This window comes from Ambystoma mexicanum, chromosome 12, assembly GCF_040938575.1.
Source record: "Ambystoma mexicanum isolate Mex_15411 chromosome 12, UKY_AmexF1_1, whole genome shotgun sequence".
NCBI lineage: Eukaryota > Metazoa > Chordata > Amphibia > Caudata > Ambystomatidae > Ambystoma > Ambystoma mexicanum.
The window spans coordinates 1101618293-1102771725 of record NC_090936.1 but is presented as its reverse complement, the minus strand read 5'-3'; the positions used below and the strand labels follow the sequence as shown (position 1 = coordinate 1102771725).

Sequence of the window (1153433 nt, the reverse complement as noted above, 5' to 3'; positions counted from 1 at the left end):
CTGAGGCTGAGGGAAAAGCCATGCTTAAGCCCTCTCCCACGCACTAGCACTTCTCTGGAGCCGGCAGCATGAGATGAGTCTCTGGCCTCTCCATGTAAACTCTGTGTTCCCATCCATGTTGCATTTGGATATGGGTTGTTTGACCTAAAAAATGTGACCTACTGCCCAGTTGACCAAATATTTTTGTTTTGACTTACTTTTTTTTAACCTACTGCAGGCGGGAGACCCCACACAAGCCCCCCTAATGAGGGGGAGATCCCCTGGACCCCCCACCTCAACCTATTCCCTTACCCCACCCAACAACTGTTTGTTGATGAAAGTGTACCATTTGACCTACTGAATTATTTCAAAAGATGCGGTCACATGGGAGTAGGTCAAATTGGCATTAGGTCAAATTGGAGAATACCGTTGCATTTACCATCAGGATCTCTGTGGTCCTGCTTGCATTCCCTGCGTCACTACCATTTTCACCAGGAGACTGGCAGGGTTGGGGTGTGGCATCTCTACACTCTTTGATTTCGCAGCACCGGGGAAGCAGTGGGAGCACAGTGAGTGTGCAGAGGCTGACAAGGTAGACAGGGGGTGAGCAAGGCTACTATGCTCCCGCCGGCTAATTTCAGTGAAAGACAGGCATAGCTTCCATTTTGAAAGTCATGCTGTGTGAAAGACATGCGTAGCAGCTTCCATTTTGAAAGTCACGCTGTTCGTACCCTTGCATGTTTGCATGCAGTGCACCATTTCGTCAAAGACCGCATGAAGGACACACAAAGCATGCAATGCTGTGGAAGGACTCTAATGCAGTGATGAGGCCAGTCAATCTCCTTACGCCCAGCGACATCAAACGAGCAAAATGCAGTTTTCTCTACAACCACAAAATGTACTCAAATTATGTTAGCAAAAGACAAAAACGAGAAAGAACACGTATACTAAACAACAAGCCTCCTCAAACCAACCAGGCCGAGTACGATAGTTAATTTCACATTCTTATTGTTCAGGGCCTGCAAGAATGTCAGTGTATTTTTCCCTTGTTTCCTCCCTTGCCTTGAAGCGCTTTGAAACACATTGTGTATAGGTGCTATATAAATAAACTATCATATCATAACTCCAAAATCCTTCTGTATCTGCAAAAGAAAGGATACCTGCACAAACCCTAGCCAGGGCAAAATAAGCGCTGTCAAATATAGCTGTAGGGTAATACTCTGTAAATCATTGCCAAGCAGACATATTGTACGAGCCAAAATATCAAGGTAATGCGGGACTTGTGCATCACTGCTGTTTAGACTCACTCTGTCCCTCTTGAGAAGCACTACAAGGGAGGAAGGGGGGGGGGCTTCTTTCTTCTCTCCATCCAGAGCCGGACGCAGGCAAGCAGGAACAGTTCAGCTCCCCCTGCTACTTTCTGGCTCCCAGGTTCCAGTGCTTGCTCCTGAAATCCATACTATGAGAGCCAGCAAGATCCTCTGATACAGAGCATCAGCGTCAAGAAGCACTCTTCAATTGGAAGATTCAGGTAAACCATTGTGGATCAAAGTGCTCAGTTCTGATATCAGTCCTCTGAACTGTCTCAAAGTGATAACCTGGTCTAGTAGTGGTGGAGAGGGTTGAGCAGCGATGACAGAGAACCAGTATACTTTGCGTAGGATCTTGGAAGGCAGCATCACTTTGAAAGTAAATGATATGCTGCCCGGCACCCGGTATAGCTCTACCCCTCCTCCGTGCCCGTCTGTATTTTACCCTGCCCCCGCTGTATATCTGTTCTGTTGTTATCTCTGAAAAGTGCTCGGTTATGCATCTGTACTGTTGTATACCTCTGTAAAGCACTCTGTTATGTATCTGTATTGGTGTATACCTCTGTAAACTGCTCCGTTGCTTCTCGAAGCTAGGTCCACGCTCAATAAATACAGTAATAATAACAATAATAATGATAATAATAATAAAGTGAGTTATAGGTAAGTCAGGGGGAGTGGGTCATGTTTTTGCAGCTGTGATTTCGTGGACCCCATAAACACACCAAAGGAGGGAGTTTAAAAAAAGGGGTTATGGGATGTATCCCCCATGAGGAAAAAAACAAGGAGCCAGAGGGGAGTCCCCTGTGAGAGGACACCCCAGAATCCCAGCAATTCCAGGATCTCTAAGTGGCAGCCCCATCCGTGCAGGCATAATGGACGAGTCCGAAAAGGCCTGAAGACTGGAACTGGAAACTTCAGAAAAGGGAAAAGAAAAGGAAAACAGGTCCCGGATATGGGCAGCATATGCCTTAGGGATGGAAACAGAGGTGATAGAGGTGCACCATTTAACAACTTGAATGCATAATAATTGGGAAAGAGAGAAGGTTCAAAGGCCAAAAGCCAACATTCTAAAAATGGTGTGAAAACCTTACCAATCACAAAGATCATCACAGACCAAACACGTTGTCCACACATGGATTGTATCCAAATCTGTATCAAGCCTGGCTCCAGCAGGGGACCAAGAGGGCCAGGCCCCCCTAGAGCCAGCCTCTGCCCCCCTAGAAAGGAGGCCATGTCAGTGGTGTTCTACACCACTAGTAACCGAGGGAGTGGGGGTGGATGTCACTCTAAACATTCAGCAGCAACCTCAGAAACATCATTCTGAGAGACTGAATTGCAGGAGGCCTGACCAGGATTTGTTTTCTTGCCATGGACAATGATTTATGCCCCACAGCTATGAAAGTACAAATGACCAGGGACATGGAGGGCCATTCACACCTCTAAGGTAGGTAGCACACTTATTCAAGGAGGCTGCCTACAACTTTTTTCTCAAACCTAAAAGTACAATTATGCTTTGTGTAGTTTACAGTATGTTTGTTTTTTGTGGGAATATACTGGTTTTTCACATCATGCTTAATAAAATGGCTAACTATATCAAACAATGATAGGTAAAGTTGCTTGAACACAGATTTCTGCAGAAGGTGCGTCAACTGACGGGGCCCCGTTACACATTACATTAAAAGTATATACTCTGCTGCATTAACTACTTGAGTATAAGTGAAGAGATAAGGTTGGTAGTAACAAAAATATAATTCTGGAGGGGAGAGTGTAGTAAAATAAATCAAAAAGTGATAGATGCAATGCTTTGCATTAAACATTACCACTACCATTGCTCTGTGCAACATTCCATGCCATAATTCTGTAGTATATCTGTGCGATTAGAGAAGGGGACAAGCCATTAGCAAATTACTTTTGGTGCTGCCACCAAAAGGTGCAGTTTAATCTCAGTTGCTAGGCTGTGTTCCATCTGCACTGGAACACAAGCAACTACATGAATATTTTGGCTCTGTGGCCTAGAGGTTTTGGAAGGGCTTCTGACATTAGTGACAGGGCCAAGATTGATATGCAAACATTGGTATGGAAGGCTGGCCAGAGCAATGATGTTGGTTCTAATTGATTCAGAGACTTTTTTACCTATTGGGTACAACCAAAACGCATGCTGTGGAACACAGATAGGATGGCGATATAATGTGAGGAGAAACACACATCCTAGGTTGTGTCTGGTCATTTATCCACCTAATGACTAGGCATGGCTATGTTATTGCCTCACCACTAACACCTAACCTTTCTAGAACTCTTTGGGCAAGCTCTATCAAAAATTAACACCAAATGTGTTGCTGTATGAGGCCTGCCTGTGTTATAGCTAAGCATTCTTTGAGTGTTTAATTACTTAATTGCCTCTGTAAGTGAGCTCCTGGTGTAGTAACATTCTCTTAATGTGTGTCGTCAGCCAGTTGATTTTATAAGCAATATATTTGTCAATGCCTCTGTGACTTACACTAAAGTCCTGTCTTAAGCAAGCAATCACAAAGCCAGAAGTTTTGGGATGCATATAGGTATTGGCAAACATGTGCCATGACATCATTTGCCCAGTTACTGACACACTTTTCCAGCTTTTTCCCATCTTATGGCCAGGTGGTACCCTTATGGCAGAGCCTGGAAAATGCCTACCCACGCCTAATCAAAAGCCCAAGCTGTTGGCGAGGCCAATGCATGTTGCCTTGAGTTTGTCTCCCTAAGTGAATGTTTATATGCCCAGATGTGGGTGTCTTGCTTGCTACACCTAGGGAATCAAGCTGCACCTCACTGAACTGTTCCAACAAGGCCCTACCTGAAAATGATAAGGCTAGGTTGGCAAGTATTGACCAGTTTCAGATCTTCTCATGCATACTTACCAGTGGGGCTCCAACCTAAATAGAATGTATCTTTGTTTGGAAGCCTAGTCTACTCTGACAGAACGTTTCATAATTCAAACTAATAAGTACTGATTTAATAACCTCATTCTGTTTGAGTAAATGTACAGAGTTTGCATGCAACTAGAAAATGTCTTGTGTGTTGTGGGATTGTTTTGGAAAGTATGATGTAAATCCTGGGTGCTGGGTGTTTAGGCACTGCTGGAAATTAAACATGAACACCCGTAAAATAACAAAAAAGAAGAGCGTTTTCTGTAATGTTACGGGAAAAAAAGAAAAGGTGTACATATTTCATAACTAAAAAGCAGTATTTAAATATTTTCTAAAGAGTGCAATCAGAAGTGGATTTAACATTTGTACAAGGGACAAATGCCAATGCCCCCCCCCTGCTCTACTCTCTCCCCTCAAATACAAACAGCCAGGGCTGATCAGGCCCTACCAGTGAGATCTTATCTAAAGTGTTTTAGAGGCAGATTATTTACAGCAGGAAGTGATAAGAGATAAGAAAGGTTAAAAAGGCAGTGATCATTGCTGTGGCACTTTAAAAACAAATATATAGAGAGGTTTAAGAAGCTATTTAAGTGTGATTGTGGGTGGTTAGTAAATAAGGGCATACAGAACAAGCTGTGTGAAACAATAACCTTGTCATGCATTTCATTTCACTTTGTGTCTGTATGAGGTTTTTTTCTAAGTTCTCATTGATTGCTATGCTGGAGCTTGTAGGCTTACATTCAGGATGGGGAAAATAAAGCTACAGTCATAGAGGATCATTTTCCAGGTCAAGCGAGTGGAAGAAGTGACAATAAATGCACGTAGCTCCATTTTTTATGAGCTTCAGGATTTTGTATGATCTGGCAGGCTAAGTTGGAGAGCAGATTCGACTTAACAATGTCCCCTGCCAAATCCGATTGGTATTCCACCAAAATGTATTTTTACGTTGGCGGAAAACCAATGGATTCCTATGGGATCTGCTGACTGTTACATCTGGAAAATCGGGCAGGGTCCAAAGGAATACATTGTGGATGGCTCCCACAATCATTAATTGTGGAAGTGATTTACACTTTTCCAGACACGTAGTGGTAAAGTGAAGAGCAAAGGCAATGTTTGCCTGTGTTTTACTCTTTACTTTTCCAGTACTTAGTGAAAACAATTAAAATTAATGAATGGCCCCTTTTGCAAAAAAGTGCAAACAGGAGAATTCAGCTCTTTGCAATTTAGGATTCAAAACAATATGCCCCCCCCCCCTAATCTTTTCATCACATGCTTCTACAATAATGAATACATTGTCAGTTTGGTTCATCATGTGACTTGTGCATTTTTGTATTATTTTAGGTATTCAAAGCCAAATGTTGACACCTATTTGTACTAACTTCAGTTCAGAAGACGCGTGGTCAAGTATCTACATTTCAGGCTAGGCTCAAATTATGGCTTTACCACTTGACCAAAGTGTGTGATCCTTGGCATATTTTTTTATTTCACTATGCCTTAACTGTTAAAATTAGGTGCCCCTAGAAGTGTTTCAGTTTGCATTATAAGCTATTACAAAAACCTCACTCATGGTTTAATAGATGGACAGCTCAGGCATTAGGACACACACATACATCTAACTTTGAAAATATCCGGGCCACATTTATTGAACGAAATGGTGTCATTCAATAGCAAATCAAAGTTAACACATCAAACAAAGAGTCATCATGGACAATTGCATAGTATAGCCAGTATGTAAACAGTATGTGCCAGACAATAATGTACAGGGGCACACCCCACCAGGAGCTATACCAGGAGGCCGCAAACCCCTCAACCAGCACCGCCTGCCTCCTGATGCAGCCCGAGCACTCTCTTGCACTCTCAACTCAATTAAAATGTGCTGCAAAAATACAACAAAAAAATTACATTTTGTGTTTAAAATGTAATTTTGGACATGAACCATTGATGGGAGACTTTCAGAATGGGACTACTGTAGGGGTTCAGTTGGAAAGGAGGGGGGAGGAGGTTGTGGAATGGGTGGGTGAAGGGAGGATTGCATACATGTATATGTTCTTGGGGGATATGTTGTTGTGCTTGAAATATTGTTAAGCTCAACAAGGCTGCCTGCATTGCTTGGACATGGTATGTTCTGTTCTTGAAATTAAAAGAAGTTTGAAAAAAATGTAATTTTGTAGGAAACAAAATGTCCCTTGCTTGAGTATTCTGGGAGGGTCTATCTTTCACAACAAGATGAAAGGAGCACAAGCATCTCCCCCGGGGCCTTCTGGGAGCAGCCACAGTGCTCAGGAAGGTATTGTGGGGCGGACACCATCTGAGATGGTACCAAGACTGGGGGCCTCACTGCTCAGCCCTCACTGAGAAGGAAGAGGAGGCATCACCCTCAATTCTCCCAAGCCAGGCCAGGAAAGGCATGCTGGGTGCTGGTGTGAATAGGTGGGAGGGGAGGTAAATGGGAACGGTGGTTAGGGCTGCTAAGGGAAGGTGACTGGATGGTGAAAGGTGAAGGAGGATCAGATATAACAGAAAGGGGAGAGCAAGTGGGAAGGGAAGATGGGTAGATTGATGTTGCAACACTATTTTCCTTGCTTCTCTTTTGCTCTGTACAGCTTTTTATAGAGGGGTGCAAATGTATTTTTGCAGATCTAGGAAGACTTTTTTTGCTGGAACACAGATCTGGGAAATCTGGATTAACGCCAGCACTTTGTTTAGGGTACTCCTAGACCCACACCCAATGGAATGTGGGCCCCCCTGATCACAACCCTGGCCCACCCAGATGAAAATTCCTGGAACCGGGCCTGATCTGTATCAGAATACACTTCATAATTTCTATCAACATCGTTTGTTTAAGACAATAGATGCATGGCATTGGGTAAGATTACCATTGCCTTTGCATCAGTGTGTTACAGTGATTTGCTATGATCCATTGCAATCGGGCACTTACCTATCATCTTTAGATAAGGCACATGAACTCTTAGACCTCCACTATTTGTTTTCTGATACAGATTTGGATAAAACCAATGTGTGGACAATGCGTTTGGTCTGTTTGAGAAGGAGCTGATAATACTTACACATTGCATTTCCACATGCGGATTATGAACAGGGTACGTTATTTAATATAGCCACTATATCTGATTTATGTCCACCAGGCGTTTACTGATTGCCCTTAAATCCTTGCTTGTAGGATTTCGTTGTCTAATACAGACTGAATTGGTGAGTTTATTTGTGATGATCTTTGTCATTGGGCAAGGTTTTCACACCATTTTTAGGGTGTTGGCTTTTGGCCTTTCAATCTTCTCTCTTTACACATTATTATTAAATGGTGCTTAAGGACTAGCTTACTTTTTTGACACATTCGGAAATATTAGGCTGGGTTTGGCAAATTGGGGGGGCACCCTATCATTATAGCACAATGCGGTTGTATTTTACAACACACTATCTCAATTTCTGTTAACATGGTTGAACCACGACTAATCTAGAGATGTATTGAAGACCATTTAAAACCAATACCAATATTTGTGTCTTGTTTTTGCCCTCTTCTGCAAACCCTTCTTGTGACAGTTGCCAATGGGTGTGTATTCTAATTGATTTTATTGTGTTGTTATGAATCATATGTCTCACTTTATTTTGTTATGATTTTGTGTTAATTATTATGTATTTTCTGATTATGTGCTATTACATTTGTGGCACAAACATGTGCCATGTGAATTTGCTGGCCCTTTGTTATAATCTATGCTCAATAACAGCCTTGAGGACGACCCAGTGTGGGTCGAAACACGCGTAGGCTGTGCAACTTTACTAAAGGGACAATTAAATACGTTCTTGCAAATTTGTAATTTTTGACATGTGCACTTAATTGATTTTTACAATAAGATCTTCAGAGAATCAAAAGGGTAGAGCGCTGATTTCCAAGACCCAGCACCTTCCGCTCTACAGCTTGCTGTAATTAAGGTAACTGGATGAGGTGTGCCTAATTTGTTGGCGCTTTCTTTCATCATCATGCAGATCACTGCTTTAGAAGCCAGGTCTGCCATCTTGAAATGGGACAGCGTGTCTTATCACACAGACACACATGTGTTCGGCTCCTGAAGCGGAGTCACGTCTGCTCCAGTATGCGTTATGAGTCTCCATTGGATGCTATCTGCCAAAACGGTTTTGACATGAAACTTTTCTCCCCCGGCCCAAGGGTATTGCTTCCCAGGACAGCGGTAGGCTGCAGCAGGGGACACTGACCCTTCCCAGACAATTGTGCATCGTTTAAAGGGCAAGTCGTGTCTTGGTTGTGCAAGTTGATAGCCCCAGCCAAATGTTGGGGTCTAAGTGTGGGTGACCAAGGGATCCTCCCATACCACTCCTGCGACCATCATCCACTAGCTTGTATAGGACCTCAGCCCACTTAGTAACCCCACTGGAAGTCCTCAAAATAAGGCAGAGGACAACGTCACAGTCCTTTTGTAAAATTGTAGTAACTTTCTCATGATTAAGTTACTACATTTTCCAGGACAGAGTAACACTTCTAGCAGAAGTTTTGCAAATTGGACCCGTTTTGTTCTGATTTTCCACTCTGCTCAGGGATGCCTTAACACTTGACATTCCATCCCCAATGAAATGTCGGACCAATTGGGTGACATAGAAAGAATGTTCCGTTATCTGACCTTGATGCTGGTCTCCGTTGCAGGCAGAAATACCACGATGGGATGCGAACGCATGGATTAGGCATGACATTGTGCAAAATAAGTTTATCCAATTTCCTTGGTGAAGAATATGGGTTATTGTATGCAACTAGAAATGTTAACATGTCTTTCTCACTTTCATTAGTGTGTTTAATTGCATTCATGTTTGTACATGCTTGTAATTCAACTTGTTAATGTTAATATTAATGTTAAAAGACATTTGTACCGCGCACTATCACCACCGGAGTGGTCCGTGGCGCTCTGGCGGCTCTGAAGAGGAAGGGAGAGCGAGTTTGTGGGAGGAAGCTGGAAAAGTGCAAGAAAGCAGTGATGTGCTGTTGGCAGCCTCAGCCCGGTGGGTCAGTTAACTGCGCCTGTGGTGTTTGCGGCCGGTAGTCGTCGTGTACAGTTGTGCAAGTCTATGTGTGTTTTTTGTTTTGTTGTTGCAATGTAGTGAAGTTTGTGCGGTTTATTGTGCTGTACGTTTGTGGTTGTGTTTGGTTTGGAGTTTGAGAGAGGTGAGCAGAGGGGGAAATTGTTAGTGGAATTGGTTAGTTGGCCTCCTTAACTTGCAGAAAAATAAGGGAGATTTCTTTGAAAATAAAACTATCCAGCTTTTAGGGGTGACAGATGCAAGGCTTTAAAAGGCCAGTAACTCGCAGGCAGAGCTGCACTCAGTGTGTCGGTTCCCAAGGGCCATCTGAAATGCAGTTATTTATTTAAGGTTCTTATGTCCCCATTCGACCCCTTGGTAATGTGATGGACCATGCAGATTGGCTGGAGCACATTGGGACCTCGTAGGCCCATGTCCATAAAGCTCACGCGATCACTGCTTTCAGACTAGCGTGAACTGTCCCTGACCTGGAGGGGGTAGACACGCCCTTAGGAGGTGTGGTGTCAGTGTGTTACTGTGGGTGTTTTGTTGGCTGTAGGTTCCTAATCAGAGAGAAGGGGGTGGCTGATACTATTGACTCCGTTTTATTGATTGAATGCTGGGTTTTGCAGTGTGGATTGCAGCTGTCACCACACATGTTTGTATTGGTTGCTCTCTCAGTGGTTAGGCCAGATTGTTCTAGAAGTGTGCTCCCATCATGCTTTTCCCATCTAACTCGCTGTTGGGAGATTGTGGCAGAGAGACTCAATCTGAGGTGCCTGGCATAGTGGAATTCTGGGAATAAGGTATTCCGGTGGCTTCTTTGTATGTGCGGGTGAGTGCTACCCTCTAAGAGATGAGATGAACAGTTTAATGTATGTTTAGACTGTCAATCTAAAAATGAGAGGTCAGGCCATGTCACCTCTCATTAATGTGCTATTAACATAGGTGCTGACTGACAGGAGAGGAGTCATCTCCTATTCTCTCAGTCAGTGTCCTCTGTGTGAGGCAGGCCATCCGGTCATGTCGGCATATTGGGGGGGTGCGAAGAGGAGGTAAGTGAAATGTAATTGTGTATACATAATGTGTTTGCATGTATGTGTGCATGCTAGTGGGGTTATCTGAATGCACATGTTTGATTCTGCGTGTGACTGTGTGCATGCTTTGTATGCATGCATGCAAGTGTTGTCACAGTGCTGTATGAATGAGTGGCTGAATGAAAGAGTGTATGTTGCGTGGATAGATGTATGTGTGCTTTATGAGTGAGTGTGCGTGCCTTTGCTGCATGTGCGAGGGGGGAGCCAGCCTCTCATTTTTCTGAGGGGAGCTACTGGCAGCATGGCATTTATTACTAGGCATCAACAGTAAAGTAAACATGATAAGTGTTATGTACATAGACAGGCCTTCTTTGGTGCAGCAAGTCTAGTTACATTTCCTTATTGTGGCATGGCATTTTTACTGGTATGAAGAGTGAGGTCAGCATGATGTGTGTTATAACATTGCTGGACTGGACTTCATTGGGGCTGCCAGTCTAGTTACATTTCCTTATTGTGGCATGGCATTTTTACTGGTATGAAGAGTGAGGTCAGCATGATGTGTGTTATAACATTGCTGGACTGGCCTTCATTGGGGCTGCCAGTCTGGAATTAATTTCCTACTGTGGCATGGCATTTTCTACCTGGCATCAAGCATAAAACAAACAGGTTGGATGTTATTACTTGGCTAGACTGGCCTACATCAGTGCTGGCAGTCTAGTTATGTTTTTGTATTTTGGTATGACATTTTGTACTAGTATGAAGGGTATAGCCTGCATGATGAGTGCCATGACATTGCAATACCTTCTTACCGTGGCATGACATTCTACTTGGCATCAAGGGTGAAGCAAACATGAGTGTTATTATGTGGCTAGACTGCCCTTCACTGGTGTAACCAGTCTGGATATAAATTCCTACTGTGGCATGTTGTTTTTACTGGGCATCAATGGTAAAACAAACAAGCGGTATTATAATGGCTAAACTGGTTTCCATTGATGGCACCGGTCTGCCCATATATTCTTACTGTGGCATGGTATTTTTTTACTGGGTATCAAGGATAAATCAAACATGATAGGTTCTATTACATAGCTAGACTGGTTACATTACTGCAGCCAGTCCCACATGTTTTATTACTGCGGCATGGCAAGAGGCGTATGTTCTTATATAGTAATATTGGCATCTATTGGTGCAGTCTGCATGGACATGTATGGGCACAGCCAGCATGAAAATATGTGTATTTATTTATTTATTTCCATTTATAAAGCGCGCAACTGCCCTAGGGCATCGTGGCGCTGTTACATCATATTCACTTGGGTGCAGGCAAAAGCAGTGTACAGTTCCCGTTCAGGGTCATAACGTATTAGGCGATAAGAGGGTCATACATAATAGGCGATAGACAGTTCCTTGGTTACAGTGGAACAAACAGTTATTTGAATAATATGGTTTTCAGAGACATTCTAAAGGCTAGGAGTGATGTTTCCTTCCTGAGTTTGGGGGGTAGTAGGTTCCAGGATTTTGGTGCCAATACTTCAAAGCTAGTACCGCCGGCTTTGGCTCTGTTAAAGACAGGGTCCGCAAGTTGGTCAGAGTAGAGTTCTCGCTTGGGTCTGAGTGATTATGAAGGGTGTATCCGATCAGCTAGGTATTGGGGCGCTGATTGGGAAAGACATCTGTGTGTGATTGTGAGCGCCTTGAACAATATGCGTTCTTTGATAGGGAGCCAGTGGGCATCTTGTCTGGCCTGGGAGATATGCTCTCTCCTGGGGATACTGAGAGCAGCTCGGAGAGCATTATTTTGTGCAATTTGTAGCCTGTTAATGTTCTTGGCAGAAGTACTTAGCAGAAGGACATTGCAATAGTCCAGTTTGGCTCCTATGGTGGCTCTGGCAATGTTGAGACAGTTCTTGGCAGAGAGGTAGGGTTTTGCCGCGTTGATGATTTTAGTAGTGTGAGCTGCTGATGAGGAGATGTAGCTGACTTCTCTATTCATGGAGAGCGTGGAGTCAAGAAAGACTCTGAGTGTTTTCACTCCAGTTGAGACTGGGATGATTGTGTTTTAAATGCTGAAATTGCTGTATTTGGTATCCATTTATTTTAGGGTTTCCTTGGGGCCTACAATTAGGAGTTCCATTTTATCCCCGTTAAGGCATAGGCCGTTTGTTGCCATCCAGACCTGGATGATTGCATATCATTGCTGTAGTGTTCTGAGGTCTTTCTCGTAGTCACCAGATGGAGGGAGAAGGATTTGTGTGTCGTCGGCATAATTGGTGAATGTTATGCCGAGAGATTCCAGGTCATTAAATAATGGCAGGGTGAAGAGGTTATAGAGGGTTGGCGAGGTGCATGAGCCTTGAGGCACTCCACAACTGATGGGCGAGGGAGTGGCTGATGCCTGGTCTGAGAAGACCCTCATGGCACGGCCCTCTAAGAAGGAGATTGTCCATGTAGTGGCTTTGTGAGAGAAGTGGGCAGCGTTAATGAGGTGGTGTCCTAGTGTTTTGTGGTCGACCAAGTCGAACGCTGCTGATAGGTCAAGGAGCAGGAGAAGCGCGGCTTTACCTTTGTCCATGTTTTCTAGGAGCTGATTTTTTAAGTCTAGCAAGGCTGATTCTGTGCCGTGCCGTGGGCGAAACCCCGATTGTCTCTTGCCCAGGATGTTGTGCAATTCCAAGTAGGCTTGTATCTGTAGGTAAGCTGCTTTATCAAGAATTTTGAGGAGGAATGGCACGGTGGTGATCGGTCTTTGTTGGGGGAGTCTCGATCAAGTGTGGGCTTTTTTAGCAGTGGTCGAACCCAGGCTTCCTTAAGGGAAGAGGGTACAGTGCCTGAGGTGAGTGACGCAGTAATGAAGGCTGTAAAGAAAGGTGCTAGGGATACAGCACAGTCCTTGATGATGTTAGCAGGGCAAATATCGCCTTTGCATAGCGAAGGTTTGAGGTGCTTAACGATTTCTATGACTTCAGGGATGGTTACTTCTCTGAAAGTAAAGGGTGTGGGGGGATTTGGGTGTGCGGCGGGGGAGATTTGAGGCTTGGTGTCATTCTGAGTAGGTGGTGAGGCTTTGGGTAGGCTGTTGAGGTTGGTTTTAATTTTCTCTTGGAGTAGGTTGATTTTACCTAGCATAGCGTTTTGGATGTTGTTACACCATTTTTCATCCTTTACGGTCTGATGTGTAGACATAGGGGGAACAGTAAGTTCATTGAATATGGCAAATAACTCCTTGGATTGGGATTTAGCATTGTTAATTCTGGAATTGTAGGCAGTGGCTTTGGCTGTGGCTATGGCATTTTTGTACTGTTTGGCGATTGATAGGTATGACTCTCTAGTGAGGCTGGAGGGGCTGGATTGCCAGTTTTTCAGGGCTTGTCTTTTTTGAGCTTTTAAGTCAAGTAGGTCTTGATTGTACCAAGAGTTTGAGTGCTTGGTATTTTTGGCTCTTTTATTTTCTAGTGGGGCGATGCTGTCAACTACCTCTTTGATGACTGAGTTGTAGAGATTAACCAATTCTGTGGGATTATTGGGTAGAGGTTGTGCAAGGGCTGATGCTTCAAGAAGGGGGAGGATTCTTTCTTTGGTGAGCATTTTTTTGGATCTAGCTAGAGTGGCAGGCATAGGGTTTAGATGTATAGGTATTTTGGCTGGTATGAGGAAGTGTAGAAGGTGGTGGTCGGTCCAGGGGCGAGGAGTGTTGGAGCTGATGTCCGCACCAACGTTGTGATCGGCTAGCCAGTCTAGTATGCGACCTTTGATGTGGGTTGGGCTGTCAACTTTTTGGATGAAACCCAGGTCAAGAAGAGATTTGGCGAAGGCTTTGCCTTTTTTATCTTTGGGATCCTGGAAGCCAAGGTTGAAATCTCCTAGAAGGATGGCTCTGGAGCTGGTTTTTGAGGATGCTACCAATGAGGTGTAGGAGAGTGGCTTGGAAGTCCAGCAGAGGGCCGGGGGGACGGTAGACTAGGTGTAATGTGATGGTGTTGTTAGGGGAGAAGGAGATTTTTACAGAGAGTGCATCAAAGTGGTCTGAGGTGGCGGACTTGATTTGTCTAGCCTTGAGTGATTCTTTAATAATAAGGGCCACCCCTCCTCCTTTGTTGGTGGGTCTATCCTGACGGAGGATGGTGTAACCTAGTGGTAGGGATTGGCAGATGGTGGGTCCGGAGGCTTCATACAACCAGGTTTCAGTGATGGCTGATGGTTGATGAGAGCGAATTGAGTTTGTGGGGTTGGATTGTGGAGAGATTTCGGTTTGGTTGTGATAGTGACAGGTATGGTGGTAGGTGTAGGAGTGCTGGGTGTGGATGAGGTGGTGTGAGGGGACCCTGGCGGGATTGTGTGCAGGCGTTTTTCCATTGCGGTGGAGATCTTGTGGGACCGGGATCCAAGTCTTTGGTTCCTTAGGTGTACGGCAGGAGGGGTGGAGTGGGCCTGAGCTGTTTGTATGGAGAGTGGCACGGCTCTGCTAGGGGGCTGGGCCAAGGAGATCTTAGTGGGGGCATGGTAAGGCTGGCCAATAATGAGTGCGGGGAGGAATGCCGTTGGAGGAATGCTTTGTGAGCATGGTGGGATGAGTGTACCAGTGGACAGGTTTGAGGCCATGTTGGGGTGGTGCATTGGTGTGGGCGAGTTTAGGCGGGCAATCGGCCTAGTGTGGTGAGTATTGTGGGTGGGCCGGAGTACGGGTGTGCAGGTAATCAATAGTACACAGGGTGCAAGCAATCAATGGTACACAGGGCGCAGGCAATCAATAGTACATAGGGCGCAGGCCATCAATGGTGCACAGGGCGCAGGCCATCAATGGTGCACAGGGCGCAGGCAATCAATAGTACATAGGGCGCAGGCAATCGATAGTACACAGGGCGCAAGCAATCAATAGGACACAGGGCGCAGGCCATCAATAGTACACAGGGCGCAGGCCATCAATCATGCACAGGGGGCAGGCAATCAATAGTACATAGGGCGCAGGCAATCAATAGTACACAGGGCGCAAGCAATCAATAGTACACAGGGCGCAGCCCATCAATAGTACACAGGGCGCAGGCAATCAATAGTACATAGGGCGCAGGCCATCAATGGTGCACAGGGCGCAGGCAATCAATAGTACATAGGGCGCAGGCAATCAATAGTACACAGGGCGCAAGCAATCAAAAGTACACAGGACGCAGGCCATCAATGGTGCACAGGGCGCAGGCAATCAATAGTACATAGGGCGCAAGCAATCAATAGTACACAGGGCGCAGGCAATCAATAGTACATAGGGCGCAGGCAATCAATAGTACACAGGGTGCAAGCAATCAATAGTACACAGGGCGCAGGCAATCAATGGTGCACAGGGCGCAAGCAATCAATGGTGCACAGGGCGCAGGCAATCAATAGTACATGGGGCGCAGGCCATCAATACTACACAGGGCGCAGGCAATCAATAGTACACAGGGCGCAGGCAATCAATAGTACACAGGGCCAAAGCAATCAATAGCAAGTGAGTCATGGCCTAGCGTGTGAGCATGGGGTGGTACTATGGTATGGCGGCTGTAGGCCGATATAACAGGAATGGGTAGAGTATTCAATCGGGGAGCATCTGCGTAGATTGTTCGAAGGGATTTACTCAAATATGCAGTAGTTCATGGCAGCGTTGTGTGTTGTCTTACTTTCTTGTCCTGTGGGCTGCTCGGCTGGAACGTGGGTGGAGATGATCCTTGCAGGTTGGGGAGGCAAGAAGGTGGTGTGGTGCGAACGGCAACGGCCCCTAGGCCACGCACGGACAGGCACAGACAGGCCTGTGCCTTTGCCGGGTGCCTTCGCAGGAAGGGCCGGCTCACGCCTTCCGGTGTTCCTCTGTGCTGGTTGCTGGAGCGGCGGGCCAATCAGTGGCAAGGCCTGGCTGCTGCTAAGCAACCGGCATAAACAAAGAATGCGTCCGCCATTTTGGAGGCTCCTCGTGTTAGGACGGGGAAGTCGGCGGTGCGGAGGGGCACAGTGGAGCTCATCCAGGGGGGATGGCAATGAGGCAGAGGTGGATGGCCCACAGGGGAGGTGGGGTGGGTATGAGGGGTGCTGGCGGTGCACGGCTCAATTCCTTCGGCGAGATGCTGCTTTGTTCGTGCTGCGGGTCACGGCATTTGTTTCCTGCTCGTCTGCCGTTGCAGGCTGGGCTCCTGCCCACCTGAAGAGATGAGAGTTCTGGTTATTAGGTGACGCTGCCTATAAACCCAAACTATTCTCATAGGAAGTGAAGATAAGAGCAAGATGGTATGTGAGGAGGGACACACAGCCTGTGGGTGATGATTGGTTATTTGTCCACATGTTGTCTGCCCCGATCATGCTAATCCTTATGGTAATTTCAGCCTACTATTAGCACCTGCCCGTCCAAAACACATCCCACTTGGATCTCTTTGTGCTACCCCTGTCAAGTAGTTATATCAGACTTTAATCTGTGAAGGCCTGCCAGCAATATTTCTCCTGCATGTTAATGACTTAATTGCAGTTTATAATAACAGTTGATGTAATAAAAATGTCTTAACCAAGTGTGCCTTCAGCTACTTGATTTATAAGCAGTGTGTGTGCCTTTACACCTAAAGTTTTGTTAAAAATACGCATCTAAAGTCCTCTGTAGGTAACTATACAAATATAAAGTGATTTAAAATGTAAACACGCATAAGCTTAAACAGAACAGGCTTCTTAGCTATTGCTATTATTAAAATGTATTTTGGATTTGCACCAGAAACAACTGCCAGAAATACAATGAATGTAAAAACAATCCATTTCGTGACAAGAAATATAGCACTGTCGAACCATATATGATGCAATAACCGTCAGTATTACATAGGCTTCATTTCCTTAGACTAAGATTTAATTTATGACCTACGAGAGACATTCTAAATAGGCGTGGCCAAATTGAGAATTGTATAAATGTTTGTCGATTCTGTTTGCACACAGAGTCCAAAGAAATGTTGCATCACCTGGTCATAGATTGTAGGAATTTACATAAATTACGCACACTGCACTTTCGGAAAATGCAATGGGAGTATCAAACTGTCACTTATGAGCAACTATGGCAGATTCTTTTTATGGGTCTTCGGACCACACATCGAATTACTGTTCTTAACTTTTTATATGCATTAAAATTGACTGATTAGTGCTTTAAAAATGATGTTTTTACTAGAATATGATAAGAATTTTTATGCGCATACAATTGATTTTATTTATTTCATTTCTTTTTTTCTTCTATTACTGTCTATAACTTTTGTAAGTACAGATTTTAAACTGCACGTCATAAGAAATATGTATTGAGGAAATGGTATATTCAAAAATTCATAAATTGTAAAGTTGATTTATCAGCTAAACCAATTTAAAAAAATTAAAATTACATTTTTTTAAAAATTGATTAAAATGGAAAAAATAGACTTTCAATAAGCAGTGCTTTGCTCTTCGACCTTAGGCATACCTGTTGTGAATGGTAACCCAGGCAGCAAAATTACTTAGGCAATTACATTGCATTACATTACATTTAGTATCATTAAAACCTTTGGTTATTTTTTTTTGTCTTTGGCGCCAATGCATGCTTGTCTTGTACCACCTTTTCGATGTATACAAATGCCAAACGCAGAAGAATATTCACAGGGACTGAGAATTACAGGCCGATTCATGGAATAAATGTGCGCCGAAAATCTCCGCGCAAGCGTGCGAAAGCGTGCGAATCGCAGCGCAAGTGCGAAAATCGCAGTGCAAGCGTGCAAAATCTGCGCACATAGATTCATGGAAGTCCGTGTGTGTGTAAATTCAAGGATGTGCGCTAAAATTCTGCGTGGCGCACGCAGGCGCACACGTCATCAAAAGGCGTGCGCTATGCGCACAGCGAAAGTGTACATAGCGCGGCGCACACAACAAAAGTAGGCGAAACACGGGGCGTAACATGTGGAATGTTGAACAACGTGTGAAAATGTGGGCGTTACGGGGGAAGTACAGGAGGCAAATGCGCGGAACGCCCACACGCGCACCTACAACACGTATTCATGGAATCGAACAGGGCAAACGTGTGCGCCAAAAAAGAAACGCTAATTCCGGAACATCTACGCAAGCAGGAAGCAGGCGTACGCTGACCCGTGCAGCATAAAAGTGCGCACAAACAACAAACAAGCTCAGACGCTACGATAAATATACCGTTCCTCGCAGCAGTGGTCTTGTGACACCACAGGAGGAGGAGGATATCCAGGGCCAGAATTTTTACACCCAGGACCAGCCTTTTTGGGATGCCTGATGACCAGGTGTATGGGAGGTACAGGTTACCACCTCACATAATACTCAACCTGGTGAGTGAGTGGGAGGATGACCTCACATCACCCACCCTGTGCTCCCAAGCCCTGAGCCCCTTGGAAAAGGTGCTCAATGTACTGCACTTCTTGGCCACTGGTTCATTTCAGCGGACAAGTGCCATAGTGGGGAGGGGGGTGTCACAGGCCACGCAGTCACCTGCCTGCAGCAGGTGTTGGCCATCATGACTGCACGCCCATCAGTCCGCAGGCACATATACCTGCCCAGAACACCTGCAGAAAGGCAGGCTGCCGTACAGGATTTTTACGGGGTGGCACACTTCCCCAAAGTGCTAGGTGCCATTAATTGCACCCATGTGGCTCTCCGTCCTCCCAGGGCAACTGAGCACATCTATAGAAACCGCAAGCACTGGCATTCCATCAACGTGCAGGTAGTATGTGATGCCAAGGGAATCATCACCTCAGTATATGCCAACTATCCAGGGTCCACCCATGACAGTTTCATCTACAGAATGTCAACCCTAAACCGGGACCTAGAAGCTGGGCGGCATGGCGATACATGGCTGCTTGGTGAGTATAAATGCAGCTGCACATGCATGCATGTCAGATACTGAGTAATGTCACAACCCCACTAATGATACCCATCATCACCTCCCCAGGGGACAGTGCCTACCCTCTGAGCACCCTCATGATGACGCCAATTCGGAACCCCACCACACCACCCGAGGTAAGATACAACACAGCCCATATTGCAACACGGGGCATAGTGGACGCACATTCGGAGTCCTCAAGTCACGCTTTCTCTCCCTTAACCGCTCTGGTGGGCAGCTGCTATATGCGCCCCCAGTAGTGTGCAGGATCATAGTGGCAGCATGTGTCCTGCACAATGGTGCAACCCGCCGGGGCTTGCCGGTGGACATGGTGGTGCCCCCACATCCCCAACCACATGCACGGCCGCTGTGCATGGGAGGGGAAAGGGCACATGGTGAGGCAGCCCGTCCGCAGCTGGTGGCTAATTACTTCACCTAAAATCACACCCCTGTGGAGTGCACACAGCCCTGGCACATACCAGCTGACAATTAATGATGATGACATAAGGGACAGTCAACCGTCACAACCATACCAGCCTGCGATTGGTCACCTGGAAGTGTTACATTGTGTGCATCCCTACCTGCCGAAAGACAACCAATGCTCTGTCACAAAAAGATACACAATTATGCTGCATGAATGACTACCCCCTTGCAAAATACAACATGAAAATAGCGCCATGTCACCCAACCCCTCTCCATCTCCGCCACCCAACACACCATGGCATGTCATGCAATGTGAAAGTAAACAAAGGAATGCACAACACATGTCACAAGTGTCACAAAGTGCACTGTTCCAAATGGAAAGAGGCCACAATTATGCTGCATGAATGACTACCCCCTTGCAAAATACAACATGAAAATTGCGCCATGTCACCCAACCCCTCCCCATCTCCGCCACCCAACACACCATGGCATGTCATGCAATGTGAAAGCAAACAAAGGAATGCACAACACATGTCACAAGTGTCACAAAGTGCACTGTTCCAAATGGAAAGAGGCCACAGACAATATGCTCCCACTGTTCCAAATGGAAACAGGCCAAAATAAGAATTGAACGCTGTCAGAGGTAACAGGGAGTACGAACTTGAACCGTTGTGAAGTAATCGCGTGTGAACCAACTAGAAGTACAAAATTCACCCACTCGCTCTCCACGAAAAGCACGTACAAGAAAATGGCAACCTACACGTACCTTTTCAACCGGCCCACACGTACAACGTCACTTACGCGTGTACGCGCTAAGGCCCTTTCCTCCAATTACACGAGCTGACACTCGGACATGCAGTTTTTGCACGTGTACAATGAACATGCACCCGTGTTGAGGGAAACGCCCTTGCGTGTCACGTCACAGACGCGCTTACGCACTAAAGGGCCTTTGGTCCAATGAATTCGCGTACGTGCTGTGTCTTCACGTGCTGATTCACTATGCACCCGTCACGAGGGAAACACCCGTGCGCCTAACGTCACAGACGCACTTACGCGCTAAGGGCCTTTCCTCGAATTACACGCTGACGTGCAATTTTTTCACGTGCCAAATCACTCCTTATCAAGCTGGCCACGCAACAACACACGGAAGACCATGCTCCTGCCCAGAAGGCCGAATTACTGCCTCCAAGAGCTCCGAGCACGCTCCCACCTGCCATCTGCTGCTGCCTGCCTGCCTGCTGCCCACATGCCCTGCTATTTGCTGACTGCACGTCAGCCAGGGGTGCAGTTGCTGTGACCACCCCTGCTGGAACCGAAGACTCCCGACTGGGATACCATCGCTCCACAGCCCAGCCCCAGGACCCAGTTGCCCACCCACACCTGCCTCTGGGGTTGCAATGTCGGGCACAACACCATCTGGCACCACTGGCAACCCCCAGCCAGAGAGGCAGAGGGCCACCAGCTTCAGTGCCAGGGAAGTTGGTGTCCTGGTGGAGCAAGTCCTGGGGCAGTATGATGCCCTCTTTGGAAGTTTTTGCGCCGACAAAAAAGGACGGACCAGGATCTGGATGGACATCGTGACTGCCATCAACGAGGAGGGGGTGGCAGACCGCGACATCAAACATGTCCGGAAGCGCTGGGAGGTATTCAGGTCCAGGACCCTCGACAAGGCCCAGCGCCTCTTGAAGGCAGCGGATGCCAAGAGGCGCCAGGGCCAGCTGCCAGACCACCAAATGAGGGTCCTGGAACGCATACGCCCAGCGCTCCACGTCCAGGTCCTTGAGAGGCAGACCCGTCTGGAGTCGAGTGGTAAGTGCACATGCATACTGATTGGATGCTGTGCGTGTTGTGGTGTGCCAGTAGTGTGCAGGTTATACATGTGTTTTTGTAGGGCCATGTATGGATGTGTATGTACAGGGGCGTGAGGCTGACACATGTGACTCCTCTCATGTGTGAGACACATGGATGGTGTATGTGTTGGTAAGCATGCAGGCCAAATGCAGGTGTGGGAGCACACAAGTTTGCATTGCTGTGTATGTACGTTGGCATGGTTGTGGTGTCACACATGGATGGTGGTTCCAGCTGCCTGTATCTGCACTGTCTGCATGTGTGTGTATTTGACAAGTGTGCAACTGTGATGCAACATGGATGCATGTGGCACTGACATGTAGAAGGATGAATGCCAGATGTGACATGGATGGCGATCTCATCACTGTGACAGTTGGTGGACATGTACACATGCATGTAAGTGTGTTGGTGTGTGTGCATGTGTTGTGCACTCCCCGTGTTTCATGTGACGTCAGGCTCACCTTCGGATGCTGATGCTGTTGTATGTGTATGGATGGTGCTGCCTGGTGCAATATTGCTGTGGAATTGCTCATGTGTGTAAGTGCAAATGACATGTGTGTTAGGGAGTGTGATGCCATGTCTGAAGTTTGACACTGCCACTCATGTACAACTGTCATGTGTGTATCAGTCCATTGTACAGTGCCCTGATGCCTGTGTTCTATCTCTCCCTGTCTGCAGCGTCAACTGATGAAGAGGGCGGAGAGGGTGCTGTGGAGCACAGCGGCAGGGATCGCACCACCAGCCGGAGACGCAAGGCCCGGATCCCCTCCCAGATTGTCATCTCTTCGGGGTGTGAGGAGTCTGGTGCTTCGTCCCAGGCCGCAGCTACCAAGGATAGGTCCAAGAGGCGGAGGTTGAAGATGGCAGCAGAAGGGGCAGCTGAGATCCCACAGGGTCCGACGGAGGAAAGTGGCATGGAGTCATCCAGGTTGGTGGGGGGTTTGGAGGAGGAGGAGGCCATGGAAGGGACACACACGGGGTCTGGAGGTGGGGATTCCACTGGTGCTAGTGGTGCAGTGCAGGGGCAGGGACAGGAGGCAGCACAGGCCGCCGCGGAGGTGCCTGCGTGTAATCCTGTCCCTGATCCTGTGACTGCATCATCCGGCACCAGCAGGGATGCCTACGTCCAGACCCGTTTTCAGGGAGGGGATGGGCGCACAACAACTGGCCTTCCTCTCCCTGCGGACGTGGCTATCCGGGACCGGGTTGAACCTGTCCTGGCTGGGATAGCGTTGCATCAACGGGGCATGTGAGGTGACCTGCGGTGTTGTCGTGAAGACACTGCACATCATCTCGGATGCCTCTTTGACCACGTTGACCTACTGGGACGGGTCACCAGTGCTGGATTCCTCCGTGTACTGGACCTTCTTGCGACCCCCTACTCACCTGAACCCCCTACGCACCAGTCATCCTCCACGCCATCTTCCCACCCATGTATCACCTGGGTACCCTGTGGAGCTTCCTCTGACCCAGCGGGCAGGCTGGTGGAGGACACATCCATGCCACAGTCGGGAGTTGGACGTCCAGCAGGGGTGGCCACCACGACAACTGCACCCCAGCCAGAGGAGGACGTGCAGGCAGCAAGAGCCAGGTCGGAGGCACAGGCACTGCAGCAGCAGCAGCAACATGGTGGGAGAAATGATGGCTCGGGGCCTTCAACATCGGAGGGGCAGGCATCGGCCAGAGGGCAGGAGGACCCAGGATTACAAGTGTCTTCCGTGTGGCAGCGGTTGGGCCACGCCATAGATGCGGAGCGGCAGCGGGCGGAAGAGGCACAGCTCACAATGGTCCGGGCGGAGAACTCCATGCGGAGGGCACTGAGGCGGGCCTAGTGTCTCGAGGCAATTCGCAGGGAGTTGGAGGTCAACATGTCATCGTCCCTGCGAACCCTCGGGGCCATGGAAGAGGACCGCCTCCAGGACATTGAGCGAGAGTTCGATGATGCTCTGGCCGGGACATCAATAAGTGAGCCGTCGGACTAGCCCGCTGCCATTGTAAATAGTTAGTTAGTTAGTTAGTGTTAGGTTTCATTTTTGTTTTCCTTTTTTTTGGGGCGCTTGGACAATACCCCACATTTTTGTATATAGTTCTTCATTAGTTAGTGTATTTTTGTAGGTTTCATTTGGACAGTTGGGCTCATGGACCCAGGATTTCATCCTTGTAAATAGTGTGGATTTTTCGGCATTTTCTTTTTTGATTTTTCCATGGAGCAATGGATTTTACTTTTTCATTTCTGTTTGGATTTGCTTTGTTGGAGGGAGACTTTGGAGACATTTTTGATTTAATATATTTTGGATTCTGATTTCCTTTTTTTATCATTAGGTGACATTCTGCATTGTTTTCCTTATTCCATTGTTTGGTGTTTAAATTTGTTTCTCCACATGTTTTGTTCAATACATTTTTTCCCGTACTTCAATGTGTGGTATTCTCTCATTGGTTTCATGCATGTCACGATGTGGGTTTTCACATTCACTGGCACCCATTGTGTGTGTTTGACGGACATGTGTTAATGTACATGCATGCCATTTGTATTGTTTCATATAATGGCCATTTCAATGTGGGGTGTATGTTATGCTTGGTTGGTTATTTGGGCAGGGGTGGCGTGCGGTGGGATTTGGGTGGCCATGAAGGCCATGATTGTGGGTCATGTTGACGTGTTGGGGGGGACATGAGTGGGGGCCTGCTGGCAGGTGCCCTTCACTGCTGGGTGGGTGGGTGGGGGGACATGAGTAGGGGCCTGCTGGCAGGTGCCCTTCACTGCTGGGTGGGTGGGGGGACATGAGTAGGGACCTGCTGGCAGGTGCCCTTCACTGGTGGGTGGGTGGGTGGGTGGGTGGGGGGACATGAGTAGGGGCCTGCTGGCAGGTGCCCTTCACTGCTGGGTGGGTGGGTGGGGATACATGAGTGGGGGCCTGCTGGCAGGTGCCCTTCACTGCTGGGTGGGTGGGTGGGTGGGGGGACATGATTAGGGGCCTGCCGGCAGGTGCCCTTCACTGCTTTTGGGTGGGCAGACATGAGTGGGGGCCTGCTGGCATGTGCCCTTCACTGCTGGGTGGGTGGGTGGGGGGACATGAGTAGGGGCCTGCTGGCAGATGCCCTTCACTGCTGGGTGGGTGGGTGGGTGGGTGGGTGGGTGGGGGGACATGAGTGGGGGCCTGCTGGCAGGTGCCCTTCACTGCTGGGTGGGTGAGTGGGTGGGGGGACATGGGTCAGTGCTCACTTGTGCGTGGTGACATGTGGGCTGGCTGAGGAGCTTCGCCAGGGTGGATGGGCTGCCTGTGGGGCATGGCCAGGGGTGCAGTGTGTTCACCTGTGTTGTGGTCTGCCTGCAGGCCCTGGGGAGGGGTGTGAGGGCACACCTGGGAGGACACACACTGCCAATTCATTTGGGCACCCCAGAAATACACGTGCCCCGCTCGCACATGACGTACCGCATGTGAAACTCCCTGCGAAACCCAGAAATACACGTGCCCCGCTCGCACAGGGCCTACCGTGTGTGAAACTTCCCACAAACCCCAGTAATACACGTGCCCCGCTCGCCCAAGTCCTATCGCGTGTGAGACTTCCCGCGAACCGCAGTAATACACGTACCCCGCTCGCACAGGGCATACCACGTGTGAAACTCCCCGCGAACCCCAGAAATACACGTGCCCCGCTCGTACAGGGCGTACCGCGTGTGAAACTCCCTGCAAAACCCAGAAATACACGTGCCCTGCTCGCACAGGGCCTACCACGTGTGAAACTCCCCGCGAACCCCAGAAATACACGTGCCCCGCTCGTACAGGGCCTACCGCGTGTGAAACTCCCCGTGAACCCCAGTTATACACGTGCCTCGCTCGCCCAAGACCTATCGCGTGTGAAACTTCCCATGAATGAGCGGGGTACGTGTATTTCAAGGGGTGCGCGGGGAGTTTTACACGCGATTGGCCTATTGTGAGCGGGGTACGTGTATTCCGAGGGGTACACGGGGAGTTTTACATGCGATTGGCCTAGCGCGAGCGGGGTACGCGTTTTCGTGGTTGGGGGGGCTGTGTGCTGGTCCACTGGCCTGTGCGCCATGTACTGGATTTGTGCGCTGTTCATTGCGCACAGGGCGGGTTTGGGGGCATAACTGGCACTGCTGCAGGGTCACTGCACCACTCTGCGCCACAGCTGCTTAGGGATGTTAAAATCCATGTATAAGCTGTGCGCCGAAATGGGTTTTGGCACACGCAGCCAGCGCAGACTGTCGCACGCGCACACTGTGCACCAGCCTCGTGCGCCACTTGTGCGTTGAATTCTGTGAATTACCCCCTTAATGTTTAGGAACGAAACATGAATGCTGATAAATTTAGGCAACCATCTCAGAAAAAAACATGCAAATGACGACTGAGAATATCCTGCTGGCCCTAAAATCGACCGACCTCATCAGAACACACTGGACCCGAGTCAGATAAAGGCCTTTATTCTGCTCTTTATTGGAATCCGCATTCTCATGGAACTCACTCGCACTCTTTCTTCCCCGGCCTGTCATCGACATGGTATGTTCCTAAGCCAAAGCAATGGTGCTCAGTTTATCTTAATATTGAAAGCTTGCTCAGCCCTGCTGAGTGTGGAGACAGGGGCAACCAGCCAGTGATCCTCATCAAAGCCCTCATCAAAGGGCCCTTTCAGAATCATCACACTGCTGGCCACTGATGACAATGACATGGGTTTGGGTAAAGACAACTACAATCATTTCTTGTCACTAATTGGCCTCTTGGACTAACTGAGCTAAATTCTTTACTAAATGTGTCATTTCGGAAGGACAATGTTTGCAATCCTAATAGCTGAGACTGATTTTGATGAAACAACATACAATACAGTTCTTTAACACCTACATATTCAGTGACATTATCTTCCCCATTCGTCAAAATTGCAACGGTGTTTACGATATCAATGTAACTAACAAGGGATTCATTTGCAGCAAAGTGATTTATTTACTGGTTGAAAGGTGCCCCTTTTAACTGTGGACATTTAAAATAACAATATGGATGCTGAGTACTCAAATCTCCCATTCTTTATCAGTAATATGCATCAAGGTGTTTTTTAAGAAATGGGAAATAGTTTCACATTGTCTTTCCTGAAAATGCGTGTCATTATATCCGGTCCTATTAATTTAGTTATTCCAGTTAATCCAAACATATTCGGGCTGGTGTTCTGCTTTCAGAGTTTGCTGTGTGCAGCCCCTTTAGAGGATGCTGCATGGCTATCTTCTGTTGACATCAGAAACGTCCATTATTCAACACATTCGGCGTAGAATTAACAAATAGAGTTTTGGGAAATACATTCCCAGGCTGCCGAATGGGTTTTGAAGCACGTCGACATGTGTCTTTTTTAATAGTGGCTATTTTGTGGCTGATAGAGGGCGCTGACAGCGCTGCCTATAAGCCACAACTATTGTCATGAAAAGTGAAGATAGTAGACAGGTGACATGTGAGGTGGGGCACAGCCTGTGGGTGGTGTTTGGATATTTACCCAACCATTGACCGCCCCAGGCCATGCACATTTTATGGCCATTTCCACCAGTACTTGCCCCCTTCCCACCCAAAACACAACCTTCGTCCGCGGGGATCCCTTTGAGCTATCTCTTACAAGTAGTAACGTCAGCCTTTGCTCTGTTAAGGGCATGCCAGTGTTATTTGGATGATTGTTGCATTCTTGAGAGCTGCTAGTCTTGGGTTGACAAAGCTATGCATAAAATAGCACTGCCCTGCAAGACAATTGTGAGTGTTATTTCAAACAGTTAATGGCTTTATTGCATCTATAAATATGCTTCTAGTGTAATAAAAACATCCTAACCAAGAGTGCCTTCAGCTACTTGATTTGTAAGTGGTATGTGTATCCTTACATATGAAATCCTTTTGACAACAACCATTGGCAAAGCCAACATATTTGCCTTGTTTTTAGGCATTTGGCATGCACAGGTACCAAATGCTCAGGTACTCATACATTTTCCAGCCGATGTAGTCTTATGGTTAGTCTTATGGTTAGGTAGTACCATTACGGCAGTGCCTTTTACATGTTTACACAAAAGCCAAGACAGTTGGCTTTGCCAATGCATGTTTAAATTGGCATATAAAAACTGATTCCAAACTTTGTGGTTTGTACCCAATGTTCCACCTAAGGTGTGCTAGAAAACGCATCATTTCAACCCATTAGGTTTAGAATTTTGCCGGAGGAGAACCCCACCGTCACCGAACCCCCCTTTAGTTGGTTCAGACGAGCTCGCTACACTCAGTCGCTCCTGCATATTCAGAGCAGACATTTACACCCTTTCAATTAAAAAATTCACCAGCTGGCCCATGTAATAATGTGTGCTGTGTTTTGGGGACTTCCCACGGACGTCTTCCTCAATAGCAGATAGAGCTCTGCTTTCACTTGGGGGTCATTCAATCTTGCCACTTGGGTTTGCAAGAGAGCTTGGCTACCTTAGTGGAGTGTGCTTAAATGAGGCAGTACATCTCGCTACAACACCCACATTGTTTTCGTTTGATTTTTTGCTAGTTTATTTATAACGCGCTAAATACCCAGAGGTTTCTAAACGCGGACCCGGGGATCGAACCTGTGTTGCTTTGTGTCGGTTTTTTTCAAGGCGACCATGTTGCCCCTGAGCTATCCTCCCGAGAATAATTTACTATTATTAATCGGTGATGCATGGAGTAAAGTGGCAGTAGAGATGCACGGGTAATCAATACATCTATGCCATGTGCAGTTACTTGCCTAGACCTAGTGAGGAATAGCCAATACATCTCTGTATTTCAGGCACCATCATGAGTGCAAAAGCAATATTCTGATCCAGAAGTGGCATACATGAAAACGCATCCTTTCCAACCACAGACACGAGTGTTCTTCATCCCTTTATCCGTCCTGGGGTCCACGCCAAGCCAAGCCACAGCTGAGTGCCAAATTCACTCTCCTGTTACTGTATGTATTGGAACCGAGCAGTGTTTGCCCAATTTCTGCAAATGGCGTACGTGCAGACTTGCATATTTCTCCTTCAAACAGAGTTGGCCAATTCAGGAACAAGATGCTCTCTTCATGCGAACTTTTCTATAACTTCCAGGATTGCATTGCATGGTGGAAATTCTGCACTACACATTTCCAGAAAAATGCGACATGCAAATCAAAGCGCATGGAAAGGGACAAACTGGCTGGGCTCCTTTGAAAGATTGGGACCTTAGTTGTTCATTTTAATGCGTGGTTAAAAGGGGGAACTACAGAATGGTTCTCCGAGGAAAAACGTACAGCGCAAATTACGAAAGACAGACAGTTTTTCTGCAAGTTTAGGAAATGCACAAAGACGTTTGTGATTTTACTGTGAGGCGACTAATATGGCTATAATGAACAGGAACCCGGGCCATCCCAGGCAGGGGAGCCGACTTATGAATTTCCTGTGGGTGGGGGGAGCAGGGGGTGCCCAAATATAGGAAGTTACATCACCGGCAGTTATATGACCGCATTTGCACGTAGTCGCCAACCTGGTGCAAGGGGGGTGGCGCAGAACAGTGGAAACTTTGGCTAGCATGTACTGCATATACTAAAGTCAAGTAAGAAGGAGATGCAAGCCTTCCAGTTGCATTCCAGAGTGCCATCACTACCCCTACTCCACCCCTCTATAATCAACCAGGTTGTAGTAGCCCTCAAAAGGCAGAGCAACACGCCTAGGATGGGAGAACGACATGCTTGCTAAACAGAAGGTACAGCTGCAAAGCGGAGTACCACCACCAACACCAGAAAAAGTTCCCAATTCAAGGGAAAACAAGAAGTAAAGAAGTTTCCTGATTAAAAAGGACAACAGTGCTTTGTCATGATCTACATCATAGTCTTTATACCGCAGCATGACCATCACCCCAAAGGTGATCTAAATGCCCATCTGATGCCATGGCAGGTTTTCCACTAGACCGTATTGCTGTACCAGAAGGACCCTCTGGAAGTTGGGTCACTGCACTCTGGTGCAAGAGAAACTACTACCCCCAAGAACTGGGCAGGCTTACTATTGGACAGCAATATTGTTTTGGGTCCACCTTCTGTGTGATTATATACATTAAGCTTTTTACCCATTTGTTGTGTTTCTGATTAACATTAGATGTGATCAATATCTCCCCCACAGTTTCAGTATACCACTTGCATTATAGTGTCTTTTATACTGAAATAGAACCACATAAAAAATGCTCTCACTCTTGTTTAGTATTTATGTATATTTATTAACTTGGAAAGATAATGTATGAGCATTACAAATAGTATAGTCAAACAATACACAGTTCACTTCTTATTGCTAATATTAGGGAGTAGATACCCAGCATCCTACTCTTCGAGTTACGAAGAAAATATTTAAACTATCAAGCAACATGTAGGTGGTGCCATAGCCTAGTAAAACGTCAACAAATCAAACTCACAACAGTGCTGCTGTGGATTGGCCAGCCAGGAGAACAGATGAGCTGTTTTCATTCCTGCACCTTCCCCATGCAAAATCTATTTTTATGAACAACAGTTTGCTGGATAAATTCATCTGCAATGGCTTCAACATCCAGATGTGCAGCTTCATCTTTATGTCCCTGGAGCAAAGCAGCAGCATTTAATCGAGCTTGGCCCATTGTAGCTATTAGATATGTTTTGATGTGCCAAAGGCAAGAGAATGAACTCTCCGAAGAACGAGAGGACAGAGGGATAGTTAGTGCAATTTGAAGTAGTCGTGCCAGTTCTGGGAACAAATTGCGCATCGGACGACTCCTTTCAGCTTGGAACAAGTCAAAGACATCCTGAAACCACATAACCAGAATCTTATCCATCTCTATAAGTTCAAGGAACATATTTCTACATAGCTATAGATTGCATTCATGGAAGACAGTCTTGTAAAAATTCATGACATATTCACTGATGGTGTTCCCTGTAGCAAATGTTTCTATGTTAACCATGTGGTCACATGCAGTTGTGTTGAAGCGTTCTGACAAAGCTACCAATGTATGGTGCATGAGTTCATAATAACCTTGTCTATAGAGGTCTTAAGGAGACTGGACACATCGGGAACTGACCCTTCATCCAGGCCGTGGGATTTTCCTGGCCTTTCTTTGCACAAAATGTTCCTCTAGTTCCACATCTAAATCATCAGCCGCTGATGTGGTTTTTGAGACGAAGTCTTCAAATCCCTCACAGAATTGCACTATTATGGTCTTAAAGTTTTCAGTCATAACCAATGCTTCATGGCACCTTAAATTGACCTTCTGTAGAACAGTGTTTACTGTTTCAACATGGGAAAATATCATTTAAAGAAGATGAAGACCTAGAAAGATTTCGAGTTTTTGGGCCTGTAAGTGGAACACATGGGCTTTTGCTCCCACTTCATTGTGGTCACCGGCTGTAAGACCCAGACATTGTATTACAGAACTGTAGTTGGCGAGCAGAGTCTTCAAAGATTTTGCTCGGACCGTCCTTCGGGTAGGACAGAATGGAAGCAGTTTGAAACTCCCTTCTTCTTGACAATGCTAAAAACAAGTAAGGCATTTCAGGGAATTTTACAAAAACCAATAGATCCCTGAACTTGTCAATGCCCACAGCTACATCCTGAACTAATAAGTTCAGATTGTGTGCAAAGCAGTGCACATAAAAAGCTTGTGTTGCCACCTCTTGTACCATGTCAACGCCCAGCCATATTAGAAGCACCATCAGAACACTGCCCCCAACAGTTGTCCATTTTATAGTCAAACCTCAGGAGAACATCTTTTAATATGGCAACGTTTTGCTGCAGTGCTAGATGTTTGATAAAAGCCAAAAACATTCTCCTCCACCTGAAGACACACTTTTTCAATGCGAAAGACTACAGAGACCTGCTCTTTTGTTGACACATTGCCAGCATTTCATTTAATGTGTAATGAGACATCCATTCGTACTTCGTTCTTTGAAGCCAAGTTTGCAGTTCTGGGACATATGTGCCACGAAGCGACAGAATTGCCTTTAGATCAGATTCCTCATCAGTATGGCCCCGAATTGCAAGAACTTGCCGACCTAAAGCCAAAAATGTGGTCAAGATATTCACCAGCACACTTCTGTTATCTATCATCTGCTTCAGGTGGCCCAATGACAGAGCTGCTGCAACATTTGCATCTGGTACACTTTCCACGCGTTGTGCCTGGCAGTTTGATGCAACTATGGAGCTCGGAATTGCGACAAGTGCTTAGTCAGAGACATGGATTAGCAGGGGTCATTGTAATAAACCTCTCCATGATTTCTTTGGGGTTTGTTTATAATGCGTCTTTTCCAGGAGACTTGGGTGAAGTGGTCACTGCTAGGTATAATGTCTCAGAAAACGTCTAACTGGCATACAACTGCAAGAAAGAACATTGGATGCTGTAATTCATGCATAAAGCATCTCTTGATGCAAGACCTTTTCCTATATTTCTGTTCGAGTTTCCTGACTTTACGTTGTATTAGGCTTAGTTCATCACCAATCAATATATTGCCTTCAGGGAGAGATCTTTACTTTTTCTGTCTTTATCCGAGGGGCCACGAAGACCAAACGCCTGGTGATTTCACACAAGATATCCATAGGTTTCTCATGATTTTTTTAAAACAGCCACTTTCCTTGTTTTCAACATTAATTTTAAACACCCCATATTCCCGAAATGAAGCGGTCAGTAAAACAATTACACCCCACTTATGCTTAATAACGTCTTAACTTCCAAGAGACAAGCATACACCTCTTTATATTGACTTATTGTATTCACAACCTAGGAACCACTGTTCCACACAAGAATGTATAGAAAATATGACATGCATATTGACGTGGCATGCAATGCATTGTTAACACAGTTTACATGGTTGCATGTGTTTATAATGACACAATAAATAAAGAGAAATATTTTTAGTGACACTTCAATAAGGAAAATATTAGATTGTTCTTTTAATCTGGGGGTTCCCCCACCAAACCCCTTGTTTCCCCCACTTTACTGACCTCCCTCAAGCCCCCACCCTTTTTTATCCCTTACCCCACCCCCACATATACTTTTATTTAAAATGTTTACTTTTTTTTCGTTATTTGGTTTTCACTGAAAATGTTTGTCGCTATTTATTTTTCGTTATTAACACTGTATACCAGTTTACATATCAAAAAATTAGACACTCATAGACTGGTCATTGGTAAATTGAAAAATAAATACAGGTTTATGTAGTGGAGGTAGTCAGGGGCTTTGGAATGCCAATGGCCCCATCCTAGTGAGCTGGGACTTCAGAAAATAGGGACATTAGCACTCTCCATTAAGACTTGTGTCTGCCCCGCCCAGTAATAAAATAAACAGACCCTATGCAAGACCAGTGAGTGGCCTGTGAAGCCGTGCTATGACTTCAGCAAGACATTTTTCAAGCCGAGGCAGACCTCCATGGAATGAATACACTAAGGTACACTAAAAAAGCACCCTTTCCCTTGTTTTCAAGGCCGAGGAGGTATATCACACAGCAGAACAGTCTGAGACGCAGATTCTGTCACTACCGGAGGTTTGGGGTTTGGTCGGCATGGACGTCATTTAGGGGTCACCACGGGTCACAACTACCACTCCTGAGGTCTCCCTTGCTGCCCTTGTGGTCTCCTGTGCTACCCCTAAAAAATGAAAGTTTAAAAAAAGAGGCTCATGGCTCTTTGTTTCTGGAGTGGCTGGTTTTCTGATTGCTATAGCCGGTAAAATAGCCCAGTGGGTTGAGCGCTGGCTGCTGCAATGTGTGTGTGATCTGCAGGTTGCAGGTTAGACTCCTAAGAAGGTCATCTCAGCCTTTCATTCTGCTGAGGTTGATAAATGAATACCAAAACAGGTTGGGTGATATTGTATATATATTTGTTCTATGTGAAGCACTTGGCCTTGGTCATTTGCTTGCATTCACAGTGATTTGGCAATATGGGCCTATACACACTGATATTAACTATACACATGGTGATCCATTCTTGTATGAAATGTATATCACTTTACAGTGCTATTGTAACCATATTTTTTGTAGTGCACTTAGAAACAATGCTATGTGATGCCACTTCTTGTTTTGTTGAGGGTTGAACGGTCGTGTTCTATCGCTTCCCGTGATGTCACTTCGGGGTGGGGTCAAATGACACCACTTCCTGTGATGTCATCAGAAGTCAAGGGTTGTTTGATGTCACTTCCGCTACCCCTGGCATTTTGCTGAAATGACGTCCCTGTTGGTGGGGATCGGGACGAGGGGAATGGTGTAGGAGAGTGTGGGGTGCAGCAATTAAATGTGAAAAGGCTGGGCTATCAGGAAATACAGGGCGTGGGGTGATTTCTGATCTCACAGGGGTGGTCTTAGTACTTTAAAAATATGCAAGTAACAAGACAATTACAGAATTAATGAGGAAAAAAACATTGATTTGTATACAATCAGCTCAGGCCGGACATTCAAGCATTGCCAGTTTTCCCAAGTCACAGCGAGGCAGACACAAACAGTGTCCGTGGCTCTGCAGATCATTAAGGAGCACAGGGTTCAAACACATTTCTTTTTTTTTTACTTTAAATTTTTATCAGCATTTAGGCAAAACAAAGTAAGGACCATTGGTACAAATCTCTTTAACACATTGTCCGTCCTTAATGAACAAAACATTCTCCCCTCCCTCCACCCCCACCACTCCCCTTAACCAGCAAACATCAATGGTGGTTTCTTGTGCAAAGGAAATCGGTCAGCTCTGGTGAAAAGTTTGCTGTGGGTCCACATCTCCTCCGAGGAGACGTTATTCCGGGTACAAGGATACCCGTGTAGTGAGTCATCTTACTGTGTCTAGGTGACTCTTTTTGGCGAGCTTGCTGTTGTAGGCTCCTTGCCTTCTCGGGTCCTCCATCATTCTCCCCCTTCTTGTGAGGGCACCTTACCCTACTCGCCTCAGCCTTTCTTGGTGACTGCATCCTCCCCTTACATAGCATGCGAAAGGCCCCTTTCCCTCAAATGCACTTCCCATCCCCATTTCTGTCTTACACAGTCCCAGGCTGCCCGGAAGGTGCCTAACTCATCGTTCACCATGGCTGTCAGCTTATCCATTAAGAAGATGTTTTTCTCTAATGTCAGCCATTCTTTTTTGTTTGGGATCATTGGGCTTTTCCATTTCTGTGCCAGTGCTACCCTCCCCGCCCGGAATATTGTCTCCCACATTCTGGGGTATCTGTATGTGTCCGAGTCTCTCGTGGCAAACCCAGTAACATTGTCAGTGGGTCCTGTGGGAGAGGCTCTCCCATAATCTCGGCTATCCACCCCTACAGATTTTCCCAATAAGCTTGAATCTGTGGGCAGAGCCACCACATGTGGACTACCGAACCCACGAGACAGCACCCCTTCAGACATCGTGGAGGTGCCCCCGGGAACATATTTGATATTTTGAGAGGGTCTCTACACCATCCCTGCAGTACTTTAAAGTTATGTTTCATGTCAGATGTGAAAAGGTTGCTGTGGAAAGCTATCCTAAAGACCTTGCCCCATACCCCCTCTGTGAGTTCCTCCCCCACTAGCTCATTCCAGTATTGACAAAACCCTTGTCTCTCTTTTAGGTTATTGGTGTTTATGATTCTGTACAGGTTAGATACCATCCCTTTCCTCGAGCTGGCTGAATCTAACACTTTCTCAAAGGGGGTTAAGGGTCTCTTGAGTTTCTTTCACCATTTCAGGTCACATAACAGGCCCTTCAGCCTAAGGTATTGGAATACTGTGATCTTGCCGGTTCCCAGGGCCTCAACCACTTCCTCGTATGGTACTTATTCTCCTCCCTGGAATAATTGTCCCGCCTTTTCCATGCCTTTCTCTGACCAGATCTGTGCATTCCGGAATCCCCGGTCTCCCAGTCTGAGTACGGGCCCCATAGCGAGACCATTGGGGAGGGCCATGTTGATAAATACTCTGTTTGTGTCCCCTTTGTCCACAAGGACCACCATACCCCTAGGGTGGGATGATCTAGTAGTCTACCCGGAATGCCCTTTTGTGGGGCCCAGAGAAGATCCCTCACTTTGAGCGGGTGTGTGTCCATGTCTTCCAGGTAGGTCCAGTACGTACCCTTTTTGTCCTTCATGTGTTCCAGGAGGACCTGGAGTTGGGCTGCTTTATAGTAATGGCGGAAGTTGGGTAGGCTGAAGCTCCCCTCCTCCCTGGGGAGGCAGGGAGTGGATCTCTTGGTCCTCAGGGACTTGCCCTGCCAGATGAATGGGTGCAACGCTGTCTGGAGTTCTTTAAAGGTGTGTTTGGGTACTTTCGTGGGAAATGCTGTGAACAGGTATAATAGTCTCAGCAACACATTCATCTTCACCACCGTCATACGTCTGTTCCATGACAGAATCATGTTGCCCCATCATTTAAGATCTGTCTTGCTGCTGGCCAGTAATGGATCATAGTTAGCTGTAACTAGTGCCGAGAGATTCCTGGTAACATGTATCCCCAGGTATTGGAGTGCCGTTTTTTCATCCCTGACCCCAAGGAAGGTGTCTAGAGGATCTAAGATCGGCTCGTGTGCCCGAAGGGGTAACAGCATGGATTTTAATTTGTTAATTTTCAACCCTGAGAAGGTCCCGAAGGTGTTGATTAAGGAGGGAAGGGAGGGGGGAGCGACAAGTGTGGGTCTACTAAATAACCCAAGATGTCGTCTGCGAACAGGGAGAGTTTAAATTCCACCAGGCCCCTTTGAATCCCATGTATTCCTGGGTGTGTCCTCACTGCTATCGCTAGGAGTTCATCGCGAGGGTGTATATCAGGGGGGACATGGGACACCCCTGTCTCGTACCCCGGGTAAGATTAAAAGAGCTGTGAGTTCCCCATTTACTTGTACTTTCGCTGTGGGAGCCCTGTACCAAGCGGCTATCCATTTTCTTATGTGTTCCCCGAATCACATTTTCTGTAGGAGGGCCATCATGTAGGCCATCATGTACCCCCATTCCACTCTGTAGAAGGCTTTCTCCGAATCGAGAGAAAGCAGGCTGGCATTGAGATCTGACTCCCGTATATAGTGGATCAGGTCTATGGTGTTCCGGACACTATCCGACCCCTGGGATCCTCTAATGAAGCCCATTTGGTCCCCTTGGACCAAGTAGGGCATAATCCCCTCCATCCTTTTACCAAGTACCTTAGCTAGTATCTTGACGTCTGTGTTGAGTAAAGATATTGGACGGTAGAAGGATCACTCGGTCGGGTCCTTTCCCTCCTTCGGTAGCACCACTATAATAGCCCCCATCATTGTCTCTGGCAGGGTCTCCCCCTTGAGGACTGTGTTAAAAACTTTGGCTAGGTGTGGCGCGAGGGTCAAGCGGAACAATTTATAGAATTTTACTGAGAACCCATCTTCCCCAGGTGTCGTGCCTCCCTTCATTGCTTTAATCACCTGGATGATTTCCTTCTCTGCTATTGGGGCCTCTAGGTTATCTGCAACATCTCTTGCTATGACAGGTATAGGTATATTCTCAAGGAAATCTTCCATTAGGGCATTGTTACCATCAAATTCTGATTTTTAAAGCTTTTCATAATATTGCTCAAAGACCCCACCTATACTCGGAGTGTCGTAAGGCAACGTTCCCTCATCAGATCTCGTGGCTTTAACCATTTTACTTTTCTGGGCTTCCCTCAATTTCCATGCCAAAATTTTATCTGCCCTGTCCCCCTTTTCATAATATTTTTGTTTGAGGAACTAGAGGCTCCTTTCTGTTTTGGTCAGCAATAGATCCTTTATTTGGGTCCTATACTGGTCTAGAGCTGCCACTTGGTCTAGGGTGATGGATGTGCCCGGTAAATGACCTAGTTGTAGTTCTGCAATTTTGTCTTGAAGGGCCTTTTCCTGATTGTCCCTATCCCTTTTCTTTTGTGCCCCGGCTTTTATCAGGACCCTCTGTATAGTAGCCTTAAATGCGTCCCATAGGATTTGTGGGCTGACCTCCCCATTGTCGTTCAAATCAAAGTATTCCACTATATTTTCTAGTACCATTTTGGTGATTACTCTGTCCTTCAACAGGGCATCGTTGCACTTCCATCTCCCCCTTTGCTGTTGACCCCAACCTCCCATCAGGGTAATTCTCACCAGGTCGTAGTCAGACCAGGGGACTGGGTCCACCGTAAGGTCCATCATATGGGCGAGTAGGGTACTATCTACCAAAATATAGTCAATCCTTGAGAATGTTTCATGGATTCTAGAATAGTATGTATATGGGGGATCACCCTCGACCGAGCTCGTGAGCGTGTCCTCCAGACACAGCTCACGGTTGATTCTGCGGAAACTCTGAGATGCTGGGCCATCCGACGTTGGAAGGGTGTGGGGAGCCATTTTCTTCCTGTCTCTCGAGGGGTTAATCACCATGTTGAAGTCCCCTCCTACAATTAGGGTGCACCCACTGCTTCCCCCATGGGTCGTCTCTGGTCATCGGAGATGTGCACATATTCTCGGATTGCCTCTGTGATGTCGTCTTCGGTGACCAGGCGTGATCTTTGGCCCATGTATTCAAGGTAAAGAGAGAAGGGGTAGCCCCACCGGTAACAGCCACTTTTTCCCATAAACATTGAGTCAGGAGCTGGCACAGTCGTTGTCTGGCCAGCGTGAAAGCTGACAGGTCTTGAAAGATCGATATTCTTGCGTTGCTATATGTGTTGTTGTGGGCTTTCTTGGCCTCCTCCAGGATTTTCATTTTTTCCTAGTAGTAATGGAAGCGCACAAAGATGGAGCGGGGGCCCCCAGCTCTGCCCCCTGCTCTGTGCACCCTGTCTATCGTGGGTTCCGTTGTCACCTCGTTCCCAAATAGGAGGTGGATCACATCTCTGACCACACGACATACATCCCTCTCTGTCTCCCCGTCCACCTCCGGGATGCCAAAGAACCCGAGTTTATTCCTCCTTTCCCTGTTTTTGAAATCATCCATTTGCAGGGCTCTTTCCTCGTCTTTCTTTTCCAGGGCAGACAGTCTAATATCTATCTGCGCTTCCGAAATAGTGGATGATGACTGATTGGTCTCCAGCTGGAGTAAGAGGGCAAAAACCACTGTGTAAGTAACTTGTTATAGCTCATAAAAAATCCAAAAACCTGTCTGGAAAGGGACCAATGCAGTAGAACCCAGATGGAGGGTGCTAGTACTACAAGGATGTGGTGAAGGACAGAAAAGGGATAGAGTGAATATCTAACTCTCCCTGCCTGAGTGTAGTGCCTCTACTAGGTAATGGTGCTGGGCCGCTTACAAACAGGAGATAGAAAAAGAGGTAAACTAACCACTTCTATATAAGTAATGATTTCAGCCTTGTTGGTCCTGTTCCACTCTCTTCCACTGTGTAACAAATGTATTGGAAGAGAAAATACTCAGTGGTAGTTTTTTTTAAAAAAGAACACCAGTGGTGAACTGAAAAGGCATCCAGTGGGATATCAAACAATTTATTGCCCACTAGATTGTCTCGCTGGCCATGGTGGACTGAGGTCTAAAAACGACACACACACAATGACGGACAATGCTCAACAGAACATTCAACAAAGAAGACACCACGTCCCACTCTCCGTCTTTGAGTGATGTTAGTGTGACGGGTGGTAGGAAATGGTAAAAGGTATGCTCAGACTGCAAGATAGGGCCAATGTATGTCTCTCGTGTGTAGCAACCAACGTCGACCGGTTTCAGTGGCAAACATGTGGGTATGGCTACTTTCTTCAGGACAGTCTTCTACTCCCATCAATCAGAACAGTCAAAGGTAAAGTAAGAACTGACCATGTTGAGAGAGTAATGGTACGACAGTTGGAAGTGTATATACTTTACCCCCAAGTCGTTAGTGCCGTGCGGTTGGATCTATTTGAGAGGGAACCTAAAGGAAACAAACAAAATATATTTAACCTTATTCACCTCTGAGCTAGTAACTTCAATTCAATTGAATATGAATCACACATAATTAGATGTCATTCATAAAAGCAACATTGCTTAGTACTGATGATACAGACGGTAAAGAGAGTAAATACTCATTATTTGTCTGCACCCATATACAAAGGTGTATAAAAGCATGCCTTGGTTTTCCAGTTTGGTTAATTCTGATTCAAAAAGCACTAATTAGCCATTTTAACAAGTCATGGGGCCCTCTATAGAATGTAGAAGGTCACAATTGTATAGGGGAGGGTGGCCACATACAGCCCCAGAATACGTATTTACAAAGTGAAACTAGGGGTATGGTTGGCAAAAAAAAACGGCTATCATCTCACCAGGGGTATAGCCTGTCCGGTCCACGTACCTTATATTAGGCCCTCCCTGTCCATGGTATGATTGCGTGGAGTAGAGTGTGTCCACAGTCGTGTGGACCACATGGATCCAAGCCCCAGGTGTTCTGAGGAGGAAGAGACATGTATTCTCGTAAGGGGGATTGGCTAGCACGTAGTTAAATCAGGTGACTAATTACTCATGCACAATGAACACCCGAGCCAGCCGCCGTCGCGGCTGTCTATAACTCACAATGGAGTAGCTAAAGGCTCGTGTCCATATCAGCAGGCAGAGCTAACTACAAAATCTTGCCAGACAAGAATAATAAACACTTACTTAGAGAATGAAAAGGTAGGCGCATCGGAGTCCGCGTCCAGCCGCCGTAAGTATTGCATTCTAAACGGTGGCTGCTGCCTGTTTGCATTAGTAGGCAGCTCACGTGACAAGGTGACGGTCACGTGAGCGGAGTGAGGCGCCTGAACAGGAAGTCAGGCGAGCCTGCTAATCCCAATGGTGAAGTCCCCACGGGGTCAGGCAATAGTTGGGGGCTTGCCTGTGGTGCCTATAGAGTAAAGAACGGCCTGAAAAAGCGCAAGAACCCTCATGTAGGAGGGTCTAGCTGTGTGCGTTAACTCGGCTCGAGCCCTGATGATGAGTAATATATCAGATGCGCGGAGCAAGTGTGGCTGGCTCACGTGAAGGAAACGAAATACGTGGGCAGCTTGGGACGCCTGCCCAGGAAGTCAGGCAGAGCTAGCAGACAAGTGTGAGCAATCTCTATGGTAAGGCAAGCAAATTCAGACTGCCAAAACACACACAAGATGCCCTCATTCAAGAGTAGAGATGTGGCCAGGGATTGGTGCCTAGATACATTTAGCCCATTAGTCTGAGTCTGAGCAAGTTGGCTGGCTCGCATGGAAGAGTCGAGAATGGTGACAGCTTAAGGCGCCTGACCAGGAAGTTAGGCAGAGTTTTCAGACATGGGAAAGAAATCTCTCTGATGATGCAGACAAATTAAGGCTGCCAATGCACACTCAAGGAGCCCTCATGCCTGAGAGGGAATAGTGCCTAGGTCCTTGTTAGCAGATTAGTCTGGATCATGTATGTCCCAAAAGGGGGGGAGCGGGAGGCACCAGGAGAGAAGTGGACAGTTCAATGTCTACACTAGAGCCGACAGGGAATTCGTAAATGAATGTCTAGAGAGCAGCCCAGGGGAGGTGTATGGACCCACTGGGCTAATTCTGAAAGTGAAAATGTGGTAAGTGGACCATCATGTGATCAGAGCCAAAGAGTGCCACGGGATGCTCTCATTCAGGCCGGTTACATCTGTTTTAAGTCGAAAGACCCATTTTTGTTCTCTTTTTAGTAATAAGCTGGCCATGTCGCCCCCTCTTCTGGGGCATTTCACTTTCTCAATGATGGTCCAGCGAAGGTATTTGGCCTGGTGGTTGTGTGTGGAGAAATGATCCACCATGGGGGCATTGTCACGTTTAGTGCGTAAGCAGAACATATGTTCCTGGATGCATTTCTTGATTGGTCGAGTGGTCATGCCAATGTACTTTTTGCTACATGGGCATGTAATCAGGTAGATAACATTGGACGAATTACAGTTAGTCAATGAATTTTGTCTCCATGGAGTGCTGAGTCTGAGGTCGAGGGTTTACCTCTTTTTCTATCTCCTGTTTGTAAGCGGCCCAGCACAGTTACCTAGTGGAGGCACTACACTCAGGCAGGGAGAGTTAGATATTCACTCTATCCCTTTTCTGTCCTTCTACCACAGCCTTGTAGTACTAGCACCCTCCCTCTGGGTTCTATTGCATTGGTCCCTGTCCACACAGGTTTTTGGATTTTTTATGAGCTATAATAAGTTACTTACACAGTGGTTTTTGCCCTCCTTTTTGTGTTAAAAACAGTTCAGAGTTGGGGCCATACCCTGTCTAACTCTCCTTCCCGCCCTCACGTGTTTTCAAACCTCCAGCTGGAGTAACCTATCTTCTACTTTGTCCACTCTTTCATCCATTGTCTCTAGCTTTTGAGCTATGTCTGATCGCATATCCCTTATTTCTTGTAATATGGTGGCAAAGCCCTTTTCCATGGCCGGGGCGGCCTTAGCCGGATCCTCAACTCAGGCCAATTCATTTTCAGGGATAGGGTTGTCTTGGCCCCCTGTCGCATCTCGGAATTCCTGGAGGGTTTTCTTCCAAAAATGATGGTTACAACTCAGGCAGGCACACGCCCCAGTGTCGGCTCCTGGGGGCCCTAACCTTTGTTCGGGGTTGGTTGGCGTCGCTCCAGGCCCACGTTGGTAGGGGCGGATCTCAGTTTGGTTATTCTTACTCCCCTTGTTATTGTTAGGAATCTCGGTTTCAAGGGCCTTGGCCCTGTCCGTTGGACCTAGTAGTTCCTTTTCGCTCCCTTGTCCACTACCGCTGAGGGTAGGTTGTGAGTAGAGGAGGGCCCATCCACTCGGGACTCCTGACCCAAATGCTGGAGCGACAGGGCTGCCTCCCGTGACTTAGTGCCATCAATTCTCCCTTAAGGTGGGCACTCACCCCCGGGGGGAAGACCCTGGTGGCTCAACGCCAAACTGGTTCCTCCTGGTCCCTTCCGGGCCTTGATGAGCTTATGCTGGGGGGAGAGAGGTGTCACACCTCCCCTCCGTTGGGGTGTCTCGCCTTACGCTCAACCCATTCATGGGGCTTGTCCTGAACGATGGTGTTGTGCCGTTGGGCCTCCCCTGGGCAGGCACACGCCCCGGGCATGGGCCCAGGGGCCACCACCCAAAAGGATCAGGGTGTCTAGGGTCTCTGCCCTTGGCCAGTTCCACTGTTAGGGAGGGTTCCTAGGTCGTATCCCCAGCGGCGCCTCTACTGTTATTTTATTGTCTCCCCGGGAGGCCATTGAGACATTTCAGGGCATTTTCAGGAGGAGGGGCTTCAATATGTGGGATGGTGTTTGGCGGACTGATGTTTATGAGTTTTGGCGACTGCCGTCAGGGTCTGTCGATGAGGGCTCTCTTCCTTGCCCCAGCCGTTACTCCGGCTTGGGGGTTCTCTTCAGTGTTGAGAGGTGGGTCTCATGGGGCGCCTCGTCGGCGTCCCCCTTCTCCACACCTTTCTCTTTCTATTGTCTGTGCATTCCCAGTCCACTCAGGTAGGTTCTCCTGGAGTGTTCCCAACCCTCCGATTGCCTCCCTGGGGGGGTTCCACGTCCCCCCAGCACTTCTCACCTCTTCAATGCTTTGGTTGCCGCACTCCGGCAGATGGGCACTTTGGGAGCTCACCTGCTCTGGTCCCACCACATACTTATCAGGGACCTTGCTGTTCTGTGCTCTGTTCCGTTGGGGGGAGGGCCCCCCCAGGCCACGTGCTGCCTTACACTTCACACTATCCCAACAAGCTCCTCCTCTGTTCCTCTCACAGGGCCGCTCGCTTTGGGACCCTGCTGCACGGCTTCCACGTTGTCTTCCTGTCCTGTGTCCTCCACGGAGGGGAGCCGCAGAGGTGATCGGTGTGATGCTGGCAATGCATCGGAGGGATAGGGCCTTCGTATCCGTATCCTTGTCCTTTACTGCTCTTTATCGTGTATTCTGTCGCGTTTTCCGCGCAGGAGTTCATGTGGGACTGCTGGCGGTGCAGCTCTCTCTCTTTTGGTTTGGTGAACACACCCAGGGGATACCCTTAAGGCACCCATGGGTAGGGGTGCAACCCTGTGCCCCTAGTGTATCTTTTTGGGCACTTGTGGGTGACCCACAGAGCAGGGTATGTGCTGGTGGCAACTCCGTGCTGAATTGACGGGTGCTCTGAGCGTCCTCCATTTTGGGATGCCCAGGCCCTGTCATTGGGATTGGTAGATTCCTGATGGAGACAAAATGGCCCCATGGCCTCTTGTCTTCCATCGCCTGTTTTCTTCATCTTTCCCGAAGTCCCGGGAAGCCCTGGCTCTATCCCTTCCCCCGACTGGCTGTTGGGTGGAAGTTCCACATATGGTAGTGTGGAGAAGTGCCGACCAGACTGGCTGGAGCCTTCTCAACGACCGTATGTTGTGGGTACGCCTGTGGGTGGGACCTGGGTGAATGGAGCGTGTGATGAATATATATTCTATGTTGTGGCTGTCTAGTATCTGGTGGTTGACACAATGGTTGAGACAACCCTGCCCGAAACTGGTATGAATGCAGTTTAGAGTGTTGAATGGCTCGGTACTTGTCCCAATACGCATAACTTGTTGTGAGCAGGGGCGGTGCTAGGGGGGGGCTAAAGGGGCTATAGCCCCTGATCTTTTGGTTGTAGCCCCGGATAGAATCTCAGGAGCTACAGCCAAAAGGCTAGCTAGCCCCCAGTCCCAACAGTTCTGACATCAGCTTAGCCCCGGGTCTTTTCCAGACCTAGCAACTCCCCTGGTTGTGAGTGTCTGGAAAGAAGTGAATGGCCTGAATGCACCGTGTGCCTGATTGGCTGCCTGCCTGCATGAATGCCCTTAGTCGTGATTGGATGCTTGAGTATGACCCAGTGGAATGAATGGGAGATCAACAGTATATCTGAGGACCTCTCACTGCTAGGAATCATGTTCAGAAGCTGAAGTCAACTACAACGAGTAACTGGAGTAACTGAAGCTTGACCTTGAAGCCCTGCTGGAAGAGAAGAATTGCTGTTGCTCTCCTTCACAATCTGAAAGCTGCTGTGCCTCCAAGGACTGACCCAGAGAGGACGTCCTCGCCCAGAAAGGCGCCCTCGTCCTGAGCTATGAGGGACCATTGTGCACCAGCTGACCTTTGCCAAAGCTCCCTGGTAGGCAGACCTTCGACAGGCTGCCGACCCGAGACGGGGACTGCTGCGGAATCCCAAGGAAAAGCACCCGGACTGTTGTCCGCCACTGTCGCTGACTGCCGTCGCCGACCGGAGCTGCCGTGCTCCCGTTTTTGCCTAAGACCTTTCGAATCCAGGACACTCTTGTCCGCATCGTCACCGCTGTATCCTGCTGGAGAAGGCCTGACCGTTGATGCGCCGAGAAGCATCCACCAGTGGGTTTTCTGCCACCCAAAGACCACAGATACACGGACGACTCGATGCCCTTGCTGGGCCACAGTTCTTCAACTCTTTGCGGTCCAGAACTATCGACACCGAGATGCCCCGCATGCCTCTTCCTTGCAGGATGTTCGCGCTTCCCCGCCAACGAGCACCGCTAGGAACGACGCGGCCACTTCACTGTCGTAGCTCGACCTGTTCTCCGTCGGACGTTGCTTCCCCGACGAGGAACGCTACAACGCCAAGGTACTTTGGGGTTGCAGAACTATTGGAAAGTCTAGTGTGAACAACATATGGACTGGGCTTGTGATACATCTTTGCTTTACATGTTGCCCAGGTGGAGGGATCTCCACACAGAACTGTGTCTAGGTATCGGGGCCAGTATTCTGCCAATTGTTCAACCCTCTTGCTTTGCTTCCTCTCTCTACTGCTGGTTTCCTCTTTATTTTGATCTGTGTGTCATTCTGACCGTATGCACTTTAATGAGATCTGATAATGTTAGTGGTACACCTTTAGAACTGTATATATTTACCATTGTTGATTTTCAGAGTACAAAGTGAGTTATCGTGATAGTGTATGGGACCTTGAATATTAATTATATAAAGACTGTGTTTTAACCAATACAGAGTGCGGGCATTGCTTTGTGGGTGCTTGGGGACTACACTGTACTTAAGAACCAGCCCACATCACCTCCTGGGAAGATAGGCCTTGATTGCTCTACCAAGTTTACCAATAATAGAGAATCTTGGCTGGGGTCCTCTGTGCCTCTCCTCTACCATATAGAGAGCAGAAGTACAGACACCCCCTCCAGTCTTTACACTGGCGGCAGCTGTGGGATGTTTATGGTTTTAAGAATCAGTGTATAACCGTGCCACTTACGAAGGATATCTGCACTTTATTAAATTAAGGTTTAGTTGTGTACACACTAACTGCATTACAAGCAATGGAATCTATTGCGAATGGTAAATTGACTCGGATGAGCTTAGAGGCTCTCCAGAGTGCTTGTGAAGCCAGGGAGTTAGACTTTGTGGATAAGTCTAGGGCTGAGCTGATAGCTGCCCTGGTGGACTACCAGACTGATTGTGAAACTCTTAAAGGGGGGGATGCAACCAATGAGGACTCTACCCCGGGGGTTGTCGGCAAAACTGATTCTGGGAATGCCACGATTCCTGCTGCCTCTGTTCCAAACCCCAGCAGTTCCTTAGAGCTTGAGTTATTAAGGATGAAATTGGCCTTTGCATATCGCAAGTTGGAAATAGATACTGAGCTTAAGAAAGAGGAGTTGGCACAGCAAGTGGAACTCAAGAATAGGGATCTTGAACTCAAAGACAAGGACTGAATGTCAGCGAATCCAGTTAGAGAAAGCTCGAGTGGAGACTTCAGCGAAACCAGTTGAGAGTGTCAGGTCCCCAGCAACCAAGTTTTTGAAAGATTGGGTTGGTGTGTATGTGGAGGGTTCTGATATCCTCCAATGGATTGAAGCGTTTAAAATGGCTTGTGCAATTCATGATGTTGATAAAAGATATTGGGCTAAGGGTTTGTTAAGTAGAGTGCCTCAAACTGGATATGACTGTATTCTGAAACTGAGTGTGGAAAAAAGGGGTCAGTATGAGTGCATGAAATCTGCTTTAATTGCCAAGTTTGGCAAGATGCCTACCCAATATCTTAAACGGTTCAGAGATTTTAAGAAACGAGAAAATGTGTCTTGGACTGACTGGGTGAGTGCTGCGCACATGTACATAATGAGGTGGATTGATGGTTACAAAGTGAAAACGTTTGTTGAATTATCTCACCTCTTGTTTTTTGTGCATTTTTCAGAAGCCTGTTCACCAGAGCTGCATCAGTGTGTTGTTGCTGACCAGAACATTTTGGATCCCTTTAAGCTGGCTAGGTTGGCTGACAAGTGGGTCTCTTACCGGGTGTCCCCTAAGGACTCCAGTGGGAGGGACAAGGACAAAGAAAAGGGGGCCTTTCAGAAAGCTGAGGAGTCCCAAAAGCAGTCACAGTCGGGTAAACCGAAACCTTCCTCTCCGATGACCCAAAAAACCTAGTGGGGATAAGTCTGTTGTGGGTGGGAGTAAGAGTAGTGGTCCGCCTGCTGCAAAGCAGGGTCCCAGTGGTTCCAGTACCATACCCCGCACTCCTGGCACTTGTTGGGATTGTGGGGCTTTGGATCACCGGAGGGGTGACCCCAAGTGTAAGGGTAAGGCACTTGGAGTCCAGGCTGTCAGCCTGACCTACCACTACTCTGTACCTGAGGTGGAGGCCACTGTCCTCCCCTCCTCTACTGGGATCACCTTCAGTGCTCCTGTAGAGATTCCCTTAGTGTCCCTTGGACCCTGGGACCAGTATGCAGAAGTACTGGTGACTATCCCACAGAACACTCGTAGGTTTTTGAGAAGTGTCCTCTTGAATGGCCAGCCTTCTACTGGCTTGAGAAACACTGGGGCAAGCATGACAGTGGTGGACAGGACCCTGCTCACGCCAGAGGACTATGTAGGTGCTCCTCTGAGAACCACAAGGTTAGCTTGTGGGCCTCCCAAATTATCGCCTGTAGCCTTAGTCAACATTATGATTGGAGACAAGACCGCGAAGCTTCCGGTCCTGGTTCAGGACAACGTGCCTGCGAACATTTTGTTGGGAAACGATTTGGCCGTGTTGGGGATGATCACGGATGGTCTACCCATGGCTGCTGTGGCGGTCACCTGATCGCAGGTTACACAGGGTCTGGCTGCGAGCCCGGTACCCTCGCCGACGGGGAAACCCAAGGCGCGAGGAACCGGAAGAGTAAGAAGGTCACCTCTGTGGGGGGAGCCCCTGCTCTTCCTGCTGTTCCGACAGCACCCATTGGGATCCATGCTCCGGACAGGCTGGGTCCAGTGGTAAATCCCGTCTCAACTCCTGTGGGAGAAGAGCCAGAAGACTTTCCGGTAGGAGAGGCTCTCAACCCGGAGGATCATCCCGACCTTCAATGCTTGTTAGCTGAAGGGGGACCCTCCCAGGCAGACTTCTGTAAGGGACAGAGAGAGTGCCACTCTCTCGAGGGTCTGAGGAAACAGGCACTGTCCCAGGCACAAGGAGAAGTGCCTAGGACATTTCGGATTTATTGGGAGGGTGAGCTCCTTGTTAGTGAGCCCACTAAGCCTGAACCTGATGCCCTCAAGAGGTTGGTGGTACCCCAGGTTTACAGGCCCTTCCTGCTGCAGTTGGCGCATGAGGTGCACTTGGCTGGTCATCTTGGTACCAAGAAGACTAAGCAGGGGCTCTCTGCCCATTTCTACTGGCCTCGGATGGGAGTAGAAGTGGAGTCCCACTGCAGGACCTGTCCAACTTGTCAGTTGTCTGGCAAGACTGGAGGCAGTCATTGCCCCACTGCAATCATTGCCAGTGGTTGGCACACCGTTTGAGAGGGTGGGTATCGACATAGTCGGTCCCCTTGACCCTCCCACGTCGGGTGAACATCGGTTCATCCTGATCTTGGTCGATCATGCCACCAGGTACCCTGAGGCTATACCCCTTTGGACGGTTAGGGCCAAGGTGGTTGCCAGGGCTCTCCTGGGCATTTTCACCCGTGTTGGATTCCCTAAGGAGGTTGTCTCTGATAGAGGATCCAACTTCATGTCGAGTTACATGAAAACCATGTGGAAAGAGTGTGGGGTAACCTATAAGTTCTCCACCTCTTACCAACCCCAGACCAATGGTCTGGTTGAGAGATTTAATAAAACTCTCAAAGGCATGCTAGGTTCTTTGGAAGAGCCCCTAAGGAAGAAGCAGGATCTTCTCCTGTCATGCCTGCTGTTTGCCTACAGAGAGGTACCTCAAGAGGGTGTTGGTTTCAGCCCCTTTGAGTTACTCTTTGGACATCCCGTGAGGGGGCCCCTTGCTTTAATCAGAGAAGGTTGGGAGGCTACCCTCCAGGTCCCGCCAAGCAAGTGAGGGACTATGTGTTAGGCCTCAGACGGAGGATGACACAGATGATGGGTCAGGCAACGGCGAATCTTAAGGCCATCCAGGAATTGAATAAGTACTGGCATGACCTTAAAGCATCGCAAGTGGACTGGACTCCGGGACAGGATGTCTTCGTGATGGAGCCTTCCAAGCCTCAGGCTTTGGCAGATAAATGGACTGGACCCTTCAGGATAATCTCCAAGATGGGCGAGGTCATTTATCTGGTTGACATGGGAGCCTCTGGGGTGGCCCCTCAGGTATTCCATGTTAACAGGCTCAAGCCTTTCCACAGGCGAGCCCAAGTCTCATGCATCTTGCTAGCTTCAGAGCAAGAAGAGGATGAGAGTGAGCCCCTTCCTGATTTGCTGCATAGCAACCCTCAGGATGGCTCAGTGGAGGGAGTACATCTCTCTCCCAATCTGACGACAGAGCAGCAGAAGGCCTGCAGGACTTTGCTTTAACAGTACGCCTCTCTGTTCTCACTGACACCAGGCCTTACACCGTGGTGTAGGCACGAGATTGACACTGGTGACAGTGTGCCTGTCAAAAGCAGGTGCTACCATATGTCAGATACTGTAAAGAACTACATCCAGGCTGAGGTCGCCAAGATGTTGGATCTGGGTGTTATTGAACCCTCAACCAGTCCCTGGTCCAGTCCAGTGGTCCTTGTCCCCAAGGCAAGTTCCCAGGCCGGTACCAAGGATTGGAGGTTCTGTGTGGACTACCGACGAGTCAATGTCGTCACCAAAACTGACGCGCACCCATTGCCCGGGGCTGATGAGCTTGTGGACACCATAGGTGCTGGCAAATTTGTGAGCACCTTTGACCTTACCTCAGGCTATTGGCAAATAGCTCTGACGGACCATGCCAAGGAGAAGACGGTGTTCTCAACACCAGAGGGACTCTACCAGTTTAGGGTAATGCCTTTTGGGTTGAAGAATGACCCTGCCACTTTTCAGAGATTGGTCAACCATGCGCTCAGTGGGCTGCAAGCCTTTTGTGCGGCATACTTAGACGACATTGCCGTCTACAGTTCCACTTGGGAAACGCATTTGACGCATCTGGATAAAGTGTTGCAGGCCTTGAAAAGGGCTAACCTCACTATCAAGGCCACCAAGTGCCAGATGGCTCAGGGGAAAGTCACGTATCTTGGTCATGAGGTAGGAGGAGGTCGAATCCAACCTCTCCCCAGTAAGGTACAGGATGTATAGGACTGGGAGACTCCCACTACTCAACCCCAGGTGAGAGCCTTTTTGGGCCTCACTGGGTATTATCGGAATTTCATGGCAGACTAAGGAACCATAGCTGCACCCCTGACTGCATTGACTTCGCCCAAACAACCTAAGAAGGTTAATTGGACTGAAGACTGTCAGAGGGCCTTTGATGACTTGAAAGGAAGTCTGTGTAGGGCACCCGTGCTCTGTGCGCCTGATTACAGCAAGCCCTTTATCGTTCAAACTGACGCCTGTGACACCGGAATTTGAGCCGATTGTCCCAGTTAGATGACAAAGGAAGAGAACATCCGATCATATTCATCAGTAGACAACTAAAGGGTAGGGAACTTAGGTGGGCTACTGTTGTAAAGGAATGTTTTAGTATTGTTTTGAGCCTTAGGCGTTTTAGACCCTACCTTACCGGGTCTACCTTCAAGGTCCCAACCGATCATAAGTCCCTGAAGTGGCTTATGCAGATGAAGGGTGAAAACCCGAAACTGCTCAGGTGGTCCATTAGTCTGCAGGGGCTAGACTTTACCATTGAGCACAGACCAGGGAAGAGTCATGATAATGCAGATGGCCTTTCCAGAAGGTATGTTGACCGTCTGGATGAGGGTGTCTATTCCGGGGGAGATTAGGCACCCTAACCTCAGTCTGGGGGGGGCGACTGTGATGCTGGAAATGCATCGGAGGGACAGGGCCTCCGTATCCTTGTCCTTTACTGCTCTTTATCGTGTGTTCTGTCGCGTTTTCCACGCAGAAGTTCATGTGGGACTCCTGGCGGTGCAGCTCTCTCTCTTTTGGTTTGGTGAACAGACCCAGGGGATGCCCTTAAGGCACCCATGGGTAGGGGTGCAACCCTGTGCCCCTAGTGTAAATTTTTGGGCTCCTGTGGGTGACCCACAGAGCAGGGTACGGGCTGGTGGCAGCTCCGTGCTGAATTGACGGGTGCCCTGAGTGTCCTCCATTTTGGGATGCCCAGGCCCTGTCATTGGAATTGGTAGATTCCTGATGGAGACAAAATGGCCCCCCTGGCCTCTTGTCTTCCATCGCCTGTTTCCTTGATCTTTCCCAAAGTCCCGGGAAGCCCTGACTCTGTCCCTTCCCCCTGACTGCCTGGTGGGTGGAAGTACCATATGTGGTAGTGTGGGGAAGTGACGACCAGACTGGCTGGAGCCTTCTCAACAACCTTATGTTGTGGGTACGCCTGTGGGTGGGACCTGGGTGAATGGAGTGTGTAACGAATATACATTCTATGGTGTGGCTGTCTAGTATCTGGTGGTTGACATAATGGTTGAGACAGCCCTGCCCGAAACCGGTATGAATGCAGTTTGGATTGTTGAATGGCTCGGTACTTGTCCCAATACGCATAACTTGTTGTGAGTGTCTGGAGAGAAGTGAATGGCCTGAATGCACCGTGTGCCTGATTGGCTGCCTGCCTGCATGAATGCCCTTAGTCGTGATTGGATGCTTGAGTATGACCCAGCGGAATGAATGGGAGATCAACAGTATATCTGGGGACCTCTCACTGCTGGGAATTGTGTTCTGAAGCTGAAGTCCACTACGACGAGTAACTGGAGTAACTGAAGCTTGACCTTGAAGCCCTGCTCGATGAGAAGAATTGTTGTTGCTCTCCTTCACAATTTGAAAGCTGCTGTGTCTCCAAGTACTGACCCAGAGAGGACCTGGTAAGGCGCCCTCTTCCCGAGCTACTAGGGACCATCGTGCACCAGCTGATCTTTGCCAAAGCTCTGTGGTAGACAGACCTTCGACAGGCTGCCGACCCGAGACGGGGACCGCTGCGGAATCCCAAGGAGAAGCGCCCGGACTGTTGTCCGCTACTGTCGCTGACTGCTGTCGCCGACCGGAGCTGCCGTGCTCCCGTTTTTGCCTAAGAACATTCGAATCCAGGACTCTCTCGTCCGTATCGTCGCTGCTGTATCCTGCTGGAGAAGGCCTGACCGTCGATGTGCCGAGGAGCATCCACCGGTGGGTTTCCCGCCACCCAAAGACCACAGAGTCGCCGACGACTTGACGCCCTTGCTGGGCCACAGTTCTTCAACTCTTTGTGGTCCAGAACTATCGACACTGAGGTGCCCCGCACGCCTCTTCCTTGCAGGACATTCGCGCTTCCCTGCCAATGAGCACCGCTAGGAATGACGCGGCCACTTAACCGTCGTAGCTCGACCTGCTCTCCGTCGGACGTTCGACGACCCGTGACTCCTACCTTAGAGGGAGGGCACTCTAGAAGGGCCGTCGATTCCCCGACGAGGAACGCTACAATGCCAAGGTTCTTTGGGGTTGCAGAACTATTGGAAAGTCTAGTGTGAACAATATATGGACTGGGCTTGTGATACATCTTTGCTTTACAGGTTGCCCAGGTGGGGGGATCTCCACACAAAACTGTGTCTAGGTATCGGGGCCAGTATTCTGCCAATTGTTCCACCCTCTTGCTTTCCTTCCTCTCTCTACTGCTGGTTTCCTCTTTATGTTGATCTGTGTGTCATTCTGACCGTATGCACTTTAATGAGATCTGATAACGTTAGTGGTACCACTTTAGAACTGTATATATTTACCATTGTTGATTTTCGGAGTACAAAGTGAGTTATTGTGATAGTGTATGTGACCTCAAATATTAATTATATAAAGACTGTGTTTTAACCGATACAGGGTGCGGACATTCCTTTGTGGGTGCTTGGGGACTACACTGTACTTAAGAACCAGCCCGCATCACCTCCTGGGAAGCTAGGCCTTGAATGTTCGACCACGTTTACCAATAATAGAGAATCTTGGCTGGGGTCCTCTGTGCCTCTCCTCTACCATATAGAGAGCAGAAGTACAGACACCCCCCTCCAGTCTTTACAACGGGAACCGGATGAGCCGTCTCCTGGTTACACTGCCATGGTCCCGTTGCCCTATGGCCTCTCGCGCCCAGAAGGTCTGGATTCTCCACGTGGGATCCCCCTATTCAATACGCAGCCCAGTGGAAGTCCCGTTCTCCGGTTTGCAGGAGCTCCCGGACCACAAGTTTACATCTGGGGGTGCTGTGAGTGATCGCCTCCCAGTTCCCACTCTCTGTTCTCCTTGGGGGGGCTTTAAGAGGGCGGGCTCAGGTCCCTTAACGGCCTGGCATGGCAGGAGCACAGCACTCAGGCTACCATCGCCTTTGTGCCCTGGGTGGTCTCTCTCAAACCCATTTCTATTATCAGTGGCAGAACCTTTCATATGCATGATGGAACATTTCCAACTCAAAGAGCACACAAAGCACCAGCTGTGAGCAACAACGAGCTGGAAGTTTTTGACAAAGAATCTGCATATCTATCTTTGTTAAAGTGAGCAACAACATATAACAACAACGAGCTGGAAGTTTGTGACATAGAATCTGCATAGCTATCTGTGTTAATTGCACAACTTTTTATCAGATTGCAGGCAGCCGACGCGAGGTAAGGAGGCCCATCCGGGCATGCCGCCGATTTCCGGGCGCCAACTGGGCCCCCAGGCCCTCCGAGCGTCCCTCTCCCACCCCGCACCCTCTTCCTGCTTCCCGCTCCCCTCCCGCCTCCCAACCCGCCCACCGCCGCTCTGATTGGGCCGTGAGCCCAGCTGTAAGGGTCTAGCAACCCTCCTCGCACCGGCCCCTGCATTCATTGCAGGCAGCCGACGCGAGGTAAGGAGGCCCATCCGGGCATGCCGCCGATTTCCGGGCGCCAACTGGGCCCCCAGGCCCTCCGAGCGTCCCTCTCCCACCCCGCACCCTCTTCCTGCTTCCCGCTCCCCTCCCGCCTCCCAACCCGCCCACCGCCGCTCTGATTGGGCCGTGAGCCCAGCTGTAAGGGTCTAGCAACCCTCCTCGCACCGGCCCCTGCATTCATTGCAGGCAGCCGACGCGAGGTAAGGAGGCCCATCCGGGCATGCCGCCGATTTCCGGGCGCCAACTGGGCCCCCAGGCCCTCCGAGCGTCCCTCTCCCACCCCGCACCCTCTTCCTGCTTCCCGCTCCCCTCCCGCCTCCCAACCCGCCCACCGCCGCTCTGATTGGGCCGTGAGCCCAGCTGTAAGGGTCTAGCAACCCTCCTCGCACCGGCCCCTGCATTCATTGCAGGCAGCCGACGCGAGGTAAGGAGGCCCATCCGGGCATGCCGCCGATTTCCGGGCGCCAACTGGGCCCCCAGGCCCTCCGAGCGTCCCTCTCCCACCCCGCACCCTCTTCCTGCTTCCCGCTCCCCTCCCGCCTCCCAACCCGCCCACCGCCGCTCTGATTGGGCCGTGAGCCCAGCTGTAAGGGTCTAGCAACCCTCCTCGCACCGGCCCCTGCATTCATTGCAGGCAGCCGACGCGAGGTAAGGAGGCCCATCCGGGCATGCCGCCGATTTCCGGGCGCCAACTGGGCCCCCAGGCCCTCCGAGCGTCCCTCTCCCACCCCGCACCCTCTTCCTGCTTCCCGCTCCCCTCCCGCCTCCCAACCCGCCCACCGCCGCTCTGATTGGGCCGTGAGCCCTTCATCACTGGTCCTCCCAGGGCAGCCCTCTGCCCGGCAGCCCCAGCGGCTAAGGGCCCCAAGGCCAAGGGCGGCTCCAGGAAGTGTCAGCAGGTGAAGCCAAGGAAGCCACCAGACACCGACAAAACTGTAAGTGCTGGCTTGGGTGGGGGGTAGAGCAATTACTCTACTCCAGAAAGCTCCTGCCACTCTCACTTACCTTTCAATAGCCTGCAGTCTAATGTTAACCAGCACCATTGCCCTAGAGAACCCCACTGATTAGACTGCGCCACTTCTAGGCAGTAAGGTGATTGTAAGCATATGCCGCACTTAGATGACGTCTCTAATAGCCTCTCTGTGAAAAATAGAATTTAGATATACATTTCGAAAGTTGCATTTAGATGTGTACCCAATAGCTGTGAAATGTTGCATTTAGAAGTGTGCCCAATAGCCTCTCTGTGAAAAGTTGAATTTAGAAGTGTGCCCAATAGCCTCTCTGTGAAAAGTAGAATATAGAAGTGTGCCCAATAGCATCTCTGTGAAAAGTTGAATTTAGAAGTGTGCCCAATAGCCTCTCTGTGAAAAGTTGAATTTAGAAGTGTGCCCAATAGCATCTCTGTGAAAAGTTGAATTTAGAAGTACATTTAGAAAGCTGCATTTAGAAGTGTACCCAATAGCTTCTCTGTGGAAAGTTGAATTTAGAAGTGTGCCCAATAGCCTCTCTGTGAAAAGTTGAATTTAGAAGTGTGCACAATAGCCTCTCTGTGAAAAGTAGAATATAGAAGTGTGCCCAATAGCATCTCTGTGAAAAGTTGAATTTAGAAGTGTGCCCAATAGCCTCTCTGTGAAAAGTTGAATTTAGAAGTGTGCCCAATAGCCTCTCTGTGAAAAGTAGAATATAGAAGTGTACCCAATAGCTTCTCTGTGGAAAGTTGAATTTAGAAGGGTGCCCAATAGCATCTCTGTGAAAAGTTGAATTTAGAAGTGTGCCCAATAGCCTCTCTGTGAAAAGTTGAATTTAGAAGTGTGCCCAATAGCCTCTCTGTGAAAAGTAGAATATAGAAGTGTACCCAATAGCTTCTCTGTGGAAAGTTGAATTTAGAAGGGTGCCCAATAGCCTCTCTGTGAAAAGTTGAATTTAGAAGTACATTTAGAAAGTTGCATTTAGAAGTGTACCCAATAGCTTCTCTGTGGAAAGTTGAATTTAGAAGGGTGCCCAATAGCCTCTCTGTGAAAAGTTGAATTTAGAAGTGTGCCCAATAGCCTCTCTGTGAAAAGTAGAATATAGAAGTGTGCCCAACAGCATCTCTGTGAAAAGTCGAATTTAGAAGTGTGCCCAATAGCCTCTATGTGAAAAGTAGAATTTGAAGTGTGCCCAATAGCCTCTCTGTGAAAAGTTGAATTTAGAAGTGTGCCCAATAGCCTCTCTGTGAAAAGTAGAATATAGAAGTGTGCCCAATAGCCTCTCTGTGAAAAGTAGAATATAGAAGTGTGCCCAATAGCATCTCTGTGAAAAGTCGAATTTAGAAGTACATTTAGAAAGTTGCATTTAGAAGTGTACCCAATTAGCTTCTCTGTGGAAAGTTGAATTTAGAAGTGTGCCCAATAACCTCTCTGTGAAAAGTAGAATATAGAAGTGTGCCCAATAGCATCTCTGTGAAAAGTTGAATTTAGAAGTACATTTAGAAAGTTGCATTTAGAAGTGTACCCAATAGCCTCTCTGTGAAAAGTTGAATTTAGAAGTGTGCCCAATAGCCTCTCTGTGGAAAGTTGAATTTAGAAGTGTGCCCAAGAGCCTCTCTGTGAAAAGTAGAATTTAGAAGTACATTTAGAAAGTTGCATTTAGAAGTGTAGCCAATAGCTTCTCTGTGAAAAGTTGAATTTAGAAGTACATTTAGAAAGTTGCATTTAGAAGTGTACCCAATTAGCTTCTCTGTGGAAAGTTGAATTTAGAAGTGTGCCCAATAACCTCTCTGTGAAAAGTAGAATATAGAAGTGTGCCCAATAGCATCTCTGTGAAAAGTTGAATTTAGAAGTACATTTAGAAAGTTGCATTTAGAAGTGTACCCAATAGCCTCTCTGTGAAAAGTTGAATTTAGAAGTGTGCCCAATAGCCTCTCTGTGGAAAGTTGAATTTAGAAGTGTGCCCAAGAGCCTCTCTGTGAAAAGTAGAATTTAGAAGTACATTTAGAAAGTTGCATTTAGAAGTGTAGCCAATAGCTTCTCTGTGAAAAGTTGAATTTAGAAGTACATTTAGAAAGTTGAATTCAGAAGTGCACCCAATAGCTGTGAAATGTTGCATTTAGAATTGTGCTCAATAGCCTCTCTGTGAAAGTTAAATTTAGAAATGTGCCCAATAGCCTCTCCCTGAAAGTTGATTTTAGAAATGTGCCCAATAGCCTCTCTATGAAGTTGAATTTAGAAGTGTCCCCAATAACCTCCCTGTGAAGTAGAAGTCTCTGAAAGGGCATGAAACCCATCATATCTCACCAACACGCTTACTCTCTCCTTACATCACCACTCAACTAGAACACAGAGATACTATGACACCATTCGGTATAACTGTTCTCATATCAACATTCGCCGCTCTCTCCACATCATTCTAAATAATCACTGCTGGTTACACACCCCCCAGCGAGGCGTTCTCCTCAGGCCTAACGCAGCCACATCCGATCTGGATTAATCCTGCCAGAACGAACACATACTCCTGACCTCTCAACCACCACACCTACCGCTAGAAAGCAGCTATTACATTGATACTGCACGAGCTGTACACATACCCGGTGCTCACACGCACCTTTTTGACTCTCTCTACTCTCTCTACTGATATGAACTTCGGTTCCCAAGGGCGTTCAACCTACCAGCGCCTTCAGACCATACCAATGGTATATAAGGCGCTATATAAATGCAAAATAACAATAACAATAACAATAACAACGTCTTAAATCACTGAAAGCACAGTGGGGTACACTTGATTTTTTAGGTTGCCATTATCTTGCATTCTGGGATTAGTAGTTTACCATTCAGGATGTGAAAATGAAAGCCACAATGGTATTCCTTCGGTTTAACGTGTGTTACGTGTTGGCATGTGGCTTTATTATGCAATTTGTGGTTTTGGTAAGGAAACTATATAAGACATTATTACTATAGACTGTGAAATCCAACAGCTAGAGCTACAGTTTGTGTTCCTGGTCACCCCACAGCCCCACTCGACAAAAGAACCCCCCCTTCAGCCCCACAATAAAAGAATGGCGGTCCATAGGGAGAGAACAAACAGTACCAGGCAAAGGAAGAAGAGGGCGGAAATGACCAAAAAAATCAAAATTTCAAAAAGACGTACCGTCTTCGCGACTTCTCTAGACGTGCTGCTGTCTGCTTCGGCTGGCTTTGTGTCTCATGGGCCTGCTCCTCGTGCCTTAAACCGTGGGTAAACCAGAAGCAAAGTATTGGAAGCTTCCAGTGGGCAGTTCCTAAGCCCTCCTCTCCAGGCCCTTCCACCAAAATGAAGCCTACAGGGGAGGGTCTAGTTCGAAATTTTTGCTGCATCCAGTGTCACCCGGGCCAGAGAGAGACACAGTATGGAGCGCAAAACAAAGAGCCATCTATACTGTGTCTTTCGCTCCGGCCCGGGGGGACTCAGCCCCGCATTGATTCTGCCAGCGGGTGCCTTGGCCCCGGAGACCCTGCGTACTCGGCGCCCCTTATACCAGGTGGTAACATCCTGGGACTCTCGTTAAAGGCTCCCGCTTCGGCCGCAGGACATTACCACCTGGTACGGCCCGGGTACCTCATCATCATAGCATTTGCACCGGTGTAGTTCCCCAACGCGGGTGCTAATTGTTTTAATTTTAGAAAATAAAACAAACTTACTTTGTGGTACTTTGTAGTAATTGTGGGATTTTCCAAGTCCGTTTTCTATGTTGATGACTGTCATGTTTTTTAAATGTCACTTCGCCTATAACACCCGCGACTACTTGCGGGTGCTAATGTTGATATGGGGAAAGTGGTGGGGAGCAAAAGAGGTAACGGGCGAGGGGTTCGTAGCTGCAGGGGCGGGAGAAGCTCAGAATGTGGGTTTTCAACAAAGAATACAGCCCGCGTTCTGAGCTTCCTGATTGGCCAGTTCCCTGTCCCAGGGTGCTAATGTCCAGAGGTTCTTAAGGCCATTGTCATTTAAGGATTGTCTCACATTTCACGAATTGCTCTTGACAACTACAGAAAAATGATGCCCTCCTTAAAATCCATGGATCTCTTCCGGCATTTAATTTATCTAGTTCGCTTTGCAGAATGTACGACACTTTTGTGGCTCTCTAGTAATGTGAGGCGCTGTCATGATCATATCCCTGATCGGCAGAGAGATATGCTTTCCTGGCGCACCCTTCCCCCACCATAAGGTCTGTCATGTGACAGGCCAGGAACAGGGGAAGGCGTACATCTATTTCCCCCATCCTGCCTGCCGCACTATGTCCCGGTTGAGAGGTCCTTTAAGGTCCTTTAACCCCACATATTATTAACACATTTTTATATAGTGCTTCATGCCGGATTCCTCACATTTCTAAGTGCTGTTGTTACTCACGTTATCGACCATAGAAGGATGAAGGATAGAGTCGGCCCTGCAGGGGTTGGAACTGATTACACGCAGGCTGGCCCCATGTCTGCAGCACGCAAGTAGCGCATGAGCTATTCTTAGGGGTTTGCAACCTGCAGCTCCCCAGATGTTTTGGACTACAGCTCCTGTGAACTCCCACTATTGACTATGTTGGCTGGGGCTGATGGGAATGGTAGTCATCTGCATAGGTGACCTTTGCAGACCCCCGATCCCAGGCATGCATATCACCTATGTGATTGAAGGGCCAGGGAGAATCACCAACCGTGCTGCCATTCATATGGGTGATGGGGGTCAATGCAGGATTGCAGGCTGTAGTGATCAGCCTGTGATTCGCCTAGGAGGATGAAAGCCAAGGCCCAAAGAGCATGGTGGGAAACAGGTGGGGGGGGCTCAGAGGGTGCAACGTAGGGTGACCGGATGTCCCCGTTTTCCCGGGACCGTCCTGAGAAATCGCCCTCCGTCTGGGGTTTCTAAATCCCCAAATCAGGCCCGGCGCAACTCTTCCTGCTCGTGAATGGGGCGTGAATGCTTTTCAAGCCCCCATTTCCTCCCCCTTTCCCTCCCCAGCCGCTCTCCTGCAATGATAGGAGTGTGCCTGTGAGCTCCCCCCCACAACATGCCAGTGACATAGAAGTGGGACTACAGTTGTATTTGTGTTTACTTTAGTCCTACCTCTATGACTATGGCCTGTCCCGTTTTTCTTTTTTTTAATCTGATTACACTAGTAAAATGGTATGTCCAGGATGGAAGGGAGAGGAAAATGGCCCAGACGTCCTGGTGCAGCTTGCAACCAGGGCCATGGAGTTTGCTCACTCTAAGGGTTCAGGGTGTACATCCGTGGAGCAAGAAAAATGTGTTCCTACAGTGAGTGGGGAGGGGTGCTGGTCACTCTCCTCTACAATGTATCGTGAACAGGAGGGGGTTTTGCAGAAGAGTAGATCCAGAGCAAAAAGGGGGAAGGCTCGAAGCAACCAGTGGCAGAGAATTGGTTAGAGAACCATAGGATAAGGGATGAAACGGTGAAAGGGGGCAGCAGAAGAGGAGTGGAAGGACACCACCTAGTGAGAGATGAAAAAGGGACGGTGTCGACACAAAAGGAGGGAAGGCTCGTGGCACGTGAGCATAGGGCATGGCATCCACTAGGGGTTCATATAGTAGTGAGCGGTGTGGAGAGTAGATAGTGGAGGGAGTGTCATAGCCAAAGCACCTGTGCCTTCAACAAAAAAGTGGCCTGGTTGGCCGAAGAAGCAGCCTCGAGGTAAGGTGCTTCCAGATGGCAAAAAGACAGAAGAAGGATAGGGAGCCTTGCTGCCAAAGGGCCGCACAGTAACAGGAGTCCTGAGGCGACTGCAAGGAAGCAATGAGTGGGAAGTGCTGAGAGAGTCTGCAGATCAGGAAGGCAGGGCAGTCACTTCATCAAAATGCCAGGGGTAGCGGAAGTGACAACACACGACCCTTGACAGGAAGTGATGTCATTAAACCCCACCCCGAAGTGATATTGCGGGAAGCGATGGAACACGACCTTTCACACATTGACAAAACAGGAAGTGGCATCACATAGCATTGTACACTACGAGAAATATGGTTACGATATCACTATAATGTGATGTATTTCATACAAGAATGGATCGCCATATGTATCGTTAAGATCAGTGTGCATAGGCCCATATTACCAAATTACTGTGAATGCAAGCAGACGTCCATGACCAAATGATAATGATGTGTTATAATATAGCACTTACGCTTAAGCTCTTTATTTATTAAAAATATACACCCAATATCACCCAAACTGTGTTGGTACTCATTTATCGATCTCAGAAGGAAGAAAGGCTGAGTTGAGGTGTTTAAGAACAAACTAAATCAGTGACTCTCCCCCTGAAGTGTGCCTGAAATAAACCTTTAATGAGTCTAGCAATTATTGTATAGAATTCCAGAAAGACACATTATTTGGTATTCATATTCTTTCTTATTTAGGGTCAGTGCTGAAAGTGTCAGACTTGTGGCACAACAAAACACTAGGAGGTTGATGGAGAAATTGGAATCACAAGCAAACCCTCACGTTAAGGGTGGAACCCTTGGCAACAACAAAAAAGCTTGTGACTCAAAAACTACCACTTTCTTGGAGAGTCAGAGAAAGTTAGTACATGTCCTCAGTAAGCACCATGCTCATCAGTAATAGAAGACAAAGGAGGTCAAAAGATATACAAATTACATACTTTAATTATTTTTCAATACAAATACACTAGATATGTTGAATACAAAAATTGGTGTAGATAACCTTTCATAAACTACACTAGCATGTTATGAGTTAGCAATGAGAAATAGAACATAGCGCATTAAAGTGCACTACCATTGCAACGCAATTCCACATTTAAGTCCCAAAGATGGGGACCTGGATGGTTAAGTAGCTTATACACAGTGATAATCCATGATAAAATTCATTTACTTCCTAACCCCACTCATTCTCATTCGTACCATACACGCTCATACATGAATCATCATTCATTCATACACAATCAGTAAATTTCGACAATCATAAAAACAAGCCCAACATGTTTCTTTCCTTTAAGCGGGTAATTCCATAGAAATTCATCAGGGGCGAAAAAGGTGGAATCATTGCATCATAGCAGTGACCAGAGTCTTGTGTTACCACAGTTTAGGTTATTCACTTCAAAGTTTAAATGCTTTGTGTGTTGGATTTTCAATTCTTTGTTTTCTGGAAAATCCAGATAGAGGACTTCAAGCAAACTCTTCTCCAGAGAATCAGGTGGAAAGTTCACATTCCATTGCGGTCAATGGTACACCTTTTAAATGGTTTACTCTCCGACTCTCTGCTTGTGGCTCCATAAAAAAGGTCAGGTCAAAGTACTGGAGCGCCTTTCACTCGAATAGAGCATCTGCTCGGCCGCACATTTCAATTCCACAACCATGTAAGAAAGAAATCCCTTAAGTCGACCGCAATCTTCTGTCTCGTGTTTTGGCCGGCAAAATTTTGTGCACCAATATCGAGTGGAGCTCACGCTGTCACGAGCTTACTCGCGTCTCATCCGGGTGCCTTCATATGCAAAGCTTCAATTAAATCTGTAACAGAATCTGGATCCCGGACTGCTGTGCTGCAGGTAGCATTACATCAGACTTCGGTCTCCACTGAATGCAGAGACAGCCTCTTGTGGCACTCCTGTTATTTTTCTTCTTTTTCTTAAGGGACCTGAGCAAGAAAGCCAGCCACTCCAGAAGGTACTCCAGAAGCAAAGAGCCACATGGTGCTGGCAGCAGCCCAGGAGGTTTTTATTCTTCTTTTTTTTTTTTAGAGGTCGCAAGGGGGACCACAGAGGTCGCAAGGGAGACCTCAGAGGTCACAGTTACGACCTCTGGCGATCCCTAAATAACGTCCCTGCAGGAAGGAGAACAGTACTGTTTTGAAAATAGAGAAAGACTGCCTGGCGTGAGGCAAAAGGAAAGGGTTGATGGTTGGGGCAGAGAGCGGAGTAATGCTGGAGGAGGTTCTGAATGGTCCATTAAGTGGTGGCCTAAGGAGGGTGGAAGGAAGAGGGCACGTGGAACATCCTTGGAAGTGGCGCTGAAGTGGAGGAGAATACTAGAGGGAAAAATAGTGCGACAAGCGTATGAAGTCTTACTTGGAAGACGCATGGGGTGGAGCACCCAGAAGGAGGGTACCTAATATGGGAAGTAAACACTCTATGGCAGAGGGCACCAGGGAGAGTAGCAAGGTGGTGGTGGGAGGGTGAGGGAGGATGAATGGACATGGTATGAGAGAGGTGTGGGGGAAAGGACCAGGCAAAGGAGTAGGGGAGTAGGACAGACAGAAGGCATGGTGGAGCTCATAGAACACAAGAAGCAGGGAGGAAGAGGTTGGCATAGAATTATGGATACAACGGATGGTGCAGACACGGCAGTTGGCTGGCATGAATACAATACAGTACATCAAATGCCGCAGCCTTGTTCGCCATTTCCAGCTTGGCCCGCCCAGGGAGCTGTGGTGTGGGTGGTCATGGTTGGGCATTGGAGGGGGAGGGACTTTCTGGTCGTATAACAGAGGGGCTTGCACTGTGATAAGCAACAATGCTGGGAGGTACCCATGGCTGTACTGTTATGGATGAGGGGGATAATGGTGGGGGTGGCGCAGAAATGGCAGTGACGGGGTATGCTGGGAAAAGGTGTGTACACTGGCAAAGATGGATAGGCTGAAGGAGATGCTGGACCACTACTTTGACAGAGGTGCAGCCAATGGGGTTGGGGATTGATTCAACAATAGTTTTAGGATTCCATACAGAGAAGTGGGAAAAGGCATGTGGAACGAGAACTTGATGATTTTGCTGGAATACGGTAGTTGGTGAGCAAAACTTTGGAGGTTGTGGAAGGGCCAGTTGCTGAGATTCCTCTACCACATTTGATGATGTCACTGATGTGTGCTACATGTTACATTTCTGATTCTGCACTTTCCTTTGGTTTCTTGAGATACATCGGATGCAGGAAGACTGGCCTACTGATTGGCATACAGACTGGCCTACAGCTGAAAACCCAAGTCAAGCGATCGCAGAGCTGTGGAATGTGTAATGCCTCGGAGATGGGCATGAATAGCCACCCTGAGAAGTACACCGTGAGAACGCTGCTGGCTCAAGTTCCAAGGCTGCTAGAGAATGCCTCGCAGAAACAGCCTGCCTGCCAGTTACGAAATGTACTTTTTTCTCCTCTTCGGTGAAATGGCATTTTTGTTATCATACAAGCTATTTTATGGGTGGAGAATAGATCTAGCTTTTGCATTGTACATAAGGATGACCAAGGGCTGGGAGGGGCAAAGCCGAATGAAGCACTCCCAAGCACTGGTGTGTGTTAGCATTACAGTGCTTTTACCCCACTTCTGGTCTCTTGTGTATTATTTGTGGCCGAGGGATGTGGATGAGCACTGGTTTCATGGAGAGCAGGACAAGCCTGTAACAAATGGTGCTGATCCCCGGGAGCTCCCCTTCCTGACGTGCATGACTGGGGATTACAACAATACAACGGGTAAGTGAAAAAAAAATTTTTTTTTCGCTGTACCTGTTGCACGTTTGACTAGTGGAAGTTGGAGTCTAGGAATAATACAGAGATAGTGCCTCAGAGTGCTGTAGTGATACAGTACAGGGTCGCAAGGGCAAATACAGGACTGCAATGAGGTCAGAGCATTCTTAAGCACCTGTGATACAGTCAGAGCACCTATCGTGGAGAGACAGTGTAGGGTCGATGCTGTGAAGGGCACAGGGTGGAAGTGTGAGGTCAGAAGCTTGAGTTAAAAATGGAGTAAAACAGATTACAGTTTCAGTTACAATATGGCAGATGCCAGTCCACTGACAAGGCAAGCGGTGGGGGCAGATCTGTCCTATATAAGTCGGGTGCAAGGGCAGTGCTGGAGAGGTTGAGGAGCATGGTGGACAATTGGGATGTGGTCCCCCAGTCGGTACAAAGGAAGAAGGAGGTGGGGGTTGCCCAGGAATAGAAGTTACAAAGGTTACTGCAGGAAAGGGACAGGGGAGATAGTGCTGACCTACAAGTGAAACACAAAGATATCACAAAGGGGATGAAGGTAGAGAGGGACCAGAGAACCCTCACATTTTGCAGTAATGCTTCCACACATTTTCCATGATGGCCACAATATGGCGGCTGTTGCCAAATGAGATAATGAGGGTGGTAGAAGGGAATGTGGATGTAGAGGAAAAGTCAAGGTCCACCCAGGGGTGGGCATACATTCTGAATGCAGCTGATGGCACATGGCTGAGAGTGAGAAAATCAGTTCCGGTGAAAGATTGCAAAGAGTGGGAGGAGGGGGAACACACAGAGAGGCAGGAATGTGAGGTGTTAGCACAAGTGCCTGTGGGGGCTGGGGTGGATGACGCAGAATGCTGTGGGGGTGGCTCTATGCATTTCCGAGAAAGGGGAGGAAGAGGAAGAGGAAGAGGAGGGAGACACGGGCTGGCTGGGTACCAGGGAGGCTACTGTGTGCAACAGAGGGGAGGGAGGACATTTTGGAAAAAAGGAGATGCAATGACGGATTTGGCAAACACGGGTCTGAAGGGAGAGGGAGGCAGGTTACCGGTAGTCCCAATGGTTGTGGTGACGGCAGCTACTAAGTGTACCACCCACATTCTGACACACACAAACAAGGTTCTCACAGCATGTGGGGAGACATGCCCAGACAAAGGGGCAAGAAATAAACTGGATATCAGAAGGACGGGTAACTGCGCAGTGTGCATCTTAGACGAGGCAGTGAGCAAAATGCCAGTGGAAGATGTAGTGTCAGGCAAATGCATGTCAGAGATTGTCAAAACACAACAGAACGCTTTCAGGGCATGTGCACCAGAGAAGGACACACATATTAAGAAGGTGGTCAGTGTCAGCGTGACTTAATAGTGTTTGGGGGGTAAAGAGCAAATTATGGTGAATTACAATCGTTGGTGTTGGCTCTGGGAAGAAAGAGCGAGAGTGGCCCGTGACACCTGACAATAACTTACAGCCACAGCTAATGGCATCCAAAGAAGATAAGGAATGGCATGGGGCAGAGGGCCCACAGCGTGAAGTGGTGAAGATTATCCTACAGAAGAGCAAGAAGGAGGGTCAAAGGAAATGTGAGCAGCTCCTCGCCAATCCGAAAGGGGAGGAGGAAGATATGATGCAGCATATCAATGCAGAGAAAGAGCAAGACAATGCATGTCAGTGCCCGACAGAGAAGGCCTGGTGGCCCATGGCCAAAGAGGCTGGCAGGAGCACATGGACATGTGTGTGACTCATTGGAAGAAAAAACAGAACGAGGAGCTAAAGAAGGAGCAGTTCAAACAGATGGATGTGAAAGGCACACAGTGGGAAGATTGTCTGTCGTTTGTTCTCCATGGACTACTAAGAGAGCGGTCAGTCACCAGGTATTCACCATGCAAGATGCTACTTGGGAGAAATATGACAAGCACTGACAAGTTGTTTCTGACACTCACTGAGGGTGCACCTAGGGACTGGGAGGTACTAGAGGCTGCCTATATACTGGAAAGTAAGGGAAACTTTGACGTTGACTTGGACAGTGCAAACAAACATGACAGACGGGCGGTATTGAAGGTTAGAATGTCAGGGATGCTAAGAGCTAGAAAGGGAGCAACATGGATTTATGACTGCTTTTGTTGTTTTAGATGCACTCTAGATTATGGCTGATGCTAATAGGTAGGGGTGTTTTCGCAATACAGTACAGTGAATGAATGGCTTTAGATGAGTTAAGACATAAATAAGTTGTCTTAGTTTGACAACCTATTAGTTTGGAACTGAATGCACAAAGCCTTTGGTGCATGCAGTAATTGGCTTTGTGAATTGGCCCTAATGCATAATCCTTCAATTTCCTACTCGTTTGAACAGTTGTATAACTCCGGGCCCAGATGGGGCCCTTAAGGCAGGGTGTTATTAATAGACGTAAGTAGGTGAGGTAGAGAATGGAAGGAAAGAAAATAACCACCGACACCGCAGAGTGGATTATAACATTTTTATTAAACATTTATGTGTTTGATTACCTTTCTTACGTGACCGTATTATGTTTTCTCACCCAGGGGGCACATAGAACCTTAGGACAATTGGCAGGACTCCTCTGCCAACCAGACTGATTTTGCCTGACAAAGGATTTCATGACTGGTGGAAAGTACTGTTGAAAGAAAAATAAAGAAGAAGGTGATTGCAAAAGGGATACAAGAATAGGAGGAGAGAAAAAAGAGAAGAACCGTGGCCTTCGGCGGTCCCCAAGGCATCAGGGATTTGGCTGACTGGGCTGCAAATCCAACTGTACCATGGCCAGAAGGGACGGGTGGCAGAGGCCTTGCCAGGGGGTGGCTGGAGGGGCTATAGCCCCAGGTCTTTTGGCTGTTGCCGCGTACAGAACCTCATGGGCTACAACCAAAAGGCTAGCTAGTCACAAGTCCCAACAGTTCCCACATTAGCATAGCCCCGGAACTTTTCCAGACCTAGCAACACCCCTTGTGGGTAATAATTGTGATGCCCAATGGCAAAAGCGGCATGAGCAGGGCCACCAGCAATGTCAGGGGCCTGTGGAGTCCGCACCCTCCATGGGGCCAGATCGGCAGAGCAGCGCAGGACTTACCTGGAGCACCGACCACTGCTTCCAATGCGGCCAAGGCTCATCGGAGGAGTGCAGTGGTGCATCTCAGGTTCCGCCCATGTGGGCAGGACCTGGGCGGATCCCCACAAAGGATTTGGGGTCTAAAAGAAAAACAATGCTGCCACGACAGAAAAAAAGTGAAAAGCACGGCCATGGAAGAAATCTGGGCTGTTAGCCCCAACCATAATGAAAAGTGCTGCCACAAATAAATCTGTGATGTGTGCTCCGTGACCCCCAACCGCCCCATAGAGTCGGGGTTTGCCCAGAAGCACTTTAAGACAAGATAGCAGCACTCTTGAGATGGATGGAGGTACAGATTAATACTCCAACACCAAATCAATAATGACAACTCGACGGTTTGGCGAAGGGAGTCTGTTTAATGACAAGTACAAAAAACGGGGAGTCTCATGAACATCAGTGGATGCGTGATCTTCTCTCTCGCTTCACACTCCAATGAACTTCATAAAAACCATAACATTTATACTGAAAATTCGTCATCATTGAGGTTTAACGCTTCAAAGTTGGCATGCACTTCTATTGGTTCAGGAAAGGTAACTTTAATATAGGTACTATATCTGTATATGGTAACGGAGTAAGGGGATTGGGTAAACACTGTCAGCTGGGGCATCTAAGCCCTACCTTCAAAATGGCTACTCTACACGTCACTAAAAGTATGATGTCCCATTGGTTCTACTAACTATAGGACCCTAGATTACTTGATCCACTGTGATTGGGTTGGCACTAACCCCACTCATATTTTTCCACTTTACTTAGCAGCACACAGAATGGTCGGCCACGTGCAGGGTGCCCCTTAGCTCCCCCGGCCTTCCTCCAATTATTGTTACAATCAATCATCACTTTAGTGGCCATGTGTCAATTATTTCACTGTGGTTGGCCTCGAGACTGCATCTCCTGTCTGGAAAAGTTCTGATATCTTCACCTGGCCTGGTGCCATGCATAGGTGTGAAGGTCTCACTTCTCCTTGCTCAGCTGGTCACTTGGTTCAGACACAGTGAATTTGCCTCTTCTTCATGTATTTCGTGTATTTGATTTTCGTTTCACCCACCACCTGCCTTCAGTTTCTTATCTTGAGCTTTCTGAAGCAGGATATTCTGTTCTTAGCTTAAATTAATTGTAGCTACTCTTCATCTAATCTACTGATACGACCTTGGCTTTTCCTGGCTCGAGTTGCCTGTGCTGAGTTTCGTTTCTGCTGCTTATTCTCGATTTTGCTAAATATGAAGCTCTCCTCGTGTGGCCTTTAGTAACCTTTGGTTAATTCTGCTTCTTGTGCAAAGTGGAAGTATACTTATATAACGTGCTTCCTTTGACGTAGATATGTATAGGTGGCGCTTGCTGCACTAAGCATAGCAAGCCGCACGATTTTCTTAGCTTTCTTGCGGTTCCAAGCATATGTACATGCGTAAACTGGTCGAATATCTTCATCATGCTTACAGCTTAAGCTTCTTACATTTGGCATCGTCCTTTCACTTTTAGGTTTACAATGCCCCTCGTTCATGGCATTTCATCTCTTTACATCATTCTCTGGTCGTCATTTATTCTATATGTGAGTCAGTCCGGTTTCTCGTGACTTCACCATTCGTCTTCCATCAAGACCTTCTTGGTTTCTTCAGGGACTGCACTTAGATGATCTTCATTTCGTTTCATTGTTGATATGGCTTTCTCAATGGGTACCCTACTGTCCATGGTTTCCTTGGTAACAGTACTTCAATAGGCATTGTTCTTCTGATGGGTACTGTACAGAGCCCCACTGCGGCTCTCTGCTGGTTTATTTGCTCATCATACTTCACATATTTTGGCGTGAACGTTCCTGGTACTTCAAAATGGACGGTTGGAGTGCAGGCTGTATTTGGAACCTCCTCTACAGATGTCTAGCCCCAACCAAAATGAAAAGCACTTTCAAGGTGGACATCTGGGCTGTTTAGCCCCAATCACAATTAAACACTGCCACAGAGGCAAGAGCATGGGCAATTATATCAACAACCCTGTGCCCAAGAGTAGCATGAGCACTAAACCTGTGGCAGACACCCTCGCACAGCAGGGGGGCGGCAGCCATTGCAAACCGAGCAGGACATCATTGCGAACATTAAATATAGGTACTGTACAAAAACAAGGACAAATGGGACATACTAGGACTGCATAGTTGAATGAAGACTTTGACAGTTATTTAGGGAAGTATGCCGCTGCCAGTGTTCTAAGAAAATAAGGAAATGTATTGTAGGAAAAGTGGGGTAAATATGCATCCAAGATTGGGGAGAACAGGAGCGAGGAGGCGGTTAGGGACCTGCCTAAGATTCACATGAGGACGGGATTGTCTTACAAGGGTATTGTTTCTCCTCAGCATGTAAAGGACAAAGAGTGAGTGGGAAATTGAAAGGGGTTAACAGATTGCGATGTATGTTCGGTTTTATAATTGGCAAGGGCCAATAACTCCCATCCGGTGTACTGTGCCTTATTTTATATCAGGAACTCAAGTTTATGGCCCATCTTCTTGTCTTGTGCAACATCAGGTACAGGACGCTTTGCCGTGTGTTCTTTCTCAACCACTTCATATACAAATAAATGAGAACTGCTTAGCAAGACAGCAGTGCACACAGAGATCGCTGCCCCTATCAACCTGTAGAAACAGGAACTCACTACAGAACCAGAAAAGAAGATAGCTTTGGCTGGTGATTCACACCCAAATAACCCCCAAGAAGTGTTCACCATCGACGTGGTATCCAAAAGGGGAAATGGTGCAGAAGCCTGTCTTTGTGAAACCTGCCATTGTGACTCGTGGCACAAGAATGTAAATGTGTTTGGGTACTGAAGAAAGTGGAAAGAAGGGATTGATACCCCACTGAAGCCGGTGGGCCATCCTGTTATGGAATGTCTAAGCTAACTAGACATCCTGGTGAAATTATATATGTTTTCAAAATCCACATGTGAGTAGTGTGAGAAACCGAGGGTATTCTACAGAGTAAGCCTCGGGAATCCCTTATTCATGTGGCTAGAGGAAGGATGGCGCTCTCAGATCCCAGCCCCGAGGGTGGATGAGCGAGGGAGGATCACCTGGGTAGGGGCGCCCGGAGTTTATACTCAGGGAAGTGCCCCAGGTAAGACGCGGTACTATATTGTGGAAGAAGGAGAGGTGGACAAAGTCCCTGAGATTGTCTTTAGTTATTCCACATCTACCTCCCTTCCAATCAAACAAGCTCCCTTAATAAACTCCTATCACCCCTACAACTCTGATAAACAAAGTAGGAGCCCAAACCCTGTATCCCTCAAAAACCACAACACCCAGAAGCCTTGTTTACCTGTTTTACACCCAAATAATCCCCATCCTTTGTCTCCACGTCCCTCAAGTTATTCATTTCCGAACACCCAGTCTACTATGACAAAACACTACCGTTCCCACAATCCCCCTTGATTATTTCAAGAAAGTAATCCCGGTTATCCCGGTTTACTTCACAAACTTCACCGTTCTGAATTTACCAACCCCCCTAGGATGAAGAATATAATTTCTCATGAACCCCACCTCCCCCTTTCACACAAACCACTTTCTTAGCCCGTGGAAGACAGCAGACTAACTCTAGAGCTGTTTACCTGACATGTCCAGACACAAGGGTCAGGCAGAGTCAGGCAATTGACCAGCATCACACACACCTGACGGACCTTTTCTTTCCCCACAGGGATAAAAGGTGAAGCACAAGAACACAAGACGAGCAAGGCAGACCACACAGCGAGAGACCTATCCATGCACGGTAGTTCAAGAGGAGGAGAAAGGCAGCGAGAACCAAAGGGGCGACAAGGAGAGAACCGACCTTGCCCTTTCTGACCCAGACCCACAAAGCCTCCGCAGAAGGAAACATAAGACCACGCAAAATAGCTCAAGTGTGTTGCAGCAGATGTCAACGGTACACGGAGTGTGTCTACGCTGATAAGCAGGACAGAGGGAAACGCATGCTACCGTTATACCAGCCTTCATAACAGATAGAGTGAAAAGCCAAGCGGTTCATCACAGCCGATGATTCCAAAGGGAACCAATAAAGAGACCGACCTGTGATGAATGGAAGTTGCAAAGTAGCACATTGAAGAAAGTTCAAAGCACTGTAAATTGTTTAGGGAAGACCAACTGCAGATGGGTCCGGCACCATGTGGGTGCTGACTCAAGAGACTCTGGTTGATCCCGTGTTTGAAAGAAACTACTGATACTAGAAGGCCCTAAGGGAGCTGTGAAGATAGGTCAAAGTGGTCATACGGTGGTCTTGCAAAATCCCCACACAGTCGAAAGTCGTTGACCCACAATTGAGAACACAAGGGAAATGAATTCCGTATCAGAAGAAAGTAAAAGGAATTGTGAAATGGCAAGAGTGAACCCGGCGGTGGGATGCCAATAACCAGGGGTGAAGTTTAAAGTCCCAAGAAACAGTGTGTTGGCAAAAGTGTTCCCGGCAGAGGGATGTCCACAGTGAACTGTTTAAAAAGACATTAAGATTTGTGAGTGTCATAGGAAAAGTTGTTCTGACAGGCCATAGCGAACCCGACAAAGGGAGGCTGAGATTTAAGAAGGATATGAGCCCAGAGAGGGAGATAAAAGGGTGAAAAGTTGTCACCCAAAGAACTGTGAAAGCGAAAGAGGAAAGCCTATGAATGAGAGCCAGAGTGAACACGAAGGAGGGAGGCCAATATTCAAGAAGAGTCTGAGCCCGGCAGAAGGGGACCCAGGAAGCGGAAAACCAACATCCCATCGACACATGAAGAAAAGAATAAGAAAATAAGCCTGATTGAACCCGACGGGAGGGAGGCTGATATTTGAGAGGGGTCTACGCCTGAAAGAGGGGGACCCAGGGTGAAGAATCATCACCTCAAGTGCAATCAGAAAGAATTCTTTGTTTGTTATTTGAACCTATCAGATCCTCGGAAGCAGGAGAGATAACCTCCGAAGATCCTGATATTGATAAGAACTATTAGAGGGATCTTCACCTGGAAGACGGGGACTCGGGTGAAAGCATTACCCAACGTACATTTGGAGCGGAACTTCTTTTGTTTGTTATTTTTGGAAGCCATCAGGTCCTTGGGGCAAGAGACATTTTGTAGAAAAGAGACTTAACCACCGAAGGTCCTAATACGTGAATCAGAACTGTTCTCTTGTGCTGGGAAAGCTCAAGAGTGTACTGTGCTCAGGAGTCCAGCCTTGTCCTCTGCTCAAAACGTGGGAAAGGGAGACCCCGACTACTGCCTCCTGACTTAACATTTGTGAACACCTTTTTCTTTCTTGTAAACCTATCCCAGACTCTTTTTGTATTTAGCATAATAATTGGCAATAGGTTTTTCTTAGTATAGGCCCTTTTATTTGACACAACGCCACTAGGACTGTCTTATTATTATTTGATGGTCGTAGCTTGCTCCGATCTTAGATTTAGGTTTAAAATAGGCATTTTCCAACCCACCTATATAGTTTAATGAACACCCTTGAACTATGATCACTTGTGTCTGTCTATTCTTGATTCCATGTCTTCCTTACAGTAGTGTTGGGGTAGTCACGATGGGTCCTCATGATTATGAGGGTGTAACGCTCACCTGATTCCCACAGAGGCGCCGATCTGTTCTGGACTGCTATGACCTCTTCTAAGGTGATGCGCAGGACTCGGAAGACGGACTGGAGCGGACCCCCAAACCTCGCCTGTCTGGCCCGTAGAAGAATCCTTCTGTAGATGGAAAAGGGGATTAACTGTCTGCTGGATAATGTGTCGGATTCCCCTCCTTCCCACACTCCTCGAACCCGCTCGAAAGGACGAGCTCTCCATCCTGCTTCCGATGCAGGTGCGCGTTGATTTCCAGTTACTTCACTGGATCTCGGGTTTGGTGAGTATTCAACTCCGCTTGACTTTTCCGATATGAGGCCGTAAGTATTCAGTTGCAAAAGTTCAAGCCTTAATTGTCCGTTGTCCTTTTCTCTATTTCAGATGTAGGATGAAGAATCCGCATAGAGGAATGGATTCGCCGAAGGTAACTCTGGTGAGTCTTTTTGATGGATGGTTCCCTTAGTGATCTTGCTTTCACCCACTAATGCGTGTGTCTTTTTCCCCTTAGGGGCCGGGGTACGGAAGTGCCAAAGAAGCGGCGACGACCCGAAGTGAGGAAAGATTGTCCCAACAATAATCAGGTAAGTCTTAAGGTTGAAGAATCAGGCCTTCCTCGATCTGTTCCTTCGCTCACCTTTGTTTTGTCTCTTTTTCCCGTCAGGGGCCGGGGTACGGCAGTGCAAAAGAAGCGGCGCCGACCCGAGGTGTGGAAAGATTGTCCCAACAAAATCAGGTAAGTCTTAAGGTGGAAGAATCAGGCCTTCCTCAATCTGTTCCTTCGCTCACCTTTGTTTTGTCTCTTTTTCTCCTTAGGCACTGAAAGGCGACGGATGGTGCCAATGGTGGCTGAAGAGCCTGAGGGCGCCTCGTGAAGGTGAGTGGAACGCGGCGCTGCAGAGAGCGATGCAATGCGCTTCTAAAAATAATGTCTTTTCTCAGGATCGTCGGAGTGATGGTTCCGGGCTCCGGATGGAGGTAGGTAAAGTTCAATTATTCACCTTCCTCTCCTTTCCTTCCTTTTCAGGTGTTCCAGGTTGCAGGCGGGCGTGGCTGGAGCCAGGATGCAGGAGCAGACACGGTGAGCATCCAGCTTCTAGATGCAGAACAACGCGAAGCGTGAGCTGCTGTCTGGGCGTGGTATAAATAGCCCCCAAAGTAGTTCCAGGTAAGTATTCTTCCTCAGCCACGCCCGAGTGGTAAAATAGTCCCATAGGTAAAATAGTCCCTTTCAGACCTCAAGGAGGTCTGGATCCGGCAGCATGGTCTGCATCAGGTAAGTCCATCCAAGCACTCCCATAATGAGCCTGGCGCCTATGGTGCCAGGACTGATGCCTTCTATGAGCCTGGCGCCAAAGGCGCCAGGACAATGTCCAAAGAGCCCCTATAAGGGGTTGCTGGGTCCCTCCCTGGGGACATGATGTCTGCTTTCGGGGACGCTGGCTCTGAACTGGCTTCCCGGGAGTAGGCATCATGACAGCACTCTCCCCCAAGGCCCCTCCCAAGATTGTTCCCTCCGGGGGTTTTGGTGTGTTTGGGAAGATCCGGTGGAATTTCTTAATTAATCGAGGTGCATGTACATGGTCACTGGGTTCCCACGACCTCTCCTGAGGCCCGAATCCCTTCCGAACGATTAGATAGAAAAGTTTTGACCTTAACATCTTTGAATCTAAAATGTTCTTCACCTCGAATTCAGGTTCTCCATCTATTTGAATGGGGTCTGGAGGCTTTATTAGTCTGGCTCCAGGTTGCACTGGTTTCAAAAGTGACACATGAAAAACAGGGTGAATTCATATGTTAGCTGGTAAATCAAGTTTAACGGCCGCTGGATTGATTATGTCCGTATTTGGTCCCCAGCTGGTACTGAGGTGCTTCACTCCGATGACGGTCAGCATTCTTCTTGTTTTTTTCTCTTGGCTTGTTGTAAATGTGTAGTTGCTTCTTTGAAGGCTTGGGTAATTGTAGAATGCAGATGGTCCACTGCGGGCATTCCGAGGCCTTGAGGCGAGTCGAGGTCTGAGGTTCGAGGGTGATGCCCATATAAAGTATAAAAAGGATTTTGCCCAGTTCCAGAGTGTACCGAATTATTATATGCATATTCGGCTATCCAAAGAATGTCTTTCCAGTTACTTTCAGATTGCTGCAACATACACCGTAAATATTGCTCAAGGATCTGATTCGTCCTCTCTGTTTGACCATCGGTCTGAGGGTGGTGACTAGTCGATAATCTTTCATCGATTTGTGCCAATTGACAACATCTATGCCAAAAATGGGAAATGAATTGGCTTCCCCGGTCTGAGATTAGTACAGACGGGAATCCATGTAAACGAACAATATTTTCAAGGAATTCTTTGGCTAGAACTGAAGCTGAAGGTAAACCTTTCAATGGAATGAAGTGGGCCATTTTGGAAAATAAGTCCACAATAACAAGAATAGTGTTATATCCTGAACAAGGAGGTAAGTCCGTAATAAAATCCAATGACAGGGTGTGCCAAGGTGCTGGCGGAATGTCTAAAGGTTGAAGGAGACCGGCTGGTCTTTTCTTTTGGCCTTTATTTTGGGTGCAAACACCACAGGACATCACAAATGATTTAACATCTTTTCGCCAAGAAGGCCACCAGAATTGTCGTTTCACCTTTTCTTCCGTCTTGGCAATACCGGGGTGCCCCTCTATTAGTGTATCATGATAACAAGAAATAACGAGCTCTTGTAATTCCTTGTGTGGCAGAAATAAGCGCCCTTGGAAATAAGGTAAATCATTATTTATAGTAAAGTAAAATGTCTTTTCTCAGGATCGTCGGAGTGATGGTTCCGGACTCCGGATGGAGGTAGGTAAAGTTCAATTATTCACCTTTCTCTCCTTTCCTTCCTTTTCAGGTGTTCCAGGTTGAAGGTGGGCGTGGCTGGAGCCAGGATGCAGGAGCAGACACGGTGAGCGTCCAGCTGCTAGATGCAGAACAACGCGAAGCGTGAGCTGCTGTCTGGGCGTGGTTTAAATAGCCCCCAAAGTAGTTCCAGGTAAGTATTCTTCCTCAGCCACGCCCGAGTGGTAAAATAGTCCCATAGGTAAAATAGTCCCTTTCAGACCTCAAGAAGGTCTGGATCCGGCAGCATGGTCTGCATCAGGTAAGTCCATCCAAGCACTCCCATAATGAGCCTTGTGCCTATGGTGCCAGGACTGATGCCTTCTATGAGCCTGGCGCCAAAGGCGCCAGGACAATGTCCAAAGAGCCCCTATAAGGGGTTGCTGGGTCCCTCCCTGGGGACATGATGTCTGCTTTCGGGACGCTGGCCCTGAACTGGCTTCCTGTGAGTAGGCATCATGACGGAGGGGTTTATGCTCATTTGTATTTATTGTTTATTTTTACATTTAAAGCAGCGCACAAAGCCCTCAGGCATCTAGGCGCTAGTTACAGTGCAGAATGTCATTCTACAGAGTGCAAGACCATGCATAAGAGTTACAACATGCGGATTAATTTTTGAGTACATAATCAGACAGAGCCATGCCTCATGGTACGGCGGCTACATCAGGCATACAGTTCTTCAAGAGACAAAATTAAGGTAGGTGCAAAGTCTGGGAAAGCCACGACTCAGGGTGTAGGGGTTACATCAGGTATACAGATATGCAAGAGACAAAGTTAGGGTAGGTGCACAGTCTGGGAAAGCCATGCCTCATGGTGCGGCGGGCTACATCAGGTATACAGATACAAGGCTCCAAGTCAAGACAAAATTCAGGTAGGTGAACAGTCTGGGAAAGCCACTCCTCATGGTGCCGGGGGCTACATCAGGTATACAGATAGAAGGATTCAGTCAAGTCAGGTGTAATGCAGATTACATCGCCAGCAAAGGCTGCAGGATTGGTGGTTGATGATCAGACAAAAAACAGGATGCAATACATTGGATGTAACTGTGATTAATGTCTCTGGAATAGAGAAAGTAACAAGGCCTGTCTACAGGGTCCATCATGGCGGAGAGGGAGGGACACAGCAGGCAAAAGCAGGCAACAGTCATGTGGGGCACAAACTGGAAAAAGCTGCATCCAGTGGTCTGGGGCTACGTCGATAGTGTTGGCCAGTAGAGTTAATGGTCAAAGGTATGATGTTAAGATTGCTGTGAAAGTGTTATCAGGCCAATACTTTGCAAATATCGAGTGAAGTTTGCAGAGAAGGCTTCTTGGTGCAGCCCCTGGTAGGGATTAGTAAAGACCGGTGCAGCGGCATGGCCAGAGAGTAAAGAGGCAGATTGAAGGTGCTTACAGTCCCATTTGGAGCATGCATCGAACAGCAAGTGGAGGATCAGGTCGGTCAGCAGGTTCATGCACAAGGAGCTATGCAAAGTGAAGGTAGGCTCATGTGGGGTATGTCAAGTGCTGCAAGGTGGTCTAGCAGTTAACAGATTTAACTGGTGGAGCGGGAAATGCGTTGTCAGGACGCACCAGAGTTGAGGCCAGTACTGTGTGCTATAGCAGGCGGGGACGGGGAGTGGGGAGTGGATTGGCGGGACAGGGACTAAAGTAAAGACAAAATGCAGTATGTAGAATGGTATAAATCAAGCTGTAGCGAGTGCCAGAGGTAGCGTTGCAAGGCTTAACTATTGTAGAGGACAATGTGAGGCGGCAGCCTGATGCAGAAAGATTTTGGAAAGGTACAGCAGCTTTGCGGCAGCACCAGTGAAGTACGGTAGAGACCTCTAATGAAGGTCTTAGGCCCTGCCCTTCATCACTAGCCGGCATCGCCTCCAGCTTGGAGACGGGGGCAGAATGTACCTTCCCAGTGGCCAGTCACAGTGTAGGAGGCCTAGGGAAGTCTGGGGACAAAGCACGTGCGCCGTATTGATAACTGGGGGTGGTGGCGAACTGCGCACAATGTTGCAATTTCATATATATTGAAGTGTAGTTAATTATGGATGGGATATGTAACTTTAGGGTTACGTGTGTCTAGAATTGATACATATTAGCTTGCACATGTGCAGAAAGAGAAAAAGTTAAACCCACCAAATGTAAAAGCATACATTCACATTAATACAAATACATGGGGAATTCATGAATCTCAATATCGTGGGCTTTTTTTACAAATTAATCAAAGACATAGCAGTCAGAGCTGTTTTGCAAAGTGAACTCAGAAACTGGTTCTGTGAGGTTTTAGAAGCCAGGGGATGGGTTAATAAGTAACTTCACAATCTTAGGGGTCAGCTCAGCTGCAGAAACAGGACATGAGTTTTATGATCTGATAAACATCGCAGACAACAGAGGTAATCTCCTAATGAATGGGAGCGTGACAGAAGGGGTTTCACTATTTGTCTTGGCTAGCAGTAAAACACATGGTGAGCCAATGCCCAAGGCTAACTAATGAGAAAACAGGAGTTGCAATTGTGTTGTTAGATGTGCTATGTGCGATAATGCGGCAGGTATTTAGATTCAAATTTTCCAATGAAACCAATGAGTTGGGGAATGAGATAGCATCAATAACTCAAAGAGATATTATTTACCCTGCCTTCCTCATATTGCTGAGAATATTCATGTGAACCATGTGCAAATTAAGAGCTATGGTTTAAACTGTCAGCAATGCCCTCTGTGGAATCTTCTGACACAGTAAGATCCCCCTCCCCCTTCTCCTCACCTGAGTCTTCAGTAGATAAGTGCTTCTTGTCCTTCCTTTTTCGTATTACCTTTTTCTTTTGGAAGAGATACAGCCTTCCTCGGATGGAAGCCAATATGTCGCTGTTCTAACATAGGGGACAAAGGACCCCCGCCTGAGAACGCCTGGGTAAGAGGACAAAGCCAAAGGCTGAAAAAACCTCTTAGGATTCGATCCTGCAATGTGGTTATGGGTAAGCAGTCTTGATGGATTTGGCAATACCAAGTTCTGTTGTTCCAGTGGAAACTTTGAAAGGCACATTTAAATTCCAGTAGCCAATCGCCCTCCGAAAAGTGGCAACAGGTGAGAAGACGCCAACAGGATACGTGACAGGTAGGGAAGGCACTGAAAATAAACGACTGCTTAAGCAGACAAGCAGGAAGGAAGGACCGCGAAAGACTGCGGCGGGCAAGAAACCCAGTAAAGACAGCAGAAAATAAGAACAGAACAGAAGACCAGAAATGTAAGAAGGACAGCTGAAAGAAAACAGTGAATTACTAGTAAATCTGGACGGACGGAAAGAAACTGGTAGTAAAGCAGAAAGGCGGTGAAGAGAGATCTCACAGCCGGGACAGAGAGAGAACCACCACAGAGACTCGAGGCGGTTGCCGAGGTGAAAAGGCAGAAGCAGGAGAGACCGGACTACAATGAGCTGAGAAGGAAAAACATGAGCAGAACACAAGGGAGTAAAGAAAACAGGATAGAACGGCAGCGGTAGCTGCAAGAGGAAAACTTACAAGCGTCGTGAAGCCAGGAAAGAGAGGCAGGGCTAAAAAGGGAAGCAGGCACTCAGGCCTCAAAGACTTGAACGTAGCAGTGCAAAAGCCAGAAACATGATGGGAATTGTCAATGGTGGCGAAACCTCCAGGCATGCCACAAGCGCCAAGAGGGCAGGCGCGTGACATAAACAGCTTATGCCAGTTATTGCCAGTAATGAATCATACTTGCGTACAAATGTTTTGATAAATACCAGTATTATGACCCACCACAACGACTCCTAATAAGAGGTGTGTTCTATAAATGAGCTGAAAATGATAGTTAAGATAAAACTGGCCAATGAAAATGTAGGAATCAGAGAATGATGGGATTTCTTTGAAGAGGGTTCTGTCCAGTCACATGTGGGGGATGGATTGTAATAAAGTATATCGGTACAACTTTACCTGCTTTTGTGCCCTGTTCCAGCCATAACACTTGTCATGTTGAAACTGCACATCAATCAATTGCCGGTACGGTCGTTTATTAGACCTCGGTTGTGTCTTCCGGCTGAGAACAGATACTGCTGCATATGCTGCGTAATGGACAGGCCGGAAACCGCTAGACAAGTTCTCACGCACTGTGTTAAAGTGGGTCCTCTGTAAATGTGGGGGGGGGGCTGGTGCACAGTTATGAAAGGATCTTAGCAGATTCCTTTTGGGATTACTGCTTAAATGCAGACACTATCACAGCGCAAATTGCCTTACATCGTGTATGACGGCAGGTGCAAACCCTGTTGGTTGATTGAGGGGGTTTATCCCAGGTGTGACTATTTAAATGATCTCAGTTTAATTTAGCATTATCCAAGTGCCTGCAGTAGGGTTGGTAGGTGTGATTGCAGCATTGATTTGATGATTGCAAGTCTGGTATTAAAAGTTAAGTGGCGAGCCATGTGCTGAAGTTTGGATGGTGTGGAATAATTGTTGCCTTTGCTGGCGATTGTTTAGGACTGATAGTTCTCCTGTTGTTCTGATGGACTTAACAGATGTTTTTATGAGTGTGATTTTATATGAGATTTTAGGAGTACGATTTTATGGGCATGATGATTTCATGAGTGTGCTTTTATGCTGTTATATTGTAAATTGTAATGTATTTGATAATCTGGGTCATATTGTGGCTCACTTAGTCACATTTGGAGTGAACCTGGAACTCGATCTCGAACCCAAATCCGAATGTGAATCTAACTAGTAGTATGCATGTTTGGTTATATGTTTTATGAACTGTAACTGTGATTATTGATTGATTGTTTATTGATTATGTTATGTGTAAAGTTCTTGATCGAACTAAACCACAATAAAGAAATTATTATTATTAAAGTATCTAGGAGTGTTTTAAGTTTGCAAAAATGCATAAAAGCTGTTAAGTGATGTGGTTTGTTAAGACTTGTGTTGGTTTGGTCCTACAGTACCATCTAACTGCTCCCCAGATAATTGTACAATAAACTTGCTTTGCATAGAACCATGTACTCACTTCTTAAGTGGTGGGCCTGCCTGGGTTAAGGTGATTAAAAGCCCATCCGCACATTAGATAAGCAGGGAGGAATACATTGGTTTTGATCCCCCCTGGAACTTGCAGATTTTAGAATAATGTGGGATACATTAAATACATATTTTGCTGCACTTTTCTGAGACTCGGGTCTATCCTTAGTTTAGGGCCCGTCTCTCTCATCTGCCCCCTATCCCTAGATAGGCGGCAGACCAGCTCCTACCAGGGCTAGTCACCCCAAGAAGGACATCTCTTGGTAGTTGGAAGGCAAGTTCAGATAATTTGTATGGCTTAAAACAGAATTCTAAACTAAGTGGATTCCCTTGGACTCTTTTGTGTGTTCACCTTACGGGCCTTTGGTCCACGGCAAGTGGCCCACATTGTCCAAATTTGGATTTGCCATCTCCTGTGTCAACTTCCTTAATTGCATGTTGCCCAGCGCCTCACCTCACCAGCTGGTCTGGGATGGTGGGGTCAGTCCAGTGAGGTCCATTGGTGGACTGGGGTCAATTTAAAGTGTGTGCTCACCCCGGCCAGGACTAGAAAAACCCAGATGCCACAGTTGAGTCACATAAGTACGGAAAGACACAGGTTTCACAATGACTAGAATGTATCAGTATGTAGTGTGCCTTGGAAAGAACGAACATGAGGGAATGAATGAAGCAGCAATGAATGAAGCAAAATAAGGGGCTGATTCATGGAATTTGTGTGCCGAAAAACGGGGTTTTGTGCGCCATTCTGCCCGCAAATCCCTGTTTAACAAATGGGGATTTGCGAGCAGAATGGTGCACAAATCCCCGTTTTTCGGCGCACAAATTCCATGAATCAGCCCCTAAATGTTTTAAGATTTTCTGTGAGCTCTAGATGATTGTCAATAGTGTCAAAGGTCACTTGAACGTTAATTGCAAAGAACTGCCACCTGTACTGTATAGTAATCTCGAAGGACCTTAACGGGTTCTTTTGAGCATATAAGAAAGGTTGACAGAGTGAGTACTTCCTAAATCTTGTCTGATGGAAAAGCGAGTATAGGCCCTGCTTTGATTACTGTGTATAGTGCCATGAAGTCTCCTCTTTAGTCCCCCAGCAACCAATGCAGACTACTCAGAGAATGGACAGTAGGTTCTCTGCTGCCTAGAAGAAAAACATGTCTTTACCTTGTGAAGGATTCCAATTGGGCATCACACACCGGACCATGACCCTTGGTCTTAGCCTAGTATGTAGCGCTCAATGAGAATACTTTTTCTTTATTTTCTACAAATTTGAATTGAGCCGATACCCAACCCGTCTCACACCCTCTTTTACAAATACCCCGGGTCACAATGGATCATGAACCAGGCCGGTGGTTGGTAACACAATATTTATTTATTTCAATTCAATGAAAATCACACCATTTTTATTTTGGGCAGCAATCACCAATGGGGTGATAATTACAATGAAAACCACTGAAATGCACTTGGGTAACCTTCTACACGAACATATCCAAAGAACAAATGAATGAGAGCACTTTTTCAATTAGGATAGATAGCACCCGAGTTAAGATTTCCCACTGCTATGTTCCCTCAAACCCCAATTAATCGAATTGGACAGAAGGAAGCAGCAGGGAGTCAGGAATGTGAGGCAGCAAACAGAATTAAAATCTGACCTTCCCTCACAAAATAACGGATTTCAAAACCTTTTGAAATTGCTTAAAATTACACTCGGACTTGGACAAATAATTAATTATATGTGTGGTTAAATAATGAGGTACATATGTTTTATCACAGTATCAGGGATGTAATATAACTAGCAACTATAAAGCAATGGATCACAAAAGGCATACAGTTCAAAAGCAATTTGAAAGTGGGAATGCAGTGCAGTCAAATCACACGTGGAAAAGTTGGAATGTGCCCTTTATTTCAGCTTTAAATGTCAAAATGTTTTTTATACAAAACGGGTGAAATACACAGAATCGGAAAGCGGCTTTTAGGCTGGGGAATAGATGCACATCACAAGGATAATATAGAAGTGAAAGAGTGACTCTAGCTAAAGAATTGGATGATATTTTCAAGGTGAAAGAAATTCAGTTTTGGTGAAATAAAGCAGTTAAAATGGGAAAATCGGTTTGGAAAGAAAAGACAAGTTTGACTTAAACTAGATTATCAAGAAGATAGCGCTGGCCATGAAAACAGGTTAAGCGGCCGCATTAACCCCCTTCATGCCGCGTGTCTCTTTATGTGGAAATGAATTAAATTATTCAAAATATTTCTAAGGATTTATACAAGACAGAAATGAATGGAAGAATTGCGCTAACTCTACAAAATGAAGGACAGGATGCACGGACAATTCTAACAGTCTTAAACAAATACCAGGGTAAGAATATGATTACTTAGAACATAGGACAAAGACAAAGGGTCAAGATGGGCTAGACTATGTTTGGCTATGGGATGGGGAAATACTCACAATCCGCACTTGTGTTTAGGATTTGGGACAGCCAACCAGGTTCTGGACTGAAAGGGCTCTGGTCACTGCACGACAGATGCCCCTTACAGCAAACAGCTGGGCAAGTCTGGTCACTGGATGGCAAGTATACAGCGGGCATGCAGATAGTGGGAAAAAAGCCAGGCTGATCACAGGATGCTCCGCAAAAGGGTACCACATCTTCTCCCCTTTGTTATTGGGATTTTTGGTGGGGTTTCTGGATCAATGGCCTTGCTGGGATAGGGTCAGCTATGCTTTGGCCTGGTAGTAGAGTCTGGAATCTTGCAAAGGTGGATCTGGAATGTCTGGATATGCAGGCGCTGGAAATTCAGGAGAGAGTCTGTTGTCCCAGTGAGCTCCCACCATTTATATAAAGTGGGTGACATCACTGGGTTTATTGTTGAGCAGAACTAAGCTAGAACTACCCCCCTGCACCGGATAGGTCAGCCCATGGTGGTTGTCTCCTTCAGGAGGGGACTCAGTTTAGGGAGTTGTGTTTTATGAGGTAAAAAGCCATCCCACAGTCCTTTTTGCCAAAAATCCATCATAACATAAATCACACATTTATACAGTTGCAGCATTTTTGCAAATTACATAGGCAGATTACATATTTCACACAGAGTATGGCAGTTCAACCCTCCAGTTTGTAGGACTTTGTTTCGTCTACCTAATAGTTTTTCGTCATTTTCAATGAAATTATTTTACCCAAAATTATATAACTTTATATATGTGTAAATATTATCATAAGGCATGTGAGTATTGAATTTCAAAGTTGGATCATGTACACATTTCTCAGAATATCCAATTTGCTGGCATTTCTGTCCCCAATATGCCAGTGAAGGCTACCACGTCTTAAATTAAAGCCACCAAAATTGCATCTAGATTGTGAAACTTTTGCATTTCTGCGTTTTCCAATTGCTGAGATAAAATGTCTTGAAATCTATTAATAGCCTTTTGAGACAGATGGCCAGCATTGTCTACCAAATAAGGGCATTGCTTACAAGGCTGCTCTGGAGTTGACTTTGAAGCTCCCCAGTAGAAGTTGAGGGGAGGTGATTTTCAAAGTGTTGCACGTATGTGTCCCGGAATCTAAAACCTGTTTGGGCTGATTTCCCAGTACAGCCAAAACATGTATTTCTTTATTTTATTTTATTTTGTTCTGAATCAGAAGCAAGCCTGTTGAAATAAAACATCCCATATATGTTTCCCAGCAAAACCCCCTTTACATTGCTAGGCCAAGACAGGGCCTTATTCCAAATTACACTTTTAAAACAGGTATTTTTCCTTATTTGCAAAAGCACATTTTAACACGTGGTGAAGTCTGCTGGGGTGTCCCTTTCAAAGGGCTTCTCTCATACAGCAATCTGTTCAGGACAAAGGTCCACTGAAACTGACATATGCCCTTAAAGCGAGGGTCTTTTGAAACATGGCTTTTTGACATTTTGTAGCCCAAAAGTCAAGCGTTTTTCCGTGCGGCTGAAAGTAAAGCTTCTGTTGATTTTACAGATGTCTCCTGACAGCCTGTCATTCAGAGATAATGCTCTCTTCTGCTGGAGCACAATCTGAATATGGATGGGCATGGCAGGGCCTCACTAATAAAAGCAGTGTGATGTTGAACAGAGGAAAAGAGTATCAGAGCGGCATCATTTTAAATGTAAAATATTTCCCTTTTTCATTGGAGGAAGCGCAGCTCTTTTGCTGTCAACTGCGGAAGTGCAGCTTGGTTATGGATGGGAATTCTGCTGAGTGGGTCAATGTATCCCACACCTGAATGCGTTTGCATTTTTATGGATATGCATCTTTGCTTTTACATCAGTGTTGGCCATTTTACAGGGAAGAAGCAAAATATGTAAAAAAGAGTAATGGGGTATATAAAAAATAAAAAGGGAAGGGTTACTGACGTTTCTGCTGCATAAAGCTATAAATGCACAGATGTGAACAACTGGAACAAGCAGGAGAGTTAATTCTCCATTCTGTACTAACCGTATCCGGAAACCTAAATATTTAGGCAGGCTCCGGTGCACAGAATTACAATAGTCTAATTTCACAGCGACAAAGGAGACAAAACACCATGTTGCTGTATAGTGCACCTTACACATAATCAATCAATAAATAAATAATCATTGTCCCTGGTTAGTAAAGGTAAAGAAGTGGAGCAACCACTTTGGCAAATGGAAATGGAAAAAGCAGCTTTTCGGGACTGCTTTAATTTGGTTTGTAAAAATAGGGGTTCAGTCAATGTTCATGCAAGGTGTATGACCCGGGTGTACGGCCGTCTGTGGCTGGAGTCCAGCACAGCCCGAGTGCTTCTGGACAGAATTTCCAGGCCCACCTGTTGGAATGTCCAGGCTCCAGTGCAAATAAACTGTAGGAATCAATGTGTTTCGAGCACATGGCCCTTCATCAGTACCCCAGCCCACCATACTGGTAGCATGGCTCGTGTTACAGCTGACTAGTCCTGTGCCAAAGACGTGAGGAAGTCTCTTAGTGTTGTTCCTGCCACATTCCCATGATGGGAATAAGACTGTATTTCTGACTAGAGATCATTTCAGAGGGATGGAGGCGGGTTCTCCTGGGAGTATTATTTTATTTTTTTATAGAATGGATAGTAAATGCATAGATTTAAATCCCAGCAGATACAGCAGCGATAAATCCAGCACCCCCATTTAAAAAGAAGTTCGAGAGGCATTGCACATCGATTTAAAAAGTCAGGAAAAGACTGGAGACTGTGTAGACACTGCCTGCAAAGAATAGGCAATGAAACGGGCAGACTAAAAGTGTCTGGATTTCATTCAAAACATCTTCTACATTTCCGGGTTCCCAAAAACTTCCAACTATCACCAATGCATTTTCAGGGAACAAAAAACAGCTTGCCAGCAGCCTAGCCACACCAATTCGGGTTTTTTCCAGATGTCACGCTCGCCACGTTTTCGTTTTTCATAATCATATTTTGAAACAGGATTGCACAATGCGCTGGGGGTTGCACACCCTGCTTAGCTTCTCTTCTCATGCTGCAATCTCTGATTGGCTAACGCTGACCTTTTACCGAAAGTATTATGAAAGTTGGCAAAAACCACATGTGTGCAGCAGGTCACCTGAAGTCATAGTGCTGTACTGTACTGTACTTAAAACAATGGAAAGACAGATTGTTCTGCCGATAAACCCTCCTGGTCATGGTTGATTGTATTATGCCCCGACAACCATCTAAACTGAGAAGAAGCAATCATGAACAAAATGGAATGTTACTCACCATAGTGACTATAATACTCCTAGTCCTAAGTCCCCTTTTTATGTTCATGTGGTCAGGCTCTGTCTGGTCTATAATGCAATAGGGTAATGGCAGAAGACGGGTGAACTGACAGGCCTGTGGGACAGATTTTTGGGTCAATGTGGACTGGTTTGAAAATTTGGGGCTTGAGTACAGTCGCGGCTCTCTCTCTCTCTCTCTCTCTCTCTCTCTCTCTCTCTCTCTCTCTCTCTCTCTCTCTCTCTCTCTCTCTCTCTCTCTCTCTCTCTCTCTCTCTCTCTCTCTCTCTCACACACTTATTTACTTATTGATAGCACGAGCCTTGACAGACTGGTGTATGCACTTCAGCGTGTGACATGAGTGTAGGCTGAAAAGACGTCCCGTTTTTTCCGGGACTGTCCCGGTTCCCTTTCTCAAGATTATGTATCCATTGGAAACTGCAATGGTCCCAGTTTTTGGTAGTAGGTCTTCGTAGCTGACAGGCATGAATGCAAGATCTCACACAGAAGAAATGCTGCATTGTACAACTTAAGATAGTGTTAGTTTGTGATAAATGAATTATAATATGTGTTTATTTGAACAGTAACACTTATTTTTTTTGCATTTCGCATTTTTAAAGCGCTCACGCATCGAGGTCCTTTTAAGGGAATTGTTTGCTTTTTAGTTGCGTAATTGTTTATTTTTTTTGTCTTAGTTGCATATTTATAACACGCTTAAATACCCAGAGGTTCCTAAGTGCGGACCTGGGGATCGAACCTGTGTTGCTTCCTGTCGTCTTGCTTCCAAGGCGAGTACGTTGCCGCTGAGCTATCCTCCCGGGATAGGACGGGTCCTAAACGCCCTTCTCCTCCAACCGCCACTGAAGTGTTGTGCCTTGACAGCCACTTTCAAGAGTTAGCCCTACTTCTATGTTAGCTGCCCTGTCCCGGTTTTTACTTTTTAAATCTAGTCACCCTACATGAGTGCTACCCTGAAAAATGTGGTCCTATTACAAGGCTGGTCCTGGGGTCACCACAAAAGCACTTTGTATGGTGTTGTATAAATCCTTGCACCGGCCCTACCCGCAAAGGCTTGTATGAGTACACCGTCGTCTCACTCCTCACCCTGCACTGTATCTTGCAAGATATTTTCTCTATGCATCTCATCAGCACGACATCATCTGTTTGCTTTTCTGGGAGACTGTGTAGTCTATACGCCTTTGCATTTGTCTGTGCGCCTGCATATATTGCTATGTGGATGTCTGTGCTTGAAACCAACATTACCTCCACGTCCTCCTCTTCCTCAGTGCTTACAATTTGAAGGAGGTAGCCTTCACTCGTGTCCCCCTCGTAGCTTCACATTTTCTTTTCTTAACCCTCTCCCTGGAGTCTAACTAGGGCACCTAACCTTCTCACCTCCTGTTTTCTGTGCTGCACTGCAGGGTCTCATGGCATCCAGGGACCTCTAGGGTTGTCTCCTTGCGAGATCATAGGTCATGCTCCGGCCTTCGCTGCATGTTGGGAGGTGGTGGAGCGAGAAGGTACCGGTGTGCCCAAGTATGTGGGTGACGGGGGGAAACAGGGATAAGTCAGGGACCAGATTTGTGGGGCACGCTGGTACGGTCTGGACTAGGCCAGCAGGCCAGGCTGGTCTGGCAGCATGACAGGACATAGTAGTAATGTAATGTAGTGTAAGTATAGTTATTAAGTGTGAACCAAGGCCAAAAGGCAACTGGGCGCTGGCAGCAATAGTGAAAAAGTTTACAAAGAGAGAACTGCCTCAGAACAGAAATGTCTTGAGAACTTTTCGAAAGCACAGTTGATCCGAGATCTTTCGCAGATGAATCGGGAGAGAAGACATGCTTATGCTGCATAACCTCTACGCCACCTTCGACTTGGTAGATCCTGTACTACTGATCTCCAGGTTCAAGGAGGTGGCTGGGTTCTCAGGGTCAGCAGCTTGCTGGGTGGAATCATTTCTCAGCAATCGTCAATGTCGCGTTAGTAGTACAGTGGCACATGTACAACCAGTTGAGCTCATATAAGGAGTAGCACAGGGGGCATGTCTGTCTCCAGTTTTTTATAATATTTTCACTGTCCCTTTTCTTGATTTTTTAGAAAAAAATGAGAGACTTTTCAAATTACGCTGATGACACACAATGGGTCATCCCTCTCTCTGGCAACTTTTCTGAGGATGAGATTACCATCAGCAGGATATATGGACTGATCCAAAGGTGGATGTGTAATAATGGCCTCACCCTAAATACTAGTAAAACAGAGCTGATGTAGTTGGTACAGAGGCTAAAACCCGTAAAATGGGAACCGAATATGCTCAGTTTCAAATTGATGGCTCCATTATAAAAACGAAAAACAAAGTGAAGACCCAAGGGATTTACTTTGATCATAACCTCAACATGAAGGCACAGGTTAGTAGTATGGTCTCTTCAGCCTCATACTACATAAAACTGATGGCGCATGCACAGCCTTTTATTTCAAGAGCCAAGTGAGAGATACTAGCCAGAACTATGATGGGTTCTAGGCTTGACAATTGTAGCAGTTTACTAGTTGGCCTGCCCAAATCTGATATGGGCCGGCTTCAAGTTGTGCAGAATAATGCCATCAGAATCATTATGGACCTCAATAGAAGAGACCACGTCTCCGAGGCCAGAAGGAGTTTGCACTGGCTACCTATGGAAGCCAGAAACACTTTTTCGCCTCCTTCTGATTACTCATAAGTGTTTGAATAGCCCGGCGCCACTATATCTAAGGGAAGTGCTAGAACTAAAATCTAATACACATAACCTCAGATCGAACAATACTACCCAACTAAGAATTCCAGCTTGTAGAATGTCACAAGTAAAAAAAGGGGCAATCTTTGCAGCAGCCCCCACTGCCTGGAATACAATCCCTTTGGATCTCAGAGAAGAAAGTTCAACAGCTTCGTTCAGAAAGAAACTCAAGACGTTCTTGTTTAGATAGGTTTTTAAGATAACCCTGCAATAGGTCCTTTTTCTTTTATTATTGGTCTCTGTTTTCTCTGTAACTTTTTGTGTTTATTTCGTTATGTTTTTTTTTTTGTTGGTTTTGTTGGCGCCCTTAAGCCTCCTGGTCAGTGGTGTGCAGTACAAATATAATAAAGTAAGGTAAAAAGTAAATTCTACAACAATGGGACTACAGCTGAGAAAGAATGCCCTCCTGCTTGTGCTTTACAGAATCTCAGAACCTTCAACAGATTTAGGGAGGCTGAGTGCAAGGTTTGTGAAGGAACGTAATGGGTCGGTTTAGCTTGAAGAAAAACGGGCTCAGAGTAATAAAAGGTGCGATGCGCCATGTAGAGTATCTGAACTTTTATGCGACTCTTCACTGGAAGTCAGTGAAGCTTTGCCAACAGTGAAGAGACAGGGGCCAGCTTAGAAGCATTCAGGGTTAGATTGGCTGCTAAGTTTTGCAGAATCCTATGCAGGTCTACTCCTCCTTTGAATGCCTGGCCTGCAGGCTTTCACTCTCCCCTGGTCGCTTTCTTACTGTGGCTACTATCTACCGGCCGCCTGGTCAGGTAACCTCCTTCCTCTCTGAGTGGGCAGACCTCTCCTCCTCCCTCCTTGCGTCTACCACTAAACTCCTCCTCCTCTGAGACCTCAACATCCACAACATCCACAAGGTCCACAAATCCGGAGAATGTTCTCCTTTTGAAGAAACCTTTTGAAAAAATCACATGGTTAGTCCTTTAGATTGACTATTCTTTGATACTCATGTCTCTTAGCAGACTCTTCTTATTACTACTAACAAGGATTGTTTCATGATGTATGTCTTATTTAATCTTGACTACAATTACATCATTACTATATTAGAGTTTTGTTTGTATGGATAAAACACTACAACCCGTGGACATTTTGTCCTAAACGATGTTGAAAGGCTTTACATTACCTGATGAACGAAGAAATGTTTTTTTCAATACTTTCAATCTATGATGTTTGGATTTTTAAAAAACAAAATTACAAATATTTTATGTAAATACATATATCTTTTTCGAGAAATTTGATTTGCCCCTGATGAAGAGTGTTGAATCACTCGAAACGTTTTGGGCACTCCACAGCTTCAACATCACAAATAAAATGAAGATTGGTTCTTGTGACCCCATCTGATTGAATGTCTATTCCTTTAACACTGTTGCTTTTCTAATATAAACAATATAAATACCCTTTTGAAATACTATTTGAAATACTGTTCAATCAAAATATCAAATGTTGGGCTGGTATTCCAGATATAAGAAAGTGTGCAGGGGACGTGAGTTCCCAAATTGGGAACTTGTTTGTTTTCTCAGTGTTCCCCAGGGGTCTAATCTTTCTCCTTGGTTGTTCAACCAATAACTGGCAGCTCTCACCCACTGCATTGCTGCTCTCTGCTCCAACTGTCAGTGCTATACGGATGACACTCAGCTCGCTTTCAGGCTCGCCTCAGCTGCCTCTTCTCCCTCTCTCATCCAGGATTGTCTGTCTGCAATCCAGAAGTGGTGTGCCGCCAATGATCTCTGCTTTAATGCCAGTAAGACAAAGATCCTCCTCATCGGCTCACCAGCACCTTCCTTTCCTGTCACTCTCTGGCCTCCCACTCTGGGCCTTCTTGCTGCTTCTACCTGTGAGGAGAAGAACCTCAGGGTCATCTTCAACTCCACACTCTCCTTCTCTCCTCACATCTCTGAAGTCTTTAAGAAGTCAAACTACCAACTGCACCTCTTCAGAGGTATTTTTCCTTTCCTCACTTTCCCCCAGAAGCTCTCCGTCTCCAGAGCTCTGTTTCTCTCTAGGCTGGACTACTACAACCGCCTCTTTCTAAATCTACCTGCCTCTACTCTCCGTCCTCTACAACTCATCCAGAACAGGACTGTGAGACTTGTCCTTGGCCTCAAGCCCAGGGATCGTATCTCTCCAGTACTGAAATCTCTTCATTGGCTCCCGGTGGTGGCAAGGATCAAGTCCAAGACCCTCTGCATTGTCCAGAAGGCTTTCTGGGGCCTGGGACCGCAATAACTCCCACTTTCTCTACTGAAATATCTTCCTACTCGAGCTCTTCGCTCCTCCACCTCCAACTCCTTGAGGGTCAGTAGCTTCTCCAAGCAACGAGTTGGGGGCAGATCTCTTTCTTCGGCTGGTGCCTCTCTCTGGAACAGCCTCCCCACCTCTCTGAAACCTGAGCAGAACCGCCATCTCCATTTCCGGAAGCACCTCAAAACCTTCCTCTTTGCTTCTACCTCCTTTCTTCCTCTCCCCTGCTGATCTCCTGTCTGATACATGCACTGGTCACCTGGAAAACCTCTGAATGCGGGTCCAGATCCCTGCCTGTCCAGCTGCAAACCCACACTGCCTCTTGGCACCCCCCACGCTTATGGTCTGTATCTGTAACCCTATAGTCCCTTCTCCGGCACTTATTTGGCACTTGTTGTCTGCACTTCTAACACTGGCACTTGCCACCCCCGTTGGCTGCAGTATTTGTTGTTTCCTGGTTCCTTGTCCAGCACTTGTACATATTCCCACCCCACCCCATCAGCCCCCTGGCACTTCTCCCCTCCCTGCTACCCTGCTCTTGCGCGATCTGAATGTCACTAGGCCTAGTAAGATTGTTGTTTCTGTCCTCCCTCTGTTTCCCCTCCCATGCCTTGTCGCGCCTTGAAGCTCTTGAGCATAGGCGCGTTATAAATGCCATATCATATATCATATAAATCTGGAGCTGATTAACTAAAAAGTCTGACTGCCCAAGATGAATACCATTGCAGTAGTCCAAAGAGCCGATGATACAGAAGACCAAAACTGCAAAGAGATAAACGAGAGCACCTTCCTTAAGAGTTTCAGTTTGAAAAACCCTGTATTGCAGACTAATGAAATCTGCGCTTCTCTTGACCGCGAAGACAAAAGCTTAACCCCCAAACTCTTCACAGATGGACTTGGAGCTGGACAGGGACCCAAAGAATCAGGCCAGTAATCAGATGCAAGAAAGAATGGTCGTCCGGAGACCCCATCACCATGTTTTTTCACGTCTCAACCAATTATTTGACATCCAACTGTCTATCTCGAACAAACAAGTTTTGAATTTTGAAGGGGGTAAGATTTGAGGGAGTTCAGCCTAAATATTAGTTGTGTATCATCGGCATATGTATAAAAACGCAGTCTAGTCAAATGGTCGACAGACAAAGGGTCGACAGTCAAAAGGTCGACACAATTTGGTCGACAGGTCAAATGATCGAATTTTTTTTGTTATATATATTTTTTTAGGTTTTCGTTTAGGGAAAAAAGTTGTTTTTAACAAAAAAAAGGGGTTTGGGGGGACCCCCCCCCCCAAAAAAAATGTGAAAAAAAAAAAAATTCGATCATTTGACCTGTCGTCCTTTTGGTGTCGATCATTTGACCTGTCGACCACTTAGATTTGAACATTTGACCTACAACCATAAAAACATATGCCGAAGGAGGCAATGAGATCAGCCAGTGGTTGCAAATAAAGATTAAAGAGCAATCGTGGTAAGGCTGATCCCTGTGGAACACCGCACACAATTTGAGTTGGAGCTGCCTCAGAAGGACCCAAAGACACTGTCTGCATGCGATCTGTCAAAAAAGAAGAAAACCATGCCAGAACGGACCTGACATCCCCACTTCTTCCAGACGACACAGGAGGATCAAATGATCAATTGTATCGAACGCTGCAGAAAGGTCCAGGAGAATTAATACTCCGACATCCCCACGGTCCTGAAGCAGCGCTAAATCATCAAGAACCGATATCATTACAAATTCTGTCCACATAAAAGGCCTAAAACCAGATTGGTGAGGATGTAACAAACCTTTCTCTTCGAGAAAACTTGAAAGTTCGGGCAGTCACAATGACTTCCATAATCTTCATTATTACAGGTAAAAGAGAAATGGGTCGATAGTTTACAGGGGACAAAGGGTCCAGGTGACCTCTTCAAAAGAGGAGTGACCATTGCATGCTTCAATGGAGTAGGAATCACACCGTTCACAAAAGAGTAATGAAGGGCAGATGTAAAAAGCGCAATGGCATCCATAGATAGACACTGGATAAGATGCAGTGGAATCGGGTCGGATGGAGATGCTGATTTGAGTTTACAGATTGCAGCATACTCAATCTCAATAGTAACAGGCTCAAACATGCAGAAGGCAGCAGACTCATTGCCAATTGGTGCTTCCCAGGAAATAGAATCGATATAAGCGGGCCAATCAGCTCGATCTGATTCCTAATCTTGATGATTTTATCAGCAAGAAAAGTGCTGATTGCATTACAAGTATCTTGAGAGTGTGAGGAATCAGGCAAAAGAGGGGGCAATACTAAAAATTCCTTAGTAACTTTTAACAACTTTTGGGATGCGCCCAGGGCTGAAGGTATTCACTCTGCATAATATGGAATTTGGCTGATTTAATAGCCAGTTGGTACTGAAATGAGACCGTTTATACTTTTCTTTGGCCTCTAAGTCATAGTGGAGGCACCATTTACGCTCCGCCCGATGGCACATCTGATTAAGAGATCTAAGCTCAAGGGAAAACCAGGGAGCAGATGGCTTCTGGCGGCACAGACCCTGCTTTAAAGGAGCCAAACTGTCAGCCGTGAGACCCATAGCTCTCAGTTTTGCCTTAGAAACAGTGGCATGTTAGGTTTTAAGGACTCTGCTAGAAGGGCAGAAGGCACCTTAGCACATGACGCTGGCTAGTACCGACTCTTGACAAACTTAATTTCGAACTGGGAGAAAAACAATAAAAAGAAGCAGAAAATGGTCTGACTAGGTTAACTGGCAATGGGTTAAAAGTCGCCATAAGTACATTATGCGAAAAGATCAGTTCAAGTGCATTGATCCCAGGAAACGCAACGTGGAAGGGAACGCCTGAAGGTGGAGTCTTCTTAGTGGAGTAACTTTGCTGAAAATGTTCAGGGGGACATGACATCTAAATGAAAGGGGCCCCTTTCAAATCAGTGGGACAAAATGGTGTGCCACAAAAGTTACGGGGGGAGGGGGAAACGCCCTTGGCCCTTGCCCCCCTCCCTAAAATGACACCCATGAGTCTTCTCTTCGCGTCTCGGTAATAGAAGCAACCACAGGTGGAGAGTGGCTCATCTGGCTAAATGCAGCCAGGTAAGTGTGTTTAAAATCCAAGTATCTTTACGCACATCCACCTGGGCTTCCTATACTACGCAGTCTCTTTTGGAGGAAGGGCTGGGGAATGGTCAGCCCTCTTGGATACCGGTCACCACCAGGTCGAGTTCCTCTCTGATTTAGGCTATGACTGTGTCTGGGCAGCCTCCCTCGCCACGTACCCACAAGCAGCAGTCATGGAGCACATGCATGTTACGGACTGGTAGACAGATCATTCACAGAACAATGGGGCCCTAAGGCTTCCCTTCCAGGGCACTAGGCTGTTTGGAGATGAACTTGAGGAGAAGGACCACCAGATTTACAAGTAGGAAAAGCACTTGGGGACTGAGAGGAAGAAGAGGTGCCAGCCAGCAAAGCACTCCCCTTCTCCATCAAGGCAGTAATGGTTCTCAGAACCATCAGCTAGATCGCGCCGGTCTAACTTCAGGAACAGGTGCAGGGCTCAGAAGGTAGACTTCACGCTCCTGACCGGCCATGATCCCTCCCAGGATTCCTGGTGGGTGGAAGAATCTACCACTTCGGGGTATATGGCGGCTCTGCTCTGTCAAAGATCTCTGGGTGCTCTACATTCTGGGGGAAAGGAAACACATAGAGCTTTCCTCACCTCCTCCAAACACAGGAGATGCAGAGATCCCTTGGCCTCAGGCTGCTCTGAACAGATCATGTGTAGGAAAAGAGATTCTGAGTCTCATGCAGAAGAGAGCAATTTGCCCATTCCCTCTGGGGTCGTGAGATCAAAAATGTTACTCCAAGGTCTCTCTGGTGTCCAAGATATCTCGGGGATTCAGATTGGTTCTAAATCTGAAGGAAGTTAACTTGTTTTTACCCACCATATCCTTCTAGATGGAAAAGCATCCTATTATTCACAATATGGGACTGGCTGACATCAATACACCACAGTGATGCTGTCCTTCATGTTCCAATCCATCCAACCTGTCACAAGTTTCTAAGGTGTGCGATCGCAGGCCTTCACTTTCACTTTGTAATGCTACCACTTGGACTCAGGTCAGCTCCCTGGGTAGTCAGAAATACCATGGCACTGATTGTGGGAATTTAGCACAAAAGAGGCTTGTGAGTTTACCCCTACTTATCAGGAAGTGAAGGAAGCAGTCATTGGAATCTCTTCAGTCCTGGCGCAGTACCAATTTCTCATCAACCAGAAGACGTCCCAGCCAGCTCTGGTGCAAGGTTTTCTCTTTATGGGGGCCTGGTTGTAGAACAACCTAGGCTGAGTGTGCCTCCCAGAAGTGAGAGTTTCGAGACTCATGCTGGAAGCAAACAAATTGAAAAGGAGTTCCAGCAAGATGATGGTTGCGTGTTAAGGGTCTGATAGTGGCAACGGCTTTCGTCACCCGTCAACTTCATCTTTAGCCCCTTCTGTGGCACCAGCATCGCCTCTAGAGTCCAATGACTCAGGATTTTGAAAAGGGTAATCCTAATGTCAGCTGAAATGGTGTAGTCCCTTCAATGGTTGTTGAATCTGATCAATCTCCCCAGGAGGTTCCCATGAGCCCCCTTCTATCGGCAGTAATAACAACCGACAGCAGCACTGAAAGATGGGGGGAGGTGGTTCTTGGGACTGAGACTAAACAAAGGAAATGCTCTGCTAGAGAGTCTCGACAATCCTCCACTTGAAGAGAGATGGGAGCTGTCCGTCATGCCTTACTGGGGTTCTCCTATCAGATTGTGTCCTGCCCAGTGAAAATCCTGACAGACAATATGACATCAGTCTCTTACCTGAACCGTCAGGGGAGGATGGGCTTTCCATCACTGGCGACTGTCTTTCTCAAACTGAGCTCCTGGGCAGAGAGGAATTTGTTGTCGCTGTAGGTGGCTCGTGGCTCATATTAAGGGAGCCCTCAGTACTCCGGCCGACTCTATCAGCAGGAAGATCTCCTCATCTCAGGAGATGTTAGTCGGTGTCCACCGGTAAAGTGGCCTGGGAAGATGTTAGTCTGTCAGGAAGCATTCTAAATGATTGTTCACCATTATGGTCTCCCAGCAATGATCATGTTTGTCTCTCAACGCAACCGCAAGCTTCAGAGGGTTTGCTCTAGGATGGTGCAGGATGGCTGTGGGCAGTCGATGCACTTTCCATTCCTGGGCCTCCTGGTCTGATGTACATGTTTCTTCCCTGCTGTAAAGTGGGATAGATGACACCCCAATACGCCTTCCGGGTAAGTTGCTTTATTAAATACCTTCTTATGTTGCATATCAGGTATATACAGGAACAAGGACTCCGGGTACCCACCACCCAGGCCACATCTTCCAACTGCCTTGGGTGGACCACCTGGGACATAACAAGCCACATGTCCATTCCACATTCTATCCCCTTTCACTGGTGAAATCACACCACCATTGACACTGCCAATACAACACGCATTTTCTCCTTACTGAACCAACATTGACAACGCAGATACAACACTGAGCCCACATCTACAACGGATACACAACAGACCTCCTCTCCTTACTGAACACTCCCATTTTCAGCCTCCATACATCCATAAGGTTTGGTACACTGAATGCACCTCCTTCACACTTCAGCGGTGCATCCATAACATTGTGCACATAATAGGCAGCACCACGGCACAGTATCAATACATCCATAAGAGCTGCTGATGATTTTGTAGCACCATAGCATCAAGTGATCCAGTCCTTAGCATCTGGCACCCAACAGGTACCACCTTACCACATCAGTGATACATCTACACCACCTGGCAGCGAACTGATGGTGCCAGACAACAATATTCTATACAACTGTAGCACATGCCGCACCTACAAGTTACGCTATATAACAATATTCACCACAATCCATACAGTCCCATACACATGGCACCAAACAACATACGATTATAACGGCCCACATGACACAGGTATCCTATTTCCAAATGACCCAGTGCACATTTAAACACACATATTACACCCGCAAAACACCAGGATAGATTCACGTGACGCCACATAACCGAACCAACTAGCGTAATTGCCCACACTACATTGTCATCGCTCCCATTTTTGACTTCATAGACCATCAACATCCAGCTCTATTGGTCCTTGCAGCACTGTTGCATCACTATCACTGACAAGGTAGACTGATCTTTAAGGTCCAGCCCTTTTTCCACATGTCGGCTTTCCTATTACAGTAATCTGTGCCTCCTTATTAGATATGTCTTGCAAGCTGCTGGTACATGCCACCATCAGCCTTTATCCAGATATCACTGACCACTAACGATCACTAGGTATCCTTATTGAATACCCTGAACAAATACGATACCAGCATCGCATGTTCGGATGGAAACATCCACTCGATACTATGGTATGCTTGCCTACTCTTGATACTGAGTCCTGTTCAGAAAGCCACCAGTGTGTCTCCCTCCTCCCTCGCTCCCTCTTCGCACATTGCCTCGACGGTGCCGGCTCGCTCCCAGTAGCGTATTACTTTTACACACTCCACAAGCTCCCAGCGCCCCATTGTCACTGGGTGCTTTCATCGTCTGTGCTTCACGTGACTTTGGGATACTCAAAGGCAGAGCCACGGCGCATGTACCAAGGTGCCTTCCTCTATTACTCTCACAATATCCACCCAATGTCATCATTTCACTGCTGAGCTCCGAGTGATAAGGAGCTCCCAAACCTGTACCATGCCCGGCTGTGCTCTCCTCGTCTGGGGGCGCTCCATGATCCTCTGGGCTTCATGTAGTATCTCATGCCAGGGGTGTCCTGAATTTCCCCTCTACGCAGCCCCACACCTATAAGCTCTCTCCTTGATGCAGAATGTGCTATCATCATCCAACAACTGCTCACAACTCTTGGCCCTCAAAGAGGCTTGGTTCAATGAAGAACCATGGCCCTTCACACCGACATGAGGTTTGCCAATGAAGAGCTACTCTACAAAAATGGTACCTTCCTCATTAATGTAGGAAAACACCATGTATTGCTAGTCACTTGAATAACCACTCTTTTACTCGATATTCAGCCCACCAAACTCCATTATCTGAGTACCTGTGAAATACCCACACATGTATCCCTCGCCTTTGCAGCATAAAGTGGGGATGCAACCCATCTAAAGCCTATGCTCCTGGGTATTTGCTGATATAAGTTTGGATATGATTTTGCTCAACTAGTCAACATACCACCCAACATTGGAGAGAGTAGACCAGATAATTATTTTCCCTACACAACCTTCAAGTATAAGACCCTCTCATGGCCCGATCATGCCATCGATAAATTACAACTGTAGTGACAACTCAGCAAGAGTTGAAGAGCAAAGACCAACGCTTGGCACTGCCACCTCCCATGACATGTCCAAAACATTCTGTTTTACTCCTTTGCAGAAGCATTCATGCCCTGTGCCTCACTACCCTTTGAATGCCCATCTGTGATTCAGGAACATATCAAATAAGGAATTAACTTAGTAGGCTTGGCATGGTTTGCTCTCTTAGAACAGTCCCCTGAGTCATCTGTCAGCAGCAATGTCTGTTACCACTGGACTTTTTACTGAACTGGAAAACCCAATCACAAACAAATCTCCTTGCACATAGGTGGCATGGAGCACCCCAGGAACATTGCTAACATGCACACGCTGTCAGACCCCTCAGCTCATATGCTTTGGGCGGTTGTCACCCGTTGCGCAATCACATACATGCCACTATTTTGCAGCATATGGGAGGGAGGTTTTGTAACAGAAAGTGGAAGAATTGAATGTTCCCATTGGATTGCATTGGGTTAGAATTACTTTAGAAGCGAGAAAGTAAAAATAGCAAAAAAGTGTATAAAAAAATAGTGAGCTTCCCGCCTAAATTGGAATGGTTGGCATATATGGAATCAGTTCTCTCAGCTGCCAAACCCCTTCCCATCCATACACTTCAATGGGCTTAATGAAATCGTCAGTTTTCACTGGACCTAGGGACCCAAAAGGTTGAGATGTATTCCCTGTACTTCCAGTCAGTGCAAGGGGCACAGGCACAATAAGGCACCAGACAGTGGCAGCTAACTCAATACGGCCTATAACTGCCTATAAAATGGCATTCAGGCTATTACTGAGGCTCGGACTGGCTTACAAGGTAATAGGCCCATGGCCGAAACAAAAAGGCAAAATGCTTGTGTGGGCCAGTGTTTTGGTTCAAAGAGTGGGACTTTTTTGGCCAATGTGGGCCAGTTTGATAAGTTACTTCACTATGCTGCTGTGAGGTGGGACCCGGAGTGGAAGGGGTAGCGGGAGGGATAGCGGGACTCCGCGGGGTCGCAGCAGCGGGCCACGATGCGGAGAGCGCAGCCCCATCCCGCCTGTCCTTCCCGGGACTCCACAGGATCGAGGAAGCGGGCCGCGAGACGGAAAGCGCGACCCCCTCCCGCCCAGCCTTACCGGAACCCGCCAAGGGTGACGTCGAGGCTTACAGCCCGGGGTCCGGGCTGGTGGCAGCGAACCCACGGGAAACGCGGGTAGTCGCAAAGAGCCGACCCACACAGCCCGCCCAGCATCTCTCACCGACGGGTAGGGAACGGAGGAAGAGACGGCTTGCGCGGCGAGGCGGTCCGCTCTGGAGCAGCCAGATGCACGAACCCACGTGGCAGGAGGGAGAGTCTTCCAAAGGGGGGGGCTCACGGGACGGAGTTGCCTGGGGACAGGTCTCTCCTGACAGGCAGGGGAATCAGGCGCTTTCGAAAGGAAACGGCAGCCTTTAAAGGAGGCGGGACATGGCAATACCAGCCAATGGGAAGCCAGATTGACAGGGGAGGTTTCCATTGGGGGGGAAGTAAGTCACTCACATCACATAAAAGCCTGGGAACTAATCCACCGTTTGTTGTTGATTTTCCTAGTCATACGAAGAGGACGAGGAGAGAAGGAACAACTGGTGGGCCTATCCGGACACCAAGGAGGCTTAGGAGGGTTAAGTCACGTCCCATGGAAGGCTACCTAAGAGTGAAGTAACTCTCAAGGAGTTCATGGACTATATTTTCTTTGGTTAAAGTCACAAGAATAAATTATAATTTCAGCAACCCCAACCTGGTCCGGGTCTTGATTTCTACATTGGCGACGAAGGTGGGATATCCGACAACACGATGGAGACCCTAATTAAAACCCTGACGGATGGCCAACAGCAGTTGCAGCAATTAATACAGCTGCAAACGCAACAGGCAGTGGCTGACCACCAGGCATTCCAGCAAGCCATCCAATTACAGGGCACCCTACAGACCACGGCCCAGGACAAACAACATGAGAATATTACCAGGCTCACAGATGCAGTGGCCAGCACGAGGAACCAACCCATGGTGCTGTCCACCCTGCTCCAGAAGTATAAGGAGGGGGAGGATCCAGCCTTTTTCTTCACAAGTTTCGAGAGGATTGCGAGAAATGCGCAATGGCTGCCTGAGGGCTGGGGACAGTATGTTGCTCCCCTGTTATCTGGAGTAATGCAGGGTGCATATCAGGCTGTGAACCCCAATGGTAACACTCCATATGGGGAAATCAAAGCAGCTGTACTGGACCGTCTAGGCCTGGATGAGGAGGCCTATCGCATTCAGCTAAGGGACACCAAGTTAAGAAGCGGAGAGAGTCCCAGGCAGTTATATTACCGCATTAAAGATCTGACAGAGAAATGGATGCAGTCCCCCACACCAGCCAACCAACCCCTCCTGGATAAGATAATACTGGAACAGTTCATAGAAGCCTTGCCTGGCCCAATGCAAAGATGGGTTAGGCAACACCACAGGCCTACATTGGCGGAAGCCGTGGACATTGTGTCGGTTTACCAAAAGGCCGGGTATAGTCGCTTCCCCTCAACTAGTGTACCAGGAAGGATGACCTCGCCAAGCATTGAACATCAGGTACAAAAAGGCCCAAAAGTGGCACACACAAGATGGAGGCAACCGGAGGAGGTTTTCAGGAAACCAGAAGAAAGGAAGACTGGATACGAGGAGAAACAGTCACCCATAATCCCGGGATTTCGACAGCCCCAGTGCTTTGAGTGCAGTGAATGGGGCCACATTGCCCGATTCTGCCCCAGAAGGAAGACCACAGAGCCTATGGAAATTGGCTACATGAAGCCACATCCGGAAGTACGTAGCCCGGGTCCATACATCGTGGATATAAGGGTGGATGGACGACCGACTCAGGCGCTGCTGGAGAGCGGGAGTAGACAAACAGCCATTTCTCCCACCGTGAGTAATACCCCTAATTTACCTAACATTTCTATACCGATAAAGTGTATACATGGGGACGTAAAAACATACCCGATGAGGGAGATACAGATAGAGGTGAATCATGAAACCACTCGGTTAAAGGCTGCCGTCCTTCCTGCCCTACCCACCCCAGTGGTCCTGGGCACAGACCTGCCTCACTTTGATAAAGCACTAGATGAAGAAAGAGCGAGGAGTAACAGAACCATGAACGTAGGTGACTCTAGAAACCCTCCCGGACTTAAAAGACGGAATAGACTAGAGTGGTGCCAAGCCAGTTACATGACCCGACCCATCAACTGGAAACCCGAGGATCATGAGGACTCCCTGAGGGGGGAAACCCTAACTGATCCCACCCTTCGGGTAGCCCGTGAGAGAGCGGCCAATGAGAAAGATCCAGACGTAATGAAAGAACCTGGCTTTCTGTTCCGTCACGGACTATTGTACCGAAAATATAAGGCGGACGATGGGAATGTAAAGGAACAACTGGTATTACAAAACCCCATAGAATGGTCATAATGCAGCTGGCACACAACCACCCCTGTGGCGGACATATGGCCTCCCTGAAAACGCAGCAGAACATCCTGAGACGGTTCTACTGGCCAGGCATATACAGTGAAGTAGCTCAGTTCTGTAAAGCGTGCCCCACTTGCCAGCTAACAAGTGGCGTCTTACCAGCAAAAGCCCCTTTGCAGAAGATGCCCCTTATTAACGTTCCTTTTCAGCGGATAGGCATGGACATCGTTGGACCAATAGAACCCGCGTCCCGGGGATACAAGTATCTACTAGTCATTGTTGACTATGCTACGCGGTATCCGGAGGCATTTCCCCTGAAGGGAACATCAGCCCGACAACTATGCGATCAGCTCATTCCCTTCTTCGCAAGAGTGGGGTTACCCTCGGAAGTTATCACCGACCAAGGGACCAATTTTATGTCCACCTTACTTCGGCAGGTATGCGAAAGACTGCAGATTCATCAGTTACGCACCTCGGTATACCATCCCCAGACTGATGGCCTTGTCGAAAGGTACAACAAGACGATCAAGAAAATGATACAGAGAGTGACCGGGCCAGATGGGAAGAACTGGGATCGCATATTGCCCTTGGTCTTGATGGTATTACGCGACACCCCACAGTCGTCTACCGGCTTTTCTCCATTTGAGCTCCTTTTCGGAAGACAACCCTGAACCATCTTGGATCTTGTAAAAGAAGAATGGGAGACTTCGGATGAGATCTCTTTAACAGAGTACACCGAAGAGTTGAAGGAACATCTGACAGCACTCCGCTCGATGGCCGAGACAAATCTGGGACACGCACAGACAAACCAGGAGAAAAACTATAACAAAGAAAGTCAGATGAGAACCTTCCGAATAGGAGACCAAGTACTAATCCTACTACCCACCAGTACTAACAAACTATTGGCCAGATGGAGAGGTCCTTATGAAGTTAAAGAGGTACTCAGCCCTGTGACATATCGGATCCACCAACCCGATCGAGCCACACCAGACAAGGTATACCATGTGAACCTGCTAAAGGCATGGACCGCGCCTGTATTAGCAGCCACAATGGATACCGGTGAGGATACCTCAGAACAGAACGTGAATCGTGAACAGGGCAAGCTGGAAGACGTGCAATGGGGAACCATCTTGACTCCTTCCATGAAGTCAGAACTTTTGACCAGACTGTCACCCTTTGGAGACGCGTTCTCGGCCTTACCAGGGAGAACAGATTTAATCGAACATGAGATCAAAACCGATCCCGGACGGATTGTTAGGCTAAGGCCCTATCGTATTCCAGAAGCAAGAAGGCTGGTTATCCGAAACGAAGTGGAAGATATGCTCCGCATGGATATAATCGAACCATCAGTCAGCCCATGGTCCTCCCCGATAGTGTTGGTACCAAAGCCCGACGGTACAATTAGGTTTTGTATGGATTACTGACAATTAAATTCGATTTCCAGTTACGAAGCATATCCTATGCCACGAATGGACGAGCTGTTGGAAAGGCTCGGATCCGCCAACTTCCTAAGTACGCTAGACCTAACCAAAGGCTACTGGCAGATCCCCTTGAAATCCACGGACCGGGAAAAGACTGCCTTTACAACTCCCCAAGGTCTATATCAATTCAAGGTTTTGCCTTTCGGTCTACACGGTGCACCAGCTACCTTCCAGAGACTGATGGATGTCGTACTACGTCCCCATGAGAATTATGCTGCGGCTTACTTAGACAACATTGTCGTGTATAGCACGACCTGGATGGACCATTTACACCACTTGGAACAAGTGGTGTCTGAGTTATTTAAGGCAGGTCTACACATTAATCCGAAGAAAACGGTGATAGGGGCACAAAAGACGAAATATCTGGGACACCTGGTAGGCGGAGGCACGTTACGACCCCAATTCTCGAAGATCAGGGCCATTCACGAGATTCCTACTCCATCCACGAAGAAACAGATCCGTGCCTTTTTGGGTTTCATAGGCTACTACCATAGATTTATCCCAGATTTCTCCTCGGTGGCAGCTCCACTAACTGACGCTTTGAGGAACAAAGGGTCTCCCGATTTGACCAAGAACACCGCTGCTTTGGAAGCTATTGATGTCCTGAAGCAGAGGATCACTTCGAACCCAGTACTTCGGTGCCCCGACTTCCATAGCCAATTTTTTCTTCAGACGGACGCGTCGAATCAGGGACTGGGAGCAGTGCTTCCGCAGGAACAGGACGGCGAACTTCAACCTGTCTGTTTCGTGAGCAGGAAGCTCGTACCACACGAGGAGGCCTATTCCACTATTGAGAAGGAGTTTTTGGCCATCAAGTGGGCGGTGGAGACCCTCAGATATTATCTCTTGGGTCGCTGCTTTACGTTATATACCGACCATGCCCCCTTACATTGGCTCGCAAGACATAAGGATACCAACCAGCGGGTGCTTAGATGGTTCCTGTCTCTGCAACCGTTCGATTTCCTTACCTTACACAAACCTGCGGGTTTCCAGCTGGTGGCTGACTATCTGTCCAGGAATGCTCCCTTGCCCAATCGGCCAGGGTTTGTGATGGGGAGATGTGAGGTGGGACCCCGAGTGGAAGGGTGTTAGGAAAGATTTCGTAATTGTAGGTAATTTTCCTTCCATGTGGCAACCCCTAAACTTTTTGCTGTTGTTTTACACCTTGTTCTCGACTTTGCCAGAGAAGTGCAGCCTTCTGCCACACTCCTCTGGGCTTTCGCTCCTTTCTTACGGGGAAACTGACATGCCCTTAAGACAGTCAGTACCGGGAAAACGCTGTTTTCCGTAGTTTCTTTTATCATGTTGCGGCTTTCGTGCAACATGACACAAGAGGGCACTGTAAGCTAAGTTACAGCTCTCTTGGGTCTCTAGCCTTCTACAGGCCCTAGATACTCGTTTAGGATTGTAACTGATCGGTGCAAGTGATTCACGGACGGGAATGGTGGCAGCGATCGTTTCTTGTGTTTTGAGCTCCTTTTGGCGTTCTAAGCGCGTTTCTCGCGCTTAACCCAAAATGATGGCCTGGCTCCCAAAATGGCCAGACCACGAGGCTCCTTTGTCCTGTCCGCTGACCGTCTTGCTCCCTTCACCTTCCCCAGGTCGAGCCGACCCGGGGCCTTCCTTATTTGGGCATGTACTTTCCCGCGAAACACGGATGCTTTCGCGGGCTTCTACATGTCTTGTGTGTGCCTCCAGGATGTGGGCTGGGATGTCTGGTCCCAATACACATCCTGGGTGCCAGAGAGTCTAGGTTGGTGTGAATGCCTGGGACCACCGTGGTCCGTGATTGGTCCACGAATGGTGTGAGTGTTGATGAGCGGATCTCCAATTGGGTCCCCTCCGTTTTGGCACGAAGGGAACCGTGGATAAGAGGGGGCTGGAAACACCACTACCATGTCGATCTCCTGAGTTCTCACGAACGAAGGAATACAGGAGCCAAGTATCCTGCAACCAAGAGGCTGAACCGAGGAATCGCTGGTGATCCGCTGAAGGACTGCTCCTCTGCATTGCTGTCGCCTTGTGAAACCCTTTTCACCTTTGATCGAACCAGAAGGCCTGTACTGGTACTTCGACCCTTGGAATAGCGGGGACAGCTATTCTCGGCATCTTCACCATCTCCTGCTAGTAAGCCTTCGGAAGCATCTCTGGGCCATCCAGCAGACTGACCAGCTTACACCGGAGTCTTGCTCTGTAACCGCCGCCAGGTTGTGTAGTATTTCGAGTCCTTGTCACTCTCACACGCTTCGTACACTTGGCGTTCCCAGGTCTGAAGTGAGTAGTGTACATTTGGCTCAGATACACACGGCCGCTCCGTTGCCCTGCTGTGGTAACAAACTGTGCGGGTTTCTTCGTTTGGGACGTCTTTTACTCAACTCTGCTGCTGCAGACTCAACGCGACGACGAGACGCTCCCTGCTCTTCTGAACCTGCCAGCTACTGAAACTGACGCGGAGAAGCCTGGGTCTGCTTGCATCGGGGACCGGTGAGTAGCATAGCTAGGAACTGGTCGCCCTCCTGCAGGAGCCCATAGCTTTTCCCCGCTGTGTCAAAACAGCACCTTTTTCCGTACTCGCGCTCTGCTTCTGCCCACAGTGGAGGCTGCGCTTGAGTCGCGGAACTTGTTCTTCTTCATTTGTGCACTAAACTGAACTGCCTGATTTCCCTCGAAGAGACTCCCCTTTTGCCCGTTGGCACCAGCGTGTGCAGGTACTTTTGAGCACAAGGCTCCACTCTTCGCAGGGCTCGGACTTCCTTTTAGTTAGGTGACTCTGAAGGCGGACTGGGTCTAAGCATTATTTCGCACTGCCTGTTTTACTTCCCTTTTAAGTGGACTACACATTTCGTGCATCTAACGCTTGAGACTTGTTGTATTTGTATATATATTGTAGTGGTATGGTATGTGTTGGTTTACTAGAGTTGTATAGTGATTTCTCGCTACGGTCATTGTTTTAAAGGCCTTGGAATAAATGTGTATATATTTTTAATATAACACCGGTTTGGAGTAGTTTGTAAGTGTCCTTGCTTTGTGTGCTCATTGCGGGCTTTCAGTCACCCTCACCCCTCTTGAGACCTAGTCTTGACCGCCGCAATCGCTACCTTGATTGGTCTGGCTCGTCCAGAGTTTAACCTGTTCCAGGTAATTAGGTTGGCCTTCTGAACTTTTGCGCCACCAGGACAGAGTTCAGAAATCCGTCTTAACAAATTGGTGTACAGCGGTGGGATACGACTGAAGGTATCCAGTGTTGCGCACGAACTAAGGCATTTCAAGTTATTCCTAACAGGACACGTAGTGAATTGTTATGGTATAGCTTTAAAAAGGCCATAGTCCTATCTAACAGTATGGAAACAAATACCTTGTTAACTTTAAATGCTTCCAAATCAGAAACATTGAAAACGATGTGTGCGGATAGAGGTGTTTCCTCTCAAGACACGAAATTGGATATGATCCATAATCCTTCAATTTCCTACTCGTTTGAACAGTTGTTTAACTCCGGGCTCAGATGGGGCCCTTAAGGCAGGGTGTTATTAATAGACGTAAGTAGGTGAGGTAGAGAATGGAAGGAAAGAAAATACCCACCGACACCGCAGAGTGGATTATAACATTTTTATTAAACATTTATGTGTTTGATTAACTTACTTATGTGACCGTATTATGTTTTCTCACCAAGGGGGCACATAGAACCTTAGGACAATTGGCAGGACTCCTCTGCCAACCAGACTGATTTTGCCTGACAAAGGATTTCATGACTGGTGGAAAGTACTGTTGAAAGAAAAATAAGAAGAAGGTGATTGCAAAAGGGATACAAGAATAGGAGGAGAGAAAAAAGAGAAGAACCGTGGCCTTCGGCGGTCCCCAAGGAATCAGGGATTTGGCTGACTGGGCTGCAAATCCAACTGTACCATGGCCAGATGGGGCGGGTGGCAGAGGCCTTGCCAGGGGGTGGCTGGAGGGGCTATAGCCCCAGGTCTTTTGGCTGTTGCCGCGTACAGAACCTCATGGGCTACAACCAAAAGGCTAGCTAGCCACAAGTCCCAACAGTTCCCACATTAGCATAGCCCCAGAACATTTCCAGACCTAGCAACACCCCTTGTGGGTAATAATTGTGATGCCCAATGGCAAAAGCGGCATGAGCAGGGCCACCAGCAATGTCAGGGGCCTGTGGAGTCCGCACCCTCCATGGGGCCAGATCGGCAGAGCAGCGCAGGACTTACCTGGAGCTCCGACCACTGCTTCCAATGCGGCCAAGGCTCATCGGAGGAGTGCAGTGGTGCGTCTCAGGTTCCGCCCATGTGGGCAGGACCTGGGCGGATCCCCACATAGGATTTAGGGTCTAAAAGAAAAACAATGCTGCCACGGCAGAAAAAAGGTGAAAAGCACGGCCATGGAAGAAATCTGGGCTGTTAGCCCCAACCATAATGAAAAGTGCTGCCACACATGGAATCTGTGATGTGTGCTCCGTGACCCCCAACCGCTCCATAGAGTCGGGGTTTGCCCAGAAGCACTTTAAGACAAGATAGCAGCACTCTTGAGATGGATGGAGGTACAGATTAATACTCCAACACCAAATCAATAATGACAACTCGACGGTTTGGCGAAGGGAGTCTGTTTAATGACAAGTACAAAAAACGGGGAGTCTCATGAACATCAGTGGATGCGTGATCTTCTCTCTCGCTTCACACTCCAATGAACTTCATAAAACCCATAACATTTATACTGAAAATTCGTCATCATTGAGGTTTAACGCTTCAAAGTTGGCATGCACTTCTATTGGTTCAGGAAAGGTAACTTTAATATAGGTACTATATCTGTATATGGTAACGGAGTAAGGGGATTGGGTAAACACTGTCAGCTGGGGCATCTAAGCCCTATCTTCAAAATGGCTACTCTATACGTCACTAAAAGTATAATGTCCCATTGGTTCTACTAACTATAGGACCCTAGATTACTTGATACACTGTGATTGGGTTGGCACTAACCCCACTCATATTTTTCCACTTTACTTAGCAGCACACAGAATGGTCGGCCAGGTGCAGGGTGCCCCTTAGCTCCCCCGGCCTTCCTCCAATTATTGTTACAATCAATCATCACTTTAGTGGCCATGTGTCAATTATTTCACTGTGGTTGGCCTCGAGACTGCATCTCCTGTCTGGAAAAGTTCTGATATCTTCACCTGGCCTGGTGCCATGCATAGGTGTGAAGGTCTCACTTTTCCTTGCTCAGCTGGTCACTTGATTCAGACACAGTGAATTTGCCTCTTCTTCATGTATTTTGTGTATTTGGTTTTCGTTTCACCCACCACCTGCCTTCAGTTTCTTATCTTGAGCTTTCTGAAGCAGGATATTCTGTTCTTAGATTAAATTAATTGTAGCTACTCTTCATCTATTCTACTGATACGACCTTGGCTTTTCCTGGCTCGAGTTGCCTGTGCTGAGTTTCGTTTCTGCTGCTTATTCTCGATTTTGCTAAATATGAAGCTCTCCTTGTGTGGCCTTTAGTAACCTTTGGTTAATTCTGCTTCTTGTGCAAAGTGGAAGTATACTTATATAACGTGCTTCCTTTGAAGTAGATATGTATAGGTGGCGCTTGCTGCACTATCTTTCTACTAAGCATAGCAAGCCGCACGATTTTCTTAGCTTTCTTGCGGTTCCAAGCATATGTACATGCGTAAACTGGTCGAACATCTTCATCATGCTTACAGCTTAAGCTTCTTACATTTGGCATCGTCCTTTCACTTTTAGTTTTACAATGCCCCTCGTTCATGGCATTTCATCTCTTTACATCATTCTCTGGTCGTCATTTATTCTATATGTGAGTCAGTCCGGTTTCTCTTGACTTCATCATTCGTCTTCCATCAAGACCTTCTTGGTTTCTTCAGGGACTGCACTTAGATGATCTTCATTTCGTTTCATTGTTGATATGGCTTTCTCAATGGGTACCCTACTGTCCATGGTTTCCTTGGTAACAGTACTTCAATAGGCATTGTTCTTCTGATGGGTACTGGACAGAGCCCCACTGCGGCTCTCTGCTGGTTTATTTGCTCATCATACTTCACATATTTTGGCGTGAACGTTCCTGGTACTTCAAAATGGACGGTTGGAGTGCAGGCTGTATTTGGGACCTCCTCTACAGATGTCTAGCCCCAACCAAAATGAAAAGCACTTTCAAGGTGGACATCTGGGCTGTTTAGCCCCAATCACAATTAAACACTGCCACAGAGGCAAGAGCATGGGCAATTATATCAACAACCCTGTGCCCAAGAGTAACATGAGCACTAAACCTGTAGCAGACACCCTCACACAGCAGGGGGGGGCAGCCATTTCAAACCGAGCAGGACATCATTGCGAACATTAAATATAGGTACTGTACAAAAACAAGGACAAATGGGACATACTAGGACTGCATAGTTGAATGAAGACTTTGACAGTTATTTAGGGAAGTATGCCGCTGCCAGTGTTCTAAGAAAATAAGGAAATGTATTGTAGGAAAAGTGGGGTAAATATGCATCCAAGATTGGGGAGAACAGGAGCGACGAGGCGGTTAGGGACCGGCCTAAGATTCACATGAGGACGGGATTGTCTTACAAGGGTATCGTTTCTCCTCAGCATGTAAAGGACAAAGAGTGAGTGGGAAATTGAAAGGGGTTAACAGATTGCGATGTATGTTCGGTTTTATAATTGGCAAGGGCCAATAACTCCCATCCGGTGTACTGTGCCTTATTTTATATCAGGAACTCAAGTTTATGGCCCATCTTCTTGTCTTGTGCAACATCAGTGACAGGACACATTGCCGTGTGTGCTTTCTCAACCACTTCATATACAAATAAATGAGAACTGCTTAGCAAGACAGCAGTGCACACAGAGATCGCTGCCTCTATCAACCTGTAGAAACAGGAACTCACTACAGAACCAGAAAAGAAGATAGCTTTGGCTGGTGATTCACACCCAAATAACCCCCAAGAAGTGATCACCATCGACGTGGTATCCAAAAGGGGAAATGGTGCAGAAGCCTGTCTTTGTGAAACCTGCCATTGTGACTTGTGGCACAAGAATGTAAATGTGTTTGGGTACTGAAGAAAGTGGAAAGAAGGGATTGATACCCCACTGAAGCTGGTGGGCCATCCTGTTATGGAATGTCTAAGCTAACTAGACATCCTGGTGAAATTATATATGTTTTTAAAATCCACATGTGAGTAGTGTGAGAAACCGAGGGTATTCTACCGAGTAAGCCTCGGGAATCCCTTATTCTTGTGGCTAGAGGAAGGCTGGCACTCTCAGATCCCAACCCCGGGGGTGGATGAGCGAGGGAGGATCACCTGGGTAGGGGCGCCCGAAGTTTATACTCAGGGAAGTGCCCCAGGTAAGACGCGGTACTATATTGTGGAAAAAGGAGAGGTGGACAAAGTCCCTGAGATTGTCTTTAGTTATTCCACATCTACCTTCCTTCCAATCAAACAAGCTCCCTTAATAAACTCCTATCACCCCTACAACTCTGATAAACAAAGTAGGAGCGCAAACCCTGTATCCCTCAAAAACCACAACACCCAGAAGCCTTGTTTACCTGTTTTACACCCAAATACTCCCTATCCTTTGTCTTCACGTCCCTCAAGTTATTCATTTCCGAACACCCAGTCTACTATGACAAAACACTACCGTTCCCACAATCCCCCTTGATTATTTCAAGAAAGTAATACCGGTTATCCCGGTTTACTTCACAAACTTCACCGTTCTGAATTTACCAACCCCCCTAGGATGAAGAATATAATTTCTCATGAACCCCACCTCCCCCCTTTCACACAAACCACTTTCTTAGCCCGTGGAAGACAGCAGACTAACTCTAGAGCTGTTTACCTGACATGTCCCGACACAAGGGTCAGGCAGAGTCAGGCAATTGACCAGCATCACACACACCTGACGGACCTTTCCTTTCCCCACAGGGATAAAAGGTGAAGCACAAGAACACAAGACGAGCAAGGCAGACCACACAGCGAGAGACCTATCCATGCACGGTAGTTCAAGAGGAGGAGAAAGGCAGCGAGAACCGAAGGGGCGACAAGGAGAGAACCGACCTTGCCCTTTCTGACCCAGACCCGCAAAGCCTCCGCAGAAGGAAACATAAGACCACGCAAAATAGCTCAAGTGTGTTGCAGCAGATGTCAACGGTACACAGAGTGTGTCTACGCTGATAAGCAGGACAGAGGGAAACGCCAAGCCGTTCATCACAGCCGATGATTCCAAAGGGAACCAATAAAGAGACCGACCTGTGATGAATGGAAGTTGCAAAGTAGCACATTGAAGAAAGTTCAAAGCACTGTAAATTGTTTAGGGAAGACCAACTGCAGATGGGTCCGGCACCATGTGGGTGCTGACTCAAGAGACTCTGGTTGATCCCGTGTTTGAAAGAAACTACTGATACTAGAAGGCCATAAGGGAGCTGTGAAGATAGGTCAAAGCGGTCATACAGTGGTCTTGCAAAATCCCCACACAGTCGAAAGTCGTTGACCCACAATTGAGAACACAAGGGAAATTAATTCCATATCAGAAGAAAGTAAAAGGAATTGTGAAATGGCAAGAGTGAACCCGGCGGTGGGATGCCAATAACCAGGGATGAAGTTTAAAGTCCCAAGAAACAGTGTGTTGACAAAAGTGTTCCCGGCAGAGGGATGTCCACAGTGAACTGTTTAAAAAGACATTAAGATTTGTGAGTGTCATAGGAAAAGTTGTTCTGACAGGCCATAGCGAACCCGACAAAGGGAGGCTGAGATTTAAGAAGGATATGAGCCCAGAGAGGGAGATAAAAGGGTGAAAAGTTGTCACCCAGAGAACTGTGAAAGCGAAAGAGGAAAGCCTATGAATGAGAGCCAGAGTGAACACGAAGGAGGGAGGCCAATATTCAAGAAGGGTCTGAGCCCGGCAGAAGGGGACCCAGGAAGCGGAAAACCAACATCCCATCGACACATGAAGAAAAGAATAAGAAAATAAGCCTGATTGAACCCGACGGGAGGGAGGCTGATATTTGAGAGGGGTCTACGCCTGAAAGAGGGGGACCCAGGGGTGAAGAATCATCACCTCAAGTGCAATTAGAAAGAATTCTTCGTTTGTTATTTGAACCTATCAGATCCTCGGAAGCAGGAGAGATAACCTCCGAAGATCCTGATATTGATAAGAACTATTAGAGGGATCTTCACCTGGAAGACGGGGACTCGGGTGAAAGCATTACCCAACGTATATTTGGAGCAGAACTTCTTTTGTTTGTTATTTTTGGAAGCCATCAGGTCCTTGGGGCAAGAGACTTTTTGTAGAAAAGAGACTTAACCACCGAAGGTCCTGATACGTGAATCAGAACTGTTCTCTTGTGCTGGGAAAGCTCAAGAGTGTACTGTGCTCAGGAGTCCAGCCTTGTCCTCTGCTCAAAACGTGGGAAAGGGAGACCCCGACTACTGCCTCCTGACTTAACATTTGTGAACACCTTTTTCTTTCTTGTAAACCTATCCCAGACTCTTTTTGTATTTAGCATAATAATTGGCAATAGGTTTTTCTTAGTATAGGCCCTTTTATTTGACACAACGCCACTAGGACTGTCTTATTATTATTTGATGGTCGTAGCTTGCTCGTATCTTAGATTTAGGTTTAAAATAGGCATTTTCCAACCCACCTATATAGTTTAATGAACACCCTTGAACTGTGATCACTTGTGTCTGTCTATTCTTGATTCCATGTCTTCCTTACAGTAGTGTTGGGGTAGTCACGATGGGTCCTCATGATTATGAGGGTGTAACGCTCACCTGATTCCCACGGAGGCGCCGATCTGTTCTGGACTGCTATGACCTCTTCTAAGGTGATGCGCAGGACTCGGAAGACGGACTGGAGCGGACCCCCAAACCTCGCCTGTCTGGCCCGTAGAAGAATCCTTCTGTAGATGGAAAAGGGGATTAACTGTCTGCTGGATAATGTGTCGGATTCCCCTCCTTCCCACACTCCTCGAACCCGCTCCGCGATTCCCCGTAGAGTCTCACCTTAGAGTCTGAAAGGACGAGCTCTCCATCCTGCTTCCGATGCAGGTGCGCGTTGATTTCCAGTTACTTCACTGGATCTCGGGTTTGGTGAGTATTCAACTCCGCTTGACTTTTCCGATATGAGGCCGTAAGTATTCAGTTGCAAAAGTTCAAGCCTTTATTGTCCGTTGTCCTTTTCTCTATTTCAGATGTAGGATGAAGAATCCGCGTAGAGGAATGGATTCGCCGAAGGTAACTCTGGTGAGTCTTTTTGATGGATGGTTCCCTTAGTGATCTTGCTTTCACCCACTAATGCATGTGTCTTTTTCCCCTTAGGGGCCGGGGTATGGAAGTGCCAAAGAAGCGGCGCCGACCCGAGGTGAGGAAAGATTGTCCCAACAATAATCAGGTAAGTCTTAAGGTGGAAGAATCAGGCCTTCCTCGATCTGTTCCTTCGCTCACCTTTGTTTTGTCTCTTTTTCCCCTTAGGGGCCGGGGTACGGCAGTGCCAAAGAAGCGGCGCCGACCCGAGGTGTGGAAAGATTGTCCCAACAAAATCAGGTAAGTCTTAAGGTGGAAGAATCAGGTCTTCCTCAATCTGTTCCTTCGCTCACCTTTGTTTTGTCTCTTTTTCTCCTCAGGCGCTGAAAGGCGACGGATGGTGCCAATGGTGGCTGAAGAGCCCGAGGGCGCCTCGTGAAGGTGAGTGGAACGATGCGCTTCTAAAAATAATGTCTTTTCTCAGGATCGTCGGAGTGATGGTTCCGGACTCCGGATGGAGGTAGGTAAAGTTCAATTATTCACCTTTCTCTCCTTTCCTTCCTTTTCAGGTGTTCCAGGTTGTAGGCGGGCGTGGCTGGAGCCAGGATGCAGGAGCAGACACGGTGAGCGTCCAGCTGCTAGATGCAGAACAACGCGAAGCGTGAGCTGCTGTCTGGGCGTGGTATAAATAGCCCCCAAAGTAGTTCCAGGTAAGTATTCTTCCTCAGCCACGCCCGAGTGGTAAAATAGTCCCATAGGTAAAATAGTCCCTTTCAGACCTCAAGGAGGTCTGGATCCGGCAGCATGGTCTTCATCAGGTAAGTCCATCCAAGCACTCCCATAATGAGCCTGGCGCCTATGGTGCCAGGACTGATGCCTTCTATGAGCCTGGCGCCAAAGGCGCCAGGACAATGTCCAAAGAGCCCCTATGAGGGGTTGCTGGGTCCCTCCCTGGGGACATGATGTCTGCTTTCGGACGCTGGCCCTGAACTGGCTTCCCGGGAGTAGGCATCATGACGGAGGGGTTCATGCTCATTTTTATTTATTGTTTATTTTTACATTTAAAGCAGCGCACAAAGCCCTCAGGCATCTAGGCGCTAGTTACAGTGCAGAATGTCATTCTACAGAGTGCAAGACCATGCATAAGAGATACAACATGCGGGTTAATTTTTGAGTACATAATCAGACAGAGCCATGCCTCATGGTACGGGGGCTACATCAGGCATACAGTTCTTCAAGAGACAAAATTAAGGTAGGTGCACAGTCTGGGAAAGCCATGACTCAGGGTGTAGGGGCTACATCAGGTATACAGATATGCAAGAGACAAAGTTAGGGTAGGTGCACAGTCTGGGAAAGCCATGCCTCATGGTGCGGCGGGCTACATCAGGTATACAGATACAAGGCTCCAAGTCAAGACAAAATTCAGTGGGAAAGCCACTCCTCATGGTGCCGGGGGCTACATCAGGTATACAGATACAAGGCTCCAAGTCAAGACAAAATTCAGTGGGAAAGCCACTCCTCATGGTGCCGGTGGCTACATCAGGTATACAGATAGAAGGATTCAAGTCAAGTCAGGTGAAATGCAGATTACATCGCCAGCAAAGGCTGCAGGATTGGTGGTTGATGATCAGACAAAAAACAGGATGCAATACATTGGATGTAACTGTGATTAATGTCTCTGGAATAGAGAAAGTAACAAGGCCTGTCTACAGGGTCCATCATGGCGGAGAGGGAGGGACACAGCAGGCAAAAGCAGGCAACAGTCATGTGGGGCACAAACTGGAAAAAGCTGCATCCAGTGGTCTGGGGCTACGTCGATAGTGCTGGCCAGTAGAGTTAATGGTCAAAGGTATGATGTTAAGATTGCTGTGAAAGTGTTATCAGGCCAATGCTTTGCAAATATCGAGTGAAGTTTGCAGAGAAGGCTTCTTGGTGCAGCCCCTGGTAGGGATTAGTAAAGACCGGTGCAGCGGCAAGGCCAGAGAGTAAAGAGGCAGATTGAAGGTGCTTACAGTCCCATTTGGAGCATGCATCGAACAGCAAGTGGAGGATCAGGTCGGTCAGCAGGTTCATGCACAAGGAGCTATGCAAAGTGAAGGTAGGCTCTTGTGGGGTATGTCAAGTGCTGAAAGGTGGTCTAGCAGTTAACAGATTTAACTGGTGGAGCGGCAAACGCGTTGTCAGGACGCACCAGAGTTGAGGCCAGTACTGTGTGCTATAGCAGGCGGGGACGAGGAGTGGGGAGTGGATTGGCGGGACAGGGACTAAAGTAAAGACAAAATACAGTATGTAGAATGGTATAAATCAAGCTGTAGCGAGTGCCAGAGGTAGCGTTGCAAGGCTTAACTATTGTAGAGGACAATGTGAGGCAGCAGCCTGATGCAGAAAGATTTTGGAAAGGTACAGCAGCTTTGCGGCAGCACCAGCGAAGTACGGTAGAGACCTCTAATGAAGGTCTTAGGCCCTGCCCTTCATCACTAGCCGGCATCGCCTCCAGCTTGGAGACGGGGGCAGAATGTACCTTCCCAGTGGCCAGTCACAGTGTAGGAGGCCTAGGGAAGTCTGGGGACAAAGCACGTGCGCCGTATTGATAACTGGGGGTGGTGGCGAACTGCGCGCAATGTTGCAATTTCATATATATTGAAGTGTAGTTAATTATGGATGGGATATGTTACTTTAGGGTTACGTGTGTCTAGAATTGATACATATTAGCTTGCACATGTGCAGAAAGAGAAAAAGTTAAACCCACCAAATGTAAAAGCATACATTCACATTAATACAAATACATGGGGAATTCATGAATCTCAATATAGTGGGCTTTTTTTACAAATGAATCAAAGACATAGCAGTCAGAGCTGTTTTGCAAAGTGAACTCAGAAACTGGTTCTGTGAGGTTTTAGAAGCCAGGGGATGGGTTAATAAGTAACTTCACAATCTTAGGGGTCAGCTCAGCTGCAGAAACAGGACATGAGTTTTATGATCTGATAAACATTGCAGACGACAGAGGTAATCTCCTAATGAATGGGAGCGTGACAGAAGGGGTTTCACTATTTGTCTTGGCTAGCAGTAAAACACAGGGTGAGCCAATGCCCAAGGCTAACTAATGAGAAAACAGGAGTTGCAATTGTATTGTTAGATGTGCTATGTGCGATAATGCGGCAGGTATTTAGATTCAAATTTTCCAATGAAACCAATGAGTTGGGGAATGAGATAGCATCAATAACTCAAAGATATATTATTTACCCTGCCTTCCTCATATTGCTGGGAATATTCATGTGAACCATGTGCAAATTAAGAGCTATGGTTTAAACTGTCAGCAATGCCCTCTGTGGAATCTTCTGACACAGTAAGATCCCCCTCCCCCTTCTCCTCACCTGAGTCTTCAGTAGATGATAAGTGCTTCTTGTCCTTCCTTTTTCGTGTTACCTTTTTCTTTTGGAAGAGATACAGCCTTCCTCGGATGGAAGCCAATATGTCGCTGTTCTGACACAGGGGACAAAGGACCCCCGCCTGAGAACGCCTGGGTAAGAGGACAAAGCCAAAGGCTGAAAAAACCTCTTAGGATTCGATCCTGCAGTGTGGTTATGGGTAAGCAGTCTTGATGGATTTGGCAATACCAAGTTCTGTTGTTCCGGTGGAAACTTTGAAAGGCACATTTAAATTCCAGTAGCCAATCGCCCTCCGAAAAGGGGCAACAGGTGAGAAGACACCAACAGGATACGTGACAGGTAGGGAAGGCACTGAAAATAAACGACTGCTTAAGCAGACAAGCGGGAAGGAAGGACCGCGAAAGACTGCGGCGGGCAAGAAACCCAGTAAAGACAGCAGAAAATAAGAACAGAACAGAAGACCAGAAAGGTAAGAAGGACAGCTGAAAGAAAACAGTGAATTACTAGTAAATCCGGACGGACGGAAAGAAACTGGTAGTAAAGCAGAAAGGCGGTGAAGAGAGGTCTCACAGCCGGGAGAGAGAGAGAACCACCACAGAGACTCGAGGCAGTTGCCGAGGTGAAAAGGCAGAAGCAGGAGAGACCGGACTACAATGAGCTGAGAAGGAAAAACATGAGCAGAACACAAGGGAGTAAAGAAAACAGGATAGAACGGCAGCGGTAGCTGCAAGAGGAAAACTTACAAGCGTTGTGAAGCCAGGAAAGAGAGGCAGGGCTAAAAAGGGAAGCAGGCACTCAGGCCTCAAAGACTTGAACGTAGTAGTGCAAAAGCCAGAAACATGATGGGAATTGTCAATGGTGGCGAAACCTCCAGGCATGCCACAAGCGCCAAGATGGCAGGCGCGTGACATATGCCAGTTATTGCCAGTAATTAATCATACTTGCGTACAAATGTTTTGATAAATACCAGTGTTATGACCCACCACAACGACTCCTAATAAGAGGTGTGTTCTATAAATGAGCTGATTTTGATAGTTAAGATAAAACTGGCCAATGAAAATGTAGGAATCAGAGAATGATGGGATTTCTTTGAAGAGGGTTCTGTCCAGTCACATGTGGGGGATGGATTGTAATAAAGTATATCGGTACAACTTTACCTGCTTTTGTGCCCTGTTCCAGCCATAACACTTGTCATGTTGAAACTGCACATCAATCAATTGCCGGTACGGTCGTTTATTGGACCTCGGTTGTGTCTTCCGGCTGAGAACAGATACTGCTGCATATGCTGCGTAATGGACAAGCCGGAAACCGCTAGACAAGTTCTCACGAACTGTGTTAAAGTGGGTCCTCTGTAAATGTGGGGGGGGCTGGTGCACAGTTATGAAAGGATCTTAGCAGATTCCTTTTGGGATTACTGCTTAAATGCAGACACTATCACAGCGCAAATTGCCTTACATCGTGTATGGCGGCAGGTGCAAACCCTGTTGGTTGATTGAGGGGGTTTATCCCAGGTGTGACTATTTAAATGGTCTCAGTTTAATTTAGCATTATCCAGGTGCCTGCAGTAGGGTTGGTAGGTGTGATTGCAGCATTGATTTGATGATTGCAAGTCTGGTATTAAAAGTTAAGTGGCGAGCCATGTGCTGAAGTTTGGATGGTGTGGAATAATTGTTGCCTTTGCTGGCGATTGTTTAGGACTGATAGTTCTCCTGTTGTTCTGATGGACTTAACAGATGTTTTTATGAGTGTGATTTTATATGAGATTTTAGGAGTACGATTTTATGGGCATGATGATTTCATGAGTGTGCTTTTATGCTGTTATATTGTAAATTGTAATGTATTTGATAATCTGGGTCTTATTGTGGCTCACTTAGTCACATTTGGAGTGAACCTGGAACTCAATCTCGAACCCAAATCCGAATGTGAATGTAACTAGTAGTATGCATGTTTGGTTATATGTTTTATGAACTGTAACTGTGATTATTGATTGATTGTTTATTGATTATGTTATGTGTAAAGTTCTTGATCGAACTAAACCACAATAAAGACATTATTATTATTAAAGTATCTAGGAGTGTTCTAAGTTTGCAAAAATGCATAAAAGCTGTTAAGTGATGTGGTTTGTTAAGACTTGTGTTGGTTTGGTCCTACAGTACCATCTAACTGCTCCCCAGATAATTGTACAATAAACTTGCTTTGCATAGAACCATGTACTCACTTCTTAAGTGGTGGGCCTGCCTGGGTTAAGGTGATTAAAGGCCCATCCGCACATTAGATAAGCAGGGAGGAATACATTGGTTTTGATCCCCCCTGAGCTCCTTGTTCTGGAACTTGCAGATTTTAGAATAATGTGGGATACATTAAATACATATTTTGCTGCACTTTTCTGAGACTCGGGTCTCTCCTTAGTTTAGGGCCCATCTCTCTCATCTGCCCCCTAACCCTAGATAGGCGGCAGACCAGCTCCTACCAGGGCTAGTCACCCCAAGAAGGCAAGTTCAGATAATTTGTATGGCTTAAAACAGAGTTCTAAACTAAGTGGATTCCCTTGGACTCTTTTGTGTGTTCACCTTACGGGCCTTTGGTCCACGGCAAGTGGCCCACATTGTCCAAATTTGGATTTGCCATCTCCTGTGTCAACTTCTTTAATTGTATGTTGCCCAGCGCCTCACCTCACCAGCTGGTCTGGGATGGTGGGGTGAGTCCAGTGTGGTCCATTGGTGGACTGGGGTCAATTTAAAGTGTGTGCTCACCCCGGCCAGGACTAGAAAAACCCAGATGCCACAGTTGAGTCACACAAGTACGGAAAGACACAGGTTTGACAATGACTAGAATGTATCAGTATGTAGTGTGCCTTGGAAAGAACGAACGTGAGGGAATGAATGAAGCAGCAATGAATGAAGCAAAATAAGGGGCTGATTCATGGAATTTGTGTGCCGAAAAACGGGGTTTTGTGCGCCATTCTGCCTGCAAATCCCTGTTTAACAAATGGGGATTTGCGAGTAGAATGGTGCACAAATCCCCGTTTTTCGGCGCACAAATTCCATGACTCAGCCCCTAAATGTTTAAGATTTTCTGTGAGCTCTAGATGATTGTCAATAGTGTCAAAGGTCACGTGAACGTTAATTGCAAAGAACTGCCACCTGTACTATATAGTAATCTCGAAGGACCTTAACGGGTTCTTTTGAGCATATAAGAAAGGTTGACAGAGTGAGTACTTCCTAAATCTTGTCTGATGGAAAAGCGAGTATAGGCCCTGCTTTGATTACTGTGTATAGTGCCATGAAGTCTCCTCTTTAGTCCCCCAGCAACCAATGCAGACTACTCAGAGAATGGACAGTAGGTTCTCTGCTGCCTAGAAGAAAAACATGTCTTTACCTGTGTGAAGGATTCCAATTGGGCATCACACACCAGACCATGACCCTTGGTCTTAGCCTAGTATGTAGCGCTCAATGAGAATACTTTTTCTTTATTTTCTACAAATTTGAATTGAGCCGATACCCAACCTGTCTCACACCCTCTTTTACAAATACCCCGGGTCACAATGGATCATGAACCAGGCCGGTGGTTGGTAACAAAATATTTATTTATTTCAATTCAATGAAAATCACACCATTTTTATTTTGGGCAGCAATCACCAATGGGGTGATAATTACAATGAAAACCACTGAAATGCACTTGGGTAACCTTCTACACGAACATATCCAAAGCACAAATGAATGAGAGCACTTTTTCAATTAGGATAGATAGCACCCGAGTTAAGATTTCCCACTGCTATGTTCCCTCAAACCCCAATTAATCGAATTGGACAGAAGGAAGCAGCAGGGAGTCAGGAATGTGAGGCAGCAAACAGAATTAAAATCTGACCTTCCCTCACAAAATAACGGATTTCAAAACCCTTTGAAATTGCTTAAAATTACACTCGGACTTGGACAAATAATTAATTATATGTGTGGTTAAATAATGAGGTACATATGTTTTATCACAGTATCAGGGATGTAATATAACTAGCAACTATAAAGCAATGGATCACAAAAGGCATACAGTTCAAAAGCAATTTGAAAGTGGGAATGCAGTGCAGTCAAATCACACATGGAAAAGTTGGAATGTACCCTTTATTTCAGCTTTAAATGTCAAAATGTTTTTTATACAAAACGGGTGAAATACACAGAATCGGAAAGCGGTTTTTAGGCTGGGGAATAGATGCACATCACAAGGATAATATAGAAGTGAAAGAGTGACTCTAGCTAAAGAATTGGATGATATTTTCAAGGTGAAAGAAATTCAGTTTTGGTGAAATAAAGCAGTTAAAATGGGAAAATCGGTTTGGAAAGAAAAGACAAGTTTGACTTAAACTAGATTATCAAGAAGATAGCGCTGGCCATGAAAACAGGTTAAGCGGCCGCATTAACCCCCTTCATGCCGCGTGTCTCTTTATGTGGAAATGAATTAAATTATTCAAAATATTTCTAAGGATTTATACAAGACAGAAATGAATGGAAGAATTGCGCTAACTCTACAAAATCAAGGACAGGATGCACGGACAATTCTAACAGTCTTAAACAAATACCAGGGTAAGAATATGATTACTTAGAACATAGGACAAAGACAAAGGGTCAAGATGGGGTAGACTATGTTTGGCTATGGGATGGGGAAATACTCACAATCCGCACTTGTGTTTAGGATTTGGGACAGCCAACCAGATTCTGGACTGAAAGGGCTCTGGTCACTGCACGACAGATGCCCCTTACAGCAAACAGCTGGGCAAGTCTGGTCACTGGATGGCAAGTATACAGCGGGCATGCAGATAGTGGGAAAAAAGCCAGTCTGATCACAGGATGCTCCGCAAAAGGGTACCACAGCTTCTCCCCTTTGTTATTGGGATTTTTAGTGGGGTTTCTGGATCAATGGCCTTGCTGGGATAGGGTCAGCTATGCTTTGGCCTGGTAGTAGAGTCTGGAATCTTGCAAAGGTGGATCTGGAATGTCTGTATACGCAGGCGCTGGAAATTCAGGAGAGAGTCTGTTGTCCCAGTGAGCTCTCACCATTTACATAAAGTGGGTGACATCACTGGGTTTATTGTTGAGCAGAACTAAGCTAGAACTACCCCCCTGCACCGGATAGGTCAGCCCATGGTGGTTGTCTCCTTCAGGAGGGGACTCAGTTTAGGGAGTTGTGTTTTATGAGGTAAAAAGCCATCCCACAGTCCTTTTTGCCAAAAATCCATCATAACATAAATCACACATTTATACAGTTGCAGCATTTTTGCAAATTACATAGGCAGATTACATATTTCACACAGAGTATGGCAGTCCAACTCTCCAGTTTGTAGGACTTTGTTTCGTCCACCTAATAGTTTTTCGTCATTTTCAATGAAATTATTTTACCTAAAATTATATAACTTTATATATGTGTAAATATTATCATAAGGCATGTGAGTATTGAATTTCAAAGTTGGATCATGTACACATTTCTCAGAATATCCAATTTGCTGGCATTTCTGTCCCCAATATGCCAGTGAAGGCTACCACGTCTTAAATTAAAGCCACCAAAATTGCATCTAGATTGTGAAACTTTTGCATTTCTGCGTTTTCCAATTGCTGAGATAAAATGTCTTGAAATCTATTAATAGCCTTTTGAGACAGATGGCCAGCATTGTCTACCAAATAAGGGCATTGCTTACAAGGCTGCTCTGGAGTTGACTTTGAAGCTCCCCAGTAGAAGTTGAGGGGAGGTGATTTTCAAAGTGTTGCACGTATGTGTCCCGGAATCTAAAACCTGTTTGGGCTGATTTCCCAGTACAGCCAAAACATGTATTTCTTTATTTTATTTTATTTTGTTCTGAATCAGAAGCAAGCCTGTTGAAATAAAACATCCCATATATGTTTCCCAGCAAAACCCCCTTTACATTGCTAGGCCAAGACAGGGCCTTATTCCAAATTACACTTTTAAAACAGGTATTTTTCCTTATTTGCAAAAGCACATTTTAACACGTGGTGAAGTCTGCTGGGGTGTCCCTTTCAAAGGCTTTCTCTCATACAGCAATCTGTTCAGGACAAAGGTCCACTGAAATTGACATATGCCCTTAAAGCGAGGGTCTTTTGAAACATGGCTTTTTGACATTTTGTAGCCCAAAAGTCAAGCGTTTTTCCATGCGGCTGAAAGTAAAGCTTCTGTTGATTTTACGGATTTCTCCGGACAGCCTGTCATTCAGAGATAATGCTCTCTTCTGCTGGAGCACAATCTGAATATGGATCGGCATGGCCTCACTGATAAAAGCAGTGTGATGTTGAACTGAGGAAAAGAGTATCAGAGTGGCATCATTTTAAATGTAAAATATTTCCCTTTTTCATTGGAGCAAGCGCAGCTCTTTTGCTGTCAACTGCGGAAGTGCAGCTTGGTTATGGATGGGAATTCTGCTGAGTGGGTCAATGCATCCCACACCTGAATGCGTTTGCATTTTTATGGATTTGCATCTTTGCTTTTACATTAGTGTTGGCCATTTTACAGGGAAGAAGCAAAACATGTAAAAAAGAGTAATGGGGTATATAAAAAATAAAAAGGGAAGGGTTACTGACGTGTCTGCTGCATAAAGCTGTAAATGCACAGATGTGAACAACTGGAACAAGCAGGGGAGTTAATGCTCCATTCTGTACTAACCGTATCCGGAAACCTAAATATTTAGGCAGGCTCCGGTGCACAGAATTACAATAGTCTAATTTCACAGCGACAAAGGAGACAAAACACCATGTTGCTGTATAGTGCACCTTACAGATAATCAATCAATAAATAAATAATCATTGTCCCTGGTTAGTAAAGGTAAAGAAGTGGAGCAACCACTTTGGCAAATGGAAATGGAAAAAGCAGCTTTTCGGGACTGCTTTAATTTGGTTTGTAAAAATAGGGGTTCAGTCAATGTTCATGCAAGGTGTATGACCCGGGTGTACGGCCGTCTGTGGCTGGAGTCCAGCACAGCCCGAGTGCTTCTGGACAGAATGTCCAGGCCCACCTGTTGGAATGTCCAGGCTCCAGTGCAAATAAACTGTAGGAATCAATGTGTTTCGATCACATGGCCCTTCATCAGTACCCCAGCCCACCATACTGGTAGCATGGCTCGTGTTACAGCTAACTAGTCCTGTGCCAAAGACGTGAGGAAGTCTCTTAGTGTTGTTCCTGCCACATTCCCATGATGGGAATAAGACTATATTTCTGGCTAGAGATCATTTCAGAGGGATGGAGGCGGGTTCTCCTGGGAGTATTATTTTATTTTTTTATAGAATGGATAGTAAATGCATAGATTTAAATCCCAGCAGATACAGCAGCGATAAATCCAGCACCCACATTTAAAAAGAAGTTCGAGAGGCATTGTACATCGATTTAAAAAGTCAAGAAAAGACTGGAGACTGTGTAGACACTGCCTGCAAAGAATAGGCAATGAAACGGGCAGACTAAAAGTGTCTGGATTTCATTCAAAACATCTTCTACATTTCCGGGTTCCCGAAAACTTCCAACTATCACCAATGCATTTTCAGGGAACAAAAAACAGCTTGCCAGCAGCCTAGCCACACCAATTCGGGTTTTTTCCAGATGTCACGCTCGCCACGTTTTCGTTGTTCATAATCATATTTTGAAACAGGATTGCACAATGCGCTGGGGGTTGCACACCCTGCTTAGCTTCTCTTCTCATGCTGCAATCTCTGATTGGCTAACGCTGACCTTTTACCGAAAGTATTATGAAAGTTGGCAAAAACCACATGTGTGCAGCAGGTCACCTGAAGTCATAGTGCTGTACTGTACTGTACTTAAAACAATGGAAAGACAGATTGTTCTGCCGATAAACCCTCCTGGTCATGGTTGATTGTATTATGCCCCGACAACCATCTAAACTGAGAAGAAGCAATCATGAACAAAATGGAATGTTACTCACCATAGTGACTATAATACTCCTAAGTCCCCTTTTTATGTTCATGTGGTCAGGCTCTGTCTGGTCTATAATGCAATAGGGTAATGGCAGAAGACGGGTGAACTGACAGGCCTGTGGGACAGATTTTTGGGTCATTGTGGACTGGTTTGAAAATTTGGGGCTTGAGTACAGTCGCAGATCTCTCTCTCTCTCTCTCTCTCACACGGACACTTATTTACTTATTGATAGCACGAGCCTTGACAGACTGGTGTATGCACTTCAGCGTGTGACATGAGTGTAGGCTGAAAAGACGTCCCGTTTTTTCCGAGACTGTCCCGGTTTTTGCTGCTCTGTCCCCCTTTCTCAAGATTATGTATCCATTGGAAACTGCAATGGTCCCAGTTTTTGGTAGTAGGTCTTTGTAGCTGACAGGCATGAATGCAAGATCTCACACAGAAGAAATGCTGCATTGTACAACTTAAGATAGTGTTAGTTTGTGATAAATGAATTATAATATGTGTTTATTTGAACAGTAACACTTATTTTTTTTGCATTTCGCATTTTTAAAGCGCTCACGCATCGAGGTCCTTTTAAGGGAATTGTTTGCTTTTTAGTTGCGTAATTGTTTATTTTTTTTGTCTTAGTTGCATATTTATAACACGCTTAAATACCCAGAGGTTCCTAAGTGCGGACCTGGGGATCGAACCTGTGTTGCTTCCTGTGGTCTTGCTTCCAAGGCGAGTACGTTGCCGCTGAGCTATCCTCCCGGGATAGGACGAGTCCTAAACGCCCTTCTCCTCCAACCGCCACTGAAGTGTTGTGCCTTGACAGCCACTTTCAAGAGTTAGCCCTACTTCTACTTCAGCTGCCCTGTCCCGGTTTTTACTTTTTAAACCTAGTCACCCTACATGAGTGCTACCCTGAAAAATGTGGTCCTATTACAAGGCTGGTCCTGGGATCACCACAAAAGCACTTTGTATGGTGTTGTATAAATCCTTGCACCGGCCCTACCCGCAAAGGCTTGTATGAGTACACCGTCGTCTCACTCCTCACCCTGCACTGTATCTTGCAAGATATTTTCTCCACGCATCTCATCAGCAGACATCATCTGTTTGCTTTTCTGGGAGACTGTGTAGTCTATACGGCTTTGCATTTGTCTGTGCGCCTGCATATATTGCTATGTGGATGTCTGTGCTTGAAACCAACATTACCTCCACGTCCTCCTCTTCCTCAGTGCTTACAATTTGAAGGAGGTAGCCTTCACTCGTGTCCCCCTCGTAGCTTCACATTTTCTTTTCTTAACCCTCTCCCTGGTCTAAATAGGGCACCTAACCTTCTCACCTCCTGTTTTCTGTGCTGCGCTGCAGGGTCTCATGGCATCCAGGGACCTCTAGGGTTGTCTCCTTGCGAGATCATGGGTCATGCTCCGGCCTTCGCTGCATGGTTGGGAGGTGGTGGAGCGAGAAGGTACTGGTGTGCCCAAGTATGTGGGTGACGGGGGGGAAACATGGATAAGTCAGGGACCAGATTTGTGGGGCACACTGGTACGGTCTGGAATAGGCCAGAACGCCAGGCTGGTCTGGCAGCATGACAGGACATAGTAGTAATGTAATGTAGTGTAAGTATAGTTATTAAGTGTGAACCAAGGCCAAAAGGCAACTGGGCGCTGGCAGCAATAGTGAAAAAGTTCACAAAGAGAGAACTGCCTCAGAACAGAAATGTCTTGAGAACTTTTCGAAAGCACAGTTGATCCGAGATCTTTCGCAGATGAATCGGGAGAGAAGACATGCTTATGCTGCATAACCTCTCCGCCACCTTCGACTTGGTAGATCATGTACTACCGATCTCCAGGTTAAAGGAGGTGGCTGGGTTCTCAAGGTCAGCAGCTTGCTGGGTGGAATCATTTCTCAGCAATCGTCAATGTCGCGTTAGTAGTACAGTGGCACATGCACAACCAGTTGAGCTCATATAAGGAGTAGCACAGGGGGCATGTCTGTCTCCTGTTTTTTTATAATATTTTCACTGTCCCTTTTCTTGATTTTTTAGAAAAAAATGAGCGACTTTTCAAATTACGCTGATGACACACAATGGGTCATCCCTCTCTCTGGCAACTTTTCTGAGGATGAGATTACCATCAGCAGGATATATGGACTGATCCAAAGGTGGATGTGTAATAATGGCCTCACCCTAAATACTAGTAAAACAGAGCTGATGTAGTTGGTACAGAGGCTAAAACCCGTAAAATGGGAACCGAATATGCTCAGTTTCAAATTGATGGCTCCATTATAAAAACGAAAAACAAAGTGAAGACCCAAGGGATTTACTTTGATCATACCCTCAACATGAAGGCACAGGTTAGTAGTATGGTCTCTTCAGCCTCATACTACATAAAACTGATGGCGCATGCACAGCCTTTTATTTCAACAGCCAACTGAGAGATACTAGCCAGAACTATGATGGGTTCTAGGCTTGACAATTGTAGCAGTTTACTAGTTGGCCTGCCCAAATCTGATATGGGCCGGCTTCAAGTTGTGCAGAATAATGCCATCAGAATCATTATGGACCTCAATAGAAGAGACCACGTCTCCGAGGCCAGAAGGAGTTTGCACTGGCTACCTATGGAAGCCAGAAACACTTTTTCGCCTCCTTCTGATTACTCATAAGTGTTTGAATAGCCCGGCGCCACTATATCTAAGGGAAGTGCTAGAACTAAAATCTAATACACATAACCTCAGATCGAACAATACTACCCAACTAAGAATTCCAGCTTGTAGAATGTCACAAGTAAAAAAAGGGGCAATCTTTGCAGCAGCCCCCACTGCCTGGAATACAATCCCTTTGGATCTCAGAGAAGAAAGTTCAACAGCTTCGTTTAGAAAGAAACTCAAGACGTTCTTGTTTAGATAGGTTTTTAATATAACCCTGCAATAGGTCCTTTTTCTTTTATTATTGACTCGTTTGGTCTCTGTTTCCTCTGTAACTTTTTGTGTTTATTTCGTTATGTTTTTTTTTGTTGGTTTTGTTGGCGCCCTTAAGCCTCCTGGTCAGTGGTGTGCAGTACAAATATAATAAAGTAAAGTAAAAAGTAAATTCTACAACAATGGGACTACAGCTGAGAAGGAATGCCCTCCTGCTTGTGCTTTACAGAATCTCAGAACCTTCAACAGATTTAGGGAGGCTGAGTGCAAGGTTTGTGAAGGAACGTAATGGGTCGGTTTAGCTTGAAGAAAAACGGGCTCAGAGTAATAAAAGGTGCGATGCGCCATGTAGTGTATCTGAACTTTTATGCAACTCTTCACTGGAAGCCAGTGAAGCTTTGCCAACAGTGAAGAGACAGGGGCCAGCTTAGAAGCATTCAGGGTTAGATTGGCTGCTAAGTTTTGCAGAATCCTATGCAGGTCTACTCCTCCTTTGAATGCCTGGCCTGCAGGCTTTCACTCTCCCCTGGCCGCTTTCTTACTGTGGCTACTATCTACCGGCCGCCTGGTCAGGTAACCTCCTTCCTCTCTGAGTGGGCAGACCTCTCCTCCTCCCTCCTTGCGTCTACCACTAAACTCCTCCTCCTCTGAGACCTCAACATCCACAACATCCACAAGGTCCACAAATCCGGAGAATGTTCTCCTTTTGAAGAAACCTTTTGAAAAAATCACATGGTTAGTCCTTTAGATTGACTATTCTTTGATACTCATGTCTCTTAGCAGACTCTTCTTATTACTACTAACAAGGATTGTTTCATGATGTATGTCTTATTTAATCTTGACTACAATTACATCATTACTATATGAGAGTTTTGTTGGTATGGATAAAACACTACAACCCGTGGACATTTTGTCCTAAACGATGTTGAAAGGCTTTACATTACCTGATGAACGAAGAAATGGTTTTTTCAATACTTTCAATCTATGATGTTTGGATTTTTAAAAAATACAAAATTACAAATATTTTATGTAAATACATATATCTTTTTCGAGAAATTTGATTTGCCCCTGATGAAGAGTGTTGAATCACTTGAAACGCTTTGGGCACTACACAGCTTCAACATCACAAATAAAATGAAGATTGGTTCTTCTGACCCCATCTGATTGAATGTCTATTCCTTTAACACTGTTGCTTTTCTAATATAAACAATATAAATACCCTTTTGAAATATTATTTGAAATACTGTTCAATCAAAATATCAATTGTTGGGCTGGTATTCCAGATAGAAGAAAGTGTGCAGGGGACGTGAGTTCCCAAATTGGGAACTTGTTTGTTTTCTCAGTGTTCCCCAGGGGTCTAATCTTTCTCCTTGGTTGTTCAACCAATAACTGGCAGCTCTCACCCACTGCATTGCTGCTCTCTGCTCCAACTGTCAGTGCTATACGGATGACACTCAGCTCGCTTTCAGGCTCGCCTCAGCTGCCTCTTCTCCCTCTCTCATCCAGGATTGTCTGTCTGCAATCCAGAAGTGGTGTGCCGCCAATGATCTCTGCTTTAATGCCAGTAAGACAAAGATCCTCCTCATCGGCTCACCAGCACCTTCCTTTCCTGTCACTCTCTAGCCTCCCACTCTGGGCCTTCTTGCTGCTTCTACCTGTGAGGAGAAGAACCTCAGGGTCATCTTCAACTCCACACTCTCCTTCTCTCCTCACATCTCTGAAGTCTTTAAGAAGTCAAACTACCAACTGCACCTCTTCAGAGGTATTTTTCCTTTCCTCACTTTCCCCCAGAAGCTCTCCGTCTCCAGAGCTCTGTTTCTCTCTAGGCTGGACTACTACAACCGCCTCTTTCTAAATCTACCTGCCTCTACTCTCCGTCCTCTACAACTCATCCAGAACAGGACTGTGAGACTTGTCCTTGGCCTCAAGCCCAGGGATCGTATCTCTCCAGTACTGAAATCTCTTCATTGGCTCCCAGTGGTGGCAAGGATCAAGTCCAAGACCCTCTGCATTGTCCAGAAGGCTTTCTGGGGCCTGGGACCGCAATAACTCCCACTTTCTCTACTGAAATATCTTCCTACTCGAGCTCTTCGCTCCTCAACCTCCAACTCCTTGAGGGTCAGTAGCTTCTCCAAGCAACGAGTTGGGGGCAGATCTCTTTCTTCGGCTGGTGCCTCTCTCTGGAACAGCCTCCCCACCTCTCTGAAACCTGAGCAGAACCGCCATCTCCAGTTCCGGAAGCACCTCAAAACCTTCCTCTTTGCTTCTACCTCCTTTCTTCCTCTCCCCTGCTGATCTCCTGTCTGATACATGCACTGGTCACCTGGAAACCCTCTGAATGCGGGTCCAGATCCCTGCCTGTCCAGCTGCAAACCCACACTGCCTCTTGGCACCCCCCACGCTTATGGTCTGTATCTGTAACCCTATAGTCCCTTCTCCGGCACTTATTTGGCACTTGTTGTCTGCACTTCTAACACTGGCACTTGCCACCCCCGTTGGCTGCAGTATTTGTTGTTTCCTGGTTCCTTGCCCAGCACTTGTACATATTCCCACCCCACCCCATCAGCCCCCTGGCACTTCTCCCCTCCCTGCTACCCTGCTCTTGCGCGATCTGAATGTCACTAGGCCTAGTAAGATTGTTGTTTCTGTCCTCCCTCTGTTTCCCCTCCCTTGCCTTGTCGCGCCTTGAAACTCTTGTGCATAGGCACGTTATAAATGCCATATCATATATCATATAAATCTGGAGCCGATTAACTAAAATGTCTGACTGCCCAAGATGAATACCATTGCAGTAGTCCAAAGAGCCGATGATACAGAAGACCAAAACTGCAAAGAGATAAACGGGAGCACCTTCCTTAAGAGTTTCAGTTTGAAAAACCCTGAATTGCAGACTGATGAAAGCACCGCTTCTCTTGACCGCGAAGACAAAAGCTTAACCCCCAAACTCTTCACAGATGGACTTGGAGCTGGACAGGGACCCAGAGAATCAGGCCAGTAATCAGATGTAGGAAAGAATGGTCGTCCGGAGAACCCATCACCACGTTTTTTCACGTGTCAACCAATTATTTGACATCCAACTGCCTATCTCGAACAGACAAGTTTTGAATTTTGAAGGGGGTAAGATTTGAGGGAGTTCAGCCTAAATATTAGTTGTGTATCATCGGCATATGTATAAAAACTCTGTCTAGTCAAATGGTCGACAGACAAAGAGTCGACAGTCAAAAGGTCGACACAATTTGGTCGACAGGTCAAATGATCGAATTTTTTTTGTTATATATATTTTTTTAGGTTTTCGTTTAGGGAAAAAAAGTTGTTTTTAACAAAAAAAAGGGGTTTGGGGGGACCCCCCCAAAAAAAAAATGTGAAAAAAAAAATAAATTCGATCATTTGACCTGTCGTCCTTTTGGTGTCGATCATTTGACCTGTCGACCATTTAGATTCGAACATTTGACCTACAACCATAAAAACATATGCCGAAGGAGGCAATGAGATCAGCCAGTGGTTGCAAATAAAGATTAAAGAGCAATCGAGGTAAGGCTGATCCCTGTGGAACACCGCACACAATTTGAGTTGTAGCTGCCTCAGAAGGACCCAAAGACACTGTCTGCATGCGATCTGTCAAAAAAGAAGAAAACCATGCCAGAACGGAACCTGACATCCCCACTTCTTCCAGACGACACAGGAGGATCAAATGATCAATTGTATCGAACGCTGCAGAAAGGTCCAGGAGAATTAATACTCCGACATCCCCACGGTCCTGAAGCAGCGCTAAATCATCAAGAACCGATATCATTACAAATTCTGTCCACATAAAAGGCCTAAAACCAGATTGGTGAGGATGTAACAAACCTTTCTCTTCGAGAAAACTTGAAAGTTCGGGCAGTCACAATGACTTCCATAATCTTCATTATTACAGGTAAAAGAGAAATGGGTCGATAGTTTACAGGGGACAAAGGGTCCAGGTGACCTCTTCAAAAGAGGAGTGACCATTGCATGCTTCAATGGAGTAGGAATCACACCGTTCACAAAAGAGTAATGAAGGGCAGATGTAAAAAGCGCAATGGCATCCATAGATAGACACTGGATAAGATGCAGTGGAATCGGGTCGGCTGGAGATGCTGATTTGAGTTTACAGATTGCAGCATACTCAATCTCAATAGTAACAGGCTCAAACATGCAGAAGGCAGCAGACTCATTGCCAGTTGGTGCTTCCCAGGAAATAGAATCGATATAAGCGGGCCAATCAGCTCGATCTGATTCCTAATCTTGATGATTTTATCAGCAAGAAAAGTGCTGATTGCATTACAAGTATCTTGAGAGTGTGAGGAATCAGACAAAAGAGGGGGCAATACTAAAAATTCCTTAGTAACTTTTAACAACTTTTGGGATGCGCCCAGGGCTGAAGGCATTCACTCTGCATAATATGGAATTTGGCTGATTTAATAGCCAGTTGGTACTGAAATGAGACCGTTTATACTTTTCTTTGGCCTCTAAGTCATAGTGGAGGCACCATTTACGCTCCGCCCAATGGCACATCTGATTAAGAGATCTAAGCTCAAGGGAAAACCAGGGAGCAGATGGCTTCTGGCGGCACAGACCCTGCTTTAAAGGAGCCAAACTGTCAGCCGTGAGACCCATAGCTCTCAGTTTTGCCTTAGAAACAGTGGCATGTTAAGTTTTAAGGACTCTGCTAGAAGGGCAGAAGGCACCTTAGCACATGACGCTGGCTAGTACCGACTCTTGACAAACTTAATTTCGAACTGGGAGAAAAACAATAAAAAGAAGCAGAAAATGGTCTGACTAGGTTAACTGGCAATGGGTTAAAAGTCGCCATAAGTACATTATGCGAAAAGATCAGTTCAAGTGCATTGATCCCAGGAAACGCAACGTGGAAGGGAACGCCTGAAGGTGGAGTCTTCTTAGTGGAGTAACTTTCCTGAAAATGTTCAGGGGGACATGACATCTAAATGAAAGGGGCCCCTTTCAAATCAGTGGGACAAAATGGTGTGCCACAAAAGTTACGGGGGGAGGGGGAAACGCCCTTGGCCCTTGCCCCCTCCCTAAAATGACACCCATGAGTCTTCTCTTCGCGTCTCGGTAATAGAAGCAACCACAGGTGGAGAGTGGCTCATCTGGCTAAATGCAGCCAGGTAAGTGTGTTTAAAATCCAAGTATCTTTAGGCACATCCACCTGGGCTTCCTATACTACGCAGTCTCTTTTGGAGGAAGGGCTGGGGAATGGTCAGCCCTCTTGGATACCGGTCACCACCAGGTCGAGTTCCTCTCTGATTTAGGCTATGACTGTGTCTGGGCAGCCTCCCTCGCCACGTACCCACAAGCAGCAGTCATGGAGCACATGCATGTTACGGACTGGTAGACAGATCATTCACAGAACAATGGGGCCCTAAGGCTTCCCTTCCAGGGCACTAGGCTGTTTGGAGATGAACTTGAGGAGAAGGACCACCAGATTTACAAGTAGGAAAAGCACTTGGGGACTGAGAGGAAGAAGAGGTGCCAGCCAGCAAAGCACTCCCCTTCTCCATCAAGGCAGTAATGGTTCTCAGAACCATCAGCTAGATCGCGCCGGTCTAACTTCAGGAAAAGGTGCAGGGCTCAGAAGGTAGACTTCACGCTCCTGACCGGCCATGATCCCTCCCAGGATTCCTGGTAGGTGGAAGAATCTACCACTTCAGGGGTATATGGCTCTGCTCTGTCAAAGATCTCTGGGTGCTCTACATTCTGGGGGAAAGGAAACACATAGAGCTTTCCTCACCTCCTCCAAACACAGGAGTTGTAGAGATTCCTTGGCCTCAGGCTGCTCTGAACATATCATGTATAGGAAAAGAGATTCTGAGTCTCATGCAGAAGAGAGCAATTTGCCCATTCCCTCTGGGGTCGTGAGATCAAAAATGTTACTCCAAGGTCTCTCTGGTGTCCAAGATATCTGGGGGATTCAGATTGGTTCTAAATCTGAAGGAAGTTAACTTGTTTTTACCCACCATATCCTTCTAGATGGAAAAGCATCGTATTATTCACAATATGGGACTGGCTGACATCAATACACCACAGTGATGCTGTCCTTCATGTTCCAATCCATCCAACCTGTCACAAGTTTCTAAGGTGTGCGATCACAGGCCTTCACTTTCACTTTGTAATGCTACCACTTGGACTCAGGTCAGCTCCCTGGGTAGTCAGAAATACCATGGCACTGATTGTGGGAATTTTGCACAAAAGAGGCTTGTGAGTTTACCCCTACTTATCAGGAAGTGAAGGAAGCAGTCATTGGAATCTCTTCAGTCCTGGCGCAGTACCAATTTCTCATCAACCAGAAGACGTCCCAGCCAGCTCTGGTGCAAGGTTTTCTGTTTATGGGGGCCTGGTTGTAGAACAACCTAGGCTGAGTGTGCCTCCCAGAAGTGAGAGTTTCGAGACTCATGCTGGAAGCAAACGAATTGAAAAGAAGTTCCAGCAAGATGATGGTTGCGTGTTAAGGGTCTGATAGTGGCAATGGCTTTTGTCACCCCATAGGAAAGACTTCATCTTTGGCCCCTTCTGTGGCACCAGCATCGCCTCTAGAGTCCAATGACTCAGGATTTTGAAAAGGGTAATCCTAATGTCAGCTGAAATGGTGTAGTCCCTTCAATGGTTGTTGAATCTGATCAATCTCCCCAGGAGGTTCCCATGAGCCCCCTTCTATCGGCAGTAATAACAACCGACAGCAGCACTGAAAGATGGGGGGAGGTGGTTCTTGGGACTGAGACTAAACAAAGGAAATGCTCTGCAAGAGAGTCTCGACAATCCTTCAGTTGAAGAGAGATGGGAGCTGTCCGTCATGGCTTACTGGGGTTCTCCTATCAGATTGTGTCCTGCCCAGTGAAAATCCTGACAGACAATACGACATCAGTCTCTTACCTGAACCGTCAGGGGAGGATGGGCTTTCCATCACTGGCGACTGTCTTTCTCAAACTGAGCTCCTGGGCATAGAGGAATTTGTTGTCACTGTAGGTGGCTCATATTAAGGGAGCCCTCAGTACACCGGCCGACTCTATCAGCAGGAAGATCTCCTCATCTCAGGAGATGTTAGTCGGTGTCGAGCGGTAAAGTGGCCTGGGAAGATGTTAGTCTGTCAGGAAGCATTCTAAATGATTGTTCACCATTCTGGTCTCCCAGCAATGATCATGTTTGTCTCTCAACGCAACCGCAAGTTTCAGAGGGTTTGCTCTAGGATGGTGCAGGATGGCTGTGGGCAGTCGATGCACTTTCCATTCCTGGGCCTCCTGGTCTGATGTACATGTTTCTTCCCTGCTGTAAAGTGGGATAGATGACACCCCAATACGCCTTCCGGGTAAGTTGCTTTATTAAATACCTTCTTATGTTGCATATCAGGTATATACAGGAACAAGGACTCCGGGTACCCACCACCCAGGCCACATCTTCCAACTGCTTTGGGTGGACCACCTGGGACATAACAAGCCACATGTCCATTCCACATTCTATCCCCTTTCACTGGTGAAATCACACCACCATTGACACTGCCGATACAACACGCCTTTTCTCCTTACTGAACCAACATTGACAACGCAGATACAACACTGAGCCCACATCTACAACGTATACACAACAGACCTCCTCTCCTTACTGAACACTCCCATTTTCAGCCTCCATACATCCATAAGGTTTGGTACACTGAATGCACCTCCTTCACACTTCAGTGGTGCATCCATAACATCGTGCACATAATAGGCAGCACCACGGCACAGTATCAATACATCCATAAGAGCTGCTGATGATTTTGTAGCACCATAGCATCAAGTGATCCAGTCCTTAGCATCTGGCACCCAACAGGTACCACCTTACCACATCAGTGATACATCTACACCACCTGGCAGCGAACTGATGGTGCCAGACAACAATATTCTATACAACCGTAGCACATGCCGCACCTACAAGTTACGCCATATAACAATATTCACCACAATCCATACAGTCCCATACACATGGCACCAAACAACATACGATTATAACGGCCCACATGACACAGGTATCCTATTTCCAAATGACCCAGTGCACATTTAAACACACATATTACACCCGCAAAACACCAGGATAGATTCACGTGACGCCACATAACCGAACCAACTAGCGTAATTGCCCACACTACATTGTCATCGCTCCCATTTTTGACTTCATAGAACATCAACATCCAGCTCTATTGGTCCTTGCAGCACTGTTGCATCACTATCCCTGACAAGGTAGACTGATCTTTAAGGTCCAGCCCTTTTTCCACATGTCGGCTTTCCTATTACAGTAATCTGTGCCTCCTTATTAGATATGTCTTGCAAGCTGCTGGTACATGCCACCATCAGCCTTTATCCAGATATCACTGACCATTAACGACCAGCTAGGTATCCTTATTGAATACCCTGAACAAATACGATACCAGCATCGCATGTTCGGATGGAAACATCCACTCGATACTATGGTATGCTTGCCTACTCTTGATACTGAGTCCTGTCCAGAAAGCCACCAGTGTGTCTCCCTCCTCACTCGCTCCCTCTTCGCACATTGCCTCGACGGTGCCGGCTCGCTCCCAGTAGCGTATTACTTTTACACACTCCACAAGCTCTCAGCGCCCCCTTGTCACTGGGTGCTTTCATCGTCTGTGCTTCACGTGACTTTGGGATACTCAAAGGCAGAGCCACGGCGCATGTACCAAGGTGCCTTCCTCTATTACTCTCACAATATCCACCCAATGTCATCATTTCACTGCTGAGCTCCGAGTGATAAGGAGCTCCCAAACCCGTACCATGCCCGGCTGTGCTCTCCTCGTCTGGGGCGCTCCATGATCCTCTGGGCTTCATGTAGTATCTCATGCCAGGGGTGTCCTGAATTTCCCCTCTACGCAGCCCCAAACCTATAAGCTCTCTCCTTGATGCAGAATGTGCTATCATCATCCAACAACTGCTCACAACTCTTGGCCCTCAAAGAGGCTTGGTTCAATGAAGAACCATGGCCCTTCACACCGACATGAGGTTTACCAATGAAGAGCTACTCTACAAAAATGGTACCTTCGTCATTAATGTATGAAAACACCATGTATTGCTAGTCACTTGAATAACCGCTCTTTTACTCGATATTCAGCCCACCAAACTCCATTATCTGAGTACCTGTGAAATACCCACACATGTATCCCTCGCCTTTGCAGCATAAAGTGGGGATGCAACCCATCTAAAGCCGATGCTCCTGGGTATTTGCTGATATAAGTTTGGATATAATTTTGCTCAACTAGTCAACATACCACCCCACATTGGAGAGAGTAGACCAGATAATTATTTTCCCTACACAACCTTCAAGTATAAGACCCTCTCATGGCCCGATCATGCCATCGATAAATTACAACTGTAGTGACAACTCAGCAAGAGTTGAAGAGCAAAGACCAACGCTTGGCACTGCCGCCACCTCCCATGACATGTCCAAAACATTCTGTTTTACTCCTTTGCAGAAGCATTCATGCCCTGTGCCTCACTACCCTTTGAATGGCCATCTGTGTTTCTGGAACATATCAAATAAGGAATTACCTTAGTAGGCTTGGCATGGTTTGCTCTCTTAGAACAGTCCCCTGAGTCATCTGTCAGCAGCAATGTCTGTTACCACTGGACTTTTCACTGAACTGGAAAACCCAATCACAAACAAATCTCCTTGCACATAGGTGGCATGGAGCACCCCAGGAACATTGCTAACATGCACACGCTGTCAGACCCCTCATCTCATATGCTTTGGGCGGTTGTCACCCGTTGCGCAATCACATACATGCCACTATTTTGCAGCATATGGGAGGGAGGTTTTGTAACAGAAAGTGGAAGAATTGAATGTTCCCATTGGATTGCATTGGGTTAGAATTACTTTAGAAGCGAGAAAGTAAAAATAGCAAAAAAGTGTATAAAGTGTATAAAAAAATAGTGAGCTTCCCGCCTAAATTGGAATGGTTGGCATATATGGAATCAGTTCTCTCAGCTGCCAAACCCCTAACCCCTAACCCATCCATACACTTCAATGGGCTTAATAAAATCGTCAGTTTTCACTGGACCTAGGGATCCAAAAGGTTGAGATGTATTCCCTGTACTTCCAGTCAGTGCAAGGGGCACAGGCACAATAAGGCACCAGACAGTGGCAGCCAACTCAATACGGCCTATAACTGCCTATAAAATGGCATTCAGGCTATTACTGAGGCTCGGACTGGCTTACAAGGTAATAGGCCCATGGCCGAAACAAAAACGCAAAATGCTTGTGTGGGCCAGTGTTTTGGTTCAAAGAGTGGGACTTTTTTGGCCAATGTGGGCCAGTTTGATAAGTTACTTCACTATGCTGCTGTGAGGTGGGACCCGGAGTGGAAGGGGTAGCGAGAGGGATAGCGGGACTCCGCGGGGTCGCAGCAGCGGGCCACGATGCGGAGAGCGCAGCCCCATCCCGCCTGTCCTTCCCGGGACTCCACAGGATCGCGGAAGCGGGCCGCGAGACGGAAAGCGCGACCCCCTCCCGCCCAGCCTTACCTGAACCCGCCAAGGGTGACGTCGAGGCTTACAGCCCGGGGTCCGGGCTGGTGGCAGCGAACCCATGGGAAACGCGGGTAGTCGCAAAGAGCCGACCCACACAGCCCGCCCAGCATCTCTCACCGCCGGGAAGGGAACGGAGGAAGAGACGGCTTGCTCGGCAAGGCGGTCCGCTCTGGAGCAGCCGGATGCACGAACCCATGTGGCAGGAGGGAGAGTCTTCCAAAGGGGGGGGGCTCACGGGACGGAGTTGCCTGGGGACAGGTCTCTCCTGACAGGCAGGGGAATCAGGCGCTTTCGAAGGAAACGGCAGCCTTTAAAGGAGGCGGGACATGGCAATACCAGCCAATGGGAAGCCAGATTGACAGGGGAGGTTTCCATTGGGGGGGAAGTAAGTCACTCACATCACATAAAAGCCTGGGAACTAATCCACCGTTTGTTGTTGATTTTCCTAGTCATACGGAGAGGACGAGGAGAGAAGGAACAACTGGTGGGCCTATCCGGACACCAAGGAGGCTTAGGAGGGTTAAGTCACGTCCCATGGAAGGCTACCTAAGAGTGAAGTAACTCTCAAGGAGTTCATGGACTATATTTTCTTTGGTTAAAGTCACAAGAATAAATTATAATTTCAGCAACCCCAACCTGGTCCAGGTCTTGATTTCTACATTGGCGACGAAGGTGGGATATCCGACAACACGATGGAGACCCTAATTAAAACCCTGACGGATGGCCAACAGCAGTTTCAGCAATTAATACAGCTGCAAATGGAACAGGCAGTGGCTGACCGCCAGGCATTCCAGCAAGCCATCCAATTACAGGGCACCCTACAGACCACGGCCCAGGACAAACAACATGAGAATATTACCAGGCTCACAGATGCAGTGGCCAGCACGAGGAACCAACCCATGGTGCTGTCCACCCTGCTCCAGAAGTATAAGGAGGGGGAGGATCCAGCCTTTTTCTTCACAAGTTTCGAGAGGATTGCGAGAAATGCGCAATGGCTGCCTGAGGGCTGGGGACAGTATGTTGCTCCCCTTTTATCTGGAGTAATGCAGGGTGCATATCAGGCTGTGAACCCCAATGGTAACACTCCATATGGGGAAATCAAAGCAGCCGTACTGGACCGTCTAGGCCTGGATGAGGAGGCCTATCGCATTCAGCTAAGGGACACCAAGTTAAGAAGCGGAGAGAGTCCCAGGCAGTTATATTACTGCATTAAAGATCTGACAGAGAAATGGATGCAGTCCCCCACACCAGCCAACCAACCCCTCCTGGATAAGATAATACTGGAACAGTTCATAGAAGCCTTGCCTGGCCCAATGCAAAGATGGGTTAGGCAACACCACAGGCCTACATTGGCGGAAGCCGTGGACATTGTGTCGGTTTACCAAAAGGCCGGGTATAGTCGCTTCCCCTCAACTAGTGTACCAGGAAGGATGACCTCGCCAAGCATTGAACATCAGGTACAAAAAGGCCCAAAAGTGGCACACACAAGATGGAGGCAACCGGAGGAGGAAACCAGGAGAAAGGAAGACTGGATACGAGGAGAAACAGTCACCCATAATCCCGGGATTTCGACAGCCCCAGTGCTTTGAGTGCAGTGAATGGGGCCACATTGCCCGATTCTGCCCCAGAAGGAAGACCACAGAGCCTATGGAAATTGGCTACATGAAGCCACATCCGGAAGTACGTAGCCCGGGTCCATACATCGTGGATATAAGGGTGGATGGACGACCGACTCTGGCGCTGCTGGATAGCGGGAGTAGACAAACAGCCATTTCTCCCACCGTGAGTAATACCCCTAATTTACCTAACATTTCTATACCGATAAAGTGTATACATGGGGACGTAAAAACATACCCGATGAGGGAGATACAGATAGAGGTGAATCATGAAACCACTTGGTTAAAGGCTGCCGTCCTTCCTGCCCTACCCACCCCAGTGGTCCTGGGAACAGACCTGCCTCACTTTGATAAAGCACTAGATGAAGAAAGAGCGAGGAGTAACAGAACCATGAACGTAGGTGACTCTAGAAACCCTCCCGGACTTAAAAGACGGAATAGACTAGAGTGGTGCCAAGCCAGTTACATGACCCGACCCATTAACTGGAAACCCGAGGATCATGAGGACTCCCTGAGGGGGGAAACCCTAACTGATCCCACCCTTCGGGTAGCCCGTGAGAGAGCGGCCAATGAGAAAGATCCAGACGTAACGAAAGGACCTGGCTTTCTGTTCCGTCACGGACTATTGTACCGAAAATATAAGGCGGATGATGGGAATGTAAAGGAACAACTGGTATTACAAAACCCCATAGAATGGTCATAATGCAGCTGGCACACAACCACCCCTGTGGCGGACATATGGCCTCCCTGAAAACGCAGCAGAACATCCTGAGACGGTTCTACTGGCCAGGCATATACAGTGAAGTAGCTCAGTTCTGTAAAGCGTGCCCCACTTGCCAGCTAACAAGTGGCGTCTTACCAGCAAAAGCCCCTTTGCAGAAGATGCCCCTTATTAACGTTCCTTTTCAGCGGATAGGCATGGACATCGTTGGACCAATAGAACCCGCGTCCCGGGGATACAAGTATCTACTAGTCATTGTTGACTATGCTACGCGGTATCCGGAGGCATTTCCCCTGAAGGGAACATCAGCCCGACAACTATGCGATCAGCTCATTCCCTTCTTCGCAAGAGTGGGGTTACCCTCGGAAGTTATCACCGACCAAGGGACCAATTTTATGTCCACCTTACTTCGGCAGGTATGCGAAAGACTGCAGATTCATCAGTTACGCACCTCGGTATACCATCCCCAGACTGATGGCCTTGTCGAAAGGTACAACAAGACGATCAAGAAAATGATACGGAGAGTGACCGGGCCAGATGGGAAGAACTGGGATCGCATATTGCCCTTGGTCTTGATGGTATTACGCGACACCCCACAGTCGTCTACCGGCTTTTCTCCATTTGAGCTCCTTTTCGGAAGACAACCCTGAACCATCTTGGATCTTGTAAAAGAAGAATGGGAGACTTCGGATGAGATCTCTTTAACAGAGTACACCGAAGAGTTGAAGGAACATCTGACAGCACTCCGCTCGATGGCCGAGACGAATCTGGGACACGCACAGACAAACCAGGAGAAAAACTATAACAAAGAAAGTCGGATGAGAACCTTCCGAATAGGAGACCAAGTACTAATCCTACTACCCACCAGTACTAACAAACTATTGGCCAGATGGAGAGGTCCTTATGAAGTTAAAGAGGTACTCAGCCCTGTTACGTATCGGATCCACCAACCCGATCGAGCCACACCAGACAAGGTATACCATGTGAACCTGCTAAAGGCATGGACCGCGCCTGTATTAGCAGCCACAATGGATACCGGTGAGGATACCTCAGAACAGAACGTGAATCGTGAACAGGGCAAGCTGGAAGACGTGCAATGGGGAACCATCTTGACTCCTTCCATGAAGTCAGAACTTTTGACCAGGCTGTCACCCTTTGGAGACGCGTTCTCGGCCTTACCAGGGAGAACAGATTTAATCGAACATGAGATCAAAACCGATCCCGGACGGATTGTTAGGCTAAGGCCCTATCGTATTCCAGAAGCAAGAAGGCTGGTTATCCGAAACGAAGTGGAAGATATGCTCCGCATGGATATAATCGAACCATCAGTCAGCCCAGGGTCCTCCCCGATAGTGTTGGTACCAAAGCCCGACGGTACAATTAAGTTTTGTATGGATTACCGACAATTAAATTCGATTTCCAGTTACCAAGCATATCCTATGCCACGAATGGACGAGCTGTTGGAAAGGCTCGGATCCGCCAACTTCCTAAGTACGCTAGACCTAACCAAAGGCTACTGGCAGATCCCCTTGAAATCCACGGACCGGGAAAAGACTGCCTTTACAACTCCCCAAGGTCTATATCAATTCAAGGTTTTGCCTTTCGGTCTACACGGTGCACCAGCTACCTTCCAGAGACTGATGGATGTCGTACTACGTCCCCATGAGAATTATGCTGCGGCTTACTTAGACGTCATTGTCGTGTATAGCACGACCTGGATGGACCATTTACACCACTTGGAACAAGTGGTGTCTGAGTTATTTAAGGCAGGCCTACACATTAATCCGAAGAAAACGGTGATAGGGGCACACGAGACGAAATATCTGGGACACCTGGTAGGCGGAGGCACGTTACGACCCCAATTCTCGAAGATCAGGGCCATTCACGAGATTCCTACTCCATCCACGAAGAAACAGATCCGTGCCTTTTTGGGTTTCATAGGCTACTACCATAGATTTATCCCAGATTTCTCCTCGGTGGCAGCTCCACTAACTGACGCTTTGAGGAACAAAGGGTCTCCCGATTTGACCAAGAACACCGCTGCTTTGGAAGCTATTGATGTCCTGAAGCAGAGGATCACTTCGAACCCAGTACTTCGGTGCCCCGACTTCCATAGCCAATTTTTTCTTCAGACGGACGCGTCGAATCAGGGACTGGGAGCAGTGCTTCCGCAGGAACAGGACGGCGAACTTCAACCTGTCTGTTTCGTGAGCAGGAAGCTCGTACCACACGAGGAGGCCTATTCCACTATTGAAAAGGAGTTTTTGGCCATCAAGTGGGCGGTGGAGACCCTCAGATATTATCTCTTGGGTCGCTGCTTTACGTTATATACCGACCATGCCCCCTTACATTGGCTCGCAAGACATAAGGATACCAACCAGCGGGTGCTTAGATGGTTCCTGTCTCTGCAACCGTTCGATTTCTTTACCTTACACAAACCTGCGGGTTTCCAGCTGGTGGCTGACTATCTGTCCAGGAATGCTCCCTTGCACAATCGGCCAGGGTTTGTGATGGGGAGATGTGAGGTGGGACCCCGAGTGGAAGGGTGTTAGGAAAGATTTCGTAATTGTAGGTAATTTTCCTTCCATGTGGCAACCCCTAAACTTTTTGCTGTTGTTTTACACCTTGTTCTCGACTTTGCCAGAGAAGTGCAGCCTTCTGCCACACTCCTCTGGGCTTTCGCTCCTTTCTTACGGGGAAACTGACATGCCCTTAAGACAGTCAGTACCGGGAAAACGCTGTTTTCCGTAGTTTCTTTTATCATGTTGCGGCTTTCGTGCAACATGACACAAGAGGGCACTGTAAGCTAAGTTACAGCTCTCTTGGGTCTCTAGCCTTCTACAGGCCCTAGATACTCGTTTAGGATTGTAACTGATCGGTGCAAGTGATTCACGGACGGGAATGGTGGCAGCGATCGTTTCTTGTGTTTTGAGCTCCTTTTGGCGTTCTAAGCGCGTTTCTCGCGCTTAACCCAAAATGGTGGCCTGGCTCCCAAAATGGCCAGACCACAAGGCTCCTTTGTCCTGTCCGCTGACCGTCTTGCTCCCTTCACCTTCCCCAGGTCGAGCCGACCCGGGGCCTTCCTTATTTGGGCATGTACTTTCCCGCGAAACACGGATGCTTTTGCGGGCTTCTACATGTCTTGTGTGTGCCTCCAGGATGTGGGCTGGGATGTCTGGTCCCAATACACATCCTGGGTGCCAGAGAGTCTAGGTTGGTGTGAAAGCCTGGGACCACCGTGGTCCGTGATTTGTCCACGAATGGTGTGAGTGTTGATGAGCGGATCTCCGATTGGGTCCCCTCCGTTTTGGCGCGAAGGGAACCGTGGATAAGAGGGGGCTGGAAACACCACTACCATGTCGATCTCCTGAGTTCTCACGAACGAAGGAATACAGGAGCCAAGTATCCTGCAACCAAGAGGCTGAACCGAGGAATCGCTGGTGATCCGCTGAAGGACTGCTCCTCTGCATTGCTGTCGCCTTGTGAAACCCTTTTCACCTTTGATCGAACCAGAAGGCCTGTACTGGTACTTCGACCCTTGGAATAGCGGGGACAGCTATTCTCTGCATCTTCACCATCTCCTGCTAGTAAGCCTTCGGAAGCGTCTCTGGCCATCCAGCAGACTGACCAGCTTACACCGGAGTCTTGCTCTGTAACCGCCGCCAGGTTGTGTAGTATTTCGAGTCCTTGTCACTCTCACACGCTTCGTACACTTGGCGTTCCCAGGTCTGAAGTGAGTAGTGTACATTTGGCTCAGATACACACGGCCGCTCCGTTGCCCTGCTGTGGTAACAAACTGTGCGGGTTTCTTCGTTTGGGACGTCTTTTACTCAACTCTGCTGCTGCAGACTCAACGCGACGACGAGACGCTCCCTGCTCTTCTGAACCTGCCAGCTACTGAAACTGACGCGGAGAAGCCTGGGTCTGCTTGCATCGGGGACCGGTGAGTAGCATAGCTAGGAACTGGTCGCCCTCCTGCAGGAGCCCATAGCTTTTCCCCGCTGTGTCAAAACAGCACCTTTTTCCGTACTCGCGCTCTGCTTCTGCCCACAGTGGAGGCTGCGCTTGAGTCGCGGAACTTGTTCTTCTTCATTTGTGCACTAAACTGAACTGCCTGATTTCCCTCGAAGAGACTCCCCTTTTGCCCGTTGGCACCAGCGTGTGCAGGTACTTTTGAGCACAAGGCTCCACTCTTCGCAGGGCTCGGACTTCCTTTTAGTTAGGTGACTCTGAAGGCGGACTGGGTCTAAGCATTATTTCGCACTGCCTGTTTTCCTTCCCTTTTAGGTGGACTACACATTTCGTGCATCTAACGCTTGAGACTTGTTGTATTTGTATATATATTGTAGTGGTATGGTATGTGTTGGTTTACTAGAGTTGTATAGTGATTTCTCGCTACGGTCATTGTTTTAAAGGCCTTGGAATAAATGTGTATATATTTTTAATATAACACCGGTTTGGAGTAGTTTGTAAGTGTCCTTGCTTTGTGTGCTCATTGCGGGCTTTCAGTCACCCTCACCCCTCTTGAGACCTAGTCTTGACCGCCGCGATCGCTACCTTGATTGGTCTGGCTCGTCCAGAGGTTAACCTGTTCCAAGTAATTAGGTTGGCCTTCTGAACTTTTGCCCCACCAGGACAGAGTTCAGAAATCCGTCTAAATTGGTGTACAGCGGTGGGATACGACTGAAGGTATCCAGTGTTGCGCACGAACTAAGGCATTTCAAGTTATTCCTAACAGGACACGTAGTGAATTGTTATGGTATAGCTTTAAAAAGGCCATAGTCCTATCTAACAGTATGGAAACAAATACCTTGTTAACTTTAAATGCTTCCAAATCAGAAACATTGAAAAAGATGTGTGCGGATAGAGGTGTTTCCTCTCAAGACACGAAATTGGATATGATCCATAATCCTTCAATTTCCTACTCGTTTGAACAGTTGTATAACTCGGGGCCCAGATGGGGCCCTTAAGGCAGGGTGTTATTAATAGACGTAAGTAGGTGAGGTAGAGAATGGAAGGAAAGAAAATAACCACCGACACCGCAGAGTGGATTATAACATTTTTATTAAACATTTATGTGTTTGATTAACTTACTTACGTGACCGTATTATGTTTTCTCACCAAGGGGGCACATAGAACCTTAGGACAATTGGCAGGACTCCTCTGCCAACCAGACTGATTTTGCCTGACAAAGGATTTCATGACTGGTGGAAAGTACTGTTGAAAGAAAAATAAAGAAGAAGGTGATTGCAAAAGGGATACAAGAATAGGAGGAGAGAAAAAAGAGAAGAACCGTGGCCTTCGGCGGTCCCCAAGGAATCAGGGATTTGGCTGACTGGGCTGCAAATCCAACTGTACCATGGCAAGATGGGGCGGGTGGCAGAGGCCTTGCCAGGGGGTGGCTGGAGGGGCTATAGCCCCAGGTCTTTTGGCTGTTGCCGCGTACAGAACCTCATGGGCTACAACCAAAAGGCTAGCTAGCCACAAGTCCCAACAGTTCCCACATTAGCATAGCCCCAGAACATTTCCAGACCTAGCAACACCCCTTGTGGGTAATAATTGTGATGCCCAATGGCAAAAGCGGCATGAGCAGGGCCACCAGCAATGTCAGGGGCCTGTGGAGTCCGCACCCTCCATGGGGCCAGATCGGCAGAGCAGCGCAGGACTTACCTGGAGCACCGACCACTGCTTCCAATGCGGCCAAGGCTCATCGGAGGAGTGCAGTGGTGCGTCTCAGGTTCCGCCCATGTGGGCAGGACCTGGGCGGATCCCCACGAAGGATTTAGGGTCTAAAAGAAAAACAATGCTGCCACGGCAGAAAAAAGGTGAAAAGCACGGCCATGGAAGAAATCTGGGCTGTTAGCCCCAACCATAATGAAAAGTGCTGCCACAAATGGAATCTGTGATGTGTGCTCCGTGACCCCCAACCGCTCCATAGAGTCGGGGTTTGCCCAGAAGCACTTTAAGACAAGATAGCAGCACTCTTGAGATGGATGGAGGTACAGATTAATACTCCAACACCAAATCAATAATGACAACTCGACGGTTTGGCGAAGGGAGTCTGTTTAATGACAAGTACAAAAAACGGGGAGTCTCATGAACATCAGTGGATGCGTGATCTTCTCTCTCGCTTCACACTCCAATGAACTTCATAAAAACCATAACAACTATACTGAAAATTCGTCATCATTGAGGTTTAACGCTTCAAAGTTGGCATGCACTTCTATTGGTTCAGGAAAGGTAACTTTAATATAGGTACTATATCTGTATATGGTAACGGAGTAAGGGGATTGGGTAAACACTGTCAGCTGGGGCATCTAAGCCCTATCTTCAAAATGGCTACTCAACACGTCACTAAAAGTATAATGTCCCATTGGTTCTACTAACTATAGGACCCTAGATTACTTGATCCACTGTGATTGGGTTGGCACTAACCCCACTCATATTTTTCCACTTTACTTAGCAGCACACAGAATGGTCGGCCAGGTGCAGGGTGCCCCTTAGCTCCCCCGGCCTTCCTCCAATTATTGTTACAATCAATCATCACTTTAGTGGCCATGTGTCAATTATTTCACTGTGGTTGGCCTTGAGACTGCATCTCCTGTCTGGAAAAGTTCTGATATCTTCACCTGGCCTGGTGCCATGCATAGGTGTGAAGGTCTCACTTTTCCTTGCTCAGCTGGTCACTTGATTCAGACACAGTGAATTTGCCTCTTCTTCATGTATTTTGTGTATTTGGTTTTCGTTTCACCCACCACCTGCCTTCAGTTTCTTATCTTGAGCTTTCTGAAGCAGGATATTCTGTTCTTAGCTTAAATTAATTGTAGCTACTCTTCATCTATTCTACTGATACGACCTTGGCTTTTCCTGGCTCGAGTTGCCTGTGCTGAGTTTCGTTTCTGCTGCTTATTCTCGGTTTTGCTAAATATGAAGCTCTCCTCATCTGGCCTTTAGTAACCTTTGGTTAATTCTGCTTCTTGTGCAAAGTGGAAGTATACTTATATAACGTGCTTCCTTTGAAGTAGATATGTAGTGGTGGCGCTTGCTGCACTATCTTTCTACTAAGCATAGCAAGCCGCACGATTTTCTTAGCTTTCTTGCGGTTCCAAGCATATGTACATGCGTAAACTGGTCGAACATCTTCATCATGCTTACAGCTTAAGCTTCTTACATTTGGCATCGTCCTTTCACTTTTAGGTTTACAATGCCCCTCGTTCATGGCATTTCATCTCTTTACATCATTCTCTGGTCGTCATTTATTCTATATGTGAGTCAGTCCGGTTTCTCTTGACTTCATCATTCGTCTTCCATCAAGACCTTCTTGGTTTCTTCAGGGACTGCACTTAGATGATCTTCATTTCGTTTCATTGTTGATATGGCTTTCTCAATGGGTACCCTACTGTCCATGGTTTCCTTGGTAACAGTACTTAAATAGGCATTGTTCTTCTGATGGGTACTGGACAGAGCCCCACTGCGGCTCTGCTGGTTTATTTGCTCATCATACTTCACATATTTTGGCGTGAACGTTCCTGGTACTTCAAAATGGACGGTTGGAGTGCAGGCTGTATTTGGGACCTCCTCTACAGATGTCTAGCCCCAACCAAAATGAAAAGCACTTTCAAGGTTGACATCTGGGCTGTTTAGCCCCAATCACAATTAAACACTGCCACAGAGGCAAGAGCATGGGCAATTATATCAACAACCCTGTGCCCAAGAGTAACATGAGCACTAAACCTGTGGCAGACACCCTCGCACAGCAGGGGGTGGGCAGCCATTTCAAACCGAGCAGGACATCATTGCGAACATTAAATATAGGTACTGTACAAAAACAAGGACAAATGGGACATACTAGGACTGCATAGTTGAATGAAGGCTTTGACAGTTATTTAGGGAAGTATGCCGCTGCCAGTATTCTAAGAAAATAAGGAAATGTATTATAGGAAAAGTGGGGTAAATATGCATCCAAGATTGGGGAGAACAGGAGCGAGGAGGCGGTTAGGGACCGGACTAAGATTCACATGAGGACGGGATTGTCTTACAAGGGTATCGTTTCTCCTCAGCATGTAAAGGACAAAGAGTGAGTGGGAAATTGAAAGGGGTTAACAGATTGCGATGTATGTTCGGTTTTATAATTGGCAAGGGCCAATAACTCCCATCCGGTGTACTGTGCCTTATTTTATATCAGGAACTCAAGTTTATGGCCAATCTTCTTGTCTTGTGCAACATCAGTGACAGGACGCTTTGCCGTGTGTGCTTTCTCAACCACTTCATATACAAATAAATGAGAACTGCTTAGCAAGACAGCAGTGCACACAGAGATCGCTGCCCCTATCAACCTGTAGAACCAGGAACTCACTACAGAACCAGAAAAGAAGATAGCTTTGGCTGGTGATTCACACCCAAATAACCCCCAAGAAGTGATCACCATCGACGTGGTATCCAAAAGGGGAAATGGTGCAGAAGCCTGTCTTTGTGAAACCTGCCATTGTGACTCGTGGCACAAGAATGTAAATGTGTTTGGGTACTGAAGAAAGTGGAAAGAAGGGATTGATACCCCACTGAAGCCGGTGGGCCATCCTGTTATGGAATGTCTAAGCTAACTAGACATCCTGGTGAAATTATATATGTTTTTAAAATCCACATGTGAGTAGTGTGAGAAACCGAGAGTATTCTACCGAGTAAGCCTCGGGAATCCCTTATTCATGTGGCTAGAGGAAGGCTGGCGCTCTCAGATCCCAACCCCGGGGGTGGATGAGCGAAGGAGGATCACCTGGGTAGGGGCGCCCGGAGTTTATACTCAGGGAAGTGCCCCAGGTAAGACGCGGTACTATATTGTGGAAGAAGGAGAGGTGGACAAAGTCCCTGAGATTGTCTTTAGTTATTCCACATCTACCTCCCTTCCAATCAAACAAGCTCCCTTAATAAACTCCTATCACCCCTACAACTCTGATAAACAAAGTAGGAGCCCAAACACTGTATCCCTCAAAAACCACAACACCCAGAAGCCTTGTTTACCTGCTTTACACCCAAATACTCCCTATCCTTTGTCTCCACGTCCCTCAAGTTATTCATTTCCGAACACCCAGTCTACTATGACAAAACACTACCGTTCCCACAATCCCCTTGATTATTTCAAGAAAGTACTACCGGTTATCCCGGTTTACTTCACAAACTTCACCGTTCTGAATTTACCAACCCCCCTAGGATGAAGAATATAATTTCTCATGAACCCCACCTCCCCCCTTTCACACAAACCACTTTCTTAGCCCGTGGAAGACAGCAGACTAACTCTAGAGCTGTTTACCTGACATGTCCCGACACAAGGGTCAGGCAGAGTCAGGCAATTGACCAGCATCACACACACCTGACGGACCTTTCCTTTCCCCACAGGGATAAAAGGTGAAGCACAAGAACACAAGACGAGCAAGGCAGACCACACAGCGAGAGACCTATCCATGCACGGTAGTTCAAGAGGAGGAGAAAGGCAGCGAGAACCGAAGGGGCGACAAGGAGAGAACCGACCTTGCCCTTTCTGAACCAGACCCGCAAAGCCTCCGCAGAAGGAAACATAAGACCACGCAAAATAGCTCAAGTGTGTTGCAGCAGATGTCAACGGTACACGGAGTGTGTCTACGCTGATAAGCAGGACAGAGGGAAACGCATGCTACCGTTATACCAGCCTTCATAACAGATAGAGTGAAAAGCCAAGCGGTTCATCACAGCCGATGATTCCAAAGGGAACCAATAAAGAGACCGACCTGTGATGAATGGAAGTTGCAAAGTAGCACATTGAAGAAAGTTCAAAGCACTGTAAATTGTTTAGGGAAGACCAACTGCAGATGGGTCCGGCACCATGTGGGTGCTGACTCAAGAGACTCTGGTTGATCCCGTGTTTGAAAGAAACTACTGATACTAGAAGGCCCTAAGGGAGCTGTGAAGATAGGTCAAAGTGGTCATACAGTGGTCTTGCAAAATCCCGACACAGTCGAAAGTCGTTGACCCACAATTGAGAACACAAGGGAAATTAATTCCGTATCAGAAGAAAGTAAAAGGAATTGTGAAATGGCAAGAGTGAACCCGGCGGTGGGATGCCAATAACCAGGGATGAAGTTTAAAGTCCCAAGAAACAGTGTGTTGACAAAAGTGTTCCCGGCAGAGGGATGTCCACAGTGAACTGTTTAAAAAGACGTTAAGATTTGTGAGTGTCATAGGAAAAGTTGTTCTGACAGGCCATAGCGAACCCGACAAAGGGAGGCTGAGATTTAAGAAGGATATGAGCCCAGAGAGGGAGATAAAAGGGTGAAAAGTTGTCACCCAAAGAACTGTGAAAGCGAAAGAGGAAAGCCTATGAATGAGAGCCAGAGTGAACACGAAGGAGGGAGGCCAATATTCAAGAAGGGTCTGAGCCCGGCAGAAGGGGACCCAGGAAGCGGAAAACCAACATCCCATCGACACATGAAGAAAAGAATAAGAAAATAAGCCTGATTGAACCCGACGGGAGGGAGGCTGATATTTGAGAGGGGTCTACGCCTGAAAGAGGGGGACCCAGGGGTGAAGAATCATCACCTCAAGTGCAATCAGAAAGAATTCTTTGTTTGTTATTTGAACCTATCAGATCCTCGGAAGCAGGAGAGATAACCTCCGAAGATCCTGATATTGATAAGAACTATTAGAGGGATCTTCACCTGGAAGACGGGGACTCGGGTGAAAGCATTACCCAACGTACATTTGGAGCAGAACTTCTTTTGTTTGTTATTTTTGGAAGCCATCAGGTCCTTGGGGTAAGAGACTTTTTGTAGAAAAGAGACTTAACCACCGAAGGTCCTGATACGTGAATCAGAACTGTTCTCTTGTGCTGGGAAAGCTCAAGAGTGTACTGTGCTCAGGAGTCCAGCCTTGTCCTCTGCTCAAAACGTGGGAAAGGGAGACCCCGACTACTGCCTCCTGACTTAACATTTGTGAACACCTTTTTCTTTCTTGTAAACCTATCCCAGACTCTTTTTGTATTTAGCATAATAATTGGCAATAGGTTTTTCTTAGTATAGGCCCTTTTATTTGACACAACGCCACTAGGACTGTCTTATTATTATTTGATGGTCGTAGCTTGCTCGTATCTTAGATTTAGGTTTAAAATAGGCATTTTCCAACCCACCTATATAGTTTAATGAACACCCTTGAACTGTGATCACTTGTGTCTGTCTATTCTTGATTCCATGTCTTCCTTACAGTAGTGTTGGGGTAGTCACGATGGGTCCTCATGATTATGAGGGTGTAACGCTCACCTGATTCCCACTGAGGCGCCGTTCTGTTCTGGACTGCTATGACCTCTTCTAAGGTGATGCGCAGGACTCGGAAAATGGACTGGAGCGGACCCCCAAACCTCGCCTGTCTGGCCCGTAGAAGAATCCTTCTGTAGATGGAAAAGGGGATTAACTGTCTGCTGGATAATGTGTCGGATTCCCCTCCTTCCCACACTCCTCGAACCCGCTCCGCGATTCCCCGTAGAGTCTCACCTTAGAGTCTGAAAGGACGAGCTCTCCATCCTGCTTCCGATGCAGGGGCGCGTTGATTTCCAGTTACTTCACTGGATCTCGGGTTTGGTGAGTATTCAACTCCGCTTGACTTTTCCGATATGAGGACGTAAGTATTCAGTTGCAAAAGTTCAAGCCTTTATTGTCCGTTGTCCTTTTCTCTATTTCAGATGTAGGATGAAGAATCCGCGTAGAGGAATGGATTCGCCGAAGGTAACTCTGGTGAGTCTTTTTGATGGATGGTTCCCTTAGTGATCTTGCTTTCACCCACTAATGCGTGTGTCTTTTTCCCCTTAGGGGCCGGGGTACGGAAGTGCCAAAGAAGCGGCGCCGACCCGAGGTGAGGAAAGATTGTCCCAACAAAATCAGGTAAGTCTTAAGGTGGAAGAATCAGGCCTTCCTCAATCTGTTCCTTCGCTCACCTTTGTTTTGTCTCTTTTTCTCCTTAGGCGCTGAAAGGCGACGGATGGTGGCAATGGTGGCTGAAGAGCCCGAGGGCGCCTCGTGAAGGTGAGTGGAACGCAGCGCTACAGCGAGCGATGCGATGCGCTTCTAAAAATAATGTCTTTTCTCAGGATCGTCGGAGTGATGGTTCCGGACTCCGGATGGAGGTAGGTAAAGTTCAATTATTCACCTTTCTCTCCTTTCCTTCCTTTTCAGGTGTTCCAGGTTGCAGGCGGGCGTGGCTGGAGCCAGGATGCAGGAGCAGACACGGTGAGCGTCCAGCTGCTAGATGCAGAACAACGCGAAGCGTGAGCTGCTGTCTGGGCGTGGTATAAATAGCCCCCAAAGTAGTTCCAGGTAAGTATTCTTCCTCAGCCACGCCCGAGTGGTAAAATAGTCCCATAGGTAAAATAGTCCCTTTCAGACCTCAAGGAGGTCTGGATCCAGCAGCATGGTCTGCATCAGGTAAGTCCATCCAAGCACTCCCATAATGAGCCTGGCGCCTATGGTGCCAGGACTGATGCCTTCTATGAGCCTGGCGCCAAAGGCTCCAGGACAATGTCCAAAGAGCCCCTATAAGGGGTTGCTGGGTCCCTCCATGGGGACATGATGTCTGCTTTCGGGACGCTGGCCCTGAACTGGCTTCCCGGGAGTAGGCATCATGACAGAGGGGTTCATGCTCATTTGTATTTATTGTTTATTTTTACATTTAAAGCAGCGCACAAAGCCCTCAGGCATCTAGGCGCTAGTTACAGTGCAGAATGTCATTCTACAGAGTGCAAGACCATGCATAAGAGATACAACATGCGGGTTAATTTTTGAGTACATAATCAGACAGAGCCATGCCTCATGGTACGGGGGCTACATCAGGCATACAGTTCTTCAAGAGACAAAATTAAGGTAGGTGCACAGTCTGGGAAAGCCACGACTCAGGATGTAGGGGCTACATCAGGTATACAGATATGCAAGAGACAAAGTTAGGATAGGTGCACAGTCTGGGAAAGCCATGCCTCATGGTGCGGCGGGCTACATCAGGTATACAGATACAAGGCTCCAAGTCAAGACAAAATTCAGGTAGGTGAACAGTCTGGGAAAGCCACTCCTCATGGTGCCGGGGGCTACATCAGGTATACAGATAGAAGGATTCAAGTCAAGTCAGGTGAAATGCAGATTACATCGCCAGCAAAGGCTGCAGGATTGGTGGTTGATGATCGGACAAAAAACAGGATGCAATACATTGGATGTAACTGTGATTAATGTCTCTGGAATAGAGAAAGTAACAAGGCCTGTCTACAGGGTCCATCATGGCAGAGAGGGAGGGACACAGCAGGCAGAAGCAGGCAACAGTCATGTGGGGCACAAACTGGAAAAAGCTGCATCCAGTGGTCTGGGGCTACGTCGATAGTGCTGGCCAGTAGAGTTAATGGTCAAAGGTATGATGTTAAGATTGCTGTGAAAGTGTTATCAGGCCAATGCTTTGCAAATATCGAGTGAAGTTCGCAGAGAAGGCTTCTTGGTGCAGCCCCTGGTAGGGATTAGTAAAGACCGGTGCAGCGGCATGGCCAGAGAGTAAAGAGGCAGATTGAAGGTGCTTACAGTCCCATTTGGAGCATGCATCGAACAGCAAGTGGAGGATCAGGTCGGTCAGCAGGTTCATGCACAAGGAGCTATGCAAAGTGAAGGTAGGCTCATGTGGGGTATGTCAAGTGCTGAAAGGTGGTCTAGCAGTTAACAGATTTAACTGGTGGAGCAGCAAACGCGTTGTCAGGACGCACCAGAGTTGAGGCCAGTACTGTGTGCTATAGCAGGCGGGGACGAGGAGTGGGGAGTGGATTGGCGGGACAGGGACTAAAGTAAAGACAAAATACAGTATGTAGAATGGTATAAATCAAGCTGTAGCGAGTGCCAGAGGTAGCGTTGCAAGGCTTAACTATTGTAGAGGACAATGTGAGGCGGCAGCCTGATGCAGAAAGATTTTGGAAAGGTACAGCAGCTTTGCGGCAGCACCAGCGAAGTACGGTAGAGACCTCTAATGAAGGTCTTAGGCCCTGCCCTTCATCACTAGCCGGCATCGCCTCCAGCTTGGAGACGGGGCAGAATGTACCTTCCCAGTGGCCAGTCACAGTGTAGGAGGCCTAGGGAAGTCTGGGGACAAAGCAAGTGCGCCGTATTGATAACTGGGGGTGGTGGCGAACTGCGCGCAATGTTGCAATTTCATATATATTGAAGTGTAGTTAATTATGGATGGGATATGTTACTTTAGGGTTACGTGTGTCTAGAATTGATACATATTAGCTTGCACATGTGCAGAAAGAGAAAAAGTTAAACCCACCAAATGTAAAAGCATACATTCACATTAATACAAATACATGGGGAATTCATGAATCTCAATATAGTGGGCTTTTTTTACAAATTAATCAAAGACATAGCAGTCAGAGCTGTTTTGCAAAGTGAACTCAGAAACTGGTTCTGTGAGGTTTTAGAAGCCAGGGGATGGGATAATAAGTAACTTCACAATCTTAGGGGTCAGCTCAGCTGCAGAAACAGGACATGAGTTTTATGATCTGATAAACATTGCAGACGACAGAGGTAATCTCCTAATGAATGGGAGCGTGACAGAAGGGGTTTCACTATTTCTCTTGGCTAGCAGTAAAACACAGGGTGAGCCAATGCCCAAGGCTAACTAATGAGAAAACAGGAGTTGCAATTGTATTGTTAGATGTGCTATGTGTGATAATGCGGTAGGTATTTAGATTCAAATTTTCCAATGAAACCAATGAGTTGGGGAATGAGATAGCATCAATAACTCAAAGATATATTATTTACCCTGCCTTCCTCATATTGCTGGGAATATTCATGTGAACCATGTGCAAATTAAGAGCTATGGTTTAAACTGTCAGCAATGCCCTCTGTGGAATCTTCTGACACAGTAAGATCCCCCTCCCCCTTCTCCTCACCTGAGTCTTCAGTAGATGATAAGTGCTTCTTGTCCTTCCTTTTTCGTATTACCTTTTTCTTTTGGAAGAGATACAGCCTTCCTCGGATGGAAGCCAATATGTCGCTGTTCTGACACAGGGGACAAAGGACCCCCGCCTGAGAACGCCTGGGTAAGAGGACAAAGCCAAAGGCTGAAAAAACCTCTTAGGATTCGATCCTGCAGTGTGGTTATGGGTAAGCAGTCTTGATGGATTTGGCAATACCAAGTTCTGTTGTTCCAGTGGAAACTTTGAAAGGCACATTTAAATTCCAGTAGCCAATCGCCCTCCGAAAAGTGGCAACAGGTGAGAAGACGCCAACAGGATACGTGACAGGTAGGGAAGGCACTGAAAATAACCGACTGCTTAAGCAGACAAGCGGGAAGGAAGGAGCGCGAAAGACTGCGGCGGGCAAGAAACCCAGTAAAGACAGCAGAAAATAAGAACAGAACAGAAGACCAGAAAGGTAAGAAGGACAGCTGAAAGAAAACAGTGAATTACTAGTAAATCCGGACGGACGGAAAGAAACTGGTAGTAAAGCAGAAAGGCGGTGAAGAGAGGTCTCACAGCCGGGAGAGAGAGAGAACCACCGCAGAGACTCGAGGCGGTTGCCGAGGTGAAAAGGCAGAAGCAGGAGTGACCGGACTACAATGAGCTGAGAAGGAAAAACATGAGCAGAACACAAGGGAGTAAAGAAAACAGGATAGAACGGCAGCGGTAGCTGCAAGAGGAAAACTTACAAGCGTCGTGAAGCCAGGAAAGAGAGGCTGGGCTAAAAAGGGAAGCAGGCACTCAGGCCTCAAAGACTTGAACGTAGCAGTGCAAAAGCCAGAAACATGATGGGAATTGTCAATGGTGGCGAAACCTCCAGGCATGCCACAAGCGCCACGAGGGCAGGCGCGTGACATAAACAGCTTATGCCAGTTATTGCCAGTAATGAATCATACTTGCGTACAAATGTTTTGATAAATACCAGTGTTATGACCCACCACAACGACTCCTAATAAGAGGTGTGTTCTATAAATGAGCTGAAAATGATAGTTAAGATAAAACTGGCCAATGAAAATGTAGGAATCAGAGAATGATGGGATTTCTTTGAAGAGGGTTCTGTCCAGTCACATGTGGGGGATGGATTGTAATAAAGTATATCGGTACAACTTTACCTGCTTTTGTGCCCTGTTCCAGCCATAACACTTGTCATGTTGAAACTGCACATCAATCAATTGCCGGTACGGTCGTTTATTGGACCTCGGTTGTGTCTTCCGGCTGAGAACAGATACTGCTGCATATGCTGCGTAATGGACAAGCCGGAAACCGCTAGACAAGTTCTCACGCACTGTGTTAAAGTGGGTCCTCTGTAAATGTGGGGGGGGGCTGGTGCACAGTTATGAAAGGATCTTAGCAGATTCCCTTTGGGATTACTGCTTAAATGCAGACACTATCACAGCGCAAATTGCCTTACAACGTGTATGGCGGCAGGTGCAAACCCTGTTGATTGATTGAGGGGGTTTATCCCAGGTGTGACTATTTAAATGGTCTCAGTTTAATTTAGCATTATCCAAGTGCCTGCAGTAGGGTTGGTAGGTGTGATTGCAGCATTGATTTGATGATTGCAAGTCTGGTATTAAAAGTTAAGTGGCGAGCCATGTGCTGAAGTTTGGATGGTGTGGAATAATTGTTGCCTTTTCTGGCGATTGTTTAGGACTGATAGTTCTCCTGTTGTTCTGATGGACTTAACAGATGTTCTTATGAGTGTGATTTTATATGAGATTTTAGGAGTACGATTTTATGGGCATGATGATTTCATGAGTGTGCTTTTATGCTGTTATATTGTAAATTGTAATGTATTTGATAATCTGGGTCATATTGTGGCTCACTTAGTCACATTTGGAGTGAACCTGGAACTCAATCTCGAACCCAAATCCGAATGTGAATCTAACTAGTAGTATGCATGTTTAGTTATATGTTTTATGAACTGTAACTGTGATTATTGATTGATTATGTTATGTGTAAAGTTCTTGATCGAACTAAACCACAATAAAGACATTATTATTATTAAAGTATCTAGGAGTGTTTTAAGTTTGCAAAAATGCATAAAAGCTGTTAAGTGATGTGGTTTGTTAAGACTTGTGTTGGTTTGGTCCTACAGTACCATCTAACTGCTCCCCAGATAATTGTACAATAAACTTGCTTTGCATAGAACCATGTACTCACTTCTTAAGTGGTGGGCCTGCCTGGGTTAAGGTGATTAAAGGCCCATCCGCACATTAGATAAGCAGGGAGGAATACATTGGTTTTGATCCCCCCTGAGCTCCTTGTTCCAGAACTTGCAGATTTTAGAATAATGTGGGATACATTAAATACATATTTTGCTGCAGTTTTCTGAGACTCGGGTCTATCCTTAGTTTAGGGCCCATCTCTCTCATCTGCCCCCTAACCCTAGATAGGCGGCAGACCAGCTCCTACCAGGGCTAGTCACCCCAAGAAGGCAAGTTCAGATAATTTGTATGGCTTAAAACAGAATTCTAAACTAAGTGGATTCCCTTGGACTCTTTTGTGTGTTCACCTTACGGGCCTTTGGTCCACGGCAAGTGGCCCACATTGTCCAAATTTGGATTTGCCATCTCCTGTGTCAACTTCTTTAATTGTAAGTTGCCCAGCGCCTCACCTCACCAGCTGGTCTGGGATGGTGGGGTGAGTCCAGTGTGGTCCATTGGTGGACTGGGGTCAATTTAAAGTGAGTGCTCACCCCGGCCAGGACTAGAAAAACCCAGATGCCACAGTTGAGTCACACAAGTACGGAAAGACACAGGTTTCACAATGACTAGAATGTATCAGTATGTAGTGTGCCTTGGAAAGAACGAACGTGAGGGAATGAATGAAGCAGCAATGAATGAAGCAAAATAAGGGGCTGATTCATGGAATTTGTGTGCCGAAAAACGGGGTTTTGTGCGCCATTCTGCCTGCAAATACCTGTTTCACAAATGGGGATTTGCGAGCAGAATGGTGCACAAATCCCCGTTTTTCGGCGCACAAATTCCATGAATCAGCCCCTAAATGTTTAAGATTTTCTGTGAGCTCTAGAGGATTGTCAATAGTGTCAAAGGTCACTTGAACGTTAATTGCAAAGAACTGCCATCTGTACTGTATAGTAATCTCGAAGGACCTTAACGGGTTCTTTTGAGCATATAAGAAAGGTTGACAGAGTGAGTACTTCCTAAATCTTGTCTGATGGAAAAGCGAGTATAGGCCCTGCTTTGATTACTGTGTATAGTGCCATGAAGTCTCCTCTTTAGTCCCCCAGCAACCAATGCAGACTACTCAGAGAATGGACAGTAGGTTCTCTGCTGCCTAGAAGAAAAACATGTCTTTACCTGTGTGAAGGATTCCAATTGGGCATCACACACCGGGCCATGACCCTTGGTCTTAGCCTAGTATGTAGAGCTCAATGAGAATACTTTTTCTTTATTTTCTACAAATTTGAATTGAGCCGATACCCAACCCGTCTCACACCCTCTTTTACAAATACCCCGGGTCACAATGGATCATGAACCAGGCCGGTGGTTGGTAACACAATATTTATTTATTTCAATTCAATGAAAATCACACCATTTTTATTTTGGGCAGCAATCACCAATGGGGTGATAATTACAATGAAAACCACTGAAATGCACTTGGGTAACCTTCTACACGAACATATCCAAAGCACAAATGAATGAGAGCACTTTTTCAATTAGGATAGATAGCAATAAAGTTAAGATTTCCCACTGCTATGTTCCCTCAAACCCCAATTAATCGAATTGGACAGAAGGAAGCAGCAGGGAGTCAGGAATGTGAGGCAGCAAACAGAATTAAAATCTGATCTTCCCTCACAAAATAACGGATTTCAAAACCCTTTGAAATTGCTTAAAATTACACTCGGACTTGGACAAATAATTAATTATATGTGTGGTTAAATAATGAGGTACATATGTTTTATCACAGTATCAGGGATGTAATATAACTAGCAACTCTAAAGCAATGGATCACAAAAGGCATACAGTTCAAAAGCAATTTGAAAGTGGGAATGCAGTGCAGTCAAATCACACGTGGAAAAGTTGGAATGTGCCCTTTATTTCAGCTTTAAATGTCAAAATGTTTTTTATACAAAACGGGTGAAATACACAGAATCGGAAAGCGGTTTTTAGGCTGGGGAATAGATGCACATCACAAGGATAATATAGAAGTGAAAGAGTGACTCTAGCTAAAGAATTGGATGATATTTTCAAGGTGAAAGAAATTCAGTTTTGGTGAAATAAAGAAGTTAAAATGGGAAAATCGGTTTGGAAAGAAAAGACAAGTTTGACTTAAACTAGATTATCAAGAAGATAGCGCTGGCCATGAAAACAGGTTAAGCGGCCGCATTAACCCCCTTCATGCCGCGTGTCTCTTTATGTGGAAATTAATTAAATTATTCAAAATATTTCTAAGGATTTATACAAGACAGAAATGAATGGAAGAATTGCGCTAACTCTACAAAATCAAGGACAGGATGCACGGACAATTCTAACAGTCTTAAACAAATACCAGGGTAAGAATATGATTACTTAGAACATAGGACAAAGACAAAGGGTCAAGATGGGGTAGACTATGTTTGGCTATGGGATGGGGAAATACTCACAATCCGCACTTGTGTTTAGGATTTGGGACAGCCAACCAGGTTCTGGACTGAAAGGGCTCTGGTCACTGCACGACAGATGCCCCTTACAGCAAACAGCTGGGCAAGTCTGGTCACTGGATGGCAAGTATACAGCGGGCATGCAGATACTGGGAAAAAAGCCAGTCTGATCACAGGATGCTCCGCAAAAGGGTACCACAGCTTCTCCCCTTTGTTATTGGGATTTTTAGTGGGGTTTCTGGATCAATGGCCTTGCTGGGATAGGGTCAGCTATGCTTTGGCCTGGTAGTAGAGTCTGGAATCTTGCAAAGGTGGATCTGGAATGTCTGGATACGGAGGCGCTGGAAATTCAGGAGAGAGTCTGTTGTCCCAGTGAGCTCCCACCATTTATATAAAGTGGGTGACATCACTGGGTTTATTGTTGAGCAGAACTAAGCTAGAACTACCCCCCTGCACCGGATAGGTCAGCCCATGGTGGTTGTCTCCTTCAGGAGGGGACTCAGTTTAGGGAGTTGTGTTTTATGAGGTAAAAAGCCATCCCACAGTCCTTTTTGCCAAAAATCCATCATAACATAAATCACACATTTATACAGTTGCAGCATTTTTGCACATTACATAGGCAGATTACATATTTCACACAGAGTATGGCAGTCCAACTCTCCAGTTTGTAGGACTTTGTTTCGTCCACCTAATAGTTTTTCGTCATTTTCAATGAAATAATTTTACCTAAAATTATATAACTTTATATATGTGTAAATATTATCATAAGGCATGTGAGTATTGAATTTCAAAGTTGGATCATGCACACATTTCTCAGAATATCCAATTTGCTGGCATTTATGTCCCCAATATGCCAGTGAAGGCTACCACGTCTTAAATTAAAGCCACCAAAATTGCATCTAGATTGAGAAACTTTTGCATTTCTGCGTTTTCCAATTGCTGAGATAAAATGTCTTGAAATCTATTAATAGCCTTTTGAGACAGATGGCCAGCATTGTCTACCAAATAAGGGCATTGCTTACAAGGCTGCTCTGGAGTTGACTTTGAAGCTCCCCAGTAGAAGTTGAGGGGAGGTGATTTTCAAAGTGTTGCACGTATGTGTCCCGGAATCTAAAACCTGTTTGGGCTGATTTCCCAGTACAGCCAAAACATGTATTTCTTTATTTTATTTTATTTTGTTCTGAATCAGAAGCAAGCCTGTTGAAATAAAACATCCCATATATGTTTCCCAGCAAAACCCCCTTTACATTGCTAGGCCAAGACAGGGCCTTATTCCAAATTACACTTTTAAAACAGGTATTTTTCCTTATTTGCAAAAGCACATTTTAACACGTGGTGAAGTCTGCTGGGGTGTCCCTTTCAAAGGGTTTCTCTCATACAGCAATCTGTTCAGGACAAAGGTCCACTGAAATTGACATATGCCCTTAAAGCGAGGGTCTTTTGAAACATGGCTTTTTGACATTTTGTAGCCCAAAAGTCAAGCGTTTTTCCGTGCGGCTGAAAGTAAAGCTTCTGTTGATTTTACAGATTTCTCCGGACAGCCTGTCATTTAGAGATAATGCTCTCTTCTGCTGGAGCACAATCTGAATATGGATGGGCATGGCAGGGCCTCACTGATAAAAGCAGTGTGATGTTGAACAGAGGAAAAGAGTATCAGAGTGGCATCATTTTAAATGTAAAATATTTCCCTTTTTCATTGGAGCAAGCGCAGCTCTTTTGCTGTAAACTGCGGAAGTGCAGCTTGGTTATGGATGGGAATTCTGCTGAGTGGGTCAATGTATCCCACACCTGAATGCGTTTGCATTTTTATGGATTTGCATCTTTGCTTTTACATCAGTGTTGGCCATTTTACAGGGAAGAAGCAAAACATGTAAAAAAGAGTAATGGGGTATATAAAAAATAAAAAGGGAAGGGTTACTGACGTGTCTGCTGCATAAAGCTGTAAATGCACAGATGTGAACAACTGGAACAAGCAGGAGAGTTAATGTTCCATTCTGTACTAACCGTATCCGGAAACCTAAATATTTAGGCAGGCTCCGGTGCACAGAATTACAATAGTCTAATTTCACAGCGACAAAGGAGACAAAACACCATGTTGCTGTATAGTGCACCTTACACATAATCAATCAATAAATAAATAATCATTGTCCCTGGTGAGTAAAGGTAAAGAAGTGGAGCAACCACTTTGGCAAATGGAAATGGAAAAAGCAGCTTTTCGGGACTGCTTTAATTTGGTTTGTAAAAATAGGGGTTCAGTCAATGTTCATGCAAGGTGTATGACCCGGGTGTACGGCCGTCTGTGGCTGGAGTCCAGCACAGCCCGAGTGCTTCTGGACAGAATGTCCAGGCCCACCTGTTGGAATGTCCAGGCTCCAGTGCAAATAAACTGTAGGAATCAATGTGTTTCGAGCACATGGCCCTTCATCAGTACCCCAGCCCACCATACTGGTAGCATGGCTCGTGTTACAGCTGACTAGTCCTGTGCCAAAGACGTGAGGAAGTCTCTTAGTGTTGTTCCTGCCACATTCCCATGATGGGAATAAGACTGTATTTCTGGCTAGAGATCATTTCAGAGGGATGGAGGCGGGTTCTCCTGGGAGTATTATTTTATTTTTTTATAGAATGGATAGTAAATGCATAGATTTAAATCCCAGCAGATACAGCAGCGATAAATCCAGCACCCACATTTAAAAAGAAGTTCGAGAGGCATTGTACATCGATTTAAAAAGTCAAGAAAAGACTGGAGACTGTGTAGACACTGCCTGCAAAGAATAGGCAATGAAACGGGCAGACTAAAAGTGTCTGGATTTCATTCAAAACATCTTCTACATTTCCGGGTTCCCGAAAACTTCCAACTATCACCAATGCATTTTCAGGGAACAAAAAACAGCTTGCCAGCAGCCTAGCCACACCAATTCGGGTTTTTTCCAGATGTCACGGTCGCCAAGTTTTCGTTGTTCATAATCATATTTTGAAACAGGATTGCACAATGCGCTGGGGGTTGCACACCCTGCTTAGCTTCTCTTCTCATGCTGCAATCTCTGATTGGCTAACGCTGACCTTTTACCGAAAGTATTATGAAAGTTGGCAAAACCACATGTGTGCAGCAGGTCACCTGAAGTCATAGTGCTGTACTGTACTGTACTTAAAACAATGGAAAGACAGATTGTTCTGCCGATAAACCCTCCTGGTCATGGTTGATTGTATTATGCCCCGACAACCATCTAAACTGAGAAGAAGCAATCATGAACAAAATGGAATGTTACTCACCATAGTGACTATAATACTCCTAGTCCTAAATCCCCTTTTTATGTTCATGTGGTCAGGCTCTGTCTGGTCTATAATGCAATAGGGTAATGGCAGAAGACGGGTGAACTGACAGGCCTGTAGGACAGATTTTTGGGTCAATGTGGACTGGTTTGAAAATTTGGGGCTTGAGTACAGTCACGGCTCTCTCTCTCTCTCTCTCTCTCTCTCTCACACGGACACTTATTTACTTATTGATAGCACGAGACTTGACAGACTGGGGTATGCACTTCAGCGTGTGACATGAGTGTAGGCTGAAAAGACGTCCCGTTTTTTCCGGGACTGTCCCGGTTTTTGCTGCTCTGTCCCCCTTTCTCAAGATTATGTATCCATTGGAAACTGCAATGGTCCCAGTTTTTGGTAGTAGGTCTTTGTAGCTGACAGACATGAATGCAAGATCTCACACAGAAGAAATGCTGCATTGTACAACTTAAGATAGTGTTAGTTTGTGATAAATGAATTATAATATGTGTTTATTTGAACAGTAACACTTATTTTTTTTGCATTTCGCATTTTTAAAGCGCTCACGCATCAAGGTCCTTTTAAGGGAATTGTTTGCTTTTTAGTTGCGTAATTGTTTATTTTTTTTGTCTTAGTTGCATATTTATAACACGCTTAAATACCCAGAGGTTCCTAAGTGCGGACTTGGGGATCGAACCTGTGTTGCTTCCTGTCGTCTTGCTTCCAAGGCGAGTACGTTGCCGCTGAGCTATCCTCCCGGGATAGGACGGGTCCTAAACGCCCTTCTCCTCCAACCGCCACTGAAGTGTTGTGCCTTGACAGCCACTTTCAACAGTTAGCCCTACTTCTATGTTAGCTGCCCTGTCCCGGTTTTTACTTTTTAAATCTAGTCACCCTACATGAGTGCTACCCTGAAAAATGTGGTCCTATTACAAGGCTGGTCCTGGGGTCACCACAAAAGCACTTTGTATGGTGTTGTATAAATCCTTGCACCGGCCCTACCCGCAAAGGCTTGTATGAGTACACCGTCGTCTCACTCCTCACCCTGCACTGTATCTTGCAAGATATTTTCTCCACGCATCTCATCAGCAGACATCATCTGTTTGCTTTTCTGGGAGACTGTGTAGTCTATACGGCTTTGCATTTGTCTGTGCGCCTGCATATATTGCTATGTGGATGTCTGTGCTTGAAACCAACATTACCTCCACGTCCTCCTCTTCCTCAGTGCTTACAATTTGAAGGAGGTAGCCTTCACTCGTGTCCCCCTCGTAGCTTCACATTTTCTTTTCTTAACCCTCTCCCTGGAGTCTAAATAGGGCACCTAACCTTCTCACCTCCTGTTTTCTGTGCTGCGCTGCAGGGTCTCATGGCATCCAGGGACCTCTAGGGTTGTCTCCTTGCGAGATCATGGGTCATGCTCCGGCCTTCGCTGCATGGTTGGGAGGTGGTGGAGCGAGAAGGTACCGGTGTGCCCAAGTATGTGGGTGACGGGGGGAAACAGGGATAAGTCAGGGACCAGATTTGTGGGGCACACTGGTACGGTCTGGACTAGGCCAGAAGGCCAGGCTGGTCTGGCAGCATGACAGGACATAGTAGTAATGTAATGTAGTGTAAGTATAGTTATTAAGTGTGAACCAAGGCCAAAAGGCAACTGGGCGCTGGCAGCAATAGTGAAAAAGTTCACAAAGAGAGAACTGCCTCAGAACAGAAATGTCTTGAGAACTTTTCGAAAGCACAGTTGATCCGAGATCTTTCGCAGATGAATAGGGAGAGAAGACATGCTTATGCTGCATAACCTCTCCGCCACCTTCGACTTGGTAGATCCCGTACTACTGATCTCCAGGTTAAAGGAGGTGGCTGGGTTCTCAGGGTCAGCAGCTTGCTGGGTGGAATCATTTCTCAGCAATCGTCAATGTCGCGTTAGTAGTACAGTGGCACATGCACAACCAGTTGAGCTCATATAAGGAGTAGCACAGGGGGCATGTCTGTCTCCTGTTTTTTATAATATTTTCACTGTCCCTTTTCTTGATTTTTTAGAAAAAAATGAGAGACTTTTCAAATTACGCTGATGACACACAATAGGTCATCCCTCTCTCTGGCAACTTTTCTGAGGATGAGATTACCATCAACAGGATATATGGACTGATCCAAAGGTGGATGTGTAATAATGGCCTCACCCTAAATACTAGTAAAACAGAGCTGATGTAGTTGGTACAGAGGCTAAAACCCGTAAAATGGGAACCGAATATGCTCAGTTTCAAATTGATGTCTCCATTATAAAAACGAAAAACAAAGTGAAGACCCAAGGGATTTACTTTGATCATAGCCTCAACATGAAGGCACAGGTTAGTAGTATGGTCTCTTCAGCCTCATACTACATAAAACTGATGGCGCATGCACAGCCTTTTATTTCAACAGCCAACTGAGAGATACTAGCCAGAACTATGATGGGTTCTAGGCTTGACAATTGTAGCAGTTTACTAGTTGGCCTGCCCAAATCTGATATGGGCCGGCTTCAAGTTGTGCAGAATAATGCCATCAGAATCATTATGGACCTCAATAGAAGAGACCACGTCTCCGAGGCCAGAAGGAGTTTGCACTGGCTACCTATGGAAGCCAGAAACACTTTTTCGCCTCCTTCTGATTACTCATAAGTGTTTGAATAGCCCGGCGCCACTATATCTAAGGGAAGTGCTAGAACTAAAATCTAATACACATAACCTCAGATCGAACAATACTACCCAACTAAGAATTCCAGCTTGTAGAATGTCACAAGTAAAAAAAGGGGCAATCTTTGCAGCAGCCCCCACTGCCTGGAATACAAACCCTTTGGATCTCAGAGAAGAAAGTTCAACAGCTTCGTTCAGAAAGAAACTCAAGACGTTCTTGTTTAGATAGGTTTTTAATATAACCCTGCAATAGGTCCTTTTTCTTTTATTATTGGTCTCTGTTTTCTCTGTAACTTTTTGTGTTTATTTCGTTATGGTTTTTTTTGTTGGTTTTGTTGGCGCCCTTAAGCCTCCTAGTCAGTGGTGTGCAGTACAAATCTAATAAAGTAAAGTAAAAAGTAAATTCTACAACAATGGGACTACAGCTGAGAAAGAATGCCCTCCTGCTTGTGCTTTACAGAATCTCAGAACCTTCAACAGATTTAGGGAGGCTGAGTGCAAGGTTTGTGAAGGAACGTAATGGGTCGGTTTAGCTTGAAGAAAAACGGGCTCAGAGTAATAAAAGGTGCGATGCGCCATGTAGTGTATCTGAACTTTTATGCGACTCTTCACTGGAAGCCAGTGAAGCTTTGCCAACAGTGAAGAGACAGGGGCCAGCTTAGAAGCATTCAGGGTTAGATTGGCTGCTAAGTTTTGCAGAATCCTATGCAGGTCTACTCCTCCTTTGAATGCCTGGCCTGCAGGCTTTCACTCTCCCCTGGCCGCTTTCTTACTGTGGCTACTATCTACCGGCCGCCTGGTCAGGTAACCTCCTTCCTCTCTGAGTGGGCAGACCTCTCCTCCTCCCTCCTTGCGTCTACCACTAAACTCCTCCTCCTCTGAGACCTCAACATCCACAACATCCACAAGGTCCACAAATCCGGAGAATGTTCTCCTTTTGAAGAAACCTTTTGAAAAAATCACATGGTTAGTCCTTTAGATTGACTATTCTTTGACACTCATGTCTCTTAGCAGACTCTTCTTATTACTACTAACAAGGATTGTTTCATGATGTATGTCTTATTTAATCTTGACTACAATTACATCATTACTATATTAGAGTTTTGTTGGTATGGATAAAACACTACAACCCGTGGACATTTTGTCCTAAACGATGTTGAAAGGCTTTACATTACCTGATGAACGAAGAAATGGTTTTTTCAATACTTTCAATCTATGATGTTCGGATTTTTAAAAAAAACAAAATTACAAATATTTTATGTAAATACATATATCTTTTTCGAGAAATTTGATTTGCCCCTGATGAAGAGTGTTGAATCACTCGAAACGCTTTGGGCACTCCACAGCTTCAACATCACAAATAAAATGAAGATTGGTTCTTGTGACCCCATCTGATTGAATGTCTATTCCTTTAACACTGTTGCTTTTCTAATATAAACAATATAAATACCCTTTTGAAATACTATTTGAAATACTGTTCAATCAAAATATCAAATGTTGGGCTGGTATTCCAGATATAAGAAAGTGTGCAGGGGACGTGAGTTCCCAAATTGGGAACTTGTTTGTTTTCTCAGTGTTCCCCAGGGGTCTAATCTTTCTCCTTGGTTGTTCAACCAATAACTGGCAGCTCTAACCCACTGCATTGCTGCTCTCTGCTCCAACTGTCAGTGCTATACGGATGACACTCAGCTCGCTTTCAGGCTCGCCTCAGCTGCCTCTTCTCCCTCTCTCATCCAGGATTGTCTGTCTGCAATCCAGATGTGGTGTGCCGCCAATGTTCTCTGCTTTAATGCCAGTAAGACAAAGATCCTCCTCATCGGCTCACCAGCACCTTCCTTTCCTGTCACTCTCTAGCCTCCCACTCTGGGCCTTCTTGCTGCTTCTACCTGTGAGGAGAAGAACCTCAGGGTCATCTTCAACTCCACACTCTCCTTCTCTCCTCACATCTCTGAAGTCTTTAAGAAGTCAAACTACCAACTGCACCTCTTCAGAGGTATTTTTCCTTTCCTCACTTTCCCCCAGAAGCTCTCCGTCTCCGGAGCTCTGTTTCTCTCTAGGCTGGACTACTACAACCGCCTCTTTCTAAATCTACCTGCCTCTACTCTCCGTCCTCTACAACTCATCCAGAACAGGACTGTGAGACTTGTCCTTGGCCTCAAGCCCAGGGATCGTATCTCTCCAGTACTGAAATCTCTTCATTGGCTCCCAGTGGTGGCAAGGATCAAGTCCAAGACCCTCTGCATTGTCCAGAAGGCTTTCTGGGGCCTGGGACCGCAATAACTCCCACTTTCTCTACTGAAATATCTTCCTACTCGAGCTCTTCGCTCCTCCACCTCCAACTCCTTGAGGGTCAGTAGCTTCTCCAAGCAACGAGTTGGGGGCAGATCTCTTTCTTCGGCTGGTGTCTCTCTCTGGAACAGCCTCCCCACCTCTCTGAAACCTGAGCAGAACCGCCATCTCCAGTTCCGGAAGCACCTCAAAACCTTCCTCTTTGCTTCTACCTCCTTTCTTCCTCTCCCCTGCTGATCTCCTGTCTGATACATGCACTGGTCACCTGGAAACCCTCTGAATGCGGGTCCAGATCCCTGCCTGTCCAGCTGCAAACTCACACTGCCTCTTGGCACCCCCCACGCTTATGGTCTGTATCTGTAACCCTATAGTCCCTTCTCCGGCACTTATTTGGCACTTGTTGTCTGCACTTCTAACACTGGCACTTGCCACCCCCGTTGGCTGCAGTATTTGTTGTTTCCTGGTTCCTTGTCCAGCACTTGTACATATTCCCACCCCACCTCATCAGCCCCCTGGCACTTCTCCCCTCCCTGCTACCCTGCTCTTGCGCGATCTGAATGTCACTAGGCCTAGTAAGATTGTTGTTTCTGTCCTCCCTCTGTTTCCCCTCCCTTGCCTTTTCGCGCCTTGAAACTCTTGTGCATAGGCGCGTTATAAATGCCATATCATATATCATATAAATCTGGAGCCGATTAACTAAAAAGTCTGACTGCCCAAGATGAATACCATTGCAGTAGTCCAAAGAGCCGATGATACAGAAGAACAAAACTGCAAAGAGATAAACGGGAGCACCTTCCTTAAGAGTTTCAGTTTGAAAAACCCTGAATTGCAGACTAATGAAATATGTGCTTCTCTTGACCGCGAAGACAAAAGCTTAGCCCCCAAACTCTTCACAGATGGACTTGGAGCTGGACAGGGACCCAAAGAATCAGGCCAGTAATCAGATGCAAGAAAGAATGGTCGTCCGGAGACCCCATCACCATGTTTTTTCACATCTCAACCAATTATTTGACATCCAACTGTAACGCTCACCTGATTCCCGCAGAGGCGCCGGTCTTGACTGGGTGAATGCCGTATCTTCAAAGGTGATGTGTAACACACGGTTGGCGCTTTGGTCTGGACCTCTGTGCACTGTATGTCTGACTCGAAGAGTAAGATGTCTGCAGATAGAAAATATGTGATTAATGAACTGGGTTTATTGGGTGCCTCTCTCCTCTTCCCTTTCTCTTCTCCTGTAGAACCCCAAAGGTTAACGCCCTCACCTTAGGTAAGTGAACGCCGAGCTCTCCATCTGCCTCGGGGCAGGGTGCCGTAACCAGTTTCTTCACTGGATAAGGGTGCAGGCCTCTTGACCTCAGAGGACTGCTGTCCGTCGTTAACTGCACGAACGGTAAGTTCTGGGCACTTCAAATGTCTTAAAAGTCTTTTGTAATGATATCTCTTGTTTAGCAGGGTTCTGGCGATGGCGGATGGCGGGCTGATGAGAGTTGAGGATCGAACCCGCGTGAGGAATAGAAGCGCCTGGAAGCACGTAAGTAAGCGCTTGTAGCCTGCTTCACGATGCGCACTAACTGTCCCTTTTATCTTGCAGGTACAAGTTCGGAGCTTTAGAGAAGCTGAAGGGTGCTGGAATACCCACTGGATTCGGCGTGGGAAGGAGTAATGGCACGTGAGTAATAAAGTTGCCCAATGTCTTTAAACGCACCTTCTTTTGTCTTTCAGATGCGGGATGCAGCGCCGAAGGCCTCCGGAGCGTGCGAAGAGCTGGTAAGCTTTTGTCTTTCAGATGCCGGAATGCAGTGCGAAGACCTCCGGAGCATGCGAAGAGTAGGTAAGCCTTTGTCTTTCAGATGCCGGAATGCAGCGCGAGGCGTTGGTGACAGCCGATGGACCACGTAAGAGATGCGCTGCCACTGAAGACCGTAGTGCTAACCTGTTCTTTCTTTGTCTTTACAGGTGCTGCTGAAGACTGGATTCCAGGATGGTAAGCCTTTGTTCCCTTAGGCCCAGGATCAGAAGCAGAAGACACAATGAGCGTTCTGCTGCAGAGAATGCAGAATAACGCAAAGCAAGATTCATCCATCGGGTGTGGTTTAAATAGCCTCCTGTAGTGCTTAGGTGTCTCCTTCCACAGCCACGCCTAAGAAAAGAGTTCCTGCTTTCCAGAAGAGTTCCAGTGTTCTGAACCTAGGGAGTGGCTCCTGCCCCACCCAACAGTAAAAGTAGTCCCAAACAGAAGAGGATCAGGGGTTCAACTGGCAGGTAAGTAAGCAGCATGGTCTGCTGCAGGTAAGTCCACCCAAGCATTATGAGCCCGGCGCTTCCAGCGCTGGGACTGGGCATCTTTATGAGCCTGGTGCCACTGGTGCCAGGACAGGGTCCAAAAGGTCCCAATTGGGACGGGCTGGCACTCGGAACCGGGGTTATGGATCTGCTTCCAAGGGAGTCGGGCAAGTCCTGATCTTTTGGAAGCAGAGATCATGACAGCACCCCCCCTCAAGGCCCCTCCCAAACCGGGCTTCTCCGGGGGTTTGGGCTTGTTAGGAAATGTTCGATGAAATCTTTTGATTAGACGAGGCGTGTGGACATATTCTGCAGGTTCCCAGGATCTTTCTTGGGGACCGTAGCCTTTCCAGTCAATCAGGTAAAATAGTTTAGATTTGGAGATCTTGGAATCCAGGATGCTTTTGACTTCAAACTCGAGTTCTCCATCAACTAGAATAGGTTTTGGAGATGTAGTTAGTCGGGTTTGAGGTTGCACGGGTTTTAATAGAGAGACGTGGAAGACCGGATGTATCTTCATGTGAGGGGGCAAGTCCAACTTGACCGCTACTGGATTTACTATGGTAGTGATGGAATAGGGACCAAGGTATCTTGGGTTGAATGTGCGTGGTCCTTTTGGAGGTAGATATTTGGTGGATAACCAGACTTGATCTCCTACTTGATATTGGGGGGCTTCCTTCCGATGTTGGTCTGCTCCTTTCTTGTATTGTTCTTTAGCCCTTTGAAGGTGAGAAACGGCTTCCTTAAAGGCTTGGGTGATTGTAGAATGCAGGTGGTCTACTGCTGGTGTTCCAAGATCTTGGAGTGGATCCAACTCCGAGGTTCGAGGGTGACTACCGTATAAAAGAAAAAACGGGGTCTTCCCAGTTCCCGAGTGGACAGAGTTATTGTAGGCATATTCGGCTATCCAAAGGATATCTTTCCAAGTTTTTTCAGTTTGTTGTAGCATGCAGCGCAAATACTGTTCCAGAGTTTGATTGGTCCTCTCGGTTTGTCCATCGGTTTGAGGGTGGTAGCTGGTCGAAAGTCTCACATCAATTTGAGCCGACCGACAGCAACTTCGCCAAAAATGAGAAATAAATTGACTACCTCGATCCGAAATTAGAACTGAAGGAAAACCGTGCAGTCGGACGATGTTTTCGAGAAATTCTCGGGCCAGAGTTGCTGCTGTTGGTAAGCCTTTGAGTGGAATGAAATGCGCCATCTTGGAGAATAGGTCCACGATTACTAGGATCGTATTGTATCCGGAGCATGGAGGTAGATCGGTGATGAAGTCCATAGAAAGCGTATGCCAAGGGCGAGGCGGGATGTCAATAGGGCGTAAGAGGCCGGCTGGTTTTTCCTTTTGACTCTTGTTTTGGGCGCATACTCCACAGGACATTATAAAGTCTCTGATATCTTTTTTCCAAGACGGCCACCAGAAGTAGCGCTTGATCTTTTCCGAGGTCTTGGTCATACCGGGATGTCCTTCCATTAAAGAATCGTGATAACAAGAGATTACCTTTTTCTGTAAATCTGTGCTGGGCAGGTATAACCGTTCTTGGAAATATAATAGGTTGTCCTTCACCTAAAGTCCTTTCCCTGCAGATGCCAATTCTGTATGTCTGCTGGAGTTACCAGTAGCCTGGTGTCAGGAATCGAGGGTGGAAGTTGTGGGATCGATGGACGCTCTAGTCCTCACCCAATATGGCTGCCTCCACTATAAATTTAGGCCCCGCCTCCAGCTCGGCGCGTTGTATCTGTGTATTGTTTACACTATTCCCAGCGCTCGGAGTTACTCGTAACTTTCTTCCGTATTCCCTCCTCGCTCTCGTTTTCGGCTTGAGCCTGTATTTTTCTCTTGTGTTCCTCTCCCTTTTCTGTCCGCTCTGTGTTATAGTTCTTTGTGGTTTTCCGTAACCATCTATCTGTGTTCCGCCTTTCCCGCGTGCGAACCCCTTTCGCACTCAGCTCCTCGCTCTGCCTTTCTGAACCCTTTTTCTCCGCTCGCGACCTCTTTCGCGTTCCGCTTCTTGCTACCTGCATGTTTACTTTCCTCCGCTTGCGAAACCCTTCGCACTCAGCTCCTCGCTCTGCCTTTCTGAACCCTTTTTCTCCGCTCGCGATCTCTTTCGCGTTCCGCTTCTTGCCACCTGCTTGTTTACTTTCCTCCGCTTGCGAAACCCTTCGCACTCAGCTCCTCGCTCTGCCTTTCCGAACCCTTTTTCTCCGCTCGCAATCTCTTTCGCGTTCCGCTTCTTGCTTACCTGCTTTGTTTACTTTCCTCCGCTTGCGAATCCCCTTCGCAATCAGCTCCTCGCTCTGCCTTTCCTAACCCTTTTTCTCCGCTCGCGATCTCTTTCACGTTCCGCTTCTTGCTACCTGCTTGTTTACTTTCCTCCGCTTGCGAATCCCCTTCGCACTCTGCTCCGGTGTCGTGGCATCTGACACTCCCAGCATTCTGCAGTGTTCCGACATGCAGAAAGCCCTTGTATTTTAAATTCTTCATTCCTGAATCTTCTTCATATCAGTCTGGAACAATCTGCCTCATACCTGGCCTTCGGAACCACTCTTCACCTTGCCTGCAGATCTTTATTCAAGGGTTTTTTCTGCCGCTCAGGCTTTTTCCCTTGGGCATAGAGGCTGGCCCACTGGGAGCCCCCCGCGGCAGGTTTCCACTTCTGCCAAGGTGGCCTCCGGAGGGGCCAGACCTTATTTGCATGATAAGAAGGTTAGAACTTCTAAGGATCTTATCTCGACCAAGAAGAAGGAACGTCTCCGAATTCGGACTACGGTAAAGGACTCTGTATCAGAAGATTCAGGTGAGGAGAAGGGGGAGGTGGAGCCGACGTCTGACAGCATACAACGCCCAACTACCAACATGGCATCTTTGGAACAATACCAGGAACTCGTAGCAGCTATACAGAACCTAACAGCCGAAGTACAATCCCTAAGGGCTGAAAATATAGTCCTTCGCCAACAAGTAGTGTTGCGTCGAGATGACCACGGTGACCTACCCATGATGCCTCTTTCCTTCGGCAAGTATGATGGTCATCCAGGAGGTCTCAAGGATTTTCTGGATGCCTGTAAGGTATACTTCACATTCAGGCCTCATGCTTATGAGTCTAGCCAAGCCAAGGTCGGATTTATAATTGCCAATCTCTCTGGGAATGCCTTATCATGGGCAACTCCACTGGTCTCCAATGAGGATCCTTCCCTAAATGTCTACGATCAGTTTGTTACAGCCTTCAAGGATAGATTTGATAGACCTGAGGTTCTATACTCCTCATTAGAAGCTATCCTTGATGTCCGTCAAGGAAATACCGACGTGCAAACCTATATCTCTCGCTTCCTCAGACTGGCTGCAAAGGCTGACTGGCCGGACTCAGCTCAACAGACGATCTTCAGAAGAGGACTTCAGGACGAGATCAAGGATGAGCTTGCAAGGATAGCCAGACCACAGTCATTTCGTGACTTGATGACCTTGTCCCTCCAGATCGAGTTCAGGCTGCATGAACGCAGACAAGAACGGAGACGTCCACGGGAAACCTCACAGACGATAGGCCTGCCCTCCCAGACTCCAATCCCGAGGCCGATATCATCCACCGAAGAGTCTATGCAGATAGGAGCTGCTCGTGGACCACTGACTCCTGAAGAAAGGAGACGACGCCGAGAGGCAGGATTGTGCATGTATTGTGGATCCTCTAAACACCTGCTGAGGAACTGTCCAGAAGTTCCTCCTAGGAAGAAGGAAAACTTCCACCCCCGGGCTGTTGCAAGGGAAGTCTCGGGGGACCTGCCAGTTACCCTTGCAACCACTCAAGAACCCTAGAAGAGGGCGAAGACAGTAGCTTAATGGTTTTCAAGGTCCACGTGAAGTTATCTGAAGCAACATCTGTTGAGGTATTGGCAATGTTGGATTGTGGTGCCGCAGGAAACTTTATGGACATTAACTGGGCTAAGGAGAACTTAGTCTCTACCAGACCCAACTCCAAACCCATACCTGTTGAGGGTGTTGATGGGGTACCTCTTTCTTCGGGTCCTATCCGGTGGGAGTCTATCCCATTGCAGATTAGAGTAGGCAATCACCAAGAACTCCTAGTATTCGACCAGATACGTGCAGCTCATTTTCCTTTAGTTCTGGGAATGCCTTGGTTGAGGAGACATAATCCTCTTATCAATTGGTCTGCCAACAGGGTGTGCTTTGATTCTCAATTCTGCAAATCAAACTGTCTGATTACTACTGCAACTATGGTGGTGACTGGAGAAGGTTCAGAAGCTCCCGGCTCCTTAATTGTAGCAACAGTTCCGCCCCAATACTATGAATACACCAAAGTCTTTCTGGATACTCTCCCCAAGCAGCTACCCCCACACCGGGCAGAGGACTGCTCAATTGACCTGGTGCCTGATTCTATCGTTCCTTTCGGAAGGATGTATCCCCTGTCCCTTCCGGAACGAAGGGCCCTCAGAGAATATCTGGACGCTAATTTGCAGAATGGGCTGATTCAGGAATCCAAGTCATCCTGCGGGGCATCATTGTTTTTTATCCCCAAGAAGGATTCGGATGAGTTGCGCCCATGCATAGACTTCAGAGGACTTAATAAAATCACTATAAGGGATAGGTATCCCATGCCCCTTATACGAGACATCCTGGAGGCGGTTCAAGGGGCTAGGTATTTCACCAAGTTAGATTTAAGAGGGGCCTATCACCTCCTTAGAATCAAGGAGGGGGACGAATGGAAGACCGCCTTTCGCACTCCGTTCGGCTTGTACAAGTACAGAGTCATGCCGTTCGGTCTTGTAAATGCTCCGGCAGTGTTCCAGAGGTATATGGACAAGGTGTTTGCTGACATGTTATACCTATCCGTAGTGGTCTACCTAGACGACATCCTTGTCTACTCCAGATCTCGTGATGAACACAGAGTACAGGTCAAGAAGGTGTTGAGAAGACTCCTTATCCATCGGTTGTTGGTCAAGCCCGAAAAATGTCAGTTCGAAGCCACTTCTGTGTCCTACCTTGGATTCATCCTTTCTCACGAAGGGATCGAAATGGACCCAAGAAAGGTTAAGGCCATTCACGATTGGAAGGAACCCGGAAACATAAAGGAGCTACAGAGTTTTCTGGGTTTAGCCAATTTTTATGGGCGTTTCATCCCCAACTTCTCAAAAACAGTGCTCCCCCTAACCTCTCTACTTAAGAAGGGAGTACGGTTTTCTTTTGAAGGAGAACCGCAGAAGGCTTTCCAACTCCTTAAGGAAAGATTCTCCACGGCTCCCATCCTGATCCAACCTGATCAGACAAAACGATTCATCATGGAGACTGACGCCTCCATAGGAGCAGTAGGAGCCATTCTCCTCCAAGATTCTGAGGACGATCTTGAGCATCCTGTAGCTTATTTTTCCAAGACCTTAACTTGTAGCGAACGGAATTATTCCGTATTGGAAAGAGAGCTACTAGCCATCAAGCTAGCTTGTCAGGAATGGCGTCATCTCCTACAGGGAGCTGCTCATAGCTTCTTGATTTGCACCGATCACAGAAATCTCAGAGTACTCCAGCAAATGGAATGCACCAATGCCCGTCATGCCCGATGGGCCTATTTCTTTCTGCAGTATGACTTTGTGATAACTTACATTCCTGGAACAGAGAACAAGAAGGCTGATGCTTTATCCCGAAGTAAGGGGGAGGTATCAGGATTATATCAAGGACATGACTTTGTTCTCCCTAAGCTCAGAATTTTGGCTTCCACGACACTTTTTCTCAAGGAGCTTATACCCCTGTATCAGAGCGGCCCAGAGCTCGCGCATACTACCACCAAGGGGAAGGATGGATTGTATTACCATAATGAGGCGCTTTACGTTCCCACCAAGAAGCTTCAAAGAATGGTTCTTTCCTGGTGCCATGACTTGCCCTTGACAGGTCATCCTGGCATCAGAAAGACCTACGACTTATTAAGTAGGGGTTTTTGGTGGCCAACGCTAAGAAAGGACGTGAGTCAATACGTCTCTACTTGCTCTGTTTGTGCCGCAAACAAGTATCAAACGGGTAAGCCGATAGGGTTATTGCAACAGCCTCCTCTAGCAAATCGCCCCTGGGAACATATTTCCATGGATTATATTGTGGATCTTCCGGTGTCTTCTGGTATGACTGTAATTCTGGTCACTTGTGACTCCTACAGCAAGTTGGCACACTTTTCAGCCTTTCAACAACTGCCTTCGGCTTGTGAGACAGCGGCTGTATTCCTCCGTGACGTAGTCCACCTGCATGGTTTGCCTAGGACTATAGTCTCTGATCGTGGTTCCCAATTCACCTCAAGATTCTGGGCTACTCTCTGTCGGGTTCTGGGAATCCATAGGGCTCTCTCCTCGGGTTACCATCCCCAAAGCAACGGCCAAACGGAAAGACTCAATGCCAATTTGGAACAGTACCTTAGGTGCTTCTGTAGTCCACAGCAAGAAAGGTGGTTTGAATTTCTCTCCCAGGCAGAGTTTGCTTATAACAATGCAATTCACACCACCATACAGATGAGTCTGTTCTTCTGTACATACGGTTTCAACCCACACCATCTACCCTGTGTTACCTCACGATCGACCAAGGTTCCAGCCTTAGATGAGGCTCTCAGAGATCTGCACGAAGTACAGGAGACAGCCAAGAAGGCTCATCTATCCAGCCAGGATGCCCAGAAGAAGTGGGCAGACAGGAGCAGACGCTCAAACCCCGATTGGAAGGTGGGACAATTGGTATGGCTGTCAACCAGATTTCTTCCCAGATGGACTCATAAGGGGAAGTTTTCTTCTAGATTTCTAGGACCCTTTCCCATTGTTCAACAAATCAATCCGGTGGCTTTCAAACTTAAACTTCCGGAATCCCTCAAGAGGATTCACCCTGTCTTTCACACTTCTCTTCTCAAGGCCTACAAGGAAGACCCATTTCACCTGTTCATAGGGGACGCCCTAAGGTTGATCCTGCCCTGGACGAGTACGAGGTGGCTCGTTTGATCGATTCCAGGTATCGTAAGGGCAGGCTACAGTACCTGGTACATTGGAAGGGCTATCCTAAGGAGGAGAGAACCTGGGAGCCTGACTACCACATACATGCTCCTCATCTTGTGAAAAGGTTCCATCGCTTTCAGCCAGGCAAACAAGGGGGACCCCCAGGAAGAGGGGGTATACTGTCAGGAATCGAGGGTGGAAGTTGTGGGATCGATGGACGCTCTAGTCCTCACCCAATATGCCTGCCTCCACTATAAATTTAGGCCCCGCCTCCAGCTCGGCGCGTTGTATCTGTGTATTGTTTACACTATTCCCAGCGCTCGGAGTTACTCGTAACTTTCTTCCGTATTCCCTCCTCGCTCTCGTTTTCGGCTTGAGCCTGTATTTTTCTCTTGTGTTCCTCTCCCTTTTCTGTCCGCTCTGTGTTATAGTTCTTTGTGGTTTTCCGTAACCATCTATCTGTGTTCCGCCTTTCCCGCGTGCGAACCCCCTTCGCACTCAGCTCCTCGCTCTGCCTTTCTGAACCCTTTTTCTCCGCTCGCGACCTCTTTCGCGTTCCGCTTCTTGCTACCTGCTTGTTTACTTTCCTCCGCTTGCGAAACCCTTCGCACTCAGCTCCTCGCTCTGCCTTTCTGAACCCTTTTTCTCCGCTCGCGACCTCTTTCGCGTTCCGCTTCTTGCCACCTGCTTGTTTAATTTCCTCCGCTTGCGAAACCCTTCGCACTCAGCTCTTCGCTCTGCCTTTCCGAACCCTTTTTCTCCACTCGCAATCTCTTTCGCGTTCCGCTTCTTGCTTACCTGCTTGTTTACTTTCCTCCGCTTGCGAATCCCCTTCGCAATCAGCTCCTCGCTCTGCCTTTCCTAACCCTTTTTCTCCGCTCGCGATCTCTTTCACGTTCCGCTTCTTGCTACCTGCTTGTTTACTTTCCTCCGCTTGCGAATCCCCTTCGCACTCTGCTCCGGTGTCGTGGCATCTGACACTCCCAGCATTCTGCAGTGTTCCGACATGCAGAAAGCCCTTGTATTTTAAATTCTTCATTCCTGAATCTTCTTCATATCAGTCTGGAACAATCTGCCTCATACCTGGCCTTCGGAACCACTCTTCACCTTGCCTGCAGATCTTCATTCAAGGGTTTTTTCTGCCGCTCAGGCTTTTTCCCTTGGGCATAGAGGCTGGCCCACTGGGAGCCCCCCGCGGCAGGTTTCCACTTCTGCCAAGGTGGCCTCCGGAGGGGCCAGACCTTATTTGCACGATAAGAAGGTTAGAACTTCTAAGGATCTTATCACGACCAAGAAGAAGGAACGTCCCCGAATTCGGACTACGGTAAAGGACTCTGTATCAGAAGATTCAGGTGAGGGGGAGGTGGAGCCGAAGTCTGACACCTGGCTTTATCCTGAACTTCCTCTATGGATTGTGTGGCGATTACACCTAGAATTCTTTGTTCTGGAATGATAGGTACAGGTTTAGGATTGATCAAATGTTCTTCCACTCCCATTCGAGAAAGGGCATCAGCTTTACCGTTTTTTGTACCAGGTCGATAGGTAATTATGAAGTCAAACTCGGCAAAGAATAGTGCCCAACGGAGTTGCCTAGAGGATTGAGCTTTTGCGGTTTTCAAATATTGCAGTTTTCGGTGATCTGTAATCACAGTAACGGTGTGTCGGGCCCCCAGAAGATAATGCCGCCAAGCCTTAAAGGCGGACTTGATAGCTAGAAGTTCCTTATCAGTAATAGTTTAATTGATTTCAGGAGACGAGAATTTGCGGGACCAAAATGCCACGGGATGCAACTGATTGGTTACTGGGTCCTTTTGTGATAGAACTGCCCCCATGGCAAGGCTCGAAGCATCAGTTTCAACGATGTAGGGGAGTTCTGGGCGAGGATGTTTTAAGATCGGTGCAGAGATAAATCTAGTCTTCAAATTCTGGAAAGCTTGTTCCGCCTCCGTAGACCATTCAAAACGTTTGTTTTTCTTTAACAAGGCGGTGATGGGCTGGACTATTCGAGAGAATTCGGGGATAAACCTGCGGTAAAAGTTAGCGAAGCCTAACATGCTTTGAACACCTTTTACGGAGGATGGCGATGGCCATTTGAGAATTGCATCGACCTTCTTTGAATCCATACGCACTCCGCTAGGTGATAATATGAATCCCAAGAATTCAACTTCAGTCACGTTGAAAACGCATTTTTCCAACTTAGCGAAAAGTTTGTGTTGACGCAATCTCTCGAGGACCATTTTCACGTGTTTCCGATGTTCAGTTTCCGATGAAGAATAAACGAGGATGTCGTCAATGTAAACAACAACACACACATCTATGAGCTCTCTGAGGACATCGTTCATAAAATATTGAAAGGCGGCCGGGGCATTGCAAAATCCGAAGGGCATGACCTGATATTCAAATAGCCCATACTTGGTGCGGAAGGCCGTCTTCCATTCATCGCCCTCTTTTACTCGTACCAAGTGGTAGGCTCCTCTAAGATCCAGCTTTGTATATATGCATGCTTTTCTGACTTGGTCCAGGAGTTCAGGGATCAAAGGTAACAGATATCTATTCTTAACGGTGATCTGGTTCAGGGCGCGATAATCTATACAAGTTCTAAGGTCCCCTTCTTTTTTTGGAACGAAGAACAAAGCTGAGGAAGCAGGGGACTTGGAAGGATGAATAAACCCATTCGCTAGGTATTGATCCAGGTATTGTCGGAGGTGAAGATTCTCAGGCTCGGTGAGGGCATAAATTCTACTACAGGGAGGAGTAGATCCAGGTATCAGGTCTATCTGGCAGTCATAAGACCTATGAGGATGTAGAGAGTTAGCCTGATCCTTCCGGAAAACATCTTGGAATTCTAGGTATTCAGGAGGTAACTGGGGAGCCTCCGAGGAAATTGCTGCCAGTGCAACACCAGGTCGAGGGTGACAAATAGAGACACATTCTGGAAACTGAACCGTTCTTGCTCGCCAATCGATCTGAGGATTGTGCTTCTCTAACCAAGGAATTCCTAGAATAATCTGGAACTGAGGGGCCTTGATCACATCGAACACGATCTTCTCATGGTGTCCATCTTGACTTACTAGCGTCACTACTTGAGTGGTATGCGTTACTGGTCCGGAGGCTGTCTCCGTACCATCCACCGTAGTAATGACGTCCTTTACAGCCTTTGGACAAAGAGTCAGATTCATCCTCAAAACCATTTCATGATCCACATAATTGCCGATGGCACCGCTGTCGACGTAAGCTTCAATCGCATGTAATCGATCCGGATGTTCAGGGCTAATGAGGACCATAGGTATCACGAAATGCGAGGTCACGGAACTGGTTTTAACGCTCGGCAAGAGGACCTCTATTCTTGTCGGGCAAGGTCGTTTCCCTGCTCAGAGTTTGTGACCCTGGTAACTGCAGCTCCTACTGCCTTCTTGGCTGGTTTCACCGGACAGTCTCGAAGAAAGTGCCCGAGTTTCCGCAATAGAGGCATAATTGCAGCTGTTTTCTCTTTTCCCGCTCCTTTTGTGTTAGTGGTCCTTTCAGGCCCCCTATTTGCATGGGTTCCCCGGAGTCTACTCCTTTGGTAGGAGTTGGTGGTTTGGAAAATACTCGAGCATCAAACTTGGAACGATCGGCCTTCCTGTTCTGCAGTCTGTGGTCAATTTGAACGACTAAGTCAATATAGTCCAAACAGTCTTGCGGGGGATTCACTACTTGGGCTAACACATCTTTGAGCTCTCCACGTAGACCTCTATAAAACAGCATAATCCTTTTGTCCTCAGGCCATCGAGTTTCCACTATCAGTCTGTTGAAAGACGCACTATAAGCCAAAAGGTCTTGATTACCCTGTCGCAATGAAAGGAGCTCATTGTCCAAGGCCTGCCCCTGTGAATGTCTTGCAAACAGTTTTTCCATACTGAGCTGAAAAGCTTGAAAATCATGGAGAACCGGATCATCTTGATTAACTAGAGGGATCGACCAGTCTGCCGCATTGCCACTAAGGTACGAAAGCACAAAAGCTACCTTAGCTTGATCAGTTGGAAAGGCTGCTGGCCGGCATAAGAAGTGCAACCGGCACTGATTAATAAATACTGCAAACCTCTTTGGGTCACCAGAAAATCGTTCGGGCGGAGCCAGAGGTACATTCCTAGGTAGGTTGATCTGCACTGGGTTCGTAGAGGATGTTGAAGGAAGATTTGCCCCTGATGCGGGTAACGGAGTTTGTCCGGCTTGTGACTGTAGCAATTGTCTAGCGAGATCGTCTGTTCGCTCCTTGGAAATAATCAGTTCCCTTCTTAGAGCATTCGTTTCCTGACGGGCTGCATGCACTTCTGCTCTTAGTTCCCCAAGTAACTGGGCTAGCTGGTCGGTATCTGAGGTTTCCATAGCGCCTGGGTGGGAGTTTTGCGGTAGGCTTTGCGTTCTGTAACGCTCACCTGATTCCCGCAGAGGCGCCGGTCTTGACTGGGTGAATGCCGTATCTTCAAAGGTGATGTGTAACACACGGTTGGCTCTTTGGGCTGGACCTCTGTGCACTGTATGTCTGACTCGAAGAGTAAGATGTCTGCAGATAGAAAATATGGGATTAATGAACTGGGTTTATTGGGTGCCTCTCTCCTCTTCCCTTTCTCTTCTCCTGTAGAACCCCAAAGGTTAACGCCCTCACCTTAGGTAAGTGAACGCCGAGCTCTCCATCTGCCTCGGGGCAGGGTGCCGTAACCAGTTTCTTCACTGGATAAGGGTGCAGGCCTCTTGACCTCAGAGGACTGCTGTCCGTCGTTAACTGCACGAACGGTAAGTTCTGGGCACTTCAAATGTCTTAAAAGTCTTTTGTAATGATATCTCTTGTTTAGCAGGGTTCCGGCGATGGCGGATGGCGGGCTGATGAGAGTTGAGGATCGAACCCGCGTGAGGAATAGAAGCGCCTGGAAGCACGTAAGTAAGCGCTTGTAGCCTGCTTCACGATGCGCACTAACTGTCCTATTTATCTTGCACGTACAAGTTCGGAGCTTTAGAGAAGCTGAAGGGTGCTGGAATACCCACTGGATTCGGCGTGGGAAGAAGTAATGGCACGTGAGTAATAAAGTTGCCCAATGTCTTTAAACGCACCTTCTTTTGTCTTTCAGATGCGGGATGCGGCGCCGAAGGCCTCCGGAGCGTGCGAAGAGCTGGTAAGCTTTTGTCTTTCAGATGCCGGAATGCAATGCGAAGACCTCCGGAGCATGCGAAGAGTAGGTAAGCCTTTGTCTTTCAGATGCCGGAATGCAGCGCGAGGCGTTGGTGACAGCCGATGGACCAGGTAAGAGATGCGCTGCCACTGAAGACCGTAGTGCTAACCTGTTCTTTCTTTGTCTTTACAGGTGCTGCTGAAGACTGGATTCCAGGATGGTAAGCCTTTGTTCCCTTAGGCCCAGGATCAGAAGCAGAAGACACAATGAGCGTTCTGCTGCAGAGAATGCAGAATAACGCAAACCAAGATTCATCCATCGGGTGTGGTTTAAATAGCCTCCTGTAGTGCTTAGATGTCTCCTTCCACAGCCACGCCTAAGAAAAGAGTTCCTGCTTTCCAGAAGAGTTCCAGTGTTCTGAACCTAGGGAGTGGCTCCTGCCCCACCCAACTGGAAAAGTAGTCCCAAACAGAAGAGGATCAGGGGTTCAACTGGCAGGTAAGTAAGCAGCATGGTCTGCTGCAGGTAAGTCCACCCAAGCATTATGAGCCCAGCGCTTCCAGCGCTGGGACTGGGCATCTTTATGAGCCTGGTGCCACTGGCACCAGGACAGGGTCCAAAAGGTCCCGATTGGGACTGGCTGGCACTCGGAACCGGGGTTATGGGTCTGCTTCCAAGGGAGTCGGGCAAGTCCTGATCTTTTGGAAGCATAGATCATGACACAACTGCCTATCTCGAACAGACAAGTTTTGAATTTTGAAGGGGGTAAGATTTGAGGGAGTTCAGCCTAAATATTAGTTGTGTATCATCGGCATATGTATAAAAACGCTGTCTAGTCAAATGATCGACAGACAAAGGGTCGACAGTCAAAAGGTCGACACAATTTGGTCGACAGGTCAAATGATCGAATTTTTTTTGTTATATATATTTTTTTAGGTTTTCGTTTAGGGAAAAAAAAGTTGTTTTTAACAAAAAAAGGGGTTTGGGGGGACCCCCTCCACCCCCAAAAAAAAAAAAAAATTTGATCATTTGACCTGTCGTCCTTTTGGTGTCGATCATTTGACCTGTCGACCATTTAGATTCGAACATTTGACCTACAACCATAAAAATATATGCCGAAGGAGGCAATGAGATCAGCCAGTGGTTGCAAATAAAGATTAAAGAGCAATCGAGGTAAGGCTGATCCCTGTGGAACACCGCACACAATTTGAGTTGGAGCTGCCTCAGAAGGACCCAAAGACACTGTCTGCATGCGATCTGTCAAAAAAGAAGAAAACCATGCCAGAACGGAACCTGACATCCCCACTTCTTCCAGACAACACAGGAGGATCAAATGATCAATTGTATCGAACGCTGCAGAAAGGTCCAGGAGAATTAATACTCCGACATCCCCACGGTCCTGAAGCAGCGCTAAATCATCAAGAACCGATATCATTACAAATTCTGTCCACATAAAAGGCCTAAAACCAGATTGGTGAGGATGTAACAAACCTTTCTCTTCGAGAAAACTTGAAAGTTCGGGCAGTCACAATGACTTCCATAATCTTCATTATTACAGGTAAAAGAGAAATGGGTCGATAGTTTACAGGGGACAAAGGGTCCAGGTGACCTCTTCAAAAGAGGAGTGACCATTGCATGCTTCAATGGAGTAGGAATCACTCCACCGTTCACAAAAGAGTAATGAAGGGCAGATGTAAAAAGCGCAATGGCATCCATAGATAGACACTGGATAAGATGCAGTGGAATCGGGTCGGATGGAGATGCTGATTTGAGTTTACAGATTAGCAGCATACTCAATCTCAATAGTAACAGGCTCAAACATGCAGAAGGCAGCAGACTCATTGCCAATTGGTGCTTCCCAGGAAATAGAATCGATATAAGCGGGCCAATCAGCTCGATCTGATTCCTAATCTTGATGATTTTATCAGCAAGAAAAGTGCTGATTGCATTACAAGTATCTTGAGAGTGTGAGGAATCAGACAAAAGAGGGGGCAATACTAAAAATTCCTTAGTAACTTTTAACAACTTTTGGGATGCGCCCAGGGCTGAAGGTATTCACTCTGCATAATATGGAATTTGGCTGATTTAATAGCCAGTTTGTACTGAAATGAGACCGTTTATACTTTTCTTTGGCCTCTAAGTCATAGTGGAGGCACCATTTACGCTCCGCCCAATGGCACATCTGATTAAGAGATCTAAGCTCAAGGGAAAACCAGGGAGCAGATTGCTTCTGGCGGCACAGACCCTGCTTTAAAGGAGCCAAACTGTCAGCCGTGAGAGCCATAGCTCTCAGTTTTGCCTTAGAAACAGTGGCATGTTAAGTTTTAAGGACTCTGTTAGAAGGGCCGAAGGCACCTTAGCACGTGACGCTGGCTAGTACCGACTCTTGACAAACTTAATTTCGAACTGGGAGAAAAACAATAAAAAGAAGCAGAAAATGGTCTGACTAGGTTAGCTGGCAATGGGTTAAAAGTCGCCATAAGTACATTATCCGAAAAGATCAGTTCAAGTGCATTGATCCCAGGAAACGCAACGTGGAAGGGAACGCCTGAAGGTGGAGTCTTCTTAGTGGAGTAACTTTGCTGAAAATGTTCAGGGGGACATCACATCTAAATGAAAGGGGCCCCTTTCAAATCAGTAGGACAAAATGGTGTGCCCCTCCCTAAAATGACACCCATGAGTCTTCTCTTCACGTCTCGGTAATAGAAGCAACCACAGGTGGAGAGTGGCTCATCTGGCTAAATGCAGCCAGGTAAGTGTGTTTAAAATCCAAGTACCTTTACGCTCATCCACCTGGGCTTCCTATACTACGCAGTCTCTTTTGGAGGAAGGGCTGGGGAATGGTCAGCCCTCTTGGATACCGGTCACCACCAGGTCGAGTTCCTCTCTGATTTAGGCTATGACTGTGTCTGGGCAGCCTCCCTCGCCACGTGTCCACAAGCAGCAGTCATGGAGCACATGCATGTTACCGACTGGTAGACAGATCATTCACAGAACAATGGGGCCCTAAGGCTTCCCTTCCAGGGAACTAGGCTGTTTGGAGATGAACTTGAGGAGAAGGATCACCATATTTACAAGTAGGAAAAGCACTTGGGGACTGAGAGGAAGAAGAGGTGCCAGCCAGCAAAGCACTCCCCTTCTCCATCAAGGCAGTAATGGTTCTCAGAACCATCAGCTAGATCGCGCCGGTCTAACTTCAGGAACAGGTGCAGGGATCAGAAGGTAGACTTCACGCTCCTGACCGGCCATGATCCCTCCCAGGATTCCTGGTGGGTGGAAGAATCTACCACTTCAGGGGTATATGGCGGCTCTGCTCTGTCAAAGATCTACATTCTGGGGGAAAGGAAACACATAGAGCTTTCCTCACCTCCTCCAAACACAGGAGTTGTAGAGATCCCTTGGCCTCAGGCTGCTCTGAACAGATCATGTGTAGGAAAAGAGATTCTGAGTCTCATGCAGAAGAGAGCAATTTGCCCATTCCCTCTGGGGTCGTGAGATGAAAAATGTTACTCCAAGGTCTCTCTGGTGTCCAAGATATCTGGGGGATTCAGATTGGTTCTAAATCTGAAGGAAGTTAACTTGTTTTTACCCACCATATCCTTCTAGATGGAAAAGCATCCTATTATTCACAATATGGGACTGGCTGACATCCATACACCACAGTGATGTTGTCCTTCATGTTCCAATCCATCCATCCTGTCACAAGTTTCTAAGGTGTGCGATCGCAGGCCTTCACTTTCACTTTGTAATGCTACCACTTGGACTCAGGTCAGCTCCCTGGGTAGTCAGAAATACCATGGCAATGATTGTGGGAATTTTGCACAAAAGAGGCTTGTGAGTTGACCCCTACTTATCAGGAAGTGAAGGAAGCAGTCATTGGAATCTCTTCAGTCCTGGCTCAGTACCAATTTCTCATCAACCAGAAGACGTCCCAGCCAGCTCTGGTGCAAGGTTTTCTGTTTATGGGGGCCTGGTTGTAGAACAACCTAGGCTGAGTGTGCCTCCCAGAAGTGAGAGTTTCGAGACTCATGCTGGAAGCAAACGAATTGAAAAGAAGTTCCAGCAAGATGATGGTTGCGTGTTAAGGGTCTGATAGTGGCAATGGCTTTCGTCACCCCATAGGAAAGACTTCATCTTTAGCCCCTTCTGTGGCACCAGCATCGCCTCTAGAGTCCAATGACTCAGGATTTTGAAAAGGGTAATCCTAATGTCAGCTGAAATGGTGTAGTCCCTTCAATGGTTGTTGAATCTGATCAATCTCCCCAGGAGGTTCCCATGAGCCCCCTTCTATTGGCAGTAATAACAACCGACAGCAGCACTGAAAGATGGGGGGAGGTGGTTCTTGGGACTGAGACTAAACAAAGGAAATGCTTTGCAAGAGAGTCTCGACAATCCTCCAGTTGAAGAGAGATGGGAGCTGTCCGTCATGCATTACTGGGGTTCTCCTATCAGATTGTGTCCTGCCCAGTGAAAATCCTGACAGACAATACGACATCAGTCTCTTACCTGAACCGTCAGGGGAGGATGGGCTTTCCATCACTGGCGACTGTCTTTCTCAAACTGAGCTCCTGGGCAGAGAGGAATTTGTTGTCACTGTAGGTGGCTCATATTAAGGGAGCCCTCAGTACACCGGCCGACTCTATCAGCAGGAAGATCTCCTCATCTCAGGAGATGTTAGTCGGTGTCGAGCGGTAAAGTGGCCTGGGAAGATGTTAGTCTGTCAGGAAGCATTCTAAATGATTGTTCACCATTCTGGTCTCCCAGCAATGATCATGTTTGTCTCTCAACGCAACCGCAAGCTTCAGAGGGTTTGCTCTAGGATGGTGCAGGATGGCTGTGGGCAGTCGATGCACTTTCCATTCCTGGGCCTCCTGGTCTGATGTACATGTTTCTTCCCTGCTGTAAAGTGGGATAGATGACACCCCAATACGCCTTCCGGGTAAGTTGCTTTATTAAATACCTTCTTATGTTGCATATCAGATATATAGAGGAACAAGGACTCCGGGTACCCACCACCCAGGCCACATCTTCCAACTGCCTTGGGTGGACCACCTGGGACATAACAAGCCACATGTCCATTCCACATTCTATCCCCTTTCACTGGTGAAATCACACCACCATTGACACTGCCGATACAACACGCCTTTTCTCCTTACTGAACCAACATTGACAACGCAGATACAACACTGAGCCCACATCTACAACGTATACACAACAGACCTCCTCTCCTTACTGAACACTCCCATTTTCAGCCTCCATACATCCATAAGGTTTGGTACACTGAATGCACCTCCTTCACACTTCAGCGGTGCATCCATAACATCGTGCACATAATAGGCACCACCACGGCACAGTATCAATACATCCATAAGAGCTGCCGATGATTTGGTAGCACCATAGCATCAAGTGATCCAGTCCTTAGCATCTGGCACCCAACAGGTACCACCTTACCACATCAGTGATACATCTCCACCACCTGGCAGCGAACTGATGGTGCCAGACAACAATATTCTATACAACTGTAGCACATGCCGCACCTACAAGTTACGCTATATAACAATATTCACCACAATCCATACAGTCCCATACACATGGCACCAAACAACATACGATTATAACGGCCCACATGACACAGGTATCCTATTTCCAAATGACCCAGTGCACATTTAAACACACATATTACACCCGCAAAACACCAGGATAGATTCACGTGACGCCACATAACCGAACCAACTAGCCTAATTGCCCACACTACATTGTCATCGCTCCCATTTTTGACTTCATAGACCATCAACATCCAGCTCTATTGGTCCTTGCAGCACTGTTGCATCACTATCCCTGACAAGGTAGACTGATCTTTAAGGTCCAGCCCTTTTTCCACATATCGGCTTTCCTATTACAGTAATCTGTGCCTCCTTATTAGATATGTCTTGCAAGCTGCTGGTACATGCCACCATCAGCCTTTATCCAGATACCACTGACCACTAACGATCAGCTAGGTATCCTTATTGAATACCCTGAACAAATACGATACCAGCATCGCATGTTCGGATGGAAACATCCACTCGATACTATGGTATGCTTGCCTACTCTTGATACTGAGTCCTGTCCAGAAAGCCACCAGTGTGTCTCCCTCCTCACTCGCTCCCTCTTCGCACATTGCCTCGACGGTGCCGGCTCGCTTCCAGTAGCGTATTACTTTTACACACTCCACAAGCTCTCAGCGCCCCCTTGTCACTGGGTGCTTTCATCGTCTGTGCTTCACGTGACTTTGGGATACTCAAAGGCAGAGCCACGGCGCATGTACCAAGGTGCCTTCCTCTATTACTCTCACAATATCCACCCAATGTCATCATTTCACTGCTGAGCTCCGAGTGATAAGGAGCTCCCAAACCCGTACCATGCCCGGCTGTGCTCTCCTCGTCTGGGGCGCTCCATGATCCTCTGGGCTTCATGTAGTATCTCATGCCAGGGGTGTCCTGAATTTCCCCTCTACGCAGCCCCAAACCTATAAGCTCTCTCCTTGATGCAGAATGTGCTATCATCATCCAACAACTGCTCACAACTCTTGGCCCTCAAAGAGGCTTGGTTCAATGAAGAACCATGGCCCTTCACACCGACATGAGGTTTACCAATGAAGAGCTACTCTACAAAAATGGTACCTTCGTCATTAATGTAGGAAAACACCATGTATTGCTAGTCACTTGAATAACCGCTCTTTTACTCGATATTCAGCCCACCAAACTCCATTATCTGAGTACCTGTGAAATACCCACACATGTATCCCTCGCCTTTGCAGCATAAAGTGGGGATGCAACCCATCTAAAGCCTATGCTCCTGGGTATTTGCTGATATAAGTTTGGATATGATTTTGCTCAACTAGTCAACATACCACCCCACATTGGAGAGAGTAGACCAGATAATTATTTTCCCTACACAACCTTCAAGTATAAGACCCTCTCATGGCCCGATCATGCCATCGATAAATTACAACTGTAGTGACAACTCAGCAAGAGTTGAAGAGCAAAGACCAACGCTTGGCACTGCCACCTCCCATGACATGTCCAAAACATTCTGTTTTACTCCTTTGCAGAAGCATTCATGCCCTGTGCCTCATTACCCTTTGAATGCCCATCTGTGATTCAGGAACATATCAAATAAGGAATTACCTTAGTAGGCTTGGCATGGTTTGCTCTCTTAGAACAGTCCCCTGAGTCATCTGTCAGCAGCAATGTCTGTTACCACTGGACTTTTCACTGAACTGGAAAACCCAATCACAAACAAATCTCCTTGCACATAGGTGGCATGGAGCACCCCAGGAACATTGCTAACATGCACACGCTGTCAGACCCCTCAGCTCATATGCTTTGGGCGGTTGTCACCCGTTGCGCAATCACATACATGCCACTATTTTGCAGCATATGGGAGGGAGGTTTTGTAACAGAAAGTGGAAGAATTGAATGTTCCCATTGGATTGCATTGGGTTAGAATTACTTTAGAAGCGAGAAAGTAAAAATAGCAAAAAAGTGTATAAAGTGTATACAAAAATAGTGAGCTTCCCGCCTAAATTGGAATGGTTGGCATATATGGAATCAGTTCTCTCAGCTGCCAAACCCCTAACCCATCCATACACTTCAATGGGCTTAATAAAATCGTCAGTTTTCACTGGACCTAGGGACCCAAAAGGTTGAGATGTATTCCCTGTACTTCCAGTCAGTGCAAGGGGCACAGGCACAATAAGGCACCAGACAGTGGCAGCTAACTCAATACGGCCTATAACTGCCTATAAAATGGCATTCAGGCTATTACTGAGGCTCGGACTGGCTTACAAGGTAATAGGCCCATGGCCGAAACAAAAACGCAAAATGCTTGTGTGGGCCAGTGTTTTGGTTCAAAGAGTGGGACTTTTTTGGCCAATGTGGGCCAGTTTGATAAGTTACTTCACTATGCTGCAGTGAGGTGGGACCCGGAGTGGAAGGGGTAGCGGGAGGGATAGCGGGACTCCGCGGGGTCGCAGCAGCGGGCCACGATGCGGAGAGCGCAGCCCCATCCCGCCTGTCCTTCCTGGGACTCCACAGGATCGCGGAAGCGGGCCGCGAGACGGAAAGCGCGACCCCCTCCCGCCCAGCCTTACCTGAACCCGCCAAGGGTGACGTCGAGGCTTACAGCCCGGGGTCCGGGCTGGTGGCAGCGAACCCACGGGAAACGCGGGTAGTCGCAAAGAGCCGACCCACACAGCCCGCCCAGCATCTCTCACCGCCGGGAAGGGAACGGAGGAAGAGACGGCTTGCTCAGCGAGGCGGTCCGCTCTGGAGCAGCCGGATGCACGAACCCACCTGGCAGGAGGGAGAATCTTCCAAAGGGGGGGGGGCTCACGGGACGGAGTTGCCTGGGGACAGGTCTCTCCTGACAGGCAGGGGAATCAGGCGCTTTGGAAGGAAACGGCAGCCTTTAAAGGAGGCGGGACATGGCAATACCAGCCAATGGGAAGCCAGATTGACAGGGGAGGTTTCCATTGGGGGGGAAGTAAGTCACTCACATCACATAAAAGCCTGGGAACTAATCCACCGTTTGTTGTTGATTTTCCTAGTCATACGGAGAGGACGAGGAGAGAAGGAACAACTGGTGGGCCTATCCGGACACCAAGGAGGCTTAGGAGGGTTAAGTCACGTCCCATGGAAGGCTACCTAAGAGTGAAGTAACTCTCAAGGAGTTCATGGACTATATTCTCTTTGGTTGAAGTCACAAGAATAAAGTATGATTTCAGCAACCCCAACCTGGTCCGGGTCTTGATTTCTACATTGGCGACGAAGGTAGGATATCCGACAACACGATGGAGACCCTAATTAAAACCTGACGGATGGCCAACAGCAGTTGCAGCAATTAATACAGCTGCAAACGCAACAGGCAGTGGCTGACCACCAGGCATTCCAGCAAGCCATCCAATTACAGGGCACCCTACAGACCACGGCCCAGGACAAACAACATGAGAATATTACCAGGCTCATAGATGCAGTGGCCAGCACGAGGAATCAACCCATGGTGCTGTCCACCCTGCTCCAGAAGTATAAGGAGGGGGAGGATCCAGCCTTTTTCTTCACAAGTTTCGAGAGGATTGCGAGAAATGCGCAATGGCTGCCTGAGGGCTGGGGACAGTATGTTGCTCCCCTGTTATCTGGAGTAATGCAATGTGCATATCAGGCTGTGAACCCCAATGGTAACACTCCGTATGGGGAAATCAAAGCAGCCGTACTGGACCGTCTAGGCCTGGATGAGGAGGCCTATCGCATTCAGCTAAGGGACACCAAGTTAAGAAGCGGAGAGAGTCCCAGGCAGTTATATTACCGCATTAAAGATCTGACAGAGAAATGGATGCAGTCCCCCACACCAGCCAACCAACCCCTCCTGGATAAGATAATACTGGAACAGTTCATAGAAGCCTTGCCTGGCCCAATGCAAAGATGGGTTAGGCAACACCACAGGCCTACATTGGCGGAAGCCGTGGACATTGTGTCGGTTTACCAAAAGGCCGGGTATAGTCGCTTCCCCTCAACTAGTGTACCAGGAAGGATGACCTCGCCAAGCATTGAACATCAGGTACAAAAAGGCCCAAAAGTGGCACACACAAGATGGAGGCAACCGGAGGAGGTTTTCAGGAAACCAGAAGAAAGGAAGACTGTATACGAGGAGAAACAGTCACCCATAATCCCGGGATTTCGACAGCCCCAGTGCTTTGAGTGCAGTGAATGGGGCCACATTGCCCGATTCTGCCCCAGAAGGAAGACCACAGAGCCTATGGAAATTGGCTACATGAAGCCACATCCGGAAGTACGTAGCCCGGGTCCATACATCGTGGATATAAGGGTGGATGGACCACCGACTCGGGCGCTGCTGGATAGCGGGAGTAGACAAACAGCCATTTCTCCCACCCTGAGTAATACCCCTAATTTACCTAACATTTCTATACCGATAAAGTGTATACATGGGGACGTAAAAACATACCCGATGAGGGAGATACAGATAGAGGTGAATCATGAAACCACTTGGTTAAAGGCTGCCGTCCTTCCTGCCCTACCCACCCCAGTGGTCCTGGGAACAGACCTGCCTCACTTTGATAAAGCACTAGATGAAGAAAGAGCGAGGAGTAACAGAACCATGAACGTAGGTGACTCTAGAAACCCTCCCGGACATAAAAGACGGAATAGACTAGAGTGGTCCCAAGCCAGTTACATGACCCGACCCATTAACTGGAAACCCGAGGATCATGAGGACTCCCTGAGGGGGGAAACCCTAACTGATCCCACCCTTCGGGTAGCCCATGAGAGAGTGGCCAATGAGAAAGATCCAGACGTAACGAAAGGACCTGGCTTTCTGTTCCGTCACAGACTATTGTACCGAAAATATAAGGCGGACGATGGGAATGTAAAGGAACAACTGGTATTACAAAACCCCATAGAATGGTCATAATGCAGCTGGCACACAACCACCCCTGTGGCGGACATATGGCCTCCCTGAAAACGCAGCAGAACATCCTGAGACGGTTCTACTGGCCAGGCATATACGGTGAAGTAGCTCAGTTCTGTAAAGCGTGCCCCACTTGCCAGCTAACAAGTGGCGTTTTACCAGCAAAAGCCCCTTTGCAGAAGATGCCCCTTATTAACGTTCCTTTTCAGCGGATAGGCATTGACATCGTTGGACCAATAGAACCCGCGTCTTGGGGATACAAGAATCTACTAGTCATTGTTGACTATGCTACGCAGTATCCGGAGGCATTTCCCCTGAAGGGAACATCAGCCCGACAACTATGCGATCAGCTCATTCCCTTCTTCGCAAGAGTGGGGTTACCCTCGGAAGTTATCACCGACCAAGGGACCAATTTTATGTCCACCTTACTTCGGCAGGTATGCGAAAGACTGCAGATTCATCAGTTACGCACCTCGGTATACCATCCCCAGACTGATGGACTTGTCGAAAGGTACAACAAGACGATCAAGAAAATGATACGGAGAGTGACCGGGCCAGATGGGAAGAACTGGGATCGCATATTGCCCTTGGTCTTGATGGTATTACGCGACACCCAACAGTCGTCTACCGGCTTTTCTCCATTTGAGCTCCTTTTCGGAAGACAACCCCGAACCATCTTGGATCTTGTAAAAGAAGAATGGGAGACTTCGGATGAGATCTCTTTAACAGAGTACACCGAAGAGTTGAAGGAACATCTGACAGCACTCCGCTCGATGGCCGAGACGAATCTGGGACACGCACAGACAAACCAGGAGAAAAACTATAACAAAGAAAGTCGGATGAGAACCTTCCGAATAGGAGACCAAGTACTAATCCTACTACCCACCAGTACTAACAAACTATTGGCCAGATGGAGAGGTCCTTATGAAGTTAAGGAGGTACTCAGCCCTGTGACGTATCGGATCCACCAACCCGATCGAGCCACACCAGACAAGGTATACCATGTGAACCTGCTAAAGGCATGGACCGTGCCTGTATTAGCAGCCACAATGGATGCCGGTGAGGATACCTCAGAACAGAACGTGAATCGTGAACAGGGCAAGCTGGAAGACGTGCAATGGGGAACCATCTTGACTCCTTCCATGAAGTCAGAACTTTTGACCAGACTGTCACCCTTTGGAGACGCGTTCTCGGCCTTACCATGGAGAACAGATTTAATCGAACATGAGATCAAAACCGATTCCGGACGGATTGTTAGGCTAAGGCCCTATCGTATTCCAGAAGCAAGAAGGCTGGTTATCCGAAACGAAGTGGAAGATATGCTCCGCATGGATATAATCGAACCATCAGTCAGCCCATGGACCTCCCCGATAGTGTTGGTACCAAAGCCCAACGGTACAATTAGGTTTTGTATGGATTACCGACAATTAAATTCGATTTCCAGTTACGAAGCATATCCTATGCCACGAATGGACGAGCTGTTGGAAAGGCTCGGATCCGCCAACTTCCTAAGTACGCTAGACCTAACCAAAGGCTACTGGCAGATCCCCTTGAAATCCACGGACCGGGAAAAGACTGCCTTTACAACTCCCCAAGGTCTATATCAATTCAAGGTTTTGCCATTCGGTGTACACGGTGCACCAGCTACCTTCCAGAGACTGATGGATGTCGTACTACGTCCCCATGAGAATTATGCTGCGGCTTACTTAGACGACATCGTCGTGTATAGCACGACCTGGATGGACCATTTACACCTCTTTGAACAAGTGTTGTCTGAGTTATTTAAGGCAGGCCTACACATTAATCCGAAGAAAACGGTGATAGGGGCACACGAGACGAAATATCTGGGACACCTGGTAGGCGGAGGCACGTTACGACCCCAATTCTCGAAGATCAGGGCCATTCACGAGATTCCTACTCCATCCACGAAGAAACAGATCCGTGCCTTTTTGGGTTTCAAAGGCTACTACCGTAGATTTATCCCAGATTTCTCCTCGGTGGCAGCTCCACTAACTGACGCTTTGAGGAACAAAGGGTCTCCCGATTTGACCAAGAACACCGCTGCTTTGGAAGCTATCGATGTCCTGAAGCAGAGGATCACTTCGAACCCAGTACTTCGGTGCCCCGACTTCCATAGCCAATTTTTTCTTCAGACGGACGCGTCGAATCAGGGACTGGGAGCAGTGCTTCCGCAGGAACAGGACGGCGAACTTCAACCTGTCTGTTTCGTGAGCAGGAAGCTCGTACCACACGAGGAGGCCTATTCCACTATTGAGAAGGAGTGTTTGGCCATCAAGTGGGCGGTGGAGACCCTCAGATATTATGTCTTGGGTCGCTGCTTTACGTTATATACCGACCATGCCCCCTTACATTGGCTCGCAAGACATAAGGATACCAACCAGCGGGTGCTTAGATGGTTCCTGTCTCTGCAACCGTTCGATTTCCTTACCTTACACAAACCTGCGGGTTTCCAGCTGGTGGCTGACTATCTGTCCAGGAATGCTCCCTTGCCCAATCGGCCAGGGTTTGTGATGGGGAGATGTGAGGTGGGACCCGGAGTGGAAGGGTGTTAGGAAAGATTTCGTAATTGTAGGTAATTTTCCTTCCATGTGGCAACCCCTAAACTTTTTGCTGTTGTTTTACACCTTGTTCTCGACTTTGCCAGAGAAGTGCAGCCTTCTGCCACACTCCTCTGGGCTTTCGCTCCTTTCTTACGGGGAAACTGACATGCCCTTAATACAGTCAGTACCGGGAAAACGCTGTTTTCCGTAGTTTCTTTTATCATGTTGCGGCTTTCGTGCAACATGACACAAGAGGGCACTGTAAGCTAAGTTACAGCTCTCTTGGGTCTCTAGCCTTCTAAAGGCCCTAGATACTCGTTTAGGATTGTAACTGATCGGTGCAAGTGATTCACGGACGGGAATGGTGGCAGCGATCGTTTCTTGTGTTTTGAGCTCCTTTTGGCGTTCTAAGCGCGTTTCTCGCGCTTAACCCAAAATGGTGGCCTGGCTCCCAAAATGGCCAGACCACGAGGCTCCTTTGTCCTGTCCGCTGACCGTCTTGCTCCCTTCACCTTCCCCAGGTCGAGCCGACCCGGGGCCTTCCTTATTTGGGCATGTACTTTCCCGCGAAACACGGATGCTTTCGCGGGCTTCTACATGTCTTGTGTGTGCCTCCAGGATGTGGGCTGGGATGTCTGGTCCCAATCCACATCCTGGGTGCCAGAGAGTCTAGGGTGGTGTGAATGCCTGGGACCACCGTCGTCCGTGATTGGTCCATGAATGGTGTGAGTGTTGATGAGCGGATCTCCCATTGGGTCCCCTCTGTTTTGGCGCGAAGGGAACCGTGGATAAGAGGGGGCTGGAAACACCACTACCATGTCGATCTCCTGAGTTCTCACGAACGAAGGAATACAGGAGCCAAGTATCCTGCAACCAAGAGGCTGAACCGAGGAATCGCTGGTGATCCGCTGAAGGACTGCTCCTCTGCACTGCTGTCGCCTTGTGAAACCCTTTTCACCTTTGATCGAACCAGAAGGCCTTTACTGGTACTTCGACCCTTGGAATAGCGGGGACAGCTATTCTCGGCATCTTCACCATCTCCTGCTAGTAAGCCTTTGGAAGCGTCTCTGGGCCATCCAGCAGACTGACCAGCTTACACGGCAGTCTTGCTCTGTAACCGCCGCCAGGTTGTGTAGTATTTCGAGTCCTTGTCACTCTCACACGCTTCGTACACTTGCCGTTCCCAGGTCTGAAGTGAGTAGTGTACATTTGGCTCAGATACACACAGCCGCTCCATTGCCCTGCTGTGGTAACAAACTGTGCGGGTTTCTTCGTTTGGGACGTCTTTTACTCAACTCTGCTGCTGCAGACTCAACGTGATGACGAGACGCTCCCTCCTCTTCTGAACCTGCCAGCTACTGAAACTGATGCGGAGAAGCCTGGGTCTGCTTGCATCGGGGACCGGTGAGTAGCATAGCTAGGAACTGGTCGCCCTCCTGCAGGAGCCCATAGCTTTTCCCCGCTGTGTCAAAACAGCACCCTTTTCCGTACTCGCGCTCTGCTTCTGCCCACAGTGGAGGCTGCGCTTGAGTCGCGGAACTTGTTCTTCTTCATTTGTGCACTAAACTGAACTGCCTGATTTCCCTCGAAGAGACTCCCCTTTTGCCCGTTGGCACCAGCGTGTGCAGGTACTTTTGAGCACAAGGCTCCACTCTTCGCAGGGCTCGGACTTCCTTTTAGTTAGGTGCCTCTTAAGGCGGACTGGGTCTAAGCATTATTTCGCACTGCCTGTTTTCCTTCCCTTTTAGGTGGACTACACATTTCGTGCATCTAACGCTTGAGACTTGTTGTATTTGTATATATATTGTATTGGTATGGTATGTGTTGGTTTACTAGAGTTGTATTGTGATTTCTCGCTACGGTCATTGTTTTAAAGGCCTTGGAATAAATGTGTATATATTTTTAATATAACACCGGTTTGGAGTAGTTTGTAAGTGTCCTTGCTTTGTGTGCTCATTGCGGGCTTTCAGTCACCCTCACCCCTCTTGAGACCTAGTCTTGACCGCCGCGATCGCTACCTTGATTGGTCTGGCTCGTCCAGAGGTTAACCTGTTCCAAGTAATTAGGTTGGCCTTCTGAACTTTTGCGCCACCAGGACAGAGTTCAGAAATCCGTCTTAACAAATTGTTGTACAGCGGTGGGATACGACTGAAGGTATCCAGTGTTGCGCACAAACTAAGGCATTTCAAGTTATTCCTAACAGGACACGTAGTGAATTGTTATGGTATAGCTTTAAAAAGGTCATAGTCCTATCTAACAGTATGGAAACAAATACCTTGTTAACTTTAAATGCTTCCAAATCAGAAACATTGAAAAAGATGTGTGCGGAGAGAGGTGTTTCCTCTCAAGGCACGAAATTGGATATGATCCAAAGAATCGTGGCGTGGCAAGAAGCGTAGCTTGACGCTATAACTTCTGAGGACAGTGCGGAAGGAGGTGGGGCTGCTCTCACTGGTAGAACCGACGGTTCTGCGGTTTAGGCAGAAGGAGCTTGAATTCAGCATAGCCAAACTAAAAATCGAACAGGCAGAAAAACAGAAAGACAGGGATCACCAGTTGGAACTGGCCAAGCTTCAGATTGCAAATGGGTCCAAGGGTCCTGGACATGGGTCTGGGGCTTCCTCTCATCCACGGTTTCCGAAAGATCTGCTCAGTGTGTATGAGGAAAGGAATGACATTATGGACTGGCTGAATGTGTTTGAGTATGCATGCGAAGTTCAACAAGTTGACAATGCTGATAAGATTGCCTGGTTACTCAGCAGACTGCCCCATTCTGGCTGTAGTGCCATTATGGAAATGTCGAAGGCTGAGCGAGCTGATTTCGCAATGTTAAAGCAAACTCTCATTTTAAAGTTTGGGAAGACTCCGGCCCAATATTTGAAACGATTCAGAGAGTATAAGAAAAAGGAAGGTGGTACTTGGGTATCTTATGTCACCGAATCCTTGAAAAACTTAACTGGCTGGGTCGAAGGTTATAAGGTTTCTACCTTCGAAGGCATGATAAATCTTGTCATGCTGGAACACATTTTTGCATCTTCTTCCCCGGAGCTTAAGCAGCATTTGGTCGATTCGAAGGAGATAGATCCTAAGAAACTGGCCATTGCAGCAGACTTGTGGGTGTCACATCGAGTGTCCCATAAGGACAAAACTCATCCTGGTAAGCAGGGGAAGGGAAAAAGTCCAAAGATAAGGAGGGTGGGGAATCTGATAAATCTTCTTCCCAAAAGGGCCACAAAAAGAAAAATAAGGGTAAGACACAAGAGAACTCAAAGGGTAGTGGAGGTCAGCCTCCGAAACAGAACTCTGGTTACAATAAGCCTCCCTATGTAAACAGACCCAATGGATCTTGTTTTGCTTGTGGAGCAACTGACCACGTGAAGGGGGATCCCCGGTGTAAGGTTAGACCTTTGGGGGTCCACTCCGCTAATCTGGCCTTCTCCTCTTACGAGGAAGAAGAGATTACAGGAGCATCCTTCTCCTCAGACTCATTTCCCAGCGGGATAGAGGCTGAGGTAGTTTTAGTTTCCCTGGGTTCCTGGGAGCCTAAAGTCGCAGAGGCTTATGCTAGGATTCCAGATAATACCAAGCACTACTTTAAAGACAGTGTGCTGATCAATGGAGTAGATACTCCAGCTCTTAGGGATAGTGGGTGCAGTCGAACTGTAGTTGATTCTACCTTGGTACACTCAGAGGAAGTTGCCAGAGCTACTCTGATGCCCGTTAAGTTGGCTGACGGCCCACTCCGTATGTTCCCAGTAATACCTCTAAATCTTACTTTAAATGGTACAGCAGTCAGGATTCCAGTGAGCATTCAGAGAAACGTCCCAGGAAAGGTCTTGTTAGGTAATGATCTCAGAGCTTTAGGGCTCGTAGGAGACACTTCCGAAAGACCCTACACACGGTCTCAAGCACGGGCAGCATTGGCCAAGACCAATACGCCGCCCCAACCGAAGGGGAAACCCAAGGCGAAAGGAGTCGACAAGTCAAGACGAGGGAAAGAGAATATTCCCCTGAGCTCGCCTACCACTGCGGTGGAGGAAGTTGGTCAATCGCCCGGGCCTGACGAGGAGGTGGCGATGCCTGAAGTATTTGACCCCAACGACCATCCTGAACTAAAAGACTTGTTAGTTGAAGGAGGTCTTGATAGGGACGAATTCAGTAAAGGCCAACGTGAGTGCCCATCTCTGGAAGGCCTAAGGAGACAGGCCTGCTCCCAGCTTGAGGGTGAACCTCCTGGGACACATAGGATTTATTGGGAAGGTGGACTCCTGTATAGTGAGCCCACAGAGTCTACAGAAGGAGACCATAGGAGGTTGGTGGTTCCCCTTGCTGTTAGGCCCTTCCTCCTGCAGTTGGCGCATGAAGTTCCCCTTGCTGATCACCTTGGTATTAAGAGGACCAAGCAAAGGTTATCCATGCACTTCTACTGGCCCAAGATGGGGGTGCAAGTAGAAAGTCACTGCAGGAGTTGTGCCTCCTGCCAGTTATCTGGTAAGGTGGGCTCAACAATCCAGGCTCCTTTGGTACCGCTCCCAGTTGTGGGGGTACCATTTGAAAGGGTAGGGATCGACATCGTTGGTCCCCTTGACCCGCAAACATCCTCAGGCAATAGGTTTATCCTGGTGCTGGTCGACCATGCAACCAGATATCCTGAGGCCATCCCATTAAAAACTGTAACTGCCAAGTCAGTTGCAAAAGCTTTACTTGGCATATTTACTAGGGTTGGCTTCCCTAAAGAAGTTGTGTCGGATCGTGGCAGCAACTTTATGTCGAAGTATATGCAGGCTACGTGGAAAGAATGTGGGGTCACCTACAAGTTCTCTTCTGCATACCACCCCAAGACCAATGATCTGGTGGAACGTTTCAACAGAACGTTAAAAGGCATGATTGGGGCTCTGGAGGAACCTCAGAGAAGAAAATGGGATCTTCTTTTACCATGCTTACTGTTTGCCTACCGAGAGGTACCACAGGAGGGTGTTGGCTTCAGCCCCTTCGAACTTCTGTTCGGTCATCCTGTACGGGGACCCTTAGCCATAGTCAAAGAGGGATGGGAGATGCCCACTCCCCCAGTTACTACCAACGTAGTTGATTATGTGCTAGGGCTCAGAAAACGGATGGTACTTCTCATGGGCTTGGCTAGTGATAAATTGAAGGCAGGACAAGCGCTGGTGAAACATTGGTACAACCAGAAAGCTTCCCTCATCAACTTTACACCTGGTCAGCAAGTCCTGATCATGAATCCCATAAGGCCTCGAGCTTTACAGGACAAATGGTCAGGCCCTTACACAGTGGTGGAGCCCCTGGGTGAGGTCAACTATTTAGTGGACCTTGGAAGGCCTGGACAGGCTCCAAAAGTGTTTCACGTGAATAGGCTGAAGGCTTTCGTCCCAAGAGTCGAAATCGCAGCACTGCTACTGGCTTCAGATGTTGAGGAAGAGGAGTCGGAACCTCTCCCTAACCTGTTCCAAAGCGGTCCTTCAGATAGCTCCTTTGAGGGTGTCCGGGTGGCCCCTCACCTGACTTCTGATCAGCAGGATGAGGTGAAAAGTTTGCTTAGGAAGTTTTCCCCCCTGTTTTCACAGTCGCCTGGTTTGACACCTTGGTGCCAACATAACATAGACACAGGAGACAGTGTACCTACAAAAAGTGGCGGATATAGTATGTCAGACAAAGTACGGTCTTATATTAAGACCGAGGTCAACAAGATGTTAGACCTTGGGGTGATTGAACCCTCTAGTAGTCCTTGGTCCAGCCCTGTGGTTTTGGTTCCAAAGGCAGGCACTTCTGAATTGAGGTTCTGCGTGGATTACAGGGCTCTGAATGCTGTCACCAAGACAGATGCACACCCCTTGCCTCGAACAGATGAGCTGGTGGATACTTTGGGTGCCTCCAAGTACCTCAGCACGTTTGACCTCACTGCTGGCTATTGGCAAATAGCTTTAGCAGAACATGCCAAAGAGAAGACAGCATTTTCTACTCCAGACGGCCTTTACCAATTCCGGGTAATGCCGTTCGGGTTGAAGAATGCACCTGCCACTTTCCAGAGGCTTGTGAATCATGTTTTGAATGGGTTGGACGAATTCTGTCTTGCATATCTGGACGATATAGCAGTTTTCAGTGCCACCTGGGAAGACCATGTGAAACACCTCGGGATTGTGCTCCAGGCTCTTCAGAAAGCACACTTGACCATAAAGGCTAGTAAATGCCAGATTGGACAAGGCTCAGTGGTTTACCTTGGACATGAGGTAGGTGGAGGGAGGATACAGCCTCTTCCCAGTAAAGTACAAGCAGTACAAGACTGGCCTACCCCCACTACACAAACCCAAGTGAGAGCCTTCTTAGGACTCACGGGGTATTACCGCAATTTTGTGGCAGACTATCCCTCTGACTGCCCTCACAACTCCGAAGAAACCCAAGAAGGTAACTTGGACCGACGAGTGTGAGAAGGCCTTCAATGGCTTAAAAGACTCCTTGTGCCAGGCCCCTGTCCTCAGGGCCCCTGATTATCAAAGACCTTTTATCATGCAGACGGACGCCTCTGACACTGGGATAGGAGCTGTACTATCACAAGTAGATGAGAAGGGTAAGGAACACCCTATTGGTTTTATTAGCCGCCATCTTAAGGACAGAGAGCTCAGATGGTCCACGGTAGAGAAAGAATGTTTCTCTGTTGTGTGGGCCCTAAGGAAGCTGAGGCCCTACCTCTATGGGACCCACTTCACTGTGCAAACTGACCATAAGCCCTTAAAGTGGCTAATGAACATGAAGGGGGAGAATCCAAAGTTGCTTAGGTGGTCCATAAGCCTACAAGGCTTCGACTTCACTATTGAGCATAGGCCAGGTGTCCAACATAGCAATGCTGATGGGTTGTCCAGAATGTTCAACCGACCTGAACAAGAGACTCATCCAGGGGTGGATTAGTTCCCCCTGTCCATAGTCTGGGAGGGGCGAGTGTTAGGAAAGATTTCGTAATTGTAGGTAATTTTCCTTCCATGTGGCAACCCCTAAACTTTTTGCTGTTGTTTTACACCTTGTTCTCGACTTTGCCAGAGAAGTGCAGCCTTCTGCCACACTCCTCTGGGCTTTCGCTCCTTTCTTACGGGGAAACTGACATGCCCTTAAGACAGTCAGTACCGGGAAACGCTGTTTTCCGTAGTTTCTTTTATCATGTTGTGGCTTTCGTGCAACATGACACAAGAGGGCACTGTAAGCTAAGATACAGCTCTCTTGGGTCTCTAGCCTTCTACAGGCCCTAGATACTCGTTTAGGATTGTAACTGATCGGTGCAAGTGATTCACGGACGGGAATGGTGGCAGCGATCGTTTCTTGTGTTTTGAGCTCCTTTTGGCGTTCTAAGCGCGTTTCTCGCGCTTAACCCAAAATGGTGGCCTGGCTCCCAAAATGGCCAGACCACGAGGCTCCTTTGTCCTGTCCGCTGACCGTCTTGCTCCCTTCACCTTCCCCAGGTCGAGCCGACCCGGGGCCTTCCTTATTTGGGCATGTACTTTCCCGCGAAACACGGATGCTTTCGCGGGCTTCTACATGTCTTGTGTGTGCCTCCAGGATGTGGGCTGGGATGTCTGGTCCCAATCCACATCCTGGGTGCCAGAGAGTCTAGGGTGGTGTGAATGCCTGGGACCACTGTGGTCCGTGATTGGTCCACGAATGGTGTGAGTGTTGATGAGCGGATCTCCCATTGGGTCCCCTCCGTTTTGGCGCAAAGGGAACCGTGGATAAGAGGGGGCTGGAAACACCACTACCATGTCGATCTCCTGAGTTCTCACGAACGAAGGAATACAGGAGCCAAGTATCCTGCAACCAAGAGGCTGAACCGAGGAATCGCTGGTGACCCGCTGAAGGACTGCTCCTCTGCACTGCTGTCGCCTTGTGAAACCCTTTTCGCCTTTGATCGAACCAGAAGGCCTGTACTGGTACTTCGACCCTTGGAATAGCGGGGACAGCTATTCTCGGCATCTTCACCATCTCCTGCTAGTAAGCCTTCGGAAGCGTCTCTGGGCCACCCAGCAGACTGACCAGCTTACACCGGAGTCTTGCTCTGTAACCCCCGCCAGGTTGTGTAGTATTTCGAGTCCTTGTCACTCTCACACGCTTCGTACACTTGGCGTTCCCAGGTCTGAAGTGAGTAGTGTACATTTGGCTCAGATACACACGGCCGCTCCGTTGCCCTGCTGTGGTAACAAACTGTGCGGGTTTCTTCGTTTGGGACGTCTTTTACTCAACTCTGCTGCTGCAGACTCAACGCGACGACGAGACGCTCCCTGCTCTTCTGAACCTGCCAGCTACTGAAACTGACGCGGAGAAGCCTGGGTCTGCTTGCATCGGGGACCGGTGAGTAGCATAGCTAGGAACTGGTCGCCCTCCTGCAGGAGCCCATAGCTTTTCCCCGCTGTGTCAAAACAGCACCCTTTTCCGTACTCGCGCTCTGCTTCTGCCCACAGTGGAGGCTGCGCTTGAGTCGCGGAACTTGTTCTTCTTCATTTGTGCACTAAACTGAACTGCCTGATTTCCCTCGAAGAGACTCCCTTTTTGCCCGTTGGCACCAGCGTGTGCAGGTACTTTTGAGCACAAGGCTCCACTCTTCGCAGGGCTCAGACTTCCTTTTAGTTAGGTGCCTCTGAAGGCGTACTGGGTCTAAGCATTATTTCGCACTGCCTGTTTTCCTTCCCTTTTAGGTGGACTACACATTTCGTGCATCTAACGCTTGAGACTTGTTGTATTTGTATATATATTGTATTGGTATGGTATGTGTTGGTTTACTAGAGTTGTATTGTGATTTCTCGCTACAGTCATTGTTTTAAAGGCATTGGAATAAATGTGTATATATTTTTAATATAACACCGGTTTGGAGTAGTTTGTAAGTGTCCTTGCTTTGTGTGCTCATTGCGGGCTTTCAGTCACCCTCACCCCTATTGAGACCTAGTCTTGACCGCCGCGATCGCTACCTTGATTGGTCTGGCTCGTCCAGAGGTTAACCTGTTCCAAGTAATTAGGTTGGCCTTCTGAACTTCTGTGCCACCAGGACAGAGTTCAGAAATCCGTCTTAACAAAAGGGTTGCGGGAGGGATAGCGGGACTCCGCGGGGTCGCGGCAGCGGGCCACGATGCGGAGAGCGCAGCCCCATCCCGCCTGTCCTTCCCAGGACTCCATAGGATCGCGGCAGCGGGCCGCGAGACGGAAAGCGCGACCCCCTCCCGCCCAGCCTTACCTGAACCCGCCAAGGGTGACGTCGAGGCTTACAGCCCGGGGTCCGGGCTGGTGGCGGCGAACCCACGGGAAACGCGGGTAGTCGCAAAGAGCCGACCCACACAGCCCGCCGAGCATCTCTCACCACCGGGAAGGGAACGGAGGAAGAGACGGCTTGCTCGGCGAGGCGGTCCGCTCTGGAGCAGCCGGATGCACGAACCCACGTGGCAGGAGGGAGAGTCTTCCAAAAGGGGGGGGCTCACGGGACGGAGTTGCCTGGGGACAGGTCTCCCCTGACAGGCAGGGGAATCAGGCGCTTTGGAAGGAAACGGCAGCCTTTAAAGGAGGCGGGACATGGCAATACCAGCCAATGGGAAGCCAGATTGACAGGGGAGGTTTCCATTGGGGGGGAAGTAAGTCACTCACATCACATAAAAGCCCGGGAACTAATCCACTGTTTGTTGTTGATTTTCCTAGTCATACGGAGAGGACGAGGAGAGAAGGAACAACTGGTGGGCCTATCCGGACACCAAGGAGGCTTAGGAGGGGTAAGTCACGTCCCATGGAAGGCTACCTAAGAGTGAAGTAACTCTCAAGGAGTTCATGGACTATATTTTCTTTGGTTAAAGTCACAAGAATAAAGTATAATTTCAGCAACCCCAACCTGGTCCGGGTCCTGATTTCTACAGCTGCTAATAGTTTTTACCAGTGTTGCTGAATAAATATTCTTTAAAATGTACAATTTGCCTCACATTTTTATCAAAAACCTGCCCCTTGGGTACTATTGAAACAGCGTCCCAAAAGGAATGAATTCCCATTTGCAACGGTGGGCCACTTTTCTGTTAGTGCCCGAGACAATTTTATGCCCCAGTCCGACCATGCGTGACATTCGGCCTGTACACGGTTCAAGACACAAAACATATGCACATAGACCACCTCTTCATTCACTCCTGTGAAACCCTATTCCAGCTGGTAGATGTATTTCAATAATTCTATGTCAAGACCGGAGGCTCGGATTATGCTCAACTCTTCTCTTTACTTCACGAGCAGCACATAATAAACAAATATAATTCAAGAACAAACAGTAAGAAAAAACAACAAATCCCATGAGATCTTTTTTATTTTCGTAGTTTGAACTTGATAGGTTACTTTCTCCTTGTGATAACTCTGTCCAATCACGGTCCTTATACTCCTTAACCCTTCTCTGTATAATTGCCTTCCTCCTCTTTCTTTGCTACTCGGGCAGCAGATAAGTAGCTTTTCTTACTTCTTAATATGTGTATGAATCGGTGTGATATATAAACATTTATAATTGTATAATCCCTGTGACTGCCTCACAACACGTTGGAGGTGCAACGATGCGATCGCTGTTGGCACGCGAAGCAGAGTAATTCTGTGCTGATCAGGAACACTGACTGAGGTTCTGGCACCCATCTGGTTCAGTTCCTTTGAAATAAAGCAGGGGGCAGAACGATGCGGAAGTCGCCGGAGAAGCACGACGGGACTTCCAGAGTTACGGCGCTCGCATGGCGCACTTCCTTGGCATTCAGGAGCCACATTAAATGCGGTACAAAAAAAGCATAACAGACAGGCATGCGGATCACGGACAAGCCATGAATTCAAGGCAGGCTAAGTTGGGAGCCATGACCTCACTTCGGTATAAAATGCCACCTGCAGGGCAGTAAGACAACAGCAGTTAACATCGAAACATTGACAGAGAACGGGCGTAGTCCCAAGAAAGGTTAAATAGGCACAGTCCCAAATAATATGGTAAAGCCACACAGGCAGTATTCCCAGACCCGATATATATCATAATAATATATACATTACACAGCCATGGTAGTGGCTGTGTAGTTATGGTTAAGTTGCTAATCCCATAGGAAGAGCATTGTTTGGGCGGCTTATAACTTCGCTCTCCCTGGACGAATCCTCACCAAACTTTGCAAAAAAAGTATATGGCCCATTCTGAATGTTTTTGCAAAGTTTGGTGAGGTTTGGTCAAGGGGGGGGCAAAGTTATAGGGGGTCCCAAAACTTATTTTTTTCCCATAGACTGAATGGGGAAAAAACTTTGCTCACGCCTGCAATTTCAGGTTATTTTACACTCTTAATTAAAACGCTTGATGTTTATAAATTGATGTGCTGGTGCTACACCCAGAGTGCAGAAAATAAAGGGCTATTCATGTCTGTGTTAAAATGTAATTAAAATAATAATGGAGTCAGACTGGCGCCCCCTAGAGCCTGGCACCTCAGGCAGCCACCTGCAGTGCCTGATGTACATGGATCAGAATAACAGTTCTCATAGATGCAGTGAGGCAAGTTGTTGCAAAGTAAGAATGTATTTTGATTCTGAGTGAAGGTCACCAGCTTTGAATTTTTGGATGCCAATGCATCGGACGCACAGTATAAGGTTCAATTGTTTTTTGACCTTGAGAGAAAGGGACCATTCTGAAAGGAATGGAATGAAAGGAGGTTTGTAATAATGAAGATATGATAAGGTTATGCATTCCAAAACTAGGCTAAGGAACATGTAAATTCAGTTTATGAAGAATCGTTGGTGCGAACGCAGTGTGCGTTACGGTCTGAGTTGCGCCAAGAGAATGGAAATGGTTAATATAATGTAAGTTTGATGTTTGACGATTGTATAACCGAACGAGCATTAACTTATTATTATCTGAAAATTATTTCTGGGTTACATTCTATTCGTTTGTTCTGTGTGGCATATTGCAATGAAACGCAAGTACAACTTTTGTGTGTAGTGGTCTTTATAACTTGCTTATGGGGAGTCCAGCATTGAGGTGCATGTAGACCAACACTCGGTTCCCCCTGGTTCAACGCTAATATTTCATTAAAATGTCATGTATGACCATCTCAAATTGTGTACCACTTTCCACGTTGTTTTCTCTCTGTTGAGATTGTTTCATGTCTGTGCTAATCGTTAGTTTAAACTCTATGCCGAATTAATAAGTCAATAGATAAATTGTAATAAAGATCGGCTAGTGAGACACATTTCTGTTATGTTTTCGAAACAGGTGCATTCTGCCATTCTGCGATTGTCATAGATTCCAGATGCCAACTGACGTTTGTTTTAACCGGCAGCTGAACATAGTTGTGAACACCTGGATCACAGTGACTCTTTTTTGGGACGATCGCCAAGGGCCCATATGCCCTTACGATGTACTAGCGATTAGGAGCAACATAACATCCTTTACGGTGGTCTAGCCCCAAGTTGATGCAGAAGCACTGGAATTCACTGTGCGACCCAAACACTTCTTTTACCGAAAATGAACACCTTGTGTACGCAAAAAGAACAATGCGTGCCTCACGATAAACATTTTGGATCGCGAGCAAAGAAATAAATTTGCAATTTGATTGAATATGGCAACAGTCAGATGTTCTCGGAGCGTTTATTGTGAAATAAAAGTACTTTACAAATTATACAGTGTTGTTGTTTTCTTTTAAAGTAAGGTTTAATATTCGGAATTGTGACGTGCTGTGTTGTGAGTCGATGTGTTTTTATTTTTGGGTTTTGTGTCACGTCACGTAGGTGATTATGGGCGCATTTGGCTACGCTGACCAGGAACATCACCGAGAAAGTTGGAGAATATCACTAGGTTTGGTGATATGAGTCTCAGGGGCGGGGCATATGATTTAGTGATGTCAGGGAAGTTTACCTTAGGCCGATGCAGCAATGGATAAGATTAGCACAAGATGGCTGCACCCTGCTGCCAGATTTCGCGTGTTTATAAAAGAGGAAAAGTCAGGTAAGGTGCATTGGAAATGTTTGTGCGATAGATCAACGCATGTATAAAAATACATGCCCGAATCCTCGGGACAATAATATTTTCCGAGCATTGCACTTGTCAAACTTATCAAATAATCTCTGGGGAGGTGAGGGGTGATGAGGATGGGATGGGATATTTCTGACCTGATTTCGAATGAGTTTACAAAGTTTGGTGGGATTTTCTGCAGAGGGGGCAAAATTAGAGGGGGGTGCTAAAATAATGTAAAGGCTTATAAATTAGGTGTCATTTGATGGATCTACACTTCATTTGGCAAACTGATAATAGATCTACATATAAATGTTGTTGCGAAGTTTGGTGGGATTCTGTCAAGAGGGAGCAAAATTAGAGGGGGCGGGGGGAACCAAAACAATGTAAAGGCTAATAAATGTGGTGCCATTTAAGAAATGTACACAAAGGTTTGCAAAAAGATTATAGATCTAGATATAAATGTTTTCGTAAAGTCTGAATGGATTTTGTGAAGTGGGGTAGCTTTTTTGTTGCTGGAGGAGAGAGCTGCCTTTTCTGACAGAACGTTCATCTGCTGAAACATTTTCCTTGGCACTGCGAGCCATTGAGGGCTCTTGCCGAGGCACGCTCGCTTCCTGGAGGAGGCGGAGCCAACTGGCGATCACGTGGGCAATCACGTGACTTTGTGCAGCCTCATAGAGCAGCCCAAACTGCCCGAGCGGTGTATTTTGTTGCTGGAGGAGAGAGCTGCCTTTTCTGACAGAACGTTCATCGGCTGAAACATTTTCCTTGGCACTGCGAGCCATTGAGGGCTCTTGCCGAGGCACGCTCGCTTCCTGGAGGAGGCGGAGCCAACTGGCGATCACGTGGGCAATCACGTGACTTTGTGCAGCCTCATAGAGCAGCCCAAACCGCCCGAGCGGTGTATTTTGTTGCTGGAGGAGAGAGCTGCCTTTTCTGACAGAACGTTCATCTGCTGAAACATTTTCCTTGGCACTGCGAGCCACTGAGGGCTCTTGCCGAGGCACGCTCGCTTCCTGGAGGAGGCGGAGCCAACTGGCGATCACGTGGGCAATCACGTGACTTTGTGCAGCCTCATAGAGCAGCCCAAACCGCCGAGCGGTGTATTTTGTTGCTGGAGGAGAGAGCTGCCTTTTCTGACAGAACGTTCATCTGCTGAAACATTTTCCTTGGCACTGCGAGCCACTGAGGGCTCTTGCCGAGGCACGCTCGCTTCCTGGAGGAGGCGGAGCCAACTGGCGATCACGTGGGCAATCACGTGACTTTGTGCAACCTCATAGAGCAGCCCAAACCGCCCGAGCGGTGTATTTTGTTGCTGGAGGAGAGAGCTGCCTTTTCTGACAGAACGTTCATCTGCTGAAACATTTTCCTTGGCACTGCGAGCCACTGAGGGCTCTTGCCGAGGCACGCTCGCTTCCTGGAGGAGGCGGAGCCAACTGGCGATCACGTGGGCAATCACGTGACTTTGTGCAGCCTCATAGAGCAGCCCAAACCACCCTTGCGGCGTTAAGCCCGTCTGCGGAGTAAAGGGCGGTGCAGTCCATCATTAGCTGCACTGTTTTGCTGCTGTTTGGCTCTGGGTGGCGCAGGAAGTCCTGCTGGGTTTTGCTCACTAAGGAGAAACAACAGGGGTCAACTGTTGTTCTTAGCTGGACACTGGGGAGGAGAGACGGACTCTGGCTGCTCCTCAAGCCATCGGGCGTTCCCAAGGTGATGCAATTATACTAAATACAAATTTATCCTTTTAAAAAAAAAAATAATAAATAAGTATATGTGACAGCAATTTTAAAAATAATTGATAAGCACTATATACTATTTTAACCGCATATCTCTCGTTCCCAGCTATTATTTTCATTGATTTTGCTAATATCCATTTTGGAGATATTATCTTTTATTACTTAGAGGCTGCGAGTTGATCTCCCCTCTGTAAGTAACATAGTATTTGTGCCTTTACTTTTAATATGCCCGCACTTAGAAGTGGGTTTGAAACTGTTGAGAATCAAGCACCCATAATAATAGAGGTTCAACCAGGTTCCGGGATGCAGAGTGAGGCACCCGTGTACATAAATTCTACTAGAAATATGCCCAACCCTGTTTTAGCTGTGGGTAAGAATAAAGAAAATCCCATTTTTAGTGCTGAAGGTGGTCAGAGGGATTCCTCTTTACCGACCCCGTAGTGTCAGATGTTGTGGCTCCTAGCAATAAGGATAGGGAGTTAGCAGATTCTGAACCTAACGGGGTTCTTAGGGATATCCCAGACTTTAGACAGGACCTTACAGATGAAGAATGCCTCCAACAAAGTTTTATTGGTACTAAAAGGGTAGTTCGCTACCACGCTTCCACCCCTCTTCAGAGGAGGATTTTGAATGGTAAAATACAAGCTGGAGAAGGTTTAGAATTGTTAACTTGGAAGGGAACAAACCCATCCGGACTTATGCAATTTTCCCATATTTCGCCAGCTACATTCATTTTTGGAAAGGAGAATAAGGATAACGCGCAGTCTTTGCTAGACTCTCCTAGGTTAGAAACCCTTAAGCAAAATGATTGGGGGGATCATTCTAAAGGGACCTCTCGTCGCCCTAAGTATAACCCCAATCAACCTATTGGGGAAAACGACTTAGATGACTCTTTTTTTATTATGGCAGATGCTACGGGTGTTTTGCTTAAAGAAATTGTGGATTTAGAGATACCAGCATGTAGATCTGTGCGTAATGAAAAGGGGACAAGGAGTCTATCAGAGGGTGCGCCTTCTAACTTACACCCATGTGATGAAAACAACTACATAACTGGGAATCAACAAGTGGGTACGAAACAATCTCTGGTTAAACCGATTATGGAAACAGCCAACTCGTTTATACATAATAAAATAGCCTCTACCCAAACTGACAAATGGGAGGATTATACAGTCGAAATGGAGGACAAAGCAACGGATCCTCAGCAATTTTTACGAGAAAACCATGTAGTAGAGGAAGATAAACAAGAAATATCTGGTTCACGTAGGAAGAAGAGAGGTGATTATCTGTTACCACTCCTATCCAACTTACATATTAGTCTAAATTTGGCCCTGAAAACTCTGGGGGAGTCTCAAGAGACTATTGTTGGCTCCATGATAGGGCAACAAGCGGCTTTTAATCAGCTGGTGACTCGTCTGGCATTTTTGGAGGGAATAGTAGAGGGTAAGACCATGTTATTAAAGAACAGATTCGATGTGACAAATATAGAAAGGATCAAGATATAAGGTTAACTACCATGGATGCAAAAATTACCACTCTGTTGGAAGCTATGCTTACAGGAGACCGTCCTACTTCATCTAAGAGAGAGCTAGGGGAACTTGATGCCCAGGGCCAAAGAGATAATGAGGACAACAATAATAACTACAGAAAGAAAATGGTTTCTCCGATAGTCCTTCTATCCTCTTAGATGTCATAATGATGGCAACTGAAGGGTGCTCCGAAGAACAGGAGTTGGATAACCTCAGAGCACAAACGCATGTGAGTGTATCTCTTAATGACGAAGAACCCTTGAATATCAGTAGTGATGACACAAGATCTCCTTTACACAATACACCAATAAAAGGGCTAAAATGTAAACAAAAGATCAAACATAGAGAAAATAAATCAGTAAATCAAGATCTGGAATTAGAGGCAAAAAGTAATAATGATGGAATAGTCCCGTGAATATTTCCGACTATAATATAAATGAGGTGCCCCAATCCCCAGTTGGTAGATGCAAAAAATCAAAAAAGCAGGGTAGGATACTTAAAAAAAGCAAAAACATGCCCAACACAAAAATTAAAGGTAGAAATGCCAACCTGAAAGGAATTAGAAACATCCCGCTCCAGGAAGAGCGGGAAGTTAGGGGGGGCCCCAAGGATGCCCATAAGGAAGATAGTCCTGCCCTGGGCGAGTCGAACAAGAAAGGCCTTGTGGCTAGTGGGGAAACTACTATAGACTCTAACAAGGAAAAGAATAACTTGCTGAAATGTGGCCTTCAGCTCACTCAAACCAAACAAACAAAGATGACAGCTTTTGGCACTATAATTAGTACCAAACACGCCAGAACATCCGTAGGAACTCAACAAGTCAAATTCCCTACGGTTTCCCAAGAAACACTGCCAGCTACAAGTAATACTATATAATGGTTGTGTTGAGCTATCCCTTGATAGTGCGCCGAAAAATAATGGAATGGCAAGTAGTGATGATTAATCAATTCCTGTTTATTTTTGTGATGTTAGAGCCTTTGTGGATATCCACAAAGGCTCTAACATCACAAAAATAAACAGGAATTGATTAATCATCACTACTTGCCATTCCATTATTTTTCGGCGCACTATCAAGGGATAGCTCAACACAACCATTATATATTGTCACAAACGGAGTGGAGGGACTCTAAGTCTCCGTAGTAGCTAAACCTGGTGCGACGCAAGATCTTTAACATCACCTCAACTCTCATGGACAAACCCTTTTAATTTAACGGGGCGCGTAGGTACTGCAGCAGGTGTCATCACAAACAGTCCCTCACCAAGAATGCAATACAAGTAATACTACCCTTCCCGTTAAGGGGCCAACTGAATTGTCAGGGAGGCATAGTGATTCAACCATTAATATCATGGGAGGAAATCCCCAAAATATACAACCTTCCAAACTACAAGATCTGGAAGGTAATGTTATGATCACTTCTGGAGCAGTTCACACAAAGAAGCAATCTATTGTGATTGAGGCCCCTACTAAAATCTGTACAGGGAAAATTGTGGGTTGGATTAACAATAATATAACAGACTCACAGGTTAGCTTGAACAGAACTCATCTCCTAAGTCTGTTTAAAAAGATCCCCGTGTTACGAGCTATAACAACAGACGATATAGATGCCATATCTCTTCCTAACTGTAATAATCACAGAATGGTAAGTTGTTTTCATTCGGTGATGGTAGCAGATATGGTGCGTGCCCAAGAAAAAAACCTTAACTCTTTGGGCTACGATCTATTCTCATTAGTAGATGATAAAGAGGCCAACAACTTTCTTGAATATAAGGAACCGAATAATATTCAAAATAAACAAACTACTCAATTTAATAATAATAAATCAGAAAATTTGGGTCCAGGATTGGCACTTATTTCAAGCCTACTGAATAATAATCAGGATTGGTCATGGCTACAGCCGGCACTCAAAACCTTGGAAATATTTAGACAGGATAAGGGGTGTTCCTAACAATATAGAGATTGAGGTGATCTCTTGGAATTCTTGTGGGGGAATCCATCTCAACATGTTTTTGAATAAAAGGGAAAATTATGTACGCCCCCGTATTTATTTCTTTCAGGAAACTATGATGCTGTCGGATATGCACATAGAAGGCTTCTATACCTTTTCTTTGGTAGCTACTAGGGGTCAGTTGGGCAGACCTAGTGGTGGTCTGATTATTGCCATTGATCGTAACTTGGGGCTCCTAGGGGAGGTGATCTTTAGGAGTAACTGGCTTTTGGCTATTATGCTCTCAACGGAGAATAACGTAGAGCCGATACTCCTCCTAAATCTCTATTGGAATCCGCTAAAAGTAGACATTGAGGAAGTGGAGGACTCTCTTGATATGATCCTGGGAAGCTGGTTTGAGAAAGGGTTTGGAAATCGCATTATCTTGGGAGGGGATTTTAACTCAGCCTGTGCCGACGGTGCGGTGCTCAACGAAAGAGGGGTATTACCTAGACTTCTTAGTACGATTATTAAAAGAGGTATAAGGTGGGATAATTATTTGGACATTTGGGATTTGGGTCTTTTAGATCATGCCCTAGATTGGAATCTTCCGAAAAAAACTTGGAAAAGAGGAAGTAATAGCTCTAGAATTGACTTCTTCTATGTATCTAACGGCTGGAAGCAAGCTTGTGGAAAATTGTCACTTATGGAGGTTGAGTTCAGTGATCATGTTCCCTTATGTTTTTCTCTCTCCATCCCCGACACGGGTATTCATATCAATCCCATGTTGCAGGGTATGGAGGTGGGAAACAATGGGAGAAGAGTTACTTGGAATAAGAAAATAATTATGAAATTTAATACCTTGGTGTTGGAAAATTTGTCCAAGGTGCAGCTTCAAATTATTAGGGGAGATGACATTGAGTTGGGAGGTTCCTACTATAATATCATACTGTCATGTGTCTATAAAATTAGGATGGCCAGAGATCTGGGGGTGCCGAAACCAAGGGTGCGGGCGGCTGATCCCAGAATTCAAAATGCTAAGCGTACTAAATATAGGGAAATCAAAGCCTTGAATAAATTGTCCATTCCTTTCTCGGAACTTAGGCTGAGAAAGAAAAAAATAATTCAGAAACATAAAATCTTTATCAAGTCTCTGAGAATGGATCATTATCACGAAACACACCAACTGATGATGTATAATCTATGCAAGGGCAGAGATGTCAAATTTTGGTCTACCGTTAACTCTATACTCACGCCTTCTAAAAACAAATTAGACTGCCCCATTCAAGCGGATGTGTGGACTCTCTTCTATAAGGAAAAGTTTGCTCTATCCTCTAATCTCTCCAGGGAACAGGATGCGAACTTAGGCCTTCCGGTTGTAGGTGAGTGTCTGTGGGATATAGAGAATATTAAATGGGCCATCAACAAGCTCAAATCTTCTAGAGCACCGGGCCCTGATGGCATGCCCCCTTTCGTTATAAAGTCGGCCCCGGAAATGTGGGCTAAGTTACTCAAACCCATATACGATGATGTATTTAAATATCATACCATCCCCAAAACCTGGTCGCAGAGCATCATAGTCCCTATCTATAAAAAAGGGGACGCCCTTAATCCACAGAATTATAGGCCTATAGCACTGTTAGATGCAGCGAGCAAAGTCTTTGGTATTTTGCTTTTGAGGGACCTTAATAAGGTTATTAGAAGGAAGGCTTGCTATAGTAAATTTCAGGTTGGTTTCAGAGAGGGCTTGGGAACCGACCTGAATGGGATGATTTTGGCTCACTTAAGAGATACAGTACATCAAACTAAAATGGGAGATGTATATATGGCTTCCCTGGACCTCTCTAATGCCTTTGATGGGGTTATTAGAGCAAGATTGTGGACAAAAATGTTAGCTATGAATGTTCCACGCAAGATTGTCCAACTCTTGGCTCTTCTACATAGTAATACCCCCGTCAGGGTACGTTTATCACAAGAAGGTTCCCTATCCGATGCTGTAGATACGGAGGTTGGGGTCAAGCAGGGCTGTTCCCTTGCTCCCACGCTCTTTAACCTGTACGTCAGTGATGTGGAGGACATGTGGCAGGGCCCTTCCATTGCTCCGGTCAGGTTGGGGAGCTTGGCTATAGAGTGGATGGCCTTTGCAGATGACTTCATCCTTTTTGATCGTACCCCGAGAGGCCTTCGCAGAAGGATGGATATTTGTTATCAATATGCACTGGCGAATAATCTTTCCCCTAACGCTTCGAAATCTCGAACGATTGTAGTTTCTAGGAAGAGAGTTGTCAAACCATGTATCTGGAAAATGGGAGGTAATTTGGTTGGAAAGGTCAAGGCCATAACTTATCTAGGCTATAATTTTTCCAACAAATCTAGCCTAAAGATGTGGAAATTGAATCTCGGGGATAAAGCAGCTAAACTAAAGATTCAGATGAAATTTTTGAGGGCTAAAGTATGTAAATTCTCGCTCTTGCCTATCAGACGCTTCTATCTGGCGAAATGTGAACCGGTTCTCTTGTACGGTTTGGACATTTGTACAAAGGACTTGAGTTCCTATTTAAATGTGATCCAGGGGAAACTGTGGAAGGAAGTAATGGGCCTTTCTATGGCAGTCCCCAATTCCATTATTCAGCACGAGTTATGTCTCATATCACTTAAAGCCAGATACTTGTGGAGGCAACTCTCTTTATTTAGAAAAATACATGATCCTCCGATAAACACCTTATATGAGCTGGTAAATAAGGTAGTTAAATCGGGGGCTGTACTATCTATCAAGAGTTTTAGCGATAGAATGTTTTCTCTGTTGGAATATCTGGGACTTTGCTTAGATGATCTGATTCAACGACCAGGATTAGTTAAAAATGTTTTATTTAGGTCAGACTGGGTAGACACAGTAAATGATATAGAGTCCCATGTAACATACAAGGAGTATGCTAAATTTTTGCATGCAAGGGAATCGATTCCTCTATATATTCAAAGATTTCCTTGCCAGAGGGTGAGAACCACATTTATGCGTTTCAGACTTAACCAGATGCCCACTCTAGAAAGAATTTTCCATTGGACCCATAAAGAAAAAGGGTCAAATGAAAATTCTAAAAATCCCTCATGTCGATTTTGTGGAGCGACTGACATAACAGAAACCCTTAGGCACTTACTCCTTACATGCACCCATTTTGGGGCTAAACGATCTCTCTACTTTACAGATAGATTCGATGGGGATTGGGAAATGTCGAAGAATCCGTTCTGGAGTCGCTGTATGTGGGGTGTAAATATCTCCCTAATCCTCGCATTGAATTCACTCCTACTTAACATACAGGAGGAATTGGAAGTAAAAAATAAGGAATTTAATGAGCAGAGAGATTAGAGCGGATCTATGGTATAGGAAATGGTATGATCTATGGTATATGAAATATAAACTGTATATAATATGCAGGGAATTTGATTTTATGTCTGGGAACGATTTTAAAGGCTGATAAATGCGTTGAAATCTTTTTAAACATAGATATTTGTATATTTGTATATTTGTTTATAAAATGAAATGTATTTTTCTTATTTGTTTGTAATACACTATATGTTGTATAAGGTTTTATGTAAACTAATCATACAACAATAAAAAACATTTTCAAAAAAAGAAGTGGGGTAGCTTATATGACGATTGTATGTGCATTCATTTGACACTTTTGAAAAAATAAAACGTGGGTGGATTTCCAGCAAACTTGCGTAAGGTGCATTTGTAAGGATCTACAAGCATGGTTTTACAAATGTGGCAGTGTTTTATTATATGACAAGTGTCATAATGTAGTTAAAAAAAATAGCGGTATAGCTTTAGTGACTGAGGGGTAGCCTGTGGCCCTGGGCAGTGGCCAGAATGTCCGGGTCATGGAACAAGGTCATGATCTGGACAATCTGGCTACTGGCCATGACCAGAAGGGACAAAACATAGGATTAAAGTGGCCATGTCCACCTGGGACCGGCTTTGTGGTAAAGTTATTCGAAATTAGGATAGATTTGAAAGGGAAAAAAATGTGCTTGTGGTAATATGGTCATAGGGTTTCATTTTTGCCTTCTGCAGGCTGCCATGGAAAGCGAAGAGGGGCCCTGTATGGAACCCCCGCCTTCCCTTTCCATGGGGGCCATCTTGGAAAAGGATTTTCCTTCCTAAACTGGGACGCCACAGGCGTCCAGGTGTAGGAGGAAAAATCCTCTTTTTTAGTACCACGGGTTCCCGCTTTGGGAACTTAGGCTGTTAATGGCCTTCATCCCCCATTTCAGGGGCTGGAATGGGGGGAATAATGGTCCAGAGATCTTGTTATCCACCCTCGCTTCGTTTGGGCTGATAACATGGGCTGCTGGGCCGGTATCCACCGTTCCAGTCCCTGGAATAAAGGATGAACGCCCCAATATTCCCATTAGTATAATACAAAATGCAAATGGAAATGTTGGAAAATCTTATTGAGTCTATGTACTTTACTGAGAAATATAAAGTAGATGGAGTCTATGCGTTTTTTTTTGTTCTATTTTTTAACTGTGAAAGGTGGTTCGTAAAGGAACATTTCTTTACTTGTTTTTGGATGGATTTGTTTTGGCAGGAGAGCTTAGAACGAAAAGGTGGGGAGGGAAATGAGGGAAACACTAATATGGAGGGGCAGGGGGACATGGGAAAATGTTGCGCGTGTGTTATTTCTGAGGTAGGGGGCAGTGTTTCTCATGCTCCTTGATTAAAGCAGTGGTGGTGTCTCTTGGGGAGGAGGGATGGCCTTAGCTGATGCCATTTTAAGATAAATAGCAGTTTTGCTAAAAGTATGTACTGTGTACTAGATTGTTAATGGATGAGTAGAAATAGGTGTTGGAGCTGTGCAAGGGAAATTTTGAAGTTGAAAGTTCCTAGATCAGTAGAAAATGCAGTTCTGAACTGTCTGCGAAGCACAGATCTTATCGTGAAGTGCGTACGGGTTCTTGGACACGTCATCATGCCGCACGCCAGCATACGGTCATGTGGCACTCTCTGGAAGGTCTGCAATGAAGTCAGATGTTCGTAGACATTATGGCTAAATTGCACTAATAAAAACCTATGAAATTCAATGAAAAGACTTTGTTAAGGGGGCGTTATGGTTAAGTTGCACTAATAAAAACCTATGAAATTCAATGAAAAAACATGGTTAAGGGGACGTTATGGTTATGTTGCACTAATAGAAACCTATGAAATTCAGTGAAAAAACGTTGTTAAAGGGACGTTATGGTTCCAGGTAAAACCGAAAAAACCCTGAAATTCGCCAGTTATGGTAATCTTAGCAACCATAACTCGCGCTACCACCGTGCACTGCTAAGACTAACACCCAGGACATCAAAGATGACATCACAACAAAGGATGTTCCTTTCTTAGCAAGTAGTAGGCTGTCTTCCTCTACCTCATCTTCCTCAACCAATACTGCAACCACACAGCCTACTTCTGTGGGACACAAAATCCCACCAGCTACCTTGCAAACATTAAAAGAGGCTGTTGATCCATATCTTTCGAAGACAACAGTCCTCTGCATATACTGCTAGACACCACTCTGCAGGGGAAGCAATTTTGAAGTGCTTTTGAAGCTGTAATAAAGGAGCATGAGAAACACTGTGCCCTACCTAATAACACACATGCAACTTCTTCCCCTGTCAACCTGCCCCTCCATATTAGTGCTTGGTGCCTCTTCCCTCATTGTCCCCCACCTTATGTTCTAACCGCTCCTACAAAAATAAATACTTCAAAAAACAACAAAAGAACGGTTCCTTTTAGAACCACCATCAACAGTAAAAAATAGAACAAAAAAAATGTTTTATAGACTCCATCTACTTTACATTTCTCAGGAAAGTAGATAGACTCAATAAGACTTTCCAACAATTCCATTAGCATTTTGTGTTATTCTAATGGGAATATGGTGGCGTTCATCCCATGTTCCTGAGACTGGAACGGGGGATAACGGCCCGACAGCCCAAGTTATGGGGCCAAGCGAAGTGAGGGAGGATAACGAAGGCTCCGAACCGTTATCTCCCATTCCAGCCCCTGCAATGGGGATGAAAGCCATAAGCAGGCGGGAACCCGGGTGCTAAAAAACAAAAAGGATTTTTTCTTCCTACACTGGAAGGCCTGCGGCGTCCCGCTGTAGGAAGGAAAAAATCATTTTCCGAGATGTCCACCATGGAAAGGGAAGGTGGGGCTCCGTACAGAGCCCCTCTTCCCTTTCAATGGCAGCCTGCAGAAGGCAAAGAGAGAACCCTATGACCATATTACCACAAGCACATTTTATTTCCCACTTTCGAATAACTTTACCACATAGCCGGTCCCAGGTGGACATGGCCACTTTAACCCCATTTGTCGCCCCTCGTGGTCATGGCCAGTACCCAGATTGTCCATGTCATGACCCTATGCCATGACCAGACAATCTGGCCACTGCCCATGGCCACAGGCTATACCTCAGTCACCAAAGGTATATCACTATTTTTTGTACCTACATTATGACACTTATGATCCTTGCCAATGCTCCTTACACGAGTTTGCTGGAAATCTGTCCATTGTTTTATTTTTTCAAAAGTGTCAAAATGTATATACACACAATAGTCATATAACTTAGCCGCCACTTGACAAAATCCATTCAGACTTTACACAAACATTGGAAGTTGGGTTTATAATCTTTCTGAAAACCTTTGTCCACATTCGTCAAACGGCAACAAAGTTATAAACCATCAAGAAATGTTGAGACCCCCCTCTAATTTAGCCCCCTCTTGACAAAATCCCACCAGACTTTTTGTGGGGAAGGTCCTTTACGGTATTAGCATACGCCGATGACACAGTGCTTATGGCTAGAACCCCCAGGGCCATACAGGCCTTAGTCGATGCTTATGCTTCCTTCATGACTGGTCTGCGATTAAAGATCAACACTGTCAAATCAGCAGTGATGAGTTGTAATGGAGGAAGGAAGCACATCAAGATGCGCCCCATAGCTTGTAGTAGGGAAGTTATTCCCAGAGTAGCTGAATACGATTATTTGGGGGTAAGGTTTTCCGAGACTCTGTCGGGCAGTGCCCATGTAAAAAAACAGTCCCTGAAAATGAGTCAACATCTGGAGGGCTTATCTCGCTTTTTAGCATTATGTAAGGGCCAGCATATGCAATCAGCTCTCAAGGTCTATACCTCACAAATCAAGGCAGCTACCCAATATGGAGCAGCTTTGTGGGGCTATTGTAAGCCCGGCGTCTTGCAGGGTAAGGAAAACCGTTAAAAAAATCTTTTAGGACTCTCTGGTTCTTCTTCCTGCACCTCGGTCCAAAGGGGACTGGGGATGGCTTTTTGGCAGGATGATTGGGCAGCTGCCCCAAGTTATTTATGGCTGGGACTATGGGGAAATAAGAATGCAACATTATTCATTTTAAGAAATACGTTGAACAGGGATCGGTGGGCAAAAATACCTTGGTTGAGGGCTGTTAAGGATCTTTTGTGTCAGTGTAATGTCCCTGTTCAGTTTCCACCTGTTGCAGTGTTATTGTCGCTGGAAGTCAGAACCTACAAGGAGGCAGTGACCCGGGGGATTGCGGTAAAACGCGCCCTTGCAGTACAACATCTTGACAGTTCCCACAAGTTTATAAGTGGAATCTCCAAGTTACAGCCTTATCTTCTCTGGGCCAGGAAAAACCATCATAGTTGGCTCATTACTAGGGCAAGATTTGATTGCTTATTGCTGAGGGGGAATACTGAGAAATGGCCTGGATATCCAGTTGACCCCAGCTGCCCTGTGTCTGGATCTCCGAAAGAAAATCAGAGTCATTTTATATTGTTTTGTCCAGGCTAAGGGGAGATAAGAAAACAGACTATTTTGCAGATTTTAAAATGTGCGGATTTACGTCAGTATAGACTCGCCATGATGTTTCTTTTGACGGCAGGAACTGAACTGATGGCATGGGACCTCTTGTCCTATCTGAAGGCAGCTGTGCAAAGAAGAAAGCGGGTTTTACGAGGATAGGATGCTGCATTTTATTAATTTGATAATGTGTGGTTTTAATGTTTTCTTTTTTGAGAATTTATGAATTTGAGCAGGTGAGTGTTTTATCCACAATGCATATTGGTGTATTTTGTCTACAATTTATTTTATGCTACGTACTGTTTGTGTATGAAGGATGTTTCTTTTATCCGAATAAACTTAACCAACTATAACTGTTTGACAGAGACAGGCCCAAGTTACCTGCAGATACCCACATAACTGAGGTTGGTCACCAGCGCAGCCTACACAATGAGTAGGAGAGGAATCGGCTCCAGTGAGGAGTCGGATGAGCCTCATACAAGTCGGAGCAGTCTGGAACCCAGTATGGGACAAGTGGTGAAAAAAGCCACATGCTGGACTGGGGCCGCTCAGCAAACAGCTTAGTGTAGTGGAGAACTGTACAGCTTAGTGTAGTGGAGAACTGTACGGCCTTCTCAGAAGGCATACAGCAATTGAGGGGCAAAGAGCCGACAGAGCAGGCCGTTGGCTCCGGCAAGGGGGAAAGAAAGAATGCCTGCAAGGCCCACAGTGCCCATACCCCCGCCGGCTCGCCGCGGGGCAAATGCAGTGGCATGAGCAAGGTCGTGGGAGAGAAGTGGCCGAGCCTACACTTACATGACATCCAACTTCAGACAAGCATAAAGGGCAGAGCCGCTGAGAGGACTCGGACAATAAGCGCTGAGGAGAGGGAAGAGTCGGTCTCTTTCCCAACAACGGCACCGAAAGCACCGAAGGTAAGGGAAAGACCTAGAGAATAGAGGGTCCAGAGAGATGAGTTTGGTATCGCTCCATAATTGTGAAACTGAAATGCTGAATGCACATTTACTGTGCATTCGGCGGTAACGTAAATGCTGAATCCCATTATACCATACAAAGGGAGCAGGGGTGGCGGGGGTGTACCCCACTCCACTTGTATGGTATAATAGGTTCAGGCGTTGTGGGCGTGTCCCTCGCAGTGATAAGGGATTGTGGCAGAATCAAATAGATGTCGGATCTATGTGATTACTGCGTGGCTCAATTTTCACATTCTGAGTATCCATATGCAGTATTCTGGGCCGTGCAGTAATCACATAGATCCCTGAGTTCGACCCAGACACCCTGGTGCACCCCAGGTTGGCTGAATGGGAGCCACCAACCAGAATAGCAGCATGCCTAAAGAAACGTCTGCAAACCCCATTAGATAAACAAGCCAGAAATAAACTGAGGGGGGAGTGCCCCAGGCCGTATATCACAGACAGTGTGGCGGACAACCCAGAAATCGTCGAGTGTATGCTCACCTTTCTGGGGCAATATGGGAGAGATGTAAAGAAAGGGACTGGCAGATCCTGGGGATCTTGCCAGGACAAGATACTGGACGTAGTCGGTCCACTGACAAAAATACTGCAGCTATGGAAAGAGCCAATAGACCCAAATATTCTTGCTGGCTACGTGCAGCAAGCTGATTACCTTCAGGGCAATGTGAACAGTGCCAAAACTACGGAACGCAGAAAATCTATTTAGGTCAAATAGATCCCAAGGTAGGGGAGCTGGCCACCTTAAAGGCTGCGGCATGCCAAAGGTAAATTCTTTAGAGAGACAATTACTAAAAACATGTCCAAGTTCGCCCACAAGTTTGCAGCTTTGGACAAGGCACAGGCCTCGCTCAAGAGAGTATTTGGCAACACCTTTTTTGGAAGGGCTGGAAGAGGCAGGGGCCACTCGGCAACCATTCTTCGTTCAACAGGCCCTCCACCAGCAGAACAAACTGAAAACACCAGGAAGACCGAAAGCCCAATCCCTTCTTCCCGTCGCAAGGAAGAGGTAGAGGCAGAGGCTGGAGATCCGGTGGAAAGTAAGAGAACAGCCCCTCAGGTGAGAGCAATGCCAGCACCGCGCATCAAGCGAACAGACACAGACATTCCCGCTGTTGGGGAAAGATTAGCGCAGTGCTTGAAGAGGTGGAGAGAGTTTACCAGGGATGCTTGTGTATTAGAGACAGTGCAGGGTTTTCACTTGGAATTCTACCAAGAGTCCGCGCAAGCACAGCTGCCAAAGTCAATCGTTCTTTCCAGGGAGGACGAGCAACTCATGGGTATAGAGATCACAGAACTATGGTGAGATTGTGCCATCGCACCAGCGACGGTCAGTACCGGAAGCTTCATGAGCAGCTTGTTCCTGATGAAATGAAAATGCAAACTGAGACCAGTATTGCATTCTTGGCATACCGACATTTCAAAATTGAGGGAATCCACCTTCTGTAGGACATCCTGCAAAAGGGGAACTGGCTGGCCCGGGTTAACCTGAGGGACACATACCTGGTGGTGCCCATCGCGCAGAGCCATCATCATTTCATACAGCTTCTTTGACAAGGTCGGAGATGGGAATTTACGTGTCTCCCATTCAGACTGGCATGAGCGCCGTGGTGTTTCACCAAGCTGCTAAAACTAGTGGTCAGCTGCCTGAGGGAGCAGAGTATCCAGCTAATAGTCTACCCGCACAGCATCTGTGTCAAGAGAGGCAAGTGATGCTCATGACCCCACAAATACAAGAGCTGGGGTTCCTGGTAAACTGGGAGAAGTCGCAGTCGATGGAATTCTGGGCTTCGTCGTGGACTCCTCCCAGGGGACACTCAGTCTGCCACTAGAGAATGTGAATGAGATCAAGAAAGAAATCGAGGCAGTCTTGGAAAGAGATGAGGGAGCTGGCCAGACTGGTGGGTCTGCTCACCTCCTTAATTCAGACTATCTTTCCAGGATCCCTTCACTACCAAGCTCTGCAGCACCTAAAGATACAGCATCTGAAGAAAGGTCTCTCACACAAGCAGAGAGTACCCGTTATCCCTGGAGGCGAAGACAGACTTGTCTTGATGGTTTTACCATATGGAAACCTGGAACACGAGAGCGATATTTGGATCCTCCCCGAAACTAATGACCGGGAGCAGATGGTCGGAGAAGGAGCTCAGTCTACACATATCAATTGTCTGGTATCTTAGCGGGTTCGTCCGCAGTGTGATGCTGGACTCAGGAGGGAGCTTAATGCTGTGTCCAGCTCAAGATGAACAACGTCACTGCGATCAGGTATATCAATCGCCTAGGTGGGACTAGGTCCAGAATGCAAGCAGAGCTAGCAAAGGACATTTGGCACTTGTGCCTTCAGAAAAATATCAGCTTGACAGCAGAGTACCTTCCAGGGTAACAGAATCAGGTAGCAGTCTGGAACCCAAGATACCTATAGGATTCCAGCAACTGTCAACTGGACGCGATAATGTTTCACAAACTCAGGAGCCATTGGGGCCCCTGCTAGACAAAACTGTTCGCATTGAGGCTGACCAGACAGCTTCTGCAGTTCTACAGCTGGAGGATGGATCCAGAGGCCTCAGTGATACACGCTTCTCTATAGACATGGGAGCCCTCCACATAATATTCCTTTTCCCCATTCTCCATGATACCGAGGATGTGGTATGTTGGAGGTATTTGCTGTATCATGCTAATACTAGAAAACGCCGGACTGGAAAGGGCAGGCTTGGTTCCCACGTCTCTTAGAGATGTCCTTCAAAATTCCCATTCTGCTTCCCCAGGACAGAGCAATCCTCTGGGGATTTCTGTAGATCCTGGTGCATGCCAGGCCTTTCGGGAGTGGCTGAGCACTTCATTGCAGAGTCCTGGGCACCAGGGACCAAGAAAGCTTATAAAGCCACATGGGCAAAGTGACATAGCTGGTGGCTGGTTAGGGATGTACATCCCACTAGAATGGATGTAGTCCATGTGGTTAACATCCTAGATGCTTTCGCGGCTCAGGGAAGGCCTACAGAATGATTAATACCTTTTGTTCAATGATTTCAGCAGAGCACACATGTGTGGAGGGTCTCCCGATCGTGGAGCATCCTCTAGTGTACAGAGCTCTAAGGGGAGTAAAGCTCATGTGCCCACCATCGGCGAAGTGTTCTCGGTTGTGGGATGTTAATGAAGGACTGAGTCTGTTCCAAAATTGTCCCAATAACAAGACCCTGTTAAGGAAAGCCCTTTCAGCCAAAGTTACAACATTGCTCTGTCTCATTTCTTGTAAAAGAGTATCAGACATCAGAAGTTAATAGGAAATCTTTTTCTCTGTCAGGAGGCACCTTCTATATTACTAAGAGGACAAAGACAGGCATTAGATCAGTGTCATATCCAACATTCCCAGCCTAAACTTTGTCCGGTCAAATGCCTAGCAGCCCACGAGGCCATGACAGAACAGCCTAGACCATCCGGGGAATCACAGTTACTCATTGCATAGTGCAAGCCTTTCTCTGCAGTGTCTTCTGCTACGCTGGTCAGATGAGTTCCCTGGTGCATGCAGCAAGCAGGCATCGGCATCAGAGAGTACGGCGCACATTCGGCTAGACGCGCAATGGTGTCTAAAGCGTTTGGTGTTGGGGCATGACTAGTAGACATACTGAAGGCTGCAGACTGGTTGAACGAATCAGTTTTAAAGAATGTTTATTTTAGGCCGATCGACCAGGTATCCTTGTTGGTGGTGAATAAGCTTTAAACAAGCATAATCCGATCCTCCAATCTTGACAAAGAATATAGATTTTCCATACTAACATTACAGACAGTCAGGATTCTATTAGATGAATACAAATAACAAGGGGATTCGAGGGAGTCCCTCTGCCAGACATTAGTGCTGGTTACGAGAGCCTTACCTTTTTTTTTCAGAGTGTTCAGCTCACTATCTTTCACAGAGGAGAAGTATCCAAAACATATCAGTCTTTGTTTTTTTTTCAGAGTCTTTAGCTCACTATCTTTCACAGAGGAGAAATATCCAAAACATATCACATATCATATGTTTTGGATATTCTCCTCTGTGAAAGATAGTGAACTAAAGACTCTGAAAAAAGGCAACGCTCTCGTAACCAGGACTAATGTCTGGCAGAGAGACTCCCAGGACCCCCCCTTGTTATTTGCATTTTTAAGTAACTTTGGGTCCCACCCTAAGTTACTAGGGGAATCAAGATGTGGACCCCTTGCTCACTATTCTGCTCACTATTGTTAGAGAGGCACAGCTCCACCCCACTGATGAGGTCCCACCAGAACGAAACACGTGTCTGGGGTTGCTGTTGGTACTCTTGTTCAGAGGAGAATTGCCTAGCATTTCAGTGTTGTACTGCCCCAGGGCAGGACAAAGACTGATATGTTTTGAATATTTCTCCTCTGTGAAAGATAGTGAGCTAAAGACTCTGGGTAAGGCTCTCGGAACCAGGTCTCTCTGGCAGAGAGACTCTCAGGACCCCCCTTGTTATTTGGATTCTATTAGAGACACAGAGGCGAAGGATTATCCTACCCATACAATCACAAAGTTGTGAAAGAGGGCTTGGAGAGGATGCATGAAAAGAGACTAGGCATGGGCACATCAGCTAGTTAATATCACGATTGCCCGCCGTGTAACAGGTTTAAACTCAGCATCGTCTTTATTATGTCACAGTAGGCACAGAAGTCAAACCGACAGGATCTTGAAGATGCAGAATCGGCAACAGTCAGAGTTGCAGCCTCTACCAGTCGGGGCGCATAGTTAAGTTTTACACAAAGGCAGCAAAAGAAAGCAGAGGAAGGTGATTACACAGAGAAGGATAAAGGAGTATAATGGACGTGATTGGATGGAGATGTCACAGGGAAAAAGTAACCAATGAAGTTCAAACTACAAAGAAGACTTGATCTCATGGGATTTGTAGTTTTCTCTAACTGTTTGATCTTGAATTATGTTTGGTTTTCATGTACTGCTCGAGAAGTAAAGAGAAGTGTAATGGTCCAGATCAATGTGCCAGTACCAACTTCTGCCCCTCCTCTTCCTTGTTACTCTAATTGTGAAACAGAGCATAAACAGGCCATGTTGCCCCGTGAGCCTAGGGGTGAGAAATGATACAAGCTGAGGCAGGATCCACAAAACAGTCAAACCAGTAATGCAGAGAAATCTGCCATAAAGAAGTAGTTAGGCTGAACGACACAAGTAGGGGTTTAAATAAGGCTGTAGAATGTACCTGTAGTGTGCTCTAGGTAGCATAGGTTCCTGCATACCAAGAGAGGGACTCACTACATTGGAAGGGCATATGAAATTATAGGTAGATAAATGCGTAGCAGACACAGGCAGGGAAAGCAACGTATGATAGGTGTACAAGGTGAATATGAAATAAAACCAACACCAATATAGGACGGCAACATGGAGGCAAGAGTACAGAAGTACAGCCATTTTATGTATTTATTTATTTATTTATTTATTTAGTTATTTAGACATTTGAATGGCACCAATACAGCAGAAAGTGTTTCCAGGTGCCACCAGACAAAAAGGGGTGGGGGCAGCAGGGGAGGATAAAACAATATGAAACGGTCCTACTAGGCCTTGTGATACTCGGATTGTACAAATGCAGTAAATAAGTGCATGGGGGAAAGGAGGCCCCAGGGCTGAAGTATGGTGCTAGGGGAGCCCATGGAGGTCAAGTGTAGAGGGAGGCATGGGTAAGGGAAAAATTGCAAGAAACAGGGGTGGACCAGAGTCGATAGACTAATCAGGGAAAGGTGCCCCAGGGCATGTGGTGGTAATGGGGTACTACGGAGGACTGGTCTGTGGCGGGCCTGGCCCCTGTAGGACTCAGAAGGGACCAGGCAACCAGTCGTTGCAGTGGGGAGGCATTAGCAGGGGAGGAGGAGAGGGAAGGCGGAGGAGAAGAACAAAGTCTTGAGGGCTTTCAGAAACTTAAGGAGATGCAGTTCAAGTCTGAGAGGGGCAGGTAGGACATTCCAGAGGGAGGCCCCTGTCGAGGAAAGAAATCTACCGCCCACTCTCTGCTTGGAGAATTGTTTGACCTCCAGAGAGTTAGAGCTAGAGGACCCAAGGACTTTAGCAGGTAAGTATTTAGGGGTGGAAAGTTGGATATAGTTTGATCCCAGGCCCCAAAAGGCCTTGTGGATGATGCAGAGGGTCTTGCATTTGATACTTGAAACAACTGGGAGCCAGTGGAGAGATTTTAAGGCTGGAGAGATGCAGTCCCTGGGTTTGAGGCCAAAGATAAATCTTGCAGTCCTATTCTGGATAAGCTGAAGAGGGCGGAGGGAGGAAAGAGGCAGATTTAGGAAGAGGCTGTTGCAGTAGTCAAGCCTGAAGAGAACCAGAGCTCTGGAGACATTGGGCCTCATTACAAATCGCCCGGTATGGGAACAACGGTGGCGGTAAACCCGCCGCCACCGTTGTTTCCATGCCGGGCGATCACAACTCCTGCAGGCGGGAGGTGATGTTCCCGCCAGGTCTGACCTGGCGGGTTTAACACCGCCCGCCTGCAGGCGGACGAGGAAACACCGGCAGCATTACGAGAGGCTGCCGGTGTTTCCATGATCCCCATTTCCATCGAGTCCCATGGGACTCGATGGGAATGGGGATTAACACCATTCCGCCTCCGTGATTCCCGGAAAACCGGGGTTGTAATGCCCCGGTAATTCCAGGAATCACGGAGGCGGAATGGTAATACGACTCCAGAGGTAACCAGGCAGTTTTACCGCCATGGTTACCGCCGGACTCGTAATGAGGCCCATTGAATTTCTGGGGGGAGGTAAGGAAAGGTAGAATGCCTCTGAGGAGGGAGAGCTGAAAGTGGGCCTTCCTGGCAAGGTCTGTAATGTGGGGTGAGAAGGAGAGAGAGGAGTCGAAGATGACTCCCAGGTGTTTTGCCTCACAAGAGGGTGAGGGAAGGGGACGCAAGGAGGGCGGCCTGAGATTAGGGAGGAAGGAAGGGGCAGGTGGTCCAATGAGAAGGAGCTCCCTCCTACTGGCATTAAGACAGAGGTCAATAGCAGCGCATCATGCCTAAATAGCAGTCAGACAATCTGGAATGAGAGAAGAGGGAGTGGAGGTAGAGGAGGTCAGCTTAAAGGAAATCTGTGTGTCAGCATAACACAGGAAATGAGGAGAGAAGGTGGCAATCAAGTGGGCAAGAGGGGCAAGTTAAATGTTGAAAAGCCACAGCGAGAGGATAGAGCCCTGTGGAAAGCACTGGTAGAGAGTGAGGTAGAGGAGAGAACCTGAGAGGGCTGATTCGAAAGGAAAGAGGTCAACCAAGCTAGTGCCGGTCCATGATGCCCAGGGTATCGCAGAGACGATTAAGAGGGTGGTATGATTGACAGTGTCGATGGCAGAGGACAGGTCCAGGAGGATGAGAACAAAAGGAGAGAAAGTCGTCACAGGTGTTCAGGAGAGCAGTTTCTGTGCTTCTGGCTGATCTGAAGCCAGACTAGTAGTAAAGTGACCACAGTTCAAGTGTGTTTATTAAACTTTTGCAAGGGTTTGATAAACGCCTATCGAAACCTAAATCTAAGATAGGCGTCCATCAAATAATAATAATGCAGTCCTAGTGGAGTCTTGTCAAATCAAAAAGGGCCTATACTAAAAATAACGATTGCCAATCCTTACCACCAATTTACAAATAGTGTGGGGGTGAAGTTCATGAAAAAGAAGAAGTGTTCACAAAATGATAAGTCAGGATTATTGGGCCATTGGCCTCCCTCCCCCACATTTTCAGCACGTGGTAAGGCGGTTCACTCAAGCAAAGCACACACTCTGGCTTCGGTGGCACTAGGCTACAGTTCTATTTTCACAGTTCAGGACCTCTTATGTCCAAGCTTGTTTTCCCCTTGCAAGTCTCTTGACTCAGAGGGCCTGGTGTATACAAAACAGCACGCAAACATTCTTTTCCTTTTTACCAGTATTCAATGTGAGTATTTGCTCTCGATCCTCCTCAAGCGGGCTCAGATCCTTTTCAAAAACCAAAAGATTCAATGTCGAATCCCTCTCTTCCAGGCTCAGATCCCTATCAACAAGGTTCAGATAATTTCTCCTCGGGTGTTTCACGGTTCAGACGGACTCATATCCCTTTATCTTGGTCAATTAGTCTCCCTCAGCTGGGCTCGTACCAATTGCGCTGTACTTTAAACTATCCAAGACTTTCAAATTTGTGCACAGGATTTAGCAAGTCCCGTTCCATGACCACTTTGATCTTAGCATTCCTTTTCTCACACTCAGCACCAGTTGGATACCTACCAGAGACCTTTGAATAGGTGCCCACATGGCGCCGGACCACTCTGTGTATGGTATCTTGGGTTACCTCCCAAAGTACAATCACAAAGTTCAATTACTTCTTTGGCTCCAATTATACTTGTGTCGCTCCTTGAAAATGCCTCACACACTGTTCTCTTTGTACAATGTTGCCACTTGCATCCTTGGTTCAAAACACAAGCTGGTTTGCTATGAGTCACTCTGACTCGCCGGCTGTGCTGCCTTTTCTGATGTTGCTTTGTTGTAGGAGCCAAGGACAGTACCACAGCGGCAATCGCTCCTCCCCGCCTTGGTTATCAATGTGGGAGAGCACCAGATACCTCTAACACACTGCGCAGGTTTGAACAGGCTTAGTTCCTGGTCTTTAGCTTCTTTCAAAGGCTCATGAAAGTAACAGTCTTCCTTCCTTGTGACTCTCTCTGGTCTCGCTGTCTTTCTCGTTGTATTAAACTGCCATCTTGGAACTGCTGTTTCCTTGTGTGCTTTGCCTTGCTTTCGTGCTCCGCCTTTTATCCATGTGGGGAAATGTGATGGAAGTCAGGTGTGTGTAATAATTTATAATTGCCTGACCTTGCCTGTCCATGGTGTTGGGACATGTCAGGTATACGGCTCCCGTGTAAGTCCATTGTCGCTCACGGTGAACTGTCTGTGAGAAAGAGTTTGTGTCAGAAAGGGAGGGTTGAATTCCTGGGTATCCTACCTGGTAGGATGAGGAAAGGGTGTTACTGGGAAGGGGATACCACATCTCATCCTCTGGTGTCCCACTTCCACTCCCCAAGGACCCCTCATCCGGGTGATCCTCCCACACTGGTCCACCCCCAGGAACAGGATCCAAAAGCGATGGCCATGTCCTGGCCACCTGGATGACAGATCCACGGGAACTAGCGGGTCAGACACCTTCAGGTTTCTCCCAGTGGTTACAGAACTCAGCCAAAGAGGGAGCAAGGGTGACAATAGTATCCTTGATAGTTCTAGAGGAGCAGGGAAGCACCTGCTTGAAGGAGACTTTCACAGAGCTAACAGTCTTGGTGATCTCATCTGGTGCAATGGGTGAGAAGGAGAGTAAGAGGGTGGGAGACTGAGAGGGGCCAAGGGACACCAGGAAGCAAGTGAAGGAGGGAGTGAAGAGGAGAGGGAGGACAGGATATCCTTAGTTTTGGTTGTGAAGTAGGAGGCCTGCGAAGGAAGAGGAGACTGCAGTAAGATTGGCAAGTTCCTTACAGATTTTGCTGGATGGAGATTCTGTAATGCCTTTGGAACAGGCAGCAGGCCAGTTTGTCAGAGGGTGTGCGAGAAGCCAAGCATTTCCGTTCTGCAACTCTACACTTGCTTTTCAATGAGGCTAAGTTGGAATCATACCAAATGTTGCATTTGAAGGCTGGCTTCATGGGGATCCTCATGGCACGGGCAACAATGTCAAGGGTGTTGGAGATGGAAAGGTGAAGGTTTGCAAGGGCTGTATCAGAATGAGAGTCTAGATCAGGAATAGGGGAGGAGAGAAAGAGGTGGCAAAGGCATCGACTGAAACTCGCTTCATAGGTTGGATGCCGGAGAAGGAGGCTGGCATTGCAGGCTGAGGAAAGGCAAGGAGAGGAGAGAAATATTAGACCAAGAGACAGGTGTACTAAGAGGGTTAGAGAGAGAAATGTTAGCTGGGCTGAGCGCATCCAGAGTGTGCCCGGCTGAGTGGGTCAGACCAAAAGGGAGAATGGTGAGGGAGAAAGAGTCACAGAGGTTGCGGAAGGGGAGGGCTGCATCAGGGGAATCAAGATGTATATTAAAGTCTCCAAGGAGAAGCTTAGAGGTAGAAGTCAGGAGAGAAGAGGAAGAGCAAGACCACTCCCATAGGAAGAGCGAGACCAGCCCCAGGGTCCTGTAGATGGTAGCATGAGTGATCGATAGGGTAGGGGAGATGCAAAGCTTGCAGATAAGATATTCAAAGGAGGAGTAGGATTGTATTGGTATGATAGAAGCAGGGATACATTCAGGGAAGCCAAAGGCCACACCGCCACTAGGCTGGTTAGTCCTGGACTTGGTGAGGATCTTGTAGCCCTCAGGAAGAGGAGTGTCAAAAACAGTGACAGAGCTGGCATTGAACCAAGTCTCGGTAAGCGCAAGGATGTCAAGCTCAAAGTATTTAAGGAGGTGACAGATGTCAGAAGAGTGTGTGACAGCAGAGTGAGAACTGCGGGTAGCTAAGTGAAGCTGGTTAACACTTTTAAAGGTTTTCTGAGGAGGGGTTGAAGGGTTGGGTACTACCACCAGAGGGGAGGAAAGAGGAGAGAGGCAGATGACAGAGGAGCGGCAGAAGAAGGGAAGAAGTTGAAAAGAGACAGGAGATGCCTGTCAAGAAGGAGTACGGTGGGCTGAGAGCCCTGGGACATGATAGTGCCATTACGATAGACATTGATGATGCACCTGGATGATGAGAAGTGTGCCAAAAGCACTACCCACCTGGTACCACCGTTAATGGGTGATGAAGAGAAAGAGGAGAGGACGTAAACCATATGGGGAGTCCATAGGTCAGGAGAAGGAACGCCAAAGAGAATGTCAGTGATAGTCTGCCTGGAGGAAGCTTTGACGGAGGTGTTGGCTATGGGCCTACCAGGGTTAGAGACCAGGAGAGCTTTCTTAAACCTTTTCCTTCCATGCTTTGAGGGAGAGCGAGTATAGGTGATGGAAATACATTTAGAATAGATAGGAGAGATGGAGACCACCATAAGGAGGGGGGGATAAGATAAGGATTCCCAGGGGAGGGAGAGGGACAGAACTGCACAGTGCACAAAGAACTCACCATGCGACTTAGCAGCCGTGAAGGAGCAGATGAAGCAGGTACTATAAGCAAGATTGGAATGAGAGCAGCAGAATTAAAAGTACCAGATTTGAAAGTTCAAACATACATGTGGAATGCCAGTGCAGGGCAACACATTTTACATATACTGAATAAGGAATTTCAAGAAAGCAGGGAAAGAAGCAGCCAATGGTGCAGGCATCAAGTATTAGAGGTGCATGGGGGTTGCAGTAGGCCCAAGAATTAGTCAACCATTAGAATGCAAGAGTCACAAAACACATTTATTTCAGAAGCTTCTGAAACTGTCCAGATAGTAGTTCACAGTGAGTGCCAAGGTGCGAACACCAGGATGGGAGTAGCGGATAAGCAGAACTTAAAGGGAGGATAACATTTCCCAGGATGCAAAACAGTAGCCTTCCAAGTTACTTAAATTAACAAGAGCACATTCAGCCATTGATGTCCAGGTGCATGAAAACAGTATGCCAAAAGACTATATAGAGATTAGATGAAGGGTTTCCCAAGTGACCGCAAAGAGTACAACATATACGCTAGTATTAGCTAAAAGTTCAATAAATAGGAAGAAATTAATTCTCCAACACGGCCCTCTAACATGTGAACAAAGCATTGAGAACACTGGCTATTCATTATGAGATGAGCACAGATAAGACACCTGCCGAATTCCCTAGCACCCAGACAGACACAAGATGATATACAAGGCCATGTTCAAAGAGAAGGCAAGGCATCATCACCTGGGAATGACAAGGAGTTGTTTTAATTGGAATTATAGGAGCACATCAACTTCTCTCCCCCACCTTATGTTCCTTTCTCGTATCTTGACCTCTGTCAGGATATCCATGGTTGGTGAGGAAATTGCCAACCAATCGAAACCCTTTGCATCACCCCGCCTATAATGAACTGCGCCAACCAATTAATTATCAATATGATGATGTATTGAAAGTATTATCTGAAGTAGGTTGGGCCCAGGAGGAGCAGGGCACGAACTTGAGCAGAGCTGGGAGCTAATTTATCCCCTGCTTGTTTAGTAGAGCCTGGTTAGCTTGGCACCAGCTGCGACCAGCTGCTACCAAGAGCTACTTGTAGCTCCCCAGAGCAACTAATGGTGAATTCACAAAGTTATGTTAATTTAACTCTGTGTGTTTTGGACACTCTATAAATAAATATTGGTGCACCTCTAGACACCCTTAAAGCTATATGGGTAATAAATAATGGACAAAAGTATATATTTGAATTGGTATCCGGTCATATTTTCTAAAACATATTTTCGAATGACCATTATGTCGAAAACATTTTGCCTAAAACAACATTTTTTAATGTTTTCTTTTTATTTTATGTTTTTTTGGGGTTTCGTTAGTAAAAAAAAGTGTAAATAAAAAAACAGGGGTTTGGGGGTACCCCCACATTTTAAAAATAAAATGTAAAAAAACCATTATAAAAATAAAATCGGAAAATTTGGTGTCGCGAAAATGGCATTCAAAAATATGGGTTTTGAAAATATCACTATAAACCATTTGAATCCTATTTGGAAGTTTGTTTTGGGGAATGCTATGTACTGGCTCTTCGTTCCCCAGTGCTAGCTCCTAGTCACTGGTTAACGAGGGATACCCAGGAGCCACTTTTAACTCCTGCTTATCCAATCTGAATTTCGATCCCTGAGGAGCCTTCAGATATGTTTAACCCAATCAAAGAACTAACACCTATATACTCTATATGTAGTTTACGATTCTAACCAATGAAATGTATTCATACATTTTGAAACTGATATTGTATTATGGCGACACAACTGATGTGTATCTTGTTTAAAAACTGCTCACATCTATTGTAACATTGAGAGCTGATTGAATGCTGTCCCGACGCGACTGACTTGTTTCTTGTTTAAAAACTGCTCACATCTATTGTAGCATTGAGTGCTAATTGAATGCTGTCCTGGCCGAGTATCAATGTTTTGAATAAAGCTGGGGTTTTCCATGCACTTTGAGTACTCGGTTATTGAGTATTGCTTTATTAGTGCAGCAAATCAGGCCTATCTCTACATTTGGTAGCAGAATATGGTTTCCTAGGTGTTCTGCAGACTGTTTAGGATTCCTCACCACATCCCTCTTGGACGGCGAGGGTGGCCTGTGGAGAGTGGAATAACACTTATCTGACAAGAGAGGTTGGCAGGAGCCCCCATTTACGCAAAGACCAGCCTGGTTTTGCAGGCCGCCGCCCCGAGTGCAGAGGGCAGAGCAAGCAGATGTAGGAGGCCCAAAGACCCTCAGGGGATCCTTAAGTGCGATTATAAACTGTGCACAGCAAAACTGGGGTTTTGATATTTTGTGTATTATTGATTAATATGCCGTGCCCCCAAATTTCTAAGCGGCTCCCATTTTTCATTTTACCGGAGCATCCACTGCACAAGCAGACACCGAATATGTACCTGTGGATAGACCTGTGACAAATAAAGGTAGACAAAGGTTTGCAATGCAAACCTTTGCACCACTTGAGTGGTGATAATAACTTTGGAAAGAGGAGACATTTTCACTCCCTTTCTCCCCCCTACACAGCACTGAGAGACCTGTGAACAACTGTCAACACTGTACTCAGGACAGACCTTATTTTTTTAAATACATTTTATTAATTTTTACAACAAACAAAACATAACCATCACACCTGACATTTTCGGTTACAAGCTTCTTAGCATACATTTGCATATTATTTATTACTGTCTTCCCCCCCCCCCGCTTTTACTCGAGTTTCCACCTCAGTTCTTCAGACTTCGCTTCTATTAGGGTTAATCCCCTTCGCCATTCTCAGACGTGTCATATTCACTGGAATTGGCATGGGAGGATCCCGACAATGTGGCTACCATTTGTCTCCATGCTATCAGAGGTCCCACTTAATTATCCTCCCCTCTACTGGATGCCTCATACCATACTGCTGTCTCAGTGTCTGCCCATTTCAGGAGATCGTTCCACCATACTTCTAATCTGGGTCTATCACCTGCCTTCCAGCTCATGGCTATTCTCCTTTTGGCTAGAATGTAGGCCAGGTCCTTGAGTTTGCACACGTGTTTCAGGTTACGTGGTCTGGTGAATCCCCCATCATGCATGGCCAAATGGATTCCACATCTAGCTTGATTCCCTTTTCAGATAGTCATAGCTCAATTTCCTCCAAGAATTATCCCACCTCCGGACACGCCCAGAACATATGGATCATCCCAGCATCCACCTCCCCGCACTTGGGGCATTTTTGTACTTCTGTACTCCCAAATCTGGCGATCTTCCGGGGGGTCATATACGCCCTATGGGTGACATATAACTGAAGGCCCCTTTTTATGATATCTCTGAGCTCTTTGCCATTGCCCGTCTTGCATAGGTACTCCTGCTTCCTCCTCCCAGTCCCGTCTCAATTGGAGTAACTCCTTACCCACTGTAGACATCACCAGTTCGTAAATCCGGGATATTTCGTGCCTTCCCTCCGAGATATCATACATTGTTTCTATGGCAGTATCATGTTGTTCTGCTAGTGCTATTTCAGACCACGTTTCCTTCACCCGTTTAACTATTCTAGTATATGTGATATATTGCCCCGTATGTACCCCAGTTTCGTCCACTATCGTTTGGTCCAGTGCCTTCCCCTCTTGCCATATATCTCCCAAGGTCGCTAGGCCTACTGGCTCCCAGTGTTTGCGGATCCATTTCCTCAGTTGCTCATCCACCCCGCGTACAAGTGGCGCCTGCTGGGAGCATTGGGTCGGGTTTCCCATAGCTCGATACACTTTGCGCCATGTCTTCCAGCCCAGTTCCAGCAATCTCGATCGCCCATGCAACTCTGGGTTGGGTAGCCATATCAGTTCTTTTAGGAAATAAGGGTCACATTCACCCCTCAGCAATCTAGATTCTGCTGTCTCGTATTCCGACAGCCACCTAGTGACATATTGCAACTGCCCTGCCAAGTGGTATATCTCAAAGTTCGGCAGGTTTATCCCCCCTCTGTCATACGTATTCTGTAATTTCCATAGGGCCACTCTGTTTCTGGAGTTGTGCCACATGAAACCTCTGCATAAACTCTGGAGTTTAATAAAAAAGTGTTTGGGCAACATGTGTGGGATATTTATGAAAAAATGTAGTAGACTAGGCAGGACCACCATCTTAAGCAAGGCTGCCCTCCCTACCATGGCTAGGGGGAGCTTTGCCCAGAACCCCATGCTTTTCTTGATTCTACTGCCCTCTCTGTGCTCTTCTGCAATCATGTGATATATGTTAATCCCCACGTATCTGAATGTTCTGGTCTGCCAGGCTATCTGAAAGAAAGGTAGGTTCTCCTATGGGACTCCTCTGTACCTCCCCAAGAGGGACATGCATGATATTTTTTCACCGCTATACCCGAAAGGGTCGCGTAGCTCTCCATCACCTCCAAGATGTATTGCAAGTTTTCCTCTGGGTACCGCAGGTATAGCAGCATATCATCAGCATACAATGATATCAAGTGCGGTCCCCCCTTAGTGTAAGCCCCTATTTCTTCATACTGCTGTCTCAGATAGATCACTAGTGGTTCTAGTGCAAGGATGTACAGCATTGGGGACCATGGACAGCCCTGTCTCGTGCCTCTGCTAAGTTGCCATTTATCTGAAATTATCGCTCCCGTTTTGACCCTGGCTGTTGGGGAGCTATACACCATTTTCACTCACCGCAGGTACCCTGGTCCCATCCCATATTCTTTCAAGGCCGCCATCATCCAAGGCCACCTTACGGAGTCGAAGACTTTCACTGCATCTAGCGAGACTACTGCTATTTCACTTGGGTTGCCCTCTGCCTGTTCTATGATATGGTGCAGCCTCCTGTGGTTATCGGATATGCTTCTACCTGGGATATATCCGGTTTGAACGGGGTGTATGAGTTTATTTATTACCCGCTTAAGTCTATTCACCAGCAAACCCGTGAGAATTTTACTGTCCTGATTTAGCATGGATAGTGGTCTGTACGACCCACAGTCTGTGCTTGGCTTGTCAGGTTTGAGGAGTGGAATGATTACCGCCTCCCTCAGAGATTCCGGCAGTCTCCCTTTCTCAAAGGCCTCATTTAGCATTGCCAATAGCGGGGGGAACACTTCTTGTCTATACGCTTTATAGAATTTGCTAGGGAGCCTGTCCGTCCCAGGGGCTTTGCTCGTGGGCAGATGTATTACCACTGTCTCTAATTCCTCTATTGTGATTGGGGGATCTAGGTTCTCCCTGTCTTCCTCACTCAATTTAGGTAATCCTATGTCTTCTAGCATCTTCTGAGTCTCCTGCTCTCCCGTCTCTCCTGCATCTTCATAAATGTGTTTGTAGAATTTAAGGAATCCCTCGTTCACACTCTCCTGGGTGTTCCAGACTTGGCCCGCTTCTCCCGTTATCTCTCTAATTGCTGATCTTGGTGTCTCATTCTTGTATAGTCATTCGAGCGGCCTCCCCAGTTTGTCTCCCCCTGCGTGTTGTCTTTCAATGCATTTTTTGTAATTCAGGTTGCATAACCTCTCCCAGAGCCCACCACATGTCTGTTGTAATTGGCTCACATGTTCGGCGTCCTCCTCTTTTCATAATTACTGCTAATTTCTTATCTGTCTCCTGTAACTCTCGCACTATACCCTCTTGGAGCCCTCTGGATTTGGATATGGCCGCCCCGCTCACTACCACCTTAAAGGCCTCCCATAGGATACCCTCTGACTCCACGCTTCCGGTATTATTTTCGAAATACCAAATTATCTCCTCCCTTAGGTCCTCTCAGAATGCGGTATCCTTCAATGCCTCGGCTCTAAGCCTCCATGTTGGAATCCTGGCTCTGGGGGGCTGATGTCGCCACGCCAGGACCAGAGGGGAGTGATCCGATAGTATTCTCGCATTATATTCGGAGCCCGTCATTTCCCCCATAAATTCCGGAGTGGCGAACATGTAATCCAGTCTCGTGTACAGGTTTTGTGGACGGAATAGTGTGAGTAGTGCCTATCATTCGGCTGTTGCTGCCTCCATATGTCTTCCAGCCTAAAGTCTCTCAGCAGGGCTTGTAGCATTTTCACTGCGGGGTGGGCTTATCTAGTTTCGTGTCTTATCTGTCCATTTTGGGGTTCAGCGTGCAATTGAAGTCCCCTCCCCATATAACGCACCTCCTATGTGAGGACTGATTTTACTATATAGTGGGCCTCATCACGAGTTGGGCGGTAACGCTGGCGCTATTAGCGCCAGCGCTAATAGCCCTACTGCCAAACCCCCCGGCGCTATTAGCGCCGGATCATGAGTTTGGCGGAAGGGTTATTGCCCATTCCCAATTGGGCCCATTCGGGAATTCCTCATTCCGAATTGTGCCCAATGGGGATAATTCGAGCTATTACCGCGGCGGATTTCCCGCCACCGGTAATCAACCCGAAAATCAGCAAATTTGCCACGGATTTCCCCCCAGCTCAGAGCTGGGGGGAAATCCGTCAAAGCCATGATCTGCCAGACCCTTAAATACGGCGGTAATAGCGCTACCGCTGCATTTAAGGGTTACCGCCAGACTCGTGATGAGGCCCAGTGTCTTGAAATAGGCTACTGTATCTTGGTTAGGGGCGTATCTATTTATGATGCACAGTTCTCTATTATCTAGCAGCCCCCGAATCACTACCAACCTCCCATCCGGCTCCACCGTAGCCTGCAGCATCTCGAAGGGCACATGTGGTGCCACCCAAATGATTACTCCTATGGCATATGCTGAGTACGCTGCTCCTATGGTGGTCCCTCTCCACTTTTTCTTTACCACCTCTTGTTTCTCTTAGCTGAGGTGGGTTTCTTGCAATAAGGCTGTGTCCACTTTTTGCCTTCTCAGGTACATCATTACCTTATTTCTCTTCAGGTAGCTGTTGAGCCCTCTGACATTCCAGGTTACTATTCTAAGGTCTTCCATTATCATCCATATCCCGACCCTTCTCTCTCCCTCCTTGTCCTTCTCTCCAAGTCTGCTTGGCGTGGATGTGAGCTCACTCCCTGTCTAGTTTCACCACAAACCCCTCAACTAACCCCCCGCTCCCTGTCCTCCCAAATCTCCAACTGTTGCTCCTCTTCAACTTTAGTGCTTGCTTCCTGGTTAATAACTCACCCGTGCCCCCAACTCCCTTTCACTCCCCAATTCTCATCCCTCCCACCTCCCTTCCCTTACCCAACTTTTGCCCAGCTCCATCCCTGGATCTCAGGCGTTCCCGCATTTGGTCCTATCTTAGCGTACCAGTTGTAGGAACACAGTAGGGTGTTACCACACTATTGGTAACCTAACTAAACTATCTGGTGGGGTATGAGTTTGGGTTCTCTTCATCTCCTGCTTCATGCCTTAGTAGCCCTGCCCGTCATTTCTCTGTTTACCACATCTATAATCAAGTCCCAGAGTGACATTTTATACAACACCTCGGCTTCAGGTTGCATTTCCCCATCAGTCGGTCCCGCTCTCTTTCTCATCGTTCTTCTCAGTCGGACAGTTCTGTGAGTCCAACCACTCCGTTGCTTCTTCTGGCGTGTCAAAGAATATGGTATGATTTTTATGGAACAACTTCAGCTTGGCCGGGTAAAATTTCATGTATTTATAGCCAGCGTCCCGTAGTCTCCTCTTCACACCTCCAAAATTCAGACGCCTTCTTTGCACCTGGAGTGTGTAGTCTGGGTAGGCCGTTATGGACGCTGATGCCCTGCGTATTGTTCCTCCTTTCCGGAAGCGCTCCAGGATCCTTTCTCTGTCACGGTAATTTGGTATTTTGGCAATGATGGGTCTAGGGGTTCCGGGGGGCCTTCTTGTCAGGGCCCTATGCGTTCCCTCAACACCGCAAAGCCTTGGGTGAGTTTACCGCCCTCTATTTCTTGCAATAGCATGGTCTCCACGTATTCCGTTGGGTTAGATCCCTTCTGCCCCTCCGCGAGGCCCACAATGCATATATTATTTCTCTGCGCGCGTCCTTCAGCTTCCTCCGCCCTGGCTTCCAGGTTGTTTACTTGTTGTTGTAGCACATGGATCTCCGAGGCGTGTGATGTGCAGGCGGCTGTGTTAGATTTAATTTCCTCCTCCAACACACCCGTTCTATCTGCGATTGTTCTGACATCTTGTTTTAGGAGGGTGAGGTCCACTTGCACTGTGTCAATTCTGACGTCTAGCGCTTCCTTGAGTGTAGTTATAGCGGCCTCCAGTTTTGTTTCCCGTGTCAATTTCAGATCCGCAATGGCCTCGAGGATCTGTTGGTCCCCTCCTGCTGGAGGTGTTCCGGTCTGGGCACTTCTCTCTTTGTTTTTGGCTCCCTCCGCTGTAAATGGGGTCTTTGTAAAATCTTCCATCGAGGATTGCTTCCCCTTTGTCTTGAGCTGTTTGATTGACATCACTCTGAGTTCCAGCGCTGTGGTTCCAGGTCCCCGGGGCCAATCCAGTCAGTGTCTGCTTCCTCAGTGTCCTTCTTGGCATCCGGGCCCCCTTTTTTTTCCCCCTTCCCACCATTTTTGGGGGGAGGGGTATCCACTGTGTCCGCCAGAGTTCAGGGGCTCTGCCTAGGACTGGGGTATTTGGGTGCTTGGCGTGGCTCTCAGAGTCTGCTGTTGTGTCAGCATTTGCCCAGCACGCTCTTCAAAGGCTGCTCTTTCCAGGTCTTTGTTGCAGTCATGCTCTTCGTTGCCTCAGTGGGGAAGTCTCACTCTGTGTGTTGGTCTTGCATCCTCTGTTACTTAAGGTGTTTCTTGTGCTCCTGTTGCGCGCGTATGAGCTCCACTAGTCTTTCCAGGGTCTGCCTCTTTCGAATCGTGTGCTTCTTGTTTTTCTCAGTGCCGGCCGGATTTTCCGGGTCTGCCCACTTTCCTGGATCGCTGGAGAATGATCCCCTTGGTCTGGAGATCCCTGTTTGGCGTAGTTGTGCAGCATTTGTGTTAGGGGGCTTTCGCCACTCTTTGTGGTTTCACTTGCCTCTCCCTTCCAGTTGGAGCAATCGCTCTAATGACTGCCCTCACGGTTGTGCCTCCATGCGCTTCACACTGTGTGGGCCTCTTCCCCCCTCCTCGCATGTGCTATTGCTCATTCGTGACCGTTCCACGGTCCCAGTCGCTCAGTATGGGAGGCGGTCGCTGCGTTTTCAGGGCTCACCAGCTTCCGAGCCACACAGCGTTCTAGTTGCGCAATCGTGCTCATTCATGTCCGCTCTGCGGTCACAGTCACTCAGCATGGGAGGCGCTAGCTGCATTTACAGGGTTCACCGGGTTCCTAGCCACGCAGCGTTCTAGTTGTGCAATCAGCGTTATATGTGCGAGTTTATACCATCTCGCGCTGTGTATCAATTTATGCTCCTCTGATTCCTCAGCCGGCTCACCTTTCGATGTGTGCACGCCCGGTTCCTCAGTATGTGTGATCCAGGGCCATAGCACATACGCCCCCACCAAGCACAGTCTGCATGTGCTTTTAGGCTCCGGCAGGACACTTCTCGGTGTCAGAGCGCTCCACTGCTCGGCAGGGGCTCTTCCCTCCTCTCCGCGATGGGCGATTTTCAAAGCCCTCCGTTCCAAACTCACCAGCTTTCAAGCTCCGCTCTGTGTTGGTGGTGTGGTCGGGTCTATGGGGGCAATTTTGTCCCGTCTCACAGTACGTGTGTTCTACATGCACGTCTATCTTGTCGGTGGGCTTCGCCCACCCGTGTGGTCTTGCTCAATTCTGTGCTTGAGCGATCTTCCTCCATGCACTCTTGGACTCCGGCAGGGCTTTTCCCAATATTGGAGTTCTCTGCTGTTCGGCAGGGGCTCCTCACTTCCTCTACATAGTGGACGGTTTTCTGGACCCTTTGTTGTGCAGAGCGGCCATTTTGTCCAGTCTTTCTCTGGGGTTCTGCTTCCCGTTTTTTGCAGATATCTTCATTAATATGGGCCGATTTCAATATCTGCGCGGAGCATTGTCTGCAGCTGGTGTTCCCATTAGTTCACCTCTGTTTAGGTTGCTTGGGGTGTAGTTTGACGGCAGGATATCTACGGATAAATTGCGGATCTGCAGGAGTCTCGGAGCAGCCCAGCCTCTCACATGGCAGTTAGCCATGCCCCCCTACTCAAGACAGACTTAATCAAGAAACAGCCCAACACACAAGTAGCTACCGTCAGGTATGTGGCGGACCCTAGATATAGGGCCCCATTGTCTGGACCTAGTCAGGTATATGACATCTCAACATCATCATTTTTATTTTTATCCCCTTTTAGACAGAGTACCAGTGTGGTCCCTGATTTATATTCCACGCCGGACCCAGAACGTGTCCTTATTTTTACCAGTCAAGAGGAAAGCATGAGAGATATAAAACAAACTTCTGTAATCGCCTTGCAGACATCCCCCATGCTGGAAACACCAATTGTGTTGACTTACAGGAGTGTATTGAAATAATACAACACACTAAGTCTCTTTATACTAACCTCACACAACTGATGTTTTGATCAACCTAAAAGTGTTTTATATGAGTTGAATACATCGAAATTGTTGGTAGACTTGGCTCTACTTGTTTTAATTTGCATTATATGATGAATAAACTTTTGTTTTACCAGTTTCAGACAATGACCTACTATATGAAGCTAGACTAATTAACACGTCCATACTTCTGTTGTTAACCATATATACCCAACAGTGTCAAAAGGAGTGGTAGCCTGTATCTCACTTACCTTTTTGCTATAATAGATTTGGACCATACAAAATTCAGAAAACTTCTTAAAACCAGGCTCTTCAGATCCGGACACAATGAAACTGACTGAACAGTGCCCGCACACCTCGTAACCCATCTAGTACTGAAAAAGGAGAAGTAGCCTGTAATCAACAGTAATAAGGTATAGGACTGGGAAGAGAGACCTAAACAGAGACACCCCCTTCCGATCCCCTGAAAGAGGGACTACCCAGATACAGGAGAAACTGGTAGGCCTGGTACAATTAGGCCAGTGAACAAGGCTCAAGGGAAATCTGGGGGGCACAATCAGGAAAAGGAGACTCACAGCCTAGGCACACCCCCAGTAATGACCATCAAATGAACAGGAGTAATGCACCAGACCCTCCCCAATAAATAATAGACAATGACCAAAGGGTATCGAGGAAGACGACTAACCTTTCCCTGCAGATCTCCCTCAGGCCAGTGAACGCACCACCCAGCTAGAAATACGACTTGTACCAAGATATCAGACAGCCTAACGAGCACTGGAGAAGCTTAGGAATTACGACTGCCGAGATTACAAAGTAAAAACCGGAAAGTGCAAATAGGGTGAGACAAATATCACGACTACCGCAGGTGATGCAGGGAGATTTATTTCTTAGGTAGGAAATCTGATGCTCTTAGACGGATCTCAGGGGTGGGAATTGTTCATGAACTGGGATGGATATCAGGTTAGGGAATCTTGCGCAATTAGGTGGATTTCAAAGGTAGGAAATGTGATACACTGAGATGGATTTCCGAAACGGGGAAGTGAAATGCAAAACAACGTATTGCTGGGGTGGGAGGTGTGACACTCCTGGATGGACTTCAGGGGTGGGAATTGCTGCACACTTGGTCGTATTGTGAGGAGCACGAGAAGCGACACACTTGGATGGTGTTTCGGGTGGAGGGGGTGAAGTGTTGGGACTGATTGCCAGGGTGGGTGGAATGGTCCAGCTGGGTGGATTTTCGAAGGGCAGTGTAGCACAACTGGATAGATTCCTATGGTGGGAGATGTGGAGAACTTGGGTGTGAGGTGTGGAGCACTATGATGGATTTTCAGGAATTTCATCAACAATCGGTACTAACAAACTCACTCCTCTGCATACACCTCGCAAACTCTGAACTTAGCACAACCATACCTCTACAGCAATACAACCCACACGTACCTCACAACACAACAACAACAAAACAAACCGCACATAACCACGCACAACAGCACAAAATCTCCAACTTCCAAAAATCGCACCCATGCTCAGTGAGCAGTGTTTCTAAACAGCACATCACAGCTCCCTTGTTCTTTTCCCGCTCAATCTTACTAACCACCCACCTTCCCTCCTTGCATTACAGATCTGCATGAGCACTTGGAGACAACTCAAGTGGCATCAGTGCGCAATATAAAACCCTTTAACATTAAAACGTGGCCCAGAAGAATATGTAGCACAAGGAGGTAGCTTGAGGGGGGGTCACAAAAATATAGCTTCCCAAGGATGGCCATAATGTACAGGGTGGAAATAAGGGGGTGGTTAATGAATCGACCAGAGGCGAAGTATAATGGTGCAGAAAAATGTACCAGTACCAACTTCTCTTCTTTGTAAAACTAAAGGTGAGAGTATAAACAGGCCCTGCCACCCCGTGAGCCAGGGGGTGAGAAATGATACAAGCTGAGACAGGATACACAAAACAGTCAAACCAGTAATGCACAGACATCTGCCATAAAGAAGTAGTTAGGCTGAGTGACACAAGTAGGGATTTACATAAGGCTGTTGAATGTACAAGTAGTGTGCTATAGGTAGCATAGCTTCCCGCATACCAAGAGAGGATCTCACTACATTGTATGGGCATATGAAATTATAGGTATATAAGGGCGTACCATACACAGGCAGGTAAACCAACATATGTCAGATATACAAGGTGAATGTGAAACAAACCAACACCAATACAGCTCGCCAACATGGAAGCAAGCATACAGAAGTACAGACATTTTCCTAATATGGAGGTTGCAGCAGGCCCAAGAATTAGGAAAGCATTAGAATCCAAGATACAGAATTCACAAAAACACATTTATTTTAAAAACATCTGAAGCTGCCAGATAGTAGTTCACAGTGAGTGCCCAGGTCAGAATGCTAGGATGGGAGTAGTGGATAAGCAAACTTAGATAGCAGTTCCCAGGACGCTTAGCGGAAGCCTTCCAAGTTAATTATATTAATAAGAGCATAGGCAGCCAATGATGTCCAAGTGCATGAGAATAGTATGTCAAAAGACTATATAGAGAATAGATGAAGCGGCCAAAAAGAGTACAACATATACTTCAGAATTAGCTAAAAGTTCAATAAATAGGAAGAAATTAATTCTCCAACACGGTTCTCTAACACGTGCACAAAATACTGAGAACACTGTTTATTCATTACAAGACGAGCACAGATAATTATGATTATGAATGGTTATTTATAACGTGCTTAATACCCGGAGGTGTCTAATCACGGACTCGGGGATCCAACCTGTGTTGCTTGTGTCGTCTTTCCAAGGCAAGCGCGTTGCCCCTGAGCTATCCTCCCGAGACCCTGCCCAACTCCCTAGTACCCAGACAGACACAAGATGATACACAAGGCCATGTACAAAGAGAAGGCAAGTCCTCATCGCCTGGGAATGACAAGGAGTTGTTTTAACTGTAATTATAACAGCACAGCAACTTCTTTCCTCCTCTGTATGTCCCTTTCTCATATCCAATGGTCGAAGTGGGCAGGAGCGATTGGGAGCGGTGCTCCTCTACTTTTTTTATTATGTTTTATTGTTCCTATACTTTTAGTCCTAAAAGAAACTGATACAGAATGGTTTCATTTTAAAATAAAGATGTAGGACGTAGTTGAAACTTGCACTTCAGTGCACTGCACCGAACGTTCCCTTAAAACAGCAGGAGCATTTGTTTGGGGTTTGTATTGTGCGTGGGAGGGGGAGTTGTGATGGGGGTTGTGGAGAGCGGGGCAGGCCAGCAGGGAAGATAGTTCCACTACTTCTTTTCATACACATCAACCACTGCTTGTATCTTGGATCTTGTATTTTGATGTCTGTCAAGGTTGGTGAGGAAATTGCCAACCAATAGAAACTCCTTGTGTCACACCACCTATAATTAACAGTGCCAACCAATTAGTTATCAATGTGATGATGTATTGAAAGTATTATCTGAAGTAGGCTGGGCCCTGGAGGAGCCATCAGATATGTTTAACCCAATCATAGAATTAACACCTATATACATCTATATACTTTATATCTAGTGTACGATGCTAACCAATCAAATGTATTATGTATTCATACATTTTGTAACTGGTATTGTATTATGACGACACTACTGACGTGTCTCTTGGTTAAAAACCGCTCACATCTATTGTAACATCTATTGTAACATTGAGAGCTGATTGAATGCTGTCCCAAGTTTCAATGCTTTGAATAAAGCTGGGGTTTTACATGCACTTTGAGAACTCTGTTATTCAGTTGTGTTTCATTAGTGCCGCAAATCGGGGCCATCTCTACAGAATAGTTGAGCATAATCCTTTACCTCTGTGTATTTAATAGAATCATGACTTTCTGTAACGTTACTATATGCAGATGAATCTTTAAAACAATAAAAGACACTGCAAAAATCTGACTTACAAATAGGTAACATTGCCAGGTACTAGTGGTTTACAGCTAAAATAGAATTCCCTGCCTAACCTGCATGAATAATTATTATTGGGACCTGAGCCAGCTTTAGGGGTGAACCGCCCGAGTGACCGCCAGGGGCGATCTGCTATTAGCACCCGAACCCTCCGTGGTGGAAGAAGGCACGGCAGGTGGCCTATTAAAATTAAATGTGCTCCATTCTCAGGAGCGGAGTACATTTAATAACAATAGGGAGCTGATGCTTTTGCATCAGCACCTACTGAAAAATGTGCCCAAGCACCCCCCGCCTGCATGCCAGGGGTGCACTTGAAGGGAGGGGTGGCGCCATACCAGCCCCGTTTCTTGGCCCAGGCAGAGCGGGGATGGCCTGGGGCGCAGAGCTAAATAGCTCAGGAGGAGGGCGCAGTAAGGGAACCACCCAGAAAGCTGCTTCCAAGCTTGCCAGACAAAAGATTAAGCAGCCTCCTGAGATGTTCGGCTGGCTGCTCACTGCCGACTTGTGGATGACTGCGATGCGTTCGGAATATGAAGAGGAATGCATATTCCAAACGCAGCATGTGAGATGCTCTGGAGTTACACACCCTGTGCCCCTCATTCTTTGTGTTGATAACCTTTCAAGTGGGGTAATTTATAAGTGATGGCTCATTTAACAAGCCATTGTTTTTACACAGTATATGCTTAACATTTCAGTGTTAGGAACTGAAATGGGGAATTTTTATTCACCAGACCAGTACAAGTATCTGTTAGCTGACCAACCCTATGCATTCTCCAAAGAGAATTAAAATTTCAACAGAAAAAGTTTTAAACAACTTTATTTTGATGTCTCTTTATTTGACACACCAACAAGTTTTTTTGTGTATTACTTTTTAGTTACATATGGCGCATCCCTGGGAAGCTTAATAGTCATTTTCTTGCTTAAGCATTCTAGTGGCTGCTTTGGGACATTGACTAAGCATCCGCTCAGCATCAAAGGTCTTTTAATTGTAAACAAGCCAACCACTACCTAGTGCGCACACTAGATGTCAACTCAGGGGGTAATTCATAGAATTCAGCGCACAAGTGGCGCACGCGGCTGGCGCACAGTGTGCACTTGCGACTTTCTGCGCCAACCGCGTGCGCTAAAATCCATTTCCGCGCACAGCGTATTCATGGATTTTAACATCCAAAACCAGCCGTGGCGCAGCAACCCTGCAGCAGCACCAGTTACGCCCCCAACCCCTCCCTGTGCGCCATGTACAGCGCACAAATCCTGTACATGGCGCACAGGCTCACAACCACGAAAACGCCTGTAAAACTCCCCGCGCACCGCTCCGAATACACGTACCCCGCTGTGCGGGTAGTCTCACACGTGATTGGGCCTGTGCGAGCGGGGTACGTGCATTACTGGGGTTCGCAGGAAGTTTCACACGCGATTGGGCCTGTGCGAGCGGGGTACGTGCATTACTGGGGTTTGTGGGAAGTTTCACACGCGATTGGCCCTGTGAGAGCGGGGTACGTGCATTACTGGGGTTCGCAGGAAGTTTCACACGCGATTGGGCCTGTGCGAGCGGGGTACATGTATTACTGGGTTTCGCAGGAAGTTTCACACGCGATTTTGCTGTCAGAGCGGGGTACGTGTATTTCGGGGGTGCGCGTGAAGTTTCACACATGATTTTGCTGTCAGACCGGGGTACGTGTATCCAGTGTGGTGCGCGGGGAGTCCTATACGTGAATTGGCAGTGTGGGTCCTCCCAGGTGTCCCCTCTACCCCCTCCACGGCCCCTGCAGGCAGCCCACACCACAGGGGACTACCCTGCACCCCTGGTCATGTCCCGCAGGCAGCCCATCCACCATGGGCATGCCTCCCAGCCAAGCTACATGTCACGTTGCAATATGATCACCAACTCATGTCCCCCAGCACCCCCACCCCCCAGCAGGGAGGGGCACCTGCCAGCAGGCCCCCACTCATGTCCCCCAGTACCCCCACCCCCTAGCAGTGAGGGGCACCTGCCAGCAGGCCCCCACTCATGTCCCTCTGCACCCCCACCCCCAGCAGTGAGGGGCACCAGCCAGCAGGCCCCCACTCATGTCCCACTCATGTCCCCCAGCACCCCCACTCCCCAGCAGTGAGGGGCACCTGCCAGCAGGCCCCCACTCATGCCCCCCCCTACATGAAATAAAGATGCACAATCATGGCCCACTTCTACACCAAAATACCACAGCACGCCACCCCATTCTTGAGACGCAATGATTTCCTAATCCACCCCACACTGACATGCCTATCTCAAGACACAAACCAAAAGTCAACTATGTACATTAACACATGTCCGTCACACACACACACTGGTTGGCATTGATTGTGTAAACCCACATTTCCACATGCATTAACCCAATGAGCGAATCCCACACATGGAACTAAAATATGAAAATGTATTATGTACAGAAATAAAGCAATGAAATGAAAGCATAACAAAATAGCAAACATGAAATGAAAAGCATGTGCAAAAGATGAGTAAATGAAAAGTATAACCAATCCAAAGAAATCCGAAAGAAAAATATTCCAAACACTCCCTCCACCAACGCAAATCCAAAGGAAACGTAAAAAGAAAAATCCATGGTGAAATCAACAGAAAAAGTTCAAAATAATCCATTGTCCAACTATATACAATCCATTGTCCAAAAGAAAAATCCATTAATCCATGTTCAAAATCAAATAAAAAGTTCAAATAAATCCATTGTCCAACTATGTACAATCCATTGTCAAGGGTCCATGAGCCCAACGAAAGAAATGAAACCTACCTAAGAAACTACCTAATAAAAAAACTATATACAAATGTGTGTGGCATAGTCCATTCACCACAAATCAAAGGAAAAGGAAAAGGAAACCTAACTCTAAAAACTATTTACAATGGCAGCGGGCTAGTCCGACGGCTCACTTCCCGATTTCCTGGGCCAGGGCATCATCGAACTCCTGCTCGATGTCCCGGAGGTGGTCCTCTTCCATGGCCCCGAGGGTTCGCAGGGATGATGACATGTTGGCCTCCAACTCCCTGCGAATTGCCTCGAGGCACTCGGCCCGCCTCAGAGCCCTCCGCATGGAGTTCTCCGCCCTGACCATTGTGAGCCGTGCCTCTTCCGCCCGCTGCCGCTCCGCATCTATGGCCTGGCCCAACCGCTGCCACACGGAAGACACTTCCAATCCTGGGTCCTCCTGCCCTCTGGCCGATGCCTGCCCCTACGATGTTGAAGGCCCCGAGCCATCATGGCTCCCACCTTGTTGCTGCTGCTGCTGTGCCTGTGCCTATGCCCTGGCTCTTGCTGCCTGCACGTCCTACTCCGGCTGGGGTGCAGTTGTTGAGGTGGCCACCCCTGCTGGACGTCCGACTCCCGACTGTGGCAGGGATGTGTCCTCCACCAGCCTGGCCGCAGGGTCGGAGGCAGCTCCACAGGGTACCCAGGTGATACATGGGTGGGAAGATGGCATGGAGGACGACTGGTGCATAGGGGGTACAGGTGAGGAGGGGGTCGGATCAAGGTCCAGCAAATGGAGGAATCCGGCCCTGGTGACCCGTCCCAGTAGGTCAACGCGGTCAACAAGGCATACGAGATGACGTGCAGTGTCCTCACGAAAACACTGCAGGTCACCTCACATGCCCCGTTGACGCAACGCCATCCCACTCAGGACAGGCTCAACCCAGTCCCGGATAGCCACGTCCGCAGGGAGAGGAAGGCCAGTTGTTGTAAGCGGATCCCCTCCCTGAAAACGGGTCTGGACGTAGGCATCCCTGCTGGTGCAGGATGATGCAGTCACAGGATCAGGGACGGGATTACACACAGGCACCTCCGCAGCGGCCTGTGCTGCCTCCTGTCCCTGCCCCTGCACTGCACCACTAGCACCAGTGGAATCCCCACCTCCAGACCCCATGTCTGTCCCTTCACGGCCTCCTCCTCCACCAAACCCCCCACCAACCTGGATGACTCCATGCCATCTTCCTCCGTCGGACCCTGTGGGGTCGCAGCTGCCCCTTCTGCTGCCAAGGAGTCCAACTCCGACCTCTGCCTCTTGGACCTACCCTCAGCAGCTGCGGCCTGGGACACGGCACTGGGCTCCTCACTCCCTGATGAGATGACAACCTGGGAGGGGAGCCGGGCCTTGTGTCTCTGGCTGGCGGTGCGATCCCTGCCGCCTTGCTCCACAGCACCCTCTCTGCCCTCTTCATCAGTTGACGCTGCAGACAGGGAGAGATAGGACACAGGCATCAGGGCACTGTACAATGGACTGATACACACATGACAGTTGTACATGAGTGGGTGTGTCAAACTTCAGACATGGCATCACAATCTCCAACACACATGTCATTTCAACTCACACACATGAGCAATTCCACAGCAATATCGCACCAGGCAGCACCATCCATACACATACAACAGCATGAGCAGCCGAAGGTGAGCCTGACATCACATGAAACACAGGGAGTGCACAAGACATGCACAGACACCACCACACTTACATGCATTTGTACATCTCCACCAACTGTCGCAGTGATGAGATCGCCATCCATGTCACATCTGGCATTCAGCCTTCTACATATCAGTGTCACATGCATCCATGTTGCAACACAGTTGCACACTTGTCAAATACACACACATACACATGTACACAGTGCAGATACATGCAGCTGGAACCAACATCCATGTGTGACACCACAACCTTGCCAACATACATACACAGTAATTCAAACATGTGTGCTCCCACATCTGCATTTGGCCTGCATGCTCACCCACACATACATCATCCATGTGTCTCACACATGAGAGGATTCGCATGTGTCAGCCTCACGCCCCAACCATACACATCCATACATGGTCCTACAAAAACACATGTGCAACCTGCACACTACTGGCACACCACGACACGCACAGCGTCCAATCAGTATGCATGTACACTTACCGCTCGACTCCAGACAGGTCTGCTCTCAAGGACCTGGACGTGGAGCGCTGGGTATATGCGTTGCAGGACCCTCATTTGGTGGTCGGACAGGTGCCCCCGGCACCCCTTGGCATCCGCTCCCTTCAAGAGGCGCCGGGCCTTGTCGAGGGTCCTGGACCTGAAGTCCTCCCAGCGCTTCTTGACATGTTTGATGTCGTGGACTGCCACCCCCTCCTTGTTGATGGCAGTCACGATGTCCATCCAGATCCTGGTCCATCCTTCATAGTCGGCGCAAGAGCTTCCAAAGAGGGCATCATACTGCCCCAGGACTTGCTCTTTCCCTGGCACTGAAGCTGGTGGCCCTCTGCCTCTCTGGCTGGGGGTTGCCAGTGGTGCCAGATGCAGATGATGGTGTGCCCGACATGGCAACCCCAGAGGCAGGTGTGGGTGGGCAACTGGGTCCTGGGGCTGGGCTGTGGAGCGATGGTATCCCAGTCGGGAGTTTTCAGTTCCAGCAGGGGAGGTCACAACAACTGCACCCCTGGATGATGCAGCAGGCAGCACGTAGCAGGGCAGGTGAGCAGCAGGCAGCAGCAGATGGCAGGTGGGAGTGTGCTCAGGGCTCTGGGGGGCAGTAATTTGGCCTTCTGGGCAGGAGCGTGGTCTTCCGTGTGTTGTTGCGTGGCCAGCTTGATACGGAGTGATTTGGCACGTGAAAATCTTGCACGTCTGCGTGTAATTCGAGGAAAGGCCCTTAGCGCATAAGCGCGTCTGTGACGTTACGCGCACTGGCATTTCCCTCGTGTCGTGGGCATAGTGGTTCATGGCGCGTGAAAAAACTGCACGTCCGTGTGTGAATGCGTGTAATCCGAGGAAAGGGCCTACGCATCTGTCACGTGACATTCGCGGGCGTTTCCCTCAACACGGGTGCATGTTCATCGTATACGTCCAAAAACTGCACGTCCGAGTGTCAGCTCGTGTAATTGGAGGAAAGGGCCTTTGCGCGTACATGCGTAAGTGACGTTGTACGTGTGGGCCGGTTTAAAAGGTACGTGTAGGACCCCATTTCCTTGTACGTGCTTTTCGTGGAGAGCGAGTGGGTGAATTCTGTACTTCTTGTCGGTTCACACGCGATTACTTCACAACGTTTCAAGTTCGTACTCCCTGTTACCTCTGACAGCGTTCATTTTTTTTGTTGGGCCTGTTTCCTCAAACAGCGTTCACTTCTTCTTTTGTCCTGTCTCCTCAGACAGCGTACAATTCTTCTTTTGGCGGGGGTGTTGCCAACGCGCACACGCGCATCTTTTTCACGTTCTTTTTTGAGGCAGACGGTGAGTTGCACACGTATTAACCAACTGTGCTTGCCCTGTGTGTTGCGTACCCCTTCAGAGGTCATTGTAGGCTGCGTGTAACACGCGTACGCTTATTTTTGTGTTTCTGGGTGCCACAGCGTAGTGCGGGTTCATTTTTCCACGCACGTGGTCTACGAGGGGTTGCGTGCACGTTATTTTTTGTTTTCGGGGTGCCTGTGCGTTGCGTGAACCATCATCTTCCCCCAGGGGTCACAGACAGCCTTGCTAGAGCACTAGGGTATGAATTCCATCTAGTACCCTACCCCGTTCACCCCCAATTGCCCAGGACAATCGTTAACTGCTACTCCCATATGCACAACAACATCAGTGCCATGGTTGGGAGGCGACCAAGCGGTAAGGGAGGCAAAGGTGGCCGACCTCCAAAAGGTGGGCGCGGTAGGGGACGTGGCCATGATTTGCAGGGTGCCCCTAGACCACCATGTGTGGAGGAGCAATCAGAGACATCCATGCCCCCCCATGGTTGTGGGAAATGTAGCTGACATCATCCCAGCTCAGCCCTTGTTGGACCAGCCCATTGTGGCACCTGAACTGGCACAGGATGACTCCCAGGCTGACTTCCAGGTCAGCAGGTCTACGCCACGTGTGGCGGTGCAAGTTGGTGTCACCAGGCCACGTGGATCTGTGGCAGCTATGTCATCTGCTGCCCCAAGTAGGCATGGTGGGGAGGCTGCAGGAGCAGCTGCATCTCAATCCACCCCAGCTCTGAGTCTCCCAGCCGGGACAGTGTCAGTCCCGGTCCATCAAACCGACGTTGCCCCTGCCAACATCACCCTGCAGCCAATGCCTGCACCAAGACCTATGGTCATTGTGCATTCGCACGCTCCTAGCACCCAGTCCACCGGCGCTTCTGTCCCTACTGACCAGAGCGGCTCACCACCTTTGAAAAAGAGGAAGAAGGGTGCTCTGGCACTACAGGATGAGACCCCAGGCACGGCTACACACTCCGGCACATCAAGGAAGTCTAGCTTTAATGACGCCAAACTTGATGCACTAGTGGCCTATGTGTCAGCACATAGCCGCGAAATGGTGGTCACTGCAAGGTGCAAGACCACACCTGGTCAATCTAAGGCACACTGGCAGACCATTGCGGACATCATTAGTGCCCTTGGATTTGTGAGGCGCTCAGCTGATGATTGCTACAAGCGCTGGAATGACCTGAAACGCAGAGCAAAGAAAAAGCTGGCCTCAAATCATGCTTCTACTCTGGTGACTGGCGGTGGGTCTCCACAAGAGGACAACCAACTCACTGAACATGAGTCTGTTGCTGGAACCTTTGTCACAGAGAAACAGATCCAAGGCGTGGGAGACCTACCAGATTACGACGCATTGTCCGGTGAATGCCCATGCATGTGTGTGTAATCCATGTGTATGTTGTGTGGGTGATGGGTTCTGATTGAGTGCCAGGTGAGGGTGTGTGCACCTGAGTGGTATGGGTCACCCATGTGCTTCCTCCAAAACATTAACTGGCCTTGGATTTGGGTATGACAGTATCCCTTCTGCCCACAGTAGCCATTTAGCGCCACATTACTGTAGTTGCCCTTGAACTGTCATCTTGCAACAACATTGTTCAGAATTTTTCAGTGTTCATTCAAGCTGATTGTTTCAATTCTCCCACTTTTGCAACACATTTTTCAGCCCTATTGTCACATATGTGACATGCTTCTGTCATTGATTACACCCCACATTGGCCCACATTTGTTACCTTGTTATGTGAATGATTAGACCATTCAGGCTGATTCAGTATTGGCCTGCTCACATTGATTTTTGGTGCCTGTTTGTATGTGGTACTTGATAGTTGTTTCCTGTGATGTTTAAGTGACCAACCATTGATGTGTACATCTGCCTGCAATCACTGTATTCTTGTACACTAGATGTGTTGCAGTGAGTGGCACATGTGTATTTTGTCACACTATGTAGCATTGTTCATCTCATCATGTCCATCTCACATGGATGGCTGACAGTACTCATTCACTGACATATGGCTGTACTTGTCAAATGTACCATGGCTATGCTACATGCCATCTGTGTGCTGGCATGTGTCATGTATGTGTATTGGACATGCCATTCACAGGCTAATGTGTGATGGCAGTGCTACCCAGCATGCAGCAAATGTGTTGCTTTTCCATCTTGGTGTCATCAGTGTCTGCTTTTTGCCTCCCCTTCCAACTCAGTGACAGCGCATGCATGCCAGGGTTATAGTCATGTGGGACATGTGTAAATCATGTACTGGATCTCTGGCTTGTCAGGCCTATGTGTGTGGTATGGTGCTAATGCCTGTTTCCATTTTTTGTGTTTCATGTTTTTGCAGGTGATGACGCACTTGATGCTGTTGAGGCTGAGGAGATGGTGCAGACCCAGGAGGAATCTCAGGCATGACCGAGCACCAGTGGGGGACGTGGTGTGGTGGTGGGTGAAAACCCTTTCGTACTGCAGACCATACTGTCCAGGGGTGTCTCTGGATGCACCTCCCCAGACCTCTATTCAGGTGCTAAATCAGATGATGAGACTTATGTGCCGTCGCAGGTGAGTGTTTCTGGCAGGGATTCTGTTCTGTCCAACCCACCAGCACCAGGGGTAGAACCCTCTATGGGGATGTCAGTGTTGGTAAGTTCGCCTTTGGCGGTTACGGATGCAGGGTCACACTCCACAACATCTGATCCTGTTCCTGGGCCAGCAGATCAGAGGGGGAATGCAGTCCTGCAGCCTCAGGCAGTGCCAGCACAGCAAGGTGCAGATCGCCTTGCCCCGAACAGGTGTGGTGCCCGCCGACGCGGTGGCCATACGCCACCAGGCAATACTGTATGGGAAAACTCCATGTACGGTATGGCAAACCAACAGGCAGCATCAGTTGAAATGATGGCTCAGGCAATGGAGAGGGTGGCCACTTCCATTATCCCCCCTGAAAGGCAGATGGAGCAACAACAGCAGGCAACAGACTCCATTTGCCGATCACACAGGGAAGACATGTTGGCCTCCAACAGGGACCGACGGGCGGCACTGCAGACTCTGCGGGAAGCCATTTCTATAGAGTCACAGGGCCACAGGGAAGCCCTGAGGGTAGAACTCCATAACCACAGGGAGACTCTTGTTGAACTTGAGGCTTCCACAAATTTGAGGACAGAACAGCAGCGGGAGCGTCTCACACGTTTACTCTCAGCTGAGCTGCAGGCAACTCGGGAGGAGATCCGGGCATCGCGGGAGGCCATGCGTGCAGAAATGCAGGCAACCCGTCAGGTGCTGCATGGGGATCTCCGTACTATCATCCTCCAGAATGAGACCTTCCACACCCGCATGCTTGCTGCCATGGAGGACCATACCAGGGCTTTGCATGGGCTGCCTCCCATAGCACCACCACCTCCTGTTGCAGCAGCAGAGTGTGATGAGAGCGACAGCAGCACTTCTCCCACAGTAGCGTAGCCGTGCAGGCCATGAGCCCATGGATGTGTTTTTTTTTTCAACATCCACACAGGTGGGTGTTGGTGTGCACCCTGTCCTCGGACCTCCTGGGTGCCCCCCTCTGACCCTCACATGGCCATTTTGGATTTCTCTTCTTTTTTTTTTACCGTGTGTTGCCTTGTGTGGCTCCCGTGGGCATCCACTGTGTATTCCGGCTGGGCACATGCAGGCTTGTCTTGTGTTTGGTTAGATGCTTGGGTTCCTGACACACACACCCCTCCTGCTTCCCGTTTCCATGGGCTTGCAAAGGGTGTGACCAAGTGACAGTGACTTACACAGTGACATTGGGCTCCCAGGAGCTGTGTGGGCAGTCTGTAGTCATAACTGTGTAGACATCCCTATTGGGGTTTGTTTTTGTATTGAACACTGCATGGTGTATTGATATGCGCTTGTGCATCCATGTCTTCCTCCTTATCCGCAGGTACCTTATTCATGTCTTCACAAGGCCATCTCCTTTGCAGATGCAGTTCATGTTGTATGCAGTACACTGACACATGTGCCTGACAGCAACACTCTGGAGTTGGAAGGGGTCGATGTGCTGGCTTATTGAGGTTGTATGACTTACATTACTTTGAGTTTGTACTGTCATATTTTGGCGATGTTTCATGCTGTGTTGCTGTATTGTGTTGCTGGTAAGTATTTGGTCATGTGTGCTGTTTGTTATTGATTACTGGGAGCATATTATTTGTGGCCTGTTTCCAATTGGGACAGTGCACTTTGTGACACTTGTGTCATGTGTTATGCATTCCTTTGTTTGGTTTCACATTGCAGGACATGCCATGGTGTGTTGGGTGGCGGAGATGGGGAGGGGTTGGGTGACATGGCGCTATTTTCATGTTGTATTTTGCAAGGGGGTAGTGATTCATGCAGCATAAATGTGTGTCTTTTTGTGACACAGCATTGGTTGTCTTTCGGTAGGTAGGAATGCACACAATGTAACACTTCCAGGTGACCAATCTCAGGCTGGTATGGTTGTGACAGTTGACTGTCCCTTTTGTCATCATCATTGATTGTCAGCTGATATGTGCCAGGGCTGTGTGCACTCCACAGGGGGGTGATTTTAGGTGAAGTAATTAGCCACCAGCTGCGTATGGGCTGCCTCACCACGTGCCCTTTCCCCTCCCATGCGCAACAGCCGTGCTTGTGGTTGGGGATGTGGGGGCACCACCATGTCCACCGGCAGGCCCCGGCGTGTTGCAACGTTGTGCAGGACACATGCTGCCACTATGATCCTGCACACTACTGGAGGCGTGTATAGCAGCTGCCCTCCAGAGCGGTCAAGGGAGAGAAAGCATGACTTGAGCACTCCGAATGTGCGCTCCACTATGCCCCGGGTTGCAATATGGGCTGTATTGTATCTTACCTCGGGTGGTGTGGTGGTGTTCCGAAATGGCGTCATCATGTGGGTGCTCAGAGGGTAGGCATTGTCTCCTGGGGAGGTGATGATGGGTATCATTAGTGGGGTTGTGACATTACTCAGTATCTGACATGCATGCATGTGCAGGGGCATTTATACTCTACAAGCAGCCATGTATCGCCATGCCGCCCAGCTTCTAGGTCCCGGTTTAGGGTTGACATTCTGTAAATGAAACTGTCATGGGTGGACCCTGGATAGTTGGCATATACTGAGGTGATGATTCCCTTGGCATCACATACCACCTGCACGTTGATGGAATGCCAGTGCTTGCGGTTTCTGTAGATGTGCTCAGTTGCCCTGGGAGGACGTAGAGCCACATGGGTGAAGTCAATGGCACCTAGCACTTTGGGGAAGTGTGCCACCCCGTAAAAATCCTGGACGACAGCCTGCCTTTCTGCAGGTGTTCTGGGCAGGTATATGTGCCTGCGGACTGATGGGCGTGCAGTCATGATGGCCAACCCTGACTGCGTGGCCTGTGACACCCCCCCCCACTATGGCACTTGTCCGCTGAAATGAACCAGTGGCCAAGAAGTGCAGTACATTGAGCACCGTTTCCAAGGGGCTCAGTGCTTGGGAGCACAGGGTGGGTGATGTGAGGTCATCCTCCCACTCACTCACCAGATCGAGTATTATGTGAGGTGGAAACCTGTACCTCCCATACACCTGGTCATCAGGCATCCCAAAAAGGCTGGTTCTGGGTGTAAAAATTCTGGCCCTGACTATCCTCCTCCTGCAGTATCCCACGACCACTGGTGCGAGGAACGGTATATTCATCTTAGCGTCTGAGCTTGTTCGTTGTTTGCGCGCACTTTTATGCTGCGCGGGTCCACGTACGCCTGCTTCCTGCTGGCGTTTGTGTCTGGATTAGCGCGTCTTTTTTGACACACACATTAGCCCCGTTCGATTCCATGATTACGTGTTGTAAGCACCCGTGTGGGCGTTCCGTGCATTTGCCTCCTGTGCTTCCCCCGTGACGCCCACATTTTCACGTGTTGTTCCCCATTCCACGTGTTACGCCCTGTGTTACGCCTACTTTTGTTGTGTGCGCTGCACTATGTGCGCTTTCGCTGTGCGCGTAGCGCACGTTGTTTGAAGACGTGTGCGCCAGCGTGGGCCACGCAGGATTTTAGCGCACATCCATGGATTTACACGCGCACGGACTTCCATGAATCGCTGTGCGCAGGTTTCGCTGCGATTTTCGCACTTGCGCTGCGATTCGCATGCTTTCGCTGAAATTTTCAGCGCACATTCATTCCATGAATCAGCCTGTCAATGTCACTTGGCACCTTGATAAGGAAAGTAGAGTTCATTGTGTGCCGCCATGCAGACAGTAGTCCATGGCAAATCAATGCAGTGATATGTGTGCAGAAATGTTTTGTTCGCTGCACAAGCCACCACACTGTTGGTTAAAGGCATCTATGTGGCGCTCCCATATGTAACACTACATATGCCTGTATTTGCCTGATATGTTCAATGTCCATACAATAGCATACTGGAACGTTTTGTGTATGTAGATCTGACGAGCATGCCATACTGTGGCCACACTTACACACATAAAGCAATCAAAGATATTGCCTCAAATTGTACACCCACTAGGCCAAACGCCCTTTCTACACTGCCACACCATGATTTTCACTAGCTGCAGGCCAGCACTAATAAGAGATGCTAATGCCAGCACTGTTAGATAAAGCATGGGCCTGCTTGTTTTTGCAGAAATAACCATTGAGGCCTGTGTAATAGTCAGGAGGTAGTGAGTGAGGAACTGTGGACCCTTTACCATGCATTAGAACCTGGTTTTGCTTAAAACGCTTCATCAGCTTATTACTGGTAAGGCTAAAGTTTGTAAGAGGTACAATCATTTCTATGTAGCCTTTCAGTGCATTGTTTGTTGGGTATCTCTTCTATGGTATCCTGTCCTGTCTATAGATATAATTCCCAAAAGATGTTTCTGTATTGGGGTTGGGCATGCTCACACTTCGCAGCCCTTCCTCATCTAAAATTCTTCAGAAACGAGAAGTAAAAGAGCCTTTGTACCCCATTTGAGTGGCTGATGTTGCAGCCATTTTATACTCGCATCCCAAAACTTAAGCTGTCCAAATGAGTACGGATGGTTTATGGTTGTAAACATTTTAATGTTAAGGTGAATGTTGTGAACAGTGATGTGAGCACCAAGCCATGCATCAGTTATGAATTTAGAGATTCACACATACAATACTTTTAGCACAGAATTGCTTATTCAATATAGAGATCTCTGATCACTGTTATAGTCTGGAAATGCTCTGTGATTTAATGTAAAGCATACAGAGCCCCTTACTGGTTCTATTTTCCCCTTTCCCACTCTCATAGAGGCATTTTGAAAGAGTGCAATAAGTGTACCAGACTGTCTATCTTGGAATAATAACCTTCCATCAGAAAATAATTCATATGGTTAGTCTAGTATTGCAGAACAGAACACCTACAACACACGGCCAGTGGGCCCACAGACCGCTCTGGACTGCACCACCAGGACACCGGGACATCCCCCGTTAGGCCACTGGCCCATAGGACCTCTTTGGAGCAGAAGGATACACATCGCGTGAATCCACCTCCACCGGAACTGCACGTGTCCTGCACACACATTGCCAGCGCAGGTCAGCAGGGCAGGCTGCAGCAGCCGGCCCGGGCCGGGATCAATGTGGTCTGGAAGGTGAGCAAGCAGACACTTGAATGAACAAAGAGATATGAAGGAACTTTTGATTTGAGCTGTGTGAGTCACTCACTCACTGATCGTAGCTATAATAGGACTGGACTTTCACCACATGAACGCTGCTGTTCAAGCATTCGGCCTCTCTGGCTATTAACAGCGTGTGTGTGTATGTTACAAAGTGCTGTTAACACCTTAGTGCCCTTCTCGACCCTCTTTTAATCAAGTGACCCGCCCAACGTCTCTGAATAGCATGCTGTTCTATTCACACGGTGAGACCAGCCTCTAACACCCTTCTGTGTATTCACCCAATGAGGTGCCGCCACCATGAATGAAATTAATTCTGTAAAGTGGCTCTACAGTGACATTTATGAATGCCACCCAAAACGAGTACAAAATTAATTATTCAAAGAAGCCCCTTTTCCTTAGTCTTTGTGCCATTAGAGATACATGAGGACATTAGCTGCCTCCCTCGAGTTAGATGGGCCGTGTTTCTGATATTTCTAGTTTTTTTGCAATCATTTAACTGAATAGTGGTCTTTGGAGTCCAAGGATCACAGTCATCGATTATTACTTAAATCAACTGCAATGAAAGTCAGCGCTTTACAGGATTCTATGGGTATTTAAAGCGGAGCTACCACATGCCCCCATCCTCACATAATGGCAGTTTACTCATACATGATGCAATCCCCAATCCACAATGTGCCTTCTATGGCATTCCTAGGTATGCAGCTCGATTCCAGGTCCTGGAAAATCGAGTGAGGTAGGTACTGGTTTCTCTTCTGAGTTGCAACGTGACATCGTACATTTGTGGAGAATGGGCACCCCTTAACATGAATGATCGCCAGGCAATTTCTCATGGTCTTGCTCTGAAGAAAGTAACTTTCCTCAGAGCAAAGGCATGAACAATATATTTTTACCTGGGGCTTTTATTTGGCATTAATCCTTTCTGAAGCATTTGACTTAAGAGTTGTTACCTCAAGGGTTGAACGTACATTTAACTAGAGTCTTGCCAAAATAAACAATTATTGACAATGCCAACAGGTTGGGCTTTTGTGTATGCATGGGAAATGCATTTACATTGGCATCTAAAAGCAATGCCTGTCAAAAGCCTAATACTTATATACACAAGCTGAAACTGTTGGCTTTACCAATGCTTGTTTTTAACAGGACTTCAGTGGAGGACACACATAGTGCTTATCAATCGAGTGGCTAAAGGCAGACCTGGGTAAGACATTATTATTACACCAGTAGTGGATTTACAGATCTAATTAAGTCATTAACTCTCAGAAGACTGCTTTGAAAAAACACTGGCAGGGACTTCAAATGCATAGTTTGATGGTAAGGCTTGATTAAAGCAAGCTCGAAGAGTTCCCGTGAGGAGATGTTTTGGGCTGGGAGGGGCAGGAACTGGGTTGGAAAGGCCATAAAGATTAGCATGGCCATGGGCAGTCAATGGGTGGGCACATGACCAAACAACACCTATAGGCTGTGAGTTCCTCTTCAAATACCATGTCTCTCTATCTGTACTCTAATGCAATAGTTTCGGCTTATATGTGGTGCAAGTACACAGGGTGTTTCCTTTCTGGTCCAAAGGCTGAATGTGCTGACTTTGTGTGGGATACGTATGTTACCATGTGTGATCATGATCTGTGTCTGTATCGGAGAGCAAGGGCTGCTGTGTGTAGAACCTGATATGACCATTGTCACAGTGTGAATACAACAAAACATTTGTGGCACAGGTATTTATTATTTATATATGAAGCAGGGTAGGAAAAGCTCCTTCAGGGCTATGGGGAAACTCACTAAAACATTAAGGGGAGGAGGGCCTATAGTAACAGTATCAGGATGGAGAAATCTGGTGTAAGAGTCTAATCTAAGGGGACCTAATGTCATAGTCAAGTATCCAATGTCCTATTGTAAGCAATACGGGAGCCTCGTAAATGCGGGAGTAATCGACTGTGCACCTTTGTTTTTGCACGTCACAGTGCAAATAAGCACTGCCTGATGTTTATGCATAGCAGGCAGCATTTACAATGGATTCAAAAGTAATCTCTCTGCTTTTTGCTGGTTTAAAAACCATTCAGATTGTATGGGAATCTACATCATTTACACCAGCATGAATATGACATGTCGGCGTAAATGCTGTGGCATATGGATGGCGGACAGAATGGGGAGACGGAATCCGATATTAGGTTCCATGACCCCTTTCTGCCATATGCATAAAAGAAAATCAGGCATAAGATCAAATGGATGTGTACAATTTTACACGTACATTGTACGCATGCACTGTATGCTACAGACTGCACAACATGAGTCCAAATTTGCCTGGCCCTTAATGTTTTCTTCAGTGCACTCACTATCTCAGGGGTTTAAAGCACCCAGGAGTGGAGTGGCCTATAGTGAACTCTGGAGATTTCCTGGTAGACCTGTGCAGCCTCGGCCTCTTTTGTGTGGTATTTACACATTTTCCCATAAGGAAATGTTTGGGCTCGCTGAAAAGGTCCAATATGGGGCCTCTTTGAAAATTATTTCCAGGGCCTCTTTTCGTTCCCAGTCCACTCCTGCCCACAGAGCCCAGCAGGCTGGACCCCACAGTGTGCCAGTATGGACAGTTTGAAACTGCATTCAGGCAAGGCCTTTGCTTAGACCAGGTGACAGAAGAACCATTTAATTAGACTACAACTGCTGTGTTTTCACATTAGAATTCTTCTGTAAAGTACTTGCATCACAATGTAATGAAAACGTCTTCATTTATAAAGCAAATATTTGTTCATATCGAGGAGGGGTTTTGTCGCACCACACATAGGTGTAGTTTGGGAGTGAGTGTGCCAGCTGCGGGGGAGGGAGGAGGGCGCATTCTGGTGTTTAGCCTTTGGCACCAAGTTGACTAGAAACTGCCCTATTTACTACTGTGTGTGGGTCCAGGAATCTGGTGGTGTTTATTTTATAATCTCCTTTGGGAAATGCATTCATGGAATTCTTTCCCTCGCTCATCCCGTCACCTGACTTCTAGTAATTGAATTGGCGCTTGACTGTGCGCATGCTCACGGATGTCACTCATCGGAGTTCCCGTCCTCGAGGAGAACAATGCTTGTCGACAGTGTTGTCTTGGAAACTAAAGCTGCGTCTTTACTCCTATGCTCTTACTCGACGTGACATCATTGTCCCAGTCAAAGAAAGAGAAGTTTACTTTGTAATGTCAGGGGTTTACAATATTTCCTGCTGCTTGGTATTTGCGCACACTACAGCAGAAAAAAGGGGAGCGTGGGAATACATGTGTCACGAAAAATCCCTTTGTTAGAGTTTCGAAACGGTCCTCCAGTCAGAAAGTAAATATATCCATTGGCACGTATCAGTGTCTGGGAAGGAACTGAGTCCTACGGAATTGTTTTGCAATCTTGGGTACAGAGGCAATTTTCGTCCAAGCAGTACAGCAGAAGACGCGTCATGTGCCTATGACTCTTGTAAATGTATGTTGCGGTGTTTGTCATGAAAAGGTTGGGAGAGAGCCTAAAATGCCTCGAAACAATATGTGAGGGGACACACAAACGTGTGCGTGCCCCGAACTATCACCGTCACAACTCCTTGATGCATAAAGAAAGCCTTAACTGACAGAATGTTCTCTACCAATGAACACAGAGCTCCTAACTCTACCACATGCGCTCCTATGTATTTTAGGGAAGATCACATACCAAATACTTCCACGGTCATCCTTCATGAGGAAACTCACAACAGCAATTCGCAACAGCACGGGGACACTCCTCCGACAAACCATAAACAGCCATCAGTGCCAGTGGGCAGTGCAGGTGACGCACTAAAATATTACATAAACCATGATAGAGATCTACATTGTCCAATAAGTGCAAATCATCCATTTGAGGGTGCAGTGGCATTCTAGGATGCAAGGTAATTTGTGGCAAAAGACGTGCATTGTCTTCTAATTTACATATGTATTGACAATGACATCACCATAAGTGATATCATAGAAAAGACGTCACAGGCAGGGACTCAATCTTTGATACTTGAGGGTGATTGTGGGAAGTTACATTACAAGAAGTTGTCTTTCGTAAATCAAGAGACAAATAACAGTATATTTGAATAGTCACTGTTATTTGTTATATTTAGTTCTTGTTTGCTTTCAATGAGGTTCCAGAATCTATCCAGGTTCTGGAACCAAACAGTGGTTGGAGTGGAGCCGGGCTGTGTGTCTGTTGCTTGCTCCGTCTGAACTCAATAAATCTACTCTTTATACACTTACCGTGCGTGTGATTCTGGTCTCAATACTGGCGACAAGGCCTCTTAGTGCGCAGAGGAGAGGAGAGCCAGACCTGGCAGTGGCCACCTGCCTGGGACCCTTGGTGAGCGGGCTGTGAGGAACACAGACGGAAGGGTTGCGGAGCAAGGGAGCAACAGGCATTGCAGCCGTCGTGGAGCCAGGTCGGAAGGGGAGCGCTGTGGTGGAGGAGAGCGGAGGCTCACACTCCTTAATTCAAGCCCTGTGCGTGCGCGTGCCACAATCCCAACGCACGCGAGCGAGGGCAGCAGAGGAGTTGCTGGTCCCGTGCACGCTCTTCCATGCGCCTCTCCCAGCGTGATGCATTACCTGGCAACCCAGAGCGTTGTAAGGAGAGTGGCTCCTCCAACGCGCCTCTCCCAGCGTGATGCGTTGCCTGGCAACCCAGCACATCCCAAGGAGAGTCGCCCTGCAGTCAGAAAGGGAGCGCTGCAGCCCATTGAAAGACAGTGCATCAATCTAAACACAGGGACATTTTGTGGAGGCCTATAAGCTCTAGCAAAACACAGATTACAGGTGGAGCGTGACAACCTAGTGAAAAACAGTAAATCACACAGAATAGTGAGACACTTGGAAGTGAGCAGAGGCCACCCTACAAACTTGACAAGGCTAATGGCAACACTCCCAGCTCATCATTGATTGATTGAACAGAGAACTATCTCCACAATGGCTGCCGCTATGCCGCCACCTTCACCCTTCCTGGCAGAGCATGGCACTCCTCCCATCAGGTGGTTAAGGAGGAGGATGTTCGAGAATTATTTAGTAGCCATAGAAAGGGATAGATTCAGTCCAGCCAGGAGAAAAGCCCTTTTGCTTCATAATTATGGTCCAGAGGGCCGATATGTGTTTGATGGTCTGTTGACTAGAGTGGAAGAAGGGGCTGGAGACCTGGATGAGTATGCAGTGACAGTCAGAAGAATAGAGGAACATTTCGAACCTAGGAAAAATGTCACCTTTGAGAGGCACAAGTTCTTCCAGAGAAGTGAGGATAGTGCTGAGTCGGTGGAAACATATGTGGCTACCCTAAGAACATTTAGTCACACCTGTGACTTCGGAGAGTTCACTGACTCCTTGATCAGGGACCAGTTGACCAGATGCACCAACAATCCAAAAGTCCAAGTGAAATTGTTGACCAACAACATGTCGTTGGAGCAGGCTGTGGCACTCACACGAAGCATCGAGCAGACTACGCAATACTTGAAAGAGATGAAGATGAGGAAGCAGATGACGCAGGAAGTGTGTGCAATTGCTCAAAGGACAAGGTTACCCGTCCCAGGCCCAAGGAAAGAGTGTTGGGGACAGAAGTGCCTCAGGTGCGGAAACCCTAGACACACGGCAAGTAGCACATTCTGCCCTGCCAAGAGTGCAGAATGTTTTAAATGCAGAAGCAAGGGCCACTTTGCACACATATGTAAGGAGGCGTCTATAAATATGGTGGACCTAAGGGAGTACAATGGTGATCCACCAAGTTCCTCAGCACCATGTGCATTCAGTGCATCCAGTCAAGAGAGTAAGCCACGCCACATTTTTTAAATTTCTGCTGTGTCAAAAGAAACAAATGGACCTGTGGATCAATTCAGGATTGACGGGTGCGAGTTGGCAATGAAGGTAGATTCAGCATCGCCATGGACCATTGTATCAGAGGATACTCTCAAGCACATGTTACATAGGAATGCGTGGGAGTTATCTCCCGCTAGGGTACAGCCATGCAGCTATGGAGAGAGCGCAATAGACTTGCTAGGTAGTTTCCATGGACAGGTGTAGTACAAAGGAAGGGAGTGTCTGGCCGATATTCTGGTAGGGAGGAAGGGTGCTTCGCTACTGCGATGGGAAGAACAAAGGAAGCTGGGAGTGAGAATACAGGCCAACGCACCGACACCGTCACCATAGCAGAAGTAAATGATAGATGAGCTATGGAATTTCCGGAGGTGTTCTTAGAGGGTCTGGAAAAACTGAGAGGCTTTGAACACGCTATTAAATTGAAACCCAACGCTCATCCGATAGTTCACAAGGTGAGACCTGTTCCACTTAAGGTGAGGCAACAATTGCACAACGAATTGAACAGCCTATTTCGGAATGGTGTGTTAGAACGGATCCAAGGGACCGCATGGCTGTCACAGTAGTTTTGGTAGCAAAGAGCAACGGAAAGCTGAGACTGTGTGTAGACCTCAGGGAACTTAATAAGAATATCTTGGTGGAAAGGCACCCATTGCCAATTATTTCAGAGGCCTTGGCTGTGATGGGTGATTCCAGCAGGTTTTCTGTCATCGACCTCTCAGCAGCGTATCTTGGCGTCAGCTGCCGCTGTATTCCAACGCGTGATGGAGGAGGTGTTGGGGGGAATGGCAAATGTTGTGGTATTCCAGGACGATAAACTGGTGTTCGCTGTGAGTGAGGCGCAACATGATGAGGTGTTGAAGTCTGTGTTGGGGAGACTGAGAAAGGCTGGTCTAATGGTGCACAGAAGTAAGTGCAAGATTGGGGTACGGGAAGTGGAGTACTTAGGACACAAGATTTCAGGACAAGGTATTGCACCCAAACTTAGTCTGGTGAATGGTATTTGTAAGGCTCCTGCGCCACAAGATAAAGACCAACTGAGATCTTTTATGGGAATGGCTGAATTTTACCATAAGTTTGTAAGCAACTTTGCCACCATTTGCTGACCACTGAGAAAGTTGGTGAAGAAGGGTGTCAGTTTTAGGTGGTCGAAGGAATGTCAGATGGCTTTTGAGAGAATTAAGGAAGGCATTGGAGGCGTGCCATTCTTGGGGGATTTGTGAGCGGTAGGAAGACTGTGCTGTCTGTGGATGCAAGTTTGTTGGGACTAGGGACTAGGGGCCTCACTGTTGCGAGTGGATGTAGGAAAAGAAGAACTACTCTGTCATTGAGAGGGAAGCTCTGACCTTGTATTGGGCTGTGATACACTTAACATTTTTCTTGTGGGGTCAGGAGTTTCTGATTAGGATAGATCATAGGCCACTGGTACAGATGATGGTAAGTGAAGGTTGGCTAAGGGGTTCTCCTAGGATTTCAAGATGGATGTTGGGATTGCAGAGAAATAACTACTGTATGTCTTATGTTCCAGGAAGGGTGAAAGTGGTCGCGCATTGCCTCTCACGGTTGCCGCTGGAGGACATAGGGGAACCGGCAGGGTCTGCACAGGAGGAGGAAATAATAATTGCCAGCATTGATGGTGGCGCTGTGGAAAAGGAAGAGTGGGTGTTGGCGGACAAGGAGGATATGACATTGGTTAGGCTGAAGGAATGGACTGTAAGTGGGTGGCCAAGGAAAGAGGATATGGAGAGGAAGTTTGATTGCTATTTTGAAGTTAGGAATGAATTGTGCTTGTCTGAAGATGGTGGTAAACTTAGGCGGGGTTCAAAGGTCATCCCTTCTGAAGGAGTTAGGGGCAGGCTGATAAACATTGCCCATCAGGGTCATCCAGGGATGAGTGGAACAAAGAGGTTGCTGAGGCAATCGTTTTGGTGGCCGGGAATGGATGGTGTAGTGGGCAGGAAGGTCCATCAATGCAGAGAGTGTGCTTTGTGCGACAAGAGTAAAGTGGTGAGGGAGACCCTCCTTTTGCCTGTACAGTTGCCGGATGAACCTTGGAAAAAAGTGGTGGTGGATCTTATGTGCCCCATCCAAGGTTTGGGAGATGGTGTCAAGTTTGTGATGGTCATGGTTGATAATCATTCTAAGTGGTTGGAATGGAGAGCTCTGAGGGAAGCAACCACATGTCAATTATTAGCCTTTTTTGAGGATGTGTTTTACAGTGAGAGGTTTCCGTCCGAGATTGTTACGGACAACGGGGTCCAGTTTTTTCTGAGGAGATGAAGGCTTTTTTGTCAAGGTTTGGGATAAGTCACATGCGGACAGCTCTGCACCATCCTAGAGCAAATGGGCTGGTAAAACGGGCCAACAGATTCCTTAAGGGAGGTATACAGCTGGCGCTGAGGGCTGGTTTGTCCTGGATGGAAGTTTTAAAAGAGATGCTATGGAGTTATTGCACCACTCCCCACTCTGTCACCAAGGTCTCACCATTCGTGTCATTAAAGGGGCACCAACCAGCCACTAAGTTGTGCCCAGTTTGGTTGGGGTTGTCTGGATGTGTAGATGTAGACCGCAATGAGGTTATGAACCTGATAGAAAGGGCTCAGTGTCAATATAAGAGCAGTTTTGATGATGCAGCTAAAGTCAAAGTTCAGGAGTGGTCTGTTGGGGACCTAGTGTTGATAAAGAACCCCAGATTTGGGCCTAAATGTTTGGAGAGGAAGTTCTTGGGCCCCAAGAGAATTACAGCTGTTTGTGGTGGTGTGGTGATTGTGGAGAGTGGAGCGGTTTGGTCCAAGGGGAGGTTGGTCATGAATGGTGCAGGGATGAGTGGTGAAGTGGGATTGGAAAAGGAGGTTGTGGAGAATGATACTCTGGAAAAGGAGGTTGTGCATAACAGGGTGCCAACATTGAGTGATCAGATTATGGACCAACAAAAAGGAAGGATCAGGAAAACGCCCATCAAGTTCAAAGACTTATATTGTAATTAAGATGTGGTTATCTGTTTTGCTATAAGGAGGGTTATGTGTTGTATTTAGTTCTTGCTTGCTTTCCATGAGGTTCCAGAATCCAGGTTCTGGAGCCAAACAGTGGTTGGAGTGGAGCCGGGCTGTGTGCCTGTTGTTTGCTCCGTCTGAACTCAATAAATCTACTCTTTACACACTTACTGCGCGTGTGATTCTGGTCTCAATATTATTCTATATATATTTATATTTCATAGATGGAACAAGTTAATTACCTGTAACTCTGTATTTCTCCCATAAACCAATCACTGTCCTCTGGGTCATACTGCCCCCAGCCATTGACAGCCCTCTCCCTAAGCCCCTCCTCTGACAGCCATCTTCAGATTTGGTAAGCACATAAAGTGGCAGTATGACCGAGAAGAGCCGCAGAGGGGAAGGAGGGTTTGCATGCTAATCCATGCCAGACCCATCCTGGCGAACAATAGTTACAGGTAAGTAGTGGGGTCTGGCATGGATTCACATTCTCATGAATAACAAATGCACAGCAATATAATATTACACACCCATGGGAGGTGGCAAGGCTCAACAGAAGCAATTCACCCTTACCTTTGGAACAGACTCACCTCAAGCAAACAGGTTGCGTAGCACTGTTTGGCCAACTCTGGACACCTCTCTGGAATCCCTATAGACACAGTAGAATTTCTTGAAGGTGTACGTGGACCTCCACGTAGCAGCCCTGCAGATGTCCAGAAGGGGCACACCAGCCAGGAACGCCGTTGTCACAGCGATCGCTCTGGTAGAATGGGCTCTCAGACGGCCGGGCAGCAGTCAGTTCGCCAACCGATGACAAAGCATGATGGAGCAATAGAGCCACGTTGAGATGGAAGCCTTGGACAAGGCCTTCCCATGGTTCACAGGACCAAAGTTCACGAACAGCTGTGAAGTCTTTTGAAAACTCTTTGTGCGTGTCACGTAGAACTTCAGGGCACGAGCAACCTCCAGCGAGTGCAAGGCCCACTCAGCCAGAGACGATGGATTCGGGAATAAAACAGATAACATCAAAGGTTTGTTGAGACGGAATTCTGATGGAACCTTCGGCATGAAAGAAGGGTGCCTCCGCATGACCACCCTCGATTCGTGGAAAGTCAGGTATGGCTGCTTGTAGGATAGGGCCTGTATCTCACACACCCTCCTGGCGGAGGTGATGGCCACAATGAAAGCCGTCTTCCGCGAGAGGAACTTGAAAGGGGCCTTATGCATAGGCTCAAAGGAGCCCCCATGAACCTCGTCAGAGCCACGTGGAGTCTCCATGCTTGGGAAGGAGACTTCACTGGCGGGAAAGATCAAAAAAATCCTTTGAAGAACTCATTGACGAGTCAATAAGACCAAAGTGAAGACTTTCCTGGAGACCTGGTGTAGTGGGAGATAGCCGCTAGATGTACTTTGATCGAGGCGTGCACCAATCCAGCCTTGGCCAAGGATAGCAAGTTTGGAATAATCTGCAGGGCCGTGGCCCTCAAAGGGGTAATCTTCTGCGACCTGCACCACATAGCGAAACGCTTCCACTTGTGACCGTAGCACTTCAGAGTCGACGATGCCCTGGCCTTGGCGAGGACCTCCCTGCAGTCTGCCGGCAACTCATATCTTCCAAACTCTAGGGCTGCAGGAGCTAAGCCCTTAGGTTGAGCGATCCTGGGTTGTGATGCAGGATTGTGCCTCCTTCTGTGGTCAGAAGATCCGGGACCGCCGGCAGCTTGACCGGTAGCAATGCTGATAGGCTGAGAAGGTCTGGGTGCCAAATCTGCCTCGGCCACATCGGGGCGGTGAGTATCATCCTGCACTGACACTGTCTTAGCGTGTTGATGACTGGTAGCAGGAGAGGCAATGGCGGAAATGCATACGGAAACAACCCTTCCCACGGGAAGGAGAATGCTTCCCCGGGCTCCTTGGCTGGTGGAATCTGCTGGCGAACATCTGACATTTGGAGTTTGCCGCCATTGCAACAGATTGATCTGGGGCCTGCCCCACTTGGCGAAGTTGCGGACCGCCTAGTCCTGCTGAAGCTCCCACGCATGGCAGGAGTGCAACTCCCTGCTGAGGGAGTCTGCAATGGTGTTCTTGACTCCCGCTAGGTGAAGGGGAACGAGGAACATCCCTTGTCCGACAGCCCAGCACCACAAGTCCTGCGCTTCCCTGGAAAGCACCAGCAATCGAATGCCCCCCTGTTTCCTGATGTAGAACATCGTGGTGGTGGTGTCCCTAAAGATCCTCATACCTTTCCCTTCAGAGATGGAAGGAATGGCTTGAAGGCCCAGAATACTGCCCGTCGCTCCAGAGTGTTGATATGGAGATCCTTCTCCTCCGGCAGCCACAGGCCTCTGGCATGCAGATGGGTGTGGGCTCCCAGCCTTCCAGGGAAGCGTCCGTGGTGACCGTTTCCTGGAAGGGGGGGTTCTGAAACCCTGTGCCCCATGCAATGTTGGAGCAGACGCTCCACCGCCTTATCCCCCGATGGGACTTGTCGTCCAGAGTGATCTTGTCCGCAAAGTCTCCTGACACTTGTACCAAGAGAGTGTCCAGGAACTCCTGAAGCGGTCATATCTGCAACCTGCAGGACAACATCATGCTGTGATGGTGTGATCCGATGCTACCTCTCCCTTCTGGAAGAGGGCGATCGCCTCCATCCTCTTGTCATCAGGGAGGAACTCCAGAATTGAACCAAGCTTGTACCAAGCTCCCTTTCGTACCTGGATGGGATTGGCAGTGCGTTGGCCGCCTAGATAGTGGACGCCATAGTGTAAATCACTTTCCTCCCCATGGTGTCCAACTTCTTACCCTCGCTGTCCAGAGGGAGTGAAGACGACGAGGACGGGTTAGATGACCGCTTCTTCAAAGTCGCCGAAACCACTGAATCCGGCGATGGTTGCGACCTCAGGCACTTGGGTGCAGATTCCGGTACCCGGTACTTCTTCTCCAGTCTATCCCGCTTGGGTGGAGCCATGCAAGGGTTATTCAAGATGGCTAGACCCTCCTCCCACTTGTCATCCAGGAGGGGTATCACCATGATTGTCTTCCTCTTGGCCTCGCGCCTCTGGTACAGGAAACCCTCCTTCCTGGTTTCTTCGGGCACACATTGGAACAGCACGGACGCTCTAGGCTGCAGGGACCCACTGCCCGCTCCGGTGATGTATTCGTCGTCGTCCGTCGTCATGTCCGTATCCGTCCCCGTACCCGTGTCTGTGTCTGCTGGGGGAGATGGGGCCCGACGCGGATTCCCAGCCAGACGAAGTGGAAAATTCATGGGCATGTGAATCCATGCCAGTACCCATGCTGGAGAAAATATAAAATAGTATGTGTGTCCATTAAGAAGTGAGCATGTGCACAGCCATCTTTACCCTAAGACATAGCTCCCAACCTTTTGTGTCACGAAGGCGGGTGAAAACACCTGGTTTCATTTTGAGGCGGGTGAGAGCCCATTGAAGTGAATGGGCATATAGGAGGCTTAGCAGTTGAGTCAGCTAATTGGAAAGTGGGTGACGTCTGCCAAAAGTGTCTGATATGAGAGCTATGCTAAGACCCTGCTAAAAATTCTGCACTGGGAAAGCAGGACCGGCCTTAGATCTGGCAGTGCCACAGGCAAAACAAAATGTGTCCCTTGCCCACCCAGTAACAGGGAAGCTGGCAACAGCACTGGAGCTGGGAGCTTTTCACTTAAATAGGGTGGCACGAGCCCCTGTCTTTGGAAGGCTTAAGCCTCAAACTTTGAGGAGGTTGTAGGAAAAAGTCACCAGTCTGCCAGATTTCTTACCTGGGAGAGCAGAATGTTTACATTTAAAAATTCATTAACATGGCGCCAGCAACAAACATACAATGGCAGAGAACAAAAACCGGCCTAGGCTATATCAATATACGCTATGATGAGGAGCTTTCAAAACTATCGTCCAGTCACTCTTCACCAATCAAAAAATGTGAGGCTGGCTCCACCACTGCACCAGCTATGCGAAACTTTTCAAGGTTCCCCTGTGCTGCCTATGTAAAAGAAAAGCTCCCAGCAAGAGCATGGGAGGCTTTTCTGTGCTGAGGACTAGAGCCGAACCAGGAAACTATTAAATATGCTTTAGAAGACTTGGCATGACACTGAATGCAGAAACAGCTAGCCTCACATCCTGTTCAAAAGATGTCCAAATTGGTATATATAAACGCCGCAATATAAAGCGTCCATTTTTTATTTCCTGACAGAATCCGCTTACGAATTGAAGAATCAGGAACTTCTCTGACATTCAAGCTATTCGTTAGCCACAGTAAGCCACAGTAAGTTTCCTCTTGTTAGGGGTACAATGCCCCTGAATAACAGAACCAGGACATGCACTATTTTGTTCATTCCTTTGAATTTGAATACTTTGCTTTTGTTGTTTTTTTTTTTTTTAAATCAACTTAGGTAGAGTGTGGACCTTTGCTTGTTCCACGTTTACCATGAGCTGCACTTAATCATCACACCTGGGTGGACGAAGGATACAATACAAGACACCATTCGATTATCCACAGTGGCCCACTTGGTAAATCCAACTTCTTTAATTCAACACACGAAATTGAGACTTACAAACAATCCCCTAGTTAATGAAAGGTATCTGAGACAGTTACATTTTCCCCTAGGTTCTTAGAAGTACACTACTATATACCATTACCGGTTGGGCTTACTACTCAACATTTAGTCGGAGGTCACAAAATACAAGCATCACGCCAGAGCAGTGTTGTTTGCGATAATTTTGGGTAAGCCTAACAGATTATAGGCCATTGTTTTGAACATCATATGTCTAAGGTGCATTAATGATATATTGGTTTGATATTATAAGTTTTGCATTTAAAGCTTAGAATTGTGTGACTCAGGATAGCATTCTGACAGACTGCTGAACAGATCTCCAGATTCAAATGTACCACAAATGTATAGTGTGATACAAGTTTGAGAAATAGTTTTCAAGATGTCTTTTGTGACTGTATTTATTTATTTATTTTTATTTACTTTATTTATTTACTGTAGATATTGTTAACAGCATATATGGTGTTTAAACGAGTTATCATTCATTTATATTTTTTGAAATTTTTCCTAGATATTATTGGAATGTGCTATATCTGCCCCTGAAGAAGAGATCATTCTCGAAACACGTTGGGCCACAAATAACTAATGTATGTTTTACAACAAATATGATTGTGTTAGTTTATCTGATACGAATCTAAATATTGAAAATGCATTAATGAACCTATTTGGTGGTAAATTACATTGAAATATCTAGATATAACATCTTAAAAATCTGGGCTCATTTATTGAGCCTTTGATAGTGTGCAGGGGACTGGAGTTCCCTCATTGGGAACTTTTTGTTTTGTTTCAAATTGGTATATATATCTTGCAAGCTACAGCCAATTTTTTGTTACGGTGAGTATTGTGATCAATTGCAGAGTCTAACTTCTATTGCTCAATCAAAAGTATTTCTTTCTGAATCACGATCACAGACATGTTTCAAATTCAAATCTGAAACATTCATTTTGCACGAAACCAAAGGGCATTTTGAGAACATAATATTCCCAAAATGCTCTCTGATTTGTATGCAAAATGCCAGGTTTGGCCACGACCCTCGTCTCCGCCGACCCCCCTGCCCTAAGCCCAAGGAGGAGGGGTAGCCCAGAGAAAGTTTTTTTTTTTTTGGGCAGCAGACTGTATTTATGTGAAAAAGCTCAACAAGGTGCTTTTCTCTTTAATATGGTGCCGCCACCACGCCAATTCGGGGAAACCTTTCAAAGGCTGCCACATGCTGGCGTGGCAGTGGCACCCTATTAAAGTGAAAATCTTACCGCTCTAGCACAGGAGCGGGGAGCTTTTTACGTACATCGAGCACCACTGCCCCGCCTGCTCAGGAAGACTTTCAATGGTTGACACAAGCTGGCATGGCAGCGGCGCCCTATTCAAATGCAAAGCTCCACCCTCTGGTGCTTTTCACTTAAATATGGTTCTTCCACCATGCCAGCTCAGGGGAGCTCTGCAGCAGCGACATCCTTTGTAATAGAAAAGCTGCTCCCCATGTTAGCGTGGCAGCAGTGCCTTACGTAAGTGAAAATCTCCTCCCACGAGGGGAGCTTTTCACCTAAGCAGGGCGCCACTGCAGTGCCAGCATGGATGGGGAGCCTTTATTTTACATATGCCGCTGCGGCCTCACCGGCACAAAGGTGGTTCTTAATGGCTCCTCCATACTGGCATGGCAGAGGCTATGGCGCCTTACCTAAAAGATAATAGTCTGGTGCTCTAAGCGACCGCCCAGGTCGGCCATGCCTAAAACGGGCCCTGTCTGCTGGTTTTCAGCTGGCGGAAATTACTATTTTTGAGTTTTCAGTGCACTGGCTTCACACTGGGAATACACTGGTGGAACGCTGGTGGCAACCTACCCGACTGAAGGCTTTTTCCGCAAATCCTTGCTGTAAAACTGTTGCAGTGCAAAGTTAGAATAGAATCATTACCTCCACGTCCACTCTTCCTCGTCACAATACTTACCTCATGAGGCCCCTGCCTCCGACACAGGACTTCTTTTATTTCTTTTTATTCCTATAACTCCTCCCCAACACCCACGTCACTTTGTTTAATTTTTCCTGCCTTCGGCAGGTTGGGCTTGTTTTTTCTTCCCGGTGCGGGCGCGCTGGGGAGCTCTGGTTGCTGGGCCCCTGGTGGGGCTTTGTGGCGGGGCCTTCGGCTCCCTCAGGTGTGGCAAGACTCCTGGGTTTCCTGCGGGGCTCAGGACCCGGTCGAGGCAGGCTGCCTTGCCTGGTTTCTGCTGGGCTATGGCCAGCGCAGGCCCTCGTGGCCCGGGTCCTTGGAAAATCCTTCAATTCCTCCGGGATGGGTTTGACAAGGGCCTGGCGGTTTCCACGCTTCGCTCTCAGTGGGCCTCCATAAAATTCCTTTTGGAGGACTCTGATGGGCACTTGGATGGGGAGGTGTTGGTGGGAAAGTTGCTCAGGGGTTTTTCTTCTTCCCATCCTTGTAATAACTTATAAGGGGCTTCCACCTTGGGATCTCCCTCTTGTCTTAAAGTTCCTTCAAGGGCCTCCTTTTGAGCCAATTTCCGAGATAGATATGAAACATCTTACGCTGAAGACTGCCTTTCTGATTGCCATAACTTCTGCCCGTAGGCTTGGGGAGTTTGGGGCTTTGTTATGTCACCCCCCTTTCCTGAGGGTTCTGCTGGACTCGGTGGTGCTGAGGTGTGATCCGAAGTTTCTCCCTAAAGTTGTTTCTCAGTTTCACACCTCTCAGGATCTGGTTCTTCCTGTCTTTTTTCAGAATCCGCAAATGCCAGAGGAAGTGGCTTGGCATAACATTGATGTGCGGCGTGCAGTGTTGGAGTGTTTGGCTAGGACTGCCCCTTTCTGCCACTCTGACAGTCTTCTGATTACTTTCGGCCCAGCTGGGGCTGGGCGTAAGGCATCTGTGGTGTCCATTACCCGGTGGATCCGTGTTGTGGTCTCCATGGCCTATGTGGCTTCTGGCCTGCCTGTGCCTGCGCACGTTCAGGGGTGGTCCACCAGAGGTTTGGCGGCCTCATGGGCCGATGCAAGGGGGGTTTCTCTACAGGAGATTTGTAGGGCTGCCACTTGGGCTGATCAGAGCACCTCCATCAACCTATAGGTTGAATATCTCCCACTCGGGGGTTGGTTCCTTCGGGGTTGGAGTTTTGTCTGTGGGGATGTAATTTTGGAGTTTTTAAAGGTGTGCGTTTCATTGGGACCTTTTCCCCGTTGCTGCTTTGGTATACCTCATGAGGTAAGTACTGGGACGAGGAAGAGTGGATGTGGAGGTAATGCTCTGATTGCTTACAGGTAATCTTCATTACTCCTATTCCTACTCTTCCTCATCACATTACTGACGACACTCCTCACCCTCCCTGCGGGGAAGGTCCCATGCTACGGCTTGGTAATATGAAACTAAGTGACGTGGGTGTGGGGGAGGAGTTATAGGAATACAAATAAATAAAAGAAGGTCCTGTGTTGCAGGCAGGGGCCTTATGGGGTAAGTACTGTGACGAGGAAGAGTAGGGCCAGGAGTAATGAAGGTTACCAGTAAGTTATCAGAGCATTACTGTCAAGGCAAAACCGACAGATTTTAAATCTGCTCTGCTCTAAATCAGATCTTTGGTGGTGTGACAGGTTCCAGACCAATCGCATTGCAGGCAAGTGTGAGGGTTCTACCTTGTAACCATGCCAACCTGTCACTATGTCCCAGGGCAGCCAGCACGCATTCCACAATATGTGTGCATGTGAGTGCGCGAGCTCAGAGATCACAAGATTGGCATGATGTGACTTCACTAAATTCCATGAAGTTATCAGATTCAAATGGCATGCGATGTCGCTTCCGATACGCCAGTGACTTTTGTGAAATGACACTGCTGGCAAAGCCTTGCGTAAATCAGGACACAGCAGTGCGCGAGCTCGTAGACATGGCCTAATTCTGTGTCCTCATCGGGTGAATTGGAAAATCCATGAGCAGTTGACTTCGTTCCAGAATCAGATTGATCGGTAATTGGAGGCGTCCACAGAGCTATATGTGGTGTATGAGAGAGTCTCCTAATAAGGTTATTGATTACAGGAGGATGGAAGCTCAAAGCCCTCGAGCCAGATTCCAATGATGACGTGGCAGTGAAGGAGAGACACCACCCATGCCTGCAATCTTTTGCTGTGATGCCTGAACCATTTCTCCCTTTTGAGTAACTAAAAGAAATGTTTCAATACACATTATTGTCAGAGCACTCTCAAATAAAAGACTTGGCACCAGGAACGAACTAGCCAGCAATGGGCACCAAGTGAAAGAAAGAAAGAAAGAAAGAAAGAAAGAAAGAAAGAAAGAAAGAAAGAAAGAAAGAAAGAAAGAAAGAAAGAAAGAAAGAAAGAAAGAAAGAAACGGATAAAAACGATGCGAATTAAAACAACGTCCTTTCTCGTCCATTAATCTTTCCTTCGTTTTTCTTCCATTCTTTGCTCCCATTTTCTTTCTTACCTTCTCAGCTTTCCTAATTAGTCCTTTTTTTATAAATAATGTAATGTATATGTGACCTCACTGAGATAGAATTCCTCGCCCAGGGCCGATTCTTTCTGATACTTATGATTGGCTTTGCCATTGTGCATTGCGTATGAATGGTCTCCCTGGTTCACTGGCACCACTCTTCCCTGCATCTGTTCAAGGCTGGATTTAGAGGGTGGGGGATTTATACGGTCCTATTTTCCAGTGCGTAACGTAACTCAGGGTCAGAGGTCCAAATCGACTGAAGGCAGTGGGACTTTGGCACTGAGCTCCAACATTCAAACAATATTCGCTTCACATGTTAGGTTGCACAAGTACCTTTCTTACCAGTAAGGCCTCTTATGTACTTCTATTGACTTGAATACGGGAACCAGCCTAACAGTGGCTTCTCACCTCGAAGGTGTCCAGCTGTCAACCCTGGCTTAGTCAAATGGAGGAAGCTGATCCCCTCAATACTGTGTTATCCACAGCCATTCACCTTCCTACACAGTCTACTCTTGACTCGCCCACACTTGGCCCTCAGACTTGTCAGTACCATAATTAACATTCTGGAGTTTAGACTCCGGTATAAGTTAAAGGTATGCCTGAGCAAAGAAGGCACCAAATCTATTGTAATTGGTTATTTATAACATTGGTTTCTCGGTTTCTAAGCGCAGCCCCGGGGATCGAACTGGTGTTTGCACTGCGTCATCATGCATCCAAATATTGCAGAATGCACACATTTTCCTATTCTCCAAACTTGTCTTATGACACTTTCCAACTAAGCCTATACATATCAGGATATACCCATCTTTTTTAGCCCAGGAATTGTAAGATCCACTTAACAGGACTGACAAGCACCCAGGCTATTACAGAACCGTATTCCCCCATGCCCCCACTTCATCGCTCCCTCCTTTTGAATGTGGAATTAATTCCCTCTTTCCCATCCTCTTATCTTTCCCCGCATCAATGCCCCATGTGGAGGCACAATAGGCCAAACTCCAGACAAGTGTCTGAGCTCTGAGACCAGTGATTAGGAGCAGTATAAAAGCTTCATTACATACAGGTAATTATATTAAATTATGGAAACCAAGTCATACTTGCATTAAAAAATAAAATAAATATTTAAACATTCCACCTGAGGGGGAAGGAAGGTAGAAACATTAGCCAGGCTTTAAAGAGACCAAAGGAGGATGCTTACATGCAGAAGTGCTAACTGGGATGCACACAAAAGATAAAAATACAGAAAAATGTCAAAAATAGTGGGTAACAATTTGTGCAGTCAGAACAATGTACTAGTAGGAAACTGTAGAGTTCTCCCAACAGAAATCACACAAATGATGATGCCTGCAGCCTTTGCAATATGAATGAGTGCAAGCGAAAACTCCCAGAAAAAGGCACAGATGGCTATTCTGGAAGTCCATAGTAATTACACAGATGGGACATCAACGGCGTGCACTTCCTTGCATCCAGTCTCCTGCATGCACTTTTGCATGGAAATCCGAGAGAACTTGTGTTTCTGTGCATGTTTGCAGTTCGGAGTGCAAACTATCGTAAATGCCTCCTGTGCGTGCATGGCCCGGGGCATTTACACAGATTCCATAGCAATCCAGAGCATTTGTGCCAGTATTAGAATCCAAGGCTGATGAGATTCTCTCATATTTGACAGGCGGAGCAGATAGGGATGGCCAGAACTCTCAATCCTTGCCCCAGCTCGGCTTCTCAAATGCTGTTAAATCACCCGGTTTGGCAAATGAGGTTTAGGCATGGCTTTGGATAGAGTAGTGTGTTTCCAAAGTTTCCCACAAAATCTAAAAGAAAAAATTGTTCCCCTTACAACACTAGGGTTGGGCTTTCTTACGCAATTCCGACAAATCGGCAAGTCATTTTATGTAACAAGAGAACAAAGGTGTGGGGTGCATTTAAAGGTCCCAAACAGAAGTCCCTTTCACTTGAATAGCAGCCATTTAAACACTGCAACCAAAAATGGCCTGGCTTTTGCTTTCCCTGTCACATCAAGGGCATGAATTCAAACACTGCAACAAAAACGGCATGTGTTTTTCTTTTGTTGTTCATGTAAAGTTAAAGAACCATGGGGAAGGGGGCCTACCTGTCATTATCAATGGACAAGCAGCAGTGCAATTCACCCAAGAAAGAGGAATCAAAGAAAACAGGATTTTTAAACAGTAAAAGCAAAAACGGCCTGCACATGTGTTTGCAAATAAAAACGGCTTTAAAAAGCCATAATGGAAAAAAGATAGTACTGCTCACATAGAAATGTCAGGAAAGCCAAACATGATGTGTGTGGTGGCCAACACAAATATATATTATGTTTCACCCACAAAACTCCTGTAACCTGTAAAAAGACACTTCAGGAAAAACCTGTTTTGGCTGAGGTCAAAAACTTCACAATAAAATGCCCCACTTCCAGCCCTGGATGTCACACCTCCCAGCCTATGATGCCCTGCAATAGAATCTGCTACTGAAAGCGTCACAATTCCCTATTCTGCAGACTGGCTGGCAGGAAATCAGGGAATTCAAAAGAAAAGCCATCCCTGGCTAAAGCATGACAAAAAGGTGTGAGCCCTTGATGCACCCACTTCAAAAGAGCCGACATTGGGGGTCTTTCTGAGTTGGGCATTAAGGGATACCGGGCACCGGTAAGGAGACCGGTGCCGATAATCCCTTACCGCCCAATTCCGAGGTCCCTTAGCGGGAGCCGTAAAGGACGTGTGGCCTGACCACACGTCCTTCACGGGTCCCGCTAAGGGACCAGGGCGCTAATAACGGGCCTGCTATTCCTGGGCCCATTATTAGCACCTTCCCTATTCCCATTAAGCCCTATGGGTGCTCAAATGGGAATGGGGAATGGTTGGTTGAATGGGGACTTACCGAGTCCTCCAGGGTCGGAATGACCCGGTAAGTCCCCATCCAGCCACCCCGGACCTGGTATGGGAGGCAGCCATGGTGCTAATAGCACCATGGCTATCGCCCAACTCGGAATGACCCCCATTGATTTCAAAGAGACTCATAAAAAAACTCTGGTCACAGGCGAGCCCAGGGAAACAGATGTCTGTGGGGGATGAAGCAGCCTTCCCATATGTTGAACAGACACTCTCAATTAATATTAAAAGACTATTTTCATTTCAGACATGTAAGGTTATTTAGCGTGTTACAGCACAGAGTACAGCACATAGTACAGCACTACTGCACAGGATAAATGTGTAGCATGTTTTTTTTTATGCAGCACCACTGCATGGGTTTGGTGCATTGCTATGATGCAGTTGTTTCAAGCTATGTGTTGCCAGTGTAACATGGACATATAAGTAAGGGCAGGTTATTCAGTCAAAAACGATTTTTACATATAAAATGCAAATACATTTTTCACAGTTAAAAGCACACATATGTACCTTCAAAATGCACACCATTTCTCACCTGAAATGCCTATGTTGCAAGAGACACATTTGGTAATTAACAAACTAATCTCACTAACAAGACTAATAATTATAACTCATTAATAAAAGAATGTGTCTTCACTGTAAAATGAGGCCTACTCTGAAAATCAGTTTTAAACACACATTCAAGTTTTTTTTTCTTTTGCCTTTCTGTGCTCTGTCCACAGTAATTGCAGGAAGCAAAGACTTCGAATAAGCAGGAAATCAGTTTGGTTACAGTTGCAACTGTATAAGCCAAGCCATGTGTACAGAGGGTGGTTAGGGCATGATAGAATTTTATTGGTTAGGATCCTTTGGTAGGAGGGAACCAGAGTTTTTTTTTGTTTAATCTCGAGGAAGGAGCTAGGGGAGACATCTTGACACAGCTCGAAGAAGGACGGGGTTGACAGCTGGGGATGCCTGTTTCCTAAAGCAGATTCATCTTGGTTGCAGAGACTGGCTTTTCCAGTCCACAAGTCCCAGGTTGAGTGACAGCAGATGCGTGTCCTTGCTGGGTGAATCCCTCCAGAAGGCGACCAGTCAAAGAAGTTATATACTGAATAAGCCTGGTAATTATCTCGCTGAGGTGTGGGGGCTGAGTGTGTACGAAAATATTCAGTCAGTGTAGGAAAGGAGATTCCTGTGCTTTACCCACGTGTTTAATGTAACAAATTGAATTCTTGTCTCCGCCACTCTATTTTCAGTGCATCACAAATAATGCTGTTACTGTGCTATTTCATTTATTTCTGTAAAGAGTGAGATCGTGTTTAAATGCAACTTTTATAATACACAAAAATATCTGAAAGCAGACGGGTGGTGTGTTTTATATTTACCAATACAGTGCTGATGATGTGGGGAGATGTTTAGACAGTGCAATTGTCATTTTCAAGGTAGCTAAAAATAAGATTTGGCTGCAGCTGTATGCACAATGTCATTCAGTATGAGCAATTATAACTAACTGTGTGTGTTGTAGTCTGCCGGAGGTCTATGAGTCGGCAAAAAGGGAGGCCCGGGACATAGTTCACTACCGTATATGAGGTAGTGAAAATTACCACATATAGCTCACTGTTGTAAATAATTCAGTGGGAATCGCCCATGGTTGCACACTAAAACTGAAGATGTGGTATTTCTGAAATGCAGGCATGAGGTCTCTCTAGTGATCACACGAAAAATCTAAACAAAAATAAGGGGTTCTGGATATTGGGGTCACAAATAAAACAAAGGAATTATGCTCACCAAAATACCACCAATCACGCATACCAACCACGCATACCAACCACGCATGTCTGTGTGCTGAAATAATGCATGTCCACTGTATTATTGTTGTACATGGCCCAATCTGAATACAAGGAGTGATTATTGCTAAATTATTTTTCGGCGGTAAGAAAATACCACCAGGCCCCAAATCTACACAAAATACCCAACAGGCATTTTGCGCCGCCATCAGACTGAGGATTTATTTCATTTTTATGCCTTTTTTCATGTAATCTTTGGGCAGTTTTGGGGGTACAACATGCATCTACCTGTGACTTTGGGAACTGTAATGGCCAGTTAGACTAGGTTTCTGGCTGATCCGAACATGTGACAAATGTGACAGTTGGTGAAAAGGTGGAAAATTAAATTAGGGAGATGCTACATAACTTACATACTCATAACTGTTGTACATTTTATGAAAATGACAAAAATGGGACACATGGCCAAGCTACATTGTATGGATTTGGTGGTCAGCTTATCCAATTCCCCATGATCAGCTAAGACCGAATATATGTTTCATATGGCAGTTGCTAGTACAATTATGAAGTTATGATACATAACTCGTTTTTGTCAAAAAGTTGAAATGAGAACAAAGGATCGTAATAAAGGGGAAAAGACAGATGGTGCTCCACAATCCCTAAACCAATCATGACTGGGGGCGGAAAGAGAGAGAGAAACTGTCCAATACTGGCAGCAGGGATTATTGAAGGGTACTTCCCCAAGATTGTAAAATTAGTGATGTCATTTCTGCTATATAAGGGAGGCTGTTCTAGCACTCAAGACACACAACAGCCGGGGAAGGCAGAGAAATGAGGACGGCAAGAGAGCTGCTGAAACTTACCATCTTTGAGAGTGGAGTGACCAGACCCCTGCCCTATCTTTCCAGAGTGTCCTGGGATGCAGCTGGCTTTCCTGGAACTTCCTATGCAAGTAGCAATAACCCCAGCGCTAAATTGCATAAGCCCTTCATTTTTGTAGCATTGCATCCAATATTTCCCCCATTGAAATTCCCCATTGAAAACCCCAATTGCCCATGTATCTCAGTCCTCTCCCCATAGAAGAATCTCCTGTTGGCCTGAGTATGTTAGCAAAACCCCATTGGAAACCCCCTCAATTGTCTGTGTAAATCCTTAGTATTTTTGTAAGTAAATCAATTAATTCCCCTATTGAATTTCACGGGATCGGGATTGATGGCATTCTAAACAAGCAATCTTTGTCACTGTGTTTTTGTTAATTGTTATAGTCATTCAAGTGTTGCCCAAAAGAATCAATCCTCTTGTGAGCTGAAAAACAAATCTGTCCCTGTGTTTAAATTATGCCCCGCTAAGCAAATTTCATTTGCCAGTGTCGTTCCTTTTTGCATCTGTCATTCTGAACCAAAACTGATTTTATTTTTGTGAGCTAAAACCCTTCCCCAGAGTCTACCTGTCATTGTAAGCCTCAGTGTAAACGAATTTCCATTTGCCACTGTATTTTCCCCTTTGCATTTGCTATCTCCCAAAAAACGATTTCCTTACCATATTTCTATTTTCCCTGGTGTACTGATTAGTATTCTTTAAAACTCTGCCTGTCTCCTAAGTGTAAGACATACAAATGTTATTCTATTCTGTCCCCTAACAGTTGTGAGAAATAACAAAAAACCCATTCTTCCATTTTGCTCCATAAATGGATTTCCCTTTCTTTGCTGGCTTCCCATATTATGGTGGTGGGCTTCACCCCAAAACTGATTTCCCCCCTATATTCCTACTCCTTGCCAATGCCTTCCATTCATAGGAATCAAGTCCAATTGATTTTTGGGGTGAGTGTTGCAGGGGGAGTGCTTAACTGTAGGTGCTATCACTTTCTGTGGAATTGTTATTTTCCTGTTTTGACATTAAAACAAAAGCAAGTGTAACAGCCTATTTTCACTTGGTCGCTCTAGATAGGATATTGCATTTGTGTTGCCACAATTTTGGTGGCCTTTGTATTTTGATTATCCTCATTTACATTGAATAATAAATTAATAAAATCTCTTATTAATACACAACGGCCTGGTTCCTAGTCCATTGTGACACGGGGGGCTGGTGGAGGTTGGGTGCGAGACGGACGGGTTGGAGGCCTACTCGAAAACAATCCGTAGTATTCTAAAAATAAAAAGCATTTTATTGTGCACCACATTCAGTTCAGGGGAAGGAGTTCCCTGGCTGGTGTGTGCTGTGTAATAAACTGTGACAAAGGATAAACTCCTGAGTTCATCCACAATGAGTGGCTCAATTCTGATAGTTCAGCTTTCAACTGACAAACTTGATCTTGTAACTCTTCCAACTTTCCTTCCCCTGTTTTTGGTGCAACCTTCCAGGGTGATTAGATATTCGATAGGCTATACTTGTCGGGGGTCCCACGGGGACTGAGTGAGTCTGCTACAGTTCTCCCCACACAGTGTGCCTCATTACGAATGTTGCGGTAAGGTAGCAACGGCGCCAGTAGTGCTACCGACGCCGTTGTTGCCATGCCGCAACATTACGATTTTGCTCACGGGGGCCACTCTGCACGTCTGGTCAGCAGACCAGGATGGTAGCAACGGTACCGTTATAAACGGTACCGCTGCTACCATCCTTCCCATTCCCATTGAGCCCTACAGGGGCTCAATGGGAATGGGGACGTACCGGGTCCGGGTCCCGCAAAAGGGAATTACCGGGCCCTCCAAGGACGGAATGGCCCGTAAGTCCCCTTTTGCGGGACCAAGACCCGAGTTTGGGGGTAGCCAAGCCCTTATTAAGGGCATGGCTACCTCCAAACTCGTAATGAGGCCCAGTGTCTGACTTCTAGATGTAACACACAGTGGGCATCATTATAAGTTTGCCAGTCCGGTAACAACGGTACCGGTAAACTTGCTGGTACCGTTGTTACCGGACCGGCAAACTACAAGTCTGCGAGCGGGTGCCCTTCTGCCCGCCAGGTCTGACCTGGCAGGCCTAAAGGCACCCGCTTGCAGAACTGGACGAATGCACTGGCACCGTTATTAACGGTGCCGGTGCATCTGTCCTCCCCAATCCCATTGAGTCCAATGGGACTCAAATGGGAATAAGGAGCAATATCTTCTGGCACCCGGGAATGGGCAATTACCGGCTCTATAATTGCCCAATCCCGGGAGCCAGAAATGTCATGCCTTCAGCAGCAGCCATGCCAGTATGTACCAGCACGGCTATCACCAACCTTATAATGAGGCCCAGTGCCTGGCTTCTAAGTGTAAGCCATACTGGGCTCAGACCTCTTGGGTTAAAGTTTCCTTCCTGAGGAATCTATTTTTCAGCTCGTAGTGATTTCTATTTCCTTTAGACTTTCGGTCGTCCCTCCTAGTGTATATGTTTTGGGTTCAGCCCTTCTGAGCGGTTTGCTTACTCTTTGGTTTCTAGTAGCCCCCTCTTGGCCCTTATATTCATTACCCCCTGTTTGGGTTTTTCTCTCAGTTTCGGAATGCTTGTAGGCGCAGCAGGCCCCCTTTGTATTTGTTCTGCTTGTTTAGATTTGATGTTCTCTTTTGGCATCTCACAGAGCTTAGCCTCCCTCTCCTGTGGTCTGTGAACATGTGTTCTCATGGGGTCTGTCGTCTGGGGAGGCTTGCAGAACTGGACGAATGCACTGGCACCGTTATTAACGGTGCCGGTGCATCTGTCCTCCCCAATCCCATTGAGTCCAATGGGGCTCAGCTTCTCCTCCATGTAAGAGGAATATTCCTTATAAGTTCCACCTGGGAATGAGAGGCAGAGTTCCATTGGTCATGGATTTTCAGCTTCCTGGAGGGGTCAGCAACCAAACCCAGTTTTTTTAAAAGGACCCACTACTTTATCAATGGGATCAACTTGCATATATGCAGCAACCCTGTTGGACATGGGCTTTAACAGAGATGGCATAGATTGCTTCACATGGGAGTCCTTGTCTCTTTAAGGAGAGTTCACGCCCAGTGAGATCTCTCTTGACTAAGCCTCACCTTCCTTGTCTCAAAAGGGGTGGCTCCCCTTTGGGGAGAAGGGAGGAATCCCCTATATTCATCACAGCTTCTATAGTGATTGGAGCAATGTGCATTCCTTGGTATCTGACCCCGTGTGTATTCTGGGGAATCTGAACTAAGAGAAGCAATGTGTCTCTTGCGATATGTACTCCTGATGAGGCATCTGTATTGAGGGAAGCAAGATGGTTTATAGGACATATAGTTTTGTGTGTGCTTTTTATTAAGTGAGCCACAATTCATCCCGGGATAAGTGGTCTGATTTCCTTATCTGCACTATAGGAGGCAAAGTGCATTCTGGGACCTGTAGTTTTGTGTGTGCAACAGTACTGAGGCAGAATACATACAAGGACATAGGACCCTCCATGTGGCCTTCTGTACTCCACAAGATAATGCATTCTGGCATATCCATGTGGTGGAATTTTCATAAGATGAGGCCAATGTAATATGTGGCATGCAATGATGTGTGGGAACCTATTCTGAGTGAGGCAAAATGAATCTCTGGGATGACATATGTAATCTGTGAGGACATGTAGTCTACAAGTATTGTGTGGACTTGAATTTTATGGGCCTCATTACAAGGTCTCCGGTCCATTACAAATGCCGGTACAATTGCTAGCAATACCTGCACCAGCATTTTTACCAGACTAGGGAAACCAGAGTTTGCCGGTGGGGGCTCTGATCTACCGGCAGGTCTGACCTGTCAGTAGATCAGACCCCTACCAGAAAATAAATGCCAGAATCACTGGCACCAGTATTACCAGTGTCGGGCGATTCTGGCAATCCCACCCCACAGAGTTCTATCGCACTCCATGGAATGTGAATTTACCAGCATCTCTCTTGTCCGTAATTTCCTGGTAGTACCGGGATATCGGGCGGTGTAAATGGTAAGGTAGTTTCGCCATTATCCTGCCAGTAATTCAGCTGGGGAACCGGCAAAACTGTAATAGGGCCTATGTGTTGTGTGTACTTGAAACCTCGTTATACTGAGTACATGTGAGGCCTCCTTGTATTGTGTTCACATTGATCCTCTCTACAGTGTGTGCACTATGGGTCTCGTTACGAATTGGGTGGTATTCCAGTGGTAAATCTGCTGGAATACCACCCAGCGCAATTACTGTTACCGCCACTTGGTCCGGCTGCATTACTACCGGATTACAAGTGGTGGTGGCGGTGTAAGTCCCCATTTTCCTAGAGTTCATAGGACTTAGTGGGGAATTTTCAGCTGTATTACAGCGGTGGTAATTCTACTGCGGTAATTCCAACGGAAATGGGTGGAAAGTGGGCAGATTTAACTCTAGTTCGTAGCTAGAGATGAATCCTCCAACTTTTCACCAAACTCATAGTTGGGATGTGCTGTAAAGCGTTGGTAACAGTATTACCACTGCATTTTTACTGCACTGCCCAAACCAAAATGAGGCCCATATATAGGCTATATGTGCGATTAAAGGATCGTTGTACATATGTGAAGTCTTACTGTACCATAATGAAGGCTGAGGTGTCCTGATTTTACAGTTTCTGCGGTCTCAAATGTATTGTAGTTTAGTTGCCTTTCAAAGCATGCCTCCTCCATTGTGGCCGCCCACTTATCTTGTTATGGTTCTGTCATAAAGAGTGGGCCAGGGGGTTGGCGGGAGTAGAGGCAGAGGCAGAAATTAAATCTCAGTTTGTGATGGGTGCAATCTGGAAGTAGGACTGAGTCTTGTATGATACATGTCTTTATATCGAGGTAATATATAACAAATGCCCATATATCAAATCTTTTATCTTGAAAACCTTTATAGTGAATGCATTTTGGGGGGGCTCCCCCCAGCATACCCCTCTTTCCCACCCCTAAAAACCCATTTCAACCATTTCCCAAAAAAATGTAACTCTTTACCCCACCCTAAACACATTCAGAATAAAGGTTTTCAAGAAAAAAGATTCGATATATGGGGATTCAATATATAGCATTTGATATAAACACTGTATAACATCCTATATGGTTTCTGACAGTGACTTTCGGGTGTATTTTTTGTGGGACTGGGGAGAGGCCAAGATCCATTATCTGCCGGCACTGGGAAACAGAGCACTAAAGGGCTAAGGATGTTGGAGGCCGTGCAGTCAGCTCTACGTGGTGCGAGTCAGAGACATCTTTATGGGAGGGCAGAAAGGGGCACTTGACCAGGGCCCCCACCTTGGAGGGGGCCCCCACAAGGATGCCTGATCTAAAGTAAGATTCCATTGTTCACCAGACTTAAAAAATAGCACACGCCATGAGATTTTATAGCATGCTGCTGAGGCGCTAAAGCTATTGTCTGTCTGTTTTGACAAGTACGTTCTGCCTTGATCAATTAATCATGTAATGCTTTCTGAGTTCACTGTGGAATACATAGTTTGTGTGTTCCGTATTGCACAACTTCTGTAGCATTCTTTCCTTCTTGTGGGAATTATGTTGATCATGTGCAATAGCCAAAGTTGAAATCCATATTGATAAATTGAGTGCCACAATGATTCAGACGTTAGCTCAGTGTGTTAAGCACGCATTGCAGAGATGTGTGTTCATATGAAAGATTAGAAGAGCACATTCCAGCAAGGTTGGCTGAACCTTTCCCATGCCTGAAGTTTATAAACCTGCCTGCATATGTACTTGGTTTTGCAACATAAGGGGTGCTATTATCTGCAGTGCTCCTGCACCAGAAAGGGGTTGCTAGAAAAACTAGCATGGCATTCGTGTGGTGAAGATCTAGAAATTGGTTTATTCAGATGGGGTGTTCTAAAACCTAGGCAATCCCCTCCAAACGAAGAGCATGTATTAGTCCAAAAGGTGAATAAAAGACTGTGGAACCAAAATGTTCATGCTGTATCCTGGCTTTGCAAGCAGACGATACAGTGATCCTGGTCAAATCATAAATCTCTTGCATTACTGTGCTATCTTCAGTGAGGTTTGTCTTGCATGCTGGTGGCATCATTTAGCTCATTACTTGATCTTTCTTCTTATGTAGCCCATTTGAGTGGAAGGCGTGGTAGACAGGAGAGAGCGGACCAGATGGTGTAGGCATTGGGGAAGCATATTTTAAGGTCTGTTTGTTGACACAAACAACATTTTGCTTTTTGTATAAAAGTCGAAGGTTTTTCTGCACGTTTATGAATGACAATTTCACAAGCCATTGTTTTGGAAATATTTAAATCTTAAAAGTACAAAAGACATACCTAGATTAAATCTGTTAAATCACATCGATTGGTATGCTGGTACTTGTATACTTCCCTTGATGATGGAGAGAATGTTGCTAGAATCATTCCCATTTTGCGTAACACCCTTCTGTAATATTTTGGTTTTAAAAATGGTCAGGTTTGGAAATGTGATTTGTGTACTTTGCAAGTCTGTATTTTAGTACATGGTAAGAGCTGGAAAAGAAAGTGTTCATATGCAGAAATTGCAGAGTTGGCACAAATCCCAGCTTCTCCCCTTAAGCAATATGTGATCCTGGTCATCTCATTTAATCTTGTATTGCCTAACCTCTCAGTGTTGCCAGACCCTAAACCCTTCAAAATTGTCAGCCCTTCATAGGGATTTCCTTCTCAGGGTATGATCTTCATAGACGCCTCTCCCATGGGTTCACTGGCTATAGAGCTGCTTCCACTATAATAGTTAGCATTGATATACTGCACAATACAGGCACTTGTTCCCTTGATCTCTAATGGCAACACTATTTGAAAACCATGTCCCACTTCTAATCTCAGTCTGTCTGGATAGAGACACCTTCCTGGTAGATTGTAATCTGCATTTACTATCCATGCTATGCTATGTGCAGCTTTCTCCTTCCTTCCAATTGGTCTAATCTATCCATGCGTGAGCACTTTTGCATTCTCTGAGGCAGCTAATGTGAGTTCTGTGCCTATTCTGGGTTACATGTACCTTTTACATACAGTCCTGCATTAAAACTACAGGCTGCATACCTTCCCGGATGCTAGTGATAAAAAGTCTCCTGTATCTATGCTAGAACAGAAGTAACCTCTTCTTAGACTGATAATGTAGGCCTTCAAATGCTACTTGTTTATCAATCTGATTAGAGCAAGAATGAAGAGGGTAAGGGGACTTAAAGGGAGTAAACATGCTTATTTTGAATGCTGCGAGGCACCATGTCTACCTATGGGTTTTGCGCACGGTGGGGGGTACAGGGGGTGCCAACAGATATACTTGATCACTTAATTCCTTTGGTTTGATTGAGGGGGGGCCCCAAAGATGTCCATGCCCAGGGCCCCAAAAAAGCTTAAGGTGGCCCTGGTGCGAGTAGGTGTAAGGCTATAGTGTGCCTGGAGTTCCATGGATACAGAGATTGAAGGTAGATTCAAAGGTGAGCAGGTTACTTGGAGAGGGTGAGAAGTAGCTAGGAAGGCTCTTGAGGAGTGCTGTTGTTTGAGGTAGTCAGGGTAGATCAACCTGCTATGGATTCCATCTGTCAGGTGAAAAGTGGCGGCACAGTAATTTTAGAATTTATTGGGACGGAAGGGTTTTATTGTTCTCATTTGTATTTTAAGATGATTGCTGGGTGTTCCGGTCTCAGTGGTAAACAGGTTAGTCTGGCCCCGTTAGGTCATAGTTGATTGGGTGTGCAATGGTTTTGTTGCAGTGGAAAAGACTGCTTCTATGCCGATGCGAAAAAAACGCGCAGTTGAAAGAGAGCGGGTTGTGGCGTTATCTTCCGGTTGGTTCTTGTTGAATAATGGGGTGGTGTCCATGTCCGGTACATGGTGAAGAAGCACTAGCGAGACTGGCCCAATTGGGTCCCATCCTAAGTGCGTTCTTCATTTAAAGCTCATGCACTGGTGTATTGCAAACGTGGGCGAGACTGAGTCCAGTCTCAGGTGCATTCTTGCTTGTCAGCTTCGTGCTGCAGTTGGTCTTCAGGTCCGATTCTGCAATGACTAGTAAGCTGTAAGGATCTGATTGGTCTGGTCATTTGAAGGTCTGTGTCCATGCTAATGTGTCTGCGTTGGTCTTGTGGACAGCCAGGTTTGGAGAGATTTTCAGAAGGCCATGTGGTCTTCCTCAGTCTGGCCATGCTTGAGAAGATGTTCCATTGACAGTACATTTATTTGCTAGCAACATTTCATTACAGTGAAGGTTGGCGAGTGCCACTCTTGGACGGAATTATGCAGGTCAGCAAGCGCCACACTTAGACAGAACTGTGAATGTAAGCATGTTAAATGTCATATAACCCACTAACCAATATAAGCTCAAACTCTCTGCATACTCATCTCACCCAAAAAACTCACACAACCATCTCTCGCACAACAATCTGCACGCACTTCACCACACAGCAACAACACATAAGCCGCACCAACAGCACATGCGGACTGACACCGATCCAATACTCGCACCAAAGCTCAGCACCCGGTGTCTACCGAGTTGAAGCTGCCAACAGCTTACCACTCCTCTCATTATCCTAGGCCCTCTTCACCTTACTAACCCATCCCACCTTCTTGTTTACAGATCCGCCAGAGCGCCTGGTGACCAATCACGTTGGTGACGGTGTGTTATATAAATACCATTAACATAACATTAAGACTGACACTGCTTAGTGCTCTCTTTGATTGTCTGCAAACAGTTAAGTAATATGCTGTTTACATTTTGTCCATGGCACCGTCAGGGTTGGAGTGGGCTATAGGGAGTTCTGGAGATGTTCTGGTAGGCTTCTGCACCCTGGGCCTCTTTTGCGTGTTGACCTATATTATTTTCAAATGTTCTCACAGGAAAGGGGTTGGGTTTGCTGAAAATGTGTAACATGGGGCCACCTTCAAACTTATTTCCAGGGCCTCTTTTGGTTCCCTGGACAACGTGCTCCGTTTTCACTCTCCTGCAGGTCCTAGTTTAGTGCTTTGACTGGAGGAGAGCTTCCTAGAGTGGCCAGCACCAGTTCCCAGCAGCCTGGGCCGTGACCAGCCTCTAACTCGCCTGGGCCAGTTTGATGTGGCAGCCAGTTTATCAGTAAGCAAAGAGTTCATGTGGAGCCTAGAGCGGCTCTAAACTCGCTTCCTTGCACGGGGTGCTTTGCTCCAGTTCTGGAACGCAAGCCCAGAAGAGAAGCGGTACAGACACATATCAAGACCGCGCCTATGTAGTGATTATGGGGTGATCGAAGCTTAAATGCCTCGAGCAGATTTCAGATGGCACAGGGTTATACTGCAGTCGCTCTATTTTGACGTGTATTGCTGTAGTTTTGATAAATTAACGGTTGTTCATATTTTTGTAAATGTGTTTGCAAATAATTAATTTGGCCCCTGACCTCTTTGCCACATTTCAGTTTTAGTTGTTAGGTATTGTGTTGAGTCAAACTGAAACCCATTCAGGGGTTTAACCCATAGCCTGCATAGATCAATAATATCAGCTTCTTCTATAGCTCTCCGTGCCAGATTGTGCCTGCTTCCAAGCGCTGTGATATTAGATGTTATTATTTCCCATCTATTGGCCAGGAAGGATGATGGGATGAGCCGGCCCTGCTAAATTTGAACTTGTGTCATGCAGGCTTGCTTCATGTCAGAGGTCAGTGCTTAACATGTGACCCATTCATCCAGCTACCACCAGCTTCAGGGATCAGAGGGCACACGTGAGAGTGGCAGAACCTTGAGTTAGCAGTGTACGTACATGTTGCCGGAAGTACCATGTTTCCTCTATGGCTGTTTGCAGGCAGGGATGTCATTTAGGGGTCGCCAGAGGTCACACCTGAGACCCCTGAGGTCTCCCTTGTCACCTGTGTGGTCACCCTTTCTACCGCAAAAAAAAAAAAGTATTCTTATATTTATTTTTGCATGGAAGCTCCTGGGCAGTGGACAGCGCCATGAGGCTCTTTGTTTCTGGAGTGGTTGACTTTCTTGGTGGCTGGATGATATTGTATGTATATCTGCTCTATATAAAGCGCTTAAGCATAAGTGCTATATAATAACACATCATTCTCATTTGGCCTTGGACGTCTGCTTGCATTTACAGTCATTTGGTAATATGGGCCTATAGGCACTGATCTCAATGCTACATATGGTGATCCATTCCTGTATGCAATGTATATCACATTACAGTGATATATATATAACCATATTTTTCGTAGTGTACTTAGGAACAATGCTATGTGTTGCCAATTCCTGTTTTGTCAAGGAGTGAAAGGTCGTGTTCCGTCACTTCCCGTGATGTCACTACAGGGTGGGGTCAAATTACAACACTTCCTGTGATGTCATCAGAGGTCAAGGTCTGTGTGATGTCACTTCCGCTACCCTGGCATGTTGGTGAAATGAAGTCCCTGTTTGCAGGGATCCAAGACCCTCTTTCTCTTGAAAGCTGAATATTGATTTGGACGTGTGAGTCTGTGCTTGTAGATTAGCTGGGTGAATAGCTTCACGCATATGTGCAGGTCCTCTTATTCTTCTCCTGACTGCCCATCTCTGCAGGACTGTGGGCACAGGACAGGAAAAGCAACTTGGTGCAGATGGTACTCTGTGGAACTCTCTGCCAGCATCCCTTCGAGATACTGACGACTATCTGTTATTTCGAGGAGGCTTCACAACGGATCTTTTCTAACATCTGGGCTCTCTGTTCAGCTCCTTTACCTCTATCTTTGCCCCTCAGCGCCTAGATGCCTTCTGGCCTTAGAAAGCGCTTTACAAATCCTCTTACAATACAATGTTCTAGCTGAGGCGGATCCACACTTCACTCACGGCGGCATCAGAGTTTTTCCAATCTGACACTTTTTGGATTGGCTCTGATCGGAGGTACCTAGAAATCTCCATGGGATGAGTTCCGATGGACACGTCCCATGTCTTGTGGATGGGTGGGGATGGATTCAGCAGAGAGCCCAGTCCAGAGACCCTCAGGAAGAACTATCTGAGATGATTCACCACCCTTCTACCACCCTTCATGTGAGAGGGCAGTGCAGAAAAAGCTGTGGGTGTTACTCTCCGAACTCCATAAACCCATAGATGGGAGATCCCCAGATAGGGCAGGAAGCGCTAAACTGAGTTAAACCAAGTGGGATATGTTATGTTATATCTTGCATTTGTAAAGCGCCTACTGCCATAGTTCATGGCATCGAAGCGCTTTTGCCTGTCAGCGAGGCAAAGGAGGAGTATGATGGAACATTCAGTAGTGGTAGGGAGGAGCAATGTTGAGCAGAATGTTGGGATGAGGGCGAGAGATAGATAAGTTGCTCAGAAAGACATGAGAAGGAAAAGGTGTACGAGCAATGTGTACAACTGGACCAAATCTATCGTGGGACGCAACTGTATTCGATGGGGCGCAGCGCTGAAAGGAGAGACAGCTGGAGAAAGGTGTTTGTGTCTGGATATGTACTCACTGCATGGTAAGCTGTGGCATGTTGAAGGACTGCCCAAGAAACCACAGGCGGCAAAGTGTATCCTGAGGGAAATCCAGCCTTTACTTTCTTTCTTGCCTCTCGACCAGTGTGTGAGGACATCTTGGATGTGGGAATTTTAAAGATTTGGGGATCATTCTTGTCCCCTATGTGGTTCCTTTTCTAATGCTCGGTTCTGATACTGCCATTTGACTGGGCGAGAGGGGTCACCGTCTCTGAAACAGAGGTGCCAGCCCTGCCTTGGGATGACTATAGGGTTACATGTGAAGACTCTGCTTTGAATGCTGGAGTAGAGAGGAAGTCACTTTCTGTGCTGACTGCACAGCTAGCCCGGTCGGCACCTGCCCGGTCGTCAGAGCACGTGGACTTGAGACTGACCTCTTCACTTTGCTGCCTTCAGAACCAAAACTGGACAGATTCTTGTCCTAACCAAGGAAGGCTCTTCAGGGGACTTGGGAAGGAGACCCCTCTGTAAATCTTGAGTTACGGGGCCACCTGGCTCCTACCTGCAGAACGGAGGAGCTACATTGGTAAGAAAAGGCACAATACCTAGCTCTTCACCGCAACCTGTTATCCGTGCATCACTCTTGATTTGTGACCTAGCTGTCAGTCACAGCCTGTTATCCCTACATCATGACTGATTCTAGACAATTGCGGGATCTAGAAAAAGAAGGTATCAGTCGCAACCAGGTAAGATAGCTCCCCGGTGCAATGCATCCTCTGCAGAGATCTGGTATGAGCTGGATTTCACCGGTTTGATTCCGGTTGGGACCACTCAGCCTCTCATTCTTCTGGGGTTGGTAAACTGAGTACCATTGACTTCGGTAACAGTAACACCTGTTCACAGTGCCTGGAGACGAGTCGTATTGTTCAGTGCGCTGTATAAATGCAATCATTATTTTATTAATAATTAACCTGCAACGTGAAGGCTCCTGTGCCAGGAGAGAAGAGCGCAAGAAGAGCTCTTGGTTTTGGCTACAAAGAATACGTTTCTATGCAGAAAATGACTCCAAGAATTCAAGATTCAGGGGCTTCACCTGGTGACCTGGTCATGTTCCTCAGCACCCCATTTTCTGAGTGAGAACGGTTAGCCCAGCCCATGGCACCGGAGCCAGCAATGTTATGCCTGGCAATACCTGCACTGCTCGCCTCCGAGCCCCACACCGTATCTGAATGGACACCATCACTGCCCTTAACATCATGACTGAATGCCACCTTCTAATTCAATTCTTATTTTCTTTCTGTATCGAGCACTGAACGAGAATACCATATTTGGGTCTATTTTGCCTCTTTGTGCTGGATTTACTAGGCTACTTTGGTGGGAGATTGTGGCAAATGCTTTGCTGGGCATAGACTAACCCATCCACTTACATATCCACTTACTAAGGGCTAACCCATCCACTTAGTAGAGTAACCTATTTACTTACTAACAGCTACCTCATCCACTTATATAGTATAGTAATCCATCCTCTTGCTAAGGGCAAACCCATTCACTTACTTAGTAGAGTTGTACTGGGGGACGAGATATTCACCGACGGGCCCATAGGTCAGTGCTCACCTCTAGTACCTGTAAGACAAGATAGCTGCACCATGTGAGGAATGGGGGTGCAGGATTCTCTTACTCCAACACTACTCAATAATGAGGACTCAGTAATTTGGCAAAGGGAAGTCTGTTTAATGACATGTACATCAAACAGGGAAACAGTTGGGAATCAGCATTGTTGCGATCACCTGTCTCGCTCCAACTTCCTCGAACTTCAGTCAAACAGCAAAATTCGTCATGCAATATAATTGGTTAGGAAAGGTAACTTAGTATAGGTGCTATATCTGTATATGGTAACAGAGCATGCGGATTGGATAACTCTTATCGGGTGGGCGTCTACGCCCCTCCCTCTACATAACATGTGATAGACGTCACTACAAGTGAACGTCCCATTGGTTCTACTATCTATAGGACCCTAAATTTCATGGTCCATTGTGATTAGGCAGGTTACACCCCTAGACATAAATCCCCATTTTAATTAGCAGCATGCAGAGTGGACACCCAGGTGCCTGGTGTCCCAAGATTCACCCTGCCTCCCTTCCATCAATCAGTATCTTAGGGCTATGTGTCAATTAGTTGGCTGGGCATGGCCTCGAAACTGTAGCCTCTTATCAGGAAAAGTTATAGCATCCTTGGGTTCTGGATGACATCAGGCGGTGGTACCTCTTCACGCCTGGATGGTCACGTGTTCGTTCACCATGAATCTGCTTCAATTTCCAGTTTTTCGTATATTTAATTCTTCTTCGGCCTCGCCACTGGCATGGGCCTCCCTTATCTTGACCTTCACGGGGCAGGCTGGTATGCTCTGAAGTTTGATTCTTGTTAGCTGACGCTCTCCTCCCTTTCTCTGGTTGACCTCGATTTCCCCCGCATGAGCAGCTCTTTGTTGAGTTTCGATTTCGCTCTTCCTCTCAACTCTGGCTGGGCTATGAAACATGGCCTGTTAGGCCTCTGGCAGCCTAAGCACATTTCTGCTTTACAAAATGGAGGTGCACTTGTATAATGTGCTTCTTGAAGTAGATATAGTTGGCGCATGCCGCTTCTATTATTCTACTAAGCATAGCAAGCAGTATCATTTTCTTAGCTTCTTGCATTCCAAGCCTAGTTACACGCATTAACTGGTTGGGTACTTCCATCTTGTCTTGTAGCAACATTTCCTTACGTTTTAACATCGCCTCTTTTCTGTGTCCATTACATCTACTTTCATAGCTACTCGCACTGGCGTGCTATCTTCGATAGCCATTTTCGTTCATTCGTGAGTCTGTTCAAGCCCTTGTGTCATTTCCACTGGCCTTCCATTAAGGCTCTTTGGGTCTCTTCATGGAGCATCAGTAGGTACTCTTCATTTCGTCTCAGTGGCTGGTATGGCTGTCTGATAGGGTACCGTGCTGCTCAGGGCTGTCTGGTTATAGGCTCTTCAACCGGTATGGATCTTCTGATGTACACAGGGCAGAGTCCCAGTGCAGCTCTCTGTTGGTTAATTTGCTCCTCATACGTCACATACCTTGGCGAGTACGCTCCTGGTACCTCGAAATGGGGGGCAGGGGTGCAGGCCATGCTCGGGACCTCCTCTACAGAATAGCCCAGCTACTTACTAAGGGCAAACCAATCCACTTACTTAGTATAGTAACCCATCTACTTACTTTGTAGAGTAGCCCATCCACTAACGAAGAGCTAACCCACCCACTTACTTAGTAGAGTAACCCATCTTCTACTATGGGCAAACCCATTCACTTACTTTGTAGAGTAACCTATCCACCTACTGAGGGCTACCTCATCCACTTACTTACTAGAGTAATGCATCTACTTACTAAGGGACAACACATACACTTACTTTGTAGAGTAACCTATCCACTTACTAAGGGATAACCCATCCACTTATGTAGTAGAGTAACCCATCTACTTACTAAGGGCCAACCCATCCACTTACTTAGTAGAGTAACTCATCTACTTACTAAGAGCTAACCCATCCACATACTTAGTAGAATAACCCATCCACCTACTAAGGACTACTGCATCCACTTATGTAGTAGAGCAACCCATCGCCTTAGTAAGGGCTACCCCATCCACTTATGTAGTAGAGTAACCTATCCACTCACTAAGGGCTACCCCATCCACTTACTTAGTAGAGTAACCCATCCACTTACTAAGGGCTACCCCATCCACTTACTTAGTAGAGTGACTGATCCACTCACTAAGGGCTACCCCGTCCACTTATGTAGTAGAGTAACCCAACCACTTACTTAGTAGAGTAACCCATCCACTTACTAAGGGCTACCCCATGCACTTAATTAGTACAGTAACCTATCCACTCACTAAGGGCTACCCCATCCACTTATGTAGTAGAGTAACCCATCCACTTACTAAGGGCTAACCCATCAACTTACTTAGTAGAGTATACCCATCCACGTAGTAAGGGCAAACCCATCCACTTACTTAGTAGAGTAACCAATCCACTTACTAAGGGCAAACCCACCCACTTACTTAGTAGAGTAAACCATCCACTTACTAAGAGCTAACCCATCCACGTGTGTAGTAAAGTAACCCATCTACCTACTAATGGCTAACCCATCCATTTACTTAGTCGAGTAACTTATCCACTCACTAAGGGCTACCCCATCCACTTATATGTTAGAGGTACCCGTACACTTACTAAGGGCTAACCCATCCACTTACTTAGTAGAGTAACCTATCCACTCATTAAGGGCCACCCCATCCACTTACTTAGTAGAGTAACACATCTACTTACTAAGGGACAACCCATCCACTTACTTTGTAGTGTAACCTACCAACTTACTAAGGGCTAACCCGTCCACTTATGTAGTAGAGTAGCCTATCTAGTTACTAAGGGCCAACTCATCCACTTACTTTGTAGAGCAACCTATCCACTTACTAAGTGCTAACCCATCCACTTCTGTAGTAGAGTAACCCATCTACTTACTAAAGAACGTGGGCTCTGGGAATCTGTCTACCAGCACGAACACAGCCCAATTACCTGTTCTTGGGTGAATAACCCCTGGGGGAGACTGTACCAAGTCTTTAGCTCACTGTCCCTTTCACAGAGAAGAAATTTCCCTGCATATCAGTATTTGTCCTGCCCAGGGGCAGTCCAGCACCGAAATACTAGGCAATTCTCCTCTGAACAAGAGTACCAACAGCAACCCCATACACGTGTTTCAGCCTTGTTGGGCATAATCAGTGAGGTGAAGCTGTGCCTCTCTAAAAACAGTGAGCAAGGGGTCCACGTCTGGATCGCCCTGGTAATTTAGGGTAAAACCCAAAGTTAATTTATGCAAAACAAGGGGGAGGTCTGGGAAGCTCTCTACGAGCACAAACACAGCCCAATGACCTGTTCTTGGGTGAACAACCCCTGGGAGAGACTCTACCAAGTCTTTAGCTCACTGTCTACTTACTAAGGGCCAACCCATCCACTTACTTATTAGAGTAACTCATCTTCTTACTAAGGGCTAACCTATCCACATACTTAGTAGAATAACCCATCCACCTACTAAGGGCTACCGCATCCACTTATGTAGTAGAGCAACCCATCGCCTTAGTAAGGGCTACCCCATCCACTTATGTAGTAGAGTAACCCATCCACTAACTAAGAGCTAACCCATCCACTTACGTAGTAGAGTAACCTCTCCACTTGTAGTAGAGTAGCCCATCTAGTTACTAAGGGCCAACTCATCCACTTACTTTGTAGAGCAACCTCTCCACTTGTAGTAGAGTAGCCAAACTAGTTACTAAGGGCCGACTCATCCACTTACTTTGTAGAGGAACCTATCCACTTACTAAGTGCTAACCCATCCACTTCTGTAGTAGAGTAACCCATCTACTTATGAAAGAACGTGGGCTCTGGGAATCTGTCTACCAGCACAAACACCGCCCAATTACCTGTTCTTGGGTGAATAACCCCTGGGGGAGACTCTACCAAGTCTTTAGCTCACTGTCCCTTTCACAGAGAAGAAATGTCCATGCATATCAGTATTTGTCCTGCCCAGGGGCAGTCCAGCACCAAAATACTAGCCAATTTTCCTCTGAACAAGAGTACCAACAGCAACCCCATACACGTGTTTCAGCCTTGTTGGGCATAATCAGTGAGGTGAAGCTGTGCCTCTCTAAAAACAGTGAGCAAGGGGTCCACGTCTGGATTGCCCTTGTAACTTAGGTGAAAACCCAAAGTTAATTTATGCAAAACAGGGGGGGGGGTCTGGGAATCTCTCTACCAGCACAAACACAGCCCAATGACCTGTTCTTGGGTGAATAACCCCTGGGAGAGACTCTACCAAGTCTTTAGCTCACTGTCTACTTACTAAGGGCCAACCCATCCGCTTACTTAGTAGAGTAATCCATCCGCTAACTAAGAGCTAACCCATCCACATACTTAGTAGAATAACCCATCCACCTACTAAGGTCTACCACATCCACTTATGTAGTAGAGCAACCCATTGCCTTAGTAAGGGCTACCCCATCCACTTATGTAGTAGAGTAACCCATCCACTAACTAAGAGCTAACCCATCCACTTATGTAGTAGAGTAACCCATCTACTTACTAAGGGCTAACCCATCCATTTACTTAGCAGAGTAAACTATCCACTCACTAGGGCTACCCCATCCACTTATGTGATAGAGGTAGCCATCCACTTGCTAAGGGCTAACCAATCCACTTACTTAGTAGAGTAACCTATCCACTCACTAGGGGCTACCCCATCCACTTATGTAGTAGAGTAACCCATACACTTACTAAGGGCTAACCTATCCACTTACTTAGTAGAGTAACCCATCCACTTACTAAGGGATACCCCATCCACTTACTTAGTAGAGTGACCTATCCACTCACTAAGGGCTACCCCATCCACTTATGTAGTAGAGTAACCCATCCACTTACTAAGGGCTAACCCATCCACTTACTTAGTAGAGTAACCCATCGCTTACTAAGGGCTACCCCATGCACTTACTTTGTAGAGTAACCTATCCACTCACTAAGAGCTACCCCATCCACTTATGTAGTAGAGTAACCTCCACTTACTAAGGGCAAACCCATCCACCTACTTAGTAGAGTAACCCATCCACTTACCAAGGACAAATCCACCCACTTATGTAGTAGAGTAACCCATCTACTTTCTAAGGACTAACCCATCCACTTATGTAGTAGAGTAACCTATCCACTCACTAAGGGATACGCCATCCACTTATGTGGAAGAGGTACCAATACACTTACTAAGGGCTAACCCATCCACTTACTTAGTAGAGTAACCTATCCACTCACTAAGGGCTACCCCATCCACTTACGGAGTAGAGTAATGCATCTACTTACTAAGGGCTAACCCATCCACTTACTTAGTAGAGTAACACATCCACTTACTAAGAGCTAACCCATCCACTTAGTAGAGTAACCAATTCACTTACTAAGGGCTACCTCATTCATGTATGTAGTAGAGTAACCCATCTACTTATTAAGGACGAACCCATCCGCTTCTTAGTAGAGTAATCCATACGCTAACTAAGAGCTAACCCATCCACATACTTAGTAGAATAACCCATCCACCTACTAAGGGCTGCCGCATCCACTTATGTAGTAGAGCAACCCATCGCCTTGGTAAGGGCTACCCCATCCACTTATGTAGTATGCATCAACTAAGAGCTAACCCATCCACTTATGTAGTAGAATAACCCATCCACTTATGTAGTAGAATAACCCATCTACCTACTAAGGGCTAACCCATCCATTTACTTAGTAGAGCAACCTATCCACTCACTAAGGGCTACCCCATCCACTTATGTAATAGAGGTACCCATCCACCTACTAAGGGTTAACCAATCCACTTACTTATTATAGTAACCTATCCACTCACTAAGGGCTACCTCATCCACTTACTTAGTAGACTGACCTATCCACTAACTAAGGGCTACCCCATCCACTTACTTAGTAGAGTAACCATCCACTTACTAAGGGCAAACCCATCCACTTACTTAGTAGAGTAACCCAAGAGTAACCCATCCAATTACTAAGGGCAAACCCATCCACTTACGTAGTAGAGTAAACCATCCGCTTATTCACATGTACACCAGAAAACGAAAAAGTTTCATGTTAAAACCTAAATGCAGAAAATTCTCTCTGCATTTACTAACACTGGCAAAATAAAAAGCTACAGTGCACCCTTGAAGGGCTCAATTGCTCATCCTTTGGAATACGTATGACAGTTCGCTTAATGAAATAGCTTTTGCCATATTACGCATGCTGAATAACACAGCCTTTACTAACATATATATGTAAAGAGACTTAAAGTAAGTGGCAGGACGCCATCCCTCTTGTTTCAAGGCACATGGTTTCCTGGCAAATACCAGGCAGGGGGGTTAAACCGCACCACAGGAGGGGGATTTATTGGGCCTCATTACAAGTTGGGCGGTGCAGGTAAAATGCGGCGGTAATACTGTATACCGGTGCATTACCGCACCCCCAACTATGACTTTGGTGGTAAATTGGTGGATTCACCTCCAGTTATGAACTGGAGGTAAATACACCACCTTTCTGCCAAATTTCGGCAGAATAACCACTGGCAGAATTACTGTCGCAGTAATTCTGCCAGCGGAATTGCCATCATGGTAATTCCACTGAAATTCCACATCGAGCCCTATGGACTCCAATTAAATGGGGACTAACACCGCCACCATCACTTGTAATCCAACGATAATACCGCTAGACCAAGTGGCGGTAACAGTAACTCTGTTTGGTAGTAGCTCGATGGAGTTACCCCCGAGATATCACCAAACCTATAATGAGGCCAATTGTGTGCTCTTGCAGCCTCACGGGACATTGTACTGAACAGTACAGTAGACTGAAGACCACATTTACTAGCCATGACATTTTTTATACCTAACTTCCATTCTTTTGTGTGAAATTCATCTGTTTGAAAGCTTTATTGAAATGAGACAGAAACTGACATGCTTTGGGCTTTCTCTGATCCTGTCCATCTACCTTCGACAATGAAACTTGATTTCATTTTGCCCTTCACATAGTCCTTTCCGTTCCAGAAACAATTCTTGCTCTTGGGTAACTTCTTATATCCTGCGTGCACTGGTACTCGCTGCACTGGGTTACTATTAGGAGGTATGTCTTGCATATTATACATACCGTGCTTTATTTTGCAAGCTGCAAACTAGCCCAACCCGGTCGTACCAGTTTAAGAGAAGTAGATTGCAAAGGAGCAAGTACCGGTGATGCAGTTCTCTGATTTGTGATTTGGTGGCAGACATGCCAACATTCTTAACCTGCTGAGAAGTAGATTTCCCAACAGAAATCGAGAGAAGGTCATTTCCCTAAAGGATTACATTGGCAACATAGTTATTTTAGGCACTATTTTTACTTGAAAAATCGTGAGTCTCCCGCCTAAATCGGGAGAGTTGCCATGTATGTGGTGGTGTAGTTTCAACCGGACCGCTGAACGTGACTTCGAACGACCAGGAAGTGAGATTGCAGAAAGTGATGTCACTTCCTGCAATGCCATACTACTCTAGGACATTGAAGGAAGTGGCAACACATGATTTTACTGCACTATTGAAGACAGTCGTTATTGAAAAATTTGAGGCTGCGCATGCTGACAAGCAGAGATTGATAACAAGCCCTCAGCTGCTACAGCTAGCGAAGGCGGCTGGCATTCTTACTTCTGATAGGCCAGCATTGATATTCTACACACTGCAGAAAGAGTCCACTGAGGTATCAAGGAGCAGGCTGTTGGTAGCGACTCCTGTCCATAGTTGCACCCATATGATGCCCCTGCTTCCCCGTGCTTCCAGCCCACTCAAGTGGAACAGCAGCACGATACTGCCTTGTTTCTCATTTTAAAATCCCGCCAGGAGTGACTGGTGTTTGGGCGCAGCCTCAGAAATGTCTGTGGTTTACAAATAGCAAACCTCTCATTAATGCATTCATTAAAATAAGGTCGAAGCCAGAGGCCCGTGAGTGTAGTAATGAAAGAAAGCACAATGTACTTTCTGTTGCTTTGATAAGGCACAAGACATATTCACATCATTAAAACATTTCACACGAAAGGGCGCAAGGTAAAGACGGACAGACACCTGGCCCTTCTCTCCGGACCTACCTACCCTGTTTGCTGTATACCCACATTTGCCTTTCACACAGTCTAATGAAGGCAGCCTGCATTGGGAGCTCAAGGTGTATTTTCTTACTAGAGTTTGGCATGTATTACTTTGCTGTGATAGCCTACTCCCAAGTACGGCAGCACATTGTGTCACCATGAACTAAAATAAAGTATGGCATAACATGCCATGGAAAAAACTCTTAATAACACAGGTTACCATTATTCATTTGACCACTCCATGCATTCACCATGTGTTACCAAAACATTCACCTTTGTACACAGTCTATTCTTATCTAGCCCACTCTTGGCTCAGGCTTGGCAGTCACAGAATTCACATTCTGGAGTTTGACCTGGGGCACGTTGTACAGAGCTACCCAGGCTAATTAGCCACCAAACTTCCAGGATTGCTGGAGCACTCTTTTTAGCCCCTTATGCATCAAACATTACATTGTGTACTTGGAATTCTCCAAATCTGCGTGGAAATGAAAAAATCACTTCAGGGCTTATCCTCCTCCTCTCTTTTGCAAAACTATCATCCAACTAACAAGACTGATAGGCACCCATGCAATCACAAAACATTCTTACCCCACTGCATCCTTCCCTTGTTCCCTCCCTGTGTGTGTAGCATCTAGTTATAGCTGGTTAAGGTGAGGTGGTTGGAGCTTATAGGAACTGTGGATCTCCGCGCTATTGATTTGTTTTCTTTGGGTGCTAATAGATCAATGCCTGCCACCTGTATATGGGATTTCGGAAGGACAGAGCTCCTGCAGTCCAAGTGTAGCGAATGCGTTTTCAGTTGTGTCTGAAATCCCTTTGTTATACTTTGGCGCTGGCTAAGTGATATCTAATATTCAGAACATATGAGATTCCACACTTTGGTGTGTTTTAAAGTAGTTGTTGATTTTATTCTGGTCACATGCTCTCTTGCTGGCATAGTTTGTCACTTATGTGACATACATTTTAGTTTGTACAATCTTCATCTGGATTGTGAAAAAGCAGAGTGCCGACACGTGTTTCAACCTCTAGGTTTTTCTCAAGGCTGTTCGTTGGTGTGATGAGAGTGACATCTGTGCCAAGTGTGTGGTGATTCATGACGTGGTGACATTAAAATACCCATGTTTAAGATACAAGTACAGAGCTTTTATTTCATTTGCATAGGCTAAGCCGACGTGTGTTTCGAACTCTACTTCCAAAGTCCTCTACAGGGACAATAATGCATTCTGTCACCGTTCATGTGAAAATTCGTTTATCACCCAAAAAAGACTTTTCTCTCTGAATTGTAAGATGAAATTCTAATTTTGCTGTGTGCCAAATACTTCAATTAGCCCATTCACAGTCTAGAGGAAATTCCTGAATAACCTTTGTTGCGAACACTCTGTACCACAATGCTTTCTACTGCTTGACGTCTTCCTAGTCCATATGGACTAGGCGCCATACTAGAGACTGACCATATTAGTGTACAGAACGAGAGAATCTTCATTCATATAATGAGTCTTCTCGTTTTTTCATGGGGCGTCTATACTACCTGATTGACTGGGATGGCTATGCACCTGAGGACTGCACCTGGGAACCGGCCTCTCATGTACATGGTCCCAGTCTGGTACGTCTTTTCCATCTCCGTACCCCTGGAAGCCTGCTGTCCGATTGCCCCGTGCATGGGGGCAGAGTATTATACGCTGCCTTGTTCACTCACGCCACCTGCGCCTCTTACCTGCTGGGATGTGGAGATTATATCCCTGGTGGTGTGGATGGATGCATTTTTGCCTACGGCCTCTGGGGTGTCTGCATACACAGGAGGTACCAGTGGGGATTGTCCCATGGACGCTGCAGTCACCCAGGTCGCCTCCGGGATCAGGCTACGGCACGCCGACATCATTGCGCGCCCCTCTGTACTGGGGTCGACTGATCGGCAATAGGCGGTTAGGGAAACCGCTGATGCCGGAACACCTTGCTCAAGCTATTAAAGGCTGATGAGAAGCTTGCTCGGTGCATCTTATCGCTCCAACGGATTGGTCGTGCCTTGTGCTCTCCCTCTCCGTGGCTCCTGGTTTCTCTCCAGCCCTTATTGCACTCCTGCCTTGTGGACTTCTTCATTTCTACCTAGTCGTGCTCCTGCTATCTGCCTCCTTCAGCTCTTTCATCTTTCTGCCTTTTTCCTTTTCCTGCTTCCTTCTGCCTTGCCTTCCCAGATATTGGCTCTTCTGACATACCGACACCGTCAGCTGCCTCACACCATGTTAAACCGCTGGGAGTCGAATATAGCCCGTGGTGTGGGTGAACTGGTCCGAGACCTTGCCTAAGTCCACTAAACGCTTGAGACAGAAGGGGGCTGGGTCTCCTGCTTGTATTTACACCGGAACATCCTGGACGACTGGCGAACCAGTACCTGCCAGAAGAAAGGAGGAAGCCCAGCACAGCAAGGAACCGGTAAGCCACGACCCAGTGATCAAGGCCTTGACACCACCACCTTTATTTCATATTCCGACTCACGAGCACTTCACTTCCTTTAGTCAACACCACTCCTCAGAATGCTTCTGCCACACAGGCAAGCTACAGGATAGTCCAATTTGTGCATATAATCTTTAATGGATGTATTGTGGCCAGACCATGTTGCTGCCCTACGGAAGCAGGCTTAGCTCTTGTAGACCTCCCCTGGATCCTGCCTGCAAAGGGAATGTTTGAGATCTCATATACTACGGAGATAGCTGTCCAAATCCACCTACTGCCCCAAAAGTCACAAATGGGCCATCCATCTGACTCAGCCCTGTCATTCTCTTGTACCCGATGAAAACATGAAAGCAATTTGGGTAGGAAGCTCAGGTCACAGTTTAACACTAGAGCTTCAAGAAAAACTGACAAAAACAGGGGTTTGCAATTGATGCCTCAATCTACCCCAGCCCACGCACCAAGCTGATAGCCATCAAAAAGACTGCGTTGAGCATCAGGATCCTTAACAATAATGTAGTGAAAGGGTCAACCGGTTGGTTTTCTAGAGCCTTGATGACCAGTGAACGTCGCAGGGCGGGACCCCCAACTGCACCAAGCGGCCATCTAGTAAAATGCTCTTAAGAAGTCTCCCCGCCAGCATTTTCTCCTGGGCTATACCCTCCCCTGCAGAGTGAAACACTTTAATGGTTACCCAGCGTGGCCTGAGGGTAGAGACCACCAGTTCCCCAATAAACTCGTCTTGATGGAATGAAAAATGCATGGTGTTCCACAGGAAAGAGGCTGCCTATTCATTTGGACACCCCAAACTGCAAATGTCTTTCAGCGACGGCTATATGTATTTAGAGTAGATGGCCTTCTGAATTTCTGAACTACAAAAGCCAAATGGAATGAAAGCCCTAGAGCCTATAGTTGCTTTCATTCAACCTCCCCACACATATGCAGTGCCCGTATTGAGGTTCCCTCCTATGGGATTACACAGGAGGGGTAGAGACAGGCATAAACCACGCCCTGTCTTCCATTTCTATGAAGAACAAGAATCAGGGGCTTCTGGACCAAAATGGATGATATTAAGGTGATATCCACCGGTGAATACCTGATCTTGTGGGGGACTCTAGGTATTAAGGGAGTTGGGGGTAAGGCACACAGTAGTGATTTCGGGAGTGGAGTACTGAGGTCCACTCCCACGGCTACCTGGCATTGGAATCTTGTGCATAATCTCATCATAACTACATTCTCCTTCAATGCAAATATATTCAGGAAGGGGACCCCAAACCTTACACAAATCTACCTGAGCAACCATGGCTCTATTGTCACGTTTCTGGACATTTGTGATGATCTGTTGCCATATTGTCCACTCCCTTTAGGTGGGTATAATATAAGGTGTTTCTACACACAGAACCACAGCTGAAACCCCAGACTGGCCAATAGGGCCTGGTCCTCTTCCCACCACGCCTGGTGATATATGATGAGGCAGGTGAGTTATACATTCTGACCAGGACTGATTTCCCTTACGTCCTCTCCTGAAACCATTGAAGGACTCATTGAAGGACATTACAAGTCCCGGCGGTGCAGGAAGTCAGGCGCTGAATTTTGTAACTCCCCATACCCATAGAGTCCTATAGGATGGGAGTGAGGAGACGGAAGGACAGGCACTGTTGCTAACGGTGCTTCCATGACAAGTCTGCCTACCAGGGCCGATGAGCCCAGCAGGTCAGACCTGTCGGGTGCAGCAGCCCCAGCAGGCAGACTCGTAGTGTGCCAGTCCAGAAACAAGGGTATCCCCGTAAGCTTACCAGAACCCTTGTTTCCGGACCGCCACACTTGTAATGAGGCCCATTGTCTCTGTTGTTGACCCCTCTATGGGCATTGACAATGTGGCTACTGGGCTTGGTAGAATCTCATCTATTTCAATGAGGTCTGCTAACGATGTGTCCTTGCCCCTTAATGGGCAAGGTTGGGGCATTGAGGTTTTCTAAGTTTCCTTCCATTCTCTGAGAATGTTCCTTTATCATGCCTGAGATAACTGGCTTCCGTTTTCTCAGCACAATATTCAACTTCCCCTTGGAAGCCCATCTGTGTCCTTAAACCCCATGCTTCTTGACACTTTTTCCATCACCTCTGCCACTGCTACTCTGCCCAGAAATGTACACTCTGGCTCTTCCTCCTGAAAGGTCTCACTCCATGGTGTCAAGTAATCTGTGTAAACTGAAGATGTGGAAGACGAAGTGGGGGGTTCTTTTCTTCTTTCCTCGTTTTCTGAACCTTTTCCTCTCTCATTACCTTTTTTTTTTACAGTTCCAGAATCTTTTCAGTCGTTTGTGCACTTTTTCGGCTTCTTTGTCCTTCTCTTTTATTCACAGGGGAGAAGAGGCTTCCATATCAGCAGTGTCCAAAGCTGGCAAAACTATGTGCTTTCTGTTTTCCCTTACTTTCCAGGGCACCCACTGTGGCGTTCTACTTGCTCTCCTAGGAAATAATGAAAACATGGCATTGCTCATGATCCTTTCATACCATGAGTTGTGGGGAACAGTGCGCAGGCGCCGACCATTTTGGGTTCCTACGCAAATCAAGATGGCTGCCTGCTCTAGCACTTGTCCACCCCGGAGAGTATTCACGCATAATTATGCTTTCATTTACCCTCACCTGCCTAGTGAGGACTCGGACAGGTATGTGACCTCATTGATCAAGCACTTCTTTGCACGCTTATTTTTAATGCACCCCAGATCACCATAATGGTGGGGGTTCCCATTTAACTTCCTGGGTCCTTTTTACCTACTGCCTTACCCGGAGAAATTCTCTGGGCTTTGACCATCAGTATTGTGATGTCAACCTGCAAGCCTCTGCAGGGAGGCCAGCTGGGAGGTGCGGCCTGCGCGCGGGGCCTGTTGTGGTACGCGATGCGCGGGGGCGGCGCAGCAATAATCCACACGACCACTTCTGTAGGTGCATAAACCCGGACTGGCGTTTAGACGCCAGTTCCGGTGATACCTTTATTTTTGACTTCCGGCGGTGCCATGTCACGTGACCCTGCTTTCGGGACACGTGACATCACATTCCTCCCCAAGTTAGAGGCAAAACGCCCCCCCCCCTTTTAGTCTCAGCTATTTTACTTTGAGTCTTACTTCTGAATGGGTGGGAATCCCAGTCCTCGCTGTCGTCTTCTTTGGTGTATCCCATTCACGACATATCCTTGAAGGCGGGAGGACGGTCTGGGTCTGTCTCTCAGGCAGTAACGGGTGCTCCTTTCTGGTGGCGCGTCTCCTGTGGCAGCTTCTTCTGCATCGTTAGTTTCTTCCGGTGCTTCTGTGGTCTGCTGTGGCGTGTGCACTTGGGGTGAATGCGCCACTTCGCATCTCTGGGGCGATTGTTGTTCTTCCCATAGTTCTTGAGGTACTTTCCTGAAGTGGGAGATGTTTCTGGTCACCGTCTCTTTCCCTCGGGTTGCTGTGATCATGCTGTGGTTGGTAGTCGTGACGGTCCACGGGCGGGCTTCGAAATTTAAGGACATTTTCTTCGGTGTTGCCCGGTTCCTGACGAGGACCGTGTCTCCCGGGTTTATTTCTCTGTGTTGTGCTCGTCGAGCAATGCTTTCACGCTCATTGTGTCTTTCTCGTCTTGCTTCCATCTCAGTGATGTCCGGGTCAGGCGCTGTCCAGTCTGGGTGTATCGGGAGCTCCGCCTGGATTGGAACTCCAAACATGAGGGCCGCTGGGCTGACTCCCGTGGCTGAGTGAGGGGTTTGACGGTGTGTCCTCAGAAATCTGAATACAGCTTTCAGCCAGGGGTGTCCTTGATTCTTGGCGATCCTGATGATCTTGTTCAGTGATCCCATAAAGCGCTCTGCGTCACCGTTTGCCTGAGGCCATCTCGGGGTGATGCGTTGGTGTTTGACATTGACCTCTTTGAAGAATTCTTTTAGTTCTTGACTGGCAAACGACGGGCCGTTGTCACTTTTGATTTTCTTGGGAATGCCGTGAGTTGCGAATATTTTTTCTAGTGTGAGGATGGTGGTTTCGGTGTTTGTCGATGCTACATGCTCAACTTCTGGGTATCTGCTGAATTCGTCTATTACCACTAGCAGGTATCCTTCCCCGGCGATGGTGCAGTGGTCCATACTGACTGCTTCCCATCGTTTTGTGCTTCGGGGGGCGCAGCTGAGGGGTTCGGGGTTTGCTGGTCTCTGTGATGCTTGGCATGCTGTGCAGGATTCTACGATTTCTGCGATTCTCTGGTGCATGTTCGGCATCCACATCCGGGATTTTAAGTAGGCGGTTGACTTGATGATCCCCTGGTGTCCACTGTGGGCCAGTTTGAGTGCTCTGGCCTCGAGGGATTCTGGCAATATGATCCTGTGTCCTTTCAGTATTATGCCTTCGGGTGCTACGGATAGTTCATGCCTGATGCCGAACAAAGCTCTGAGTTTGGCTTGGGCTGCGGTTGTTCGGTGAGACATTGACGTGAGGTATGTTTTCCAGTTACCCGACTGAATAGCCGCTGTTGTATGCTTCAGGACTGTGTCTTCTGCAGTTTCTTGTACTACTTCTTGTAGTGTCATTGCTCGTGGTCGGGCGCACGCTATCACGTGGCAGACGTGTTCGTCTGTTTTTGTTGCGTGGTGCTGTTCCTTGTCAGTGGCTGGTCGCGGATGGCGGGACAGGTAGTCTGCCGGGTTGTCTGATCCCGGGCGGTATTCTACTGCGATGTTGTAGGGTTGCAGCTGCAACATCCACTTTTCAATGCGGGCGGGAGGGTGTGGTGCGGAACCTCGGAATATCGGGACCAGAGGCTTGTGGTCGGTGAAGACTTTAGCTTGCTTCCCTAGTAGGTAGACTTTAAAATGGCGACATCCCCATAGAATGGCCAACGCTTCCTTCTCGATGTGTGCGTAGTTTAATTCCGGTTTGGTGAGGGCTCTGCTGGCAAACGCGATTGGAAATACTGTGCCGTCTTTGTCTGTTTGGGTCAGCACGGCCCCCAGGCCAACTGGGCTGGCGTCGACAAGGAGTTCGGTCTGTCGGTCTACGTTGAAAAACGCCATGGTGGTGGAGGCGGATAGGGAGTCTTTTATCAGTTGAAAGGCTTGTTGGTGGACTTCCGTCCACTCCCACTGTCGATCTTTCTTGGTTAGGTCCCTGAGTGGATTGGCGATGCTTGCGAGATCAGGGATGAACCGTGCACAGTAGGTGGCCATCCCCATAAAACTTCTCACCTCCGAGGCTGACTTTGGTGGTTCGAATTCTTTTATGTCTTGTACTTTTGATGGGTCTGGGGATACTCCTGCTGCGCTGAAAATGTATCCGAAGAAACAGAGTTCCTTTTTGTTGAATTCGCACTTGTCTGCGTTGAGGGTCAGTCCGGCATCCTCGAGTCTCCTTAGGACTGCTGCGAGGCGTTGGTGATGGTCGTCCTTGTTCGATGCATATACGAGGATGTCGTCACTGATGTTAGTGGTTCCTTCGAGGCCTGTAATAACTTTCCTGATCTCATGCTGGAATACTTCTGCTGCTGACGATATTCCAAAATTGAGTCTCTTGTATCGCATCAGGCCAAGATGGGATGAAAATGTCGTGATGTATCTGGATTCTTTCGATAGTTTTAGTTGATGATAGCCGGACCGGAGGTCGAGCTTGCTAAAGATTGTCGCGCCCGTTAGGTCTACAATGAGTTCGTCGATGGTGGGAGTGACATGGCGCTCACGGCCGATGGCTATGTTGGGGAGCCGCATGTCTATACATATCCTTACGGCGCCCGGTTGTTTTGGCTTCTGGGCTACTACCATCGGTGAAACCCACGGGGTTGGTCCAGACGTCTTTTCGATGATCCCTGCTTCTTCGAGCTTGAGTAACTCCTTTTCCACGGCCTCTCTCAGGTGGAAAGGTATTCGCCTGTGCCGTACTGCTTTGGGTTCGATGGTCGGGTCTATGTGTAGCTTAACTGTTCTCCCTTTTAGGCGTCCGATGCCTTGGAATAGCTTTTTGTGTCGCCCCAACAGGTCGTGTAGTTCATCGTGTTGTGTACTGAATGCGAAGTGAATCAGTTCCAACTTTTCGGCTGTCTTGCAGCTAAGGAGAGTCTCACACCCGGCATCTACTACGTATATACGGGCTCTGCAGCTGGCGTTATTGTGGGCAAAGTCGGATTTGAATGATCCTCGCACAGGCAGGGGTTTCTTTGATCCATAGGCGTATAGCCTGACTTTCCTCTTGAGGAGTGTTGGCTTGGGGTTGAGACTGTTGAATTCTGTCACGGGCATGACATTTACTGTGGCCCCAGTGTCGATGATAACTTTCAGTGGGCTTCCGTCAGAGAGGATGGTGCATGTTGGTCTCCTCTTCTGTCGTGTTTTCCGTGGGTCTACTGCCGATATTAAGTGCACTCGGTGTGTGCGTCTTTTCCCTTTCTTCCTCCTTTCTTTGCCTTGCCTTTCGGGGGATGAGTCGCTGTCGCTTTCGTCGCTATCACTCGTGGTCTGGGATCTTTGTGATTCGTCGACTGCTCTGGCTTTTCCTCTCCGCGGCGTTTGGCGTGTTTCTTTGGGTGCGAATCTCCTACGTGGTTCTTGAGATGGCCGCGGGTCTGCATCATGGTCACTTTTGTTCGGTGGGTTTAGGCAGACCGCCGCGTAGTGATTCAGGCGGTTGCATTTCCTGCACGTTGATCCCCATGCTGGGCAGGAGTCTCCTTTATGCCATGGGCCTCCGCACCACTTGCACGATTGGTCACGCCTTTGTGGTGGTTGCCCTCTCGGGTTCTGCTTCGGGCGGGTGCCCTGGTGTCGGGAAATTGCTGCTATGTCTTCTGTTGGTCCTGTGTTGTCTATCGGAAGCCTCTGGATGGCGGCTTCCATGACTGCCACTTGTTCTTCTGTTTGCTCGCGGAGTCTTGCCATCTCGAGGATGCGTGAGAGTCTTACATTCTTCTCTGATAATATTGCTCTCCTCAGTTTTTCAGAGGAGATGCCGTTAATGATTTGGAGGCGTATGGCGAACTCCTCGTCCGGAAATTCGCATCCTACGGCCATTTCGCGGAGGCGAGCGTGAAACTTGTCCACAGTCTCTTTCTCCCGTTGTCTCGCCATGCAGAAATGGAACCGCTCGTAGTCGGGGTTGAGGTCTGGTTTGAACATGTTAGAAAGGGCGGCTTTTGCAGCTGTGTAGTTGGCGTCGCCGCCTCTGTTCGGTGTGGCGTTGAACAGGCGCAGGGCGGCAGATCCTATGTTGAGGAGGAGGAAGGTGCGCATTTTCTTGGGCGTAATGATGTCTCTCGCGTCGAGGTGCATCTCGAATTGTTGTATCCATATTTCCCACCTGATGGCCGCTCCGTTGGTGAACGGGTCGAAGGGTGGCATGAACGTGGTAAGCGAGGGGTCTGAACGGTCTTCGGTGAGGCTCCTCCTCGACGTAGACCTGGCGCCGGACTCGGACGGGCTGAACGTCGGGTCGGACATGTTGTGTTCCGCAGCGTTGCGGCGTTGAGTTTCAGCTTACTGTTTGGTGGTGGTTGGGCCTGCGAGGGCCTGCAGCGTGCGGTCGCACGTGTGGCGCTTTGGTTCGGCAGGCCTGCGTCCCTGCTTCTCTCCTGTCGTGAGGTCGTGATCTGACGCTGGGCGTAGCTGCCAGGAATAGGGAGGCTGTTCCCCCGGGTTGTAGATGAGTTGGGTGAGAGAGAGAAGAGAAAAAAAATTGTTTTTTTTTTTTTTTTTTTTTTTTTTTTTTCCGTAGGGGGGGCCCGGGGTGTTGGGGCCGCTTTCCGCTGCTGCCGGGGCCGCTTTCCTGATCGTGGGCGGGGCCGGCGTTGTTATCTTGCCGGCTCCGCGAGTATGTAAGCGCGGGTCCGTGGGCGCGAAAACCGCCGTTGTTTTCGGGGCTCGCGATCCACTTTCCGCCTCGTCGCCAGTGTGATGTCAACCTGCAAGCCTCTGCAGGGAGGCCAGCTGGGAGGTGCGGCCTGCGCGCGGGGCCTGTTGTGGTACGCGATGCGCGGGGGCGGCGCAGCAATAATCCACACGACCACTTCTGTAGGTGCATAAACCCGGACTGGCGTTTAGACGCCAGTTCCGGTGATACCTTTATTTTTGACTTCCGGCGGTGCCATGTCACGTGACCCTGCTTTCGGGACACGTGACATCACAAGTATCACCTTCCTGATCCGCCCCTATCCCGGACAGTGATCGGCTGTTAGCGCTGATGTGTGCCGCCTGACAGCCTCACCCCTCAGGCCCTCAGGGGGTTGTTCTACTCAAAACCTTCTGCTGCCCGCTATGCTGCAGTTTGTTCCTCATCACCCACAGTAAAGAGGGAGTAGGGAGGATTCTAGCCCCCCTTGTACACTACATGGCCTTGCAAGAGGACAGGACATGTTTTAATGGTTGGATTATGGGTAAGGCAGGTATTATATAACTGAGGAGATATCCAGACAAAAATAGGGAGAAATGGTCCTGGGTCCGAGGTAGAAACCTCATAAGTAAGTACTGGGAAGAGGAAGATGGACGTGGAGGCAATAGTGCTACTCAAATACTATCGACATAACATGGCATCTTCCCTTGAGCAAATAGTCATCAACCTTTATCTGCACCAATAAAAGGTGAAGGGGTTGCAGACTGGAGCGAACACTGAAATGACCCACAGAGAAGGTGAGAACAATTGCCCTGATAACACAAATGATGACATGCCAGGACGAAGTCCACTCGTGAAAGTCACTTCCGGAAAAAGGGCTTTATTACGATAAGTCAGTTTCCCGGTCTCCTATGATTACGCTTCAACAATCTCACGGTGATATGAGTCTGTGCCCTTTGCCCCGCATCAGTGACTCACACTAGAGTCAGGGCAGCTCCCTGTGGGTGTGGACAGGGGGAGATCACAGCCTGCGGCCAGCTTCCCCACCTACTGTCCTTGCAAAATTACAAGTAAAAACACCTGAATCGTAGTACTACTGTTCTTCATTCTATGTATATGATGCACATTACAAATATCTCAAGTTCGTAGAACTTGTCTTGATTCCTCGTTCGAGTACTATAAGCCTGCTAGACTTTGTGAGCTAGTATTTAGGCTATTGCAGGGAAGCTACTTATTGTTATCATATAGATTGCACCGCTAAGTTAAGTGCACTGATCTATTTTGCTATGTGTGTGCCACAGAAACCTTATCTCAACTGCTTCTAAAAATATGCTTTTATTTTCAGATTTTACAATAGTTATCAACAATTATACTTATTGACACATCCATTGAATAATGCAATAACATTCCTAAGTGTAAGCTCTTTATATAACTAGTGCCTGTGGGCGATAACAATAGCCTCTCTAGTTCTAGGCATGTGATATTATTACTATTATTATCGCATATAGCGCCTCGATGCCTGTGGGCTGTAGTGTGCTCTACAAATCCAAATAATAAATAGTATATTTGCTAATGTACTATGAAATACTATATACAATAATAGTTTATTTTGGGCTGTTGAATTTCTCATAACCCTCCTATCATCAACATGTTTCTGTTACTCTTTATTCATTTGATACATTCTTCAGGCGTACATTTGGTACTGAATAATTCTATGGTACAATCTCTTGAAATCAGGCTAACACTCTAATTTGGATCACCACAATCAGGGTCTAGTTCACTTCCCCTCCATAACACCTATTGAAGGTTGCTTTGTTAGTGGCTGATACATGTTTTTCCACACCAGGGCTCGTCTACTGGCTAATGCATGCTCAGTGCAGTTTTTCTCAAATACAGATATAAGAGAAAATGGGAGCATCACACATGAGAAATACTTGTCAAGTGTGCCTTATTGTCAAGGAGTTCCCCCCTTCTCACCTGGGTCCGTTCTTTGCTGGAGTCCTTGGTCACTGCCTTCTTGCGGACGGACCTGGTTTTGAACAAGGCTGCCCGAGTCTCTTCCAACTCCAGAGTGCGTTCAGTTTCTGGGACGTGGATCCAGAAATCCGGGGAACTAGGAAAGGTGCAACTAGCACACGAGTCCAGGAAATAGGAGGAAAGGAAGGGGCAAGGAACGGGTAGATAGACAGGTACAAGGAAACAATACCGCGAGCTACAGGACACACGTCGGATTGCTACTTTGCAATAACATTGAGACGCGCAGAGCCGCGGAAGGCGTGGTCTATTAATAGAATATGTTATGTCCAGCGCGTGGAGCGAGAAAGGGGTTTCACGCTGGACGACCATGTTGGGAGTATTATGGAGTGCACGCCCCGTTGTGACAAGGACCAGGAAGCCCAAAAGGGACGTGTTCTGTAGTGCATGACACTTATGCCTTCCCTGTGCAGTTATGTAAACAAGCAGAACATTCTGTATGTTCCTGATTTAACCGCTATTGGAAGCACACGTGGTGCATTTATCTGAGCTATGATTTCCACGCCCAGCATTGGGGCATTGCAGTGATTCAGTGACCCTCTACTAAAGGTCCAAGGATTTCTTCAAACCCCATGCATGGGCAAGGGAACGCAGCCTGCGTGCACATGGAAGCAAAACATCATGTATGTTCTCCTTCAGCTGGTGTACCCTAATGAGACTCAGCTCTTTGCACAGTTTCCTTGTATTCCACTTGCCTTCCTGTTGTTTTTTTCGGACTGTTATGCATACGTCTTGCATTACCCATATCCTGATGTTGCCTCCAATCTCTCAGTATCTTTGACCATTGTTCTTCCAGACCAGCTCAGCCTACTCCTTGTTTTGCACTTTTCCATTGGTATTCAGACCTCTTTCTACTTACAGACTGGGTAGGAACATCCATTTGGAATGGTAACTGGTCTCTAACCACCTACTTCCCGACGGACCCATCTTGCCTGTACCCTCTGCCATCGGCCCTTGGTGTTCTGCTTACCACTTTGCCAATGGAACCCTTATGGTTATACATGGACTATAATTCACATGTGTATAGCATTTTATTGATTTATAGAGCGTTTTCTGCAAAGTGTAGGTCAAACAAAACCAACAGACAGAACAAATTCAATTTCCATACAATAAAACAATGACTATCGAGAGGAATCAAAAATTGAAAGCCAGAGTCAGAGTTAAGAGGGAGAACCAAGCAACAACATTCTTAGACTAATGAGAAAAAGATGCAGGTAGGGGGAGTATCTGATATTGAAGGCAAGCGAATTCCACAGTTTGGGGGCCAACAAAGAAAAGGAGCGAAAGCGAGATTGTCTGTGGGGGGAGGGTTAGGAGAAGAGAGGAGAAACTGATTGGCAGAACGGAGGGCCCTTGGGAGAATGTAGAAAGGAAGTAAGGAGGGGAGATATGAAGGGGAAAGACCATGGGTAGCTTTATAAACAATGGTTAAGAAGTGGAACAGCAAACGATTGTCAAAGTTTAGCCAAGAGTGTGCGAATAGTCGAGTTAACAATGGAGGTTAGAGGAGCACGACCGTAGGATGGGAGACCAATATGTACGGCAGAGCAATAGTCGAGGCGGGGTAATACCAGAGTGGATATGAGGAATTTGGTAGCGTGAAAGGAGAGGGAAGGAGGAGCCTTACGGATGTTAAAGAGTTGATAGTGGGAGGATTTGGCAATAGCGGCCATGTGCGATGAAAAGGAAAGAGCGGGGTCCAAAATCACCCAAGCTTGTAAGCTGTGGGACTAAACAAGAGAGAAGAAGGAGGAAAGGAAATGGAAGAGGGAGGGAGAGGGTTAGGAACAGCAGAAGAAGGTAAGGAGAGAATATCAGTTTAGAGGGATTTAGTGCTAATGCCATCTTTTTGATTTGTTGGTTTGAACCTCTGAGCATCTTCGTGCCATGTGCCATGAGGGGGGGGTACTCATTCTCCTATGTGTGCCATCAGGAGGACTCTTTCTCAATCCTCGTGCCATTAGAGGGACAGAGACAGCATTCTGCTGTCTCTGTCCTCCTGCAGTCGGGGTAAGACATCTCTGTCATCGCCATCACCACAAATCCTTCCTGCACTCATCAAAAGGACAGTGAATTGGAAGACACCTATCCTTCCTCCTACACCACCCATATGTTCAATGCTAGTCACCAGGCCCAACCAGGTAAAGGAAGCACACTCCTAAATCCATTGAGAAGCTCATACTGGCGGTTTTCTCTCTTTCTTTCTTAGAGTGGAGCTCGACGTTGGGGGACAAACATTACCCTCACAACTTTCTTTCTATTCGTGGAGGCAATGATCACGCCTAGTCCTGCGTCAGGAAATATCTATAGACATTTGTTGGGTCCGACATTGGGGGATCCAGAGCAGGCCTGACGCCAATATTTGCCCCCATACTCGCTGATGGTACAGAACCCAGTCCTAGTTCTCCTTGCCTCCTACAAGGAATTGCGCCATTTGCTCATCTCTGACATGGACCAGTTCTTCCTACTGCACCAACCTCATCTTCACTCTCCACTCTCACCCCAGTAAGCTATCCGTGACCATTTAGTCCACATGCATCAAAATCCCTCCTTGGACAACTCATTATTCATTTTTCTCACTCTCTCTTTCTCTTTCCCTCTTTCTTTCTCTGTCTGTCTCGCTCTTTCTGTCTCTATCTCTCTTTCTATCCTGATGACTTTGCTTGCCACTCCCCTGCGAAAAGCTCTGAAATATGTGACATCATCACAGCCTTCCTTTTCTTCACCTCTATCCCTCTCCTAACCCCCACCCCCACTTACTCCATTTCCTCTAGGTTTTCCTCCACCACTCTGGTGAAACTGGCACCCATTGTCCAGCCCAACAACCCTTTGTGCGCTCCAGTAAATTGCTTTGAAACCAGACTGTTAAGGAACTGAGACCATTTACGTGCATCTACCTATGCCCTCTATTCAACATCTCCCTATACTCTTGGACCTTCCTAGCCTGCTATACGGTGGCAATTGCCTGGCATAGGTTAAGCCACCAGATTTACTTTGTAAAAGGAAACTCCTTTGGTCGCCGGCAGAAGAAATAGGGAAGATGCCTGTGGGCCTAAGGTGCAGTGCCACAACTAAGGGGTGTGGCGCCCTTTCATTCTCTTGTCCCCACCCACCTCCCTCCAGTTTCTACCTTTTATTGAGGATGGCCTGATGCATGCCAGATAACATATATATATGCCAGATAACATATATCTATAATAATATCTTTTTCTCCCTCCATTTGGTGCTACAGCTAGTGGTGGCATGTCCATCAGGAGCGACCTGCCATCTATTATGTAGGACTGAAGGCAACCCAGTGAAATACCTGAGAACTCCCTCAGCTGCAGTGAGCAGCTGATGCAGTGCTCCTGGCCTGGTCATGTTTTGAGAGAATCAAGGATACACTTGGCTTGGAGTACCCCAGTTTTCCATGCCCCCAGTGAGACATGAAAGTTCGGGGACTGTTTTCTTCCCAAGTCTTCCATGGGACATTAGCCAATTTTTCTGGGGAACTGCAGGCCGAAGCCTGTAATGGTCACTCCTGTGCATCTCTGAACATAAATACATGTTGCGGTTAAGGTGATGGTGCTCTGAGTACACCAGGAACCAGGACTAATGGGGTGGTGTGTGTTTGACACCTACCTCTCCTTCCTGTCTTTCAGGGTGAACCAGGCAAGCCACCAAGAGTGCTAGAGTGTAGCAGGAGTCTGGAGCTGAAGTGGCACCGGCAACAGAGCAGAAAAGGGAAGCAATAAATAAGATGGGGGAATAGGTGGACTGTGGGATTAGGTTGGTGATGGAGTTGGTGGGAACAGGAGGGAGAAGTGTAATTGAGGTGTCAGTAATGAAGAGCAATGCTGGCATATATTGGCACAACCAGCATGAACATATCTTCTTACAGTGGTAAAAAATGGCATTTTTGGGGACAGCCCGTATGAAAATGTCTTGTTTCACTGGCAGCATATTGGCATATATTGTTGGTAAAAGCCAGCAAGAAAATGCCTTCTCACTCTGTCATAATACTGGCATATATTGTGAGTTTAGATACAATAAAAATACATTGGGAAATTCTCCTGTGTTGTGTACTGTTTGCTACCTGGCATCTATTGGATACGTTTTTCATGCGTTGCCCTACGAACCTTTTCCAAATCTTTTGGCCTATCCCACATTTTTCATAAAGGGTGTGCTGCAAAATGCATCATTTTAACACATTTTTTAATGCAAATGTCTTGGGGGTGAAACACTTAATTCCCTCTTTGGTTGGTTTGCACTCTGCTTCTACGCGTGGGCACTCATGCCCATTTCTGGGAAATAGTTAGGCCCTCCAAGTAACAAATATCACCAGACACCACTGGCCACAGCCCAAATTGTGCCTAAATGAATGGTGGTTCTAAAAACATAACCTGAACCAAATAGAAGTGGTGGTGCTAAAGTGCCTTATCCCGCTGCCACAGTGGCACCCTCCTTACACACTCTATGCTAATAAAGTGCTTTGCTATGGGCCACATCCAAAAATAGAGTGCTAGAGATTTTCCTAGATCTTTGAAAAGCAGAATCTGAATGCTTTGCTTCATTAACAGAACCCAGCCTGGCTACAAGGTCAATCTACTGTTTCTTGGCATGTAATTGACTTCAATGATTGTACTCTAAGTTCATCTCTCTCCCTTACATCTCACGGTCAGTTTCTGGGAAGGTCTGCTAATGTTCCCCTGTTTCCTTTGAAAACCATTAAGCGTTGTATTCTTTCTGCTGAATAACACCGTTTTGGTTCAAGAATAATACCTATGTATAAGCCCCAAATGCTGGCTTTTTCAATGCTTGTTTTTAACTGGACTTCAGTGCAAGGAACCGATAACAATCAAGTGGCTGATGGCACACATGGTTAAGACATGTTTATTATACCGTTACCCATTTACTGCTGCAATTAAGCCATCAACTTTCAGCAGACTGCTTACAAATAACTCTGGGAGGCTAAAGTTTGATGTTTCGGATTGATAAAGTAAGCTCAAAGTGATCCCCGGAGGATGTGGTTTGTGCGGGGAGGGGAAAATTGTGGGTGGGAATGGCCATAGGGATTAGCATGGCCATGGGCAGTCAATGGGTGGGTAAATCACCAAACAACACCTCAAAGTTATGTGTCCCTCCTCGCATGCCATCTCCCACATAGCTGTACACGAATGCAACAGTTTATGCTTATAGGTGGCGCTGGAGCGCCGGCTAATAGTTCAAACTAAAAAAAGGTCAGGTGATAGCAGTGTAGCCAACAAAGCCAATAGGCACAAAGATCACATACGTGGCGGCAAGAAGAAGGAACACCTGAGGGAGGTAGAATGGAGCTAAATGAAAGTGCCCCGGGGCAAATTCTTGATAAAGACTTTCATCATATTTTATGCATTTTAGAAGATCACATGAGGGTGTCAACTGATTTAAAAAAGGCACCCATCCTTCCATCATCATTGATGTGAACTCTAAGCAGAAAGTTCGAATCAGTGCAAATATCCAGACTGAACCTGGCCCACGCCCATTGGGTGCTACCACCCATGCAGCTACAGCCCAAAAAGCAGCCCACACAGAAATAAACAAGGGGGGGAGAAGGAACAACATGGGACAAAGCCTGATCATGAAAAGTGATCCATCAAAAACAGCGAGCAAGAACATTTAAGCTGTCCAGAGCTCAAAAGACTGAGTGTCTTGGCAAGGAACAGCCTACATAGCAACAGCCTACATAGCAACATCCAGAACAGATCACTTTGACCAAGCAGGTTATTCAATGAGGCAGTAAGACTCCAAGAGACGGTTCTTCCAAAGATGGGTCCAAGCATTGGAGTAGAGGGGCTTTGATCTAGGAGCCCAAAGCGCAGTGAAATGATTGTCCCTGTGAACAAAGTCAATGGCCTACCACCTTTGGGTTAAAGAGCCAGCCGCAGCCTATGGCTGATCCTTTTGTCCGTATCTGCCACATAGCGACAGAAAGTGTGAATGTTCTCGTTATATTGTGCGCCTTAAGGCCTTCGGGTGACCTGGGGCGTTATCAAGAATTAAAATAAATAAATAAATCTTGTCATGCCAGTATTTGCCTCCCCTTTTTATTGGTTTCTTCTCATTTTCCATTTCAAAACATGTTTAGTGCCACTGCCTTCAATGATTTCTCAAAGAATGGTGGTGATGAATTGTGTTGGCGTAAAAGGCTGCATGGACAAAAGCGACTGTAATGAAATATAACCTCAGTTACAATTGCTTCTCCGTGCAACAGTGTGCTCTGCTTCCCCGCATAACACCAAAGCCTCCTGAGAATCTACATGTGCTATGCGGCCTCCCCTTGCTGCCCAACAGTCCATTAGAATCTGGCACGCCTCACCCCTGTACCTCCTCCATGGAGGGTAACGTACACCCCTGCAGCCTCTCTGCCACAGGGGGTAGCCACTAGCGAGCCATAGAGTGTCCCAAGGCCTTTCGAGGTCTTAGGTTGGTGTGAATCACAAGTCCGCCACCACGGTTTGCAGGTGATACTCGTCGTTTAGTCTTATGAGATCGATCCCCTCTAGAAAGCTGCTCCAGGATCGCCCTGCTGCTATCTTTTAACGGCCTAAGGTAACTGGTGCCCAGATTGAGATGGGTGAAAGGGCCGGTTAGGCAGATGACTCAGAGAAGGGCCCGCCACAGCCAAAGAGTGATTCAGCCACGTGTGGTGGCTGCCCCTTTAAGGGCATACAGATGCGGCAAAGTGACGTAACTCTGCCGCGTGTGCTTTAAATTAACAGGCATTCCACGGCCACGTCAGAGCGGCCATGGAGCCCGCACCAAGAACACGTCTGCTTGGTGTGTTCTGTAATGGAGGGTTCAAGGGGGTCCAAAGGGAAACCAGACCACTCGCAACACCACCCACACCCCGAGGGCAATTCCCCTAAAGCTCCTAGAAAGCCTCAAGAACTTCAAGGCAGCTCAGTCAAGTGCCCTGGTAGCAGAGGAGCCACGGTGTTAAGGCCAGCCTCATTTAAGAATTCCCATTTTACAACCAGGCATGCCTACTTATAGTCCCTTCCTGTTTATGGGCGTTGAGGTCCTAGAGAGAGTTAGAGGGTATTTGATTCCCTTTTTGTCTGTGCCTTGGTCCCACACACCCACAGGAACAGTGACACCCTGACCTCAAAGCTGGGCAGCCCATCTGAGCCAGACACATGCGCACGTCATACGCACATGCGCACGTGTTGTGGGTGTAGTACCAGTTGGGCAGAACAGTGTTTTCCTACTGAAGACTACATCCGAACAGAGAGCGGTAGGGTGGTTGGGGGTGGACTTAAACACAAGACCACGCCACTGCTTGATTGTTAAGTTTCTAAAATCTCTTGTTAAGATTGTACACTACAGGAAATGAGGAATGTTCATGCACAGCTTTTAGGTTTAAAAGGTGTGCACCTTTTAAGTTTAGCCTATTAGGTGGCACTTGCGCCACCTACAAGCCGAAAATATTGCTTGAGAGTACCGAAATGGCACATGCGGAGGGATAGACAGCTTTTTGGTGTTTGGTTATTTTCCCAAACACTAAAAAGCTGTGTATCTGTTATTTGCCCACCCATTGACTGCCCATGACAATGCTGATCCCTCATGGGAATTCTTTGAGCTCACTTTAATCAAGACTTACAATCAAACTTTGCACTCAAGTGCCTGCCAGAGCATTTTTAAGCTAGCCTCTGAAAGTTGACTTAATTGGAGCTGTTGATGGGTGGAAGAACAATCCCCTACCGACCGACGTCGTCCCCCACTCCTGACCCATACACCCCTCCCCGCCCCCAACGTACCCCACGACTCGTAGTTGGATCCCACGGTAAAAGAAATGTAATCAACTGATTTTACCTCATTTTAATGCATCCAGTGCACTAGCAGCTTCCGGTGCGTGTCACAAGGCAAGCGTACCACAAGGACACGTGCCATACGTCCTGGAAATGAACAACACTGCCCTCAGACCCTGTTATGCTGTCTATAGGTCTAATGGCCCAGTATTGGTTTCATGATGTAAGGTATTCAAACATTACGTGCTAATTAAAACAACATGAATACAACACAATCAAGACAAGGGACTCAAGTGTCTGGGTCACAGCGGCCAGCCATAACCTGTTTAGTTTCATTGGGCCTGTCGAATTAGGCCCAGGCTGGGCAGTGAGGAGGACTAGCTGCCAGATACTGGCTCCTGGCGGCCATTTTAAAACAGATGGATTCGGCAACTTCAAGCTGATCTGATTACAGCAGGGCTGCGGGGCAGATGAAATATGCGCAGCCCAGTTAAATCATTTGTATTAAGTAGTCCAATAAAAAGCAGCTTGTTGATCAATCACAGATGGGATTGGCAATTCATTACTGTGCATTTGGCCCGAAACAGGCCCCATTGGGAATTCTAGTCACATAAGCCACGCAATGCATAACCGCGTGAAGCAGGAAAAAGGCCAGAGACGCCCGTAGGCGGCCACGGGGGCAGCCATTTCTCTATTCCTGAAACTGACGGAAAGGGGCCCCTGCAGCAGCTCATTGAAGTAGAAGTGTCACATAATTCGTGCTCCCTGGCATTCATTTTGTCTCCAATAGAACTAGGCCACACAAGAACAAGAGAATTACCATGGGGTGGCGCGTCACTTAAGCAGAGCTCAAATAATGGTATATAAGGCATAAAAGGCTATATATTCTTATGGAGCTTTCCCAGAACAACAGTACCAGATGGAATAGTAGCGCGCTGCAAACATGAACGTGGAGGGCGTAGAGTCACAAATCCCTTTCCCATTCTGGGGTGTCCCGTTGCTTTTACCAGGTGCAGTACCCACCCCATGCATGCATGAACAGTGAACACCACTACACCACCCGCACACTTCATTGGGCGGCGCGGCCGGCCTTGGGTGATGGTATGCGCCTCACTATGCGACACAACTAAGGCTGTATGCAAATACTCGCTGGTTTCAGTACATCATTCATGTTTGGCGCATCAGTGCCGCCCTCGGTGTGTCCCAAGCAACTCTGCGAAGAGGTTCCATTACAAGGCCACGCATGAGATGCATATGAAGGCTGAAACGCAATGACTGTAGATAGTGGCGTGATGCACAAAGCAGCAGTTTCTGTGTCCTCCACATCAATGGGCCTCATTACGGGGCTGGCAATAACCCTGCGGGTGGTACCAGAGTTTTGCTACCGGACCCATGAAAAACTACCACCCCTGACTTCCTGGTGCCACTGGGCTATTTCAAGTCCAGTGGCCGGGAAGGCAGGCACCAGTAATTTAGTCAGTCTCCAATCCCATGGAGTCCCATGGTGCAAAATTATATGAGGCACAAGTGGGGTACCATAGGACTCCATGGGAATGAGGACACAGGAGCACGGTGCCGGTGCTCCCGTGAGAACTCTGGGAGCAGGTGCCGTCCCGCCCGGTAGGTCTGACCCTGTCAGGCAGGGCAGCACCTGCCCACAGAGTTGTAGTGTGCCGATCCAGAAACAATGGTGCCGGTAGGGTTACTTAAGGAACGTACATATCCATCACTGGACCAATCTATCCTTGCATCACGGGCACATGAGGCTCCCCATCAGACATAAATGGCTTTCCACCCAGGTGCCCAATGTGACCCCTGGCCTCCCGCTGGAGTCCTATTATCCGCCCCTGGCACCAAAAGCTGCCTCTGCTACTGCCGCCCGCCTCTCTTTCATTTCCCCCCAGAGCTCCGCAAGCCCATGCATATGGTAGCAGAGCACGATATAAATCCTAATACCATAACATAACACAGAGACCTGTGCAGGGAAATGCCAAATGCACCTCCCATTGCATGGCCTCAATGGTGCCTCACCTTTGTTAACTATATACATGCACTGAACAGAGCACATTTCACTCTGGGATGAAAGTCCTATTTTTCATCATTCTGGCAGTGGAAGGCCAGAGACTTCTCACAGTGGCATCAGAAGGGAAGGAGCACACATGTTCAGTATATGATTATCTGTTTGCAAAGGCCTAACTGGGGGTTGGATTCAGGTTTCACACCGAATTATATGTGGTGTTGGAATGCTAACAAATCTATACTTGTCTGCGAGCAGCAAGCAAATCCTTTGAGGATTTTGCGTTGATCCTCAGAGAATTGGCCAACACTTGTTTCTTCGAGGACTTGTCTTCTACTTTGAGGACAACTTTTCTATGATCAACAGATCGTTCACTGCAAAGACCCCAAAGTCCAAGACATATTCTTGCTCAGCAGAGACTCCACCATGAACAAAGCCACCACTGTTGCTAATAGCCCAAGACAGTAGCTCTCTGCATGACAGAGGAGAATGAGTTAGAGTAAAAAGATGATGTGTAGAATGGGCCGAAGATGTCGACAATACAGTGATTAAGCAAAGAGATAAGGTCAAAGAGATTGCTACGGATGTAGCAGCCAAACACAGCTGGATGCAGGTATTGTATGAAATGAAACCCAACAAATGGCACTCATGAGGATGATAAGGAACGGAAGACAGTTGAGGACTAGTCCTATATTGTTATCAGCCACATCAGAAGCAAGAAACCCAGCAATTCATGATGGGACATGTTTGGCAAGACTCATGGCGGAATCGGAGTCTGGTTATGTCGTGTTTTAGGCACAAACGTAAAATTCCCTGCCAACCCCATACCTCTGTGTCGACCAGACATATGTACATGATCCTACGGAGAACACAAGATTGACATCCTAGGCTATGGGCAATGCAGACTATCCTTTAAAGACTGAGGAGCAACAGGAAAAGGATATCAGGCAAAAGTGGGATCCCAGTGATAGGATGGCAAGACCAAGGCCCCGTTGGCCGAACACTTGATCCAGGATGAGAAGATCCATTCCTGTTAATTCAGACTCTGTCGTGTGTGGATCCGCTAGACAAACACGCAGGCCTGTTCAGTGGACCAGCATGTGTTTGGACTGTCTTCAGCCAAATCCTTTTTCGAACATTTGATCTACTCAAAGATGTAATGAGAATGATCTATTTCCAGGGTGAGTTCCTAATCTTTGGATCATTGTAAGAAGAACCTGAATTAGCACTACAAAAAGTATGGCAAAAGTAACAATCTTTCACTGCAGCAAAGCAAATGCTCATTATTACAGTGTCAAGTTCAAATTAGTCGTTTCCAGCAGGGAGGTCTTGCTCTATTATCATTTTCGAAAGAAGTGTTTGCAATAATAGACACAAAGTAATGTTGTTATTGAATTACATTAGACGTTCTTAGACTGCACAGTAGTTTTTATAAGAAATCTATAAATTGGAGGAGACAAGGACCTCGTCTTGAAGATGTGGTATCAAGATTAATTTTGTAGGAATAATTTTAGCGCATTTGTGTTTGTTCTATCCTCTTTTCGTTTCTCACGTTTCTGAGTTGAGGAAATGGAACGTTTTTTTCTCTTTCTTTCTTTCTTTTCTCTTTTTGGACTTAATAAATAGCTTATGGTTTAAAATTGTAAAACCAAATGCTAATAAAAAATATATATATATGTATATTGGTATACTCTGCCTGGAGGCGGGAAGACAGCGGTGGATTTTTTGTGTGTTTTGGGAGCAACGGGATATAACAGTGTGTGCATGGTATTCAGTTTGTTAGCACTACCTTGGTTAGTAATTGGTGACATCACCCATAGGTTTGCATATAGGACACAGAGAGCATGAGACGCTGAGGAGCTAGAATTGGAAACTTGGGATTGGCAGACGAGGTGAACCAGTGGCGGTGCGTGGAAGGCACATGCGCAAGATTGTGTGTGTGCCTGAGGAGGCAGTGATGGCAAGTTTCTAAAGCGGCGGTGCGCAGAGCATGCCTGATAGGTTGCAGAGCCAGAGAGGCTCGTAGTAACCTGTAAAGTATTGTCATTACATTGTACCTTTCTCCCACAACAGCAGATTGTCAAAAACCTCGACTTGAGATCAGGTAAAGGCATGAGAAAATGTATCAGGCGAAGTGTGGGGTGACACGCCCCTACAGCACCAGTGTAAGACACTCCCACCTTACAGGAAAAGGATCTGTAAATATAGCATAGAATGGTCCAAAAGCACATAGGGGAAGTTAACTAAACCATGGTCACCTTGCAGAAGTTTCTCCAAAGACGTGCAGCAATCACTACTGACACACATACAGGGTGCCTATAGAGAGAAAAAGTTAGCAAAGCGCACGGCCATATTCGAAGTGTGGCGCATGTTCCAAGAGGGCAAGGAGGATGCACCGAGACGTCATTGGATGCTGAGCCAGCAGGAGGTGAAGGAGCTAGGGGCTCACCGCTCCGCTCCCCCACACGTCCCTCCGATTGTAGCCTCCGATGACACAGATGATGAACAAGGCATGCACTCAATAGGGAATTAAGAGCAGCAGAGGGGTATTCAAATCCGACATATAAACCACCACCATGTACAAAGGAGGAGGGCCCGAGGGGTGTAGGGCAGCCTGCTACTGAACGTGAGGCGAGCAGTGAGGTGCAGAAGGGTGCAAAGAAGGGGCTCGGGAGCATAGCCACGAAGGAGTGGATAGGAAGGCAGATACTCCTGGAGCTGGAAGGGAAAACAGACTGGGAGTCAGAGTGGGCAACTAAGGCAATGGAAGGGGTGAAGAGTAGCAGCAACGCATCAGACTGGGTGGAGATAATGGAGGAGACAGATAGGAGGGAGAGGGAATGAGAGGAGAAACTAGAAAGAGAGGACAGGGAAAGGAGAAGGGAAGAGAAGTTGGAGAGAGAGGATAGGGAACGAAGGAAGGAGGAGGAGAAGGAACAGAATCGAATGGGATAGCACAGAGAGGAAAAGAGCGGAACTGAAGAAGCAGGGACAGAAAAACAAGGGAAGTGGATGAGATTGAGAGGCAAAGGGAGATAGCAGAGCAGGAAAAGCGCAGGTTGGTTGAGAGGGATCAGAGGAAGTTACAGTTGGACAGACTGGCAAGCGAACTTGCACGCGCAGGGAGGAGGACAAGCAAGCAATAAGGTAGGTAAAGACAGAAGGGACAACATAAAGGGGGAACGACAGACTAGAGGACGTGCAGAGCCAAATAGCACAAGCTCACGGGATAGGAGCACAATGGAAAGAGATGGAACAGCCATAGTGGCCTGGGTGGGGGAGCAGTTATGAGTTGAGGGATATTGACCTTAGCATGAAACCTAACACGGACTTCACATCTAGGAGACTGAGTTTTGCATATGATTTTTACAGTAACATGGGCTCAGGGCCCAACAATGAAGACAGGAACAGTGGGGATGAGTGGGAGGAGCAATATCGATCCCAGTCAACTGGGACAGGGACAGACAAGCGGGTGACATAGAGCACAGGACGCACACAGGAGGTGAAGGATGGAGCAGCTCAGATGAGCAGGCATGGCTTGCGAATGACTTGCACACCCTACACAATGCTACTACATATGTCGATAGGCTTAGAGACCTCCCAGGATGAAGGAAGGGGGAGACAGCCATAGCTTGCTTAAGGGGAAGGTTAATAAGGAGATACAATGACAATGTTCGGGTACTCATACTAGAACCAATAGATGTGTACACAGGCATTGAGAGAGGGGACATCCAGGTCAGACTGGCTAGGAGCATGCATGGGGAGAAGGGGTTCACACAGATGCGACCTCAGTATATAACATGGAAACACACTGACAAGGAGAAAGCGAAGTGTAGGCTGCCCTCATTGAGTGTGGGGGCTGGGAAATGGATTTACAAAATGGAAAGGATAACAGCAGGAAACAGGTTAGCAGTGGAAGACATAAAGGGACTACTAGTGGCGATCCTCGGGGATGCTGCTGATGACGTATGGAAAAGAGCGGGGTTCCCTGGAGTGACAACCCAAAACACGGAGCACAGTGGTTTGCCATTTGCAAATTGCAGAGCTGCTGTATGGCAAGCATTAAGGACACAATGCCCAGGAGCTTTGGCGCCTTGAAACTCGAGAACCATGGGACAAAACAGTAGCAGTATTCTATCACATACTAGTGCAGGGGCTACCAGAATCCGTCCAGAAACACCAAAGTAAGTTGGTGGGCATGGAAGCAAAAGGGTGGCCAGAAATACAGCTTGCGATAGTTTACCATTGCAGACTATGGCAGGAGAAGCTTAAGAAAAAGGTGGACAGGAAGGTAGGCAAAGCGAAACTAGTACAGAAAAGATTAATGAAGTACCCAAAGGAAGGGGCAGTACTAACCAGCCCCACTCCACAGGGACAGCAGCAGCAGCAACAACAACCACAACAGTCTGCACCGCCCATGGGGTAGGTTTCATGGAGCAGGGGAACACACAGCAAGGAATTCAAGGAAGAGTGGGGCACCCGAGAGGGTGTGGGTTTGGACCACAGATGCATCATAACCAAGTGGGCTTTCCAGGAGAGGTTTGGGGATATGGGCAGCAGGTGCAGCAGGGCCCAGGGGATTTTTCAGGGGGTTTCCAAGGGCAAGGGAGGGAGCCACCACAGTGTCATCTCTGTCGTCCATGTCAGTGTCTTGTGCCCCTTCTGTGCTTTTTTCAGGGCACCCAATAAGGGTCTTGTGTTATGTGCTGTAGTCAAAGACGCATGCTCTGCAGTGGTTACACAACCCTAAGAACGGTTGCATTTCTCGTACTGTCATAGTGCTCCCAAGATGGAGTGTGTGTGAGGTGCTGCGGTCTGATAATGGCCCTCACTTCGCGATGCTTCAACACATCACCACGTTGCTGGGCATTCAACATAAGTTTGCCTGTGTGTACCACCCACAAGCAAATGAGTGTGTGATTCATTGAATGGTCTCCAGAAGGAGCTCATAGCCAAAACAGAGCAGAGCACAAATAAAAATTGGCTGCACTGCTTAGCTATCGCCTTGTTTGCATTGCGCAATAAGCCTGGGTACGACGTCGCATGCATCCCCCACTGGCTCCTCCCACAAGAGCACTGAAAGACTGTGAGAATAGTGCAGATGTGTTAGGAAAAGAGATGTATGAATACATTACTTCCTTGTTTTCTCGTGCCTCTTTTATCTCTTGCCAGATACAGCGAAACAGGGAGGTGGGGCCCAGAAGACTGTGGAGCGAGCAACTGCAAGGATACACCACAAGACTCTGGACTTAAAAATCCTGTCAATGTAGGGCACATTGTGCTGCTAAGGAACTTAATTAGGTGCTAGAATGCACCACGATTTACAGGTCCTCACATTGTAGAAAAGGTGGCAGACCGTGCTATCAAGCTAGAGGGGAAGTCAGTCTGGAACCACCTTTCTGACATCAAGCCCTACAATGCAGCAGCCTCACCTGGCAACGAGTTCAACAGGGCCAACGTTAAGCAGCTAGAGGAGCTACAAGCCAATCCTGAAAGTACACTGCCAAGTGGAGGACACTGAATGGTCACTCGCTCAAGGGCAGCAGAGTTAGGAACTGCACTGTTCATCGACTTAGAGTGAGGATACGCTGTCTGTTTGTTAGTTTATCCTCTACACACCTTCAACGCGAAAGCTGATGTAATTGTTGATGATTATTCATGTTGCCCACTGCCCACCACCCAGATACTTTTTCAAACCAATTTGTCCGCACTGTAAGAAGACCCAGTAGATTCCGAGCACGAGCCCCTGGAGTATATTACCTTGCCTTTACAGAGTATTTGGCCCAAACATACCGACAGCTCGAGCACAGCTCTTTAATTAATAACACTAAATCATCGGCTGGACAGGAGATTATATTGCTAAAAATGTCTACCATAAGGACTCATGTAAGCCACTGATAAATATATCTTTCAACTGGAATAGAACACCAGGAATTCAAGAATAGGTGATTCTTCCCCTCAAGTAGAATTGAATTAATCCTACCGATTTGTCCAATTTTGTGGCAATATCCTGTTTTCCATTCTTTAGTTAATTACTTATACCCGCAGTTACCCGTCAGCTGCAGGACTATGTGGAAAGATCATCTATTCTGGTCCCATTCCAGACTGATATCTGACCAGGGTTGGGGACTGAAAATATGGTTATGGCTATTTTGTACGCTATAAGAAGGTTGGTACGTGGCAGCAATTTCGGGGGATCAGATTTCACTAGACACATCAGTAGCTTTCGGCACTATCGTCTACACTATCCTTCTAGGTAAACTGTCTCAGTCTGGCATCTGTGACATGTTCCTATCTTGGATCATATCACATCTGACCCTTGAACAGTGCATTAAGTGGCTTGTGAAATCGAGGAGTACTATTGCAGGGGCATGGCCTAAAGGGGTCGTGGCCTAGTGAAGGTAAGTGCCAGCCCCTGCCAGGCATCCCATTTCAGCGATCATCACCCTCTCAGCCGGTGTGCGAGGTTGATGATCCCTGCATCTCTTAGATTGATGCTAGGTGGGGGTCGGTGACACAATTAAGGAAGAAAAGGCAAGGCCGCTAGAAGCCAAGGATTTCTTTTTCTGATGCTCGCGCACATATTTGTGAACTTCAGGTGTTTAAAAAATGGCCTTAGCTTCTAGCGGCCTCACCTTTTCTTCCTTAATTGTGGCACTAACCCCTGACAGGCATCCTTTTTCAGAGTTCATGACCCTCTCACTTGGGTTGTGAGGGTGAGGATCCATCCATCTCTCAGATAAACGGTGTCGACAACCCATTTAATGGAGCAAAGTCAAATCTGCTAGAAACCAAGTACTTTTTTCATGCTTTATAGAAAAGGCCTTGCCTTCTAGCAGCTTGATCAGCTGTCGCTACTTGGAAACTTTAGTGAGCGCCGGCAGCGCCCTAGCTCAGAAAACCTTTTTTGAGACTGCCTCGGCTCTGCCCAGGCTAGCTCCAGTCCACTAAACGCACTGCCCTTGAGGTTAATTTTGGAATACCTGAGGCCCATGGGTGAGCAGTGCACTGTAAAAATTGAAATAAATAAATACCACTGGAGTTAGCATTGACGGAAGAACAATTTGCTTTCAGTCAAGGATAGGATACAGTTTAAAACTGTTTCCCTTACGCATAAATGCTTAACTAATGCAGCCCCTAAATATTTCATGGAGAAACTGGTTAAAAAACATCAACACGCCCTACGAGGACCTTGCACTCTTTCTGCTTGAAGTTCCCCAGATTTAAACTCAATAAAGCAGGAGGTAGTAGCTTTCCTGTTATGGCTGCCCAGCTTTGGAACTCCCTACCCAATACCTTAAGAGCTGACCAGTCCTTCTTTAGCTTTAGGAAAAGTACCAAAAGCTTGGCTCCTTTCCAAGGATTCATGACCGACACTAGAATGACTCATTTAAGACTTGTTAGAATACTATACTGCCTGTATCTATGTAAATTGGCTTGGGTATATACTGCATGTATAAAATTGTTAATCTCTTTGTGTTAAGAATGTAGCAATGCACCGTAATGAGTCTACTTTATATATGAATGTATTGTTCATCTCATTGTGTAAAAAATGTAACAATGCACCGCAACTATTCTGCTATGCACGTGAATAAGATACTGTAACTATTCTACCATGTATGTGATCTTATATGTAACTTGTAATCCGAAACTAATTTGTATCGCACCTAGATACCTCTGGGTTTGTAGCGCTATATAAATAAACAAACAAACACCCCTCTTGTTGAATTGATGCCTACACTCTTGAGCTAAATTATTCCACAATGTAACTTTACTGCTTCAGATGGCTAGGAACAATGACACATTCCCAACTCAGTTTTTAGAATGCATGACCAATGAGTGTCAGTGAAAGGAGATACACAAACGTAGAAGCAAATATCTCAAAAATGGAGGTTCTGTGTGGATCTCCTCAGAGTGATTGACACCTCTCTTGCTGGCCAATATGTCTCGGCTCTCCTCCTTTGCCAGCTACAAAATTATGCAACATCAGAGTCTAACTAGATAACACAAGTCAATAAATATATCAGGCCAGTTTTGGCCAGATTAAATCACTCAAAAGCTTCTCCTGTTCTTAATTTTCGCTTTCATAATTCTAGACTGACTTAGCTACTCTGTTTATGTGGGTGTCCCTCAAAGATCTGTCTGTGCCCACTCCTATTCACACTCAGCAAATGTATCTCTTCCTTCCACTCCTCCTGCCACCTGTATGCAGAGGACACCCAAATCTTTTTCTCTTTCTCTCCTTTCACCCCTGAACTAACCTCCCATGTATCTGTGTGTCTGCCACCCACCAATGGATGACTCTTATGCCCTCATTACAACTCAGGCGTTAAGGGTTTAACGGCGCCGTCGGCGCCGTTAACCCTTAACGCCTGATTACAAGTGTCCCTTTGTGGGTTGGTGTTTAACGCCTGCTTTTAGCAGGCGTTAAAAATCCAACCCGCAAAGGGACTTTGGAGCTAATTACGGTGCCGTAATTTACGGTGCCGTAATTAGCGCCTTCCCCATTCCCATTATGCCCTATGGGGGCAAAAATGGGAATGGGGAAGGGCAAATGGTGAATGGGGAATTACCGCCCCACTCACCTTGGAATGGGGCGGTAATTCCGCCATCCACCATGGTGGAATCGTAACCTTAGCGGCATGGACCATGGTGCTAGTAGCACCATGGTCCTCCGCCAAGGTTGTAATGAGGGCCTTAGAGTCCTAATGCTGACCTCTTCCAAGACTGAAGTCATCTACCTCCCAGATCCCACTCGACCCACCCTCCCCACCCCTCTACTCCGACCCCTTTGATGTCGCTCCAGTCCTCAAGCCTTGGCACTTGCTTGGGGTCCTCTTTGATGGCAAACTAAAGCTCCATTAGTGAATTGCCCTTTCTGCCTCGGTGGCATATATGTAATCTTAATCCTCACCTCACTTATCATTCTACGAGAAACCTGATTTCCACTCTTGTCTTTAGCCACCTTGGTTACTGCTCGAGCCTCCTCTAGGAACCACCTCTCTGCTCTATATCCCTCCTTAATAAATGTATCATTGCATCTTGCACTGTGACAGAATGCCATTCACAAAGGAGTTTTATTTCAGTTTTGTAACGCAAAGTGGAAGGTAAGCTCTGCTAAACAGACACACTTTCTACATACGCTCTGTGGTTAAAAAGTGGTATCGGTCGTAACATCTGAGCTGTGTTCAGGCTGAGTGACTGTAATAATCACTGCCAGACATACAGGGCAGGTGTCTGCACCCTTGGCTCTCCAGATGTTTTGGACTACAACCCCCATTAGTCCGAGCCAGCATAGTCAATGGCGAGGGACCATAGGACTTGTAGTCCAAAATATCTGGAGAGCCACAGGTTGCAGACCCCTGATATAGTGGACATATATATACCACTGCTGTCCACATTCTGAAGGCAAACCAGGGGCTGAGATGATAATTGGCCATATTTCAGGTACAAATGTTGCAAGCAGCTTCAAATGCACATGTAGGAATGGGAGCTCACTGGCAATAGGGAGAGATACTAATATTATTTAAATGATTATTTGCACCTCTGGCCCTATCAGTACTGACTGATAGAGCCAGGTAAAGTTTAATATTACCCAGGAACGTCTGCCAAGGTTCAAGCGCGCATGGCAAAGGGGATTCATTACAATTCATAGGGCCCCATGTTCAATCTCATTGACATTTCCAATGTCCATTCATGGCAATAAACTATCATTCAAAATGTGGGAGATTAGGTAAAGCTACACGATTCTGCAAGAGGAGGATGCTGTGGTATGATAAGAAATAAAGTTATAGACAAAGCCGTTTTAACACAGATACATTTACTAAACTTGCCTTATACTCATTCCTTTTCATTTGCTGGGAGCGCCTCCGCCCTTCAGAACTGATAACGTATGGTTTTCATCCCATCCTTTGTGACCCCAAGTGCCAATTTCACATCTCACCAACATTTGAGGGGTGGTTGTTAATTCCTAACAAACTACTGAATCCCACTTAACATTGGGTGACAAGGGCATACAGAGAACAATTCAGGCAGAAGATGTATTCTCATGGAGGCAGGGCAATGGTGGAGTTAAAGCAGCTGGCAACTCTGGCTAAGTTCCACCATTGTATATTTCTCCCTACATGCTTAGTGCTACAGCGCAGTGACTTTGCTGCAAGCAATGCAGGTGAATTGCTGTAAAGTAGGCTGGCCCTTCTTGATATCATATTATATGATTTGATGAGTTATTTGTAAGTGTTTCTATGCGCGACAAGGTAGAGGCACATAGGGGATGTAAAACAATAATCTTACTAGGCCTTGTGTCATTCAGATTGTGCAAGTGCAGGGGGGAGAGGAGAAGTGCCAAGGGGAGGGAAGGGTGGAAGTGCAGTCAGGGCAGCGGGGGGAGCCAGCTCTGGGTAGTGCAAGGGGGGACTGTAGGGTAACAGATACATCACCTAAGTGCGCAGATGCCCAAAATTAATCAGGTGCTTGAAGGTCGTGGAGGAGACAGTGGGTTCAAAAGGTCGCCAGGTGACCAGTCAGGGCATTAGACAGATGGATCAGCAAGGGAGAGAATGTAGAAGCGAAAAGGAAGGTTTTGAGCTGGTTCCGGAACCTAAGTTGGTCCTGCTCGAGTTTGAGAGGGGCAGGGAGCTTATTCCAGAGGGATGCCCCTGCAGAGGATCGAGATCTACCTTCCACTCTCTGCTTGGAGAAGTGTCGGGCCATCAGAGAGTTAGAGGTAGCTGAATGAAGGGCTCGAGAAGAAAGATGTTTAGGAAGAGTGAGTTGGATCTAAAGCAGGACCCAGGCCCAGACAGCCTTGTGGACAATGCAGTGGGTCTTGAACTTCTTGCATCCTTGCATCCACCGGGAAGTCTCACAGTCCTGTTCTGGATTAGTTGCAGAGGGCGGAGAGTAGAGGCAGGCAGGTTGAGAAAGAGGCTGTTGGTGCAGTCCAGCCTAGAAAGAACCAGGGCTCTGGAGACGTTGAGCTTCTGGGGAAAAGTGAGAAAAGGAAGAATATCTCTGAGGAGGTGTAGCTGGTAGTGGGACTTCTTTGAGAGGCCTGGGGTGTGAGGCGGGAAGGAGAGAGTGGAGTTGATGACAACAAGGTTTTTTGCCTCACAGCAAGGTGCAGGTAGAGGGCCCAAGGAAGGCGGCCAGAGGGAAAGTGGAAGCAGGGGTCTCAATGAGGAGGATCTCGATCTTGCTGTCATTGAGATAGAGATCATTGCAGGTGCACCGGTCCTGAATCGCGGATAAACATTCAGGAATCAGTGAGAGAGGAGAAGAGGCAGCGGGCAGCCTGTTGGAGAGCTCAGTGTCATCCACATAACACTGAAAGTTAAAAGAGAAGGTAGAGATGAGGTGGGCCAAAGGGTAAGAGCAACAACCCCTGCTGGGATTCATTTATAAAGGGAGCAGGAACTCACAATGTTGTTGCTTATTTTTGGAACTGTTGGCAGTTCCCTTCTATAGGATTGAAGACATCTGATCCAAGGAGGGAGGCAGCCCCTTCCCCTAACATCATTGGGGCACACAAGGCACATCTGATGGAAGAACCTTGAAGCTTGCCTACACGAGGACAAAGAGACCAGGACTACTAGGTACCCAGAGAGAGACAGTGGGCTTGGAGGCTTGTCAGCATACATGAACCTATGAAGGAAGTGCAAAAGAGAATCCTACCTCTGTGGTTCCCTTGATGAGACCTCCTGGATCATACAGTCCTGGGGCACTACCTCTGACACTTGCTTTTGCTTAGTGTAGTATCTTGTATGTTATGATGTGTCTGTGTGAGTAGTTAGGCCCTGTGGAATGCTTGGTGCACTGTGGAGTGTTTGTGGCCTGGGCATTCCAAAGTTGACGGTTGGGGACTGGTAGCTGGGCAAGGGGCCAGGACAGATGCTTGTAGCCTTCTCTCTCATCTTCTGAACTATACCTACGCAACTAAAGAGTTAAATAAAGCATCTTCCTTTTGTACATATCTGAGTCAGCCTGGTTCCTGCTCCCTGTCATCACTGGCTCATGTGTACCTTGCAGGAGGCAAGGTACTACATTTTGGCAACGAGGATTTGGAGTAGAAACTTGAGAGAGGAGGGGGATGAAAGAGAGGAAGTGGTGAAGTGGTGAAGCCTCATGTAAAATGAAAGTCCAGGAGAAAAGTGAGTCCTTTAAAATGAGGCAGAAGTCACAGACAACCTCAGTGCTGGAGAAAATGTGAATCCCTGAACAGGTATAAGACCTGCATAGAAGGAGAGTGCAGGCAGCCAGTGCACATTGTGGTAGTAAGTGCTCAAACGAAGTGCGGCAGCTGTCACCAGCGCAGGATGGCGCTGGAAAGATGAAGGACGTGTGGAAGCAATTTAAGTGGCCAACCCATGGTGGAGGAGAGTTCCCCACCACACAAGGTACTGTAGAGAAAAGAAAAATTGTGCAGGAGCTCTTGGGGGGGACGTGGCGAAGGTCGCTGGGGCTGCTGGTGGAGTCCGTGCCAAGCAGGCCTGTGCGTTTCAAACCAACGGATTTGTTGGAACGCAAGGCGAAGACCTGGAGCCATGTTCCTTGTCTCCGCGTTCAGAGAAAGGATGTTTAGAGGAAAAGCCCTCTGAACATGGATGATACGTCATGAAGCGTCTTGACGTATGCGGAATTGATCGTGAAGAGAGCATATGCAGCATGCAGCATACAAAATTCCATTTCATAACGTAGGGGTGAATAAATTACAGCATGCTGAGAAATTCATGAAAACGGATTGTGCAGCACCGCAGTTCATGGAAATAAAGGTGACAATTTAATTTCTGGCCACAGAAGACGCGTTGGATTTTGGGTGACAATTTTTTTTTTAAGTGAGCTGAAAAGAAGGTGCTGTGATTTGTTTTACATTGAATTGTGGCATTATTGGAGAAAGTTTGTCGTTTTGACTTTAAAGCTGCTAGCCTGAATCTGAGCAGCTGTGTTTATATGGCGGCACTATTGATGAGTGCATTCGTTTATTTTTGTTTCACCTCGGATTGAGGAGGAAGATTCACTGATTGTTATTGTTAACGGTTTGATCATTGTGATAATGTGTGTGTGTACAGCAGCGTTTGGAGAAATACTTTTGGTCTGCATGTTCTGTGTGGATTTTGGTTACCATGCATTGCGTTGAATTGCAGTTGGAGTGGTTTATTGTAATCATAATAGTGCAGGGAGTCTAATGGAAATGTCAATTATTTAAATGAGGACATTAAATGAAGATGCATAACGGGAGTCTTAGGGAAATGTTATTTACTTGAATGAAGACATTTAAATGAAGAAAATGTGCAACGGGTGTGCAAACAAGAGACTTACTCAGAAGTGTTTTTCTTTTTGTGGAAAACAACGTTTTAGAAGAGACTTCTTAAATGATGTTCGGAATACAAACTGAAGAGATTTTATTATTAAGAGATGTTCAAGAGATTTTGAGTTTTGGTTTAATGCAAAACAAATGTGGTTATATGATGTGGGATTTATTCAAAACAAAGCAATGTACGGAATATTTGGGGTGGTTTTATAAATTGGAAAATGTTTTTGCTGGATTTGCATTTTAGAATGGTGACTGATCACCACCATGTCTCTAATGTTAATCATCCCTTGAAGGAAATTGCATATTGAAGTTTGTACAGATGTTGAGTGTAGTGGATGAGTGCGTGAATACATGAGTTGAAGTGAGTGTTTTATTTGCGGAGTGTAAACAATATATATATATGAATCGAGAAAAGTATGTGGGGACATACAGGAGTTAAGACGTGCATGTGAGAGGTAGCATAGCACGCGTTTGGGATGCATTGGAGAATGCATAGTATAGTATGTAGTGACATACTGGTGTAGTGAGGGGGTGGCTTACACACGCTGGCCAGATGTGGTGCCTTTATCAATAAATCCTTCATGGGACCCTGTGTTAATTAGTAGTTCTACTTGTGGTGGGACAGTGTTATGTTCTGAGGTAAACCCTAGTGACAAGGGTAAGTGAAATAGGACACCATGGAGTTAGGCCTTAATTGGTCTAGGAGACTGATGAAGCGCGTTTGAGTGCGTATGAAATGTGAGGGTGTGAACTCGCAAGTTGGGATATGCATTGTAGGTAAGCGCATGCATCTCCAGATGTTGTTTAGAATGGTGTCGGGCTGGGGGTAAGTGGTTCGCACTCTAGTTGGAGTTCTGTGTGTCGGGTAGTGTTATTGTAGTGGTGAGAGGTTGCTTTTATTTAGCACACCTAGCTGATTTTATGAATTTTTTGAGTTGGGCACACAGGTGTAGGACAGTGTAAATTTGAGTGTATTTCCTTTGGGTTGTAGCACATGAGTTTGTGGACAAGTGTTAGATAACCTTATACACTGGCAGGGTTGCTAGATGAGAGATGTATGTTGTTTTAATATCAAATTTTTCTCTATTAATAGCCAGCACAACAGCTTTTATCTTTGTTACATTTATGTTGCACTACATTTTTCATCTTGTGGTGTTTTTGAACAATTTTGTTGGCATAGTTGGGACTATGCTTGACATACGCATCACACCTCTTCTTTTATGCATGCGTATTGTATTTTTGTGCTCTTTATCTTTGTGGGTACTTTTTTCTATATTTTTCATTCTTTTGTATGTTTTCTTGGGGGAGAAGGGAGGAGGTACTGGTTGTGTGTGACTACATGGTTGGTGTTTTGTTGTTAAGTGGCATGCTAAGACTTAGTTTGAGCCAATGTAGTAGTCCATGTTTATGGGGTTACGTTACTTGGCAAGTGAAGTCGCCCTGGGTGGTCAAAGGTTTGTACTTGGGTGTGGCAGGCCTGAAGGCAGGGGTGGCAGTCCTGGCGGAAGGAGGTAGGCAGATAGAGGGTTTTTGATTGTAGTTTGGTTTTATTGTCCATGTGGCAGGGTATGCGCTTGGTGGTGGCAGCACTGAGACCCTGGCGTGGCAAGCCAGGATAGAAGGAGGTTGGTTTAGATATGTGTGTTTAGTATTGGCATGGAAGTGAATATCATCTATTTTGTTGTTTGTTTTAGGGAGGTGGATGGTGTAGTATCTTGTATGTTATGATGTGTCTGTGTGAGTATCTAGGCCCTGTGGAATGCTTGATGCACTGTGTAGAGTTTGGGGTGTGGGCATTCCAAGGTTGACGGTTGGGGCCTGGGAGCTGGGCAAGGGACCAGGACAGATGCATGTAGCCTTCTCTCTCATCCTCTGAACTATACCTATGCAACTAAGGAGTTAAATAAAGCATCTTCCTTTCGTACATACCTGAGTCAGCCTGGTTCCTGCTCCCTGACATCACTGGCTCAGGTGTACCTTGCAGGAGGGAAGGTACTACACTTAGCAATCCCAATAAGGACATTCAGTCTGCTGTGCACTGTCAAGAGCTCCTTCAAACCACAAACAAGCTGTGAGACTGCTTCATGCACCTCAGAGCGTTTTTGAGCACCAAGCGACTACTACGTCTGCAAAGCTGCCCAAGAAAGCCAGACGAGCTACTTGGCTTGAAGATATCAACACTGCAATGAAGCACCTTACAACCATTCACCATCCTCTGGACTACTTCCTACACTTCACGCCGAGCCTGTTGGAAAAACCCACAAGATCTTCTTGTTGCTGTGGAGCCTTCTAAAAAGTTTAAAGTAGAGAAGTTGTGAGCGAGGTGGCCTTTGCCATACATCCTAGCTAACATAACCACCTGGACTTATATTGAGCCCTAAGGACTGGTTAGTTCCCATTCTCTAACTTATCCAAAGACACTTCAGTAACCATTTTTGAGCTTTTCTATGTTACATTATTTTCCATACATTTCTCTAATTCAGTACACACACCAGAGCATTCAGCCTGCATATTAGTATATAAACGTAACCTGTTTTGTCTGCATTAAGGTGTGCTGGAGCATTGTTTGTGTTTTGAGTAAAGACTGTCTTTTTATAACGCTTTGCTTGGAAATTAGTTTCATTTTGGTGCTTTCTGTAGTATTGTTGATTTGAAGCTTCCACGGCTGACACCCACCTCTGAAGAGCATTGCCTCTCCTTAACCCATGCTACCAAAAGAAAGTATACAATCTACTTTTACCTGTTTAACCTTTATGACTGGAACACCCCAAACCGAGCTGTGGTACAAGCTTGCAACTAACTCCTGGAAGAATGTTTTGTACTTCGTCTGCCCAAAATAGGTCTTTTTTTTATTCTACTGCCTGTCATGCACCTTTCGTCCCTCTGCAGATCACCCTCTTTTTCTGACTCTTTACCTATCATCTCATTACTCCTTTTTTTAATTTTACATCTGTTCATAAATTGACAACCCTGCATTTACCGAATACATTAACACCTTTGATGAGCGATTACAATTCACAACGACACACAGCTACAGTGAGGTCAACTTCCTAGATGTTACAATCAGGGACAGAGACTCTAAACTCACAACAAACCTGTATCGGAAGCCCAGTAATCAAAACAATCTGTTGCATAAACTAAGCTTTCATCCAACCAACACTCTAAGAACCCTACCCTACAGCCAATATCTTTGAGCTAAAAAAATAGTACAGGATGAAACTGAATGCACTAGACTACTAAAGGAAATGGCCAAAAGATTTGAACAAAGAGGATATTGTGAAGATGAGATCAAGCGCTTTTTACAGAAAAACGATACTATTAGTGGGAGAACCATATTAGAGAAAGAGAAAACCACGAAGGAACCTCCTCTAATATATGTAACAAAATATTCAGCACAGAGTAACAAGATCAAGAAAATTGTGGAAAAACACTGGCACTTCCTATCCGACGACAGAACTCTGGGAAACCTCTACACAATGCCACCTATGTTCGCGTACACACGCAGCAGAAATATGAAGGACATTCTAGTAAGAAGCGACGTAAGAACCCTAGCGAGAGACCAACAAGAAGGGGCACATACCCCTGTCTGAACTGTTCCAATTGTAATATGGTGCAAAAAGGAGAAGTAATATTTCACCCCAACACTGGCAAAACTAAATTTGGGAAGAAATATGTAACGTGTGACACTGCCAATGTGTAAAGCATCAAATGCCCATGTGGCAAGTACTACGCCGGGCAAACCAATAGAAAGCAAAAATACGCTGGAAAGAACATCGGTACAACATACGGAGTGGAAACATCAAATCTCCAGTATCACGACATTTCAGATAGGCAGAACACAATATTGCACAGATAAATTTCAAATACTAGACATAGAAAAGAGAGGAGATGCCAACATGGACATAAACTTCTCAACCAAAAAGAGACTCACTGGATAGAAAGACTGAATTCCCTACCCCTAAGGGGTATGAATGAGGAGTGCAACTATGCATGCTTTCTTTGAACATAATTGGGTCCAAAATGGAATGTGATTCATTAAACTTTGTAGCAGAGAGCTAAGTAATGACCTTACTCTGTTTACATCATGCAACTAACTCTGAGCATCATAGAAGAATACCATAGTTCTTACAACTCTGGTAGAAATATTATGAAGGATATTTCACTCAACACTTTTGATTCCTTTGTAGGTGTGTTTCCAACTGATTCCCAGTATCAATTTCTCTACCATATAATTTACTTTATATGAAGGAACATCATTACTGGGCCACCACTCTATTGTGAGTATATTTTCTATTTTGACACAACATGAGACAAATGCCATATGAATAACATCAGTATTATGAAAGTTGATTAATTCAAAATGGCCACTGGCACACGATAACCTCATCACGTTGATGAATTCATCACGTTGATGACGTCATCACGCTACGAATGCCGGTGCCATTTTTGCATATAAAAACAAGCAGGGGACACAGATACGTGCATCCCTGCGAGTCTGGTGTGCTGCTGCCTATCATTATGAAAGATAAGTTAAGCCTTTATTGCTGTTGAAGAGATACTTGATACTATGGACTTTTTGAACTCTTAATTAAGTATGGGGGTACCTATTGAAACAAATAAATATTTTAACACACAGGTCCTGCAAGGACCTTTGGAACATTTCCACCTTCATAGATAAAGATATGACACTCAGTGATATTTTTGTGCAATCTTACTGTGACTACATTATTAAAATCCAATAGTTTTAAAGAAATTGTAACATTAGTAAATGTACTGATGTATTGAAGAAAAATTGAGGGCCCCATAGTGAATGCAAGTCACACTTTGGCAATTACGAAGTGAAGATATAAGAAGCCTGGTAAATATCAAGGATAAAATTAACCCAGCATGAAATGAAGTAAGACTATCACAGTTTTATGAAATGTTTAGTCTAAATAAGGTTTCTGTATATGTTTTTCTCTATTTTTGAAACAGTCCCTGAAGATGGTCATGGATGACCGAAATGCATTGGACAGAATTTGCAACAGGCCTATTCCTGAACCGATTTATTTAGAAAAAAAGTCTACTTTTTTTGTGAAAATGTCTAAGCCAGTTGATGAATCATCATTTATTCATATCTACAAAGAAGGCCATCTATATCCCATTTACTCCCCTCCTTGAACCCTGTGACCCCTAAGTCCTACTGACTGAATCTGACAACTACACCTTCACACCACCTATGCTGCCACCTGTTCTGCTCCTTTAACCCGCTTGGTTCCTGCCCCCCACACCCCTATTACTGGAACTCCCTAAAATGGAAGTCCAAAAGCAAGTCTCTTTTCTAGCCTTTAAGACTGACCTCAAATAATTGCTTCTATCCAGGGAATGAGCACCACAGGCCTGCAGAGCAGTAACTCATTTCCTCTTGAGCCCACCTGTTCCCCTACCTTAAGTCTATTAGATCTAGATACGCTATATGCCTTATGCTGGTCGTAGAAAATGCATGTAAAGCACTCTTCTACCTAAAATGTGAGAGTAGAATTGGCCATTTTAGCTAACAAGCCACACATGCAGCATTTCACATTGCCACACCGCAGCCACACACAAAGGCCCTCATTACGACCCTGGCGGAAAGGGGTTTACGCCGGCGTAAACCATGGCGTACCTTTCCGCCCGACTACGAGTTCCCGTAGCGCCATGGTGATTTTTACGCCTGCTTTTTCCAGGCGGAAAAATCCATGGCGCTACGGGACTTGTCGTTAATTACGCCACCGTAATTTACGGTGGCGTAATTAACGCCTTCCCCACTCCCATTATACCCTATGGGGCAAAAATGGGAATGGGGAAGGGTAAATGGGGATTGGGGACTTACCGCCCCGCCAAGGTCGGAATGGGGCGGTAAGTCCGCCAACCCCCATGGCGGAGTTGGCAGCTTTGCGCCATGGACCATGGTGCAAATTGCACCATGGTTCTTCGCCAGGGTCGTAATGAGGCCCAAATAGTTTTATAGAATTATGTAAATAGGGCCTTATTACACATTTGGTGGTGAAAATGTTGATAATTCCATCAGACGGAATTATCATTACTGATGAACACATAAGGAGGCCTATGGTGCCTATTCCATATGACTCCAGCTGAGGGGTTAAAGTTTTGAACAGACTGGTTTATATGCAGACCATTCCCATACATACTACAGCCTGGGTAATAAGGTGCCCAGTCACTACAATGCCACAATCAACCCTGAAAAGTGGTTGAGTGCATTCCATTCAGCAGGAACCTACGTACATAAGCCCACCTTCACCTTCAAGTGGCTTTAGGAGCACCTAATTATGCGGCTACAGAGCGGATTCAGGGGTCTCGAGATAGCCTGGTAACATCCCAGTAGTCTCCAGAAATCGCTCGCGAGTGGAGGCTCACTTTGTTCTACACTAATAAGGCAAGCTGAGGCTGCCCAAATGAGAATATTACTGTGAGGGAAAGGGTGGTGACAAATGTGCGTGATCGGAGGGGTTTCATGGTTGAATCACTGTACACAAACATATTAGTTAAATATAAAATCTGTTATCAGGCTTATGGTTCCAAAAATGCACTTTATCAGATCGGCCAGGTACCAACATTGGTACTATTTATCTCCTACCATTCCTAATAGGGGATTTTTTTACAGAGTTAGGGGGATTTGCTCACTGATTGAATTGTTTATGTACCTATTGAGAGTGTTTTATTTAGAGACAGTGATTTATTTACAGACCGATCCAGGCAGATATATTTTCAATATGCAGACTGGATGCAAACAAGAGCGCCTGAGGTTTGTGGAAGGTACCCTCTCTCCGGCCCTTCACTGGCCAGAGGAGGTACACTTGAGGCCATGTACATCACTCATGCCATGCCTCCTTGTAGGAGTCTCCACTCAATTTGGTATGCCACTCAAAGCGTTGGCTATACAACAGGACATGTGATGCCCAAGGCTCAGCGCACAACCTCTGGTACGCTAACGCTCTCACTCTGTTTATTGCCATTAACTGAAAAGTGTTTCTATTTTGGCATTTTTGGTGCACCATCCAGACGCAGCTGGAAGCTTGGGATCTATGTGAATACTGTGCGGCCGAAAATGTCGAAACCCCCTGCAGCACCACCACTTCCACTCACTTAATAAATATTGTAACTCACTCCCCTATATATTTTCATATAGATTTGTTGTATTCTATGCAACATTTTCGGCCACGCAGTAATGGTATGCGCAGTAAACGGGTGATTCTGAAGCTTGTATGTTGGAACTATGAAAAACACACAAAGGAGCACATGTATACCTAAAGCACAATGTTTCTAGAACTGGGGTTTCCTGACCTATAACCCTAGTATTCTGCTACATGTGTATCTTAAATACAAGGTGCCACAGGGGTATGTAGCCATGTGGTCAACCTGTGTCACTGTCCATTTTTCCCCAAAGAGCAGGCCCTCAAAATCTAAACACCATGCTCAGACTGACCTGTAGGTCAATAGTTGAGTGGCCGAAGTGCCAGTGTGAGCTATTATTTTGGGTCAAAGTCGGCAAGTTTTTAGGCCAATGTGCACCAGTTTGATGCGTTCCCTCACTGTTCCCAAACCATTCCCCCCACACACGCCACTGTGAATGCCCCAGCTTAGAAGCATTGCCATACGAAAAAAAGCTTCTCCACCCATTGCTAAAATGACTCCGTCACCAGGTAATGCTTTAATGCATCTGTCAAACACTTTCTGAATCAGCCAATGTAGAAAGGATGCAAATCAACAACATACAAACAAATAAACCATGTACTATTCATATACATAAGCAACTGGACATAAATCAATGAGGGCACAGCCATTCAGAGAGGATTATCAATATAAAATGTATTCAATAAATGCAAAGAATGCATATCCCATACGAGAAAATCAGACAAACGGAAGATTTAGTGGGAACAATTATCATAAGATTGTGTCAAAATTATATGAAAACACACTTCCCTTTTAGAAAACCACCCACTAAAACCATAATGTCAAACATCCATCCACTTTCTAACTTCACTCATCCAACAGCCATTCCAAATACCTCAAACAGTAAAAATAAATAAATCCTGTAAAAAGTATGACAAGCAATTATTGCCCTCAGCGCCATTATAATGTATATGGTGCCAGTGGAAATACATGTGCTGTAATCCTACATACATGTTACAAAACAATAGACAAAAAAACAAAGTAAAAACCAATAGCCAATGGTTACTGCCACGTGAAACATTTGACTGTGACAGAGATTGATGCCAACTCGAGTTTTCCTAGTGGTACGACTGTTTCTGAAGAGCCTGGTCTTCTTCATGGCAAAAATGTGTGTCTTGATGCAGTGGGCAATTATTTTCACGATCATGTGCTATGTCGCAGGAGCAGCACTTGGCTACTGACTGGCCTTATCTCCCAGACTGTATTTTGAACACTTCATGGAATGCCCCATTCCTAGTTCGCATGGTAACGTTGAGGTAGGAAAAGATATTTCCATCCGATGGCCCGCCTAGGAATAAGGCTCAAGTGAAATTAACCACAACTTTCGCATTCCCTGTGTTCCACAGCGCCACAGGATTTGTAGTCCATCCTGTTCCACTTGGTATCCAACAACAGCATGATGTAGCTTGAACGAGTCTATCCAAACACAATTCCATGAAGAGCACCCGACTATGAAGCATGGGTCAGCATGGGCAAGCAACAGCCACAAACGAGTAAGCGGTCAAAGTGGGCAGGTTTTTAGGCAATGTGGGCCAGTTTGAGGCGTTACTTCACTGTTCACAGTTCCTAAACTGTTCCTAAGTTATTCCCCTCCACACATGCCACTATGAATGCCCCAGCTTAGACGCACTGCCATAAGAAAAGAACGTTTCTCCACCCATTGCTAAAATTGCTCTGTCAAACACTTTCTAATTATGCCAATGTAGAAAAGATGGCCATGGTAAAAATTGATGTTTTATATAGGATTCAAGGCATAAAATAAGCAGTGTCGCATAGCAATTTGCTAAGCAATTCTGTAGGTGTGCTAATTAAATGGACATTTGTGTAGCAGTTAGCTATTTATATTACCCTGTTAATGAAATCACAACTCCCCTGCATGCCTCTCTTGAACTCTGGGCTCTCTCTACCTTCTTTTCACTGTTCACTGCAATTTCAAAGGAGCTAATGGCAAGAGAATGCAGCAGTGATCACCTCCTTCACTCTTACAAGTGCCAAAGGACTATGTGGGTGTGCGAGGCAAGAACAGTTCTTTTTAAAATAATTGCAAACCAGAAGTAATCAGGGTGATACTTGTATAAAGCTAACAGTCTTCTGTTTGGCAAAGACTGGTTTGTATTAACTATTCTTTTAATAGACAGTCCTGCGATACCATTCCCACAAATGTAGAACGGTATTACTATTGTCTTCATGTGTTTCAGAAAAGTTTATGTTAGTATATCAAAAGCTCATATTATAACTATATTTCATTTTGTTGGGGAAGATGCATCAAATTGACAAGTGAACACTTTTGAAAATGTACATGATCTCATGATCAAATGCTTTTGATGGCAAACCTAGTTCTGGGACCTGTTGGTTGCATTCATCTGTGCAACTGGTGCTCAACCCATGAGCTGATCCCAAATTCCTTGACATTCTTTCTTATCACCCTGTTGCTTTATACAAGTACCCTGAAAGTGATATGGGGGCAAACTACAATATTCCACCTAGTTTGCTCAGTTCTCTGCCTGCTACGCGATCCACTCTGTGTAGTCTCTTACTTTCTTTCCTCTTACATAATGAGTACACATAACTAGATGATTAGGCAAAGTGGTGATCACTAGTTCCATCCAGTCTGTACACCATTGATATACTGCAATAACATACACTGTAGTTTGCCACCAGAGCTCGCTTTTCTCTCTGATTATAATGTGAATTATATACTATCACCTGCGGGAGAGGGCTGGCCAATTCAAATGCAGTAATGCAAGCAGAATCTGCAAGTAGCTGCCTGCATTTCATGCCGGCTGGCTGCGCCTTCACTCTGTCCTTTGAGGCGGTGCCCTAGGCAGAGGCTCCACTAGAGTGCAACACCTCGATACTCCCCCCACACTCTCCCGAAACCCTATCCACTCTTCACCTGAATGCTGCTCTTGGGCCATCCTGGCCCGAGCTTGAAGACCGTTAGCAGCCCTACCCTCTCACAAAAGTAGTATTTAATGCTATGTTGAAAGCAGATGATATCAATGAGAGGTAAGAGCCATTTTACATGAAGTTGACAATTACCCTGTCTTCCACAACACCATACTACATACTTAGTCTCAGACTATGGCTTTCCTTTAACATTGTGAACTTTTTGATTTATGAAACATCTGAACTTGTCCTTGCCAAGCAAATGATGGGTTAAGCCTAAAATATATGGGGCACTGACCTGTGCAACAGCAACTGCACCCAGCTGCACAGAGTCTTGCACTGAAAACGGTTTTCAGAGTCTTTTTTTATAATATGTATTTATTGAGACAAAAACAATCTTTCGAGAAACATATTGGCAAAATATTGAGGGCAGTTTTATTGTGTCGAGTCCTCAACCTTCCTCACTGTGTACCTGCACCTTGATTCGTTTTGAAATGGGACTAATCTCGTTACACTGTATGGATGCATGGAAGCTTTGTGCCTTGCTAAGAACATGTATCCTAGCGTCCAACTCAAACACCTTGCTGCACATACCAGCTTCATACATGATCAGGTCTAAACACAAATTTGTAAACTTTTGGATGAACACTACGTTAAATATTTTAGCGGGTGCCGACATAACTTGCTGAGTAATCCAACGCGTGCAAAATCAAAACTATATCAAACGGATTGGAGTAAAACACAGCAAACCTGCCGGAAGTATCGTGATTTAAAAAAGAATCCATTTGGCAGCAAAAAATATCGTGTAATGGCAAGCTACCTAGCAAAAAGTCCTTTGCCGGCGCACAAGAACGCCTAACTACGATTTAGATTTAACCTGTGGACAACAAACAATGGCCCTCATTACGACCCAGGTGTTGGACCATGGTGCTAATAGCATCATGGTCCATGCCGGTAACTTACCGACTCCACCATGGCGGAATGGGGAATTACCGCCCCATTCCAAGGTTGGCGGGGCGGTAATTCCCCATGCCGCCATGGCCCTTCCCCATTACCAATTTTGCCCCATAGGGCTCAATGGCACTGGGGAAGGCGCTAAATACGGCACCGTAAATTACGGTGCCGTAATTAGCTCCTAGGTCCCTTTGCGGGTTGGTTTTTGCTATAAGCAGGCGTTAAAGTGCCACCCGCAAAGGGACCTCGTAATCAGGCGTTAAGGGTTTAACGGCGCCACCACCTTTTACGGTGCCGTTAACCCTTAACGCCTGGGTTGTAATGAGGGCCAATGTCTTGGCTAGGAGGAGGATTGTTAACAAATCTGAAAACTTCTGTCGCTTTTTTAAAACTGTGGACCAACAAGAAACATTAAGACATCTATTTACTGAATGTACAATGCTCTCTGAGGAACGCAATTGTTATTTGAATTTTATTTTTAAAGATTTTAGACTAGTTTGCCCAGAAACACTGTGGGTGTAAATTGTTTGTACCTCTTATGTATCTGTTAGACTTGCTACGATAAGATTCTTGTAAGCTCTACATTTAAGCAACTAGATACAATGATACCAATCATACAGACTCCATAAGGTCCTGGTTATTGTTAAATCAATAGGAATATATCCTCTGTTGTTATACTGATACACATGTTAATTTCAAATAGTTACTTGGATGAGCCAACAAGCAAGATGTTGCTTTACTGTTACTGATACGGAATATTGTAATTGTCTGAATATGTAGTACACTTATGAGTTGTTTTTTTTTCTCATTTGTATGAATGTTTTACTGTGTTAACATTTTAATTGAAAGGTTGAATTCATCAGCCATATCAATAAAAAATGTAAAAATATGTATTTATTTTTGTCCATCCATGCAGCTAACCTTTACATTTTACGCACACTCCTCTCACTAATGTCTTACTTCAAAGATGCACAAACAGATGCTGTATTGTTACTCATTTTATGGCTTGGGTACAAATAATTTCTGATGGCATTAAAAATATGAGTACAAAATTGCTCATCAAATAAGTTTATTTGCTGGTCAAGAACATTTTAATCAGCAAAACAGGTCTTTGCTAACCTGCTCCACAGCTCAAGTGTTAATATTAGCATTTTAAAGGTATGCAATTTATCATTCTCATATTGATGAAAATAAGAAGCCCCTCTGGGACTTGAACATGTGACCTTCAGTGTGAAAATAGATCTCAGCCACATCCACCTACCACTGTGACCTGTATGCCCTGCAGGTGCACATGAGATGTTTGCTATTTTGTTATTTTAACTCACATATTTTTCAGTGCAGCATATTCAGCAGTTAAAACAATTGAAGAGTAAAAATGAAACAGATGGTTGGGTTGGGGAGGGGCCTATTGTTGGATAGAATTGGTGGGAGGGGTTGCAGGAATCTGGGGTCTGTTGCAGAGTGTCACTCCCCCGCATTTCATGCAAAGAAATGTAAAGAATCAGTTGTAAAAAAATTGTCTCTAAAAATACACTGAACCAGCTGTTTAGTTGTGGTTTATGAGTAAAAGGACATAGCTTTTACAATGAGGACTTTGCGAGTGAGAGGCTGCAGAAAAGTGTTACTTTAGTTCTTCTAATTACATGTGGTTGTATTGGTTCTTGGTTTGAGGAGGAAGGGAAGGGGGGTATTGATCCTAAGAAGTGATGCATTCCTAAACCAGCAAGACATCAGCTCCTGAGGCTTTGATTCTGCAGACGCCTGCTTCATGTAATGGTCAAAACCCCCCTGCACCTCATGTGCATCGACATGCAAGCACAGCCCTTATTGTGTCAAGATCACTGGGGCCTATACATAGCAACCACCCTGGGATGAGACCATGGTTGATATAGCCTAGGATGGGGCGTGGCCAGCGGCAATGGCGTGAGGACGGGAGGCTCTTCGACTCTTGTAACTGTCCCTGTATACGTAATATTAACGCCAACAACCAAACTAAAGTGGGTCGGATGCAGGCCTGAGCAGCACGCCTTAGTGAAACAGGGTGATCGTAGGTCTATTTTGGGGTACGCGAGCTGCAGTGCAAGATGAAAACAAGATGGCGGTGATGGTTCGCCGACAACAAGTAAGTGTGGCAAGGGCGGGGACAGAAGCAATTACTTCACGCCTTACAACCCTACCACCCAACCCTAGCAGCTAAATTACTGTAATAATTCGTCATACTGTGGTAGCATTGCATTTAGAAATCCCGCCTAACAGTATTGCTGTGATATTGTTGCTTTGAGAAAGTGTGCAGAATAGCATAACTGTGTTATAAGTTGTGCACTGAAAGGGAACTCACCATGGAATTTAGAATTGTGCCTAATACCTTCCCTGTGCAAAGTTGCATTTAAAAGTGTGCCTACTAGCATGCCCTGGTTGAATTTAGAAGTGTGCCTAATAACGTGCCCTAGCCGAATTTAGAAGTGTGCCCACTAGCGTGCCCTGGCTGAATTTAGAAGTGTGCCTAATATTATCTCTGTGAAAAGTTGAATTTACAAGTGTGCCTACTAGTGTGCCCTGGTTGAATTTAGAAGTGTGCCTAATAGCTTCTCTGTGCAAAACTTGAACTTTGAAGTCTGCCCAAACATCCCCTCTGTGCAAAGTTGAATTTAGAAGTGTGCCTACTAGCGTGTCCTGGTTGAATTTAGAAGTGTGCCTACTAGCGTGCCCTGGTTGAATTTAGAAGTGTAGCTACTAGCGTGCCCTGGTTGAATTTAGAAGTATGTCTACTAGCATGCCCTGGCTGAATTTAGAAGTGTGCCTAATATCCTCTCTGTGTAAAGTTGAATTTAGAAGTGCATCTACTAGCGTGCCCTGGTTGAATTTAGAAGTGTGCCTAATACTATCTCTGTGCAAAGTTGAATTTAGAAGTGCACCTACTAGCGTGCCCTGGTTGAATTTAGAAGTGTGCCTAATACCATCTCTGTGCAAAGTTGCATTTAGAAGTGTGCCTACTAGCGTGCCCTGGTTGAATTTAGAAGTGTACCTACTAGCGTTCCCTAGTTGAATTTAGAAGTGTGCCTACTAGCATGCCCTGGTTGATTTTAGAAGTGTGCCTAATAGCTTCTCTGTGCAAAACTTGAACTTTGAAGTCTGCCCAAACATCCACTCTGTGCAAAGTTGAATTTAGAGGTGTGCCTACTAGCGTGCCCTCATTGAATTTAGAAGTGTACCTACTAGCGTGCCCTGGTTGAATTTAGAAGTGTGCCTACTAGCGTGCCCTGGTTGAATTTAGAAGTGCACCTACTAGCGGGCCCTGGTTGAATTTAGAAGTGTGTCTACTAGCATGCCATGGATGAATTTAGAAGTGTGCCTAATATTCTCTCTGTGTAAAGTTGAATTTAGAAGTGTGCCTACTGGCGTGCCCTGGTTGAATTTAGAAGTGTGCATACTAGCATGCCCTGGTTGAATTTAGAAGTGTGCCTAATAGCTTCTCTGTGCAAAACTTGAACTTTGAAGTCTGCCCAAACATCCCCTCTGTGCAAAGTTGAATTTAGAGGTGTGCCTACTAGCGTGCCCTCGTTGAATTTGGAAGTGTACCTACTAGCGTGCCCTGGTTGAATTTAGAAGTGTGCCTACTAGCGTGCCCTGGTTGAATTTAGAAGTGTACCTACTAGTGTGCCCTGGTTGAATTTAGAAGTGTGTCTACTAGCATGCCCTGGCTGAATTTAGAAGTGTGCCTAATATTCTCTCTGTGTAAAGTTGAATTTAGAAGTGTGCCTACTGGCGTGCCCTGGTTGAATTTAGAAGTGTGCCTAATACCATCTCTGTGCAAAGTTGCATTTAAAAGTGTGCCTACTAGCGTGCCCTGGTTGAATTTAGAAGTGTACCTACTAGCGTGCCCTGGCTGAATTTAGAAGTGTGCCTAATATCCTCTCTGTGTAAAGTGGAATTTAGAAGTGTGCCTACTGGCGTGCCCTGGTTGAATTTAGAAGTGTGCCTAATACCATCTCTGTGCAAAGTTGCATTTAAAAGTGGGCCTACTAGCGTGCCCTGGTTGAATTTAGAAGTGTACTTACTAGCGTGCCCTGGTTGAATTTAGAAGTGTGCCTACTAGCGTTCCCTGGTTGAATTTAGAAGTGTACCTACTAGCGTGCCCTGGCTGAATTTAGAAGTGTGCCTAATATCCTCTCTGTGTAAAGTGGAATTTAGAAGTGTGCCTACTAGCATGCCCTGGTTGAATTTAGAAGTGTACCTACTAGCGTACCCTCGTTGAATTTAGAAGTGTGCCTACTAGCGTGCCCTGGCTGAATTTAGAAGTGTGCCTAATATCCTCTCTGTGTAAAGTTGAATTTAGAAGTGTGCCTACTAGCGTGCCCTGGTTTAATTTAGAAGTGTGTCTCATATCATCTCTGTGTAAAGTTGAATTTAGAAGTGTGCCTAGTAATGTGCCCTAGTTGTATTTAGAAGTGTGCCCACTACCGTGCCCTAGTAGAATTTAGAAGTGTGCCTACTAGCGGGCCCTGGCTGAATTTAGAAGTGTGCCTAATATCATCTCTGTGTAAAGTTGAATTGAGAAGTGTGCCTAATAACGTTCCCTAGTTGTATTTAGAAGTGTGCCCACTAGCGTGCCCTAGTTGAATTTAGAAGTGTGCCCACTACCGTGCCCTAGTAGAATTTAGAAGTGTGCCTACTAGCGGGCCCTGGCTGAATTTAGAAGTGTGCCTAATATCATCTCTGTGTAAAGTTGAATTGAGAAGTGTGCCTAATAACGTTCCCTAGTTGTATTTAGAAGTGTGCCCACTAGCGTGCCCTAGTTGAATTTAGAAGTGTGCATACTAGCATGCCCTGGCTGAATTTAGAAGTGTGCCTAATATCCTCCCTGTGTAAAGTTGAATTTAGAAATGTGCCTACTAGCGTGCCCTGGTTGAATTTAGAAGTGTGCCTAATATCACCTCTGTGTATGGCTGAATTTAGAAGTGTGCCTAATAGCTTGTCTGTGCAAAACTTGAACTTTGAAGTGTGCCCAAATATCTCCTCTGTGCAAAGTTGAATTTAGAAGTGTGCCTACTAGCGTGCCCTGGTTGAATTTAGAAGTGTGCCTAATATCATCTCTGTGTATAGTTGAATTTAGAATTGTGCCTAATACCATCTCTGTGCAAAGTTGAATTTAGAAGTGCACCTACTAGCGTGCCCTAGTTGAATTTAGAAGTGTGCCTAATACCATCTCTGTGCAAAGTTGCATTTAGAAGTGTGCCTACTAGCGTGCCCTGGTTGAATTTAGAAGTGTACCTACTAGCGTGCCCTGGTTGAATTTAGAAGTTTGCCTACTAGCATGCCCTGGTTGATTTTAGAAGTGTGCCTAATAGCTTCTCTGTGCAAAACTTGAACGTTGAAGTCTGCCCAAACATCCCCTCTGTGCAAAGTTGAATTTAGAGGTGTGCCTACTAGCATGCCCTCATTGAATTTAGAAGTGTACCTACTAGCGTGCCCTGGTTGAATTTAGAAGTGTGCCTACTAGCGTGCCCTGGTTGAATTTAGAAGTGTACCTACTAATCTGTGCAAAACTTGAACTTTGAAGTGTGCCCAAATATCCCCTCTGTGCAAAGTCGAATTTAGAAGTGTGCCTACTAGCGTGCCCTGGTTGAATTTAGAAGTGTGCCTAATATCATCTCTGTGTATAGTTGAATTTAGAAGTGTGCCTAATAGCTTCTCTGGGTATAGTTGAATTTAGAAGTGTGCCTAATATCCTCTCTGTGTAAAGTTGAAATTAGAAATGTGCCTACTAGCGTGCCCTGGTTGAAGTTAGAATTGTGCCTAAATATCCCCTCTGTGCAAAACTGAAGTTAGAAGTGTGCCTAATAGCCTCTCTGTACAAAACTTCGATTTAGAAGTGTGCCTAAGTATCCCCTTTGTGCAAAGTTGAATTAGATGTGTGCCCAATAGCGTGACCTGGTTGAATTTAGAATTGTGCCTAATAGCCTGCCCTAGCTGTGCTGACTAGTATCCCTAATAGCCTCTCCGTACAAAGTTTAATTCAGAAGAGTGCCTACTAGCGTGCCCTGGTTGAATTAGAAGTGTGCCTAAATATCCCCTCTGGGCAAAACTGAATTTAGAAGTGTGCCTAATATCATCCCTGTGTAAAGTTAAATTTAGAAGTGTGCCTAAATATCATCTCTGTGTAAAGTTGAATTTAGAAGTGTACCTAATAGCTTCTCAGTACAAAACTTGAATTTAGAAGTGTGCCAAATACCCCCTCTATGCAACGTTGAATTTAGAAGTGTCCATAATTCCTCTCTGTGCAAAGCTAAATTTAGTAGTGTCCCTATTACCCTCTCTGCGCAAAGCTAAATGTAGAATTGAACTTAATAGCGCACATTGCTCGAATTTAGACGTGTGCCTAATAGCCTCTCTTTGCAAAGCTGAATTTAGAAGTGTACCTAAATATTCCCTCTGTGCAAAGTTGCATTTACAAGTGTGCCCAATAGCGCGCCCTGGTTGAATTTAGAATTGTGCCTAATAGCATGCCCTAGTTGAACTGACAAGTGTCTCTAATAGCCTCTCTGTGCAAAGTGGAATTTAGAAGTGTGCCTAATATCATCTCTGTGTAAAGTTGAATTTAGAAGTGTGTGTTATATCATGTCTGTATACAGTTGAATTCAGAAGTGTGCCTAAATATCCCCTCTGTGCAAAGTTGCATTTGGAAGTGTGCCTAAGAGCGTGCCCGGGTTGAACTTATAAGTGTGCCCAATAGCGTGCCCTGGTTGAATTTAGAATTGTGCCTAATATCCTCTCTGTGTAATGTTGCATTTGGAAGTGTGCCTAATAGCCTCTCTGTGCAAAACTGAACTTTAGAAGTGTGCCCAAATATCCCCTCTGTGCAACGTTGACGTGCCCTGGTTGAATTCAGAAGTGTCCCTAATATCCTCTCTGTGCAAATTGAACTTAGAAGTGTGCCTAATATCCGCTCTGTGTGCATAATATCCCTCTCTGTGCAAAGTGTGCCTATTAGCGTTGAGTTATTAGTTGAAAATAGAAGCATCCCTAATATCCTCTCTGTACAAAACTCAAATTTAGAAGTGTGCCTAATAGCACCCCTTGAAAAGCAAATCTGTGGCGTTGTTACATTCACATTTCTCCCTAATAGTTTACCTGTATTCCAGCTTGCTAAAAGAAAGTCTACCCAACAGCGTAGCTGTGCAGTAGTCGCAACTAGAGAACAAAATAATTCCAAATTATGGAAAACTGCGTCCCCTGCACACTTTCTAGAAGACAGTAAGCCTAAATGAGTTAATCAAAGTTTTGATACGAAATTAATGTCTCTTCTTCAAAGAAGGAGGTTGAATTGGTTGGTATGAAGGAAATGCCCAAGTTTAATGTTTCAATTTGTGCAGTGGTGAGTTGCTTAGATCAAATGTTAATGACAAGGTGTTTATCTATTTCTTTTTCTGGCGTAGTTTTCTTCTGTCCTCGTCTTGTTTTGCGTTTCCTAAAAAAAGACGTGGTTGGGTGTCAGTTATGGGTCCAGTACTGGGATCTTCAAGATGTTCTGGGATTAGGTTATTAGTGGAGGTTGATGCTGCTGTGGACTGACTTCTATCGTCGACTTCTCCACTTAGTCCTTCACTGCTGTCTGTGTTACTATCCGGTGTGTTTTGGGGTCTCTGCGGTCTCCTGGGCGTTGGTCTGTTGTTTGCATAAAACTCCTGCCAGGAGTAAACAATGTCTCTGGTGTAATCCAAGGTATCACGGCGAATGTTTCTGATGTTACGCTGTTCTATGCCTTGTTTATACAAATCCAATTTGTTGTTTGTGTCTTCCGAAATTTGTTTAGTTCTGTTTCTGTTTTGAGTTTAGACAATTGTACTGTGACTTCTTCTATTTCTTGCTGTAGTGTTAAGACTGATTTTGACAATTCTTCTATGGTAAGCAGAATCAGGTCCAATGAACACTTGTTAAGGATGTGTTCTCATCTGTTGACAAATTCTTTGTTTTCTTTGCAGAGGGTTGGTTTGTGGTAGATTCTCAAGCCTCTTGGAATACATTTAGCTCTATAGTATTGTGCTAGTGTGGTTGCAGGGAGTTTTTGTGAAATCTCTCTCCTAATGAGTCGTTCTAATTTTTGAATTAGTCGTTCTGGGTTATTATCCAATGATGGTACTTTGCTTGTATCTTTGATCAAGCCTAAAATTCTTGTTGCTTCCATTTCTGTGAAGGCTAAGGATCTGTTAATGTACTAATACTAGAAAATGACATGTTCTGTTTTCTGGGTGCTAATGTTATGTATAGATACCAACCCACTAGAGTGGGAACCTATAAACAACAAAACACAGAAGTACACTTGCACACCAGTATTCAATAGGAATTCTATGACAAATAAATAATATGATTCATGAGGTGCAGTAGCAGGATTCAAGGTGCAGGGGAGAAGGACTCAGCCTTGGTATCTAGGCCGGAATACAATAGAGAACAAAAGCATTCCAAATTATGGAAAGTATGGAAGTAAGCATAAATGAGTTAATCAAAGTTTTGATACGAAATTAATGTCTCTTATGATTCAAAATTCAAATTGGCAGTGATTCATAAAGAAATTCAATAGATCATTTTCTTTATAGAATAAAATGGTCTTCTCCTTTTTATTGTTTTTTTTCTGTTGGCCCAACGCGTTTCGAGATTCATATTCTCTTCATCAGGGGCTTAGGTTTCAACATACATTTTCACAAGCATCTATAAAGAACATATATGAAAAGTAAATTAATCAGATGTCTTACTAATTTTCTGAAAAATAACACATTTTTATTCAAATAAAGTTTTTTTTTAAAACACAAATAATTACGAGCAATGGCTTTTTTTTATTGTCTATCTCAGATTAGTCTTTTTGACTATAAAGAAAAAAGCCATTGCTCGTAATCATTTGTGTTTTTTTAAACTTTATTGGCTTTTCATTTATGTTCTTTATAGATGCTTGTGAAAATGTATGCTGAAACCTAGGCCCCTGATGAAGAGAATATGAATCTCGAAACGCGTCAAACCTCTAATAAAAAAACCTTCCCTTGACCCTCTCGAGGCCAAAAACTACAGCCCCATCTCAAACACCAGGTTCCTTGCCAAACTCATTGACCGAACCGCCTACTCCCAAATAAATGCCTTTGTCGAAGACAACAACCTCATAGACCCCGCACAATCATGTTTCAGAGCCCGACACGGAACTGAAACAACCCTAACCTCAATCTGGGATGACCTTAAAATCACGGCAGAATCCGCGTGATGCACTGCATTAATCCTTCTTGACCTATCCGCCGCCTTCGACACAATCAATCATTCAATCCTCCTTGACCTCCTCCACTCCCTAGGAATTCGTGGAACCGCTCTCAAATGGATAGCTTCGTTCCTCAAAGATAGGTACCAAATAACGCTACTCTCCACCTATTCCTCCCAAGCCCGACCTGTCAACACTGGAGTTCCACAAGGAGCATGCTTATCAGCCCTCCTGTTCAATATCTACTTGATCAACCTCCCACCAATAATTCGTTCACACAACATCCTGTGTTACAACTACACTGATGACACTCAACTAATACTAAAACTCCTGAACTCAAAACCCAACTGCCGACCTGACCTTGCTTCCTGCCTCCTCGACAGAGAGCTCTGAATGACCTGAAACCACTTCTTGCTAAACCCCTCCAAAACCGAAATCATGGTATGTGGCAACTCCGAACTTCTTCCACACCCACTACCCTGGCCAACTGCCATGGGCAACTCACTGACTCCCTCTAATTCAGTAAAAAACCTTGGATGCACCCTTGACTCTGACCTTACACTCTCGCGCCAAGTCAACAATGTCTCAAAGTCCTGCCACTACCACCTTAAAACTCTTAGGCGCATCTTTCCATGCCTCTCCTTTCCCAACAGACTCTCCGCGGTCCAATCAATTGTTATATCAAGACTGGACTACGCTAACCCCCTCTACCTCGGAGTCCACGCTTACCAACTAAATAAACTACAAAGAGCACAAAAAGCCGCAGCCAAACTGCTACTTGCGCTCGGCCCGAGAGACCACATCTCCCCAGGCCTCAAAACTCTGCACTGGCTTCCAGTGGCCCGAAGGGTGACCTTCAAAACCTTATGCATTTCTCACCGAGCACTGCATAAAACCGGTCCTCAATATCTTCAAGACAAGCTAAAACCCTACCACCCTCCACGTACTCTAAGATCAAGCTCAGCTGGCCTCCTCGTCATACCTAAAACAAACTGAGTCAGGTTAGGCGGGTCATCATTCTCATCTTGGCCCCCACGCTGTGGAACACACTCCCAGCCCACATCCACCTAACTGAAGATCTAATGTCTTTCCGCAAATTGTTGAAAACTTGGCTCTTCCCCTAAAACCAACCCCGTACTCAAACTAACTCAAACTGAATAACAGCATCTCATTGTCACCAACTCAACAAACTAGTAGATCTTGAATAACAATAAGACAAAAAACAATACAACATCAAGATCCAAGCGAGAAATCGACAACCAATAACCGCTAATGTAAACTAAAAGGACAAACAGAAAAGAATGGGTAAAGTAGATCAATGCAGTGAAGTGGGTAAAAAGAATAAATCGTACGAAAACAGTATGCGGTCTAAATTAATGAAATGGATATAATGATTGCAATGGACAAAATGAACAAAATGGACGAAATGAATAAAGAGAAGAGGATGGAAAGATGAATACAGGAGACTGATGAGTACACAGACAGATGGCATGGAATGTATGAGCGCATGGCATAACTGGAAAGTACAGAATAGACGAAGCCAGTAAATGAGACGGATGTAGTGCATGAAACAGATAGAGAGCACGGAACGGATCCAGTACGTATGCCAAGTCACATGGCCTGAATCGATAATGCATGATGAATGAACGAAGTGAGTGGAGCGGATGAAATCTGTAGAATGGATGAAGCGTGTGGAACGGATGAGTGCGCTGAGCGGATGAATGCATTGAGCAGATGAGTGTGTAGATCGGATGAGTGTGTAGATCGGATGAGTATGTAGATCGGATGAGTGTGTAGAGCGGATGAGTAAGTAGAACGGATGAGTATGTAGAACGGATGAGTTTGTAGAGCGGTTAGGTGTGTAGAGCGGTTGAGTGTGTAGAGCGGACGATTGCATAGAGCGTAGAGCGGAAGGGTGCTTAGAGCGGATGAATGCATAGAGCGGACGAGTGTGTAGAACGGACGAGTGTGTAGAGCGGATGATTGTACAGAGTGGATGAGCATGTAGAACGGATGAGTGCGTAAAAGCGGAGGAGTTCGTAGAGCGCAGGAGTGCATAGGGCAGATGAATGTGTAGAGCGGATGAGTGTATAGAGCAGATGAGTGTATAGAGTGGATGAGTGTATAGAGCAGATGAGTGTATAGAGCGGATGAGTGTATAGAGCAATGAGAATAAAGGGGGAATGAGTGTATAGAGCGGATGAGTGTATAGAGTGGACGAGTGTACAGAGCGAATGAGTGTATAGAACAGATGAGTGTATAGAGTGAAGGACTGTGTAGAGAAGTTGTGTGCATAAAGCAGATGAGTGTGTGGAAAGGATGAGTGCGTGGAACGGATGAGTGCATGGAGCGGATGAGTGCGTGGAGCAGATGGGTGCGTGGAGCGGATGGGTGCGTGGAGCGGAGATGTGAGTAGAGCGGATGAGTGCGTTGAGCTGATGGTTGCGTTGAGCAGATGGGTGTGTAGAGCGGATGAGTGCGCAGAGCTGAAGGGTGCTTAGAGGGGACGAGCATGTAGAGCGGACGAGTGTATAGAGCGGACGAGTTTGTAGAACGGACGAAAGTGTAGAGCAGACATGTGTGTAGAACGGACGAGTGTGTAGAGCGGACAAGTGTGTAGAGCGGTCGAGTGTGTAAAGCGGACGAGTGTGTAGAGCAGAGGAGTGCATAAGAGCGGAGGAGTGCGTAAGAGCAGATGAATGCGCAGAGCGGATGGGTGCACAGAGTGGATGGGTGCACAGAGCGGATGGGTACGCAGAGCGGAAGAGTGCGCAGAGCGGAAGAGTGCGCAGAGCGGACGACTGTGCAGAGTGGATGAATGCGTAGAACAGATGAGTGTATGGAGCGGACGAGTGTATGGAGCAGACGAGTGTATGGAGCAAACGAGTGTATGGGGTGGACGAGTGTATGGAGCGGACGAGTGTATCGAGCGGACGAGTGTATGGGGCGGACGAGTGTATGGAGCGGATGAGTTTATGGAGCGGGTGAGTGTGTAGAGCAGGTGAGTGCGTAGTGCGGGTGAGTCCGTAGTGCGGGTGAGGGTGTAGAGTGGGCGAGGGTGTGGAATGGACGAGTGCCTCGAGCGGACGAGTACCTAGAGTGAACAAATGCCTCGAGCGGACGATTGACTCGAGCGGACGAGTGTGTAGAGTAGATAAGTGCATAAAGCGTAAAAGTGCACAGAGTGGATGAGTGTGTAAATTGGATGGAACAAGTGAAGTAGGTGGATGGAATGGGTGACATATGTGGATAGAACGAGGGATGGATGTGGATGGAACTGGGAAGTATGTGAATGGAATGGATGAAATATGTGGAAGCTACCGGTGTAATATGTGAAAGTTACAGGTGAAATATGTGGAAGGTACGGGCAAAATATGTGGATGGAGTGCATAAAACAACTTAGAATACACGGAAACTATTGGAGTACATGGAACAGATTCGAGTGCATGGAACGGATTCAAGTGCATGGAACAGATTTGAGTGCATGAAACGAATCGGAGTGCATGAAGCGGATCGAGCGCGTGGAAGGGATCGGAGTGCATGGAGTGAACTCGAGTGCTTGGAGCGGACTGAGTGTATGGAACTGTTTGGAGTGAATGGAACAGGCTGCAGCGCATAAAAGTGCGCGACATACATGTAATGGTTTGGAGTGCATAGATAGTTTGAAAGAGCATGTAAACCATCATATCACATCACCACGCTCACTTTCTTCTTTACACCACCATTCAACTAGAACACAGAGATACTATTACACCATTTGGTATAGCTGTTCTCATACCAACATCTGCCGCATACTCCACATCACTCTAACTAAACACTGCTGGTTACACACCCTCCATCCAGGCGTTCTTCTCAGGCCTAACGCAGCCAGAATCGGTCTGGATAAAACCTGCCAGAACGAACACATACTCTTGATCCCCCAAACACCACACCTACCGCTATGAAGCATCTATTACATGAATGCCACACCAGCTGCACACATATCCGGTGCTCACACGCACCTTTGACTCTCTCTACTCTCTCTACTGACTTGAACTTCGGTTCCCGAGGGCGTTCAACCTACCAGCACCTTGAGAACATACCAATGGTACATAAGGCGCTATATAAATGCAAAATAACATAACATAACAATGCAGGCAGTTCCCTACATGGCATGGTTGTAGTGATGTTATCATAACCAGCTGCACTGGGCTGCCTTTTCCGGAACTTGAGTGAGGCGTACAGAACCCAGCAAACTGGATGCCTGGCAGGCAGTGGGGGCTGTGGATACCTCCCTGTATACCCTGGTAGGTGGAGGGTGAAACGCCTTGCCTGCTGTCAAGTGGGATGACTTCTGATGGAACGGGTGATCAATGGAGGGTTATAGGTATATTACATTTGTGGTCTGTGGCTTTTTTTACGCTTGGCCCACAGCCTCTGTATGCTATGTGGGCAAGAATTGCCCTGCTTGCTTATACGGCCCAGGCCTGTGGTGATCCATTTAGTTTTGCCTACATACCTGGAGCTGTTGATCCTTGAGTCTGCCCACTGCAGTGCTGCCGCTTTGAGAAGTGCGTCCCTTTCACTACGCAAGAGGGACACTGATGACAAAACCAATGTTTATAGGTGATACACAACAGAAGGCGCAACCTGGCGATAGGCAAATATTAAAAGCGATTGCTGCACTCAGGACATCACTTGAAACTATGGTAGGGGAAGAGAACGTTGACATTAACTTGCTGCATCAGTACCTACAATCTCTTTCTGAAAGGGTTGGTCATTCAGAGATGCTTCTATTAGGGATTGTGGTGAAAGCGAATGGCCTGACGACGACGGTAGATGAACTCAAAAAGAGAGCGACTATATTGGAAGCCAGAGTTGAGGACGCAGAAGGCAGGGACAGGTGTAATAACATTAGAATAGTGCGCCTACCTTAAAGTATGGAGGGTCTACACCCCAATGATTTCATGGCGAACTTGCTCCATCAAGAAATTGGCCCAGAGAAACGCTTGCAGGCATTCACAGTTGAACAGCCCACAGATCACTAGAGAAAGCCTCCACCAGCAAATCAAACATTAATAGCAAAGACACTCAACTGCAAGGGTAGAGAGGTCATTCTGAGGTTTTCCAGGGAGGGGAAGGTCAACGCGCTGCTGCAAAACTGACTATCTACCCAGATCACACAGTACAAACGCAAAAGAATCAGGTGTTATTTGCCCCAGTAAAGTAGAGGTTTGAAGTACATGTAATTATATCCTGCAAAGCTGAAGGTGATTCATGTTGGTACTATCTTTACATCTGCGTGACCACCTTACTACACATCCAGCTTATAATTATAGAGAATGCTAACAGTCCTAGTTTGAATGCTGACATAGTCTTGCTGATTAATGGGACGTACAATTACTTAGTACAGTTGTGTCTATAAAGGCCCTTTTCACTTGCAGATGCACGATCTTCAGCGACGTTGCCCGTTTAACTTACATGATATTTATATGGATGACGACGGTACAGAGTTGTCTCAATATTGGTTGTGTGTCCTTATTGACGCGACTGTTGAGCAGTCTCTTCTGTTCCTGGCGGCCACTGTTACGGCCCCCCCTTAGACTGTTACACATTAACTCCTTATATGGATCACACACTATTTTGTATTCTGTGACAATACCTGTAGGCTACTTGGGAGGAAAATGCAGGATACATTGCACGAGCGGCTAAATACTGCTGAGCTTATTCAAATGTTATTATTGTTTATTGGTCTAATTGATGTTGGTTTTGAACTTTCACTATGTTGCTACTTGTTTAACTCTATTTTGCTATCTCGAGGTGGTAAGGGAGCGTGGAGGGAAGATTTGCAATACTGATGAGGGGTTTGCCTGTCTTGAACTCTAGCAAACATGGCAATGCGGGTTTGGGACTAATATGAATGGATATTGAATGTTATTGATTGTATGTGTCTAAATAATGTTCAGATTGTGTCGTGGAACGTGCGGGGCTTGAATAGCTATATTAAGAGTAAAAGAGTTTGGTCTTATTTGAGGAGAGAACGGGTGTCGATTGCTCTCTTGCAGGGAGGGACCTCATTTAACCCCGTAAAGGCAAGAATCCCTACTTAAACGGTTGAGAGGTTGGGATTTGGGTTCACATATTCGAGTTATTCTAGGGGTGTTCTTGTCTTGGTTGCCGATAATCTTCCATTTGAAATATTGGACACGTCCAGAGATACAGAGTTCAGACTATTGACTGTCATGGAACGTATAGAGGGCAGGGAGCTCTGTATAATCAACACATATGTACCAAATTGTGAAGCTTCCCATTTTTTATAAACTCTATGAACGTTGTCACACAATTATCTGCTGGGTCAAAGGCCCTCCTTACTGTTTCGGGATCCCGATCTCGCAGATATCTGGAGAGTGAATAATAGGACAGGTAGTGCCTATTCATAACTATTCTGCTGTACATGAGGTGTACACGTGCATTGATTATCTATTTACTAGTGCAAACAAAATAATTCATTTTCCAACCCTTATTAATTGGGAAGGACAATATTGGATCATTCGCCCCTGTGTGCCACCCAGATATTGATGAGCCCAGCCTCCCCGATACCAACATGGAGACAAAGGGCCAAATCCTTGACAGACCTGCCGTTTAGAGGTCATTAATGCTCTAAACAGCAGGTCTGTCAAGGATTTGGCCTTTTGTCTACAGGTTGGTCTCGGGAGGATAGCTCAGGGGCAAAGCGTGCGCCATGGAGCAACACAGGTTCGATCCCCGGGTCCGCGCTTAGAAACCTCTGGGTATTGAGCGCGTTATAAATAACCAATCATATCATATCATTAAGAGGGGATAACTGTTGAGTGTTTTGATAATAATGAGGGTAGTCTGGAGGACATGGGAATGATATTGGTGGTGCTTAAAGGTGAATCAATTGCCAAGGCGGGTGGAGTCAGGAAGTCACTACACAACAACCTCACCACTATAGAACAGGAAATTACAGATACTGAGAATGATACCCGAGGTGCTGCACTCCTGGAGTCGGACCTGGTTAAATTGAGACTACAGTGCATCGAAGCCTGTGATAGGCTGGGCAAATGTGAATATGATAGTTATTTGGAATATATGCAAAACCAGGGGGAAAAAGAAGGGAAACTGCTATCGTGGCTGTTGAAGAAGGCAAGCCCCCAACAGGTCATCCAGGTCATTACAGATTAATGTAGTGCTTTATTGACAGCATAGTTGGGAATAAATGTCAATTTTAAAAGATACTATGAGACACTATATGAAAACAAGACAGAATCCCCAGTAAGCGACATTGATTACACGCTACGACACATTGCTTTACCCACAATTTCCCTCGACCAAGCTGAGTGGCTGGACTCCCCCATAACAGAATAAGAACTACTTACAGTGATAACAACATACCCACTGGTAAAACAATTGTAGGTGATGGTATCCCGTTAGAATTTTATGACGTTCCGACGTATACTGGCACCTAAAATACCACAAACATACTGTTACGCAATTGTGAGGGGGCAACTGCCGCTGAGAATGCGTGAGGCCATGAAAGTGCATTAAAACCTAGAAAGACTAAACACCTCTGTGAATCATACCATCCACTGTCTATGCTCAAACAAGACGTTAAGATATTGAGCTCCCTTCTTGCACACAGACTTAAACAAGTAATATCTACTAGAATACACCGAAAACAGACTGGTTGTATCCCCAACAGAAATACTGTTGATTGTTCTATGTGACGGAAAGGACAAGCTGACCATGTGATCACCTCGTTAGATGCAATCAAGGCCTTTGATTCTGTCAGGTGAGACTGGATGTATGCCACATTTTGTAATTTCAGCATTGGGGAGAGATTCCTCAGATGGGTTAGATTGCTATAAACGGAACCTAGGGGTAGGGTTAAAATGGGAGTCTAGATCTCGGGCTCATGGACTCTGCAGAAAGGTACTAGACAGGGCCTACATTGTTTGTGTTGGCCCTGGAGACGCGAGCTGTGTTTTTACGAGCTGACATGATCAATGCTGATATACATGTAGATGGCGTTGCTCACCAAGCTTCTATGTATGCGGATGATATACTTCTGTACCTCAATGAACCATCTACAAACCTGAGGTTTATTATGGAAATATTGGACAATTATGCCACATTGTCAGATAGCTCCAAAAGCGGAGATAAATGTTGCTTCTTCCTGCTGGCGAGATTGGCAAACAGGGACGCGAGTCAGATGCCTATCATTTGGGCCCCACATTCGTTCCACTATTTGGGAGTAGAAATCTTCCATAGGATCTTTGGAGGGTTATGAAGGAAATACTGTCTGTGTCTTGTATGGTATCACGCATTCAATTAAATTCTGGTGTAAACTGCCCCTTTTGTTAATGGCTTGAGTGGCATTGACGAAAATTATTGGACTGCCGCGACTTTTCTGTGAACATACCGCATAATATCCCTAAATCCTTTTTCACTGAACTAAACACCAGGATTCGGGAACACTTATGGGGGCAAGGTAGACAGAAGATAGGAAAGGAGGACAGGTGGGGTTGTGATGGAGGCTTGTTGAGGTGGGGGCCACATGTGAAAGGGACCTTAGTGCAAGATGGGTCCAGTTCAGGACAGAGGAGCATCAGGAGAGACTTTGCAAGCCCAGCGCCTCAATTCAGGATAGAGATGCCGACTAACCAATTCTACTAACAATTTCCACCTCTGCACACACCTCTCAAACTCCAAACCAAACACAACCACAAAACTACAGCACAACAAACCTCACAAACTTCACTACATTGCAACAACAAAACAAAAACACACATAGACTTCCCCAGCAGTACACGACGACTACCGGCCGCAAACACCCCAGGCCCAGCCAACTGACCTACCGGGCTGTGGCCGTCAACAGCACATCACTGCTTTCTTGCACTTTTCCTGCTTCCTCCCACTAAGTCACCCTCTCTTCCTCTTTCAGAGCCGCCAGTGCGCCAGGGGACCACTCCGGTGGTGATAGTGCGTGGTACAAATGTCCTTTAACATTAACACTAAGACCATTTGACAGAGGCGGCATACGAGTACCTGACGATGAGCTATATTATCTAGCTGCGCACTTTCAGTTAATTTCCCTGTGGCTGTCAGATGAACGCAACTTGGATGATGAACTCATGTGCACGGCTATCCTGCCTTATACACTAAAAGAGGCCCTCTGATGTGACACTAGGGGGCTATGCTCACCCCCACAATATCTACTATTGGGAAGGGAAATATGGCAAAGATTTCTAACATCGACCCGTAGCAAAGGCTCATTATTCTCCCAATAGCCTATTGATGATTGATTCATCAATGAGGGAGACGCTGACTGTCTTTAAAAGGACCATTTGGGAAATAGTGGATTGGATACGTGGGGGCACCTGTTTGAGAGTGGTATTCTTCAGCCATTTGAAGCTCTTAAAACTAATTGTGACCTCCACAAAGGACAGTTTTTGGCATATATGTCCCTGACAGGCAGGGCCCAGATGAACTGGGAATCGTTATCCACTGAGCTTGAAGTGGACGGCACTTTGGCCCTGTTGTCTGAGATTGCAGAAGGACCGTAACTGATAATGCAAATATATTAGAAATTTGGTTAATAGGATCCATGATGGTGAGCTTAAGGTCAAATCGGCTTGGGAGCGAGACACTGGTGTTAGTATTGATGATGGCAAGTGGGACGGAGCTTTGCGCTATATACAAAGGATTTCTTGGAACTCCAGATGCAAGCTGTTGCCACTAAACCTGCTTCACAGAACCCATTTGACTTCTCACAGATTGCCTATGCTTTCAACCAAACACTCAGTGGCATGCTACGAAAAACGTAGACTAACTTCACAAATTCTGGATCTGTCCTGTGTTAACTCATTTTGGGGTACGATTCCTCAGAAGGTATTAGATTTGGGTATTACTGTATTGTATTTTGCATTTATTTCGTTTACATAGCGCTTTACTCCAAAGCGCTGCACATTTTAACAACAGGATACATAAAACAATTAACATTATAACAGTAACAGTAGAAGCAATTTACAATTGTGAATCACACCAACAAAACAGTAAGTAGAGCAATTAAACTGAAGAGGAGAGTAGTGCAGTAGAACTGAGAGGAAGGGGGGGGGTGGAAGAGGAGGAGGAGGCAAACGGATGGGGTAAAGGGTGAGAATGGGAGGGAGGGAAGGGAGATGATCAAGGTGATGAGGCAAGGGGGAGGGGAGCAAGAAGAGGTAGGGGTTTCATGGCAGGGAATGGAGAAAGAGAGATTTAAGGAGATTTAATTACTGGATGTGATGGACTCCTGATGCCTGCTTGTTAGGATTGTACCCTAGACCTAAGAAGCAGAGCTAAATTCTTGGAGTTGGTGTATATACTTGCCAAAGGCAGAATTGCATTAGCTTGGAAAAAACGAATGGACCGGAGTTTATCACATGGTGGGAGGATTTGTGGAAACGGGCCTTCATTGAAGCCAGAGTGGCTCTGATACAAACAAAATGATGATGATGATGAAGGGGGACACGCTCTCTGCATGAAATGCATTGATCCAATCTTTGTTGCAACCAGAGGAGTTGCTAGGGAGACTGGGGGGACCATAGCCCCGGGTCTTTTGGTTGTAGCCCAAGATAGAAGCTCAGGCGTTACAACCAAAAGGATAGCTAGCCCTGAGTTCCGGCAGTCTCGTCATTAGCGTAGCCCTGGATCTTTTCCAGACCTAGCAACACACCTGGTTCCAACCATCGGAAAAAAGGCCACCTTGAATCACTAATGCCCTATAGGAAATGCAAAATGCAAGGCACAGAACGTTTGCGCTTCTACCCATGACTGCGCCCTGAAACTGACCATGTTACAATATGTTGTTTATAATTGTGCCAGTCCTTCCTGACACCCCCTTGAAATCTTTAGAAATTCGCTGGTTGTACACTCCTGGATGGAACACACGTAATTATTGAATGAATAAGTTATAGTTTATTTGTATAGCGCCTATGCACACATGTGTTTCAAAGCGCTTCAAGGCAAGGGAGGGAGCAAGGGAAAATACAATGACATTCTAACAAGGCCTTGAGACATTAAGAATGTGAAATTAACTATTGTAGTAGGCCTGGCGACATTTCAGATAGTGCAAAAGCTTAGACAACGATAGGGAGGGGAAGAAGGGGAGGAAGGAGACGAGAACAGACAAGCGACTATCACACTAGGCCTGACGACATTTCTGGTAGTGCCGGAGATTGACAGGAGGTGCGGGAGGCGGGAGGAACAAAACAAGCGACTATCGTATTAGGCCTGACAACATTTCAGGTAGTGCTGGAGAGGGCGGGGAGGAACAAACAAGTGCGGGAGGGGGAGGTACAAACAAGCTACTATCGTACTACGTCAGACGACATATCTGATAGAGTAAGTGCATAGAATAAAGTAAGTCGAGGGGGAGGGAGAGAGGGAAAAAGATAGGGAGTGGAGGAGAAGATTGAGAAGCAGTGAGTGTGCTGAAAGAGAGGAAGAGGCAAAGCCGGCGAAATACAGTGTTATTGTTTTGTTTTCTTTGTGAGCATTGTAATACCCTAGTTGAAAATGAAGAAAATAAAATTAAAACAAATAAAAAAGATATAGCCTGGGATGAGCTGCCGGAGAATTGGTGAATGCCAACGCCCGTCCCTTATCATCTTGGGGAGAGAGTCCCCCCTTGGACTCTGATGTCTTTGTCCTCGCAGAAGACTCAAGCACCTAGAGAAATGAGGGTTCGGGTGCCAGAAAGTAGCCCCACCTCTCATTCTCCACAGCTTTGGCTTTTTCTCCAGAGAGTAGGAAGCAGGGATGATTTGGCAGCTGATGATGTAAGAGAGGGGGGACACACCAGGGTCCTCAGTACTATTTTAGTTTTCTCACTCACTTGTAACTCGATGTCACCCCCTGAATTCTCTTCCGCTCTTACCCTCTCCCCTATAGCGTTTCGAACCGGCTTCATGGTAGAATTAGGCGCCATGCAATCAACCGACAAAACATACATAACACGGAATGCCTTGGATCAGGGAGGCATTCGGGGGTATTTCAATGCAGTAGCATAAAGATTTGAGTGCCTTGACATGGCTTAAGTTATGTTAAATCGTATTGATTATAACAAAATCAAATATATTTAGTGCTTCATGCCAGATTCTTCCTTCTTCTAAGTGCTGTCATAATAACTGTTACTATTACCTACCGGAATGATACTCAATCTAGCAACCATGGGAGGAAGTAGGACTTAAGTCAGCAGAGATGTGGGCTTGTGAAGTGCAGGCTGACGCCATATCAGAGGGGAGCGCTTAACCATGATGAGCTATTCATCAGGTGCAACCGTAAACATCCGCATGGCTTCCTAGCACTGCCCACTCAGAGGTTGTTTAGCCAGAGGTAGATTGACCGGATGGAAGACTTCCCCGGGGACCAGTTGAGACTGGGAGTGTGATGTGAATATTGCCATCTACTTAAGAAGAGAGAGAAAGGGTGTGAGAGAAAGGGAGCGGGGGAGGGAGGAGCGGGTGTGTGCATTCTAAACCGACATTTGAGCTATCTGAACTCTTAAAGCAGGTCATGGTCCTTTATCAAGGAAGCAGGTGGGGACCCTCCCAATGATGCAATAGTACTGCAATCCTAAACGCAAAGGTGGTGCCTTATTTCCGCCCAGACTCCCTGTCACATTGTCCTCTCAGGTGTATGTGAGTCACTGTGTCCCTCTCAGTGACACACAAGCCAGCCTTGCCGCCGCCATGGAGGCATACGTGCAGTTTGCTCGGCCTAATTGGTTCCCCTCATTGCTCGCGTGTGAGCCGTTCTCTCCCTCTCCTGCGCCACTGTCACCTCTGGCTCAAAGTGTCATGGCGGCAATTTCCTCTCGCTGCAGCGTCAGCTGTCCGCCACCCTTCCGTTTATTATCACATAGGCCATTGAAATGAAACTCCAGCGGTGTCGGTGCCAGGAAGTGTCCCAGACTCGTTCTCTCTGCTACATTTCTCACAAATATCCCCCTCCCCCCTTATAAGAGGGTGGCTTTATTTACCCGAGTCCCCGGAGTGCAAAAAGTGGCTTAACACCACGCATCCCTGCTACACCTTCAAACCCGCCTTGGTATTACACCAGCCTGCCATTTTCTAGGCTGGCATAAACATGGTGGCATCAGCCTCTTTTTTGCATCAGCACAAAGGAGGCATTCATACATTTTCATTATGAAGTGCAAAAAAGGCTGAACGGGCAATTTGACCTGTTTTAACAACCTCTTTTTGCACTGCGCAGTGCACGTGACTAAATCAGCAGGGAGAAGGGTGCATTGACTAAAGGCGGGGCTTCCTCTCCATGCAATGTGTTCCTTTTATTCAGAATGCGCTCCATATTCTCTGTTTTTTGTTTCGTTTGCCTGGACTAGAGCGTACAGTAATTATGGGTACCCGAGGGGCACTGCCAGATTATACAAGTAGCTGATTTAGTGAAATACTGCAAGTGGTATTTTAGTAAACCGGGATGTGATTTTTCCCTGCTCACCTTGAGGGTGCACAAGGAGTATGATGCATACAGTAGGAGTTAACTCGCATCTATCACTTGTTTACTGTTGCAGCAGCTTCTCTTTGCGGATGTGTGTTGTCTCTGCAACTCAGAGCCCTCTGCCCTGCTGCCAACAACAGAACCCACTACCCTACTGCCAATAACAGAGCCCTCTGCCCTGCTGCCAATAATAGAGCTCTCGGCACCCTGCTGCCAATAACAGAGCCCTCTGCCCTGCTGCCAATAACAGAGACCTCAGCACCCTGCTGCCAATAACAGATCCCTCTGCCCTGCTGCCAACAACAGAGCCCTCTGCCCTGCTGCCAATAACAGAGCCCTCTGCCCTGCTGCCAACAACAGAGCCCTCTGCACTGCTGCCAACAACCAAGCCCTCTGTTCTGCTGCCAATAACAGAGCCCTCTGCTCTGCTGCCAATAACAGAGCCCTCTGCCCTGCTGCCAATAACAGAGCCCTCTGCCCTGCTGCCAATAACAGAGACCTCAGCACCCTGCTGCCAATAACAGATCCCTCTGCCCTGCTGCCAATAACAGAGCCCCCTGCCCTGCTGCCAACAACCGAGCCCTCTGCCCTTCTGCCAACAACCAAGTCCTCTGTTCTGCTGCCAATAACAGAGCCCTCTGCCCTGCTGCCAATAACAGAGCCCTCAGCACCCTGCTGCCAATAACAGAGCCCTCTGCCCTGCTGCCAAGAACAGAGCCCTCTGCCCTGCTGCCAATAACAGAGCCCCCTGATTTGCTGCCAACAACAGAGCCCTCGGCACCCTGCTGCCAATAACAGAGCCCTCAGCACCCTGCTGCCAATAACAGAGCCCTCTGCCCTGCTGCCAATAACAGAGCCCTCTGCCCTGCTGCCAATAACAGAGACCTCAGCACCCTGCTGCCAATAACAGATCCCTCTGCCCCGCTGCCAATAACAGAGCCCTCTGCCCTGCTGCCAACAACAGAGCCCTCTGCCCTGCTGCCAACAAACAAGCCCTCTGTTCTGCTGCCAATAACAGAGCCCGCTGCCCTGCTACCAATAACAGAGCCCTCAGCACCCTGCTGCCAAGAACAGAGCCCTCTGTCCTGCTGCCAATAACAGAGCCCCCAGACTTGCTGCCAACAACAGAGCCCTCTGCCTTGCTGCCAACAACCGAGCCCTCTGTTCTGCTGCCAATAACAGAGCCCTCTGCCCTGCTGCCAATAACAGAGCCCTCAGCACCCTGCTGCCAATAACAGAGCTATCTGCCCTACTGCCAATAACAGTCCCTCTGTCCTGCTACCAACAACAGAGACCTCGGCATCCTGCTGCCAATAACAGAGCCCTCTGCCCTGCTGCCAATAACAGAGCCCTCAGCACCCTGCTGCCAACAGCAGAGCCCTCTGCCTTGCTGCCAATAACAGAGCCCTCTGCTCTGCTGCCAACAATAGAGCCCTCGGAACCCTGCTGCCAATAACAGATCCCTCTGCCCTGCTGCCAATAACAGAGCCCTCTGCCCTGCTGCCAATAACAGAGACCTCAGCACCCTGCTGCCAATAACATATCCCTCTGCCCTGCTGCCAATAACAGAGCCCTCTGCCCTGCTGCCAACAACAGAGCCCTCTGCCCTGCTGCCAACAACCAAGCCCTCTGTTCTGCTGCCAATAACAGAGCCCTCTGCTCCGCTGCCAATAACAGAGCGCTCTGCCCTGCTGCCAATAACAGAGACCTCAGCACCCTGCTGCCAATAACAGATCCCTCTGCCCTGCTGCCAATGACAGAGCCCTCTGCCCTGCTGTCAACAACAGAGCCCTCTGCCCTGCTGCCAACAACCAAGCCCTCTGTTCTGCTGCCAATAACAGAGCCCTCTGCCCTACTGCCAATAACATAGCCCTCAGCACCCTGCTGCCAATAACAGAGCCCTCTGCCCTGCTGCCAAGAACAGAGCCCTCTGCCCTGCTGCCAATAACAGAGCCCCCTGACTTGCTGCCAACAAAAGAGCCCTTGGCACCCTGCTGACAATACCAGAACCCTCTGCTCTGCTGCCAATAACAGAGCCCTCTGCCCTGCTGCCAATAACAGAGACCTCAGCACCCTTCGGCAATAACAGATCCCTCTGCCCTGCTGCCAATAACAGAGCCCTCTGCCCTGCTGCCAACAACAGAGCCCTCTGCCCTGCTGCCAACAACCAAGCCCTCTGTTCTGCTGCCAATAACAGAGCCCTCTGCCCTGCTGCCAATAACAGAGCCCTCAGCACCCTGCTGCCAATAACAGAGCCCTCTGCCCTGCTGCCAAGAACAGAGCCCTCTGCCCTACTGCCAATAACAGAGCCCCCTTACTTGCTGCCAACAACAGAGCCCTCTGCATTGCTGCCAACAACCAAGCCCTCTGTTCTGCTGCCAATGACAGAGCCCTCTGCCCTGCTGCCAATAACAGAGCCCTAGCACCCTGCTGCCAATAACAGAGCCCTCTGCCCTGCTGCCAAGAACAGAGTCCTCTGCCTTGCTGCCAATAACAGAGCCCTCTGCCCTGCTGCCAACAACAGAGCCCTCGGCACCCTGCTGCCAATAACAGAGCCATCTGCCCTACTGCCAATAACAGTCCCTCTGTCCTGCTACCAACAACAGAGCCCTCTGCCCTGCTGCCAATATCAGAGCCCTCTGCCCTGCTACCAACAACAGACCCCTCGGCACCCTGCTGCCAATAACAGAGCCATCTGCCCTACTGCCAATAACAGTCCCCCTGTCTTGCTACCAACAACAGAGCCCTCTGCATTGCTGCCAACAATCAAGCCCTCTCTTCTGCTGCCAATGACAGAGCCCTCTGCCCTGCTGCCAATAACAGAGCCCTAGCACCCTGCTGCCAATAAGAGAGCTCTCTGCCCTGCTGCCAAGAACAGAGTCCTCTGCCTTGCTGCCAATAACAGAGCCCTCTGCCCTGCTGCCAACAACAGAACCCTCGGCACCCTGCTGCCAATAACAGAGCCATCTGCCCTACTGCCAATAACAGTCCCTCTGTCCTGCAACCAACAACGGAGCCCTCTGCCCTGCTGCCAATATCAGAGCCCTCTGCCCTGCTACCAACAACAGAGCCCTCGGCACCCTGCTGCCAATAACAGAGCCATCTGCCCTACTGCCAATAACAGTCCCCCTGTCTTGCTACCAACAACAGAGCCCTCTGCCCTGCTGCCAATATCAAAGCCCTCTGTCCTGCTACCAACAACAGAGTCATCTGCCCTAGTGCCAATAACAGATCCCTCTGCTTTGCTACAATAATAGAACTCTCGGCCCTGCTGCCAATAACAGAGCCCTCTGCCCTACTGCCAATAACAGAGACCTCAGCACCCTGCTGCCAATAACAGAGCCCTCTGCCCTGATGCCAATAACAGAGACCTCAGCACCCTGCTGCTAATAACAGAGCCCTCTGCCCTGCTGCCAATAACAGGGCCCTCGCCTTGCTGCCAATAACAGAGACCTCGGCACCCTGCTGCCAATAACAGAGCCCTTGGCACCCTGCTGCCAATAACAGAGCCCTCTGCCCTGCTGCCAATAACAGAGACCTCAGCACCCTGCTGCCAACAACAGAACACTCTGCAACACTCTGCCCTGCTGCCAATAAAAGCACCCTCTGCCCTGCTGCCAATGACAGAGCCCTCTGCCCTGCTGCCAACAATAGAGCCTTCTGCCCTGCCATTAACAGAGCCCTCTGCCCTGCTGCCAGTAACAGAGCCCTCGGCATCCTGCTGCCAACAACAGAGCCCTCTGCCTTGCTGCCAATAAGAGAATAGAGGGCGGATAAGCCAACCATTGCTGCCACCCCGAACTAAGCTGCAGCTCACAGGCTCGAATGCCAACAAAAATCCATGTGATAAGTGGAGTACCGTTACTTTGGGTAATAGTGGCACCTGTTATTTACAGCACAAGAAATAGAACATCTGTTATAGCCTTCTCTATATAAAAACACAATGGACCTCATTATGAGTTTGGCAGCAATTTTAGGGTAAATCCAAAAGCATTTCCTGTTACCACCCTCTGCAGGTTTACCACAGGATTGCGAGTGATGGCAGTTGCAATTTTTGAAGTCTATAGGACTACGTGGGATTTTTGTCAGACTTCCGTGAGCAGTAATTTTTCACTGTGGGATCGCAGCCTTTTTCCCTTGAAGTGGGGAATTCAGTGGAGGATTTACCTCCAGCATCCTTATAGTGGAGGATTTACCTCCAGCATCATGCTGGGGCTAAACCCTCCACTTAAGGTGAAGCCCGGGATTCAGCGGTGCAGTAAAAACAGCAGTAATTCCATAATGGGCAAAAAAGTGGCAGTAATATAATGAACACCACTTTTTTACTGCACCCCATTATGAGGCCCGGTGTTATTAGATTGCAGCCAAGTATAAATGTACCATTTTTTTCAAACCACCAGTGTGGTATACAGCATATGTGTTTTAAAATTCTGGCAAGGTGGTCTTAAAACACCAGATCCCTCCCTCCAGCCTTTTGCTAAGCACAGCAGAGTGCTTATTTCTCATCTACATACATAGACATTTTTATTTTTATTTTGCATTTTTGAAGTGCTCACACAGCCCGAGGGCATCGAGGCGCTGCAACAGGAATTTTATTTTGTCTTAGTTGCATATTTATAACGCACTTATTAAGCAGAGGTGTCTAAGCGCGGACCCGGAGATCGAACCTGTTTTGCTTCATGTCGTCTTGTTTCCAAGGCGAGCACGTTGCCGCTGAGCTATCCTCCCAGGACGCAATAATGCATATCTACCTACATACATATATGCATATTTATATAAATAGATTCATACATACATGCATACATCCATGTCTATATACATATATGGCTACACAGAGTCAAGCGAGGGAGCTGGGCACGATTTAAGATGATGATAATGATGAGTCGTTGTCATTGATCCAGCTGGCACCAAACCACCAGATACTCTATGACACTACTGTGCCAAGTGCCCTCATTCCTACCTACATGACATAGCATCTCTGGGAGATAGTTCTATCCCAGGAGCCCTGCACATCTCGGCACTAATGTGATCTAGAAGGTAATTCACTTGACATTTGCTGGCGCCCACCCTGCTGACACAGGTTGTTTATCACCAGGATTTGGGGCACACACTGTTATGTTATTGGGTGTTATACCACGCTCCAAAGCCACATGTATGGTTACTCGGACGTCTGGTGGGCCTGAAAGAAAGAGGAGAGGGCTGGGTTAGGTTAGTGGTGAGAGAGGGGCTAATGCAAGGTTGCGTTGTGTTGATGTGTTGATGCATGCAGTTTGGAAGCACCTGTGTCTTGTTGGAGATATTTATGCGGCAACAATCAGGACAGGGACTTCTTTGCCTCCCCAATCAAAAGCGTCCGACCAATATTCATTTTATGTTCAATCTAGCCCTGCCTGTGACTCATACAGGCACACATAGGTCCCTCACCCTTTAGCAAAAGGTCGTTGTATAGAAAGAATATATTTTTATTAATGAATAGGAAAAAGTAATATTTGCGCAAAATCACAAATCACGCCACCTCACTCTGCGGCCCAAATGCTTTTCTTTCTGAACACTTCTCTTTTCATACAAGTTGAAAACACTAGTAGGTTTAGGATAAAACAGATCACAGACTCTTTAACACCACAACATGTACAGTCAAAATACTTTGCAGGAGGTTCACTTTTAATAACATGTAGCACCTTGAAATATGATAAGAACACAAGCTTGGCACTCTACGCTGTATGAAGTTTACTTTTTTTAAAAATGATTTGCACGTTAGTTTAAACATAGACTTTGTAGCAAAAACGATCATAAGCCAAGAAGTGCAAAGGTAAAGGTTCACAGTGATAGCCAGGGAGCGCCATCCTGTCACTAATACTCACGTATGGCACACAGAAAGTTGTTAAAGAATTTCAGCACTGCTATTATCAGGCTGGTTTGGGATCCATTCAGTAGTTGTCGCCACCATACTTCCAGAGTAATAGCTCTGTATTTTACCAGATGGTTCCCAATGTACAGTGACCTTTCCCGGGTCAGAGCTGTGCAGGTTGTGAACAAATGGGCAAGAGTTTCCCATACCTCTTCTTTCCCACAAAATCTGCAAGTTTTCTCTGCTTTTTACATTTCGGACGGAGTTCTCAGCGAGGTCACTTCCTTAGTTTTACAGAGATTAAGGCAAATCCACATAAACTGTGTTCCGATTTCCGGGTCAGGAAATGTGTTGAGGTAGGGTAAAAGCTCACCATGTTTTCTTAGTTCTTCTGCCATGTTCCTATGTAGCTTGTATTTGCTAATGCCCTCCAAAGTGTTGATCCAATCCACTGCCCATCATTTTTTCTTTACCTTCTCTGGATTGTTTTGAAGTTCCTCTAACGTACTTTCCAGCTTTAGCAATAAACTTCGACAGTTTTTGCCCCAGTTGGTTAATATAGCATTCTCGCTCCATTCCACTTGCTTTTTGTTCTGAGTTAGCATTGCTCGAGCGTCTTTCCGCATACATTTGCCAAATTGGCACAACATTTTCCACTGGACTACTGCATTCATGGATATCAGACCCATTTCCTTCCTGAGGATAGATATTGGGGAAGATCTTGGCATGTTAAATACTTTCTTCCAGAAAAGTCCCACAAGGGTTGCCCAATACTTGCGAGGACTTACTAGTAGGACACTGGAGCCATACGTTAACGTTGGAACAACTTTGTCCTTATAAAACTCAATCAACGGAAGCAGTGAATACTTGCAGAATTTCCTTTTCAGGATCACAGCTTGGTTAGCTAGTGCTTTGGCTTTCTCCCGTAGGCTCTCCTTCGCATATGAATCCTCTGCACTATTTGATATCTGGATAGGTAGATATTTAAATGAATCCACTGATTCAATTTCTGTCTGATTTAGGCTCCATTTGAACTTCTTCTTTCTAGGTCTCGAGCCTCTTTTGATGGTTAGTATCTTGTTTTATTGATGGTAACAGTGAGATTGTTCTTTGCAGCATATTTTGCCAATCTACCCAATTGCCTTTGGAGGCCAATTGCAGCGAAGTCCAAAAGTACCAGGTCATCTGTTTACGGCAGGTGTGTGATTCTTGTTCTGCCAATTTTAGGTGGAAAACTTCTAATCTTTTCCATGTATTCACCAATATCCGAGATATATAAGTTGAATAAGGTTGAGGCTAGGGAGCAGCCTTTTTTTACCCCCCTGTCAGCCAGGACTTGTTTGCTCAAGAGTCCTCTTACATTGAGCCGTATTGTGATGGAAGTATTTGAATACAGCTTTTGTATTTCTTCAAGTAGGTCTGGAGGGCAATTCCAATACTGCAACTTTTTCCATAGACAGGCTCTGTTTATGCTGTCGAATGCTTTCGAAAAGTCGACAAAAGCCAGATGGATCTTTGTCTTTGTTTGCAGAGTGTTAAAGATAAGAGGAAGGCTGGGGGAGATGTGCCTAGACCTTTTGTGAAGCCAGCTTGGAAGTGATACTTGAGGCCAGACCTGAATGACCAGGCATTAAGTCTTTCGAGGAGAAGAGAGGTGTATATGTTCCCCATGATGTCCAATAATGCTTTCAGCAGATAGTCACCAGGGTCACTCCTATTGCCATGTTTACAAATTGGAATTACGTTCTCCGTTTTCCGCGATGTTGGTATTGATTTAGATGCTAGCACGGTCCAACAAGGTCGCCCACAGCTCTGGATTTTCCTTCAATGTCATATTCCACAGGCCATCCGGGCCCGGGGCTCGTGAGGGATTTAGTGATTTAATTGTAATCAGTAAGTCTTCATGGTCTTAAGCGAGTTTCCTGAAGGTGTTAGGATTTTTTGTGAAGAGCATGGACGATTAGGGGTCGTTAAACAAGTCTTCAAAGAAGGACACCCATTTTGCCTCAGTCACCTCATTTAATTGTGTAACTGCTTAGGGTTAGCTGGAAATCTGAACATGGCCCAAAATTCCGCTGTGGACTTACTGGCTGTTGCTTTTAACATAATTTCCGTGTCCTGTTGGACCAAGGAATGTTTGTGGTTATTAAGCCATTGTCTGTATTTCCCTTTTGCTTATTGGATCATGCTCTTCGAGACAATCTCAGGGAGCTTTTTTAAGGTTCACATGAGCTTCCTCATCTCCTTTTTTCTTAGTGCTAATGTGATGTAGTTGGATTGCCTTCGGTTCTACATAAGGAGATAATAGGGACATAGTCCACTGTTTTTACCTGTCCTCCCATTTCCGCCTTTTCCACTCGCGTCTCATAAATGACGATGGAACGTTTAATTGTTGTTTTGTTTAATCTTACTCTATTGCCATTATTTGTTGCCTCCAGATCGAGTTCTTGTTTCATGTTGGGTCATTCTGAAACATTAGCACAGATTCGTTTCAGCCAGTTGTGATTGCTGTCATTGGTGGTCATGACTTCGAATGACACAATGGGCCTCATTACGACCCTGGCGGAAATCGAAAAACGATGGCGGAAATGCAATACCGCCATCGAATAGCGCTCGGTGCGATTATGACCCGTCACCGCAAAGTACGATTCCATTAGCGACACCGTAGTGAACGCCAACGCTAACTGCACCAAGTACGCACGCGCGCGCCATGCCAAACCGTAAATACCACCATGGCGCAACGGTACGCGAATTCTGACCCTAGCGGACATGCACCTAACGCCATCAAGCACGGCGGAAAGTACCATTCCGCCATGGTGAGAAGTACGGCATTGCGAATCAACCGTAAACGGCCCCACTGAGTGCCTGTACACCGCTCCCTGGCCACATTGTACAACTCCCCGTAGGTGCAATGAAGTCACAATGCAACCAGTGAAATGCACAAGTCACCCATGCATGCCAACGAACAAAAGAATCTCAAGAGGGGCCAATGGGAGCTGCAGGGCACAGATGGCACGAATACTGAAGCTATTCCAATGGACATGACCTCATTCTCCCACCAAGAAACGCACGCAAACACAGGCACCTGTGACCAGCAACATTCAGAAAATCACATCATTCCACCAATCCACCTGGCTGACCGGCATCTGTTACACAAAACCTAATCCCCCGCCCCTGAGCATGACATCATTCAAACAGTCATATTGGCAGCCCTTATCCCTGACCTCACTGGGCTTCGTAGGCAAACGCGCCCAGCACAGTACCACGCAACTATACTCCGAAGCTGGAACCCAATGCAGATCTCCTCACAATACATCGCTCCCCAAATAGGAATATGCCACATCACTTGCAAAGAAGAACGCTACACGGCCCATATCAGAATAGAAATTTAATGCACAACAAATTCACCAAGCCCATACAGCCATTAGGCCATGAACTCCAAAACACATTTCACCATTGTGGGCTGCATCCGCAAGAAATGACCAGCCACTACTTGTGTGACGCCCTGTTCCTTCATGGTACACAGGGGCTACATTCTCGTACGAAAAGGCAACATGGAAGCGCCTAGAACCGCAGGGCCGTCCCAATAGGGAGGCACTCGTCCAGCTGAAAGGCCGAAATGTTGCTCCGAGCCACTAGTACTGCGTAAGGGCATGTGGCCCATTGGCGATCGTCCCATAAGATCGTAATGCTGCTCCACTGATTAACACGAAGCAGCAGGTGTCGGGAGTAAAACCCATCTGCAGGAGTGGCATACAGATGGCAGTGGCAAAAGGGGAGGAGATACCTGTCAACCAAAAGAAAAGAAAAAGAATAGAATGGCCATCAGAACTACATTTGAATTACTCACTTCAATGATCACACCAAATCCACAGCCATATGCATGCTAGCCCACTCCAAAGGATCATCACCACCCAAAAACCACTTGCGAATCATAACTATCTATATCGAGGTGAAAACATCATCACAAACGAGTGTACCTGTGCATGCGTCTGTTAAAACAGAATCCATCAGATGGGATTGGTAACGTGCATGGACACAAGTGTCTGAAGGCGCGTCGAGACAGGGAGGGCTCAACAAGGCCAGATAGACGATGGTCCCACTATGGCAGCCCTGCATCACATAGCGCAGGGGAGGCGGACAGATCCCAAGAAGCCCTGTACATGGCAAACTCTGTATCAAATCATCTGTCCATGCATCCATTCATCATTCCCTCATCCCGTAATGATAACGCCTGTTCCCATACTCACATAACATGTGAAAATTCCATTGAGTCTGTGCGTCATGCAGCCTGCATAATCCACTGTGCCCCAGCCCGTAATTCCAGTGTTGTGAAGTAACATGTATTTGGGAACGTCCGGCCTCATCGTCCACTTCGCTATTGCGCATCCCAAACTATTCATATCAATCATTGCATCCCCGCCATGGCCCCTGTCCCAAGGACATTGAACAATAGAACGTTATATTTGCAGTCAGACCTGTGGGCATCTCCTCGCCGCTAGCTGAAGACCAAAAGCGCCGCCCTTCGAATTCCTCATTTGCAACATCACGTCGAAAAGGCATCTGTGGCCGCTTGAAATCACAAATTAATCCATCTAGTGCGGCTGTGTGTGTAAATGGCAACTGCCTTCACTCACAAATGGGACGCCCCGCCCGTCGTTGAAACTCGGTACAGTGATGCATGAGGGTCCACCGTTACTCGAGTACTACGTTCCACTGACCCTTCACAAGTCTGTTCGCGACTGCTAAGATAGTATGTGAAACAATGGGACCATAGCCGAATGAACATATCAACCAATGTTACACTGCCATCGGGTACAAATACATGATTGTAATAGCAAGATGCCATTCCTCGAATTGCAGCGTTGTGTGCGGGACGTGCTCGCCCAAAGGGGAGAGCAGCTTGCACAGGTGGAATGAATCACCACAGGTGGAGGCCATACAGCCTGAAAACACATAAATAGCACACCCAGTCTCCTCCCACAACCACACCCACTCCGAAATGCTACCGGCAGGACTCGCGATGTTGGCCCTGGGGGACCTGATAGCACTGCAAGTACTCCAACTCCAAGAAGAAGACGAACACCAACCACAACCGGCCGCACGGAGGAGACACAGGAGGAGGAGGAGGGCAAGGCAGGGCCAGCAAGGGCCACCAGCACAGCCACTACCACCACGCAGGCAGCCCACAATCCCACGCCTCCGAGCACATCCGTTCAACCTCACTGATGAGCAGATCCACACCCTCTACCGTTTGGACCGGGACACCATAGCCGCCATTGTGGACATGATACAGGCTGACCTTGTCAGCATGATAGATAGCCCAACCGCCATCCCACCCCTACTGAAGGTGGTGTCTGTACTCCACTTCCTGGCCACAGGCACCTACCAGCACACAGTCGGACAGTTGCATGGCATCTCACAGCCACTGTTCTCACGGACACTATTGCAAGTGCTCGATGCCCTCCTGAAGCACGCAGACGACTACATCTCTCTACCACGCTCGGAGCAGGAAATTACCAACACAAAAGTGGGATTCCATGCACTTGCCGGCATACCGGGTTGCATTGGTGCCATCGACTGCACCCATGTGGAATTGGTCGTCCCACATGCCATGGAGGCCCAGTACCGCAACCGAAAACAATTTCATTCACTGAATGTACAAATGGTGTGTGACTCCAACAGGATCATTACACATTGTTGTGCCCGATTCCCTGGATCAACCCATGATTCTATGATCTTGAGGAACTCTACAATACCACGCTACATGGAGCGACACGCAGGGAACAGATCCTGGCTACTCGGTGAGTCACATTTCATGCATGCTGATGTGGGGTATGTGATGCGGCAATGACCTGGCAGGAAGGGGGGGGGGTGCGTACGTAGCAATGGCATTCCACATTATTCGTTTATCGTCCACATACAGGTGATGCCGGATATCCACTGAAGAGATGGCTCCTCACACCAGTCCGGAACCCACGGGACCAGCATGAGGAGGACTACAACCATGCCCACTCACGTACCCGTGTAGTCATTGAACAGGCATTCGGCCTACTGAAGACTTGTTTCCGGTGCCTCAGCAGGTCTGGCGGGGCACTCCTGTACCGCCATGTGAAGGTTGCAAAGATGGTGATGGCATGTGTCATGCTACACAACATGTGCGTACGTAGAAATGTGCCCATGCCCCCTGACGCAGAACTGCAAGCACCTGAAGATGGTCATGATGAGGGTGGGGATGTGGCAGCACCTCAAGGAGTCTGCGAGGCACAGGAGGGCCGTGACATTCGTCAGCATCTCATAGATGCATGCTTCTAGCACTCACGCCTGGTGGCTGATACATGGACACGGGACTCGTGGCACTGTGTGTGTCTGGTACATGCACAATATGGACTGTACGCCTATGATGGCCTCGTACACAAAGATCAATGTCCACACATCTCATTGGTTGATCGTGCATTGTTTATGGCATATGTGATATCATGTTGAACACCCTATCGACCCGCCACCCAAGTGAGCCCAACACTCCCCCTCCACCCTCCTACCTCCCCCCCGAACACCAGTGTCCAGAGATGCTCATTGCCAGTGGGCAGTCGCTATTGCAAGCCCCCTATGCGGGTATCAGGGGCACCCCTGCCTGTGGAGCGCAGGTTCCTCCCAGATCTACGTTGGGGGCTGCCCTGGACGGAACTTGCAACGGATGATGTCTCTGCCTGCTCACGTCCATGCATGTCCCTAAGGGTTTGTGAGAGCTCAGTGAGCACACGGCGCACTGCGGCAAGTTCGGCACATACGTCTTTGGACGTCGCATGCAGTTCCCCCCTCAGGCTCTCGGTGCTTCTCTCCATTTGGACTCTCAGGCTCTCGGTGCTACTCTCCATTTGGACTCTCAGGCTCTCGGTGCTACTCTCCATTTGTGCCCTTAGTGTCTCTGTAGTTCTCTCCATTTCTGCCCTAAGTGTCTCAGTTGATGTTTCTATGTCTGCCTTAGTGCCCCCACATTCATCGGCATGGTCCTTGAGGAGCGTTGCCAGTTGCTGCTGTTGCACGATTAACTGGTCGAGGGACTGTTGCCTCTGCTGGGCCATGGCCATTTGCGGTGGTGTCACAGAGTGGCTGTTCGCCTCATGTTGCCCTGCCACAGGGCTTGTGGGGGATGGCCAGTCGTCGTCTTGTGGGTGCCCCTGCGTGGTATCCTCATGGTGTACGGGATGGAACAGACAGGGGGATTGGGACAGGTCATGGATGGATCTGACTTCGACATCCCCGTTTTCTGTGTCGGAGCATGCTGCCATTAATGCAGTGTCACCTATGGTGCTGCTGCCACCAGAAGCAGTGCCTACTGTGGCATCCATTGGGGGGACCTGTGGTGGTGGTGGTGTGGGCATGCTGGCTGCTGGGGTGCCTGTTGGAGTTCCCTCCTCTGTGCTGCCACTTGATTTGTGCTGCTGCCGTGTCTTGATGCGTGCAGCTGAGGTGGAGGGTCTTTGGCCGTTGGTCTTGGCCCTCTTTGCAGGTGTGCTGGTAGGGGTGTCCTGAAGCTCGTCGTTTGGATCGGACCCTGTGGTGGAGTAAAGGAGGGCGAGCGTTATTAATGGGTCTGTGGGAATTGGAATGGCAATGTATCACATGCATTGGGGTGGTACCTGAGGGTGATTTGGGTCGGGGCCTTGGAGGTGCTTTCTTTTGTGTGTGGAGTGAGGGTGCAGTTGTTTGGCAGCCTGCAGTTAGGGTGTGCCTGCTGCACGTGTAGAGGGTGTTTTTGGGGTTTTTAATTATTTATGTATTTATTGTGTGTTTTAAAGTGCGCTGTCAGGCCAATGTGTGTGGACGTTCTCCTGGACATGTGTTACTGTTGCGCTATGTGGACACCTGGTGATTCACATGATTGGACATTGTGGATTTGGCATGGTTTTATTTGGGCCACCTACCGGATTCTTCGGATGTCTGCACTCCTTTCTCCATCCCTCCGACTCCCTCTATACTCTCCATTCCAATGGTGGAGGCACAGATTTCTTCCCAGGGGGTCAACTTGATGGGTGATTCCGATCCTCCCCCGGTGGCTGTGGCAATGTTGCGGTTGGCAGAAAGTATGCTATGGACGCGTATCCGCAGGTCGTCCCATCGCTTTCTGCATTGCTGTGGGTTGCGGGGTGCGGTCCCCACCGCACTTACCCGCTGTGCCACCAGGGCCCATATGGCCTTCTTGTTCGCAAGTGCCGTCCTGGTCATTTGCGTGGAGAAGACGGCGGCAGCATTCTCCTGGAGGGTCTCTGTGAGTACGGTGAGTTCCTCACGGGAGAAGTGGACCTGCCGCTTGCGGTCGCACGCTTTCTTTGCTACTTTTCCCATTTTTCTTGGTTACACTAGGGTGGATGACGGGTTGGGATGTGTCTCAGGGTAGTGTTTTTAGTGGTTGTGTGGATTTAGTGGTTTTATAGGTGTACGGCGTGATGTTTCCCGTTCCGGGACCATGTTTTTACTTCCGTTTCCGTATATTTACGGTCACCGTACTTTCCGGTTGGCGCTCACTGCGGTGTCCGCTAAGATGGGTGGCGGTATTGGACCTAGGGCGCCGTACGGCGGCGGTGTGGGCCGTTTTGGGGTCATTTCCGCCATCGCGGACTTTGCACTTCCGCCATGGCGTGGTGCTCGTGCCCGATGGGTCGGAATGGGCCGCACTTTGCTCCATCGTGCAATGGCGGAAACGCTATTTACGCTGTGGCGGTCTGGTCAGTCACTTTCCGCCAGGGTCGTAATGAGGGCCAATGTCACTGACTAGATTCCTTGAGACAAAGATATAGGGCCTCATTACGACTCCGGCGCTAAACCATGGTCCTATTAGCACCATGGTCCATGCCGGGGTCCGCCATGGTGAATGGCAGAATTACCGCCCCATTCCAAGGTTGGCGGGGCGGTAATTTCCCATTCACCATGGGCCCTTCCCATTTTTGCCCCATAGGGCTCAATGGGAATGGGGAAGGCGCTAAGTACAGTGCCGCAAATTGCGCCACTGTACTTAGCACCAAGGTCCCTTTGCGGCACCCTACTTTAACGGCTGGTAAAACCAGCCGTTAAGGTCGGGTCCGGCAAAGGGACCTTGTAATCAGGCGTTAAGGGTTTAACGGCACCGAGACCTTTTACGGCGCCGTTAAACCCTTAACATTTTATAACTAAAGGGATAGCCCCTACTGTGGGAGGAAAGAAGGGCTAGAACGCAATATGGAACAAAGAGAAAGCTCCACCCACAGATTTTTTTATCATCACACTCTCCTAATGTCGGAGTGTTTTAGGTAATATTATTTTTAAGCAACTTAGATTCGAAGCTTCAAAATGTAAGCTCAATTCCCTTTAAACATTATTTGTTAAATCAACAAAGCAAAGCAAAAAAAGAAAAACCAAAAAAAAAAAAAAAAAAAAAAAAAAAATAAAACAGAGAGAGAGGTTAACAAATAACTTCTGCTTGGTAATATTTAAGTACCATTCATTGATTTTATGATTTTACCAACAATAGAGACAATAATAATAGATATATATTCCAAATTAGTTTCATTCCTAAACAAAAAAGGTAAAATATAGATACAACACTGTTAATTGTTTGCACAGTAGATGGAATTAGTGTCATCTAGTGGAGAAATGGAAAGAAAAAAATAAACAACAAATGCATATGGAACAATAAACCACAATACAATTTTTGTCTTTTTGATGGTTGCAGAAAAATGATAATCACATTATTCTTTGACAAAAATTCCAATAAATGTCCATGTAAGTTAACAAAGTCATCAGAGGACCAAAACCGATGGTTTTGGTCCTCTGATGACTTTGTTAACTTACATGGACATTTATTGGAATTTTTGTCAAAGAATAATGTGATTATCATTTTTCTGCAACCATCAAAAAGACAAAAATTGTATTGTGGTTTATTGTTCCATATGCATTTGTTGTTTATTTTTTTCTTTCCATTTCTCCACTAGATGACATTAGGAGAGTGTGATGATAAAAAAATCTGTGGGTGGAGCTTTCTCTTTGTTCCATGTTAAACCCTTAACGCCAGGGTCGTAATGACCCCCATAGTCAATTACTGATGACTGAGACCCCGTGTACCATGTGAGTTTTCAAATGTTGTTTCTTTCAAAGTTGCTGTTGAGGACATGCAGATTGCGACTTTTTATCAAGGTTTCACAATCAAAACCTTTTTTAATGTGCTGATCATCTGTTGCCCAGTTCCGGGTCCCTAGATGCATTGCGCAGAGGATATACCAAATTAAAATCTCCACATAATATGATAGATGACTTTCCCATTGCATAGGCTTCATCAATTGTGTCCACCAATGGGTGCAATAGATCTTTGTTATTTCTAATTGATGGACTTCAGTAGATGTTAATCAAAGTCAGGTAATGGACTTCCAAAGTACTTTGATTTAAGCTTGTGCATCTACTACACAAAATGGTCTGTTGGACAAAGGAGCCTCTATTTTTGATATGGATAATTTCAAGGCCCGCTGCCTAGTTGATCATTGTCAGTAGACCGCCCGTTGGGCGTCCCGCTTTCACCCTGAATGCCGGGTTACAAAGAATAGTAAATCCATCTACAGAAGGTGAGGATTTTAGCCACTTTTCTGGGAGGCAAATCAGATCCAGGTTGCCCCACTTAAGAGTCCTGCCTCGTACCAGATGTGTAAATCCTCAAGTGTTCAAAGCTGCTAATCGGAGGTGGTGTCCTTCCTCAATCCCTTCTATTTCCACTGTTTGTTTGCCAGAACTGCTGGGAGCCAGGCCCAGGAATCTTCCTGTATTTGGGTGGCCCCCAGCTGTTCTCTGCATCAACTTCCCTACGTTTAATCCAACATTTCTGGTTATTATCCTTTTCTTGCCGGTTACAATCAGCTTATATCCTTTGCTGATTTCTCCTTCTTTTTTTGCGAATACAGATTGAATCTCCGGGGCGTTTCTCTGTCGGTTTTCTTGCCAAGTCAGTTAGATAAAAGTTTACTTTAAATGATATGCAACATTTTCTATTTGAAAAAACAATTTCACACATGCAGCGCTCTGTATTTCTATCTCCTTGCAAACTCGGCAATGCTAGCAGAGTTGGAGCATAACAGATTTATAAAAGCAAAACACTTCTTATAAATAGAGACCTTCTTCCTTCACCAGAATGCCATAAAGAATCTCACTTCTATCGGGAAATACTATCTGACACTCTGTGGAGAGTGTGTTTTTCAATCAGGGACTTCACTTTACTTTATTTTGGCAAGACACTTTTCTGCCCCAGCACAGAACTGAATTGCCTATTATAAAACATGGAAATTCAATCTTCATAAGCACACACAATGGTATGTTAACCTGATAAAATCCAAGGTTACCAACATGGATTCAAACACTGCACATGTGATAGTGCGACTGTTTCCAAATATATAGCTATACCGCTGGTGTCACCAGCAATCCCAGTGTGTTACTAGTGAAGTGATAAGAAACATGCACAATGGTTAATCCCCCTCACTAACGTGAGAGGGGGTTTAGATTCTATGAAAGACAGGAGGCGAGCATTATGCATGCATTTCAATCTTTACTACTGACGCATAGCAGCAAAGAAAAAACTTTTACAAAGACAAAAGTTTAAATAACCAACTTCACACAGTTTAACTCAACACAGTTTAAAGACAATGCATAGAGAATACCCCAGTCCAACATGGAGGGCAGGACATGCCCTGTAGCTAACCAATGAGCTGAGACCCACCCTCATAAAAGTCCTTTACTCTAACATCAACCCCTCTTTCTGGAGCTGTCTTGCATCAGACACTCACTGAAAAGATCTGACGGTGTAGCGCTGAGAAGAGGATCCAAACGAACTGGAGGATCACCACCTTTCCTCAGCTTGTGACTGCTACAAAAAACCTTCTGACCAGATCTCTTCACTGCGAAGCTGAAAGAAGGGTGGGTGGGTTGGATAATACTCGCCTCCTGTCTTTAATAGAATCTAAACCCCCTCTCATGTTAGTGAGGGGGATTAACCATTCTATGACATGACAGGAGGCTTAATATTATGCAAGTTCAAAGCCCTTACATTACATTAATTACCACCTGACCAATACGTTAATGATAAAATGTCTTCAACGTGAACTTCCTCGATCAGTAAGCTGCTTTCAAACCTTTTACTCAAACCCCCCCACCCCCACAAGGACGTTAAGGAACCCCAAGGCCTCCCCCTGACTGAGAAAGCACTGAAGGAGTAGGTATCAATTCCGGGAAGATAAAACCCTCCAAAACCGTAAAGCCAGGGAGGCGGGATATATATGCTAAAGGGTTACCCGTAGGAAAGCAGCTGAAAGGTACCCAGAGATCTTAATACCACCACATTTCAAGACATCTTAAAACATTGAGGAACACCCAAATTACAATAATTTTGGCAATGCTGGATACCAAATAATAAAAAAAAACATTAATTTGTTCTAGGCCAAAGAAAAAATCCCCCACATGAGGAGAAATCTTTATACCAAAGATCTAAAAATCTAACCCTCTTTAACTTGAAAAAGAGACGAAAAACATGGCTAACTTTAAGAAAGCTATAGTATGATATGACATGAAGTGTTGGTAATAATTTGCCTACCACACAGAGGCCCCTGAGAGGGGGTCTGGCGATCAAAACCGTGCTGCTCGAGTCGCCCCGTCTCCCAGGTGAAGGCGCCGCTGCTTGAGTTATTCCCTCGAGACAGAGAACATATTAACTATATGGGCCCAGAGAGAACAACCTAGGACCTAATGAGTTTCCTAAGAACTTAAAACTAGTGTGAAGGGGATATCTTTACTGCAAATGGACCTAAGGGCCTACCATACTAAGATGTTGCTGACTTCTTCCTCTCTTTTCTGACCAGCACGTGACCAGCCGAAATGGCTGCTTGAAACCATTAACAGCCCTGTAAGCCAGCCCCCCCCCCTGAACAATTCAACTAAGCAAAACAAATGTTGCCCAATAATGTTTAAAATCAACCCTGTACAGGAAGGGCAGAAAGAAAGGGGGCGGGGGGTCTAGGTGGCGAGCCAAACACCAACTCATGTAGCAGTTGCATACTGATAAATAAACCTATTACGCAGAGGCCGCCCAGGAATTCGTGCTGACAACAACAGATTCCTGCGAGAGTAGCTGAAAGCTCCAAGCTATACAAGAGAAAAAAACATGCACACCCCAAAAGGACCAAGACGAGAGAAAAACCTGCTGGATCCATTAAGAGTCCCGAGAGGATAGGGCGAGGGCGCGGGATACCCCCTACTCATTTCTAGAAAATGGCAAACTATGCATATGAGACGCAGGGCCAATAGGAAAGCCTTCTAGAGGATGTTTCCTACAAGCCAGAACGCCAAAGCTCTTTACCATAACCAAGTCATTCCATATTCTTGAGGCGCCATAAAAGCTATAACCTGGCCCAGGGGGCAACACCACCACTTGAGAGTATGACACCTACCAGTGAAAAACGTTTTTCCCTTCCAGGCGCTGTAACACTGTAATGAAAAGGGAAAGATGGTCCAAAAGGAAGCAGAAGCCTCACACTTCCCTTCTCCCAATACCTACGGTACACTCTTCTAACCTTCAAAAGAGGCGAAGTCCCCTCTTAGGTCGACCAGTCTACACATAGCGAAGGCTGGGCCTTTGCAAATTTATTAGAAAGTCTAGGGCTAACTACAGGGATACTATAAAAAGCCGGAGAGCTAGGAGAACCTGGAAATTATGTGCCAAAAGGAGTATGCTGTCCTGAAAAACATAAACAAATCCCTTTTCCCGAGACAGGTGATCACTGGTACGGAACTTAGGAGAAGCACCACAGGGCGACAAGAGACCAACAGGATAGAGGCAGAAAAGATGCCGAAGAGGAATCTCTTTCGGGGAACCGAAGAGAAAAAATCCCTGGTAACCAACACAGAATTGAGGATTTAGGACGAAAATCCCCCTTGGCTTAGAACCAGGACAATTGGTGCTGAGAATAGGGAGACTCTGAAGGTCACCAGGATCTTGTCAAACAAGAGGGGAGGAGGATGGGACAATTGACAGGGTGAAATAGATTTCAATCGAAACATCTGAAACATTTGTAACAAACTTTAAATATATATATATATAAACAAAAAGAGAGGAGAAAGTGAACCGCACTCTGCGCGGTCAGTTTGAGAGACCAAAATCCATGAAAAAAAACACAAATAGCAAAGCTCGCAAGAGAGGTAAAGGTCTTAAAATATTTTAATATCACCAGAAAAATTGACAAAAATACATAAATTATGGCTGGGGAGCAGCGGCAAAAACAGAGGCAGGACGCCGGTATGCGCGACCCACACACAACGCGTTTCACACTCGACTGAGTGCTTGTTCACGTGAAGAGAAGAAGGACTAAAGCACTTTTATAGTTTAACAAAAATAATCCTTTTACTATTTCCCTGGAACAACATGGGTACCTGCACAGACGGAAAAGGCGGCGGCCATATTGGAGTGGAATGGCAAAGAATGAACAAAATAAATGGCCAAGTGGCGCCACCATGAAAAGAGCGCAAATGGCATGATAGTATAAAGGATGGTGAATTGACCATGGTATTAAAACTAGAGCACACCTTCCATATAGGGCAGGACCATGGTTCCAGGGTACCACCAGATATACATAACAGTAGTAATACAAAATTGTGATCGATGATGCACTAACACAGTCAAAAAAGTATTAAATACACAACCCTAATGAATAAAACCATTATATGGAATAAAATGGAAGTAAACATACCGTCTAACAACAACACTAAAGTAAGAATGACATCAATCTGGAGCCTCATAAGACATAGATATACCTAACGAATGCCGATGAAATGAGGATGATATTAAAAGCAATTCTAGCAGCCAATTGATGTGCAAAATTGCAAAACAAAAGTGACAATGGCAATATGTGTAAACAAGGCAAATAGCAGCATTCGGGCAAATGGAATAAAGTGCAAATGCAAATAATAATAGCAGCATAGTTGTGGAGCGCAAGTGCGCTACAACGAGGTGACAATATATCTAAAACAATGCAAAAGACAGCATAATGGCCCTATTAAAAATAGTAGTAAGGAGCAAGTGCGAGCAGCATACTAATGTGCAAATATACGGGGCCATAATTGCAGAATAAAAAATTGCAACAATTGCAAAGTGTCAGCACCATTAAAAGAGACAATCGGAACCTCAAGAGATGTAATAAAGAAGAGCCGGAATCATAGCAAGGAACACATATAAAATCACATAGTATATGGCTGGCCAAGAAAGGAGAAAATGATATAAAGGATGTCCCGAGTCATAAACCCTAAAAGAGTGGTCGAAAGACGGAATAACTGATATTAACAAAAATATGCTAATACAAAAGTACAAATAAAGAGAGAGGGACGACTGTGAAGCTACATCAAGGAAAAGGTGGAACCAAAAGAATAGGAAAAGTAAAAGGACAACTAATAATGATAGTAAGAAAAAAACAAAAAAACAATAATAGGCTTAAGTCCCATCAAATCGTGCTGCAGCAGATAGGCAAATAGACATACATGAGTCTAATGCAGAAAAAATAAAAACAGAAACACCAAGAAAATAAGGTGTAAGATAACTCAAACAGGCCAAGGATACAGAATATGAAGGCAAATGGAGATTAAAAACACCAAAATCAGAGAAAAATTCAAGATGGATCAGCAAGAGGGAGAGCATAGCAACAGATGAAAAAGTCAACAGCCTTAAGTCCCAAGGAATGTATAAAGCTCCTCATCGAGGTTGTGTCCATTGGGGAACTTAGGCTCGAGGTCCAAAATAAATTGTGTCTCCAATTGTCTGAGCTTTAAAATGCAGTCTCCACCCCTAGGATGAATGGGAATGTGTGCCACTGCAAAAAAAGTAAGCAAATTAGAATCATTCGCATGTTCCTGCTTGAAGTGTTTAGCCATGGGGTATGCCGGATCACAGTTTTTAATAGCCCTGAGATGCTGAAGAATCCTGAGTTTGAGCTTGACAGTGGTACTCCCAACGTACCACTTCGTGCAGGGGCATGAAAGAACATAGACAACGTAAGTAGTGTCGCAATTAATTGAATAATTGATGATTTGCTTGCTTTTTAGTAACTGGATGCAAGTAAAATTTGCAGGGAGAAGTGTAGGCACACGCTTTATATTTAATACATTTGGTAAAGCCAATGGGGGAGACCGCCAGCCAATTGGAAGAAGGTGGACTTTTGTCAATGGGTGACAGAAAGCTGGAGACTAACTTATATATATATATATATGTACATATACATATACATATATGTATGGTACTACCTGGAGCGGACGTCGCTCTGCCCGCACCTCTGTCGGCGTGTGCTCCCTATTGAAAACCTGTCCAGGGTAAAAAGGCACTTGGGATCCTCTAGCAGAGGAAGGATGATGTGCCCCTCGAGTAGCTTACTGTTGTGGACAGGTAGAGACCTGGAAGGAACCGATGAAATTGGATTGGTCCTTACCAGGGACCGTGAAAGAAAGCCCAAATGTAGAGAGATCTTTAATGAACCTGTCTCCAAACAGGTTACCTAGGGTGTTAGGCCCAGCTTCATCCTCTGAAGGGATTTGTGCCTTTCCATGGAAATTCCAGCATTGGCGTTACCGAGCAGGCATATTGACCTCTGCACCCAACCTCTGAGTGCCTGTACATCCACTGGGAAATTGGTGAGAGCAGTATCTTCCGTCAATTCAAATATTAGAGCCAAAGGCCCTAACATGTCTAGTAACTTATCTTGACAATTGCGAAGAACCTTATCAACCCTTCTCGTAGGTCTTTATCCTTCTGAGAGAAACAAATTATCAATATCAGGGGTACAGGCTACCTTATCTTGAATAACAGGTCTTGGGCACTTGGAATGTAATCTGTTCCTATCCTCCTCCGGACGCGGAAGAATGATGAATAAATGCAGAAACCTCCTCGGAAGGACACCAATCTGCAAATCTCAGACGTTGACACGAGAAGGGTCAAAAAATAAACTCCCGCCACCATCCAACAACAGCCCTTTAGATTTCTGGGGTACACCCATGGGGGTACCCCTCCTCCTATGCCTTTTAGGGGGGTAACCATAATCCTCTGAAGTATCTGGAGGGGATACCGGAGTGGAAGTGGCTCGAGCCGTGGTAACCGGCTGAAAGAGATTCCCCCTCATATTACGTTTTCGGACCCTAACAGGGAAACCAGCAGGGGAGGGAGACCTATCCCCAGGGCTGAGTTGACTTCCTTGAACACTTTGTAGTGGCTAACGAGGGAGCCTGGTCAGGACTGGGATTGGAAACAGTCATTTTTACAATCATCCTATCAAAGGTTGAGGCCAGCGTTCAGTTGAATTTTAATAGGGCAGAGTCAAAACAATCTTGGACAGCCCTGGTTAACTCCGGGAGGACCGCTAGGGAAAACTGACCGGAACCCCTCATCCCACAATCTTCAGTAGATCTCCCAGTTTTGTTTGAAGGTCTAACACTGGAAGCAGCATTCTCTGAAGGGAATCCCCCTGCCCCTCTGTATGTAAACATAACGAATATTCTCCAAAAAAGGAAGTATCAAAACACCATCCAAAATGATGTGTAATGCGCAATGCCAGGGAGCACCTGGAAGCGATCAGGCTGGGGAATGGTCAAAAGTAAACAAATAAACGAAATGTAAGGAGTGTGCAGCTCAAAACATTCCACCACACATGGACTGAAGTGGGCTTAGTCAGTAAGCCAAGCAGGCAGTGAAACACTTCACATTAATAATTATTATTCACTATGTCAGGCTGTGCATGGAACCAAGCAGGGTAATAATAGACCATACGTGTCTTGAGAGAAAAAAGAGGGCCACTGCCTCTTCCCACACTCCTACGTGCCACACCTTAAAGAAAATATGTATATGTTAATATATGCAAATATGTATGGCAGTCAAGACACGCTGAAACTCGCCAAGCAGGCGAATATTCTTCATGAAAATTAGCCGGCTTATGAGCGCAGCTCCGTGGAGTCAGCGTGAGCTGAGAAACGCTGAGGAAATAATCCCCAAAGAAAAACCACGCCTAGCGCTGCTAGGGCGAGGCTAACGCCAAGCAGGCGCACAGCAAGGAGAGCGCTGACAGGCCTGTCAAACACCCAGCAGGCGTGCTGCGCTGAGCGTTTACAAGGGAGGAGGAGGGGGGAAGGTGAAAAAGGGCGGCTCAGGGTGGGCGGGAGGAAAGGCTTCAACTTGCCCGCTGGGCATAAAAAATGCGTAACGGCAGTGAGTAGCCTCCTTACAGCACTCTGGCAGTGTGGGGGAGGACAGGAAGGCCTCATTCACCAGAACGCTAGAAACAGCGTACCATAAATGCGCGACCGCTGAGGGGAAGGGAAGCAAATCCATCGGTCGCGTAACATTTCAATAAACATATGCTTAGGAAGCGAAAATAAATATAAATATAAATATATAACTGAAATACAGCCAAGTACAAGCGTGACAAGAAATGTACTTAGCTCTGTATGCGTCAGCAGCAAAGAAAGAGGAGTTGATGTTAGAGTAAAGGACTTTTATGAGGGTGAGTCTCAGCTCATTGGTTAGCTACAGGGCACGACCTGCCCTCCGTGTTGGACTGGGGTATTCCCTATGCATTGCCTTTAAACTGTGTTTGAAGTTGGTTATTTGAACTTTTGTCTATGTAAAAGTGTTTTCTTTGGCTCTATGTGTCAGTAGTAAAGATTGAAATGCATGCATAATATGAAGCCTCCTGTCTTGTCATAGAATAGTACTTACAAAAACACAATGGTCACCAACCGTTTGTGAAGACCATAGTCTACAAGATTTGGCCAGTACCTAGATTGAAGAAAACAGTATTCTATTTCACATGTAGCTAAAAAAAACACTGTGTCACTCGGAATCTTGAACTTAGGTTAAACTCACCATTAGGCATGTGTTAAATGACCAGCTACGTAACTTTATCCCGGCGATATTATTTACGGAGACCATATATATGGGGATATTATTACCTGATACCACTTACGATTGAAGTGTGCATTACCTTCTTCTTCTTCTTGGGATGGCTCCTCAAGGGCCGGAGCCAGCGATACCCATCTGGAGAGATGCTGTTTGCCGTTAGTCACCCTTGTCATCCGCGCACCTCTGCTAAAGCTCCTCCCACTTCCCAGTAACCCAAACATACTGAAGTAGGAACCTGCACTGCTCATCCTCTCACCTCGTTTTTAGGTGATGCAAGTCAGATAAACTCTTCACTGACTCCCCGATGCTACTCATCCGGGCTATTATCAATTCCCTCTAAACTCTAACCTTAGTGCATCCATTCATAGAGTGATCCACCGTTTTGGGCTTCTGCATGCCTCACAATCCGCAGAAGTGACTCTATCCATCTTAAACTTCCATCTTTCAAACCTGCATGGCCCACTCTTAGCCGATTCAAGATAGTTTCCTCTATGTGTGCCAACTCTGTATTCCCCCCACATCTCTTACACGGAACCTTCATTTGTACCGCGTACAAGTGCCTGCTCATATCCCATGTGCATTGTCATACTCCCTAAACTCTGCCTTTCACCGCCACCTGAACCTCAGACTACTTAAGTAGATTTCTATATCCACTACTTCCCTAGTCGTGGCCTCGGTTTATGGTCTTTCCATCGAAAAGGTTTCCAATGAAAATTATCCATCGAAATATTTTGCATCAAATGCATTGTTTTGGGCGGGCTCCCAACTCCCTGTTGTTTACCCTTAAAAACCCACCCCAACTAAAATTAACCCTTTACCCCAGCCATATATGCATTCAATGCATATTTTTTTGATGGATACTTTTCATTGGAAAAGGTTTCATTGGAAACCTTTTCGATGGAAAGACCAGATACTCGTGGCCTCATATGCAGCCCTGTCTTCCAACTCGTTTCCCGATATACCTCTCACTGTGCATTTCTCCAGCTGCTGTCTAATACGCAACACTATATACTTACGATCGCCATTCCTTTATAGCTTGTAATGCACTTTTCGAGTCCACAAATACCACTACTTTTGCCAGCCATTTCTCCATAGCTCTATGCACTGCCATATTCACTGCCATCAACTCAGCCATGCATATGGAAACATTATCTGAAAGCCTTGCCTTTTTAAACTCTTCTTCCTCCTTGAAATAGTAGGCAATACCAGCTTTGTGCCTGTCGGGTTCCCTGGATCCATCGATATACACATGTGCACCTACTTTACCCCCCCCCCACATACCCAAGCACCAATATCCCCCTTCTTTTTCACCACTGCCTTTGGCAATTCTAAACAGATCATCAGTTCGTGCAACATCCATATGGGAAACAGCACTCTGTCCACATTCTCCACAGTCTGTAGCGCGTCCACCCCAGACGCTTCACTAACCTATCAACACGAAACACAAAGATCCCCCCTCTTATTTCCCAGCTTTCACCTTTGTACACATGCATCCAGTTAACCTCCAGGCACTTTTATTTACTGGGTGCCACTCACTGAAGGCGTGGCATTTGAACCAATATTTAAGACACAATTCCACTCTCCTCAGGTCCATGGGCAACACCCTGCCAACACCTGCACAGCTTCAGTACTGTGCCTTTCACAATTCTCAATGCTCTTCCCTGGACTCTATCCAGCGAGCCAAGCTGAGTCTTGCTGTAACTAAGCTGCAGTTCAGCCCAGTACTCCAAAACACTCCTAACCATTCCAATATACAGCAGTCTCATGCTCTTTTGACATCCCCCACCATGCCGGCCCCGAAACCGTCCATAGCAGATTTAGGCGCCCTTTACATTTTACTACCGTCCTGTCGACTTGTGTATTCAGATGTGAACATTCATCCAGAGACACGACCAGGTACCTGCATCCCGTCACTTGTTCCAAAACAATCCCACACAGTCTAAGGTCCAGCTTTACTCATGTTCTACATCTAGGAAACAGCATACACACTGATTTGGAGTCAGAATCAGAAAGCCCTGTTTCATGCACCATCCTTCCATGACATCCAGTGTCATTTGCAACTTCTCCTGAATACTACCACCTTGCTTGTTTCTAACCCATAGCATCCCATCATCCGCACAGAACTCGACTTTACATCCACACTCCTGGACCTTCCTATGAGACCATCCACTACTATAGTAAAGAGGACAGGACTGATAACACTGTCCTGTGGTGTCGCTATTCCATCAGATATTCCTAGGATAACGTATCACTCACTTTCATATGAAACATTCTATTTTCCCAAAGATTCTTCACCCAGGAAAATAATTTCCTGTGAACCCCTTTCTCCCACAATGCGTAAAGCAGCCCTCCTCTCCATACCATATCATAAGCCTTCTCCATGTGTATGAAGTTTGCACCCACCATTTATCTGCAGATCAAGGCCTCTTCAATGTCCGATGTCAGAGCAACCACGGCATCCATGACTGACCTATATTTCTGAAATCTGGAACACACTCAGTTTATTCTTCAACTCCAGAAAGTATACCAGTCTTTCACATACAATTTTCTCTATGACTTTGCATAGGACAGACGTCAGAGATATGAGTTGATAAGACCCACAGGAATCGACTGGTTTCTCTGGTTTTAAAATCGGAAGGATGGTAGTCCTCTTCCACTCAAGCGGCATCATCCCAATGGCCTACAGCATATTATACGGTCTCAACACTTACCTCCAAGCTGTCATCTGGTAATTTCTGCAGGAAGACATATCGCACACCATCCACTCCCGGGCGAGAGTCCCTACTCTCCTTCAAGGCTTTCCATAACTCCCACTTAGAGAAGGGCACATCCATACAGGGCATCCACACCTCCACAGTCTCCAACACACTCACATTTACAATCATAAAATATGTCATATCTTGTCTAGCTGCCGGGGAGTAATTACACATACTTTGCGCACCTGCAAAATGTGCCCCTAAAGCATTTGCTTTACTACAATCATCAACCAATTCACGCCCGTTGACAGTGATGAGCAAGATCTGATAACTGCATCTTGCCTGACCCGACATACGTTTAAATCTCACCCGTACCTGCACCATTCTCATATCCCCAGAAAGAGTACTACAGTATTCTCTCCAATAATCTCTTTTATGTGACCTGATTACACGTTGGGCAAAAGCCCCAGCCTTTTTATATGTCACCACATCCTCTACACCACAGGACCTCTGGTTTCCTAAACTGCTTACTCCTAGCTGGAGCCAGTTTCTCCACTAACGACATTCTTAAACACATGTATTATCGCTTGATGCAACTCTTCTACTGTGGAGAGCAAGTGTGGAGAGCAAGTGTGAACTCTGCCCTCCATCTCCACCAACTCCACCACTGTCAACAATCAATCCAGTGCACCTCACACCAAACTTCACCCAGTTTGTTTTTTTATGTTACAACCATGGGGGGCAAAGCTGGTCGCTGTTACCATCCTTATGTTTACCTCCAGTGCAATACATCCATGATCGCTCCCCATCCGCCCATCTGTCCTCACCTTCCGCACAAATGAAGGCACCAAACTATCACGGGCAGCATCACCTCCACTCATCATTCTGTGAGCATTCTTGTCAGTGAGATTCCGAAGCTTCAGATACATCTTTGCAGCCCTCAGAACCGCCTGCAATCTGTCAGATTTTGACTGACACAGCTGTCATGTTAATGGTTGCAATAATAAAACATAAGTCATCCATTTTGACATTAAACACCTGTCCAGGCACCTTGTCACTTCTATGGATCTGCTGCACCCCCACCTGTCCCTCGGGGACCTTAGGACTTATCTTCATTCCTCGTGTCTCTCACTTTCTGAACCGCCGCAGCATAGCTAATTTTTTGGCTCACTTTTGTTTGCATTACTTTCCAGGCTTCTACTTGTTTAAGGCAACCTCTATGTGAAGCAACATATTCTCCACCACAATTCCAACACGTTGACGTTTCCTCAGTCACACGTTCCTTAACATCATGGGGCCCACCACATTTACTACACCCTTTATCCTTCCTACATGGTCATGCCACATGCCCATACTCTTGGCATTTATAACACTGAAGAGGCGTTGGGATATACTGCTTGACCCTAAAGCACAGATACCCCAAATAACCACATTCTGGGACTTCACTCACCTTAAACCGCAGTGCCACAGTCGTAGAGCTGGTGCCCTCATCAGAATTTTTCCTTCCCAAACACCACACTTCTAATACCCCCATATCCATCAGTGATCTCACTATATCCTTATCATTTGTGCATATATCACCCCTTTACATGTATCGCCATACTGTTCCATCACAGTTATACAGTGTTGTCCAAGACTTCCTATGTCCAAAGCATTTTTCTTGGTTTCCTCACTTACACCCTTTACCAACAATCTCCCTCCACGTATCACCTGCACAGATTGTACCTCACCAATTCCATTCTTTACCCATCCAAAATAACAAAAAGGCTAATTCCTCCAAGGTCCTAATCAGGCCTGGACAACTTAATGACCACTTTCCACCCCACATCGGCCTTCATGGGCTACTCCCCAGATCTGCACCTGCTATCAGCTCTTTCACCTTGCTGTCCAGTACCTGCCATCTGTTTCCTCAACTTTCCTGTCCACTGGGGACCTACTGCTGGACTGCTCCTTTGTACCAGCTCCATGCACTCCTTCTCTTCTCCCCCTGACAATGCTTCCCAATGGAACACCTTCTGAAGTGTTATATCTGCCCCCCTCTCCAACCAACAGTCTCGCTTTGCTACAATCCCCTTTATTTCCTTTTTGCCCACCCTTTCCACCACCTTCCTTTTGCGCCCCCGTATCTCTCGTCCCTCCACTGTGTTCCTCTATAGTGAGCTTCCCCTTTTTACTTAGAGGCTCACCCTTCCCGCAGGATGCATAGCACTATCTGCCATGCCTTCCTCTATGGCGCTGCCCACAGCAGCCCTGCTAAAGAACCAACCCAAACAAGGTGGTAAACAGTACACCCACCTCAGAAACTGCTCCTTACAGGGGGGAGCTGAGGACAGACCTACAGCAGCCAAGCCACAGCCAACCGGCCAACTCACCCCAGCTCCTCCCAGTCAGGTCTGTCCTGTCACTCGAGCATGCCGAGAAGAGAGACACTAGTCTCTTAAAAACTATGTTTCCTCCTGTAGTTGCCATCATTCACCACCTGCGTCACTGTTCACCCTACCAGCGACCTCTGTCTAGTTTCCAGCACAAGTACGCTAGTTTTCCCACATTCTCTTTTAATTCGACTCAATCAGTCCACTATCGCTCTCACTGACATTCGCTTGGTCAACCACTTTACCCGTCAAGCCACCCGTACCGGTAGCTGTAACCTGGCTCCGTCCTGCGTAGCTCTCGTGCTGAAAGCCCCATTCATCTCCATGTGCAATACCATCCATCGGACCATGTTGTATGACTTTGATTTCAGCATATATGCCAACCATCCCGATTTAGGCGGGAGACTCCTGATTTTTTGATTAAAAAATCAGGCTATTTTTACTTACTCCTGCCTAAATTAATTTTATCCCCAATGTAATCTTGAGGGGAAATTGCTGTCTCACACTTTCTGTCGCCAAATCTCCCTCCCAGGTGCCCGAGAATGTTGGCATGTATGTTTCAGTGATCAAGAAATGACTGTGCTACTTCTTTCATTATAGTTCAAAACTATTCCTGAGCATCATGGGGGGAGCTGTCATATAATGCACACATAAATGTGTCAATTTGAAAGAAATTAATGCAGTATGAAAATCACAGTGTGCCGATAATGTATGTAAACATACCCACAACATCATACTTTATGTTCGGACTGGCCTATAGGGCAATGCCTGAACTAAAAACGCAAAATGCTAGAGTGGGCCAGTTTCTTTGGTCAAAGTGGGCCACTTTTTTGGCCAATATGGGCCAGTTTGATGAGTAATTCACTATGCGGCTAGTAGTCTTGACTAATGTATCTGAATACATACTCTTTAAATTGCCCAATTTGTATCACATTGTAGAGAAGGTGCCAAGTACCCCCTGCCCCCCCCAAGCACCTCACCCATATTGCCTATATCTTTGGAACCAGAGTGTGTAACTCGTGCAGTACCAGTGAAAATAGTGATACCAAGGAGAATCTTAGAAGCAAGGTTCCCATTGAGAAAGCCATACCTGCATACAATACAGTATGATGGCCATTTAAATGAAATCCCAGAAGAAGCATGAAAATAGAGCAAAAGAGCAGATTGGTGACGTCACACGAAGTAATACTGACGCACCTAGAAGAGATGCAGAGATAAGAGAATGTAGATATTCTATAAGGCATCAAGAAAGTATCACAGATAAGCAACATCTTGGGCTCAAGATGAAGAGGCTTATGCTACAGAAACGATGAAGATATATCAAGTTTATTTTACACATGTACAGATTCAAAGAAATGCACGCAGACAAAGTATTCTTGAGGCTAGCTAAGTAGTGTATAGACTGCGGCAAGCACCAACGTGTATATATATATATATAGGAGTAAGTAAAGTATGGATGATTCCACTACGTATTATAGCAGAGCTGGACCAAGAAAGAAAAGCCTTTTCCAGTGTGTTGCAGTTAAGAAAAGCAATTGAATTACAGAAGTGAATCTCAGAAAGGCGAGGCTGGACCAGTCCCAAGAAGCCAAGGTTGTGTTGGGCTGGGAGGATCTGACAGTAGTTAGGGATGGAACTGGACAAACATGATGAAAAACACCTACGCAAGGAGACAGGGCGTGCATCCACTCTCTCATATTCTCCAGAGCAAGGAACATTTCCAAGGCCAAGTTCAAAGCCTTAATTGACGTGCAGACCACTGAGGTGATGATAGATGATATGCTAATTGGTGGGAAGCTATGGTTATGACCAACCCACCAGCACCTCTTAGTCCAGCTTGCGTGCTGCTAAAGTGGGTGGAAAAGTACTGACGGATGTAAGGGTGCCAACCAATTATAGGGGGCTGCGTAGTTAAGGGCCCTATAGTTTGTGTAACCAATGGGACATTGTATATTTAGTGACGTTCATAGTGACCTGTTTGAGAGGAGGGAGTAGTTGCCCCAACTGATGTTAGAGACCCTATCACTTTCTTAGACTAGTACGGAAAGTATACCTAGATGTTCCCTTTAAGCCTATCACATTTGCCACTAGGTTTTTGTAGTTTGCTACGTAGAATGACGTTGGCAACCACGTAGGTTGACGTCAGTAGTGACAGGTTTTTGCTATAAAGATGATGTTTTTTATGAATTTCGTTGAGATCATGCTGTGAGACATCGGTTGATGTCCGTTGTACTCCCTGTTTTAGATAATTGACATTAAAACAGTCAACTTTGCCAACTTCCTGAGTCGTTTTGATTATTGATGTTTGAGTATCTTCTGCAACCCCATTCATCTCAAAGTATTGCTTCCCCGTCTTAAAGGGCTGGGTCGGCTGTCCCGGTTCATCTTTTTATCAAAAATCTCCCACTTGGGTATTATTCAAACAGTCTGTCACAAAAGGAATGAATCACCATTTGCAACTGTGGGCCACTTTTTCACCGGTGCCCGGGACAATTTTATGCCCCAGTCCAACCCTGGCTCGAAAGTATCATGGATGAAAACAACAGTCAAGATCGCTGATCCGTTGACAAGAATGTGCAGAGCTTCAACATAATACTCTGGCTGTTCATGCAAACGTTAAACGTTTCATATTGAAGAAATGATCTGGTGTTTGTGCGATCGTGTGCATCAAGGTGGCATGAACCCACAGATAAATGGATATCTGCACTCGCTAAGCTTAGCAAAAACACCACGGGCTAGACTTCATGACAGGCACACATGTCAGTTATCTGTGTGACCTACCCAAAACTACATTCGGAAACTGTGGCTTATACCTGTTGCCCTATTCTCTACCCTCTGTTTGGTTCTACTGCAAACCTAATTAACTGTGTTGTTAAACTGATACCATAAAAAAAAGATGAAAATGAAAATAAAACTAAAAAAGAACACAGCCCATCATTGTTGCCGGAAAGTGCTGGTAATTGGTAATTGTGCACCATGTAATTCAAACAATAAACAAAACGCAAAACAACGATTAACTCCGACATGGTCACAAGGTCGGAAGCAGTACTGGACTATATATACATTTCGGCGAACATTGCGAAGATACTAATAAAATCAGAGATCACAGTGAATATCAATAGTGACCATCGCATGATTTCTATGATATGACGGAAGCAAGATTACTACCAAGAGAAAATTACACTTCCCTCTATGGAATTGAATGCAAAAGCCACAAGATTGAGACTAAAAACAGTCGAGGTAATAGGCTTAACTCAGATCTACCAAGCCACAGAAAAAAAAGATCTTGAAAAAATAAAATATGAGTGGCTATTTGAACCGCATTATCAACTCCAAAATGATCATAAAAAACAACACTTGCAACACACCCATAGTTACGATCTGCTAATTGCAAGGAAAAAAAGAGAGCTGCAAAAATGATGCAGAGACTTAAATAAGTTAAGAACTAAAGAATCCCAGTTTGCAATCTACACAGCCAAACAAAAATATCGGAATTGGATAAAATCACATAAAAGCAACTTAACAACTTGCGAGCACCAGGGCCAGATGGCCTTACAAATGCAAAAATAAAAGAGTCACCAGAGATATAAGCGGACATGATATTACAAATGATCACTCTGAGTAACCAACTGAACCAAATACCCTCAACGTGGAAACTAGCGATTCTTATCCCGATCTTTAAGCAAGGGGACAAAGAGATTCCAACAAACTACAGGCCCACCTCATTATTAGACCCATTGGGGAAAATATTTGCAACCATTTTATTGAGGGCACTAACGGAGTGGGCAACAGAAAATAAAGGTATTGCTCCTCGACAAACTGGTTTTGTCCACGCAGTTGGCACAAATATCAATCTCTTTCTCCTGAATCTAATAAAACATGAAGCAAAGACCTCCAACCAACAGGTCTGGACAGCTTTTGTGGATTTACATCTCACGTTTGACTGTGTCAATAGACAATTGCTATGGAACAAATTGGAAAAATGGAATTGCCCCACACACATATTACAACCAATAAGGTTACTCTACTCCTCAACAAAAATACGAGTAAGGTTAACTGAAGATGGGCAAATGACTGCCTATATTGAGACCTGGAATGGGCTAAAACAAGGTTGCCCGCTTACAGCAACCCTTTTCAATTTGTTCACATCAGATCTTCCATGTGAAATGATGTCTAATAGAATAAATCACCAAGAATAAATTCAACAAAGCTGCCAATAATTATGTATGCAGAAGACATCATATTGCTTGATAAAACACCTAAAGGTCTACAGCAGAGTCTTGGATTGCTGACAGACTACATGGCAAGAAATGACTTAAAAATAAATATAGCGAAAACCAAAATCATGGCTATTATGAAACCGAAACAAAATGAAAAGAAACCAATGGTACACATCAATAACTGTCCAATTAGCATACAAGTATCTGGGAATTGTGATCATTCAGACAATGGAAGAAACAGAATGGGAGATACAGCTACAAAACAAAGTAATGGCATTGGCGAGACAAGGGTATATACTCCATGAAAAATGTGGTCAATTTTCGTTCCTGCCAATTATTACATTCTATAGGAGCAAGGTCATTCTGATACTTACATACGGAAGTGAAACACTACTAAATCTGTCTGAGAAAATATGGCCCATACTGGAAGCTACTTTTTGGCAGAAAATAATGAGGATGCCTAAATCTTTTCCAAAAGCCCATATTTGGGCTGAAATAGCAGTTTCATCACTCGCCTCAGTGGTAAACTGGAAAAAAAATAACATGTGAACAAAAAGTGCCAGCACTAGAAATTTTTCAGACAAATTGTAATCCTATAAATGCAAGGGCATTATTAAAATGGAAACAACAAATAACATCAGCACTAAGGAAAGAAGATATAACAGAAGAAATGCTACAAATGAGACCTCAACATGCCAAGAAACAAATCATGTATAATGACTGGATAAATACGAATGAAAGTGTAACCCGTTATAAAGAAAACCAGAGAAGTAAAATTGGGACCAGAGCCATCAACAAATTGCCACCGTACTTGTTTATATTTCCCGATAAAGACATTGGAACGTTTTTCATGAAATTACAGTTAAACAGACTACCCACAAGAAAAAGACTTGTAAGAACTAAACAACAAGAAAAGAAGGAAATCTCTTGTCGGATATGTAAAAATCAGGCGGAAACAGAAAACTTGTACCATCTTATTATGTCCTGTCCTGCTCTCGAACTTGAGAGAAATGTATGCAGATCCTATTTTGAGACTGCACACAAGACATTGAGCCCCAAGGAAAGATGCGAGGTATTGAGAAACGGATGATTTATATAATTTTTCACTTTTGGAATAAGATTATGGACATTGAAAAAGAGAATTGATTGATATATGTATTAACTAAATGTACATGAAAGATGTTTGATAAGATAAAATGAAAAGTTTATTTTTAAACTGAAACATTTTAAATAAAAAAAAGTTTAAAAAAAATATGTATTTCACCGTTGCCTGTTGCACATGATCAACATAATTCCCACAGGATGGAAAGAATGCTACAGAGTTGTGCCGTAAGGAACACACAAAAATACCACAGTGAACACAGAAAGCAATACATGATGAATTGATCAAGGCAGAATGTACTTGTCAAAACAGAAAGGCAATGGGTTTAGAGCCTCAGCAGCACCCCATAAAATATCCTGACGTGTGCTATTTAAGACTGGTGAACAAAGGAATCTTACTTCATCAAATCAGACAGCCTTGTGGGGCCCCCCTCCAAGGTGGGGGCCCTGGGCAAGTGCCCCTTTTGCCCTCCCATAAAGACGTCTCTGATAGTAGTATGAATCTCTATGGTTCTCTCCTGCGAGAGTATGTGGTTTGTAAGGGCGATCTCTGAGCCAATCGATAGCAGAACGTTGTTACTTTCTTTGGGTTGGAAGTTCCTGTGATGGGTAGACAGGAGAGGGAAGAGGCAAAAGTGGGAGGCAGCGCAGAGAGGGTGGATCAAAGTTAGGTTGACCAGAGCCTGGGAGCCAAGAATGCAAGCGGTAAGTAGCGGGAAAAAGACCCAACCTAGAGGATGGATTGAAACACAAGAAGAAGGAATTTGAAAAAGGGGTTCAATTTGCATCTGTAGCCCAAAGTATGTCACTGAGCTAGTCAGTGAGGGGCATTCATTCCTAATATGACCTTGAGGTTGACTATGATACAGCGCTGCTCAATTTAACCCAGTGCTGCTTGTGCCCACTATGACATGATGCTGCAAAACATGACATTGCGCTGCTGAGTATATCACCAAGCTGCCCATTATGGCACAATGATGCCTCGTGCGACACTGTGGTGTTCAGTGATGCACTGTGGTTCCTAATATGACACACAGATGCTCAGTATGACACATTGCTGCTTAGTCTAATACAGCAGTGCGTTGTTTTTACACAATGCTGACCAAATAGAGATAATGTTGCCAGTATGACGTAGATTCAGCATTACAGGGTGGAGTTCAGTGTGGCACAGTTCTGCCCGGTACAAACAGTGCTCCAGAGAACGATACAGTGGCGCTCAGTGTGCAACAGTGGTGCCCGAAATGACCCAATTGGGCTGCTCATTAGGACCCTGTGGTGCTCAGTATAATATAGCACTGCTCAATCTGATGAGACAATGTTGCTCAGTATAACCCACTGTTGCTCAGTATTCTATGGTGCTGCTCAATTTGACACAGTTTGTCTCGATATTTCCCAGTTGGACTCAATATTCCATAGCACTGCTCAATATGATGAGACAATGTTGCTCAGTATAACCCACTGTTGCACAGCAACACTGGTGCTGCTCAATTTGACACAGTGCGTCTCGATATTTCCCAGCTGGACTCAATATTCCATAGTGCTGCTCAAATATGATAAAGTGCAGCTCACCTGTGACATAAATGGGCTTTGTGTTCTGCAGTGCTGTTCAATGTGACACATATGGGCTTAGTGTGATACAGTGGCGTCCCGTGTCAAAACATGGCATCCACGGAAGTGTATAAAGCAGTTTATGTGGTACACTCACTAAAGTACACATATTGTAAAATTAAATGCTGATGTTCGCCACAATTCTAAAATGTCCAGCTGTGTACTCTAGTCACAATTCTTCTGTACTCTTAGAACTGTATGGTTGTCATGACCAATGAGTTTGGTAAATGTAACAGCTGTTACTAACATTCCCATGAAACGACAAAACGAAGTAAACCTGAAACAAACAAGCAATTACAAAGCCAATCGGTGTCGTATGTCATATGTGAAGTGCATCCACAAATGCCCCAGTATACTTCATGCCATGACTACAGGATGACAGTAAAACCCCCACCACTACTAGAGATAACCACCCGTAATGTCCTTCTAACAAAATAGGCACAGACTTCAATCAAAAAGAGTACATCAAAACAAACACTGTTCCGTCAAGCCTTAGACATCTGTATCTCCACGAGGCTGGCAGTACAGGCAACCTATTTCATGTAAGGCATACACATAATGTTCACCTTTTAGCACACCCCCAATGACAGAAACATACAAAACGATGCAGGAATTACATCCACATCACTAAGGCGGAAATCTATTGATACACATCTCTGACATCTACTACTATCCATACCAAACGTTTTGGCTCCACTAGGTGTCACTAAAGATTCACACATGGGCCAAAACTAAAGAGGTACATTTTGTTTTATTCTATTGATTATACGATTTAATCCAGACGGTTAGCGGGCAGATTCATCAGATGTACTTCAGGCAGCACGAGGCGTGCGTGCAGTGCGTGGAGGAATGGAAGAAGGCGGGAGTGTGTCTGGAGCCTCCTTCCTGGAGGTGTGCTCAGTGCGCCAACCTGCTACAGATGGAGAATGGAATTTGCCGTCACTGAGGCGGCCCACACAAGAAGCCAAAGGCAGTATGTGCTCCTTGCCACGTCCCTTGCCCTGCCGTGAGGCGAGGTGATGGCAGGACAGTGTGGCAGTAAGAACCTGCCCCCCTATCACACACCCCCTTCCCTCCGCCCCCTAGGCCTTCTTCTTCACAGCCTACTGCTGTTACATCCTGCAAGTCCCGGGGGGAGGGGTGAGGGGGTCGCTGGGGCAGAGGGCTGCGGCCCAGCTGGACCCTGACAATGCACTCTGTGAGCAAATATTCGCACGCCAAGCCTTTGAATAGTAAATGGCTGACTTGCAATTTCACCAGTTCCCGCCTCTTTGGGTGTCTCGTACGCAGCTCGGTGGCGGGCGGGGACAGCTTTTGGTGCCTATGGTGGCGGCTAATAGGGCGCTAGCCGGAGGCTGGGGGGCGCACTGGGCACCTGGGGGGAGCCAGCCGCCCTCCCCCCTCTCCCTCACGCCGCCACAGCGGCAGCTATGTAAGCATTGAGTCAGAGGAGCTATTTTAAGCCGTTCAGCACACACGCAATGTGGCAGTGCACCTCCGTCACGACCTCACAGGAGAGACCAGAATAACTTGTGGGGGCTGTGATGAGCCCTATCGGAGTGCATTAGGCCCCAATGGTATCATTGTTTGTATAATTGTATCTGCATCGTATTCTCTTTAATCCAACGTTATTTATAGCCTCCCCTTCACAGTGTGGAAATCCACCCACGCCCCGCGCAGGTATAAAGACATTTTAATATCTTTTTGGCACATTTCCGGGACATTACAGGACAACCTCCACCTACCGTAGCAGTTTACTACAATACATGCCAACAGTATACGTTCCATTCGGGAGAAGGTAGTCAGTCCAGCCCTGGTTTTAAAATTGCATTCTGGAATTTGTATTCCTGGAGCTCCCCATTATAAATCCAGACTACTCGTCCCAGAACGCAAAGTTAAAACCAGGAGTGGATTTACGCCTCCCGCATGGAATGGACAATGTTGCCATGTATGTATACTCGAGCGAGATTGGGCCAATAGGAGACGTTTTAAGGGAAGGCGGAATCGGAAAGCAAAATAGGAAGAATCTTATCATATGGTGTTAACTAACGTTGCTGAAACAAGGAAGCGCGGGAAGTTATACGCAGAACATGACATCATAAAACAGAGGGTTCAAATGGTCAAACTTTCTGACAGCTGTCGCCTTGACGAAATCTTTAAGAAGAAAAAAAAAACATTTGTGACTGGCCTAGCATCTGGCTTACGCTTACCCTCTCTTTCTGCCATTTTGGAAGGGCCAATTTGTGGGCAAATCATCAGCACTATGTCCCATTGTTTGGAAAAAAAAGGCTCCGTTGCAATTGTTCGTAGCAGCTAGCCAGTGTGACACACTGATTCTCCAGGCAGCACAGAACTGACTGCATTAATCCCAGTCAACACTGAAAGGCCCGCTTTCATTATTCCAGTCAACACTGCAAGACCTGACTCCATTGTGACCAATCGACACTGTAATGCCTCATTTCATTATGCCCGTCATCACTACAAGGGATGACTCCATTATGACCGATCAAAGCTGCAATGCCGGAATCTGTTATGTCCAATCAGCAATGCAGTGTCTGATTCCATGAATCCACTTAGCACTACAAGGCATGATCCTATTAAGCCTTCCTTGGGAAGCCTGGCCTATCATCAAGCCCTGTGCTCTCCAATCCATGCTATTCAAGGCTGGACAACTATTTGCAGACCCGGAAAACTAGGCCCAGGGATTTGCTATGCAATATTGTGACAGTCAATGTCTATATTTAAAGGGTCGTTCCTATGACATAACTGCAAAGCATTCTGTCTGGTCAGAGTTTCTTTGGTTTTAATTTGATAACAGCAAGTTTCCATGGCGCAGTGCCTGCCTGGTTGTGATCCTTCCCAGAGGCCACGCTTTGCTGCATCCTTGTCATGTCTACAGCCCAGCTTGCTCTAGAGCCCAGCGTTTTCCAAACATTTGACAGGTCTGAAACCCAGCACAGAGCCCAGTTCAGCGTGCAACCCATCCCGGAGACCAGCCATGCTTGAGTCCATCGCGGACCACCTGCCCTACACGAAGCTGAACCTGGCCCAGACCGCAGCCTGGCATCAAGTCCGGATCCCAGCTTTGCCTGGGGCACACACTGGCCCAGTGAGCGGCACAATGCCTAACTCCGCTTGAAACTCAGTCAGCTCAGAGCCAACCTTGCCAGTTGCACCCGAATGCCATTTTGACTCAAAGCCCTCAACTGTGCAGAGTTGAGCCTTGATCATCCATTGTCAGAGTGTAATCCAGACTGGAGGCCATTCCTCTCCTGGCTCGGAACAAAGCCCTCAACTGTGCAGAGTTGAGCCTTGATCGTCCATAGCCAGAGTGTAATCCAGACCGGAGGCCATTCCTCTCCTGGCTCGGAACAAAGCCCTCAACTGTGCAGAGTTGAGCCTTGATCGTCCATAGCCAGAGTGTAATCCAGACCGGAGGCCATTCCTCTCCTGGCTCGGAACAAAGCCCTCAACTGTGCAGAGTTGAGCCTTGATCGTCCATAGCCAGAGTGTAATCCAGACCGGAGGCCATTCCTCTCCTGGCTCGGAACAAAGCCCTCAACTGTGCAGAGTTGAGCCTTGATCGTCCATAGCCAGAGTGTAATCCAGACCGTAGGCCATTCCTCTCCTGGCTCGGAACAAAGACCTCAACTGTGCAGAGTTGAGCCTTGATCATCCATAGCCAGAGTGTAATCCAGACCGGAGGCCATTCGCCTCCTGGCTCGGAACAAAGCCCTCCGCTGTGCACAGTTGAGCCTTGATCATCCATAGCCAGAGTGTAATCCAGACCAGAGGCCACTCCTCTCCTGGCTCAGAACAAAATTGGGAGACCAGTTTTTCCCCTAAAGTCCAACCAGAAGCCCTGGGCAGAGTTTAGTCGAGTCTTATCCATGATACGAGACCAAGAAGTTCTCATTGTTTTATTTATTTGTTTACAGCGTCTTGGTTTGTGCTTTAGGTCGTGTGACGTCACTTCAGGGTGCTAGGATGCCAGTATGTGTTAAATCATCCCAGAAAATAGGAACTCTACAGTCCAGCCTGATGCGGGGAACAACCCCCTAGCCGTCAACGTTCAATAAGTTGCCTTGATCATCTCGCGGTCAGCCAAAGGCTAGTTTGAAGAGTTTTGTTTTCAGACTTTTTTTTTATCACAGGTGAATCGATTCCGCTCTCAGATTAGGTTTGTAAATCTTCTGGAGTCTAGGGCCAAGTATGCCGCCCGCGTGTTCTGCCTCCATGCCTAACACATTTTTAGGGTGCGCTATTGGAGTGGGTAGGAGCCATGTTGGCCTCAGCAACCCTGCCTGAATGTAGATGAGTTATTTCCTGCTGGTTTCTCAGGTGCTAACACCGGCAGGCTTTTGCACACGAGGCAAAGGGTTTTGGACTTTACTCTGGATCTCACTGGGATCAAGTGGATCATTTTGAAGGCTGGTTTTATGTGATCTGGTTTCCAGGGGTTTCTAAAAATCCTGGTGGCTTGTTTCTGGATTCTCTTGAATCGGTGTCAATGTTTTTTTGGTAGGCCAGTGTAGATGATGTGACGGGTGATGACTGATTGGGAATATTTGCCTCCTGGCTCAAATAACACAACATGCTACCAATCAAAAAGAAGCAGAACGACCTCAAGCAGTGAGAAGCATTGCACAAACAGGACATTGGGGGCGGGGGGGGGCAGAGTATTTCAAATTCTCATTTTCATTTTATTGGAATCTATAAAGCGTTTTCTTCAAAACCCTGTATGGAACATTTAAAAAAATGGCAAGATAACAACAAAAAATCATGTACTGATTAAGCAGATGTAGGAGAGGGGAAAAAAAGAGCGTTCAAACAGAGACGAAAATTGTGAAGAGACGACTGAATGTCAGGTGGAAGAGAGTTCTAGAGCCAAAGGACAAGAAGGGAGCGAGGAGGACACAAAGGAAAGTGGGGGGGAGTTCAGAGAACAGAGATAGGGTGGAGCAAGGCCATGAAAGCACTTACACGTGATGCAATGGTTGTGGAAAAGGAGCATGCAACTAAAAGGAAGAAGGGAGATGCGAGAAGAAAGGGAGAGAGAGGGGTGTGGGGGGAAGCTGTAAAAGAAGATGTATAGCAGAATTAAACACCGAGCGGAGGGAGGTGATAAGAAGGAAGACCAACCAGGAGAGCAGAACAGTAGTCAAGTCGAGAAAAGATCGATGAAGTGATGAGGAGATTAGCAGCATGGAATGAGAGAAAAGGGCGGATCCGATGGATATTAAAAAGATAATAACAGCAAGTTTGGGCAGTGATAGAAATATGGTGGAAAGCTGAATCACATATGAAGCCGGCACTGAGAAGGGGAGGACAGAGGGAGGGAAAGAAAGAGAAGTATGGGGTGAAAAGGGGGACAGAGAAGATGGGGGAAGAGCAAGACCTCAGTCTTAGAGGGGTTAAGGTGTAGGAATCCGAAAGGCATTCAAGACTGGACAGAGGAAAGACAAGCATAAACAGTAGAGAGAAGAGAATCAGAGAAGGAGGAGAAGGAAAGAATATATGGGTGTTGCCTGCACGCTAGATGTGAAAATTTAGGAGCATGAGCAGATAAAATGTAGGTGGTCCAGGAGACAGGCTTCAGGCAATAGGCCTCATCACAGGTTTGGCCTGAGCCCATAAATGCAGCGGTAACAGTATCAGCGCCACAATTCAGGACTGGCCAAATCACGAGTTAGCCGTAAAATGGCATTTTTACCTCCAGCTTTCTGCTGGAGCACATTGACAATTTTCGGGCCGTTTTCAGTTGTTTTGGCGCTGTTACCACCAAAGCTATCATGGTAATAGCGCTCCCCAGTTCCATCGGGGTCCTCTGGACCCAATAGGGAATGGGGATTTACCACCCCCCGCAACTCATGATCTGGCACAAATTGCGCCGGACTGAGTTGCGGTAGCACTATTACCATTGGGTAGTATCCCAACAGTATTACCGCCGGCATACCACCCAATTCGTGATGAGGCGCAATGAAATACATCTCCGAGGATAGAGTTTTTTGTCAAGCGAGGGGGGGCTCATGTCATGCAGACATTTGAACTCTAAACATCCAATGCTAAACAGAATTCTCCTGTGGACTTTCAGCCAATGCAGCTGCAATGGAAGCAATGAAATGGAATCTGTCCATGGAGACCAGAAATAAGCCACACAGCTTTATTCCGGACCAACTGCAAGCACTGGATCTGGTACAGAGGGATCCCAGCATATATTGAGTTGACATAATCAATATTTGACTTTATGAGAAACCCCACCATCACTCGAGGAAGATTACTGCGAATGAAGGGGAAGTTGTGTAAACATTGGGTAGCTTAAACAACAAACCCCATAACCATATTATTGATCTGGAAGTTCATGCCCAGTCCCACCTCCCAGATAATACTCAAGTTCTTAATCCTTTCAGCTAATTTAGGAATATGGCGAAAAGCGTAGGAAGAGCCTGGAGATTTGGGGCCGAGGGTTCCAAAGCAGATGACGAGGGCCAAGTAGCAGTACCTAAGATTCTGTAGAATTGAGTTTGAGGCCACTCTCATACACCCAGTGACCTAGTCAAGGCTGAGAGAAAAGATGGACAAATCAAGAACAGAACCATCAACATCCAGCAAAAGCAAAACCGTGTATTGTCTTGGGAGGATAGCTCAGGGGCAGCAAGACAACGCGGAGCAACACAGGTTAGATCCCCGGGTCCGCACTTATGAAGCACGTTATAAATAACCAATTACAATTGTCCGCATGAATAAAAGTGAAGTCGTAAACGATACAGAAGTTTTAATAAGGTCACTAAGGATACATTAAAAAATAGCAGGGAAACGGGTGAGCCCAGTGGCGCCCCATAATCAACACTCAAGTAGACGCACTGCTCACAATCACTATAAAAAAAGCAATGAACAAAACCAGTCCTATGAAGTCGCCGGCACAAAGGCTACCATTGACAGCTGTTTCAAAAAGAGTTCATGGTTGATGGTGTTGAAAGTCGTGGACGGATCTAACATAATGAGCAGTGAAAGGTGGCCATTTTTGGCTTGGGTGAGAAAGATATCTCATATGGCAAGGTAAGCCGTCTCAGTCCCGCGGCCTAGATGGAAACCAGACTGCTAGATGTCAAGGATCTTCACAGATTCACAGAAGTCCTGAAGGTGGTTTGTCATAACCTATGCAATAGTCGGACAATCCAGCACCATAGGTCGGATCACTTAAACACAGTGTTAGGTCTGAGGCATTGGGAGAATTTTCAAGAGACTGCAAAGCTGGAAATTCAGGCTCTTATCCACTGCGTTGACCTGAGAAGCAAACAAAAGAGCTGCATTTACTATGACCCATATTCTTTCGTTGGAAGATGGTTTGTAGATCAGCTGCATGCATCTGCAAGAGAATATGGTACTGTTCGGGAATCTTTGCCAGACGATGCATGTACATGTTCAAAAGGAGGGGGAGAGCGAGACACCCAGATGCACCCCACAAGTTACCTTATATATTGATGATGCAGCCAGACACATACAAACCTGTTGGCTTTGACTGTTGAGGGAGCACTGGATCCACTTTAAGGTTGTACCCATTGACGCTGCTCCTTTTGTGAGCATTTTGAGAAGGATCCTATGATCAACAGTACCGTATGTGGGTGAGTGGTCCAGGAGTACCAGCATAGCTTGCTGGTCCTCATCTAGGCTGGTGGTGAGGAGCCATGTCTGATGTCTGCCAGGGCCGTCTCTGTGCTCTTAACGGGTCTAAAACATGATTGTTAGTGTTCCAGGAGCTTGAGTTCCATATACTCTTGTCATTTCCCTCTCAATGATGCTGCGCAAAGGGAGGTTGGAGATGTCCCAATTTTTCCTGTGGGGCATATTTATGGGGCAACAATTAATGCAGTGAGTTTGTCTCTCCCTCAATCAAAAGCACCACACTAATATACCTGTTTTTCTAATTTAACCTAGGCCTGTCTATGAACCATGTCATACCACGCAGATCCCTCACCACTCTGCAATAGATAAGGCAAGAATCAGGCCGGTGTGTAGGAAGAATATATATTCATTAATAAATAGGAAAAATAATATTTGCAAAAATTCACGCGACACGCCACCACACTCTGTAGCCCAAATGCTTTTCTTTCCTGACAATTCACTTTTCACACACATTTAAAACACTGGTTGGTTTAGGCTAACTCGGATCACAGACTCTTTAACCCAACAACATGTAAAGTTTTCCTTCTTGTATTCTTTTCCACCCTGGTTACACAGAAACACAGGTCTATAGAATACTTGTGATACCTGGGTCGCTCACAATATACTCTTTGTTTAGAATTGTGCAGCATCCAGGACATGATGGAACAATTAAACTTCACAATATGCTTTGCACGAGGTTTACTTTATAATATGTAGCACCTTGAAATCTTAAAGGGTCATACGCTTGGCAATACACTTTACATGAAGTTTAATTTAAATAACATGCAACACTTTTCTATTGACAAAAGCAATTTCACACATTTGGTTTTTTAAATCTCCCTGCACACTTGGCAATACTAGCAGTGTTGGAGCACAACAGACTTTTAAAAACAAAACACTTTATTATATATATACGGATCTATCGGGAGCAGGGACGTCATTTCACCAAAATGCCAGGGGTAGGGGAAGTGACATCACAGTACCCTTGACCGCTGATGACATCACAGGAGGTAATGTCATTTGACCCCACCCTCGAAGTGACATAACGGGAAGCAATGGAACACAACCTTTCACCCCTTGATAAAACACAAAGTGGCATCCCATAGCATTGTTCCTAAGTACACTACGAAAAATATGGTTACTATAATGTGATCTACATTTCACAAGAATGGATCACCATATGTATCACTGTGTATATGCCCATATTACCAAATTACTGTGAATGCCAGCAGAGGTCCAATGCCAAATGATAATGATCTGTTATTATACAGAACTTACGCTTAAGTGCTTTATATAGAACAAATATACATAAAATATCACCCAACCTGTGTTGGTACTCATTTAGCAACCTCAGAAGAATGAAAGACTGAGTTCAGATGTTTAAGAACAAACTAAATCAGTGACTCACCCCCTGAAGTGTGCCTGAAACAAACCTTTCATTAGTCTAGTAATTATTGTATCGAATTCCATAAAGACACATTTGGCCTCATTACAACTCTGGCGGTAGCCGTGCCAGTAAAACCGACACGGCTTCCGCCGGAGGTGCAATATTTCCGTCACCAGCGAATGGGCAATAACCAGGTCGTGCCGACCGTGGTGGACCCGGTAATTGCACTTTCACGGGTGCCGGTAATGTGGAACTCCCATTCCCATTTGAGCCCCGTAGGGCTCAAGGGGAATGGGGAGCTCGGATGCACCGGCACCGTTCATGACGGTGCCGGTGCATCCGAGTTGCTGTGCTCGCAGGAGCCGCTCTGCCCGCCAGATCAGGCCTGGCCTGCTGACAGGCTCCCGCGAGCTCAGCTCATAGTATTGCGGTACGGTAGCAACGGTGCTGGTAGCACTACCAGCGCCGTTGTTGTTCTACCGCCATACTTGTAATGAGGCCCATTATTTTTTATTCCTATTCTTTCTTAGTTAGGGTCACTGCTCAAAGTGTTTCACTTTTGGAACACCATGGGCCTCATTACGAGGTGGGCGGTAAAGGATTACCGGCACCGGTAAGGGCACCGGTGCCGTTAATCCCTTACCGCCCTACTACGAGTTCCCTTTGCGGGTCCTTCCTTAACGCCTGGTTTTTTCAGGCGTTAAGGACGGGACCCGCAAAGGGACTCTAGAGCTAATAATGGTACCGCAATTTGCGGTACTGTTATTAGCGCCTTCCCCATTCCCATTGAGCCCTATGGGGGCTCAAATGGGAATAGGGAATGGCCCTGGTGAATGGGGAATTACCGGTCCCGCCAACCTTGGAATGGACCGGTAATTGCTCCATTCACCAGGGCGGAGTCGAACGAGTTTGGAGGCAGCCATGGCGCTAATAGCGCCATGGCTGCCTCCAACCTCATAATGAGGCCCCATGTTTTTTAAGAGGCCTGAGCAAGAAAGCCAGCCACTCCAGAAACAAAGAGCCACATGGCACTGGCCACAGCCCAGGAGCTTACAAACTATTTTTTATTTTTTTGGGGTAGCAAGGGAGACCTCAAGGATAGCAAGAGAGACCTCAGGGGTCGCAGTTGCGACCCCTGGTGACCCCCAAATGACATTGCTGAACAGGAGTCACTTTCTCACTCTCTGTAGAGAGTATGCTTTTAATCAGGGACTTCACTCTATTTAATTTGGCAAGACACATTTCTGCCCCAGCACAAACCCAGCTGTTCAGTTTACATTCAACACCCCTTTGCTTTAAGGAGGCAGAGTCTGGGGAATGGGGATCAGTTGGGAATTTCGTTTTCTTTAATGCACCCATCCGTTTAAGGCGTTTTAGGGTTGGCAAAAAGAAATAGGAGTACCCAATTACTTTGACAGACTATATTTGTACCGACACTGGAAGAGATGTTGTAGATTTCTAATGTCAACAAAATCACCCTGTGTCAGTTGACTATCAGGGAATTAATTAAATTATTACTTGGTAAGAAAATGCTAAGGATCTGTTTGGCCTGCCCAGCCAATCAATAGGGAAGATATTAAATCAAACAGATCCCCACAAGCCTTGGTTTGGTTGGACAGATTACGTACATAGAATTTCTCTAGGTTTTGTGCTCATGAAAAGTCATCAGGAGCCTCATGGGCCGCATAGAGACTTGGTTAGATGGCCTCTCCAGGTTCAGTCATGGATGCCTCCAGAGACCAGCCCTTTATTTGCCTCTCCAGGTTCCCTCCAGATTTTGGTCCGATCCACCTCCCAGGCAATGTTGGTCCTCCAGCTAATTTTTCAGTAGTCCCACTCAGATCATATCAAACAGCTCTTCATTTTCCTATTGTGCATCTTCTTATAAATCTTTAACCACTCCCCAAATTCTCTAAATTAGAATATGTGAGCTGATTTGCTAACCATTCTGGCTGGACATCTATTGCCCACCCCTATTGCAATGAATGGTTCCTTTAGTTAATAGGCATCATCCCTGTGAGTTATAACTGCACCCCTTTGAAATTGCATTTTGTTAGCACTTCAGTTATGACCTTAAAAACTACAACATGGCAAAATGTTTTAATTTACAAATAAGAGTCACAAACAATTTGTTTCCAAAATGGTCCAATCATGCTAGATTTGAATGGTGTAGCATTAAAAATACGCCTGTTTCTAGGCGCAACAAGACAAGGAGGGGGAAACAAGGGAGGACAAAATAACGATCTTACTAGGCCTTGTGTCATTCAGATCATGCAAGTGCAGGGAAGAGGGAAGGGGAAAAGTGCCAGGGGAAGGGGGATGTACAGTTAACTCACAAGTGCAGCCAGCGGGTGGCTCATAAGTGCAGAGAGAAGGGACTGTAGGGTTGCAGATACAGACCCTTAAGTGCTGGGGAGCCCTGAAGCAGTGCAAGGGCTACTGGACATGCAGGAGCCTGGGTCCGAGTTCAGAGGGTGATCAGTGCACGGAGCAGTCCGGTGCATCAGCAGAGGAGAAAGAGGGAAAGTGGGAGCGAAAAGGAAGGTTTTGAGTTGCTTCCGGAACCCGAGGTGGTTCTGCTCAAGTTTCAGAGAGGCAGGGAGGCTGTTCCAGAGGGAGGCCCCAGCCGAGGAGATAGATCTGCCCCAAACTCTCTGCTTGGAGAAGCATCTGACCCTCAGAGAGTTGGAGGTGGATGAGCGGAGAGCTCGGGAAGGAAGATGTTTTGGAAGAGAAAGTTGGATGTAGAGCGATACCAGGCCCCAGAAAGCCTTGTGGATGATTCAGAGGGTCTTGAACTTAATCCTTGCAGCCACAGGGAGCCAGTGAAGAGATTTCAAGGCTGGAGAGATACGATCCCTGAGCTTGATGCCAAGGACAAGTCTCACAGTCCTGTTCTGGATAAGTTGTAAAGGTTGAAGAGTAGAGGCAGGAAGATTAAGAAAGAGGCTGTTGCAATAGTCCAGCCTAGAGAGGACCAGAGCTCTGGAGACAGTGTGCTTCTGGGGGAAAGTGAGAAAAGGAAGAATACCTCTGAGGAGGTGCAGCTGATAGTCTGACTTCTTAGAGACGTCAGAGATGTGAAGAGAGAAGGAGAGGGTGGAGTCGAAGATGACACCAAGTTTCCTAGCCTCACAGGAAGGAGCAAAAAGAGGGCCCAGAGTGGGCAGCCAGAGAGAGAGGTAAGGAGGGAGCGGGTGTCCCAATGAGGAGGATCTCAGTCTCACTGGCATTAAGGCAGAGATCACTGGTGGCATACCATTCCTGAATTATGGCCAAACAGGCTGGTATGGGAGAAGAAGCAGAGGTGTCTGAGGGGAGCCTGAAAGAGAGCGGAGTGTCATCTGCATAAGATTGAAAATTGGAGCAGAAAGTAGTGATGCAGTGGGCAAGAGGTGTCAGGTAGTGGTTGAAGAGCCAGGGAGAGAGGTTAGACCCCTTGGGAACACCACAAGTAGAAAGAGGGAAAGACCCCAGTTGGACCTGAGAGGGCTGGTCGGTGAGAAAGGAGGTCAACAAGGCCAGGGCCTGATCAGTAATACCAAGGTTGTCCTGGAGACGATTGAGCAGGATGACATGGTTGACCGTGTCAAAAGCAGAGGATAGATCAAGGAGAATGAGGATTAGATTCAAGATTGGAGAGGAAGTCTCCATGGGTGTTCAGGAGAGCAGTTCAGTGCTTCTGGCAGCTCTGAAGCCAGACTGGTGGTCATGGAGGCAACCAACAGATTCAGTATGTAGATTAAGCTGCAAGATGGTCAGCTTTTCCAAGAGTTTGCCCAAGGAAGGAGTGATGGAGATTGGCCGATAGTAAGCCGGAGAGGAAGGATCGGCTGAGGGCTTCTTTAGAAGGGGGTGCACAAGAGAGTGCTTAAGGGGGAAGAGACAAGTTCCAGGGGCAAAGAAGTGACTGCACAAATTTGCCAAGGTTGGAGCAAGGGTGTTGATGTGGTCCTTGATAGTTCTGGATGAGCTAGGGATAACCTGCTTTGATGAGGCTTTCATAGATCGGACTTGTCTGGAAACATCATCAGGGGTGAACAGGGGAAAGGAGGAGAAAGAAGGAGGAGAGACAGCCTCAGACGGGGCAGGAGTGGTAGAGGAGGAGGAAGAGGAGGCAGAGGAAGAGCGGGTGGACAGGATGTTCTGAGTTTTAGTGGTGAAATGAGAGGCCAAAGCCATTCAGAGGGCCTGGGAGGGAACAGGAGAGGTAGAGACTGTAGCAGGATTGGCCAGCTCCTTGCAAATTTTGAAAAGTTGGGGCGAGTTCCTAGATGCCACAGAGATGCAGGCTTGGATGTAGGCTCTCTTTGGAGCAGGCAGCAGGCCAGTTTTTCAGGGGGAGTGCCTGAGGCCCTCCATTTCCTCCCTGCCGCCCTGCACTTGCGTTTAAGGGCAGCAAGGTCGGAATTGTACCAAGGAATTTAATGAAATGTGTCTTTTTCGACATGAGGATGCAGATTCGAATGGCAGATTTTTGTGATTTATTCAACAAAGATGACAGTTATCAACGTGTGATTTTCTATACAGATATTTATTTCAACAAGCCATCATCTCCCTGAATCTCTGCTTTGTGAAATATTCTGGGATGCTATCATCAAATTTCAATTTATAGCTTCAGTTTCCAAGGTCGAATTTCTATCAAGTTTGTCTGAACAGATAGGCGTTCTCATAAGCTTTTTAATGATATTTGGTCCATTATTGTGGAATTATGGTTCCCGAGATAATTGCCAAAGTATGATCCTCCATACAATCCTATGTAAAAATAATGGCATGCATATTTTTCCCTTCAATTAATTGGCATGTTTTGTTCCCAAGATCTGTATGTAGGCCTGGCCTCTGGCCTTCATTGACCCAAGTCTGTCTGAAAATGTGAGAAACCTGAGGGAGTCCTCAGATCTACTCCCCCTGGATCCTCTGCACAGGTGGCCAGGGAAAGGCCATCGCTTTTAGATCCTAACCCAGGGGTTGGAGAAGAGAGGGAGGATCACCTGGGTGGAGGGTCATTGGGGATTGGGAGTGGGATATACTCAGGCGAGACATACTATTCCCCATTTCCCTTTAGGAAGAATTCTATATTCGTAGGGCAGTTATGGGATATTGCCACCCTTGCCTCATTGACCAGAAAAGGAAAGTAAATATCATCAGCCCTGACGTAACAGAAAGAGGGCAAAAAAGGTCAAAAATAGAACGGGCAAGACATGGTATCCCCTTTTTCTATTGATGACCAACCTAACCCTCCCACAACCTTGGTGAGCTATTATAAACCAGTTCCCCTCAATCCTCCACATATAACCCTTGACAGTACTGGGATGAAGAAGAGGCCACTAAGAGGCGTAAAGATTATACCTTTTGACCACTTTGGTACTGGGACGAAGTAGATGCCTTCCAGGAGTTGTGAGGGTCAGGCATGTCCCTTTAATTGCGGTTAGGCAGGGCTAAGTGGACAATCACACCGTCAGCCTGTCAAGGGACTGCAGGTGTATAAAAGGAAATCATCCAGACCGAGATGAGGCGAAGGAGAGAGGAAGGGGAAGCTGCAGGAGATCCTTATGCAGAGGCAGCCGTAGTGGGAACGGAGACTGAGCCAGGACGCCAGCATTCATCTAAAAGGACTTGTGGGACCCGAAGAAAGTTCGCCATACGCTTTCCCCAGGTCTGGGAGCCTCCCTCACCAGGTGCGAGCTGCAGTAGCTGCTGAAGAGGAGCCCGGTGTTGCACGGATGCTGCTCGCACTGAAGAAGCAACCTTAGAGCCAGTGTGCAGGGAGAGAAGCACACAGAAGGCAAGCAGGGCTCACGCTGGCCGGATCCCGATTTCAGGAAGGCAGATGAAGTCGCTGGCACCACAGGGAGGACTTGTGAAATGCCGGTAAGTGACGGGAGGGTGTTTAAGCACCGGGGCACTCCATAAAGACTGCAAGCGAATAGTCCACATGCTGAATACCGAACTCAGTGAAAACTTATCTTTGACACAAATAAACGCATGTTGAATACCAAAGTAAGTGAAAACGTACCTTTGATACAAAGAAACACATGTTGAATACTGAACTAAATGAAAACGTAAACTTGAAGCAAATAAGTGATCATTAATCACCAAACTGAATGAGATCTTACAAATGCACATTGAATCATCGAACTGCATGAGCTCTTACAAATTAAGCAATACCAATGCACATTGAATATTGAACTGGAAATAAAACAATACTAAATGTGTTACACAAGGATTTAACCTAAAACCCAAGGTTAAATACATCAGGGCTAAAGGGAGCTATACAGTGAACTTTGATGAGTAATTGCAGTGCAACAAGGCCACAGCTTGGCAGGAGGTGTGTGACCACAATGGTGGTAGGACTACAATGCTAATAAGAAGGAGCCAACTGAGGGCAAGACTACACATACAGCCAATAGGCCGACCTAAGGAACTAAGTGATGGTGACTTGGTGCCCAGAAACCGGTTCCAAGGAACCTGTTCATGTGCCGAGGAGTCCCAGGGCCCTGGTTGCGCAACCTGTAATAGGTGGACCGTGTGGTCTAACAACTGCGCCTAGATCAGAGAGCCCTGAATGGTGAAGTATATGGACACCGAGCAACAGCCTAATGAAACCACTGCATATAAACGGACGGAGCGAGCCAGAAGGAGGGTCAGTTTGACCTGGTGTTTTGTTGAGACCTTCTGGAAAGACTACAAGAAGTATAAGTGGCAGAGCTAAAGTCTTGGGGAAGGGAACTCTGAAACTTAAAGGGGCCACGCTTGTCGTCTTCAGAACAGAGTCTCAAGACCCCTTTTGTTTTGAAGTGTTACTTTGAACTGTGTTAATTTGAACTTTGTTGCTTGAAGCTTGGGGAAGGGAATCCCAAGAAGTGACTTTGAACTACAACACCTTGAACTGGAGAAAGGTAAACGTGAGCCTTTTTCATGGAACCTTCTTGTGCTTGTGGACGGGTTGGGAGGCTGAACGTAAGATGTGAGCTGGAAGAAGCTCTGAACTTTGAGTTGAACACTATTACCCTTGACTCTGACATCCCTAAGCATTTGTTAGTTGTAGTTGTGAGGGCAAGGATAGGTTTTGGACACAGAAAGACTTTCAAGTTGAACTCTTTGACTCAGACTTCCCTTAGATTTGTTCAGGTAGGGAAATTCCACCTTAGTATAGGGCAAGTTAGGCCTTCAACCATCCTGACATTTAAGTTAATAAATATCTTTTGTTTGTACTTTATGTCTGTTGTCTGTGTCCTACTTCCTGATGCCTTCACAAAAAGCACTTAACATTTTTTTCTCCCAGGGCTAATGCCCATCTGTCCTTATCTTCCTTAAGCAGAGGGTTTAAATCCTCCCCCCACTCATGTGGCAGTCACCTGTAATTTGTCACTGTCATTAGCTCAGGGAAAGACACCACAAACTGAGTTTTTCATTCCAACTATTTTCCAAAGTTCAACCCATTAAGGGCTGCCTCTCTGTTTACACAGTTGTTAGCAACTCACCCCAATACATTCCTTCCCAGGCACTGTAGAACCCAATTCTTAGGAACAGAAACTGGGGATTTTAAAATACGTTTATTTCCATTACATGGTGCCTGCTTCCATGTCTTGTGTCTCATCCAATACATTTCACTTCCATCTTCCTTCGTGGAGCTTATTTAAAACAGTTTTATTATATACACCAGTTACCTTACTGTGTGCCTTTGAATTCTCTTCTGTAGTTTCATATTTAAAATGTTCCTTGTTACAAGCTGCAGAATGCACCATTTTTCATGGTCTTTCTATTTTAGCAAATGAACCCGCGTTTTCATGGTTTTGCTGTTTAATGAACTGCTGGCCACAGTGTGCTTTCCAATTACAAGAAAGTATTTCTGTATTTTTAGGCCCCAGTCAGCCAGACTCAGTTTCCTTTTGTGTTTGAGGCTGCATCTAAACCCCACAAGTCCCCACCCTGTTCTTTTTTCCCACAACGTAACTAGTGTGTAAGGGCAGGGGAGAGTGGGTTTTCTCTCACATGTCAGATTCTTTGATGGAGCACGTCCTGCTCTCTCTTCTTCCTCTGGGTGTGTGTGATCTGGTCTCCACCTTCTGATTTTGGGTTCCATGAGTGCAGAATGGAACTCCTTCCTCTTTTCCCCTTGGTTCCTCTCCAGTGTCCCAGGGGTCCTCCCATGACTCTGCTTCTTCGTGTCCCCAGGCTGGAAGGAACAGGAGTTAATTTTCTAAAGAGAGGAGTAAAAAGAATTATTAAGCATTTTTGTTTGAACCTTATTTCCCCAAATAACATTTCTGGATAATAAGACACATTGTATTCCAAATTATCTATAAAACACTTTCATTTTCGATCAGACATTGTAGATGAATATTTAATTTAATGACTCACTTGTTATATATTTTAGTTTCCATCCTGGGTCCTGATCTTACCTTTTATTCCTCAGATAGTTCCTCGACTCTAACTTCAGTGGGCTCCTCAATCACTCTTAAAGATAATCTGGGATGACATCTTTTTAAATGATTTATATGGACCCATTTCTTTTCTATCTGTTCTCCTTTTGGGATACAGATCTTATAGGCAAAATGTGATATTTTGTCCACAATCTCAAAACTACCGCTCCAAGACAGAAAACATTTCTGCTCCTTGGTCTGGTTTCTCTGGAAGTTGAACAAATAAATCTTGTCACCTACCTCGTACTCCTTTTTTGTGGTCTTCAAGTCGTACTATGATTTCATCCCTTCAGCCGACTTCTCTAAATTGCGCTGTTCATAAGCAAAAGCGTGCTGGAGGTGCTTGCTTATGTTCTCAATGTACTCATGAGTAGTGGGCGTGTTAATCAGTGTCTGCTCCTGAGTTCTATAGAGCAGAGGCTGAGGTCACACCATTTTTCATCCGGCCATAAGTTCAAATGGAGACAATTTAGATGCAGAAGGTGGTGTAGACCTAATAGCCATCAGCACAAGCAGTAATTGAATGACTTAACTGGGTCCAGAGTAAACCACAACCTTCTTCAGTATGCTTATTATTACATCTCTCAACCCCTCTGCTTGATGCTGGCTGGTATGCGATATGGAGTTTTCTTTTTACCCCTAGAATTGCCCACATCTTTGTCATCACCTCACTGGTAAAATGACTTCCTCGGTCCGACTCAATCCTTTGCGGGAGGTGCAAAACGAGAAAAGATGTGGTTGATCATTAGTGCGGCAGCTGTCTCTTCCTTACAATTCGGTGGCAGGAAGACATTCTACCCACTTTGTAAACACGCATGTTACCGTCAACATGTACTTGTTCCATGTAGTGGAATGAATCACTGGTCTGATAAAATCGACTTGCAAATCTGACCAAGGCAGTCTCATTCCCCTTTTTTGTAGGGGAGCTCTGTGTGGAGGGGGGAATTCGGCTGAAATTGCACACACGAACCACCCCTTTAGATATATGTTGCAGTCATGGCCCATATGTGGCCAGTATGCAACTTCTCAAAAGATTTTCAATGTTGTGTGAAAACCGCTTTGACCGGCAGTGGCCGCGTCATGGGTCTGATTCAACATCGGGTTCCAGAATGAGGTAGGTAACACCCACTGGTGTTGTCCGGTCAAAGGATCGACACCAAAAGGATCGAATGGAATAGGGTCGAGTCAATAAGACCGAAAACAAAAAGGTCACATTTTTTTTAAATGTCTTTTTTGGGGGGGTTTCCCTATAGGAAAAAAAAGTGTTTTTTACACCAAAAACAGGGGATTGGGCAGGGACCCCCCCAAAAAAATAAATGTAAAAAAAATAATCAACCTTTTTGTTTTCGGTCCTTTTGATTTGACCCTATTGTATTTCGATCCTTTTGATTTGATGCTTTGACCTACAACCCCCACTGGTCACATCCACATAGGGATCTCTGTATCAACAAAACATCTTGCATTTTAACACATTTTGAAAATGTCATCACCACCCGAAGATCCCCTTTACCAGTATAATCTGATTCTGTCAGAGGAAAACTCACAGGTCTTCAATGTGTTGTTGAATTTTCCAATAATAGGATTCTATTTTTGTGCAGTGATCAAATCTGCATCTGGGGTGTCTTTACTCTACTGTGCAGTTAAAAGTTCACTGTTGACACAAGTTTCAGACCTGGTCACAGCTGTGACCTGGATTTCACCCAGCAAGGATTCCGTATCTATGAAATACCCATGCAGAGGTTTTAGCAAGATGGACAGCAAGGTCATTCCCAGTCTATTTTGGAATGACATCTTATCCTTTTCCAACATGTGGTCATACAATTAGAGGCCACCAGATCATCAATAGACTGTATCAGTTTTCCATGTTTTATTGGTTTGTTGTTAGCACACAGCATGCCTCTATTCTTCCAGTTGATCAGGTGTTCCACAAACCCATTCCTGACATAGCTACAATCAGTGACTATCACCAGTTCTTTGAGTTGGTAGTGTACTGCAACAAGGATGGCTTGATGTACCGCCATCAGCTCTGCCACGTGCATATTTTGGGTCCTATTTTGTAACCAGCAGAGGGTTCAGGGGTGTCATTGATCACCGCATTCCCAATGCCAGACAGTAGATCTTTTTATCCATTATTGGCAACATTGTAGGAGCACCCGTTCATATAAACTGTGGGTATCCCCTGATAAGTGTCTTCTTCATAGACCTTGTGTGGGGAAGTTACGTACGCCACCATATTGTCTTGGGTTATTAGACCTTCATCCTCGAGACAGTTTTCCTGAGCACAATCATGCAAGTCCACTAATCCTTGCTCTAGTTGACCCTTCTTGATTTGACCATATCTGACCTCCACAGGAAAGCCTTGCATGGACAGAATCCAGGAAGTAATTCTGGAATTACTTACATTGCCAACCCAGATTCTGACACTTTGTAAGTACTGCAAGGGTTGATGAGGAGTCTCTATGATGATGGGCTCCCCCTGGATAAACAGGCGGTGATTTTTCAATGCCCACACCGTTGCAAGGAGTGCATTTTAACAGTCATCGAATTTTTCCTCCACAGAGGACAACGTTTTGCTTGCGTAAGAGAACTTGGTTGACCTTGTCATGCTTTTGTACAATACTAGTGTCAGGCAGGTATCTGAAAACCTCATCTCCAAGAAGAAATCCTTATTCTTAATGGGGTAAGCCAAGCAAGGAACTTGAGAAAGGCTTCTTCTCAGTTGTTTAACTGCCTCAGTTTTCTCTGGACTGCACTCCCACTTGACTCCGGCCTTTAATAAATCGACCAAGGGTTGAGTGACCTCTGCGTAGTCTTCAATGACATTTTGACTATAATTAGTGAGTCCAAGAAGGCTTCTCAATTCTCATAAAATAATGGGTCTTTTAATTTTAATAAGGCTTCTACTTTGATCGGCTGGGGGTTGAGACCATCAGGGGTGATTTCATGGCCTAGAAAGGTCACTCTGGTCTTACACCGCTGTGCCTTCTGAAAAGACAGTTTTGCTCCAGCTTTCTGCAACGGGGCCAGAACATAGCGAATCTCTGCAATATTTTCTTCCACAGTTGAGCTCTTGATCAATACATCATCTACATAGATCCGGTTTCCCCTTTCGCCCAAGTCGGGCATGGCCTTATGAAGGAATGTATTGAACTCATTTCCGGAGTTTATATATCCAAAGGGTGTTCGCGTCCACGTACATTGCTGCACCCCAAAGGAAAAGGCATGCTTGTATTGGTTTTCCCTACTTACAGGTACCGTCCAGTAGCCGTTGGTCAAACCAATGGCTGTGTATTTCTTTGACCCTAGCATCTGTGCCAGCCCTTCATTGATGTAGGCAAGTGGCCATCTAGACATGTGGACCCATTTCTTTATCTCCCTCAGGTCTGCACATAGTTTCCATGGCCCATTTGGTTTTAGTATCCCCAGTACCAGGTTGTTAAAGGTACTGTGGATCAGACAAATGATCCCACAGGATTCCAAATTCTTAATAATCTTAGTGAGTGACTCCATGAATGTGAGAGGTATCCAGTATTGTTTAACGAATACCGGAGCTGAATGGCTCTGGGTCCGTGGGTATGGTGGTTGAATAGATAGATGTTCATCCACAGTCATATGAATCTATGAAAAGATATCCTGGAAGTCCAGGAACACCTGTTGCAGCTTCTGTCTTTGCTTCTCAGTCTCACAGGCATCAGCGAGATTGATCCGTTCCTCGACCATCTGCCTGAAATCTGGAAAGTGCTTGGGCTTGGAAATGTCAGCGGTACCCTCCAGTTGTGTGTAGAAATCTCTTTTGATGGTGTCTACCTGGACATGAGGTTCCTTAGATTTGGGTAGTTGTTGTTGACTCTAAATACCACCTCATCCTTCCTGATGTCACAGGTTACTTCATCTACGTCATGAGGGCACGAAGACTACATCAAGAAATTCCCCCCATGACGGTTACAAATCTTTTTGGAGGAATACCAGCACTGATGTCATAACAATGGTGAGGAATTGGTCCAATTATTTCATTACCTAAATCAACAGAATAGTATTGGGCATCAACTTCCATTCCAATAGATGTGATAACCTCTGAAGGAAATCATTCCCCAGTAAACAGGGAGTGCTCTCTGGAGTCATGACTATCACCAGGTGTTTTAAACAATGCCACCCAATTTTTATTGTTAGATCTGCAGTCCCTTCGATGGAAATATCATTCCCATCGACATTTTAGAGTTGTCTGAGAAGAGGTATGGGGGGAATCTGGTGACTCTCCCCCCTTCCTAAATTCAGTTGTTTGAAAGCCTTTTTGGAGAGAAGCTTGGAATCCAGTATCCACCAAAGCCGATAATTCACACTGACCCTGTACCTTGACCGGGGCATAAAATCTGCCCTCTATTCCCTCAAGTGTACAAAGACAGTGGGAGTTATTTGCCAGCTCGGCAGTCCTTTTCTTAATATTGAACTCTGCCACTGTGTGATCTTGGGTGATTTTCCATGTTGCAGATCGGAAACCTCTATGAAGGAATTTATATTTTGCAATGTGTGTAGTTGGGGGATCCTCTTTCTCCTACAATTCTTTGCTGTCCCCCTTTGTCTGAAGATAGTTCTTAGAACCTATTTTTAGGGAGGATACCTCTACAGTCTCTGGATGATCTTGCTCAAATGGGTGGGGTCTAGGAATCTCTTGAACTGGGTCGATCTCCATACCTACCCTGTCGGATACAGGGTCTCTTGGGATCCATTTTTCTTTGTGAGGGATCCCCCCATTCCTGAAGAGAAGATATCCTTATCTGAGTCCTCTGGGGATTTTTCTCTTTCAAGGGGAATGATCTTGTTTTCTTTCTCCACAAAGTGAGTTTTTCTTTGACCTCTTCTACTTATGCTCTGTTCTTCGGGTTTTAGCTTCCCGGAGGCCGAAGATTCACTATCAGGCAGAGAGGTTTCCATGGGTTCTTTTCTGGTAAGAAAGGAAACTTCCTCAAGGGCTTGGCACCTCTCTTCAACCCAGGCCCCATCCGCACGAACCTGCTGATTGTTGGGACTTTCCTTCAACCATTTACCCTTGGAGCATCAGACCTGGGTGTTGGGGTGTTCTGGGAAGCATGGTTAGGTTGAGGGTTTGACTGAGCCCTCAGCACGTGCCCTAGGTTGACCATCAATTGTTGGACCTGTCGCTCCAGTTGGATAACTTTCTCTTGGTTATAGGGAGGTCTCTGCTCATACCTCTGCGGCTCCCTAAAAGTGTAATTGTCCTTTCTAGCGAATTAGCTTGGGTATTGGTAATTACCGCCACAAATTTCAGTCCTGATTCTCTCTCATCCTTGGTTCAAGGATCGTTTGTCCTGGAACCGGGGAGAAGGAGGAGTATTGTTTTGGAAGTTATGATTTGGAGGCTCCCTGTTTGAAAAATGTAGGTTTGGGGGTGGTGTGGTACTTCCCTCCTGTGGGAAGTTGTAAGGGAAACTTCCCAGGCAAGTACCTACCTGTTTTGTCCCCCCTTGTGCCAAGGGGAGCGTACATATACCCTTTGATCAGTGTTGTACGTGGCAGGGTCAGAGGGGTCATTGTTCTGATACCCTGATTGGATACCATTTGATTGGGCCTGGGCGAAGGGCAGCCTCTGCCTCTCATTCTGCTTATCAACTGGAGGAGAGTTTTTAGCCCCCCATCTCCAGGTTCAAAGGAGGGGTCATTTTCACCTATTCCACCTTCGTAGCAGTAGGTGTGGTAGATGGCTTTGTGGTTTTAGTGTTGTTTCCATTGTCAGTGGGTTTCTGGACCTCATATATCCCGGTGGCTTGCTAAATTACCCAATCCAGTGTCCTGCGCTCGTGGAAATTGTGAACTAGTTGGGTAATTATATATTTGGGGAGAGCGTGGAAGTATGTGGTCACACATTCCCTGCTATTCATATTCAGCCACCTGGAAGTCTATGCAAATGCATGTTTTAATACTAGGTGCCTAATCTTCCCCACATCGTAAATTATATGCAGCCTTGCGTGCCTCTTGTGAGTTCCTGTGAGTGGAGAAATGTTTTTAAATGGCTGCCTTATAGGTAGACCATTTGTAATGATCCTGGTCTTCCAGTCCCGCAAAAAAAATCAGGGGAAAATTTGATTTCACATAATCCATGCAATTGGCATTATTTTTAATTCCAAATGATGACATCCTTTGTTCACAAAGCTCAAAATGTTCCCACACTGAATATATGGCATTATTGTGGTATGGGGTCATGAAGCTCTTTATAGCTTTAATCTGCCTAGTTGGTTCTTTAACAAAACCATTTCTCAGTTTCGTATTTCTTTTTTGCCTCTAAACCTGAGTCCATTCACCCTTGGAATCAGTGCTGCTATTGGCACTCCAGTCCCTGTCTCGTATGCACTACCTATCTCTATGAGATTGGGAATACCTTGCAGAATCATGGGTCCCAGACTCCTTCTTTCGCCTACGCCTCAGTGAGCTCTCAGGGTCACTTTCCCTGTCGTCACTGTCGTCACTTTTAGGCACAGGATAGAACACAGTCTCTTCTTCAGACTGTTGCCAATGTACACTATCCGTCCTTCCAGGTAGTTTTGGGGAATCCACCAATTCACCTGAATACGTGTACATTTTTAAAATGCTCTCCCTATGCTGAAGCTTTTTCCTTTCTCTTTCAGCAAAGGCTAAGTGGTCTCTTTGCAATATCATTTTCTGTAAATCTAACTCTCTGATTTTCTCATCATATGAGTTTTTATGATCAGAAGTACTTGGAGGACTCTTTTTGGTCTCCCATGAGAGATTGGGCCGGCCACCTTCCCTTCTGTTTGTTAGAGGTGAATATTCATCAAAGCCAGATAAGGACTGGTCTTCCTGATCAGGTTGGCTAGGAATAGGTGAGACCACCTGCCTCATGTTTTCCTGTTCTCTATAAGTGGTATGCATGCAGTCAGTTTCAGTCTGTAAATAGTAGTTTGTAGGTAACTGGAATTAAGTCTTTGATGGGAGAGGCATCTCTCCTTGGTCATAGGGCCCTATGCCATACCCTGATTGTTCAGGGTGTATCAATGGCAGTTTATATTTTGGGATTTCATTATTTAATTTCTCACAGGTGTTTCTCTCTGCCAGGATATCATGCTTATATTCAGAGAGTTGAGCTTTTAACTCTGAGACTGATGTTTGGCTGGTTTCAAGCACACTGGTCTGGGCCACTAATCAAACATTTATTTTGCTGTACTTCATCTTGAAGGATTTTATATTCCCTCTGAGAGTCTAGTGTTTTCTGCAAAGGTCCACATCGCTTTTCTTTTAAATTGTCAAGCTCTCCCTCCTGAGCGTCTCTATGTGCTGCCTCCATTATGTCCACTTCAGCTTGTCTCAAACGCTTGCTAAAATCTACATTTTCTTCCCTGACTCTGGTCAGCTCCTGAGAATCAGGTTGACCCTTTTCTACATCCATTTTCACCTGCTTCATTTTTTGTAACAGTACACTGTTATCCTGGTGTAAGGTGTATTTTCCTTAATCAGTTGCATTTTCTGTTGTTTCAGAATATTTAAATCCTGGTGCATCCGATCAAAATCGTTTTGGGAGTCAATCCCTTTTATAATTAACTAGCTGTTTTCATGTTTAAGCTCCTTCATGGACTGTTTGGAGGCCACCATTTCTTCTAACAATGCACTATTGTATGTAGTTTGATCATTCAACTTGTCTTGCAGTTTGCTCAATGTTTCTACACACTGTTTATGTGTGTCCTGGAGTGCAGTGAACTGCATTTCTCGCTCAACACTCTCTAATTGATGCGTTTTTACATAATTTTTGAATTGTCCAGTGAGGTTGATGTATTTCAGCTCGAAAAGTCTGGCTTTGTTGTTATTTATCTTCCAATTGCATGAGTGATTGCTGGGCCTTTTCCAGGTCTCCAGTCTGATTGAGCACACTGGCCTCTTTGTGTTGCAATCGCTCTTCAATTGTTTTGCAAATGGAAATATAAATGAACTGTGAGTTGGACCATTTTAGTCTGTTCCTCACGTGCATTTTGAGCCATGTAAAGCTTGCTCAGAGCTTGACGTAACATCCCACCATCCTGCCAAATGTCAGTGCCTACTAATGTAATTTCATTTACCATTCTAGCCTGCCAGCACCTAGCCTCCTGCTCACGCAAGTCTCCCCGAATGAACAGCTTGGCTAGGAGATGTTTTCTGGCCTCTTCCATTTCAATGGCACTCATTTTAAAAGTGGCTTTTTGCAACCTTATAAACTCCCTCTACAAAGGAACAAAAACCTTGCACTTTATTCCTGCTAGAATTCAACAATCAATACCAAATCAGATTGTTTTTGCATTCCTCTGCACAATCCTATTCCTCAGTGCACCTCCGTGATTCTCAGGGGCCAAGCCAGCAGTGTTATTTTAACAATACATCAACAACCTGCCATGTACCTTACTGACGTTGAGCTAGAATGAATCACCTGTTAAGCATGAATCAAACACAGAAAGGTAGATCCTGGATGAGCCCCCATTTATGGAGGGTATATTTATAGGGCAACAATGAATGCAGGGAGTTTCCCCCCCCCCCAATCAAAAGGGCCACACCAATATATCTGTTTATCTAATTCAATATAGCCCTGTCTATGAACCATGTCATACCACGTAGATCCCTCACCCCTGTGCAATAGATATGTCAAGAATAAGGCCAGTGTGTAAAAAGAATATTTTTATGCATAAATAGGAAAATGTATATTTGCACAAAATCACATGACATGCCACCTCCCTCTGTAGTCCAAATGCTTTTCTTTCCTGACAATTCACTTTTCACACAAATTAAAAAGACCTGTTGGTTTAGGATAACTCAGATAACATACTCTTTAAACCAACAGCATGTATAGTTTTCCTTCTTGGGTTCTTTTCCACCCTTTTTACATAGAAACACAGGTCTATAGAATACTTCAGACACCTGAGTCACTCACAAAATATTCTTAATGTACAGAATTGTGCAGCACCCTGGACATGATGGAACAATTTAGATTCGCAATATACTTTGCATGGGGTTTACTTTATAACATGTAGCACCTTGAAACCTGACCGGGTCATACGCTTGATAATACACTTTACAAGCAACACTTTTCTATTGACAAAAGCAATTTCACACATACAGTGCACTTTATTTTTTTTATCTCCCTGCGCACTTGGCAATACTAGCAGTGTTGTAGCACAACAGACTTTTTAAAACAAAACACTTTTTATATATATATATGGATTTATTAGGAGTCACGTTCTCATTCTCTGCAGAAAGCATGATTTAAATCAGGGACTTCACGCTATTTAATTTGGCAAGACACTTTTCTGGCCCAGCACAAAAGCCAAATATTCAGTTTACATTTAACACCCCTCTTCTTTAAGGCAGGGTCTGGGGAATGGGGAGCAGTTGGGAATTTTGTTTGCATGCACCCCTCCCATTAGGGAATTTTGGGGTTGGCAAAAAGAAATAGAAGTATCCAATTACTTTAATAGACTATGGGCCCCGTTACAAGTATGGCAGTGTGGGAAAAAATTGATGGTAACATAATTACTGCCACTTTTCCTGCACCGCCATACTACGAGTATGGCCCTGGAGTGGGGGATTTACCTCCAGCATGATGCTGGATGTAAATTCTCTCTCTTAATGCAGAAACTCAGCAGAACTGGCAGAATTGCCACAGCAGTAATTCCGCCAAAGATGCCCCGTAACTCCGCCTCCACCACTTGTAATCCAACAGTAATTCTGCCGGGTAAAGTGGTGGTAACGGGAATATCATTGGGTGGTAATCCGGTGGATTTACCACCAGAATACCGCTCAACTCGTACTGATGTCCTAGATTTTTAATCACACTTGAAGCGATGTTGTTGATTTCAAATTTCAACACAATCACCCTGTGTCAGTTGAACATAGGGGAATTAATTAAATTATTACTTGGCAAGAAAATTCTAAGGATCTACTTCGTCTTCCCACCCAATCAATAGGGAAGATACTAAATCAAACATCTCATGGGCCACATAGGGGCTTGGTTAGATGACCTCTCCAGGTTCAGTCATGGATACCTCCAGAATCCATCCCTTTATTTGCCCTTCCAAGTTCCCTAAGGACTTCAGTCTTCTTCCTGGTCTAATCCACCTCCCAGGCAAAACAATTTAAAAAGCTTTAAAAACAATCTGTCGGTGATGCCCACAAAACACTGCAAACTCTAATTTCATTATCCCCATCTAATACTGCAAGGCCAGATTCTATTATACCCAGGTACCACTGCAAAACAATCATCACTGCAGCCTGGAGGCTTGCTACCTCCAAGACCCCAGGAAGATGGGCAGAGGAAGGAGCCTCACAGGTGAGAGAACAGCGATGCTGCATTCTTCCTCCATGCACCAGTGCTACTGAGAGAGTGGCTGTGGGAGAGGATTGGGGCGCCGCCACCCGGCTGCCCATCCTGGGTTTGCCAGAAATGCTAATGATAGAAGTGGAGCGTGGGCATGGGGGACGCTGATTGAGTGACTCCATATGCACCTCATTCCCTACTCATCTCCTTGGCCTCGCTGCTTTCCACTTCCACGTCCCAAATGGCATGCAGGGCTTGCATTGCACTCGCATGCAGGAGGGCGCCACCCCCCTATCCTGCAGTACGTCAACACAGCTTGATTCCCTTCCTTTGCATCTTTGATAGAAAGATTGTGGATGTGAATGAATGTGGAACACAGCAGGGGTAGAGTACACAGGAAGGTGGAGTGGGGATACTGTGCTCCTCTCCCAATGCCCTCAACACAAGAGTGGCACAGCATCCTTGCCCTCCCTCTGTATTCTGTGCTGTCCATTACATGAAATAAGATGGGCAGATATAGCAAATTGCACGAGGTAACGCCAGGGTGAAGGTTACACACAGTACTCAGAATACAGATTGGTGCCTTGCTCTACTGGTAATCAGCTAAAATTAAAATATTCTTTTATGTTCACTGAGAGGCTTTAATAATAACTGCTGCCCATCCCCAACCTAAGATGTCTACAGTGTTATGTTATGTTATGTTATATGGCATTTGGATAGCGCATACTGCCATTCGTATGGCCTCAAGGGGCTGTGTGTGCATTTTTAGCTAGCAAGAAGGTGGGTAGGGAGTGGTTAGGTCCCTAGCAGAAATCCATAGTTATCAGGTGAGAGAATGGGTGCTGTGACAAATTGTCAGGGGAGTGGGAGGGGCCAGATTATTTGAACGGCGGGTCCACATTTTGCATGGGTCTCAGCTGTATTCTATTGGAGGAGGTGATGAGTATATTGGGTGTGTGTAATCGAGTAGTGTTTATTGAGGGGTATGCAGGTGAGTGGGGTGCGCCCGTGCGCGATACAGTTATATTTGGTTGTTGTGGCGTGTTTGACACTCCTTTTTTTCTTCCAGCACTTATCAGACCTACTCAGTCTGCCACCTTACACCCAGCACTTGCCACTTGCTGGCTGCACTACCATTGTTTGTTGCCTTATTATTTATCAATTGATTATTTATCTGTGTCTCTTTGCTCTGCACTCACCTCCCCCATTCCTTGCACTTTTTCCCCTACCCCTCTCCCATGCACTTGCGCATTCTCAATGCCACTGTGCCTAGTAAGATTGTTGTTTTGTTCTCCTCTGTTCCCACCTCCCTTGCCTTGTCGCGCTCTGAAACACCTGTGTATGATCGCGATATAAATAAAATATCATATCATATAATTTGAGGGAGACTGACACTTGGTTGGAAAAGAACTTGCAGAGCTTATCATAAAGGCTTGATTGTGAGGCGTTCAATAGGGGTGGTAATATGTCCCCTTGTCGATTCCTCACCCCTCCCCATAGGGCCGAATGGGAATGCGGAGGTCGGATGACCCGGCACCGTTTGTAACAGTCAGTGCATCCAACATGATGTGCTCACGGGTGCCTTTCTGCCCGCCAGTTCCGACCTGGCGGGCAGAAAGGCACCTGCGAGCATAACTCGTAGCTTGCTTACCGGTACCATAGTTCCCGGACCGGCAAACTTATAATGAGGGCCAATGGTGTTGTTTCTTTCTAGGGTTATGTTGTGGAAGTGGTCTGAGAGGGAGTGGAGGCGGTACGTGCTGGTGAATAGAATTCAGAGATGAGCTTGTGGAGTTCCCTTGAGAGGTTAGGTGCGTTGGTGATTATATTACAGTAATCCATTTTTTTGGCCTTGATTACAGCCTCTTTACAAGCCGAGCGGTGTGGTAAAAAGTGGCATTACCGCACCAACGTACTACAAGCTGCAAAAATCTGGAGGTAAATCTTCCACTTTACTGCCAAAAACTCAGTGGATTCACTGCACTGTATTACCGCTCATGGTCAACCTGCGAGAAAAAAAAACATGGATTTCGTATGGACTCCAGAAATGGGGATTTCCACAGCTTACCATTATTTGCAATTCCATGGTAATGCCGCAGGACTGAGTGGTGGTAATGGTAACTGAGTTTAGCAGTTTGGAGTAATTTTGCAGATTTAATTACTGCCAACGCGTGATGAGGTGCATACTTTCTACACCCTTTCCCACAACACAAACACACATGCACTCAGTTAATCAGATGTTGCACCAACTCCAGCAGTATCCATAACATAAGAGAAAACATCACCTACAATCCTACTTATACTAGGGGTGAGAATAGCTAAATGGTATCTTCCTATTTATGCTACTGTTGCTGTTACTTAACATTTGTTGAGTGCAAAGCTACTTTTAGTGTTGTCATAGAAGTTTATGGAACATCTGCGGTGCATTGCTCCACGGTTCTGGGATTCCGGTACACCACAGTTTGACATTTCCTAACAAGATAAAATTGCAGTATACATTATAACACTAGGACCTCATTACAAGTTGTGCAGTATTCCGGTGGTAAATCCGCTGGAATACTGCTAAACGGAATTAGTGTTACCGCCACTTGTTCCGTCAGAATTACAGCCATTACAAGTGGTGGTATGGCGGTGTTACTCCCCATTTATGACTCCATTAGTGTAGAAGCCTGTGCAAACGGTCCAAAGTGCAGGTTTACATGAACGCAGTAGGGCTACTATATATCCTAAGGCAACAGCTACCTCTAGCGATGACAACAGGTGAAGCTATGCGAAATGGCATTGTCTCTATATATCCTAAGGCAACAGCTCCCTCTAAAGGTGACAACAGGCGAAGCGTCTGCATCAGACGAGCATACAGGGACAAACATACAACTGGTCTTGTATTATATTGTTAGATGGGGATTTCGGCAGAACTACCACCAGCGGTAATCCACTAATTGTGCCCACTCTTTTGCTGGAGGCTTTTCCTCCGCCTCACCACCAAAGTTGTATTACTGCGGTGCGGTAATGCATCAGTAACACATTACCGTCATTTTTCCTGCACCGCTGTACTTATGCCTTGGGGTGTCAAACTGGATATTAAATTATGCCTCCTAGTGTAGACGACTGTATGTATATTGGCCTACACCAAGTCGCATAAAACTGTACGCGAATAACTCTCTACGGCAAGGTCTTGACCTTAGAAATTGATGTAAGTCGCCATCTTGAATCAAACCGCCATTTTAGGTTCTCTTGCTATTTAAGAGTCACCCTGAACCTCAAAATGGTGGACGATGCCATTTTGAACAGAATCTGGTCAGCATGACCTCCGTACACCTAATGTATAACTTGCCTGCAGGCCACTTGTTAGGGTCGTGAACTGAGACCTTGTCCTTCTGTTGACCTGCATGTAAATGGATTACCTGTATCAACGGAACTGATCTATGCACATACAAATGAATAAATTAGAGTTGACCTGGCAGAGACCCTAGACCTGTTACACATTCATGGGATGGTTAATCCGTGAAGGGGTTGGACAACAGGCTGGAGAAATATATAAAAGCCTGAATGTCCCAATGTACAGTCTCTCACTGAATACATCGAACCCCGTTGAAGTTCGTTGTGTTACACTGAGGGCCGATAGCTATCTGATCTGTCATTTGACTTTGTTATTGCTTGACCTTAAAATAAAGTACTTTGTATGTTCCTTTGTAACCGGTGTTTGATGTGTTTCCTTTGGGTTCCCCGGCCTCATATTATTTTCCTCTTTTCACAGGGGTACAATAGCTTCAACAGATAATATTCCATAAACAGATTGCATGCGTTGTGATGACTACCTTTTGTTGTTGCTTTTATGGAACAGGCACATGGAGATTATTGTGTGCGTGGTTGGGGTGTGAGGTGTGGGTTTAGCTGTGGCAGCTGCCATTACTGTGTGGGTCATGTTTTGGTTTATGAAGCTTACAAAGCGCACGTTCTCCGTAATTCATAATGAGCGCAGCAACAGGGATTGCAATGATTAGCAACCCGGTGTAATTAATACATGACCCTGGATTCCTAAGAGCAGCATGTGACAGATTGCACATTTGATATAGGTAGCTTGCTACAGTCGCCTGGGACAACGAGCTCTGACATCACATGCACATTATACATCTTCAGTATTATAGGCCCTGGGTCAGTGTTTAAGCCCGACTTTCCAAAAAATTGACTGGCTGGTTGATGGCCCTGACTATCCACCCAGACTCCCTCACTGTTTGCTTTGCCAAGTCTCACACTCCAGACCCCGCTCTAAGTCAAGCAGGCTAGGCTTATCTTACATCTCTTTGCACCCCACCCCCACCTCTCAGGAGCCACCTTGCGTTACTCGTGTCTGGTGCCGAGGAATGGGGAGCCCATGTAGCTAAAGGGCAGAGGCCCTTAAGCTAGGGGAGCTGACCCCAGGGACACAGGGGGGCGGAAGCAGGCAGCAGAATAGCACACCACCCTCCTACCCCTTTTTCCTCTGTAGTCTCCCCGGCATAGCTGGAAACAATGGGCTGGGGCTTGCCCTCTTCAAAGGGGAAGAGAATAAATAGAGAAAATACGATGGGGGGAGGCAGGAAGCCACACATCTAGGTGTGAAGTGGCTGTCGGCTTCGTCGACCAGTTGGTGCCCGGAGCCAGCAGACAAATGCATGGCCCCAGGGTCCCATGTAATAATATCCCTGCAAAAATATCGGCATACAAGAATGGCGCCATATTTTTGCGGCAATATTAACCCATCAAACCTGCGGGGGACACCCATGCAGCCCTTGCACCCATTTACTCCAAACATTATCCCTCTAATAATATCGCCTATGGCCGTTCCCGATGACCATATATATTTGGCAATATTATTGGTGGGGATAATATTACCTGATACCGGCCCCTGGCTATATTTTTACTATATATGCAGGGCCGCTGAAGCAGCGCTGCAGAAATAACACTTGGTTTGGAGTGCATCAAGTCTTCTGCGAATGCAGAACACTATTTCATTTGCTTACTCCTAGTCCTGTATGGGGCTTGGGCTGGGGCGGATTGCCCTATCGGACATTGTGCCCCTGGCAGAATGCAATTTGGACTTGGGATGGCCTGGGGCCAGTTTTACAAGCCACCCTGGGGCCGGTTTGGAATATAACATTATTTTTCTGGTTAAATAACTTTTACTTTAGGTAACATAACGTTACCTATTGCTCTGAGTTGCACACCGCCGCACAGCGGATGGGATGCAGCAGGCATTCATCAAAGAAAGTTAACACTTAATAAGTGTTAACTTTGCTTTGATGAATGCACACAATAGCTGAGGCTGTGCTGGGCAGTGTGCGTTTTCCCAGCCATCTGCCGGCGTGCGCAAGGAAGCAGCCATACTTTGATTAAACAACAAATTGTAACTAATTGTCCTGAGGGTTTGGAGGGAGTGAACTGAGAGCTGCCGTGGGCAGTTCCTGTCCTGTGTTGTGTGCATGTTTGTTTTGGGGGTGGGCCGCAGGCGGGGTGGCCTGCCTAGAGTAGAGTGCTCCTCGCTCAGAGCCTCGAGGCAGGGGCCAGGCAACTGCCAGGGGCCTGCTGTTGCTATGTGGCATGGGCTGGCTTGGCAGCCAAACACGTGAGCGGGCCGCATGCGCATGGTGTGTTGTGCTGCTGGGTCTGGGTGTTTTCGGTCACTCACCACAACACCCTCCCCCCGCACATTTGGGAAGCAAGGAAGGAACTGTTGACATGGAGCAGCAGCCTGCAGGCCTCTGGCTCTCTGGCTCTGGCAAAGCAAAACATGTGCAACTTGCAAGTGTAACGACGACGACACAGCCTCAATACGAAGCTGCAGCAGGCCGACAGCAGCCTGTGCCTGGCCCAACTCAGCCTTGCATCCCAGCCGAGGTGGACAGCAGAAGACATTATTTGTGCACGCACATGGGCCGACATGATCACACAAACTAAGTAAATATAAAAACATAATATGAAGGGGCCGGTGCCCGCCAGGTCATCTACCCTTTATAGCATTTTTATCTCTGGAGGACTGGACTGGGCTTGTAGACCGTCTTAAAGCCAAGTCCTTGAGGCACATCCACTCCATGCAGAGACCCCTGCTATAAAGCAACTTAAATTAACTAGTGATTGCCCTGAAGCTGCCGCCATCTGAAACCTCTTTAAAATGAATAGAAATGAACCGGCTACTCCTTGCAACAGAGAGATGTGCTGAAGGTCAAAGGGAGAAAGAAAGCAGAGCACCCAACCATGCACTAGACACGTTGTAGAATTTCTGCTTTTAGAAGTCAGAGTAGGGATGCCGCTAAGAGGACACCGTTTATTTTGCAGTTTTTCCATGTACTTTTGTTCTCTTGTTATTAGTATTCCTAGTGCTAACAGTAAATCTAAAAATATATTTATTTGTTCAAAATGTGCCTTTATTAAGTCAACTGAATGAACAAGAAAATAAATCCCAGCACCTGATAGCAGAGTGTGTATGACTGAAATGACATACCCAGCTGGCAAATTGCCCAATGTACATATACTTCAATGGAACATGACATTATGAAAACAGCCTTTTTAAAACAGTGGAATGTCCCAGTAGCAAGCTATATATCTGAAAAAATAATATGCGCCCCACATGATAACTAATATCTTGACATGTGCCCCAAAAATAGTTGCTTTATGTCACTAATCAAATGTTTTCACATCACCTTCGTGGACAACAACGAGTAGATGAGGCATTCCAGCAATTATTAATCTGCTGATGCATCAGGTCCGGTTCTCTGGGGAGAGTACTTTTTGGTTCGCCAGGGATAGTTAGGCAGATAGGAGAATGGTGATTCAATATGTTTGCTTCTGAGGAAAAGATAAGTTGAATTAGTGCATGGAAATGCAGGGCCAAAGATTAGATCTGTGCAGTTTAACTCTCTTGGAAGTGCTGGTTCAGTCAGCGCCAAGCACACTCCACACAGTTTTGGCCTAGCACAGCCAGTGTGATGCACCCTTCTTCCACCACTACTGCTGCAAGTGCCAGCTGTATGCTGGAATATCTGAGAGTTGATGGCAATGTGAACTTTGCAGGCATAGGGTCCCTGTCGATCGCCGCTCAGCTGTGTGCGCACTTTACACAGAAATGACCCAGAAACTGCAGGTACGTGCAGTTCACTGCAGATTTTGCTCAATCCTGTGAACAAGACTGTAAATATAGCACAAGAAAGTGCATTTATTTATTATCCTAATTATGTGCATTTTTTAAGTGGACTCCCTTAACAGGTTCAGAAGCATAATTGAGACACAATGTTTACATATTTAGGGGCTGATTCATGGAATTATTTGCGCCGAAAAAACGGGGATTTGTGCGCCATTCTGCCCGCAAATCCCCATTTGTTAAACAGGGATTTGCGGGCAGAACGGCGCACAAATCCCTGTTTTTCGGCGCAAATAATTCCATGAATCAGCCCCTTAATCTGCTGCTCTTATGATGCAGCTATGTGTGTGCCAGCAACAGAGCTTCACTGACAAAAATCACCTGTTTAAAAAAAACGCTCTTCAAGGTTCATGCATTCCAACCTGAATGCCATTATGCGCTACAGAGAGACCTGACCGATGGATGGATGGACGGCATAAGTTGGTGTATATATTAATGGATCCATGGATGGGCAGAAGGAAGTTGGGCGAGCTGGAGGTTTGTGACAAAGAATCTCCATATCAAAGATTATTACACAACTTATGTTAATGCATGTCATAAATCACTGAAAGTACAGTGCGTTTACATTGATTTTTCAGCGTGGCATTATCTTACATTCTGGGACTTATAGTTTACTATTCAGGATGTGAAAATTAAAGCCACAATGATATTCTTTTGGCTTAACATGTTGCTATAAGGATTTATTAACAATATACTGCTTTGTCTTGCGCAGTAAGACCAACCACAGTACTCTGTTCAGAAAATTAAGACACTCTCAACCATACAAAAAATCAATGACCTTACCATACCCATGTGTTTAGGCATAAACCAACGCAGTATTCCGAGTCAGTATCACTCTGCGTAAGAGCGACAAACACTCGATGACTGACCAAATACAATCTCTGTTCAACTTGGCGTAACGTCGGATCGCATGATGCAGGTACTGAAACGTTTACAGGGGTGGTCCCAGTGCTTTACACACTGAGATTAGGCACTAAGAGTACACAAAGGGTGAATAACACTCCTGACAGAGTATATCACAACGTAGGTGCTCCAGTGCTCCACAGCCCCACAGCCCGCAGACCAGCAAATCAGCACTTCTGTGCTCTTCCTCTGTGCACACACGAATGCTGGTTTTGTAGGCGGTGATGCGGGTAGGGGGCGGGGCCTCAATTCTAAATATCAAAAAAACAAATAAAAATAGGTATCTATGAAGAAGGTTAAAAGTACAATTAACTATTTCTTATAAGATTAAAGTTCTAGGTTAGAAGCTGGAAACCAACCATGTATAGGTACAAGTAAATAGGGAACAGTCTGCACGTTCTCCATTCAATTAACAGCCGCGGAAGAGAGAAAATGACAGCGTCTCCAGCACAAAACAGCACCTATGTGCACTTCCTCAGTGTACGCGATTTATAGGTTGTCATGTGGGTCGATTATGCCATTTCTGTTTTTTGGAAGTAAACTCTATAAAACATTATTACTGAAGGCCTTAAAATCCAAACTATTTGTACCCAGTCAAGCTTAGAAGGTATGTGATCAAATTTGAAGAGTGGCGCTTTGCTATTCAGCTAAAGTTTGTGATCCTCCTAGTCCATTCCCCCGCAACCCCCTCCACCAGCTGTTCGGCCATCTCACCCCCTCCTTTTTGGATACAGCCAGAGTACCATTAGTTTCTTTTTTCCACTTCCACCACTGCACACACCGCAGTCCCCAGAATTGCACAACGCATGCATTAACCCACTCCTTTTCATGCATAGCCTGTTCTTGCAAGGGTGAGTTGTCAGATTGCCTTGAGGTATCCGGTGGCACCAATTGAGAGGGGTAGATTCAGTCAGGGTGGGCCAACCAAGCTACTGACATCCAGAACATGGGGTGCATCTGTGATTCTACTGTAATGGCGGGTGATGCCTGTGTGGCACACAACCTAATGTGTCAGATTTATGCAGCAGGTGTGTTCACCCACTGGATTATCATACCGATGTATGCTATCAAGCATAACCTGTTCTTGCAGAGCCTATGCCGTGCAAGCTCAGAGAGTTGTAGGATCGCCAGCGGTACCAGGTGGCCCCAACGAAGTGGGGTAGATGTTGGCAGTGCGTGCCGGGTACTCAAGTCCAGCTTACAGGGTGTGAGATGCCTCTGTGCGGCAGGTCACACCTGATACCATAACATGCCTCCACAGATTTCTGCATCAGATGAAGTCCCCCATTTGGTTATCTTACCGGTGCATGCAAAATGGTGAATTGACATGATTCACGGATGATGGTTTGAGGGCCCCTCTTTTTGAGGCGAGGGACAGGCGACTTTTTTCTTAGGTGCCCGGGCCTATTTCTTTTCCCAATCTGACCCTGGGCTTGGGGCTAACGTTGTCTGCATTCTCCCACAGGAGACTTAGTGTAGTGTTCGCCCCGCTCAGCGCCCCGCTCAGAGCTCGACAGCAGACTGTTGTGGGACAGCGCTACAAAAGTTGCCCCTGGGGAAGACGTTTCTTTATTCCCAATCTGCATAGAGAGGGAATTCTGCGCAGCGGCTGTATGCCAGAGCATCCAGAGAATGCTGAAGCTGCTCCTGGGATAGGCCCGTGATCAGAGGACTACATAAAACATGTGGCTGAGCCACAGGACAGCAGAAGCGCATTGGCGAAGGTGGAACAGGCCTCACACCGGAGATCCCCTGGATGAGAAGTTTTGCTTGCCCGTACCTGAGCAGTTACAAGGAAGCAAGGCCGACTCTGCCAAGAAGTGCTCAGTGACATTACAGGAGCATGCTTCCCAGAACGAGCATAAAGACACAGCGTCTGTCGTTACCGGGGAGCTGAGTGCTCGCGAAGGGGGATCGAAAGCTCTGCGCTTCCTAGAAGGGAAAGGAAAAATGAAATAAATGCACTTTGATTTTTCTTGACTGATGACAAGTTCTGGGGTTTCTTTTCTTTTACTTTAGGGGGGATTTTCGGTTGTTGCCTAGCAGTCGGTTCGGAGCACGTTAGCAAAAGGGACGATCCTTCCTGAGGCTCTGACTCACGCTGATCGAAGTGAGGCTGCCGTGTGAGCTGGAAGCAGGTCTTGTGTGTCAGTAGCGACGTTTCCAGGCGAGGATGACATCCTATAGCGCAGTGGTTAGGTGTTTGACTACAGATCAGGTTGATCACAGTTATAATCTTGCGTTCTGCTTAAGAGAAATGCAGAACAAAATGAATGCAGTGACTGGTAAAATATTGTCCAAGGTGTGGTGAGCGTTGTAGAGTGCTTCATACTGGGAGCATGTCTATCCGCATCAGTTGATGAGCTTGCACGGCCAGTCGAACAGAAGAAAGTGAAAGGCAGTTGGGCATGGCTGCCCACATCGAAGGGAAAGAAACACACTGCTAATTTACATTGAAACATTTAAAGGAGCACGCTTACCACAGCATCTGCCGTCGCCAGGGAGCTGAACGCTCTGAAATAGGAGAAAAAAGTGCTGCGCTCCAGAACAAGAAAAGGGCGCTGGCACAAGGCCCTGCAATCCTGGGGTTTTGCAGTCATAGCCTTGTATTTTCAGTTCAATTGTGAAGGTTCTTCTTCAAGGCAGTGTGATGAAGTGGAGTGAACAACCAGAGATCGGCTTCGAGAGAAATCCCCCATACCCAAGAAACGGAGGAGCCCAGAAATGTGACAAATTACTGCTTTAATTACTACATTGTCAAAAGCTGGGATAGGCGGTTGGATTTCTGCAGCTTCCAATGCACTCTTCACTCATTACAGGCTGGGAACAGGGTTTTATTCCATGATGACATCACAACCAAAAGTTACATTCCTGGACCTTAGATGAATTGGGGTTGGGTGAACAGTATGGGCAGACATACGCATATCGGGTAACTCCACTTATGACCACCCACAAGAGGCGAGCGTGGGCTTTCGCAGCTTGGGAAAATTACCAGCACATGAGCACAATGATGGGGGTAGAGAATTACCTCAGGGTACCGCCTTTTTCCCACTAAGGTTACCACTTCTCTGACTCCTGTTGACCCTCCAACTTCATGCTGTGTTATATTTTTGCATCTTCAGTCTTTAGATTGATGGGAACAAGTTTCTGCCTGCCTCAGATGAATGGTAGGGACCATAGATTTGAATTTCTCTGCTTGCATTTATTAAGAATTGCAGCCCCCAGCCCTTGCAGGTGTTTTATCTTTTCTGTTGACTCGAAACACTCTCTCCCAACGTCCTTGGCAAGGTTGGGCACAATAACTGCACTGCCAGCTCTGTCTTCATTTCTCAGGGAAATCAGTGGGTCAGGCCATCCATTCATTTCAATGCAGCTGTGGCTTTCATCTTTATTTTCATGGCTGCTCATGTGTGTTACTTTTAGGCGTCAGCAAGCAGTTCATGTGTGTTCTTTTGCAGATGGCTAATGCCTCTACGTGTGTTCAGCCATGTCACCTCATCATGGTTACTTTGATAATGTCTTCCAGTTATGGTCTGTGGGGCTTCTTCAGTGGTTGGCATCTGCCATCTTGGTGGTATGCTGTGGGGTGGTTGACGCCCCCACAACAATTCTGGGGGGGTTTGAGGCCCCCACAACAGTCTGGTAGGCATCATGGAAGGAGACACAGACAACCGATTCAATATGTAACAATAGGTTTTTATTAAGGAAAATGTCAGGATGGTGTAAAGCCTAACTTGCCCTATGCTAAGGTGGGACTTCCCTACATAAAGAAACCAAGGATAGTCTGTGTCAGCAAGATCAACTAAAAGTCTGTGTCCAAAACCTATGCTTGCCCTCACAAATAAGACAAAACAACGTGTAGGGATGTCAGCATGAACTAAACAGTGTTACAAAAGTAAGGTTTTGAGCTATTACCAGCTCAGGCTTAATCTTCAGCTTCTTTTCCCCAAATGTAATCAAGTTCAGCACAAGTTTCAAGTTACCTTCTTTTGGATTTAAAGTAACAAAGTTCCACACCTTTGTAAATGTCAGGACGTCTTTCCCCAAGTTCAATATAGTTCCAGGGCAGCAAGTTTCAGTATTCCCTTCCCCATGTTTAATATCAAAAGATGTTACAAAAAGAAATACCTTGAAGCTTTATCTTTAAACTGAGTTTCAACAATTCTTCTCAGCCCAGGGTTCCCTTCCTCAAGTCTTATATGCACCAATGGTAATTTTCCTTTTGACACAATAGTAGGTTTCCTTGTTAGCATATATGGGCACTCTGTTCTTGGCGTAGTTGTTACTCTGCACGGTCCACCCATTACAGTTAACACAACCAGGAACCTTGATTTCACTTCACACAGTTCATTATTCAACATATAGGAGTACTCTGACCTTGGTGCAGTTGTTGGATCACACGATCTACCCATTACAGGTCATTCAAGTTCTCTTTGTGTAGTTGAATTTTCAACAAACAATTCAGTATTCAGGTTCAGCAGTCTTGCAGTTTCATTAAATTCAATATTCAATATTAGCAGTTTGCTGTTTCATTTAGTTCGGTATTCAATATTTGCAGATTGCTTATTTTCATTCAATTTGTTATTCAATGTTAGCAGTTTGCTTATTTTCATTCAGTTCGGTATTCAATATTAGCAGATTTCTTATTTTCATTCCATTTGTTATTCAATGTTAGCAGTTTGCTTATTTTCATTCAGTTCGGTATTCAATATTAGCAGATTGCTTATATTCATTCAGTTCAGTATTCAATGTTAGCAGTTTCCTTATTTTCATTGAGTTCGGTATTCAATGTTAGCAGCTTGCTTATTTTCATTCTTAACAATCTTTCTTGGGAGTTTGCTCATACTTCATTTCTCGCATGGCTCTGTTTTTGTTAAATGGTGTTTAGCTCACAATTTGCTTCCTTGCATAGCTCCCCTTTTTGTAAAAGGCTTTTTTCCTTCATACAGAGACTTTCAAGAACTTATCTATTGATACGCGACCACTCTGTTACTTATTCCTTAGCTTCCCATTTTATAATTATTCATTCTTTAGCACTGTTCGGGGATTGTGAACGTGTATTTCCTCAGGTGCAATTATTCTGCTACATTGTATTCACTCGCGTTTTTCACATACCGGGTTTCCCATATATCTCAAACTCACTGGTTGTGTTCTTGGTTTTCAGCAGGATTTTGTTGGAACATTTTTTTACTCCAAGGTCAGGGCCTCGCCAGCAGCCCCTCAAACACTCCTGGACTCCCTTCTCAGCCCAGGGGAACAAGCATTTCTTCTTAATTACTTCATAAGGAATCGGCACGCCTCCGGACTCCATTATCTGGACTTCTCTGGCTCCCTGGAGACACAGTTCCCTCACCCCGCTTCCACTCACTGCCTCACTTTACAGACTCTCAGAGTCTTGTAGTCTCGTTCTCCACGGGCTGGTCCTGAGCAACTCTGGCATCTCAGCTGGTCTCCCAACTCACTCGCCTTCCTTCCTGTTACTGCTCTTTTTCTACTCTCCTGAGAACTCTGTCCCCTTCCCGCCTCTTAAGCGGCAACATGGTGACCTCAGCCTCTCTTCTATAATTCAATCCCACAGCTCCCACCTCTCACCGGATATCTGGAGCCAGCTTCCTCCGTACATCAGGCAGTGTTCAGCGCTGACCACTCCGATGACTCCGACCACCTACTCTGAAGTCCAGAGCCTACTCCCTCCGACCATCAGCGTCCTCGCCTGATTCCTGTATCTTGGCGGATGGATCCTTGCTCTCCTCAACCCGGTTCTTCAGTCTGGCACTAGTGCTGGGTCCTCTGTCCATCGACCCATCTTGGCGTGACTGCTCCGCTTGGATACTACTGGCTTTTCCAGTTTCTACTGCTACAATTCTACCTGCGGTGTGCAGTCTCACGCCCTGCTCCAACCTGACCACCTTCACACAACTGCAGTGACTCTGCATGGGGAGCACTGTCCCGAGCCCTCCTCCAAACTGACCGCCTGCACATAACGGCCGCGACTCTGCATGGGGGCCGCTGTCTCGCTCCCTGCTTTGATCAGGCCGCCTTCACATAACGGCTCCTGACCGCCTCCACATAACGGCCACGACTCTGCCTGGGCCGCACTGTCTCGCGCCCTGATCCATCGTGACTGACCCCACATAATGGCTGTGACTCTGCCTGGGGTGTGCTGTCTCGCCCCCTGCTTCGACCAGGCTGCCTCAACATAACAGCTCCTCCTGCGACCACGAGCCCACCCACTCTGTGCTGTCTCTGCTGACCGGTTGCTTCCTCCTCTCTACCAGCCTGTCAACTCTCCGTGGTCCTGTTGCCACCATCTTGGCGCGGCTGCTCCACCTTCTACCACCAGCTTCTCCTGCAATTGTCGCTGCAACTTGACCTGGGTGAGTGCCGCCTTGAGCCATGCTCGGACCTGGCCACCTCTACGTAGCGGTTCCTCCAGGCAACCACAGACCCACCTGGCTGATGCAACCTTAGCTGCCTTGCAGCCTTCTCCTCTCTACCAGCTTTAACGGCTCCCCATGCCTGATAGCACCTGAGTCGTGTCACCACCATCTTGCGCGGCTACTCCGCCTGACCCGCTCCAGCTCCTCCTGCATTTGCTGCTGAGGCTCTGCTTCGCTTATGCGGCCTTGCGCCCTGCTCTGCCCACTTCCACACTGTGGCTACTCCTGGTGACCTCGGTCCCACCCTACAGTCACTGTCCCCTTGGCCTGGCTGCTTCCTCCTCCTTAGTGTGACTGCCCCAGCACCAGCCACCTGCACTTACTACCGCGGCTCCACCTGGGGTACTCTGCCATGCACCCGCTCTGCCCTGGCCGCCTCCACATAGTGCTCCTTCTCACAGCCACGGTTCCACCCAACTGACACTATTCCTGCTGCCTGGCTGCTCTCCCCTCCTAGCCAACCATCCCGGACTCAACTTGCCTACTGCATCCTGCCTCCTCCTTTCACCTCTCTGACAAAATGGACTTTCCTCACTGACAACGTTGACTTCTCTTGGTCCGCCGTTCCCATCATCTCAGAGGCCTTGCCAATCATCCCTGACTCGACAGCCTACAGCTTCCTGCCTCCTCCTTTTTTCCTCATCGGCAAAGTGACTTTCCTCACCAACAACGTGGTCTATGCCTGGAGTGCCGCATCCATCCTCCCAGTGGCCCTGCATTTCTGTACTTGCCAACCCTGGCAACTGGCCTACTGTTAACTCTCGACGCTGTCCACTGTTGCTGATCCTAACAGATACACAGTGTGGCTGTTCATCACCACTTCCCTTCCTAACGTCCACTAGTTCACAATTGCCTCCTCCACTGTGTCTTCTCCCTCTTGACCAAACTCATTCGCTGCCCCCTGCTTATCTCAACCACTGCCCCCTAACCTGGTGGTCCCTCATCTTCCCTTCTTGACCCATACGCACCCTCATTATTAGCTAGTGCTCCTTGATATGCTCCTCTCCTACCATCACTCCCACACCTTTCCCTTACCCACCCCTCTCTCGTCTGCCCTCCCCCCTCAAAACTCTCTGCCTTGTCATCATGACTATCTCCTCTTTCAGCCTTCCCTCACCCACCCACCCCTACCCTATGCCTCACCCTAACACCTCAATCAGACATTGCAACCTCATCTACCCACAAACATCTAATACTTCCAATTCCATTGATGTCGCCCTTTGGAATATAAGGTCCATTTGCAATAAAACCGCAGCTGTTCTTGATTTATTCTTACGCCTCAACCTTCACTTTCTCTGCATCACCGAAACCTGGATCCCTTCCCACAACACCTCTGTTCCTGCATCTCTCACCTCTTCCTCATCCTCTTTTGCCCATGCCCCTCGATCCTCCAGTCGAGGTGGCAGCTTAGGCCTTCTTTTTCGTTCCAACTTTATCTCCTCCCCTTGTTCCACTCCTCTACCAATCCTACCCTCTTTTTAATTTATGTATAAAATCTTTAATTCTCACCATGCTATTTCATTCCTCATTATTTACCAGCCTCCTGGCCCCCTTGGTTCCTTCTATGATGACATTGACTACCTCCTCAGCCTCATCACCCCCACCCTAACTCCACTAATTGTACTAGGCGACTTCAATCTCCATCTCTCCTCTAATCCTCCCATCTCTCCTCTCTTATCCATTCTTGACTCCTACCTTCTTACTCCCCTCACCTCCCTGCCTGCTTACCTATCTGGTTCCACTCTTGACCTCATCTTCACCTCTTCATTCACTGCTTCTTCAATATCTGCCCTTCCTAACTGTCTATCTGACCACTCCTTACTTTCCCTTTCCCTCACTCCCCCTGCCTCCTCTCCTCCCGCCCCTTTATCCTCCGCCCCTTTTACTGTCGCAACCTGCGCAAATTCGACCCTTCTCTTTTCCTTGCCTCTTGCTTCTCTTTCCTTCCCCCTCTCTCCCACTTCTCCTCTCTCTCGGCCAATGAGGCCTCTTCCACCTTAACTTCTTCCCTCACTTCTAATCTTTATCTCCTTTACCCTCTCTCCTCGTACCGCCCTTCTCGCAAGCCTTCTCAACCTTGGCTCTCTGCTCACCTTTCCTCCATGTGTTGCCTTCTCAGATGCCTTGAATGACGCTGGCTCAAACACCCCTCCACCTCCAACCAACCTACATACTTTTCCTACCATACCCTCTTTGACTCCTGCTCAACTCCGCTAAACAATCCTACTTCTCCGACCTTCTCAACTCTCAATCCTCTCACCCTCGCTGCATCTTTGAAACCTTAACTCGTCTTCTCTCTCTCCCTACCCCCGATCATTCCATTGCCTCTCCTCTCTCTGCCACTGATCTTGCTACTTTCTTCTCTAAAAAAGTCCTCAATCTTCACCAAAATATCCTCTCATCCCCTTCTTACTCTCCCCCTTCACCTCCCCCCTCCTCCACCCTCTACCTTGTCGTCCTTCACCCCTGTCACTCAATCTGAAGTTTCCCTCCTCTTATCTAAAACTCATCCTAACGCTTCCCCCTCAGACCCCATTCTTACCTCCCTTATTCCTAAAATCTACCCCCTCCTTTTACCCTATCTTACTTCCTTTTTCAACACTTGTCTTTCTACATCTACCTTTCCTCTTCCATTCAAACATGCAACAATCATCCCCATTCTCAAGAAACCCTCAGCTAATCCCCACCTTGCATCCAACTACCGCCCCATTACCCTTTCTCTCTAAACCTCTTGAACGTATTGTCTATTCTCAACTCTCTTCCTTCGTCTCTAACCTTCTCTGCTCCCCCCTACCCAATCTGGCTTCCGCCCTCATCACTCCACAGAAACTGCTCTTACCTCTGTTCTCAACTCTCTTCTTTCTGGCCGCTACTCTAAGCACTCCTCCATTCTCATCCCCATCGACCTTTCTGCCGCCTTTGATACTGTCGACCACCCTCTCCTCCTTAATTCCCTCTCATCCTTTGGCCTCAAAGACTCTGTCCTCAACTGGTTCTCTTACTATCTCTCTAACCACATCTTTGCAGTTTCATGGGGCGGCTCCACCTCCCCCACCTATCCTCTCAACCACGCCGTCCCCAAAGATACCGTCCTTGGCCCTTTTCTCTTCTCACTTTACACTTCCTTCTTAGCCCCTATCATCTCCTCATTTGGTATTTCACACCATTTCTACGCAGATGATACCCAGCTTTTCCTCTCCTTCTCCTCGTTCACCTCTGACATCCATCTTAAGCTTTCCCCTTGTCTCTCCGCTTTTAAATCAATGATGCTCTCTCACTTCCTGACTGAAATCCTATTCTTCCCTGCCAACACTCGTCCTCCTCCCTACCCTCCTCCTTTATTTCTCTTTTCCCCTACCCAACTTCCCTTATCTCCCCATGCCCGCAACCTTGGCCTTCACATTGACTCTAATCTCTCTCTCTCTCTCCACATTTCTCTTACTGCTAGATCCTGCAGCTTTCACCTTTTTAACATCTGTAAAATCCGACCGTTCCTAACATTCCATGCTACTTAGCTCTTAATCACCTCCCTTATCTTCTCCAGACTCTTCTACTGCTCTACTTTCTTCTTCAGACTCCCCTCCTCTCACCTTACCCCCCTAAAATCTGTCTATCACTCTGCCATCCGCTCTCTCTGCCTTCTCTCACCCCTTGACTCCATCTCCTCTTCCCTCTCCTCACTTGGTTGGCTCCCTTTTTACTCCCAGCTTAAATTCAATTTCCTCTGTCTCGTCTTTAAATCCCTCTACGGTCTTGCTCCACCTTACCTTTCCCCCTCCTCACTTTCTATACTCCTCGCCCACTCCGCTCTGCAGATCTTTTCCTACTCACTTCTCCCCCTCCACCCTGTGCCCCATCTCGTTCCGCTCCTTCCAATTACTTGCTCCTTTCCACTGGAACCCTCTCCCCATACCCTCTATTTCCTCCTATCCTACCTTCCGCACTTCTCTAAGATCCTATCTCCTCCGTTCACCTCCCTAATGTCTATACTTCCTTCTTCACCAATGGGCTAACTTTGCTGAAAATGGTGGGGGGGACAGGGGTGGGGTGGAGGGAGGGTGGTTGGTGGCTCTTTTCGGCCAAATTCTTAGATAAAATGTGGTTGAATGGTAGATTTGTTCAAATTCATTCACCACCATTAGTTCGAAACCAGAGATACCGAACATGAAGAGCAGGGGTTGCGCTGTTTGGTATTTGTGGCTTCGGCAGTTGTGGGTGTGTCCCCCGGTTCCTCAGCATTGGTGGCAGGGGACCCAACAAAAAAATAAGAAAAAAGGACCCTTCATCGTCAGATCCGACCCGCATTAGATTGATGGATCTGACGCTGCAGGGTACAGTAGAGGCGGCGGATGGAGAAAACGGAAGTAGGAGGGTTTTATGGGTGTACTGGTGGTTTGAGGAGACATGGGTTTGGTTTTTTGTACCGAGGTAAAAACGTATTCGCAGCGAAAATGACTACGGTCAATTTCGCTGTGATTTTGTACCTCAGTCAAACAACCTAAATTCCTGAAGGATAACACTAGACTACTACACCACAAAAGTCCATTGCTGATGCTCTGTTATAACTTTCATAATACTGGTGGCCTAGCTTTAAAATTCAATTGGACCACTACACATGTCCAACCGGCCTGCCATGCACCCAGTGACATAACATTACATTCACAAACTTAATTCCTATAGAACATACGAACAGTGCATTATTTATCATTCATTCAGACACAAAAGTCAACACACATATGCTTGCATACACTCTCACACACAAATGCACACAGCACCTCCATCGACATGCACTGTGTGCACACAACATTTATATTTACATATACAATAAAACATGGAAACAGTGGCGCAACGTCCATTGAGCAGACCAGACTATCACCCCTGGATCCCTGAAATTTTGGGCTAAATTGACTAGCTGAACTATAAAGCCATGGCCGAAAGGAACTGATTCACTGGAATGTCAGCAATTCCCTTGATTTTTCCTTTCATTCAAAGGCAGAAGCCATTGGTTAATTCAGTGCAGTGGGTGACCAAGTAAACTTGCTATCAATTTTTAAATGCCATATATCTCCAAACTTGGGTTCCGCACAGCACCTTGTATGTGCTGATAGATTTTTTTCTACAAGATTCTAACTGATTAAAATTAAGGTATGTTTTCCTGTGTTCAAATGTCTCCAAGCAGTGGAGTAACAAGTGGGAGAGGTGGGGGGGGCAAGTTGCCCCCCTGTCTCTCTTTTAAGAGCCAGACTGGGACATTTTTCATTGGGACAACTCTCCCATACGGCACATCAAAGAGGGCGCCCATCGGCAAAGGTGTCCCGCTGGCAGGACAATGTGTGCTGAGCAATTCCTGCTCAGCACTTTCCGAATGGTAGAGGTGCCCCGCTGCCAGGACAATGTCCTAGGGAGCTCCGGGCAGCAGAGGGTTGTCACGTTGCTCTGTATCAACAGAGCATTACAATGTGAGTGATTAGGCACTGATAGGAGGGAGGGGGGTACTATTAGCAGGGACTTTTGTCCCTTTAGAAATGTGAATGGGAGGGAGTGATCAGAAGTGAGAAGGGGGCATAATGTTGCATGCTTTATGAAATAATGACTATGGCTTTAAAACTCAAGGGGGATTTGTTAGGCTCACATTAATCTACATGATGCTATTGTGACTTTGCATGCAGAATGGGGAGAATAAAACTAAACCCATACTCCCATTGCTCAACATATTTCTATGACAATGTATATGGTGTATGGTTAGTTTACTATGAAAGACTAGTTTATTATGCAATGTGGTTTGCTTTCAAGGCTTTGCTATAAATAATTATTTAAGCACATGAAATGTAAAGAAAAACCTTAATAAATATCTATATCAACTAAACCTGGAAAGAGGTGCTCCGTTGCTTAAATTGTCCACATCCCAATTTCACCATTTAACCAAGTGTGTGATCCTGAGCAAATCATTTAATCACATTGTGCCTTATTTGCAGCTCTGCAAATGATTCTGATACACTTCAAAGCTTACGTTAATGTATCATTGTGTAATAATGGAAAAGCCTAATGACTATAGAGTTGCTCCACATATAACAAAAGTGAAATTTAGGTATTTTGCAACACAAAGTTATTTGTCACTTGGCTTATTTATGGCAACTTATTCTAAAGTCACTTCCATGGTGCCTCCAAGTATCAAGGACTGATGATGCGACTTGCGATGCCCTTGTCTGTGAAGTCACTTCTGTTGGGAGCAATGCATATCATAATTAGGAAGTTTGCATTTATGTTGCCTCAGAGGGCTTGGACAGAGCTATAATAGATTAGTTTCCTGCTTCTGGAATGATCCTGCAGTTTTATTTTTGTTGTTGTGTGTTAAAATGCCATCTTCCACTAATGTTACCGAAAAAGTAGATTGGGGCAGGGCTGGCGGTTTGGGGGTGCCAATGAGACCATGTGGAATTCCACACACTGCATTTCATTGCTCACCCCTCCCCCCACTCTTACAATACTGTATACTCCCCTGCTTAGTTTGGTAAGTGAAGCAGTTTTTGGTGGCCTGTAACCTGAACTATGACACCCATTTACTAATTTGCACCAAACCGTCTTGAAAAAGTGTGTGCAAAACTAGAAATACTTTTTGCCAGTTTGGTGAAGATTATTTTTGGCAGCAGGGTTAAAAGTTACACAGGGCTCCTAAAAGTGTGCTTTTAACACAAAATCCCATACGGTTCCTTCTGCACACCTAGAGCAAAAACTGCTTGACAAATGTTCACCATGCCTGGAAGGCGTATAGCACTCAAATTCATTTCACATAATTTGCAGAGTACGACAGTTTTGGGTCACAGGTTTTCTCAGCTTGACTCTTTCCACTCTACTTGGGGAGGGTGCACCTTCTGCCAACTTCATTTTGAAATTAGGATGGTGGTGCTTTAGTAGCATCTGAAAAGCGGCAAGACTAATTTTAGAGTCGTTGCAGAGCTGTGGCTTGCCACAGGGAAAGCACCATTTGTTATTGTTAGTGTGTCTTCATACCTGGGGCCTTTATGTGTACTGTGAGCTATGCTCATATTGTCCAAATGTGACACGCCTCCCTCACAAGGGTCAGCCCGCAGTCCAGCTCCCCAACAAACATACACGAGCACAATTACAATTTTTTTTTAAAGTACCTCTGCGCTGCTTTCAAATGCCACCCAGGCCACGTCTCATGTTACACCGACCTAACCTCTTCGCACTCACGCACCTCCAGGCAGAACCCAGCAGGCTGAATGAGCTTCTATTTCTATTTCTATGTGTATGTAAAGCACCGACAGCCCGCAGGCATCCTAGTTCCTGTCTGTGTGTCGCACGAACACAAAGCTGGAAAGCGATTCTCTGAACCGCTGCCCCTTGGAAGTGCTGCTGCTAGCGTGGCAGCACAGGCGCCAGGCCCTGCAACACCCAGTTCAGCACGCTGGCTGCTGACTTTCTTTGAGTCGGCCACATTGGAATATACCAAGAGAAATAACCCTCAAACAATAGGGCAAAAAAGAAAGAGGTGAAAATACAATCACAGCAGTCTTTAGCCACTCATCAGTCACCAACCGCTTAAAAAAAAGAAATTTGGAAAGCCTGGCACATACTGAATATGGAAGAGAACATATTACCTGAACCCCTCTTTATGATAAGAAAAAGGAAAAACCTGAGGGATAGCCTGGTGCATACCTACAAAGATGCCCCACACCATATAGACACAACAACACTCTGGAACACACCTAGGCCACTAGGCCGTACACCATGCGGGAATTGCACAGTATGCAAATTCACCCAACAAACAACATCCATAGACATCGGCTGGAAATACCCCTGGGAACAGAGAAACTTTACAAACTGTAATACCACCAATGTGGTATACTTGATCCAGTGCCCAAGCAATAAGAAATATATCGGAATGACCACAAGGGCCATCAAAATAGCATTGGAGAACATAGGTCCAACATCATGACCAAGAATCGAACAGCTCCTCTAGTGGAACATTACATCGAAATGGAACACACAGAAAACGACCTTACCTGGACAATAATGGAAAAGGTCAAAATACCCAAAAGAGGTGGTAATATAACGGCACTTCTAGTGAGGAGAGAGCAACAATGGATCTTTAGACTCCAGAGCCACAAGACTGGCCTGAATGAGGAAATTTGTTGGCAATCATTGGCGGTCCAGTGAGTGGATACTTCCACACTAGTTCCCCCATGATTAAGTAGGCATGTGTACAGTACTTACTGATCAATGGCCATAATGGGCCCACAAGACACCACAAGGAGGGTAGACTGGTTGCAATAATAAAACATAAGTCATCCATTTTGACATTAAACACCTGTCCAGGCACCTTGTCACTTCTATGGATCTGCTGCACCCCCACCTGTCCCTCGGGGACCTTAGGACTTATCTTCATTCCTCGTGTCTCTCACTTTCTGAACCGCCGCAGCATAGCTAATTTTTTGGCTCACTTTTGTTTGCATTACTTTCCAGGCTTCTACTTGTTTAAGGCAACCTCTATGTGAAGCAACATATTCTCCACCACAATTCCAACACGTTGACGTTTCCTCAGTCACACGTTCCTTAACATCATGGGGCCCACCACATTTACTACACCCTTTATCCTTCCTACATGGTCATGCCACATGCCCATACTCTTGGCATTTATAACACTGAAGAGGCGTTGGGATATACTGCTTGACCCTAAAGCACAGATACCCCAAATAACCACATTCTGGGACTTCACTCACCTTAAACCGCAGTGCCACAGTCGTAGAGCTGGTGCCCTCATCAGAATTTTTCCTTCCCAAACACCACACTTCTAATACCCCCATATCCATCAGTGATCTCACTATATCCTTATCATTTGTGCATATATCACCCCTTTACATGTATCGCCATACTGTTCCATCACAGTTATACAGTGTTGTCCAAGACTTCCTATGTCCAAAGCATTTTTCTTGGTTTCCTCACTTACACCCTTTACCAACAATCTCCCTCCACGTATCACCTGCACAGATTGTACCTCACCAATTCCATTCTTTACCCATCCAAAATAACAAAAAGGCTAATTCCTCCAAGGTCCTAATCAGGCCTGGACAACTTAATGACCACTTTCCACCCCACATCGGCCTTCATGGGCTACTCCCCAGATCTGCACCTGCTATCAGCTCTTTCACCTTGCTGTCCAGTACCTGCCATCTGTTTCCTCAACTTTCCTGTCCACTGGGGACCTACTGCTGGACTGCTCCTTTGTACCAGCTCCATGCACTCCTTCTCTTCTCCCCCTGACAATGCTTCCCAATGGAACACCTTCTGAAGTGTTATATCTGCCCCCCTCTCCAACCAACAGTCTCGCTTTGCTACAATCCCCTTTATTTCCTTTTTGCCCACCCTTTCCACCACCTTCCTTTTGCGCCCCCGTATCTCTCGTCCCTCCACTGTGTTCCTCTATAGTGAGCTTCCCCTTTTTACTTAGAGGCTCACCCTTCCCGCAGGATGCATAGCACTATCTGCCATGCCTTCCTCTATGGCGCTGCCCACAGCAGCCCTGCTAAAGAACCAACCCAAACAAGGTGGTAAACAGTACACCCACCTCAGAAACTGCTCCTTACAGGGGGGAGCTGAGGACAGACCTACAGCAGCCAAGCCACAGCCAACCGGCCAACTCACCCCAGCTCCTCCCAGTCAGGTCTGTCCTGTCACTCGAGCATGCCGAGAAGAGAGACACTAGTCTCTTAAAAACTATGTTTCCTCCTGTAGTTGCCATCATTCACCACCTGCGTCACTGTTCACCCTACCAGCGACCTCTGTCTAGTTTCCAGCACAAGTACGCTAGTTTTCCCACATTCTCTTTTAATTCGACTCAATCAGTCCACTATCGCTCTCACTGACATTCGCTTGGTCAACCACTTTACCCGTCAAGCCACCCGTACCGGTAGCTGTAACCTGGCTCCGTCCTGCGTAGCTCTCGTGCTGAAAGCCCCATTCATCTCCATGTGCAATACCATCCATCGGACCATGTTGTATGACTTTGATTTCAGCATATATGCCAACCATCCCGATTTAGGCGGGAGACTCCTGATTTTTTGATTAAAAAATCAGGCTATTTTTACTTACTCCTGCCTAAATTAATTTTATCCCCAATGTAATCTTGAGGGGAAATTGCTGTCTCACACTTTCTGTCGCCAAATCTCCCTCCCAGGTGCCCGAGAATGTTGGCATGTATGTTTCAGTGATCAAGAAATGACTGTGCTACTTCTTTCATTATAGTTCAAAACTATTCCTGAGCATCATGGGGGGAGCTGTCATATAATGCACACATAAATGTGTCAATTTGAAAGAAATTAATGCAGTATGAAAATCACAGTGTGCCGATAATGTATGTAAACATACCCACAACATCATACTTTATGTTCGGACTGGCCTATAGGGCAATGCCTGAACTAAAAACGCAAAATGCTAGAGTGGGCCAGTTTCTTTGGTCAAAGTGGGCCACTTTTTTGGCCAATATGGGCCAGTTTGATGAGTAATTCACTATGCGGCTAGTAGTCTTGACTAATGTATCTGAATACATACTCTTTAAATTGCCCAATTTGTATCACATTGTAGAGAAGGTGCCAAGTACCCCCTGCCCCCCCCAAGCACCTCACCCATATTGCCTATATCTTTGGAACCAGAGTGTGTAACTCGTGCAGTACCAGTGAAAATAGTGATACCAAGGAGAATCTTAGAAGCAAGGTTCCCATTGAGAAAGCCATACCTGCATACAATACAGTATGATGGCCATTTAAATGAAATCCCAGAAGAAGCATGAAAATAGAGCAAAAGAGCAGATTGGTGACGTCACACGAAGTAATACTGACGCACCTAGAAGAGATGCAGAGATAAGAGAATGTAGATATTCTATAAGGCATCAAGAAAGTATCACAGATAAGCAACATCTTGGGCTCAAGATGAAGAGGCTTATGCTACAGAAACGATGAAGATATATCAAGTTTATTTTACACATGTACAGATTCAAAGAAATGCACGCAGACAAAGTATTCTTGAGGCTAGCTAAGTAGTGTATAGACTGCGGCAAGCACCAACGTGTATATATATATATATAGGAGTAAGTAAAGTATGGATGATTCCACTACGTATTATAGCAGAGCTGGACCAAGAAAGAAAAGCCTTTTCCAGTGTGTTGCAGTTAAGAAAAGCAATTGAATTACAGAAGTGAATCTCAGAAAGGCGAGGCTGGACCAGTCCCAAGAAGCCAAGGTTGTGTTGGGCTGGGAGGATCTGACAGTAGTTAGGGATGGAACTGGACAAACATGATGAAAAACACCTACGCAAGGAGACAGGGCGTGCATCCACTCTCTCATATTCTCCAGAGCAAGGAACATTTCCAAGGCCAAGTTCAAAGCCTTAATTGACGTGCAGACCACTGAGGTGATGATAGATGATATGCTAATTGGTGGGAAGCTATGGTTATGACCAACCCACCAGCACCTCTTAGTCCAGCTTGCGTGCTGCTAAAGTGGGTGGAAAAGTACTGACGGATGTAAGGGTGCCAACCAATTATAGGGGGCTGCGTAGTTAAGGGCCCTATAGTTTGTGTAACCAATGGGACATTGTATATTTAGTGACGTTCATAGTGACCTGTTTGAGAGGAGGGAGTAGTTGCCCCAACTGATGTTAGAGACCCTATCACTTTCTTAGACTAGTACGGAAAGTATACCTAGATGTTCCCTTTAAGCCTATCACATTTGCCACTAGGTTTTTGTAGTTTGCTACGTAGAATGACGTTGGCAACCACGTAGGTTGACGTCAGTAGTGACAGGTTTTTGCTATAAAGATGATGTTTTTTATGAATTTCGTTGAGATCATGCTGTGAGACATCGGTTGATGTCCGTTGTACTCCCTGTTTTAGATAATTGACATTAAAACAGTCAACTTTGCCAACTTCCTGAGTCGTTTTGATTATTGATGTTTGAGTATCTTCTGCAACCCCATTCATCTCAAAGTATTGCTTCCCCGTCTTAAAGGGCTGGGTCGGCTGTCCCGGTTCATCTTTTTATCAAAAATCTCCCACTTGGGTATTATTCAAACAGTCTGTCACAAAAGGAATGAATCACCATTTGCAACTGTGGGCCACTTTTTCACCGGTGCCCGGGACAATTTTATGCCCCAGTCCAACCCTGGCTCGAAAGTATCATGGATGAAAACAACAGTCAAGATCGCTGATCCGTTGACAAGAATGTGCAGAGCTTCAACATAATACTCTGGCTGTTCATGCAAACGTTAAACGTTTCATATTGAAGAAATGATCTGGTGTTTGTGCGATCGTGTGCATCAAGGTGGCATGAACCCACAGATAAATGGATATCTGCACTCGCTAAGCTTAGCAAAAACACCACGGGCTAGACTTCATGACAGGCACACATGTCAGTTATCTGTGTGACCTACCCAAAACTACATTCGGAAACTGTGGCTTATACCTGTTGCCCTATTCTCTACCCTCTGTTTGGTTCTACTGCAAACCTAATTAACTGTGTTGTTAAACTGATACCATAAAAAAAAGATGAAAATGAAAATAAAACTAAAAAAGAACACAGCCCATCATTGTTGCCGGAAAGTGCTGGTAATTGGTAATTGTGCACCATGTAATTCAAACAATAAACAAAACGCAAAACAACGATTAACTCCGACATGGTCACAAGGTCGGAAGCAGTACTGGACTATATATACATTTCGGCGAACATTGCGAAGATACTAATAAAATCAGAGATCACAGTGAATATCAATAGTGACCATCGCATGATTTCTATGATATGACGGAAGCAAGATTACTACCAAGAGAAAATTACACTTCCCTCTATGGAATTGAATGCAAAAGCCACAAGATTGAGACTAAAAACAGTCGAGGTAATAGGCTTAACTCAGATCTACCAAGCCACAGAAAAAAAAGATCTTGAAAAAATAAAATATGAGTGGCTATTTGAACCGCATTATCAACTCCAAAATGATCATAAAAAACAACACTTGCAACACACCCATAGTTACGATCTGCTAATTGCAAGGAAAAAAAGAGAGCTGCAAAAATGATGCAGAGACTTAAATAAGTTAAGAACTAAAGAATCCCAGTTTGCAATCTACACAGCCAAACAAAAATATCGGAATTGGATAAAATCACATAAAAGCAACTTAACAACTTGCGAGCACCAGGGCCAGATGGCCTTACAAATGCAAAAATAAAAGAGTCACCAGAGATATAAGCGGACATGATATTACAAATGATCACTCTGAGTAACCAACTGAACCAAATACCCTCAACGTGGAAACTAGCGATTCTTATCCCGATCTTTAAGCAAGGGGACAAAGAGATTCCAACAAACTACAGGCCCACCTCATTATTAGACCCATTGGGGAAAATATTTGCAACCATTTTATTGAGGGCACTAACGGAGTGGGCAACAGAAAATAAAGGTATTGCTCCTCGACAAACTGGTTTTGTCCACGCAGTTGGCACAAATATCAATCTCTTTCTCCTGAATCTAATAAAACATGAAGCAAAGACCTCCAACCAACAGGTCTGGACAGCTTTTGTGGATTTACATCTCACGTTTGACTGTGTCAATAGACAATTGCTATGGAACAAATTGGAAAAATGGAATTGCCCCACACACATATTACAACCAATAAGGTTACTCTACTCCTCAACAAAAATACGAGTAAGGTTAACTGAAGATGGGCAAATGACTGCCTATATTGAGACCTGGAATGGGCTAAAACAAGGTTGCCCGCTTACAGCAACCCTTTTCAATTTGTTCACATCAGATCTTCCATGTGAAATGATGTCTAATAGAATAAATCACCAAGAATAAATTCAACAAAGCTGCCAATAATTATGTATGCAGAAGACATCATATTGCTTGATAAAACACCTAAAGGTCTACAGCAGAGTCTTGGATTGCTGACAGACTACATGGCAAGAAATGACTTAAAAATAAATATAGCGAAAACCAAAATCATGGCTATTATGAAACCGAAACAAAATGAAAAGAAACCAATGGTACACATCAATAACTGTCCAATTAGCATACAAGTATCTGGGAATTGTGATCATTCAGACAATGGAAGAAACAGAATGGGAGATACAGCTACAAAACAAAGTAATGGCATTGGCGAGACAAGGGTATATACTCCATGAAAAATGTGGTCAATTTTCGTTCCTGCCAATTATTACATTCTATAGGAGCAAGGTCATTCTGATACTTACATACGGAAGTGAAACACTACTAAATCTGTCTGAGAAAATATGGCCCATACTGGAAGCTACTTTTTGGCAGAAAATAATGAGGATGCCTAAATCTTTTCCAAAAGCCCATATTTGGGCTGAAATAGCAGTTTCATCACTCGCCTCAGTGGTAAACTGGAAAAAAAATAACATGTGAACAAAAAGTGCCAGCACTAGAAATTTTTCAGACAAATTGTAATCCTATAAATGCAAGGGCATTATTAAAATGGAAACAACAAATAACATCAGCACTAAGGAAAGAAGATATAACAGAAGAAATGCTACAAATGAGACCTCAACATGCCAAGAAACAAATCATGTATAATGACTGGATAAATACGAATGAAAGTGTAACCCGTTATAAAGAAAACCAGAGAAGTAAAATTGGGACCAGAGCCATCAACAAATTGCCACCGTACTTGTTTATATTTCCCGATAAAGACATTGGAACGTTTTTCATGAAATTACAGTTAAACAGACTACCCACAAGAAAAAGACTTGTAAGAACTAAACAACAAGAAAAGAAGGAAATCTCTTGTCGGATATGTAAAAATCAGGCGGAAACAGAAAACTTGTACCATCTTATTATGTCCTGTCCTGCTCTCGAACTTGAGAGAAATGTATGCAGATCCTATTTTGAGACTGCACACAAGACATTGAGCCCCAAGGAAAGATGCGAGGTATTGAGAAACGGATGATTTATATAATTTTTCACTTTTGGAATAAGATTATGGACATTGAAAAAGAGAATTGATTGATATATGTATTAACTAAATGTACATGAAAGATGTTTGATAAGATAAAATGAAAAGTTTATTTTTAAACTGAAACATTTTAAATAAAAAAAAGTTTAAAAAAAATATGTATTTCACCGTTGCCTGTTGCACATGATCAACATAATTCCCACAGGATGGAAAGAATGCTACAGAGTTGTGCCGTAAGGAACACACAAAAATACCACAGTGAACACAGAAAGCAATACATGATGAATTGATCAAGGCAGAATGTACTTGTCAAAACAGAAAGGCAATGGGTTTAGAGCCTCAGCAGCACCCCATAAAATATCCTGACGTGTGCTATTTAAGACTGGTGAACAAAGGAATCTTACTTCATCAAATCAGACAGCCTTGTGGGGCCCCCCTCCAAGGTGGGGGCCCTGGGCAAGTGCCCCTTTTGCCCTCCCATAAAGACGTCTCTGATAGTAGTATGAATCTCTATGGTTCTCTCCTGCGAGAGTATGTGGTTTGTAAGGGCGATCTCTGAGCCAATCGATAGCAGAACGTTGTTACTTTCTTTGGGTTGGAAGTTCCTGTGATGGGTAGACAGGAGAGGGAAGAGGCAAAAGTGGGAGGCAGCGCAGAGAGGGTGGATCAAAGTTAGGTTGACCAGAGCCTGGGAGCCAAGAATGCAAGCGGTAAGTAGCGGGAAAAAGACCCAACCTAGAGGATGGATTGAAACACAAGAAGAAGGAATTTGAAAAAGGGGTTCAATTTGCATCTGTAGCCCAAAGTATGTCACTGAGCTAGTCAGTGAGGGGCATTCATTCCTAATATGACCTTGAGGTTGACTATGATACAGCGCTGCTCAATTTAACCCAGTGCTGCTTGTGCCCACTATGACATGATGCTGCAAAACATGACATTGCGCTGCTGAGTATATCACCAAGCTGCCCATTATGGCACAATGATGCCTCGTGCGACACTGTGGTGTTCAGTGATGCACTGTGGTTCCTAATATGACACACAGATGCTCAGTATGACACATTGCTGCTTAGTCTAATACAGCAGTGCGTTGTTTTTACACAATGCTGACCAAATAGAGATAATGTTGCCAGTATGACGTAGATTCAGCATTACAGGGTGGAGTTCAGTGTGGCACAGTTCTGCCCGGTACAAACAGTGCTCCAGAGAACGATACAGTGGCGCTCAGTGTGCAACAGTGGTGCCCGAAATGACCCAATTGGGCTGCTCATTAGGACCCTGTGGTGCTCAGTATAATATAGCACTGCTCAATCTGATGAGACAATGTTGCTCAGTATAACCCACTGTTGCTCAGTATTCTATGGTGCTGCTCAATTTGACACAGTTTGTCTCGATATTTCCCAGTTGGACTCAATATTCCATAGCACTGCTCAATATGATGAGACAATGTTGCTCAGTATAACCCACTGTTGCACAGCAACACTGGTGCTGCTCAATTTGACACAGTGCGTCTCGATATTTCCCAGCTGGACTCAATATTCCATAGTGCTGCTCAAATATGATAAAGTGCAGCTCACCTGTGACATAAATGGGCTTTGTGTTCTGCAGTGCTGTTCAATGTGACACATATGGGCTTAGTGTGATACAGTGGCGTCCCGTGTCAAAACATGGCATCCACGGAAGTGTATAAAGCAGTTTATGTGGTACACTCACTAAAGTACACATATTGTAAAATTAAATGCTGATGTTCGCCACAATTCTAAAATGTCCAGCTGTGTACTCTAGTCACAATTCTTCTGTACTCTTAGAACTGTATGGTTGTCATGACCAATGAGTTTGGTAAATGTAACAGCTGTTACTAACATTCCCATGAAACGACAAAACGAAGTAAACCTGAAACAAACAAGCAATTACAAAGCCAATCGGTGTCGTATGTCATATGTGAAGTGCATCCACAAATGCCCCAGTATACTTCATGCCATGACTACAGGATGACAGTAAAACCCCCACCACTACTAGAGATAACCACCCGTAATGTCCTTCTAACAAAATAGGCACAGACTTCAATCAAAAAGAGTACATCAAAACAAACACTGTTCCGTCAAGCCTTAGACATCTGTATCTCCACGAGGCTGGCAGTACAGGCAACCTATTTCATGTAAGGCATACACATAATGTTCACCTTTTAGCACACCCCCAATGACAGAAACATACAAAACGATGCAGGAATTACATCCACATCACTAAGGCGGAAATCTATTGATACACATCTCTGACATCTACTACTATCCATACCAAACGTTTTGGCTCCACTAGGTGTCACTAAAGATTCACACATGGGCCAAAACTAAAGAGGTACATTTTGTTTTATTCTATTGATTATACGATTTAATCCAGACGGTTAGCGGGCAGATTCATCAGATGTACTTCAGGCAGCACGAGGCGTGCGTGCAGTGCGTGGAGGAATGGAAGAAGGCGGGAGTGTGTCTGGAGCCTCCTTCCTGGAGGTGTGCTCAGTGCGCCAACCTGCTACAGATGGAGAATGGAATTTGCCGTCACTGAGGCGGCCCACACAAGAAGCCAAAGGCAGTATGTGCTCCTTGCCACGTCCCTTGCCCTGCCGTGAGGCGAGGTGATGGCAGGACAGTGTGGCAGTAAGAACCTGCCCCCCTATCACACACCCCCTTCCCTCCGCCCCCTAGGCCTTCTTCTTCACAGCCTACTGCTGTTACATCCTGCAAGTCCCGGGGGGAGGGGTGAGGGGGTCGCTGGGGCAGAGGGCTGCGGCCCAGCTGGACCCTGACAATGCACTCTGTGAGCAAATATTCGCACGCCAAGCCTTTGAATAGTAAATGGCTGACTTGCAATTTCACCAGTTCCCGCCTCTTTGGGTGTCTCGTACGCAGCTCGGTGGCGGGCGGGGACAGCTTTTGGTGCCTATGGTGGCGGCTAATAGGGCGCTAGCCGGAGGCTGGGGGGCGCACTGGGCACCTGGGGGGAGCCAGCCGCCCTCCCCCCTCTCCCTCACGCCGCCACAGCGGCAGCTATGTAAGCATTGAGTCAGAGGAGCTATTTTAAGCCGTTCAGCACACACGCAATGTGGCAGTGCACCTCCGTCACGACCTCACAGGAGAGACCAGAATAACTTGTGGGGGCTGTGATGAGCCCTATCGGAGTGCATTAGGCCCCAATGGTATCATTGTTTGTATAATTGTATCTGCATCGTATTCTCTTTAATCCAACGTTATTTATAGCCTCCCCTTCACAGTGTGGAAATCCACCCACGCCCCGCGCAGGTATAAAGACATTTTAATATCTTTTTGGCACATTTCCGGGACATTACAGGACAACCTCCACCTACCGTAGCAGTTTACTACAATACATGCCAACAGTATACGTTCCATTCGGGAGAAGGTAGTCAGTCCAGCCCTGGTTTTAAAATTGCATTCTGGAATTTGTATTCCTGGAGCTCCCCATTATAAATCCAGACTACTCGTCCCAGAACGCAAAGTTAAAACCAGGAGTGGATTTACGCCTCCCGCATGGAATGGACAATGTTGCCATGTATGTATACTCGAGCGAGATTGGGCCAATAGGAGACGTTTTAAGGGAAGGCGGAATCGGAAAGCAAAATAGGAAGAATCTTATCATATGGTGTTAACTAACGTTGCTGAAACAAGGAAGCGCGGGAAGTTATACGCAGAACATGACATCATAAAACAGAGGGTTCAAATGGTCAAACTTTCTGACAGCTGTCGCCTTGACGAAATCTTTAAGAAGAAAAAAAAAACATTTGTGACTGGCCTAGCATCTGGCTTACGCTTACCCTCTCTTTCTGCCATTTTGGAAGGGCCAATTTGTGGGCAAATCATCAGCACTATGTCCCATTGTTTGGAAAAAAAAGGCTCCGTTGCAATTGTTCGTAGCAGCTAGCCAGTGTGACACACTGATTCTCCAGGCAGCACAGAACTGACTGCATTAATCCCAGTCAACACTGAAAGGCCCGCTTTCATTATTCCAGTCAACACTGCAAGACCTGACTCCATTGTGACCAATCGACACTGTAATGCCTCATTTCATTATGCCCGTCATCACTACAAGGGATGACTCCATTATGACCGATCAAAGCTGCAATGCCGGAATCTGTTATGTCCAATCAGCAATGCAGTGTCTGATTCCATGAATCCACTTAGCACTACAAGGCATGATCCTATTAAGCCTTCCTTGGGAAGCCTGGCCTATCATCAAGCCCTGTGCTCTCCAATCCATGCTATTCAAGGCTGGACAACTATTTGCAGACCCGGAAAACTAGGCCCAGGGATTTGCTATGCAATATTGTGACAGTCAATGTCTATATTTAAAGGGTCGTTCCTATGACATAACTGCAAAGCATTCTGTCTGGTCAGAGTTTCTTTGGTTTTAATTTGATAACAGCAAGTTTCCATGGCGCAGTGCCTGCCTGGTTGTGATCCTTCCCAGAGGCCACGCTTTGCTGCATCCTTGTCATGTCTACAGCCCAGCTTGCTCTAGAGCCCAGCGTTTTCCAAACATTTGACAGGTCTGAAACCCAGCACAGAGCCCAGTTCAGCGTGCAACCCATCCCGGAGACCAGCCATGCTTGAGTCCATCGCGGACCACCTGCCCTACACGAAGCTGAACCTGGCCCAGACCGCAGCCTGGCATCAAGTCCGGATCCCAGCTTTGCCTGGGGCACACACTGGCCCAGTGAGCGGCACAATGCCTAACTCCGCTTGAAACTCAGTCAGCTCAGAGCCAACCTTGCCAGTTGCACCCGAATGCCATTTTGACTCAAAGCCCTCAACTGTGCAGAGTTGAGCCTTGATCATCCATTGTCAGAGTGTAATCCAGACTGGAGGCCATTCCTCTCCTGGCTCGGAACAAAGCCCTCAACTGTGCAGAGTTGAGCCTTGATCGTCCATAGCCAGAGTGTAATCCAGACCGGAGGCCATTCCTCTCCTGGCTCGGAACAAAGCCCTCAACTGTGCAGAGTTGAGCCTTGATCGTCCATAGCCAGAGTGTAATCCAGACCGGAGGCCATTCCTCTCCTGGCTCGGAACAAAGCCCTCAACTGTGCAGAGTTGAGCCTTGATCGTCCATAGCCAGAGTGTAATCCAGACCGGAGGCCATTCCTCTCCTGGCTCGGAACAAAGCCCTCAACTGTGCAGAGTTGAGCCTTGATCGTCCATAGCCAGAGTGTAATCCAGACCGTAGGCCATTCCTCTCCTGGCTCGGAACAAAGACCTCAACTGTGCAGAGTTGAGCCTTGATCATCCATAGCCAGAGTGTAATCCAGACCGGAGGCCATTCGCCTCCTGGCTCGGAACAAAGCCCTCCGCTGTGCACAGTTGAGCCTTGATCATCCATAGCCAGAGTGTAATCCAGACCAGAGGCCACTCCTCTCCTGGCTCAGAACAAAATTGGGAGACCAGTTTTTCCCCTAAAGTCCAACCAGAAGCCCTGGGCAGAGTTTAGTCGAGTCTTATCCATGATACGAGACCAAGAAGTTCTCATTGTTTTATTTATTTGTTTACAGCGTCTTGGTTTGTGCTTTAGGTCGTGTGACGTCACTTCAGGGTGCTAGGATGCCAGTATGTGTTAAATCATCCCAGAAAATAGGAACTCTACAGTCCAGCCTGATGCGGGGAACAACCCCCTAGCCGTCAACGTTCAATAAGTTGCCTTGATCATCTCGCGGTCAGCCAAAGGCTAGTTTGAAGAGTTTTGTTTTCAGACTTTTTTTTTATCACAGGTGAATCGATTCCGCTCTCAGATTAGGTTTGTAAATCTTCTGGAGTCTAGGGCCAAGTATGCCGCCCGCGTGTTCTGCCTCCATGCCTAACACATTTTTAGGGTGCGCTATTGGAGTGGGTAGGAGCCATGTTGGCCTCAGCAACCCTGCCTGAATGTAGATGAGTTATTTCCTGCTGGTTTCTCAGGTGCTAACACCGGCAGGCTTTTGCACACGAGGCAAAGGGTTTTGGACTTTACTCTGGATCTCACTGGGATCAAGTGGATCATTTTGAAGGCTGGTTTTATGTGATCTGGTTTCCAGGGGTTTCTAAAAATCCTGGTGGCTTGTTTCTGGATTCTCTTGAATCGGTGTCAATGTTTTTTTGGTAGGCCAGTGTAGATGATGTGACGGGTGATGACTGATTGGGAATATTTGCCTCCTGGCTCAAATAACACAACATGCTACCAATCAAAAAGAAGCAGAACGACCTCAAGCAGTGAGAAGCATTGCACAAACAGGACATTGGGGGCGGGGGGGGGCAGAGTATTTCAAATTCTCATTTTCATTTTATTGGAATCTATAAAGCGTTTTCTTCAAAACCCTGTATGGAACATTTAAAAAAATGGCAAGATAACAACAAAAAATCATGTACTGATTAAGCAGATGTAGGAGAGGGGAAAAAAAGAGCGTTCAAACAGAGACGAAAATTGTGAAGAGACGACTGAATGTCAGGTGGAAGAGAGTTCTAGAGCCAAAGGACAAGAAGGGAGCGAGGAGGACACAAAGGAAAGTGGGGGGGAGTTCAGAGAACAGAGATAGGGTGGAGCAAGGCCATGAAAGCACTTACACGTGATGCAATGGTTGTGGAAAAGGAGCATGCAACTAAAAGGAAGAAGGGAGATGCGAGAAGAAAGGGAGAGAGAGGGGTGTGGGGGGAAGCTGTACAAGAAGATGGATAGCAGAATTAAACACCGAGCGGAGGGAGGTGATAAGAAGGAAGACCAACAAGGAGAGCAGAACAGTAGTCAAGTCGAGAAAAGATCGATGAAGTGATGAGGAGATTAGCAGCATGGAATGAGAGAAAAGGGCGGATCCGATGGATATTAAAAAGATAATAACAGCAAGTTTGGGCAGTGATAGAAATATGGTGGAAAGCTGAATCACATATGAAGCCGGCACTGAGAAGGGGAGGACAGAGGGAGGGAAAGAAAGAGAAGTATGGGGTGAAAAGGGGGACAGAGAAGATGGGGGAAGAGCAAGACCTCAGTCTTAGAGGGATAAGGTGTAGGAATCCGAAAGGCATTCAAGACTGGACAGAGGAAAGACAAGCATAAACAGTAGAGAGAAGAGAATCAGAGAAGGAGGAGAAGGAAAGAAGATATGGGTGTTGCCTGCACGCGAGATGTGAAAATTTAGGAGCATGAGCAGATAAAATGTAGGGGGTCCAGGAGACAGGCTTCAGGCAATAGGCCTCATCACAGGTTTGGCCTGAGCCCATAAATGCAGCGGTAACAGTATCAGCGCCACAATTCAGGACTGGCCAAATCAGGAGTTAGCCGTAAAATGGCATTTTTACCTCCAGCTTTCTGCTGGAGCACATTGACAATTTTCGGGCCGTTTTCAGTTGTTTTGGCGCTGTTACCACCAAAGCTATCATGGTAATAGCGCTCCCCAGTTCCATCGGGTCCTCTGGACCCAATAGGGAATGGGGATTTACCACCCCCCGCAACTCATGATCTGGCACAAATTGCGCCGGACTGAGTTGCGGTAGCACTATTACCATTGGGTAGTATCCCAACAGTATTACCGCCGGCATACCACCCAACTCGTGATGAGGCCCAATGAAATACATCTCCGAGGATAGAGTTTTTTGTCAAGCGAGGGGGGGCTCATGTCATGCAGACATTTGAACTCTAAACATCCAATGCTAAACAGAATTCTCCAGTGGACTTTCAGCCAATGCAGCTGCAATGGAAGCAATGAAATGGAATCTGTCCATGGAGACCAGAAATAATCCACACAGCTTTATTCCGGACCAACTGCAAGCACTGGATCTGGTACAGAGGGATCCCAGCATATATTGAGTTGACATAATCAATATTTGACTTTATGAGAAACCCCACCATCACTCGAGGAAGATTACTGCGAATGAAGGGGAAGTTGTGTAAACATTGGGTAGCTTAAACAACAAACCCCATAACCATATTATTGATCTGGAAGTTCATGCCCAGTCCCACCTCCCAGATAATACTCAAGTTCTTAATCCTTTCAGCTAATTTAGGAATATGGCGAAAAGCGTAGGAAGAGCCTGGAGATTTGGGGCCGAGGGTTCCAAAGCAGATGACGAGGGCCAAGTAGCAGTACCTAAGATTCTGTAGAATTGAGTTTGAGGCCACTCTCATACACCCAGTGACCTAGTCAAGGCTGAGAGAAAAGATGGACAAATCAAGAACAGAACCATCAACATCCAGCAAAAGCGAAACCGTGTATTGTCTTGGGAGGATAGCTCAGGGGCAGCAAGACAACGCGGAGCAACACAGGTTAGATCCCCGGGTCCGCACTTATGAAGCACGTTATAAATAACCAATTACAATTGTCCGCATGAATAAAAGTGAAGTCGTAAACGATACAGAAGTTTTAATAAGGTCACTAAGGATACATTAAAAAATAGCAGGGAAACGGGTGAGCCCAGTGGCGCCCCATAATCAACACTCAAGTAGACGCACTGCTCACAATCACTATAAAAAAAGCAATGAACAAAACCAGTCCTATGAAGTCGCCGGCACAAAGGCTACCATTGACAGCTGTTTCAAAAAGAGTTCATGGTTGATGGTGTTGAAAGTCGTGGACGGATCTAACATAATGAGCAGTGAAAGGTGGCCATTTTTGGCTTGGGTGAGAAAGATATCTCATATGGCAAGGTAAGCCGTCTCAGTCCCGCGGCCTAGATGGAAACCAGACTGCTAGATGTCAAGGATCTTCACAGATTCACAGAAGTCCTGAAGGTGGTTTGTCATAACCTATGCAATAGTCGGACAATCCAGCACCATAGGTCGGATCACTTAAACACAGTGTTAGGTCTGAGGCATTGGGAGAATTTTCAAGAGACTGCAAAGCTGGAAATTCAGGCTCTTATCCACTGCGTTGACCTGAGAAGCAAACAAAAGAGCTGCATTTACTATGACCCATATTCTTTCGTTGGAAGATGGTTTGTAGATCAGCTGCATGCATCTGCAAGAGAATATGGTACTGTTCGGGAATCTTTGCCAGACGATGCATGTACATGTTCAAAAGGAGGGGGAGAGCGAGACACCCAGATGCACCCCACAAGTTACCTTATATATTGATGATGCAGCCAGACACATACAAACCTGTTGGCTTTGACTGTTGAGGGAGCACTGGATCCACTTTAAGGTTGTACCCATTGACGCTGCTCCTTTTGTGAGCATTTTGAGAAGGATCCTATGATCAACAGTACCGTATGTGGGTGAGTGGTCCAGGAGTACCAGCATAGCTTGCTGGTCCTCATCTAGGCTGGTGGTGAGGAGCCATGTCTGATGTCTGCCAGGGCCGTCTCTGTGCTCTTAACGGGTCTAAAACATGATTGTTAGTGTTCCAGGAGCTTGAGTTCCATATACTCTTGTCATTTCCCTCTCAATGATGCTGCGCAAAGGGAGGTTGGAGATGTCCCAATTTTTCCTGTGGGGCATATTTATGGGGCAACAATTAATGCAGTGAGTTTGTCTCTCCCTCAATCAAAAGCACCACACTAATATACCTGTTTTTCTAATTTAACCTAGGCCTGTCTATGAACCATGTCATACCACGCAGATCCCTCACCACTCTGCAATAGATAAGGCAAGAATCAGGCCTGTGTGTAGGAAGAATATATATTCATTAATAAATAGGAAAAATAATATTTGCAAAAATTCACGCGACACGCCACCACACTCTGTAGCCCAAATGCTTTTCTTTCCTGACAATTCACTTTTCACACACATTTAAAACACTGGTTGGTTTAGGCTAACTCGGATCACAGACTCTTTAACCCAACAACATGTAAAGTTTTCCTTCTTGTATTCTTTTCCACCCTGGTTACACAGAAACACAGGTCTATAGAATACTTGTGATACCTGGGTCGCTCACAATATACTCTTTGTTTAGAATTGTGCAGCATCCAGGACATGATGGAACAATTAAACTTCACAATATGCTTTGCACGAGGTTTACTTTATAATATGTAGCACCTTGAAATCTTAAAGGGTCATACGCTTGGCAATACACTTTACATGAAGTTTAATTTAAATAACATGCAACACTTTTCTATTGACAAAAGCAATTTCACACATTTGGTTTTTTAAATCTCCCTGCACACTTGGCAATACTAGCAGTGTTGGAGCACAACAGACTTTTAAAAACAAAACACTTTATTATATATATACGGATCTATCGGGAGCAGGGACGTCATTTCACCAAAATGCCAGGGGTAGGGGAAGTGACATCACAGTACCCTTGACCGCTGATGACATCACAGGAGGTAATGTCATTTGACCCCACCCTCGAAGTGACATAACGGGAAGCAATGGAACACAACCTTTCACCCCTTGATAAAACACAAAGTGGCATCCCATAGCATTGTTCCTAAGTACACTACGAAAAATATGGTTACTATAATGTGATCTACATTTCACAAGAATGGATCACCATATGTATCACTGTGTATATGCCCATATTACCAAATTACTGTGAATGCCAGCAGAGGTCCAATGCCAAATGATAATGATCTGTTATTATACAGAACTTACGCTTAAGTGCTTTATATAGAACAAATATACATAAAATATCACCCAACCTGTGTTGGTACTCATTTAGCAACCTCAGAAGAATGAAAGACTGAGTTCAGATGTTTAAGAACAAACTAAATCAGTGACTCACCCCCTGAAGTGTGCCTGAAACAAACCTTTCATTAGTCTAGTAATTATTGTATCGAATTCCATAAAGACACATTTGGCCTCATTACAACTCTGGCGGTAGCCGTGCCAGTAAAACCGACACGGCTTCCGCCGGAGGTGCAATATTTCCGTCACCAGCGAATGGGCAATAACCAGGTCGTGCCGACCGTGGTGGACCCGGTAATTGCACTTTCACGGGTGCCGGTAATGTGGAACTCCCATTCCCATTTGAGCCCCGTAGGGCTCAAGGGGAATGGGGAGCTCGGATGCACCGGCACCGTTCATGACGGTGCCGGTGCATCCGAGTTGCTGTGCTCGCAGGAGCCGCTCTGCCCGCCAGATCAGGCCTGGCCTGCTGACAGGCTCCCGCGAGCTCAGCTCATAGTATTGCGGTACGGTAGCAACGGTGCTGGTAGCACTACCAGCGCCGTTGTTGTTCTACCGCCATACTTGTAATGAGGCCCATTATTTTTTATTCCTATTCTTTCTTAGTTAGGGTCACTGCTCAAAGTGTTTCACTTTTGGAACACCATGGGCCTCATTACGAGGTGGGCGGTAAAGGATTACCGGCACCGGTAAGGGCACCGGTGCCGTTAATCCCTTACCGCCCTACTACGAGTTCCCTTTGCGGGTCCTTCCTTAACGCCTGGTTTTTTCAGGCGTTAAGGACGGGACCCGCAAAGGGACTCTAGAGCTAATAATGGTACCGCAATTTGCGGTACTGTTATTAGCGCCTTCCCCATTCCCATTGAGCCCTATGGGGGCTCAAATGGGAATAGGGAATGGCCCTGGTGAATGGGGAATTACCGGTCCCGCCAACCTTGGAATGGACCGGTAATTGCTCCATTCACCAGGGCGGAGTCGAACGAGTTTGGAGGCAGCCATGGCGCTAATAGCGCCATGGCTGCCTCCAACCTCATAATGAGGCCCCATGTTTTTTAAGAGGCCTGAGCAAGAAAGCCAGCCACTCCAGAAACAAAGAGCCACATGGCACTGGCCACAGCCCAGGAGCTTACAAACTATTTTTTATTTTTTTGGGGTAGCAAGGGAGACCTCAAGGATAGCAAGAGAGACCTCAGGGGTCGCAGTTGCGACCCCTGGTGACCCCCAAATGACATTGCTGAACAGGAGTCACTTTCTCACTCTCTGTAGAGAGTATGCTTTTAATCAGGGACTTCACTCTATTTAATTTGGCAAGACACATTTCTGCCCCAGCACAAACCCAGCTGTTCAGTTTACATTCAACACCCCTTTGCTTTAAGGAGGCAGAGTCTGGGGAATGGGGATCAGTTGGGAATTTCGTTTTCTTTAATGCACCCATCCGTTTAAGGCGTTTTAGGGTTGGCAAAAAGAAATAGGAGTACCCAATTACTTTGACAGACTATATTTGTACCGACACTGGAAGAGATGTTGTAGATTTCTAATGTCAACAAAATCACCCTGTGTCAGTTGACTATCGGGGAATTAATTAAATTATTACTTGGTAAGAAAATGCTAAGGATCTGTTTGGCCTGCCCAGCCAATCAATAGGGAAGATATTAAATCAAACAGATCCCCACAAGCCTTGGTTTGGTTGGACAGATTACGTACATAGAATTTCTCTAGGTTTTGTGCTCATGAAAAGTCATCAGGAGCCTCATGGGCCGCATAGAGACTTGGTTAGATGGCCTCTCCAGGTTCAGTCATGGATGCCTCCAGAGACCAGCCCTTTATTTGCCTCTCCAGGTTCCCTCCAGATTTTGGTCTGATCCACCTCCCAGGCAATGTTGGTCCTCCAGCTAATTTTTCAGTAGTCCCACTCAGATCATATCAAACAGCTCTTCATTTTCCTATTGTGCATCTTCTTATAAATCTTTAACCACTCCCCAAATTCTCTAAATTAGAATATGTGAGCTGATTTGCTAACCATTCTGGCTGGACATCTATTGCCCACCCCTATTGCAATGAATGGTTCCTTTAGTTAATAGGCATCATCCCTGTGAGTTATAACTGCACCCCTTTGAAATTGCATTTTGTTAGCACTTCAGTTATGACCTTAAAAACTACAACATGGCAAAATGTTTTAATTTACAAATAAGAGTCACAAACAATTTGTTTCCAAAATGGTCCAATCATGCTAGATTTGAATGGTGTAGCATTAAAAATACGCCTGTTTCTAGGCGCAACAAGACAAGGAGGGGGAAACAAGGGAGGACAAAATAACGATCTTACTAGGCCTTGTGTCATTCAGATCATGCAAGTGCAGGGAAGAGGGAAGGGGAAAAGTGCCAGGGGAAGGGGGATGTACAGTTAACTCACAAGTGCAGCCAGCGGGTGGCTCATAAGTGCAGAGAGAAGGGACTGTAGGGTTGCAGATACAGACCCTTAAGTGCTGGGGAGCCCTGAAGCAGTGCAAGGGCTACTGGACATGCAGGAGCCTGGGTCCGAGTTCAGAGGGTGATCAGTGCACGGAGCAGTCCGGTGCATCAGCAGAGGAGAGAAAGAGGGAAAGTGGGAGCGAAAAGGAAGGTTTTGAGTTGCTTCCGGAACCCGAGGTGGTTCTGCTCAAGTTTCAGAGAGGCAGGGAGGCTGTTCCAGAGGGAGGCCCCAGCCGAGGAGATAGATCTGCCCCAAACTCTCTGCTTGGAGAAGCATCTGACCCTCAGAGAGTTGGAGGTGGATGAGCGGAGAGCTCGGGAAGGAAGATGTTTTGGAAGAGAAAGTTGGATGTAGAGCGATACCAGGCCCCAGAAAGCCTTGTGGATGATTCAGAGGGTCTTGAACTTAATCCTTGCAGCCACAGGGAGCCAGTGAAGAGATTTCAAGGCTGGAGAGATACGATCCCTGAGCTTGATGCCAAGGACAAGTCTCACAGTCCTGTTCTGGATAAGTTGTAAAGGTTGAAGAGTAGAGGCAGGAAGATTAAGAAAGAGGCTGTTGCAATAGTCCAGCCTAGAGAGGACCAGAGCTCTGGAGACAGTGTGCTTCTGGGGGAAAGTGAGAAAAGGAAGAATACCTCTGAGGAGGTGCAGCTGATAGTCTGACTTCTTAGAGACGTCAGAGATGTGAAGAGAGAAGGAGAGGGTGGAGTCGAAGATGACACCAAGTTTCCTAGCCTCACAGGAAGGAGCAAAAAGAGGGCCCAGAGTGGGCAGCCAGAGAGAGAGGTAAGGAGGGAGCGGGTGTCCCAATGAGGAGGATCTCAGTCTCACTGGCATTAAGGCAGAGATCACTGGTGGCATACCATTCCTGAATTATGGCCAAACAGGCTGGTATGGGAGAAGAAGCAGAGGTGTCTGAGGGGAGCCTGAAAGAGAGCGGAGTGTCATCTGCATAAGATTGAAAATTGGAGCAGAAAGTAGTGATGCAGTGGGCAAGAGGTGTCAGGTAGTGGTTGAAGAGCCAGGGAGAGAGGTTAGACCCCTTGGGAACACCACAAGTAGAAAGAGGGAAAGACCCCAGTTGGACCTGAGAGGGCTGGTCGGTGAGAAAGGAGGTCAACAAGGCCAGGGCCTGATCAGTAATACCAAGGTTGTCCTGGAGACGATTGAGCAGGATGACATGGTTGACCGTGTCAAAAGCAGAGGATAGATCAAGGAGAATGAGGATTAGATTCAAGATTGGAGAGGAAGTCTCCATGGGTGTTCAGGAGAGCAGTTCAGTGCTTCTGGCAGCTCTGAAGCCAGACTGGTGGTCATGGAGGCAACCAACAGATTCAGTATGTAGATTAAGCTGCAAGATGGTCAGCTTTTCCAAGAGTTTGCCCAAGGAAGGAGTGATGGAGATTGGCCGATAGTAAGCCGGAGAGGAAGGATCGGCTGAGGGCTTCTTTAGAAGGGGGTGCACAAGAGAGTGCTTAAGGGGGAAGAGACAAGTTCCAGGGGCAAAGAAGTGACTGCACAAATTTGCCAAGGTTGGAGCAAGGGTGTTGATGTGGTCCTTGATAGTTCTGGATGAGCTAGGGATATCCTGCTTTGATGAGGCTTTCATAGATCGGACTTGTCTGGAAACATCATCAGGGGTGAACAGGGGAAAGGAGGAGAAAGAAGGAGGAGAGACAGCCTCAGACGGGGCAGGAGTGGTAGAGGAGGAGGAAGAGGAGGCAGAGGAAGAGCGGGTGGACAGGATGTTCTGAGTTTTAGTGGTGAAATGAGAGGCCAAAGCCATTCAGAGGGCCTGGGAGGGAACAGGAGAGGTAGAGACTGTAGCAGGATTGGCCAGCTCCTTGCAAATTTTGAAAAGTTGGGGCGAGTTCCTAGATGCCACAGAGATGCAGGCTTGGATGTAGGCTCTCTTTGGAGCAGGCAGCAGGCCAGTTTTTCAGGGGGAGTGCCTGAGGCCCTCCATTTCCTCCCTGCCGCCCTGCACTTGCGTTTAAGGGCAGCAAGGTCGGAATTGTACCAAGGAATTTAATGAAATGTGTCTTTTTCGACATGAGGATGCAGATTCGAATGGCAGATTTTTGTGATTTATTCAACAAAGATGACAGTTATCAACGTGTGATTTTCTATACAGATATTTATTTCAACAAGCCATCATCTCCCTGAATCTCTGCTTTGTGAAATATTCTGGGATGCTATCATCAAATTTCAATTTATAGCTTCAGTTTCCAAGGTCGAATTTCTATCAAGTTTGTCTGAACAGATAGGCGTTCTCATAAGCTTTTTAATGATATTTGGTCCATTATTGTGGAATTATGGTTCCCGAGATAATTGCCAAAGTATGATCCTCCATACAATCCTATGTAAAAATAATGGCATGCATATTTTTCCCTTCAATTAATTGGCATGTTTTGTTCCCAAGATCTGTATGTAGGCCTGGCCTCTGGCCTTCATTGACCCAAGTCTGTCTGAAAATGTGAGAAACCTGAGGGAGTCCTCAGATCTACTCCCCCTGGATCCTCTGCACAGGTGGCCAGGGAAAGGCCATCGCTTTTAGATCCTAACCCAGGGGTTGGAGAAGAGAGGGAGGATCACCTGGGTGGAGGGTCATTGGGGATTGGGAGTGGGATATACTCAGGCGAGACATACTATTCCCCATTTCCCTTTAGGAAGAATTCTATATTCGTAGGGCAGTTATGGGATATTGCCACCCTTGCCTCATTGACCAGAAAAGGAAAGTAAATATCATCAGCCCTGACGTAACAGAAAGAGGGCAAAAAAGGTCAAAAATAGAACGGGCAAGACATGGTATCCCCTTTTTCTATTGATGACCAATCTAACCCTCCCACAACCTTGGTGAGCTATTATAAACCAGTTCCCCTCAATCCTCCACATATAACCCTTGACAGTACTGGGATGAAGAAGAGGCCACTAAGAGGCGTAAAGATTATACCTTTTGACCACTTTGGTACTGGGACGAAGTAGATGCCTTCCAGGAGTTGTGAGGGTCAGGCATGTCCCTTTAATTGCGGTTAGGCAGGGCTAAGTGGACAATCACACCGTCAGCCTGTCAAGGGACTGCAGGTGTATAAAAGGAAATCATCCAGACCGAGATGAGGCGAAGGAGAGAGGAAGGGGAAGCTGCAGGAGATCCTTATGCAGAGGCAGCCGTAGTGGGAACGGAGACTGAGCCAGGACGCCAGCATTCATCTAAAAGGACTTGTGGGACCCGAAGAAAGTTCGCCATACGCTTTCCCCAGGTCTGGGAGCCTCCCTCACCAGGTGCGAGCTGCAGTAGCTGCTGAAGAGGAGCCCGGTGTTGCACGGATGCTGCTCGCACTGAAGAAGCAACCTTAGAGCCAGTGTGCAGGGAGAGAAGCACACAGAAGGCAAGCAGGGCTCACGCTGGCCGGATCCCGATTTCAGGAAGGCAGATGAAGTCGCTGGCACCACAGGGAGGACTTGTGAAATGCCGGTAAGTGACGGGAGGGTGTTTAAGCACCGGGGCACTCCATAAAGACTGCAAGCGAATAGTCCACATGCTGAATACCGAACTCAGTGAAAACTTATCTTTGACACAAATAAACGCATGTTGAATACCAAAGTAAGTGAAAACGTACCTTTGATACAAAGAAACACATGTTGAATACTGAACTAAATGAAAACGTAAACTTGAAGCAAATAAGTGATCATTAATCACCAAACTGAATGAGATCTTACAAATGCACATTGAATCATCGAACTGCATGAGCTCTTACAAATTAAGCAATACCAATGCACATTGAATATTGAACTGGAAATAAAACAATACTAAATGTGTTACACAAGGATTTAACCTAAAACCCAAGGTTAAATACATCAGGGCTAAAGGGAGCTATACAGTGAACTTTGATGAGTAATTGCAGTGCAACAAGGCCACAGCTTGGCAGGAGGTGTGTGACCACAATGGTGGTAGGACCACAATGCTAATAAGAAGGAGCCAACTGAGGGCAAGACTACACATACAGCCAATAGGCCGACCTAAGGAACTAAGTGATGGTGACTTGGTGCCCAGAAACCGGTTCCAAGGAACCTGTTCATGTGCCGAGGAGTCCCAGGGCCCTGGTTGCGCAACCTGTAATAGGTGGACCGTGTGGTCTAACAACTGCGCCTAGATCAGAGAGCCCTGAATGGTGAAGTATATGGACACCGAGCAACAGCCTAATGAAACCACTGCATATAAACGGACGGAGCGAGCCAGAAGGAGGGTCAGTTTGACCTGGTGTTTTGTTGAGACCTTCTGGAAAGACTACAAGAAGTATAAGTGGCAGAGCTAAAGTCTTGGGGAAGGGAACTCTGAAACTTAAAGGGGCCACGCTTGTCGTCTTCAGAACAGAGTCTCAAGACCCCTTTTGTTTTGAAGTGTTACTTTGAACTGTGTTAATTTGAACTTTGTTGCTTGAAGCTTGGGGAAGGGAATCCCAAGAAGTGACTTTGAACTACAACACCTTGAACTGGAGAAAGGTAAACGTGAGCCTTTTTCATGGAACCTTCTTGTGCTTGTGGACGGGTTGGGAGGCTGAACGTAAGATGTGAGCTGGAAGAAGCTCTGAACTTTGAGTTGAACACTATTACCCTTGACTCTGACATCCCTAAGCATTTGTTAGTTGTAGTTGTGAGGGCAAGGATAGGTTTTGGACACAGAAAGACTTTCAAGTTGAACTCTTTGACTCAGACTTCCCTTAGATTTGTTCAGGTAGGGAAATTCCACCTTAGTATAGGGCAAGTTAGGCCTTCAACCATCCTGACATTTAAGTTAATAAATATCTTTTGTTTGTACTTTATGTCTGTTGTCTGTGTCCTACTTCCTGATGCCTTCACAAAAAGCACTTAACATTTTTTTCTCCCAGGGCTAATGCCCATCTGTCCTTATCTTCCTTAAGCAGAGGGTTTAAATCCTCCCCCCACTCATGTGGCAGTCACCTGTAATTTGTCACTGTCATTAGCTCAGGGAAAGACACCACAAACTGAGTTTTTCATTCCAACTATTTTCCAAAGTTCAACCCATTAAGGGCTGCCTCTCTGTTTACACAGTTGTTAGCAACTCACCCCAATACATTCCTTCCCAGGCACTGCAGAACCCAATTCTTAGGAACAGAAACTGGGGATTTTAAAATACGTTTATTTCCATTACATGGTGCCTGCTTCCATGTCTTGTGTCTCATCCAATACATTTCACTTCCATCTTCCTTCGTGGAGCTTATTTAAAACAGTTTTATTATATACACCAGTTACCTTACTGTGTGCCTTTGAATTCTCTTCTGTAGTTTCATATTTAAAATGTTCCTTGTTACAAGCTGCAGAATGCACCATTTTTCATGGTCTTTCTATTTTAGCAAATGAACCCGCGTTTTCATGGTTTTGCTGTTTAATGAACTGCTGGCCACAGTGTGCTTTCCAATTACAAGAAAGTATTTCTGTATTTTTAGGCCCCAGTCAGCCAGACTCAGTTTCCTTTTGTGTTTGAGGCTGCATCTAAACCCCACAAGTCCCCACCCTGTTCTTTTTTCCCACAACGTAACTAGTGTGAAAGGGCAGGGGAGAGTGGGTTTTCTCTCACATGTCAGATTCTTTGATGGAGCACGTCCTGCTCTCTCTTCTTCCTCTGGGTGTGTGTGATCTGGTCTCCACCTTCTGATTTTGGGTTCCATGAGTGCAGAAAGGAACTCCTTCCTCTTTTCCCCTTGGTTCCTCTCCAGTGTCCCAGGGGTCCTCCCATGACTCTGCTTCTTCGTGTCCCCAGGCTGGAAGGAACAGGAGTTAATTTTCTAAAGAGAGGAGTAAAAAGAATTATTAAGCATTTTTGTTTGAACCTTATTTCCCCAAATAACATTTCTGGATAATAAGACACATTGTATTCCAAATTATCTATAAAACACTTTCATTTTCGATCAGACATTGTAGATGAATATTTAATTTAATGACTCACTTGTTATATATTTTAGTTTCCATCCTGGGTCCTGATCTTACCTTTTATTCCTCAGATAGTTCCTCGACTCTAACTTCAGTGGGCTCCTCAATCACTCTTAAAGATAATCTGGGATGACATCTTTTTAAATGATTTATATGGACCCATTTCTTTTCTATCTGTTCTCCTTTTGGGATACAGATCTTATAGGCAAAATGTGATATTTTGTCCACAATCTCAAAACTACCGCTCCAAGACAGAAAACATTTCTGCTCCTTGGTCTGGTTTCTCTGGAAGTTGAACAAATAAATCTTGTCACCTACCTCGTACTCCTTTTTTGTGGTCTTCAAGTCGTACTATGATTTCATCCCTTCAGCCGACTTCTCTAAATTGCGCTGTTCATAAGCAAAAGCGTGCTGGAGGTGCTTGCTTATGTTCTCAATGTACTCATGAGTAGTGGGCGTGTTAATCAGTGTCTGCTCCTGAGTTCTATAGAGCAGAGGCTGAGGTCACACCATTTTTCATCCGGCCATAAGTTCAAATGGAGACAATTTAGATGCAGAAGGTGGTGTAGACCTAATAGCCATCAGCACAAGCAGTAATTGAATGACTTAACTGGGTCCAGAGTAAACCACAACCTTCTTCAGTATGCTTATTATTACATCTCTCAACCCCTCTGCTTGATGCTGGCTGGTATGCGATATGGAGTTTTCTTTTTACCCCTAGAATTGCCCACATCTTTGTCATCACCTCACTGGTAAAATGACTTCCTCGGTCCGACTCAATCCTTTGCGGGAGGTGCAAAACGAGAAAAGATGTGGTTGATCATTAGTGCGGCAGCTGTCTCTTCCTTACAATTCGGTGGCAGGAAGACATTCTACCCACTTTGTAAACACGCATGTTACCGTCAACATGTACTTGTTCCATGTAGTGGAATGAATCACTGGTCTGATAAAATCGACTTGCAAATCTGACCAAGGCAGTCTCATTCCCCTTTTTTGTAGGGGAGCTCTGTGTGGAGGGGGGAATTCGGCTGAAATTGCACACACGAACCACCCCTTTAGATATATGTTGCAGTCATGGCCCATATGTGGCCAGTATGCAACTTCTCAAAAGATTTTCAATGTTGTGTGAAAACCGCTTTGACCGGCAGTGGCCGCGTCATGGGTCTGATTCAACATCGGGTTCCAGAATGAGGTAGGTAACACCCACTGGTGTTGTCCGGTCAAAGGATCGACACCAAAAGGATCGAATGGAATAGGGTCGAGTCAATAAGACCGAAAACAAAAAGGTCACATTTTTTTTAAATGTCTTTTTTGGGGGGGTTTCCCTATAGGAAAAAAAAGTGTTTTTTACACCAAAAACAGGGGATTGGGCAGGGACCCCCCCAAAAAAATAAATGTAAAAAAAATAATCAACCTTTTTGTTTTCGGTCCTTTTGATTTGACCCTATTGTATTTCGATCCTTTTGATTTGATGCTTTGACCTACAACCCCCACTGGTCACATCCACATAGGGATCTCTGTATCAACAAAACATCTTGCATTTTAACACATTTTGAAAATGTCATCACCACCCGAAGATCCCCTTTACCAGTATAATCTGATTCTGTCAGAGGAAAACTCACAGGTCTTCAATGTGTTGTTGAATTTTCCAATAATAGGATTCTATTTTTGTGCAGTGATCAAATCTGCATCTGGGGTGTCTTTACTCTACTGTGCAGTTAAAAGTTCACTGTTGACACAAGTTTCAGACCTGGTCACAGCTGTGACCTGGATTTCACCCAGCAAGGATTCCGTATCTATGAAATACCCATGCAGAGGTTTTAGCAAGATGGACAGCAAGGTCATTCCCAGTCTATTTTGGAATGACATCTTATCCTTTTCCAACATGTGGTCATACAATTAGAGGCCACCAGATCATCAATAGACTGTATCAGTTTTCCATGTTTTATTGGTTTGTTGTTAGCACACAGCATGCCTCTATTCTTCCAGTTGATCAGGTGTTCCACAAACCCATTCCTGACATAGCTACAATCAGTGACTATCACCAGTTCTTTGAGTTGGTAGTGTACTGCAACAAGGATGGCTTGATGTACCGCCATCAGCTCTGCCACGTGCATATTTTGGGTCCTATTTTGTAACCAGCAGAGGGTTCAGGGGTGTCATTGATCACCGCATTCCCAATGCCAGACAGTAGATCTTTTTATCCATTATTGGCAACATTGTAGGAGCACCCGTTCATATAAACTGTGGGTATCCCCTGATAAGTGTCTTCTTCATAGACCTTGTGTGGGGAAGTTACGTACGCCACCATATTGTCTTGGGTTATTAGACCTTCATCCTCGAGACAGTTTTCCTGAGCACAATCATGCAAGTCCACTAATCCTTGCTCTAGTTGACCCTTCTTGATTTGACCATATCTGACCTCCACAGGAAAGCCTTGCATGGACAGAATCCAGGAAGTAATTCTGGAATTACTTACATTGCCAACCCAGATTCTGACACTTTGTAAGTACTGCAAGGGTTGATGAGGAGTCTCTATGATGATGGGCTCCCCCTGGATAAACAGGCGGTGATTTTTCAATGCCCACACCGTTGCAAGGAGTGCATTTTAACAGTCATCGAATTTTTCCTCCACAGAGGACAACGTTTTGCTTGCGTAAGAGAACTTGGTTGACCTTGTCATGCTTTTGTACAATACTAGTGTCAGGCAGGTATCTGAAAACCTCATCTCCAAGAAGAAATCCTTATTCTTAATGGGGTAAGCCAAGCAAGGAACTTGAGAAAGGCTTCTTCTCAGTTGTTTAACTGCCTCAGTTTTCTCTGGACTGCACTCCCACTTGACTCCGGCCTTTAATAAATCGACCAAGGGTTGAGTGACCTCTGCGTAGTCTTCAATGACATTTTGACTATAATTAGTGAGTCCAAGAAGGCTTCTCAATTCTCATAAAATAATGGGTCTTTTAATTTTAATAAGGCTTCTACTTTGATCGGCTGGGGGTTGAGACCATCAGGGGTGATTTCATGGCCTAGAAAGGTCACTCTGGTCTTACACCGCTGTGCCTTCTGAAAAGACAGTTTTGCTCCAGCTTTCTGCAACGGGGCCAGAACATAGCGAATCTCTGCAATATTTTCTTCCACAGTTGAGCTCTTGATCAATACATCATCTACATAGATCCGGTTTCCCCTTTCGCCCAAGTCGGGCATGGCCTTATGAAGGAATGTATTGAACTCATTTCCGGAGTTTATATATCCAAAGGGTGTTCGCGTCCACGTACATTGCTGCACCCCAAAGGAAAAGGCATGCTTGTATTGGTTTTCCCTACTTACAGGTACCGTCCAGTAGCCGTTGGTCAAACCAATGGCTGTGTATTTCTTTGACCCTAGCATCTGTGCCAGCCCTTCATTGATGTAGGCAAGTGGCCATCTAGACATGTGGACCCATTTCTTTATCTCCCTCAGGTCTGCACATAGTTTCCATGGCCCATTTGGTTTTAGTATCCCCAGTACCAGGTTGTTAAAGGTACTGTGGATCAGACAAATGATCCCACAGGATTCCAAATTCTTAATAATCTTAGTGAGTGACTCCATGAATGTGAGAGGTATCCAGTATTGTTTAACGAATACCGGAGCTGAATGGCTCTGGGTCCGTGGGTATGGTGGTTGAATAGATAGATGTTCATCCACAGTCATATGAATCTATGAAAAGATATCCTGGAAGTCCAGGAACACCTGTTGCAGCTTCTGTCTTTGCTTCTCAGTCTCACAGGCATCAGCGAGATTGATCCGTTCCTCGACCATCTGCCTGAAATCTGGAAAGTGCTTGGGCTTGGAAATGTCAGCGGTACCCTCCAGTTGTGTGTAGAAATCTCTTTTGATGGTGTCTACCTGGACATGAGGTTCCTTAGATTTGGGTAGTTGTTGTTGACTCTAAATACCACCTCATCCTTCCTGATGTCACAGGTTACTTCATCTACGTCATGAGGGCACGAAGACTACATCAAGAAATTCCCCCCATGACGGTTACAAATCTTTTTGGAGGAATACCAGCACTGATGTCATAACAATGGTGAGGAATTGGTCCAATTATTTCATTACCTAAATCAACAGAATAGTATTGGGCATCAACTTCCATTCCAATAGATGTGATAACCTCTGAAGGAAATCATTCCCCAGTAAACAGGGAGTGCTCTCTGGAGTCATGACTATCACCAGGTGTTTTAAACAATGCCACCCAATTTTTATTGTTAGATCTGCAGTCCCTTCGATGGAAATATCATTCCCATCGACATTTTAGAGTTGTCTGAGAAGAGGTATGGGGGGAATCTGGTGACTCTCCCCCCTTCCTAAATTCAGTTGTTTGAAAGCCTTTTTGGAGAGAAGCTTGGAATCCAGTATCCACCAAAGCCGATAATTCACACTGACCCTGTACCTTGACCGGGGCATAAAATCTGCCCTCTATTCCCTCAAGTGTACAAAGACAGTGGGAGTTATTTGCCAGCTCGGCAGTCCTTTTCTTAATATTGAACTCTGCCACTGTGTGATCTTGGGTGATTTTCCATGTTGCAGATCGGAAACCTCTATGAAGGAATTTATATTTTGCAATGTGTGTAGTTGGGGGATCCTCTTTCTCCTACAATTCTTTGCTGTCCCCCTTTGTCTGAAGATAGTTCTTAGAACCTATTTTTAGGGAGGATACCTCTACAGTCTCTGGATGATCTTGCTCAAATGGGTGGGGTCTAGGAATCTCTTGAACTGGGTCGATCTCCATACCTACCCTGTCGGATACAGGGTCTCTTGGGATCCATTTTTCTTTGTGAGGGATCCCCCCATTCCTGAAGAGAAGATATCCTTATCTGAGTCCTCTGGGGATTTTTCTCTTTCAAGGGGAATGATCTTGTTTTCTTTCTCCACAAAGTGAGTTTTTCTTTGACCTCTTCTACTTATGCTCTGTTCTTCGGGTTTTAGCTTCCCGGAGGCCGAAGATTCACTATCAGGCAGAGAGGTTTCCATGGGTTCTTTTCTGGTAAGAAAGGAAACTTCCTCAAGGGCTTGGCACCTCTCTTCAACCCAGGCCCCATCCGCACGAACCTGCTGATTGTTGGGACTTTCCTTCAACCATTTACCCTTGGAGCATCAGACCTGGGTGTTGGGGTGTTCTGGGAAGCATGGTTAGGTTGAGGGTTTGACTGAGCCCTCAGCACGTGCCCTAGGTTGACCATCAATTGTTGGACCTGTCGCTCCAGTTGGATAACTTTCTCTTGGTTATAGGGAGGTCTCTGCTCATACCTCTGCGGCTCCCTAAAAGTGTAATTGTCCTTTCTAGCGAATTAGCTTGGGTATTGGTAATTACCGCCACAAATTTCAGTCCTGATTCTCTCTCATCCTTGGTTCAAGGATCGTTTGTCCTGGAACCGGGGAGAAGGAGGAGTATTGTTTTGGAAGTTATGATTTGGAGGCTCCCTGTTTGAAAAATGTAGGTTTGGGGGTGGTGTGGTACTTCCCTCCTGTGGGAAGTTGTAAGGGAAACTTCCCAGGCAAGTACCTACCTGTTTTGTCCCCCCTTGTGCCAAGGGGAGCGTACATATACCCTTTGATCAGTGTTGTACGTGGCAGGGTCAGAGGGGTCATTGTTCTGATACCCTGATTGGATACCATTTGATTGGGCCTGGGCGAAGGGCAGCCTCTGCCTCTCATTCTGCTTATCAACTGGAGGAGAGTTTTTAGCCCCCCATCTCCAGGTTCAAAGGAGGGGTCATTTTCACCTATTCCACCTTCGTAGCAGTAGGTGTGGTAGATGGCTTTGTGGTTTTAGTGTTGTTTCCATTGTCAGTGGGTTTCTGGACCTCATATATCCCGGTGGCTTGCTAAATTACCCAATCCAGTGTCCTGCGCTCGTGGAAATTGTGAACTAGTTGGGTAATTATATATTTGGGGAGAGCGTGGAAGTATGTGGTCACACATTCCCTGCTATTCATATTCAGCCACCTGGAAGTCTATGCAAATGCATGTTTTAATACTAGGTGCCTAATCTTCCCCACATCGTAAATTATATGCAGCCTTGCGTGCCTCTTGTGAGTTCCTGTGAGTGGAGAAATGTTTTTAAATGGCTGTCTTATAGGTAGACCATTTGTAATGATCCTGGTCTTCCAGTCCCGCAAAAAAAATCAGGGGAAAATTTGATTTCACATAATCCATGCAATTGGCATTATTTTTAATTCCAAATGATGACATCCTTTGTTCACAAAGCTCAAAATGTTCCCACACTGAATATATGGCATTATTGTGGTATGGGGTCATGAAGCTCTTTATAGCTTTAATCTGCCTAGTTGGTTCTTTAACAAAACCATTTCTCAGTTTCGTATTTCTTTTTTGCCTCTAAACCTGAGTCCATTCACCCTTGGAATCAGTGCTGCTATTGGCACTCCAGTCCCTGTCTCGTATGCACTACCTATCTCTATGAGATTGGGAATACCTTGCAGAATCATGGGTCCCAGACTCCTTCTTTCGCCTACGCCTCAGTGAGCTCTCAGGGTCACTTTCCCTGTCGTCACTGTCGTCACTTTTAGGCACAGGATAGAACACAGTCTCTTCTTCAGACTGCTGCCAATGTACACTATCCGTCCTTCCAGGTAGTTTTGGGGAATCCACCAATTCACCTGAATACGTGTACATTTTTAAAATGCTCTCCCTAAGCTGAAGCTTTTTCCTTTCTCTTTCAGCAAAGGAGGCTAAGTGGTCTCTTTGCAATATCATTTTCTGTAAATCTAACTCTCTGATTTTCTCATCATATGAGTTTTTATGATCAGAAGTACTTGGAGGACTCTTTTTGGTCTCCCATGAGAGATTGGGCCGGCCACCTTCCCTTCTGTTTGTTAGAGGTGAATATTCATCAAAGCCAGATAAGGACTGGTCTTCCTGATCAGGTTGGCTAGGAATAGGTGAGACCACCTGCCTCATGTTTTCCTGTTCTCTATAAGTGGTATGCATGCAGTCAGTTTCAGTCTGTAAATAGTAGTTTGTAGGTAACTGGAATTAAGTCTTTGATGGGAGAGGCATCTCTCCTTGGTCATAGGGCCCTATGCCATACCCTGATTGTTCAGGGTGTATCAATGGCAGTTTATATTTTGGGATTTCATTATTTAATTTCTCACAGGTGTTTCTCTCTGCCAGGATATCATGCTTATATTCAGAGAGTTGAGCTTTTAACTCTGAGACTGATGTTTGGCTGGTTTCAAGCACACTGGTCTGGGCCACTAATCAAACATTTATTTTGCTGTACTTCATCTTGAAGGATTTTATATTCCCTCTGAGAGTCTAGTGTTTTCTGCACAGGTCCACATCGCTTTTCTTTTAAATTGTCAAGCTCTCCCTCCTGAGCGTCTCTATGTGCTGCCTCCATTATGTCCACTTCAGCTTGTCTCAAACGCTTGCTAAAATCTACATTTTCTTCCCTGACTCTGGTCAGCTCCTGAGAATCAGGTTGACCCTTTTCTACATCCATTTTCACCTGCTTCATTTTTTGTAACAGTACACTGTTATCCTGGTGTAAGGTGTATTTTCCTTAATCAGTTGCATTTTCTGTTGTTTCAGAATATTTAAATCCTGGTGCATCCGATCAAAATCGTTTTGGGAGTCAATCCCCTTTATAATTAACTAGCTGTTTTCATGTTTAAGCTCCTTCATGGACTGTTTGGAGGCCACCATTTCTTCTAACAATGCACTATTGTATGTAGTTTGATCATTCAACTTGTCTTGCAGTTTGCTCAATGTTTCTACACACTGTTTATGTGTGTCCTGGAGTGCAGTGAACTGCATTTCTCGCTCAACACTCTCTAATTGATGCGTTTTTACATAATTTTTGAATTGTCCAGTGAGGTTGATGTATTTCAGCTCGAAAAGTCTGGCTTTGTTGTTATTTATCTTCCAATTGCATGAGTGATTGCTGGGCCTTTTCCAGGTCTCCAGTCTGATTGAGCACACTGGCCTCTTTGTGTTGCAATCGCTCTTCAATTGTTTTGCAAATGGAAATATAAATGAACTGTGAGTTGGACCATTTTAGTCTGTTCCTCACGTGCATTTTGAGCCATGTAAAGCTTGCTCAGAGCTTGACGTAACATCCCACCATCCTGCCAAATGTCAGTGCCTACTAATGTAATTTCATTTACCATTCTAGCCTGCCAGCACCTAGCCTCCTGCTCACGCAAGTCTCCCCGAATGAACAGCTTGGCTAGGAGATGTTTTCTGGCCTCTTCCATTTCAATGGCACTCATTTTAAAAGTGGCTTTTTGCAACCTTATAAACTCCCTCTACAAAGGAACAAAAACCTTGCACTTTATTCCTGCTAGAATTCAACAATCAATACCAAATCAGATTGTTTTTGCATTCCTCTGCACAATCCTATTCCTCAGTGCACCTCCGTGATTCTCAGGGGCCAAGCCAGCAGTGTTATTTTAACAATACATCAACAACCTGCCATGTACCTTACTGACGTTGAGCTAGAATGAATCACCTGTTAAGCATGAATCAAACACAGAAAGGTAGATCCTGGATGAGCCCCCATTTATGGAGGGTATATTTATAGGGCAACAATGAATGCAGGGAGTTCTCCCCCCCCCAATCAAAAGGGCCACACCAATATATCTGTTTATCTAATTCAATATAGCCCTGTCTATGAACCATGTCATACCACGTAGATCCCTCACCCCTGTGCAATAGATATGTCAAGAATAAGGCCAGTGTGTAAAAAGAATATTTTTATGCATAAATAGGAAAATGTATATTTGCACAAAATCACATGACATGCCACCTCCCTCTGTAGTCCAAATGCTTTTCTTTCCTGACAATTCACTTTTCACACAAATTAAAAAGACCTGTTGGTTTAGGATAACTCAGATAACATACTCTTTAAACCAACAGCATGTATAGTTTTCCTTCTTGGGTTCTTTTCCACCCTTTTTACATAGAAACACAGGTCTATAGAATACTTCAGACACCTGAGTCACTCACAAAATATTCTTAATGTACAGAATTGTGCAGCACCCTGGACATGATGGAACAATTTAGATTCGCAATATACTTTGCATGGGGTTTACTTTATAACATGTAGCACCTTGAAACCTGACCGGGTCATACGCTTGATAATACACTTTACAAGCAACACTTTTCTATTGACAAAAGCAATTTCACACATACAGTGCACTTTATTTTTTTTATCTCCCTGCGCACTTGGCAATACTAGCAGTGTTGTAGCACAACAGACTTTTTAAAACAAAACACTTTTTATATATATATGGATTTATTAGGAGTCACGTTCTCATTCTCTGCAGAAAGCATGATTTAAATCAGGGACTTCACGCTATTTAATTTGGCAAGACACTTTTCTGGCCCAGCACAAAAGCCAAATATTCAGTTTACATTTAACACCCCTCTTCTTTAAGGCAGGGTCTGGGGAATGGGGAGCAGTTGGGAATTTTGTTTGCATGCACCCCTCCCATTAGGGAATTTTGGGGTTGGCAAAAAGAAATAGAAGTATCCAATTACTTTAATAGACTATGGGCCCCGTTACAAGTATGGCAGTGTGGGAAAAAATTGATGGTAACATAATTACTGCCACTTTTCCTGCACCGCCATACTACGAGTATGGCCCTGGAGTGGGGGATTTACCTCCAGCATGATGCTGGATGTAAATTCTCTCTCTTAATGCAGAAACTCAGCAGAACTGGCAGAATTGCCACAGCAGTAATTCCGCCAAAGATGCCCCGTAACTCCGCCTCCACCACTTGTAATCCAACAGTAATTCTGCCGGGTAAAGTGGTGGTAACGGGAATATCATTGGGTGGTAATCCGGTGGATTTACCACCAGAATACCGCTCAACTCGTACTGATGTCCTAGATTTTTAATCACACTTGAAGCGATGTTGTTGATTTCAAATTTCAACACAATCACCCTGTGTCAGTTGAACATAGGGGAATTAATTAAATTATTACTTGGCAAGAAAATTCTAAGGATCTACTTCGTCTTCCCACCCAATCAATTGGGAAGATACTAAATCAAACATCTCATGGGCCACATAGGGGCTTGGTTAGATGACCTCTCCAGGTTCAGTCATGGATACCTCCAGAATCCATCCCTTTATTTGCCCTTCCAAGTTCCCTAAGGACTTCAGTCTTCTTCCTGGTCTAATCCACCTCCCAGGCAAAACAATTTAAAAAGCTTTAAAAACAATCTGTCGGTGATGCCCACAAAACACTGCAAACTCTAATTTCATTATCCCCATCTAATACTGCAAGGCCAGATTCTATTATACCCAGGTACCACTGCAAAACAATCATCACTGCAGCCTGGAGGCTTGCTACCTCCAAGACCCCAGGAAGATGGGCAGAGGAAGGAGCCTCACAGGTGAGAGAACAGCGATGCTGCATTCTTCCTCCATGCACCAGTGCTACTGAGAGAGTGGCTGTGGGAGAGGATTGGGGCGCCGCCACCCGGCTGCCCATCCTGGGTTTGCCAGAAATGCTAATGATAGAAGTGGAGCGTGGGCATGGGGGACGCTGATTGAGTGACTCCATATGCACCTCATTCCCTACTCATCTCCTTGGCCTCGCTGCTTTCCACTTCCACGTCCCAAATGGCATGCAGGGCTTGCATTGCACTCGCATGCAGGAGGGCGCCACCCCCCTATCCTGCAGTACGTCAACACAGCTTGATTCCCTTCCTTTGCATCTTTGATAGAAAGATTGTGGATGTGAATGAATGTGGAACACAGCAGGGGTAGAGTACACAGGAAGGTGGAGTGGGGATACTGTGCTCCTCTCCCAATGCCCTCAACACAAGAGTGGCACAGCATCCTTGCCCTCCCTCTGTATTCTGTGCTGTCCATTACATGAAATAAGATGGGCAGATATAGCAAATTGCACGAGGTAACGCCAGGGTGAAGGTTACACACAGTACTCAGAATACAGATTGGTGCCTTGCTCTACTGGTAATCAGCTAAGATTAAAATATTCTTTTATGTTCACTGAGAGGCTTTAATAATAACTGCTGCCCATCCCCAACCTAAGATGTCTACAGTGTTATGTTATGTTATATGGCATTTGGATAGCGCATACTGCCATTCGTATGGCCTCAAGGGGCTGTGTGTGCATTTTTAGCTAGCAAGAAGGTGGGTAGGGAGTGGTTAGGTCCCTAGCAGAAATCCATAGTTATCAGGTGAGAGAATGGGTGCTGTGACAAATTGTCAGGGGAGTGGGAGGGGCCAGATTATTTGAACGGCGGGTCCACATTTTGCATGGGTCTCAGCTGTATTCTATTGGAGGAGGTGATGAGTATATTGGGTGTGTGTAATCGAGTAGTGTTTATTGAGGGGTATGCAGGTGAGTGGGGTGCGCCCGTGCGCGATACAGTTATATTTGGTTGTTGTGGCGTGTTTGACACTCCTTTTTTTCTTCCAGCACTTATCAGACCTACTCAGTCTGCCACCTTACACCCAGCACTTGCCACTTGCTGGCTGCACTACCATTGTTTGTTGCCTTATTATTTATCAATTGATTATTTATCTGTGTCTCTTTGCTCTGCACTCACCTCCCCCATTCCTTGCACTTTTTCCCCTACCCCTCTCCCATGCACTTGCGCATTCTCAATGCCACTGTGCCTAGTAAGATTGTTGTTTTGTTCTCCTCTGTTCCCACCTCCCTTGCCTTGTCGCGCTCTGAAACACCTGTGTATGATCGCGATATAAATAAAATATCATATCATATAATTTGAGGGAGACTGACACTTGGTTGGAAAAGAACTTGCAGAGCTTATCATAAAGGCTTGATTGTGAGGCGTTCAATAGGGGTGGTAATATGTCCCCTTGTCGATTCCTCACCCCTCCCCATAGGGCCGAATGGGAATGCGGAGGTCGGATGACCCGGCACCGTTTGTAACAGTCAGTGCATCCAACATGATGTGCTCACGGGTGCCTTTCTGCCCGCCAGTTCCGACCTGGCGGGCAGAAAGGCACCTGCGAGCATAACTCGTAGCTTGCTTACCGGTACCATAGTTCCCGGACCGGCAAACTTATAATGAGGGCCAATGGTGTTGTTTCTTTCTAGGGTTATGTTGTGGAAGTGGTCTGAGAGGGAGTGGAGGCGGTACGTGCTGGTGAATAGAATTCAGAGATGAGCTTGTGGAGTTCCCTTGAGAGGTTAGGTGCGTTGGTGATTATATTACAGTAATCCATTTTTTTGGCCTTGATTACAGCCTCTTTACAAGCCGAGCGGTGTGGTAAAAAGTGGCATTACCGCACCAACGTACTACAAGCTGCAAAAATCTGGAGGTAAATCTTCCACTTTACTGCCAAAAACTCAGTGGATTCACTGCACTGTATTACCGCTCATGGTCAACCTGCGAGAAAAAAAAACATGGATTTCGTATGGACTCCAGAAATGGGGATTTCCACAGCTTACCATTATTTGCAATTCCATGGTAATGCCGCAGGACTGAGTGGTGGTAATGGTAACTGAGTTTAGCAGTTTGGAGTAATTTTGCAGATTTAATTACTGCCAACGCGTGATGAGGTGCATACTTTCTACACCCTTTCCCACAACACAAACACACATGCACTCAGTTAATCAGATGTTGCACCAACTCCAGCAGTATCCATAACATAAGAGAAAACATCACCTACAATCCTACTTATACTAGGGGTGAGAATAGCTAAATGGTATCTTCCTATTTATGCTACTGTTGCTGTTACTTAACATTTGTTGAGTGCAAAGCTACTTTTAGTGTTGTCATAGAAGTTTATGGAACATCTGCGGTGCATTGCTCCACGGTTCTGGGATTCCGGTACACCACAGTTTGACATTTCCTAACAAGATAAAATTGCAGTATACATTATAACACTAGGACCTCATTACAAGTTGTGCAGTATTCCGGTGGTAAATCCGCTGGAATACTGCTAAACGGAATTAGTGTTACCGCCACTTGTTCCGTCAGAATTACAGCCATTACAAGTGGTGGTATGGCGGTGTTACTCCCCATTTATGACTCCATTAGTGTAGAAGCCTGTGCAAACGGTCCAAAGTGCAGGTTTACATGAACGCAGTAGGGCTACTATATATCCTAAGGCAACAGCTACCTCTAGCGATGACAACAGGTGAAGCTATGCGAAATGGCATTGTCTCTATATATCCTAAGGCAACAGCTCCCTCTAAAGGTGACAACAGGCGAAGCGTCTGCATCAGACGAGCATACAGGGACAAACATACAACTGGTCTTGTATTATATTGTTAGATGGGGATTTCGGCAGAACTACCACCAGCGGTAATCCACTAATTGTGCCCACTCTTTTGCTGGAGGCTTTTCCTCCGCCTCACCACCAAAGTTGTATTACTGCGGTGCGGTAATGCATCAGTAACACATTACCGTCATTTTTCCTGCACCGCTGTACTTATGCCTTGGGGTGTCAAACTGGATATTAAATTATGCCTCCTAGTGTAGACGACTGTATGTATATTGGCCTACGTCAAGTCGCATAAAACTGTACGCGAATAACTCTCTACGGCAAGGTCTTGACCTTAGAAATTGATGTAAGTCGCCATCTTGAATCAAACCGCCATTTTAGGTTCTCTTGCTATTTAAGAGTCACCCTGAACCTCAAAATGGTGGACGATGCCATTTTGAACAGAATCTGGTCAGCATGACCTCCGTACACCTAATGTATAACTTGCCTGCAGGCCACTTGTTAGGGTCGTGAACTGAGACCTTGTCCTTCTGTTGACCTGCATGTAAATGGATTACCTGTATCAACGGAACTGATCTATGCACATACAAATGAATAAATTAGAGTTGACCTGGCAGAGACCCTAGACCTGTTACACATTCATGGGATGGTTAATCCGTGAAGGGGTTGGACAACAGGCTGGAGAAATATATAAAAGCCTGAATGTCCCAATGTACAGTCTCTCACTGAATACATCGAACCCCGTTGAAGTTCGTTGTGTTACACTGAGGGCCGATAGCTATCTGATCTGTCATTTGACTTTGTTATTGCTTGACCTTAAAATAAAGTACTTTGTATGTTCCTTTGTAACCGGTGTTTGATGTGTTTCCTTTGGGTTCCCCGGCCTCATATTATTTTCCTCTTTTCACAGGGGTACAATAGCTTCAACAGATAATATTCCATAAACAGATTGCATGCGTTGTGATGACTACCTTTTGTTGTTGCTTTTATGGAACAGGCACATGGAGATTATTGTGTGCGTGGTTGGGGTGTGAGGTGTGGGTTTAGCTGTGGCAGCTGCCATTACTGTGTGGGTCATGTTTTGGTTTATGAAGCTTACAAAGCGCACGTTCTCCGTAATTCATAATGAGCGCAGCAACAGGGATTGCAATGATTAGCAACCCGGTGTAATTAATACATGACCCTGGATTCCTAAGAGCAGCATGTGACAGATTGCACATTTGATATAGGTAGCTTGCTACAGTCGCCTGGGACAACGAGCTCTGACATCACATGCACATTATACATCTTCAGTATTATAGGCCCTGGGTCAGTGTTTAAGCCCGACTTTCCAAAAAATTGACTGGCTGGTTGATGGCCCTGACTATCCACCCAGACTCCCTCACTGTTTGCTTTGCCAAGTCTCACACTCCAGACCCCGCTCTAAGTCAAGCAGGCTAGGCTTATCTTACATCTCTTTGCACCCCACCCCCACCTCTCAGGAGCCACCTTGCGTTACTCGTGTCTGGTGCCGAGGAATGGGGAGCCCATGTAGCTAAAGGGCAGAGGCCCTTAAGCTAGGGGAGCTGACCCCAGGGACACAGGGGGGCGGAAGCAGGCAGCAGAATAGCACACCACCCTCCTACCCCTTTTTCCTCTGTAGTCTCCCCGGCATAGCTGGAAACAATGGGCTGGGGCTTGCCCTCTTCAAAGGGGAAGAGAATAAATAGAGAAAATACGATGGGGGGAGGCAGGAAGCCACACATCTAGGTGTGAAGTGGCTGTCGGCTTCGTCGACCAGTTGGTGCCCGGAGCCAGCAGACAAATGCATGGCCCCAGGGTCCCATGTAATAATATCCCTGCAAAAATATCGGCATACAAGAATGGCGCCATATTTTTGCGGCAATATTAACCCATCAAACCTGCGGGGGACACCCATGCAGCCCTTGCACCCATTTACTCCAAACATTATCCCTCTAATAATATCGCCTATGGCCGTTCCCGATGACCATATATATTTGGCAATATTATTGGTGGGGATAATATTACCTGATACCGGCCCCTGGCTATATTTTTACTATATATGCAGGGCCGCTGAAGCAGCGCTGCAGAAATAACACTTGGTTTGGAGTGCATCAAGTCTTCTGCGAATGCAGAACACTATTTCATTTGCTTACTCCTAGTCCTGTATGGGGCTTGGGCTGGGGCGGATTGCCCTATCGGACATTGTGCCCCTGGCAGAATGCAATTTGGACTTGGGATGGCCTGGGGCCAGTTTTACAAGCCACCCTGGGGCCGGTTTGGAATATAACATTATTTTTCTGGTTAAATAACTTTTACTTTAGGTAACATAACGTTACCTATTGCTCTGAGTTGCACACCGCCGCACAGCGGATGGGATGCAGCAGGCATTCATCAAAGAAAGTTAACACTTAATAAGTGTTAACTTTGCTTTGATGAATGCACACAATAGCTGAGGCTGTGCTGGGCAGTGTGCGTTTTCCCAGCCATCTGCCGGCGTGCGCAAGGAAGCAGCCATACTTTGATTAAACAACAAATTGTAACTAATTGTCCTGAGGGTTTGGAGGGAGTGAACTGAGAGCTGCCGTGGGCAGTTCCTGTCCTGTGTTGTGTGCATGTTTGTTTTGGGGGTGGGCGGCAGGCGGGGTGGCCTGCCTAGAGTAGAGTGCTCCTCGCTCAGAGCCTCGAGGCAGGGGCCAGGCAACTGCCAGGGGCCTGCTGTTGCTATGTGGCATGGGCTGGCTTGGCAGCCAAACACGTGAGCGGGCCGCATGCGCATGGTGTGTTGTGCTGCTGGGTCTGGGTGTTTTCGGTCACTCACCACAACACCCTCCCCCCGCACATTTGGGAAGCAAGGAAGGAACTGTTGACATGGAGCAGCAGCCTGCAGGCCTCTGGCTCTCTGGCTCTGGCAAAGCAAAACATGTGCAACTTGCAAGTGTAACGACGACGACACAGCCTCAATACGAAGCTGCAGCAGGCCGACAGCAGCCTGTGCCTGGCCCAACTCAGCCTTGCATCCCAGCCGAGGTGGACAGCAGAAGACATTATTTGTGCACGCACATGGGCCGACATGATCACACAAACTAAGTAAATATAAAAACATAATATGAAGGGGCCGGTGCCCGCCAGGTCATCTACCCTTTATAGCATTTTTATCTCTGGAGGACTGGACTGGGCTTGTAGACCGTCTTAAAGCCAAGTCCTTGAGGCACATCCACTCCATGCAGAGACCCCTGCTATAAAGCAACTTAAATTAACTAGTGATTGCCCTGAAGCTGCCGCCATCTGAAACCTCTTTAAAATGAATAGAAATGAACCGGCTACTCCTTGCAACAGAGAGATGTGCTGAAGGTCAAAGGGAGAAAGAAAGCAGAGCACCCAACCATGCACTAGACACGTTGTAGAATTTCTGCTTTTAGAAGTCAGAGTAGGGATGCCGCTAAGAGGACACCGTTTATTTTGCAGTTTTTCCATGTACTTTTGTTCTCTTGTTATTAGTATTCCTAGTGCTAACAGTAAATCTAAAAATATATTTATTTGTTCAAAATGTGCCTTTATTAAGTCAACTGAATGAACAAGAAAATAAATCCCAGCACCTGATAGCAGAGTGTGTATGACTGAAATGACATACCCAGCTGGCAAATTGCCCAATGTACATATACTTCAATGGAACATGACATTATGAAAACAGCCTTTTTAAAACAGTGGAATGTCCCAGTAGCAAGCTATATATCTGAAAAAATAATATGCGCCCCACATGATAACTAATATCTTGACATGTGCCCCAAAAATAGTTGCTTTATGTCACTAATCAAATGTTTTCACATCACCTTCGTGGACAACAACGAGTAGATGAGGCATTCCAGCAATTATTAATCTGCTGATGCATCAGGTCCGGTTCTCTGGGGAGAGTACTTTTTGGTTCGCCAGGGATAGTTAGGCAGATAGGAGAATGGTGATTCAATATGTTTGCTTCTGAGGAAAAGATAAGTTGAATTAGTGCATGGAAATGCAGGGCCAAAGATTAGATCTGTGCAGTTTAACTCTCTTGGAAGTGCTGGTTCAGTCAGCGCCAAGCACACTCCACACAGTTTTGGCCTAGCACAGCCAGTGTGATGCACCCTTCTTCCACCACTACTGCTGCAAGTGCCAGCTGTATGCTGGAATATCTGAGAGTTGATGGCAATGTGAACTTTGCAGGCATAGGGTCCCTGTCGATCGCCGCTCAGCTGTGTGCGCACTTTACACAGAAATGACCCAGAAACTGCAGGTACGTGCAGTTCACTGCAGATTTTGCTCAATCCTGTGAACAAGACTGTAAATATAGCACAAGAAAGTGCATTTATTTATTATCCTAATTATGTGCATTTTTTAAGTGGACTCCCTTAACAGGTTCAGAAGCATAATTGAGACACAATGTTTACATATTTAGGGGCTGATTCATGGAATTATTTGCGCCGAAAAAACGGGGATTTGTGCGCCATTCTGCCCGCAAATCCCCATTTGTTAAACAGGGATTTGCGGGCAGAACGGCGCACAAATCCCTGTTTTTCGGCGCAAATAATTCCATGAATCAGCCCCTTAATCTGCTGCTCTTATGATGCAGCTATGTGTGTGCCAGCAACAGAGCTTCACTGACAAAAATCACCTGTTTAAAAAAAACGCTCTTCAAGGTTCATGCATTCCAACCTGAATGCCATTATGCGCTACAGAGAGACCTGACCGATGGATGGATGGACGGCATAAGTTGGTGTATATATTAATGGATCCATGGATGGGCAGAAGGAAGTTGGGCGAGCTGGAGGTTTGTGACAAAGAATCTCCATATCAAAGATTATTACACAACTTATGTTAATGCATGTCATAAATCACTGAAAGTACAGTGCGTTTACATTGATTTTTCAGCGTGGCATTATCTTACATTCTGGGACTTATAGTTTACTATTCAGGATGTGAAAATTAAAGCCACAATGATATTCTTTTGGCTTAACATGTTGCTATAAGGATTTATTAACAATATACTGCTTTGTCTTGCGTAGTAAGACCAACCACAGTACTCTGTTCAGAAAATTAAGACACTCTCAACCATACAAAAAATCAATGACCTTACCATACCCATGTGTTTAGGCATAAACCAACGCAGTATTCCGAGTCAGTATCACTCTGCGTAAGAGCGACAAACACTCGATGACTGACCAAATACAACCTCTGTTCAACTTGGCGTAACGTCGGATCGCATGATGCAGGTACTGAAACGTTTACAGGGGTGGTCACAGTGCTTTACACACTGAGATTAGGCACTAAGAGTACACAAAGCGGTGAATAACACTCCTGACAGAGTATATCACAACGTAGGTGCTCCAGTGCTCCACAGCCCCACAGCCCGCAGACCAGCAAATCAGCACTTCTGTGCACTTCCTCTGTGCACACACGAATGCTGGTTTTATAGGCGGTGATGCGGGTAGGGGGCGGGGCCTCAATTCTAAATATCAAAAAAACAAATAAAAATAGGTATCTATGAAGAAGGTTAAAAGTACAATTAACTATTTCTTATAAGATTAAAGTTCTAGGTTAGAAGCTGGAAACCAACCATGTATAGGTACAAGTAAATACGGAACAGTCTGCACGTTCTCCATTCAATTAACAGCCGCAGAAGAGAGAAAATGACAGCGTCTCCAGCACAAAACAGCACCTACGTGCACTTCCTCAGTGTACGCGATTTATAGGTTGTCATGTGGGTCGATTATGCCATTTCTGTTTTTTGGAAGTAAACTCTATAAAACATTATTACTGAAAGCCTTAAAATCCAAACTATTTGTATCCAGTCAAGCTTAGAAGGTATGTGATCAAATTTGAAGAGTGGCGCTTTGCTATTCAGCTAAAGTTTGTGATCCTCCTAGTCCATTCCCCCCAACCCCCTCCACCAGCTGTTCGGCCATCTCACCCCCTCCTTTTTGGATACAGCCAGAGTACCATTAGTTTCTTTTTTAAACTTCCACCACTGCACACACCGCAGTCCCCAGAATTGCACAACACATGCATTAACCCACTCCTTTTCATGCATAGCCTGTTCTTGCAAGGGTGAGTTGTCAGATTGCCTTGAGGTATCCGGTGGCACCAATTGAGAGGGGTAGATTCAGTCAGGGTGGGCCAACCAAGCTACTGACATCCAGAACATGGGGTGCATCTGTGATTCTACTGTAATGGCGGGTGATGCCTGTGTGGCACACAACCTAATGTGTCAGATTTATGCAGCAGGTGTGTTCACCCACTGGATTATCATACCGATGTATGCTATCAAGCATAACCTGTTCTTGCAGAGCCTATGCCGTGCAAGCTCAGAGAGTTGTAGGATCGCCAGCGGTACCAGGTGGCCCCAACGAAGTGGGGTAGATGTTGGCAGTGCGTGCCGGGTACTCAAGTCCAGCTTACAGGGTGTGAGATGCCTCTGTGCGGCAGGTCACACCTGATACCATAACATGCCTCCACAGATTTCTGCATCAGATGAAGTCCCCCATTTGGTTATCTTACCGGTGCATGCAAAATGGTGAATTGACATGATTCACGGATGATGGTTTGAGGGCCCCTCTTTTTGAGGCGAGGGACAGGCAACTTTTTTTTAGGTGCCCGGGCCTATTTCTTTTCCCAATCTGACCCTGGGCTTGGGGCTAACGTTGTCTGCATTCTCCAACAGGAGACTTAGTGCAGTGTTCGCCCCGCTCAGAGCTCGACAGCCGACTGTTGTGGGACAGCGCTACAAAAGTTGCCCCTGGGTAAGACGTTTCTTTATTCCGAATCTGCATAGAGAGGGAATTCTGCGCAGCGGCTGTATGCCAGAGCATCCAGAGAATGCTGAAGCTGCTCCTGGGATAGGCCCGTGATCAGAGGACTACATAAAACATGTGGCTGAGCCACAGGACAGCAGAAGCGCATTGGCGAAGGTGGAACAGGCCTCACACCGGAGATCCCCTGGATGAGAAGTTTTGCTTGCCCGTACCGGAGCAGTTACAAGGAAGCAAGGCCGACTCTGCCAAGAAGTGCTCAGTGACATTACAGGAGCATGCTTCCCAGAACGAGCATAAAGACACAGCGTCTGGCGTTACCGGGGAGTGAGTGCTCGCGAAGTGGGATCGAAAGCTCTGCGCTTCGTAGAAGGGAAAAGAAAAATGAAATAAATGCACTTTCATTTTTCTTGACTGATGACAAGTTCTGGAGTTTCTTTTCTTTTACTTTAGGGGGGATTTTCGGTTGTTGCCTAGCAGTCGGTTCGGAGCACGTTAGCAAAAGGGACGATCCTTCCTGAGGCTCTGACTCACGCTGATCGAAGTGAGGCTGCCGTGTGAGCTGGAAGCAGGTCTTGTGTGTCAGTAGCGACGTTTCCAGGCGAGGATGACATCCTATAGCGCAGTGGTTAGGTGTTTGACTACAGATCAGGTTGATCACAGTTATAATCTTGCGTTCTGCTTAAGAGAAATGCAGAACAAAATGAATGCAGTGACTGGTAAAATAGTGTCCAGGGTGTGGTGAGCGTTGTAGAGTGCTTCATACTGGGCGCATGTCTATCCGCATCAGTTGATGAGCTTGCACGGCCAGTCGAACAGAAGAAAGTGAAAGGCAGTTGGGCATGGCTGCCCACATCGAAGGGAAAGAAACACACTGCTAATTTACATTGAAACATTTAAAGGAGCACGCTTACCACAGCATCTGCCGTCGCCAGGGAGCTGAACGCTCTGAAATAGGAGAAAAAAGTGCTGCGCTCCAGAACAAGAAAAGGGCGCTGGCACAAGGCCCTGCAATCCTGGGGTTTTGCAGTCATAGCCTTGTATTTTCAGTTCAATTGTGAAGGTTCTTCTTCAAGGCAGTGTGATGAAGTGGAGTGAACAACCAGAGATCGGCTTCGAGAGAAATCCCCCATACCCAAGAAACGGAGGAGTCCAGAAATGTGACAAATTACTGCTTTAATTACTACATTTTCAAAAGCTGGGATAGGCGGTTGGATTTCTGCAGCTTCCAATGCACTCTTCACTCATTACAGGCTGGGAACAGGGTTTTATTCCATGATGACATCACAACCAAAAGTTACATTCCTGGACCTTAGATGAATTGGGTTTGGGTGAACAGTACGGGCAGACATACGCATATCGGGTAACTCCACTTATGACCACCCACAAGAGGCGAGCGTGGGCTTTCGCAGCTTGGGAAAATTACCAGCACATGAGCACAATGATGGGGGTAGAGAATTACCTCAGGGTACCGCCTTTTTCCCCACTAAGGTTACCACTTCTCTGACTCCTGTGGCCCTGAGCAAAGACATTTGACCCTCCAACTTCATGCTGCGTTACATTTTTGCATCTTCAGTCTTTAGATTGATGGGAACAACAGTTTCTGCCTGCCTCAGATGAATGGTAGGGACCATAGATTTGAATTTCTCTGCTTGCATTTATTAAGAATTGCAGCCCCCAGCCCTTGCAGGTGTTTTATCTTTTCTGTTGACTCGAAACACTCTCTCCCAACGTCCTTGGCAAGGTTGGGCACAATAACTCCACTGCCAGCTCTGTCTTCATTTCTCAGGGAAATCAGTGGGTCAGGCCATCCATTCATTTCAATGCAGCTGTGGCTTTCATCTTTATTTTCATGGCTGCTCATGTGTGTTACTTTTAGGCGTCGGCAAGCAGTTCATGTGTGTTCTTTTTGCAGCTGGCTAATGCCTCTACGTGTGTTCAGCCATGTCACCTCATCATGGTTACTTTGATAATGTCATCCAGTTATGGTCTGTGGGGCTTCTTCAGTGGTTGGCATCTGCCATCTTGGTGGTATGCTGTGGGGTGGTTGACGCCCCCACAACAATTCTGGGGGGGTTTGAGGCCCCCACAACAGTCTGGTAGGCATCATAGAAGGAGACACAGACAACCGATTCAATATGTAACAATAGGTTTTTATTAAGGAAAATGTCAGGATGGTGTAAAGCCTAACTTGCCCTATGCTAAGGTGGGACTTCCCTACATAAAGAAACCAAGGATAGTCTGTGTCAGCAAGGTCAACTAAAAAGTCTGTGTCCAAAACCTATGCTTGCCCTCACAAATAAGACAAAACAACGTGTAGGGATGTCACCATGAACTAAACAGTGTTACAAAAGTAAGGTTTTGAGCTATTACCAGCTCAGGCTTAATCTTCAGCTTCTTTTCCCCAAATGTAATCAAGTTCAGCACAAGTTTCAAGTTACCTTCTTTTGGATTTAAAGTAACAAAGTTCCACACCTTTGTAAATGTCAGGACGTCTTTCCCCAAGTTCAATATAGTTCCAGGGCAGCAAGTTTCAGTATTCCCTTCCCCATGTTTAATATCAAAAGATGTTACAAAAAGAAATACCTTGAAGCTTTATCTTTAAACTGAGTTTCAACAATTCTTCTCAGCCCAGGGTTCCCTTCCTCAAGTCTTATATGCACCAATGGTAATTTTCCTTTTGACACAATAGTAGGTTTCCTTGTTAGCATATATGGGCACTCTGTTCTTGGCGTAGTTGTTACTCTGCACGGTCCACCCATTACAGTTAACGCAACCAGGAACCTTGATTTCACTTCACACAGTTCATTATTCAACATATAGGAGTACTCTGACCTTGGTGCAGTTGTTGGATCACACGATCTACCCATTACAGGTCATTCATGTTCTCTTTGTGTAGTTGAATTTTCAACAAACAATTCAGTATTCAGGTTTAGCAGTATTGCAGTTTCATTAAATTCAATATCCAATATTAGCAGTTTGCTGTTTCATTTAGTTCAGTATTCAATATTTGCAGATTGCTTATTTTCATTCAATTTGTTATTCAATGTTAGCAGTTTGCTTATTTTCATTCAGTTTGGTATTCAATATTAGCAGATTGCTTATTTTCATTCAGTTCTGTTTTCAATGTTAGCAGTTTGCTTATTTTCATTCAGTTCGGTATTCAATATTAGCAGATTGCTTATTTTCATTCAGTTCTGTATTCAATGTTAGCAGTTTGCTTATTTTCATTAAGTTCGGTATTCAATATTAGCAGATTGCATATTTCATTCAGTTCTGTATTCAATGTTAGCAGTTTGCTTACTTTCATTCAGTTCGGTATTCAATATTAGCAGATTGCATATTTCATTCAGTTCGGTATTCAATGTTAGCAGTTTCCTTATTTTCATTCAGTTTGGTATTCAATGTTAGCAGTTTGCTTATTTTCATTTATTTCGGTATTCAATATTAGCAGCTTGCTTATTTTCATTCTTAACAATCTTTCTTGGGAGTTTGCTCATACTTCATTTCTCGCATGGCTCCGCTTTTGTTAAATGGTGTTTAGCTCACAATTTGCTTCCTTGCATAGCTCCCCTTTTTGTAAAAGGCTTTTTTCCTTCATACAGAGACTTTCAAGAACTTATCTATTGATACGCGACCACTCTGTTACTTATTCCTTAGCTTCCCATTTTATAATTATTCATTCTTTAGCATTGTTCGGGGATTGTGAACGTGTATTTCCTCAGGTGCAATTATTCTGCTACATTGTATTCACTTGCGTCTTTCACATACCGGGTTTCCCATATATCTCAAACTCACTGGTTGTGTTCTTGGTTTTCAGCAGGATTTTGTTGGAACGTTTTTTTACTCCAAGGTCAGGGCCTCGCCAGCAGCCCCTCAAACACTCCTGGACTCCCTTCTCAGCCCAGGGGAACAAGCATTTCTTCTTAATTACTTCATAAGGAATCGGCACGCCTCCCGACTCCATTATCTGGACTTCTCTGGCTCCCTGGAGACACAGTTCCCTCGCCCCGCTTCCACTCACTGCCTCACTCTACAGACTCTCAGAGTCTTGTAGTCTCGTTCTCCACGGGCTGGTCCTGAGCAACTCTGGCATCTCAGCTGCTCTCCCAACTCACTCGCCTTCCTTCCTGTTACTGCTCTTTTTCTACTCTCCTGAGAACTCTGTCCCCTTCCCGCCTCTTGAGCGGCAACATGGTGACCTCAGCCTCTCTTCTATAATTCAATCCCACAGCTCCCACCTCTCACCGGATATCTGGAGCCAGCTTCGTCCGTACATCAGGCAGTGTTCAGCGCTGACCACTCTGATGACTCCGACCACCTACTCTGAAGTCCAGAGCCTACTCCCTCCGACCATCAGCGTCCTCGCCTGATTCCTGTATCTTGGCGGATGGATCCTTGCTCTCCTCAACCCGCTTCTTCAGTCTGGCACTAGTGCTGGGTCCTCTGTCCATCGACCCATCTTGGCGTGACTGCTCCGCTTGGCTACTACTGGCTTTTCCAGTTTCTACTGCTACAATTCTACCTGCGGTGTGCAGTCTCACGCCCTGCTCCAACCTGACCACCTCCACACAACTGCAGTGACTCTGCATGGGGAGCACTGTCCCGAGCCCTCCTCCAAACTGACCGCCTGCACATAACGGCCGCGACTCTGCATGGGGGCCGCTGTCTCGCTCCCTGCTTTGACCAGGCCGCCTTCACATAACGGCTCCTGACCGCCTCCACATAACGGCCACGACTCTGCCTGGGCTGCACTGTCTCGCACCCTGATCCATCGTGACCAACCCCACATAATGGCTGTGACTCTGCCTGGGGTGCACTGTCTCGCCCCCTGCTTCGACCAGGCTGCCTCAACATAACAGCTCCTGCTGCGACCACGAGCCCACCCACTCTGTGCTGCCTCTGCTGACCGGTTGCTTCCTCCTCTCTACCAGCCTGTCAACTCTCCTTGCCTGGGAGCTCCGTGGTCCTGTTGCCACCATCATGGCGCGGCTGCTCCACCTTCTACCACCAGCTTCTCCTGCAATTGTCACTGCAACTTGACCTGGGTGAGTGCCGCCTTGAGCCCTGCTCCGACCTGGCCACCTCTACGTAGCGGTTCCTCCAGGCAACCACGGACGCACCTGGCTGATGCAACCTTAGCTGCCTTGCAGCCTCCTCCTCTCTACCAGCTTTAACGGCTCCCCATGCCTGATAGCACCTGAGTCGTGTCACCACCATCTTGCGCAGCTACTCCGCCTGACCCCCTCCAGCTCCTCCTGCATTTGCTGCTGAGGCTCTGCTTCGCTTATGCGGCCTTGCGCCCTGCTCTGCCCACTTCCACACTGTGGCTACTCCTGGTGACCTCGGTCCCACCCTACAGTCACTGTCCCCTTGGCCTGGCTGCTTCCTCCCCCTTAGTGTGACTGCCCCAGCACCAGCCTCCTGCACTTACTACTGCGGCTCCACCTGGGGTACTCTGCCATGCACCCGCTCTGCCCTGGCCGCCTCCACATAGTGCTCCTTCTCACAGCCACGGTTCCACCCAACTGACACTATTCCTGCTGCCTGGCTGCTCTCCCCTCCTAGCCAACCATCCCGGACTCAACTTGCCTACTGCATCCTGCCTCCTCCTTTCACCTCTCTGGCAAAGTGGACTTTCCTCACTGACAACGTTGACTTCTCTTGGTCCGCCGTTCCCATCATCTCAGAGGCTATGCCAATCATCCCTGACTCGACTGCCTACAGCTTCCTGCCTCCTCCTTTTTTCCTCATCGGCAAAGTGACTTTCCTCACCAACAACGTGGTCTATGCCTGGAGTGCCGCATCCATCCTCCCAGTGGTCCTGCATTTCTGTACTTGCCAACCCTGGCAACTGGCCTACTGTTAACTCTTGACGCTGTCCACTGTTGCTGATCCTAACAGATACACAGTGTGACTGTTCATCACCACTTCCCTTCCTAACGTCCACTCGTTCACAATTGCCTCCCCCACTGTGTCTTCTCCCTCTTGACCAAACTCATTCGCTGCCCCCTGCTTATCTCAACCACTGCCCCCTAACCTGGTGGTCCCTCATCTTCCCTTCTTGACCCATAGGCATCCTCATTACTAGCTAGTGCTCCTTGATATGCTCCTCTCCTACCATCACTCCCACACCTTTCCCTTACCCACCCCTCTCTCGTCTGCCCTCCCCCCTCAAAACTCTCTGCCTTGTCATCATGACTATCTCCTCTTTCAGCCTTCCCTCACCCACCCACCCCTACCCTATGCCTCACCCTAACACCTCAATCAGACATTGCAACCTCATCTACCCACAAACATCTAATACTTCCAATTCCATTGATGTCGCCCTTTGGAATATAAGGTCCATTTGCAATAAAACCGCAGCTGTCCTTGATTTATTCTTACGCCTCAACCTCCACTTTCTCTGCATCACCGAAACCTGGATCCCTTCCCACAACACCTCTGTTCCTGCATCTCTCACCTCTTCCTCATCCTCTTTTGCCCATGCCCCTCGATCCTCCGGTCGAGGTGGCAGCCTAGGCCTTCTTTTTCGTTCCAACTTTATCTCCTCCCCTTGTTCCACTTCTCTACCAATCCTACCCTCTTTTTAATTTATGTAGAAAATCTTTAATTCTCCCCATGCTATTTCATTCCTCATTATTTACCGGCCTCCTGGCCCCCTTGGTTCCTTCTATGATGACATTGACTACCTCCTCAGCCTCATCACCCCCACCCCAACTCCACTAATTGTACTAGGCGACTTCAATCTCCATCTCTCCTCTAATCCTCCCAACTCTCCTCTCTTATCCATTCTTGACTCCTACCTTCTTACTCCCCTCATCTCCCTGCCTGCTTACCTATCTGGTTCCACTCTTGACCTCATCTTCACCTCTTCATTCACTGCTTCTTCAATATCTGCCCTTCCTAACTATCTATCTGACCACTCCTTACTTTCCCTTTCCCTCACTCCCCCTGCCTCCTCTCCTCCCTCCCCTTTATCCTCCACCCCTTTTACCGTCGCAACCTGCGCAAATTCGACCCTTCTCTTTTCCTTGCCTCTTGCTTCTCTTTCCTTCCCCCTCTCTCCCACTTCTCCTCTCTCTCGGCCAATGAGGCCTCTTCCACCTTAACTTCTTCCCTCACTTCTAATCTTTATCTCCTTTACCCTCTCTCCTCGTTTCGCCCTTCTCGCAAGCCTGCTCAACCTTGGCTCTCTGCTCACCTTTCCTCCATGTGTTGCCTTCTCAGATGCCTTGAATGACGCTGGCTCAAACACTCCTCCACCTCCAACCAACCTACATACTTTTCCTACCATACCCTCTTTGACTCCTGCTCAACTCCGCTAAACAATCCTACTTCTCCGACCTTCTCCACTCTCAATCCTCTCACCCTCGCTGCATCTTTCAAACCATAACTCGTCTTCTCTCTCTCCCTACCCCCGATCATTCCATTGCCTCTCCTCTCTCTGCCACTGATCTTGCTACTTTCTTCTCTAACAAAGTCCTCAATCTTCACCAAAATATCCTCTCATCCCCTTCTTACTCTCCCCCTTCACCTCCCCCCTCCTCCACCCTCTACATTGTCGTCCTTCACCCCTGTCACTCAATCTGAAGTTTCCCTCCTCTTATCTAAAACTCATCCTAACGCTTCCCCCTCAGACCCCATTCTTACCTCCCTTATTCCTAAAATCTACCCCCTCCTTTTACCCTATCTTACTTCCTTTTTCAACACTTGTCTTTCTACATCTACCTTTCCTCTTCCATTCAAACATGCAACAATCATCCCCAATCTCAAGAAACCCTCAGCTAATCCCCACCTTGCATCCAACTACCGCCCCATTACCCTTTCTCTCTAAACCTCTTGAACGTATTGTCTATTGTCAACTCTCATCCTTCGTCTCTAACCTTCTCTGCTCCCCCCTACCCAATCTGGCTTCCGCCCTCATCACTCGACAGAAACTGCTCTTACCTCTGTTCTCAACTCTCTTCTTTCTGGCCGCTACTCTAAGCACTCCTCCATTCTCATCCCCATCGACCTTTCTGCCGCCTTTGATACTGTCGACCACCCTCTCCTCCTTAATTCTCTCTCATCCTTTGGCCTCAAAGACTCTGTCCTCAACTGGTTCTCTTACTATCTCTCTAACCACATCTTTGCAGTTTCATGGGGCGGCTCCACCTCCCCCACCTATCCTCTCAACCACGCCGTCCCCCAAGATACCGTCCTTGGCCCTTTTCTCTTCTCACTTTACACTTCCTTCTTAGCCCCTATCATCTCCTCTTTTGGTATTTCACACCATTTCTACGCAGATGATACCCAGCTTTTCCTCTCCTTCTCCTCGTTCACCTCTGACATCCATCTTAAGCTTTCCCCTTGTCTCTCCGCTTTTAAATCAATGATGCTCTCTCACTTCCTGACCCTAAATGCGGACAAAACTGAAATCCTATTCTTCCCTGCCAACACTCGTCCTCCTCCCTACCCTCCTCCTTTATTTCTCTTTTCCCCTACCCAACTTCCCTTATCTCCCCATGCCCGCAACCTTGGCCTTCACATTGACTCTAATCTCTCTCTCTCTCTCTCCACATTTCTCTTACTGCTAGATCCTGCAGCTTTCACCTTTTTAACATCTGTAAAATCTGACCGTTCCTAACATTCCATGCTACTTAGCTCTTAATCACCTCCCTTATCTTCTCCAGACTCTTCTACTGCTCTACTTTCTTCTTCAGACTCCCCTCCTCTCACCTTACCCCCCCTAAAATCTGTCTATCACTCTGCCATCCGCTCTCTCTACCTTCTCTCACCCCTTGACTCCATCTCCTCTTCCCTCTCCTCACTTGGTTGGCTCCCTTTTTACTCCCAGCATAAATTCAATTTCCTCTGTCTCGTCTTTAAATCCCTCTACGGTCTTGCTCCACCTTACCTTTCCCCCCTCCTCACTTTCTATACTCCTCGCCCACTCCGCTCTGCAGATCTTTTCCTACTCACTTCTCCCCCTCCACCCTGTGCCCCATCTCGTTCCGCTCCTTCCAACTACTTGCTCCTTTCCACTGGAACCCTCTCCCTCTCCCCATACCCTCTATTTCCTCCTATCCTACCTTCCGCACTTCTCTAAGATCCTATCTCCTACGTTCACCTCCCTAATGTCTATACTTCCTTCTTCACCAATGAGCTAACTTTGCTGAAAATGGTGGGGGGGACAGGGGTGGGGTGGAGGGAGGGTGGTTGGTGGCTCTTTTCGGCCAAATTGTTAGATAAAATGTGGTTGAATGGTAGATTTGTTCAAATTCATTCACCACCATTAGTTCGAAGCCAGAGATACCGAACATGAAGAGCAGGGGTTGCGCTGTTTGGTATTTGTGGCTTCAGCAGTTGTGGGTGTGTCCCCCGGTTCCTCAGCATTGGTGGCAGGGGACCCAACAAAAAAATAAGAAAAAAGGACCCTTCATCGTCAGATCCGACCCGCATTAGATTGATGGATCTGACGCTGCAGGGTACAGTAGAGGCGGCGGATGGAGAAAACGGAAGTAGGAGGGTTTTATGGGTGTACTGGTGGTTTGAGGAGACATGGGTTTGGTTTTTTGTACCGAGGTAAAAACGTATTCGCAGCGAAAATGACTACGGTCAATTTCGCTGTGATTTTGTACCTCAGTCAAACAACCTAAATTCCTGAAGGATAACACTAGACTACTACAGCACAAAAGTCCATTGCTGATGCTCTGTTATAACTTTCATAATACTGGTGGCCTAGCTTTAAAATTCAATTGGACCACTACACATGTCCAACCGGCCTGCCATGCACCCAGTGACATAACATTACATTCACAAACTTAATTCCTATAGAACATACGAACAGTGCATTATTTATCATTCATTCAGACACAAAAGTCAACACACATATGCTTGCATACACTCTCACACACAAATGCACGCAGCACCTCCATTGACATGCACTGTGTGCACACAATATTTATATTTACATATACAATAAAACATGGAAACAGTGGCGCAACGTCCATTGAGCAGACCAGACTTTATCACCCCCGGATCCCTGAAATTTTGGGCTAAATTGACTAGCTGAATTATAAAGCCATGGCCGAATGGAACTGATTCACTGGAATGTCAGCAATTCTCTTGATTTTTCCTTTCATTCAAAGGCAGAAGCCATTGGTTAATTCAGTGCAGTGGGTGCCCAAGTATACTTGCTATCAATTTTTAAATGCCATATATCTCCAAACTTGGGTTCTGCACAGCACCTTGTATGTGCTGATAGATTTTTTCTACAAGATTCTGACTGATTAAAATTAAGGTATGTTTTCCTGTGTTCAAATGGCTCCAAGCAGTGGAGTAACAAGTGGGAGAGGTGGGGGGGGGCATGTTGCCCCCCTGTCTCTCTTTTAAGAGCCAGACTGGGACATTTTTCATTGGGACAACTCTCCCATACGGCACATCAAAGAGGGCACCCATCGGCGGCAAAGGTGTCCCGCTGGCAGGACAATGTGTGCTGAGCAATTCCTGCTCAGCACTTTCCGAATGGTAGAGGTTCCCCCGCTGCCAGGACAATGTCCTAAGGAGCTCCGGGCAGCAGAGGGTCGTCACGTTGCTCTGTATCAACAGAGCATTACAATGTGAGTGATTAGGCACTGATAGGAGGGAGGGGGTACTATTAGCAGGGACTTTTGTCCCTTTAGAAATGTGAATGGGAGGGAGTGATCAGAAGTGAGAAGGGGGCATAATGTTGCATGCTTTATAAAATAATGACTATGGCTTTAAAACTCAAGGGGGATTTGTTAGGCTCACATTAATCTACATGATGCTAGTGTGACTTTGCATGCAGAATGGGGAGAATAAAACTAAACCCATACTCCCATTGCTCAACATATTTCTATGACAATGTATATAGTGTATGGTTAGTTTACTATGAAAGACTAGTTTATTATGCAATGTGGTTTGCTTTCAAGGCTTTGCTATAAATAATTATTTAAGCACATGAAATGTAAAGAAAAACCTTAATAAATATCTATATCAACTAAACCTGGAAAGAGGTGCTCCGTTGCTTAAATTGTCCACATCCCAATTTCACCATTTAACCAAGTGTGTGATCCTGAGCAAATCATTTAATCACATTGTGCCTTATTTGCAGCTCTGCAAGTGATTCTGATACACTTCAAAGCTTACGTTAATGTATCATTGTATAATAATGGAAAAGCCTAATGACTATAGAGTTGCTCCACATATAACAAAAGTGTAATTTAGGTATTTTGCAACACAAAGTTATTTGTCACTTGGCTTATTTATGGCAACTTATTCTAAACACTTCTATGGTGCCTCCAAGTATCAAGGACTGATGATGCGACTTGCGATGCCCTTGTCTGTGAAGTCACTTCTGTTGGGAGCAATGCATATCATAATTAGGAAGTTTGCATTTATGTTGCCTCAGAGGGCTTGGACAGAGCTATAATAGATTAGTTTCCTGCTTCTGGAATGATCCTGCAGTTTTATTTTTGTTGTTGTGTGTTAAAATTCCATCTTCCACTTATGTTACCGAAAATGTAGATTGGGGCAGGGCTGTGCGGTTTGGGGGTGCCAATGAGACCATGTGGAATTCCACACACTGCATTTCATTGCTCACCCCTCCCCCCACTCTTACAATGCTGTATACTCCCCTGCTTAGTTTGGTAACTGAAGCAGTTTTTGGTGGCCTGTAACCTGAACTATGACACCCATTTACTAATTTGCACCAAACCGTCTTGAAAAAGTGCCTGCAAAACTAGAAATACTTTTTGCCAGTTTGGTGAAGATTATTTTTGGCAGCAGGGTTAAAAGTTATACAGGGCTCCTAAAAGTGTGCTTTTAACACAAAATCCCATACGGTTCCTTCTGCACACCTAGAGCAAAAACTGCTTGACAAATGTTCACCATGTCTGGAAGGCATATAGCACTCAAATTCATTTCACATAATTTGCAGAGTACGACAGTTTTGGGTCACAGGTTTTCTCAGCTTGACTCTTTCCACTCTACTTGGGGAGGGTGCACCTTCTGCCAACTACATTTTGAAATTAGGATGGTGGTGCTTTAGTAGCATCTGAAAAGCGGCAAGACTAATTTTAGAGTTGTTGCAGAGCTGTGGCTTGCCACAGAGAAAGCATCATTTGTTATTGTTAGTGTGTCTTCATACCTGGGGCCTTTATGTGTACTGTGAGCTATGCTCACATTGTCCAAATGTGACACGCCTCCCTCACAAGGGTCAGCCCGCAGTCCAGCTCCCCAACAAACATACACAAGCACAATTACAATTTTTTTTTAAAGTACCTCTGCGCTGCTTTCAAATGCCACCCAGGCCACGTCTTATGTTACACCGACCCAACCTCTTCGCACTCACGCACCTCCAGGCAGAAACCAGCAAGCTGAATAAGCTTCTATTTCTATTTCTATGTGTTTGTAAAGCACCGACAGCCCGCAGGCATCCTAGTTCCTGTCTGTGTGTCGCACGAACACAAAGCTGGAAAGGGATTCTCTGAACCGCGGCCCCTTGGAAGTGCTGCTGCTAGCGTGGCAGCACAGGTGCCAGGCCCTGCAACATCCAGTTCAGCACGCTGGCTGCTGACTTTCTTTGAGTCGGCCACATTGGAATATACCAAGAGAAATAACCCTCAAACAATAGGGCAAAAAAGAAAGAGGTGAAAATACAATCACAGCAGTCTTTAGCCACTCAGCAGTCACCAACCGCTTAAAAAAAGAAATTTGGAAAGCCTGGCACATACTGAATGTGGAAGAGAACATATTACCTGAACCCCTCTTTACGATAAGAAAAAGGAAAAACCTGAGGGATAGCCTGGTGCATACCTACAAAGATGCCCCTGACCCTATAGACACAACAACACTCTGGAACACACCTAGGCCACTAGGCCGTACACCATGCGGGAATTGCACAGTATGCAAATTCACCCAACAAACAACATCCATAGACATAGGCTGGAAATACCCCTGGGAACAGAGAAACTTTACAAACTGTAATACCACCAATGTGGTATCCTTGATCCAGTGCCCATGCAATAAGAAATATATCGGAATGACCACAAGGGCCATCAAAATAGCATTGGAGAACATAGGTCCAACATCATGACCAAGAAACGAACAGCTCCTCTAGTGGAACATTACATCGAAATGGAACACACAGAAAACAACCTTACCTGGACAATAATGGAAAAGGTCAAAATACCCAAAAGAGGTGGTAATATAACGGCACTTCTAGTGAGGAGAGAGCAACAATGGATCTTTAGACTCCAGAGCCACAAGACTGGCCTGAATGAGGAAATTTGTTGGCAATCATTGGCGGTCCAGTGAGTGGATACTTCCACACTAGTTCCCCCATGATTAAGTAGGCATGTGTACAGTACTTACTGATCAATGGCCATAATGGGCCCACAAGACACCACAAGGAGGGTAGACTGTATATAAGCGATACTCCTCTCCCGTGTACTGTAACACACAAGTAGACGAATAACCACTTATAGTCTAGTTGGTTCAATAGAGCTACATCATAACTTTAAGGACGTTCAACTCCAAGCATTCGAGGGAATTGCCTGAATGAATCTACCACATAAGCCCATGAGTCAGCAATCACACTAGATGACACTCTTAAAAAATAAAATTCAAAAATGATGTAATGTGTAACACCTTTTAGAAATGCGCAAGGCCATGTGAGCGACGTAACTCGCAAACAACAACACACCACATACAAGTGAATTACAGAAAGTAGTACAAGACTACAAATTCTAGGACACTCTTAAATATTTAATAACTGTAAATGTGAAACATTATCCAGAATGCGATAGACCATGTGGGTGATTAAATCCACAAGAAACAATACATCACACACAAGTGAATTACAGAAAGCAGTACAAGACTACAAATCCCATCAACAGTCGGGACATGTTGGTAGTCATCTCATGGACCTAGATGCGTGGACACAAAAAACGCGCAGACATTGATACACTCGCGTGGCTAGACAAAATCCCTAGCTTGAGCTACAGCTTCCTGAATTTCTGAACATGTTAGAAACGCAGCCACATGACCGCTACGCCCCTTTATAAACAAATAGCCATCCAAGATGGAGCCCACAACAACAACCGACACACGAGACGCGGCGATTGCAGAGAAATCATTAAGGTAAGCACATTGAAAACCATTATAATTCGCTTAGTCTACAACGGGTAGTGGAACGGATTGGCGACTTAGCATGTTTCATTTAAATGAACAACACCGAAAAAATGCCGCTATTTATAACGTACCGACTGCCTGACATAAGGCATAGACACATGGGCTATCTGAGTCTACAAGAACGTCTAATTTTACATATTACAGATAGAATATTCACCTGGCCTTTCAGCTAGCCTGACATCTGCACCACTGGTGACCAACACTCGCATCAGAAAAGTAAAAACAACAATGCAGAATTAGTCCACAATAGAGGGACATAGGTAACAACTAGGAAGCCCACGAGTTACTCTAATGGGACTTTGTCTTTTACAGGATGAACTCCAAACACAGAGGAACTGATCCTGTACCTTCACCTTAACAAGACCACACAGTGAAGACAGGTAAATAGGCTTGTTGTGTTTTGTTTTACCACGCGCCCTTTTGGGGCAGAAATCAATAGAACACGATAATGGGATACCAGTATAAATTACCCATTTATTCGCAGATTCCAGTAAGGAACACACCACAGGAATCTAGCTGAGCCCAAGAATCACTCTTCTTACAACAGGAACACATAGAGAGTCCTGCATCAAACACAGGTAAGAAGCCACTTACACCTAGAGAATGTGGACGTTACCAGACATTTGGTCGAAAAAATTTGGTCGACTGGACAAATGGTCAAACCAATTTGGTCGAAAGCCCAATGGTCGAATTTTTATTTTTTTTATTTTCACCCTTTTTTTTGTTTGGGGGGGGATTTATTTTCACCCTTTTTTTGGGGGGGGGGTCTCCCCAACCCCATTTTTTTTCTAAAAAACCCTTTTTTTCCCTAAACGAAAACCAAAAAAGTACATATATAAATAAATAAAAAAATTCGACCATTTGGTTTTCGACCAAATTACGTCGACCATTTGTCTTTCGACCAATTTACAGTCGACCACTTGTCTGGACAGCAATGTGGACAAGTAACTCCACATAAGAACAGCAGAAACTCAATGTTAGAAGCACTCTTAGACTGATGACATTCCCACTTGTCTTTCTTGTCTTTTTAACCTCATAGGACCTAGGGATTGACCCAATAAGCCCATTGGACACCCGAAGACATCCTCTTAACCTTCAAGAATTGGAGATTGAACAAAGGAATGTAGTATCCCACGTAGAATACCACAATTACAAGTATTCGTCCTGAAGAAAGCGGCTACAAACGAATCCCGCCGAAACCGGTTGACTTTCACTTAAGAAGTACTGGATTGATAACCCAGACTCTGATACCCCAAATACACAGATGAAAGGGCTTATATAAGGAAATTATGACAGCTACTTATTTCTAACCAACTGACTGTTGAATAGAAAACTAGCTTTTTAACTACTCTTTGACCACTGTGGTCACAGTACTATGTTTTGATAAGACACACATACTGGAGGCAGCACCACTAAAGACCAATACCGACCCCCACTATGTGCACACTTATTTTTTAGAACCTAGGAAAGTAGTGAGAGAGGAAAGGGTCAGGACCTCTACACCTCATTTGTAGGCGGCACACCAACACATACTAGGGCTGGTATTGACTCTGGTAGGAGGTTCCTCACACATAGGGCTAACTAAATATTGCTAGGGACCCAGCTGTAGGAATAACTTTTTAACAATTATCCTTCTGTCATTTTTGTGTTGTAAAGACGGGAGGCGACCACCTAATTTGTTTTTACTTTGAGTCAGGCCAGCCAGGGTGAGGGACTGAGCCATGCAGTGCATCCGGCCCTGAATGTGTTGTGGCGAGGCTGCCAGGCATCTCAGCATTATGTAATGAGACAGCGCAAGCCTTGCTGGGCACCCCAGCCGGGCTTGCGCTGTCCAAATACATAATTGAAGATTGCGGCCCCCCTGCCCTCCCTCCAAAGGTTGGGGGGTACAAAAAGGCATGCCACAGAAGTTGGGGGGCGACAAAACCCCCTGTTCCCCTCTATAATTACGCCCATGTTCCTCACCTCAGTCTTTTCCACATCCTACACCTCCTACTGCTTCTCTCAATGTGGTCCTTCTCCACTCATCCTTAACCACATCACTTATGTAAATTGATCTTTATACTGTTTTCTGATACTTGATTCAAATGTTGCTATGTATTGCTGTAACGCTCACCTGATTCCCGCAGAGGCGCCGGTCTTGACTGGGTGAATGCCGTATCTTCAAAGGTGATGTGTAACACACGGTTGGCTCTTTGGGCTGGACCTCTGTGCACTGTATGTCTGACTCGAAGAGTAAGATGTCTGCAGATAGAAAATATGGGATTAATGAACTGGGGTTATTGGGTGCCTCTCTCCTCTTCCCTTTCTCTTCTCCTGTAGAACCCCAAAGGTTAACGCCCTCACCTTAGGTAAGTGAACGCCGAGCTCTCCATCTGCCTCGGGGCAGGGTGCCGTAACCAGTTTCTTCACTGGATAAGGGTGCAGGCCTCTTGACCTCAGAGGACTGCTGTCCGTCGTTAACTGCACGAACGGTAAGTTCTGGGCACTTCAAATGTCTTAAAAGTCTTTTGTAATGATATCTCTTGTTTTGCAGGGTTCCGGCGATGGCGGATGGCGGGCTGATGAGAGTTGAGGATCGAACCCGCGTGAGGAATAGAAGCGCCTGGAAGCACGTAAGTAAGCGCTTGTAGCCTGCTTCACGATGCGTACTAACTGTCCCTTTTATCTTGCAGGTACAAGTTCGGAGCTTTAGAGAAGCTGAAGGGTGCTGGAATACCCACTGGATTCTGCGTGGGAAGGAGTAATGGCACGTGAGTAATAAAGTTGCCCAATGTCTTTAAACGCACCTTCTTTTGTCTTTCAGATGCGGGATGCAGCGCCGAAGGCCTCCGGAGCGTGCGAAGAGCTGGTAAGCTTTTGTCTTTCAGATGCCGGAATGCAGTGCGAAGACCTCCGGAGCATGCGAAGAGTAGGTAAGCCTTTGTCTTTCAGATGCCGGAATGCAGCGCGAGGCGTTGGTGACAGCCGATGGACCAGGTAAGAGATGCGCTGCCACTGAAGACCGTAGTGCTAACCTGTTCTTTCTTTGTCTTTACAGGTGCTGCTGAAGACTGGATTCCAGGATGGTAAGCCTTTGTTCCCTTAGGCCCAGGATCATAAGCAGAAGACACGATGAGCGTTCTGCTGCAGAGAATGCAGAATAACACAAAGCAAGATTCATCCATCGGGTGTGGTTTAAATAGCCTCCTGTAGTGCTTAGGTGTCTCCTTCACAGCCACGCCTAGGTAAGAAAAGAGTTCCTGCTTTCCAGAAGAGTTCCAGTATTCTGAACCTAGGGAGTGGCTTCTGCCCCACCCAACAGGAAAAGTAGTCCCAAACAGAAGAGGATCAGGGGTTCAACTGGCAAGAAAGTAAGCAGCATGGTCTGCTGCAGGTAAGTCCACCCAAGCATTATGAGCCCGGCGCTTCCAGCGCCGGGACTGGGCATCTTTATGAGCCTGGTGCCACTGGCGCCAGGACAGGGTCCAAAAGGTCCCAATTGGGACTGGCTGGCACTCGGAACCGGGGTTATGGGTCTGCTTCCAAGGGAGTCGGGCAAGTCCTGATCTTTTGGAAGCAGAGATCATGACAGCACCCCCCCTCAAGGCCCCTCCCAAACCGGGCTTCTCCGGGGGTTTGGGCTTGTTAGGAAATGTTCGATGAAATCTTTTGATTAGACGAGGCGCGTGGACATATTCTGCAGGTTCCCAGGATCTTTCTTGGGGACCGTAGCCTTTCCAGTCAATCAGGTAAAATAGTTTAGATTTGGAGATCTTGGAATCCAGGATGCTTTTGACTTCAAACTCGAGTTCTCCATCAACTAGAATAGGTTTTGGAGATGTAGTTAGTCGGGTTTGAGGTTGCACAGGTTTTAATAGAGAGACGTGGAAGACCGGATGTATCTTCATGTGAGGGGGCAAGTCCAACTTGACCGCTACTGGATTTACTATGGTAGTGATGGAATAGGGACCAAGGTATCTTGGGTTGAATGTGCGTGGTCCTTTTAGAGGTAGATATTTGGTGGATAACCAGACTTGATCTCCTACTTGATATTGGGGGGCTTCCTTCCGATGTTGGTCTGCCCCTTTCTTGTATTGTTCTTTAGCCCTTTGAAGGTGAGAAACGGCTTCCTTAAAGGCTTCGGTGATTGTAGAATGCAGGTGGTCCACTGCTGGTGTTCCAAGATCTTGGAGTGGATCCAACTCCGAGGTTCAAGGGTGACTACCGTATAAAAGAAAAAACGGGGTCTTCCCAGTTCCGGAGTGGACAGAGTTATTGTAGGCATATTCGGCTATCCAAAGGATATCTTTCCAAGTTTTTTCAGTTTGTTGTAGCATGCAGCGCAAATACTGTTCCAGAGTTTGATTGGTCCTCTCGGTTTGTCCGTCGGTTTGAGGGTGGTGGCTGGTCGAAAGTCTCACATCAATTTGAGCCGACCGACACCGACTTAGCCAAAAATGAGAAATAAATTGACTACCTCGATCCGAAATTAGAACTGAAGGAAAACCGTGCAGTCGGACGATGTTTTCGAGAAATTCTCGGGCCAGAGTTGCTGCTGTTGGTAAGCCTTTGAGTGGAATGAAATGCGCCATCTTGGAGAATAGGTCCACGATTACTAGGATCGTATTGTATCCGGAGCATGGAGGTAGATCGGTGATGAAGTCCATAGAAAGCGTATGCCAAGGGCGAGGCGGGATGTCAATAGGGCGTAAGAGGCCGGCTGGTTTTTCCTTTTGACTCTTGTTTTGGGTGCATACTCCACAGGACATTATAAAGTCTCTGATATCTTTTTTCCAAGACGGCCACCAGAAGTAGCGCTTGATCTTTTCCGAGGTCTTGGTCATACCGGGATGTCCTTCCATTAAAGAATCGTGATAACAAGAGATTACCTTTTTCTGTAAATCTGTGCTTGGCAGGTATAACCGTTCTTGGAAATATAATAGGTTGTCCTTCACCGTAAAGTCCTTTGTTTGTTTGTTTGTTTATTTATTTATTGTGCGCACCAGACCCTAGGGTAGCAGGGCGCAAGAGAACAAGGAGGTTTACAGCTTAGTTAACGTTTTACAGGTTACAGATTAGTTAACGTTACAGGTTACAGGCATAGTGGACATTTCGAATCTGCAGGGTAGGGCAAGTGCAAGTGCAGATAAGGCGTAGCTAAACAGTCAAATCTATGGCGATCAAACAGTAAAAGCAGGTTAGTACAAACATTATAAGAAGACGTTACGTATAAAGTGACATACGCTATGTCGCATTCTCAATAAGCCATTTTATGGTGTTCTTTCTGAAGTTATTGAAGGTTTGGTCAGATCTGAGTGCAAGGGGTAGGGAGTTCCATAACTGTGCTGCCTTAACTGGGAAGCTGGAACCTCCAATGGTGGCTAGTTTGAATCTGGGCACTAGGAGGCAGTTGGGGCTGGCTGTCCTTGTGAGTCTCGTTGGATTTTTCCTGTTGAAGCGTTCTGAGAGGTATCGGGGAGCTTTGTTGTTTAGGCATTTGTGGATAAGGGACGCAGATTTAAGGTTGATTTTTTCTTGGGTGGAAAGCCATTTGTGTTTTCGTCTTATTTCTGAAATGTGTGCACTTCTGGGGATACTTAGGGCCGCTCTAAGTGCATTGTTTTGGAGCACTTGGATTCTGTGGATGATTTGTTTGGTAGTCCCTATGTAGAGGGCGTTGCAATAATCTAGTTTCGATAAAATGAGGGCTCTAGCTAGAATAAGACAGCTGTCCTCTGAAAGGAATGGTTTCCCAGCTCGTATTAACTTGCATGTACAGGCAGTGGATGATGACAGTGAGTTCACCTGTTTGGTGAAAGATAGTGTCGCATCAAGGTAAATACCTAGGGTTTTTACTTCTCTGGCGACCTTGATAGTGTTGCCATCGATGATGAAGGCGGAGTAGTTTTGGTTAAGTTTGGAGATACGGGCTGCCGTGCCCAGGATGATGAGCTCTGTTTTGTCATCGTTCAAGCATAGGCCATGGTTGGCCATCCATGCCTGAACGATGCTGTAGACTCTATTCACCAGAGCCAGATCTTCGACGTAATCCCCAGTAAGTGGTAAGAGAATCTGAGTATCATCTGCATAGTTAGTGTAGGTGATACCCAGATTATCAAGATCGTCAAAGAGTGGCTTGGTGAAGATGTTATAGAGTGTCGGCGAGACACAGGATCCCTGGGGCACTCCGCAGGTGATTGGGATAGGGTCTGCTGCCGCTGCGGGGGAGAACACCCTCATGGTCCTGTCACTAAGAAATGATTGAATCCAGACTATAGCCTCCTCTGAGAAGTGGGCAGCCGAGTCCAAGTGATTACATAGGACTTTATGGTCCACCAGATCAAAGGCGGCTGAGAGGTCTAGAAGGAGGAGGAGAGCTAGTTTTCCCTCATCTCTGAGTGAATCTATTTGGGCTTTTAGGTCGATAAGGGCAGTCTCTGTGCCGTGTTGCGGACGGAAACCGGATTGGCGGGTGCCGAGGAGATGGTTCATCTCAAGGAAGTTCTGGATTTGGGTGTATGCTACCTTGTCTAATATTTTTAGTAGGAAGGGAACCGTGGTGATGGGCCTGTAGTTAGTAGGAATGTTGGGGTCCAATGTTTGCTTTTTTAGGAGGGGGAGTACCCAAGATTCCTTTAGATTGCGGGGGATGGTGCCCGTAGTAAAGGAGGCATTGATAAGTTTTGTGATAAAGGGGGCTAAATCCCTAGCCGCATCCTTGATCAGTTGTGCGGGGCATTGGTCGCCTTTGCAATTAGAAGGTTTGAGAGTCAAAATGGTCTTCTCTACCTCAATTACTGAGACCTTGGAGAAACGGAATTGGGTGGATTCTGGGTTGTTGGATGAGGGAATTTTGACTATCAGAGGTTGAGTTGGCAGAGAGGCTTTCTTTAGGGCAATTTTTGTTTGGAGGTTGGATACTTTGTTGGTTAGTGCCAGTTGTATGTCTGTGCACCAAGTTTTGTCTTTGATGGAGTCATCCTGTACTGTGATAGGAGTTTCCAATTCCTTTAGGATGGAGAATAGCTCCTTCATGCTGGAGTTGGATTGGGAGATCCTATTATTATAGGTTTCTTGTTTGGCCAGGATGATGTCTCTTTTGTATTGCGAGGAGATGTTAATTAGGTTAGTTTTATTTTCAGCGGTCGGATGTCGGTTCCAAGCTGTTTCGCATTTTCTCTTCTGTAGTCTTAGGTTTTTTAGGTGGGGTGTAAACCATGAGTTCAAATGCTTTTTGGGTTTACTGATCCGAAGTTTAAATGGAGCAATACTGTCAAGAGCAGAGCACATGGCTGCGTTGAATGCATCCACTAGGATGCCTGGGTCGGAGTGGTCAGGTAGGGAATTTAGTTTGGGTAGGATGTGGGGCAGAATATTGTCGGCTGTGATGTTTTTCTTGTTTCTCGTTAAGGTGGGTGTGGCTGGCGTGGGTGTTAAGACTGTGGGTCTTTTGGTGTTGAGGGTGAAAGAGATAAGGTAATGGTCAGACCATATTTGGGGGGTGATGGCTGTTATAGAGGGGTAGCAGTTGTGACTGGCAATCCAGTCTAGTGTTCTTCCCTTGATATGTGTGGAAGTATTCACGAGCTGCGTGAAGCCTAGCACTGACAGAGTATTGCCTGTGGCAGTAGCATGATGGTCGTTGATATCGTTGAGCCCTAGATTGAAATCTCCTAGTACTAGTGTTTGGGAGGATTCTTTTAGCTTCTCAGAGATAACAGTGGTGATGTCTTCAGTGAAGGTGCTGACGGGGCCAGGGGGTCTATAGATAAGGTGGATATTTAGTGTTTGGGAGTTTGCAGTCGGTAATTTGATAGAGAGAAGCTCGCAGGATTTGAGGGAGGGTGTGGGTGTGATTCTCATAGAGAGATTAGATTTGGCGATAATTGCAATTCCTCCACCGCGCGAGTCTGGTCTGTCAGCTCTGAGAATGGTATAATTCTCTGGGACTGCCAGAGTGAGAGCCGGACCTGCTGCATCGTGGAGCCAAGATTCAGTAATGGCAATGAAGTCAAGGCTATTATCCCGTATGATATCTGCTATGTCAGTGGCATGGGCGACTAATGATCTGGCATTGATTAGAGCAGCTTTTAGTTCAGGTTCTAGCTGTGCTGTGAGCGGAGGTTTGGCTATAAGTTTATTGATTTTATGGTGTGGTTGGTGTCTGAGAGGGGCGGTGATTACCAGTGGTCCTTTCCCTGCAGATGCCAATTCTGTATGTCTGCTGGAGTTACCAGTAGCCTGGCTTTATCCTTAAATTCCTCTATGGATTGTGTGGCGATTACACCTAGAATTCTTTGTTCTGGAATGATATTTACAGGTTTAGGATTGATCAAATGTTCTTCCACTCCCATCCGAGAAAGGGCATCAGCTTTACCGTTTTTTGTACCAGGTCGATAGGTAATTATGAAGTCAAACTCGGCAAAGAATAGTGCCCAACGGAGTTGCCTAGAGGATTGAGCTTTTGCGGTTTTCAAATATTGCAGGTCTCGGTGATCTGTAATCACAGTAACGGTGTGTCGGGCCCCCAGAAGATAATGCCGCCAAGCCTTAAAGGCAGACTTGATAGCTAGAAGTTCCTTATCAGTAATAGTGTAATTGATTTCAGGAGGCGAGAATTTGCGGGACCAAAATGCCACGGGATGCAACTGATTGGTTACTGGGTCCTTTTGTGATAGAACTGCCCCCATGGCAAGGCTCGAAGCATCAGTTTCAACGATGTAGGGGAGTTCTGGGCGAGGATGTTTTAAGATCGGTGCAGAGATAAATCTAGTCTTCAAATTCTGGAAAGCTTGTTCCGCCTCGGTAGACCATTCAAAACGTTTCTTTTTCTTTAACAAGGCGGTGATGGGCTGGACTATTCGAGAGAATTCGGGGATAAACCTGCGGTAAAAGTTAGCGAAGCCTAACATGCTTTGAACACCTTTTACGGAGGATGGCGATAGCCATTTGAGAATTGCATCGACCTTCTTTGAATCCATACGCACTCCGCTAGGTGATAATATGAATCCCAAGAATTCAACTTCAGTCACGTTGAAAACACATTTTTCCAACTTAGCGAAAAGTTTGTGTTGACGCAATCTCTCGAGGACCATTTTCACTTGTTTTCGATGTTCAGTTTCCGATGAAGAATAAACGAGGATGTCGTCAATGTAAACAACAACACACACATCTATGAGCTCTCTGAGGACATCGTTCATAAAATATTGAAAGGCGGCCGGGGCATTGCAAAGTCCGAAGGGCATGACCTGATATTCAAATAGCCCATACTTGGTGCGGAAGGCCGTCTTCCATTCATCGCCCTCTTTTACTCGTACCAAGTGGTAGGCTCCTCTAAGATCCATCTTTGTATATATGCATGCTTTTCTGACTTGGTCCAGGAGTTCAGGGATCAAAGGTAACGGATATCTATTCTTAACGGTGATCTGGTTCAGGGCACGATAATCTATACAAGTTCTAAGGTCCCCTTCTTTTTTTGGAACGAAGAACAAAGCTGAGGAAGCAGGGGACTTGGAAGGACGAATAAACCCATTCGCTAGGTATTGATCCAGGTATTGTCGGAGGTGAAGATTCTCAGGCTCGGTGAGGGCATAAATTCTACTACAAGGAGGAGTAGATCCAGGTATCAGGTCTATCTGGCAGTCATAAGACCTATGAGGAGGTAGAGAGTTAGCCTGATCCTTCCGGAAAACATCTTGGAATTCTAGGTATTCAGGAGGTAACTGGGGAGCCTCCGAGGAAATTGCTGCCAGTGCAACACCAGGTCGAGGGTGACAAGTAGAGACACATTCTGGAAACTGAACCGTTCTTGCTCGCCAATCGATCTGAGGATTGTGCTTCTCTAACCAAGGAATTCCTAGAATAATCTGGAACTGAGGGGCCTTGATCACATCGAACACGATCTTCTCATGGTGTCCATCTTGACTTACTAGCGTCACTTCATGGGTGGTATGCGTTACTGGTCCGGAGGCTATCTCCGTACCATCCACCGTAGTAATGACGTCCTTTACAGCCTTTGGACAAAGAGTCAGATTCATCCTCAAAACCATTTCATGATCCACATAATTGCCGATGGCACCGCTGTCGATGTAAGCTTCAATCGCATGTAATCGATCCGGATGTTCAGGGCTAATGAGGACCATAGGTATCACGAAATGCGAGGTCACTGAACTGGTTTTAACGCTCGGCAAGAGGACCTCTATTCTTGTCGGGCGAGGTTGTTTCCCTGCTCAGAGTTTGTGACCCTGGTAACTGCAGCTCCTACTGCCTTCTTGGCTGGTTTCACCGGACAGTCTCGAAGAAAGTGCCCCGAGTTTCCGCAATAGAGGCATAATTGCAGCTGTTTTCTCCTTTCCCGCTCCTTTTGTGTTAGTGGTCCTTTCAGGCCCCCTATTTGCATGGGTTCCCCGGAGTCTACTCCTTTGGTAGGAGTTGGTGGTTTGGAAAATACTCGAGCATCAAACTTGGAATGATCGGCCTTCCTGTTCTGCAGTCTGTGGTCAATTTGAACGACTAAGTCAATATAGTCCGAACAGTCTTGCGGGGGATTCACTACTTGGGCTAACACATCTTTGAGCTCTCCATGTAGACCTCTATAAAACAGCGTAATCCTTTTGTCCTCAGGCCATCGAGTTTCCACTATCAGTCTGTTGAAAGACGCAATATAAGCCAAAAGGTCTTGATTACCCTGTCGCAATGAAAGGAGCTCATTGTCCAAGACCTGCCCCTGTGAATGTCTTGCAAACAGTTTTTCCATACTGAGCAGAAAAGCTTGAAAATCATGGAGAACCGGATCATCTTGATTAACTAGAGGGATCGACCAGTCTGCCGCATTGCCACTAAGGTACGAAAGCACGAAAGCTACCTTAGCTTGATCAGTTGGAAAGGCTGCTGGCTGGCATAAGAAGTGCAACCGGCACTGATTAATAAATACTGCAAACCTCTTTGGGTCACCAGAAAATCGTTCGGGCGGAGCCAGAGGTACATTCCCAGGTAGGTTGATCTGCACTGGGTTCGTAGAGGATGTTGAAGGAAGATTTTCCCCTGATGCGGGTAACGGAGTTTGTCCGGCTTGTGACTGTAGCAATTGTCTAGCGAGATCGTCTGTTCGCTCCTTGGAAATAATCAGTTCCCTTCTTAGAGCATTCGTCTCCTGACGGGCTGCATGCACTTCTGCTCTTAGTTCCCCAAGTAACTGGGCAAGCTGGTCGGTATCCGAGGTTTCCATAGCGCCTGGGTGGGAGTTTTGCGGTAGGCTTTGTGTTCTGTAACGCTCACCTGATTCCCGCAGAGGCGCCGGTCTTGACTGGGTGAATGCCGTATCTTCAAAGGTGATGTGTAACACACGGTTGGCTCTTTGGGCTGGACCTCTGTGCACTGTATGTCTGACTCGAAGAGTAAGATGTCTGCAGATAGAAAATATGGGATTAATGAACTGGGGTTATTGGGTGCCTCTCTCCTCTTCCCTTTCTCTTCTCCTGTAGAACCCCAAAGGTTAACGCCCTCACCTTAGGTAAGTGAACGCTGAGCTCTCCATCTGCCCCGGGGCAGGGTGCCGTAACCAGTTTCTTCACTGGATAAGGGTGCAGGCCTCTTGACCTCAGAGGACTGCTGTCCGTCGTTAACTGCACGAACGGTAAGTTCTGGGCACTTCAAATGTCTTAAAAGTCTTTTGTAATGATATCTCTTGTTTTGCAGGGTTCCGGCGATGGTGGATGGCGGGCTGATGAGAGTTGAGGATCGAACCCGCGTGAGGAATAGAAGCGCCTGGAAGCACGTAAGTAAGCGCTTGTAGCCTGCTTCACGATGCGCACTAACTGTCCCTTTTATCTTGCAGGTACAAGTTCGGAGCTTTAGAGAAGCTGAAGGGTGCTGGAATACCCACTGGATTCGGCGTGGGAAGGAGTAATGGCACGTGAGTAATAAAGTTGCCCAATGTCTTTAAACGCACCTTCTTTTGTCTTTCAGATGCGGGATGCAGCGCCGAAGGCCTCCGGAGCGTGCGAAGAGCTGGTAAGCTTTTGTCTTTCAGATGCCGGAATGCAGTGCGAAGACCTCCGGAGCATGCGAAGAGTAGGTAAGCCTTTGTCTTTCAGATGCCGGAATGCAGCGCGAGGCGTTGGTGACAGCCGATGGACCAGGTAAGAGATGCGCTGCCACTGAAGACCGTAGTGCTAACCTGTTCTTTCTTTGTCTTTACAGGTGCTGCTGAAGACTGGATTCCAGGATGGTAAGCCTTTGTTCCCTTAGGCCCAGGATCAGAAGCAGAAGACACGATGAGCGTTCTGCTGCAGAGAATGCAGAATAACACAAAGCAAGATTCATCCATCGGGTGTGGTTTAAATAGCCCCCTGTAGTGCTTAGGTGTCTCCTTCCACAGCCACGCCTAGGTAAGAAAAGAGTTCCTGCTTTCCAGAAGAGTTCCAGTATTCTGAACCTAGGGAGTGGCTCCTGCCCCACCCAACAGGAAAAGTAGTCCCAAACAGAAGAGGATCAGGGGTTCAACTGGCAGGTAAGTAAGCAGCATGGTCTGCTGCAGGTAAGTCCACCCAAGCATTATGAGCCCGGCGCTTCCAGCTCTGGGACTGGGCATCTTTATGAGCCTGGTGCCACTGGCGCCAGGACAGGGTCCAAAAGGTCCCAATTGGGACTGGCTGGCACTCGGAACCAGGGTTATGGGTCTGCTTCCAAGGGAGTCGGGCAAGTCCTGATCTTTTGGAAGCAGAGATCATGACAATTGCTTGATGTAATTCTTGTCCTTTTGTAAAGCCATTTGGCGTAAAGCGCTATATAAAATGTTAATAAATACAAATACAAATACTCTGATAAGTTGCAGGTGGGCATACTTAGTTTCAATTGCCTGACTTTGCCTGAACCTATTAGTGGGACATGTCTGTTCAGTATACTGGTGTGCCTCTTCAGTCATCTTCTTCGTCCCAGTATCAAAGTGGTGAGAGTAAATGGTATTTATTACTCTCAGTTGCTTCTTCCTCATCTCATACCAGAGTGGGGAGAGTGTAGAGAGTTCATTACTGTGAGGGAGGCATGGTATCACAAGTAGACACTGACACAAGAGCTGCAAGCTTCTAAACCTTTATTGATGGTTTCAAAGGGGTTGGAAAACTCCTATCTTGCCCTATAACTAAGATGGGGGTATTCTCGACCATCAAACAAAAAGAAAATACAGTCCTTGTCAGTCCTTAGTCAAAATAAAATGGCCAATACGGTTATAGGATAAGGACAAATAGATGTGTCCCATAGGTCTAGCTGTTCCTCAGCTTATGTTGCTTTGAGGTTAGTTTATGTATTAGCTATGATGTCACACAGTAAGTACGCTACTCTGTACTGTTCCACGAATGTTTGGATACACTTCCGGCCTGCTTCCCCCTCCACTCTCCAGACACTTTTCGGATAACATTATTGCACGTTGCATCAGTCTAAAAAAGAAATAAAGGAATAGCCGGAAATGGTGGCATAGGATCTCAACGGAGACATGCAGTGGTGTATTGGTGCATTAATACTTCTGAAAATGATATTATGATCACTGTTGTGGTTCACTGTAATTCATGGCAAGATATATTTGTAACCTTTACAGATGCGCCCAGATACCCCCGTGTTTGGTGCGCTTTATAGATCAATAAACAAACAAACCATTTAACGTGCTAGTGAAGTATGTGTGGAGAGGTAGGGGTGGGGGGTGGTGTCTAGGTTGGCTTGATCAAAGGGTCTCTTGTGAAGGCAGGGGTCAAGTCTCTGGGTGACAGGTGTGGGCGGGCTTGGAGGGTGGTTAGGTGAAGGCATGCTTTCTATTAAAAGGATTTTCTTGCCAGCCTCTCAGGTAGCTCTTTTTAACCCCAAAACAACCCGTTTTTACAACGAAAAGAATGATTTTCAGGCCATCACAACCATAGACGATGTGATGAGTAAAACATATAGATTCATTATGTGCACCACCATGGCCCATTCAGGGGTATATTCCATGTTGAAATTAAAAAGGGCCGCTAGGCTTTGTTATGGCCTGTTTGTAAGGCGTCCATGCCCCTCGCTCATCTTTGCACATTCCCTCCTAAAAGACATGGTAAATGTTTTATATGCAGCTAAACAATGGTTTTCAGCAGTTCACACCCAGTCCATCATATCATCCACTTAGAATACATTTCCAGATTTGCACCAAAATGATGCCAAGGCCCATTGCTGGCATTTGCACGGGATGATTTCCCAGCTGAAATGAGCTTCTAAACAGGGTCGGACTGGGGCATAAAATTGTCTCGGGCACTGAAAAAGTGGCCCACAGTTGCACATGGCAATTCATTCCTTTCGTGACCGACTGTTTGAGTAGCACCAAAGGGGAGGTTTTTGATTAAATGTAATGCTAATTGTGCATTTAAAACAATATTTATTCAGTAACGCTGGTCAAACTACAAGTCACATGATGATGTACACTTATCAAACTGGCCCACATGGGACAAAAAACTGGCCCACACTAGCATTTTGCATTTTTGGTTCGGGCATTGCCCTATTGCCCTATGTATAGGCCAGTCCGAGCCTGCTTCTTAAACATGCTCACAAGGCTTTCTTACAGCCTGTTTGTAAGGAAGGTTTTGTCCTTGCTTCACCTGGACCTATCACTAAATCGAGTATCATGGAAAGCCGTTTTAATTCCTAAAATCTATATATATTTTTAATTTAAAAACAAAACCAATACCTTCAAGTCATCAACACACATGCACCAATATGATGCAGTAACAGTGCTACTGTTCTGCCTTTTCCCTAACAGTTACATAGGTCCAATCTTTGGCCAGAGACATTTTCCTTGCCACAATTTGCTCCCGAAACTAGCCAACTGGCTTTGCCACAGTCCTGTTACGAGGGCACTGCTCCTCCCCCATCCGAGCCTATTCCCTCCTAATCGACCTGAGTGGACAGTGCATCAGGAAGCTGTTTATCCTGATTGATCCATTTGGGAGGGACATTGCCTGAAGCTTGATCTCGGCTCGCTCGATATTGCCGCCCTCGATTCGTATAGTCTGACCCACAATTAAAGAGTGATTTCAGCGAGCCTGAAGGGCCCTTTCAGAGCTTTGCCTGCTAAGACACTGTTTCATGTTTGGGCCAGGTTCTATGTCATTTAGGACTTGGTGCACAGGACTCGGCGGTTCTATGTCATTTAGGACTTGGTGCACAGGACTCGGCCCTTTTTGTTCTAGGATTATTGTTATGCCAGCAAAGATGCATAGGGTATGGACCTTCAGACAACTTACTGCCAGGGAGGTCATTTCACCAAAATGCCGGGGGTAGTGAAAGTGACATCACGTGACTCTTGAGCATTACATATAGGCGAACACATGTATACACACAGACACACTTACACTTTCACTTACTCCTTTAAACATACCACTCACTCATTTACATGCGCAGTTTTGCGCACCCAGCCCCCATACATCATGCACACACACTCAGTCATACATACATTATATACACACTCCTTTCACACATGCATAATGAGCTAACATGCAATACCCTTTCACACTGCTAGTTTCAGAAAAGGCTTCCCTTGCCTCTCTGCCTAACAAAAAGCAAGTGTGCACATCAACCCCTGCCCTCGGATGTGAAAGAACACATAATGTTGTTATATGTTCGCTTGCATCCGTGGGAGGGTTGTAAGGCATTGCGGTGATGGAAACCTTTTATGAAAATAGCAGCATTAAAGCGTTGCTGTGTTTGTGCAAATGAATGTTTCTGCATCAACACAGTAAGGTGCCCATTCATGGAATTTCGTGCCGAAATCACGCAAGGACCGCGCACTGAGAAGGACACTGCGCGCAGAAGAAAAAGTGCACCCCGCGTATTCATGACATTGTTTGCGCAAAGTAACCGTATTCGCAGGTCACAGCAGGAACGCCCTCGACACGGCCACACGCGAAGCAAAAAACTGCCAGATCAGCTACCTTTGCACGGGGCCCACAAAGCTGTATCCGGCACCCCGACAACATGCATATAAAAACATCGCAACTCTGCAATAACTCAAGAAATCTGTGTGCGAACTCACGTAAAATATTTCTGCACCCCGTTACGCTGCTTACGCACACCCCTAAGTTACATCGGAACCCCGATTGAGTACACGCACCCTGAAATCCGACATGTGACCCCACCTGCGTGATGAAAATACCACACGCAAGCGTACTTACGCCTGCCTTCAGGTGGCAGATCGTATGAAGGACATGCGTGGCCATTTCCAAGCCGAGACATTGCACGATCAAATCCATGAATATGTCTTGTGCCATGCAATAATGGGCGTGTGTGGGACTGCCTTCAGGCCGTCCCTCTGAACGCCCACTTTTTTGCAAGTTTTTCCCAATTTTTGGTGTTTTGGCCCCTTCCCTGCGTTCTGCGCAGACCACGCCCATACTCTGAGTGAAGTCTCGCGCAAGGCCCCTGACGGCTCGCACAGACGTGTCGAGCCAGTGCAAAATCCACACAAGTCCAGGGAAATGACCACGCATTCGGTTCAATGAATCGACGAAGGCGGATTTGCACGCAGTTGCGCACATAAGTACCCTATATTTCACGGAGATAATTCCATGAATCAGGCCCTAACACTTTAAAGCCACTGGGTTTAGAAAGGCTTCACCCCCCTCTCTGACTAACATAAAGCCCAGCCCTACAGCTCAAATTTCAGCAGAGGGGTGGGGCTGAAGCCCGGCCAGCTCAATGGGGTTGCGCGCATGGCATGAGTTGAGGTCTGCTAACGTTAGTTTTTAAGGGACATAGTTATTCGCTTAATTTGGATTAATTCATGTAGACCTTTTCTTTTGGAGAGTCTTGTTACTGCTTTCCAATTGAAGGCAATCCGCTGCCAAATAAACACCTGTATCTATTTATTTATTTTTGCATTTTTAAAGCGCTCACACAGCCAGCGGGCATCGAGGCGCTGTTACAGGAATATTTTTTTTTTGTTGCATAATTTTTTTTTTGTCTTTGTTGCGTATTTATAACGTGTTTAAATAATACCCCGAGGTTTCTAAGCGCGGACCCGCTTCCTGTCGTCTTGCTTCCAAGGCGAGCATGTTGCCGCTGATCTATTCTCCCATCATCTGTTCCCATTTTCTCATACCTTTTGGAGTGTAACGATGTGTTTGAGTGAACCCTAGGTTGTGCCTCTACAGCCAACTCGAGACTGGATGTGCTCTTATCAAAAAGTGCACAAAGGATACATTTTCAATTTGCCCTAGTGCTAATTCCGTGCAATTTTGCACTTGCACCGGTGCAACGAGTCTGTAATCTTGCCCATGTACTCAGGCAGAATGGACAGTAAAACAGCAATTCAAATATGTCGATGAATTACTTAATTTAAAACCCAGCAAGAGCACAGTTCTGGAAGTAAATTACACAATAAATGTGTAAACTTGTAGGGTCAGCAATAAACGAATTTTTGCAAATGCGCCAGGAACTGCATTCTGAAAAAACATGACATCATTTGAAAGCGCAAATGTTCCGTTATGTCGAGCAAACGGGTCTTGCTATTTCGTGACCTTTGTCATTTGCTGGGCCTCTAGGCGCTTTGGGTCCTGCTAATAAAAAAGTAGTTATGAGTAGATTAGTGGGAGAAGAGGGAGCTAGGGAACGGATGAGGGGTGCCCACGCGTACGTGTGTCTGTGAGTGTGTGTTTTGCGAATGGTGTACATTAGCTTCATTGCTGGAGGCTGGTGTTCTGAAAACTCAAAAGGTTTGGCTAATGCATTACAATTTAAAACCACATAAGCACCTACATTCTAAATAAATAATTTGGAAACAGGTAAACTCTGAGAACAAATGGCAATTTAAAACAATGTAGCAAATGTAGCACTGGGATTCAAATGTGATAGCTCAGTGAGTTGCGCACCTGCTGCCGGAATACCATTTGTATCATTTCTGTGTTTCTAGAGCCTTCAATGCCATGATCATACTCCTCTATGTTCAACCTGCAGACCAGAGGTTCGAATGTTTCCAAGGTGATACATTGAGTACCATAAAAATAGACCACAGTAACATCTGTCATTTACAGTGCTACGAAAAAGAAAAAACGGCCATATTAAGCGCTACATACAAAACTGATATTAATTATGCATAATTTGAAAATGTAGGTGATATTGGAGTGAATGTGAAGACAGGAATTGGAGGTAAAAGGCAAGCTGGAAGCACACCGGAAATGCAGTGAAACGGACATAGTCATTTAAAATGGCATTTCTTAATTATATCTCTTTCCCGCTTTTCCACTCCTGGAACACTGCTTAACCCTTTGTTGCACAGACCACTCCACTGGCCCTTCCCCCATTCCCCTCGTTTAAAGAAGCCCTGAAAAGCTCCAGGCAGGCCTTCTGCCTAGAGGCATTAACTAAGTGACACTTTAAATCCTATTGGTTTTTCAAAGGCCTCCCCCCCTTTCAAACTCCACCTGCAATCCCGATTGTCTCAGGAGCCGGAATCCACAGCCGTGGATGCTTTCATCCCAGCAGGGGGAGGGGGAGGGAGATTCTCATGACACTGCAAAATCCCAGCCCCTCGCCAGCTGGCCTCATTCACGGGCTGGCGCGGCTTCCTGTGCTGCAGGGGGTGGGTGAGTCATACATGCCAGGCATTCCCAGCTTGTCTGTCAGCCCTGGCTCCAGTGAACACAGTCACTGTGCTTGTAATCGGATCAAACGGTTACATTGTGCATAGCTTCTAGGCTCTCAATGTGAGCCGACAAGGGCCTTATCAAATGTTTGCATCGTGTACAGTTTCTAGGCGCTCTCTATTTGGGCTGATAAGGGTCTTATTAAATGTTTGCATTGTGTATGGCCATATCAAATGTTTGCATTGTGTACAGTTTCTAGGCGCTCTCAACTTGGGCGGGAAGATGATGGAGGCGAAAGCAGATAACATTAGTAAGCTGCATGGGTGAGTTCCCTGTTCAACCTGCAGTGCTTAATTGGTGGGAGTGGTTTCCAGGGCTGACCCCTGGACTTATTTCTGAGCACCTGCACTTATTGTCTCAGTCTGAATTCAACTTTGATGTGGTATATTGCCAACTTTTTTTTTGTACCTGTCGGTCAGTCTTAGTATCACAACAAACAACAACAGTGTGAGCAATGTCGGTGCTGCTGTGCTAGATGTCTAGTTTCATGCATAAGGACCTAGAAGGGGACAGCAAGGGGCACATGGGTAGGGCATGCAAGCACACTGCTGTAATCAGCCTATATGACATTGGTGCTGCTGCTCCACTAATGTAGTAACTGCCAGCCAGTGCTGGTCAATGGGCCGGCTCTTGCAGGGTCCGGGATCCGGCATCAGATGTCTGGCCCATCTCTGACTCGACCTGACAAAGGCTTCACTGACCTCCAGCTTTCTCTGAGGGAAGCTGGGGGCTTGGTGATGTAATCTGCTCTCTCCTCCTTTCCCCAGCTGTCACTCCCGCATTTGCAGGTCCTATTTGCCTAGCCTGTTTCTTTCTTCTGGCCTGAAAGGAACACCACGGGAATTAAAGAGGCATGACTAACAATGGGGTGGGGGTCCATCAGTGTTAAAAGCAGGGCTTCTACATGCTGGGCACGCCATTCTTTTCCAAATGTGCGTTTTACAAGTTCATAGAAAAAAACAAGTACTTTCCAAACTCAAAAATGCTGCTTAAACTGGCACTCACTATTTTTCTTTGAATTGTGTTTTGCTTTTTGTCAGACTACCACACAAATACCATGTACTTTGTGTGTCCCTTCCTTTGCGTTTTATCACAGGGTATATTTATAAAGATGTTATATGCTTGTCAAACTGCTTAATCACATATAAATGCTTCGTTGTGCTGACAGCAGTTAGGAAATTAAACTGTGGGTTCATGGGTGCTAACTTCATTTTCACAACAGTTTAGAAATACCCCACCTGAATATAAGCAAGCGACCAGCCCAACCCATGCTCTGGCCAAACACATTTTATAGCACTTGTTTTTCATAAGGAATTGCAAAAAGTCATAGGATTAACAGCCACTTTTTAAGATATAAGATCTCAGCAATGGTCTCTCAACCTGCTGAGCTACCTCGGTAACCTTCTGCTGTAGAGCGTGTCTATGGATGTCATGTCCCATGCTCACTTACCTGCAGATGCAGGTTGTGGGAACTCTGCACAGCATCACCGCTCAGTCACGGACAGTTGGCGGTTGTATCCGCGGTGGCGCTGGCCGTCGTTTTCCACTTCCCTAGTCTCAGGGAGACCCCAGGCGGCACCGCGACTATTCGGGATGTCCTCCAGTACTGACAAGTAATGTGCCTAGGTCATGGCGCTGCCTTATAATGTTATGGCCTGTGGTTGCCCGGGCATAGGTCTATGCTGGAAAAACCCATGGTTCAGCTATTTAAGGCCGGCAGAGACTAGGAACTGCACATCTTAACGCTCCTGTTCCTTTCCAGTGGATGTCTTGCTCTTACCCTCGCTTCCTTGCTATTGCCTTGCCCTTTGCCTTGGCTTCCCTTCTGATCTTCTCCTTCTCTTTGCCTTATTCCTTTCTCTGCCTTGACCTTGCCTTCTACCACCATTGCCAATTGCCATAGGGGTGACCCCCTAGTGGCCCTTCAGCACTGAGACCTACCACCTCCCGATTCAGTGATTTCCACTGCCTTCACACCTCGATTAATCCTGGAGGTGAGCCTGTGGTGTGGCAGAACCAGTCCCTAACCCAGCCTGGGGTTGCAGTTGCTCAGGAGGGAAGGGGACTGGGTCTCCTGTTGTTAAGAAAAGCGCCTTGAGGGCGCTGATTACCTGAACTGCCAGTCGATGGTCGCGGTAAGGTAGCCAGGCTGTCTGAGGAACTGCTGATGATTGAGTGACGCGAGAAACTGACCCAACACCCACCTGTGAGAACACCGGGTGGGAGGTGAACCGACTCCCAATGCCACGGGTGCACATTTCCCTGATTTACGTGGCGTCAGGACAGTGCAAGCACTGACAGGGAAGGCAAATCTTGAGTGAAGAGATGATCTGTATTTGGGAGCCGGTGAGCCCAGTAGACTGTAGGATCTTTAGGAAGAGAGCAGACTGGATATGCAGACAAAGTCCACAAGGCAGAGTACCCAGGCAGAGGCAGGCGGCCAGGCACCAGAACCCAAAAGGCTGAGGGCAAGCCAGGGACAAGGACCCAATAGACTAGTGGATCAAACTGAGTGGCAGGTGAGATCCTGAAGTCAGGGCACCAAGACAGGGGCAGGAGGCCAGGCACTAGACCCCTGATGGTCAAGAGGAGAACCAGGGAGCAGGAGGCTCAGAGGAAAACCAGGAAGGGGAATCCCTGCCCAAGGAACAGGAGAGCCAGGGGAAGAGGCCAGCCCAAGGCCAGGGAACAGCCAAGGAAGGTGAAGCCAGGAGCCAGGTAGCAGGTAGCCAGAAACCAGGTCAGGATCAGAGGGTAGCAAGAGGCAGCTCAAGGAGCAATGCAGGCGAGGACACGATCTGGAGACAAACCACGTTGAGACACGGTTTGTTCTCATAGACCGGCACTTAATAAAGGTCAAGCAACACCCGGGAGGCTTGGAATGCAAGCCGCACTGTTCCCGGGTGCTGGCGTTCCCAGAACGAGGCTTGAACAGCAAGCCCGTGTTTCCCCGAGTGCCCTATGGACTGCGCATGCGCGGAGTGCAAAACAGGGCCGCCCGCGCATGCCCAGTCCTCCCCGAACGGGAAACCCGGAAGCGGCAGGGACTGCCGAGAGCCGGGACACCCCAGCCTGAACCGCGGGTAAATCCACCAAGACGGGGTGTGCCAGAATCGTCCGGCACGCCCTGGACCCCAGGTAAGTGGCATCACACCTGCCTGCACTGACCACAGCATCCTAGACGTCCCTCGGGCCAGTGCCTCTAAGAAGAACAATAAGTCATCCTGAACCGCCAATCAGCGATCTGGTAAGCAAAAACCCAGTGACCAGGCACTTCACAGATTAAGATGCCCAGAATCCACTGAGGATATGGAGTCATTGCAGGACGTTTGTGACAAGTTCCAGGCGTTACGCTTGGAGGTCACATCTCTTAAGCAAGAAAATGTAGCCTTGAGAGCGGCTCTATCACATGATGATGCAGCCACTGCCTCTGAAAACACTGTTGCCCAGACCATGCCTATCAAGTTCGATGGGGACCCCCAGAAACTAGCTACGTTTGGGAATCATTTTAAGATCCAGTTCTTATTCCGTCCAGCCCCTTTCGTCCACTACAAAGCCAAGATAGGGTATATTTAGAGCAACCTGGTAGGCAACGCACTGGCCTAGGCAGCACCCTATGTGTCCTCCAATAGCCCTATCTTGGATCATTTCCAGGAATTTGAGAAAGCATTCCTAGATACCTTTCAGTCTCCCAACTTAGCAGCCAGAGCTCATAACCAATTTAGTGTACATTAAACAAGGTTCTCAAGACCTCATCCAATATATCATACGATTTTGCCAGTTAGCTGCTGATTCTCAATGGCCCGAGGTTACCCAGCAGATCCTGTTTGGGCATGGACTAAGTGAGGAATTCAAGGATGAGCTAGTTCATTACAGGGAAACCAATGACCTTCACGCTCTCATTGAGTTGGTCATCTGAATCGATCATCGCTTAACAGAAAGGAAGGGAGAAAAAAGGTGAATTTTGCAAAAAAGTTGCACCACACAGGCTTATTTCACCATGTCCTGTTGTGGCTACGGAAGAACAGGGAGAACCTATGCAACTGGGAGCGGTGCATGGCCCCCTTCCTGAAGAAGAGAAACGCAGACGATAAGCAAACCGCTTATGTCTATATTGCAGAGCCTCAGGTCATTTCCTGGGTACCTATCCTATGCGTCCTCCGAGGCCCTTGGAAAAATAGTCGCTTTGCTGTCTGAAGGGAAGAAAACAGCAAGCCCCTCCTGTTCATTATCTCTTCCCGATGTTTATCATAATGTTATGCCTGTTTCATGACTTTTGGTCTTGGATGTCCATCTACGTAATCACGTGACACAGCAGGTAATCACTACCACAGCTCTGCTGGAGCTGGAGTTTCAGGAAATTACATTGATCGGACATTCACCACTGAACACGGTATAACCTGGTCCAAAAGGGTGTGCCAGCTACCGTGGCTCTCATTGACCTTTCCCAGATATCTTCTGGTCCTGTAACCCATCACTCAGTACCAGTCGAGCTATACATCAACCAGCACAAATAAGTACTTGCATTTGATGCCTTACAGATGCCTTCATATCCATTGGTGTTGGACCTTCCATGGATTATCTATCATAATCCTTTCATCAATGGGCGGCTCAATCCCTGATATTTGGTTCTACCAAATGTACTACATGCTATATAGTATGGAGAAGTCTAAAGTATTCAAAATCACATCAAAGCCGAAGATATCTTTTCTCGTGTTTGTACCATCCAGGCTGTACCTCCTTTTTACCAGTCCTATTGGATAGGTTTCTCAGAACCTGAAGATATTCCGCTGCCACCACATTGTTCCTTTGATTGTGCCATCATGCTTCAGCCTGACACAGTTGTTCCCCATGGTAGGATATATTCTTTTTCCCCCAGAGAACATCAGGAGCTACAGAAATACCTACAAGACTGCCTCCAGAAGTGGTACATTACACCATTTTGCTTTCCAGAAGGGGCACCATTATTTTTTGTGCCCAAAAAGGAAGGCACCTTACGTCCCTGTATCAACTATCGAGAGCTCAATCGCATCACATGCAAAGACCGATACCCACTGCCTCTTCTCGGGGATATTCTGGAGTATTTAAGGGGAGCCTGCTATTTTATCAAATTGGTTCTTTGTGGGGCATATCATCTTATTCGTATCAAGGAGGGTTCGGAGTAGAAAACTGAGTTCAAGACTTCCCAGAGGCACTTCGAATACAGGGTGATGCCCTGTGGGTTATGTAATGCCCCATCGGTGTTCCAGCGATTCATGGATTTTGTGTTTGCAGATCTTATTGGATTAATCCTTTGGGTCTATTTGGATGACATCCTGATCTTTTCTACCACTCTAGAGTGACACCAGTGGCACGTTTCACAGGTTCTCCATTGTCTTGAAACCAATCATTTGTACGCCAATCCCACAAAATGCCTGTTTCACCAGAAGAAGATCGACGTTTTAGGCCATACCACCAGTAAACAAGGTGTACAGATGGATGAAGCCAAGGTCCCGGCTATAAAGGCTTGGCGGGGCCCCAATGACCTTAAAGCAGCTCAACGGTTTTTGGGTTTCGCGAATTACTATAGTGATTTCATATTGGATTTCTCCCAGTTGACCCCAAATATCACACGTTTACTGAAAATAAATAAACTGTACCGTTGGGATGAAGCAACTGAAAAAGCTTTCCAGAGACTAAAAAAAGCCTTCATGTCTGTTCCCATTCTCCGTCATCCCAATGATACCAGGCCTTTCCTTATTGAAACCAATGTGTCCAACAAAGCCATTGGAGCCGTTTTGCTACAAACCAATCACAGAACTTCAATTGACATCCAGTTGCTTATATCTCACAAACACTAACATCCAGTCAAGTTTATTATGCAGTCATTGAGAAGGAGCTTTTGGAGATAAAGGGAGCATTCGAACAATGGAGACACCATATCTAGGGAGCACAACACAAGACCATAGTGTGCACCGATCATCGCAATTTGCAACACCTGCAGTCTCTTCAGTGTCGGAGCAGTCGGCCGGCTTGTTGGGCCTTCTTCTTCACCTAGTGCAACTTTGTCTTGACCCAAAATCCTGGTTCCTCCAATGTACGTGCTGACACCCTCTCTCGGTCTTTAGCTATGGACTCCATGCCAGAGCACTACCCCACCATGTTGCTACCCAGAAAACACTTTGTGGAAGCCATACAGTCTTTTTTGGATCAAGTCTGAGATGCCACATCTTCAGATCCTACAGTAACCCGGCCCCTTGAGCTCCAAGAAACATGCATCAGGGATGGTTTGTTGTTCTTTTCCAAGCATCTTTACATTCCCTCCCAGGCTCTGCATGATCTACTTTTTTTCCGGTTTTCCTGACATCCCGCAAGCTGGCCACAGAGGTGTAAAATCCACTCAAGTACTGGTTTCACAGGATTTCTGGTGGCTTGGGCTAAACAAACAAATATCCGCCTAAGTCACATCCTGTCCGATATGCGCTCAGCCCAAAACATCCAGACAACGAGCTATAGGCTTGTTGCAACTGATCGAAATACCACCCAGACCATGGCACAATATTGCAATGGACTTTATCGTCAAGCTACCAAGATTAAACAACAACACTTGGATCATTCTAGTGGTTGACTGTTTTTCGAAACTAGCCCATTTCATACCCATGCCAGGCTTACGTGGGTCACAATTCATTGCTCGCCTTTGGACTCAGTAATGTAAACATCTAGACATTCAATGCGGGCTCAGTTCTGGATACCATCCCCAAACCAACAGCCATACCGAAAGAACCAATCAGACACCAGACCAATACCTTTGCTGCTACACCAATGCCACTCAGGTAACTGGTCATCCTACTTGGACATGGCTGAGGTTGCCTACATGGCACATGGCATTCCTCAATACAACAATCAGCATTTCACGTTACATATGGCCAAAATTCTAAGATACTACCCCTGGAGTCAATTCTGGCTAGTCCCGTCCGTTCAGCATACGCCATGGTGCAACACGTTCAGCAGATTCATCGGCTTACAAAATCGTTGTTACAGGAGTCTAATCCCAGTCCAAACTAAAGGCTGACAAACACCGTTGCCCGGAACCCCATTACCTGGTCGGTGATTGTGTATGGTTGTCATCGAAGAATCTGCCTCTCTGCAATCTACCCACCAAACTTGCTTCCAAATTCCTGTGTCCTTTTCCTGTGCTTCACAAGATTACTCCGGTGGCCTACAAACTACCGTTGCCTATCACATGACGAGTGCTAGCTGTCTTTTATGTGTCCATGTTGAAGCCATTTGTGCGGAATCTTCATGGACATTTACCCAACCATCCTGCTCCTGTGGACATCGATGGTCATCCAGAGTATGAAGTCTGTTCCATCTGTGACTCACGGTTCCACAGGGGCCGTTTGTATGACCTGATTGATTGGGTTGGGTATGCACCTTCTGATCACAACTGGGAACCAGCCTCGCAGGTCCATAAACTGCGGTTGGTCTGCAGATTTAATCACCAGTACCCATGGAAGCTGGCCATCTGGTCGCCCCTGGGGTGGGGCAGATTGTCATGTCCCACGCTCACTTACCTGAAGATGCAAGTCGCGGGAACTCTGCACGGCGTCACCGCTCAGTCACGGCAAGTTGGTGGTTGTATCCGCAGTGGCGCTGGCTTTCCGCTTCCCTAGTCCCAGGGAGACCCCGGGATGCAATGCAACTATTTGGGACATCCTCCAGTGCTGACAGGCAATGTTCCTACATCACAGAGCTTCCTTATAACGTCAGATCACATGCCATTATGGCCTGTGGTCACTGGCCTATGCCAGAAACACCCAGGGTTTAGCTATTTAAGGCTGACAGAGACTAGGAACTGAGCGTCTTAACACTCCTGTTCCTTTCCAGAGGTTGCCTTGCTCTGACCCTCACTTCCTTGCTCTTGCCTTGCCCCTTGCCTTGGCCCCATGCTGCTCGATTCGTCCTTTCTGGTCTCCTCTTTCTCTTTGCCTTATTCCTTTCTTAGCCTTGAACTTGCCTTCTACCACCATTGCCAATTGCTGTAGGGATGGTTCCCTATTGGCCCTTCAGCACTGAGACCGTCCACCTCCCGGTTCAGTGGTTTCCACTGCCTTCACACCTCGATAAATCCAGCAGGTCAGACCGTGGTGTGGGGGAACCGGTCCCTAACCCAGCCTGGGGTTGCAGTTGCTCAGGAGGGAAGGGTACTGGGTCTCCTGCCTGTACTGACCGCAGCATCCTGGACGTCCCGCGGGCTGGTGCCTCCAAGAAGAATGATAAGTCACCCCGAACCTCCAATCTTCGATCCGGTAAGCAAAAACCCAGTGATTAGGCACTTGAAAATGGATCCCTTAATGGACTAAAAATCACTGCATTACCAACAGTATTTTCGGTGCACCCCTGCCATGGAAGTGATTTCAAGTGGAATTGATGTACAATGTGGAGTTTGGAAAAAAGCAGCTTGAAAGAAATTGCCCCATGGCTAAACTATTATTTTGAACGTTTCCTTTCAGCAGAATTCAAACTCCAATTCTGCCCCCTCCAAACTCCGCCCCCACCCTGGCCCTTGTGGTATCCCTCGTTAGATTTGCTCCATTTCCACAACTGCTGGCAACGCTGCTGTAGCAGGGTGAATAGCTCAGGAGTTTGTGGCAGGCAGTAGCCAGGCAGCCAGAGCACCAGTTACAGCTCACTACTTCAGCAGGCAGTCTGGCACACACATTTAAATGTCCCTATGTGCTGGTGTTCATTTTTACTCTGGCTTTGCTGTGCCTCTGAAGGTGGGGACACTTAGCAGGTACATGCAGAGGGCTTGTTAAACTGGAAACAACATGCCCTTTTTATTTTGTTATGCAGTCAGCAAGGAGTTCACCAATACGAAGGCATGTGCCAGGCCACCAACTTACTGAGTCTTAAACCCACACTGGCAAATGACTGTGAATGGTACTGCACAGCCACCAGTGCCATTAGCGGAGTTGAAGGGCACTCAGAACAGAGGGAACAACAGCAAGACAATGGCCAGCCAACAGTAACAGCAACAGCACCAGCAAAAGCACCGCCAGAAGGGCAATCCATGGGCAAACAAGAGTGCCTTGCTGAAAACCAACCTAAAGAAACAAATCAGTGATAATTTCATCTGCTTTGTCTATCAATTTGTTCTACTGAAAAAGCACTTTTGTCTGTTTTCTGTGGCTAGAAAGTCAAAATGTTCCACTTCCCACCTATAGAATCAGAGGAAAGTGATAACGGGTATATGGCTAAAGATGCAGTTAACCATTTCATGTCTCATTTCAAGACACAATTACTGTTATATTCTTTTGGTTGGTATTTTTAAATCACACATCTACCATGGATGGTGCATACATCACACTCTCAATGAGCCAGTGGGATTTGCAGCTGTAACCCCAAATAAGTTGTCACTGTGGGTAGCAGCAGTGGGTGGCAGCAGCAGTGGCTGGTGAACTGCATCCTTACGTGGTACAGGCGTGCTAGAACATATTTGGGCGCCGGAAATTATTTATTTACAATTAAGCACTGGGTCACATGTTTGATGCCAGGAAGCCATACTCATTATTTCATCCTTATTAGGTGAGAGATGTCAACTTTTGATAAGGGTTCGCGGGCGTCCACGGCTGACTACTCAATCTCTCCGCTATGCTGTGACCACTCCTTATCTTTGCATATTAAGATGTTATGCTTAGCATCACACATCTTCTATGAGAGTGAACTATCTCTTTCAGACGTAATGTCGGAATCATGTGAACCTATGGTTTTCTCCAAGTCCCAATGACAGTGCATACAGAGTGAAGCAACAAAGAGTTGCCCATTTCCTATACATGGGCATATAACAGTGGCTGGAGAAACCCTTTGCAGGGTACTTTCCATAAGAATGAAGTGATATAAGCGAAGGTGGAAGTCCACTTGCTGAAGAGAATGTCCATCTGGTATGTTACTGGGATTTATACAGTGTGCCGTTGCTTTTAGCATAGTCTCCAGGCATTCTGGCAGATCTGGGAGAGATGCAGGTCTTAGGTTAGCGGGGAGGGAAGGAAATGCAAGATAGCTTTGCTGTTGTGTTGATGTGTGTACCCCGAGCTCTGCGTGTAGGTCATTTTCTAAGTGATCTTTGTCAAGAACACAGATGAACTGTGTCGAAACAGGAGCCTCATGTATCTGTGGTGCTAGGATGCATAACTGAGGCTGTGGTATCTAAGTTGGTTGTACAATGTAGCGTTCTAATATTTGCTTCAAAGGCGCTATCAATTATTCAATCTGCCATACAATTTTTTAATAATCATGGAATGTAATTGTCAATATCATTCATAGAATTGGCCAACACGTGTTTTCGACACTTGGTCTTTTTCAAGGCATAAATTATAATGAATCTTTTTTAAATAGAACATGGAAACAAAAGAGAACAAAAAAACGGGAAGAGAACAAATATAAAAATGAGTGTGCATACAGCGATTACTTCGATATGTGAGTTATAGGTAAAATATCAAGTACTACACAGACCTAATCAAAAATCCATTATTTTCTTACCTTGTTTCATCAATGAATAGGTAAGTATTACTTTTTGTGAATCAACATGCAATTATGTTTCCATCATTGGTAACTTGATTGTTCGGGGAACAATTGATATATATCTTGGTCACGCATTGAATATTTCAATTGTGTGGTCAAACATACATTGCTTGTCATAGCAGTAGCAACTAAATCATTCAGGATGTAAATTTGCATACCTGTGATTTGTCGCTTTATATTGAGATCTCCCTTAACTTGGGGAGTTCCTTCCCAACTCTAATCAAGGAGCCCTGTAAAAAACGCGTACGGTTTTTAGCGCTGGCCTTTCTGAAGACTCATATAGAGCCACCTAAATCTCCCCCCTGTGCCCACAGTGAACCAAGGACGAGGACGGGGTATAGAAAGAATATATATTTATTTTAATTATAAACTCAATGAATAGTAACTTTGTTCAATCACAGCTGCCACCTTCTTTGTGGTAGAAAACACAGCTTCAATTACAAAACACACTTAGCCTACATTTACTTTTGGTTAACAAACATGGAACAGAGGCTAAATAAAATGTCAAAACTCAGTTCCCGTGAATCCAGTGGAATGTTGCATTTGAATAATAATAATATGGCACAATGCTAGGACATAATCGCCAGCATTACTTGCTGAGAGGTTTAGTATCAAAACCTAAACAGCATTTCAATTTTGCGGCAACTAGTTCCTCTTCAAGGCTTGCTATATGGAGTTTTCTGTGCACTCAAAAGAATTGTGGGGCTAAGGGCACCTTTTGGTTAAATTAAATGTTGAAAGAGTGGTGACAATTGGGAATTTCGTTTTTAAGATAAGAATACATTTTATTTAAAAGCAAGGTTTGGGATTGGGGTTCAGTTGGGAATTTTCATTTTAGGGACAAGTATCTTTTGGTTTGAAAGGCACGGTTTGGGGATGGTGGCAACTATCCATTTCATATGGGTGGCAAGCAAATATATTCTGAAAAACAAGTTTTGGTAAAAGAACAGTTGTGAATTTCCGTTTTAAGAAGGGACACCACTTCTCAATAGAGAAGTAAGGGGTGAACAGAAAAATCAAGGCACACCAATTGCTTTAAATTACTATCTTGTATTTTCCCACTAAGAGGCAGGGTGAACAGTTTCAAGCTCCCCCTGCATCAATTTATTTGGGAGTTAATTAAATCAATATACAGTCAAATATGCTAAGGGTGTACACAATTTCCGCCTCCCACCCACTAATGGAAGAGAACCTGTTATGAAAGGGAATGAATGAGTGTATTAAGTAGATCCCCATGCTGACATTTGTTGGACAATCTACTTACTTTTTTAAATCTCTGGGCTGGCACTCATGGACTGAGCAGGGCTTCACTCTCAGGGAAAAACAGGGTTATGGCCATCAATTTAGTCAATGGTCCACAGCAATCCTCCCTCAATTGGTTTCAGGGAAGTCCCACAGCCTCTGTTTTCTAGTCTCCCCAGCAATATTTCCACCCAGATGAAATTTCAGCAGACCACCTTTGGTAATTCTTAACAGCTGTCCCTTGGTAATCTTTTTTCAGCTCTCCCTTCTCTCATAGACTCAACTTTATATACCACTCATCACACCCACAAACCTAATAATCTAAGGAGGTGCCATTTTATTATTTCGCAGCCAAGATTGGACAGTTACCCTTCTCTTTCCACCCCCTGACTGCTGAACGGTTCCATGGATGGTGACATTTAAAATATGGAAATAAGGATGGGAGGAGATACATCCACTGTCTAGAGTGGCATTTATTATATGTTACTTTGCATGATTTCACCTAAAACGCTCCCTACATGGTAAGTATTTTTATTTTACAAATAATGATGATAATGTATATATGTTTGTACTCCTCTCATGGTGAAAAATCTTTCTAGACGTCTCTCATGTACGCACCATGTTGCCTGTGCAATTGGTGATTTATTCTCAATTACATGAAAACAATAGCAGTGATTATGTTCATACTTAACTACCAGTTATGTGATACATTTAACCATAATTGTCCCAGGTTTCAGCTTCTTCCCACTTTTTTTCGGGAACAGTGATTAGCTTTTGTCTAGATGCCAGTGTTCTGAAATTCTGAGTTTTATGCAAATCACCCTCACAGAACCGGCTTGGAATTAGCTTTAAAATGACATCTTCCACAAGTCTGTAACTATAACCGTTCATCAATTTCTCAATAAAATCACGTGACCAATGTTAGTCTATAGCCACATCATTAACATATTTAATATTTAGTTTCACATCACAGCTCTGATATCTCTGCAAGTATGTAACCAGAGTCTCCTGGGCTGAATGTTTTTCTAAAGCTGGATTAAAAGCCATAGTCTCTTTGTTCTTAAAAGTTGATGGGTTGAGGAGATCTGTCAGAATACTCTTTCCAAAACTTGAAAAATTCTTCCCACTAATGTAACCTTCTGAATGTAAAATAAACATGCAGAAGAATCAATTAATTGAAAGACTGGATACCCCAAGACACAGTAGCTACAAAGGAAACATTCAAGGTTAGTGTTAAGCAATACCAATATGTATTCCAAGAAAAAAACAAAGTAACCCCACTAACCTGTGCTAAGTAGCAGAATACTTCAATGTTTTCTAAGGTTCAATACTAGCACAGCGATAGTTAATATGGTCTGCAATGAAATGCACAAAAAGAATCAGTAAGGGAATAGTGTAAGAAGACAGGTAAGAAGGATCAAAGAAAATGAGTCTTACTAACAGGGTTCCTTGAGTATTTCAAATGTCCAAAGAAAACTAGGCAAAGTTTGTGGTAAGCAAGAAGTTCCAAAACAGACTATTCCTGTAGGCACGCAGATGCCTAATGAGTCCAAAACCTATCCTGACAAAACGAGAACGCCTGAAGCACACACAAAAGGAAGTCTCTAGTCCGTGTGTGTAGCAGCAGCACAATGGACGGGATGTTGCAGAACAAACATTTTGAGTCGAGGATTCGAAAAAAGGTAACACGTCCATGGGTAAGGCAGAAGCAAGGTCAGAAGAGCAATCCGGGTCAATCTAATCAGGCAGCAAACAAAGCCAAAGAGTAGGCAAATGCAAGGTCTAGAAGGCAGCCCGAGTCTTGGAATCCAATGAGCTAAAAGCCAGGGATAAGCAGAGACGAGGTATGTAATGTAGTCCGGGTCGCAGGATTGGATTAGGCAAACACAGAATGTTTACAAAAACAAAAAGCAAAGCATAGCCACTGAATTGAAGACCAAGGTATTCAGATGAAATGGACAGAAGTCAAGAAAAATAGAACTCGGGCAATTCGAAAGGCAAGGTCGAGAAGCAAAAACAAGGAAAGCACGTAACTTCAGATACAAGGAAACCAGCATAAATCAGAAGCAACAAAATGTCAGTAGGGGCGGGATTAAGAAGGGTTAGTCACATGAGCCTGCCGTCAATGTTCTGGATGCCGGCTCCTACCTCTTAGCAATGATGTTCCAATCTTCCATGGCAACCTCCAGTTACCAGGAAAACAAACCCGCTGAACTTTCCGAGGCTGCTGACCATGTTTACATGCAGGTAGCATATATGTGGCAACCCGTCTATAGCGTGATTTCAAAAGTGGTTTGTTTAGAGCAGGAACAGGTCTGAATGTACGGGCAGAATGTCCCGGGTGCCTAACCATGACACGATTCCTATCATGCAGCCGACTGTTCACCTCTGCCCTGTAATGCCATTAGGCCATACTGACATCTGACACTTGGCCCTGTTATTTGAATTTGACCACAATTTCGATCTTAAAACCTTCTATTTTCTTGTATTTTTCCCCACCCAGGGCTGCCAGTCACTTTATTGCAGTTGTAAATAACTGGTATGCAGGAGATTCAAAGGAATTCCCTTTCCAGTTCCAGAGGCCAGCAGACTTGCAGTGGGGGAAGCCATTTTTGCAAATTCTGCCCAGAGACCGACATATTGTCCTTGACTGAAATTAACTTACATTTTGCATTTTCTAGCTTCAGCCTTTATTCTTTGAAATACTGTGTATTTTACTGATCATGGTTCACTTTGCTTTTGCATTGGTGGATTTCATATTTCTTTGCACACAACATTGGTTTTTAAATATGACAGCTGAAAGTACTGAGCTGATTATTTTAGTCATTCATAACTATATATTTAATCATCTGCTGTTTTTTTTAAATGCTGAAAAGTGGGTCTAAGTTGTCATAGTGTACGCCCTTTGATGGATGGCAGTTTCACTGAAAAATGCTGCTTTTCAGTTTGACCTTCCCTGTACAATGAAAGATAGGCCTTTTAATTTGCAATGCATGGCCATTCAGATAGCTCTTCCTTGTGTTACTTGCAGAAACTCACACAGTCTGCCTTAATAGGCACATTTTGAGTGTGAAGGTTTTTGAAGGTGGGCATGTCATTTTTCCAGTGGGCCTTTCAATTATGTTTGTATGGACCTTTGATTAAACCCCACATGCCCCCCCCTAGCTCTTCCATGATTCTTTCATGGGGAAGAGCGGGGGAGTGTGGGGTTTTCTTCCGATATCCTTTTTTGTTTTTCCTTTTTAGATATTTTTCTTTCTGTTGGAGCCCTTCCAGCTCAATTGCCTTCCTTAGGGAGTGGGCACTGCAGCCTCCACTTCCGTCTTTTGATTGGGGTTGTGGAATGGAACCTCCTCCTACTCCTTCCTTAGGGAACAGGCACTGCAGCCTGCACCTCCATCTTTGGGTTGGGGGGTGTAGCACGGAAACCCCTTTCCTTCCTTCTTCATGGGGTCCTCCCCAGACTCGCCTCTTTCCCCCAAGCTGGAAGTGAAGGAAGTTAATTATCTAGCAATAGAAAGAAAAGAAAGGTTCAATACCTTTTACACAACATATTTCCCCAGAAATAGACATAACATTTTCCGAACATCTATTCAAATGAAAACAAAACTTACATAGAACTAGACACAACATTTCAGAACATCAACATAACATCCTTTTCCCTTAACATTTCCAAAGAAAATTTGATTAAACTACTCCCCTGTTAAAGGTCTCCATCCAGGATTTCCACCCTTTCCTTTCACTCCTTGGATTTTTCCTCTGCTCAACTATCATTTGGCTTCCCAATCAGTCATAAAGCATGTCAGGGATGACAGCTTTTCAAATGATTGATGTGGACAAATTTATCGTCTGTCTGTTCTCCTTTCGGAATGCAAATTCTACAGGCAATAGGTGATATTGTATCTACAATTTCAAAGGCACAACGCCAAGAAGGAAGACATTTCCAGTCCTTGGTCTGATTCCTTTGAAAATTGTACAGGTAAACCTTGTCTCCTACTTCGTACTTGGTGGTCTTTAGATCATAATATGATTTCTAAATTGTGCTGAGCATAAGCCAAAGCATGATGAATGTGCTTCCTTATGGTGTCAATGTACTCATGGACTCCTCTCGCCTGGACCAAAGTGAACACCCAGGGCCACTCTCCCTGGAGTTCCTTTCAGGCCCAGGATATAACCCAGTTTCCTCATCACTCCTACCAGGGAGTCTGGGGTATTCCCCTATGTCCCCTGAATATATGGAGGTTTTTAGAATGCTCTTCCTAGGCTGCAGGTCTGGCTTTTCTCCTTCAGTGAAGTGGGCAAGTGTTAGGCAGAAACCTGTGCAGTTCCCTCTGGGACCACTGCAAAAGATTTAGGACTACAGGTGTTTGGCAGTAAACCCACTTGGTAGCAGTCTGTACCACACAGATTCACTTGGTAGCTGTGGCTGAGCAGTCAGACTTCCCTCAAGAAGAGTTAGGCAGTATACAGAGTATTCACAATAGGACAAGACAACACAATAGGACAAGTAAACACTGACCAGGGCTTGGTGTAAAAGAGATATAATTATTTATTTAAAACCACATCTAGAAAAACACACAGGCACTAATAGTAAGCAATTCAAAAACACGGTCACTAAAAGATATACACTCCCTTAAAAGAATATTAGACAAGTCCTAAGTAAAGCTCCACTTATTTTCAGACAGCGGTGAGCGCTCAACGTAGATGGCACTCTAATAATTCGTTTTAAAAAGGGAGAGAAAATCAGAGAATAAATTGAAACAGATTCCAACACTTTTTCACGAACACAACAAGAGAGGAAGGCAAAGTAACACCACAAATTCAGAGTCAGTAGGCCGGATCCGCCCAAGAGGATCAAAACGAAATGTGTCCAAGGTCACACGGTTGCAGTGCACAAAAGTCTTGTAACGGTTCAAAAAGGAGTTGGATCAAAGAAAGGGACCAGTTAGGGGGTCAAGGCGGCCAGCCCAGTCCAGAAGGTTAAGGGGTTATTATTACCTTGTAGCAATCTTTAGAAAGGGAGGCCTGGCGGACACGGTACCTTAAAGTGGTGAGAACACTCCAGCGGGGGCAGTTGTTCCTGGCAGCGGATGCCAGTCGATGCTTCGTCCGGGGGAAGAGAGGATCTCGTCGGGGAGGAAGACAGGAGTCCGTTGCACTGCCAGGGAAGAAACCAGCCGCAGAGTTTCTCAGGTACAAGGAGCGGTCCGTTGATTCGCGGTTCAGTGGTGAGTGGCTATCCGGCCGCCGGGGTGCTTGGCACGGGCAGTTCGACCACAAAACGGTCTGGGGTGCGAAGAAAGAAGGTAAACTGGTTGTGCCCACCAGTCAGGGGAAGACGCCTCTCCAGCCGGGAGATCTTCTCTGTCGTTGGGAAGTGGTGAGTCGGTTCTGCAGGGCTCCACTGGTGGTGTCGTCGTGGTAGGTCGGTTCAGCTTCTCCCTCGTCGGATTCTCAGGTCCTGTGGCGACTTCTGAAGTTCCAGTCACAAAAGCCCTGCTTTTATGCAGCATACCCCCATTCACTCAGCCTAGCTGGCAATCAAACATGCTAAGTGGTGAGCCGGCCGGCTCACCACTTGGGCCAATCACACGAGAGTGTGACTTGAGTTACCAAGGTAACTCAGTCCAGGGTGCCTAAACCCCCTCCAACACCCCCTGTGGTACCCAGACAGAGTGGCACCACTTTTGGAGGCTTCTGTGGAGAAGCCCGCCAAAAAGTGGAACAAAGGGCTTGACTTGGGTTGGAGTCACAGAAGAGAACACAAACGCCATTTTAGAATCGAGTCCTGGCAAAAAATACCAACCGGTGAATTAATATTAAATAAATAAACCGGCGGTATGTTCGAGGCTATGAGAATTAAATAATTAAAGTTGGTAGCCTCGAACAATGGGAAAATCCCATAGGGAAATATTTGTGGTCGAATATAAAAAGTAGTATCCACTGCCACCAGCCAAAACTCGATCAGGGGGGACGGAGACGTGCCCCCTCGACTAACAGACCCCGGGGCAATCGAATTGCCCCGACCAGTATGTCCACAATATGATGGTTTGTACTGGTTTCTGTTAATAATTTGGGACTAGTAAAGCCAATGGTGACTTTACATGCCCTGGGAGACAGTAGTCAGTCCCAGGGTATGGAGTCTATGGTGGGGTGTCACTATGACACCCCTGTGTTACGGCACGGAGGGTGCTGTGTAACACACATAGTAAAAACACATGAGACCCTATGGAGTAAACCCCATAGCCCATAAAACACATTAACAGTCAAAGGAACACCATAAATCATGTCCAAGAGTGGGAGAAAAAGAGTCTCACTCTTGGCAGGAGAAAAAAAACAAACTCCAGAAATCCAGCAAAGCTGCTGGGGGACTCACTAGGTTAGGAAATTCAGCCTAAAGAGAGAATTCTCCCTAACACTCGCCCCCCCCCCCCCCCCAGACTAAGGGACAGGATGATTTAATCCACTCCTGGATGAATCTCATACCTCTAGTCGATGACATACATCCTAGAGAGACCATCAGCATTTTGGTGGTGACACCTTGACCTATGTTCTATGGTCAAATCAAAGGTTTTCCTTTGTAAGCTATATGACCTACAAACCCTTTGAGGAACATCAGTCTTTTTAAAGTTATAGGGGATCTGGTTGACCAGTCCCTCAGAAGTTGGTACAAATTCTGAACCTGTGTTAGGCTTTTTTAAGGGGTCCTTATAAAGGATTCCCTTAGATCTAGAGGGGCCTCCAGAGGTCCTCACCACCTCTCTGTTGGGAGAAGGTTGGGTCTTAGGCCTCTTGGTTGGAGGGGAGGGAGATAAGTAAGGTACATGCTTCTCCTTCCTCTTACATCTACCTTTAAATACTTTAGGAGTTTCCACCTTAAGTCTAGGAATTGGGTTGGAGTCTTCTGTGGAAGGTCCAACAGTCTGAAGGTTTTTGGCCTTAGACTTTTCTTTTCTGGTTTTCCACCAGCACTGAGAATTACCAGGTCTCCTAGGCCTAGTTAGGGTTCCAGTAGGTCTATCCACCTCTTCCTCAGAAGCAGAGGGAGTCACAGACTCTATAACTGGGGGAACAATGATGGAGCTTGGTTGGGGCTCCCATTTCCCTAACATGTTAGTCTGAAATCTGCCTGGGTCAGAGGTCAACTTACCAACACCAGGGCTTGTAGTGGGGTTCTCAGTAGAGGTTCCCACAGGCTTAGAGTGGCTCCTTAAGGTGGCCTCTCTAGCCAATTTTGTTTGGGTCTGGGTCTCCATACTGGGAGGCCTGGGGGTACTGGATGCTACTCCTAGAGTTCTTAGATCATTCCCCAACAGGACTCTCAGTCTGAACACTGACAGGAATCAACACTGTCATGTCATTACACTGAATGAGGGCTGGTAGAATTGGAACCATTTGGACAGGGCCTCCAGACATCTTAGTGGGACCTTTGGGTGCCTTAGCAACATCCTCAGGCCTGGAAAAGCTTTCATCCACTACTGTTCTGCTGACCCCAGAGTCTCGCCTGGCAGGGGTATCCTGACCATTGACAAGAACACTGTCCATATAATAAACGTTAGAGTTTTCTGGTATGGAGTTATAAACACTCCTATTCTGATCACTAACCAGACCCATGGACTCGACTGTTACACTTGCTTGAAGACACAAAGGTTCTTCAGCAAAGATTTCAAAGTGAGCACTAGCCATTTGGACTTCCTCCTCAGGAGTGAAGGCTAAGGAGACTGTGCTGATCCCTGTAGGTTTACCCTTACATCTGGGATCTCCTTTGATCTGGTCAGTTGCCCCACAGAGATAGCATGTTCCAAATGCTCTCTGGAAAGGTGGCTTGGCCTGACCTCCTTCTGGTTTGTGACCAGAAGGTACACTAGCCTGTGGTGGTTTACCCTGGGGCTTACCCTGGTTATTTTGTTGTTTGGGGCCCTCTTTGGGTTGGGAGGTATTAGAAATCTCTTGGTTCCCTTTTGGTGGCTGCTTTCCCTCATCCGTTTTCTGAGTGACCCCTGAATCCTTGTGAGTGGCCCTGTTGGCAACCCACAAGTCAGCAGCCCTAGCCAGCTCCCTGGAATCTAATTCCTTTGAATCAGCCAAGTGCTGTCTGAGCTCAGGAGAGCAGGTATCGTAAATTGACTCCAACATAACAAGATTTCTCATTTCCTCACAAGTGTTCACCTTGTAACCCTTAATCCATCCCTCTAAGTTTTTCAAACACTCACTCACCCAGGTAGCCCAAGGGGTACCATCATGCTTTTTGAGGGTCCTAAACCTCTTAAGGTACTGGGAAGGGGTCTTCCCAAATCTAGCTATCAAAGCTAGTTTCACACATTCATAATCCTTCTTATCCACCTCCCCCAAATCCATTACCACATCAGTTGCAACAAGGGGAAGCCTAGAGAACAACCAGGGAAGTAACTTATTCCCTGTGATGTCCTGGAGCCCATGATTATACTCAAACATTTTTAACCAATCCAACACATCCAACCTAGGTTCATACATACCCACTAATTCCTTAGGCATCCGGGGTCTTTTGGGACTGGAACTCCTAGAAGAACCAGAGGAGAGAGAAGCATTTTCCACAGACAACTTTTTCATTTCTAGTTCATGATTAAGCTCTATTACTCTGAGTCTTAACTCAGCTTACTTCTGCTCAGCCTGGGCATTCATTCTTCTGAACTCTAGCTCTTGGTTTCTTTCAGATTGAGCTAAAAAACGTTTGTACTCTAATTCAAGCTTCATTTTTTCAAGTTCAAAATAAGCAGGGTTACATATGGGACCTAGTATAGGCCCAGTAGGTACAGTAGGTAAGGCAGACAGAGGCTCAGAGTGGCTAACTTCATTAGGTTCACTTTCCTCTTCTGACTCATTATCAAGACTTTGATTCAGATCAATACCATCACTGTTTTCTACATTTGCTGGGTGGGTAGATTCCTCCGTACCACCCAGACTTTGGTTTTCTAATAATCTTTCTACAAGTTCCATTTTCTTGCCCTTCTCAGATAGATTCTTATGTCTACACAATACTTTTAAGCAACCAGCAGTTTTGGCAGACAATGGTTCTAGGGTATAACTCTCCATAGCAGACATAGTTAGAAAATCAGCTTTTTAGTGCTAAGCTCTGTGGTTAGTTGTCCTAAAGTGTTCAACAAGCACTCTAAAGTGTATACTCAGTACAAATCCCACCGCTGTACACCAGTGTTAGGCAGAAACCTGTGCAGTTCCCTCTGGGACCACTGCAAAAGATTTAGGACTACAGGTGTTTGGCAGTAAACCCACTTGGTAGCAGTCTGTACCACACAGATTCACTTGGTAGCTGTGGCTGAGCAGTCAGACATCCCTCAAGAAGAATTAGGCAGTATACAGAGTATTCACAATAGGTCAAGAGAACACAATAGAACAAGTAAACACTGACCAGGGCTTGGTGTAAAAGAGATATAATTATTTATTTAAAACCACATCTAAAAAAACACATGCACTAATAGTAAGCAATTCAGAAACACGGTCACTAAAAGATATACACTCCCTTAAAAGAATATTAGACAAGTCTTAAGTAAAGCCCCACTTATTTTCAGACAGCGGTGAGCGCTTAACATAGATGGCACTATAATAATTTGTTTTAAAAAGGGAGAGAAAAGCAGAGAATAAATTGAAACAGATTCCAACACTTTTTCACGAACACAACAAGAGAGGAAGGCAAAGTAACACCACAAATTCAGAGTCAGTAGGCCGGATCCGCCGAAAAGGATCAAAACGAAATGTGTCCAAGGTCACACGGTTGCAGTGCACAAAAGTCTCGAAACGGTTCAAAAAGGAGCTGGATCAAAGAAAGGGACCAGTTAGGGGGTCAAGGCGGCCAGCCCAGTCCAGAAGGTTAAGGGGTTATTATTACCTTGTAGCAATCTTTGGAAAGGGAGGCCTGGCAGACACGGTACCTTAAAGTGGTGAGAACACTCCAGCGGGGGCAGTTGTTCCTGGCAGTGGATGGAAGTCGGTGCATCAACCGGGGGAAGAGAGGATCTCGTCGGGGAGGAAGACAGGAGTCTGTTGCACTGCCAGGGAAGAAACCAGCCGTGGAGTTTCTCAGGTACAAGGAGCGGTCCGTTGATTCGCGGTTCAGTGGTGAGTGGCTATCCGGCCGCCGGGGTGCTTGGCACGGGCAGTTCAACCACAAACCGGTCTGGGGTGCGAAGAAAGAAGGTAAACTGGTTGTGCCCACCAGTCAGGGGAAGAAGCCTCTCCAGCCGGGAGATCTTCTCTGTCGTCGGGAAGTGGTGAGTCGGTTCCCAGGGCTCCACCGGTGGTGTCGTCGTGGTAGGTCGGCTCAGCTTCTCCCTCGTCGGATTCTCAGGTCCTGTGGCGACTTCTGAAGTTCCAGTCCCAAAAGCCCTGCTTTTATGCAGCATACCCCCATTCACTCAGCCTAGCTGTCAATCAAACATGCTCAGCGGTGAGCCGGCCGGCTCACCACTTGGGCCAATCACACAAGAGTGCGACTTGAGTTACCAAGGTAACTCAGTCCAGGGTGCCTAAACCCCCTCCCACACCCTCTGTGGTACCCAGACAGAGTGGCACCACTTTTGGAGGCTTCTGTGGAGAAGCCCCCCAAAAAGTGAAACAAAGGGCTCGACTTGGGTTGGAGTCACAGAAGAGAACACAAACGCCATTTTAGAATCGAGTCCTGGCAAAAAATACCAACTGGCGAATTAATATTAAATAAATAAACCGGCGGTATGTTCAAGGCTATGAGAATTAAATAATTAAAGTTGGTAGCCTCGAACAATGGGAAAATCCCATAGAGATATATTCGCGGTCGAATATAAAAAGTAGTATCCACTGCCACCAGCCAAAACTCGACGAGGGGGGACGGGACAGTGCCCCCTCGAACAACAGACCCAGGAGCAATCAAATTGCCCCTACCAGTACGTCCACAATATGATGGTTTGTACTGGTTCTGTTAGTAAATTTGGGACTATTAAAGCCAATGGTGACTTTACATGCCCTGGGAGACAGTAGTCAGTCCCAGGTTATGGGGTCTATGGTGGGGTGTCACTATGACACCCCTGTGTTACGGCACGGAGGGTGCTGTGTAACACACATAGTATAAACACATGAGACCCTATGGAGTAAAGGACCCCATAGCCCATAAAACACATTAACAGTCAAAGGAACACCATAAATCATGTCCAAGAGTGGGAGAAAAAGAGTTCACTCTTGGCAGGAGAAAAAAAAACAAACTCCAGAAATCCAGCAAAGCTGCTGGGGGACTCACTAGGTTAGGAAATTCAGCCTAAAGAGAGAATTCTCCCTAACAGCAAGGTGGTCTCTTTGTAGTTGCATCTTCAGCCAATCTAACTCCCTGACTTTCTCCTCAGAAGAGTTGTCACTGTCTGAAATACTTACTGTATTATTCCTTACTTCCCAGGACACAGTGGTCCGGCTACTTTCTCTTCGGTGTGGATGAGATGAATACGCATCAATATCAGACAGGGTCTGGCCTCCTGATCAGTTGGGCTAGTCCTGGGTAAGTCAAACTGCCTCATGTCACCCTGTTCTGGATAGGTAGCATGCATGAGGTCAGTTCCCATTTGTGCATGAGAGGATATAAATTAATGGTATGGGGCCGCTGCTGCGACGGGTGCCACACCTTGATTAGTAGGCCTTGTCCCATATCCTGATTGGTCAGGTTGCCTGAGGTCCTGTTGATAATTTTCAATTTCCTTGGTGAGGCTCTCACACCCATGTCTCTCTTTATTTATTTGCTGTTGGTAGTCCGAGAGCTGGGTTTTTAATCTCATTTACCTTGCTCTGAACTATCAACCGATCCTTTGTTTGCTGCACCTCCTGCTGAAAAGATTCATTCTCCCTCTGGGAGCCTTGTAAGCTCTGTGCATATTCAAGGCGCTTTTCCTTCAGGAGACTAATCTCTTTCTCTTTTTCATCCCTACATTTTACTGCCTCTAATAGTTCAGCTTCTATTTGCCTCACTCGCTCTACAATCTCCCTAATTGTGGTCAGTTCTTGAGAACCTGACTGTCCTGTGTCTACCTCAATTTCCAACTGATTTATCCTCTGTAATAGGACGCTGTTATCCTGATTCAAAAGGTCTTTTTCCTGAATCAGCTGTGTCCTCTGTTGTTTCAGAGTACTTATCTGCTAATATATCTGATCAAAGTCATTTTGGAAATCAACCCCTTTGATAATTAATTGACTATTTTGAGTTTTCAATTGTTTTATTTCTGATTGGAATGCGAAAAATGTCCTACAAAACGACTCCATTATGAGCATCCTGGTCATTTAGCTTGTGCTGCAGTGGACTCAGATTTTCTACACACTCTTTATGTGTATTTTTCAGTGCAGAAAACTGGGGTTCACGCTCTGAACTCTCTTGCTGCAGTGTTTTTAACTCAGCTTTGAGTTGTTGAACAAGATCCTGGGCCTGTGACAGGTCTCCAGCCAAATTCATCCTACTAGCCTCACTATTTTGCCAACACTCTTCTACCCAAAGCAAATGGAAATATAACTGAGCAGTTAGCTGAGCCATTTGTATTTGTTCATCACAAGCAGTTGTGGTCACATAAAATTCCTCAAGTGCTTTGTGCAATATTCCGACTTCAAGCCAAATATCATTTCTTACTGAGGTAACCGCCCACACAATTCTGGTTTGCCAGTTTCCTGCATTTTCCTCAACCCATTCTCCTTTGAGAAATAATTTAGTTAGGAGATGCTCTCTGGCTTCCCCAATGTGTACAACAGTCATGTTCTCAATTAGCTTTTTGTACTTTAATACAACTTTCTTTATGCAGGGGCAAACTCACCCTGTTCCTGCTTGTTTCCTCACTCAAATAAATTCTTACACACTCTTAATTTTCTACCTATACACCTCCCTGGAACTCAGGAGTCAAGTCCTAGCGACACTTTAACAAAACAAAGAAGACTTTCCCTCCACCTTAAAGCAATTGCAACAAAATGAATAGACTGTCACAATGTACTTGTGATGGGTCAGGAATCAGAAGGTAAATCCTGGCCACGAGCCCCCACTTTATAATGGTTTATTGAGAAGCCACTCTCAACACAGGGAGTCCCTTCCCTCCCCACTCAAGTGGTTATTCAACAAACTGTTGAACAGATTCTTATTTTAGCCCTATTTCAGAAACATATCATGCGACTTGGATCACTCTCGCCTGAGCTATCAATGAGCCAAGAACCAGGCCTGTATACAGGAAATATATTGGTATTTATATAAATTAAGAGTAATAGAAATTAGCACAAAAATATAGAAAACACCACTTTATCCATGGCACAACATAATCAACTACTCTCAACATAAATAAATCACTAAAGTGAGTTAAAAAGGACACAGACACAATTCTTCCCTGTAAATCTCACTTCACAAAATAATGACACTAATCAATAACATAATATCACCCCAAACATTTGGTTTAAAATAAACACAGGGTGATGTCTCACTTTGTTTTTCAGACCCCCCCCCCTTTGCTTTGGTGTGTATTGGGAAGTCAGAAAGAAACTGTTGGATGCTTTGAGGCATTTTGGATTTCAGAACCCCCTGACTGAAATGCCTGTGTTGGGGAAATTGGATAAAAAGGTTGGACTGATTTAAGAACAAAGACACCCCTCTTCCTTAAAGAAATCAGGGTCAGCAGAACAACAAGGATTACCCAATTAAATTATAGGCTATAGTTTTCAGCTCACACTGGGAAGTGAGCTTTGTGTCACGACCCTCACCCAAAACCCCCTCTGGCAAACCCATTGGCCAGGTGGAGTCAAGTCTCGGGCTTCTAGAGCCTGGCATCCTCTTCAAAAGCCCTCATGGGGCCAGTCCTGGCGCCTATGGCGCCAGCCTCATACACCGTGAAAAACAATGTGCTGGGGAACTACTTTATTGTATTGTCAGCCAACATGGAGGCATCCACATAGTTTGGTTCCTAAGAACCAAGCTATGCGGTCTAGTGTTTTGGGTGTTGTAGCCTAGGGACTACTTTACCTGGACAATTTTGTTGGGGCTATTTAAACCACACCCGAGCAAGACAACACGCTTCGCGTTACTTTGCAGCTTGCAACGTGACTCTCACCATGTCCAGCTATTCCCTCGAACCTCGGAGAAGCAGAACCTGCAAGGAGACAAAAGGAACATCATTAGCAGCAGCATCCTACCTGCAGTCTTCATCCTTAAACACTCACAGCTACTGAGAACAGCTTCCTCGAATCTGCACACCTCCCGGACAGAACGACCTTGAAGAGGAAGATAGAGGCAACATTAAAGAAAGCAGTAGAGACATTTACAAATTACGAACTGCTCAAAAGGCTTACCTGGCTGGTCGCCTCTCGGCTGGCACCACTCCGGACATTTCACTCGTGCTGAAGAACACAGCGACCTACAAGGAAGGAAAACACAGGTTAGCAAAGGCAAGACTTCGCAGCGCTGCGCATAGAACTTACTTACCGCATCATAGCACTCTTAATGCGCCATCATTTACCAGCGGGGCTCAACCAAGCCAGTTCGCCGCGCTGAAGCTCTGCATACCTAAGGGAGAAAAAAGAGACATTTTAAACAAAGAAAGGCATGCAGGATAGCAACAAAACTAAAGAACAGCAATAAGACCTACCTGAACAATATCAAACGGGCCGGCGTCAGTGAAGTAACTGGACCGCACTCGCACATGAAAGACAACGCGCCCCTGCAAAAGAAGGCAGGATGGAGAGCACGCCTAATTCTACCACAAGGTGAGGAGAGGGCGCCAGAGGGACTGAATCATACAGGGGTGGAGGGAGGATACTTACCCCAGTCGGTCAGTCTTGAACACAGTCTCCTGTATTTTCGGGCAGAACCTTCCCCGCAGACCACATCAGGGCAAAGCTGAGAAGCATACCAGCGAGTAACCAGGCTGGGTGGCGTCCCTGTGGATACCAGGTGAGCGTAACACTTTGTTAATTTTGAATTTTAAAAATATTCACCCCTTAGTGTTATGCCAAATGGGGAATTAATTAAGTTAATATTTTTGGTTACGTAGGCTAAGGATCTACACAGTTTTGCCGCTCCTCACCCACTATAAAGGGAAAGGATTCAGGGCAAGCAGACTCCCCCACCTTTTGGTTTTCCAGGGCTTAGTTCTACTTACATAGCAAGCCTCTGTTTAAGGTTTCAGGAAAGCCAGCTGCATCCCTGGACACTCTGGAAAGATAGGGCAGGTGTCTGGTCACTCCACTCTCAAAGATGGCCTCCCTCTCTGCACCACTGGACCCAGTCAGCTTTGAGCCCTTCCTAGAAATAGACAGCTCCATCCAGATGCACTCTCAGCAATCTCTTCTGGTGTCTCCTTACAGCTGTCAGATGGTAAGTTTCAGCAGCCTTTCTGTCTTTCTCCTTTTTCTGTCTCCCTAATGTTTGTCTGTCCCCTGTCCTAGTGCAGCCCCCCCCTTATATAGCAGAAATTACATCACCAATTTTACAATCTTGGGGAAGTACCCTGCAATCATCCCTGCCACTAGGATTGGAACGTTACTCCTCTCTCTCCTCCCATCCCCGCCTCCAAGTCAGGATTGGTTTAGGGGTTTGGACCAACATATGGCAATTCTCATTTGTAATCGCCCTTTTGTTCTCCTTTCAACTATTTGGCAAAATCTAGTTATGTATCACAGTGGTGCAGTGGTCGAAGTGCACAAAAAGAAGTAGTGAAACTATGTTCCCTGCTGTCCTGCACCCACTCCCCAGAAACCCCATCACCACGCACCCTCCCACACACAATACAAACACCCAAACAGATGGACATGCTCTTTAAGGGAATGTTCAGTGTAGTGTCCATTCCGGAATGGTTTCTTTTTAAAATAAAAGTATAGGAACAGTAAAACGTAATGTAAAAACGTAGAGGAGCACCGCTCCCACCGGCTCCCGCTCACTTTGACCACTGCATCGGTGGGCCCATTTATCAGTGTCTGCTCCTGAGCTCCGTAGAGCAGATGCTGAGGTAACACCATATTTCATCCGGTCATAAGCTCAAATGGAGACATTTTAGTTGCAGAAGATGGTCTATACCTAATGGCCATCAGGACTACTGGTAATTGAATGTCCCAACTGGGTCCAGAGTCTGCCACAAACTTCTTTACGATGCTCACAATTGTCTTGTTGTACCTTTCTACACCCCCTGCGCAAAGCCGGTTGGTAGGCAATGTGGAATTTTCTTTTTACCCCTAGAATCTCCCTGTTACATCCCGATTCAGACAACACTCCTTTTGGAACAGATGGAGAAGGATTTATGGCATTTATATTCCTTCTCCCAAGATGGCGCCTAGTGTGCCGTGTGCAGATCTAGTCTTGGGTTTTGTCTCCTTCCTGTTTCCTCGTCACTCCAGTGTCAGCACAAGTTATATGCAGCCTGCATGGGTTTCCGGGCATGTCGCTACTCCTGTTTCAAGGCGCTTCATAAGTTTCATCTCCTTCTGTTTCCTTCCTGTATTTCAACTAACATTACCTCTTACCTTACTATCCTTTACTCTGCTCCTCTCCTTGTTTTAAAAGCCTTTCCAATAAGGAATGCTTAGGAAGGGCTTGCCTACCTCATGCACTAAACTGTCTCATTAGGAACCTTGAGTACGTTCCGTTTTCTATACGCTACCGCTTGTCTACATTTCAGCAAGCTTTCTCTGATACTATCTATTCTCTTTATGACCCAGCGTGACATTTTTAGGCATTCTGCATCAGAACCCTCACGCTATGAACAACCTAGGAAGTAGCAGACAGGATGTTTGAAATCCACTTTTTCCCTACAAAATGCATTCTGATACAGAGGCTAGACGAGAGGCTGATCATCCTACTGAAACACTACAGAACCTGGCAAATAGGGTTTTCTTCACCAGAGGGCTTCCCTTGGATCTCTGTTCCTCCTTGTTCTACCTTTTTAGAGAAAAGGAGGTTCAGGGGTCTGGCAAAGCTTTTCAATGTGCCACAATTCTGCACAAGATCAGTTAGTTGCATTCTGTTGATTAACGCATGATATGAGTTCTATCAGCCTATGTATGCATGAATTGCACAAGGAAACCCAACACTCCCACATCTTCGCCATCACCTCACTGGTAAAATTACATCCTCGATCCAACTCAATCCTTTGAGGGAGGCTGAAACGAGAGAAGATGTGGTTGATCATTAGTGCAGCAGCTGTCACCGCCTTACAATTCGGGGCTGGAAGACACTCTACTCCCTTTCTGAATAAGCATGTTACAGTTGACTTAATTGTTTCCTCTAGAGGAGTGAATTACTGGCCCGATGAAGTCGACTTTCAAATTTTACCAAGGCAGTGTCATTCCCCTTAATTGTAGGGGTGCTCTGTATGTGAGTGAACTAGGTTGAAATTGAGCACACACAAGACACCCCTTTAGGTAAATGTCAAAGTGCTGGACCCAACCTCGTGCAAGATTTCTAATGTTGGGAGAAACCCACTATGACAGGCAGTGGCTGCGTAATGGGCGTGGTTCAACATCAGACTTCGGAATGAGGTAGGTTCCACCCACTAGTCACATCCAGATAGGGCTCTCTGTGCCAACAAACCATCTTGGATCCAGACATCTTTGAAAACTTCATTAACAACCAGAGATCCTCTTTACCGGCATGATGCGATTCTGTTAGAGGAAAACACACATGTCTTCAATGTGTTGATAGAATTTTCCAATGATCGAGTCCTCTTTCTGTGCCGTGATCAAATCTACATCTGGGGTATCTTTACTCCCCTGGGCAGTTGAGAGTTCACTGTTAGCATGAGATTGTGACCTGCTGACAGTGGCAACTTTTATTTCACCGAGCAGGGATTCCGTTTTTATGAAACTCCCTGCAGAGCTCCGGATATATCCAGCTGGTCACCCAGGTAATTCCCAGTCTTATCGGGTCCCTCTATTTTGGAATGACCTCTTATTTTGTTCCAATAGATGGTCATATCATTGGAGGTCACCAGATTATCAATTGGCTGGATCAGTTTGGCATTCTTTAAGGGTTTACTGTTGAACAAAGCATGCCTCAATTCTTCCAGATAATCAGGTGCTCCATGAACCCATTCCTGACATAATCAGAGTCAGTGATTATGACCAGGTCTTTGAGTTGGTGGTGCACTGCAGTGTGGATGGCCTGATGGTTGCCCATCAACACTGCAACCTGACTACTTCGGGGTCCTATTTTGTAACCTGTAGAGGGTTCTGAGGTATCGTTAACCCAGGCTTTCCCAAAGCCAGCCACTGGTTATTTTTCCCCATTGTTTTCGACATGGTAGGAACACCCATCCACATAAACTGTGGGTATCCCTTGACACAGGTCTTCTTCATAGACTTTGTGTGGGGAAGTTAAGTACACCTCCACGTTGTTTTTAGTCAACAGACTTTCGTCCTCGAAGCAGTTTTCTTGAGCACAATCATGCAAGTCCGTCAACCCTTACGTTAGGGGACTCTTCTTGTTTTGGCTATATATGACCTCCACAGGAAAACCTTGCATGGACAGAATCCAGGAAGCAATTCTGTAATTATGTTTCCCTGCCCGAATTCTGTGACTTTGTAAATATTGCAAGGGTTGGTGAGGAGTCTCGACAATTATGTGCTACCCCTGGATGAACGGGGGTAATCTTTCAACACCCACACCACTGCCAGGAGTACCGTCTCACAGTCATTGAATGTTTCCTCCAAAGAGGACAAAGGACTCTATCACAACATTGGCGGTATCCCGGATGTAAATCTGCCGGGATACCGCCAAATCAAATTGTGTTACCGCATCTCGGTCCGCTATTAGTGCCAGATCCCGAGTTGCGGTGCGTGGGGGTTTAAGTCCTCATTCCCACTGGGTCCACGGTAACAGCGCTGCAAATTGGCAGAAAGTGCCAAGATTTAGCTCCAGGAAACAGTGATTACTTACATTGTGTTAATGTTTTGTTTTGAGGTACCTGCAAAGAGAGCTTCACAGTAGTCGTGTCTCACTCCTATGATACCTCCAGCGATGGTGAGGCAGCTATACGGCATGTGGAATTGTCTGGCTGCATTGATAATTTTTATTGTGTATGCAGAGGAGGTCGCAATTGCGTTCACTTGTCAGGAGAGGGTGAGGAAGCATCCAGGTAAACGCCCAGCATTTTTACAGAGACTGACTCCCGGAATGTGGATGCCATCTATCGTAAATGCTGACAATTTTGTTAAGTTTTTATAGCATGGCTGGAGACCCCATCAGCAGGATCTCAGTCTTATCGTCATTAAAGCATAAGTAGTCTGTCGCCATCCTCAGAAGGATAGCTCAGGGGGAACGAACTCACCTTGGAAGCAAGACGATGCGCGGAACAACACAGGTTCGATCCCCGGTTATGCGCTTAGAAACCTCTGGTTATTAGGTGCATTATAAATAACCAATTACAATTACAATTACAATCCAGGCTTGGATTGTTGAGTATATTCTGTTGATCATGAGAGGGATTCAGTGTCGTAGATGCCAGTAAGTGGGAGGAGGATTTGGGTGTCATAGGAATAGTTGGTGTAGGCTATGCCGATGGAGTCCAGAAGTTCAAATAGGGGTTTGGTGAAAGTGTTGTAGAGTAAGGGGGAGACACAGCAACCTTGTGGCACCCCACATAAAATAGGGATGGGAGGGGCGCTGGCCATATCCGAGAAGACTCTAATGGATATTCCCTCCAAGTAGGATGCTATCCAGGTCATGGCTTCCTGGGAGAAGTTGGCGGAATTAATAAGATTGTTGCACAGGGTTTTGTGATTTACCAAATAGAAGGTGGCAGAGAGATCCAAGAGCAGTAAGAGGGCTGGTTTGCCTTCATCTTTGAAGGCATCAAACTGAATTTTCAGATTTAGTAATGCAGATTCAGTTCCGTTGCCTGGCCTTAAAACTGACTGGTGCATCCCTAGGTTGTGGTTTGCTTCTAGGAATAATTGGATTTGGTTGTAGGCTGCTCTGTCTAGGATCTTTAATAAGAATGGGACTGTTGTGATGGGGCGGTAGTTGTTGGGAACTGCCGGGTCGAGCAACAGTTTCTTAAGTAGGGGGAGGACCCATGATTCTTTAAGGCTGGCTGGGACTTGGCTCATGGAAAAGGAAGCATTGAAAAATCTTGTAATGAACGGGACTAGGTCTTCTGACCAGTCTGTAATAATGTTAGCAGGGCAGATGTCTCCATTGCATCTGGATGGTTTGTGCTTTTTCAGAATAATGGCTGTTTCCACTTCCAACGCTTCTGTGAAGTGGAAAGACAGTGTGATTTGGGGAGGTGTGTGTTGGTCTGGGATGGGAGTGGTGATCAGGGCTTGTTTCTTTTCTATCATCAGTTGTAGCGAAGTAATTTTGGAATGCATAGCATTTTGAATATCAATGCACCCTGCTTTGTCTTTAGAGATCATTGTGGGGGTAGTGACTGGTGCTTCTAACTCTCTTAGGATTCTAAAGATCTCTTGAGAATTTGAACTGACATTTGTCATTCTTGTGTTGAAGGCCATTGCTTTGCCTCTGATGATAGCCGTTTATACTGTTTGGCGATAGAACTGAAGGAGGCTCTTAATTGAAAAGCTGGGTCCTTTCTCCAAGCCACTTCTGCTTGTCTTTTTTTTGTGCACAAAGCCTGCAGGTCAGAGGTAAACCAGGAGTTGATGTGTCTGTCAAGTTTAGCTCTCCTAGGAACTAAAGGGGGCACCAGGTTTATAGCATTGGTCAGGGTGTTTGTGTGCATATCTGCTCGAGTATTTGGATAAAAGGGTAAAAGTGACAATGGGGTGATCTGATGAAGGTAAATTGGACATGATGGAAATCTGGTTATTCAAATCCACTACCCAGTCCAAGGTTCTACCCGTATTGGGGGTGATGGTTGATACCCAATGATTAAATCCTTGGTCAGCAAGAGCTTTTGTGACCACTGAGGCAGCGGTGTCAGAGGGGTTGTTTAGGCCTAGATTGAAATCCCCAAGTATTAGAGTTCTGGTGGTCGGTTTGAGATGTTTTCCTACCACATGAACAAGGTTTTCCTCAAAAGAGGTGACTTGGCCTGGCGGTCGGTATAAGATGCGTGTGGTGATCGAGTCTAGTGGGGAGGTGGTGAGTTTGACTGTGAATAGTTCACAGTTGTCTTCCATTGTGATGTTTGTCAGTCTAATGTTAAGGCCATCTCTGTAGATAAGCGCAACACCTCCTCCTCTGGAGTTCTCTCTGTCTTTTCTGAGAACGGCAAAGCCGTCAGGGAGTGCTACTGATAGAGTTGGACCAGAGGCTTGATGTAGCCAGGTGTCAGTTATAGCTAGTAAGTCAAGGTCTTGTGTTGTGATCAGGTAATGTTTGTCTAGGGCGTGGATGGGGAGTGACCTGGCATTGATAAGGGTACCTTTGAGGATGGCTGGTGATGAGCTAGGGTGCTGGGTGGTTGTAACTTGACGGGAGGCAAGATGTGTAGTTTTCCTAGCAAAGAGGCTAAGTGTAGAGCTAGGGGGAGATATGTGGGTTGCTTTCTGCGTAGTTATGTTCATGTTCTTAGGGCCACTTGAATTGTTGTTTGTTGGATTAAGCTCATCTTGTTTGAGATTGTTAGTAGTAGCACTCCTTAACTTGGAATGATGGTGTTTATAGGCTGGGGGGCTACTATCCTTGGAGTCTAAGAGGCTTGGGGTTAGGGGTTTAAGTCCAGGCTTCAATCTCATGCCGAGGTGGGCATTTCTGGCACTGATGGGTGTGGGCTGGCAGTGGGGCTTGGACTTGGAGCACCTCATGCCTAATCCATTATTCCTAACTGTAAGGGCCGGTGGGGAAGTAGTGTGGTGCATATCAAGGCTGGTAGGTGGGGCTGAAGTATTTGGGCGGAATTCATTTCAGGTTGGTACCAGGTTGGTACCGGGGTAGGATAGTCCTAGCTTGGGGTGTGGAAGGATGTGCGAGGCAATTTGGTCAGCCACATTTCTCGGGTTCCCTGCGGCTGTTATTTGAGGTGGGCCTGAGGAGGGTGGTAATCCTTTCTGAGGCATGATATTTAGTGTGCGAGTCGGGCACATGGATCACAACATTAGGGTTGTTGGTGGGGGAGGTTTGGTAGCTTCTGCAAGTGCAAATCTCTGTGTCTCCCTGGCCCAGTGAATTCCTGGCTAGAGAAGCGGGCAGCATTTTATCCCAGGTAAGGTCGGAGCTCAGAGGTGTCTTTTGGTTTTAGGGGGGGAGCGGTCAGGCGTCAAGTTGGAGAGAGAAGGTGGTAGGAAGGGGGTGGGATGGGGGGCACAGTAATGAGGGGGCAGTATGTCTCACAGTGTGTAGCGAAGCTGAAGCAATCGAGCCATTTACATGCGCATTTGCAATAGGCTTACCTTAGGATTTTTCCGACTTAGAAGTGCTCTGAGGAAGTGATGGCAGAGCTAACCAGCGCAGAGCAGTAGAGAGCTGCTGCAGCCTTTGGATACTGCCTTTGGATGCAGCCGGCCTCACCATACGGCGGTCTGGGGGTTCAGCTATTGGAAGGCATTCCGGCCAATCCGGTTGATCAGTCTTCAGGTGTCCAACCCTGTGGAGGCTGATCCTCACAACAGGGGCCATCTTCTCAAGTGTTTCTTCAGTGTTTTGGCCTATGCATTCCCAATCTTGATGTTGTTTAAGGGGATGCTGTTGAGGTCCCACGGTGGACCCAGGGCACAGCAGAGCAGTAGAGAGCTGTTGCAGCCTTTGTAATACTGCCTTCGGACGCACCCGGCTCCACCATGTGGCAGTCGGGGAGCACAGCTATTGGAGGGCATTCTGACCAATCCAGTCAATCAATATTCAGGTGTCCAGCATGATGGAGGCTGATCCTTGCAGCGACGGCCATCTTTTGAGGTGTTCCTTCAGTGTTTGTGCCCATTAATTCCCAATCTTGATGTTGCTTAAATCAATTTAAATGTGGGATTGGTCTGATCTTTTGGGAGTTTCTTGAATAATCCTTCGCCGATGAGGCTCCTTCCATTATTCAGGCATACTCTGGAGAGCACAGGCTCCTCCCTCTCATTTATCTGAATCAGGAAAAACAATTGTTCGCCCCTTTTTAGAAGGTCTGTCAGACTTTGAGCAGATTCTTCATTGTCTGGTTTCACGGGACTCAACGTTTCTTTTGATTTTGGTCTGGTGTAAAATTTCAATGTATCCCCTTCCAGTGTGGACTGCCACCTAAAACTGGGAAGAAGGTTGATTTTCAAGAATGGAGAAGGGTTCCCATCACCAGTTTGTTTTCCTATAGAGATGACAGTGATGTCTGGGACTTGCTTATTCTTGATATGGAAATTCTTTCTCGGACCGTCGATCAATTAAATGGCAGGTACCATTCATGCTTACATAATTGGTACTCTATTTTAATTTTATAGGCCGGTTAGTCTGGATCAAGAGGACCTTTTTACAAAGTCGATCAGAGGTGATAACCTCCTCAGGTGATCGTTCCCCTCTAAGGAGTTCTGTCTGGGTGAGAATGGAAGCTTCTTCTAGGGCTTGGTATCTCCCTCTGCCCGGGCCCCCTCCTCAGGAACTTGTGGTTTGTCAGATGTTTCCTTCCATCATTTCCCTCCACGAGGCATCAGCCCTGGGTTTTGGGGAATTCTGGGAAGTAGGGTTAGCTTGAGGGTTGGACTGAGCCCTCGGCATGCGCCCCAGGTCGTCGGTCAGGATTTTACGGAGATCTCGAGTCATACCTCTGCTGCTCCCGAAATGGGTAACTGTTCCTTCTCGCAGAGTAGCTCGGATACTGGAAATGTCCCCCATAATGTTACATCCTGAGTCTCCCTTTTCCCGGGTTCAGGGATCTATTATCCTGGAATTAGGGAGAGAGAGTATTAATTTGGAATTTTGGTTCGGGGGGTATCTGGGGGGAAATGTGAGGGAAGTTTGGAGGAAATTCTCCCATTGGTTCCCTTCTGGGCCGAAGTCGTGTATACATACCCCAGGGTTGGCTTGGTACCCTTGTACATAGGGCTAACATAGGTGGCAGGATCTGAGGGATCCTTATTCTGGACCCCTGCCAGATTACCATTTGATTGGGCTGGGGTGAGGGGGTCTCTTCTGCCTTCCATTTTGCTTTGTGGCAGCATGGTTACTTTTAGACCCCCCCCAACTCCAGGTTCAAGGGAGGGGTAGTTCTCACCTCTGCCACCTTCGCATCAACAGGTGTGTTAGATGGCTCAGGGTTTTTGTTTGTATTCTCAGTGGGCTTCTGGACCTCATACATCCTGGTGGCTTGTTCAATTACCCAATCCAGGTTCCTGTGCTTATCAAAGTTGTGCACCAGTTGAGTAATTATGTATTTGAGGAGCACATGGAAATAGGTGGTCATGAACTCCCTGCTTTGTCTGTTCACTCGCCAGGAAGTCTGAGCAAATGCACATTTGAGCTCCTGCACAAAACCCCATAGGCACCTGATCCTCCCCACATTGCAAATTATTTGCAGACTTGCAGTCCTCCTGTGGGTTACTGTGCGAGGAGAAATGTTTTCAAATGGCCGCCTTATAAGTGGACCGTTTACAATTATCCTGGTCCTGCAAAGAAACTGGAGTACTCAGGTAAGAAAGTCAATTTAGCAAATACTATGCAATTCACATCATGTCTGATCTGGAATGATGCCATCATCTGCTCATAAACTTCTAGGTGCTCCCATACCAAATACTTGCCATTCTTGTGCTATGGTGTCAGGAAGCTCTTTATGGCCTTGATTAGTCTTAGTGGGTCTTTCACAAAACCCTTGCTCTGTTTTCCTGTCTTTTTCTTCCTCTGCACTTTAGTCCATTCATTTTTGGACTCAGAGCTACTCTGTGTACTCCATCCCTGTCCTCTAGGTTCTCCTTATCTCTGTAAGAACAGCAATACCTCCCAGAGTCATATGATCTGGACTCCTCTCTTCAAAGGAATTCCCTTTCCAGAACCAGAGGCCAACAGGCTTGCAGTGGGGGAAGCCATTTGGGAATTCTTCCCAGAGACCCATGGATTGTCCTTGGCTGAAATGAACTTACATGTTGCATTTTCTAACATCAGCCTTTATTCTTTGAAATTCTGTGTATTTTACTGATCATGATTCACTTTACTTTTGCATTGGTGGATTTCTTATTTCATTGCACACAGCATTGGTTTTTAAATATGACAGCTGAAAGTGCAGGGCTGTTTATTTTAGTAATTCATAAAGTATATTTTTAAGCATCTGCTGTTCGCTTTTATGCTGAAAAGTGTGCATGAGTGCACTGCCTTGTGATGGATGGCAGTTTCACTGAAAAATGCTGCTTTTCAGTTTGACCTTCCCTTTTGTAATGAAAGATAGGCCTTTCGATGTCCAATGCTTGGTCATTCACATCACTCTTTCTTGTGTTACTTGCAGAAAACCACAAAGTCTGTCTTAATAGGCCAATTTTCAGTGTGAAGGTTTTTGAAGACTGGCAGTGGGCCTTTCAATTATGTTTGTTTAGGCCTTTGGTTAAACCCCAAGTATTGTGGAAAATGTAGTACAATAGATTAGGGTTTTCTCCCAATGTAGTTAATATGAATTCCTCTTCATTTCTGACAGGGAAATAAGTAATATAATTATGTTTTTGCTTAGGATTATAATAATGAGAATAGGTCTTGAATATGTTATATTTTGTTGTATAGCATTCTTATCTCATTGTATCTAAACAAAGGGATCTGATTAAGACGTACTACAATTAAGGGGGTGTCTTACATCCAAACAATTTTTGGTGTCTCGAGCTGGCAAGCCGCATGGTTGTCGCCATTTTGCTTGTATTTATATGTCATGATTATGTCAGCGCATGTGCGTGTGATATCATTGGAATGATGTGCATGCGTAGTGTGTTGATATTGTGGTACGTCTGATTTCATGACATTAATGTTTATTGAGTATCCTGGATCTATCAATTGTGTACCTGTTTCCTAAATTAAATGGTTATCCCCAGTTAGTGTGTCATAGATATTTCATCTGATGCTGAAAATACAAATAATACAAATTATATATCGTATGTAGTAATAAGTGAGTCAGACATATATTTCAGTCTACCCAATGTAAAGTTATTGATATTGTATCCCATTTTAAACAAGCATATTGCTTAAATCATGCAGATGATAATGTAGAATTGAGTGTTTGTGGTGCTACTAATACTGTATGGTAGCAACTGACCTCTTGGTCTCTTGGATGTGAAGCGATGGATTCTGGACCACACTTCCAGCAGCCTTGTTGTGTTAAATGTATATTCTACGACATAGTTATTTAAATCACTAACACAACATTTATTTGTATCTCATTCACTAAATAACATCCAATTCCATTTTGCGATCAAACATGTTTTCATCATTATGTAATTTATACACATGCTGATACTCTCCTGTCTGTATGTCATGATATGATATGATGTGACATTTATAACACGCCCGTACACCAGTGTTTCTAGGTGCGACAAGACAAGGAGGAGGAAACAAAGTGCGGACAAAATAATGATCTTACTAGGCCGTGTGTCATTCAGATCGCGCAAGTGCAGGGAAGAGAGAAGGGGAGAAGTGTCAGGGGGCAGGCGAAGAGCGAAGCACAGTTAACTCACAAGTGCAGCAGGCAGGTGGCTCATAAGTGCAGAGAGAAGGGACTGCAGGGGTTGCAGATACAGATCCTTAAGTGATGGGGAGCCCAGAGGCAGTGCGAGGGCAACTGGACATGCAGGAGCCTGGCTGGAGTTCAAAGGGTGACCAGGTGACCAGTGCGCAGAGCAGTCAGGTGCATCAGCAGGGGAGAGGAAGAGAGAGAGAGCGGAAGGTAAAACGAAGGTCTTGAGTTGCTTCGGGAACCGGGGGTGGTTCTGCACAAGATTCAGAGAGGCAGGGAGGCTGTTCCAGACGGAGGCCCCAGCTGACGAGATAGATCTACACCCAACTCTCTCTTGGAGAAGCATTTGACCCTCAGAGAGTTGTAGGTGGATGGCGGAGAGCTCCAGAAGGAAGATGTTTTGGAAGAGAAAGTTGGAGGTAGAGCGGTCCCAGGGCCCCGGAAAGCCTTGTGGACAATGCAGAGAGTCTTAAACTTGATCCCTGCAGCCACAGGGAGCCAGTAAAGAGATTTCAGAGCTGGAGAGATACAATCCCTGGGCTTGATTCCAAGGCCAAGTCTCGAAGTCCTGTTCTGGATAAGTTGTAAAGGGCAAAGAGTAAAGGCAGGAAGATTTAGAAAGAGGCTGTTGCAATAGTCCAGCCTAGGGAGGCCCAGAGCTCTGGAGACAGTGAGCTTCTGGCGGAAAGTGAAGGGAAGAATACCTCTGAGGATGTGCAGCTGATAGTTTGACTACTTAGAAACGTTAGAGATGTAAAGAGAAAAGGAGAGGGTGGAGTCCAAGATGACACCAAGGTTCTTAGCCTCACAGGAAGGAGCATGAAGAGCGCCCAGAGTGTGCGGCCAGAGAGAGAGGGGAAAGGAGGGAGTGGGTCCCCAATGAGGAGGCTCTCAGTCTTACTTAGAACAAGTCGTCACGGGTGTTCAGGAGAGCAGTTTCTGTGCTTCTGGCAGCTCTGAAGCAGGACTGGTGGTCATGGAGGCAACCAACAGATTCAGTATGTAGATTAAGCTAGCAGATGGCCAGCTTTTCCAACAGTTGGCCCAGGAAAGTAGTAATGGACATCAGGCGATAGTTACCCAGAGAGGAAGGATTGGACGAGGGCTTCTTTAGACGGGGGTGCACAAGAGAGTGCTTAAGGGGGAGGGGAAGGTTCCAGTGGCAAAGGAGTGATTACAGAAATCGGCCAAGTCTGGAGAAAGAGTGTTGATGCGATCCTTGATGGTTCTGGATGAGCAGGGGAGGACCTGCTTTGACAAGACTTTCATCGATAAGACGGGTCTAGAAACATCGTCAGGGGTGAACAGGGCAAAGGAGGAGAGACGGCCTCAGATGGGCCAGGACTGGTCGACGAGGAGGAAGAGGCGGTAGAGGAAGAGAGGATGGACATGATGTCCTGAGTTTTCATAGTGAAATGAGAGGTCAAGGCCGTGCAGAGGGCCTGGGAGGGAACAAGAGACATAGACATAGAGACTGCAGCAGGATTGGCAAGCTCCTTGCAGATTTTGAAAGGTGTGTCAAGTTGTTAGATGCTGCAGAGATGCAGGCTTGGATGTAGGCTCAATTCCTAAAGAGGACAGAGAGTCTGTACTGCCTTTGGAGCAGTCGGGAGGCCAGTTTGTTAGAGGGTGTACACGATGCCCTCCACTTCCTCTCTGCTGCCCTACACTTGTGTTTAATGGCAGCGAGGTCAGAATCGAACCAAGAGTTGCACTTAGATTTGGGCATGCAAGGGAATCCTCTTGACAGTGGCAAGGACATCTAGAATGTTAGAGATAGACAGATAGAGAGATGAAAGTTAGAGTGAGCTGTGTCATGGTGCGAGTCAGCTAAATGTGCAGGAGAAGGAGAGAAAGTAGCAGCAAAACCTCAACTAACACACGCTTCATGGGTCGGATGACCGAGAAGGTAGTTGACAGTGCTGGAGTCGGCTTGACTTGCGGAGAAGAGAGGGTGGTGGGAAGAACGGAGAAAGTGATCACTCCAAGAGAGAGGAATTGTGAGAGGGTTAGAGAAGGAGAGTTCTGAGGAGATCAGAGCATCCAGGGTGTGCCCTGCAAAATAAGTCGGGCCAGAGGGAAGAATAGAGAGAGAGAGAGAATTGCAGAGGTTGTGAAAGAATACTGAAGAAGGGTTGGTAGCATCCAGATGGATTTTCAAGTCTCTGAGGAGGAGAAGTGGGAGGTAGAGACAAGGAGAAAGGAGGGGAGGTCAGCCCACTCAGAGAGGAAGAGGGCGACCTGGCCAGGCGGCATGTAGATAGTGCCCACAGTGAGAGAGAGGCCAGAAGAGACAGAGAGACTGCATATCAGGCATTCAAAGGAGGAGTAGTGCTGCATCAAAATGATAGCAACAGGGATCCACTGCAGGAAAATCAAGGCTACACTCCCACTGGGATGGTTGGTTCTGTGTTCAGAGAGGATCTTTTAGCCATCGGGAAGGAGAGTGTCGAAACTCGTGACAAAGCTGGCCATGAACCAAGTCTCAGTGAGACTGAGTACATCCAAATCAAGATCTTCCAAGGGACAGCAGATGTCAGAGGAGTGTTTGACAGCTGAACGAGAGTTGGGAGTAGCAATGTGGAGCAGGTTGCCACATTCAAAGGACTTCCAGGGAGGGGTACAGGCCAGAGGTCCTCCCTGCGGAAGTGTTGGAAGTGCCGGATGATGGGCAGAGGAGGAAGGAAGAGAAGTCAGGGTAGTCAGAGAGGGAGAAAAGATGCCAGAGGAGTGAAAGAGGAGGGCGGCAACAGGATGGCCAGAGAAGCAGTAGGGAGTGCCGAAGAGGTGGCAGAGGAAGGAGGTGGCAGAGGAGCCAGAGAGAGGTACGAAGAAATAGCAGGAAAGAAAGTTGATAAGGCGCAGGAAGCGTCTATCAAAGAGGAAGAGATTGGCCTGAGGGCCCTAGAACAAGATGGTGCCATTTAAGTAGACGTTAATGATGGTCTTAGAGGAGTGGAAGGGGCCAGGAGGGCCTCCCCACTGGGTGCCACTATTAATGGGAGATGAGGAAAAAGGAGAGAGAACAGAGACCATATGGGGGGGGTCCATAGGCCTGGAGAGGGAACGACAAGAGTATGTTGGTAAGGGCCTGTCTGGAGGATGCACTGGTATAGGTATCAGTAATAGGGAGGCCTGGGACAGAGACCAGGATGTCCCTTTTGAGCTTCTTCCTGCCAGACTTAGTGAGAGGGATAGGATAGTCGATAGAAAAGCAGTTAGAAAAGATAGGTGAGACAGAGAGCACCAAAGGGGGTGCAGGGAGGAAAGAGGGGGGTAGGGAGAGGATAACCCAGGCAGGGGAGTGAGGAGGGCAGGTTGCACAGTGGGGTCAAACTCGGGGGGGGGGTTCGGAATGGAGGGGGACACAACAAAGAACAAGAACAATGGACCTACAAATCAGATGCAGTACAGAACCATCAGCAAACAAAAGAGCACAACAGGGAACCTAGAAGTAGAGAATGCAGATGCAGTATAGAACCAAGGTAAAGTACAAAGCACAATAGGGAACCTGGAAGTAAAGAATGCAGATGCAATACACGACCACAAGCAAAACACAGAGGTCACCTGTGTCGCTCAGCCTTGTCTGTGCAGCCTTGTCTTGTGAAGGTTTTGCCGCAGAGAGTGTGAAAACATCCAGATTTGACTTTCTCAGAAGATCATACTACAGGTCATACTACATCCTTATTGTTCTCATACATGGATTATTACTTTTTTCTTAAATAGAATGTACATATTACAAGGACTTACAAGAAGACATTCATTTCATGTTGAATATTAGGTACTGTAAGGGTGGTTCTCAATCTACAAATTGTTCTTGCCTCTTGTCTTAACTGTAGTTCTCTACTGCCATCTCTCTTGTTTGTTCCAATGTGCATCAATTCCATGAATCTGATATCTTCTTTATTGTCTGTTTGATGTTCTCAGTTCCAATGAAGTGACAATTGTAATCTGTTGTGTGGGCTACCAATCATCGCCATGTGTTCTCATATTCAGATTCTTAACTCTCTGATAGTGCTACCAATATAAAGCCTCCAACATACACATTGTATTGCATATACTACATATTTTGATCAACAATTTATGAAATCTTTCATTTCCAAGGTTAGTTTTGTACTCAATTTAGTTACACGATTAAATTCATATTTGCACACTGAACACGCTGCACACTTGAAAAAAACCTCGGGATGTAACCAATTTTTGTTGCTTGTGTTTTTATTGGTATCCATAAAGTTGCAACATGGTGTTCTGCGTAAGGTCAAGGCACTAGTATACGTGGTTTTGGGTTGTGTATCTATGTATTTCTTAAAATCCTCATCCATGAATAATAAATGCCAGTGTTTTCTCAAGGTCTTGAATATATTATTGTTGTCATTCGATTATGGCATTATAAATCTAATAGATTCTTGTTCATTTGTATTAGTGATCTGGGGTGTTAGCAGGTAATTACAATTTCTATTTTTGGCCTATGCATACGCTTTGTTGATCATTTTATTATTGTACTCTCTTTCACTAAATCTGTACTTAATTGGATTGCATTCTTCCTCAAACTCTTTAGTTCTACTACAGTTCCTTCTTGCTCTAATAAATGTACCTACTGGAATATTGTCCACACTGTGATGTCTGTGACAACTTGTTGCATGTAGTGTGGAGTTAACTTCTGATGATTTTCTATATGATTTGCTATGCAATTCTTTATCATCTCTAAAAATATTTAGGTCCAGAAGGTTAATACTTTCTTTATTATAGCAGCTACTAAATTATATACCAAATTAATTCTGAGTGAGATTTCTAAAATGTCATCTAGTTCTGTTGTTGGACCTGCCCAAATCATAAAAATATCACAAATATATCTATACAAAATTCTGATATGTTAGTCATATTTTGTGTTTAGCTTAGCATGTGCGTATTCAAAAATGCCCATGAAAAGGTTAGCTATCAATGGCGCAAAGGAAGACCCCATAGCTATACCTTTAATGTGTTGGTAATGGTGACCATTAAAAAGAAAGATAGGCCCAAGGTAAAATTCATTCATTCATTCATTGTGTCATTTGTTATAGCGCCTTTCACCTTAATTATGGTCCCAGTGCACTTTTGGTTGAACACCCTTGGATGGACCGGGGTTCCAGAAATTTGGGAAAGGTTTGGGAGGTGTTAGTATGCATGTGTGCATTTCAGCCATTATAGGTATGCGAGGGTGGTAAGACCCTGGTAGTCACCCATGTCTGAATGGAGTGTGTAGGGGCGCAGCGGAGGTATGCTATGAATTACGGTCGGATAGTGTTTAAGGCGATAGAGAGATATGTGGGAAGCACAGTTTGAATTGTTTGTAATTAAAAGTAGCTGCGTTCTAATGGCAGAGGTGATGTGCAAGAGTGTTTGTGTTATATGTGTGTGCATAGTGTATGGAGTGAAGCCGTGCCTTTCACTAAGCTGCAAAGGTGCAGTGTCCAAGGGGAGAAATAGGTAATTGTACCACAACAATGAGTAATTCTTGGATTCCATCTATGTACAAGGACTATTACTTCATCTCACAGGAGATTTAAGTGCTTGATGAGTGCATAATATTCACCCTCCGACAGGTTCTTAGAGGGAGAGATTACCATCCCTAGTTCCATCTAGTGCATGAACAAGAACCCTGGTTCATGACTGTGTGTGGCGGCCTGGCCTACCATCCTGTGCTTTGGAGTTACCTGTCAAGCCAACCTTGAGTGACGGGTCTGAGGTGCCTGGTTGTCCTTCTTCAGCACGATGAGCTTGATATTCTCAAGGTGCATTTTAAGTGCAATGCGTTTTCAGCCTCCAAGCCCATATAGGTGCATTACCTGGCCCACTGCCAGGGTTCGTTCTAGGTGCAAGTTGCTGGAGGGACCTCCTGAGTACTCCATGAGTGTTTGGCATTTCCCACAGAAGTTTGATTGGCTGAAGAAATTCTTTGAGTATTTCAAAATGTAAAAGGTAGCTTGCTGATCGATATTTACTAGTATGTCTGTTATTTCCTATTTCCAATATTCCAGAATCTGGAAGATGTGCAATGGAATCTCTTACGCATGATGGCCCTACATGGCCTCCAGCTTTAGCCAGAAGAGACATGGAATAGGGAGAACACGGACAAATGACACAATGCTGCCCCGCTTCCAGCACGCTTACTAGTCTTGTTATCTACCGGGTCTGTGACCCACTTAACTCTTTATTTTCAGATCTTGACCTCTTACCACCTTACCTACCAAAGCCCCTATTGTGCATCTGGGTGACATCAGCATCCCTACTGTTCACCAAATACCATGCCTTGAACTTGCATCTACCCTCTCTGACCACACCCTTGTTGACCAGCATATTTCCATGCACGACTAGGGCAACTCACTCGGCCTCATTGTGTCCTCTAGAACTCCCATCTCCAGGGACCTCACTTTTGTCTACTCCGACCACAGCCTGTTCTAGTTCACTGTTGCTGTCGCTCCTCTGCTCGCCCAGTGCCGGATTATTCATTAGGCCAAGTAGGCACCGGTCTATGGGCCCCACTCCTTTTAGGGGCCCTGCGACAACGGATCAAAACAGAGCGGTGCAGGAAATTAAAAACATACTAGGAGATCATTTTCAAGGGGTGGGCCTGACATTTCAACTGCCTACAGGCCTCCACAGGGTTTAATACGGCACTGTGCTTGCCCCTCCCCACATTTCTCCCCTCACTAAATGAAAATATAAACATGACATGCGTGTGATTACTTGGCTGAAGTCTGGTCCTCTCTCCTTGCCCACTCCCCACATCTCCCTCTGCTGAATAAGGCTTCTGTGACTTTGATCATGCCATGCGTTCTCCCTTTGGCCACCTTCGTCCTGCTTGTACCTCCAGTGTCTTGCCCACACGCTCAGCCTTGGGACACCATGGTCATCCATCAGCTGAAGACAACATTGCAGTCTTATCAAAGTCCCTTTCTTCTTATTTTATCTGCTGTAAGAAGTCCCTTGCCCCCATTCTGTGCCTGTTTCTTCCTGTGATGAACCGAATACTGCTCTGCAAGAGTACAGGAATAGGAAGTGGCTGCACTGGACACTCTGCCCCACACTATATTTAAACCCGCAGTGACCCCAATCATAAAGGTGAAACAGGTACAGCTCAAAAGGTTTACCTCCTTCACCTCTTTTGTGGGCAGGCTATATGTTCACAAAGGGTGTGAGCTGATAACAGTAGGAACCCAAACAACTGGTAAGCGTTGCAGCACCCTGAGGGTTTCCTGCCCTGAGAGGAAGGTGTTGCCATGCATGAAGATTGGCCAATCCACCTGATGTAGTGCTCACTTGCTATTGGCTTGTTTTCGCCAGCGGAGAAACGGCAGATTTTACACTCGCCCACACTCCAAATGATGCCCGGTATGATGTCGTTTTTGCACAAGCAGGTCACAATAGCCTTTCTGTGCCTGCTACATGGAATGTTATAAACCGCTGTGGACACAATGCGGCTCATTGCCATATACATTCAATCATAAGCTTATACAAAACATTACAATAAATCTAATATTTAAAGGCTGGGATTTATTTTTGCATAATCATTTATACTCAATCAGGCAGTTTAATTAAGAAGTCTTTATTTTAGAACAAAGCAAAGGTTAATATAGAGTGATGCAAAGGACAAGGTTCTATGTGAAAATACCAAATTTTAAAGGCCTCAAGAGAAAAACACTGATTCACAATGCCCCATTTTCTTTTGATCGTAAAAAAAGTCTTTTTCTCTTGAGACCTTGAAAATGCGTTTCTTTTTTAAATATTTGTGGTTTCCCCCCATGAGCCTCCCATTGTTCCTCCATGCCCCACCTCCCTTCCCCCATCCCCACCCTCTACTGTGGGATTTCAGCCCCAGCACCCCTAACCCCACCCGCACCTAAACCAAAACACATGGTGTGGTGTCGTCACTACACCCCTATCACATGGGGAGGCCCAAGGGGGGGGAGGAAGGGGAGGAGCCACAAAGGGAGGAAAGGCGGCAGTTCAATGCAGGCACTGGTTGAATAAAGAAGTGTTGCACCCCAGCTCGTGTCTGTCTCTCTTTGCATGAATGAAGAGTGACTGACACCCCAGCGTGAGGCAGTCCACTTAGAGGATACCACATTGGCGACGAGGATGGGATACAAGTTCCCACCGTGCCTGCCATCTCAGGTCTATCGCTTTCGTGGCGTGCTGTCTGGCACCACTGGAGACGCAGGACCCCCACCCTGTCGAGGACACCTGGAGAAAGTGGGTCAGAGCGAGAAGGCTCCCCACCATCGGGACAAGTCCCCTGCGCAAGCTCCATCAGGGCTATAACGCGCACATCTTCCGCGGGTGGAGCAGCAGCTCCCCGCGTAGCATTCATCCGGGCGGAGGAGAGGAAAATTCTCCCGCCAACGGCAACGACGCAGCAAGGCCTGGCCTGCGTGCATCTGAACACCTGCGGGTAAAGCAGTGGCTCCCTGCTCCCACTCTCCGGGCGGTTGAGGAGCACTGGCCTCCCGCCAATGGCAACGACAGAAGAAACCACTCCAAGATGAGCGGTGGAGGCGTGGCCCTCCCGCTCCAACGCGATCAAGAAAAGAATAAGCTCACGCGCCCCACCGCAAGCAAAACCCACAGGCCCATCAACACGCGGCGCAGCGCCCTCTCCTGGAGCCCTAGCATCACCGCACACGGGGAAAGACTGTGTCTCCAACACAAGGCCTCACGGGGCCGCCAACACGTGGAGCAGCGACCCTCCTGGCGTTAAGCCTCGCTGCACACGAGACAAGGGAATCAATACTCCCATGCCACAGTAGGCCTCAGACCGTGTCACCAACACAAGGCCTCACAGGCCCGCCAACATGCGGCACTGCGGCCCTCCTGGCACTCAAGAACTGCTACGCACGGGACAGTAAGCCTCACAGACCATCAGCACATAGCGCAGCGCCCCCATCTGGCACCAGGGCCTCACTGCACACTGGGAGAAGAAAGAAGCCTCCCACAACAAACCAGCCACGCAGTGTGGAAGCAACAAGGGCCCCCCCTGACTTCCAGAACATCGAGGCCTCACCACACCAAGAACAAGGAAAGCCAACTTCAGCAAAACCAAAGCTGAAAGGAGAACAATTAGCAGAACAAGTAGCAACAGCCCATGAGCGGCTCAGAAGAAGAGTCACTGACAGTCCCAGCGACTCCAGCCAAACCAGAACACAGGAAAATGACAGACAGCCTCCTGGCCCAATTGCCAGCAAATTTCGACCTCACTGACACCAGCACCCTCAGATCACGATGGAAAAGGTGGCTGAGGGATTTTGAAGTATGCTTAAAAGTAGCTGGACCACTAGAAGATGAACAGAAACTCAACCTCCTAAACCATGCAGTGGGATCCAACGTGCGGGACATTCTAGATGTAATACCAGAAAGCACCATAGACACCTATGCCAAACTGAAGACAGCGCTCACTGAATACTTCACGCCCCACACAAATGTGGACTATGAACGACATGTGTTTCACACCACTAAACAGAGCAGAGGGGAAACCATAGACGCATTTGTCATGAGACTACGGTCAAAAATGAAACACTGTGACTTAAATAACTACTCTAATGAGGAGGCTCTCAGGTCGCAGATCATAGTGGGTGCGAAAGCGCCGACTTCCGCAAACGACTACTGCAACAGCCACGCAACTTGGAGGAAATCCTACGCCTGGCTCGCTCGGACACTGCCCTCACTACGCAAGTAGAAGGCCTAAAAGACATAAAAATCACACACGGAAAGCACGAAAGCCACAACAAATTAAAAGGGACAGCCAGAAACAACAGCGACCCCTTTTGTTACAGGTGTGGGCACGAATATCCTCATGAGGGAACATGCCCTGCAATGGGCCAAACATGCTCCGCATGCGGAGGGTAAAACCACTATAAGGCTGTATGCTTGATCTTCCGCAGTAAAATGAGAGGAGCAGGACGAATGGGAAAGTCCACAACAGAACAGGAACAAAACCCGTCGACACACCACCGAACGGCACACCAACCCCATGACAAGGTCGCCATAGACACTACGATGAGCAACCTGAAAGAAGGCAAGACAAAAGAGAATGGAGAGAGAGCAAGACCACACCATCCAAACCAAGAAGAAGATCCAGGAGATATGTCAGATGCCTCATAGAACACTCACAATCTGACAGCGCGTGGAGTGCATCGTCAGAAGAAAGAGCCCGCAGACAGGAGAAATGCTAGGAAGCACCGAGAAAAAAAGGGTACCTACATGCTCTCGGAAATAACACGGTGAAAGAACACAGCCCAATACTCAGGATACAAGTCAACCAAACGGCTGCCAAGTTCCTAATAGACACAGGGGCAACCGTAAATGTAATTAGCGAAGAAGTTTATGAAAGCAAACCAAACGCCCCTCACCTACAACCAGCACAAGCCCTCATCTATCCATATGGCTCGAAGACCCCCCTAGCTTGCAACGGATTCTTCATGGCGTCATGCCGGTACAAGGAACACACGAAAAGCATCTTTATGCATGTGCTAGAAGCTGCCACCGACAGTGGATGCATATTAAGCTATCAGGAGGCCATAGAAATGAGACTCATTCACATACTGTATCGACTAATGGTACACAAGTACCTGGATCCGATGGCAAGCATTGAGCAGGTTTTTCCATCACTATTCAAAGGCCTCGGTAAATTGAAAAACAAACAAATCGAGCTACACATCAACACCAGCGTCCCGCCAGTAGCCCAGCACTTCAGGGGAATATCCATCAACATTCAAAAACAGGTTGAAAACGAACTGACCAAATTACTTGAGGCAGACATCATTGAGCCAGCAGAAGGCCCCACGCCATGGGTCTCCCCCATTGTACCGGTGTCAAAAAGAGACTTGCCCGACATCCGAATATGTGTAGATATGAAAAGACCAAACGAAGCCATCCTGAGGGAACGCCATCAGGCCCCCCGAATAACCGACATGGTACTTCTCCTAAATGGAGCGACAGTCTTCTCCAAACTGGGCCTAAACAAAGGCTGCCACCAGTTAGAACTCTGCAAGAGTTCCCGATATATAACAACCTTTGCCACCCACCTCGGGCTGTTCCAGTACAAGCGCTTGAGATTTGGAGTATCCTCAGCGGTGGAAATTTTTCAAGCAGAAATCCACAACGTTATCAAACACGTGCCCAACTGTTTGAACTATAGCGACGACATCCTGGTCTTCGGCCAAACTCAAGAACAACCCGATGATACGCTAATGAGAGTATGTATGGCCTTAGAAGAAGCCCAGCTCACCTTAAATAAGGAGAAGTGCGAGTTTCACAAAAGGACGCTTTGATTCTTTGGTCACGTATTTTCAGAAAAAGGCATGACACCTGACCCAGAGAAAGTTAGCGTATTCCGAGAAGCTGAGCCACCCACCACCACATCAGACCTCAGCTCCTTCCTGGGACTTGCAAGCTACTGCACAAGATACATACGAGACTTTGCATCCGTCAGCGAACCCCTCAGAGCCCTCATCAAAATTAACACTGAATTTGTCTGGTCGTCCAAATGCCAAGAGGCGTTTCTAATCATCAAGGACCACATATCCGACGCCCGGAACATGGCATATTTTGACCCAAAAAAAACCACAGAACTCATTGTTGATGCCAGTCCGGTAGGCCTGGGTGCCATTCTCACGCAACTAGACGACAGAGAAGGACACGAAAAGCACATCGTATCATACGCCAGCCGAAGTCTCTCCAAGACTGAGCCGACCTACTCGCAGGCAGAGAAGGAAGGATTAGCAGTAGTCTGGGCCTGCGAACACTTTCACCTGTTTCTTTATGGGAAACCCTTCATAGTAGTCACGGATCACCAAGCACTCATCTTCATCTATGGCAACCCACAAGCGAAAATGCCACCAAGAATAGCCAGATGGGCACTTCGCTTACAGGACTATCAGTTCACCATCACACACAGGCCGGGGAAAGAGCAAAACTCTGCCGACTTCCTCTCCCGCCACCCAGGAGAAAAATGTGGACCAGAACTATCCATAGCGGATCAGTACATAAGATATGTCATCCAGAGCAGCACACCACAGGGTCTTGACATGGAGCAGATAACTTGTGAATCCAACGTCGACCAAGGTATACAAATTATACTGAGATGCCTAGAAACAGGGCGATGGAAACAAGCAAAGCAAATCAAAGAAACAGTGAGCAATGACACAAAACAAGACATCACATGTTTTCTGGCAGTGAAAAAAGAACTTGCAAAGTCGGAAGAAGGGCTGCTGATAAAGGGCACCAAGCTCGTAATTCCACAAAGCCTGCGACGGAAAGTCCTGGAACTAGCCCACGAAGGACACCGGGTCATTGTGTCCACGAAAAGAATGTTAAGACAAAAACTATGGTTCCCCCAACTAGACACCTCAGTGGAAGAACTACTCCAACACTGCCCCACGTGTGCAATCATAAAGCCACACACATCACCTGAACCATTGAGCATGACAGCACTGCCTGAAGGAACATGGGAGGAAATGGCTATCGACCATTTTGGGCCCATGGAAGGGGGAGAGTACAAATTGGTGGCAGTTGACGAATACTCGAGATACCCCGACCTACAGATAGTCCCATCCACATCAGCGCATCACACCATTGCAGCACAAGATCGGATGTTCGCAACATACGGAATACCCAAGGTAGTAAAGTCCGCAATGGACCTCCTTTCACTGGACAAGACTTCCAAAAATGTTTTGAATACATGGGTTTTCGCCACCGAAAAAGAACACCATTGTGGCCACAGGCAAATGGAACAGTAGAAAGATTTATGAGCAACGTTAGACGCACAACACAAATTGCACGCATCACAGGAAAACCTGTTGAGAAACTACTATACCAACTCATGCGGGACTACCGGAACACCCCACATAGCACCACTGGGAAAACGCCCTCAGAGGTGATGTTCGGATGAACAATTAGAACGTGGCTGCCACACGTAGCGGCTGATGAAGACCAATATGAGGATGACGCTGATTTGAGAAGAAAAGACACGCTCATGAAAGAGAACATGAAAAGGGCGGCCAACGCCACCTGTAGGGCCAAAGAAAATGACCTAGCACCAGGAGACCTGGTAGTGGTCCGGCAACCACAACATCGCAAAAATATGGCTCAATTCAGTGAAGAACCCCTCCTCATTGTCAAAAAAAAGGGATCACTCATCACCGCAGAAGGAGACTGCAGAACTATGACAAGAAACTCATCCCATTTCAGACGGATGCCCGGAACCACACCCACAGCTGACACAAGCATAAATGATACCCTCTCACAATGGGACGCTACCTATGAATGAGACCGAGAAGACTCAAGTGACATGTCACAAGAGACATTGATGAGTCAATCGGGAAGGGTGGACCCTCGACCCCAGAGAACCAAAAGGAAACCCCACTGCCTCATTGAAGAAATTAACTAAAGGCAGGACTCTATGTTTAGTAACGGGAGGGTGTGGTGTCGTCACTACACCCCTATCACATGGGGAGGCCCAAGGGGTGGGAGAAAGGGGAGAAGCCGCAAAGGGAGGAAAGGCGGCAGTTCGATGCAGTTCGATGCAGGCACTGGTTGAATAAAGAAGTGTAGCACCCCAGCTCGTGTCTGTCTCTCTCTTTGCATGAATGAAGAGTGACTGCCACCCCAGCGTGAGGCGGTCCACTTAGAGGATACCACACATACATACACACAACACACACACCAACACATACGCACCCACATACTTGCCCGTTCTCCTCGACCTGCGCTTCCGGGTCCCGACGTGCCTGTCAGCCCCTGCGCGCACTCGTGTGTGGCAGCGGCGTGACAGTTCCATTTAGAAAGACTGCTCGGTGCGGTTACGAAGCAGTCTTTCTAAATTGTATTTTTGGTGAAAAGATCTTTTCACTTAGAACGAAGGGCAATGGTCGGATTGGGGATCAGGCATTCAGCCCTTGCCCGAAAGAGAATGCAAAATAGTGTGGGCTGGTATTATTTTACGCCATTTGGGCCGGTATTAGGAATGTGCATGAATTGTACATGCTCCACGAGGCTGTAGATAGCACTGCCATGGCAGCTGCACTAAAATTAAATCCGTTAGGGCAGCGTAGCATGCAAACTCAGGTCCAGGGATTGAGAACACATAATTTCGTATGTCCGTCCCACAGATGCAGCTGATTAATAGCAGGCACTAGCCAGGCATTTTGGAAATCAGACCAGCGTCCATTGGCAAAACGGTATTACGCACATACGTTGTATGCGTGCAATGCAGGCCGGCCCAGCAGATTTATAAAAAAGAAAACGGTGCTGCCTATCCTTTGGTTGAGTCTGTCTGACAGCATCACAGCAGTCAGCATGTCAAGGTCCTGCACTGCTCACCACAGGAGTTACACGGTCCATGAGAGCACACTGAGGACCGCCAGCAGCTCATGGTTGTTGCAATTTTATATAAAAAGTCTAATTTGCACTGACCAAAAAAGCAATGTAAAAAATAAAAAGTCTGTGCTATAGTGGGCTTATTTTCATAATTTAAACGAGATGTGTTCCTTTCCAAGTGACAAGAAGAGTTTGAGCGGGCCGATAAAAGGTGTGCAAAATGATCCTTCAGGCTGAGTACCTATTATTGTGGTGCAGAGTGCCCACACCCCATTAACACCTTTGCTCACTGACCAGCCCAGCCGTCACTACTAGAACTGCTAAGCATCCACGTTCCACAAGATGACACCCTCAACATTCCACATGCCTAGTTATGAGCCTATGCTCATAAACATACATTATAACACAGAGCAGGCCTTGGGTTTCACCTGATAAGAACACTACGGGATTTACAAAACTATGTCCACACATGCTATTATTTCCGAGGCAAGGGATGTCTGTTATGCTTAGGGCCTCATGCTGAGCTCCACGTAAAATAAGAAACGAGTAATTCCGTAGTTGAACAATATTTTTCTTATTTGCTCCATACAGACATGCCGACCTGCACCATTCCATGCATAGAATGCTAGTCCAGTTCTTGTTTTAACGTTGCATTCTGAGACTTGCAGGCCTAGATCTTCCCCAGTATAAACAAAGGATTACAGGTCCCAAAATGGAAAGTTAAAACCAGGATTGTACTAGCATCACCCAGGTTGAATGGGGCACGTTGTCATGTATGTACATTTGCTGAAACTATATTTAGACAAAGAATAAAAGGAAAATAAGAAAAGTGTCATTCTTGTTTTAGATAGAGCTCAGAATCTGACCCTTTGTGGAGTTAAGGTCTTTGCTAATGCAAACATGAATGCTTTCTAGTGCACGAAAAGGCATTGTATTCTGGTGTACACACACTGAGGTATGGTGAAGAGTCTAGATTCTGTAGCTCAGACCTATGGTCCGTTTTGAAATGCAATTAATAGCTGTTCATGTGGAGTCTGATTGTTTCGCAGATAATGACACCGGGTACACAAGCCAACATTTGAATGCACTAATCTCACCAAGTGTGACATCACAAAAGGCTTATTTTATATCAGACAGGAGGTTTTCAGGCATGAGTACGTGGATACTATAATCTATAGGACACTCCTTTCTGCAGTCAATTGCCCAGAATTAAAAAAAAGAAAAAATCCATACCCAGGAATAAAAGGAATACAAGTTTGTCCCGGGAGGATAGCTCAGGGCAACGTGTTCGGCTTGGAAGCAAAACAATACGAAGCAACACAGGTTCGATCCCCGGGTCCGCGCTTAGAAACCTCTGGGTATTTAAGCATGTTATAAATACACAACTAAGACAAAAATAAGAACAATTACGCAACTTAAAAAAAAAGAATTCCTGTAACAGCGGGCTGTGTGAGCGCTTTAAAAAAATGAAAATAATTACAAATAAAAATACAAAAGTTTAATTCCACCATTTAATGTTATTCGATAGCAGTTAGTCCAAGAGTGCAAGAATCTGAATGTGACATAAATATACCAGAATAAAAGGCATGCCCCTTTTAGTCTGGAATGTATGTGCTACATTGAGACCCTTGCACTCTAGGATTAACTGCTACTAAATCATGTGGTGGAATAAAACATTTGTACAAAAAATAGGTAGACAATGGAAATCCGCTGCCCAAGCAATACAAATGCAGTGAGTGTGGCCATACCACGAAACATGTACCTACTAGGTTAAAGCAAGACCAACAAACATGTTTGTAAGTAGTGGAGTCGTATGCACATGAAACCGAGTAACAGTCTATTTCTTTCATTACTTGGGAATTTCTAGACTGAAGAGCAACTTCTAGAGATTATTTTAGATCTGATTAACTGCATATGAAACATTTGTTCATATGGTGCTGCACTTACAATGTCATGAAACCAGTAGGACACCCACAAGGTAGCATTGTTAGAGGTATTTCTTGGTAGCACATTTTGGTGGTATTTTTTATATTATAGTGGTTGAGGTATTTCATGCCCTTAGAGTATTTTATATACAATACCACATGATGCCCTTTTGGCTTTCATCGCAGAATACATTTGCCATGTACATGAAATGCTATCATTCACTCAGAACCCGAGAAAACTCACTTCACAGAGGCCAGTTTTTTATTATTTTTTACCACGTGATAAAATGAATTACTGCCTGCTGTAAAATGACTTTACAACTCGCTCTTCATCAATCGGTATGCCAACCCAAGAAACCTGAACACAGAATAAGTACACTGAGGTTAATTCACCTTTTTCTTGGATTCTTTATCAGAAGTTAAATATATGCAAAATACAGAACGACATGTGCAATGCACGATATCCACATGACATTTTAAATCTGTTTCAAAGGTGAAAAGGGAGCATAATAAGCACAACTAATTTGCAGTTACTTTCCCCGCGATAAATGATGAGCTTCAAAATGTTCTGTATAAAAACAGAGCCTTTCCTGAAGTGGGTTTCAAAGCATTCTATTTACGACAATGCCCCGAGTTCTGCCAAAATTAACCTTGAGTTTCACAACAAATATTGGCAGAGTATAAACTTCTGTCACATCTGAATTTTGTTGCCTGAATAGAGAAACACCTGATAACAGCTAACTTTGTTTAAAAATGTGAGCATATCTTTCTACGTTCCAATTGTTTAACATGTAGTGATTTAGAGCCCTCGATTAACACACACACCTGTTAATATCATGACAGCATTCGTTTAATTACACTCACCTCAATTACTGGATCTTTCCCAAGAAAATTATGTTTAAGTGTGTGTCCCGAACTGCAAGCAACTTCTGCCTAGTTGCCCTGACTGGAGAATTCTTTATCTCGTTCACCCCCTGTGTTTGTCTGGAAGTCACCAAGTCCTTTCACAGCCTTTCTGACTGTCAGCGAACGCTGCACGCTTCTTCCAGGGACAGTGAGTTCTCGAGCAGGAGACAGCCTTCTGAGAAGATTGCACCAGCCAGAGAGCGAGCCAGCCTCATTCCAGCCTTTTCAAGCTCTCTCACTAAGCCTGCCCATGTATATAAATTGCACCTATATGAAATGTAAAAGTGCCAGCCTTTTTCTGTGATGTAACGTGTCAATCAGAACCACCTCCCTTGAAACTCAGCCAACCCTCTCGAAAGTTCTGACCGTGCTCATCCTGACTGATTAGAATGGCAGCAACGGATGCAAGAGTTACATTTCCCTTCTCTGTTCTTTCCTGTTTTGCGAATTGACAATGGAGCTGGTCACGTCTTCACTGTACAACCATTGCTTTCACGTTTATTTGCTTGCATTTTAAATTAACTTTGCACAGCACAAATGCCTGGACATTCAGTCATCAATCTGCACCAAAGTCTGTACACAAAATCATAGACTGATTTACCTTGAATATTAGTAGGGGATATATTTAGTGGTTAAGGGATAGAGATTAGGGGTTAATAATTGTTCATTTTATGGTTCAATGCAATTCAGTCCATAACTGTGATGTAGAGTGCAAAATGACATGTTATGCACTATCAAATTTGAATTACTTTTTAGCTGGCATGTGTTTTTCATAATCAACAATACTGACATATACTAAATTCAGCCTGACTCTCACTCATGAGTCTCAAGTGCTTGCTCACATTCTTGCTGACTAGTGGGACCAATTTTCATCCGTGTTGAAATGTGGAGGCTCTAGCTCAAATATGGAGTCACTGTTTGCAATGTATGTTTTTTATGTATGTGTTTTAGAAATACTCAAGAGTTATCTTGAACATCAAAAGATTGGCCGCTTTGGGTGAGCATTCATTTTGAACATGGTAGGTTTGATTTGCATGAATTTTTCACAGGTCTATTTTGTATCAGTTAATATTTTTAGGACCCCAAAATTATGTCTGTGCATAATAGCAACTGAAGATTAAGCATATAAAGCCTTGTTGTAATATGCATACTATCGGAGCTCGCTGTATGTATCACACTGCTAATATTGCATTATCAGTGCATTTGAAGTACATAGTGCAAAAGAAGGGGCGGAAAGCTGGATGGATTACTGCAGGTCACGTACCACTCTTCGTACAAGCAAATACATTAAATGTAACCCTTGCTTTTCCCATTGTTCACTCCTTACGTGCATTATATGCAATAACCACGAATGTACGCTGTGGCGCCCTTCCACCATCTTCCCAAACTGCGTGCTGCCAAAAGAAGTTACTGGCTCAAATTTGCAGATGGGGACTGCATTTTGCTTTGTTATGGACCACTTTCTGGGCTGCCATGGCCCATTTGTTTTCCCAGTCCGACCCTGCAATGTTCTCATGCTGTCTTAGGTGGCCCAGTCTTTGGCTTGTTTTTCATTGTGGTCTTTAGTAACCAAGCAGAGAATTGATGTACTCCAGCCACAGAAAAGCCATCAGCCTCTTTGTAGAAAAGTCCAGGTAGCCTCATTGCACACATGGGTACCAACTTTTGGTTTTAGCTACGGGGCAGAACCAAAGTTTGATTTTCGCAACAGGGGCAGAAATTCCCATACTGAGTAAACCGGAGGTAGCCGTACCCACCCCAGATCGAAATAACACAATGTGCAGCACATTTAAGAACAGGAATTGGAAAAAAAGACATATGATTTCCAGGCAGGTCCAAAAATATAGCATCACAGCAACAGGTGCCTAACTTGCTGAGCTGTCTTTGCAAAATTCTGCTTTTGGACTCACTGCTTCTCCTGTGCCTGAAAACAGTCTTGGCAAGCCCCCTCCACACCCACTCTAGGCTAAGGAGATGATAAGACGGCCTTCACACTTTGAAGTGAGCAGCACTTGCTATTTTTGCGAGATGCATCCTAATACTTCACCAAGCTTAAGCCCAGAACGACAGGAACCATAAAGCTGTGCCATTGCCAAGTCATTTAGGAGAGCATGGCGCTCCGTTTTGGCTTTTTTCCGGTTGCAGAATCTAGATAGGGGCAAAATGACACTCCTGCACCTGTTGTTCAAGGATAACAGGGGCATTTGCCCCCCTGTGCACCCATGAACTTGGCGCCTATGATCACACATATGTACAATTACTTTAGGGTTCCAGTTACTCTTGACTAGGATACAAGAGTGACCACCTACTGGCTATCCTCATGCAGTCTAGTCCTCAACTGATAGATCCAGGACATTCACACCGACCACTCATCAACATTCTTCTGAGCTTTCAGCCTCACACTTGCATGGACATTCTATCAGCCTTCATAGATGGCCAGAAAGATAGAACAACATTCAAACAGTCACCACTTCTCCCTTCCTTACAGAAAACAACACAACCACCGTAACTCACAACCACACAACATTCAAATTCAGTCACACTCGCTACACACACGCCTGCGAGCAGATGGACACAGATCACAACCCACAACGGAACCAAGGAGTTCAGACCTACACAACATATACTTAGGGTCACAACCGGCAGGGATACAAAGGTCATCACTACATCAGGATTAGGATGCACCCGTCAGGATTAGGATGCACCCGTCAGGATTAGGATGCACCTGCCAGGAAGGTGCAGAGCCCGGGCATGCCGACCTGGACAGCCCTAGACCTAAACAGTACATCAAGCCCCCAAGTGGCACTGCACAACCTCCAGTGCAATGCAAGAGGTTTCATTGTAGAACACCCTTCCACTATCCACCAAGAAAAAAAAGAAACCAGTGCAACCACCCCGCCACAGAGTGAACTCTTAGCAGTTTGCCAAGTACAACCAGACTGAGTGGATTGTGTCCCAACTCTATATTCAACACTTATACTCTTGACCTTGTCTTTTGTTCTAATTGACTCTCCTCTTCCATCCCCTCTATTGACCCCTCTCCCTCTGATTACTCTGTTGTTCACTTCAACGTCTCAGTCCCGCCATCTTCTACTCCTCATCTCCCCTCTGAAATGACTAACAGGAAATTCAGGCAGGGCTCTCTTGCCACTTACCTTGATGTTTCTCTGACTTTCACTATGCACTTATGAATCCATTTGACCAACACTATCCTGCTTGCACATTCATCCTTTCCTGTGCTCGTCCTCACCCCACAAACTTTCATCTACCCTTAAGTCTTTGCTCACACCTCCTATCCATTGCCTCCTCCCTTTCTGCAAATTACTTTGCTCACTACTTTTCCTATCAAATCTCTTAAATGTGTGTGAAGCTCACAGCCCTCCTTCTCGCTCGCTCCCCAACCCTCCTTCTATCCACCACTTCTACCCCTCCCTTTTCTACGCTTGACTAAATCAACACTGCCTCTCTTATTTTATTAGCACCCATCCTTCGTAGGGCCACCCATCTTGTGCTACTAGCAACCCTGTGGCTCCCAACATTATCGAAGACTTAGCCTCAATCACTTGTCCTTATCCCTGAGCTTTTTAACCACTCTCTGGACTCTTCCATGTTTCCTTGAAATCTGCAACTGCCCTACCCCTACAGAAGATAGCCTCTTCTGACTCAAATGCCCCAGCAAACTATTGCCTAGTTTCTCTGCTACACTATTATTCAGATGTCCTTCAGCAGGTGCTTTTGACCGGGTCACTAATTACCTTGAGGATAATGGCCATGGAGATCCACTTCAATTGGGCTTCTGTGGTAAGCACTCCACTGAGACTACACTCATGCATGTCTCCAACCTTCTCTCTAATACTCACCACTGCAAACTCTCTTCTATGTTCATGTTTTTGGGCCTGTCAGCCTCTTTTGACACTGTCGACTACTCCTCTTTTCTCCTCACTCTAGAGGATCATGGCTTTTGCAAATCTGCCTTTGACTGGATCGACTACTACCTGGAAGTTCGATCCTTTAACAACTCTTGGAACTCGCAAACCTCTGACCCCCACGCCACTCCCGGTCAGTGTCCCCCAAGCATCAGTCCTTGGTCTTTTGCTCTTCACCCTCTATACCTCTGCCCCTGGAAGACCTATCTGATCGTTTGGATTTTACTATCACCTTTTTTCTGATGTCACTCAAATATTTGTCTCCTTTCCCTCCTTCACTGCAGCCATCTCGGAACAGATTGCAAACTGTCTCACTGCAATTTGTCACTGGATGGCTCTGCTGCTTCACGGTGAACTGTACAAAAACAGTAGTAATCTTTCTCCCAGTTTCCAATGCCATCCCTCCCCTTCCCACTCCTATATCCTTCACTGCTGACCTTCTTGCTCCCTCACTCAAGGCTCGCAATCTTGGAGTCCTCCTTCATAGCGACCTATTACTGCAACAATTCATCTCTATCACTGCCTCTGCTGCTCGTATTTACCTTCCAAACCTTCAGAAAATTCATCCTTTTCTTACTAACCACTGAACAAAAACTCTAATTCCCACTTTTACCCCACTTTTGTGCTCAGCAAACTTGACAACTGCTCAATCCTAATTATTGGACTTCCTCTCCACTACTTCCTCCCTGTAAACAAAGTCCTCAACTTTTCTACATGCACTGTCTACAACCTACCTAGATGGACCCCCACTTCTACCTACCGACAACATGCAGTTTGGCTAGTCATACACAACCACTCTCTTTTGAAGTTCCTTCTTCAAGTCTACAAAGATATTAATGGTCTTGCTCCCCAGTACCTGTCTGAGTGGATCAGAGTTTACTTACCACATTGTTTCCTCCGATCCTCATCTGCACTCAGCCTCACTGTCCCATACCCTTCGTGTGTCTCCTCTCATTTCTGCTCTTTCTCCTTACCCCACTTTGCTGGTACCCACTGCCCGTAAAAATCATAGCTAGCCCAACTGAAACTCTCCAATGCTCAGCTTAAACTTCACTTTCTTGCTAAGCGCTCCCCATGCCCTCTCCCCATCCTCCCTACCTGACCCGATTCCTGCCTCAGTAATGCTCAATAATGTAATTTTGTATATTTAATTAGTACTCCCCTTAGGTTAATGTTACCTTTGTAAGTTACCTGTTTTCTTATATTAGTTTTGTTTCTGGCTCACTATTTCTCATATGTATGCTAATGTACAGGCACCCTTCTGCCATCTGTAAATGTGTTACTACAAGTCATTTCTGATCGAAATTGACATCACATGAAAACACCCATTTTACAACACATCTCTTGCTACCAGGTGCAACCCAGTGTATCTTTTAGTATAAAGGAAGGTGGGGAAATGGTTTGGTCAACAGTTACTGTCCATAAGTGTCCACTACATGTGTTTTACACAAAAATATATTTTTATTTTAATACATTAAGCATAAAAAGTCTCTACGAAATAGACAAAAAATTAATGTTCTTTATCAACATCACAACACTCTAAAAATATATATACTCGTTACATATAAAGACAAAACACATACACAATTATATAAAAAGTAGAAAAACGGCAAATGGATTTCTCACATCAATACATAAATCGGCCTATAGAAAGAATCTATAGGTCTTGATTTAAATCATTTATGATCTCTTATTTCTAAAAAACAGTCTATTATTTATTCTAGACTGTAAACTCGACATGTTTCAGTCCTCTAGGTGGTAATGGGACTTTCTTCAGGAGTGATCTTTGGTTGTGTTAAGAGTGGATGTATTGCTGTTATGAACTCTTCTGTTAATGAAGCTTCAAGCATTGACAGGGAAATAACTGTTGACAAAAACCAGAAAAAAGAATCAGCACTTAGGCTCATATTCTTTAACCACAATTAATGTGCGGGCGATTATCAGGTTAAACCTAATTTACCCGATTTCCCGAGTGTAGTTGAGCCCTCGAGTGGAAGCGAAAAAGCCACTAAAATGGACAATTTTCAAATTTAGAAGAGATAATTTCTTCTCCAGGTTCCTATGAATAAATTCATAACATTTAGAGGGATCAGTGCAAACCCAGTGTATCACCAGACACGCAGCATCACAAAATGCTCATATACCCCGCATGCACTTGGATAGCATGCAAAAGCCAATGCCATGCAGTGCTTAAACTAAACATCTAAACATGTAACGTGAGAACGAAATGGATCCAATGGTAACTTAACAGCTGTGTTTAAAGTCCAGACCAACAACATACACCTGATTAAGATGTTTAATCTTATATTTACCTTTTTTGATATGGGAACTGTCCTATGCCGTACAGCGGTTATGCCTAAACCTGTGGTGCATAACTGCAACATTTCATCATGTTCCTGATGCATGCTAAACAGACCGCAACATTGAGCATAAAGTTAAATTCCTCAAAAAAGAGTTAACAGCCTTGCAGCAGCTATACCACTATGGTCAAGGTAGGCTAAGGGCATAACGGTAAGTGTCTCCAATAGCCTAAACTAAAAATAATATACTTACATGGGCCCCTAACCGTATATCCCCAGACATAGGGCATCAAACACACACTGGGGCTTATTATAGGTTTGCCGTTCCGGTAACTATGGTACCGGTAAGCTTGCAGGTACCGTAGTTACCAGACTGGCAAACTACGAGGTCCGGCTGCGGGTGCTTGACAGCCAGGCAGGTCCGACCTGCCATGCGCAAAGGCATCCGTAAGCAGACCTACCCGGGAGCACCGTCACGGTTATTGGCAGTGCTGGCGCTACCAGCCTCCCACTCCCATTGAGCCCTATGGGGCTCAAAGGTGAATGGGGAGTACTAAATACCGGCACCCCTCAATGGCCAAAAAAAACGACTCTGACGGTAGCCATGCCGGTAATTGCCGACACAGGTACTGCCATAGTCGTCATGAGGCCCACTGTCCACCCAGTCCTGCTTGGTTACATGTGATTTCATCGAATCCAAAATAACTAATCCAATTACAACTAATACCAAAATACTAAATTCCTTTTTTGCTGTTTTTGGGGGAGTCTCCCACCCAAGCTCCCTTTCTTTGTTCCTAATACTTTCTCCCATCCCCAAAACCACTATTCCCACTCCCAACCCCTTTTTTATTTTTTTGCCAAATTCGTTATTTTGGAATTCGTTATTTTGGATTTGTTTTATTTGGATTAGTTATTTTGTGATTCGATATAATCACTGCATACCGTCCTGCTTACCTATCCTAACCAAATACAGTGAAGAATCTCATGACCACACCAGCCCGGTCCCATGATGGCACTAGACCAACCACCAAGAGAGGCAAGGGTGCCCATTCCATGTGTTTCAATGCCCCCTTAGATGTGGACTTACCTAGCGTTCAGGAGTTGGGGTGCCAAAGGTGAGGGGTCAACACAAGTATCCCCAAAGAAAACACAAGAATGTCACACCACATTAGGCGGGCACAGGTGACTCGTGCATTAAAAGGGGACAAAGCTGTTGTAACTCAATAAGTAACAAAATACCCAGTGGTAGGAGGATACATTCTCGGAACCCACACGTGGCGGCAGTCTTTCTACTTCCACAGGGCACCAACGCACGTCTAAACATACTGGGCACGAGTGCCGTGCAAGAAATGCATAGCCCTGAGCTTAATTTGGTGGCACAGAACTTCCGGAGCAGGTGTCACGCCTGGCAAGTGTCCATTTTTAGTTTGAGCTATTGGGTGGTGCATTAGAGTACAGATGGGGAGAAATGGCATATGAGGAGGGACACAAATATTGCAGGTGTTGTTTGGTTATTTTACCACCCATTGACAGCCCACGGCCATGCTAATTCTTAGCCATTGCCACCAAGTCCCTCAACCTCCCCACCCAAAGCACCTCCTCATGGGAACTCTTTGAACTCACTTTAATCAAGCCTTAGCATCAAACGTTGCGCTGGAAAAGCCTGCCAGTGTTGACTAAATGTACTACTGGTGTAATAAAAATGTCTTAACTAGGCCTGCCTCAAGTCACTCGATTTATGAGCACTATGTGTGTCCTTCAATTAAGTCCTGTTAAAAACAATCATTGTCAAAGCCAACAGTTTTAACTTGTGTATAAGTATTAGTTATTTGTCATGCACTGTAATTAGATGCCCAGGTACTCACAGCATGTTTCACCTGGTACCATTAATATCCAGTTAATATCACTACAGCAGAGCCTGGCAAGTGCCTTTCCCATGCCTACACAAACGTCCACACGGTTGGCATAGCCAATGCATGTTCTTGTATCCCTTGCGCAGAGTGCTGTCATGCGCTAGGTGTAAAGGTAGGTGGAGGGCAGTTGCAGTGTTGCCCAGCAAGAGCAGAGCTCCCAGCCTCTCCACCTCCCGATGCCCTGCACGTCACTGAACGCTGTGATGGTTGCAGCAGAGTGCACCAGTCTGAAGATAAGGTTATCCATATGCTTGTGACACTTACACCACCTATATACCTGAACAGCCGGTTTTGCTGCACTTCATGCTCCACTTGGGGTAAGATACTAATGCAACTATACACCGGCCTCCAAACTTTTCACAATAAGTCACAGGCATTCTGGCCGCTTTCAGCAAAAGAAATTCACCGACATGCAGGGACGTCATTTGGGGGTCGCAGCTGCGACCCCTGATGTCTCCTTTGCTACCCCTATGGTCTCCCTGGCTACCCCTAAATAATCAAAAATAAACCATTTTTTTCATGGAAGCTCCTGGGCTGTGGCCAGCGCTATGTGCTCTTTGTTTCTGGAGTGGCTGCCTTTCTTGTTCAGGACTCTTAAAAAAAAACAGGAGGTTCCACAAGTGTAACACTTTCAGCAGTGACCATAAATAAGAAAGAATAGGAATAAAAAATAATTTGCCTTTCTGGAATTCTATACAATAATTGCTAGACTCATTAAAGGTTTATTTTAGGCACACTTGAGGGGGTGAGTCAATGGGCCTCATTACGAGTCCGGCGGTAACCGAGCAGGAAAAACCGGCAGGTTACCGACGGACTCGTATTACCATTCCGCCTCTGTGATTCCCGGAATCACCGGGGCATTACAACCCTGGTGACCCGGTAATTCCGGAGGCGGAATTCGGTAAATCCCCATTCCCCATGGGAATGGGGAAGTGGAAACACCGGCACCATCTCGTGATGGTGCCGGTGTTTCCACGTCTGCCTGCAGGTGGGTGGTGTTAGACCCACCAGGTCAGACCTGGCTTGAATGACACCTACAGCCTGCAGAACTCGAGATCAGCCAGTCCGGAAACAACGGTGGCAGCGGGTTTACCGCCACCGTTATTTCCCGACCGACTGACTCGTAATGAGGCCCAATGATTTAGTCTGTTCTTAAACACCTCAACTCAGCCTTTCATCCTTCTGAGGTCGAAAAATGAGTGATATTGTATGTATATTTGTTCTATGTAAAGCGCTTAAGTGTAAGTGCTATAAAATAACACATCAATATCATTTGGCCTTGGACGTCTGCTTGCAATCACACTAATTTGGTAATAAGGGTCTTTACACACAGATAGTAACGATACGTGTGGTGATCCATTCTTGTATGAAATGTTTATCACATTATAGTGATATTGTAACCATATTTTTCGTAGTGTGCTTAGGAACAATGCTATCTGATGCCACTTCCTGTTTTGTCAAGGGTGAAATGTTGTGTTCCATCGCTTCCTGTGATGTCACTTTATGGTGGGGTCAAATGACATCACTTCCTGTGATGGCATCAGGGGTCATGTGGTGTCACTTCCGCTACCCCTGGCATTTTGGTGAAATGGCTACTCTGCCGTCATGCCGTCTTTGCCAAATGGCAGCTTCTCAGGAAACAGCGCAGGGGCAAAGTCCCTAATCATGGGACGCCCCCCATGATGAGGGGCCTTGTACCTAGTCACTATTACCAGGCTTGGACTGGTCTGTAGGGCAATAGGGCAATGCCCGAATGAATCAAAAACACAAAATGTTAGTGTGGGTCAGTTTTTTTGGTCAAAGTAGGACACTTTTTTGGCCCATGTGGGTCAGTTTGATAATTTACTTCCCCATGCGACTAGTAGTTTTGGCCAGTGTTACTGAATAAATATTCTCTAAAATGCACTATTTGCATCACACGTTATCAAAAAAACTCCCCTTTGGGTACTGCTCAAACAGTCTGTCACAAAAGGAATAAATTGCCATTTGCAACTGTGGGAAACTTTTTCATTGATGCCCAAGACACTTTTGTACCCCAGTCCGACCCTGACTATTTACCATGGGCACTGGGGACAGTGGTGGTTGCCAGGCCGTGTACCTTCTGAGCATTATAGTGGACTGGGATAAGTCTTACTCCTAGGGAAGGGGAAGACTGCAGAAACCCTGAATCTGTGCTAAACTAAAGGGACACTCACTTGATCTTCAAAAATGGCACCCATGGTGGACATCTTCATCTAGATGCCTAGATGGCAATTAACTGGGATTTGCACCCAATCTCCTTGATCCTCCTAGGCTGGTAGACCCATGGAACAGGGCATAGCCAAGTCCTATGTCGCTAGGGAGGTCAGCTGCAGGAGAAACAAGGCTGCCAGATCAAGCAGCTGTGGGTGGGGATCATCCTTGGTCCCCCACTTTCCCCCTTTTCTTTTTCTGAACCCCCCTTCCCCAGAGCAGTTGTTAGTGGGTGGTTGTTACCTTGGGGCGCGAAGGGTGGTCTGTGGTTCAGTGCTCCGCCAATACAGCACTGCTTACTTGTTTCTTGAAGTTCTTCAGAGTCCTTTTCAGCTCATCGCCAAATGTAGAGGCCAGAGGATTGATAGACTCCAGACACAGGCCAGATGTGACTTTCATTGTCGAAAGGTTCAGGTAGCTTTATCATACATATATACTGTCATATACTCATGACAGGTGAGTGCTGCGCGACCCCCCAGTCCCTCATTTTGAGAAAAAAAACAAAATTTGTGCTTTGAAAAGCACGTGGCGGGAGGCCGTAGCGGGCTCTCTCCCATGGCCCTACCGCTTCCTGGGCCTCCATTCCCCGCCCCCCAGACCTCCCAGCCAACGTGATTGATGACCTGCACCCTCATTAAGGTCACCCCAGGGCAGCCCTCTGCCCGGCAGCCCCAGCGGCTAAGGACCCCAAGGCAAAGGGCGGCTCCTACATTGGCGGCTCCAAGATGTGTCCACAGGTGAAGCCAGCAGTCAACAGACACCAACAAAAACTTTAAGTGTGACATGGGTGGGGAGTAGAGCAATTACTCTACTCCAGAAAACCCTGCCAATCTATCTTACCTTCCAATAACATAGACGGACATAGACTCACACCAGGCATACTTAGAAAGATTTGTGACCACCAGACTGAACCTATTGATGACAGGATTGTAGAAGTTGCCTTGCATTACATACTAACATACTTGTCAAGGTCAACAAGTGCCGCACTTAGGTGAAACTTGAATGTTGGCATGTGCCACACTTAGAATTGTGAACATAAGCCTGCGTCACATCTAGATAGGATTTTGATTGATTGAATGATAGCATGCCCGCGCTTAGGTGAAACTTGAATGTTAGCATATGCCACACTTAGAATTGTGAACATTAGCCTGCATCGTATCTAGAAAGGATTAGGATGTTAGCATGCCCGCGCACTTAGGTGAAACTTGAATGTTAGCATGTGCCACACTTATTTTTTATTTTTTTATTTTTTACATTTGTATAGCGCACTACAGCCCACGGGCATTGAGGCGCTTTTTCAAGAAAGTGTACGTAGGCAAGAATACGACTTTGGAACATGCGGTTACTTAGTTACATCATAGGCGGTAGGTTGCACGTACATTAAGCAGACATAGGTTTCAGTTAAGTACCAAGCAAATGCTAGGCATGAACATTTCAAACAAATAGACTGGTTTTGATGGCTTTGCGGAACGCCAAGTGGGAGTTGATAGCCCTGATGTGAGCGGGGAGTGCATTCCAGTGGGCGGCAGCGATAGCTGGGAAACTGGAACCTCCAGCACGCACTGTGCATGTTTTGGGCTTGGTGATCAGGTTGGTGTAGGCTAGCCTAGATGGCCTGGTGGATGTGGGCATGGAAATGCGCTGAGTGAGGTAAGGGGGCGCTAGATCTTGGAGGCATTTGTGGGTAATGGAGAGGATTTTGAAGATAACTCTGTTTAACGGGAAGCCAGTGCGCATGTCTCCTAAGGTCCGATATGTGATCCTTTTTCGGAAATCCTGTGGCAGCCCTAAGTGCATTGTTTTGGACAAGCTGGAGTTTGGCAATGTTTCTGCTGGATGTGTCTCCGAGGAGAGTATTACAATAGTCCAGTCTTGAACGGATAGTGGCCCTGGCAATAGGAAGGCAGTTCTGCGTGGTGAGGAAGGGTCTTGCTGCATTGAGCAGTTTAGAGTAGTAGGCCGACAAGTATGCAATGGCGTTGACCTGCCTGTTCATGGTGAGGTTGGAGTCAAGGTAGACTCCCAGAGTTTTAACTGTGTGGGACACATTGATGGGTATATTATCGATGGTGAAGGAGCGATATTTCTTGTCAAGGTTACCCAGGATTGTTGGTGATCCAATGAGTAGGAGCTCGGTTTTGTCGCTGTTGAGGCACAGCCAATTCTCTGCCATCCAGACTTGGATGGTGCAGTAAATGGAGTTAAGGGTGATCCTGTCTGTCTCGTAGTCACCTGTGAGAGGGATGAGCACCTGCGTATCATCAGCATAGTTGGTGTATGAGATGCCCAAGGTGTCGAGAAGGTTAAAAAGGGGCCTAGTAAATAGGTTGTAGAGGGAGGGTACGATGCAGGACCCCTGGGGTACTCCACATTTAATGTTGCTGGGAGAGGCACATGCCGAGTCGCAAAAGACATTCAGTGATCCACGCACACGCTTTGGGGGAGAAGTTGGCTGCAAAGGAGAGGTGGTGCCAAAGTGTGTTGTAGTCGACAAGGTCGAATGCGGCGGATAAGTCAAGGAGCAGAAGGAGTGCCTCTGATATCGTCCATTTGATTTTTTAGGTCAAGTAAGGCAGTTTCGGTCCCATGTCGTGGCCTGAAACCAGACTGCTGAAGGCCCAGAAGAAGGTGGTCCTCAAGGAATTTTTGGACTTGCAGGTATGCTGCTTTGTCCAGAATTTTGAGCAGGAAGGGGACCGTGGTAATAGGCCTGTAGTTACCTGGTACTGAGGGGTCAAGGGATGGCTTTTTGAGGAGTGGTCGTACCCAGGCCTCTTTGAGGTTGGACGGGACAAGGCCTGATTGGAAGGAGGCATTGATAAAGGCTATCAGGAAGGGGGCGAGGGTGGTGCTGCAGTCCTTAAAGAGCTGAGCAGGACAGGCGTCGCCCTTGCAGTTGGAAGGTTTGATAGTTTTTAGGAGGGAGATGACTTCGGATTCACTAGCGTCCTTGAAGTTGAATACCGGAGAGGAGTTAGTTGTAATTTCCTTGTTCTGATGACTATTTTGGGAAGCAATCAGGAGGGTTAAGGCCTTTTGGTGAGCTAGGATTTTCGTTTGCAGGGTATTTAGTTTGTTGAGCATGGAGGATTGGATGTCTTTACACCATTTTTCATCCTTCAAGAGGGTGAGTGGCGGGATGGACGGTGTTTCTAGCTCCCTAGAAATGGCGAAAATTTCCTTGGTGCCAGATTTGGCGTTAGCTATCCTGGTGTTGAAGGAGTTAGCTTTGGCTTGGATTATGGCAGATTTGTAATCTTTGGAGATGGTCTTGAAAGCCAGTTTGGTAGTATTGTAAGAGGATTCAATTCAACACTACAGCTAAGTCAATGCCTAGTCTGGGATACTGAATGGAAACCCTTATTGATATATCTTTATGTCCAGTTCATGCGTTCTGGATGACTACCCCTATATAACACCCCTCTCTTGGAAGTTTTCCCTGACCCCACTGAGCCAAGGAGTAGTTCTGTTTTGCAAGTTTAAAGGTTTATTTGATAATTTAAACAATAGATATATCACGCTTTATAATAAATTAATAATTGAATATCACACTGAATCTGAGCAGTAATCAATAATGGATAGTCTGGCACTAGCACACTTGTGAATAGGAACAGAAGAAGAAGGTGAGAGAATGCTTTATATAAGTTCAGATGGATGTAATGTTGAATGAAAATGCAATACAGAAAATACTCAATATGATTTCAACAAAACAATGTAATCACTTTTCTCTGGCAATCCCCTCCCCCCTTTATGCAATGCAAGGAAATGGAAGGAAAGCATACAGTTCTCAGAAATGCAATCAAATGTAATTCAGTTCACCCCAGCAAGCTTAGACTACAGAAGTTGGAAACACAGGCCCAAAATGCTTTTATAGGTGCTGGCAATTAAGTGAAAAATATGCTAAAATGCTTTTAATTCCCTCTAGAGGTTCAGGGTGAGTGGTGTCAAATTAATATTAGTCCAGACTCACTCTAGCAATGATATAGGGATGGTTCTTAAGAGGCAAACGAATTTTTAGCAAGGAAAGCAAAGAATCTTCTGTTTTCACACGTGGAGAAATTTGCAAATCGCGGCAAATTCGCGAGTGCGTTTTTCGTGATTACAGAGGAACTACAAGGACTAGCACTATCGTTGTGGGGTCCTAGGACAGCCTAGGATCTCAGCCTCCAGATGAAAGTTACTGCAAGTCTCTAGGACAAACGGTTACGGAGATATGAGCGATTAAATAAAGGTAGTTTTTCGGATTTGGAATGTTAAAATTCAAAAAGACAACTAGCAACTAGAAAATGACAGGTGACAGCTTTACAAATGACAGGTGACAGTTAGGAGGCGGTTCTACTTAGATTCAAATAGATTGAATTATATTATTTTAACTAAGAGATTGGTTCTGCACAGTCCTGCTAGGTACTCACAATATATTTAGAAATAAATGGGCCTCGCCACGGATCTGGTCAGGTTTTCTTCACTCGCCACGGACGGTCTCTGCGCACAGCGTCTGGGTCAGCTCTACTCTGCTGGTCTGGGTCTCTGGTTCTGATCAGGTCTGTGGGTCCGGCACAGCTTTCTCTAGAGATTGATGGAGGTAAAGTATGGATTTTCCCGGCAGAGCGTCCCGCAGCAAATGGATTTGAAAGTCCCTATCTGTCCTGACTGTCTACTTTTATGTGTTTTGAAAATGGGTGTGTGTGCAGCATCACTAAGCTCTACCCCTCTCCACTTGTCATTGGCCACTTCATCCTCTTCCACTTGATTGGGGGAATGAAATGAAGTGTCATCATGATGAGGTCTGTTTATGATACAGAGAACCCACCCCTGTCAAATTACACACAATCTATATTTTGACCCAAAAGACATATTTGCACAGGTACACATTTGTTTAAAATTACATGCACCCATCATGCATCACAGGAGGTATACCCTGTCCAAATCTGCTCTTCCTGGGAGCTTGCATTCAGAAATGGCGACATTTGCACTTTTTAACTGGTTTCGCAATATCGGACATTACCCCAAATTTACACACATGTGCGCAAGGAGTATGGACATTACTTGATGGAGTGTCAGATTTTTAACATGCATACATTTTAAGTAATACCCTCTTAACTGCTAGCTTGCCCCCAGATCATGCCACCGGTTCTAAAAACCTCTTAAAATGTGGGCAGAAAAATCACAAGAATTATGGTATCATTTAAATAATTTTCACAAGTCCGCTCTATGAGTTATTCATCTTTTTCTAAAACCCTATTCTGGCTACAGGGGTGTGGTTTCCCCCCAGCACAAGGTTGAATTTCTGGTTTTTCCAGTTCTGCCAAGCCAGCTTGCTCTCCCATCAGTGCTCCTCCCCTTTACTTCCAGGAGGAAGACAGTTTTTACGGCCCCCATAATAAAATATTTGCCTGAGTCAGGACAGGGCTTTGTTCAATTTCCTGCAGAGCCCAGGTAATTCAATCAGGGAAGTGTCATATCCCTTTTGGTGGGAGCAGCAAAAGGCAGATAGGCCTGGGAACACAGCTGTTGTGCAAGTCTCAACTCCTGTCGGGGGTAGCTGGTGGGCAGAATTCAGTTCCTTAAGCCAGGCCCCAGCTAATGTCACTTTTGTTCCCCAGTTTAAGTCAAGACAATTTTTTACATATGCAGCTAGGATGCTGATTCTAAGTTTAAAACTATGACATTTAAACAATTGCAACCTATGTGACACTCAAAAGTAGGTCACTCATTTCTTTTAAACATTTAGGTTTTTAGTGTCTTTCAGTCCAAATTTACTTAAACTGCTGAAATCCACAGCTCAGTCAGTCTTGTTATAAACCTTCAAGTCACTTCAGAATATAACTTTAGATTGTATCCACCTCTCAGTAAGTCTTTCTTTGGCTTGCCTTGGGTTCATTTATTCAGTTTTAAACAAAATCTGGTGGTTTTAAAACACCGGCTTTCTGATAGTGGTGAGTACTGGTACTGCACCCCTTTTTGGGATTTAAGAAAATGAATTCCCCACAATTCTAGGTTGCTTTTGGCAATCAGCATTGCCATTCCCAATGGTTTCAGACTACTGTGTGGGTAGTCCAATGGTGGTTTTAGGCAGTGCCCTTCTGTGCCCATAACATCGGCGAAATGGGTGGCAGCCTATTCTTCATGCACTTCCCTGGGCATTTTCTGGGAAGCTCTGGCCATCATGATGTTTTCAATGCCAGTACTGCACAGTTTTTGAGGTAGGGCTTGGATGCATGGGTAAAAACATCCCACAAGCCCCCCTCTTGCGATGGCCATTCTGTTTCACTAATGGGACTCGCAAGACCTGGGATGTTTCCTCATCTTCTTCCAATAGATGGCACAGTTCAGCATTTTTTTTTTTCTCCATCCGGTACTGATCGATCGGTTCTCCTCGCCGGTCCTGATGGGAATATTGGGCGGTACCCTGGGCCCCTCGCGTCTCTGCTCCCGGTCTCCGGATCGTCCTCCTTGGCCCGTCTCCAGGTTTTCTTTCTCCTAGGACGACAAAGGAAGAGCGGCAATACCTATTCATGGACATTTCTCCCCACCATTGATATAGTGGGGTGGCATATAAATTTATCGTCAAAACATATGAACATGCACATTTCTTTTTGCATTCAAAAACCAAAACACCCACATTGAGAAACTCAGAATTTGATAGGTGATATGTAGGACATTTTAAGTTAGAACTGAATTAATCTGAGACAGTACCCTCTAGGATTCCAGAGGATTCCTCCAGTTGTTGCAGATTGTGCCTGGGATGGCAACACTTCAACTAGTTAATGTGGACCCACTTGTCTTCCCCCTCTGCCAAACCGCCTTTGGGGATGCGGATCTTGTAGGCCACAGGGGAGATTTTGTCTATAACCTCAAAGGGTCCCTTCCACGTAGGCAAACATTTTCGCTGTTTGGCCTGGTTCCTTTGGAAATTGTATAGATAGACCCGGTCCCCCACCTGATATTCCTTCCTGGAAGTCTTCAGGTCATAGTGGGTCTTCATGTTATCAGCTGATCTTTCTAGATTCCGCTGAGCATAAGCAAAACCATGTTGAAGGTGTTTCCTTAAATTCTCCACATACTCATGAGTTGTGGAGGCATTTATTAGTGTCTGCTCTTGGGTCCTGTAGAGCAAATGCTGAGGAAGCACCATCTTGCGTCCAGTCATCAACTCGAATGGTGACATTTTGGTTGCAGATGAAGGGGTAGATCTGATGGCCATTAGGACCAGAGGTAATCGGATATCCCAACTTGGCCCAGAATCTGCCACAAACTTCTTTAATATGCTCACAATGGTTCGGTTATATCTCTCTACTGCCCCAGAAGAAGCTGGCCTGTAAGCAATATGCAACTTCCTTTTGACCCCCAGTATCTCCCACATCTTTGTCATTACTTCACTGGTGATGTGGCTACCCCTGTCTGACTCAATCCTTTGAGGTAGACCGAAACGGGAAAAGATGTGGTTAATCATCAGGGCAGCTGCAGTTTCTGCCTTGCAATTTGGGGCTGGGGTACATTCCACCCACTTGGTAAACAAGCATGTCACAGTCAACATGTACTTATTCCCCCTAGTAGAGTGAATCACGGGGCCTATGAAGTCGATTTGTAAATCTGACCATGGCAGTGTCATCCCCTCTTTTGGAGGGGTGCACGGTGCGTGAGGGATGATGGCTGAAATTGTGCACACACAAGACACCCCTTCAAGTATTGGTCGAGGTCCTGCCCCATGTGTGGCCAGTATGCAACCTCTCTTAAGATTTCCAATGTTGTGTGAAACCCCCTATGACCGGCGGTGGCCGCATCATGGGCGTGACTTAACATCAGGCTTCGGAATGAGGTAGGAACCACCCACTGATCGTGGCCAGCTTTGGATTTCCTTACCAACAAACCGTCTTGGATTCGGAACATCTTAGGTCCTCTTTCCCAATGTAATCGGTATCCGTCAGGGGAAAATTCTCAGGGTCCTCAATGTGCTGGTAAAACTTACCAATAATTGGATCCCCCTTCTGAGCTGTAATCAAATCAGCATCAGGGGTCTCCTTGCTCCATTGGGCAATTGAAAGATCATTGTGAGCATTTGTCTGGGACCTAGTGATAGCAGTGACCTGGATTTCCCCCAACAGGGAATCAATCTCAATTAGATCCCCTTGGATGGCCCCGGTTTTGGCCAGCTGATCAGCTAAGTCATTTCCAGTTTTGTCTGGTCCCTCTACTTTGGAATGACCCTTGATCTTTTTCCAATAGATGGTCATCTCATTCGAGGTGACCAGATCATCAATGTTTTGGATCAACTTCCCATGTTTCAAGGGTTTGTTGTTAGCACATAACATGCCTCTGGTTTTCCAATTAACCAGGTGCTCCATGAACCCGTTCCGTACATAATCCGAATCTGTGATTATGACCAGTTCGTGGAGTTGATGCTGGACAGCAGTGAGGATGGCCTGATGCACAGCCATCAATTATGCCACCTGACTACTTCGGGGACCAATTTTGTATCCAGCGGAGGGTTCTGGGGACTCATTCACCCATGCATTCCCTACGCCGGCCACCAGTTCTTTCTCCCCGTTGTTATCAACCTGGTAAGAGCATCCATCCACATAGACAGTGGGCATTCCCTTACACTTGTCCTCTTCAAAGACTTTGTGGGGGGAATTAAGGTATGCCTCCATGTTGTCCTTTATTTTTAGACTTTCGTCCTCGAGACAGTTTTCTCTGGCACAATCATGCAAGTCAGCCAGACCTTGCGCGAGGGGACTCTTCTTGTTTTGGCCATATCTGACCTCCACAGGAAAGCCTTGCATTGACAGAATCCAGGAAGTAATTCGGGAATTACTCACATTTCCGGCCCAGATTCTATCACTTTGGAGATATTGCAGAGGCTGGTGTGGAGTCTCCACTATGATGTGTTCCCCGTGGATAAACGGGCGGTAATTCTTCAATGCCCACACCGTCGCCAGGAGTGCCTTCTCACAATCGTTGAATTTTTCCTCCACAGAGGATAAAGTTTTGCTCGCATAGGAGATTACTTTATTGACCTTGTCATGCTTTTGGTATAATACTGCCGTCAAGCACCTATTAGAGAACCCCGTCTCCAGGAAGAACTCCTTGTTTCTGACAGGGTAAGCTAGGCAAGGCGCTTGTGAGAGGCTTCTTTTGAGTTGTTTTACTGCCTCGGCTTGTTCTGGACCCCATTCCCACTTGACCCCCCCCTTCAGGAGATGAATCAGGGGTCTGGTGATCTCTGCGTAGCCCTCAATGAACTTTCTGCTGTAATTAGTCAGTCCAAGGAGGCTCCTTAGTTCCCGCAGAGTTGTGGGGTCTTTCAGTTTCTGAAGTGCTTCCACTTTCTTTTCCTGGGGACAGAGACCCTGAGGAGTAATCTCATGCCCCAAGAAATTAACACGGGTTCTACACCACGGTGCTTTCTGAAAGGAAATTTTTGCTCCGGCGGCCCTCAACTGGGTCAGAACATAACGGATCTCCGCTATGTGTTCCTCCACAGATGAACTTTTGATGAGGACATCATCTACATAAGCCAGGTTACCCCTCGCACCCAGGTCGGGCATGGCCTTATGTAGGAAAATGTTAAACTCATTACCGGAGTTAAGGTATCCGAAGGGAGTCCGGGTCCATGTGTACTGCTGGCCCCCAAAGGTAAAAGCCAGCTTGTATTGGTCCTCCCTACTGACAGGCACAGTCCAGTATCCATTGGTCAGGTCTATTGCAGTGAATACCTGTGACCCCTGGATCTGGGCCAGCCCTTGGTCAATGTAGGGCAGAGGCCATCGCGAAGTATGGACCCGTTTGTTGAGCTCCCTGAGGTCAGCGCAGAGTCTCCACTGGCCGTTTGGCTTCAATATTCCCAGCACCGGATTATTGAAGGTGCTGTGGACTGGACGGATTATTCCCCTGGACTCAAGGTTCTTAATTATTTCAGTAAGGGACTCCCTTGATGCGAGAGGCAAGCGATATTGCTTCACAAACACAGGAGTCATGCCAGGGTCCGTGGGGATTGTTGTTGTGTGGATGTCAGTGCGACCACAGTCATATGAGTCTACCGCAAAGAGATCTTGGAAATCCAAGAAAACTTGTTTCAACTTTTGCTTTTGTTCCAGAGTCACACAGGCGTCAGCTAGGTTGACCCTCTCTTCCACCATCTGCCTGAAGCCTGGAAAGACTTCTGGTTTGGCTATTTCAGCGGCCTCCTCCAGCTGGGTGGAGAAGTCCCTGGTCAGAGTGCTGATTTGGACTGGGGGCTTCAGGTGGGAAAGGCAGCCCTCATGGACTTGGAAAATCACCTCATCCCTCCTGAAGTCACAAGTCACATCTTCCTTACCATAAGGGCAAGAAGTGTACACCAGGAAGTTCCCCCCATGCCGGGTAAAAATCCTGTCTGGTGTTGTATCGTCATCACTGTCACTGTCAAAGCAGTCCTTGGGGATTGGCCCTAACAGTTCATTACCTAAATCTATGGAAAAATGTCGGTCATCAACTGCCATTCCAATAATGGTGCCTGCGGCTAGAGTAATACTCTTTAAGTCACTGTTATCCACCTCTATTGGAATGGTGTCATGTTCTATGTTGACTAATGGAGTTGGGTTTACCCCCAACCCTTGCTGTTGGAGAGAAGCGTTTAGATGTATGTAAGCATCAGGGTTTTTCAAATGTTGTCCTCTTTTAGCTTTCACTTCCATGGAGAATTGTCGGGTCCTTTCTGGGATGGTGACTTCCTCTTTGATCTGAATTTCAACTGCATAAGGTAGCAATTGATCTGACCTAAATGCTTTTTCTGGATCATCAAAGCCCATGGGATTATCCGCTAATCGGGACCAAGCTTTGAAGTTTATTAGGTCCAAACTAATGGCAAAGCGATTGAGAATGTCACTGCCTAAGTAAAAGGCAGCAGTGACGTCTTGCACGACCCAACAATTATGGACTATGCTCTTGTTGCCAATGGAGATTTTGAGCATACACCTGCTTGGCAGGAGATGTTTGGAATTAGGTGCTTCCAGGTCCATTTCCCATTTGTCTATCAGTTTGAATGTGGGAATGGCTGGATCTTTTGGGAGTTGGCGGAACATGGCTTCGCTGATGAAGCTCTTACCGTTGTTCACGCACACTCGAGCGAGAACAGAGTCCTTCCCATCATTTAACTGAACAGGGATGAACAACTGCTCTCCAATTTGCTGAATATCAGCCAGGCTCTGAGCTGATTTCACATCTTTCTGGACTATAGGAGTGGGAGTTTCTGATTGTGGATTGGTAAAGAATTTCAGGGTGTTTCCTTCCAGTGTGGAATACCACCTTAAACTGGAAGGAAGGTTGATTTTCAGAAATAGAGAGGACCCTCCATCACCAGTCTGTTGTCCTACTGCTATTACTGTCACGTCTGGAATTTGGCTATTATGGAAGTGAAATTCTACTTGGTCAGATTTTTGTTCAACCATGTGGCAGGTGCCGTTTAAACTAACATGGTTGACACTCTGTTTTAATTTTATTGGTCGGCTAGTCTGGGTCCAGAGGACCTTGTTTACGCAATCTATTAAGGGTGACAACCTCCTCAGGAGGTCATTCCCCAGTAAACAAGGGGTGCCCTCTGGAGTCACTACTATGACCGGGTGTTTCACCTTGTGTCGCCCGATCTTAATGTCCAAGTCTGCAGTCCCCTCAATGGGAATTTCCTTCCCGTCAAAGTTCTGCAGTTGTCCAGGAAGAGAGGTGAGAGGAATTTGGTAATTCTCTCCCCTTCCTGCATTCAGTTCGTCAAAGGCCCTTCTGGACAGAAGGGTAGCTTGAGATCCAGTGTCCAGCAGTGCCAAAATTGTACTCTGCCCCTGTACTTGTACCGGGGCATAGTATCTTCCCTCCTTCTCCTCAAGGGGGCACAGATAATGCACATTTTTCGACAACTGGTGGGCTAACTTTCTAGTTTTGGACATCGCTAGCGAAGAGATTTGGGCAGAATTCTGTGGAGAGCCTTGGGAATCTGAAAGAAAAATTTGGCAACTGGAGATCAGAGCAATTGTGGGTTCCCCTGGCTCTGGTTCTGGGCCGCCCCCCCCTTTTTGGAGGCAGTCACCAGGATGGGTTTGAACCAGCGGATTTTCTTGCTGTTGGTTCTGGGATGAGATGGTGGGCGGCGGTAGCTCAGTCTCCCCATCTCCCCAGTTTGGATTTGCATCCCTAGGGACCCATTTTTCTTTGGGAGGAGTTCCCCCCTCTCTGAAGGAGAAGATCCTTTTCCCAGGATCCTCTGAGGATCCCTCTCCCTCAAATTGGAAGATCTGTACCTCCTCCTCAAACTGAGTCTGTTTGGGTCTTTTGTTTCTCCTACCCCCCTCTGCTCCTTAGGAGGCAGACTTTCAGGGGCAAGAGATTTTGTTTCCGGTTCCTGGGTTTCCAGGGGCTGTTTACAAGTGAGGAAGGAAGCTTCCTCCAAGGCTTTACACCCCGCTTCCCTTTGTGCCTCCTCCCTGGGAACCGGTGAGTTATCGGGGTGCTGCCCCCGTCATTGTTCTGGAGCACCAGGTCCAGAGTTGGGTGCGTTCTGCGCCAGCATGCCGATCTGAGGGTTCTGCTGAGCCCTCAGTATGTGACCCAGATCCCGCGCCATGTTTTGAACCTGGCGCTCTAACTGGGAAACCCGCTCAGGCTGATACGGGGCCCTGTTTTCTCCCCTGGGCTGATCCCGGGAAGGGTAGCTATCCCTTCTTTGGTAGTACCCCTGGTTGGGAAGATTTGGATACCCCTCCACCCTTGACCTACCCTCTCCCGGATTAGGTTGTCTGGGCTCAGGGAATTGGGGAAAGAAGGGTGGAGGATTTTGGGGCTGGAAATTGGGTGGATACCTGGGGAAAAAGTTCTGACCAGGATTTGGTGAGTTTCTGCCCTCCGGTGGGAAGTTAGGAGGGAAGTTCCCTGGGTTAGGTGCTTGACTGGATCCCCCCCCTTGGGCTGGAGGAGTCCACACATAACCCAGGATGGGTCGATTTCCCTTGTAACGGGGACTTACATAATCAGGAGAGCGAGGGACCCCAATTGTGGGGCTGCCTCCTTGGCTCCCTGTCTGTGACTGGCCTGAGGACCTTCTGGGCCTAGCATTATTAGGTGCAGGTAGGTTTTTAGGACCCCCCATCTCCAAATCCAAAACGGGGGTCAGCTTTACCTCTGCCACCTTGGCAGCAGCAGGGGTGTTGTTGGCTTTGGGGTTTTTGGGCGCATTATTTTTATTTTCTGTTGGCTTCTGCACCTCATAGATCCGGGTCGCCTGTTCAATGACCCAGTCTAAAGATCTTTTCTCGTGAAAATCCCTCACAAGCTGGGTCATTATGTATTTGGGCAAGGCATGGAAAAACGTATTAATAAATTCTCTGCTATCCGTGCGCACCCTTCTTGTGGTCTGTGCAAAAGCACGCTTTAACTCCTGCACAAACTCTTGTGGGGCCTGATCCTCCCCACATTGTAAATTGTAGGCTGCCTTGCGAGCCTCTTGAGGATTTCTATGAGTAGAAAAATGTTTCAAGATGGCCGCCTTATAGGTGGACCATCTTAAATGATTTTGGTCCTCCAGCCCTGCAAACAAAATGGAGTACTCTGGGGAGAATGTCCACTTTACATATTGGATACAGCTTTGGCTGTCCTTCAAATGAAAAGTCTCCATCATTTGCTCATAGAGCTCCAAGTGTTCCCAAACAGAGTACTTGGCGTTCTTTTGATAAGGCGTGATGACACTCCTGATTGCCTTAATCTGTTTCAATGGGTCCTTAATCAAGGCCCTTTTTGCCTTATTGGCCTTTTTGGTTCGGGTGACCCTTGTCCATTCATCTTCTTACTCAGAGGCACTGCTCCCAGAGGTTCCCGTCTGTTCTTCCAGGTTTTCCCGGATTCTGCGAGCCTGGGAATGGCTGGCAGAATGTGGGGACCTGGTCTCCTGTGTCCTGTACCGCTCAGAAGAGTCTTCAGATCCCTCCTTGCTGCCAGGATTTGATGGGTACCCCCCCACTGACCTAACTGGGCAGAGGTTTTCAGGATGCCCTTAATGGGCCTACTCACCTGGGGTTCCCCATCAAATTGCACTGTGCTTGGGTGCCCATACCCGGATGCCCGCCCCTCCATTCCTGGGTGGTACTGGCCTATGAGCCCCATGCTTCTGGCTGGATAGTAATCTGCCATCCCTGTGGCCCGGTGCTCATGTGCGCCAGGGGACATGGGGGTGGCAGAGTCCAGGGACTGAGAGAGATAAAGACCTCTGGTACTAGGGCTCCTGGGGTTATGCTCAGGAGTTTCTCTTTCCCAGCGAACCTCATCTCTATCCGCCCCTGCTCCCTGTTGCAATGCAAGAGCCTGCGCCTTCAGTTCCTCAGTTAAGGCCTTACTAGACTCTATCAGTCTCTCCTGCATCGCTACCTGTTGTTGGAGCCTATCATTGCGCTGGCAGAGAGCCTCATTCTCTCTCTGCGTTTCCTGATTGGTCCTGGAGCACTGGGCCAGTCTTTGCTGCAGGAGGGTTACCTCCTGAGCTGTGTCCCTATTGGCCTGCTCCTTTCTTGCCAGAGCCTCCTCCACCCTCCTGGTGTGCTCTAGCAAGTCCTGGTGTTCTTTTTGGAGGTCACCCAGTCCCTGGTGGGCCAGGTGATTTTCTTCCATTTTTCTCCTTAAGTGGCAGACTTCCTGGCCTAAGGTGTCCCTTTCCTGACTAAGAGCTTGAATTTGTGACGCCAGGTCGTCCCTTTGCCTTTGGAAGGCCCTAGCTTTCTTGCGCTCCTGGTCAAACTCTGCCTGGGTATCCAGGTCTTTCAAAATCAGTTTATTGCTCTCTGCCTTCTCCCTATCTAGGTGGCTTTGCAGGGTGACTACCTGCTCAGCACATGCCCTATTGAAGTCTAACTGTTGCTCCAGCTTTTTCTGGCTCTGCAGTAGGGAGTCCAAACCTTCTTGGTACTCCTTCTGCAAGGCCAGAAATCTGGTATCCTGGACAGCCTTTTCCTGTTGCAGGATGTCCATATCCCTCTTTATTTTAATGGTGTGCTGTTTACTCTCATTTTCTGACTCCTGGCTCCCCTGCAGCCTCTGCTCAGAAGAGACCAGGTCAGATTGGACCTTCTCTAATGCCATCTGTCGCTTATTCGCCAGATCTTGGCTTTCAGTACATTTATCCTGCATGTCTCCCATATATAGGTACAGGTATGCCGCTATCCTAACCATCTTGTCTTGTTCATCCTTAGCTTTAGGAGCCATGTATAGTTCACTCAGGGCCACATGTAAAAGACCCTGATTTCTCCATATATCTGACCCTGTTTCCATGACCTGTTGCGTGATGGCCTGCAGCCAGACCGTGCGGTCCTGGTGAGTCCACTCACCTCTCACAAATAACTTATGTAAGAAGTGCTCTCTGGCTATTTTCATGTCTACTAAGGTCGTCATTCTAGAGATTGGTCTCTGTCCTGACTTACAGAAGTTTGTATTTTATTTTTGCAAAACAGACCTTTTCCTTAGAGCGTTCCTTTGAGGAGTGCTTTACAGCGTAACACAGCGTGGTGATCCGACCGGATATGTGTATCTGGTCGGCTGGCACGCTGTATTAATCTGTACAAGTGATAGATCTAACCCAAACGTCCGGCACGAGCCCCCAATTTGTAAGAAGATTCAATTCAACACTACAGCTAAGTCAATGCCTAGTCTGGGATACTGAATGGAAACCCTTATTGATATATCTTTATGTCCAGTTCATGCGTTCTGGATGACTACCCCTATATAACACCCCTCTCTTGGAAGTTTTCCCTGACCCCACTGAGCCAAGGAGTAGTTCTGTTTTGCAAGTTTAAAGGTTTATTTGATAATTTAAACAATAGATATATATATCACGCTTTATAATAAATTAATAATTGAATATCACACTGAATCTGAGCAGTAATCAATAATGGATAGTCTGGCACTAGCACACTTGTGAATAGGAACAGAAGAAGAAGGTGGTAGAGAATGCTTTATATAAGTTCAGATGGATGTAATGTTGAATGAAAATGCAATACAGAAAATACTCAATATGATTTCAACAAAACAATGTAATCACTTTTCTCTGGCAATCCCCTCCCCCCTTTATGCAATGCAAGGAAATGGAAGGAAAGCATACAGTTCTCAGAAATGCAATCAAATGTAATTCAGTTCACACCAGCAAGCTTAGACTACAGAAGTTGGAAACACAGGCCCAAAATGCTTTTATAGGTGCTGGCAATAAAGTGAAAAATATGCTAAAATGCTTTTAATTCCCTCTAGAGGTTCAGGGTGAGTGGTGTCAAATTAATATTAGTCCAGACTCACTCTAGCAATGATACAGGGATGGTTCTTAAGAGGCAAACGAATTTTTAGCAAGGAAAGCAAAGAATCTTCTGTTTTCACACGTGGAGAAATTTGCAAATCGCGGCAAATTCGCGAGTGCGTTTTTCGCAATTACAGAGGAACTACAAGGACTAGCACTATCGTTTTGGGGTCCTAGGACAGCCTAGGATCTCAGCTTCCAGTCTCTAGGACAAACGGTTATGGAGATATGAGCGATTAAATAAAGGTAGTTTTTCGGATTTGGAATGTTAAAATTCAAAAAGACAACTAGCAACTAGAAAGTGACAGGTGACAGCTTTACAAATGACAGGTGACAGTTAGGAGGCAGTTCTACTTAGATTCAAATAGATTGAATTATATTATTTTAACTAAGAGATTGGTTCTGCACAGTCCTGCTAGGTACTCACAATATATTTAGAAATAAATGGGCCTCGCCACGGATCTGGTCAGGTTTTCTTCACTCGCCACGGACGGTCTCTGCGCACAGCGTCTGGGTCAGCTCTACTCTGCTGGTCTGGTCTGGGTCTCTGGTTCTGATCAGGTCTGTGGGTCCGGATACAGCGGTCTGGGTCAGCTCTGCTCTGCCTCTGGTTTTGGATACTGATAGATTTGAAGTCTGGATCTTTCTGCACAGCTTTCTCTAGAGATTGATGGAGGTAAAGTATGGATTTTCCCGGCAGAGCCTCCCGCAGCAAATGGATTTGAAAATCCCTATCTGTCCTGACTGTCTGTTTTTATGTGTTTTGAAAATGGGTGTGTGTGCAGCATCACTAAGCTCTACCCCTCTCCACTTGTCATTGGCCACTTCATCCTCTTCCACTTGATTGGGGGAATGAAATGAAGTGTCATCATGATGAGGTCTGTTTATGATACAGAGAACCCACCCCTGTCAAATTACACACAATCTATATTTTGACCCAAAAGACATATTTGCACAGGTACACATTTGTTTAAAATTACATGCACCCATCATGCATCACAGGAGGTATACCCTGTCCAAATCTGCTCTTCCTGGGAGCTTGCATTCAGAAATGGCGACATTTGCACTTTTTAACTGGTTTCGCAATATCTGACATTACCCCAAATTTACACACATGTGCGCAAGGAGTATGGACATTACTTGATGAAGTGTCAGATTTTTAACATGCATACATTTTAAGTAATACCCTCTTAACTGCTAGCTTGCCCCCAGATCATGCCACCGGTTCTAAAAACCTCTTAAAATGTGGGCAGAAAAATCACAAGAATTATGGTATCATTTAAATAATTTTCACAAGTCCGCTCTATGAGTTATTCATCTTTTTCTAAAACCCTATTCTGGCTACAGGGGTGTGGTTTCCCCCCAGCACAATGTTGAATTTCTGGTTTTTCCAGTTCTGCCAAGCCAGCTTGCTCTCACAGGCAGTGCTCCTCCCCTTTACTTCCAGGAGGAAGCCACTTTTTACGGCCCCCATAATAAAACATTTGCCTGAGTCAGGACAGGGCTTTGTTCAATTTCCTGCAGAGCCCAGGTAATTCAATCAGGGAAGTGTCATATCCCTTTTGGTGGGAGCAGCAAAAGGCAGATAGGCATGGGAACACAGCTGTTGTGCAAGTCTCAACTCCTGTCGGGGGTAGCTGGTGGGCAGAATTCAGTTCCTTAAGCCAGGCCCCAGCTAATGTCACTTTTGTTCCCCAGTTTAAGTCAAGACAATTTTTTACATATGCAGCTAGGATGCTGATTCTAAGTTTAAAACTATGACATTTAAACAATTGCAACCTATGTGACACTCAAAAGTAGGTCACTCATTTCTTTTAAACATTTAATTTGGACTGAAAGAACCTCTTTCAGTCCAAATTTACTTAAACTGCTGAAATCCACAGCTCAGTCAGTCTTGTTATAAACCTTCAAGTCACTTCAGAATATAACTTTAGATTGTATCCACCTCTCAGTAAGTCTTTCTTTGGCTTGCGTTGGGTTCATTTATTCAGTTTTAAACAAAATCTGGTGGTTTTAAAACGCCGGCTTTCTGATAGTGGTGAGTACTGGTACTGCACCCCTTTTTGGGATTTAAGAAAATGAATTCCCCACAATTCTAGGTTGCTTTTGGCAATCAGCATTGCCATTCCCAATGGTTTCAGACTACTGTGTGGGTAGTCCAATGGTGGTTTTAGGCAGTGCCCTTCTGTGCCCATAACATCGGCAAAATGGGTGGCAGCCTATTCTTCATGCACTTCCCTGGGCATTTTCTGGGAAGCTCTGGCCATCATGATGTTTTCAATGCCAGTACTGCACAGTTTTTGAGGTAGGGCTTGGATGCATGGGTAAAAACATCCCACAGTATCTTTGGGTTTAGCTTTCCAGGCTGCGAGGGCGGCACGTTTTTTTGCACGTATTTGGAGCAGATCCTGGGAGAACCAGGCATTGGTGTGCTTGGTGTTCTAGGCTTTCCTGAGAGGGAGGGGAGCAATAGAGTCGACAGCTTGGGTAATGGCTAGCTTGAAGGAGCTGGCAAGGGTTTCAGGGTCCTGCGAGAAGGAAGCCTGGAGTGCAGGTACTTTAAGGTATGGAATGATGTTTTCAGCTGTGAGTTGGCGGGAACTTCTGGAGAGGCCTGGAGGGAGGGGGGTAGTGGGAGGGGGGCTCTTTAGAGGTGTCAAGGTCGAATTGGATGTAATGGTGGTCGGACCACGGGATGGGAGAGTTCTCAGTAATGAGTACTGGAGAGTTGTGGTGGGAGACCCAGTCCAGTGAGCGTCCTTTGGAATGCGTGAGGTGGGCGATGGCTTGCGCGAATCCTAAGGTAGATAGGGCTTTATCCAGGGTGGCTGTGTGGGCATCATTAGGGTCATTGAGGCCGAGATTGAGGTCACCAATGAGTAGGACTTTGGATGTCTTTTTCAGGTTGGCAGAGAGGGAGTGGATGAGGGAGTCATGGAAGTCTGTGGTAGGCCCAGGGGGGCGGTAGATGATGTGGAGAGCCAGAGTCATGTTAGGAGAGAGGTTGATTTTGAGTGGGAGGTAGTCGCAGCTGTGGCCAAGGTCGCCTTCTATTCTTCTGATAGCATGGCTTTCTTTGGCAATGAGAGCTACTCCGCCGCCCCTGGTGAGGGGTCGGTCTTGTCTGTGGATGGTGTCCATCTGGGATGGTCAGGGAGAGGGCTGGGCCAGATGTTTCATTCAGCCAGGTTTCAGTGATGATGATGAGGAGGTCTAGCTTGTTCTTGAGAATGAGGTCGTGGATATCCAGGGCATGGGCTGGGATAGATCTAGCGTTGACCAGACCACATTTCAACGAGGTGGGTGCTGCAGTAGGATGTGCCGGCTTAGGGGCTTGGGGAGGGGCTGAGGTGCCGGTGGCTATTGGCTTGGGGCGGCAGGCATGGTATCAGCACAGGGTGCACGAGGCACAACACAGGGTGCATGAGGCATAATAACAACACAGGGTGCATGAGGCACAGGCAGAGCAATGGCCGTAAGGGCAGCAGCATTAGGCATAGTAACAACACAGGGTGCATGAGGCACAACACTAGGTGCATGAGGCACAGGCAGAGCAATGGCCGTAAGGGCAGCAGCATTAGGCATAGTAACAACACAGGGTGCATGAGGCACAACACTAGGTGCATGAGGCACAGGCAGAGCAATGGCCGTAAGGGCACTTAGAATTGTGAACATTAGCCTGCGTCGCATCTAGATAGGATTTTGATTGATTGAATGATATCATGCCCGTACTTTGGTGAAACTTGAATGTTAGCATGTGGCACACTTAGAATTGTGAACATTAGCCTGCGTCGCATCTAGAAAGGTTTTTGAAAGTTAGCATGCCCGTACTTAGGTGAAACTTGAATGTTAGCATGCCCACACCTAGATAGAATTCTGAACATTAGCCTCTAGATAGGATTGTGAAGGTCAGCAAGTGCTACACTTAGATAAAACTGGGTATGTTAGCATGCTAAATGTCACGTAACACACTAACCAATATACGCTCAAACTCTCTGTATACTTATCTGACTCAAAAAACTCACACAACCCTCTCTCGCACAACAAGCCGCACGCACTTCACAACACTGCAACAACACATAAGCCACACCAACAGCACACGCGGACTGACACTGATCCAATACCGCACCACAGCTCAGCACCCGGTGTATACCGAGTTGAAGCTGCCAACAGAACACCACTCCTCCCACTATCCTACTCGCTCTTCACCTTACTAACCCATCCCACCTTATTGTTTACAGATCCGCTAGAGCGCCTGGGGACCAACTCCGTTGGTGACGGTGCGCGGTACAAATACCTTTAACATTAACTACAGGAAACACCACCCACCCGCCATCCATGTGCGCTCCAGCTCAGGCCCCCAGCTGGCATAGTTGAAACATTGACAAACCAAGCAATCATCATCAACATTCTCCTGAGCTGACTGTCACACACTTTAACATTCAATCAACATGCATAGGTGATTTCTGGTATTCCTTTTCCATTATAAATGCAGAACTACGAGTCCCAGAATGCAAGGAAAAAAACAGGACTGCATGTGCTACTCGCCCATGACATTGCCAACTTGAGAGCTCAGAATACGGTAGAGACGGGGACTATTTATTTACCTATAGGCGATAGAACCAGGACAGCACCAGTTTCCATGTTCCCAGTTCCACTTGAACCAGTTGTGTGATCTTGTGTACCACTGCATCTTATAGATCGACAATTTGTCTCGGTTGTTTGAGAGATGCGTGAAAAAAGCTAAGTCGCCCAACACGCTTACAAAGTGTTAGTCTAATAAAGTGGTCGTCCTTTCAGTGATGTCTGTCTGATTTTCTGAAAAAATACTTGTCGGTCCCAACGCGTACAAATATTGTGAGCGCATAGAAACGAACGAAACCAACCACGGTATGAATGCACTATGCCTGAAAACAAAACTGGCCATTTGGAATGTTAGCTTTGTTGATAACTTTCAGCCCTTGTGGTGCGTATTAGGAGTCAGACATACCATTGGTTACAATGCCCTCTCTTGGTTCCAAGAAGCTTCGGGAAACTGACACAAAAGGTTTGAGGCTGACATGAGAGGGTAGCAGTAGGATATGAGCAAAGACAGATCTGAGGACTAAGCAGAGGCGGAGCTACTATAGCGAGCAGGGTAACCTGCAAAATAACAGCATATATCGATCCACCGTAAAACGGTTTCTTAACATCCCGCGGATCGACAGTTATATCGGAAAGCGGACGGTTGCTACTTAATATGTACACATTCATTTGTCAGGCATTTGATGCATGGCGGGTGCGGGGACACGCCCCTTATCCGAACCCTGCATCAATCAGACAGAGAACCTAATTGACGAAACCATACGCGTTCTATTGATTGTGTAACGTGGATTACCCGCCCCACACCCATTCGTTATCATGTTGCCCTAGCAACGTGCACCAGGCTTCATTGTCGACGTCAGCTGCAGTGAATGGACAGAGCAAGCAGTGACCCTTCCTCATCTCCATAGTAACGGGCCACTCAACAAAGGCCTTTCCTTTAAAAAAAATCATCCACTCGTAGGAAACAGCCGACACTTGAAGGACACGATACGCGCTTCCGAGGAACAAATACTTAAACTGTGCTTCAAATTGTAAATATGTGTAATTTCAATATGTACCGCGCGCTCCCCAATACCAATACACGCAGCATTACACCCTTAAACTACAAGACCCAACATGCCAAGCGCTGTTGGCTAAAAAGCCAAGACTGGATGAAGGTGACCATCAAGAGTGGGGTCAGTTCGCAGCTATATCAACCAAATGAAATTAAAAATCTGCGGAGACAGGTGTTAAAGGGTGCCTGGGCTGTTAACAGAAGCCCTGTAATAATTACTAATGTGTAGCATTTTATTGTTAGCACTTGCATTCGTATGCCTACATTTGTAGGCAATTGAAATCATTATGGGGTGTTAGTACTTGCATGACCAGGGGAGTGATTGGAAGGGTGTGTGGGGGCTGGGAGGGGGCCCAGAAAGATTATTCTCACAGCAGTTCTCAAGTGTGTGGTTTCAGGTGTGAAGGAGAGATCTAACTGCTTGTAATACTGAAGCTGCCCTAGAATAATCTCATTGGAATGTGTAAAGAAGTTAGATGTGCCCACACACATAAGTTTGCCCCTCCCCCACAGTCTCTGAATTTAGCCCCTCCCCCGACATTTGAAGGGCTAGCCCACCCAAAATGTTAGCCATGGTGCACCCCGAAGTAACACCCTAACCTAACCTATGAGGAGACATTTGAAGTCTCACTTGTGGCAAGCAGTCTTGCCCTGAGGATTCCATTGGTTTGGTGGAAACCAGACTGATCTAGACGGTTAACGTGTTTGGTCCAAACACTTTTAAACACCTCTCATTCAGTTGACGGGGCTTTGAGATACCAGCGTCAGACCTCATGCAGTTTGGCCTCACACAGGCAACATTGCTCCCTCATCAAATGACATTTTTGCAAATGTTTAAATCTATCCATGGGCCTGCACCCCCGCATCTATTGACTTCTATCTCCCTCTACTCTCCCCTCGATTTATTTGATCACAAGCCGCTTCATCCTCACAATTCTCCATCCGCCCTGTGCTTCGTTCCCCTTATTCACCCCCACTGTCTGCCCATTACTGAACCTCCTTGCACCCTAAATGTGAGAATATCCCTGAGGTGACTGGGTACAATATCGCTCTAAAGGGTCACCAGCCATCTTTAGGAGGCCTTGTGATGTACACCAGCGTCATTTCTTTAATCTGCAGCTTTACACGTCATCAACTGCAGCCAAATATCAATGTTACATATTGATTACATGCATTCTCCTGTCTCTCTCAAGCACCCCCCCAGCCCCCTCTCTCTGTCTCCTTCCTCCTCTCCCTCTTACAAAACAGTTAACGTTAAAAGAACACTAAAATAAAGCCAACAAATAGTAGATGAACGTTTTACATCCCACACGTGAGAGGACATGGATCTGCGTGAATTTTCCGTCGCGTAAAAGTCTGCGACAGAAAGGTTTGCATAAGAAATGTACGAACCACATTTCCCATGCGAACATACATTCAAAACCCCTACAAACCCACACCCCCACCCCAACCCACAACACACCCACAACACCCCCCAACCCACACCCCCAACACACACCCCTGACACACACCCCCAACATACCCCACCCTACTTACCTTTGAAGACGCGATGAGTCCCTGCGGCGGCAGTTCCCTTTCCCTTCCGTGATCAGGAACTGGCGCGGCCGGATCCTTTTCTTTTTTCTTCTTTTTTTTTCGGGCAGCTGCAGGGGTTTCTACATTATAGTATAGTGAGCAGGGTGTTGCGGGGGACACCCCCGCAGCCCCTGTTTTCTTTTTTTTTTTCTCGGGTGTGCTGCAGTGGTGTCTCCCGCAACACCCTGCTCACTAAACTGTATAGCAGACTGAGCGGGTTATTGCGGGGGACACCCACCCAAGTCCGACCCCACCGAAACACCTAAACACATACCACGAAAAGTTCAAACTTTTGGTAGTTAGAACTTTTCGTGGTGTGTGTTTTAGGTCCTTTGGTAGGGTCAGACTTTTGTAGTCGGTAATTTCGTACAATACCAGAGGAAATATAAATTAAGAAAACCCATAAAGCACAAGGCAGAACACACTTCTGAGACCAAAGCTCCAGGTCGTAGGCAGATTACCCTGTCATTCCCACCATATCCCCTCACTGAGAGATGAAAGGAGAACAACATTGCACACATGCATTCTGACCTTAGATGCGCAGAAAGACAGCAGCCACTATCAACCAGCAATGCTACATCAACAGGGTAATTCATAGAATTCAGCGCACAAGTAGCGCACGCGGCTGGCGCACAGCGTGCGCGTGCGATTGTCTGCGCCAGCCGCGTGCGCCAAAACCGAATCCGGCGCACAGCGTATTCATGGATTTTAGGCTCCCAAACCAGCCGTGGCGCAGAGTATCGCAGCGACCCTGCAGCAGCGCCAGTAACGCCCCCAAGAACGCCCTCGCGCAAGGAAAAGCCATCAAAATCGCTAAATCATCGCAAAGGGCTGCGCTAACCCTGGACCAGTTTACAGGGCTGCCAAACAAGGAACGCAAAGCGGGTAACGTGCATATCAGGGGTACGCGTGAAGTTATACACGCGATTAGCCAGGGTACGTGTATTACAGGGGTATGCGGGAAGTTTAACATGCGATTAGCCAGGGTACGTGTATTACAGGGGTATGCGGTAAGTTTAACATGCGATTAGACAGGGTACGTGTATTACAGGGGTACGCGGGAAGTTCTACACGCGATTAGCCAGGGAACGTGAATTACAGGGGTACGCGGGAATTATCACACGCGAACAGCCAGGGAACGCGTATTACAGGGGTACGCGTGAAGTAGAACACGCGATAGGCCAGGGAACGTGTATTACAGGGGTACGCGTGAAGTAGAACACGCGATAGGGCAGGGAACGTGTATTACAGGGGTACGCGGGAATTATCACACGCGAACAGCCAGGGTGCGTGTATTACAGGGGTAGCGGGAAGTTCAACACGCGATTGGCCAGGGTACGTGTATTACAGGGGTACGCGTGAAGTAGAACACGCGATAGGCCAGGGAACGTGTATTACAGGGGTACGCGGGAATTATCACACGCGAACAGCCAGGGTGCGTGTATTACAGGGGTAGCGGGAAGTTCAACACGCGATTGGCCAGGGAACGTGTATTACAGGGGTACGCGTGAAGTAGAACACGCGATAGGCCAGGGAACGTGTATCACAGGGGTACGCGGGAATTATCACACGCGAACAGCCAGGGTGCGTGTATTACAGGGGTAGCGGGAAGTTCAACACGCGATTGGCCAGGGTACGTGTATTAAAGGGGTGCGTGGTGAAGGGAAGCGCCCCCAATTCAGCACGATCCTCCCCGCAATGAGAGACAATAAGGGACTCTCCCGTAGTGGGAATAAGGCCAAGACAGAGTGCGGGTGAGCGTAAGTGGGAGTTTATCCAAAAATAAGGCATGCAAAGAACTCTGCAACCTACGAGAGCGCTCTGCCTGACAATAGCAAAGACAGGCGTATTTCTAATACAAAAAACGTCATCAACACCTAAACACTATAGGGGGCACAAGTCAATTGGGATTGGGTGGCGTCGACTAACTATAGGTGTTGCTGCAGCGGGGTTGGTCCTGGCGGGACGACGTCACTGGTCAGCCTCGTGGGTTGGGTTGGGCCTGGCAGGCCGGCTTGAGGTCATCCGTGCGGTGTTGATGTGTTGGGGCAGCCTGTGACAATGACGAATACCTTTCCTGTCTCATTTGCCCTAGGCCATGCACACTGCAGTTATTCAGAAAATGACATTTAAGTTCATTAATAAATCGCTTCAGCAGCTTATCTTATAAAATAAACACAACACATGAGGAATGCACCTTGTGAGAGGTCTGGTGGTTGTCGGTTGGGGTGAGATTTACCTGTGTCCTATTGACCGGTATTTTAGGTCGCGGGACGGGGCTCTGGGGCCTGGGCCGAATGATACATGTCTGTCTGCTGCGTTAGAAGTTATTATATAGATGGGTCTCTGTGTCTTGTCCCAATGATGGGGGTCGTCCTTACACGGGGTCAGGATTCTTGGGGGGTTCGTGGGATTTATGAGAGGGTGCTGGTAGATCAGTGGGTTCATCCGTGGGTTTATTACCGTGCTGTAAATAACACAGGTGGCGGGCTGTGGCCTTGGTTGCGGCGCCGGGGCCTCTGACTCTCTGAAGTAACGCCAGCTTGGTTGGGGGAGGTGAGGGAGCGCGGCACAAGTCTTAGCTTTTTTATCTGGCAGGCTTGGTGGGGTGGGAGAGGGAATGGCCTTGCATATACCCACAAAGGTATTTTCCTCGTGCGTTGCTGATCAGTGGATGCAGAAGTTCTATACTGTTCTGCCTTATTTTGACGTTATTTAGACACATATATATATACTTCAATTTCGTTACACATTTCTTTAATACAGTCGGTTCCAGTACCTCTTCATTACCTAACATTATATTCACTACATTGTGTGCGTATTGTATGTACATTAGACGTTATACGAGGGATATCTAGGTTATGGCCTACAGAGATTGATGCTCGCCGCTTTGGGTGAAAAAACATATATGAGTTCAAGTTTCTACATACTATTGAAAAACACTTTTACAGATAGAGGTTACACGTTTGGTCAACATCTTTCTCCGTGGTTATAGCAGCATTAGTCCAGACCTGGAGGGATATCATATAACGTTACATTTTTATGGCTTATTCACATTTTAAACAGAGGTAGTTCATTAATACCAATACTTGAATTGTTTTCTACCTTCTTCAGATAGTGATGCTTCAGCTTTTTTCCTCGCTACCCCGGCCTTGCGGTCCGGGTCATACGGGGTGCAATATCACATTGTTACTAATATAATGTTGCCGTGTTGGCATCTCGGGTTTAGCTCATCTCCGACTTTCTCATGGGAACGCACTCGCAGCGGATCTGTCAGGGCTGCTGAGGCGACAGAGATGCATGAAAGGCCCTCCAAAGGTGGGGGCCTCGTTACAGTGTGCTGAACTCACACCATGTTTGCTAGGCAAGATGGCGTCTAGGCCTAACTTAATTTTTGGTAAATGCAAAGACAGGGTGCGTGTGGGCAATGTCGTCGGCGGGTGAATCCTCCTCCACCTGGGCCCGGGTGGCATGAGGGGGCGCCCACCGAGTCATGGTCCTCACCTGGGGGGGGGGAGCTGTAGGTAAGGAGGGCCTCGTGGCCATTCCTCCCCTACATTTCCCCCCTTTCGTTACTTAAAGTAACGAATTCTTTAGCTCTTCCAATCTTCTACATTCTTGTTCCTCTAACACTGCGTCATCCCATGCAGGGGTTCCTTTTATAGGCATCCATGCTCTGCACACCCCCCTTAAACTCTCACCTCTCCTAGCATACTCGTCTGGTGTACATGTTAAATATATACAGTCGCCAGTTTCTTCCAGATCTACCCAGACCTCCTCATACCATTCCAGTTCTACGTCTCGTGGTTCTTTGATAGTGGTGTGCCATAGTTTATCTACTATGTACTTATCACGGCACATAGGCACTAACTGGTACCTGGGGGTGTTGTCTGCTCCTGTCTGCACATGTACTTCTTGTGTTGCTTTAATTGTACCACCGGAGTTGCCCATCGTCACCATCATCATTGCACCGTTAGGAACTGCATTAGCACAACATCGGAGGCCCACCTGGCACAGGCAGAACATTACGAGAATGATCACCACTATTGGTATCAGGAACTTCATTGTCACTCCAAGCCATGAGGGAACCCAAGAGAAGATATTGTCGAACCACGAGCTATCCTCAGCTCCGCCTTCCATTTTCATCTTCTCGCCCAGGTTATGTACTGCTTCAATAACGTGGGACAGGGACCCATTTTCTGCATCTTCGGAAGGTACGAACGTGCAGCACGCACTTCCTATTTTTCGGCAAACACCTCCATCGATTGCTGTTAACAGGTCTAGAACATACCTGTTCTGCATGGTCATTAATCGCAGAGCTCGTAGTTCCACCTTTATTATGTTGAACCCTTCTTCAGTGTCATTGGCCAACTGGATCAGTTCCCACCGTGTGATCTGGAGCCATTTTGCATTTGCTCTTGCTTGGACACTTGATACTAGCGAAGCAAAGAATGTTTCCACGGAGCTGAACAGGCGATACCTGTCTGGGATCTGTGCCAATAAATCAGATGATGCTTGTGATATGTAGTTCGAGGCTCGCTTGTTCCTTGAGAGCTCTTCTCCCTTCCCTCCGGAGGACAGGACATAAAGGTGCGCTTGTGTAGTTGGAGAAGCTTCATTCTGGTTCAAGCCTCCTTTCATCATATTACTTCTGTCAATATGGCTTTCTGGAATCACCATTAGTGTTGAGTGCAAAGTGGCCATTGAGCAGCTACCACTCCATGATTGGGGAAGGTGCAGGTACGCCTTGTTTCCGCATACCCAGTAGGTGTCCATTAGTGCTGCTGTTCCTTTTTTCATATCTGGGATGGTGAGAGTTTTGTTACAGTTCTTGTTCGTTCCCATTGCCATTTTTCCTTCTCCCTTGAAACATAGTTCGTTTTGTATTTCACTTTGTAGCTTGAAGGGTTTCTCCATCGCTGTTACCCATGTTAGTTTAGGGATGTGTTCTTTCCATATTGGCAAGCACGTTCTTTCCATCCACCGCAACTTGTCCGGTTGGACACCTTTCAGTGCTTCTGCCTTGCACAGCACTTCTTCGTCTTTCCATTTGTTTTCGGAAAACAGTGTCCCTTGTATTGCAAAGAAAGGTTCTTTAAGACAGATCACTCCAGACGCTTGCGAATAGCACGTTTTGTTGTTCTGTAGCATTCTGAAAGAGACATCGTGTGCTTGGAAAGTGTTCTTTATTCTACACAGCGTGAGATGAAGGAGACATTGGGCATCCACAATGGGCAATTCTCGTGGCAACAATACTTTAGGTGTGCCTGATGCATGGGGGATAAGTGAGCAGACATAACAGCTCTCATTGGTTGTTTGTTTGGCTGTTGTGCTCATATCTGCATACCATTTATTTGCTTGGTGTGGGTGTCGTGGGTCTTCCATTTTGTCTAACCCTAGCCCATAATACTCATCATACCCTTTTCCACCAGTCTCTCTTCTCCGCCTACTTTCCTCCCTTCTTCTGTACCTTCTCGTTATAGTAGGTGAAGAACCAGGCCCCCCTTCCTCCCTCCCACCCCCCTTTTCTAATTCTTCATATAGGGACTTGTGTTCTGTCATCATAATCACTTTTCCATCCTCCTTAATAAACAAGAGATCGTTGTTTGAAATTGGGGCGGGAGGGATCGTGCGGTTGTTGTATGTTCCAGGTTGGGACATTGTGTCATTATTTACATTTTTGGTTCTCGATTGTGACAGGACAGCAGTGGGTGGTGTAGTATAGTATCCCCACACAAAGTGTGATCCATCCCAGATCAAGAAATCACCTTCTTTGATACCTACAGTCGGAATTGTTTTCGTTCCAGGGGCAAGGGTGGTGTTGTTCCCCCCTCCCCCCTCGTTCATCTCGGTAGAGATGAACGCTATAACCCAGTGTAATACCAGACAAAACATTGAGATGAAGAACACGATAGCACACATTGATAAACCACATTCAAATGAATATGTTAATCTAGCCACTAACATTTCTCTAAATCTAACATATCTATTAGTTGCAGGCTGCCCATTCGATGCCATGATAAATCCTGTTTGAGACACAAGAGTTCATTAAATACAAACATGTAAACATTTCCACGTTGTAACGTTTTGGTGATAAAATATAGGGTTGGGTGAGGGAGGGGGTGTGTTGACAGACAAGGTAGCCTTTCAAGCATCATTATTCGTACCTTACTATATATATATATATAAATAATAAAAAACATGACAGTTTAAAAACAACAATAATACAAAAAAACATCTTAAAGAGCACAGGAGAGGAAAAAAGGACCCCACGCAAAACTTTCAAAAATTGTAATAAAAAGAAAATTTGCATATACATATGTACATGTTTTAGTCCAGGACATTTGTTGCGCGCTAATTGTGTTCACTGTTTATCTCATAATGCACACAAAATTCCAATCATTCATTCCGCGCAACTTCATTGTCCGCTGTTGCCTGTGCCTCGTCCTGCACCTCACTCTCCGCAGCGCTGTAAGCTTTACGTACGTCTGTCAAATGCACCCAATATCGCAGGCCCTTCACCTTTACTGCTGTAGGCGTGCAAAACACTACCTCATAGGGGCCATGGAAACGTGGTGCGTTCCACCTCCGCACAAAACTTCTAACATATATAAGGTCACCAGGCATTAGCTGTAGTGGTTTTTCAGGCAACCTGTTTGGTTCAGTCGCGTTCCCCTCCTCTCTTGTCGAGGGGGGGGCTAGTTGCTTTGCAATTACGCGCGCTGCCCGTGTCAGTTTTCGCAGATATTCTGTGAACTCCTCCCCCAATATAGCTGCGCTTCTGTGTGCATCAGAACGCTCACGGAGAGGCGAATGCGCTGTATGCATTCTTCTTCCCGTGACGATCTCGTGCGGGGACAAATGGTGATCCTTACTTGGCTGGTTTCGTAGTTCAAACAAGGCCAAAGGCAGGCAGTACATCCAAGTCTTTTTAAGGGAAAAACAAAGTTTTGATAATCTGCTTTTTAACAGGCCATTTATCTTTTCCACGACGCCATTACTTTGAGGATGATAAATCGAACATAATTTGTGCTTTATTCCCAATAATGTAGTCACTTCTTTAAATAATTCATTAACAAAATGCGTCCCGTTATCTGAGCGAATAACGTCGCAAATTCCCCAGCGCGGAAACACTTCCCGCACTAGGAACTTCGCGGCGCCCTTCGCGTCAGGGCGGGCACATGGGCCTGCCTCCACCCACCTCGAAAATGGACATACAACCACAATCATGTATCGAGCCCCGTTACACCTTTCTCCCATGTCTACATAATCAATGTGGAGCTCTCTGAATGGGCCACTTGGTTTTGGTATCGTACCCCTTAGTGTACGCAAGGTCATACCTGAGTTGTAAATTTGACATGTCGTGCATTCTAGGGCTAACCTTGTGACGTGTTCCTGGAGGCACGGTGCAAACCAATCTTCTTGTATCTCTGCCATTATGTGTTTCTTTGTGTTGTGTGCGGGAAAGTGTAGTTGTTGAAATGCTATTTCTAACAGCGTAATTGGCATTACCACTTTTCCTGAACTCTCTTGTCGCCACAATAAATCAGTCGGTGATTTGCTGCATCCTCTCTTAGTCCACAGCAATTTTTCCTCTGCACTAGCTCCCTCTTGCAGCTCTATTATCTCCTGTGTGGACATCATGTTGTATCCTGTGGGGACCTCTTGGCTTGCTGTGTGGTGCAACATGTACTCTCCTATTTCACCTTTTTGTAGATATGAAGCTGCTTTGGCAGCGGCGTCTACTGCCGCGTTCCCCAAAGATACAAAATCTGTATTGGTGGTATGAGCTTGACATTTTACGATGGCCACTGCCGTGGGGTCTTGCAGGGCCTCAATCAGTTCTTTCAATAATTCTGCATGCTGGACTGGCGTTCCGTCTGCTCGTCGGAACCCTCTCCGCCCCCACCGGGCCAACCCACCGTGAACTGTTGTTGTCATGTATGCTGAGTCTGTATATATGGTCACTGCGCACCCCTTGGCGGCATGCAATGCTTCTATTAGCGCTATTAGTTCTGCTGCTTGCGCTGAATAGTGTGATGGGAGGCGGTGTTGTACTAGTATCTCATATTCATCTTCCTCTAATCGTACCACTGCCATACCCACATGCTTTTCTCCTGTCTCCATGTCGATTGATGCTGAGCCGTCCACAAAATACACCTCACCCTCGGTCAGGGCATTTTCAAAAATCACTTGATCCTTACTTTCGTCACCTGTGTACGTGGCGCAGTTGTGGTTTTCCATGTCCTCTACGGTGCATGCCTCTGTGATGAATGTGGCTGGGTTCACTGTTTTACATCTTACTATATGGATGTTAGCGCTGGACAGTATTATCTCATATGCTGTGGCGCGTTGTGTTGTCAATGTGCTCTTTGTTCGCTCTAATATTGCAAAAAGTGAGTGTTCCACAAACAGTGTCACCGGGCAGCCCATCACTATCGTGGCACTTTTTTCAATTGCGAACGCGGCTGCAGCTAGGGATTGCTCGCACGCGAAATGACCTTGCATTACTGCGTCTAGGGTGCCGCTATAGTAAGCGAGTGGTTTGTGCCCTAAAGATGTTTTCTGTGTCAGTACTGCTGTCATCAGTGTTCCTTTGCAGTGTGAAAATAAGAAGAATTCGCGCCCATAATCTGGGTTTGCTAGTACTGGAGCGCTTGATATCAGCTCTTTTAGTGAGTTAAATGCTGTGTTCATCACCTCTGTCCATTCTATGTGTTTGTGTTCTTGTTGTGCTTCTTTCAGTGCCTGTAGCAAGGGCCTTGTGTACGCCGCATAGTCCAATATCCATGCTCGGCAATAGTTACACATACCCAGAAATTTCTGCATCTCTTTTACTGTTTTGGGCTCTCCAATTGTTCTAATCGCCTGTGCCCTGTCTGGTATAATTCGCTTGCCATCCTTTGATATCAACTGACCCAAGTATAGGACCTCTGTCAGACAGTATTGTAATTTCCCCTTGTCCACCTTGTACCCCTTATTGGCCAATAATGTCAAGAGTGTTATCGAGTCCTGTCTACACTCTTCCTCATCCTGTGCACAAACCAATAAATCATCAACGTACTGAATCACTGTGCTTTCTACAGACAAATTCCCCAGATCTTCATGTAGTACCCTGTTAAATATGCTTGGGCTCTCGCAATATCCTTGTGGTAGTCTGCAGTGTTCGAACCTCCTTCCTCCCAATGTAAATGCTGTCAAGTACCTGCTCTCTTCTGCTAAGGGAATCGAAAAAAATGCATTTTTTAAGTCAATTACTGTGAAGTGTGATGCTACTTTTGGAATGTTGCACAGTATTGTCGCCGGGTTCGGCACTAAAGGGAACTCCTTCATTACCACATCGTTCAGTGGGCGTAAATCTTGTATCATCCTCCATGAACCCCCCTTCGCTTTTTTGATTGGGTAAATGCATGTGTTGCATGGGGAGTTTGAGGGCACGATTATACCCTGTGCTAGCAGTGCTTCTATTGTCTCTCTGATCCCTTCTTCTGCTTCTCGCGACAGTGGATATTGTTTCACCCGGGGTAGTATTGCTCCCTGTTTTACTTTTATCACCACAGGCTGAACTTCATGCAGCAACCCTACATCGTGGGGGCCATTAGTCCATAAGTTAGTGGGTACTGAACTCATGTCTTCATCAAAAAATGTGTGCGGTGCTCCTACTACCGCCATTAGTTCAACCTTAGTTTGTCTGGCTGTAACTACAATGTCGCAGGGCATTGCCAGTTCCATCACTACTTCACCATCTCCCTCAGTGTCAGAAAATAGCTCCTCGTCCGAGAGCTCTCTCAGCGGGATATTTGCATTTGTACACAATACTGTCCGCCACTCACACCCTTCCATGTCAATACCAATCACACATATTCTGTTTGTTGATACATGTATTGCATGCAAATCCAACGATAGTACTGCCCCAAGAGCAGTGTCAGGGCTTGCTATGGGACGAAAAAGGAATTCTGCTGGGATCCTCCACTCCACCCTTTTTAGTTCTGGTACTATGAGAGCCAATGTTCTCATACCTTCAACAAACATCTCCTCATTTCTTGGTACCCCTCTGATCTCTTTCATGATTGTGTGGCCGTGTATTACTGCTAATATACGGAGGGGGCATATGCCTGGCGTTGAACATACGATGCCGCTCCCTGTGAATGATATTGTCATGTTTAGTTTGCTCAAGAGATCTCTCCCCAGTAAGTTGATGGGAGAGTTTTCATAGTACAGTAAGGGTGCTTTCACTGTTTTACCCCCCACTGTCACATCCAATACCTCTGTGTAAGGAACTTCAATTACAGCCCCAGAGAACCCCTGCGTCTCTAACGTTCTATTAGATAACGGGAATCGGCCCTCTCTAATGCATGATTTCTCCGCTCCCGAATCCACCATGAAAATGAATTGCTTGTCTCCTATCTGCGCTCCTATCAATGGTTCCTCTGATGCATTGTGGGTCGTAGACAGTACTGGACACGCAAGTGCTCTCTGTGGGCTGTCCTATGCGGGGTGTCTCATTGCCCCCCCTTGATCGAAAATGTTCCCCGAAACCACTGACACTCCACTGTAAGGTGCGGGGGCGGGTGCCCCATTAGCTACTGTGGCGAAAGTGTTACCAGGCGTGTAGTGCACATTGTCATTATTCTGTGGGTTGGTTTGTGTTCGGTACTGATGTCCGTGTAGTTGTGCGTTACTCCTTTGTACTACATTGTCTGGTTGCTGGTATTGTCCCATGGGGAGGCCGTAGGGGCTTCCTGGATGGGGGTGTCCGTACTGTTCTATCTCTTGGAAACCGTTGTTTTGTCTGCTCCTACATTCTCTTGAGTAATGCCCCCATCTCCCACAATTCCAACAGCTCCCCTGTGGACCTCTGGGACCCTGCCACCCATTTCCTCCCATTCCTCCATACCCTTGTCCTCCTCTTCGACCCCTGTACCCACCTCTTCCTCCTCTTGGGGCCCACTCTTGCCACGTTGGACCTCCGTTCTGCTCCTGCTCTGTCCACTGTCGTTGCCCTTGTCCTGCCCAATTCGCTGCTATTCTTCCTTGTATTGCTATTTGCCCCTCCTCTCCTTCCTCTCCCTCCCGTATGAGTGGGAGTCCCGCTACCGCTGCTGCGACCTTCACCAATTTTGATTGCACCAACTTCGCCTCATCCGCCAACCTTTTCTGTGCTACTTCCCTCTCTCTTTCTTTGATCCGTTTACAATGGTGTACTATTATGCTTTGGATCTCCGGCCAGCCTTTTGCCTCAACACCTGCTATTTTATCTAGTGCCTTTTGCACTTCCTTTGGGAGCCCTCTCTTAATGATGAAGTAAAATAGAGACGTGGATTGGTGCCAGGGCGTACCCGTTTCCGCTCTCCACATCTCCTGCACCCGGAGAATGTAATCCATAGCGTCCTCCCCGTCATTCATGGTACATTGCATTACTGACTGCAAATCAGGGGTATCTGGGAAGGTTTCCCGCAGTGCGTCCCACACCCTTGCTCGCACGGTGTTAAAAGAAGCCCCATCATGGCGGTCACACTCTAAAGTTACAGCTGGAAAACCCGCTTTAGCCCATACTCTGTCTGCCTGATCCCCTACTGCGGACACTAGTAGGCTTTTCACATCGCCTACTGCCAGCGGTATACCAGCGGTATGTTTCTCAAATGCATATATCCACTTGCTTGCCCCTCCTGACAGCTGTGGTAGTAATTTCATTAAATTAGCCTTGTCCATCTGAGCCCACGGTATATAGTTTGGCCTCCCACCTCCCCTGTGGAGTAATGGGAGTTGTAATTTCCCTTTTGCCGTTGCAGCTTCCTTTTCCTTAGTCACTGCTGACTCTAATGACGCCATCTTCCCCACCCTATTTCTTAGTCGTCCCATCCATTCATCTTCTATAGTCCCCAGTGAACATGCACCATCTAGCTCCTCGCCTTCTCCTCCTACTGCCATGCTCAATCTATCACTCTCATCCCCCCCTCCTCTGACATCACATAACAAATCCTCTCTGATCCCTCTCTCTCGCGAGACGTCACCAATGCTTCCTTCTGCTGTCCCTATTTCTATTATCCTGGTCGGTTCTTCCTCAATTCTGAACAGTATTTCCCCCTTTTTCCATCCCTCCTCAATTTGTCTGCTTTCGCTCGACGCTCTAGATGTGCGTCCAGATTGTGTGGGGGCGCATGCTGTGCGTTCGCATATGTCTTTTATTCTTGAGAGTTCATCTCTTGCCACTGTAAGCCTCGACTCTAAGTCACTCGTTAACTTCTCTATGTCCACCCTCTGTGTGCCTCCCTGGGCGCGCTCTCTGGTGTTTTCGTATGGTGGGGGTGCAGTTGGTCTTTGTGGCGTGCTGGTCGAAGGGGGAGGCACATAAATCGGGTCGCTGTATCCTGCTGCAGGGGCTGGTTTAGGTAATATTGGGTACAACATAACCACTTCCGCAGGTTGTTCTGTACTTAACTGTTCCTTTTCTTCTCGCGGGATCATTAGTGGATTGTCTGTGGTGGAAGGTAAATCAATATTTGGAGCTGGAGCTTTGGGTGGGGGTACTTCCTCAAACAATCTCCAAAGATCTAATATCTCCTTCCTATTCTGCCATTGTTTTCCCTTATACTTGAGGCGAATACATGTACATACCATATCAAGAACGCTTTTGTCAAAAGACCCTCCTTCTGGCCAAATCTGGGGCAACCCCTCCCCTTTCAATTCTGTTAACCATTGATCATGATATTTATTTATGCGTTCAGTATATCCCGGCAAGCTCTTACAAATGTGTGACAAGGGAGTTTCAGCCCCCATCCTCTAAATCGCTAGCGCTACCGCGTTCGCCTTCGTTACTTTTGATTAGGTGTAAATATACGTATGTATACCTTTATGGCACAGACAAGAGCGGACCTCTCAAAATTATCACCCACTATTATTCACTGCACAAATCTCTTCTCACTCACCATATCTCATCTCTTTCCCATTCCCAGGCACTCTTATGTGATCTCACTTGTAATTGATCAAGTACTGGTTATGGCCACACTCTCTGACACCACCTCACGGCCACCCGTTCGTCTCTAACACTCGTACGGTGCGCGCACCCTTCACAATGCTTTCCACTCACACTTTTGTCTTTCTCCTCCCTTTCCTCCCTGGCCAGCTGTCCCTGTTTTCCTGCTAAGGTTACTGTGTTCACGTCTGTACGTGCCACTACTGAGTCCCCACTTTTTAAGATGTTCTAACTTCTTTATACCCTTCTCATTTTCGCCCCCTACCCCGTGGAAATGGAAAAAGAAGAAATAGAGAGAGAGAGAGCACAATCACTAAAAAATATTCCCGGTGTCTCCTTTTGCTAGACACCAATAACTTATTTCTCACTTCTTCATATATTCCCAGTACTAGTCTAGATAGCACTATGCGGCGCCGCCTTCCACCCCCTCTCGGAGCTAGGTTTCCGTCACTTCTACCACGTCACTTATTTCTTACTCCTAATGGCCATATGCAAAAGAAAGAATAAAGAAAGTTTCAAGACCCGTCTGTAGTAGACCCCCGATATTCTTCTCCTCTACCTGTCCCCGTTCTTTTGTTCCCAATTCCCCTTCTTTTCCCCTTGACGATCACTCGCACTCGGTACTCACGTGCCCGTCTTGAACCGATACTCTCCGAAACTGGGTCCGTCCAGGCGGCGTCACCGGTAACTCAACGGTCAGCCCCTGGCTCCGGCGAGCGGCACTCAAAGGGGATTTTTTTCCAATCGGGATCCCGTACCCTTTCTCATTGAGTGCGCACTTCTTATTGTGCCGGTCGCCGTTGGCGGGCGGCCTCCCGGAGACGGCTCACCGTGCGTATCCCTTCTCGACCGGAGATTCTCGTGCTACAAGGGGGTCGTTAAGAAGGAGTTAGGAAAAATAGCTTGGAGATATCACGCTATCGGGGTCACCACTGAAGGGAAGCGCCCCCAATTCAGCACGATCCTCCCCGCAATGAGAGACAATAAGGGACTCTCCCGTAGTGGGAATAAGGCCAAGACAGAGTGCGGGTGAGCGTAAGTGGGAGTTTATCCAAAAATAAGGCATGCAAAGAACTCTGCAACCTACGAGAGCGCTCTGCCTGACAATAGCAAAGACAGGCGTATTTCTAATACAAAAAACGTCATCAACACCTAAACACTATAGGGGGCACAAGTCAATTGGGATTGGGTGGCGTCGACTAACTATAGGTGTTGCTGCAGCGGGGTTGGTCCTGGCGGGACGACGTCACTGGTCAGCCTCGTGGGTTGGGTTGGGCCTGGCAGGCCGGCTTGAGGTCATCCGTGCGGTGTTGATGTGTTGGGGCAGCCTGTGACAATGACGAATACCTTTCCTGTCTCATTTGCCCTAGGCCATGCACACTGCAGTTATTCAGAAAATGACATTTAAGTTCATTAATAAATCGCTTCAGCAGCTTATCTTATAAAATAAACACAACACATGAGGAATGCACCTTGTGAGAGGTCTGGTGGTTGTCGGTTGGGGTGAGATTTACCTGTGTCCTATTGACCGGTATTTTAGGTCGCGGGACGGGGCTCTGGGGCCTGGGCCGAATGATACATGTCTGTCTGCTGCGTTAGAAGTTATTATATAGATGGGTCTCTGTGTCTTGTCCCAATGATGGGGGTCGTCCTTACACGGGGTCAGGATTCTTGGGGGGTTCGTGGGATTTATGAGAGGGTGCTGGTAGATCAGTGGGTTCATCCGTGGGTTTATTACCGTGCTGTAAATAACACAGGTGGCGGGCTGTGGCCTTGGTTGCGGCGCCGGGGCCTCTGACTCTCTGAAGTAACGCCAGCTTGGTTGGGGGAGGTGAGGGAGCGCGGCACAAGTCTTAGCTTTTTTATCTGGCAGGCTTGGTGGGGTGGGAGAGGGAATGGCCTTGCATATACCCACAAAGGTATTTTCCTCGTGCGTTGCTGATCAGTGGATGCAGAAGTTCTATACTGTTCTGCCTTATTTTGACGTTATTTAGACACATATATATATACTTCAATTTCGTTACACATTTCTTTAATACAGTCGGTTCCAGTACCTCTTCATTACCTAACATTATATTCACTACATTGTGTGCGTATTGTATGTACATTAGACGTTATACGAGGGATATCTAGGTTATGGCCTACAGAGATTGATGCTCGCCGCTTTGGGTGAAAAAACATATATGAGTTCAAGTTTCTACATACTATTGAAAAACACTTTTACAGATAGAGGTTACACGTTTGGTCAACATCTTTCTCCGTGGTTATAGCAGCATTAGTCCAGACCTGGAGGGATATCATATAACGTTACATTTTTATGGCTTATTCACATTTTAAACAGAGGTAGTTCATTAATACCAATACTTGAATTGTTTTCTACCTTCTTCAGATAGTGATGCTTCAGCTTTTTTCCTCGCTACCCCGGCCTTGCGGTCCGGGTCATACGGGGTGCAATATCACATTGTTACTAATATAATGTTGCCGTGTTGGCATCTCGGGTTTAGCTCATCTCCGACTTTCTCATGGGAACGCACTCGCAGCGGATCTGTCAGGGCTGCTGAGGCGACAGAGATGCATGAAAGGCCCTCCAAAGGTGGGGGCCTCGTTACAGTGTGCTGAACTCACACCATGTTTGCTAGGCAAGATGGCGTCTAGGCCTAACTTAATTTTTGGTAAATGCAAAGACAGGGTGCGTGTGGGCAATGTCGTCGGCGGGTGAATCCTCCTCCACCTGGGCCCGGGTGGCATGAGGGGGCGCCCACCGAGTCATGGTCCTCACCTGGGGGGGGGGAGCTGTAGGTAAGGAGGGCCTCGTGGCCATTCCTCCCCTACAGTGGGAATTATCACACGCGAATAGGCTGGGTGGGCCCTCACAGGTGTACCCTGTACACCCTCCACGGCCCCTGCAGGCAGCCCACAAAACAGGGGACTACTCTGCACACCTGATCATGTCCCCCTGCACCCCCATCCACCAGGGGCACCCTCCACCAGGCCCCCACCCATGTCTCCCACCACCCCCACCCCCCAGCAGTGCAGGGGCACCTGCCATCAGGCCCCCACCCATGTCTCCCACCACCCCCACCCCCCATCCACCAGGGGCACCCTCCACCAGGCCCCCACCCATGTCTCCCACCACCCCCACCCACCAGCACTGTGGGGCACGTGGCCAGCAGGCAGTCAGGCAGCAGCAGATGGCAGGTGGGAGCGTGCTCAGGGCTCTGGGGGGCTGTAATTTGGCCTCCTGGCCAGGAGCGTGGTCTTTCGTGTTTGAACGCGTGGACAGCCTGATAGGGAGTGATTTTGCACGTGAAAACCCCACACTCAGCGAATCGTGCGAAAACCCGTCACCAGCATATGTGCGTCTATAGTTACCTGCACGTGCAGTGTCAAAGCGTGTGATTGGTGAAAATGGATCTACACGCAGGAGTGACAAAGCGTGTGATTGGTGAAAATGGATCTACACGCAGGAGTGACAAAGCGTGTGATTGGTGAAAAGTGAGCTACACGCAGGAGTGTCAAAGCGTGTGATTGGTGAAAAAGGATCCACACGCAGAAGTGACAAAGCGTGTGATTGGTGAACATGGGCCAAGCACGTACACGCCGTAAGTGACGCTGTACGTGTGGGCCTGTATATAAGGTAGTGTAGAACACCATTTCCTTGTACGTGCTTTACGTGGAGAGCGAGTGGGTGAATTCTGTACTTCTTGTCGTTTCACACGCGATTTACTTCACGGCGTTTCCAGTTCGTACTCCCTGTTACCTCTGTCAGCTTTTTCTCTTTGTCCTCTTGTACTGGTTTACCTGGGCCTGTTCCCTCAAACAGTGTCCCCTTCTACTGTTGTCCTGTCTCCTCAGACAGCGTACACATCTTCTTTTGGCGGGGGTGTTGCCAACCAAACGCGCTCATTTTTCACGCTCTTTTACCTGGCAGACGGTGAGTCACGCACGTATCTAACTTCTGTGCTTGCCCCGTGTGTAGCCTACCCCTTCAGAGGTCATTCTAGGCTGCGTGTGACACGCATACGTTCATTGTGTTACTGGATGCCACAGCGTAGTGCAGGGTTTTCCATCAGCACACGTGGTCTAGGAGGGGTATTGTGCACGTCCCTTAACTTTTCTGGGGTGCCTGTGCGTTGCGTGACCCGTCATCTTTCCCCAGGGGTGTCATATAGCCTTGCCACTGCACTAGGGTACGAATACCATCTGGTACCCAACCCCTTTGACACCCAATTGCCCAGGACAATTGTGCACACCGACTCCCATACGCACAATAACATCAGTGCCATGGTTGGGAGGCGTGCAAGCCGTAAGGGTGGCAAAGGTGGCCGAGCCACACGTGGTGGCCGTGGAGGATCCACTAGGGGACGTGGTTGTGACTTGCAGGGTGCCCCTGTCCCCCCCAGTCTGGAGGACCAGTCAGGGACACCCATGCCCCCCCCCCCAGTTGAGGGTCATGTGGCTGATACCAACCCTGATCAGCCCTTGTCGGACCAGCCCATTGTGGCAGCAGACCTGTCCAAGGGTGATCCCATCGCTGACATCCAGGTCAGCAGGTCCACTGCACGTGCACCGGTGCACATTGGTGTCATCAGGGCACGCGCATCTATGCCAGATAGGTCATCTGCTGGCCCCCGTAGCCAGGGTGTGGCTCCATCCACCCCACCTCTCATACACCCTGCCAAGACTGTGTCGGTCCTAGTTCATGCACCTCAGATCAGGCCTGACCCCATCCCACTACCCCCAATGCCTGCACCTACTCCCATGCTGAGTGTGCAATCCCACACACCCAGTACTGAGTCCACCACGGCTCCTGCCCCTAGTGTCCACAGCGGCGTAGGACACTCTGGATCCCCACCCCCTTCCAAGCGCAAGAGGAAGAGTGCACGTCCGGCACAGGCTGATTCCCCAGGCACGGCTGCACAGTCCGGCCCATCAAGGAAGCCAAGCTTCACAGACGCCGAACTGAATGCACTTGTTCAGTATGTGTCAGATCATGATAGGGAAATGGTCATCGTTGCAGGGTCCAAGACCACACATGCCAGACGCCAGGCACACTGGCAGACCATTGCTGACAGAATAAGTGCCCTTGGAGTAGTGAGGCGCACAGCTAGTGATTGCCAGAAGCGCTGGAATGACCTTAAGCGCAGGGCAAAGGATAAGCTGGCCTCAAGGCATGCCGCAACCTTGGTGACTGGAGGTGGGTCCCCAGCACAGGAAATAGAACTCACACCACACGAGTCCGTAGCTGGATCCTACATCACCGAGGGACAACTCCAAGGTGTGGGAGATCTCCCTGATTACGAGGCATCATCCGGTGAGTGCACATGCATGTGTGTATTATCCATGTGCATGGTGTGTGTGTGAAGCATTCATGTTGGGTGCCTGTCAAGGGGGTGTGTGGCAGAGTTGATAGTGGCACCCATGTGCCTCATCCAGTATGTTCAGTGCAACACCATCTGCCCACAGCACTATCCCAACTGGCAACAGTGCACATATGTCCCTACACCATGGAAGTAGCCCTTGAATTGTCATTTTGTCACTACATTGTTGCTCATACTCCCCTGTCTATTCATCTGATGTCTTACATACCATTCCTATACTTTCCCCCAGCCAATCAAGTTTCATCTTCACATGCCTGACATGCAATGATACCACATGCTAATGCGTCCTCTGTATATAAATGCCAACCAACATGCTGTCATACTGTGGATGTTGCCTTGACATCCACCTCCTACCTGTGTGCTTTGGTACCGTCTGGTTTCGAGCCCCATTCCCTCACACTCCATGCTGCTCTTCATGGTCTATCTTCCCTGACTTCTACAGTTCAGACCATCGTGCCCTACTCACGACACCTGCTTGCTAACAGTCAAATGAGGGCACCCTGCCCTCCAATGCGACCCACCCTATTGCTGACAAGTGCATCTGAGCCTACTCAAAGCCAACTCTCACTGACATCTGCTCATACATGCCTTTGCCTGTCCCATAGACCCTTCACATGGTCCCTGTCCTCTCTCCTTGCTCCTCTTCCACCATCAATGGTGGGACCCGTTGGGGTGTACTCCTGGCCTCCTTCCAATCCTCAGAGGCCACAATTGATGTGCATGGTAATGGGAGCATCTCAGTCCAAGGCCCTTAGGCCAACCTCATTCTCCTTGAGAAATGCTAGCCACATCTCATCAACTTCCTTTCCTCTCCTGCTGTCCCCCCTCCTCTCTCCTCATCAATCCTGCACTGCCTCCCTGCACCCTCCCATGATCCTTCTCCGCCTCCCACTCCAACTCCTACACATGCTGCACCTCTGATCTCTAGCACTCCCCGTAAGTCCTCCAAGGCTGTCAACCTCCTCCACAATTACACTCCTTTCACTGCGGCTGCATCAGGCATTCCTCCGATATCTGTCACTTACATGAGGTTATGCACCTTGACATCCTTGGTCTCATGGAAACATGTCTGACGGCCAGCTCTGTCTGCATCCTTCACACACTCCTACCTGATGTTCAGGAGACCCTCTCCTTGGCCCGCCACTACTGTGCAGGGGGGGTGTGCCCTTGGCTTCCCTGAGGGTATTCCTGCCACTGTCACTCCTACTTAGACCTACTCCACTCTGGAATGGCTTGTGTGACGTCTCTCTCTACCACACCTTGACATTCACAAACTGTGCGTACTGTGTCTGGGAAAACTGGTCAAATGTACTACTTCCTTTCTGAGTGTCCTCACCTCTCCTCCTCACTCATGTCCCCAGACACAGAAATCCTCTTCCTTGTTGCTGTACGCATCCACCTGCATGCTTGTTGACCCCCCCACGTGACCTTTCTGTGACCTCAGCAACTCCCTCTCACCCTCTAGACTCCCGTCTGTCCCTACTCATTCTGCAGGGCACACTCTTGATGCTCTGATCTCATCTGACTTTCCCCTCTCCGTCCATCTCTGCACTCCTCTCTCCTGGAGTGATCACATTCTCCTCTCCTCCCAGCTCACCCTCACCACCCCACAGGCAAAGCCACCCTCACCACTGTCACACACCTTCTTGGTATTCCAACCCATGAAGTGTGTGTCAGTCGAGGCTCATGCTGCCAAAATCTCCCCCCCATCCAGCTCCCCCTTAGGCTCACTCCCATCCTGACAGGGCCCTCTCCATGCTCCACTCTATGTCAGGTACACTGGATGTCTTTGCCACGGTCATGACCACCTGTCTGAAGCCCCATGCCAATGCAGAGTCCTGGCATGACTCGGATCTTGTGAACCCAGACCACAGGTGCCGGGTGGCAGAGAGGGAATGTCCTGCATCATGCTCACCCTCTGGCAAACTGGCCTGCCACATGCTCCAAAGGCAATAGCGCCTCACCCTTTTCACCAAGATGAGATCCCCAATCCAAGGGCACATATCTGCGGCATGTGACAACTCTGCAGGACACATAGAAATCTGCAAGGACCTTGCCGAGCCAGATGCAGTGTGTACCTCCCCTGTCCCCTCCGAGCCCACAGCACTGCATGATTGTCTCTGTACCCCTATAGGCCACCCCCCCCAGCACTTGTCTGCGCCTAACACCATCTGCCCTTGACGATAAGTCCTACTTACCTTGTACAGCACTTCCAGCCGCCACTTCCCCTTGCACTTCATTGTGCCACCCACCCCTGCACTTGCGTGACATGAATGACACCAGCACCAGTAGGATTGTTGACTGGCATCCCCTACTGCCCCACCACCCCTCAGTGCTCCGCTGTACCTTCATACATTTCTGGACCGGTGCTTCACGAATGCTATATGATTCCTTTACAGGTGATGGGGAGGTGGAATCTCATTGTTTACTGCATTTTGTTGATGTAGACAAGGCACTGTGCATCGTGGCCAATTTGGACTAGCAGATCCATGTACAACATGTTAACCTATTGATGTGATGATGCAATGTCAGGACCAGAGTGGTAGAAATCCAAAAAAGTTGCCCTCCTCTCCCTCTTCACTTGGTGGCTATGTCACATGCCATGTGTGTGATGGCATGTGCCTTTGACATGGCAATCACCGGCCAATGTGTGATGGCAGTGCTAGGCAGCATGGTGAGCAGGCGTTGCTCTCCAATCTGTACATTGTATGCCCTGAGCCTCCCCTACAGACCCAGTGATGGTGAATGCATAGGAGGTCTCCCAGTCATGTGGGACATGTGTCGTAGAACTACTGCCTCTGTTGTTCATCAGCCCTTGTTGCATGCCATGGTGCTAATGCCTGTTTCCATTTTTCTCTTTCATGTCTTTGCAGGGGACGAAGCACTTGTTGATGCTGGGGATGTGGTGGTTGAGCCGTCCCAGGAGGGCAACCCGGGCCGACCTTCCACAAGTGAGGGACGTGGTGTGTTTGTGGGTGAAAACCCACAAGTGCTGCAGGTCGTGCTGTCGAGGGGTGTCTCTGTGGGTTCCTCCCCCGAGCAGTATTCAGGTGTAGACTCGGAGGATGACACCTATGTGCAGTCGCAGGTGAGTGTTCTTGGGAGAGAATCTCCTCTGTCCGACCCACCTGCAGCCGGGCCATTGCCCTCAATGGGGATGTCAGTGTCGGCAGCTCAGCCTCCGGTGGTTACGGATGCAGGGCCACACCACACAATCTCTGATCCTGTTCCTGGGGCTGCAGATCAGAGAGGGAATGCAGTCCTGCAGCCTGAGGCCTTGCCGGCACAGCAAGGCGCAGTCCGCCTTGCCCCAGGCAGGTGTGGTGCCCGTCAACGTGGTGGCCGTATGCCACCTGGCAATACCGCTTGGGAGCAATCCATCTACGGTATGGCCAACCAACAGGCAGCATCATCCGAGATGATTGCACAGGCCATGGATAGGGTGGCCACTTCCATTGTCCCCCCAGAAAGGCTGATGGAGCGACTGGAGCAGGCTACAGAGTCCATCTGCCAGGCACACAGGGAGGATATGTTGGCGTCCAACAAGGACAGGCGGGCGGCACTGGCGACTCTGCGGGAATCACTTTCCATGGAGTCCCAGCGCCACAGGGAAGGCCTGAGGGAAGAATTCCATCACCTCAGGTCGACCCTGTTAGAGCTTGAGGCTTCATCCCATAGAAGGACAGAGGAGCAGCTGGAGCGTCTGACACGGACGCTCTCGGCCGAGATGCAGGCAACTCGTGCGGAGGTCAGGTCATCCCGGAAGTTACTGCATGGGGACCTCCGCATGATTATAACCCAGAACCAGAACTACCAGACCCGCCTGCTTGCAGCCATGGAGGAGCAAACTCGTGCTTTGCGTGGGCTGCCTCCCATTGTCACACCATCTTCTGAGGCAGCTCCCCCACCTCCTGAGTCAGCTGCAGGGTCTGGCCAGAGCGATAGCGACTCATCTCCCACAACAGAGTAGCCGTGTGGGCCACGAGCCTATGGGGTGTTTTAGTTTCCCATGATCCACACAGGTGGATTGTGGCGTGCATCCTGTCCTCGGACCTCATAGGTGCCCCCCCCCCCCGCCGGCCCTTTCATGGCCATTTTTTCTCAATTTTCTTTTTTCTTTTCCAAGAGTGTTGCCTTGTGTGGGTACCTGGGCATACACTATTGTGGCTGGGCACATGCAGGCTTGTCCTGAGTTTGGTTTCGATGCTTGGGTAGCAGACATCCACACCCCTCCTGCTTCCGTTTCCATGGGCTTGCAAAGGGTGTGCCCAAGTGACAGCAAATTACACGGTGACATTGGACTCCCATGAGCTGTTGGCCAGTCCATAGTCAATACTGTGTAGACATTCATAGTGTACATTGTTGTTGCACCTAACTATGCATGATGGTTTGATATGTGCCTCTACTTACATATGTTGCTCATGTTTTGCAGGTATTTCACACAGTTCTTCACACGGGCATACTCTCTGGAGTCAAACTACATGTCGGTAGATGTGCACTGACACTTTTGCGTGGCGCCATCACTGTACATCTGGACGGTGAGGACATACCAGCAGAATCAGGTAATGAGACTACCATTGATTACATGCATTGTGTCTTGTTTGGGTGGGCTTCAGGGTGGGTTGGTGTGTAATTTGATTGAAATTACTCTTACACAGGTGTGTAGTAGTGGCTCCAGCGCGGTTAGCTGTTCAAGTGCGGCTATGTTCCATTTGGGGCACTGCTATTTGTGACACCGGTGTCATGTTGTGATGGCCAGTTTGTTTGCTCTCACATACCATGACATGGTGTCCTCAGTGGCGGGACTGTGAAGGGAATGGGTGACATGGCAATGTTGTCATGTAGTGAATCGCCTGTGGCAATGCATATTTGATTGATGGAGTTGTGTCTTTTCGTTGTGATGCATTGCTGGTGTATGTGTAGGTAGGGGTGCACACATAGTGACACTTCCATGTTAACAATCTCAGGCTGATGTGTATCTGACAGTTTATTGTCAAGTAATTTTGTGACATTGTCAGGTAGTGTCATCATTGATTGTCAGATGGTATGTGCCAGAGCAGTGTGCACTAGCCAGCACTGTGATTCCTAGGTGAAGAAGTTGGCCACCAGTTGCGTACGGGCTGCCACCCCCCGTGCCCTTTCCCCTCCCATGCGCAGCGGGCGTGCATGTGGTTGTGGATGTGGGGGCACCACCATGTCCACGGGCAGGCCCCGGCGTGTTGCAACGTTGTGCAGGACACATGCTGCCACTATGATCCTGCACACTATTCGGGGAGCATATAACAGCTGCCCGCCAGAACGGTCAAGGGAGCGAAAGCGTGACTTCAGCACTCCGAATGTGCGCTCCACTATGCCCCGTGTTGCAATGTGGGCTGTGTTGTACCTTACCTCGGGTGGCGTGGTGGGGTTCCGGATTGGGGTCATCATGTGGGGGCTGATAGGGTAGGCACTGTCCCCTGCGGAGGTGGTGATGGGTATCATTAGTGGTGTTGTGTCATGACCCAGTATCTGACATGCATGCATGTGCAGTGGCATTCATGCTCACCAAGCAGCCATGTATCTCCATGCTGGCCAGCCTCTAGGTCCCGGCATAGTGTAGACATTCTGTAGATGAAGCTGTCGTGGGTGGACCCGGGATAGTTGGCATATACTGATGTGATTATTCCCTTGGCATTGCATACAACTTGCACGTTGATGGAATGCCAGTGCTTGCGGTTTCTATAGATGTGCTCTGTTGCCCTGGGTGGACGTAGAGCCACATGTGTGCAGTCAATTGCACCAAGCACTTTGGGGAATTGAGCCACACCATAGAATTCCTGGATGCACGTCCGCCTTTCTGCATGAGTCCTGGGGAGATATATGTGCCTGCGGACTGATGGCCGTGCAGTGATGATGTTCAAGACCTGGTGTAGGCAGCGTGACTGCGTGGCCTGTGACACACCACCCACTATGGCACTTGTCCGCTGAAAGGATCCAGTGGCCAAGAAGTGCAGTACATTCAGGACCTTCTGCAGGGGGCTGAGTGCTTGGGAGCACAGGGTGGGTGATGTGAGGTCATCCTCCCACTCACTGACCAGGTCCAGTATGATGTGTGCTGGAAACCTGTACCTCCCATACACCTGGTCATCAGGCATCCCGAATAGGCTGGTTCTGGGTGTGAATATTCTGGCCCTGACTCTCCTCCTCCTCCTCCTTTGGTAGCCCACTGCCACTGCTGCTAGGAACGGTATGTTCATCCTGGCATCTGGCTTGTTTATTGATAAGTGCGCAAATTAATGCCTTGCGCGTGTTCTAGGCGAGCGTGTGACCCTCGCACCCCTGGAATCTAGTTCCCACTCCAATAGCGTGTGGAAATTCCCACGCAGCAGGCATACAGGTGCGCTGACGTACTTGCGTGTGTAGGTGCCCGCGCACCCCTGAAATACACGTACATAGGCCAATGGCGTGTACGCGCACTTTTGGCCAATTACACGCGATGTAATACACGTACATTGGCCAATCGCGTGTACGCGCACTTTTGGCCAATTACACGCGATGACACTCTGACGTGCAGTATTTCCACGTGTGCTCCGTCATCACGTGCTGAGTGGGGAACGCTCTTGCGGTTCACGTCAGACGCGCTTACGCGGTGAGGGACTCTGGTCCAATAGAATCGCGTATGCGTGCTGACGCACTTACGCGCTAAGGCCCTTTCCTCGGATTTCACGCTGACGTGCAGGAATTTCACGTGCCAAATCACTCCGTATCAAGCTGGCCACCCGAAAACACACGGAACACCACGCTCCTGCCCAGAAGGCCGAGTTACTGCCCCCCCAGTGCCCTGAGCAGCCTCCCACGTGCTATCTGCTGCTGCCTGCCTGCCTGCCTGCCTGCTGCCACCGTGCCCTGCCATTTGGTGCCTGCACATCAGCCATCTGCAGGGGTCCAGTTGCTGTGTCCACCCCTGCTGGAACTGAAGACTCCCAACTGGGATTACATCGCTCCACAGCCCAGCCCCAGGACCCAGTTGCCCACCCACACCTGCCTCTGGGGTTGCCATGTCGGGCACTTCGACATCTGGCACCAGTGGCAACCCCAGGCCAGAGGGGCAGAGGGGCACCAGCTTCACTGCCACCGAAGTTGGTGTCCTGGTGGAGCATGTCCTGGGGCAGTATGATGCCCTCTTTGGATCGTCCCGCGCCAGCAAGGAAGGACGGGAGAGGATCTGGGCCGACTGTGTGGTTGCCATCAACGCGGAGGGGGTGGCAACCCGCAACGTCCAGAAGATCAAGAAGCGCTGGGAGGACTTGAGGTCCAGGACCCTTGTGAAGGCCCGGCGCCTCGTGGAGGGGGGCCGGGGCCGCATGAGTTCCATCCAGAAGAGGGTCCTGGAACGCGTACGCCCAGCGCTCCACGCCCAGGTCCTTGAGAGGGAGGCCCGTCTGGAGTTGAGCGGTAAGTGTGCAAGCATTACTGTGTGAGACAGGGCATGTTGCGGTGTGCTGGTTCTATGATAACTGCCTGTATGTGTGCCATGGGCCATGTATGCATGTATGTGTGCAGGGACATCATGGTAATGCATGTGCGACCAGTGATGTGTGACCCACATGGTTGTTGCATGTGTTGAAATGTGGCATGGGGAGCCCTATGCAGATTTAGGACATGAGAGCATGCCAGTCTCTGTACCTGGACATGGATGGGGGTGAAGGATGGGTGCTGATGCCAGGTACATATATGGTAGCCATGTCTGTGTGCCTGACCTGCGTGTCTGTGACTTGTGCATGCCATGGATGCATGACACATGTGTGTGACAATGCACAGATTCTGTGACGCACCCAACTAACCCTTGTTTCGCCTGTGTTCGTTGTGTTTGGGGCCAGATGGATGTGACTGAGGTGAAGTGTGTGCATGTGATATGCATGAGCCATGATGCATGTGAGTTACATATCATTGAATGTTTCAAGAGTCAATTGGACATGCATGGAAATGTGCATGGCATGCACCATGCCTGTTACTGTGTGTGTTTTGCCTGGACTGACCCATGTGTTGTGGAGGGACATGATGGAAGTGTACCTTGACAGGGGTGCTCATCTGCTATTGCTTCCTGTCTAGGGGACCATTTTACAGTAGCCTGATGCTTGTATCCTTTGTCTCCCTCTACGCAGCGGCTAGTGAAGAAGAGGGCGGAGACGGTGCTGTGGAGCAAGGCGGCGGGGATGCCCCCACGGCTGCAGCGGAAGGGGTGGGTGAGCCCCCACAGGGGCCTGCTACGGCGGGAGACGGTGAGGAGCCATCCAGGTTGGTGGTTTGCACAGAGGAGGAGGAGGCCGACACTGGTGCACACATGGGGCCTGGTGGGAGCATCCCTGCTGGTGCAAGTGGTGCAGTCCAGGGCCAGGGGCAGGAGGCAGCACAGGTCACCGTGGAGGTGCCTGTGCATGTCGCTGTCCCTGACCCTGTGAGTGCACCACCATGCACCAGCAGGGATGCCCCGTCCCAGGCCCGTCCGCAGGTAGTGGGGATGTCCATGTCAACTGACTCCCCTCCACCTGCGGCCGTGGGAACCCCTGGCCGCGTGGAGCAGGTCCTGATTGGGGTCGCGATGCGCACGGCTGTGATTCGTGATGACGTGCGTGCTTCCCGGGAGGAGCACGCACGTCATCACGAAGTGCACCGTGCCGACGTGGCCCAATTGGGATCGGCCATGTTCGGGGGGGTTCCTGCATGTGTTGGCCAATCTGACGGCCCTCTCCTCCTCTGTGCAGGCTATCCGCCGGTCGTTCTCCTTGCCGTCTTCCGGCCCAGATGCCACCATGGCCCCCTGTGGACCTGCCCCGACCAATGCAGCCAGCTCGGTGGGGATCCCATCCCTGCCACAGTTGGGAGTCGGAGGTCCAGCAGGGGTGGACGACACAGCAAGTGGACCCCAGCAGATGGAAGATGTGCCGGCATCATCGGGCAGGGCACGTGCACGACGGCGTCGGTGGTTACCATCAGCCTGGATGCCGTCGTGCTGGCAGAGGCAGTGGCGTCGGAGGCAGCAGCGGGCTCGACGTGGGAGGCATCATGGCTCAGGGCCATCAAGATCAGAGGGGCAGGCATCGGCCGGAGGGCAGGGCAACCCTGGCATGGCGGTGTGTTCCGTGTGGGAGGAGTTTGGCCAGCGGATAGGTGCGGAGCGGCAGCGGGCGGAAGAGGAGCGGCTCGCCATGGCCAGGGCGGAGATCTCCATGCGTCGGGCATTGAGGCGGGCTGAGTGCCTCGAGGAGGCTCGCAGGGATTTTGGTGAGCACATGGGTTTGTCCCTGCGAGACCTCGGGGCCAGGACAGAGTCCCGCCTCCAGGACATTGACATGGAGTTCGAGGATGCCCTGGCCAGCATCACCAAGTGAGCCGCAGGACTAGCCCGCTGCCTTTGTATATAGTTTTTTAGTTAGTTAGTGCTAGGTTTCCTTTATTTATTTTTATTATTTTGGACCGCTCGGACAATGGCCACTTTTTTGTACATATTTATTTTATTAGTTAGTATTAGGTTTCATTTGTGCTGTTGGGCTCATGGACCCTGGAACATTCCTGTATATATTGTTATATTTTGGGAGATACATTTTTTAATTTTTTTATTGTTTACACCATGACGTAATGGTTTTTCTTTGATTTCCTACTACATGGTTTTGCTTTGGACAAATTATATTGATTTTTTAATCCTTTGTTTTTTGGTTTATCATTTTTGTTCTCGGACATGGACCTTTTATTTACTTTGCCACATAGTTGTATGTTTTATTGGTTTACTTGATTTGTGTTTTTAATACATTTTTATATTATCTTACACTTGTGTTATTTTCTCTTTGGTTTCTTACATGTCGTGATATGGGTTTTGACATTCACTTGCACCCATTGTGTATGTGTGTGTGACGGACATGTGTTCTTTTGCATACTTGCCTTTGGGGTTGTGTCATGTGATTGCATTCACTATGTGGGTGCATGCAATCCTTGCCTGGGTGTTTGTGCTGGGTATGCTGGCCATTACTGCCATGATTGTGTATCGTCAGGACCTGGGGCCAGGGGTACATGGGTGGGGGCCTGCTGGCAGGTTCCCCACAGTGCTGGGGGTGGGGGTGGTGGGAGACATGGGTTGGACATGGGTGGGGGCCTGCTGGCAGGTTCCCCACAGTGCTGGGGGTGGGGGTGGTGGGAGACATGGGTTGGACATGGGTGGGGGCCTGCTGGCAGGTTCCCCACAGTGCTGGGGGTGGGGGTGGTGGGAGACATGGGTTGGACATGGGTGGGGGCCTGCTGGCAGGTTCCCCACAGTGCTGGGGGTGGGGGTGGTGGGAGACATGGGTGGGGGCCTGGTGGAGGGTGTCCCTGGTGGATGGGGGGTGGGGGTGGTGGGAGACATGGGTGGGGGCCTGGTGGAGGGTGCCCCTGGTGGATGGGGGGTGGGGGTGGTGGGAGACATGGGTTGGACATGGGTGGGGGCCTGCTGGCAGGTTCCCCACAGTGCTGGGGGTGGGGGTGGTGGGAGACATGGGTGGGGGCCTGGTGGAGGGTGTCCCTGGTGGATGGGGGGTGGGGGTGGTGGGAGACATGGGTTGGACATGGGTGGGGGCCTGCTGGCAGGTTCCCCACAGTGCTGGGGGTGGGGGTGGTGGGAGACATGGGTGGGGGCCTGGTGGAGGGTGTCCCTGGTGGATGGGGGGTGGGGGTGGTGGGAGACATGGGTGGGGGCCTGGTGGAGGGTGTCCCTGGTGGATGGGGGGTGGGGGTGGTGGGAGACATGGGTGGGGGCCTGGTGGAGGGTGTCCCTGGTGGATGGGGGGTGGGGGTGGTGGGAGACATGAGCAGGTGTGCAGGGTAGTTCCCTGTGGTGTGTGCTGCCTGCAGGGGCCGTGGAGGGTGTACAGGTAATGCCTGGGAGCACACAGCCAATTCGCGTGTGGAACTTCCCGCGCACCCCTGAAATCCACGTACCCGGCCATATCGCGTGTGGAACTTCCCGCGCACCCCTGAAATCCACGTACCCTGCCATATCGCGTGTGGAACTTCCCGCGCACCCCTGCAATCCACGTACCCTGACTAATCGCGTGTGGAACTTCCCGCGCACCCCTGAAATCCACGTACCCTGACTAATCGCGTGTGGAACTTCCCGCGCACCCCTGCAATCCACGTACCCGGCCATATCGCGTGTGGAACTTCCCGCGCACCCCTGCAATCCACGTACCCTGACTAATCGCGTGTGGAACTTCCCGCGCACCCCTGAAATCCACGTACCCGGCCATATCGCGTGTGGAACTTCGCGCGCACCCCTGAAATCCACGTACCCTGCCATATCGCGTGTGGAAATTCCCGCGCACCCCTGAAATCCACGTACCCGGCCATATCGCGTGTGGGACTTCCCGCGCACCCCTGAAATCCACGTACCCTGACTAATCGCGTGTGGAACTTCCCGCGCACCCCTGCAATCCACGTACCCGGCCATATCGCGTGTGGAACTTCCCGCGCACCCCTGAAATCCACGTACCCGGCCATATCGCGTGTGGAACTTCCCGCGCACCCCTGAAATCCACGTACCCGGCCATATCGCGTGTGGAACTTCCCGCGCACCCCTGCAATCCACGTACCCTGACTAATCGCGTGTGGAACTTCCCGCGCACCCCTGCAATCCACGTACCCGGCCATATCGCGTGTGGAACTTCCCGCGCACCCCTGAAATCCACGTACCCTGCCATATCGCGTGTGGAACTTCCCGCGCACCCCTGAAATCCACGTACCCGGCCATATCGCGTGTGGGACTTCCCGCGCACCCCTGAAATCCACGTACCCTGACTAATCGCGTGTGGAACTTCCCGCGCACCCCTGCAATCCACGTACCCGGCCATATCGCGTGTGGAACTTCCCGCGCACCCCTGCAATCCACGTACCCGGCCATATCGCGTGTGGAACTTCCCGCGCACCCCTGAAATCCACGTACCCGGCCATATCGCGTGTGGAACTTCCCGCGCACCCCTGCAATCCACGTACCCTGACTAATCGCGTGTGGAACTTCCCGCGCACCCCTGAAATCCACGTACCCGGCCATATCGCGTGTGCAACTTCCCGCGCACCCCTGCAATCCACGTACCCTGACTAATCGCGTGTGGAACTTCCCGCGCACCCCTGAAATCCACGTACCCGGCCATATCGCGTGTGCAACTTCCCGCGCACCCCTGCAATCCACGTACCCTGACTAATCGCGTGTGGAACTTCCCGCGCACCCCTGTAATCCACGTACCCGGCCATATCGCGTGTGCAACTTCCCGCGCACCCCTGCAATCCACGTACCCTGACTAATCGCGTGTGGAACTTCCCGCGCACCCCTGTAATCCACGTACCCGGCCATATCGCGTGTGCAACTTCCCGCGCACCCCGGTATGCACGCACACGTTTATTTTTTCTCTCAGCGCGTGTCTGTGTTTGTGGGTACCCCTTTGTACGTCATTTGTCCTGGAGGGCCACAGTATTGGACATTGATCATGTCTGTATATAGGTGCTATTTGTTGGCGCACCTTTTTAGCGCACATTTCTTGCAGGCGCAGAGACGCTACCGCCTGCTTTCTTGTGGCGGTCGTGTTTGTGCCTGTTTGTGCCTGTGCGCTGCTTTGAGCGTGCGCTTTTTTGCCCTATTCTATTCCATGAATACGTGTTGTATGCGAGCGTGTGGGCGTTCCGCGCACTTGCCTCCTATACTTTCCCCGTGCCGCCCACATTCTTCCCCATTCCGAGTGTTGTGCCCCATTTTATTCCCCATTCCGAGTGTCCCGCCCTGTGTTCCGCCTACTTTAGAGCTGTGCGCTGCGCTCGGAGTGATAGCGCAGTGGCCGTGGCGCACGACGTTGGTTGACCTGTGCGCCGGCCTGCGCCGCGCGCTTTTTCAGCGCACGTCCTCTGCTTTTCTTGCGCACGGACTTCCATGAATCGACGTGCGCTGGTTTCCCTGCGCTTTTCGCTAATTTTCGGCGCAGCGCACGTATTGGCCCCTCTGCGCCGGGATTTTCGGCGCACATTTATTCCATGAATCGGCCTGCAAGTGTCAACTCGACATCCACACATATGTACATACAAGTGAGTAGGCCTAGAGACAGGGTGCGTATTAGACAATAGAGTAAGCATTTATTGCATAGAGCAGGCATTAATAGATTAGAGCAACAAACACGACACACCAGCAGTAGGGATTGTGCACGTTGTGACATGAGATAGGTAGCAGTGAGCAAAACACATACACACAGATATGTCCCGGGAGGATAGCTCAGCGGCAACGCGTTCACCTTGGATGCAGGACGACACGCAGCAACATAGATTCGATCCCCGGATCCACACTTAGAAACCTCTGGGTATTTAAGCGTGTTATAAATACGCAACTAAGACAAAAAAAAACAATTACGCAACCATTCCTGTAACAGTGCCTCGATGCCCACGGGCTGTGTGAGCGCTTGAAAAATGCAAATAAATAAATAAATAGGTGCATCCTTGGATAGGTAATACACCATGTATGAAAAGGCAATGATAGAAGAGGTCAGCCCTGGCCAAATACATATACACACGTTAGCACAGACAACAAGAAACACATCAGGTAGTTATGAGTGTGTAGTAGCAACACTAAGGGATAGAGAATCTAACATGTTAATACTAAGTGGGTATCAAAACGTTAGTAGGCCTCAAAATGGAAGGCAGTACATGGGCCGTTTGAATAGCAGGCCTCAACACATGAGAGACAGTTTTACACAGCAGAATGCAGTCAGCTCGAAACAGAGCATGAGGAAAGTGTTGGCAAGGTCAGCAGACTTGAGCATGGTGTAAAGTCACGCAGCGATTGGTTAAGAAGTAGGAGGTGAAACCCTTTCCCAGTCATAACACAAGGAAACATAACCTAATCAGATGTTGCTACCCGAAGCAGGGTCTGAAGAGGTAGAATGCTGCGCTGCGCAGGGATTGGCTGCAAAGGAGAATACACAATCCGCGCCTGCACGTTCAGTAAGAGAAACATATATCTAATAACGGTATTGCCATGTTCTTAAAACTAACAAAATACAAGGTCACAGCCCTGGTGAGAACAAGTATACGTGCAGAGACATGCACAGGACAAAGTCGTTCAAACAGAAGAAGCACATCGCCCACGTTAGGAGAAGATCCATCTAGGAGTGGAAACAAATACAATGGATAATGTAAGCTCTCAGCCCAGAGAGAATTCAGCATACAGGACTAAGGCTGGTTGAAAGGCCATAGCTCAGCACGCAAGAAGCAATGAAGGTTGCACTTCGATTAGGATACTTCAATGAATTACTGAAATGATTTTAGCTACCAGACTACCTATCTATACAGAGGTAAAAACACACATAATCCAAACAGATGCAGGGTCCCAGAGCAAGGGGTTTAAGAGCATTACATGAGGTCATGCATACAACCATGGGAAAGGAAAGGGAGAAGCTACATGTTTCCAATCAGACGTTGCAATCAGGGTCGGACTGGGACAAGAAATAGGCCCGGGCACCCAAAAGAAAATGGCCCACCCATTGCCTCAAAAAAGTGGCCCACCCCTCGCCTCAAAAAAGTGACCCACCCCTCGCCTCCCGACCCTTGTCCTCTGATGACATCACCAGAAGTGATGTCATTTGACCCCACCCCAAAGTGACATCCCGGGAAGCGATGAAACATGACCTTTCACCCCTTGACAAAACAGGAAGTGGCATCACATAGCATTGTTCCTAAGTACATTATGAAAAATATGGTTATGATTTCACTAATGTGATATACATTTCATACAAGAATGGATCACCATATATATCATTAATATCTGTGTGTATAGATCCATATTGTCAAATTACCGTGAATGCAAGCAGATGTCCAAGGCCAAATGATAAAATGTTATTGTATTGCACTTACTCTTAAGCTCTTTTTTTTATAGAACAAATATGCATACAATATCACTCAGCCTGTGTTGGTACTCATTTATCGACCTAAGAAGGATGAAAGGCTGAGATGGCCTTGCTGGGTTTCGAACCTGCAGATCACACACACATCGCAGCAGTGAGCGCTCAACCCACTGAGCTAACATATTGGCTATAGTAAAATGAGCAATTATTCTGTAGTGGATACCATTGAACTGGTAACTGAGATTTAACAGCAGACCAGTTAAGTTCATCTGCAGGTCTGGTGCAAAGATGGCCGCATGTGAGGCCTGCACGCATCTACTTTCAGGCTTCAGAGATTGGCAAAATAGGGAAAGCAGCACACTCACAGGACATCCCATACTCTGAGCACTCATTACCTCATACATGCAAACAAACATCCTGAACAGCATGCCAGGGAGATGGGAAAGATAGACACATTGGACCTCATAACAAGTTCGGCGGTAGCCTTGCCGGTAAAACCGGCAGGCTGCCGCCGAACTTGCACATTTTTACGGTGTCCGGGAATGGGCAATCACCGGGTTATTACAACCCCGCCAAACCCGGTAATTGCCCATTCCCGGGTGCTGGAAAATATTCTTCCCCATTCCCATTTGAGCCCCATAGGTCTCAATGGGAATCGGGAGGCCGGATGCACCGGCACCATTCGTGAATGGTGCCGGTGCATCCGAAATTCTCTGCTCACGGGTGCCGGTCCACCCACCAGGTCAGAAAAGGCACCCACGAGCAGAACTCGTAGATTGCTGGTACAGTAATAATGATACCGGCAAGCTTACCGGTACCATTGTTACTGTACCAGCAAACTTGTAATGAGGCCCAAAGCATACATTGTGGCACAATGAGGTCAATGGCCACTTAATGTGCTATGGTCACATATTTCTACACTGTACAGAAGCTTTTAGGCACAAGGATTTTGTCAAGTAACCGAGGACACCGAGATGGAATGTCTTGTGATGATCGTATTAGAGACAACGGCAGAAAATAAAACATGCTATTACTGCAACTTGCGAAAGGCCAAATACATAGCCCGAAATGGATGCTTATTCTACTCTAAAATTGGTAGTTTATCACTAATATCACCAATATATATTTATCATTGATACAACAGCACAGCAACTCCAGGGGGCACCGTGCCCCTTGGAGTGGCGGCACGGTGACAGCCGCCAGACCGGCTGCGGCATCGGCCCCTCAACTTTGCATGCTGCAGCAGCATGTGAATGATGCATGATGCACACATCATGTATGCAAATAAATCATCAAAGCAAGGTAACATGTGTTACCTTGCTTTAATGAATTATGCAGTTGGAGGTGTTATGTATTTTTTCAAAAATAAAATATTTGTTTTTCAAATAGTTTTTTTTTCAAATTTCTTTTTAAAATCAAAATTGGCCCAGGCGTGGGCAGGTCCGCCCCCCACGCCCCAGGGACGATTTTGGCCCAGCCACGGGCCAAAAGGCTGAGGGTCCAATCTGACCCGGATTGCAGTAATTTGCTGCCGGTTGACACCGCTCAAAGGGAGGGAACCGTAAGATGTGCCAATGGTTAATTCACATGAGAACAGGATGTGAAAAACAAATTTGCTGCCACACTGTTCACACCTCACAAATTAATTGGTCAGCAGTGTGCAAAGCGGCCCACACAGGGCTTTAAGTGGGGTAAGAAATCGAGGGGGGGGGCCTCATTTGGGGGCGTGGCTTGTGGGTGGGGCGTGGCCTAAAAAGTACGCAAATCGTAGGGTATACACACAAATATATATAAATGTTATATATTTGTGTGCGTACCTTACTATGGTTTGTGTACTATGCACTTTCCTGCCTGCCGCTCTTTTTCACCACTTAGCAAGCCCCGCCCAACTGGTGCCTTCCTGCTTGCTGCTCTGTTTCACCACTTAGCAAGCCCCGCCCACTTGGTGCCATCCTGCTTCCTGCTCTTTTTCACCACTTAGCAAGCCACGCCCACCTGGTGCCTTCGTGCTTGCCGCTCTGTTTCCCTACTTAAGGAGCCCTCCAGCTTCTTTTCCTTTGCAGATGGGGAGCAGGTGCAAGTGGATCTAGGTCACCTGGCCTAAGCCCGGCCCACCTGCTGCCATCCTGCTTCCCGCTCTTTTTCACCACTTAGCAAGCCACGCCCACCTAGTGCCTTCGTGCTTTCCGCTCTGTTTCCCTACTTAAGGAGCCCTCCAGCTTCTTTTCCTTTGCAGATGGGGAGCAGGTGCAAGTGGATCTAGGTCACCTGGCCTAAGCCCTGCCCACCTGGTGCCTTCCTGCCTGCTGCTCTTTTTCACCACTTAGCAAGCCCCGGCCCCCTGGTGCCTTCCTTCACCATCACTGTCTTGTGGCCAATGCTGGATTTGACTTTTATGGACTTCATTCATTCACGGTGCGTCACTCTTTCTCAACTCTCATGCTGGACTTCCTTTGCATCTTGTACTCATGGTGACCCTGAATCATGCTGTTCCTATCTTCATCTTGCGTCCTGGCTTGCAACATTATATGTTACTACTGACTTCTGCAATTGTATTCGCTCTCCACTCTTGCTTCTCCACTCTTTTGGCTGCTTACTCTCTTTTCTCTCCTCCTTTCCCTTCTCCCTTTTCCTATCTCCTCCCCTTACTTTCTTCTATGCACTTACTCTATCAGAATTGTCCCTGGACCTAATATGATAGCAACCTCGTCTGTTTCCTCCACCCTCCCATTACTGTTTTTTCTCCCCACGACCCCTCCAGCACTATCTGAAATGTTGTCAAGCCTAGTATTATAGTCGCTTGTTTTGTTCCTCCCCTCCCTTTCTGCACCCCTCTCCCTCACCTTTTGTTTTTCTCCGGCTCTACCAGAAATGTCATCAGGCCTAGTACGGTAGTCGCCTGTCTGTTTCCATTTCCTTCCCACTCTCCCCCTCCCTTCCTTATCTATGTCTTAGCTCTTGCACTATCTGAAATGTCGTCAGGCCGAGTACGATAGTTAATTTCACATCCTTACTGTTCATGGCCTGTAAGAATGTGGTTGTATTTTCCCTTGTTCCCTCCCTTGCCTTGAAGCGCTTTGAAACACATTGGGCCTCATTACGACCCAGGCGGTAAGGGGTTTACGGCAGCGTAAACAGCGCCGACCCTTACCGCCTGATTACAAGGTCCCTTAGCGCCATGGAGGTTTTAACACCTGCTTTTAGCAGGTGTTAAAATCCATGGCGCTAAGGGACCATGGAGTTAATTACGCCACCGTAATTTACGGTGGCGTAATTAACGCCTTCCCCACTCCCATTATGCCCTATGGGGCAAAAATGGGAATGGGGAAGGGTAAATGGGGATTGGGGAATTACCACCCCGCCAAGGTCGGAATGGGGCGGTAATTCCGCCATCCACCATGGCGGAATTGCAACCTTAGCGGCATGGACCATGGTGCTAATAGCACCATGGTTCTCCGCCAAGGTTGTAATGAGGGCCATTGTGTATAGGCGCTATATAAATAAACGATCATATCATATCATATCATGCAAGCCATCTTTTCTAAACATAGAAATATGTAACATATTTCTACATTTATACAAGATGGCTTGCAAAGGACACAAACCATAGTAAGGTATGCATACAAATGTATAACATTTATATATATTTGTGTGCATACCCTTCGGTTTGACTAGTTTTCAGGCCATCTTTTTTAAACATTTCGGGTTTATAAAAGATGGCTTTGAAAGTACACAATTCAAGCCATCTTTTATAAAGCTTTGCCTACGGACAAAATTGTCAGTCGGCAAAGCTTTATAAAAGATGGCTTGAAATGTGTACTTTCAAAGCCATCTTTTAGAAACCTCGAAAAATGTCGAGGAATCCCCAGGTTCGCCGAGGGTTAAAGACGCCTCGGCGACCTGGGGAAACAAAGGGACAGTAACTGCCTCTGGTGACATCTCGCGCGAGGGGTCACCAGACGCAGTTACTATGACTGACTGAAGTGGCAGCCAGTCACAGAGTCGCTGTGGCTGGCTGGCATTTCTGTCAGCTCGCCTGACTTCATTGCAGGCGCATCTCCCGCCTCGGCTGCGACCACGACGGGATAATGCATCCCGCGATTCCCGCCAATGTTGCGGTAGGACGGGGGCCCCGGCATGGGCCCCGGCTCAGTCCCACTTTTTGGAGACTGCCGGGGCCCGGTCCCGGCAGGCCCCAGCCCACTTTAAGCACTGGGCCCACACAAGAAGGGCCAGAGGAGCTCCACAAATTGAAAGCCAAGGATAAAGTGCAACATAATAAAATAATGATTGTCCAATCATAAGTCTGGGAAACTGGATGGTACCACCATGAAATCATTATTATGATGTAACTAACAGAATGGTCACGAGTGTAGGATAGGCCAACAGGTCTAGGCAATGTATAGATTCTTTTACAGAGCAATTCTGATGGAACAATCAGCGAACAGTATTTTCAAAGTATTCTGAAACAGTGTTTTGCGATGTCACTCTACTTTCTACCATAAAACACCACCATTTTGTATTGTTCTTTGAATGATTTTTCAATTATTCCTGATCGCGATTGCATGTAATAAACTTTCCTTTTTCTTGCTCTGGTGCACTTTATTGACTCATTTGCATTACTTTAATTGTTGATTTTTGGGCTTTCCCCTACATTTGGTGACCCCGATTCATGATGATTGTAAGAATTGTTCGACCTGAAAGCACCTCTACCGCATTCCATTGCTCTGCGGCACCTGCCTCTAGGGAGCAACAACTGCACGCACCACAAGAGGCCAGCAGGTGCCAGAGTAATCCATTGGTTTGCGTGATCGCTGAAGGCGGTGGTGCCAACCCCAGGTGTGCAGGCCTTCCTGAGGGAAGAGAGGGCATCGGAGGGCCCCCGGAGAACATAGAGAGCGAAGTGCACCTGACGCAAGAACGACGACTGAGAGAGTGAATTTACGTCCAAAGGTAGAGTGCGTGAGGAGTGAACCACGTTGTATGAACTTCTTGGGTACGTTTTGATTTTAGTCGACATAGAAGAGGGCTTCCGTGAGGAGAAGCAGTGATGTCACAGTCGTAGTATTTGTATTTTTTGATGTTTTAACATCTCTCGTTGCGAAGAGTGGGCAGCGCTGTTTAACTAAGAGTGGTAAGTCCAGCATTAGGGAGTATTGTAATCCTCTGTTCCACAGCTAAGGGAACGAGAGGAGGAAAAATAAAAAATTATGTATATAAGTGTTGAATTTTAATTTTGTTGTAAGAAGTGTAAATATATACAAGTGTATTTGATCAGAGGCAAGAGTGGATTAGTGTGAGTATGGAGAGTGGGCATAGAGTGTGGAGAAGGAGATTGTGTTGTGCAGAAATGTATTGAGTTTTGAATTGGTGCAAAGATGCACAGTGAATTAAATTTGTGTTCATTCTACGCCCCTTGAGTCTGGTAACTCAGGGGGCGTAGAGGGTGACTTCCAGAGATTGGTTTTGTTAATTGTTGGTGCTTTGCTCATTGTGGTTATTAGTTATTTTTTAATATTGTACTGTGACACTGATCATGCCAAAAAATGTGTACACCGATTTAACACATGTGCAGGGAGCGCCCAACGTATATTGGGTAAGATCTTGAACTATAATTTGGAATGGTCTGTAGGGACCAAAGGGAAAATGTTTACACCTTGGCCAGTAGAAGGTGCACATGATAAAAATAAAACTGAGCACATGTACACACACTTGATATCGACTTATACAGGTAAAAAACTGAAAAGGAGGCAACGTATATTAGAGCTCTGTAAGCTCTACGATGAGTTGGGAGGGGAGTCAGAGGGAGGGGATGAACCCAAAGGGAAAACACCTGTTGTAGCAACTGCCCCTCCATTATCTAGTGACAGCACAAGCACAACACAGGCTGTAACGCCTGCCCAGTCGTCAGCCCCGCCCACAGATCACAAGAACATAATATCAGCTCTGGCTTCAGTACCTGTGCAGTCGATATATCCACCCCTAGCTGGAACATATCCAGTAAAACCCACTGTAGGATATACGAATCCCTGATATAAACCTCGAACAGAAGCCGGATCATTGACATTGCAGGGAGCCCCTGGTGACGCTGAAAACAGAGATCCTATCATCACGAAGCTAGTAAACAAAGAGGTGGACAAAAAGAAGGGAGCGAGAGGGATCATGTCCTGTATTTACAGCTGACACATGGGCTGACACATGGACAGCAGGGGAGGTATTGTTGAAAATGAATAAAGCAGTGATTAAGGATGTGAAAACAGAAACAGAGTATGACATACAGTCAGAAGGGAGAAACGAGGGAAACTCGGTACACTGAGAACAGACCAGACAAACGTACGACTACGATTCAGTAGTAACAAAAAGGGATGAGGATCAGGAGGAAGATTGGGAAAAAGATGGAGAACAGGGGGAGAGAACTGCAGGGGGGAGTGACTTAGGCCCCACCCAATAACAATAGCATTAACAGGAGGGAAGAAACGGCTAGAATGAACAAAGCAGGGAAGGAAGGGACTAAATTTCCTTTAATACAGAAGGGGATAAAGAGATCACAATACGTGCTGTGAAAAACCAGAGGGTGTTCTACTGCCTAGACCCCAGGGATCCCTTACTCAGGTGGCCAGGGCACAGCCATCGCCTTTGGATCCAAACCCTGGGGGTGGACAAGTGCGGGAAAATCACCTGGGTGAATGGTACTCGGGGAGTGGAGGAGGAACGCCTGATGGCTAGACAGGGTATCCCCCCTTTCCAAACACCTCTGTCCCATCATATTTTATAGGATATTTCAACTTCCCAGGGGCCCCCCATTGCCTAAAGAAACAGTGAACCAAGGAAGAGGAGGTCTGAGGCTAAAGCAGTACCACCCATGCAATACATTGCACATATCCCACTAATAGGATCAGGCAGGGTCAGGCACTTGATCTTAATTACATACACCTGGTACCTATTAGCTCTCCCCACATGGTTAAAAGGTGGAACACAGAGACACACTCTGAGCAAGGCGATGCATGAGAAGGAGCAGTTCTTCCACAGTGATGGCAAACCAGGCGGAGCAGAGAGACGGGTAGAGGGACGGAACCGAGGTACAGAGAAACCTTGGACACCCCGGTGAGAGATTGTTACCTATGAAAGGCCTTGAAGGTTGTGCAAGGAAGCCCAGCCAGAGAGAAGAGACCAACCGCTTTTATGTTTCAAGGATACCAGCTACCCTCCTCGGAGAATGGCAGAGTTCGGGAGGTGCCACAGCAGGTGGGTATCAGCCTTGACTTTAAGATCAAAGTCACAAAAGACGAAAATGAATTAACACAGCTGGTAATTTGATGAAAGCAATGAAAGTCTGGTCTGTGATAAATGAAACTTGACGGCAACAGTATCTGAGGAATGAAGGTTGCGCGTGTGCCGATAAGACACAAGAGAAAAGATACAAAGTAACAGAGTGGTCCAGTGAAAGAGGATTGCCCAATCAAAAGTCTCTGTGAAATGTCTGATGCCATAGAAGCGGCAGGAAGAGAAAAAAATGGAGATGCAAGATTTAAACTATTGTTAGGTTTGATCCCAGCAGAGGCAAACCTGGATGTGAGAGATAGCTTTGAACTTTGAAACAAGTACTGTCCTTGAAACTACTTTTACCAAGAGGCCTTGGTGTAAGACAGAAAAAGCGACATTTCAGGAAAGAAGGTTGAAGTGGTCATGCTAAATTAAGAGCAAAAGCATCGCAGTATGAAATGTTTTTGACAGCAGAAGGAAAGTGAAAGGAAGCTGGAGCCCGACGGAGGGAAGCCTATGAAGGTGTGATTGAAGCTTGGAGAATGGAACCCCTACAAAATGTGATTGAAAGGTTTGAGCCCGGCAGAGGGAAACCTGTACTGAACTGTGATAACCAGAAGGAAACAAACTGTTGTTGAACTGTATTACCATGGAAGGCCAAGTGGGCCCTGGTACACAAAACAAACTGCATCCTTGTATCCAAAGCCAGAGTGTGTCGCAAGGTCCATGTGTGCCACCTTACACCATGCTACAAAACGTGGAGGAGGGAGTTTACTCAGCCATACTGACATTTCTTTTTAACACTGATTTTCCTTTTTGCATTTCACATTCCCTTTACACATATATTGTATTAGAAGGAGGACAGGCATTAGGTTTATTAGAATAGGCCATTTTATTTTAACTAAGGACTGACTAGGACTGTATCTTCTTTTTGTTTGATGTACAAGAATACTCCCATCTTAGCTATAGGGCAAGACAGGAGCTTTCCAACCCCTTTTAAATCATCAATAAAGGTTTTGAAACTTGCAACTCTTGTGTCAGTGTCTGCCATGCCTTCCTCACAATGCCCTCACCACAAATGGACAACAATAATTTGAAAAAGACTCTTCCTACTCTTATAGCGGGAGCAGGCAAGTGGATTATTAGAGGAATCTGAGGGCATCCTCCCATCTACTCCCCTTGGATATTCCTCTCAGGTGGCCAGGGAAGGTCCATCACTTTTGGATCCCAACCCTGGTGGTGGATATGCGAGGGAGGATCACTTGGGTGGAGGGTCCTGGGGGAGTGGAAGGAGAAGGTTATCAGGTGAGACATGGTACTCTCTATTTCCATTCCATAATGAACCTTTGGTCCCAGAAGCCTTTGTAGGATGCTGTCAAACCCTCTCCCATTCTTCTTTTCAAATCAAACTCCAGTATCAAGGAATAAGTAGAAACCCAACAAGAACACCTCATTGCAGAATTTTCCCACATTCACAACCCTCGGTAAAATCATGAAGTTATCAGAATACCCTCTTCTCTCCATCTAATCCATCTAATTCTGTAGGGGATTATCAATCTTCCCCATTTTCACACATTTCTACTGACCCTTTATGTATATCCCCCTTTTCCAATTGAGATAAAACATCCCCCTCCCCCTGCCTTTATAGACTATTGTAAACCCTCTCCGGTCAATTCCTCTCATTCATTCCACTGTAGTACTGGCACAAAGAAGAGGCGACTAAGAGGAATGCACTCTAGTACTGAGACGAGGAAGAGGCCCACAGACTGGTGTAAGGGTCAGGCATGTTCAGAATGCTTCACTAATTGTGTCCAGGCAATTGAGCCTAAAGACTTTCACCTGCAATCTGTTAAAGGTTGCAGGTGTATAGAAAGTGGAGTCAGAGAGAACAGGGAGAGATCAGCAGGGAGGCCTGCAGACGGAGAATCCCTGCACACTACGAGGTAGCTGAGGGTAGTCCTGTAGGGAAACCAGGACACCAGTGAAACTGGGAAGAAACTGCGGCACCAAGAAGGGCAGAGCAAAAGCCACAGTATAGGAAGCCTCGCTGGTTGTTGCCGGCATCAGGAGTGGAAGGCCGGAGAAGAGATCCAGTTGTTGCAAGTTCCCAGCAGCGTCCGTGAGACATGAGCAGAGCTGCCGGTGACCCATAGCTCGCTGTCCACCAAGCACATGTACGCAGGGCAGAGCAGAAGGTGACAGATGCCCGGAGGAGACACTGGAGACCGATAAGTGAGGAAAAGAGATCCCTTGAACCTGGGTGCTCCTGGGGCTGGGTGAGAAACCAGAAGGTGTCTCACCCACTGGTCCCCGGGTATCTCTCTCTCAGGTGTCCAGGGCACGGCCATCGCCTTTGGATCCAGACCCTGGGGGTGGACCAGTGATGGAGTACCACCTGGGTGAGGGGAGTTTGGACAGTGGGAGTGGGACACCAGATGGTGAGACGCATTATCCCCTCCCTGTAACACCTTTCCCATCCTACCAGGTAGGATCTGTGGGAACTTTACCGTCCTCCCCCTTTCCCTACACAAACACTTCCACACAGACAGCCCGCTTTGGGTGAAAACAGACTCACACCCGAGCTGTGTACCTGACATGTCCCGCTACTATGGTCAGGTGAAGTCAGGCAATTACTGACAATCACTCACACTTGACTTCCATTAAACTTCCCCACACGGATAAAAGGCAGAGCACGAGAGCACACTCTGAGTGAGGCAAAGAACATAAAGGAGCAGCAGTTTAGAGAAGGCAGCTGAACAAGTGGAGAAAGACCGCAAACCAAGAAGGGTTCGCAAGGAGGGCATTACCCCTGACCTTTCCGACAGGAAACTGTTACTTTCAAAAACCTTGTAGATCAGAAAACGTAAGGCCAGGAAACCAGGCTAAAAAATCCTGCATTCTGTGTTGGAGATACCAAAGGCCATCCTGCATAGTTGACCAAGTCGGGGAGGAGTAGCAGATGCTGTAGTATTGTCCTTGGCTCCAAGAACAAAGTAACGCCAGAAAGATCAACACAGCCAGTGAGTTGGGGAGGCTGATGCAAGACCGGTTTGTGTTGATGAAAGGCGTGCGTAAAGTTAACTTGCTGTTGAATGTTTGAAGTTTGAGAAGGAAAGATACGATACCAGTGACAGAGTGGTCCGGCACCACATGGGTGCTCAATCGAATGCCTCTAAAGGTATCCTACCAAGAGGTGGCAGAAACAAATGTAAGAACATTTTGTGAAGTGAATCAAAGTGGTCCTGTGACGGTTAAGCAAAACCCATCGCACATTGGAAATTCTTCGATCATTGATATTAAGAGGAAAGATGCCAAGTGGTGTCTTGAAATCCAGAATGCAATGGCTCTGAAATTGGTGGGGATTCGAGAAGGCATCACTACTAAAAAAGCCCTGACTGCCTGTAATGTGGACATTAGGGAGTGTAAAGCCTTTGTCAGAGATGAGGCTATTCCAACATTCAACTTTAGTCCAATCGCTATGGAGGATCTAGCAATGGTGATTTCCAAGCTTAAGGCCACAAAATGCATGGGTATTCCTTGCTCTTCCATCATCATTAAGACTTGCCCACCCATGCTCGTAGAGTCGATTTGGAACTTTGTTAATTAATCTCTTATAACCGGCATGGTTTCTGACGAACTGAAACTTGCTTGGGTTACGCCACTGCTAAAAAAAACCTGGCTTGGCCCAGTATATTCCTGCAAACTATAGGCCTATAACCAACACTCCTTTCCTCCTCAAAATCCTGGATCAAGTCGCCTATTCACAGATTACTCAACACCTCAATCTCTTTCCTATCCTGAACCCGCTTCAATCAGGTTTCAGACAAGGTTTTGGAACCGAAACTTCTCTTCTAAATTTAAAATCTAAGTTATAGAATGGATAAAGGTCTCCCTTCCCTGCTTATTTCGTTAGATCAATCTGCCGCGTTCAACCTTGTCGACCATACTTTCTTGGTAGAGCGTCTGAAGGAAGTGGACAATTTTTCATCAACAGCAGTACAATGGATGCTATCCTTCCTGTCAAATAGAGTAAGTAGGGTCAGTGCAGATGACGCTATGGCTTCACCGATCTCTGTGCATTTTGGAGTACCACAGGGTGCATTGCACGTCGCCGTGTATCTATAACATCTTTATTGCCCCCTTCTTTGCTCATCTTGAGCAGGAAGGGGACCTATTTTCTAATTGCGTTATTACACTCACAGGGTGTCATCTTCAAGATGAAATTGAACTGAACAGAATATTTTCTATTATTGAACTCTGGATAATGCAGAATAATCTGGCGCTCAACCGAGGAAAAACGGAACTTATGATAGTGGGATCCTTAGGTACACTTGCCAAGCTGGACCTGGCTTATAAGCATTTTCAGTTAGGAGTCATATATATTTCTCCGCTTCCCAAGGTAAAAATCCTGGGAGTCCTTCTTGACCAGACGTTGACCATGAAATCATATGTGGGAAGTACGGTCTCATCAGAAATGTATTACATCAAACTGTTAGCCCATCTTAGACCGTACATATCCAAAGACAATGCGGAAGCCATTGCATGGGCAATAATAGGGGCCAAAATTGGCCATTGTTGCAGTCTCCTGGCAGGAGCAAGTAAATCAACCATCATTAGACTCCAAGTGGTCCAAAATGGCGCAGCTAGTGTCGTCACCGGTCTGGCCTCGCGTTCCCATGTAACAGAGGTTAGACGCGCTCTCCACTGGCTTCCTGTGGAAGCACGAATTACCTTCAGGCTACTGGTAATCACATTCAAGTGTCGATTGGGTACCATGCCGTCTTATTTCCAAGATCATATTAGGGACAAACCTAATTACAGAAGTCTGAAATCCAGTAACCAAAACAATTTATTTTTACAAAAATGCAAAACGAAGAAGGTTCAGGGAGGAGCATTTTTATGCATAGCTAACATTTTATGGAACTCTTTACCCGACTCTCTGAGAGGATCTTCTTCTTTGAGTCTGTTTAAGAAGAAGCTCAAGACCTGGTTGTTCCGATAATTTGCTATTCTCTCCTTTCTCCCTGCGGCATGACTGATCCTACACATCTGGGATTCCACGTGTTATTTGTTTGTGTCTGTCTTGTCTGCGCCCTCACGCCCACGGGTTTATGGATGCGCATTATAAATAAATTAAAGTAAAGTAAAAACTTAGAAAGTGAGAATGCATTGTCTGAGCCCGAACGAGGGAGACCAAATGTGAATATTGTGCTAAAAGGGATCCAAGCCCGAATGAGGGAGATCCATGGTCCGAGCCCAAACGAGAGGGACCAGCTGTCAACATTGTCGTAAAAAGGGGTCCAAGCCTGTAGGAGAGAGACCCATGATGAATATTGAAAATGAGGACTTGTATATGTGAAAGGTCTGATAAGAAAGGAACTTTGGTGCTTATTTGTTGTGACAGATCCTCTGTCATAAGAGACTGTTATTGGAAAAGAAGCTTTGGCAAAAGGCCCTGATACCTTTGCTTTGAACTGTATCCCTGTGGCAGAGAAGCCAGAGTGTGTGCAAAGCTAGAACGTTCCACCTTGCCCATGCTGAAAACGTGAGGAAGGGAAGCCAACGGCTCAACTATCCTGACATATTATTTCTTGAACACTTTTCTTTTTTGCAAACACCATATCTCACACTATTTTGTATCTAGTAGTAAGGAATGGCAACAGGTTTATTATACGCCCTTTTATTTTGACAGACTTGATTAGGATGGGGTTATTTTTATTTGATGGTCGTAGCTTGCTCCAATCTTTATATTTAGGTTTAGATAGGCATTCAACCAACCCATTGAAGTTCAATAAACACCCTTGAACTCTGATCATTTGTGTCTGTCTTCACTGTTTGATACCATGCCTTCCTTATATGTGGTGTCAGAATGGGATGTTGCTCAATTGAGATAAATTGGTGGACTCTAAAATTCCAGAAGCTTAGTCACAGAGCCTCAAATCCCTCGACCACCATGAAAGAATCCATAGGCTTTGACAGCAGTTTAGACACTACTATACCTCCAGCGAAGAGAGGGATGGTTCCCACAGACTTAGTCCTAAAACCCCCGAGGGTTGTTATATAAGACTGGCCCCAAAATCTGGCCTAGACTGGAAGTTTGGTCTGGATGTTCTGGCAGGCATCATAGATCCCGACTTCTGGAGAGACATAAAGGTTCTCCTACAGAATCATGGCGAAACTCCTTTTAAAATACCTTGTGGAGACAAAATTGCATATGGAATTCTTGAGAACGCTCTATTTCCCCGTTTTAAGGAAGAGAGTGAACCATAAGAAACTGAGAGAGGTATCTTAGGCTTTGGAGGGGCTGACAAACCACCCATCATTGAGGCAAAGAGGGAAGAAGAACCTATAATCCTTCCTGATTTAGCCTCTACCCAGCAAAATGATCCGGCACTCACAGAGGCTTTTGTACAGGTGATTCCTATGGGAGGAGGATGAGAAAAGGGGAGCCCTTTTTTCTTCCTGAAACAGGGATTACTGTATAGAAAGGAAACCTCCAGAGAACTGTAAATTCAGTTAGTAATTCCCAAAACCCATCGTAAGATTGTGTTAGAGATTACACATTCTCATTTGACAGGGGGGCATTTAGGACAATCTAAAAACCAAGCTCACATCAGTGGGAAATTCTACTGGCCTGGTATCCATGCGGACATAAAAAACTTCATCCAGACATGTGAAATATGTCAGAAAACCAGTGCACATATTCCCTTACCTGCCCCTCTAAACACTTTACCAATCATAGAAGTCCCTTTCTCCCGAATTGGGAAGGATATCATTGGACCGTTGGAAACCTCTAGACTGGGTAATAAATATGTCCTCGTAATCATTGATTACGCTACCCGATATCCAGAGGCGTTCCGTATGCAGAACAATACAACCCAACAGAGCTTAAAACATCTACCATTCTTTTCTACAGTTGGTGTCCCCAAGGAAATGCTAACAGATCAGGGATCCAATTGTATAAGTAAGTTCATGGGCAAAGTTAAGGAATTACTACATATCTCCACCTTAAGAACCTCAGTTTACCACCCCCAAATGGATGGACTGGTTGACAGATTTAATAAAACCCTTAAGATGATTTTTAGAAAATTGATAGATCAGGCTGGAAAGCACTGGGATAGCATCATCCCCTGGGCCCTATTTGCAGTAAGGAAAACCCCTCAGGCATCTACTGTTTTTTCTCCTTTTGAACTGCTTTACGGTAGACAACTAAGAGATGTCTTAGATGTGCTCTGGGAGGCCTGGGACAAAAGAGAAGAGGCACCTATTCCCCTTTCACAAACAGCTACCCGATTATGAGAGCACATGTACCTTATTCGAAATCTAGTCTACACTCACATGGTAAAAGCCCAGCCCAACAGAAGTCCACCTATGACAAGAAAGTAAATTTAAGATCCTTTTCAGTAGGACAAAAGGTATTAGTCCTCTTACCTGCCTCTGAAAATAAACTTGTCTGAAAGTGGCATGTGCCATATGAGGTACTAGAGCTAACAGGGGCCTGTACCTATAAAATAGCCCAACCTTATAAGAAGCAAAAAACCTACCTTTACCATGTAAATCTCTTAAAGAAGTGGAAAGAAACTCCTTCTGCTACCTCGAAATTGTCTTGTTTGATACCAGAGAAGATAGACAATTCAGAGTTAATTCCCAAAGAACTATTTAGACAGAAGCAAGATGATTTAAATGACTTGGTCATGGCATTCCCCGATGTATTCTGCGGAAAAACAGGAAGAATATGTTGTATTTATCATTATATCAGAACCCCAAAGGGAAATGTGGTCCATATAAAACCCTATAGACTCCCAGGAGCCAAAAAACAAATAGTGCTAGAGGAAGTGAAAAAAATGCTAAAGTAAACATTATTGAGCCTTCTTCCAGCCCATGGTCCTCGCTTATTGCATTGGTAACGAAGCCTGATCATTCTTTGAGGTTTTGCATAGACCTCTGGCAGGTTAACGCCATCTCCGCCTTTGATGTTTATCCTATGCCGTGCATCAATGAGTTAATAGACAAACTCGGAAACTGCCATCTTTCTATCGACCCGAGACTTAACCAAGGGATTTTGGCAGATCCCGTACATGGACCTGATAAGGAAAAGACAGCTTCTCGACGGCCCTGGGAGTATTCCAGTTCAAAGCCCTCCCTTTTGGCCTGCACGGGGCCTCAGCCATTTTCCAACAGCTTATGGACAGGATATTACAGCCCTACTCCGATTTCTGTGGGGCTTAGATTGACAACATAGTCATTTCCAGTAAGACTTGGGAAGACCATCTTTTCCATCTCTTTATTATTATGAGAACCCTCAGAAAAGCCGCCTTAACTGCTAATCCATCCAAATGTAAGCGGGCCCAATCAGCCATGAAATACCTCTGCTTCTTTGTAGGGAATGGCAGTGTCCAGCCGCAACGAGAAAAAGTAAAAGCTGTCCTAGATACTCCCACGCATAAGACCAAGAGAGACATCATGGCGTTTCTAGGATTGATAGGTTATTACCATAGGTTTATCCCTAATTTCTCATATAAAACAGCTAGGTTAACCAACATATTAAAGAACGCTGAAACCCAGAAGATTCATTGGACTGATGAGGACGATATCTGTTAAAACAACTTAAAATAAACCTTGTGCCAGAACCCAATCCTAAAGGTGGTAGACTTTTCAAAGGAGTTTGTATTACAAACCGATGCCTGTCTCACAGGATTAGGAGCAGTCCTATCACAAATTTGTGATGGATTAGAGCACCCTATTCTATTCACTTGTCAAAAACTTCCCACATGAAAAGAACTATTCTGTGTTGGAGTTAGAGGCCCTTGACATGAAATGGGCAATCACCCATCTAAGATACTATCTTTTAGGAAAGAAGTTCAGCCTTGTCACGGACCACACACCTTTAGTATGGATAAGACAATTAAAGGATTCTAACTCTTGAGTCATGCAAGGTTGTTATACCTGCAACTCTACTGTTTCACTGTGGAACATTGAAAAGGCAAAGACCAGGGGAATGCCGATTTCCTTTCCCAGTTTCCCTGTGAAACAGGATTTGGGTTGTTTGCCCATATTGGAAATTTTGCGGCCAAAATGACTAGATAACTTGACCATCACAGTCAAACAACCCAAAGTAAATGCCTCCCCAAGCATACCCTACAAATACCTCGTTGTGTGCCGCTGACTCCCTGCGACACCGGTTCCCTTCACTTACGTGCTTGGGAACCAGCGCCGCAGGGTCCCTTCCTTTTTTAAAATCTTCTAACTTTATTCCCCTAAGGGGAATTATTACTATAATAATATACTATAATAGTCATGTATTTATCTGAAACTGATGATAAAAAAAAGCTTGGAGATTGAATCAGTCAAAGAATTACTCCATCGCTGAATGTGGAAGCAATCTTTTTACATAGCTAAATCCAATATATTTCGAATAGTATGGACTGATGAAAATGCATATAGGCTTTTGTCCACATCAAAGTGAGCAGTGTTTTTCTTTTAATGAAATGGGCTTAGCTATGTTCTCAGGATGGGATATTTGTTCTTAAAAAAGCAAAAGATTGTATTCATTTATAACTAAATGCTTAGTAAAAAAAAAAAGAAAAAAATAATGGTCATGCATGGCATATTCTATCAAATTTCTGGTTGTACATGATTTTTATACAGCCTACATTCGGTCAAATATACCATACAGTTTATCTTTTCTGATATTTCCTGAAACAGATGCAGCTATATTGCTTTGGGGAAGGGTATGTGAGAAACTAGAAGGTGTCTCATCCTCTAGCCCCCAGGGATCTCTCTCTTATATGGCCAGTGAACAGCCATTGACTCTGGATCCAGACCTGGGGATGGACCAGTGCGGGAGGATCACCTGGGTGAGGGACCTTCGGTGAGTGGGAGTGGGACATCGGATGGTGGTATCCCTCCCCTGTAACACCTTTACCCAATCCCACCAGGTAGGAAATGTGAGAACTTTACTCCCACCCCCTTTCCCTACACAAATACTACCAAACGGAGAACCCACTCATGGAGAAAACAGTGAACAGGGGGATCTCTTCCAATCAAGCTTTCTGGCATCTATGAATTCATTTTTGAGGCAAGGACAGGAACAAAAGAACAGGTTCCCACAGTAGTCTGTAGTCTTTAATAGAGGTTACAAGACACTTCTGGAAAAGCACACACCAACATTTTGCCTTCAACCTACTTATATAGGCTTATTTGGATGATGCAACACCCTCATGCAAATGACTGCTTGGTCAAAGTATGCTTCTGATAGGTTCACTTAGCCAGAGGAAAAAACTCAATTTTCTGTGATAGGGTGACTTATCTGGTGCACCCCAAGCCCACATTAGCATACTTGGCATTAACACTTGCTGTCTAAACATAGACTAATAGGCAATTTTTAAACCCAGCCGAACACAATTACAACATTCTCCATCCTTTGCAAAAAAACTATTTTATCACATCACTGTCAATTCCTTATCTGCTTATCGGGGCCTTGCCAAGTTTAGTTAGCCCTTATACTGTGGAGAAATGAATATAAGCTAAATTATGATGCCAAGTAATGCAGCTGTTCTGTTCACATTGGTAAGACAGCCAGCTCTGGGAGAAAACAGACTCACACCAGAGCATTGTACCTGACATTTCCAGCTACTATGGTCAGGTGAAGTCAGGCTCACTGACAATCACTCACACCTGACTTCCATTAAACATCCCCACATGGATAAAAGGCGGAGCATGAGAGCACACTTTGAGTGAGGCAAGGCACACGAAGGAGCAGCAGTTTTGGAGAAGGCAGCTGAACAAGGGGAGAAAGATGGCATACAAAGAAGGGTTCGCAAGGAGGAAATTACCTTTGACTAAACGTTACTTTTAAAAACCTTGTAGATCAGAAAACATAAGGCCCGGAAACCAGGCTAAAGAATCCTGCATTATGTGTCGGAGATAACGAAGGCCATCCTGCAAAGCTGACTAAGTCGGGGAGGAGCAGCAGCTGCTCTGGTGTGGTCCTTGGCTCCAAGAATAAAGTAGCGCCAGAAAGATCAACCCAGCCTATGAGTTTGGGAGGCTGATGCAAGACCATCTGTGTTGAAATCAAGGCTGCAAGTGCAGCATTGTATAATGTGCGCTGGAACGAACATTGTTAAATGCGTGTGATGAAAGACGCAAGAAAAGCTAACTTGATGATGAATGTTTGAACTTGAGAAGGAAAGCTACGATACCAGTGACAGAGTCGTCCCGCACTGAGTGGGTGCTCAATCGAAGGTCTCTGTAAAGGTTTCCTACCAAGAGGTATCGGAAATGAAAGTAAGAACATTGTGTGAAGTGAATCGACGTGGTCCTGCGACGGTTAAGCAAAACCCATTGCATATTCGAAAGTCGTTGCTCTTTGTTATTAAGAGGAAAACATAGAAAGTGAGAATGCATGGTCCGAGCCAGAACGAGGGAGACCAAATGTGAATATTGTGCTAAAAGGGTTCTGAGCCCGAACAAGGGAGATCCATGGTCCGAGCTCGAATGAGGGAGACCATTTGTGAACATTGTGGTAAAAAGTGGTCCAAGTCTGAAGTAGAGAGGCCCATGATGAATATTGAAAACGGGAACTTGTGTATGTGAAAGCTCTGATAAGAAAGGAACTTTGGTGCTTATTTATTGTGACATACTCTCTGCCATAAGAGCCTGTATTTGGAAAAGAAGCTTTGGCAAAAGGCCCTGATACCTTTGATTTGAACTGTATCCTCGTGGCAGAAAAGCCAGAGTGTGAACGTGCCGCCTTGCCCATGCTGAAAACATGGGGAAGGGAAGTCAATGGCACAACTATCCTGACATATTATTTCTTGAACATTTTTTATTTTGCATACACCATATCTCACACCATTTTGTATTTAGAAGTAAGGATTGGCAATAGGTTTATTAATATAGGCCATTTTATTTTTCCAGACCTGAGTAGGACTGTGTTATTTTTGATGGTCGCAGCTTGCTACCATCTTTATATTTATGTTTAGATAGGCGTTCAACCAACCCATTGAAGTTCAATAAACACCCTTGAACTATGATCACTTGTGCCTGTCTTTACTGTTTTATACCTTGCCTTCCTTACAGCTGTTATGTAGCAAAGAGGGAATGCCGAATAAACAAGAATTAAAGTGCAAGATACAGTGAACCAAAGTAAATGGTTTTTGATGATTACTGTAAAGCTGTAAAGTGTGAGCAAACAAGAACTGAAAACTATTGAATACCTGTTAGGCAAGACTGTATGCAGTAACATTATGGGAGACTATATCAGTCTTGTCCTCTTGGTATTAGATAACCCACCTATTGGTATAAGTCTGTACTACACAAGTTGGTAGAGTGACTGAAGAGCCAAACTTTCCAAGGAGGATTGAGTGGTTGATGGTGTCAAAATCTGCAGCGAGATCAAGGAGAACAAGTGCTGAGCATCCTTCAGAGCCTGCCGAGACTTTAAGGTAATCCCAGATCGAGATCAGTGTGGTTTCTGTAATGTGGCACCGCCCATAAGCTTGATTCGGGGGGGTCTAGTAGGTAGTTGGACTCATCAAAAAGGTTGAGCTGAGTGTATGCAGAGCAGTTGATGAGTTTAACCAGAATCGGGTGTTGGAGATGGGCCTGTAATTGATTGACTGGAGGGGGTTGAGGCATGCTTTCTTTAGAAGGGTTTGACTTGTACTATTTTGAAGGGTTCTGGGAAGATGCCAGTGGTGGGGTAGTCATTCAGTATGGACCTCACCCATTCTCCTGCACAGGTGGAGGCAAAGATTTCTTTGAGGAGAGAGGCGGGTCAAGGAGGGACCCGGAAGGTCTGCTGCTGGAAAGTAGCTTGAGGAACTCCTCGCTCGAGATAGGGTTGAAAGAGGTGAAAGAAGGCATTACAGGAGTGGGGGATGATGGAATCTCAAGAAGTGGGTGTTGGGCGGGAGGTGAGGTTGGAGAGTTTGGCATTAAGCGTGGCCGTCCTGTCCAGTGCTGTGTTGTGGAAGTGTGAGAGAGGGCGTTGCAGAGTGTTTGCGTGGATGTGGTCGGGGCAGTGGTGCAGTCGGGCTTCACGAATTCCGTGATAATACTGTGGAGCTCCTTGCTGCTGCTGCGGCAGCTTATGATTATTTTATTGTAATAGGCTTTTCTGGCCTTTCGGATCTCAGATTTGTAGTTTCGGTGATGGTGGGCGAACACTGACTTGCTATTCAGAGTTTTGAATTCTCACCATGTGTACTCGAGAGTGTGATTTTGAGTTTTGAAAGCCTTCAAGTGGGGGGTTGTGACCCATTTGGGGGTTGGTCCTTTGCGGGTGGCAGCAGAGTGGGAGGGTGTGAGAGGGAAAAGTGAGTCGTTAAGCCAGGCATCAAAGGATTCAATAGGTATGGGTCTAGCTGTGGCCGGGAGTGCCAGCAGTGTCCGTAGCAGGGCTTCAGCCAGTTCAGGTAGTGCCTTGACCTTGTTCCAGCATTTGAGATCATGTGGAGGGACAGGGCAGGACTTGGGAGGCGGGACGCTGTGTGGACAGAGAAAGTTATGGCTGAGTGGTCTGTCCAGGTGAGCGGTTTGGGGATAGATGCTGAAACAAGGTCCGAGGAGCTGAAATCGCATCAAGGGTGTGGCCTCCAAAGTGGGTGGGACCTGTGGTATGCTGGAAAAGGTGGAGTGCCTCCAGACTGTCGACCAGGGTTTGGGTCATGGAGTTGTTGGGTATGTCAAAACAGATATTAAAGTCCCCCAATAGGGTGAGTGCTGGGGGTTAACGAGTGTGGTTGCTAGTGAGTCACAGAGACTGTTGGCGAAATGTCTATCATATCCAGGTGGCTTGTAGAAGAGTAGGAAGCTCTGTGAGAGAGTGTGTAACAGAGAGAGTTTGACTGCAAGGGATTTGCAGTTAGCAGTGCAGGGCTGAGTTTGGGTGAGTGAGATGGAAATGTGAGGTTTTTGGAGGAAGGCTACTCCACCACCTCTGGACGGTGTGTTGTGGGAGATGAGCCAATAGCCGGGACGGAAAGCCTTGTGTGCGATTGGTTTGAAATTGTCTGAGAACCATGTTTCAGTGATGAAGATAAGATCATGATTGTCAGAGGATAGGAGGTCAAAGATGCGGTGTCTGTTTTTGGCCATGGAGTGGGCATTAAAAAGGAGGTGACTTGAAGGGACGTGGCAGTATTTCTCCTGGTGCTCATGGTCACAGGGACTTGGATGGCCTGAGTGGCCAGTGAGCCGGTGTCAGTCTCAGGGGTATGGGGGGCGGTGTGGACTGTGGGGCCAGAATAGTCGGTGTGACTGGAGGGGTGGTGAAGGTACGTGTGGGGGGTTCTGTTTGTGGAGGCGGGGTGTGTATGAGGTGAATTGGGAGTGGGGAAAGTTAATGGGTGGTGGCTGGTTTTCATGCGAGGAAAGGGGGGGTTCAGGGGTTGGGAAGTGGCTGGTGAAAGGTACATGTGTGGTGGGTAGTGTCCAGCTTGCTGTTGAGTGCGGTTTGTGTACCGGGGGAGGTGTAGATGTAGTGGGCGAGAGGTCGTGTTCAAAGAGGGAGAAACAGAGAATGGCTAAAACGGTGGTCCTGAATGCTGGGTTAGCGAAGATGGACCAATGCAGGCTTGGCAAGGCATGAAGAGTCGAGGGTGAGGGCCGATCTCAGCTCCTGAGTTTTGTGTGTGTGGGTGCAAGAGGTGTGTGAGAGAAAGGGGATGAAGTGATAGTTCTGGAAAGGACAAGGTGTACCATGCTGAGTGAGGGGAAAGGGGTGGAAGGGGTGGTCTGGTGTTGGAGGTTGAGGGGGAGCAGGTGGCTTAGCAGGTGAGGAGGGTGTTCAGCTGGACGCGGTAGAGGTCGGGTGATACGAGTGGGTTGTGGCTGTCAAGGTAATGCTGGGGCTTCTTGGGAATGGAGCTGGGGGTGGGGTTGGGCTGGGTCAGAGGTGGGAGGGTACCCGTACAGGTGTGGGTCAGGGTTATTGGTGCAAAGAGGAGCTCCCCTTGTGTGAGAGTTTGATATGGTGTGATGGGCGGGGCCGAGTGAGAAAATGCCCAAGTCAAAGACACTGCAGTCATTGAAAATAGATATGGGACACCTGACCAGTCCGAGAAGTGCCCAAACCTGATATCAAAGCAGTGGGCAGTCAACAGCTAGATGTGAGATGTCACACCCCTGGAGTATTACACAACTCCCTAACAGCCACGGAAGCCAAATGCAGTTGACCCCTTCCACCTTGGTTGGCACGGGCTCCTGATTTTAGTACCTACAGGCACCACTGAGCAGCCAATGGGGGAAAGAGGGTTAAGGAGAGGTTGTGGATAGGAAGGGGGTGTTTAGGGTCACCGGAAAAAGGTGTTGGGATGAACAACCAGAACAAAACTTGCACATATCCTGCCTAGCACTCCTACTCCTGGTCAGTCAGATCCCTTCTTAATTAGAGTACTGACTTGACTACCTGATGTTCCCCTAAGAGCAACACACATAAGCACAAATAGCATGAATGAAATGTACCATGGTACTGTGTCAAAGCATACATAGAAAACTGATGCTGCACAGCTAAATTAGTGATGCCTCCAGATCTGCTCCTTCCTTTGAGGCACCTGCACACGAATAGAGAAGCATTGGACTAGAAACATAATACGTGGTACAAAACATGAAGAATGGACAGTGAGCCGCCACACACAACATACCGTTACTTCACGTATGCTTAATTCACTGTTCCCGACACTCTCTGAGCCTTTTGAGTGTTCGGAGGAGTCAGAGGTCCACCGGACATTAGGTTGTGTTAATTGCAACACATAACCAGGTGCGGTTTAAATAACCCAAGAAAAGCTGTTGCCGGGTAAAGTTCATATACGTTCTCACAATGATGCAGCCCGTTTTCAATCAAAGAAGAAACACACTCGTATCATGATTCATATTGTTAGGCACTTAACTGATGTCTGCGGGAAGCACGCCGGCTCCTCCCCAGGCAGTGAACACTCCAGTGTTGATCAGTTTCCTGCCATGCTTCAACTCCTTCCCCGTGCAAACAGGGAGCTGCTTGAAAGGCAGCGTTTCACTGCCAGGCCCGGGTGGTAGTACATTCTAAGCCTGATCTGGGTCCTGCGTGAGAGGGAATCTCCATGCTCTCCTCCATACACCTGCGTCCTCCGGCCCGTGCCTGCCACGCCAACAATCACCAACAGGCAGCACAGGCAGTGGATGTTCTTAAATAGCCATAGCCTGCACCTCCCTCACTCCAGACCAACTGCCACCCCAAAGGATCATGGGGATTGGAATCTCTTCCTAGTTTTGGCACAAAACACACTTTTAGCACCACCTTTCCATGCCTTCTGTCCCCTTTTCCTTACATGAGACACCTGGCTAGCGGGAAACCACCTGAATTTGAGATAGCAGCATCAGAGAGCAAATAGCTAGATGTGAGATACCTAAATAGTGGGATAAAATGCCTACATTTGAGACAGTGGCAGGCAGTACTAAATGGCTAGATGTGAGATACCTTAACATTGGGAGGAGACACCAAGATTTGAGACAACATCAACAAGTAACGGTCAACTAGAAGTGGGATACCTTATTATTGGGAGAAAACGCTTAAATCAGACGCAGCAGCAGAAGACAAGTAGCTAGATGTGGGACACCTGAAAAGTGGGAGAAAACACCTATGTTTGAGACAAAGGCAGCAGAAATCAAGCAGCCAGATGTGAGACAGCTTAATATTGGGGGGAGATACCTAACTTATAGGCAACAGCAGCAGAAGACAAGCAGCTAGACACCTAGATTTGGGACACCTGGATAGAGGGGGAAAGCACCTAAAATGTGGCACAACAGTAAATGCAGTAACACCTAGGTTTGGGATACCTGGATAGAGGGGGAAAGCGCCTAAAATGGGGCACAACAGTAAATACAGTAACACCTAGATTGGGGAGACCTGGAAAGAGAGGGAAGCGCCTAAAATGGGGGCACAACAGTAGACAGTAGACAATAGGCGTATACGCAGATTATGGTTGCCTGAAACAATTTGCCTGGGTGCGAGATATCACTAACTAACAGAATATGCTTAAATGCGAGATATGGTTACCATACAACTGTGGGCTATACTCATCAGACTACAAGTTAATAGGTAATATGATTAGTGGGACAGTTTTATGGGGTACAGTAATGGCTGTGCCCCCTACCCGAACCACACTTACCGTGTCAGTCGCTGCTGGTTGATGGCTTCAGGCTTTACAGGCTAACATGGGCAAACACGGAGTGGAGCTGCTTCTGCCAGAGCTCCCCTTTGCCTTGTGGCCCTTAGCCGGGCTGCCGGGCAGGAGGCTGCCCTGTGTGCACGTTCTAATGGGTCAATGTGGCCAATCAGGGGATAGGGAGGGAGGGGAGGCGGGTCAGGACTAAGGAAGAGGGCTGGCGGGCAGGGGAAGCAGAAAAATGCCCACAGAGTTCTCGTTATTAATTTTAAATAAAAAAAAACAAAACCGGTTAAAGCCACTTGTAGCAACACTGGAGGCCTAACTCACCATCCAGAAAGGATCAAGAAAAGTGCCCAGCAGCCACGCTCGCTGGATTAGGACCTTTGCTCGAGCAAAGAACAACAATGGCCAATCAGGAGATGGGGGGCGGGTCAGGACTAAGGAAGTGGGCTGGCTGTCAGGGGAAAGCAGCAAAGAGGGTGTGTATTTTAATAAACTTAGATAGTTTGTGAGATTAAGTGCTGCTCTTGGGACCTGGTTGGAATCCAGAGGGTAAACAATGTTGAATGCATAGAAGCCCATTTATTCCTCTCACACTCCGCATCTTTGAAAACTTAGCCGAAAGCACGGCTTCCCTCCAACACAGGTATGCTTTCACATACAACTCAAACACGTTTGTACAAAACCCCTACCATAAGAATGCAGATACCTTTCACGACAAAAAATTCGAACTGTAGCTACAAACACTACTGTCTATCCTCTCACACACACCCTCCCGCTTAGCTCCTAGTATACCTCTTTCCACCCATCCACATGCCATCGAGACATGGGTAACTAGCAGGGTCTTAGACACCCTCTCATAAATGTAATGGCCAAAATGCACACACGCATTATAGCACCTCCCAATTTCCCAAACTTTGGACCTTGGTCCCTAAGAGCGTTCACCGTTCAACCACCAGCTCGTTGGGACCATAAATTAAATGAAACGGGCAGTACCATGGCACTTCCAAAAAGCTCTTAGGGATTGCAACCTCGAGAGTAGTTGCTCCCACTAGCCCAAGCGTTGAAGCACTGATAAGGGTCTTTGAGATCAACCAGAGGATACTCTAAAAAAGTTATCAGAATCTATAAAAAATTAGAATGTGACTATTTCACTCGAACAGGGAAAAATAGAAAGACCAATTTAGGTGAATTCCTACTCATGGCATGCAATTGTACCAAATAAGTAAAGGTTTAAACAAACATTGGCATCTCCTTGCCAAGGATAAGATCTAGCAAATTTAATTAGTGCTAGACGCAAATTCGCTATGAAAAAGAAAGAATGTAGGCGTTTTAATAACCAATAGCCATTATATGGCCCACACTATTGCTTCTTGGATGAATAAACCAGTTGGTTCTTTTCCTTGTGGTTCATGTTGGATGTGTGATAATAACATCAAAGCGAAATGCTTCAATAGTGTGATTTGGAAACATTACATTTGAGATACAATTAACTGTAATTCAGATTTGTCATGTATGGGCTAGTATGTCCCTGTCCTAAACTATATGTAGGCAGTGCCATCAGGAAAGTTAAAATGTGTGTGCTAAAACATGAGAGCTATTAAAAATATGGATAGCACATATGTAGTAGCCATTCGTTTTCCAGAGGAACATAATAGAGATCCCAGTTTGCTTAGATGTGTGGATTGAGTCCAGTTACACTGCATCCAAGAGGTGTAAATAGGGAATCCATCCTTAGCAAATTGGAACTAGGCTTATTTCTCAGATTTTGTACTAAATGTTCACATGGATTAAAGATCACAGAAGGATATCATGTGTTCCTAAAATCCTCTAAATTGTTCTTCTTTTATAGGGACAAACTATTTTAAGAGTGATTACAAAGTAAAGTGTATATATTAGGTCAACAGAAATAATCAGCTATATCATGATTATATGCATAGCGCGGCTCAATCATGAACTTCATGTATTGTACAAATATTAATTAATTAAATTCGAAATATGCACTTCTTCTCCATTAAGGAAGAGGAACAATGCCACATCTGTTGCAATGAAATGTGTTATCTTGTAAGCCAGGACATGAGTCAGCCACTAGTGTAGGAAATTGAAAAATGAAGCAAAGACACATTTTCAGGAAATGTATTATCGCGCATCATGTCAATAACATCTCTATTGAATTGGTGATTTTTTAATGTGTTTTAAACTCTATCAAATGTGCACATCACGTAGCACTTTCAAATATGTGATTGAACTGAAAGCACCTTTTGATTAGTCCTCTTTCTATGAGCAGCCATGGGAAGAGGGATTGAGAATAAAATTAAATCCTTCATTGGTGTTTTTTCTAACCCTTTTTTTAAAAAAACACACCCACGACTAAGTTGCAGAGGCAGCAAAACAGTTTTTATGACAAAATAAAAATGGACCTGTTAAATCTATGGGGATGATGCAGTCTTTTTTTGAGACACAAGCCTAACTGATGACTTTTGTTGCAACCAAGAAGTGAGGTAGTGCCCGCCCCGATCTGACAGTTTTATTCACACCATGTTTCGGTTTACTTTTGTAGGATACGTTCAATAAATAGGTTGCTGGTATGGATTTTAAAATCAAATATGTAGCCCAATGCTGCATTAACTAAGACTCCGTCAACATTTACTTTTCTTTTTAAAATGACTCTTGCTTTTATATTCAAGCTCTGCAGTTTTTGACACTGTATGTTGTAAGTCGTTTAATCTTTTGTTTGTAGTTCTTTGCCTCTTTTTACTTAATCTTCACTGTTGCACTTTGTCTACTGTTTCAAGTGTAACTATTTTCTGTTTTTCTTTAAAAATCATTTCATCATTACATTGCTCACAGTTGATCAAATGGACTTAAGACGTATAGGTTTTTTCCCTTTTTCAATACTGAACAAAATACTTCTGCTGCTGTTATTTCATCTCCATACAGTAATTCAATTCATTTTGTTTGTAATACTGTGATTATTATTGTTATTATTATTATTATTATTATTATTATTATTATTATTATTATACTTATTGAGCGCAGACCTGGCTTCGAAAAGCAATGGAGCACTTTACAGATGTTAACAACAATACAGATACACAACGGAGCGTTTTACAGGGGTAACAACAGAACAGATACACAGCGGGGGTAACATAAAGAAGGGCATAGAGGAGGGGTACAGCTGTACAGGGGGGCGGGGAGGAGAGGGCCAGGCAGCATCTAGCGAGTCAGGTGGTATGGGGGTGACGTGATGGGCTAGGTGTTGAGGGGGAGAGACTCCTTGAAGAGGTGGGTCTTGAGTTCTTTTCTGAATTGTAGGAGCGTGGGGGCGAGTCGGATGCTGATGGGGAGAAGGTTCCAAACGGATCTAAAGCTGTAGAGGGAGGAAGGGCTTGACTTTCTGCAGGAGGGAGAGCTGATACCAGGCTGTCTGAGGTTTCTTAGTTATGTGTGTCTTGAAGGAGAGGTGTTTGTCGATGTGGAATCAGAGGCACTTGGCACAGGACAGGAGGTGAGCTCGGGTGTGAAGCCCTGAAGGTTTATGGTTGATAGCCAGGTCTGTACGTCTGTGTGTTTGGTGTTGTTGGTGAGGAGTAGGGATTTGGTCTTGGAAGGGTTGAGCTTCAAGTATACACTAGACGTCCAAGACTGGGGGGGTCATTACGACCCAGGCGGTAAGTACGCCAACTTTACCACCATGGTGTAAACTATGTTTACACCATGGTGGATGGCGGATTTACCGCCCCATTCCAAGGTGAGTGGGGCGGTAAATCCCCATTTCCCATTTTACCCTTCCCCATTCCCATTTTTGCCCCATAGGGCATAATGGGAGTGGGGAAGGCGCTAATTACGGCACCGTAAATTACGGTGCCGTAATTAGCACCAAGGCGGTTTAGCGCCATGGATTTTAACGGCTGCTAAAAGCAGCCGTTAAAATCGGAATCAGGCGTTAAGGGTTAACGACGGCGTTAACCCTTAACGCCTGAGTTGTAATGAGGCCCTGGATCAGCGAGAGGCAGGTTTTCAGCCTGTGGATGTCCTTGATGGAGTCAATCTGGAGGTATAGCTGTGCATTGTCAGCGTATTGGTGGATGGGGATGTTGTGTGTGACTAGGAGGGCTCCCAGCGGCTCCATGTATAGATTGAAGATCACTGGGCAGAGGACGGGACCCAGCAGGATTCCACAGGTAAAGGGTAGCACTGGCGATCTAGAGGAGTCCATCTGAACAAACTGCTGATGATTGGCGAGATAGGACTTGAGTACACAGAAAAAAGAGAATCCAAAACGGAACCCTCCCGTCCCCTACACACCTTTCAATTCTGTCACTGGACGGTTAAATCATCATTCAATTAGACATTTTAGAAGCTTTATAGTTTCTTCTTGATTAAAATAACTAATTTGTTACAAACTGTTTGACCACGACTTCATGCTGCCCATTGGGTATATACACACTATCCTGTTACAGCTTTTTTCTCTCTCCGACTATATATTTACAGTTCAAAACTCCTCTGGCCCATGAAGAAGAGAGGCCATTTCTCGAAACGCGTCAGCCATACACATTGAACTGAACTTTCTCTGATGTATATGTTTTTGAATTAAACTATTGTATGTTCAGATGTAATACAGAACACGTTGCTTTCTTTCACTTACTGATCACTGCAAAGCTTCTAGTTGTCTGCTCTATGAAGGTCTCCTCCAAACAGGTCTCCCCCTGTTCTTCCAGAACTATTAAGAACAATATCGTCTCTCTTGGCCCTGCACTTACTGATTTCTGCAATCACTCTCTTGCTACTGGGTCTTTCACCCTCTTCCCTCAAGCACTTCGTTGTGCGCCCCCTCCTGAAAAAACCTTCTGCCAACCCCTTGTGTGCGGCTAACTACTGCCCAATCTCTATCACCCCCTTCCTTGGGAAACTCTTGGAGAAGCTGGTCTTCCACCAACTGATGCAGAATACTGAGCTTGTCAGTTGCCCACACGACCATCAATCTGGATTCCGAGCATCCAGAGGCACGGAAACTGCTCTCCTGAACACCCGTGAGGAACTGCTTGCATCTCTTGACTAACTCGGCAGCTGTTCTCATTCTACTTGATCTCTCCTCTGCATTTGATACAATCAACCACTCCATCCTCATAAAACAGCACCACAATACCCTTGGTATCTCAGAGCGGGCATTGGACTGGCTGACCTCCTTCCTCACTGACCGTTCCTCCCAGGTTATCCTGGCCTCTTTCTCTTCTCCCACCTCTATATCCACCTGTGGCATTCCCCAGGGCTCCAACCTTTCCCCCTGGCTCTTTAACATCTATCTTGCTCCGCTTGCACACCTAATTTCCACTTTCTCCCCTTACTTCCAGTGTTATGCAGATGACATACATCTCTTCTTCAAACTTCCCTCTGATCCTCTCATGCCTCCATCATTCCTGACTGCCTATCTGCCATCCAGTTCTGGTGTGCCCCCAATGATCGCTGCCTCAATGTCAGTAAGACTGAGATCCTTCCCATTGGGACTCCTGCTCCCTCTTTCCTCCCTACACTCTGGCCATCCTCTATGTGCTTTCCCCCTTCTCCTTCATTTGAAGCCAGCAACCTTGGAGTCATATTCGACTACTCTATTTCCTTCCACCCTCACATCCAAGACCTTGCCAAGAAGGCTCACTTTCAACTGCACCTCCTCAAAGGAATCCTTCCTTTCCTCACTTTCCCCCAGAAGCTCAATGTCTCTAGAGCTCTGATACTCTCTAGGCTGGACTACTGCAATAACATCTTCCTTAATCTACCCTCTTCCTCTCTACATCCCGTGCAGCTCATCCAGAATAGGGCTGCAAGACTTATCCTTGGACTCAAGCCCAACGACCGCATCTCTCCAGCTATAAAATCTCTCCACTGGCTCCCGGGTTTCTGCAAGGATCAAATTAAAATCCCTATGTATCATCCATATAGCTGTCGTCGGCCGGAGACCACGCTGTGTACAAATGGCTCTCACAAAATACTCTCCCTCGAGATCTTTACGCTCCTCTGGTGCCAACTCTCTGCATGTCAAACGATTCCCTAAACAGCAAGCTGGTGGCTGATCTCTTTCCTCGACTGGCTCCTTCCTCTGGAGCAGCCTCCCCCTTCCTCTCTGTCTTGAACCGTATCTCCTCAAATTCCAGAAGCTCCTCAAGACTTTCCTTTTCATCTCCTCCTCCCCCTCTCGCTCCCTTGCAAAACCCCACAGTCACTGAGATTGGTGACCAGGGCCCTTATGTGTCCTTCCGAGTCCTGGCCTACCGCCAAATCGCCTTTCCCCTCTACCTCCATTGCTAAACCTTAAAGTCGCAGAGATTGGTGTTGAGAGCCCTTATGTGTCCTTCTGGGACCTGCCCGCCCCAACTGCCTTCAGCCTCTGTCCACTCCCAGCACTTGCCTTTGGGCACCCACTGGCCTGTGCTATCTCACAGGCCTTCACTTATTGTATTGGCAGTTGTTCACTCTTACCAAGTGATCTCTGCCAGGTACTTAACACCTGCTTGCAACTTACTCTCTAGCATTTCCCTCTGTGGAACTCCTAGCACTTACCCCCCTCCCTCGTCCCGTCTCTCTCTTTGCACTTGCACGTTCTGAATCCTCACAAGGCCTAGTAGGACCGCCTCTTTTCTTTCTCTTCATTGCTATTATATTTGCCTTTCGATCCCATTATCCCTCCCGTTGCCCTGTGGGTGCTTTGAAACACAATTTACTTGATGTATAAGCATCTTACAAATGCACAATAAATAAATAAAATAAATGGTTGGTGTCAATGTGTTGGAGCAGTTGCGTGGCTACTGCTTTCTTGATGATCTTTCCTCGGAAGGGAAGATGGGTGATGGGGCGATAGTTACCCAGGTTTCGGGATCCAGAGAGGATTTCTTTAGTAGAGGGAGGATTTGTCCTGTTTTTAGGGTCAATGGGACAGTGCCTTAGGTTAGGAAGCTATTGATGATCCCCAGGTAGGGAAGGAGAGCTTCTGCAGGATGTGGCTTTGAGGGCAGCTAGGGTTTCTACTAGGTCCTGTATAGAGAGTGTCTTGAATGTTGTTCAGGGGTGTGGAGATTTTGCGAGGAGGGATGTGATGTGGGTCTGTGGATGCAGAGCTGGTGTCTATGTGGTGGTGAATCTTGCCGATTTTGTCAATGAAGAAGGTGTTGAGGGTGGTAGATTTTTGTGATGGAGTGTGGTATGGTAGGGTCGGTTAGCGGGTTGACGCAGTGCTTGACTGCTTTGAAGAGGGCTCTGCTTTTCTTGTCAGCTTCTGCTATGGTGTTCTGATAGTAGGAAGCCTTGGCTGTGTTGATTACTTGTCAGCGGGTTGCTCAGAGTTCCTTGAGGAGCACTAGGTTGGATGCGGTCTTGGAGCAGCGCCTGGTTTTCTCTTGTTTTCCGATTTCTCTTGATGGTTTCGGTTTGCAGTTCCTTGTTTCAGAGGAGTGTGTTGGTCGATGGAGGCTGAGAGGGTGGTGTTGAGTGCTTCCAGTAGAGAATTGTAGTTTGGTTGGGGGTGTTCAATCCATGTGAGCGGGTGGTTGGCGAGGTCTTCTGTGAGGGCTTCCGGCAGGAAGTTCTTGTAAGACCTGAAGGCTTGTCTGAAGGGTTTATGCTGGGAGTACTTGACTGGCGTGGTATACAGGATGTTAAAAAGGCATGACCAGGTCGTCAGACCAGTCAAGCGGGAAGACATTGTGGTGACGATTAGGTTGAGGATGTTCCATTTCTCATGCTTTGGGTCTTTCATGTGCTGGGTGAGGCTGAGGGTGTTGAGAAGGCTGATCAGAGCCTCCTTAATCAGTTTGGTGGCCTTGTTGCCTGGGAGGTTGAAGTTGCCTAGGAAGATATTGTTGGCATGAATGAAGGACATGGTGGTGACCAGGTCGGTGAAGTCTTTGATGAAAGCGGGGCTGGGTTTTGGTGGTCTGTAGATGAGATGGAAGGTGACTGTGTCGGGGAGAGCGGGAAGGGGCAGGAGAGGACTTCTAAGGAGCCAAGGTTGTCGACTTCAAGTTTGATGCAGGGCCACAAGATCTTGTGGATGACTGCGAGGCTTCTGCCTGTCTTGTTCCGCTGGTCTCTGTGTTTGATGCTGTAGCCGTCTGTGACAAGAACATCTATTATGTGGGTAGAGGTGGGTGTCAGCCGGGTGATGTAGATGGCATCAAGGTCATGTGTAGTGATGAGGTTGGCGATGTCTGCTGCATGAGTGATAGCTGAGAACAGGCGTTGGTGAGCATCAACCTCTGTGTTGTGGACGGTGAGGAGGTGCTGATGGATTTGAGGCTGATGTGGGTGAGGCTGCTGCATTTCAGAGTCCATGCCTTAGAGGGGCAATGACATTGGCGTTGCCTAGTGATGGTGGGGATGACCTCTCGGGATAGAGGGAGAAAGCGCACGTCAGAGTGTGCTTACCTGTTGTCTGAGCAGGTGTTCGGGCCTCCCGGTCTGAACAGGTCCAAACAGGAATTTCCCCTTTCTTTGTCTGCCCTTCAGTTCAGATGCCCGGGTGAGAGATACCCCTTGATCTAGGAGTTAAGAACAGAAGGAAAGGGGCAGGAGTAAGATGGTGGGTGGGACATAGGCCACATGACCTAGGTCCACTTGCACTTGCTCACCAATTGCAAAGGAAAAGAGGCTGGCGGGCTGCTTAAGTAGGGAAAAGGGTGTGAAAACAGGAAGGCAGCAACAGTTTAGCAGAGATTGACAGGTGGGTGGAGCTTGGGCCATGTGACGTAGATCCACTTGCACCTGCTCACCAACTGCAATGGAAAAGACGCTGGAGGGCTGCTTAAATAGTGAAAAAGGGCTGCAAAACATTAAGGCACCAACAGTTAAGCAGGGATTGACAGGTGGGTGGAGCTTGGGCCATGTGACGTAGATCCACTTGCTCCTGCTCACCAACTGCAAAGGAAAAGAGGCTGAGAGCTGCTTTAAGTAGGGAAAAAGAGCAGCAACCAAGAAGGCAGCAACAGTTTAGCAGTAATTAACAGGTGGGCGGTGTTGAGGCCAGGTGGGTGGTGTTCAGGCCAGGTGACCAAGATCCACTTGCACCTGCTCACCAACTGCAGTTGTGTCGGCTTTTCCAATTTAAATTTCTTCAAGTATTTTATGCTTTCAATTAATTCAAAGTATGGGAAAGAACACCATAAATTGGCATTACCAATGCTATATATTGTTTTTCTGCTATATTTTGTTGTGTTTGATTTAAATACTGGGTCCCCACTAACTGGTGTTAATTGTAACATATCATCAAATAAAACATGTTCGCCGAAAAATGTCTTTATCATCACTTTTACAAATAAATCTTGCATTCTAAGAAAGATGGAAGAAAGCATTCGGGTCGGAAACCATGCTTACTTTGTCAATTATTAATACTTGTATGCTCTTTAAAATGTTGTTGCAACACAAGCGAATGGATTAGCGAATGCGTCTTGCAAAACAGTAGATATAACTTGAATAAAAAATATTTTCTGTGCCTGCTTTTCCAGCAATTTATAACAGTGTAGGTTTAAAGGTTGTAGACTCACAAAACTTTAATCCATGTAAAAATTGATGATCCATGTTATTAACAAATTGTTTAAATACTTCTATTTGTTCAGAAGTTAATTTGGCCACTAGTTCTTGTAAATTATGTTTATGTTTGCCATCTTGTTGAATTGCAGACATTACATCTTGCATTGCTTTTTCCACTTCATTCTTTGCAGCGGCCGTCCAAGAGAGTAAAATAACATTGCAATTTGAATTTGTTGTTGGCTCTTGTGAATCTTTTGCTAGTTCTGGTTCAATCATCTTTTCTTGCTCAATTTCTTAATATAGCCTTTTTATATAATTAATAAAAGCAGAACACAATGGTTTTTTAAATTTATAAATGCAGCTTCTAAATTATTCCAATGTTTATGTAATTCAGATTAATTATGCCATGGTAACAAGAACTGAAGTAAACAATGTTACAGTTCTTTTTTTCAGGTGAACTACATAAGATTCTGATAACTAACACAACTAGGTTATTCATGTATTACTAAGAAACCATCTGTGGATTTACTTTTAAAATATTCATTGTCAACATTCCTTTAACATCCTCTTGATAATTGCAATGTTGGTTGGAGTTTCATAGAAACATAAATGTCCTGCATGGTAATATCCTCCTGTATAGTGGTTACCAAGCAAGTTTTTATACAATGTCCTCATTGTCAGAATTAATTATTGCTAACATGTCCATTTCATGGTGCGGTTTGAATACTTTGTCTATTTTTTGGGTATCCTAGCGTATTCCACTTCATATCTACATGTTCACCATAAGGGTGTGTTACTGTTAATCCATCAGCAGCTTTGTACGTGCCACATTCACAATGAGAAAGAGTTGTAACACATAAACTAATTAAATGAGCGGAAAGGGCCTTGTAACTTGTTATTTCTTCCGAACAATATTGTAATTTGCTTTAGTGATGTAGGAGGTTATTTATTTACACATATTTAACATTATAGCAGCATCATCATTAATGGTAGTACTATTAGAATGTCATTTTCACTCATTTATTTTATTTTAAAATGTTTTTATTGGCATTTGAAGCATACATGGACAATTTGCATCACATTGCATTGCCGCTTATTCATGATCGTATGTATTTTACCAAATCAACATTTATCTTTAAACATACAAATAAACCAAACAAACTAAATCAAGGTTTTCAGCATTTCCTTCATAATTAGAGTGCAGAATTCTCTGCGTGGGGGGAGTTCACCTCATAGTCCGTGGTTTTCTTTTTTCTTTTTTCCCCCCATGCCGGGAGTTGGGGGGGTCTCCCCAAGGGTTCTCTGTATGGTGGCTGACCCGTAGTAATCCATACCCTGTTAGGCTTGGGGACAATCAGTTCATGGGGGTTTATTGTCTGATGGGTGGAACATGTCCCAGGTCAGTGCTTTCCAGGCTTCAAACACTGGTCCCACCTCCTCTCCAGCCCTAGCCACCCCCTCTCCCCATTCCTCGTCTCTACGTTAGACCAGTGTTCCAGCTCTTTGAGCCATTTGAAGTATTGCGGGCCATCTCAATAGCCCTTTTAGCCAGCACACACACCATATCCATGAATTTAATTACGTGCCTGAGTTTGCTGATCCTCGGGTAGGCTCCCAGGAGGCACTCTTTGGGTGACTAGTTATATCTAATCACACCAGCCTTTCTACAAGCTTGCTCTATTTTGCCCCAAAAGCAGTGAACTGTCGGGCACACCCAAAACATGTGCATCATCTCTGCACCTTCAGATCCACACCAGGGGCAGCATGAATTCGTACTGTTGTTAAACTTGGCCAGTCTGCTCGGGGTCATATAATTCCTATACAAGACGTTTAACTGGATTAACCTGAACCAGGCATTTCTGGACACTTCCCGGGGGTGCGCTAGGATTCTCTCCTACTCCCTCTCTGTGATGTCAGACCCCAAGTCTGCCTCCCACCAAAGTTTGAGCTTACTACCTCTAGGGTTGGGTCAATCCGCCAGTAGAGTGTAGAGCCTGGAAACAGGTTTCCACCCATCCCCCAGATTATGGAGCCGTGTTAGCAGTGGATCGGCCTCCGGTTCCTCGGGCCACTCCTTCTAGCATTTCCTGGCTACCCTCCTGATTCTTTGGTACCACAAGAACTGCCCGTTGGGGAGTTCTTCCCTCTCGCTCATGGACTCAAATTCTCTGAAGAGGCCCTCTTCATATGTGTCCCCCCCAAGTGTAAATGCCATATCCCTCCCATCGTCTTACCGTGGCTAGGTCCACCCTGGTTATGCAAACTGTAGCCATGAACGGGGTCTTAGGCGAGTAGGGGTGTTCGCCTCCCGTTAATTTCGGGACCCCATCCCAAACTCTCCTGCCCAGCTGTACCACCATCGGGGTGCTGTGCATGCATTTCTTTGAAACCCACAGTATCTCCTTTAGGTGTGCTGGTGCCACCAGTCGCTTTATCAGCTTTGTTTCCGAGTTTGCCTCATACGCGAGCCATTTGGCCACATAGCTAAGTTGCGCTGCCAGGTAGTACCTCTCTAGGTCTGGCAGCTGGACCCCACCCTCCTTGTACGGCAGTGTAAGTGTTGTCAGGGCCAGTCTGTGTCTGGCGGGACCCCAGATTAATTCTCATAGCAATTTGTTTAGGAGCCTAAAGAATGAAGCCGAGGTATAGTAATGGACATGTTGCCAAAAGTATAGGAACTGCGGCAGGACTATCTTGGCGATGGCAACCCCTGCCCATTACGGACAGTGGGAGATTGGACCAGAATCTCATGGACTTCCTGAGCCGTTGTATCGCCAATGCAGTGTTCCCCGCATGTGTGAACTCAGGCTTGTGCCAAATATTCACGCCCAGGTACCTGAACGATTGCAGCTGCCATTTGATCCCAACTATCGGGAGTCCCCCCTCCGTTATTTTAGCCAGGCCGGCTAGTGGAAATATGCAAGACTTTTCCCTGCTAAATCAGATCCCTGATACCCTTGCATAGTTCCCCAGCACATCTAGAATTGTTGGTACATTGAGATGGGGGACCCTCAAATATAACAGTACATCATCCGCATACAGGGACACTATGTGGTGTACTCCGCCCACCTCAATACCCACATCTAGGAATTGTTTCCTGAGGTATATTGCTATGGGCTCCAACCCCAGGATGTAGAGCATTGGGGATAGAGGGCAGCCCTGTCTGGTTCTCCGCTGGATATCCCATGGTGCTGACACTGTCCCACCTGTTTTCACCCTCGCCACTGGTGCTTCATATAGTATCTTGACCAAGCCAATAAAGTAATCACCCAGCCCAAACTCCTTCAAGACAGCAATCAGCCATTCCCAATATATGGAGTCAAACGCCTTTATGGCATCTAGGGATAAAAAATCATATTGTTCCAGGACATCCGTGGTCTGAGCAATAATGTATTGCAACCTGCATAGGTTTATCGCCGTGTTTCTGCCTGGTATGTAGCCAGTCTGATCTCCATGTACTATGGTTCCGATAACTTTTGACAACCGTTTGCTCAAGATGGTCATTAGAATTTTAATGTCATAATTTAACATTGCTAACGGTCTGTATGATCCGCATTCGTCTGCAGGATTCCCCTGTTTGTGTATTGGGACTACCAATGTCTCTCTCATGCTTCGTGGCAATACTTTGGTTTCATTTGCCTCTTGGAAGACCTTATTCATAATCGGGGTTAACTCGGGGGAGTACGCTTTATAGAACTCAGGAGGCAACCCATCGCTTCCTGGGGTTTTGCAGGTAGACAACAATTTGATTGTGTCGCTAATGTCTTCCTCTGTTAATTCCCCATTCAGCAGCTCCCTCTGGGCATTGTCTAGTGTAGGTAAGCCTATCTCATCCAGCGTATCTAGAATTTCCTCTTGGGATATGAGCTTGTCATGACTCTACAACCTGGAGTAAAACCCCTTGAAGTCATCATTGATAGATGCCTGCGTTGTGCACACAGAGCCAGTTTCGTCTTTTAATTCAGTTTTTGGGTGTCTAGGATTCTCCTTTTTCCACAGACATTACAGCAGCCTACTGGGTATGTCCGCCTCTGAGTGAGCCCTAGTGGACTTTGCAACATAATCAAATTTTGCTAGTCTTATCCAGGCTTCCTGACACTCGTCGCTCACTACCGCCAATTCCAACTCTTCCTCCCTGTTTTTATGGGCGGAGGCCTTGATTAGTCTGATCACCTCCAGTTCACTCCTCTGTGATCTTCTAATACCCCCAGCACTTGCAATAACCTCTCCCCTAACCCCAACTTTCAGTGCCTCCCAGATCGTGTCCCAGCTCCTCACATTCCCCACATTGTTGTCTATGTACTCCTCAATTTTGGTCCAAATGTCTTCTTTGAAGGCACCATCGGTCAATGCATCTGTCGGCATGTGCCACAGTGGTATGGGCGGCCGAGGACCGTGCATCCTCCATTCCATCATTAATGGTGAGTGATCTGATATCGTCCTCCCAAGGTATCGAGCTGATACCACATGGGATAAATGTGGTCTATCTATAAGTAGATAATCAATTCTGGTGTACAGCCCATGTGGGGACAAATAGTAAGAGTACTCCCTGTTCCCTGGATTTTGTTCCCTCCATACTTCTGCCAGGTCTAGATTTCCCAACACCGCATTGAGTGATGACTGGGCCGCGTTCATTCCCTGTGGCAGGCGGCTAGATCTATCAAGGGAGAGATCCCGGACACAGTTGAAATCCCCCCCCCCCACCCAGATGAATAGACAGTCCATGTAGGGAGCCAGTTTTGCACTCAGTTTGGATAGCTAGGCAGAGGTGCCACAGTTGGGCAGATAGGAGTTGACTCTACAAACCTCTAGCTGCTCTATGTTATCTCTTAGTATCAAGTATCTCCCTTCGGGGTCTGCCTCCTTCGCTAGTAATCGGAATGGCACTGTGTCACTGAGCCACATGCGCATAGTATCCTGCTCCATGACCCTGTCCCCCTCAGTACTCCACTACTTTGTCGTTGCCTTCCATGGTGAGATGGGTTTCCTGCAATAGTGCAATGATGTAGATCTTTTTCCTTCTAAGGAAGGATTTAATTTTATTCCTGCGCATGTAAGTGCTGATACCTCTCACGTTCCACGTCAGTACTTTAATTTCAGCCGCCATTGTTTAGTTTCACCCAGCCCCTTTTAGTGCCCGGTCCATGACTCTGGCACCACACCAACTTCTCCCATACCAGCCCCTGCACTCTGCATTACACCTCCCTTATATACTGCGTTCCCCTGCGTCAGATAACGTGAAGACCTTCTAACACTGCAAACAAGGGGGGCATGGCTTGGGGCGCCGGCAATGCGGATGCCTCATTAGGAGCTCCGTGGGACGCCCAGGTTGTCGCTGATATATGCCCACATAACGGCTTTGAATCTGGTACGGAGACAAATCAGCGGGTGGTGGAACCCCTCCTGGGGTGACCGGTCCATCTTCTCAGGAAATCTGAGCACAGATGCCTTGATTTTTGCAGACTGAAGTAGCGCCAGGGTAGATGTCCTGATCCCAAGATGGTGGCGCCCTGACATTGTCGGGCTGGGGGAGGAGGAGCTGGCCGCACCAATGCTGCAGCTCCCGCCCGACGATTGGGTGACCTGAAGCTGTGGAGCCCTCACCCATATCCCTGCAACAGGTGAGTTGTGGCTCGCCTCGGCCATCGGGGCGCTGCAGTAATCTCCGTAACCCGGCCTGAGCAGAACCTCATTGCCCGAAGCGCCGGTGCATGAGGGAACGCCGGAGGATCGGCAAAGACTGGCGCAGTAAAAGAGCTCCATCACTGCACCTTGAGGTGCCCCGTTCTCGCCGTGCACCCTCCCTTCTTCCCACTGGAGCGCAGGAGGGGAGGGAGAAACCCAAGTCGTGGTGGTCGCCCATAGCTGCCGGGCCCATCCAGCAAACGTGCCGCATCGCACAGATGCGACATTTCCGCCCTGAACACCCTGCTGGGAAGACACCACCATACCTCCGGAGGCCCCAGCAAGGAGGGGGGGCACTGCACGCCCACAGCAGCCGGGCCCCTCCAGGCAACAAGACATAGCTGCAGAAGTCTCGGGGAGAGGTACCTGTCGCGCCGCTGCTGGGTCCGGGGCCCTGGGCACCCTGAGCACCCCCCCTCGTCAGACTGCGGCGGAACATGGCGGGATCTGCCTTCCAAGATGGCGGCCCCCGCGGACCTGAACTGAGGCCATCAGACCAGCCGACCAGCCTGACACGGTCCCCTGGGCCCGAGGATTCTAGACGGCCGGGCAGTGAGCACCGAGAGGCAGCAGCACCTGCCCCAGCCCTGCACCCCAGTACCCAACACCAAGGAGAGGACCGGGGCCTGCCTGACGCCCGCCCCCCAGGACAGCGGACGCTCCCCCCGCCAGGCGGCTGTGGCCCGCGGAGCGAATCACAGCAGCTCCCTCCACCCCGACCATCACATCGGTGGCGGGATGCCCCCAGCATCCCCCCCTCCAAGCGGCACCACGCACCATCATGCAGCACGCACCTGAGCCCCGAGACAGCAGGGAGCTGTTGAGGATTTCCTGGCCTATCCTTCCCCTGGGCTAGAACATCAGCACCCGGGGTAGTCCCGGGGTTGGCCTCCTGCAGACAGGGCCGAGTCATCCATGTCGCTGAGCCAGCAAAGCCCCTTGTGGACCTGCCATGTCATCCCTGGTCCTTCGGGGACCTGCAGAGGACCCGCAGAAAGCACGCTCCCTCCCAGCACGGGCCCAGCATTGGCCGGAGCCAGCCCACCAACGGAGCACACCTGCACCACACCCCCAGCCCTGCAACAAGCCAACGGATCCTCACAGCAGCTTAGGTGAGACCCGAGACACTTCCTGCTCCCTGGCCCCCACCCGCTCAGGACAACGGCCCCCCGGGGCCTCTACACTGTGATCCCCAACAGCCCAGCAGACTCCCCCCTTCTTCTGAACAACACTGAGGGGCACAGAGGTACGGCGTCAGCCCATCCTCGCCGCACATGGCTGCCAGGTAGTGGGGTCCCCATTCACACGCCTGACACTGGTGGTCCCTTGTTAACATTGACTGTACAGGAGTGTCTGCCAGGACAACCCCATCACACCAAAATAGAGAGCACCACAGGCACCCAACAGGCCAAACGAAATGGACAAAACAGCTGAAAACCCAGCAAACGCTGGCCTGAGGAGGCTCCTGGGGGGTCAGGCGGAACTGGGGTCTTTCCCGGAATCCCACTCTTGGCACCAATAACTCTCTCTGATTGCCCGGCCCCCGTTTCCTTATTGAACGCCAGCAGATATCGACAGGGGCGAGATCCTAGCTCTATCCAGACGCCCCAGCCTGGACCAATCAGACCCTAAAAAGTGAAGGGGAGCCGGATTCCAGCGCTCGCCTGGCAACCTGACAGGGAGCTATCGGGCACACAGCGCAGTTGGTTCCCAGAGGACGTGGTGCGCCCCGCCTACGAAGGCCCGACAGTCGAAACTCTTGGGGTGGGTTCCCCCTTCCCCCCATCAGAGATACAAGCACCCAGCAGAGACGGGGACGGGACCGCACTTGGAATCCCCCACCCCACTAATACCAGCCTGCGGATAGCGCGCACCTGGGTAATCGGCGTTCCGGACACCAAGATGTCTAGGCAGAAGGGTCCGAAGTCAGCGGACATAGCCGATCTTCTCCACCTAAAAGAGAAAACTAAGCAGCCGGAACCCCCCCCCTAGACCAGCCTTCCTCGTCCACAAGGCCTCAAGGACAGTGGACTACGAAAGACGATATCCAGGGCCTCCTAGCTGACATCAAAACGGAGTTCCGCAACTGCATGGCCGAGGTCACAACCAAGATGGAGGGCCTGGAAAACCGCGTGGAGGAGGTGGAGCATAGGGTCGGGGATATGGAGGACCAGGACTAAGAACATTCAGCACAGATCGTGGAGCAGCGACAGAAAATTCAGAAGCTAGAGGATAGCGCTGAATCTATGCATCGCAAGCAGGAGGACCTTGCAAATAGGACCCGCAGAAATACCATTCGCATCAAAGAGGTCCCCGCCTCGATCCCAGACCAGGCCCTCCCGGCCTACATTGGAGACCTCTTCCAGACTCTCCTCCCAGACTGCGAAAAGTCTGTACTCCTACTCGATCGCACTCATAGACTGCGAGGCTGCAGGAACACCTCATCGGCGGCTAGCCCTGAAGTGATCACCAGAGTGCATTTTTTCTCAACGAAACAGGAGATCATGGCAGCAAGCCGCTCACAAGGCAATCTGACAGGTTATAAGTTAAAGTACCAAAAAACAAAGGATCGAAAGACAAAAGGTTCGAAACAAAAGGATCGAAAGTAAAAGGATCGACTTCCCATACACATAATGTAAACGGTCCAGCGGGGAAGAGCACTTCGCCCTCTAACGTCCTTTTTGCAGGAGCGGAAAATCAAATACCGCTGGCTCTACCCGGCTTCGCTTCAGTTCACGCTCCAGGGTAATCCATCCCCTGAAGGAGGCAGGCAGCATTATGGGATGCGAGCCCTCGACACCGAGGAGGACACATCCACTTCCCCGACAAACAAACCACGCAGCTGAACACTGAAATCCCAACATATCCGCTGGATGAAAGTCCCAAAAGGGGGCAAAACCCCCACCACACACGATCAGTAACCGACCTTCAGCACTTCATGCCGGAACCTGCACTCTTGGCACCCGGGCGTCCCACGCAATGCCCCACACGAGTGGATGGACAGTCACTCCGGCCCGTGGCCCATCTGGGTCAGTTTGGTTAACCTTTGTTCCTTCTGTTCTGTTAGTTGGGCGGGGACCCCCCCCCAGACCCTTTGGTTACCTGGGCCTGGTTGGCCCTGAGTTATACAAAGTTGCAGACTCCGACCCCTCAATGGGCCCCCCTGAGCATAGGATTGCCCACCATCCATTTGAACCATAATGGCCACCCACTGACCGCCTCCCCGGAGCACACCAAACTCTGCTACATCTCACTAAACGGTGGGGGACTGAACTCTCCCACAAAACGGAAATCCATTCTCCGACACCTGCGGGACCTTCAGGCCTCGGTGGGGTTCTTCCAGGAGACCCACCTCTTAGCAGAGGACTTCACCAGACTGCGTTCCCGAGCATACCCAACTCAATACCTGGCCTCTGGCCCCAGCAATAAAGGTGGCACGGCGATTCTATTAGCAAAAGGCATCCCCTTTAGAGAGAAGGAGACCCTGCGCAGCCCAGATGGCAGATTTGTGGCGGTTAAAGGGGAGCTCTACGGACAGCTCCACACGCTGATTGCGGTCTATGCACCAAACGGCGGCCAGGCGGCCTCCTACGCTACCTTGGAGTCCTCTCTCCTCCCCTTTCTCGAAGGCCAGGTGGTCCTGGGCGGGGACATCAATGGGGTGCCCAACCCCCCACTGGACAGGTCAGGCCCCCCATCATCTAAGGACTTCAGGTCAGACCGCCATACATGTCCGGATGGGAAGCAGACTTGGGTCACCCTATAGAGGACCAGACATGGGTGGAGATATGGTCCAGGATCAACTCGACATCCAGATGGGTCACAAATAAGGAATGCGCCCTGAAGCTTCCCCACCGCTGGTAGTACTCCCCAGTCCACCTGCACCACTGCAATGCCAACATTGACCCGAGTTGCTGGAGACGCTGCGGCAAGCGGGGATCCTTTTTCCACATGTGATGGGGATGCCCGACAGTACAGACCTTCTGGAGGGAGGTCCTGCAGATCGCGGAAGACATCACCCAACGCAAACCCCCGATGGATCCGGAGGTAGTCCTTCTCAGGGTGGTGAGCCCGGACTGATATCCTAAAACAGGCCGATCCGCCAAACTGCTAAAACACCTACTATTAGCAGCTAAGATCACAGTGGCATGGAAGTGGAAGACTCAGGAAGGTCCTCTTCTAGCCCTCTGGTGGATAAAAGTCTGTGAGATTCTGGTGGCGGAGAAAGTCACAGCGGCAAAGGAGGGGGCTCTTCACCGCTTCACTGACTGCTGGGCCCCGGTATTGGACTATCATTCCCGATTCCCAGCGTTAACATTTCAATCCCGCCTGATATCAAACTTTCTGTGCCCCCAAAGCCCTGACCCGCCAGAGCATCATAGCATCATAGACTAAAGGGGCGGCAGAGGAGGGACAATGGAAGGTGGAATGGGCCTACTACATACATACTAGCTGTAAAGGGAATCACAATACCTCATATGTAATGCTTAGATAAAGCTGTAACCATAATAAATAAAGTTGTTAAAAAAAAACAAAAAAAACACTGCAACCAATAAGAAACAAAGAGTAACCAACTGCATCCAGCAGCCGCTCCGCAGAGGCAATGCTCAGGTGCCCCCGCACCTTCTTGGCCCATCCGAGCCTTCTTGTGTGTGTTGTGTCCGGTCAGCAACAGGCTGACACTAGTCCTTTCACAGGGGGTGCGCACCTGTAGTCTCAGGCCAAGCGCCCGGGTGCACTTCCTGTCCATCTTGTTATCTGTTCTTTATTGCAAGTAATTCCTGTGTTCTTAACAATGGTCCATTCGAAATATGGTAGGGCACCATAGTCCCCGAGCTTCAGGCTCCTCATTCTTACATCTCCGGCTATGTCACCACTTCTTCGCCTTCTGCCATGTTGTTGTGTTCTAGCCACATTGTGGCTGCCGCTGGAGTCTCCAGGAAAACAGCTTTCCCTTTATATAGCACTTTGAGCCTAGACGGGTATTATTAGCATATATTTGAGGTTCAGCTGCCAGAGTCTGGTCTTAATCGGGATGAAGGAGTTCCTGGCTCTCTGGACCGCTGGTGTATAGTCTGGGTATATGGTGATTTTGGCATTATCCCTCCTAATCTCCCGCCTTCTCGTGAGTGGCATAGTATACTTTCTCTATCCTGGAAGTTCAGGATCCTAGCTAGCAGTGGTCAGTGGTGCGATCCAGGGGGTGGTTTTTTTAGCAGGGATCTATGCGCCCGCTCCACTGCAAAGCCCTCTGAGAGTCGACCGGCACCAATTTCCTGTTGCAGCAGGGTTTCCACAGAATTTGTGTGGTTGGATCATTCCATCCCCTCAGGCACTCCGAGAAGGCGTATGTTGTTGCGCCTAGACCGCTCCTCCACATCTTCAGCCCTTTCATCTAGTGTTTGGTTCCGCCTCTCTAGGTCTTGCACCCTGGCCTGGATATCCTTCAGTGCGTCCATAGTCTCCTTTTGTCCCTCTTCCATGGCAGTTACCCACTCCGTGAGGTTGCACATGTCTTGGCGCATCAGTTGCACGTCTGCCTTAACTTCCACTATTGTAGTGTCAATGAAGGAACGCAAACCTGCAATAGCTTCTAGCACTTGTTTGTCTTTGTTGGGTGTCTCTAGGTTAGCCTGTTCTGCGTGGGCTTCATTGGTGCTCAGCGGCAGGTCTCGCTGCTTAGTTGCTGTGAAGGATTCCATTATTGTGGGGTTATTCTTCTTTTTGGTTGAAGGCATGTCATTCGCTGTGGGGTCAGGCAGCACCAGATGTTAGGCACCTACAGCAACTCGCTAAGTGCTATATATCGCAGGGGCACGCCACAGGCTTGCTAGAGTTCTCCTTTCGGTGGCCAGACAGGGCGGCAGGCCAGGTGGCGTCCTTAAATTGTCCTCACCTGTGCTCGCCGAGCAGTATTGTGTGTTTCTTTGCAAGGCTCTACACCAGCTGCAGCACCCCTGGCACTGCTGGAGTTTTTCCATATATTTGCTGCCTTCCTTGATCGCTTTTCAACTGGGTGTGGCAGTAGGGATTGCAAGTTCAAGTGCAGGTGCGCATTTGGTACGTATTGGTTCCCACAAGGACCTCGAGGTGTTGCCAGTGACCCAACTGCCGCTAGTCCCCGGGCTCTGTCTGGAATTCTTAGTCTCCTTATGCAAGGGGCGTGTGGTGCAAGTCTGGCACCTTCCTGCGACCTTTCCATATACTGGCAGTCGGCAGTCGCTCGCATGCGTGCAGCGCCTCACCGCTTCTAACGCTGCCCCCCTGCGCAATGTTGGGGGACAACAGACTGCAGTGTAGGCAAAGTGCCCCCCCTCGACAATGCGCCTTGGGGGCTTATACTGGTTCTGCTAGAATGCGAGTATCTACCAGCGTATCCCCGCTTATTACTGCCCTGAGTGCTGTGGGCCGTGGTAGTAGTGGCCACATTGTGGGCCTGGGTAAGTACTCACTATTCTCTGTCCCTTGCCAGGTTACTGCGTCGCTCTTTCATGCTGGTACCAGTAGCCAGATGTCTGCTCTCTACTCAACCCTGCAGTCCGTTCCTGCAGTTCTCAGCTCAGATGGCTCCTGCAGTTCAGGTGTGCCTCCAAGCACTCAGGGAACACTCCCGGCGTAGTGTTCAGGGCTTACTACCAGCCCCAGCTCCACTGGTGGGTGATAGTGTTATCTCCAGTGCGGGCCGACGTCCCGATCATCCGCTCATAGTCAGCTGCCCGCGGCGATCACAGTCCAGCTGCTCACCTCCGGTTCATTGTAGGTTGCCTGCACTTGCAGGGCAGCTGCGGTCTCCCTGTGTGCCCCGTGTTCGAGTCGCTGGGGGGCTCCGAGTGTCTGCCTCCACCACTGTACCAATCTTGCGGTGCCGGAGCCGACAAGTGTAGGGACCTCCTCCCTGCAGCGTATTCCTGTGTTGCAGCAGGCAGCCGGGGCAAGGCACAGCCATGTAGGGTTGTCTTCCAGTTTGTGCTCCGTGTCCTCATGGGTTTTCCACTTCGTGCTCGCCCTTCACCCATAGCATTCCAGGCCGCGCATCAGACCGCCATCTTGTGCGCCCGGGGACCTGCTTTCAGCGACCCTGATTTACGTGAAGCGATCTCCGATTTTCTCTGGTTTCTTTTGGCACCATGCGCAGAAGCGCTTCCGCCGCCCTCAGGTGGTATTTGCCGAACATGAAGTTATGAATATATGTAGTTTTTCAAGGATCTTAGAGGATCTGGACAGGAGCCTTACCAGAGCACGCCTTCACTCCATGAGCTCAGGCCACGCCACATGTCATTTTCATTCATAAGATCTTTTGGGAGTTTTCCTTTTTGCATGGTGTCTAATGGCTCATAGATGGTCTTTAATAGTTGCTTCTGCACATTACTTTCTAAAGAATCCAAATCAATATCTTGTGTAAAAACACTAATTTCTTTTTTATGTTTGTTAACAATGAGATGAGCATATGTGTCTTGTTCACCTGGTTGTGCAAGTCAAGGTTTTGTAGGTAATTTAGAGTTTTGCAAGTTAAATATTTTTCGAAGAAGTTAATTACTGTTTTAGAACTGTCTGCTCCAAATTGTGCAGCACCTTCCGAATATAGGGAGCTCTTTGAGGTTTCTTCTCTCCAAAAGTAATGTGTTACTTTGCCTACTGGTGGATATTCTGGGTTTAAAAAAAGGTTGAACATTGCGAGGAAACAATGCTGAAAATGTCTTGACACAAGTGTTTCAAGGCGCGACGAAGCAAGGGAGGGGAAACAGAGGGAAGACAGAGACAGCGATCCTACTAATCCAGGTGACATTGAGATTGCACTAGTGCACGGGAGGGAGCAAGGGGAAAAGTGCGAGGGGACAGGGGGAGGGGCAGTGCAATACATAGGTTAAACAGTAAAATAAATAAAAATAGATACAAGTGTGGCCAGCTGGTGGCAAGTGCAAGGCTAAGTGCAGGCATCAGGTGTCCAGTGCTGGTAGGGGCTGTAGGGATACAGAAAGAGTCCCCAAGTGCAAGGGATGCCAGGGGGGCAGTGCAGGTGGGAAGCTGGCGGGGAGGGGCCCTGGGTCTGAGAGAGATCAGAGGGTAGACAGGTAACCAGTGCAGTTTCAGATTCAGCCATGAGATCAGCTGGGGAGAAGAGGAGAGAAAGCAGAAGCAAAGAGGAAGGTCTTGGGGTGCTTCCGGAACCAGAGATGGTTCTCCTCACGTTTCAGAGAAGCTGTTCCAGAGGGAGGCCCCAGCAGAAGAAAGAGATCTACCACCAACTCGCTGCTTGGAGAAACGACTAACCCTGGTGGAGTTGGAGGCGGATGAGCGAAGAGCCTGGGAAGGAAGACATTTAGGAAGAGAGAGTTGAAGGTATTAAGACCCCAGGCCCCAGAAGGCATTGTGGACAATGCAGAGTGTTTTGAACTTAATCCTCATCGCCACTGGGAGCCAGTGCAGAGATTTCAGTCTTGGAGAGATACGATCCCTGGGCTTGAGGCCAAGGACAAGTCTCGCAGTCCTGTTTTGTATGAGTTGCAGAGGGCGGAGAGTAGAGGCAGGCAGATTTAGAAAGAGGCTGTTGCAGTAGTCCAGCCTAGAGAGTAATAGAGCTCTGGAGACAGTGAGCTTCTGGGGGAAGGAGAGGAAAGGAAGAATACCTCTGAGGTGCAGCTGGTAGTGTGACTTCTTAGAGACGTCGGAGATGTGAGAAGGAAAGTGTGGAGTCAAAGATGACCCCGAGGTGTTTAGCCTCACAGGTGGGAGCAGGAAGAGGGCCAAGAGAGGCCGGCAAGATAGTGACAGGAAAGGAGGGAGCAGGTGTGCCAATGAGGAGAATCTCTGTCTTACTGGCATTAAGGCAGAGATCATTGGCGGCACACCACTCCTGGATGGCGGACAGACAGTCAGAGATGAGAGAAGGAGAAGAGGTGGCAGAAGGGAGCCTGAAAATTAGTTGAGTGTCATCCGCATAGCACTGAAAGTTGGGGCAGAGCGGCAATGCAGTGAGCAAGAAGTGCCAGGTATTGGTTGAACAGCCAGGGAGAGAGGCTAGACCCCTGGGGAGCACAGTTAGAGATAGAGATAGAGGAGAGGAAGGACCCAAGTATATAGAGCACAACGTTAATTTGCACTTATATTGATATTATCAAGGTGTGCTTTTGCTTCTTTTAAAAACTCACTTTATTATTCCCATGCATATTCAGCATAACCTAAAGTCACAAACCACATTGGTGGTCCAAGGTCATGAAACATGCAATTTATTTCATTTGTGTACAGCTGCATTCTAAAACCTGATCTTTGCCTGTACTGTTTTGAATTAGTGCAGATGCTGTCATAGTACAGTAATGTTTTCCTGTATTAAGTGTGTGAGCAACCCCATAACATAAAGTGCATAATTCACTTTCACAAAGCTAATGAAAATGTATTCATGATTCTCTAAATGGAGGATCAATTGAAATAAGTCATTTTTTCAATATCTAGAGGCAGATGTTGGTACTAGCTTATCAACTAATATTCCTCTCCTGTATGTAGGAAACAATTTGGCAAACATCCCTCTTGTAAGTATTTGTCCCATAGACTCAGTAATGTGCCTTCAGATTGTTTCATTTGAAACAATTCTTTTGAACACTAAGATAGAGTGTATCCCACATCGGCAGATGTTGAGTGACATACAACATGGTCTGCTGTGCGCCACTGTGTCAAAATGCCATTTGGTGAGGTTAAGCTAACCGGATATTTTTTGTTTTTTAGTAATACAATTTTGCACATAATTCTGTTTCTGAAAGGGAGGCCTTCTGATCACAGCCCCTGTTCATAAAGCTCAATGCCAAAAAACAACATTTGCTGTGATCAGAGTACTGGCATCTCCAGTAACCGGTGTGCAGTGACAGCAGGGAAGGTTCAAATGTCACATGCGCTTCCTAACTGAGAGTTCTAACAGGCAGAGGTGGGCTGTTAAGACATACACATTATGTGTCCTAAACAGCCTGGTGGCATTGCAAACTATAAATAAAGTCATGATTGGTTGTAACTCGATGGCTACAATGGTCACGCAATCATACGGCCACATCATTTGGATATCACATTAGTGTCAGCTTGGTGAGCAGTGCTTCAGACATGGCAAGGCTGACTTGTATTATCTCTCCGGCCTGGATGTGTCTGCCACAGCCATGTGGCACTATGTCCAGGAAACAGCCTCTTTAACCTCCCCACCCCAAGCAAGATTAACACATTCACCACATGGTAGGGTTACCCTTCTTCAGAAGTTCCGCAGGGAACCAGCGCTTCAATAACAGTCCTGTCTTGGCAGACCCATTCTCGCACCAGTGTGCCGATTGCTGGAGTCATTTTGAAGTAGGTAGAGATGGGAAGGGGGCACAGTTAGAATAGCCAGATGAGAGGTGTAGGCTGAAAGAGGGATTCTGCCACCTTGGATTCCCCTCTACCCTTCCTGCCCCATCCACCTCCTGCAAACAAAGCACTCTGGGTATGATCTCACAAGGCAAAGAACACGTGTTACAGCAGCCTGGATTGGACCCCTAACAACAGGCCTGTACTTGGACCAATCCACACTAGAATGTTGCCTTTATAAGTACAGGAAAAGCATTCACTAGAAGTCTGTTGGGGATACAGTCTATTCCGAAGCCATCTGCCATATCAGTGAAGACAGAGAGCTCCAAGGCAGAGGAGGAAGCTGCCTCTTAACCATCTCCAGAGAACATTGGGGGTGGCATTGCTGTGGACCAACGCCTCTCTTTTGCCTGTGCCTTGGAACCAGGATCCTGTGCACTGGAGGTGCCAGACAAATGTCTTGGAGTGGAAGTGTGAAACTAAGGACTGACCATGTCCCTGGAGACCTAGGAATGGGGCTCCCAGGTCCCCAGATGCCCAGAAGCAGCTTGGAATCCTTTTTACCACCTTGACTGTACATGACTATGAGCCGCTACGGGACTCGCAGTACTGCTTTTGGCATTCAAAGCTTGTGAACCGCTTACCTGCTCTTCGAGCCACCAGGCACCAACTCGACCCATTGAAGGGGACCATTGCAACTCAACCAGATTGCGGCTCAATTCTTGGAAGCAACAGATTCAAATGCTGACTCCATCTGCTGGAAGCCATTGACTCGCCCGTCTTGCATATCAGCTTGAGCCAGCAGAAGCATAGCCTCATCGGCAACTCAACTCCCAACTTGAAGCGTTGTAAGACATCAATTCTCCCCTCTCGATCCACGGTGAGCCCACACCTCAAACTGACCTTGTTTGATACCAGTCTGACAGAAGTGAAGCGCGTAGAATCCTGGTTTGACGATGATGTTGAACCCCAAAAGACAAGCAACATATATTATTTGAAGTGCCCCTGTTCCGCCTTAAAAGACCAAAGTGACTTTTAAGCCCCCCTTTTTTGCCTTTTTATGGTAATGTCCTGCAACATTGATATTGCTGCTGAAATCCTGTGGCTGAGCACCCCTGCCTATCAGCCCAGAGGCCCTTTAATTCTCAAAGTCTGCATTCAGTGTGTTTCAGTTACCTGGGGTGTGTCTGCTGTGTTTTATTTAGTTCATAGTATAGTTTGCTTTTATTAAAGGTCCTATTTTTCTAGAACCTTGGTTGGAATTCCTTTTATTTTGGTACCACTGTACCTTTGTTCTTTGTGTTGCAACTGTATCAGCCTACACCACTTCCGAGATGATAGCCTTCTCTTGGCCAGCACTACCAATAGAGACGGAGGAGACACACCTGTCGAGCAGTGCCTGTTTCACCTTTATGATTGGAATCACCGCTGGTTTAGTAGTACTGTGCAGCGGAGTAGGATGTTTAGCCACTACTTATTCCTGTACTTCTGCAGAGCCTTTACACAAATGGGAACTAGGCATCTAGTGTTGAGAAGAATTTGGATGCAAAATAAAGCGCAGCTCGGGATTTGGCTGATGGGTGCTACAGGGGAAAGCACTGAAACCACATTTATTCAGCATTTTCTGAAAACGAGCTACAGTTCGATACAGCAAATTTGCTTCATTGTTGAGTTGTGTACTGAGGAGGAAGCAAGCCCAGCTTTCCACAGGACACGCTTCATAAATGTTGGTACCGCCAACCAATTGCTGTTAAGTAGAGGTCGGCCTGTGATAATACAAGGCCACTTTTGCCTCAAGGAGTTGTATGCACTAATTTGTGTCCTGTAGACTGACCTTCCTTCGTTGCTCTGCTCTTCTATGACTTGCTTGGCTCTGAGGCCTGCGGGTATGTAGCGCACTACTGAAAAAATAAAATAAATAAATAAATAAATACATGCCTGTCCCGTGCATGGCATGGTTTCAAATGTAAAGAGCCTTGAAGTTCCTACCTGACATGGAAGGAAGCCAGAGTGGGGGGGGACATGAATTAGGGTCATTTGAAACAGGCTGGAGCGCAAAATTAAAGTGTAAAAGCAAGACGAGATGCATTTACACCTCCATTTTGCACTCCCATCCCCATCAAAGGCATAGAAAAAGCATGAATCAGAGTTTGCATCTCCAACATGCGTTCCTCCTCCATCTTGGAAGAATTTAATGCAGGCGTAAAACGAATATATATCGAAGGAAACTGCCTCAAACTAGCACCTGCTAAAGAGCAGGAGGGTTCCATACAAATTAGTAAATACAGTCTACAAAGCATAAATCGTAGGTGGTGTTTACTTTTTCAGACAGAGAGTACAAGTAAAGAGTGAAGGTGATCTTGCCTGGTTTTACACTCCACCTTTGCACTTTGTCTTGCAAAGGTTGGACATTGCATTCAGAGGACCCAACAGCACATAAGTGAAATGCATGCAATTCGCATTTAACTTAATATGACCCCAAACGTGTGGCCTCTGGTGTGTAGGTAGGGCCGCAGTGTAGCTTCTGTGTTTGAACATGCCACAGTGAGCCCCAAAGCATGTCTTTTGCTTATTAAAAAAGCTGTAGTTTGCTTGTAGAATGGGTAGCGAAAGTTAGGCCTCATACAACAGATAATTGTTACAACTGAATTGCTGTGTCTGTTTCATTTTGATCAATTTCTGTGCAGTTTTTTTTCCATTGACTATCCCTCGCACTTCCACAATGCAGCCTCCACTGGGATCTCACATTCCCAGCCTTCTGTCCTTTGCTTGCTGCAATGGGACTCTAGGGGGCCAGCAAAGACACTGCAGTACAGAGGACTATGTTTCTCTTGCATCGACCACAAGTCAGACTGCGGTGGAACACGGCGGGATCTGCCTTCCAAGATGGCGGCCCCCGCGGACCTGAACTGAGGCCCTCAGACCAGCCGACCAGCCTGACACGGTTCCCTGGGCCCGAGGATTCTAGACGGCCGGGCAGTGAGCACCGAGAGGCCGCAGCACCTGCCCCAGCCCTGCACCCCAGTACCCAACACCAAGGAGAGCACCAGGGCCTGCCTGACGCCGGCCCCCCAGGACAGCAGATGCTCCCCCTGCCAGGGGGCTGTGGGGTGAACCACAGCAGCTCCCTCCACCCGACCATCACATCGGTGGTGGGACCCCCCCAGCATTCCCCTCTCCAAGCGGCACCACGCACCATCATGCAGCACGCACCTGAGTCCCGAGACAGCAGGGAGCTGTTAAGGATTTCCTGGCCTACCCTTCCCCTGGGCTAGAACATCAGCACCCGGGCTAGTCCCGGGGTTGGCCCAGCCGTGGCTCTCCTCCTGCAGACAGGGCAGAGTCATCCACGTCGCTGAGCCAGCAAAGCCCCTTGTGGACCCGCCATGTCATCCCATGGCCTTCCGGGACCTGCAGAGGACCCGCAGACAGCACGCTCCCTCCCAGCACGGGCCCAGCATTGGCCGGAGCCAGCCCACCAACGGAGCGAACCTGCACCACAACCCCGGCCCTGCAACAAGCCAACGGATCCTCACAGCAGCTTAGGTGAGACCTGAGACACTTCCTCCTCCCTGGCCCCCACCCGCTCAGGACAACGGCCCCCTGGGGCCTCTTTACTGTGATCCCCAACGGCCCAGCAGACTTCCTTAAGGGACTCCCCCCTTTCTTCTGAACAACACTGAGGGGCACAGAGGTACGGCGTCAGCCCATCCTCGCCGCACATGGCTGCCAGGTAGTGGGGTCCCCATTCACACGCCTGACACTGGTGGTCCTTTGTTAACATTGACTGTACAGGAGTATCTGCCAGGACAGCCCCATCACACCAAAACAGCGAGAACCACAGGCACCCAACAGGCCAAACGAAATGGACAAAACAGCTGAAAACCCAGCAAACGCTGGCCTGAGGAGGCTCCTGGGGGGTCAGCGGAACTGGGGTCTCTCCCCGGAATGCCACTCTTGGCACTAATAACTCTCTCTGATTGCCCGCCATCGGGCCCCCGTTTCCTTATTGAACGCCAGCAGATATCGACAGGGGCGAGATCCTAGCTCTAGCCAGACGCCCCAGCCTGGACCAATCAGACTCTAAAAAGTGAAGGGGAGCCGGATTCCAGCGCTCGCCTGGCAACCTGACAGAAAGCTACCGGGAACACAGCGCAGTTGGTTCCCAGAGGACGTGGTGCGCCCCACCTACGAAGGCCCGACAGTCGAAACTCTTGGGGTGGGTTCTCCCATCCCCCATCAGAGATACAAGCACCCAGCGGAGACGGGGAAGGGACTGCACTTGAAATCCCCCGCCCCCCTAATACCAGCCTGCGGATAGCACGCACCTGGGTAATCGGCGTTCCAGACACCAAGATGTCTAGGCAGAAGGGTCCGAAGTCAGCGGACATAGCCAATCTTCTCCACCTAAAAGAGAAAGCTAAGCAGCCGGACCACCCCCTAGACCAGCCTCCCTCGCCCGCAAGGCCTCAAGGACAGTGGACTACGAAAGACGATATCCAGGGCCTCCTAGCTGACATCAAAATGGAGTTCCGCAACTGCATGGCCGAGGTCACAACCAAGATGGAGGGCCTGGAAGACCGCGTGGAGGAGGTGGAGCATAGGGTCGGGGACACGGAGGACCAGGGCTAAGAACATTCAGCACAGATCGCGGAGCGGCGACAGAAAATTCAGAAGCTAGAGGATAGCGCCGAATCTATGCATCGCAAGCAGGAGGACCTGGCAAATAGGACCCGCAGAAATAACATTCGCATCAAAGGGGTCCCCGCCTCGATCCCGGACCAGGCCCCCCCGGCCTACATTGGAGACCTCTTCCAGACTCTCCTCACAGACTGCGAAAAGTCTGTACTCCTACTCGATCGCACTCATAGACTGCGAGGCCGCAGGAACACCTCATCGCCGGCTAGCCCTGAAGTGATCACCAGAGTGCATTTTTTCTCAACGAAACAGGAGATCATGGCAGAAAGCCGCTCACAAAGCAATCTGATTGTTTTTCGGTACTTTAACCTATAACCTAAGGATCGAAAGACAAAAGGTTGGAAACAAAAGGATCTAAAGTAAAAGGATCGACTTCCCATACACATAATGTAAACGGTCCAGCGGGGAAGAGCCCTTCGCCCTCTAACGTCCTTTTTGCAGGAGCAGAAAATCAAATACCGCTGGCTCTACCCGGCTTCGCTTCAGTTCACGCTCCAGGGTAATCCATCCCCTGGAGGAGGCAGGCAGCATTATGGGATGCGAGCCCTCGACACCGAGGACAACGCAAACTCCCGATGGACCCGGAGGTAGTCCTTCTCGGGGTGGTGGGCCTGGACTGCTATCCTAAAACAGGCCGATCCACCAAACTGCTGAAACACCTACTGTTAGCAGCTAAGATCACAGTGGCACGGAAGTGGAAGACTCAGGAAGGTCCTCTTCTAGCCCTCTGGTGGATAAAAGTCTGGGAGATTCTGGTGGCAGAGAAAGTCACAACGGCAAAGGAGGGGGCTCTTCACCGCTTCACTGACTGCTGGGCCCCGGTATTGGACTATCATTCCTGATTCCCAGCGTTAACATTTCAATCCCGCCTGATATCAAACTTTCTGGGCCCCCAAAGCCCTGACCCGCCAGAGCATCATAGCATCATGGACTAAACGGGCGGCAGAGGAGGAACCATGGGAGGTGGAATGGGCCTACTACATACATACTAGCTGTAAAGGGAATCACAATACCTCATGTAATGCTTAGATAAAGCTGTAACCATAATAAATAAAGTTGTTAAAAAAAAAACTGCAAACAATAAGAAACAAATAGTAACCAACTGCATCCAGCAGCCGCTCTGTAGAGGCAATGCTCAGGTGCCCCCGCACCTTCTTGGCCGATCCGAGTCTTCTTGTGTGCGTTGTGTCCGGTCAGCAATAGGCTGACACTAGTCCTTTCACAGGGGGTGCACCTGTAGTATCAGGCCAAGCGCCCGGGTGCACTTCCTGTCCATCTTGTTATCTGTTCTTTATTGCAAGTAATTCCTGTGTTCTTAACAGTGGTCCATTCGACATTTGGTAGGGCACCATAGTGCCCGAGCTTCAGGCTCCTCATTCTTACAGCTCTGGCTCTGTCACCACTTCTTCGCCTTCTGCCATGTTGTTGTGTTCTAGCCACATGGTGGCTGCCGCTGGAGTCTCCAGGAAAACAGCTTTCCCTTTATATAGCACTTTGAGCCTAGACGGGTATTATTAGCACATATTTGAGGTTCAGCTGCCGGAGTCTGGTCTTAATCGGGATGAAGGAGTTCCTGGCTCTCTGGACCGCTGGTGTATAGTGTGGGTATATGGTGATTTTGGCATTATCCCTCCTAATCTCCCGCCTTCTCGTGAGTGGCATAGTATACTTTCTCTATCCTGGAAGTTCAGGATCCTAGCTAGCAGTGGTCGTGGGTGCGATCCAGGGGGTGTTTTTTTTAGCAGGGATCTATGCGCCCGCTCCACTGCAAAGCCCTGTGAGAGTCGACCGGCACCAATTTCCTGTTGCAGCAGGGTTTCCACAGAATTTGTATGGTTGGATCCTTCCATCCCCTCAGGCACTCCGAGAAGGCGTATGTTGTTGCGCCTATACTGCCCTCCACATCTTCAGCCCTTTCATCTAGTGTTTGGTTCCGCCTCTCTAGGTCTTGCACCCTGGCCTGGATATCCTTCAGTGCGTCCATAGTCTCCTTTTGTCCCTCTTCCATGGCAGTTACCCACTCCGTGAGGTTGCACATGTCTTGGCGCATCAGTTGCACGTCTGCCTTAACTTCCACTATTGTAGTGTCAATGAAGGAAGGCAAACCTGCAATAGCTTCTACCACTTGTTTGTCTTTGTTGGGTGTCTCTAGGTTAGCCTGTTCTGCGTGGGCTTCATTGGTGCTCAGCGGCTGGTCTCGCTGCTTAGTTGCTGTGAAGGATTCCATTATTGTGGGGTTATTCTTCTTTTTGGTTGAAGGCATGTCATACGCTGTGGGGTCAGGCAGCGCCAGATGTTGGGCACCTACAGCAACTCGCTAAGTGCTATATATCGCAGGGGCACGCCACAGGCTTGCTAGAGTTCTCCTTTCGATGGCCAGACAGGGTGGCAGGCCAGGTGCCGTCCTTAAATTGTCCTCACCTGTGCTCGCCGAGCAGTATTGTGTGTATCTTTGCAAGGCTCTACACCAGCTGCAGCACCCCTGGCACTGCTGGAGTTTTTCCATATATTTGCCGCCTTCCTTGATCGCTTTTCAACTGGGTGTGGCAGTAAGGATTGCAAGTTCAAGTGCAGGTGCGCATTTGGTACGTATTGGTTCCCACAAGGACCGAGGTGTTGCCAGCGGCCCAACTGCCGCTAGTCCCCGGGCTCTGTCTGGAATTCTTAGTCTCCTTATGCGTGGGGCGTGTGGTTCAAGTCTGGCACCTTCCTGCGACCTTTCCAAATACTGGTAGTCGCTCGCATGCGTGCAGCGCCTCACCGCTTCTAATGCTTCCCCCCTGTGCAATGTTGGGGGACAACAGACTGCAGTGTAGGCAAAGTGCCCCCCCTCGACAATGCGCCTTGGGGGCTTATACTGGTTCTGCTAGAATGCGAGTATCTACCAGCGTATCCCCGATTATTACTGCCCAGAGTGCTGTGGGCCGTGGTAGTAGTGGCCACAGCGTGGGCCTGGGTAAGTACTCACTTGCCAGGTTACTGCGTCGCTCTTCCGTGCTGGTACCAGTAGACAGATGTCTGCACTCTACTCAACCCTGCAGTCCGTTCCTGCAGTTCTCAGCTCAGATGGCTCCTGCAGTTCAGGTGTGCCTCCAAGCACTCGGGGAACACTCCCGGCGTAGTGTTCAGGGTTTACTACCAGCCCCAGCTTCACTGGTGGGTGATAGTGTTATCTCCAGTGCGGGCCAACGTCCTGATCATCCGCTCATAGTCAGCTGCCCGCAGCGATCACAGTCCAGCCCCTCACCTCCGGTTCATTGTAGGTTGCCTGCCCTTGCAGCAGCGGTCTCCCTGCGTGCCCCGTGTTCGAGTCGCTGGGGGGCTCTGAGTGTCTGTCTCCACCACCGTACCAATATTGCGGTGCTGGAGCCGACAAGTGTAGGGACCTCCTCCCTGCAGCGTATTCCTTTGTTGCAGCGGGCAGCCGGGGCAAGGCACAGCCATGCTGGGTTGTCTACCAGTTTGCGCTCCGTGTCCTCCTGGGTTTTCCACTTTGTGCTCGCCCTTCACCCATAGCATTCCAGGCCGCGCATCAGACCGCCATCTTGTGCGCCCGGGGACCTGCTTTCGGCGACCCTGATTTACGTGAAGCGATCTTCGATTTTCTCTTTTTATTTTAGCACCATGCGCAGAAGCGCTTCCGCCGCCCTCAGGTGGTATTTGCCGAACATGAAGTTATGAATATATGTAGTTTTTCAAGGATCTTAGAGGATCTGGACAGGAGCCTTACCAGAGCACGCCTTCACTCCATGAGCTCAGGCCACGCCACGTGTCATTTTCATTCATAAGATCTTTTGGGAGTTTTCCTTTTTGCATGGTGTCTAATGGCTCATAGATGGTCTTTAATAGTTGCTTCTGCACATTACTTTCTAAAGAATCCAAATCAATATCTTGTGTAAAAACACTAATTTCTTTTTTATGTTTGTTAACAATGAGATGAGCATATGTGTCTTGTTCACCTGGTTGTGCAAGTCAAGGTTTTGTAGGTAATTTAGAGTTTTGCAAGTTAAATATTTTTCGAAGAAGTTAATTACTGTTTTAGAACTGTCTGCTCCAAATTGTGCAGCACCTTACGAATATAGGGAGCTCTTTGAGGTTTCTTCTCTCCAAAAGTAATGTGTTACTTTGACTACTGGTGGATATTCTGGGTTTAAAAAAAGGTTGAACATTGCGAGGAAACAATGCTGAAAATGTCTTGACACAAGTGTTTCAAGGCGCGACGAAGCAAGGGAGGGGAAACAGAGGGAAGACAGAGACAGCGATCCTACTAATCCAGGTGACATTGAGATTGCACTAGTGCACGGGAGGGAGCCTGGGGAAAAGTACGAGGGGACAGGGGGAGGGGCAGTGCAATACATAGGTTAAACAGTAAAATAAATAAAAATAGATAAAAGTGTGGCCAGCTGGTGGCAAGTGCAAGGCTAAGTGCAGACATCAGGTGTCCAGTGCTGGTAGGGGCTGTAGGGATACAGAAAGAGTCCCCAAGTGCAAGGGATGCCAGGGGGGCAGTGCAGGTGGGCAGCTGGCGGGGAGAGGCCCTGGGTCTGAGATCAGAGGGTAGACAGGTAACCAGTGCAGTTTCAGATTCAGCCAGATCAGCTGGGGAGAAGAGGAGAGAAAGCAGAAGCAAAGAGGAAGGTCTTGGGGTGCTTCCAGAACCAGAGATGGTTCTCCTCACGTTTCAGAGAGGCTGTTCCAGAGGGAGGCCCCAGGAGAAGAAAGAGATCTACCACCAACACGCTGCTTGGAGAAACGACTAACCCTGGTGGAGTTGGAGGCGGATGAGCGAAGAGCCCGGGAAGGAAGATATTTAGGAAGAGAGAGTTGAAGGTATTAAGACCCCAGGCCCCAGAAGGCATTATGGACAATGCAGGTGTGTTGAACTTAATCCTCATCGCCACTGGGAGCCAGTTCAGAGATTTCAGTCTTGGAGAGATACAATCCCTGGGCTTGAGGCCAAGGACAAGTCTCGCAGTCCTGTTTTGTATGAGTTGCAGAGGGCGGAGAGTAGAGGCAGGCAGATTTAGAAAGAGGCTGTTGCAGTAGTCCAGCCTAGAGAGAACTAGAGCTCTGGAGACAGTGAGCTTCTGGGGGAAGGAGAGGAAAGGAAGAATACCTCTGAGGTGCAGCTGGTAGTGTGACTTCTTAGAGACGTCGGAGATGTGAGAAGGAAAGTGTGGAGTCAAAGATGACCCCGAGGTGTTTAGCCTCACAGGTGGGAGCAGGAAGAGGGCCAAGAGAGGCCGGCAAGATAGTGACAGGAAAGGAGGGAGCAGGTGTGCCAATGAGGAGAATCTCTGTCTTACTGGCATTAAGGCAGAGATCATTGGCGGCACACCACTCCTGGATGGCGGACAGACAGTCAGAGATGAGAGAAGGAGAAGAGGTGGCAGAAGGGAGCCTGAAAATTAGTTGAGTGTCATCCGCATAGCACTGAAAGTTGGGGCAGAGCGGCAATGCAGTGAGCAAGAAGTGCCAGGTATTGGTTGAACAGCCAGGGAGAGAGGCTAGACCCCTGGGGAGCACAGTTAGAGATAGAGATAGAGGAGAGGAAGGACCCAAGTATATAGAGCACAACGTTAATTTGCACTTATATTGATATTATCAAGGTGTGCTTTTGCTTCTTTTAAAAACTCACTTTATTATTCCCATGCATATTCAGCATAACCTAAAGTCACAAACCACATTGGTGGTCCAAGGTCATGAAACATGCAATTTATTTCATTTGTGTACAGCTGCATTCTAAAACCTGATCTTTGCCTGTACTGTTTTGAATTAGTGCAGATGCTGTCATAGTACAGTACTGTTTTCCTGTATTAAGTGTGTGAGCAACCCCATAACATAAAGTGCATAATTCACTTTCATAAAGCTAATGAAAATGTATTCATGATTCTCTAAATGGAGGATCAATTGAAATAAGTCATTTTTTCAATATCTAGAGGCAGATGTTGGTACTAGCTTATCAACTAATATTCCTCTCCTGTATGTAGGAAACAATTTGGCAAACATCCCTCTTGTAAGTATTTGTCCCATAGACTCAGTAATGTGCCTTCAGATTGTTTCATTTGAAACAATTCTTTTGAACACTAAGATAGAGTGTATCCCACATCGGCAGATGTTGAGTGACATACAACATGGTCTGCTGTGCGCCACTGTGTCAAAATGCCATTTGGTGAGGTTAAGCTAGCCGGATATTTTTTGTTTTTTAGTAATACAATTTTGCACATAATTCTGTTTCTGAAAGGGAGGCCTTCTGATCACAGCCCCTGTTCATAAAGCTCAATGCCAAAAAACAACATTTGCTGTGATCAGAGTACTGGCATCTCCAGTAACCGGTGTGCAGTGACAGCAGGGAAGGTTCAAATGTCACATGCGCTTCCTAACTGAGAGTTCTAACAGGCAGAGGTGGGCTGTTAAGACATACACATTATGTGTCCTAAACAGCCTGGTGGCATTACAAACTATAAATAAAGTCATGATTGGTTGTAACTCGATGGCTACAATGGTCACGCAATCATACGGCCACATCATTTGGATATCACATTAGTGTCAGCTTGGTGAGCAGTGCTTCAGACATGGCAAGGCTGACTTGTATTATCTCTCCGGCCTGGATGTGTCTGCCACAGCCATGTGGCACTATGTCCAGGAAACAGCCTCTTTAACCTCCCCACCCCAAGCAAGATTAACACATTCACCACATGGTAGGGTTACCCTTCTTCAGAAGTTCCGCAGGGAACCAGCGCTTCAATAACAGTCCTGTCTTGGCAGACCCATTCTCGCACCAGTGTGTCGATTGCTGGAGTCCTTTTGAAGTAGGTAGAGATGGGAAGGGGGCACAGTTAGAATAGCCAGATGAGAGGTGTAGGCTGAAAGAGGGATTCTGCCACCTTGGATTCCCCTCTACCCTTCCTGCCCCATCCACCTCCTGCAAACAAAGCACTCTGGGTATGATCTCACAAGGCAAAGAACACGTGTTACAGCAGCCTGGATTGGACCCCTAACAACAGGCCTGTACTTGGACCAATCCACACTAGAATGTTGCCTTTATAAGTACAGGAAAAGCATTCACTAGAAGTCTGTTGGGGATACAGTCTATTCCGAAGCCATCTGCCATATAAGTGAAGACAGAGAGCTCCAAGGCAGAGGAGGAAGCTGCCTCTTAACCATGTCCAGAGAACATTGGGGGTGGCATTGCTGTGGACCAACGCCTCTCTTTTGCCTGTGCCTTGGAACCAGGATCCTGTGCACTGGAGGTGCCAGACAAATGTGAAACTAAGGACTGACCATGTCTGACCATGTCCCTGGAGACCTAGGAATGGGGCTCCCAGGTCCCCAGATGCCCAGAAGCAGCTTGGAATCCTTTTTACCACCTTGACTGTACATGACTATGAGCCGCTACGGGACTCGCAGTACTGCTTTTGGCATTCAAAGCTTGTGAACCGCTTACCTGCTCTTCGAGCCACCAGGCACCAACTCGACCCATTGAAGGGGACCATTGCAACTCAACCAGATTGCCGGCTCAATTCTTGGAAGCAGCAGATTCGAATGCTGACTCCATCTGCTGGAAGCCATTGACTCGCCCGTCTTGCATATCAGCTTGAGCCAGCAGAAGCATAGCCTCATCGGCAACTCAACTCCCAACTTGAAGCGTTGTAAGACATGAATTCTCCCCTCTCGATCCACGGTGAGCCCACACCTCAAACTGACCTTCTTTGATACCAGTCTGACAGAAGTGAAGCGCGTAGAATCCTGGTTTGACGATGATGTTGAACCCCAAAAGACAAGCAACATATATTATTTGAAGTGCCCCTGTTCCGCCTTAAAAGACCAAAGTGACTTTTAAGCCCCCCTTTTTTGCCTTTTTATGGTAATGTCCTGCAACATTGATATTGCTGCTGAAATCCTGTGGCTGAGCACCCCTGCCTATCAGCCCAGAGGCCCTTTAATTCTCAAAGTCTGCATTCAGTGTGTTTCAGTTACCTGGGGTGGGTCTGCTGTGTTTTATTTAGTTCATAGTATAGTTTGCTTTTATTAAAGGTCCTATTTTTCTAGAACCTTGGTTGGAATTCCTTTTATTTTGGTACCACTGTACCTTTGTTCTTTGTGTTGCAACTGTATCAGCCTACACCACTTCCGAGATGATAGCCTTCTCTTGGCCAGCACTACCAATAGAGACGGAGGAGACACACCTGTCGAGCAGTGCCTGTTTCACCTTTATGATTGGAATCACCGCTGGTTTAGTAGTACTGTGCAGCGGAGTAGGATGTTTAGCCACTACTTATTCCTGTACTTCTGCAGAGCCTTTACACAAATGGGAACTAGGCATCTAGTGTTGAGAAGAATTTGGATGCAAAATAAAGCGCAGCTCGGGATTTGGCTGATGGGTGCTACAGGGGAAAGCACTGAAACCACATTTTTTCAGCATTTTCTGAAAACGAGCTACAATTCGATACAGCAAATTTGCTTCATTGTTGAGTTGTGTACTGAGGAGGAAGCAAGCCCAGCTTTCCACAGGACACGCTTCATAAATGTTGGTACCGCCAACCAATTGCTGTTAAGTAGAGGTCGGCCTGTGATAATACAAGGCCACTTTTGCCCCAAGGAGTTGTATGCACTAATTTGTGTCCTGTAGACTGACCTTCCTTCGTTGCTCTGCTCTTCTCTGACTTGCTTGGCTCTGAGGCCTGCGGGTATGTAGCGCACTACTGAAAAAATAAAATAAATAAATGCCTGTCCCGTGCATGGCACGGCTTGAAATGTAAAGAGCCTTGAAGTTCCTACCTGACATGGAAGGAAGCCAGAGGGGGGGGACATGAATTAGGGTCATTTGAAACAGGCTGGAGCGCAAAATGAAAGTGTAAAAGCAAGGCGAGATGCATTTACACCTCCATTTTGCACACCCATCCCCATCAAAGGCATAGAAAAAGCATGAATCAGAGTTTGCATCTCCAACATGCGTTCCTCCTCCATCTTGGAAGAATTTAATGCAGGCGTAAAACGAATATATATCGAAGGAAACTGCCTCAAACTAGCACCTGCTAAAGAGCCGGAGGGTTCCATACAAATTAGTAAATACAGTCTACAAAGCATAATTTGTAGGTGGTGTTTACTTTTTCAGACAGAGAGTACAAGTAAAGAGTGAAGGTGATCTTGCCTGGTTTTACACTTCACCTTTGCACTTTGTCTTGCAAAGGTTGGACATTGCATTCAGAGGACCCAACAGCACATAAGTGAAATGCATGCAATTCGCATTTAACTTAATATGACCCCAAACGTGTGGCCTCTGGTGTGTAGGTAGGGCCGCAGTGTAGCTTCTGTGTTTGAACATGCCACAGTGAGCTCCAAAGCATGCCTTTTACTTATTAAAAAAGCTGTAGTTTGCTTGTAGAATGGGTAGCGAAAGTTAGGCCTCATACAACAGATAATTGTTACAACTGAATTGCTGTGTCTGTTTCATTTTGATCAATTTCTGTGCAGTTTTTTTCCATTGACTATCCCTCGCACTTCCACAATGCAGCCTCCACTGGGATCTCACATTCCCAGCCTTCTGTCCTTTGCTTGCTGCAATGGGACTCTAGGGGGCCAGCAAAGACACGGCAGTACAGAGGACTATGTTTCTCTTGCATCGACCACAAGTTTCCCCAACTTAAGAGCTCTACACTAGTGGCGGGCGGAGTGTAAACTCCTTTTAACATGTTGTAACTTATCTGCGTTGAAATAAAATTTGAGCACATGGACTTTTGGGGAAATAAATGTCCGTGTTCTGTCTTCCTCCCTTATCTTATTATCTTTCCTCCAAGGAGAGAGGGTTGCCTGTGTGTCCTCTTCGGAAGGATTCTGGTGTCTCCCCCACCCACCTGGCCCTATATTGACATAGAGATGACAGCAGGCCAAGCACCTGTGCAAGACAGAAGGAAGAGGAGTTACTTAGCTTGCATCTGCAGAGAGGTGTTTTTAGGGGGTGGGGGGATTCTCGTAGTGCAGTGCCCTCTCTGTACATCTGTTCTTGCAGGACAAGCTTGGAAGGTCTACAGAGATAACAAGGTCCTTTAAAATCGTCCAGCTCAGGGCTGTGCTTCCTATTCTCCTATTGTCGGGCGAGGGGGAGGGGGACTACGACCAACTGGCGTGAGATGATAGACTTGTGCACCGTGATACCCACAGGTCTGGGCATGTAATCAAATGCAATAAATAAATAAAAAATATAAATACAAGACAGCAGGTTTGGGGGCCATGCTGAGCAATATTCTTTTTCATGCGGCGCAAAAAAACGCTGGACGGATTTACACCAGCCTTCAAATAGTCGATCTTAGAAACTTCAATTGATAACAATCTATATGTTTAAAAATATGTATTTAAAAAAAATAGTATGTAATGTATATTTATTTATTTAATATAGTGCTTTGGTAATAACACAGTAGTGCACTTTGCATAGGGCATAGAAAAGCAAGAAAACATTTTCCTCTCTAACTTTTGACTTCATTCAAGTTCTCCAAATTTTTCAAAAAAAGCATCTGTCCATGTCCAGCCCTACATCACAAATGTTGGTGAAGGTGCGTGGATGTTTTCATGTTAATAACGATAACTGAAAAATAGGTATTTTTGTGTTGGTTATCCACAGAACCAAAAAAATGACCTTTTGGAATGCGTGTCCCCAAACTGCCCACATCAGTTGATGAGATGTTTGACACACGCCTAACCCTTATTTGGAACAGGTGCATGCCGCAAAGATTTTGAAAAGGGGATCAGCCAGATTTGAGATATTCACTTGTTAAAATCCTAACACTGTGTTGGTCATTCAGACCTGCACAGCAGGTCCTGATTGACAACAAATAAACATGTTTGCGAATGTTGTGTTATTGGAATGTATACCATGCACAGCTCTGGGTCCTCTAGCAGATCAGAAAGAGAGTGGGAGGAGTTTAGCTTAGTCAGGAGAGGGGTACAATGCAAGATAGCTGTGTAGGTGCATGCAGACCGGGTCTGTTTCTGGATGTCCTGTGGGGGCAGTGTTGAGGCATCTGTGTCCTTAGGAGAGCTTTACATGCACGTGGTGATAGGATGCTTGCTGGGACTGTGATATGTATCTTGTTTGTACAAGTGAGGCATTATGTTGTTTGATGTCCGTTTGGGGGGCTTATTTAATTGCTGTGTGTGAGTGGCTCAATTGGTATACATGCATTGTGTTTTTGCACCGCACCACAACCACACCACACAGACCCCCAAACAACAGCACACGACAGACTCAGAACCGAATAACACACCAATATGCTCGGCGAACGGTGTTAACCGAACTGAAGCTGCCAACAGTACTTCACAGCTCCTTTGCTCTTCTCCAAACTTTGTCCTACTAACACGCCTAACCTTCGCCCCCCTTTGTTTTCAGATCTGCCAGAGCGCCAGGGGACCACTCCGGTGGTGATAGTGTGCGGTACAAATATCCTTTAACATTAACATAGAGGTTGAGAATCTCTGCACATCCATCCGGTGTGCCCATGGTAATGTCTTGTTCCTGGTGCCCTCCAGGTAAGGTGGTTGTTTGGAGACGACCTGAGCCATCCTGGGTTGGGCTGCTATCTCTGGCATTGACTGGTCCTTTGTGAGAGGGGTGGGGCGTAGAGAAGAGCAGAAGATACATGGAGCAAGCAGATGTGTGTACTGAGTAAAGTGTGAGTGAAGATAGCTCCCCTAGGATAACGTCTTGCTTGGGTCTCTAGGATCTAGGATCAAGTCTGCATGCTATGAGGTCAATGAGCCAGTTACGTGAACTTCATTAAGCATCAGAGAGCAAAACACATTAGTGCGCTAATTGCATTGGGCACCAGGGGGCAAAGTTAGTTTCGGACACTAGGGAGCAAAACCTCAAAGGGGCACAAAGTCAGCCTGAAATACAGGAAGAAATGTACAGTAGGACACATTGGAGGAAAACAAGACCGGTAGACTCCTAGTCGGGCACCTGGCAGAAAAATAATGTGGGGTATAAAGTCGAATGGTGAGCAGATTTGCGAGGGGATCAAGCTATCAACCAGCTTATGGTCAGACTTAACATGGCCTAGCATGATAGGATAAGAGCATGGCAAGATGACAAGACATAGCAACACATTAGAAGCTGTAGTAAGGCCAGAAAATGCATTACAACGGAAAGGCAGCCTGCCCTCTTCCTGTGCTCCACCTACCCCCCCCCCCTCTCTCTCTCTCTCTCTCTCTCTCTCTCTCATACATTGTGCACTTTGTGCAGCTGGTGCCTGGGATTTGGCAGATATGGGGTGGGAGTAGTCTGCAGACACTACTTATTCCCATAATCAAAGTGCTACTGGAAATGGGAGGCTTGAACTTCAGGTTACGGGAAAAGGCTGCAGAGAGACTGAGACCCTAGGCACTCACAACACGCATGGACCAATCACAGGGTCGAGTAATACACATGTGTAGAATGATCATCCGGAGACAACACACACATACATTAGGTTCAGATTTCACTTAGGCAGCAATCATGTGCACAAACACGCTTGGAACACACAACAGAAATATAAATGATAGGTATATAACAGTTATATGTCATTTTACCAAAGGCAAAATCAGAGTGGTACATTTCCGAGTAGCCAAAATACCGGCAAAATAACAAATTTTTTCTTTTAATTTGGGCCGCCCCCCCCCCCCGAAGCCCTCCGTTTTTCTACCCCACCTCAACTCCATCCCAGCCATTTTAACCCCTTACCCACTGGCATATAATTGTTCGGTATTTTGGCTTTCGGTGAAACTTACCACTCTGTTTTATTTTCAGTAAAATTACTGGGTACCGTATATAACATGCATACGCAAACACAAGTCAATCCGTACATGCCTAAACATACACACGGATCACATGCTCAGGCGATGAATGTGCACATGCATGCTTTGAACAATCACAAAGGAGAAATACAATCCATACGCACGTAACAGCAGATAAACAGGCACGCAATTCGCCCATTCAGTACATTTGTGTTCTCATATTTGGGTGCACATGTGCTTGTGTCCATGAGACAGGGAGTACATGCCTAATGAGCTTGTGGTTTTTACTTCTCCGGTGCCTACATGCACTGCTGAAACGCGTGAAATATGCACACACAAGCATGCAAGACACATAGGAGGAGTGCAAACCACAAGCTCACTAGGCATGTGCAGTGTGAATGTAAGTAAGCACAAAACCCGCATAGCAACACACAGAACGGCACCCGCATATCAATACATAGCAACACACAGAACGGCAGTCCCCAGGGCCAATGCACTCTAAATATGGAGGCACAAAAGCAGTGCACATTGATACGCAGCTAATGTGCGGATGCATGAACATGCAGATACACACATATTTCAAAAGCTGATTACCAAAGCATAACATAACCCCCTGTCTCATGGATACACCACACACAAGCAGTCGTGCATCAAACACACACACACATCCAAGAATACACGCACAAAATAAAAAAGAGGAAATCAGTAGAATTTAAAGAAAGTATAAAAAGGTGATGTCTATAAATGTTGGGACTGCTAAAATTAACGCACACACTGCAAAATAACAAAATGTAAAGTCTTCAAATGTTGGGGATGCCAATGTTGAGGTACACACACTGGGGGTCATTATGAGGTTGGAGGTAGCCATGGTGCTATTAGCACCATGGCTACCCCTTACTGCATTCCATGTCCGGGTTCCCGAAATAGGGACTTACCAGGTCATTCCAACCGTGGAGGACCCGATAAATCCCCATTCCGGGAACTATTCTCCATTCCCATTCGAGCCCCCATAGGGCTCAATGGGAATGGGGATGGAGCTAATAACGGTACCGCAATTTGGGGTACCATTATTAGCTCTGAAGTCCCTTAACGGGTCCCTTCCATAACGCCTGGTAAAACCAGGTGTTAAGGAAGGAACCCGCTAAAGGACCTCGTAGTAGGGCAGTAAGGGATTACCGGCACCAGTGTCCTTACCAGTGCCGGTAATCCCTTACCTCCAACCTCGTAATGACCCCCCCTGAGTCCAAATGGACAATTTCCCTGACATTTCTGCTACCTCTGGCTCGCAGGTAAGTCCATCTATAAGCCATCAACGATTGCCTACTTGTATCCAATTACGTAAAAGGAATCCAGGTTCAACAAAAGCTACAAACACTAGCTAAGTGGTTGCTAATAGCTCCTATTATCACAGTGTTTAGAAGTGCGACTGGAACATGATATGATGTATTAAAATTAGGGGATGAAGGAGCAAACATGTGTAACAGCTCAATCAGGAGTTTCGCTCAAAGGATGTAGAAAAAAACAAAAGACACCAGCTTAGTAAAAAAAGTACCACACTCCCTGCTTACTAATCAGAAACAATTCTGTTCTGTACAACCATCCTTTATCCACTGCAAAAATCAAGGCTTTAGTATTCCTTGCAACCCTTGTAGCAGAAATATTGGAAGTCCAGTTTCTGTTGCTGACAGAAAATATTGCAATATCTTCACAGTACCAAGTACCGTGCAAGTACCGCTTGGCCGCTGCTTGCTGTTCGTTTCTCCGTGGATTTTCTTTTTCACGAAAGGACTTCGATTACCAGCAGGCTGTGTGGCAACCTTTAACACACCCCTTTGAAGGCGTGTATTTATTGAGACCCTCGCGCGCGCGCGCACCGTACCAAGTACCGTGCAAGTACCGCTTGGCCGCTGCTTGCTGTTCGTTTCTCCGTGGATTTTCTTTTTCACGAAAGGACTTCGATTACCAGCAGGTGAACATCATACATGTATGGACTAAAAGAAGTTACTATATGAACTAAATTCCTTACAGCTATTTCTATCTTGTTTGTTTAGGCTGTGCGGCAACCTTTAACACACCCCTTTGAAGGCGTGTATTTATTGAGACCCTCGCGTGCACCGCGCGCGCGCACCGTACCAAATACCGTGCAAGTACCGCTTGGCCGCTTAGCCGCAAAGCTGCGGCGTTGCGGTGGTACGTTTCTTGATTAATTTATTTATTTTTACCTTGGCAAATTTTGCTTACTTTGCTCTCACAATTTTGGCACTTTATAATGTTATGCTCTGTTTGTTTTATTGATTATGCTACATAACATCTGTGGTTAGCAGTGCCATTACGCACGCAGCACCGTGAAAACTAACACATTGCTTTGTTTCTTCTGGAGCTGGTTTTCTTTTCATGCGCTCTCACACTCTGAAAACAAACATGCCTGAAGTACCTGATTTACCACTTACGCCAGCAAACAATACCTCTAAAGCTGCTGGAAAAGCCAAACGCATGGCCACTCGGCAAAGCATCACGCTTACACTGGTGCCCAAAACACCTCTATCCAAGCATGACATCCGCACTTTCTGTGCGCAGACTTCAAGTCATGTTCAGGCCTCCGTGCCAGCCTCGGCCCCGTCAGAAAAGACTCCAAATAATACCTCCCCAATTCCAAAGCAAGTGCAGCCGTTACAATCTCTGCCTTTGCAAAACGAAGAACAGTGCATGTCGGACAATACCATTTTGCAAACCATTAAATCTCCAATCATCAATCTAAAACAATATGCACCCTTACCATGTGTAGCTGAAGAAGAAGACTACAATGAAGTGTTTTCTAATACACCGACATGTGTAACCAATACGATCCAGAATTCATCAGTGGTGTCAAATATACCCGACTACCGAGAACCTTGTTCGATGGACTCTAGTGTTTCTTCAGTAGCCTCTTTTATTCAACCCACTCCTCGACTACGCTTATCATCTTCTGAACGTCCGACAACATCTGCCAATAATGGCCTCCTGGAGATCACCCTCACAGCGGTAAACACCACAATCAAAAGTTTATACAGAATGTTCGAAACACTCAAGCAAAAAATAAACTATCAATCCAAGCAAATTGAAAAAATTGCAACGTGGATACAATTTCACCCCTATATGAATCAGCCTAAACCAAATAATAACACAGAGGATCTGCACCCGCAGGCCATATTAATTGAGGATGAAATCCAAGTTACTGCAGTTCCTGTTGTAACTGGAATCATCCGGCCGGTGGAGAGTATTAATCTCATCAACCCTGACCTGAATGCATCATGGATTAGTGTCGACAAATTACCCACAAGTCCACTCCCTAGGGCTCCAGTAACCTACGATGTCTTCAAAAAGCAAGCCCGTCAGGGGCCCCCTCCAAGGCTTCTCATTTCAAAACCACGTCATACTACACAAAAATTAAGACGAATGATGAAAGTGAAAGCACGCCTATCAATGAATGATGCCATACTAAAAAACGCATCTACTGATCTTCAATCGAGTTCTACTATTCAACAAGCAGAAACAATAAGCCAAACCAGTGCGAAACCAAATGAGTTTCAAGTACCAACAGCAGCTGTTATGGTTCCTGCTTTAAGACAATGCAATACGGGGAAAGACACTGGATCCTCAGGTGACACTTGATAGCTACTTCTGCGACTCAGACTCGATTGGCCCATCCACCTTCACACTCACCTTTGAACGCTTTGGTTGCCTTATCTGAAGAAGCAGAAGATACCCGAGTGAATGCTGTTCCTATCTCCAAAATTCTGCCGTTGCAATTTTTCTCATCATCATCATCATTTACAAAATCATCCCTCAGTGCGATCTCTGACCGAAATCATATTTCTGAACGAGCTGAAGAAATCAAAGCAGCTGTGGACGAGTATTTACATCAACGTTTACAACTTCCCAATAACAATCACTCTAGAAAAGCAGCAAACTGGGAATCGCATTCACAAATACAGGATGAAAATTACCCTGTAGAAAAGAATTGGCCACAAGTAGCCCAATTGAATTCTCATCCAACAGGACAACGATCTACCTCAGCTAATGAGGTGCAGAATAAGAAGATAGTCCATTTTACAACACCTGAACAACCAATAAAAAAGACACAGATAGTACCTCCAAAAAAAGAAACCAAAAAGAACAAATTTAATGATTTCCATACTCTTATTTTGAAATGTCGAAATGCTCCGCATGCCCAATACGACTTGTCCAGAACAAGCGTTCTTAACATATTTGGTGAACTATCAATTTTGGAAGATAGTTCATCATCTGACATTGACCAAGTGGAGTTTTTGTGCGATAGTAATCTCTCTATCGTCCGCCTATGGATTAGATTTGGTTTAGTGCTAAACACCCTATGGCGAGCAAAAATGGCCTTATTTGATATGGGATTTCTATTGGCACAAGACCCAGAAAGAAGCTACAATGAACAACAAGAGCAAAAATCAAATCAAAAACAAAATGCACAGGTCAATCAACGACAAGAAGAATGTACATGTGCCTTTTGCAACTTATCAGCCAAAACATAACCATCATTGAGCCCGCCCAAACAAAATGTTTCCTTGATTTCATGGAATTCACGAGGCTATCGACATTTACTGGACCAAGAGCAGAACTGCATAAACAACTTTGAAATTGTAGCGCTTCAAGAAACGTGGATCACACAGACCCCAATATGGGACGAGCATACCGTGGTACATCTTCCAGCAATCGCCTCCACAAAAGGACAACCTATGTCAGGCTTATTGGTGGCTGTCAGAACTACATCAGGCCTTAAACTCCATGCATGGGCCTCCCCAAACAATTTCATGCAGTTAGTCAAAATTTAGAGAGGTTCCGTGAATATTGCATTAATCAACTTGTATCGCAATCCAGCGGCAATTCCTGACAAAACCTTTTATAAAGATCTATCTAGCCTCTTGGAAATAATCTAGAAAACCCCAGATATCTCAACTATCATACTTGCTGGCGATTTCAATTTACATGATATGTCCACATCTAAAAAAAAACTATCACAAGGTACTATTAGAGCTCAAAATTTTATGAGTGAGTGGAATCTATATATCGCGAATGGTTCTCTTCCAGGAGACATACCATCTCAGCCCACGTGGCACAGAGGCAAATCTACAAGCATTATCGACTATCTATTCCTTTCTGAAGATATATTCATGAAGGCTCTAAAATTTGAAATCATCCAACAATCAACAAGTGACCACAATATGCTGCTGTTGACTTGGCCATGGGCAGAATCCCAAGAAGATCCACAACATCAGATGATGCCAAATTTGCAAATTAATAATGCCAAAACAAGATTTAAATGGACCCAAGCCAAACTAAAATCAATGTAAAGAGAACTACAAGCACAGATAAGTTCTCCTGCGTTTCAATCTTACCCAACAGTCTTGAATATGTTCAATGAAGTTCGCCATATACACCTTATTTCTCCAAAAAAAAACAAGCACGTCTACGATCACCAGTTACAGCAGGTGAAATCTATTTATAGAAAAGAACTAAGATTGACGCGATCTCTACCTGTAGATCAGCAACAACGAGCGAAAAGAAGCTTAAAATGCAAATACAAGAATTGGATACGTGGTCACAAAGCCTCTATGTTTCAAAGAGACAGTGAAAATTTTATGTATCTAACCCGTAGCAAAAATACATCTCAAATATGGTCCCTTTTGAATGAAACAGTTGTCCATAAACAAGTCGACACACAACTAAATGGTGTTGCAGAGAGGGAATGGATAAAACACTTCTCTGAACTATACCACGATGAAAACTTTGAGCATTATCAATATCTAACACAAAGTAATGCATCTTGGAATCTTGATATTTCCGCGGAAATCATCGAAGACTTCATAAATAAGTCCTCTTCATCTCGAGCTGCGGGACCTGATGGTCTAACAAACCAAATGATGAAAGATCATCCAAAATTGTGGGCTAGAATCTTAAACAAGATATTCCAACACATTCTACACACAAAAACCATACCCACATCATGGTGTACGTCATTAATAGTCCCAATTTTCAAAAACGGCAATCGTGAGGCCCCTTCTAACTATCGCCCCATCGCCCTTCTGGACACCCCAAGTAAAAATTTTTGTTGATTTGTTTTGCGAGATTTCAATCAATGTACTCTGGAGACCCAACATCGAGACCCGAATCAAACGGGCTTTGTGCCAGGCATGGGAACAGCTGTCAATTTAATTACATTACATGCCCTAAAAAAACAAGCACATTACACCAAGATGCCTATATATTTTGCATTTATCGATTTACAGGCAGCGTTCGACTCTATTTCTAGAGTCAAACTCATTAACAAGCTCATTGAAGAAGAATGCCCCCCTACTTTAATTGATATTATCTATGCGTTGCATTCTGAAACATCAATACGTATTAGACTGTCAATAATGGGTCTGCTGTCTGCCTCTATTAGAACATCTAAAGGTTTAAAACAAGGCTGTCTATTAGCATCTGCCTTGTTTAATTTCTATATTCAAAATATCAAGAAGATTTTCAGAGAAGTACCATCAGATTCTCCTAAGTTAAACAATGTGATCATACAAGCTCTTTGGTATGCGGATGATCTTGTCCTTATATCAAAAACCCCTACTGGCCTGCAAAGACTCTTGACAGCTTTGTCTCAATATTTTGACCTAAACGAACTCATCATAAACTTAAAAAAGTCACAAGTAGTACAATACGTTCCAAAAGCTTCTCTGAGCAATAAAATGAACTGGAAAATCAAAGATGTTAAACTTGATATTGTTCAAAACTACACATATTTAGGATTGGCTTTTGATGTTGTTCCTAACATTGACACCCAAAAGCTCATCATTGTAAATAAAGTGATCCCAGCCATATCGCAAACCAGGATAATCCTGTTTAAATTTGGCAAATTTTCAATAGCCCCGGCAATCCAGTATTGGCGACAAAGAATCACGCCTACTCTTCTTTATGGTCTTGAAACCAGAACATTTATTGAAAATTCATTCTTTGAAAAAATTGAAGCAAAATACTGGCGACAATCATTAAGAGTTCCGATATGTACACCTGGGCCCTGGTTACGATACGAGCTGGGACTCACATCTTTACACGCCAGATATCACTGGCAATTATGTGCGTTTTTCAGGAAATGTATAATTTATGATAAGAATAACACCTTGTTGGCAACTGTATCAGACTATATGTTCCATTCTAAACATCGCTTCACTCAAGAATGGACAAAGAATGTAATATCAATACTGGCCAAGGCTGAAGCCACTCTTGAAATGTTGATTAATAATCCGGATCATGCCAAAAAAAAGATCTTCATGCAAGATTGGATAACTACTCGTGCTAGCTGTCTTTCATACAAACATTTCAATGCGCAAGCATTTCTGGACAAAAAAATGGGAGTAACCAAATCCCAAAACACGCTCAGCGATCCTACGTTTACGCTTGAATTTATGGCCTACTCGGGACATTCAAGCGCAGAGAAAACAGCTAAATTTGGAAAAAAAATTACTGTCGATTTTGCCTTAATCCTTCTATTCAAGAAACACTTGAACATCTTGTTATGAAATGCACTGCGCTATGCAAACTGAGAGATATACACTATGCTCACCATTTGCTCTATATGTCCTATGTATTACCAGAACACAGATGGTTAAAAATACTCACAACTGAAAATATGAGTTTATACATAGCAACAACCAACTTTCTGAATGCTTTAAAGTTAGAAGCCAGACCCATCCTCACTGAAAAGTAATAAGAAGAAATTAAGTCTTCTCAGATGACCTGTGAACAATGGCTTGAAATATGCTATGTCATGTTATGTTATGATTTATACATATTTGCTGTGTTTTAATGTTTTAGGTTGGTTAAGTATTACATGTGTGTGTATTCTTGTGATTCTGTTTTTTTGATGTATTGCACATTTTATGAATGGTTAACTATTTGAAAAACTGGTGAAAATGAATTAAGTATCTGTTAACCTTTTTAACAAACTGTTTAAGAAATTTTCCTTTTTTCTTTTTTGTATAAATTGAAAAGTTGAGTAATCAGCTAAATCAATAAAAAAATAAATTAAAAAAAACATATCTTCACAGCAGCAGGCACTTTAAGATCTGGTTTGCCAGACTGACCCCAATCCAACATGGCCACCGCTTCTTTCGAGACAGGCCTAGTTTCCGTACAGCAGCAGTGTTGCAGGCCCACCAGTTGAGACAGCAGTGGTTTGGACCCTGGGTGCTGAGTGGGTAGCAGTAGCAAAGATGAATGCTGAGTTTGACTCCACCCTTGCCCTCTGCTCAAGGGTGTCATTTGGGGGGTCGCACGTGTGATCCCTGGGGTCTCCCTTGCTGCCCATAAAAAAACTTGGGGGCTGCAGCAAGTGGGCTGTGGACAGCGCCATGCGGCTCTTTGTTTCTGGAGTGGGTGGCTTTCTTGGTCTGGCCTCCTAAAAAAATGAAAGGGGGTTCCACAAGTGTAACACTTTCAGCAGTGACGTAAATAAGAAAGAACAGGAATAACAAATAATTTGTCTGAAATCTTTATTTCAGGCACACTTCAAGGGGAAGTCACTGATTTAGTCTGTTCTTAAACACCTAAAATTCACAATGCAGACAAAACCTCCAAAAAGCATTTAGAGTAGAATAAGCATCCATTACGGACTATGTATTTTGCTTTTCACATTCTATGTGATGCCACTTCCTGTTTTGTCAAGGGGTGAAAGGTTGTGTTGCATCTCTTCCTGTGATGTCACTTCAGGGTGGGGTCACATGAGATCACTTCCTCTGATGTCACCGGAGGTCAATGGTCATTTGATGTCACTTCCACTACCCCTTGCATTTTGGTGAAATGATGTCCCTGCCTCTGCTTTGCTTGACTGAGATCCCAGAAGGCAAGCAACAGGGGCTGTCCAATCTCCAGCAGCTCAAAGCAAGTTTGTTGCACTACTAAAGAGTTTTTCATTAATTGAAGGATGAACTGTTATGCCATACCCTAGAATTGTATGTTTGATCTCAATGTCTGAATGATCAAGGCAGGTCTTGCCATAACAATTCTGCTGTAAAATGAAATTATATTGAACTCAGAAAATAATGATTGCTCTGTATGGTCCATTTTGCAATTCATAGAGCATTGCCTGCAAGAGATTAAGGAAAGCAATGTTTGCATCCATTCCTGGTTGGACCTAGTTCTCTGGGAATTGCTGTGAACATCAACCCCCAATCCAGTACACACCCAATCCTCCATCAACCTTGCATCAACATAGATTGGTACCTCCAAATTCATGAATTTGTGTGTTACCCTACACAAAGAAACGTGGTGATATGCAAGCATTTGGCTCATCCTCTGCCATCTTTCTGATGTGGTGCTGGAAATTGATATTGCTATTTTATTTCTATCGCGCTCGTACACAAGTGTTTCAGACCTCGGCAAGGGAGGGGAGGGGAACAGGGGAGAACAAAACAACGATCTTACTAGGCCTACTGACATTAAGAAGGTGCAAGTGCATGGGAAAGGGGGGGAAGTGCATGGAAGGGTGGATAAGTGGAAAGAGTGGAGCAAAAGAGAAACAGATACATAATAATAAATAAATAATAAAGGCAACAAACAGTGGTAGTGCAGCCAGCAAGCGGCAAGTGCTGGGTTTAAGGCAGCAGACAGGGTAGGTCTGATAAGTGCAGGAAGAAAAAAGGGGGTACCGTATGGGTACAGACCCAGTGCAAGGGGGAGCCCAGAGGCAGTGTGGGAGGGTGGCAGGGTGAGCAGGTACCTGGGCCCAGAGGACAGAGGGTGGCAGGTGCACGGTGCCAAGAGAGAACAGATCAGCAGGGGAGATGGGGAGGGAAGGCAGAAGCAAACAGGAAGGTCTTGATGTGCTTCCAGAACCGGAGATGGTTCTCCTCAAGTTTTAGAGTGGCAGGGAGGCTGTTACAGAGGGAGGCCCCAGCCGAGACAGAGATCTACCCCACTGACCCTGAAGGAGTTGGAGGCAGAGGAGCAAAGAGCTCAAGAGGGGAGGTATTTGCGGAGGGATAGCTGAAAGTATTTTGGACCCAGGCCCCAGAAAGCCTTGTGGACAATGCAGATGGTTTTGAATTTAATCTGTGCATCCACTGGGAGCCAATGGAGAGATTTCAGAGCGGGAGAGATATGATCCCAGGGCTTGAGGCCAAGGACAAGTCTTACAGTCCTGTTTTGGTTTAGTTGCAGAGGGCAGAGAGTAGAGGCGGGTAGATTTAGAAAGAGGCTGTTACAATAGTCCAAGCTAGAGAGAACCAGAGCTTGAGATACCATGAGCTTCTGGAGGAAGGAGAGGAAAGGCAGAGTACCTCTAAGGAGGTGCAGTAGGAAGTTTGACTTTTTAGAGACATCAGAGATGTGGGTGGAGAATGAAAGTGTGGAGAGGAACTTGTAGCCATCAGGGAGGAGAGTGTCAAAGCTTGTGACAGAGCTGACCATGAACCATGTCTCAGTAAGACCAAGGACATCAAGGTCTAGTTCTTCAAGTTCTTCAAGGAGGTGGCAGATGTCAGAGGAGTGTTTGACAACAGAGCGAGAGTTGAGAGTGGCAATATGGAGAAGGTTGCCAGCCTTAAAGACCTTCTGTGGAGGGGTACAGATCAGAGGTACACCCTGCGGAGGAGAAAGAGCCCTAGGAGGGGCAGAGGAGGAGGAGGAGAGAGAGGGCAAGGTAGCCAAGGGCAGAGAGGAGGGGACAGCAGGAGATGAGAGGAAACTGATGAGGCGAGGAAAGTGCCTATCAAAGAGGAGGAGATTGGCCTGAGGGCCTTGGACCATGACCGTGCCATTAAGGTAGACATAAATGATGACTTTAGAGGAGTAGTAGTAAGCCATGAGAACTTCTCAGCGAGTGCCACCATTAATGGGAGAGGAGGAGATAGGACAGAGCACAGAGATCATAAGAAGAGTCCATAGATCTGGCGAAGGAACAACAAAGAGGATGTCGGTGAGTGTCCATGCGAGGCCCCTCTTCCATTTCCATGGCAGCCCAGGAGGCTGGAGCGGTGGCCGTTGTGCCACCATCAGAAGAATAAAGTGAGTGGGGTAGGTGAGTCAAGTGCCCTCGGCATGGCTACCCAATACGCAGACTGAACTCATCATTTGAAGTAAGGTTTCCCTGCATGTTAAGGAAATCTAAGTGGCCATGTCTCCAGGTTTTTAGGTTTCCTAATTGACTATCTTGATGTAAAATATTCATCAGTATAGTTAAGAGATGCCTTTAGTTGTCCCATTTCACCTGTCAATAGCACAGCCAGCACGATTCCGTTTCCTTGCATTCGGACATCTGCTGCCTTGCATTTATAATGGAAAGCAGAACTACAAGTGCCAGAATGCAAAGAAACAAACAGTGCAGATTGCAACACATACTAAAAGTTTGATCTTGTGGGTTCTCAAATTGCTGCCCACACCATCATTTGAATTGCTCTCTGTACCATAACTTGAAAATAGTCTTCACACTAGACTACTCAAGTTGTCTGGTGTGAAGTCTTTGCTACACATCCATACCCAATATTGTTTTTTTTTTCTTTGCATTCAGGCACGGATGGACTGGCAACAGTCCGGTCAGCTTACTGCATAAAAGCCCCCAGACTGGTGCCCTGCTGCCGAAGGGCTGCATCACTACATCCTTCGGGTTCTAAACTCCACCCCCCCTAGAGTCCTGCATTTATAACTTTATTCAGAGGCAGTCCCCTCAGCTGAAATGAGAAACTGAGTGTGTCCTCTTTGAATTTATGAAGGAAAGCGACATAAGGGATCAAAGTCAGGTTTGCAGGCCAGACACTACACCACTGCACTACATAACCTGATGAGCATAAAGACGGCTTCCTCCTCGCCTCCCTCATTTACAAAGACGCCATCATCATGGCTAAAAAAGAATCGCTTAATAATCGTATCACACAAGCCGTCTCTAATTCCAAGGAACTCTTTAGAGTCCTAAAAGAGCTCGAAACCCCAGTATCCCCGCCAGACACTTGCACAAAAGACAGTAAATGGTGTGCTAACATTCAAGCAGCCCTCCTAAACAAAATCTCTATGCTCCAATCTAAAATAAAAGATAAGCAGGACTGCCTGAGGTGTGACAACCTCTCATCCTCCCCCACTAGGCCCACCCTCTCCAACTCTGCCAACATCAAACCCTTCACCTTCGCACCTCTTACATCTTCGAAGTAGAAAATATCATCCTCAGGATGAAACCTTCCAACTGCCAAGGTGACCCGTGCCCAGCTCCCATCATTAAGGACTCTGCCCATGACCTAGCCCCTTTCATTACAGCCTTCATTAACTCTTCCTTTGAAACAGGTGTTGTCCCGGACAACCTTAAAGACGCCTGGGTGATCCCGCTACTAAAAAAACCTTCCCTTGACCCAAACATACCTATGAATTTCCGACCTATTACTACAGTACCATTCTTGCTGAAGATACTGGACCGTGCAGCCTACCTGCAGATCCAAAACTACCTTGAATCAAACAATCTGCTAGGTCTACGACAATCCGGATTTCGGCCCAGACACGGGACCGAAACGGCTCTATTAGACCTAAAAACCCAGATCGAAGTCCTGAAGGACAAGGGCAAATTAGCAATGCTATTACTCCTCGACCTTTCCGCCGCATTTGATTTGGTTAACCACCAGATCCTTTGCAGGCACCTCCACTCTGCTGCCAACTTCTCTCCCTCCGCAGCGGCCTGGATCAAATCCTTCCTGAGCAACAGATCTATGAGGGTCTTTGCACCCTCCGCTGCCGCAGCTCCCTCCCCTATTCATTGCGGTGTTCCTCAGGGCTCTTGCGTGTCTCCTACCCTTTACAATATCTTTACGAAACCACTCTTCGATGTGCTTGATTATCTGGGTGTCTCCTACACCAACTATGCGGACGACACCCAGATACTCATCCCCATCTCGGGTGACTATCTTGCTGACACCAAGGCCCTCAATGACGTCTACCTGGTCATCCAAGCCTGGATGGCCCAGCACCAACTATGCCTGAACGACGATAGGACGGAGCTACTTATTCTAGGTACTTCACAACGCCTGAGCAAACTGGAGCCATCCTATCAGTCATTCATCATAGACGGCAACTCCATACAAGTCTCGAAAGACACCAAAACACTAGGCTTTTACCTGGATTCCACCTTTTCCTTGTCAAGACAAACTAATGCAGTCAGATCCACCTCCGCCTACACGTGCAAACTCATTTCAGCCTGTAGACCATTCCTCACCACCCACAATAGCGTCACACTAGCGAGAACACTTATCATGGCAAAAATAGATTACTGCAGTGCCCTATATCTAGGCACCAGCCAAGAAAATCTGTCCAAACTCCAAACCACCCAGAACAATGCAATTCGAGCGGCTCTGAACATACCTCGTAACCACCACATCTCAGAAGCCAGAGCTAGCCTTAGGTGGTTACCCGTGAAGCAGAGAATTTCCCTAAAAACGCTTGCCCTCACGCACAAATGCCTAGCCAACAAGGCTCCGATCTATCTCTGCAGTCGGCTTACGCGCCACTCCACTGCCCGACCACTAAGAATTGCTCAGACTCACTGCCTGACTATCCCTAGGTTTAAGCTCCAAAAAGCGGGAGGCACTAGCTTCCCTGTCCTAGCCTCCAAACTTTGGAACACCCTCCCCGCTGCCATCAGAGCTGAAGACTCCTTCAATACCTTCAAGAATAAAACCAAATCTTGGCTCTTTGACCAGCAATAGCTGTGTCAGACATCGGTCCTACTTACCCAACCCGCCTTTCCCCGGCTCGATTTCCGGTCTACTACCTTTCCCAAACACCTCAGGGATATTTCCTCTGCAGAGCCTTGGGACACTGTACCACTGTACCATGTGTAAGATATGTAATTATTTAGTCTGTTTATTACGCTGTATTGTTATACTTTTTTGTAATTTATCTCCCTGTATGTTCTTTTCTTGCAACACTGTACAAATTGCGCCCTGATGCCCCCGGGCCTGATGGTTTGCGCGTTATAAATAAACAAATACAAATACAAAGGTACCAAACAACTAAAGGTGAAATGTCCCATTTCGGTACTGCAAGTCCCAGGGAAAACAATTGTATTGGTTCTTGGAGTTTAAAACCTGCACACCTTTTAAAGTTTTGAAAAACACTGTTAGAAGACAATATCCTCTTTAGGTTTTGTGTGTGTCAATTTTATGAAAGGCAAATGCCATTCGTCCTATTCAATTTGGGTGGTTCTGCAGAGCCAATTTAATGAAATGTGCATATTTCACCTTGATATGTTAATTTTTGGTGACGGCACATCCCACGGCGTTTGTTGAAGAGCCCCCCCCACTTTAATTTTTAGGACTTGACCCCTGTATAATGAAAGACCCACACAGTATTGGTACACCGGACGGAAACAAACAAGGCGCGCCAACAGCTCACGCCATTGCAAGCGCAACATTACTTTGGCAATGCTCATTGCTTTCGCCCTCTGCTTGGTGCACATGGTTCATTCAGCTCCCATGTGAAAGTTCAAAGCCAGGCCCATTTGCTCCTAGCCTCCTGTCACGACATATGCAGCTTGGGGTGTTGGAAAGTGCCAGCATTTGCTGAGCACTGTCACTAAACAGACTCTGCGCCGCTGGAATCCTACTACACTTGGCCCCGTGTGTCCCCCTACCCCACAACATGTCAGCAGTGGTTGCTCCCCTGCTCGAGGAAACATGCACCTGTGGCTCTCCAGATGCCGTGGACTCCAACTCCCATCAGCACTAGTCAGTGCAGCCAATGGTGAGGGATCATGGGAGTCATAGTGGAAAACATTTGGAGAGCCAAAGGTTGCAGACCCCTGCAATAGGGCATAACACACAGTGGGCCAGGTGGCAGTCCAAGCCTTACGTGTGCAGCTCCCCTAAACTCTCACCAGCGCGTACAGCAGGTACTTCCGAATCAGCCCTCAACAAGGTCAGGGTGTACAGCTCGCCATCTCTGCACGCCCACTAGGCCCTCATTGCAGAATCGCTGCAGGATGGCCTGATCAGGGACAAAGCACACTGCACACACATGCCCCTTCCGGGACAAGTGTCCCTGGCTCTGGGTCTCTAGAGCGGGAGGCCCCGTGCAAATGCAAACAGATGCATCCACGCTTTTGTTTCCTTTTAAGTTTTTCCTTGTTTCAGACAAGCGCATTGTGGAGAATTGGTCCCGGCAGGAGGCGCAGCTGCCCCCCTCCACATCACCTCCTTCTTTACGGAGCCTTGAAGTCAAGTTTCATGTTTATTGCGCCAAGTCTTGCCGCACTCTTTATTGCATCAGCGCCTGTAAAGTAGAGCAGGGTTAAAGCCGTCAGTACATTCAGGCAGAGTGCATATGTTGCAGGTGACAGCACTACATATAACATAGACTACTGTTGTATAATTGTAGTGAAAGTAATGGCCAGTCACAAAGCAGTGAGCTAACAGTGATGTAAATAGCATTTCTAAAGCTCCAAATTATGGCCACAAGGCATCGAGGCGCTAAGAAACAGTATGTGGGAGAGTCCACTCCAGAGATCTTCTCTTCGAACCAAGGCAGAAACTAGGAAATATATGTTTTGCAGGCTTTCCACAACACTAAAGGATCATTAATGCTTCGCAGATAATTTGGTAGCGAGGTCCACACGCTTCCAAGGGTGGAAAAAGCTTGGCTTTCCACCAGTGCTCTTCGGAGTCGGGGGACTATCAAAGCTGCCTTAAGGGAATGGTGGGGAATCGTTTTGTCTGCAGGGAGAAGGACGTGGGGTGGCGGTTGTTTAATTAAACACCAGTATCGGATTGTGGGCTAAAAGACAGACTAATCAGACAAGCGTTGGCAAAGCCAACAGGTGTGGGCTATCATATGTCAAGTGCAGCATCAAATGTGTCTGTAGAACAACAATAAAGTTTGCACCAATTACAAGTGATAATCGGTAGAAAACTTAACGCATAACAGCCACAGACTTCACACAAGAAATGTAGAGCAAAGCAAACACTTTTCTGCCAAGCCGCAGAAATCTGAGACACATTCAATGACATTGCCAGCAGAGGCAACGAGTCACAGCTAAAGCAGACAGAGCCAAGCTTTGACTGAATCCCAGTACCAGCAACATGCTAAAGAAAAATGATATTTTATAATATTTCCCATCTTCTGATTGCTCTAATAGGTGAAGCACCCCGCCCCCCTGTTCCCTCTCCCCTGCACTTGCGCGATCTGAATTTCACAAGGCCTTGTAGGATCGTTGTTTTGTCCTTCCTCTCGGATGAAGGGTTATCTCCATTGAAAGAACTATAAGGAGTTTAGGAGAGGGAGTCCCAACGTCTGTCCCCAGAGCCAAATTATCTCCAAATGTTTAGGTTCTCAAAAAATGCATATGAATGTTGTAAATATAAGTGGGAGAAATGTACACCTCAGGCATCATGAAAAGATTGTGTGGTTGGGACACCAGAGTGCCCGGCATAGAGACACCAAATGAATACTGAATATGTTTTAGTTCCTTATTCAGTGAGATAGACCAGAGTGTAGGTACTTTTCCCACACCCACCAGTGGCACAGTCCTTTCTTGCAGACAACTCCTGTGCATGCATCCTTTTAAAATCTTGTTGTCTGATCATTCCACATTTCATTTTACCCCCTTATTTATTCCAGCCTTGGATTTGTAAGGCTTTTTTGGGGTTTTATGTCCTTTGGCTTTTCCAGCATTTGGAATCACTAGACGACTTATGTCCATCAACACTATAGACTCCCACCCACCCTCAAGCAATTCAAGGAACACCTTCTTCATACACCATAGACAGCCCCCATCCCACATTCCCTGCCAGCACCAGCTCACCCCTAATTACTGCTCTTGGGCCCCCTTACCCACTGCTGTACAGCACTCTGCTGCTTCTCAGAGCTAGGCCCATGCTCAATGAATTCCCAGATGGCCAACAGGGAGGGATTTCAAAGAATGGAATGGGTCAATTGTGCCAGTGTGTCAGAGGTCTAGGAGGACGGGTATTGCCCACTGCACTCCACCAGCATTCTCTTATGTGGTGCAATAATGCCCAGCTCTTTTGCAAATCTACATGTATTTATACTGCCCCCGCCATCATGTGATGTGGAAAAACATGAATATGTTCGACTATTCATTGTTAAATATTATCTTGCTAGAGTTGGAAGTAGCATATAACTTCCCTTCTTATGCATTAGATGTTAAAAGTAAAATACTTTGTGTTCATAAGGTTGAATTGCACACATATCTTATGCATATTTTAGATTGTAAAACCCTTCTACTACTGCTGGTTGGATTTGACATGGTGTGGCATTAGCTCCTAGGTCTTTTAATAGCTGGAATTAAAACATGTGTTTTAGGATCCACTATAAAAATTACTTTATCTATGTCTAGTGCTAATGGATGCCTGATAAAGTCTCAGATAGGGAAGGAACACGTGGCTGTTTTTTGAATGGGCGGCATTGTCGGGCCTTGGACTTTCTGATACCGCAAAAGTACTGATGTTGGCCGGCACCGACCCGCTCAACTCCTAAGCACACCCTCAGGAGATAACGAGGTAAGCCAGGAGGACGAGTGGGCCGGGATCATCTGAGCAGAATAGGATCAGGGGTCTTCCTTCAAGCAGGCGGTCAAGAGGCAGGAAGAGCTGGCACAGCAGAGGGTTGTGCAGTGAAGAGCTAGTGAGGCGTCAAGAGTAATTAAAACCAAAACTTGCTCAGAGCCCTCTTCATTGCCCAGGTGCTCAGTCTCTTCAGTAGGCCGCCAGACTCACCAAGATGGATGGTCCGGCAGGGGGCGAGCACTTAAGGAGGAACTCCATTGATTAGCAGGCAGCATTGACAGACGACGCGTGCAAGGGCGTGGTCATGAAAATCAGCAAGAATGAGTCAGGATGATGAACTCAGACGGATCAAGTATTTAGCTGGAATCATGGCCGCTGACAGGACACTATTGAGGAATGATGTGAGGCGATGGGCATGGGCACAGAGCCACCTTATGCAACTCCTGGAACATGTAGAAAGCAATCGACATAAAAGTCCAGGCAGAAGTTGGTGTCAGACCCATGAGAGGAATGGAAACAGCATTACTATTTGTATGGGATGATCTAAAAACCAACGCCAATATCACCTCAGCGCTAATACTACTAGACCTATCAACAGCCTTCCACACAATTGATTCCTCCTCATCAAAAGACTGAGAAATAGGAATCCGCAATACAGCTTTACTATGTTTAAAATCCTTCCTGACAGAAAGAACGGAAACAACGTGGCTAACCCCCTTCAGCTCAATTCATTCACAACAACCTGCAGAGTTGCACAAGGCTCATCACACTCACCACTGCTCTCCCACATCTACATGACCCCTCTCACCAATCTCATAAAAAAAAACATGGACTCACCTGCTACGACTATGCAGATGACTCATAAATCATCTGCAAAATCAACATTATGGGAGAACTAGACCAAACCTTCATCAACTGCCTCACAGAAATAAACAAATAGATGAGCACCAACAGCCTAAAACTCTACAAAAATCAGGATCACGCCGAACAACCTGTCGAACCGATACAACATTCCATGGCCTTGAAACCATGGAATAAATGACTTAACACTCGAAGCGCAAGTCAGCGCAGTACTAAAGAAGTACTTCTTCCACCTATGCACAATCAAGCGGATATTACCTTCCCACACCTTCCCAGCTACAAACAGTCTCCCTCATCATATCAAGAGTAGACTATGCCAACAGCATCTATCTTGGAATGCATGACTACCTCACCAAAAAACTGCATCGAATACAGAACGCAGCACCAATATTGCTCCTCAGACTCACTAATTGAAAACACATAACACCAGCACTGAGAACCCTATATTGGCTGCCAGTCAAAAAAAGAATGTTCTTCAAAACACTCTGCATAACCCACAGAACAAGCCACGTCCAAGGAGCAGAATTCGCACATGAAAAAATCTCCATCTACAAACCAAACAGAACACTAAGGTCCAGCAATGACATTCACCTCAAACCCAAACAATACGCAAAGCTGAAAGCATTATCCTCCATCTCGGCTAAACTTTGAAACTCACACCCGAAGGAAATACAAACAGAAGAGCACCTAAAAATCAGAAAATTGCTAAAAACACAGCTATTTAACTCACTAAGCTAAACAGGAAACATTGTCAAAGAGAAGAAGCCAACAAATCACAAGAGAAATACCCAAAACAAGCGATAACTAATGAACAGAAGCCTAGATGTCCCAATGAAATAAAGCATTTTAACTCAAACCACCGTAGAAGAATATGAACACTGCCACATCAACATAACCCTCACAGAGAAGGGCACAGACCACTCATCACTAACACTACTCCAACCCTTCTAACATCTAACATACTCACCCTCAAACACCAAAGAAAACGCACACATACCTGTATTGCAACAGAAAACGTAAACCACCATAAACCACCACAAAATGCACACACTCTGCAACTAAACCCGACACACTCCAGAAAACGAAACCACTAACACCCAATACATCCCACACACTCATACACCAAACACTGCCTAAACAATACAAACTAAAAACAAACCCAGCACACAGTGACAGTTTTTTCCTAACCGATGCTACCAACAGCACAACGAAGATATCTAACGCTTTCCCTCTCGATCCTGCTGACTAACCCTCTCGAGCCCTCCTTCCTTTTCAGATCCGCCAGAGCGCATGGAGACCATGAAAATGGCAGCGGCGTGCGGTATAAATCACAATAACATAACATAAACGGTGGTTCACAAAGGTGAGCTGAGCCTTCTGATGGACGCTGGGCATGTGCAGGGGAACATCAGACAAGGTCAACTCCTGCGGTGCCCCAACGGGCAGCAAGGCCTGCAGAGTTTCCAATCTGCAGATTCCTGACCAGTATGCCACCCCCATCCCCCACCACCGATTCTTATTTTTATGATGGAATAAAATCTTACTGAATTGTAAATTGAGTGCCCAGGCAAGCCTCTCCTCCAAACTCATTAGTAAAAACTACACTTCCCAGAATCCCTCTCCTCTGTTCCTTTGTAAAGCCACTGAGACGAGATGGAGAGAGATTGGGAGGATGATGTTTACCATCAGGGAACCACAGACACAGACAACAGACTCTCCCCTTACTACAGGAGACTGTACCGCTAACGAGGACAGGCAAAGTCAGGCATTCCCTTCCAACCCGCACATCTGATTTTAGTTAAAACTCCCAGCGAGTATAAAAGATGGAGTGAAAAAGTACACTCTGAGTGAGTTGGGGATGCTGGAAGGTGCAAGAAGCCAGAGGAAGACCGCAAGAGCTGCAAAGACCCTGGGAGACCTCGGGGAGAAAACCACCCTGATACTGGCCCTGTGAGTCCGGGGGACACCAGTGGCAGCTGGAGTTACCTGGTGGTACCCACAGCAATACACCTCTCCTTGGCCAGTCAGGCAAACCCAGGTCGCTGAGGGTCAATGAAAGAGACCCTGACCCGAGCACAATATCGCCTTTTAGCTCCTGTAGCTCCCAATGCCAAATCCCATTTTTGGAAGCTGCGAAGTGGGAGCAATATCCTGACAGTGCATTTTGGGACTGAAAGTCCCAAAACCCTTTTTGAAAACTGTGAGGTGTGAGAGGAGACTCGAGCCCGGCGGAGGGAAGTCTTCTTTATGAACTTCTTGAGAGGAGTCCGAGCCCGGCAGAGGAAATACCTAGTGAACTTTGTGAGAGGGTCCATACCTGGTGGTGGCAGACCCTGAAAGACTGAACTTTTTTGAGTGAAATTGGTACCAGAGATAGAGTGGTCCGGCGCCACGTGGGCGCTCATTCGAATGTCTCTGGCTGGTTACCCCTCTCCTGAACAAGGAAAGTATTGAGCTAAAACGTGTTGAAACAATAAGTATCAAAAGGAACTAGGGGAGGCCGGCGTGAGGTGGTCATACAAGGGTCAAGCCAAACCCCTTGTACAATCGAAGTCCTTGGCACATTGCAGAAGTCTTTGAGGAATATGAAAGTGTGAACCCGACTAAGGGAAGTGTGAAACTGACATTTGAGCCCGGATGAGGGGAACGCTGCATGAACTGTGATATTGTGAAATACGTACTTGCCAGAGAATAACAGAGTGACCCAGCAAGACGTGAACGCTTCTTGGAAGTCTCTGTTTGAACTAGCAAGTGCTTTAGGAGGCCGGTGAAGGAAGGTCTGAGCCTGGATAAGGGAGACCTAACTGAACTAGATGGTTGCTTAAAAAGATATTGAGACTTTTTAATATTACAAATGATGAGATTGTGATTGAAAGGCGGTAGTGAACCCGACTGAGGGAGGTCAAGCGAAAAAAAGCTAAGGGAAGTGAATTCTACATGTTGAAAAAACTTAGTAAAGTACATTGTGGTGATAAACGTGTACCCGACTTAGGGCTGTCCACAGTGAGGGGTTGGTCTGAGCCTGAATGAGAGAGACTAACGCAGAAAGAACGATCAGAGCCTGGCTGAGGGCGGGGATACTAGAGTGAAGAGTAATCGCCCGAAGTGAAGAGAAATAAAACGAACATATGTTTTGCCGTTTGCGATTCATCAGGCTCTCTGAAGTAAGAGCCTGTGCTTCAAAGAGTCTTTGACACAGGTGGTCCTGATATTATTGAAACAAACTGTAACCTCATACTGGAGAAGCCTGGGAGTGTGCTGTGCTTAAGAGTGCCGCCTTTGTCCCGTGCTAGAAAACGTGGGGAAGGGAGACCCCGGCCATAACATCCTGACTTATCATTTTGTGAACACTTCTTTCATTTCTTGTGAACACTATCCCACACTGTTTTATAACATAGCGGTAAGGATTGGCAATAATATTTTTTTAGTATATGCCTTTTTATTTGACAACACACCACTAGGATGGCCTTATTATTATTTGATGGTCGTAGCTTGCTCCCATCTTAGATTTAGGTTTAGGTTAGGCGTTTTTCTCACCCATTTATACAGTTTAATATGATCACTTGTGTCTGTCTTTACTGTTGCCAGCAGGAGTTCCTTACAGAAGTCAGACTAGAAATAGGTTGTCTGAAGGAATTCCAGCAAGGGATTCATTTGACGATGAATGCCATTCCAGCTATTGCCAAAGTGAGAAATGTACCAGTTTGTATGATGGAGATCTCTAAGGAGATGCAGGAAGTGAGGGAGTCTGCGCGGGAAAAGAGTGGGTTTAACCCCTTGTCGTGATGAAAAGCCAGGAGCATTTAAGTGTTTACATCACAGAACTCAACAAGGTGATTAGTGAGCAATTTCTGCTGCCCATTAGTGGTGAGCAGGGCACTCTTACAGGCGAAGCAGTTTCGGACTTGAATCCTGTGTCTCACTAGAAGACAGTCCAGGGTCCGAAGGGTCACAATGACATGTTCCTTTATTTTCAGTCTTGCTGCAGTATCTCGTGCTCTCTACAAGAAATTCTGGAGAGAATCATGGAGGCCTTTGTACAGGTTGCTGGCCCAGTCCAGCAATGATAGTACCCACATGATGACCGCAAGGGTTTTTCACAGGAAAACCAGATCAGGCATAAAACAATGGCTGCATCATAGGTAACAAACACAGTTTCAGACCATTGTCTTCATATCTGCCTCCTGAGAAATAGAGTTGCCCATAATAATCCCTATATCTCAAGATATGTATGGCTTACTTCCTTTCTGAATGATAAAGACAAGGAGGATGGTGTACACAGGTTTGTAGTTGAGCATAGTGTCAACACTGAGGAATTGTTGGTAGGGATGAGGAATTGAGCAGACTATGGGCCTCATTATAAGTTTGCCGGTCCGGTAAGTACGGTACCAGTAAGCTTGCTAGTACCGTAGTTACCGGACCAGCAAACTATGAGGTCTGCCCCCGGGTGCCTGTCAGCCCGGCAGGTCCGACCTGCTGTGCGGAATGGCACCCGCGAGCAGACCTACCCGGTGGCGCCAGCACGTTATTGACAGTGCCAGCGCTACCAGCCTCCCCATTCCCATTGAGCCCATTTGAGCAATAGTGTGCCTTTCTGCACAAAAATGTTGTGCTACTGGTGACTTGGTGGAAGTCAGACTTTACACATAAAACTAAAGCAAAAAAGACATACAAAGGCACATTGACATGCAATAATTGCAATTGTTGCAATAATGTACTGAAAGGCGATTTCATCTATCACCCTTATAATGGTAATAAAATCGCACTATTACACACATCAACGTGTGATACGAGAAATGTAATTTATGGAATTAAGTGCCCCTGTGGAATGTATTATGTGGGACTTACCAGTAGGAAAGCCAAAGTGAGATGGGGAGAACATAAGTCGAACATAAGGAATTGCTCCACCAAGTCACCAGTAGCACAACATTTTTGTGCAGAAAGGCACACTATTGCTCAAATGAAATTTGTTATTCTTGAATCAGTGAAACTCCCCAGAAGAGGAGGCAATCTTATGAAACTGTTACAACAGAGGGAGATTTTTTGGATAGAAAAATTGGACACTATGTATCCTCGTGGTATGAACATTGATTGGGACCTGAATTGTTTTTGTGAAGTCTTCCTTAGGTACTCATTAATGTGACAATACAATCCTGTTATAACACAATAGAATGTGGTTGAAACTCCGATAATGCGCAATATGGTGAGGTATATAATGGATACTATTGTGGTGTATGAATGAATATAGAATCATCTGGTTAGCTGGTCATACACATTTGTAATTTGGCCAAGCTATGGAGAACGTGGTCAGAAGTGTTTGATTTGAGATGTAAATATGCAATACTTTACATATTTCTATATTGAATAGTGGGGTAATACACAACCACAATTGGTAATTCTGATTTTGAATTATTTAGATAGGTGATCCCCCTTCTAAATTCCTTTATTCAAATACTTTCTTGAGTATTAAAAACATTTAGCATAATCTCGGACCTTATTTATCTAACATTACGTTAGACCATTCCAATATGGCGCCCATATTCGAATAACTATAGAAACAACAGAAGGACATTATTTGTCCAACACGAAGTTAGACCACTCTAAGATGGAGCCCACATTAGAATAATGATAGAAATAACAGAAGGACACACGAGGGACGCTTAGTCTGGTTGTAATCTCTTCGCGTTCACCGAGACGGCAGCAAATAGCCGACAGTGAAGACGTTCGGGAGGGAACCCATGCTCTGGAAGTATAATTCTGAGGTACAGAGACGCTTTTTTGCGCCATATATTATTGAATTGATAACTTGGAGGTAAAAACAGAGTTGTTTTAATTTGATACTCTGTTTGGCCATTATTCACAGTGATCTCTCGATAAACACATCTACGAGTTCAGCCATTCGAGCAAGCAGTTTCGTACTAGGAACTGGAAAGTTGGGGGCACGCTGACGAGTAGTCAGGTAGGCTGCCTATCTAGAAACAAAAAATATTTTCTTTTCTTCTTGCATTGAATCATGTGAGTTACCCCACATAACACATACCATATACATTACAGGTCAGCGATCTAGAATACGATTGTACCAACTGTGAACTCATTGTGCATCTACCACAGCTGCGAACAGATTGATTATTGACACGTATTTTTAGGTAAGCACCAGTCCGGCCCTTGGTTATTATACATTGTTTGAATTTGTGTGGCTACAGGGGGACCCAGCGCTATGTTATGGCGCTTGCGCCCCCTGAGCCACACCCCATATATCACTGTGATTTGACATTGATATATTTATATTTTACAGGGATTACGTAATTAATCAGCATGTAGACATTTGGACCCCACTCCTGGTCCATCACTAAGGTTAGTGCCCATTTGACTCCCTAGTCATCTAAATAATATTATTTGAACATTTAACAACTACTATATTGATCGAATTCTTTTTCTAATATTAATTGCAGATAGGAAGGACGGTACCCAATATTTACAACCTGAAGAAGGGCCTTGTGTGCCCGAAACGCGTAGTTGAGAAGAGGGGGACAAAAGTCATATTAACACTGACTAATTTATGTCAACTCCAATGTTGGGACTTATGTTGTGAAATTTTATTATGAAATTGTTTTGCTTCAGGAACGTTGAAGTTCAACACACATGTAATCAAATAATGTGTTAGAAGTGTTTGTATTTTTGTTTATCTGACACAATCAGTGCAATGAATTTAAGTTGTGAATGTTAATACAATTTATACTGATGGTTTGTTGACATATAAATGGAGAAATTGTAAATCCACATTTTGGTATCTGAATTATTGGACACATTTAAGTAGCAGTATAGGACTTTGCGTGTTCCTATCAGGTTATTGCAACTTTTGTTGCCCAATTGCTGTACCCCAGTTTATTCACCGTGTTACTGCAGTGAATCTTCCTAGTACTCATTATTTTTAGCAAAGGTAGCACTTTACTCTCTGGGAGCACCTTAAGCATTATGAAAAAGTGACTTAGCACTTTACAAACTGGTTTAAAGGTTCAAATGTAATCATATATTTAGGTGTGCATCTCTACTCTTTACTCTTCTATAAACATGAAAGCAAACATTATCCTCCACTCAAATGTGCACTGCTTAACGTATGCTCCTTACCTGTACATGCCCTAGAGATAAATGACCTCCTATCCACCCATAATCTTGACCTACGAAGCATCACCGAAACTTGGCTTAATGATGCCTCTTGCCCATCTATCGCTCTTGCCCTACCCCCAGGCTACGTCATCTTAAGGCAAGATAGATCTGGCAGGTTTGGAGGGGGAGTCGCCCTTATTCACAAAGACCCATTTTCCATCAGATTACTAGACCATAATACCTGGGATGGAAACAATGACATCCTCTCAGCCAAGCTCACGCTCTCTCCCAATAACTCCATCAATATCCACACCCTCTACAGACCTCCATGACTCCCAGAAGACTTCCAAGAGCACCTCTCTCACCATCTCAGTGACAACATCAAAAAATCCTCCAAAATCTCCTTCTACTTGGAGACCTAAACTTAGGTTATAATGACCCAAAAGATAAATCCACCACATCCCGAGCAAAAGAACTAGCAGACCTAGGTTTCTCCCAAGGAGTACTCATCCCCTCCCACGCAAAGGTCGCACCCTCGACTGGGTCATGGACCACAACTGTGCAACCACCATTATATCAAACACCGCCTTTCCCTGGACAGATCACACTTGCATCGAATTTCTTATCCCCTCCACCTCTAGCCACAAAGCTCTCACTCAGGTGCCATCTGCTACTAGAAGCTCTAAAATACTTAACGCTAACAACCTCCGACCATACCTCAAAAACCCCTGCTCAGCTCCACCCTTCTTGCAGGACCCTAATGTGCTAACAGCCATCTTTAATGACACGCTTACCAATGCCATAAACCTGATAGCCTCACTTGAAAGCAAGAAAGAAAAAAAATAATTTCACTGTAACTCTTGGTTCTCAGACGAACTTCAAATGCTCCACGCACAAAAGTGTCAGTCACAAAAAACTGGCAAGCAGATCCTAGTGACCTTAATAAGAGCCTCTTTAAACAGATAGCTCTCCAATAAAAAAAGCCATCATAGCAGCAAAATCCAACTCCCTTAATGAGAGGATTTCAAATGCCAACTCGCAAGCCAAAGAGATATTCACAATCTTTAATGAACTAGTCACACCTACGGCTACCACAGATGAGATAATTAAGAGGGTAATTCATAGAATTTCGCAGAAAAGTGTCGCAAGCGGCTGGCGCAGAGTGTCCGCGTGCGATTGACTGCGCCAGGCACGTGCGCTAAAACCGATTTCCGCGCACAGCGTATTCATGGATTTCATGCTCCCAAACCAGCCGTGGCGCAGAGTATCGCAGCGACCCTGCAGCAGCGCCAGTAACGCCCCCAAGAACGCCCTCGCGCAAGGAAAAGCCATCAAAATCGCTAAATCATCGCAAAGGGCTGCGCTAACCCTGTACCAGTTTACAGGGCTGCCAAACAAGGAACGCAAAGCGGGTAACGTGCATATCAGGGGTACACGTGAAGTCATACACGCGATTAGCCAGGGTACGTGTATTACAGGGGTACGCGGGAAGTTTAACACGCGATTGGCCGGGGTACGTGTATTACAGGGGTACGCGGGAAGTTTAACACGCGATTAGCCAGGGTAAGTGTATTACAGGGGTACGCGGGAAGTTTAACACGCGATTAGCCAGGGTACGTGTATTACAGGGGTACGCGGGAAGTTTAACACGCGATTGGCCAGGGTACGTGTATTACAGGGGTACGCGGGAAGTTTAACACGCGATTGGCCAGGGTACGTGTATTACAGGGGTACGAGGGAAGTTTAACACGCGATTGGCCAGGGTACGTGTATTACAGGGGTACGCGTGAAGTTATACACGCGATTAGCCAGGGTACGTGTATTACAGGGGTACGCGGGAAGTTTAACACGCGATTGGCCAGGGTACGTGTATTACAGGGGTACGCGGGAAGTTTAACACGCGATTAGCCAGGGTAAGTGTATTACAGGGGTACGCGGGAAGTTTAACACGCGATTAGCCAGGGTACGTGTATTACAGGGGTACGCGGGAAGTTTAACACGCGATTGGCCAGGGTACGTGTATTACAGGGGTACGCGGGAAGTTTAACACGCGATTGGCCAGGGTACGTGTATTACAGGGGTACGCGTGAAGTTATACACGCGATTAGCCAGGGTACGTGTATTACAGGGGTACGCGGGAAGTTTAACACGCGATTGGCCAGGGTACGTGTATTACAGGGGTACGCGGGAAGTTTAACACGCGATTGGCCAGGGTACGTGTATTACAGGGGTACGCGGGAAGTTATACACGCGATTAGCCAGGGTACGTGTATTACAGGGGTACGCGGGAAGTTTAACACGCGATTGGCCAGGGTACGTGTATTACAGGGGTACGCGGGAAGTTTAACACGCGATTAGGCAGGGTACGTGTATTACAGGGGTACGCGGGAAGTTTAACACGCGATTAGCCAGGGTACGTGTATTACAGGGGTACGCGGGAAGTTTAACACGCGATTGGCCAGGGTACGTGTATTACAGGGGTGCGTGGGAATCATCACACGCGATTAGGCTGGGTGGGTCCTCACAGGTGTTCCCTGTACACCCTCCACGGCCCCTGCAGGCAGCCTACAAAACAGGGGACTACCCTGCACACCTGCTCATGTCCCCCTGCACCCCCACCCCCCAGCAGTGCAGGGGCAGCCTCCACCAGGCCCCCACTCATGTCTCCCACCACCCCCACCCTCCCGCAACCAGGGGCAGCCTCCACCAGGCCCCCACCCATGTCTCCCACCACCCCCACCCCCCCGCCACCAGGGGCACTCTCCACCAAGCCCCCACCCATGTCTCCCACCACCCCCACCAGTGCAGGGGCACCCTCCACCAGGCCCCCACCCATGTCTCCCAACACCCCCACCCACCAGCACTGTGGGGCACGTGGCCAGCAGGCAGTCAGGCAGCAGCAGATGGCAGGTGGGAGCGTGCTCAGGGCTCTGGGGGGCAGTAATTTGGCCTCCTGGCCAGGAGCGTGGTCTCTCGTGTGTGAACGCGTGGACAGCCTGATAGGTAGTGAAATCCCACACGTCAGCAAAGGCCCTTAGCGCGTAAACCCGTCAACAGCATATGCGCGCCTATAGTCACCTGAACGTGCAGGAAATTGTTGCGTGACACGTCCCAGTGTCAAAGCGTGTGATTGGTGAAAATGGATGTACACGTAGAAGTGACAAAGCGTGTGATTGGTGAAAATGGATCTACACGCAGAAGTGACAAAGCGTGTGAATGGTGAAAATGGATCTACACGCAGAAGTGACAAAGCGTGTGATTGGTGAAAATGGATCTACACGCAGGAGTGACAAAGCGTGTGATTGGTGAACGTACACGCCGCGTAAGTGACGCTGTACGTGTGGGCCTGTATATAAGGTACATGTAGAACACCATTTCCTTGTACGTGCTTTTCGTGGAGAGCGAGTGGGTGAATTCTGTACTTCTTGTCGTTTCACACGCGATTTACTTCACGGCGTTTCCAGTTCGTATTCCCTGTTACCTCTGACAGCTTTTTCTCTTTTTTCTCTTTTACTGGTTTACCTGGGCCTGTTCCCTCAAACAGTGTCCCCTTCTACTGTTGTCCTGTCTTCTCAGACAGCGTACACATCTTCTTTTGGCGGGGGTTTAGCCAGCCAAACGCGCTCATTCTTCACGCTCTTTTACCTGGCAGACGGTGAGTCACGCACGTATCCAACTTCTGTGCTTGCCCCGTGTGTAGCCTACCCCTTCAGAGGTCATTCTAGGCTGCGTGTGACACGCATACGTTCATTCTTGTGTTACTGGGTGCCACAGCGTAGTGCAGGTTTTTCTTTCTGCACACGTGGTCTAGGAGGGGTTGCGTGCACGTCATCTCCCTTTTTTGGGCCTCCTGTGCGTTGCGTGACCCGTCATCTTTCCCCAGGGGTTACAATCAGCCGTGCTAGAGCACTAGGGTACAATTACCCTCTGGTACCCAACCCCTTTGACCCCCAATCGCCCAGGACAATTGTCTACAGCCACTCCCATACGCACATTAATATCAGTGCCATGGCTGGGAGGCGAGGATTCCGTAAGGGTGGCAAAGGTGGAAGAGCCACAAGTGGTGGCCGTGGTGGATCCGGTAGGGGACGTGGTCGTAACTTGCAGGGTGAGCCTGTCCCCCCATGTGTGGAGGACCAGTCAAGGGCACCCATCATCCCCCCCCCACCCCCCCTCCCCCCCTCCCGTTGAGGCTGAAGTGGCTGACACCATCCATGCTCAGCCCTTGTTGGACCAGCCCATTGTGGCACCAGACCTGGCTGACTCCATGGCTGACTTCCAGGTCAGCAGGGCTACGACACGTGCGCTGGTGCACGTTGATGCCATCATGCCACGTGGATCTGGGGCAGCAAGGTCATCTGCTGCACCAAGGAGGCAGGGCGGAGTGGCTGCAGGGGCAGCTGCGGCTCCATCCACCCCAGCCCTCACACACCCAGCCAGGACAGTGTCGGTCCTAGTCCATGCTGCTGACATTCCCCCTGACACCATCACACTAGAGCCAATGCCTGCACCAACTCCCATGCTGAGTGTGCAATCCCACACTCCTGATACAGAGTCCACCAGGGCTCCTGCCCCTAGTGTCCAGAGCGGCGCAGGACACTCAGGATCACCACCACCTTCCAAGCGGAAGAGGAAGAGTGCTCGTCCGGCACAGGCTGATGCCCCAGACACGGCTACACAGTCCGGCCCGTCCAGGAAGCCCAGCTTCACGGATGACGAACTGAATGCACTTGTCGAGTATGTGTCCGGACATGACAACGAGATGGTCATTGTTGCAGGATCCAAGACCACACCTGCACAACGCCAGGCACACTGGCAGACCGTTGCGGACATCGTAAGTGCCCTTGGAATCGTGAGGCGCACAGCCAATGATTGCTATAAGCGCTGGAATGACCTAAAGCGCAGGGCAAAGAGTAAGCTGGCCTCAAGTCATGCCGCAACTCTAGTGACTGGAGGTGGGTCTCCAGTAGTAGACATGGAACTCACTCCACATGAGTCAGTCGCTGGGACCTACGTCACGGAGGAACAGATCCAAGGCGTGGGAGATCTGGCTGATTACGAGGCATTGTCCGGTGAGTGCACATGCATGTGTGTGTCATACATGTGCATGGTGTGTGTGTGAGGGCTTCTGTTTGGGTGCCAGGTGAGAGTGTGTGCGCCTCAGTCGTATGGTTCAGCCATGTGCTTCATGCAATACTTCCTGCGCAGCTGCATTTGGCCATAGCAGTATCCCTTCTGCCAACAGTAGACATCTAGCACAACTGCACGCCAGTTGGCCTTGAAGTGTCACCTTGACACAACATATTTGCTTATTTTTCACTGTTCATTCAGTCAGTTTGTTTGCATTCCACCACTTTCACTAGGCATGTCGCTGTCCACTAGTCACATGTCTGACATGGGTATGGTAAAGTGGAGTGACTTTGTTACCTGGATATCATTTGTACACACATGTCCCTGTGCTATTTGACCATTTCAGACTGGCAGCTCCTGGTGAAAAATCTGACCTGTTAGAATCAGAAAAGCTATTACATGCGGGAACTGGACTGAATGAATAGGTGGTGCCCTCCTCTCCATCTTCACTCAATAGCAATGGTACATGCCATCTGTGTGATGGCATGTGTGTTTCACCTGCCAATCACAGGCCAATGTGTGATGCCACTGCCAGGCAGCATGCAGAAAATGTGTTCATCTTCCATCTTGGTGTCATCAGTGTGTGCCATTTGCCTGCACTTCATACGCAGTGAGGGTGCATGCATGGGAGGGTTTTAGTCATGTGGGACATGTGTCAATCAAGTACTGGTTCTCTTGCTTCTCAGCCCTCAATGTGTGCCATGGTGCTAATGCCTGTTTCCATTACTTTGTTTTCATGTCTTTGCAGGGGAAGACGCACCTGATACTGCTGGGGTTGTGGAGATGGTGCAGACCCAGGAGGTGTCCCAGGGCCGACCAACCACCAGTGAGGGACGTGGTGTGGTGGTGGGGGAGAACCTACAAGTGCTGCAGGTCGTGCTCTCAAGGGGTGTCTCTGGCTGCACCTCCCCCGAGCTGTACTCAGGTGTTGATTCGGATGAGACCTACGTGCCGTCGCTGGTGAGTGTTCCAGGGAGGGATTCTGTTCTGTCTCACCCACCTGCACCAGGGTCAGTACCCTCCATGGGGATGTCAGTGTTGGCAGCTACGCCTTCGGTGGTTACGGATGCAGGGTCACACTCCGCGACATCTGATCCTGTTCCTGGGCCAGCAGATCAGAGGGGGAATGCAGTCCTGCAGCCTCAGGCAGTGCCGGCACAGCAAGGCGCAGTTCGCCTTGCCCCAGACAGGTGTGGTGCCCGCCGACGTGGTGGCCGTACGCCACCCGGCAATACCGCATGGGAGCAATCCATTTACGGTATGGCTACCCAACAGGCTGCATCATCCGAGATGATGGCTCAGGCCATGGATAGGGTGGCCACTTCCATTGTCCCCCCAGAAAGGCTGATGGAGCGACTAGAGCAGGCAACCGACTCCATCTGCCAGTCACACAGGGAGGACATGTTGGGGTCCAACAGGGACAGGCGGGCGGCACTGGCGACTCTGCAGGAGGCCATCTCCATTGAGTCCCAGGGCCACAGGGAAGCCCTGAGGCAGGAGCTCCTACACCTCAGGACGACTCTTGTTGAGCTTGAGGCTTCAACACACCAAAGGACAGAACAGCAGCTGGAGCGTCTCACCCGTACGCTTTCAGCTGAGATGCAGGCAACGAGGGCGGAGGTCCGGGCATCCCGTGAGTTGTTGCATGGGGACCTCCGCACACTCATCCTCCAGAACCAGACCTACCACACCCGCATGCTTGCAGCCATGGAGGAGCAGACTAGGGCCTTGCGTGGGCTGCCTCCCATAGTGCAACCACCTCCGGATGCAGCTGCACAGGGTGATAATAGCGACAGCAGTGACACTCCCACAATAGGGTAGCCGTGTGGGCCATGAGCCCATGGAGGTGTTTTATCTTCCCAGGATCCACGCAGGTGGGTTCTGGTGTGCATCCTGTCCTCGGACCTCCTGGGTGGCCTCCCCAACCCCCCCGGGCCCATCAATGGCCATTTTTGATTGTTTCTTATTTTTATTTTTATTTTGATTTCTTTTATTCCCAATTTTTTTGGGACGATCTGTTGGCTCCGATCTGTTGGCTCCGATCTGTTGGCTCCGATCTGTTGGCTTCCGTGGTTCCTGTGTGCATACGCTGCATTGTGGCTGGGCACATGCAGGCTTGTAATGTATTTGGTTCAGATGCTTGGGTTTGAGTCACACACACCCCTCCTGCTTCCCGTTTCCATGGGCTTGCAAAGGGTGTGCCCAAGTGACAGTGAATTACACAGTGACGTTGGACTCCCATGAGCTGTGTGGCCAGTCTGTAGTCAATACTGTGTATACATTCATAGTGCATATTGCTGTTGTGTTGTACACTGCATGTTGCATTGATGTGTAACTCTTCTTCTGTGTCTACCTCCCAATTTGCAGGTCCCTTCCTCAAGTCCACACAAGGACCTCTAGTCTGGTGATGGGGACCATGTTGGCAGCAGTGCACCTACAACTCTACATGGCGCCAACACTGCACAGTTGGTAGTGGTGGGAGTGCAGGCATTTCCAGGTGGTGAGACTACTAATATGTAACATTTTTGATGTCATGTTAATGGTACTACGTGCTCAAGTATGTTGTTGGTCCGGCATTGCTGTGAGCATTTCAGGTGTTGCAGGTTTCTAATAGTGCCACTGTACATAGTGAGAGTGATGTCATGTTGTGGGGATTACTTTGTTTACCTGCAATTAGCATGACATGGCACGGTGTGTCGTGTGGCAGTGCTGGGGTTGGGTTGGCTGACATGGCACTGTCCTCTTGTTGCATTTTGCAAGTGGGTATTCATTTTAGCTGCTTCAATGTGTAACTTCACAAAACTGCATTGGTGGTGTCTGTGTGGGTAGGGATGCACACATTGTGACACTTCCAGGTGAACAATCTCAGGCTGACATGGAATTCCCGGTTCATTCTCCACACATTCAGGATCAGTGTCAGGTTGAGTCATCATTGATTGTCAGATGGAATGTGCCAGGGCAGTGTGCACTCCACAGGGGTGTGATTTCTATGTGAAGTAATTAGCCACTAGCTGTGTACGGGCTGCCTCCCCCCGTGCCCTTTCCCCTCCCATGCGCAGCGGCTGTGCATGTGGTTGGGGATGTGGGGCCACCACCATGTCCACGGCCAGGCCCCGGCGTGTTGCAACGTTGTGCAGGACACATGCTGCCACTATGATCCTGCACACTACTGGGGGAGCGTATAACAGCTGCCCGCCAGAACGGTCAAGGGAGCGAAAGCGTGACTTCAGCACTCCGAATGTGCGCTCCACTATGCCCCTGGTTGTAATGTGGGCTGTGTTAAATCTTACCTGGGGTGGCGTGGTGGGGTTCCGAATTGGCGTCATCATGTGGGGGCTGAGAGGGTAGGCACTGTCCCCTGTGGAGGTGGGGATTGGTATCATTGGTGAGGTTGTGACCTTGCTCAGTATCCAACATGCATGCATGTGCAGTGGCATACATACTCACCAAGCAGCCATGTATCGCCATGCCGCCCAGCTTCTAGGTCCCGGCTTAGGGTGGACATTCGGTAAATGAAGCTGTCGTGGGTGGAGCCGGGATAGTTGGCATATACTGAGGCGATGATTCCCTTGGCATTACATGCTACCTGCACGTTGATGGAATGCCAGTGCTTGCGGTTCCTATAGATGTGCTCAGATGCCCTGGGGGGACGTAGAGCCACATGGGTGCAGTCGATGGCACCTAGCACTTTGGGGAATCGTGCCACTGCGTAAAAATCCAGGGCGGCAGCATGCCTTTCTGCAGGTGTTCTGGGCAGGTATATGTGCCTGCGGACTGATGGGCGTGCAGTCATGATGTTCAAGACCTGGTGTAGGCAGCGTGACTGGGTGGCCTGTGACACCCCACCCACTATGGCACTTGTCCGCTGAAATGATCCAGTGGCTAAGAAGTGCAGTACATTGAGGACCTTCTCCAGGGGGCTGAGTGCTTGGGAGCACAGGGTGGGTGATGTGAGGTCATCCTCCCACTCACTCACCAGGTCCAGTATGATGTGTGGTGGAAACCTGTACCTCCCATACACCTGGTCATCAGGCATCCCGAAAAGGCTGGTTCTGGGTGTGAATATTCTGGCCCTGACTATCCTCCTCCTCCTCCTTTGGTAGCCCACTGCCACTGCTGCTAGGAACGGTATGTTCATCCTGGCGTCTGAGCTTGTTATTGTTAAAGTCCGCAATTTATGCTTAGCGCGTGTTCTAGGCGAGCGTGTGACCCGCGCACCCCTGGAATCCTGTTCCCAGTCCAATAGCGTGTGGAAATTCACACGCACCACGGGATACAGCGTGTGACCCGCGCAGCCCTGGAATCCAGTTCCCAGTCCAATAGCGTGTGGAAATTCACACGCACCACGGGATACAGCGTGTGACCCGCGCAGCCCTGGAATCCAGTTCCCAGTCCAATAGCGTGTGGAAATTCACACGCACCACGGGATACAGCGTGTCACCCGCGCAGCCCTGGAATCCAGTTCCCAGTCCAATAGCGTGTGGAAATTCACACGCACCACGGGATACAGCGTGTGACCCGCGCAGCCCTGGAATCCAGTTCCCAGTCCAATAGCGTGTGGAAATTCACACGCACCACGGGATACAGCGTGTGACCCGCGCACCCCTGGAATCCAGTTCCCAGTCCAATCGCGTGCGGAAATTCACACGCACCACGTGATACAGGTTCGCTGACGTACTTGCGTGTGTAAGTGGCCGCGCACCCATTAAATACACGTACATAGGCCAATCGCGTGTACGCGCACTTTTGTCCAATTACACGCGATGACACTCTGACGTGCAGTATCTCCACGTGTGCCCCGTCATCACGTGCTGAGTGGGGAACACCCGTGCGGGTCACGTCACAGACGCGCTTACGCGCTGAGGGACTCTGGTCCAATAGAATCGCGTATGCGTGCTGACGCGCTTACGCGCTAAGGGCCTTTCCTCGGATTTCACGCTGACGTGCAGGATTTTCACGTGCCAAATCACTCCGTATCAAGCTGGCCACGCGAAAACACACGGAAGCCCACGCTCCTGCCCAGAAGGCCGAGTTACTGCCCCCCAGTGCCCCGAGCAGCCTCCCACGTGCCATCTGCTGCTGCCTGCCTGCCTGCCTGCTGCCACCGTGCCCTGCCATTTGGTGCCTGCACATCAGCCATCTGCAGGGGTCCAGTTGCTGTGTCCACCCCTGCTGGAACTGAAGACTCCCGACTGGTATTACATCGCTCCACAGCCCAGCCCCAGGACCCAGTTGCCCACCCACACCTGCCTCTGGGGTTGCCATGTCGGGCACTTCCACATCTGGCACCAGTGGCAACCCCAGGCCAGAAGTTGGTGTCCTGGTGGAGCATGTCCTGGGGCAGTATGATGCCCTCTTTGGATCGTCCCGCACCAGCAAGGAAGGACGGCAGAGGATCTGGGCCGACTGTGTGGTTGCCATCAACGCGGAGGGGGTGGCAACCCGCGACGTCCTGAAGATCAAGAAGCGCTGGGAGGACTTGAGGTCCAGGACCCTTGTGAAGGCCCGGCGCCTCGTGGAGGGGGGCCGGGGCCGCATGAGTACCATCCAGATGAGGGTCCTGGAACGCGTACGCCCAGCGCTCCACGCCCAGATCCTTGAGAGGGAGGCCCGTCTGGAGTTGAGCGGTAAGTGTCCATGCATTACTGTGTGAGACAGGGCATGTTGCGGTGTGCTGGTTCTATGATACTTGCCTGTATGTGTGCCATAGGCCATGTATGCATGTATGTGTGCAGGGACATCATGGTAATGCATGTGCGACCAGTGATGTGTGATGCACATGGTTGTTGCATGTGTTGAAATGCCGCATGGGGAGCCCTAATCAGATTATGAACATGAGAGCATGCCAGTCTCTGTACCTGAACATGGGTGGGGGTGAGGGATGGGTGCTGATGCCAGGTACATATATGGTAGCCATGTCTGTGTGCCTGACCTGCGTGTCTGTGACTTGTGCATGCCATGGATGCATGACACATGTGTGTGACAATGCAGAGATTCAGTAAAGCAGCAAAATTACCCTTGTATCCGCTGTGTTTGGTGTGTTTGGGGCCAGAAGGATGTGACTGAGGTGAAGTGTGTGCATGTGATGGGCATGAGGCATGATGCATGTGAGTTACATATCATTGAATGTTTCAAGAGTCCATTGGACATGCATGGAAATGTCCATGGCATGCACCATGCCTGTTACTGTGTGTGTTTTGCCTGGACTGACCCATGTGTTGTGGAGGGACATGATGGAAGTGTACTTTGACAGTGGTGCTCATCTGCTATTGCTTCCTGTCTAGGGGACCATTGTACAGTGCCCTGATGCTTGTGTTCTTTGTCTCCCTCTACGCAGCGGCTAGTGAAGAAGAGGGCGGAGACGGCGCTGTGGAGCAAGGCGGCGGGGATGCCCCCACGGCTGCAGCGGAAGGGGTGGGTGAGCCCCCACAGGGGCCTGCTACGGTGGGAGACGGTGAGGAGCCATCCAGGTTGGTGGTTTGCACAGAGGAGGAGGAGGCCGCCACTGGGGCACACATGGGGCCTGGTGGGGGCATCCCTGCTGGTGCAAGTGGTGCAGTCCAGGGCCAGGGGCAGGAGGCAGCACAGGTCACCGTGGAGGGGCCTGTGCATGTCGCTGTCCCTGACCCTGTGAGTGCACCACCATGCACCAGCAGGGATGCCCCGTCCCAGGCCTGTCCGCAGGTAGAGGGGATGTCCATGTCACCTGACTCCCCTCCACCTGCGGACGTGGGAACCCCTGGCCGTGCGGAGAAGGTCCTGATTGGGGTCGCGTTGCGCACGGCTGTGATTCGTGATGCCGTGCGTGCTTCCCGGGAGGAGCACGCACGTCATCACGAAGTGCACCGTGCCGACGTGGCCCAATTGGGATCGGCCATGTTCGGGGGTTTCCTGCATGTGTTGGCCAATGTGGCGGCCCTCTCCTCCTCTGTGCAGGCTATCCACCAGTCGTTCTCCTTGCCGTCTTCCAGCCCAGATGCCACCAGGGCCCCCTGTGGACCTGCCCCGACCAATGCAGCCAGCTCGGTGGGGATCCCATCCCTGCCACAGTCGGGAGTCAGAGATCCAGCAGGGGTGGACACCAGAGCAACTGGACCCCAGCAGATGGAGGATGTGACGGCATCATCGGGCAGGGCACGTGCACGACGGCGTCGGTGGTTTCCATCAGCCTGGATGCCGTCGTGCTGGCACAGGCAGTTGCGTCGGAGGCAGCAGCAGGCTCAACGTGGGAGGCATCATGGCTCGGGGCCATCAACATCAGGGGTGCAGGCATCGGCCGGAGGGCAGGAGAACCCTGGAATGGGAGTGGCTTCCGTGTGGGAGAGGTTGTGCCAGCGGATAGGTGCGGAGCGGCAGCGGGCAGAGGAGGAACGGCTCACGATGGTCAGGGCGGAGGACTCCATGCGGAGGGCGCTGAGGCGGGCTGAGTGCCTCGAGGGTCTTCGCAGGGAGTTTGAGCTTGACACTGCGTTATCCCTGCGGGACCTCGGGGCCAGGGAACATGCCCGCCTCCAAGCCATTGACCAGGAGTTCGATGATGCCCTGGCCCATGACAACAACCAGTGAGCCGTCCGAATAGCCCGCTGCCTTTGTATATAGTTGTATAGTTAGGGTTAGGTTTCCTTTGTTTTTTAGATTTTTTTTTGGTTGCGATTGGACAATGCACCACTTTTTTGTATATAGTTCCCTTTTTAGTTAGTAGTCAGGTAGGTTTAATTTGGTAGGGCTCATGGACCCAGGATGATCTTCTTAATTGGCTTATTTTAATTTTTCATAATTTTTTCTTGGACATTCATCTTGTTTTGTTTGATTTGCTTTGTGTTTTTTCTTATTTGCTGTTCAATACATATTATTTTTTTAATCTTCAATGTGTCGTATCATCTCATTGCTTTCAGGCATGTCATGTTGGGTGTTTTGTCATTCACTTGCAGCCATTGTGTGTGACAGACATGTGTTAAATTGCATTATTTACATTGGGGGTGTAACATGTAATTGCCTTTGATATGTGGGTGGGTGTGATAGTTGGTTGGGCCTTTTGGCAGGGGAGGATGGGCATTACGGACATGATTGGGGAATGTTGGGACCCAGGTGCAGGGGGGCATGGATTGGACATGGGTGGGGGCCTGCTGGCAGGTGCCCCACAGTGCTGGGGGGTGGGGGTGGTGGGAGACATGAGTTGGACATGGGTGGGGGCCTGCTGGCAGGTGCCCCACAGTGCTGGGGGGTGGGGGTGGTGGGAGACATGAGTGGGGCCCTGGTGGAGGGTGACCCTGGTGGCTGGGGGGTGGGGGGTGGTGGTAGACATGAGTGGGGGCCTGGTGGAGGGTGACCCTGCACTGCTGGGGTGTGGGGGTGGTGGGAGACATGAGTGGGGCCCTGGTGGAGGGTGACCCTGCACTGCTGGGGTGTGGGGGTGGTGGGTGACATGAGTGGGGGCCTGGTGGAGGGTGCCCCTGGTGGCTGGGGTTTGGGGGTGGTGGGAGACATGAGTTGGACATGGGTGGGGGACTGCTGGCAGGTGCCCCACAGTGCTGGGGGGTGGGGGTGGTGGGAGACATGAGTTGGACATGGGTGGGGGCCTGCTGGCAGGTGCCCCACAGTGCTGGGGGGTGGGGGTGGTGGGAGACATGAGTGGGGCCCTGGTGGAGGGTGACCCTGGTGGCTGGGGGGTGGGGGTGGTGGGAGACATGAGTTGGACATGGGTGGGGGCCTACTGGCAGGTGCCCCACAGTGCTGGGGGGTGGGGGTGGTGGGGGACATGAGTTGGACATGGGTGGGGGACTGCTGGCAGGTGCCCCACAGTGCTGGGGGGTGGGGGTGGTGGGAGACATGAGTTGGACATGGGTGGGGGCCTGCTGGCAGGTGCCCCACAGTGCTGGGGGGTGGGGGTGGTGGGAGACATGAGTGGGGCCCTGGTGGAGGGTGACCCTGGTGGCTGGGGGGTGGGGGTGGTGGGAGACATGAGTTGGACATGGGTGGGGGCCTACTGGCAGGTGCCCCACAGTGCTGGGGGGTGGGGGTGGTGGGAGACATGAGTGGGGCCCTGGTGGAGGGTGACCCTGGTGGCTGGGGGGTGGGGGTGGTGGGAGACATGAGTTGGACATGGGTGGGGGCCTGCTGGCAGGTGCCCCACAGTGCTGGGGGGTGGGGGTGGTGGGGGACATGAGTTGGACATGGGTGGGGGACTGCTGGCAGGTGCCCCACAGTGCTTATGGGTGGGGGTGGTGGGAGACATGAGTTGGACATGGGTGGGGGCCTGCTGGCAGGTGCCCCACAGTGCTGGGGGGTGGGGGTGGTGGGAGACATGAGTGGAGCCCTGGTGGAGGGTGACCCTGGTGGCTGGGGGGTGGGGGTGGTGGGAGACATGAGTTGGACATGGGTGGGGGCCTACTGGCAGGTGCCCCACAGTGCTGGGGGGTGGGGGTGGTGGGGGACATGAGTTGGACATGGGTGGGGGACTGCTGGCATGTGCCCCACAGTGCTGGGGGGTGGGGGTGCAAGGGGACATGTGTTGGTGTTCATTAGTTCAAGGAGACATGTGCCTTTGCTGGGGGGCATGCCCATGTTGGGTGGGCTGCCTGCGGGACATGACCAGGGATGCAGGGTAGTCCCCTGTGGTGTGGGCTGCCTGCAGGGGCCGTGGAGGGTGTACAGGGTACACCTGGGAGGACCCACACTGTCAAATCACATGTGGGACTCCCCGGCACCCCTGAAATACACGTACCGTGCAGAAATCGCGTGTAAAACTTCCCGCGCACCCCTGAAATACACGCGCCCAGGCTATTCGCGTGTAAAACTTCCCGCGCACACGCGCCCAGGCTATTCGCGTGTGGAACTTCCCGCGCACCCCTGAAATACACGCGCCCAGGCTATTCGCGTGTAAAACTTCCCGCGCACCCCTGAAATACACGCGCCCAGCCTATTCGCGTGTAAAACTTCCCGCGCACCCCTGAAATACACGCGCCCAGGCTATTCGCGTGTGGAACTTCCCGCGCACCCCTGAAATACACGCGCCCAGGCTATTCGCGTGTGGAACTTCCCGCGCACCCCTGAAATACACGCGCCCAGGCTATTCGCGTGTGGAACTTCCCGCGCACCCCTGGAATACACGCGCCCAGGCTATTCGCGTGTGGAACTTCCCGCGAACCCCTGAAATACACGCGCCCAGGCTATTCGCGTGTGGAACTTCCCGCGCACCCCTCAAATTCACGCGCCCAGCCTATTCGCGTGTAAAACTTCCCGCGCACCCCTGAAATACACGCGCCCAGGCTATTCGCGTGTGGAACTTCCCGCGCACCCCTGAAATACACGCGCCCAGGCTATTCGCGTGTGGAACTTCCCGCGCACCCCTGGAATACACGCGCCCAGGCTATTCGCGTGTGGAACTTCCCGCGAACCCCTGAAATACACGCGCCCAGGCTATTCGCGTGTGGAACTTCCCGCGCACCCCTCAAATTCACGCACCCAGGCTATTCGCGTGTGGAACTTCCCGCGAACCCCTGAAATACACGCGCCCAGGCTATTCGCGTGTGGAACTTCCCGCGCACCCCTGAAATACACGCGCCCAGGCTATTCGCGTGTGGAACTTCCCGCGCACCCCTCAAATTCACGCGCCCAGGCTATTCGCGTGTGGAACTTCCCGCGAACCCCTGTAATACACGTAGCCCGCTCCCCCAGGCCCGATCGCATGAGGAACTTCCCGCGCACCCCTCAAATTCACGCGCCCAGGCTATTCGCGTGTGAAACTTCACGCGAACCCCTGAAATACACGTAGCACGCTCCCCCAGGCCCGATCGCGTGAGGAACTTCACGCGAACCCCTGTAATACACGTAGCCCGCTCCCCCAGGCCCGATCGCGTGTGGAACTTCACGCGAACCCCTGAAATACACGTAGCCCGCTCCCCCAGGCCCGATCGCGTGAGGAACTTCACGCGAACCCCTGTAATACACGTAGCCCGCTCCCCCAGGCCCGATCGCGTGTGGAACTTCACGCGAACCCCTGTAATACACGTAGCCCGCTCCCCCAGGCCCGATCGCGTGAGGAACTTCACGCGAACCCCTGTAATACACGTAGCCCGCTCCCCCAGGCCCGATCGCGTGTGGAACTTCCCGCGCACCCCTGAAATACACGCGCCCAGGCTATTCGCGTGTGGAACTTCCCGCGAACCCCTGAAATACACGCGCCCAGGCTATTCGCGTGTGGAACTTCCCGCGCACCCCTGAAATACACGCGCCCAGGCTATTCGCGTGTGGAACTTCCCGCGCACCCCTGAAATACACGCGCCCAGGCTATTCGCGTGTGGAACTTCCCGCGCACCCCTGAAATACACGTAGCCCGCTCCCCCAGGCCCGATCGCGTGTGGAACTTCACGCGAACCCCTGAAATACACGTAGCCCGCTCCCCCAGGCCCGATCGCGTGAGGAACTTCACGCGAACCCCTGTAATACACGTAGCCCGCTCCCCCAGGCCCGATCGCGTGAGGAACTTCACGCGAACCCCTGTAATACACGTAGCCCGCTCCCCCAGGCCCGATCGCGTGAATAACTTCACGCGAACCCCTGTGATGCACGTACCCTGCAAATCGCGTGTGACACTTCCCGCGCACCCCGGTATACATGCACACGTATTTTTTGTCAGCGGGTGTCCGTGTTTGTGGGTACCCCTTTGCACGTCTTTTTTCCTGGAGGGCCACAGTATGGGACATTCATCATGGCAGTATATAGGTGCTATTTGTTGGCGCACCTTTTGGCGCACATTTCTTACAGCCGCAGAGACGCTACCGCCTCCTTTCTTGTGGCGGTCGTGTTTGTGCCTGTGCGCTGGTTTGAGCGTGCGCTTTTTTCCCCTATTCTATTCCATGAATACGTGTTGTAGGCGAGCGTGTGGGCGTTCCGCGCACTTGTGCCCTGTACTTCCCCCGTGACGCCCACGTTTTGGCAAGTTGTTCCCCATTCCGAGTGTTACGCCCGTGTTCCGCCTACTTTTATTGCGTGCGCCGCGCTATGTGCGAATTTCGCTGTGGCCTGTGCGATTTTCGCTGTGACCTGGCGCACGCTGTTAGATGGCCTGTGCGCCAACGTGCGCCGCGCACTTTTTTATCGCACATCCGCTGGTTTTCTCGCGCACGGCCTTCCATGAATCGACGTGCGCTGCTTTTCGTGCGATTTTCGCACTTGCACTGCGATTTTCGCTATTCCACTGCGATTCGCACGTTTTTGCCCACTTGCGCCGCGCTAATTATTCCATGAATCGGCCTGTATGTGTGGTGTGCTAGCATCCAATCCGCTATGTTCAACAAAATTAACCTCCTCCAAAATAGAATTCACAACCATTGCAAAGCTCTCCCGAAGCAAAAGCCTAACCCCCAACACAAGTTAATAATAGCAAATACACCCCCCTGCTCTCCCATTGAGACCAATGTCCTCCCGCAGCGCATCTCCTCTAAGGTCATTTCCACCCTCTATCAGGCCCTTAACTCATTCGGGGCGGCACAGCTTGACGGGCTCAAAGCAAAGTGGGAAAGGGACGTAGGACCCCTGGAACCTGAGGATTGGGTGGAAGCACTAATGTTCCCCAGGGAAATTGGCATAGAATCCAAGCTCAGACTAATACAGTTGAGGATCCTCCATCGCTCATACCACTCACGCGCCGTAATGGCCAGATGGGGTGGAATAGAAGACGGGACTTGCATTCGATGCAAAAACGAACTCGCCACCTTCTACCATATGATATGGGACTGCCGGGTGATACAGGTCTTCTGGGGGGACTGTATTAACACAATCTCAGCCGCTCTGGCGACACCAATTCCTAGAGATCCCAAGATGATACTCTTGGGCATTGGGGGGGAAGTAGATCTATCTAAATATGAGAAACTGTTTCTGGCAATTGCGTTGGGGGCAAGCAAAAGACTTATCGCAGCCAATTGGGGATCCGCCGACCCACTGAGTCTAAACCGCTGGAGCAACGAACTGGACAGGTGCGCAGCCACAGAGCGCCGGATTTATAACGCACGGGGCTGCCCCCGTAAATTTGGAAAAATATGGGGAAAATGGCTAGATCTCCACTGAGACCAGCGGGTGGGGGTACACTGGTGGTACTGTTGACACTGTTTGCCGGCCTCGACCTATTGACGTCCCGCGACCCATGACCCGGGGGGCTCATGATAGTTGTTATTATTGCCATGCTGTCTTCATCCTATGCATACCGATGATTCATGTCTCATCCATGTTTGTTCCTTTAAGTTGTGTTGTTTAAACTCAATAAACAGAGTTATAAAAAAAAAAAAATAATAGCAAATACAAACATGCCCAATTCACTTTCAGAGACACTACCGAATTAGAGGTCCTTGAACTCATCAAAAACCTCAAACCATCCCTCTGCAAAGCAGACTTCTGCCCCCCTAAAATCATCAAGGAATGTGCGAACGACCTGGCACCCCTCATCACCGCGTTCATCAATGCATCTTTCAAACAGCCTCAAGCAAGCTTGGGTTCGCCCCCTTCTAAAAAAAGCCACACTCGACCCAGCACAGCCCAATAACTATAGGCCTATAATGACAGTTCCCTTCCTTCTGAAAATCTTGGACAAGGCAGCTCACAACCAGATCCAATCCTACATAGAAACGAACTCCATACTAGGCAAAAGGCAATCTGGCTTCCGTATCGGCATGGAACAGAATCCGCCTTGTTAGACCTAAAAATTCAAATATCACAGATCATGGATAAAGGTAAACCTGCCCAGCTCCTCCTCCTCGATCTATCTATCAGCAGCATTTGATTTGGTTGATCACAAAACACTAACCACTCATCTCACTCAAGCAGCTCATTTCTCTAATCAAGCAGCATCTTGGAGCACGTCCTTCCTCGAAGGCAGAGCCATGAAGGTCTTCTCTAACATAGCTCATGTACAGCTCCCGCTCTTTACAATCTTTTCACAAAACCCCTATTCAACCTTCTTGACTCTATGGGTGTGGCATTTACCAACTATGCAGACGACACTCAAGTACTCTTACCACGATCCAGCCTCTATCACCAAGATGCCATGGCCCTTCATGATACCTATGCTACTATCCAAGCATGGATGGCGATCAATGGGATAAGACTGAAATACTTATCCTCGGTCAGAAAAACACTATAGCTAAGAAAACCTCCCAGTACACCAATTTCAACATAGACAACTTTACCATCACTGTCTCATCCTCCGTAAAGATTTAGGCGTACACATTGATGCAAACCTATCAATGAGCAAACAAGTCAGCACCATAGCCTCGGCATCAGCGTACAGCACCAAACTTATCAATGCCATTAAACCATACTTGTCCGCTCCTGTCTAGCAATAGCCAGAGCAACAATAGGTGCCAAACTCGACTATTGTAACGCTCTCCTAGCTGGCACCTCATCCAAAAACATTCACAGACTACAAACTACACAAAACAATGCCCTTAGAGCCGCCATGAGCATCCCTAGAAGAGAACACATATCCCATGTCAGACATGCAGCATGGTGGTTAAAGGTCAAAGACTGCATTACTCTCAAAATCTTCACCATCACACACAGATGCATCTACAACACCGCTCCCACATACCTATCGGAAGCTATATCAAGAAAACAATCCACGCACCCCACAAGATCTCAGTACACCAACCAGCTCCACAGACCTCGCATTAAGAGAGATACTGCAGGTGGGCTAGGCTTTTCTTACATTGCACCAAAACTATGGAACTCACTCCCTGCCACCCTCAGAGCGGACACCTCTATCTCTGTCTTCCGCAATACTCTCAAGGCTTCATTACTTGACTAATACTGTCACCACGCCTTGTCCTCCTAACTTGTATATTGTAATATAAATGTAATATAAACTATTGTAATCTTTGTATATACTGCATCACAAATGGAATCACTATGTAACAAATGTCGATATCTTTTATGTAACTAAGCTTTGACTTGTAACAAGTGCCACGATGTTTACGGGCTGCTGGGCGCTATATAAATTTGAATAAAACAAACAAACAGATTCAGTGGATGCATGGGAGGGAACTTGGGGATGGCATTGCGGAGGGTGTTTGTAAAGTTGTTCCACCTGATTTCCTCTTTGGAGCTATTGCTGTGGTACACGAGAAAGATTAGCTCGATGAATATTGCACAAATCCAAATAAAGTGTACAAGAATGCTATTTGGATTCAAAGGTTTTATTTTGTTAACCCGAATACATATGCTTACTTAAAAAATCCACCTTGTATCAAGGGTTAACACAACAATTGGGGACCCCCTGCAAGCCATGCTTTGGGGCCCACTCCTCAATAAAGCACAAGACGCGCCACAATGCGGGCTGGCCTGGACCAACACATATTCACAATGCCCATGATGAATGCTCTGCAGGGGCACTCTCGTGCTGCGCTAGGTCTTTTTAATCAAAACTTAAATCGTTCACCTAGCATAGGAACAAGGGAGCGGTGCTTGGCCCATTGCACCCAAATGTACCAGCCACCAGTGGCAGCTGGTACATTTTTTTATTGGAGGGGTGTAAATATTTTCTAAAGGTATGCAAGAGTGACCAAGTGTAGCAAGGGAGCCTAAACCAATCAAAGGGAGTTTGGGGGGTTCTCCCCCTAGAACATTTTTGAATAATGGGTTAAAATGGCTCCTTATAAAGCACACTTTCTTTGAAAAATTGGGTAAAAAGCCAGACATTTTGCAATCAGTTTTGTAGGGTAACTCATGACAAAATCTAATAGATGCAAGTCACCAACATTGCACTGGAGCATTTGTCCAACAGATTGGTGTGCTTTTTCCCACAATATATGCCATTACAAAAACATTTTCATGCTGGCTCTGCCAATACATTTCCATACTGGCTGCATCGATATATGCCAGTATTCCCATTTGGCAACATACTCATGTTTTCTTTATGCATAATGCCAGTAATTATTCCATAAGAAAACATGTCCAAGCTGGATCTGCCAATATATGCCAGTGTTACCCCATAAGAAAATACCCCTGTTGGCTTTGGCATCAAAAATGCTATGCCACAATCAGAAACCACATCCAAACGGCCTGAAATGTAGGCCAGTCTAGACACATAAGAACCTTTCAGATTCTTGCATTTATTTTAGATGCCCAGTAAAAAATGTCATGCCACAGTAAGAAATGGATAGACGGGTTGCGCCGAAATGCCAGTCTAGCCACGTAATGTACTAACACATCATGCTTGATTTATCATGGATGCCCATCTAAAATGCAGTAGTAGTGCACCCCTTGCATGCACCCCTCCCATCTTCTCCCCTACCAACACCATCTACCCACATCCCCACCAAAATCAGTTTCTCAACCCAGCACAAACACACACATACATATTCAGAAGATTCACTTGCTCATTCACACGGGCTCACATACACACTCACACATTACATACATAAAACACACCCTTGCAAGCATAAGTACACACAAACATACAACACCCTTGCACGCATACACATTTTATTTTCTTACCTGAATCCGTCACCTGGCCCCACCTCTTGCAGCCACGCTCCACGCAGAGAGGAAACCGGATGCTCTCAAGCAGGGAGAGCTTCCTGGTTCCTGACATGCGCGGTGGATCCGGAACGTCTCCACCTCGCGCTGCATCAGAATGAAATTATTTATTTTTTTGCGGCTCAAGATGGAGGCCCTCCAGAGCTAGACCGCCTAGAAATAAATTCTTAAGTACTTTGGAATTACCCAAGATTGATCCACAACTGGAATAATTTCTTTATGAAGTCTCTGAGTGCAATTATTTCTGATGTCTCAGGGCTCCCACCAGAACATGGGGCAGCATGGCCCTCCTGCACCGCGTGGGAGGCGGCACCCCCTGCTACGCCAGTGCATTGTATGCTTTTGACTAAAGTTCATAGTGCCCCGTATGCAAAGCATCAGTGTATGGCATGGAATGCTGTTCATGTATTTTACTTTCTAGTGCACCTCCATACCTTTGTGCATTCAATTCATTGTTATTCGCCCAGCTTCGCCTCCGATTCTTCAAGGCTCAAAAGCATCTTCATGCTTCACATGCCTTTGAATGCACCTTTATGCCATTCATGTCCTTGAATGCTGTTGTCTCCCCGGTTTGCTTTTAAGGCACTTAGTGCTTTGCATGGGGTGATAAACCGAGCGGGGCTGTACCAAGGGGCATGGCCTAAGTGTTAGGCAATGGCTGCCTGCCACAAAACAAGACATATCCTGGCAATATTAGTGGCCCAGCACCAAATCATTTTCAAAGCTGCACATCCTCAGTATCAACAGACTCACTCAGGTGACCCAGCATCAACAGACAGCAATTTTCCAGTCCTTGGGTTCTCATTAAGATATATCACGGCACATCGTAAATAGAGGGACTATATTTAAAGACCCGATGACCTCCACAAATCCCTGCTCTACTTAGACGTATTTACACTTCAAGGAGCAGAAAGAGCCTCCACAGAGGAATGAAAAAAAATTATTAACAGCTAACTATGAGTCCTAAAGTGGTTAGACTCGTCTCCACGAATATCAGAGCCTCTACCCAGCTAAACATACAGGTTGAGTATCACTAAAGACAGTGTAAATTGGTACCAGAGAAGACACTCGCTTGACTCAGGATTGCCTTCTTAGTCTACTCTACGGATTAGACCAGTTACAACCTTTTTAAATAAAGTAGTAACTTTCCCACTGTTTACAAGAAGCTGGAGGATATTCCAATACAATACACTATCAGTATATCTTGTATTATTGTAAGAAAGTTGAGTGACAATCTCCTGAAGAAAGTTCTGAAAACAACAGAAGAGAACTGAAACATGTCGAGTGCATGAAAATGGCTAATGTGGTAACCATTTAGACTTTAAATATGTCAATTAAAGGACACCTTTGATAGCGAGACGCCAATTATAGCCTCACTTGTAAAAATGTACCTGATCTATTTTGATCACCGCCTAGTCTTTCAGGCAGTTCTTGTCACGTTTTTGAATTGTATTTTTTATACAGTGTTTTAACCTTCAATGTGTTTTTGATAACAAGTATTGTCATATGTAATTTTGGAATAAACTAAATATGTGTTATGAGCAACAGTATTGATTTAATGTTTGTAACTTTTGATATGAGCTATCTATCTCTTGTTTAAACCAATTCTAATTACCCATTAGAAGACAGAGCTTCCACTTTGGTGGTACCTATGGGATTCCCTCCTTAAGCTTAGTGGCCATAGGCCACTGTCGAAAGCACCCATTTGTCTGACATTCTTTGCCTCCATTGTTGTTGGAATGAAGACACTCTCTCCCCATTCCCACTGGGCTACTGAAATGGAAGGGCGGGTCAGGGCAGGCATCAAGACTGCTTGCTGGATTGGTTCTTGGGTTGAGAAGGGCTATGGAGTCTGTGGGCACCTCTGTAGGGTGGAGATCGAGCTTTATACCGATTGCCTGAGGCGTGCAGCAGCCCTCTCCATGACTAGGAGTGGTATGCCAAGCGGTAGCCTTTGCTGGACCTAAGCAGTGTTGCTTAGAACTAAAGGACTGCAAAGGCTGCCTTTGTTTCAGACTGCCACGGGATCTGGCCGTGTTGGTTTTAATGGCTTGCAGGACATCATCGACCTTCTTACCAAAAAGGTTTTCCCCATAGAATGGCATAATGACGACCTTTGCGTGCCCTGTGTTTCTCTGAAAGACACAGGGGACTCCACACTTTGGATGGGAGTATTACTTTAAATTTGGATAACGGAAAGACATCCAAAGGAAACGATTCAAGAAATATGGTATCAAGGATTTTATTAAACCTGATATTAATTTAATATATCAACCAAATCGTGATTAAATCTGCACTTGTGAAAACAATTTACATAGCAGGAAACAACTTTTATTAAAAAGAACACATCTATATAATAAAATTCATCTTATTCACTCATCCAAGCATACAACCTCATCCATCCATTAGACAAACCACTCGTACTAAACACCAATCAATATACAATGTAAAATCTATAAGAAAATTCATCACAGTTAATTCATCTGAAATATTTATAGAAAAAAGTATGAAATCAGAGCCACAACAGGTAACATCAGTGGCATAAGCGATTGAGATGGGTCCCAGAATTTTTTGACCACGACCTCATCTTAGTCCAAACTCAACCGGTTTCGACGTATATACTTTAGTGTAGTGACGTCTTCATCAGGAGTAACAAAAGTATATTCTTCATTCATATAGTAAAAGGCTGTACGTCTCTGCCTTTAATTATACACTGGGTCCACTTGTATACACTAGATAACAACGTCCCAGTCGAAGTTCCTGCAGATAACAGAGTGCGTGAACACCAAAGTTCTTCTCAGGAATGTCCAAACATTCGTTGAGCCCGCGGCCATAAGTGTGAAGATGAATCCCCGGATCCAGGGAGGGCTGCGCCTGATATTATATGGGCCTTAAGCGAAGGAACTCTCCGGTTCTCGCGGCAGCTAGTCACCCGTATAGCAGCTGGGTCCAATTAAAAGTAGCGTGCCCATCAGGTCTAAATGTTGAGGGCTTCAGCCAACCTTCCGAGTCTCAGGACTGCGCCCTTGCCCAACTGACATAATCCTGTACCAGTAATATTAGCAACTACTGAAATGGCATGGCATGGTCAGAGACAGATTTTCCTTCTCGAATCAGCGCAAAAGCCTCCCGTTTCTGGTCATCCGAGAGGAATTCCAAGAGGGGACCACTTTAAACCACAGTTCCCAGTCATACCTCGCCAGAATGGTGAGCGAGTTGGTGGCTTCATTAGCGGTCACCACCATGCAAATCCCGCTCTTGCAGAAAGCATCAAGCTGATTGCCTTCTTTATCCGGAGGGACCGCACCGGGCGATGAAGGGTTACCAGACCTTTCTCATTGCTGCAGAGACAATGGAGTCAGGGCTAGCTTGAGTGTGCATGCATTTCGGGTCATCGTCCAGTGCCCAGTATTATCGGAATGGTCCTTTTTCAGTGGTGCTGTGAAAGGATTCTTCATGACAACCAACCCATGCTCCCAAACATCATTTACGATTTGCAATGGACATTACAATCATTTATGACTTTTCCTCCACTGATAAAGGAAACCTTCCTTCTTTTGCTCAGCAAAGAGTTTGAACATTGTTGCTGCCTTTGTCATGTTAGCATGGAAAGATCTGATCTCATCCAGAGGTGAATCTCTAGGCAGAAGCTCCTCCGGCTCTCCATCAACAGGTACCAGATCTCAGAAATCGTCCATGCCGGAGGAGCGAGTGGAGGCCATATCAGGATGCAGGTAGTCTTCGCAATCAGAGTCTGTAATAAATATAAATGGGCAGGTGTGCAGGTGGTTATTCCAAAGATGAGGCGATAGGGCAGCAAAGAGAGTCAGCATTGCAGGTGCAGGGTCCGGTCTTAGAGGAATAGTCAAAATCCCTGTCCGAAGATTAGACACCAGAGTCTGAAAGGTGCAGAAAATGTCCAAAATCAGTATCAATGGTGTGTTCCAGGATGTCCTCTGGAGGAACTCTGGAGGAACTGTGGGAGGCTTTGACAGGGTAGGCGGAGCAAAAGGCTGGAGCATGAAAAGGGACTGTTTAGGCCTTTTTGGCGACCCTAGCACTATAGGAGCAGTGTGCGGATGTACTGAAAGGCGTCAGACAAGGCCGCTGAAGACATGGTAGATAGGATGGCCGGTGAAGGTCGTCAAAGCTTTGGAAGCTGCAGTCACCAATGAGGTAGTCGATGGAGGAGGCCTGGACGTTTCTGCAGCCATCATGTGACAGAGGGTGTAGAACCCCTGGCTTTTTTGATTATTTTGAATATGCGGTAATTCCACCTTTGAAAGGGAAATCTACTGATCAGATTCCCCTTTCTTAAACTCCAAGCCAGAAGCGTAGTATCTGGATCCTGCTGCATCAGTATCCTAATTTGCAGCGCCTGCTCTGGCACAAAGCAGGTTCAAGGGTCACAGTTGCCCATTTGGCAGCTGCAGTGACAGCCACATCTCTGCAGCGCAGAGGCTGCATTTTAGATACTGCCCATGTACCAAAACGATGATCATCATAATTAGCCCATTTTACTGGCAAGGTAAGCGCGAAAATAAAGCTATGCCTGAGTTAAGGCATGGTGCATGGCACTACTTATAATCATTGCAGCCACATTCAATTTAATATCGCATGTGTTAGCCGCTGTGAGCCAGCTAAAGCTATTGAAGGAGATGTGTATTCGGGCCACACAGGCTGAGTCTGCCAAATGACAGGACAGGACCTGAATGGCCATGCATCTTCTTAGATCTCTTTGTGAGGGTAGATAATTCCCTCCACCAGAGACAACATCCCACCAAGCAGCTGCCCTGAGCCCAGGCATCAAAGGAACACACCCATTCAAAGGGAGTAGCCTGACACCAGGGTGTTGCATTCATTTCTGAAGGTCTTTGATGCTAGTGAGAAAGAAGAAGGCAGGGTTCGATTAGTTAGGAGGTGTACAGTGGGAGAAGACTTCCACCATTTTGATTCTCTCTGCCTCACTGATTTTGTTTCTCTATGCCGCTCTCCTTAATGTCCCTTTCACTTCCTCTGGGGCAAAGCACTTTGGGTGTGATGTCAAAAAAGGCAAAGTCCACTTCTTTCAAGAACAGGGATTGGAGCACTAAGGTAGGCTTGCTTTAGTCCAGTAGCCTGTGGACCTTTACCTTCCAAAGAAGGGGTCTCCCACCACTTCTTTGATTCACTCTGAAACAACAAATGAGAAGGATTCACTGAACCTCTTTTGGGAAAGTTGTACTTTCAAAAGCCCTCAACCACTGAGAAGAAGGAGCAGCCCAAGGCAGATGAGAGCTCTGCCCCCTACCCACTACCAGTGCACATTGGGGGTAACATTTTGCTGTGGACCAGGATATGCGGTTCTGCACCAGAATCTCCCAGGGCTGAGAGAGCAGACCCTGAAAGGACTCACCCTGTCCTTGGGCCCCTGAATGGAGTCTCACAGCACCTGGAGGATCAGATCTGCCAAGGCTCTCCATTCCAACGCCTCAAAACCGGTCTGACGGTCACCAAATCCAATTTGATGGCATCAACGTCGACCACCAGTGCTACTTTCTGGCACTCCTTTCATCCTTCAAACAATTGCTTGTGCAGAGAGCACACTCGATGCTGCATCATGCCCTCACTGAGCCCGTCACCTGCTAGGCTCAAATCAACGACTCAACACGGGGACCAGACTCAAATCGATGGAGTCACTTGTCAACTCAGACCAGGGGTTACACCACGACCCGGCCATCGAACTGCTGCTTCACCGAACTGCAAATCGGAGCAACAGGATAACCATTTCGACAACCGCCGCTTGTCAACTCAAACTGCGGGAGCGTCACTCATCAACCCGTTCCAGCAGTTACAACCTGGCTCAGCCTGACCTGGATGAGACCGTGGTGAGTGCCCCAACCTGTGTCACAAAAAGCTGCCGCATTTGAACCTGCTCGACGCCAGAGGGCTGCTTGGGCCCACGCGATCCAATGTGCCAGAACTAAGTTTTATCAGCTCACATCACTGCTCAGAGCTAGGTCCAAAGCCGAATACCTCGTTTCGGGACTTTGGTGGGTTATGTCAACCAGCAACTTACCGCTCGAGACTGGTTAGGTCACTTTTGCACCCTTTTCACCCAAAGACATACCCTTTTTATAGTTTAACAATTTGCTGATCACCCCTGTAGTTATATTCTGTTCTACCTTTATGATTGCATTTGCTCTTGGTTTGTAGAAGTGTGGGTGCTGAGCAGGCCTTTTCACCCTTCCTCACCCTGGTACTCCTGCAGAGCAGAATCCAATTCCTCACACATCAACTTAATGATTTGTGCTTCGTAGAAAAAGGCATTTTTGCCATTGATGGAGCTGAAGCTTGAACAGTGGTGTGGCTTGTGGCCATGGTCATGGCCATGGTCAAGGATGTCATAGATAGGGTTGTCAAGTATGTTTACAACAAGGTGGATGGTTTGTGCAACGAAGGAGCAGACGCAGGTTTGTCAGCCATTTACAGGTCTGTCAAGGGTCTTTGGATCCCAGGTGGAATCACTCTTCTTCGCCCTGTTCCCACAGGAAGTCTCCTCGTGAGATTGTGACCTCTTAGACGGGAGAACTACCTCTGGAGGCCTGCCAAGACGCAGTGAAGCACAGGTCCCTACTGAAGCAGAGTCTGAGGCCATAGTGCCCTCATCAAGCCAACATTCTCCCGTGCCTATCCTTCAAAGTCTCGTTGGAGAGAGAGAGAGTGTTGTAAATAGAGCAGGAATCCAGATTATGGTATGGTGAAAGGCATTCTTGAGGTCTATCCTCCGCATAAATATTTTATGGGTTTCAAGTGGAACAAGTCTTGGAAAGACGCTTCTTGGTCTTGGTATCAGCCATGGTGAGATGGGGAAGTGACACGTCACCTGGCTCAACCCCGGAGAAGAAGCAAAGCAACTTGTGCCCTCTATAGGGGAGCATAACATGAGTGGTCTCCCAAACCCTCACAATAGCAAAGTACTTTGAGTGATGAAGTTCCTTAAAGAAATCATTTAATAACGTGAGAACTTTGAAGGACTCCCAACTTCAAACATGTGATTAAGAATCTGAAGATGGCCTCCAGTAGTGGAGCTAGAGGAGGCACTGCCTATTGGCAGTAGGGTAAAGAACCCAAAACAAAACTAACCTAACATTAAGGTGAATGCAGTTTCGTACATTTCTTTGAAAAGAACTGTTTAATTATCAGAGGAACACCAGCCGGATGATGGGGAATATTCAACAGCATCTGAATGTATGAAAGATCCAATAACGGAGAACAAACAAAAAAGTTCTCCTGTGTGTTTGCCAAGGTGATGGAACAGAGTCCATTGGAATTAAACGTGGCACAACCGTCAATTCATTCCTGTAGAGGGGCAGACATTTTAATAAAGACTGATTTACAGTCTTCAGGCCAGGATATATTTTCAGCAGTGGAATAGCAAAGAGAAACTACTGTTTGGGAAGAAATTGCTCCTGAGCAGAACCCTGTCTAGCTCGAGATTCCAGAGTATTTCCATAGTCGCGTGATGGCATAGCAACTTCCCCCTACCAACGGATTTGCAAGCATCCCAATTATTGCCCTCAAGAGTTCACCTGGCCGGATACATTATGCAGCATTTTGTAATAAACCCATGGTTGCTGATGGTTGCGTTTAGCCTCGTGGTGGAATTGCCTCTGACTTTTGTGGCTTTCTTATTGGAGGGAGCGGTATGGAGGGATGGGGGTCAGTGACATTCCAACATGTAAGAATAAGGTTAGGTGCATTGTATTTTTGTCAAATGCTCCTGCTGATTTGGAGCTGCTTCATCGCAAGCGAGCCTTTGGAGAGGTTGTCAGTACCTACCTCAAGAAGTGTGTATGTGATGATTAGTGTTTGGTTCAGCCAGGGTCTTTGCTGTAGTCTGTTGGTTATCTCAATGTGTGGTGGGTTTTTTTTTAACAAAGAAAGTTCCATGGATGGTTTGCGTCAGTGATGCTCTTCCTGCACTGTGTAAAGCAAGTGGTGGTATGACAAGCGCAGCCCCCTTCCTCCTAGAGAATGAAGGTGGAAAGATTAGCAACTCGGCTCATTGGCCAATTACTCTAGGCCGAAAGGTTGGTTTAGTCTATAAAGAACTATGACTGTAAACCAAACATCTAGCAAAAGATACATATTCTGGATCTTTTCCTCTTAACGGCCCAATTCCCGGACATAGTTTAAGGTCATCCTGGCATATGGGATCAGGTACTTCTGTGATCTTCCAACAGACGTGGGAGCGCAAGTTCAGCTGGCTGTGTGTTCTGCGTCAATGGTTTAATTTTTCTATCGCTGTGGGCATTACGTCAGTTAAGGCCTTTTTAAGTTCAGAAAAGTAACAACAAAAAGGTACATATGTTTATGATATCTGTCTCCAAGTATGTGAATAATTGTTATTTTGGTAATGTGAGCTCCTCTGGTGGTTGGTTTCCCTCCAGAAGGGTTCCTCTTTCATCCCTGATGTGTATGGGAAGAGAGGGCAAAGCCGAAAGAAGAAGGAATCTTTGTTAAGTTCAATTGCAAAAAGTTTAAGAGTCCTGCAGGGTATTTGTTTTCTTGGTACCAATTTAAGAAGATAAGTAGCGCTGAACCAGTTGGGAGATATTTTCAAAAGTGAATCATATTGACCTAGGTAAGAGGGGTTGGAGACTAAAAGCTGTATGTTAAATACCAGGTCAAACTACAGCATGTCCAATGACACCGTTTTGGGAAGTACTGGAGTAGAGTCAGTGGAGTGACACTTAATTGAAGATGGCACTAAATTCAAATTATATAAACAAACTCCAGTCCTAGAATATTTGGGGAAAGTGTTGGATAGTGCCTTTAAAATAAATATTGAGTCACCCTCGATGTTTTCACCAGCGATAACACAGGATACCGGCAACGTTGACAAGAGGTAACAAGCAGAATGAAGGATGGGTTTCTAATGGGGTTTTGCACCTGTTTTAATTTACATTTGCATAAATTGAGGCCAATCTAGTTACAGTCTACCATGATTAGTGCGTCTGATTCGGAAAGATGACGGGCTCTTGCCTATGTTTTCACAAGTCCTAGAAGATTGCTACCCATAAAAGGGAAAGCTATGCCCACGCAGGTAATGGCGCCCACCTCTGAAGTGCTGGTGAGTATTACAGGACACGACTCTGAAAGGTTGCATAAAGCAAAATAGATAAGCAGGAGACGCATGGCTCAAAATCAGATACAAGCCAGTTTAACACTAAAAACGTCAACCGGCCAATCTTGCTACTGATTTTTTAATGTTTTTAAGAACAATAATGGAAATCAGAAAGAGCTCTAATAAATATATGCAATCAAAAGAAAAGATTGCAACAAAGGGAATTTTCAGGAGCATCATTAGGCAGGAGACAAACATTGGAGGCAATTTATACAAAGAATTTTGTGAAAAAATTGAAATGACAAATTCTACTATATGAATACCATCTGCATAAGAAAACAAACTCAATGTGCTAATACGCCACCTCCACTAAAACCAAAGTACTCTGCAATGTTTCAGTAGGGGCCATTAAGTGTACATTAAATATGCCAAGAAAGGATTCTAGAATTAGAAGTGCAGCTGCACAGCCATGTACATTTACCTAGAGACTTCTCACAAAAACAGATTGTCAATAAAGTTAATTTTAATGCACATATCAACGATTCAGCATATTCATGTACTACACCTTAGTGTTCTCTCAAAAAACTCCTGCAGGGAGACTTCATGATTTTTTTTAGCCCTATGGCTGGATGTTCACAAACGGTCCCCAAGTTTTCTAGGGCTGAAATTATCCCCTGCTAGACCATTTAGAGGATAATATTACTTCCGATGTTGTTCATGTACTCTTTTCCACTTCAGTTTTCAAAACTTTGTACATTCAGTCATGATATGCTTGCAGGTTACCAAGCCCCCATTGGGCAGCAGTGAGCAAACTTGCCGTGCTTGCGCTCCTCCTAAAGCAGACTATCTGATCGCAGGGCAATGTTTCCTTTGCTGTAGCACACCACATGTCACATCAAAGGAAAACCTGACACAAAAAAGACCATCACCCATAGCACCTGTGTCTTTACATCATGGGTGCCAATGTAATGGCCTGCCACCCATCAATGTGGAATCACATCAATAGGGGTGTCCTTTGTTCTTCTCACTGTTTCCAGCACTCTAGCCAATCTGAAAGCTTGGAATAGAGGCTCCACCTGCCTATAAAGGCGGAATTACAATACATTGGATAGCCAGGCGGTTCAATCGGCTTGCCCACTTCTAGACTGTTCAACGGCGGGGGCCGGGGCTGATTGTGAGACAGTGTTTGAAATTTCGGGTCCAGTTCTCACCGAAGTACAACAAGGAATCAGCACAACCCTTTTTGCAGATTGTATCAGCCTGAGAACTTAAATTGAAGCGTTTGAAAGAACTAATGCGAGACTGAGCATGTCACCGGGTATATTCAACACTCCGACATGGATACCATCCGAGACACTACAAATCAGGATACCGACCCTCACTCACGGAGATGAATCTTCCCTAACCTTTCAAGGTGACGACTCCTCCTGCAAGGACACCTCTGTCTCGGGAATGAGCACACTAGCAGCTCTGAATATTGTGCTGCAATCTTTCATGCGCTTGTATGATTCCGTGGCGTGCAAAGTTAGGGCGAACTATACTCTGAATGCAATTCCCCCATTATTGGTGGCGGGGGCAGGTAATCCATCTGTAACAATTGCTAAATTGATCCATACTGGGATGTAGGGACGGGGTGGTATGCTGATACAAGGGGAAGGGCAGATCTCAGCGAATATTGAGTCTAGTTCAATTAGTCCAGCTGAGCACCCTGTATCCTCAGTAAAATACTTGCCATTCAGTGGAATGAAGCAGGTATCAATTGGAAGAAATCTAAAATCATTAAAGGTGTGTCTGGGTTGAATACTCAAGGCTAGTAAAAGTTCTTGAGAACAATTTTACAATCTGCTAACCACAGGCTCAAAGGAAAGTGAAATTGAGGTCTTGGCACCAACTACTATTACTATTACTGATAGTACAGGCGGAGTGGTGTCTTCTGGAGTAATCACAGATATTGAGACCTCCCCCCCTAAAACTCTCACAGCAGCTGCCTAAGAATACTGCCAATGGTATATGTAATACCTGGTTAGGTAAGCCAAATAAAAGGAGGAAAACCAAGAAAAAGAAATGGTAAGGCGTGTCAGAGCCCCTCTACGTAGAATGAACATGGGTCAAATACTCTGTTTTATGGAATTTCTTCCACTCAGGAGGGTCTCCCACCACGTTTAAGCTCAGTGCACCCTTCACAGAGGAGACATTCATTTGCAGATCAGTCTTTGTCCCACCCACAAGGGCAGTCCAGACGTGGACCCCTTCCTTACTGTGATTAGAGAGGCACAGCTTCATCTCACTGATGAGGTCTGACTAAGGCCAAAACATGTGTTTGGGGTTGCTGTTGGTAGTCTTGTTCAGAGGAGAATTGCCTAGCATTTTGGTGCTGGACTGCCCTTGTGGGTGGGACAAAGACGGATATGCAAATGGATATTTCTCCTCTGTGAAAGGTACAGCGAGCTAAAACGTGGTTGTAGACCATCCCGAACGGGCACCTTCCCAAAGAACAGGTTATTTGGCCATGTTCATTCTCGGTAGAGGGGCTCCCAGACCCCTTTGTGCAATGGTACAGCAGTTATCTCCCCAAAAGAGTCCCATATTTCTGACTCCTTGTCTGACTCGGGTCAACAGGACTTAAGGCAATGATACGAGTCACCAGGGGCTAAGGGCCGGCCATACTCAAGTTAACATCTCACGTGATATTGACGCCAATTTGATTAGCAAGTGTAAGTCTCCCTGTATGATGGATGTACCTAATAACGCGTATAATGGTACTTCTTTGGTTGGTTCTGATATGGCAAACAGGAATGGTGATCGTCCTGTTGGAAAGAATTTTGAGCTTTCACAACCAATCATTTTTTAGTCCGTTCTTAGTGAGGACTGTCATGTTCCTTTAAATCGATCAAGAATTCTGGCAATTTTGTCTTCAATTCCAGAATCAAGCTTGGTTGCTTCCTCTGACCTCAAATGTGTTCATCTAGTAGATAAATCCCGGAAAAGGAGATCTGCTGTAAATTATTTTCCGAAACTAATACAGAAATTAGCAAATGTCCATCAGGAAGACATTCTGTTAAAAGGTTTAGAAAGCTACTACTTAAAACACACTGAAGTAGTGGCAGAGTCGTCCCGAAAGAACTTGACTGTGATGTGCCATTTTGACAATGATCAACGGAGGAATGTCAAACAAGACCAGCATCCTCAAGTTGGCGTTGGCTTACCACCGCCCCTTCATCAACTACAGTCAATAGACCAGGATTTAATAAAACAACTAACCTGACATTTGTACTCAAGTGGTTATAACTTGTTTTTACGTGATAACTTGATTAAGTCTTTTGTTTGTTATGATTACATTGTGCTTCAAGAGACTTGGCTAATTGAACTCCCAGTGATCGACAGTTTGTTATTAAATCAAAGGTTAGCAAAAAAAGGTCCACGTGGAAGACCAATGGGAGGCCAACTGCTATTAGGATCAGCAAACATCGCTCACTACTAAATTGGAATTTTTTTCATATGGTCTATTGGTCACTAGGATCAGTGACTCTTATGATATTACCTCTGTCAATATCTTATTGTTAAACATTTATTTTAACTCAATTTGTTTAGACATAGATGTGTTCTTAGATGAAATTGAAAACACATTGATGACTTGGAAGACCTGTCACCCAGGCTGTTCTATTATTATTGGGTGCGATTTTAACTGCAACTGTGATATTGTGGATGTTGACTTTGATTTATGTGAAGAGGGGAGAGTCATGTCTGTACAAGGGACCCATGGTGGAGGGAAGAGGAGGACTTATGGTAGACTATGGTCATCTTTTCTCTCCAGAGGGGGCTTTCTACAAATAAATTTGCATTTTGACGATAGATGGAAGCATTTACCGACGTGATCTAACTCTATAGCCTCATCGACTTTCTGTTAATGAAAAATATAGATGTGGGGGAACTGGTGTCTTTTGATAAAGTAACAACTTTGGTGAGTGGCCATGCAATGTTGCACTTTACTGTAATGATGAAAGGCAAAAGTAACTTAGATTCCCTGCGGGCCCAGCATCTTCTGATTAATGGACAGCAGAACAGAGTCACGGAATTTGGGAACTGTGCAAATGTGAACGATAGTCTACGGATAGGGTGGGATAAGCTTTCAGTTGAGGAAAAAAATCACGTATTCTCTCCCCTCAGAAGATTGGGGAAGGCGGTTACAGAACAAAATTGCCCTGGTATTGGTCTGTGTCTATCGAGGCCTAGAAATCATTCTGATAAGAAATAAAAAAGAAAAAATGAAGTATTAAGATCTATTATATTAAACTGCTAAATAAAGTTTTTGGGACCATTAGGGACGAAATTGAAAAAAGAAAAACAGACAGGCTTTTGAGTGGCTCAAATCCCACAGAATTCAACAATATATTGGTTAAAAAAACAGGTTTTGTTTAAAAGGTTGGTAAGGAAAGATACTCAATCAATCTGGTATATTTTAAATGTTAGTAGTGATTCACAATCTAAGGTGCAATCTTGTGTTTCAGAAGAAGCCAGGGTTGAGTATTACTCCAATGAATTTAGAGATAATAAAGAGCAACCCTTGAGATCAGAGTTTAATGCTCAGGGTGCCCCTATTTGGTCCTTTTCCTTCAACAAATTTGAAGTTGAAACAGTGAATTGGAAGTTAACCAATTCTAGGGCCAGTGGTCGGGATGGAGGTGCGAAAATAATTTATAAGGATGCTCCTTCTCTTTGGGCGGACAATTTATTCAATTTCTGGATTGCCTAGACGGTAAAATCTGGAGATCCACCATGGCTTTTACAAAGTCAGTCCCAATCAGTATAATTAGATCCCAATTTGGACTAACTTCATGGGGTGACAATATGCCAAGCAACATGTCTCATCTAAACAAACGTATGCACTCTGCAAAACCAACACTGGGTTTTTACCTTTATGAGTTATTGTTAACAAAGTCGACACTAGTCCTTTTTTTACTCAATTTCATAGGAGATGCTTGACCTTTTATAAAGTGATCGATCTTGACCTTTTAGATTCAGATTATGTACTGAAAAAGAAAATAACACACTGGGGTATGCGTATGGATTTCGAGGATCTGGGGAGATTGGTGTTTAAAGAAAAAATGAATTTCTACCTCCCTATTGACAAACCGAGATTGTACTTATGCAAATTTTCTTCTCGGAAATTTAGTGAATGCCACGCCATCTTAGATTTTATTTGAATGGTTTACCAACCCTAGAGGTGATTAGTCCTAATGTAGGTTTACCGAAGGAACTCTGCAGATGTTGCTAGTGTGGGCAGGCATTGTTTGAATCACTGTTTCATCTGGTACTGGGATGTCCTGCTTTTTTGAATGAGAGGATCGGACATCTGGGTCCTTTCATTCATTCAACCCCTCGGGTCTTGACTGTTTATGTAGTAGATTAATGCTAACTTCTAATCAATCTCTCATATCAGCCATGTGCAAATTATTGGAAAACATGGTTTCTGCACTTAATAAGATCATGAAACAGGGAGAAAATGAACTGAGCTTGGTTTTGGATGGCTAAAAGCGCTGTAGTGATTGGCAATCTACTGAGGGATACTTTTGAAGAATTACCTGGTTGCTTGGAAATGAATATTCTTTCAATTTGGAACTGAAATGGTTTTGCTCTCAATTTGTAACTGAAATGGTTCTACTGGAACTGAAATGGTTTTACTCTCAATGTGGAACTGAAATGGTTTTATTGTGGTCCTATATATGTAAATTAATCATGAAGTCCCTTTAACAAGGTTATTTCATTGAATTTCATAGGTTGTTAGTGCAACTTAACCATAAAGACCCTTTAACAACGTTTTTTCATTGAATTTTATAGGTTTTTATTGGTGCAACTTAACCATAACGTCTCTTTAACAGTTTTTTTCAGAGAATTCCATGGGTTTTTACCAGTGCATGCTATTTTCCTACAACTTACTAATATCATACTTATCCCAATATAGCAACGTTTTTGTCCAATTTACAAAGTTTCACCTTAAAACTCTGCCATTTCCCACCTTCTAGCATCATTTTTAACAGTTCTATATTTTTCCCACTGTTTTTGCTTCCATCGAAGTCTTTGAACATGACATCACTGTGGACCTTCCGGGCAGTGCCACGTGACCATACATAGATGCAATACGTTTTTCCAAAATTTCCATTAGCTTTTTGTGCTATGCTAATGGGAATAATGTGGCGTTCATGTGGCGTTCATCCCCTGTTCCAGGGACTGGAACGGGGGATAACGGCCAGGCAGCCCAAGTTATCGGCCCAAGCAAAGTGTGTCTGTGTGCGCCCTGATGCCTGGGGGCTTTGGTGCATTATAAATAAATAATGAGGGATCCGGACCATTATCCTCCATTGCAGCTCCTGCAATGGGAGATAAAGGCCATTAGCACCTCTGGTTCCAAAGCAGGAACCAGGGGTGCTAAAAAATAGATGTTTCTTACTACAGCGGGACGCCAAAATCGTTTTCCAAGATGGCCACCATGGAAAGAGAAGGTAGGGCTCAGTACAGAGCCCCTCTTCCCTCTCCATGACAGCCGGCAGAAGGCGAAGTCAGAACCCTATGACCATATTACCACAAGCACATTTCTTTTCCCTTTCAAACCTATCCTACTTTCGAATAACTTTATCACATAGCCGGTCCCAGGTGGACATGGCCACTTTAACACAATTGTTCATCCCTCGCGGGCAAAGCCAGTAGCCAGATTGTCCGTGTCATGATCTTATATCATGACTCGGACAATCTGGCCACTGCCCATGGCCACAGGCTATACTATACCTCAGTCACCAAAGATATATCTCAATTTTTTGCACATGCATTATGACACTTGTCAAAAAATACAACAGTCACATTTGCAAAACCATGCTTTCATGCCCTTGCCAATGCTCCTTACACGAGTTTGCTTGAAATCCACCCATGTTTTTTTTTCTTCAAAAGTGTAAAAATGTAATTACATACAATAGTCATATAACATAGCCCCCAACTTGACAAAATCCATTCCGACTTTACACAAACATTCAAGGTTGGGTCTATAATCTTTCTGAAAAACCTGTGTCCACATTTGTCAAACGGCAACAAAGTTAGAAGCTATCTAAAAATGTTGAGACCCCTTCTAATTTAGCCCCCTCTTGAGACAATCCCACCAAACTTTACAAAAACATTTATATCTAGATTTAAAATTGTTTGTGCAGATTCATCAAATGGCACCACATTTATAAGCCTTTACATTATTTTGGGACGACCCCTCTATTTTCCCCCCCCACTTTACAGAAATCCACCAAACTTTGCATACCCCTTCAGTACCAGGTCATGCAGTTTCATTGAGTGGTACCAAAGTTATAAGCCATCCAAGAACTGCACCCGAACATCTTAAGTGTCCCTGAACTTCACAGGACTGTTTGTGAACATTTTACGGTGAAAAACATCAGTTTTTTGGCTTCTTATGGCTATATCCCATCGCATCCACATCACCCCTCACCTCCCCAGAGATTGTTTGATAGGCTTGACAAGTGTAATGTTGTGTTTTTTTATATGTTTTTACTGTGATGTCGGCAGACATCGGCAGAAGTCCGCAAATCCAACATGGTGGGCGTTTCCAAAAATCCAACGCACTTCACGCTTTTCACCATCCAATCCGTGGATGCCTCCGATGTCCGCAGACATCAAGTCACCATCTAAGCCAATCAGATGCCTGTTCGCGGACCGAACAAGGAAATGGGTCTGTGGACCGAACCCAGATAGCACACATTTTTTGGACCTACATTTTGCCTGTTTTTTAAAAATCTACTGAACGGATTTCCACCAAATTTACAAAAGCTCACTTTTGGGACCAAGCCGCCGTCGCGTCTGCCACAAATTTGTCCAGCCGTTTGGGCTGTAGGCATGAGCAATGTTTTTCTCCATTCAGTCTATGGAAAAAAGAAAATGTGGTAACCCTCCTATAACTTTGCCCCACCCTTGACAAAACCTCACCAAACTTATCAGAATTATTCAGAGCGGGCCATATACCCTTTTTGCAAAGTGTGGTGAGGATTCATACAGGGGGAGCGAAGCTATATGCCGCCCAGAAAATGCTCTTCCTACGAGAAGAGCAACTTAACATTAACTACACAGCCGCTACCGCGGGCCGTGTAATATATATATATATATATATATATATATATATATATGATACATTACTCACCATAATAGTATTTATGATGCTTGTATCTGCTTAGAGTCACATGCTGTGCATAGGCCGACTTCTAGTGGAAGCTGCAGAGTATTACAGTTTGTTTTTCGAAACTCGAAAATGGCCGTCGACACAGGGCGTGCCAGTAATACTATGCCTAGTGTGACGTCCACTGTACCCAAGATCTCTCACATGTCTAGGATCCCCAGATTGTATTTTTTCTGACATGAGGTAGCATGAGGAATAGCTTGAGTACAGATAATCCAAGCAGATAGACAGAAAGGTAAGACTACAAGCAATCATGCGCCTTCTCTCAGAGGGGAGGAAGGGTGGGTCGCATGTAAATCTAAGCAGATACAAGCATCAGAAATACGATTACGGTGAGTAATGTATCCCTTCTGAGGCTTGTGGAATCTGCTTAGATCACATGCTGTGCATAGATTAGCGAGCAGTACCTGAAGGAGGTGGGATGTGAGAAGGGTCATGAGCAAACAGGTGTCTTAGAACCGCTTGTCCCACTTGTGTATCTGTCTTGGAATGAGTGTCAATGCAGTAATGCTGAGTAAAAGTGTGAATAGAGCTCCAAGTAGCTGCTTTGCAAATGGTGTCAAGGGGTACATTTGCAATGAAAGCCAGAGTGGCCCCAATGCCTCTAGTAGAGTGGGCTCTTGGCGTGAAAGGCAGAGTTCTTTCAGAGAGTGAGTAACACAGCTGGATACAGTTAATAATCCACTTCGAGATGGCACCTTTAGAGACGCGATCCCCCTCTCTGCCTGTAGCTATGGAGACAAACAGTTGATCTGTTTTTCTTAGCGGTCTGGTTTTATTTACATAGTAGAGGACCGCCCTACGCACATCTAGGGTGTGTAGTTTCACCTCAGCCGAGCTTTGCGGGTCCTGGAAGAAAGCCGGAAGCTCGATGGACTGGTTTACATGGAATTTTGATATAAATTTAGGTGAGAACCTAGGGTGTGTGCGTAAAACCAGTTTGTCTTTATGGACAGTAAAAAAGGGATCCTGCACTGACAGAGCCTGAATTTCACTGACCCTTCTTATAGAAGTAATAGCTACTAAGAAGGCCGTTTTTTAAGTCAGGTGTTTGAGACTGCTTTTATGCATGGGTTCGAAAGGGGGGCCCATGAGCTTGGCTAGCACCACATTAAGGTCCCACCCTGGTAGTGGGTTTGAAATAGGAGGGTGAAGTCTCTTTACTCCTTCCATGAAGGTTTTAACTACTGGTACTTTCCACCACAAAACCTTGCTATGGGAAGTGATGTAAGCCGACAGGGCTGCCAGGTGTACTTTCAGTGAGTTAAAAACCAATCCTGCATCTAGCAGGTGGAGCATGTATGTAACAATAGTGGAAGGAGTGCAATCAACCGGGTTGATTTGTCTACTCTGGCACCAGATAACAAACCTCTTCCACTTGTCAAAGTAACAGTGCCTTGTGTTTGGTTTCCTAGATTCCATTAGGATGTCCATACACCTCTGTGGCAAATTGAGATGTCCAAACTCTATGACCTCAGGAGCCATGCTGCCAGGTTCATTGAGTTGGGTTGTTGGTGCACTGTTTGACCTTGGTGCTGGGACAGTAGGTTGTACCAGGCTGGAAGTTTGATGGGCTTGCACACCGCCATCCTGCATAGGTGTGGGAACCACGGTTGTCTTGCCCACATGGGAGCAACTAGGACGAGCGTCATCGACTCTCTGTTCATCTTGTTCACCGATGAGAGGAGTTGGTGGAAAAGCGTACGCAAACATCCCTGACCAGTTCATCCACAGGGCGTTCGCTTGGGAGTCTGGTTGGGGGAACCTGGATGCAAATCCTGGGCATTGTCTGTTTTCGCTTGTGGCAAATAAGTCTATAGTGGGGAAACCCCTCTGAGAGAAGATATCTTCTACGACCTCTCTGTGTAGAACCCATTCGTGTTCCTCTGGGAGGGAGTCTCTGCTCAGAGCATCCGCTAGGGAATTGAGCTCCCCTGGAACATGTTGTGATGACAGGAAGATGTTCCGTCTGAGTGCCCATATCCAGATTTTCTGGGCAAGCTTGGACAGATTTGGCGAGCGAGTCCCTCCTTGCTTGTTCAGGTAGAACATGGCTGTTGTGCTGTCCGTCCGGATTTGCACTGACAGGTTTAGTAGGTGGTGCTCGAACGCCTGAAGCGCTCTGAATACTGCCAGAAGCTCTAGCAGGTTGATGTGGTTCTTGGCCACTGAGACCAGAGACCCTGAGCTGTGTGGTGGAGATGGTGAGCTCCCCACCCCGTCAGACATGCATCTGTAGTGACTACTGCCTGTACTTCGGGATCGTAAAAGGGTTTCCCCTGTGCGAGATTCTCTCTTGTCCACCAGTGAAGGCTTTGTTTCAGTGTTGGCGAAACGACCACTAGATCGTCCCACTGACCACTTGCCTGAGACCACTGTTTTGCCAACCATTCCTGCATGGGACGCATGCGCAGGCGCGCGTGGGGGGCCAGGTAAATACATGACGCCATCATGCCCAGTAAACGCATTGCTTTGCGTACTGTTATTTGTTGACCGGACTGATAATGCGGAATTTGCAGTAGTATATTCCGAATTCTTTCTTCTGAAGGAAAGGTCAACCCCTCTTGAGTATCTAGGATTGCTCCTAGGAACAGTTTGGAGGTGCTTGGCACCAGGCTTGACTTTTTCTCGTTGATTGAGAAGCCTAACTCGTGGAGGAGGTCGATAGTCCTTTGAATGTTTGTCCTGCAAATTCCTGGGGTTTCCCCCGTTATGAGCCAGTCTTCCAGATAAGGGTACACCGGGATTGCCTCCCTGCGTAGGTGTGCAGCCGCCACCGCCAGTACCTTGGTGAATACCCTTGGTGCCGAAGCTATCCCGAAGGGCAGTACCTTGAATTGGTAGTGTCGACTGTCCACCTTGAAGCGCAAGTACTTTCTGTGCGCTGGGAACATGGAAATATGAAAATAAGCATCTTTCATATCCAAGGTTGCCATGTAATCCCCCTTTTTTAGGAGGGGGATTACCTCTTGTAGCGTGGTCATACGAAACTTTTGGGGCTTGACCTACTTGTTGGCAGGCCGTAAATCCAATACTGGGCGCATTGTCAAATCTTTCTTTAGCACAAGGAAGTAAGTTGGATAAATACCCTTGTTTACCTGGTGTCCCGGGACGAGTTCTATCGCGTCCTTTTCTAGCAGAATGGCGATCTCCTCAAGGAGAATCTTCTGATGTTCTAAAGAGTGTACCCTTTGTCGTGGAGGATGGTTCCAGGGACGCTGCAGTAGTTCTATACAATACCCTGTGGATACTGTTGACAGCACCCATCTGTCTGATGTGATCCCTTCCCAAGCCTGGGTGAAGTTGGAAATGCGTCCCCCTACTGGGGTTGCGTGAGAAGGGACCCTGAACTGAGCGTCACTGCTTTGGTGGAGGCATGCCGCCTCCCTTGCTGGGGCTGCCTCTGCCTTTACCACGACCTCTCCTATTACCCCTGCCGTAACCCTGGGTAGACTGTTGGTGGTTGTTCCACTGTGTACCCTGCCCCTGGGAATAGTTAGATCCTCTCTGGGAATTTTGGCCGCGTGGGCGACGAAAATTACTATTCCCTCTCTGGTTAGGGGGTTTAATGGTTAACTGGCCAAGGGACTTGAGTGTTTCGTATTCGTCCTTGGCATTCTTCAGTGCGTCTTCGACCGCCTTACCAAACAGATCAGTTTCCACCGGTTTGTCCAACAATGATGCCTGGGTTTCTGCCTTAAAACCAGACTGCCGTAACCACGCATGTCTTTTGATAACAGTGCCTTCTGCTATCAATCTGCCTGCGTTGTCCGTGGCGTCGAAGGTTGCTTTCAAAATGCAACCAGACACGGCTCTACCCTCTGCGGAAATCCAAGCTAACTGGCCCTTTAAAGGTTCAGGAGCAGAGGCTATGAGTGCCGCGACTTCTTCCCACTGATGGCAGTTGTAGCTGGCCAACAGGGTGGTGGAGTTTGCAATCCTTGCTTGATAGGCGGACGTTGAGGCTACTTTCCTGCCGAAACCATATAGTTTTTTTGCTCTCCTTGTCGGGAGGAGCTTCGGACGATGACAAGGGTGTTCCAGCCCTCTTACGAGTGTTAGTGACAACTAGGGAGTCTGGCTTCAGATGTCCTCTTATATAGAGAGGGTCAGACTGGGCCGCCCTGAAAAGTTTTTCAACCCTGGGATTGACTGCTCTGGTGAGGTTCGGGTTCACCAGGGACGGGTCTATTCTCCGCTGAATGGACTTAAGGATAGGGATGGTCTGGGCAACAGGCCTCCTTTCTCCCACTAACTCTTCTGCGAAGTCCCTCTCCTCCTGGACACCGTGGGTGTCAATATGGAAATGTTCTGCTGCGTGTGTGAGAACCTCGTTTAGGAGAGGTTGGTTATCGACCGGGGAGTCGGTAACCGGGGCTTCGTTCTCTACCGGGGAATCTACTCTGTATGTTTCCGGGTCTTCCTCTTCCTGGTCCTCATCATCCCCATAGTAGCCCGTCCCAGTTTGCTCTTCTACCATGCCAAATTCTTGGTCCTCACCAAAGGAAGCCTCTCCTTGATACAGTGAGTATGGTCTTGAGTATGGTTGTACCTGAAAGGGGTCTGACCTCATCGGTGTTTCAAACCGGGGCTTTTTACTCGGGGGGGATAGGATCATTAGAGCCTGAGGGTGTCGCCCCTTGTGGATCATACGAGAGGAAATGTTCTGGATTCTTATCATAAAAATCAGCCAAAGAAGACATCCTTGACATGACCCTATCTATGTCTTCACTCAACCATTTTTTGGAACTGGGAATGACTCTCTCAGCAAGTATATGGGATTTATCTTGAGTAGATTTGCTGGTTTTAGACATATCAGCAGACCTGGTTTTGTCTGTCTGTTTAGGGGGAGTGGTGGGTTTTACAGGTGTGGAAGAGTGCAAAGGCTGCTTCTTCTGCTGTTTTCCCCCCTCCCCGTGAGTGGAAAAATGTTTTCCCTGTCCTTTAGTGGCTCCGGAGGTTTTCAACGCCTGGCGTCGAGGATCGGGGGTGGGGTCCCTGTCCTTCGAGCGTGGGGCCTCGCTGATTTTAACTGCGGGCTCTGACTCCTGGAGCGCGGCCTGGGGGTGAAAGTCGTCTTCGTCTTCCGACAATCGAACTTCTTTTAGCCTAGGGAGCGAGGCACTCTTGGCAAGAATGGATGATTGCCTGGAGTCATGCGACGATCTTGATCGAGAGCGCCCAGAGGACACCGAATCGGACCGTTCTGTTTGTGGCTCTTTCCGAGAACTCGACGTCGTCGAGTCTCGGTTGGACTTCGTGTGTTTAGTGTGTGTAGTGTGTGAAGCGCTTGTGTCGCCGGGGTTCTTCCCCATAGCCGCCCTGCCGGACGACCTTCCGAAGTCGGGGACTTGCGCTCGGCTGTTTTTCAACGACGTAATTCCCTCGCCGTCCGAAAGTACGGCGTCGCTGAAGGCGCCCTCCGCTGCCATGGCCGCCTGCCTGGCGTGGTGGGCCCAACGCTTCGTCGAACGGTCCTTAAGTGTCTTAGGTTTAAACCTACTACACGCTCTGCAGTTCGCTTCGGGGTGGTCCCTCGGCAAGCAGAGATTGCACGTGGCGTGCCTGTCGACCCAAGGGTATTTGCGATTGCACTTGGGGCAGAATTGAAAAGGGGTACCCTCCATACGCACCTTGAGGCAGCGGGCTGTTAAATGTATAAGGTGTACCTATATACCAAGAGTGTAGAGTATGTACAACCCCCCACTCTCCCCACTTGCAGGGCCGAGGGCAGAGGCCTTCCAAGGCCCAAATCCCTCATGCAGCAGCCGACGGTTGATTTCTTCTCCAGCCAGCGTCGAGTGTCAAAGTTCGACGTTGGGGTGGGGAAGGATGTCAATAGATTAATATTTTAAATATTTTAGCAAAAGTATGCTTAAGGCCAGGGGACTCCGCAAAATGCTTCCAACCAGTATGGCGGAAAAAAACAATATGAGGATCCTAGACGCGTGAGGGATCTTGGGTACAGTGGACGTCACACTAGGGATAGTATTACTGGCACGCCCTGTGTCGACGTCCATTTTCGAGTTTCGAAAAACAAACTGTTATACTCCACAGCTTACATTAGATGTCGGCCTATGCACAGCATGTGATCTAAGCGCACACACACACACACACACACACACACACACACACACACACACACGAGTATAAAAAGAACTATTCTATATAAAATTGGATCTCTACTATCTATGGGAAGTCTACTGCAAACAAAATAGTTCAATAATACGGGGAAAAGAATTCTATTGTGCACTTATAAAATTGTACCAGCAACATCTGGTGTTTAAGATAGAATGCCTCTGATATTTCACAAAGTAATTTCAAAATCATTTTCATTAGAAACAACAAGTTCTGTTGTAAGTAAATGGTGATCAGAGGAAGGTTTTTACATCAACACCATGAACAAGGCTTTTTGAAATGACCTTGGTTTTCCTGTTGAAACATAGGGAGATTACTACAGCGTGGAAGCTTTTACTTTGGAGAGCAAAAAGCATTGATACATTAAAGTGTCACACAAGCATGATAGTTTTAAAATTGAAATACAACAGCAATCAACAAATTTACTTTAATTGGCACTCGGATACCACTTAGGGTACAATCATTCCATTGGAGCACAATAATACATGGAAAAATGTAATTGGTTATTTTAAATGGCCAGTTTTCTGGGACTTAAAAGAAAAACTAACGGCCTTGTCTATTGCACTTTACGGAGCAGAAAACTTGGTTCATGATTTTTTCAATGAAAACTAGGTTTTCACAGGTCAAGAAGTTTATCAATCCCTGCAAATCTGTGCAATAGGTTGTACACCACACTCGCAAGCCCAGACATAATTTGATCCTGTGAAAACATAGGAAATTAATCATTTGTAATTGCCTTTCACAATTATAGATCAATGTATACAATTAGTCCACAAAGTCATTTACAGGCACAGTCTCCCCCTTAGGTAACAACTTGTAAACAGGGTTTCCCAAAATACTTTAAATTGCTATCTGGAATGTAATTATTTATTGGGACACTTGTCTAAATGCTTTGAGATTATTGTACTGTCTTCTAGTTTGTCTTTTAAAGGCCCACGACAAGTAGGAACATCAACAGGCTTCGCATTACTGCCAGATAGGCGCCTTCTTTCAGTGTGCCCCCTCTTGTAATCTGCTTCTGTTTTGGAAAGGACTCTGCATTCAGTCATCTGGAAAGGGCCTTCAGCTATTTTCCATCAGCTACATCCATGTGTAGCCCTAATCCACTTTCCTCCCATAAAATTGGCTCTCTTACTATTCTGCTTTCCCAAAACCCTACCTTCTTCCTATGTGTCTGTGTTTAAATACCCAGCAAACTGCACCGATTCAGCATCATTAGACAAGACCGTTTTGGATTGGACATGGCCTGTGATAGGTTCCACTCACTTTCCTCGCACCAACTAGGATCCTCCTCTTTGTTTCGAATGACCCACTGAATCTGCTTTTTCATAAGGCATCATATTAGCTATGAGGAAGCCCTCCACCTAGGAATGTAAAATCAAAAAGGGCCTAGAGTATTTATTTGTATCTTATAATTCCCAGTATGGACACGTGGTATTAATATGAATGTTATATTCAGATTTGCAAGAATATTCCGAATCCAAAAAACTACTTTATTGTTTTTTTTACCGTATGCATATTGAGAATATGCATACGGTAAAGAATTTAGATTATAGAATACATTTAGAATATTACCTTATGAATTTATTTTAATACAAATTTAATTTCCCCACTTGTGACCTTCAAATACATCATGTGTCTGCACCACATTACAATTTAGCTTGAATTACATGTGTTGCTAGGGTCCTGGTATCAGACACCTGCCATTATGAACAAAAGGCAATTTTAATGGACCAGACAAATTCTTCATGGAGACTCATTGTTCTGCCAGGCCGGAGGTCAGGATTTGTGTAGACATCGGTTTATTTGCAGTTGACATTACTGAGTGACAATGCATTCAATCTCTTACCAGGGTGACCCTCCAAATAGCTTACTGAAATAGGTCCATGAAAACAGAAAATCCTAATTTATGAAGATTTTACACACTGCTGTGCCATTAGCAGTTTTAATGCTTTGATCACAGTAATGGATAATGGGGCCGTGCATTACTGGTTTTAAGAAAGCTGTAATTTGCATAAACAACCCTTACAGACTTCAAACTAAACTGTCAATTTCAGGGCTAAATGTTAAATTAAACAGTCGGACCTAATAATACTGACAACCAAAGTATAGGCCTATAACATACTTAATTCATCATACCATTTGTGATACACACGTCTTATTAAATCATAGAATATTGCATGCAGAGGTTTACACAGTGGGCCACTGTCAAGACAGCATGGCAAGCTCTTTCACAGCAAGCCCCCGCTCCCTCCTACACACTGTAACACAGTTAAAGTGCTCATCATCAGGATCCATTGCAGGCTACGTGAACTTTGCTCATTAGAGGCCCTCACCATCAGCTTGGTACTACTTACTAGTGGGGAGGGAACGATGGGAGGTGTGAGAGAGTTACCTTCTATACAGAAGAGTCCTCTGGCGTGGTTTCCACGGCTTCTTGTAGACCCACTATCGACGCACATTTTGCACTTTCACAAGATCTAGGAAATGTGCTGAATTAAAAAATAAATGTGCTTCCAAGCACATCCCTCAGGGGAAACAAACTCCATGTAGAAGCTATTCTGTGTTTTTATCTTACTTCACTAGGGTGGCTGTGGGTTGATTTATGAGTACATGGCTCCAGGTAGGACATTGAGTTAAGTGCATTGTACTCCCACATTTTTTAAATTGGGTGTTGTCCAAACCTGTGTAGCAAAAATAAAGTACAATGGCTGAGCAAGAGGCACCATTCATAGATCCAATTGCTGGAGATTTCTTGTTTGCTGTCGATTAAAATGGATACCTGTTAGAACGCTAATATTTTCAAATAGAAATCCTTGCACGCCCAACTTTTAGGGCTGGATTTCACACTTGAGTACAACAATGGGGTGATATGCCCCCAAGGCATCGGGTCGTTCCTGTCGGAAATGGCCCGTCAGCCCAAATTAAGGGCCAAAGCAAAGACAGGGTCCCTGGATGAGGGCAGCATTGCCGTTACCATCCTGCGCGCCCCGCCGCAGAGGGGCATTTTGCCATTAGCACCTGTGAAAACAGATTTGTAAAAACAATGGGCAGCTCGGTGCCACGCAGCAAAGGAAGGTTTATTTTTAATAATAAAAAAATATACTCTTAGCACCTGGGCAGGAAACTACACTGGTGAGAGGGGCGGGGGGGAGCAGGGGTAGGGAACGGGGTGATACAGACAATACAGCCCATGTGCCGAGCATCCTGAATGGTCAGAACCCCGTTCCAGGGTGCTAATGTAGGGTAAGGCGGAGAACCAAACAAGAACTATGCTTAATCTATTAGAGTGCATTTATTTCCTAAAGAATACAACAGGCCACAGAATGTATTGAAATGAGAGCGGACGAGTGTGTTGCCGTGGATCTTTTCCAGTGCAAGCAGTCTTTTTTCTCTGCCTATTGAGGGGCGGTTTGATTTTGCCGTCAGAACTTGTTAAAATCACCTGGCTCTCAAGCGAGAGCGGACGAGTGTGTTGCGGTGTTCCCGCTGTTCTCGTCGCTCTCTCGCAGTGCTCACCGCGCTGTATTGTGATCAGTCCCTCTCAACATTCGCTGACAAAGTTTGCTCCTCGGAGACTAAGCTTAAAGACGTCTCAGGAAGGAGCGGTAAGGAACAATAAGGCGCTTGATTTGTTTGATGTTCAATGACATTTGAATGACTGCTTAATGATTTGAATGAACTTGACAAAGGCGGCGTTTTGATAAACTAACGTGACAAATGTGTAGCAAACACACGTGCAGAGTTAAACGTGCAGCATATCACATATGGTGACAAATTCAAGTGATAAGCAGCCGAATTGAGGTTTGGTGCAACGTGGGAGCATTGCAACCATTTGTAACCATTCGGTCGGCTTCTTTATAGTTTTGACAGTTCCTTTGATTTATACAAAAATTCACATGACCATATTGGTGACTTGGTTAAAGTGTGAAGAATATACCGATAAGCCCTGCTGTGAAAAGGGCTGCTGCCACACTCTACCTTTTCTTTAGAGCATTGAGGTGGAGCCCTTACATCTACAAAATCCCTTTCATTCCGCGGAGCAAACCCTCACCCTTCCCCACCTCCCCTTCCCCATCGCGAATTACTGATAAGCCCTGTGGTGTCAAAAACAAACAGTGTACAACACTATAATCCCCGCCGTGGAAACTACGCCTGTCTGGCAACTACTGTAAAATTGCACCCAGTGTGCACAGGCCGTGAGAACTAAAGTCGGCCCCGAGGACTCCGGGCTCACGCCTTTGACTCAGGCGCCAGACCCTGTAAACAGTTTTGAAAACAATGCAAATTCTGTGAGAACTAAAGTCAGCCCCGAGGACTGCGGGCCCAAGCCTTTGACTCAGGAGCCGGACTCTTTATCCGGTTTTGGTAACATTGACTGCCGACCGAATAACTGATAGAGCTGTGTGCATCGACTTATATTCAACCCCAACAATCATTCCCAACAGGAACCCGTAAGCCTTTGAAATTACATGGCTGCTATAACATCTGATCACGGGGCGAACTACGAACTGACCCTTGTGAATCCTACTCCATATACATACATCGCAATAGAAGAAGATTCAGGATCACAAATGAAAACTGATCTTCATAGTGGTTCACAAACGAGACTACACGCTAAAGCAGTACCTACTATAGCCTCTTCCAAAAAACAACCTGTTAAATTCCAAAAAGGTCCATTGGAAAATCCGAAAATAAACTCAACCCAATTGGAGTTAATGCATCCTAAATCTTCTGAATCTCCTATAAAATCCCCAACAATCCCAATACATACTCCGGTATCCGGTCAGAAAGTAATGGACACCGTTAATGTGGACGTCTTAACGACTAAAACTAATATATCACAATGGATGAACTCCACCCAACAAACCCTCATGATATTGACTTAGACGTGGATTCTAGAACACCTTCCGCGATATCACAACGAAAAAAGAAAAGTAATCACCTCACCTTTTGACTCCCCCCTCCCTCTTCTTGCACCAGGCAAATACGATTATGATATCAACCCCTCATCCCAATCCAAAGATCCCCTTCCATGAAGATCTTACACAAGGTGATGCAACTACACAAAACAGAGCTCCAACTCACAAACACCCCAAAAGTCGGGAATCCGAAATGGAAATGATATCCAAGACCAAGAACACAATCTTGTGAAACTACAGCAGGAGAATACCATTCAAGAAAAGTCCATGAAAGACGCTCCGACTACTACTCCCGTGAGGAGCATTGAGAATTCGACCAAATGGCCTTATCAATTAGGAAACCTAACACGAGAGCCATTCACGGACTCCATCTCACAAAAAGAGAAAGCAATTTTAGCTAAGAGAAGATTGCAGTCACTATATGAAAGCAACAGACTCACTATATGAAAGCAACAGACTATCACAAGACATGGCGCACCCAAGCATTGCCCATCGGAATCCAACAATCGCACGAATATCTCTTCACATGGTAGAGATAGAAAGGCTGATCGAGAACCAAGAGAAAAGAAAGGCAGTATTTGGTGAACCCATGCACGGATCTCAGGACACGACGAGCTTCGCAGGAACTCCTCAAAGACACGCCAATTTGCAAACATCAAAAATAATACCACTAACAACTAATATAACTACCCCAAAGGCACCATATTAAAAATAAAATATGGTTTATTCGAATCAAAAGAAGATCTGACAAAACCCAGTGAATAGTGGATACATCACCCTCCTATCCTCCCGAGCAGCTGACACCAATACCCATTACGATGCTTGATCTTCAGAACATGTTAATAGCAGTTATATCACAAACTATGATTTCTTTTATAAAAATGCAGGAGGCAAATGTGGACGCCATGAAAGATCAAGCGACACTTCGCACTGATACATTCTAAACAGATCTTCATCGAATCATTTATGTAAAATATTCAAGACCGCCTGGACCATGAGGCTGAAGCAAGCAAACTGTGGCAATCGTGTCTTTTTGATATAGCCAGAAACGATAGAGCCAATAAGACGCAACTTACTGAAGCCATAATAACCATGATGACTTTGTTGAAGTCACAGAATGTCCCAACAAATCCATATCACAATGGACAAATAAAGAGCAAAAATCAACAAGATGTCCTAAACAAACCCAGCAGTAAATCCGATGCAAATAAAGAAAATGTCCTCCCGATAGTACCGGTAAATATAATAAATAACAACTCCACTCACAGATCGCAGACAGCAGCTATAACCGATATACAAGACCCTATATCTGGAAACACTGCAAACAAAGTCCCTACAGACAAACCCAAAAATGCTGCATCAAACTATGGCATTTTTATGCCCACGTTGAACGAGGATAAACGGCAAAACAAACCAAAAAAAATAAATAAAGCCAAAATGGCTCCTGCGCTTTCCTTAGAAATTTCACAACGCCGAAAGCAACAACCCACAAGACGGCACTTAGTAAAGTAATAGGAATAAAGCCGCCTCTGGCTCACCTTGCAATCCCTCCAATGAATAGATCATCAAAGCCCGGACCAAATTTGCATCCTGTAAAAATCGATGAAGAGGCACAGTTACAAACGACTTCTAAGTTTAACCGAACATTTTGATGAAGAATTAGAAATATCTGAAGAAGCACAGATACAACCGAGTGACAATTCACTCATGATTGGTGACGAATACGGGCAATCTTGCTCTACTCAGACATCACTGATGATATTGACAAGTGAAGACATCAGATACAACTTTAGAGTCATACTCGTCGGAACGGCCTAGCAAGGAACGAGTTTTCCCAAGAAAGCAACAAACACATCTGATCGAGCTAACATCGAATGACGGATTACCAATTTTTGTCAACCCACGGAAAAAAAACAACCCAGATCAAGCTGTTCTTACAAAGAACACAACATAATGAAGATGATCTCATACTGAATAGAACAAATGTTCTATGTTTATTCAGAGCCGTCCAGACCTGAAAACGATCACCTCACAAGATATTGCGACTGTCGAATTCATGGAAGATGCGCACCTGGACAAAGTATGCATATCCCTTAAATTCAACAATATACAGCGCCTAATTTACAGCCAAAAAAATAAACTTATAATGCTTGGATTCGAAATAAGAAAATCACAATTATCGAAAGAAAATCAAATAGATCAATCATCAGATCAAACTAGACAATCACAACATTCAGACTCCTATAGAGAAACAGGATCTGAAGACTCGTCAGAGACGACCATGCAGAATCATAGCAGAATCAGAGAAAATAGAAACTTCCATGAAACTCTTAAACAACGACCTGAACACACCAATCATCATATCTGGAGACAAATAGAATGGACCCAACTTGACAATTCTGAAGGAAAAAGCTGTTATCAATAACCATTACCAATTCCAACTAATTGCAAAATCTCGTTATGTTCCTGGAACACCCGCGGTCACAGCCACCTTTTCAGGCAACAAACAAAAGCACTTGACCAATATGACATTTGTATTCAGGAATCTTGGCTCACTAAGCAACCGATTTGCGATGGGTACACTACATTGATGACGCCCGCGATAAAGAACAAAAAAAAGACGTCCATCAGCAGGTCTCCTAACTCTAATTAAATTAGGGAAGAACATTGAGATATTAGAAACCATAAACATTAATGAGTGGATCCAACCTACAGTAATTACTCTACAAAAGACACACCAACAGCCCACACCAGAGATACTTGGAATAGTCAATAACTATTGGAACCCTGCAGCAATCTCAGACGAAGTCTACATCGACAAAGCCTGCTCGGCAATTGACAAAATGATCCTGAAAACATCCTTGCATTAATATCGTACTGTGCGGTGACCTTAACATCCATATGCTTGATCGCCAAGGAAATTCAATAGAAGATGATAATCTTGCTGCTCTTGCACGCTGCTGGAACAAAGAAATGACGGCCAGATGCTTACACAGAGTCAACATCTTGGATAAAGCCACAAACAAGCCGAGCCACACCTGGACCCGTGGTATCTCTACAGCCATCATTGACTATATCTGCACAATGTCTCAAATCCAGTCGGAAATTCTGCATACTGAAAATCTGAACTCAGAAAACAGCGACCATGCCATGCTGACCATTTCCTGGCAAATGTACTCTTTGCCGAATGACCGAATTAATATACCTGAACTTTCAATAAACCTGGGGTTAAACCGCTTGAGAATTTCACATAATGAACTATAAAAACTAGCTGGGCTAATTGATAGCTCTGTCCTGGCAGATGCACAATGCTTGAACTATCCAAACTTATTAAATCCTTTCAAATTAATTTCAACAACACGTATGCACAAGAACTTTAACTTTAAACATCAGTACTCAAGAGAAATCACAAATAGAAAGAAGGCATTGAGAAGAATAACAAAACAAATTTGAAAAATGTTGCTGGTAAATCATGAAGAAATAAGGAAATTTATACAAAATTACAAAAAATTGGATTAAGAGTAACAGAGCGCTACAAACTCAAACATCATATATATGAAACTAGACAAACAGGTTTTGCGAAACATTAACTTAATTTTATTAAACCTACTTAAGCAAGAGGCTATAAGAAATCAAAGACAAATCTATGCAGCTTTCGTCGACCTCCAACTTGCATTTGACCTCGTCGACAGAAATCGATTATGGAGCAAATCTGCGGCATTGGGGCTGTCCGAACAACATAATTGAGCCGATAAAGCAACTCTATACAACACTTCACTAAGAGTTAGATTATCTAAAGACAGTACAGTTACTGAAGCGATACAAACATTTAACAGTTTTAAGCAAGGCTACTCGTTGGCGGCAGCGCTATTTAACCTCTTTACTGCTGATTTTGAAAAATAAATTAACATTCCAACAACAAATCCTCCAAAGTTAAATGCGACAAATCTATCCTGCATCACGTATGCAGACGACATCGTCCTATGTTCAGAAACCCTGAGGGGACTACAAATAGCCCTGTCAAAATGAATAATATATGGACGCAAATCACCTAAAAATAAATACGTAAAAGACTAAAGTCATGACTCTGCGTCACATTCCAAAAATGCTCCATGACAACAATGTTTTGCATAGTCAAAAACTAGCACAAGTGACAACTCTAAAATATCTCGGTCTCTGGCTGAACCAATCTCCCACAGAAAAAGACAGGACTAAACATCTGCAAACAAAAGCCATGTCGCTAGCGCGACAAGGATGATACCTACACCGAAAATATGGGAATGACTAGACGCAACCAATCAGAACTGTTTATAGACAAAAAGTTGTGGCAATCCTCCTTTATGGAGGCAAATCCATGATCAACATAGAAAGCTCGATCTGGCAGCGCCTAGAAGGACTGTTTTGGAGAAAAGTCATCTTTACCTCCTGCACCTCCTGTGGCTTGCCTTAGATACAAACTGGCACTCCAATCACTGGAATCGATCAACAGGTGGAGAAAATTGGATCTATATAGGAAAATCATCACAGCCTGGCAAATTCCTGCACTACAAATATTTCAAGAAAAAGAACCAACAGTACAAGCTTCAACTTTGAAAGCCTGGAAAATACATGTGGAACATATCCGAGTCACAGCAAATATCTCGACAGAAATGCTATGCGAACGGCCAGAAAAAGCACAAGAAAAAGAATTGCTCAAAATGATTGGATCATGACGATTGATATGAAATATAAATACAAACTCAACCTGGAATGTAAATTCAACAATCACCCAATCAACTGTCCCCCTTCTTATCTACAACGCTTTCCCTTGCATCATATCAGAGATAACTTCATGAGATTCCGGCTGAACCTCTTACCCACACATGAAATATTAACAAAGAGGTAACTACTACCTAAGGAAATGGAGTTCTGTCGCTTTTGCAAACAAGAAAATGAACTTGAAACTTTGCAACACAATCTAATTTTCTGTCCAGCTCTCACAGATAGAAGGACTCAATTCAGAGACATGTATATGACTGTGACAAAACAACTTGATCATGAAGACCGGTGGGCATAGTTTCTTCAAGGTGGCTCAAAAAAAGAAATGTTTGTCGTCCAGTTTTTAAATTTGATACTAAAAGACACTGAAAAAGTCACAATTTGATATGTAAATATAAGCATTGGTTTAAGACAGAAAGATGAAAGGTTTAAAACTGAAACCATATCATCTAATAAAAGAAAAAAGTATTGAAATGATAGAGAACTCACCCTGACCCGAGAACACTCAATCTTGCAACTTTGCAGTTTAAAATGGACTGGATTTCTTGACATGTCCTTATAATTGTGAACATGACCTGTATAGAAGAAAGTGCACCTGCAGTATAAATGTGATTTGTATTTAAAGACTGTCTATTTCTGGGCCCCTGTCAAATGGCCTTTCGGTCTTTAATGTGGTTTGAGTTTGTCCTTGTGTCAGTGTTCGATGATTTAACAATGATCAAAGATCAAGGCGGTATTACAGGTCTTATTTTATTGAACAGGTCCGCCGCCTTTGACACCATTGATCATGCCCTTTTCTTATCAAGGTTACAGAACTCTGGCATTTCTGGCCTGGTTTTGGAATGGTTCCATGCATTTCTGACCTCCTGCTCGCAACTGGTGTCTCTCGCTTCTTTTAGGTCCTCACCCAAAACGGTGACATGTGGGGTGCCGCAGGGCTCTGCCCTCTCCCCCCTACTTTTTAAAATATTCATTCAGACATTGGCAGTTCTCATTCGGGTTTAACTTTTACTCCTATGTGGATGATACCCAAATTCTGCTCAGGCGTGACCTGTATCAAGCAGGAAATGCGGCCCAGCAGAGATCGTGCCTGGCAGCGATTGGGGCTTGGAAAGGGAGCCAACTGGCTTAACTTTAACTCTGGAATACTGGCCATTAACATTGGGATCTCTTCCCGTCTCAGTCAAGGTGATTAAGAACCTTGGCGTAAAACATTTCAGCCTCACTGAAGATAGCTCCCAGATTAACCGTGTGTGTGGACTGGGCTTTCTTAAGTTAAAGCAACTCCGGCAAATCCTCCCTTTTATCCCTGAGGATCTCCATACGCATGTAGTGGCAACTTGTGTAAATGGTAGTGTGGACTACTGCAATGCAACTTTTCTGTTGCAACTAGCATATTTATTGCACCCTTTGCAGCTTTTTGCAAATTGAAGTAGTCCGCCTGATAAAAGGTATTCCTTTTGGACAGGATGTTTCCACTGCACTACAGGGACTCCATTGGGCCTGTGCCAGCTCTAATCCATTTCAAAGCCCGTGTTTCCAGTTCTACAGGATTCTTACAAAATCAGCAGCACCGGGGATCAGCTTCCCATTTAGCTCTTAGCCCCAGAACTTCTCTTGTTGTTAACAAATGTAGGTGCATTTTCATAAAGGTCCTTCTAAGAGCAGGATGTGGGCATTTCATTAGGTAATTTGGAAGCTGATTGAATGGTTTAGATTCATTTCTAAAATTATAAAATGCTTTGCACAATTTGCATTGCTCCAACATGGATATCCAGTCGTCTCTTCACAATTTCTTTTTCAGTTATGTGGGATCACAATCAGACGATCCACATCAAAGTCAACCACTCCCAAGATCTTTAAACAGTCCTCCTTCCAGTTGAATAATATCACATCTTTATCTGATTTTAAAGCCTTTGCTAAAATCGAAAGGAGAGAGGAGTTATTAGACATTTCGGAAAAAGAAACAGATTTTTCCAATGCACCAAGTCCTTTAGTGATAACAGCCCCAATTCATACTGAATCAATTGGATAGGAGTACTTTTAGGAGGCCCAATGCTTTTTCCCAAAAAAGGCCTTTGAGTAGATTTCAACTCTAATAATCGAGTTAGACATGTCAATTTCTGCTCTGTATGTTATAATGTGGACTACATTTTGTTTATAAAATTGGTGCATCGGTAGCAGGGTGAACTTTCTGAATGTTCTTAAAATGAATAGGCCCTGAAGGGCTAATGATTCCACCTTCAGTCGTAAAATGTCAGTATTTTTCCTTTCTCGTGCATCATTATTGAAATTGAATCCTAAATACTGTTACAGGACCACCCTTGACAATACAGAACCTGACACACACCAGTTAAATCTCACTTCCTTTCAAGAGGGAGCCCATTTTCTCACCACCATAGTTGACTTAGTAGCATTTATCGCCAGATTATTATCCATGTCAGAACTTTGTAGACCATCCAGTGACCGTTGCAGCTCAATAGGTGTTTATCGATCAGGACTAAATCGTCTGCATAAAATAGCCAATGGAGCCTCTGTCCCATAATTCTGGGGGTGGGGGTTTGCTCTAGCAGAGGTCATGGTTTCTTTTAAAACAGAAACAAACAGATTGAGCAAAGCAGTGACAAGAATACACACCTCCTTTAGTCATGGGAATGTCAGGATTCTCTCCGATAGCCTCCCTTGTTGATTTAGTGTCACGTAGAGGGACATGTTAGTGTTGTATTGTATAATCATTTCTAGCAGACCCGAAGGACAACCCGCTTTACTTAATTTAGACCCTAGTCGGACCCGATCGATTAGTCAAAAGCAAAGCCGATTAATGGAAAATAGATGGGAGTGCCATCCGTCAAAGACTTCTTCCTTAGTTAACTTAACAGAAAACCGTTATGGGCCATTCCCACACCTCTGACAAATCCTGACTGTTTTTTGTCAAACTGCCAGGGTGTCACTATCCATTCTCTTAAGTTACATAATGCCAGGGAGGCAAACCGTTTTCCTGGCACGTCTAACAATGCGATTGGACAATAATTTGAAGGTAGGGATTTCAGTCCCTTTTTGAAGATTGGTATAATTACTGCAGCCTTCCACAAGGCGGGTATCAAGCCTCTATGATAGTTCTAAATATCTTTGTCAATATGCTCGCCCAGATCTCAGGATTTTTCTTTTTTTTTGTAATTAGAGTTCGAGAGACCAACCAATTCCGGTGCTTGCGACCCACTACTCTTAATATAAATGATTGGATATCCGATTCATCAAATATCATGGCTGTTTGTCATCTCCAGTTATCACCTCAAGTTGGTTACAAGTCAGTAATTTAAACATGTTAGTAAAGTGGATAATCCAGGCTTCATCCACCATTGGGTTAATTTGCAGGGCCAACTGCAGTGTATCACAGTTTTTAAGTATTTCTGCAGAGTTCTGAGAGGCTAAAATTCTTAACAGAGCCTACATTTTCCAGAAAGATTCAGAGGCTGTGACCTCTTGCCCAATTCCTAAATTTTAAGTCTCAGCCCCCCCCCCCACCTCAGTAAAATGAGCCAAATTGGTAGTCTTAAATATCGTAGAGCAGCTCTTAAGTCTCTTTTTGTGTACAGTGAGGTCAAAAAAGTGCTCATGCTTATACATAGACTTGTCACAATACCCTCCCATAACAGAAAGGGATTTAGATATATCTATTAACTGGCACTGCTCCCTCAGTTAATGATTTTTTTGACAAATCGGTTAACTTGTGGTTTAGTAGATTTGTTCGGGCTTTGGTCCAAACAATTCTATTCCTCCCCCCATTAATTTCTACTTTCAGGTGATATAATCTTGCAGGGCGATCATTAAGGGGAAAGTTCCAGGCTACTTGCAAGACGTTATGGTCACTCATCAATTCGTCAAAACTTTTACTTCATTACATTGGGCAATATAGAACCTGATACAAATAAATAGTCTAAGACCGACTGTTGTGTCAATCTGGACCATGTAGGCCTCACAGGGATAGCACCAGCAATCACTCCATTGAGCATACATAATCCTCTGGCATCCATGAAATCATTCCACAAGCGACCCTGTTTTCGCCTATTACTCTGGCTTGCTAGCTGTGCTGGGTATTGAATATCCAATTGGTGACAAGTAATATTTAGGTGTCCACAAATTATAATAACCATCACTGCGGGGGGCAGATAAACGCATACCGCTAGCCCATCGAAGAAATCACCTGCAGCCATTCCAGCAGGGTTCCAGTATACACTTGATAGGGAAAATTGTCCCAATCCCAGATAAATCCTGACCTCCGAGGTCATTTTAACCGCTTGTGTAAAAGAATTTGGTGATCTCCATTCAGAAACTGTGAAACCATTCTAGCTGCTATTAGCAGACCTCTACCTTTTAAACATTTGATTGCAGGGTTTAATAGAGTGGAGAACACATCAGTTTGAGGGTGTTTCAAAAGCCATTAAGTCACAAAGAGAGCATCTCTCCACCGCCTAAATAAATGAGAATTCCCCCTTGTATTTCAGGATCCCAGCTGGATAACTGCTGACCCCTTCACATTTGATAGTTACTTTCTGGTATCCCCTCTTGCCAATGCTCCGGCTAGCCAAGACCAATTCTGCACCAAGTTAATTGGTATAATCTGTACAAATGTATTAATAGTGATAACAATTGCGCTATCTTGTGACCCTAATAACCTTTCCTTTCATTTACTGTGAAGATCAGCGCCTTGATGCTCTCGGACTTGGTGCGCTAAATAAATTGCAAAGTAAAATAAATAACCCGACACGTTATTGTTTGATCTTGTACTTTCCTACCCACAGAGTTTTTAACCGAGTCAGTAATTCAGAAAAGGGGGAAAAGCAGTAGAGTTGACACTAATACCCACTCCAAGATCATCTTGTTTTAGGTTCTTTAACAGTCCTTCTATGCTTCATATAAATCAAATCCCATCGGAGTAGAGAAATATTCTCCAAGATGATATTCCAGATCAGATTTGACAGAATATGTAATAAGACGTTGTTAAGGTATTTGTCACTGCAAAATTCGACATGAGCAATGCCTCTTGACTGGTTCAAATGTAGTGCACGGATAGTGTCAAATAATTTCAATTTTAGTGCATGGATAAAGTCAAATAATCAAGTAGTAAGTACTTTTCTTGTTGCAGTTGTCTTAAATGCAGACCCTCAATTTGATTATATAGGACGTTATTTTCCTCAGATCGATTTAAGTGTTCCCTATGTTGTGCCGAAGTGTAGAAAGGTTGAGCCGAGCTTTCCAACTAATTTTGCACTGCCAGTGTTTTGGGATAATTTTTTATTCAAGACACCATCTCTAAAGACTCCTCATTTCCTGGCATATTTAAATCTAGCTGTGTGCACCCCATTTTTTACCATCTGGATTTTTTGCCTTCATTTGGAACAGAAGTTGTTGGAAACGAAAAGCAACCATGTTGCTGCTGCTTGCTTAGTACATAATGCACATCCCGACCTCTGCTGCTGTCCTTCCTCCAGGTCTTGTCCTTTTTCCTCACTGGAGAATCACTTGAAGTGCCAGTAATGTGATCTTGCCGCTATGGCTCTTGCCATGCACCATTGTGAGGGATGTCTCCCACGCATCTGTTAACTTTTCTGGATTGCTGAATAGATCATTCAGTACCAGTGCATTCTTGTGAAGCCCTTGAATCGGGACACAACCATCAATTAACTTCCCCCTGCACAATAATACTGTGCGCCTTTTCAGGACTCTGCTTTGATCACATCTCATCTTGCTCGCCAGTTCACACCGTCTAAGAGCATCTCACACTCGGGAGTTTTATGCACCCTGCTGAAGTGACTCTTCCAGGGACCACCTCAGTCGCAAGGGTGCATCAGATCCTCCTAAACCCCTACGGCTGTCAAGGCTATTTCTGCTCCAATGGTCTCTGAACTTCTACCAGGCCTTGGTATGAGGGGGGTGCAAGTTATCAGTGGCCTAGTCACAGAGTACTTTGATCCCTCTATGGAATTCTCAAGTCACCTCAAGCCCCTACCATCAGATTAGCACCAGGGTCTGTCTGGATTTGGGACTAAGGGCCCTATGCCAGCAGGGAAAAGCCTGTGGCTGATGCAAAGATGTCCTAGTATGCAGCTCCTCAAGAGAGAACACTGCCTACCCAAAACGCTTTGCTGGCAAAGATCCTATGACACTAGACCAGGATCTCCCATATTGTCTCCAGGCGAGTTGGCTACTCTACCCACCACTAGGGGACTGGACTCACCAAAAACCAAGAACGCATTCTATGGGAACAGAATCTTAACTCTCGCAACCCGAGCAAGTAACTGCATAGAATAATTTCTGAATTCAATTCTCTGGGCTGCTCTATCCTATGGCCAAACACATGGACCACAAAACATACAAGCAGCTTGGCCATGCCACTAAAGCCAACAACCTCCTGGACTCTGCCCAATCTGGCTTCAGACCACTCTGAGGAACGGAGTCTTCCCTGGTGTCCATATGGGATTTCCCCTAAAAAGAACATTGGATGCAGAAGGTTGCGCTGTACTCCTTCTCCTTGACCTCTCTGCTGCCTTCGATAACATCGACCACACCATTCTCCTAGGCAGGCTACACTCTTTAGGAATCAAAGACATTGTCCTCTCTTGGATCTCTTCTTTCATCTCTAACCGCTCACAAATCATGCTCCTCCAAACCTTCACCTGTACTGCACGAACAGCACCAAAAGAAGTCCCACATGGAGCATCCTAATCTCCCCCTTTTCAACATCTATCTGAACCCACTCCCTGCATTCATCCACTCCCACTATCTCACCTGCTACAACTACACAACGACACCCAGATCATCCTTAAAATCCCGAAATCGCCAGGATCCAACAGTCTAGATCTGTCATCATGCCTCTCGCACATGGACTACTGGATGACAACCAACCACCTCATCCTCAATCCTGGGAAAACAGGAATCCTAGTTTGCAGGACAACAGTGCTCCTTCCCCCAACCTATTCCCTGGTATCAATCCCTAGGCTCCCCCACCCTCCACCGACAGCCCAGGCACAATCCCTAGGCTCCCCCCCCCCCCCCCGCTCCACACAGCCCCAGCAACCTTCAATTCAGTGAAAAACCTCAGATGCACACTGGAGACGGATGTATCCCTCTCCCAACACATCAATTCTGTATCCAGAACCTGCTTCTTCCATCTACGCATCCTCACGCCCATCTTCTCATACCTCACCTATCCTTACTGTTTCTCTGCAATCATCCTCTCCTGCTTAGACTATGCAAACTGCCTTTACCTAGGCTCACCAGCGTTTCAGCTGAGGAAACTGCAAACAAAAAATAAAAAACACTGCTGCTCATCTGCTCATTAGCCTACCTCCCAGAGAACACATCATTCCTACATTAGGAGTCCTCCATTGGCTCCCTATTGGGCGACGCACTACCTTTAAAGTCATGTGCATCACTCACCGGGCCATCCACACCTGCCCGGAATTCCACAAAGACAAAGTCACTCGCAACCACCCCTCAAGGACACTAAGATCTAGCACAGCAGCTCTCCTAGTTGTCCTATATTACAGCTCCTCCATCCAAGCGCAGATCTGTTACTCTGCCCATGCACATCCGCAACATTGACAATCACTTGGCATTAAGAAAGGCCCTCAAAACTTAGCTCATCCCTTCCTCCTCTTGAAACCCTTGCACCTTTTATACTGTAAATACGCGCATAGAAACACTGACCCCCCAAACCCAACAACACACCTATCCCCCTATACCCCCATGGATGGCAGCAGCGTTCACAGCAGCACACCATGAGAAACTTGTTGCCCTTCCCCTCCACCCACAGACGATCGTACATCACCCCCCGTCCCTCCGGGCCCCTTTCCCACTGCTCAGAATTTCAATCTAGGGATATCACACCTGGCGAGACCAGCCAATCGCATTGGACCCAGAAAACGACATCTAAAATTAACTCCATCCAAGTTTACACTATGTATACCTTACACCAAGTCTGGACACAGGCCGCAGGCACAGCCACCCATCCATGAACTCTAGAAGGCAGCTATGGCTATGCTATTCCGGTCTAGCAACTCGCATAGCCGTCCACACTGAAACCCCATATGTACCTTAACAGCTGCCATTATTATACAGCGGCAACCTATGGAAAATGTCAGCCTAGCTGGGCAAACATCGAATCTACGGCACTAGCACCCTATCCTAAACCACCAACGGCATCCGCCCACGTGCCTGACCTCCGGGCTGCTTACTGGAACCTAGCCAGCCCACCCATGTCCTAACCTGGCAAAATGTACACACACACATCTTTAAATTAAGTTTTCGAATCTCCCACACATGGACTGCAGTCACCGAGGGCATTCCAACCACAAAGAGCATTGAGGCAATACAAATGGGTAAAGGGGGCGCTATAGGAATGACCAATACAATAGAATAGATTGGTCATCAGTGCATTTATTTGTTTAGATTGGTGCTCAGCTGAATTTTCATAAGAGTATGTCGATGGATTCAGTATTTCTGGGTCTATTGAGCCTTCTCTGTATCAGACATGGGGTTCATTTAACCTGTAACAATATCTTGTTACTCCGCCTCTTTATGTGTAATTTTTTGCACCATCGCCATTTGTCCTCCAGGACACAATTTGTCTGTATACTGATGCAACCAATGACGTGTCTGCGTTTCTTGGCTTCTGCCTCGTTTCGGGACCCTCGCCTCCTTGTTCTCTAGCCAGATACGCCCATCAGGGATCAGGTGTGTGCAGATCTGCAAAGGAATCTCTCATCACTTCTACAGGGCGCCCCGAACACCTCTTGACCCCGGCTCGATCATCCCATCCTCGTCGTTCTCTGCCTTTACTGAATTACAACGTACACGATGGAACAAGTGGGGGAGGGTCCCTATTCGGGCGCCATCTTGAAAGGGGCCCCTAGTGGTCCCTCACATCTATGGGAACAAGGAAGGTCACCACACACGATAGATACGCCAGACACGAGGTTGTATTCCCAAAGCTAGGGTTTATTGCAAAGCAAATAGTCTCAGTTGCCCAACTCGGTCTCACGCCCCGCGACGTGCATCTCTAGATCTCGAGGGACGCATACATCAGTTACATATATACAAAATGCATATCATACAATCAGCTGTGACATGTTTAACACCCCCCTTTATTGGGTTTCTCTGAACTCGGTTTGATGATGGACACTTCGACGAATATGACACTTTCGAATGTCTATTCTAGTAACAATATGCAACTTTGCAACTGTAGAGACATATTTTCTTTGTTGAACAGAACACAGTACTTCTGTTCTTGGAAGCAAGCTACATACGGGGGAAGAGTCACACTCCAGACCTTGCTATCTATGGAGGTGCTATTCGTGACCTGGGAGCCGACACGCTCTACAGGGCTCGGAAAAGGAGGGCCATAAGAAGAGCATAATTCAAGCCTTTAGCTGCTTTATTCTCACATATTCTACCATATAACGAGACTGGCTGGCAGCTGTGAAATGATTAAATGCCCTGCGGCTCTGCTTCAAGGCTACATTCGGGAGGGAGCCGGGCATTCCTCCCCGGAGCTGCCTACGTTGCATTTCAATGAACTCTTATTAGCCTCACGGCCCTGCGGCCTTGTCCTTTCACGTTCAGACAACAATGTTAACAGTCGAGCAGTGTAAGCAGAAAATGTGCTGCGAAGCAATGTGAACAGAAAGCAATGAGCAATTGAAAGAAAACAAAATGGCCGTTCATTGGTAAACTCGGAAACCTGTATTTCTATGGTTTCGTACATGAGACGGTTGGCCTTCGGCCACCAAAATACGTATGCCGTCAATCATGAGAGGTATCCCTTTTTCTAGACTGACACTATGTGTAATTTTTTTCGCCATTCCTTACAGTATGTTCCCTATGACGGTGCTCTGGGGTGGTTAGTGCACGTTGGAATTTCCACACATTTATTAAGGGCTTTACTTGGTGTTTTTATTCATTTTTGGGAGGGGGGGTGGGGGGGGACAAGATGCACTCACCCACCCCACACCGGCCAAGATGTACATTTTTTCTGATTCTGAAAGAGGGGGGGGGGGTATACCGGCTGCTCATTAATTCCCTCTTCAACCAGACTTGACACGGCACTTGGTGTAAGATTTTGACTCTGTTGTATCTCGTCTGCACAAGAGGTCTCAAACTAACCAGTTTGGCTCGGTATAGGGCCACAAGTCATAACCTCATCACCTTCTGCTTGAGGCAAGAATGAAGAACCTTGCAACTTGACAAATTATTTGTGGGCATACCATGTTTGCTGCCTCCCTGGTGGCAAGGATATAAATAGGCTTGGTTACTTCTGTTATCAAGTTCTGTGGGCAACTCTGTAAGCCTTGAGAGTGCACTTGATTGGGCGTTTGTGCTTTCACGCGAGTAATATAACCCTCAATAGAAGTGATTTTGCTGTTTAATGCTGATAATAGAGATACTTGATCGCTTATTTTCCCCATTTAATGATTCATATAGTTTACTCAGGGTAGTCATGGCCAACTGGAGTGAAGGGGTGTGATGCTGGAAATGCATTGGAGGGACAAGGCCTCTATGTCCTTGTCCTGTACTCCCTCATGTGTGTTGTTTTCTGCACAGGGGTCCATGTGGGACTCCTGGCAGTGCAGCCCTTCCTCTTTTTGGTCATGGTGAACAGAGACCCTTTGGATAGCCTTATGGCACCCATGGGTGGGCGTACAACCCTGTACCCTAGTGTATGCTTTTGGGCACCTGTGTGTGGCCCACAGAGCAGGGTATGGGCTGGTGGCAGCTCCATGCTGAATTTGACAAGTGCTCCGAGTATCCTCCATTTTGGAATACCCAGGCCCTGCCATAGGAATCAGTGTATTCCCGATAGGAGACAATATGGCGCCTGTGGCCTCTTGGTTTAGATTACCTTCTTTTCCCAAGTCCTGAAGTCGAGACTCTGTCCCTTCCCTTAACTGGCTGTTGCATGGAAGAACCATATATGTTATTGTGGGGAAGTCCAGGCCAAACTGGCTGGAGCCTTCCCAGTGACTGTATGTTGTGGGTACACCCTTGGGGTAGGACCTGGGTGATGTGTGTGACCAATATGCATTCCATGTTATGGGTGTCTGGTATCTGTGTGTGTGTGACACAAAGAATGAGCCCTACCTAAAACTGACATGAATGCAGTGTGGTGTGCTGAAAGGCTGGGTGCTTGCCCCAATCCACATTCCTTGTTATGGGTGTCTCGGTGGAAGAGAATGGCCTGAATGCACTGTGAACCAGATTGGCTGCCTGCCTGCATGAATACCCTTCTGAATGATTGGCTGCCTGAGCTTGGCTCAGCAGTGTAAATGAGGGACAGAACTGTATGTCTGGGAACCTCTCACTTAACAGAATTGTTCAGCAGCTGAAGTTGAAATTTGAAGCCGCTTATCCTTGAAGCCCAGCTGGAAGAAGAATTGCTGCTGCTTCTCTTCGACAAAATCCGAGAGCTGTTGTGTCCGTCAAAGACTGATCCAAGAGAGGACCTGGCTAGGAGAGCTCTCCCCGACCTACAAGGGAACATTGTGCAGAAAGCTAATCTTCACCAAGGCACCCTGGAAGCCAGTCCCGAAAGACTGTCGACCGGAGACTGGGACCGCCGAGGAATCCTGAAGTGAAGCACCCGGACATCAAAGTCCAACGTCGTTGTCCAGGGTCGGAGGTGTGCCGTAACCGATGGGAGCCTGTCTAGTTGTGTTGCCATGCAGAAATGGGGACAGCTTGATGCCGTGCTGCCCGATGACCAGAGCCGCAACGCTCCACCCTTTGCCTAAGACATTTGAAACCAAGGACTCCCTTGCCATCACCCTCGACCGCTTTGTCCCGCCGGTAAAAGTCGAAGTCGTCGACAAGCAGAGAATACGCGGTGGGGTTCCCACCGACCACAATCCGCAAAGACAGATCAACGAAGATCCGAAAGCCAGCCGTGATCGAGTCCTGACCGTCGAATGCCACCGCCGACACCAGACGCCAGGCATAAGTTCTTCATCTAACTGCTTTGCAAACAAACTCTTGTCATCGAGTTGCACCACACCACTCATCTTCACAGGACATCGATGAACACCGTGAAGCTGCTCTCTCGACAACAGTGTGGTTCCTGCTTTAGAGGGCGTTCACCCACGAGGGATACGAAGAAACTCTGCTAAACTCAGGTACATTGGGGTAGAACATTTTGGCAGGAAACAAAACTATTTAAAGAATATATGGACTGGGCTTGTGGATACACTTTATTTACAGGTTGCCCAGGTGGGGTGGATCCTCACACAACTGTTTCATGGTAGTGGGACCAGGAATTCTGCCATTGTTTAACCTAACCTTGCTTCCTTTATGTGTCCTATGTTGATATACATTACCGTTTGATTTGTATGCCATTAGAACTGCCAGCAAGTGGTGCATTTTAAAAGGAGTCAAGAGTGAACTGTGGTACCACATAGAGATCGTACATATTTACCATATTAGATTTTCCAAAGCACAAAGTGTGTAATTAATGTTGTAAATATATATTTGAACATTCCTTTGTGGGGTATTGGGGACTACACTGCACGTAAGAATCAGTCTGCATCACCTCCTGAGAGCTTAAGCCTTGATTGCTCATCCATTCTACCATATATAGAATCTTAGCTGGGGTGCTCTCTGCTTTTACTCTGCCACAAAGAGGGGTACAAGTCCTCCAGTCTTTACAAGAGGTGGTTATAAATACTTTCTCCTGGGATCGAGTAACACCATCTGTTGGCCTCTGTAAAGGCATCGACTGCTCTGTTGAAGATTTGTGCGTATCCTCTTCGTCAGGGTAGAGAATAGGGGAGGCTGGGAGAGATCACGTGGTCCCTTATTGATGTTGAAGGCCTTAAGCATGTAGCAATCTCCTTTTCTGTGTTAGTATCAATGGGCTCACCCAGCAATGGTCTCAGGATGTTTATTAGTCCGCTCCCCTGACCCTCTCGTCATTTCTTTACGGCCCTCTCCCTCGATCATACACCTTAACGGCTCAGTATCGTGGGTACCTAATTCTACTCCCGAAGGTAATCAGTATTTATCAAGCTCATCTGATTTACTGGTGTCTAGGCCGCCATCTTGAGTGTGTCGTTCGATAGGGCTACGTTTAAGTCTTTATTCTGGCCATCAGCCATAGTTTTAGAAAATAGGCAGTGATTTTAGAGGTCCTGATTTTGGAGGATAAGAGTTTCTCCAAATGCCTTTCCCCTTCGGTGTTAAGGAACCTTGAATTCCAATTTTAAAAAGGGGCCCCATTTTCTCCAGGCGCTGTGGGGCTGTGCTTGAATGTGCCTTGCTTAAAGACACCAGTGTGAATGAGCCGGAAGGTCAAGTTGCGCATCAATATCTGAAGTAGGCGCTGTATGCAAGTCGATAGGGATATCGTTATTTTCACTTAAAGTCAGTATGCTGAAGTGTGCCAGCGGCATGTTTTTAGCTTACGAGCCCCCACGTGGAGCGGGAGGGAGACAGTCCAACTTTTAAGATGCTAGTAATTATATTCAGGTTTATTTACTCACAGGTCCACATCAAACCTCTCCCGCTGTTAACTGCCAGCAACTGTGCCAAGTCTGCAGCACTCTGCGCTGGGTTAGAGTATGGGCCTCACCACAAGTTGGGCAGGAACCCTTAAATTCGGCGGAAACGGTATTAGTCCCGTCCAATAAATATCCTCCGATTCAAGATTGTAAATCCTACTGGCGCTATTACAGCCGGCGGTAATACAATACAGTCAGCTGCAATAGCTCTAGGGAACCAAACGCACCACATGCTGGAGGTAAAATAAAAAAACAAAAAACAAAAAAAAAACCACATGACAGCAATAAGGGCCCATGTGAAAACAATGCACACCAGAGGCCTACAAAAGACCCACCCATGCACAACGCAGCCTTCCAACACCATGTTGCCATTTGGAGCAGGGAGCCTTGATGTGCACATGTACTTGCTGCGCCTGGAGCTAGCCAGCTTCCAACACAATCGTTGCCATGATGCATGTTACGGCCCAGTGCCGTGCTGGGACAGGTTCTGGATGCACTGCTGCTCCATGTCAATGAGCACATTGCATTGCCACCCACACAGGCACAGGACAACCAGCTCAAGGCAAGGTGCCATGCTATTGTCCAAGTGCCGAATGTCATAGCAGCCCTAGACTGCACACATGTAGCACTAGTAGCACCCCGGGAAAATGAGGCAGCCTACAGGAACCGTAAGTGTTACCATTCCATGACCGTGCAGATGACATGTAGCCCCCGACCTAACATTCACCCTGATCCACCCATGACTCCACGGTCCTGCACAACAGTACCCTGGCCAGCCTACATGGAGAGGCACAGAGGCCAAAACACATGGATGTTGGGCGAGTACAAATCTTGTCTGAAATGCATGCCAAATTACACCTGTTGGGGGGGGGGGCATACACAATCCCTGCATTCCAGCAGGAGACATAGGCAGCACTAGCACAGCACCATTTCCATGTGGTCGTTCCCTTGGGGCTTAGGTTGATACATTGTAGGTACTTATAGTACCAGGGGCGTGCTAGGGTACAGTGGTAAAATGGGGCACTAATGGGTGTCTGTGGTGCAGCACACACATTGCAAACGCATACGTTAGCGCAAATAGCGCTTGACAGAAAATATGCCGGGCTACCGCCCAACTCGTGATAAGGCTGTATATGTATAACTCCTCCTGCAGTGTCACAGGTGGTGATAGGCACTGAAAGCAGTGCCTATGAAAGCAGATTCATGCACAGGTGTCACCCAGTAACTGCTCCATCCCGGCTCCAACTCCAGACTGTCTTTATTATGCACTTTTCAGTACAAATTGAAATCGTCAAAAATGTTAAGGCCCATTTCAGCATTATGGGAAAACACCACCATGTACAATTCCAGTGAATAGATTTGCATAGGTTCCATCTTAACCAAAATGTATCCGAAAGGAAGGGTAATTCGAAACCATGTGTAGCTTCATTCCTACTTTGCCATGCATGTTAAAGGGGAGCTAGAAATAGTCAAGAGGGGGAAATGAAACCTTCCAAGGTTCCCTTCTCAATCTTAACACATAAAAGGACTGGACCAGCCCAGGAATGTACATGAAGAACACACAATTACCTGTCTGGACCAGTTCAGGAGATTACATCTATACCAACAATGCCAGATGTTAATGGATTATGGCCCTCAGTTTAAAGTCCAGGCATGCCATAAAAGTACTCCATTAACCCAGGCTAAAGAAAGGTCACTAACTATGTATAGCAAATGGACATCTGCTCCGAGCACAGTTAAAAAGGGAAGTTTATGGAATTAATGTCAAGCAAACGCCTGCCTTGGATAAACATAAAGGAGAATTTAGGCGGTGTCATGATGCTGGAGAAAAACTAACATTCGGAAAACTGGCTTGTAGGTTTTCCATGCAAATCTACCTACACTGGTTGAGAAATAGCAATGTAGTATTGAAGTAAAATTATATTTCTGAGATCAAAGGATTTATAGGAATATTTAGAATGCTTAGTTTTGGAGTACAATATGTGTCTGTACTGACAATAGTGAGAATCATTTGGGTAGTAAATACCTTTTTTGGATTTGTTAATCTCCTTGGTTTTAAGCGTGAGTCCAATTTAGTTGAAGTTAGATTATCACATTTCAATTTGTCAGTCTATTCCTTGCCAGAATTTTGAGGTAGGATTGTATAAAGCAGGATGATAGATTAACATGTTATGCCAGCACAAGCATAGAAATTATGAGATTGAAAATACAAAATTTTACAACAGTAACAGTTATCATTCAACATGATAATTTGTTTGGGTCTTTGAAAAAAATAAATGCATTTTTCTTGTAATCAACATTCTCACTTGGTAACTTCATAGCAGCTAACCCGGTTTAGTAGCAGTGCGATTAAAAGATCTTAGTTCTGTGTTTTATCCACAAGGGGTGAACCCGGATTCCCCGGCAACCACAACAGTCACAGCTGCTTCTGGCCCGCTTCCCACGAACATTCACTGCTTTCCTACTTTCTTGCTGTGCCACCCATGAGGCCACATAACTGGCAGGCGTTCTATAAAAGACTCCTTCACAGTTCATCTGGCAGCCTCTAGCAAAGGTCCCCTTTTGAAGGTGCTGCTCACGCCACTGGTCTGAAAATATCACCAAGGCCGCTCAAGTGGCTTCAAGGGTCAGGCAGATGCAGTCCCATTACTTTCTAGTTAGTAGGAAGTATTGGCCCGATTTTAAATTAGTTATCTGGAGCCATGGTAAAGAAAGACCATAGGTCTAAGCTTTGGCATGTAGGTATGGCTACGAATAGGGCGCTGGTTTACCCCACTGAAAATCCTTCAAAATGGACAAGAATTGTACACTCGTCCATCGTTTGGCCTGCCAAACATGGTTTCTTTCCAAAGCATTTTAACAGGCTATTAAAAATGGACTAGCATTTAATGTCAGAAGGATTTCTAAAGTTTCGGATTTAGTGAATCACTGAAGAGAACTTTCAATGTTAGTCAGCTGAAGAGCAACCCACTTTAGCCCAGCAGCAAATGACAGCAACCCCAGCTGCCTTCCCCGCAACCAACATCCTCCCCACCAACCTATATGGCCTAAAATAATCTTTCAAGAAAAGGCTGTAATCAAGAGGGTGGAGTTGGGCAAGTTTTCAGGGGACGCTCCACAATGCAGAACACGACAATCAGTCCACAATGCTGTTCAACACAAGTATGTTGGCAGCTGTGTGCAGGTGTTAAGCGACAAAGGGGTGCGGCGCAGAGCGAGAGTATGCGATGCAGTAGTCAACCATCAGTGACCGAAAGGTAAGGAAAGGGGAGCAGTCACTACTGCTCCATTCTAAACTATACAGCCTTCTGTCACGGATTTAAAGACACGGCACACTCCAGACTAGGGCTCTTTCCAATTGCCAGGGAAATGACACACAATAAAAACGCTTTCAAATTTATTAAAATTTCAGATTCAGCTTTGAGAAGGCAGCCAACCAGTCTCATACCCCCTCCTTGACAAACACCCAGTGTCGCAATGGCCCGTGAACCAGGCCAGTATGTAATAATGAAATATTTATTTTTAATTAAAATGAAATCAAACAGATTCAAGATTGGGCAGCAATCACCAGTGTGGTGATAATTACACAGTAAAATGATAGAAAAGTCAATTTAAGTGTAGCCTAACATCAGACACATCAATGCAAAAAATAATGAAAGCAAGATTACTTTTTGGTAATACTTTTAAATGACACAACTTAGGCATTCCCCCTGCAAGATTCCCCCAAACTCCCGTGAACAAAGTTGTGTGTGGGTGGAGAGGAGTAGCAAAGAGTCAGGTATCATACGCAAAAAAATCAGATTGGGAATCCGACCTACCACCCCTGAATGGAAGGCCAAATTCGGATTGAAAATCCTTGAAAATAGCAAAATGGCACTGAGAATTCACTGAATAGTTATTTTACATGTGCGGTTGAACAGATAAGATAGGAATTTGTGTGGCTGTACTAAAGCAGCAAGAAAACTTACAAGCTGCAAGGCAAGGTACTAAACATGCATAAAGGTGAGAAAATCGACTTGGGGGAGTTCGAACCCCCTCCAGAGTCAGCTTTTTAGAAGTAAACATCTGTATTCAGACTTGCCAAGGGACCTTCTACTATTGCCCATACCCGACGGCAGGAAGTTGTCCGGGGACACAGGGTAAAGGAATCCCATACTAATATATATATACACACACACACACACACACACACATACACATTTCACTTACCTACACAATACATATGATCGTGAACAGTCTGGCCAATAAACCAAGTGACCAATGGCAGACGATCCCTATAGTTTTAATTAGCAACAAGAGATCTTTAGCTGTGCACTGGTTTGCATTTTAATGGTTAGAGGGATATATAAAACACAGATTGTGATTGCTCATTTAAGAACGCACATGTGGGCGGACAATGCACAGTTTCACTGCTTCCCTTGTGAGGTTGCTTGACCACGACAGACCATGCAAAGGAGGACACTTCGCAAGATCGACTTAGTAAGTGCCACTAGCAAGCCACGAATGGCGACCTGCGAATACAATCTAAAACAAGACGGCCTTTAAGCCGAGGCCATCTATCAGACATTCAACCCCAGCAGGGGTCGCCATTTTTTAAAAAATCTTATGAAAATGAAAAAATACCAACAAGAGGGTGATCATTACTTTAGAGTTATTTTATTGGTCCTGCAACTGAAAAATATACATACTTTCTTAAAGGGATGACGTTTTTGCAGATAGCCGATTCACAGGCAGCTTATTCCAGACAATTACATAACACGCTACATGAATATGTAGGTGGCATATCACAAGTCAAAGAAACAAAAAAAATATATATATATTTTAGGTACACCGCTCAAGCTCTGCAGTAGACATTAAATAAATAAATAGCAACTCTAAAACGTTGGTGCAAACTGGCGGAATAAAAAAAAAAAAAAGCGCCCAATTTCTCAGCAATCAGCATTCCAACAAAGTTTCTCCTACTCTTGTTTCTGCAACATACATACAGTGGGTTTGCTAATATATAACGTGAAACTAATTCCACAACAGAAAGGGTAACGTGTTGCACAGTAATGACATCAAACCCTTGCTGGATAAACTTTCAAGGCACACAGTCATCATTGCTTACGAGACATTCTCCATTAGGGCGGTCTATGCGGGGACATTTCCTAAGGAAAACTTAACCGTGTCCGATTGGCCAGAAGATGGAAATTAGTTCATCGGGGTGCTTGGTTGATAACATTGGCGAGGGAGATGTTCCACGGAATGTATTATTTTTAGCAATTTCAAAACGAACCTCTATGGTCGTGAGGGAAAATAAAATATATATAGTAAACTTCACCAACAGTGCGAAAAGAGCATTTAAAAAGGAACCACAATTGTTGAAAACCTGGTACAAGTCAAGTGCCGCCCTCATACTCTGCAGAAAGCAAGAGCTGGTGCAAATGGAGCAATTTCTAAAATTGGCTACGCTGAAACTTCAGGAACCTGGTTTTTTTTTTTATTCCCTCCCAACTTCCACAAAATAGTTAGCCACAGCCCTTAACATTTCCGTTATTTAGAAGGACTGGGTTACCTTCTATTTAAAAAAAATATATACCTTGTTTAAATCCACTCAGTAGAAAGCTGCTGGGTGGAAAAGGAGGAGTGGTCAAGAAAGGGGAAAAAAAAAATAGGCAGGTGACCGACCACATTCAGGCCAAACAAGATATCTAGGGCGCAGGAGACTTCCGTCAGAGTCTGAAAGCGTACAACAAATATATAACTTGTTCCATAGTGAAGCACATTAAACAATCAGAAATAAATCCTTCCACTTATAATACAGGCATTTGCAAAACCTCCTTAGAATGGCAGGCAGCGGTCACAAAAACTCATGGTCAAAAAAAAAATCATGGCGTTTGACAGGAGTTTAGCACCTTATGCTATCAATGCATTGCGTTGTTCCTGTACGGGATGGGTAGGCACTATGGTCATCATTCAAAACTTTAACCAGCACAAAGAGGGGCTCGCACTCCAGACAGGTTTTGGTCCCCCGAAAACCTATGAGCATATTTTGCAGATGGGATGAGGACAGGATTGTCAGGAAAGACCTCAGTAGCCAGATGCCCACATCAACTGGGACAAAAGTCTGAAATGGTTGGCCAACAAGAACACTACGCTTTTCCGATAGCTCATGACAGAAACCGTAGAGGAGCTGCATGTATGTAATTGCATACTAGTTCGGAAACATGTGGACCAACCTAGAACCCTCGAAACTTAAGAGACCAGTAGCCATGCCCTTGATTGAAGGGGAAATGCAAGGCCCCAGGTTTAATGAACTGGAACTTTCTTGATCCCACCTATGGTTCTCCTTCCTTGCTTTATAATCCTTAGGACATTTAAACAATGAGCTCTGCTCCACCTTTGTTATTAGGTACCACAGTCTTGCAGAATAGTCAGAAAAGTGCTTCTCTTGAATTCCTGGCACCCCACACTTGTGGGGCTATTTCTTTGTCCTCTTTTTTGTAAAAGTGAAGACCAAACAAAAACCGAATTGTGGAAAGGAGGTGTGGCTAGCGGTACGAGGGGCGAGAAAGTATATCTGCAGCGTATACGGAAGGGGCCTTATTTATTACTCACAGCTAGCATTACAAAACTATTTGCTGCCGCAAATCTCAGAATTCTGTAAACATTTGCCAGTCAACTAGCATGCCATACCTAAGAGTGTACGCTTCATCTACAGTACTCTGCACAATTTCACCGACCTCGGACTGTCAGCATAAAGTGCAAATCAAACAAAAATGACTGATACAATGATGGTCGCAAGATAATACACCTTAACCCAAGCAAAGAACAAATCACCAAAAACGACATAATATGTATGCACCTAAAATAAAAAGCTGCATTATCTATACATTGGAAGTCCGTTTCCAATATGTGCTCAACGTTCTGCTTAAAAAACAAAATATGTTAAAGTCATCCATAACAAAAGCCTTTGGTTAGAAAGGAAAATGTTTACAGGGAAGGAATCTACAAAGAAGTGAACAAATGTGTAAAAATAATAAAACAAACCAAAAACTCAATCGAAAAATAATTTACAAAATGAAAAGAAAAATCATTCATGCCTTCGGAGTCAAACATTGACTCCTACATTGCCAGTGCAAAAGGTCTCGACGCAATGTGCACAACCTCTGCTGGTGCTTGGCTAAACCCCAGGTGCCTCAGTGCTATGTAAATCGTTGTTTATAAAAGGCTTCTTCTTCCAAACAAAAAAATCCATATTCGAAAGATCGCCATGGCTTTCTAAAGCTATACAGTTCTGTCGGACAGCTTTGGTTGGTACATAGTCGGGAATGCCAAACCGCACACGTAGAGCAGCATTCAAAGTTCCCTCTTCACCCTGTATATGGCATCTGTACAACGAAGGACATGGAGCAAGAGTGAGACGAACAACGAGGACAAATTCTGCAAATGAGACTAGGCGGTGGTATGGATTTCATGCAAGACCTCCACATACTTCAGGAAATGGCCAAGAGCTCCTGCTGTGCACATTTTAAGAGTAGCCTTTCCTCATTTGTTGGCCATGTTCATGTTCCTTTATTTCTCCAGTCATCTTCTTTTGCAAGTCCATTCAATTCAAAGGTCGGCTATGAAATTAGCCATTTGACCAGCTTGACCTCGAGCCTACCATAGGAGGGTCTACACGCAAGCTTTAGAGATGGGATGGAATGGAAAAACCAAATGTCCGTTTAGTGACTTGTCGGATCACTGAAGGGCCAGGACAGCTTCTGGGACGGACTCATGTGCTGTAGGAAGAACGAGAGGATGCAGTTAGACTTCGTGCGCCTAGTCATATTTGGAAAGCAGCAACAATGGCATTCACGTGCAAATGACCTGGATGCTCTAAAGCAAGGCAATTTATCATGGGGCAAGTCACAAATGCTGTCGCAAGACAACGCCACAGGATGCATTTCGAAAGAACATCAACCCATTTTAAACATTTATGAAAGTGAAAGAACTTTGAGCTGACCCTAGACCCGGGCTTTTCCAAACGACCCCCTCGCAACCTAGACACATTTCACTTTCAAACGTATGATAAGGGACGCCCAAGTTGCACGTGTGGTTTCATGTTGTCAAGACAAAGATGCCCTGCGATGGTGGTACAGAGCTATGGGCTGAAGCTTTATTGGAACCATGGTGAAAACCGAGGGCTATACAATAGGAGCAAAGCAATACACACTGAAAGTCCTTTCCAGAAATAAAATGCTTTAAAATGGGTTGTTGCTCCCCTTTACCATTCAAATGGTAACGTGCTGTTCGACCAATCAATTTTGCAGGATTTGAAAGCTCACCAATCAAATCCCAGTATTTGAAGCCTCAATTTGCCAGTGTAGGATCAGCTGAAAGCCGGCAGTGACTTCACTGCCCTGCAGAGAGCAGACTTAAATGCTCTGAGCAGAAGAGGCAATCGAAGGGGTGGGAAAAAAACATGTACAAATCAACTTACACGCACTCCCCATCATATTATCTTTGTAGCTAGTGTGGGCCTTTAACATCACCAATACATTTAGAATTTCAGAGCAGAATTAAGAACATTTTGCCTGCTATTCTCCCAGACCATAACATTCTGAAGACTACACCCTCCTCTTTTACAGCTTCCCTTTGGGTAGAGGAGAAAACAGGGCAAGTCAGTGGTGGGTGTGCATTTGTGGAGGTGGAAATTGAAGTATAGGGGGGGAGGGGGGGGAGACAATGTTCCATTACATAGCTGCACAATCCTTGGTCAGTTTCCTTTTGGGGTTGATAAGGCACTGTAGGCAGCATATAACAGGAAGAAGATACACCCAGCCTACGTGGTCTTGATGCGACTGCTGCGGCAGAGGTGCACAATGCTCGTCGGTCAAATCAAAGACTGGATTAAGGAAGGTCTTTCTTGGTTGGGCCGACTAATGTTTTAGATTATAAAATACCATACCAGGAAGAACCCAGATACAGCACTGTTTGGGGTGGTAGGTGTGTGCGCAACGCTAATTGAACAGCCGTGAGGTAGCGCCCAGCATGGCGAAGGGCTTCCCTGGCTGGACAGAATAGGTTTCTGGAAATAGAAAAAGATACCAAGAAGATATGGCAATAGATTGACGGGCGTACACCTTGCCAAGCTGTGCATGTGATGCTGGGCAAGAAGACAGCAATGTTGAAGTGGGAAGAAACTGCTGATAAAGTAGTGAGTGATGTCATGCTTAGCAAGGGGTGGGTTGCACATAAAAAATAAACTAACTTTCACATCGTCTCAAGGCATCAGACTTCACTGAGATCCAATAGCATTCAACACTTTCAGAGCAGGAGACCCAGACCTCCCCCTCAACTTTAGAGCTCACCTACTTTCCCCGGGTTTCAGGTTAATGTACCCATTCAGAACAAGAAATCTTAAAAAGGCTGTGGCAGTGCTGCATATTCAAACCCATGTTTCCCCAAAGAGAAACACAGTGAGCAGACTATCGTGAAGGTCTTTCAGTTTACCCGGCTCAGGGATCAAGAAATCCTGACACCACAAGGAGTCTTCTGTATGGACATCAAGATCATTCCTTACTATGGATGCAGTCCTAATAATCTGCCCCGATTCAGCCCAGATGCCACGACTAACAGCTCACATGAAGGCCTCAAAATACCCAAATTGTACTGGGCCAACATTAAGACACGTCCTTTATTGGAAGGCGAAACAGCAGAGCCCATCGAATACAACAGGCACTTGCTCAGGGGTAAAGCCACTTAACTATATACTTGAGCTTGATAAGTAGCCACCAAAAGCAGAGTATTATTAATGCAAGGTCATGGCTTTGAAAATAGGAAGATACTTACAGGCATGCTTGCTCAAGCAAAGGCTACAGGGGTGAAAGAAAGGAGCCGTTAGTGAAGGGATAGATAGAGAGACATGCAAGCATTCAAAGATCACAATCAGAGCATGCAGGGTGTGGCAGTCTCACAAAGGGTGTGCAAGGGCTTTATACAACGCGCTTATGTAAAGGCACCTTACCCTAGGACTGCCTCGGCTCTATGATGGACTATATTGTAAACATAAATCAATTACAAAGTAGTCCATCATTTATGTCCTACTAATAGGCTTGATTTAGGATTATAAATTAAGTTAGGTCTGTATTCCTCGTTACAGGGTCCCATTTCCGAACAGGAAACTTGGACACTAAATCAGGATGGGCAGATCGAAACGAACCCACCTGTAACAAAGTAACTCCGAGGGCCCCCAACCAGCAATGTGCCAAAATGAACTCTGTGAACCCACGCGAAGCGATAGGTCGTCCCTCTCCTCCTCCCGGGCCGGCTGATAATCCCTTCACGCCTCGGGCGCCTGTTCAAACAGGGCTTTGAGAAGTACCTGCCTTCTGGGGAACGGACAAAGCTGTTCTCCCGCCACCTTTAAAAGCCACGGTGAATAAGAAAGCATCTGCAGAGGGCGCCACTTTCATGGGAGGGCGGATATGTCCTGGGGTGGCTACACGTGAAAGGTGTCGGGCATCGGCGGTGGGCATTAAAGCCTCTTGGATGCATCCGACATGGAGTGGTTAAACTGGTTACGTGACGTCTGCCCTCTCCAAAGTAGACTTCTCTGCGTCACGGTCCCGTGTGGACAGAAACACTGGCCGCCCCTACAGGAAACGCGATTGAGGGAAATCTGAGCGCGCCATTTTATTTCACTTTCCGTATGCGGGTCCTTCCACTCCCGCCCCTTCCGCTTCCCTGATTCGGCCACTTCCAAATCCGATTGGCTGTTCGATCGTCGCGTGGCAACTAAGGGCGGGAGGTTATCATAGCAACTATGGCGATACTTTTTATTGGAAATGGGAGAAATTAGATTACCACGTTTCAAGCCCGGGCATTTTACCATGTTTTCAAGCGAGCCCTGCTCTTTCCTTACTCGAATACTGTTTTGTATTGCACTACAAAGCGACAGCCTGCTTTTGAGGTCGCTCAGTTGGTTCTTGGTCCTGGTTGTAAAAAAGGACCAAACTGTTAGACTAGGCCCAAGCATAATACCGTATTTTAGCAGACTAATGCTCTGGAGAGTAAAGTAGCCCCTACAAATGTGACCGGCAAACTTGTAAAGAGGTTTATTGAAATTAATATCGGACACTATTTCGGTCCATTTCGTAACCAAAAAGGAGGCGCAGACATTCTCCTCCCTCCCCCGCGCCCCTTTCAAAGAAAAAACCTATGACTGGCTTTTCCACCTGAACAGCACTAAGGTCGACTTTGATTATTAAAATAAATAAATCACTGTCTGAGCTATACTATCGGTCTATAGTCTTACAGTCGAGTGATTTGAAGGTGCCAGTGTTGCAATAGCAATATGACCCTGCTGTTCTGAGAACGATACTCGAATGGCGAATTTCAGGCCAACATTTCACAAACAAACATGAACACGTTTCCCTTTCATGGAGTAAGATGTTAAAAAAATAATAATGGCTTTAATTAAAGTGAACAAACGCTTGTTCACTTTGGAGGAATAAAATGTAATCACATTATTAGAATTACTGACTCTTATAACAACCAAAGTGAGTAATCTCTTTGAATTTGGGGGGTGGGAAGCCGCGCAAGATCAGAAGGAACTTCATCAATACTTAGGAAAGGGAATTCAAATTACTTTGGATTTATTTAATTATGTGAAAACGCCACGCCATGTTACACTTCTTGCAAGATACAGAACAAGACAGCAAATAGATCCTTGAGTGGGGTTTCATTTAAGCCTAGACAATGGGACATGTAGCAAAGCATTTTCTATCACACCAAACTCCCAAGCAAGTAAGCATGTCCCGCCATTTGAAAACTACTAATCTAGTCAAACCAAGAGGTTGGAATAATCCGACTCCAGCAGCACTGCAGTCATCCACCAAGCAGAAAAGCGGGTTTCTTTGTGCCAGCAACAGCGGCTTACAAGTAGCACCATGTAAGCTAACGCACAAAATATAAATACAAAAGCAATCAAAAAACACCAAAAGCAGAGAAGAGTGTTGAGAAATTGAACTGACTTGCACAGACAGAGACGGCGAGGGCACCTCCTGCGACAGGCAACTTGGGAGAGCCTCCGAAGCAGAAACCAGGTGCTCCTCAAAGCTGTTGATGCGCGGCTTTTTGGTGGGCTCGGGGCTCGCGAGCGGGGCAACACTATTGCGTCTCATGAGCATGTTAGGTCCCTTCTTTGCTTCCTACAATGAGGAAACAACAAAAATGGTCCAGAGTTAGCACAAGGTGTTTTGAAACCACAAGCCCTCAAAGTCATCCCTCACAATAACTGCTCACATTACACCATAGGAACCAAGAAAGAAGGGGCACCAATCCATGCGTGGTTGCTAGGTTGCCATCCATAGGATTGCTGGGGTCAAATGCACAGTTAACCTGACCTCAAAGACTTGTTTTTCCTAGTGGAAATTCAAACATCAAGGGCATTACGCCTACAGAAGAGGCATGCATCGGAGGCAGACATACATCAAAACGTGGGAAATGCAAGAAAGCGTACGGGTGTGGCATATGAGGACAGAAGCAGGAGTGTAAGACCAAAACAAAATTTAAGGTATGATATTTTATAGCACGCCTACAGTTTCAAGGCACGACGAGGCAACAGAAGGGAGGACAAGACACCGATCTTACTAGGCCAAGTGACATGGAGATTGTGCAAGTGCAGAGGAGAGCTAAGCGGTAAATGTGCCAGGGAAAAGGGAGGAGAAGTGTGAGACATAGATCAAGGCATAGAAAAACGAAGTGCTACCAGCAGGTGGCAGTGCAGGACTTAAGTGCAGACAGCAAGTGTTAAAAAGTGGGGGACTGTAGGGTTGCAGAAACGGCCCCAAGTGCAGGGTTGCAATGGAAGGGATAAGGGGGGGGGGGGGGGGGTTTCCTGGGTCCGTAGTTCAGAGGGTAGCCAGGTAACCAGTGCGGTTATCAGACAGGAGATCAGCAGGGAAGTGGAAGATAGAAGGCAGAAGCAAAGAGGCAAGTCTTGAGCTGTTTCTGGAACCGGAGATGGTTCTGCTCAAGTTTCAGATAGGCAGGGAAGCTGTTTGGGCAGAGAGCCAAGTAAGGTGTGCTGCATTCTGGGAGGTAGGAGCATAGCCAACCCTCTTCTCTTCCACCTAGGGCCCCCAATAAGGTTACTCTACAAAGGAATCTTGAATTGTAACAGTCATTTCTATGGACCACCAATTTAAGTACATACTAAGGAGATATATAGTATGCTAGCTGGTGGATACAGATCTTGGATAACAATCTAAAGACCACACCCACATACTAAATGAAACCAAAACCCAATTAAAATGGTAAACCATCTTCAGGAGGCGACATTCAGCCGTGGCCAACCTCCTACCACACAAATGTGGGCTCAAAGGCACGCTTCCACCTTCAGCACCCCTTCACCCCCGTCCATCTGCCAGATTTTTTGATCTGGTTTATAATAAAAGAATAACTACTGCTTACATTTGCTGGACAACAATCCTGCAAGACCCCATCCCACCTTGGAAAATGTTAAGCCTTCCACACTTTAGTGCTCTGTTAAACTAAAATTGCCATTTACAGGTCATGAAAGCTAGGGTATCTGGGAGTCAGCTGTACACAGTTCTGAAGTTTGACTTTATTGCAGTCAAGGGCAACGGTGAAGATTATGGAAAGGTTATTTACATAAAAGAAAACTGATGGTGGTCTCAAGTAATAACAGGGCTGCCAGCAAAAAGCAACTCACCTCTGGCCTGTCCCGGTGCGTGTTCACAGCTTCTACATTCAGAGAGATGGATTCCACCCTGCAGCCTGTAAGAACCGAAGAGTGACGGCATGAGAGAGGCCCAGAGCAGGAAGAGGCAAAGGCAGGACACATGAGGTGCCATACAGGGGGGCAAAAACGGACTCTTACCATAGGCAACTGGCGTCAGCTTCAGAACAGTATGGAGAGGGCACTTCAGGTAGGGCATTTCATCTGCAATAGCAAAACGAACGATAAGCAGACTGAACCTTAAAGCAATAAGGCAAGAGAACAACACAATCCCCGAGTTGCCGGTTAGCAGGGTGGCAGACAGGATTGGATCAGTGAATTAAGGCCAAAGGTTTTGCAGATCACGATTGGTATCATTTAAAACATAGACCACTCATGGAGAACCACGGATTTAAAAGTAATCTCTTGTGTTTGCTCCCATTCTTAGAACCCTTCTAGGAAGAACAGTGCGTGGGGGCAGGGACAGTTACCTTCCTCCCAAAGGCCTGCAGATCACTACCCCACCCCAACCCCCTTCTTTCAAGCCACTGTCTGGTTTATGCAGGTCAATAAACCTTTTGAAAGTTAATTCCAAAAAGCAGCGGTCTTCAAACTGGGGGGGGTAGGCAGATAAAATATAGATAATTATAAATATATATTTTATCAGCAACATTTTTTAAAGAGCCTGGGTACTCCTGGACATCCTGGGGGCGGAGTGGTGGTAAGCCCTAGGTTGGAGGGCGGGGGACCTGGGGGGGGGGGGGAGTGACCCAGTAACTATTTTAACTCGTTGGGGGTGGGGAGGGACGCTCGGTATGAACAAGTTTGAAAACCACTGTACTAAAGAAACCCATACTCCAAACATTAACATGTGCTTCTCCACCGAACTAGCGACACTCACAGGGTGTCCAGGTCGTGCCATCATCCGGCGTGACATTCTAACTACGGCGCAATCGCACACTTTTACACAGCAGTTATTCCACGTGCTACAGTATAGTAAACCAAAAGCCAATAGGTCCCTCCATGGGTGTAATTTTAGGGGGGGGCAGGGGTGTTTGTTCCCCCCCCCCCCACTTTCATGGCACACCATTTTGTCCCCATTCATTTGGCTTGGGCACTTTCTTCAGATGTCATGTCCCCCCTCCACCCCCCCAACATTTTCAGCAACGTTACTCCACTGGGTCCCTCCATGTTCCCTCACCTGCACTCTTGTCAAGGAAATAGGCGAGGAGGCACCTCATCACAGCCTGGTGACAAATGACAAGGACGTTCTCCTGTCTTTCCAACTCCATGATGACCGGCTCCAAACGCTGCACCAGATCTTGGTACGACTGAAAGGAGAATGACAAAACGGAACATAAAATCAACTTCATAACCGAAAGCACTTTCCTAACTATATACCTAAAATCACTTTTCTTTAACTATTGTTCAGTTAATACAACATTTCTAGTAGTCCAAACAAGCTATTTAAAATGCCAAAACTGGAATGTAAAGGAAATTTGGCACTTGCTCCATTATACATTATATTCCCCCCCCCCGCCCCCATTTCTGAATTTTCAATAGGGATGCAGGGCGCAGAGAAACCTGGTTGCCCTTCCATCACAATGACAAGAACAATGGAAAATGAAACAATTGCAGTCACTACACTGTACGCTGCTGAATAACCTCTAGGCACTAGGTTATGTGCTCGCATAAAGGAGTAGGTCAACAGCGCCGAAAGCAAGCGGCAGTGTGAAAGCCATGCTTACACGGTTTCTAGGCCTGCAGAATGGTTGAATCGGCAGAGCAAAATACTAACTCTCACCGAACCCCAATGGCCAGGTTTTGCAGACATCATAATGTTATGTTAATTACATTTATATAGCGCTCTATATACCATTGGTAAGCGCTGGTAGGTTGAACGCCCTCAGGGACCGGAGTCCAGGTCAGTTGAGAGAGTAGGGTGTCATAGGGTGCACCAGTTATATTATATTATCATAACAGCTGCGAAGATTCAAAGGAAGGGCTTCTTCAGTCTACAAGCCAAGGACACTCCGAACACCGCCCAGAGCGCTGCTACAAGTCTTAAAGGGATTCAACGTGGCACCCCAAAGACCATACACCTCATAAGCCAATGCACCTGAAGCGCTTAGACAACATGCAAACAGAGAATGAAAACCTACCTCTCCTGAGGGGTAGCGGTAATAGTATTTGTCCTGATCCCGCAAAGCAAACTCCTCTGGGTAGTGCTCTTTGATTTCGTCATAGGTCATATCTTCACATACTCCCTACAAAAAGAAATCAACCACAGGTCAAGTAGATTCAGGTGATTGTGCAGAGATTACGGTTGTCCTTGCATGCCAACCATTAGGCAGAAATTAAAATGGCATTTTTAGAAGATTCAGCTCACTCTTCGCGCCCTACGCTTGCCATCCATAGCATGCAATGTGGCCTGCTACTCCGTAGCTTTTGGGGTCTGCAATACGAGCACAAATCCAAGAACATAACCAGGCATCAAAATGTGCATTCCCCACTGCCAGCCAATTGCTAGCGAGACAGAAATGGGATGCTGTGGGCATAGAGAGAATGAGCAATGGATTTTATTTTGTGCCTGGCTACTACCTGGAGATTTTTATCACTGAACAAAACAGCTGAAATATATATAACGTGATCAAGCAGCGAGGAAGCTGCGAAATGCGTTGTACTGTGTTTTTTCTTAACTGTTGGGTGATGCCGTAATAAACTGGACATTGCAAAGGATATTTTACTTGGTTTTGTTATCTACAACGGATGAAGTATTCTGCTGTTATTTCACTTTCTGGAAAGACGACATCACTTTCCCTTTTGTTTAAATAAATATATATATATTTTTTTTAAACAGTTCCCTTAGAGTTTAAACTTACTTATCTGGCACATGTTGCACCGTTTCTACACACAGGATAGCCAGTACAGCTCTGCAGCCGGACCATGGCAACTAAAAAGCCAAAATGTATTACACAAGAAGAGATCCTTACTGCATCAATTTCATTGAGTGCCTTCCACTGTTCGTAAGGCAGCTTCAGTGCCTCTGCAGTTTGGATGGTCCTCTTCAGCTGACTGGTCCACACTTTGAGATCCTTCATGTTCTGCTCCTCCACAAAATGCTTCAGAGCCCCGGAGAACTACAAGATAACAAATAGATTAGCAGAAGTTCCCACCACACACTGATTACCAATGATCTTAGTCTTCCGGTTTGCCCCCCCCCCTTCCTCCGCCTTCTGGGAACCTCGCTTTACAAACCCTTAAAGGAATGGCCCCCTACCTTCTTGCCCCTGCTGGAGAGCCCGGAGTCTCCTCCAATCTTTGCCCGGAGGTTGAATTCACTTTCTCCATGTCGACACAAGTAAATGGTTCGAGGCTGGACGTGAATGTTCATCAAGTAGTAGACTATTCTGCTCTGGATGTGATCTTGGACTTTGTTCACCAGGAACCTCCGACCAACGTCAATGACCGTGATTAAGGAAAGTTCCCTGAAACACCAAATTCACCAGTTTAGGAGGTAAAGAAACATTAACGTTTTATCATAACGTGCCATCATGGGGAAAGCTAGCGTGCCCAAGTTTACCAAAAAAAAATAAACCTAAACTATACATAGGTACAGCGTTTTAGAAAACTGTTCCAACCAACAATCAAAGTGGAGTAGCTGCTTTGCATGCCATTTGAACTGCTGAAATTTTAACTAACATGGGCCTGGCAGACCACTTCAGACAACGCGGAGGCTGTGCCCTCCTAGATAACTAATAGAACCTAGAATTGTGGGGGGAGGGCGAGCAGCGCAGCACTCTGGTCCTACAGTCGAATGTGGGGCTAACTGTGCTGTCTCGGACGGGAATGATCCGACCCAAAATTAATCAGCGGGAAACTCCAAACGAAACCCAATCACAAATTACTTGTGACATTTCAAGGGGTAATAATGGGCTGGTCAATAAACCCAGAAATATGTGGACACCGCATACAAACAGGGGCAAAATGATATAGGGGTTCCAAGCAATCCCTGCACCGCGTGGACTGCAATCGGATGACATTCAAAGGGTTGCTTAAATAGATAGTGGTGGAAGCAAGAACGACAAAGACTAAGTGTAACACTTACCGAGGACACGACCTCAGGCAACAAAGATGACCATGGGAGCACTAGAGGTGGTATGGAGTATTGGTCATGGTTGGAGGTGGCAGAGAGACAAGTCCTTAGGGAAAACTTACCAAGGGTGGTTTTATGGAATGTGTGCGAGTTCCCGAGGCCAATTAGATCTAATGCAGAGAGTTTAAAATTAGTAGGTGTGATCTAGCTGCAAGAAACCATGTCTCTAGATACTTTTGTAATGGAGGGGTTCTACACTAAGTGCAAAAATGTAACAAGAGTCGCCGGACTTGATGGCCATTAATGCCATAAAGAAAACTTACTTCTTGTAAATGTATACTGGAATTTCGCTACTACAACACTAGTCCACTGAGCTGGACACACTTTTTGTCATGGCTGGGGAAACCCATGACCAACTTGTTTTGGCAGGCGATTTAAATGCAGCATGCGTCGACATCCAGGACCATCTCATTGTTAAGGCTGGTTCGAGTAGTGAGCATTTTGGTTTCTGTTGGGACCAGTTCCTCTAGTTTGGAATGCAAACCTGCATATCCCGAGGAGGTGCAGTTTACAAAATAGTTTTTATACTTGGTCCAGGGGCCTGAATAGGACCATTTCTAGGTCTCGTCTTGCTTGGCCAGCCTGGTTAGGTGATCCTCATGGGAGCGACCATAGACTGTTAATCCTCAATACGGGCCTGCGAGTGATTACGCAGCAGACTACTGTGCTGTTTTTATTACACCGACCAGGGGTGACCTCACTGTGAAGTGGAAGCGGAATGCAAAGGCATTCAGGACTTTCATGACGGCGTCGGAACAAATGATGCAGCAGATGGGCCAACTCGGACGGCTCCCTAAATGTACAACTCGGACGGCTCCCTAAATGTAGAAAATTACAACCTGGCATTTTTTTAAAAAGTACTATCAGGGGTAAAATAAATGGGTGGGTCTGGGGGATGACCACACCCTCTCACTTTTTGCAAATTATATTGAAGAAAATGGAAAGCTTCAACAATAACCCACTTTGACGTCCGTTTTTAGACACGTTTCTTTCCTTCTATGAATTTAAAGTAAGTGTAATGTATGTTAGGTTTTACCTTTGTATTAACTATACTACAATATAAAATAAAAATGGTATTGTTGTGTGCACTGAAGCCCAGTCTCAGTCATGTATTGTAAAGGGGACTGCAATAGACTTGATAAGTGTTCTAGTTCCATTCAGAGAATTTTTATTAGTAAAAGTGTAATGCGAGTATGGGTGATTAGGTTAGCTATCATTTTTATTGTGTTAATTGTTGGTTGCTGTGTACATTTTCATATTTAAATATTGAGCCATTTAACTGTAAAGGTAAAAAAGATATACAATAAAGAAAAAGCTATAACCAGCTATTTCTCTTTTTTGCAGAAGAGACAAATATGCAGTTGTTGCATATCTCCATTTCAGACCGCCACACTCACCGGTCAAAATCATCTGGGTCCATTGGCTGGTAACTCGCCCGATAGCAATTGATTCTCTTCATAAAGTCTTCCATGGCGTCATTCGAGTTACAGTCTCTGTAATCGGGACTCGACAATTTCACCTCCTGTGAACACAAAGAAACCCACATCAGAGATCCCGACTCACTCCTCCGACCTTACAAACTCAGTTTGCAAACGTGAAAAGAAAGTTTAATGGGGGTATTACAGCATATCAGGTTGCACAGCATGGTCCAACGAAAAACAGCTGCTATTGGGAATGTGAAGGAAAAAAATGAACATTTTTTTTTAAAAAAAAAGAGGGGGGGGGAGCAGGGACAGTTAATGGGCTTGGTTAGAATTTTAAGAATAAAAGATCAGATTTTTTTTGGTGGGGTGGTAGAGAATTCAATTTGATTAAACATTGTCAATACTAAGGTACACCGCTATTAAGGGGGTGGTTAGGCAGGCACTTATGCTTTAAGGCCCCTTCATCCCCATGTTAATATGGGATGGAAAATGCATGTGAACTCCCTATAGGACTAAACAGACCCATTGCATGACCCACAGCCTGGGACTGCATGAATAGGGATATGAAGTTCCGCTTATAATCACAACAGAAAAGAAAGCCAGCAAGATTATAATAAAGAAATATGGTTAACTTTCCTAAAGCTTGAAGCCTATTTAGAGCCTTTTGGACGCCAGTGCGTCTGTTTAAGCGACACTGATTTGTGCTGGAAATGCAAACAAGCAAGGGGTACCTTAGGTCATCAGATCTGGTTCTGTCCCAAGACTACGGTATTCTGGGAGGGCGTTTGAGAGAGATAAGGTTTGGTGTTGAGCTGCACTATTCCAATGGTTGCGTCTCTTAGTACTGGGTGATGTGTCAATGTTAGAGGATGTTGATTTTAGAAAGAAAATGTGGTTCCTTAGGGCCTGTATGATTGCGAAAAAGACGATTCTTAGGGCTTGGAAGTCGTCCAGCTCTTTTTGCATTGATGAGTGGGTGGATGAGTTGCTTACGATCTCCACCTATGAAAAGGCAATTTGCAAATTGAAAGGAGAGACTGAAAAGTTTATGGACATATGGGGTGATCTTTCTCAATGTGTATGTTTAGTCTCATGGTGACTCAATATGCTGGTGTGTTTTGTCCAAATTCACTATTACCCTGAAATGTATTCTGATTTGCTCTTATGCTAGCCAAGCTCACGCCATGTTACGTGGGGATGTGTTTATTGATATTTATAAATTGTATTGCATTCTTTATTGGTGAAAATAAAAATGATAAAACTAAAGAAAAAAGCTTTAAGAAGTAAATTCACTGTGCAGCTTCAAAACTGTCAAATCTTTTTAAGGGTGTCCAACAAAGCCAGTTTCTGCAAATTAGCATTTATCGATAAATACTGGATGATAGCAGACACCACGATGGTGGCCAACTGAACACAGTAGGCAAAAGGCCCATATTGGAACTAGATACACAAGCGCTACTTTTTTTTAAACCCCAGTCTTCAGGCCTCCCAAATTCCCAGAACAGCAGCCCCTCCCGACTGGCTAGGGCCATATCCTTACCCGCCGAGACAGAAACGCCACATCCTGTCCCGCGTCAAGCTGGGGAATATCGCCTACAAGGCCTGCGGGAGAAACCAGAGATAGTCCAGGAGCCACCAAGGTTGTTACTCAGATTTCCCCCCCCCCTCCCATCTCCCAGGAACAAAAAGATCTGCAGCAATTACAGCAAGACCCTCCCCCAGAAAGGTTACTGCTCATTCCTTGCTGCAGTAGGTGGCGGCCTCCTTGCCCACCCCACCCCTTCAGTTGCGGTTCGCTCTAATGCAGGTATTGCAGAACGGTGTAGCATAGTCCCCCACCCCCCACCTAAGGGGTTGTGTAATGTGCAAACTCTTCTCCCAGATCCAACGTGCAGACATATGGCATCATCCCCAATTTGATGCAAGAAGCCAATAAGGCTGCAGGAAATACCATAATAGCACTCCCTCTTGAATAGGAAAGCTGCGATGCAGTGCAGCAGGGTTTGCATGAAGCATGGGCGAAGGGCTTCCTTGCTGATGCAAGGAGAGTGAGAAGTAGCAACACTTATGTTGCAGTACAGTCAGAATGACCATCATCAGTAGAGTGAGCCAGAACCAGTCAGTGACAGCCCGATGGCAGGCACCCTCTTCAGTAGCATGGGCTACAGTAGCATGGGCTAGTGTCAGATCACAGGGGTGGGGTAAAGAAAGGCAAGAGCACTCAACTCACTAATGCTCAGACTCTGGGCAGAGCAACATGCTAGGGTCCTTGGCAGGATGCACCAGGCATCATATTCCAGGGTGTGATCACCACCATAGTAGAGAAAAAAAGTAAACTGATCTTAGGTGGAAGAAGTTGCCTTCAATCTACGGCTACACGGGGCAAAAAGTTAGCCCACCCCCCGTGCCACTTACAGTGTAGCACTACACAGGAAATATATCTTGCAGTTAGGGCCAAAGGCACAGTACAGAAATCAGATTACGGGTAGTGTCTTCTAAAGCTCGGTGCAAACAAACAATGGGTCACAGCTTCAATCCAGGCTGCAAAGCATTCCAAGCCTTCCTTAAAGGTATGCGCAAGATGAGCCAGAAAGTAGGGTGAAAAACAGCCTGAAGGCCCAAGTGACAAGAAAAAAGGCGGTTTATTTTTTGGAGTATCTCCAAATTCCCAGCTAACAAGTTTACTGCTTTGCAACAGTTGACTCCCAGGTACACAGATCAACCCCATGTATCTGGAGCCTTGACAGTAACTTACTTGCAAGGTGATACACAAGCACAATGCTGGTGGCAGAGTTAACGAAACCAGCTTTTCGTAAGATTTCTGAATGTTCTACGATTGGATAGAAATCACAATGTAGCATCCTTGGCATAGTCACTTAAGGAACCAGCAGTTGCCATTTGGGACAGTGTTAAGTAATCGTCAATTAGCTATTAAGAAACATGGAGTGTGTAGCTTTGCGAAAATGATGCTGCTGCAGCACAATCCGAGACGCATGCAGATACTATCGCACTCTCCACAAAATCTAAATCTTTGCCCTTTTTCATGGATGACCAGAGGTTTTGTAGAGGGCCAATTGCTTTGACAGGCCCACACGTGACCATGTTTTAAAATCTTTTGAAGTACAAGTTTTTTTTTGTACCGAGATCCTCAAATTATTTTGCCCTTGTAATATGGCAAAGCCCCATCCCTCCAATCCCCCTTAAGCCGATCAATTACCTCCCATTGAAAGCAGAGACTGTGCATCCAGGTGAGAACCTGAAAGAGCAATGGAGCTCACATGGGATTTTACTCTCGAAGAAGTGTGCAGACAGGATGAGTCTAAAGCCTGGAGAACAGAACACTGAAGGTGTAGGGTTCTCCGGTCAAGTGGGTAGGTAACTACGAGTAACTAAAGGAGACAAGGAAACAATCTGCCGCAGAAGAGTACAAAACAATATCCCACTCTTACCATGACGTTTGTGGCAACTACACTTGGGTCATCGCAGACAGATTCAATGAAAAACACCTGCAAGATATAAAAATAAGTGATTGGTTGGTGTGCATGGCATTTATGCAACAGTTTCTACGATTGTGAGTGCGCCGAGAACCCCCGTAGTTTGAGTGATGAGATTTTAAGTTTGACATCAATCTCAAAATGCAATTTTATTTTGTCTGCACACCGTGCAGAAACCAAACACTATTTGGTGTTTAACAAACCTTACTAAAGATGCATTGTATTCTTAGTGTATAATGGAGGTTCACAAATCCTACTAACGCAAACCACCATAATCCGCATCCCTAAATTAAGTCGAACTGCAATTTTCACGCTTCATTTATGCTATGCACAGCACATAGACGGGCATGGGGAATTGCTCGTTTCTGGACGCACTGCTTCCCACGCCAGTTTATTTTAAACTGACCCTTCCAGCACTCCAAATAACCATAAACTCACTCCCATGCCCCTCCCTGCAACTGGAAATCGGATTGGAAGCAAATTTGCCCAAACAAGCAGTTATTTGGTTTTGCTGGTGTGATCAATCTTAATCTTCCACCTGGAAGGCCCATTTAAATATAAGAGCTAGCGTAGTGGGCCTTGCTCCTACAACCAGTTTCAAAACCCTACCTAAACTTATAGGCCCAGCTGCATCTTCATAGACCTAAACTATTATGGTGCAGACACAGCCAATCTGCTTCCTGGCAGCAGCACTGAAAATCCCAGCATGAAACCAGCAGTGTGATTCGTACTAGTCAATAAAGGCACTGCTGTTAACCTCCGACAGCAGGCCTAGTGGCCAGTCCTTTCAGTAGCTCTTAAATTTCACAGGAACTTCAGCATGCAGACTGTATGCTGGAGTTACAAACCTTAAATCCGTGATCTTTGGCAAAATTCACAACCATTGTTCTTCTTTCCCTGGTAGTATTTGTGGCATCAAAAACCTTCAGAAACACAGAAAGTGTCAAATGTCAGAGTACTTCTTGAGAAGCAGAATGCAATACGTTCTATGATATGCAGATGCACCGAGGGAGAGTTTTAGCCGTACAAAAATTTCGTATTTTTTTTGTTTGTTAAAGTGTAAAAATGTAACTTACAGCAATTTGGCCATTTTCTTCTGTCAGGTAAGACTTGACATCCCTCAGAGCAGCTAAGGCACAGTTTCTGCAGAATATAATGTTCCCACATTAGCCATTATTGAATAACAAACATTTCCAGAGAAATGCGTTTATGCTGGGGCCTGCCACTAATTGAGAGCCATTGTCGAATTTAAAACGGCCAGGCTTTTTAACAAGGGGAAGATGACGTCAATTTCCACGCACCTCCAAACTCCTTTGAGTTCATGTTCTCAATACTGTGAGGAGGGTGAAAATGGAAGGTGGTAGCGAGCTCACAAGGAGAGAATAAAAGACCAAAGACTTACTTTCGAACTCTCATCGCTTCCTCATTATCGGGACGAAAGAAATCATAAGAGCTGTAATGGTGCACGGCCTCCCGGCGATACTCTCCAACATTGAAGACTGCAAGAAAAAACAAAATAATTGGGTAAAACATTTGACCCTCTCCACTTATCCATAGTGGGCTGGGCAAAGTGGTTAAGGTCATGTCAGCTCTGCCTGAATTAATGGAATAGTGCAACGTGGGCCTGAAATCAATTTTCTCTCAAACCCTACATCAACCTCAGTTTGGGGCACCGCCTTACCTTTTGTTGGGACGCCAATCCAATTGAGGTAGCGAGTCAGTTTCTTTGAAATGTAGGTCTTCCCTCTGGCTGGAAGGCCAACCATCACAATCACAGTGGGAGAATTGGTAAGCTGAGGTCCGCAGGCTGTAGGGGAGAGGGAGAACAGAAGCGCCGCCTTAGTGACTTTATATTCAGCAGACGTTTACAAGAGGTGGGTGAGCTCAAAATGCAAAAGTCCAAACAGAAGCACTTGTGTTCGGAGCAGAAACAGACATCAAATTCCCACACCCTGTGTACATGTTCAAAGGGTTGTTTCTCAACAAAAACGACAACAGATCTGAAGGAGAGGCAGTCTAAAAGCTTCAACCAGCCAACAGAAGACTGCACAGGCGTCACTGCCCGAGACTTCGTTCCAACAAACAAGGTGGTCACAAGAGACAGAAACATGACGCAGGCCTTTGCATCTACTCCCCCCTCCAGTACCGCCTGAACCACGCAAGCTGATTTTGCAATGGAATCGGCTGTGTAACCGGGAAGCAGCAACGAGTGTGGATTGCAAGCTGCTCCGGTTTTAAGTAGCTGGCTATCTTTGACTATACACAATGACTGCGAAGAGTTGGGGGCTCTTCCAGGTGCTCTGCGGGATGAAAGGTAATGGGGAGGGAGGGGTGGAGGGGTCTCGTCTAAGGAAAGAAGGAGTTTATTCAATGAGCGTTTGAAAGCCCTTGAATCTTAGGGAGTGGGGCGGGAGCTGCCAAAAAGCACAAAATGCAGACCGCTCAAACGCAAGCTTGGATCATAGAGCAGATGTAAATAATTGGTGCAAGCAAGTGAACTGCAGTAACCCCAACTTCCAGAATATGCATGTCGCGGGCAGCACGCACAAGCATGTGATCAGAATTGACACTGCCGGCGGGGCATAGTTAATCCTGCCCACTTACACCGTCTAGCCTCTTGCTCGGGCCGGCATGGTGCTTCTGTTCAGCAGGTTCCAGCGGGAAAGCTTTAGAGATCAATTAGAATGGCACGGCTGGAAACTGTACAGCGTCCTGCGTGGGCACTGCAAGCTCTCACTTGCCTGCAACATGGGCTGGTGTCCCGAATGCTTCACAGAGGGGCTTGCCAACAGTGGAGATGCCACTCTTCTCACCACCCTCACAATCGCACGGCTGGAGACTGCACAGTGTCCTACATGGGACTGCACGGGCACTGCAAAATCTTTTCATGGGGAAGCTCTCACTTGCCTGCAACATGGGCTGGTGTCCCGAATGCTTCACAGAGGGGCTTGCCAACAGTGGAGATGCCATTGGTCTCACCACCCTCACATTAATGTGTGTCTCTCAGAAGATAAATCATGGACACCTACAAAATAAACCAGGAGCGGATGGTTTCCTATAAGGTTACTGGGAAAGTATAAACGGTGACCATCGGTTAAAACCAAGCAGTTGTACTATATTTTATGCAGACTATTATCCAAACGAGCTATTTCACAGGCACCGCGATCAGACCTTCACAGTCTTATCAGGAAGAGTCTCAACCCAGGCCGTTGGCTCCAAAGAGTTAAGTCTCGGCGTCTGCACGGTTTAAAACAGTCCCGAGCACACCAACCACTGCAGGTGCATTGTTCACTGGGACAAGATCTTTTGGTGTTTTTCCAGATCCAGGGAGACCCTCTTTTGCTGAATCCCAGGTAATCTGGTGCAGTTACAGTAGTGCGTAGTCGAGCATAGGTTCGGCAGATCTACCACAACTAAACCACAGGTCTGGGACAGGAGTGCATCCAGCACTTCCGAATCCAGACACTTTCAGGATCCACAAATAGAGTACAATTAAAATGGGGTAATAAGAACACCTGTTGCACATGAAGCACCATACACAAAGAAAAACTACCATTGACTGGCACAACTCAATGTATCAAGATTCGTCGCAAGAACTGGGTCGGTCACAGGTACTTTGGAAGCGATCAATGAAGTGGGGGGAAAGGGTTTACCCACCCCCACAGCACCAGATAACTGGTTTAAATGTGCAGTGGCGGTAGAGAACAGATGTGCATTACCTGCCCTTCTCAAAAGTCATATTTCTCTCAAAGCAGTACCATCAAACTGTGCTTCATTGAGCTTGCCAGTATTATTTCCAAGTAGTCTCCTGAGAGTGAACGGTAGAATTGCAGATGGGAATTTACTACTCATGTACTAAAACGTTTTAGCCAAGTGTGCCTTCAGCCACATGATTAATAGAAATGCATGTTTGCCCGGTTTGTGCCGTAACTGACGGATTTGGCTTTTTGTCTGCTTTAGACTCTTTATGTTGAAATTTTAAACTATGTATTCAAATTGTATTATGATAAACGTGAAGTATTGCTTAATATGTAAAGTTTGTAAAAGTTCTATGAACTATACACACATAAAATAAGAGTAATATGTGCGCCAGGGAGTGCCACTAGTTTAGGTATTAGACAAGCAGCACTGCTACAACATGCCCAGGGACTTACACCATTTTCCAACGGTTGCCAGCTTATGGCCAGGAGCCCCAGTATGGCAGTGCATGGTAAATGCTTATCCTAACTGCCTACCAACAAAAAAAAAAAAATTATGTTCGCTTTGCCAATGAGGATGGTTTTAAGAGGTTAGGATGAGGAGACCAGGTTACACACTGCAGAAAACGCTAACAACCAAGCTACTAGACCCTCAGTTGAAGTGCAAGAATTGTTAACTCAGCTGGTAAGCCCATTCCTTTGGCACAGAAGGAGGGGTACAGGTAGTGCTATGCAGCAAGCCACTCTCTAGAGAAGGCTTCGCTCACAAAGTCAACAGCTTGGTCCCAAACGTGGCAGTTGAAGCTTCAGCGAGAACCCACTATGCAACCTGAAGCTTCCTAGAAAAGGAGAATAGGAAAGTGCCTTCTGGATTAGAGTAAAAGGCCATAAAGTGATCGACTAAAGTCGTAGCACTTTACAGGGTCCCCGACTGGTCAGCGAACCCTCAAAAGCTATGGAGAGACGCGGGCAGAGCGGGGACCTAGGGCTGGCAGGTGAGCTCTGCACACCTTCAGATATGGGCCCAGAGCTGTTACTCGTGAAGCGAGCTGCAGGAGACCAGCCAGGACGACTGTGCTGATCCACACCATACCTGCGTGCCACACATCTGGACACGTCATTCCTCAAAACATCCAAGAGGACTTGGTTACAAGGGCTCCCTTTGATCAGTGAGGTTGAATACATGTGCAAATGCCTTGGAGGCAAAAAGGACTTCAATTTCTGGATATTTGTAGCAATCGAGTATGTATTCCTTCAGTGGATAGCTTCATTTGCAGAAAGGATCAACCGCTCTCCCCCAACACCCAACCTGCATTCTCTTATTGGAGAGCTGGACAAATGATAAAGTCACCACGATATTAAAAACATGTTTTTTAAATAAAAACACTACAAAAAAATTAAAATAAATATAGGCACTCAACAACCGACTTGATCACTTCCCAGCATTTCTAGTGGAACAATTGACCAACAAAGGGACTGGAAACTGCGACACTTCAGTCAATATTGTGCAATCTGCCCTTATCGTGTTGTGTGGCTCTTAGCTTATTTATTAAACAATTGGTCTATATATTCTGTATTGTATAATTGTGTACATGTCTGTATCGTGCATCAGGTTTTAATTACTATAAGTACATTTAAAAAAATTGCACTGGTGTACACAGGAGGGAGTTTGAAGGTCAAGAAAAAATAAAAGAAACGAATATTATTGAACCGTAAACGGCACCCCCCCCCCCACCCCACCCCTCCCATGTACTGTTCTGGAACGATCCACCATTCTAGTGGAACAATGACTGGAATTCATATCTATTCGTGGTCCTCCTTTCTGGATTGGAGGGGGCAGGCGAGTCAAGGTAGGATGTCTCTCTACCCAAAGTCTCAAAGGGACTTGCCACGTGTTGAGGCATCCCACAGTTGCTGTGATTGGTGTCCTGGCAGGGTCGGACTGGGCCCTAAAATTGTCTTGGGCACCAATAAAAACAAAAACAAAAACAAAAAAAAGTGGCCCAGGATTGCAAATGGCTATTCATTCCTTTTGTGACACTGTTTGAATAGTAACCATGGGGAGTTTTTTTGTTTAATAAAGTGTGATGCAGAATAAATGCACAAATTGCAACACAGGTCAAAATCTCTAGCCGCAGAGTGAATTTAGCACAAAATTGGCCAACAATGTGGCCCACATTGACCCAAAAAACTGCCCCACCCGCATTTTGCATTTTATGGTTCAGCCATAGCCCCATTGCCCTATAGGCCAGTCCGAGGCTGTGTTCTGGGCCTGTATACAGCCTCTGCCTCCCCACCCCACAACTTCCCACATACACAATCACCCCAACTCCTGTCTACCCCCAGCACTGACACATTCTGCGCATGCGGTTCACACTCACACATATCGCGGCTCCTGGCCGTGTAGCACTCACCATGACACGCACTTAATCTGTGGCTCAACCACGAGCCCGGACACCCCAGCACTTACCCCTTTTGCCCTCGATTGCGGTACTTACACGTTCTGAAGACTCGGGGCATAGTAGGTTCGTCCTTTCCTTTTTTCCCTCCACTGCTTTTAAATATTGTGCTTTTTAATGTGTTTCACTCCCTTGTTCCCTCCCTTTGCCCTGTGGACGCTTTGAAACAGTATTTTTTACTTGCTGTATAAGCACCTAACAAGCGAAAAATAAATAAGAACTGCATCCCCCTTATCCAACCTACTCTACTGAAAGGCTGTCGGCTGCAAGATCAGATTGCACACCAGCAGTAAGGCATGGCTTGCACCGCATTCAGAAAGACAGGCTTTCCTTCCCACCAGGTTTACCCAGGATCCTGTTCACATTCACCCATCACGGCCCCCCCCCACCCCCCTCACCCTTAAGGTACTCCGACAGGGGCGGGGGGCTATAGCCCCTGATCTTTTGGTTGTAGCCCCGGATAGAATCTCAGAAGCTACAGCCAAAAGACTAGCTAGCCCCCAGTCCTAACATCAGCTTAGCCCCGGTTCTTTTCCAGACCTAGCAACTCCCCTGTACTCATACGCACGTGGGGAGGATGAAAGGTCGAGTTGGTCTTGACGGGATTCTAACCTGCAACCCCCTACTAACTGCAGCAGTGGGCATTCAACCAACTGTTCTTTGTTTTAAGTGTATTTTACAAGCAAGCCTGCCAAAATGTTACACTCAGAAATTGGTGCAGCTTTGACTGCAGTATAAAAACCTTGCAGTAGAACTGCATTTCATTTCAAAACCTGTGAACTAATTAATGACAGATGTAAGACTGAGCAGCCAAAGAACACGCTAGAATCAAACCCCCACAAACCAACTGAAATACAAAAAAAATGTAAAACACAACCCGCCGAAAAGGCGTGCTTATTGAAATCATAAAAGGAATACAGAACAATCACTTGTGCCACGAAGTGTATACAAGCTACATTAACTCGCAGTGAGCGTGTCGCCAGTTACTTTAAATCAGAAAAGAACAACAAAAAAAACAACTTCCATTTTGGAAGGGGGTGCCCCGGAGTCGAATCATGCTGCCCCGTTGCCATGGCAGCAGAGTACACCAGGAACGTGAGGGACGTGCGGCTCGAGGAGAGTGGGCTGTACCTGCGGTCATTCAGAATGCGTGGCTGAGGGAGCGTCTAGACAGCGAATACAACACCATGGAATAAAGCGACTGCACGGCCAGTCCGGAAGCCCTGGCAAGGCTTTCTAAAGAAAGCAGCAGTTCACACTGCCGGCCTAGCCCCGTCACACCACCACCCCGGGGGGAGGGGGGGCAGGGGGGGAGTGGGATCTCCCCCACCAACACTTAACAGTGCCAAACCCTGAAACAAGCTGTAACGAACCCTGCCACCACACCCACGACTAAATGCCTCTGCCACAGAAGAGAACCCTCAACCACCACAAAGCCCAAGCTTCTGGTTAACTCAATGGAGTATGCCACCACGTCCACGACTAAATGCCTCTGCCACAGAAGAGAACCCTCAACCACCACAAAGCCCAAGCTTCTGGTTAACTGTGGCACTAAATAGCTCAATGGAGTACGCCACCACGTCCACGACTAAATGCCTATGCCACAGAAGAGAACCCTCAACCACCACAAAGCCCAAGCTTCTGATTAGCTCAATGGAGTATGCCACCACACCCACGACTAAATGCCTCTGCCACAGAAGAGAACCCTCAACCACCACAAAGCCCAAGCTTCTGGTTAACTGTGGCACTAAATAGCTCAATGGAGTACGCCACCACGTCCACGACTAAATGCCTATGCCACAGAAGAGAACCCTCAACCACCACAAAGCCCAAGCTTCTGATTAGCTCAATGGAGTATGCCACCACACCCACGACTAAATGCCTCTGCCACAGAAGAGAACCCTCAACCACCACAAAGCCCAAGCTCCTGGTTAACTGTGGCACTAAATAGCTCAATGGAGTACGCCACCACGTCCACGGCTCTACCAGGGCAACATCGACTGGCTTCTCGACTATTCCACGAGCTAGTAAGCCCCAACATACTATGCTGCCCCTTCCCTCCCATTTATCATACACGGGAACACCAACGCAGAGCAGCAGGGCCCGACACAGATATGCCAACAGAGGCCGAAGGTCCTGCCAGATTTCTGACACCGATTACCAGTGAAATTCATCTGGTGGCCAGAACCGGGCCGGAGTGCTCCACCTCGGCCATTGAAGCAGCATAGGTAACACGCAGCTCTTTCACACAGACCCTGCGCGACCCCAAGCTGCATTTACTGGGCCTGTTGTAGCACCATTCCCACTCTTATGATTTAGACTACGGCAATTGCCTGCTCCCCATCCCCATCCTTGTAGGAGATGGTTCCTTCCACTGCGTTACCTTCGCTTTCAAGTATCTGAAGGTTGCAATGGAAAGGGAAAATAAAATACACACGTCTATTTGCATGCCCCTAAAACCCGATCATACACAATCACAATGTTAAAGTTGTGTTTCTAGGGATGGAGACAGAAAGAATAAAGAGAAATGGAAGCTAGGTACCCGGCTAGAATGATTTCGGACTGGGCAGGTCCGTGGCACTGGTTTCTGCATTTGGCGAACCTGCCCTCTTAACACTGGCAATTGAGAGGCGTTGCTAAAGGCAGCCAGGCTTAAGGACATAGCACTGCGCATTACACCCGCTCTCACGCAGCGCTAGGTCATGCGCAGCACCGGCTCTGGTATGCGAGGAAAGGGGCTGGCAATGATGCTGACTCAACTGTCAGTCATGCAGTCTCCCCAGAGAGGGTTCTTTTCTTATACCCGCTGGGTAGACCACCCACCCTGCCCCCCTCTGGCTGGCTCCCTGCCAATGGCAGGACTGCGCAGGGGACCACAATGCGGGGCGGGGGGCGGCAGGCTCTGCTCCAGCAACAGCCTCCGAGAAGCCGATTGGAGCCCGGCCATACAGTGGATGTGACGCGCGGTGAGTCAGGAGTGGGCTCACTCTGCAGGGCTGCTGCAAGGTGGGGGTCGGGGAGCGCGCCATGTGCACAAGGTAGCGACAGCAGGCCTGATCGGTGGCAACCCGGAATATACTTAACTTCAAAACCCCAGATCCATCGATCCACTTATTGATCCATCGTCAATCAGCAGCTTGTTCTTAAATACCATTCGCCCCCTCCCCCATTGAGCAGGGCTAAGCGCCCCCCGCTTGATCATACAAGAGGAAAAACTGCGATGCACAAAGAATAAAATATGTAGGCAGGGTATAAATACTTTTAATTAGACCTCCTCAGATGTTATTTTAATTTCGCCAAATTGATTAAACTGCTCAAAAAAAAGCAATGGCATCCTGCTCTACACCACTGCCTGCCTTTAGGACTTCGAGCTTACGCCCATCTCATGAACAGAGACCCTATACAATGACCTACTGACATATGAAGTTGCCCTAAAACCACCAATGACACGGGTACGACCAGGGAAACGCTCCAAATTAAGGCAACTAGTCTAGGGGGGCACTTCTGAGAAGAAAGCCACTACACTGGTCAAACCCAATTCTCTCCATAAACCGACCGACAACCTGCTACACTGGCACCAGCAATTTGGCTGCGCCTCTGGCCAATCAGAACGGAGGAAAAGAGCCCGTTCGGTTGGGAGTGCCAGGTGGAGGATATATACATGCACATCGATGTGTGGACGAATCCAAATGAGGGGCGGGGGAGGGGTGGAGGGGCACGGTGGCTCGCACACGTCCGCAATGTCCTCCAAGTGACGTGGAGAACTCCCCCTCCCCCGTATTCTTGCCGATACCACCCTGCCTTCTGGCCCTTGTAGGCTTGAATTTGTAATGAGAAAAGGCGAAACCCGAAATGGGAGAACGCCACCCAATTGTGTGGGGGGGGGGGCTGAACGGGAGTTCTGCAGCATCCAGCCATAGAGTACCTTAAAAGGCTAGTGAACAATTAAACGGGCACGTCTCGCCATCTTTTCAAGCCAAAGCTCTTGGACTCATGTGATATGAAAAGACCCCCCACAGTAATGTCGCGTGCTTCAGATGACATACCCGGGTATGCCAGACGGTGCAGCAAACTCTCCATCACACCTAGGCAGCGCGAGATGGCGAGCAGAGGCCGCTGTGAATTATGGCTATACATGCGCACCAAGGACAGGCGAGCCAGGATACACGGCACGTGCCATTTTCCCGCAGCCACTGATGGTTGGTGACCATCGGCAGTATTAAAAAAAACACAGCGCGCCACTGAGTCAGAGTACCAGGGTGCGAAGACCTACAGAGGCTGGACCCGTCCCCCAATTCAAGCCATGACTAGTGCAAGAGGATGACGATCTCCCAGGAGATGGCACCACGTAAAGTGGCACACTTCCCTGCACAGACGGGGCATGGTGCAGTGGGCAGGTGCACAGTCATAAGAACAGAAACGAAAAGAGCAAATAAAAACTTCAAGTTGCCCTTAGAAATAAGGAGCCCGAGGTTCCAGGCGGAGACCTGCTACACATCCAATTAGAACGAGTGTCAGCACGTGTGCCCAACCGGCTAGGAGTACACTTGCAACACTGAGCAACAACCGTGCACCACTGCATAGACGGCGTATCATCGTATGTGAAGTGTATGCATGGTGGTGGCGGCGTAAGAGGACCCCGCCTGCAATCGCACCTCAGATAATAGGCACAGGAGGGCACGCGTGATCTGCACGCCGAGCTATGCAGTAAACTACGTGCTCCACATATTCGCTGGATTTTTATAGTCGCTACTATAAAGTGGTAAAGGAAAGAAGGTAAAATAACCCATGTGTTCATAGCCCTGCAAAATGGCACCGATTGTATTAACAGCAGAAGGACACCAGGCTAGATTGCGCAAAGATCTGCGCAGCAGGTGCACCGACCCTCTTTGCCATTGCTTGTCACAATTGCACTTGCCGGTAGCAGTCGCGATAGAGGGAGCGGACTCTGCTTTATGAAATGACACTTCCCTCTCCCGCAGCGCTCAGCCAATCCCATCGCTACCGGCCGGCGAACCACGATCAGCTGTTTTGCAGCAGCCTGCCCATCACCCACTCACACAGGCTCCCCGGGAAGGTACCACAGCTACCCACACAGGCTATGTTATCGCGCATAGGTGTTTTGAATCACGTTAGAGGTCGCCCAAATCACACTGCACATATAAAACGAGCAAACAAATAAAAATGGCAGGGTTATCTGTATCCCAAACATAATGTCGCGCGGACCCGGGGATCGAACCTATGTTGCTCCGTGTCGTTTTGTTCCCAAGGCGAGCACATCGCCTCCGAGCTATCCTCCCGGGACAGACTACGCACTCTGGTGCGGTACCTATTTTAAGTCCACATTTTCTGATAAGGAAAATGTTTGAGCTTGCTGAAAAGGTGCCCTCTAGGGCCATTTGGTAAACTGGTTCCAGGGCCTCGCAGTCCACTCCTGCTTGCAGTGGCACATCATGGCACTAGGCATGCAGAGTCACTGCCCACGGCGAATCCAATGCGTGTCTCCCACATGCCCGCAGCGTGCACACGGAACCACCTCCCGGCTTTCAGTTTCACTTCTGCACGGCTCAAAGCATTGACTGGAAGACACGCCATCCTCACACCAACCGTTACTGTGGTAGACAACCTTTGCACTGCAGCACACACGCGCACATTTCTTCATCCCAGCACACATATATCCTTTGCAAATCACGCTGCGTAATGACTCACTGGAAGAACAGCCCGGGGCTGATACTATTAATGCACCCGGTTAGAAATCCCTCTATTTCCCCAATATGCAAACCAGTACCCCACCCCCCCCCCAACAACGTTATGATTCTCCACATTCAACTTTCCTACCCCCTATTCGTGCCCCGAGTGCACCTAGCCCCTTTCGAATGCCTCCAAGGCTGTGCCCATACCCCACCGTGATTGCAAGCTCCCATTCTGCATTTCCCCACATTGCATTAGTGCATGCAACCATTGTGCGCAGACCCCGCCGCGCCCCACGGTGCGGCATGGCCGCCGTGCCCCCATTTTGCCCCAATACCCACCCCTGAGCGGCAGAGCAGGCCGGTCATCCTTGGGCACCCAGATCTTCTGGATCCGGCTCTGGGTGAGCTCCATGGCAGGCATGGTGGGGTGAAGTGCGTGCCCGGGGGCTGTGGTCCTCTGTGGGCAGCGAGGGTGCGCTGTATAGACGATGACCGCTTCCCTGGTTAGGGGTGCGCTGCTCTGAAAGGGGGTGCACTGCTAGCCGCAGACCTCTCAGTGGCTCTGCATCCTGACTGCCCCAGCAGCGTCCATGCTGTCGCCGCTCCTATCACACCGTAGCCTCAGCACAGTCCTCGAGCTTCCTTTAATGGCGGGCGAATGCGCTCTTTGGGGTCTTCTGGACGCGCCGGGGACCCGTACTGCTCAGTGGTCGCGCGACCGAAGGGTGTCTGAAATTTCTGAATCCTGCTCGCTCCCCAAGCCGCTAGAAAAACCCCTGCCGGCAAGGCAGGACCCGTGACGTCACAGTGGGCGTGACCTACCCCGGCAAGGCTTCCCCGCCCCCAGCTCAGGAGACGCTGACGTTAGGACGGAGGACGCAGCCCCGCGCGCGGGAGACGCCTAGCGAGCAAACGCGGTACTGCCCGAGGACGGACATCCTCCCACACTGTCAGCCATTTGAAGTCGTTTATCTTTTTAAATATTTTTTTTAGTGTACTTGAAATGAACGTACAATTGTTTCTCATTTTGGTATTAGAAGCCTGTCCATCAAGAGTGAACATTTGCAAAGCAATAATCATTGTTAAAATACCGATCCTAACAATGCCATCGATGACACATATTAATATAATATATAAACAGTAATACTATAAGTCAATACAATTGTATGTCTTGCAAAACATATGGCATTGTAGCTAGATACTTTCGCCATCAATATATGTTAATGTTAAAGGTATTTGTACCGCGCACTGATTGACCTTCACCAACGAAATTGGTCCCAGCGCTCTGGCGGATCTGCAAATAAAAAAATATATGGGAGAACCCTTTAGATACACATCACCCTCATTGGAGACTGGACAATTTGGGAGTTGTAAAGAGGCATAGCGATTGTGAAAATTGCCTCCAAAAGTCACAAAGCAAATGTTTTGTGGATGACCAGACCACAATGCTGATATTGGGCCTCAAATATCACATCACTCAAGTTTTGCTTAACTTATTGCTCTGCACTTAGCCTGTCAAAACGGTAACACTGAAACCCACATATTATCTACCGGTTACTGCTTCTATAGTCATACATGCCAGCACTCTCTGTTTAGGAAGACGATTCCTGACTTTTCAATATAACTAAAACGTTGCTATTTTCCATATATTTGTACTTTCTCGCTCTAAAGTTGTCCTTTACCCTAATGCAAGTGCAGGAAAATTGTATTCTGTGTCAAAACCGGAGGCTCAAATTATGCTTTACCATACTTGCCAACCCTACAGATTTAGGCAGTAAGCTACTGCTTTTTAAGCCGTCCGACCGCCTACAGATTTCAGTGACAGATCCTACTGCTTTCTACAGTGGCAAGTAATTTATGTGACTCTAAGGCAGGCTCCAGGACAAAGCATGCATCACATTAATGAAGCTGTCTACACAGTGGACTGGTAGGTCATTACTTTGATTAGGCTCAGACCAATCCACTGACCTGACAGCTACTTGACTCTGTCTTACACTCTTGCCGAGACAACCTTTAGATGAACCACCAGTGAAGGCAAGTGGCAGAGTGTAACATCATCACACAGCATCTGCCTATCACACTGAGGGCGGGTAACAGTTGCCATGTCATTCAGTGTTAAACTTGCAATAAATATGTACTGCTTGGGCTGCCACTACAGAGCAGAGGCAAACATTGCCTACAAGCTCTGTCTGATTACCTTCTGTGAAGTTAGGTCATTGAATTTGGTGTTAAGTTACCATTCAGAATTATACCTTTTTAAAATTTCAACATCTTGCCATGTTGTACTGTTTGATGGATTGTGTACTTTCAAATGTTCCAAAGGTGCCAATAATGTATGTTTTGTATTTTCCTGTGATGTCATTGTTATGGGAATTATTTTCTTTTTAAACTTTAAAAAAAAATCCTACATCTTTTTGGTCACAGAATGTTGGCAAGTATGCTTTACTATATACTCCAACTCGAATGCTCTGTGTCACACCATAACATAAACAATCAAACCAATATCCTACTCTTTTGTTCCATAAATGCCTTTCTCCTTTCCTCTTTCTTTGGTGATCGAACAGCAGATAAGTATTACATGCACTTTTGCGCCTTGTGCGTCGTACTCAGAGAGGCATAAGAAGTTAAGAGTTTAGTAGAACTATATTATCTTCATTGTTTTTTCTTTGGCAGCAAAAGCACTTTGATAAGCACTTGTCTAAGGAAGAGTCCGGCTCACGCGAGCCGGGACATCCCACAGGCTGCACTTCAGCAAGGTTCGCGGAGCGCAACAGGGCCGCCCACAGTTCTCGGCACCTGTGCCTCACTTCCCCCATGTGCGGCTTCAGTAAAAAACACAGTACTTGGCACCACAACTCACGGGCAGATCACCGGCATCGCGCTTTGCTGTTAGGATAGCAGAGTGCTAACCCAGAAAGCCACCTATAGGCAATAGAGACCGTGATAGTTCAGAGCCTATCATCACATTTCGCGAAGTCTGGTGACTGTGGACATCTACCTCAGAGCGCAATCTTTACGCTACAGAGGGCAGAACAAATCAAGGCTTGTCACCACAATTGTACAAGATCATGTATCACAGAAGCATTGTACTAAGACGGCCCAAAAAAGTTCCTAACAACCCAGAGGACCAGGAATCAATCCAAACCGGACTCAAAGACGAAGTAGACCAAGTGCGAGGCAAAATCCAGCTTTATTATCAGTCAAATAAAGCAGCGACAGCCTGCAAACATTACAATCTCACTGCTCTCTGCTCACCCATCCAAAAAAAACGGTTTAAGTAGTACAGCTTCGTCATAAATGACATCAAATTTGATCACTTTACAAAAACCTACGAGTGTGGGGATTGGTTAGTGGTGGCTAGATATACACACTATATAGTTCACATATCTAAAATGGGTTATACTTGTCTGACAGCACCCCTATATTGATAAAGGTTAAACTATGTCATATCTACAACAAGGGGTTGGTTGGCACATTACTTGATGGGTGGCATAACACCAGGGATTGTGATCCGTTGGCTTTCTGCTAACCAACCTCAGACAATTGACAGTTCGTCAAGACATGAGCCAGACAGGGAGTAGGGGGAGAGAGGTTTGTGGATTGCTTTTCTTCTAATTACAAAAGTTACCATTCCTTATTCCGAGGCCGTGAGCCAGCGTGATCTCTTTGTATTTGGCCTTGTGCAATGTCTCATCTCTGCGTGTATGTGTAGGGAGTACGGCAGGTGTTCTATCAGTATTCACTTCCAATGGACAGTGTTCTGCAATTATCTGTCAAGTGTGATGGGATAGTGTTGGGTATAGATTTATCCTGTATTTATTGAGAATTTAACTAATATCACTGTAAGTCTTGTGTTTTCTGTTGCCACTGGAGACACTCTGGAGTTATCATTCATGGAGACTTTATGGCTTATAGCTTGACTGCACCTGGCAAACAAAGATATTTTGGGATCCAGTCTTTTTAACCAGTCCGTATGCACACTTTGTGGATTCTGTCATTTTTTCCAGCCTTTTGTGCCAAACCTGTCTTACATTTTGCATTCAGCGTATACATCGGCTATCTTCGTGTTCTTCATATCCAGTCGATGTTCTGTTAGTATTCTTCATGTATAAATGGACGTGTTCTTCATGTTGAATGCACATTTGCTTCATGTCTAATGCATGTACATGTAAGATTATAACATTAGTATGACTTCTTTTGCCATCTTCAGTTTAAAATTGTCTCTATGTCCTGCTACACCTACCTGGCATATGGGCGGTATGGTTGTCTTAGTGAGTATTGTTTCTCAACTGTGTGGTATCGGACAGTGGGAGGGTAAGAAGCATCTGCCTCCCAAAGAAGTGTGACCTATCGTGCTCACGGAGCAGACCCGAACGATACCAGGACCCAAGATAACCTGTTAATATCCTCACCATTGAGGAGAGTATGACAGGCAGCAGAGTTAAACCCTCCCTCATAGCGCAACAACAGTCAGAAGTCATATCATGGAGCATCTTGGAGAAAGCTCAAGCAACAGTGGGACTCTCAGGCCAGGGCCCTCAGACCCCATTCGAGACCCAACCATAGCTCAAATGGTGAGGATGGCAGTGTTTTTAAAAGGCTGGGGCCCCTCAGCAAGAAGCTGGGTGTGCTGGAGGAGTGGATCTCCTTTCTCAAGGAGTGAGAGCAGATAGGTTCAGGCTCAAGCAAGAAGGCACAGCGGGAAGAAACAAAACCCACTGGGCTAAGAGTACCAAACCACCCCACCCCCGGGTTCTGCATGTTTGCAGTACAGAGATGCCAAGCAAGCAGGCTCATTAGGATCCTTCGTAAGAACACAGTCGCAGAGCTGCGCCGCTCCCAGGAACAGACCATATCGCCCGGAGGAAGAATACTAAGGCAAATAATCCTGTGCCTCACCAACATACAGCAACTGCGAGGTGTCAGACGTTTCCAAAGCTCTGTCCTCAGTGTGAGAAACCTGAAGCTGTCTGCCTAGCTAGTCCCCAGGGATCTGTCATCCAGTTTGCCAGGACACAGCCATCGCTATTGGATCCAGTTCCTGGGGGTAGACCAGTGAGGGAGGATCACCTGGATGGGGGGTCCTCGGGGAGTGGGACACCGACGGGTGAGATGTGGTATCCACCTTCATTTAACACCTTTTCCCCATCCTCTCACGTAGGACATTCTAAACCACTGCCCCCCACACCCTTTTTTCTGTCACGAACACTTTCGCACAACACAAAGGACAACAGACTAACACCAGAGCTGTTTACCTGACATGTCCCAATACAAGGGTCAGGCAAAGTCAGGCAATTGATCAGAATCACACACCCCTAACAGCCCTTTCCCTTCCCCACAGGGATAAAAGGTGAAGCCAGAGAGCACAGTACAGGGACGGCAGACAGCACGAGGAGACAGCTAATCAGGTGCGGCAGTTCAAGAGAAGGAGAAAGGTACTAGGATTCGAGAGTGTGGTGAGGAGAGAAGTGGCCTTGCTCTTTTCGTCCCAGTCCCGCAGAACCTTCGTGGAAGAGAGGCTAAGGCCACGAACAATAGCACAAGTGTCTTGCAGCATATGTCAACGGTACCCGGGGCAAGCTGACGCCGATAGGCAGGAGTGAGGGAAGCTCCTGTGATCGTGGCACCGGCCATGACTCCAAGGATGAAGAAAAGCCAACCTGTTCATCACAACCAGTGAGTCGAAAGGGAATTATAAGAACCGGGCAGTATTGGATGAGAATGCCAGGGGAAACAGGCACCACTTGGGTGCCAACTCAAGAGACTCTGGTCGAGCCCCATATGAGAGAAACTACAGATACTAACAGGCTGTAGGAGATCCAGCGGAATAGATCAAAGTGGTCATACTTAGGGTCAAGCAAAATCCCTGTACAATTGAAAGATTTTGATCTACAAAGTGAAAGAAAGGGAAGTGAATCCTGCAGTGGGAGGAACCAGGGGAAGCGAATCCCAAGAAGGGCACAGTCTAAAGTCCCAAGAAACAGTGTGTTTGCAAACGTAAACCCGGCTAAGGGATGTCCACCGGAACTGTTTAAAAAAACATGAAGATTTGTGGAATACGATTGAGAAGGGTCAGCGCCCAGAAGAGGGGGGACTCAGGGGTAAAACCATCACCCTACGTGAAACTGCGGTAAATGATTGAGAATGGTTAGCGCCCAGAAGAGGGGGACCCAGAGGTGAACCCATCACCCAGCCCACATTGGAAACAAACTTTCATTTGGTGAAGGAACTGTTTTTGTTAGTTGAAGACATCAGATCCTCGAAGGCAAGAGACTTTCAAGTTAAACAAGACTTGGCCATCGATGGTCCTGAAAACTGCCATTAGAACTGTTGTCTCGTGCTGGAGAAGCCCAAGGCTGTACTGTGCTCCAAGATCCCACCTTACCCCGTGCTCAAAACGTGGGGAAGGGAGACCCAGGATACCGTATCGGACCTATTGTTGGAGAACACTTCTTTCTTTTCTTGAGAACTATCCCACACCCTTTTTTGTATTAGTTGTAAGGTTTGGCAACAGGTTTCTTAGTATAGGCCCTTTTATTTGACACAACACCACTAGGACTGCCTTATTTCTCAATTGATGGTCGACGCTTGCTCCCATCACTTGTGTCTGTTTTACTGGTTGTCACCATGAGTTCCTCATATCAGCGAGGAGGAGCAGACAAAAAAGTATCAGTAAAAGAAAAAGGAGCAAAGATGATGTCTGGCAAGAGCAGTTGCATGACGAGTTTGACACAGAATTGCTCGTCGACCAGAGATTATCCAAGCGGGAGCCTCCAGCTAAGGTGAGGAAGTACCTAAGCAGAAGCCAGAAACAAGCTTAGGGCTGCATGCCCCTGACCATCTCTACAAGAAAAGGTGTCAGACATGCCAGATTTAGACTCCTGAATGCTGACCTTCATGGGCAGGTACAGGCGGGACAGCAAGAAAGGAATCGACATGTAATAGAGGGCCTGCCAAGACGAATTGCTGGACACAGTGGGTCCTCTGACGAAGATCCTCCAGAGGGCGGATGAAGTGAAGGAGAGCAGCGCCCCGAACAATCCAAACATATTAGCAGGATGGGGGCGAAGGCAGCCATCTGCCTCCTTGGCAATGCAAATTGTGCAATAGCAGTATAGCACAGGAGGTCGATTTTGGTAAAGTTCGACCCCAAGCTGAAGTAACTAGCCTCTTCGGAAGCCGAGGCTGTGGCTAAGGTCTTGTTGTTTGGCAGGCATTTGCCAAGGAAATGGCTAGGTTCACCAGCACCTACGCCATCTTGAACAAGGCTCAGGCATCCTTGAAGAAAGGCTTCCCCGCTGGGGTTTTTGGAAGGGTTGGCAGAGGAAGGGTCCGTTCAGTCAGCCAAGGTGCATGACATAGGCCCTAAAATAGAAAATTGTGGCAGAACCAGGAGGACAAGAAAACGGGGCAAAGGCTCAGAAGGCACCAGCAGACAGCAACCCACCATAAGGACAAGGATATCAGCACCCGATGCACAAGCAAGGGCTATAATTTGTGTGGCAGAGATTACCAGGGAAGCCTGGGTTTTAGAGACGGGCCAAGGTTTTCAATTGGAGTTCTTGCAAGTGCCCATTCAAGAGTGGCTGCCGCCTACGATATTCTGCTTCAAGGAAGATAAGGAGTTGATGACGAAGAGAGGTCAGTGAGCTTCTGAGAAAGGTCGTGATTACCCCTGCCGAGCGCGAGATGGGCGGTTTCGTGAGCAACCTCATTTTGGTCAAGAGAAAGCAAAAATTAAGACCCATCATCAACCTCGAAGCCTTCAAAGCATCTATAGTAAACCGACATTTCAAGATGAAAGGTATACATCTCTTTCTGGGTCTCTTTCAAGGGGAGGGGGACTGGCTGGCTCGAATAGACTTGTGGGACGCTTATCTAGCAACAGCCTTTTCTTCGGTTCCTTTGGCAAGGATGCTGTTAGGAGTTCACTTTTCACACATTCGGGCTCTCGTCAGCTCCTTAGTGTTTCACCAAGTTGCTCAAGCCTGTAGTGTCCAGGTTACACAAACAGGAAGTCAGATTAATAATCTATCAGGACGACGCCAGCATAATGGTTTAGGATATGCACCTACTTTGCTCCCAAGTGTGGCAAGCAACAGATCTCCTACAGGTTTTCAGGTTTCTTTTGAACTGGGAAAAATCATAGATAATCCACTTCGAAAGGTTAGAATTTCTGGGATTTCTGATCGACTTAGTCCATGGAACACTAAGTCTCCCTCTGCAGAAGATCAATGCTGTCAGGAAAGAGATTAAGGCAATCTTTATCAAGGATGTCCTATCATTGAGAGAACTGGCGAGAATAGTGGGGCGGTTAGCATCTTCTATTCAGGCCATCTTCCCAGGTCCCTTGCACTATCGAGCCCTGCAGTGCCTGAAGATTCAGCACCCCAGGAAAGGACTGTTGTACGAGCAGAGAGTTCCCATGTCTCAGGAAGTGAGGGTGGAATTGTCCTGGTGATTTCACCACGTGCTTGGAATGGGAAACCATTGTTGGGTTATCTCTGGACCTGACAATAGAATCTGATGCCAGCCGGAGAGTCTGAGGAGCCCGCTGCAGGAAAGCAAGCTTCATATCAACTACTTGGAATTGTTAGCCGGTTCTTTCGCAATCACATTTCTGACTTGGGACAGGGTCCGGTGCTGCATTCTCCTGAAAATGGAGAATATCTCAGCAGTGCATTACATCAACAGGCTGGGAGATATGAAATGAAAGATACCCGGCATAACTTGCCAAGGATTTCTGGAACCTCTGTCTGGAAAGGAATCTGAGTGTGACCATGAGTATCTCCCAAATCTGCCCAATCAGGTGGCATATTGGAACTGCAGGTACCTCAGGGACTACAATTATTGGCAATTGGACAGAGCTGCATTAAGCAGACTGATGCAGCTAAGAGAACCATGTGTTAGAGACCTCTCTTTGTTTCCGGCTGAACTGACAACTGACTTGGTTTTATAGTTGGAGGACAGATCCAGAGGTGTTGGCAACAGATGCTTTCTTGCAGTTCTGGGTCTCCAGGAAGAGTACACTTTCCCCCCCTTTGTGATGATTGCGAGGATGATAGCTCAAGCGAGGTGGCAACAGGCAAAGCTAATCCTTATTAAGCAAGCCTGGAAGGGGCAGCTGTGATTCCCAGATCTCCTGGAACTGTCAACCAATTTACCAATTCTCATTCCACATCGTCAGGACATATTAACGGATCTGACGTGCCTACCACATCTGCTGGTCCTTCAGGGAGCACCCGATTTAGGGCCATGGCTGCATACAGTGGTACCTTGAGAAAGCAGGGGATTTTGGGAGAGGCTGAATGCTTCATTGGCGAGTCCTGGGTTCCAAAGAAAGTGAAAGCTTACAGATCAATTTAGACCAGATGGCATTGCTGGTGTTTGGCTAGGGACGTTCATCCTGCCAGAGCCAATGCAAGTCACATAGTGCATTTTCTAGCAGCTTTGGCAGCACAAGGCAAAGGATATAGGACTGTGAACAAGTGCAGATCAGCGATCTCAGATGGCCATGAATATGTCAGAGCTGACCCTGTGGAGGAGCATTCCCTGGTATGTATGCTCCTTAAGGGTGTGAAGTCCCATTACCGCCTGTCCCGGACTATAACCAGTTATGGGACATGAACATTGTCCTGCAACTTTTCCAAGGATGGCACGACAACATGCATCTATCCAGGAAAGCTCTGGAGGCCAATTAGCAACACTGTTATGTTTGGTGTTGTGTAAAAGAGTGTCCAATGTTGGTGTCTGGAGATGGTCAGTAAGAGTTCCCCAGAAGGGGTGACTTTTTACATTAGTAGAAGGTCCAAGATGGCTATCAAGACGGTGACCTATCCTGCATTTCTGGCACATCCCAAGCTCTGCCCAGTCAGGAGCTTCAAGGCATATAAGATACAGAGGCAGCTAAGGCTGCCCAGAGAAAGTCAGGTTTTCATTGCCTTACGTAAGTCCTTCAAAGAGATATCAGTGGCAACCCTAGTGAGGTCGGTGAAAAGGTATATGCACCAAGCATAGATGAAACTGGCCGATTTTGCGCTCACTCTGTTCGAGGAGCGATGGCATTCAAAGCCTTCACCCTTGGAGCCTCTCTACAAGACATTCTGAAGGGCAGGGACTAGTCAAATGAATCATGTTTAAAACCTTTTATTTTAAACCGATTAACCAGGTAGCCTTGTTTGGTGGTAAGCAGGCTTCTAACAAGCATACTACGAGCCTTGATCTTGACATAGAATGCAGATTTTTCATACTAACATATAGGAAAGTCATGATTCTATTAATGAAACAGAGGCGAAGTATTATCACACCCGCTCAATCGACAGAGCGCGCGTGCCAAGCCAGGTACACATAAGCAGCTATAGTTGGAGCTTCAAGGGTACAAACACTTTTGCACTACACAAAAGACAACAGACTAACACCAGAACCGTTTACCTGGCATGTCCTAATACAAGGGTCAAGAAAAGTCAGGCAATTGACCAGAATCACACACACCTGACGGCCCCTTCCCTTCCCACAGGGATAAAAGGTGAAGCAGGAGAGCACAGGTGGGGCAAGGCAGAACGCACTACGTGAGAGCTAACTCAGCACGGCAGTTCAAGGGGAGGGAAAAGATGGCGCATACCGAAGGGGGGACAAGGAGACAAGCAACCTTGCCCTTTCCGACCAAGGCCCTGAGACCTCCGCAGATGGAATCATAAGACCACGAACAATAGCCAGCGTGTGTTGCAGCAGATGTCAACTGTACACGAGACCCTCCTCAGCTGATTACCGAGCTGGGGAGAGCCGCTCGTTTCTGTGATACCAACCTTGACTCCAAAGAGAAATAAAGCCAAGCGGTACATCACAGATGGTGAGTCGAGGGGAGAGCCGATAAGAAACCGAACTGTGTTGAACGAAAAGTAGCAAATGGCTAATTTGAACAGTGAAAGGCTTAAAGAGCGAGTGATGAAAAAAGGGGAAACCAGCAACAGAGTCTGGCACCACGTGGGTGCTCAAGCAGGAAACTTTGGGCGATTACCCGACGGTAGAAACTACTGTAACCTGAAGGCCTTGGGAAAAGGTGAAAAGAGGTTAAAGTGGTCATACAGGGGTCTTGTAAAATCCTCTGTACAGTCGAAAGTCTTGGACCGACAAATGATTGTGAAGAGAAGGGAAATGAATCCTACTTGCTGAAATTAGCGCATGAACAGTGTGCTGCAAAGGTTGGCAAGAGTGAACCCGGCGGAGGGATGCTAACAAGAAGGGAAGAAGCCTTAAGTCGAGGGATGTTTACAGTGAATTGTTTGAAAAGACATTAAGATTTGTGAGGGGGGTCCGAGCCGAGAGACGGAGATCCAGGGGGTGGAAAGTCATCACTCCAACGCTCATTTGGAAAGGAGCTTTTGTTTGTTTTGTGGAATACATCAGAACCTCCAAGGCAAGAAAATGTTTATTGAAAAGAGACAACCATCGAAGAACCTGATTGCTGGTACGGAACTGACGGCTCCTGCTGGGAAAGCTCAAGCGTATGCTGTGCTCAGGAGACCCACTTTGTCCCATGCTCAAAACGTGGGGAAGGGAGACCACTGGCAACCACATCCTGACTTATTATTTGTGAACACTTCTTTCTTTATTGAAACCCCTATCCCACACTCTTTCTGTAATGAGTTGTAAGGATTGGCGATAGTTTTTTTTTAGTAAAGGCCTTTTACTTTGACAAGCCGCCACAAGGAATGCCTTAATTTTCATTTGATGGTCGAAGCTTTCTCCCATCTTAGATTTAGGTTTGGGTTAGGTGTTTTTACACCCTGCATTTACAGTTTAATAAACACCCTGGAACTGTGATCTCTTGTGTCTGTCTTTACTGTTGCCACCATGAGTTCCTTACAGCACTCACCCACCCAAAAAAATAGCGTGTTTTCACCCACCTTACCAACACAAAGGTTGAGAGCTATGCATTTTCACTGACTGGAACGAAATCAAAGTCCGAAAAAGAACAAAAACGATTAGCTATTTCTTTTTTTAACTTTAAATGTGTATCTACATATTTATTTAGCACGTACTTTGTGCATGGGACACGCAAATCTATCTTTATTGCCATTCGCCACATGTTGTCCCAGGATAACGGAAAGAACGGACAGGCAGACTATTACAAACACCTGTATTCCATTAGGTCAGTACAGTGCAGTATTGAACGTGCCGAGAGTCAGGGCATGAAAATACACTCTTTCTTTATGTGTATTTCTTTGAACAGTTTATGTATCTTAACCTGGAAGACAACATCTGCATGCCATGGGGGAAATCCCAGCTAACCCCGGATAATACTTATTGAAAATGGAGCAGATCAATTTTGCATAGTTTATACAGCTGTTTATCCACAGTCCTGTTTGTGTGTAGATTCTTTAATGTTGTACTTCATATAACCGTAAACAACCATGTTTTACTTGAAATCAAATGTTCAACATAAAATAGTACCTAGCAATGTTGGTAAACCCCACCCGGCCAACCCCAATTCACAATCTTAATTTCCTTAATATGTATGGGACAGGTCCCTTACCGACCCCCTGCTCTTCAATTACTAAAGGAACAACGACTTCCGAGTGCACAGCTTGAGGCTAATTGGTCTCCTCCGCTCCCCTTGCCGTCTAGTTACCAAGGCAGACGCCGCATACACCAAGGAAAAGACACCTCACCTGGCATATTTCAGGGGCGCACGTACTCACAAAAATTGAGGCCGCACAAAAGAAGTGCATCCTTATATCGATAAGAGCGAACACATTTCAAATCCATTGCAACTGGCCAACACCGTTACTTTGAGGTAAGTCCATGCAAGCTCGCCACAAATCGAAAGGAAAATCGACGTCACCACAGACAGCAGAAGACAAAGATACATATATACATGTTAAGGGTTCTTTTACCCTAAGATTTTTATTGTTTGTTGATGTTATTTTTTTAATTTTGTAATATTTACTTTGTATTGTGTAAGTGTGAAAGTTTAACTTGTTTTACTGTAACAGATTATCATAATTAAAAAAAAAAAGAAGAAAACTTAACAGTGGTGCTTGCTTTCTACTATTGGCGTACGTGAACACCGACGCCAAAAGCAGCGTCCATTTTAAAAGAGGAGCACATTCTTTTCTGGCAGTGAAATCTCGACCTCGCGCAGCTCTAGCCCTGCATGTCAGCTCCTCGTGTATCGACAGCGATTGGTCACGAGCAAGCTCGTCTCAGCCAGTCCCTCGGCCGCTCGTGCACAGACGGCGCCTTCTCGCTGGCTCATTGGCTGCGCTCTGTCCAGCTCCAGCACCCACGCTTGCTTCATGCGTAGACAGATTTAGCCTCCCATTCGCAGGGCATTCCCCGAACACGTGCAAGGCATGCGTCACGTGCCCAGGATTCCAAGGGGACAGCACGCCGCACAGTGAATGTACACAGATAATAGTTGCCTCATATAGGAGGAAGTCCTGTGACTGCAAGGAGGGCGGTTAGCATCCAAAACTGTAAACACTAGCTTGCTGCGATGAAGTCACACGTCGTACAACCACAACCCGCTCCAAAACAGGCACTACGCTGCCAAATATTGCTATTAATCACAAACATCAACACACATAACATATCCAAATAAGAAGCAGCAGGATAGGGCAGTCTAGTACCTAACTGCCGATCTTCCTCGCACCGGTACTTTATTGTTTTTTCCCCATGCTATTTTGGGGGCTATAAATACAGAGATAGAAGTATAGCCATTGGTACGACGCACCACTAGTTCGTTTGCTTTTTTATACAGCGTACCTTTAGTTCATAGCCTCACGTTTTCCTTTCCACAGAGCCAAATATAGAATCAGCTCGGCCTGGACCAGGGTCATAGACTTTTGCTTTTTCCGAGGGGGGCAGCATAAAAACAAACAACAGAACAAATAAAAACAGTCCTATTGTAACGCACATGGACTTTTGCACAATTGTCCTTTTCCTCAGTGGTAGATCCCGAGCCCGGGTGTGGCGTTGGCCCTTTAAGGGGCGCGCACGCGACGGGGTGACGTTCACTCAGTCACGTGCGCAGTTAAATAAACGGGGCGTGCCAGGTGACATCACAATCACTGGGGAGCCCACACGAGCAAGATCGCTGTCTCCGTGTCTCTGTGTCACGGGGGGTGGGAGGCTCACGGACGGCGGAGTCCGGACACCGCCAACAGTGGCGACGAGTGCCGGGATCACTTCCTGGAACAGGCGGAGACATTCGCTCGTAGCGTAGATGATCCTACGTGAGCGCTTCAGCGAATTCTGACCGCGGAGAGGGGAGCGATGCACGCGGCCGGCGGCCATTTTGATGAATAGGCCTCGGATACTCACGGCTTCATAACGAAGTGCCGGTGAGCCATCCGGACATAATTTTTGGATATTCCAGCGGCGGACAGCCACTGGAAACAGCACGTGTCAATTTTAAAATGAATCATTGACATTTTCACTGTTTTTCACCGAGTAGATGGGTGAGACTCCATTGGAAGCCTACTGAATGCACTCGGGGTCTTTCCCCCTGCTCAATTTTTGGACGCTTCATTGTCCTGCCTGCTGGCTGGAGCGGTACATCCACGAGGGGCGCATCTGGAGTGAGGCAGAATTTAGACTGTGTCAGGAGGCTGCTTGCTGGTGGTGAGTTGCGGCCCCATTAATCATATCGTCTGGGGTGCCTGTGCGCTATCCACCATGAGTCAAGCTGCTGCTGCTGCTCCTGCTCCTCCTGCTCAACCCCCGCCCGCCCTCCCGCTGAAACCACCTGGGTCCCTACAGCCAATGCCTGAGTTTGATACCTTGGGCGCTCCTTCAAGCCTGGGACAGAGGTGGAAGATGCGGATGGATAGGCTCGAGATGTACTTCAGGGCCACGATGGAGACGAGCGACGACAGTAAGCTGGCCACTCTCCTGTACTCTGCTGGCCCGGCAGTGCATGAGATTTTTCTATCCCTGCAGCCAGCGGATGGGTCGTTTGCGGCGGCAAAGGATGCACTCCATAATCATTTTCTGCCAATGGCCAATGCAGATTATGAACGTTTTCTCATGGGGACGGCTCGACAGAAGGATGACAAGACTCTAGATGTATTCTACGGGCGGCTGCGGAGACTGGCGGCGCCATGTGCGTGGAACGACCCTGAAGTCATGATTCGCAATCAACTCATTCAGGGGTGCGCCTCTGGGAAACTGCGGCGCCAGATATTGCGCGAGCCGGGTATCACCCTTCCCCGCATCTTAGAACTGGGAAGATGCCACGAAGTGTCTGAACTGCGGGCGACCAGAATGGAAGCTAGTGCCCGCCCGGGCAAGGTGGAGGAAGTCTGCGCGGTCGGAAGAGGCCGTGGAGCGAGGCGCCCCATGAACACCCAGGGCCCGCGCCCGCCTGGAACAACCTCCTCGTGCCCAAAGTGTGGGTACGACCTCCCGCACCTGGCTGAATGCCCTGCGACTGGGGTGAAGTGTGGTAGGTGTGGAGGCGCGGACCATTTCGCCAGGATGTGCCGATCTGCAGCTCCTAAGGTAGTGCCTAGGGGGCCTGTTCGAGCCGGTTTCTTCCGACCCCAAATGGCGTCCAACGTTGCTCAAGTGGACCAGGGTGACGAAGGGGCCCCTCAGGAGGGGGAGGAGGAGGAAGAGGATGATGAAAACATTTTCTTTGTGTCCAGTGTGAGCATGCTGAAATCCCGCTCCAAGAGGCAGCCCAGGTGCAATGTGCTGGTCAATGGAGACTCTATACCAATGCTAGTAGACACCGGTGCGTCCGTGAATGTGATGGCCAGACAGCACTATGCTACCATGCAGACCCCGCCCACGCTGACCGCGCCAAGGGGACGCAGTTTCGCTTTCGGCGGCGACCAGCCCATTCCCTTCGACGGCGTGTTCTTGGCTGATGTTCAATATGGCGACTCACATATCCGGGCCAGGTTCTATGTCACGCCGGTGAGCGACAACACACTGCTGTGCTGTGCTGCGGTCGAAGCTCTGGGGATTGTGACAGTCGCCTATTCAGTGTACCTAGACGACATTCAGGTGCTCCTGGCCAAACACAGCTCCCTGTTCGAAGGCATTGGACAGTTGGTGGGTGAGCCGGTCCGGCTCCACATCGATGAGTCGATCCAACCAGTGGCGCTGAAACATAGGCGGGTTCCTTTTCATCTCAGGAATCTGGTGGATCGAGAGCTGGACAATCTTGTAGGGCTGGACATTATTGAAAAGGTTGAGGGCCCCACCCCGTGGGTGTCTCCCATTGTCATCGCACGCAAGCCCAAACAACCCGACGCGGTGAGGATCTGCGTGGACATGCGACTCCCCAATAAGGCCATAAAGAGGGAACGGCACTTGACCCCTACCATCGATGATATTATAGCGGAACTGCAGGGGGCGAAGTTCTTCTCCAAACTGGATCTGAGAGCAGGCTATCACCAGGTGGTCCTGCACCCCGAGTCCCGTTACATCCAACGTTTACCACTCATCGAGGTCTCTACCGATATAAGAGGTTGAGTTTTGGGGTGTCTTCCGCGGCGGAGGTGTTCCAGAACATCATAAGAGGAGCACTGGCTGATCTGGATGGAGTCCTTAACATCAGCAACGACATCCTGGTGTATGCCAAGTCAGAGACGGAGCATCTGGCATGCCTGGCCAAGACCTTTGAGCGCCTTCGCTCGCTGGGACTCACCCTGCACAAGGACAAGTGCAAGTTCCTGAAAACAACGATCGAGTTTTTTGGATTCGTATTTAAGGCAGATGGGGTGTCGCCGGACCCCCGCAAAGTGAGGGACATAAAGGAGGCGCGTCCGCCAGAAAATGTTGCAGAGGTGAGGAGCTTTTTGGGCATGGTCACTTACTGTGGCCGTTTCATCAGGAATCTGGCGTCCCGTTCAGAGCCGCAGAGATCTCTCACAAAGAAGGATGCCTTCTGGCAGTGGGGCCCCCTTGAGCAGGCGGCATTCGATGATATCAGAGGTGCCTTGGCGGCGGATGACACCATGGCATTCTTCGATCCGAGCCTGCAGACAGAGATCGTAGTGGATGCCAGCCACCAGTGCTCACCCAAGTGGGGAGTGACCAGGAGATTCGACCCATAGCATACGCCAGCAAGGCGCTCTCCGACACCGAGCAAAGATACTCCCAGATTGAGAGGGAAGCCCTGGCGGTGCTGTGGGGTTGCATACATTTTCGCCTCTACATCTTGGGGCGCCCCGTGACTGTGGTCACGGACCACAAACCGCTGTTGCCGATCATGGCGGGCTCATCATCTCGTCCACCAGTGAGAATAGAGCGCTGGATGCTCGCCCTGCTCGAGTATGGAGTGTCGTTGACATATCGCCCAGGGGCTAACAACGCGGCAGACTATCTCTCTCGACACCCAAGAGGGGACTCGCAGGAGTCTACGTCGGCTGAAGAGGCCGACGAACATATCCGCCTGGTCGTGGAAACGGCCACCCCAAACTCCATGCAGGTGGAGGAGCTGGAGCTCGCATCAAAGAGCGACGAGTGTTTTGCCATCGTGAGGGAAGCAATGCAGCGGGGCGCCTGGAAGACGGTGCTGGAAGCGGTGGAGCGCAGGACATGTGAAGCCAGAGTGGCTCTCGAGCAGTTATGGAGAGTGAGAGAAGAACTGACATTCTCGGAGTCGGGGCTGCTACTAAGGGGTGAGAGGATCGTGGTGCCCCAGGCCAAAGTTGCACAGGTCATCGCCTTGGCGCACCAGGGCCACCAAGGGGCGCCCAAAACAAAAGCGCGCCTCTGCCAGAAGGTGTGGTTCCCGGAGCTCGAGCGGAAGGTGGAAGCATTCGTGGCATCTTGCGTATGGTGCCAGGCTGCGGCACCGGCCCAGCGGGAGCCGTCCATTGAAACGATGCCGAGAGAGACCAGGCCATGGGAAGTAGTGCACGCAGACTCCGGGTCCACGTCGAGAGGCACTCACTTCCTAGTTGTGGTGGACGAGTGGTCTCGATACCCGGAGGTCGAGTTCATAGAGTCCGTCGCATTTGAGAACGTGGTGGTGGCGCTGGAGAAGATTTTCGCCACCCATGGCCTGCCCTCCGTGCTGTGCTCCGACAACGGGGCACCATTCCAAGGCGAGAGCTTTGATGAGCTCATGAGGGAGTATGGCATTCAGCACCGGCGGGTAACCCCACTTTGGCCCCGGGCCAACGGTGAAGCAGAGCGCATGATGCGCACCCTTAACAAGGTCTTCAGGATTGCCCACGGAAAAGGCGAGTGCTTGCAGAGGGCCCTGTATGTCTTCCTGCGGGGATATCAGACCACACCACACTCCTCAACGGGTGTAGCACCGGCAGAGGCTCTCTTCCAAAGATGCCCGAGAGACGTCATACCGGAGGTGGGGGACAGGGACCCCGCCGTCATTGACAATGACAGGTCGAGGAGGACAGACGAACAAGGACGCAGATGGAAAAGATCCGGAGAGGCCTGAGACCCCCACACATCGCGCTGGGGGATGAGGTCCTGGTGAGGAATCGCCACCCACAAGGCAAGTTATCCCTCACGTATGAACCCGCCCCCCTGGATGTTGTGGCGGTGAAGGGCTCTATGGTGACAGCATCTGATGGGACGTCGTCCGTGACCAGGAATGCTTCCTTCTTCAGGAGAATCGGCGACCCGAGAGTGGACAGCCCGGACAACCGAGAGGGTGAGGATGCATTGGATGAAGGTGGGGTGAAAGCCCCGCCGTGGACTCTCCTGCTCGGGGCAAACCAGGTCAAGAGACACCGGCCAGAGACGGTGGCAGGAGGTACCCCCTGAGAACAGGGCGTGGGAAACCTGCCCGTCTCACAGACTATGTAACGGACTGAGCTGGGGAGGCTGACCTGGGGACAATGGTCAGGCCGTGACAGGCACCCTCGGGGGATCCAGGGTGGCTGTTAATAAATGGGGGTTTTTGGTGTGTACATAGTTGCGTGTGTTATAACTGTGTGATAGTTAGTCCCTCCTGTTTCCAATTTGTTGTTATGGAAAAGGAGGAGTGTGGCGTTGGCCCTTTAAGGGCGCGCACGCGACGGGGTGACGTTCACTCCGTCGCGTGCGCAGTTAAATAAACGGGGCGTGCCCGGTGACATCACAATCACCGGGGAGCCCACACGAGCAAGATCGCTGTCTCCGTGTCTCTGTGTCACAGGGGGTGGGGGGCTCACGGACGGCGGAGTCCGGACACCGCCAACACTCGGAGCACCCATTTATGCGGGACCTCTTGCCTGGACATTCAAACAGTGCCGGTTTGCCAAGGCACGACCAGGCATAGGCATAGACACACACAGCAACAGTGGTTCTGTGTAATCTTTTAGCTTTTTGCAGGTCGCCTAACTTACAGACTAGTTATTTGGGCCGATTTTAGGCAGCCCGCAAAAAGCAAAAATATCCCCTTGCCTTGGCCCCCACCCTCTCTGCCCGGATGACTTCTAAATTCGGGGGCTTTCACCCTCAAATCCCCATTCCTCACTCGCCATCTCCTCCCTCCCCACCCCTGACATCCCGTTCCCAAAACACACACACAAACACGCAACACACACACACACACACAAACAAACACACACTCCAACACTTACCTGTTCTCCCACGCCTGCCAGCAACTGCATGCGCTTGTGTGCGGCAGGGGCATGACAGTTCGATTTAGAAAGACGTCTCTGTGCGGTCACAGAGCATTCTTTCTAATTCGATCTTCTTTGAATTTGGCTAGAGAAAACTATCTTTCGCTTAGTCCCACTATCAGTACCTCTGCAGCACGACCACCTTAACGACCTGGAAACACATTTCTTTTATCACTGGCAGAGCCTTTCAAATGCATGATGCGACATTCCCAACTGAAAGACTTCACAAAGCACCAGTTACCTTTCAAATCTAGGTTAGTTAAAGTGAGCAAAACAAAGCACCATTTTAAAGATTAGTTTATGTCCATTAAGTCTACTAGCTTAACATGCAAAAAAATTAAGTTGCTTTATGCCAATAGTCAATTGTTCTCAACATCATGATTTTTTTTAAAAAACAATTTTTATTAATTTTAACAAACAAAACAATCAACAAGGGAACAGTGAATAGCATACATAATTTGCAGCATAATATGCAATGTCATGATATGTCCACCGTCTCCCTGTTGCCCTCCCCCTAGCTCGAGCCTACACCGCTTCACCACCTGCCATTGTTCCATCTGGGGGTACCCTCTCCTCTGCACTCCAAATGGAGTCATCTTCTTCTGGGCAGGTCTGGGTGGACCCAGACAGTGAGGCCTTAAGTTTACTCATGGGTTTCAACTTGCATGGCCTAGAGAACCTCCCTACCACACACGCCCATACAGATTCCACCTTCAATTTAATCCCCTTCTCAGTTAAGCGGAGGGCTACCTCGCACCAGAACCTTCCAATTTCCGGGCAAGCCGAGAAAACATCATGAATAACAACGAGCTGGAGGTTTGAAACAAAGAATCTCCATATCTAATGAATTTAATTTATGTTTTATTTCTATCCCGCTCATACACAAGTGTTTCAGAGCCCGACAACGCAAGGGAAGGGGAACAGAGGAGAACAAAACAACAATCTTACTAGGCCCAGTGACATTGAGCACACACAAGTGCATGGAAGGGGGGAGAAATGGAGGGTGCGGAGCAGAGGAGAAACAGATAAACAATAATACATACATTAATAAATAATAAAGGCAACAAACAATGGTAGTGCAGCCAACAAGTGGCAAGTGCTGGCTTTAAAGCAGCAGACAGGGTAGGTCTGATAAGTGCAGGGGAAATAAACAGGGTGGGGGATTGTATGGTACAGATACAGACACCAGTGCAAGGGGTGGTCCAGAGGCAGTGCGGAAGGGTGGCAGGGTCCTGGACCCAGAGGATAGAGCGTGGCCAGGAGCATGGTGCCGAGAGAGAACAGATCAGCAGGGGTGGGTGGGGGGACGAAGGCAGAAGCCAAGAGGAAGGTCTTGAGGTGCTTCCGGTACCGGAAATGGTTCTCCTCAAGTTTTAGAGTGGCAGGGAGGCTGTTCCAGAGGGAGGCCCAAGCCGAAGACAGAGATCTTCCCTCAGATCGTTTCTTTGAAAAACGTCAGAAATTTATCAGAGTTTAGTACACAACCTCTTTTATTGCTCGTCTTAAATCACTGAACGTACAATGGGTTAAAAAGATTTTTCAGGTTTGCATTCTGGACTTATATTTTACCATTCAGGATGTGGAAATTAAAGCCAAAATTGTATTCTTTTGGCTTAACATGTTACTATAAGAATGTATATGTCGGCATGTGGTTTACTATGGAATTTAGGTGTTTTGTAAGTAAACTCCGCCAGACAGTATTATTGTAGGCCTTGAAATTAAAAATGTAAATACTTGTATTGAGTAAAGCTTGAAAGGTACATGGTCAAATTTGCATAGTGGGTTAAATCCTGCCTTCACTGTTTAGCCAAAGTGTGTGATACTGGTCATTTTTTTTTATCCCACTCTGATTTAACTACAACAATTGGAGTCCTTCTTTCAAATAGTGTGAACTTAATCACGCTATCTGAAAAAATGACACCCTTGCAATGGGACAAATGGGACAAATGAGTAGGAAGAAAATACTGTGACAGCGACAACAAAATCAGAGACGGGAATGAATGCCTCATATTTCCTGTCAATTCCCGGTCTCTCCTACTACTAGCCAGGTTTCAAAAAATTAGTGTCTGAAGGCCATAGGACAACAAAGCGACAATAATGGACCCTTTGAGGTCTCTCAACCTGACCTTCTTCCAGTCTCTCAACCTCACTTAACTTCTGCAATAAATGAATCAATTAATTCCCCTCTTAAAAGCATGGCCAATGTCATCGTGGAAGTCTGCTCTAACCCTAATTTGGATGGTAAGGGAACAAATGTCTATAATAACTGTCAGACTGTAAAGGAGAGAATTATTTGCGACTTGGTAAAATGTGAAAGTGTAATCGATTTTCAAGTATGGGTTCACTCTTTTGACAAGAGAATTGCTCAGTTAGTTAGGACCGACAAAGAGTGTCAAACAGATAACCATATAATTCAGATAGTTACCAATAAGACTGAAGCAAGTTGCCATACTGACTTGAATTATGTTACCAACAAACTGGCCACTACTGAAGTATCTCAGTGCAGTTACGTCGAATGGTCCCATCATCCCGCATCGTGAGACCATAGACTCTCCCAAATCCTTGGTTTGGTTTATTATTTGTATAGAGCACACAGCCCTCGGGCATCTAGTTACAATAAGTGCAGTACAGTGAATACAGCCTGGTGTACAATGTACCAGGAAAGGCAGCGCAAACAGGTGCAAATGTCAAAATAGGAGGTAACCAGCATGGCGCCTGCCCCCATCTTACAGGGAGGCAGTGCAAACAGGTGCAAATGTCAAAATAGGCGGTAACCAGCATGGCGCCTGCCCCATCTTACAGGGAGGCAGCGCAAACAGGTTCAAATGTCAAAATAGGCAGTAACCAGCATGGCGCCTGCCCCATTTTACAGGGAGGCAGCGCAAATGAAATGCAAGGATTTCGACTGTGGTCCGGTAATGGACAGGGAGTAGACAGGGGCCTTAGGATCGGGCCTTTTGAGGACGGCCGGCCAAGCCTGCCGGCCTGTTGATAGGCCTGTTATGAGTGTGGCAGCAGCCAATCACAGGCCTCCAGTGCAGACACACCCCAGCTGAGGATGCGGGCCGCCATATTGGAATGGCTGGTTCGCATTGGTAAACAAAAGCAGAAAACAAACGTTGCCGGTATCGATCGGGATATCCATAAATTGGATCAGGTATACTGAGGTGTGTTGTTAAGTAGGGCACACGCAGCAATAGCAAGAAAATGATTTTCAAAAGTGCACCAATGAGCGCGAAGTGATTCAGGCCCTGGAGGGGGCTTACCTATACTCAGAGACGTGGTGCCGTGCATCGGGGCACTCAGGAGCCCTGTAGGGCTCTGCTATCCTCATGTCACTGCAGCCATGGAAGAAGAACGTAGATTGTGGACGGGGCCAGGATTGGGCCTTTGGAGGATCCCAGAAGCCCATGAACAAACCGTCCTGCTCTTCACTGGGCAGAGACTTATGTATAAGAAAGACCTCAATGCCAGAGATCATGGATCCCATTCTAAAAGAACAGACTGTGGACCGAAGAAATATTGTCATTGGGGATATTGGTACAGTGGAAAGACAGGAGCTGAGAAAAGCTTTGCAGAATAAAGTTTTGGCTTGGCTACAAAAATCTAAAATTGGTGAAAGTTGTATCAGAACTATGGACCTTAGATTCCTCCATAGAGTCCAAATCAAAGAGTGGTCCTTGACCAGTGGCTCAGACTGTACCATTATTGGCTGTGGCTAAAGCAATATTCCATCCTTTCTGAATAGTTGTAATAACCAGGGAAAATTTTCATCTACGTAGAATTTAAGAATTTCAATCTGATTGATTTGTTTTATTTTTGTCTTCTGTTTTGTATGTATTCTTATGTTTTATATATAATTGTCTGTTACATTGTAGCACTCTGAGGCCAACGGACGAGTCGTCGCTTTATAAAAATGTAAACAAACAAACTTTCAATATCCTCTGTTAGTGGACCCCAAAACCGTCACCTAGCATTTCACTATTGGTACACTAGCCCTCCCTCTGTCCTATATCACTTGATGTTGACAGGCAAATATATAGGGCCTCATTATGAGTTTGGAGGCAGCCATGCCCTTAATCAGGGCATGGCTGCCTCCAAACTCGGGTCCGGGTCCAGGTTCCCTGAATGGGGAAATTCTGACCTTGGAGGGCCCAGTATTTCCGCATCCAGGGAAGCCAGACCCGGTACATACCCATTCCCATTCGAGACCCCATAGGGCTCAATGGGAATGGGGAGCATGCTAACAACAGGCCTGTTAATCACGGGCCCGTTGTTAGCATGCTGGGCCGCTCGCGGGACCCGCAAAGGACGTCTGGTAAAACCAGGCGTCCAGAGCAGATCCCGCAAGGAGACCTCGTAATAGGGCGGTAAGGGGTTAACGGCGCCGGGACCTTAACCGGCGCCGTTAACCCCTTACTGCCAGGGTTCTAATGAGGCCCATAGTCTCAGAAGCCAATTAGTACGCTACACCAGAATCTTTGGTCCACTAACTGCAGCAGAGCCAACATTAGTAGATGTGCCCAGCTCAAAATTGAACTTTTCACATCATCTTTTGTTGTTCTAAAATCACATATTTCCAATCAATCTTCATAAATCTTCTTTGAAATGTAGTAAACTGAATAGATACAATAATTCAACACAAATACAAAAATCACCTTAAATCAACCTATCCCACCAAACGAATTACCCAAACCATTTTATATAAATAATCCTCAATTTAATCATAATACATCACATTCCTATAAACATTGCTTTAAAATCTTGAACAGAGTGAGTATGTGCAAGGTAAAAGTCGGCTATCAATGATCGGATCTATGTGATCACTGCAACCCCCATAATTCCGACGGCCGAAAATGCACATTTTTTAAATCCCCCTTTACACCACATACATATGCAGGGGGAGACCTCCCGCATCCCCCCATATTACTATAATATCACATACCCCCCACATATATATGTGGTATTGAAAAAAAGTCAGAATTTCGGCCGTCAGAATTATGAGGGTGAAATTTTGGGCTATTACCTCAATGATCCAATTAATTTCCCAATTTCATCAATTTTACAGTGTTAATGTTGATTTCCTAATTTATACAGAGCAATATTTAAGGAGATTGGTTGTCCACTTAAACACCTGTCTCAGAAACCTTTCTTACTGATCCTTTATGGGGCATGTACAAATCTTCCAAGGTAATACAGGTACAAATTCCCCAGCTCAAGACATGTCTTTTGGTCTCAAGAGTGTTCTCCGATCCACAAATTCTGCATTCTCTCTCATTTCTAGGTACCCCTAATCTAGGTCACGTAACAGCTAGAGTTGGTAATAAGGCTAGACTTACTAGCAATACAAACCTCCTCAACATCGCAGAGGGATTCACAAGAAGATACTGTTCCAGCTTTTATATGTTCAGTGGTTCCTGGCGTAACCCACCTCAGATTTTAATGTATCCATATGTGTGTAATTCTTAATCCAGTCCCACAATCCAAGCTTCAGTATAAACTGTGTTCTTACCTCATGATATTCTAATGTTCAATCAGTCTTCCAGTCGATTGCCTCAAATAAACTCGTATTTAATCATTCAAAGGGTATGCAGTGATTACAAAGAATGGAAAATAACAAACAGCAATTTAATCTAAACATTTATAACAAAGAAATGTTGAATTTTAAAATATATATTTGAGGGGTGGGGTAAGGGGTTAAAACGGGTGGGTAGGGGATTGGGGTGGGATTAGTAACAAAGCAAAAGAGGGTTTTTGGGGGAGACCCCCCAAATAAAAATCAATATTTTTTCATTGTCAATATTTAGACCAAAGTGTTGTTCGGTATTGATTGGTTAGTTGTAATCACATGTAACCAATTCAAAGTTCTTCAACATAAGTACTTTGGATGGGGACATATTCTTCCCCAGCAAATTCAAATGGGTCACTTGGGATTTTTAACTGCCTATATGTAGAGTATCCCTTGCTTTTGCCTAAGCATACTGGCCAATGACATAAGTCCTAACTCAGTTCATATTGCTTCCATCGGGACAGACTGCGCCAGACCTAGTAAACTGCACCATATTTTGTCCTCTAGTGTATTCACTGATTTAAAATCACTTAGGTAACTAGCCTCCAATCCATAGAGCACCACCGGTACCGCAGCCTGTTTGTATAACATAAGAACAACTTTTAAAGTGTCCCTGGCGGCTAGCTCTGCAAAGGTTTTTGTCAATTACATAAGGACCTTTGCGCATACTTGTTTCCCTGTGACTCGTGTTTTTTCCTTATTTCCAAATTCTTCAATACCATATCCTAAGTCTTTGTTAGGTAGAATTTCGGTTTTGGGTGTAATTCTTCACACTTGTGAGTCCGCAAGCCCTTTTTCCTGGACTCTTGGATTTTTTACCAGTTCTCCTGAGTGAGTGGGAGCCTTTTTCCACACTCACTCAGCCTTTTACTCTATCTTTGGGAACCCTTTTCAACCCTTTTGTTCGTATCTTTTTGGAGTCATGCTTTCCACCAACTTTTAAGGCATCTGTAATTTATTATTGCAGTACACAGACACAGCACTTCTGTGCAGTGTTGCCGTGAGCTCCTTCAGCTGCCCTTTTTATTTTTCTTGAGATAACAAACGTTACCAAGGACAGGGGCATACCTTTTATCCTATGTGACTTAACTTGTGAGAGCCGCACACCCCACCTCATGTGGATTGCTGAGGGGACAAATTGTATCCCTTTTCTCCTGTAACATTTTAGCTACAGTGGCAAGTCTATCTGAGTGGCTAGTGGTAGTGGATATTTTTTAACGACTTTAGTGAATTTTACATGTACACTGCTGTTGCAGCTATGGTAAGGTACACACCATTGACCTAAAAGGGTGCCTCTCTTCTTTTTTCACCAACTCACAATAGCTTTCCCTTTCTAGAGCCTTCCTCTGCTAACCTCGGTGGGGGAACTCCTACTCACACCTTTGTCTTTGACGGACTCCCATTGAGAAGCCCAACCAGAGGCAATGGTGTGTCTGGGAGGACAGGAAGCTGGAAGGACATTGAAACTCCTTGGGTCTTTGTCCTCCAGAATACCTGCTTAGATCCAGTTCAGACTGGGTGCCTGGCTGGGACAACCACCACCCAAAGTTTGAATGTTGCATGCATGCTGTTTGGCTGGGTTCCTCCATAAAAGGCGAGGGCCTTGGGGGGGGGGGGGGTGAGGGCCTTGGGGGGTGAGGCCAAGGTGGTGGGTTAAGCGGACACGAGCGGTGTGAGCTCCTTCCTGCAATCTATTTCCCAGCTCCTGCATCAAAAAGACCCTCCGACGCTGGGGAAGGATGGCGGGACTGAAAGCGGGTCCCGGCAAAGTGAGAAGTAGCCAGGAGGTCCCTGAGAGGTGAGGGGAGAGTGCTGATGGAGCTGAGCAGGCAAAGAGGCCAGCATTAAAATGGTGGGTGGCGCAGCAGGAGTGAGCCAGAACACCTGCTGAGAAGCAGAGTGAGGAGTTGCACTGCATTGGCAGAGCGAGCAGTGGAGTGAGGGGCTGCACTGCGCTGGCAGAGCGAACAGCAGTGGAGAACAAGAAGGGCACTGGCACTCACCGTGCATATTGGTGTGGGCCGGCGGGGCAGAAAACGCACCGAGCTGTGGGCAGGCGGAGGACCCGAGAAGGGGAAAGCGCTCTGTGCGCAGGAAGAGGCTGTGGACCAGTAGTACTGGCAGGCGCCTGCGGCTGAGGATGTGTGCGCTGGGAAGATCACTGCCCCTGGTGATGGCCGCAGAGCAGAGAGAAAGAGGGAGAAGGGGCTGGCAGTGGCAGGGAGCCTGAGACGTGGCAGTGAGGCACGCAGGTCAGCCCGGGAGCGGGGGCTAGAGGAGGACGGCTCCCCCGAGCACCGACCAGCACAACAAAAAGTCGGAGGACAGATGAGAAGAAAGGGCCGACAGGAGGAGAAGGGGAAAGGAGTTGAGAGTGAGGAAGCCCAGCAGGGAACACCTAGAGGAGGAGCATGGCCTAACCGGGTGAACTGGAAGAAGGAGACACATGTCAGATCTTCATTAAACATGTTATGAAGCTTGCAGCAGAAGAAGAACCAGGGCTGAGCCCTAGGTGAACATAAGGGAGGAATCTGGCTGCCTGCAGTGGACATTGGAAGTCCCAAGCAAGGGGCGTATTACAGGCCTGACAAGAGGGCAGGTGGGAGGTGACCCACACACCAGGAAGGAGTTGAGGTGCAGTAGTGGGTGCAGGAAGAGGATCAGCGTGCTCCAGGGAAGGAGTGAAGGAACCCCTTTGGAGTGAGCCAGGCAAACCTGAGCCCCAGGAGAAACAAGTCGAGCCCCACCACAAAGGGGACCATCAAAGGAGGAGAAGCGGCCAGGGAGGAGTGGGAAAGTGACTAGAGACACTGGGTGGACATGCTTCCTGGGAAAAACTGAGCCTTTTGAGAAGAGAGGCAGGGAGGAGCCTGCTAGAGGACATAGGGTGAAGGATGTAAATGGGACCAAAAAAGAAAATGGCCACTTTTGGGGCCCAGGAGTGGGAGGAACATCAGCGAGGACATACCCAGACCAGACTCCACTTCGGGAGCACGGGGAGAAAAGTAGATGGCGTTCAGTAAGGAAGATTTTCTTGCGGCCCTGGACTAATTCAAAGGATTGCTCACAGAGACGGTCAAAAAAGATGCCGCCAGCATCAAGGAAGAACTGTCGCAGGCGATCATGGCGAATCGGAGAGACATTGATGCGATGGGGGAGCGAGTGATGGAGGTGGAGGGCCCAATCGCAGGGTTGGTTGAGTGGGTACCTGAGCTAGCGCAGAAGGCGCAAGGAGCAGAAGAAAGGATGCAAGCCCTGGAGGAGAAGTGTGAGGGTCTGGAAACAGATCAACAACATCCGGATTAAAGATCTCAAGGAAGGAGCAGAAAGATCTGATCTAGAGGGTTGCATCCAGGAGATGTTTGTGGGAATCACGGAAGGAGGACAAGGGCAAGAGATGGAAATTGAAAAGATACATAGAATGGGACCTCGGAAGGCAGAGCCAGGGGCCCGACCATGGGATGTTCTGGTGAAGATGCACAACTTCAAGGATAAGTCTCGCCTTATGAGCACAGCCAGGGGAAAAGGGAAAATACAGTTCAGGGGGACCGTCATTCAACTGTACAATGACTTCTCACAAATGACAATAGTGAGGAGGCGATTGTTTAAACCACTCATGGAAGAGCTAAATAGGAGAAAGATGAGATATCGGTGGCTCTTCCAGACAAGACTTCAATTCCGAATGGGCAATGAAGAAAAGATTGTTTCTCAAGTGGAGGATGGACTGAGGGCACTGGGCATGAGCCCCCGTGAAGCTCAGGAAGAGGAGGGGGAGAGGCAACAGAATGAAGCTCCTTGACTGGAACATAGCAACCATACTTGGCGGAACTCTTAGAAAGGAAAGAAAACCTGATATGCCCAAAAGGTCCCAGGCAAGGACAAGACTGAAGCCATGGGTAGGCTCGATGCTGGGTGAAGAGGAGGGTGATGCAGTGGGAAGGGAATACAAATGATGTGTGGGGAGGGGTAGGCACTGCACGTTGTTCGCATACAGGAGTCACGTCAAGCACCTGGACTATGGATCCGGGGACTGCTAAGGTTCAAGTTTCAAGTTCACGGTACTAGACTAGGGGTAGAAATCTAAAGGACGGCGAAAAGAGCGTAGTCTGGCAGTGGAGTATATCCGGGGGTGGGGATTAAACACAATTAAAGAACAATGTATAGGTTAGAATCATGGAACGTAAGGGGAATGAACAGCACGAATAAGAATAGCGGTTCTACAGGAACTTCGGAAAAGGGGGCAGAGATAATTTGCCTACAAGAAACGCACCTTATGAAGGGGGATGCGGGGCATCTGAATAGTAGGTACTACCCATCGCAATTCCACACTGCTGCGTGGAGCAGGTGGGCGGGTTGACCATTCTATTTTACAGATCCTTAAAGGTGGAGGGGGTTGTGGTTAGGGGGGACCTGGAGGGCAGGTTTGTGATGGTGAAGGGGAAACTGGGGGGTCAAATGTACACATGGGTATCAGTATAGCCACCTAATCAGGGGCAACAAAACTTTCTAGAGGGGTGCCTAGTGGAATTAGGTAGATTTGGGGATGGTGAATTGGTGATGGCAGGAGATTACAACATGGCGTGGGATCCAAATCTGGACCGTCGGGACTAGTGAGTGGGTACACAATGGGAACAATGTCCACACGTCTACGAGGGAGAATCAAGCAGGGACTATTTCTTCTACTGGCATGTCCACAAAACATACTCCCGGATAGACTATATTCTGGCAACCCAGAGAGTGGTACAGGCCACAACAAGGGCACGTATAGAGAACATGATGGTATCAGACCATGCGCCGACCACACTGGAGTGGGAAGGAGGGGTGTACGGACATGGCTTAAGGGGTGGTGTGAGAAACCACAAGGTGTCTCAACCACTAGTCCCCGGGATCTATCATCCAGGTGGCCAGGACACAGCCATCATGGATCCGGTTCCAGGGGGTGGACCAGTGCAGGGGGATTGCCTGGGTGGGGGTTCTTTGGGGAGTGGGACACCGGATGGTGAGACGCCATATCCCCTTCACTGTAACACCTTTACCCCATCTTACCCGGTAGGATATTTAAGAACTCTACCCCCCACCCTTTTACAACACAAACTCTTTCTCACTGAAAGCCTGTTTAAGGGAAAACAGACCAACACTTGAGCCGTGTACCTGTCATGTCCCAATACTATGGTCAGGCGAAGTCAGGCAAGGAACAAGTTACTTACCTGTAACTGTTGTTCTCTGGCATGGGTCTGGCATGGATTCACATGCTCATGAATATTCCCCGTCGTCAGGCTGGGAATCCTCGGTAAAGAAAAATCAGTATCAGTTTCGTTTCTGATCTGTCTTTCGTAGTAGTAACCAATCACTGATCTCTGCGTCATACTGACCACAGCCAATGACTGCCATCTCCCTAAGCCCCCCCTCTGGCAGCCATCTTCAGATTTGGTAGCACGTGAAGTGGCAGTATGACCAAGTAAAGAGCCGCAGAGGGGTAGGCGGGAGGGTTTGCATGTGAATCCATGCCAGACCCATGCTGGAGAACAACAGTTACAGGTAAGTAACTTGTTCCTTCTCCAACATAGGGTCTGGCATGGATTCACATGCTCATGAATATAAGAATACATAGCAGTACACACATGCACAACCACGGGAGGTGGCAAAAGGCTCAACATTAAGCAATACAACAACTCAACATTAAGCATCTCTTACCTCCTCACCAGGCTCACCTTAAGCGAACAGGTTGCGCAGCACTGCTTGGCCGACCCTGGACTCCTCCCTGGAATCCCGATCGACGCAGTAGAATCTCGTGAAGGTGTGCGTCGACCTCCACGTAGCAGCCCTGCAGATGTCCAGCAGGGGCACACCAGATAGGAATGCCGTAGTAGCAGCGATCGCTCTGGTCGAATGGGCTCTCGGACGGCCTGGCAGCGGTCGGTTAGCCAACCGGTGGCAGTGCATGATGCAGCCGGAGAGCCATCTGGAAATAGAAGACTTCGAGAGAGCCTTCCCTTGATTCACAGGTCCAAAGTTCAGAAACAGCTGTGATGTCCTCCGAAAACTCTTCGTGCGGTCCACGTAGAACTTCAGCGCTCTAGCCACATCCAGCAAGTGCAAAGTCCTCTCGGCCGGCGACGAAGGAGACGGGAAGAAAACAGGTAACACCAGGGGCTCGTTAAGATGGAAGTCCGACGGCACCTTGGGCATAAAGGAGGGGTGCGTCCTAAGCACCACCCTCGAGGCATGGAAAGTCAAGTACGGTGCTTTGCAGGATAGGGCCTGGATCTCTCCCACTCGTCGTGCAGAGGTAATGGCCACCAGGAATGCAGTCTTCCACGACACAAACTTCATCGGTGCGGAGTTCATCGGCTCGAATGGGGGCCCCATGAGCCTGGTCAGCACCACGTTAAGTTCCCACGCCGGGGCCGGGGCCTTCACCGGCGGGAACGACCGAAACAGTCCTTTCATAAACTCTTTTACCAGTCGATGGGACCACAGGGACGTCCGTCCTGTGGTTCTGGTATATCTGGAGATCGCCGCCAGATGAATCTTAATGGAGGCATGGGTTAGCCCAGCCTTTGCCAGCGATAGCAGGTACGGCAGCACTTGAGGGGCCGTAATCCGTAGGGGGTTGATCTTCTGTGCTCGCCACCAGATAGAGAACCTCTTCCACTTGTGACCGTAGCATTTGAGAGTCGAGGACGCCCTGGCCTTTGCAAGAAGGTACGGTATACAGTCGGCCGGTATATCGTACCCTCCAAACTCTAGCGCTGCAGGAGCCAAGCCTGCAGGTTCAGCGACGCCGGGTCGTGGTGGAAGATGGCGCCTCCTTCTCTGGAGAGAAGATCTGCATCCGCCGACAGCTTGATGGGTGGGGACGTTGCCAAATCCAGAAGGTCCGGGAACCAGATCGGCCTCGGCCACGCCGGTGCGACGAGGATCATCCTGCAACGGGACCTCTTGAGCTGGTTGATGAGTCGAAGCAGCAACGGCAACGGGGGGAACGCATACAGATATAGGCCGTCCCAGGGGAACGAGAACGCATCGCCCATGCTTCTCGGCTGGGGAAACCTGCTGGCGAACCTCTGGCACTTCGAGTCCGTCGCTGTTGCGAACAGGTCGATTTGGGGTTTGCCCCATCGTCGGAAGAGTTGATCCACCTGATCCTGGCGCAGCTCCCACTCGTGACACGCGCGCAGCTCCCTGCTGAGCGAGTCGGCGATGGTGTTTCTTTCTCCTGCCAGGTGGAAGGGAACCAGGAACATCCCCTGGGCGACCGCCCAGTGCCACAGATCCTGTGCCTCCTTGGATAGGGCTGGGGATCTGGTGCCTCCCTGCTTCCGTATGTAAAACATTGTCGTGGTGTTGTCCGTGAAGATCCGCACCACCTTGCCCTTGAGCGACGGGAGGAACGATTTGAGAGCCCAGAACACGGCTCGGAGTTCCAGGTTGTTGATGTGCAGGAGCTTCTCCTCCGGGAGCCAGAGGCCTCTTGCGTGGAGATCTCCGGTGTGGGCGCCCCAACCCTCCAGGGAAGTGTCCGTCGTCACCGTCTCCTGGTACGCCAGCGTCTGAAAGTCCTTGCCCGCCATGAGGTGCGCTCGAACGCCCCACCACTGAATCGCCCGCCGGAACACCTCGTTGAGGGGGACCCTGTCTTAGAAGGTGCCCGTCGCCTGCATCCAACGGGCGTCGAGAAATTCTTGAAGAGGGCGCATCCGTAGTCTGCAGAGGCGCACCAGGTAGATGCAAGAGGACATCATCCCCAGGAGTTGATGGACCTCACCCTGGCCACGTCCGTGGCTAGCAGGCGCTGCACTTTGCCCAGAATGGTCTTCGTCCGTTCTTCCAACGGTGCCGCCAGGCGCCTCACTGTATCGAGCTTCGCTCCCAGAAACAGGGCCACCTGCGACGGCACCAGGTGGGACTTTGGGTAATTTATTGTGAATCCCAGGTCTTTGAGTAGCTGGACGGTCCTCGCAGTGTGTTCGACGGCGAGTTCCCTCGTCCTTGAGCGGATGAGCCAGTCGTCCAGGTAGGGGTAGACGTGAATCCCCTGCAGGCACAGCCGCGCCGCCACAGGTGCTAGGCACTTGGTAAAGACCCTGGGGGCCGACTTCAATCCGAACGGCAGTGCTCTGAATTGGTAGTGGCGTCCCTGGACGACGAACCTGAGGAACTTTCGGTGACTTTTGAGGATGGGAACGTGGAAGTATGCATCCTCCAGGTCCAGCGACGATAGAAAGTCGCCTTCCTCCAGCTGTCCCAGCACGTGCTGGAGGGTGACCATCCTGAACTTTTGTGACCTGATGTATTTGTTCAAACGACGAAGGTCCAGGATGGGGCGCCAGCCGTCCGTCTTCTTCCTGACGAGGAAGTACCTTGAGTACACCCCGGAGCCTCTTCGGGACGAGCTCGATGGCGCCTTTCCTGAGCATCGCCCGTACTTCAAACAGCAGTTGCGGGACGTGATTTTCCTTCCTGGCCACAGGTGGAAAAGGAGGGCACTTCTTCAGGAATTCGATAGAGTGTCCTCTTGCCAGGGTATCCAGCACCCAACAGTCGGTGGAGATGGACTTCCACACGCCGACGAACTTCGTCAGCCGGCCTCCCACCGGGGTGCTTCGGTGGGGGCCTGAGGCCACGGCCGGTTCAGTCCTGCTTGGAGGTGGTGGCCTTGCCGCCCTGGCCACCTTGCCGATGGCAGCGAGGCGCTCCCTGCTTGCCGCAACCCCTGTAGGCCTCCTGAGACGAGGAGCGTGCCGCCTGGCGGTAGGACAACGAGCCACCGCTGGATCCCTTGGAGGCCCCCTGTCTGCCTCCGGAGCTCCGAAAGGGCCGTTGTTGCCGAAGGGCTCCTAGGGCGCGGGCCGTCTCCGTGTCCATCTTTATGGTTTGGAGGGATTCGTCCACCGCCTTCCCGAACAAGCTGCTGCCGTCGAACGGCATGTCCAACACCCTGGTCTGGACGTCCTTGTTAGCGAGAATTCTCTGTTTAGGCTGAATTTCCTAACCTAGTGAGTCCCCCAGCAGCTTTGCTGGATTTCTGGAGTTTGCTTTTTTCCATCCTGCCAAGAGTGAGACTCTTTTTCTCCCACTCTTGGACATGAATGTGTGTAATTCCTTTAAATGTCAATGTGTTCTCTGGGCTATGGGGTCTTTTACTCCATAGGGTCTCATATGTTTTTCTATGTGTGTTACACCGCACCCTACGTGCCGTAACACTGGGGCGTCCTAGCGGACCTCCGTCATAGACTCCATACCTGGGGACTGACTACTGTCTCCCCGGGCATGTAAAGTCACCATTGGCTTTACTAGACCTAAATTTACTAACAGAACTAGTACAAACCATCCTATTGTGGACGTACTAGTAGGGGTAATTCGATTACTCCTGGGTCTGTTATTCGAGGGGGCACTGTCCCGTCCCCCCTCGTCGAGTTTTGGCTGGTGGCAGTGGAAACTACTTGTTATGTTCGACCCCGAATATAACCCTATGGGATTCTTCCCATTGTTAGAGATTGATACTGTTTCTCGTTAATCTCTAACATACCTCCGGTCTACTTATCTTAAATAAGTCTATCGGATGGTATTTTCTGCCAGAACTCGGCTTTTTAAAATGGCGTTTGTGTTCGTCTCTGTTACTCCTAAACCAAAGGTTGAGCCCTTTGTTCCACTTTTGGCAGGCCTCTGTACAGAGACCCTCCAAAGTGGTGCTATTCTGTCTGGGTTACCACAGGGGTGTGGGAGGGGGTTTAGGCACCCTGGACCGAGTTGCCTTGCCAACTCCGGTCACACTCTGGTGTGATTGGCCCAAGTGGTGAGCCTCCCCGCTCACCACTTAGCATGTGTTGATTGACAGCTAGGCTGAATGAATGGGGGTTTTCTGCATAAAAGCAGGGCTTTTGGGACTGGATCTTCAGAAGTCGCCACAGGACCTAAGAATCCGACGAGGGTAAAGCTGAGCCAACCTGCAACGACGACACCTCCGGTGGAGCCCTACTGAACCGACTCACCACTTCCCGACGACAGAGGAGATCTCCCTGCCGGAGAGTCTCTTCCCCTGACTGGTGGGAACAACCAGTCCCTTTTGCTTTTTCTTCACCTCAGCACGCAGTGGTCGAATTGCCCATGCAGCGCACCTTGGCAACCGGTTAGCCACTACCCCTGTACCGCGACCAAAAGGTGGTGCCTTGTGACGGAGCACTCCGCGGCTGGTCTCTTCCCTGGTGGTGCACCGGACTTCACTTTTCTTCGACGACAAGATCATCTCTACTCTTGGCAAAGACCCGACGTGCATCCATCACCAGGAACAACTGCCCCCGCCGGAGCTGTCCCTCCACAATCAAGGTACTGTGTCCGCCTGGCTTCCCTTGTTGCCGGATGGAGTGAGGTGTCTTAATCCTCGCCTCTCCATAGGGTCGCCTCCAAGCTTTCTCTAACGCATTGTTCTGAACTGGTCCAATCTTCCAATAACAATTTGCTACACAGACTCGAACGCATTTCCGCAAAGAGACTTTTTGGGACATATCGCCTTGCCTCTCTCCGAGTGGGCCTGGCCTCTGAACTTTATGATCTATAGTGGTTCTTGTCTTCTTGCCTTGCATTTTTCCGTGAAGTATTGAACTGTGTTGATTTCGTAACCTACTTATTTTTCTCTCCCGTCCTAACGAATACTAGAGTGCCATCTAGGTTGAAGCATACACCTCTATCTGCAAATAAGTGATGCTGGTAGAACCTAGACTTGTCGAACTATTGTTAGGGGGATTGAATTATTTTCTTCGTAGAGTAATTGTAATTGAAGTCTTTGCCGTGATAGTGTCAGAGTGTTTTCTATAGATGTTCCGTTATAAATAAATACCTTTATATCTTTACACTGAAGCCTTGTCGCGTGTTTGCTTGTCTTACTGTGAAGAATTGCCCTATATTGTATACTCCACATACTGCTTAACTCTTCTTGAGAGAAGTCTGACTGCTCAGCCACAGCTACCAAGTGAATCTGTGTGGTACAGACTGCTACCAAGTGGGTTTACTGCCAAACACCTGTAGTCCTAAATCTTTTGCAGTGGTCCCACAGGGAACTGCACAGGATTCCGCCTAACACTGGTGTACAGCGGTGGGATTTGTATCGAGTATACAGTTTAGAGTGCTTTTCGACACTTTAGGATAACTAACCACAAAGCTTCGCACTAAAAAGCAACTTTCAAAAAACATGTCTACTATGGAAACTTACAGTCAAGAGTCCTTGTCCGGTGAAAATACTGAGAGGTTACGAGCTCTCTGTAGGCAAGAGAATCTTTCTGTAAGAGGCAAGAAGTTAGAACTGATAGAGAGATTGCTGGCGAACCAAAGTCTGGGTACTGGTTCAGAGGAGCCAATTTCTCCAGCAAATGTAGATAACAGTGATGGTGTTGATCTAAATCATAATTGTGATGATAGTGATGAAGAGGCTGAAGAGGAAGGAGAGGCTAACAAAACTGTCTCCCCTGCTCCTCTACCTGCCTTACCCGCTGTACCTATGGGGCCCATACCAGGTCCCACAAGTAACCCTGCTTATTTTGAACTTGAAAAAATGAAGCTCGAATTAGAATACAAACGGTTCTTGGCTCAATCTGAACGAAACCAAGAGCTCGAGTTCAGACGGATGAATGCCCAGGCTGAGCAGAAGCAGGCTGAGTTGAGACTCAGGGAAATAGAACTTAATCACGAGTTAGAGATGAAAAAGTTGTCTATAGAAAATGCTTCTCTCTCCTCTGGTTCCTCTAGGAGCTCCAGTCCCAAAAGACCCAGATGCCGAAGGAATTAGTGGGTATGTATGAACCGAGATTGGATGTGTTGGATTGGTTAAAACTGTTTGAGTACAATCATGGGCTCCAGGACATCACCGGGAACGATTTACTTCCCTGGTTGTTCTCTAGGCTCCCTCCTGTTGCGACTGATGTGGTAATGGAATTGGGGGAGGCGGATAAGACGGATTACGAAAGTGTGAAACTAGCTTTGATAGCTAGATTCGGGAAGACCCCTTCCCAGTATCTTAAGAGGTTTAGAACCCTCAAAAAGCATGATGGTACCCCTTGGGCTACCTGGGTGAGTGAAGGTTTGAAAAACCTAGAGGGATGGATTAAGGGTTACAAAGTGAACACTTATGAGGGTATGAAGAATCTTTTTATGTTGGAGTCTATTTATGATGCCTGTTCTCCTGAGCTCAGACAGCACTTGGCTGATTCGAAGGAATTGGATTCCCGGAGGCTAGCTAAGGCTGCTGACATATGGGTTGCCAACTCATAAGGATTCTGGGGCTACTCATAAGGATTCTGGGGCAACTCAGAAAAAGGATGAGGGAAAACAGCCTAAAAAAGACTCAAAAGAGAATTCTAATAACTCAAATTCCAAAGAGGGCCCCAAACAAAACCAGAAAGGTAAGCCACAAGGAAAACTGCAGCAGAATAGTGTTTCTTCTGGTGTAAAACTAGAAGGAGGCCAGAACAAGCCACCATTCCAAAAAGCATTCGGTAAATGCTTTGTTTGTGGCTCGACTGACCACGTGAAAGGAGATCCCAGATGTAAGGGTAAACCTTCAGGGGTCCAGCTTGTCTCCTTAGCCTTCGCTCCAGAGGAGGAAGTCCAAATGGCAAGTGGAAACTTTCTACTGCTAGCTGACGAACCCATTGGAGTCTCAGCCAGCGTTTCTTTAGTATCTCTGGGGTTGTGGGAACAACAGAATTTAGATGTCTATAATTCTATCCCCGATAATACTAAAGAGTATTATAAGGACAGTGTCCAGGTGAATGGTCAGGAGACTCCTGCCATTAGGGACACTGGGGCCAGCATAAATGTGGTGGATAAATTGTTTTTTCAGGCTGAGGATGTTGCTAAGGCAACCAAACTCCTCACCAAGTTAGCTGGAGGGCCTGTGCAGATGCTTCCCCAATTACCAGTTCTCATCCAGTGTAACGACATGACTGTGAAGATACCTGTCAGCATACAGAGTGAGGTACCAGGACGCGTACTGTTGGGTAACGATTTGAAAACTCTCGGAGTTGTATCGCATACTCCCAGACCTCCTAGTAAACGGTTACAGGAGCTAACCAGACCCGCAAGAGAGAGGACCATGCGCGGTACTCTCCAGGAGATGATGAAGAAAGAAATCACTCCTGCTCCACTGGAATTATCGGCCGCTGTCTCAAAGAAAACAGAAAAGAAAGGGAAACCTAAGACTTCTGCCCCAAAACCAGCAGCCGGCATTTCAGTGCAGCCAACACGGACTTCCCCGCGGTTGTCCAAAGTTACACCCGTAACTCCACCTCCAGCCGAGGCTGAGAGGGAGGTACAACCCTGTGTGGTAGAATTAGACTCTGAGGAAGAGCTAATAGAAGGCCAGGAACTCATTGGAGATCTGGATCCTGTTGACCGTCCTGAGCTGCGGTCTTTACTGGCAGAAGGTGGACCCAGCAGGGCAAACTTCAATAAGGGACAGAGAGAATGTCCAACTCTGGAAGGTCTTCGCCACCAGGCAGAAGCTCAGGCTGAAGGGCAAGAGCCTGGGAAATATAGGTTGCACTGGGAAGATGGCCTCTTCTACAGTGAACCGACCAAGTCTGCACCTGGAGACTAAAGACGACTTGTAGTACCCCAAGAGAACAGACCACAATTCTTGCAGTTAGCCCACGAGATTCCTTTGGCTGGTCACTTGAGTTTCAAGAAGACTAAGGAAAGGCTCTCTCTCTACTTCTATTGGCCAAAGATGGGGGCCGAAGTGGAAAAACACTGCAGGAGCTGCCACACCTGCCAGACCTCTGGTAAGGTTAGCTCCAAGAATGTGGCACCGTTAGTGCCTCTCCCAGTTGTGGGAGACCCATTTGAGAGAGTAGGGATTGACATTGTTGGTCCCCTTGATCCTCCAACCTCCTCAGGCAACAGGTTTATACTTGTTGTAGTAGACCATGCTACTAGGTATCCTGAGGCAATTCCTATGAGGAATGTTACAGCTCCGGCTGTGGCTAAGGCCCTCCTTGGTATTTTTACTAGGGTCGGGTTTCCTAAGGAAGTAATCTCTGACAGGGGGTCAAACTTTATGTCCCACTACCTGAAAGCCATGTGGAAAACCTGTGGAGTTACTTACAAGTTCTCAACGGCTTACCACCCACAAACCAATGGGTTGGTAGAACGGTTCAACCGAACCATGAAGAGCATGATAGGTGCTTTAGAGGAACCCCTTAAGCGTAAGTGGGACCTTCTACTGCCATGCCTTCTCTTTGCTTATAGAGAAGTCCCTTAGGAGGGAGTAGGTTATTCTCCCTTCGAACTTCTCTATGGTCATCCCTTCAGAGGTCCATTGGCCCTGATTAAGGAGGGGTTGGAGAGTGCTCCTTCCCCCAAGCCAGTCAGAATGACTGACTACGTGATAGGTCTCCGGAGGAGAATGTCACACATGATGACAGAAGCAAGCGATAACTTGAAAGCTGGACAAGCATTGAACAAGCACTGGCACGATCAAAAGGCTAACATGGTTGAGTTCGCTCAAGACCAGCTCGTTCTCGTTATGATCCCAACAAGGCAGAGGGCCTTGCAAGACAAGTGGATGGGACCCTTCAGAGTTGTGGGTAAACTCGGAGAGGTCAACTATCTGGTGGACTTGGGCAATCCCAAGGAGGCTCCGACAGTCTTTCACACCAACCGACTCAAAGCGTATGTCTCAAGACCCGATCTAGGAGCGTTGCTTCTAGCATCATCCGGGGAAGAAGAAGAGAGTGAAGCTCTTCCGGATCTCCTCAGAGGCTTACCGTTAGATGAGAAAATTGAAGGAGTAAATCTCTCCTCCATTCTGACACCCGAGCAACAAGAAGAGTGCAAATCTATGTTGAATCAGTTTGCCTCTCTGTTGTCGCTTTCACCAGGCTTGACCCCTTGGGGCCAGCACGACATACTCGCTGGTGACTGTCTGCCGGTCAAAAGCAGAGGATACAGAATGTCAGAAAACGTACGAACCCACATCAAAGGTGAGGTCAGCAAGATGCTCGATCTCGGGGTAATAGAGCCCTCTACTAGTCCATGGTCTAGCCCAGTTGTGTTAGTACCAAAGGCCGGATCTAAAGAACTTAGATTCTGCGTGGATTATAGAGCTCTTAATGCAGTCACCAAGACTGATGCCCACCCTTTGCCAAGAACAGATGAGTTGGTGGATAAACTTGGCGCCGCCAAGTTCCTCAGCACATTTGACTTGACGTCAGGCTATTGGCAAATACCCCTGACAGACCATGCCAAGGAGAAAACTGCATTGTCTACCCCCGTTGGCTTATACCAGTTTAAGGTAATGCCTTTAGGATTGAAGAATGCACCTGCTACGTTTCAACGGATGGTAAACCAGGTTCTGAATGGGATGGAGGACTTCTGCATGGCATACTTGGATGACATCGCAGTGTTCAGCAATTCCTGGGAAGAACATGTAACCCACCTGAGAGATGTTTTGCAGGCTCTTGGATGAGCCAATCTGACCATCAAGGCGAGTAAATGCCAAATTGGACAGAATAAGGTAGTCTACCTTGGACATGAGGTAGGAGGTGGAGAAATAAGGCCTTTGCTCAGTAAGATTGAAGCTGTGCAAAATTGGACAACACCTACTACTCAAACCCAAGTGAGAGCCTTCGTAGGCCTCACTGGGTACTACAGGAATTTCATAGAGAACTATGGGACCATAGCTTCTCCACTGAATGTCATCTCCTCGCCCAAATTCCCTAAAAAGGTTAGATGGAACGAGGAGTGCAATAAGGCTTTTGAAAACCTGAAAAAGGCTCTTTGCCAAGCCCCAGTACTCAGAGCTCTTGATTACCGCCAACACTTCATTGTGCAGACAGATGCTTCAAATGTAGGAATAGGTGCCATACTCAGTCAACTGGATGGGAAAGGTAGGGAGCACCCCGTTTGCTTCATCAGCCGCAAGCTGAAGGATCCTGAAACAAGGTGGGCAACAATCGAAAGAGAGTGCTTTGCTATCGTGTGGGTTCTGAAGAAGTTTAGGCCGTACTTGTATGGTTCTACTTTTGTCATTCAGACTGACCACCAACCCTTGAGATGGTTAATGCAAATGAAAGGGGAAAACCCGAAACTATTGAGATGGTCGATCTGCCTGCAAGGGTTTAATTTCACCATTGAGCACAGGTCAGGGTGTCAGCACCAAAATGCTGATGGTCTCTCTAGGACATGGGTGCACAACATACGGCCCGCGGGCCAGTTGCGGCCCGCCATGCTCTTTTGTCCGGCCTGCGAGGCACAAAGACTTTCCTAATGGAGGGCGCCGCCCTCCATTAGGAAAGTCTTTGTTGTCTTCCGGGCCGGACAAAGCACTGGCCCTCATTGGCTCAGCACACACACGCATCACGTCGCTCCTACGAGCCACGTAATGCGTGTGTGCTGCACCAATGGAGGGCCAGCACTACGGCTGGCGTGGTCCATAAGGCTTGATGCCGGAAGGCATTTCAGCCTTGGACCACGCCAGCCGTAGTACGATTCCAGCGACTTCCAGCTTACCTGCCGCTTACCTGCCTTCCTTCCAGCACGTCTCCGGTAAGTGGTCTGTTTGTGTTTGTGTGTCGGGTCTGTTTTACTTTATGTTTGTGTGTGTATGTTGCGATGGGGGGGATGGGGTGGTGTCGGATGTGTATGAATGTTGGAATTTGAATGTATTTTGTGTGTGTGTTGAGATGCGGGGGTGGGTGTCAGATGTGTGTGAATGTTTGTATTTTAATGTATTTTGTGCGTATGTTGAGATGCGGGGGTGGGGGGGTGTCGGATGTGTATGAATGTTGGAATTTGAATGTATTTTGTGTGTGTGTTGAGATGCGGGGGTGGGGGGTGTCGGATGTGTATGAATGTTTGTATTTTAATGTATTTTGTGCGTATGTTGAGATGCGGGGGTGGGGGTGTGTCGGATGTGTATGAATGTTGGAATTTGAATGTTTTTGTGTGTATGTTGAGATGCAGGGGTGGGGGAGTGTCGGATGTGTATGAATGTTTTGATTTGAATGTTTTTTGTGTGATGAGTTGGGGGGGTGGGGGTTCGGGTCTGTATGGGTGCATGTTTGTGTGTGTGCTGAGTTGGGGTTGGGGGGGTTCGGGTCTGTGTGTGTGCTGATTTGGGGGGTGGGGGTTCAGGTCTGTATGGGTGCATGTGTGTGTGCTGATTTGGGGGGTGGGGGTTCGGGTCTGTATGGGTGCATGTGTGTGTGCTGAGTTGGGGGGTGGGGGGTTCGGGTCTGTATGGGTGCATGTGTGTGCTGAGTTGGGGGGTGGGGGATTCGGGTCTGTATGGGTGCATGTGTGTGTGTGCTGAGTTGGGGGGTGGGGGTTCGGGTCTGTAAGGGTGCATGTGTGTGTGCTGAGTTGGGGGGTGGGGGGTTCGGGTCTGTAAGGGTGCATGTGTGTGTGCTGAGTTGGGGGGTGGGGGGTTCGGGTCTGTATGGGTGCATGTGTGTGTGCTGAGTTGGGGAGTGGGGGGTTCGGGTCTGTATGGGTGCATGCTTGAGAATGTGTGTGCTGCGTTGGGGGCGGGGGTTCGGGTCTGTATGGGTTCATGCTTGAGAATGTGTGTGCTGCTTTGGGGGCGGGGGTTCGGGTCTGTATGGGTGCATGCTTGAGAGTGTGTTTGGGGTATAGTGTTTGGTTGGGGGTGAGGGGGCCATGGGGCATAGTGTTTGGTTTGGGTGAGGGGGCCATGGGGCATAGTGTTTGGTTGGGGGTGAGGGATAGGGGGCATAGTGTTTGGTTGGGGGGTGAGGGACAGGGGGCATAGTGTTTGGTTGGGGGTGAGGGACAGGGGGCATAGTGTTTGCTTGGTGGGTGAGGGACAGGGGGCATAGTGTTTGCTTGGTGGGTGAGGGACAGGGGGCATAGTGTTTGCTTGGTGGGTGAGGGACAGGGGGCATAGTGTTAAGTTGGGGGTGGGAGCCATGGGGCATAGTGTTTGGTTGGGGGTGAGGGGGCCATGGGGCATAGTGTTTGCTTGGGGGGTGAGGGACAGGGGGCATAGTGTTTGGTTGGGATGGGGGCCATGGGGCATAGTGTTTGTTTGGGGTTGGGAGCCATGGGGCATAGTGTTTGCTTGGGGGGTGAGGGACAGGGGGCATAGTGTTTGGTTGGGGGTGGGGGCCATGGGGCATAGTGTTTGGTTGGGGGTGAGGGACAGGGGGCATAGTGTTTGGTTGGGGGTGGGGGCCATGGGGCATAGTGTTTGGTTGGGGGTGAGGGGGCCATGGGGCATAGTGTTTGTTTGGGGTTGGGAGCCATGGGGCATAGTGTTTGGGGGTGAGGGGGCCATGGGGCATAGTGTTTGCTTGGGGGGTGAGGGACAGGGGGCATAGTGTTTGGTTGGGGGTGGGGGCCATGGGGCATAGTGTTTGGTTGGGGGTGAGGGGGCCCATGGGGCATAGTGTTTGGTTGGGGGTGAGGGGGCCATGGGGCATAGTGTTTGGTTGGGGGTTAGGGGGGTGAGGGGGCCATGGGGCATAGTGTTTGGTTGGGGGTGAGGGGGCCATGGGGCATAGTGTTTGGTTGGGGGTGAGGGGGCCATGGGGCATAGTGTTTGCTTGGGGGGTGAGGGACAGGGGGCATAGTGTTTGGTTGGGGGTGGGGGCCATGGGGCATAGTGTTTGGTTGGGGGTGAGGGGGCCCATGGGGCATAGTGTTTGGTTGGGGGTGAGGGGGCCATGGGGCATAGTGTTTGGTTGGGGGTTAGGGGGTGAGGGGGTCATGGGGCATAGTGTTTGGTTGGGGGTGAGGGGGCCATGGGGCATAGTGTTTGGTTGGGGGTGAGGGGGCCATGGGGCATAGTGTTTCGTTGGGGGTGAGGGGGCCATGGGGCATAGTGTTTGCTTGGGGGGTGAGGGACAGGGGGCATAGTGTTTGGTTGGAGGTGGGAGCCATGGGGCATAGTGTTTGGTTGGGGGTTAGGGGGGTGAGGGGGCCATGGGGCATAGTGTTTGGTTGGGGGTGAGGGACAGGGGGCATAGTGTTTGCTTGGGGGGTGAGGGACAGGGGGCATAGTGTTTGGTTGGGGGTGGGGGCCATGGGGCATAGTGTTTGGTTGGGGTGGGGGCCATGGGGCATAGTGTTTGGTTAGGGGTGAGGGGCCCATGGGGCATAGTGTTTGGTTGGGGGTGAGGGGGCCCATGGGGCATAGTGTTTGGTTGGGGGTGAGGGGGCCCATGGGGCATAGTGTTTGTTTGGGGGTGAGGGGGCCATGGGGCATAGTGTTTGGTTGGGGATGGGAGCCATGGGGCATAGTGTTTGGTTGGGGGTGAGGGGACCATGGGGCATAGTGTTTGGTTGGGGATGGGAGCCATGGGGCATAGTGTTGCACTCCAAGAGTGAACTCAATAATAAAGCTAAAACAGGCACAGTTAGGAGATGTACATCCTTTGCTTTTTTGAGGAAACCTGACTCAACGAAGGCCATACTCCTCTTGGGTAACCCAAACAGCAAACTATAGCAGTCCAAAATAACGGAATGTCCAATCAAGGGTCAATAAAATATATATAATTTAATTAAACAGACGATGTACAATAACTAAATCGAAATAAATGATAGCAATGGAAAATGTGTAGTACAAAATGTAAGTTTGAAATGCAATAAAAATCGTTACCCCTCAAAAACATCTTTTTCCATGTGTTTAATACAAATTGGGGGTTGAAAAAGCCTCCTGACATGTCCCGCCTACCGCCCCGCCCACTTTTACTTTTCGGCCCACTATAGCCCTCATGTAAGGTACTTTCGGCCCTCTGTCAAAATCAGTTGTGCACCCCTGCTCTAGGATGTATGTCATCGACTAGAGGTATGAGATTCATCCAGGAGTGGATTAAATCCTCCTGTCCCTTAGTCTGGGGGGGGCGAGTGTTAGGGAGAATTCTCTGTTTAGGCTGAATTTCCTAACCTAGTGAGTTCCCCAGCAGCTTTGCTGGATTTCTGGAGTTTGCTTTTTTCTATCCTGCCAAGAGTGAGACTCTTTTTCTCCCACTCTTGGACATGAATGTGTGTAATTCCTTTAAATGTCAATGTGTTCTATGGGCTATGGGGTCTTTTACTCCATAGGGTCTCATATGTTTTTCTATGTGTGTAACACCGCACCCTACGTGCCGTAACACTGGGGCGTCCTAGCGGACCTCCGTCATAGACTCCATACCTGGGGACTGACTACTGTCTCCCCGGGCATGTAAAGTCACCATTGGCTTTACTAGACCTAAATTTACTAACAGAACTAGTACAAACCATCCTATTGTGGACGTACTAGTAGGGGTAATTCGATCACTCCTGGGTCTGTTATTCGAGGGGGCACTGTCCCGTCCCCCCTCGTCGAGTTTTGGCTGGTGGCAGTGGAAACTACTTGTTATGTTCGACCCCGAATATAACCCTATGGGATTCTTCCCATTGTTAGAGATTGATACTGTTTCTCGTTAATCTCTAACATACCTCCGGTCTACTTATCTTAAATAAGTCTATCGGATGGTATTTTCTGCCAGAACTCGGCTTTTTAAAATGGCGTTTGTGTTTGTCTCTGTGACTCCTAAACCAAAGGTTGAGCCCTTTGTTCCACTTTTGGCTAGCCTCTGTACAGAGACCCTCCAAAGTGGTGCCATTCTGTCTGGTTTACCACAGGGGTGTGGGAGGGGGTTTAGGCACCCTGGACCGAGTTGCCTTGCCAACTCCGGTCGCACTCTGGTGTGATTGGCCCAAGTGGTGAGCCTCCCCGCTCACCACTTAGCATGTGTTGATTGACAGCTACGCTGAATGAATGGGGGTTTTCTGCATAAAAGCAGGGCTTTTGGGACTGGATCTTCAGAAGTCGCCACAGGACCTAAGAATCCGACGAGGGTAAAGCTGAGCCGACCTGCAACGACGACACCTCCGGTGGAGCCCTGCGGAACCGACTCACCACTTCCCGACGACAGAGGAGATCTCCCTGCCGGAGAGTCTCTTCCCCTGACTGGTGGGAACAACCAGTCCCTTTTGCTTTTTCTTCGCCTCAGGACGCAGTGGTCGAATTGCCCATTCAGCGCACCTCGGCAACCGGATAGCCACTACCCCTGTACCGCGACCAAAAGGTGGTGCCTTGTGACGGAGCACTCCGCGGCTGGTCTCTTCCCTGGTGGTGCACCGGACTTCACTTTTCTTCGACGACGAGATCATCTCTACTCTTGGCAAAGACCCGACGTGCATCCACCACCAGGAACAACTGCCCCCGCCGGAGCTGTCCCTCCACAATCAAGGTACTGTGTCCGCCTGGCTTCCCTTGTTGCCGGATAGAGTGAGGTGTCTTAATCCTTGCCTCTCCATAGGGTCGCCTCCAAGCTTTCTCTAACGCATTGTTCTGAACTGGTCCAATCTTCCAATAACAATTTGCTACACAGACTCGAACGCATTTCTGCAAAGAGACTTTTTGGGACATATCGCCTTGCCTCTCTCCGAGTGGGCCTGGCCTCTGAACTTTATGATCTATTGTGGTTCTTGTCTTCTTGCCTTGCATTTTTCCGTGAAGTATTGAACTGTGTTGATTTCGTAACCTACTTATTTTTCTCTCCCGTCCTAACGAATACTAGAGTGCCATCTAGGTTAAAGCATATACCTCTGTCTGCAAATAAGTGATGCTGGTAGAACCTAGACTTGTCGAACTATTGTTAGGGGGATTGAATTGTTTTCTTCGTAGAGTAATTGTAATTGAAGTGTTTGCCGTGATAGTGTCAGAGTGTTTTCTATAGATGTTCCGTTATAAATAAATACCTTTATATCTTTACACTGAAGCCTTGTCGCGTGTTTGCTTGTCTTACTGTGAAGAATTGCCCTATATTGTATACTCCACATACTGCTTAACTCTTCTTGAGAAAAGTCTGACTGCTCAGCCACAGCTACCAAGTGAATCTGTGTGGTACAGACTGCTACCAAGTGGGTTTACTGCCAAACACCTGTAGTCCTAAATCTTTTGCAGTGGTCCCAGAGGGAACTGCACAGGTTTCTGCCTAACAGTCCTGACGGAAGTCGGTCGCCCAGAGCCAACCCCGTCATCGTAGGCAAACTCTGTTGCCCAGCTGGCGGAACCCGGTATCGGCAATATCGGTTGCCACCGTTATGGCGTGGTCTGACGCCACCTCGCCTTCTTGAAGTATTTCCAAGGCCTCGGACCTCTTGTCGTCCGGTAGGAAGTCCAATATGGGGGCCAGCTTAAACCAGAGCTCCCTGTCGTAACGGGCCACGATCGCCAGGGCGTTGGCCGCTTTGATCGTCGTCGCCGCCGACGAAATGACCCGTCGCCCCATGGCGTCCAACTTCCTTCCCTCGCCGTCCGGAGGGGAATTCGACGTTGAGGCTCCTGACCCCGCCGCTTTCTTATTCGCCGCCGCCGAGACGACCGAGTCTGGCGTTGGCTGGGCCCTGAGGCACAGGGGAGCGGTCTCGGGGACCCGGTACTTCTTCTCGTACCGGTCCCGTTTGGCTGGTGCCGTGGAGGGGTTCTTGAGTACCGACAGGCCCTCCTCCCAGATGTCATCGATTAGAGGCACCGCGATGACAGTCTTCCTCTTGGCCTCCCGGCGCTGATAGAGGAAACCTTCCTTTTTCTGCTCCTCCGGGCAGAGCTGGAACAATTCGGACACCCTGGCGATCATGGCGTGGAATGAGCCAATCACGTCGGGCGGAGAGGCCCGTGCGACGGGAGACCCGTTCCGTCGTCGTCGCCCTCAGAACCCGTCGTCGAGCCCACCGCACCATCATCTCCCGACTCGTGGGAGGATGAGGAGGGAACTGCAGGCCTTACGGGGGCGAGTGGAGGAGAGGGTTGGGTCCTCCGTCGTTTGTTCTGAGGACTTCCCGACGGGCCAGGTTGTGGGTCCTCCGGCCTGGGCCGTGGTAATCTCGTCCTTATCTCAGAGCATAAAGACTGGATCGCAAACAAAATGGCCGCCGAGCTATCCTGAGGCCTAGGTTCCGGCTGCGCCGGAAGGGAAGGCTGCTCTTCCTCGCCATCGTCGTCTTCCTCGGTTATCTCCCAAGGATCTTCCTTGCGGGATCGAACCTTCTCGAATTGGACTTCGAGATTCCTCACGACCTCGGTCAGTTCCCCCTCCGAGGCTGACTCCGAGCTCGAGGAGGCTACCTTGCCCTCCCCCCCTTTTTCCATCACGGGGGCCATGACGATGGCGGCAGGGAAACTCTAGTCCCGGAGGCAGTCTCCGCTGGCGGGGTCTCTGCCGGCTTCGCCACAGTCGCCGCGATCGCTTCGATAGAGGCCTTTGCCTGCTGGGTAGGGGCGTTCACCACCTTAGGTGCTTCCTGGGCCTTCGCCTTAGGGGGAGGTGCGACGCCTCGCTCCCCTTCTCCCGAGATCGGACGGGGCTTCTCCCGAAGCTTACCCGGGGTCTCGGACTTCCTCTTCCCCGAACCGGAGCGCTGGCTCATGGTTCACGGTGCCGGGGAAGGTGCGCCCTGCCTGGCGACCGAAGAGCCTGACCTTTCGGCGCTCCCGGAGCCAGCGGACGCTTGGCCTGGTGTTGGGCCCCCGTCGCCGGGGGGGCGTCCGCACAGGCTTAGAAGCCCGCTCGGACCCTTTCTTCTTCTTCTCACCCGGTGAGCCCTTCTCCAACCAGCTGCGAGACGGGATTGACGGTCCCTCATGGTCCGCTCCGACAAGTTCTTGCAGAACTGGCAGTCCTTCTCTACATGAGTCTTGTCCCCATGAAGACAGTAGAGGCATCGCGAATGTTCGTCCTCTCACTCGCCACTATGCTGGCAGCAGTGCGGCGGGGAGGGTACGACGGAACATATGTGGTGGGGGAGCCCGCAACTCAAGCATTTTTGGCAGGAGATAAAATTGAACATTTGCAAGATACTGGAATGCACTTTAGCAATGGATGGGGCTTTGGCGCTTTTAAACATAACATCGGATGGGGACTGCAGACTGGGGCAATGCAGGAATATTGTGTGTCCCAGTTTCACCTTTCCAGTTTCATCCATAACAATTTCCTTCTAACTGCATCAAAAGCAGACTTAAAGTCAACAAATAATACAGGGGGATTGTCCTTGTTCCTAGCAGCTCCTATAAGTGAATTTACGGTTAACAGATTATTCGTAGTGGCTGATCCCTTACGGAATCCTGTCTGGAAAATGCTTTGGACCTTATTTCCCCCCACCCAGTCTTGCAATTCCTTTAATAAAAATACTGGCAAAAACCTTGCTGTTGACCTCTAACATAGTTGATTATCGATAGTTATGTGGGTCATACCTGTTACACTTTTTGTAGACAGGTATCAAGCTCCAGGACTCTGGGATCGAATCCTCTTGGACGATCGGTTAAACAGCTAGTTAGCATTACCACCCAAAATTCAGGATCCTTACCCAACACCTCATTGGCAAGCCCTTCTTGGCCTGATTATTTGAGGCCTTCGATTTTACTTAATACCGCCTCATACTCAAACTGCAAATGTCTGCTCCTTCTGCTGTGGGTATCTGTTTTCATAGTGTCCTCCTTAATGTTCTATATTTACCTTTAATGAACCTGGTCCATGTCTCCTTCCCTAATGGGTTTGTCACCAAACAGTCCTTTGGGCCCTTTACCTGTTGCAAGCTTTCCCAGACCTGAATGCAATCACCCTTGCATAATGCCAAGAACAGACTCTACCATTGCGCACTCCGCATGGAAAATCTCCTTCTTTTCACCTAGTTGTTATATCTATTCTTAATTATTTTTTTGGAAACAGTAGTGTCTCCAACGTCTTGACAGACTTTTTAATACCTTTTATGACCTGTCTAAGATGTCTCTTTTCCAATACATTGTCTTGTCATAAACTGCTGGGTGCTTTCTTTCATTTAACATTTCATAATTAGCCCCTTTGACAGACAAGAATGACACCTGTCCAGAAATCCACGCAACAATTGGGCCTCATTACGAGGTTGGAGGCAGCCTTGCCCGTAAAACCGGCAACGCTACCTCCATACTCACATCCGGGTCCGGCACCCGCGAATGGCAATTACTGGGCTATTCCGGCCCAGCCGGACCAGGTAATTGCCCTTTCGCGGGTGGTGGGCCCGGTACATCCCCATTCCCTTTTGAGCCCGATAGGGGTTAATAACGGTACCGGTGCTACAGTCCTGTTCTGCCCGCGGGTGCCGGTACGGCCACCAGGTCAGACCTGGTGGCTGCAAAGGGCACCCGCGAGCAGAACTCGTAGTATGGCGGTACGGTAGCAACAGTGCCGGTTGTGCTACTGGCACCAGTGTTGCCTTACCGCCATACTTGTAATGATGCCCAATATCTCTTAAAGTCATACTAGGCAACCCTCTCAATAGATTCTGTTGTTAATTTCCAAGGCGTCTACTAAATAAATTGATGTCCTTCTAGTATAACAGTGAACCCTTGACATTGGTTTCCCTTCATTTTCAAGGATATCAACATGTTTAATGTCACTAGAACGTAACACATGTAAGGAGGGAATACAACTAAATAAATTTAAAATGTGAGCTCAGTTTAACCAGTTATCCTCTCTCCCTGGAATAAGTCAGTGATGATAAATGTCTTTTGGACTCCCACTACCATGGTCACTTCCTCAGAGACTCATCGCAGAACAACTACTGAATTAATCAATACACAGGAGCTGTAGATTTAGCTTTATCAAGCTTGGGCTTGCTCACATTTCCTCCTGCGGCTCTCTCAGTCCTGGGCAGTTGAAGGGAGACCTCCACAGATAATAAATCGGCCCCTTCTTCAGCTGTTTCTTGTATAACCGGCAAATGCGGGCCTTTAATCACCCAGTTCGCTAGAACACTGTTTTTTTGCTGCTGATCTTTTCCGTTGTCTACTCTCTTTCTTGCTCTCCTTTCTGGTGTTACTAGAGGTAGGGGCCATGTCTCCTACTTCATCCTTGTTCACATAACTTTTATTTCCTTTCTTTATCCCAGATCTAGATTTTTGATCCTTTTCAGTCGATGCCTCTCCTTCCGTGAGATGTATATACCTTTGGATTCATCTGTTTCAATTATAGCGCTAGTCCTCTGTTCTCTATCCATCTGCACCTGGGCTAAGACATCCATCAGGCAGTTAACTGAAAGATTCCTCCACTATCTCGACTTGCCGAGGGTCCTCCGTAGTATTGTTATGACCCGCTGAGGAAGTGTGTAGTTTGACAAGAGTGGCCCCCTGCACGTGTAATTCTTCATTAATTCGACAACACAGCTTTAAGAGGACCTTAAGGGCAAATTGCATAGTACTGTGAAGGGTCAGAAATGTGAGGCGGACAACTTTGTACAGAATCTTCAACTTTTGCCATTTTATTAAATAAACAGGTTGAATAAATGCCACACTATGCCTACCCTGACAAGCATTTCCCTGCCTAAAATAAATTAAAGGGAACACTCTAACCATGGGATATATAACCCCTCACTCTTATACAAACAATCTAAACAAAATGATATAGTGCTTGAATTCACAGTGTCAGGGGGTGCAAATTGATATGATATGATAGGTTATTTATAACGCGCTTAATACCCAAGGTTTCTAAGCGTGGACCCAGGGATCGAACCCGTGTTGCTTCGTGTCATCTTGCTTCCAAGGCGAGCACGTTGCCGCTGAGCTATCCTCATTGCGTTGTACCAACTGTGATCCCGTATTAAAAAAAAGTTCAATAAAAGACTTGTGTAGCATATGAACACCACAATTGTATAGCAAAACGAACACCCATCATTTAGTTGATATAGATAATGGTAAAGAGAGATTAACACAGGTGAATGGAGGTTTTAGTATATTATTGATTTTATGCGCCGTAAATATTAGGTCTTATGTTTATATAATATATATAATAATACACAGATACAAATATGTACTGGACAATGGTGTTGTTGCTGCCCAGATAGGAATTTTGTAATGTCATGGTGATGGTATGACTTGATATTAATAGACACATGAAAGGGTAATGGGTAATGTTAATTAATATATTAAATGCAGATGAAATTGTGATTGTAAAGGTAAATGTGTAATGTCACTTTGATAAGTTTTAGATGATGTAATATACATTTGTAAAGTTTTTTTTGATGAAAATAAACAAATCAATTTAAATTTAATTACATTAAAGCAAAAAGGAAATATATGGCAATTCAATTCAGCAACATTACATGACTTATGATCTGATTCGCAAAATGATCAATGTCTCTTGTTGTGGTCAGGGTGAACTTTCCTTCCCCTGATCCAAACCAGGGTCTTCTCCACAATTCAAAGGAAAAACAAGGAAACCCGATTTACCAAAAAGTTCCAAAACAGTTCTTAAGCTCTTGTACTCAAATTCACAAAGTTTAGTTGTTTCAACAAAGTACCTTGAAAAAGTCATACGCTCTCACTCCTCCTGGAATAAGAACTGTCTCACATTTGTGGCAACAACAAATAGTTTTGTCAGGATGGTTCACCACAACTTTAACTGTAGAAAGAATTGTAACTTTTCTTCAGCCAGCTTTCACAATTCTTCCCCACATGTCACAGCTCAACGTGTTGTTTTCTGTTAGTACCACTCATCAGCACTTGCACCTTCTACTACCTGGGTTAGGCTTTCAGCAGGTTTCTTCTGGGCAATCACTTCTTGCCCAACAAGTATACTCACCTGCCCATCTACTTCTTCAACACCAAAGCAGAAAAGTGCTTTAATGGTAACTTTCAAATTAGATTACCAACTTCAATAGACTTCTTTGTTATCAAAATGTTAGCAGCTTTCAGGGAATAGAACATTCACACTGATCCATATTAGGACTTTTCTACAAACAATGCTCATCTCCCTCTGGGTAGCTTCTTCTAGAAGGGCAGCCTGTTTGACACCTTACTTTCCCTTCTGCATCAATAACAACATAGTAGTCAGGATAACGTCTTTTTCTGCTTCTGCCTTGGCTGTAGCAATGTGAGTTTAGAGCAAGGATATTCTTCTCAACATATGAGCAGCACTTCCTACGACCCTTGGGATTCGTATTAATTTCCTTTGGATTTGGCAATGCTCTCATTGCATTGATCTCAAATTACCCAGGTCTAGCTTTTTTTAGGCTTTGGCATTGCATGTATGTCTTGGTTCTTAATATTGTTTCCCCACCGGGTTGTTGGGATCTCCACACTCTTTTAAAAGGAACATCACAGCTACTTTGTTTCACTAACCGCCACTTCCGTGGTTGTCTGATAGTTCGATATTCAATAGAAGCGCCTGTCATTCACACATGAACGGCAAAGCTGACTTGGTGTATGCGAGCAACACCTCAGCGCTTCGGTACCATTCGGCAGTGGAGGACTCACCGGGTATGCTGCTCTCGCTCGGTGCTCGCTGGCGGTTAGCTTCTGTGGCTCTCCTGGACCCAGCATACAGTTCCTTGTCATTTGCTCTCACCACCACCACACCAACTCAGAGCTTCCCAAGCTCCTACGAATCTGCTGCGCATCCAGTCACCAGAGATCTCTCTGCGTTTTCCACCACTCTGACTTTCTGCTGCACAGCCTCTGCAGGGGAGATAAGGAGAGGGACTGACCCTCTCAGGCCTCTCATTGGTCCCAGCGTCTTCTCGCTCTATTAATCACACCTACACCAGCAGGCACGCCCCACACTACACACCCGGCTTCCTGTGCTTCTGTGTCTTCTCTGATTTCTCTACAGCGTGCACCTGAGTGGTCCATTTAAACCACTCATTCGCCCTCGGGTGTTTATAATCTCCATTTATTAACTGGCCACTGTTGTTTTGTTCCTCTGCATCCATCATCCTTGTCTTAGTATTGAGGGAATTATAGGGGTTGGAGATCTGAATAACAAAATCAGTTTTCTTAACTGGTTTCATACTTAGATTTTGATCTCTCTTTCCAATAACCTTTACTAAGGGAATGTTACGCGAAACAGTCGTCAGATTAGTTTGTAACGAGGAATACAGGTTTTTTAGATGGAATGCTGTTAACATTCACAAACCTCCCTCTCTTACACTTTTGGGAATTAGGGCCATTTTCAAATGTCTGAGTTCCGTGAATTTAAGATGTCTATCTGTTTTATTCATACATAGTTTCTGACTAATTCCACCCACAATAAGATGGTTAACCTGTGCAACAGAAGGGTTATGATGACAACAAGCCATGATATATTGTATGAGTGTAAAAATGTCTCTTTTAAAAGAAGGCAAAAACCGTGTCTAATCCCCTGGATTCCTCTCACCTCCCTGAGCCTTTATGCTCCCAGTTGATCCTCCCGCAGAGCACCAACCCCAAGATCAGGATCAGGAAGTGGGTTGAGACTTTAGGTAGGGATTCAGTGAAGGATCCGCAGGAGTCATCACAGTACTGTGAAGAATCCTGTGGATCCCTCACTGAAACCCTGCCTTAAGTCTCCTCCTTGGTGGTCAGGGGAAGGCAGGCGCTTCCTGATCCCAACCCTAGGGGTGGTGTACTGCAAGAGGATCACCTGGGTCGAGACAGGGCTCAGGGTGGTGAGGATATTCCGAAGGCTGAAACACAGTATTTGTCCTCTGAAAGAAGTGCCTAGCTAGATTTCCAAAACAGGTAATGGCATATTGCTATAATAATGTCCCTGACCCACATATAAGATCTATGACCCAGGGTACAAGTAATGTAAATCTGGACAAGCCCTATTAACGAGAAATCTTTCAAAGTATTTCAAGACAAACACCCTCCTTTCTCCCAAAGGTCTAATGCAACAGGGTCTAGAGAACATGCCTTAAAACCAATGTCCTCCTCTATAACAACCAATTCTAAAAACCCATCCTTTAATAATTTTAAGGGAAATAATTCTATCCTTAAAATTAACCCAAATGTTACAAAAGCTAACTTTGTTGGAGGGGACTACATGTCCCATATTCCCATGAGTACTGGGATGAGGAAGAGGGCTAACGAGGTTTGCAGTTGCAGCAGTCAAGCAATGAAGCCTAATAGCCATTGCAGCAGACAGGAAATTGAGCCTAACAGCCCACATCTGAAGAAATCTGGGAGGCATAAAGGGCCCCCTCAGTTTCAGGCAATTGGGAGTAGAGGAGGGTGCTGGAACTGTGAATGGAATGATATCAGTAGCAGTAGTAGCAGAAGGAAGAAGGCACAAGGCACTCAAACCAAGTTGAAGTGGGAGAACAAGAGGGACACCAGAACATGGATACAGCAGATTTCACCTGTGTGTTCTGAGACGGTCTGCGGAAGGAGTGCCGAAGAGCTGTCTTTCCCTACGTGAGCCTGATTGCCGTGGTTGTTGCATACTAAACGAGCTGGAGACTGAGGCAAGGTGCAATTACCAAGCCGTGGGTCTAAGGAGCAAGAGGGGCTCCAGATACGTGTGGCCGGACCGGAGACACCTTCACGGAGGAAGGGTGTGAGTCCTTAAACATTCAGAAGCAGCAGAAGTTGTGGTAGAGCTGTATAAACTCAATAAACAAACATAAACTTAAGTAGTTGAAGCAGTGCAAAATGCAGAGCAAGTGTTGAAGAAGCCAGTGAGTGAAGCTTAGCGTTCAAATACCTTTCACAAGCATTGCTGACAACAGTATTCAGTTCCCCTTTATTCGTGTATGAGTAAAGCGAGTAGAAGTTGTTCATTTACTTGAATAATGGTAAATGTAGGACTCACGTGTAAATGAAAATTCTTTTTACTCGCGTAGAAAGGAAATACTGCTTACATCCATTGTTCACTGTTCTAAGACTGTTGCTATCTAAAGTAGCGGTCTTTTGTCACCAATTAAGGAAGGTGAACGTTGTGAAGATCATTCCCAAATACCTAACCTTACTAAATCCATTGTTGAAACCATTAACTTATGAATATAACATCAAGAAGTGGTCACTTGTGCCTAATTGTGATTCTCAAAGGAGGGCTGAACCGTATCCTTACCTTTAAACTGGAATACAATTCAATACCAAACTTTAAAAGCTTTAAACATCTAAATACAACATCAAGAAGTGGTCGTGTGTGCCTAATTGTGATTTCTGAAGGCAGACAGCATTCTATTATTTACTTTAACAAGGCAAACCTTTAAATAATAAGAAGTTAAAAAGGGTATATATTAAAGAAGCAGAGAACAAGCATTGGCCAAGGCAAGAGTCTCCCCATATTAAGATACAAGTGTGCAAGCATTACCTGAAGCTAGGAGAGTGGCACCAAGGCTTCCAGGTAATTCCTTGGGCTGACCGCTGACAGAAAGGTACAGGTAAAGCTGGGGAAGGGAAGCTGGCTGCCTGTAAAGACTATTGTAAAGTAGACACAACCTGGAGTGCCAAAGGCTGTGGGAGACACAGAGAAGATAGTCTTAAAGGTAAACACATGTTATTATTGTGACAGACAGACAAGATAGACAACGATGCTGCCTCTTTTGAAAGGAGATATTCAGAGGAAGAGTGCCTTGCCTACCAGAGAATGTTGAAGTACTTTAAAGTATAGCTTGTTGAAGCCTGTCTAAAAAGTCCAAATCACTGAAGCTGTGGTAGCAATAAAAGGAACTGAAGCTGTGGTGGTGGTATACCTAGTTGTCAGTAGATGCAACATTGCAGTAGTCTAAACGTGGTGGAGTACTGTGAAACAAAGGTTACTGTTCTCATGGTAAATCAAGTAGAAGTGTGACTATTGAAGTGGAAGCAGCAGCACTGAAGTCATCCTGACCAATATACCATTGCGAATACTAAAGACCATAAGTAAATAAATCCTAACTGTTAACAAAGAACTGTATATTATTAACAGTCTGGATATTGCATTTCCTTTTGAACTGTGGCAAATCTTCTTGAAGAGGTGACAAGAAATGTGGTGAGGTTTACCATTGGTGCTTTTTTTCTGCAAGTAGAAAGTGGATCGTTGGTACAGAAAAAGAGATTTGTTGTCAGTGGAACTTTGGTTAATGAACTTTAATTTTCAGTTTGAAACATCAAGAACTGACTCAAGATATTTATTTCTTTGGGTGAACATTTGCAGAAGTGACACTGAATTCTAGGGAAGGGAAATTACCAGGATATTTAGAAAGTGTGAATATTGTTTGTATCATGTTGTATGGCCATATATATTCTTTGTATATGTGTTGCTTAGTGTGAGGGCCAGGTATCCTGTGTTAAGAGTGTGTTCACTTAGCTTTGGTCAGGTAGGCAATTCCTCAGCAGCGGAGGGACAGTGAGGAACTTTTTAATATTATTTTAAGAATAAAATGGCATACTTTAATAAATCATCAAACAGTTGTCTTCCTTACATTACTGACCTCTCACATTACCAGTGAAGCACTGTCCTTGATGGTACATTCAGTGCTTTCACTGACATTATGCACTCTGGGAATATCCATATACATTGCAGGAGAAACCTATAATCTATCCCCAGTTGGGGGTACCTCTAATGCATGTCCGGTCACTTCTGAGACAATTTACACCGTCTCTCGCAGCTGTAGCTTCTGCTATATCAACCACCTCCTTCTTAGCTACTTTGTTATCCTGGCTCCTGCCAATTTAATTTTGCAAAGAATAACACAAATTCAACAGGGAATGATTATCCACTGTGGATATCTTGAAGCTATTAACTTCATGCAGTCTTACCTCAGTTCTCTGCACTTCGCAATTAACTTCAAGTGCAAAATATCCAGTAATTCTAGTTTTAAGGCCACCTGCACTATGCAAATCAGTCACTTGGGACCATCCTCCACCTCATTTACTTTCATTCGACCTGGACGCCCATGCCCCATACAAGAGGAGGTTGTAATAAAGTATATTTGTTGTAGTAAATCTTAGACTTACTCATGGTGTTTGATCCAGTCAGCTTTATTTACATAATTACAAATGTACATCATCCAGTTTCTCTTGAAGGTATTTACAGTAGACAAAAGACAACCAACCAAGCCATCCTTCACACTCCAGCTCAGGCCCCCAACTAACACTCACAGAACATTCACTCACAGATACACCCAACATTCTCTTGAGCCGCGTTCCTGCTTCAACATTCTAACATCAAGCACTCCAGGCCAGTGACATAAGACAAAACTACATTATAACAGAGGTGCCTGCCTTCAGCTGTGATTTCCTTGCTCATAGATTATAGCTGCCTATCATGTTTTTCTGTTTAATTGACATAGCGCAGAGTCTTTCGGAACGTAGGAAGGTAATTATGCAACATTACAGAGATACTCAGTCACTCACTGTGACACGTCGCCTCACTTCACCAAGCTGCCAAACTGCAGTGCACCTACTCACACTTGCACTGTCAGCTTTATCCAAAATAAAAGAGAAACCTGAGCCCACTCACCGTCCGTTATAATCTGGCGGACCACAACGCTGCAAAACTGCCAAACTGCACCCTCATGCTAGAACTCACTTACAATGCTCCACTGGCCAGGTCTAATGCTCTAAATAGCCTCGTAACAGCCAGGGAGAACTTGGAATGCTAGCAAGGCGGAATGTTCAGCTCTGTGGACAGAGAACTGCTGTTACTGTTCCTAACTCTATCTGTCACGCCAGGCTAGGCTTTTCAGCGGCCCTAGCCACAGAAATTGCAGCAGCACCGAGCCGTCTACAACTCAGCCGGTCGGGGTTCAGGGCTTACCCAAAGCCCCCAGACCTGCGCCTCCCGTTGCACGTTTGCTCTGCACCACAACAGAGAGGTCGTTTCTGACACTTCTGACGAAAGGCAAAATGCTATCAACAGAATGTACATACAATCTAACCGTGATCATCCCAGAGAAAGCATGAATTTTCTCACCTGTTCCTGCCAGTCACAGAAGTTGCTTGGGCCATGCACACTGCAGTTTAGGTCTACTTGGTTGAACATATTTGACCTTTTCCAATTTGTCCTAATTTGTTTTGGTTGTTTTTTGTCAAAAATTTGGGGAGACCCCCCACACCATAACCTATTCTGTTACCTCTCCCCATATATTTATTTTATTTAATTTGACTGAAGAAAAACCAAAAATAACACAGGCAAATTGAAAAGGTCAAATGTTTTTCGATCAAGTATGCTAATACCCAGAATGCTACCTGTGAGGAATCCCCAGATGTTGTCACTTCTCCCCTAGGGGAAGCCCCTCCCCATGAGTCCAGAGAGGTGCGGCTGCTACCCGATAGTCCCTCTAGGGGTGGTACTTAGCGGGTGGATCTCATGGGGTGGGAAGCCCCTGTGGAATTAGTGATGACCTGGGGAGAACGCGGTATCACCATAGCCCACCTCACCCTAATCCACCTTCCTCACCACCCCCCTCCAACACCATCCCTAGTATTGTTATTTGTTTCCTTAAAACCAGGAAGGTAGGAAGTACTGGGATGAAGGAGAAGGTGGACTCCTTCAGGGATGAAGATCTGTTTGAGGACTGGCAAGAAGAAGAGGAACTGAGCCATACGGATGGCCTAGCAGAACCAGAAAGAGCAGTCTAGTTGCTTCAACATCTGAAAGCAACTATCTGATATAAAAAGAGAGGCAGGATGATTCTTGCTGTCTAACACTCCTTCGAGGAGCCAGATAACTCGAACACAGCCAGAGAAGTGAAGACACAGCGAATGCAGAGGCCAAGACGCTTGCCCGCCGGCAGAGGCATCCACGACCACTTCACCATCATGGAAGCAGAGATGGAGGCATAATCCAGGGCATCCGCCGATGAGGAGAGCTGGAGCATGCATAATGTGGAGTCCGTGCTGTCTGGAAGAAGGGGAACTGTAAGGAAGGCATGGTATCAAACAGTGAAGACAGGCACAAGTGATCACAGTTCAAGGGTGTTTACTGAACTTCACAGGGTTGGTTGAATGCCTATCTAATCCTAAATATAAGGATCAGAGCAAGCTACAACCATCAAATAATAATAACACTGTCCTAGTGGAGTCTCTGTCAAAATAAAACGGCCTATACTAATACACCTATTGCCAATCCTTACTTCTAAATACAAATGGTTTGGGACAACAATGTATCACATTCAAAAGTTCTCGGATCTACTGTTCACCATGGGTCTCCCTATTTCAGGCTTAGACCCCCTTTTAACACAATGTTCACAATTAGTTTTCCTTGATCAAGCTCGGATCGGACCCCGAATCTCCCTCGTTCGTGCTCAGACCCCTTAAGCACAATGTTCACAATTGGTCTCCCTCCTTCAGGCTGGGCCACGTAAGGACAATGTTCACAATTGGTCTTCCTCGTTTGGGCTCGGACCATGTAATCTCACTTTCTAAGCTTTCCTCTTTGTATCAAAAATCAAAGAATTTCGATTGCGCAATGGATTTTGCTCAAACCATCGCAGGACGTCTTTGATTCACTTAATTTCTCATTCTTATCTTTTTACTTTCGCTTCTGCCACTTCTTGTCTGGATACCTCACAGAGACCTTCAATTGAGCACACTCGTGGTGCTGGACCACTATCACGGGACCTGCCCTAAGCCTGGATAGCCAGGCCAGGTGGGCTACTTCTACCCCCATCAGGCCCTCAAGGGCCTTGACATTTGCCCCCAGACTCTCTTGGATTCAGTCCTGGCGCCATTGGCGCCAGGCTCATATGTTAGAGCAGTAATCAGGGCCCATAAGGGCATTGCACAACAACATGGATGCCTCCACATGGCTCAGTTCCTAAACTGAACCATGCGGTCTAGCATTTTGGGTGTGGCAGGCCCAGTGATACATGGGATGCCTGCAGGCTATATAAACCACACCCGAACTCCAGTACACGCTTCGCGTTACTTTGCATTCCAGCAACGTGACGCTCATCGTGTTCTGCAGCATCTTCGAACCTCGAAATGTCTGCACCTTCAAAACAAAGGGACATCGTTATTTTCAGCAGCTTACCTGAGATTCCACCGCAGACTGCAATCAGCACCCAAGGAACAGCAAGCTTCTTGGATCTTCGAACCTGCAAAAAGAGAGAAAAGAGACATTAGACATTTACATCAGACCCGGCAACTCACCTCTCAAGTCGCCCATCGACCAGCACCGCTTAGGAGCCTCTTGCTTCGGTGAACGCAGCGGCCAACGGGAATAAAAGACAACAGGTTAGAAGAAGCACAGCACCATAGCGCTACGTATAGCGCCCACTTACCGCATCAAGGCACTCCCGAAACACCATCACTCGCCGGTGAGCCCAAATCCAGCCAACGGCCCACAGCGGACTCTCGCGCACCTACTGGGAGAGAAAATACATCATTAGTTCAAAGAAAGGCTTACAGCATAACAGTAATAAGACCTACCTGAGAGACTCAAAGGGGCAGCATCAGTGAAGTAACTCGATTGCAATCGCCCACAGAGGACAACGCGCCCCTGCCAAGAAGGCAGGACGGAGAGCTCGCCAAATCCCAAAACAAGGTGAGGAACGGCCCGGGGAGGCACTGCGGGCATACCGGTTGTTGGGTGGTTATTTCCCCAGTTGCTCTATCTTGAACATTGCCCACCTGTTTTCCAGAAAGAACTCCCCGCTGATAATACCCGGGAGCGACCGAGAAGGGCACTAGGGTTCCGGCAGCTGGGTGGCGTCCCCGTGGATACCAGGTGAGCGTAAAAACTACTCTGTCACTGGCATTGTATCTTTCTCTGTTAAGGATCAAACATCCATCAGCAATTAAGCTTCCCTTGCGTCTTTCATCATGCAGTTTACGAATCTTCCTTCTTGTGCTCTTTATACAATGTTGCTGCTTGCAACCTTGACTTCAACACAGACTGGTCTTGCATCGGTCTCCACAACTCACCGGCTGTGTTGATCTCTCTGGCGCTGCTTTGATCCTGGAGCCAAGGGCGGTTCCACGGCAGCTGCTGCTCCTCCCTGACTCAGTCAGCCATGCATGATGGCCCTGTGTATCTCCGACACACAATGCAGGATTCTTCAGTTTGGTTTCCTGGCCTTTTGCTTTTTAATCTGAAGAATTCCGGAAAGTAATGTTTTCTCGCCGGAAAGGTCAAGGGTATCTCCCTCATTGCACACCCTTCTTGGTTTGCTGTCTTTATCCCCTTGTTCAGCTGCCTTCTGGCTGGAAAAAACTGTTCCTTCGTGTGCTTTGCCTCGCTCAGAGTGTTCTCTCGTGCTCCGCCTTTTGTCCGTGTGGGGAAGCTTTATGGAAGTCAGTTGTGAGTGATTACCAGTAATTGCCTGACCATAGTAGTGGGACATGTCTGGTACAATGCTCAGGTGTGAGTCTGTTTTCTCCCAGAGCAGGCTGTCCATGTGAAAGTGTTCATGAAGGGAAAGTGGGGGGTAAAGTTCTTAAATATCCTACCGGGTAGGATGGTGTAAAGGTGTTACAGGGAGGGGGATACCGGATCTCGCCATCAGATGTCCCACACCCCAAAGACCCCTCACCCAGGTGATCTTCCTCCACTGGTCCACCCTGAGGAACTGGATCCAAAAGTTATGGCGGTGTCCTGGCCACATGGATGACAGATCCCCAGGAATTACTGGATGAGATACCTTCTGGTCTCTCAGGACGCTGTAGAGCCGCTGCAGCCTCTGGGAAAGTCGTGCAAGACCCGAGCAGGGAGAAAGAACCCACGGGCAGCCAACATTCGACATTAAGCACCAAGAGGAGGTCCGGGTAGCCGGTAAGGTTGGTGGGAGACCCAAAGGGCAGAAAAGACATGGAGAACAGGCCTGGGACCCATGGTCCATAACACATTGCCTCCTAAATCATCTTCATAGTCACAGTACCTGGCAGGATAGTGAACCAGGTCTTCAGGGTCAAGAGGAGGGAACCCACAGGAATGGGACCCACACCTTTGTACACAGTGCAACCTAAACCATCTACATAGTCACAATACCTGGCAGGATAGTGAACCAGATCTACTGCAAATAAAGAAAAGAAATCGGCAGATTTGATGGAGGGTCCAGAGAAGGGAGTAATTTGCTGGACACTGTGAAAAGAACTTGTGGAATATAAATCAGACCAGGGGAAGGGAGACATTCCCCTGGGCGTCTTGTAAAGCACAAGAAAAGTTGGAAGGAAGCTCAGGGGAAGAGAACCAGACTCCCCCCTGTGTAAGGGTGCCGAAGTAAGACTCCGACACAGACGGGTCATAGTGATTAGCAGAAACATTGCAAATGAAAAGAAAACCCTATCTTGCTCTAATTCTAAGAGGGATTTCCCTGTCCCAACCATAATTACTAGTGTGAGTGTCAGAATGTCCAAAAGCAAAAGTCCCAATGTCCAATGTCAGAATACTAACTTTGTCCCTCACACTCTAAGTATAAACTAAATGAAAAGAAGGTATTTGTAGCCCAAAGGGAGTGACTCCATTTCCCTGGACAAAAAGACAGGTCTGGAATCTCCAGTTCCTCAAGTGTTGGGGAATATCTCCCTCCCCAGCCTTACTTAGGCTTTTTGTAAAGTTCATCAACTGCTGGGGGATGACTCCCTGCCCCAGCCTTCTTCAGGCTTGAAATACAGTACAACAATTTTTGGGGAAATCTATATTGGTCCTTCTCAGGCTTTTTCTGTGTCTCTGGGTCCCCGGCCCTGTTTGGCAGCCCCAGTTCCTTTTCACCAGGCACAGCTGCAAAGAAGAGGAGTTAGGATGTGTCTCCAAACTGTGGTAGGTTCCTGATCCTGGTTGGTAGAGCTGGTTTCTTCCTACCAGACACAGTGACGAAGAATAGTAGTTTGGATGTACTTCCAAGCTGCGGTGGGTCCCTGACACTAGTTGGCAGATCTGGTTTTCTCCTATCAAGGAACTGCGATAAAGAAGAGTAGCTTGGATGCACGTCCAAGCTTTGATGTCAAATACAGACTTGGTTTACTCCCCTGACAAGTACTGCCTTCATGTATATTACTCTCACAGTTCTCTTCGTAGTTTATTGATTTTGCATCCAGGCCTAGTTTTATATGGGGGCTTCGCCAGTACCCTGCTAAACTTTTTTCACTGTTCTGCGAAGTCTTATTATCTCGTTTTAGTTTTCTAAATGTCCCTTGACTTCATCAGGGTCCCAGACCCAATCATGTGGCTTATTTTGCTTGCCTCTCCCACTCTACAGGTGCCCCGGTGCCTCCCTGTCCATCAGCGTACCTTTTTACGTGGTCTGTGATGGTCTCTGGTTGTCCTGTGCATCGGGCCTCTATGGTGTGGCTTCCCCTGCTTTCTTCTATCGTCTTTGGGTGCCGTCAGTTCTGCCGTGCTTGCTTCTGTCTTGTCAGCGTGGGACCGTTCCTCCACGGGTGCCGGCCTTCGAGGATGCCAGGAGTGTCTTCCTTGCTGCTTGCCGTGTTGTCATTGCACACTGGACCAGCTTGACAGCGACCTCCTTGTTTATCGTCTCCTTGATCTGCCTTTCTCCTTACCTGAACATACTCTGTCTCACAGTTCCTCCAACAAGGGTTTGACACTTTGTGAAGTCCCTCCTTGCTTTTAACTTGGTTCTTTCTAATTGGCTGTCAAGAAACACTAGAATGGGCAAAGCGGTTCTGGGGAACTCTGTACTGCTCTGTGCCTCCTCCTCATCACAGTACTGATTGGGCTATGATGTTGTGACTCCCTAGAGATTTTCCTCGTCTCATTACTTTCTAATTCTAGCTTACTACAGAAGTACATAGGATAGGAGGGTAGTGGTGAAGAGGGAGGAGGCGAAGGAGAGTTGGGGGTGTTATAGGGATATCGCGTTCTCTCCAGGCTGTCCCTTGTCCCGTAGGAGGGAATCCCCATCCATGTGATCCTCCCACTGAGCACCAGCCCGCAGGGGACTATCGGGGAGTGGCCTCACCACCATGGCCACATGGGAAGGAGGTCCCCCTAGGATAGAAAGGACGACATCCGACGATTCGTCACAGCTGACATTGTAAAACATGGAGCAAGCAAAGAGGGATCAGGGGAAGAAAGGCATAACGCATGATTGTGTATACTGGGAAGACAAGCCAAGAAAGGTCCATGGAGGGGAGGCATTCCCTGGGTACTGTGAAAACATCAATGCCAAGATAACTGGAGAAAGAAGGCTTTCTTCAGGGACCCAATAGTAAAGTTAACTTTGGGGCAATAAGGAATGTTGATATTTCAGTGGAACTTTATCCTTTTAAATTGAAACTTTGCTTTGTTTCAACTTTGAACTTTGCTTTAGTTGAGTTTGGAACTTCGTGTTTGCATCCTGGAGAGCAATTGAAACCTGGAGAAGGGAACCATTCTCACAGGAGAAGTTCCCACCTGCAATTGGATATTTTCCAGAAGAAGGGAGTCATTACTCTGGACCAAAAACTCCCTTTACACTTTTTAGTATTAGTTATATGTGTGAGGGCTGCAAATAGGCGTTTTGACACAGGATGGTGGACTATTTGATATGGACGGACATCCTGACAGAGTCCTAAGTATTCAGCTTGAGGCAGGGAAACCCCTGCAAGTAATAGGGCCAGGTAGGGTTGTTCTCCTTATATATAAGTTTATGAAAACAAACATGCCACCTGTGTGTCAGTATCCTACTTCCACACCCTTACATACAAACCCCAGGAGCATGAGTGAAACTCTTTGATATGTCCTGTTTTGTTATTTTATTACATTATATTTGATAGCAAACCTGATGCAATTTTCACAAATTCTGGGAGCTTCAGGATCTGCAAGTACTGGGATAGAAGACTAATGCAGTAGCTGGTGACCAGGGCCAGATTCCTTTGTTACAATTTTGAGGTGTGCAGATCCTAAGATATGGCTCTATGCTTTGTATGTTTTAGATATTTTGTGCGCTGTCTTGTACAATAGTTAATGTGCACTCCAGGTTACTAAGATACTTGTTTGTGTGGTTGTCTGTGGATCTGGCAGGGTGGTACTTAAGGAGTGGGGACTTGTGTTGATGTATCTGTGGTGGGTTTGTTTGGTGTTCAGGGATATTAAGTGCATATACATGCATCCAGATGATGTATGTTCCATTTTGTAACCTGGGTTTTGTTGGCGGGCAGGTTGTGTGCCACAGTGTATTTTCAGTTAGGGTGGGAGGTAGCGTGATTTTGAAACAGCTATTGTTACCATGTCTTTCTCAAATTAATGGAAAACTTGATTGCATTGACACACCATGCAAGAGTGGAAATTTGAGGCTTTCAAAGTGCACTTTAAACAGAAACAACACACAGAAAATGGAAACCTTTTGCTTCAGTTTATTTTTGAAAGCGACTCACCAGGGAGTTATGGACAAGTCAAGGGGTGGACAAGGGGAGCAGCTCCAAAGGGAGTGCATGACCAGTGGAGAGTGACTCACCAGAACAGCCAAGGAACAGAGGGGTGAAGACCAGAGGGACACCTAACCACAGAGCTTTGCTTGTACCGTAGTTTTACTTCAGTCCATTTTTTTGTTTTGGCTATTAGGTAGTGCTTATAGGCCGAAAGTATTACACTGGAGTAAAGCTAGGAACCAGAGGATATGTGAGGAGGGACACAAAATTTGCATCTGTGGTTTAGTTATTTACCAACCCATTGACTGCTCATGGCCATTTTGGTCCCCATGACCATTTGCACCCAATACCGGCTCATCCCTCCCACCCAAAACACATCCTCCTGTGATGTCTTTGAGCTAGCTCTATCAGGCAGTAACATCAAACTCTGGCCTATCAGTGTTATTTCTAAGTAGTCTGCTGAGAGTTAAGAGTTAATGGGCCTCATTACGAGTCCGGCGGTAACCGAGGCGTAAAACCGCCTGGTTACCACCGGACTCGTATTACCATTCCGCCTCCGTGATTCCCGGAATTACCGGGGCATTACAACCCCGGTTTCCCGGGAATCACGGAGGCGGAATGGTGTTAATCCCCATTCCCATTGAGTCCTGTAGGGCTCAATGGGAATGGGGATCATGGAAACACCGGCAGCATCTCGTAATTCTGCCTGTGTTTCCTCGTCCGCCTGCAGGCGGGCAGTGTTAAACCCGCCAGGTCAAACCTGGCGGGAACATCACCTCCCGCCTGCAGGAGTCGGGATCAGGCGGTCCGGAAACAACATTGGCGGCGGGTTTACCGCCACCGTTATTTCCGGACCGCCTGATTTGTAATGAGGCCCAATGTCTTCTTTGCAGCTGCAAAAGTGCTACAGGTTTAATAAAAAAAAGTCTTAAACAAGTGTGCCGTCAACCACTTGATTTCTTGATTTCTGCCTAACCAAACATTGACAAAGTCAACCATTTTGGCTTGTGTTTAGGTATTATATAGGCACATGCCAGACACTCGTATGCCTCGATAATCATACCATGTTCCAATTGTTGCATCTTATGACCAGGTAGTACCATTATGACAGTGCCTTGCAAATGCCTATCCCATGCCTAGACAAAAGCCACATCTGTTGTCTTTGCCAATGTTTGGAATCCATTGGAGTGGCTGCAACCAGATGATAACTGGAAAATACAAAGTCTATTGAGTTTAAGGTACGGGTATGGGCTTGCTCAAAGTACAGAATTTCTGTTTTGCTCAATTACTGTTACTTACAAATGAAAGTATTCACTACGAGAAAAGATACAGTAATTAAAAACTAACATTAAAGTGTCATCTGCCATAGATGGATTAACTTCCTGTACTTTACATTTTTACCTACTGACAATTTACAGTTTACATTTTATTGACAATCAAAATATGTTAAACCTATAATTGTAATTGTGTGTTTCAGTGTAAATGATTATTTGCTGATAACAACACCATGGTCTAAAGAGATGTGTGTCAAATAGTATCTTGTTTAATTTGCAAAAACACAGTGGTATTACTGGATTGTAGTTCTTGGTGCGCATTTATTTGCATAACAGGAACAAGAGGGTCGGCGCGGGAGGGACAGCCGGTCTGTGGTGGTCACTTAAAAGGAAGCTTTGCCTTCACTCAGCTTCTGCTTTATTTCTTGCATCCTGACTACCTTTTAGTGTGCGATTGATTTTATGAACTTGTAGACTATCATTTGTTTTTAAAAGTTAAAACTGCATCTAGGTTTCAATTGGTTCGATATTTATTTATTATGCTCTTTTAAGAAATTATTAACTTTAGTCCTTGGATTAATTTTATAGAGTGTGTGGCTATTTAGTATCAAGGTGACGTGCTGCTTCGCATGCCGACCCAAAACGGTGTGCAACCGCATTCAGACCTCTTCGTGCTACCATTCGAACTACAATTCCCTTTAGGATTGTAGGTCTTGGTGCGCATTTATTTGCATAACGGGCGCGAGAGCGCTGGCGCGAGAGGGATAAGCCGTTCTGTGGCAGTCCGTGGTGCTCCATGGTATTAGTGTGAGTACTATTGGTATTACATAAACCCCAAAGGTCCTACGGTACCCACTATGCATGTGTTATCTCTGATTAAAGCTGCAGAAGACAAAATAACCTCCCAAGAACCAATGGGAGAACAAAATATATTCAGTGTACGGTCCTCAGTTATAATCAAGCGATATCTGGATAAGGCAGCATCAAGCCTACCATATCCAGCTGATATTAGTGGGCCAGCTAGCCCTATAGTAATAGCTAATAAGAGCATCGACTCACATCAAAAAAGTTGTAGTAGGCTTTTTTAATGCAAGGTTCTTAATGAAGCATGCGCTGGATGTGGCTACCTATGTAGCTCTTCATGATATTGATGTCTGTGCTCTTACAGAAACATGGTGCCACCCAGCAGCATGCACTACATTGGCACGTGTTACCCCTCCTAGCTACCATATTTTTTGTCATGATAGAGAGGAAGGAAAGGGAGGTGGAGTTGCCTTTATTTTTAAAAGCACTCTTGAGATATGGAAGACAGAGTGCCTGCATATCAAGGGTTGTGAACAGTTACACATTTAAAATGTGAACTAAGGCTGAAACTACATTTATAGACCACCATCCTCTATGCATGGCTTTTCTACTCAACTCTGTAACTCTACACTCCCCACTCTTAAACCTACTTTCAAAGCTTTGGTCCTGAGGGATTTAACTTTTTAGTTGGGTAATGCAAATGATCCACATGCAAAGCAGTTAGAGGTTGCATTGGGGGATTTGGGTTTTAAACAAATTGTTGAATCTCCAACGCACGTCAAGGGGAATATCCTGGACTGGTTGTCACTTCACAACATTGAAACCACTGATTTGTCAGTTTCGCCATGTCCTTGGTCGGATCACTTCTTTGTACACTTTTCCATTAGATGCGATAAGGCTCCAAAGAAAACTGTAGTGAAAAATTAATCAAGCAACCTTAGTAAATTTACTCCATAGGCATTGGGACCGTGGCTTACACCATTGGCTGAAAAAGTTAAAGATTTGGTACAGGCCGACGATGTTGATGCTTTCCAGCAAAGCATGCAGAAGGCTACTGAGTCACTAGCACCTCTGAGAATAAAGCGAGTGGTGGAAAGACAGTTGAAAGCCTGGTTCACCTCAGAGCTACAAACCCTTAAAAGTTCCAAAATTAAGTGCCTTCACATGTGGAAGTCCCCGCAGGACACGCAGGATATGGAGGCCTATAAGAAGGCAGCTAAACATTTTAAAGAAGCTGTTATATTAGCAAAAAAAAGGAATTTTGATGATAAGATTGATAAAGCACAGTCAGAATCCAAAGAACTTTTTAAAAAAGAGGGGGACTAGAACATCCACATTAGAAGAGTCCCGATGTTGTTACTAAAGATGCTGCCTAGTGCGAATCTGTACAGGAAGCAATGTTTGGTAAACTCAATAGGATTCAATCCATTATTGAATCTGCTAAGAAGACCAGTGTTCCCACTACAACGAGTTCTTTAAAAGCAACAGATATATTTGTGCAACAACAGTTTTACTTTGAGTTTTACTTTAAACCTATTCTGGAACCTGAACTGGCACTGATCATAAAAAATCTTAAACCTACACTTTGCAAGGGGGAGATGTCTGCCCTCCCATAGTAATAAAATCCTGCTCCCCTATTGATAGGCACACTGCAAATGTGTAAATGCTTCTTTTGGCGAAAATCATGTGCCCATGTGTATTAAGAATGCCTGGATTACTCCCCTTCTTAAGAAACCTAGTTTATGTCCACTGACACCTCTGAATTACCGGCCCATTACCTATACCCCGTTTCTACTTAAGATCCTGGATCGTGTGGCATATATGTGGCATATATGTGGCATATATGTGGCATATATGTGGCATATATGCAAGTGACGTCGCACATGAATTCTAACGGTATTCTGAACAAATAGCAATCGGGCTTTAGGGAAAATCATGGCACTGAAACAGCTCTATTGGATTTAAAGTCTAGACGATTACAGTTCATGGATATGGGCCAGATGGCTCTGCTGATGCTGGTGGGTTTTTCTGCCGCCTTTGACCTGGTAGACCACTCTTTGTTGGTCTCCAGGTTGAAGGAGGTAGCTGGGTTCTCAGACAGCACTGCCGGTTGGATTGAGTCTTTTTTGAGCAACCGCTGGTGCGGGGTCAGCAGTAACATTGCAGAAAACAAATCGTTCCTACTGACTCAGGGTGTGCTTCAGGGAGCGCGTTTATCACCCTACCTTTACAATATCTTTACTGTGCCCTTCCTCAACCTACTGGAAGAGAATAAAGTGAATTTCACTAACTATGCAGATGACACGCAATGCAATTACCAAGAGGATGTTAAAACCATCGATAAAATGTATGGACTGATCCAATCATGGATGGACAACAATGGTTCTTAATACAGACAGAACAGAGTTAATGGTTATTGGTACTGAGGCCAAAGTTTGCAAAATGGGCAAAGACTATGCCCTTTTTAATATTGCAGGTTGTAATATTAAAACGAGAGATAAAGTCAAAACACTTGGAGTGTACTTCGATGGAGAATATCTAGGGAAGTGATCCCTGAACTGAAGAGTATTAGCCCCAGAAACCTTTTTGTGTGTATGCCCCAGGGACTTTTGGTTGATCCAAGAACATTTTTGTTGAACCCCAGAGATTTTTGTTTACGCCAAAGAGAAACCATCTAATACAGTATTGGGGGTGGGGGGTGTACTCAACGCCTCCTCCCCCTCCGCACTGAGATCTTAAATAAATTCCTTGCAATTTTACATTGTATTTTTCATCATATGTACCATTTGTTACCAGTAGTAGGCAAGAACAGGGTGCTGGGGATTAGAGCCAGGGCCCTGAGACAGGTATAGTAAAATGCATATCTACCCATGCCCGCAGAGAGGCCTCGCAGGCAAGCCGCATGCTTGAAGCTTTGGATTTCATCCCATTGTCACCCATCCCGGATTGCTATTGTTTCCCTGTTGTAGTGTGAAGGTGAACGCAGGCCGGGCCCTAAGAGCCAAGAAAGGGATTGCCCCAGCTATTGCGAACGAGAAGTAGAGGACCTGAGAGAAAAAAAGGAAGAGTCAGAAAGACAATTGGGACACAAACCCCCAAGATCTTTGGGTGTTTGATTCCTAGGGAGAAGATAATCCTATTAATCAATTATATTTTTCTAGTTGAACCACTTGTGTAATAATGCCTAAATCCTCAAACCTCTTTGCCACTCTTCTAGTGATCCGAATTGGCTTTGAGACACATTGGAGGGGAGGTAGAGGACTGTGCTGGGAGCGACACCAGTAGAGAGGTGGGGGAGTGTGCTAAGGAAGAGGATGGAAGTGTTGCTGTGGAGGCAGAGAGAACCATCAGAAAGGAATTTGGGGAAAACCAGAGAGAGGTGAAAAAGGAGTAGACATTAAGATTGAGGACTGTGAGTGGATGAGTGGTGTGGGTACTAGCACGTGGCAAAGTGTCAAGGAGGCTGAAGTGAAAAAGAGCATAGACAGCAGGAGGTGCTGCAAAGGTCTCCTAAGGAACGAGACCCTTGTAACTCGTTGAAGTAGATATTCACGGGTTGTTGCAGGATAGATCCAGGACTCTAAATCAGGGGGGTGTAGAAGGAATCCACACCCAACGTGTAAGGAAACCCAGGTGACCAGCCACTTGCTGGGGCTTATCCCGCTATGAACCAGCGCCAGCTTCTGTCATTCCGCAACCCTAATGGGCAAGCATATGTGGGGCTCAGAGAGACAGACTAGGTATCTCCTAAGGGTCAATGACGAGAAATAGAGGACCTGACTCTACTGAACAAAGAAAGATGTGACAGTATACGGAAACCCCCAAGACTGTGAGTGACTTAGAAGTGAAGACATATTCTGGGAGGGGATCCCTGGATTGAGGGTTACAAAACTCAGAGACTTGCTATTTGAACCCGAAGTAGAAGCCATCCTGCTGCGCTGATACTTTTTTCTATGTTGGCCCACATGTGGAACGATCATTAATACATCTGTAATTTTTAAACCTTAAACATCTGTGTTTTCCTTATATTGTTCAGGTTGGTGGCACTACTCTAACCGTGGGATATAACCTTTTTAGACTATAGTTGGCAGCAAGGCGTGAGAAGAGAGCTGGGGGTCCAGAGCAATGTGGTAGGGGGGTATGGTGCGAGCGTCAGGGGCTCAGATCCCCTTTCACTGTAACAGGGTCTTGTACCACACGACTTTTGTCATATTGGCAGCCTCCTGGCATTGCATTTTGCAAGAGGGGTAGATTGGGTTTGGAAGAGCAGAGGGAGAGGCAGGGTGCAAATCCTGATGCGTTGATGTCAATCAGCGGAGGGAGGCTTTGGTGTCCATAAGGTGCAACATTATAAAGTGGCCTTGTCGTTGTCCCATCATTGGCCAGACCTGGTGTGAATGTCTTGCTCCTGCCATCTCAAGATGTTTTGTCCAATCAATACACAGCAGTTAATCCATTTGTACCTTGGATAATGCCAATCAATGGCAAATGATTGTTTGCAACAAATCAGCACATTATGTAATTGTGGGGCATTGTGGGGAGGTTTGTGACGTCACAAGGGGTGTTAACGTGATTTCTTTTTGGCAGAGGTCCCCTGATACAGCTTCAGCGCACTAGATGACAATAATGCATTAGCCATCATGGTTCACTCCTTCTGACTCAGCAATGTCAGATGTCAAATGAATAAGCCATAAATGCCTTTTTGGTACTGCATATTCTATGATTAATTCCCACCAGCACGGATCCGAAGTAACGCCCATTAAACATGGCTACCCACCCCTTAACAATGTCTTCCAATGAAACATGCACATCAGATACCTGTTAATAAGAACAAATAAGCATTTAAGATCGGATGATGCTTATTTAACATGTGGGGCAGCAAGGCACAGCAATATGAACGGAGGATAGCACAGGCGCACTGCGCAAGACCACACAGAGCAACAGAGGTTCGAATCCCGGATCCGTGCTTAGAAAACAAACTCAGGTACGGTATTAGGCGCATTAAAAAAAACAATTAACATTTTTTTAAAATAACAGAAAAATACACCCAGCCATCACCCCCACTTTGAAATCCCACCAACAGATCACATCAATAACCAGGACGCCTCACCTAGGCCTCAACTACACGAAAAAATATACTCATACTTCTATTGGGGCAAAAATTCACACATTCCAAGTACTAGTTAGGTCCGAAAATGTATGGTAATGACAAGGAAACATCGAGGAACCTGGGATTCATTGAACCTTTACACAGTCCCAAACACAGGCTACCAGCCCCACATCAACCTACACTCCCACTTATCAATTCAGTAGCCATCAAATGTGCACTTGCCACTAGCCATTGGCGAGTAACTGACTGTCGGCTAGTAAGCAATGGTGCCCTGTGTGCATGTTGAGTTGAGCATTGATCCATGCTTGTAGAGTGAATCTCATTAGGGCGCAATAGAGCGTTACATGTACGGCCCACATACAACCTACATATCCAACTCATCTACACTCACCCACAACCAACATGTCCAACTCCCCCTCCCTTCCTTATCTATGTCTTAGCTCTTGCTACAAGCCGAGTACGATAGTTAATTTCACATCCTTACTGTTCATGGCCTGTAAGAATGTAATTGTATTTTCCCTTGTTCCCTCCCTTGCCTTGAAGCGCTTTGAAACACATTGTGTATAGGCGCTATATAAATAAACTATCATATCATACAATCCCACAGTACTCACAAAGCAGATACTTCCACATCTGCACACATCAACACATCAGGATATGCACCTTGCCTCTCCCTCTGCACTACCATATCCCACTCTCCCCCTCTTGCAAAATTCAATGCCAGGAGGCCGCCAATATGACAAAAGTCGCGCGGTGCAAGACCCTCTTACAGTGAAAGGGCATCAGAGCCTCGTTGACACCGTCAATCTGTGAAAGAGTCAAATATTATAGCAGAAGGCAGTAAAATAAGGCGGGTGGCAAACACCTTACAATTAATCATTATAATGATGTTTCTAATCAGCACAGTTTATCGCCAAGTGCAGTGCAAGTGCAGCCATATCCTAACAATGTCATATGAAAGGTAATGCTGGCATAACGATCTCATTGCAGCAGGATGCCAGGGAATAATCCCTGGATTTATCATGTAATCCTTCCACTCTCTTTACAGTCACGTGTCCTCGGGCTGCCGCAGCACACTGGCCGTATCAGGCCGCCTTGCGCTCTTTCTGTAGCCAGGAACTTCCTGTTTGTATTCATTTAGGTGATAGGTTAGTTAGAATTAACAGTCAGCGGAGGAAGAGCCATTTCTGGGGACCTTAACAGAGTTATTGACAATAAGTGGGTAGAGATAGGCCCGGTTTTGGAGGTGGATGGGGTGGGGGTAGGGCCTTCCTTAGCGGCAGCCATGCCTTGGGCAAATTGGTGTCCACCCCACGCACCCCTGGTCAACAGGGAAGGGTACGGGGGGCAGGAAGCGCCACATTTCTGTTCTACCTCCCCGCTCTGGTGCCTCGCAGGGAGGTAATCCCTGGAACAGGCCGCTAATGCATGAGCGCCCTATTTTAATGAAAACCGCCTCACTCCCGCGTCAGAGCGGGGAGGTAATCATGTGAATAGGGTGCTGATGTGAAGCATCAGCACCCTATTGTTATTAAATGCGCCTCGCCGCCGCGGGCGCATTTAATAACAAAAGGGCGCCTGCCGTGCCTCCTCCCACTATGCCAGCTTGGGGGAGCCCTTGAAAGACTCCCCCCAGCTGGCGTGGCAGGGGACTAATGGCACCCTGGAGGGCATGGCACCCGGGCAGTCGCCCGGGCCGCCCTGCCCTAAGGCCGGCCCAGGGTGGCGGAATATGGCCCACGATTTCCCTGCAGGCAGCAGTGTGTTACCACATCCATCCACAATGTTCAAGCAGGTGGCAACCACAGGTCGTAAACACTATCCTCTTCACTAGTATAAGAACCAGGGGAATATTAAATGTCCTATTATTATTCATGCTGAATTGTCCTTCATGGTAACAAGTGTTGCAATTTACACATTAGGGTACAATTTTCACTAATGTGTGTTAGGGACAGCAGCTCAGTGGGTTAATATACAGTCGAGATCTGTAAACAGCTTGTGGTCACGGGTTAAAATGCCTTTCCATTCAAAAGTTCTTCCCGAAACGATCAGTGACCTAAGATCCACTGAGCTGGAATAATAACAATACGTGTTATTTACAGAGCTAGAAACCTGTGTGCACCTTGTACGAAACACTGTATTAGTAGTCTTATTATTACAAATTATGCTACAAGTTATTTTGACTTATACTGCGCGCCGCTACCACCCAGGGGCAGTCTTCAGGTGCTCACGTGGCTCTGCAAGAAAAAAAGGGGGCGGGTGTGTTAGTGAAGGATAGGATGATAGGATTGTTTCAGAACCAGGAGGAACTGCCACCTGTGTGTGTTGTTTTGCGTGTGAGTTGGTTGTGCGACCTGGCTTGCTGTAACTATGAGGGTAAGACTATGTGCCTTGTATGTACTATTGTTTTTGTTGGGTGCATCAGTCATGTGCGGTTAGGGTGGTAGTGTAATCGTGCGCTCTGGTTTGCTGTATCCATAAAGGGGGTTCCAGTGACGTGGCTGTGTGTTGTATGCATGAGAAAGTTATGTTCGTGTGTGGTTGTGCGGTGTTTTTAATGGTTGCATGCACTGGAATGTTCCTTTGGTAGGGTAGTTCTAGTGTCTGCAATGTTTATTGAGTGCAAATGTTAGTTAAGTTTTGGTGTATGTGTGGTGGGGCTAATCCATAGGCGTGCATGGTGGTTGTGAGGTATGTTGGAGGAGCAAGAGTAGGGTGGATTATTTGGAACTTTGGTTACTCTCGTAAATTCCTCCAAGTATGTTCTAAAAGCTTGTCCAGTTGCAACTCAGTGGTAACCTCCAAGTCTTCCGGCTGAGGTCCGCTGGCCGCCCCGCCACCTCTCTAAGCTCAGAGCGCTACCTTCGCCCACAGGTTACTCTAAGTGCAACACATTGGGTTCTCCCAATTGGTCACTATATGCTCAGCAAGAATTATACGCTACAATTGTGCTTCAGCGCGTTGTATGATTAGCAGCTAAAGTGGTGCATGGATGATCTTCACAAATCTTCAGGAAGTGGTGCCTTGCTGATCTACCCCGACTATCTGAAGTGATGCATGGTTAGTCTACATAGTTCAATTTAATGCTGTGTATGGCTGACCATCCCAAGATTTGTCTCGATGTTGCACGTGGGGTGTCTTCACAGATCTGTCTTATGTGATGCATAGCAACTCTTTGCAGATCTCTCTAGGTGTGATGCGTGACTAGGGGGTTTGGGTGGGTAGGGTTGGGGCATTTCTTTCGGTTTTCATTGGTTTCGCTGCTATTGTCCCTTCTCAGCACTATTGCCCCTCTGTGCATTTCTTTCGGTCCTCATAGGTGGCGCTGCTATTGTCCCTTTGTGCTGGTCATTGGCAGTTGAATAGCCATGTCTTCAGACATTTCCTGAAGGTGAGGTGGTCTTCTGTGGCACTAATTTCCTTTGATATTGGGTTCCATAGGTTACCAATTAGGCATGAGAATGCAGTTCCTCCAAATGTCCTTTTTTTGCATTGTTTCGTCTGTATTTGGAGGTTGTTGCTTGATCTTAGGTCTCCTGGACTGGAGACATTCGGCTCCTTGTCTGTGTAGGGATTTGTGGGCAACTCATTATTTCTGGATAATAATTGTTCGCAGGACACCCCGACCCCTCTCCCCATGCATGAAAGTCCCTATACTTAAAATGGAACTTTTTATTTTACAACCACAGCTCAGCTGTAGAAAAAAATCACCCCCTCCCACAGACGTCTACAATGTGAGGTTAGCCAACCATAAAACCGCTGCACTGATCTCTCATCACTAGCCTCCTCCACTCTTCTCTCTCCAGGGTAGATGTCCTCCAGAAACTGATACATGCAAACATCACCCCCCTCCTGAATAAACTTAATGCAACCCTGAACACGTGTCGCCTTTGCTGGTAGAAATGCTTGCACACTCATTCTGTTGATAGTGAATTCAATAGATCACCACATTCTCATCAGTCGCCTCACATCACTGGAATAAGGAACTGCTTTGCCCCCCTCCCCACCCCCAACCTCCCAACAACATAAAAACACTCAGCAAGTCAAGATGGGATCTTTGCTGCTTAGAATCACCTTCACCACCTGCAAAATCCATCAAAGCTTATCCCTCTCGCAGATCTGGCCACCATGGCCATATAGCATTGCATCCCATAAGATGAACACGCTGCCCTTCACCACTGTGCAGATGGCACACTGATCCACGGTGCACTGGGAGAGCCACCTGGGCAACATCGCCAATTGGCAAAATGCCTGAAGTAAGTGCAGCATTTAATTCAACTCAAGTGGCTCTGCATAAAATTCCTTTAGGGTCAGAAAACAGAATTCTGAAATATGGGCCCAGTGGACCCAACTCCTCAACCCTTAAGCTAGTCAGAATCACTAGTGCCATCATCTACAGTATACATCCTTTGGTGTCTCCTCAACAACCAGTTGCCGGCACATCTTCAGCTCTCTTTTCCATGTCCTGCTCCAGGCCGTCTGACACCTATTCCGTGCATCCATCATCTTTCATTGGTATCGTCTTCAATCAAAGATTTGCGGTTTTATCCTCCCGCGCAGGATTCTACATCAAGACCCGGAGGCTCATTTTATGCTTTACTCTCTTTATTACTAATAGAGTATCCAAAAACCCACAAGTTTAAACATAAAAGTAAACACTTCCTGCAAAGGACCGTCTTTACACATTTAAAGCTCGAATGCTCCATTGTTCCCATGTGATTTTGTCCTCCAATACGGGCATGCCTTCTCACATAACTGTGCGTGCACGTCCATATTCTGCCACTTTCTTTCCTGCTCGAGCAGCAGATAAGACAAGTGCATTTCCCTAACACCTTTCGCTTTCTCCCCTACTTCTCCCACCGCCTCATGCCTCACCTCTTACTCCTGTACTTCCTTACCCTCTGCATCCTCTCTACTCCCTTCTACCCCACCTCCGGCTCTTATCTTGTCTTATTCTTTCCTCTCTTCTTCCTCACACCTTCTCGCCTCCCCTCTTACTTCTGCTTCTACCTCCACTCATACCTCCCATTCCCACTCTCACCTCTGTGCCTCTCCACTCCCTCCTCAACTCAGCAATAATGTAAATTGTTCCTTGTACTGTTTTCGAGTTGTGATTCAATTGCCATTTTATGCTTGTTGTATTTTTTCTTGTTCTCATGTAAAGCACTTTGGATTAAAGTGCTATTTAAATTCAATAAAATACAAATACAAATACATTTCCTTTCACTTCCATACATTTAGAATACGCACGCGAGTGAAGTGGCATAAGTGAAAGTAGATTAATAGCGCATATTAATAGTGTTACGCGGCAGCAAACACTCTCGATGCCTGGGACCGCAAGGATGTTTTGGCGAGACAGCGGCTCCCGCCTGGAAGCGCGGTCGCGCTTGCTTGATAGCGCATAGCTGTGGGCGCCAACGTTGGAGCGGGAAACCGGCATCCGAACCCTATTAGGAAGTTCCGGTCACCGGCATCTTCGGTCTGCGCATGGTGCTAGAGATAACAGCAGCCTGTTTTTCCATTTCCCAGGGTTAGAAGGATATTATCAGGTGAGCAGATAATGCATATAAGACTGTAGATATAATGCTGCCCACCAGCAGGTGACAAGCGGTGTGATGCAGCCACGCGCGGCCTCAGACGGTAAGTGCCACAGCAGCCAAGCTCAAGAAGCTTTTTAACAGAGAGCTGGCACAAGTACGAACACCAGCAACAGCTAAGAGATAAAGGCTGCCAGCAGATGGGGCAGGTCCATGACCACTGGCAGAAGCAGCACAAATACACAGACCCCTCGACCACTCCCAATCAAGCTAGACAATGGATTATATAAGAGACTTGTCCTCCAATTCAGAGTCCCGATGAGCAGGGCCATCAGGCTCGCACTGGTTGACCAAGAGCAGATGCTGCAGGCGACGCTTTGGGCAGGATTGGGGCCTATTTCAGGCAAAGCTGACCTCCTACAAGACTGGCTCTCCATCTCGCAGGGCCCTGTGGCGTTCTGGCCCTATGGCGTTCTGCCCATCGCAAAAGACAATTAAGGATAGAGGTGAGCAGGGGGAAGACTCGTGTGGTGAAGAAAGCCTTGACACCCTCCCACCCCTGGGTTCTCCAACCAAGCGCCACAACAAGCAGGGCCATTCAAAGAAAAGACCGTCAAGGTCCATTAACCGCGCTCCGTGCAAGGACGTACCCTCTGACCCAGAGGAAGAACAAAAGAGTAGCACTCATAGCTATACAGGAGCAGAAGAGTCTGAGGTCTCGGATTTCTCCTCAGAGTCTGAGAAAGAGCCCAAGAAAGCCCCTGGCAAGCGTAAGAGGGACAGGTGGCCGTTCGAGCATTCTGAGGGAGAGTTTGACCCTGATCTGCTGGTCCACCCGAGATCAGCAGAATGGGAGCCTTCCAAGAAAGTAGCAGCCTACTTGAGCAAGCAGCTGAAGACACCGCTGTCAGAGGAAGTCTGCAGTAAACTCGGGCTGAGTGTCCCATACCCCTGCTTCCAGACAGAGGGCAGACACACCAATTATCGACCCCAAGATGCAGACTTTTATGGCCAAGTATACGAAAGACATCAGGTAGGGCAATGACAGGTCCTGGTCCTCCTGTCAAGACAAATTGATGGACGACTTTGGGCCGCTAACCAAGATTATGGAGATGGCAGAGGAGGCCAAGCAGCTCAAGAGTGAGATCCACCCCCAAGTGTTGGCAGGATTGGCGCAGAGAGTGGTCTGCTTATAGGGAAAGTGAACTGTGCTCTGGTGGCCGGGAGACGGTGCTTCATCTTGGTAAAGATCGACCCTATGTTAGGGGAATTGGCGTCTTCTGAGGTGGTTGCATCAGTAAAGGGATGCATCTTCGGAGACACCTTTATTAAAGATGTGACAACATTTGTGCAAACATTCGTAGCTTTGGATGGTATTCTATGGGGCACAGTGCCAAGAGGAGAACTAGCTTCAGAGGACGTGTTTGCTGCACCGGGAGTACGTCTGGAATGTACTCACTGCATGGTGAGCCTGGGCATGTTGAAGCCATGCCCAAGGAAACACAGGCAGTAAAGCCCTTCCCTTACCTTACTTCCCTAGGCCCTCAACATTTGGGAGAGGTGGTATGGCAGAAATCCCTCATTGAGCAAATGTTCCTTGTAAAGCAAGCACAAAACCCCCACTTTTCTTGGATTTCCTCATTTATGCCATGGTTACCAGAATCCTAGGCTTGTATGTTAAGTACTTAAGGACACAGAGCCTGTCTATGGCCAAATTGTTTCACCTTCCGCATTGTAATCGTGAGCCAAAGCATGTAGGAACTATGCCAAAGAAAACACAGTGTGCGCAGCCCTTCTACTTACTCCCCTAAGCCCTGAAAGGTCACAAATGGACAAGTTCTATAGATGAAAAAGCTGTAAGGAAATATGGGCACAATTAACTGAGAGTGGGGTTTCAACCATGACTTCTTTGGAAGCAGAAGGCCAGTCTGGTCTTCCTAAAGGTTTCAGTGATCTGCTAGGGCCATTAAGGTAATGGTTGTATTGGTGTGTGAGGCAGGGCTCCTCTTAGGCTGAGGCTGGCGATTATGGAAGTTAATTTACATAATTCAGCCTTTGACTAGCATTCTGACCCTGGGCTGCAGTTACGGTGTACTGTTAATAGAGGGCATCCTGTGAATGGTGGATCAAAACAGAGGTGTATAGTCTAGTTAACAGGTTAGATTTCAAGGTCTACCTTCGGTTTGTTTTTGTAAACCTTCCTTTTATTTTGCATGTTAGGATGTTGCTACCTGCTGTCTTATGGATGCTTCAAAGCAAATAATTATACTGAAACAATATTATCTGATATTGCCTAACCAGGTAGTATTAAAGGCACAATATTCTCGCCTTTTCCCCCAAACAGAGTGAATGAACACATAGAGTAACACTTAGGTAGATTCTTTGGGAAACAATCACATTGATCCCAGCAGAGCAAGTCATTACACAACATGTTTCTACAGCTTAAAACATAACAATGGCATAGCATGACATCCAGTGTAGCATACCAAACGTAACTCAGTGTAGCACTTCAAAACAGGGTCTCTCTCTCTCTTTTCAAGATGTAAATGCCTGTTATTTTGTCAGCCAAAGCCCGGGTCTTCAAAGGCAAGTGCCTTCACCCTTCACATCCTTCCATCACTCTGCTGTGGGGCAAATTGCTGTTCCTTTTATTAAGATATGCCATTCCTCCTTTGATGAAGACGTGTTCTCTCTTGGCCAGAAGGAGGAACATTTGGGTGCTTTTTGGTGTGAGGCTGATGGCTCATCCTTTGAAACAACTGGTGGCTTCTATAAATGGAATTTCTTTTTTAATTGTATTGATTTATTTATTTTACCTGACCAAAGCCTAGGCTCCTCAGTAATGTCATGGTGTCAGGTTGCTATGCCTGTGAGTCTTCATGTCACCATATAATGTCATATGTTATGTCATGTTCGTTCACTTGACAGCATCACATTAGTCCACACCACACCCTTTCTCATGTCATGTACACTTCACCCTCACCATACTATTTAAGTTACACTACAGCACACCCTTCACCAGTACACTACATCCCTTATGTGCCCACTCTGGGAATCTCCCTTCTCCTAGCCCTTATTTACTTTTCAGACCTGGTTTATGAAACATAACTTAAACACTCCCCTGCCACATCACACAACACTATCACATCACAACAAATTGCCCTACAAGCACCATCACTTTGCAAAGCAGACACTGGGGGTGAGGGGAGACATCTGCTGGCCATTGCCTCTTGGCAAAGCCTCTTTCCTAGTGTCCTTCTCGCTTTACTACATACGATCTAACTCACTGTCACACCATGTTACCTGCACGGTTTCCTTTCACCATCACTCCTGGTGCCTCTTCCATTCTCATTCATCCTAGCCTGTCCTATTCCTCCTCCTCTCACCCATAGAGCTTTGTGGTGCTGTGGTGACAAGGAATGAAGAGACTGACCAAGTGGTGCAAAGTGGTTGCTATAGACTTTTTTAAAACAATAAATCAAACCTATCTATCCCTTTCTCCAAGTGGTTTTCCCTACCAAAACTAAAGAAATGCGGGTGTTCATCAGGAAGTCTGTGTGAGTCAAAACAAAAATGCACCGTTTCGGTCACAAAGGCTCCTATTCTATCCCTGTTACTACAACACAACACTAAAATGTCTAGCTACTGTTCGTAATCCAGGAGAATGACTCCCTTCTCCTGGATGTAAAGCAGATATAAAGCGCCTAAACGCTCATCAGGTTGTTCAAAACAAAAGTTCTAGAAAACAGTCACATAAAGTTCTCGTAGGACTAGGAGAATGACTCCCTTCTTCTAGCTGGTTCCCCAATGTCCTTCACAACTTCCAAGAAGGTGTATAGCTCTGTTAGGGTGGTTTTCACAGTCTCTGTTTACAATTCTTGGTCCGCCCCACTGGGACGATAAAGCTGTTTCAGGAGTTCCTCTCGACTCCCCAGTACCACCCTCCTGAGGGACTGGACAGGCAACGGTATCACAAAATTGGTTACCGGCTTCTGTATTTCTTAATGATTATTTTAAGGTTTTTTTGTGTATTGAAGAGGTAAGGTTAAGAACATGTGCTGTAAAGACAGGACTCTTGGCCTGGTGTTGGCCAATTATTATGTACTAGACGGATGAAAGAAGAGGATTGGGGTTTAGCTCGCTGGTTCCGCACTAGATGTTTCTGGGGTGTGTATGATGATTCTCTCCTTTGGCAAGGGTTTCCCCAGCTATTCGGTGTTTGGAAAGAGGAGAGCATCAACTATCCCCAGCCTCCAACCCTTTTAGGCCCCTCTGTTGTACATTCCAGGGTCGACAAGATAACCCCCTTTTATGGCATTTTGTGGAGTTGGGTTCTCGAGTTCCTTGTCAACGTGTCTTTTTTATTGCTGAGGTAGGTGTTCTCTTTTCATACTTTTCCCTATTCTCCCTTATTGCTTTTATGTTTCATGAAAATGTCTAAAGAGTTTCTTAAACAGCTCATCCGCTCCCTCCCAGACTTTCATTAACTCCCGTTACCTGCATTGGTTTCGGGATGCTTCACCGGGTCGGTAGGGTTTCGGATGAGGCCGTCAGCCTTCTCTGTGTGGGGTGCCAGTTCTTGGAGTCTTGCACTGCTCACTTCTCTGATATCGATAGTGGCTTCGAACAGGTTTATAGACATAATTTCGAAATCAAAAATTTCGAAAGTCAAAAAGTCGAAAAAAAAATGTCGAAAAAAATAATGTCGAATTTATTTTTTATGATGTTTTTTTTTCGAAATGGCGGGGTTCCCCCCCCAACCCCCGTTTTTTTTTTTTGTTTTTACCTTTTTTTAAAATATAAACTAGAGCCCAAACAAAAATATCGAAAAAAAAAATAATTCGACATTTTTTTTTTCGACATTTTTGATTCGACTTTTTTGACATTCGAAATTTTTTTTTCGATATTATGACTGGACACCCTTCGAACATCCTTCTCATATAGGCCTGGGTGCCACCAGTACTCTGTAGTTTTACCCGGCCTGTTCTCCCTTCTCTGTAGCAAGCAGTGGAGTAGTGGTTTCAGCATAGTTGTGGACCTGACGGTTCACCCACTACAGGTCACGCCGTACTCTCTCTGCCTTTCTGTTGGGTGCTCTGCCGGCCCTCTGAGGAGATGCTTTCCGCTTGTCAGGGGAACTCATCTCACCAGAGAAAAAGGCCACTTGTTCTAGGTTGCGGTCTTACCTTCACGTGCCTGCCACCAAGTATAGTTCTGTTAACGTTTGGCATTTTGTCTTCGTATAGAACCCGTGCTCAGGCTTCTGCTTCTACTTCTCTAAATACCGGAGTGGGCTACTGGGTGTACTAGTGCATTCTACTGGACCACACCCTCCATGCCCCTCTCGCATGCCATCCTGTTCTGCCTTCTGCAATATGCTGGGCCCTGGTTGCCAAGCCCTTCTCACTCTCTCGAACATGGCTACTTCCTCGGTCTTCGCTCTCATCCGTGGGTTGGTCTCACCAGCCTCGATTCGCTCTCCCTCTGCCTCTACTCTCTCTACTAATCTCCTCAGTATACTTCCTAGAACTCTCCCTGGTACTCTTCCCAGTACTCAACCAGCTTCATTTCTTTCTGATGCTCTGGTATAGTAGGGCATGCCCTGAGGTACCACCCATTTAACTGACTGCAGCTTCAATGGTGTTTTTCCCAGTCAATTGAAGCACTCTCAGAGGGTTCTTCACCTCAGTACCTAAACAGTAAGGGTGGTTCGATCTTTCACAATAACACATGGTTTTAGTCATGAGCTTATACCCATAAGGTTTTGGTCCTATCATCAATCTACCAGGTTGGGATTTTAAGGGGTTGTGCCTCCCAATCGCGTCCTCTCTCCTTGAGATCCTCCCGCATATTACCACCTCTAAGTGGACTATTGGTTAGTGGCCTTACCTCCCTAGCATCTTGGAGCTGGCTTCTCCAATGGGGAGAAGTGACGCCATCTGAAGGATCGTCAAAAAGCATGGAAATGGTTTGTGTGCCATACAACAAAACACATACTTTCACCACTCCTGTCACACCCCACTACCAGCATGCGAGGAATAATAACATGTCAAACCCTTTGAAATAAACCGAGTACCTTGGGTCTTGTATCCACCCAGGTGATCCTCCCGCAGTACACCACCCCCAGGATTAGGATCAGGAAGCATCTGCCCTCTCCTGGCCACCTTAGGGGAGACTTTAGGCAGGGTTTTCGTGGGGTATCTGCAGGATTCTCCACAACAGCCATTCGAATGGGGGTATGACACTTTGGGGATCATTACTATCTACTATTATTCGGACTGTGATTGGATACAGACACAGGCCTAGTTGCTGAAGAATATTATTTAAGTTAATAAAGTCTTCGTTGTACAAGGTATGTCCTTTTCTAATTTTTACTGACAATGGGCCTCATTACGACCCTGGCGGTAATCGCCCGTCATTACCGCCATGGCGTAATGAGCGTTTACGCCGTGGGACGATGGCGTAAAGAGCGCCACATTACGACCCATCGCGCACGAGCATTACGCCATGGCGGTAATGCAATTAACGCCATGGCGGAAAAGGCCCCTACCGGCATCGTTAAGCGAGCAAGGTGCACTTACGCCACCGTAAGTAGCGACCACCGTAAGTAGCGGCCACCGTAAGTAGCGGCCACCGTAAGTAGCGGCGGCCGTAATTAGCGGCGGCCGTAAAAAGTTGAACCGGAAATAGCGTCATCGCGCCGGAACGGGAAACAGCCCGTCGGCCATCTTGAAAAACACAATCCATCGCCATCCTACCAAACAACACCAGACCCAACCCTGACACCTGTCCCAACCAATCACCCACCCTACCAAGTACCCGAAAATGCCTAAATGTGTGAAAAAGGCATGTGACCGCCAGCGCCAGGAGAGATTCAGCCGGGAGGAACTCTGCATGCTTGCGGAGACCCTGCAAGACAACGCAGGTGTCGTTTTCTCCCCGGACATGACCAGGACAGCGATCGGGAAAAAGAAGGCCATCTGGGCCCTGGTGGCTGAGCGCGTCAGCGCGGTGGGGACCGTACCCCGCACCCCACAGCAGTGCAGGAAGCGCTGGGATGACCTACGCATACGGGTCAGAGCCGTCATCTCAGCAAACCGCAACCTTGCCCTGGGTACCGGTGGAGGGTCGGAATCCCCCCTGAAACTCCAACCGTGGGAGGAGATCTGTGCAACCACGATTGGCATGGAGTCCATTGAAGGCGTCGGAGGGATGGAAAGGGGAGCTCCGACATCAGGCGAAGAAGGTAGGTGCCTCAAACAAGACATGCCATAGTCACAGCAGTCCAATCATGTGTAGCACAAGGTTGCCCTAGAGTGTAAATGCAACACATATCAACACTGCCCATAGCCACATGCGAGCACCACCCTGCATACACTGCTGGCACCCGCATACCTGCATCCACATTCCACACTAAAAGGAGACAACCTGCATGGCACTGCCTGAAATCTTCCACTTCCACTGACCACAATAATGTCAAACATTTCATTCCAAAGTCCGCAGACCCATCAATAACGCCCTCCCTCCTCTGCTCCACCACAGGCACAGAATCACACCCAGAGGACCAGGACACCCCTGCGCCAAAGAGGGCCAAGAAGGCCATCAACAACGTCCCTGCACCCTCAACCTCAGCTGCAGTGAGGCAGACCCCACAACAAGCAGCTCCCACTGCAGGCATACCGGAGGTCCCACCGGCAAGCACCCCTGTCGGCAGCAGGCCAGCAGCAGCTGCTCCACCTCCACCGACATTGCCTGCCACAGGAGGCAGGGGGTCAGCGGCCAGCAGCAACATCGGGGAGACAGCTGCAACAGCTGCATGTTCAGACTCGGACATGGAGCACGAGGTCAGAAGCCCCACTGACCAGCTACATTCCCCCTGTTTCTCAGACGCCAGCCCCCATGAGGGTCACTCACAGGGGCACACAGAGGTAGAGGAGTGGCCATCCACCCCATGCCCTGTCCACACTCCACAGGAGGGGAGCAGCCCCTCCATCACTCCACCAGCACTGGCCATGGGCCAGCACGGCCAGCAGTCCCTCCAGGACATCACTCAACGGCAGCATCAACTGTCCGCAATGCTGGATGAGCATGCCGCGGAATGTGTGGGGGCTAGGTCTAGCATTGAACAGGCCACGGAGACCCTAAGGGCCGAAGTGGCGCAGAGCACTGCCACCCTGAGGGATGCCATGCAGGCCATGTCCAGGGACATCTGTGCAGAACTTGCGGCCTTGCGTCGTGCGGTCACTGGCCTCACCCACACACAACAGGACGTGCATGCACAGGGGCAGCCAGGGACATCCTCCACTGCCAGTTCTGCGCAGAGCAGCCCTGTGCGACGTTCCGGTCGTAACCTGTGCTCCACAGCCAGGGGTGCCCCGGGGGCCGGCAGAGGGGGCTTGTGACGGCCTGTGGCCACTGTCACAGGCATCTGTTGACACCTGCAGGGGGTGTGTTGGGGTGTGCAGGGGGGAGGTGGGAGGGGGTGTGTTGGGGTGTGCAGGGGGGAGGTGGGAGGGGGTGTGTTGGGGTGTGCAGGGGGGAGGTGGGAGGGGGTGTGTTGGGGTGTGCAGGGGGGAGGTGGGAGGGGGTGTGTTGGGGTGTGCAGGGGGGAGGTGGGAGGGGGTGTGTTGGGGTGTGCAGGGGGGAGGTGGGAGGGGGTGTGTTGGGGTGTGCAGGGGGGAGGTGGGAGGGGGTGTGTTGGGGTGTGCAGGGGGGAGGTGGGAGGGGGTGTGACACGACAGTTCATAGTTTCAATACACTTTTTTCTTTCCAAAAAAGAAATGTGTGGACATTTTCATTGCGTATGTGTGCTTTATTGGTGTACAGTCCACAGTGTGCATGTCCCAGGGACAGACAGTGCCCCAAGTGCAGTCTCCATGCGATAAACACCAGCCGTGTGTGCTAGAAGCAGTGGTCGATGATACTTTGGCGCATGGCACGCCCCTCCTGTGCTTCGCCTCCTCCATGGGGTGCCGCCCCATCTGCACCCTCCTCATCCTCATCGTCAGGTGGTTGCAGTTCTGCGTCAGGGGGCAGGGGCACATTCCGTCTGACGCACATATTGTGTAGCATGACACATGCCATGACGATCTTTGCCACCTTCTCATGGCCATACAGGAGTGCCCCACCAGACCTGCTGAGGCTTCGGAACCGTGCCTTCAAGAGGCCGAATGTCTGCTCTATGACCACACGAGTACGTGTATGTGCACGGTTGAAGTCCTCCTCGTGCTGGTTCTGCGGGTTCCGGACTGGTGTGAGGAGCCACCTCTTCAGGGGATAGGCTGCATCACCTGTATGTAGGCGAGAATGTATGTGTCAGTCATGTTGTCTGATCAGGAACATGATGTTCCACCATGGCTCGCATCCAACTGTTACTTTGGCTCACTTCTACATGCACTGATTGATTCACACAATGCAACCAGTATGTGCTCATGGCTCCCATGGCCTGTTTTGCATGCCATCACCCAATGTATGCAGAGGGTTTGTGTGCATTGTGTGTGCCCTTCCTCTTTCTCCGTTCCCTGTGTTACTCACAGCCAGGTGGAGTATGCATCATCCCCCCCCCTTTCTGCCAGGTGGAGTATGCATCATCCCCCCCCCTTTCTGCCAGGTGGAGTATGCATCATCCCCCCCCCTTTCTGCCAGGTGGAGTATGCATCATCCCCCCCTTTCTGCCAGGTGGAGTATGCATCACCCCCCCCCCTTTCTGCCAGGTGGAGTATGCATCATCCCCCCCCTTTCTGCCAGGTGGAGTATGCATCACCCCCCCCCCTTTCTGCCAGGTGGAGTATGCATCATCCCCCCCCCCCTTTCTGCCAGGTGGAGTATGCATCACCCCCCCCCCTGGTACGTCATTCACCTGCCCACTTCCATGACATTGCACTCACCGAGTAGCCAGGATCTTGGCCCTGCATGTCGCTCCATGTAGCGTGGTATAGTGGAGTTCCTCAGGACCATGGAATCATGGGTTGATCCGGGGAATCGGGCACAACAATGTGTGATGATCTTGTTGGAGTCACAGACCATTTGCACGTTGATTGAGTGGAACTGTTTCCGGTTGCGGTACGGTACCTCCATGGCACGTGGAACCACCAATTCCACATGGGTGCAGTCGATGGCACCAATGCAACCGGGTATGCTGGCTAGTGCATGGAAACCCACTTTGGTGTTTGCAATCTCCTGGGCAGTCCGTGGTAATGAGATGTGGTCGTCTGTGTGCTTGAGGAGGGCATCGAGCACTTGGATGAGTGTTCGTGAGAATAATGGTTGTGAGATGCCATGCAGGTGCCCCACTGTGTGCTGGTAGGTGCCTGTGGCCAGGAAGTGGAGTACGGCCACTACCTTCAGTAGGGGGGGGATGGTGGTTGGACTTTCTATCATGCTGACGATGTCGTTGTGTGTCATGTCTACGATGGCGGTGATGGTGTCCCGGTCCAAACGGTACAGGGTGTGGATCTGCTCAGCAGTGAGGTTGAATGGATTGGCTCTGATGCGTGGGATTGGGGGCTGCCTGCGTGGTGGCACTGGCTGTGCTGGTGGTGCTTGCTGGGCCTGCCTTGCCCTCCTTCTCCTCCTGCGTCTCCTCTGTGCTGCCTGTTGTTGTTGTTGCTGTTGTAGCACATGCATTGCTATCAGGTCCTCCAGCCCCAACATTGCTAGTCGTATTGGTATCATTGTGGAGTGTGACTGGGTGTGGGAAGGGGTGGGGTGTGCTCTTTTTGTACTCCCCTGAGTCTGTATTGCCTTCACCTGTGCTGTTTCTGTGCACCTGTGTCAGCTGCATTCACTTAACGTGGCCCTTTACGGTTGGTTCGCGATGGCGTTATTTGCACCATGGCGGTAAGGTACTTAACGGCCTGGGTGATGGCGTTAGGTGCATGTCCGCTTGGGTCGGCATTTGCGTACCTTTCCGCCATGGCGCTAAGTACGGTGTGGGCGGTCGCGTGCGCGCACCCTTAGCGCAGTTAGCGGCAGCGTTAACTACGATGCCGCTATTGGCTTCGTAGTTAACGGTCACGGGTCATGATCGGACCTGGCGGAAAACGATGGCGGTAACCATTTACCGCCATCGTTTTTCACTTAGCGCCAGGGTCGTAATGAGGCCCAATGTGTATTGTTGTGTATTGTTGTGTATTTCCTGGCATAGTCATAGCTTTGTTTATTTGAACTTCAGCAGCATAATAGTCCCCGATTTGGAATCAGACTTTGTTATTAATGAGATCCAAATTAATTGCAAATCGATGTAGCATATTATTGCGATATAAAAATCAGACATGGCATCTCTCACGACCCAACAATTATGGTTTACTTTTTTTAGCGGCATGACTACCCCCATACCGGGTACCGGGTTCCAGGAATGAGGAATTACCGGGCCATTCCGACCTTGGAGGGCCCGGTAATTCCCTTTCTTTGGACCCGGACACGTAACATCCCCATTCCAATTTGAGCCCCCGTAGGGCTCAATGGGAATGGGGAGGATGCTAACAACAGGCCCGTTAATGACAGGCCCGTTGTTAGCATCCTGGTCTGGTTTTACCAGTCGTCCTTAGCGGGACCCGCAAGCAGACCTCGTAATGAGGCGGTAGAGCAGTGGTATTCAAACTGTGGGTCGCGACCCCCTAGGGGTCCGTGGGTGCATCCCAGGGGGGCCCTGAGAGCTCAGCATGAAAAAAGATTTTTTTTTTTTTTTTAGATTGGAAGAAATGGGCAGGGGTGGCCCACATGGGCGGGCTGAAGCATGAAACTGTCTCAGGCAACAATGAAAAAGTGGCCCACAGTTGTAAATGGATATTCATTCCTTTAGTCACAGACTGGGCCTCATTACTACTATGGCGGACCAGTAACAACGGTGCTGGTAAGCTACCGGCACCGTTGCTACCGTTCCGCCATAGTAAGAGTTGTGCTCGTGGGTGCTTGACAGCCCCCGCCAGGTCTGACCTCAGCTCGTCGGATGCACCGGCACCGTTATTAACGGTGCCGGTGCATCCGAGCTCCCCCTTCCCATTTGAGCCATATGGGGCTCAAATGGGAATGGGGATCTACCGGCACCTTCGAAAGGGCAATTATCATGTCCGCCTAACTCGGCATGACCTAGTAATTGCCCATTCGCGGGTGCCAGACCCGGATGCAACTCCAGTGGCAGCCGTGCCGGTTTTACCGGCACAGCTACCGCCAGAGTAGTTATGAAGCCCACTGTTTCAATAGTACCCAAAGGGGTGCTTTGTGTTAAAATGTAAGTAAATTGTGATATATTCAGCAACAATGGTCAACATTACTAACTGCATAGTGGCCCCTCACCCATTATGGAGGAGCTAAGGAGCCAGCCCAGTGAAACAGTGAGCACTCCCTCAGCTGCTTTATCCAGCTAATGGAGTGCTCCTGGGCTGGCTGAACTGTCAAAGGGAAACACTGTTTCCCTTTGACAGTTCAGTTTAGTTCCCCAGCCGCACATGCTCACTGAGCCATGCAAGTGCTGGGGCGTTTTGCTTCGCGAGCATTGCATAGCTCATTGGAAATGCTGGCTGGGGCACTGCATGTCTGTATGTCCGAGGGGGAGCTCCTGCGCCTCCTCGCACATACGGACAGAGCAGCTGGAGCAGCACCCACACACAGGCCAATGCAGAAGGTACGTTTATGTTCATTGTTTTTATTTAAACATGTGTATGGATGCGTTATGAGTGAGTGTATGGTGATGGATGCTCATGTGAATGATAGAGTGATTGCTGTATGAATGTGCAGCGCCTTGCATATACACATAATCATGTTCATTGTGTTAGGACCAGTGGGGCCCAGGGGACAGGGATGGTATCTTTTTACCGGACATCTATCATTCAAAACCCTCTGCCTTGTCCACAAGGCTTTCTGGGGCCTCGGTCCAAAATACCTTCAGCTATTCCTCCGCAAATACCTCCCCTCTCGAGCTCTTCACTCCTCTACCTCCAACTCCCTCAGGGTCAGTCGTTTATCAAAGAAACGAGCTGGGGGTAGATCTCCGTCTTCGGCTGGTGCCTCCCTCTGGAACAGCGCCCTGCCACTCTAAAACTTGAGGAGAACCATCTTTCTTCCTGCACTTATCAGACCTACCCTGTCTGCTGCCTTAAACGTAGCACTTGCAAATTGCTGGCTGCACTACCACTGTTTGTTGCCTTTATTATTTATTTATTGTTATTTATCTGTTTCACCTCTGCTTCGCACTTTCCACTTCTCCCCCCTTCCATGCACTTTTCCCCTCACACTTGCGCGTTCTCAATGTCACTGGGCCTAGTAAGATCGCTGTTTTATTCTCCTCTGTTCCCCTCCCTTGCCTTGTCACGCTCTGAAACACTTGTGTACGAGCGCGATAGAAATAAAATATCAATGCCTGCCCCCTGGACTCCCAGCAACAATTGCAAACTGTTTGGCTATTTACCCATTTTTTGTTAAAAGTATGCTCTACAATGCAACATTTTAACCTATTATTTAAAAAGAAATTCACAGGGGGAAACCCCCCCGAACCTCCCCTTAATGCCCCTCCCCTTAAAAAAGATTCACCAGCCGCCACTGGCCCTCAGACTGTGTTGGGAACGGGATGGGGGAACCGAGGGACTATGGTGGGAGCACAATGGGCGGGAACCATGGGATAGTGATGGGAGCAGAGTGGGGAGAGCCCTGGGTGTGTGATGGGGTGGGGAGAGACCAGCGACTGGGTAGGAGTGGGATGAGGGAGCCCAGCGACTTTGATGGGAGCAGGTGACGGCGCGCAATATATACTGTCCATTTGGCATTTCTGGGGGGTCCCGACCTGCCCAAATTTTGCTCAGGGGGGCCCTGGCCAAAAAAGTTTGAAGACCACTGCGGTAGAGGGTTAACAGCGCAGGCAGCTCTACTGGCGCCGTTAAGCCTCTACCCCCTTCCTCGTAATGAGGCCCACTATGTATTTTGGAAGGACATGGAAGAATGTGGTTTTGAATTCACGACTTTCGGTATAGACACATCGAGAAATCTGGGCGATTGCGCACTTGAGCAAAATCCCTAAGAGATTGATCCCCAGCACAAATCAAATTGTAGGCTATCTTGCTGGCTTGTTGGGGATTTATGTAAATTGAAAAATATTCCAAAATGGTCGTCTTGTAAGAGGACCATTTGTAATGATTTTGATCTTCTAGACAAGCAAAGAAAGTAGACACCCCGCTAGAGAATGTCCAATTTACAAAGTCCATGTTATTTTGATCATCCATTGATGTATTTCTTCAATCCATATCCATCATCTGTTTGTACATTTCTAGATGTCCCCAAACAGAATATTTAGCATTTGTATGCTAAGGTGCATTACAGCCTTTTATATCAATGATCTGTTTGAGTAGATCTTTTACTAACTGTGACTGTGGCTTTCTTTTTCCATGTCTCTTTACTTGGACTGTGTTTCCCTCATAATCAGACATGCTGCTTTCCTATTTCCATATTTTCCCCCCTTTGCTACTATAACTATATACTATGACCCCTTTTGTTGTAGATGACCTCCTCACGTTCACCCTGTTTTCTTTTGTCAATGAATATGATACACAAATATTCACCATTTCAAGGGCTTTATCCTTGATGTACCATCTGTGTGATCTGCAGTTTCTCTTGTTAATAAAACAAATCATTTCAGTGTTGGAATAATTAATTTCCAATTCCGACTCCTTGGAGTAGTCAGTGAATTGGGAGATAGCCCGCTGAAGGCCAATGAGGATAGAGTCCAGATCCTCTTCAAAGTGTAGTCCAGGGATGTGCAAACTTTGGTTCTCCAGCTCTTTTGAACCACAACACCCATTTGTGCTAATCAACATAGTCAATGGTGAAGGATCATGGGAGTTGTAGATCAAAACTTCTGGAGAGCCACAGGTTGCTGACAACTGGTCTAGCCATTAAAGATCAATGGAGTCAGATTTCTGGATTGAGGGGGTGGGCAGAATGTGCTTTGGAAAGTGCCGCTGTTTTATCTGCAATTTAGAGGTTGAATAAGATAGGTACCAGTATCCCCCCATGTCTTAAATCTCGCAAGAAGGTTGGTATCCTGTTGGTTGCACCAGTGATTCAGACTTACCCTATTAATTGTTTCCTCACATAGAGAAATTATAACTTTTAATAAACGTGTCAGGATACCTATGTTGTGCAATTTTAACTATAGTGTTCCTCTCGCAAGAATGGGTTTCTGTCGTTTTTTAATAATATCGAATTACAGTTAAAAAGACAGTAAGTTACTATTTCCAGTCTTTTGCAGTATCGTGTCAGGGATGCTCCCTCTAAAAAATTAGGATTTCCAAAATCTTGTTTTATATTGATGTAGATGATTATCTTAGTTTCTAAAATCCTTATGATATGATAGTTTATTTATGTAGCGCCAATACACAATGTCTTTCAAAGCCCTTCAAGGCAAGGGAGGGAACAAGGGAAAATACAATGACATTCTTACAGGCCATGAACAGTAAGGATGAGAAATTAACTATCGTACTAGGCCTGACGACATTTCAGATAGTGCAAGAGCTAAAACATAGATAAGGAAGGGAGGGGGAGAGTGGGAAGGAAATGGAAATAGACAGGCGACTATTGTACTGGGCCTGACGACATTTCAGGTAGAGCCGAAGAAAAACAAAAGGTGAGGGAGAGGGGTGCAGAAAGGGAGGGGAGGAACAAAACAAGCGACTATCGTACTAGGCCTGACAACATTTCAGATAGTGTTGAAGGAGGACAGGGGGGACAAATAAGGGAAGGGGAGAGGAGACAGACGGGGTTGCTATTATACTATGTCCAGGGAAAATTCTGATAGAGTAAGTGCATAGAAGAAAGTAAGGGGAGGAGGAAAGGAGATAGGAAAAGGGAGAAAGGGAGAGGAGAAGAGAACAGAGAGTAAGCAGTCAAAAAGAGTGGAGAAGCAAGGGGGAGAGCAAATACAATTGCAGAAGTCAGTAGTAACACATAATGTTGCAAGCCAGGATACAAATGAAGATGGGAACAGCATGATTCAGGGCCACCATGAGTACAAGATGCAAAGGAAGTCCAGCAGTTGAGAAAGGGTGATGCACAGTGAATCAATGAAGTCCATAAAAGTCAAATCCAGCATTGGCCACAAGACGGTGATGGTGAAACCAGAATGTATCAGGACAGACTCCTGCAGAAGTAGCCTGGAGGTGGGGAGGGGAGCAGGGTAGAAGAATCAAGCAAAACAGGCAACACCTGTGTGCGAGAAGGGTGGGTGCACAAGGATACATCACAGGGGGACCAGAGTGGGTGGGGATGGCCTGTGGGGACAGAGGGAGTAAACACATGTTGGTGCATGCTTAGTTAAGAGCAGGAAGTAAGAGGCAGGGCTAGGAAGGTGGGTGGTGCTTAGGCCAGGTGACCTAGATCCACTTGCACCTGCTCCCCATCTGCAGAGGAAGAGTTTGGAGGGTTCCTTAAGTAGGGAAAAAGAGCAGCAACCAGGATGGCACCAGGTGGGCGGGGCTTGCTAAGTGGGGGAAAAAGAGCAGCAATCTGGAAGGCGCCAGGTGGATGGGCTTAGGCCAGGTGGCCTAGATCCACTTGCACCTGCTCCCCATTTGTAAAGGAAAAGAGGCTGGAGGGCTCCTTAAGTAGGGGAAAAGAGCAGCAACCAGGAGGCCAGGCTTGCTAAGTGGGGGAAAAAGAGCTGCAACCTGGCTGTTCAACCAATACCTGGCACTTCCTGCCCACCAGTGCTATGCAGATGACACTCTGCTCATTTTCAGGCTACCCTCAGCCACCTCTTCTCCCTCTCTCATCTCTGACTGTCTGTCCGCCATCCAGGAGTGGTGCGCTGCCAATGATCTCTGCCTTAATGCCAGTAAGACTGAGATCTCCTCATCAGTGCACCTGCTCCCTCCTTTCCTTTCACTCTCTGGCCGCCCTCTCTTGGCCCTCTTCCTGCTCCCACCTGTGAGGCAAAAAACCTTGGGATCATCTTCAACTCCACACTCTCCTTCTCTCCTCACATCTCCGACGTCTCTAAGAAGTCACACTACCAGGTGCACCTCCTCAGAGGTATTCTTCCTTTCCTCTCCTTCCCCCAGAAGCTCACTGTCTCTAAAGCTCTGGTTCTCTCTAGGCTGGACTATTGCAACAGCCTCTTTCTAAATCTGCCTGCTTTCTACTCTCTGCCCTCTGCAACTCATCCAGAACAGGACTGCAAGACTTGTCCTTGGCCTCAAGCCCAGGGATCGTATCTCTCCAGGACTGAAATCTCTGCACTGGCTCCCATTGGCTGCTGCAAGGATTAAGCGCAAAACCCTCTGCATTGTCCACAAGGCCTTCTGGGGTTTGGGGCCTCAATACCTTCAACTCTCTCTTCCTAAATATCTCCCTTCTCGAGCTCTTCGCTCATCCGCCTCTAACTCCCTCAGGGTCAGTCGCTTCTCTAAGCAACGAGTTGGTACGAGATCTCTTTCCTCGGCTGGGGGCTCCCTCTGACTGTAAACAAGAAAAAGTGGTCCTGCCTATGAGGTTTCTAATCTACTCCACTTTTATTCTAATGCAGTTTTTGTTTCTTATGGAGCTGTTTGCCAGCATATCATTAGTTGGCAAACACTGCCTCCCTCTGGAACAGCCTCCCTGTCTCCCTGAAACGTGAGGAGAATCATCTCTGGTTCCGGAAGCACCTCAAAACCTTTCTCTTTTCTTCTGATTTTTCTCCTCCTCTCCCCTGCTGACTTCCTGGCTGAAACTGCACTGGTTACCTGACCACTCTCTGAACTCGGTGCCCAGGTCCCCTCCCCCGCCAGTCGCACACCTGCACTACCTTCCTGGCAACCCCCGCACTTGGGGACTGTTTTCTGTATCCCTGCAGTCCCACTACAGCACTTGACACCTGATGCCTGCACTTACCCCTGCACTTGCCACCTGCTGGCCTTACCTTTACTTACTGTTATTATTCTATTGTTCCCATGTACTGCACTGCCCCCTCCCCCTTCCCACGCACTTGCGCGATCTGAATGACACCTTGCCTAGTTGGATCGTTGTCTGTCTTCCCTCTGTTCCCCCTGCCTTGCCTCGTCGCGCCTTGAAACACTTGTGTATAGGCGTGTTATAAATGCCATATCATGTCATATCAAGGCACCAGGGGGTGGGGCTTAGGCCAGGTTACCTAGGTCCACTTACACCTGCTTCCCATCTGCAAAGGAAAAGAGGCAGGAGGGCTCCTTAAGTAGGGAAAAAGATCAGCAACCAGGAAGACAACAGGTGGGCGGGGCTTGCTAAGTGGGGAAAAAGAGCAGCAACCTGGAAGGCACCAGGTGGGCGGGGCTTGCTAAGTGAGGAAAAAGAGCAGCAACCTGGAAGGCGCCAGGTGGGTGGGGGCAGCAACCTGGAAGGCGCCAGGTGGGTGGGGCTTAGGCCAGGTGACCTACATCCACTTGCACCTGCTCCCCATCTGTAAATGGTTACCATAATTATTCTATTGGCAGCTGCTCAATTATTATTAAAATATATTGATGGCATTTGTATGTAGGTGATCCACTTAATGAAAATGGGTGTTCTCAAGCAACTGGTTGGTTCCTTCTTTAGGCATGCATGGGCTGTATAGACGCTCGCTCTTCTGGCACCTGAATAAGGGAGCCAAAAAACCTGTCAACAAATTTGGTAGTAATTGAATTACTGTCCATTTCAGACCAAATAATCTGGTTTACACCAGAATTACCATATGCTTATAGAATAAACTGCAGTACACTTGAGAGGCAATTCATGTAATACCAACTACAAAGTAAAAATCTACTAAGCTAAGGGTGGATAGCTACACGGCTAAAGCGTTCGTCCGTGGCATTAAAAAGCATGCAATTTGCAAGTACGCATCTAAGGCAGGATCGACTTACCCTTTCATCCTTCTGTTGATGAATCAAGTACCATTCAAAATGGCTTAGTTAATAATAACACCCATCATGGGCCTCATTACAAGTATGGTGGTGTAGTAAAAAAACAGCTGTAACTTGATGGTAATTCTGTACCGCGCATTGCTGCACCGCCGTACTATAGGTTTAGCGGTGAGTCAGAGGATTTTCCTCCAGCTTTTCCGCCACCCTACCGCTAAAAATCAGTGGAACTACCACTGGCGATAATACTGCTGAAATCCCCATGGAGTCCTATGGACTTACCGATGGATTTACTGTGGTATTACAAATGGTGGTAGGAAGTGTAAGCCCCCATTTTTGGAGACCTATGGACTCCAAAAATGGAGACTTACCAGCTACCACCACTTGTAATACCGCGGTAAATCCACAGGACCAATTGGAGGTGACGGTACTTCTGTTTGGTGGTATTTCAGCATATTTACTGCCGAAATACGGCCAAACTTGTAATGAGGCCCATAGTGTTTAAAAACAGAGTCTAATGTGAAGCGCTATATAAGAACACAATATTATTTCATTAGTGCAGTTTAGCTGTGCTGATTTATAAATGCACATGCTGCAGTGTGGAAAACATTAACTAGAGTATGTATCACAAACAATGGTACAGCACCGGATAGTCCGCAGTGCACTGCAATCTTCTGCAGACTGTACTGCAGTGTACTAGAGACAGAAATAACTGCAGTTTTGTTAGGGATGCTGTGTAAAACTGGATATATATGTATATATGCATGTTATGATATGTTATGTTAGTGGGAGTTATATAATGAACGCTGTTGTACTGATGCACGGAGGTCAGAAGTACCCTTACCTCTGCATGTGTGGGTCTGTTTCTAGGTGTTCTCTGTTGAGAGCATAGAGGCATCTGTGTCCTAAGGGGAGATCTGTGGGCTCGTGTTGCTAGGATGCACTGCCAGGTCTGTGACGCACAGTTCTGAACATTACATGCCTGTGCTGGGTGTTACTTCACGCGCCAAGCCCTTTACCCGCCCATACATTTCAAAGGACTCTCACCCGCCCAAACAAATCTTCCCCATTCACCTGCCCTGGAGACTCAGAGGGTTGAGAGCCATGGTGATGCGCACGCTGGGTGTAGAGACGCATAGGGTTCCCTTTGATTCCTGTTTGGTGGAGACGTGGGGTTATTCAATTGCTGTGCATAAGTGGCTTAGTTGGTATGAGTATTGTGTTTTGAAGCATAGAGGTTGGCGAGGGGTGCAGACATTCATGTGTACCACTAGTGTATTGTGGAAACCATTAAGTACTGTATTTATTAGAAAAAAACTGTACAGTTTTAAAGTATTCTTCGCAATATAATTATACTGCACAACCAATACATTGCAGTATACCAGAGACAGCATTGATGTACTATAGTCTAACTATGAATATTGTGGTAGTATTCGTACCCATACTGCAATATACAAACCATACACTACAGTATTTATCCAAAATACTTTATAATTCTATGGTTTACTAGAGTAAACTCTGTGATGGATTAGTATACTGTTGAATATTTAATAAGGTCTGCCATGCAAAGGGCTGTTTGCAAAAAAGCCAAGACTGGCTGAAGATGTCACTCTGGGAGGTATGGCGTTATTCCTGTGTGCTGCTCACTGGATGCGGTTTTCCCACGCATTTTACCGCTCAAGCTGTATCCTGGTTGGATTTGTCTGTAAACAAAGGACCACAGTTCCGTAAACTGTTGGAGAATGCCCCTAAGCCCTGTCATACATGAGCACCTGTGAGGGCGCATAACATGTGACCACCCACCCATATTACAAGGAGGCAACAAAGTGAGCCAGGAAGATAAGCGAGGGTAAAAGGAAACAAGGAGATAGCTGTCATGGCAATCCACAACCAGACAAGGGGATAACGGGCAGGTGCTCCTCCTTCCGACCCCCTGATGCGAGACCATCATTGGTACCTTGCCCCCCAAACACCAGACAGAGGGCCTGTCTCAGACTGGGACGTGCGCGACGTGCCTGTCAACAGGAACTATGTTTTACAACAGCGGGAGCTACAAGAACAACAACTGCTTCCGAGGGAAACCCTGCCGGTGACGCTACGTCACGTCCTGCGGGGTCTCCTATTTCAAAACACATCAAGGTTCACAAGGTGTAGAGAGGGCGGGGCTGGGGCTCAGAGAGACCTGAAGCAAAGGGATGGCCATGTCCACTGCAGACCGGCCTACATTTTGCAATTTACTATCAGCATCTCTCTTATTTCTTAAAAAACAACGTTATTGGATGCCTTATTCCTTAAGGCACAGTGAGATAACATTATTTGCCTAGCATCGCCCATGGAGCTAGGATTTGAGCCCAGTCTGCAATTTAAGCACTTGATCGCATATCTTCTTAGGTCTAGTTGGTAGGTGTATGTGTTAATGGCCAGTATTAATTTGTTTTATAACAGTGAATTAAGCAGTACAAAAATCCAAGAAAACAGCTTGACAAATATATAAATCCTTACAGAAATATGTTAAGCACAAATAGTATGATTGTACACCTTGAATGGAGGAATACAAGTTCCATGTTGCAAAGTAAAGCAACAAAAAAAAATTACCTTTAGGTTTTGAAAATGTACTCAGGACTAAAATAAAAAAAAGATATTGTGATGAAATTGCCTGCGTATTGGCTAACCGCAGTGTGAAGAAAATGTTAAATTCTGCATACATGCAAACCCTTCTTTGTGTTTGCCAAACAAAAACACACAATGAAAATGAGAGAAAGTGTAACTTGTTTTGTCTTGAAATATGGCACAGAGTTGGGTATTTTTTTTACTTATTTTTTTTAATTTTAGAACATGAAAAACATTTCTCGCCACCCCCCCACCCCCTCCGTCACTCCCCCTCCCAGTGCAGGCAAGGCTTCCTTTCGCCTCTTGGTGTTACTGTTCACAGAGTTACGATATTTATTTATTTGGCTTTCTGGTGCAAAATAGCTAATGTCCTCCCTCAGTTCTTATATCTAGATCTCTGTCTTCGGCTATGGCCTCCCTCTGGAACAGCCTCCCTGCCACTCTAAAACTTGAGGAGAACCATCTCCGGTTCCGGAAACACCTCAAGACCTTTCTCTTTTCTTCTGCCTTCGTTCCCCCTCTCCCCTGCTGATCTGTTCTCTCTTGTCATCGTGCACCTGGCCACCCTCTGTCCTCTGGGCCCAGGTACCTGCTCACCCTGCCACCCTCCCGCACTGCCTCCGGGCCACCCCTTGCACTGGGGTCTGTATCTGTACCCATACAGCCCCCCCTTTTTCTTCCTACACTTATCAGACCTACCCTGTCTGCTGCCTTAAACCTAGCACTTGCAAATTGCTGGCTGCACTGCCACTGTTTGTTGCCTTTATTATTTATTTATTTATTATTATTTATCTGTTTCTCCTCTACTTCGCACTTTCCACTTCTCCCCCCCTTCCATGTACTTTTCCCCTCCCCCCTCTCCCATGCACTTGGGCGTTCTCAATGTCACTGGGCCTAGTAAGATCGCTGTTTTGTTCTCCCCGTTGCCCTCCCTTGTCTTGTCACTCTCTGAAACACTTGTGTACGAGCGCGATAGAAATAAAATATCAATATCAATTATCACTGACCATTAACAAAGAGTTGTTCATTGTTTAAATGCCCCATGGGAGCCCTCTGGACTTTTCTGCCTGAGCCCTGGTGTGTACCCTGTTTCTCACAGGCATCCACTGATCACAGCTGAGCGAAGACAGCAGGCATATTATTGGAGGCCCTGACAATCTTCCCTGGAGACCCAGAGACTCCGGTACAATCTCAGAGGTTAGACAGGTCTGGACTCCCTCCACTGGTGTGTGTTCTTATTATTACGGTTAAGACCCTTTCTATTGTGTAAATAATATGTTATTTATATAGCGCTTACGCCTAAGCGCTTTACATAGAACATAATTACATACAGTGGGCCTCATTACAAGTTTGCTGGTCCGGAAACAAGCTTGCTGGTACCGTTGTTTCCTGACCGGCAAACTACGAGGTCTGCAAGCGGATGCCTTAGAGCCCGCCCGGTCTAACCTGCCGGGCATACCGGCACCCACTCGCAGACCTACACGATAGCCCCAGCATCGTTATTAACGGTGCCAGTGCTACCGTCTTCCCCATTCCCATTGAGCCCCATGGGGCTCAAATGTGAATGGGGAGTAATGATTACCGTCACCCAGCAATGGGCAATTACCGGTACGGCTACCGCCGTAGTCGTAATGAGGTGCCACGTCACCCAAGCGAAGTTGGTATTCATGTATCCATCACGGAAGAATGAAAGGCTGAGTTGGCCTTGCTAGGATTCGAACCTGCAACCTGCAGATCACACACAGATCGCTGCAGCGATCGTTCAGCTATCTTACCGGCATCTCTTGGTCACCTGCCCACTAGGCTCCAGGAATGAGTGGCACAATGAGGTCGAAGAGAATTTTAAAGCAGATTTTCCAACTGGGTTAGTGAATAAAAAAATATATTTAATAGCGTAAGAGATTTTTAAACAGGCCTCATTGTTTTGCTTGAAATACCATGTTATTTGTAACTCAACCCCAGAATCAACATGTTTGTGTGTCCGTTGACTCAAAATGTCACACACAAAGCTCCAATATAAATAATCCTTAGCACAAACATTTTTGCACAGTAGACACATAAAAACACTGTGTAAAGTAATGCATTCCATGTGTAATTGTGACGTGGAGTGGCTTTTCGGCACTCAACCATGCACTGGCAGAGCTTTGCCTATGCTGAAAATGCATGCCCACTGTCAGACTTTTCTATGCCGGGGCTGTAAGTGAAGGTGCTGGCCGGGAGGCCCGGATTCTAAGGTTGGATGTGCATTTTCAGAAAAGCAAGAATGCCATTATTTATTTATTTATTAATTAGCATTTGGTTTTACAACTAAAACCTTAAGCTTTTTTAACAGGGTAACAAATCATTTAAACGAACAGATTAAAAAGAGAATGAAAAGGCAATTAAAAAAACCAGAAAGTGCAAGGTATGCGAAACCATAAGAAAGCAAGGAAGCAATCAAGATAGTGAAATGAAGAAAAGAAGTCATATGTCTTTGTGTCTTTAGGGAGGTACGATGTTATCTCCTCCAGTGGTAGTTGCAGCAACTTCGTCTGCCATTATTTGCCGTAAACTGGCAGAATTGCGATGGGGCTGAGGATGGAGATGCACTGGAGGAGCTGTGAGCATGCAATAGATCTCTCTATGGCACAGGCTGGTATGCGCTGTCAGGACTCTGCTTCTGGTCAGGGTAGAGGTGCTTGGGAAGAGCGGTCTTCAGTGGCGTAAGATGGAGCTGTGCTTATACACCATTGCTGCGGCTCAAGATGGAGGTACATTGGTTGTGCTCTGTAAGGATTCAGGAAGAAGGTGTATTGGGAAAGCCTTGGTGTGGGGGTGCATTTGAAGAGCCCTCGAGGCACGGCAAGAACTCAGCGGGGCTCAAGGTTGGGGAGCATTGGAAGCACTATGTATGATCTGAACGTGCCTTTGTGTAAATGTGCTGCGGGGGGCTCACGGGTACACCTCCATGTACACCTACTGGAAGTAGCAGGGATACCACTGCTGCTAATAGCACTGTACTGTTGGCGGTAGTATTATTAAAGCAACTACCACTGCAAGTACCGTTACATCTACCAACACTATTAGTAGTAGAAGCAGCAGTATTATTACTACTAGAAAACGCATCAGTTTTAGTATTACCAACAGCATCAGTGTTAGGGCTACTAGTATCAATAGTAGTATTAGCACTACTGGTACCACTTACACTACTACTGTCAGCAGTACAATGGGTGCTACTCCTACAACATGTAGTACTACTTGTAGTACTGGTATTATTGCTGTTGCTACTAAACACCCTACTACTGTCTGTAACAGTACTATTACTGGTATTGGTAGAAGTGGTACTTCTGCTGGTAGCAGTTCTGCTACTCCTGGTAATAGTACCACCATTGGTAGTAGCACTACTACTAATAGTAGCACTATTGCTTTTGGTACTACTACTGGTGGTAGGGCAGGATTAGTATGTACACGAGTTGGAAGGAACATGTAAACCTTCACTTTGCTCCTTTGCTGCTACAATGCACGCTGCAATTCCTCCTTAGTCTGATGTCTCCTTCTCCTTAAGGGCTGGAAAGCAGCTCACAAAATGGAGGACAATCATAGCAATAATAATTCCTGCACAAATGTTGAAAGAAAGATAGATGGGATTGTTTCCCTTCTACTGGAAAATGGGCAGAAGATAAAACATCAACCGTTAGGAAAAACATATATTTTTTTTTTTTTAAAACTCCATGTCCCCTTTAAGCGGCTGCCACGTCATTCGGAATCAGGGCCACTTGCAAGGGCCTTAATTCAGACACTGGCCACACAATTCAAAACTGTCTTGCCTGGGCGCCTTAGCCATCTTGCCATTGTTTCACGTTTTACAGATTTGTACACCAAATCATTTTAATACTTTGTAAAGCAGTTTTGCTCAAAGAAGCTGTTAAAAATATGTGTAACAAAAAAACAATTTGTGGCAAAAAAAACAGTTTATTTTTGTAGAAAAAAAAAGGTTCTCTCCTGATTAGTAAATGAAACAACAACCTCTCCCCTGTGCCAATTTGATGAGCTATTGCAATTCATTTCTGTGAATAGACCAAAGTCCAGTCTTGAAGTTCTTAGATTTCTATACACCAAAGCGTCACCTTTGAGACTGGCACTGTTTTACAGTGAAAGATGTGACAGGTTGTAATCATGATTACTGTGGTTTTGTATTGTGCCAACAGGCACCTTTAGAGCGCTTAGACACTGTACACATACAGGCCTAGAAAACCTGTACTGGAATGCAAACAGTCTGATAGACCTCAGCCTACAGAGCACGCCCCCTAAATGAAGGGTGCTAGCACATGAGTGACCTAAGGGCTTGCAACAGTGCGCCCTATGATAGATAATATTCCACTATTAATATACCATACACCACACATTGATGCTTACATTCTAGGCTTATTATTAGCTAGCTCAGTCGTAAGCCTGTTATCACCCTGGGAGAATAAAAGGCTAAGGGCCTGATTTACAAACATGTTTTCAATTGGACGTTCCCATGTTAAAACATTTTTGTATATGAGGCCCTAGGTCTTTACACCAGGTATCGAACATGTGAACGGCAACCTGATCACAAATCTCTGCAGCAGGTGCACAGACCTATTGAACTAATTGCTGAGTTACCAGTGTAATAAAACTACGGGTGTATAAAAAGCACACATAGGGCCCAATTCATCAAGATTTGGACTGGAACCAATCAGGAGAGGCCCTAGGTTCTCCTTGTTAGGAGTGCTCAATATGCGGTCATCTCATATAGGTTACATTAATCATTATATTCATTCATGGTTTTCTATCACATGTATGTAGGTTGCATTCATCATTGTAGTTGTGGGTTGATTGTATTGCCTTGTGGAACATGGAACGAAGGCTTTGCCTTAAGGGGTTTCCAGTTCCGTGGGAGGCAGCTGGAGGTCGCTATGGAGAGACTTGTCTTACCAGTTGATAATAAAGACGTCAGGAAAGTCGTACTGGGCCCTCTGTGTGGTTCTTGAGTCCTTTCACACGATTGGTGATGAGGTATACAAAAAAATGGGAAAATATGAGCAGCGACCTCCGGCGAAGCAAAGGAAGAGGAACAGCATCCGACCCGCTCGTGACCTGGCTCACCACAAGCCTCAGGTGAGCTCTGCACCATCGAGTGGGCTTTGGGAGGTCCAGGGTCTGCAGTGGCTCCTGAGTGGTGGCCTTTTCCAGAAGACATAAAGTGGCCACAGTTCCGTAGGTGCCCACAGCGCCATGTCCCTGTAGACCGCTGTTGGCCTCCCCGTTAGAGGAAACGACACCTAAGCATCTTGATATGCGCGGCCATCTTGGGGGCTAGGAAGAGTCCAGTGTTGCCGAGGCAACGTTCCGTGCTGGAAATAAAGCACGAAGAAAACCGAGTGCATTTCCCAGTTGCAGAAACAGCACCCGGGTCCAGTCTCCGGGGGAATGTGCTGGATGTAGTGGCAGAGTGCACATTAAGAGGCTCAAAGTTGCAAGGCAGCAGTTTTGCAGAACAATCCACTGTCTTGGTTGAGTGGGAGTGAGGGACACACACAGAAACATGACAAGTGTGGTAAAAAAACAATTACAAATAGTGCACGATATTGCACCTGGTAGACTAGTTAGCATTTGTAGAACTTGGAAGATATGTGGTAAGACTATAGAGGTAACCTGGATTTTGCACTTAGAGAATCCCATAATCCTAGTTTCTATGTTCGCTTTTTGGTCCTGCATAGAAGATGTTCTAGGACAGCAAGTCTATTGTGCTTAGTAGACTTGAGGGTAGCTTGTCCATAGTGCCTTGAAAAGTCTATGAAGGTAGCTGGCTTGTCTTCCGCACAGAAGAACGGCAGACACAGTGACATCAAAGATAAGCTCCATATGATCTTAAGGTATGTATAAATGCACCACTTCGGTGAACACCTGCCACAGGCACGGCTATCCATCCATGAACTTTAGAATGCAGCTACATCTATGACAAATTCGGTCTAGCTGAGCACATAACCGCTCTGCACTGAAACACGAGCCTTTCCTCAACACCTCTGCCATTAGAATACAGCAACAACCTATGACAAATTTTCAGTCGAGCTGGGTACACATCGACCCTCCTGCACTAGTGATCTGTCGAGACCTCCCTCATCACCCGCCCACATGTCTAACCTATTGGGCAGCTTACTGGAGCCCAACCAGTCATCCTAAACCCTAATCCTGGCCAAATGCACACACGCCTCTTAAGCCACCTCTGAGAACTTTCCCATATCTGGACTTCGGTCCCTCAGGGTGGTCCTACCACAAATCGCTTAGTTGCCATACGAAAGGGAAAAGGTGCTATATAAATGACTACAATACTATACAGTACAATACTGCTAGGGTATAGGGGCAGGGAGAGATGGTGGGAGGAGGCACAAGTGTAAGGTTGAGTGTTGTGGAAGCAGGGAAAAATCAGAAGGAAGAAAGGAGGCAGAGGACAAACGGCATCATTGAAGCAAGTGGTGGGATCAGGTAGGGAGGATGGGGGAGAGGGCATGAGGAGCTCCCTCTTTAGCAAGTAGGTGAAATTTAAGCCAGAGCTTTGAAGCAGTGCACAGTTGGGCTGGCTTTGATTGTTATGGGCAATGGGTTCCAGTGGAATGGGCTGAGTAGGGTGAAAGAGCGGAAGCGAGTGGAGGCACAGCAAGGGTATGGGACAGTGAGGTTGAGTGCAGAGAAGGATCGGAGGGAATGAGATGGTGAGTAAACTGAGATACAATCAGACAGGTAACGTGGACCAGACCATTAGTATCTTTGCAGACTAGTAAAAGGGAGCAGTTGTGCATGGAGGGCCAACCAGCATGTTGTTGGAAGGTAGAAGTGGGGGAGGGTCTGGTTAGGGTGTAGCGAGTGCAGGTAGCAAAGGTGAGGACTCTGTCTATAGGGAGGAAGGAGTAGAGCGGAAGGCCAAGGAGTAGGCTTGAGCAGTAGTCAAGTTTGCTGAGCACGGGGTGGAGAATAGAGTTTTTGTAGAGTGCTTAGTAACATTTTCTGAATTTTGAGGAGGTTATTACAAGCAGCATAGGCAGTGGTAGTGATGAATTGTTGCAGTTGGAGGTCGCTATCAAAGAGGATACTTAGATTGAGAGCCTTGTGCAAGGGAACAAGAAGGTCAGGAGGAAAGGACATCAGACCGGTGTGGGGTATTTTCAGCCCCAGGGTACAGGTGAACTGCATCAGGCTAGGAAACTGGCCAAAGGTGCAGACATATGGAAAACCTTTTGGCTGTCAGACAAAAGGCCAGCAGGAAGGCCTGCATTTTCTCTCAACTGCTAAACATCCAAACATTGCTTTCAGAAAAAAAAATTAAAGCACTGTGCCCCATGTTCATGTGACAGGGCCAAACGGTGTACGCTTAATTCAAACAACATGTGACTGATGCACTGAAGTGCAACTTTGCCAAAAAAAATGAAATGCTGTAGAGAACTCTGTGCATTCTGCAACTTTGGTTGATCAAGGGACATATCAATAGATAGGAAAAACTCCATTGCCACAGTAATTCAAAGGCATAATGTAATGAACGATTTGACACTGTTAGCATGTTTAAAACAAAGTGGAATAAGCAGCAAGGGTGAAAATGGAGCGAAATGTGCAATGTTTAATGCGAGATGTAAAGCAGGCCTAATGTAAAAGAAAGTGCAGCATTTTAAAAGCACCACTGTTCAGTTCATAAGAAATTACTTAAAACTGTGCCTACACACGGGAAGCCTTAACTCCATCATTTCACAAAGCCCAAGTACTCTCCACCTCCCCATTACCCTTGCCAGACCCATTTTGTCAATCCCCTTTTAGTTTAGCCGGACTTGAAGGAGGCAGAGTTTGGGCCTGTGACAGACGGCTAGCGGGGTCGAGGGGTGTCCACTGAATAAACAAAAGCACAGTCCAGGGATCCTGACCTTTCTAAAATTCCCAAAATCGAGTTCAGTTTTGTGGTGGGGTTCAGGGCCTGATGCCAGTTTGACATGCAACAGAAGGGAGCATGATTCCAAGGGGCAGAGATGTACTCCCTTTGCCCAAAGAGCCAAGAGAACACATGGTCGGCCATTGACCCTGGAGGAAGGAGTGAAGATTGTTTTATTGCAGGCAGCGGCTATGTCAACAGAAGAGCGAAACCCAGTTCTGGCAAGCCAGGCTACAGGGCTGGGGAACATAAATAGTTTTTTGAGTTAAATGTATGCATGTAATTAGAGGCGACCATTGTCCTCAATGGCAAATCATATTTTGGCCATAAACCTGGGAACTGTGTCAGATACTTAGATGGTTCATACCTTTCCAAAGAGAACACAAAGAGCACTATCTGCTGATTGGACACCCGTCAAAATTCAAACAAAGTTGTAAGACAAGATATGATTGCAGCTTCCCAGAATATTTTACAGATAGCAGATCCAGGCATCTGGTAACTTATTGAATCAAATACTTGTCTGTAAAATATCAAGGTCCTAACTTTAATCCTGTCCTTAACAATAGCATAAATCTGTCATTCGTGCAAGAAATCATCAGCCGACACCAGACACACTTAATTGCCATCAGTATGATAAGATCAATTTAGAAACATATGGGTTGTGACCCTTATTTGCAAATTGGAGAAAGGTGCCACATTAGAGGTTTTAACTTCATATTGGAGTTTGTCCTGAAATACAATTTCAGGTGGGTGGATGGAGCAGACAGAAGGGTTGAGGCCGCGGTGCCATACATAAAAGAGGTCAGACAGAGAGGTAGTTCAGCCAGGCCCTATTGTTTCCAATGAGATGGCACAGGATGATTCCCTGATGATTGCACCTGTCCAGAACCCAGAGAGATTCAAAGTAAGTACATTATTCCAACAGAACAATCCCTTGGTGGCGATCTATTTTAATTAATATCTTTCCCTATATAGAAATTAATGGGGTGGGCATCAAGAAGTAGGTCCCTAGTGTTTTCTTATTAATTAACAATCTAGTTAATTCCAACATAGCCAAAGGACACTTGGACGATCTTGGGTAAATTTGACATCGCCGACATCCCTCCAAGTGTGAATAATGATGTGGACTGTTAAAGTAATTTGAGTTCACCTAAATACCATAAAGTGGAGGGGTGAACTCATAAATTGAATTCCAAACTGTTCAACGGTCCCTGAACTCTGACTTAAAGCAAAAGGGGTCCGAAGAGTAAACCGAACCTCTGAGCCTCTGCTATGCAGAAAAAAGGACACTCATTGTAAGCAAAGGGTAGACAGTTGATTTAAAAGCACCCTTCTCTACAGAGTGAGCAAGGAATTTAAAAGTGAAAGGACTCCTCCACGCTATATTGGGCCAAAGGAAACAGTGTCATTATCTGCTTAGAAGAGCATTTCATTAAATGTTTGTCATGTTAGAATATTACTAGAAATGGAAAGTGTGAAGGGATGTTTGAGATAAACGGTGCTGCGCTTGTCATTTCCTCTGTCCAACAGAAGAGAGTTACATGTTATTTAATTTAGGCCACGTACAAAGCACGCTTGATATAGTAAATTCATCCTGTCATGTTTTGGGGTGCTGCATTAATTCACTTCACATGAGGGACATTCTTGTTCGTGACCCATTTATCTGAGTATTCACTTAGAACTGTGTGCTCTCTTACATGTTTCTGGGGGGCAGGGTACACATTGCACCACGACATTCACCTTACGTGGCCACTCTAAAATGGTACACTCAGACTGAAATTTTGTGCCATTTGACTCCCCTATAGATTATTTAAAGGCAGTAGGGGGGGGACATAGACCAGAAATGAAAAACTGTACACTTTGTTGTGTCTTACATGCTATGTGAACTGTTGTTCAAAAAACAACCTTGTGGATTTATCTTGTTTGTAGCAAGAAGCATTGTTAGGAACCAAAAGCTTCGTGACACACAGTGAAGTGGTGCGCATCTTGATAATCATTTTGTGAATAAGGATTTGTCTATTCATTAAGAATAATAAACATATATTCTTTCTGCCCACCGGCCTGGTTCTTGGCTTACATATTGCGGAAAGGGTTATAGATTACAGTGGTGTTATATGCATCAGACGCAGAGTTAGTCAACACTCCGATTAAGATTATCAGATGGTGTGGCAGTCTTAATTAGGGAGGAATGAAACTCCCTGATTTAATTGTCATCCCATAAATATATTCTACAGTAGGGAGTGTTGGATGGCATTGAAAGCCAGAAGAAAGATTACTTTGATTTTAAAAGATGAGGCAGCGGAGACAAATTGCAGTGAGACAGTTCGCAATCTGTTCCGATGGCTGGGGTGAAGGAAATAAAGGAGAACACAATTTGAGTGTCAAAATAGATGATAGCAAAAAATGCATTAGTGAAGGTCAAAGGACGTGATAAGTCTTCCTAGTGCACAAGTATAGATGGTGAAGAGCAGAGGTCCAAGGAAAGATCCTTGGGGGGTGACATACAGGGTGATGGGTGGGGGTTCAGGGGTCTGTGAGTTCCAAGACATTTTAAAGGATCACATCATCCAGTTAGGCGGTAAATCAGACAAGAGAATATTTGCGAAACCTAAGATCCATGAGGAGAGAGGAGTGGTCAACAGTGTCGAAAGCAGTTGATTTCCAATAGGATGAGCATAGAAGATAGTTTTGAGTGGTGAGAATCAGAGAGAAAGTTGGAGACATGCATGAGTGCGGTCTTGGTGGAATGTTTACTGTAGACGCCAGATACAAGTGGCTCTCTAAGGCCATTATCCTCAAGGTAATTAGTTATCCTTTTTATGAATGCCCGCTAAAGGTACTTTTGGGAAGGAGTGAAACTAGGTGATAGTTTGCTGGCATGTTTGGCCAGCAGAGGATTTCTTAAATAGAGGTAAGACAATTGCAGATTTGAAGGAGGCAGGGAAGACTCTAGCAGAGAGAGAGAGGTTAAAGAGCTTCACGAAATAGGGGCAAGTGCTTGAGACTAAGTCTCTGAACATTTGGTGAGCAAAAGGGTCAATAGGAGCACACAATGAGTTGGCGCTGAAAAGGATGGGTGCCAATTCAATAGGAGTGGTAGGGCAAAAGTAGCAAAGAGTAGAAGAAATAGGAGGAGTGGTGCTGAACAGAAGGAGGGTGGGGGACAGAGAGAGAGGAAAGAGAGGAGGCGATGGATATTGGCTTGGGAGTTGTGAGCAACACTTTGAAGGTAGATTAAAGTTTGCAGGGGTGATTGTGAAGGGAGGAGATTAGGTTTGGGAAGTAGGAGGATTTGACAGAGTTCAATGCAGAGGTGAGGGCAGCATCAGACTTTTTGTAGGCTAGGAGTAGGGTGGGGGTCCGTAATTTGCACCAGAGTCGTAGGTCATGGCACATGTTTGTTTTGAGGATCTGAATTTCAGTGGTGATTCAAGGGTGAAGGCAGGGAGGGGAAGGTGTGAATGTGCGTTCAGGATACTGTCAGTCAAATGGAGTCAAAAGTGCATGATGAAAGTCAGAAAAAGCACAAACAATGAAAGAGTCATGAATAAGTGAGAGAGACAGGAGAGATGTCCTCACATTATCAATTTAAGAGGAAAGAGAGCACTGCCTGAATTTTCCTTTAGACACTGAAGAGGGGAAACGAGAAGTAGAAGGTTGACGGACCGATATGTTTAAGTGAATAATCGAGTGATCAGAGGGGGAGTTGCCAATGGAGAGTTGAGAGGAGGAGAGGGAATCAGAGAGAAAGATGAGATCAAGGTTCCCACCAGAGTAGGTAGGCTGGTCTTGGAGGGAGTAGAGAAGTGGGCGTGTAGGAGGTAGTTAGGTTCGAGGCATGTGGCTGCAGAGAGCTTTGGAAGGTTAACATACCCAGCATGACGATGGGGATGTCAGTAGAACGTGACTCAAGAAGAAGATCCAGGAAAGGAAGGCTTAAGAGGATGAAGGGGTTGAGTCAGAACAGTGAGAGGAGTAGTAGGGAGGAGTTGAATAGTTGCATATTCAAAAGAGGAAGTGATGATTTAAGACACGGTAGAGGTGCAGTGTTGAGGACCTTATTGATAAGGAACCATGGGCATAAGTCTAGGGCGGACAAGGGTGTTTGTCCCACAAAACCTTTGTGGCACACCATGTTGTCTCCCTCTTTTGGCATAGGCCCTTTCCTTTAGATGTCATGTCTCCCCCCAACATTTCAGCCATGTTACTCCACTGTAAGGAACCATGCACCGCTACCATTCCAGACAGGTTGGGGAGAATAGGAGAAGATAGCAGGGTGCATGTGGAGAGCTGCTAGTGTAGCAGAGCCATGAGGAGAGATCCAGGTTTCTGTAATAGCGGGAAGTGAAAGTTGAGGGTGATAAGAGTTGAAGTGGCCAGTGATATAGGAAGACTTGTTGCAGAGGGATTGTGCATTCCAGAAGCTAAATGAATGAGTGACAGGACCGAAGGAGAGAAGCAGGTGTTGTGTGGTAGTCAAGGAGGATAGATAAGGTTGGAGATCCTAGGAGAACAGAGCATCTTATTTGTGGGGTGAAGGTGCAGGGGGAAGGAGGGAGATGGGGAGGCCAGAGATAATGCAGAAGTTAAACCAAGCTGAGTGTAAAGGCTCTGAGAGAAGGGAAGGAGAAGAGTAGAATAAGGAATGAGAAAATTCAAGGTGCATGATGACGGGCAGAAGAAATAGGCATATGAAGACAACAAAGAAAGGATAAAGCCTGAAAGAGAGGGCAGATGAGTGAGCAGCAAATGACGGGGTGGATGGTTGAGTGAGACGAAGCAGGTGTAAGTTCTGAGTTGGGCTAGAATGAGGCAATTGGTATCCAAAAGACAGTTAACAAGCCCAAAACAGGAATGCCCCTTGGCCCTGTGAGTAACAGAAGCTCTGTGGTGAAAGGATACTCAACAGGTGGAAGGAGCACTGTGCACGGATGCAGGAGTCAGGTAAAGGATGAGCTTGGTGAAGTACTGGCTTAAGCAGGGGTTCTGGCCCTAGGCCCTTTCCAGCCCCAACAGGCAAAACGGGGAAGTGCTCTTTTCTGCTTCTGACACTTGGCTACAGACGCCCAGGCTGTAGCCCCACTGGAGACTGAATAAGGGATGAGGTGTGTCACATGACCCCCTTGGAGCCTATCACAGTGTTCCAGGTGGCTTCAGACTTGCATGCAGGACCCTGGGTGTTGTAGGCCCACGGATTCTCGTTTTGCAAGTAGGACTCTCAGGTGGTGCACAGGGTCCTCTGGCAAAGCAGGATCTGGCCAAAATAAAAAAAGTGAAATCAAACTTCCAGATAGTCACATGACCATCTGGGAGCCAAACACAGTGCTCATGATGGCTTGCAGACTTGCAGGCAGGATCCAGGGTGGTGTAGGCTCAGGGAGCTTTGTTTTGCAGACAGGACCCACGGATAGTGCCAAGGGTCCTCTGGCAAAGCCGGATATGTGATTACAACTCCAGTATCATCACTGCACTAGTCATCATATAGGAACAGAACCATGGAGCTGTGTCACGATAAGAATCGCAGTTATATTTATGAATGGTACAGAGATAAAGAAGTGAAGTGCTCGTCAAATAGCATCCTCAACTTCCACACCACAAGGTTGCTTGCCAGCAAGGTTTGCGCTTTGTAAATGCCAAACATACATACAACTTGTTTCAAAGCCAGTGTCTGTGGCTTGGCTAGAATGGCTGAATCTACTTTCACATTTCAGGTGGAGGTTTATTTCCAAGCCTTTTTAATTACACCATAACCTTGCTGGCGTGTGCTAAACATGTATCTTTTTGGACGACAAAGAATACAAGACTAATTTCAGCTACATCTCTACTAAGTTTAGCAGAAATGTAACAGTTCTAACAATCACCATGGGCCAACAAGTAAATACTACTATTTAAAGAGAACTTGACTTTGAGGATCAACGGATAATACGGCAATCACGAATGCTCAGGATAAATTGAGGGAAATCATTGAACAGGTTGAAGAATTCAAAACAGCCACACTTAGCAAAAACACTGACCATGGATGTATATGAATTCAAGGCAGAGGTAGTATGTCCTTATTTGTCAGACGTTTTCGAAATCCGTAATGCAGAGAAGACGCAGACACCGTACAACAGACAACAAGGTCGGTGTGTGGGTTACATTTTCTGATACTAGCAGTGACTCATCTTCAGAAGAATCGTATAGCACTTACGAATGTCCACCGACTCGTAGTCTGAAGCCTTTTTAAGGAAGAGGAGAACCGAGGGGCAGACCTTGGGATCCTTTTTAGCAAGATTTTTAGATCCGTGTTGGCTAGAGACATTAACGCCTCCGCAGGAGAGCGTATTACAGATGAAGAGACACCTTACACTTCCCATCTTTAACCTTTCAGACACAGAACAAACACTGATACGATACTAAGTTTTGTCCAAAGGTCTCACATTTGTCCCCACAAATCCCACAGATTTGTTTAATACCAAGATGGAAATCGGACGGTTCTTTCAGAACATCAGACTCAAAGTCCAGGATGACAATTCTAGGGAAGCAGATTCTGGTCTTCGTTTGGCATCTATATTTACACCTCAAGACAAGCAGGTGCCGAAGGGAAATCCTCACTTTTGAAAAATGCATTCTCAAGGACGTTAACACCTTGCAGGCTAAGAGCAAATGAGTTAGACATTTATTTTTATTTTTTTTAATTTATTTGTTTATATTGCGCCGGAGCACGCAGGCATCAGGGCACTACAAAACATCAACATATAACCGAGTACAAACATATACAAAAATGATATACATCTTTTAAAAAAGTCTCACAGGATAGCTCAGGGGCAACATGCTCGCCTTGGAAGGAAGACGACACAGAGCACCACAGTTTCGTTCCCCATGTCCGCTCTTAGAAACCTCTTGGTATTAAGCGCATTATAAATAGCCTATCATATCATATCATAACAAAGAAAGAACAGGAGGATCAGGACTATTATTCGGTTAAACTCATATCAAATATCAATTTTGGTTTCAGAAACCAACACACCGAGCAGTTAACAATGTGCATAACAGTAAAAAAAAAAGGCAAAAGATACAATCATGTCCGCCCGATCAACATTGCTGTGGGAGAACAGGGTCGACTACTAAGTTCAGGTTCGAGGTAGCACTATGAAAAACATCACTAAGAGAAAGTAAGGACAGAAGATTACTTTATCATAACTTAGCCAATGATGAACAAGCTGCACTTAAGTCTCCATGCTCTAACCCACAGTTGGTATTCAAACCCACTGATGAGCAGGAAGTCATAGTGGTCTTGAATGTGACTCAATATAAAAATATGATGATGGATCTTCTCAATGATACTGACAACTATGTAGTCCTTAGAAAGGATACTATGCAGGAAATCTGCCAAACCACATTGGAAACAAATCTTTATGGCTTTCAAACACAGTGGATAATGAAAAATAAGTTTGAGGATTTGGACAATCCTCAAGGACATACCCCATCCTTTTACGCCATTCCCTAGATTCATAAGGGCCAAATCAATACCCCTGGACGGCCCATAGTGGCTGGATGTGGCTCCATTCTCAAACCCCTTTGTAAGTTTGTTGATCTCTTTTTAAAACCTATGAGTCAACTAACGCTAACCTATCTGCGAGACACCATGTCAGTAATCCAAATCTTTGAAGGAATGACCTTTGACTCTAATTCAGAGTTACTACTGACTATAGATATCAAGTCTCTCTATACAAGCATTCCTCAGGACGAAGCGATTGCATCAGGGAACATGTGATGTCACAAAATCTCCAGGATAGAGTTCAAAGTGAGTTCAATATTGAATTTTTTATGACGGGTCTTCAGTAAAACGTCTTTGTCTTTAATAATTAATGATTTCACCAAACTCGTGGCACTGCTATGGGGGCAGCATGTGACCCCAGCCTTGCTATTCTATATATGACATCGTTTGAGGCTCTATTTTTCCTCGCAGAGGCTAATCCATTGCATGCCAATATAAAAATCACTGATATAGTTGCTGTGGCAGGGCACTGAGGATCACTGTATGCAGTTTTTTAGGTGGCTCAATGAATGTAACAGGAATATTCAGTTTACCATAGAGTACAACGAACATCACATCAATTTTCTGGAGCTTGTCATTAAAAATCAACAGGGTACCCTAGCATGTTATCTATAAAAAACGTAGTGACAGGAACATCATCTTGCATTTCAAACACTTTCACCCACGGAGCTTGAAAGAGAACCTCCAGTACGGTCAGTACTTGTAACTATGTCGCAACTGAACGTCCATTGCAGACTACCACCTTTATGCCAATAACCTAGATGAACGATTAAGGGCAAGAGGTTACCCTAAAAAGCTTACCTGTCACTCCAAAAAACAGGCTCGGATTACCCTTAGAGATTCATTGCTTACTCCCACGGCCACTCCCAGTCAACAAGTAAAACTGACATATATTTTCACCCACTGCCCCAATACACTGGATTTAAAGAGGACAATTAACAACTGAGTATGCCAGGTGAGCCTATTCCGCTGTTTCCCCTCAAATGATCAAAAAACCTGAAGGACTAATTAGTACACTCACAGTTCAAGCAGGAAGGTCCAAGAACATTGCTGTGGGATTTAAGTCCAATTCAAGGCCATTTCCTATTTGGCTCATAAATGGTGTGCAAATATATGAAGAAAATGAAGTCCTTCACAGTTGGAGATGAACAGTAGGAATTGAGAAGTCTGACGAACTGCAAGACCACCAAGGTGGTCTATTGCATAGAGTGTGCATTTGGCCTCAGATACGTAGGCCAAGGTATGAGTGCAGCCCATGTCCGCAACTCAGAGGATCGCTTGCGGATCCGCGGCAAAAATACTGCAGCACTGCCGGTTTCAAATTGTTTTAGAATACCAGCGTTGCCCTGATGACTTCACTTGGTTGAAGCGAAAATGCAGATGAAACATTGTATAGCATATGCAAACTGTCAGCAAGGACGGCCACCTAATTTCCACAAGCCACTGGCCAGTAATATGTCTGTCTTGACGAGTTAAAAATGGTGTGCTTTGTGTTTGTGGGGAACTGACATTCACGCCATGGGCAAGTTACTTTCATGACTGGCTAGTAAGTTGCAACTTGACATTTTGCATGCTGAGAATGGTAGTAAAATGGACTTGAAGTGAAAGGTTTAAGAAAAGAAAAAAAATAAACTAGTGAGGGTTTCCTCATTTACCCCAACACCCCTTCACATTCTTCAAACATGTCATTGGTCCTACTCACAGCAGCCTTGCCCTATTTCCAGCCTTCACTGTTTTACTCACTGCCTGTGTGCCCCACTTTACTCTACAATTGCACGGCCTAATCCAGGTATAATTTATGGTTATACTTTGGTGTGTGACTGGAGAGGTGGGGTTTAGTGTTTCCTAATTAGAAGACATGGGGGATTTTTATTTATTTATTTAACATTTATAAAGCGCTCACACAGCCAGCAAGGCGCTGTTACAGGAATTGTTTGTTTTCTTAGTTGCGTAATTGTGTTTTTTTTTTGTTTTAGTTACGTATTTATAACTCGCGTAAACACCCAGAGGTTCCTAAGCGCGGACCCAGGGATCGAACTTGTTTTTGCCTCGTGTCGTCTTGCTTCCAAGACGCGCACGCTGCCGCTGAGCTATCCTCCAGGCAGCTGCATGCCCAGTCAGAGTGGGCTCATACTCCTTGCCAGAAGCTCACCTTCAGTGCCCAAGGTTAGTTAGGTCCGCTGCCCAAGCCTCTCAGAAGTTACAGCATGGCCTCTGTACAGCACAGATTTCAGTTTGACTGACAGTGTGTTACACCGGTGGTATTCCCGCCAAGCTGCATATGCTCAGCTGCGTCTTTTGCCGGCTTCCTGTTCATGCCATTGCTGCACAATTTTCTACCATGGCAGAGACTGGCTGGGAACAATTGTTACAGGCACAGACAGTGACAAAACACTGTGAACAATCCAGGGCCTGCCAACACTAAGCCTGTACAGTATACACCCCAGAGCCCAGCCTCCTTGCTGGAATGTTCGTTCTGGTTCCTACGACTCTGGACTGTCAGAAGAATAATGAGCAATGCTTTTATTTTTTCCTAGTGGTTCCTATATCATTCCTTATGGATTCCTGGTGATTTCCAGTAAGAAAACTAGGAAATCCCCAGGTGAACAGCAGGAAAGGTCTATGCTAGGGTTCCTATAGGAAGGCCGGGAGTATCATTGTAAGAGTTTGTAAAGGAAAGTCAGTCCTGTATGATCCTTAGTGCTTGACTTCCTTTACAAAACCAACAGACCTCTTATACAAAAGAGACTAGATATAATAAACTGTCCACATAGCTCAGTGGGATACGTGCTCAATGTTGAGACCTTAGTCCAACCTACAGATCACAGGTTCAAAGTAGGCGCGACTGTGGCTTTCTGGCTTCTGAGGTTGATACATTGAGTGCCATTATATTGGACAGTAATAACACCTTTAATAAACTGTGTAGGGCAGAATTATATATATGTATACAAAAATATCAGATGCCTAGTGTCCTATAGGGGGTGAGGGGCGTTCCTGCACAGATCCTAGATAACACAGAAGGCAGTTTACACCATTGCATGTACATACTCAGTGCCACTAGAGCCTCATATAACTTAAGGGGTCTGCAAGATGTGGTCCTCCGGCTCCCATGATCCCATATCGTTGGCTATGCTTAGTGCAGCTGATGGGAGTTGCAGTCCAAAATATCTCGAGAGCGAAAGGTTGCAGACAGTGACTTAAGTGGAAAGAGAAAACGAGCCGGGGCTCATCAAGGGGGTGTGGCCTAATGGCAGGAGGCCGCCTCCTGGTGAGTTAGGCCACATCCCCTTGACACACCCTAACATAATGGGCTACAGGCACCCCCTGTGAGGCAGCCCTTTGCAGAGATCAACACCCTCGTCCCCTAGCTGATCTCTGCATCTATTAACTAAAGGATGCCTGGCGGGGGACAGTGCTACATGTTTTCAGCCTTAATAGTGGTGCTGTTCCTCGCCAGACATTCTTTTAGCTAAGAGATGCCTGGGGAGGGGCAGCAGCACAATTAAAGGTGAGGGTGAGGCCACTGGAGGCCGGGTGAAGCGGCTGGAACCCGCAGACTTTTTATCCTATAGCCTGAAGCTCCTGTGAATAAGTGGGTCCTTTGGGCTTTTCAAAGATGTCTTTGGCTTCTTGCGGCCTCACCTTTTATTCCATAATGATGGCGCCGGCCACCAGGCATCTCTTGGTTAAAGGTATGCCTTGCAGGTGCCGGCGCCATCTTTTGGTTAAAGGCATGCCTCGTTGGTGCCGTACCACCATTACGTAGAAAAGGCTTTTTTTTTTGGTAAAGCCTGAAGCTCACACACATGTGGGAGCTTCAGGCTTAAGAAAAAAAGCCTTGCCCTCTAGTAGCCAGAGCTGGCAGGGGACATTATGAAGCCCCAGCAGAGCCCTGTCTCAGAACCATATTTCTGTCCGTCCGTCCCATTTAAAGCCCTGGTTGCAGACCCCCAGAAAACCTTTCTGGATTTATCAAGGTGTCTTGGTTTTAAAACTAATTGTTTTCCCAAAGAGTTGGATAATAGGAACAGGAAGTTCTGTACCATCCTCTCAAAGCAAAAACACACACTTTTGTCACATCTTGTAATACCCACGAGCCCCTTCATACGACCTGGTCCTTCGTTGGGAAATCTTGGCGGTGAAAACAAACCCGCAATGACCTTCTTGAGAAATTATGAGAAATCTAAGCTCTGGGCAGGACAGTCCTGCAGCCCGCCAAATTCTGACTTCTGATTTCAGCCTGGGCGCGGGCGGCAGGGTTGTTTGCTGACTATGGCTGGCACAGTCCCCTGACCTTCGCGTTCTTGGAAACGTCGTGGTGGCATATTCGAAGGGCACCTCGTGCGAGCCCATCCACTGCCCACATGCACACTTGGAGGAAATGCTGCTGACAAACCAGCACTGTACTCACGCACTGCTTATCATGCACCCGCTGAGCCTAGTGCTCTGTGCAGAGCCTGAACTGTGGAAACAGAAGTGCAGGCGCGTGCTACACAACGTGCATTGTCACGTGTGTCAATGAAATAGAAAAAATACAGCTCGCTCCAGTGCACAGCACATCAATTTTGTTGCACTGTGCTGCTTGAGTGATAAGAAGTGGAGTACACTTATTTTGACTCAAACTTTGGCTATGATCGTTCTCATTTGCAAAATGGAACAAGGCGTTTGACTTGTTCAATATTTCTTTTTTAATTGTACTATGGTTTTTAACGAAAACCTTTTGCAGTTCATAAACACGCACAAAATATATTCAATATGTCTAGCTATTAGTATAAGAATGCATCAATAAAGTCACTATGCCCATTACTCGCATTTGAATAGTGTAATAACATTTCTACATCAGAGCTACCTTGTTCTAGTAATTAGAATGGTATTGTCAAATTGGACCTTCACCCAATTCGGTAGGTCAAATGGTACACTTTAATTAAAAAAAATAGTTGTGGGGTGGGTTAAGGGAATAGGTTGAGATGGAGCAACGTCATGGGTTGGGGGGCTCTCACCCTGTAATAGGAGGTTTAGCCGGGGGTCTCCTACCCGCAGTAGGTACAAAAAAAGTAGGTCAAAATCTTAGGTGAAATGGGCCGTAGGACAAGTTTTGTAGGTCAAACAACCCATATCCATTAAAATTACCAACAAATGGGGAAATAAGTTAAAACAAGAGCAAGGTAGCAGTTACGGTGGTCTTGATGGATATACAATTGACATTATTAAAATAGGGGATCCAGTCTTAGGCACAGTTAAAACAGTAGAATGATTGTGACAGCATTATCCTTAGGTGTTTAAGAAATCTTAGGACTGCAAGTGTCAAAGAATCAGAACTTCCTGAAAACTTGCGTGCCCAAAATGAGTCTGTTGTTATAAAATCAACCCTACATAAGAGTGTCCCCAGAAACATACTTCGAATATCCTTAAATTGGGGACAATCTTGTCCATCTACTGTATTAGAATGTTTACAGTAAAGACAGATGGCATTTAGACCTTTTGATTTATTCCTAATGGTCAGGATCTCTTTCATTAAGATCATGTGAAATCTGAACCTCTTGCAATCAGCCCTCCAATCCTTTTTGATATTTTTGCAGATATTCTCTGTTTATGCTCTTGCACCAGATTAACATATTGTGAGAGTTTCGTGCGGGTAGAGATCCTGTGCCAAGCCCATAGGCAGTGCTTAACCTTGCATGGGACCTCTGCCAAGTCATCCTGACTGCTACTCAAATCATCTAGGACTTTATTGCACCTGCACCCCCAACCTGACAAACAGTCAAAGCTACTTTCAGTGTACAGAACATTAAATAGCGAGTCAGGACAAGGATGCAAGAGGATGTAAGAGATTTCGTAATAGTGTAAGGGACTTCCAGATCACGCTGCACTTCGGAGAAAGAAGGCCAAACTCGAAACGAATGATAGTTATCAGGAAACATTTAGGCAGACACAAAACACGTATTCAAAGCTTGCCTTGGAGCAGGTCTAAGGTTCCCCGTATATATCAGCATCGAGTTATAATACCTAATAGCTGATTGAATGGAAAATCTTCCATATTTGGTCCAAATCATTTTGATTTTAGGAATGGCATTCTCAATTTTAATTTGGAGACTATCAAAAAAGGCAGATTTGTTGGAGCGGTTAAAAAATGGAAAACCCAAGTAGACAAAAGTGTTTGCCAGCTCAAGGGGAACCCTATCCATTAACCATATATATCCCAAGGGTTTTTTGCTGCTCGACAATCTCCTTACCTTTGTTTTCTTTTTATTAACCTTCAAATAATTCAAACCAGCGTGTTGATGCAACGCTCTTAATAGCAGCTGGAGCCCCAGTTGTGTATGATATAAAATCATCATCAGCGTAAGCGAACCAATGGATGTGTGTCTCACCAAATCTGGATGCCACCAAAGAGGAGCCTCTCAAAAAGTCTCTGAGGTCCGATATATAAAAATAGGCAGGGTGCCAGGGTGAATCCCTGCATAAGACTGCTGTGGGTAGGGATCTTTCTTGAGAGGTGCCCCGTACGATCCAGCCTCACCTGGGTATAGGTATCAGAGTGCAGAGTATGCTTAACAAGCCTTTGGGTAGCCCCCAGTTAGATAATCCTGATTCAGTAGATTGAAGGCTGAGGAAAAAATCAACAAAGCTTAGATAAATAGAAGGGCCATTAGGGCTAGTAGGCAGATAGCGTAATATATTCAGTATATATCCTGCTCCCCTTCTACACACCTCCTTTGTACTATACACACCCATGGCCTAGCCAAACTACACACAAACACACAGCCAACATAACTAACACTCGCATACAATAACAATCCTGGGCACTGGACCTTTCTCCTACAGACACAACAAGCCAGTGCCCTTAACCATAACCTTAGACACCAGCCAATTTAACACATAAAATACACACCCAATATAACAGACACTCACACACAACAAACAACCCGGGCATCAGACCTCACCCTTATGGATACACAAGCCAATGTGTTCAACCACAACATAAATATCAGCCAATTTACACATAAACACACACCCAGCATAACAGACATTCACACACAACAAACATCCAAGGCATTGGGCCTCACTCTTACGGATGCAACAAGCCAGTGCACGCAATCAACAGATCTGCACACACATATCCTATCACGCTACCCTCACCACCCAACCCTGTCCTCTTTCTTGCAGAGCCACTTGAGAGGCTGGAGACTGCCTCTGGGTGGTAGCGGTGTGTGGCATAAATCAACATAACATAACAGTTGATGCATGAGAACACGGTCTGGGTGATGTCCTGATTCATAGGATGGCAAGGAAGGAAATGCCAATAGCCTATGCATCCAGTGCCATGGAGGAGAGTAAAATAAATTATTAGATAATTGGGAAGGCTGTGCTGGCCTCTTGTTGGGCCTGTAAATGTTTCCAGACATATCTGTGTGGCATCCCATACATAGGGGTACTCTCTCCCACAAACAAATAAAACATTGCCACTTAAGCGTCAGGCATGGCGACTCCGAGAATTGCGTAATGGTTGGCGCAGACATCTGATCAGAGTTTAACTAAAAGTCATCCACATTCCTGTAGGCAAGAATGGAAAGCTTGGTTGAGAAGTGTGTGCAGAAATTCACTGCATGCATATAAAGTGGCAAGTCACACAAGGAACACCCACAGGACCCTGTGGTGGTCCCACGGGAAGTGTGGGATACATTGACAATGGATTCGATAGGCCCTTTAATCATCTCGTCGATGGGGCAGTCTGTTTGGTATGGTGATGGTGTCCAACAAATCCCAGTGGTGTGAGCTGAGGTTCATAAATGAAATCGAGGCCAGTGGTTCCATTTAAGGTAATGGAGGCAGTCCCAGCTAGATACTGATGTCGGACCGAAGCTTCCCCTCAAGCCTGATGCGGTCCTGGGAAGTACCATCTTGGGTCGGTCCTTGGAAAATGGATCCTGCTTTCTTGGGACCTCTCACCAAGAAACGCAATCCCCATGATGTATTATAGGGGAGATCTATGACCTTGCTCCGTACTGTAGGGCCTACCTGCTAGGCGACATAATGGAATGGGCACAGTGGAGGGTATCTGGGGAATCCCTGCAGGCCACCGCTGGGGTCTGATCACTTAACGGGTGGATTCCCTTGGTTCCCAGAGCCCTTCTAGTTCCTAACAGAGGGGAGTTGCTCAATGTGACTTCATCACACACGTCTGGGCTTCCATGCTGGCTAGGGACCACTACACAGTAGAACTGCCTACAACTGGGCAGTCTGTGCAGCCAATCTGGAAAATATATGCCTGTATGTTAGGGACTGCAAAGACTGAATGCACCTGGTGGTCCTTATATGCTGTCTAATTCTATGTTAAATGTTTGTTTTTGGGGGACCTTTTCCACTCAGATCATCCATGAGAACACATCTCTATAACACCTTGTGCATGCTCCTGCCAGCACGTCTATTTCAGGCGCCTGCTTCTGCAGCAACTAGACGCATATTTATTTTTAATTAAAGGGACGGGCTCTTTATCTCTGCCACCAAGCCACACCCCACACCTGGAATCAATAATTAGCAGAGCAGGTGTACATATAAATAGATTTCTACCTCTCAGGGCACAGCAGCAGCCTGTCCAGCACGTTGCATTCACAGGTGACAAAATGGTGGACACTCAAGGGAGGTAACCAGCAGAAGTGTTGCCAGGTCTGGAAAAGTTTCAGGGCTATGCTAATGTCGGCAGTGCCGGGATCCGGGGGTTACCACCAAAAGGCCCGGGGCTACGGCCACCTCAGCTCCCCCCTAGCGACGCCTGTGGTATCCAGCGAATGATGTCAGGCCTCAATCCCCAACCAGCGAAAGGGCTTTCTGAATCCATTATCATTGGGCAATGCTTAAAATGCATGATGGGAAGGGAACTGGAAGAGCTCCTTTCCACTAACCCGGCTTTTTGTAAGACATTCGCTTCGGGCACGTGGCAAGCACAACAAAACACCTGGCCAAAATGGCAACCCCGCTGCGAGATGTAATTACAAACCTATGTGGATCTGTTTCACCCTGGGGGGCTGTGAAGTCAGGCAGAGGGCATTCTGTCTCTTGTCATGAGCAATTTTGTCTTCACTTCCTGCCATTGCCATCGCCACTTATAATACTTATGAGAGCTTATTTTGATTAAGGGTATTTTTAGAGTACTCTGTGGGCGTTCCAAAGTACTTCCTATATTCTATGCACTGGGAGCACTGGCCCCATAGAAATATATGAACAAGCATTGGCAATGCCAACAGTTTCGGTTTTTATATCGATGTGGGAAAGGTATTTTCCAGGCAGTGCCGTAATGGTACTAAATGGCCATTAATGGCAGTAGTTTGAAAATGGTGCAGTACCTGGGCATATGATCGCAGTGAAACCAAAACTTGGTGTTGGGAACCCGCGCACTGCCAAAAAGTCAAATTCTCTGTATTACAAGAGTAGGCCAAAAAGGAAAAAGCCGGCGCAAATCTTCTTAAGAAATTGTTCTTGCTGGCTTAATGAAAAGTTCAACCGACACGTGTTTCGACACAGGGTCGTTCTCAAGGCAATTGGTCGTTTTTCCAGTACCCAGGTATCTGAGTTACTAATGCAACTCGGTCCGTGGGTTGTCAAGCTACTGTCCTCTGCTATATTGTTGCTGGTCTCTCTTGTTTATAACTATCATAATTACATTATCCTTAAATATATATGGGATCGATCCCAGGCACCGCGCGGTGACAGTTATATGAAGCTTCTGCAATAGCAATGTATGAGAACGTGCAATGTATGAGAACGGAAACATGTTGAGGAGATTGCAAAAGAGTGAGAGACATATTATAGATGTCGGGTTGATTTATACCATAATATAAAAAAACTATGATGTTCAATCACTTTGAACAACACATAAAAGAGGTTAGGAGCCTACACGGGTCAAGAAATGGGAATCAAACGAAAACCAACAAAGCAAAAGGGCCATGTAAAACACTTCTTTGGGTTAGTAAAAGAGCTGAACAAATGACTGAGGTATGGGCTATTTATGCAAAGATAGGGTTTGTAGGACAATATTTACATAATCATTGTGTGTTTTTCCCTTGTGGATAATGTTTTGTCATGCGTTGTTCTATTAAGAGGCATTTTGCACAGTCTCTTTTGCATTAAATGCAAGTCTTTATCGATTGTTTTCAGCTCTTTTACCAACGCAATGAAGTGTCTTACATGGTCTTTTGCTTTGTTGGTTTTCGGTCAATCACTTTGAAACATCTCTCAAACAAGAGAGTTTTGCAGAGCTTTGTGCGCTTGACTTTTGAATGGAATTCGGAAGGTTGATATGTACGTCGCAATGTTGATGTGCAAAAGAGGAAAACCCGTTTTTTATATAAAGGTGGACAATATGTTTATTTTTTTAATTGAAAATGTATAATTGTGTGACTAAAGTATTTGTGTACAATATTGAAATCAGTGTTGTCTGTTTAACCCGTTACATAGGGGACCTATAGGAGCAAAGTGAGTGTCTAACCAGCATACATGTGTTATGTTACACGGTACTTTATTCCATACTTATGCACTTCAGACGATAATTATTTCGGGATCCTCTAATTGTGGTTAATTGATTTCATAATGCATATGCATACTTTTCAGACTCTGTGTGCGTAAACAGTTTAAAAATATTTGATTCCAAAGTTCTGCATCAATAACATGCGAGTGTCTTGTTTCATCAAATGAACATGTTGTTATCGCTTTTTTGTTATCTGATTGTATTGTGTTACTAGCTTTGTTTTTTTTTTTATGTGAAAGGTGGATCACAATAACTATTCTAAAAAAACTATTCTTAAAAATAGAAACATTATTAGATGATCTTGGGAGGTTAGCCAGGGGCAACTCGTTCGTCTTGGAAGGAGGACGACGTGGAGCATCACAGGCTCGATCCCCGGGTCCGCGCTTCGAAACCTCTGGGTTTCTTATAAAAAACCCATTACAATTACAAATGAGTCTTACAAAATGTAATCCTTTACGAGTTTAGTTCTCAATCACGGATATGCACTTTATTGGTTTTTTCCTGAACATTTCTGTTCTGGTAAAGACAGCGCAGGCAACTGTGTCTCAAAGTCTCTTATAGAGTTCCGGAGCATCCCTCGGGTCAAGAAAACTCCAGAGGTCCTTTCTTTGTTTTTCTAAAAATTTGGAAATACTAATGAGTAGAGATGAAATATAATGTTCATTTGAACCAAGCCAGTTACCACTGTAGTGTTCTCTAAGCGCCGACAATAAAGCTAATGACAAAGAGTATTGTGATGGTACTTCCAGGCTTCGGTGTTTGATGGTAAGTAAAAGCAGTAGGAGGAAGTAATGGGGAGGTAATGAGGGAGCAGTTTAGTTAGCACAGAGGGGGTAAGAAACGAGTGATCAGGAAGGAGGGAGGGTATTGTCTGTTTGAGCGTGGGTGCACTCATTATGAGTCACCCGGTATGTATATAACGGTGGCAGTAAATCCGCCGCCACCGTTGTTTCCATACCGGGTGATCCCGAGTCCTGCAGGCGGGAGGTGATCTTCCCGCCAGGTCTGACCTGGCGGGTTTAACACCGCCCGCCTGCAGGCGACGTGGAAACCGCAGCACCATCACGAGATGGTGCCGGTGTTTCCACTTCCCCATTCCCATTGAGTCCAGCGGGACTCAATGGGAATGAGGATTTACCGAATTCCGCCTCTGGAATTCCCGGGTCACCGGGGTCGTAAAGCCCCGGTAATTCCGGGAATCACGGAGGCGGAATGGTAATATGAGTCCGGCTATAACCTGCCAGAATTTCAGGCACAGTTACCGCCGGCCTCGTAATGAGGCCCATTGTCTCAATTTGCTGCCTTGAAGACCAAGGTTAAAGTATAGAAGTGAATTGGCAGTTGACATCTCGAGATCAGCTATAGGTGGTAGTGCTTGGTAAGCGGTGTGGCTGTATGATGGGCTTGAGATGTGCTCAAGCAGTCCAGTGTGGAGTGGAAGCCTGAGGGAGGTAGATATACATCTAAAGTCCCAGGACCAGCATCCAGGCGAGTCCTGGCACAGCCAAGGCTTCTGCCTCCAAGTACAGCTGAGCCAGGAGTGAGTGACTGTGTCAGAAAGACCAATGTGGAGGAGGGAAGAGGCATCATCTCAAGTCACTCTGATTGGGACATCTGGGGTGTGCAAACACTTCTCATGGGTGGACATTCAAAACCCAGAGTACAGCAGAAGCGGCTGGCCAAATGGGCAAAGCATGCAGTCTGCCATCAGTTTCCATAGGATGAAATTCCCAGCAAAAGCCCTGCCCGGGTCTCTGACGAGACAGAATCTGCCCAATCAAAGAAGTGGGAGGCGGACCCAGCACGCAAACATTTTGGTTAATCGGCAGGATGTAATGTTCTGCACGGTCTGGCTGAAAGGCCTAGCATATCCATCAATCAGAGCATTCCAGACTCCTCATTGGTACACATGTTCATGACCCTGGTGGGTTTTCCATTGGGCGGATTTGGCAGTTAGCAGGTCTGTCTTTCCATGAAGTGGAGGGCGGAATTTTGAGAGGCAACCGCCAGCGTTCCCACTTCTGCAACAGATATTTTGGCCATCTCAATTCATGAGGGAGACTTTGCAGCGGAAAGAGAAAAAATTGGGTTTATCAGTGGCCATCCATTAGAATGGGGATACAAAGCATAAAACACAACATTTTTGATTCTGGAGTCTCCCTCCAAAATATGCTGGGTGGACATGTAAAAAAAGTCACCTGTCGCAATCAGGGTGACTTTTGTGAAACTGGAATGAATCATAACAACTGCCATCGCTGCGGGGAACGTTCCAGATCATAATTCTTCAGTCTGCCATGCCATTACAGAAGGGGAAAGGCCATATGCATACGACTGTCAGTCTTTTTGAGTATGTGACGCCACTGTTACAGCATATGCATTAGCTGCTCGTGTACTACTGGGGTAGGTTTAAATTGGATGTTTGATTCACAATGCGTTCCCTTTAGCCAGGGATCCCATGCCGTTTGGTCGACCAGCTCCACGTGTACAGCAGGGGTCATGGTGGAGCTTGGAGCTGACCCAATGAGTCACGAGGATGCTACGAGGAAGTCACGCGCAAGGAGGACTTTTCTTCGTCTGCCATCTGCTCACGAACCAACCCCCTTCTTAACTGAAATGCAATCCCCATTTCATAAATGCCACTTGGCCCATTCGATTTGGGAAATGCTAGTCCAGCCCTCTTTTTCTTTGCATTCTGGGACGTGTAGTACTGAATTCTCCCAATGGAAATCCACAACTAACAGACCCAGCATTCAAAGAAAACAAGCATTGGCAATGCCAACAGTTTTGGCTTTTGTTTAGTCATGGGAAATGCATTTGCCAGATACTGCCATAGTGGTGTTAACTGGCCATCACTGCAAAATGGAGTGAGTACCTGGGCATATGCCTGGCAAATGCCTAATACACAAGCCAGAACTGTTAGCTTTGCCAATGCTTGTTTTGAGCAGGAGTTCAGTGAAGGATATGCATAGTGCTTATAAATCAAGTGGCTGAAGGCAGAGCTGACAGACATTTTTATTTCACCAGAAGTGTGTTTACAGCACTAGTCATGCGCTTGATTCACAAGCATTTTATAATGGTGCAATCCCACTGGAAAAAGCTCTGTGAATCAGGACCTAAGTTATTAACTCTGACAAGACTGCTTTGAAAACAACATTGCAGGCACTTCGAGTGCAACATTTGATGGTAAGGCTTGATTACAGTGAGCTCAAAGAGTTCCCAGGACAATGTGTTGGGGCGGATGGGGTAGTCACTGGGCCGGAACGGCCATAGGGATTAGCATAGCCATGGACAGTCAATGGGTGGGCAGATAATCAAACACCTACAAGCTGTGTCCCTCCACGTAGGCCATTTCTCCCTATCTGTACTCTAATGCAATCGTTTCGGTTTATAGGTGTACAAAGGAACCCGTATTTTAGCCAGAAGAGGGATGGATGTCGTGCAATGTCGTAGGATGCCGTTCTTTAAAGCCGTATTTACGCAAACAGATCGACTGCGTGAACCTGGGTGGGCCTCGTCCAGCGCAGAGAAACATGGCGACAGGGCGAGAGATATCACCCGGCCACTGGACAGCCTGGGAGCAAAAGCCATCTGTTCCCACTTCCTGCCAAAGTGTGTCTCGGGTAAGTAGAGCGCTGTACAGTATCCGTGTGTAAACAAGCAAGGAAGACACAGTGGCAGATGTCAACCGTCCTTCTAAGTATAGCCCGGAATAGCGAGAAGCCGCGGACTCTGCGTGCTCCCTTGCAAGGGTGCGCTAGCAATAACTGTGGGCCAATAGGTCCAGGTCCAGGTCCACATGCACGACGAACGTGACCCCTTGTGTTTATCGTTTTCCAGTTGACACAAATGGAGTCTCCTGGATCCCGTTGGTAGTATGCAGGTTTTTGTTTGGATAACTAATGCTGTGCCCTGGAGAAAAGAGAAGTGGGTGACAGATAGTCATAGTCTGGTTTACTATTCATGTGTTACATGATCTCTAGGGACCTTACGATCGACGTTTTATTTAAGCAGCATCATTTTTCTTATTTTCCTTGGAACCTATATGAAGTGCAAACAGATACAAATAAATCCAGTAGGTACCAGTTGCAACCGGTCATCTGGAATGTCCACAGGGTCGGCGGTCAGGACGTGGGGGTAGGTAGTCAGCATTCTGTGGGACAGTTTTTAAGGCTTGCAGGAACATATCTCTCTCTCTCTCTCTCTCTCTCTCTCTCTCTCTCTCTCTCTCTCTCTCTCTCTCTCTCTCTCTCTCTCTCTCTCTCTCTCTCGCTCTCTCCCCATTTTTATAATTTTACAAAGTGTATTTCTAATGTTTACTTTCAGTATTCCATGTAGCCATAATAAGCACGTTACACTTGTCTTACATTATCGAAGCCTAGAATAGCTATATGAATGATTTTCTGATAGCAGGTTATCCTTCCAAAAGGGACAGTCTGGTACACTCTTAAAAATGATAATTTTGTATTTATATAGCACTACGAACCCTCAGGCATCTGAGCGCTGCTTTTTATTACCCATGGTGTGTGGTGCTCATTTATCAACCCCAAAAACATGAAAGGCTGATTTTGGCACTGCTGGGATTTGAACCTGTGTCAGCAGAGGTTCTGCAACTATATCAAAGTGAGCGCTCTACTCGCTGTGCTATCTGACCAGATCATTTAATAGCACTATTTTAAAAAACCCTATGAGAAAGGGGAATGGGGTCAACTAGCCCCAGTGAGGATTCCAGCCTGCTTTACATAAAGTCAAGGAGCATTTTGGGAATTTAAGAATAACCACAGATATTTATACTTGACAAATATGACTGTGATGAAAGGCTTGTATACTCGAATCACTAAGTACCTCACCCTAATATTAAAAGATTGAAGCATATATACTGATTCGGGTAGCCTTAGAGTTCAGAGCCGCAACACCTCTCAACTCACTCCTCTAAGTGGTGGTGTTCCACAAGGTTCAGTCTTGGGTCTTCTCCTCTCTACACAGCTGCTCTCAGGCACTAATCTCCTCCTTTGGTTTTCCACGCTATTTGCTATTTGCTGATGACACTCAAATCTTCTTCTCTTTTCCTGAACTCTCATCTGATCTCTTCATCAACGTTTCCAACTCTCTCTCTGCCATTAAATGTTGGATGGCTTTGCACTCTGTGATGTTGAACTCTACCAAAACAGAGGTGCTCTTATTCTCTGCCAAAAGCGCTCTCTCATCTCTTCCTCTGCCTATCAAGTTCCCACCTGACACTCTCCTCTACTCTTCTTCAGCTAGAAACCTCAGCATCATCTATGACCCTTCTCTTACCTTCTCTACTTTCATCTCCAAAACTGCAACAGCAGCTCGTCCTAACCTCCTAAATATTAGGAAAATCTAGCACCTCCTTCCTTTCAACACGGCCAGGCATCTCTTAAACACGCTTGTCTGCTCCTAACTTGGCTACTGTGCCAGCATCCTCTTTGGCCTCCCCAACTATGCTTTCTGTCCTCTCAACAAGATAATTAACTTCGCTACCAGGACTCTCTTTGAACTCCCTCACCTTGCACCTACATCCTCGTGCCGTCGACAGGCTGGATGGCTGATGATGCAAGACAGAGCCAGATTTAAATGTCTTCTCCTGGTTCAGAAATGTATCCATTTTAAGGCAACACTGTATCTATCCTCCTCCTTCCAGCTCTACAAGCCTTCTCGTAATCTCTACTCCCCCTCCTCGCCTACCCTTGTGGCACCTCGCCCTCCCTCTGCTTCCTCTCCTCTTACTCCACTTGCATGGAATTCTCTTCCCCCGGACATGCGAGAAACAGTCCACAATGATTTGTTAAAAAAAAACTAAAAGCTTACCTACTCGCCTCAGTGTTACCCTCATAACCTACCTCTCATCTACCTTCTACCTAACATTTTTCCCCTCGCCTCTAAATTGCCTCTCACTTTCTCGGCCTCCACTCTAGCACTTCATCTATCATGGTCACATCCCTAACACAGGCCATACCGCCTACTTGCATTTAAAATGTCTAATGTTGGTTGTCCTTAATCTATGTATGTATACCCATGCATTGTCCCCAATGACTGTTCCATTTACTCCCCTCCACAACCTAATCAGAATGTCACTCAAACTCGCCTCATTGTAAGAATCTCACTGCTTCCCATCAAATCGGATTTCCTATCTATTGTACATTCTTTTGTGATTAAAAGAGCATTGTTCCTCCATGCACCGGAATAAATAAATAAATAAATACAAATAAAATATATATAATGTTGGCTAAGATCAAATGTAACATCTGTTCTTCTCTTTTCCAAGAACCTTCTTGAGGTGGGGAAGAAAGTTGCATCTACTGAATCATGTCGAAGAATGATCCACAGCTTCCTCAGAGACTGCAAGATCAGTGATGATCCAGGTGACGACCGTAATGATGTGGAGTGAGTATTGTAAACTTTGACTTACCTAACCATTTCTTTTCACAAGCAAAGGTGAACACACTTGTTACTTTGATGATTCTTGATATTGATAGGGGTGGGATTCAGAAAGTCACAATCTATCATATCTGCACTGAATGTTGAACCCAGACAAAAATCAGTTCCTTTCATTTATTTATTTATTTAGACATTTATAAAGCGCACCGAACCTGGTGGCATCTGGGCACTGGTTTACATGAGGGCAGTGGTTAAACCTGGTTAACAACAAGGTTACATAGGTGGTGCATTAGTTTGCAAGTAATGGTTACACTGGTTACAAGCATAAATGGTACATACATGGTGCATAGCTCTATGTTTCTGATCCGGGTGGAGGTGGTGGTGCCACAAGTTTGTCGGGTTGGGCGGGTTCAGTTAATCTTTGAGGTCTTGGGAAAATAGCTCTGTTTTGAGGCCTTTGTGGAAGGACCAGAAGAAGTCATCAGATCTTAGGGCTAGAGGGAGGTTATTCCAGTGTTTGGCTGCAATCACAGGGAAGCTGCCGCGCCCTGTATCTGGGAGTGTTGAGTAGGTGCAAGTAGGCAGCCCGGGTAGGTCTGGAGGATTGGGCTTTGAAAATCTTTCTGGACAGGTAGGCAGGGGCAGTGTTTGAGATACATTGTGGGTCAGTGAGTTGCGTTTTGAACATGATGCGTTCGTGGACCAGGAGCCAGTGGATGTTGTTGTCTGGTTGTGGAAATGTATTTTTTGGAGATGTTTAACGCTGCTCTTATGATGTTAGTCTGGATGACTTGTCGGTTTTCTATGTTGCAGGCATTGGTGCCTGCGAAGAGGGAGTTGCAATAGTCAATCCTGGATAGTATGAGGGCTCTAGCAAATGTGATCAACTGTCAGTGGATAGGAATAGCCCGTAGGCATTGATAAATGTTGTGATGTATGCTTCTGCTGATGCAATAGCGTTTACCTGTCTAGTTAGTGATAACGTAGAGTCTAAGCATATTCCCAGGGTTTTTACGTCTTTAGCAATGGTGATGATGTTCCCGTCGATGGGAAAGGATTTGTATGAGTCATTGAATGTGTTTAGCCAACATTGTGTGCCAATAAGGAGTAGTTTGGTTTTCTCATCGTTTAGGCATAGACTGTGTTGTGCCATCCAGGCCTGAATGGTTTGGTATAATTTGTACAATTTGCTTAGTGCGTTGGAGTCAGTGTCATAGTTGCCAGAGATGGGTGGCAGGATTTGGGTGTCATCTGCATAGTTAGTGTAGGTGACACCCACGTCATCAAGGAGGTCAAAAAGGGGTTTGGTGAAGATATTCTTCAGGTCGGTGAGACACATGAGCCTTGTGGCACTCCACAGGTGTCTAGGGCTGGGGGGGCCCTGCCGCTGAGGTAGAGAACACTCTCATTGTGCGATTAGATAGGAAGGACTCTATCCAAGCTATGGCTTTGGCTGAGAAGTGGGCTGCTGAGGAGAGGTGTTGGAAGAGGATTTTGTGATTGAGCAAGTCAAAGGCTGCTGGGAAGTCAAGTAGGAGGAGGAAGGCCATGTTGCCATTGTCTTCGATTTCATCCATTTCGATTTTTAAGTCCAGGAGGGCGGATTCCGTTCCGTGACCGGGGCGGAAGCCAGACTGGTGGAGGCTGAGGAGATTGTGGGTTTTTTCAGATAGTTTTGGATTAGAAGATAGGCTGTTCTGACAAGTATTTTAGAAGGAGAGTTACGGTTGTGATGGGGCAGTAGTTGGTAGGAATGTTGGTGTCTAGTGTAGGCTTCTTGAGGAGGGAGAGTACCCTGGCTTCTTTTAGATTCTCTGGGACATTACCAGTTGAGAAGGAATAATTGATTAGCACTGTGATGAATGGGGCAAGCTCTTCAGCACAATCCTTTATAATGGTGGCCGGGCATATGTCTCCTTGGCATTTGGAAGGTTTCAAGCAGTTAATTATTTTGGTAGTTTCAGTGGTCGTGACAGGGGTGATTTCGAACCAAGGGATGGTGATGGGGATGGGGGACGCTGGTCCAGGGTCTGGTCAGTTGGTGAGAGTTTGGAGTGATTTTAATTTGGAGTAGGGACATTTTATCCAGGAGTGCGTTTTGGATGTTCTTTCACCAGCTGAGATCAGGTGATGGAGCTGGTGTTTCAAGCTCGTGTAAAATAGCAAAGGGCTCTCTTGTGCCCAAGCTTGCTTTTTCAATTCTCCTGTTATATGTGGCACTTTTAGTTTAAGAGCATGCTACATCTGAGTTTAGTCAATTGGCCAGTCTGCGGCCTTAATCCCTGCTTTTTTAAGGCCAAAGGTCTAGGCGATTGCATAACTAGGTATGCTCCCGAGGCACATGGTAAGGTACTGTCTGGGATGAACATGCGTTGAGAGGATGTTGTGAACACACCTCATGAGCGCTTGTAAAGCCCGGATGACTACATGGACACCATCCCTAAGGGTCAACCTGGGTAGAAACACCTAGAACCTAGTGGTGAGCGAAGGCCACGATACTTCCCAGAATGGTTCCCTGCGTGTGAAATGGCAGATTCATGCTTTGATGGAACAGTGAACGAAAACATGCCCACAACAGTGGCGTGACGACCAGGGCAGGCCCATAGCAGAGCGCAGGTGAGCACCCATTGTCTGCCTAATGGTCAGGGCCAGTGTACAAGCCAGAGCACTTAGTGCCGGCTGGCACGGACTCACACCCTGTCTGCACAGGATCAGTGAGACTTGTGTGAGCTAAGAGACTATGTGGAAGGAACCTACGGGAGCATCGCCCTTAGGGTATGGCAGGAACAGCCAGACGCAGCCAAAGCTTGAGGAAGCCCCTGTGAAAAAACGTTAGTGGGTGTTGTAGGCTTCAAAATGGCGGGTATGCCCATCTGGAGTGGACAAGCAAGTGCAAGAACCTAGCGCTGGGAGAGGATGTTGCCCACCTAGTCTGTGATTGGTGGGTGCAAGCAGGTGTGGAGATCTCGGGGTCACCTCTCTGCTGCAGTGGCACTGTGGTACCAGCTGTTCCCCGCTTGTGAGGCTTAGCCCGAAGCACTAGGCTGCAACCCGACCTAGGTGGCTGTGCCCGCCAGACAAGCTATCTGGATCTGCACTGGTCTTTGAGCATTAAAGAGCAGCAAAGTTCAATAGAACCCTAGGATGCAACTCGGGGCCTCCCTTTGCACAATTCATCGTTGATAAGGCACATGATGCAAAGGAGTTCTCTGTGTTGAAGTGGTGGGCTCTATTCTACCCAAGCCCTTTCTCAGAATATAGCAGCAACTGCTTCTCTGTCCTGCTGAAGGGAGCCCTAGGAGAAGCCAGGACCTCCTCCCTATGTAAGTCACGGGCGTGCAACCAGGCTGCTCATGACATATAGACAGGGTAGTACACAGCTAGTGTCTGAGGCTTCACATTTCAGCTTTCATGCTCTGAGAAAGGAATGAAGATTAAGAGTCTCCATCCACATCTAGGGATTCTTGGCTCATGCACACTGGAGTCCTTGCTTTCACGTGCTTCTCTTAGAATAGGGAGGCCTTACAGTGGCATTGTGGACACTGTCAATATATGTATACTAGGGACATTGTAGAAACTGCCAATGGGTGCACTGGGGCAATGCTTGAAACAAAATGAAGGGAGGATAGCTCAGTGGCAACGCGTGGGTCTTGGAAGCAAGATCACGCTGAGCAACACTTTTTGAATCCCGGATCTGTGCTTAAAAATCGACCCTGGGTATTAAGCACGTTATAAATACCGAATGTACAAGGCCTAGTAGGATCGTTCCCCCCGTCCCTATCCCTTGCCTTGTTGCGCATTGAGACACACACGTGTTTAGGCGCATTAAAAATGAACAATAAAATAAATAAATAAAATGTATTTGAAATCTAGAAATATATAAACTAGCCATACCTATGTATGCTTTAATGGGGTCTGGACTCCTAGGATTTCCACATGCACCATGGTGCACATTCTTGTCTTGCATCTGGGAGGAGTTTGAACCATGCCCAGGGCTCTTCCCACTGCAATCTACATGACTTCCTACCTAGCTGAAGACTGCACAGGTATCTACCACTGGCAAATTCATACCGCTGCAGTGCTGATGATTGTGCCATCAAGTTCTATTTTCAGTCTCACATCGTTCTATGCCAGGTTCAGCTTCAACGCCCAGATATCAAGCCAATGATTTGCTTTGATAGGTACCAACCTCGCTTTGGCCTTCAATTCCATCCATCGTAACATTCCTTGAGTGTCTTTCCAAATCTTCATGGTAGGTGGCATGGTGCTATAGTGTTTCTTCCCGGCAATCCCTAACCACCAGATAAAGCTAGGACCATATCGCTCTGCGGCCCTTGTTGAGTGCTCCCACGTGGAGGAGCGCAAGTAGACTGGCGATACACCCGAATCGCAGGATGCCTCACACGTGTCCATTAATGGATGCATGAAATTGGATTTGCTCTAAAGCATTATGGGCGGGTCGCTTGCTCTTGAGCTGGCAATCTCACCCTGTGATTGGCCATCAGTCATTGTAGCCCCACGGCTGTTGATGTAGCTTGGGAGGTCCTGTGACACTGAGTTATTTAATCTAAAATAAAATCAAAACTGTCACTAAAAGGGCCTATTAACACCTAGGTGTTCTCTGCACAACTCAACAATGATTTCTGCTCTCATTTTGGATTCATCTGTCCCCAGTGATTTCTTCAACAGCCCTTATGGTGGTCTTCCTGGGAAGACTCCCCTCCCCAAAAGATAAAATAATCGTCCTGAAATGATTGGGCCATGTCACCCTGACCTTGAAATCAATACACCGGTTGTCGGCCAGGTAACAGGCGTGCTTCACACTCTGCTAAGCTCGCACAGCATTCTTTGGCTGGAACTGCCCTGGAAGCCTTGACTGAAGAGCGCCGCCCTACGGACATAACCAGAAGCCTGTTTAACTTTGAAGACCAAGCTTGCCCTACACCCCACAACGCGTGATCACTATGGTGGCTTCACTTCATTCTCGAGGCTCCATATTATGGGCAGGGCCCGAGATACGATTTTGAATTAGAAGTATTTCACTCCCTCATTTTTGGGAGTCAAACATTTCTTTTTTCAGTGAGTGAAAACCAATTCTCATTCCCAATGGGGTATTTATTTTAGTAAAAATTATTTTAACTTTGAAACAAATATTTGTGTAACCCATACTTCTAACCACCTTGCTATTCCTGCAAATTAAATGTTATTTTTTTCCCCTTAAAGTTCCTGCTCGGTTCAGGCAGTAATGATATTAGAGCTCCTACGTATTAGCATACTTGATCGAAAAACATTTGACCTTTTCGATTTGACCACATTTCTTTGATTGTTTTTTTGGTCAAATTAAATAAAATAAATACATGGGGAGAGGTAAGGGATTAGGTTAAGGTGAGGGGAAGTGGGGGCGGGGGTGCGGTTTACGGGAGGTCTCCCCCTGCACTTTCAACCAAAAAAAAGACCCACAAAAATTAGGGCAAATTGAAAAAGGTCAAATATTTTTGAACAAGTAGACCTTAACCGGCATGCCCCTTGCCTGTGGCGCCGACTCTGGAAGTCCCTCTTTTGGATTCTCCACCTCAAAAAAGTTTTGAAGTGCCAGGACTTAAAACTTGCCTTTTCCAATTAGGCATATGGGGCCTCATTATAAATCAGATGATGCAGTTAAACGATGGTAATTCTATTATCGTACGTTTTTTGGGCAGAATTACTGCCATTTTTACCACACTGCCAAATTACTTAAACATGAAGGATTTACCTCCAACAAGCCGCTGAAAGTAAATCCTCCGCTTTAACGCAGCAAGTGGGGGATGTATCGCAGGCAGAATTACCGCCCATGATAAATTGGCCAAACCCTAATCGAGTCCTTTGGTCTCAGAAATAGGGGATTAACAACATGTCACCACTCATAATCTGGCATCAAATCCTTCAGTCCGAGTGGTGGTAACACTAACCTGCTTTGGTGGTATTTTCACAGAAATACCACAAGCGCGGAATGACCCCGATGGTCACAATTAAATCTAACTGTCCCACCTCTCTCAATCTATGCCCTCCACTGGTGTTCCTGTAACAGGATGTCATCTGTGAGGGTAGATAAGCATGAGATTTTCTGATTTGCATTAATATTAATGATGCAGATAAATTGGTCTCTGAAAGGGAGGTCTGCTAATCAGAACCCTCTTTCATAATGGCACCATCACGATGCGGACAGTGCACAATACTGTCACAGGTGCCCTAAAATGTTTGCCTTCGTGAAGGATGAGCGGTCTGTGTTGTTTTCAACGCTCTTACTCAAGCAGAACAAGCTAGTCATCCATACCTCGCTGCATCATTGAATTATCGGTTTTGTTCAGGGGTGTCATCGCGGCATTGTGTCAACCAAACGACTCCTGCGCCTGAAGGCAGCGTTTATTAAAACGGATACGTGGGTTGAGTCCACGTTAAGAAAATATCATGACTGTATGAGTGCTGCCCCTCACATGTTACATGAGCTGATGCAAATGACGGTACTACCCACAGGTGTCGGGGAGGAAGTAGCAGTAGACTTATTTGGCCAAATTTCAGAATGGCTGGATGGCAAAGGATGAAATCCTGTGGATCTCAGAATCGCAAGTTATACTGTCAACTGCTCCCACTGCTGGTATTCCGCCATCAGAAAAATAAATGTTTGCAGCAATGGCATTCAAATTGTGAAGTTGAATAATGGCCCTCTGTTTAGTGGTCATGGTTTTCACGATGTTTGCTGAATACATTGTCACTAGCCATCCCCAGATTCTAGAGAAAAAGAGCTGGGGGCACTTGCTTCAAGGTCATTGCCCGCACCAGAAAGCGAACCCCAATTTACAGAAAACAACAAAAAACAAAAATGAAAAATAAAATAAAAAAATGGACAAAAGAAAAAACAAGAAAAAATCAAAACATTTTAGAAAGAAAAAAAACAGGCGTGTGCCACTGCACACCACCCTGGCATGGATCTTCAAAAATGTCTCTCTATTGGCTATGCCCTTACTAAATTTTACCTGGTCTTGGGTGCTCTTAGGACATCCAAGAGATGCATCCAATATCAAACACCTTCATACGGACGGCAAGAGGATTACAGAACACCCCCTCATATGGACCTTTAAACCTGGAGCTGATCAGTTCCTCAGATAATAATGGTCCCGTTGTAATATGGGCAACTCTGTGTGGTCTCACTTTCTACAGGGGTGGTCACTATTTATCACCCCCTTTACCGTGTCCCACTACCACCCCTGTGTGCTCCCGTCCCGTCTACCCTGGTCAATTATTTATGACCCATTACCCTATAATATGTCTCCTTCCGTCAATTCATGAGTTGTTCATCACAGTGGGAAAATAAATAAAACTCCTGTAAATAATCTGGAGTTGCTAAAACAGAGGCCATGCAAATAGCTTAAGTCCTCAAATTGTCCAGTCATTTTGTCAGTCCATTAAAATTTACAATTAAGTCCTCTGTCCTATCCTGAGATTTTGTACCAGTGGCTTTGTGTAGACTGCGTATTCTAGGATCCATGCCCTACAAAAATAACATAATCCCAAAAAACTGCTATATTTCCTTCACAGTACTGGGCCTAGGGGCGGTGCGTACTGCTACTGCCCTATCTGATAATTTTTATTTTTTTCCCCATTACAAAAATGAGTTGTCCCAAGTATAGTCCCTCCTGTTGGCAGTATTGTAGCGTCTTTGTATCTGCCTTGTATTTCTTGTCAGCCAGCAACTGCAATAATGCAACAGAACCCCACCTGCACCGATGATCCTTTTCACTACATACCAACCGATCATCCACATACTGGATGATTTGTGCTAAGCACCCGACTTCAATGTAATCTGTACTGGGGTCACCGCTCTCAGTAACCCAACATCATGTGGATTAACAGTCCATAATTATGCTGGCACATATCACATGTCCTCCTCAAAAATAAAAACATCTGAGTTACTACTGCCATCAGTGGGCACTGTACCTCCCTGTACTGCACCATGATATCACAGGGGATGCAGATTCCCAAAATAATAATCTCATTTTATTCACTGTCCTCAAATAACTCCTTATCCGTCATTTCCTTTAATTAAACTGTCAGGTCTATACATAATATTGTGCACCACTCGCACCCAACATGGTCTGTTCCAATTAGGACTACTCTTTTTCTGCCACTACTAGTCCTTGCAAATCTAATGACAATATTGTCCCTGCCACCATCTCGGGTGGCACCATGGGTCGGAAAACAAAACATGGTCTGTTTCAATTATGACTACTCTTTTTCTGACACTACTAGTCCTTGCAAATCTAATGACAATATTGTCCCTGCCACCATCCCGGGTGGCACCATGGGTCGGAAAACAAAATCTGTAGGTACTTGCCAACACTTTGTCACGATTTGAGGCACTACATTTACTAATACCTTAATATCATAACAAAAATATACATATATATATATATATCTGGGACCACAGGAACCCCATGTACTACTGACTCCTTTGCTATTGCATTGATTATTACCATTGCTTGAGCTACACACATCCCTGGAGTGGCACACACTACCCCTTGATCTGTGACTGATACATTTCTGAGTAGATCCCTACCCAACAAGTTCACAGGGGAACTCTCTGAATATAACAAGGGCTGGTACTACCTTCCCTACATCTTTTATATACAGCTCCTCAGTCTATGGAACTGTAGAAGCCCCAGAGAATCCCTGCATGTAAAGAGTTTTTAAATGATAATGGAAAGTTCCCTTCCATGATGCATGATTTGGTTGCACCTGAATCTACCATAAATATAAATTGCCTGTTTCCTATTTCCACCTCTACCAAGGGCTCCTCTTCAGGGTGTGCGGTTATCAATAGGATTGGACATTCAAGTGCTTTCTGTGGGCTGTTCTAATCAGAATATGTATTTGTCCCATGGAATGAAAAAGAGCCTCCCCCGTCATTGTAACTCCTTGGAATTCTGTTAAACTGTGTTCCCTCACCCTGCTGTAGTTGTTGCCCATGGTGCCCTTACCTGTCAGCCCCATAAGGAAACTGATTTTGACCCCCTCGCCAAATTGCTGCTGTCTTCTTCCTTGAGGCCTTTGGAATCCCTGCCCTGAAGGTGAAGGCCCATAAGTAAATCTCATCCCAGGCCTGTTCCTGCACCGCCTTGCAAAATTCTCCCAACCCATTGTCCCCGTCCTCCTTCATCCTATAGTGCCACAATTTTGGCATTCCCAATTTGTTGAGTGTCTCCTGTCCTTTCCCCCTGAGCCGGTGCCTTCACTGGTGCTTGAATGACAACGTTATTTTGTTTCTTTTCCAGTAGTTTTACCTCGTCAATTTGCTGCTTCTGGGATGTCTCCCTGTCCTGCTCCTTGATTCTGTTACAATATTGGACTATTATACTTTGTATCTCTGGCCACCCTTTGGCTTCAATACCAACAATTTTATCTAGTGCCTTCTGGACCTCTTTTGGTAGTCCCCTCTTTACAATAAAATAGAAAAATGGTACTGTCTCAACTCTCCACATTTCCTGTAATTTAAGAATAAACCTAACTGGGTCCTCATCACCCATTTTGCACTGCATTAAAGAATGTAAGTCAAGGGTATCTGGGTACATCCTTTGTAGGGCATCCCATACCGTTGCCCTTACTTCACCAAAGGCTGCTCCATCATCTGCAAGACTTACCCCAGCCCTTGCCCATATGTCCCCAGCCTGGACCCCGACTATGGTGACCAGTAGACTCTTACAGTCTCCTACTGCTAAGGCTACCCCTGCTGTTTGTTTTTCAAATTCATAGATACATTTACTAGCTCCGTCTATAAAATGGGGGAGAGCTTTAGTCAAATTATTTCTGTCCTTTTGAGGCCATGGCACATCCTGCGTTATACCTACTCCTTTATGTATAAGAGGCATCTGCATATCTATTTTGTTTTCTACCCCTTTAGTATTCTTCTGATCTTGTACTACCATGATTAAATCTGGTCTATTTCCTGGTCTGTCCCTCTCCACTGCCTCTTGTGGCAGGGACGGGTTTCTCACTACCTCCTCTCCTTGATCTCTTTCTTGCCCTGCCTCTTGATTATTTCTACCACCTTGATCTTCCCCTCCATTATCCCTTACTAGATCTACTTCTTGTCCCAGGACTGGCCATACACTCTGCCCAACATCTTTTTCAACACAAACATTTCTTATTTCCCCAGGGTTAAACCTAAACAAAAAATCTCCTGACTTCCAGTCCTCTATGTTCTGTACCGGTACCCTTATTTCTGGTGATACTTCTTCAGGCACTTGTAACCTTACCAACCTTTCCTGCAATGCTCTTAGCTCGTTGTCTATGCCTGGGTGCACTAATGCTACGGGCATATTAGAGCTTGTGGATGGGTTATATGGAGGTGCAAAAGCTCTCAAGTCACCCCTCCTAGTTGCTAATCCTGATAATCCTGTTGACACTCTCTCTACCTCTGGAGGGTTATAGACTGGGTTTTTATACCCTACTGCAGGTTTAGGCGTTACAGGGTATAACCCCTTACATTGGATCTCTTTTTCACCCTCTTGATCTCCCATATCCTCAAATAATTTACAGAGATCTAGAATCTCTTCTCTTTTTTTAGACTTATTCCCTTCATATTTTGCTGCTACAAAGATGGATATTTTTTCTAGCATGTTTCTGTTATGGGAGCCCTGCTGTGGCCAGGAGCAGGACATCCCCCCTTCCTTTGTTTCTACTTTCAATTGTTTATTTATTCTGTCACAACTCAGCGACAGAACCCTATGCATGTGTTTTATTGGAGTTGCTTCCTCCATAATATTGTGCGCGTCCCTGATGCTTCACTTAAACCCTACTGCTAAACTGCACGTGCTTCAAAAATACAGATCAACCCATTTTTCCCCCACTCCTTTTACACTTTCTTCACTTTGATTTCACACATATACACACACACCGCGGCTCATCCACCTTCCTTCCTTTCTTACCACAAAAGACAGCAAGACCAAATATAAAAGACTAAGATCCAGGCTCATTCCTCATAGCAAACCACTACTTTTGACTAAAATCCAGGCTCATTCCTTATATACCGAGCCACTACGTAATATCACTTATTGCTTTTATCGTCATAAGAAGAATAATTTGTGGTACTGTTATCGCCCAGTCCTTATAAACTGGGGATCTTTTTCCATCCCTTTTCCATTATAACAAGTAGAAAATCAGAAATATGTGACAATACTTCATCACCAAAACTCCAATCCCATCTATTTCACTGACCTCTTACAACAATCACATCACCAGATTATTACCCACATCACCAAAATATCTTTCGTTCATATCACCAAACCGTTCACATCACCATATTATACATACATGTTCCCATGTTGTTGTCAACTGCAAGAGTATACTCACGTGGGCGTTGTTCACTTGAGTTTCCCTCTGTTACAAAAGTCCCCATGACGGTCATTCTGGAGCCACGCCCTGCTCCAGTGAGCAGAAAGGATTTCTTTTAAAATTTCTTCTACTAAAGTCGCTCAGGATACATAGTTTTTTAAAGTTAGGATTCCGATCATTACAGTTGGGCGTGGCTGACCTGCCTGGAGCTTGAGAATGCACAGGGGAAGAAACTAAGTAACACATCAAGGGGTCACCACTGAAAGCGAACCCCAATTTATAGGGGTTCCCCTTAAATACAGGGGACCCATTATCGCCATAAACCAGAGTAAAATCCACCGCTCTACGGAATTAAAAGCCATGAGTCTGTCTTTGTCTTGCAGGTGATAACAAGCATTTAATCTTTACAGATCATGAGGATTAGGGAAATGGCAGAGGACTGCCATTCCAGGCCAGCATTCCGTCGTTGTCCTTTGCTGGCTCCAAGACCCTCTGAAGACTGCTGCTGTGCCTGGGGTTCCAATACCCTTCACTTGGTCACTGGATACCAGCAGAGCTCCTCCAAACTTGTTCTTCTTGCCATACAAGGGATGCTGCAGAGGCTCCAGTGTTGCATGGTCATGTTCCCTACTTAACATTAATGCTGTATTAGCAGGAATACTTTGTCGCTCTGTTTCGCGTAATTTACTATGTTATAAGCATTCATACATAAACACATCTTCCTGCCATTCTCTCAACATTAACTCCATGAAATTATATTTGATGTGGTCCAATAATTCCTACCAAAAAACACTTGTTTTTATAATACTCTGTTGTGCTGAATCCTTTTTTCTAGTCTCCGTTGGCTTGTGATTGACAGGACCAGTTGCTCAACCACTTCGTGCTCTGCAGCCTGCCTAGTCCATGTTTAGCACAGCTTGACTTTACCGTGTGCTTTGACATTTGATTTTTAAAACTACCCAGGATAACATTTACACTTGTTTTTCAACTGATTTATTTGTACATTATATTTTAAATACCACCTATCTATATTTAATGACTGGCCATGCCTGTGTGTGATTATTTTTGCATGAAAAAAGCTTTCTCAGTGCTATAGTGTTTAGAAAACAGTTAACAGAAGTTTTGCCTAATTCAAAAGCGCTTGGAAACTTTGGAAATGAAGGAAAGCACTAGGCACCTTGCCAACACACCCTATGGAATGCCCTACCTCTCTACAACCGAGAGCAGGCATCCTACCTCATCTTCAGAAAACTGCTAAAAACCTGGCATTTTGACAAATACGACTAACCTGAACTTGGGGTTTCCCCCTGGGTCCCGACCTGGGTCCCTACCTGACTCTCTGCAACATATAGTGTCATACCTATGTACCATATTCTTTTTGTATTCTGTTTCCTGAGTTTATCAGCGCTGTGATACTTATGGGTTTGGGTGCTGTCAATAAATGCAATAAATAAATAAATAAATACCTGGGATTTCAACATTTGACCTCGGGGGAAATGGTCAATTGAACTGTTTAGGAAGAATCTAAAAACAATGTAAAAAATATGCCACATTACAAAATCATCCCTCGTGCACACGGTGTGCCACTTGTTACAAGATTACAGAAAAATGCCACTCAGCACCTTCTGAATTAATATTCAGCTGAACTATACACATTTGAATAACTATACTTCTGCTATTCCGGCATTCTATGTTTGCGGCATATGGCAATACTAACATTGTAAATTAGTATGTTAGCTGAATGTGATTCGACAGGCGTAACCCACAGATAGTCGGTATAGGCGTAGAGTGAAACCTCTAGAGCTTCAAATAGGGGATCAAGTTGTAGTGAAACAACCATTTTATATATTTATTTTGCAATGTGTATAGCACACCTAACCCGGAGGCATCTAGGCGCTGTACATCGAAGTCAACACCTGCAATTGATCACCGGCCATTATTGATCACAGGTGTGAACTGATCTGTGGTCATGGCAGAATGTGATGATTTCAACATCACAAGAAATTCCACATTCTTTAAAATAGCTCATAATGTGTGATGTTCCTTGTGATGATTCTTCCAGCACTGACTGAAAATATCCCACAGCGAGGAAGGTGAGTCGGAAAGTGACCTTGATGGCCATCAGGATGATCCCCAATTGCCAAGGAGCAGACCACAGAGATTGTTCAGAAGGCCCGCAAGATGGATAGAAGAAATGGGCTAATGCTATATGTTTTGTGATTAAAGGTGCTGGAGATGTCATGTCCTCGTTCTGTCTTACTGAATTTCTCCATTTCCGCACCCGTGAAAGCCCCGTAGAAGTCCCGCTTTGCTTTGCCGGGAGACGCTTTTCGCTACTTTGGATTTCCAGATTTGTGGCTGTGGACTGCATTAACCAGCAGGTGAAGAACCATTTTGAAGCAGACACAAGACGATCTTAAGACATTTGTTACATTTTATATATACCTCGTATATTCATTATTTTTTGTTTTTATTCATTTAGACTTCACTTCTTTTTGGAGGCGGGCTATATAAACAGGCGCGCACCCGTGAAAGCCCCGTATAAGTCCCGCTTTGCCGCTTCGCCGCTTTTGTCGCGGCAAGCGGCGGTTTTGTTCCTTATTTGTTTTATTTTATTATTCATTGTCTATTGGTCACCTAGTCACAGTCGAGTTTTATTAATAGTGATTGAACGTAGGCCTCAGAAAATGAAACGTGGTTTCTCAACCCTGAGAGCAGGAATGCCCGAAACTGCTCTAGGTGTCTATGATAATGATGAAAAAGCCCCCGTAAAGGGAAAACTTCGGCGGAGCTCGACACCTCGAGCAAGTGGTGCAAGTATACACTTGGACAATAAGAAAAAGTTTAATTTGCCTTTGGGAATGGACATTCGCTCTTTCTGCAAAAATCAAAGCGTGCCTCAAATGATGGGGAATGAGCCAGGAAATACAACTCATCAAACAAGTCATCCTAACACAAGTGTTGACACTTTGCGTAAAGTAATACAAAACAGACGATCTGATAGAAGCATTGTGTTGGATGGAAAAAGCAACATCTTACCAAAATCAAAATCAGTGGATCCAGATGTTATTTCCTTTGCTGAGGAACAGGTCTCACTAACTGATAGCATTTTGTTGAACAATGTCTTAACTGGTGTTGCCATTTCTGATTCAGTACCTATAGTCAAATATACAACTTCAAGTAGCCTTTTACAATTAAACATTGCTGGCCCTGGTGACATGCCGATAATAGATTTGGATCCAAATGATACAGCCTTTTCTTCGCATACTTTATCTGATAACTTGTCTAAATCCCCTATTTTATTTACCAACAATAGCTTTGCTGATTCCGCAGCAAATCCATCCTTTAGTGCTCCAACTCCGCGAAAAATAAAGGCCCTTGGCACGGGTGATCTTGGTCAAAGAGCATCTCAAGAAGCTCAAATAGGAATAACTCTTACATCCATGAATACAGCCATTCTGGCCCTAGCCAAATTGTTTGAAGTCCTAAGTAAAAAAGCTGACTTACATTCTACTCAACTAAATCAAGTTTTGGCAGAACATCTCATTTTCACAACCAGCTTAAAAAAGCTTAATTCTTTGTGTCATCCAGTCAGCAATAAGAAAACGACTGGTTCGCAGACTCTTACCTTGGTGTCCACTAACACAAAAGAATTTCAGCAGCTTCCATGTTTCTTAAATCCAATCACAGATTCTATGAATGGTGCACAGGTGTCGTTCATAGATCAACCAAAACAGACATTAATACCAACCTATCCTTTATTTGATGCTAAATCACATCTCAGCGACATAGGTAAAAAAGCCTCGAAAAAAGCTCCAACGACAAAAAAATCTAAAAACATCAAAACTGTCACCAAACATGACAATCAAGCTAAAGCTTTTGTGAAAAGACTATCTATTCCTGCTGCTACCACGATTGCAGCCGCGAAACAAGTTGCAAAAAAATATTCTATGCAGTCTTTAAACCGCAAAGAAAAGCCTCGGCCTGAGCCGACAGAACACAGTCCTTTAAACAATCTAATTAATATGGCAACTAGTATATCTAAAAATCCCACTACATCTCAAACGGCAGATGCCTCTCTTACTCAAATAGACAGTTCACAACATCAATATGAGAAAGACATGCGCTTAAAGGATTTAAGACAGGCTATTGATGACTATATGTCAGCAAAGTCGTCTTCGAAAAAACTAGTTTTTCCTCCTTTGCAGCCTTTGTCTCCTCCAGAATCTTCCATTGCTTTGTTACAGTATCCCCAGTTAGCCTTACAAACAACTGAAAAGTCCTCTGTCCCGCAGATCATACCTCAGATAGGCCCAATACACTCTCAACAAGAGGCTTGCCAAAGAGACAACCTTGCTCCAACTCAAAGCAGCTCTTCATCATCTGCTCAGTTTGTAGCAAATACTGATGAGAGCAAGCGCGAACTTACTAAGCATATTGAAGAAATAGTTCACAGCTCCTTGAATAAGATGTATCAAAATGATGATTTTGCAAGACATAACTCTGTTAGTGCCACAGTGCAAACCGCTAAACTTGGTTTGCATGTTCACAAAGACAAACTCAAGACAGTACAAAACCGAGTCAAACGTCCGGCGTTACATGCTCTAATGCTCACCTGCAAGCCTTCTCCAGCCAAACAGTATATTTTAAATCGAGCATCCATCTTGGCTATTTTTAGCGAAATTCCTGAATTAGATGACATTGGCTCCATAGATATTGAGCTTGTTGAGTTTACCGATCAGAAAAATGTTTCATCTGTAAATCTGTGGATAAACTCACGTATTGTGATGAACTTAATAATGGCTGTTAAACAACAATTATCAGACTTGGGTTTTGTACTGCACTCCATGGTTGAGTCATCGAATATGACTGAGGTTTCTACTGGTCTGCAAATAGCAAACAAAACCCAGTCTGCTATTTCTCAAAAATGCACATGTAACTTCCAGAAAATTCAATGTTAGCTTTGTAAGGTCACAACTGCTTCACTATCTCTTATTAGCTGGAATACAAGAGGTCATGTACATCTGTTAAATAATAATAATGCTCAATTATTGGGTCGTGATGTCATAATGCTCCAAGAAACGTGGCTTACAAAAATCCCCTCCTGGAATAATTATGATGTCCTATTAAATCCGGCAAAAAAGAGCTGTACTGGGCGCCCCACATCTGGACTCCTCACTGCAGTAAAGCAATCGTCAATGCTGGAACTTGAACCATGGTTTACACCAAACATATTTTTACAAATGTCAAAAATTTCAACTTCTAAATTTTCCTGTGCCTTGATTAATGTATATTGGAATCCTTTAGGAATCTCCGAAAATGCTCTGTTACTAAGGCTTTAGATATAGTTTTGCTTGAAGGTATGACCAATTATGTTCTGTTGGCTGGTGACTTAAACTTGCATTGCTTGGGACCTCAACGTAACTCTGAAAGCTGTCGCTTACAAAAATGGAAGAGTTTGACTCAATCTCGTAATTTGTTTATGTTAAATGGTTCTTTCTCACAAGATATACCTCCTCAAACAACTTGGCATCGTGGTCAAAGCAATGGTATAATTGACTTCATTTATGTAAATGCATGCTTTCTAACTAAGATAACAGCTTTTGAAGTAATTGACACTAAAGCCAGCGATCATAATATTTTAAGTATGTTTTGGATTTTATATACCCTTAGGAAATACCCACAATCTGCAAACCCTATAGGTGTTTTAAATGTAAATTCAGCCAGAAACAGAATGATATGGTCACAAAAATCCCTCTCAGCCTTTAAAGATCATCTGCAGGCAAATTTGGAAAAACAAAAAGGGAGACCCTTGCTGGATGACCTAGCTTACCATGACTTAATGCAAGTGTTTCAACACAACTCAGTTTCCCATACTCAGAAACAAAAACCCCATCTCCATTTGCCAAATCTTGAAATCAGAGCCAAAAAGGCCTCCATGCGGGCGGAAAAGAAAGCGGCCAACAAACTACCATTGGTTGTACGCACCACTATCCTCAAACAAATTAGAACTAGGTATAGAAATTGGATTAGGGGTGCAAAGGCGAAACTATATCAATTTGATGGCTACTCAATGTTAAAAGCTCTAGCTGGTAAAAATGTAGCTCAATCCTGGAACATCATTAATCATGTGACAGCGGGGCAACAGGTGGCTGTGCAAGCAAATGATGTAACAGAAACCATCTGGATCAATCATTTCTCAACGCTATTTACTGATACCTCTTCTGTCTCAAGATCAAATCATTTAAAATTTTTGCCGAAATTTCATCTAGTCTTTGACAGAGAGGATATATCATATTATATCAAACAAGCAAGTAATTCCAGAGCCCCTGGCCCTGATGGCCTTGCAAACATGCATCTTAAACAGTATCCGGAAATCTGGACAGACATTCTTTTTCTCTTGTTTGAGCATATCAATGTCTCCCAGACTATTCCCTCTTCTTGGAAGCAAGCAATCATCATTCCTATTTACAAAAAGGGAAGTCGAGCAAATCCCTCTAGCTATCGGCCCATTTCACTTTTGGATGTTCCAGGAAAAATTTTCTCACGTTTAATATTGCGAGACCTGAAAACTTGGTCTTCAACCTGCGCTAAAATGGACCCCTTTCAATCAGGCTTTGTTCCAGGTCTGGGCACCTTGCCAAACATGATCTCGCTGAATATGTTGAAAGCACAATATGCAGCTCGTAACCAATGTTTATATTTTGCTTTTATTGATTTTCGTCATGCTTTTGATTCAATTAATCGTAATTTATTATTTAACAAGTTATATGCACTTGGTTGTCCCTCAACTTTATTGTCTTTAATCATTCTTTTACATTCCGGAACCACCATGCGAGTCAGACTTTCGATTGAAGGTGCTTTGTCTGCATCTTTTGCTACAACCTTGGGTTTGAAACAGGGCTGCATTTTGGCCTCCTTCTTGTTTAATCTGTTTATTTTTGACCTGGGTAGCGTGTTTCTTCAAACATTATCTGATGCCCCGGAATTAAGCCATCGGCGTGTACCATGGTTGCTATACGCCGATGACCTAGTTCTAATATCACAATCTCCGATAGGCCTTCAAAACATGTTATCAGCCCTTGCACATTATGCCGCAAAAAACATCTTAGCGATAAATCTAGAAAAATCACAAGTCATGATATGCACTCCGAAGGGAAAAGCCTCGGGTCGAAATTTTGCCTGGAAACTGTATCACGAATCGCTGCATATAGTTTCGGAGTACAAATATTTGTGTGTGTTCATTCAGAACACCATTAGAGATCCCAAATATATGATAATACTACAGACTAAATTAATGTCTCTTTTGTCGCAAGCAAAAATTCTAGTCTATAGATATGGTAAATTCACCTTGAAACACATTTTTATGTTCTATGAACAGAAAGTGATTCCGAGTCTGTTATATGGTATTGAGTCAAAGCTCTATTCGAATGATCTAGCATGGGACAAGTTAGAAGCTGTTTTCTGGAAAGGAGTTTTACACTTACCAAACTGTGTACCAATGCCAATTCTACGCTTTGAGCTGGGTTTTAATTCTCTGGCAAGCAGAGTGAAGTGGAAAATGTGTGCCTTTTTCCGTAAATGTCTTTTAGGCCTTACAAATAATAATATTTTGAACACAGTAGCCCATTATTTGATCATGGCTGAGCAGACTTTCCCGAATTCTTGGCGCAGTTTTGTTTACACACTTCTTGCAGAGGCTAGTATTCCTCTACAGATGTTATTGGATACTCCAATGAGCGCTAAAAGGAAATTTTATCAATGGGCCTGGATTCAGAATTATGAAGTATGTACAAAATATAATGACTTTGATACTAGAATTCACTGTTTTAAGAAATTGGGTCAAGTTGCAAATTATCTAGTAAAATGTCCATCACCAAGAATTAGGCAACAATTTTTACGTATAAGATTAAACCTATGGCCCTCTAGAGACCAACTACATAGGCGAAAAAATCCCTTTTGTAAAACATATAAATGTCGTTATTGTGAAAATGTTATGAGTAGAGAAACTTTGCAGCATGTAGTAGTAACATGTCCTAACTTGAAAGATGCTAGACATATCTTTTTTTCAAATCTACTAAATTTGTACACAGAAAAAAATGAAATGGAAATCTGGAGTATTCTAATAAATAGTCCCAGATTTGCCGTCATAAAAGCTGTAGTACAATATTTAGAAAAAATGTTACCATCTGAAATAGTATGTTCACCAGTCTGAGGCTTTTGCGTCTTTTTATCATTCTGTTTTGTTATTACCCTTATGTTGCCTCACGTCATGTTATGCTGACAAAGTTTATTACAAATTTCAATGTATCATTTTAATTTTCAATGTTTTATTACCATTATGAACTTCTGTGTTTTCTTTTTTTGAAAAGTTGATTGATTTCAGCTAAATCAAAAATAAAAAAAAATAAAAAAAAAAATAAAAAAAAATTTCTCCATGATTCACCTGGAGGAAGTGACGAGGGGAACAAGGTTGGAGATGGAGGAAGGGAAACAGAGAGAGCAGATTTGCAAGGTAGAAGGAGGATAAAGGTTATATGTATACCTATGTATATTGAGTTCAGACCGTGTTGAGGCATCATTAAATCTAAGGCTCAACAGCATTGAGGCATGTGCTCTCCTTTGTTATTTCTGTGTAGCCACTGGCTCAAATAAGCCCTGTCATTTAGAGGGTTATACATGGATAGAGAAATTAATTACAGGACACAAGAGTTTGTTTTAATAGCATCTTTATTAACTGTGTATGCGCTTGATATTAAACTTACCTGGGTGTATGTACCATGTTCCCCAACATGGGGCACACATGGAACCTTGGGAGTGAGCGACAATGGGCAGGCCTCCTCTGCCAGGGACATGGACTGGACGTACCCGAAGAGGAGGACGGTTGATTAGTGACAGTTGGAGGCGGTAGTTGAAGAAGACAGACAGAAAAAACAAGGAGAAAAAAGAGAACAGAAAGAAAGACAAGGAAAAGGAAGAGCAGCGTGGCCTTGGGGGTCACAGACTCGAGCCCCCACCCCAGGGCATCCTGAACGTGCTAAGCGGGCTTTGTCTGTCAGTTGCTGCCCGGCGTTAAAATAAGCCTGGGGTAAGATTAATGCACGTGTCCGGGACTGTGTGTGCGGCTGTGGCCCCGAGCGAGAGCATGGCCTTTGAGGTAGTGGCCCACCCAGTGGCCAACTTTGGCGGGCCAGAAGCAAAAAGTCTCGGGCCGTGAGTGCAGTGCGGCCCTGGTGAAGATAACACCCCAACTGGGGCCACGCGTGGCGGTGACCCAAACTGGAGGGGCCAGTCTGGGCGGCCTGGGTGAAGATAACACCCCAGCCGAGGCCACGCGTGGCGTCGACCCAATCCGGAGGGGCTAGTCTGGGCAGCTTGGAGGTGAGGGAAGACCCGGAACTGCATGCACAGTGCGGTCCGGGTGCAGATCATGTCTGTGCGGGAAAAAGCCCACCCGCTCCGTGGCCAGGTGGGCTGGTCGTTGAAGAGGTGGAAGACCCTGAGGCTGCTGGTGGGAGAGAGCAAGATAGCCAGCGCCACCGGGGGGCCTGCGCACAACCCGCTGTCCCCAGGGCCAGATGGGGAGAGTGGTGTAGAACTTACCTGAAGCCCGGCCACATCACATCTGTTGTGGCCGGAGCGTAGCTTGGGCTGCCGTTGACTGGGAAAGGCCCCGCCCAGGTGGGCAAGGCCTGGACGAGGCCCAAGGTGAAGGAAAGCACCACCACAGTGGAAAATGGATCGAAGGGCTCGTAAAGCCCTAGGATTTATCCCATTTGTGCATGCACCACCAAGGAGGAAAATAAAGGGTTCACAAAGCCCATTTCAATGAAAGCACCACCACAAAGGAACAATAGAGTCTGGGCTCATAAAGCCCTGTCAGGGACTCAGGGCTGCCAGAGTCCCGAGGAAATCAAAGCCTCTGCCACAGCAGAAAGCAACATGAATGGCTGCCAAAGCCCTGGAAACAATGCCACCGCCACGGAGGAAATCGCAGCTTCAACAGCCTATGTGGACACGGGGGCTCTCAAAGACCTACCATGGAACAGGACTGCCAGAGCCAAAGCCAGAGCCAATATACCCGTGGCAGTACCCACAGCAGAGCGGGGCAGACATAAAAGCACTAAGATGAAAAAGACTGACCCAGGACAAAGAACAAACAAGGTACTGTGATTTGGGGCCATGATAAGCGACTGTGGTGACAAAAAAGGGGGGTAAGTTTCTGTTTAGAGCAGACTGCAGCTGCTAAAAGGTTCAGAGTGGAACCAAGCAGGGAATGGGTAGGTGTGAAGTGGGAAGTTGGAGATGAAAGTATGATGCTCACAGGAGGTGGGTATAGGAAGTTCATTTGGTGATGGGTTTGCGCAAAGAGTAGCTCTTACTCTGATAAATACCTTTTTTAAACAATGAAAGAGGATTTGAATTGGAGCAGGTGTGGCTATGAAGAAAGTGGATGTGGCTACTGCTTGAGAAGTTTTAATATAAAATCCTGCGAGGGATTCAAAACTCCCCCTCAGGTGTACTGTGCCTGATGTAAGATCTGGAACACAGTATTGTGGCCCATCTCCTGAATTAATAACCTTTTTATTTGCAGGTTGCTCAGCGCCCCCCGCCCCCCAGAGCAGCTGGTCTGGACGCAGGAGTGGTGTCAGTGTGATACGGTTCTGATTCGCAGTATTTTTAATACGGTGCTCACCCGAGCCAGAAAAAATAAAACAGGGGCTACATATGCCTGCCTGTACAGAGTTTGAAAGTAGACATATGAACATGATTGGACCTTGAACTTTCAGTGTGAAAAGCCTTCTCTTGACTCAGCGGGTGAATTTCCCAATCCTGGAGGTGATGCCCAATAGGGCTGTGGATGTCATCCCTTTGGCGCCGCGGCGCATTGTGGCATCAAGTTAAGAGGGAGTACCTGAGGTCAGGGCACACAGGTTCCTAGGACGCCAAGATTACACTGATCAGATTTGGCTCAGAGGAGAGCCCTGGCAGCATCACTCTGCACGGTGGGGACTTTCTAAATGTGTCGCTGGCTCTGGGAAAGCTGTCTGCGAAGTGGCTTACCAGCATGCGGTGGCCACGTGCCGGGAAGCAGCCACCGCAGCAATAGCTGGGCGGGGTTCACCTCGACTCTTCTCAAGGGGCCCATTTATGAATTTAGGTGTTTTATAGAATGCTCTATTGTAACTTGACCATGTGTAAGTGCCTTGTCACCTTGCTATACAGTGATTATAACGAAAAATAAATAACGAATGGCTTTTAAAACGAAAAATGATTATAACGAAAAATAAATAACAAATGGCTTTTAAAACAAAAAATAAATTACAAAAATTCTAATATTTGGTTGAAAGTATATATGGGTGGGGTAAGGGATACAAAGGGTAAGGGGTTTTTCGGGGGGCAATAAAGCTAGGGAAACGTTGGGATTGGGGATATCCCGAAATAAAAAAAGAGCAAAAAATTAGAAATGTTTTCGTTATTTATCGTTCACTGAAAATGTTTTTGTTATTTATTTATTCGTTATAAACACATGGAACTGCGGAAGTAGGCCCCTCAGGTTTATCAGCTACCTTGTTATTTTATTGCAAATTTGAAAAGAGTGAACAGTGGAGTCATGTATTTTATTACGTCCTTTTGTCAAATAGTGGTTTTGTCGCTCATTTTTTATTTTGTTTTCTAGGTAGTCCTTTAGTGCCACCTATTGAGGCAAAAGTACCCGTAAAGCGAGCGGATAGGGAGAGCTAGCAAGTGGAGGCAGAAAGCCCTCCAGGTGTCCTTAGGATGCTCAGGTATCAGTTTAGCACCAGTATTGGTTTGGGCTCTTAGTTGCCACCATTTACTTTGGTTCAAGTCTAGCGCTTTAGCGCCACTAGTCGTTTGGGCACAGGTGGAACGTACATAACACCATTAGTTTTGGCTCATAGGCAGTGGTGGAAATGGAAAAAATGTAAAGGGTGATCCCACAAGGGCCGGGGTGGGGGCAGAGTTTGGAGAAGGGGGCAGAGTTCCAAGGGGGCGGAGCTCAGAGAGGGAGGAGTTGGCACTTGAGCTCTGCTCACAGATAATGTTCAAAATAATAGTTTAAAAACGGTGCAATTTCTTTCATGCTGCTTCTTTCCAAACTCCACACTGTACATCATTCCCCTTGGCAGTGGTGCATCCAAAATATGTTATCATTTCCACTTTAAAATCGCTTTGGGATCCCATTACCAGAGAAATAACCTGAGAGATTAGATTTTCCAACAACTACGCTGGCAAAGAATAAAAGGTGCTCACCTTTTAAACCCATCAATCTATTGTGCAATATTCCCTGGAAAACTAAATCCGAATATGAGACATGTGCTTTTATGATAATGTTATGTGGACTTGTGGGTAAGCATCAACACTGGGAACGTGACTACCTGGGGGAAATCCTGGTAGTCAAACACAGGAGCAAGCTTGCGGGCCTCAAAGACACCCAAGGGGTGTTCCACCAGCCCTCTGGAAAAAACCCACACCCACATGTATCCTTTCCTTGTGCCCTGAAAAGCAGCACATAGCCAAAATCTGGGAAACATAATTGCCCCAGTCTTCAGGATTGCAAACTCATTGCCACATCCTGGGCCAATATTCACGACTCACTTGCACTCTCATCTCCCCTCCTGACCCCCTGTTACAATACTCTGCTTTATAAAGATGGCTTGAGAAGTACACAAACCATAGTAAGGTACGCACACAAATATATTTGATGCAAATATGTTGGGCAAAACGTGTACAATTATGACATTACTCTCCCACCCCCTGCCTTGACTGCCATGGGACGGAGACTACAAATACCAGAAACCAATTTTGGAAAAGACAAATGATCTAATCAGCTCTGCGTGCTAAAGCGCACAGAGCAGATTAGATCACCGAGCCCCAGCTTCGTCGGGGACACCTGTCCTTGGTGAAGCTGAGGGCTCAGTAATGAATCTGCTCTGCGCGCTAGAGCACACAGAGCAGATAAGATCACTGAGTCTACAGCTTCGTCAGGCTGGGGGCTCCGAATATAATCTGCTCTGCGTGCCGCGAAACAGCCTCTGCGAGGCAGAGGCACACGTGTGGACCACGTGTGCGTGGCCGGCCCACGGGCATCATGCTGCCGCTGCAGTGGAGCCTGATGATTGCAGCGGCAATGAAGGCGGCAGCTGCATGCATACGTAGGGGGACGGAGCCAGAAGAGCATGTTGCACATGGTGGCAATCTGCTGCATGCGGCTCTGCCCCCCGTACTCAATGCTTTCCGTCTGGTTTTTCCGGCGCCAGGGCACCAGGACAGGGCTGAAGCCAGCGGATCCCGAGATCCAGCCAGACATCTGATGCCAGATCCCAAACCCGGCAAGAGCCGGCCCATTGACTACCACTGCTCATAGGTGGTGCTTTAGTACCACCATTCGCCATGGTGCTTCAGCGCCACATTTAAGTTTGGCTCACAGGTTGCACGTTAGCACCACCTTTAGTTAGGGCTCACCTGCACTTCCTAGTGAGGCTGTATATTTTTGGTTCACAGGTCTCGTTTTAGCGCCACCATTAGGTTTGGCTAATATGTGGCACATAATACCTAATGAGGCTGCAAAGGTTTGGCTCATGTGGTGCTTTAGTACCACCATTAGTTTTAGTGTGTATATATTGTTAAACATATATAGGATTTGAAAGGCACAGACAGTGTGCAGCTTCCCCTATGGCTGGAGCCATGTGGCCAGGTCCCAAAAACATTTTTTTGGCGCAAGTGCATCTCACCACTTCCGCCCAAAAAAAGTAGTACCTATTCTCAAAGGGCATCTCTATATGCGTACCACAGATGTGCCCATTCAGAGGTTTTTTCTTGAAGTGTGACAGCCACGGTGTAAACTGCAGCTATCACACTTGCATGTGCATCCTTTAAACAGGGATAGTGATGCTCTCTTCTGGTTCACACTGCACAGTGACGGGCCCCCTAGCGTGGGTGATGGAAGCCAGCCATGGATTAGAGTCAGGCACATGCTCCAACACTAATGCACGCAAGGGGGCTGGCCAGTGCACCTTTTGCGTTACTGCAAAGCCCTCCAAAAATGTGCAGGTCACCATTGAGAATAAAAGTGACTTGCGCATTTCTAAAAGTAACGCAAATGAAACAAGCACATCCTCGATGTTCTTTTTATTTGTGTGACTTTTTTGGAAATCTGCCCCTTGGGAGTATGAAGATGACGCACACCTCTCCTGTGATGTGCCTCTTCGACAATGCAGCCTCTCTGCTTACTCAGACACTTCCTGCCAGACCGAAATAATTCCATTTAGCGCAGCCAAACCTGTTCTGACAATACCTGTTGCATAACCACATCAATCTCATATGCATTTCTTCAGGAAGTAGAGAGATGTTACTGCCAAGTGCTTAAACATGGGCAAGGCATTCTTTGTTGAATGATGGAATGGTTGTCTTAATTGCACATCACACCGCAAGGAACTGTTTCTTAGCACTGACAAACAAGTTGTTTATGGTTGAAGCACAGGGACAAAATGAGGCCTTTTCAAGAGTGAAGGAGCCGACATTTTAAGACCGCTGTCTGGTCTCTGCTAAACAGTTGTTTCCACCTCGTGATTGAGTTATTAATTGTAGTTTCATTTTTAATTGCCAACCATGAGTCATGCAGCGTGAGTGGGTACAAGTAATTAATTATACGTTTTATGTGGCGTGGGCTGTTTCACCTCTAGGCTGCTGGAGACTGGCGTTCTCTGTGACTGTTTAAATTGCTTCCCAGGCTTTAGGTGAACACACAGATTCAATTTCACCTTGAAGCAATTATGTCCTGTCAATTTCATGTGCAGGAACTTTCCATTGCAAGTGGATTCTGTTTTGTCAATTGCATCACAAATGGCTGTTGTCCATTGAAAACAGGAGGAGCGAGGGCCGCTTGGGTGGGAGGAGGAGCATAGATAGTTGTTGGCTACAATCGGTCGGGGGATTAAATGAGAGAAATATGAACAGACTCCTGTTAATGTTGGGGGAAAGGGGTGAGCTCTCAGAGTGTACATGGAGGCAAGCCACAGTTGGAATTTGGTGTGTAAGAAAAGTCAAACGGGTTATTTTGGGTAAATAAAAAGCTGTTAAATGACGGTAAATGGGGTGCCTCACCCCATCCATGCCACCAACAACAAAAAGAGCATGTTGGCAGAATCTATTTAAAAGGTTTAGGAAGTGCCTAAAAGGTTTAGGAAGTGCCTAGGAAATGGCTCTTCAAGAGCCAAACCCACAGCATTTTTTCAAGATTTCCAAAATAAAAGAAGTTAAGTACAGTGCCAATAAATGGGATTTGTTTACGCAGCCAGAGGTTACCCTGAGAACCATGTGTCATTGTGGGTCTCGAAGACAGATTTGTAGACCCCTGGGCTAGGAGATTATTAGAGGGAAGGAGTCACAAGGATCACCTTCATTCCCAAGCTGTGCCAAGAGCCGAGCCTTCTATCATGTACTGCTCACTCAGAGCCCACAAAAACCTCTGATCGCCCCAGAGCCTGCAGCTTCCATAAAGAGCCTATCTAGAAAGGTTGGTCCTTATTCTACCAATTCTTGTATACAGAACATATTTTGATGTCCACCATTCTTTCTCGCAGCTTCTGATTTAGAAAAAAAATCATTGAACCATCAATGTCCCAAACACTGGCCCCACTAAATACAGCGGCCCTCTGTAGCTTTATCTGACATTGATTGCTATAATTCCCACATATTCTTCACAGCCGTACACATAGGTTAACAGGGTGGCTAGGAGACCAAATTCCATGCATGATAAATACCCGAAGAATAATCTTCACACATGTGTTGCTGACACAAACCCTTACCAGATGTCGCCAGTCTTATGGGAGGTATGCAATAGAGACCACAATAGGGTAAGAACACAAAGCTATTTTCTTGCCAGGAGCCCAGTTGTACCAAAACAATCCTGGATTACCATGGACAGCTACTGGTAAAGATGTGTTGGACAACAGGGTTTTTCCATTAAGCCTCTGTTTCCTGTCCCTAACTCAAACCAGGGAGCATCCAATCCTGGCCTAGGTCAGTAACAGTTGCCACGGAAACCCCACACCCACACCCCAAACCGCTGGGTAGGGTGACATGTAATTCTGTGTCTAAACATGTCTAGGCCATGCTTGACCTTTTAACCGCCATGGGTCCCCCCCCAGTGCCAAGGCCTTTTTTGGTGATTTCAGTATTTCACCATTCAAAGCCTTCTAACATTTTCTCCTTCATTAACCCCTTATGTGCCAAGGATGAGCTATCTCGTCCTTGGCACCAGGGAGGTAATCCCAAAGACGAGATACTGCGTCCTTGGCAGGCATAACACAAGCCATGATGCAAAAGCATTCATATTTAGTAAAATGCATGCCGCAAGACATTAGAGTTCTTTTTTTAAATAGTCTGGGCTGAGTGCCAGCGACCTTGAGTCTGGCACACGACAGTCCTCTTGTATAAACAAAAGCCATTCACCGCTATATAGGATTTTTGTAGGACAAGAGCCAATGTTCTAGCAAATAGAAAACAAGAGATAACAAGGCACTGCAGAGGGGAAGTACACATCTGAGCTGGATTTTAAAGCCACTAAGCTAGATTCTGGCTGTTTTGAAGCATTTTGAGGCTCTAAAGAGCTCTGTCTATTGACATTTGAGCAGAACCTGGATTCTGTTTGGGCTGCTTGGGGACCAACTTTGGTTTTCTCCCCCAAGGAAAATCAGCTCACCACATAAGAGCAGACACCATTAATCCCAATGGATATTTAATTCTTTTGTAAGCATTTTATCCTATTTTTGATGCTTTTTGATGAAAAGATCATGGGTCATTAATGGGTGGCTTTTTAATATTTTTTCAATTTTTCAATTCGTCCTTGAAGTGTGGCTATTCTTAGGCACCCAGTCTTATCCAGCCCTCTCACCTCTCTATCTTCTAAAGTTAGTATGGGAGGGTGTTTTCCCTTCATTTGATATCACATTGAGAAAGGTGTTGAGGTATCGATTGAGGCAGATATTGGGGCAGATATGAGATAGCATATCATGATTTGGTAAGGAAGGTGCTAGATTGCCTAGCATGATTTGTGAGGTTGCCTATCACGACCTGGTGAGGCAGGAAGATCGTTTTTAAGGTGACTATGATTTCTTGGAGAAGGTTGATCAGTCTTAGGGCAGAATTTGAAGTAAAGACATTGACAATGAGTTCTGCTTTTTCATGAATTGATTTTTACATTTTAAGTGTATTTTGTATAATCACGATAAGAATGGCAATGTTTCTTTATTACAAATGTATCATAAGTAAAAGATGTATTTTACATGAGAGTGTAAGAAGCGTTCATTGAGTGTTCATTGCTGAGGGATAAGTATTTGAACATGAACTTAAAGAAAGGAGTTTCTATCTAAATGCATTGTGTAGCGATGTGCTATATATGGTACATGTCTTTTAATAACATATGAAGGGTTACTGGATGGTGTGAGCAGTGGACTATCAATAAAAATATATGTGACATTGGTAAACCCCTCCTGTGCTGATGAATGAGTAGCAGCCACCCACAGCAGGGGGTTGATCAACTACTCTCATTACTGATGCGCAGTGACAGGGATATGCTTTTCCCTACCCCTCCTCATCCCACAGCTGCTGCTGGGAGGTCTTCGACACTCCCCTGGGGGTGGAGAGAAGGCTCCGGAATTAGGGGTGATAAAACACGTCACTTTGACACCCCCCATGGGACATTGCACACCTTTCTTACACCATAATAATATTCTGCCCACCTGGCTACTAAAGAGGGGCAAGAGGTTGCTATAGGCCTGGCGATACAAAGAATAAAATACACTCTGATGAAGAGCAGGGTTTAAAACAAAGCTGAAAAATCTCTATTGAAGGGCAGGGTATCTTTTCAAGCAAGTCCTCTAAACAGTTATCAAACTAGGTGTCATTAAAACACTGTACTGAAGAGCTGAGAGTCTAATAAATAGCTTACAGCACTCTAGTGAAAATGTATTGGAATGGCCAAACCACATGATGATGTCCCTATACCCGTGAACTGCCGCCATGCAGTAACCGGGTAGTTATAAGGAGGAGGTGTTAGGAATGTGAACACCAACCGCACAGTGGCAGTGGGCGTGAACGTGCCTTGGGGGATTGCCAGGGGAAACCCTATTCACATAAATGAAGACACCTGGTGCCAAGCCAGGAGACGTGTTTGAGACCCTACACATTAGAAGGGATCTAAATCAAATACAATACACACACTGTGGGTATCCCAAAGTAGGCTTGCAGCAGGTAGATCACCAGAACTGGTTTGAAGGGGGGCTTGACAAACCCCACAACAAGGAATAGACATGGTTCTTTTGCTATGGGAGGGTTAACCTTAGAACACAACCTTAGGTTCCACCCAAACAGGGTGGGGCAGATGACCCATATACCAGGGAGCACTATGACATTCTGGTGAGACATACATTTTGACACTGTCCACGCTCAATCCATAACATATAGAGTCTTGAGAGCTGCTCCAGCAGCAGCAAGACCAATATCAGTGGAGGAAGGAACACCTCCATTCCAAACCCTCAAGGCCTTATTGGGCACTTGCCCCACAAGGCAGGAGGACATCCCTAGATGGTATTCCAGTAAACTGAGCCAGCTGGAGGGAGCCTACCATCAGGTCAATCCTCAGCAGAGGCAGAGGATGTTAACAATCATAATACCAACAGGCTATAATCCACCTACGAAACACTGTGACAATTGGGTTTCAATGTATAGTTGGTTGTACCTTCATTTAAAGAGACTCCTTCACTTACAGCACTTACCTCCTTTCTGGGAGAGATAATGAACTCCTAGGGAGCAGCAGCAGCAATGAGTTTAGGGCTGGCAATAGCTGGGGGAAATTATTCCATGGTAGAAGGAGTAGTTATGCCCCTTATAAAGGGTGAGTCAGTAAGTCTAGAAGTCATGAAACACCTAGCAGTATTGCCCAGTGACCAAGAAAGGAAACTCTAGTTTGACCACATTGTTACACCTACTTACAGGTCCATAGGCAGGGGTCACCAACGTCAACCAAAGCCGCAAAGCGAAAACGCTGAATGAGCCAGCCTACACCATTTACTTGAAGACTAGAATCGAAGTTCCTTAAGCGACAAGGCTCAAATATTAAGCCCTGAGGAAGGAGCAAGGCTCGAAATGTATCGGCTTTTAAGCCATATCTTGACATAGGAACTGTTTTGGCTTTTATTAACTGATTTAAACATTGGTTGATGTTGGATTAAAATATGTTTGCAACCTAATTTGGAAGCAGTGTGAATAAATTGCCATATTTCAAGAAAAACGGAATAATCACGAATGATTACAGACAATTGCAAGAAAGAAATTGGAATACTAGTAAGAATATCACTGTGAAGCTCGATCACGAGCATTATGAGAGCATTATGCATTGCTGGGTGGAAACATCCAACTTTTGTCTCTTTGAGCTACAAGATTATGCTACAGTATTTAATTTTGTCTTACACATTTAATACTGCGTGGACCTCAGAGGCAGCAAAGCACAGTACAACCATGTAAAACACAAAAAAACACTACCGAAATTGTATAACATAAATAGGAATCAACCCTTAGCTCCAGTCAAAAATCTGAAACAGGACCTGCATTATTACGGACGAAATATCAGTATGGATGGAGCCAGTTGTAGTTGAACTGGTATAGAGTTCTAGAAACTTGACGTGGATTTTTCAGAACAATTCCCTTATAAACTAAACACCCCATCTTCAATTGAATTTGGACCATGAAGGTCAGCCAATTTAGCCTGCCAAATTCAAGGTGATTCGATCAAACTTTGTCATACCCACAGCAGCCATGCTGCGGTTCTGAGTGGAACATGGGCACATGCTGATGCTCCCATTAGCCCTATGTTGCTTCCGTCAATATGGGACAGCGCCTATGCTTGCACAACAGTTCTAAAACATAAGGGGGTATATAAGACAAGGCTATTTATTTATTCCATAATTAGGATAGCTGGAAATTAGCCGTTTGTGGATTCTTGAATAGATGTTATCTCACAGAGAGCTTGTTGTTCAACTGGAACCCTATGGACTTCACTATGAACCCAGTTTGGGAACCACATCTCAGGGGTGCCAGGGTAGTCATCAGAATGCCTTCCCAAAGGGCATCGCCACCATCCAGGTGTGAGCGGGCCAGGTTTTGGACAGCACATATGAAATTATTTTCAGTGATGAAGGGCTGGATTTTCCACTGGAGGGAAAATTGGTAATAAGCCATTTGTGTCTTCCTTGCTAAGTGCTGTTTGAACTTGAGGTACCTGTCGGTGTGAAACCAAGGGACTTAGGATAGGTGGCCAGCTGACCTGTGAAGTTCTTGAAGTTCATAGCACAGAGCCAGGTCTGGATGTCAGGGTATTTGATGTTGGTGGTCAGTAGTAGAAATTCAGTCTTGCAGGGTTTGAGCTTCAGGTAAGCACTGGACATCTAGGACTGGATCTGGATCAAGGAGAGGCATGATTTGAGCCTCTGGATGTCTTCGATGAAGGATATCTTGAGGTAGATCTGCGTGTCATCTGTGTATTGGTGGATGTGGATGTTGTGTGGAGTGAGGAGGGTTCCAAGCGGTTCCATGTAAAGATTGAAGATCATGGGGGACAGGATGTATCCTGCGGGACTCAACAGTTGATGGGTAGAGTTTTTGATCTGGAAGAATCCATTTGTATGAACTGTTGGCAATTAGCAAGGTATGATTTGAACGAGCTGAGGACGACCTCGCTGACCCTAATGCAGTGGTGTAGATTGTCTGTGGTCCCTGGTGGTCAACTGTGTCAAGTGCTGCTGAGAGATTAAGGACAAGTGGAAGGCATGGATGGCAATCATCAAGGATTTTTTTTTAAACTTTGGTTTTATTTGCATTTTCTTATTATAACAAACTGGGCAAACACATTAGTACATATAAAGCAATTGACTGGCCCGTTTTACCCTTAGTCCCACCCCTTCCCTCTATCCCCCCTCCCCAACACTAGCCCCCCCTCCCTACTATTCTACTAGAACTTCAGTCTTGCGAGACAGTTCGTACTCTCTTCCCATCTTGAACTTAGGAGAAGATGTGTTGGGTGACCAATATATTACAGGCTGAGTTAAAGTTGCCGTTTCCCAGGCCGTGGGTACTCAGTTCAGATCCCCCTTGGCTCCGAACCCCATTCCACGGGCATGGGGGAGTGTTTTGTGTCAGTGGACGTCCCATCCCCAAGACTGTTGTACTCGGTACCAGTTGGCCAGGAATGTACCCGAGTCGTTGTTCACCATTGCTGTGAGTTTGTCCATCAAGAACATGTTCTTTACCTTCTGCCGCCATTCCTCCTTGGAGGGGGTTTCCGGGCTCTTCAACCTCTGTGCCAGGGCCACCCTCCCCGCCCTCAACATTGTTTCCATCATCCTTGAATATCTATGTATTTCCATGTCCTCCGGGGGAAGACCCAACAGCATCGACAGCGGGTCCTGGGGGAGAGGTTCGTCTGAGACCTCTGCAATCCAAGCTCGAACCCTTCCCCAAAAGTCCTGGACCTTTGGACAGAGCCACCACATGTGTTTCCTAGATCCCCTCTGGCCACATCCCCTTGGGCACATTGGTGATATGCCCGCAAACATTTTAGATAGTTTCACTGGGTCCCTGTGCCACCCCTGCAGTATCTGGAAATTATGCTCCATGTCTGCAGTGAATAAATTCCCGTGGAAGGCGATCTTAAAAATCCTAGACCAGGCGTCCTCCGAGAGGACTCCCCCCGCCAATTCCTCCCAGTATAAGCGGAAACTTCGTCTCCCGGGGAGGTTAATGGTGTTCAAAATTTTGTGCATGCTCGACACCGCGCCCTTTCTCGAGGTCGCCGTGTCCAGGAACTTTTCAAAGGGCGTCAACTCCCTCCTCAAATTCTGGCCCCATGCTTGGTCACACAGTATGCCCTTGAGGCGAAGGTACTCAAAGATGGAAAGGGACCCATGACCAAGTGCATTTCTCAGATCATCGTAACCTAGGAATTCTCCCTCCCTGAACATCTTCCCTGCCCATTCCATCCCCAAATCTGACCAGATCTGTGAGTTCCGAAACCCTCTATTGCCCAGGTTGAGGGGGAGACTCCAAAGGGAGGACATCGGGGAAGGCCATGAAGTGAGATGGGCTGTCTGTGGGCCCTCCTTCCAAATTTCCCAGAGGACTCCCAGGGTCGCATGGGCTCTTAACTTTCTCGGGATAGTTTTGCGCGGGGCCCATAGGAGATCCCTAACCTTCAAGGGGTGGGTGTCCATGTCTTCTAGGTATGACCAGTACGTCCTCATCCCTTCTTTCATATGTTCTAAGAGGACCCTCAACTGGGCTGCTCGGAAGTAAAGGCGGAAGTCAGGAAGCCCGAACCCCCCCTCCTCCCTCGGCAGTGTCAGAGTTGACCTCCCCGTCCTCGGGGTTTTCCCCTGCCAAATGAATTTTTGGACAGCGTTCTGTAAAGCCCTAAAGGTCTGCTCTGGGACGATGGTGGGGAGTGCTGTGAACAGGTATAGAAGCCTTGGTAAGACATTCATCTTGACCGCTGTCATCCGGCCATACCATGACAGGATCATCTTGCCCCATCTCCGCAGGTCCAATGTGATCCCTGCCATTATGGGGTCATAGTTGGTGGGGGCTAGTTTAGACAGGTCCCTGGTAAGTAGGACGCCCAGGTATCGTATGGAGGCCTTACCCACTGCAACCCCTTCCAGCCTATCCAGCGGGTCTAACTCAGGGTCTCGTTCTTTCATTGGAGCAGGATTGATTTCGTAGTGTTAATTTTTAGCCCAGAGAAGCGGCCGAAGGTGGCCATCAGGGACAAGAGGGGGGGGAGCGAGGAGGCGGGACTCACCATATAGGCCAGGATGTCATCTGCAAATAGGGATAATTTGAATTCCATTTCACCTCTACTAATTCCCCTGATGCCTGGATGTGCTCTGATCGCTGTGGCCAATGGTTCCATCGTGAGGACGTATATCAAAGGGGAGAGGGGGCAACCCTGCCTGGTTCCCCGCGAAAGGGGGAAGGATCCGGACAACGTCCCGTTCAATTGAACCCTTGCCGTGGGGGCTCTATAGAGTGCAGATACCCAGCTCATAATATGAGGCCCGAAACCCATTTTTCGGAGGAGGAGTTCCATGTATCTCCACTCCACCCTATTGAATGCTTTTTCGGAGTCTAGGGAGAGGACACATGCGTCCAACTCCGATTCCTGTGCATAGTGGAACAGGTCTATCGTTTTGCGGATATTGTCCGATCCCTGCCTCCCCCTTATAAAACCTACCTGATCCCTGTGGACCAGCCTCGGCATTATCCCCTCCATCCGCTTTCCCACCACTTTAGCCAAGATCTTCACGTCCGTATTTAGTAACGAAATCGGCCGGTACAAGGAGCACACCTCGGGGTCCTTTCCTTCCTTGGGCAGTACTGCTATGATGGCTCCCATCATGGAGTCGGGGAGAATGCCGCCTTCTAGCACAGAATTGAAAACCCTCGCCAGGTGTGGGACCAGGGCGGAGCGGAACCTCTTGTAAAAGTACACCGTGAAACCATCTTCACCCGGGGAGGTCCCCACTTTCATCCCGCTAATTACCTTGTCTATCTCCTCCTCGTTAACCGGACCCTCCAACCCCTCAGACATCTCTCTCGTTAAGGCAGGGACTTGGATTGACCCCAGGAAGTCTTCTATTAGAGAGTCTCCCTCATCATATTCTGAAGTGTACAGATTTTCATAGTAATGGCAGAAGGCCTCCCCTATGTGGGGAGAGTCATAGCCTAATGTCCCCTGAGCGTCTTTCACCGCCTTCACCATTCTGTTACGTTGCACCTCCCTCAGCTTCCAGGCTAGAAAGCTGTCTGCCTTATCCCCCTTATCGTAATATTTTTGTTTCACCATCTGGAGGCTCCTCTCCGTTTTGTGCAGGAGGAGGTCCTTCAGTTGGAGTCTGTAGTCCTCCAAGGCGGTGACCTGGTCGCGCTCAAGGGGCCTTTCTGGAGAGCCACATGGCTGAAGTTGGGCTATCCTTTCCCGTAGAATCTTTTCCCGGGCCTCCCTTTCCCTTTTCTTCTGGGATCCCATTTTGATAAGGACTCCTCGTAGAGTCGCCTTGAAGGCATCCCACAATGAGTGTATGCCAACCTCCTCATTATCGTTCAGCTCAAAGGACTCAGTTATGGCGTCTAGCACTTCCTGCGCCAAGAACTCGTCTTTCAGTAGGGCGTTGTGACATTTCCAGCATCCTCTGCGTTCTGTGTGCCAACCCTCTGCAATAGTGATCCGGGCCATATCGTGGTCCGTCCAGGGGACCAAGTCAACTCTATAGCCCGAGATGTATGGGCGAAGTGTCTCGTCCACCAGGATATAATCTATTCTGGAGAATGAGGTGTGTATGGCCGAGTAATACGTGTATGAGGGGACGTCAGACCTAGGGGACGGGATAGTGTCCACCAGGCCCAGCTCTGTGTTAACACTCTGGAAGTTACGCGCCATGGCCTCATCCGCAGGCCTAATGGTTGGCGGACCCATGCGCTTTCTATCTGAGGACGGGTCTAGGACCATATTAAAGTCTCCCCCCACCACTACCTTGCCGCGCACAAAGAGTTTAGGCCTGTCTCTTACTTCCTCCCAGAACTGGGCTTGGCCCTCATTTGGGCCGTATACGACTGCAAGAGTTAAGGGGGCGCCTTGTAGTGAACCTCTTACGAGTAGGTAGCGACCCTCGGGTCCCTCAGTGTTGCCTCCTATTCAAAGCCTACGCCTCTCCCTAACAAGATGGCCACTCCCCTCTTCTTGGCTCTGTGCGATGCACAGAGCATCTCACCTATTCCTCCTCCCCTCATCTTGGGTTCCTTCCCTCGAGCCCAGTGTGTCTCTTGTAGGAAGAGCAGGTCTAGTTTAGCCCTTCGGAACTCTCTACAAACTAGAGATCCTTTTGTGGGGGTGTTCAGACCTCGCACATTCAAGGTACCCATCCCTAGGGCCGGCAGACCATCAACCATGGTCTGTGCAACTCTCCCGTCCCGTCACCCACATCCTGTCAAATCCCCTGTCTCGCTTCTTTAGTCTCCCATCTTGATGAATTGGATATCCCCTCCCGCCCTCCAGAAGGGCCCTAAAACTGACCCCCAACTCCCCCCCACCCCGTACCCTGAAAAAACAACCCCCGCCAACTTGAGAATACCCGCCTCCCCCCTACCCGGCGTCCAGCCAGTTAGTTCCGCCATTGCTGGCTTTTGGCGGGACCACCAGCCTGTCCCCCTTGGCCAGGCACGCGGTTCAATGCTCGTCTCCTTGAGCCCCCCTTTTGCGCCCCCCGGCTTTGTCCCGACAGTTGCTCACACTATACTTGCTGTTAAGAGTGGGACCGTTTTCGCTGGGATATCACGAACTTCCAGACCTGCACCACAGCTAGTCGGGATTCCCACGCCGTCAGCCCTCCGAGTCCCTATGTTCTCTTTCCTGTGCGGGCGGTGGAGTATTCAGTTTTTTGTATTTCTGCAGAGCGGTTCTCCGTCACCTGGCGCCCGACTGGGCTGGGCCGCCACTGTCTATTGCTTCTGGGCCGATTGGGGCTCTTTGGGGGTTGGAGTCCACCGCGTAATCCTGTATGGCCCCTCTTATATCCTCCTCAGTAGTCAGCGTTGTCCGTTGGCCCATGTATTCGAAAGACAGGGAGAAAGGATACCCCCACCTGTAGCGCACCCCCTTCTCCTTGAGTAGCTGCGTTAAGGGGCGGCACATTCTGCGCTTTGCCAGGGTGTAGGCGGAGAGGTTCTGGAAAATGGAGACCTGTGTGTTGTTGTAAGTTATTACCCCCGCCTTCCTCGCTTCATCCAAGACCTTGGTCTTCTCCGTATAGTAGTGGAACCGGGCAAGGACAGACCGGGGGCTCCCCGCCTTACCTCCTGCTCTGTGCACCCGGTCGAACATTGGTTCTGTGGTCATCTCCTCCGCAAACAGCAGTGTAATAATGTCTCTCACAACTCGGGTTAAGTCCCTCTCTGTTTCCCCCTCCGTCTCCGGTATCCTGAAAAATCTTAGATTGTTCCTCCTTTCCCTGTTTTCGTAGTCATCCATCTGCCTTGCTCTCTCCTCGTCTCTTTCCTCCAGGGCCGCGAGCCTCATGTCTGTGTGAACTTCGTGGGCTACTGACGAGGACTGGTTGGTTTCCACTTGCAGGAGCCTATCCTCCACTTTGTCCACCCTCTGATCCATTTTTTCGAACTTCTGGGCAATGTCTGAGCGCATTTCCCTAATTTCCTGTAAAATGGAGGTGAAGCCCTTTTCCATTGCTATTGTGGATTCCGTCATGGTACCCGAGTGAGCCATGCCACCGGAGCCAGTGGAGCTGTTATTGGGAGTTTCCGTATCTCTGTACCGGAATGCCTGTAGGGTCCCCTGCCAGCTCATACACCCCTCTGCCGTGCCCCCCGCGGGGCCCGCCGGTGGTCAGGGTCTTTGGGGGGTTTCCTCGGGATGGTCCTCAGGCGGGCACTCTGGGCGGGGGCCCTCGCACCTGGGACTCTCCTCGTCTCAGTGTAGCCTTGTAGGGTGGGGGGCCACCAGCGACGTTCCCACACCTCTGTCTGTTTTCGCTTTTCTCCGCCGGAAGGGGCGACAGGCGGGCACACGCCCCGAGGGTGGCTCCCAGGGGCCTCCACCTGTTTGGGCCGAGGTGGGTGGTCGTCCTCTCCTTTTCCAGGGCCCCTGGGGGTTCTCCGGTGGGGGGGCGGCACAGTCCTGTCTCCTCAGCATGTTGACTCGAGGTTCATGCGCTCTGACCGGGGCCTCGCTGGGCCAATACTGCTGGGGAAGGGTCTACTGTAGGGGGGGGGTGGGTGGGTGAGCTGTGGTCGCAGCTGGCTGGCGGGTGCTGCGTGTTCCACCACGGGGGACGTTTCTCCAAGGTATTTCCCGTGTGTGGCCCCGGGGGCCGGCGGGGCCCGATGCCACCCTCCCCAGGTCCCGGATTCCGGGTCTGGTGGCTGCCCACCCGTGCCTCCCACTAGGTCCGCCCCGCTGGGAGAGCGTGCCTCACCTCCGCGGGCCGCCTCCACTCGCCGTCCGCCGCAGTCCATTGGGGGGGGCCTCCCTCTCACTGCGGTCGCATCTGCCTCCTGTGGCCTGCTGCAGGCTGCTCCTTTTCCCGACGGGAGGACAGGCTCACCGGCGGGGATTCCCAGGACCCGGATGCCGGATTTGGGGGCTGCCCGTCCGCGCCTCCTGCTAGGAGAGTGTTCCGTCCCCGAGGGCGAGGAGGGGGCGACGCGGGCCCAGATCCTCATTCGGGTGCCCCGATCCGGTGGGGGACTGTCGGGGAGGGCAGGGACCGGCAGGGGAGTGCCTCACCTCTGCGGGCCGCTTCCACTTGCTTTCCACCGGAATCTGTTGGGGGTGGGCCCGACCGGTGGACCTCCTTATCGTTGCGGCCCCGTCCACCTCCTCCACCTCCTGTGGACTGCTGCGGGCTGGATCCACACGCTGGCCCTCCTGCCTCGGTGCGCCTCTCCTTTTCCGGGGCTCCACAGCCCGATGCGAGGACAGGCTCTCCGGCGGGCCATTCCTGTTCCCTGGGCACTCGGGCGCGCTCTCCCTCTCGGTCACTGCTCCGTCATGGCCCGTTCTCCCATCTCCCGGGGGCCTCAAGCTTCGCTCTTTCGAGCAGGGGTGCCCCGGGGGGGGTCACTGTTGTAAGGCTGCCCAGCGGTTCCGCCTGTGGGGTCCGGGGGGGGGCTCAATCCCTTTGAAAGGCCCAGTCTCGGCGGGAGCTCGGCACCTAGGCTGCCATCACCTATGCGCCCCCTGGTGGCCTCTCAATCATCAAGGATTTTAATGGCATCGTCAATCACCTTGAAGGTAGCCGTTTCTGTGCTGCATCTGGGTCTGAAGCCAGATTGATAGGCCTGAAGAGGTTAAGGGCTTCGATGTGTTGGAGCAGTTGCGTGGCTACTGCTTACTCAATGATCTTATCGAGGAAGGGAAGATGAGTGTTGGGGCGGTAGTTGCTGAGATCGTCAGGGTCTAGTGTTGGTTTCTTAAGAAGCAGAGGATTGAGGGTTGAGCTCGTTTAAATCAAGCCTTACAAAGCAAACCTTGCACTCAAGTGCCTGCCATGTGTTGTTTTGCACAAAAACTTTTTGTACAATAATTAAATTGTGGATGTATTGTTATATTTGTTATATGTTTTTATCTTGTACTTATTGATGTTTTGTATGAGTAGTTTGATGGATGTTGTGTGGATGCAGATAAATGTATGAATGATTTAATAGGATGATTTTTATCAAATTATGATGGTTTTTAAATATTCCTGCGATGTTAAATAAATACCTGCGTGAGTGCAGATTAATTTGTGATTAAACTCACAGAGTAAAATGTATTAGGTACAATAAAATCCTTAATACGCCTTTGTAAATTGTATCCTCTGGATTTTCTTCTGAGATAGACTATTAATTTGAGCTATAAACATGCTACTGGTTTAATAAAAGTGTCTTAACCATGTCTGCCTTCCGCCACTCCATTTATAAACACAATACGCGTCCTTCACTAAAGTCCTCTTATATACAATCACTGACAAAGCCAACAGTTTTGGCTTGTGTATAAGTTGTAGTCCTTTGCCAGACACTGCTATTAGATGCCCAGGTACTTGCACCACTTTGCACCTGCTACCATCAATGGCCAGTTAATACCACTACAGCAGTGCCTGGCAAGTGCCTTTCCTGTGCTTACACAAAAGCCCAAACTGCTGGCACTGCCAGTGCATCATTCTATATTGTGGGAAGCCGGGTCCTAACTTGGCCCCCAAACACCATACCTTCCAGACGCAGCACCTAATTTTGGGGAGTCGGCTGCTGCAGTACACATCTGCAAAACGTTCTGCGGCTCTGGAGAGCTAGGCCCAGGCTTTACCGCTATCCCCAAGCATCACAATGGACGGCAAAGCAGTCCACGGCGGAGAAGAGGCGCCCTTTACAAGGCCTCTATCCGCTTCATGAATTTCACCCCATTTTTTCGTTTTTCCCCGCGTGGCCCCCTCTTAGGGTGATGATGAAAACAGCCCAGCCACCTCAGAGCTCGCAAACATGTTTTCGTCCCTTGCTTGCGGCATCACGCTTGGAATGTGCAGTTCCGCCAAGCAGCCGAGAATAGTTCTGCTGAGGGCCACGACCAGGTTGTTTTTCGAGGAGTTGTAGCGGGGCAGGAACTTACAACCTATTTCCAAGAATTCTTACACGAGATCCAAGAACTTGTCGCTGTGTGTTTTTTGTATTTTTGTTTTTATTGTACATAATTGGCACATGGTAATAAGGGGTGAACCCGCTGCTAAACAACAAACTGCACGTTTGATTAACTGCACACTGGACGCTGCCTGCTCGATAAGCAGTCATCTTGCTTATTTGGCTAGGATTACGATAGCGCGCTGGCTTCTGGGTGCTAATTTCGGGGGTTCGTGATTCAGAGGATGTGTGTTTCCATTTAAAAAGCACTCTTAGCACCAACACAGTGATTGCAATGAAAATCTAAGCAGGCCGCTGTGCACCGGCTCGTAGCCACACAGCCGGAGCCTGGCGGCCAGTCAATGGTTTAACTTCACCTGCTGAGTCTCCACTTGAGAGATGTTTTGAAATCTAGGGAAGGCTGTCTGTGATCCTGGGCAAAGGTCCTGGAGAAGCCTGGTTAGCACAGCTGAGTCCTTTCTCCATCTTGACACCAGCCTCATTACGAGTTGGGCGGTATTCCGGCGATAAATCTGCTGGAATACCGCCCAACTGAATTACTGTTACCGCCACTTAGTCCGGCGGAATTACCGACAGATTAAAAGTGGGTGTAAATCCCCATTTTGTATGAGCCCATAGGACTCTAGGGGGCTTTTTTGCTGGAATTACCACAGCGGTAATTCCGCCACAGTAATCCTGCTAATTTTTCTGCAGAGAGTTGGAGGATTTACCTCCAGCGTGATACAGGAGCTAAATCCTCCACTCCAGGGACATACTCATAGTATTGCGGAACAGGGATATTGGCGGTAATTCCGCCGCTTTTGACAATTTCTTGGCAGGGAGTTTGAGATTATATCTCCAGCATGATGCTGGAGGTAAATCCTCCACACCAGGGCTATACTCGTAGTATTGCAGAGTGGGAATATTGGCGGTAATTCTGTTATGTAATGAGGCCTAGTACCTTCAGCTGTTCCTCACCGAGAAGTGCCAACGGTGTCAAGTGCAATCAAATCTGTTGCCAAATGCCACAACTTTCCTTTACTCAGCATCAACGCCGAAATCCACTCCACCTTCAACAAATGTAAGACAATTGATTTTCTTTAAGATGCATGCATGTGTGTAGCTGTATGTTATATGGTACATATAATTATCGTAAGGTTTCATGGTGCTGTCAAAGAAAAGGACAACCATTTATAGCACGAAGTGGAATTGTCTTATTCCTGAATAACATTGGGCCTCATTACAAGTGTGGCGGTCTGCACACTACGAGTCTGCCTGCCGGGGCCGCCGCACCCATCAGGTCTGAGTTGCCGGGAGCAGCGGCCCCGGTAGGCAGACTTGTCATGGAAGCACTGGCAGCGTTAGCAACGTTGCCGGTGCTTCCGTCTCCCCACTCCCATGGAGTCCTACGGGACTCTATGGGATGGGGAGTTACAAAACCTGGCGCCTGACTTCCCGTGCCGCCGGGACTTGTAATGTCCCAGTGGCACCGGGAAGTCAGGCACCGGATTCGGTGTTGCAGGGTTGGTGGAAACCCGCCGGTCGCACCGGTGGGTTCCCGCCTACCTCGTAATGAAGCCCAGTGTTTGCAGTTTCTTCCTAACCTGCAAAAGCTGATTTGTCTTGCGCAGCTCTAAAGACGACCATAGTAAAGTGCAGCTTGATAAGAAAAGGATCTTTAATGTGTTTGTAGCCAATTAAACTTGGGGATGAAAAGCTGAAAACTATTTTTGGACCTGCGTTGGCCGTTTGGGTGCCAACTATGTAGTCTGTCGGTTAAAATGTTTGATTGGTGTCCATCAATGGATTAATGCACAAAACACCAGGCCTTAAGTGGGATTCTTTTTTTTTTTACTGGCAACAGATGGAGTGGAGCGTAGCAGAAGATACAGGGTCTAAATTGCTTGATTTTCATCAGCAAGATAATCAGTATTCAGGCAGTTAAATACAATACAACACATTCAGAATATGTCTTCTCAGTGCACATGACAAGTCTCCCATTGCCAGATTTGAGATATTTTAAAAAAGGTGGCTAATTCTTCTTTAACTTGCCCCCAGAGTCCCTCATGCTGGCTTTCAATGTTTCCATGGCCAGGATTTGCCCTACCTGACTATACCACGCTTGTAGTTACGGGCAAAGCATGAGGCCCACAAGGATGCACTCATCAATTTAGCGGCCAGGAGAAGAAGGGCCATCAAATAGCTCTTCATCGTTGTGGAGAATTAATATTACTGTACATAAGGTGCTCCCAAAAAAGTGCTGAATGCATCGTGTGTGGCGGGGTCGGTAGGCAATTCATACCATCTTAACCAACACAGATCTCAGCCATGGCCCAAAGTTATGCAGGTGTGCATAACGCCATTATGCATGTAGAAACATGCCCCTCATCCCGCATCTCTTCCGGCAATTGTCACTATTGGTCCCAGAGAAGTGATATAAAGTGCCAAAGTATGTACCACCTAAACTGGGTGACACAGTCTGCCAGGTCAATTGTAAACTGCATCCTGGCATTTTGAGTGCATATTGTGTTGTTGGCAGTGCTGGAAATGGAAATTCTTTACTGTGGGATGTGTGAGGAATCCAAGGGCATCCTCACTTCTTTCCCTAACATATCCTCCTCCCAGGTAGCCAGGGAAAGGCTGTCGCTTTTGGATCCTGACCCTGAGGGTGGATATGCGAGGGAGGATCACCTGGGTTGAGGTGACTTGGGGAGATGGGATGAGGCACCCTTGGGTGAGATGAGGTATTCCCCATTTTCCTTTTGTAAGGGGTCAAATATCCAGCAGGCCTTTGTAGGGTATTACCAATCCATTCCCTATTTTTCCAGAAAACCCTCTTCCAACACACATCACTTAGGTACTCAGACGAGGAGGCCACCATTAACACAGAAGACAGACTGGAAGAAGAAACATGAGTGGTCTAGTTCTCATTAGCATGGAGCCGGGAACTTTAAAACAGAGTCAACAAAAGCCTGCATTGCCTGGAAGCATAACAAACAAATAATAATGTAACACAGCAAAACAGCACTGTGAAGGTCGCATGTCCCCACATAGTAATAGAGTGGGTGCCACACAAACACACACACACATACACACACAGCACTGGTTGTGGGTCCTTCCATAACATTTGTATGTTAGATATACCAGGTTTCTTACATACACCTACCCTTTGAGACATGCACCCAGAAGGTTAGCATTTACTACTCGCGCGCCTTACTACTTATACCTTTCGAACATGACCACTCCCAATCATTTATCTGGCCCCCTGGGTTTATCTAAACATTAATGAAAACTATGGAGAAAAACTCTTGTCTCCCCTCTGTTTCTACTACTTTACCGATGTTTGAACGAAGACATATGTTTTTAATATATATTTATTTATTCTATGCAATAGGTAGTAAGAGTATTAATGAAATCGCAAAGACAATAAATGCAAATTATACAATGCTCTCAATATTTAAAACCATTCATTGATAGATTTCTTGTTGCAATCATGTGTATCCCGAGAAGACACATGCCCTTTTATATTATTAAGGCTGATTGTATTTTTAAATAAATTCTCACTTCATTCAATACAAATAAACAAGGAGCAGAAATGTACTTATACGTCTCAATGGGTCGAACTCCAGACTTCAAAGGAAAAACTGCCCATTTCGACATACTACATTACTAACTCCAACTAATATTCTTGGTTAAGTTAGGCACTGGTAATATATATAAATCTGAACCTAATCCTTCTTCCTCTTCAAATGGAAAGAAACAATGAGAACTAAATATCTCTATTAATATATGCTCTGGAATCCATAATTCCTTTCGCCTGACTGCTAAATAATCCTGTTCTACTATTTCATTCAGACCAACCTTGTCACTGTGAGTTTGGAAAATCATTCTTTGTTCTAACTTCCAACGTATCCTCTGGCTACTCTCAGTGTTACCACATTTCACTTGTTGGAGTACCTCCCATCTGTCTCCTCTGATTTAGGTCCTGATTCGACACAAAGTTTGATCCTCAATGCTGTCACTATTTTTTCTATTAATAAAGCCCTCGTGTTCATCATGTTGGTTTTGACTGATCTCTCCGTTTTACCGATCAACTTTAAACTGAAAGGAGATAGTATAAGACATTACAATTCATGAACATTTTTAAATGTCATGTTCTCCTCTGTCCTGAATCTTCTTTTTGATAGTCTGTACACACATCACACAATTTCAACAAGGATATTGGGCAAGAAGTGCTTGCAGCACCCACCTACTTGTGATTGATGGCGTTCTTTCTTCTTTTTTACTCAAATTATGTCTGCTAGTCAAATCGAGCATAATAGTACTCTTTTTGAATGCAAAAATGGTGCAAGAAAATTTTATTTTCCACTATTAAGTACGTTCAATGTTTTTCTCAATGCTGCTTTTCATTGTATATGATTGATATGATATGATATATGACATTTATAATGCGCCCATACACAAGTCTTTCAAGGCGCGACGAGGCTAGCGAGGGGGGAACAGAGGGAGGACAGACAACGATCTTACTAGGCAAGGTGTCATTCAGATTGCGCAAGTGCAGGGGGAGGGGGAGTGCAGTACATAGGATAATCAAATAATAACATACAAATAAATAAGAACGGCCAGCTGGTGGCAAGTGCAGGGTGAGTGCAGACATGAGTGCTGGTTTGGGGACTGTAGGGATACATAAACCAGTCTCCAGGTGCAGGGGTTGCCAGGGAGACAGTGCAAGCGTGCAACTGGCAGGGTTTGGGCCCAATATCAGATGGGTGGCCGGTAACCCGTGCAGTCTCATTATCAGCCAGGACTTCAGCAGGGGAGAGGGGGAGAGAAAGCAGGAGCAAAGAGGAAGGTTTTTAGGAGCTTCCGGAACCAAAGGTGGTTCTCCTCGAACTTCAGGGAGGCCCCTGCCGAAGAGAGAAATCTACCACCAACCCGTTGCTTGGAGAAGCGACTGACCTTGAGGGAGTTGGAGGCGGATGAATGAAGAGCTCGAGAGAGAAGATATTTAGGCAGAGAGCGTCGAAGGTAATGAGGCCCCAGGCCCTAGAAGGCCTTGTGGATGATGCAAAGGGTTTTGAACGTAATCCTCACAGCCACTCGGAGCCAGTGCAGAGATTTCAGTCCTGGAGAGATATGATCCCGGGGCTTGAGGCCAAGGACAAGATTAGTTTGTAAATGTCGTGACACAAACCATTTTGTCATTTTGCTCAACATTCTTGTGACGATTCTAATATAGCCTGCCTGATGTTGTAGCTGGGTCATTTTGCTTTTCTCTTCATGGAAATCTCTGATTGTACCTTGGTTATCATCCAATTTGCTTCTTCCTCCTAGATATTTTCTACTGCTGCTATTACTGTCATGGTGCACTGCTGCTGCCCTGCAATCCTGCGTTGGTCTCCATGGAAATGCTGGCGTTGTGTGCTCCCATTCCAACATGGCCGAACGCGTACATCTAATACGCATGTTTGCACCGTGTCGTCACGGATCCGGAACTCTGGAAGCTGTCTCAACACTATATGATGTCTGCTAGCCCGGCAGACCTTGCGTTGCAATGTCTCTTATTTGCAGAACGCTAGTTTCCTTCAGTAAGCCTCCCGTCTTGATTGTTTTTGTTTCCTCTCTGATTCGCCTTCCCATCTGTTACCTTGCTTCCTCTTCCCTGTGCTGCTCCTCTTCTTGTATGTACTCCAGTGCCCCTCCACTTCATCCACTGGATTACATAGCCTGCTATCATCTACTAAGAACTTTCCTCCTGTTGCTGATACTGTGCAGGTTTTTTCCACCTACAGGGTTTTTCCCGCTGATTTGGCTCTGCGTTCCCTGAGCAGAGCCACATATCCTGTTGTGTCTCCTGGGTCACGGTGGCAGCCCAGGGGACAGGACGCCACAAACAATTCACCAATCCGCCTGTTGACCACAAGGTAAGGCATGATCTTCATAATTAGACTGTCGTCGTAAAAATTATACAAAAGGTACGTTGTCTTTTAGGCGTTTAGGATGATGCCTTGATCTGTGTAGTAATGCCTTCCTATCAGTTGGTTTGTGACATGGCTTTACTTTTAACTCTCCTCCTTTTGGTAAATGGTCAGATGTAAGAAATTAAGATGATCAATGGTAGAAGAGAAGTGTAGATGACTATCTTGTGCATTGAGCCATGTAATGAATTCTTCTGCCAGTAAGGCAGTACCTTCCCATATTACGATGAGATCATCTATATAACGCTTCCAACGTATATCACAGGTCTTATATGGGTTGGTTTCTGCATGAATAATTTTCACCTCAAAGTAGTTAACATATTTGTTAGCAACACTGGGAGTCCCAAGGTCTCCCATGGCTGTGCCCCTGATTTGTTGATATAGATCACCTTCAAACTGAAACAAAGTATTATTCAGGACCATTTTCTGTGCACCAATTTATGAATTATTTTGGTATATAGTAATTACTTGTGTCAATTGCCCCTGCGCTGTCCAAGTGACTTCTAAAATCGCCTGTTATGGAATTTCTGTGTATAGTACATCTAGAGCGATCAACCGATGTCTGGTTTTGGCTGATTGGTCTAGATATAGTACCACTGGAATGGTACTGAGTAATACTTTCTTTCAGTTTCAAGGTGATCTATATCAACAGATCAATGGCACAGCCAAACTGAGAGTATTTTTGCATAATGTGTATGTATTATAATATATGTCTATGTGCTAACGTCAAGTAGTAGAAACAGATGGAATACAAAGCTTTACTTAGGTTTTTTTTCCACAGCTTTCGTTAGAGTATAGATGGTATATGTCCGGCAATAGCTGTGGGGTTATAAAAGCCGGTGACCCTACATATTATTTAATACATCAGGAATTACTCCATAATCATAACAGAACTGGGTACGCCCCTCCTCCCCCCTCATACTATCAGTTTTTCCCTTCTGATAGATACAGCGTTAAACATATTTTTGGGAATGTATACAGATAATCTTTTATCTTAAATCACGGCGGCATGATTGAATATTTTGGTTATGTGACCCTTCACAACTATAGCAATGTTCCGGTATTACATTACTCTATAAGCTCAAGTTTATTTCCACACATCTCACAGTGGCATTTCCGACCCTGTTTTCTGTGGACTGCGGACAGTGGTCTAAATACTGATTTAGCAGAAGACCTACCCTAAAAAAAAGTGACCATTCTAACTCACAGGAAAGGGTTTTGTTACAGTGTGAACCATTCTGCTGTTTATTACGCTACTAACAGATGGAATGCTTGAAACCTTCATCCTATACCAGCTTGTAAGTGTGTGTATAGTCTGCTACCAGTCGTAGGAAGGGTTGATGTATGATTAATGCGATCCTAATGTTTAGGGACAGGAAGTGAGGTTTTTCAGAAACAAGACTGTAAAAGATTTCAGCTTAATTATTGATGCTCTAATGAATTAGAGAACAAGGAAAGGTAGTAAAAGAATGAAAGATAGGCTTACAAGAAAAAGAGTAAGGTGAAAAAGGACAAACATAATTGGTAAATGCAATGAAACAATGAAAGACAAAAAGAGAAGGAAACCCACAAAGATGAAATAAGGATGGCTGAGGGAGAGAAGGAAGGAACCCTAGAAACAAGAAAGGAAAGCATAACATATGGAAAGGAGGAAGGGAAGAAAGATGGAAGGATGGCATGAATGCAAGAATGAAAGAAATAGTGAAGGACAGAATCAAATATAAGGAAGGAATGAATAAAGGAAAGAAGGAAGGACAATTTGAATGAAGGAAATCAGGAAAGAAAAAGAAAGAGGAAAAGACAATCATAGAAGGATGAATAAAGGAAAAAAGAAATGGAAAGATCGTATTTAGGAAACAACGATGGGCAGAGTGTAAAAAAACAAAGACAGATGGAAGAGAGAAAATAATGAAATGAAGAATTACAGAAAATGAGAAAATGAGAAAGAAAGAAGGAAAGAGAATCATAGAATGATGGAATAAATGAAAAATTAAAAGGAAAGATTGAATGCAGGAAACAATGATGGAAAGAAAGTAAGAAAAAAAAAACAAAGAGAAAGATGGAACAAAGAAGAGAATGAAATGAAGAATGAAAGCAAAGAAAGGATGAAATGAAGAAAAAATGCAATGAAAGAAATAATGACGTCAAGGTTTAAATGAAAGACAAAAAGAAAAAGATGAAAGGTGGAGGGTACGGAAGGAAAAGGAAAGCTGTAATGAGAAGGAATGATGTAAAAGAAAAAACAAAAAAGTGATGGACAGAATAATATAAGGAAAGGAAGGAAGGAAGGAAAAGAAAAAATAGAAATGAAAGAATAAGAGCATGAAAAATCTGGAAAGCAAATTATAGACAGAAAAAACAAAAGGTGGACACAAAATAGGATGTCTGCAGTTTGATAAATTACAGAATTGTATAATTGTTGAGTTGACATGTTGTTCCTGTAGTGAAGTCCGTTATTGATACATTAAAACAGCAGCCATCCGTCCCTCTTCTTGGCACTTTTTAAGAGTCATAGCACCAGGAGAGGCAGTGCGAAAGATGGCACACCCAGGAACCAACGCCAGGGCTCATTTTGTAGCTTCATTTTGTTTTAAACTCTGTAAGCCTCATTACGAATTTGGAGGTAAAATGGTGGTAAACCTGCCAATTTACCACCAAACTCCTTGCAATTACCGCCACTCGGTCCTATGGCATTACCACAGGATTACGAGTGGTGGCCCCCATGGGGGATTTCTAGCGGATTGTCAGCGAGCGGTAATACCGCACAGTAAATACGCAGATTCTTTCAGGTCAAAACCTCGAGAAACATGATGGAGGCGATTCTTCCACTGTACCTCCAAACTTGGAATTCAGCCGAAGGATATAAGTGGCAGCAATTCTGTTATCACCAAAAATCTGTCGGTAATAGAATTGCCACCGCTTGTTTAAAGCACCACCAAACTCCTAATGAGGCCTGTGATTCTTCTCCAAGGTGCCACTGGTAATTACTTCAATGTTCTAAAATAATATGTTCATGTCAGTTCCCCTTTAATAACTCTGTGCAGCCTGCAGGTCACAATGGGGTCACAAGGTTAAATTCCAATCTTCCTTCAGAGGTGAAATAATATCTTTGGACTGGGTAAGTGTAACTTGTTTTAATTTACTGTGTTGCCAAAGAGAATACGGCAGTAACAATGACTGTACACAAACAATATCCAGAAAGACCAGGACAGCTGTTCTCTAACATCTGTTGGCAGGAAAAAGCCCAGCCTGTGGTCTTACCATGCTTGCCGCTTGCCAGTGCCAGCAAGAGTCCTGCCATAGAGAAGTTAAAGCGATGCAAAAATAAAGAAAATACCAATAGCACTTTTCATGCCACAAACTATTACCAGACATTCTCAACTGCAGGAACCTCAGCCAATATAAACGTAAGTATTATATCAGATAAAGTACCCCCTCCTGTATATCACAAGGATAGTGTAAGTCACCTAAACGTTTTGTGACCTTGCGCCTCCCTTTATATGGTCACAAAACTCCTTGGAGAATTGCAATATCCTTATAATTTATGTCTGAGGTACTTTATTCCACATATTATCCTCCCACTCAAGGCCGCTGTTTTTATTGACCTTGTGAGGTTGAATTGCAAATCTGCAGCAATCTGGCTACCCAAAACGTTTGCAGCCGAGGCAGTGACCCGCTGAATGATGCCACCAGAGTTAGTACAGAAGCTCAAATCTGTCTTTCGTGGCTGCTTTCGAAAATATATATGAATGTTTATGCTTTGCAGTGCTGGGCCAAGAATATGTGCCCCTGAGGCAAGCGCCACGCGCCACGGACGTCGTAGGCGATGCAGAATGAGTGTGGAAGCGGGATTCCCTTTCTTGAACGTTGCTAATTCCCGGCACTGCTAAATATATGCCCGACAGCAAATAAGTAAACAACCAGACGTTGAAAAGCGAACACTCGCTGAAGGAACACGTCATCACACCCAGATTCTTGGTTTCAGTTGTTTGCGTTCCCAGGGAGGACATTAAGACATAGCCAGTTCCCAATGATGTAAGCGCTCACAGGGAGGAGAAACTGACATAGCCAGTTCTCACCGACATGACCGCTCCCAGGGTAGAGACACTGAACGTCCTGTCCTAGGCGTCTGCCTTGGTGTAGTCGCACTTAAGCAGACAGGAATCAAGAAGGATGCCACTCTGTTCCGGTGTAGATTATGTGACGATGTCACGTGAGCACGACGGCAATGTTCGCCGTCACGCAGGCCTAGAAAATACAGTGGGCGTACCAGAGCTCGTCAGAGAGTGCCAGGAACCCGAACCATCAAGACATGTATCCTGGGGGTCCAGGGGGCACGTTATGAAACATCACACTGGCGACGAGACTGCTACTGGGTAGGGGGCTCATGATCCGACACCTGAATCAGCATCCGCGTCACTGTTTTTAACCGCCATTTTGTGCTGTTGATGGTTGCGGCTCCACAGGTGGGGTGCTCATGCGCCATTCAGACAATTTCTGGAGCCCACCAGGGCTAAGTGATATAAACAGGAAGCTCCTTCTCCATAAGACCAAGACCAGAAGATAAGTAGTTTACATGTAGGTTTTATTCTCTTAGTTAGTAAGTCGAGAAAGCACTGGGACATCCATCTAGCCCAGCAGCTTAGGTCCAACTGCCACCAGTAGAACCCTGCCCACCAAACATACATCAACATTCCACCAGAGTCCAAGTGACATCACCACACCAACACTCCACCTAGAATGTTAGTGACATCACCACTATCACAACACTCATAGCCATAATCAATCACAGCACAGACTATGACATATGTCCCTCTCTTCAACCAACACTACACTCAACAGCCATAATCACTCACAGCACAGATTATGACATATAATGTCCCTCTCTTCAACCAACCCAACATAACACCAAACTATACCCATTATGGAAACCCACCATAGTGTAAATTACCAGAAGAGTTATAGCTCAGAAACCAATTTTTATTTTTTTATTTTTTTCTTACTCCCCCTGAGCCCAAACCACTACACCCCAAGATCTAACCCAGATCTTAATTGGAAAACCGACAACTAACTCAACCACAAGCTCTCCCCAGAATCTGAGCCCACTCAGCTACAAACCCGCTAAATGAACCTCGACATGGAAGAACCAACACTCCGCTATCAACCAGCTGAATAACAACAATAACAGCTCCTCACTGTCCCTAAAACAACCAGACAGCACCTCACTGTCCCCCAAAACACCTCTTATACCTAAAACAACTTGGCAGCAGCACCTCCCTATCCCACCCCAAAATCACTCCCTAAAATGAATATAAACCACTCCTGCCTTTCCTAAAACCTCCAAAACATAAGCACCTCACTACCACTAAAAGTTTCCAGGCAGCACCTCACTACCCCTTAACACCACACTGAACATCTCACTGCCCCCTTAAAATCCAGGCAGCATCTCACAACCCTTAAAAACACCAAACAGAACCTCACTGCCCCCAAAAATGACCCATACAGCACCTCACTGCCCGCTGGACAGCACCTTACTGCCCCCAAAAATGACCCAGATAGCACCTAACTGCCCACTAGACAGCACCTTACTGCCCCTAAAACACCGGCAGCATGCACACATAACCAGGGAAAAGCACCTCACCGTCCCTAAATACACCAGCCCGCCCCTAACAAGACCAGACAGCACCACACTGCCCCAAAAACAACCAAACAACACCTCACTACCCCTATAAAGACCAGACAGCACCAGACCGCCCCTAACACCAGACTGCACCTCACTGTAATGATATAAACAGGAAGCTCCTTCTCCATAAGACCAAGACCAGAAGATAAGTAGTTTACATGTAGGTTTTATTCTCTTAGTTAGTAAGTCGAGAAAGCACTGGGACATCCATCTAGCCCAGCAGCTTAGGTTCAACTGCCACCAGTAGAACCCTGCCCACCAAATATACATCAACATTCCACCAGAGTCCAAGTGACATCACCACACCAACACTCCACCTAGAATGTAAGTAACATCACCACTATCACAACACTCATAGCCATAATCAATCACAGCACAGACTATGACATATGTCCCTCTCTTCAACCAACACCACACTCACAGCCATAATCACTCACAGCACAGATTATGACACTAAGTTAGGTGCAGACTAGGATATGACCAAGGTGCCAGAGAGGTCAGATATATACCAGTAGATACCGGTGCCCACCACCCAGGCTGCTTTCAGCGCAGCTTCTTCTCTTAACGTCACAGCTGTAACCCTCACTCCAAAGATGCACTGTAGCATTCTATGCATGACACGAGGCATTGCATTACTGCCCTTCTCTAGTCACTACAGCCAGCTCTCAATTATGTAAGAGCTCCCAGGGAAGAGACACTGACATACCAAGCTCTCATGCATTAAACCCTCCCTGGGAGGAAAATACGGACATGGCCAGCTCTCAATGCAATAAGCCCTCCCTTGGAGGAGATACTGACATAGCCAGCTCTCTGTACATTAACCCCTCCCTGTGAGGAGATACTGACATAGCCAGCTCTCAATGCATTATGCCCTCCCTGGGAGGAGACACTGACATAGCCAGCTCTCAGTGCATTAACCCCTCCCTAGGAGGAGATACTGACATAGCCAGCTCTCAGTGCATTACGCCCTCCCTGGGAGGAGATACTGACATAGCCAGCTCTCAGTGCATTAAGCCCTCCCTCGGAGGAATTACTGACATACCCAGCTCTCCGTGCATTAAGCCCTCCCTTGGAGGAGATACTGACATAGCCAGCTCACAGTGCATTAAGCCCTCCGTGGGAGGAGTCACTGACATAGCCAGCTCTCAGTGCATTAAGCCCTCCGTGGGAGGAGTCACTGACATAGCCAGTTCTCACCGACATGACTGCTCCCAGGGAAGAGACACTGAACGTCCTGTCCTAGGCGTGTGCCTTGGTGTAGTTGCACTTAAGCAGACAGGAATCAAGAAGGAGGCCACTCTGTTCCGGTGTAGATTATGTGACGATGTCACGTGAGCACGACGGCAATGTTCGCCGTCGCACAGGCCTAGAAAATACAGTGGGCGTACCAGAGCTCGTCAGAGCATGCCAGGAACCCGAACCATCAAGACATGTATCCTGGGGATCCCAGGGGCACGTTATGAAACATCACACTGGCGACGAGACTGCTACTGGGTAGAGGGCTCATGATCCGACACCTGAATCAGCATCTGCGTCACTGTTTTTAACCGCCATTTTGTGCTGTTAATGGTTGCGGCCCCACAGGTGGGGTGCTCATGCGCCATTCAGACAATTTCTGGAGCCCACCAGGGCTAAGTTAGGTGCAGACTAGGATATGACCAAGGTGCCAGAGAGGTCAGATATATACCAGTAGATACCGGTGCCCACCACCCAGGCTGCTTTCAGCGCAGCTTCTTCTCTTAACGTCACAGCTGTAACCCTCACTCCAAAGATGCACTGTAGCATTCTATCCGTGACACGAGGCATTGCATTACTGCCCTTCTCTAGTCACTACAGCCAGCTCTCAATTATGTAAGAGCTCCCAGGGAAGAGATACTGACATACCAAGCTCTCATGCATTAAACCTTCCCTGGGAGGAAAATACAGACATGGCCAGCTATCAGTGCAATAATCCCTCCCTTGGAGGAGATACTGACATAGCCAGCTCTCTGTGCATTAATCCCTCCCTGTGAGGAGATACTGACATAGCCAGCACTCAGTACATTAACCCCTCCCTGGGAGGAGACACTGACTTAGCCAGCTCACAGTGCATTAAGCCCTCCGTGGGAGGAGTCACTGATTTAGCCAGCTCTCAGTGCATTAAGCCCCGCCTGGGAGGAGATACTGACATAGCCAGCTCTCAATGCATTAAGCCCTCCCTGGGAGGAGACACTGACATTGCCATCTCGCAGTGCATTAAGCCCTCCCTGGGAGGAGACACTGACATAGCCATCTCTCAGTGCGTTAAGCCCAGCCTGGTAGGAGATACTGACATAGCCAGCTCTCAATGCATTAAGCCCTCCCTGGGAGGAGACACTGACATAGCCAGCACTCAATGCATTGAGCCCTCTCTGGGAGGAGATACTGGCATAGCTAGCTCTCAATAATTTAAGCCCTCCCTGGGAGGAGATACTGACATAGCCAGCTCTCAGTGCATTAAGCATTCCCTGGGAGGAGACACTGACATAGCCAGCTCTCAGTGCATTAAGCCCTCCTTGGGAGGAGTCACTGACATAGCCAGCTCTCAGTGCATTAAGCCCTGCCTAGGAGGAGATAGTGACATAGCCAGCTCTCAATGCATTAAGCCCTCCCTGGGAAGAGAGACTGACATTGCCATCTCTCAGTGCATTAAGCCCTCCCTGGGAGGAGATACTGACATAGCCAGCTCTAAGTGCATTAAGCCCTCCCTGGGAGGAGACACTGACATAGCCACCTCTCAGTGCGTTAAGCCCCACCTGGGAGGAGATACTGACATAGCCAGCTCTCAGTGCATTAAGCCACCCCTGGGAGGAGACACTAACATAGCCAGCACTCAATGCATTGAGCCCTCTCTGGGAGGAGATACTAACATAGCCAGTTCTCAGTGCATTTAGCAATCCCTGGGAGGAGACACTGACATAGCCACTTCTCAGTGCCTTAAACCCCACCTGGGAGGAGATACTGACATAGCCAGTTCTCAGTGCATTTAGCAATCCCTGGGAGGAGACACTGACATTGCCATCTCTCAGTGCATTAAGCCTTCCCTGGGAGGAGACACTGACATAGCCACCTCTCAGTGCGTTAAGCCCCACCTGGGAGGAGATACTGACATAGCCAGCTCTCAATGCATTAACCCATTCCTGGGAGGAGACACTAACATAGCCAGCACTCAATGCATTGAGCCCTCTCTGGGAGGAGATACTAACATAGCCAGCTCTCAATGCATTAAGCTCTCCCTGGGAAGAGAGACTGACATAGCCAGCTCTCAGTGCATTAAGCTCTCCCTGGGAGGAGACACTGACATAGCCAGCTCTCAATAATTTAAGCCCTCTCAGGGAGGATGTATACTGCCTCCCAGGGATGACTCTGCCGGTTTTATCTGATTTGGTCGATCCCCAACTGGTCGAATATTGTTTCCTCAAATTGTTTTTACTGTTTTTTTTTACCATAAAAGGGTAGATGGCGGGTTTGGGTCATGCAGTATTAGTTGGAGTTGGGAGGTGGCGGGGATCTTCCCTTTCTTTCTGTGGTAAGAAAAATGTAAGGAAAAGAAATCGTCCATCTAAAATTTGATTGAAATACATAGAAGCGACTCAGCCCATCATCCTTCTATGAGGATTCCACCATGAAGCCCTTTATCAGCATTGAGAATGTACTATTATTTGACGTTGGCCCAGAACTATGTCAATCAGCTGCCATGACGGATCCATCAATTTCATTTCCCCGGTCACCCGCTGCCTTGGCAGAAACAATTTTTATATTAGGCCTGGAACCATTTGATACTTTTGTTTAGAAAAAAATATTTTGGGGAAACCCTCTACCTTCTTATGTATATAGTTATGATGTTTACACAAAAGGTGAGAAACTCTCAACCAAGAACAAACAAAAGCTAAAAGAGAGCGTTATATTCTGTGGCCCACTTGAAAAGGTCCCCATCACTTTGTAACTCTCTGCATCTCGCAGAGGAGAATACCCATTTATGGATCAGTCTGGCCCCATGCAAAGGGCAGTCAGGCAACACAATGGTAGGCAATTTCCTCTGTGCCTGGAGTTGCTGGTGGTGTGGGCGGGGCCAGACTGATATGCAAGTGATTATTCCTTCTCTGTGACAGGTAAAGTGAGCTAAACGTGGTGGTACGCCCTCCTGAGAGGGAACCGTCCTAGAGAACATGTTATTAGGCAGTGTTCATTCTCAGAAGATGGGCTCCCAAACCCTCGGGAAATTTGTAAAACTTGGGGTTTCACCCGAACTTTGTAGGGCAACTCAGACGTGGATACCTTTCATTCTGTGCCTGGTGAGACACAGCACCACAGCCACAGCTCACTGATGATGGCCAACAAAGCAACAACGCGTCCGCCATTGCTTTGGCGCGCGTGTTCAGAGGAGAATTGCCTAGATTGTCCTTGTTGGCAAGCCCAGTCTGAAATGCAAATTAATATTGCTCCTCTGTGAATGAAAGGTAGATTTCTCAGTAGAGGGGCTCCCACAATTCGGGTAAATTAAAGCTGGTGCTTTATATAGTGCTAACATGCTTGTCGAGATAGTCTTGTCAAAGCGGCTCCGGCCATCATCTCGCGACACCTCGCCTCGGCACACAGGCACTTGGGAGAGCATGCGTAAAGGGGCGCAGTGCGAGGAATTGCAGGGAGAAGTCGCACCACGGCACTCCCCCTGACATAGGACCACTTGGATTCAGCCCGCAGCCAGAGCGCTGCACAGACATTGAGAACCATACGCCAACTGATTACGGACAGTGACGCGAACTAGTCCTAGGTATATATGTTAAATGGGGGGTTCAGAAGCTCAATAAAGAGATGCTCATCAATTAGGTGTTGAGGTCTTACATGCAAGGAACAGCAATGCTCTCTTTCATCTGCCTCCAAGGGCTGTGAGCCAATGCAGCATGCTTCAAGGCCAGTAGAGGCCATTCACAGGAAACAGCGCAAGATTCACCGCCCACAGCGAGCGTGCTGGAGTCAAGGACCCCTGAGAAGAACGTTGTATATAACACATCTTATAAAAGTTGGGAAACACCTGTCACGGGTGCACACCACAGCACACACAATATGATGGTACACACATGCATTTCTCTTTGTGAGGAATACTTCTGGAGGAATGGCTATAGAGAAGGAATGTATACAAGAGGAGAAGCTACCGCAAAATGCACCAGGATGGGAGATGATTAAATCACGTGAAACCCTATTCTAATGAAAGTAGCCAATATCCCCTTCCCTGGTCTAAATCAAAAGGTTCCTGGGGCATCTTCAACCGGGACAATGTCCTTCATGAAACTCACATTCTGAGGATGCTGTGCGATGCACCAGAACACGTCCTTATTCTTGTTGCTGTGTTGCTCCATGGCACTGTTGAGGTATGTGTCTTGATTTGTATCCTGTCATGGGTGTTACGTTGCTTCTTGGCTGACGAATCAGCCTTAAAAAGGCTACTCGAGCATGACATGTAACATAGACCTCATTCCCTGGGACAGGGGTCTGCAACCTTTGGCTCTCCAGATGTTTTGGACTGCAACTCCCATCATTCCTAGACAGCACAGTCAATGGTGAGGAATCATGGGGGTTATAGTCCAAAACATCTGGAGAGCCATGGTTGCAGACCACTGCCTTACGGGTTCCCTCTGGAGCTCATGTAGGCACTTCTCTGCCAGCCGGACATTTACAGGTAGGATTTACTGCCCCCAGTGGGCTCGTTGCATTGCAGTCCCAATCAGAGTCAGGGCTACAGCCCCAACTGACATTGCCAGATCACACAGTGGGTCTGTGACCTACAACTACTGTCTATGAATGTGCAGCCCTGTCCGGCCAGATTGCTCACCATTTCCAGGTGGGGAAAGCCTCACAACGCCTGGGGTCTTGCTACCTACCAGGTATCCGACACCCAATGGATACCTCCGGGAACCAGGGTACTTAGTAGGAACGTTCAGGAGGACCAGTGCCAGGTCCTGAACCCATCAAGAACAGCCAATAAAAACCAGTTGAAAACCAAGAAAAAAGTGTGGGCCACTATAAATCCAAAAAGCAGTGAGTGACTGGTTGCCCCCAAGAAGACTGACCCAAACTAGAGGAAGCAATGGAAGGACTTAGGACCACAGTCCTACCAAAAGGCCTGATTTCTGAAACCCTCACACCATCTCTTAGACATCATCTCTCAAATCCCTAATCTGTGTTCCTTTGTTTGGTACAAAATATACGGTCAAAAGGAATTCATATGTGGTATTGAGTCATCGGTTGATTCCTCAATCGTGAGAGTACTTACTTTAAGAAATCGCCATATATGTTGTCAGAAGTGGGATCCGTCTGGACCTGACAAAAATGTTTAGGTAACAGAACAAAGACAAGAGCACCTCCACTGAATGGGCAAGGGAAGATGTGACTATAGTATGTATACGGCTACCGGGTTATTGATGGCGCATTCAACATACATAGTGCCTGTAAATCCTAACACTCACCCAATGAGCACATTTCCAGTGGAACATGTGGGACACATTCCAGACTCCCCACCGTTCCGATAAGTCAGCGGATGATGCTTCCACAGGTGATCATATTCCAGTTACAAAATACAACTCCAAGAAAGGCAACAGCTATTCCACAATACACAGGAGTGACTTCTCCACCCAGGAGGGATTGCTAATCCATTCCCACTCCAAGCAATGGGGCAAATGTTGCCAAAATTGAAGTCAGCACGACCTTCCCCATTTGGAGCATCTGGAGACCTGAGTTCAGTCCTGCTGACGGAGCCCAACAGCATAACACTGAGAGGCACATGACTTGAAATAGCCGAGAAGCTCGAAGGGGTTGAAAGCCTTACCACCCTGGAAAAGACCAGGGGCTCTTGGAGATATAGTCGGGCAGTATAGCCATGAACAGTGACCCACTATATCCTCGGAGTGTGGATGGTGTGCTATAGGGGAGAAAGGATAGCTCAGGGGCAACGCGTCTGTAGTGGAAGTAAAACAGCGTGGCCTAACACAGGATCGAATCCGATCCCATGCTTAGAAACCACTCGCTGGTATTAAGCGCGTTATAAATTAACAATAAAATAAATAAATATCCCAGAAAAGTGAGTTGACACCAAATGCCTGAAGGGTTAGAGGGGCACCATATCCCTTGAAGCAGGAAGGAGTGAACCTGGCACTATAACCCAGGGTGGATTATAAATAGAGTGCGGTACGCTACATCCCTGCAACTGTGATTGGCCAAAAAAGCAAGCTGAGCGCAATATGGCAGGTTGTGATTGAGCCAAGAACCAGGCGTTATTCGTGAGACTGTGCAGCATAGGGGCCCGGAAGGAGCTCAGTACCACTATTGGAGTGATTAGGAAGTTCACCCTGAACCCGTATAAATGAAACCTCCCTGACACCTTTTGCTTCGATGGTTCCACAACGGAGCACACTTTTCTATAAGAGAGTTTCCCGTTTCCCTCCTGGACAAAACACAGTATTGAAAAGCCTGCTAGGGGTCATTCTCAGTACCGACGGGAGGCCTAAGATCCCAAAGGGGATCTGTAACTGAGGTAGACTCGGCACACAAGCACCAGTGGGGTAACTTTGCTAAAAATGTGTGGGGGGGGGGGTGACATTTAAATGAATGGCAAATGAGTGGGACAAAATGGTGTGCCACAAAGGGGTACAAACACCCTTGCACACCCCCTCTCCCCCTAAAATTACGCCCATGACTAGCAGCTCATAGTTTAATGTTTACGGGCACTATTTTCTTAGTTCTGAATCAGAAGCATCCTTACTAGATGCACATAGACTACTAGGCTCAACCTAATCCTGGCCAGAAATAAAGTGTAAAAATCCTACCATTTTAGCCACGTTCTGTCGATCCAACACAAACCTGGAGTCAATGTTCCCAGAGCCAAGCATGAAAGTAACTAACTGAAGGTACAGCAGCAGCATACTCGAAATGTAATCAAGTTCCCAGAGCCAAGCATGAAAGTAACTGAAGATTCAGTGGCTGCATGCTGGAACTCGAGTCAAGTTCCCAGAGCCAAGCATGAAAGTAACTGAAGGTACCGCGGCTGCATGCTGGAACTCGAGTCAAATTCCCAGAGCCAAGCATGAAAGTAACTGAAGGTTCAGCGGCTGCATGCTGGAACTCGAGTCAAGTTCCCAGAGCCAAGCATGAAAGTAACTGAAGGTACAGCGGCTGCATGCTGGAACTCGAGTCAAGTTCCCAGAGCCAAGCATGAAAGTAACTAACTGAAGGTACAGCAGCAGCATACTGGAAATTTAATCAAGTTCCCAGAGCCAAGCATGAAAGTAACTGAAGGTACAGCGGCTGCATGCTGGAACTCGAGTCAAGTTCCCAGAGCCAAGCATGAAAGTAACTAACTGAAGGTACAGCAGCAGCATGCTCGAAATGTAATCAAGTTCCCAGAGCCAAGCATGAAAGTAACTAACTGAAGGTACAGCCGCAGCATACTCGAAATGTAATCAAGTTCCCAGAGCCAAGCATGAAAGTAACTGAAGGTACAGCGGCTGCATGCTTGAACTCGAGTCAAGTTCCCAGAGCCAAGCATGAAAGTAACTAACTGAAGGTACAGCAACAGCATACTGAAATGTAATCAAGTTCCCAGAACCAAGCATGAAAGTAAATGAAGGTACAGCGGCTGCATGCTGGAACTCGAGTCACGTTCCCAGAGCCAAGCATGAAAGTAACTGAAGGTACAGCGGCTGCATGCTCGGCTGCATGCTGGAACTCGAGTCAAGTTCCCAGAGCCAAGCATAAAAGTAACTAACTGAAGGTACAGCCGCAGCATGCTCGAAATGTAATCAAGTTCCCAGAGCCAAGCATGAAAGAAACTGAAGGTTTAGTGGCTGCATGCTGGAACTCGAGTCAAGTTCCCAGAGCCAAGCATGAAAGTAACTGAAGGTACCGCGGCTGCATGCTGGAACTCGAGTCAAATTCCCAGAGCCAAGCATGAAAGTAACTAACTGAAGGTACAGCAGCAGCATACTCGAAATGTAATCAAGTTCCCAGAGCCAAGCATGAAAGTAACTGAAGGTACAGCGGCTGCATGCTGGAACTCGAGTCAAGTTCCCAGAGCCAAGCATGAAAGTAACTGAAGGTACAGCGGCTGCATGCTCGGCTGCATGCTGGAACTCGAGTTAAGTTCCCAGAGCAAAGCATAAAAGTAACTAACTGAAGGTACAGCCGCAGCATGCTCGAAATGTAATCAAGTTCCCTGAGCCAAGCATGAAAGTAACTGAAGGTTCAGTGGCTGCATGCTGGAACTCGAGTCAAGTTCCCAGAGCCAAGCATGAAAGTAACTGAAGGTACTGCGGCTGCATGCTGGAACTCGAGTCAAATTCCCAGAGCCAAGCATGAAAGTAACTGAAGGTTCAGCGGCTGCATGCTGGAACTCGAGCCAAGTTCCCAGAGCCAAGCATGAAAGTAACTGAAGGTACAGCGGCTGCATGCTGGAACTCGAGTCAAGTTCCCAGAGCCAAGCATGATAGTAACTGAAGGTTCAGCGGCTGCATGCTGGAACTCGAGTCAAGTTCCCAGAGCCAAGCATGAAAGTAACTGAAGGTTCAGCGGCTGCATGCTGGAACTCGAGTTAAGTTCCCAGAGCCAAGCATGAAAGTAACTGAAGGTTCAGAGGCTGCATGCTGGAACTCAAGTCAAGTTCCCAGAGCCAAGCATGAAAGTAACTGAAGGTCCAGTAACTGAAGGTGCAGCGGCTGCATGCCGGAACTTGAGTCAAGTTCCCATAGCCAAGCATGAAAGTAGCTGAAGGTTCAGCGGCTGCATGCTGGAACTTGAGTCAAGTTCCCAGAGCCAAGCATGAAAGTAACTTAAGGTACAGCGGCTGCATGCTGGAACTCGAGTCAAGTTCCCAGAGCCAAGCATGAAAGTAACTGAAGGTTCAGCGGCTGCATGCTGGAACTCGAGTCAAGTTCCCAGAGCCAAGCATGAAAGTAACTGAAGGTTCAGCGGCTGCATGCTGGAACTCGAGTCAAGTTCCCAGAGCCAAGCATGAAAGTAACTGAAGGTCCAGTAATTGAAGGTACAGCGGCTGCATGCTGGAACTTGAGTCAAGTTCCCATAGCCAAGCATGAAAGTAGCTGAAGTTTCAGCGGCTGCATGCTGGAACTTGAGTCAAGTTCCCAGAGCCAAGCATGAAAGTAACTGAAGGTACAGCGGCTGCATGCTGGAACTTGAGTCAAGTTTCCAGAGCCAAGCATTAAAGTAACAGAAGGTTCAGCGGCTGCATGCTGGGGCTTGAGTCAAGTTCCCAGAGCCAAGCATGAAAGTAACTGAAGGTACAGCGGCTGCATGCAGGAACTTGAGTCAAGTTTCCAGAGCCAAGCATGAAAGTAACTCAAGGTTCAGCGGCTGCATGCTGGGACTCGAGTCAAGTTCCCAGAGCCAAGCATGAAAGTAACTGAAGGTACAGCGGCTGCATGCTGGAACTTGAGTCATGTTCAGTCCTAGAGCCAACAGAAATGTAACTGAAAAGAGAGCTGTTGCAGCCTAGAAGCCAGGCTCCTTGTGACAAACAAAAACATAATGGGGGAACTGTTGCATGCTGGAACTTAAAGTTCCAAGAGTCATGCAGGAATGTGTTTAAAAGAGGATCTGGTCCAGGCTTGAACTTAAAAACAAAGTTCCAAGAATCATGCAAGACAGTGTGTTAGAAAAGGGGAATTCTTGCAGGCTGGAACCGAAAAAGAAAACGAAATTCCAAGAGCCATGAAACAAAGTGTTTAAAAAGGAATTGGCGTAGTCTGGAACTTTAAGATCAAGTTCCAAGAGTCTTGCAAGAAAGCGTGGGAAGCATGAACTGTTGCAGCCTGGAACTTAAAGACGAGGTTCCCAGAGTCATCCAAGAAAGGGGAACTGTTGCAGAAAGGGGGAGTACCTGGCCATTTGATGTTAACCCTGGCACTGTAATGAGCTGGGCGTTTGGTGGCAATGTTTGACCATGGGACGCGGACCTGGCATTTGTATGGCAATCCCTGGCATTGGGGTGGGTGCCAGGACCTTTTATGGCATCCCCTCGCATATAGCTACATGCCTGGCCATTTGGGTGAGCACCTGTGCATCGGGTTCAGTGCCTGGATGTGTTATGCCAATCAGATGTGTAGCTGGGCATTTGATGGTAATGCTTGCCAAAGGGTCAAGCATCTGGAACTGTGATGGTGATCCCTGGTAACGAGGGGAGTACCTGGACAGTTAATGGCAATTCCTGGCAATGAGGAGTATGCCCTCCATATCCTATGAGAATCGCTGGCATTGGGGAGAGTCGTTGGGCATTTGGTGGCAATCCCTGTCATTGGGTTGGGTCGCTGGCCATTTGATAGAAATCCCTGGCAATAAGAGGGGTAGCTGAGCGTGTCATTCAATGTCCTGTCAATGGCCATTACATGCAGGGGAACAAGTACCTGGACATCCGATGAAAATCCAAAGCAATGGGTTGATGGCTTGGTCATGCCAAGGCAAGTCCTGGAAAAGGGTAGGTGTGTAGGCATTGATAGCCCCTCTCAATTATGCTGGCAGTGGTCGAGTACCTGGCCATTTGATGTCTTTTTTCTGCCTGGAGCAGAAGGGCATGCACTTTTGATGGGGTGTGAGCCTGGGGTGTTTGGTGACACACTCTGGCATACTCTGGTAGCTAGTTATACTGCATTTGATTCGAATACCTGGCATATGATGTTAGCAGCTGTCATTTGATTCGAATGTGAGCTGTGATGTAGAAACCTGGTTATTTCATCGACATGCCTGGAATATAGTTAGAAAATCTGGCATATGAAGTCAGCACCTGCTTTATGCTGGTATTACATGGGCTTTTAATGACAATTACTGATTTTCAAAACAGCTATTTTTTTATGTGCCACTTCTTACCGAATGCCTAGCCCAATTTAATAATTCTGAATGTATCGACAACTGAAGGTTGAAGGCCTAAGTCGTCTCTGCTGCTATTTGATTTTGCCCAGTGCAGAATTGCACCATCTCAGGGGAGAGTGCTTAACGCTATCCAGACAGATCCTTAGCCCTGAAAAGAAACCATGTAACTATACAAAAGTCAAAACTATGGGCTTTGTCGTCAATGCTTTTTTATGTAGCACCTACTGCCACAGCTTCGCAGCACTGTAACCATGTTCTACTATCTCCCAGCACATGATAAATAACTCGTCTGATTGATCTCCGAAGGACAGAGATGGAGACGTCCACCCTGGGATGCAAACCCCTGACCTTGAGGTCAGCATGTATATATGCTCCCCAGCCCCCCTCAGAGATGCCAGTCAAATAGCTCAGTGAGTTAAACACTCCTGCTGTCATCTGTGCTCAAATCATAGTAGCTGTTGCAGCCAGCAGGCCACCGTCCCTTGTCAGATGTCACCAGGTGACATCCCCATGAAGGCTCGAATCCCAGCCGGGTTAATTCAATCGATCTGCCTTTGGAGGTTGATGCATGGAGTAACATTACTTGGAGTAATAGTAACACGGGCGGTTTACAGCGCTACAAAAACAGAAAACGGTGATGCCAGCAACGTATAAAGGGTAAGTTATTGTTAACACCTATATTGGGTAGATGTAATGTTCGGTCATTGGGTAAACACCATTCACATTACTTTCCTGTATGCAACATGTCCTGCAGATTTTGGGGCTGTCTCCTTTTCTTGTGACGTGTGCGCTTTTTCAAGTCACTTTTTGGGGCTATTGAAAACCAGTGTTATTTCAGACAGCACATGCTTCTGGAAGACGGATAAGACGGTGGCATAGTCATGTGACGGGCATAGGGCACCGGGATGCTGGCCCTGCCCCAGCCCAACTGGCCTTTCCGGGAACGCCAGCCTTTAGGGAATTCTGTTATTACTGTAGCCCGGTAGGACTCCAAATCTGAGAAGACAAAGCTTGTCTACCTGTGCATATATATATGAGCTTAAGGGTGGGCAATATATGGGGACAAGGAGACTATGGAGGGATGGGGTGTGATATCATCCAACTGTTGGGAGGATAGGTCACGTGTTAAGCGCTGACCTCTGACCTGGTGGCCAGTCTGTATGTCACAAGCTTGAATCCTAGCAGGGCTAACCCTGCCCTTCCTCCTTCCAAAGTTGTTCACATGAGTACCATTCCATTACAACATCTAGACCCGAGAGGAGTATAGCAAGATGTGCTATTTATATATAATCCTGATATCACGATTAGTATTATTATTATTATTATTATCGCTCCCTGCTGATTCCTCATCTGGCCAATTAAACTACATGAGAGAATGTTCCAAATGAAGAATGCACACAAGAATGTACACGCAAAACACAGTCACATTGGAAACAATTCATTAGACCCAAAAAGGAACCCGAAATGCAACCTTTACATTATAAATACAATTTGTCGTGAAGGGTTTGGGCGTCACTAGGCATGCTTGGCCCTCCACTTCCCAGCCCTTTGCAGCCCCAGACCTGTCTGGTAGTAGTTTAACATATGTTTCCTTTTACATTACACGTTTTGTTAGAAATTGGGTATAAAGCCATACAATTTGAAATTGGTTCTGAAAGGAAACACTTGAAAAGAATTGAATAGATGCCAAGTCACCAACAGTACACAGGTGCAGTTTACAACATATTTCCACAATTCCTGTGCCCAAAATACATGCCATCATTTGCACTTTAAGAGCACACTCATGTTGGTTGTGCTCAATAATGGCAGTTTTGCCACTGTAAAAAGACACTCATGCTGGCTGTCGTAATATGCCGTCATTGCCACTGTATTAACACACTCGTGTTGGCTGTGCATACTAACACCCAGGGGAGTTGCTAGGTCTGGAAAAGACCCGGGGCTATGCTGGTGTCGGAACTGTTGGGACTGGGGGCTAGCTAGTCTTTTGGCTGTAGCTCCTGAGATTCTATCCGGGGCTACAACCAAAAGATCAGGGGCTATAGCCCCCTTAATCCCCCCCTAGCAACGCCCCTGCTAACACCAGTAGTAATTTTACCACTGTAAGAAGATTTTTTAATGCTGGCGGTACCGTTATAATCCAGTACTGCCACGGTAAAAACACACTCAAGTTGGCAGCGCCTAGTAACTCCAATACTGCCCCTCTAAGAAAACAGGTTCATTCTAGTACTGTCAATATATGGCAGTATTGACATTGTATGAACACACACTATTGAATGTGCCCAATAGTGGCTTCAATGCCACTAAAGAAGGCTTCTTCATGCTGGCAATACTAATACATTCCAGTATTGACACTGAAAGAACACACGCAACTTGGCGTTGCCCAATAATACCAGTATTGACACTTTTAGAAGAGGCGACCATGCTGGCTGTGTCAATATATGTCAGTTTTGCCCTACACCATGCTGACTTTCAGCCCATTTTTACAATATACCTGGAGTTCTTAAAACACTACACCTTGATTGCCATTTAAATTCACAATGCCATTGCCCGCACCAGCTCCTCCAAGCACCAGCCCAACCCCCTCCCACCTTCACACACATACACTCGATGGAAGCATGCATATTAACATAAACATACAAAACACACATTCAAACAACACTCAAAAACGAATTCACACAGTTTCTGTTATTTTGAAGCACGGTCCGACACCTTGTCCCTCAGCAACACTCATCTCAATGAAAAGCACAACAGCAACAGGAAGCAGGTATGGAAGTGGAGTGACACTTTCCTCCTTCAGGCGTACCTCCAGCACCGCCAATAGGAATGCATGAGCAGAGGGTCCCAAGAGGCGCCATTCTGGGTTCCTACAGGCCGTCCTGCCTTACTTTCCCTATGGCATTCACGGCCATACACCTGCAGGCCTCCACTTGGGACTACCAACCAAAAAACACACCTATGCTCAGTGACCGGTTTCTCTGAACGGAAGCCTGCAACAGCGAATCACAGCTCTCTTGCTCGTTTTCCCTTAGTAGGACCGACAACTCCATAACAAAACATAAGGATAAGGTCAAAACATAAGGTCTTGGGAGGATAGCTCAGGGGCAACTTGCTCACCTTGAAAGCAAGACAACGCAGAACAACACAGGTTCGATCCCCAGTCAGCGCTTAGAAACCACTGGGTATTAAGCGCGTTATAAATAACCATTTACAATAAGTGAGTCATTTGATAGGTAAAACATATAATCAGTCGAAATCTCCTGCCTTCAATTGGAAACCCGAGAAGAAAGTGGGACAAAGAAGCAAATACATTTGTAAAATTCCTAATTTGGCCACAGCGAGTGAAGGAAGACACTTGGGGAGACCTTCTAGGAAAATAAAAATACCAGCAATGTAAGGGGTTAGGATTACTTCCGAGTATCCGCAATTTGTCGCTATATTTTAAGCACTGTACATGCATCGGAAGTCTTGGCTCTCCGGGCTCCTCATTTTGCAAGTTTTGTGACTCGTTCTGGCGTATTAAAGGACCAAGAAGGGTCACCTAATGTCACTGGCCTTCGGGTGAGGCCGCCACCCGCTGCCCACTGTGTGTGCTCTCCCACAGTGCCCTTTTTATCTGACCCGCACGTCACTTGCTCTCTTCCGAGGCCTATTTTTAACTTGCTGTATTCTAGTCCCCGTCTCTGCCCAGCCTCTTTTTTTTTTTGTAACATAGCGGGTTAAGCGCTGTTTACTGCATTCCTCCTTTCGTGGGAGCCCGGGCGACTACGGATGCAGCCGAACTTTGGGCCAGGGATTCAGCGAGTTGCCGAGGGCATTTCCCGGGTCCTGGCAGCATTTCGGAGGCCTTAGCAACAAGTATTTGTTCATCTTATTTACAAGTCTTCCCACTGCTTCACCAGATACAAAGGAACACACAGGCCTTGTTCTGTTCCCTGTTTGAGGAGAGAGACAAGATCAAACGTCCGCCCCTTGAACTCAGCGGTCTTCTGGCCTGGGGCGGGACCCGGAAGCAGGGCAGAGCCTTCGATAACTGGAAGCATCACTCTGCCGTGGTACCCTTATCAATCATACGCCACCGAGGCAGCACGAGCAACGACAAAGAGCTGCCCTGCGCCGAGCAGAAAGGGTCTCTTCTGTGCCGTTCTCCCCTTTCCGCCGCAAACGCTCCCTCCTGAACGTCCCAACACGCGTGCATCTGTGCCCTCTATCACATATGGCCTAAGAAAGAGGCCAGTCACATTAGGCTGGGTGGCACCTGTCTTTGTGGCAAGGGTCTTACCAATTGTGACGCGCACAAACTTCCGACTTTCACTGGTTAGTAACTCATCTTTGACTCCTCCAGCCAAACCACCTGACTGGACTAACAAGTGCGGTGACGTTGCCCCATTTCGAAGACAACCTTGTATATGCAGCCACCTTGAAACTACAATTAATAAGATATACGCCGCGGCTTTAAGTGGACCGGGGCTATCCAGGGAACAGCTTTCACAGGGTCCGAAAATTGCTCTCGAGTGGTGCTCTTGTGCAGTGGCGTCGCCAGGGGGTTTAAGGGGGGCTGGGTCCCTACTCGGAAATCCTGCCGCCCCCAACCCTATACGTCCTTTGGGCTACTCATCTGCAGTGCCGTGTTTGCCCTCACGGCACACACACAGGGTCACAATCAACAATGAACAGCTGTTAAATTCCCTCTGCCATCAGGACCAGCCTCTCCAATCAGAATGTAGCGCACAAAGCTGTGAATGATGGGCCATCCGTGACTTAATGGTTTTGTGCCTACATTCTGATGCGAGGGGAGTTGCAGTGGGGTTTGGTATTTGGTGTGCACAAAAGCTTCTCTGCAGGAGTGCTTGTGACGTCGCACATTCCCTTTCATAGTCGGCCCACCTACTTTTGTCTGTGGCCCCCCTACTTTTGTCCTTGGCCCCCTCTGTACTCCCCCCTAAATTGGTCGAGAATAGCGTCCCAGAAGCAATGTGGATCGGCCATTTTGAAAGTTTGTACAAGGAATCAAGGACTGCCTTCAGCAAGAGTGGGAAGGAATATTTGGGGAGCACACCCCACGGAGATGAAATTCATTTATCGTTTACCCTGAATGAAGTGGGGATGCATTAAAGTCTCAAAAAGTGGGAAAAAGCCTAAGGGCCCGATATGGTTCCAATCGACATGTTTAATAACAAGATAGATATTTGGGGCCCATATATTTTGAATTTATTTAATGTGGTACAAGCAGAAGGTGTGGTGCCACCCTCTTGGACCCAGACTTTCCTTGTACCCATATTCAAGAAGGGGGATAGGGCGTCTCATGCCAACTACAGACCCATCTCCCTTCTTGATGCGGGTGGCAAGGTGGTCGCCAAGGCGCGCTTGGTGCATTTGGAGGCGTGGATTCTAGAGGTGGGGCCTCCAACTCATTTGCAAGCTGGGTTTTCGGCAAAATCTGAGCACTATGGACCAATGTGTCAGGTTACATTTAATCACTGAGAAATACTTTACATTAAGGAGCATGAACGTATATACCACGTTTGTCGACCTCAGGACAGCCTTCAACAGTGTTCCCCGAGCCAAACTTTGTTTGGTATTAACAGAGCTAGGGTTGCCATCATCCATCTTGAGAGCAGTCCAGCTATTGCACACCGGTAATGGTGCCACAATCAGGCATTCCCTTGATGGGAGAACAACACGCAGGGTAAACGTTGAAGTTGGTGTAAGCCACGGTTGTGTTTTGGCCCCCAGTTTATTCTGTTTATTTACAAATTGGGTAATTGATCAATTGTTGTCTGGGTTAACGGATGTATAGTAGTAAGGTAAATGCACACCTAATTGGAGAAAGTATTGCGAAGTATTGTTTAAACACCCACAAGGAGTGATCTCTATATTCTTATGAGGTGCAGAGGAGGAATAGAGGGTTTTGGCACAACAACCCTATAGTAAATAAGAACAAAGGAAGAGGACAAAGGATCCAACCTTGGGTCCTCTTCCTTTGTTCTGGGTTAACGGATGTCCCCATCTTGGCGGATGAGAACATTCTAATTCTCTTGTACGCTGATAATGTAGTTTTGCTCTCACTAACTCCATTGGGCCGCCGGGATCCAGAAATATATTTGAAGAGTTCTGTGAGGTTAATGGTTTAGTCATAAACATACAAAAAACGAAATCATTGGTTTTTAGTAGACATAGACGGAAGAAAATCCGTAGACTCGCAATTACTCTAAAAGATCTGCCCACTGGCCATGTTTCTTGGTATGATCATTTAGGGGCTAGGGTGTAGGCTAACTGCACTTGGGGTGATCAAACAGAGCGTGCTGCTCCTAATTTAACTAGTCACTGTGGTATGATTTTCCGATTTGCGCAGGAACATCGGGCGGGGCCAGTGAGTGTCGCCATGATGGTTTACAAGGGCCAAGCTAGGCAGGCTGCATTACACGGAGCAGAGCTCTGGGGTATGAGCACCACGGCCAAACTGCAAGTTGCAGAGCACACATTTTAAAAATTCACCACGGGGCTACCTGTCAATGCACCTAGCATCCCCAATCTGTATGGATAATAGCGTACACAGGATATGTCTGCCATGCTAAACCTGTGTTCCTTTGGACCCGTATCTGGGCAAATCCCAAATTTGGCAAATTTAGAGAGGCGATGAGGGATTTATTATCCCAGAGGTGGTTTGAATATTGCTTGGTTTGTGGCTATCAAGAACGAATTAACCACTACGGGGTGGAATATTTTTGGCAGAACCCTGAATCCACTCCTATCAATTTTAAAAAGAATATGAGTGTCGCACACGCCAAAAGATGGGAAAGGGACATTTTGGCTAAACGGACCCATTTGAACAGTCTTAGCAGCTGCTCGCTTTTCAAGAGATCTCATGGTTTTGATCAGTATTTGAATATGATGCAGCACAAACTCATGGGCGCAGTTTATATGAAACTACAAATAGGCTCCCTCCCGCTTGCAAGTCTAGGAAATAAATGGAACCCGGGCTGCTCTTTTGACTGCCCGCATTGCCCGAACATCGTGGAAAGTGTGGCATATTTTATTTTATTTTGCCATAGATATTCGGACATAAGAAGAAAGTGTTTGAAACCCCTTTTAAAGCAGCATTGTATTAGAAGAGTTGGCGACGCACTCCAGCTGTGCTTGGTGGGTGAGAACCAACTGGCCACCCCCTGCATAGGGGCATTATGTGCTGCATGCATGCAGCAGAAGGCTAAGGTCTACAGTATCCTAATTCATTCCTAACCAGTCCCAGGGCAATAATTATCCATGCGCTAAAACGCGCCTCTACCTAATGGTGCTGTGTCAGTGTTTCAAGGCTGTAACTTCCATTAAAATGTACTGTACACTGACATTGTAGCTATCACAGTTTTTACCTTATTTGATACTATTACGACTCAGGCGGTAAGGGTTTTACGGCGGCGTAAACAGCGCCGACCCTTACCGCCTGATTCCGAGGTCCCTTAGCGCCATGGAGGTTTTAACACCTGCTTTTAGCAGGTATTAAAATCCATGGCGCTAAGGGACCTTGATGTTAATTACGGCACCGTAATTTACGGTGGCGTAATTAACGCCTTCCCCACTCCCATTATGCCCTATGGGGCAAAATGGGAATGGGGAAGGGAAAATGGGAAAATGGGGATTTACCGCCCCGCCAAGGTTGGAATGGGGCGGTAAATCCGCCAACCACCATGGCGTAAACATAGTTTACGCCATGGTGGTAAAGTCACAGCCCAGGCGGTAACTTACCGCCTGGGTCGTAATGAGGCCCTATGACACTTTTTGTCTAGTAGTGTTTTGTCGTTTAAATGGCAGGAGATTTAGGGTATGCCCCCCCCCCCTCAGGAACAAACATGACGATTTTTATTCAATCGCACTTTGTCAAATGATTTTTATTCTATCATTGTCTGGAAACAATACCGATACAAGCTATTACTGTAACCAACCTGCTGAAGCAACAAGCGCCTAGATGCCTGCGGGCTTGTCGCGCTATAAAAATGTCTAAATAAATAAATAAATAGTATTTTGCCAATTGCATGTTCATGTTGATTCTTTCATTCTATTCGCTTTTACTTATTAATCCTGGTTTGTCTCATGTGGTTTTGTAATACTGTTGTATGTGTCTTCATGGTCCATCTAGCCGAAATAAAGCAGGATGGCGATGATGAAACTATCTTCCTTCAAACTTTTATTTTTTTTATATTTTACTTCCTAATGATTCAAGATAAATGCTCTTCCGTTTGTGACTTCCCTGTGGTTGGGTAAAACACTCTTTCTGCCTAAGAAATGCATGCTACTTGTGTTGCGTGGTGTGACAATATGGAAAATGGGCAACAACTCACAAAGAACACTCCTAAATATCCTAGAGTCACCATTCGAAGAAACAAAAACGTGCATTACATAAAAAAGCAACAACACGTGATATGATGGGGGTCAGAGGGCGCCCCTCCTTCAGCGAGAAAACAGGAAACTCAACAGCTGTGGCAAAAAAGATAAGAGCTACAAGAGAGATGTGTGAGACATTGCAAAGCATATCACTACACTATTACCAAGAAAAATAAAGCTCTTCTCCACAATCGTGTTTCACAAGCCTGAAACACATCCTCAGAGGATTTCAAAATCCTCAAAGAACTTTCAACCCCTAGCAGCGCATAAGCCATCACTTCCCAGAAACAAGCAGGCAAACTGTGTCCCTTCTTCCAAAACAAGGTCAAATAAATCGAAGAGAACATCAACCATCCAGGATCAGATATTCCTGCCACCCTCACCACCCCCTGCCAACTCTCATCCAGGCCTACAAGTCCATTTCCCCCAAAACATGAATACATTGTCCAAACAAACCCACCTGTGCCCAGCCATGCCAGGAAAATAACGCGTTAACAGCGCGGCCCCAGTATTTGTAGCTCTGATCAACATCTTCTCTCCTAAGGAGAAGTATCTAAAGGACTTAAGAGAACGACCACCTCCCCTCTGCTCAAAAGATCCCTTTGCAGACCCCCAACGTGCTCTACAATGTCTGGCCTATTGCAAACAACCCGTCATCTGTAAAATATTGGAGAAAGTGGCCACCCAAAAACTGCTGGAATATGGCAAAACTCAGAAACTCTTCCATGACAAACACTGTGGTTTCAAACCTTCTCAAAGTACAGGCTGGGCATTGCTCTTCATCAAAGAGATCCTCACGACATCTTTCGCTGATGACACCCCAGTGGACCTATTCCTCGGGGACTTATTGGTGACTCAAACATGGTCAGCCACCGTATCTTGCTGCGTAGTCAGCAGCACACAACGGATACCAGAGTGGCCTCAACATTGATCCTTGTGTTTCTCCGGTAAAGAGAATCAAAGTAGGCTCAGGCCCTTTGAGTTCCGAACACTTGATCACGATAGACAGAGTCCCTCAAGGTTCAGTTCTATCCCCGTGGCTCTTGCACTGTTGCATGAAGTCTCTAGCAGCGACAAGTAGAGCCTTTCTCAATACCTTTCCACATGTATGTGGATGATACGCAAATCACATTTCGCATCCACCACTAAAACATCTCCACTTACTTGGCTCAAATACGAGATTGGAAGATGATCTCTATTTAAACACACCACAGCCCAAAATCATTTGATTGGGCATGAGCATTCTTCAAGCTCCCCTTTATTAATCAGATTGTGTTTACGCCTGCATCTGCCATGCATACTTATTATGTGGCCCTCCGGATGTTTTGGACTACAGCTCCCATGATTCTTCACCACTAAATATGCTGGCTAGGGACCATGGTACTTGAAGTATAACCTATCTGGAGAGCCATGTAATGAATAATCATGTTCTACAGTTTCTCGACATGCACCACAAGGTAGAAGTGAATAGAGATGTGGTTCTTGCAAGGATTAATGAAAGCAAACGCATATAGTTGGGGTCTCCCAAAAAACCTAATCCATCGCTTGCAACAAACCCAGAACAAGGCAGTGAGAGTCTTGCTGAAGCTGAAACACTGGAACCAGACACCTCAGCATTGACATCCCTGCATTGCCTCCCTGTGGAGAACTGAATTTAAAAGTCTTTACATTATACACTGGCCTTACATAGGGAGCACCCCCCTTTTATCTCAACAATTGCATCAAAAGGTATGTCCCATGCCGAGGGTCAAATTCCACCTCCCCTGAGAAACTCACAATGATTGGTCACAGAGAGAAGAAGGCAGGATGTAAGATGATTGCCCCACCAGCTGGCACCCCCCTCTGATCCACAGAAAGGTGTAAACGCTGACTCTCCTTCTGGCATTCCCATCACCTTGACCCTTTCATTGGATGTCAACAATTTGGAGTGGTATTTGATGGCAACTGGTCATATAGAAGAAGTGGTAATTATTACATTTGGTTATCAGAATTATTCATTTTGTATGTTTTTCAATGATGATGCTTATTGCAGCCCAGGTTGACCTTTGGTTGAGAAGTCTCTGTATATGTGCTGGTGGTGATCACAGGACTAAAAAAGTGAAGGGTCCTTGTATGTGGTTTGTGTTTCTTGGAACAAAGATGGAACACCATCATATCATCTTGGTTATTATATTGATATACATTGCCTCAATATTCCTAAATACAAACTGCAAAAAGCAGGAGGGTCTAGTTTCCAAGTGCAAGCAGCCAAGTCTTGAAATGCACTGCCACCAGCTCTAAGAGCCGAACCTTCTTTCTGGACCTTCAGAAATAAGGTAAACACCTGGCTCTTCTCCCAGCTCAAGTGGCTCAAGCTTCAATCTACATCACCACTACTCCTGCACTCATACAAAGGTGATTTCCTAGATATGCACCACCTCGAGGCCTCTTCCTCTCTCGCTCACATTCTTGTAACCTCAGCTACCTCCATCCTTTACATGCCTGCATGGTCAGGTACGTTAGCTTGATCTGTAACTCAAGTCAACTGCCAACATCTCTTCCTATGCAGGCGAGTACCCTCTTGTCTGTAAAGCCAGCTTTATTCTACTTTATTGTAACAATTGTTGTAGATGCTAGTTAGCTTGTTCTATTATAATTGTTGCACATGTAAGCTAGCTAGATCTGTAACGCTAGCCAATTTCCTACCTCCCTTCCTATGTAGGTGACGACCTTCTTGTCTGTAATGCCTGTTATTTTACTATCTCCTTGTAATAATTAGTTGTACATGTAAGTTAAAGCGCCTAGATACCTCTGGGTTAGGTGCGCTATATAAGCAAATAAACAAAACTAAATTACAATTATTTTTGTGTCGTGTTTCCTCCATCTCCACCTCCCCCTTCTTACTTTTGTTTTTACTTATGTAAACATGTCTTTTCCATTCTGTTTTATTTTTATGTGCAATGCGTGATCATGTATTTAAATGTTGGGTTCATTTATTATTGTTAAATACGTTTGGCCACAATTTTCGAATAAAGAAAGCCAAATGTGCATTTACTGCGCGTTCGGCAGGGGCAAAAAAAACAGAAGCCCATGATGTCAAATAGGTGATCTGAGGTGTTGGGGGTGTCCTCGGCTCCCCATGCTCGGCATTATGGGCTTTGGGGGCTGCGTGGGTGTCCCCCGCTTCCATGACATTGCAAGCAGGGGACGATAAAGTAAAAAAAAGAAGAAAGGATCCTGCGGCGCCAGCTCCGACCGAGAGTAGTGGGTGGGAACTGACGCTGCAGGAATAGAGGGGAGTCGGCAGCACACACACAAGTGTGCCACCGAAAAGGTAAGATGGGGAATGGGTAGGGGAATGCAGGAGAAAGTGATCTATGTGATCACTGTGTGACACGATTTTCGAATTCGACATTTTCAGATTTGCAATTTCTCGCCGCGCAGTAATCACGTAGATCCGTTAAATACATATGAAAAATGTGTAATGTAGTTTTGGAATCACAGCCCTGAGGAAGACCTTGTAGAATAAGGTCGAAAAACTTGTTGGCTGTTCAGTAAAGCTATTATGTATTGATTTTTTCGAAATTGACCGGTGCAGTTATTGAGTCATTGTGACATTGACGATAGTATCCTGATTCAAGTGTGGTGTGGTGCAAGTGGTCATTGCAACATTTCTAATGATGAATTATGGTTTTCCATCAAGCACTTCAAGATGAGGAGTCCCGCGCCTCCGCTGCAACGCGGGAATCCTGCAGCAGACACAGATCGAACTATATGTGAACGCTCTTCCTCCCCGCGGCCACGTCTATGGATCTGAATGTAGAGAGGGCTGTGAATGATCAGAGTTGCTGCACTTCTTAACTTTTTCAAATTAGGCTGGGTTTCTAAAGGCACAAAAAACAATACAAGGTTTCTCAGCGCTCGGTGTATCCATCTGGCAACAAGGGGAATTATTTGGGTTGTAAGACGACCTTGCACTCACAGCAGGCGTCACACATCCGTCTTCTTTGCCTCTTCCCCGCCACACCTCCCTTGGGGAGCCAAGAAGCCAAACCATCCCACTTGGTGGTTGGTGCAATAAATGACTACAATAGAGCGGAGGTCTGAAAAGTTGTGCCAAATCAGGTGCGAGTAGTTCACCCAATACTGCCTTTTTCGCACCATGATGGTTGTAATCCAAATATCACAATGAGAGAAAACAAAGTATGTTTATCGCAATGCAAAGAAAAACGAGGGCTACACTAACCCATTGACATCTGAGATGGGATAAGCGGAGATCACCAAAAGAACGAGATCCACTGATTGGATGTTGCCCTTTAGTCACATGTCACTGAAGCCATCTTTCTAGCTTCTTAATCAGCAAATGGCAATTGACACTTGTGGTTCTACTCTTCCATCGTTACAATTGCTCGACAAGTGCTGTGAGCTCAAAGCCCAGGATTAATTAAAGGTGTTGCTGTTCAAATTATTCACCATTAATCTCCATTAGCACCCTGGAAGGGGTCACTGGCCAATCCGGATACTCGAGCTGTACTGTCTTCTGCAAGCCCGTGTTCCGAGCAGGATAGGTGCTGGTAGTCAACGCCCATCCCTTCCCCACCCCTTCACCTCTTAGCACCTGTGTAGTTTCCTACGCGGGTGCTAAGTGTGTGTAATTTGCACACAAAAAAAACGTACCTTGGTGCGTGGCCCGGACCTCACCAAGTTTTCCCAAGTCCGTTTTCTGTGTTGATGATGTCGTAGTCATCAACATTAAAAACAGTCTCGTGAACCATGAGGCGGCACTAGGCAGCAAGGTAACGCTCTTTTTTTTTTAATAAACACAAGATCAGCACCCACGTAGGGAACTACACGGGCGCTAATGGCAATATTACCCACCGCCAGTAATGGCACTGCAGGCCTGCATTAAGGGACCCTCGCTTCACTTTGGCCCTTAACTTTGATGGAAGACCATTACCAATATACAAAGGTAACAGCCTTCTCTTCCGCTGCAGATCAGTAATCTGCGTACAAAATATCTATGGGGTGTCATCATATATCTAGCAACGTAGACGGGTCACTGACTACTTTTTTTGTAATCAACTACTTTCTTCACACCCATGTGTTATAAAAAAAGGTGTTTGTTCCACAACAGCTTTCATATCATGCTCTGTAAGTCCTTGTTCCCGCATGTCATTTTGCATCCCTTAATAGTTTAGGAATACAGCTCTAAAAGTACCAAAATCCAATATGATGTGGGCCCAGAGGTAAAAACGGGTTCATTAATTAACACCTGGCATCAGAGAACTTGAGGTCCTGCCCAATATGCCATACTACTTGCATGTTCTTGAAACGCCCCAGAAGAGCATGCAGGATAAAAGTCACATGCTTGTAGTCATTTTTTAACATGGACATGCATCTTTTTTTGATGCAAAACGCATATAATGTGGAATTTCACAAAAAAATGCACATCAAACAAGCAAATGGGCGCCCTCAGCTGTGGTCTCTGTATACTGCTGACCTATTGCTAGAACAGCCGGTTGGGCTTGCCCCTCGTGCCACGCCATGTTCACGCCACCAAACTATCATCAGTTATTTCTATGTTTACCATGGCTCCTGCACACTGCCTTTGTAAACTGCAAGATACAGGAGCAGACTGGCCATTAATCAGAGTGGGCGTTCCCATGCTGGTCTGCAAAGGCAAATGAAAGTACCCGCTGCGCTTTCTGCAGCCCCTCCCTTCCACAGCCAACATTCCTAACAGGTAGCTACTGGTCATTCACATCTACCCAGTTCATTCACCTGCACTGCAGACAGCTCAGTGAGTTAGGTGAGGTGCTTACTTCTGATATCTCTGTTCAGACTGTAGCGCAACTTTATTTTTTATCCTTCGTCCTCATGAGTTAATAACAAGTTTAACAACAGTGCTATAGAGAAACAAAAAATGGTGTCAACAATCACTATACAAAAGTGCACTTTGTGTATTTTTTGCACGACCCGCGCAAAGTGCTTTTGTAGGTTGCCTGATTGAGACCAAAATAAGAGAGAGCAGTAATCCATTACCTGGAGGCAGAGCGCCTTTAGCAATGGATGCAGGGACTGCGTCAGGGCCTTTCAATTGTTTCAGTTAAGAGGGGCCTGAGGGAACCCCCTCAAGAACGGTCACCATGTTGCCAGTCAGCAGTCTTATGACACTGCAATATATTCCTTTCTATATTACATTCGTTCTGAGGCTTCAAATGAATGCTTTGCAGTGCTTGCATTACACTTCCCTCAGGGTTTACTAAGGTGCTCTTATTACCTCGTCTTTTAAAACAGGTTCCTCCAGATCAGGGAGGTGCTGGCAAAGAAGGACGTATAGCATTTCAGTCGGCATTTAGTGTTTCAGCTCCCTGCTGGCTGGCCGGCTCGTGATAATTGACAGCTATTAACACCGGGCTGTATTTGTCTCCATTATAATGTTTGCACACTGGTTTTCACTCTAAGCAAGGGGGGTAGAGCAACGATCATGCTGAAATGGGCCCCCACACCTCTTCAGCCGTGACTGAATGGGTGTACAAGTCTTTTTCAGTGGCAGAGTTTATGGTCATTGGCGTGGAAAAGAGAACCAATGTAGCTAGGAGGCACGGGCACGTAAGCGGGTGGAGAGGGGGCAGGCACAACAATAATCTATAAGCAAAGAGGGAGAGGGAGCCACCCATCCCCTCCATTCTCCCGCCTCTGTTTTCCCGCCAGGATTCCTGCTCATGGCCTGTCCTCCCCCTGTTAGCAAACACAAGGCAAGAACACAAGTAGTGTTAGCAACTCCCCCAGGACTGGAAACTTGGTCACAAGGTGCCAAAAGATTTTGGCCGACAGCAGACAACAGCAGGGGAGGACAGGGAGGAAGGGACAAACAAAAGAAGAAAGGGAGGCCACAAACAAGTGTGGAGGTTTGTTGGCGCCAGCCGGCCGCTTGGGCAACCAAGCTCACAACCAAAGGCATGTCCCCAGGGCATGCTGCATGAATAAAAAGATGGTCAGCTGGAGCCTACTCCATTCCTGCCCAGCACGCAAAGGTTATCCTGCGAACGCAGGAGACAAAACTTTCTTCATCCAAAACCCACCCACCCTGAAGAAAGAAGAAGAACAAAAGGCAGGCAAAGGGAAAGAACAAGACAACGAATGTTGTCTCACAGTCGTGGAAAGAAGATGACGGCCCGGGCCAGGAGGACACCCGCTGGCCAATGTGCCCAAACGTATAACTAGAGATTTTTTATTCTTGACTACCTGGGGTACCCGGTGTTGCCCGTATCCTGATCGAGTGGTGTCTTATGTACCCTGGAGGATGTTGCTCTTGTCCTCTTGTCGGCAAGTCTTGCTTCAGTTTGCTCTGGTGTCTCATGTGCCCTGGAGGATGTTGCTCTTGTCCTCTTGTCGGCAAGTCTTGTTTCAGTTTGCTCTGGTGTCTCATGCGCCCTGGAGGATGTTGCTCTTGTCCTCTTGTCGGCAAGTCTTGTTTCAGTTTGCTCTGGCATCTCATTTGCCCTGGAGAAGGTTGCTCTTGTTCTCTGGTCAGCAAGTCGTGCTGCTGTTTTATGTTGTGTTTGAGAAGCTCTTGATATTGATTTTCGTTTTGCATCAGATGGAGCTTTTCCGAGTGATGTTCGTTTTTTGTGTGGTATGTTTCATTCACTCAATGGCTTCAGCACCTTTGAGAAAATGTCCAAGAAAGATTGATTGATTGTGCTCTCTTCTCATGAATGAACTTAAGTACACTGTAAGCTTGCCATTTCCCATATTTGGAATGGCGTGATAAAAAAAAAATAATTTCTTTTTTGATTCCCTTTAAAAATGCTTTAATAAACACCTTCAAACTGTATGCAGTAGTAATACATTTCAAAGGAATAACCAACACATCGAACATTTTGCTTCAGACACTTTTCCAAATGCTGCCTCCTTCTAGTACCTACTGTAGTGAATCGGGGTAAGCATCAGTAAATGAGGGTGTCTACGGAGTGAATTTTTTGCATCCAAACATTGACTAAATTCTTGCCCCAGACAAATGAGGAATCCAGAACAATTTGGTAGCAGTGGGTTCAATGGTGTGGATTTGTATAGCCAGACAAAAATACACACACATCCTACATTTTTTTTTGCACATAAGGTTTTTGCATCCAAACAAAGACCACGATCTTGCCCCAGACAAAAGAGGAATCCATGCAAAATTTGGTAAACGTGGGTTCAACGGTGTGGATTTGTTTAGCCGGACAAAAATACACATAGCTTCCCTGTAAAGGTGGCGAAAACTTGGAACTTACTTCCACAAGACCTGCAAACAGACCAACCATACCTACTCTTTAGGATAAATGTTATAAAACACATTATCTTGCCTGACCCATCATCTCCGACCGTCGCTGCCCATATGGAATTACTTATTCCCCCTCACTCACCTAATTCACTCTACTTCCTGTCTCCACCTGGAACCTAAGTGGAATCCTGCTCACCATCGAATCTAATTATACTAAGGAGCGTTATATGCTACAATTTGTATATTTCACTATTGCATATTGCTGTAATTTCATTTAGCACACTCTACCTGCGAGCCTTACTGCTCTTTCGAGTGTAGTTTTCTGGAAATTGTATATTTGTACATGATACATTACAGTAGCTATATTGATGTCATATTCTTACTTTAACTTGTATTTTGTTTATTTTGAAGCGTTTTGCACTATATTTGTACATACCTGTTTACTGCATAACAATGTAAGCCTTGCATTTTGATTCTATCGCGCCCCATTACCTCTGGGTCTGGTGCGCGTAATAAGTGAATAAACAAACAAACACACACACATACATTCAGCTTTATATATTAGAAGAGTGTATTTTATAAATAAAATCACAAATATGTTTTATTACTTATCTATTGTGCAATAAAATCCAGAGCCTTTTATTGCCAACACAAAACCAATGTCTCAGTCATCTTAAGGGGCAAAACCCAACGGGGTGTGGTTTTTCAGTGTCTTTACCCGCTCCAGAGCGAATGAGCGCATAGGCCAGACGGAGGTGTGGTGGTGTCCCGTTTAAGTGCCCTGTCATTACTACGTCATGCAATAGCCTTAATAAAGGGAGACTCTTGCCGGCACGTGCGACAGAACCCTCTGATCAGAAGACTCACTGCCACCACTGCAAACCCTTTCAACGGCTACCCGCGGCCCATCACGGCGAAGACCCTGTGAAACCAGCCCTACTGTGACAAGTCCACACAGACCAAGAAGACTCCTAACCCACGACTACACACTCAACCCGAGAAGATGGAGTAATGAGGCTCAAACTTCGGTATCCAAAAATCACCGCTGATGGATAAAATACATCAGCAAGAAGAAGACAGCGAGCGAGCACGTGCGACAGTACTGCGACAGACTCCATGACCGGCAACTCTGTGTGCGACTCATCATCGCTTGTAATGCAAGGTGCCCACATCTGATCCGTGCGATCACGGATCTCTGTGCCATGCCTGCGTGCCCCCAAGCAACTGCCCCGCTGTGTGACCACAGCAATACCTTCATCTACTGAAGGTAGACCGCAGCACCGATCAGGCTGGCCTGTATGACCACAGGTCCAGCACCACAACAGGAGGGAAATCAGTCAAGGCTTCCTAAAGCCAGCTGCAGTAGCATTCTCCCTGGGGCTGGTATCCCAGCCCTCTCCTGGTGCCCTGGCCCGACTCAGGGAGAAGTTGAAAGAGAGCACTATCTCATTACCAGGCGACATGCACATTTTACCGCTGGTCGTGTAAGCCCTTTCCCATCTGCCCTACTAAGCAAACCCACTTTTCTTGCAGGCGCCATAGCGCCAAGAGACCATGCAAATGCCAGCGGTTCGCGGTATAAAAACAAATAACAAAAAGAGACCTGGAAAGCCACAAGCATCATATTGAAACGAACACAAATGCTCAAGGCTGCGTGTTATACAGGGAGAGGCTGGTGAAAAGCGCGCTGCAAATGCAAACGCGAAATCTACGGGGGACTGGTGGGCTTGAAGCTCTACTTAATATGAGGAAATCGTCAGATTGCGGGGCGCTGCCTGGAGTTTGCAGGAGAGAGGGAAATGAGGTGTAAATACAGAGACAGGGTGCGCCATGCCCAGCCGGCCTTGCAGCCGCCTGCCACGCCTTCCTGCCTTTGGACTCCGGCCCAACCCGTGCACCCAGAGCATGCACGGCAAGCCCTACCTCTCCGGAACGGCATTCTGCTCTCTGAGGGGTGGTGGTATGTGGGGGACCACTCTGTCTCTGCACAGCGTCTCGCAGCCTCCGCGGTTCTCCGGGGTTCCCAGTGTCACACAGTGGAGTTCTCGCTCGCTTCGCTCACACCCTTCTCCCTCCCTGCGTCATGTGGAAGGAAGGCCCTCGCGAGTAGGAAGTGGGCCTGCACGGCCCTCCCTTCAGGCCTGTCTCCTTCGCTTCTAGAGGCCGCTATCAGACCCTGGGCTGTCCTTTGGTGCTGCTGGCCTTAATCTGCTCATCACTCTGAAATATGATTCATCTGGCTCTAAACAGCACTTTCAGTCCAGCTCAAAGCAATCTGTTTATTTTAAGAATAAAATCACGCCCACTGAAGTCACAGTAAAACAAGGCTCTGCTAGCTGCACGCTTCCAACTACGGCTCCCATCTTCCCTCACTATTGATTATGCTGTTTGGGCCTGGTGGGATTTGTAGTCTAAAACACCTGGATAACTTACAGGAGACAGTCAAATGTACTTCTCCAGGGGAGGGGAGGGGCAATGTTGATGGAGAGTTATCCTATTAAAGTCCATGCTGATGAACAATGTTTTGAAGCACAGTGTAGATTTTTTTGTTGGTGCGTGGTGTTAGGGGGCCGGCCAGTCCTACCCCCACAGTCCGCGAATGCCCTTGAAGGCAGGGCGGCCCGTTGGGCCCACCGCGCAGGCAGGCTGCCATAAGGACACAGAGACAGGTGGAGTGGCTGCAACTATAGAGTGGGAGACTGCTTGCCTGTTTTATTAGAGCGGGTGATCTGGTTACACATGTGACCTACCACATGTGACGGCACGAGCCCTGTGGCTCGGTGCTGATGTCACAACATCCCATGCCAAGGGTATAACAAATGACTAACACAATAACGAGAACATCACACAGCATGCATTATTATAACCGATGAGAAACTTACATTCGACTGAACTGTCAGTTTAGGGCATTACCATGTACACAGTTTGCAGGGGGTCCACTATCAACCTTTGGCGGCACAGAGTATTAGATTGTGACTGACGGTGGTAACTACTTGACACATAGGTAGTCCTGGCAAACACCGATGACATTCTATCTTACTGGGCCTGCTTTAAGCAGGTGAGTCACACGCGGGATCACAGCTTCATATGCACATTACTACTGAGTCCACTTCAAGCGTAGTACGTTTGCGAGGTCACAGCTTCTTAAACACACCTCATTGCTCATTGTCATGGTAGGAGCTTAGAAAAATATGCACATTTGTTTAAAGAACACACATTCAGGACCTTGACACTCACTTTATTAGCCCCGAAAAAGTAGGGAGTGCCCCACTAGCTGGCAAAGCTGCACTGGGAACACCAGGGCCACATTAGCAGTTTGGTCATGGGGACAGGCCCTCATTCTTAGTCCACAAAAGAGTAAGGAGCGGCCGACTAGCTGGTAAAGCCGCCCCGGGGACACTGGGGCCACATCAGCACTATGGTCATGGGCACACTCCCTCTTTATTAGTTCAGAAAAGGTGGAGAGCGCTCCATTAGCCGGTAACGCAGCACCCAGGGATACGGGGCAGGGGCAGATCGGCTGTCGTCTCACCAGCAAGTCAATGCTCAGTCTGGGCTGATATCGCTGGGGCTGGTAGAGGGTCTCCAGGGCCCCGTTCCTTCAGTTCCAGATGCAGCTGGATGATGCTTCTGGCACGGCCTATGATGATTCTTACTACTTGCAGCGGTCAGTCAGGAGCCTTTTGTGCCTTCCTCCCATGAGGATTGTAGGGCAATGGGGTGGATCTCTTTGCGTCCCCCATCAAGTGGGGAAGGCAGATGCCAGCCCCTGTTCCCCCAGGCGGGAGTATTTCTATACAGAATGTGGCAGCCAAAGCCACAACACTGTGAGTATCCCTGAGGCCAGACTTGTCACAGGCAGCGGTCAGGACTGCACAGTGTAGAGGAGCAGCCATACGCCTCTGCAGGAAGTCCGGCCCCCTACTGCCTGTATGTTGGAAGTCTGAAAGTGCACCATGTTTGCCACCAGTAGTTATGACCATACCGCGACGAGTGTTCGAGGAAAGGTATCCACTTAGAAAACCTTACCAACTGTACGCCTGAGGAGAGGACAATCTCTTGGAAGAAGCCACTGAAGCAATATGAAAACTAGAGAAAAAGAAGCTGGTGACGTCACAAGAAGTGAGAGTGATGCACTAAGAAGAGTGGCTGAAGAAGAGGATGTATAGACCTTACAGAAACTGATGACAAAAGAAGGAATCGTTGAACGTTCCTATGCAAGAAGAAGATTGCATGCGTGAAGAGAACTGCAGAAAATTCAAGCTGTTTAATAACTGTACAGACGCAGCAACGCAAGTAGATCAAGTAATCTTAGAAGCTAGCTATAAATAGTGACTAGACTGCAGGCAAAGTCACCATTGTATAGTGTCTGGGCATCAGTGTTACAATTTCAGTATGTTTAAATCCACAGAGAAAGAAGGATCGAGAGCTGTGTGTGTCACAGCAAAGAATCAGCTGGAGATAACGGACTTGAAGGATGAAGCTGTTTGGCCTGGTATCAAAGATGAAGCAGCCAAGAACTGGTTATCTATCCATGAAGAACAGAAACCGTGAGACGCTGAATCATCTTGTGTTAAGGTGCAAAGAAAGAACACCATGAGTGGCAAGTTTATTAATTGAAGAAAATTAAATGCTGCAAAACAGGCCGAAATATAGTCTCCTTTCATGTGAGCCAATAATTGAAATAGGAGTTGGGCATGCAGACCAGAACTGTGATAAGCGTGTACCAGTACTCCCTTTTATTCCCAAAAGAAGAGAATCTACTGCAGGGCCAAGTTCAAAGACAGTCTTCATGGCAGAAGGCATGGGCGATGAGAGATGAGGGACTAATTGGGTGGGAAGCAAAAGTCATGTCCACCTCCCAGCACCTGGGTATGGGCTTACGTGCTGCTAAGGGGCAGAATGTTTCAGACATGACACAAGCGTGCCAACCAATTATAGGAGGCCATATAATGAAAATCCTTATAGTTTGATAGCCATTAATGAGCCGTGTGTCAAATGAGTGTTGAAGATGACTTGCACTAGTGGTGGCTATAAGTTGTCTACATGACTGAAGAGACCCATACACAACCCGTTCCTGTATAGAAAGTATACTTATATGTTCCCTTTGAGCCAACCATAACACCCCGTAGTTTTCTCTTATTTGCCATGTAGTATGATGTCACGTATGATGAGTTTTTACTACATAAATATAATTATTATGAAATGCATTTAGAACTCGAGTGAACGTCCATTGATGTCGTTGTAACTCCCTGTTTTAGACAATTGCTATTAAAACAGTCAGATGAGACTTTTGCCAACTTCCCGAGTCAGTCTGATTATTTGTAGTAAGAGTTATTCTGCATCCCATCCATTGCATGACATGTTACTGATTAAGGACATTAAGTTCACTCGTCTCCAGGTTCCCCAGGTGGGAATTCGTCCCCAAGCATTGCGGCACCAGCCGGCCTACACATTTTCTCTCCTCCGGACCGGAGCAATTTACATCAATACAGCGGCTGTGAAAGCCAGCCTGTGGGCAGCCCCCCCAGGCAGGAGTTGAAAGCAGCGTATTTGGGCTGCACCATCTTTCCAGGCTCACCTTCTGCCTGACTGTATGAGTACTCTCTCAGGGGAGAGCTGTGGTCAGGCCAATGTTCTCATGCCCTTGTCACCTCCCCCAGGCGGGTGTTCTCCATGGCTGTGGTCCAGGTCATGCCTTCTGCGGGCTCCCCAACACGGGAGGGATTTGTGGTGATGGGCGGGGAGCAGGAGAGGCAGCGTTCCCAGGGGTCAACCCAATTTACTCAAGGTAGCAGCAGCGATAACCGTGCCTCATCCTCTCACCCCAAGTGAGTACGGCAGTGTGCCACTTTGCATTTTCCCCAATTGGGAGTTTCACTTTTCCATTTTCATCATCATTTTATTTTCCTTGCAGCGGCAGCAGACCCTGTTTCCTTCCTGCACCTGCAAGTGCAAGATTTATCTCTGTTAATGCGGTGGAGGTCCTTGTCGCGCTGCTTCTCTCCCCCATGCAGGAGTTTCATTTTCATGTTTGCTTTCTCCTTGGGGTGGCATTAGAGGCCGCACTGCTCCCTCTCCTCAAGGTGGGAGATTTACATATGTTAATGCAGCGTCAGTCCTCACTGAGCCGCTCCTTCTCCTCTAGGTGGGAGATGTGGGTACTTTAATGGGGTGGCAGTCTTTACCACACCGCTTCTCTCTCCCCACAGGTGTGAGATAATTTATCTTTCCATCCTTGCCCCCCACCCCATGCAGGGCAAACCATGTTGGCCCGGGATGTCTGACACTGCAAGAGGGCCTCAGGGCTTGAGCGTGTTTTCTGGCACGTGGGCTGTGCCATCCCTGACTCGACTCCCACATTCGGAAGCATCATTTCATTTTTCTTTTCTCAATAAGTGTCTTGCCGTGCTAGACTGGGCTCCACCAGGCAGGAGCCGATCTACGCGAGCCACAGAGGCCGGCAGCAGCATGTGAGTCCTTAGACCCTTCATCGCCAGTTGTAGACAGCACTGTCAAGGGCGACAAGTAACCTGTGGGGCAAGGAGGGCAAAGGGGAATGTAGGATATTTTGTCTTATTGTGGTAAATTTGGGGTTTGGTGGTAATTTCTTATTGCCAAAATATGAGCGGTAGTTTGGTGGTAAATTAGCATTGCATTTAGATTGAGTTTGGCCTCATTTTATTTTAGTGACCGTACCTTGTTATATTATATTGCGGAATCTAGTAATATATTGTTTGCGGTATTTAGTGGTGAGCATAGTTTTCTTCCTTATATCATAACCCCATCATAAAACAAAACCTTCCTTTCTATTAGAGTACCTCCCAGTGGTCTATAGAGAGCCTTGGACCTATGCCCATGATGGAAACCCAACAATTATATATAGAGCGCCACCTATAGGTTGTGGCCGGTATCACTGGCTTATCTACATCCAGAGATCTATGCACCCCTGGTATCACTGGCTCATCCCCATCCAGCGATCTATATATTATATCATATGCCTTCCAAACAACATGCAAGGAAGGCGCACACACCCCCCACCCCCTGCTTTATCACTGAATATTATCAGCTTATTCTGGGTTGTTATTTTTACCTGCAGGGGCAAATTGACAAATGCACTACTGAAGAGAAATGGACCTCCCATGTACTGCATACTTAATAGGTATATGAATAAATTCACAGGTGCAAAGATGACACTAAACCATTTGTTTTTATATATTCTCATTATATTATATACAAATACAATTCACAATTATTAGTTCTTACCATAAAAACATTGCATCATCATCTGGAAAACAAAAGAAAGAGAATACAGAACAAGCAAGCCTTTTAAAACATGAGGTAATTCTTCCACATTCTGAACATGACGAAATACAAATACAGGGGATTTCCCATCCTGTCTACACTGTACTATAATTCAGTCATCCATGCGACCGACCGTACACAGTGACCTCACTTAAACTTATCTCCTTACCAAAAGTATCCTTTTGAAGTGCCCCCACACAACCTTGTTTCACTCGCCGCACAAAGACAGGCCCAGTCAGCACAAACTGCTCATGTAATCTTGTGTGTCTGGGAAGCACGGTGAGAAACTCTCAAGCCAGCGCTCTGTGACACCTTGAACTTCCGTCCTCACAGCCCAGTCAGCACAAACTAACCCTTTCTGTAAGTTTTGCCATTAGCAGAACTCGGAACCTTCCTACTTTGTCTACGTGATATATCTACAGACACTTTCCTCCAATCAGGTTAAAAGCATGTTTTCAGAATCACCCTTCACTTCTATAACTATGGGATCCTTTGCTCATGGAGCAACTGTTTCAATTTTATTTCCTGCTATGCATGCTTTCTGCTTTCTGCAAACTAAACACAGAAATAGATAAAAAAAATGCCAGTGTACATTTAAGAACGAATTATGGCAGCGCTACCAAAATATGTATTCTCACCTCATTTTGCACATGAGACTACATTATAATGTTAGGGAAGTTATAATTAGTGTTTAGTAAATGTTAATTAAGTTAGTCAGTTATATAAATAATGTAGTCTTCTATGTATGAGGTATCAAAAGAAAAAAATGGTGCACTTAATTTTCTGCAGTTTCAGATTGGGCTTTTGCTGTGTTATGAATTCTATACCTTGCATGCCACCAACAACATATTCACATGTTATACTGGCAACACAAAAATAACTATATGTGTGTGCCATATTACTGCTGACAATAACAACAGAAAAATGCCACTGCATTTGCAAGAAAACACCATAACATGCCATCATATTTAGTAAAATGCTATATATACTCTTACATATTATTCCCTTATTTTCTGACAATTATGACTACCCAAATCCACAATTGGAGCAAACCCAAACTGTGCTTCTCTTTTATTTTTATATGAATCACGTTTGAAATAATAGTAACTTAATAGAATTAACATTGAAATATTTCATAAGAAACCACTGTTTGATCATAAGAACAGAAAAGCATATCCCAAATGGGTCCATGAGTCCTCATACACAGGTGCATATGTATGTATAACTTTTTTTTTTTAACAAAGTGTCTATGTATATTCAAATGTCTTTGTTCAATTGTGAAATCAATATTTTAAGTTACAATAACAAAATAATAAACGAAAATAAATAAAACAAATAACTAACATAAGTAATTAAAATAATTAAATAAAACAATAAAGTTGTGGGACTCCATCACCCATACTTCTAGTCACATAGGATAATCTTCTTCACCCACAAGGCTGCAGAATTAAGTTCCATTTATCACTGTTCCATTAATGATGTTCACTATCTTTATGATTGCACCTCCAAGACGTCCTGATCATCAATCCTTCATCATTTGGTTCATTCAATGAAATTCTTTCACCTTGGCGCTCTTGGATTATTTTCCAAAGAAGTCATCTCATAGAGCGTCCCGGTTACTTTGTCTTCACCTCCATATTTCGGTCCGGAGGCATTACTTGAGCTTCATCCCGTGGACTCCAGGACTCCATCACCTCCTGTGTCCTCAGTTCCTGTGACCTCCGACCACAAAATATTAGTTAGTCATTCTAAATTAAACAGAAAAGAGACAGATAAAGGGGGTAATTCGTGGATGATTTGCGCCGGAAAAAAACGGGATTTGTGCGCCATTCTGCCCGCAAATCCCCATTTGTTAAACAGGGATTTGCGGGCAGAATGTTGCACAAATCCCGTTTTTTTCGGCGCAAATAATCCATGAATTACCCCTTAAGTATATAGCATAATATCAATTTCACCCCTTCTATCATAAAAAAATCCAAAACATTCCGCTCTCTTCTGCTGAAACGAAGCACATGTTAGAGAGAAAACAAACATATATATAAAATACCATTATACATTAAAATCTTTCAACATTGTATCATAATAATTCAATCTGCTTCAGCCCCTTTTGTCAATGTTTACCATCTATGGTATTTTCTACCTTCATCTCCCTAATAATGACCATAACTATATATATATTTTTTATGATGTGGGCTCCTATGAACACAGTCACTGTGAAAATATATTAGATTTACCAGTAATGTAGCTGCGGTTTGTGCACTACAATCTGGTGCAAGAATACACTCTATCCATTTTGACATCAAACAAACCACGCTCAAGATATAACGGTTCCCCCTGCTCGACCTTTTTACAGGCCCTGCATAGTCAATTTGTAAATCTGACCATGGAAGGTTTAAGCCTGTTTTCATCAGTCGAGCAATATGCATTGGTGAAGCAGGTTTAAATTGGGAACATACTAGGCACCCCCTAGTATATAACTCCACATCTTGGGACATATGTGGTCAGTAAGCATAATCTTTCAGTATCTCTAATGGCTTTTGTGAACCTCTATGTCGTGCAGTTATTGTATCATGTGCATGGTGTAGCATCAGCCCTCTGAATGAAAGGGGTACCACCCACTGTATTTGTCCTGTTATGGATTCCCTGATCATGAGTCCATCCTGTACTTTAATTCGTTTTTTATTCTTTAACAATACCCTCAACTCTTCTTTTCCTGTACAATCATTCTCAGTTAAAGGATTTTGTTCGGGGTCCAATAAATGATTATAAAAGATTCCCAAAATTGGATCATCTCTTGTGCCTTAATCAGATATTGATCTGGTGTATCATAACTCCATTGCACTACTGGTTGTTCTACCGCTTTTGGAGCCTTAGAGCGTGTAACTGCATCAATCTGTATTTCACCAATTAAGTGTTCAATAGGTAGCAACTCTCCCATCACAGCCCCAATTCTGGCTAAATGATCTGCTTTATCATTTACCTCCTTATCTTCTCCTGGAGTTTTTAAATGTCCACAAATTTTCCTCCTGTATATTGTTAAATCATTCGCTGACACTAATTTGTCTATGGCCTGTATCATTTTTCCATGTTTGAGTAGCTTTTCATTATATGTAAGCATGCCACTTGTTTTCCAGCCAGGCAAATACTCTACAAAACTATTTCGTGCATAATCAGAATCAGTCACCAGGACAATTTCATTGAATTTATTATCAATTGCAGTAGTAATTGCTTCATAAATGGCTGTCAATTCCGCTACCTGACTACTCCTAGCCCCAATTGTCATCCCTATACTAGGAATGTCTTCACATTTCAACCAGACATTTCCTATTCCTGATACCAATTGTATATTACTGTCATTTTCAATGTGAAAAGCACAACCGTCAACATATACAGTTGGTCAATTCTTGCATGTCTTTTCATCAAAAGCTTTGTGTGGTGATTGTTCAAACTCCTGCAAACTAGATTCCACCTCTACTTCATCTGATACACATTCAGCTGCACAGTCATGTAAATCCGCTAATCCTTGACCAACTGGGCTCTTTTTAATTTGTCCATACCTCACTTCCACAGGAAAGCCTTGCAATGCCAATGTACTTGAAGTAATTCTGGACTGTGCTAGTGTAACGCTCACCTGGTATCCACAGGGACGTCACTCAGCCTGTTCTGACCTCTTATGACCTCAAACCCTTCCCTGGAGGCTATTCGGCTGGAGACTGGGTCTGAAACACAGGATTGGTAGAGTTTAACTCCCTATTGTCTCTGTGTGCTTGAACCCCTTCTTCCCCGGAGTCCAACCCTTCCCTTTGATCCACATCTCACCTTGTTTTCTTGGATAGTATGCTCTCCGTCCTGCCTTCAGTGCAGGGGTGCGTTGATTGGTGCGGGCTCGTTGCTGCCCAGTTACTTCACCTGCAAGAGTCCGACAGGTAAGTATAATGAGTCTTTTGAACAGTTCTCTAACTTCGTTCCTTTCCTTCCTTAGATGATGGCCGGCGTCCGGGGATGGAGGCATGCTGCTGAGATGAGTAGCGCTGAAGGTGAGTGAGAGCGCAATGCGCGATGCACCCCTTTCGTATTTGCATTGAACTGAGTTATTTTTCTGTGTCTTTTAGGTGTCGCGACGTTTTCAGCGTGGATGCCAGTTATGAAGAACAAATGCTGTGGGTAAGCGCGATATGCGGCGCCTCTAGATGTTTCCACGCTAACCTAGAGTGTCTTTTCCCTCTTGCAGATGGATGAGAAGTTCCGGAGACAGAGTTCCCCCAGAGCGGCTGGGATTCAGGTAAGCGTTTGAAGCTCGTACAGTATTTAAAAATAAGCGAAGATTTGCAGAATGCTTACTAATGCCTTTTTTCTGTTCTTTTCCCTTTTCCTTAGGAAGCGGCGTGCCTGGATGGGAATGACACTGCCGAAGATGCCCACAGAACAGAAGGAGCGATGACTGATGGGCAGAAGCGCTGCAAGGTAAGGCTGTTCCTAACGGTGTTCTTGTTCTTGCAGGAGCTGAGCGCAGAAGAAAGATGCAGGCCTACTGGAGACCGATCCGAACACGGTGAGTGTCACGCTAAAGGTGCAGAAAATGCAAAGCATGGGTGTGGCTTAAATAGTCTCTGGGTATCCCAGGTGCCTCTGGGCTGAACCACACCCAAAAGACTAGACCGCACATGCAGTTCTGGGAACCAAAATATGTGGTGGCATCCATCTTGTCCCCATCAATGCACTACAAGTCCAATCCCCAATGTTATCCTATGGGAGTGAGTGAGCCTGGTGCCACAAGCGCCACGTCTAACTCCAAGTGGGTCTTTGGAGGGATGGAGAGGCCCTTGAGGGCCATGTAGGTGATCGTGGCCTGGCTCCAGCCTGACATCTTGGAGGGCTGGGGACATGAGGGGCAGGAATCATGACAGCTAGGTTGCTTGAACTAATCCTTTTACTTTGTAAAAACATCAATGGTTGATGATTTGTCTCAATGATTACCTTTTCTCCTTGAACAATGGGGCGGAAATGCTGCAATGCCCACACAGTGGTCAAAAGGGCCTTTTCACATTCACTAAATTTAATTTCAACTTGAGAAAATGCCTTACTTGCATAAGCAATGGTTTTGTGGTTTAAATCATGTTTTTGAGTTAACACTGCTAACATACAATGTTCAGTTAAACCTATTTCTATAAATAAATCCCTGTTTTTTATGGGGTATGCTCAACATGGTGCCTTTATGAGACATTCCTTTAATTTAGCAACTGCCTCAGATTGCTCCTTTTCCCATTTCCGGGGCGTATTCAGCTTCAATAGTTTAGTCAATGGTTGAGTAATTTCAGCATAATTTTCAATACATTTCTTGTTATATCCCGTCATTCCTAATACACTTTTTAAACCTTTCACATTCCTAGGATCTTTCAATTTCTGTATGGCCTCTACCTTTTTCCTTTGTGGGTTTAGTCCATGTTCAGTTACTTCATGGCCCAGGAAATTCACCTTATTCTTGCACCATTGTGCTTTCTGTAGACATACTTTGGCACCCGCCTTTTGCAATTGGCCAAGAACATGTCTAATCTTATCAAAATGGCTTTTTAAGTTTTCATTTTTTATCAGGACATCATCCACATAAACTATAGTTCCTCTTTCCACTGCATCAGGCATAGCCTTTCTAAAAAATATGCCAAATTCACTCCCACTATTGACGAACCCGAATGGTGTTCTAGCCCATGCGTATTGCATTTTATCAAATGAAAATAAATTCTGAATATCCTCTGCCAATGGCACACACCAATATTCAGATGTGAGATCTAATGTAGTAGACACCTTTGAGCCATGCACCTGAGCAAGACCTTGATCAATGAATGGCAGTGTCCATCTGGACACTGGTACCCTTTTATTTAATTCTCTCAGGTCTGCACACAGACGCCATTGACCATTTGGCTTTAAAACACCCAAAATAGGAGTGTTGGATGTGCTATGAATGGTCCTAATAATTCCTCTAGACTCCAAATTTTAATTATTTCTGCCAATGATTCTAAACATGCCAGTGATAATCCATACTGGCGCACAAATACTGGATTTCTACCACACCCTTCCGGTAATGTGGCAACATGTAAATTAGTTAGGCCGCCATCATATGCATCTTTGGCAAACACGTCTTTAAATTCCATAAATATTTTCCTCTGTTCATTTTTATCCTCATCGCTATCACATGCATCTGCTAACAAAATCTGTTCCTCTACCATTTTTGAAAATTCGGAAAATCCTCCAATGGAGGAATCTCTGTGCTTTCTTCGAACGGTGTGGCTGTATCTCTCTGTAAAGCAGCCACCGTCAAATATTTTGGCATATCAGCTTCCACTTCAATGTGCTGATTTTCTGTTTCATTTTCATTTAAGTCAAATACTATACAATTCTCTTGGTGACAGCACACTGGGCCTCATTACGAGGATGGAGGTAGTCATGGCGCTATTAGCACTATGACTACCTCCAATACCGGTACCGTTTCCGGTCCCGTTCAATGGGGACTTTCTGGTCTATTCCGACCTTTGCGGGACAAGTAAATCCCCATTGAAAAAGCCATTCCCCATTCCCATTTCAGCCCCCATAGGGCTCAATGGGAAGGTGCTAATAACGGTACCACAAATTGTGGTACCGTTATTAGCTCTGAAGTCCCTTAACGGGTCCCTTCCATAAAACCTGGTAAAACCAGGCGTTAAGGAAGGGACCCGCTAAGGGACCTCATAGTACTGAAGTAAGGGATTACCGGCATCGGTGCCCTTACCGCTGCCAGTAATCCCTTACCGCCCACCTCGTAATGAGACCCACTGTCTCATTGGAATCAAAAGGGTCCACAGATTGAATTTTAAAGATCCCTTTGGGTTGAGAATCCAGATTTTCTGGCAACACACCCTGTGCATCTACATATCTCTCAGGAATATTTCCAATCACCATGTTATTGAAAACCGCGGTATAATGTGATTCTTGTATGGCCATTCCTAAAGAACACTTCTCTTCTAAATGAATATCCTGTCACCCTTTATTATTCACCATCATTTTGACAGACCCTTCTCCAACATCTATCAATGGGATATTTTCATAATCCAGGCCATGCTGTTTTAGGGATTCATTCAAGCACACAAATGCATCAGAATCTTTCATTTGCTGTCCATTTTTGCACCTTAGTGTTATAGCAACCTGCTTAGTGAATGCAGGAATGGTAATATCCTTCTTCACCTGTAATTCCATTGCATATGGGACCAGTTGTGCGCAATGATAAGCCTTTCTCTTGTCTTCAAATTCAGGTGCGGGACCATATTTTTTGATTAAGAAAATCTAACACCATACACATTCTGTGCATGATATCATTGCCCATGTAAAAATTATTTTCTGTTGCACTCACTATCCACACATTGTGGTAAATGTTTTTTTGTCCAATATTAATCCTTAGCATGCATCTTCCTGCAATTCAGTTTTCAAAGTCCGGATTGTCCAAACCAGAGACATATTGATTTCTAATTCTAAATTTTGGAATCTCCTCCCTCTCCATTATTTTCTTCAGTAATTTCTCATTAATAAAGCTCCTTTCCTGTTCATGCGCCAAAGTAGCTTTTATCATTTTAGAATGATCATTTATACCAATGTGAACCCATGGTTGCTCATCTTCCATGTGTATTTCAGCAAGAGTGGTAATGTGTTTTTCTGTGTCTGTTTTAGGAATAGTATTCTGTTTGCATTTCTTCTCTTATGAATAGAAAGCAATGTGTGTTTATCTATTTCAGTTTGCCATTTCTTCCTGAGATCCAAATAAATCTGCACAGATTGTTTTTCTTTTTCACTTTGCATTTTATCCTGACACATCAAAATGACAGTGACGCTAGGTACACAGCTATTCTGGAGGTATACCTCCACTGCATCATTAGTTTTGGCAACAGTGTGGCATTGATTTATACTGCTGTTTTGTGATTTTATTTTCTTATGTCTCAACGGTTTTTTGGTTAAGAACCACAGTACTCCTTTTACCCCATCTATGAGACGAGACAATCTTTTCAGGCAATCTGTTCCCACCAGAAATCGAATTTCACAAATAGATGTGATCAATACTTCCTGTTTCATTCTATGTTTTCCTATCTTTATGTCAACCTCAATGACACCCACAATAGGCACCTCCTCACCATTAAAGTTATGCACTGGGCCTTCACTCTGCCTCACTGTGATCTGGTTCTGTGGAGATCTCCCTTCATTGATACTTTTGACCAATTCTTTGGATATAATTGTGGCCTGTGCACCGGTGTCAATCGTTGCAAATGTATTGCATTTCTCTTCCACACTGATGGGAGCATAGTACCTGTCTTCAACTTCCTCTAATACACATAAAAAGTGTGAATTCTTTCTGATTTCAGAACTCACCTTTCTGAGACCTTTTTCACTTTTGGCTAAGCACATTGGTAAATGACAGGACATTTGTACCTCAGAAACCAACCGGTCATTGCCTTCTGCCTCCTCTTTTGATGACTGTTTTTGTGCCGTACAGAGCTTTCCTATTTGTTCAGCCAACATTTAACACATCTTTAAATTCCATAAATATATATATATAGTATATATAGCATTTTACTAAATATGATGGTATTTTATGGTGTTTTGTTGCAAATGAAGTGGCATTTCTTTTTTGTTGTCAGCAGTAATATGGCACACACATATAGTTATTTTTGTGTTGCCAGTATAACATGTGAATATGTTGTTGGTGGCATGCAAGGTACAAAATTCACAACACAGCAAAAGCCCAATGTGAAACAGCAGAAAATGAAGTGTACCATTTTTATTTCTTTTGATACCTCATACATAGAAGACTACATTATTTATATAACTGACTAACTTAATTAACATTTACTAAACACTAATTCTAACTTCCCTAACATTATAATGTAGTCTCATGTGCAAAATGAGGTGAGAATACATATTTTGGTAGTACTGCCATAATTCGTTTTTTAACGTACACTGGTATATTATTTTTCTCTCTTTCTGTGTTTAGTTTGCAGAAAGCAGAAAACATTCACGGCAGGAAATAAAATTGAAACAGTTGCTCCGTGAACAATGATCCCATTGTTATAGAAGTTTTGGGTGGTTCTGAAAACATGCTCTTAACCTGATTGGAGGAAAGTGTCTGCAGATATATCACGTAGACAAAGTAGGAAGGTTCTGAGTTCTGCTAATGGCAAAACGTACAGAGAGGGTTAGTTTGTGCTGACTGGGCTGTGAAGAAAGAAGTTCAAGGTGTCACAGAGCGCTGGCTTCAGAGTTTCTCGCCGTGCTTCCCAGACACACAAGATTACAGGAGCAGTTTGTGCTGACTGGGCCTGTCTTTGCGAGGCGAGTGAAACAACATAGTGTGGTGGAACTTCAAAAGAATACTTTTGGTAAGGAGATAAGTTTAAGTGAGGTCACTGTGTACGGTCGCATGGATGACTGAATTATAGTACAGTGTAGACAAGATGGGAAATCCCCTGTATTTTTATTTCGTCATGTTCAGAATGTGGAAGAATTACCTCATGTTTTAAAAGGCTTGCTTGTTCTGTATTCTCTTTCTTTTGTTTTCCAGATGATGATCCAATGTTATTATGGTAAGAACTAATAATTGTGAATTGTATTTGTATATAATACAATGAGAATATATAAAAACAAATGGTTTAATGTCATCTTTGCACCTGCGAATTTATTCATATACCTATAAAGTATACAGTACAGGGGAGGTCCATTTCTCTTCAGTAGTGCATTTGTCCATTTGCGCCTGCAGGTAAAAATAACAACCCAGAATAAGATGATAATATTCAGTGATAAAGCAGGTTTGTGTATGTGTGTGTGTGTGTGTGTGTGTGCCTTCCTTACATGTTGTTTGGAAAGAATATGATATAATATATAGATTGCTGGATGTAGATAAACCAGTGATACCAGGAGCACATAGATCGCTGGATGTAGATAAGCCAGTGATACCGGCCACAACCTATAGGTGGTGCTCTATATAAAACTGTTGGGTTTCCATCACATGCATAGGTCCAAGGCTCTCTATAGACCACTGTGAGGTACACTAATAGAAAGGAAGGTTTTGTTTTATGATGGGGTTATAATATAAGGAAGAAAACTATGCTCACCACTAAATACTGCAAACAATATATTACTAGATTCCCCAATATAATATAACAAGGTATGGTCACTAAAATAATATGAAGCCAAACCCAATCTAAATGCAAGGCTAATTTACCATCAAACTACTGCTCATATTTTGGCGATAAGAAATTACCGCGAAACCCCAAATTTACCCCAATAAGACAGAATATCCTACAGGGAGGGGCAGAACACATGCTGCAGACATATTGTCAGCCCCATACCCCCCTCTCCCTCAGCTACAAAGAGACAGGCAGGATGAGGGCCCCACAAGGTGCCAAAGTGCTTTAGCATGTGCCACACCCACACAAGAGAGCAGGAAAGCAGTAAGTAATAGCAGGTGACAGACAATGGTCACCATGAGGTGCTAACTGCTGTCAGAGCCAGCCAGGGGGGCAGAAAGCCACCCCCAAACACACATGCAGTGCCTAGGGGTAATCTACCAGGATATAAGTAGCTGCCTGGGCAGCAAGAAACTCAATCCTTGGTGCTCCGTATGGAGCACCACTAGTCATTTGTGTACGCAGAAGACTTTTTTCTTTTTTAAACATTGTCATGTTTCCCATTTGCACTACAATCAGCGTGTGAAACAACGTGAGCTTTGCCTTGCTCCGTTGTTTCTCCAGTGGAGTACAGGAGAGAAATTTAACTTTAAAACAGGATCGTGAGCTTTGCTGTGCTCTGTTTTCCCACATTATACACGTGGGCTAAGAAGCACTTTTTTTTACAGTATATAGTATGTTTTCTTTTACCTTACTTCCCGATGGCTTTGAGCTTTCTGAGCGTCCACTTCGTAAGCCGCAAGCCAACCCGACCTCGCTTGATCGTGCCAGACAAGGAGTATCAGCACGTCGGAGAGCCAAAAGAAGGAGAACAATAACAGATTCACCCAAGGACCAGCAAAATTAGGGAGCCGCTTGCCGAAGGCCATGGCAGCAGCCGGATGAGCCTCAGCTTAAGAAATGAAGATCATGCAGCGATGGGCGGAGCCAAATGCAGGGAAAGAAAGAGCCGGCCAGGGTTAACGTAGTAACCCGAAAGACAAAAACTGACAAGGAACGAAGCGGCGGCGAGCACGAAAACATTTTGTCAAGGTCATGAAGCATTTCAACACCTCGCCAACCAAACAAGAAAGAGGGCGCGGGGGGCATACACGATCGCAAAAGCCACGCTAGTGTAAGGGGAAAAGTTTTTCATGTGGAATAAACCACATAGAAAGCATTAATTAATAAGCAAGGGTTGTTTGAAGGCTGGTCACAACACGCAGAAACAGCATGGGGAAAATATATTTGTTAGCACACAGAGCAACGTGCAAAGCTATAGGACGAACCTAATCTATTTCTCGCATAAACAATGTGCAACACGCTGGTCTTGGAGGCAAGACCACGCAAAGCAATGTACAAAACACAGGTTTTGGAAGAAAGATCACGCAGAGCAACATGGGAAGCTATAGGATGAACCTAATCTGTTTCTCGCATAAGCAATGTACAACACGCTGGTCTTGGAGGCAAGAAAACGCAGAGCAATCAAATTTGAAGCAACAAGAAAAGCATAATACAGAAAATAAAGTAAAAAGGCCAGCCCAAAAGAAGTCAAAACTAATGAAAGGGGCTGATGAGGCGGAGCACTTACATGGCTCAGGGGCGCCTGGGAAGTGAAGCACAAATAACTTATAGCAGCACTGCGCACTCAGTGCAGAAGGCCTGAAGATTTTCATTTAACAGTGCCATGCAAAAGCATCTGGGTAGTGAATGTAGAAGGTGTTTGCGAATAAGCTACATAGAAGAAAGGTCTTGCAGAAACATCCCAGGTTACGGCAATTCTAAATGATCAGATGCAGTCTGCCTGCCAAGGAGCAGCATGCAGAAGAAAGCTGCAGCAACTCATGTGATAGAAGTCGGTGGAATAATGTCAAAAAAGAAGACTGAAAGTAGGATGGGCAAAGGCAGGATGCACGAGCAGGCTACCAGAGAGAGCGAGGGGCAAATAATGACACCCCTCTCATGGTGCAAACTGGAGAAGTTCGTTTTGGACCAATGACACAAGGAAAATGCTAAAACGACATATAGGTACAAATAACTACAGTTATTTAAGAGCATGCGAGCAAGAGTTCGAAGGGTTTTTCAGATATGACAATTTTACAACGTAAGAACAGAAAATAAAACCAAACAGCCCGCGGCAAACAGCATCGTACACAGTACAACTAGACGTCAGGCAACAGCAAGCATAACTCACATGGACTAGCAGTCAAGAGTGCAAACCGAAGGTAGGCACGGGGGAGTGAAACAAGACTAAATACATTGCCAACGAGCGATGGGCGGAAGACGACAATAAGCATTTTGCAACGCAGCGCACGCTGAGAGATAAACAGCAGTGTTATGCAACACAAGTACGAGAGAAGATATGTCAGTGACAACACTGCACACGCAGGGTAAGAGTCGACAGCACAGAGAGGAAAGCAGCGGAAGGAAGCTGAAGAATAAACCAAAGGAGGTTGTCGATTAACAAGAGCAGCAAACTCAAAGCCAATCCGATCCTGCCAGACATAGTCCTACATTGGCAGGTGGAAGGCGGTACAAGAAGGTAGACTGCAACGATGGTGAACTCAAGTTTCGACCAAAAGCATAACAGAAGGCTGCTACACCACCCGCAACAAGAACACTGCACGGTGTGGTTTTTGCTTCCGTTTAAGGAGAACCCGATAGAAGGGGGACCCAGTTCACACATCACTCCATAAGGAGTGCAACAAAAATAGGCCAGGTACACAGAGGTACAACATCGCAGAAGCACCAAACAAGGCGGCAGCAATCCGGTAAAGGAGCACGGAAACCAGCACGACACCCGGCAGCCAGAAGGCAGTAACGAGCCAAGAGGGTAAGTAGAGAAGGTGCCAAGCACCAAGGTCAAGGGAAGCAAGAAAACACCCAGGTCGGCACAAATGGCACCCAAGGTGCGAAATGCCATCGGCACCATCGGCCGGGGGCTAGACAAGCCCGCACACAGGCAGACAAAATCCAGGGCTAGTCCATGGACATTTTAAAGAGCTGCCCAATCAGCAAGAAAGTACATTCAGTTTCCGACTTCTAACGGAGCACCAAACAAAGTATCTGCATACAAGATAAACTAAGTGGGCTAATGACCAGCACAATAAGGTGCCGTTTGCCCGCTGGCACCGACCGGCTGCGGGGCAATAGAAAGCCCCCTTAAATGTATAGGTGTAGTCCAGGGTGAAAGTACGGGCAAAGGGAGCCACAGGGGAAAAGGGGAAGCAAGTCAAAGTCAACAAGACTCGACAAGAAGCACTGCAAAGAGGTGGGCGAACTGGCCCTGGGCTAGTAAAAAGAGGCCAAAAGATAGCATAATAGCACAGACTAAAGAATAGTACCGGAAGCTGTTCAGATAACACAGCGAGGCACAGATTCGAGCCAGGCAAGACCAAACTCAACCCCACACTCCTGGTTAATAATAAACAGCGCCCAGATACCGGGATATTTTTTCATAAACACGAGATAAAAAACAAATGATTATGGGTTTAAGGGCAGACTTACCCAGATGACAAAAAGTAACAAACATGCACAACCCAGCAGCTTAAGAAAGCAGCTCAAGGGGAGCCGGTCACATCGCACACAAACCACCGTGTCTGGGTCTAAACAGGATATCGAGTCACTTACCACCAGGCAGCCAAATAGGGCAGCGGCAGAGATAGGTTCTAACAACATAGCCGCTATGTTATGTTATGTTATTTTATTTGGCATTTATATAGCGCTCCATATATCATTGGTATGACCTCAAAGCGCTTGTAGGTTGAACGCCCTCGGGGACAGCAGTCCAGGTCCGTTGAGAGAGTAGGGTGTTGAAAGGTGCTTGGGTGCACTAGTTAAGTGTGCAGCTGATGTATTGGTAGCTGCATCCTAGCATTAGGTGTGGTGGTATTGATATTGGTTCAATGTGTGCATTCTGGTGGGTGGACACCAAGACTGGGTCTGGCTGCGTTAGGCCGGTGAGATGCTTATGTGTGCAGCTAGGCCGGTTTGTTGTGGGATATAGCTGCGTTGTATTAGAATGATGAGGTATTCATAGGATAGTGTTCGTATGTGAGCAGCTAGGCCGAATTATTAGAGGGTTATAGCTTCACTCTAGTTGTGTGATGGTGTAGAGTAGAGAGTAAGCATAGTGATATGAAATGATAGTTCATCTATACAGCCCCCATACACAATGCGCTTCAAAGCGCCAAACGACAAGGGAGGGAACAGGGGAAACACAAGGAAACACAAATACCATGTCTACAGGCTAATATTCCCTCTTCAATCTAAATTTGGCACTTGCAGACATTGACAGTCTTGTTTGGATGTGGTGCAGGCTAGTGTTTACAGTTATATCAGGTGAGGCTGTCGCTTACATTCATGGTTCTATCTGGTTCCGGTGCAGGCTAATGTTCACAGTTCTATCTGAAAGGTGGTATTGTTAACATTCACAATTCTATCTAAATATGGAATTTGCTAACATTCACAAATCTTTCTAAATGTTGAACTTGTTAACATACACAAAACTATCTAAATGTGGTACTTACTAACATTCACAAATCTATCTAGATGCGACGCAAGCCAACATTCCCAATCCTGTCTAGATGCAACGTAAGCTAATGTTCACAATTCTTTCTAAATGTGGTACTTGTCAACATTCACAATTCTATCTAAATGTGTAACTTGCTAACATTCACAACAATATCTAAATGTGGTACTTGCCAACATTCACAATTCTATCTAAATGTGGAACTTGCTCACATTCAAAACACTATCTAAATGCGGTATTTGCTAACAATCACGAATCTATCTAAATGTGGAACTTGTCAAGGAGTTCCCCCCTTCTCACCCGAGTCCGATCTTTGCTGGATTTCTTGGTCGATGCCGTCTTGCAGACGGATCGGGTCTTGAATAAGGCTGCACGAGTCTCTTCCGACTCCAGCGTGCGTTCAAAGTTCCGGGATGGAACAATCCAGGAATCCGGGGAATTAAGAGAGTGCGCTACTCAGCACACGAGTCCAGGAAGCAAGAAAGAAGGGAAAGGGTCTAGGAATGGGGTTGGTTGGGATAGAACCAAGGATAACAATACCGTGAGCTACGGAGCACACGTCTGGTCGCTACTTCGCAATAGCATTAAGACACGGGGAGCCGCGGGGGGCGTGGTCTATAAATAGAACACGCTACGTCCAAAGTGTAGAGCGAGGCAGGTGTTTCACGCTGGACGGCCATGTTGGGAGTACCAGGGAGTGCAAGCCCCGTTGAGACAAAGACCAGGAAGTCCAAAAGGGGCGCGTTCTGTAGGTCATGACAGAACTTGCTAACATTCACAAATCTATCTAGATGCGATGAAAGCTAATGGTTAATGGTGTGTTACCCGTGTATAGCGCTGGTGGCTGCGCCTAGATTTGAGAGTCCTATATATAGTGGGAGGAGGCCTACGTTTCCTAGTGCAGCAGGTTACAGAATATAATACAGTAGGCTTACTATTATAGCAGACACAGCAGGTTTGATATACCTATACGGGTGAGTAGATTTATAATGGGTGATTGCTAGTGTTGGATGTTCACTAAGAGAGTTATGCAGGTGAATACTGGACTGTCAAGCTATGTTCTATGGTAAGGTAATGTAGAGTGGCAGGGCTTTCTGAAATAGAGTGATTGCTCTACTCCCCACCCATGCCACACTTACTTTGGAAGTTGCTGCTCATTGACGGCTGGCTTCACTGGCTTCCCTTGCTGACACCTGCAGACAAAATCTGGTGCCGCCTCTGTGGGAGCCACCCTTTGCCTTGGGTCCCTTAGCCACAGGGGCTGCACAGGCAGAGGGCTGCCCTGGGAAGGTCAGTTATGACCACATGGACGTACCAATCAGGGGAGGTGGGCGGGAGGGACTTGGAGAAGCTAGACACAAACAAAGGACTGCAGTCCAGGCACTGTGCACTCTGCATGCAGGCCACCACAGAAAAACAGGCTCAGAAGCTACAAAAACACAAGAGAAACCATTCAAAATAGTGCCAATTGGACAGAAAAAGATTGAAAAAACACTCAAATTCCTCCACTACAGTACATGAGACAGGCCAAAAACGGATTACAATCAGTGTACAACTACTCAGTGAGCATCAACCAGTCCCTAAAGCTGCTACCCAAAATGAAAGGAAACAGCGTTAGAGCTGAAAAGGTGGGAAAGATAAATGGGGTAAAGGAATACTATAAAGAGTACACTGAAATTAAAAGGGACACACACACAGCTATATATGGTGAGGAAAAAATAAAAGAGGTAGCAATTACAATTAACCCCACTCCCACCGGGAACATTACACAAATGTTTCCCCCAAAAATCTGTGGTCAAGAGAGGCGAGAATGGGAATGCCAAACAAACCTGCAGACTGCAAATAAAAGCTGGACAACAGCAGATGTGGATAGGAATTTGTCCCAACTCCAATGCTGACAGGCATAAGCGGGGCGCTGAAGATGACACAGGGTTTGCACATTAGGGTAGAAAAGAACCCCATAACCAAACACACTTCGGTGTATGGGGATAGGGGGAATATTTTGGTGGCAACACGGTTGCCTGAAAACACATAATGATGGGGCATAACATAAGCACGACCCCCGAACCCACACTCAGAAACCATGCATGGGCATTTAGGGGCATGATAACAGAACGGTAAGTAGACAAATAAGGATTTAGAGGCAACTACCATGATAACTACCATAAAGGGAAAAATTAGTAAAGAGAACGCAGGCAGACGATTACGAGTCAGATAATGGTAGCTAGAAGTTTAGCACAAGAGGGTCCAGCAGAAGCCTGCAAGACACTGATAAAAATTGACGGAGAGCTTTAGGAAATACCAGGCAAGAGGGAAAATTAGTAAAGAGACAACTCACAGACAATCGGACAGTCGGATAAAGGTACATAGAAGTTTAGTAGAATAAGGGCAGCAATGGTCTGCAAGAGACAGTCAAATACCGGCGGAGGTATTTTAAGAAATAGGTATGGCAACAACAGGCCAATGCCGAACAGCCGGGGTCAAGGGGCTACAAGTAGCACAGAACCTGAAAGCAGGTTTAAGGTGACGAGGGGCCCGCTGAGGAGACATTGGCAAAGACCACCCAGCACAATATAACAAGTGGCTGAAAACAGTACTACTAAAAGCCAAGTTAGTATTTGGGGGCTCGCCAAGAAAACATTGGCAAACAGCACCTAACGCAATACATTAAGTTGCTGAAAACGGTACTACAAAAATTAATAGAAGATACAGGGCTATCTCACATTGAAAACAGTATAAAGTCAAACCCAAACCACTGTGCACGTCTAATGGGTGCACGGAAAGGGTCCAGGAAAATTGTAGGCCCGGCAGAAGGGCGAGAGGGCCATGTTTTGAGGGGTCAGAAGAAGTAACTCCAATAAGTTTAATGAATAGAAGGGTGCCAAGAACCGGCTGAAACAGAAACTGTTAGAGCAACAGTTACCAGCGCATATGGGGAGACAAGGGATAGTCAATTGTAAACAAACAGGAGGTCAATAAAAGAGCAGGCACGCGAGCAGGTGAAAAAGAGAGCTCATCATATAGGGGTAAAGACCATACAAAGCTATAGTTATAGCAAAGAGTTACAGCGATAAAAGGGGGGGAAATTGTGGCACCAATGAGGACTGCACCCCCGCATGAGCACGACCAGGTAATGACAAAACCCTGACAAGGGCCAGTTACTGGTCAAGGGAATGGGCGAGTCCCATTTAGAATTGGTAGACAGTTTGGCCGCTGGTAGAGGTAGATGAGCAACTTTTGGGGGGAACCTGGATGGCCGGTAACCCATCCAGGTGTGGTAGCATGGCCCAGGGGGCACAACCCTGGATCTCGTGCCCAAAAGTGATATGGTTTTTATTATTAGGACTATTATGTTGTGTAATATTACTTAATGTACAATAAAATAACCACTGCCTTTTTATTGCCAACACTGACACAATGTTTCAGTGATCGTTGGGGATCCCAATATGGGTAACAGTCGCCAAAATCTTGGCTCCACTGGTTATTAGGTGACCGGCCCATCTGGCCTCCACAGTGTAAGGATACCCCGGGAGGCAGGGCGGCCCGTTGGGCCCATCGCACAGCCGGGCTGCAATAAGGTCACCGACAAAAGTGGTGTGGCTGCAACTGCCGAGCGGGAGACCGCTCTGCTCTTTTATTAGAGTGGGTCACCTGGTCACACATGTGACCTACTACCACATGTGATTCAGCACGAGCCCTGTGGCTCGGTGCTAATGGCACAACACATGGGAGGGATTTTGAATGTTGTGAAGGTAAAATCGCACTAGGATGGGTTTGGTCCCAAGGCAGAGCAAAGTTGAAAAGTTACAAATTAAGGGAAGGCTACAAAGTGAAGCACTGGAAAAGCCAATAGCATGGGCAAGCATCTCCCTTCCTTTTTAGCTAGGATTCTGTTTCAATTTCTCAACCCATCACCTATCACAGTTCTCCAGAAATCAGCCAGATCTCATTTCTACATCTACAAATCCTAGTTGCTTTGATTAAACACTGCTGCCGTCTTCCTGTAAATCACGTTTTCGTTCCAACTCAGATGAATTAAAAAGGGTCAATGGAGGGAGAGAGAGAGAGAGAGAGAGAGACAGAGAGAGACAGAGAGAGAGAGAGAGATGAGTGGATGTAAAATGTTGAGGAATTAAATGTCTTCACCCTAATTTTGACATTTTTCAGAAAAGGGATACTGATGAGAAATATCTCAGAATGCTTTAACAAATGTAATGAAGACCTTACACCCCCCCCCCCACATCCCCAGCAGCTTTGTAAATCTTAATAGGAACAATTACACCAGCGGTAAACAAGTGGCTTCGATTGAGGGCTGAATGTCGGTCGGACTATCCAAGGGTTAGTCCAGTGTGCTTTTTGCTCTGGAACCTATTTAAACTAACATTTTAAAATAGGCATTTTAAGGTGCATCTTTTGACTTTATTGCTCTATTGTTAAAAACTGCAACATTTGTATTACGTTTTATAAAAAATGTAAAATGTACTGAGAAATGGGTATTGTTTCATATAAACATCATGAAAACCTTACTGAATGTATAGGACTCAAGAGCACTTGAAGCCTATGGTGATCTGAAAATAAGTTCTTTTATACTGGTCCTCAAGCCTCGAATACACCACTGGTAAGTAGCTATCCTGAAGTGCAAAATTTGCTTTCGACAGCTTTCCGGAAACGGGAAAGGTTTCAGATGTGGTTATGAGCACGGGGGCATATCTAACAATATAATAAAAGGCCATATGTATGTTTGTCTGATGCAGTCATGCCACAGCTAGAGGGAGCTGTTGCCTAAGGATACATAGAGACAATACTAATTTGCCTAAGGATATGTAGTGGTCCTACTGTGTCAATGACAACCTGCACTTTGGCCGATGTACAGAGGCTCTTACCCTAGTTAAGTTATAAAGTGAGAGAGCAGATAAAGTGACATTAGCCTGAACCCTGCATGCAAACATGAGTTGTGCACCTGCCCACAGGCAATAACACTGAGGGCCCAGCGGATGGTAGAAGCTGAGCCCCATTTACAGGATGAGTTATTGGGAATGGTGGGTGTAGTTAAGGAGGAGACCACATACAGAAAGAAAAGCTTCCACACATTGGTGCCTGACATGTAATTTAGGAGCTCAGAATATATTGTTTGCCAAAATTCACAAAGCTGCTCTGAAATATTACATTCCCTAATGTTTTCTTCGATTTCTCCCTTTTCTTTCAACACAGGATCCCTGAAAGTACTGTTTCCCTAAGATCACACAGCTGTACTGTAATGAATCCCTACAACTCCAGTAGAGAATACTATGCCTATTGGTTTCTACTATTTGCTGGAGCAGAAGAGCTCCGGATATACTGGCAAAGATTCCAAGGCTGTAGTACATTCAGCCCCATGGAAAACAATTCCTCACAATATACTGCTTGACCTTAATCACAAGGGTTTAGTGTACTGAATAATTCCATCTTCAAATGCCATGTATATTTTCCTCCCTTTGGAAAACAAGAATTCCGATTTTACTTCAGCCAATAATCACTAAGGATGCTCATTAATGTATGTTTCTTTCTCTCAGTAGTTATCTTTTTACTTTTTTACTTTCCTCCCCATAAAACACAACATCTATGTGTCTATTAGGTTCTGCACAGGATCACAAGGCTGCATTGAAAAAAAAAAACCTGCAAGTAGTAATTGCTTGCCTTTCCTCTGCATGAATACAAGATGTTTGAATGTTATTTGCCCAAGATCACAATACGCTACTTGCTGCAGTTAAGAATAACCCACCCTCTCAGACACCATCTTATTATAACACCTGGCCTGCTATGCCTTAAGAGCAATAAAACATGATGAATATATTGCAAAATAAGCTGTGAAGTCTAAAGAATACTTTATTTCTGTCTAATATAACTCTTAGTGTATTTTGTCATATTTGTGTTATGACCCAAGATTGAATTATACTGCATTTTAACTTAATAACATGTTCCATGTCCAACGTGTGTCCTGTGGATTCATAACCACAACATCAAATTAATTACTAATATGTTGAATGATTTTATATATAGGGAAATAGTTGGTGTCCCTTGAAGTGAAATTCTTGCACCGTTATTGCTAATTTAATGGTACAATTTAAGTAATGCCTACTTTGGCGATATTGTTTTTTATCTTTTAGTTTGGCCTCTTTGTCCATGCATGAAAAAAACTTTAAAAAATGAAAATGTGAAAAGCTGTTTTAATTATTGCCTTGGCCCCCCCTCTCCCTTTCCCCCTTTCCCTCCTCTTTTTCTCCCATATCACATGATGAGGTCTCTAGACAAGTCCGCTCTATTAAAGTCTCATCCAAACCGTTGCTCCCCGGCATCTCCAGAACTATCAAGGACAACATTGCCTCCCTTGCTCCAGCCTTGTCCGATTTCTGCGATCACTCCATTGCCACTGGCTCCTTCGTGCTACTCCTCAAGCACTCCCTTGTGCATCCTCTTTTCAAAAAACGTTCTGCTGACCCCTCTGTTCCGGATAACTACCGCCCTATCTCCATTACCCTCTTCCTTTGGCAAATCCTTGGAGAAGCTGCCCATCCTCCAGCTTATACACCACACTGAATCTGTTGGCTGTCTCCAGGATCACCAGTCTAGCTTCAGAGCAGTCAGAGGTAGGGAAACTGCACTCCTGAACACCTGTGAAGACTTGGCTCTCTAATCTCGATTCCAATTCTCCTTCCGTTCTCATTCTTCTTGACCTTTCCTCTGTCTTTGATATAGTCAATCATGCCACCTTTATAAATCGGCTCCATGATACCCTTGGCATCACTGGCCTAGCTCTGGACTGGCTGACCGCCTTCCTCTCTGACTGACCTTCCCAGGTTCAACTGGGGCATTTTCTCTTCTCCATCACACTTTTCACCTGTGGTGTCCCTCAGGGCTCTATCCTCTAGCCGTTACTCTTCAACATCTACCTTGCCCCTTTAGCCCATTTTGTGATTCTGAATTTATCTAGGATAGTTTATGCATGAGATAATCCATCCACTAATCCATTAATCGTTCATTCATACATGTATCCATTTAGCATAAGCCATGTTTAAGCGCTATAGTTTGTTTTGATCATACATTGATATTTGCTGAAATCTATGCATAGATATATTTAGCTTGCTATTTTGTATAGCACACTGTAGTGTGTTTCTAGGCGCTAGAGATGTGCTTTGTGTCTTATCCATATGAATTAGGCTTCTTGCTGTGCGCCGAAGAGCAGCCGAACACACAGTGTAGATATTTTCATAACAAAAGTGATTCTTGGAAGACTGTTAGAAACAACCTTGCTGGTTGCGTCTAAATGCTTGTTTATGTTTCTGGATGAGACTGTCTTGCTGTGCGAAGAGACAGGAATGTGCTGTTCTTAGAATAATGTAGAGACATGTCACCATGAACTAGTACAGTATGATTATGCTATGCTGGCTGAAATTATGAATGTACTCACATAATATAGTGTGCACGTAGTTTGAAATGGAACGCTTGCTACGCACACAATTGCACAATGAATGCGTCATTGCTCTGTATAAACAGTGGGTTGCTGATCTGTTCAGTAGGTTCAGCTGGCTGAGAGTTAGAGAGCTATAGCTAGGGTGGCTAGGTTGGGATTACTGAAGCTCTCACTGATAGAGAGAGGGATTGCTTTTACTGCTTATTAGTAATTAGTGACATTCTGTCATGCATACAATAAAGATGCATTTTGCTCTGAAATAATCCCATTCCTGGGGCTCTGTGACTCTCTTCTGTTTGTTTGTTTACATAGCGTAGCATTTTTTAGAAATCACAATTTGATATCCACCTTCTCTCCTAACTTCCAGTGTTATGCCGATGACACACAGCTCTCATTCGAGCTTCCCTCCACTGCCTCCTCTTCTCCCTCTATCATTCCTGACTTTCTGTCTGCTATTCAGGCATGGTGCACTGCTAACAATCTCTGCCCTAATGCCAGTAAGGCTGAGTTCCTTCTCATTGGAACCCCACCCCCGTCCCTCCCAGCAACTCTAAGGCCGCCCTCCATGGGCCCTTCCCTACACCCTCCTGTGAGGCAAAAAGCTTTGGTGTTATCTTCGACTCCTTGCTCTCCTTCTCTTCTCACATCATGGACCTTCCCAAGAAGGCCCACCTTCACCTCCTCAGAGGCATTCTCCCTATCCTCACCTTCCCCCAGAAATTCAATATCTCTAGAGCTCGGGTCCCCTCCAGGCTGGACTACTGCATTCCTCAATCTGCCTAATACCTCCCTTCACCCCCTTCAACAAATCCAGAATAGGACTGTGAGGCTTATCCTTGGCCTCCAGCCCAGGGACTGAATCACTCCAGCCGTAAAATCTCTCCACTGTCCCCCGGTTGCTGCGAGGATCAAGTTCGACACTTTGCATCATCCACAAGGCTTTCTGGGGCCTGAGACCCCGCTATATCCAACTCTCTCTCTTCCTAAATACCCCCCTGCTACAGCACTTCTCTCTTTTAGCACCAACTCTCTGCAGATCAGACACCTTTCCAAGCAGATAGAGGAGGGTATATCCCTCCCCTCCGCAGGTGCCTCCCTCTGGAATGGCCTTCCTGCCCCTCAGACTTGAGTCGGATCCCCTTAAGTGCTGGAAGCTTCTCAAGACCCTCCTCTTCTCCGCCTTCTTCCGCCCCTCCCTTACTAATGTCCGCCTCTGCCTCTTTTTGGGTGGCTGCCTGGTTCCTTCTGATTCTTACAGGGCACCTATCCCTCCTTGACCAGTCGATCTCTGCACTTGGTCTTCCCATCCCGATTCCCTCTAACCTGCACTTGCCCTTCTGGGTTCCCTCCCCCTGCACCAACCTGGCTGGGCCTGCACCTCAGTGTGCCCTTCCAGCCCCGTCCCTCGCACTTAGCACATGGACCTTCCTTCCCCTGCACTCTCTGCATTCCCCTGGCACTTGTCCGCCTGGCCTCCCCTTAACAATCACCTAACTCATAGGCCCATCTGCCCTGACTGGTACTTCCCCCCCTACACCTATCCCCCGCATATCTTGTTACTAACCCTTGCACGATCTGAATGACACAAGGCCTAGTAGGACCATTTTTTGTTTTTCTTATTCCCTGCTCCCCCACCCTCGTCTTTTGTCTTGTTGTACCTTGAAATACCTTTTGCTGTATAGGCGCATAATAAATACCCTATAAATTAAAATTAAATTACATTTGTTTGCTCCAATGACTTGGGTGGCCATAGATAAGGTCCAGGGGAGCTGCATCTGGCCTGTGGGTCATATGTTCTCCACTGTTGAGCTACACTATCTTGCAAAAAACATTAACTTGCAAGTGAAAATGTTGTTCTTTAATATTATGTCGAGATAGGTTCACTATAATATTTTGCTATGGTACATCACTTTCAGAGGTCAACGTTAAATGCAAACAGCACTAATGTTCTTCAATAATAAAACGTAGAGATTTATTTACTGGGAGGTATCATTACATGCTGCAGCACAAAGTTGTCACACACAAGGGAAACACACACTTAATAAAAACTTCATCACAGAGCTGACACACACAAATAATAATAACATTGACCGACATGTGTTACCATTTCAAGATGGCGCCTATGAAAATACTGCTTTAGATAATATAAAATGGCCAAATGAAAGGTATTCTCAGTATCATGGAGCAGCTGATTATTATGTATTGGGAGGCTCCCTATTATTTTGTTTAATCATGCTATAATGCAGCACAATTTGAAAAAAATTCAAGCAACATGCAACAAAAGAAGTTCTTTAAAGCCATATTCTACAACTCTCTCCCCAATAGCACTAGTGTCCAAAAATGTCTGACACTGGAAATGAAATCTTAACCCTACATGTTTCTATCCACACATTGCTATTATTGCCGGGACATTCATCAGGGGTCAATATTACACATTCAACATCTTCAAAAGGGAAAGGACGTACACAAGTATTTCTATTCAGGATGACAGCTGATTTTCTTCATAAAGTTGTAAAAATAACAGAACACCTTATCGGGTTAATCCATGATACATATGTAATTTTTCTAAAAAGGGTAATACAAAAATTCACTAAATTCCTTGGGGTTCTGAGTCCTCCTCTTTAACAAGAACAGAACAGAGCGATTGATATTACTTCTTGTATGTGCACCCGACAATTTCAACATGACGGTCAGTGTGCAGGTATCAAGAGGCTCTCTGCAGTTAGCATTAGTCAAAGTGGCTTTTTTATGTCCCCAATGTGCAGCAGCGGCAAAATGCGGGACACAGAGCCATGGAACATAGTCTTTTCGCTTTATTCCTACTTTCCCTTTCTGGCCAAGCCGCATTGAACAGATTGGGCATGACGAGCAGCCCTCCAGGCCACGAGCAGGCCCTGCCAGACAAGACATCTCCCAGTCTCAGGCGAAACAAAATCCTGTTACTCACAGTTGGCCTCACATTTCTTTGATCAGTCTCACAGGGCGTGTAATAAATTGTTACAGGACTCACAGATCTTCACTGGCCACTGTATCTTTTCTTTATGTGGGGGAGAGTTAATATCCCATCCTCGTGCACAACTGATGAGAAGAGATATGCTGATATGCTGATGAGAAGAGGGGAGCACAGTCATCCACGCTGCAACCTAGGGACAAGGTCCTTGTGTGTCAAAAACAAGAACGGAAATCAGAGTCAACATCTGATCCTGGTCATCTATTCATCATGCAGGTCAAGGGGACTATGGTGACAGCTCGATCCCGGGCAGGGTGATCCCCGGAAATTTGTCACAGTTCAGGCTCTACTGAGGAAGAGAAGATGGGAGAGGACATTCGTCAAGAAAGATCTGAGAGTCACAAGATGGCGGCCCACCAGGCACCCTCAGTTTACTTATCCCATCCTCGTCGCCAGTTTTCTTGTCTTGAACTAAAGAGCGACGGTTGCCATATGCTCTTTGAACCGAGAGGCTGTCTGGGACAATGGTATTGGAGCCTCTTTCTTCTCATCCCATGTCTCTCAAAGCATATCTAGGACGTCCCTGGCTTCTCCTCCATACAATATTTCAATGGGTGAGAAACCAGTGGAGGACCCAGGGAATTATTTGGTCCCAAATTGGTACCGTCCTTATAAACAAGCTTTTTTAGAATGGTCTTTAGAGTCTTATTAAACCATTCAACTAATCCGTCCATCTGGGGGTGATAAACAGACGTCCTCAAAGTGGTTATATGAAGTAGCTCCTTTATTTCCCCCATTAGTTTACTCATAAAGGTGGTGCCTTGGTCTGTTACAATTTCATTAGGGAAGCCTACTCGAGAAAGGAAAGCTAGTAAATGTTTAAGTATCTGCTCGGTGGTGTTATTATGCAGAGGAGAAGCCTCTGGGTGTCAGGTAGCATAATCAAGAATAACCAGCACATTCGTGTTCCCTATCTTATATTTTCAAGGGGCCCAATGATGTCCATCTCTATCCTCAAAAGGGCACTTCAACAATGGGTGGTGGTTTTAAATGAGTACTGGTACACTGTCATAACTCACAGGTTTGTATGAAGTGTTTTGTGTCGGCATGTATCCCTGGCCAATAGAACTTACTGGCTAGGTGAGCCTGGATTTTGGCTTGGCCTAAATGCCCTCCTGTGAAATGTGAGTGTGCAATCTGTAGTGCTATCTGCTTGTGGCTTTGAGGAACCACAAGCTGTGTTCTTGGCTACCATTCAGAAGTAACATCCCCTCTGTACAGGAGCCCCTTTCTTAAGAAGAAAAATGGCCCTCCTCCCTTCTGACCTTCAGACTCAGGTATAACCTGTAAAAAGCCCTCAGCGAGTAGAGGATCGTTCCGCTGAGCAAAAGCTAGGTCGGGGAGTACATCAGTGCTTTCCTCTTTGATGGCTAAGGTTTGTGTAGAGCTAGGTTGAGCATCAGCTCCTCCAGAACCTAAAGCCCCTCTTTCAGTAACCTCTTTCTCTGTATCTTCCCTAAGAACAGGTAACATAATTTTCTCCAATATTCCCTGGGCTAATTGGTCTCCCCCCTGGATCTGAAAGGGCTTCTCCCCATGGTTTTGGAGAAGTACCTTTACATCCACTCTAAAATCAGGATCGATCACCCCCGGCCAGGCCATCAATGCCAAATTTCCATTCTAATCCTGATTTGGGTGCCAGCCTGATGTATGTCCCGGGAGTTGGAATAAGAATAAGATCAGTAGTGAGAAGACGTATTTCTCCGTTTTCTGTCCAGCTACTACACAGACTGATCCCACAGACCCTTGTGTTGCTACTGTGGGGTTGGAAGCCCTATCACCTAACTTCTAATACTTCAGGGTCCCTCAATTTGTGTCAGTTAAGTTGCATCCCATTGCTGTCACCATATGTAAGACAGGCATGGTATCAAGAGAGACACAGACTCAAAAGAGTTAGTTTGAAAACCTTTATTTACTAAAGCTTTTGGGCTGGTGTAATGCCTAACTGGCCCTAACTCTAAAGAAGCAGTTCCCTTAACTGATGGCCGTCGATGTGTAGTAGTCCAAAGTGAAAGTCTGTCTGTGTCTGAACCTATGCTTGCCCTCATTCAATGCAAAAATATTATAGGGAGTCTTTCAGAAATAAGAAAATAGTGGTTCAACAAAAATGGGAACCAGGGTTGGTTCCAGGTGGTCTTCTTACCAGGTGCTGCTTAGTCAATGTCAAACAATAGAGTTGTTTGTAGCACCGTCTTCTCAGGCCTCTTGTAGTTAAAGTTCTTAAGCTCTCTGGGATTCCCTTCCCAACTTTTCAGTTTGGTCAATCTCCAAAATACCATAAAAAGAAAATGTATCACAGTTCCTTCTGTAAGATGCAAACCTCTCAATACCACAATCAAAATGTCAAGTCTTCAGGCCACTGGAGGTTTCCTTCCCCCACCTCAGTCCCCTTTCAACTCTTAAACACAAAGTTACTCTTTATCAGGTTGCACTTTGATTTCTTAAAGATCCAATTGTTAAACACAAATCACACTTGGAATATGTTTTACAAAATCATTCTTTCATACACTGTTTTTTCCTGGGGCAGAACCAGGGACTTTCGAGAACGCCAGGCTTTTGGCTTTTCCTAGGCATGATGACTCTGACCCTGTTGTCAATCTCTCGGCTTTTGTTTCTCTCACTTTATCTACGTGTCTCTTGCACCTTTTTGCTTTGCTTGTGCACCTGCACCTTTTATTTTATCCATTGCATTCTCTCACTTTCCTTTCTTTCAATTTGCTTCTTTCTATCTGCTTTACTCCTTTTGGGCCACTTGCCCGGCTTTACTTTTAACTTGCTTTTCACTTTTGCTTCGGGCCGCTTGCCCGCTTTCAGTTCTACTTACTTTCTGTCCTCTTTGGTTCTGCGCCGCTTTCGTGCATCTTTGCCTTTACATTGCTTTCCGCCTTTTACTTTCTTGCTTATTATTTCTGCTTTCCGCTACATCTTTTTATTTTACTTTACTTGTCTTTCGCCCCGTACCACCTGGCACTTTCACAATACTGTTATCTTGCTTTACTTGTCTTTCTCTCTGTGCCGCCTGGCACTTTCAGAATACTGTTATCCCGCTTCAACCACACTAATGCCATTGGGTCTCTGCTTCTTACCACATGTAGCACGGCGCTGGCAGATTCTTCCTCGGGGATGTGGCTGAGGTCAGGGTCTCCACACCTGTTCCCCAGACACCTCTGAGACTGACCATCGTCCTAGAGTAACAAGCACTCGCACAGACTCTGCCAGCAGGGTCCCAGTTGTGTTCCTCTGGCTTTCAAGAGGCACAGTTCCTTCAACACGCTGCAGCCCGCTCTGCACACCGGATCAGTGAACCAGCATATCACACTCCTCCGGATCCTTCTTCTTGCAGCTCCCAGCTTCTCAAGTCCTCTGTGCTTCCCCAGCTTGCTCATTCACCAGATCATGACCGCACCTTATATAGGGAACCAGCTTATTAAGTGGAGTCAGGTGGAACCATTCAGTATTGGGAGCCTTACTTTATCAACGGGACAGTGTTTTCTACAGTTGGTTGCCCTTGCTTTCCCCATGTTATTCCTAGGGGTAATCTTCATGGATCTCAGTGGCCTGATCCTCGTCTCAGTATTTCTCAAAATTGGGGAGGGGGAGATAGAGTGTGATTGTAAACACACCACAAAGGCTGAGGGAGAGTAGCTTAAGGTGTCCTTTGGACTTAGAGAATACCATATCTCGCCTGAGGGCATTCTCCTCCTAATCACCCTCTGACCCTCCACCCAGGTGATCCTCCCTCGCTTGTCCACCCCCAAGGGTCGGGATCCAAAAGCGATGGCCCTTCCCTGGCCACATGAATGGAAGATCCTGAGGGAGTGTTTGGGAGAACACATCAGGTTTCTCACAAGGGATATTCAATAAGGGGACATTATAACCTGCAATCCCAAAGCAAAGAAGCTGTGAGTACCACCAATGCAATTTTAATATAACAGACCCAGAACAAGATACCCCGTCGAAGAAAGTTGCAAAATACATTGCCAGCAGCCAATAGGTTGTGTAAATAGAAATTAGAGATTGCAGTAGATAAGCCCTCCGTGTAAAATAAATCAAGGGGGAGAGATCTATAACCTGCATTGCCTATGGCAAACAGATCACTGCAAGAATCATTGTCCTTTTCTGCAGTATACTTGTGAAAGAAGCTGTATGCCAATTGTGTTGAAAGTCAAGAGATGAACCAAAGAAGCAGTTGTTGGTTAAACTCCCCCCACATAAGTGTGAAAGTTTTGGAACAAGCATTACCACAGAGTACATGTTGTAGTAGTAGGTTTTTGTGATAAAAAGTGATTGGTCTTCCGAGAAAAGAACATTTGCATTGACTTCTGACTTGTTGTTTGAAGTGAAAGTCATTTTGGTTTGCCAAGCAGAAGGTTGTGGACACTTTAACAATTGTCTTTACGTGGGAGAAACCCTTTGGAACTTCGGTGTGATTACTGTCCCTTCCCTGCCATCCTGACTGGTTTTCTGTCTCTGTGTTTCCTCCCTCACTATCTATTAGCTTCGCCTGCAGCTCGCAGCACTCTGTATATTCATCACACATAGACACTGATTTCTGGTTATTCGTTGTGGGTCCATTTATGGCATCTTCATTGCTATACGCGGGGGGCACATACACAGGGTTAGTATAGCCTATCACTGTTTTTAATTCTTTCAGTGGGTAGAATGCCTGACCTGTATCTGGCGGATCAATGCTCTGTAGAGGGGGAGGAGTCGTCGTGGGTGCTGTGCCAGCCTATTTTGTACCTTCTTTCCCTTATATGTAGCATGTAAATATGTGGTCATATGTTGCAGCACATATTTCGAAAGACTCCCCTCTTGGGGCCAGGCTTTAGCCATTTTGCACATTGTCTCATGGGCCCATTCCGCATTATACTTGCAAATCTTAGTTTTATGCCATGGAAGGGACTTGCACAGGTGCACAAGGGGAATGTCTCTCATGATGGCATGTCACGTTCTTGACTGCTGATACTTACCAGACCTTTAAACTTTCAAAGTCAAGATTTGTCTCTTTTACTTTCACAATTTCTCGTCAACAATTTGTTCTTCAATTTCCAACACTTTCCAGGCCACTTTGAATATATTTTTTTGATTTTTGATTTTTTTTTCATTTGTAACACGCATATAACAGAATAAACCATATAGAGGCACAGATGTAACAAACATTAGTGCAACGCATAATCTAGATAAGAAAAAGAGAGGCAACCTAGAAAAAAAGAAGAATGGACCCAAGGGCCTATCTAAACAGAAAAGTCTTCAAAGCCCCACGAATTGAGGTAATGATTTAAGGGTCCTTATTCCTAGAGGAAGTGAATTCCATAGTTTCAGGCCGAAAACAGCAAATCTTCTGTCTCCCTTGATGAGTACACAGAATGGGGGACGACCAGAAGATAACAATCACTAGATCGTAAGTGTCTTGAAGGCTGATACGGTTGAATCAGATCCATTTAGTATGCTGGGGCAAGACCATTGATACACTTGAAAATAAGGCAAGCCACCTTGAATCTAATACGTCTTCTACTGCCAACCAGTGTATAGCAGGCTTCTTGATGTCTCCCATTCACTTGAACATGGTGCACCATCCATCTTGCTTTACATGGCCACTCATTTTAGTTGTGTTTCTGCATTAAGCAAGGTTTATGTGTATTCTTATGCGTCTTGTGTTATAGCGTATATAGAGTATGTGGTTTCTAGCCTATTGGATGCAAGCATATTCTTTATGTTTAAGTGCAGGTTGACCTATTGTTTGTGTATCTTGTGGTGGATGTGTATCTGCTTCCTGTCTAATGCGTTTACGTGTGTTACCTCCAATAGTGGCATCATTTGTTTCCGTCATTTCGGTTATAGCATGTTCATATCTTCCATAGCTTGCCATTTCAACATCTCTTCCATCCCTGCGGGGTAAGATCGGTAGGGTTGCCTTAATGAGTAGCACCTCTCACATCTGCGGCATGACGGTGGGGAGTAGGCAGATGTCATAAACGATCTGCACCTTTCATTTCCATAGCATTGAGACGGGGAGGGGCCGGCGTAATGAATGACACATTCATGTGCCTCTCTTCAGAGCTTTGCTACTGTGTTGATGCATGCAGCTTGGAAGTCAGAGCAGGACATTTAGGCACGAGCCATTGGGCGCCTGATGTTTTGGCGCGGCTGCTTTGCCGCAGGTCCCCTCTCGGCACACTGAGTTGGCTGTTGCGCCACTGTGGCCGTGCCCAATGGGGTTCTGCGGCCACAGTGTTGCGCCAAAATGGACCGAGCCAAAAGACTGGTGCAGCAACAGGGCGCACCACTTGGAAGTACCTGGATGGTAGCTGCAGATCTCCTTCTATGTGGCCTGTATCGAGGGTGAGTGTACAGTCGTCTTTAGTATGTGTACTCACTAGAACACCCAGATTATTTGGTACACGTTTTGCCACTAAACTCAAATGCAGCATATGCCTGTTCCTCTTAAAATGATGGGCTCATTCATGGGCGTGATGTAGGGCATTTAAACGAATCATAATAAATGGCTGAACTAGTCTGTTCGCAGAGACTCAAGTCACAGGTTCAAATATCCACAGGACTAAATTGTTTCAGCCTTTCATCTTACTTGGGTTGAGGGTGAAATGGCAACACCTTGCCAGAGCTGAGATCATTGAGATGTGTTGTGAAAAGAAAAGTTGATGGTCATATTTGACCCCCCAGGTACTTCATTTTAGGAAAAGGGTCATGGGGTTGGGCTGAGGTCTATCGGACCCACTTCAGAGATGACTGTATCTGGGGTCTGGTCACAAAGGAGGATATCTGTTATTCCACGATAAAGGGAACTTCAGCCTGGATTTTTACTTAGACTCATAATTTAGTTTTCTCTTCATAACTATGGCCCTGCCTGCAAAGTGAAAACCAGGGCGTGCCCAATGCCACACATAACTTGCGGCCAGTTGGCAGCTATGCACGTGGGATAATACTCATTCATATTATTACGGCAACTACAGAACATAGAATTAGAGGTGTGTGCTATATAGTTATCACCAGTATAGAAAAATAAAATAGAAAACGCTTTCATACAGAACGTTTAGGCAACACTCTGAACAATAGGGCATGTAGGTTCTGCAAGCGATGTAAGTTAGCTCATTGGGGTTGACCCCCTACTGCCCGGATGTGTGCAGCCGGCAGGTCGAAGGATTTCAGTACTGAGGTAGCAGCCCAGCTTTTCATCCTTTAAAGGGCGATGCAGTAAGTAAGTACTATTGGGTTGGCTAAGTTAGTGTACTTGTTATTTGCCGATGGCTAAAGCTGCAAGTCTGTAGCCTTGAGAAGTGTGAAAGGCTGTGTACCAACCACAAAAACAACAATTGAATGTGATGGGGAATGGAGAACACCAAGCAGGTTCGGACTGGCGCATAAAATCCATCCAAGCACCAAAGAAAAAGTGGGCCACAATCTCACATTCCAATTCATTACTATCCAGAAAAGACTGAGTACTATCCAAGGGGGTGTTTTTGGTAAAAATAGGTTACATTTTAAAACTTATCTGCTTAGTAACATTGGTTAAAACGAATGTAGTAACTTATGAAACTGGCCCAAGAAGTGGTCCATTCTGTCAACAAAAAAACAGACCCATCTTAGAATCATAGGCTGTCACTTTAGGCATTGCCCCCATATGCCAGTCTGAGCCTGACGCCAACCGCATTCTGGGCGAAATACCTCGTGCGACAGGCCATGATATCGGATCCAGAAGGGAAATTAGGGGCAGCCTCCAGTTTGATAATGAGGGCAGACTTCATGCAGGGCCGGTTCACAGTGTACCTCCTGTTCAGGATAACAGCAACTAAGTGCCAGCAACGCCGCCTGTTGTCCCATCCTCCCCCTTACAAAGGCAACAGTGTGTTACTTTTGGCTGTTAGCTGATTGGTTGGACAGGAGCCTAGAACGTTCTCCAACGACACATTCAGTAAAGTCTTGGCAATCATTGGCATCACTGATAGCAGCCACATTTAATGGGTGAGACCCACCGCAAGGAAGGCTTTTATCATGACCGGCTCCTAAACAACACATGTATTGCAGCATTCTGTGAATATTGTCATTATATGCCATCCCACCTTTAATGTTTTTAGGGACGATTACTGTTTACAGCCTCTTTCCCTCCATTTCTATGGATCCCCAAACGTTTTGCTTTCTATTTTTGAAGCTGATCTGCTCTTTTTGCAGTGCAGTGAAGGCTTAAGCTTCACTGCACTGGCTTTTGCTCATCTGTCATGGGGACAATGACACGTCCTTCAGGCTGCCATTACTGGGTAACAATGTTTCCCTTAGTCATGTTACTTTGTTATCACGTATGGTAACTTTGTATCATTGTACAATGCATTTTACAATGCAGTACAATAGGGGGCACATTTTGTTTTACCCTAGATTAACACTCCAAGGATTTTTGGTTACTTTAGGTGTGCATAAGGGACTAGATGCTGGCAGCAGTTACTGTTTGCAATTTTTGAGTGTATTTTAATTTACTAACAAACTCAGGGGCACTAAATTTAAGTGACCAGGGTATTGCCCAAACTTATCAGAGCCCTATTCTCAACTTGGCGCAGTGAAGGTGCTAAATAGCACGATTCACTGCGCTAAAAGTGGACGCCCAGGCTCCACTAGTATTCTCAAGTGGGCCTGGGCGTCCTCGTAGAGTGCGACAGTGCTCTGTGTGGATTGCGCCTGTTCTAAGGTGTTACGGGCGCAATCCAATCTCAGCAGCATTTTTGTAAAATAACAACATATTCGTTATTTTACAAAAATGCTGCTGAGAACACAGTTCCTATACACCAAAGTGAGCAGCTTCAACATTGCAGGATGTTGAAGCTGCTTACTTTGGTGTATAGGAAAGTGTTCATATACACCCGTGTGGTGTATATGAACACTTTCATTTACACCAAAGCCAGCAGCTTCAACGTTGCAGAATGCAACGTTGAAGCTGCTCGCATCGGTTTAAATAAAAGTGTTCCTATACACCCGTGCAGTGTATAAGAACACTTTGATTTAAAGTGAGCAGCTTCAATGTTGCATCCTGCAACGTTGAAGCTGCTGGCTTTGGTGTAAATGAAAGTGTTCATATACACCCATCCGGTGTATGTGAACACTTTCATTTACACCAAACCGAGCAGATGCAACGTTGCAGCTGTTCGGTTTGGTGTAAATTAAAGTGTTCATATACACACGTATATACGTTGTATAGGAACACTTTCATGTACACCAAAGCAAGCAGCTTCAACGTTGCAGCAACCGAAAGGTCATTAAACCTTTTAACGCCCTTTTCGGTACTTAACACCTGGATGAGAATAGGGCCCTCAGTGGTTTAACACAAAATCCAAAACACATCTGTATATAATTTCTCTGCAACGAAGATTTTTTATCAATCTCTTAGTGGCTTTCGTGGACTAGGTTGTCAGAAAGACCGAAGGATAGAGTGGTTTTCTCACTAAGTCTGCCTATTCAGTTGCTAGTACTAGATAGCGCTGACGTGCCACTTATCTAAAAGGGACAGTATAAGAAGGTGAAAGAAAACTTTAAATCACAATTTGTCCAGCCCTTTGTCAAAATGGTCAAAGCTCTAGGCAAATATTTCAACCTGGTCCATCCTAGGCCACAATCTTACATGTATAATAGTACATGAAGAAAAAAATGTTAAAAAAGAACACCCATGGCGTGTTGTCAGTAATCTATTGTGGGTACCTAGTAATTTAATAGCCCATAAACTTACTGAGTTAACCTAGGGTTACTTAGATTAAAAGAAAAGGAACGCAATATAGAGCGGTGTTGTTTAGGATTAACAGCACCTATTTGGGAGAAGGAAGAAGACAAAACAGTCCTCACTCTCTGTTCTAAGGTACTGTTTCTTAACAGGGAGCATGAAGAGTAAAAGGTTGCTCAAAGATGGGGTAGGAAGGCTTTGACCTCCTCAATGTAGCAACCACCGTCTACCGGTTTCAGTGGTAATAGTGTTGATATGGCCACTTTCTTCAGGACAGTCTTCATTGATATCTGGTACTATTGGAAATTAGATAGCCAGGAAGGATGCTTGTTGGAATATACATTACCACACTTCTATTTCTATGGAATATTTTCTTTCGTGGTATATAATAGGAGTATGTTACAGTAGTCAATTTTGGTTAGGATGAGGGCTCTTGTTAGTTTGATGGAATTTTGTTAAGTAAGGAATGGGCGACTCAGCATGATAAATTTGGTGGTATAGGCTGTGGATGATGCAAGGAAGCTGATATGTTTACACATAATGAGACTCCAGTCTAAGTAAACCCCAAGAGTTTTTACTTGATTTGAAACTGGGATAGGGTCATTATCAATGACTATGGTTTTATATTGTGGGTGGAGCTTGGCTAGTCAGGCGGGAGATCCTACTATGAGGATCTCTGTTTTTTCTCTGTTTAGGCATAAACTATTGGCTGCCATCCAGTTCTGGATGATGGCGTATATTTTGTTCACACAGATGGTGTCCTGTTCTAGGTTGCCTGAAATAGGGATACGTATTTGTGTATCGTCAGCAAAGTTGGTGTAAATTACTCCCATTGCATCTAAGACTGCAAAGAGTAAATTTGATATATGAATTATAGAGCGTTGGGGAGAGGCAGGATCCTTCGGGAACTCCCAACGGGTCTGAAATAGGATCCGCTGATGTATCGCCTATGGCTACTCTAGATGTGCGGGCATAGAGGAAAGATTTTATCCACGTAGTGGCTTCCTTGGTGAAGTGGAAATTGTTTGCTAGGGGTTGGCACAGTTTGCTGTGATCTACTAAATCGAATGCCGCGGACAGGTCTAGTAGTAGCAGGATACCTACATTTCCTGAGGCCCTGACCGCGTCCATTTGGTTTTTTAGATCCATCAGTGCTGTTTCGGTGCTGTGTCCAGGGCGGAAACCTGATTGTCTTTCCTCTAGTAGTTTGTTATTTTCGAGGTGGGCTTGGACTTGGGTGTAAGCAATTTTGTCTATGATTTTAAGAAGGAAGAGAACTGTGGTGATGGGTCTATAATTAGTGGGGATAGTGGGATCTGTGGTGGGTTTTTTGAGGAGGGGGTAACCCACGCTTCTTTGATGTTGGAAGGGATGGTGTTGGTGTTGAAGGAGGCATTTACGTAATTAGTAATGATGGGTACTAATGTGGGGGCGCAGTCCTTGATTCATTTTGCAGGGAAGTTGTCTCATTTACAATTAGAAGTTTTGAGCGACGCTATAGTTTTTTGTATTTGTTCTGTGGTCACTGGTGCAAAGTGGAAGTCTGGTATATTGGTTGTGGGGTCTGTTGGTGACAATGGGGCTGTCTTGGAGGAGGTGCCTAGTATTTCTTTGGGGCTTTAAATTTTATTTGGCAGCATGCTAATTCTGGAAGCTAAGGCATCTTGAATGGTGGAGCACCATGTTTTAATTGCTACAAGTGTACTGGGAGGACGGATAGGTGTTTCCAATTCCTTAATGATGGTGAATAGCTCCTAATTGTTGGAGGAGGCATTAGCAATATGTGTATTAAGCGAATTAGCTGTCTGCGTGTATACTTCCATCTTGTGGGATTTGGCGCCTAGTTGAAGTTCTTTTTTAGATTCACTGGTGGGATTTTTTCTGAACAGATGTTCTAAAGCTCTTTTTTTCCTTCCGAGTTCGATAAGGTCATCATTGAAGCAGGCATTGCTAGGCTTGTGTTTAGGTCGTTTAGATCTAAGCAGTGCTATTTCGTCAATCGCGGACTTTAGGCAGGTATGATAGTGTCGAGCAATCACATCTGGGTTATGCATTGGCAGAGGTTGTGTATTTAATAGTTTATTTAACAGTGGCGTTACATTTTCTGGGGTCCGTTTCCTTGAGTTTCTCATCATGGTGGGTAGTGTGGGGGGTGGGATCCCTCATTGTGATGAAGTCAAATCAGAGGAGGATGTGGTCAGTCCAGGATAGTTCTGTGATGTCTTTTAGGTGGACGGTGGTGCTCATTGTTGGGATCCAATTGAGGATTCGTCCTTTAGCGTGAGTTGGGGCATTAACAACTTGTTTAAATTGCATTTCTAAGAATGCATTATGGAAGGCTGAGGCTTTGAAATCAGATTGGTCATTGAATCCCAAGTTGATATCTCCTAGGAGGATGAATTTTGTATTCAGTTTGATAAGTGGGGAGATGAGCAGAGGTAGTTCAGTGTCGGGGTTATTGGTAGTGCTAGGTGTTCAATACACTATTTGGAAACCAATAGTGGTTTTAGGGTCTGTGGCTAGTTTTAATGTTAGGAGAGTTTGTAACCTGGTAGTGTTTCTGTTTTGCATTCTCTGAACTTAGGTGATGTTTTGAAGATGATAGCAACTTCACCTCCAGTGGTTTGCTGTCGATCTGATCTAATTATGGAGTAGTAGGGAGGTATAGCTAGTGTGAGCAGTGGGCCTGAAGCTGAATGGAGCTAGGTTTTGGTTATGGCGATGAAGTCTAGCTTGTGTTCGAGAATAAGGTTGTGGATGTTAATGGCGTGTGCTCCTAAAGATCTAGCGTTGAGTGGGGCCCCTTTTAGTGGTTTGGAACTTGGTGGGGGGTTACTAGATTTAGATGTATGTAATAGTGGAAGATGTGGGGCTGTATGTAGGGTGCGGCAGTGGTTGGTCTGGTGCTTGATGTTGGGGTTTGAGTGTGTCTGTGCGCTGTGCTTGTTGGTTTTTTGGGCGTTAATCATTTGGAGGCTGAGTACACCTCAGGATTCAGTTTTGTCTCAGAATTATTTTGGGAATTCAGTTTTGCTTGTGCTCCCGCAGGCAACTCTTGCTCATTTAAGAGCAGTTTTTCAAGCTGCTGCTCTGTTGTTCTCTGATGCAAGAAAGTTTTGCCAGATTTCTTCTGTCCTGAAAAGTCTTCAGTCTCTTCCATTGGAAACAAAGAATTTGCTTAAGTTGGCCTCTCTTACGCTCACAAAGCTGGCCTAAAATACACTCCCATCTGGCAGATAGACTGGTGATTGCTGGAGGGATCGGAGGGCCTCTGTAGTTGGGAGATACTTCGGTTGGACATTCTCATTCCATCCTGATAAGATCTGTTCTGGGACACAGGAGTCAGGAGCCACTATGCAGGTAAGACCTTTACTTAAGTTCAAGGTACAAGTTCAGATAACAGGATATGAAGGAAGGTAAGTTACACAGAGGGAGAACATCCACCAGACCCCTTACTCTGGGCCAGGTTCTCTTCTATTGACATACACAGAATCTCTAGGGTCATTCACACCACAACTTTCACCCTGCATACATTCTATCAGGCGAGCATTAATGCAGAACCAAGGCAGGGAAATACAAGACATAATATATCTCCCTCCACAACAAAAACCAAGGTAAAGAGTACGGAAAGAAGCAAGAGGGAAAACCACGAGGTGATGCGACCAAAGCATAAAACCAACACCACTCACTCTGGCCACAACCAACCTCCAAATCAAAACAATTCCCACTCATCCCATTCCAAAGAACACAGAGCCACTCTCCCACCTACCTAGTACCCTCAGCGACCTACAATGACCCCAAGCAACCCTACAATACACTCTAAGTCTGTCGCAGGCCTACAACAGACACTCAAACAAAGGAACCAGTCCTAACACAACAACACCCTAACAATGCCACAAAATCTCAAACCAGAACCCACAACCATCTTACCGCCAACCGCTAAGGTGCACTGAGCACAGCGTACCCTTCAGCTACCACTACACTAAATAAAAGAACTCAGCACAGGAACCCACTCCAATGCACAAAAAGATTAAGACGACCACCACCACAAAGTACCAATGTCCATCTCCCAGAAGCACAGATAGGAAACCCACCAAGTGCGGTTGTCCAACACCCTGGACGGCCCTTGGCAGGGTCACGCTCTCTACCAGACTCTGCACCACAAACACACACACACACAGGGCAAGGTCAGGCTCTTCAGTGGACACAGCACAGGGCTAGGCCATCACAAACCCAAACCAGTGGTTTGCTGAGCCAGCAGGCTGGGTTACAAACATAAGACATACCACAAACACAGCCTCAACACATAAGTATGCGCAAAGTAACATTTAAGGCATGTAAGCAAAACAAAAACTAAAAAGTGTCAATTGCTGTGAGCTAAAACATTAATGAAATGATCCATTGCTGTGAGCTAAACCTGTCCTTAAACATTGATGATCATGTGGAGGCAAAATCTTGTTAGTAAATTTAAATGTAATGTACTTATGTCTGTCAACATTCAATACTTCTATTCCAAATAGTACGCAATAGTCATAAACAGAGGCCACTTCATCTATACTGCTCAGTCAGGTCCACAAAGCCAGAACCCAAACTTAGCTGCCTGTCACAGCCCCACATGGATACTGTACCACAAATCACATGGATCACACACCCACTAGTTGCTATAAGACAAAACAAAACAGCACCAACTTCATTACAAGCAGAGCCTAAGAATGTATAGGCCTCACATGACATCTGGTAAAAAGAAAAAAGGACATTTCCCACAAATTTATGAGTTGGACATTTCACCATTAAAATTCACCACATGGCTATGGCACCAAAGGAGGACATAACGCCCCACTACCCATATGTCATATCTGGAAACACATGATGCCACAGTTTTTTGCTACGACTGTACTGAAGTACTGTCAATCTGCAACTGCCGTATGTGTCATGAAGAAATGCCAAACCAAGAATGCCATTGCAAAATAAATACGATACTCCGGAACGTAGATGGGAACACTGACCCACACTTCTAATAGTACATCCTGATCTTGCTGGCAGCTTTCCTGTGTTGTCCCTTTTTTTTCAATACCCAAAAGACACCAGCAGCGCTTGGTCTTGTTGCTCCCCATCGCTGCCACCGCCGGCTAACAGCTACTGCGGATTAAGGCTGCCAAGGACTTCGCAGCTGGAGTAAAAAAATGAAAAAAACTAAAGATCCCTGACAGACGTGGTAACGTTGGGTGCACGTTGCAGGGTTCTCTTTTCTAAAATCCAGGGAAGTGTCTGCGGAATACGAAAAGCTGCCGCTAACGAAATCTCCAGTGAGCAAGGAATGGCCCAACATTCATCGTCATCACCATAATCTCACGGACTCCACTGACGTCATCATTGATGTGGAGCCTGCAGAGGGCATGGAGCACCCAACAAACCTCTAAGCTCCACTTGCTCTGAGCCCTGTATTGCTGTTCTCCTATTTAAGGCACCCTACAACTAACTCTATGGCTCCTCCACCACACTTCACCCTGGTAAGACCCACGCACAGGGAGAAAACGCCAGAAGATACCCGGATCATCCAAACAAACAGGTCCCTTGACCTTCATGGCCTACAGTGCTCACTGCTAGATGAGGGCAGACAGTGTAACGAATTCCTTGAGCTGTCACAGCAGCACTTATCACATCTCTCGCAGGAATTGGATGCTGCCTTCATTGTTCACTCCCAGGCTTAAAGCCGCCAAATGTATCTCTCCCAGACCGTGGTGGCCGCCAGATAAGCATCTCTCACAGGCTATGTTAAGCCGTCATCATGTTTCCCTGATATACAGGACGGCGAAGGTAAAACACTCACTGCCAGGTAGTCTCAGCCGCCAGGTTTTGTGTCAAACAGGATGGCCCAGTTTAGAACAAGACCCTCTGGCTGCCCCTTGTAGTCACACTCCCGTCCCCAGCTGCCCCCTTGCCTGCCCCTTCCTTGTAGCTATGCTCGTCGCAGGGTCAGCTCACCTTGGGGGACGGCGGAGGGGTGGTGGATGTCTCCTCATCCTTTGGATACAGCACTGTACCTCTGCTCTGTGACGTCTGCTTCTTACTCTCTCGCTCCCTTCTTTTCACGCAGGCCTGGTTCATGGGTTCTTAAAAAGTTCCTTGTCGCCATTGATAAGATCTGTTCTGGGACAGATGAGTCAGGAGCCACTCTGCAGGTAAGACCTTTACATAAATTCAAGGTACAAGTTCAGGATAACAGGATATGAAGGAAGGTAGGTTACGTAGCAGGAGAACATCCACCAGCCCCCTTACTCTGGACCAGGCTCTCTTCGGCTGATATAAACAGAATCTCCAGGGGCATTCACACCACAACATTCCTCAGGCATACATTCCACCAGGTATTCTATCAGGCAAGCATTCATGCAGGACCAAGGCAGGGAAATACAAGATACAACACCTCCCTTCTAATCTACGCTCGATTTCGTGAAATTCAGGAAAATGCTAAAGGCTTGGTTTACCAGTTCTGTGGTTTATTTTTGTTGTTTATTTTTAATTATGGGCCTTTATTGATTTTTATATTTGTATATAGGTGTAAGAACAACAGATGTCCACGATCTTGTGGAACTCTCCCGTCCCCTGCACACCCAATTGTTATCGTATAAACAATCAATATCTCAATTATTGTTAAAGCGTATCCAATAATGTACTCTGACCAAATTTATGTAAAAAAGTAATTTTACTTTAGTTGTATACAATCATATGAATTTCAATATGTTTTCCACAAACTTATAATGTCATATTTGATCAACCATAGCCATTCTCAAATTAAACGACGATTCAAATCTTCAAGTATCCAGACTTTTTTAGTTTTTGAATAATTACCCCAGGTATATGTCAACTTAAATAAATTGATTGTAGGTAAACAATTAAACACATAAGATTCTCATCAATTCACACATATGGTAAAGTTCACAATCATATATTCATATGTGGTCATCTGGGTCATCTTCGACGCCACACTCTCCTTCTCTCCTCACATCTCAGACGTCTCTAAGAAGTCACACTACCAGATACACCACCTCCGTGGTATTCTACCTTTCTTCTCCTTCCCCCAGAAGCTCACTGTCTTCAGAGCTCTGGTTCTCTCTAAACTGTACTATTGCAACAGCATCTTTCTAAATCTGCCTGCCTCTACTCTCCGCCCTCTGCAACTCATCCAGAACAGGACTGCGAGACTTGTCCTTGGCCTCAAGCCCAGGGATCGTATCTCTCCAGGACTGAAATCTCTGCACTGCTCCCAGTGGCTGCGAGGATCAAGTTCAAAACACTCTGCATTGTCCACAAGGCCTTCTGGGGCCTGGGCCTCAATACCTTCAACTCTCTCTTCCTAAATATCTTCCCTCTCGAACTCTTCGCTTTTCCACCTCCAACTCCTTTAGGGTCATTCTCTTCTCTAAGCAACGAGTTGGTGGTAGATCTCTTTCTTCGGCTGGGGCCTCCCTCTGGAACAGTCTCCCTGAAACTTGAGGAGAACCATCTCCGGTTCCTGAAGCACCTCAAAACCTTTCTCTTTGCTTCTGCCTTTTCTCCCCTTCTCTCCTGCTGACCTCCTGGCTGAAACTGAATCTGCACTGGTTATCTGGCCACCCTCTGTTCTCGGGTCCAGGTTCCTCTCCCGTCAGTCACACACACCTGCACTGCCTGCCTGGCAACCACAGCACGTGGGGACTGTTTCTGTATCCCTACATTCCCACTACCAGCACTTGACACCTGATGTCTGCACTTACCTTTGCACTTGCCACCTGCTGGCCATTACTTTACTTACTGTTATTATTCTATGCCCATGTACTGCACTGTCCCTTCCCCTCCTACCCCCCGCACTTTCCCCCTTCCCATGCACTTGCATGATCTGAATGACACCTGGCCTAGTAGGATCATGGTCGGTCCTCCCTTTTTCCCCCTCCCTTGCCTCGTCGCGCCTTGAAACACTTGTGTATAGGCGCGTTATAAATGCCATATCAGGCTGATCCTTATGTATTCCACTGTGTGTTTCGAGGTGATGAGCTCCCCTTCTTCAGGAGTTGTTTACCCACTTCTCTGGGTTTTTAGTGTATCTTCAATGTATAATTAATAAGCACATTATACTATTACATTCCATCTGTAATAATATTCTGTCATGATTCGTAGATCAGTAACCCATAAACACCTGGCTGTACTGTCCTTCAAGTAGATCTTCCTTTCGATTTTAATCAGTTTCAATTTTGAAGTGGGTTCCATGTCATTTCATCGCAGGATGTTTTTTCACTGGGTTTTTTACCGCGATAATTTTTATGAAAAAACCCATTGATTTTTTTTGGGGGGTTCCCCCCAACACTCCCCCATTTTCTTTGATTTGTATTTATTCCCAAACACCCACACCCCATATATATAACTTACTAACCCCCCGAAAAAATTCAATGTTTTTAAAAAAAAATATTTGCGGTAAAAAAAAACAGCGAAAAAAAACATCCTGCGATGAAAAAACGTCATACCTTCAAGTGCTACGGTGTAGAATTTCCTAAAAAAACCATCAAAAACTATATGTAAAAATCTACCTGTCAAAGGTCACAAACCTTGGTAAAAAACAATCAATAATCACAATATATCTAACTTATGTTAGAAAGAGATCATAGTAAACATGACAGACTTTTAAGCTCTTTAGCTGTTCAAAGCTAATACCTGTGTATGATGTTTCTTAACAATCGCTCGGTCCGTGCCCAAAATGATGGTTTAGAAGTTCCAGGATTTAAATGGAAGTCAATATATTCCCACGTTTTATGTGGAGGTTAATATGTTCTTGAGCCGTATCTAAAAGTAAAGATGGAACATAATGGCTATAGGTATCCAACTCTATTGTTCATCTATTTATGTTGCCCTAAAGCTTCACTGTGGTGAAGTAAACTTACCACATATTGAATAACTGGAGCCTGTGTAGGTCATTCAAATAGTAGCATATCCAAATGCCTACGCAGTGTTCAGATGACAATTTGCCTGGATGTAAAGGAAGTAGTATGTAGTATGACTGCTAGTCTTAGATATTCGCCCATTTTATGTGTATAGCTACTTATACAGCGTGTACACGTTTCTCACCTAAAGCAGTAGAATTGCTGATCGTCTTCTGTTCTCTTCGCTGCAAAAAATGTGGCGAAACAAAATGGCCACCTAATATTTGGTGTTGTCCTGGTGCCGTGGCGTGATGACGTCACAATGTTGACATACATCATCACGTAGCGTCATGACGTCATTTAGTAGTTTTAAATCGTCCTGCGGCACAAAAGGGATAACTAATGTTGGTACCTAATCATTTAATTCCTATACCTGTTACTCACTTAGTCAACAAGAATAGTAGATCAGTTGTTAACCATATTTTGTGTCACATTCGTAAATCAGGGACGATAAAATTAATATTTCAATTAAGACCGTGTATGTACCTAGTCCAGATGAATTAACATGGGTCATACTGTGCAGGGTCTCCCTCTATTTCAGACTTCATTAGAGTGTTAGATGTAAATGATCAGCTACATTACCTCATTATGTTGAAGTGGATAATCAGTGGTTCTAACCTGTTGATGTATATATATGTGTTTGTGATTCTCTTTCTAGACATGCAGTTTCCTACTCTAGACTGTTCAGAAGCTGAGACTAGTCCCTATATTTGTCAAGAGCACCTTTCACTATTCAGTTAGAAAAGATCAATAAGTTTAGCATATTGATCTTGATATCTACCTCCAGTTTTCATGGTATAGATGTGGGTAGTTGCATTAAATCCTTATCCTATAGAGACATGCCCCAGTAAACTTAAATGTTCAGTCATATCGTGAGTTTCTACAGTATGTTAATAAAGCTCAATGGGTCTAATTAATGTTGAATGAGCTTAGGTGTTCAGTCAAACCGTGCATATCTTTAGTGCATGGAGGCTTTCGCTCTATGAGTCATAACATTCTTTAGCGTGCCACTTATCATGAACTCTGACCTGTCTACATATGGACATTTTAGGTATGGCTCCTGTCAAATGGTCAACTGATCCTATACCTGTGGTTAATTTATATGTTTACTTATGTTCTGTAGTGGTACATCCAGATGGTGATCTGGTCAGAATCTTGCTCACAGTCTTATGCATTTTAAGGATAATTAAGAACTTGGATGGTTGTCTCTTGTATAGTACCCAACAATGTATATTATCAAGTTCCATAAAACTCCCACAAATGTACATTCACTTTAGTCAGATTTAGAAAGTTTTAGTCCAATCAAAAGAATTATGTTTGTATCCTCATATAAAAGAGCTCAAGTTGTATTCCTCATTCATACCATTGGGTGTCACGCTATTCAGTTTCTCAACTCAAAAGATTTCCATTTGGTCCATATGCTTGGCATGGTTCCCACCCCTGAGGGATTTTTTAACTATTTCCAATATTACCACTTTCATTTGGGCAATATTATGTTTGTTTTGGGCAAATGGTCATGCTACTGGTGATCTCACATTATTTGTCCGGATATTGCTCTTATGCTCATTCCAGTGTTCTTTTGCCTTCCTGCTCGTTTGTCTGATGTAAAATAAATACTGCACGGGCAACTGAGTCCTTATATGACTGATTTTGAGTCACATGTAGCATAGTCATTTAGCTTGATTTTGTTTCCATTATGTGGATGTCTTACATATCCTCCTTTCATAATGTTGTTACAATTACCACAATTTAGGCAAGCAAATGTGCATGTTTTCTTCTTCCTGAGTGTTTGTTGTTTATCGAGTTGTGGTCTCTCTGCCTTAATTAGCTGATCCTTGAAATTGTGTCCTCTTGTGTATGCAATGATAGGGGGTTTAGGAAAAAGCTTGTTCATTGTGGGTCCAGTTTGATGATCCGCCAATTTTTCCTTATTATTCAGTTATGTGATGGCTGTGCCGAATATCTTAATGCATATAAAAAAAATGGAATCTCTTTTGATTTGTTCTTGGAAACTAGAAGATTTTTCTGGATGGTCTTTTAATATTAATTAGGTGTGATCGAGGCTTAGTAGGACATATGTAAGAGGAGGTGGCCATCTTGGGCCACTAAGTGCTTTTATCATAGGAATGGGGGTTGTAGTGAGCCTGAAACCAATTCTGACTGTCATAAGCAGATGCCTCTTTGGGACAAGGTGGATTCCTTCCTTTGTGTGAGCAAGCCTTTCCGTAATGCAGGGGTGTGTATGGAGGGATGGTCCACCATTGGTTTAACACCCCCCTGATGATTCTTGGTGTGTGATTATGCACTTTTTTCACTCGCTGCCTCCTGAGGATTATAAAAGCAGACCACCCCTTATCCTTTCACTTTAACAGCTAGATCTCTGGACCTGCACTCTGTAAAACCTGCTGCTCAAGCAAGGACTGAAGCTCTGCACCAGCATCCTTTGACACTGAAAAATCTGATGGTGAAGCTCTGCCTCTTCAGGATAAACAGAAGGAGCATAGAGCAGCACTCCTTTCCTCTGATCGGGTGGGGACAACTAGATCAGAGCTCCTGCTCAAAGACGGCATCTCCCTGAAGTCTCTGGCCAAGCCGGACCCAGAAGCAGGTGCACCTTTACTGGCAGGACTCTGAAGACTCTCCTTGCTGAACCAACCAAAGAATATTCATCCCAGGACATCAGGCACGCCCTCTGGTCTCATCACACCCAACAGGTAAGCTCCAGGAGCCAGCCTACTCCAGAACTGCTTTTTAAATCCCTTGGAGTTGCTCTCCTGACTCTCCAGCTCTGCTGCAGAGTATTTTCCTTAAACATTGCTTAATCTCTGGGCTTCTTCTTCATCTTCAAGGGACCCTTAATGGCTTCTCTCCGCCAAAACTATATGATTAGCTCCGTGGGGCACTTTCACAGAGAGTTAAGTCTGCCAAACAATGCCATTGTTTGCACTACTGGTCTCTCTTGGGCTCTACTTGTACTTGCCAGTCTAGATAGAAAAGCCTTTGCATACATGTGATTGTCACTTCTTTTCTAAGAGGAACTCTTACTTAAAACTGTGTTGCAGAGCATTCTGTGCGTTCGGGCAGTCTCTACTGCGCATGACGGCATTGGACAAACATACATCTAGCCTTTAATATTAAGAGATGAATGTTGTCATTGGGATGTGCCATACTAACCCTCTTTAGTTGTATTTGATAAATGTATATACTGCTAAGTAACTATCCTATGCTAATTGTACTAACAGTTCAATGGTGGTATTTTACAAAAATAATCATGTGTTTGAACATACATATTTTTGGGTTACATTGCATGCTTGTGGCATGATTTCTTTGCTGGCTTCTCCGTTTTTGCCATTTGCCAGTTTCTCAGATGCAACAGTATGGTAGAGGCTGTTTTTCCATATATTCATTGTTTGTTATGAAGGACTTTCATTTCACTGCAGCATATAATACAACAATAAAATATGTTGCTAAGAGGTAAAAAAAAAAGATTAATTCATCTTTTACACATCTCTTACATTATTGGGCCTAACCTCCTCCTTCATCGTGCCTCTGCCTCTTATACGTTTGACATTATGTCTAATTACCTTGTAATAAAGGGAAGACTTTGAAGTACCGAAATGGGGATGGTATCTGCGGTACTACTCTGTGATATTTGGTATTGATTAAATAATGGACATGCAATGTGGTTGTTTAAAAAATAATCGATGGCACTTAATAGGGTGTGGTGTCTTTCATTAATTTATAGAATTCTGAATGGACAGTTCTGGTCGTATTAACCTATCGTGTCCTTTTGTACATTTTTCATTCATCCAATGTTTTGTTTTCATACAAAACTGTAGAAATCATGCCCTTTACATACAACTAAAATAGTTTTACATGTTCCAAAAATGCCCGCTCCGTAAAACACTGTAAAAGTTGTTTGCCAGGAGTAAACAGGATGTTAACATGTCTGCAGTAGTTATCTGTACATCAGTGTGGTATTTTCAGATGTAGGTTAGCTATGCGCATGTGTACTCTCAATGTGCATTCCTCTGACGTGATTGCACTACTAGACAATTGTGAGTCTCGCTTAGAAAACCTTAGTTTATATTCTCATACGTCTGTTAGCCTGTTGGTTTTGCACAGACCTTAAAAAATGTCTCACTTTGAAGAGCTTTTACTAGCCTGCTGTAATGAAATAATAAAACCTTCCTCCCACCTGTTGATATTGGGGGACTTCAATCTATGGGCTGAAAAGGATCAAGATTCCGGTGCTACGTCCGAGCCACACCCTTGAAGCACTGGGCTTCAGCCAACATGTTAAGACTGCCACCCATAAGGGTGGAAATATTATTGCCTGGGTCCTGATCTTCAACTCTAACATTTATTCCTCGGCAGTCGGCTTGTGTCCTTGGTCAGACCATCGCATAATCGCTTTTGTGGTATAATTACCAGAATGTCCACTGCATCCACCTAAACCGACTAAAAGAACCAAAATGGTTAAAAATCTTAAGAACATTGCTTCGGACGCCCCGGCAGACACTGTCATTCCGTACCTTTCTAATGTGCCACTTTCTGGCGATGTCGTCTGTTTGGTGTCAGCTTTCCAACAGGCGACTAGGGAGGCAGTGGACCTTCTGGCCTCTGTGTGAGAAAAAGCCATAAAGCATTACGGCAAGAACATGTGGTTTAGCACAGAGATCATGGAGGTTAGGAACCAGAAGCGATCTGGGCAACGGCTCTGGTGTAAAAACCTGTGCACTGATACGTTACTTGATAACAAGAAATCTGTGGCCCTATATAAGCGAGCCATCCCGGCAGTGAAGGAACAAGCCAGCTATTATTCCAGGATCTGCGAGGCTAAATCCAGTTCAAGGGAGCGCTTTACTATCCTTCGAGAGATAGAAGGAAAAAACGGGAGACCTACAATTACTAAAAGGAACTCTTGGTGCCAAGCAATACAAGATGAACTGATTAAAAATGTATTGGGCCACCAGCAAACTATAGCAGCTTGTCAATTGAGTCTGGACTGCTCTCTCATTGACCTACAACCAGTAGCATCATCTAACCAACTCTTTTCAAAGGATTTGCTATTGTTCTCCTCGCAAGTCTCCGAAAGCGAGGTTCAGGATATACTAAATGGCATAAAGCCCACATTCTGTACAGGTGACATCTGCCCAGCCTCCATGATTAATGTATCCACTTCCCTTATTCCTTGGATTACTAAGATCATCAAGGATCATCCATAATCAAATGCAAACCCAATTATCTTTTGTATATACGCTGAATGTAATACTAACACTGTTCTTGTATTTCTGTCTGTTTTTATTGTAAGCTTGTATTGTATTTACCCACTGTCTGTAACTACGCCGTGATACTTCAGGGTCTGGGTGTATAACAAATGTAATAAATTAATAATGTCTCATTTGCTGAATCTTGTGTCCCAGCTGCACTAAAGGAGGCCTGGATCAACCCACTCATGAAGAAGGATTACATAGACCCTGCGACTGCTAGTAATTATAGGCCAATCACCAATGTCACTTTCCCATTTAAGATTCTGGATAGGATTGCCTATATGCAGCTGCAGTAGTTTCTAGAGACATATGATTTGCTGGGAATGCGTCAGTCAGGCTTCCGTGCTAGACATGGGATGTTTAAAATCCAACATATCGGGCATAATGGACAGCAGGCGACTTATTAATGCTTTTGGATCTGTCTGCCGCATTCGATCTTATAGACCATTCTCTGCCTATCAAGCGGTTGATTGACTTTGGTCATTTTTCTGCTAGTGATGTATCCTGGATGGTGTCTTCCCCTGTCCATTTGACTTGCGGTGTACCCATGGAGCATGCTTCTCCTCCATTCTGTTCAATCATTATACCAGAGCTTTTTTTTGATTTACTCGACAGCCTAGACGTCTGCTATATGAACTACACAGACGCCACTCAGATCTTGGTCGAACTTTACGTCCACGACACCCAGGCAGTGAATACAATCTTTGTCTCAATTCAGGCCTGGATGACAAACTCTTTGGAACTCAATAACAACAAGACTGAGTTGCTGATCCTTGGATCAGGACCTAGGCTGAAGACGTTGGACCCCTTGCACAGCTGCTTCACCAATGTGGGCTGTTCAATCCCTGTGATTCCCCATGTAAATACCTTAGGTATCATTCTTTGATTCTCATCTTACCTTTAATAAGTACACTGCCCAATTACAATATTCTTGTGCTTAACTGAATTCCTTGATCAAGCAAAGTCACCCATACCTCTCAGGGGTGAATCGAGCTGTGATTGCCTCAGCTTCAGTCATTTCTAAGCTTGATCATTTCAACAGCCTCTAAGCTGGCATGACTACAGCCAATGTCAACAAACTACAAGCATCCCAGAATGCGCCTGTTTGGGCGGTATGTGGTTTGGGTAAGTACCATCACACTTCAGCAGCAAGACAGGATTTGTACTGGCTTCCTGCGAAGAACAGAACTGTCCATAAGTCTTTAACCTTGACACACAAATACCTTAATGGCTCTGCACCCAAATATCTGACAGATCAACTTAGGAAGGCACCTGTTAACACCGTATTACAATTTAATGAGGCTTATCTTCTAGTCCTGCCATGATATAAACTCCAAAATACGAATTCGTCATCTAAATAGTCATACCTAAATAGTTCCTCATCTTTCAAATCTGGCAGTCTATATCCTTCATTGAGGGCTATCACTGTTCTCCATCCCCTTCCTTCTTCGTCCGTCCCATGAAGCATCACCCTTTCTTCTCTTACCACTGCTGCTTCTAATTCCAAAGGAATAAATTGCCTTCGTTATCCATGGGAATTTCTGGCCAGAACAAAATCCGGCGCCCTCATTATTTTACCTGACAATTTGGGTAACTATGATAATAGAACGTTCACTCCATACAAGAACACTTCCTCATCTATAGGGACTCCTCCCTTTAAGGCTTTCTTTCCTGCAAAGGCTAATATACATTGCTTCACATTTATATAATGTATCCCCGGGGTTGAGAAAAAACAAGATCTTTGCCAATGAATGATTTCGTCATTTTAAGTTTTGTCTTCAAGTCCTGTCCTAGTATGTTCACTGGTGTCTGTTTAGAATATATTAATGGCATGGCCATATCATGTTCCCCTATAGAGATAGGTAAATCATCTGTAAATGGAACTAAACTCATCACCCCAGTAAATCCCTGGGCATTCATGGCAATACCTGACATTGCGTATTTTCCCTCTTGGACACAGGAACGAGTCGCTCCAGTGTCTACAAGAAATGAAAATGTCTTGCCTCCTATTGTCACTTTGACCCTTAGTTCCTCTTGGGGGGTCTGGTGTTACAGATAGTACTGAACACGGTATACTGTTGTTTCATCGACAGCCATTTTTACGACTGTTTTTTTTACGAGTACAGAATTACAAAAAAAAGTCACCTAAATTTGGGGGGGGGGGTGGGAAAGGGCAGATAAGGAGGATCAGGAATAGTTAAAATAGGTGAAGGAGGAGCGGTTTGGGGGGACCTTTTTCATAATTGTGTACTCGTAAAAAAGGCAGTCGTAAAAATGACGGTGGATGAAAGAACACATCAGGTCGTCCTGTGGGCTGTCCTATTGTGGGTATAAATTCATTCACGTGCCTGTGAAACGATTTCCTCCCAACACAGTCACTCCCTAATTTGGGTTTGGACATTTGTGTAGCTCCCGTGTCCATCTGCCATTGTGATGCACCTGTCTGTTGCATTGGGATCTATTGTGTCTGTTGTGTGGGTGCCTGTTACATTTGCATAGGTGCTTGCTGTTGCTGCCCCTGCACTGACTGTGTCTGCATTGGTACTTGTTGAAATTGCTGCTGTTGTATTTGTGGCGTATATGCCCGATTCTGCATGTGATCTTGGTCATAATATCCTTGCAAGTCTGCATTACATATTGTGGAGCATATCCTATCCCCCTCTTGGAGATTGCCAATTCTGTTTCATGCCTCCTCTGCCTCTGCATACTCTAGCCACAGGCCCTACATTTCCACAATGCCAGCGTATCAAGGGCTGTCCATCATTAAATCCCCCCCCTTCTTTGAGGGTTTTGAAATCCTCCTCATCATCCTCCTCGAGGCCCATTCCCTCTGCCTCTTGGCATAAAATGATACCCATTCGAATCTTGACCTGCATCACTTGCGCCATGCTTCCCTCATTACTTGTCAATACTGCTTCTATGGCGAACTTTAACACTTTTTTCTGCACCAACTTCACCTCTTCTTGCTCTCTGCCCTTAGCTTTCTTCTTGTCTTTCTCTTTTAGCATTCTACATCAATGCACAATTGCATCTTCCCACCTGTTTCTTTAACGGCCTCTGGTATTCTGAAGGGTACTTGGTTATTGCCTTGCTCTGCCCAGGTTGGTACAATAATATCAAAAAACGAATGAGCAAGGTCAGGTCAATCTCTGCTGAAGAGTAACCACTGCTACACCCTGAGTGGGTGACCCCTTGTGTGGGTGGTCACAGAATTCTCATGAAACTATTCTTCTGCACAAAAGGGTTTTATTTTGAAGTGTAGTAATACACTGGTATTTTTAAAAAAACATAGGACATTCATATTTGAGGACATACAAAGTGTAGTACCTAAGTACGAATGATCAAGTAGACAATATTTGAGACATCTACTTGTACAGTTTGTTCATTCTCTATAGGTTCCTTGGGAAGGAAGCTTAGATAATTCAGTGGAATCATAAATAGGTGGGGGGCCCATAGAGTGTGGGCACAATCAAGAGTTGAACAACAACATATAATACATGTCAACACGACAGTGTTTCGGCCATTTTGCGTGGAGCTAGGTGACCTAATGGTGTAGGCCTTCATCAGGACAGGAGTGTCTTTACGAGTGGAGGGTCCTATGTGGTCTGTAGGAGTGAAACAGAAAAAGAACGTGTCAGGATGTACGTGGTCAGCAAAGATCTAGCAGAGAAAAGTTATGAATACTATGTAGGGCGGATGCCGGTGCTTACCGAATCCAAGGAGCTTAGTGGCTCAGATTAAGAGGTGGAAGGATCCACTTCTTTAGGATGCAGTCGTCATCTTGTCAACAGGCGCGGTCACGTCTGTAAGGGGATGAGGAAGTAGGATTACTAAATGGCGCCCCAGGGGTGCAGTTCCTTTCTAGCCCATAGTTAGTGTGTTACTAGGGAGGTGGAGGTGTAGGTCTTAGCAGATTTGGTGAGAGTAGACCTAGTGGTGGTCCCACTAAACGTGGAGTGCGCTTAAATGGGATAGAAAGGGCTGCTGTGGAATAACAAAATGCCATTTATCAAGTGCACGGAAAACGTAGTGCACATCTGTATTTAATACAATGTGATTAAAAAGAGTGCCCCTTCTCATCGGTCCTGGGGGAAGGGTGGACCGTGATCTATGTGGGCTGTGCAAGTTCTGAATTACGGTGCCACAACACGTGTCATGCAGCCTATGGTGTAGGTGGCATGAAGGGCTATGGGTGTTTAAATGTGCAGAGTCATGCTGTTTTAGAGATTCCTTACAGTGAGGGTAGGCCTACCAGTTTCTGTGCATGAAGCCGCATGCAGTAAAGCTTACATATTGTCAGTGCATTCAGCTGCCAAGATCGTTGAAGCAGCAGTGTGACGTCTCAGATGTCAAGGATGCAATTGTGTTAAGTGCAGGCCAGGGCCATGTTAAAGAACAGGGGCCCTGTGGTGGGGTGACTACCTAAATGCCTGTTTGGAGTTGATGCAGGCAGTCAGTTGGGCCAAAATGCAAGTCATGCAAGGCGACTACCTAAATGCCTGTTTAGAGTTGATGCAGGCAGTCAGTTGGGCCAAAATGCAAGTCATGCAAGGTGTGGCACATGATGATGATGTCAGCCACTGTCAATCCCATTGGGTGTCAGCTGTCATGTAGTATAGAATCAGGCCTGTGTTACTTCATTCCCACATGTTGTTCATGACATCAATGGTTTATATCAATTTGCAGATGTAATTACTTTAAATAAAGATTCGACAGAAAATCAAACAACAAATTGTTACACAGTGCAAATTCTTGTTTTTAGAAAATGGAAAGGATTTGTATGAAAGTCTGCCCAGATGCAAGGTGAATGTGGTTTCTCAGAGAGCATCTGCAGCCATATTGTATAAAACACATTGCTGTAGACGGGTGTTCTGTCATAGGACATACAAACTGTCGCCATATTTTACAGGAAATGCTTCCACTCTACAGTTATGTTCAAACCTTCTTTGACAGTTCGTAGTTTGTGGACCCATTTCTGTTCTAGTCTGGTCATGGTTTTGTCAATGTATCCACCTCTACGCGTGATGTTCACTTTCAGTAAGACACACCACTTTATATCCATGTTGGTGTGGTTCTTCTTAACATAGTGTTCCACTAGTGGTTTGTCCGGTACCTTGTTATTTATACAAGACCGGTGCTTGCCAATTCGGGTCTTCACAGCTCTCATGGTTTTCCCAACGTACAGAAGTCCACATGGGCATTCGATGGTGTAAATAACTTGTTTGGTATTACAGTTTGTGTGATCCTGTAAGGTCCACGAGATCTCTTTGTGTGTGAATACTTTGGTTGTCTCGGTGAACTGGCAGGCCATGCATTTGCCACATCGGTAGTGTCCTAGGACAGGTGGTAAGTTCCATAGAGTATTGGGTTGTTTTGGAGTTTCAAGAAACCTATGGACAAGTGACTCTTTGATGTTGCGGTTTTTCTTGAAGGCAAAAAGGGGCACTTTTTGGAGAGATCCAGTGTTCTTGATCAGTGGCCAGTGCTGCTTGATTGTCTTTTTTATCAAATTGCAGAGGGGACTGTAGGTTGTCACGCATACCAGTCTGTCCAGTTCTTTTTTGGTGGTTTTGGTGAGGCAGATAGTATGGTCCGTGTTTGCTGCTCGTTTGCTTGCGTGTTTTACGGATTTCCTCGGGTAGCCTCTGTTGAGAAGGCGGTTTTGCAGATCCGTGGCGTGTTTCTCATGTGTGTCACGGTTGGTGCAATTCCTCCTAATTCTCAAGAACTGTCCGTAGGGCAGGTTATATTTCAGACCTTGAGGGTGATAGCTTCCAAAGTGTAGTAAGGTGTTCCGGTCTGTAGGTTTCCAAAATAGTTCTGTGTGTAGATGGTCTCCTGCCCTGTAGATGTGGAGGTCTAGGAAGTCAATCCCGTGGAAGTCCCAGTGCATTGTGAAGTTGATGTGAGGATTGCATAGAGCCATTCCTGGAATGCAGTTAGGTCTTGTTGGTTCCCCTGCCAGATGAGGAGCACATCGTCGATGTACCTTTTCCACAGCTTGATGTTGTTTCTGGCCTCTGTACTGGTTTTGGCAGTCCCAAACATAATTTGTGATAAAAGAACACTACTGTTTTATCCCACGGTTTGTGCCTCTCTGCACTCCATCTATCCTGAATATTCTGAATAAAAGCAATGAATCTTCATCTTCCCTCATTTTCCTAGTCATTATCTGATGTATCTTGATATTGTACTCTAAAGCGCTCGCCATAGGGCTGCTCTACAGTTATTGAATGGCTCCCCATCATGCAGTGTTTTGTGTAGTTACTTTTGGCTACCCTGCTCTTTTCCAAATATCATCAGATCCATCCCCTAGAATGGGTGATAATAGGCCTTTTATATCGCCTATAGCTAACGTCGTTCCCAACGGCCTTTTCTCCAATTCCTTAATCCATTTTCCCACACCGGAAGTCAAACTCAGCATGCATTTCAAATTATCCTTATCCATCCGGGACCATGATATAGATTGTGGTCGACCCCCTCTTTCTCTAATAATGGTAACTGTGAAAACCCTGATCCTTTGTCATATCTACCCGCACTTCTTGTCTTCCAGGCAACATTATCATCGCCTGCTTGGCTTCTCCCTGGCAATGCCCTTAATCTGCTCACATAGGGCAGGGACACATCCACTTTACTATGCGATCGTACTTGTGGCTGTTCAGTATATGGTATTGGTTCTGGTGTTTTTCTTATAGGGTCCTCTAGATCTAACCATTTTACCCTTTTATCTACGCTGGATTCCCTTGAAAATCCATATGCATTTTCTTATTTTGTTTCCTTTCCTCGTCTGACATTATTATGCCCCAACTCGTATGACTATTGTCCTCTTCCGCGTCCTAGATATCTAACTCACTTAAGTTAATAGTTCTACGATCGTTTATTCTGACTTCATCTAAGCTTCCTCCTGTTCCTCTAAAGCATGGGTGCACAACATACGGCCCGTGTGCCAGTTGCGGCCCGCCATGCTCTTTTGTCCGGCCCGCGAGGCACAAAGACTTTCGTAATGGAGGGCGGCCCGCGGAAAGTCTTTGTTGTCTTCCGGGCCGGACAAAACACTGGCCCTCATTGGCTCAGCACACACACGCACCAAGTTGCTCCTACGAGCCACGTAATGCGTGTGTGCTGCACCAATGGAGGGCCAGCACTACGGCTGGCGTGGTCCATAAGGCTTGATGCCGGAAGGCATTTCAGCCTTGGACCACGCCAGCCGTAGTAGGATTCCAGCGTACCTGCCTTCCAGCACGTCTCCGTTAAGTGGTCTGTTTGTGTGTCAGGTTTGTTTTGCTTTATGTTTGTGTGTATGTTGCGATGGGGGGGGGTGTCGGATGTGTGTCGGATGTGTATGAATGTTTGGATTTGAATGTATTTTGTGTGTATGTTGAGATGCGGGGTTGGGGGGGTGTCGGATGTGTATGAATGTTTGGAGTTGAATGTTTTTTGTGTGTATGTTGAGATGCGGGGGTGGGGGGGTGTCGGATGTGTATGAATGTTTGGATTTGAATGTTTTTTGTGTATGTTGAGATGCGGGGGGGTGTCGGATGCGTATGAATGTTTGGATTTGAATGTATTTTGTGTGTATGTTGAGATGGGGGGGTGTTGGATGTGTATGAATGTTTGGATTTGAATATTATTTGTGTGTATGTTGAGATGCGGGGGTGGGGGGAGTGTCGGATGTGTATGAATGTTTGTAGTTGAATGTTTTTTGTGTGTATGTTGAGATGCGGGGGTGGGGGGGTTGTCGGATGTGTATGAACGTTTTGATTTGAATGTTTTTTGTGTGCTGAGTTGGGGGGGGTTTGGGTCTGTGTGTGCTGGTTTGTGTGTGCTGATTGGGGTGGGGGTTTGGAGTTGGGGGGTGGGGAGTTCGGGTCTGTATGGGTGCATGCTTGAGAGTGTGCGCTGAGTTGGGGGGTGGGGGGGTTTGGGTTTGTATGTTTGAGAGTGCTGAGTTGGGGGTGGGGGGTTATGGTCTGTATGGGTGCATGTTTGTGTGCGTGCTGAGTTGGGGGGTGGGGGTTCAGGCCTGAATGGGTGCTGGTTTGTGTGTGTGCTTATTTGGGGGGTGGGGGGGTTTGGAGTTGGGGGTGGGGGGTTTGGGTCTGTATGGGTGCATGTTTGTGTGTGTGCCGAGTTGAGGGGTGGGGGGTTCGGGTCTGTATGGGTGCTTGTTTGAGAGTGTGCTGATTTGGGTTTGTGGGGGGGTTCGGGTCTGAATGGGTGCATGTTTGTGTGGGTGTGCTGAGTTGGGGGTGGGGGGTTCGGGTCTGTGTGTGTGCTGATTTGGGGGGTGGGGGGTTCGGGTCTGTGTGTGTGCTTGTTTGAGAGTGTGTGTGCTGAGTTGGGGGGTGCCAGGATGAATAACATCAGAGACAACGTGCAGCCTTGCCTGGTGCCCCATAGGATCACCCAGGCAGGTGAAATGTGTTTGCCAGTGCGAACCCTGGCCACTGGCCTGATGTATAGCAACTGTAGCAGTCCAAAATAAGGGCATGTCCAATCTAGGGTCAATAAAATATATATAAGTTAATTAAACAGGCGAGATACAATAACTAAATAGAAATAAATTACAACAATGGAAAATGTGTAGTACAAAATGTAAGTTTGAAATGCAAATAAAAATCATTACCCCTCAAAAACATTCTTTTTCCATGTGTTTAGTACAAATTGGGGGTTTAAAAAGCCTCCTGCTACGCCCCGCCTACCGCCCCGCCCACATTTACTTTTCGGCCCACTATAGCCCTCATGTAAGGTACTTTCGGCACCCCTGCCTAAAGGATGCTCCTTGTTCCCCCCCCTCTTGAGTTCTATATCTTTCCTTATCCCTCATTTGTCTATCTAGTTTCCCCATTCTTGTTCGTTTGGTCTCTGCATCTTCTTCTCTCCATGTCGGCATATCTAATGGTCCTCGCCATCCTCAACGGGGCGGTTTTGACCTCTATCCTCTTTGGTTCGCTCTTGCGTTTCTATGGGTGTCATGCTTCTATGGCATAAATATTAAATCTCATCTTTAAATCCCCTACTTCTGTTAATTTCTTCCTCCCTTCTCCTTAGTTCCCTCAATTCTTCTTTCTCTTGTCTTCTTTGTAACCTACGTGCTTTCAATCTTTTGGGGTTGTTTCTCTTCTTCTAACCTCTCCTCCCGTTTTGCCTCATTTTCATTCTTCCCTTTGCTTAGATTTCTAGTTTCTATAACCTCTCTTCTTCCTTCTCTTTCACTTTCTTGTGTTGCTCTTCCCTTTCCTCTTTCTCGAACTCCACCAATACCTTTGTCATCTAGTTTGAGCAATATTTGTCCTCCTATCCATTCATTCTGTACTAGTGTCATACCCGTAGCTATATCTGTTATTCTCCTTGGTTTCTCTGGATCTTCTATCTCTAGCGGTTTGTTCTGTTTATCCTTTTTCTCATCACACTGTTTACTTTCATTGCGTGTCTGTATACATTTGCATTCTCTGCTTTTACTCTCTTCCTCAGATTCTTCACTAGTATAGGCAGGTGGTTTGTATGGTGGATTAACATACCCCCCCCTTGTTTTCAATACCTTTAGAAGGTAAAATCCCTTCTCCTTATTCTCCAACTCTTCTTTCTCAGGAGGGGAAGGCGTTACATCTTTCCATTTACACCGACTAAGCATCCACTCCCTATAGACTGGTCTTCTTTCTCATTCTGGTACATTTTCCAAAGCTCTAGTACTGCCAATCTTTTCTCTAGCTTCTTTCCCTTATGCATGGCATGTAAATAGGTTATCAGGTTTCTTAAGACCGTATTTGACAACCAGCCTCCTGGAGGCCAGGGCATAAATGTCTTATTGGTCTTGCCCGTATGCCACTCAGAATGGTCATACATAATCTTGGCTGTGTATTTTGGCAGTGTTCTGCATAGATGTGTGGGAGGTGTTTCTTCCATTACAAGCCCATTCAGACTGTCAATACTTACTCAAATTTTTCTCTTACTTCAGAATTAATATATATTGTTTTAAAGTATTTGAGTAGGCACCATCAATCGCCACTCGTATTCCAGATCAGGATATTTTCCCTACCATTGTTTATTATTTTTTAGAATAACATTTATTTCACACTATTTTTCTAGCTCCTTCGCTTATACTTCCCGTTAAGTTACCAGGGCGATCCAGAGGTGGACCCCTTCCTCACTGTTCTTAGAGAGGCACAGCTTCACCTCACTGATGATGCCCAACAAGGTTGAAATACCTGTATGGGGTTGTTTTTGGTACTCTTGTTCAGAGAATTGCCTAGTATTTCGGTGCTAGACTGCCCCTGGACAGGACAAAGACTGATATCCAGGGACATTTCTTCTCTGTGAAAGAAGATAGTTACTCTTTATGTCTCTTATTTACACCATAACCTAATAACAATCCCTCCCCCATATGTTTTTTTTACCAACTACGATGGTCTACGTACGTCTGGTACTCAGCTCGAGTCCTCAGGCATCGACTCTCCCATAAACAACCAGTTCGCCTTTCGTCCGTGGGGGACCGAACAGGAATTTCTTCAAAGGGAGACCTGTCGACCATATGTTGATCACGTGACTCTTTTTGCGCACTTCTCAACACTGGAAACTCTGCGCTCATCTGGCTTATGGCGGGAGTCAATTGTCCGGGAATCTAACCCTGGCTTCTAGGTCTGGGCTTTTGATCGATTAGACCAGAACCATCTACACTGCTACCAAATGTGCTCTAGCGCCTTGAAGCATCTGTGTGCTAGATGGAGTTACCAATAAAATATCCCAAATCAAATAACCAGACAGACTCAAAGGAGATGGTAAAATACTGCTTTAATCTCAAGAAGTAAACCAGGGTGAATAAACACTCATCAAATTGATTCATGCAGGATTGCACTGTCTTTTTGATCATTCTTAGTTTATATAATGATAGATGTGTCATCTATGATGTCATCCTATTTGGCAAACTGCAAACACCTATTGAGGGGTGGGATTGGATTAGGTGATCATGTCTACCTATAGAACATATGCATGTTAATCCTTCATTGGTGGTCTAATCTGTAAGACACGCCTGGAGCTACTTCTATACATGTGGTATAAAGACACTCATCATAGCAGAGAATGTGGCAGCGGAATAATACTTTGCAACATTGCATGTAAAAGTGCATTGTAGGATATTCTAATTGGTTGAAAACCCAAATCCAACCTTGGATATTCGACTTGCTAGCAGCACATACATAGAAACGAAACCCTGGTGCTTGGAGATAGGTCTTCTTTCCCCTCGTTTCCCCAATTAGTCTACCTTCTCTCATCGGTAGGCCTCATGTCAGTGTGCCTTGTTTCAAGGTTGACCTTGCCAGTCTGCACTGACCTGCAAGTCCCTGCAATGGGAAGCCCAGCCGTCAGAGGCATGTGTAACCACCTGAGCTTTTGGCCAAGATGCCCAAAAAGGTTCCCCAGACAACATTCTGGTCCTGCTGTTCTAACAAGATAGGTTGTTGGCAACAGACAAGGATACCTGGCACTAATCAGATCAGCGATCTTACCCGAATATTGCGACCACCAACTCCTCAGAAGCCACTGCAGAGATCCTATTAAGAGTTTGGCCTCTGGCATCAGAACAATGCAGACAGCCATGAGGACTAAGCAGAAGAGGAAGCAGATGCCATGAGACTACTGGAGTTCTGGAAAAGGCTGGTCACATGCACAATGCAGGTGAGACTCTCCTCAGATGAACTGCAGCCTCTGCATGGGTGTAATGTGGGAGTTCTGCAAATTCAGGGAGAAACCAAGGCTGTGCACAAGGGAGCGTGTCTCGAAAAACCTGCTTGGAGGACTGACCGAAGATCAGTCAGTCCAAGAATGGTGGTACATAGTTTCTGGATCTCCTAAGGTGTGCCACTACCACTGCTATCAGCTCAGTGAATAGCATGGCTGCAGAGGCCAGGGCAAAAGGTAGCACTTTGAACTGATGAGTGTCCTCAATCAAGAAACGCCTGTGCCTCTGCACATGGAAATAGACTTCATGAAAACCTATGGCACCAACCAAACACGGGATTGCAAAGCATGGAGAATTTCCTTCATAATCCTGACCTTGGCCTTCCTCAGGACCTTTTTCAAGGCCCTGAGGTCAAGGATGGGTTGTTTTCTCCTCCCTTCTTGGGGACCAGGAAGCAGCAAGAGTACTAGCTCGTACCGCTCTCTGGCTGGCACCTCCTCCACTGCACCGTTCAAAATGGAAAGCTTGCAGTTCCTCTTAGAGCTCTGTCTGCCAAGGCAGGGGTGGTGGTCTTTCCGGAAGTCATCCGAGGAAGGTTAAACAGTACCCGAGCTCCAACAACTGGTGGACCGAGGTGTTGGGTTTGATTTCCTTCCACCACTCCAAAAGCCCACAGACTCACCCTCCAACCGGAGAAGCAAGATGGGGGAACTCAAAGCAGCATCTGTGTTTTGTCGGTGCTGCTGACGTCTAGGTCACAGCCGACTGGCCCTTTGATGTTTCTCTACCCCTGCCGGGGCACAAGAATCTTCTTTGCCCCTCCTTTACCTATGGCAACTGTGTGCCAATTACAAAGGGGGTGTAGCGGCTGCAGCCCCTACCCTTTGATCCAAAGAAGACCTGCTTATTTGGCTGTTGGACTGCCAAGCACAATGACTTTGATGCCAGATTAGAGTCCATAAATCGTTCTAATTACTTGTCCACTTTAGACCCAAACAGTTGCTCTCTGTTGAATACCAAGTTAAGAAGTTTCACCTGGACATTATAGAAAAGCTGGTCCTGCACAGTATCTTGGACATGCCCACCGACCTCTCAGCATAGTCCGGCACTTAAGATACTGGCTTAAAGCATCTGACACACCATCTACTTGCCGTCCTTGATAATGTCCAGAAAGCCAGCCCTGATCTCCCCCTCAGAGATCTGGTTGGCCACCTCAAAAATAGTCCTCCAAAAGGACATGGCAGCATTTGGTGAACATACAAAACGGATTGATCGCTTTTAAAGCCATGCTCCCCTGAGTGGAACACTTTCTCAGCCAAATCGCTGATTTTTTTTAACTTCCTGTCTGTGTGGAGATTGGACGTCAAGGTCGAAAGCCTCAAATTTACCAGCGCTGCCTGTACCACCAGGCCCTTGGGGCTTCAGTGCACAGTGAGGAATAGAAGAAAGCCCCTCACCAGTTTATATTTCTTCACAAGCTCGGCGTACACTGCTGGTATCTAGCACGGTCGGTGCCATAACTGCACAACAGGGTCCACTATGCCCATGCTGAACGGCAAGGCTCTTTTTTAACTGTGGACCTTGCAGAGACAGATGACCAACTTGCAGTACTGGATGTTCAGGTGCACGCATAGGGACGGATGCTACATCTCAACATCAGGGGACATGTCCAGCCTGCTTGCGTCATGCAGACCTTCTGCCAAATTGAGCAATCCTGCCTTACCAGTAATAACATCAGGCAGTGGGTCCATTGTCTATCCCCACCAAGGGTCCCATTCCGAAAGTGTGCACATTCGCGTTTACCGTGTTCGGCTACTATACGTGGTTAGTACTCTAAAACAGCCGTGCCATGAGATATTCTACTTGTTCTTTGGCCATATCAGGAAATCCCTTATAAGGTCATTTACTTGCCCTGGAAAGTTGCTGCTTTTGTGGCTTAGTGCTCCCTGTGTGTTTGTGTATGGCACCCAGAAAGGGGGTGGGACTGTAGTCCCATGCCACATTCTTGGTGCCAGAAAGTCTAGGTTTTGGGCAAATGTGAAACCAGCAATATCCCTGATTTGACAAGTACTGGCTGTTTGTATGGTGCAGATCCTTACCATCAGTGGGCTTGGACTAGCTCCCAGTTCGTATTTTGGATAAGAGGACCTCTGAAGCCATTTCGGATCATTATTGGAGCCAAGAATCCCTCACGAGCAACCTGCTGAAGATCTGAAGAGTACTCCGGAGGAAGCCCAGCATCCTTTCCAGTAACCAGCTTGGTGAAGCACTGCTTAATCTCCGAAGATTATGGATAGTGCTTCAGCCCTTGGACTTGTGGGACCAACTAGTCGACACCTTCAAGGATCCTGCTCTTCTGAGCCTTCAGCCGTGTCCCTGGACTGCCCAGTGAACTGACCAAGTTTCTCACGGGCTACCGCACCAGAAGTGTGGCTGTTCTGCATTAAGAGTCCAGAAATTGGGTGGTCGCCAGCTTGAGTCCGTCCCTGGAACTCACTTTCCACCAACCTGTGAAATGTGCTGAATTCTGCATCAGTGGTTCTTGCATTTCTTCTCCGACAGAGGTTTCATCTTGCAGCTGCTCCCAATCAGAACAATACCCAAACCTGCCACTCCTGGGCACCTTTCACCAGAACCAACTGTGGAAGATCCAGATTGAGCCATCAGCAACCTCCAGAAAATGCACATCATCATCATCAGGGAAAACTCAGTGTCTGGGGGGAAAAGGGGGCGGTAGGGTAAGTAAAGAGTGTATCTGTTCCCTCATGTCCTTCGTTGAATAACATTGGGAACAAGTCCCTGTCACCTTATTCCATTCCACTCCACTCACAATATGGTAATCGAACCTGGGCTGAGTATCCTGCCCCTGGTTTGGCCTTGGAAGAAAAGAAAATACATACTTGCCACTGGTCAAATAGTTGTAGAACTTTAAACAAACTCTGGTGAGAAACATTGTGGCTCCTGTGATTTTTGGGCACAAGGCCCCATTTATCTTAGGGCTTGGACATCTTAAGACAGGCTATTGTCTTGTGATGTGGTTCTATAATTGACTGCAACTAAAATACTTACCTGCTCGGCTAACTAAGTTATTTGAATCTATGGTAACTGTATCGGACATAGATTACTCACTGTAATCGTATATCTGGTGCGTTTATTTGCTTGGATGCGCATGCTGGGCATATAGTCGGACATCTAGTGGTAATCAAATAGTATTGCATTTTTTGCAAAGATCGAGAAGGGACGTTGTCCTGGGCTTGTCGGTAACACTATACCTACCGTGATGTGTAGTGTACCCATGATAACTCACGTATCGAGGTCCCCAAGTTGTTTTTGTTCTGCCATGAAGGAGCCTGAAGAGAATGTGTGAGTACAGAAGACAAAGCGTAAGATGTCTATGTTCCTTCAACTCCAAGAGGGGAGGAAAGGTGGGTGCATGTAAATCTAAGTAGATACAAGCACCAGAAATACAATTACGGTGATTAATGTAGGTCTTCTGATGCTTGTGATCTTTTTAGAATCACATGCTGTGCATAGACTAGCGAGCAGTACCAGAAGATGGCGGTAGGATGTGAGAAGGAACAGCAGCGAAGGGATTCTCAACACCATCTGACCCACCTGAGAATCAGTCGTATAATGTGTATCTAAGCAGTAATGTTGTGTAAAGGTGTGAACAGAACTCCAGGTAGCTGCTTTGCAAACAGAATGTAGAAGAACATTTGCAATGAAAGCAGTAGTAGTTCCTGTGCCTCGGGTAGAATGTGCTCTAGGCATAAAGGGCAAATCTCTCCTGGACACAGTAACACATCTGGATACATTTAACAGTCCATTTAGAGTTTGCCGACTTAGAGACAAGGTCCCCTTCTCTACCAGTGGCAACATGGACAAAGAATTGATCGGTCTTTCAGAGTGGTTGTGTCTTAAGACAATACATCACTGCTCCCTTAACATCTAGTGTATAGAGGCTTCTTTCAGCCGAGTTAGTGGGATGCTGAAGAAAAGTTGCAAGTTCAATGGACTGGCGTACAAGGAACTTGGAAATGAATTTAAGTGCAAAGCGTGAGTGTGCTTATGAATAGTAACAAACATGTCTTGAACCGAGAGAGCCTGCAGTTTACTAACTCTCCAAATGGAAGTAAGTCACCAGAAAAGCAGTCTAAAGACTAGCTTTGTGCATTGGCTTAGAAGGAGGGCCCATAAGTTTAGTAAGGACGGCATTCAAGTCCCATCCGGGAGTTGGATTAGAAATAGGTGCGTGAAGTCTTTTTACCCTTTCCATGAAAGACTTGATTACTGGGACTTTCCACCTGGTCCAGAGTCTAAAAGGCGAGTTAGATAAAGGACCATGTGTGTGGGTGAACAGTCAATTAGGTTGATATACGAGTACCACACCAAATGACAAAACGTTTCCACTTACTGGAATAACAATGCCTGATATTTGGTTTCCGTATCTTTTTAAGAACGTCTATACACCTTTGGAAATGCCCGAACTCTATGACTTCAGGGGTCATGCTGCTAACTTGAGTGTGAGGGCAAGGGTGCAATGCTGTCCCTTGATCTTGGGACAGCACGTTGTAGGTGCAAGGTAGCTTCACCGGATGGCAAAGTGACATTCTCACGAGGTGCAAGAACCCAGGCTGACAAGCCCACATTGGTGCTATCAGGATTAGTGTAACTTGTTCCTGGTGCATCTTGTGAATTATGTTGAGAAGTGGAGTTAGGAAGAGCATAAGCAAATCCCCCTAACCATTTGATCGAAAGACCATGTCCCTTGGACATCTTTTAGGGATACCTGGAGGTGTAGTCTGGGTATTGTGCGTTCTCCAGTGTTGCAAAGAGGTTGATGTCTGGATGTCCCCATTCTGCAAAGATATTGTTCAAAATGTGTTTATGCAAGCACCACTCGTGTTCTACAGTTAGCTGAACGTCTTTGCTGAGCACGTCTGCAAGAAGATTGTGTTCCCCTGGAACGTGCTGTGACAGGAGGAAAATGTGTTTGAGTGCCCATTTCCAAATGCTCCGTCACAGTTTGGACAGCCCTGGTGAAGGAGTACCGCCCAGTTTGTTTAAATGAAACATGGTCGTGGTGCTGTATATAAGGACTAGGATGGCCTTCCCTTGCAGTGGTTTCTGAAAGGCTTTCAGGGCTCTGATTACTGTTAGCAGCTCTAACAGGTTCATGTGTTTGTTCGCTATGGATTGTGACCACATGCTGCATGCCGTCTGGTGTAGAAAGTGAGCTCCGCACCCTGACTGGGATGAGTCTGTGGTGAGAGTGGCCTCTACTGCGGTGGTGGTGAATGATTTTCCCTTCAGAAGGTTGTCCTTCGTCCAACACTGCAGTGATAGAACAAGGGCTTTCCAAACAACCACTAGATTGCCCCACTGACTGCTTGCCCGACACCATTAGCTCCAGAGAAACTCTTGTACAGGACACACACGCAGACAGGCATGTGGAACCAGGATAATGCAGGATGCCATAATTCCTAAAATCGGCATGGCTTTCCGTACAGTTATCTGATGATCAGCTACATACTGAGGGATCTGGAACATGTTTTGGACCCTCTTGTTGGATAGGAAGACAAGATGTGCTGTGCTGTGATCTCCATGCATTTCACTTGATTCTTAATGTTTTCCTGTAGTTGGCTATGACTACATCCCTGAATGCATCTGTATGGCTTTTGAGGATGCTCAGGTATTCTGGTCCATGGTGCAGGCCTCCTCATCTGCACCATTTGAGTGGACAAGAGCCTTGTAGTTCTTTCCTTCTCCTCATGCATCTTTCTCCTGCAGGTTACAAATGCCCATGCCAACCAGCCTGACACTGGTCCGGTGTATGGTTGTATTGTAGAACTGGTACTCGTTCCTTGCGTTGGAATATATATGCTTGGTAATACAGTCTCTGCGATTTTGTTCTTCAGTTCCTCTTGCAGTTCCCTTGCTCTGGATATGTGCAGAACTAATGAGTCTACTATCAGTTGTGTCTGTGCAGAGAGTTGCTCAGTGTTGGCTCTTGTTTTCTTAAGAGTTTCTGATATAACTGCTTCTGTTGGTTTTTGCTTTAATTCTTGTTTTCTCACAACATCTGCTGTGGAGTTTCTTATGGCAGGCTGTCTCTTTTTCTCTGCTGCTTTGGTTTGTTTTTCTGCAGTCATTGACACTAGGCCTGTTTCATGTGCATTCAGCGTTTGTGTGCGTGTAGTTGTCAGTGATGTTACTTCATTCATCCCTTGCCGACCCCGTCTCCGGATTTTCTTTTCGTTTGTTACCACAAGTGTGTGTGTATCGTTGCTAATCACATCCATTTCAAGTTCATTCACTCCACCGTCAGATCTTCTAGGGACTGGAATGACTATATAAGGTCTGGGTGCTTTTGGGTTTTATGCGTGTATCATTAGGTGGGTGTACTGAAATTGGGACGCTTTGTGCACCAATAAAGAATGCAGTTCCGATTGTTAATGACAGTAAAACAATAATGAATATGATGCATAAGTACATTATGCCCCTGTAGGTCAGGCGGCAGCATTTTCTTCCAGAGAAACTTGGTGTTCTCTCCTCCTGTGGTAGGACCAGATTGCTGCTCGGAACCCCCATCTCGATCATTTATCAAATGTCAATTTTATTGCCTTTCCTTAACCAATATCATCTTTTGAGTTCTGTGTTTTAAAAGTGTTTAGGTGCTCCACAAGTGTCCCCGTTCTCGCAAGTGACAAATTGTCCCTTTTGTCAGGATACAGTCCTTTGCTAGACTATGGGAAAACCAGAAATAAAATAACATTTTAGTGAGTCACTTTACTGTGCATGTTCAAAATAGGTAATCTCCCAATCCACCCCTCGGATTGGCTTCAGTCCTGAGGACATAGTGTACGTTGATCAGTATGAAGGATTAGGGACAAAATAACAAATATGACAGAGTTCTTGGCAGCGCTTCCTTGATCAATCCCTCGGCGGAAGGCTCTTAGAATCTCCTCAGATAGCTCCTCTGATGGTTAGGAAGTTCCACTTGGAGCACGATTCCATGTAGGAGCATTAGCATCTGCGCAATATTAGCTGGGTCTCTGATGAAAGTGAGGACGTCAACATCGATTGGTCTCCCCACTAGCTCTGGAAAGTCAGTGACTAGGCGAAAGAGAACATTATGGGCCAACCTGGTGTCTTCTGGTGACAGGGACATCCGTCCTGTCTTGCTGAGGTTCAGGATTATATGTTTTCTCCTAAATGTGAACAATGTCTGCACTGACCGGTCGCGTGGAGTGCGACTTGAATTATGATTTTATTTAAAAGATGGCTTAAATGTTCTGTATTTGCTGAGTCTCTGAGGAATGCGAGTGTACCTGTTGTTCTCCCAATAAGAGTTGGACAGTCTTCGATAATGCGAAAGAACAGTGTGTGATGAGCTCATCTATTTCCGCCTGAGTTGGGAACACTTGATTCTTTCTCACTGTACTCAGGATGTAGGATACATTGTTCAGCAATGAAAGTGAGGAGTTTATTGTCTTTTCATTTTCAGGATCTTGTAGAAAGTCAGTGACACTGGTGAGCCTCCCTACCAATGACGGGTATGATCTTAGCACTAGATCAAAATAGGTTATTATGTCCTTTGTGATGTCTCTACTGTGGGGACACCAGAAGTGATTCTGAATAGTGTCTCGGTATTAAACGAATCGGGATACTGTATTTGCTTCCAAAGTAAGTGTCCTCGGTCAGAATTTGGCATATTCTTTTCTCAAAGCTTAAGTATGCCTCAGTTCAAGGTTCAAAGTCATCAGACAGTGTTGAAGCTTGTGCATGCAATTTTCTTCTTCACCCTGCAACTAGGATGCACAGAGGGTCTGTTTTTCTACGTCCTTATCCCCTTTTCTGCTTAGAGGAAGTGTCCAATTTGAGCCACAATTTGCAAAAAGTTCTTGGTCTTTGTCTGGCTGGTCATGCGTCGTCCTTCTGCGTCATGGATCTCATCTGTACATGCTGTGGTTCTTTCCCGTCGCTCGTTGATTCCTCTCGTTGGGGTGCAGGTAGGGGGTCTTCTCCGATGTAGGGTATTATATCGGCGAGAAAAATCCAAGCTCTACTGCCTTGTAGTTTCACTGCGGACGGAGTGCAGTCCTCCACTGTAAAAGGACTGTTAAACCTTGGCTCGTACCACATTTTCTTTGTATGATTCTTCACAAGGACGCGTCTCCAGGAAAAACGGGTGGAACACGTAGACCTTAAACGTGGTCTGTTGTAGTGTCTCCTTCTGTGTTCTGTGCTGCTCTGCACCCTTTTTGTCGATGCTGCAGCTGGTCTGAAATTAAAGTAAGGCAAGATGTCATGCAGTTCAAATAGCTTTGCATTTCAGACCCTAAAACCTCTCCTGTTGACTGGGCATCACATCTAGCTCCACCTCAGGGTGTCAGAGGAGTTTTCATTCTTCTTCCTGTGGCTATCTCGTGTGGCATAAGATGATGGTTGGACCCGGGTTGGTTCCAAAGTGCATACAGTGCCAGTGGAAGGCAGTGCAACCATCCCTTCTTTAGAGTAAGCTTCAACTTGGCTATCCTTTCCTTTAACAAGCTGTTGAGCTGCTCACAGATCCCATTACCTTGTGGATGATACGCCAACAAGAACTTGTGCTTTATACCAAGCAGCAAGCTAATCTGCTCGAATGTCTTGTTTACAAAGTGAGCTCCGTTATCTGATCTCATGACCTCACACACCCCCCACCTGAGGAACACTTCTTTCACCAAAAATGTGGCCGCACAGGTAGAGTCTGGGTGTGTACATGGACCTGCCTCAATCCATCTGGAGAATGGACACACCACAACAATTAAGTATCTACATCCATTACATACTTGAATCATGTCAACGTAATCGACATACAAGTGTTGAAAAGGCCCATTTGGCCTTGGGATGACTCCTCATTACCTTTAATGTGTGCCCCACCGTGAATTGCTGACAAATTATACAGTTTACCATAAAGAATGCAACATACTCCGCTAAATTCGGTATGAACCAGTCTTCTGCGAGTGTTGCTGCTAGGTTCCCTTTTGTCATGTGCCCCGGGTAATGTAACTGCTCCAGCCCTATTTATAATAGGGCTACAGGCATTACTGGTTTACCAGTGCTGTCTTCTCACCACAAGCTGTCAGAGGGGTTTAAAGAACACCCTGGACATTTCCAAAGGTTCTTCTCTTCCTGTGGTGCCTCCCCTTGGAGTTCCATTAGCTGTGTTTGCCCCAAATTACTGTAACTTTCAAGTGCAGTTTGTGTAACCATCATTCGCTCGTTGGCATGGATAAACTCAACTTCCATGATTGTTTCGCTTTTGGATGCCATACGCTTGGCTTGCGTGTCTGCTGCTTGATTCCCGCGTGAGATGAAACCTGTCCCCTTCGTGTGGGCGGCGCATTTCACAACCGCTATGCCCACTGGGAGCTGTAGTGCCCTGATCAGCCTGTCCAATAAGGCTGTGGGCTGCACTGGCGTGCCGTCTGCTCAGAGGTAGCCCCTCCTTTTCCAGCGCGCTAAGCCTGTGTGCTCTGTTGATGTCACATAGGCGGAGTCACTGTACACCGTTACTTCCTGGTCTGCGCGATTCTCAATGGCGAGTATGAACGCTAATAATTCTGCAGCCTGTGCTGAACAATGAGATGGTATTCGTGCACTAAGAAGCACTTGAAACTTTCCATTTGTTGCGTGTTTCAGCACAGCAACGCCTGTGTACCTTTGCATATCATTTTGGTCGATCCTCGAAGACTCATCAATAAAGATGATCTCTCCTTCTGCCAAGGCATTTTCTTTCACCCTGGGAATTTCATCATAGAATTCTTCATAATTTGCAGTGTCATGTATGGGCTCTCCTTCAGTGACTGGCTCTGCTATGAACATAGCTGGGTTCACTATTTTACATCGGACTATTTTAATTGATGGATTTGATATGATCACTTCAAAAGCAGAAGCTCTCTGAGATGTCAATGTGCCCTTTGGTTTCTCTAGAATGGCAAATAGCGAGTGCTCGAGGTACAATGTCATTGAGCATCCCATTACAATGGTTGTAGCCTTCTCTATGGTGAACGCTACGGCAGCTAAACTTTGTTCGCACAGGAAATGACCCCTCATAACTGGGTCCAAGTTCCCACTATAGTATGCCAGGGGCTTGTACCCCAATGTGGTTCTCTGTGCGAGTACTGCCGTCATAACGCTGCCTTTTGTGTGTGAAAACAGGTAAAATTCCTCTGCATAATTGGGGATCCCTAAAACTGGTGCTGTGCAAATGGCTCTTTTGAGTTCGGAAAATCCTTTCTCCATGGTCTGACCATTTGATTTTTTTCTTTTGTCACTTGGGCCTTCTTTAGGGCCTGAAGTAAAGGCTTGGTGTAAGAGCTGTAGTCAAAGACCTAGGCCCTGACATAGTTGCATAGGCCTAAAAATATCTGCATCTTCTTTATCGTGTGTGACTTAGCCGTGTTAAATATGGCTTCAGCCCTTTCTGGGGTCACTTTCTTTCCCTAATGTGAGATCAGCTGGCCTATGTACAGCACTTCTTGTTGACAATATTGTAACTTTTCTTGGTCAACCTTATATCCTTTCTCAGCCAGTATAGTCAATAGCTGTACATAATTGTGCCTGCATTGTTCTTCTGTTGTGCTACAAATTAAGATGTCATCCACGTATTGCAGGACGACACTTTCTAGTGCGATATTGCTCAAATCCATCTGCATCCGTCTGAATGTGAATGACGTCAGATCTTGTGAGTCACGATGCAACGGGATTGAGAAAAATGCATTTTTCAAGTGAATTACTATTTTGCCTCAACGGGTATGTTACATAGAATTGTAGACGGGTTCGGGACTAGAGGGAACTCGGCCTCAACAATATCGTTTATTGGCCTCAGATCTTGAATTAGCCTCCATGACACCCCTTTACTTTTTTTCACACAGGGTAAACTGACGCTTTACATGACGACTCTGAAGTCACTAAGATGACTTGCTCTAACATAGCAGAAATTGTCTTAAAAATCCCCTCATCTGCCTGTGGACATGGGATATTGTCGGGCTCTTGGTAGAATTGCTCTTGGTTTCAGTTTATTCTTCACTTCTCCAACCCCCTTCTAGAGGCCCAAGTCATAGGGGCCTGCAGTCCATACTGAGACAGGCGCCTTGGCTATGTCGTCATCAAAATATTCAGGACGATTTAGTGCCAACATCATTCTCTGAGGTACTTCTCTTTTAATCATCTTTACCCAAAAGGTGAGACTCACTTCTACCATGGTCTCTCCTATATCTGTTTGCTCTTCAAA

General features: G+C 46.5%; 1 protein-coding gene and 1 long non-coding RNA gene across 6 annotated transcripts; one reads left to right on the top strand and one right to left on the bottom strand.

Moving 5' to 3' along the window:
* Window positions 1–340876: 340876 nt before the first annotated feature.
* Window positions 340877–846460, top strand: LOC138514284 (uncharacterized). The gene is made up of 3 exons (XR_011281906.1): window positions 340877–341682; window positions 346412–346501; window positions 845108–846460. It is a non-coding gene; the product is annotated as an uncharacterized lncRNA (long non-coding RNA).
* PFKFB3 (6-phosphofructo-2-kinase/fructose-2,6-biphosphatase 3) lies at window positions 740554–1076136 on the bottom strand. Of its 5 annotated transcripts, XM_069629664.1 has the most exons (16): window positions 860871–861303; window positions 850363–850488; window positions 850084–850180; window positions 849758–849824; window positions 849530–849604; window positions 848637–848693; window positions 845161–845285; window positions 842888–843095; window positions 842601–842747; window positions 841770–841874; window positions 840809–840938; window positions 839770–839832; window positions 839602–839666; window positions 837899–838075; window positions 835716–835738; window positions 830540–833662 (listed from the first exon to the last, which is right to left on the bottom strand). In XM_069629664.1, the coding sequence occupies exons 1-16, from the start codon at window positions 860950–860952 to the stop codon at window positions 833656–833658; spliced, it is 1554 nt and encodes a 517-aa protein (XP_069485765.1). In that variant the 5' UTR covers window positions 860953–861303; the 3' UTR covers window positions 830540–833655. The 5 variants fall into 5 exon arrangements, with proteins under 5 accessions (XP_069485766.1, XP_069485765.1, XP_069485767.1 ...); XM_069629665.1 differs by lacking the exons at window positions 830540–833662; window positions 835716–835738 and adding an exon at window positions 740554–747321 and having other exon boundaries at window positions 860871–861330; XM_069629666.1 differs by lacking the exons at window positions 835716–835738; window positions 860871–861303 and adding an exon at window positions 1075980–1076136.
* Window positions 1076137–1153433: the final 77297 nt, after the last annotated feature.

What these genes read in the sequence shown, in the direction of transcription:
- PFKFB3 (XM_069629663.1), bottom strand. Translation starts at nt 860,952, where the DNA reads ATGCCTGCCATGGAGCTCACCCAGAGCCGGATCCAGAAGATCTGGGTG. An exon ending in GAAGCGATGAGAGTTCGAAA is followed by an intron (nt 849,825 to 850,083) that starts GTAAGTCTTTGG and finishes TATATTCTGCAG; the next exon opens with AAACTGTGCCTTAGCTGCTC. An exon ending in ACCGCTACCCCTCAGGAGAG is followed by an intron (nt 840,939 to 841,769) that starts GTAGGTTTTCAT and finishes TTCTCCTTTCAG; the next exon opens with TCGTACCAAGATCTGGTGCA.